The sequence below is a fragment of the Balaenoptera borealis genome (genome assembly GCF_965194805.1).
Source record: "Balaenoptera borealis genome assembly, chromosome: 4".
NCBI classification, from domain to species: domain Eukaryota; kingdom Metazoa; phylum Chordata; class Mammalia; order Artiodactyla; family Balaenopteridae; genus Balaenoptera; species Balaenoptera borealis.
Window position 1 is genome coordinate 84,921,763 of NC_138861.1, and position 1,107,073 is coordinate 86,028,835.

The 1,107,073-nt window shown below is 40.7% G+C and overlaps 8 protein-coding genes, 3 long non-coding RNA genes and 3 pseudogenes across 74 annotated transcripts; 5 read left to right on the forward strand and 9 right to left on the reverse strand.

Annotated features, from left to right (window-relative positions):
• Positions 1-402: 402 nt before the first annotated feature.
• UCHL1 (ubiquitin C-terminal hydrolase L1) lies at positions 403-12,240 on the reverse strand. 3 transcript variants are annotated; one of them, XM_082390777.1, is made up of 9 exons: positions 12,064-12,240; positions 11,948-11,959; positions 11,397-11,525; positions 8,459-8,609; positions 6,114-6,199; positions 5,988-6,035; positions 5,056-5,122; positions 4,110-4,168; positions 403-827 (listed from the first exon to the last, which is right to left on the reverse strand). In XM_082390777.1, exons 1-9 carry the CDS (start codon positions 12,094-12,096, stop codon positions 741-743), a joined length of 672 nt encoding a protein of 223 aa, XP_082246903.1. In that variant the 5' UTR covers positions 12,097-12,240; the 3' UTR covers positions 403-740. The 3 variants fall into 3 exon arrangements, with proteins under 3 accessions (XP_082246903.1, XP_082246904.1, XP_082246905.1); XM_082390778.1 differs by lacking the exon at positions 11,948-11,959; XM_082390779.1 differs by lacking the exons at positions 11,397-11,525; positions 11,948-11,959; positions 12,064-12,240 and adding an exon at positions 11,226-11,267 and having other exon boundaries at positions 8,459-8,687.
• A 141-nt stretch (positions 12,241-12,381) lies between these two features.
• On the forward strand, positions 12,382-46,451 carry LOC309628097. The gene is made up of 5 exons (XR_014244153.1): positions 12,382-12,516; positions 13,502-13,574; positions 37,226-37,343; positions 38,815-39,808; positions 45,975-46,451. It is a non-coding gene; the product is annotated as an uncharacterized lncRNA (long non-coding RNA).
• Positions 46,452-53,070: 6,619 nt separating this feature from the next.
• APBB2 (amyloid beta precursor protein binding family B member 2) lies at positions 53,071-413,642 on the forward strand. Of its 21 annotated transcripts, none has more exons than XM_082390542.1 (19): positions 53,080-53,281; positions 80,458-80,616; positions 116,842-116,998; positions 151,518-151,623; positions 182,054-182,170; positions 216,047-216,115; positions 226,842-227,657; positions 298,386-298,594; positions 307,072-307,134; positions 307,519-307,604; positions 307,699-307,759; positions 344,981-345,127; positions 348,533-348,660; positions 401,588-401,702; positions 404,351-404,438; positions 405,096-405,179; positions 406,831-406,946; positions 408,530-408,709; positions 412,769-413,642. In XM_082390542.1, the coding sequence occupies exons 6-19, from the start codon at positions 216,097-216,099 to the stop codon at positions 412,934-412,936; spliced, it is 2,280 nt and encodes a 759-aa protein (XP_082246668.1). In that variant the 5' UTR covers positions 53,080-53,281; positions 80,458-80,616; positions 116,842-116,998; positions 151,518-151,623; positions 182,054-182,170; positions 216,047-216,096; the 3' UTR covers positions 412,937-413,642. The 21 variants fall into 21 exon arrangements, with proteins under 21 accessions (XP_082246674.1, XP_082246675.1, XP_082246668.1 ...); XM_082390546.1 differs by lacking the exon at positions 53,080-53,281 and adding an exon at positions 76,398-76,677; XM_082390531.1 differs by lacking the exon at positions 53,080-53,281 and adding an exon at positions 143,666-143,716 and having other exon boundaries at positions 80,293-80,616.
• On the reverse strand, positions 216,126-246,299 carry LOC309628084 (uncharacterized protein). 3 transcript variants are annotated; one of them, XR_014244139.1, is made up of 5 exons: positions 235,247-238,765; positions 233,471-233,597; positions 232,720-232,874; positions 232,370-232,451; positions 216,126-225,768 (listed from the first exon to the last, which is right to left on the reverse strand). XR_014244139.1 is itself a non-coding variant. In XM_082390814.1 (4 exons), the coding sequence occupies exons 1-4, from the start codon at positions 235,264-235,266 to the stop codon at positions 232,445-232,447; spliced, it is 309 nt and encodes a 102-aa protein (XP_082246940.1). In that variant the 5' UTR covers positions 235,267-238,765; the 3' UTR covers positions 227,664-232,444. The 3 variants fall into 3 exon arrangements, 1 of the variants encoding a protein (XP_082246940.1); XM_082390814.1 differs by lacking the exon at positions 216,126-225,768 and having other exon boundaries at positions 227,664-232,451; XR_014244140.1 differs by lacking the exons at positions 216,126-225,768; positions 235,247-238,765 and adding an exon at positions 245,337-246,299 and having other exon boundaries at positions 227,664-233,597.
• LOC309627728 lies at positions 275,322-285,389 on the reverse strand. The gene is made up of 2 exons (XR_014243931.1): positions 282,177-285,389; positions 275,322-282,135 (listed from the first exon to the last, which is right to left on the reverse strand). It is a non-coding gene; the product is annotated as an uncharacterized lncRNA (long non-coding RNA).
• Positions 413,148-787,003, reverse strand: NSUN7 (NOP2/Sun RNA methyltransferase family member 7). 6 transcript variants are annotated; one of them, XM_082390570.1, is made up of 13 exons: positions 786,934-787,003; positions 484,897-491,847; positions 483,966-484,369; positions 471,028-471,086; positions 470,204-470,334; positions 461,709-461,861; positions 461,185-461,368; positions 459,826-460,036; positions 452,831-452,974; positions 446,855-446,956; positions 444,967-445,084; positions 420,680-420,803; positions 413,148-420,072 (listed from the first exon to the last, which is right to left on the reverse strand). In XM_082390570.1, exons 3-13 carry the CDS (start codon positions 484,276-484,278, stop codon positions 419,434-419,436), a joined length of 2,178 nt encoding a protein of 725 aa, XP_082246696.1. In that variant the 5' UTR covers positions 484,279-484,369; positions 484,897-491,847; positions 786,934-787,003; the 3' UTR covers positions 413,148-419,433. The 6 variants fall into 6 exon arrangements, with proteins under 6 accessions (XP_082246696.1, XP_082246695.1, XP_082246697.1 ...); XM_082390569.1 differs by lacking the exon at positions 786,934-787,003 and having other exon boundaries at positions 484,897-492,391; XM_082390571.1 differs by lacking the exons at positions 484,897-491,847; positions 786,934-787,003 and adding an exon at positions 484,532-484,886.
• RBM47 (RNA binding motif protein 47) lies at positions 514,587-757,831 on the forward strand. 13 transcript variants are annotated; one of them, XM_082390606.1, is made up of 10 exons: positions 514,587-514,697; positions 549,341-549,444; positions 593,888-594,046; positions 662,007-662,091; positions 722,329-722,452; positions 726,745-726,927; positions 745,071-746,231; positions 747,108-747,314; positions 750,112-750,299; positions 755,063-757,831. In XM_082390606.1, the coding sequence occupies exons 6-10, from the start codon at positions 726,882-726,884 to the stop codon at positions 755,294-755,296; spliced, it is 1,836 nt and encodes a 611-aa protein (XP_082246732.1). In that variant the 5' UTR covers positions 514,587-514,697; positions 549,341-549,444; positions 593,888-594,046; positions 662,007-662,091; positions 722,329-722,452; positions 726,745-726,881; the 3' UTR covers positions 755,297-757,831. The 13 variants fall into 13 exon arrangements, with proteins under 13 accessions (XP_082246732.1, XP_082246734.1, XP_082246733.1 ...); XM_082390608.1 differs by lacking the exons at positions 514,587-514,697; positions 549,341-549,444 and adding an exon at positions 593,636-593,740; XM_082390607.1 differs by lacking the exons at positions 514,587-514,697; positions 549,341-549,444 and having other exon boundaries at positions 593,789-594,046.
• A 4,469-nt stretch (positions 787,004-791,472) lies between the features above and the next one.
• Positions 791,473-794,556, forward strand: LOC309628088 (high mobility group nucleosome-binding domain-containing protein 4 pseudogene; annotated as a pseudogene). Its single transcript has one exon. The product of its transcript is annotated as a high mobility group nucleosome-binding domain-containing protein 4 pseudogene (transcript).
• A 12,186-nt stretch (positions 794,557-806,742) lies between these two features.
• Positions 806,743-824,321, reverse strand: CHRNA9 (cholinergic receptor nicotinic alpha 9 subunit). The gene is made up of 6 exons (XM_082390672.1): positions 822,966-824,321; positions 821,534-821,653; positions 821,102-821,247; positions 819,685-819,839; positions 810,846-811,378; positions 806,743-807,329 (listed from the first exon to the last, which is right to left on the reverse strand). The coding sequence occupies exons 1-6, from the start codon at positions 823,213-823,215 to the stop codon at positions 806,788-806,790; spliced, it is 1,746 nt and encodes a 581-aa protein (XP_082246798.1). The 5' UTR covers positions 823,216-824,321; the 3' UTR covers positions 806,743-806,787.
• Positions 824,322-881,369: 57,048 nt separating this feature from the next.
• On the reverse strand, positions 881,370-928,821 carry RHOH (ras homolog family member H). Of its 4 annotated transcripts, none has more exons than XR_014244121.1 (3): positions 920,889-921,183; positions 888,009-889,518; positions 881,370-886,663 (listed from the first exon to the last, which is right to left on the reverse strand). XR_014244121.1 is itself a non-coding variant. In XM_082390791.1 (3 exons), exon 3 carries the CDS (start codon positions 888,888-888,890, stop codon positions 888,315-888,317), a length of 576 nt encoding a protein of 191 aa, XP_082246917.1. In that variant the 5' UTR covers positions 888,891-889,518; positions 920,889-920,974; positions 924,091-928,821; the 3' UTR covers positions 887,140-888,314. The 4 variants fall into 4 exon arrangements, 3 of the variants coding, with proteins under 3 accessions (XP_082246917.1, XP_082246918.1, XP_082246916.1); XM_082390791.1 differs by lacking the exon at positions 881,370-886,663 and adding an exon at positions 924,091-928,821 and having other exon boundaries at positions 887,140-889,518; positions 920,889-920,974; XM_082390792.1 differs by lacking the exon at positions 881,370-886,663 and having other exon boundaries at positions 887,140-889,107; positions 889,396-889,518.
• Positions 928,822-935,902: 7,081 nt separating this feature from the next.
• On the reverse strand, positions 935,903-1,042,929 carry N4BP2 (NEDD4 binding protein 2). Of its 17 annotated transcripts, XM_082390410.1 has the most exons (20): positions 1,042,433-1,042,566; positions 1,036,899-1,036,962; positions 1,016,493-1,016,575; positions 1,014,488-1,014,827; positions 1,009,337-1,010,474; positions 1,005,847-1,005,971; positions 1,003,146-1,003,234; positions 998,408-998,484; positions 993,839-993,991; positions 989,914-992,291; positions 989,203-989,288; positions 988,641-988,686; positions 986,895-987,091; positions 984,703-984,798; positions 983,978-984,096; positions 979,314-979,452; positions 974,762-974,950; positions 973,691-973,859; positions 967,150-967,273; positions 962,442-965,966 (listed from the first exon to the last, which is right to left on the reverse strand). In XM_082390410.1, exons 4-20 carry the CDS (start codon positions 1,014,711-1,014,713, stop codon positions 965,921-965,923), a joined length of 5,397 nt encoding a protein of 1,798 aa, XP_082246536.1. In that variant the 5' UTR covers positions 1,014,714-1,014,827; positions 1,016,493-1,016,575; positions 1,036,899-1,036,962; positions 1,042,433-1,042,566; the 3' UTR covers positions 962,442-965,920. The 17 variants fall into 17 exon arrangements, with proteins under 17 accessions (XP_082246534.1, XP_082246536.1, XP_082246537.1 ...); XM_082390411.1 differs by lacking the exon at positions 1,016,493-1,016,575; XM_082390412.1 differs by lacking the exon at positions 984,703-984,798.
• On the forward strand, positions 1,036,898-1,072,396 carry LOC309628102. Its single transcript, XR_014244163.1, has 3 exons — positions 1,036,898-1,036,981; positions 1,037,154-1,041,962; positions 1,070,643-1,072,396. It is a non-coding gene; the product is annotated as an uncharacterized lncRNA (long non-coding RNA).
• LOC309628053 (nucleosome assembly protein 1-like 1 pseudogene) lies at positions 1,054,936-1,063,970 on the reverse strand (annotated as a pseudogene). The gene has a single exon. The product of its transcript is annotated as a nucleosome assembly protein 1-like 1 pseudogene (transcript).
• Positions 1,072,397-1,087,076: 14,680 nt separating the features above from the next.
• LOC309628094 (protein-tyrosine sulfotransferase 2-like) lies at positions 1,087,077-1,092,727 on the reverse strand (annotated as a pseudogene). The gene is made up of 2 exons: positions 1,087,401-1,092,727; positions 1,087,077-1,087,351 (listed from the first exon to the last, which is right to left on the reverse strand). The product of its transcript is annotated as a protein-tyrosine sulfotransferase 2-like (transcript).
• Between the last annotated feature and the right edge of the window lie 14,346 nt (positions 1,092,728-1,107,073).

The window sequence follows — 1,107,073 nt, forward strand, 5'->3', positions numbered from 1 at the left end:
TAAAATCATTCTTATAGCATAAGGAATATGGTCACTAATACTGCGATAACTTTGTAAGGGCACAGATGGTTACTAGCCTTATCGTGGTGATCATTTCATGATGTACTTAAATGTCGAATCACTATGTTGTACATCTGAAACTAATATAATATTATCAACTATATTTCAATAAATATTGTTCCAAAAAATAAAGTATTTAATTTTTTTTTTAAGTCTACAGGTACACACAGTAACATAAATGTATAGAAAAAAGTGTAGAAACACACTAAACCGATACTATTTTTATGGTAATTTTCTTACCTGTACTGTATAAGTTCTTATATGGAAGATATATATGTAAGTACTATGATAATTTGGGATACATTGGGGGGAAGGAAAAATGAAAACCAGTTTAGGCTCATCTCTTATCAGCAGAAAAATTTTATTCCTTTTAAGGACAAACCACATCCAAGGCCTTAGCTTACAGACACAAACCAAAGTAGCCATTAAAGCATTAGATATTGAGGTATAAGACATACAATGAGGGGAACGCTTTGCCATCAGAGGGTGACACCAAAACTTGCTCAATGGAGCTCTGCTAGTGCGTGGGTGAAGTTGCGGGTAAGTAAGTGCACATCTGCGGAACCGAAGGAGAACAGCTGTGCTCTACGAGTACTGAAGCACTTAGACCACATAGGTAGGGATATACTTTCACGATGAAGGGAAGGAGGGAGAAAGCGAAGTGCCCCCGCCACGAGGCATTAGGCTGCCTTGCAGAGGGCCACGGCAGAGAAGCGGACCTCCCCTTGCTCACGCTCGGTGAATTCTCTGCAGACCTTGGCAGCGTCCTGAGAAGGAGGAATGTCACGAATTAAGGTCGAAACAGCACCAGCTCAAAATGAAAGCTTCAAGGGGAAAGTATTAGTAAGGTCTATTAATGCCCAAAGTTCACCCTGACCAACTTTAAACCTCCCAATAAACTTGAAAACCAGGGCTTAAGGCAAGAGGAAAAAAAATCAGGTGATGGGCAAGACAAGGACCCACATCACATATCCAGCTCCAGCAGCTTTGATTCCTTTATTCTTTCTACCAAACGCTCTGTGCTTCTGCCACCTTGTGCCCGGTTTTGACAAGAAAACTATACTCTTGGTGCTCTTCCCCTCAAATCCAAAGATAGAAAATTGATTTCTCTTCCATAAGGAAAAAGTTCTAACTCAGAAATTCCCGGAGTAAAGACAGACTTACTTCAAGTAAACATTTTACAAAACAGGCTTAAAGTTTAAATACCTGGTATTCCAAGTACAGATAAGTGATGGATTCCTACATATTTAGGGGATGACATGTGTTACTAATTCTAACACCTAGATTACAAAGATTGGGAAGAGAAAACTGACCCCAATGTTACTTGAGAAATTCTGGGGTTTAAATGCCTTGGGATCAGAATATCAATCACTGTTCAATTTGTTAAAAGTCCAGTGGAGAGAAAGCCCCACCAACAGTGTTAAACACGAGACCTTCAAGAGGACAGTGGATGTGCTATGACAGAGAACAGTCATGGAACATCAGCTCCCAAGGCCTAAAAATCACCAACCTGATAATGAGTTCTGGCCCTGAAAAAGTATCAACCCCACCCCGGTTTTGTTTCTGCTTTGGAACCACTTAGAAAAACTGAAGATGATCTAGAGTAACGTCTACATTTTATTCTATCAGAATTTTTAATATATTGATATCCCAGACCTGCCTTCCCCAAAGCCACTTTCCTTTAGGACCCATGCTGTTGATTAATGTGCCTGTAAAGGCAACAGCCATCTCCTACACAGACGATAAGCACTGACCTAATTCACTCAAGTTTAGGATACTTGGGTTAAGTTTATGTATTTTCTCACCAATTTAACAAGTTAATTCAGGGTATAGTTTAGATAACCTAAAACATCTCTAACCATATAGAACCAGCCTTACTTAGGATAAGAATTTCCACTAATTAAGATGTTATTTTCCAGTCAATTAATTTAAAATGAGTTTTTTTTTTTTAAACAAAAAAAGTTTTACCTTCCCCAAACCTCATAAATTCTACTCACATAACAGTTTTAAGTATCCTATGCAGAGCACATTTTATAGTACAGGCATACCTCATTTTATTGCACTTCACTTTATTGTGCTTTGCAGATACTGCATTTTTTTTTTTTTTTTTTTTTTTTTTTGGCAAATTGAAGGTTTGTGGCAATCCTGCATGGAGCAAGTCTATCAGCATCACTTTTCCAGCAGCATTGGCTCACTTCATGTCTCTGTGTCACATTTTGGTAATTCTCATAATATTCCAAACTTTTCATTATTATTATATTTGTTATGGTGATCTGTGATCAGTGATCTCTGATGTTACTAATACAAAAAGACTGACTCACTGAACACTCAGATGATGGTTAGCATTGTTTTAACAATATTTTAAATTAAGGTATGTACACTGGTTTTTTAGACATAATGCTATTTATTGCACACTTAACAGACTACAGTATAGTGTAAACATAACTTTTATATGCAGTAGGAAGCAAAAAAACTCAAAACTTCTCTTTATTGTGATATTCGCTTTACTGCAGCGGTCTGGAACTGAACCCACAATGTGAGATGTGCCTGTATTAGGATAGTGTTAGATAGGAGTTGGTATGTACCTAGGAAGCTTTACTAGATGGACCAGAATCTTTCCTCCAAATAGGTCATAACCAGAAATTCTGCCCCTGTTCTTATTCTCTCCCATAAGTGAATCCTGACTCTCATGCAAATCCCCATTCTGTTTCTGTAGGTCTAGTTCTCATTCCATATCACTATTCTCATTTACCCCTGGTATACCCAAGAATTAGCTCTGACTGATCTCAGGTGTATATGACAGCAGGCTAGAGAAAGTGACTGTCCCTCCTAGGACTGCATAATTTGGTCCACTAGTACCTTGAGGTCATCAGGTCTATGATGTTCCAAAGACAGGTCTACTATAAAGGTAGTATTGTACAGTGGCTAAGAGCACAGACTCTAGAGACAGACTGTCTAGATTTGAACCATGATTCTGTAGTTTGCCACTGACCTTGGGCATCACTTACCTCTGCACCTCCATTTCCTCATCTGTAAAATGTGAGTAATACTAACTACCTCAGAGCATCATAAAAGAGGTAACTAACTTAGAACAGCATCTAGCATGCAGTCAGCAAACTGCAGCCCGTGGGCCAAATCCAGCCTGCTGCCTGTTTTTGTTAATAAAGTTTTAGTGGAACACAGCCATACGCATTCATTTAGACACTGCCTGTGCGGCTGCTTTGGAGCTGTCACAGCAGAAATGAATACCTGCAACAGAGCCCATATGCTACACAAAGCCTAAAATATTTCCTGGCTCTTCACAGAAAAAGTCTGCCAACCCCCGGTCTACACACAAGCAGCACGCAAAAAAGTTTAGCTGTTATTACGACAAATGAAGTAATTATACCTTAACATCATTTTTAAGTTTATCACAATTAAGCCATTTTCCTTTCTAACAGCAAACTGACTAAACTCTAGAGATTCATTTTTAGAGGGAAGAGGACTAGTCGACCAACTCGTGTTCAGAATTAAGAGATTTCCGCCGTCACTTTTACCAGGACGGTTACACAGTGACCCTGGATCTTAAAGTTCTGGTCAGGCATGTTTTGAATTTGCTTCCTTTGACCTGTTAACAGTGGACCGACTGTGTGGGAAGAAAACAATCACAGAGGTAACTGCCTAACCAGAATCCATAATATGCTACCTATAAGACTGACCCAAATCCAGCAGTCAGAGAGGGATTAGGAAAGGCTTGGGTTGCTGTCCCACGAGTCTGAGTCATTGGCTATGATGTAATCTGACAAGAGGACAAGAGTCACCTTAATCCCACAAGGAAATAAACAATGGCTAAAGACAGCAGATGAGGCAGGGCTGCTCTAAAGGATGCTGTTTAAAACTATTTGCTATAAAATAAAGCGGACAGAATTACTGAGATGATCTTTAAGCCCTAAAGACTGCTCTTATCCCAGATGATTGATGCTGCCTGTACCGAAAAAGGTTTGCACTTTAGAATAGACAAACTGGCTAAAGAAATATGGGCCCTAGTGGAAATGGATTCCAAAGACTACCTGCAGCAGTGAGTCCTCTGAACTGGTGCCATGGTTCACCGGAAAAGGCATCCGTCCATCTGTAACGAAAAAGCCAGGCATGTCAATTTTCTCTGCACGTTTTCTGTCTACTGTGCTTGTCCAGCTTAAAGGCAAGTTTTAGGTTCTTCCAAATACCACTGCCACTCCCACAAAGGTTAGGCTGGTTGGGAAGCAATAGGCTGGAAATGAGGTTCAAGTGTTCCTAGATATCCATCCCAGGCAATTCTAACCTAAAGCACCAAGACCACAAGACCACACAAGGCCAAACTAGCTACCCTACTAGGAGGGCTTGTGCCCATCTCTTGGGAAGGACCACAAAGCAAAAGTCAGAAGCAGTCTATGAGGTACAGGGAAGGTGGAGGGAAGAAAAAGGATCCTTGAGATTTCATTTGCCCCCCAAGGACTGACCCAAGTTTTCTTTGCCCTTGCTTGCCATAGGCAGTATCTTGGCTTGAGATGACACAGCTGCAAGTCTTTCTCCAATAATACAAAGGAGATGACTCTTCTTAATACAGAGATGGACATGTCTTGAATTCTTTTTACACAAACCAGGTTGTGTTTAGGCATTTACCTCCTTCCAAAAGTATTCCTTGCCTGGTAAGGATGGCGGTGGAGACCTTATACTGGTGATACTATAGTGGAAGGTGGAAAGAGAAAATCTGAACGTGTGTACTTTGCACTGGCTGATCAGTTCTCTTTCCTGGTTTGTGACTAAAGCCATTCATCCCGCAGGCCAGGTTCCTGAGGGAGGTGCTCTGGGTATGATAAAGGGTTAAGTGCCCCCATGAGAATACCTCGGTGTTCTGGCTTCATAAACGGATATACTAAGCGCCACCATAAAGTCACACACCAGTACTGTAAGAGGAATTATGTCTGAGAGAATGCATGCATCTATGTTAGATTCCAAAACTGGAGTGAAACGTACCAAGTTCATAGAGGTGGCCATCCACGTTGTTAAACAGAATAAAATGAAAGTTCACTTTGTCATCTACCTGCAGAGAGTCAAGATATTTTTTCGAAAATGAGTATTTTTTATTGTTTTATAAACTGCATTTAAAAATAAAGCTGAAAGAAAAAAATTAAGATATAAATGACATAACATGGTGTAAGTTTAAGGTATACAACCTGTTGATTTGATACACATATTTTGCAATATGATTATTTTATAAGCAGAACTTAATTTGTTAAAAATAAATTCTCTAAGTAGAATATGCTTGAACCAACCTGCCTACATATTATTTTAAATGATTATAGCTAATATTTATTTCTTATATACTAGGTACTATTCTAAGACCATTAAAGCAGATATACTGTAACTCTCAGAACTCTTAAGACTTGCTTTTTACTGAGGAGGAAATTAAGGCTTAGGGAGGATAAGTACTTCACCCAAGGTCAAGATTAGAATGTGACAGAGTCAACTGCAGTTATACAGACACTATCACTGACTTAAATCTAATCAACAGTTGACTTGAAGGCTGTGTTCAGATTAATGGTACATTCAAGTCATCTAGAAACTTTTAGTCCTTGTTGGTCCAGCTTACTCTCCAATAGACTGTGAGAAGAGGATGTGAAATGTTCAGTTATTAAGAGGGGTGCTACTCACTCTATTAGACCCATTTGGATCTATATAAAACACTACCAGTCTGAATTTACTCAAGATTGTGTCAACTGCCAATTAGATATTTTGAAGAGCCATTTTTATGAACAGGTCTGGTCAAGGCATTATTCTGGTAGAATTTTCTGGCATTCATCAGCCTTGGGTGGAAACATGTGCTGTGTTCCAGTAAGAGGTTCTTGCACATATTCCTGGGGAAACATGGGTGACACCGGGACAGCCTGGCTCTAACTCGTATTTACCCGACATTGGCCTTCCTGTGCCACGGCATCATGGGCTGCCTGGATGGCCTGCAGAAAACAGAGAAGACTTAGCACAGAAACCTCCGGAGTTATTGAAAATCGATGCTCTAGAAGTTCTCTTCCTACCTCATTCTTTTCAAAGTATTTTGCTCTGTCTTCAGGGGACAACTTCTCTGTTTCAGAAAGAAACTGTTTCAGAACTGACCCATCCTCTTTTAAAAAAAAAAAAGAAAAAAGAAAGAAAAAAAAGCATATGTTAGTACCGGTATAATGCAAATGGTTGCACATTTATTGCTGACTTAAGCCACTGCACAGTCTGTCACGTTTGGCAACCTGACTTTTTACCATGGCCTCTGAAGATGTGGATGAGCGGTGCCTCTTCCCCAGCCTCTTTTTCCAACCACTCCCCTCTCACTGCATTCAAGCCAGAGAACTCTCAGCTCCTCCAGCATGCCAAGCTCTTCCTCACACCCTCCCTGTCCCCCCGACCCCTCCACCTTCCCCCTCACCCTCACCTCTCAGATCTCTTACCACCTCTGTTACAGCACTGATCCACTTGTAACATGTATTTGTGAGACTTTCAGTGCCATAAAGGCAGGAACTGTCTTGTCTATTGCTCTCATCTACAGCACTTAGCAATGCACAATTAATGTTTATTGCATACATGATGTAACAATAACATTTTAATCTATCAACATCAACAGTTCTCAAACCAAGACTTTTATTTCAGGGTAGAAAATGCAATCTTAGTAATATGGTTATCCAGAGAGACGTCAACCTACAGATCTTAAATAGAAATACAAAGACCCTAACAGTCTGGCCTAGAGACAGCTAACTAGCTGATGGTTGGCATAAGCATTTTGTCATTGCTCAGTGTGGATGAGTCTAGGACTCAAGAGCAACTTGCATTTCAAAAGACCTCAATTTGAACTTTCAGCTCTAAACTTAAACAAATTTGTTAAATGGGGACCATTTAAAATTTGGAAGTTATAGGAATCCTCTCAACTTTATGAGGAGGGCTGTGACTCAGATTAAGCCGATGGCACCGTCATGACCATGTTTATGGAAGAGTTACAGTATCTGTGACCTCAGGAACACAGTATTCTAAAAAAAAAAGAAAGAAAGCAACTTCTAGAAGATCTGGACCTTTGTGGCCAGACAAGCCTTTTTTTTTTTTTTTTTTTAAATTTCAGAAGTATACCAGGAGTAGAATCTTGGCCACAATTCCCTTGTTTAAATTAAAAAAAAAAAAAAAAAAGTATTTGACCTGCTACAAGCAACAGCATGGACTGTTAGTTGAACTTATTCAATTCTCAGCCATCCCCATCCATTGTCTAAATCAGGAGTTGGCAGACTACTGCCACCTAATAAAGTTTTATTGGAACACAGCCACATCCACTGCTCTACATCTTGTCTATGGCTGCTCTTTCACTACAAGGGCAGAGATTATATGGCCCTCAAAGCCTAAAAGATTTACTCTCTGGCCTTTTAAGAAAGTTTGCTGACCCTTGGCCAAAATCATACACAATGCCATGTATTTTAACATATTTCAATGCTGTTACCTGCGCTTCTGACAACTTAAGGGCTGAGACTCATCTCTTCTCTACCCTCCGTGGCATCCACTGGAGGCGAGCTAAAATTCCTGACCCAGCTTTGTTCACAGATGGATCTCTCAAGGTGCCAGCCTGCGGCTATGCTTCCCTGCAGGACCTCGTGCTGTGTCCTGCTGCTTTAGGCTGTTTTGGTTCTCCTGTTGCTTATGAGACACAGCACCATTAAAGAAAGGTCCTAAAGGTTGGCATTTTATGCCTTAACAGCATCTCTAATTCTTTAGAATTGTCAAGACTAGCAGGAGGATCTGCACATGAAGAGCCCAGGCGGAGAGGCAAGCACAAAACTGCACTGTCACCCGCCCCGCCTCTCCAGGCGGAGGAAACCACACCATGCTTCCTGGATGCGCTTCCCTTCCCTAAAAGGGAGGAACAGGGGCTTCCCTGGTGGCGCAGTGGTTGAGAGTCTGCCTGCCAATGCAGGGGGCACGGGTTCGAGCCCTGGTCTGGGAGGATCCCACATGCCGCGGAGCAACTGGGCCCGTGAGCCACAACTACTGAGCCTGCGCGTCTGGAGCCTGTGCTCCGCAACAGGAGAGGCCGCGATAGTGAGAGGCCCGCGCGCTGCGATGAAGAGTGGCCCCCACTTGCCACAACTAGAGAAAGCCCTCGCACAGAAACGAAGACCCAACACAGCCAAAAAAAAAAAAGGGGGGATGTAGAAAAAGGGGGGGAGGGTCTTCTTTAAAAAAAAAGGGGAGGAACAATGAGAATTCATCCACTGATTCTACCTGCATAAGTAGGTTTTCAAAAAAATTTAAGGCAATGGCTTTGCCAAACAGAGGCTTGGGGGTGTTGGAAGGAAGCATTACAGTTAATTAAAGGTCAACCAGAGGATGACTGGCCTCAAAACCCACTCACCGAACTCCAGTTTGTCCTGATTATTGGCCACTGCATGAATGAGTCCGATGGTTCCACAGGAGTTGCCAATGGTCTGCTTCATGAAGTACACCTTAGGACTTACTTCTTGTCCCTTCAGCTCTTCAATCTGTTTTTTCCTGAAGTTCTCATGCTGTGAGTGCAAAAAAACATTTTTACATCTCAAAATGAAAATGCAAAGAACAGACGGCAGCATAGTGAGTTCTAGCACCTAAATGGAAACAGAAGTGGGATATGTGACCAGGAGCCTTGGTTCTAGGTGCTGGCTGGCGCCCAGAGAACGGCCCGTCTGCCACCCACGCCAGCCCGTGGGGTTCTGAGAGGTTCTGACACTCCACCCTGATGCTGCAGTGCAGTAGCGGCCTTGGATGTTGCCCAAGCCTTTGTCTAGACACCACTGCAACCTTTCACCTTGAAATGGATGGCATGCTGAGGTCAGAAAAACCGACCAGTTCGTTATTTTCTTCCTTTAACACTAATGACTTTCACACAGGCATTCCAATCAAGCGCTGGTCAGCTGAATGCCCAAGAACACCAGCTAGTTTATACCTCACTATTCTTTGAAGTTCTACTTCTATTCTGCCCAAATACATGTCTCTTCAAAAACAAAACAAGACAAAACTTAACTAAAGAAAGGAGCAATTTAAAGAAATTAACTATTCCCTCATCCTTTTTTAGGAAGGAAAGACAACTGGTCTGGGGTGCTGAGTTGTGATTTCACAAAACCTTCTCACCCTACAACAGAAAGATGTAACTCTTGTTTGTCCTTGACAACTATACAATTTGAGGAGACTAGTTTCCTCAAAGCATTATCTCTTTGTACAGTAATATAGTGGGCTTGTCTGGCCCTTTCACTAACAAGTTCTAAAGACCTTAAAGGTATGACTGCTCAGTTAAAAGCAGGGTGCTGATGCTACAGAAACATTAATTTCTTACTACTGGTATAAACCGTAAGGAACCCGAGAAGTACATATATTTCTAATTCTAGCAGCCTTGCATTACTGTACACAGAATTGAAGCAAGCCTTGTCTGTGGTACCATCAGAGGAATAAGCTCTCTTGTCCCAAAAGATCAACTTAAACTCCAACCATTAGGAAGCTCTAGCATCATGTATCTACCTACTGGATCCTTGAATTGAGCTACTCATTGACTGTTAAGGATTTTCACTTTTCTAAAAAAGTTTAATTTTTTTGTAATGGGATAGCATCGTCCTTTAGGGTTGTTTGAGCTCTTGCATGCAGACATTTCTGTAAATATTTCATGATCCCTTAAAATGTGTTAAAAGTAGTCCATTTAGGATTTCATAATATTCTTAGACAAAATTAGATGCTTTCTAAACTAACATTAGCTTGTTTGGAAGTCAACCTATAAACCTCGACTTTTCTTTGAATTTGCTTCAGTATTTAGCCCAATAGGTGTTTTGTGTCACATAACAGGCATTCAGTAAATCTGACAGACAGAACTGGAGCGAAAAGACAAAGTATCTAGCTCTTTCAAACATAAAATGTTCTATCCAGAATGTTCTTCTAACCAAGATCTGCTTGATCCAGCAAAATGAGAGCAATGGGCTTTTGCAAGACAAACACGCTGCACCACTGCCTCCCAGAGGCCTTGCCTTTGAGTGCTGCTGCTCAAAAACCTCCGAGTCATCATGGTTCCTCTAATGAGAAACCTCTGGGAGAGGCTCAAATGAGAGAGAGAAGATTGCATTTGATTTGATCAATGGGGAAGCTAATTTGACTTGCAATTATTTGGGAACTCCATTTTCACCTAAGTAAAGGCTTTGGCAATAACCAACGTGTCAGTGGGACTATCCTAATAGCTTTAATGAGTGTTTTTAACCCACAATACTTAGCCCATTTACTAGGAGGAACGCCTGGAACTTCCCATAGGGCTTAGTTTATGCTGAGGATGCTTCTAGAACACCGGGCATTAGGATAGTGCTTCAGTTCAGCTTACTCTGTTTGGAACGATGCCGTATATGCTAATGCCCCAAGTTTCACTAAAGCAAAATTCAACCACTCCTCAATCAGGGGTCGAGTGGCAGCAATAGGAGATAGACGAGACCATGCTAATTAGTGGGAGTCCATACATCCAAGACAACAATTACCCCAGCAACCTTTTTATATCTATGTACCTCAAAGACTGAGCATCATACACTTGCACACTTGCAGGCGGAAGACCATCTAAAGGGAAATGAAAAAGCATTTCCAAGACTGGTCTAATGCCCACCTATTCACTTAACTACAAGGGCAGAGAGGAAAGAGGTTGAGAGATAGAAGGAGGTTCTCACACAGGAACCACACACAAATGATTAAGCTTTAGAAAAACACACTGGAGAAACTAAAAACCAAGTATGTACGTTGTAGGAAGCGGAGGGTTGGGAAGAAAGCCCTGAATCCACTGAAGACCCAGGCAGCAGAGGTGGAAAATTAAAGAACCTATTGTTTTCTTGTGGTTTAGGCAAGCCCATCCCCCTCCATTTTACAGCAAGGTGGGAGTCTGAGAACCAAACAATAAAACGACACGTCCCAGCCGTTAAAGGAGAACAACCAGCCAGCCATTCCTTGGCTCAAACTGCCAAAAAGCCTAGGCTCAAACTGCACTCATGAGTAGGGTGAACTGTCTTCCTGGATAATTGGGATGATGGAACTGAGATACTGCTTCTCCTCCAAATTCAAGGCAATACTGGATGGATGAACGACCAGGCAATAAACTCCGTTACAACAGAAGCCCAGTGAGCAGGTACCATGAAAGTGCGAGCTCCTCCCTCCATCCGCCACAAGGAAGGGGCAGTGTGCCAGCTCTGGGCGCCCAGGCCAGGACGGGAGGAGAGCCTGCACCGCCCTCAACGCCTCACTCCGGTCTGGCGGCAGCGCGCACAGCGCAGCGCCTGCGCACCCTGGGCCCCACGCCCTACCTGGGCCGTGAGAGGAAAGAGCAGCAGCAGCGCGCAGGCAGGCGCCGGCACCGAGCCCAGAGACTCCTCTTCCAGTCCCAGCACGTCCTCGAAGCGCCACTGGCCGGCGACCCCCAGCCGGGCCAGCACCTGCGGGGAAGAAACAGGGCGGCCAGGCAAGTGGCGGGCACCTACCGCGAGGCGGGGGAGGCGGGGCGGGCTCTGCGCCCTCGCGCCTCTCCACGGGCCTGGGAGGAGCCCGGCCCCGCCCCGCCCCCCACCCGAGCCGAGTGCAATGACACAGCACAAAGCGCGGCCCACACGTGGCTCCCGCGACGCCCGGGGCTAGCATCTGGGCGCAGCCTCCTCCATCCCACCTCTGACCGGTTTCGCAGTCACCGCCGCACCCGAGGCAGGGGCAGAGGGTGGGCACCCCGGCCGCGCCCCAGCCCCGCCGCCTCTGGAGCGCGCAGGGCGCCGCTCGGTCCCTGCGAAACAGCCGGAGCCGGGGGGCGCCTCCGCCTCGGTGCTCCCGGGGGAGGGGGACAGAGGAAGCCCGAGACGTCACTCACTTTGTTCAGCATCTGGAAGGCAAATGCAAAGATAAAAGCAGTCATTGATACCGCTACCTGGTGAGGGCTGACCCTCGGCCCTGCGCTCCCCGAGTAACAGTGCACCTGATGCTCACCTCCGGGTTAATCTCCATCGGCTTGAGCTGCATCTTCGCGAACAACGGCAGGAAGCACAGCCCAGAGAAGAGGAAAAACGGAGTGCGGAGCCGCCCAGGCTGCAGCTATAAAGCACCGGCCTGACGCACTATGGGTGCTTGCGCAGGGGGAGCAGAGGCAAAACCAAGCGAGGAGAAACGGTCAGTCGCAGCCAAATGGGCACGAACCCCCCCCTTGCGCAGTGCGGAGTGGTACGGCCAAGCCCCCAAACCTTGCAGTCTCACTTGCTGGTGAGATAATCTGGTGGTTGTGGAGATGGGTTTTGTTGGTGGGTGTTCCTTGAGCGTGTGGAGCAGTCCTTTTGATGGAGTCTGATTTTTTGCGAAGTTTCTGGAAACCCACACTTTCGACCATCCCAGTTACCTGAAAGCTTAGCGTCTCTGAAGCACTGAGAAAAAGCCCAAATTCAACAGGTATATATTTAATATGAATATAAATCTAGCAGCAGTTTGCATTTGACCTTAGATAATTCATCCTCCATGTTAAAGCAAACCAGCACCGAGGTTCGTTTTTAATTGACCGCCTAGAATAAAACATAGTCTGTAATATAGCACATATTGCATTAGTGATGCTGATGTAATGTGACTCCCAGGGAAGAATTGGTTGGTCTTGGGGAAGCGGTAGAGACCTGGGGGATGTGGCTGTAATACGACACACAGAGAAGGCAGGCTGTCGGAGGCTTTAGGAAACATATCCAGGGAAAAAGACAGGTATAATTTCAAGATGAGAGGCTGTAAAAGGAAACGCATTTTTTTCAAGGAATGGGAGGCTTTGAAAAATAAAACGTTAAGTTCACAATAGAACACTCCCAGTGAAGAAGAAAGGTAAGGGCAACTTAACCGCTGTTCTCTAATGATCTCAGGTGGGGTTTGGGTTTTTTTCTACCAGCATATTCAAAAGATGGAGACAAATAGCATATGCCTAAAAATGAATAAAAAGTGGAACAAAATCTGTAAGAATAGTGCAGGAAAACAAAACCTCAGAATGAAGTGGGGCTTGCTGAATCCTAAGAAAAGAAGAAGGTTGGGAATTTTTTCACTTATGCTCACAACAAGATAATGATGATGGTGAAAGAATAGACCTACTGTTTAGGGGATCCAAGGTTAAAAGATGACAGAGAGAAGGGAGGGGATCTGCTGTTTTTGAGTTATTACCTCTACAGTGGATCAGATTTTTTGCATGTCATCTCACAACCCTTAGAGAAGCCAATGAAGAAACTCTTCGTAGTGCAGTTTTACAGCTCAGAATCCGTGGGTTAGAGAGGTTAATTTGCTTTAAGATCACAACTGAAAAGTAAAACTGAGAAGTAAACCCTGGTAAATTGGGCTCAAGGAGCCCATTCTCTATCCAAAATCCCACTACATTCCACTTATATTTTCTTCCCATTGTTGCCACCAGAAAAATGACCTTCACACGGAACATGAGAGAGGAAAAGACATTAGTAAGAAGAACTTAATGGATGAATTTTGTGGTATGTAAATTATGCCTCACTAAAGTTGTTTCTTTAAAAATAGAAGACTTGGGTTTCCCTGGTGGCGCAATGGTTGAGAATCTGCTTGCCAGTGCAGGGGACACGGGTTCGAGCCCTGGTCTGGGAAGATCCCACATGCCGTGGAGCGACTAGGCCCGTGAGCCACAACTACTGAGCCTGCGCGTCTGGAGCCTGTGCTCCGCAACAAGAGAGGCTGCGATAGTGAGAGGCCCGCGCACTGCATTGAAAAGTGGCCCCCACTTGCCGCAACTAGAGAAAGCCCTTGCACAGAAACGAAGACCCAACACAGCCAAAAAATAAATTAATTAAAAAAAAAAAATCCAAAGCATCTCTCTCTGAAAAAAAAAAAAAAATAGAAGACTTGAAAGTCTTGACAAGTGAGTAGTAGTACAAGAATACCTGACTATGTTGAATGAGTTCTTGCCTTTAAGACTGAGACAAATTACATCCTAATTTACTTCATTTTTTCAACAAGTACCGATTAAGCACATACTGTGTAATGGGGATACAAAGGTGAACAAAGTAACTTCTGTCATCAAGCTCTTATCAGTAATAAGAGTGGTGTGAGAGGGAGTAGAGTTTGGGAACACTTAGCGTAGGGAATCGGGAGAGCTTCCCGAAGGAAGTGACATTTAATATAAGGCCTGATGGACCTGTAGAAGTTAGCAGTTTACAGTTATTGCCAAAATAAATAGTCAAAGAAAAAATGATAACTAACATAACATTGTAAATCAACTACACTTCAATAAAATTTTTAAAAAAGAAGTAATGAGGGACTTCCCTGGTGGTACAGTGGTTAGGAATCCACCTGCCAATGCAGGGGACACGGGTTCCAGCCCTGGTCTGGGAAGATCCCACATGCCGCGGAGCAACTAAGCCTGTGCACCACAACTACTGAGCCTACACTCTAGAGCCCGTGAGACACAACTACTGAGCCCACATGCCACAACTACTGAAGCCAGCGTGCCTAGAGCCCATGCTCTGCAACAAGAGAAGCCACTGCAATGAGAAGCCCACGCACCGCAATGAAGAGTAGCCCCCGCTCGCCACAACTAGAGAAAGCCCACGCGCAGCCACAAAGACCCAACGTGGCCAAAGATTGATTAATTAATTAATTAATTAATTAATAAAAAAAGAAGTAATGATAACACTTTCAGAAATCTTCGTTAAAGGTAGTCACTCATTCACTCAACTAATATATATATATTGAGGGCCTACTATGTGCCAGGAAGCATCAGAGCAATGAATAAAACAGCTCCCTGCTTCCAAGAAGATGCCAGAGACTAGACATGAACAAACTGTATCCTGATCTTTTTTTAAAAAAAGAGGGGAGAGCCAGGGGAGAATGTATCTCTGAATACATTAGTACAATATCTACTGAAACTGTAGACCAGGAGATTTGATATCAATCATTAGCCAAATTCTAGGACTCGTAAGTAGTGAATTCTTTGAAAAAATAGAATGCTTGCATTTTGAAGAAGTTATGTCTGCCAACCCTTATCTCCTTTTCTTTTGGGCTTACTAGCTAGATGGACTGATAGAACACTTCTCATTGTATTCTTTCTTCATGCTGCCTGGGTTGACATCAATTGATATTAAAGTTGAGGTGGTTTTATAGCTTATTGAAGTTACTCTACCTTTAAAAAAGAAGTGCTGCTGAATGAAGTAATCTCAACCTGTAGCCACCCGACAGTGGTTCTAATCCTGTCTTGTGCAGTTTTATTGGAGCAGAGAGAGAGAGGGAGAGAGCACATGCAAGCGAGAATAAGCAAACTAAATGGCAGAATCATGAGATTCAGAAAAGTGAGTTAAAAATAAAGTGATGAAATTTAATAGAGATTTTGGTGATTGTTGTACACCCCTATGAATATACCAAAAAACTTTAAATGGGTGAATGTTATCTTAGCAAAGGTGTTAAAAATTCAGTAGGGATATGTATGAAGTTCTGCATCAATTATCATAGTACAGTTGGTCTTTATAGTCACTTTTTTCTTGATTCTGTTGTTGTAAAAGTATGTAATAATGTGGAAAATATCAAGTGAAAAACAAGTCCACAACATTTTGTTTATAAACATTAAAAATGAATACACAAAGATCAGAAGGAAAACCATTTTTTAAAAAATCAAATACGCAGGGTAAATATGGAGTAGACCTGTTAGAGGTGGAAAAACAAAATCAATGAGTGGATAAGTTGTCCTTCATAAATAAAGATGCCATTTCTGATTCACCAGGAATAGGATTTTTATCATAAGTGTTTTTTTGTTTTAGCAATAAGATTTGGGATTGACCCTTGAAAAACCAACCTTTTTTTGATTCTGATAATTAATAAGACAGATATATTCAAATGTCCTTGGTAGAACAGTCCTACAGTATATGGGAGTCAATCCTGAAGGCTCAGCCCACAGAGTTTGTTCTCCAGCACTCCCAGTTGTTTTGTAAGCACCTAATTCCCTGTATTAAATTCCATTCTACTTAAAATGCCTAGAGTAGTTTTGGACTCCTGCATTGCTATACTGCAGGCATACCAGTAGAAGTACATGAGATGATTTTAGGTGAATCACAAACATGTAATAGTTATTTGTTTTAATGCACATCATAAAAGTTGTGTGTTCTTGTACATGTGTATAATTAGAACAAGTTTGTGATTTCACAGCTGTTAAATCTCTGGGCAAGTCTAACATATACTAAGCAAATAGTATTATTGGTCTATAAGGATATTGCAAAAAATATAGGAGTCGTTCATAAATCTCGAAGATAGGAAAACTCTAATGACAAAAGACTGTTACTAGTTGAAGAGGTAGAGTATACAGTGTCTTTGTGAAGACAGGCGACTCAAGCGCTGAAGCAGTGCTCCCCAAATATTTTGAGAAGTGGGTATTTCTGCCTGAAATCAGAAGTTACCCAAGAAGGGAGATGAGGAAGGGAAGAGCACTAGCCTTTTTTGTTATACAAAGGACATTGTATTTGTCATCCCCATTGAATCCTCAGACCAATCCTCTGATATTCATATTTCTACCTTGATTTTGCAGATAAGTAAACTGAGGCCTCAGAGAGACTGTTTAAATTGCTAAAGTCACACAGCTACTAAGTGTCTGAGTCTGGGTTTCAACCCAAGTTTATTTGATTCAAAAACTTGCGCATGTTCAACTGTGCTGCCTACTTCCATCTAAGGGCCAGCCTTACAGCCTTAGTCATAATAAGTCATAATAAGTATGAAGATCAACCTCTGAGAAAAAGGAACTCAAATGACTTCCCCAGTGTCCAGGGCCAGAGCAGGTCACCCAACTCTGATAAGCGTGGCTCACTTTGAGGTCTGAGAGTCTACTTTGAATTTATAATTAGCACATAAATTATTGACAGAGTACTTCCTCAACATTTTTAAAACTTACTTGGCAATTCCTCTGTCAATAATGTTTCCCCAGAAGCAAGGTTCTGACATCCAGATATTTTAAAGTTAAAAATAACACAATAAAAAATCACATATAATGCAAAGAAATTACCGCACTTAGTTCCCATGGTAAAGTCAATTTTCGTCCTGTTTCCTAAAAGCAGTTCATTAACTGGGTATCCACAAATATGTCGGAAGGAAGAAAGATAAATGTGAGGGAGGAGAGTGCATGTCCTCATTGAATTATACCTTACTTCATATAGTCATGTATTTATTCAACACATATTTTTGAGCACCTACTATGTGTCAGACACTATACTATGCTTACCTGGGTTGGGGGTGAGATTAGCAGATGACAGCTATAAGGCATAGACCATGTTTCCTGGGCTTTTAAATGTCGTCAATTTTAAAATAAATGATCAATTTAAGAGCTTCTTTTGTGGGGGGGAAGGGGGCAGATCCAGTGCATCAAATGTATTTATCAGGTGTAAGGCATCTCTCTTTTCAGAAATGTTTAAACGTGAAAAACAGGTGCATCTTAGACACAAGGAAACACTGGTTCTGTTTTTTATCAAGCTCTTCACAGTCAACTCGTGTTCAGGACAGCTAGCAGCATGCACTGTCCACAGTGAAAAATAAATGCCTTATGTGTCTAAGATATAGAGAAAGGGCTTGAGGACATAGGAGAAATATGACACAGCTGGCAACTGGTAGCAGATAATGAGAGGTGTTCTGAGGACAAGTGAAATAGAGATCCTGCCCTACTGTCCCTCAGTTACTATTTCTTGTGGAGCTGTGAAATTGGAAATCAGAGGGCTTTGGTGGACCCAGATCAGCCATCCAAAATGTGAACACAGGCAGTTTAATTAACTTCTTTACATCCCAGTTTCCTCAACAGTAAAATGAGTGTTACAGGAACACTACAATTTCTCCCAATTCTAGCATCCCAAGGACCTTGAGCAGCAGAAAATTAAAGGTATATAGACCAAATCATATAAAAATTTGGGTTAAGTCTACTTTCATCTGTAATTCCTTAATTTTAGCCATTAGCCCTGTTTGATGGGACTAGGATATAATAAACAAGATTTATCAGTTAAAATTGGTTTCTGAAGTGTGCTTCAGAGCTGTTTGTTACATATATCCTTTTACCAGGAGATTAGTATATGAGGAATATGATAAGCAGAAAAAATTTAAATCTATAAATATACCAGGAAATGTCTTCTCGAGAATACTGCTGAGTTCTAAGACCTAACCAAGCATTTTTTCAGAATCCTTTGAGTAAATAGCTCAATTTATAGATGTCTAGTGTCTTGGTCTTACCTGGACATTTAGCTTCAGTGGCCTAAGAACATGAAGCAATTAAAAAAAAAAACTCAACCCATACATAAATTCACTACCCTAAGAAATTTACCTTTTCATTTCTCCACGTATTCCTTCTAGTACTTGGCCATCTGTATAGCAAACCCTGTTGCTATTGACATTTATTATCCTCTTCCTTCTAACTTGGCTGCCCACTGTTCCAGTCCCAACTCCATACTGCTTTCTTAGACCCCAGCTCAAGTCTATTTTCTTTTGGGGGATCGTTGAGGGCGAGGAGGAGGAAGGGAGGTTGTCACTGGAGAACTCCTCTGCTCCTTGTGAGACAGACAGTATTTCAAATAGTGTGTCCTGTGCACTGTATTAGTAGACCTTCCGTGGAAGAGCCCCTTAGAGCGCTGGGTCAGCCATAATGCCAGAAGCAGATACCCTGTTTTTTTCTTTTTTCTTTTATATTGGAGTATAGTTGATATACAACGTTGTGTTAGTTTCCGGTATACAGCAAGGTGATTCAGTTATACATACACATATATCTATTCTTTTTCAGATTCTTTTCCCATTTAGGTTATTACAGAATATTGAGTAGAGTTCCCTGTGCTATAGAGTAGGTCCTTGTTGATTTTATATATAGTAGTGTGTATATGTTAATACCAAACTCCAGATTTATACCTCCTCCAACCTTTCCCCTTTGGTAACCATAAGTTTGTTTTCTAAGTCTGTGAGTCTGTTTTTGTTTTGTAAATTAGTTCATTTGTATCATTTTTTTAGACTCCACATATAAATGGTATCATATGATATTTGTCTTTCTCTATCTGACTTAATTCACTTAGTATGATAATTTCTAGGTCCATCCATGTTGCTGCAAATGGCATTATTTCATTCTTTTTATGGCTGAGTATTATTCCATTGTATATATATACCACATCTTCTTTATCCATTCATCTGTCAATGGACATTTAGGTTGTTTCCGTGTCTTGGCTATTGTAAATAGTGCTGCTATGAACGTTGGGGTGTATGTATCTTTCCAAAGTATGGTTTTCTCCAGATATATGCCCAGGAGTGGGATTTCTAGATCATATGGTAGCTCTATTTATAGGGTTTTTTTTAATATTCTATTTATTTATTTATTTGGCTGTGTTGGGTCTTAGTTGCTGCATGTGGGATCTTTCATTGCAGCGCACAGGCTCTTCCTTGCAGCATGCAGGCTTCTCTAGTTGCGGCGTGTGGGCTCTCCAGTTGTGGCACACAGGCTCCAGAGCACATGGGCTCAGTAGTTGTAGCACACGGGCTCTCTAGTTGCAGCACGCAGGCTTAGCTGCCCCACCGCATGTGGGATCTTAGTTCCCCGACTAGGGATCGAACCCATGTCCCCTGCATTGGAAGGCAGATTCTTAACCACTGGACCACCAGGGAAGTCCCCAAGCTCTATTTATAGTTTTTTAAGGAACCTCCATACTGTTCTCCATAGTGGCTGCACCAATTTACATTCCCACCAGCAATGTAGGAGGGTTCCCTTTTTTCTACACCCTCTCCAGCATTTATTGTTTGTAGACTTTTTGATGATGGCTATTCTGACTGGTGTGAGGTGATACCTCATTGTAGCTTTGATTTGCATCTCTCTAATAATTAGTAATATTGAGCATCTTTTCATGTGCTTTTTGGCCATCCGTATGTCTTTTTTGGAGAAATGTCTATTTAGATCTTCTGCCCATTTTTTGATCGGGTTGTTTGTTTTCTGATATTGAGCTACATGAGCTGTTTGTATATTTTGGAGATTAATCCCTTGTTGGTCAGATCATTAGCAAATATTTTCTCCCATTCTATGGGTTGTCTTTTCGTTTTGTGGATGGTTTCCTTTGCTGTGCAAAACCTTTTAAGTTTAATTAGGTCCCATTTGTTTGTTTTTGTTTTTATTTTCATTACTCTAGGAGGTGGATCCAAAAAGATAATTGCTGCGATTTATGTCAAAAAGTGTTCTACCCGTGTTTTCCTCTAAGAGTTTTATAGTATCTGGTCTTACATTTAGGTCTTCAATCCATTTTGAGTTCATACCCTGTTTGTTTCTTTTTATCAGCTACCAGACTTTCAGCAGCAGCCCACTACTCCTTAAAAACTGCCCTTGTGAAAACTGACCAGAACAGAGCCTTATGCCTATCTCAGAAAGAGGACCTCAATCATTTAAGCAGAGTGGGAAGTACATTGTATCTCAGAAAGGACAAATTAAAGAAACACAATGTATCCCTAAAAGGAAAAATAAAAAGAAATCCATGCTTAGATATAAGTAGTGAAACTGCAGAACACCAAGAACAAAGAAAGATTTTAGAATCAGCCACAAAGAAAACATAAATGAAAATGACATCAGTCTCCTCAATAGCAACCAAGGAAGCCAGGAGACAATGGAAAATACCTCCAATGTGTTGAGAGAAAATAAATGTCATCCTTGAATTTCGTATTCAGCAGAACTATCTTTCAAAAACAAAGGTGAAAAAAATTTACATATAAACATAAGCTGAGTTTACTACTTAGAGAGTTGTACAAAAGTAACTTCTAAAAGATGTAATTAAAGAAGAAAAAATGATCCAGTCGATGGTCTGAGAAAAGGGATTAAAATAATATTCAGTGGAAGCATATATGTAAATCCAAATAAATAGAATAGTGCTAAAATACAATTTTGCATAATAATATATATGATGTGAGGAAGTGCAAGGAGAGTGAATGTATTCACAGGTTCTTTATTGTTCTGGCAGAGGTTAAGGAATTATTTAACTTTAGGCTTTGTTAAGTTGTCTCAAGGGCAATTGATAAAGAAAAGAAAAAAACATATGAATCCAAACAATTAGAGCTAAATAGGAGAAGGGAAGAAACACAATCAACACCCCCCCCAAAGGCAAGATAAGAGGGGAAAAAAGCATAGAAAATCCAGGACAAATAGGAATAATAAGGTAAGAGAGAGAAAAGTAGAAAAAAGTCCAAATTTAAAAATCATATTAAATGTAAATGGACTAAACTTACATTTTATCAAATTAGATTCTTTAAATCTAGATACGTGCTATTTTTTTTTTAAACATCTTTATTGACGTATAATTGCTTCACAATGGTGTGTTACTTTCTGCTTTATAACAAAGTGAATCAGCTACACATATACATACACGTTCCCATATCTCCTCCCTCCCGCATCTCCCTCCCTCCCACCCTCCCCATCCCACCCCCCCAGGCGGTCACATAGCACCAAGCTGATCTCCCTGTGCTATGCGGCTGCTTCCCACAAGCTATCTGTTTTACATTTGGTAGTGTATATATGTCCATGACACTCTCTCACCCTGTCACATCTCACCCCGATACGTGCTATTTTTAAGAGACATGCCTAAGGCATAAGGATATGGCAAGATCAAAAGTAAAAGGAAGGGGAAAAGTTTTCCGGCAAAATTATTAACCAAGGAAACCTAGTATAACTATATTAATATCCACATAATGGATTGTTAAGCAAAAGCATTATTAAACATAAGGGTATCATTATGATTATTTAATTCATCAGGAAGATACAACAATTCTAAAGTTGCATGCTCCTAATAAAGTAGCCTCAAATGTGTAAAACAAAATTTGATAGGACTGCAGGGGAGAATGGATAAATCCACCATTACCATGTACCCACCTTTCTTAATTATTTATAAGTCAAACTGACAATATAGTGAGGAGTATGGTACCTGGTTAAAACCTATGTGTGGTTTTTTTCAGGCCTGATCACAGGCAGTTACAAAGGCTTTACCTGGCAGGCCTCTTGGGGAAGAGGCCTGCATTAGATTTGGGGTACAGCCAATGCATTGCAGCCTCTGAGAGGACTTGCAGGCAAGGACTCAGACCCCTCTGGTCAATCATGCTCTTTGGCATACTTGCATTCCTACTCCAAGAACCTTTATTTCTAAGCTTTTATCTAAGCCTTGGGCAGATCTCTTCTTCAGGTGCCTGGGTTGAGGCCTCCTTATGGGGAGCAGAGGGGAACCGTCGAAGGCACCTTTGCCCAGGCTTACTCAGTACTTTTCCATGCCTCATCCTTCCCCCCTGCCCTCAGCCCCGACCCCAGGGGCCATAAAACTATTGGTGTCTTTTGTTCCGGGGCTCCCTCAACAGTGAGATGATCCCCACATCTGCACTGATCCAGCTGGCCTGGACCAGTGTGTACTTCCCTGGGGGAAAGCGGAACAGAAGGAGTCTGCACTTTCTGCAGTTTAGCTACTTGCTTGTTCCAAAGCGGTAAGTGGTTAAGACCTTTCATTTTTGGCTTGTTTTCATCAGCTACTCTGACACCTGGCAGCTCACTCCTCTCTCTCTCTCTCTCTCTCTCTCTCTCTCTCTCTCTCTCTCTCTCTCTCTGTCTCCCCCAGCTCAGCTGGCTGAGCTTCTGACATATAGAAGATTAAAAAACAAAACTGAATACCACAATAAAACAGTCTTAATCTAATGGTCATATATAGAACTCTGTACCCAACAATTTTAAAATGTGCATTCTGCTCAAGCATTCATGGAGCATTTATAAACATTGATTAAGTGCCTAGTCATGAAGCATGACTCAACACATCTTATAGAATCAGTATTATGCAGATGACATTTTCTAATTGCAATGCAGTTAATTCAAATACCAATAATAAAATGACAAGTGAGACTTTTAAAATTAACTTTGGAAATTAAATGCATGCTCTTTAGTAAATCATGGGTCAAAGCCATAATTGAAATTTGAACATATTTAGAACTAAGCAATAATAAAAGTTTAAATATCAAAACGTATGAGATGCAATGAAAGTAATATTTGAGGGAAATTCGTCACATTAAATGCTTCTTTTAGAAAAGAATAAATGTGGAAAATTAGTGAGCTAAGCATCCAACCTAAAAGGTTAGCAAAAGCATAACAAAATAACCTCAAGGCAAGTAGAAGAAAGTAGATAATAAGGAACAGAAATAGATGATGTAGTAAAATAAGAATAGAGATGACCAACAAACAAAAGTTTAATAAAAAAAAATAGACAATCATCTGGCAGGATTTATGGGGAGGGGCAAAGAGATAATGCACAAATAGATAATATTAAGGATGTAAAATGAGAATCACATATGCATTATAAATTTAAAAGACAGTAAGAGTATAATACTATGAAAAATTTTATGCCAATGAATTGCAAAACTTAGAGAAAATTTTCAAATACCTAGAAAAAAAATAGAAAGCCTGCATTGTGAAACCAAATAAAGCAGTAATTTTAAATCTTTCCATGAAGAAATATCCAGACTTAAATTCTTTTTTGGTGAGTCTTAGCAAATATTCAAGGAACAGATCGTAAACATTCTTACATAAACTACTCCTGAGAAGATAAAACAGGGAATGTTAACTGAGACATCAGGGAAAATGACAGTGCAAGAATCTCTAACAATTTACCCCTTTATAAAAGCAATGCTCCATATCCTACCAACACTTATTTTCCTTTTGATTGTAGCCATCCTTACGGATGTGAGGTGGTATCTCATTGTCATTTTGATGTGTCTTTCCCTGAGAGCTACTAATGTTGAGCATCTTTTCATGTGCTTACTGGCCATTATCTTCCTTGGAGAAATTTCTATTTACGATAACCTTTTGAATCTATTCCAATAATAGTTTGGCTCACAACACTCCACCAAAATTGCCCTTGATATAGCCACTCTTACTTAAATGACCAGCAGCATTCTCTCATGTAAACATTGTGGACATTCACCTCTTCTGGGATTTCCACTTTCCCGACACTCCTTTTCTGTCACCTTTGCTGATTCCTCTTCAGCTCCAGGATTGCTGACACTAGATGGCCCCCATGACTCAGCGGTTGAACCTCTTCTGTTTATTTATACTCATGCCCTTGAAGAACTCATCCAGCTCATGGTTTTAAATCCCATCTTCATATTGGAGACTCCCCAGTTTTTATCTCCAGCCAGACCTCCTCTCTAATCTCAAGTCCAACTGCCTACTCCATATCTCCATGTTGATGTTTGATACCTAACTTGTCCAAAACTAAATTCCTCATCCTCCCCTCCTAATCTGCCCTTTTCATACTCTTCCTCATCTCAAAAACTGTCCACTTTACTGAACTTCTAATTGCTCAGGCCAGAAACCTCAGCATCATCCCTGAGTCCTCTTTCTCTCATGCCCCAAATTCAATCTGTCAGCAAATCCTGGCAGCTCTATCTTTAAAATATATCCAGAATTCTTACCACTGAAAAAATTACAAGGTAGCCATTAAAAACAACATGCAAGACATTTTACTTAAAAACGTGGAGTGGAAAGTGGCATGCAAGTCCTATGTGCAATGTGATTCCAACAATGAAAATATGCTTCTAATGAAGATTTGAAAGAAAGCGTCACAAATAATATCCTTAAAAAGCCACAGAGATATTTTCATATTGTCATATTTTTCTTTGAAAATATTTATCAAGCTATAAAACTTCTGGGAAGATTTCAGTGTTTGTAGTACTGATGGATGTTTATGGAGCACAGTACCATTTTAAATAGCCCTTTGACATCAGTGGGGAAAGGAACCCATATTTCTGGAGACTTTTACTTGTACCACATGCTGTGCTAATTGTTTTGCACATACTATCTCATTTAATTCTCTCACCCTTTTAAAAAAACAGCTTTATTGAGGCATAATTGACAAACAATAAATGTTTACAATGTTTAATGTATATTTTGATGTTTTGGCATACATATACACCCATGAAACAATCACCAAATCAAGATCAGGGGCAGATCCACCACCTGAGAGGTCTCTTTGTTCCCCACCCCTCCCTGCTTCCCAGCTCCCCAAGCAACCATTGATCTACTCTCTGTCACTGTAGATCGGTTGGCATTTTCCACAGCTTTATATAAATAGAATCATACATTATGTCCTTTTTTTTTTGGTCAGGCTACTTCTGAATGATCTTTTTATGTCTTATTCACATCTTATAGCTGAAGAAATCAATTCATAGAAGTTATATAACTTTCCTAAAATCATACAGTAATAAGAGATGAACCTGGAATTTCACTCCATGTCTGCTTGTCACCTCTACATGTTAAAAGTGAAGCTCCAAATGGTTAAAGGAATTGCCAAAAGTTATAATACCAGTGACTGGCCAAAGTAAGACAGAAACCCACTGTGCCACATGCCTCTTGGTTATTTATGTGGCTGTTGGAAAGAGCATTAGGACTCCTTCTAGATTTCACTAAGACCACATTTTTCAGAAGCCCAGCCATTAACCTGACCTTGATGATGGCCTTGGACAGAAGATCCAATGTGGTGTGCTTGGCAAAAGCTTCCTTCAACACAGTGTCTTTCAGTTTGTCAGAACAAAGAAATCTATTTCTCTAGAAACTGCCGTTGATTTCCCTTGAATTGCTGTCCTCTTCAGAAGATACCTGAACTGAGAGTAAAGGGAACCGCTTGTAGTTTGGGTCCCTCCCCCTCCATCCCTCCCCTCCCTCCCTTCTCTGCTCCTTACTCCTCCCTCCCTCTCCTCCTTCCTTTCCTTTTTTTCCCCCTCCATTTCTATTCTTCATAGTATTCATTTGCAGTGAATCTTCATCATTACTTTTGTTACCACTGCTTTATACTCTAGGTGGCCTAGACTGCCAGAGTAATGCATGGTATTGGAGCCAAAATGCTTGGTTTGTGATTCTCTAAAACTACCACATTGTTACAGCCTCATTTCCAATTAATATATTTATATTTATTATTATTTACATATATTTATTAGGCTTATATGATGTCTTTGTATCTACAAGATCACATAAGTTTTAGTATCTGCGAAGTTTAATTAGTGGGTTAGGAGTTGTTTACATATCAAAAAACAAGCTTAAAAAGATAGAAAACAGTTTATATAATAAGCAGTAAGATGATACCCTGAAAAAGGTATTAAAATTATTGAATGCTTATCAGAAAGGCCTTCATAGTGTTTCTTTTAAATTTTTTTAAAAAAATTAATTAATTAATTTATTTATTTTTGGCTGTGTTGGGTCTTCGTTTCTGTGCGAGGGCTTTCTCTAGTTGCGGCGAGCGGGGGCCACTCTTCATCGCGGTGCACGGGCCTCTCACTGTCGCGGCCTCTCTTGTTGCGGAGCACAGGCTCCAGGCGCGCAGGCTCAGTAGTTGTGGCTCATGGGCCCAGTTGCTCCGCGGCATGTGGGATCTTCCCAGACCAGGGCTCGAACCCGTGTCCCCTGTATTGGCAGGCAGATTCTCAACCACTGCGCCACCAGGGAAGCCCCTCTTTTAAATTTTTTATTGAAGTATAATTGATTTACAATATCGTGTAAGTTTCAGGTGTAGAGCACAGCAATTCAGTTATATGTGTATGTATATATATATTTTTCAGATTCTTTTCCCTTATAGTTATTACATAATATTGAGTATAGTTCCCTGTGCTGTACAGTAGGTCCTTGCTGGTTATCTGTTTTATACATAGTAGTGTGTATATGTTAATCCCAGCCTCCTAGTTTATCCCTCCCCCTACCCCCTTTCCCCTTTGGTAACCATAAGTTTGTTTTCTGTGTCTGTGAGTATCTTTCTGTTTTGGAAATAAGTTCATTTGTGTCTTTTTTTTCTTTTAGATTCTACATATAAGCAATGTCATATGATATTTGTCTTTCTCTGACTTCACTTAGTATGATAATTTCTAGGTTAATCCATGTTGCTGCAAATGGCATTATTTCATTCTTTTTTATGGCTGAGTATATTCCATTGTGTGTGTGTGTGTGTGTGTGTGTGTGTGTATGTACACACACACATCATTTTTTTGGCCATGAGGGCATGTGGGGCCTTAGCGTGGCACGTGGGATCTTGGTTCCCCGACCATGGGTCGAACCGTGCCCTCTGCGTTGGAACCTCGGCGTCTTAACCACTGGACTGCCAGGGAAGTCCCTACCACATCGTCTTTATACATTCATCTGTCGATGGACATTTAGGTTGCTTCCATGTCTTGGCTATTGTAAATAGTGCCGCAATGAATATGGGGGTGCATGTATCTTTTCGAATTACGGTTTTCTCTGGATGTTTACCCAGGAGTGGGATTGCAGGATCGTATAGTAGCTCTATTTTTAGTTCTTTAAGGAACCTCCCTACTGTTCTGCATAGTGGCTACACCAATTTACATTCCCACCAACAGTGTAGGAGGGTTCCCTTTCCTCCACACCCTCTCCAGCATTTATTGTTGTAGACTTTTTGATGATGGCCATTCTGACTGGTGTGAGGTGATACCTGGTTGTAGTTTTGATTTGCATTTCTCTAATAATTGGTGCTGTTGAGCATCCTTTCATGTGCCTTTTGGCCATCTGTACTTCACAGTGTTTTAAATCATCTGTTTAAAATTGACATTAAGGACTTCCCCCGTGGTGTAGTGGATAAAAATCTGCCTGCCAATGCAGGGGACACGGGTTCGATCCCTGGTCCAGGAAGATCCCACATGCCGCAGAGCAACTAAGCCTGTGTGCCACAACTACTGAGCCTGCGCTCTAGAGCCCGTGAGCCACAACTACTGAGCCCGCGTGCCACAACTAATGAAGCCCGTGCGCCTAGAGCCCATGCTCCACAACAAGAGAAGCCACCGCAATGAGAAACCCGCGCACCGCAACGAAGAGTAGCCCCGCTCGCCACAACTAGAGAAAAGCCCATGAGCAGCAACGAAGACCCAATGCAGCCAAAAATAAATTAAATTATTAAATTAAAATTGATTTTAATTGTGTGTAACTATTGTACTCTGTGCATGTAAACTTAAATGTTAGAAACCATATGTTTTGACAAAATTTCTGAAGCTCTTGTCTAACTTACCTATGAAAAATAATTTTCTATATCCACCAGGGCAAAGTTTTTAAGGAGATATAACAAACTGTGACAGCAGCTCCCATATCACAAATGCAAGCTAGAATACTCTGGGGAAATATATCAATATGAATGTTAATTGATACATGAGACTGACTTATAAAACTGCAAGCCGGAAAGGGATAGAAATCATCTTTAGAGTCTGGCTATATATGCCTCATATTCCTGGATTTATGCCCAGCAACTCAGCAGAGTAGGAAGAAAGTACTAAAGCATTTTTAAAATGATGATATTGATGAGTGAGGGATAAGTCAACCTCCATCCTTTCTCATGAAAAATTCGAGGTTATAGGTTTGAGGTTGTATTTATGAGACCCTGAAACAGCATTTAAATCTTTTTTTTTACAGGCAGATGAACAATATACATTGAACCTGGCAAATTTTTAATAAAGAAATAAAATGTTACCTTTACAAAGAGATTCTTTATGACTTACAGACTTGTAAAGCCTGCTTGTTTTTATCTCTAATATTTTCATACTTATCTGTTATTTGTTTTCATGTAGCATACCAGGCCTAGGAGGTTATATCCAGGGCAAAATTTATGTAGGTGATAAGAGAGAACTAAATACGGCATGGTAAAAGAAAGAAGTCAAAGTTTTTAATTTAAAATATCCAGCTGAAAAATATGAAATCAAGGGAACAAAAGTATCAAATGAACATTAGGGTAAAAGGTGGGAAATGAAATGTTCTAACTCAGGCAGGATTTCAGCTCTTTTTGACTTCAGTGACATTTAATTCTGGAGATAGCAAGTTCCTGGGTCTCTCTATTTTTATATGTCCCATATTCTCTGAGCACAAAGAGTAGAGAAGACACAGAATGTGGAGGTAGATGTGGATACCCACATATTTTCCAGCTCCCTTGGTGGTTATTTCACCTGCCTGAACTTCGCTTTTCCCACATGTTAAGATGAGGCCTCTCACAGTACACACCTCCCAGAGTGTTGCTGGGATTAAGTGAGTTCATGCATGTAAAGTGCTTAGCAAATAAACCCTCAAATATGCCAGACATTACAAAGGGAAAGTATAGAAACATATTATAAATCGGTCTGGTGGAACTCTAGTTTCTTTCCTTTTTCTTACCTTGGTCCGAGGGTTGAAGGCTGTTTCCTTCTCTTGTTCAAAGCAACCATCACCAGCTCTGCTCATCAAACTCTCTGACGCACACCAAACTTTCCCACCTCAGCACTTCTTACAGAGAAGGAACTTGAACTCTGGGGACCCTCAATTGCTTGCCTCAGGAGAGACAGGCCTTTTTTTTTTTTTTTTTTTTTTTTTTTTAAAGATTTATTTTATTGATTGAATGACTGATTGATTGATTGCTATGTTGGGTCTTCGTTTCTGTGCCAGGGCTCTCCCCAGTTGTGGCAAGTGGGGGCCACTCTTCATCGCGGTGCGTGGGCCTCTCACTATCGCGGCCTCTCCTGCTGCGGAGCACAGGCTCCAGACGCGCAGGCTCAGCAGTTGTGGCTCACGGGCCCAGCCGCTCCGCGGCATGTGGGATCCTCCCAGACCAGGGCTCGAACCCGTGTCCCCTGCATTAGCAGGCAGACTCTCAACCACCGCGCCACCAGGGAAGCCCCAAGACAGGCCTTTTGAGATCGTGTATTTCATCTAAAACTTTTGCCCATCTTGTACCCTACTTCATAATACATGTGCATAATGTAACATATTTACCGCAAATTTTCTGACACATTTGTCACTCCAGGAGGATGTGGGTTTATCCTATGATTTCCAATAACTCCTAGAATGTGGTTCCATGTTCCCAGAGTATAAAAACCCAGAGACCGACTCCCAGCGCTCAGGATCCGTTTAGTTCGGAAGAACTGATGAAGGCAGATCCTTTGTCCAAAGCAGGAATTTGGCTGCTCTGAGGACCTGAGCAAGCATGGTTTCACGTTTCCTGTTGCTGCCTCTCTCAGGGGCATTTTGCAGGGGGAGGCGGATGTCTTAGGTTGGGTTCTAAACAAGCAGAGCCAGAAGAGGAATTCAGTGCACCATGATTTGTTGATGGAAAAGCATTTCTCCGGGAAAAGCCTTTAAAGGAGGGAAGGAAGCAAAATAAAGGGAAAGAGCCAGGCAGGGATGTGGTCTCAGGTAAAGTCCGACTTGGCCTGATCCACAGGGGAAAGCTGCGGAGCATGAACCACCCTGCAGAACTGTTCTTCCTCTGGGACAAGGCAGCGGCCTTTGTGCCTCTCAGTTGTTGGCTGTGCTGCCTTGCTGGGCTGTGTGAATGCTCCATCACGCCGGCAACTTCCAGCTTGTATGGTTGGGGACACAATCAGTGGGTCCCTCAGTCTTGACCTCACTCCCACATTTCCTTTGCTATAAAGTGGGTCTCCTGGCCTGCTGTGTTCCCATGCCAGGAGGAATCAAACAATCCATAAGTCCTCAGGTAGTGGTGTTGGATGAAGCCTTGCCGGCAGGAAAGGCAAAGCCATACCAATAGTACATGCCTGTTTCTATGAAGATGAACTGCTGGCACTCTCACGACGGAAGGAGTTCAGTGTAGCCAACATGCTGCCACCACATGACTGGTTGGTCTCCTTGGGGAATGGCACCATGACAAGGGCTCACCAAAGCATTCAGTGTGCCAGTACGTCGTGGTCATCTGGCTTTATCAACATAATATTGTCACTGTAATGGGTCAGCATGATGTCCTCTGGGATGTCCAGAAAGTCTAGACCTCTTCACACTGTGTTATGATGGAAGATGAGAAAAGAAGCATAGCCCTGGGGCTAAACCATAAGTGTATATTGTTGCCAGTTCTATGTGAATGCAAACTGTTTCTGCCCTTCTTTTTGGTTTGGAATAGAAAAATACACATTTGTCAAATCAATGACTGCACACCATGTAACTGAGGCCATAATAATTTGTTCTAGCAGAGATACCACATCTGACAGGCAGCTACGGTAAAGCTACTACTTGTGGTCTACAATCGTCTTCCAGGATCCATTTGGTTTTTGCAGGGGGTGGACCACTGAATTGGAGATATTATGGGGGACCACCACTTCTGCATTCTTTGGATCCTGAAGGGTGGTGCTAATCTCCAACATCACCCACTCCCAGACTATGATATTGTTTTTGATTTACTATTTTAGCCAAGGAATTATGGTTTCAGAGCTCTTAGCCCACAGGCCAAGGACCCAATGAGGGGATTGCGTCAGCAGCCAGTTATGTAAATTCCTATTTTACATTTGAGCATCAGAGAAATGATCACTGGGTGAGTTTGCAAACCTAGTGAACCCACTGTAAGCCAGGCCTTGGTCAGATCTCCTTTTATTACTCTAACAGGGGCTGTGATAAGGTAGCAATTCAATTCAGAGCCTGTGTCCAATAGTCCTTGAAATGTCTGGGTATTACCTTTTCCCCAGTGTACATTTATGTAAGTAAATATCCATGGGTCCCTTTTAAGAGGGACCCAGGTTGTCATTACCATGCATACTCACCATGGTGCTGCAGGATTCTTATTCCTGACTCAGTCAGCGAGTCTAGGTCTGAAAACAATCTGATCCTGAAACCAGGCAAGGACTTGTAACTTCTTATTGGGGTACCCTCTCTTAGGCTTGTGGTCTCCTGTACTTGATTTCTTCTACTAAAAAGTGCTACTTCCCTGCTTTCCCAGAGGTCCGATCCATGTGAAATCATGTTCATACTCCCACTGCAGATTGGTAGAATCCAAACTTCCTTCACTTTCTGCACCTCCCCCACCAAACCCTAAGTTCCAGGAACACTGAACTTTTACCATTGTCAAAATAGGCAATGCCCTTGCAGGTTTCCAGATACCAATTATACTCTCAATATTGGTTGTATCCTCCTAGTAAATTTCTACTCTTCCTTCAAGACAAAGACAAAATGTCTCTTCTGTGAGGCCCGTCCCTCACTCCCTTCCACTGTGCTCCTATAACCCTCTTTTATTCCTTGATTGTACATTTATCACACTGTATGAGAATTATCTGCTTACATGTGAGGGCTTGATGGCAGAGTCTGCCTTACTTCTCTTCCTATTGTAACTGAGCAGGACCCTATAGGGGCTTCCTGGGACAGACCTCTACCCCATATCCTCTGCTTTAGCTCCTTTCTGAAGTACCTACATAATAATATCTAATGCATATTTCCTGAGTTTTTCAGATGCTAAAACCACCACCAAATGGAAGAAATTAACTGCTTGATGATCTTGAGCTCCTAGCCCCCAGACCTTCTGGCACCTAAGGATTGATCACCATCAACCAATCAGAGAATTGTGCAGGAGGTGATCACCTACCCTGGGATGCCCATCCCTCCCCTTGCCTTTAAAAATGCTTTGCTTTAACTCTTCAGGGTGTCAGGGGTTTTTGAACACCCGTTCTCCTTTCTCGGCCCTGCAGTAATCCTTTCTCTGCTCCAAACTCCGTTTCAGTTTGTTTGGCCTCGCTGTGTGTGGGACACACAAACTTGCGTTTGGTAACACTACCCCCTCATCTTGGCATGCTTCAGCACATGAGTTGGAGCTCAATTAATGTGTGCTGAATTAATTAAGCTTCCTTCCTAGCCAACTGTCTTCAAAGTGGCTGTGATTAGTACAGGGCAGTGTGAGTGGTCTTAATTAGCCCTATTTTGCAAAATTCATATGCTCAATTTTCTTCTTCTCATATGTTAATTTTATAATTGCACTTATTACATGTTTTATAGATGATACCTGGGAATGAGAGCCCCATCATCTCTATTCCCACAAAGATTTCAAAATAAAATTTTACCTGATATTTAAACAAGAAAAAATCCACACATAATGGATATAATCCATCTTATGTTAGAAGAAGGCCAGATATTGTCTGTAAATGTGTGAATGAGGAATGGGTTTGCCCAGAACTTCAGTTTAGGTGGTCAGCAGGTCAAATGAAGGAGGGAGGATTGGAATTTGATTATGATTAATATGTTCCTAGTATTCTAATAAAATCAGTCTGAGAAAGCATGGCCTAGCATACACCAGGAAGCCCCAAAAGCCAGAAGGCAGCAGAATCCCTCCCAGCCCTGCCTATGCCTACAGCCTGACCCCTGAATTGGAGTCCTCCAGTGCCCGTGGCAGGGGTCCCCCTGCTGCCATCTGATACAAGCAGAGGCTGTCGGAACCTCAGTTCATTAAGTTCTCACGTAACACCACTCTCATCCCTTCTTCTGATTCCACCAGACCTAGCAAATGACCTTCTGGTTGTACATAATTTGGTTTCTATCACATTGTACTGGGCGTGATAGTTGCAGTTCTTACTATAAATTAAGTAATCTGCCAGTGTGGTGAATATGAAGTATTAACTATAAAGTATTCTGACCAAACTAAGTCTCTGTGACTAAAAGCTGAAACTCTGATCCAGGTTTGGCAGCCAGCCTGCCTCTACCCCGGGGAACGTTACCTTCTCTCAAACCACGACATATATGATGGTTTCCTAAGCATTTGTATCTTCTTCTACGTGGGGTCCCTTAGGACTCATATATTTCCTTATTGTATTACTTTCTTTTTGAGTATACATCTTGTCTCTTCCTTTAGATCAGTGTTCTTCAAGTATTTTTGGCTAGCATGGACTACATTTATACACATTTATTACATGTATAAACAATGTACCCCCCTCACACATTTTTAAATTGACATCTAAAATTTTTTTCTCAAGTTTAAAGCAATGCAAAGAATATAATTTCTGGTGCATTAGATATATTTATAAAGTATTATTCTTTTAAATGTATTCAAAAGAATTAAATATCACAGCAACTTGATACTCACTATCATGTATTTTTAATATACTTAAGCCAGCTGTTCATTAATAGTTGGAAATCTTATATTGTCCCTTTTTGCTCTTTATTTCATATTTCCATTCCATTTCTCCCAGAAAATTTTATCCTAATGTAATGTATTCTTGTCCCTAACAGTATTTCATTTATCATTCTAGCATAATTCTCTGCAATACAGAAATTAAATTTTATTTTTATTTCCTGTGACCTAAGTCTATAAATATTTTAAAGTATCTCCTAGTTTGAGTTACTATTACTACAAGCAGATTATTAATTAAAGTACCATACATATGTTACAAATTTAATGAATAATTATTAAACATAAGAAGTAAAAATGTTTTTGGAAGTGCATCTCAGATGAATAAGGCTGCATTTAAAAAAATTAATTTATGTATTTTGGATGAATAAAGGTACTACTATTGCTAGAAGGTTTAATAGTAATGATAGTAAAACTTTTTCCTCTACTCTTGAGACAGGGCTTGACATCAATTCCATTCCTGTTTTTCGGTGTTACAGATATAGCTTGGAGAAGCCTTGTTCACATGAAGAGAATAGATGGGAATGGAAGGAATTTTGTTGTACCAATGCCACTACAATTTTTGCACTTCATCTAAGTTATATGCCAAAATCATATAAAAATTATGTTCAGTCATCTATTAGCTGATGATTCATTCCTTCAATTTTAACTGCAAAGAATCAGAATCACAGGACTTGTACGCCAACACAGCTTTTATAGTCTTTAACGACCTCAGCACTGCTGGCAGCATGTTGAACTGTACCTTTGCTTAGTTTTACACCCGAGGAAATACACCAGAGTTAGAATCAGGTTGGGACAGAGACGTGCCTTTCTTTTGTAAAGAAGATGAAGAGTGACTGTGAAAGGGAAGATGGGAAGGAGGACCAGCCTGACATAGATACCTTCCCAGGCTGACTTTTAGGAAAGATCTTTCTCTCACTGAAGCGGTTGTGAGGATTGGGGAATAGAAGCTACTGTGCTCATCACAGAGTTTTTTTAGCTACTTTATGTACAGACCCTGGTTAAAAGAACTTACCCACTTTCATTTTTTTTCTTTTTTTTACCTTTTGGGTTAATCTCTCCTAATTTCTATCTGTGTTTTCTCCAGTCTAAGAGAATTGGACATATCTGTGGATAATTATAACCAGCTAGGGAGACATTTAGTAGCTTGAGGGCATAGAGGCTGTTTCTACATGTTTAACAAATGTAATTACCTGACATTACTTTTAGAAGACATTCAATTGGTTCATGTAGTGGACATGTGTTGTTTTTGCCTACTTAGCATTCATTCCCCTTTTATTAACAACACATCCTTTTTAGGGGGAGGGGAAAGACACCCTCACTAGTTCCCAGCCATTTGCTTTGGTGGGGCTGGACTCCCTCGCTCCCTGACGTTTCTGGCTTCAAGATGGGCAGGAGCCTTGAGCCAGGCTCTCAATTCCAGGACTTTGGCCAGAGCTGGTGGGATTACTGGCCAGGAGAGTGCAGTGTGGAGCAGCTGGACACCGTAATGGGGAGAGGCCCTACCAGAGGGTGATTCAGCCCAGACAGAAGCAGGGAGGCAGGAATGGAGCTGGAGAAAGACCCAGTTCTGATGATATCCTCGGAATCCACTGGTCCCAGTCATCACCAGCCTACACCCAAACTCTCTAGTTATATGTGCCAATGCATTCTCTCTTTTGCCCTAGTCTGCTCTGGCCCTATAGTTCAAAGTACCTTGACTAATGTGGCGGTGGTCCTCTTCAATAAAAGTCTTTCTACTCTGCAGCACCAATGAAAAAGTGGGAATTATTTTGTAAATATAGATTATTGTATGAGGTATAGATCTACACTCTTGAATACAGTGAAAAAGTATTATTTCTTTATTTTCAGTGTACTTACGTAAAATTTTTTTTAAATTGTGGTACAATACGCATAACATGAAATTTTTCTTCTTAACCGCTTTTACGTGTATAGTTCAGTGGCATTAAGTACGTTCACACTGTTGTGCACCCATCACCACTGTCCATCTCTAGAGCTCTTTTCATCTTGCAAAAATGAAACTCTGAAAATATAACTCCTTATTTCCCCCTCCCCTAAACTCCTGGCAGCAGCTTTAATTATATAGTACACATAGAAGACTGTGTGAGGCTAATACCTGAGGGAAATTGTACTCTAAAACGTGAGACATTTATTGTGCCTCTCTTGCTACTGCAAATGACATTTGGGGGATCCATTTATCAGATTTGCTGTTCGTTCTACATATTGTTGCAAAATCAATACTGAAATAAAATGGAGGTAAAATAACTCTGAACCTAGGGTGGTTTTTTTTTTTAGTGTGTGTCATCAATGTGTCACCTCAGAAAAAGACGGTAATATTTTGCAGGAACGTTTTAGACTTTGTCTTTGATAACTTTGACAGTCTCTAAAGTTTAGAGATATTAGTTTATGTTAATAAAAATTTTTCTGTATGCTGTTTATCTATTTTGAAAGGTCTTTATTTGGAGTGGATGGGTGTATTGGTTTCTTAGGGCTGCCGTAATGAAATACCACAAACTGGATGGCTGAAAACAACAAAAGTGTATTCCTTCACAGTTCTGGAGGGTAGGTGTCAGCAGGGCTGGTTCGTTCTGAGGGCTCTGAGGGGGAATCTGTTCTACACTTCTCTCCTGGTGCTCCTGGCTTGATGCCATCTCTCCAATCTCCGTCAGGTTTAGTTGTTTTCTATTTTGTTGTTGTTGATGTTTTCAGGCCACCTTGTTTTACTAGGGTTATAAATTAGTACAAAAATGGATACTTTCAAAAAAAAAAAAAAAAAGGATACTTTCAGGTAACCAACTGTGTCATTCCAGGATTACATTACAACATGGATATAGAGTTGACAGGTCTTACCCAACTTTGACATTCTTGTACCCTGGGGGTGAGTGGGTGTTTAACAAAGTTTGTCTTTTTTCATTGAAATATAGTTGATTTACAGTGTAGTATTAGTTTCAGGTATATAGCAAAGTGATTCAGATCTATCTATCTATATATAGATATATCTATATCTATATATCTATCTATATATCTATATCTGTATCTATATATTCTCTTTTAGATTCTTTTCCATTACAGGTTATTACAAGATATTGAATATAGTTCCCTGTGCTATATTGTTGTTTTTTAAATGATGAAAACAGGAGCCAGTGTGTTTGTTTTCTGATGACTATAATCCAACAGGAACTTTACCACTCTAACATACATAATGTTTAGTGTTGGCTTTCTTTACTGTAAGCTCTGCTGACTTTTGATGGTTTATGTTGCAGGACAAATGACCCAGTGCAGAAGAGCCTTAAAAGCTAAGGAGCTCTCTCCTTCAGGACCGAGGATGGCTTCAGTTCCAGGGATGCTACAGGCCAGTTTATAAGCAACTAAATACTAGCTGTAGGTACTTTTGGTACCTTATACACTAGTAATAGAGTTCAACAAAATGTTTTCTGCACTAAAGTTTCGTAGATACTACAATTCTTAAAAAGGTTTTGAAACAGTGCATAATCATGCCAGAGTAGATGGGTTATCCTGGGGTAACCAACAACCCCTCAAATCCCAGTGGCTTAAAACAGCAGTGGTTTACTACCTGCTCACACTACATGTCCAAAGAAGGTCAGAGGGAGGCTCTGCTCACTATAGTTCCTCAAGGATCCGGGCTGAAGGAGGTATCACCTGGACATGAGCAAAAGGCATATTAGTTCTTAAAGTTTCCACTTGGCACTGACACACATCATTTCCACTCATGTTTCACTGGACAAAGCAAGGCATACGGTGATACTTGATTTAAAAGGAGGGTGGGAAATGTAGTTCCACCATATTCCCAGGAGGAGGACAACTGGAATATTTGTGGACAGGCCTAATGTCTACCACACCCTGAGTGGCAGATGGGTGTCTAAAAGCAAAGCAATTCTGGTTATTGGAACCATTTCAACTTAGTAGCATAGAAAAGGGACCCCAATGTCAGTTGGTCAGATTTTGGAGATGGGTGGCAGGTTCTCAAATGTCTTTCCTCTGCTTCATTATATTCTTGCCAGGTTATCTACTATCTGATATTCTATGTTCACTTTTCCTGTAAGAACTATATGGTGATTTGACGGCACTCTAAAATTTCTTCTATTTCAATATTCTTTTACAATAACTTCTGAACAATTACAGTTGCTAATGAGTTCTCTAATCTAGATTCTACCTTCACTTTTGATCTCTTTCCACCCACATCTGGGATTTTTTTTTTTAGACTTTTTTAAAAAATTTATTTATTTTATTTATTTTTGGCTGTGTTGGGTCTATGTTTCTGTGCGAGGGCTTTCTCTAGTTGTGGCAAGCGGGGGCCACTCTTCATCGCGCTGCGTGGGACTCTCACTATCGCGGCCTCTCTTGTTGCGGAGCACAGGCTCCAGACGCGCAGGCTCAGTAGTTGTGGCTCACGGGCCTAGTTGCTCCGCGGCGTGTGGGATCTTCCCAGACCAGGGCTCGAACCCGTGTCCCCTGCATTAGCAGGCAGACTCTCAACCACTGCGCCACCAGGGAAGCCCCACATCTGGGACTTTTTATTTATTTTTTTTAAGTAACCTCTGGCCAGAGAATTGCATAGAACTCAGTTCTGCCACTCATTTGTGTGCATTTAGGTAAATTACTTAACCTACATCTCCAAGGCTCAACTGCCTTACCTATGAAGTCAAATAATAATTGTTCTTACCTCCTAGGGTATTTTGAGTATTAAATGAGGTGATATTTGTAAATACTACCTAATATGGATATTAGCTAAATCTGACAAAATGCTTATTAGATGCCAGCACCTTAGTGACCCACTTAATTTTCATAACAACTCTATGAGGTAAATATTATTATTACCCTTATTTTACAGATGAGGAAATTGAGGCACAGAGAGTTAAATAACTTGCCCAGAGACACATAACCAGTAAGTGGTGGATCAGAAAGGCAACAGCAGACAGTCTGTGCCAAAGACCATCGTCTTAACCTCTGTGTTCAGTGGAGTGGGACATAGTAAATGCTCATTTTTATTTTATGAATATTATTATTATCATTTGTCTAAAATGAAGCCCTATAGTTTTCTCATGGAAAAAAGTTAAAACCTCTTCTTTCTTGAAAAATATGATATTTGATAAAAATGCATGAATTCTTTTTTTTTTTTAATAGATTTATTTATTTATTTATTTTTGGCTGTGTTGGGTCTTCGTTGCTGCGAGCGGTCTTCCTCCAGTTGCGGCGAGCGGGGGCCACTCCTCCCTGCGGTGCGCAGGCTTCTCACTGCGGTGGCCTTTCCTGTTGCGGAGCACGGGCTCCAGGCGCGCAGGCTTCAGTAGTTGTGGCTCGCGGGCCCCAGAGCGCAGGCTCAGCAGTCGTGGCCCACGGGCCCAGTTGCTCCGCGGCACGTGGGATCCCCCCGGACCAGGGCTCGAACCCGTGTCCCCCGCACCGGCAGGCAAACTCCCAAGCACTGCTGCGCCACCAGGGAAGCCCATGAATTCTTCTAATATTATTTAATGAAAAATAAACCCTAAGAGACACAGTGGCATCTGTCTTGGTCTCTCCTGGTCTGTCTTGGCCTCTCTCTCTCTCTCCCTCCCCCCTTTCTCTTGGATCACTTGCTCTAGGGGAATCGAGTGGCCATGTCCCATGTCATGAAGATACTCAGGCTGCTCACATGAGGAGGAACTGAAGTCTCTGGCCAACATCCAGGTAGACACTGAGGACTGCCAAAAATCACATGAGCAAGTGTGGAAGCAGATTTTCCCCAGTCCAGCTTTCAGATGACTGCAGTCCCAGCTAACAGCTTGACTGTGATCTCATGAGAGAATCCAGCTAAGACGCACCCAGATGCTTTCCCCACAGAAATGGTGAGACAAGAAATGTTTGTGATTTTCAGCTGCAAGGGGTAATTTGTTACACAGCAATTCATAACTAAAACAGATATTGGTACCTGGAAATGGGGTGCTGCTATAATAAAAACTTAAAATGTGGGAGTGGCTTTTTAAAGAAATTGTTTTAAGTCCTTTACCTTTCTATATAAATTTCATATTTGCTTGTCAATTGCTTGTTCTTTTTTAAAACATTTATTTAGGCTGAACTGGGTCTTAGTTGCGGTATGCGGGATCTTTAGTTGCGGCATGCGAACTCTTAGTTGCGACATGCATGCGGGATCTAGTTCCCCGACCAGGGATCAATCCCGGGCCCCCTGCGTTGGGAGTGCGAAGTCTTACCCACTAGACCACTAGGGAAGTCCCTTGTCAATTTCTTTATATAAGTATGCTTGGATTTTGGCTGGGATTGCATTGAATCTATAGAACAACATAGGGGCCATTGCCACCTTACCAACTTGATTCCTCCACTCCACAAATATGGTATATCTCCTCATTTAATTATAAGGTTTTCTTTAACTTTTCTTTGCAGTATTTTGTAGTTTTAGGCATATAGCTTTTACACATCTCTCATCATTTTTTTTTTAAACATCTTTATTGAAGTATAATTGCTTTACAATGGTGTGTTAGTTTCTGCTTTATAACAAAGTGAATCAGTTATACATATACATATGTTCCCATATCTCTTCTCATCATTTTTATTCCTGATTTTTTATGCTATTATAAATGTTTTTAAAACTTTCGATCATCACCAGTAAATAGAAATACAAGTTTTTTGATGCTACCATAATTCTTTAAAAATTTCAGTTGTTCATTGCTTGTAAATAGAAATTCAGTTTTTGTGTGTGTGAGCATTGGCCTTGTATCCTGTGACTCTTTTACATTTCCTTTTTGGTTCTAGTAGCTTCATTGTAGATTCAGTTGGATTAGCTATATAAATCATCATGTCATTTGCAAATAAAGACAGTTTTACTTCTTTCTAATCTGAATTCCTTTAATATGTTTAACACATACAAACACACACACAGGTACAACAACATGTGTATGTGCAGCTGGATGCAATTTGCTAAAATTTTGTTAAGAGATTTTATACCTACATTCTTTGTAGTTCTCTTTTCTTGTCTGTGTTTATCTGGTTTGGTATCAGAATGATTCTGGCTTCATAAAATGAGTTAGGAAGTTTTTCCTCCTTTTCTATTTTATGAAAGAGTTTATTTAGAAGTTTTACTATTTCTTCTTTTAAAGTTTCATAAAATTCACCAGTGGCTTGAAGTTTTCAATTTCTTTAACGTATATAGGGCTTTTCAAGTTTTCTTTTTCCTCTTGGGTCAGTTTTGGCAATTTTTGTCTTTTAAGGAACTTGTCCATTTCACTCAGGACATCAAATTTATTAGCATAAAGTTCTTAATATTCTTTTATTAACTTGATATTGGTAATTTATAAATTTTATTTTTCTTTGATCAGTCTAACTAGAGGCTTACCAATTTTATTGATTTATTTCAAGGAACCAGCATTTATTTTCATTGATATTTTCTACTATTTTTTCAATTTCTATTTTATTAATACTGTTATTTCCTATCTCCTAGTTATCTTGGGCGTAATTTGTTGTTTTTTGTTGTTGTCATTTGTTTTGTTTTGTTTTGTTTTAGCATGAAAGCTTAGATTATTGGTTTGAGTATTTTCCTTTTAAAAAAAGTATTTAATGCTATAAATATTCCTCCAAAGACTTAGCTGCATCCCACAAATTTTGATATTTTGTATTTGTATTTTCTAATTTTTCCTGTTGTTTCTCCTTTGACTAATGGATTACTTAGGAGTGCATTGTTTAATTTTCAAATATTTGGGGATTTCCCAGATAGTCTATTAGTGATTTCTAGTTTAATTCTGTTATGATCAGAGAAAAAGCTTAGGATGATTTCAGTTTTTCATGTGTACTTGAAACCTTTGTGTATCTTGCTGTTGTTAGCCAGATTATTCTATAAATTTCAGTTAAGCCAAGTTGGTGGCTAGAGTATTCAAATCTTTTTTTAAATAGAAGTATAGTCTATTTACAATGTTGTGTTAATTTCCAGATCTTTTATATCCTTTCTGATTTTTTGTCTACTTGTTTTACTCACTACTGAGAGAGGAGTGTTGAAGACTCCATGTATAATTGTATATTTGTCTCTTTCTCTTTTCACTTCTATCAGTTTTTGCTTTGTGTATTTTTGGCCTTGGATATTTAGGTGCACACACATCAAGATTGTTGTGTTACTGACAAATCAATCCATATCTCATTTTATAATGTCTGTCTTTAACCCTGGTAATTTTTCTTGTTCTGAAGTTACTTTATTTTATATAAATGTAACTAGTCCTGCTTCTTCTGATGTCATAGACTGAATTGTGCCCCTACTCCCCAAATTTATATATTGAAGCACTAACCCCCAAGTACCTCAAAATGTGACTATATTTTGGAGATAGGGTCTTTAAAGAGGTAAGTAAAGATAAATGGAGTCATATGGTTGGGCTCCAATCTAACATGACTGGTGTTCTTATAAGAAGAGGAAGAGACACTAAGCCGATACTTGCACAGAGGAAAGGTCATGTGAGGACAAAAGAGAGAAGGAAACGATCTGTAAGCCAAGGAGAGAGGCCTCAGGAGAAACCAACCCTGCTGGCACCTTGATCTTGAACTTCCAGTCTCCAGAACTGTGAGGAAAATAAATTTCTGATGTTTAAGCCACCCAGTCTGTGGTATTTTGTTATGGCAGCTTTAGAAAAATAATAACATTTGATTAGTGTTTTCATCATATATTTTCCCCAATATTTTAATTTACCTATATAATTATATTTAAATTGGCTTTCTTGTAGATAGCATATAATTGGGTCATCTATTTCTATAGCCAATTTGAGAATCATTGTCTTTTAATTAGAGTGTTTAGACCACTTACATTTAATATAATTATTAATATGGCTAGACAGGTCCACAATTTTATTATTTTTTTTGCTTGTTTCCTATGTTTTGTTCTTCTCTTCTTCCTTTCCTATATTCTTTTGGATTATTTAAATACTTTCAGTATTCTCTCTTACTTTATGTATTGTATTTTTAGCTATGTCTCTTTTTCTTTTAGTGGTTACTCTAGGGACTATTAAATGTAAGCAGTGTAAAACACTAGTTAAAAGAAAGAAATCTGTTTATTTTTTCTTTGTGACTTCCCTTGCAAATCTTAGGAGCTTAATATAAATGAGGCACTGTCATCTTAAACCTCATTGGAATTGAGGTTAATAATCCTAACCACACTGGATTTATATAAACACAAGTCACTTTGACAAAGACAATGTGCTTGACTGATTTTCTGCATCTCACTGACTTTTTTCAAGATCAAATCCAGGAAAAATAAAGTGAGAACAATAGACTTCCATGCAGGAGTTTTGTCTCAGCCAAAGTAGCATCAGATTTAAGACAATATAAAAAGTCAAGTCATCTTACTAATATCATTCTCAAACTTGAAAAATTGCATGGGTTTTCCTGGGCTTAGAGTTTAGTAGATGTAGAGACTGTTTGTTAAAATAAGGAAGCTTAAATAAATGGAAAAATGTTATACATTTATGTATGAGATTATTCAACAGAGCAAAAATGTCAGTTCTCCTCAGATTAATCTATATGAAATATAATACTAATCAAAATTCTAAACATATTTCATCAAAATGATATATTTACTATAAATTTTATAAGGAAGATATATTGTGAATGACGGGTTATGGCAGATTTGATAAAGCAGAAGAAAGAAGAGAGGCTTACCCTAGCAGATATCAAGATATATAACAAAGGTACATTTCTAATTTAGTTCTTTTCTTACAATAAATAACATGTACATGATGATATTGTCTCCATCTCCTCAAAACTATTATATGATTCAATAATACAAAATTTGGGGACTTCCCTGGTGGCACAGTGGTTGAGAATCCGCCTGCCAATGCAGGGGGCATGGGTTCAAGCCCTGTTCCAGGAAGATCCCAAATGCCGTGGAGCAACTAAGCCCGTGCACCACAACTACTGAGCCTGCACTATAGAGCCCGCGAGCCACAACTACTGAGCCCATGCACCACAACTACTGAAGCCCGCACACCTAGAGCCCGTGCTCTGCAACAAGAGAAGCCACCGCAATGAGATGCCCGCACACGGCAACGAACAGTAGCCCCCGCTCGCCGCAACTAGAGAAAGCCCGCGTGCAGCAATGAAGACCCAATGCAGCCAAAAATAAATAAATAATAATACAAAATTTGATGTAATTTCAATGAAACTAAATGTTTTTCTCTCAGTGATAACCTTCTAGACAGGATATGAAGCTAGAACAAAAAAGTAAAATATGGTAGAATATCTGCCTGCTCCACCTTTCCAGTTTTTGGACTCTATCCTATTCCTCCACTTCTTGGGAACTTTTTTTGTTGTTGTTGAACTATAGTTGATTTACAATGTTTCAGGTGTACAGCACAGTATATAGTAGTGTGTATCTGTTAACCCCAAATTTCTAATTTATCCCTCCCCCACATCTTGGGCATTTTATTTCAAGATTATTGCTAGTGCACAGTGGAAGAAAATATATTGTATTTTATCATGTTTACTAATGTTGTGACTGATTATTTTTTCCTTTTTAATTGAAGTATAGCTGACATACAATATTATGTTAGTTTCAGGTGTCTGTAACTTTGATTTTTAACTTCTATAATCTAAAGAACAATTATTACTTGCAAAGTCATTGTCTTGAAAACTATTTTCACGAGAAATCATAACTCATTTCATTAAAATAAAGACAGAAAATTCATCCTCAAAGAAAACTCATTTGTCTTCTAAGAACAGCATTTCAGAGATTCAAAGAAATTAGAGGTGGAAAAATCAATTAAAGCTAATCTACCAGCTTGTCAGAAAGGATTGCTTTCTACAAAATATATTCTAATTCTTTGTCCAGGTTAATTTTTAAATGTCTCAAGGGATGGAGCACTTGTTATAGCCCTCTGAAGTCTTTCCTTTTATATAATTGACCTTCCCAAGAATCTTGTTTTTTTCTAATATCTAACCTCCATGTTAGTTATTAATTCTGTGCTATTGCTTTTAATTATACTTCTTTTTCCTGTAGTAATTCCTCTTCTCCCAAATTCTGTTTTTATACTCTCAGATATTTGTAAGAAGCTAGGCTTCATTTAAATTAATTACCTATGTTTACTTATAATAAAAAATCTTTTACATCAAAGAGATCGTTAGGTCTTTTTCTCCATTTTCCCTTTTTGTCCTGTCTGTCTCTCTCTGACACTCTCCCCTCCTCCCTCCTTCCCTCCTTCCCTCCCTCCCTCCTTTCCTTCCTTTCTTCCTTCACTTACATTCTTTTTGTAGACAAAGCAATGGGGTGCTTAAATGTGGAAGGTACTGGCAGGAACAAGTAGAGAAAGGAGAAGACAAATTTTTTGCTTGATCCAGAAGACTATCAATTCCTTTGCAAAGTAGCAATATAGTTCTTGTCTATCTCTGTTATGACTGAAGCATTTTTCTCTTGTTAACGATTTCTGGTTCTTTTATAACCTCTTTTGTCTTTCAACTTTATTTCAAATTTCCCCCTTTCTATTTAATTATGTTTATATAAATTTAAAATTCAGTATTTTTCCAGATTGGATGGTATTATTTGTTTTACCCTTTGAACATGAAGGTGATGGGTTTCCTCCATTTACAAGATTTAAATTCTTGCCCTTATCTGTGCAGATGATTAATAGTGAGATATCAGGTACATTGGTACTCTGGACTAAAATTTCTACTGTCTGAAGATAAGCAAAACAAGGATTTTAGAAGGGGTGAGAGAATATCATATGGCCAGTGACGGAGATTGCCCTGAGCATAAGAACATAAATTCTTTGTAGCCAGGGTCAGTTCAATAAATGCCACAGTCTGCAGTAACAACTCTTGGTAACCTGGGGGAAAGGCAGACACAAAGAATGTGATGAATTTTATTGTGTGCTTATGTGCTAATAAATTGAGTTTCTGTCAATTCCTGTATAAAGTCCATGCATTATCATTGTTCAAGAACCATGGAATAAGTGTTTATAAAATTTACTAAATATATTTTTAATAGTGAAAATTTACAGAGAAATTTAATTAGCTTTCTCCTCTTACCAGGAAGCTGTCAGGGCTTTAAAGCAAAACTTGTGGTGGAATTCCCTAGAAAAAGGACCATATACTACCTTTCACAGAGTCATAACATCTCATTAGGTAAGAGCCTAAGCTCTGGGACAAGACTGCCTTGCTCAAATTCTGCCTCTGTCTTTTAATAGCTGTGTGACCTTGGAAAAGTAACTTAACACCTCCGTGCCTGTTTCCCCTTATAAAATGGTGATACAGCCTGAGGAAGAATTGAGTTATAAATTGAGAATAAACGGAGTTAAAATTGTAAAGTGCTTAGTACAGTACCTTAATAAAAGCTAATTTTCATTTTCTCTTTTCTTCATTCATTGAACAGATATTTATCAAGTGTCTTCTGTGTGATAAGGCCAGAAATAGGAGTTCACAGTATAGCAACAAAGAATCATACAACATCTAACTGTATGCAGGGGGTGCTACAAAAACATATGTCAGGCTCTGGAATCAAGAAATGAGCAATTAACTGTTACTGAACCGAACTTGGGTCCACTCACCCACTGCACAGCAAAGCCAACTTACTGACACCAGGTCGTGTTAAAGGAAAGCACACCATTTATTTGTAGGGTGCCCAGCAAGGAGTGTGAGTGGCTCATGCTCAAAGGCCCTGAAATCCCCAGTGGCTTTCAGTGAGGGGTTCTTAAAGGCAAGAACTGGGGTGAGGGCTGAAGGGTGTGTGAGTTTTTTTCTATCTGGTTGGTGAAGTAACAGGGTGAAGTTTCAGGAATCTTAATCATCAACCTTCTGAGTTCCAATCAGTCTGGGGTCTACATGCTTATAGTCACCAGTCTCCACCTGGGTGGGTCAGGGGCGGGGGCCTTAGTTCCTGTAGAACAACTTAAAGAGTGTCAGAGTGTTATGTATATCCCTTAAGGAGGAAGTAGGACTCTGTTTTCTTGCTGAATTATTGTCATTATATTTCTTGTTTAACTACCTTTACTTTGTTTCTGCACTCTCTCAATTCTCTAGTTAGTAACTGCTTATGCCTATTCTTTGGAACTCAGGGAAGGCCTAGGAGACTAAAGCTTTTTTCTGTAAACAAGAAACAGGTGACTCAGAGGGGCTTTTGTACCTTGGAGGGCCCTGCAGTGCCCTGCTCAGTTTCATAACATGTGTAGTACACTCAAGGAGGAATCTTGGTCTTTAAAGAGAAGTATGATTTTGAAAAGTGCACAAGGTGAATGGATAAAGCAGGGAGTCTAAAGTAAATAGCATAAGCAAAGGCACAAAAGCATGGAAGTACATGATGTTTGCCAGTGAGTGATCAAGCATGGGTAACACATCAGGGGGTGGGAGAGTTGGGGAGGGGATAGGCCCTCTTTCCATTTTTGGTGAATCCCCTATTGTATGAATTTGGGTTGTGGGAGGCCCTACCTCCCAATAGGGAATCTGAAGGGAGGCAAATGTTCCCTCTCTCTGCCTTCTGGCTGCTGAGGCATGGGCGTGTGACCTTAGATATTTCCACCTGTGAACTTGAATAGGGAGACTGTGATGCCACCAGTGGCATGGTGGTGTAGCTAGGATTTAAACCTGGGTAGCCCGAACACAGCGTCTGTCACGGATGAGCTGGTCATCACTTTTTCGTAGGAGAGTTGGCTAAGATTTTGTACTAGAGATAATAAGAAAGAATAAGTAGGATTTTGCCAGGTACAGAATACATAAAAGGGTCAGTTCAGCTTGAGAAGGGTGTGTGCAAGGGCAGAGAAAAGAAAGGCCATTACCTATTCCAGCAATGCCTCATGGAGCATTGGTTGTCAGTGCAGGGGGTGTACTGGGGGCGCGGAGGTGGGGAACGGGTGGCCGAAAGGGAAGTTGGTAATAGAGGAGTCCAAATATAGGTTGGAAATGGAATGGGGGCGGGACGGTCATGTGAGTCCTTAGGTTTAGTAGTTTTTATCCTTAAGCAACTGGAAGTCATCAGTAGTCTTAAGGAAAGGGAGTGACATCATCAGCGTCGTTTTTTAGAAGGATCACTCTGGCAGCAGCACAGAGGAAATGCTTGGACAGGGAGTGATGAGTGTCCCTAAGGTCAGTCAGCAGGATACTGAAACAGTGCATGAAAAGCCAATGAGGACAGTGGGAGTGGGACAGAGAAGAAGGCCCAGATTTGAGAAACATCCCTGAGGCAGAAGCAACAGGGCTTGGTGACTAATTTGATGCGGGTGGTTAAGGAGGAAGGAAGAATTGAAGATGACTGAGATTTCTAGTTTGGAAACCTGAGTAATTGGTGATATCATTAACTGAAATAGGAATGGAAGGAAGGAAATCTCTGTGAGGCCTACCAGAAGATTTATATGTGTTATTTCATTTAACCCTAAACAAACCGATGATGAAAAGATTAAGATGCCCATTTTGTAGATAAGAAAATCAAGGTTCAGTGAGGTTGAGTAACTTGCCAAGATCACACAGATGATAAATAAAAGAGCTGGAATGTGAAATAAAGTTTTACTCCAAAGCCGGTATCTTTCCATGATGGTATTCTACACTCTGACAACAATTTTAGTTTGGAAAAATAGGACTAAAGCTCAGAGGAAAGCTAGATAGAGCTAAAAACATGGTTCCTTTCAGAGGAGGAAATGATTAAGAATGAGGAGAGATTAAAGTCTTACACTATTGGGATAAAGGACTAGAGCAGCACTGTCCAATAAAATTTTCTGCAGTGATGGAAGTATTTTATACTTGTGCTGTCCAATATTGTAGCCATTAGCCCACACGACTATTGAACACTTGAAATGGGGCTAATATGACTGAGGAACTGAAATTTTAATTCTAATTATAATGAATATAAGTTAAAAAACCATATGTGGCTAGTGACTATCCCATTGGACCGTTTAGAACTAGAGAAACCAGCCAGACATGGAGACAGTCCATCAGAGAGGCCTTGTTGGTAACCCCAAAAATCACTAGGTATCTGATCATCCGCCTTATATCTGTGGGTAAGATTGGTCATAAGTTTGGGGACTGTACATCATTAATTAGGAAGGGGTTCTTTCCTACTGCAGACAACAAATTAATTTTACCAAGTCTTATTTTTGGAAGGAGAGTAAGTACAATACTCCACTCCTTTCTTTTCTTTTCCCTTCCCTTCCCCTTCCTTTCCTTCTTAGTGCCGCACCGTGCAGCTTGTGGGATCTAAGTGCCCCAACCAGGGATTGAACCCACACCCTTGGCAGTTAAAGCGCGGAGTCCTAACCACTGGACTGCCAGGGAATTCCCCCCACTACCTTTCTTATATGAGACAAAAATCACAGTCATTTTCTCAGTATTTGCATTTTTCTGTACAGAGTGTTACTTAAGAGCTCAAGCTCCAGGCAAACACCTGGGTTCAAATCCAAGTTCTGCCACTGAACCGGTTTGTTGTGCCTTGAGTTAAATTACTTCACATTCTCAAACTTCACTTTTACTACCTGTAACATAGGGATAACAATAGTACCTAACTCACAGAGTAATTGTGAAGATTAAGTTAAATAACCTATGTAAAACGCTTAGCCAGTATCTGGTACTGGCTTAGCACCCACTACAGGCTGGCTATTCTGTAAATAGTACCTTATTGTAATGTTTGCACTTTGCACCTCTGTGTTTTGACATTTACTTGACTCTGTTTTTGCATAAGTGAAGGTATTCTCCCAGATCTCTAAATGTCAGAACATTCCAAAAAAGAAATACACATTCATCAAGATAAAAAGGTGGGTAGGGTTCTGAAAATTCTTGTTTGCAGTTATTTTTGTATTTCACTTTGATTTCTGTTTTGATAAAGTACTTTAAATCAGTACAGTGGAAAATCTTAACCCTGATATTTTGTTGTGATCATTAAAATTCCCTTAGTTTAACCTCAGTTCATACACCACATGATCATGCAAAAATACTAGAAGCTCTAAATGTTGACTCAAAAGATTTCTTGATGTCTGGAAGTTCTGAAGAATGTCGTACCGCTGTAATTAAGATATTTAATGCCTAGTCTCTGATTATCTTAGAAGTAGTTGTATAGGTTGTATAGTGGTTGGATAAATCAAGTACTCTTTAAAGACTAATGACTTCAGAAGTAGGAACAAGTAATAGGATCTCTTTTGTTGCCATCGATTTTGTACTTGGTAACCTTTGGACTGAAAGCATTGTGATGTAGTCTTGCACTTTGTATAGTGTTTATGCAAATAACAAATGTATCTTTTCATTAGATTGGGATGTCAAGAAATCTGTGTTCAAGTGCCACTTCTGCTGAGTTGTCTGTTGAGGAAAAGCCATTCACCTCTTTGGGCCACAGGTCCTCTGCAGCATCTAAGAGTTGATCCAGACTTGATTCTAGAATGATCTCCTAAGTATCCTTCCAACTAAAATCCCTTGAATCTGCCTTTTCTTTCCCCCTTTGGTCTCAAAAGACGTACACAGGTAATTTTTACTTCCATGCTTTTATAAACATGCTCTTGGAATATTTCATTTCCTTGGAAAACAATTCATGGATGAGTCGGCATGACGTGAAAACAACCCACAATAGATATCAAAATTGCATGAGGTGGTGAAACGAAAAATGATTTTCTTTGTAAACCGAAATGATGAGGTACAGAGAAACCAATGACTTATTTGTAAAATGCGTGGTGGGAGGCTCTAGGCAGCAGAGCTAACGTGCTGTTACTTATGTAGCAGCGCGGGGGGAGGGGGAGAGGGCCCAGGAGTCCTCTCCATACTGCCTGAAAACGGCTATGACTGTAAACGTTCCTTTCCGTGAGGGAGAAAGAAAATGTGTGTCGGGAGGCGGAAGAAGGAAGCAAGCAAGCAAGGAAGGTTAAAAGCTCCCCCCAACCCCATCCTCTCTGGAAATAATACATCATTAAGGGAATTTCCTCCTGCAGCCACGGAACGTTCTGTGGCCGTTTCCACGTCACTATTAGGGGCAGCCAGGGATTTTGCTTTTTCTGGCGGTGACTTCCCAACTCCTCCTGCGGGTCCCCTGGGGGTCGCCGAACGTCGCCCTCCGCCCGGGGCGAAGTCGAGCGGCGAGGAGGCTCGCTAGGCAGGCGGGTGGCGCAGCGGCCGGGAGAGGGCGCAGGAGCGTTTCCTGCGTGAGCGCGGCCGCCGGGCCCGTTTCCGGAAGGCTGATTGCATCAGGTGTGGAGCTCGGCGCCTCCTCTGCCCAACCTGGCGGCCACTGCGCCTGCGCGCGTCGCCCCGCCCCGCCCCGCCGCCGAGGACTCCACTGCGGGTTTTCCTCCCGGTCCCGAGGAGATCAAGCCTGGAGGGGCGGGCGTCGTTTACTGCCCCGGACCCCCGAGAGTGGGGATGGCGGGGCCGGACTCCTGGGGAGCTGTGGAGTCCGAGGGAATAGAGTACCTGCGGAAAGAGGAACTGCCTGGAAGGCTGGTGGCGGGTCCCGTCTCTGCTGCTGACGGGAGGGCTGGTCTTGGGCTAATTTCCTCGCCTCTCTAGGCCTGAAGGACATAGGCTAGAACTAAAAGGCGTTACAGTTAAGAGTCTGCATTTTCCCAAAGTAGGTTAAACTGCGGCCCCCAACTATCCGTGGTGCACGAACTCCATAGGCGGATCTTGGGGTGCAGAGACTCAGCCCCAAGGATGGGCACTTTCATGGATTTATAGGGATTTCTCAGTGGCAATATTGTTTTTGCGTTGCGGAAGAAGTGACGTGATTGTTGGCCTCCAGATTGGTCTGAGGGAAATTGTTCGTGGCAGAGGTTTGGGGGTGCAAATGCCAGAAACCCCTCTTCCACAAGGCAGCTTTCCCCTACCACTCATTCCTTCCAACCCCACTCGAGTGTGCGTCAGGGTTCCATTATACACCTATACACACCTAGTAGATTTCCCTCCTAACACTCTTCATGTTTGAAATGACATTTTTGAGTGATTATTTAATGGATTTCTGACCACCTCGCTGGACTAAGCTCTATGAAAGCAGGGGTCTAGGCTTTTTTTTATTCACTGCTATCCCCAGGCTAACCATAAGATCTTGTGCGTCCTCAATAAATTCATGATGTCGAAGGAAAAACGTCATGCCGGCCCCAACTGCATCGAGTCCTCTCATGAAGAATAAGGACCGGTGGGGTGTGAGTTTGCTGTTTGAGGAAGGAGTGCATTCTGGAGGTTTGGCAAGAGGATGAGTGAGGAGGAGCCATTACTTTGTAGTTACTATTAAATTACTTTTAGCACAATCCTCCTGAAGGAGATAGTAGGTAAGGCTGTGTGTAGAGCAGTGGTTCTCCAAGTGTGGTCCTCAGACCAGCAGCACCAGCATCACCCGGAAAGTTGTTAGATGTGCAGATGCTTGGGCCGCATCACAGACCTACCCATTCAGAGACTCTGTCCAGCAATCTGTTTCCAAAAACCCTCCAGGCGATTCTGACGCAGGCTCAACTTTGACCACCGCATCGGTGAAGAGCAACCCCAATGATGCTTTGGGGACGTTATTCACAGTGTCTGGGGCAGAGCACTGATTACTACCTATTGAGTGTCCATTCTTATCAGGACCTTGCTTGTCTGTTTAAATTTGTTAAAATTTAGTTAATATTCCTAGAGGTGAAAAGGAAATTATGTTTCCCCCCTCCTGCAGGTGTGTTTCTTCCTTGAGGCGATCTTGCTGTGATTTTCACATCAAGAAATGGTGTGTGTGTGTGTGTGTGTGTGTGTGTGTGTGTGTCATATGCCTGGGGTTCTAGATAAGGAGACAAAAGGAAGGAGAAGATCTCGCCTACAAGTTGCAGCTGGATGGGCGTGGGCAGCTCTCATCTGAGGACATTTTCCTGTTATAAGGGAATGCAGACATGTGGGAGAAAAGACTAGCCAGGGATAAGGTTACCTTTTGGTGCAGACAGACGCCGAGCCTCATGGAGGGGTTATCATACCGGGATGCATCGCTTTGGGTCTCGACACTCTGGCCCGCATTGCCTCCCTGCTATCTTCTCAGATGATAAGGGGAGCGCGAGTTCGAGAGGCCCCAAAGCCTCTGCCTGCAGGGGTCGCTCTAGGAGCGCGGCCCGCCCCCTCCTTCCAGGCCCCCGCCCCCGGCCCCGCCTTTCTCGGGATCCGCCCCCGCCCGGTCGGGCCCCTCCAGCCTCTCCGCGCAGCCGCCGCCAAAGCCCGGAGAAGTGGAATCTCGCCGGCGCCGCTCTCTGCGCGGGACTCATGGAGCGGAACTGGGCATGCTCAGTGGCCAAAGCTAGTCCTGGTCTCAAGTAGGAAGCTCGTGCGCTGTACCCGCAGCTGATCCTGGCGCTCCCGGCAGGGCGAGACTGGAGCAGAGCTGCCGGGCGCCGGAGCCGAGGCGAGCGCCGCGCGCACCGCCGGTGAGCCTCGCTTTCTTCCTTGCTTTTGCTCTCGACCCCGGGGGCGGCCCGGGAGTACTGGTGAGAGACCTGGGCAGCGGCAGCAGCTTGCGGCGAGTGGCTGCGCGTAGCCGGGGCGGCTGCTCCTCTCCTCCCGGCCCCGAGGGCTACGCGGCCACTGCCGCTCGCCCAGCCGCAGCCACAGCTGCAGCAGCTGCCACCGCATCTGCAGCGGGCGTCTGCTGCGGAGTCCCGTGCGCCCTGCGCCCGCGCCGCAGGGCTGGGTGGCACGGCGCCCGCGGGCTCACTCCTTGACTCCATCCCTCTGGCTTCTCGGCGCCCTCTTTCCATCGGCAGCCGGGGCTTTGCAGGGCCTGGGGCGGGGGAGACAGGGTTGGAGGGGGTGCGCCAGGCGGGGGCTGCGGAGGGGAAAAGTGAGGGTGGGCGCCGGCGGGGAAGAGCTCACACCCCCTTGCCCTGGCACCGGCCTCCTCTGTGCGGCTGGGCTCTCCCCGTGCGGCAGCGCGCTCCTGCCGGGGAGTTGAAGACCGAGCTGGCTTATAGGGGATTCAAAGGGGGAAAAGTTCATTTCCCCCTCGGAGGCAGGGAGCGTTTTAACTAGAAAATGGCTGTGCGAAGGGGACCGAATCAGGGAAGCTGGTCCTGAAATCCCCTCTGCTGCCCGCCGGGCGGAATGGAGGGTTGAACGCTAGAAATGACATTTGTGCGATGAAAAAGATTGCTGGACGGAGGGAGGGGTGCGGAGTCCCATAGAAACAATGAAAGGTGGTCTTGATGTCGGCGGAGAGGTCTAGAACTGAGGGGTCAGGGGCCAAGGGCCGAAGGACCGTGGGACCTGGATTTAAAAAATCATACATTAAAGAAACCAGATTTAGAGTTGTGGCCGTTTTGTAGTCAAGTTCAGCGCTGTTTAGAGCCATGACTGTCCCAGACGGTTTTGGATGGATGGAGTGGTTGGGGAGGACCAACACTGAGAGGAGAATAAGGTCAGTGTCGGAAGCTCAGACAAGATTGGGCGCAGGTTTTTTAGAAGTCCCTCCGTCACTGGCTTTACATTGCGCCTGATGACTTAGGTAAAATACCTAAAGAATTATCATAAAATGATGCCAGCAGTGGTGTTTGAATTCCAAGAAATGAAGAAACTTTGTGAGGTTGGCATTGGTTTGTCATTTGTTTTAATATTTCACTGATTTAAAAAGCAAGCAGTGGCATCCTGATCCGTTATTCTGGATTTGGTTCTCTTAAGTCTTTGGTTTATTTTCCTTGTCATGGATTTATACTTCAAATCTTGTCCTTAAATGGCCATGATAATTAAGAATATCTGAATTCGGGTAGATGGCCTTTCAGGAAGGGGGATTTCTTTATGAAGCCGCTTTGTTGTGTTTTCAGTTTGTAACTTGAAAGCAGTTATTTGTTCAACAGTTGTTTATCGTAACTTGCACAGTCCTAGAAATGGAACTGTTTTGAAAGGATGACATTTGTCAGGAGAATGAGGAACGTCCGCGCTGGGGGAAATGCTGAAAGAACACAGGTGGCAGTAGAGTACAATGGTCCGGTAGTCAGAACACCTGGGGAAAACAGATGCAAGGTTTCTATAGCTGTCCTTTGGTCATCGGCTTACTATATAACCTCGAAAAATCACTCAGGGTCTTCCTAGGCTGGGCTTGGTCTAGATATTTGCTCAGGGCCTTTGAGAAAGAACTCTAAAGTTGAGATCCTTTTCTAGGGAAGGTGTTTACTTTTTTCATTCTGTCTTCAAAAGGATACTTTTAACTAAGTAATTCATCTGCAGGGAGCCAGCATGGTCCCCTTTTCTGAAACTTTTATAAAGTGGTAGTGGAAAAACTCAAGCTAAAGTGTGAAAGACTGGCTTTTTACAGTTAACTGGGGTAATAAGAATACTGACTACAGAATCATTTAGGAAAAGTCTACTAAATAGTGCAAGAATCCACGTGTACAAAGATAAAATATTTTAAAACTTAACTCTTTTTATGTCATGTTTCAACTTTTTGATGACCTTTTTTTTTTCTGCCACCAGAGAAACAACAACAAACATCAGATTCCTTTTTTCCCCTCTCTTTTCTGTTACAGCAGGAATTAATACTGAAAGGCTTGCCATTGTACTAGAACAGTGTTATGTTAATTATCCTCATTTCAGGATATCTAAATTTGTCTTTTGAGAGAAATGGAATGTTGTCTCTCTATACCTTCTTCAGTTATGCTTTTAAAATATTCAGTACCCTGATGATATAACTCCTTAAATTTTCCAGGGGCACAGGATAGACTTTTAGTAAAGTATTGTAAGAAGATATTACTACTTATGTGGGTGATGCTTATTTTCCTATCCCAAGTTAAGGAAAATACCATTTGTTCATTATTTACTATGTGTCAAGTCTGATATTGAGCTTCGTACATATCTTACGTGTCAGCATCTTTGACATAAACGTCAGCTTCCCAAGAAAGTCCCTCTGAGGATGTGGACAGTCCTTTGCTTGTACAGCAATAGAACTTCAAAGGTTTATTTTATATGAGACTATCTTCAACTGTTTTCATTATTATTCAATAAGCATTCTCTTGTAAAACATATTTGTTATTTAGAATTAGACTTGATTGGAACAGCATGTCTTCAAAATGATTTGAATGTTTTTAAGAAGCCTCCATCCAGGTTTTAAAAACTGTTTTATGTTCATTTATTTTCAACAATGTTGTACTACCAACAAATAAATGTAAGGAAGATAAGCCCAGATTACCCATTTTAATTTTATTTGTTATTAGTGCATATTCTGCATGTTGATATGTGTTGATGGTGTTTCTTTCGGTTGAAATAGTTAGTTTGTCAAAGGCAGAGTGACAGATTCTCCATAATAAAGGGTCTGGTGGGATTTGACGAAAAGACCAGCAACCAGGGACTCCCAAGACTTGCCTTCTGGGCCAGGGTCGTCCACTACTTAAATTTACTGTGTGACCTTGGGAAAGTCAGTTCACTTCTTTGGATCTCAGTTTTCCCATCTGTAAAATGAGAGTGTAACAGTAGAAAGCACCCTCTGGGTGTCTGTTGAGCCTTCATGTCCCAGCCCAGGGGCCTGTGATGCATCCATTTGGAAAGGGGGACTATAGATAAAACCTTAGATGAAGCCGATTTTGTTTCACTAAGTCTGGCCTGTCCTGCTTTGTGGAATGCCCTTCCTTTTTTTGGCCAATTCCTACGTCTATTTTGGTTTTTATTTGTCAAAGGATGGTTGTCATAACATTAACTCTTTGTGGCGCTGCCAGGTTTAGGTAGGAGATAGGTAATGATTAGATTTGGGTAGAGCGCCGTAGATATTTGAAACTGTTTTATAGCATCTTCTGAGGAGACACTCTGCTCTTGGGCATGCAGGTAATCCAAGGAATAAGTCTCCTCTGGGGCTGTAGAGGACGCTGCCCTGTACCTTGGTTGCTGGGGCCCACCCATGTGAAATTTGGACAAACTTTTCCCATGTCCCTGTCCTGTCGATTCAGCTGTTGATCAGAATTGTAGCCCTTGGTCTCTGGAATAAAATTATCATTATCAGTTCATGTTAGCACCATCGCTGTATTGAGCAGGTGCTGTATTGGTCTGCTGCCGTAGTAGCAGGAGTGATGGCTGTCGGAATGCAGCTACGTGAACTTTTCTTTTGGCAAGCTATGATGATGGGGCAGAGAGCAAAGGAAACCTGGTGTTTGTAGTGTACTTTGCTTTTAAGATGGTCACAAAACTCAGCCTCATTAACGTTCAAGTGAGGCAGGTGAAGAGAAGCCAGAGTTGTCAGCGTTTAAATAAGTGATAATAAATAGACAGTAAGTCTAGAGCTTCTGGTCACAACTAGGCTCCAGTGTTGCTGGGCCCGTGGTAGGAGCGGGGCAGTAACTGCGAACACCAGGTGAGAGCTGGAAGAGAGGAGGGACATGGAGGCTAGAAAGTCAAGTCATCGCAACTCGGCAAGAAGTAAGAAGCCTTGATCGGTTTAAAGGTATCAGAGGCCATTGGGTGTAGAGTTACAGGAGACATTCCCTCTGTACATAACCGTATTTCCATAATATTTGAATCCTACCTAGTCTTCTAAGCATTGAACAAATGCTAGGACAGGCATTACTTTTACAAGCAGGAAAAAAGTCACAATTTATCATTTATTGGTGTATAAAATGTGCAGATTCATATGGACAGCTATGGAAAGAGAACATGGGAAAAATGAACGGTATGGGATTATGGATTAAGGTTTTTCTTTATTGTTTGTGAATGATTTGGTCATTGTAAATAAAGCGAACCATTCTATCCTTTGCCTCTTGTGAAAATCTTGCAAAATTTTGTCTGCTAGGCGATAACAGGTTTTTGCAGTGTAACTCTCCTGGAAAGTATGCTTCAGGAATGCTTGGAGTAGGAGGCAGAATGGTTTGTTTTGATTTTTACCTTACAAGTTGACTAAAACGAATGCACTTTTGGAACTGAGCTAGGAGAAGTGTGTGCTTTGGAGGACAAGGTTGGGGAGAACTTGCAGAGCTCCAGAGAGTGAAGGGAAACGCTGTTGTTGAAGAAGGAAGACTTGGCATTACCGGTGGTATGGAATGCAGCGTTTCCCAAATCGCTGCCCTATGAATCAGAGCTTAGTTTCTACACAATATAAAAGTAACTGAGTGTCTACTATGTGCACATCACAGTGCTTGGGCTGTTGTCTGTTGGTGAGGTTTCCACTCTCCTTATCCAAGTGATGATGATGACGGTGTAGTGAATATTTCATAATGTGTTCAAATTAGATGTGTCCTTTTCTCTGAGATTATATCATTCGGATATGGGGGTAAGATTTCTTTTACAAATTGATGGGAATATTTTTATTTGGCAGCTTAATGGTCCATGAAATTGATAAGTCTGGGAATCTGGGCCTGAGATGTAGGGAGCTCTGCCCTCAGGATCAAGTTGAATAGTGGAGGCCCCGCCAAACTGGAGCTTCTGGGTGGGCTGATGGTGCCTCCAGGCCTTCCAGGAATGTGGAGTCACTGGTACGGACCCAAGGTCCTAGGAGCTGAGAAGAAGCTAATTTTGAAAGTGCTCTGGGAACCAGCGAGTATTTTTGAATTATAGCCCAAGAATGACAAGGAAAACGCCAAGATGAAAGACAAGGTTCTGAGAGAGCAGGAAGGACAAGGGACTGAAATGTGAATTTTAGCAGGCTGGGCTACAAAATGACAGATCTTGGTTTTTGTTTCTTTGCATGCAGGCCTCTTTTTGCCCAAACAGCATGCTTTAGCAATTCAGGATTGGTGATTCTAGGAAATGCTGATGGAGTTACAGCCATAGAACCGGGAGTTGTGTTATAGCCGGCTTGGTTTGGATCTCTGCAGTGCCATGCTCTCCAGGGTGAGCCTTGATAAGTCACTAGAGGAAGTTTAAGAATAATTTGCTCATGGAATTGGTATTATTCACCTTTAGTTTGAGTTGCTGTTAGTGGGTGGGAGGAGAGGAAAAAAAAAAAACCCAAATTATTTTTGAGTTTTAAATAGTAGCTTAAGAAAATAGGTTATGTATTTTCAGATAATACTTAAAAAATCTGTGCTTAGTAATATCTGGATCTCACTGGTCGTAATAATAATATATTATTAATAGTGGATCTCTTTGTGCAAAGAGCTTTACAGCTGTTACCCTATTTAATTCTTACAAAATACTGTAGTGCTATTCCTATTTTAGAGATAAGGAAACTGAGGTCCTTTTCACTAAAGGCTGCACAGTGAACAGTGATGCTAGCCTTGGAACTGTAATCAACACAGAGGAGTCTATGGGTTGCTGAGGAACTGACAAGGTGAAGAAATAACATTTATTAATTAAGGGCCACCTCTGCCTGGTGCTATACAGGAAACATTTCACTTTGTCTTTTGGGGTACCCTCTTTTTTTTCCCCTTTTTATAGGTGAGGAAACTCTGGTTCAGAAACATTAAAGGACTCACCCAGGCCCTAAACAAAGCCTGTATTGTTATTTCCACCACAACATGAAACTTTCCTAGATTCAGCCTTTGGGAGAAGGTGAAAATTTCTCCTTTTGTCCATTTTCAAAATCCCGTTAACCTAAATCTGCATGCTTAGTGGTGGAGCTGTTGCCTCCAGAGTATGGCCCCCATGTGCATTTCTTTCCTCTGAACACAAATTGAATAGTTGGAAAATCCAAATATAATTTCTAAATATGTCTGAAACTAAGGGTTGCTGTGTTGAATCTCTCTGGGCAGATTCCAGTCTAGGATATTTCTGTTGTAAATAAAATACACCAGAATCTGATTAGTTGTCACATGCCAATCATGAGGCAGTGTTGGGGTGACAGAGGCCTTTGATGACTTCAGAAAGTTGACGTGAGGATTTCAGGGCCTCTTCAGCAGCCCTGAGGCTCACTTGAGACTTCTGGCTGCTAGAGAGAGGATGGTGGGTACCCCTTTCCGGGAGCATCAAGCTCCTGCTTGATGGCTTTGTTCTTACCTTCTGATCTTCATTTGGTTTCCCAAGTAGACCTTTGTCCTGGGCAGTAGAGTCAGCCGGCAGACCTGCCACATTGAGTGTCTTGATTTGCTGGGCAGTACTCTGTATCAGTGGAAGTTATGAATAAATAGAATTTCCTTACGAGTTAGGTTTCTTGAGTTGATTCATTCTTGAGTGAACAAATACAACTGAATTTTTGAGTAGAACTGAGGCATGGTCTGGACTCACAGTGATCTCAGAGGGGCGTAGATACTTCGGGAAACACTGATTCAACCTTGCATTCTGAGCAGAACCTCTTATCCTCCCTGATAACCAAGCTTTATTTTTTTATACCTTTTCCAGATCACTAGTGCAGACAGACATGCATTCATTTGGGTACACTCAGAATCTTCGGCTTCGTTTGTCCATGCCTTTGTTCAGCAAATGTTTATTGAACACATACTTGGCGCCAGGTACAGTGGGAAGTTCAGGAAGACAGAAAGGAATGTACCAGAGTGTCAATATAAGGTGCTTCAGTAGAGGCATGTGTGTGAGACTCTGAGGGAGGGGAGAGTAGGGAGGCCTTACAGGCCTTATAGGAGCCGTAGCAAAGGACTATGGCAGAACCCGCTACAGAAAACCCTTCAGCTGTCTCCTTTTCCATTTTTCTTTGGCTTAGTGGAAGTGTTGTAGCCTGCTTCTTCTATCCAACACCTAGGGTTTGCCACTGCTTCTATAAAGGACCTAGAGATTTGGCCTTTTAAATCTCTGTAGCTGTGGTTCTCAGAGGGGGCAGTTTTGCTCTCCGGGGAACATTTGGCAGTACTCCCTGGAAACATTTTTGATTGTCATGATTGTGGAAGAAGTACTGCTGGCATCAAGTGGGTGGAGGCCCAGGATGGTGCTAAATATCTTGCAGTGTGTGCACAGGACAGCCCTATGGGGAGGCAGTTGGAATTTGGTGGTTACCAGCCAGACTTTTAGGATTCCAGTACTGCTCTGCAATTTCATAGCCATGTGATGTCGGACACCACAGTTACACTTGGACAACAGAATTACACAGTGCCTCAGTTTCCTCATAATGTGGTAGTTACGAGGATTTCGTGAGGTAAGGTATGATAAGGGCTTACGACAGTTCTTGGGGGAGTTCCCTGGTGGTTTAGTGTTTAGGATTTCGGTGCTTTCACTGCTGTGGCCCGGATTCAATCCCTGGTCGGGGTAAGCCATGCGCCGTGGCCAAAAAAAACAACAAAAAAACCCAGAACAAACAAACAAACAAACAATACTTGGCATAAAGTAAGACCTTAACAGCTATTATTATATTTAGTTTTAAGCAAAAACTTTAACTTTTGTCTCTGAAGAGCTTGAGTTTGGAGAATCCAGGACAGCTGAGCTTATGGCACCGCCTCTCAGTATGCTTTGGGGTAAGAATTGACCATTGTTTTTGTTTCTCTGGTTCCTTTTTGTCCATGGGTTTTATTTTCCACTGTTACCACCTCTTGATTCTAGGACTTTCCTTTGCCTTTCATCCATTTTTTTTTCCCAGGGACCCAAATTTATGCCTTTAATGAACCTTCCCCCTAGAGGGCTGAGAAATATATTTATGATGTTCCTTAGCTCTGTCTATTTTGGGAATGGTGAGAAAACGGGAAGCAGGTCAAGGGAGATGTTGCATTACTTCCTGATTGTCACAGCTCCCTTCTTTATAAAATTCCATGCAGGATTGAGAGGCAGGTGGTACCGCCTGCTTAGTAACTCTTCCCTCTACGCCCACCAGCTCCACCCCCAAGTTAGGTGCCTGCTATTTCCAAAATACCCTGTAATTGGGTCACAACATTATCTGCCTGCTGGAAATAATTTCTAAAAATCAAAGTAAAGACTCAGTCTGTCTCTGAGGGATTTGAAATGTCTCTGTCCTCTACCTCTGGGCTTTGCAGAGTTGTTCTGAAAACAAAAGAAAGCAGGCTTATTATCTCGATTAGGTGGCAGTCTCTCTGTGGCCTAGAGCTGTGTCATATTTTCACTTGCAAATGCACTCAAACCATGGTCTTTTCTGACTTTCAGCAGGAAGGTGAGCTTGTGGACTCCACACAACAGATCAAATTTACTGTTGAATTTTTATAACGTGATTGACTTGTAAAGGTTTTCATTCAGTGTTTTGAATAGTATCAACAGACTAGAGAAAAATTAAGTTCAGTTGATATAGGTTTCTGATTGCCTTCCCCATGACACTGTCCTCTCTCCCCTGAATGACAGCAGTGGCCTCTCAGTGGCCTCTCGGCTTGTCCAGCTCCATTCAATCAGTTTGGCTTTCCAAGTGTTGGGCGCCGTTCCAAACGATGCACATAGAAACTGACCGGGATGGCCACTGCCTCTGAGAGCTAAAGAACTAGCTACGGTAAAATGCGATGTGTGCTTCCCAGATCAGCATCTGCTCTGCATGGGTGTGGGGTGTGTGTCAGGCAAGCTTCCCAGGAGAAGAGATGCTCCATCTATCCCACCGCACACCTGGCCCCTCTGTCTCTGCAGCTGCGTAAGGCGCCCCTGACTCCCAGCTCCGAAGTGTGCCTCCACTTCCTTCCCATCGCTATTGCCTCTCACCTAGGAGGCTGCATGCAGCTCCTTCTCCAGGGCCTCTCCTTGTTCGCAACACTGTCTCCGAGGTCATCTCTTGAAATCTGCAGGCCTGGGCACGCCCACCCCACCCGCAGGGGCTCCTCGCCGCCCTCAGGAGGAAGCCCAGCTCCTTGGCACCGCATCTGACCCCCTCGTGGCCTGCTTGCTCTGCATCTCGTGCTCTGAGGTCAGGCCTCACGGTATTTACAACGTGACAGTTTTCTCTGGCCTTTTATCCTATTCCCATCGCCTGCAACCATCCCTACCGCCTGTGGGCTCTTTACCTGCTAGACTTTCGTTCCGCCTTTCAGGAAGTAGCTTAATCTTCACCCACCTCACTGTGCGGCAGGGTGACCTGAGGGCTCATTAAAACACACGCCGTGGCTCCACCCCAGGGCTTCTGATCCCATAGGCCTGTGGTGTCTGTAGCCTGATGAAAGCTTGCACTTTAATGATTTCCCGGGAGATGCTGATTGTGCTTGTCTGGGGACTGCGCTTGGAACATGGTCACCTAGGACAGGGTGACTGGTTCTTCTCGCTCCCATGGTGAGCTCCTCACACCCACTTACATCCCACCTTTGTTAGCACACAGAATTGTAACCATTTACTTCCCTGGCTCCTTTTCTAGTCTGTAAGCCCTTGAGGGACAACACTGTGGCTTCTTCATCTTTGTGTTCCCAGTGTTTTGGAAGTCCTGGGTGCTTGATTAACATGTGTCAAAGAATGAGTATGTGAATGAACAAGAATGTTATCATTGGAGGCTTTGATAAATATGCCCCAGGACATTTTCAGCAGCTAGTTTTCCTGAGAGTTTATCCCCAGATATGATGGTATAGGCTTATAGTATGATGTTAATGGGGTCGGTATGAGTTAACATAAGAGCCGATTAACTTTGTGGTTTTTGTGTCCAGATTCTAGAGGAGTCTAGGGGAGGGGCTACCTTTAAACCCATTATTGTTTCTGGAATGAATCAAAAATACATTTCTTATACGTTTTCTTATAGTGGCTCAGGATGAAAATATGTGTTCACAGGAAATGCAGATGTCATTTAATTTAGCCACAGCATAAGCATGGCCCCTTTATTTGAAATAATAAATCATATTGAACTGAAATTAAGTATAACCAGATGTTTAATCATTTCTCCAAGCCAGAAGGAGGGATAGCCAGAATACATTTCCTTATTCATTCTGCAAATGTTTATTAAGCACTTACTATGTGCCAGTGGGCTCGAGGGGCATGGCAATGATTAAAACACTCTCTGCCGTCTCTGTGGGAGGGTCTATGAAGAAATAGAGATGGGTGATGGGATGCAAAGTGCCTAGTGGGCTCCTTTAGATCAAGTGGTCCTAGTACATGACTATTAAGCTGTGTCCCTAGTGGCAGTAAGTGATGGCCATGTCAGGATCATGGAGAGGAGCAGTTTTAGGCCAGGAGAATGGTACAGAGGGCCTCACTTTAAAACATCTCTTGGTGGCAAGGAGGATAAGTTAGGAGTTTTGGGTTAACAGATACACATTACTATATATAAAACAGATAAACAACAGGAACCTACTGTATAGCAGAGGGAACTATATTCAGTATCTTGTAATAACCTATAATGGAGAAGAATCTGCAAAAGAATATATATATATAACTGAATCACTTTGCTGTATACCTGAAACTAGCACAGCATTGTGAATCAACTATACTTTAATAAAAAAAAAGATACTCAAGGAATATGCACCCCCCCCACAAACAAAAAAAGCCCCTTAAGGAGCCCTAATGATCCTATAGTCCTGAAAACTGGATTGATATCACATTATTATTGTGCCTGGTCATCTGTCATCCAGGCTTCGGCTCTAGGCTTGCTTCCAGGGCCTCTAAAGCAGTGTTTCTCAAAGTGATTGGAGACCTGAGTGATTGGAAATATACTGTGAATAAAGGTTTCTGCCATTAAGTTCAGAAAATTGTATATACCTACTCTCCATCAGCATATTTAAGAAGTCCTGCTGAAAAGAAGTTTGTTAACTTCCTTTAACCCAGCATTTGCCTGTGGGTGCGTCTTGCACAGTCTCTTCTGAACTGGTGTTTCTTGGCGCACACCTGGGACAGCCAGCTCTAAAAGTTCTGCTTTGCATGCCCCTGAAAGAACGTTTCACGTGAGGCAGACTTCTCTGCTCCCTCTTCTGTTCACCCTTCAGTGTTTTCTCATCATTGCAGAGGACTGCAGGATCTTCAGTGGGGACAGGATTTCTTTTATTGGTTTTCCTCATGCCTGATAAGTTGATCAGTCCCACTGGCTTGGGTCCAAAGATAAATGGCATTTCGAGCCTGAGAGATCTGGCTGGCTAATGGAGAGTGGTTTTTGACTTGAATTGTTCAAATTATGACTTCATTCCATCTTCTTTCGGGTATCTAGACATTGTCTTGGAGGCCAGCTGACTCTTAAGTGGAAGGAGGGAGAGAGGAGTGACCAGCTGGAGTTGCTAAGGCTGAGCATTAGGTATGAGAAAAATAAACTTGGGGCCAGACTTGGTTAAGCCTGTCCTGGGTTTTTGCTGACATTTTGGAATCTTGAGCCCAACTTAAAAAATACTGGCTTTTAGATTTTTTTTTCTGTTGAGGTGTGTTTAGTTTTGGTCCTACCTGAAGTCAGAGCTGATGGACTAGGTCTGTCTTTGTGAAGAGTTTTATTCTCTGATCATCTTTATGGTTGTAGTTTGGCACAGAGGCCAGGAAACGGACTAGGTCGGGCGAGCTCACTGAAAATTTTCATTTGAGGGAGAGCCCTGGATGAGTCTTTTGAAAGAATATTTGTATAGATAGAATAATTCAGAGTAAAACAGTGTTGGTTCAGTTGTCAGGGATGGGAGGAGGCCCCTATCCTGTGTTGCTGATTTTTTATGCTTGGGGCAACTCCCAGAAAGATGCAGTAGGACTTAACTGAGAAGAGGGTTAAAAGAAACTGCAGATATAGATGGAATAGCCCCCAAAACCCTCCACCCAGGGAAGGAGCCAGTGTGGAGCACTAGGAGAATTAGGGCTGGGGGTCCCTGGGGGTTCCTTCTAGTTCTGGGAATTTAGACTTTGAATTTGCAATGGTTGGTGCTTTTGGGTCCCCCTTGTCAGGGAACACTTTTCTTGGCATTGATGCTTTCCCTAAATGGGACAGTACATTTAGTGTGAACAGTAGATTTGTTGCATACCATTACTGTGGTCAGTATCTCCATGTCTTCAACCATCTATTATCCCAAATTTCAGGGGGAAAAAAACCCTGTGTTTGAATTAATCGTATTGCAATGATTTGAGCAGAAAATGTATGAGCAGTGGCGCAACAGAAGTAACACTCACCACCCTTATTCATGATACTTAGCAATTGGGTCAGTGTCGTTTTCTAAAAATGTCTTTTTTTCCAGGACTTGAGGTTATTTGTACTAACATAGAGGAAGTCTTGCATTCCATCTACTTAACGTATAATGGTCTCCCGATCAAAGCCATCTCCTGCTGACTTGAGTTTTATTTTAGCTTAAATCATTTTCCTTTACTGGTACCAGATCGTGCTGTTATGTGTATATCTTACAAGCTGCAAGTAGAAATAAAAAGCAAAAATAAGATGTGGCATTGTATTGAATTTTGTCTTTTTCCCCCTTTTGTTCTGAGAACATGTGGCTTACAAGAAAAACCAATAAAGACAGACGACTGGGGAGAGTGTTGATTTGTGGCATTATTATCTTTATTTCTTGTAAAGAAAACAGGATTTTCATTAGATGCTATTGTGCTGTTTTCCATTGAGAGAGATAATAGTGGGATGGATGGCCCCATTCAGAGTCTATATACATTTTTGCTTAACATTTAAATGATTTTTGTATGAACATTTGCAAAGGTGTTTGTTTCTTTCTGCAGCACCAACTATTAAACAGTGTGGTGCTATCTTGCCCAAAACAATTTCCTTCCATAGGAGAGCTCGGTGGATACACGTTTTTATGAAATCACATTTGCTTTTCCTTAGTGTTGACCTTAAAAGCTAACTTTTGAAATGCTTGCAGATATATCTTTTTGATAGATGGTTAAGTCAAAGAAGGAGGATACCCAATGTGATGTGATTTTTTTTTTTTTTAACATCTTTATTGGGGTATAATTGCTTTACAATGGTGTGTTAGTTTCTGCTGTAGAACAAAGTGAATCAGCTATACATATAACATATATCCCCATATCTCCTCCCTCTTGCGTCTCCCTCCCACCCTCCCTATCCCACCCCTCTAGGTGGTCACAAAGCACCGAGCTGATCTCCCTGTGCTATGCGGCTGCTTCCCACTAGCTATCTGTTTTACATTTGGTAGTGTATGTATGTCAGTGCTACTCTCTCACTTCGTCCCAGCTTACCCTTCCCCCTCCCCGTGTCCTCAGGTCATTCTCTACATCTGCATGTGGTGTGATTTTAAACATTTTGTTTGCATAAAGCAAAAGTTCGTGGGAGAATGAGTAGAAACAAGTAGAGATTTCACAGTGATGTTGGGGATGACTGCTGGCTTTCCCTCTCTTCTTCCCCAGCCACCCTTAGTGTTTCTATATCCTTTTAGCAATGAGTAAAAGGGAAAAACATAATTCTCATGTATTCATTCTTAATTCATCTAAAGGATGTGCATTTCAGGGGTGTTTCTTCAAGGAGACTAACTGGGAACAAAAGAGAGCTGGCATCACGCTTAGTGAAATAAGCCAGTCACGAAAGGACGAATATTGTATGAATGTCCTTATATGTGGTGCCTGGAGAAGTCAGATTTATAGAGACAAAGTGGAAGGTGGTCGCCAGGGCCTGGAAGGAAGAGGTTATAATGGGGAGTTATTGTTGAATGGGTTCCGAGTATCAGGTGGGGAAGATGAAAAAGTTCTGGAGATGGATGGTGGTGATGGTTGCACAACACTGTGAATGTACTTAGTTCCACAGAATTCTACACCTAAAAATGGCTAAAATGATAAATTTGGTTATGTACACTTTACCACAAAAAAAAAGTTTAACCCCCTCCCCCCCCCCAAAAAAGAGAGAGAACTGGTCCTGTGTCCTCACCAGCACAGGTACCGTGACCCAAGGACTTCTGACTTATTGTCAATGTGGAACCTGAAGGAGGAGTTAATTTGCACTGGACTGAAGCTGCTGGGGCCTGTTCTGATGTCTGTGCAATCTTCCCCCCGGGGCTGAGGCTCTGAGATTGTGAGGGTTCCCAGGACCCCAGGAGCTGGGGAGAGTACAGGTGCCACTCACCTGAACCTGGTCCTCAACTCCTGTGTTTTCAAAAGCTTTCTTTAGTGTAGGACTAACACTGATCCAGACAAGTTTGAAATCGTGAATTGGGTATGCTCTATGTGGGTCATGTTTTTGGCCATGTATATTACTGACTTCTACTTTGAAGATGAAGTGACTTGGTAAAAATTAATCTTCATTGGGATGTCCTCAAAAACTGTGACACCTTTCCCATCTTTTCTGTTGAGTGTGCCCTCATAGCCAAGTGACCAGCTGGCCTCACCCTTCTTTTGCCTTGTCCATTTGTGGTTCTAAAGAGAGCATGGACTTCAGATCTAGACAGAGCTGAGTTTCAGTTTGGGCCCTGCCTTGGGGTAGGTGGGTATAGGTGGGTGCCCTGCCTGAGCCCCAGTTTCTCTCTATAAAATATCTAGAATGATACCTACCTGGGTGGGAGGGTTTACTGTGATAATGTGAAAATGTGTGCTATAAAGTGATCAAGATATTTACTGCCTTGATTTCCTGTTGTTGAAGTGGTTGGTAGGTGGACCAGGCATTTTAGATTAACTCCACATTGGTTACTGTGCTATGGAAGATGGTCCTTGATCAAAAACTTACATATGTTTAGTATTAAAATATTTAAACAGGTAATTCTTTTAAAGAAGGGTGACAGGGAGATATTTGTAATTGGTAGTAGGTTTTTAATGCTGTATATTCAACTACATGGTCTTGGTGTTGACTGTTACCTCCCGCCTCCCCTTTAAGTATCTTCAGAGAATGTGGATGACATTTCCTCAGTGTCTTTGATGCCTCATATTATAGTTTAATAGGTTTGGAAGACGTACGGGTTGGAATTTGATCCTGGATCGATCTCTATCAGCAGAAGTTACCTACCTTTTCTCACCTGAAGAGGATCCTGTAGAGATGATAAGGGTTAATGTTTGTTGGGCACCTCCTGTGAGACAGCAGCCACTGTGATGCACGTGTTAATGTGGAGATCATTTGGCCCCATGCGCCTGTGAAGTAGCTGCTGTAGTTATCTGCAGATACAGGTGGGGAAGCTGAGGCTCACCCAGTTTGTCCCAGGGCACACAGCTAGAGCAGGTGATAGGATTGGGCTGAGCGTAGATTATGAGGACAGAACTCGGCATGGGGAAGGCACTCGGTAAATGTGAATGCAGGTGCTCGAGTACACACACATACCCTTAAATTGATATTTCCCTGAGATGCAAGAGCTACTAGATTGCAAAATCAGGAAATATGCTGGGAAAGTAGAGAGAGTCTAAGGACCAACCAGCATGAGAAAGCTCGTGTCAGAAACATAAGCTGTGTTTGGTTGTAATTGTAGCTGCTTTGCATTTCTTTCTAATTGCTGTTTTAAACAAAGGAAATGTCTATACTCTCTGTAGGGTGATATATACTTTCAAAGGATTGTAACTGGGGTTGTGATGTTTTTCTTGAGGAAAAAAATCAGTTATTTCTTTAATCATTGAGCATTCTGTCCTGAGAATGCGCTCAGTATAATTAGAGAGGATAAGCTCCGGCCGCCAGGGGTGAGCAACTGGTGGTCTCGAAATGTTCTGTAAATATATTAGTCTGAAAATTGCATTTTAATGCAGTGTACTAGCAAAATTGAATTTTACTTACTAATTTATTCCATGTTAATAGTGGCCTTTTTCTACAGGAAGCCTGTTACTTTATTTAAAAAAATATATAGGTCATTTGTTTCTTCCAAAATAATTGAACGATCCTTTGGAATAACCTATTAGTACTTCCACTTCTATTTGAGTCAGGATAGTGATGGAATACAAGAAAGCAGATAGGTCAATAATTTGATTTTAGGAAATATCATTTTCCCTATGATGTTTGCTTTGACTAGCTTTGGTGTACTGTGCATCCTGATTTAAATGCTATATTTTGATATTTAAAATGAGTTAAGGCAACTTTGTGGTCCTTTTTGCCATCTAGGTGATGCTAGTATAATAAAATGTATTCATTGAATTAGTTATCAATAATGTCATCTAAGAAAACCATCTCAAAGAATAATTCCTGTATAGTGAGTTGGTTAACAATTATTTATGCCAGAGAATTTCCCCAAATCTGTTTTAAAAAAAAAAAAAAATATTTATTTATTTGGCTGTGCTGGGTCTTAGTTGTGGCACACGGGGTCTTTAGTTGCAGCATGCAGCATCTTTAATTGTGGCATGCGGGCTCTTTTAGTTGTGGCATGTGAGCTCTTAGTTGCGGCATGTAGGATCTAGTTCCCTGACCAGGGATCGAACCTGGGCCCCCTGCATTGGGAGCATGGTGTCTTAACCGCTGCACCACCAGGGAAGTCCCTAAAGGGCCAAATTCTGAATTAGCCTGTTTTGGAAATTTCTGGTTGTTTCCTTAGCATACAGAGAAAATCAGGCTTCCAGTGTGTGGTAAAGGTATTTCACATGATTAACAGATAAAGAAAGCACAGCTGATATAGGGTTAATGCGCAAGTTTGACATTAGACTCTGGAAGTATAGGGAAGCTATCAATGGGAGAAATTTGAAACACACCTGTTTACTTGCATAGTTGTGTACTTCATTTACATGTTTCCTTGAGGGCTAATTTTTGTTAATAAAAATTTGAAGGCCGCATGTAATCTTTAACTGTTAGCTGTAGGCCCCAAAGAATCAAAAGAGATGGATACTTCTCTTAAGAGTTTTAAAAGAAAATATCAAATGATTATAGGTCACTATTATAGAATATTGTTTGATGATTGTTCATTGGTCAGAATTCAAAAGTATTGCCTTGATGGAAGAAATGGAGAGAGAAATTAAGAGAGTGGGAAGGTAAGCAGATTATAAGTATTTTACTTTGAATTTTTCTGGTATTTTAACTGGCTTCCATTCTAGGGAAATACTTGCTTTTTTATGATAAAGTTTCTAATTTACTTAAAATATGTTTACATTTCGATTGTGTTCTGTTTACCTTGTATGTAAAGAAACGCTTGAATCTCAAACATTTAACCCTTGAATCTCAAACATTTAACCCTTGAATCTCAAACATTTAACCACTCCCCTCTGTATTCAAAAGAGTGACTTGAGAACTAACAAATTTTGCACCAATCAAGAGAATTAACTGGCTAGAAAAACGGAGTCATTTCCCTGCATCTCTGGAGTCAGTTCTGTTTAAGGTATTTGTTACCTTTAGAACTATGTCTCTCCCCTTGTGCACCACCACCCCCTCCCGCCCCCCAAATACCTTGAAGTCTTAACCTCTGGTACTTGTGAATGTGACCTTATTTACAAAATGGTCTTTGAAGATGTCAAGTTAAGATGAGGTGAAACTGGAGTAGGGTGGACCCTTAATCCATTGTAACTGGTGTCCTTATCAGAAGCGAAATTTGGACATAGACACAGACTGGGAGAATGCCACGTGAAGACAGAGATACACAGACACAGAAGAAAGATGACTGTGTGACGACGAAGGCAGAAATTAGAGTTAAACCGGGGCTACCAGAAGCTGGAAGAGGCTAGGAAGGATCCTCTTCTAGATGCTTTGGAGGGCGCGTGGTCCTGCCAACACCTTTATGTCAGAATTCAAGCCTCTAGAACTCTAAGAGAATACATTTCTGTTGGTTAAGCCACACAGTTTGTGTTTGTTCCAGCAGGCCCAGGAAACGACAAGACTTTAGAGTCAGACTGCTTGAGTTTGAATCCTGGCTTCACATTCTAATGTTGTGATCTTGAACCTCAAGTTACAAGGCAAGTTATTGAAACTCGTGGTGCCTCAGTTTCCTCATCTGTAAAGTAGGACTAAAAAGAATACCTTCCTCACATAGTCACTTTGAAGATAAAGTAATCTATGTTTAATACCTTGGCCAGTGCCTGGTGCTATTACATGTGAAAAATTCAGTCATTTAAAAACTATATAGAAATGATTTTTGATCCTTCAACAAATATCTGTTGAGCTTCTTTTTTAATGACAAGCCTCATGCTAGACAGTGAGTGTTCATGGTGAACCCTCATAGATCCTTTAGAAAGAAGATTCCATGTGGCATCTTTATGGGCAAGAACTGGGTTTGACCTTTCCTTGGACCTTGGGAAGTCCAGTACAGGACCTATGAACTGCGCAGTCAGTGAACGTGGAGCCAAACTGCCTGGGGTCAAATTCTGGTTCTTGCTAGCTTTGACCTTGGGCGATAACAGAATCCTTAACATTCTCTGCCTCCACATCTGCAAAATGGTGACAATAATTGTACTTTTGTCCATAGGGTTATGGTAAGGATTAAGTGAGTTAAAATACATGAAGTGCCTAGAATAGTAAGCACTTAATAAATGTTGTTATATTATTAAATAAACCCAGAAAGGTTTCAAACTTGTAAATTAATTCATTTTTTTTTGATATTTACCAAGTGTGGAGAAATCAGATGTGAATCTGATACACCTCGTTTTCACATAGAATGAATAGTTAAGTCAGGGAAGATTAATTCACTTACATTTTGATGAAATAGTATATGAACAAAGAAAATGGTGGTAGAAAGTAGAAAGAGCATGATTAATTCTCAGGGTTTCAGAGTATCAGGGAAGGTTTCCCACATATGGGTTTTGGAGGTTGAATAGGAGTTTTCTAGGCAGCAAAGGAAAGAAAGAACATTAGGGGAAATGGGAGTAGTATATCCAAAGGCATGGAGTATTACCACCATGGCATGCACAGGAGATACACCCAGTGGTTACTCATAGTGGTACAAGAGTATAGGTCCTAGAGCCAGGATTCAAATTCTGCCACTTACTGCTGTGTCTCCTTAAGCTAATTTCTTGACCTCTCTGTGCCTCTGTATTTTCATCTTTTTTATTCATTCATTCATTCATTCATTCATTTATTTATGGCTGTGTTGGGTCTTCATTTCTGTGCGAGGGCTTTCTCTAGTTGTGGCAAGTGGGGGCCACTCTTCATCGCGGTGCGCGGGCCTCTCACTATCGCGGCCTCTCTTGTTGTGGAGCACAGGCTCCAGACGCGCAGGCTCAGCAGTTGTGGCTCACAGGCCTAGTTGCTCCGCGGCATGTGGGATCTTCCCAGACCAGGGCTCGAACCTGTGTCCCCTGCATTGGCAGGCAGATTCTCAACCACTGCGCCACCAGGGAAGCCCCTGTATTTTCATCTTTTAAATAGGGATAACGGACTTTGGGAGGATTAAATGGGCATATTAATTTGAAGTCCTTAGATCAGTGCTTGCCCAAAATAAGTGTTTTAAAAAACGCATTGGCTCTAATTAATGTTATTACTCTTCAGTTTGCTAAAAGAAGACAAGGGCTAAGAGGGTTCTCTTAAGATTCTTAATCGAGTTCAGCGATTCCTGTGGGCTTGGATAAATGCTGCACCCTGGGGTGCGTATACTCTCTTGAAACAGCTTTCACCATTTGAACATTTGGGTTAGGAGGTGAAAAAAATACATTGTTTAAGTAGAGGAAAAAGTGATTAAAGTAGGCCAGACATTGGCACAAAGCTTTGTGCAGATTGCTGATTAGGCAAAATAAAAAAAATAAACCAGCATATTGAGCCAACATGGTTTTGTTTTTAGATCTGGTGAACCACCTGTATCTTTAAGCGATCAATTTAAAGATGGTTTGGTTTATTGTTAATTGTCTCCAAATTACCCAGTGACATCAGTCTATGTTCTAAACCAGGGTAAGTTTAGAAAAACCATCCCTGGAACGCAGCCCATTGGTGGTGCTGCTAAGTTGGCAGGTGTTCAGAGGTGAAAGGAGGCGTGTGGCCTCGGGATTTCTTTGGCTACACTTCTCAGAGCTGTGATGGCAAGTGCATGAATGATTTCAGCTGTGGTCCAATCTACTTTTATTTTTAGTTTTTAAAGGGGGGTGTCATTTCCAGTTGTGGTTTTCTTTGATCATGAGAGTCAAATGTGCTCATTATGACAAGACTTAGGCAGAAAGAAAATAAAAAGTAAACCATCACCAGAAATGTCAACATTTGGAGATAATAATTGTTAACACTTGGGGTAGAGCCTGCTAAGCCTCTTCCCACTTGCAAACAAATTAGGCCTTTCTCGACTGCAGGGGCAGTAAGGCCAGCAGTGGACACAGGGCAGGCTGGTGAGTGAGATTTTTGGGGAGATGTTTAATTAGAAAATTCAGGACAGAAACAACATAATGATGATCATGGAATTGTTTTACACTAAACTTGTTAAAAATGTTGGTGAAAAAAAAAAATGTTGGTGAAATAAGTGGTTGAAAAAAGGTTCTGTTTACTCACTAAGCATATTTTTTTTATAAGTTTATTTATTTAGTTTTATTTATTTTTGGCTGCATTGGGTCTTCGTTGCTGCACGTGGGCTTTTCTCTAGTTGTGGCGAGTGGGGGCTACTCTTCATTGCGGTGCGCGGGCTTCTCATTGCTGTGGCTTCTCTTGTTGCAGAGCACGGGCTCTAGGTGCATGGGCTTCAGTAGTTGTGGCGCACAGGCTTAGTTGCTCCACGGCATGTGGGATCTTCCCGGACCAGGGCTCGAACCCGTGTCTCCTGCATTGGCAGGCGGATTCTTAACCACTGCGCCACCAGGGAAGCCCATCATTAAGCATATTTATTGAGTGCCAGTGAGATGCTAATGAACACAGCACAGCAGATAAAAATCTGAGCCTTTGTGGAAGTTGCATCCATTGTCAGGATTATAGACAGTAACTAAATCAAATAAATAATCGATATCATAAGGAGGAAGTACTGTGGAGAAAAATGAACCAGACCCGAGGGGTGGGGCGGTAAGGGGAAGGTGAGAAGGAGGGGATGTGATTTTATTTTATTTTATTTTTTAAATTGAAGTATAGCTGATTTACAATGCTGTGCCAATCTCTGCTGTACAGCAAAGTGACTCAGTTATACACATATATGTATATATATACACACCTTCTGTTTTTTATATTCTGTGTGATTTTAAATGGGGGGCAGTCAGGGAAGGCTTTACAGAGAAGGTGTTTGAATCAACACTTGAAAGAAGTGAGGGAGGGTGGCCTGAGCTGTGCATACTTGGGGAAGGAGTGTTCCAGGCAGTGGTGTTCGAGGAGCGGGAGGGTATCAGCGTGGCTGCAATGAGGGGAGAAGGAGTGGATGGGATCAGAGAGATGAAAAGGTGGGGTGAAGGTGCTGAAACATCCCTCTAGGGCTGGTTGGGCCATTGGAACAGCCTTGACTTTAATGCCAATTAAGATGTGAAGCCATTGGAGGGTTCCCAGCCAGGGGTAACTGTCTGACTTACATTTCACAAGGGTCATCCGGTGGCTGTATGAGAATAGATTTTAGGAGTGCTGGGTGGACTCAGGGAAATCAGTCCAAAGATGGTTGTGGTAATCTGGTTTGAGAGACGATGGAGAGTTGGACAAGGCCAGTAGCAGTGGAAGTGACTGGATTCTTAGTATATTTTCTAATTGGAGCCAGTAGAATTTATTGATGGGTTGAATGTGGGGTGTGAGAGAAAGGGAGGAGTCAAGGATGATTCCAAGGATTTTAGTCTGAGCAGCTGGAAGTATGAGGCTGCTCTGAACTGAGATGGAGAAGACTATGATTCCGTGGAGTAGGCTTTGGTGAGGGAGTGTCATGGTCTGAATGTGTCCCCCCACCAAATTCCTATGTTGGAAACCTTACCCACTAATGTGATGATACTAGGAGGTGTGGCCTTTAGATAAGGTCATGAGGGTGTACCCCTCATGAATGGGATTAGTGCCTTTATAAGAGTTATGAGAGAGCTTGCTAACCCTCTCTGCTGTCCGCCACGTGAAGATATGAGAAATTGGCAGTCTGTATCCTTCCTGGAAGAGGGTTCTCATTAGACACCGGATCTGCTGGTGCCTTGATCTTGGACATCTAGCCTCCAGAACTGTGAGAAATAAATTTCTGTTGTTTTTAAGCCATCACTCTATGGTATTTTGTTATAGCAGCCTGAATGGATAAAGACAGGGTGGATCAGGAGTTCAGCTTTGAATATGGCAACTTGAGGTGTTTAATAGACGTTGATTGGACATACAGACCCAGCAGTTGGATCTAGGAGTCTGGAGCTTAGGGGAGAGGTCTGAGCTGGAGTTACAGGTTTGGGAGTATAAAGATCATCCAGGGAGGGGGTGAAGTTGGAGAAGACTTGCACTGACAAGTTAGGGTTGGGGAGATGAGAGGAAGCAGAAGCAAAGGAGACTGAGAAGGACTGGGCATTGATGGAGGAGTGTGATGTCTTAGAAGCCAAGTGAAGATGTATTTCAAGGGAGAGGTGTGATCAGCTGGATCTAATCTAAAAATAAATCACATCTCTGTGTAAAACTGTAGTAATTATTGAAAACTTATGTTTGTTCTTTAGGTTTTATCTTATTTACTTCTCAAGATATATAGAATGAAGTATAAATGCCCCATTCTTTCTTCCTTCTCCCTGTAGGTAGCATTGTTAATAGTTAATAGTCTGGGTAACCTTCCAGATATGTGTATTTATATATCATATTGATATCTGTGTATCTATATCTATTTGTAAACTTTTGTCTTAACAAGATATTTCAAATATACGAATATCCCAATAAGTAAAGACTGATGTATTAGATCCTGATGTGACCATATTAAAGAAATGTGGCCACTCTTCTGGACGACTTAAAATTTATCTTTACTTCCTTATTATTAGAGTTCATACGCATACATCCACCTTCTTGCTTGTGTGCACACATGTGTGTGTTCTCTCTCTCTCTCTCTCTCTCCCCCGCCCTCCTCAGGCTCTTCCAACCTGCCCAAGGCTGTGCTATATTTTTCAGACAGCTGCAGTAACAGCAGAAACGGTGGTCCTGTTCCCAGCTGGGTCTTGGGAGAGCTGCAGAATTAATGATGCAGAAAACAGCAGCCTCCACAAGGAACGCGTGAAGCTTGCTGATGAAAGTAGCCTTGGGGAGTCCCAGGTTTCCATTTGGAGAGCTCAGGAATGCCAGTGGGAGGATCATCGTCTAGGAGAAAGTCTGAGGCTTTGGTGTTCTTCAGTCTTTACCTCAAATCCTAGCTCTGGCACGTAACTGTGATGATGGACCAGTCGCATCCCAGTTTTCTTCATCTACGGACTGGAGAGATCAATTCCCACCTTAAAAGGTTGTGAGGTTTGTAGGTGATAATGTGTGTAAGTAAAGTGCCTAAGAGAGGGCCTATCACATAGTAGGTTCCAATTACATTCATTCTTTCCCCCAGGTCTTTCTCATCTTTTTCCTGTTTTACTGTTAAGGTAATCAGTGGATGAAAAAGGTTTGCAGGTATATTATTTAAGTAAATATATTCTGGTTATCTAGAAAGGAATATTGAGATTAAAGAATTTTAGTACATGAAGTAGTTGAACTGAGACTAGAATTCTACCAGTTTTTTGTTTTTGTTTTTTAAATCCAATTTCTTAGCCAGTAAGCTTTTATTTTTTTATTTTTGGCTGTGTTGGGTCTTCGTTGCTGCGCGCGGGCTTTCTCTAGTTGCGGCGAGCGGAGGCTACTATTCCTTGCGGTGTGTGGGCTTCTCATCGCGGTGGCTTCTCTTGTTGCGGAGCACAGGCTCTAGGCGTGCAGGCTTCAGTAGTTGTGGCATGTGGGCTCAGTATTTGTGGCTCATGAGCTCTAGAGCTCAGGCTCAGTAGTTGTGGTGCATGGGCTTAGTTGCTCTGTGACGTGTGGGATCTTCCTGGAGCAGGGCTCAAACCCGTGTCCCCTGCATTGGCAGGCGGATTCTTAACCACTGCGCCACCAGGGAAGTCCCTAGCCCTGAAGTTTTAAAAGAATTTTACTGAAGGTGTGTTGAATTGTTCAAAATCCAGGACACATTTATTGCACTGTGCTAGGGCAGTGTACAAGGTGTTTAGGGGACAAAAGTGAGTGCGCCAACCCCAGCCTGTCTTCCTGGGGCTCACAGGTAAACAGTGTTAGCATATGGAGACCTGTTCCTTTAACACAGAAGCGGGATCAGTAAATTACATCTGGGGGGTTTTAGAGAAAGTAGGAGAGAGGAGATGACATACTATGTCAGGGCCACAGTTCTACACCTGAAGAATCTGGAGCCAGATTCTTCACGTCCAGAACATTTAGGTAATGACTTCCTGGGGCAAGCTCAACGTTACATACATTACATACACATGTTCATAAATGTGCATTTACTTGTACTGAGGACTTCGGTCTGTTAAGATGCTTTTGTCGCTTGATTTTTGAAGTGGGCCTGTTTTGTTATCAGGTAGCTGTGGTGAGTGAGTTGTTTCGAGGAGGGGATTTGTTATCACTGTAAAGCTGCAGGGCTAGGAGAATTTAATTTACTCGTGAAATTTAAAAATTAAGGTATAGCTTCTACATAGGGAGGTACACAAATCTTAGGTGTACAGCTGGATGAGTTTTCCCATGTGTATGCACCTGTGTAGCCATTAGCCAGATTATGATAGAGAACATTTCCCTCCTTCCTGCAGCTTTCCTCTTGTCCCCTTCCATAGCGTATCCCTCCCGTTACCCCTCTGTCACTGTAGCTGAGTTTTCCCTGCTTTGGACTTCACATATTCGGAGTCATACAGTATGTGCTCTTTCATGTTGGTGCTGTAATGCTCAACCTCCCATGTTGTTGTGAGTTGCAGTAGTTCCTTCTTTTCCACTCTGTGTAGTCTTCCATTGTGTGAATGCACTTCCACTTATTCACATTACTGTCGACAGCCAGTTGGTTTCCCGAGTTTTGGCTATTGAGAATAATGGTGCCATGAATATTCTTGTATATGCCTTTTGGTGGACACGTACCATGCATTTCTTCTAGGTGTATTCTTAAGCATGGGATTGCTGGTTGTCCAGCCTTAATGGAGTCAAAGTGGTTGTTCGGGTTTACATCCCTGCCAGCTGTGTGTGATGCCACCACCTTTTAACCCTTTTAGGGCTTGCTGTGTTCCCCACCATCGTTAACAGCTCTACCGTCCCCACAGGCACCAAAGCTGGAAATCTTCCTGCCTGTTTAAGATCCTTTTCTTTTGCCTTGTCCAGGTAGGTCATCAACAGGAATGACCAGTCTTCTGAAATGTCCCAGGAATCTGTTTTCTCTTTTCAGCCCCCAAATGTCTTCCAAATGGAGTGGAGAGCTGAACTTCAGCAGTGATAGTAATGAGGGTCTCATTAGGATTCATTTTTGCATGGTTTGATTGTTGGCATAGCGGTAAGGGATGGCACATTGTATTTTGGAACTTCCTGGATTCTCCTTAATGGCAAACAGGTAGCAGAGAACTGAAGCTTGCGGTTGCAAAGTGAGCATGCACAGGCACCCTGCAAAGTTAGCTGCATACCAGACAAATGAATAATAACATGCTAATTATTATCCTGCCTTGGAGAAGGTCTGGTAGAGTTACAGCTTCAGGCACTGTGTAAGACCTAGCTTTTTAAGCTGGCAAAACATTGATTACTATTTTTAGTTCAATTTCTACCATTAAAAAAAAGGTAGCATACTCCTTGCTACTCCTGGATGGTTTTATGTATTTTAATTAATGTTATCTTATTGCCTTTGTGCTCCTAGGCTGCTTTAGTGAAAGATGTAATTTCAGAAGGCTGATGAAATTAGATGGGTCTCACTGGGAAGACTCTGTTATTCATATTTATGGTTATAAAATATTTCAGGTACGTCTATGTATGACATTCCTGGGCTGTAGGCACACAGTGTTCTGAATCCATTTGTCTTACAGTAGTTCAGACCAGTGGAACAGTAGTAGCTGTAGTTTAGGGGTTGTTGGTTTTGGTGTTAAACATGTCTTTACATTTTTCCCTTAGAATCTCATCATGCAGTGATATGTAAAGAAGTGAAAGTAATTCTATAAACCAAGCACACACAACCCTCCCAGCTTTATTACTTTATAGTCAGACCTCACATATTCTTGACTGAATTGGCATGAGATATGGAACCAGGTAGAAATCAGCTTTATTTGGGTCTGAATGAGTAGCCAACTGTGGAGCATGGAAAATATATTTTAAATCATTTGCCAGAGCTGAATGCAGTTAGTCTTGCAATAAAGTGAAAGGCAATTCTCTGAGAAAGAAAAAATAATGTCTTGAGTGAGGCTTGAAATAAGATGCAGTCATTAAAGAGAAAGGCTATAATAAGCTATTTATTGTGATCAAATGCTGAGCAGGGTTTCTCATTAGTGGGAATTAAGAATTAACATATAAGGTGTCACAAAGCTATTGAACAGTGATTATACAGTATCTTTCCTACCTTAAAGGTTAGGGTCCTGAAAACCCTCTTGATGGTAGAACTTGAGGTTGCAAAATTTAAAATCCTAGGAGGAAGGGAAGAGTCAGGAGTATCAAGATAATAAGCGAATCTCAGGAACTTTGTACACAACTTTTTTCAAAGTTTCTCTGAAATCAAATAGCCATGTGTACTTTAGAAACCTCATGCCTAGTTTCATTGTGATAGCGTGTATTCCTTTTGCTTTGTGACTATATTAAGAGGCTTTTGTTTTATCCAGGGGCTAGTCTCCTATCCAAACAGTCAATGCGTTCCCTCCCCCCCCGCCCCTTTCCTTCCTTCCAATATTCCCATTTAGTCATTTCCTGTTTTGTACCAGGTAGTATTTTAGGCTTTGGGACACATTGAACCAAAGTCCCTTCCCTCAATAAGATTACGTTCAGGTTGTGGAAGGTGGACAAGTGTCTCAGGGTTGGGTTTTCCTGAAGCAGACGCTGAGATGGAGTTGGGGGAACGAGATGTTTATTTGGGATCAACACGGTGAACAGAAGGGGGTGGAAGCAGCATTGGGCCGAGGAAGAAGTTGAACTGTGATGCAGATTTGACATGACAGAGCCCCCAGCAGCCTGTGGAGACCTCTGGAGTGAGGTGGATTCCCTGGCAGAGGTTCCGGCACTGAGCGATGACCTCACTCCTTTCAGGTGTGTTACCAGGTGCGGCTGCCCCAGGAGGGGTGTGGCCTCCGGCAGGAAGCTCTCTGCCCTAAGGCTGACCAGCTGACCCCGAGGAGCTGGGCCCTGGAGCCCGTCTGTCTGCAGCTGCTCTGTGGGTCTCAGCAGTGGATCTTCCAGTCTATCACAGTAAGTGTTTAAAGTATCTGGAGGTGACAGCACAGTGATGGAGAAAGATAAAGCTTGGGAGGGGAGTGGAGAGTGTTGGAGGGAGAAGGCCTTATGGAGGTATTTAAACAGAGATCTAAAGGAACTGAGGGCGCTGGGGCAGAGCAGGCCGGGCTATGGGAAGAGCCAGAGCAAGGGCCCTGAGGAGGAGTTTGTCTGGCCTTTTGGGGGAACGTCAAGGGGCCCAGTGTGTGAGTCGGGGTACAGTCATGTGGGGCCTTTGGGCCGTGGCACGGAGTTCACCTTTTATTCTGTGTGAGGTGGTGTATTAATTTGCTAGGGCTGCTGTAATAGAGTACTACAGACTGTGGGGCAAAACAACAGAAATGTATTGTTTCACAGTTCTGGATGTTCTAAGTCCACGGTCAAGGTGTTGTAGGGTTGGTTCCTTCTGATAGCTGTGAGAGAGACTCTGTTCCATCTCTCTCTCCTAGCTTTTGATCATTTGCTGGCAGTAGTTGGTGTTCATCGGCTTGCAGTTCTCGGCCTTCATCTTCACATGGTGTTCTCCCTATGTGTGTGTCTTTGCGTCCAAATTTCCCCTTCTTATGAGGACACCAGTCATATTGGACTAGGGCCCGCCCTAAGGACCTTGACTGATTAATCTGTGATGACCCTCTTTCCAAATAAGGTCACATTCCGAGGTATCGGGGGTTAAGACTTCAACATATGAATTTGTGGGGGAAACACTTCAACCCACAGCAGGTAGGAAGCCATTAGAGGGTTTTGAACAGGTTAATAATACAGTAATCGGATTTATGTTTCACAGAGGATCACTCAGCTTTGTGGAGATGAGAATGAAGGGAGGAAGCAGAGGCATTGCTATAACTGAGGCAGGAGATGATGTTCGCTGTGCCAGGTGCTAGAGGTGGTAGTGAGTGACCAGTTTCTAGATATAAGATAGAGCTGTTATCCCGTTAGATTAGATTAGATGTGGAGAGAAGAGGGGAGAGAAAGAGAGGAAACAAATGCAGAGGCAAGGATGGCTCCTGAACAACTGGAAGAATGGAGTTGCCATGTCCTGAGATGGGCAAGGTTTTGGGAGGAGCCAGTTAGGTGGTAATAGTAGGAATTTGATTTAGGACTTAAGTTTGTGATGCCTGTTAGACACTCATGTAGAGAAGCTGAGCAGGCAATTGGATACATGAGAGATTCTGGAATCCAGAGTTCAAAGATGAGAAGGGACCAGCAAAGAAGACCCTAGAAAGAGGAGTCAGTGAGGTAGAAAGTGAACCCAAAGAAAGAGCGGGGGCAGGGTTTCAGAAGGCATGTAATGAATATGTTTCAAGACAGAATCATCATCCAGTAGAATAAGGATTCAGATTGACCACTGGCTTCGGCAACATGGAGGCCATTGGTGACTTGGACAAGAGCAGTTTTGACAGAACGACAGGGATGAAAGCCTGATTGGGGTGAACTCAGTGGGAAGAGAGAAAGTAGAGGCTGTAAATATAGGCAGCTCTTAATTTTACGACTAGCTTGCTGAGGCTGGGGGCCCACGTTCACCCCAGAGGTACAGAGTAACCAGGATGCTAGAAAGGGGAAAACCTTTGGGAAACCTTATGTAACTGTCTTAGAATGGAGGTCAGGTACTTCTCAGGCTCCCTCCCCTTTTCTTTTACAGGGTTATTTAACCTTAACTCTGCTCGGTGATAACGACTTCATGCCAAAGTATGTTACGTTAGCCCCTCTCAGACAAGTTTTAGCTCCTTTCCTCCTAACAGGATAATACAGTAATACTGAGTTCTTGAGGGGTGAGTAAGGCAGTGTTAGGGTTATATAGGATTAGTCATGAATTTATAAGGGAAGAAAAATTTGACCTGAAAGGAAATTTATCTGGGATTCACTTGCTTGAATAAGGAAAATGAAGAAATTGTACATAATTAGCCCTCAGGATAATTTACATCCAAAAACAATTTTAGTAGCGTCTCAATTTCATCCTTCGCATATCTTAAAATCAAGAATTATGAGTAAGGTGTAATTGACAGACTTGAATATCATCTCCTCTCATCTTCCCAGTCTACCAAGGTAAGGAAGCAGAAGACCCCAAAGGGCAACTGCAGTAGTTAAACAGAAGGGCCTTGGGTTGTATCCGCACCTCCTCAGTGACTCAGTGAAGCCATTAGGAAAAGCTCTGTGCACCTGCTGGGAACTGAATGTAGGCGAAGGTGTGAACTTAAACTTTCAGGGAGACCTGTACAATTTCAGAATCAAAGGAGATATTAAATGCTTTGTTTCTACAAGGCCATATTAGGTCTGAATCTTTTAAACATAAATGATAGAATTAAATTTGATTATTAATGTTCTCCCTTCTTTGAAGGGCACACCTATTCTATTAACTCACAGGATTCGCAAATGTGATTATTTTGTGAGATGAAAGGGATTTTTTTCTTTCAGGGGTTTATTCCCTTCTACTGGGTTCACAGAAGAAAATAAAAGGTGGGGGGGGGAGTGGAATTAAACTGCACAACGAGAAGAGCTTTAGATTTAATAAAAGGGAAGCTTTTCCTAATGAGGCTCCTTGAGGCTGGTCGTGGCTTCTCTGTGGGATGTATAAATCACTGCCTCGTCGATGGTCAAGGTGTGGAAAGGCAGAGCAATCGGGAGACTTAAATGGGGGTGGGGAGGCCCCTCGGTCCATTGGAAGATATAAGAAAACACCTGGGCAAGTTTCACTCTACTTTTAAAGACCCTCATGCAAGCAAACCAGCACAACCCCACCATTCTGCAGGTTTACTTAGGCTTGTTCAAGACCCGTGGGACCACGGTGTTTGAAAGCAGTTGTGTCCGTGTAGGAGATCGTGAGGTAGAGACAGACATACAGCTTTATACGGATTCACAGACCCAAGCCTTTGCCCTCGAGACAAACGATTTCTCAGGTTTTTGTCCACTCCTCTTGTTATTGTGTTCTTGCAACTTTCCTTTTTGTCTTACCTGAGATTGGCCTCTTAAATTCAGCAATGAAATTTAGGTGGGAAAGAAAGAGGAGGATTGAAATTAGTTGGGTAGTGTTTCTATTAAATCCTGTAATGAGTTAACATTATGGAATACTGTTTTGTCTTCTTTCCCCCCGAGGCTGTAAAATATTGTCATTTCCAAGATAAAGGAAGATTCCTAGGCTGCTGTCTTCCTTTCTTCTGAATTCATATATAATCTCGCATTATTAACCCTTTGCGGCTCTTTTTTATGCCAGTGTATGTGTTATGGGAAATTTTAAATAAAGCCAGCTGTGTTAAATAGTCATAGAATTGATTTTCACTTGTTTAAAGTCTTTGGTAATTTATCTTCAGGGAGTGTTAATACGGCAGTAATTCTGCATTACATTTCTTGCACCAACATTTAATTGATACTATATTTCACGAGGATTATTGCAGGTTTATTGCTGTAGTATTTAGAGTTGTGGTTCTGTGCTAGTAATTCAGAGGAATCGGATTCCTGAATCTGTTGTTTCCATTTTAATTGAGCTGACAAGTTTGAGAAGGGCCGATAACTGTTTAAAAGACCTGATGTACAAAAACCATTTTGGTGGAGTAGACCTGGAGATACTTTGCTTGTGGCTGTTGTTGTGTGAGTCTTTTTTTTTTTTTTAATGATGGTACGTAAATTTAATCTGTATTCCTTTTCAAAATGATATGAAAATTGATAAAATCTATATTATTTTGGTGGATATTGGTGGCTGCTTTACTTCTTAATTAAGGTACCTGGGATATCTCAGACTGTGTGAATGGCAGCAATTGTACTGCTTTTTAAAGCAGACTGATTTACATTGTTATTCTCTTTTGGAAACTGCAGTAGTTTTTCAAACCACTAGGACACCAGTATTCTAACTGTGCAGTTCTCATTGGAACCTCACACAGTAGGACAGTTAGTAGGTGCTCACTATTATATTGAAAGAACAAATAAATGTCTGTACAATGAAAGACATTTTGTTGAGTAAATACAGATGTCCATGCACTGGAAATGGCACATATATGACACAGTAGTGGGCCCTGAAGGAAGGAGGAAGGTTTGCCCATCAATCACAGTCCTTAATAAATACTGGTTTAATGATTGAAAAGCAGGAAAAGAGGTCGGAGGCAGTTCTAGGTGAGTAAAGGAAAGAGTAAAAACCACAGAGGCTGGAAAGTGCGAGGCCAGGCCGAGGCCTTAGTATGTTTTATTGGATTTAACTTGGGCAGAAGAATATTCTGGAAGGAACTCCAGACTAGGCGTTGGCACTTTGGTTCTTTGCCACTGAATGTGACCTTGGGTGGCTCTGAATTTTGGGCCTCTGCCTTCCCTAAAGGCTTACTGTGAGGCTCAGATGAGAAAATTTATATGAGTGTTTTACAAGCCATGAAGGGTCATACCTATGAGGTGTTGCTGTGAGCCTTGATGGATGCTGAGGGTCATTCATTCATCCATCAAATACCGCCACCTGCAGCAGGCCATGCCTTGTGATAGACAGTGGTGGGTAAAATGCAAGCCTTACCTCCTGGGTTTTCATTCTAGTGGTGAGAAAGGTATTAACCAAACAGTCACTCAAGTATGTAATTACAAACTGTGGTAAATACTGTGAAGTACAGTGTGCTAGTGGCTCATTTAGTCTGGTTCTGGGGTCTGAGGGTTACCCTGTACTGTGTGGAGTCGTTAAGGTTCTTGCAGGGAGTGACTTAAACCCAGCATTGCTTTAGGAAGCTTCCTCTAGTGGATAGGATGGATTGACGAAGGGTTGGAGCCTGGGAAAACACTTAAATGAAGCTACTGTTATAGATATCATACATCTGTCATAGGACATATATATGTCATATTTTGGAATTATTTTAATGTTTTAAATGTTTAATGTTGATATTTTCATGTGCAGTTTTCTAGGGTCTTGATGTTGTTTGGTTTTCATTTGGTATATTAGTGAACATCTATGATTAGTTAAACGTGAAGTTACCATGAAATATTAGTGAACACATATAGGTTCTTGTGTGTGCCAGAGACACTGTGCTTAGTGCCTTATATATATTGACTCCTATTAACTCTCAACAGCCACATGAGGTGCTCAGACCATGTTATCCTCATTTTGCAGATGAGGAAACTGAACCTTGCTCGAGGATATACAGCTGGTGAGTGGGACTTGGACCCAGGCCATCTAGTTCTGATTATACATGCTTAATTACTTCGTTATCACCTTTTCACTTAAAAAGAAAGAGTTAATTTAACGTTCTGTAAGAGAAGGTAAAGATGCCAGTAAAGCAATCTTTACATAAACACTGTGAATCCCTTGTCTCAATGTATTTCCTTTGTGTTTTTTAAAAATAATTTTTTGCTAATCACAAAATAAGGAAGAAAACCTATTTTAATGCAAAAATTTTTTTTAAAGTTATATTGTGGTTTTCTCATTTTGCCAGGAGGAATTATAAAACTTTGGTAGTCCTTGACATTGCTTTGTAGGCTGCATGTCTCCCCATTTTTTCCTTTGTTTCATAACCAGAATAACTATCAGCCAAGTGGGTGAGTGTCCAGATCTGTCACTGTAGTAGATTTTATGTTTGCTTCTTGCCTTACATTGCCCATAAGAGCTTCAGTCCATTTCAGTTGTATGTTTAGTTCCAGGGCAGTAGAATCTTAGAGTGGGTAGCACCTGTGGTGTGTGTACATCCGCTGACTCCCAGAGATCACAGATGGGGACCCGAGAATTAAAGCAAACAGGGTCATGGTGCTAATTATCGGTAGAGCCACAGTTGGAGGGCAGGACCCGGGACATCGGCCCAGTGTCCCTCCACAGCATGGTTTAGGCTTTGCGTGTGGAGGGTAGCGGCATACGCCACCCCAAAATACGACTGTAGGAGTTTAGGACGTGCCACCTCCGAATATGCCACTTTGATGTATTGATTATTCTGAACTGTAGGCACTTGAAAAAAACAATAAAGGCAAGGGAGAGGCTTTGACCCAACTCCCCTTATCTGAAAACAGATCCTCCAAAAGGAACTTAGTTGTCGTAGATCCTCACTCCAGGAGCTTCGTCAACCAGAGAGGGCTGACTCTTATCGCGGGAGAGGAGCCTAGGTGTCGACACCACCCCCAGACAGACTTTGTCACAAACTGTCATATGTCCCGCCTAATCTTCTAAGGGCCCATTCATCTTTCCAGAAAATCATTTACTTTCCGCTAAGAGGCCAGCTTCCCCCTCCCCTTTCCCTATTATGATGGTGTTTAAGTCTGAATTCTAAGGCACCTCCTTGAGTTATTCATTTTCCTCTGGGTATCTTCCATGTATACAAAGTATACATGTTAATAAGTTTCTGTTTGTTTTTGTCTTGTTAATCTGTCTTTTATTACAAGGGTTTCAGCTAAGAACTCAGAAGCATGGAGGGAAAATTATCTTTCCTCCCCTACAGGGTTCTATGGCCCCCCCTTTTTTTTTTGCATATTGTTTCCATTCTATTTCATTTGCGTAGTATAATTGACAGTGAAATTTTGTATTAATTCAGCCAAGTCCCAGTGCTTTGAAGTGGGGGTAGGCCTATTAGTTCAAAATGAGTTTTTGTTCAAATTATTTCAATTTGAGTATTAATACAATCTTAAATTTTTTTCCCTATAATTTTAGTTTTTTCAACCCAATAATGCTAAATGAGACTTATTATGTTAATTTCCCTCATCACACTATTGTACTTTTCATTTGTTTAGCTTATTTTTCCTAACGCTAAATTAAAACTTTAATCCTGTGGGCCAATGTGGATAAGCTGTAAAAAAGTCTGAGTTCAGAATTAAACTAAACCTATGGCTTTGGCTTAGTTTGGTTTATGGTTCAAAACAGCTTTCTATATTGATAGTAAGAGAAAATGTTTTGTAGTATCTCATAAAGGACTTTTTATATATTACTTTTTGATTCTGTGCTTGTTTCTTGACCTTTGAAAGAAAGTCCCCTGAGGGCTCTGCTTTTATTTGGTTAATGCTGTTAACTGCTAAAAAGCATATTCTCTGTAGGAATTGGGTGTGGGTATAACGTTACTAAAAAGAGACATAGGCTGTGCAATTTCACAAATTGTTTCATTTTCTTTATGTGGTTAGAACCTCTTTTTGGGGTCCTTATACTTTTTGTGATTGGTGTATCTTTCTGTACATTGTATTTTGTCCCCGTTTTATCATCTACCAGTTATGTCTCAGTGATAGAGCCAGGAGGCCAGAATCTCTTGAATATTCTGTGCAGAATTTTGTGTTTACAGGATAAGCTCTCTTATCTGGGATTATCATGACCAGCAGCTGCTCAGTTGAAGTGGAGAAGTGTAAAAAAAAAAATGCTACATTTATATCTTAAGCATTTTATTTTAAATTCAAACATATAAATGTACATCTGTTTGCTAATTTCTGAGGTAGGACTTGGTAAGTGGTTTCCATGTTGTTTTTTGCACATAAACCATAACCTGTGACATCTGGTCCACCTGGTTTTCGGTTTGGCTTGCTTTAAAGTGTTATAGGAACTTCAGGATACTTGTGCACTATGAATGTAGAATCCTTCCAGATTTTTCTGATTTGCCTCCCCATCCTTTGCCACTTCTTCATGCCTAATATAACAGCAGTTATTTTAGTTACTCTTTTATTGTGTTATTCCACAGTATTCAGATGTTCAACTTCGTTTTCATAGAAACATTTTTTCTGAACTCATATTTTATGTATTTATATACAATTATGTGTTTGGGTACAAATAAATTAAATTATAAGAACAACTGGCATAAATAGAAGTAAACACAGCTGACCCTAGAGGAGGATACACCTTTGCTGGTGGGAGCACATCACTGCTTCTTAAGCTCTATATGGTGAAGGTCTAGTCTTTTTATTTTCAAGCTGTCATGGACCTATACTTTTATTAACAAAAAAGGAAAGAAATAAAAAAGACATGATATGCAAGCCTTAATTCTTTTTAACATTTTAGAAACAACATAAATAAAATTACATCTCAGTAAGTACAAACACAACAAATATTGTGGGAAAAAATTACAAAATCTGTGCATGTTCTTCAGAAGCATGCGTGTAGGCAGTTCACATAAAGAATCACTATTACTCTAGTTAATTTGTTAATCCAGTTATAACTAAACAAAATTTGTGAGTAAAATGGTGATGCTCCACATTAAATACTCTATGTATACTTTTAACAAACTCTGTGTATATCAGTGTTTAAGATTTTTAGTGTCAGAAATGAACTTCTTGCTTGTTTATCTACTCTAGGCTGGGTTAGTGATAGCTTATCTTGGGGTTAATGAATAATGTATATCTAAACTGGTTGTGGGTTTGTTTTAATAACACTCATGGTAGAGGAACTGGCCTTGTAGAGGGATGTTGATGAAGATGAAAAAAGGCAAAGCAGTTTCAGCAAGCTCAAGATCTTCATTTTTCACTTTTCTTCAAAATGAAGCAAGCGATGCTCTAGCGTCGAAATTCACCTTCAGTTCTTCCTCCGTAGCCAGTTCCAACTTGTCCTTTAAACTTATGGTCAAATTTAAATGATCTTGTGATGAAAAAAAGGATGTGGATTTTTAATACATTTATATTAAAATGTATTAACAAAGTAACCTTAAACCATCCCTCGTGGTCACACGGTTCTACAGCACTTGACTAGTAGGCAGCTCGTGCCTCATGCAGCTCACCTCACAAGGTCAACACCGCCAGAACTGGTCACTGAGATGAGTTCACTATTCATGCACTTGGATGTGGCAACTGTGTGTAATGACTACCCACGTTTGTAAATGCTCACTCTCCATTTCCTGGGCAGCTGGTAACAAATAGTTTGCAGACTGGCATCCATCTCTGGACCACACCTTGAGAAGCCCTGGGCTCAGGTAGCACCTCTTACTAGCTGTGAGCCTCTGGTGTGCTGAAACATCAGTTGTTATGCTCTACAGAGGCAGTGGGATGTGCTGATTAATCAGGCAAGTAGGTTAAAGGGGAGAGCAGTTAAGAGAGCTGCTTTTGTATAAACACCCCTGCCCCCCAACCAAGGTTCTTAGCTTTCATGAGAGTCACAGTATCAGATGTGCGTGTGCGCATATTTGTATGTATTATGTGTCTGTTTATCGAATGACTGTGAGGATAGGGATCATGCCGTCATCTGAAGGAGTTCACGACATGCCTCCCAAAATGTGCCGCTTTGGTATATTGATTGTTTTAAACTAAAGGCTCTTGAAAAACAGCAAATGCAGTGAGAGACTTTCTCTGAACTCCCCTTATCTACCTAAAGACAGACCCTCCAAAAGGAACTCAGTTGTCACAGATCCTCTCCCCAGGAGTTTCATCAACAGGGGAAGATTACCTCTTCACATACACCACACCCAGACAGACTTTATAACGAACTGTCATGTCTCCCATCTATTTTTCTAAGGGCCCATTCATCTTACCTAAAAGTCATTTACTCTCCCCTGAGAGGCCAACAAACATCCCTCCCTTTCTTTCCCGTATTACGATGGTATATAAACTCTCAAATCGCACTGCTTTTTTTTTGGGTACTCACTTTATTTTTCCTGTGATGTCCCCATGTGTGTACTATTAAAAATGAATAAATTTGTAGACCTTTTCTTCTGTTAATCTGCCTGTTCTCAGTTTATTTTGAAGATCTGGCTATCGAACCTAGGAGGGTAGAAGGAAAGTCTCCCCTCCCCCCATCTTTGTCCATCTTTGAATTACCCACTGGGCTTTGCATGCAGCTGCTAGATATGGCTGCATATTATATATATATATATATATATCTGGAAGTTCAGTGGAGACATTTTCTAGAGCCAAGTTCTTTAAAGTGTAGTTTTCTTCTAAGGAAACAGCACAGTTGAATTCTCATTTCTCCTCTGGTTTCCTTTGCCTGAGTATATTGCCAGGGCCCAGGAGAATTTAGCTGCTGTTACAGTGAAACATATCTTGAAAAAATGATCAGTTTGGGTGTTTCAATGCCCCACTTTTATCTTTTCACTAACTTAACAATTGTGAATGATTTTAAATCCTCCTATGAACAAGGACTGCTCAGGATAGCTGTGATTTATCCTACTTTCATGAGTTCATAGTTGAGGTAGAAGCAAGTTTTTCAAGCAAATGAAATTTTGGCCATAGTTAAAACTCATTTTCATGAAAGTTATTAGTGGAGTCTTTGTTGTTTGAAAAAGGAGCAAATGCCCTTGTTGTAATAACCAGGTGTTTGAAAGAGAAGGCAAACAATAAAGGCTACAGAGGGAAGTGAAAATGTACTGATGATGAGTATAGATTTATCTCAGAGTAAAAAAAGTGTAGTGTGTTAATTTTAGAAGCATTTTCTTTCTTAATGTTTTACCTTGCAGTTTGAAGTTTCTCAGTATCCTAAAAATGAGCTGACTTGACAGTCAAAAGTGTCATCGAAAAAATGACAACTTGGCATCTTTTGCTAGGCTTTTTTCTCCTCCATCAGGTGAAAGAAAAAGCAGTTGTAGATTTCAAGCATATTTAGAGCAAAGGCATTGTGACGTAATTCTTTTTTTTTATAAATTTATTTATTTACTTATTTTTGGCTGCTCTGGGTCTTTGTTGCTGCGCGCGGGCTTTCTCTAGTTGTGGCAAGCAGGGGCTACTCTTTGTTGCGGTGCGCGAGCTTCTCATTGCGGTGGCCTCTCTTGTTGCGGAGCACAGGCTCTAGGCTCGTGGGCTTCAGTAGTTGCAGCACGCGGGCTCAGTAGTTGTGGCTCGTGGGCTCTAGAACACAGGCTCAGTAGTTGTGGCACGCGGGCTTAGTTGCTCCGTGGCATGTGGGATCTTCCTGGACCAGGGCTCGAACTCATGGCCCCTGCATTGGCAGGTGGATTCTTAACCACTGCACCACCAGGGAAGTCCCAGTAATTCTAATAGCTATCACATAATGAGTGCTTACCGTATCCATATGCTTGACATACTATGCTTCATTTAAACCCTGAAAGAAGCCGAGGACTTGGGCAGGATCATCCACCCCTGTGTCTGAAGTGCAAAATACTGTGCTAGACATTGGGATGTGGTGGTTTGCAAACCAGACTTAGTCCCTGCCCTCTGGTTGCTCCTAATCTAAACAGGAGACCAAGAGCCTTTATGTAATTAGAAGTGGTGGTAGGTTCTATGAAGAGAAATCATAGGGTGCTATGAGAACACCACCAAACAGAGGGCGCTCATTAGTTCTCAAGGTTGGTCAGTGAAAGCTTTGCTGATTAAGTGTTATTTAAGCTGAAACCTGAATGATATTGATGAGTGGAAGTTAGCTAGGCTAAAGTGTGTGTGTGTGTGTGTGTGTGTGTGTGTGTGTGTGTGTGTGTATGTATGTCGGGGTAGAGGGGTGGGAAGACATTCTAGACAAAGAGCACAGTTTGCACTGAGTCTTTGGAGTGAAGATCAAGGCTGACTCAGGGACTGGAGAGTGCAAGGGGGAGGGACCCTGATGAAGTGTGGGGTAGCGGGCAGGGCCCAGGACACCAGGCTACCACCCGGATTTTGGTTTCTATTTTAAATGCAACGGGAAAACTATCTAAGAGTTTTAGGTTGGGGAAAGACGTGGATAGGATTACCTTTTATAAGGATTGTTCTAGGCCACTGTGGATATAGGTCCTAGGGGAGCCATATAAAAAGGTTATTCAGTTGAAACCAACAGGCTGCTAAACCTTTGCTGAGTTTTGTATGAGTTTGGCTCTTGGCCCTTGGCTGTTTTGTCCTCCATAATCCTTTATTCAGCGAGATTCAAAGCTGGCTGCTGACATCTCCTGCTTTACAAGATGACTGTACCTTGAGTACATTCTTTTTGTTGGGAGCTGCCTGTTAATCTTTGGAAGAAAGTGTGGGCAGTAACAATCTTTGGGTGTTACAGGCTTGCAGAATGGTTGTTGGGCAGGGCCCATGGCAAGTAGGTCTTTATCACCATAGTTTGGGGTCTGGCTCTCAGCTTTAATAACCTGGAGAATCAGTTCTTTTCTCAGCACCACCTGTAAGGTGATTGGACTCTGGAGATTGGGCTTTTGTTAACTCAAATCGTAAGAGATTCATGTAAACTAAAATATCAGATGGTTAATGTTAAAGACTAGAGCCAGAAAGGGGTCTGGACATGAGTTCTGGAGGGAAACCTACCCGGGAAGCCAAATGAGAGTGACGTCATGCATTGGTTAGATCTCGATAAGGGCCATCTCTGCAGAGGAGACGAGACCCCTTAGTCAACTGGACATTCATAGACGTTGTACAGGTTTTTGCTGCTTTTGGTTTCTTTTTCGTTGGTTCATACACTTCCTTATCTATTTAAAATTTTTTAGTGTTTTAAACTTTTTATTCTGAAATAATTTTAAGCTTTCCAAAAAATAGCAAAAAGTACAAAGAATTCCTTTACATTCTTCATTTAGATTTTCTAAATGTAAGGGTCTTACATGATCACTGTACAGTGATCAAAAATCAGGGACTAAACATTGATTTAATATTATTATCCAGGGACCTTATTCAAATTTTGCCAGTTAATGTCCCATTAATGTTCTTTTTGGTCTAGGATCCAATCCAGGATTACATGTTACATTCAGTTGTCATAGTGCCTTAGTCATCTTAATATGGAGCAATGCCTCACCTTTCTTTGTCTTTCATAACCTTGACACTCTGGAGAGTAGTGGCCAGTTATTTTGTAGAATGCCCCTCATTTTGGGTTTGTTGGCTGTTCCTTCATGACTGAATGAAGGTTATGCATTTTTGTTAAGAATATTATGGAAGTGATCTTGTGTGCTTCTCAGGGCCTCATATCATTCCTCGGTTTTTAACTATAAAGTAATTTATTTGTTCTTCCTTCCAAACGGATATGATAGTATTAAGTAGGCTCAAGCTTCTCAAACTTCAGATAATGTGGACCTCTGAGACTATGTCTGGGGGCACACATTGCAGCTTGAGAAACACTAACAAGAGTTAAATGCTGTCATTTTGAGTGATCTTGGTACCAGCATGCTTATAAATGCAGTTGCAGGAATTGAGATTACTTGACTGTAAGAAGGTTGGCATGTGAATGGCCTAAAGTATGCTTATATTATTGTGTATTAATTTTTAAAAACATCAAAAAAAAAAAAACAAATAGAAAGTTTCTAGATCTCAGACTCCTGGGGAAAATGTCCCTGGACCCTCCATTGAGGGAAGCTTTGGAGGAGGCTATGACTCCTTTCTGACTGCCTCATTTACCAGATCTTGTTAAGGGTTTTAGGAGTTCCCTGGGCTTGAACTGATTATTCAGGGTGGGTACCTCCCCCCCTCCCCCCATAACCTACTCACCTCACCTATTATACATGGGCTTCTGACTTAGAGTAACCTCATTCTGTTTTAGGGCTGTTTTAGATTCATAAACGAAATAAAACTAGTCAACATTTTTCTTAACAAAGTTCATTCTTTCCTAATTCCTTCCATTTCTAGTTTTATCTTTAAAACCTACAGTAATATTTTGTTTTCCTTTTTTTTCTCTGTTCATTTTTGGCTTTTCACCCTGGTAAAATACTATTAAAATAAATCAGCTAAATTTTAGCATAAATGTAGTGAAAGCCAGCAGTTGAAATGATTGCAGCTTGAAAAATGTTAGATGGAGGCACTTTAGAAGAAAGATTTCACTGTATCACAGGCTGCTGCTTTGAAATAACTCATGTTTCTTTCCCACCTCTAAACTGTCATTTTTCCAATTCTCCTTTTTTGGAAGCTTCAGTGTTCAAAGGTTTGACAACAATTTAGGAAAATGAAATCACTCCTTACTGTGTGTGACATTTGCTTGAAGATAATTCATTTGGCTCAAAATTGACAGTTGCTGAAATGAGTGAAACAATGAAATGTTTGCATGGGTTCATTGTTTGAAGGAAGGAAATCCATCAAGGTGGCCATTTAATTGCAGGGCTCTGAAAGCCTTTATCTGAATATATATCTTTGCTTGGATATTTTCTTCTTCAGTTTCATGGAGAGTTTTATGTAATGATTGGAATTCTTGGTACCTTTGCCTGTGCTGTATCCTACCTCCATCTTTGTCCATTCTTCCACCTTACTTTGGGTTGGTAATCAGTTTCCAGTATCAGGTAGAATAGATTCTATTGTAAATGGCAGAAAATTCTACTCAAATAGGCTTAAGCAGTAAAGAGTATCTGTTGGCTCAGTGAACTAAAAAGTAGAGATGACATACCAGGTTTAGGTATGGTTTGAACAAGGCTGTGGTTTCATTGCTCAGCTCTTTAGGCCAGTGCTTCTCAAGCTATCTGAGGAAAGGAATTTTTTAAGAAAAAATTCTAAACCAGTGCAGATCAGTACTTTTATAAAATACAGTACAAACACAAGTGAATTACTAGAAAAATGAAATTTAAAAAGACAAATATATCCCATATTTTTAAAGTTAAATTCAACAGATGTAAAACTTTTCTGCCAAGTTGCTGTAAATGTTTCTAAACATGCTTATTTCTGTCCTGACCTTGTAATAGACTGTTACAGGCTATTGAGAAGCCCTGCTTTGGGACTGGTGTTTCCTGCCAGCTTTTTCATTGTGTTTTTTTCAGGGTGGTAAAATGGCTGCTAGTAGCTTCCAGAATGATGTGCATCCTTGTTCACATCTAGGGAAAGAGTTTTCCCAACTATTGTTCAAAAGTGTTGAGGTTCATACTGATAAGATCAATTCAGAGCCCTTCCCTGTGGTCAGGGGAATGCCATTGGCTCCTTGTTCCTGTTATTTGTCCATTCTTGAACCACTGACTGTTAGAAGGAAGATAGGAACGTAGGGATGGGGGTGGGCAGTCTCCCTTAAACCATATGTTTGCCATTCAATGCTGGGGAGGCACCTGCAAGACTGACTACTATTTGGTATTAATAAAAACACCAATAGCCACCATTTGTACTTATGTTCAGCATATGGTGTAACAAAAAGTTAATATTTCGTCTTTGTCCCAGGTTGCTGGCATAGAGCTCCTAGAACCGTTGGAATCCCTGAGTGATCAGAATGTCTTTTGTATACTAATGAGATGACTTCTGGCTTAGGGGTGGAAGGACACTGCTAGGTAGCTTCAGGATGAGGGCTGGGCACCGGAAACACCAACCCATGATTAGATGGTTGAGCTTCAGCCCCTCCCTGAACTCGGGGGTTGGGGGAGAAGAGAGGGACTAGAGATTAAGTTCAGTCATCAAGTGCCAGTGATTTAATCAGTCATGTTTAGGCAATGAAACCTACATAAAACCCCCAAATGACTGGGTTGGTGAACACACTGTGGTGCCAGGAGGGTGGCGCACCCAGAGAGGGCATGGAAACTCTGTGTACCCCCTCCCCTCAGACCTTGCCCTGTGCGGCTCTTCCATTTGACTGTTCCTGAGTTGTGTCCTATGTGATAAACCACTAAATGCAAGTAGAGTGTTTTCCTGAGTTCTGTGATCTGTTCTCGTGAACCTGAGGGGGTGGGTGTTGTGGACTAAGTCAGATAGAAATACAGGCGACCTGGGAACTGGGTGTTCGTCCCTGGCATCTGAAATGAGGACAGTCTTGTACGAGTGAGCCCTTAAACTTGTGGGTCTGATGCTCCCTCTGGGTAGTTGGTGTCGAAATTGAATTGTAGGACGCCCAGCTGGCATTGGAGGATCAGAGAATCAGAGATCGTTCTTCAGCATTCCCAAGAGACAGGTGCTAATGTGACCCTAGCATACAGTGAGGAAATAGATAAGCGATTTACCCAGTGCTACACAGCTAAAACTCGCACACCTGAGGTTCTTTGGATTCCAAATCTCAAACTGTCTTCCTTTATGTGCATGTGTTGCAGACATCTCAAATGGTCAATTAAAATACAAAATACTTGATTTTTTTGTGAGGGAAGTATTCAAGATTTAATGGTTTAGGGAAGTGGTTTATTACCCTGATGGTGAATCTTTCTGAAAATGGGGCTGAAGGGAAAATATACCCACTTAAAATCCTTTGTAAAATAAAACTTAAAAAGAAAAATGAAAATCCAGAATTACGCCCAGAAGGTGGACATTATGTTAAACTTGATATATACTTAAACACCTGGATTTAATATAGTCCTCTAAAAAATAGGTATGCTTTAAGGGATCATTTAGGAATATTCCTAAGTGAAAGGAATCAACCTCTAAGTTATAACTTTCTGTTGGTTCTAAAAATATTTGGAGTTTATTCTTTGTGCTTACATTAAAGCTAGTGTGATACAGGATTTGAAATTCAGGGGATAAAATAGCTATTTTAGTTATTTAAAAGTTACCATGAGAAGTGATATTATTATTTCACTTTTTCAGGCAGTCTGTATAAAAAATAAGTTTTTTTGGTTTGCTTTTTAAAAGGGATTTATCATCACAGAAAGTATCTTTTAAGCACTTAATTGTGTTTGTGCTGTCTGGTACTAGGAGAATTTATTGTGTTCTCTAATTAGATAAAGGGAAATTATGTGTCTTGAGATCATCTCTAAATCAAAGGAGCCTTCTCTTGTGCCCTGTGTCCGTGTCTTGGAAATTTGTAGCCCTAAACTACTGATTATAATTTGTGTGTACATTCAAAATCAGTTGAGAATTCAGAGATTGAGGTTGTGATTTAAACTCTTGCTTACATTTTATTCCTAGATAAAATAAATATAGAGTCCGTTAGGATTTATCTTTACAGTTAATTTTCTTCCTTCTATGATCCCTGTCTTTGAAACATTAGAGAATGTTCAATATTCATGTGAGTTTTAATTCGAAGCTATGAAAGTGTGTTACTTGAAGTATTATGGAAATAATAATTTTTTTTCCTTAAGAAAATTGTTTGTTTTCTCAAATCAGCTTTTCATCTTCTACTTTTCCTGCCTTCTGGGCCCACGTATTCAGTTGACAAATCATGTCACTTCCTTTTCTTTTTGGTCATTCCCAGTGGCCTAGTTCAGAGCCCTGTTAACTGGATTATTGGAACCCAAACTGGATGCCTGGCCTCTAATACATTTTCAGTGCTGCTGCTAACTCTCTCTAATACAGATCTAGTGCTACTCCCGTCATCAAACATGCTTGATGATTCTCAAATCCCCAGCAGATATTCAGGAGCTTTCCTTACCAAACTCTTTTCCCATAAAATCTTTTATCCACCAGCGCTACTATCAGTTTAAAACATGCCAGAAACATTCCCACCTTACTAACATTGCCCAGGTTATCCTCTATGTCATACTGTCCTTTGCTCCAAATGGGCCCAAACAATCTTTTTTCAAAGTCTAGCTTAGGTCCCAAAATATCCTTGCAGTTCTTCTAGAGCCTTCTCAGATAGTTCTCATCTGTCCCCTTTGAATTAACATTATGGCCTTTATCACCCTCATTAGATTGTGTCTTCTCAGAGATAATATCTTGTCTTATTCACCTTGGTATTCCATCAGCCTTGCCGTGTTGGCACTCAGTAGATAGGTGTTGAACTGAATCAACAATTAAGTGGAATTTACTCTTTTAAAACTGAGGTGAGAAGGGAAGAAGGGAGGAAGAGAGTGAAAATATGAAAATGAATATGAATGCCTGTGGGTGAGCCCAGGCATACTTCCTTTGTATAAGGTACAATGCAGAGCACTGAGAGAGATAAAAAGAAAGCTCAGCAAAATCCAGACTCTTGGAAACGCTACAGGACAATTGACCTGGTTTCCTCAATGCAGCGCTATTTACAATAGCCAAGACATGGAAACAACCTAAATGTCCAACGATAGATGAATGGATAAAGAAGATGTGGTACAATATATACAATGGACTATTACTCAGCCATAAAAAGGAACAAAATTGTGTCATTTGCAGAGATGTGGATGGACCTAGAGTTTGTCATACAGAGTGAAGTAAGTCAGAAAGAGAAAAACAAATATCGTATATTAACACATATATGTGGAATCTAGAAAAATGGTACAGAAGAACCTATTTGTAGGGCAGGAATAGAGATGGAGACGTAGAGAATGAACATGTGGACACAGGGGGAAGGGGAGGGTGGGACAAACTGGGAGATTAGGTTTGACATAAATACACTACCATGTGTAAAATAGGTAGCTAGTAGGAACCTGCTGTATAGCACAGGGAGCTCAGCTCAGTGCTCTGTGACAACCTAGATGGGTGGGATGGGAGGGGGGGAGGGAGGTCCAAGAGGCAGGGGATATAGGTATACATATAGCTGATTCACTTCGTTGTACAGCAGAGACTAACACAACATTGTAAAGCGGTTTTACTCCAATTTAAAAAAAAAAAATAGAGAGAGAGAGAGACAGAGATGAATAGGGGACCTAGAGGTTAAAAGAGACTTACGAAATATATCAACCAGTTGCAATGTATACACTGTTTTTTGCATTCTGATTCAAACAAACTGTAAAAAACATAAGGCAATTGGGGAAATTTGAGCGCTGATCAGATAACTGGTGTTAAGAAATTATGATTAATTTTCATAGGCATGATAATGTTAGTGTGTTTATGCTTTAGAGTATCCTTATATGTAAAAGATACACACTGAAATACTTGTGGATGAAAGGACGTGGTGCCTGGGATTTACCTTCAGACAAGCTGGAGTTGGTGGGAGTGGTGGAGGGGTAGGGAATTTGTGGTTTTGGAGAGCAGACTAGATTGGGTGTGAGTTGATAATTGTTGAAGCTGGATCATGGGTGTATGGGGATTCATTCAGTCTTTATACTTTTTTATGTGTTTGAAAGTTTCCATAATAAAAGGTAGGAGATAAAATAAGGGATAAGACATGAATCTTGTTTTTAAAGAATTGAAAGGACATGAAATTGGCATTTGGGAGACTCAGGTTCCAGCCCTCGCTCGCTCTCCAAGTACCTGTGTGACTTGGAGTCACCCATTCAACGCTTCTGGGCCTCACAGACTCTCCTGAGTAAATGAGCTCACTGGGTGGTCCTCATTGCCACCGGTCGATTGGAATGCTGCTCTTCTGAGGGAGACTTTGGGCCTGCACTCCAGGAGAAAGAGTCTGGATTCAAGGAGCCCTGTCTGTGAAGGGCATGATTTTATTCAAGCTGTGTATTTGCCAGGTCCTACTTCCAAACTCGTTGCCTCCTCTTCCCCAGGGAAACTGGCAGCATTCTGTAATACACGTTGTCAGTCAGTTGATAGAATTTCAGGCAAAGAGCAAAGCAGCGTCCTGTCGTGAGCTGGGAAGTCTTATCCACAGAGTTGATGCTGCGTGTGTAGTGATTAAGAGGAGCTCAGGCTCGGGAGGCCAGGTTCCAGTCCCCGCTTAACCACAGGCTGTGTCCCCCGGACAGGTGACTTAACCTACCTTCCTTAGAGGGTTGTTGTGAGGATTAAATAAGCCAGTACATGCCGAGTGCTTTGAACGGTGCCTGGCACATAATAATGGCTCAATAAATGGCAGATATTCTCATTGGCTCCAGTAGTGCTGCTTGTATTTTGGATTTCTAATTCTTATAGGCTCATTGAGGCTTAAGTGCATTTGTTATCCTCAGTTGCTTCCTTCTCTCCTTCTCTCTCTCGGGGTTAGAAGCACATTGGAGAGCTCACCATAGTCCTATGGGACATGAGAGTGAGAACAGGGTAACCTGGGAAGGGAGCTAGTGACCGGAATTGCCTCTTAGACGTTATCCTGTCTGCGCTGCCTGTCACTTGGCTGTTGATGGGCTGAGTTGCTGAAGGATTTGGCTGAGAGGGCATAGTTAGTGGAGCCACCTCTGGAATCCGGTCCCCTGGCTGCTGGTGATTTCTGTGGCTGTGTTCAGCTTCCTGAAGTCTCGTTTGGCATCCTCACTGATGACTAGGGTGCAGTCTTTCTGATCTATCTAGTATTTAAAAAAAATCATCCCCTGTGTTGAGAAGGAAAGTCTGGAATACCCTAGCATTTGTAGGGCAGGGAGATGGGAGGAAGCGTGGTGTTCTTGGGCACTCTGACTAATTGCTTAAGCAGCAGGGATTCTGTCACTTCCTTTCTAAGGCCTGGTGATCTCAGACCCTTGTCCTCCCCATCCAGGCCGGCAGCACCTGGGAGGCCCCGCCCACTCCTTACAGCCCACTTGCTCCAGGCCCTGAATCAGTGCCTCACAGTTGTCTGAATTACCTCTCCATCCTTGTTTTCATCCTTTATGTTTCCCAATAAAGAGCATTGTTTCTCCGGCACCCACAAAGTAGCATCCTGTGATTTTTTTTTTTTTTTTTTTGCCCTTAAGCCTATTGCTTTCCTCCTTAATGTTATTTCTTCATTGCCTTCATTTTCTTTGGAGGCGTCTATTTATTTTCTGTTCATTAAGCTGAAAATAGGTTTATAAGCTTCTCTTATTTATTCCAGGGATGAGATTCCAGTTTATAGATTATCCACATCCCTTTGCTTTTTCTGCAGCTTTGAGGCACTTTACAGCTAGCTCATGGAAATTTCCTAATAACAAGGAAAGTAATATCTCTATAAGATTTGACAGATTACATAAAGATTTCATAGAGAAAATAACATACTAGACTTAAGAGTTGAGAAGGCTAATAAAAAGAAATGAAATTGAGTTATTTGTAGCTAGGTGGATGGATCTAGAGTCTGTCATACAGAGTGAAGTTAAGTCAGAAAGAGAAAAACAAATACCGTATGCTAACACATATGTATGGAATCTAAAAAAAAAAAATGGTTCTGAAGAACCTAGGGGTAGGACAGGAATAAAGACGCAGACATAGAGAATGGACTTGAGGACATGGGGAGGGGGAAGGGTAAGCTGGGACGAAGTGAGAGAGTGGCATGGACATATATACACTACCAAATGTAAAATCGATAGCTAGTGGGAAACAGCCCCATAGCACAGGGAGATCAGCTCGGTGCTTTGTGACCACCTAGAGGGGTGGGATAGGGAGGGTGGGAGGGAGACACAAGAGGGAGGAGATATGGGGATATATGTATATGGATAGCTGATTTACTTTGTTAGAAAGCAGAAACTAACACACCATTGTAAAGCAATTATACTCCAATAAAGACGTTAAAAAAAAAAAAAGAGTTGATGCAGAAGCACACGCGCCTAGAGCCCGTGCTCAGCAACAAGAGAAGCCACCGCAATGAGAAGCACAGGCACCACGATGCCCCCGCTCGCCACAAGTAGAGAAAGCCCAGGCGCAGCAACGAAGACCCAACCAGCCAAAAATAAATAAATAAATTTATTTTTAAAAAAAAGAGTTGAGAAGGCTAGATTTTAACCTGGTTTGAATTTCCATTCACAAACTGTGGGTCTTTGGACAAGTTATTTTTACCTTTTCCTACCTCAGTTTTCTCATCTGAAAAATGGAAATCTCTAAGGGTTGTCGGGAGATGATGTGTTCTTGGTACTGATTAAATTTAATAAACATTAGCTAATATTACTGTGGATATTGTAATCTTACTGAGCTTCACAGTATAGTGTTTTGGTTTTTTTTTTTTGAAGTAGATCAGGTCATCTTCTCCATTTTTATCTATTTCCGTTAATTCATCTATTCCTTTCCTTTTGCCTAGGAAAAAGAGAGAGAGAGAAGGAGCGGAGAGATTGAAGGCTAATAAATTCTATTTATAGCTGTAGTATCAAGGCTTGGTGAGTTTGAGATTTGCCCTAAAATCCTCTCCTGGAGGAGGAGGCGAGGGGTGAGTGGAGGACTCCTTTCTGTATCTTTATGCTCCAGCTTATTCTTGGTTCAGTACCACCTGAGAGGACCTGGGCGTGGGGTGGGGTGTGTGTCTGGAGCTTCTCCTTCAGTCCACTTTCATTGTCCTTGATTTAGAGCCATGTCCAGGGCTCCTGAGTGCAGGTGATAGGCCAGGAGGCAGTGTGGTGCAGTGGGCAGATATGCCCACTCTACTATAGAACCTTCTCGGCTCTGCTGCTGAACCTCTCTGCTCTTTGGTTTCCTCCTTTGTACAGGAGCTGTGCCATGGGATGATCTTGAGGAGCGGAACATAGGTATAAAGGGCATGACACACTTACCCAATGTTGGCTCCTTTTCAGGTTTAAAATATGTTTCTGAGTCGTGCAATGGAGGGCTCCTGCTAAAGGGATTTCGGGCCACAGCACACAGGTTGCAGAGGCATTTGGTGGGCCGTGGTAGCCTCGAAACACCCCACCCTGCCAAGAAAGGCTGGTCTGGTAGAGTTGGGACTTGCTTTCAGCCAGTGTCTGACCTTCGGGTGGGCATGAGAGTGACATTGCTTTGTCAAAATACACCTTCTGGGCTCTAAACCTGACCTACTGCCCAGACATGTACCTTTTGGAAAAGGTTCCTAGGTGCTCCTGATGCCGGCCTGGCTTAGAGCCACTGCTTTAGACAAATCAGAGTTACTGTTAATCCATTCGGTTCTCACACCAGCCCTACGAGTTCCGTGCTGTCATTATGCCCCTTCTGCATGACACGTCCGAGGTCACACAGCCAGGATGGGGTGGAGCCAGGTTTTGAGCCCCAGCTACCTGGCCTTGGAGTCCATGCCCTTGTCCCTCGTGTTGTCCCCCTCTCTTAATCAGAGATAGAATTGCCTTGGAAATGGGCTTTGGAGAGTGTAGCTGTTACTTAAGGGCTGGGGGAAATTTGGTAAAAACCAGCAGCTTCTTTTTTTACTGACCCTGCGTTATTTCTTGGCGTATCCTGGCCTGGTTCAGATTTCAAGAAGATTCATACGTTGGAGCAGTTGTGTGTCCTGGCGGGTGGGGATGAAGGCAGTAGAGCAAATTGACAGGCCCGCCTCTCATGTTTACTCCTTCCGCTCTCCCACTTATTGTTCAGTAGGGGTTAGCTTGCTCCAGGGGTGAGAATTTGGGGGTCATTTCTTTGGCTTTTTTCACTATAGCCAAAATGCTAGACTGAGTGCCCTTCGAGGGTGGCTGGTCCTTTGAGACAGCCTGAGGAGAGTGGCTTTCATTTCGTCTGTACTCGGAAGAGAGCGGAGCACAGTTCCCGAGGGCCTTCCGGCTCACGGCTTTAACAAGCCTAGTGTTAGATGGTCTTGGAGGACAGCTTTCACGCGGGAGCTGTTGCAGACTGGGACAGAGTGTTTGATAGTCTGGGGCATACGTGCTTTAGACCGACCTGCCCAAGAAAGTTGTGGAGCCCTCAGACAAATGCAGCAGGTGTGAAAGAACGATAAAAACAGCCACCTGCTGTGTGCCGGCCACAGTGCTAAGGTCCTTTAGGACACTAGCCCTCATCCTCATGCCATCTGGAAGGTAGATGTTATGGCCCTCTTTTTATAGAGGAGGAAATGGACTCAGCAAGTTAAATGATGAGCCAGTCTCAAGGTCACACAGGTAATAAGTGATGCAATCAGGATTTGAACCCATTTCTCTTAAGACTCCAAAGCCTGTGAACTTTCTTAATACTTTCCTAAAACTGTGCACTCAGCTTCACAGCAGACATTAATTTGCAGATAAAAGTTTTCTCTTCTCTCTTCCTAATATAACATCAGGATTTACTTTTGGATAAAGCGAATAAAATAAACACTGCTAAATGTTATCCTGAAATGAAAAAAGGAAAAAGGAATGAATGAGTGAATGAATGAATGAATGGATGGACGAATGAAGCTGGATTGGTGATGGATTTAGAGAGCACAGGGAGATTCAGTGTCCTCAGGAGCTCTGGTAATTTCCTTCAGAACAATGTCTCTTGGGGATTTCTATCCCTTTTTTGTTAAAATGATACAGGATCTGGACCATGAAGGAGCAGTTTGTATTTTTAGCTACATTTAATTCCTGACTTCTTTACTCTTGAATTTTCCCCCTCAATTAACTGTATTCCTATTCCTCCCCTTTTCTTTTCTCCCGCTTGTCCTTTCTAGTAGGTTTTGCTTGCCAGTATTACTTGGTTTCAGGTGGATAAAGTATGTAATTTTAATAGTTGAGATTTCTTTGAAAAAGCCTGAGAAGAATTAATAAAGCCATATCTATCAGTGTATGAGCTATAAAAATATAGGATGAGCTTTCCAACAAATGTTATTATAATAATAATACTTATGGTTCCATTTCCACATCAGCCATTACAGATGCCCTGAGGAAACAAACATGGGGAAAATTAGATGTGATCATATTAATTATGATTTCACTTCTGTGGTTAAATAGATTTCCAGCTAGAGCTGGAGTTGCTTCTTAATTAAACAAATATTTCTTGAGGGCCTGAAATCTGCCGCACCGTGTACTGGTTTGTGATTTCACCTGTTCTTTGGGTAGCAGCACCATTTATGCTTTGAGTTGGTTTTTAAAATTCTTAGCAGCCGCTCTCAACATAATTTATTAGGCCAGAGTTTAGGAATGCTGTTCCATGAAAGCCCCTTTCCCACATGCTTGAAGGGTAATACGAATTACGAATTTCAAATACGAATCCTGGACTTAGGGTTTAGAATTTAGAAACTTTCATTAGATTTTTATTGAAACATGAGCTGTTTCATACACTGTGGATATCCTTAAATTATTATTAGCAAAATATCAAGTTACTTGACTTTAAAAGAAAATTTAATGATGACCAGAGGCATCAATTTGAAGTCCTAGTTCAAACTACTTATGATTTAAAATGAATCAGGTGACTTGCAGACTTGGATTGGGTGGCGAGACTGGGTAGAGCCGGGTTCTGGTCTCTGCCCATCAGCTGTGTGACCCTGGGTAAGCCTTTCAACATTCTGGGCTCTGGTGTGCTCCTCTGTTGAGTAAGGGATTGGACGGATATGCTGTGACATTCCTGCTGGTTCCTACTGGGTCAGACTCTGTGGGAAGAGAAATACAAGATGTTGACACATGGGCCAGTGTGTTGGAGAGAGAGTTTTTTTCTTGCTAGGGGGACTGTTTTTTTTTAATTATTATTTTTTTAAAAAATATAAATTTATTTATTTATTGCTGCGCTGGGTCCTCGTTGCTGTGCGTGGGCTTTCTCTAGTTGCAGCAAGCGGGGGCTACTCCTTCGTTGCGGTGCGTGGGCTTCTCATAGCGATGGCTTCTCTTGTTGTGGAGCACGGGCTCTAGGCACACGGCCTTCAGTAGTTGTGGCACATGGGCTCTAGAGCGCAGGCTCAGTAGTTGTGGCTCATGGGCTTAGTTGCTCCACGGGATGTGGGATCTTCCCGGGCCAGGGCTCGAGCCCGTGTCCCCTGCACTGGCAGGTGGATTCTTAACTGTGCCACCAGGGAAACCCTGTAGGGGGACTTTTAAAATGAACTATCTAGAGGGGGTTGAAGGAACTACAGTCCATCAATCCATAAAGAATAAGAATACAGAAGTTAAAAAGAAATGATTGGGAGTTTCTTGTACTCATTCAGAACAACAATGCTGTACTCACCCCAATTCCCCGGTTATTGAAACCCAACCAGGAAAGGGACTCCCTTAAGGCAAGGACTAGCCTTTGTTTGACACATTGCATGTGCTCTACTGTTGCTAGGTAGGTTTGTGCCATTTTATACATTCTAGTAGGAATGGGTGATGGTTGGAGCTGGGCTGAGCAGTGCGTCTACATATTAGAAGCATATTTCTTATCTATTAGAAACTGCCACTGTTGGAGGAAAGAAACAAAGTGTGCTGCCTTAAAAGATTCATCAGTATTGAGCTGATTCAAACAGTTGGAGACTTGGGGGAGAAATTGGAGGTTAGGTAATGATTTCTTGCTGGTGCTGTTGTATTCCATTTCTCTCTGTTCATTTATGGAGAGAATGATGAATGTATCAAAGGGGTGGCGAAGTATATAAAGACCAGTGTTCCTTAAATCTTAGTAATTTATGGACCTCTTTATTTAAAGGAAAAATTTCTCACAAATTCCCAGTACTAACATAAATATTTTTATTATAAGCAGCTTAAATATGCCTGAACATAAAACTAGGTATAAACTCCTTATGATTCCAGCTCTTATATAACTATAAAACAATGACAAATTTATAGAGTAAATTCAAGCAAAACCAATAACATTCAAATTAACATCAATTTATCATGACAGATAATCTTTTGGACTAAAATTAAGCCTCTCCTTGGAAATGTGATCATGATTCTGACAGCCAAAGCCCCAGTTCATTTCTCCTTCTATTTCCCTGTATTCAAACCTTCCTTCCTATAAAGCACCTTCATTTGGCCAGAATATATGATTTTGGTTTTAATTTAGCTTCATTTATTTTTCTTCCTTGTCCTTGATGATTAAATTTCTACTACTAGGTGCCATGACGATTAGAAACATAAAAGCAAACCCACTTTTGATCAAGCCAGAAGTTGGGACTTGGTGCCTCATTGCATTGGGGTGGGTAGTGGAGGAAAGAGTAGGGTCATTGATACTTGCTTTACTGGGTTTCAGATTTGTGTGAGAGTGAATGGTGTCATTCAGCAAAATGTGGAAACAAAGGAGAAAAAGTAGGTTTTGAGAGAAGATGATTAGTTGGAGACGCAGGTTTCTAGCTGTGTGGTGGACTGGATACTCAAACGCACTTCCTCACTAAAGCATTGTAATCTGGATAAAACATTTTTTAATGCACTTTTGGGATCACAGGAACTAAGACATCTCCAAAGTGTCAACCACGAATTAGTAAGGTAAAACCCAAGTTGGGAGCTTTCTGTGTAAACAAACACAGAAGACGGGTTGCCTTCACCAGTGTGGTTGGAGACTAAGCCTTGGGTGAGTGGCAATGTTAGAAGAGCCTGCATTCCGTTAGGACCTGTAAAAGAAGCTAAAGTAGCCCAGATAGTGCCCATGGGCTTTTGGTAGAAGCTAATGCAAATCCTTTCTGGAGGAAGGCATGCCTACTTTAGACCTTAGGATTCTCCTAAGATCAACCAAATAAGAGTTCAGGATCAAAGGTTTCTAACCCTACTAGAAAACGAGCCACCAGGAGTGAGGGTCATCAGAAACAAAGAACAATAGGCTTAACCCTGAGGACTTCAGATATTAAAATTATCTGATACAGAATATAAAATAACCATTTTGAAATGCTTTAAGAAATAAAATATATAATCACAAATAAGTGCAGAGAGCATGAGATAAAAATTGACCAGGCTTGGGGAAGGGCGGTGGGGGAAGGATAAATTGGGAGTATGGGATGCACATTACCATTTATAAAATGGATAAACAACAAGGATTTACTGTATAGCACAGGGAAATATATTCAGTGTCTCGTAGTAAACAATAATGGGAAAGAAGTGAAAAAAAAGAATATAGATATATACATATATATGTATAACTGAATCACTTTGCTGTATACCTGAAACTAACACAACATTGTAAATCAACTATACTTCAGTCAAAAAAAAAAAAAAAAAAAGGGGACTTCCCTCGTGGTCCAGTTGCTAAGACTCCACATTCCCAATGCAGGGAGCCTGGGTTCCATCCCTGGTCAGGGAACTAGATCCCACATGCCGCAACTAAAGTTCCCGCATGCTGCAGTGAAGATCCTGTGTGCCGCAACTAAGACCCAGTGCAGCCAAATAAATAAATAAATATTAAAAAAAAAATGACCAGGCATATTATTCAGCCATAAAAAAGAAGGAAATTCTGCCATTTGTGACAACATGGATGGACCTTGAAGGCATTGTGCTAAGTGAAGTAAGTCAAAGACAAACACTGTATGATCTCACTGATATGTGGAATCTAAAAAAAAACCCAGACTTATAGAAACAGAACAGATTAATTGTTGCCGGAGGTGGGGGATGGAGGAAATGGATGAAGGTAGTCAAGATACAAACTTCCAGTTACAAGAAAAATAAGTTCTGGGTAGATAATGTACAGCATGGTGACTATAATTAATAAAACTGTATTGTATATTTGAAAGTTGCTAAGAGAGTAAATAGTCAAAGTTCTCATCGTAAGGAAAGAACTGTAACTATGTGAGGTAATTGATGTTAAACTTATTGTGGTAATCATTTTGCAATATATACATAGATCAAATTATGTTGTACACTTTAATACAATGTTGTATGTCAGTTATATCTCAATAAAGGGGGTGTGTGTACAAGGGCAACATAAATCTAGGTGTTTTGTTGTTATTGGAAAAAAATTAACCAGGCAGATTTGGGGGAAAAAAGCAAGAACAAAACCTAAGGGAAAAAATTACAACTGTTGACATAAAAACTCAATAAATTAGATTAGGAACAGCTAAAGAAGCAATTCATGGGGCTTCCCTGGTGGCGCAGTGGTTGAGAATCTGCCTGCCAATGCAGGGGACACGGGTTCGAGCCCTGGTCTGGGAAGATCCCACATGCCGCGGAGCAACTGGGCCCGTGAGCCACAACTACTGAGCCTGCGCGTCTGGAGCCTGTGCTCTGCAACAAGAGAGGCCGCGACAGTGAGAGGCCCGCGCACCGCGATGAAGAGTGGCCCCTACTTGCCGCAACTAGAGGAAGCCCTCGCACAGAAACGAAGACCCAACACAGCCATAAATAAATAAATAAATTAATTAATTTAAAAAAAAAGAAGCAATTCATGAACTAGAAAAAAAGATTTGAAGAAAAAAACCAGAATGTAACATAGAAATAAAAAGAAAAACATGAAGGTGTATTTGAAGACTATAAAGCCTATGATGAGATCTGTTCAGAGTCCCAGAAAGATGATAGAGAAAATAGAGGGAAGTAGTATTTGAGAATCTAGTGTACAAATAATTTCCAGAGAGTGTTCATAAAGAACATAAATGACTGGTGTTCCTTAAATCTGAGTAATTTATGGACAAGATAAGGGGGGAAGCACAGCATATACCAATAGGATAAACAAACAGAAATCCACATCTAGACATAGGAAAACTTAAATACACCAAAATAAGAAAGATGATTTTAAGAATACCCAGAAAAGAAAGATAGATTGTTAATCAAGGGAGTAATAGACTGACAGCTGACTTCTCAGCAATAATGGAAGCTGGAAAAATATTTTCAAAATGCTAAAAGAAAATGCTATTGGTTGTGTATCAGCAAAACTGTCATTCAAGAAAAAGGCAAAATATGCTTTCCAAAAAAATTAAACCTTACCACAGCCGACCTTTACTAAGAAACTTCTTAAAGGATGTGCTTCATGAAGAAGAAAGTGATTCCAGAAGGAAAGTCTGAAATGCAAAAAGGAATGATAAATAAATCGGTAAACTTGTAGATAAATCTCATTAAAATTAAATTTAGTTCCTCAGTCATATTAGCCAAATTTCAAGGCAATTTGGATAGTGACTACTACATTGAACAACACAAATATGGCACATTTCCATCATCGAAGAAAGTGCTGTTGGACAGCTCTGTTGTGGAATCATGTAAGGGAAATACACTAAGATAATCTCTGCAGTTCATTGATTTCAGTTGCCACTGTTCATAAGAGCCACCATTATACTATGTGTATAAGATTTTAAGAAAAACTGGCAAAAATTTTTAAGATGCCGTTTTTGTAAGGCACATCTCCATATTACCTGTGTGAAAATGGAAGAAATGTGCCTCTTAGAATGGATGCAATATGGAGTTAGAGCATGAATGAACTGGGAGTTGAGATCCAAGTAGGTTGGACATAGAATAGTCAAGGGAGAGAAAGCATGGTGTGTACTTGGCATAGAGCGGGTCTCAATAAATGTTTGATGAATGAATGGGTGATGTATCGGATGGGCGTCTTCAGACTATCCTGGTAGCTGGACTTGGCATCCTGGTCGAAGTCACCCAGAAAGTTTGTATGAAGTGTGAGGAGAGTCAAGATGAAGCCTCGGTGAACACCATTGATATTCTTGTGGTCATATAGAAAGGAGCCTAAGAAGGAGCCCGAGAAAGAACTTTCAGAGAGGTGGGGAAGAACCAGAGAGAACTCAGGCTGCTTGAGAACAAAGGGTGAGGAGGTGAGATGCTGCAAGGACTCTGTTAAGATAAGGCATATGTGTTCCTGAATAAGCATCAGCCTGCCCTATGTGATAGGAGAAGCACTGAGAATCACAAAGGCATCAGTGATTATTTCTGCCAGAGCATCTGAGAAGGCTTCATGAAGGAGGTGATATTTGGGCTGGGCCTCAAAGGACGAGTAATTGGCACATCAGAGTAATAGGGTGGGACGGTCTAGGCAGGTGGAGTAACACAACAGCATGAAATTGTGAGAAGGTGTGAAGCCCTTGGCAGTAACTCCTCATGAGGCCGACTTCACCGTGTCCAGCTTTTTTCTAGGTAAAGGGCTAATGTTGGTGAAGGAGCATGTGTTCCCTAAGATCAGAAGCATACTTCTACTCATCTTAAGTTGGAATGGAAGGCAGTTAAAATAACTGCATACCTGACCAGACACCTCCCTAATGCTCCGAGTAGACCACACTTTATATATGATTTCTCCAACATTATCTCAGGTTATACAGTTTATTACTGAATTTTGGGATTTAAGTTCTGTATGAATGCCTATGGTATATTATTAGGATGATTAATCATATGCCATCCGTAGACTAGAGAGTGGGAAACAGATTTAGCTTGCTAAAGTTCACCAGATCAGAGTGCTAAGAAAATATGCGGCAGATAAGACTTGGGCAAAAATCCCAGATTCTTGATTTAAAAGCTCTGTAACATCAGTCAAGTTATTTGACCGCTTCATGCTTCAAGTTTCCCCATTTAAAAATAGACATAATAATAGTTCCTACTTCGGGATGGATGTGAAGATTAATAGAAAGCACTTAGCAAAAGAGTTATTCATTATTATAATAAAAACATTCCAGTACTTTTTTCCATAAGGAAATACACTGTATCAGTGGTTCCCAGCTGTGGGAATGATGTGCATCAGCGTCATTTGGGGCCAGTTAGAAAAATAAAGATTCGTGAACACTACCCCAGACCTAGTACATCAGAGCACCTGGGCTTTGGACTTTGTATTTTTTGGTAGGAACTCCAGGTTTAGGAACCCTTGCTCTTGGGCTGAGTAGCATTTTGGTCATTTTTTTACCTGCATATTTACTTTCTTCTTTGCTCTACAGTATTTTGAACATTGGCTCTTGGTATTTGTTGAGTATGTGAGCTTTCAGGTTTTTAATCCAGGAGATCGTTGTGTGACTCTCCACTCCGGTACCTTCCTTTCTCTTTCTCCTCCTTTCCTCATCTACCTCCCCATCATCCCATATTGAATTTTTAGACAGTTGGGTTGACTTATCTCCTGGACGGCCTAATTCTCAGCACCTCCCCCCCCCAATCTCTTTTAAATAGATTTTTTAAAGAAACTTTGTAAAGGCAGACATTTGGCATGTTAAAATTGAACTTCGGGTTACACTAAAATTAATAATTCAACTTTTTTTATCCTTTGAAAAAAATAACTACAGGAAATGCTTCTAAAATAACTTATATTCCCCCCGTTAAAACTGAGGTTGTGTTTGGATGGATTCCAGCATTTGTTCTTTTTCCTTGGGAGGGGGGTAAGATGTGGGAGTGTTCTCCATGCCAAAATACACAAATTTAATCCCTCAGACCTAAGAGTGCCTTTCATATGACGGCAGTTATTTGGTATATTGTAAAATGTAGCCTGGGAGATTTAAGAAATAAAATATTTACTGTATTTAGATCAATTAGAATATTCCTTTTAACTTTTGTGTGTGGATATTTTGGTGAAAAAAAAAATCATTGTATTGCAGCAGAAGTAGCCTTGCTAGTTAACTCTGTTTAGTTCATGTATTTTGCATTTCATTTGGATGAGGAAATGTCAGCTTCATTAGGGCAGAAATTTTGTTCAATGCTAAACCCCCAGCGCCTAGAATAGTGCTTGGCACATAGTGAGTGTTTAATAAAACTGTACGAAGTGAATGAGGTAATAATTAACCAACCCAAACTAAAAACCACATCTACCACTTCTCACCGAGAAATTTCCTCAAGGGCTTGTGAAGGTAGCAATACCTGAAATTTGTCTGGTATTCGGATTAGAGGCTGCCTGCGTGTTCCCGTGGCCCCCTGTGCCTCTCACAAATCACACTGAGTCCCTTCACTTAGGTCCTTGCAGGAAGGGACTGGGTCTCTTGTTCATGGTTTTATCCACAGTGCTGTATCTGGCAGGTTTGTAGTTTCCTAAGTAAATATTTGTTGAATGAGTACATAAAGCTTAAAAATTTTCTGTAATGCCTTTATATTTGGTTTCATTGGTTGACAATCCCATGAAGCTGGCTGTTTTACAAATGATGGAACTAAGGTTAAAGAGTGTAAATTAGTTATTCCAGAAAGCCTTGGGTCATAAGTAGCAGAGCTGGGACCACAACCTCTATGTCTGCTGATTTCTTTGTCCCTTGTTCTTTCCGGAACAGCCTTTAGAACATTAGAAAGCATAAATTCCCTCCCCACCTCCCCCAACTGTTGAAACCCCCTTTACTTGAGAGCATGACATGGGACATTACTGGTGAAACCTTTTCCAAATTGTCATAATGTCTCCACAAACTTTGTTGGGTGGCAGTTTTGCTTACTTATAATAGATTCTTTTCAGTTTCTGGTGATGGGTAATTTAAAACAAACCCAGCCCTCTCCCAAACATTTTAAGATGTGAAATTATCAGTACTTTCAATCTAAGATTTTAAAATCAAATTTCCAGTGCCATGAGAGGAATGGTCTCTGACATAGTCTTGCCTGATCATTTTGAGAGAGAAATTTCAGAAGTATTGAATTGGCTTGGCTGATATTTCTGGAATCAGGCTCAAGAAGGAGAAACTTTCCCTTTGATGTTAAAATAGGAAAAAAAAAAAATGCTGGCCATCCGTTTAAGATTCTCGGATGGTGGCAGTGTCTGGGGGTACGTTTTGCCAAAGGCATTCACTGAAGCTAAAGAACCAAACAACACACAGCCAAGGTTCCAAGTAAGAAAGGATTTCAAAATCAGTGCATCCGATCTAATTCTAATTTGTTTAGTCTCTATTGAGAAAGATAATTTGGTGACTTCAGCAAGATTATGGCCAAATTGATTGGCAGGTCAGAGTTTATTCTACCAGACTGCTAAATTTAAACTTACTGTCATTACCTTACAAATGACTTCAAAGAGTTCCTTGAACAATACTCACCACCAAGCTTTGATTTCATTGTGAAATAGCAACAAGAATCTGATTCCTTTTGCCATCTGTGGACCTTAACCTTTAGCATCCGATCTGAGGCACAGAAAAGAATGAATAAACTGTCGATATTATTGTCTTTCCTTCAGGATCCAGCCGTGGAAATAGATGGTGGGGACTTCAGGAGCAGTTTGGGGCGGAAAAAACTCGTGTTTTCTTTTTCGAGGGTGCCTGACTCCTGAGATGAGGCGGGAGGGAGCCATTGTATTGGTCCCGGCACTCACAAAGGGAGCTCACATCATCCCTGGATGTGGCTTTTTTATTAGTGGCTTCACAGTTCCTGCCTTTGTGGCCCTGCTGCACAGTAGGCAAGGGGTGACGGAGGGAACTCAGTGAAGGCTTTTCGGGGAGTGTTTCTGAGTGTGTCACTGCCATCTGTCCTCTTGTCTCCCTTGCTCGTCAGGCTGTTCACATGTTGTGGGACTCGTAGGTTTCTGACTGATGTGACATGGGCGCTGTAGGTAAACGCTGAGAAAGAAGTGGAGGTGAGCAGTGTTCCTGTACATCACTTAGAGGAAGAGAGAAAAGTCCTGCTCATCCCCAAGCTTGTAGCAGGCGTAAGATAAGAAGCATTAGGATTATTTTATTTTAGTTTTTAGTGACTCTCTTCTTTTCTTTTCCTTTCTTTCCTTTTTTCTTTTCTTTTTCCTCCCTCCCTCCCTCTCTTTTTTTTTTTTTTAACCATGTTTTATTGAAGTATAACTGACCTATAAAACTGTTAGTTCCAGGTACACAACGTAGTGATTCACTGTTTCTGTACTTGACAAAATGATCCCCACTCTGTTTCTTAATTTTTGAAATCAGTAATATGTCTCCCCTAAAACTTGAGTTGTTTTGGAAGGAAGAGGCTCAGACTTGATGCCTGATCATTTAGTAGATGATTTACTTCCAACACTGGGGCGAGCATGCATCCCTCCTCTCTCTTACAGGTGGCTCACAGGTGCCAGTGTCGTTTTCTCTTGTTGAAAACCTCTTGTCCTGCTTTGAGCAGGGGGACTGTGCTGTCATCATCAGGGCAAGGACTAGGACCAAAAAGCTTTCAGCATGACAGGCGGTTTCTGTTCAAGACACCTGCTGCCCAAGCACACTGCGACCATTGTTTCTCTGACGGAACGGGTTCTGGGCAGAGCCTCGTCTATTTCAGGCAGCCTTTGAGTCTCTGGTTTTTTTCCTGCATGCATTTCATTTTTGACGGAATAAATTTCTCTCTCGTTCTACTAGTTTTGCTGATGTGAATTTAACATGTGCTGGTGATTCATACGAACTTGTATTTCGAGGAGTGCACGCTGAGATGTTGTAGTGGCGGAAAGAGCACTTGGTCCCAGTGGAACCAGGCGATCTGGGCTCTCATCCCTGCCCCACCAGCTGTGTGGCCTTGGGAGAGACATTTGACCTCTCTGGGTGACAGTGTCCTCATTTGTAAACTGAGGAGGTTGGCTTCTTAGAATGATGGACTGCCAAGTACCGTAGTGTTAAGATTCTACCATTGTGTTTTGTGTTTTCTGAGATGCTAGGAGTATCAGAGATGGAGTGTGGCAGTGTTCACTAAGGGCTCTGCCCCTGTGAAATCATAAGTAACGCCAGGAGGCACTCTTTTTAATTAAGTGACAATTGTATGGCATGGCTAGTGATAGAGAAGTTTGGATGCATTAGTTAAGGGAGAGGAATAACTCTGGTCTTCTTGTTTCTTTGTGACAAGTTTGCAAAATAACAAGATTTCTCGTTTCTGGAAAAGTAGTCATTCAGCCCTGGGAGTGTTATTGGACACTCGGGTTTTGAACTTCTAAATGAAGAATTACAGAGTTCAGATAAATGAAGACTTTTAAATTTTAGCTCTTATTGTTCAGAAAAGAGGAAACCCACATATCAGGCTAATATAGTGTATCGATATACCATTTCTGATTTGCATTCCCATACTGTTTAATAAGAAAAACCTTATTTAAAAATATTCTAATTCTACAAACAATATGTTTTAATTGTAGAAAACTTGGAAAATACTGAGATGTAAACACAAATATTTCTAATTCCATGACCCAGAAATAGCTATTATTGTTCATAATTTGGAGTCTTTAGATTGTATACACTCAGTCTGTAGAACAAAACTGGGATTATACCACAGGTACATAACTTGATATCTTGCTTTTTTCCTGCCGTGTTCCTTTCAAAATGATTTTTGTGACAGAGGTTCAAATGAAGGTGGAAATTAATGTAATATTATGCTTGCCACACTTGTGACGGGGTCTGCTTTGACTTACAGAAATAGAATTGTGGACCTAGTATCTGAAAATAACGTATGTCTCATTCCCTCTTGAACAGGCTTTCAATACTTGGCATATATTGATGTTGTCATAACTATTGCTATAATTAACAAAGACTTCTTAAGCTATTCTTAATTGTTCACTAATTGCTTTTATAGGATTCCCTCATTTGAGTTTTCTGTTTCTAAATTGCTAGCTGCGATATCAGTGGGCCTAAGTTATTTTAACAGTTTTTCTGAATGCCTTGATTCTTCAAGCTGAAGCCTAGTAGCTAGTGTGGGCCAGGCCACAGGTTTGGCATGAAGTAGGATAGTTAAATGATCCCTTTTGCCTGAATATATTATACATTTGATAATATTTATGATTCACTTGAATATTGGTTTTCATATATCATTTTCCTCTATTAGGAAATGAAAGATGATTAGTTTCCCCTTTGGATTATTTAGCCTATAAAATTTTCTGTTACACCATTCACTTTGCCTTGAAAATACATTCTAAATCCTGAACCACGTTGGAATTTTTTATGACCTTTCCCTTATGTGTCTTTTGGTAGTGCCCTTTGAAGTCCTGAAATGTTTTTGTATTTGATTGAGATTAAATCTGGGTTTCATTTTACTTTTTAAAACATATTGAGCAAGTTAATTTTCTGTTCGGGTTCCTAAGGGGAATGATTCCAGCCCTCTGTGTCCCAAGAATCCAGACTGAGCCTTGCCAGAACATTCCTGTGGTTTTCCACAGGGCAGATGCATGTGTTCGTGAAATTTTAGTTGTAGCTCGTGTTTTCTGTGGTTAATTAAAACATCTGGCTTTTAAATTTTCCGCAAACAGAGCATAAGTGTTTGGCCAGACCTTTTCAGTAATGATTAAATACTTCAGTCCTCCCCTCGGAATAGCCCGAACTTGTCTTTAGGACACCTTATAAACTGTCGTCTCTGTTCATTAATGATTTTAAACGTTTGGAAGATGCTGGGGATTATCCTGCCAAACATACACTCCTGAGAGAGAGAGCTTGTGACCGTGAATCCCTCTAATGGCTTCCGGCCTTCGCCCCTCCAGGTCGGAGCTGCCGTGGGGTGAGCAGCTGCTCTCCGTAGCCAGGCATGCTGTGGTCGGCTCTGCCCAGCCGTGGAACAGAAACATTTGCTGGATGGAAAATCCATAAAAGAAAGCTCCTGTGAAAGCCTGAGACAGACGATAACTTAAGCAAAATCAGGTTGGTATAAGATAAGAGAGGCTGGGTAAAACGGACTGGGTCAGATGGGGAAGGTGATTTTGTTCATTCCATGGAGTGTTTCTGAGACAGTCCCAAATAATCATTCCCAGTTATTTGAGAGATTCCTAGCACTGTACAGATGGCAGGTCTAGCCTGACAGACTTCTGTGTACAGTGTATTGTGGTCTTCCTTTCTTTCTCTTCCTTGTTCCTCTCCTCTGTCCCATCCTCTCTCTTAGAAAAGAGAGGAGGATCTTAAGCTTAAGCAAACGTGTAGGAAGCCACAAGCAGAGGTCACCCATAATCACTCCATGATCTGGGCTTTATTTTGGAGAGCAAGCCATGTCCTCGAGAAAGCCTGGACTCGTACTTTCAGAGACTTGCCCTCATTTGTGTTTCCACGCTAAGAAGGGTAGGTTGTGAAGACTTGCCAGATCTTTGAGGGGGAGGGGTTCTTCTGTGTGTGCTCCTTCGGTTTGCGTGGCAAGTTTTTACTTACCTTTATCTCCCCCCAAACAAAAGCTAGCAACACATTCATTTTCAGCAGTGTGTGCACTTGGCATTAAGATACATAGGATGGAGGAGAAGAAATGTCCTGAAAATAATTGGAATGTGACTAAATGCCACATAGCCTCACTGTGGACCAGGAGAAGGAAACTGTGTAAACAACCTCACATGTGGCAGTAAGGTGGGAAAGAATTCATTCTGAGAAAGAATATCATACAGGGACAGGCACCGCAAACACTTTCTGTTGAATATTCGGTGGTTAACTCAGCATTACACGTAATAAGCAGTGGATAAATACTCAGCAAAAGGGAGGGAGTCGGCGGTCCTGAGAGCCTGTGAAGTAGTGAACGTCTCTTGGCTTTGCCCACCCAGCATCCCTTTCCTCCTCCTTTCAATAAATCACCCAGATTTCCCCTGGGCTGTCAGTCACCCTTGCTTTGTTCTCAGCCCATGTAGTTAGAGGAGGTGACTCCACTGCCTCTTTCATGGGCATGTGACATCAGCTTGTCTAGTCAGGGTCACAAGGGTCCGTTATGGAGGTTTGGAGTTATGAAACTGTTGCAAAGAGGTTTTTCCTTTCTGTGGGTTTGTTAAGCCGGAGCTGCTAGTGACCCTCTTTTCTACCACGTAGGGAGAACCTTTCTGAGAATGAAGTCAACACAGAGGAAATCAGAGCAGGGAGATGGAGGAAAAGGAATGGGGATGAGGGGGACACATGCACACATACACCCACCCTACACCCACAACTTATGGCCATGGATTCAGCAGCCCCTAAGGCCAGCAACTCCAGTTTCACTCTCCAGGCAGGTTAGCTAGTTAGTTTGAATTAGGTGTCCATCGCTTACATCTAAAAACATCCTTCCAGGTGGGAGGTCTTAGCATGAAATGACTGTGGCATAGTCCCCGTCCTCACGGGCTTCGCAGTGATAAGCCAGGTCAGTATTAGGTTAGCTGACCCACAGTGTGAAAAATGTATCACTAGAGGTAAGAACTAAGTTCTGTGGGAGTGGAAGAGATGGGGAATTATGAATTCTGCTGGCTTGGGGAGAGACCAGCACAGAGAGCTGTTATTTAACAAAGGAGAAACAGGAACATTTTTAGAACTGTATGTAATTCAATTACTTGCTTTTTGAGTCTGAAAGAAAGGGAGGCTTTCCAGAGCGTATAGTTAATTGCAGATAAGGAAGATAATTTCAGAGCTTCGCCAGCAGTAGAGTCTTGGTATTTACTGTACACACGATTGTGTCGGGAGCAGCCAAATGAGAGGTTATCAGAAAGTTGCCCAGAGTTTATTTGAACACCACAGGGGAGCAGCTGCTCTTCTCACCAAAACGTCAGTTGGCTTTCTGGTGTCAGCAGAATTCCGGGTGCGTCATGAACTTTGTTTCTTCTTCTCCGTGTTAGGCTTTATGATTATTATTTTATTTTTTATGATTGACCTTGTTTGACTTTTAAAAAATTAATAGTCTTTATTTTGGGGAAGCAGTTTTAGGTTACAGAAAAATTGAGCAGAAAGTAGAGTTTCCATACCCATAGCCCTGAGTTTTCTCATAATATTATTAACGTCTTGCATTAGTGTGATGTATTTGTTAGTTGATTAGCCAATATTGATTTATTATTATTAACTAAAGTCCGTAGTCTACATTAGAGTTCACTGTTTGTGTTGTACACTGTGGGCTTTGACAACCTGCCTTTTGAACCAGCCTTTCGATAGGGATCGTGTTGAATCTCCAGATCAATTTGAGAAATATTGCTGTCTTACCAATGTTAAGAATTCTGATCCGTGAACATGGGGTGTGTTTCCATTGACTTAGGTCTTTTTAAATTTCTTTCAACGTGTTTTCGTTTGTTTTTAAAACATCTTTATTGGAGTATAATTGCTTTACAATGGTGTGTTAGTTTCTGCTTTATAACAAAGTGAATCAGCTATACATATACATATATCCCCATATCTCCTCCGTCTTGCATCTCCTTCCCACCCTCCCTATCCCACCCCTCTAGGTGGTCACAAAGCACCCAGCCGATCTCTCTGTGCTATGCGGCTGCTTCCCACTAGCTACCTATTTTACGTTTGGTAGTGTATATATGTCCATGCTACTCTCTCACTTTGTCCCAGTTCTCAGGGAACACAGATTACACTTCCTTGTTAAATTTATTACAATGTATTTTTTTTTTCTTTTTGATGCCTGTATAAATGGAATCATTTTTAAAATTTCACTCTCAGAGTGTATATACATTGTTAGTGTATAGAAATACAGTTGTTTTCTGTATATTGCTCTTGTTTTCTTCTACCTTGTTGAACTTGTTTATCAGTACTAGTAGTTTTTTAATTGTGTATATGACTTCTTTAGGATTGTCTATATACCAGATTATGCCATCTGTGAATAGAGGTAGTTTTATTTCTTGTCCAATATGGATGTTAGTATCATTTTACAGTGATTTGAAAACTTTACCGTGACATGAGAACTACAAAGTAACATGTTATGGAGATTCTAATGAAATTATCCTATTCTGTAGCTTTATGAAAAGGACAAAGGATGGTATTTATGAAATTTATCCCCTCGTAATTGAGCTAGTAACTCAGTCAGTGAGCTTCTTAGCCATTCCTGTATCTTCTTTGGGGAAATATCTGTTTGAATCCTTTGCATATTTTTATATTGGGTTATTTGTCTATATGTCCCTTTTTGGATTTATGATTTGCACATATTTTCTCCAGTCTCTGGCTTGTCTTTTTGCTTTCTTAATGGTATCTTTTGAAGCTCAAACATTTAAAATTGTGATGAAGTTCAATTTATCATTTTTTTCTTCCAAAGCTTATGATTTTGATGTTTCTAAATACTCTTTGCCTAACCAAAAGTTGCTAAGATTTTCTCATATGTTTCTTTCAAAACTTTTGTTGTTTTAGCCCTTACATTTAGGTCTATGATCCATTTTGAGTTAAGTTTTGTGTATGGTGTAAGGTTCAGATATATGTTCAATTTCTTTTTTCTCTTCTCCTCTTCTCTTCTCTTTTCTCTTCTCTTCTCTTCTCTTCTTTCTCTCTCTCTCTTTTTTCCATATGGATATCCAGTTGTTCCAGCACCATTTGCTGAAAAGAGTATCCTTTACCTATTGATTTATTTCAGCACCTTTGTAGAAATTTATTTATTTTAAAAAATTAATTAATTAATTTAATTTGTGTTTGGCTACGCACTGGCTTTCTCTAGTTGCGGTGAGTGGGATCTACTCTTCATGGTGATGCGCGGGCTTCTGATTGCGGTGGCTTCTCTTGTTGCGGAGCAGGGGCTCTAGGTGCGCGGGCTTCAGTAGTTGTGGCACGTGGGCTCAGCAGTTGTGGCTCGCGGACTCTATAGCGCAGGTTCAGTAGCTGTGGCGCACGGACTTAGTTGCTCTGCGGCATGTGGGATCTTCCCGGACCAGGCCTCGAACCTGTGTTCCCTGCATTGACAGGCAGATTCTTAACCACTGCGCCACCAGGGGAGTCCCTGTAGAAGTTTAATTGACCATAAATGTAAGAGGTTTTCTTTTTTTTTTTTTGGACTCTCTTCCTTATGCCAGTACCACACTTCACTTAAGTTTTTGCAATACAATTTTTCTATGAAAAAGGTTTGTTCAAGAAATGGACCTAAGCTGCAGTATAGCTCCCTTTTTTTAAAAAAGAAACTATTGTATCTTTGCTACTTTTCATCTCAGTTCCTGTTTGAGTCACTCTGTTAAAAGTATTAGTCTCTGGTTATTTCTCTTTGGGATAACAGTGGAAATCTGAAGTCGTAGGAGAGAATGCAAATCAGTCTAGATGCATTTTCTAGATTATTTTATTTCCAAAAAATACTTTGTTTTTCATAAAAGTGGTAAGCATTTTTATGCCCATTATCCATTTGTATAAAACAGACTAAATTAAATTTTGTCATTACCTCTGTCTTAATCATTACCAATAATTACTGGCTGAAAGATTTATACATTTGGTATATTATTTCAAGCATTTCAAGTATTTTCATTAATGGTTATATGAATTGGGTCTTTTATACAGAAAAAGGTAAATTTCACAAAACAATTATTTTACCAGGTGGAAACTCTATGAATTGAAATGTCTTGGGTTTTGGGATTATAGTATGGTTTTATGTTTTCTGAAAATTGAACATTTTTTGTAATACAATTAAAATGCTAGCTACATTTTTATATCTAACTGTGCTATTTTTGCCTTTGTGTTGGTATGGTTCTCAATAGACTGCTGTGGAGACATTAAAATAATTATATTAGAAACATGAAGACTGCAAATTTATTTCTCTTTAGTTATAACTGTAAAAATTGTGAACGCATAGAGGTTAAAAAGGAAAAAAAGTCAGTGCTTTATTGTGATGTTTGGATTCCAGTTGGCCTTTTTTTTGCTTTCTAGTAAAGTTACAATTTTGTTTGGGGAATGACTTTTATTTTTAATGTGAAAAAAATATAAATTTAGTCTTGGTGAAATTCAGAGACATTTCTCTTCTCTGGCATATAGCTAAAAGCTGACTTCTGCTATTGGACTTTAATCAGATATTAAAATCACATGATTAGATTTAGAACATGTTTTCTGCCGTTGCATTAGTGGGTCAAGCCCTGCCTGCCTGTTCCCGGAGGGCTCAGTTCTCCAGGATGGCTTATCTGCTTCCTGCTCTTTCTTGTAATCTTCTCATTTCCACCTGGGTAGAGCTGACGTGTTTCGTTACCTGGCCCCTTTGCTTTCCTTGCAGTCCTCTGGCTGATAATGTCACTTCATAAAAATGCACCCATGGGCAACATGGAATTACTCTTTTTACTTTCATTTAAAAGAAAAAACAGTAGGTAAGCTTTCATTTATTTCTCTAGGACGTGGGTATCATGAATTTTTTAACCCAGTCACTCCTTTCTGTCCTTTCTTTCTCTTTGGTGCCCTTTTAAAAATCTTTGTGACCTATTTGCAGAATGATGAATGACCTTATGAGGAGTGTAGTATAATGTTCTAGGAGGATACGGTCCTATTGGTCTCGTTTTTCTTAGGGAGCTGAAACATACTAGGGCTGGGTGAGGGTAACTTCTTAACTGCCCTTTATTCTGAATAGAGCCTTGTGTTGACTGAAGTTAGGGGTTCGGAATGACTGAGCCGTTGCAATTTGAGTTGTGGTACAATTACATTTTTGTGAAGGCTCCTGCCTATTTATAATCATTTGGTTGCAGAATCAGATCAACTTGGTCATATTCGGTGAGCCTGATGCAAGAACAAAGAGCGTGTCTGGAACTTGCTTTCGTTAGGAGAAACCACATTCTTGTGTAAACCTCTGATGAGGATGTTGATGATAAATATATGTACTGTATTAATAGAATTTGGAATATTACATCTTTTGACTTTTTGCTTGTCTTTATATTTTTTATGTTAAATAATCTGTGAGGTATTGAATTTCCTTTAAAAGTCTTCAAAGGTACCATACTCCAGTGACATGTAGTCAGTTTATTTTAGTGTAATTACTGATATAAGCACAAGCAGTAGTTTCTCAGTCCCATAGTGACCTGTAATGAATAAAACATTTAATTTGATTAGACTGTCCGAATAAGACCTATACTATTCATGACACGATAACTGTTCAGAACTTCTGAAGTTTCCAAATTGATTACTGTCTGCTCAGATAAGAATTGATCTTCATTTATAAACAAAAATAAGTCTATTGGATGTTTTTACGTAGACAGTATCCAAGCCAGTCATTTATTTAGAAAATGAATATCAACATCAGTCTAGCTTACATTAGGAAATTGCTCTGTGCAATTTGCTAGTGTGCCCTTTTTAAGAATGAAAAAATTAGTTTTTCCTGCCTGCATTCTTCATGCTGCTGAGGCCCTTTGAAGACAGAATTTAGAATCTTAGTAACTCCTCTGTGCTTGGTTTCATAAGGGTGGTTTTCTTGATGACTTTAGGTTGTAAATAGTTTGTGAGTGCTGTGGCTCCTTTCTGGTGTCTGGTTAAAGCTTGACAGTGGCCGTGCCTGGGAAAGTAGGAGGGTAATTAGTGGCTTTACCAAAGACTTATCTCAGAAATAAAAAGTCTGGAGTTCCAACCAAGACTTTAGGTCCTCGATGATTCTAAAATTGGATTAAAAATAACCACTGACCTTGAGGAGGCATTCATTTATGAGTGTTAAGAGATGCTGAATTAATTTTACTTGGTTCAGTGCAGTTCAGTTAAATTCCAAATGAACTTGTTAACGGTATTAACAAAGTCTACTTTGGTAGTTGCTGGAGGGAACAGAATGAAGTATCCTGGGGGAGAGATAGCCAGAATACAAGCCCTTCTGGGAGAGGTAACATTTTATTGAGCTTGTCCAGTGTGCTAAGGACTTAACACTTTCTCGGCTTCTGATGGGTTGGGACAGGGGTGGGGAGAATCCTCACAACAATCCTATGAGAGAGACAGTATTACCTGTTTTGTGGATAAGCTCAGGAGCTGAGATATCAAATGGTTTTATCCAAGTTTCACATCTACTAATTTAAATTTGAATCTAAACATTTTTTTCCTCAAACCTCATGATATACCTGTGTAAATAAAAGCACAGTCTCTCAAGTGGTTGGCCTGTAGAAAACTCTGTGTGTATCTCTTTATATATCTTTCATCATTATTATAACTAATGAGATAATAAAGGCCCAAAGTACTGTATGAATAGGATGCTTTGGAATTTCCAAGTAGAGAGAGGTTAATATGGATGTAGATTAATCTGGAGAAGTGGCATTTTGTTATTTTTGATACACAAACAAGAGGTAGGAGGTTGTAAGTGGATGGGGGTTTTCAAGGCTTTTTACCTGAGGAAAATACCTAATCAGACCCTCAGAGGCAGAAATAAAAATGCATGGCATGTTTGGGAGTCTGCCCACGATTTTACAGCCAAGGTATGTGGCCCAGCCATGCACTCTGTCAACTTGCTGTGAGTTACCCGGAGGTATCTGGTTACTGAGGGAATCAGACCCTCCCAAGCAGCTACTTAGAGAAGGAAGGAAGAACGTCAGCCTTGGACTTCCCTGACTGTCCCCCACCCTGATTCTGTACTTGTTGTTTGGGGGGCTTTGAGCTTCTTTGCACTGCCTGCCTTGGGGGCCCCCATGGTATTTGACAGTGGGGAGGGACCAAGGTGTTCAACTCTATGACGGTTTCAGTGTTTTCCCCTGGTAGTATTCGTAGTTGAGCACTGCTGTGGCGTAAATGAATGTGTCCCCTCCTCAGATTCACATGGTGAAATCCTAACCCCCCCAAAGATGATGGTATGAGGAGGTGGTGACTTTGGGAGGTGCTTAAGTCATGACGGTGGAGCCCTCGTGAATGGGATTACTGCCTTATAAAAGAGGCTCCAGAGAGATCCTAGCTCCTTCTGCCATGTGAGGAAACAGCGAGAACGCCAGCTATGAATCAGGAAAAGGGCCCTCACCAGAAGGTGACTGTGCTAGCACCACGATCTTGGATGGCCAGCCTCTAGAACTGTGAGAAATAAATTTCTGTTGTTTATAAGCCACTCGGTTTCTGGTATTTTGTCATAGCATCCCGAATGGACTAGGATAAATACCTCGCAGATGATAATCTCCCCTTTCCCCCACCCTGTTCCTGCAGTTTTGTCTTAGACAAAGAATATAGAAAAAGTGAAAGGTCAGCTACGCAGAACCCTCTATGAAACTGTGATTGTCAGCCTCCAGCTTTGATATGTTATGCTTCTGGTTTGGTTCGTAGAGTCTGTGTTGTCTAGAAGAGCTTGACTTGGTCTGTGATGGGTTGGTTGTCTGGCAGTTTTGTGATGCATTTTGAGACAAAGCAGGTCTGTTTTGATATACTACATGCAGAAAAGGGACTGCTGTTTGAGATTGAATTATAAACTAGATGCCACTGGAGAGCAATTTCTCAATATAGTTTAAAATTTAAAATCACCAGCAATTTCATAAATAGGTTCACTTACAACTATGCCAAGATATTTATACAAGGTATATTATATTATAGCATATTTGTAAAGAATGAAAGCTCTATATGTGTGCTGATTTGGAATTACATTATTTTTATATATACATACACATATACAACTTATATATATGTATGTATGTGCATGTGTCTGTATAAAATGAAAAAATGTTTTGCAGAATCATGTGACTACCATTCCCTTTTGTATAAATGTTTTAGAGAAGATATTGTATATATGCTGGTACATACCTTTTTTCCCCCTAGGGAGATATTACACTGAAAACCTTTTTCTTTTCCATATTGTTTGAGTTTTCTAGCCATGTTCATTTATTCATTTTCTTTCCTTTTAAACAAGAATCAAGAGCTAGCTGGGCAGTGTATGATCATGACCATAACCATTCGTTGTTTTTTTTAAAAAATAAATTTATTTATTTGTTTATTTATTTATTTATGGCTGCGTTGGGTCTTTGTTGCTGCGCTCGGGCTTTCTCTAGTTGTGGCGAGCGGGGGCTACTCTTCGTTGTGGTACGTGGTCTTCTCATTGTGGTGGCTTCTCATTGCGGAGCATGGGCTCTAGGCACGCGGGCTTCAGTAGTTGTGGCACGTGGGCTCAATAGTTGTGGCTCGCAGGCTTTAGAGCGCAGGCTCAGTAGTTGTGGCGCACGGGCTTAGTTGCCCCGTGGCATGTGGGATATTCCTGGACTAGGGATCAAACCCGTGTCCCCTGCATTGGAAGGTGGATTCTTATCCACTGCACCACCAGGGAAGTCCCATTCATTGTGTTTTAATGCAGTTTATAAAACCTTACTAAATGTTTGTAAAAACACTGTAAATTTTTTTCTAATGTTCATTTGTCAGTCTTTCTTGCCTCTTTGCATGCAGAGGAAGAAGGTAATTTTTATGGGAAGAGTGGTAAAGTATGCGCTAAAGCCAGCGAACGTTCCCTTGAAAGCTTATTAGTTAAAACACTGAGTTGAGAAAGAGAAAGGAGAAAGACAGATATTTACCAAATGTGATTTGAAGGACAAAGAATCCCTTCGTGCTGAAGTATGTCTGAAAGTGAACCCTTATGCTCAGTTTCTTTGCTTTAAATATGAGCTTTGGACTGAATTGTATTTGCTTTTCAGACCACAAGGCTGGAGGTGGCAGTGGAAGTCTCCATAATCTGATTGCTCATCAGGAAAGCTGTTTGCTGAGAAAGGCCTGCCTGTTTGGAGTAGAAGTTATGACTGAGACACAGATAAAGTCAGGGTGCCTTTTAAATATCTTCTGACTTCTGTGTCCAGATTTCGCTTTTCTCTTAATTAAAACCCCAGGCATGAGTCATAGGTCAAAGGAGATGATTCCCCTAAACTCTTCCAGTAACGGTAACTGCTTAACTCTTCCACTCTTGGTAGGCTTCTCTGGAAACCATTGTATCTGTTTCTTTATGGTGTGATTTAGCTTCTTTGGTCTTAGTTTGGATGCTGAAATTTAATCATAGGAAGAAGACAATTTTTCTTTAGAATGTAGGCAGTTGTCTGGAGAATAAACCCATTGTAACATCCCTTATGTATACATAGTTTGATCTCTAATCCGTGAGGTTTCGTTTTTAAATCAACAAGGCCATGGAATTTTTCTAGTTTCAAAAGAATTTTAGTGACTTTTTTCCCCTAAAATGGTTTGATAAATAGCTCATCAGTAACATTTGTTTTTGCTTTATCTTCCTTTCTTTCTGTGTAGCTTCTGTACTGATATCTGACCCTCTTATACTTAGTCATGGCAAGAATTATACCCCCCATATTTCAAGGTGTTTGAACCATAGTGTAGGAATTGTAATCTATTAGGAAGGTTAATACAAAATACATATATGTGTGTATATTTGTGTATGTATGTAATTACTTATGTTTATAATATAGAAATGTCTGAAACAAATCTGTCACAGTATATCATGAGTGAGAAAAACTGATATTACCTTCAATAAATACTCAGTTCCCAAAAGAACTTGATAATTAAACAATTCAAGGTAACCAGTGTCTAGTATGGGGATCACAAACTCACATGCCTACCAGGACCTGACAGAAAAGTAAACTAGTGAACTGGGGCATAGAGGGGGGAAAAAGGGCACAATTAGGGACTTCCCTGGTGGTCCAGTGGTTAAGACTCCACACTTCCATTGCAGGGGGCACAGGTTCAATCCCTGGTTAGGGAACTAAGATCCTGTATGCTGCGCGGTGTGGCCGAAAAGGAAAAAAAGGTGGGGGGAGGCACGATGACCACTCAGCTGCTCTGGAGTGAGGGCCAGTGTTGCCTGATCTTCTAGTATTTCAAGAGAAGACATAAATTTGGATTTTTATGTGACTGCTCCCAGTCTTCAAGTGCTGACAGTACATTTAAAATAATTCAGGGCTTCCCTGGTGGCCCAGTGGTTAAGAGTCCATCTGCCAACGCAGGGGACACGGGTTCCAGCCCTGGTCCGGGAAGATCCCACATGCCGCGGAGCAGCTAAGCCCGTGCGCCACAAATACTGAGCCTGCGCTCTAGAGCCCGCGAGCCACAATTACTGAGCCCGTGTGCCACAACTACTGAAGCCCGTGCGCCTAGAGCCCATGCTCTGCAACAAGAGAAGCCACCGCATTGAGAAGCCCACGCACCGCAACGAAGAGTAGCCCCCGCTCGCCGCAACTAGAGAAAGCCCGTGCACAGCAACGAAGACCCAACACAGCCATAAATAAATAAATAAAAATAAAATAATTCAAACATTGTACTCTTGGATTTTTCCCTATGATGTTCTTTGTCAGCAAGTGTTATGATTGCTGCCCATAGTGTAGGTGGAATGGGACCTGAAAAATGTACAGCATGGCTCTTGCTTTCTAGGGGCACACAGTCTAGATGGGCCAGTGGGATGTGGGATGTTTAGTATGGGCAGTAAAGGCCACAGGAACCCTGAGGAGGTAGAAACAGGCATGAGCCAGACCATCCTGGGAAGATGTCCTAGAGGAGGTGGAACCTTAAAGGTGAACTTTAAAGGGCAGCAAGGGCCTTAAGATCCAGGGCACTGGAGAGGAGCAGGGAGGGTGATGGAGAGCAGAGGTGGGGTGATGGGAAGGTGTTTGAGGTGTTGGGACAGGGCTGGGCGCGTGAGGAGAGGGTGGAGGGCTTCGGAGCAGGTCTGTGCCCCGAAGGGAGCTCACTCTGAGCCCGTGATGCTGTGATGGGGGGCAGCATTCCAAGCACCAGTCCCGCTGCGGCTTGTAGGATGAAGAGAGGGGAGAACTGTAGATGGGAAGAACAAATCCTAGACTTTCACAGCCATCTATGAATAAGGAGCAGGGTCTTGGCTGGGGCTTCGTTATTATCAATGAAAAGGAAGAAATGTAGACATGTTTCCAAGGTCCAGTCCATCAGAAAACTTTATTGACTCGGCCTTCAGAACATACCCATGTTGCCACCTTGACCCAAGCCACCATTCTGTCTTGCCTGAGTTATTCCAAGGACCTGCTAGCTGCTTTCCTTGATTCTATCCTTGTCTCTCTTTAGTCTGTTCTCAGTAGAGTGATCCTGTTCAAACTCGTCACTCTATGACACCCCCCTGCTCAGAACTTGAAATGACTTCTCTGTCTTCATGGTAGAAGATGAAGTCCTTCCAGTTACCTGACAGGCACCATACTAAGCCCCCTCCTTTCCTCTCTGACCTCATTGCCTCCTATTCTGCCCCTGGCTAAGTCCACTCCAGCCACACTGGCCTTTGAACACACTGGGCACATTTCTGCCTCAGGGCCTTTACGTTTGCTATTTCTTCTTCCTGTATCCTCTTCCCCAGATATCCACCTGGTGAACTTCCTCTCTTATTTACATCTTTGCTCAGGTGGTACCTTCCCAGTGAAACCTACCTACCTACCCTGATGGTATTGAAAATTGCGAACCTTCCTGCCCCTTTCCCCAAATCCCAAATCCCTCTTCTCCTTCTTTATTTTGTTTCCTATAGAACTTATCCCTTTATAACACATTGCATACTTATGTTTTAAGTTATTATCTTTCTACCCTCACTCTAAAATAAATTTGTACAATAGGAATTTGTGTAAATAGAAATTCTAAAAGGCAGGGGTTTGGGGGGGTTTGTGTTCACTGGTATATCCCCATCATCTAGCATAGTACCTGGTGGCGAGTGGGTGCTTGATAAATACTTGTTGCATGAATGAATAAGTGGCTTTCAAGAGGCACGTAATATCTACTGCATGTCTGTCACTGAGAATTAAAAAAAAAAAAGATATAAGCCCTGCCCTCAGAGCGCATGGTCTAGTGGGGAGGTGGCCAGGAATACAGAGTATATTGACTTAATATAGTGTGTCCAGAGTTCTATGCAAACACAAGTAATGGTGCAGATACAAAGGTGAGTAGATCACTGTTTCTGCTTTATAGGTTTCATCTTCTAGAGAGGATGTGTAAGTTGAGACGAAAGATGACCAGGATTGTGGCGAGGGGAGTGGAGAGGTTGGAAGAGACTGGGGAGGGACCCCAGTGGTGGGATTAACGGGATGTGGTGAATGACAAGGAGTACAGGGCTGATGGGCTGACGGCTGGGGCTTGTAGGTGGTAATGTTATCTGTATTAGGAAAGGCAGGTGGAGGAGGCAGGGTGGGAAACAGCCACTAGAGACCCAGGAGGGATGTGGTAGAGAATGAAAAATATAACATAGCTCCTAAGTTTTGTCTTTGGGAAATTAGGAGGCTGGAAATACCCATGCCCCAGTCAGGGAATTTGGGAAGGTAAATGAGCTTGTAGGACAGTAGGGGAAATGATGTGTGTATCTTACCAGACTATCAGTTCCACTAGGGCAGGGATTTTGTTTGTTTAGTGATGTATCTCTAGCACCTAGAATGCTGCCTGCCACATAGTACAATCTCAGTAAATGTTTATTGAATTGTTGAATAACATAGTCGAATTTGGAGGACGTAAATGGTTATAAGGTCATAAATTGTTAAGGCTTCAATTGAGATTAAACACATTTAAATGATACTGGTTTTGGTATTTTAAAAAGAGCTTTGGTAATCATTTAGATGTAGGGCTTTAAAACGTTACATTTTGCTGATGATATTCCTGGTCACACACCTGGTTTGAATAGAAGTCTTGATTTCAGTGTGGGTGTGTGTGTTTTATGGAAGTATAGTTGTTTTACAGTATTACATTAGTTTCAGGTGTACAACACTCAGTGTTATTTTTTAAACCCATTTCGATATCAGGAGCGGGCAGTACAGATTAACACAGCAGTACGTAATCCTGCATGCAAAGACGTGAGTGTCTGCATGAAAAGGTACACACGAAATAAGTGAGAATGTGTTTTTTTACACTTGCCTTCCATGATGATGAATGTCAACTGAATGTCCTGATTTTTTCCTTGTGTTGGATCTTTGTTGCAGTGCAAATTGCTAATAAAAAAATGTGGCCTGGCAGCAGCTGGTGCTTGGGGTGTGCGCCCACCCCCAAAGACTTTTCTTTATGATTGGATTTGGTATGTAACAAAGTATTTTATAAAGGCAGTGAGAATTATATGTTGGTTTTTTTTGTTGTTATCAAAATGAGATTAGGGTCGGGACATTGTTGAATGTAATATCCTTTCATTATAAAAGAAAGGTAGTTAATGTTCAAAATAGTGAGAATTGGGTTATCAGCTTATTGCATAGCCTTTGGCACTGGTAGGGCTAAACAGAAGCAGAGTGTTGCCATGGCAGTGGTTCCAGCAGGGCAAAGGGCTGAATTATGTCCCCTCAAGATTCCTATGTTGAAGTCCCGACCCTCAGTTCTTTGGAACGTGACTGTATATTTGGAGATAGGGTCTTTAAAGAGGTGATTAAATTAAAATGAGGTCATGGAGGTGAGCTTTAAACCATTATGACTGGTGTGCTTATAAGACAAAGAAATTTGGACACGGACACGTATCGTGGGAAGACCACGCCAGGACATCTACCAGCAGAGGAGAGAGGCCTCAGAACAAAACAGCTTTGCCAGCACCTTGATGCTGACACCTTCATCCTGGACTTAGAGACCTCTGTTGTGTAAGCCATACAGTCTGTGGTAGTTTGTTAGGGCAGTCCTAGCACACTAACACAAGCCGAAGCCAGGGTTGTTCAGGGAAACTTCCTCCTTGTGGCTTTCTCCATCACCTGGTTTCAGCATCACAATCCCCCTGGGTGTCTGGAAGAGGGTGATTCCCTGGTGCCCTGGGTATTCCCCAAAAGAATGTGTCGATCTGAATGCTCACGGGATTACCCGGCAACTATGGTGGCGATTCTTTGGTATATTCATTCACTTCTGATCATTTTTGTTTGAAGCTGCCTGCCTTGTCAGCATTTCCATTTCCCTCAGAGACTCAATTAAGAGTGTGAGATGAAGCAGAGGTGCTTATCTTACAGCCTTCCATGACTTGATGTCTCAACTTTCATTGATGTGTGTAGTCCGAGCTCTGCAGAACGGAGGAGATGCCTGCGGAGACAGGGCGGCTTTGTGGACGGCTGTCTTTGCTGGGAATTGGGCCACGTGTGTGAGACACCAGGGTTTCAAGCCAAGTCTGCTTTCTCAGGAGACCATCTCTGGCATCTTGAAATTTAAGTGAAGCTTAATTTAATCCCTGGTTTTCACAGTAAATCTGTAGGCTTAAATCTCACAGTAAATCTGTGTTACTTACAGTAGGAGTTGGAAAACCATTGACTTCCTTTAGCCTGTTTATTTGAATTTGATTTACTGGGAAAATCAAGCAACAGAGCACCAGAGGTGTTTCAAAAAACTTTAAAAATTTTCACTCCACATTCCAATAGATCTACTTTCACAGTGGGTTGGGCAAGTGGAGTCTATAATTAATTAGGTTAAAATAAATTTTGGTTTTGTTCCATGTCTCCTATGCTTAGAGAACATGAGGGGTGAGAACTTTCCTCTTGAATTCTTTCTTGATTGGGTTTCTGGGACACTCACCATCAGGATATTGAGAGCATCTGAAGGCCTATAGTGAAGTGTTCCCATTCTCTACTGTGTGTCCAGTGTCAAATAGACATGTTTGATGTTTTTTTTGGTTTTTTTGGCTGCGCCTTGCGGCATGTGGGATCTTAGTTCCCTGACCAGGGATCGAACCCGTGCCCCCTGCACTGGAAGCATGAAGTCTTAACTACTGGACTACCAGGGAAGTCCAAGTTTGATGTTAATACACCTGTTTTGGTTGACTTTTCTGAGTGATATCATGAAGAGTGCTTCTTCAAAGTCCTTATTTTCATATATTGCTATTATGTAAGAAAGATGAGCTATCATTATAATTGAGAGCAATTTAAACTCTTCTGCTTTAAGTTATGAAATAACTTGTTTTGGCTGTGCCATCTCCCAGCCTGGCCTTTTCAGCAAATTTTTGTGGCTCATGGGGACAGAGGACCCTGAGTGCTAGCAGCACCTGCAATCAGAATAGTTCTCATTCCAGGGCCCACACAACAGGGTGTGTTTGAAAGTACTTGGAAGCAAAGTATAAGCAACACACTGTACACTTCACCATAAAACACTGTACTGGAATCTGCCTTGCCTCAAACTTGGGAAGCGACTCTCCCCTCTATCCTAAGATTTTGTTGCAGTTCCCCTCTCTATAAAGGAAGAAAGAGTAAATGGAAATTTCTTCACTAGGATGGAAAATGAAAATACTTAGATGAGGAAAAAGGTGATAACAGAGCTTGTGTTTGAAGATGATCAAAATCTGGGTGGAAAGACGGTCCTGGAAGAGTGAATTAGTAATGTTTATTCACCTAAATAAATTGTTTATCCAGCTTATTATTCTTTAACAAAAGCAATTATTCCATGCTTAATTAATTGTAGACTATGTATCCAACAGATTGTATGGACCAGAATGTATTTCATCTATAGGAAAAGAAAAAAAAAAAAAAACACGCTTAGACAGGATTTAAATCAGGGGTCAGAGACTTACAGCTAAGAGGCCAGATCTGGCCTACGGCCTGTTTTTATATGGCTCACGAGCCTAGAATGGTTTTCACGTTTTTAAATGACTGAAAGAAATTAAAAGAAGGATAATATTTTGTGACACGTGAAAGTTATACATATTTCAGTGTTCATCAGTAAAGTTATATTGGAATACAGCTGTGCTTAGTCACTGATGTGTTGTGTCTGACTGTTATCATGCAGCAGCAGAATTCAGTAGTTGTGACTGAGGTTCTGTGGCCTGCAAAGTGTAAGTTAGTTACTCTCTGGCGCTTTACAGAAAATCTTTGCCACTCTGGTTTGAATAATTGTTTAAATTTGTTCATTTTTAAAAATTATTATTATTTACTGTGTACTCTGCTGGTTTTGATGTGCAGTGTGGAAAATCCTCATGTAGGATGGCAGGTTATTCCATAAACTCATCTTTTAGTTTACAGAATCCCTTCTATAGCATCTCTAAAGATGGCTACTGAATATCTTCTTGGTCACTGGAAATTTAGCTGCAGTCATTAGGAAAGCAGACCAGCAGTCCTTTTTATTTTTCCCTAACCAAATCATTTATTCGACAAAGATTTAGTGAGTGCTGACTGTACACCACCCACTGTTCTGGGCAGTGGGGATGAGTGATGATCCTAACAGACAAGGTCCCTGCTCTCTGGGACCATGCGTTCTCCTGGGAGGAGATGGGCCATAGACAAATAAATATATATAATGTATTGGGGTAATAAGCACAATGAAGAAAAATCAAGGGGTGAGAGAGAGCTAGAGCAAGAGAGGGCTGCTTAAGAGGTGGTGATGGGCAAAGGCCTCCTAGAGTAGTTGCAGTTGAGCAGGACTCAGTGATATGGAGACCCAGGAGGTGGCATTCTAGGTGCAGGAAACTGCAAGAGCGAAGGCCCTCAGGTGGGAGTGAACTTGGCATGTTTGAGAAACAGCAAAGGTGCCCTTGAGGCTAGGGCAGAGGGAACAAAGGGAAGAGTATTGCAGAGTAAAGCCGAAAATATGGGGGTGGAGTGAGGGACAGGTTGCGAAGGGTACTGCAGGGCAGAATAAGGACCTAAAATATTCATTTTTCAGAGATGCCAGGGTTTTGAGTACAGCTGACTTGATCTGACTTACATTTTAAAAAGGATCACTTAAACAAGTGGGACTACATCAAACTAAAAAGCTTCTGCACAGCAAAGGAAACCATCAACAAAATGAAAAGGCAACCTACTCAATGGGAGAAAATATTCACAAATCATATATTGGATAAGGGGTTAATATCCAAAATATGTATAAAGAACTCATACAGTTCTACAGCAAGAAAACCAAATAATCCAATTGAAACATGAGCAGAGAAACTGAATAGACATTTTTCCAAAGAAGACATACAAATGGCCAACAGATACTGAAAAGATTCTCCCCATCACTAATCATCAGGGGAATGCAAATCAAAATCACAATGAGATAATCACCTCACATCTGTAAGAATGGCTTTTATCAAAAAGACAAGCACAACAAGTGTTAGTGAGGATGTGGAGAAAAGGAAACCCTTGTGCATTGTTGGTGGGAATGTAAAGTGGTGCAGCCACTGTGGAAAACAGTATGGGGGTTCTTCAAAAAATTGAAAATAGAACTGCCATATGATCCAGCAATCCCACTTCTAGGTAAAAATCCCAAGGAGATGGAAACAGGATCTTGAAGAGATATTTACATTCCCATGTTCATTGCAGTATTATTCACAGTAGCCAAGATATGGAAGCAACCTAAATGTCTGTCAACCGATGAATGGATAAAGAAGATGAGAAGCTGTTATATATATACATGTATACATACACACATATACATACACGCAATGGAATATTATTCCACCTTGAGAAAGAAGGAAATCCTGCTATTTGTGACAACATGGATGGACCTTGAGGGCATTATGCTAAGTAAAATAAGTCAGGCAAAGAAAGACAAATACTCTATGGTATCACATAAGTGTGGAATCAAAAAGAAAGCATTGGACTCATAGAAACAGTAGAAGAGAGGTGAGGCTTGTAAAAGGGTATAAACTTTCAGCTATAAGGTGAATAAGGTCTAAGGATTTAATGTAAAGCATGATGACTATAGTTGATAACACTATATTGTGTAATTGTAAGAGAATGGAACTTAAATGTTCTCACCAAAAAAAAAAAAAAAAGATAAATACGTGAGGTGATGGATGTGTTAATTAGCTAGGTGAGAGGAAACCTTTCACAATGTCTATGTGTATCATATCACCACAATGTATACTTTAGATATCTTACCATTTAGTATGTCAATTATACCTCAATAAGGCTGAAAAAAAATCATTTAAGCTATGAGTATATTTCCTCTGCTGTGTATTTTATTGCAGATGATGGCATTTTGTGGATTAAACAACAACGACAAAAAAACAAAAACCATGCCAGTACACTAGTCAAAACAGTTAGCTTTTTTTTTTAACATCTTTATTAGAGTATAATTGCTTTACAATGGTGTGTCAGTTTCTGCTTTATAACAAAGTGAAAAACAGCTGGCTTTAAAAGGTGCCGAAGGGAAATTCCCCGGCGGTCCAGTGGTTAGGACTCCGTGAATCCACTGCAGGGGTCATGGGTTCAATCCCTGGTTGGGGAACTAAGATCCCACATGCCGTGTGGCACAGCCAAATAGATAGTTAGTTAGTTAGTTAGTTAGATAGATAGATAGATAGATAGATAGATAGATAGATAGATAGATAGATAGATAGAAAGAAAGAAAGAAACGGTCCTGAAATATTGTCGAGTGACTTTTCTTTGACATAATTGATGTAAGGCTGCCATAAAGGTGGGATCAAAACAGTAGTAATTAGGGCAGTATCTTGTTAGGTGAGTATTCAAAGGTTTTAGGTATATGATCAGCCCAGGTCTCATCAGGAAACAGGTGGCACATTCATACTGAGAACTTGGACAGGGTGTAGGGGAACTACCTGAGATCTGCATCGCCCTGGGGCTTGTGGCAGCCAAGCTCCTCCCACTTGGGGGCCTGAGGGGTGAGGGGGGAGACAGAGAGCTGTGTGTAGTGGGCCACTGGACAGGACTTGTGACCTGAGAGCCTGCAGGGAGGGAGCTGTTTTCCTCCTTCCTTGTGCTCTCCTGTGGTTGTCCTCCTGTGGAACCTCCGCACTGGTCAAACCCAACCAGGAGCCAGAGGGTAAGGGAGCATGTTTTTTGTTTGTTTGTTTTTATTTTTATGGAAGTATAGTTGATTTACAATATTGTGTTAGTTTCAGGTATACAGCAGAGGGATTCAGATATATATATATATATATATATACATTTTCAGATTATTTTCCATTATAGGTTATTACAACATATTGAATATTGTTCCCTGTGTTATACAGAAAATCCTTGTTGCTTATCTATCTCATATATAGTTGTATGTGTCTGTTAATCCCATACTCCTCATTCCCTATCCCACCCCACTCCTGCCCGTGTTCCCCTTTGGTAACCATAAGTTTCTTTTCTATGTCTGTGAGTCTGTATTATTTTATTTTTCTCTGTCTGATTACTTCACTTAGTATGACACTCTCTAGGTCCATCCATGGTGCATGTATCTTTTCAAATTAGATTTTTCATCTTTTCCGGAAATATGCCCAGGAGTGGGATTGCTGAATCATACGGTAACTCTTTTGAGTTTTTTAAGGAACCTCCATACTGTTTTCCATAGTGGTTGCACCAATTTACATTCCCACCAACAGTGCAAGAGGGTTCCCTTTTCTCCACACCCTTTCCAGCATTCATTGTTTGTAGACTTTTTGATGATGGCCATTCTGACCAGTGTGAGGTGATACCTCATTGTAGTTTGGATTTTCATTTCTGTAATAATTAGAGATGTTGAGCATCTTTTCACGTGCCTGTTAGCCATCTGTCTGTCTTTTTTGGAGAAATGTCTATTTAGGTCTTCTGCTCATTTTTTGATTGGGTTGTGTGTGTTTTTTTTTTTTTGATATTGAATTTTATGAGCTGTTTGAATATTTTGGAAATTAACCCCTTGTTGGTTGGATCATTTGCACATATTGTCTCCCATTCTGTCGGTTGTGTTTTTGTTTTGTTGATGGTTTCCTTTGCTGTGCAAAAGTTTCTGTGTTTGATTAGGTCCCATTTATTTATTTTTGCTTTTATTTCTTTTGCCTTGGGAGACTCACCTAAGAAAATATTGCTGCGATTTATGTCTGAGAATGTTTTGCCTATGTTCCCTTCTAGGAGTTTTGTGGTGTCGTGTCTTATATTTAGTTCCTTAAACCATTTTGAGTTTATTTTTGTATATGGTGTGAAGGAGTGTTCTACTTTCATTGATTTACTTGAGGCTGTCCAGATTTCCCAATATTACTTGCTGAAGACACTGTCTTTTCTCCATTGTATATTCTGGCTTCCTTTGTCAAAGATTAACTGACTGTAAGTTTATGGGTTTATTTCTGGGCTCTCTTCTGTTTCATTGATCTATACGTCTGTTTTTGTGCCAGTACCATGCTGTTTTGATTACTGTAGCTTTGTAGTATTGTCTGAAGTCTGGGATGTTATGCCTCCAGCTTTGTTCTTTTTCCTCAGGATTGCTTTGAGGGAGTATGTTGTCAAGTGGGTCAGCTTCCTGGAGCAAAGAACAGAGAGGAAAAGTGGAGGGACGAGTGGAATCTTAGATCTTAGGCGACACCTATGATGCTTTTTAGGAGTTCCAGCACTCTGTTGCTTGCCCTCCCCCACCCTAACCCCACCCATAGATACACCACAGCTGAGTGCGCGCGTGCGTGCTCACACACGCAGACACACACACCCTCCGTAAGTTCCCTCTGGTGTCCTGTGATCACTTTTCTCATGAGTGCAGGGGAGCAGTCTTATAATATATGCCATTGGACACACAAGGAACGGTTTGGAGAGCCCCACAATCCCATCTTTCATTCCTGAAAAATTCAAAGCACATGTGTGTTATTGATGGTAGAATAGAGCATTTTTTAATTTTTTTTAAAAAGTCTCTTGTATAGTTGGATACAGAAGGAAAAATACAGTGAGACAGAATTTAATATCTTGGTGAACTATATTCAGTTTTGGTTATTATTCTGGTTAAAAACAAACAAAGCAAGCATTGATTTTTAGCCTCTTTGATCCAAACGGTTTTAGTTTTCCACTGTTGGGCATGTTAAAACTTTGAAGACACAGAAGTACGATTCAGTAAACTGCTTCTTTCAGCAACTTCTGTGATGTCCTGGGGCACTGGAAGCCTTTGGTTTCCTTTCAAGGCAGGAGCAGTTAACTCTGAATCAGTCACTCTCTGTGCGAAGTCAGGACCTTTATATTTGGTACCAGAGGGGAGAGAAGAATTTTTTTTAATGATTTGCTATTTTAAAAATATTTGACTTTTCATTTGACTTAAAGAATCCAAGGTTCTAATAACAGATCGGTCAACTTGGCCATTAGAAAGAGGTCTATAGATAGAGGAATATGCACAAGCCGATTTTAGGCGTTATTCTGTAGAGGGTGGTCCCTGTAGGACGAACTCAAACTGTATCGCTGGTAAAACTCATTTGCCTCTGCCCTTTTTCCGGAATCTGGATGAAAACCAAGATCTGTGGCACATTCCCTAACGTTCTTGGCCCCGGAGTTGGAGGCCTCACTGAGGACTCATGGGGAAAACAAAACTCTCTCTTTTCTATTTATGGTTATCAGCCATGTTGTAAAACTTAAATATAATTTGTTTTGCTTTAAGGTCAATGAAAAAAAGTCGTCTTGAACTTTCCATAAGTTGTCAAGCACCAGAACAGGGTATGTTTTTGTTTCATGGCTTTTGCCCGTGGGTAAGCTTTGCAGCTCAGGATCGTTCATGCGGTTGTGGACCATTGGGTTTGGGGAGCGCCCGCCGTGTGAGGCCGTGTGTTGACCTGCGGCGGCTGAAGCATGAGTGAAGCGGGGCCCTAGTCCTGAGTTAGTTTACATGATTCTTCTCAGGAGATTGGATGTATGAACGGATACATGGCCTGTAGAGAAAGAGCGCCTCCAGGGATGAGGCGAGTACTGTGGACAGTTTCCGGGAGAGGGCCTGGCTTTCTGACTGGAGAGAGCAAAAGCACTGTTGGCTTTGAGCCAGGACTTGGAGGATCCCTGGCGGAACAAAGTCACGCAGTGATGTATTTGAGTTGAGTTCTGACTTCAATTGTAAGCCTCAGTTTTCCTCATCTATAAAATGGTGATGATATCTTTACCACCCATATCCCAGTACTTTTATGAGACTAACTTCCAAAATGCACCACAACCAGTGAAATACTCTCAATGCTGTTACTTATTACTATGGTTAATATTGTCAAATGGCGTCTGTTAAATAGTTACATAGCTGTGAGGAGCTGTAGTTTTCCAGGAGTCAGATCTAAAAAAAGAGTTACTGTTATTCATGGTGGTTTATTAGGCTAGCTCCACATAGGAAGGTTTTTATATGTGGAAATGTAGCTGATCTCACAAATGTGGTGGAGAGAGCCATTTACTAAAGTGGAGAGGAATCCCTGAACAGTATCTGAAAGGCCGAGTTCCCTTTTTTTAGGGAAGAATCAGGCATAGGATGGTTCGGTATATTAATGTGTAGGTACCTGAAGTTCTGGGTTTGAGATGGCTATGGAGTGTGGGACTTGAAACTCTGTGATTCTTTAAGGAAAAAAACAAAAACAAAAAAATCAAAACCAAAAAATAACCAATGCTTAAAAAAGAAATTGAACTTCCTAGAGTCTTTCTGAGACTTAACTTAAGAACTTGAGTTGATTTAGGGAAGTAGGAGATGTGGTAAATTCCTTCCTGGGTATGTTCATTAAAACATCGTGAAGGGCTTCCCTGGTGGCGCAGTGGTTGAGAATCTGCCTGCCAATGCAGGGGACACGGGTTCGAGCCCTGGTCTGGGAGGATCCCACATGCCGTGGAGCAGCTGGGCCCGTGAGCCACAACTACTGAGCCTGCGCGTCTGGAGCCTGTGCTCCGCAACAAGAGAGGCCGCGACAGTGAGAGGCCCGCGCACCGCGATGAAGAGTGGCCCCCGCTCGCCGCAAAAGAGAAAGCCCTCGCACAGAAACGAAGACCCAACACAGCCAAAAATAAATAAATAAATAAATAAATAAATTTAAAAAAAAAAAAAAAAACATCGTGAATTAAGCTGGAGAAACTGGAGCCTGAAGCATGTTAGTGTTGTATGAGGGGAAGGACATACATGTATGAGATTAGGTTTAAAAAACACGTGCCACACATTCAGCTAGAGATCCTCATTTGAATTCATTCCCCAAATAGGCCCTAGTCAGATGTTTCATTGTCACCCCTTTTGCTAGAATGACTGAACCACTGTTCTTTAGGATTGATTTTATAGGGAGTTTATGAGCCAATCAAGAAAACTGACCTCATTGTCACATTCTTTTTTCCTTTTTTAAAATAGACTTTATTTGTTTTGAACCGTTTTAGATTTACAGGAAGATTGAGAAGATAGTACAGAGTTCTCATTAACCCTCTCACCCTGTTTGCCCTATTATTGACATCTTACATTCATATGGTACATTTGTTACAATTAATGTACCAGTACATACATTTTTATTAACTAAAGTCCATAGTTTGTTCAAATTTCCTCAGTTTTTGCCTAGGTCAAAAACTGTCCTTTTCACGCATATCTTTACCCCATCACATAGGGCAGTGGTTTCCTGATAATAGTGGCTTTTCAACAACTATTGGTTGAGTGAATAAAGAAAGAAGATGCAATACCTGCCCTTAAATTGTTACAGTGTAGTAGGAAAGGATCAGGCTGCCATGCAAATGACATACACACTAGTGCTTAAGAGTTTAGAAGCAGATGGGCTATATTTGAATGAAGCCTGGCACTGCCACTTACTGACCCTGTAACTGGGTAGGTCACCCAGCCTCTCAAAGCCTGTTTCCTCACCTGTGAAAAGAGGTAATGACAGCTCCTACCTCAGTGGGGTAGGAAAGAAATGAGTGCAATAAAGAATGCATGTGACAGCATGTGAACAGGGCCTCGCACGTGGGAAGCTCTCAGTAAATGTCAGCTTCAGTGTTTACCTTGCAGGGTAGAATGTGATAGGTGTGCTGAGAGGTACAAGGTGTAATGGGGAGTCTGAAAAGGGGAGATGCATAAAGTGGGGTGGAGGTTAGGAAAGTTTTCCGAGAGGAGGTAGCCTTTGAGATTGACCTGAAAGAATAAATCAGCTTTCACCAGAGGCCCAGTGACTGGAGGGAGAAAAATGCCAGGTTGAGACAATATAACACACAGAGTTACAGAGGTGGAAGGCGTGAGAGAATGTGTTCTGGAGGAAAGAAAATAATCTACTATAGATGGACTGTGGTCTAATATGGCAAGAGAATAGGACAAGGGAGATAAAACTATGGGGTCATAAATGTTTTTTATATAAATTTAAACTTTTCATTCTAAAATTTTTCAAATATAGAAGAAAGTAGAAGGAATATACTACAATGAAAACCCATAGAAGCCCTATCTGATTTCAGTAACTATTAGCATTTTTCTTATTTACTTCATCTGTGTAAATTTACATATATTATTTTTTGCTGAGCCATTTCAAAATAAATTTTAGATATCATGGCATTTTACCCCTCAATACTTTAGCATTCATCTCCAAGAAATAAAGAAGCTGCCTTATGTAAATGCAGTACTATTATGATGGCCAACAAAATTAATTGTAGTCCTCAAGTATCATTTATTATCAGTCCATAGTCAAATTTCCCAAAGACTTAGTCCCCTAAGTCTTTAGCATTGAAAAAAAAGTTAAACCAGAATCCAAGCTAAAGACCGTGTACTGCATTCTATTTGATTGTCGTGCCTCTTACGTCTCCTCAAATCTAAAATTCCTACTAAGATATTAAGACTCTGAGGCTTTGGAGCACTGAGAAGATTATGGTGCTTTCCCCTCCCCCACCCCATCTACCATCCATATAATTCAAAATAAAAACAATATTGAATTTCAATAAAAGAAATGTAAGCAAGTCCAAGTAGATTCAGATTTTTTCTCCCATCAAGATGCTGACTTTGATGCTATCGAAATCTCAAGTGATTGCATTTTTTTTTAAATTAATTTAATTAATTAATTAATTAATTTTTGGCTGTGTTGGGTCTTCATCTCTGTGCGAGGGCTTTCTCTAGTTGCGGCAAGCGGGGGGCCGCTCTTCATCGCGGTGCGCGGGCCTCTCACTATCGCGGCCTCTTCTTGTTGCGGAGCACAGGCTCCAGACGCGCAGGCTCAGTAATTGTGGCTCACGGGCCTAGTCGCTCCGCAGCACGTGGGATCCTCCCAGACCAGGGCTCGAACCCGCATCCCCTGCACTGGCAGGCAGACCCTCAACCACTGCGCCACCAGGGAAGCCCAAGTGATCGCATTTTTAAATACCTCAGCATATGCTTATTTGCCTTGAATGGTCCAGCTCTAGACTCACAGAACTCAGTAGAGATAAAGTGACTCACTGTTTTCAGTTGAGCTGAATGTCTAGCGTGTCTAAACTTCACAGATAGGAAACCACATCCTTAATAGACACACAGAACTGATTTTTAGTCCCATTGTATATATATATAAGCCTTCCAGACACTAAGTTCCAATCCTTTCGGGTAATTTCACAGTGACTTTCACAATATTTCTTTAAGGCAAAAAGTCACTTAGGCCTGTGGGTTGGAAAACAGAGGATGCAGAACCTTGTTGGTCCTACTTTAACCAGGAATACTCTGGTTACAAAGTGCCTCCTTTGTTTTTGGCCCTTCCTGAGTCACAGGTACCTATGGCCGGGCAAGAGTCTGGAATAGCTGCGGGTATGGGAGTGGGCATGAGATGCCCACCTGCCTGGGCTGCAACTTCTGCAACTCATAGGATAAACCTGGCATCCTTAGGAACAACACGGAAGAGAAGGAGGTATTTGGGGAGTGCTTTCCTGCAAACGCACACCCTCTAATTGCCTTTTCCTAATGATCTTTCCTTGTTATGTTTGGAAGGGGGGCTCCTCTGAGGACCATTTCTTTGCACCTCGCTTGCAGGTGCACGGTGAGTGCTGCTTTAATTTATTGCACTTTGCCTTGTCGGAGAACCCAGCCCACCCCACCTCTGCTGGGAGAAACGCATTTCCACCGCCTTTTCAACTTCATGAGGTTCTGTTGACCCACTTGGAAGAGGTTCATTGTAGCACCTGCTTGTTCTTTCTTCTGTCCTTAATTTGGTTTGCCTTTTATTGTCTTCCAGCTGAATGGATTCTTTCTCTTTCTTTTAAGGGAAAGGAACCTGAGAAAAGCAATGCTTGTGGTGGTGACTGCTTGCTAAGGGTAATTACTGTTTTATGTTAATCTACATGTTAAAATGAGCAGACAGGGAATTGCTAAATTCACCATCCTGTTATTTCCCAAGTCTGGTCCTGTTAAGTATATTTGTTGCTTAAATAAAGATGTAGCCATGCAAAGTCGAAATGTCCAAATGTACAGTTTTTTATGCATGTGTATATATAGCATTTAAACTTTTAATTTCCATCAGCAAGAGTCATTATAGAATACTTGGAAATTATAGGAAAGCAGAAAGAAGAAACCCAGAGATAACTAGCATTAACACTCTGAATTTATGTCTGGTCATTTAGTCTACATGTTATTTCTCTTTAAATGGGCACAGTTTCACTATTACAGTCTAGGACTTCTTGCTCCTGGGAAGTGTGGTCCATAGATCAGCAGCATCAACGTCTCTTGGGAGCTTGTTAGAAATGCAGAATCTTGGTTAGCCTCTTGTTTGCATTCCCCCACGCCCCAGAAAAAGAAATGCAGAATCTTGGGCTCTATCCCAGACATACTGAATCGTAATTTGTATTGAATGATAACTACGTATCCATTAAAATTTGGAAGCACTTCTCCAGAACACAGTATACCCAGGACAGCAGGTGAAGTGGGTAGGACCCAAAGGCCAAGACTGTTTTTCTCCATTTTCCCTGTGTCACTCTTTCCTAAAATAATTTCCTCAGTATGTGATAAAGATAAAAATGAGGTCAATTTTCTAGCAAGACATAGTAGCCTTGATAAGGGACCCAGCTGTCTCATGCATAAACATTTCATTCAGCAAACATACATTAGGTGCCTGCTGTGTTCCAGGGCACACGTGCGGCAGTTACGAAGCCTGCCATTTAGGCTTGCGTGTCCTGCAGTAGAAACATATAGAGGGCAAGGGGAGGGGGTGGGTGGTTGTACAGGGATTGGGCTCGGAAGTCAGAAAGAAAAATGGTTTCTGGGCTGAGTCTTGAAATATAATTCAGTGAACATGAGTTACGAGTATTGCTAGGCTCTGGAGAGAGCACAAAGCTGGATAAAATGGATCCCTTCCTTCAAGGAGTCTGTGCTTGATTTAAGGACAGGGGACAGTGTTTAAAATGATAAATAAAATCTGAAGCACCTTGGTGTTAGGGTAGAACCAGAAGATCAGGGTCTGAATATCAACTTTACAATTCTGTGACCTCGGGCAAGTTATTTCACCTGAGTATCCATTTCTTCTGTAGATAGAAGCAAAATAACGTTAAACTACTTCACAGAATTTGAGTGATTTTTTTTTTTTTTTGGCTGTGTTGGGTCTTCGTTGCTGCGCGCGGGCTTTCTCTAGTTGCGGCGAGTGGGGGCTACTCTTCATTGTGGTGCGTGGACTTCTCATTGTGGTGGCTTCTCGTTGCACAGCACGGGCTCTAGGCGCGCGGGCTTTAGTAGTTGTGACACGCGGGCTCAGTAGTTGTGGCTCGCAGGCTCTAGAGCACAGGCTCAGTAGTTGTGGCGCACGGGCTTAGTTGCTCTGCGGCATGTGGGATCTTCCCAGACCAGGGCTCTAACCCGTGTCCCCTGCATCAGCAGGCAGATTCTTAACCACTGCGCCTCCAGGGAAGTCCCTCAGTGATTTTTAAATGAGGTAACATAGTAAAGTTCTTGCCTACGGTGAGTACAGAATCAGTACCGTGTGGCAAAGATATTTAAAAAGTGTCAAGTGAGTGCCATAGATAGAAGTATTGAGGAGAAACAGAGAAAAGAGAGGCTGTTTCTACCTGGACTGTGAGAGACCTTGTGGCCAATATGGGCCTGAGGATGTGAACGAGGAAGAGAGGGCCAGTGGGAACCAAAGTGAAAGATGAAGCTGCACTTTTGAGAGTGGATAAACTGAGGAGAGAGGTAATAGAAACAAGGGATCAAGTTTGGTGGAGGAGAATTCTGTTTGCAACACATTCAGTTTGAGGCAGCTGCTGAAAGCTGGGCTTCTGGGATGCAAGTTTGCCCACATGGAACATTCGTTATTCAGACACGTGCCCCTCTGTTCTAGGCTTGGCCAGGGCTGGGCATGAAATGAAGTGCTCAGCTTCACTGGTCCTGGTGTTTGGTCAGAATACCTCTTGCAGAGGGACTCTTTCTTGCTCACTGGAAAGGTCCACATCTATCCAGGGTTTCTCACCAGGATGGAAAACAATGCACAATTTTTTTAAACCTTGAGACTTACCTCTTCTTCCAAAGAAGAGGTATGGAAGAGAACTGAAATTATCTGTGCCTAATTTTTATCCATTGTTGTCCTCTTCCTTGGGTTTCTTTTTCTCTGTAAATCTTCTTCCTCCCAACTAATGACCATTAATTGCTACAGAAGAAAAATGAATTGGAAAAAGTGTTTTGAAAAATGGACTAAATGCTGTAACACCAGTGGTCTCTGTTTCTATTTGTGTTGGTTTCAACCATAAGCTCCTTATGATCTCTCTTCATATGGAATAGACACAGCCTACAAGTAACAGTAGTTACTGGCTTTTAGAGGTTACAACCAGCCTGCCATATAAAATGCTAACATTTTGCCAAATTTGTTTTATCTCTGTCTCTCTCTGTTGCTGTCTCTCTGTCTCTGTATACACACACTTGAAAACATTTTTGCTGAACCGGTTGAGTTAGTTATAGAGGTCATGACCCTTTACCCGAAATATTAATACTTTAACATGTATCTCCCAAACACAAGAATACTCTCCCACATAGCCCATAATACCGATTCAAATTTCACCAGTTATTCCAGTAATGTCTTTTATAACCCCTCTCCTAATCCAAGATTCATCAACAGTCATTCACTGCATTTTGTTTCTTTTCCTTTAATCCAGAACAGTCACCCTGTTTTTGTTTATTTTTGTCATTCATGGCACTGATATCTTGGAGAATGCCAAGATAATTGTCTTGTAGAAAGTACCACAAGTACTGGATTTGTTTGATTGTTACTTTATGATGAGATACAGATTAAGCCTTTTGACAAACATACTACATAGTCCCTGTGGAGACATGTGATGTTCGGTTATCCTATAATTGATTGTGCCAGCCATCACTTGGGTAAGGTGGTCTGCCAGAGCTCTCCATTATAAGGATACCTTTTCCCCCCGGTAAGTGATAAGTAATCTGTGGGGTGGTATTCTGAGACTGTGTGAGTATCCTGTCCCATAGCAACCCTTTCCCTAATGGTTTTAGCGTCCATTAACGACCCTTGACTGAATCAATCATTGCCTTGGTGGCTGCAAAGTGGGATTTTCTATTTCTGCTATTCCTTTGGTGTTTATTAGCTGGCTTTCCTTGTAAAGAAGAGCTTTGCACTATCCCCCTTTCCATGAATATCTGTGGATTGATGGTTCCTTTTTTAAAAATTGAGTGTGTTATAATTTATCCATATCATTCTTTTTGTTGTTCAGATTGTACCACATTTGGCCAGTGGGAGCCCCTTCAAGGCAGCTCCTGTGTCCTTCTGTCATGTCTGCATTAATATTTGAGCACTTCTTGCTTCCTGGCATAGTAAGGTGTTCTAGGCTTATATTGTACTTTCCTTATCCCCAGGCCTGGACCCAACTATTTCTCCAGTGAGCTATGGTGCTTAGAAAAACAAGATCTGGGTACTCAAACTTTTCTTTAAAAAATGCATATAATCCAGAGAAAGTTAAAATTCCTTAATCATTTGTTGAAGCTCCCCCATTCCCCAGCTTCTGCTAAAATATTGCCATGGAGTCATTGGAAGTTTAGAAGTTGGAAGGAAAGGACCAATGAGAGTAGGAGGCCATTGAGAGAGAAGGTCATTGGGCTTTGGACCAGAGGTGGTGCAGTGATGCAAAAAGGGGAGTGAGATAGTGCCAAGACCAATTTAGATTATGTTGGAATTCTGCCCACGGAGTGACTAGAGAGCCTGAGAAAATAATTTCTGCTTATTTTCCAGGTAGACTCTGAAAATTGGTTGCCCTTCTTTATATCCAGTAATGCTAAGAGAGTGTATTCCCCTGAGCTGTACATATGCTAATTCTTAGAGCAATTTAAGAAATACAGTTTCCATACTGAGAGTTCCTAAGTGTTCTGTATTTTCAGAGTCAGTGTGAGGTGTGTATAGGTGGATGTATATTTCTGCATGTCTTCTTTTAAAAATTAAAATTCATAGTTTTTATTTTGAACACTCCTAATTGAAAATAGTATCTGAATTTATTTGCTGATTATAATATTTGGTTGCAAATTATTAAAGGTGCGTATGTGCAGCATTTTAGGCAGCAACTTGTGAGACACAGAAGCCAAGAATTTCAGTTATTTTCCAAAGTAATCAACATACATTTGATAAAATGATAGTCTCTGATCTTGAACTTGAACTGACTGATTTTTCTGGAACTCAGTATCACCTCTGTGATCTCTTTTTGTATATGATAGTGTAATTAAAATATTCATTTGCCCTTTCTATTCTATGAAACAAAACAGAACAAAACATGAAATCAGTAGCTTTGTCTCCATTTGATAGGGAAGTTATGAAAAAGCTTAAAAATACAAAAGCAAATTTGAAACAGAAGGGTTTTTTGTTTGTTTTCCATTGAAGTCAGCATTTTTGGAAGTAAAAAACGAAACAGAGACTAGTACATCTATACTTTGTACAGCAGGAATATGGTTATTATTCAGATGTATACACTGCATGTTACAGATGCTTTATAATTTTATAAAACAAAACCACACACACACACGCACACACACACACACACACACACACACACACACACACAATCACTGATATTTAATCCTCAGTGCATTCTTGAGAATGGAGAGTGGTACTAAAGCAATTGCTCTACACCAAATAGTTACTGGGTATTTGATGTGAGTAAGGCTACACTGAAGATGGAAAGGGGCACATTCTTTAAATGTGCTGCTGGCCAGTATAGGTAAGTGAACTCAGGTTGTGTGGTGGCCAAATTGTTCCACATTGGCCCTTGACTTCAGAGTATTGTAGTTTCACCATTTAGTTCTTATGCAGTTTCAGTGCATGGAATTAAACTAAGCAGACTGATGACTAAGGAGTCACCATTTTTGGCAAATGGATTATTTTCAAAGTCCAGTTTTATGTTTATTGGGAAAATTTTAATACAACTGAGTTCTTTTGGAGGTCATAAAGATCAATATCTCTTTCTTACTTTCTATCGAAAACTCCCCGAGTGAGGCACTCATCCCCACAACTGAATCCATTGCTTCTTGTATTTCTTTAATCTTGATCTTGTTTGAAAGGAGCTTTATCCAGAGCATAATTTCTTCATTCATAACTAAATTTCTTTCAGACATTAAGACAGCTAATATGCAATTATATAATTAAAAATCTTCTTTCATCTGGATTTTACTAAATCCATAACTGTTTTAGCCAGTAAAAGCAAACTATATTTTGGCCTCTAAAACGGATTTATATACTTTGAACATCTCTGTTGGGACTGTATTTGCCCTTGAATTACGAGATAGAAAATACTTTCTGTGACTGGATCTGTTAATACCTGTGGAGGAAGCATCTGGTACCCTTGTTCTTGGGCTGGTGTTCATTCTACTGGCTGGAGTCACATTCAGAATTAAAGTGGGGATAAAAAGAGGTTTTTTTCCCCACCAAATGCCTTAGTCCTATTTTTATATAGCGTATGGTTATTTCTAACTGTAAAAGTAGATGTGATTATTGTGGAAAATTTGGGAACCACAGGAAAATGCAAAGAAAATAAAAATTATTCTATTCTTATTCTGTTATCTCTAATTAGTAACTATACAAATGTTGACTTTTTTTCATTCTAGTCTTTTTTTCTAGGTATAGATACTTTTAAACAAAATTGAGATGATGTGGAACATATCTTATAGTCTGCATTCCCAATGAACACTGCTTAAAAACATTTTCTCATTTTATTAAATATCTTACAGATTTTAAAAAACTTTATCTGTTGCTGAATATTTATATTTTAAAATTGCTTAAAATTGTTATTACTTTAATGGAAAACTTCTTTGTACATATCTTTATGTATATCTTGGACTTTTTTTTACGGATAACTTTAATCTTTTAAAAGTTTATTGGTTTCAAGGAATGACAAATCATTCAGTTTCTCCTCTCTAGCAACTCTGGCTAAGTCCTCTTGTCTGCAAGAATCGTATCTTTATAACACCATCATGTTGGTCTGTCCGGAATGATGCAGTAACACTTCATTTATCTAACAACACCATTAGGGAACTTCTCATAAATAAATTTTTCACGTAACTGAAACACCCTTAAAAGTGTCCATACTAGGTTATTGTAAACCTAGTATGTGAGTGTGATTCTTTCTAAAATTAAATTACATATGTTGCTATCCTCTTTAACATAATGAACATATTTGAAAATCATAATTTAACCCCTCTGGTCTAAATCACAAGCGTCCTGGGACTTTCTTTGGTGGTCCAGTGGTTAAGACTCAGCGCTTTCACTGCATGGGGCCGGGTTCGATCCCTGGTCGGGGAACTAAGATCCCATAAGCCATGTGGCGTGGCCAAAAAAACCCAAAAAAACGAAACAAAACACACAACACACAAGCATCCTTGTAAACACTAGTTACTATACAGTCAGGTCTGCTAAAATGCAATATATGTGTTTCTAAAAACCACCATGCTATGCAGAATCATGCAGTAAACCCCCCAATGCTTAAGGGAAAAGTAGGATCAGGGACATAACACTCAAAAACCTTTATCAGTGAGGCAGCCCAGCACTGGAGCCTACCTGGGCTCTTTGGTGGGGCTGATGGTGGACTCTGGGAGGGCTCACACCAAGGAGTACTTCCCAGAACTTCTGCTGCCAGTGTCCTTGTCCCCACAGTGAGACACAGCCACTGCCTGCCTCTGCAGGAGACCCTCCAACACTAGCAGGTTACCTGCACCACTCATAGAGCCATTTGTGAGGAAAGCCTGTCACATGGCCCTGCCGACCTGGCCACAGCTGACTGAATCACCGGGGACACGGGTTCGATCCCTGGTCTGGGAAGATCCCACATGCCGCAGAACAGCTAAGCCCATGCGCCACAACTACTGAGCCTGTACTCTAGAGCCCTTCGGCCACAACTGCTGAGCCTGCGTGCCACAGTTACTGAAGCCCGTGCACCTAGAGCCCGTGCTCCGCAACAGGAGAAGCCACCGCAATGAGAAGCCCGCGCACCGCAACAAAGAGTAGCCCCCACTCGCTGCAACGCTAGAGAAAGCCCGCGCACAGCAACAGAGACCCAATGCAGCCAAAATAAACAAATAAATAAATTTATTTTTTAAAAAAAGTCAACAGGCTTCTCTCTTCTCATTCCCACCTGCAAAAGTGAAGTGTGCTTCAATGGATACATCTGAAGGGCATTTACAAGTTGTTAATGAATTTCTTTAAGTTGTTATTGTTCACTTCTATTTACAACTGCTTTTGTGTTTGTGAGATGAGCTCATCTTTGGAAGGTGAGGCAGGCAAGTGTGATTTCGGAAGACCTTCCCTCCCAAGTCACAGTATAATTAGAAGTCCACATCCTCCCTAAGTTGCTTTTTATGACTCCCTGAGAAGGACATTTTTATCGTGAAGGTTGCCAAGAAGCCTTGCTGATTCCGGCTCTAGTAACTTTAATAAGATGACAGATCAAAACACCATCTAGGTTTAGCAAGTCTTGTTAGTATTGTTCTGAAAGAAAAGTAGCTAATATAGCTCATCATTTAGATATTCCAGTGCAATCTGTATTTTAATTATGCAGAGACTCTGGATAGCAATGGGGTGTTTTGATTTTTAATTTCTAATCTGACTTTGAATGTTAACTTTTTGTCTGTACACAATTTCTAGATATATTCGGGCTGCCTGACCTCATTGAGTGATTGCTATTAATTAACAAGACTTGGTGGGAAAAGGGAAATTGCCTTCTGAGCTTTGTACCAAAGACCTGGGAAAAGTAAGTAGTTTTCTAACTTGCTTTTTAAAAATTTTGTTATATTTCTCTCAGAAAGTTAACAGTTTGTCTGTGGCTTTTCTACTTCCTTTCTTTCCTGGCTTTGTAAGTTTTATTTGCTCTTACAGACTTGAAACATGGAAAGGGACTCAGGAGACCTTTAAAAAAAACAAAAACAAAAAACCTTTCAAGAGATTAGGATGAATTTTTGCAATGTGCCATTTCTTTGGGATTTCATAAACTGAGTCCTCAAGGTTGTGATAAAACTTTTTATCAGGTGTTCAGTAGATGAATTAAACTCTAAAGGTAAGACAGTGTAATATGGTGTGACAGAAAAGTGAGTCTAGTTTTCTGAGCTTCAGGAGTTTTAGACTTTTAGATAAGCTCTTTGGTTCTGAATTTTTTAGAATAAGAATGTAATCCATTTGGTTCTTTTCTTGTCTGGAAAGGAAAATAAAATGTGGAATCACTTGTTCAGTAAGTCCTTCATGTAACTTGGTCTTAGACGAATTGATGCGTCTGTCAGTTTTATTGTTTTATAACTTTTCTGAGAAACTCCAAGATAGTTTAATTGAGAAACCTGTGTGAATGGCTTGACTATCTCGTAGAAAAAATTGTTTGGCGCCATAAAGTTCAGTTTATTTCCCTGATCTTTTTGAAGAAAAAGGTAAAATGGGCCCTAAAAATAATACAGTCTACTTTTTTGTAGATACTACTTGGAAATGTGAGTGGCCCATAAGAATGTAAGCGAAGCAACACACGTACACACACACACACACGCACTCACGCACGCGCGCTCACACACACCTCCTTTCTGGTGTATTCCAGAAGCAATATCATTGACAGTAGGAACTGTTTGCTCATTAAATCACTAGATAGTTTTCTAAACTTTGTATACTTTGTGTATTACAGCTCCTCTACATTTCTGACAATACAAATGAGATAGTTGAAACATTCCTAAAACAAAACAAGACAGAAAAGAACTATACTCTAGAAGTTCCATAGAAGGGTTAAACAGTAAGATCAGATTTTATTGTTATATTGTTTGTAGTGTAAATTTATTTATAACTGAATTGTGTTTATTTGGAAATAATTTTAATAAGGTAAGGGTCTTTAATTATGAAGCTGTTTTGAAGTTAAATAAGATGTACTGAAAAAATATTACATACACACACCACGAAAACAGTTTCTGAGAGCCATCAAGTCTATGCTAAAATATAAATCCAATGAAAGCAAAGACTTCGAAAATTTTCTCCAAAAACATTTTTTTTTTGTTACAGTGAAATATTTGCAGTAGTGAGATTAAAATGGAATTTAAAAAAATGATAGCAATATATTCAGTTGCAGTTTTTAGCCTTGTATTCACATATTAACCTTAAAATAAAGGATATTTATTCCATCCTGGAAGGATATTTGAAAGAGGATTATGTTGGAAGTCACCAATCTGTCCACAGAAGTGGAACGAAAAGAGCAAAAGATTAATTCTCTGGCCTTTAGGATCTCAATATTTGCAGTGGTGTTTAGATTGGAAATACAACTTAGCCCCAGAAAGTGAGCTACTTAAACTGCCTTTCAAATAATTTAGCATTTCTTCAAAATTTAATATAGGCCCTGGTGAAATATTTTCCTTCCATTACACCGAAATATTCCCTTTGTGATATTGCTGTAAAAGTCACTTTTCCATTTTGTAGAAGCAAGGCATGAGTAGGACTTTTGATCACCACAGTAAGCTAAAGACAGCCCCTGTGTTACCAAAGGGACTATGGCAGAAGGATCTCTGCTTACTGAAACTGATGTCATAGGTGAAAATTTACATGCACAGAAGGATGTTCACAGTTGACTTTTAAGTTAAAAAGAAGGTGGTTATAATGCATAAGTATGCTCTGTATATATCTAGTCCTGAAGAACTAGTTATATGGAAGTAAACGTTAAGGGAGAGGGCAGGGTTGGGGGAGATGGAGAGAAGTCCCTTCTGAAATTTACAAAAGTCACAGGTGAATGTTTCTGACAGTACTTTGAAAACTGTAAGGGGTACTTAAATGAATTGATGCCTTATTTTGGGGGAGGTTAGTGCAATTTTAGGGAAAATTCAAAACCCTAAACAACCACCACACTTCCTTTTAACTCCCATTTGTCCTCTACTTTTATTTTTCTCTTAATCACAAATATGTTTTCAAAGACTTACTTGTTTCAAGTATTTTATTTAATTATTTGAAATAGGTTTCTGGAAACTTGAGTCTATAATATTGACAAAATGTAGATGCACTTTTGAAAAACTAGCCATGGATTATTATTATTATTTTTTAATCAGTCATCAGTTTTATACACATCAGTGTATACATGTCAGTCCCAATTGCCCAATTCAGCACACCACCATCCCCACCCCGCCGTGGTTCTCCCCCCAACCATGGATTATTTTAAAAGAAGTAGAAAATAGCTTCTATTTTATTATCCTGTTTAATACATATATATATATATATATTTATTTATTTTTTAAAATTTATTTATTTATTTATGGCTGTGTTGGGTCTTCGTTTCTGTGAGAGGGCTTTCTCTAGTCGTGGCAAGCGGGGGCCACTCTTCATCGCGGTGCGCGGGCCTCTCACTATCGCGGCCTCTCTTGTTGCGGAGCACAGGCTCCAGACGCGCAGGCTCAGTAATTGTGGCTCACGGGCCCAGCTGCTCCTCGGCATGTGGGATCTTCCCAGACCAGGGCTTGAACCCGTGTCCCCTGCATTAGCAGGCAGATTCTCAACCACTGTCCCATCAGGGAAGCCCCTATATATTTATTTTTATGTTAATACTACCAGAGTAGTATATGCTACAAATTATTTGGTATCCTTTCTTTTCCATTTAATAAATAATGAATTCCCATGCTAATAAATATTTGCCTACAATATCATTTTTACTGAAAGAGAAACAGTTGAATCTTAGCTTTTTGTTTAATTTGAGGTGATCCTGGCTTTCAGTTAGAAGGGAGTATAAATATGTGAAATATATGGTGTGGGTTTTTCATCTGTGAACAGAGAATAGACTAGGATTCGCCTTCTACAATCTCTACTGTGTTTACTGTAACCAGACATGTTCTGAACAGGAGGCTTGTGGGACTAAATATGTGTTCAAAATGGTAAATGTCACTGTTTGATGGGCACTGTGTATAAAGCTTGTGTCTTCTTTGGTCCCTTTGTTATATTACAAGAGTGCAGGTGACATCTTCCTCCCACTTAGCTGTCTTCATCAATATTTCTGTGCCTAAGGAAGGATTCTACCTATGTATTTCTCCCTCCCAAGAAGCTCTTAATATCTCAGATGAGGTGATGGGTACAGAAGGAACGTTTCATAGACTTTGGAATATAATTTATTGGAGCAAATTGAAATCCAGATTAATTGGAGATGCAAAATGTATTATAGACCTTTGCATGCCTTCTCAATTTTAGGTTCATTTATTAAGCCGACATTTTTTTTTTTTTAATTTTTTAAATTTATTATTTATTTATTATTTATATTTTTGGCTGTGTTGGGTCTTCGTTTCTGTGCGAGGGCTTTCTCCAGTTGCGGCGAGTGGGGGCCACTCTTCATCGCGGTGCGCGGGCCTCTCACTATCGCGGCCTCTCTTGTTGCGGAGCAGAGGCTCCAGACGCTCAGGCTCAGTAGTTGTGGCTCACGGGCCCAGTTGCTCCGCGGCATGTGGGATCTTCCCAGACCAGGGCTCGAACCCGTGTCCCCTGCATTGGCAGGCAGATTCTCAACCACTGCGCCACCAGGGAAGCCCCAAGCCGACATTTTTTGCACAACTACCATGTGCCAGGCACTGTGTTAGGAGCTCATTAGTCAAAGATGAATGAGATACGCTCTTGCTTTCAGGGAACTTAATTTGAGTTTCAAATTCAGATTGGAATAACATATATTCAGTGTGTACCAAGCAGTGGGCTGGATATTCTCAAATGAGGCGTTGGACCACTAACATTCAGTAATGATATTCATTGACCCATCCCTTCCAGAATAAATCATGAATAGAATTTTCTAATCCTTAAGTTTTTTTTCCATTATATTTTCCTGAACTTTTGGTACCTGCTACTACTTGTTAAGTTAAATTAGCAAATAGAAAAAAAAAGTTAAAAAGTTAATGAATACAAGCATTTAATCAATAAACTTAGAACAATGATTTAAAAAACGTGTGTATGTATTTATACACACATATGTGTGCGCACACACACACATAATATTTGGGAAGCAGTATGTATATAATGTAGTTGTAATTTCTCCTAGTAGAATAATTCTTGGTTCATGTGGTACCGTTAAATATACCAAGATTTCTGATATTTTGTCCTTAGACTGGCTCCGCTGTCTGAACAAGTGTGGAAGTCATAGTAGTGAGTCACTAGATTGTCACAGTAATTCTTAGGGTAGGGATTATTGAAACTCGGGGGGAAAGTAACTCGCCAGCATTCACACAGCTAGAAAAGATTTGAGTTAGGATTCTAACTCTGATCCATCTAACTTTAAAGCCCATGAGGTATCCATCTGACTCTGGTGAGCTTATAGGGAAGATGGATTCACAAATGCTGTCGGCCTGCTGAGGAAGGGGCGGTCATTTCCCGAGGAATCAGGAGTCTCTATGGCATTGGGCACATTCCCCATTTTCTCAAAGTCCATCTCTTCATCTTTAAAGAAGAGTTGGTAGTAGGATCTAGCAGGGCATTGGACCAGAGCAATTAAGGAGCATTGGTAAGAGAAGTAGCTAAGCATGTGAGATGGAGAAATAATAGGTCTGGGACTGGAAGCCACTGCTAGCAATTAACCCTGGGAGTGTGCTGGGAACTGTATTAAGAGTTTTACATATTTTATCTTATTTAATCCTATATATCCATTCTGAGAGGTAGGTGTTATTGCCCCATTATAAAGGTTTTGAAACTGAGGCTCAGTGAGGTTAAATAACTTGTCTCATGTCACATAGCTAGGGAGTGGAGTGGTCAAGACTTGAACTCAGGTCTGTATGACGCTCATGTTTATGGCTCTTAACCACTGTGCTGTGATCAGAAGTGATCCTTTCTGTGTGTCAAACTCCCTTAATATCCTACTTCAGTCTCTCATAGTATATTCTGATTTTATCTTTTATTGTTTTTAACTTGAATTGGGTTATAGTTATTTACATAATGTTTAATAGACTAAGGTCTTGAGACCTGGGATCCAGTCTCATTCACTTTTTTTTTTTTTTGTCTTTCATGACTCTTTGCTCAATAAAATTTGCATTGATAAGATGAATAATCTCTAAGATATTTTGTCCCTTGAAATTCAGTGTTTTAAAATTATATATATAAAGCTTCTGTTGAAGTTATATCAAGTGTTACTTAAAAGGGGGTAATTGGATTTTAGTTTGACATTTTATTTATTTATCTATTTAATTGTTTGACATCTAGATTGCTCTCTAAAGTTTCAGGAAATTCCTAATTGCCATTTTATCTTGTGACTTGCTGTCCAAAACTGAAGCTGAGACTACAATGCACTTCTTGTAAGCCCTTTTGGAGGCTGTAAAGCTGTGCTTGCTGCTTCATTGCTATGGCAGGTATAAAACTGTCTTAAATGATATTTTTGAGTTCATAAAAAATACTACCCCATCATCCATGCAGGTAAGGACCTCAGTTTGTAAAAATATGTGGAGCCCTTGTGTTGATGGTCACCCCTGTTGGTCCTGGCTGGTTTCAGATTTAGACAACAAACAGAAGTACTTTTCTGGTTCAGGGCATATTATGGGAGACCGTTGGGGTCAGGCTGCCTAGGTTTGCACCCTAGTTTCTTGGTTTATAAACTCTGTGACTCATGACAAGAAAGCATCTGTAAAATGAAGATGGATAAGAAAACAGGTTGTTATAATAGGTTCGTGTACTTGGTTCACTGGGAATTTAGGGAAAAAATATCCGTATTCAGATGGGAGCCACTTTTGCTCAGATACTCTTTAAAGGAGGCCAGAACTGTGAGCTCGCAGGACAGAATTTGACGGTTCAGTATTAGAGCCCGTGTTTATCCCTAACCCTTTGCTGTTTTTAAACCAGAGTTCACATTCTCTTGTAACTACTGCATTTATTTTCCTGTACTCTAAGGAGGTAGTTAGGCTTTGCTTCATGTTCTGTATGCTGGAGGAGAGTAGGAAATGACGTCTTTTAAGAAAATAGAAAATATTACTCAAGATCAACATTGCCTCCGGGCTTTGAAAAACTCTGGGGTTTCCTTCATCTTCCAAAAGAGCTGTGAGGAAGGAAAGCAAACCCTGGGGAAGTTTCATAGCTTGTCTCTGCCGCTGTTACTGGAAAAGGGGAAAGTAAGGGCCCGTAAATAGCTGTCATGGCCGCAGTTGATGGCAGCTTCAGGTGTGCTAGAAGTAAAGCACAGGGAGCTGCTTCTTCCCACGGCTGCTGCTCGGCCTGACAGCAGGAGAATGGGTCTCAGAACGTGGCTCTACAGTGAAAACAAAGTGTCCCGTCCATCACAGGCATACACTTCATAAATTTCAAGTCGCACAAAGATTCATGATGTTATTCCCTTTTGAGGTTTAATGTCTTAGATTGCTAACAAGTTGGGTAAAAATACTCTTCAGCCTCAGTCTTATTCTTGTAGTTTTTGATTGCTTAGTTTTGCACTTTGAAGGAAGGGCAGACTTGGCCTGTACCTTCTTGATGGTGAAAAGCAGGAGCTATCAATAAATGCTGAATTTAAAAACCATTTCCAGGGTTACCTCCCCCCACTATGTGACCCTTGCAAAAAAGCTTTAGTCTGCTGTAAACTGGTAATCCCTTAATACATGGATACCCTGGTGGGGAAAATAAAATCGGATTGTATACCTTTCCCCTTTTACTTGTGGACTAATTGTTGTTCTCCTGCATTTAAAAGCAGATGTTAAACTCTCCCTTTGATGTTCCACAGCAGACAGACTCCAGTTGTGTGTTACCGCTTCTGATGCATATCTGTTGTTAAATGAAGATCAGCTTTGGCAAATTACAGTTTGTTGGTTACATTTTGACCTGGAGCCACAGAACAGAATGGCAATTTATTCTTTCATCTGACACACATTTAGCGGGTTCCTGCCTGGCCCTTTACATAAATTGTTTTCAAATCTCACAAATACCACAAAAACCTAGCAAACTTGATAGTGCTATCTCTATTTTATAGATAAGAAAAATAAGGCATAGAGAATGATTAGAAAACTTGCTCAGGGTTACATTGCTATTAAGTGGCTGGGATTTGATCTGGGGTTTTTGGCTGACTCCAAAGCTGTTACTGTGGTGGGGAGGGGCAGAGGGAGTGAGGAGACTGCCTTTTGAGAGGAGTTGACCAATGGAGCAAGATCTTGAGGAGTTGACATAAAAAAAAAAGTCATTAACCATGAGCCCGTCATTCATTCATTTATTCAACAGGTATTTATTGAGTGTCTATTTTGTGCTAGACACTCTGCTATGTGCTAGAAATTCAGTGGTGGGCAAGACATAATCCTTCACCAGCTTCAAGGAGGAAAAAGGTATGCAAGAAAGAGTGTTCCCCTCCAAAAGCTGCGGTGTCTTGGTTGGGAGAGCAGAAGAGCTTTTATAAAGTTTTTTTAAGATGTGGAAATTTTGACGCCTTAATGAAAGTTGTTTAGTTTATTCTTCTTTTATATCAATGTATATACTGTACTAAATTATCTACAAATAAATAGAGAGGTGGCTTCACTAGGAAACTTGGCAGCTGTACTCCTTGGTTGGGCTGCTTAGGACATGCAGAAATGGAGGCTGGAGTGAAATGGTATTGAGTTTGTTTTTTTTTTAAGTTAATTAATTTGGTTGCGCTGGGTCTTAGTTGCGGCTCACGGGCTCCTTAGTTGCAGCTTGCTGGCTCCTTAGTTGTGGCATGCGAACTCTTAGTTGCGGCAGGCATGTGGGATCTAGTTCCCTGACCAGGCGTTGAACACTGGCCCCCCCGCATTGAGGGCGTGGAGTCTTAACCACTGCACCACCAGGGAAGTCTCCTGTATTGAGTTTTAAACAGAGTGTGGCAAACAAAAATTTGAACAATGAGCTGGCAAGGACTGAATCTAATTCAGTTTTGGGATCCCCATTTTATGTAGGAGGACTTAGCACAGTGCCTGGTATGTAGCAAGTTCCTAGTAATTCTGGTTTATTGGTTCAGTGATGAGACATAAAATAAGGAAGAGAAGGGAAAGGAAGCTTGTGGGTTGTGGGGTGTGGGTGGGAGATAAGGTAATATCGAGGAGGAGTGTGAGGGTAGCAGTAAAATAAACCGATAAATAAATAAGGAGAGCACATGACATACGACAGACTTGATTCCTATGTACAAACCCTTTGAATATCCAAGGCGGGGAGGAGGTGTGTTTATGTAATCTGGAAATGCCATTGCGTTTGGGTGCCTGAGAGAGCATGCAGCTTTCTCTTGACCTTCTGATTGGACTCTTCTGACTTTCTGTTCACACATGAACTCACTCTGCCCCCTTTCCCACCATGAAATTTATTTCACTTTTTTGAGACTTTCGGCTTTTAAGCGTGGGGTTTGGTTCTTTAATAAGTAGGGTAGCAATATGTGTCAGTTTGCTGGGACAGTCCTGACTGTACCTGTTGCCTGTTGTTATTTTTGATAATGCCCCCTTTCAGAACCAAGTGTTCTGGTTTGGATGATAAATTAAATGGCCACCCTACTAATAAGGGAATTTGGTGACATTCTGTATCATTAAAAAAAATAATCTTTACAGCATTCAGACTACTTTGATGAATTATCTTAATGTGGATGTAGTACCTGTAAAATTTCGAAGCAGACTAGTGTCTGATCTCATATAGTAAGTAGGAAGAAGAGAAAACGAGCGGTACCTGAAAAGATTCAGATGTACAGAGATATAAGCCAATTTCAACAAGAACTTTAATTACAACTAATGATTGGCATAGCCTATGAGAAAGGGCATTTTAAAGACTGTCCTGATGATGGGCAGTGTTGAGGGAATCTAGCATCTTTTGAGCTAATCTTGTCTTGATTGCTAGTTTTTATTTAGAGTTTCAGTGTTTCCACAGCAGTGGCAATTTAATTCAGATGTACTTTCATTTGTTCTCTAAGTAGAAAGTAGAAGAAATAACTTCTTAGAACAGAGGCTTTGTCAGAGGTTTAAATAAATGACCGGAGGGGAAGTTGTTGAATTCAAGTTTTTTCCTTAAATCTGTTAAATTGTGTCTTTTGTAATAATAGTAATAATATTTTAATAGTAATAATATTTTAATCAAATGAGACATTAACATAGGGACTCAGTGCACATTAATAGAATATATGCTGGGCCTTTTCTCTTAATAAATAGGGTTAAATTGGTTTTATAGTTCACATGCATGGATTTGAAGACATGAACTAGTATTTTGTCATACAGATATATGTAAAAGCTTTTTAGGTATTCAGGTAATGCTTGACAATAATTGCAGCATGAGAGTTGGGTAGGATTAAAATCATGCTTATTAGACCAGTCTTTTCCATATTAATATTGATATTTTATGAGATAATGATGCATTTACTTTCACGTCCCATAGTTTCTTGTTCCCTGCAATGTTATCTTTCATAGGAGGGTAGATCTCCAGAGTAGAGGGACTGTTTCTATACAGTCCTAAAATTCTGTTTGTTTTGGAATAAAATTCTGGCTCTGCCGCAGGCTATCTGTGGGTGAGTTCTTTCTCTGAGCCTCGGTTTTCTAGCCTATAAAGTGGGAATAATGGTATCTATTGCTTAGGGTTTATTAATAGAGTGTTTATTCATTCCTGCATCTGTGATGAGCACTAACAAAAAGGTTAATGTTCTCCAAGGCTTAGGAATCAATAGCAGAAACTGAGATGGAGAGACATGTATTATTGTTGGAAGGATGAGACTGAAAATAGTTGGCAACCAGATTCTGGCCAATCAGAATGGATGCTGACTATAAACATTGGACAGTCATCATAGTGCTCACCTGTTAATATCATCCTGTGTTATCGGTATCAAGAAATCTGTTTAACCTGTGATGATTTGCAAGATACCCATTGTGTCTCCTAGTTATAAGTTAATGCTTCCTCTTCTGAGGTGATCGGGAAAGGACACCATCTTCATATGATGAGGTGAACCTAGCTCTCATGCCTGGATTCCTGTCCCAAGGTTCCCCTTTTCTTTGGGGACCTTGCTAATCATTGCTGCCAGCACTGTGATAGCTCTGCTATCCCATTCTGCTTTCCTATTTCCCACTCCATCCCTAGCTTGGAAACATGTCCATAACTCCCTATAGTAGATAAAAGTTGAGTTTATGACCTTTAACAAAACCCTGAGAGTCCCGTAAAATTGCTACTAGATATGGCATACTGAGACCCATCCTCACTGGGCCCTTACAAGGCTAACTCTCTGGCCTAGACCACCAGCCCCCTCCCCCAGAAGTGACTGTCAGCATATTTAGTTGTAGAGGCCAGGCATGAAATAGATTAAGGCCCTGGAAGAGGGAAGATTTCTGCCAGGTCTTTCCTTCCTAGTTTTCATTTCTTATCTCAGGCACTGCCTCTTCCCAGAATAATTGACATTGGGAAGTCCACCTCTCACAGGGCAGATCCTAACCGCTTACCTCAGGGATGGGACGACAATAGCCACAGGTATCAACAAATGCAGAATCAGTGCAAAGGCTTCCATATAATCCTAGAAGGTTCCTTTCCTAAGGCAGGGGTGAGTTGGTTTAATCATATTGGGCATATACTGATGTGGTCAAGAATCTTTAAGAAATTGTTTTGTGATCACCTCACACCTGTTAGAATGGCTGTCATCAAAATTACAAGAGATAAAAAGTGTTGGTGAGGATGTGGAGAAAAGGAGCTCTTACGCACTGTTGGTGGGAATGTAAAATCGTGCGGCCACTATGGAAAACAGTATGGAGGTTCTTCAAAAAATTAAAAGTTAAAAATAGAACTACCATAAGATCCAGCAATTCCACTTGTGGGTATATGTCTGAAGGAAATGAAATCACTATCTAGAAGAGATATATTTGTTCCCCCATGTTCACTGCAGCATTGTTTACAATAGCCAAGACATGCACGTATCCATCACCAGCTGAATGGATAAAGAAACTGTGGCATATATATCCAGTGGACTATTATTCAGACATCAAAAAGAAGAAAATCCTGCCATTTGCAACAACATGGATGGACCTTGAAGGTGTTATGTTAAGTGAAATAAGTCACACAGAGAAAGACAAATACTGTATGATCTCACCTATATGTACAATCTAAAAAAATCCTGAATTTATAGAAACAGAGAACAAATTGGTGGTTGTCTGAGGGGAGGGGTTTGTGGGTGGGAGAGGTAGTCAAAAGGAACAAACTTCCAGTTACAAGATAAATAAGTCATGGGGATGTAATGTTCAGCATGGTGACTGTAGTTAACAATACTGTACTGTATATTTGAAAGTTGCTAAGAGAGTAGATCCTAAAAGTTCTCATCACAAGAGAAAAAATTTTTTAACTATACATGGTGATGAATGTTAACTAACTTATTGTGGTGATCATTTAGTAATATATACATATGTCAAGTCATTATATTGTACACCTTAAACTAATACAATGTTATATGTCAATTATAGCTCAATAAAACTGGAAAGAAAAAGAAATCATTTTGTGGGGAGACTTTTTCTGCCAACAGACTAAGGTGGTACTCCCAACCTTAAGCTCAGGAGTTTTATTAGGGAAGATGGAGGAACAGTGGGAACCTAGTTCTAGTTCTGGTTTTGCTAACTGCTAGTTGTGTGACCTTGAGTTACATAGGTACCCCTTCCTGGGGTCCTCGTTTTCTTATCCATAAAATGATTTTCACATGTAATATGATTTTAAAGGTCTTTGTCCATCAGAAATTCTATGCATCTATAATAACTCCTAAAAATGCACAGTACAGTTTTTGAACAAATTGAACCTCTCTGTATCTGCTGATGGTGATTACCTTCCTCGACACTGCCCTGGTTTGTGACTGCAGCTGTTTTGTGGAGACCCAGGTATCTGTTGCTGGAAAAGGCCTTTCCACCCATTATCTGTTATTATACTATTCTGTCGGTATGCTTTTCAAGTGCAATGGCAGACAGGCTCACCGAGTCTCCCATGATTGTCTCGTGCAAAAAGTTGTGAATTTGGTCCATTGTCAGCCTGAATGTTAGTGATGATGCCACCCTATTTTAAATGTTGAATCCTCTGTATGTCTGAATGGTAGCTTCCAATTCGCAATGTTCAATATATTACTTTATAGGTTGATTAATTATTATTAATGTCTGTTGGTAACTTGGAGCAATTCATCCTTAAAATGTATTGAAAGAGAGAATATGTGCAGACTTAACAATTGTGGAAATGTCTTTGGGTAGTATTGACATCCTAACAATATTAAGTCTTCCAATCTATGAATGCAGGATATCTTTGCATTTATTTGACTTTTCTTGAATTTCTTTCAGCCACATTTTGCAGTTTTCAGTGTATAAGCCTTTTGCCTCCTTGGTTAAGCTTATTCCTAAGTATTTTATTCTTTTTTGATTCTATTATAAATAGAATTGTCTTTAGTTTTCATTTTGGATTGTTCATGGTTAATGTATAGAAATGCAACTGATTTTTGTGTGTTAATTTTATATCCTATAACTTTGCTGAATTTGTTTATTAGTTCTACCAATTTTTTTTTCTTTTTTCTGGAATCTTTAGTGTTTTCTACATCTGTGATGGGTTTTCATGTCATCCGTGAACAGAAATAATTTTACTTCTTCCTTTCCAATTTGGATGCTTTTTATTTCTTTTTCTTACCTAATTGCTCTGGGTAGGACTTCCAGTACTATATTGAACAGAAGTGGCAAGAGTGAGCATTCTTGCCTAGCTGTTGATCTTAATGGAAAAGCTTTCAGCCTTTTCCATTATTGAGTATATTGTTAGCTGTGGGTTTTTCATATAAGGCCTTTATTTTGTTGAAGTAGTTTCCTTCTATTCCTAATTTGTTGAGTGGTTTTTATCATGAAAGAGTATTGAATTTTTCAGGTTTATTTTCAGCATCAATTGAGATGATCAGGTGATATTTTTTTCCTTCATTCTTTTAATGTGGTGTATTGGTTGATTTTCATATGTTGAACCATCTTTACATTCTAGCAATAAATGCCACTTTTAATATGCTTTTGCATTCTGTTTGCTAGTATTTCGCTGAGGATTTTTCCATCAGTATTCATAAGGGATAATGGTCTGTAGGGGTTTGTTTGTTTGTTTTATGTAGAAAGGTGTCGTTGGTATTAGTGTAATGCTAGCTTCATAGAATGAGTTTGGAAGTGTTTTCCCCTCTTTAATTTTTTTAGGAGGACTTGAGAAGGATTCTTCTTTAAATGTTTGATAGAATTTACTGGTAAAGCCATCTGGTCCTAGGCTTTTCTTTCTGAGATTACTGATCAATTTTGTTATTAGTTATAGGTCTGATTTTCTTTCTTCATAATTCCATCTTGGTAGGTGTTTTTAGAAATGTACCCATTTCATCAAGGTTGTCAAATTTGTTACCATACAGTTGTTCATAGTACTCTTCTATAATCCTTTTTATATCTTTACAATCGGTAGTAATGTTCTCTTTTTTATTTCTGATGTTAGTTATTTGAGTCTTCTTTCCTTTTTTTTAGTCTAATTAAAGGTTTGTCAATTTTGTTGGACTTTTTGAAGAACCAAACTCTTGGCTTTGTTGATTTTTCTGAGAGGTTGGCTTTTATGACTTTTATTCATTCTTACAGTAAGCAAACTGATGTTTGTATTAGTTTAGTATTAGACTTCTGTATTTTGTTTTTGTTATTTGGCAATGAGTGAGACCCCTTTGCCTTACATATGTAGATGTATGAAGGGTTTAAATAATCAGTGCTTTTAAAATAGTGCACTTGACACTTTTTTCTTCTTGGGTGATATTTTTGTCTCACTGCTTATTGTAGTTTGTTCTTACAATTTGTTACATTGTTGTGGTTACTCTCTCAGGGATAGTTAAGGTGGTGTCCCATGATTTGGTTTCCAGCTGGAAAGTTCCTTACATTTTCTTCATGTTAAACTGCTAAAAGTTCAGGTGAGATTAATTAATTTCCATTATTATTTTAAGTAAAAAGCCAATTATTTATAGAAATGCGTGAACTTAGGGAGAAAAGCTTAGAGGACTAGGTAGAAAATTACAAATTTTAATTCTGTTTTTGTGAACCATGATGCTTCATTCACTGATGTGGACTTACTGCCTCTTCCCATCTTACTCCTCCATGCAAAAATTTTGAGGTTACCAAAATTCAGTCAGTGGCCCTCTCTGTGATTATAAACCAACAGGAAGCTTCAGCATTACTTTCAAGGGAATGCCACTCAAAGCAATTCATTTCATAGCCCCCACCCTACCCCGAGCTAAAAAATCTTGTCTAGGCCTGTTGGCTTACCTTAATTACTTCTTCTTCTTCTTCTTCTTCTTCTTCTTCTTCTTCTTTTTAAAAAATTAATTAATTATTTATTTTTGGCTGCATTGGGTCTTTGTTGCTGCACGCGGGCTTTCTCTAGTTATGGCGAGCAGGGGCTACTCTTCGTTGCGGTGCGCAGGCTTCTCGTTGCGGTGGCTTCTCTTGTTGCGGAGCACAGGCTCTAGGTGTGCGGGCTTCAGTAGTTGTGGCTCGCGGGCTCTAGAGCGCAGGCTCAGTAGTTATGGCGCACGGGCCTAGTTGCTCCGCAGCATGTGGGATCTTCCCAGACCAGGGCTTGAACCCGTGTCCCCTGCATTGGCAGGTGGATTCCCAACCACTGTGGCACCAGGGAGGCCCTTAATTACTTCTTGGTAGTCCATTTATTCAATCCATTTGGACCAGATATATTTGATCTCAGGGGTATGATGAAGACTTGACTTCTGTTGTGTGATGTCCTTGTTTCTTTCATTATCCCAATCTTTATATAGACTTATTTGTGAGTCAAATAATTTATTTTGATAAGAGATTTCTATCACTTTCCCCATAGACTTGTTAGTTTCTTGTTATCTAGAAATCACTTTTATTTCACCAATAAAATAGTTTCTTGTACAGTTGCTTTATTCTGTTTATTCTTTTTTCTGTTTCATTGATTCTAAGACATACATCTTTCACACTTTAACATTCTTGAAATTTGACGTCTCTTGCAATTGCTGACATCTTATAACTATTCTTGGCAGCACTTTTGTTTTTATTCTTAGCACATAAAATAGTGGTGTAGCTTCCAATAGCACTTAGATTTGATGAAGTAAGTTACTATTAATAATCATTGTAGGGCTTCCCTGGTGGCGCAGTGGTTGAGAATCTGCCTGCCAGTGTAGGGGACACGGGTTCGAACCCTGGTCTGGGAAGATCCTACATGCCGCGGAGCAGCTGGGCCCGTGAGCCACAATTACTGAGCCTGCGCGTCTGGAGCCTGTGCTCCGCAACAAGAGAGGCCGCGATAGTGAGAGGCCCGTGCACCGTGATGAAGAGTGGCCCCCGCTTGCCACAACTAGAGAAAGCCCTTGCACAGAAACGAAGACCCAACACAGCCATAAATAAATAAATAAATAAAATTAAAAAAAAATAATTGTAACAATTACTGTTAGACACATAATGTTAAAATGCTACTTTTATAAGAATCTGTAATGGCAATATAACAGTTTTACAATAGGAGCTATAAATGACGATATAAATATCAAGTATTACAAAAAGTTTAGAGTGGAAAAATCACCTATAAGCTCCAAATCTATTTACTTTAACAAGTATTTTTGTGTGTATTTCATTCCAGTCTTTTTTACATATGTATATATTTTTATTTGGTTGTAGTTGTAGTATACGTCTTATTTTGACCCCTTATTTTTTATTACTGTTACATCTTAATTTCCTCTGTTGCAGGCCTTCATGTTTGTCATTTTTAATGGTTCCATAATCTATCCAGTGTTTGACCATAATAAAACAGCACATTGCCCAATTGTTGAAAATTCAGAGTATTGCCATTTTTCCTATGATGAATAATGCTTCAGTGAACACCTCTTTTGCGTATTTTTTGATTCTTAATTTTGACCATTTTTCTTAGTGAAATATAACTTTGTAGAAGCCTCCTGAACTTTGTTTTATTGTCAAGAATCAATCTTTGTATTCAGATAAATCACCAAATAAATAACTACTATTTTAGTGCCGTTCATTCATTCATCATCAATATATTGGATTATTCTGTGTTCAGTAGTACCGAGAGCTAAGTATTAAAAGTTCAACAGGGCACACCTCTGACCTGTAATATCTCATAGTCCAGTGGGAGACTCAGACTGGTCAAAAATAAATACAGCAATATGAGTGATGTTGGAAAGATATGGTAAAGTTTCTTACTTGCATGAAATTGACTTTGACAGTATTGTTGATTGGTATCCTTTATGATATAAGAGGTGTGGACGTATTCATGTCACATAAAATCTTTTAAGTGTGTATAATAGGCTTAATAATATGACAGAAATTGGTCTCATTTGACCTATCCAACCTCTTGTCCTTCACATTTAAATCTTTCTGGGGGGCTTGTGATCCAGTGTTCATCAGTGTTCCACGTGTCATGTTTCTGCAAGATGCTAAGTTCCCTGTTGCCAGTAGGTGTGTCACATGCCGCATTCCTGTTCCACACCTACTACAAACTGCTGTGCTTGTAGTAAATGTTGAAGGATTGGTGTTCATTTGACTTGCTTTCAGTTACTACTTTTTCAAGTGAGCGATAATATTTCACCATTTTATAGTTTCCTTAGAACTTCACTGACTGTCAGTTTACATTGTGTGATATTGGTAAAACCAATGCCATTTTAGTTACATCTTGTCATTTGTTTAAAAAATCTAGATTAAGAAGGTGTTTGAGAGATTATATACTCATATAGAGATTCTTATAGTAAAAGTTTAAAAAAAATCTGCTACTTATGATGGTTGGAAGCAGAACCTATGCAGAATGAAACAAAACCCCTCAGTGTGAATTTCTGAATGATCTCTTAAGCCATTGGAGAGGGTGGAAAAACAAAGAAATATTTCTATATACCTAAATATTAATTCAGGCTTTGGATACAGTGAGTCTGTTTTGGAAATAGCTGTTAGGGTTTCACCATTTTGAAATTCAGTAACTAGCTGTGAATTTGCCTCCTTTATACTTGTGTATCAGAAACTGAGCCTTATTTTAAAATTTCTCATAAAAGTAGTCTTGGAAAAAGCTTTTGAGACTGATTTCTTGGGATCCCCCCGACCTTTTCATTTCTGAAACCTAAGTAGCAAAATCAAAACCTGTGCTTTGTTCTGTACAGAGCTAAAATCAAACCTGTGCTTTGTTCTGTACAGAGCTGTGGTGATTGAATTGCATATTCACTCTGACACACACGCATGTTACTGTGTGGAATCACTGCCCATTGTAATCTCCAAATGAAACAGGGAGCTGGGGGCGGGGTGGTGATCTGGGATTAACTGAGATGAATTTATCTCAGCTTTTCAAAACACTGTGTGAGCACAATATAATTCACCTGGACAACTGTGGAATAAAGCTCTTATTTTAGTGGCCATTAGATATTTCATGGGAACTGACGGCACAGGAGAAGAATGTATGGTAAAGATGCTTTGGCAGTTGATAGAATTTGAAGTAGCATTTACATCACCAGCTGAAATACAATTAATTTTTTTTCCAAGGTGATTTATAGCCTGACTTCTGTGACTGAGGGATGGATCTCTTGGCAAGTCTTTATGAAATAACACCCCAGGAGGGGAAATTATGTGTGTACATCAGGCTTTGCATTTACTTTGTTAGCCTTCTTTACAGAGTGCGTATAATCTTGTTCAGTATGACTAACAAAAACTGTAGCTGTACTTTGTCATGAAAGACTTCCTCAGTTTCCAGAAACAATGGGCACCACAGAGAGAGGCTTGCTTTCTTTCCATCCACATTTCTATTAATGTCCTGATTGCACTTTACTCTTTCATGAAACCCTTTTGGTCACATCAACAGTTTGCTCTAATCTATCTATCTTAACTTCTAGCTTCGTCTGCAAAATTTGTGTGGTTAGCCCAACACACATGCAGATAAATTGCCTAGGGTTCAGCTTTCTCAGTCTTGGAACTAAATATGCTGCCGTAGGCTGAGCTGATGGATGTAGCTTTTCAGCAATATTGATGTTTCTACAGCTGAATATAAATCTTTGGATGCCTTGGTTTGCATTTTCATATTCATGTGCAGTTCTTGACCACTGGTTTTCAAATAGCTTCAGCTCTCAGAAAGCTCTGTGTTAAGTAGAAAGACAAAGAAAATTGTTCTTCCTCACCCACTGCTCTTCTGCCCACTCACAACAGTAAGAATCGTGAGCATAAGTCTTTTGCCAAATGTGAGTAGTGACAACTCCCAATTCACAAACTGATTACATTCTCGTGGCTTGTTGTAAAGTCAGTTAGTGGTTTTGAACTTGGAATGTGTTTTCTAATGGGAGAAAAGAATTCAAAGAATAGATAAGCCCACTAAAACTTTTAACCTATAACATTCCAGCAGTATAGTTTTATTTGTACTTTAAAACCTAATCTTCCCCCATGTTTCCCTGTGGAAAAATGTCCTTGATTCTGCTTTGGTATCATAAGGAACAAAAACGTTTCATTCTTAACTTCAGGAGATGGCCACCTATCTCCACCTGTGTATCCTGGGGCAATGTATCAGGCAGGGTTCTGAGACAGAAGCAATGGAGACTGGCTGGTTGCTTTACGCAGAGTAGTCATTTATGGAGAAGATGCTGTTGGGTAGTTTCTAGAACTGCTAAAAGTTAGGAAAAGGTCAGGAGCAATTAGGGACCACACAGCCAGATTCATAGCCAAGGTCATATGCTATGATTAGTTCTATGCAGGATGGACCCTGTCACTGAACACAGGATCATGCTGGTTCACACTGACCACACCATTGGGACCAGACACTTGCTACCAACTCTGTCACCTCAGCCTTTGCTGCCTCTGGGTACTAGATGTTGTTGCCATTGCCCTCACCCACGATAAGTTCCTCCTGCCCCTGTCTCCAGCTTTAGATGCAGGTCGGGCCAAGACCAGGTCCCATGCCTTAGCTGCAAGGGAGTCTGGCAAGGTGAGGGTCCAGCCATTTTTGTCTCTATGTTGAAAGGTGTGTCTCTCATCAATACTCATATGATGAGAAATTTCCCAAATATAGGAAGGGGGTTCAGATGCTGAATAGTCTCCATCCTTCTTCCCTCTATAAGGACAAATCTTCACTATAAGAAACCACAGTCTGGGCTCTGGTAGATGGGGAGTGGCCAACATGTTTATCTATTTGAAGCTGTAGTTGACCACTCTATGATAACAGAGATGGCGGATTCCCTCTTGTGCATTGGTATCCAGGGACCCTTTCATCACGTGTTAACTAAGGCTAGAGGTGTCACTTGACAATTTAGGTATAATTGACCTCTCACGGTGTGCTCCTTACTACTTTAAGATAAAATGCATTAAATGGAATTTTAACAATTTGATTAACTAGGAGGAGCAGATTAAGATTTATCTGTTTTTTAAAAAAATTTATAGTATAAAATGAAACTTCACATTATCAGTTTGTCTTAGATGATTTACTGATGGTTTATATATTTCATTCATAAATTTCTACCCTCTTAAGCTTACAAGTTGCTGCCTGCTTATTTGCATCGTCATTTCCCATTTCTCAGAGGCAACTACTTTCAATTCAGTTAACTCTTCTTCTGATATTTACTTCCATGTAACTAATTATCTTTATAATGATGTTTCTTAAAATTTTTTTTTCTTTTTCAGACATTAAACATTGAATTTCTATTAAGGAATATAAGGGGTTAGCTCTCTTTTATACTCCCTCCCTTAAATACCTGCCTCTCACTCTCTGAGATAGTTATATCTCGATTTATTTTCACCATAAATATTTTTCACAGCTGAGTTATGCAGTGTACTGTGATTTTATTTTCTTTCTTGTTCAGCATATTAATAAAATCTTTTTTTTTTTTTTTTGGCTTCCTATTCTCTTTATGTGCTACTTATTCATCCCCAAATTCTCAAATAAGGTCAAACACAATGGCTTGGCTCTCAGTTCTTTTGTGTGTGTCTGTGGTGTGTGTGACGTTTTTCCGGAAGCCTTCTGCTTGCCTGCTCCCTTCTGGACTGTTTGCTCTTGAGGCCTTATGCACAGCTGTTGACCTGGAATTTTCTTTTACTACCATGTTAGGAGTTCTTGATTGACCTGTTTACTGAATAGCATCTCTCCTGGTTTCCTCTTTCTTTTGGGGGAGGCACATTGCCCAGTTGCTTCTTGAGAAAGAAGAATGTGTATGATGTAATTTTTTGGAGATCTGGCATGTGTGCACATATCACTTAGTCTCTCCTCACGTATGATTGATACAGAATTTAAAGTTGGAAATTATTTTCCCTGAGAGTTTTGGAGTCCTTGCTTCATTTTCTTCCGCTTCCAATTTTGCTATTGTTGGATGCTTTTCTGATTCTGGTTACTTTATATGTGACATTTTTGGGGAGGGGTGTAGCGGGGGAGCTTTTAGAGTCTTTTATTTTTAATTCCCTAATGTTCTGAGGTTTCAGCATAATGTGCCTTGGTGTGTAACTTTTTCCATCCATTGTGATGATTTTTGCGGCAGATGGTGGAGGATAATTTTCTTCCCACTGTTTTCTGTATTCTCTTTTCTGAAACTCTTATTTGTCAGATGCTGGAACTTTTGTATTTTTCCTCCAACTTACTTATTGTTAAAAAAAAAAAAAGTCCCTGATCTCTATCCTTCTATTTTTTTGTTCTACTCTTGGGGAACATTTAAATCTCTATTATCTTCTAACCCTTCTATGGATTTTTTTTTAAAATAAATTTATTCATTTATTTTATTTTTTATTTTTGGCTGCATTGGGTCTTTGTTGCTGTGCGCGGCTTTCTCTAGTTGTGGTGAGTGGGGGGGCTACACTTCATTGCAGTGCGTGGGCTTCTCATTGGATGGCTTCTCTGGTTGCAGAGCTTGGGCTCTAGGTGCGCGGGCTTCAGTAGTTGTGGCGTGCAGGCTTCAGTAGTTGTGGCTCGCGGGCTCTAGAGCGCAGGCTCAGTAGTTGTGGCACACGGGCTTAGTTGCTCCGTGGCATGTGGGATCTTCCCGGACTAGGGCTCGAACCCGTGTCCCCTGCATCAGCAGGTGGATTCTTAACCACTGCGCCACCAGGGAAGCCCCCTTCTATGGATTTTTAATTTCTGTGATCATAATATTAATTTCTAGTAGCTCTTGTTCTCAAAATACTTCTATAGCATCCTATTCTTGTTTTGCTTTATGGATGCAAGTATCTTTTTAATAATGTGTATGAAGTTTTTTCCCCCCTCCCAGCATTGACTCTCTTTTCTCCTAAAGTTCCTGTCTGTCACGTTAGGCTCTTCATCACATGTCTGGTGATCATTTGCTGTCCATTTTTATTTATGTGAAGGCTCTTTGTGCATAAACCAGTTGACAGGGCTCTCTCATGTCACCTGGTGACCTTACTTGCCATAGGATGATTTTCTGTTTTCAGAAGCCCCCTTTCTCCCTAGTTTTGGTAACTGTAGATCTCTTTTCTTGGGCTGGTTAGAAACCCAGCCAGGGAGGGGCTGTGGGTCTCTCCACTCAGTGTACACTTTGACTCAGTCGTCTGTTGCAGAATGGTACCTCTACCCAGTCACTCTTCCTAGTGTCCCTGAGTCCAGACCTTCTCAGGTGGAAGGAGGGAGTTGACAAGCTTCATGGCTAAGGAAAGATCTGGAGGTTTACTCCTTAAAATGTCTTGCGAGCACTTCTCCGGTTTTCAATGAATGCCATCTCTGCACTGCCTTCTCCATTCGTCCCCCACTTTAGATGTAACTGGACTCTGTACTTTCTGAAGGGTCTGTGCCCATATTGTCTGGCTTCTTCCTGTCAGTTCTGCTAGTAAGCATTTCAGTTTTGTCTGTCCCTGCTTTGAAAATTCACTCGTCATTTGCCATCTGCTTTCCATTTTCCAAACATTTTTTCCATTATTTTTCTCTTTTTCCATTCTCTTTCTTCTTGTGAGTTTATCTCTTCCTCTTATTTGGTGTCATTTAGTGGAGGGAATGCAGTTAAGCACATGATTGTAATCCACCACTTGATCCTGAAAATCCTGAATCGTGAACTTTTGAGATTTGGTCTTTCCATTTGGATACATGGTTGTCTGGTCCATTAAAGAAGAGTTAATTTGGTTACTCTAGGATGGATTCCATTTACTATACTTTTCAGTTTCATTCAGAGATTGTTACTCTCACTGTCAAAATTGAACTAGGTGTCATCCTTTCTTGATTTGAGTACATAATGGGAAAAAGGGTCAGTTATTTCTTAGGTATAAATTCCAAGTCTGACCTCAAACCCAGTCACAAGAATAACACACACAATTTACAACACTTCAAAGAAATGACTTCCATCCCTTCAGGTTTTCCACGGCCATAATCCCAGTTGGGTCAGTCTTTCTTAGATTACCTACTAGTTTGACTTGAGTTGTGTCCAAGCTGGAAAAACATTCTTTTCTAAGTTCCATTTTATGTGGTGGTCCCAGGTGTATTCTGTAGAATACTGAGTTTCCATGAAGCATCTCTATAGATTCTATAGAAGAGTGTCAGACCATGATATCTTTCTCCATTCCTAGGATAAAATCTCAGAATATCTCCTGTAAAATGCAGAAGATTTCATAATGTGCCAAAGGCTTACATTATTGAACATGTAAACACCACAGCAGAATCAGGACCAAATATGACCTCTCTTTCAACTTTTTCCTTAAATTTTATTAGTTCTCCAGTTTTAACATTAACAACTGATTTTTTAAATAATGTTTAATTTATTAAGGTATGTCAAGAATTACTGTAAAATTACTATGGGCCTTATTCAACCATTGTAAAGCAAAGGGAAAGCCAATTCAAACTTTAAAGCTTTTTGTGTCCTGTAGGGTTTGAATGAATATAGGGGAATCTGATCTGATTCCCACCCTAGAGCTTACAGAATCCTTTTTTTTTTTTTTAAATATTTATTTATTTATGGCTGTGTTGGGTCTTCGTTTCTGTGCGAGGGCTTTCTCTAGTTGCGGCAAGCGGGGGCCACTCTTCATCGTGGTGCGCGGGCCTCTCACTATCACGGCCTCTCTTGTTGCGGAGCACAGGCTCCAGACGCGCAGGCTCAGTAATTGTGGTTCACGGGCCTAGTTGCTCCGCGGCATGTGGGATCCTCCCAGACCAGAGCTCGAACCCGTGTCCCCTGCATTGGCAGGCAGATTCTCAACCACTGCGCCACCAGGGAAGCCCTGGAATCCTTTTTTTTTTTTAAAAAAAATAATGTTTACCTTCATATAGTAGAATTAATATTTTCCTGTTTCAGACACCTCATGTTCTTTGTTGGTCAAGGTTGAGAGTATGTAGAGCTTCTGAGAGGAAACATTTCTATTTGAAGGTCCCTGTTTTCATCATGATAGGTAAAGGGTGCCAGGCATCTGTTTTGTGCTAAAGCTTACTAGAAGTGTCACTGCCTCTGAGCAAGAAGCAGGAAGTACTTCTGTCCTTAAAACCAGAAATAGATGCTCTTTCTCATGATCATAACTCAAAAGATCATCTTTTTTTAATGAGATGGGCTCATCCCTTGTGGTTTTCACAGATTTAATGATCAGATTATTTAATGCAGAGCTTGGAGAAAAATAGGTCTGGTGAGATAGATAATGGAGATTTTCCTGGAAGCCAAAACAACATCAACTTTGTGCTTTTTCTTTTTCTCTTTGTAAGTCTTTTTACCTCTTCTTTCTCTTTTATTTTTCATTTACTATTTTTGATGATTCTTAAAGAGATTTTCCTGTCTTATTTTAACATGGTGGTACATTTACATAATTTTCACTGTATTTTAACTTCAAAAGATCATCACCAGGGGAGAAAAAAATAATCTGCAAGAAGAATTGGATGCGTCAGGATTTAGGTATACTGTATATAGTCTAACTTGCTTTAGACAACTCTGCCAAGTATTGTGTAATGTGTTGGCAGTCGGAAGGAGAAAAATTGCTTCTTTGCTGATTTTAGGAAGTCCTATTTGTGTTTTGGAAAGTGGAGCAAGGTAAAAATAAAGGGAAGAAAGTAAAAGTAATTTAAGAGAAATAAGGTATTGTATATGAAAGTGTCTCTTGTAAACTGCTAAATAACATAAAGCTGGTAGTTACTATTATTGCAAGGGCATAACTTACAGTGAGAAAGCAAGGATTTAATAAAGAAAAATGGGAAAAAGGGAAAAGAAATCATTTGAATAAGAAAAAATTGAGGAAGAAACAAAGTGGGAATATCATAATGGGGGGAAGTTTTACATTCTAGTTTTTTACCTGAAAATGCAGTAATACTTGTACTTCCTATTTAAACAGTTAAGTTGGAAACATTTTATTTATTAACCAAAAGGAAAGCTGTCGAAAATAATTTGGGAAGAGGATCTTATCATATGAGGTAGTGAGAGCTGGATAGGAACCACTAGGCAGATGACTCTCTCAGCTCTAAATAAAGATCTGTGTGTCATAGGGGGTTATGTAGTGCGTTTCCACTTAATTAAGGTCTAATTTACATTTGTTGGTATCGTCTGAGCCTTTCATTTGTTCTTCATACCTTTGCAAGGTAGGTATCATTAACCCATTTTACAGATGGGAGTAGAAGGCTAATTGACTTGCCCACAGCCACTTACTTATGCAGTGACAAAGCCCTCCCTTCTCCAGCTTTTGAGTTTATTCCCACATTTCCCCAGGTACTTCACATCAGAGCAATTGGTTCGGTTGTGTTCCTGGATATTCAACTTATTGGGTTTCTCTAAAAGAAGTCCTTGAAATATAACCACAGTCACTTACAAATAACACCCCAGGGCATGTTTTAGGTTTGGCTGTGTCTGTACTAAATGACTTCGTCCGAGTCCTACTTAAGGAATACGATTTGAATTCTATAAGAACCAAGGAATAAACAAAAAAGACGTCTCAACTGCCCCAGTATGGGTTCAGAGTCTGTGTACTGTGTCCTTCAGAACTTATCTGGAGCTTGGTATTTTAAGTTTTAATTCTGTTATGCTTTTTAGTTTTATTTGGTTTCCAAAATCATAGCTGACTTGAAGAAGGGAAAGGTTGATACTCTAAAAGCAATGAGACTCAACTCTTGACAGCAAGGGAGAAGAGATGACCAAACTATGAAAGGTAGGCAAAAATATCTCCCAAAATGTAGCAGTCAGCAACCTTTGAGTAGAGGAACAGACATCCCTCTGTGCCTGGAAAGGTTGTCTTGCCACTGGCCACTCTAGGCAAGGTCAGTCCGGTTACCAGCAGCACACACATAAAGCCAGTCCTATGCCCTGTCCCTCTATCCCATCCATTCATCTTCCACTCACATCCTGACTCCACTTGGCTCTAGACCTGGATCTGTGACTTAGATTTCACCTTTGAGTCTCCTTTTCCTTGGTGTTTGAATTTCATCAGTCTCTTCCCTTTGATTCTCAGAGTGTCCTGTTGCTTTGGTGGGAACTCCCCATCTAGCTCTCATCATGGTGGTAGAAACTCAACATCTGCCTAGTATCCACTGGGCCAGCTTCTTTTCCTCAGAGATAGTGTTCTCATGTTCTAACAGAACATGATAATTGATAGTCATATTGATGATCCTGTGTCACCAAAGCCTAATCACATTCTGGATCCTCTGAGAAGGCATTACCTTTTAGGAAAAAAAAAATAATCCAGTATGGTTGAAATTAAACCCATTTTATTACTTAGATGGGTCATCCTTCAGCCATTATGAAACTATTCATCATCCTCAATGCCTTACTCCTTGAGGTTTCTAAAAAGCAGAAATTATACAGTACTGTAAGTGCAGAGTGATACAGAGACTTACGATTTGATGAGTTACAGAATATGTTATGTAGACCATAATCAACTTTTTTAGTAGCTTGAACCAGCTTTCATATCAAAAAAGATGTTACATTAAACAAAGCCCTTTAAAAAATATTTCGCTTACAAATTTGTCTTTTAGGTTAATAGCAAATACTTAAGTAGAGTTGTTATGTTATAAAACAGAAAAGGAGATAGTAGAACAAGTGATTGTTGACATGAAATGTTTATTTCGGAGAGAATTCTTGGCATTTTTGCCCCATATCAGCATAATAAGTATTTGGAGGAGAGGAGGGAAGCATTGATGTATTTGTTGAGGATTAATGTCCCTGTAGAGCATTTGTGTTAGTGAATATATTATGGATAATACCATAAATACAGTAATTAAAAAGTTGCACACTAAACACTTTGTGCACTGGCATAAATATTCCTTTCCTCCCCTTGGTGGCTTGCATTCAAGTGAATGGTGTATTGTTCATCTTGGTCTCCTAGATTCTTAATCAAGAATAGGAAAAAGGATGGCAGTCTCAAAGATCTGTTTCCTTCTCCATATATTGCTGTTCAGATGGGCCGAAACAGATTGGATGTTTCAGGACCGAGTTATTTTTTAACAGTTCAGAAAAATGTCACATAGTACATACTAATAAACAAAACAACAACCCCACTATTCCTCACTTTGGGGAACTTTATCCTTAAAGTTGTTTCCAGACAATACCACAGTGCGCTTCTTGTCATGTGTAAAATGTGTTCATTGTGATCAGTGATACCTTAGAGCTTATGCGTTATAAAAGAAATGAAATGATGCATAATATATGTTAGGATCAGAATTTTTAAGGAAGCGAGACTTGATTATCTCATTAGGATCTGTTGCCCAGTGGGTTGAAGCTGAGCGGGTTGCTGTGTGAATGCGCGGCTGGGAGGAGAGGCATCCTGCTGTTAAAGTAATAATGGGTCTGTCCTTCACACCGAAGGATAACAAAGAAGGCAGATAGATGTAAAGTGGGCAATTTCTATTTCTTTGTATGCTCAAAATGTTCTCACCTACTTATTTTCCCACTTAAGAGGCATCCTGTTTTTCATAATTTCATGATTTCTGATTTCTTTTAACACACAATATTTATTTATGAGTTCATAGAGACGTTCTTCTGTGAAGAGGAAAGTAAATGCAGTTGAATGCGATTTGCGGCTTGGCTCTGAGTCAGTTAGGGTGGGAAGGGAAGGAATAGAAAGACTAATTCTGTTCTCACCATTTAATTGGCCTCTTTACCTCCTCGTTGTGAGAACTCTTCGCTTATGTATTGGTTTATCGATTGATTCCATTTTTATGGACTGCTTGCTCTATCTCCTGTGCCCCAGGGATACAAAGATGAATGGCCCAGTCAGCAGTCATCTGATGGCTCTGGAAGCATCTTGATCCTGACTGACTTCAAGGATGATAATGATGTGTTTATCTAGAATTCTAAAATTCTGTCATCTTCCAAAGATGGCCTGGAGACATGTTCATGTGACCAGAATAGACAAACAACCCTGGAGCAGCCTCAGAGTTTGTGAGATCACAAAGGCTGCCTAGAGAACAGAAAATCTGCTTCTCAAGGTGTTTTCCGTTGCATTAGATTTTCTAATGAGCCTTGCTACTTTGGGCATCGTTGGAGTGCTTTCCAAGAGCTAAGTCACTCCACCCACTTCCGGATTCATCAAAACCTGAGGCGAAAGAGTGGGCAGGAGATGGCGCATGATGACTGCGCTGCTGTCTTAAGGGACGTTTCGCTAGGAAATCGCGGGCAGGTGCCGCTGCCAGCTCCACTCTCCTCTTCCTTTTGCCTTTTCTTTAAGATGTCTGACTCTTCGTTCTCATTAGGTTAGTCGTGCTAGAAAGAGACTTTGAATTGAAGCATCTTAAGAGGCCTTGTACGATAGTGGGTAGTGGTTTCATTTAATGAAACTATATGTAAACCTTTGGAAAGGTTGGCACCAGGGACCAAAGATCATTTTAAGAAGAGTGTTCTTCTGAATCTTTTGCTTGTATGCTATTTTTTCGGTACTACTAATAAGTTCTACTGTGGGTGTGCCTATCTCGCAAATGCCCCTTCCCACCTTGATATGTACTGGCGTATATGTTTATTTACCTTAAAACAGGGTCACACTACTTATAACAGGGTAGCATGCCAGAAACCAAGATTTTCAAGATCTATGTCGTCAAACCATTTATGTGTCAACTTATTCCTAGCAAAGAACCATGGCAGCTATTTATCTACAATACTGATGTCACTTAGTCTATTGCCTCTAATATCCTAGTGCTGTTACCTACAAACCTACTATAACCAGATTTGTTTTCACTCCTCTAAGTCTAATATACTTCTAATATAAGAGGGTTGTGAATTCCCCCTTCCTCTTCAAGGTCAGGCCCTTCGTTTGTACTCCTGACCCTTTTCCCCCACCTCCTTTGGGATTTTATTCCATCCTTACCTCCTCCCTCTTGAACTCTCAACCTTTCTGTCTCTACTGCTGTCAATAGGGACTTCCATTAATTAGCACCAGTGCCTTTCAACAACTGTTCGTTCTCCTTTCTCTTCTTTCACTTGCTCTGTTATCGCTGCCTCTACCACTTCAGTGAAACCACCTTCAGTCAAGGTGGCCAGTGGCTGCTTAAGTGTCAAAGCCAAAGCTATAGTTTTCATTTCTTATCTTTATTCATCTCATTGTATTCCATGGTACCTCTCTGCCTTTCTTCCTTGGTCCTCTTCAGAAGATCTTTTTCCTCTGCCAGTTCTGTCATTGTCTCTACGGTTCTGCTTTTGGCATTAATCCTCCAGTCTTCTCCCTCTACCCATGTTCCTTCAGTGATGTCACCCACTAATCTAATTTCTGCTACTTTCTATGTAGTGACCACTTCTGTGCCTTTATGTTTTGCTCAGGTTTCTTCCCCAAGCCTCACTCTCAAGAATATCTGGGTGTCCTCACTCGAATCTTCTACATCTCAATTTCTAAGGCACCAAACTAAACCCGTTGTCTTCCTTATTAAACGTGTTAATTCACTAGTATTCTCTACCTCATTTGTCACTGCCGTCCACCCACATGTAGTCAGGTATCATGTTGTTCTGCTTTTAGTGTCTGGATGTTTCCCAAGTACTAATTCTTCTCTCCTTTTCCCTTCCTCACCTACCTCCACTGCCCTAATCTTCACCCTTCCTCTCCAACCTAACTGGTCTCCCTGCCGCTACTCTGCCCTCTTTGAATCCACCCAGAGAGAGAGTAATGCATCTGAAACCCAGATCTGATCCATCAGTGGCTGTCTGCAACTAGTTTAAAGTTCCCAAATATGTGTACAAGGTTACAGTCGGGCTCCAGCTTCTTTCCTGGCCTCACTCTACAGAGTCCAGCAACACTGAATACACCAGGCAGTTTCCTTACTCCTGCCTTTTCCGTTGTCCTCGTCCCCGCTTGGCTAAGTCCTGCCCCGCCTGAGGACATGCCAGGCACCCGTGGTACTTGGAAGCCTTCCCCGACTTCTCCATTTCTGGGCTGCTTGCCGTGAATCTGTCATTGTGCTCATCCCACTGCCCTTTGGGGTCAGCTGTGTGCGTTTCTTGGTCCCACTAGACTTTGCTTTCCTTAAAGACAGAGACAGTGCCTTATTCTTCTTTGTAGCGCCCGTGCCTAGCACGGTGCTTCACATATAGGAGACGTTCAACGTATGTTTTTTAAGTGAAGACTTGATAGGGACAATAAATCAATTTGATGTCTACAAAAAAGGGCAAAAGTAATCTGTGCGTAGTAGTACCTTTAGGAGGGGGCACGAAGGGGGTTTCTGGGGTACTGATAATGTTCTGGGTTTTGATCTGGTGTGTTCAGTATAGGAAGATTCATTGAGCTGTCTGTGTGTGGTATGTGTCCTTTTCTATATTTATGTTCCACTTCAATGAAAAGTTAAAAAAAAATTAATTTGATGCCTTTGCTACCCAGTGTAGAAAATTTAGTTTTTCCTTTCAAGCTTTTAGAGTCTTTTTTTTTAACAGAATATCAGTTTAGATGTCACAACAAAGAACCAGGCTAGTGCGCTATTCCTTGACGTTAAGGAAGAGTGAGATGAAAAAGCGTCAGCGTGGGTGGGGTTGTCTGGTCCTCTGAAGAGGGCCAGTGACGGTCCAGTGGTTAAGACTCTGCGCTTCTAATGCAGGGAGTGCAGTTTGATCTCTGGTCAGGGAACTAAGATCCCACATGCCACGTGGCGTGGCCAAATAAATAAGTAAATAAATAAAGAGAGCCAGTGAGGGCCAGCCCTGATGGATAGACTTGCAGCGACGTGCACTTCTGTCACACTTAGTATAGGGGCCACATGCTAATAATCATCAACGTGCTCTGGGCCTGCCAGCAGTGACAGGGAGACTTCATCTCGGATGTGACTATGAATAATTCATAAACCTGGTTATCTGGAAATTTGTGGTCATCATTAGCATTTGAATGAAAATATGCAATCATTATCCTAAATCTGTTTTTTTATTTCTACTTTCTTTTTCTCTCCCCCTCCCCATACCACAGCTTAAACATCTCAGTCTTTCCTGAGTACTTGGAAACTGCCGGGGCCCCTGATAATGTGCTGACTGGTCGCTATGGGCAGACGGTCCCCAGAGGCTCACTGTTATCCAGGCAGCTCATGTATGTATGGGATTTGTCTCTCTTTTTTATTTTTTACCTTTAATTTTCAGTGTAGAATATTGCAGGCTACTGAACTGGTGAAGGTTTATAAGATATACATGACAGTGTTTAGAAATGCAGGAGAATGGATCCGCTCTAGGGTAAGTTTTTAATATTGAATGATGAGAAATGTTACCTAAATTAGGATTTTTATAATTCAGTGGCCCTATAAGACAGACCAGAAGTGTATATCAGCAATCTCCCTTTTCTGTTTCAGCGCATGCACTCACATACAGGTTTTTTTGTTTGTTTGTTTAAGTTTTCCTTTTTCATCACAATATATAACATTTGAAACAATAGCAATGCCATAAATTAGGAACATTTCCCAGTGATTTAAAAAATTCTTTTGCAATAAAAAAAATTCACGGACCCAGAGGAGGTCCTCAGGGTATGTCATTGTTGAATACATGTTGGCGAGAGAGTCCCCGACTCTAATTTCTTAACATTCTCCATAGGAGGAAACTGTTGATTCCCTCAGTGATGACTTTCTATGTCTCACAACAGTTAAGTTTTCCCAGTAGTAGTCTTTTGGGAGTGGCTACAAATGCAGCCTTTTCCTATTTGGCTCTACCCTGATAACTTAGGAGAAAAATGATTATTGCCCATTTAATGATCTCTCTTATTTCTATAAAGCATAGTCTGTCTCAAACTTATTTTTTGTTCCCTTTAGTCTTTCATCTTTCAGCCTTGGGCCAGCTGTTTAGGTATTTACCTGTTTTTGTTGCTGCCTTTTGGACCTCTGGAATTTTGAATTCAAATCAGGGGTGTGTTTGGGGTAATTCCTCAGAGTGCCTTTGCTCCCCTATCCTTTCTGTAGTTAATGGTTATTCACAGTTACCGTTAAGTCCCATTTCTTTGTACATTTCTTTTTCTTTTTTCTTCGTAGAAAAGTTAGAACCACCCTCAAACCCTCCCGCAGACAACTGCTTCTAAAATAAGCCAGATCTGTAGAAGCAGCAGCGGAAGGGAGTGCTGACAGCAGACTGGGGGCTCAGACCAACCACCAGCGTTAGAGCCGGCTGGGATGGGAGCAGTGGCTTTTACTGATAGACTTTCATATCCTCCAAGGGCATCACTGTATTACTCTAAAGTCAGCCATTTTCATAGTGAACATTATCAGAAAGAGTTTACCCTTGTCATACTGTAAGACAGATTGGCAAAGTGTGGCCCATGGGCCAGATCTAGCCCATGCCTGTTTTTGTAGGGCCTAACAATGGTTTTCATGTTTTTGAATGGTTACCTACATAATCTGTTTTGCCTCTTGGCCCTCAGAGCCTAAAATATCTACAGTCTGGTCTGTTAAGAAAAAATTTGCCTGTCTCCGCTGTAGAAAAAGTTGGAAGGCATGTTCTACGATTCAGTCACATGAAATTGTTAATATTCGACTGTTTTTGACCTACAAAAATGCTGATTGTTAATATTCGACTGTTTTTGACCTACAAAAATGCTGATTGCTTATGGTTCAATCTAATATATTTTGAGGAAATTCTTCCTTTAAAATGCTTAAGATTTTAAAGTTTGGTTTCTTGGAGTAGAAGAAGTACATTTCCTTGGAAAATTCACAAGTGTGGTCCTGTTCATTTTTCACCACCATCGTACCTCTCCTCTCCAGAACTTTCTAAAGGGCTGTCAAGTAGTTGAGAGGAAGCGCTTCTTTTTCACTTGGCTTAATTCTTACTAATACTCTCTAGGAGAAAACTGTCCTCTTCTCTCACCCTTCCTGGGTGCTAGGAATGAGCTAGTCACCCCCAGAATAGAGGTGGCTGCTATGAATATGCCGAGGACTCTGCTGGACACGTCACCTGGGCCTTTTTCTGGCGGGAAGGAGGGTGCGTGTCTGCCTTGTCCAGGGGGCATGCATGATGGTCCCTTGGCCTGCAGCGTGTCTGCGTGATGCCTTCCTTGAAACATCCTTCCCTGGACCTAGAATGTGGTTCCCACCCTTCTGTGCTTTCCATCTCTCTTTCCAGTGTTGTTGATCCCCTAGTCCAAAACATTAAAACCATCATTTATTTTATGCGGTTTGTCTTCCATTCTTTCCCCCTCCCCTTTGTACTTCCCCTTTCCTGATTGTTGAGTAAGATTTGCTTGTTGAAATCTCCAGCTGACATTCTTTAGTGGCTACTCTTGGTGGTAGGAAACGTTCACCTCAGCTGCTCTGTCTCCTATCACCTAAGGCAAGAAATCTAAGATGACTTGGGGCCTCCGGGCCAGGCCTAGGTCTGATCAGGAACTTTAGACATGAATAGTTCCCTGGAGATGGGAAACTATTTCAGGGGAAAGACATTCTCTGGAGTTTATAATTTTGTCATTAAGTGTGGTCACAACCCTGCGTCAAGGGTTGGAAGTACATACTGCTCTGAATTGTTTCCGAGGCTTGCATGGCAAATGGGAGTTCTGGATTTTCTTTTTCTGTGTTTTGGGACCACTGTTCTGCCTTTCAAGGCTTTTTTCAGGACAGGATGCTGTTCTTTGGTGGAATGTGGAGTGGCATCCATTGAGCACCAAAGTAAGAAGTCAATAGCTAGAGCTGACCTTTCCCCACTTTTCATATAGATATTTGTGCTTGTGTTAAGACTAGAGTTAAATTATCCTGGAAATTACTAGTCAGATTGCATCCTTATTTATTTTTGTTTGCATCTTGTAGTTTCCTTGCGTGACTGCAGTCTCCGCTCTAACCCTGACCATCAGGGTCTGGACGGTTGCAATAGTCTCCCGACCTCTGGCCGGAAGTCTCTCTCCCTGCAAATTTGACTCCTGCATAGTGGCCACATTAATCTCACAGAAGCACAGCTCTGATCACATCACTTCCCTGTGCTCAGCGCATCCCCGCTAGTCCAGAAGGTCACCCTGACACTGGAGTCCTCCACGTTTTCTTTCACTGCTCCTTATAACACCCATGATTACTGGTTGGTTACTGATGTGATTGTCGTTGGTGGTATTCTCTTACTTCTCAGTAGGTGTCCTGTGTTGGCCCAAGTGGGCTGCTTCTGCCGAGACACACCCTTTGCCTTTGGGTCACTCATTGTTCATGCTGTGCCCTCTCTGGAATGAGGATCCCTCTGTGGAGAACCTGCTAAAACCCCATTCTGACTTTCGGGTGCAGCAGAGCTGCCCTCTCTCCCAGGAAGCTTCCCTCGTTTCCCAGCAGGAGGCACGCGTTCCTGTAGCTCTCACATCTCCCTTGTGAAGCTTGTGTCCCAGATTACTCATTCTATCTTGGCGTGTGTGTGTACTTCGTCAGACCTTTGAAACTAAACTCTGTTTCATCTCCCTCCTCTCCTCTGTGTGTGGGGACAGTGCCCCATCAGTGGTAGAAGCTCAAATATTTGTGGAATCACTTTGGGCTTAGGGGTGAGACTGGGTAATAACTGTCCTCAGGAAACCCCTGTAAAGCATTTTCCAGAGAACTTGGTGGAACCTGTGCAGACCAAGGCCAAGGCCAAGAGGGTGTAATTAAGGCCTGCAGGGCTGTCCGTGTGCTGGGCGCTGTGCTGCTTGCCCGCCCCTGGCTCTCCTGCCTTTCCTTCTCTCCCACTCACAGGGTGGGCATTTCCTCCCTTTCTTAAGAAATTGCTGTTTAAAAAGTTTAAACAGTAGCAGGCAAATATGATTATTTCTTTTGGCCTTTTCTCCTTGACTTCCCCTGTTCTCAGTGATGAAAGACATCGGTTTTGTTTGTAGTCCTACTCCATGCCACTCACTGTGTACTGCATTTACTAAAATTCTCCACTTCAAATGGGATATGCTTTGAAAGGTTCATCATATCATCCCCATTTCACAGATGAGAATACTGAGGCTTGAAACAGCAAAGTAACTTGTCACAGCGGAGTTGCAGTTTGAGCCTAGGTTTATCTGCCTTCTGTCTGTGTTCTTTCCTCCCACCAGGCTTTCTAGTGACCTGGTCATCACTTGGGTGATCACTTATTTAGATGTTGTCCACTCTCCTGTTTTCCACACCATGGCTTTTAGTAACATGGTCTTAGAGGCCTAAAAGATTCTGCATCAAACGATGCTGACATCTGTCTCATATCTCCTCTTTCATCCATTATTTGAACCCACTAATTACAGGTAATGTGAAGGCCCTAGGAGAGCACTTAATATAGAAAAAGTATTAATAATACAGAAATGGTAACAATGCTTTAAAAATCATGCAAGTAATATATGTTTAATATAGAAATTTTTTAATTTTAATTTTAATTTTATATTGAAGTATAGTTGATCTACAGTGTTGTGTTAGATTCAGGTGTACAGCAAAGTGAATCAGTTATACATATACATATATCCATTCTTTTTCAGAGTCTTTTCCGTAAGAGTTCCCTGTGCTATATAGTAGGTCCTTGTTGATTATCTATTTTATATATAGTAGTGTGTATATGCTAATCCCAAACTCCTAATTTATCCCACCCCTCCACCTTTCTCTTTTGGTAACCATAAGTTTGTTTTCTAGGTCTGAGTCTGTTTCTGTTTTGTAAATAAATTCATTTGTACCATTTTTTTTAGATTCCGCATATAAGTGATATATGATATTTGTCTTTCTTTGTCTGACTTACTTCACTTAGTGTGATAATCTCTAGGTCCATCCATGTTGCGGCAAATGGCATTTCATTCTTTTTTATGGCTGAGTAGTATTCCATTGTATATATGTACCACATCTTCTTTATCCATTCCTCTGTAGATGGACATTTAGGTTGCTTCCATGTCTTGGCTATTGTAAACAGTGCTGCAGTGAACATTGGGATGCATGAATCTTTCAGAATTATGATTTTTTCTGGGTCTGTGCCCAGGAATGGGATTGCTGGATCATATGGTAACTCTATTTGTAGTTTTTTAAGGAACCTCTATACTGTTCTCCTTAATGGCTGTGCTGATTTACATTCCCACCAACATGGTAAGAGGGTTCCCTTTTCTCCATACCCTCTCCAGCATTTATTGTTTGCAGACTTTTTGATGATGGCCATTCTGACTGGTGTGAGGTTTTTTTAAATAAATTTATTTATTTACTTATGGCTGTGTTGGGTCTTTGTTGCTGCGCATGGGCTTTCTCTAGTTGCGGCGAGTGGGCTTCTTGTTGCGGTGGCTTCTCTTGTTACGGAGCACAGGCTCTAGGAACTTGGGCTTCAGTAGTTGTGGCACGCAGGCTCAGTAGTTGTGGCTCACGGGCTCTAGAGCGCAGGCTCAGTAGTTGTGGTGCACGGGCTTCGTTGGTCGGCGGCATGTGGGATCTTCCTGGACCAGGGCTCGAACCCGTGTCCCCTGCATTGACAGGCGGATTCTTAACCACTGCGCCACCAGGGAAGTCCCTCATTGTAGTTTTGATTTGCATTTCTCTAATTCTTAGCGATGTTGAGCATTGGAAAATTTTACAAATGACGAAAAGAGAAAATAAGTTCTCACAACCCTATATACCAAGAGATAACTGTGTTAAACATTTTGTTGAACGCTTTCCTGTACTTCCAGTATTCTCTCTTAATATATTTATTTATTCTGTTTATTTATAGAAATAGGATAATGTCAGACATTGTGTTTACTCAACAAAGTGTCGTAAATACCTTTCTAGACCAGTAGCAACTCAGAAGTAGCTGTAGCCTGTAGTGGACTCACGTACGTGATGTCCCAGAGGAAGGCAGTAAAAGCAGGTGAGTGCAGGGAGCCTGATTCCCCTCCACAGGAGGAGGGACTTTTATCGTGGTTAAAAAGATGTTGGCCAGGACCCACTGAATTGATTTTCTCCATCCATTAACACATCTCAACTCTCAGTTTGAAAAGCACTGTCCTAGAGATTACAGAGTACTGAAGGGCAAGCTTGGGCAGACTTGGAGTTTTCAGGGGGTTGGGGGGAGGGTTCTGAACTCAGTTGGGGTTTGAGGAAACATGGGGAATTTTTTGTTCCTTTGTTTGTTTTGGCCGCAGCGCGCTGCATGCAGGATCTTAGTTCCCCGACCAGGGATGGAACCAGCGGCCCTGCAGTGGAAGCGCTGAGTCTTAACCACTGGACCGCCAGGGAAGTCCCAACATTGGGAATTGGAGTTAAGACCAGGAGCCTGAGAGCAGTGCCCAAGATCATTCACAGCCAAGTGTGGGTCTCACTGCCTGGAACAGCCAGGACGTGACATGGCATCCCAGGAGAGGGGCTTTCTGTTCTGGTTTTCATTGGTTTTTCTGGTGTGGGAGGAAGGCCTGCAGGATTGTCCAGATCACGTGCAGGGGATCACAGCAGGGGAGCCCCTGGGGAGTCTCAGGGTTGTAGTGAGTCCATGAATGAAAAGTGGATGTATGTAGGAGTTGGGAAAGGTTAAAGGGAACATGATTTTTAAAATACACTGGTTAGATTTTTCTTCTGTCCAAGAAAAAAAAAACTATGTATTTTAGAAAATGCATAAATACTAAAAAGCCCAAGGGGAAAAAAAACATCCTTAACATTTTGCATGTCTTTATAATCTTTGTGTGTGTGTCTGTATAAGCACCTGTACTTTCATGTTAGCATTATTGTCATCATTATCTTATTTTATGACCTACTTTTTGTTGCTTAATTCATCACGGAAATTTCTGATATTAAATATTCTTCTAGTAGGTGGTTTTTACTGATCTTATACTTTATTACAATGCATGGATGTATCATAATTAACAGTCACCCATTGTTGAACATTTAAGTTATTTCCAGTCTGTTGCTGTCCTTCTAGATTACTCATAAGTCTTTTTTTTTTTTTGTGCTTAAGAAATGTTTAGAAGTGAAATTGCTAAGTTGAAGGGTTGCTTGCACATTTTAAAGACATTGCTACACACATCCAAACTGCTCTTTAGAGAAGTTTTATTTACTTTCATCATTCTTGTGTGAAGACTGCCCATTTCTTCCTACTCTGGAAACAGAGAGAGAGAGAAAAAAAACCACTTTTCTATATGATAGGTGAAATATGCTACCTTCATTGTTGTAGTTTGCATTTCCTTTTTATTAATATTGAGGCTTAGATTTAAAATTTTTAGATTCAGTTTAAAGTTTAAGTTTAAATAACTTAAAAAAAAGTTTATCTGTTCAGTAGCCCCAAATCAGCCACTTTAAATATGTGTGATGCAAATGTAAGAAAAGTCAGTTTGACTTGTGTTGGTAATATGACTTGTCTTCATTACACGTAGTTTGTATTGGTTATAAACTGAAAGTCTGATTCTTTAAAGAGATAAGGTTGCTAGGTTTTTCATATGATAATAGCTTGGGGATTTAATTAAAATATGAAACCAAGCCCTCAGACTTAGAACTCTGGACTTAAGAGTGGACAGCCTGTGAGAGAGTCCTCGGACTGGGTGATGGGAGGCCTGGGTTCTAGCCCTGGCCCTGCCGTTCCCGGGCTGAGGGCATAGAAGAGTCATTAGAACCAATTGAATCTCACTTCTGACATCTGTAAATTGAGGAGTTGGACTGGATGATGTTTAGGTAACCTCTAGTTCAAAAATTCTATAGTATATTTGCTTTCCAGAGAAAGAACTGCAACTGAACCTTGGCTCTAGAGAGAACCAAGCCAAAGGCAGAGCAATTATATTCAAGACATAGAACACAAAACATTAATGGATAGTGAAGTAGTGTTTGACCTTGGATTTTAATTGCTTAAAATACCTGCAAACAGGCCAAGACAAAGAGCATTGAAATGAGAGGTCAGAGCCCAGTAAATAAAGGTAATCCACTTTACTACACAACTGCAGTGACAAAAACACAAGTGCTTTTACATGATAGTGTTTAGATAGCTCGACAGTTTAGACAGGTGTGTTAGCACCTGTTTCCTGGTGTCATTGTGTAAATGCTTCTGATAGGAAAAGTCCTGAGAACCATTATGAATGTCATTAAGTACAGGACCTGACATATAGTAAATGCTCAATACATACATATATTTTATATATAATGAATGAACAAAGGGGATTCCTTGCACATTACAAGTTTTTCCAAATCCTACTTTCTAACACACATGGTTCTACTGCTTTAGTTGTGTTCAGGGTAGCCTCTTTCTGAACATGACAACCCGTTTTGTTTGCACCCACCTGACTTCATCAACCCTCTTATCCAAATCTCCTTAGTGTTCTCCTCTGCAAACTGGGAGGCAGTTCTCATGCCAAACTGGGAAGTAATTCTAATGCCCTTGTATGTTTTGGTGTCAGTTTCCTTTGTTTCTCTCAAGGCGGAATTATTCCTCTTCTTCTACTTACCTTTTGTATTAGTTTTCTGTTGCTGCTGTAATAAATTACTGCAAACTTGGTGACTTAACACAAAATTTACTCTCTTAACTATTTTGGAAGCCAGATGTCTGCACGGAGTCTTACTGGGCTATCAAGTTGGCAGAGCTGATTCCTCTTGAAAGCTCTAGGGGAGAATCTGCATTCCTGACTTTTTCAGCTTTTAGTGACTGCCTGTATTCCTTGGTTTGTGGCCCCTTTCTCCGTCTTCAAAGTGAATCACTCTCATCTCTGCTCATGTTACCCTCTCCTCTTCTGCAGTCAAATCTCTCTCTGCTTCCTCTTACAAAGACAAATTGTGATTACATTTAGGGTCCACCCAGAACATCAGCATCTCTCCCCATCTCAAGACTTTAACCTAATCATAGTTGCTGTTTTAGTGCCCATATAAGTTTCTAGGGATTAGGATGGAGATATCTTTTGAGGGGAGGGGATGACATTATTCAGCCTACCTTTTTTCTTTTTCCACCCTGAACTTTTTCCTTTTCTACTTACTGCCAACTATTTGCTGTTATAGGAACGTACACACACACACACATAAACACACACACACACACACACACATACACACACACACAGCTATTGCATTTACCTAGAGAAATGTTAGTTTCTTCCCCAAACAAACAAACATTCATTCCATGTCTGAATTGCTGTGCCAGGTACTCTAACCAAAAAGGGTAAGATTGCTCCTTACCTGACAGGACTAGGAGGCCAAGGTATAGTACAGAGGAGAATATAAAGAAGCCCCAAATTTAAGATACTGTTTTGTTGGCAAATCTCCAACCCCTATTAAAACAAACCCTCCTTATTAGCTGAGCCATCATCCAATTCATGAATTCCCTCTTTGGCTGTTTCTTATCTATTCCTGAACTTGCTCATTGAGGGTTTTTGCATCCATCCCCTGCCCCAAAATGAGATATAATTAACATACTATAAATTCACCCCTTTAAAGTGTAAAATCCAGTTGCATTTAGTATATTCATAAAGTTGTACAACCATCACCACTATCTAATTCCAGGATGTTTTTATCACCCTGAAATGAAACCCTGTATCCGTCATTGACTATCACTCCACATTGCTCTCCTTCTCTCCAGGAAGCGAAGAATCTACTTTCTGTCTCTATGGATTTGCCTATTCTGGACATTTCGTATGACTGGAATCACATAATATGTAGTTGGCCCTCTGAATCTGCAGGTTCCTCATCCATGATTCGACAAACAGCTGATAGAAAATTCTTGAAAAAAAAAATTCCAGAAAGTTCCAAAAAGCAAAAGTTGACTTTGTCATGTGCTGGCAACTACTTACATAGCATTTACATTGTATTAGGTTATTATAAGTAATCTAGAGATGATTTAAAGTAAACAGGAGGATGTGTGTAGGTTATATGCAAATTCTGCACTGTTTTATATAAGGGACTTGAGCACCCGCAGATTTTGATGTTTACTAGGGGTCCTGGAACCAACCCCCCACGGAAACCAAGGGATGACTGTATGGCCTTTTGTCAGTTAACATAATGTTTTCAAAGTTCACCCATGTTATATTGATAGTACTTACCAGCATTTTATTCTTTTTTATTGCTGAATAATACTCCATTGTATAGATATGCCACATTTGGTTTATATATTCATCAGTTTATGGACATTTGAGTTGTCTCCACTTTTTGCTGTTATGAATAATGTTGCTGTGAACAATCATGTACAAATTTTTGAGTGGACAAATGTTTTCATTAGGTAGATATATGGGAGTGGAATTGCTGGGTCATAAGGTAACCCTATCTTTAACTTTTTGAGTAACTGCTAGTGTTTTACAAAGTAGCTGAACCCTTTCACAATCCCACCAGTACTATAGGAGGGTTCCAGTGTCTTGACATCCTTGCCAGACTTTTTATTGTCAGTCTCTTTGATTATAGCTGTCCTGGTGGGTGTGAAGTGGTATCTCACTCTGGGTTTGATTTGCATTTACCTAATGACTACTGATGTTGAACATCTTTTCAAATCCTTTGTTCATTTTTAAATTGAGTTATTTACCCTTTTTTTAAATTGTAAGAGTTCTTTATATATTCTGAATACTAGACCCTTATCAGATTTATACAATTTTTCTCCCATTCTGTGGGTTGTATTTTTACTTTCTTGATAGTGTCCTTTAAGGCACAAAAGTTTTATACTTTGATGAAGTCCAATTTATCTGATTTTTTTTTTTTTTTTGGTCACTTGTACTATTGATGTCATATCTAAGAAACCATTGCCTAATCCAAGGTGTTGAAGATTTACTCCCGTTTTTTTCTAATAATTTTATAGTTTTAGGGCTTACCTTTAGGTGTTTGATTCATTTGAGTTAATATTTGTATATGGTCCAACTTCCTTCTCTTGCATGTTCATATCCAGTTGTACCGGTACTGTTTGTTGAAAGACTATTCTTTCCCTTTTTAGGATAAGCTTTTTATATTCTACAGAGAAACCAGATGGGTTTTGATAGGGATTGTGTTTAATCTTTAGATTGTTTTGGGAAGTAGTGCCATGTTAATAATTTAATTCTTCCAAATCTTTGTCCATGGATAGCTTTCCATTTATTTAAGTCTCCTTTAATTTCTTTTAATAATGTTTTATAGTTTTCAGTGTACAAGTCTTGCACTTCTTTGTTAAATTTATTCCTATTTTATTCTTTTTTGATGCTATTATAAATGGACTTTTTTATAAATTTCATTTTCGGATTGTTGCTAGTGCATGGAAGTAGAATTGATTTGTGTGTATGTGTAGCTCTCTTTCTGTAGATCAATTGATCTATCTATAGAGAAAGAGAGGGAGAGATCTTGTTTTTTTTAATTTTCCCTTCCTTCACTTTTGGAGTTTCTAGTAGATTTTTTCAGTTTCACCTGCCATCCTTCCATATTATCCCATTTTTACTTTTTTCAATTGTTTAAATATATTTTTAAGGTCTCTTTCACACTGTTCTACTATTTTTAGCTCTTGGGGCACAGATTTTTCCATTTGCATTGGCTGTTTCTTAGAGTGGGTTTTTTTTCTTGTTTGGTCTTAAACTGTGACAGTGATCGCCTCTTCCGTGAGGGTTAACATGGGAGTTTCATGGGACTGGGACTGCGGGAACCCAGAGGAGTTTTCTTATTTGTCTCAGTCAGTGCCCATGGGTATCATTGCTTCTGGACCATTTTTTTGTATTATTTTCTTGGCTTGGGGCCCTGCTACTACATGGAGATTATGTACGTGGATACCATACCTCCATGTGGGAACAGTCTTGGAATGTTGATTTCATATTGGTGAGGTTTTGAAAAGTTCACTTTTATTTATTTATTTTTACCCCATCCCCAAATAAAAGCTTCCTTGCAAAGCTTAGGGAGTGGGGGGCATGAATGTTTTCTACTGAGGGGCAACCCTGTATGACTGCCCCGTTAAGCTAATAGCTCAGCTCTAGCCAGCCAGTTTCATGGGCCCTATTGTCTGTGTGCCCCTTTCCTTCCTATAGATCATCAGAGTCTTAGCCCCTAGACATTAAGGCTATACCGTGTTCTAATAGCCTTTAAGTCTTCAAAGCTTCAACTTTCTCCACTGACTCTGAGTTCCATCTTCAGTTCTGGCCCAGGGATTTATTTTTCATGATTTTGACTTTTTTTCTTTGTATTTAAAAAGTCGTTAGTTCTATCTTACTCAGTTTTTCCATGTATTTGAAAGAGGCAGTCATTCTTTGTCATCTTTGCTCACCATATTGATTAGAAACTTTATCACTGCAGTCTGATTAAAGGATCTGTAAGACTTTTGAATCACCAGATTGCAATCCCTGATTTCCTCAGAACTTTAAGCATAAATAAGTGGTAAGTAAATATTAATTCAGTGGATGGGTGTTCTGCAGGTCCTTTTGCTGAGTTGCCTTGTACCTGAGTAACCACAGTTGTGTCGTGTAGCGAAGTGCAGTCTCATCAGTAGCCACCTCATTCCTCGTGGAATACCGCTTTCTGTGCACGTCTCAGAATCAGTAGGTTAGATTCTAGGTTTTAACATGGCATGTGAACCCAAGCTGTGAAAACGGTTACCTGAGGGCTGTCTACTGGCAGTATTTTTAGGTATTTACAAATATGGAGCTTATTTCATGTCTTAGTAAATAAGGTTCTATCTTGATATTAAGAGAAATAAAGAAAGTTTACTTCTATATATTTATCTTTCTCTGGAGACAGAAATCAACGTTCAATCGTCCAAATTAAAATCTCTTCTTTGTAAATTTTTGCTTTTTTTTTTTTTAAAAAAAAAAAACACCTTCTCTATAATCTGCTTCTTCTGAGCTAGAGATTGGAAATCTTGTTCTGTTGTGATAAAAAAAGTCTCCTCTTCACAAGGATGCTCTGGACCTAGTGCTTTCCCCTGTAGGAACAGAAAGAGAGAACAGAACTAAGAAACCCTATGTCAGGTCTTTAGCAGTAGGAATCAACATCCTGGAAGGAAACCTGCCTGTGTTGGTTACGGAATGAGACTCTGGAAAACATGGCAAAATAGTTCGTGGAGAGAGCTAAGTGTGCCTCCCTTTTATCTTTCTAAAGACTAGCTTTCTTGCTTCAAGAGAACCTGTTAGTCGAGTGTGGTGAGTACCTGCAGACTGCATGCCCAGCCTTTCTGGGATAACTGTAGGGGGTTCTGAGTAGCCTTTTTCCCCACACTCCATGTGAAGAGGATTGGGATGTTGGGGGTGGATTAGCCTTCTGGATACGCAGACAGGCTTTGACCCAGAGAGATGAGAAGGATGTATTGTCCTCAGGGAGGTGGCCACAGCACTTTCTGCTAATGGAGTAACTGGGAGAAAATGCCCCAGCCAGACTGTGGGAGCTTAAGACCCATCTTCTGGGAGCAGAAGATGGGAAAGGAAAGAAGAGAAATATGGGACAACTTTATGGGACAATTTTGAAACCAAAGCAAATAGAATTATTTTTCCAGGTTTCCTGGACACTTGCTCATTTATGCAAACTTGAAATTGTTCCTGGGGGAAGTGAACTTGGATGACCTGAATGAAGGCCACAAAAACCATTACAAAATGAAACCTATAGAATTCTGAAAGGAATGGTTTGGTATATTGCAGAGGCACGAGATAGGTCAGTTTGTTTTTAGCATCTGTACCTTCTAGACCTTCCTTTTATGAGTGTGTGTGTGTGTGTGTGTGTGTGTGTATTTATGTCTATGTGTGTATGTATGGACGGATGCATAGATAGATAGGTAGGTAGGTAGATAGTATAGAAATAGAAAATAGCAAGCACGTACTACTGAATATTCTGTTGAGAATGTTTTATTAAAGCTACATCTAGACTTTTTCATCATTCTTCATCTTTTAGTTTTATGGAAAATACTTAAATCCCTGGGATTACACTTGATTTCTCCTTTGAATTCTTTCTTGGGAGTGTCCAATTATGGGAAAAGTTGATCCCCATCTCCTAGGGTACAAGAACATTCCTCAAAGAGCTTAAGTTACATACTGCTTACTTGGAACTTGATACCAGTAAATCCACCATGACTTGGCTAAATCACGCATACCTGCTACCATCTTATCCTTGTGACTGGGGCTTGGTTAGGGGTAAGGAGGATTTCCTGAACGTCAGGAGATAGAAGCTTTTTGTTTTTGAAACCACTATTCCTCACACTGAAGGGTCCAATTTAAACAAAGCTTAAAAGAGGCTTCCTTTTTTTTCTGGTTGAGAGAGAGAGTAGAGTTAAGGCTGGAGGGGGGTGATCAGAGCCAAACAATAGATGGATTGATGCTGCATCTGCTGTACTCGAATGCGGTGCTGGCTTCTCTGGAGTATTGAGAAGAGTTACATATTGTCCTCAGAGAGCTTATGTTTTCATATGTAGACATGACCAAAATTAGTAACTGCATCAGTTAGACTCAAATTATGTGATGTAGCAGTTTAGAGGAGAGGAAGGCCAGTAAAGATATGTGTAATCAGTGAAGTTCAAGAGCTAAAAAACAGACTTAGAGAATGTCTTCCTCCAATAGGACATAAAGGTCTGGTATTAGGTATGATTCTGATCATGTAGTGGCAGAGCAGCTATGGGATTGCAGGTGCCATGGGTGGTATTTGAAGAGCATGTGAAATGGGATATCATGGAGGGACCTCATGAAGTAGGGTCACACGGGAAGTGTTCAAGGGACTGGATAGCCTGGTGAGAACAAAGCATGTTCATAATAATGCCTATTTATATTATTATTATTATTTTAAATATTTATTTATTTATTTAATTTTTGGCTGCATTGGGTCTTAGTTGCGGCACTTGGGATCTTTGTTGTGGCATGCAGGATCCTCCGCTGTGGCGCGTAGGCTCCTCATTGTGGTGCGCGGGCTCAGTAGTTGTGGTGTGTGGGCTCGGTAGTTGTGGCACGTGGGCTCTCTAGTTGCGGCATGTGGGATTTTTGTTGCGGCATGCAGGCTCCTCCGCTGTGGCACACAGGCTCCTCATTGTGGTGCGTGGGCTCAATAGTTGTGGCGCGTGGGCTCTCTAGTTGTGGTGCGTGAGCTACGTAGTTGCGGAACTCGGGCTCTAGTTGTGGCCCACGTGCTCAGTAGTTGTGGCGCATGGGCTTAGTTGCCCCGTGGCATGTGGGATCTTATTTCCCTGACCAGGGATTGAACCCACATCCCCTGCGTTGGAAGGCAGATTCTTAACCACTGGACCACCAGGGAAGTCCCTATTTATATTATTATTAATGACTAACACGTACATAGCCAGACGCTGTTGTAAGCACTTCAGGTGTATCCTTATAATCCTCCCAACAACTCTCTGTGACACAGATACTACTATTATCACTCAATTACAGTTGAGGACATCAAGGCAAAGAGGAGATAAGTAACTTATTTAAGGCTATATAGTAAGTGGTGTAGTTGAGATTTGAATCCAGGCTGTCAGGCTTCAGGGTGTGTGCTCTTAACCGCTGTGCTGGCTGCTTCAGTTAGTGTGAGAGGAGTCGGAAGGGGTTACAAGCAAGGGAAATTGTTGGGGAGAGGGGAAATTACAAGGTCAAGATTGCAGGGGCCAGGTCCTGGGGATGCAGTGTCTGTTTGGTGGCCACGCTGAGGTGTTAGTGATGTAGATGGGAGTTAGAGGTCAGCGGCATCGAGCCCATCCAGGAAGCACAGGGGCAGAACTAATGGTCTGGAGCCCTTTCTGTGTGCTGGGCTCTGGGGATAGAGCATTGAATAAGGTAGGTAAGGTCGCCGCTCCCTTGGAACTTCCATTCATTCTGGTGATGGAGACAGGCGATGGGAAAGCTACTCGACAGGGAAGATGGTTATGGATTGTGGTCCGTGCTGTGGAGGAGTCAGTGGTGTGATGAGAATTACTGAGCAGGGCCCACGTGACATAGGGCGGTGGAGGGAAGATGTCCCTGGAGAAGTGACATTTGATCTGTGATCTGAAGGATGAGACAAGCCCAGCCGCGTGAAGGATGAGGAAAGCTCATTCCAGGCTGTGGGGATAGGGACAGTTCAGGGATGGAAAGGAGGCCTGGGTGGCCCCTGCAGAACGGGTGCGTGTTGAGGCTTGGTGGGAGATGAGGTTGGGCAAGGAGGCAGGGCTCAGTTAGACTTGAGGGCCTTGGTAAGGAGTTTAGATTGTTTCCTAAGAGCAGTGGGAAGCCACTGAGTGTTAAGTAGATGGGTGGCATGGTCCCATGGGAGAGCCAGGGTGTTAACTAGATGCACCTGTTGGAGCAGGCCGGGGCAGGGAGGAGGCTGAGAGAAGCGGGGAAACAAGGTGGGGAAAGAACAGTGAGGATGTTTCTCCCCCATCTGGTACCTTAAAAGTTTGAATCACAGCTGATGTGGCCTTTCTGCCTGGGGAAAGATGAACCTCACGTCAGATAAAGCTTCTTAGTGTTCGGGTTGTGATCAGGATTCACAGCAACAAGGCTTGATGCCTACCTTTTAGCCATTTGACTACCAATTTGTACCTATTTATATATAGAGAGAAAAACCAGAGCATATGAACCTAAAGATGAAACAACTATTTTTGCTTTTATAGGTCTTGAATTTATAAAATATGACTTTATATGTTGTAGATGCTTTTGGTGTGGGGAGCTGAAGACACTTTGGAAATACTATAATTAATTACCTTCTCTAATGGATGACTTTCTTATTTCTAAGGTGGAGACTCAAAATGGAGACACAGTTGCTCACTCACTCAGTACCCATTATCCTGCTCCATTTTTGCCGTTAGAACCTGGATTTAATTCAGGGTGGTGTGGTGATCAGCCTCAGACAGTAGGTTGTGCTGGTCTAGGCCAACATGCCAGTCCTGACCCCTGACTTCCAAGCATTCCTTGTAGCCAGCATGGCCATGTGACCTAGTCCTGGTCAATGGGACCTGAGAATAAGTCCACTGGGATGGGGGTGGGATTTCTGGGACAGAGTTATTGTCCTGATAAAACCTGACAAATGAGCCTGTCAGTACCCTTTGCTGCTTTCCTCTGCTTTCTGCCTCGAATGCTGATAAGATGTATGAGTGCACAGCAGCCCTTGTGTCACCACGAGGTAACAAGCAGAAAGGAAAAGCCAAGGGCATCACGGAGATACCTGCCCTGACATTGTTCCTGTTGAACCAACACTAGCAGCCCTGAGCCTGTCCACTACTTCCAGTTTGTTGAATCCACCGTTTGTTAGGTTTCTGATACTTAAAGGTGAGCACAGTGCTAACTGAAGCAAATATGAAGATGCGGTATTATAAGTTTCGTCCTGTGTGTTGTGATTACCTCATAAATGTCCCTTGATATTCAGTATGACCTTTAGCCTGTGTGAAAACAGTTTCTGAAAAGGAAGTTCTAACTTGTATTAAAAGTTGTTCACAGTTGAAGATGTTGAGTTGTGGCCTTAGAAATATAATTTTTGAAATAGCTGAATTCGTCTGTGTGAACCTGCTGTAGCAGGTACCACGGAGCCATACTTCATGGCCACTATCTTCCTTATGGCCTTTTGTGTGAGGGTCTTAGTCAGTGTTCTGGTGAACTACATTGTGTGTATTTATGGCTTTATAGGAAACTATAATAGTACTAGGGGTAATAGCATAAATAGTCTGATTTCTTAAAAATGTGAAGCTCCAACAGGCTTTACTGGATTTCAGGGTAATGGTATTATTAAATTTTCTGCTTCTTTTCAAACTTTTTTATGGCTGAGTTCCACCCTGGTGGTTTCAAGAAATTTGGGGACTGGATCTGTATTTTTTATGGAAGAAAACTTGTCCTGGAATTCTCACTTGCTGAATTGAGGGGTAGGGGAAATAATTTGGATTTGTTTTTGTTTTTGTTTCGTTTTTTACTGTCTTGGTCTTTGGGTATAGCACTCAATGAATTGTTTTCCATGGGGAAAGTAGAAATAACCCTGTGGTATGCATCATGGAGATAATATAAAGTATAAAATGAAATTGTATTCTAAGCTGTTAGGGAAAAAAGGGACTATAAGTTGTAGGGTCATCAAATTATAAAGAGAAAGGAATTGTAAACATCATCTAATAAAATCTCACTTTTTTCATAACCTTAGAACTTGAGACTTAAAACAATTAGTCATTCATTTAAAAAAAAAAAAAACATGTGGTTACCCTATGCACCCTCTTCCTTAATGAAAGATTTTCCCAAAGGAACAAGGAGACATTGTTTGTATAACCCAAGGGCCTTCAGAAGAAAGCTTTATAAGCTGTCTGTTCTGACTGCCTCGTTTTACAGATAGGAAACTGAAGCCCGTAGAGGATGAAGGTTATTTCTTTAAGGTGGACCAGAAAGTAGCTCTTGGGCAGGTAGGGGCAGGACCATGAAACCTTCTAGATTTATTAACATCTTCAGGGCCGTGTGCTGGAATTCAGATGGCAGATGGATGACCTTGGGTAGATCAGCGATTGAGCTCATCCTTGAGTGCTGCTGAGGGTTTGACAGGCACTGGTGGTGGGAGGCAGGGCGTCCAGGCAGAGCCACCGGTAGGAGCGTGTGAGTGGGACAATTTCAGGCAGTTCAGGAAAGGGTGCAGAGCACAGTCTGGTGCCCCTTTGGGGTCAGGCGGTAGAGGAAAGGCCTGTGTCCATAGAGATTAGGGACAAGTTCAGGCCAGTGCATGGAGCACCTTGAGAGCCCATCAATGGAGTGGGGATTTTATTTGGTAGCCAGTGAGGTGCTCTTAAAATAATAACGATGATGATGATAGCTAACACTTACACAGCCCAGACCGCATGCCACCCCTGTTCTGAATGCTTCACGTGCTCTCGCCTGTTTAATTCCCACAAGCCTTTGATGTAGGTACTCTCATCTCCATTTTACAGTTGAGGAAACTGAGGCACAGAGAGGTTAGATGACTTAACCCAAAGAGATACTCATAGGACACGATGGAGAAAGACTTCACACCCAGGACTGGCCCTGGAGTCCCACTTTTAATGGTCTGGAGCATGGTCTGGTGGTGATAAAGGTGGTGGATTCTCTTAGGAAGATGGATCTGTAGGAGAGGGCAGGAGGACTGAAGTGAGGGCAGAAGGGTGGTCAGGAGGTGATGGAAGGCCTCCAGGAGAGAAGTCAAAGCTTGGCGTGGAAATGAAGGGAGGAGAACACAGCTGGCAGGAGCTTCTGAGATGGATCAGAGGCGCCAGGTCCCCAGTTGCGTATGGAGGCCGGGCAGGGACAGAGTCAGAGATAATGGAGACATCGCTTGCAGGTCTGCCTCACTGGATTAGGGAAGTTGAGAAGGAGATTTGATGGGAAGGTGGTGATTTATTTTTACAGAGCCCTCTTTTCTCACTGGTTTTTAACCTGGGAAAACTATCTGGGGAAAAGAGGCACGTAAGTGTGTCCTAACAAATTTCTGAGTTTATGGACCCTCCCCAGCTCATCTATCTTAGCCTGGTGTTGGGCCCACAGTAGGTCTAAACGGTTATTTTTTAGACACTTTGTGATCTTCACAATTCTGAGGCTGCTTGTCCTCTTCCCAGCTTAAGAATATTGGGTGGGGCTTCCCTGGTGGTGGTGCAGTGGCTGAGAATCTGCCTGCCAATGCAGGGGACACGGGTTCGAGCCCTGGTCCGGGAAGATCCCACATGCTGCGGAGCAACTAAGCCCGTGCGCCACAACTACTGAGCCTGCGCTCTAGAGCCCGTGATCTGCAACAAGAGAAGCCACTGCAATGAGAAGCCCGTGCACCACAACGAAGAGTAGTCCCCGCTCGCCACAACTAGAGAAAGCCCGTGCACAGCAATGAAGACCCAATGCAGCCAAAAATAAATAAAATAAAATATATATATATATATATATAATATTGGGTGTGAGAGCAGGAGAGGTGATGGGTGTGGTTCTGCATCTGGAGGTCACCTTTTGTTTCGGCTTCCCCAGCAGTGACCCTTTACTTCCGCTTTCCTGTCCGCCCTTTAGGTGTTGATGGGAGGGAGATGGAGGAGATGGTGGTGTTCCTTTGTGAGTGGGCATCCGGTGCTGGGAGGAACGCCCTTTTCCGGTGGCAGCTCTGCCCGCAGGTCAGGGCTGGGAGCAGTGTTCTTCCCTCCTGTCGCCTTTCTGAGAAGGCTGATCCTGGCCTGGCAGGTCTTCTCTGAGGCCTCTAACTGCAGGTCCCAGCTGAAGGACCCTGAAGGGACAGCAGTAGCAAGATCGGTAGCTAATATCCTTCTGGGAAAAAAAAAAATCCTGAAGTGGATGAGAGAACATGGCAATTACCGTTTGGGTTTATGTTTCATCACAATATCTGCAGTCTTGGGCATTTTCTTCTCCTCCTTTTCTTCCTTCTCCTTCCATCCTTCTTTTTTTCCCCTCTAATCGGAGGAGTTGCTAATTGGGCAGGGTCAGTAAATGTGATGCACCTATTGTTGTATTTGATTTTGGTTTTACATCTTCATTTCCCAGGGAAAGGTAACCCTGGCAAGTCACATAAGCATCGGTTGCGTGTGGAATTTATACAGCATGCGCTATTCTGGGTCTGCCTACAAGGGGAAGATGAAGGGACTAGAAGACTGGGCTATCCCTGTCCTCAAGCCCCTTAAAAACCTTGGAAAGACAGGATGCATATGTGGGTTCAAGGCCTGGTCCAGTCACTAGCAAAAGGTCCATGCGTGGGTTCTCTTGTCTCTCATCTGTAAAATGGGGCAGGTAATATTTGCGTCAAAGGGGTGTTGTGATGCACAGATGGGACAGCATGTCTGAATACTGAGCACTTCTCTTATCACCCTGTTCTCATCCAATTAAAAATTTCTGGGTAGTACCTTAGGATGATCCGAGAAATACTAGAGGGAGATGGGGGAATCTAAGTATTGTGTTAAACTGCTTTATGCATGTTTATTTCATTTCTGCCTAGTAACCATGTTATTGTTATTCTTATTTTCAAGATGAGAGAACTGAAGTTCAGAGATGTTGAAAACAAAATAGCATCATCACCTGCTGCAGATATGACCTGGAGCAATTATTCAGTATTTTGTTGCCTGTTACCTCATCTATAAAATGGGGATAATAATAGTTCCCTCCTCATAGGGTGATTATAAGGATTGAAATGGTTAATATACATAAGTCTTGAAACAGTGCCTGGTAAATAGTCAATGTGATAAAAGTATTAGAAATTATTGTTATTCAGACAATTTCCAAATCTCTTCTAAGCCACTCTATGGTGAAATCAGGATTGATTCATATGCATATTGTGTTGAAATGGGATTAAACTATAGTTTTTGAAATGTAGAGTGGATTTGGTTTTCATGGAGAGGGATTGGGGAAGTGATGTTAGAAGCATCAGGAAAAGTCCGAAGGAGAGAGGGCAAAGGATTTCTCTGGCAGAAAAAGAGAGCTCCAGAGATAATTAGGAGGCAGGTCAGAAGGAAAGCTCTGTGTTGCTTTTGTTAGGCGACTAGGCGACGGGAGAGAAGCCATTTCCTGATTGCTTGGTTATGACACTCACCTTCTCCTGGAACCCGTAGGTGAGGGATCAATAACCTCTGTAAATGGGATCTTTGGAGTCCCTGCTTCACCAGCTCCCTCTTTCTTTCCACTTCGTGGAAGAGGCAGTAGAGTAGAATATTAAGCTAAGCATCCTGCAATCAGTAGACCAGGTTTGGAGCCTGAGCCCTGCCGCTTATTAGCTGCCTGATGTTTTGCAAGTTTCTTAATCTCCATATAGGTCCGTGTCCTGCTTGTGAAAGGAGGAGAATAATGGTGCCCACCTCCTAGGGCTTGTAAGATCTAAGAAAGATTGTGCACACTGTGTATGTTTAGCTCAGAGGAAGCCTTCAACAATTGTTAGTTACCCAGGGCTTAATATTATCCCCGGAGCTTTGGTTAGAAATTTGGGCTCAGTGGGCAAGCCATATGTGGTGACATTTGGGGGCATAGCCTGTTCTGGATGAATCCCAGCCCAAACCGTAAAAGACTCTTGGCTCTTATCACTGTCTCAGTCAAGGATCTGGCATGGAATCTTGAGTCGCTTTTGAGGTATACGTTTATCTGCCTCTCCTTTCCCTCAGAAAAGTGTCTTAGAGCTTAGAGAAGAAGAGAAGTGGACATAGTTTCTTCTTCTGCTGGGTTCAGAATACCTGGACCCTCATTTCCCTTCCTCTGATTTTTAATTCACAACATTACTGCACAGTGGGACTTTTATATTTAGCGACTGAAACACAATTTCATTATAAACTAATAAATTTGCACTTGTAGTTTTCGTCACACAGAGATTTTTCTCATTACCTCCTTTGTTCTCACTACCGAGATATAGGATAGGGGAATGAATAATGGGTTTCTCTAAGAAATATTAACAGGTGACAAAGTGAACTAGATTCCTCAGAGTCACAAGTCAAGAAGTCAAATCCCCTGTGTCCTGACTCCCCATTCCAGTGCTCTTTCCACAAGGCCATGGTTCCCCCAGCCTTCTGTCTTGCCTCTGTTAATAGGGCCTGCCGGTGTTCCATGCTGTCTACGCTTGGAATGGCTTCGCTTTCTGATGTAGGCATTACCAAATGACCTGTGTCAGCTCTGTGGGGAAACTTGAAATCCTTTCTTCAAAAACTCACGCATTCTACTTCAGATGAAATCATTTTCCTTGGCCAATTTAACAAGATCCTTGCTCTTTCCTTTCCTTTAATTATCTTGTTAAAAAAAAAAAAAAAAACTGGAGAAGACCATTGCTTTATGAGGCAGTTCATCTCTTATGTTTTCTCTGAGAGGTATATTAAAGCCCAGTTAAGCAAATTAAGGCTTCATCTCATTCTTGTTTGCGATTGTTCTGTTTGGTGCTTTGCTATCACTACCGTCGGCATTTCTCAGGTGTATATTTGGAATGTCTTGGAGTATAGATTTATGAAAAGATGTTACCTTTGTTCCATGAATTGCAGGCACTGTGAGCCATTTCCATATAGTGCCAAACTGTCACAACAGGGTTCTTTGCTTTTTTAATCTCTTCCTCTCACCATGAGAAGTCCTATTAACGTGTTTTCTGAGCTGCAGAGTAAAATCTGTCAAATACAGCACGGAAAGCATTTGGGTGGTAGCTGTCTTCCTTTTCACAAACTCTGAACTAGTCTTCCTTAGTAAAACTTAGCCTTATCACCGTTTACCCCAGAGCCTTCATTTATGAATAGGAGACATATGCAGTGCAGGTAGGGGAATGGGATGGGTTGCTTGCTACTTCTTTACCTATTTATTTTAAAAGATATATGGCATGTGTGTATATATCTTCAAGTACACACTTTATTTCTTTCAATTTGAAAATAACTCTTTTGCTCTGAATATGAAAACACTTCATATTCATTATTAAAAAATTTACACAAATCAACATATGAAACATAAGAAGACACTTTTCTAAATCCTACCGCACAGAGATTACTGCTGTTAACATTTGGATGAACTTGTCTATTCATTCCTTTATGAACTATTTATTAACTTTGCCAGTGTTCTGCACCTACATGAAACTTTATAAAAGTACAGAAAACTAATAAGATTAAACCCCATACAGACTTAGTATTAAGAAGAAAAAAAGGGAACACAGTTATATCCTTATAGACAATGAAAACATGCTAAAAAGATATGCTTAAAAAAAAAACTAACATATTATTTCAAAAGAAAAAGAGATAATTAAAAATTATCCAAGACATGAAAGAACAGCATAATCTGAATTAGAAAAATCTCAGACAAGATGACAGAGCTCAAAGAATTAGAAATTAAAAAAAAATCACTTTAGAAATAAATTCTTAGATGGAACACAAAATCAGATAAATACCACAAATACTGCCCTAAGAGAAATTGAGGGTGAAAAGGAGGAAAAAGTTAAAAATTGAAAGGAAATGAAGAAAGAAATAAAATTTGGAAAAAGGTGACAGATATTAAAAATAGGAAAAGAAGATCGAACATACCATAATAGGAAAAGCAAACCAAAGCAAGGGAACAGTACAAATACTATATTTCAAAAAATTTTCCTGAGAAAAAGATTTTAAATGACATTTTTAAAGGGCAAATCATGTATTTTAGGATACCAGCCTAGAACAATCAATGCCAGGATGTTTTAGTAAAATTAGTGGATTAAAAAGAAGAAAAAGCAAAGTCCTTTGGGCATCTAGAAAAAAAGAGAAAAACAGCAGCAAAAGAATTAGATTGTTCTCAGACTTTTTGAAGAAACCTTTTATAGCAGAAGAAAATGGGATAACATATTTAAGGTCCTCTAAGAGAAGAAAATATGAGCCTGTACTTTTTATGTCTAGCAATATTGACTTGCATATGTGAAGAACACCAACATTGCATTAACATGCAAGAAGTGAGAGGAGGAAATACTGTTCCCATGAACTCTTCTTAAGGAATCTCCTAAAGAGTGAGCTTTAAACAATGAAAATAACTGGAGAGATAAAAGATGAGCCCGGACATCTCAAGATAATAGCTAGCAAGGTTGTTATCAAAGATTATTAGGACCATGTCAAAAGGACTCAGGAGCCAACTTGAAGAGGCTTCTACTGGCATGGGGCAATTAGAGCTTCAAAAATAAGAAATCCAAGTATGTTTAAACCTGTGAGGGTTGATGATAAGAAAAACAAATTATTGGTTACCTGAGGTTAATGGATCACCAGTTCATTGTCTTAAAAGTGGTCAAGAAAGAACCACGTGTTTACCCTGCCTTTCTTATATGAACAGATCACTGGATAACCATGTAGTAGGTGAGGGGAGGCCCTTCCTAAATTTTTTTCCACCCAGTAAATGAAAATGAAATGAGAGAATTAGACTATCATTATTTTGCAACCTCAGTGATTTAATGGATCCGAGCATTGAGTGATAATGGCATCGACATTAGAAACCCAAGAAAACCAGATATCGTGTGCTTCCTGATGAAAGATCATACAACCAAATGGATTGAATCTCAGTGTTTTTCAAGCCTCTGAATACAGCTGCCAATTTGCAGGAAGGGTGGAGGAACATGTTAACCTGCACCATGAATATGTAGTCAGCAGAATTCATACTGTGGAAACTCCATAGTTCAAGTGGTCCAGATTCTCTAAGGAATAACTTGTATGATAAAGAGAAGGATAATGGGGGAGGTAAACATAACTTAAAATACATGTCATATTTTTTTTAAAATGGATAAGAATTAACTGTGTTGACCAGAGTTGTAACCTTGGGTAATGATAGCATAAAGAAACACAAGGAAGTGAATATGATAAGTTCAAGATAGTTTGTTTACTTTTAGAGGAAAGGAAGAAATTCATGGAGGGCATTTTGAGTTGGCTAGAAAAGTCTGTTTCTTAATCTGGGTGGTAGTTATAAGAGTGGTTTGTTTATAATAATTAATAAACTGTTTTGTGTGATTTTCTAAATCTGTGTTTTATTTTACCGTAAAAATAATTTTAAAAATTTATGAAAGAATGACACTATACATGCTGCCTTTGTTCCAACTTTTTATTCTAATTTTCAAACATACAGAAAAGTTGCCAGCACTGGGTATGAAATGCCAGTATACTCATCATACTGTTTTATCGTTAGTTTTTCATTCAATATTTAGTAGAAATCTTTCTATATAACTAAATATAGAAATATCCTCACTTTTAAATAAATGATGCATAGTATTCCATTGTATAAATTAAATCAGTCTTCTATTGATGGACATTTAACTTGTTCCTGGTAGAAATAATGGTGCTTATATGTCCTTATGACAAATTCCTAAAATTTGCTGTCATGGAATACTCTTATGTGCAACATGTAAATGGTTGTGTATTGTGAATGAACAACTGTAGAAACCAGAGATGCAGCCTATATTGATCAAGACAGTGCTATGTAACTGAGGGAGGGCATAAATCTCCAAGAAAAAACTTGATTCCCTGAAGCAGGGTCCTCACACAGCATCATACCTTCCCTGGATCAATTCAGGTTTAATCCCAATGGCTCTTCTATTGTCTCATTTTGGTTGCTGTGGGTATAGTTAGTGTTATCATTTGTCTGTTGCCACAGTAGTGCTATGCAATGAACCACCCCAAAATTTAGTGGCTTAAATGGTAGCCATTAGTTTCTACAGAATGGATGAGTCATTTTTACAGCCTTTGCTAGGTTCACTCATGTGCTTTCAGTCAGCTGCCGGTATAGTTGCAGATCTCTGCAGGGCTCTCCCACATGTCTGATGGTCAGCTGGCTTAGGCTGATCTCAGTGGCCTTGGCCAAGAGGACTCAGCTATGCTACCCAAGTCTCCAACATCCTTTCAACAGGCCAGCCCGGGTGTGTCCTTGTGGCGGTGGTACAGATCATATCTTTCTCAGGGGGCTGGAAATGGGCTATGCTTTGCCAGCTTCTGTGCCATCCCACTTGCTAACCTTCAACTGACCAAAGCAAGTGACATAGCAAAGCCAGTCAGTGAGAAGGGACTGCAAAGCGACAGAGCAGACAGCGAGGATACAGAGAAGCTGTTGATTGAGGCCATTAACGCATTTCATCCTCCACAGCTATCCAGCAGCAAATTTTAAGTTGGCACTTCCTTTTTAAAATTTATTTATTTATTTATTTATTTTTGGCTGTGTTGGGTCTTTGTTGCTGCACGTGGGCTTTCTCTAGTTGCAGTGCGCCGGGGCTACTCTTCGTTGCGGTGCACGGGCTTCTCATTGCGGTGGCTTCTCTTGTTGAGGAGCACGGGCTGTAGGCACGTGGGCTCAGTAGTTGTGGCTCATGGGCTTAGTTGCTCCGCAGTATGTGGGGTCTTCCCAGACGAGGGCTCAAACCTATGTCCCCTGCATTGGCAGGAGGATTCTTAACCACTGCGCCACCAGGGAAGTCCTAAGTTGGCACTTCTTAGAAGCATTAAACATTGCTGTTATTTCTAAACTGCAGATGTTATACTTTTGAAATATGAAAAATGGGGATCAAGTATGTTTGTGGAGGGAGCATAAAAATTTTCTTGTTAAGAGTTATAAAGGTAATTTGTAAGTGGAAAAACCTACATTTATTGTTTTGTCTTGAAAATATTTATTTTCTGGTTGTTGATGTTTTACCCTGGGATATAGTTCCGGAAACATGGTTTTTCCTGTGTTTATTTTTCTTTGTTCTTGGAGTTGCTTTTGAAATCTGGCTTTGAGAACATTGACTCAAGTAAGATAAAAAGCTAAAATCACAAATCAACCTCTTGAAGTGTTTTTGCTTCAGATATAGACATTAGCGATAGGATTAGTCCCTGTACCTTTATTGCTGCAATTTTTTCCCTCTATTTTAAGTTGTAGAAGTGGTAAATTTAGGCTCTTCCAGAACAGTGATTCTTAACAGCAGATATGCAGCACCCAGGTATGCAGATGGCAAGAAATTGTACTAGTAATTATATGTCAAATTAAAAAAAAATCAAGTTTATTCCCATAGTATGCAATATTATATGTCACACCTCTCTTCTCCATGGAAAAACAAAATGCTGAAATAAAAATTTGCATATACATATACTTATGAAATACTCTTTATTGTGTATGCATCATAAAATTGCACACACTTTAATTGTTTAATGGAAACTGTGTGTTGTGCTAAGGCAATTTAAAGGATTTTTCAAAGTAAGTTTGTTGTCAAGTTTTGCCTCATTTTCTGACTTTAGAACCCACCTGCAGAGTGAGATACAATTTTACACCCTTGTTCTTTTTTTTTTTTAAATGATGGTCTGAACACAGGCTTATGTATTTATTTAGTTTTTGGTTGCGCTGGGTCTTCGTTGCTGTGCACAGGCTTTCTCTAGTTGTGGCAAACGGGAGCTACTCTTTGTTGCGGTGCGCGGGCTTCTCTTGTTGCAGAGCACGGGCTCTAGAGCACAGGCTCAGTAGTTGTGGCTCGTGGGCTCTAGAGCACAGGCTCAATAGTTGTGGCTCGCGGGCTCTAGAGCGCAGGCTCAGTAGTTATGGCTCGAGGGCTCTAGAGCGCAGGCTCAGTAGTTGTGGCGCACGGGCTTAGTTGCTCCGCAGCATGTGGGATCTTCCCGGACCAGGGCTCGAACCCGTGTCCCCTGCATTGGCAGGCAGATTCTTAGCCACTGCACCACCAGGGAAGCCCCACCCAATATTCTTAAGCTGGGAAGAGGACAAGCAGCCTCAGAATTGTGAAGATCACAAAGTGTCTATAAAATAACTGTTTAGACCTACTGTGGGCCCAACACCAGGCTAATAAGGTAGATGAGCTGGGGAGGGTCCATAAACTCAGAAATTTGTTAGGACAGACTTAACGTGCCTCTTTTCCCCAGATAGTTTTCCCAGGTTAAAAACCAGTGAGAAAAGAGGGCTCTCTAAAAATAAGTTCTAGAATCAACTGGGTATTAGGTTCTCAGTGGCTGAAAGAACTTTATTCTGGAGGCCTTTGGATTGGGAGTGATTGTGAACAGAGCAGTGTTTGTCTGGCGTTGTGGAGCTGGGATGGATCTGAGGGGAGGTGTCAGGGGGGATTAGACTGAGGCCATGATAGGAATTACGGAACCAGGTGAAGTACTAAGGGTCTAAAGAGGCAGTGCACAGGACAGAGAGCGAAGTAAATTGAGAGGAATTTGTCAGATTTTTTTTTTTTAACTGTATTTGGGGAAGAGAGGTAAAGTGAAATTCTTTGTCTTATTTTTATTTTTTATCTTTTGTTTCTCTGGCATCCTTTAAAAGTACATAGGAAGTTCTCATCACAAGATAAAAAAAAGTTTTGTAACTGTGTGGTGATGGATGTTAACTGGACTTAGTGTAGTGATCATTTTGCAATATATAAAAATATCAAATCATTATGTTCTACACCTGAAAATATAATTTTATGTCAATTACACCTCAATTTAAAAAAATAAAAATAAGTAAGGCAGTCCTCCTTTCAAGGTATTTACCTTCTGTTGGGAAAGAAGATAAAAATAAAAATTTAATGTTGTGCCTTAAGCGTAATAATAGAAGTGTGTAGAAAGTTTAGTGGTGGGATAATAGTGATTAAACAAGTAGGTAATTCAGAGAACATTTTATCAAGGATGCAGTACTTGAGCTGGATCTGAATGGATGAACACTTGTGAGTTTTCATTTATTTTTGGAAAAAAGGAGTTACACACAACTTTAGCTTATTAAGGAGTAATTTCTCATCCTTATAGTCAAAGGATCAGGCAGTGACAGCAGGAGAAGACACCAGTGTTGCACACGGTTGCTGAAAGCTGGCTGTGAACCTCCGTGGTGGTGGTGGGCAGTGCCCACCCTGCACGCTGCTCTCTCTTCCTTCAGACCGGGAGTGGTTACTTGCTCTTACTGGTCCTGGGGTCTGCATTATCTCTTGTCGTTTTCCTACTCTGCCCACTTTTTAAAAAAAAATAGTCCTTTAATTAGACCCTCCTCAAAATATTCCATTTGAATGTGTCATCTGTTTCCTGTTTGAAGCCTGTTGGGTACAGTGTATAATTACATAGTGAAAAAAGGTAAAATACACAATAAAAATAAGGGAAAAATTCTTTTTATTCTAAATTACAAACACAATATCGCAAATAAAAAGACCAGTCAGTTACTAAGGCAAATGGAGCACATAAGGGCCTGATTATAGTGAGATAGTTTACTGAAGCATTCTTGGTCTGGGCGTATCATATTGACAAAAATAAAGGCATTGAGGATTGGAGTGTTATCATATAAAACATTGAACTAATATATATGTATATAATTTTGAATTTTTATATTTATGCCCAATGGGGAGGAAAAGTACATAGCATCTTATACTGAACCAAAATACAAGTGGGCATTCAATTTACTTGTTCACTTCTTTATTTGTTTACTAGTGCTTTTGTGATTTCTGCTTAGGCTGCTCCTCTGTGGTCATGTTGGACATTTATTGAGCTCCAGTGGCATTGTCACAAGGCACATAAGCATTATGGATTTTCCTAAATGTGACACATAAAAACACTGCTGGAAGGGAAACCTGTTGCTAGATTGATTCATTTAATTTCATCGTTTGTTTTGAAATCACAATTATATCTCTTTTTTTTTGGCCACGCCCCCAGGCTTGTGGGATCTTAGTTTCCCGACCAGGGATGAACCCAGGCCCTGGGAGTGAAAGCGCAGAGTCCCAGCCACTGGACCACCAGGGAATTCCCACGATTATATTCTTAATGTGGAGCTTGTGGTGGCCTACCCTGGGTCTTGGGTGTCTTGGCAACTCACTATGTGATTTTTATGGAAACAAAGGCACTTGCTCTGAAAGCTGGTATACCTCCTCTAGCTTACAGCTGAGGGAGCATTTGCTTTGCTTTTTCTGGGAAAAGAAGATAGTATTTTGAGTAGGGTGAAGTTTCCGAATCCACCTACATTCCCTAGGTCAGTACTTCTCCAATAGAAATATAATTCAAGCCACATATATATGTAAGTTGAAATTTTCTAGTACCCACATTTTAAAAAATGGGTGAAATTAATTTTAACAATGCATTTTATTTAACTCATTATACTCAAAATGTTATCATTTCAACACGTAATCAATGTTTTAAAATTATTGAGATATTTTACATTTATTTTCATGCAAAGGCTCCAAAATCAGCATGTTTTAACACTCAACTCAGATGTAGAATTTTCACTGGAAATACTTGATCATAAAGTTTAGAGTTGGAAGTAGATTTACCTACCCAAGAAGTTCCAAACTTACTTAAAATGTTTCCCCCAAAGAGTCAAGCATCAGTTTATAAATTTATATTTAAATTAATGACAATGGGCCCTTGAGCAATACTGGATTAAGCATTCCCTCCACATCCCAAGATTCAATCAACCACAGATCACATAGGACTACAGTATTCACTACTGAAAAATAAATGGGTGTAAGTGGATCAGCTCAGTTCAAACCTGCGTTGTTTAAGGGTCAACTGCATACTTAAATAAAATTAAAAATTCACCTTCCAAGTGTTAGTAGCTCCATGTTGCTCTTAGTGGCTACCTGCTATAGAATATTCTTAAAACCATACTTGAGTGCTTTTATACTTTCTCAGGTTATTATTTATGTAGAATTAATCCATGCTACAAAGTCCTCGGAAACTGTTTTACTACATTACATTTATTCATCAAGGATATAAGCACCTAGGGAAAAACAGTTCTGCATTTTGTGCTTCATCTCCAGGGCTAGGGAGTGCCTTGCATAGCGTTTAGGTGTTTAATAACTTTATCCTGCTAAATCCTGTTTAGTCTGCAAATTGCAACATAAATTTAACTTTCTCAGGGGAGTGTTTCCTGACTCTCCAGGCTATCTATATCACCTGTTCCTTCGTTAAATTTTCTCATAGAACTGAATTCTTTTCCTCTAGTACATATATAGTTACACACTGATTTGATTAATTTTCTGATTAATATCCATCTCCCCAGCTAGTCTATAAGTTCCAAAAGAGGGAAGAACGGGTTTTTTTTCACTAAAGTGCTTCGTGCTCCCAGCATAATTCATGGCACATATGGATTAAGTATTGGTCAGATGATAATACTAGCACAGGGCCTTTTTAAAAATGAAGTGAGGGGCTTCCCTGGTGGCGCAGTGGTTGAGAATCTGCCTGCCAATGCAGGGGACACGGGTTCGAGCCCTGGTCTGGGAGGATCCCGCATGCCGCAGAGCAACTGGGCCCGTGAGCCACAATTACTGAGCCTGCGCGTCTGGAGCCTGTGCTCCGCAACAAGAGAGGCCGCGATAGTGAGAGGCCCGCGCACCGCGATGAAGAGTGGCCCCCGCTTGCCGCAACTAGAGAAAGCCCTCGCACAGAAACGAAGACCCAACACAGCCATAAATAAATAAATAAACAAATACTTAAAAAAAAAAAATGAAGTGATTAGCAGAATGTCCAAGTATCAACTTTATAGAAATCAGAGTTTGTTTTGTGTTGGGGAAAAAGGAATATTTTATTTTAAGGATAATACAAACTAAGATATGCAAATTTTAAATTTTTGTTCAAGCCTTTTCAAAATACTCCTGTAAAGCCTTTTCTTAGCTTTCTTTCTACTTTATTGGTATTCATTTTCTTGATAGCTATCATAATCTGCTATGCTTATAACTGAACGTATGCTGAAGACAAAAACTGAAAGAAAGGAAAAGTGAATTGTGAAATACCTTTAAGGAGTTGAGAAAGATACAGGGCAGAAACAAAGGTGCATAGAGGAAACATCTCTTGCTGTTTCAGGACGGTTTAAATTAAGCCCACCCTTTTAATTATACCAAAGTAATGAGCCTTACCCACAATATGTGCAAATATAATTTTAAAATGTATGGTGGACCAGTAGACAAGGTTGTCAGGTCATTATCTAAATCATAAGTTGGAAGTAATGCCCGTTAAAGGTTACTAGTTTGGAAAGGTTAGATTAGAATTTAGTCTTTGCAAATATAAAGTTTCTCAACTTGAATAATGCTTTAGAAAACCACTAACATTTAACTTTTTTTTTAACATTTCATGGAAGTATAGTAAGCATACAGAAATGTACACATAAGGGTACATCTTGATGAATTTTCACATCCAGATCAAGAAGTATATTACCATCACAACATCCCAGAGGCCACTTTCTTGCTTCTTCCCCTTTCCTGCCCTCCAGGGCAAACTATCTTGACATAATAGATAGGTTTTTCCTGTTTTTGTACTTTATATAAATGGAATCATGCAGTATCCACATTTGAATTAATATAATGGTTTGTTATTCTAAGTGACACATCTGATAGCAACTCATTGAAAACAAAGTCTGTTTTCAGTTTTCCTTGTTATGTATCTAATGTGGTAAACTGGCAGTTTACCAGTGTATCTAGTTCTTTATTATTTCTTTAAGACATTTTCTATGTAAATGCAAGTATGTGTGTGTGTATATGCATACACACATATATATATGTATATGGTTTTAAAATTTTTACTCAAATTTGATCATGCATATTATTTACCTTTGTGATGTGTCTTAAGGCCCCTTTTGTATCAGGTCATGTAGATTCGATTCATTTTTTTTGTAATGGCAGCACAGTACTCTGTTGTATGGCTGCATCATAGTTTAATGAAGCACTTATCCACTGATGAACAGCTAGGTTGTTACTGATCTTTTGCTTTTAGAACAACAGAGTCTACGTAAGTTTATTTGTAAAATAAATTCTTAGGAAAGGAATTGCTGAGCAGTAGGGTCCATGCATTTTAAATTTGCTCATGTATTTCTAAATGGCTCTGCAAAGAATTTTACCAGTTTTTACTCACACCAGCAAGATTTGGAAATTCCTATTTCCAGTGTCCTTGCCTTAGATTATGTGTTATCAAGCTTATTAATCTTTGCAGTTGGCTACAGGAAAACTAGTAAGTCATTGTTATTTAAATTTGCATTTTCTTCAGTTTTGAGTGAGGTTAGTTGTTAGGACTTGTTTCTGTCCTTTGCTCATTTTCCTACAGGCTCGTTTATATTTTTCTTAATTTCAAAGAGCTCTTTCTATATAAAGGGAATTTACCTTTTTATGTCATCTATGGTGTGAACTTTTTTTTTTATTTGAAGTATAGTTGATTTACAACGTTGAGTTTCAGATGTACAGAAAATTGATTCAGTTATATATATATATATATTCTCTTTCAGATTCTATTCCATAATAGGTTATTTCAAGATATTGAATATAGTTCCCTGAGCTATATAGTAGGTCCTGTTAGTTATCTGTTTTATATATAGTATATATATATCTGTTAATCCCAAACTCCTAATTTATCCTTCCTCCCACCTTCCCCCTTTGGTAAACATAAGTTTGTTATCCATGTCAGTGAGTCTGATTCTGTTTTGTAAATAAGTTCATTTGTAATGAATTCTTTTTTCAGTTTGTTTTTTGTCTTTGTTGTGTTTATAGCCTTTTTTTTTTCCTTAACAGAAGGTTTAAATTTTTGTGGTGAAATTTACCAGTGTTTTTCTTTACTGGCTTCTGAATTGTGTGTTCTTAATGAGAAAAAGCATTGGAAACTTGAGATCGATAGATAGATAACTTAAACTTGGCATGGAAAAAAATCTCAAGAAATGTTTGTGGGAAATGTGGTTAAGCAGGAATTCAAATTTCAGTCAAAAGTGGTTTGGCCAACTATAAGTAAACCAAATTTGGACACTATCTGCCAAGATTTGCTTAATATTTTTAACAGCTTTTAGAAGAATTTTCAATGCTATGCTTTTTTCCTTTCATGCTTTGTTATTTGGGCTTTTAATTTCTCAAATGATCCCTCTTTTCAGATTTCAGATTATAACCTATTTCCTGTACCATTGCTGACGTCCAGTGACCCATGTCAGAAGTACTTCCAGGTCAGATATACTTTCACATGTTTCAGTGCAGCATACTAGTTGACTTAAAACTTTAACAAATATATATATACTAGATAATTGTTTTGATGTTAAACTTATGATTTACTATAATAACATGTTTTGGCTTTTTTATTGTTTCTCACTAATGTACTAGAAAGGTGGATCTTTAAAATAAGATAGAAGAATTAATTGAACTTAACTGCATGCATGTATTAATTGCATGACTCTACTAATATCATAATGTGAAAACATTTTAGTTGACTGTAACAGAAAACTAAAACTCTGTCACATTTTGCCATGTAGGATTGCATGTTATAGCCTGTGAACTGTTAAATTTGAACAAAGGAGGCATTGGTGGTGAGTCTGCATAAACAGCATCTTAGGCATTGCGGGGTTTGTCTAGAATAGAGCTCCCAATTCAGAATTCTCCCTGGATCTAATGCTGATTAATTTCAGGCCTTAATAAGAAAACCAACTTAATTTCATTGTATGCCCCTTTCTCTGTGTCGTGATGGATGCTAGTCTGCATACAACGTGGTGTGGGATTTAATTCTTAGCCTCATAGTAATATAATAAGAAAAAAACAATTGCAATGACATTTTGAATTAAACATAATATAGGACTGTAAGTGGCAAATAGATCTAGGTAGATTCTATACTTGTTAGGGCACGTACCACTCTGCAAATTCTGAGTTTCTAAATAAGTAAATTTAAACCATGGACAAATAGATGTTAATGTCCCTAAATTCTAAAATTAAACTCAATAAGTATGTCCAAGTCTTTTTCTCCTTTACATAACACTGCATGTTACATTTCAACAGAGAACTAAAATTAAAACATAATAAAATAAACACTAAGCTAAGTAGAGGCAGTTGAGTGACCGGAAATATCCTTTTATTAAAGACAGCTGAAAACAATGTGACCAACCTAAATTCACACAGGAAAATTAGGAACTTAGAGGCAATTCTTAGAAGCCGGTTTAGGGGCAGGGAGTAGATTTTCTTTGTAAATCCATATTTGAGTAAGTATATTAATTTTGCAAAATCAAAGCAAATACATGTGTCCTTTGACGAATACATTTTAAGTGTTGAGAAGAGTTCCTTCTAGGAATTCTTTAGCATTTAAAGTCTTTTATTACATTGCAAAATAGACTCAGCATGGAAACATAAGAATAAAGCTGACAAACATGTAAACAATGTGTTTCCCTCTAAATAGAGGCGAACTAATCAAATAACTTATAGAAATTTCTTATTGTCACTATATTTTGTTATACCAATTATTCACTTTTCCTGTTGTTACTCAAATTGCTTTATTCATTGGTAGTTATATAAGAGATAATGAAACCGTTATCCAGCGTGGTTTTTAATAACAGCTACTGCTATCATGCATTGGTATAAGATGTAACACATTTTACAAGGAAAACGGTATTTTTATTTCAGTAGAGTATCATTCCAGCCACTTTTTACCTGAAAATCCAATCGCAGCTAGTGAAGTAGAGTATGGACCAATAATTAGGATAAGGTTTGCTTTAAAGCCCATTTTCAACTCTTAGGAGCTGTGACTGCAGGAAGCCTTTAAAAAAAACAAACATGCCAGAATGTATACCCTTATATGTCTTGGAAAATTCCTGTTGAACCTTCGAGATTCAACACAGGAGTCCCTTCCAAGTAGGTCTCAGCCTGTGACATAGTAGAGTAACTACCCTATTTCAAGGATTCTGCCCTTGTTTAATGTTTTTTTTTTCTCTTTTGGAATTGCCTTGAGGCCAGCTTATCAGATTTTCAAGAAAATCTATGTTGTTACTTTAGTTTACCTACTTTTCCTCACCTAAACCAGCTTGATCACTGACTATGTTAGTCAAACTTGACCATAAAACTCTAGAGCTATATTTAAAAAATACAGTTGTCTTCAGAAGACATCATTTAGAAGAAGATGAAATGATGAAAACAGCTTAGAAATTGAGCAAAGAAAATATCCTTGGGATAAGCATATAATATGCCAAGGTGACTACATCTGCTGGGTGTGATGTTGATATACCAGGTTATTTTCCCACCTGGAGTGCCTTTCTCTTCCTTGTCCACTGGTGGACCCTAACCCTATCCTTCAAGACCCAGCTCAGCTGTTCCTTTTGTGGGAGTCTTCCTTGAACCTCTGTCCTCATCCTTAATACCTTCTTCTCGTACCCTGTGCGTACTTTAGCCATTGGGAGTTTTGTTAATAACGTATCCTTGTCTCTGCCCTGAGTTTCTTGAAGAAAAGTGTTTGGTACATCTTTCTTGACTTTCCTCAGATCCACTTGGGATGTTGAGTGGAGTGAGCCCTCAGGCAGTTTAGCTGAATGGGGCATGGGAAACCCTTAGGTGGGGCAGACCTAGTGGGTGAAATCACCTCTTTATCTTAGAGCCTGGGGCAGTTGTCCTGTGAACCAGCTGTGTGCCGTTGTCCTCCTGGTTTAAAAACTTCTAAGGTTCTAATCCTGTGATCTCTCTGACCCAGGGACCCAAGCTGCCTCCTAATAACCTTTGCCTCCTTTGTTCATAGAGAAGTTCTTATCATTTTTGTCACATTGAGAGTTTACTTTCATGAGTAATTTCAGGAAACCAGCTTTATCTTGCCTCTCCTTCCTAAAAGAAAAAAAATCTGAGTTTACTTCATTTCCTTCATACTTTGAGGTCTAGTTTAAAAGGCAACATTCCTCAGGGTAGAAGTTTTGCTGTTAACTCCTCAGTGGAAATAAAGTTGTATAGCAGAAAAATTAAAAAATGAAGAAAATGTGAAGTCTCATTTAAGAATTGGTCAGGCATTGAGCTTCCCCGGCCCGTTTGTCAATTTCCAATTTTGTTAAGCATGCCAAGGGAGCAGAGGGAGAGCAGCAGGTTATTGAAGAGAGGAGTTTCCTGTCATTACTGACAAACTTTCTTTGACAGGAGGCTAGAGGTCTCAGAAAAGAGAAGGCGGGAGGGCAGGTTTAACTCCGGGCTCCAGCATGGATTTGTATTAGGATGTCACCTGAGTTACGGGGTTACATCTCAGGGCTGGGATCTTTGCGACTCAGAGTTTGAGGAAGGCTTTGTTAGCCATGAAATTAAAGTGATCCTGGCTTACCTAATTTTAGTTGGGCTTCATAAAAAATACTCTGTGCATTATATTAACTACAGCTCTTTTACTTGCTGAAAATCTATTGGCTTCAATACCCTGGAAGTCCCGGCACCTCATGTTTCAGGCATGACTCGTTGCAGGGATTCCAGCAATGTCATTAGGGCATGTTCACTTTCTCTCTGTTTCCTGGCTCTGTCTGCCCATTTGTTAGGTCTTACGTACACAGGTGTCTCTTCATGGTGACCTCTTAAGGCTCTAGGCTTATATCTTCTAGTTCAAGAAAAAGAGAAAAGAGAGCACTTCTCTTCTGATCATTCTGGCAGAAGGCTTAGGATTTGTCATATGCTTTTCCTTGAACCAGTCACCACAGCCATGGAGATTTGCTCCTCTGATTGGCTGGGCCCAGGCCATGGACCTCATGAATAAGGGATTGAGTCATCTCTGCCTGCAACACAGGGGCTGAATTCCTCTGTGAGAGCAGATATTTTAATTTTGTCAGTTTTGTTCACTGCTGTCTCCTGAGCAGTTAGAACTGTATCTGTCGCATAGTAATGCGCGAAAAAATATTTGTTGAATGAATGAATGAGCATGGAGGGAGGCTGATTCTCAAGAAAAATTGTGACGCTTTTACCAGAAAAGGAGGAAATACATGCCAGGTCATAACAGATGTTTGTGCATCGTGCATGCAGGAGAGTGACAGCAGTAGTAATATGAGCTCTTGTCACACTCTTAGCTCTGGACGTATACCGAGCTCTGGAATAGGAATCGAGCCTCTTGAATTGGTGTTGGATCTTTGTGAGTTATGCTCAAGACAGCATGATGAATAGATGTGGAGGTGATGGCAAAGTCATGGGTCCCATTCACCTTCGAGATATCCAGGGGCAGAGCCACCTTTGTACTGAAGACTGGCCCTCAGGGTTATTGGCATTTGCTTGCTCATTCCTCATTCATTTTGCTTATTTTGTACACTGTTGTGTTCTTGACCTTGAGAAGAGCAACTGGTATGTAATAGATGCTCAGAAAGTGTTTAGTTAATGAATGAGTGAAAAATATTTAGTTAATAAATGAGTGAACGATGAATGAACCAAACATTTATTGGGTGCTCTTATGTGCCAGGCTTTGTAAAAGGAACTGGAAACTCTGGAATATAAAAAGGAAAGGGGAATGCAAATCAAAATTAAATCACACTTGTTTGGGTAGGTATAATCAAAAAGAGACAATAACAAGTGTTGACAAGAATGTAGAGAAATCAAAACCTTTATGCATTGCCAGTGGGACTGTAAACCGGTGCAACTGCTTTGCAGAACAGTCTGGCAGTTCCTCACAAGGTTTTATATACACACACACACACACACACACACACACACGTATACGTATGGTATGTATGTCTATATATACGTGTGCACATCACAGGAGAATTATAATCAGCAGTTCCGCTCTTGGGTATATATCCAAGAGAATTGAAAACATATGTCCACACAAAAACTTGTACACAAATGTTCATGGCAGCATTATTCATAATAGCTAAAAAGTGTAAACAGTCCAAATACCTGTTAACTGATGAACAGATAAACAAAATGTGGTAGATCCATACAGTAGAATATGATTTGATCATAAAAAGGAATGAAGTAGTGATACATACTAAAACATGGATGAACCTTAAGGATACACATAAGTGAAGGAAGCTAATCACAGAGACCACATATTGTATGAGTCTGTTTATATGAAATGTCCAGAACAGGCAAACCCATGAAGACGGAAAGTAGATTAGTGGTTTTCAGGGGCTTAGGGGAGGGAGGAATAGAGAGTGACTGCTCATGAGTACAGGATTTCCTTTTTGGGGTGATAAAAATGTTCTGCAATTAGGTTGTAGCGATGAATGCACAACTCTGTGCATATGCTAAAGACCCCTGAATTATACTTTAAAAAGGTGAACTTTATGGTATGTGAATTATATCTCAATAAAACTGTCATAAAAAGTGAACAAAACAGTCACTGCCCTCAAGGCACTTGCGGTATTGAAGGGGAGCGAGATCTCTCAATTGATATTATAATATAGTATAGAAGTGCTGATGTGAACTGCATGTCACACACCTAGCACAGAGGATTATGTTCAAGAGTCAGAGAAGGCCTAAAGGAGGACATGTGAGCTGGGTTTTGAAGGATTTATAGGAGTTTTCAGGCAGGAAATAGGGCAGGGGTAAAGCAGATTGAGGGCAAAGGACCTTCCCAGGCAGAGGAAACAAATGCTATGTGCAGAGGCAAAGGGTTGTGAAGAGGCTTAGCATCCTCAGAAAAGTTCACTGTTGCTGTCATAGTAGGGACCACGGCGGGAGGGGGAGGTGCAGTGACAGGAGATGCGATGGGAAGGGTAGATTTAGGCTAGCAGAGGAGAATTTGAAGTGCCTTGTATATTGAGCTGAATTTGGACAACAGGGAGCCAGTAGAAATTTTTAAACTGAGAATTGCACGGTCCGTTTGTTTTTAGAATTACAGAGGACGAACTGTATCAGGGTAGACTGGAGTTTGAGAGACCGTTGTGCTTGGGAGATATAGAAGGAAACTTAAAGTGGTGAGAACCTGAAAGCAGCCCTAAAGATGGTGAGGAGGGGGAACTCAATTTATTGGAGAAACGTCTTCCAGTAAAATAGACAGAATTTGGTAGGATAAGAAACTCATGAAGGGCTATTCCCAGGTTTCCAGGCAGGGAATTCGGGAGAATGGCAATGCTGTGAATTCTCAGTTAGCATCCAGCCCGTGCGTTAGTGGACTTAACTTCCCCTCTTTCCCCAGTTTATAGGGAGTATTATACCAAGTTTTCTTTGATCTATAACTATAGTAAACTCATGTGACGCAGAGAAAAATGGAACCAGCTTAAATACACCAACTTTTGATTAGAGTCTCAATATAGCATCTTTCATTCTATATCCTTTCATTTCCATGTCCATAGAGCATCTGTTTTTCAACATAATTTGTTATATTATTGTTATGTTGCTATTTCCCATTCTACTTAATCCTCTTCTGTTCAGTGTTATTAATGATGCAGATGGTAAACAGGAGGAGATAAGGAACAGAGGAAGGCCCGGAATTGGGTGGTGGGGATCACAGGGTGACAGGAACACGTGTGTTGTGTGCACCAGAGCCTCTGCTGGGCCTCCAGTTTTCTTCACACCAAAGCTTGGAGAACTTTAAGCTGTTGGGATCACAGCTGTTGAGAAATCATGTTTGGCAAAGAAGTACACCAGTCTGCTCTGGGTCAAAAAAAAAAAAAAGGCTCTTTGACTCTAAATAGTCTTTTCTTCTTTGGGGAGTTATGACAGAATTGACCAGGAATTTTCTTGAGCTGAGACTGAGGAGCAAAATAAATTGGTCTAGACAGTGTTGAAGGATTTTATTTTAAATCTTGCCCAGATGCTGCTTGCACGGGGGGAAAGCTGAGATAACTGACCACTGATCACCTTTTCCCTTTCTGAGAGCATTAGTCTTTTTCAAGGAAAGGAAAAATGAATTTACCGTTGACTATTTAGGCAGTAATGGTGGTTTCCTTTCAATCTTTAAGAAGAAACTCAAAAATTTAACCTAGGCTTTTTAAGTAAACATTTCTTGAGATGTTAATGAAACACTTGTCTTTTTCATTTTATTCAACAGTTTATTCTACGAACATTTACTGAGTGCCTACTGCATGCTAGGCCGCTGTGCTTGTTGCTGGAAGTCACAGCTTAGTGGTAAACTCAAATAGGTTAAAAATAAAACAGTGTGAGAAATGCTGTTATGCTGTGGAGAAATGGAGATAGGTTTATGAAGGGTGTAGAAGAAGCAGCCCTGGAGCCTGTCTAGAGGGGCAAGAGAAGGCTTCCCAAAGAGGTGACATCTACCCTGAATCTTAAAGGTGGAGTAGAAATTTGCCAGGAAGGAGGGAGGGATGCTGAGAATGTGTGCATGTACAAGGAACATGACATGTGTGACCAGAGTGTTTCAAGAGCCTCTGAAATCATTAACATGCATATGTCTCATCTTTTTCTTCCAAATCTCTCACTTACTGCAATGGTTCTCAGCCTTGGCCACACACTGGAATCACCCAAAGAACATTCCATTTTAATACCCTGACTGGGCCCAATCCCAAACTAATTGAATCAGAATTTGGGAGTGTCTTAGGGGGTGGGACCTGGGCTTCTGGGCTTTTTAAAAGCTCCCCAAGGTATGCATGCAGCTAGGGTTGGAGCAATCCCTTGTTCCTGTCACACCTGTTCCCTTACCTTTCGGAGACCTCTGACCCCTTGGCCTTTTCCTTTTCCCCTAGCTCTTCACCCTCCTCCCGGCTCTGTCTCCTGCCCTCCCCAGGCCAGATCCTGGAGTGCATTCCTCACTGTTCACATCTGACACCTTAATCATGTCTCCCCCTCTGTGCCTATTTCTTTCCTTTTTAAAAATCCCATTCCATAGGTTGCCTTTTCATTTTCTGTCTGACTTACTTCACTCAGTATGACAATCTCTGGGTCCATCCATGTCACTGCAAATGGCATTATTTTTTACTTTTTTATGGCTGAGTAATATTCCATTGTGTATTTGTACCACATCTTCTTTATCCATTCCTCCGTTGATGGACATTTAGGTTGCTTCCATGTCCTGGCTATTTTAAACAGTGCTGCAGTGAACATTGGGGTACCTATATATTTTCGAATTACAGTTTTCTCCAGAAATATATCCCCAGGAGTGGGATTCCTGGATCATATGGTAGCTCTATTTTTAGTTTTTTCAGGAATCTTCATACTGTTCTCTATAGTGGCTATACCAATTTACATTCCCACCAACAGTGTAGGAAGTTTCCCTTTTCTCCACACCCTCTCCAGCATTTATTGTTGTAGATTTTTTTGATTCTGACCAGTGTGAGGTGATGTACCTCACTGTAGTTTTGACTTGCATTTCTCTAATAATTAGTGATGTTGAGTATCTTTTCATGTGCTTTTTGGCCATCTCTGTGTCTTCTTTGGAGAAATGTCTATTTAGGTCTTCTGCCCATTTTTTGTTTGGGTTGTTTATTTTTTTGATATTGAGCTGCATGAGCTGTTTGTATATTCTGGAGATTAATCCTTTGTCCATTGCTTCATTTGCAAATATTTTCTCCCATTCTGAGGGTTGTCTTTTCATCTTGTTTATGGTTTCCTTTGCTGTGCAAAAGCTTTTAAGTTTAATTAGGGCCCATTTGTTTATTTTTGTTTTTATTTTCATTACTCTAGGAGGTGGATCAAAAAAGATCTTGCTGCGATTTATGTGAGAGAGTGTTCTGCCTATGTTTTCCTCTAAGAGTTTTATAGTATCCAGTCTTACACTTAGGTATTTCATCCATTTGAGTTTATTTTTGTGTATGGTGTTAGAAAATGTTCTAATTTTATTCTTTTACCTGTAGCTGTCCAGTTTTTCCCAGCACCACTTACCTAAGAGACTGTCTTTTCTCCACTGTATATTCTTGCCTTCTTTTTCATAGATTAGGTGACCATAGGTGCATGTGTTTATCTCTGGACTTTCTATCCTGTTCCACTGATCTATATTTCTGTTTCTGTGCCAGTACCATACTGTTTTGATTACTGTAGCTTTGTAGTATAGTCTGAAGTCAGGGAGCCTGATTCCTCCAGCTCTGTTGGCTCAAAGTTTTTATCTGTCACATCCAGGGTATAAAAGCCACTTAAATATTAACTCACCAAAAAATTTTGATGGTATTCTTTCTGAAAATGTTTATAATTATAAACAGAGTAAATTAAAAATTCTCCCTAATAACATTGCTAGGATATAGTACCTAACATCGTAAAATAGCCTCATAGCAATTTTTTTGCCATACCTTCTAAAAAGCCAGCAGATTGCCAGATTTTTTATAATAATGTCACTCTAAATACCCAGAAGTCTAAATGTAATTTTCTCTTGTGTGCCTATGTTATGGTTGTGTGTCTCAGGGAAAACTTCATGTGGGTTCAAGGTGGGCCCTTTTCATAGCAAATGCTGCTATGGAGTGAGGTTGAATTATAAATTGAAATATGTTTTCTGTAAAATGGTAGTAGTAGCCAAAACAGTATACATTTTTGTTTAAAATTTAGTCATCAGAGTAGTGTTTAAAAGGGAAAAACAAACCAGATTCTCAATGAAGCCCAAGTGCAGTAGGTGCTGGGTAAGCAGGAATCCTTATAAATAATAATTCTAAAGAATGGGGCCCAAAGTCTAACCACTTTGGGTTACAGCCTTAGCTATCTCTGTGGGCCATATGGTCATTCTGTTGTAAATATGGACACTGCCTGGAGTGTACAGTTGTTCCCTAGCTACCAAGAAGCACACAGACTCTAGAATCAGTGGGTGACTCTTTTCTAAAATAGCTTATCCTGAGTATCAGATGATGGAAAGGGATACCTCTGAGCTCCCGAACAGTAGAACATTCTTACCTTCCTTCCCTGCGGAGGTCTCTGTTTTGCCTGGTGGAGGAAGAGGGAGTTGTCACAGTACAATTTCAGGAATGTTGGGAGCTGTGCTTTGGTTCATCTACTGCTGGTGTAGAGCCCACGGAGGTCTCTGGAGGGCAAGGTATCAGATAAGAAAGAAGTCATTCCTCATAGACTGAGAAATCTGAAACCTTAGAAATTCTTGCTGATGAATTTTTATTCCCTTCTAGTCTGAGAAACCTTTCTCTCTTCCTAGCAAGAGACACATGGAACAAATCACTGATGGTGTGAACAATATTTGAGATAAATGCAACTGTCAGATAATTTCCTAGGAGTTCTGCAAGGGCTTGTGGTGACTGCAAACCCCTGAGTCTGTGTGTTTTTTTTTTTTTAATTAATTAATTAATTAATTAATTTTTGGCTGTGTTGGGTCTTCGTTTCTGTGCGAGGGCTTTCTCTAGTTGTGGCAAGCGGGCGCCACTCTTCATCGCGGTGCGCGGGCCTCTCACTATCGCGGCCTCTCTTGTTGCGGAGCACAGGATCCAGACGCACAGGCTCAGTAGTTGTGGCTCACAGGCCCAGTTGCTCCGCGGCGTGCGGGATCTTCCCAGACCAGGGCTCGAACCCGTGTCCCCTGCGTTGGCAGGCAGATTCTCAACCACTGCGCCACCAGGGAAGCCCCCAGAACACTATTTTTAAACATGGTGAAGAAAAATTACCTTGGATGTATGGTGCTTCATTGAACAGTGACCTTTCAGGTTAATTAAGAAAGCTGGAGCCCCAGAGGATTTTTGAGCAACTTTTTTGTTGCCTGAGGGAACGACAGAATAGAAATGTGGTGTAAATGTTTAGAAAGGGGATGATTTGCAAGGTTGTGAAAAAGCGAAGACCAGCTGCTGGAAGAAAATGCTTTTATATGATTTCAAAAGAGAGATACTTTTTTACTTTAAGTAAAATTTGGACCCTCAGACCTCCTAGCTTTTCTATAAATTGGCTTTTGTGTATCCACATTAAGCCTTTTATTTGCTCCTGTTTAATGTATGAGCAAACGGTGAAAAGAGAGGAAAATGGGTCCGTTCTACAAAACTGCAACGGAAGCATTGGTTCTTGCAATTTTCTGTACAGAAATGTTTGCTCACTCTCTATGCTAAGTAGTTTTAATCATGCCAGGCGTCTAATGACCAGTTTTCTTTTTTTTTCCAGCTGACTCAGGTGTAGACACTTTGGCAGTGTTTATGGCCAGCAGCGGAACGACAGACGTCACGAATCGGAATAGCCCGGCCACACCACCAAACACCCTTAATCTCCGTTCCTCCCACAATGAACTGTTGAACGCTGAAATAAAACACACAGAAACCAAGAACAGCACACCCCCGAAATGCAGGAAGAAATATGCACTAACTAACATCCAGGCGGCAATGGGCCTCTCGGATCTGGCCGCACAGCCCCTGCTGGGAAATGGCTCTGCCAACATCAAGCTGGTGAAAAATGGAGAGAACCAGCTCCGGAAGGCTGCAGAACAAGGGCAGCAGGACCCCAACAGAAACGTCAGCCCCACTGCAGTCATCAACATAACTTCTGAGAAGTTAGAGGGTAAAGAGCCCCACCCACGGGATTCCTCGGGCTGCGAGATTTTACCCTCCCAGCCCCGAAGAACCAAGAGCTTCCTGAATTACTATGCAGACCTGGAAACCTCAACCAGAGAACTCGAGCAGAATTTGGGCAACCAGCATGGGGCTGTGGAAGAGAAGGCCCAGCCAGGCCAGAGCCAGGCCTCCACCGTCGTCGGGAATGGCGACTTACTGCTGCAGAAACCAAACAAACCCCAGTTCAGCCCTGAAGATGGCCAGATAGCCACCGTATCATCCAGCCCGGAGACCAAGAAGGATCATCCTAAAACAGGGGCCAAAACCGATTGTGCACTCCACCGGATCCAGAACCTGGCACCGAGCGACGAGGAGTCCAGCTGGACGACCCTGTCCCAAGACAGTGCCTCCCCCAGCTCCGCAGATGAGACAGGTACCTGGGAAAGGTGTAGCCTACGGTGGCACTTTCTTTTGGTGTTTTCCCTTATTGATGGAATTAATCTCTACACTGACCCCCTCCCCCCAAATTTTCATCTGCTGGTAGAGAAGAACATGAACCTCTTGGGGTAAAATTGGGCAATTTGTGTGAAAATATCATTAGATTCCTCAGCGGTTTCATTTTGATTCATACATAAGTTGTTTGTCCTGGGAAGCATTTTTGTAAAAGAAATAGCTCCCCGGTGTTAAGTACAGTAAAACATCACCTATTTAGCAACTATACTGCCAGTGGTTAAGTGAACTATTTCTATATACTATGTAGAAATACTGGGTTTTGTTAAGGAAAATAATAAAAGGGAGACACTTACCAGGGGCAGGATATAACCTGAAAAAGAGAACCAACTCTTTCAAAATTCTCAGAAAAAACTTATTTATGCTCAAGCTAATGAAAAGTTTAAGGTTTAAAAAGTTGAAAGTCTATTCATTAAAGACATTTCCCTTTTGACCTTTACTGAGGAACATTTTATTAGCCTTGTTCAAGTGATATTTGAAAGTGAGAAAGTAGTGTTTCTTTTAACATATATTTAGAAGTTTTGGATTTTAACTAGTCTAGTTGAGACCAGTCTTTCCTGACTTTTGTCTATATTTTGTAACATCTTTGGATTTTTCAGAGGAGTGAAAATTGTCAGAGAAATGAACAGGGTCCTAAAAATCAGCTACTTTTAATCTTATCTTCTCATAGCCCCTATTTTACTGATCATGAGATTAAAAGACTGGAGAACTGTATTGTGTCTGAATTCACTGTAAGCAAGCACTCACAAAGGCTTATTTCTTTAACCTAACCCTGCCTGTGGTGGATCCCAGGGCTCTGTTAATGTGATACAGATGTAACAGATAAAACCACCAGGGAAGGAACCGACATTTTCCCCACCTATAAGGCAGAGAAATTACAAGGACTATAGATGGGAAAAGAGGAGAAAGTAAGACATTAATTTGTTTAAAAAAAAAAAAAGTGTTTTTGAAGTGTGCTTTAAAACCACAGTGCTTTAAATGATAGATTTCATCAGTCTCCTGTAGCTGGATATGGCAGTAGGGAGGTTGAGATGAGCCCATTTCATCTCAGAAATGCCTGGATCTGCACATTATTGGAATCGTAATTATGTATAGTAATGTCACTGAGTTCACAACTCTCTATTACTTTTCACATTTAGAGACTTCATATCCTGTAGCCGATGGACACTGTCACCTGCTAGTGTTTGAATCTATATAAATGGCTCCTTGAGTGTCTCACATTCAAACTCAACCTCGTGTGTTCAGCGCCCTCCACTGAGGCCACACTGTCTTCCTCACGTCGTGGCAGCCTTTCTGCTGCTCTTCCAGGCCCTGTGCTCCCTTTTGTAGCTACATTTTAAATTTTACTGAAAGGTATTAAGTAACAGTAAAGTCTCCTCGGTTCCTCACTCTGGCCCCCATTTTTCCAGGGGCAACCACTACTTTTGTTTTAGTTTTTTTTTTTTTCCAGAAACCATTTTAGGCATATACCCACATTTATAATAAATATTAAAATTTACCCAAATTTTATAATGATATTTTTAAAGAGTCCTTACCATTTAGAGATACATACTAAAATATTATAGTATAATATAATATACTATACTGTTGTATATGGGATTTTGCCCATAAGCTGATCCTTGTTAAAGGTGGGTACATAAGGGTTTATTATTCTGTTCTCTCTCATTTTGTATGTTTAAAAATTTCCACAGTAAAAATTAAAACAAGAAAAAAAATGACACATTACATTGTTTTATAAATGCTTTGCTTTTTCCACCAAAGTATATATTTTGCAGATCACTTCATATCAGGATATAGCATTTTTCTACCTCAGGCTGAATTTAAGTATTAAGCATGCTGTTCCACCCTCTTCAAGCTCCATGATTTATTTAATGATTCCCTCACTGCTGAGTGTTTAGGGTATTTCTATCCCTGGCCCCTTCGCTTATTGAGTGCTGGTGTCAATAAGGGCTGGTGGTGAGCACCAAGTTTATTTTTTATTTTTAGTGATTTATTTATTTGGCTGCATCAGGTCTTAGTTGCAGCATGTGAGATCTTTTGTTGTGGTGCTCAGGCTTCTCTCTAGTTGTGGCGCGAGGGCTTCAGGGCGTGCAGGCTCAGTTACCCCACTGCATGTGGGATCTTAGTTCCCAGACCAGGGATCGAACCCGCGTTCCCTGCATGGGAAGGCAGATTCTTAACCACTGGACCACCAGGGAAGTCCCAAGAGCACCAAGTTTAAACTGCACCTGTGCACTGGCTTGGTCCACTGCCACTCTCTCCAGGAGACCTTTCCAGGGTCCCCTCGGCTCACCACTCATTTGCTCGGTGTCCTGGTGTTACTTAATGCTGGGGTTTCTCTACAGAACCCATTACAGGGCTTGGCATGTGACGTGAACTGGATTAGAGTTTTCTGACATGTTGAGAGGATACATTCATTTTTCATTCTTAAAGTCGCTTTTGAAGACCTTGAGTTTTAGAGTAAGGATGGCGGTATGGTGATGGCCTGTAATGGCTAGCTAAGGATAGACATTTTGAATCAGATGTGCTTGAAAAAGTGTGTTAGCTATGACCCAACTCTCTAAAGCTGTGAGATTGAGTTTTTTACAAATGTTAGAAGCCATCCCTTCAAAATCATCACTTCGGGATCTTTATTTCAGCCTAATGCAATGCCTCAGAATATTAATAATATTTGGGAATTCTTTTGGAATTTCCTTAGAGCCAGTTGTGAACTCCAACTGAAAAGACACCTCTTTACTTCATGATCACACAGATCACATAAATTAGCGAGTAAAATAAAATAATTGATTATTCAGCATTGGTATTTTTTTTTGAGTTCATCTTTCCAGTGAAACATACTGTTAGTGTTCACAATGATCACAGTCTTTTTTTTTTTTTTTTTTTTGGCCACACCGTGTGGCACGTGGGATCTTAGTTCCCCGATCAGGGATCGAACCCATGCCCCCTGCATTGGGAGTGCAGAGTCTTAACCACTGGACTGCCAGGGAAGTCCCACAGTCAATTTGAATTAAACACTTCTAATGGTGAAATCATTATTATATATGTTTTATATAGTATATATGAGTTTTATATATATATATATAAAATAAACACAAAATACTAATTGTTGAAAGAAAAGAAATAAGAGCAAGTATTTTGTAAGATACTAGTATGCAGCACCATGGTACATATATACATATATACAAAGTGTACATACTTGCTTATACACTGTGTGCTAAGCAAATATTCATCACAGTGGTGTATGTTGTATGACTAAATCTTGACCCAGTTATCTTTGGATTGTAGACTGTGCTCTGGGGAGCCTGGAAAAATAAATAGACTCATTTCTACCTTAGGGACACGCTTTCCAAGTTAGAATGCTATTTATAAAATAAAATGCACTGCCCAACCCAGAGATTGACCATTTTCTGTTTCCCTTTCTTTCTGAATCGCCAAGGCCAGCATGTTAGTAACTTTCTTTGCACAGTCAATCATGTATATATGTTTCTCCTCTTTTCCTTCTATGTCGCCTGTCCTTTGAGAAGCAAGAGGTTATTAGAAGCGGGGGGCGGCGGGGAAGCATCAGCGGAATTACTGAGTTTCATAGGAATTTAGAAAAGTTCAAAAGAATGCCCTAACCTGGATTCTAAAGGAAAGTGTTGCATCATTTTGGTACTTGAAAGTGGGAACTTTAAGTCTGTTCAGGTTTTGCCAGAGATGCAGTCCCCTCAGTGGCCCCAGGTAAGCATGATGGCTCAGATGAATATAGGTTGGTCAGATTGTGTGTAGTCTTTCCATTTAATCACCTGGTGTTTTATGTTTGCTTCATGAAAACTTTGGAAAGACACAACATTCTCATACTACCTGGGTACCGAGTTTGTACCAACAGGTAACTTAGGTTTAATTTGGGGCTTAATAAAATTGAAGATACAAAGTATGAAACTGGGTGGATCTTGTGGAATAGCCATTTCAAAATTAGGTTCATTACTAAAGTGTACAAAGGCAGAATATACACTGAGAAAATCAAATCTAGATGGTGCGACAGTGGGCCCAATGCTGCATTAATTTATCATTGAGAGGATGGGCTCTAGAGTCAACTTCCTGAGTTCAAACCTCAACTGGGTTCCATGTAGGCAATTTGCATAGCCTCTCAACTGTGAAATGGGGGTGCTGGTAGGGTTTTAGCATAGATCTGTTGTGAAGATTAAGTGAGAGCATCTTTGAAGAGCTCTTAGACAGTGTCTGGCATACAGCAAGAGCTTAATAAATATTAGTGCTTGTCATTATTAGTGATAATCATTATCAGTACAGCAGTGGGATAAAAGTTTACTTCTCTCTTAATTATAGATTACCTATATTTTGGGCTCTGATTTTATTACATATTAAAAAGATGTTTTTAAACTGGAGTGTAGTTGCTTTACAGTGTTGTGTTAGTTTCTGCTGTACAGTGAAGTGAATCAGCTTTATGAATACACACATCCCCTTTTTTGGATTTCCTTCCCATTTAGGTCACCACAGAGCATTGAGTAGAGTTCCCTGTGCTATGCAGCAGGTTCTCATTAGTTATCTATTTTATACATAGTGGTGTATATATGTCAATCCCAGTCTCCAAATTCATCCCACCCCATCCCCCCTTTCCACCCCTGGTCTGCATACGTTGGGCTCTGATTTGAGTTAGGACTTTCTGCATCTTCTAAGGGCAGCGATTGGTTTGTCTTCATCTTTGTGCTGTCAGTGCCTGAAATATAGCAGGTAAACTTAGTAAATGAATAATGACTAATTGAATAAAAATGGAAGCTATCTACATATATCCCCAAATGGCCCTGATGTATTGAGTAAATCATTTAATATTATATTTTAATCGATGTCTGATTTTGATATTGGGTACATATTTTGAACTTAATTGATCATATTGCCTCACAGTGCGGGGGGGGGGGATACTGATTAACAAATTACTGGGGAAGGCACTGAAATTCTGGGTGCCAGGTCTCATCTGTGATACTCACTCACACTCAGGTGGCCATGCTGGGACTTGAACCAAGATCTTTGGACCTAGCATCCAGCGCTTTTCCACTGTATCGTAGTTCTGAGACCTAGGCTCGTGGCACCAGTGGCTGAATACATCAGACTTTATCCACTTCAACTGGATTATCCTGATAATCTGAAAGATAGAAAATTATATTTTAGAGGACCTTTCCATTCCTGTAAACAATTGAGTTTTAGCTCAAATTTCAGCTCCTCTGTGAAACCATTCTAGACCCTCTGAGCTGTTGAAAGTCCTTTTTCTGTACCTCAAGGAAATATTTCCAATTCTCTGTTATCACATTCCTCTCAGCAGTTTGTAACCTTACTGGAAAGTTTTTGTTTAGACTTGGAGCTCCATGAAAGTGGGAGCTAAGTCTTCATTACGTGTGGATGTGAACCTCTTCACACAGTACATAACACATAGTGACAGGCTCCCTAAATGTTATCTGTTTGCTGGTTGGGTAGATGGAGCTGGACCACAAACATGCATACTCTGAGGTTTGCTACATCAGTACAGCTATAGAAATAGAAAAGGTAAGCACAACTTGTATAAAATAATTGTTCAGAGCACCTGGATATGGTGATTCTTATTTGTATTCTAGGCTCCAGGGAGGGACGAAGGGTTGGGGCCAGTAGTTCAGTGTGTCACAAACGTTCTTTGTATTTGAGTTTTTAAGTCTGCAAGCCAGAATAGCCAGGGTTAAGGAAAAGGACCATTTTGTTTTCACTTACCTTCACACTTTGCCTTGCATTGTAAGTTGAACCATGTTGCTGGAGAGATTGAATCCTTTGCTGTCTTAAGTTGGTTGGTTTCCAGTCTTGAGGCCAGCAAAGTGGAACTCTTTTGCAAGTTGGATAGCTGGTGAGGGCAAAAGCCAAGGCACAAACCTAATTATGTCAACACAATTGGCAGCACTAATTATTTCTGGCCTTAGCTAGCTTAAGAGTGTTAGAGCTTTGGATAAGTTTATATTATTAACTTTCTGAAACGTCTTCTAAGTGTTCATTTTATGTCAAATGGATTTTGGTAATTTCAACCATAAATTATTTTTAAATTGCTTTTTGAAAGCTCCCATCCCTTTAAAAAAAAAATTCCAGGATATAGAAAAGACCCAGTGTTCAGCTGGTTTGTCCTGCTGAATTAATTTTAATCTTTTAAACACCCTTTAGTGATTCACTAGCCTTCTTGTCTTGTCTTCTCAGTTGAGCGTTCCCTGATGTGACAGGAGGAATTCAAGAAGACAAATGTGAGATGTTTCCAAAATAGCTCGGACACATAGTTCTGGGATGGATGGTGTGATTTCCAAATTAGATTTTAGTACCTTGGGAGTAAGATTTATAAAAAGATTTTTTATCTCACCTCATGAACTTAAGGAAGAAAATGATTTTGCTCAATTAATTATTTTTGGAAAGTTCTAGAAACAATTTATATTCAGTTGAATGATAGGATAGGTTTTGGTTGCCTTCCATTATAAAGTATTATACTAGGTACTTCAGGGTACACAAAAAAATGAATACAGTGCAATGAGTGGCAACAAAAGTCTACCCGTCTAGTAGTGAACACAAGACCGTTGATATATTCAAGATGCAACCAGGAAGGAGCCATGAGATAGTGGAATGTTGTGGGGTAGGGAGAGCTTAGAGGAGGAAGAAACTTTGACTGGGATGTGGAAGCTCTGGCATCGAAGTTATCTGTGCTGGAGATTAAATAGGTTTTCAACAGATGAAGATGTGGGGAGATCATTGCTCTTCAGAGCTGTTAAAAAAGTAAGGAGTCCTTTTCTTTTTTTAAATTAATCACTGAAGAAGTGTAATTCATGATTTTTTTCCCCCACTCTTATGTCTGCTTTACTGGGATCTTGAAAATAAAAATTTTAGAACCTGGTTTGGCAGGTTGCTTGGCTTCTGGGGAGAGGGAGGGGACAGAGACAGAGTGGCTGCTTAGGAAATGCCTGGATGGAGTCCTCCAGTAGTCCTGCGTGAAGTGCTCCCAGAAGTGCCAGTGATGCCTCCTTGGAGGAGGGCATGTCGCCTCTAAGATTGTGACTCAGTGGGATCATAGAGACAAAAATACTACCGGCCACTTGCAGAAATTTTCTGGTCAAATTTCATCATGAACATTCTGCCCTGACCCACTGTCCTCACAAAAGAACCTTAAGTGAATAAACACATAGAGAGATTTACGGTTTTAAAAGCCAAGAGGCTATAGCAACATCCAGATAGTCGGCAAGCTTGGATGTGTCTACGTTTATGGGGAGCTGAAATGGATCTGCAACTTTACCATGATTTTCACCGAGGGGTAGTATCCATGGAAGTTAACAACCATTCAAGAGTTTGTGGGTTTGTTCACCATTGCTTTGTTTTAATTCATCCATTCATTTTTTCATTTGTTAATTCATATATAGGTACACATGCCAATTATTTTTTTAATGTCTACTCTGGGGACTGTGCTAGGTGCCCCAGACATAGAATTAAATTAGAACCAGTCTGTGACCTCAGATAGCTCACCTACAGTTTCCTGTCTCCATGGAAGACGTCCCCACTTTCTGAAATGCATCCCTGGGTTCTTTGTCCCATTTCACACGGCATGCCTCAGGAAGTACGGAAAGATAAAGCCCATCCCCAGATCCTGGGCAGTGTAAGTTTCCAAGCAAAGAAGAGAAGAAGATATTTAGATGTTATATTAGTTTCTCAGGGCTGCTGCAACAAATTACCATACACTTTGTTTTAAGCCTTCCGTGGTGGCACAGTGGTTGAGAGCCCGCCTGCCAATGCAGGGCAAGTGGGTTCAAGCTCTGGTTCGGGAAGATCCCACATGCCGCAGAGCAACTAAGCCCGTTTGCCACAACTACTGAGCCCGCATACTACAATAACTGAAGCCCGCGTGCCTAGACCCCGTGCTCCGCAACAAGAGAAGCCACCGCAATGAGAGGCCTGCCCACCGCAGTGGGCAGTGAAGAGTAGCGCCCGCTCGCCGTAACTAGGGAAAGCCCATGAGCAGCAGCGAAGACCCAATGCAGCCAAAAATAAATAATAAAATAAATAAATTGATTTAAAAAAAAAAAACCATACCATACAGGCTTAAAACAAAGAAATTTATTCTCTCGCAGTTCTGGAGGCTAGAAGTTTGAAATCAAGGTATCAGCGGGCTTATTCCCCCTCTAAAGGCTCTTTCCTTGCCTCTTCCAGGCTTCTGGTGGGTCCTGGCAAAGCTTGGCATTCCTTGGCTTATAGCTGCATCACTGCAGTCTCTACCTGTGTCTTCCCATGGCCTTCTTATAAGGACAACAGTCATTGGATTTAGGGCCCACCCTAATCCAGTATGGCCTCACCTTAACTGATTATATCTGCAAAGACCATGTTTCCAAATAAGATCACATCCTGAGGTTCTGAGTGGATATGAATTTTAGAGGAATACTGTTCAACCCAGTACAGATATCTTCGTAGATAATTCCTTAATATCTGCAACACAGAGGAGATGTGAAAGGATATTTGCAGAAATTTTGTGTTTAAATTTTTCAGGAAGGAAAGTTAATACTTGCAGATATTGTCAGAATTGATAAATGAATAGAGTATGCTGCAAAGGACCTCAAGATAGTTTTGGTTGCCTTCATCCAAATTCTTCTATGGGGGAACTTAGTGTGGACCTGATACTGGTGAATCTGAAACTATAAACCCATCTGAGATTGGGAATAAGTATGGGAAGGGCAGGAAAATGTGATAAAGACACTGTAAAGCTTCACATTTGGCAGTTCGGCTTGGTTCTGAACAGGATAGCTCAGGGAACTTGGCAATACGGGGATGGTGTTATTCCTTTGGATCAAAGCTTAAAAACAGACAGACGGGGATATCAGCAACAGCCATGCTTTTCTTACCTCTGTTTAAGAGACATTGCTTACCAAACATAGAGTATGTTCTTAGGAGCTATGCAGAATATAAAAGAAAAAATATGACCCTAAATTTAGGGCAATGCAAAGGCAATATGATGCCATGAAAATTTCAGAGATCACAAATGCACAGGGGAGCGCTGGGAATGTTGGGGAGTGCGCAGGAAGCCTGCAGACAGGTTTTGTCTAGCAGGTGATGTTTTGAATTAGATGCCAATGCTTAGAAATTGGGAGCTTTTACATAGAAATATGGGTTTCCCCTTTCTTTTCTAAATCCAGAAATCTCATAACACTGGGCTCAAATGCCATGGAGGCCCCAGTCAGCGGCAGCCCTTTAGATGGGGTCCTGCCTTCTGGGGCTCAAGGCATTAGGCCTGTGGATTCCTGCTCTAAGTGTCGGCCATCACACACATGAAACTATTAGAGTAGAAAGAACTAGGCTAAAGTTGGGCTTGCCTGTTACAGCTGCGTGCAATGTAATGCTATAGTAGCAGCACGCTTGCACCTACAGACTTCTTTTAATCATAGGCATCCTAGTCTCAGTCTCATGCCTTCTGGTAGAATTATAAAGTGTGACATGAACTGTGAAGCAAAACATGCTTGAAAATTCCAAAGCCATCTTTAGATGACTTCTCCGAGTTCTCCATCTGTTAATCTGGTTAGAGGAGGGAAAACATTAGCTTTTCAAAAGCTAGGTTGTAGGTGGTTCATAAATTTTGTGCTTCAAGTCTGGCTCAGTTGATACACCCAGTTTGCTTTCATACATGTGAGGGTAGTTACCAATTACCCTTATAATTTTTATATTGTGTTTCCCTTTCAGATCCCTTGGGTTCAAAACTGAAATAAAATCTTCCTATTCGAACAGATTTGACTAGAAAATTGAATCATTAAACTATTAGAAAATCATATGTGGTCAGCATTCCATGTGTAAGGGTCAGAATGTGAGAGGACGGGATAACTCCAGCTCTAGAACATTGTTGTCAGTATCTAAGAGAGGAGGTGATATTTATTACTACGTGAGCTTTCCTTTTTTTCCCTTTTTGTTTTGCCTTCTATAGATTTACTCTTGAATATGATTGAGTTTAATCTTTGCAAGGATTCTTCTTTAATATCATTAAGGACATTGTTAGGTGATCATTCTTCTTCCTCAGCATAATTTGAAGAAGTCTTCATATAGAACTGTACTGAATTGGTACACCTAGGATATTATAAAGGTAGATCTCCATCCTGTAAGTGGCTTGTTTAGGAAGCTGATTTTGGTCTGTTATTTTTTTGTTACCAGGACACTTTTTTTCTCATACACATGGTAGTGTACGTGATGGTTAGGTATACAAGATGGCTGGCCCATAAAAGCCTACTTAGACATGTGGAATAGTATCAGTAGAACTGTAGGACCTTTTCTCAGCATGTTCTAGAAGAAAAGGTGGTCATAGTTCTATGTGATTTTGTCAGAAAGTGAGAGAATGGAGATGACCCCCAACTCCAAACCATTGGGAAAGGGTTTTGGGAGGTGTAGCGAAGGAAGTTCAAGGGCTGAGGGTGGTGAGTTAGATACCTGGTAATTGAAAGCCTCCAGGGACACTTCTTTGTAATGGGCTAACTCCTCAGTTCCTACTTTTCTGTTTCTACTCCAGGGATGTGTCCTTTGGGGGACCTTTGACCAACATTTCCTTTCATCCTTTGCTTACTATGGACAAGGAAGACATTCTATGACCTCCTGCCTTTCCTTTTCTTTCCCCGGAATAAGCATCAGCTTCTTTTCAGTGTTCCCTAGTGTCTTTCACCTTTTAGTCGATGTCTTGTGCCTCTGTCTCTTGTTTATTTTTCCTCCACATGCTATGCAGTAAGAGCCCTGAGTCAGTGAATGGACTCTCTGTATAATGTATCAGAGAGAAGCATTTTCACCTCAGGTCCGTTGTTATCTTCAATGTAGTTAAGCATTATTGGGTTGGTAAAGTCTGGACAGTTTATTTTTAGTAAGGATGATAGGTTAACCTTAATCTACTCACATACTTTCAGCTGATGAATGTCTACTGAGTTCCTAGTATGTGCAAGGAACTGAGCTAGTTCTCTGGGTGATTCCAAGATTGAGGCATAAGCTTTCCTTCAAGGAACTCAGAGGCTCCTTCCTCAAGATTATTTTAAAGTTATTTATTTTATGTATTATTTATTTATCTATTCATGGCTGTGTTGGGTCTTCGTTTCTGTGCGAGGGCTTTCTCTAGTTGCGGCAAGCGGGGGCCACTCTTCATCGCGGTGCACGGGCCTCTCACTATCGCGGCCTCTCTTGTTGCGGAGCACAGGCTCCAGACGCGCAGGCTCAGCAATTGTGGCTCACGGGCCTAGTTGCTCCGCGGCATGTGGGATCTTCCCAGACCAGGGCTCGAACCCGCGTCCCCTGCATTGGCAGGCAGACTCTCAACCACTGCGCCACCAGGGAAGTCCCCTCAAGGTTATTTTAAATCTCTGTCTTACCACTTTCTGGGCTTTAGAGTCAAACATTCTGACTCATCCCAGTTCCATCACTTTCTTAACCTCTGAGTCCCAAGTTTCTTATCTCTAAAGTGGGAATAATAATAGTACCGACCTTATAAAATTGTTGCTTAAAGCCCTTGGTGCAATAACTGGCTCACAGAAAGCATTTTTTGAAATGTTAACTATCATTATAATTATTGTCGTATCTTTGCTATGAGATTGAAACCTTCTTCAGGATATAAGCTGTTTTACCTTTGTTGTTGTTGTCTTTAATCCCCAGAAATGACTCCATTTGATGGGTACTCACGTTTAAGTGAATGATTAGCATAATAGGTAAACTGTATTATTTATACTAGGAGTGCAACAAATTAAAGGTAATAGTTTACGTTCAAGAAGTTCACAGTAATTAAGAGGATGCATAAATCCTCTGCTTCTCAAAGTTAATGTACAGGAAAATCTCCTGGGGATCGTGTTGAAATGTAGATTGTGATTCAGTAGGTTTGGGCTAGGGCCTGAGATTCTGCATTTTTAGCAAGCTCTGTCATAACTCTGGTGTTTGACCGCACGCTGAGTGGTAACACCGGACTGTAAACCACAGGACGAAGCGTCCAGTTTGTTTTATTCACTGCTTTATCCGGAGCACACAGGATAAACAGTGCCTGGTTTACACTTGTGTTAAAAGAATAACATAAGCATACCTCAAAACATAAGTAGTTGGTACCAGCTAGATTTTTGCCAAGTATGCAGAACAGGTCAGGGTCATAAAGTTCCAGATAAGGTATTTCTTGACCTGGAGGGCTCATGATGCAAGAAGAGGACAAAATTGAAAGACAAATGGGGTTTGGAGAAATAAAGAAGTGGTGGGCACACGGAAAAAAGAAACTGGAAGAAATCAAAAGAAGAGTTTGCTCTAAGGCGCTGTTCTCAAACTTTTTGGTCTTGGGGACCTCTTTACACTTTCAAAAATTATTGAGAACCCCAAAGGTCTTTGCTTATGTGGATTATATCTATCAGTGTTTATTGTTTATTTATTTAGAAATTAAAACAGATATTTTAAAAAGTTACTTATTTAAAAAAGAATAAGAAACCCATTAATATTAACAAAACAGGATGTTTTGTGAAGCACAACCTTTTTCCCAAAGCCAGCAACAATTTATGAGAGAAGTGATAATTGTTTTATTTATTTGAAACTCTCTTTAATGTATGGCTTAATTGAAGGCATCTGGATTCTCTTATCTGCTTCTACCTTTAGTGTGTCTTAGTAAATTGTTTTGATTAAAGTAGATGAAGAAAATCCTTCCTACCTCTTACAGATATATAGGCAGAAATAGCCTTTTCAGGCAATTATGGATATTCTTTTTTTGATGTTACACCAAAACTTGGTAATTGGTAGTTTCTTAAAGGTTAGTTACAATGTAGAATCTGAAACCACAATAGTAAACTTTTTTGTACTGTGTTATATTAAAATCCATTGGTCTATCATACATAATTTTGTAACATCATTGGCAATTTGGAAAATGTTGGTTCAATGAGTTATGAAGATCTTCCAAATGTTGACACATTTCATTATACAATGTAAAAACATTACATTTGTTAATCTTACCACTCATCTCATCAGAAAAGTCATTAATTATTGGGAAGCTGTCAAGCTCTCAGTGGTGGATACGAGTTTTTCCAAAATTCTAGTTTTTGCTTGAAAGCTCACATTTTATCATTGGCAACACATACTGTCAGTTGTTTTCCTTGAAGTGACAGGCTCACCTCATTTGTTTTGAGAAAATGCCTGCCTGGTACCCAAGTTCGAATAACCATAGTTTGTCTGTCAGTGGTTCTTTCAAGTAAAAAGAGTGCTGGTTCCACATGCTTTTCCTTGAAACGACAATCATACTTTTTAATGCAGCAGAAGTGCTCTATGCATAATTACCTGAAAGAAGCGTATACGAGGGTTGAGATTTAATAAAATTAATAATTTTTACTCCTTCAACAAGGACATTCTTAGGTGAAACTGGCGTTGGTTTTAGTAGGAGTATGTAGTGTTAGGGAATACAGTAATTACTAGTATAATTTGTGCCATTTTCTTGCTTTGTGCTGAGATGCCAGCAATTTTATCTGTATTTTTTGCATCCTATCAGTTAAATGTCAGCTCAGTGAAAAAGACTATAAATAACATCTTAGTATTATGAAAATAATGTTGACCTCAGAGATCCCCTGAAATCCCCTTGGGGAACTTTTGCTCTCCATGAGAGGGTTAGTGCTTTCAGCAGTTTTGTTGGAGAGGAGAGTCTGTGAAGGATAATTGTGAGAGAGGTCAGATAGGTAGGTGGAGGCCAGATTGGAGAATGCTAACGCTTAATTGTGAACTTGCTTTTGTTAGCGAAACATGACTGATGGTTATGAGAAAAGAAGTGCCATTTGCAGGGTGGAGTTTGAAGACGGTATATCTGACATTGGCGCCTAGAATATGTCAGAGGGTCAAATGAGGCAAGCAGTTATGAGAGTTTCACAGCAATCCATTTGAGGCCATGAGGACTGGAGACTAGTAGCTTTAAAAACAGAGCAGAGGTGGAAGAAAGGAAATCTCTAGGATTTAGTGATAGATTAGATATGGGTGATGAGGGAGACAAGAGAATCAAAGATGTCAGATGTTCGGTTTGAAGACTAAGAAAATGCTGGTTTTCAGAAATAGTGAGGTTGGGAGGAGGAATTCGTTTTTGGAGAAGGATGCTGTTTTTGATCTTAGATGTATGAGTTTGTGACAATGTGGGAATAGCCAGGGGGTAATGTCCTGAAGTTAGAGTTGTGGCTCTACTTGGACATAATTCTTCCACTATGTGTAGGACTTTTATATGTTCTTTTGTTGTGTCTAAGTATGTTTTAACCATACTTAGATTTAGAAGAGTGATAGGATAAGGATGGAGTGGGAACATGGGTGTCCTAACCAGGTTGGGTGGTATTAGAGGGTTGCAACAAAAAAAAAAAAAAAAAAAAGAGAGAGAAAGAAAGAAAGCAAGAAAAGAAAGCAAGAAAGAAAGAAAGAAAAGAAAGAAAGAAACCACTGAAATAGTTAATGATGGTTTGAACCAGTCTGCTCTTTTTTCCCATTTTAAATATTAAACATGGTTTAGCCATACTTCTAGAATAATGGCTAGCTATCTCATTCACTGGTGATTGAGCTGTTAAACACAGGGATGACCCATTCCATTTCTCTTATTTTTACTTCTCTGCAGTAAAGTTAAGGGGCCACAAGCATTCTTTTCCACTCACAAGTTGACATTGTGGGTCTCTTCGAGGTAAGGCGCCCAGCAGTCCTTACCTGAAGTGGTATTCGTGACCTTTCTAGCTTACAGGCTCTAAAATGCAGATCTGTCTCTTAGGGATGGACTCATTTAATCAAATTCATGAGACTGAAATACTACAACAAAAATACCAGTTTAATTTCTGATGAGAATGATCATTCTTCCAGGCACTGGATTTCTTGACATTATACAATCAGCGCATACTCTCAGTGCCAGTGTATTATTTCCTAATTAGAAATAATTATCACACGACCTGATTTGCCCTAAACTACATGACTAGGCATTCTTTCCCTCTAGACAACCACACAGGAAACCCAGACATAAGCAGAAGTTTGCTTGGGGAACATGGTCTTAGCCAAAGGAGAGTCAGATGAAGCTCATGTGTAAATGATATCAAACTGGAATGGCCTGATGTGTCCTGTATTCCCTCCCTGTGGGATGATGCCAAAATGGACCCAGAATCCTTGAATTGGCTAAGATGCTCTCTTGTTTGGAATTTGAGTCTATGGTCTGCTTTTTCTAAGCTACCTAGGTTTCTGACGTAGGGTCTGCTTTAGTCCGGGCTTGCCCTTGTGTTAAAGTGCCATGTTCCTTTTAGAGTCAGTACTGATCTGGCCAAAATTTAACAAGAATTCTAATTCTAATGAAAAACATGTGTAAAAATACATCTCCTTTTAAAAAACAATGCTTTGTTTTGTTTTTGGTAGAAGCAGGAGGTGTTCTTAATTGCTGTAGGCGCCAGAAATTAAACCACTGGAAGTCTTTTCTCTGGCTCTTGACCCTGAAATGGGATCTGTGACATCAGCTTTGATGCCACGTAAAGATTGAATATTCAAAATCCCAGCTCTGTCATTACTTAATGGGTGATTGTGGTTGAGTCACTTAACATCATGCGTTTCCCCCTCCGTAAAATGGGGTTAATAGTAGTACCTGCCTCGTGGGTGGTTGCAAGGATTAAGTGAAGTAAGGCACGTGGAACACTTAGCACAGTGCTGGATGTGCGGTCAAAGAGGGACTAGGGGGCTTCCCTGGTGGCGCAGTGGTTGAGAATCCGCCTGCCAATGCAGGGGACACGGGTTCGAGCCCTGGTCTGGGAACATCCCACATGCCGCGGAGCAGCTGGGCCCGTGAGCCACAATTACTGAGCCTGCGCGACTGGAGCCTGTGCTCCGCAACAAGAGAGGCCGCGATAGTGAGAGTCCCGCGCACCGCGATGAAGAGTGGCCCCCGCTTGCCGCAACTAGAGAAAGCCCTCGCACAGAAACGAAGACCCAACACAGCTAAAAATAATAAAATAAATAAAAAAAAAAAAAAAAAAAAAGATGGCTCATGGCTGGCAAGCTTGCCTTCCACCAGCTTTAAAATCTCAGCTGAGAGAGAATGCCTCTTTAAAAAAAAAAAAAAAGAGGGACTAGGATCATGTACACGAACAAACACAAAATGCTCTCAGATAAGCACCGGAAGAGACGAAAATAGGCAGACAAGGATACAGTTCTTAATAAAGGCCTTGCAAGCAGAAGGCTGGTCTGCTTTCCATCAGGCCCTACAGAGTTTGGTTTGTGAGTCACTGCCCATGAGAATCAGCCTTAATTGAAAGGGTAGGGCAGAGGGGTGGGTCCTGAGGGTGGTGCGGTCCCCTGGGTCTGGGCATCAGGAGGTCTAGGTTCTGCCCTTGACACTCCCAGCCACAAGCCAGGGTTACTTGCACAAGAGTCCCGGTGTTTTTCCCCAGCCATCCCGTACTGCTCATTGAACAATTTTCCAAGTTTGGTTTACTCTTTTCCTCACTACTTATTCATGAGGCATCCCAGAATACTGTCCAGGAGATATCGAACATGTTGTTTAATTATTTCAGAAGAGGAATCTGTAGCTGCTAAAATGAACTAAAAAGCTATGTTGATAACCAGTCAGGTGAAGTATCATACTTTTCATTCACAAAAAGGTGTTCTGAGTATTAGCTGCAGAAAGTGTTAGCAAAGATGCTTTATTTTTCATATCTTTTTACTTTGCCACCTTTCACTCTGTAACTCTCAGTATGAGTTTGTGGTATGTGCATGTGTGGGAGAGAGACAGAGGCAGACAGAGACAGGATAAAACAAACGTTCTCTTGGTTGTAGAGTGCTGTCGCTGGTAGCGTTTATAACTTTCTTGTTCAGACCATCATGAACATTCTCATAGAAGATTCTTAAGAGAAGCCTCAGCCCCCCCTTGTGAAAGGGTAAGATGAGTAGAATCTTCAGCTAAAAAATACCTTCTGTTGTTCTGCAGATTCTAAAAGAAACCTAGAAAACTGAGGGATAAGCTAAATTAGGGAAGGAGAATTTTCAAAGCTGTAAATTTAAAAGCCCATCTGTTTTGGGAAGAGGGGTTAAAAAGTCTAGAGCTTATCTCTACATTTTGCTTCCTTCTCTGCTCATTTGCCAAAAATGAACAAACAAAATCATCTCACTTCAAACTCAGTGTCAAGAAGCAGGAGAAAATTGCTGTTGTTAGAACTCTGTGTATATTTTTTTCTGTGTTCTTTGCATATGTTTTAAAAAAAACATACTATATTATCCCTTCTATATTATCAACTCAAACACATGCCATACTTCATGTTTCCAAATATAGGTTTTTGGGGTTTTTTTGTAAAAATAAATAAACAGAATCATTTAGTATTAGTTCCTCTGGACCACCATAATTTCATCTAAAGTGTTTTGAAGGTTATATTCTTACACTTAAGGAAAGAACAGGTTAATATCAACAAGGGTATGAATGTTTCAAAATGCATGACATTCTCCAGGGGACTTTTTATCAGTACCAGAAAGCAAAATAAGAAATCTAAAAATCAGAACCTAATTTAAAATGACCATAAATCTGTGCAATCAGTAGACTAAATCTGCCACCCTCCTCTTACTATTCAGAATTCTCCCTGCTTCTTTCTCTTTTTCCCCCACTTACCTCTGTAGAGCATATAAACCCTATTTAAATCTTTATGAGCTGAATCTCAGAGTCTTTGCTTTCCTTGGCACAAGTGGAAGAGAAGATGCCATATACAGTTTGGAGTAACATGGTGAAACATAGTTTTAAAATGATGAATGTAGTTTGGGATGAAATAAATCACTATTTAACCTGCATTACTTTGCCCACGTGGATGCACTTGGACCCACCACTCATTTCCTGCATGATGGCATATTTGGACTGGATTCCATCAAGGCGAAGCATTTCCCCCAAGAGCTTGCCATAGTTCTGTCAAGAGCCTTCTGGAAGTCTGAAAGGTTTGGAATGGTAGGCTAATAAAATGCTGAGCTATTTGCTGAGTTCCTTTTTCTTTTTTCTTTTTTTGGTATAAAATGTGGTTATGGCACAAGTGCTTTCATGAGAAATGATTAACTTTGGATGAATTTCACCACTTGTTTTGGGCACTTTTGTAAAATGAACGCTTGTCTCAGGTTAGACACCTGATACAGCTGGAATGTTCGCGTGATGCAACAAACTAGGCAAAGTCTGTCAGTTTTAGGTTAAGTATTATTTTATAAAACAGTTTTTAGAGTTGGGTAAATAGCATGTGTATTTACTGGATTATGAAGAGAAAATGCATTTCTTACTTTCACCGCATTCTGGGGGCGCAGTGGAAAAAGAGTGGTATTTAGAGTCAGGTATATCTAGGTTTCAAATCCCAGATCCGCTTCATTGTTCTGTGTCCTTGGGCAAGTTATTAGGCATCTCTAAGCCTCAGTTTCTTCATTTATAAAGTGGGCTGATATCACCTTCCTCATAAAGTTCCTGTGGTGATCGAATGAGCTAACAACATGTGGAAAGTGTATGTGCTAAAATATGTGCAAATTGTGTGTAAGTGTAAAGTATATTCCTGGCACATGGCAGGAATCAATAAATATCTAGTTTCCTAAAAAATTAGTAATGCTCATTCCTTTGAGTTGGTGTTAACATGGTCTAAGCTATTATTGTAGAGCCAGCAGAATGGAACTTGCACTAGAGTAGATTTTATGGGTCTGAACCCTACTGCTTGCTCTGCCGAATGACTGTCATGTTGCTCAGGCTACCAGTGTGCTGTAAGCTCCTCCTTCCCTGCCTGCCCTCCCCTGCCCCAGTCTGTAAGCCTGGCTCTGTTTAATAACGACATGTTTCAGGCCTGCCTTCAAAGATGGCATTAGGATCCGCATTTCTTTTTAGGAAATCTAGAAACAACTTGCAAATTTTTTTCATTGTCCTTTCTGATATTTGAATATACATCATGATCATATGTATATGTGTTTATAAACCCCACACATTTGCAACATACTAATATACTATGCACATAGATTCAACATACAATAATAGAAATAAGTGGATACAATAACAATTAAGTATAAATAGAAGATATACTTTCTTCATAATCCCAGTGGACTATCTTGCACATCTCCCATTTTTTAAAAAATTGTGATAAAACACACATAACACAAAATTTGCCATCTTAACCATTTTTAAGTGTACAGTTCAGTTATATTAAGTACGTTCATATTTTTATGTGACTGTCACTGCCACCCATCCTTAGAACTCTTGTAAAACTGAAACTCTATATCCATTAAATAATAACCCCCTCATCTCCCCTCCCCTCAGCCCCTGACAACCACCGTTCTACTTTCTGTCTCTATGATTTTGACTACTCTGGGTACCTCATGTAACTGGAAACATACAGTGTTTGTCTTTTGTGACTAGCTTATTTCACTTAGCATAATGTCCTCAAGGTTGAATCATGTCTAGCAAGTGTCAGAATGTCCTTCCTTTTTAAGGCTGGGTAATATTCCATCATATGTGTATGCCATATATTGTTTATCCATTCATCTGTTGATGGACACTTGGGTTACTTCCACATTGTACCAGTCCCACTTTTGAGACTATTGGTGTAGCAGGTGGGCTAAAGACCTATGGTAAGTAAGCATAGGATGGGTAATAAGAAAAGATGCGGGGTTGTCCTTGGCTAGGGATTCAACCCTGTAGTTCTCACTCTGGCTTACATTATAATCTCTTAGCTTTAAGAAATTATCTATGCTGGGCTATTCCCATCATGGACTCTGATTTCACTGGTCTGTGATGGGAACAGTATTTATTTAAAGCTCTGGTATCAGTATTTTTTAAAGCTCTCCAGATGATTCCACTGTGCAGGCAAGGTTGAGAATCGTTGATTAACCTTTCAGAAAGTTTCACTCTTGTAAAACGCCTTGACAGTACTCACTTTATGGGAGTGATAATTGCCACCATTTCTTGAATGCCTACAGTGTGTTAGTCTCTATCCAAGCCTGAGGGAACTTAATCTTCACCACAATCCTACCGGGAAGATCCCTCCCTCCCTCCCTCCTTCCCTCCCTCCCTCCCTCCCTCCTTACCTTCCTCCCTCCCTCCCTCCTCTCCCTCCCTCCCTTCTTTCCTTCCTTCCTTCCTTCCACTGAGGCTCAGAAAGCTGTAAGAATCTTGACTTAAATTACATAGCTAAGCAACCAGAATGATCACGATTCACACCAAGGTCTGTCTCTTCGGATTTCATGTTCCCTTTCTTTTCTTTCCTTTTCCTTTTCCTGAAAATGTGATTGAAAGTCAGATGTTTGAACAGGGAACACTAAGGGGAAAGGAGTCTGTTTCTGGAGCACAATAAGGGTCTCAAGTCCATCTTTGGGACCTCTTCCTTGATGATTAACATAGTTTTAGCATTTTGTACGTGTTCTTTCATTTTCTTCTTTTTTTTTCCACTTGGACAGACAATCCACTGAAGATCTCTTTGAGGCCAGGATTTGCTCTTCCTGAATACCCAATGATTATTATCTTTGTTGCTGTTGGATTAGAAAGTCTGGTTGCATGCTATTTAATCTATGACTGTGGCATCTGTGATAGCATCCCCTAGAGCAAACACATTCCCCTTCAGATGAAGCCCTCGTGACACAGTGATCACTCTAAAGCTCGGCGTAACAGAGACCAGGATTCAGTGGGAGGTTTGATAATCTCTGTGATGCATGCACTTCCGTAAGTCACTCTGAATTGTTTATTAGAGTAATTACAGGATAAATAAACAAGCATATTATCAAACAAAGTAAATATGTAGCTAGTTTGAACATCTGACACATTTGGGAAGGCTTTGGGGAAAAAAGTACTTTCTAGTCGACTCGGGAAATTAAAAACTCTTGCGTTTTATTGATTTCCACTAAGCTTATCTGCACATTGTTTTTATAAAAGCTAAGTGATGAAAGAAAAGCCATAACTTTTGGAAGCATAGATTTTAGATGCAGAGATTTTGGTTTTGCTTCCTGGAAATGAGCCCTTTCTGCAGAGAAACGTCCACCTCTGGAAGGCATATTTCATGTACATCCTGGTGTGCTTCAGTGAATAGGCGAGGGGAGAAAGCATCTTGTGTGAGCTGAGCATGGCTTTCCTTCTGCCTCAGACCCCTGAAAAGTACAGCAAGAGGCAAGGCATAATGGATAGCTGCCTTCTTTGAGAGTCCAAGCAGGTAATAATGGTAACCTGACTGTTAATCCCATGCAGCAGTAAATGAGGTAGAAAAGGAGGCTACGTTAACCAACCTCCTCTTTCTTCTCTGTATCACTGAAAAATCCATTTGTTTCTCACCCACTATATAAACATTGAAAAATCCAGGAGAAGACTTTGGACAGCAGAAGAAAACTTCATTTATTTAGCATTCATTACAGTAATATTAATTGTATGTGTACCATGTCCTGGCCCCTGGCATTTATAAACAAAAGGGTGGATTTGGCGTGGGGGGGGCGGATTAAGCTTTAGTCATTTGCATTCGAGTATAGTGGGTATTGAAATGAGGGCTTTCAGCACAAGTACAATGGGAATAACACATCTGGATCAGATCTGGTTCTGCAGCTGTTGGGATTGTGTGTGGAGCTATAATATGGCTCTGAAATTCTTGTCAGAATTGGCTTTGAATCATCCTTGGGGCACAGTCACTTAGTCATGGTGACCATTTGTTTCTCGCCCACTGTATGAACAGTCTGTTCACATCCATTATCTCATTCAATTCATAAAATATTCCTGGATATAATTATTTCCATTTTTTTAGACATGGAAACTGAGGTTTGGAGAGATTGACTTCTGTCTGATGAATGCTAATGTTTGAGTGCAAAATCTCATTTTAATGTAGTGAAAGACCACAGAATCTTGGAATTTGAAGGGACTTTAGATTTTATCCACTCTAATTGTCTTCTAATTCCCTTCTGTTCCATCCTAAAGAGATGGTCATTAAGCACATGCTTAGGACGAATCCACTAGGTTTTTTGGGGCTTTTTAAAATAAATTTATTTATTTATTTTTCGCTGCGTTGGGTCTTTGTTGCTGCGCGCGGGCTTTCTCTAGTTGTGGTGAGCGGGGGCTACTCTTCATTGCGGTGCGCAACCTTCTCATTGTGGTGGCTTCTCTTGTTGCGGAGCACGGGCTCTAGGCGCACGGGCTTCAGTAGTTGTGGCTCTTGGGCTCTAGAGCGCAGGCTCAGTAGTTGTGGTGCATGGGCTTAGTTGCTCCGCAGCATGTGGGATCTTCCTGGACCAGGGATCGAACCTGTGTCCCCTGCATTGGCAGGCAGATACTTAACCACTGCTCCACCAGGGAAGCCATCCACTAGGTTCTTGGAGAGATGCTCTATAGCTCACAGAATCATTCTTTTTTCTTTCTTTCTTTCTTTTTTTTTTTGAAGTATAGTTGATTTACAATGGTGTGTTAGTTTCTGGTGTACAGCAAAGTGATTCAGATACATATATATATGTGTGTGTGTGTGTATAGGTATCTCCTTTTTCAGATTCTTTTCCATTATAGGTTATTATAAGATACTGAATATAGTTCCCTATGCTATACAGTAGGTCCTTGTTGTTTATCTGTTTTATATAACGTAATGTATATCTGTTAATCCCAAATTGCTAATTTATCCCCCGCTTCGCCTATGATAACCATAAGTTTGTTTTCTATGTCTGTGAGTCTGTTGGTTTTGTAAATAAACTCATTGTTATCATTTTTTTAGATTCCACATGTACGTGATATCGTATATTTGTCTTTCTCTGTCTGACTTACTTAATATGATAATCTCTAGGTCCATCCATGTTGCTGCAAATGACATTGTTTCATTCTTTTTTATGGCTGAGTAATATTCCATTGCGCACACACACACACACACACACACACACACACACACCCCCCACATCTGCTTTATCCATTCCACTGTCGATGGACATTTAGGTTGCTTCCATGTGTTGGCTATTGTGAATAGTGCTGCTATGAACTTTGGGGTGCATGTCATCTTTTCAAATTAGAGTTTTTGTCTTTTCCAGATATATACCCAAGAGTAGGAATGCTGGATCATAGGGTAACTATTTTTAGTTTTTTAAGGAACCTCCATAAGGTTTTTCATAGTGGCTGCACAAATTTACCTTCCCACCAACAGTGTAGGAGGGTTCCCTTTTCTCCACACCCTCTCCAGCATTTATTATTTGTAGACTTTTGGATTGATGGCCATTCTGACTGGTGTGAGATGATACCTCACTGTAATTTTGATTTGCATTTCTCTAATAATTAGGTTATCTTTTTGTTTTGTTTATGGTTTCCTTTGTTGTGTAAAAACTTATGAGTTTGATTAGGTCCCATTTGTTTATTTTTGCTTTTATTTCTTTTGCCTTGGGAGACTCACAGAATCATTCTCCATAACGAGTTCTAGAACCAGGGGCAGTCATTAACATGGTGATACATATCTACTTGCCAAAGTTCTTCAACTTTTTCCGTTTTGTGCTCACCAGCCAGAAACACCATGAGAATTCTCATGCCCTAGTTACAAGTTGTACACACCGACACTATGTTCAATCCTTCATTTTGAGAAATGATGACTATATAATTTTAAATATATTTCAAAGAATTTGTCATTGGATTTGAATGTAAGATGTAAAAACAAAGTCCTGTGAAATATATCCCTTAAGATACAAATCATTAGCTAAAGTGAACAGGAACAGTAAAATAAAGAACTGGTTCAGTGTAATTTGTAATCAAACCATCAAAGCTTCCTGCTGATTATTTTATAACTTTAGATTAAGAAATTCGCTGAACTGAGGAAGAAAACAACTTTTTACAATTACATTGCCAAGTTCTGAAGTATGTTTTGTGCCTGACAAATTCAAAATTGACCTTTTAAACTTTGACAGCAAATCAAATGTCCACGTAATGAAAAGGATAAATTTATTACTCTTTTGATATATATACTCGGTATCTTATTATTTAACATTGAGCTTTTCTTTTCAAGTCAGCATATTGGCAAGCTGTGGAAAAGAGTTAAAAATTTTACCTAATAATTCTCTTAAGAGTAGTAATTTCTTAACAGACACTAATTTAATTTTACTCCTATATTGCACACAAAAAAGTTTTCTTGGTCATTTTGGCTGATGTGATTTTTGGCTTTGCTTTAAATTATTGATTATGGTTAAAAAGGGGAGGGACTTTCTGATGAGAACAGCACTCTCTTTAATAGCCTTTCCCAAAAATCAATTTCTACCATTCCTGTTTTGCTCCTGTGAAGTATTGAAGTTTAATAAGCTTGGGAAGAACTGTGTCTCCTAAATTTGTCTTTATTATTTTTCATTATTTCCTCCTTTCTCCCCTCCATGTTTATCCAAACAATTTGCAGTGAAGATCTTCTTTTTGAGTGGTTTCTTTTGTGCTCGTAAGAGGAATGTGTATATGAGGAGTTTTTGCTGTTTAGATGACTACCTAGTATCAATCATGGGTGATGGATCAATGTAGTAGATTCATGGTCCAAATGCCCTGTTTCTTGATCTCATCTCTTGAAGGGAATAAGTCAGATCACTCATCAGTGTCTTTCAAACTGGAAGCAGCTCAGTGGTGAATGCACTTTTCTTAGTTGCTGTGTTCCCAGCCCATCCAGACAAGGAGGCATTGATGCCATTTGCATGTGGAGCTTCAGCAATGTGATGTCCGGGCAAAGGTGAATGGGAGAGGTGATTTCATTCTTCCCTAAAAGTCGATTCTGCTTGGGCTAGTTAACTAAATTCTTATTTACCCACAAAACTGTTTGCCTTGCTTGGAATGAGGAGCTGACTTGGAGGTATGTGAAGGAGGATAGGAAACTGCTGAGAAATGTAATTCAAAATCCTAAAGCATGCTGGTAGCAGATCAGCCGAGAGTGGATTGTGCTGTCCCAGTGAGAGGTTGTAAGTAATCTCTTACTACCCATGGTATGTCATTGGTTAAAGCTTGCTTCCGGATTGCTTTGGAACTTTATTTTATTTTATTTATTTATTTATTATTATTATTTTGGCTGTGTTGGGTCTTCGTTTATGTGCAATGACTTTCTCTAGTTGTGGCAAGTGGGGGCCACTCTTCATTGCGGTGCGTGGGCCTCTCGCTATCGCGGCCTCTCTTGTTGCGGAGCACAGGCTCCAGACGCGCAGGCTCAGTAGTTGTGGCGCACGGGCCTAGTTGCTCCGCGGCATGTGGGATCTTCCCAGACCAGGGCTCGAACCCGTGTCCCCTGCGTTGGCAGGCAGATTCTCAACCACTGCACCACCAGGGAAGCCCCTGGAACTTTATTTTTTACCTTATCATTTTGTTGGGCTGGCAGGGGGATCATAAAAAGAGGAAATGAGCAATTTTGAATTGATGGAGTAGCTTGAAAAGAGTGGTCTCAAAATTAAGTTCTTAGCTTTCCTGCGGCCTGAGTGGTGAGGTTTGGAAATTGTGATCCGTGGAGCTTGAAGATTTTCAAACAACTAGAATCCGTTACAAACCTTGTTTTTTCTCCTTCATGTGTCACTAATTCTTCTCTGCGACAACCTATTAAGTTATCCAAGTAGAAAAAGTCTGTACTCAAGATAATATGAATCAGCAAGTTCATTCCAAGCCAAACGCTTTAGTGCAGGGCAAAGTAACTTTTTACTATAATGAAATATAAACCAGATCTGAAGATGTGTAATTATTACCCATGATGTTTCTCTCAGTTTGACATATGTCTATAAATGCTACTTTGCTCAACTTTCCAGAAATTATTAATGTTCATCTTTTTACTCAGCTTCACTCTGTTGCAAATTAACTAATCTTATCTTTTTATTATTTTAATACTTGGAGATTTAATGTGGTTAAATTGTAGCAGGATGAAAAAATATTACTTTAATTTCAGTATATCCAGTAAGAAATTTGCCTTTAATAGTAGAAATTACCATGATTTTTATCTTCTCCTTTATTACGGTTTGTAGATTAGTCATTATATTGAACGTGAAATTTAATATAACTAAAGTGGATTTTACAAGATAATGAAATCAATACTAACTTGAAAAGACCTCTCCTGGTCATAGTTATCTCACCACGGACACTGTGCTGATTGTCAGGTGTATCCTTAGCTTCTGCAGTCCTTTACGTAGCCTCCTGAAAAGTTCTGCTTATCTCCTAAGATTAACCTTGCTGAAATGGACCTTAGTTAACTCAGCTAAACATAGCTTACCACCTATGGGTTGTTTAATTACTTTCGAAAATAATTAACTTAAGCAGAGAGTTTGAAATTTTAGTAATTTATTACCTGCATAAATCAACGCATGTTCATTGAAGACAAGGTTAGATAACATAGATAGACGTAAATTAACAATTTAAAATCTTCTCTAACTCTGCTACCCAGAGGTAAGGACTGTTATGTATTTTATGACTATCCTTTCAGACTTAGTTCTGTGGCACTCTTTCATATGTTTATATGTCTGTTTTTTCCCTTCTTAATAAAGATGAAATTGCTGAACATTTGCTTGGTAACTTGCCCTTTTCACTTATTATTACATTAAATATTAGATATATTGATAAATTTTCATGTCAGCAAATATACTTTTATTACATGATTTTTTTAAAGTACTGACCATTTTATTTATTTATTTAAAAAATTTTTTGGCCTTGCCACATGGCATGTGGGATCTTAGTTCCCGACTAGGCGTCAAACCTCTGCAGCCTGCATTGGAAGCGTGGAGTCTTCACCACTGGGCCACCAGCGAAATCCCTACTACATGATTTTTAACGGCTGCCCAGTAACTTGGGTGTGTAATGCCATAATTTATTTAATTACTTTCATCATTGGATATTTAGGTTGGTCTTTTTCTACCACTCATTCATTTGACAAATGTTAATTGATTTTCTAGCACAGGTCAGCAGTAGAATAGATCCAAAGCACTCATGGTTCCTGTCTCATGGAACTGATAGCTTTGCAGAGGAAAGTTGGTTATACTGATCATGAGACGTGCTATGGGGAGAAAGTTCTGGTAACCCTGAGAGTGTAGAGACAAGGGAAAGGATGGCCTTGGGGTCCCAGGAGGGTCTTCCTGAGGAGGTGATGTTTACAGGAAGGTCTGAAAATTGGAAAAGGGTTAGCTGTGTCAACAGATGGAGGTAGGGATGAGTAGGTAGAGAAGAAGATGAGCAAAGTCCCTGGGGGTGGGTGGAGGATGGCAAGCTTGAGTTGCTGAAAGGCAGCTGGTGTGGCTACAACCCAGGCAACAAGAGATCACTGATGCCAGCTGAGGCCAGAGAGGCGAGCCGGGGCCAGATATTGAGTACTTTGGTTTTTGTTAGCAAGACAGTGGGAAGCCAGGTGACCGTGACATCAGCACCATGTGAAGGTGACATCAGATTTGTGCTTTGAGAAAATAACTGTGACCGTGGTGTGAAAAATTAGCTAGCAGGAGTTCTTGCCCTTTATTGTGCTATTGCTGGCTTTGACTGTCTGATGAAGCTCAGAGACACCTTCTAAGAATAATGTTTTAAAATCTATAACATAAAACATATAGGATTACAAAGGAGACCAATTGTATTGAAATATAGTTGTCAAAATATTAAACACACATGTGATGTAGTGGTATATGTGCTTCTTAACACATTAAATAGTAAGATTTAGTGGGGAGTCTAATAACTACTGTAATTTCAAAGTAGTGATGACAGTAAAGAATATATCTAACAGCTGTCATGTTATATGAAAACACCTGATTTCTGTTGGTGGCAAAATCACAACAGCATTTGGAGTATTGGTATTCTCCCAATAATATCAGCATTCTCCTAATACTAATACTAGTATGGTTTGTTGTTAACGTTCACGATTGATTGAAATGCTAAATTTCATTCTGAGATTAATGAAAAAAAGATGTAATATTTCCGGAGTCCACGGACCCTGGTTAAGAACCTCTGGGAGGAAGACAAGAGTAAAGGCTGGAAACCAGTTAGGAGGCAATCGCAGTGTCCCAGGTGAGAGATTTTTTAGCCTGAAGAAGGTAGCAGTCGAGATGGAGGGAGGGAAGGAGCTGGATGGAAGAGGGATACAGTAACCAACTGTTCTCTATTCTAGGATTAGATTTAGGGGCGTGAGGAAGAGGGATTTGTCAGGAAGAGCCCTAAGTGGCTTCCGTAACTGGAGGGATGAGACAGGGACTGATGGAAGCTGGAGGACCAGGCCTCGACGTGGTAAGTTTAAAGTACCCCAGTGGCGATGCCAAGTGGGCAATCGGTATTGTCGGGAGCTCAGGAAGGATCTGGAGCCGGGTGTAAGTGTGAGAGGAGTGTTCCTAGAGATTGTAACCGGAGCCCCGGGCACGGAGGAGGTTGCCTAGAAGTTGAATCAAGTGTACAGAGAAAGGGCCCAGGCATCAGCCTTCAGCACTGAAGGCCCGCGTGGAGGCCGTGAGGGAGTCGAGGAGACTGAGGGGTGTGGGAGCGGAGCAGAACGGCCAGCTGCGACAGACAGGAGGGGGCAGTTTCCTGGAAGCCATTTTTAAAAGAGGGTTGAAAGACATAAAGAAGTGGAATAAAATGAGAATTGAAAAATACATTTTGATTTTTACCAGCAAGAGGTTATTAATGACTAGAGGGGAGTAATTTTGAAGATGTGATATGAGTGGAATGCAGTTTGATGTAGCGTTAGGAGTGAGTAGGAGGTAAGAACTTGGAGGAAACCAGTGTAGATGATTCCGGTTCCAAAAGATGCAGACAGTTCTGAAGTCTAGGCTTATAAGTCAGAATTCCCTCTCGTACCCATTCCCCATCCCACCTTCTCTCTTCCCCAGAGGGAAGCTCTGTGTGTGTGTATATGTGTGTTAGTGGTGTGTGTGTGTGTGTGTATTAGTGAAAGAAGGAGGGTAGGGGAGAAGAGGAGAGCTATGGTTGTGGCTTATTGGTTTTATTTTATATAAATGGGATAATCTATAAGTATTTTTCTCCCCTGCGTCCCCCTCCAACACATGACATGTATTGGAGATGCTGCTACTAATAGTTAACACTTTTATGGCCCTTACTCTCTGTCAGGCAGTGTTCTAAGCACTTTGCTTACAAACCTCCCATGAGCCCTATAAGAAGACCATTATTATTATTTGTATTTTACAGTATCAGGAAATTGAGTCCCAGAGAGGTTACAGAATTTTCCTAAGATCGTGTAGCGGGACCCTTAAACAGGGAAACAGCAATCTATGGACCACTGTTTGTTACAGCCTTGTTCATAGTAATAAACCTTGTAAGAGGTATCTGTCAAGCATGTGGTGGAGCTGGGATTAGAATACGGGAAGTCTAGTTCAAGATTCCACGTTCAATACAAAGACCTACTCATTCTGCTACATAATAATCTCGAATTTAGGTATATTACATTTATTTACATTGTTCCTTATTGCCGGGCCTTTAGGTTTGTTCTTGTTTTCCTCATAACAAACTAGTCTTCTATGAATCTTCTTATGCATCTCATGAATATGTCCAGATATTTTTCTAGAGGAGTTATTTGGATACAGAATTTTTGACAGATACCACTGCCAAGAAAGTTTGCTGTTATAAACAAAGCTGTGACAAACAGTGGGTTCCTGGATCTCTGTTTCCTTGTGCGTGGGCCTCAGCAACAATATTAAATGTAGTATTCATCAAGAGGGTAGAGTCTTTTAAAAAATCTATTAAAATGTATTTTATTATTAATTTCATAATATGAAATACTGCAATATGTCAACATCTTTACTGGAAACTATTCTTTCTACCCACCCCCCCCCACCCCCCCAAAAAAAGAGGCAACACACTAAATTCCCAGCTCCCTCTGGGCAGATTTTCTCTGCCTCTTTGCTACTAGTGCTGTCATTTCACCTCTTTAGGCTCCAAGAGACTGGATGGTACAGAACACATCACTATGGTGAACCACATGACCGTCAGGCCAGGACTGTTTTCACAGAGCAAGATGCCCTTGAGTGGGGATGTCACGGAATGCTACCTCCTTGACCCCCAACTGTTGCTCAGCCCTTGGCTTCCTTGGTGGAACAGTTCCTTTGGCCAGTGACCACGTATCCTCTTTCGAAACCCTAAATTCCATGCTTAATTTTACCTAATCTACCTTTGCCCTCTATTCTCTCAGAAATTAGGTCCTTTAAGATCCCTGAAAGGAAGAAAGACAGCTCTGAACTCACTCAAAGATACCTGATTCTAGGCTCAGTGACCGAACTTTTATTTTTCTTACTTTTTTGGCTGCACTGCACAGCTTGCCGGATCTTAGTTCCCTGACCAGGGGAACCCAGGGTCGAACCCAGGCCCATGGCAGTGAAAGCACCAAGTCCTAACCACTGGACTGCCAGGGGATTCCCTGAACTTTTATAAGACAGCGCAAGTGCTGACGATCTTGGGATGGGCCAGCTTCCCAGGTTGGCCCCCTGAGGGTTTCATGCTTGACCACTGTCCTAGTACAACTGGGAAAGGCGTCCCACGTCTGTGATTTCCGTAGTCTGACACACCGTCAATTTTTCAACCTCACCCAGCGATCCCTTGCCCCGGTCGTTGTGCACTGCTGCCTTCTTTTGCCTCCAAAGATCAAGATCAAGTTATGAATCTGTGGAATAGTCCACCCCCAGCATTTTAACCAGATGTTTGCTGAGCCAGGGTTTTCTTTGGATCATTTCATTAACCAGTGAATTCACCGGCAGTGTTGCAAATAAGAATGCCTTTTTTTTCTTCTCTCACAAGAGACTTCATGATTCAGGGATCAAAATATCATAGTACACAGGACTCTGGATTTAGGGATTTAGACTTGCAGTGACATTGTATTGGGTTGGCTAAAAAGTACCTTCAGTTTTTAAGTAAAAATAAAAGACACATTTTTCATTTTCACCAGGAACTTGATTGAACAACGTATTCACCCTTTTGTTCCACTACCTTCTGCCATTTTTCAGGCAACTTCATAATTCCATCTTCCCAAAACTTTCTATCTTTTTGAGCAAAGAACTGTTCCAGGTACCTTTTACAGTCTTCCAGGGAATTGAAATTTTTTCCATTAAGAGAATTTTGTAAAGACTGAAATAAATGGAAATCCGAAGGTGCAATGTCTGGTGAATATGGCGGATGAATCAGAACTTCCCAGCCAAACTGTAACAGTTTTTGCCTGGTCATCAAAGAAACATGCGGCCTTGCATTATCCTGATGGAAGATTATGCATTTTCTTTTGACTAATTCCGGACACTTTTCATCGAGTGCTGCTTTCCTTTGGTCTAATTGGGAGCAGTACTTGTTGGAATTAATCGTTTGATTTTCTGGAAGGAGCTCATAATAGAGGACTCCCTTCCAATCCCACCATATACACAACATCACCTTCTTTGGATGAAGACTGGCCTTTGGAGTGGTTGGTGGTGGTTCATTTTGCTTGCCCCACGATCTCTTCCGTTCCACATTATTGTGCAGTATCCACTTTTCATTGCCTGTCACAATTTGTTTTAAAAACTGAACGTTTTCGTAACGTTAAGTAGAGAATCACATGCGAAAATATGGTCAAGAAGGTTTTTTTCACTTCTTATGTGGAACCCAAACACCAAAGTGATGAACATAACCAAGCTGGTGCAAATGATTTTCAACACTCGATTTGGATATTTTGAGTATGTCGGCTGTCTCCCGCGTGGTATAACGTTGATTGTTCTCAATGAATGTCTCGATTTGATCCCTATCAACTTCAACTGGTCTACCTGACCATGGAGCATCGTCCAGCGAGAAATCTCCAGCACGAGACCTTGCAAGCCACTTTTGACACCTTCGATCAGTCACGGCACCTTCTCTATACACTTCACAAATATTTTTGTGCGTTTCAGTTGCATCTTTTCTTTTCTTGAAATAAGGAAGCATAATATGCCAAAAATGTTGCTTTTTTTCTTCCATCTTCAATATTAAAATGGCTACACAAAAATTCACCAATTTTGATAATTTTTTTTTTTAATGCACACTGATATGACAGCTGTCACAATACAGTCTAACAAAATTGTTTCCAATGAAGTTAAAGACAACTAAGAGCTACTAGTGCTGTCTTACGGAAAAAAACGAAGGAAACTTTTGGCCAACCGAATACTAAGTCAGCTCTAGCTGTTTTGTTTATTACTGAGACAGATAATATTTACATACCTCCTAGAATGGTAGGGAGGAGAATATCTGTGAAATGTTTGCTTGTTCCTAATATTTTACACTTAAATTATAGAAATGTGTGTTTCATTCTTATTTTCCAGAAACAGTCCTCTTCACAGCATAGATGGGTTGGTAGATTACCGAACGAATGCCTTTTAAATCATCTTTGCTTTAGTATCGGTTCTTAGTGGATTTGAATCCCAGCACCACCATTCAGTAGCTGTATGACCTTAGGCAAGCTACTTACTCTCACTGGTCCTCATTTTCCTGGTCTGTGAAATGGGAAGCTTTGAGAATTAAATGAACAAGAAGTGCTTAGAACAGTGTCTGGTTCATGGTAAGAACTCAATAAATGTCAGCTACTATTGTTATTTTTGCATCCTTGAATATAGCTAATGTGTCTCCCTTGTCTGCTTCCATTCTTAGCCTCCCCCAGCCGTTGAGTGGGTCAGGCTGGGAAGGCGTGACACAGGGCAGTTCCAGCTCCCTTCAGAGCACAAATTGTGTAAAGCCAGGTACATGTCAGGGGTCTGTCACCTGTTGGTTCCAAAGAGGGGACAGTTTGCCCCTTCTATACTTGCTGCATTTGAACAAGTGGAAGGACTTTTGGAACTCTGATATTGCATCTCTGAGGAAGAAGAGGAGGAGGACATCCCTGATGGTCTGCGTCCTGTTAGGAGTCCAGGTGGGAAGGAACCCTGCCCGTGTGCTTTTGCTCCATCTTTGTGTTTGTTTACGTTGGTTACTAAAGTTCATCCTGGGGGAGGGGGAGAGTGGTTTTGGCTTTTTTCTCCATTGAATTTACTTCCTGTGTATATTTAGGTTTCATTGTTAAAAAACTAAGATTGATTTTTAAGTGATGAACAAGAAGTCACCAATATGCATTATTTTTGTGACTTTCCATTACTTCACGACCAAAGAAAGACATTTGAACTCTTACAAGGGAAAATATGGGGTGTTTTTAATTCATTGAATAAATGCATGTTTTCTGATCTTGGGGTAAAAAAGGGTTTACTGTAATCAGAAAACCAATCAGCCTCATCTGAAGGAGAAGGATGGCTAGAATGGAGTCTCCAACATGTTATTTATTATCTCTGGTTATCACGTGAGGGATTTTTTATTTAGTGAGAGTTGTTACTATAGAGAGGTGGATTAGTTTGCTAGGGCTGCCATAACAAAGCAGCGCAGACTGGATGGCTTAAACAGCAGAAATTAATTTTCTCACAGTTCTGGGGGCTTGGGAGTCCAAGATCAAGATGGCGGTATGGTTGGTCTCCTCTGAGGCCTTTCTCCTTGGCTGCAAATAGCCGCCGTCTTGCTTCCTTCTCACACGGTCTTTCCCCTGTACCCACGTCCCTGGTGTCCTTCCTCTTCTTATAAGGACACCAGTCCTGTTGGATTAGGGCCCACTCTTTAACACCCTTATGTAACCTTAGTTACCTCTTTAAAGGCCCCACCTCTATGTACAGTCACATTCTAAGGAACTGGGGGTTAGGATTTCAACCTAATGTTGAAATGATACCCTAAATGAAGGGATACATACTAGTCCACAACTATAGGCTGTGATTTGTTGGTGACTGAGTGAGCTTGCGGGGTTATTTTAAGGCAGATTCTACTTTTCTGCATGCTTAGCATGTAAGGAAGCATAGTCCCAAACACGAATGTGACTGCTGCAGTGGAAGAATTACAAGGGCTGCACCTGGAGAGAGTAGGGACAGCCTGAACACGTCATCATGGTAGCCTAGTTGTCTACAGGGAGCAGGGACCACGCCTGCAACCAGAATGGACACTCGTTGTTTGGGGCTGATGGGTGGTTGGGAGGCGATATTCAATGAAGAACCTTCCTCGCAAGCCATACCAGTGATATCTCAGTGTACTGTCAAATTTTGCACCAGTCATAAAATGCTAACTAATCACAGATCTTGGTGAAATGGAATTTTTTCCCCCTAATGTGTTTACATATTTTTGTCACTACAAAGTCATTTTATCTTCAATGCTTAATTATCTCTACTAATGGGGGAGAATATTAGTGTGGAAAATGCAGAGACACTGATTTACTCCCAGCCTCCTGGTCTGTGTTTGTAAATTTTACATTCTCGATGCTAATTATAGCTCTCTTCCTTGCTAACCATATCTCTATAAACAAGTTGCTTAGCCTCGTGTTCCTTACCTATAAATGGATGGGATTAGCCAAGTTAGATCACTGGTTTGCAAACTTAGTGTGCAAAAGACTCAACGTGTTAAAGTGCGAGTTCTCTGGGCCCCTCCCCATAGAGATTCCAATTCAGTCGGGTCTTAGATGGGGTCCAGGAATCTCCATTGTTGGCAGGTATCCCTAAGTGAATCTGACACTGGTGGTCCTCCCATCCCACTTCAGTAACCTGAGATTTTTCCTGAAAAGAGACTGGAAGCTGAAATAGACTTGAGAAATAAACCCGAGTTGGAGAAATAGTAGGTTTTGGATACTTCTTACTGCCTTTTTTGGTCCTTATCCCTAAAGCTACACGATTTAAATTTTGTTTTGTACCCATATGCATTTATCAAGCTATGAGGCCGTAAGCACTGTCTACTAGATTGCACAAAATGGAGAAGGGATCCAACTTTAGGACTATAATTTCTAGTGTTTTTGATATTGTACCAAACCTCCCCCTCTACGGTGTTATATATCTTCGAGCTGAATGGCCATACCTTTATTGGACACTCACTGGCTCTGCTGTATCCCTTCGTGGACCATATGTGGACGTCCTTTCTTTTATCTCATGCCCACAGTGGAATGGCTACTGCTCTCTCAGGCCAGGGTTAGAGAAGTGTAAATGGATCCAAAATGGATGCAAAAGAAAAAAATCATGAGGAAGGCAGAGAGTGTTCCCCAGGAAATTATGGACTGGAGAAGACTGAAAAAGGTCCAGCTGGTGGTAAAATGGAGAAACAACCCTTGATTTTGTTCCCAAAAGTCTAGGTGTCCTATATTAGTTTTCTCTTGCTGAGTCACAAATGCTCACAAACATCTGTATTTCCTGTGGGTCTGGATTATGAGTGGGTTGTCTGGGTCTTCTGATTAGAGCCTCACAGGCTGAAGTCAAGTTGTCAGCCAGTGCTGCAGTCTCACCTGAGGCTTGGGGTCCTCTTCCAAGCTCACTCGTTGTTGGCAGAGTTCATTTCCTTGTAGCTGTATGACTGACATCCTTGTTTTCTTGCTAGCTCTCAGCCAAGACCACCCTCAGCTCTAGAGGCTGTCCTTGGGTCCTTGCCATGTGGTTCCTTCCTTGCCATGTGGTTCCTTCCTATTACGCATGGCAGCTTGCTTTCTTCAAGGCCAGTCTGCTGCTCCTTGTCACCTTTAAGGGCTCACCTGATTAGGTAAGGCCCATCCAGGATAAATCTCCCTTTCAGTTAGCTCAAAGTTAACTGATTAGGGATCCTTTTTTTTGTGGGCGGCACCGTGCGGTATGTAGGATCTTAGTTCCCTGACCAGGGATCAAACCCATACTCCCTGCATTGGAAGCACGGAGTCTTAACCACTGAACCACCAGGGAAGTCCCTGATTAGGGATCTTAATTAAATCTAAAGAATCCTTCACTTTACAATGTAACATAATCACAGGAGTGATAACCCATCATATTCCTAGGTCTTGCCCATTCTCAGGGGAGGGAACTGTTCAGAGCATGTTATCAGGAGGCAGGAATCTTGGAACCATCTTAGAAATCTGCCTACCAAATATACAAAGATTGTTAATTATATGTTGGGCACCAAATCTTGACTGTTAATTGGCTAGAAACTCTATAAAAGTATTAATTTCTAGGAGTCTAGAATTAGGTGTATAGATTCTAATCTGCAACTTTTTGGAGAAACGTTGTTAAACAGAATAAAATATCTACCCTTTCCTTTTAGAATTTAAAATCAAAGTGTTAGAAAACCCCAGAGCTCACTCATCCAGTTACCTGCACTCTTTATACAGATTAGAAAACGGTCTCAGTGGAAGCAACTTCCCAAGGTCATGGAGTAGAGGAAGGCTGGAGGTCTGCTGGCCCTTTCTATCATTTCTTTTCCTGTGTGTCTCTAAATTTTTCTCAAAGATAAGCTTATTAATCAGGAGCTCATTGACTTTAATGAACAGTTTTCCTTGTTTGCCATTATTGTCTTGAATTGGAACATTTTTCTTCTAATGTGTTTATGAATTAGTTACTAAATGAAATAGAATCTTGGATAAAATGAGCGTTTGGCTGTTTGTTTGTATTTGTGTAATTTTCATAATTTTCATGATGACTCATACAGTCAAGGAGTTAGAGAGCTGAGGGTGGGGAGAGGAACCAGAGAAAGCTTTTATGATTCCACTGCCTCACCAAAAAAACCCTTTTATTGTGATGGACAGCTGGATTGATATTCATTAAGTAATTTTCCATGCTTTTCTCCCCCCATATTTGGTGATACTTGCTAGTTCTAAAAAAAATACTTATTTAAGTATAAAGCTGATTGAATATTTTCTCCATGTCTTCTTCGTAGTAGAATCTTACCATTGACAAGGCAGTGTTTCTCTATAGCGGTTTGTATTCAGGCTTCCTCTCCAGACTGCCCACTGCTAAATGACCTCGCAGGTGCCTAAACTCATCCTTGGCTTGAAGAGTGACTGTTACCAAATAAGAAGCTAGTTTTTGTCCCAGCATGGAGACTGTGGATGTGTCAAGCAGGAGCAGAATGCCCTTCGCTCATCTGCATGGCTTAGCCCAGCCTCAGAGCTGCCTGATTTGGGGGTGAAGCAATGGACTAATTGCCACTTTCGGTCTGAGCACACATCTTTGGCAGTTGTCAAGGCATACTGGTGGGCAAAATACCCCAAATCGAGAAAACAATGCAACCATAGGCTATTTCTGAGTCCCATCCCTTGCATCTTCATATGTATCAGCTCTTGGTTATGGGCACAAACAGGGACATCTCTTATCTTCATGTGAGAATGGATGAACCGTTTTGTCACTGCTTCTGCCATGAAGCCTCTATCATCGGCCACATCACTGTAACACACCCTCCTGCGCCCTGGAGCACGACGTGGTTTGTGTTTTACACTCTGACATGAAACTCATTTGTACATTAGTTTTGAGATTTGTTAAATCTCCATTGGAAAGAAGGTTCCTTGAGGTCAGGGACAGCGTCTCCAGTGTCTTCCTGGAGGTCATCTTTCTATCTGTCACAGACTGTAGTAATTCCTAGTCTGTGGGCCTCAGACCTCTGGGAACAAGGAGATATTTCAGGGTCTGTGTTTCTGTTTGTACCCAGTGTATATTTATATGTGTGTGACTCTTTTTCAAACGTATTTAGATGCTCTTGAGATGAATAAAGCATAAGTTTCTTTAAAAGTACACTGACTTCATTGTAATTTAGGTCTTTACCTAATCAGTACTTACTAAGAATATAATAAAAGACGCCCTCATGCTTGCATGTTGAGAGCCACTGCCCTTTCAGCATCTAGCAAGGTGCTTTGCATTTTGAGATATTTGGGATATTTCCCTATTGCAAGTCTTCCGGCATATTTCTTCTGTGAGGTAGGTAAAGAAAACTGGCAAGACTAGGGCTTCTTGTTTGTAGCACTAATAAATTTTTCAGTTCTTTAGTTGTTTGAATGAAGAATATCTGATTAATATTCACCTCCACCCCTAGACTGGAAGTTCATGATCCCCAGGCTGAGTCTATCCATGACCCCACTGCCTAACCAGAATGACCCTCACATGGTAGCTTCAATACGTATGTTAGTGGTCAAAGGCTTTGTGACCACAACTGGTAAGTGGTTTTAGGACCACTCTTTAATATGTAGACACTTTTCTGCTTTTTAGAAGTTGGGAATTCCTATAGTAAGTAATGTGATCCCCAAAGGTCTGCAGTCTCTGAATCAAAGGATTTAGAGGAATACCTTAGCTAATTTTAATGTTAAAATGTCTGCCACCTGGTGTCAGATTAAGAATTAGCATCTTGGTTAATTTTCATACCTAGTGAGTCCCATTAATGTTACCGTTTAGTTGTTACAGTAAATTATACAGTTCACATAAAATTAAAACAAGCACCATTCTGAAATTGCTTTTAACTTGCTACTATGAAGCTGGAATTTTTGGATTTGTTGGATTTTTCCAGATCTAAAAAATAATTTGGAATTAAAATCTAACTTTAGTAAATTTTCTATATACTGTTGACTCTGTAGCACTGAATTTTATAGAGAGAAATAATAACTTTTATATGAAGCAAAAATAGCCTTAAACATTATTAATATTTCATGAGTTTGCATAAACCTTATTATTGCTGATAGTTTTCCTAATAATTTTGTTCAGAAGAAGGCATAAAGATTCATTAAAAAACAAAAACCTTTGAGTGACTTAAATTTACTGGTTTGAATTAAATGAGAAAGCAGGTGTTTATTAGATTCCCTAGAATAAGTAAAGAATATGTCTGTTTTGTAAAGAATGAGGTTTATATAGCGGAAAGTAGGGTTTCTTTCTTTTCTTTCTGCATTCAAATCCCTTACTTACCTGAAAGTTGTTTCTATGCACTGTATAAGCGACCTTACGGTATAATGTCCTCCCTTCTAGGCCAACCATAAGATTATATGACATAAAGTGAATGGTGCCTGGAGTAGTCAGGAGTCATAAATGTTACAAGATGAATACATTTATTACCAACGTGTAGCATATACCAAATATTGTACAAGATGCTAAAGATCCGCCGTTATATCCTTCTCCATTTATAGCCGCAAGGAGCTGAAATTCTATTGCAGGAGTCAGACAGTAATTAAACCATGTAATTAGACAAAATTAGTTGTGATTACTGCTCATTGTAGAAAACCACCCTGGTGGAGAGGCGTAGGGGCAGAACTAGATCAATGATGAGAAGCTGAAACAAGGGCAAAAACCTATTAAGAAGCCAAAAATAGAGGCCCCATTGTCCCTATACTGAACCACTTTCATTTCACTTATTAAGAGCCTCCAGGCCCTGGCCTCCCTGGTAGCGCAGTGGTTAAGAATCCGCCTGCCAAAGCAGGGCACACGGGTTCCAGCCCTGGTCCGGGAAGATCCCACATGCCACGGAGCAGCTAAGCCCGTGCACCACAACTACTGAGCCTGTGTTCTAGAGCCCGCGAGCTAGAACTACTGAGCCCGCGTGCTACAACTACTGAAGCCCGCGCACCTAGAGCCTGTGCTCCTCAACAAGAGAAGCCACCTCAATGAGACCGCTCGCCACAACTAGAGAAAGCCCGCACGCAGCAAGGAAGACCCAACACAGCCAAAAATAAATAAAATAAATAAACAAATAAATTTTAAAAAAAGAGCCTCCAGGCCCTTGCTCCAAGCCTATTTAGTCTGATTTAGACGTGTTTCTAATATGGCTTTATAGAAGACAGGGGATTAGATTTAATGGGTTAGAAGGGAGCTGGGTGGTGGAAGGAAGGATCAGGAGAAAAAAGAAGCTGATAGAGCCAAGCCTTCCAATATTAGCAAGGTGATAGCTCAGCATTGGGGCAGGGTTGGAGGGGGCAGGAACCCAGAACAAATCTTAAGTGCTCAGAGAGCATGTTGGATAGCAGGGGTAGAGGTAAAGAGTTTAGTGTCTCTCATTGTAGCAGGTGACAATTGGCATAATGGCCTTGAGTCACCAAAATAAGGTACATGTATGCTTGAGCATTTGAAGAAAGCAGAGAAATGTGCAATGAGCACGACGCCCTCAGCATTTGTGTTTGGGGTTGTTTTGCCTTCACTGGAATGTGAGTTCCTTGAAGGCAGTGACCATAGCTCATTCACATCTGTCTCTTCAGAATTTATCTCAGAGTCCAGCCCAAAGCAGTGAGTTAGTTGTTCAGTAGATGTTCCCTGAATGTGTTAAAGAGGGGTAACTTCTCTAGACAGATCTTCATGGAAATGTTAGAATTAGATATGCCTAAAACTAGATGTACAGGCAAATGTAAGCTCAGCATCCCTCCTTACAATTCTGTAATGGAGAGGAAGTAGTTAGGCAGCTTTTAGATTCTATTAACATGCTGTTTTTAACTATAATAAAACCACAAATTTTTTTTTTAAATAGCTGTATTTGCCATTCATTTATCAATTTACTGTTTTGTTGGGTCTGTTAAAGCACACTTTTATTGCACCTTCTGTGGGCATGGCCCTGGGCTAGATCCTGTGGGCCAGATTGGTGAGGATTTCTTCATGCCCTCAAACAATTCTGGGTGTAGAAGGTATTGCTAATACATTAGCTATTGTTATGGGTTGAATTGTATCCGCCAAAGAGATACGCTGAAGTCCTAACACTGTACATTTGAGTGTGATTTTATTTGGGAATAGGGTCATTGCAGATGTCATCAAATCTGCCCTTATAGGAAGAGGGAAATTTGGACACAGACACACAGGGAGAATACCATGCGGAGACAGAGACACACAGACACAGAAAGAAGGCAGCCATGTGAAGATGGAGGCAGAGATTGGAGTGATGCTGCCACAAACCAAGGGACGTCTGGGGCTGGTAGAAGCTGGATGAGGCAGAGGAAGATTCTCGCATAGAGGCTTGGGAACATGGCTCCCTCAACACATTGATTTTGAATTTCAAGGCTCCAGGACTGTGAAATTTCTGTTGCCATAAGCCACCTGGTTTGTGGTACTTTGTTACGGCAGCCCAAGGAAAGGAATACAACCATTATACATTTCTGTATGAATCAGGGTTCTAGGGGGAAACAGGTGATCACTCCAGTGAGGTAGCCGAGGAGAGTTTAAAGGAGGCACTGTTTACAGATGCTTGGGCAAGATTAAGAAGAATTTCCAAGGGGTGGGGAAGCCTTCTGGGGTTGGTAGCCAGGTTCTCATCAGCAAGTCCAGGTCTAAAAGGCCAAGTGGAGGGAAAGTTCTTGGAATCCAGGCAGAACCAGATTTGCAGCTGCGAGTGTAGGAGAGCGGTGGCCTTGAAACTGCACAACTCAGATGGGACTTGAACCCACAGGCCAGGACTCGAACCCAACCAAAACCCAGATTGGGACTTGAACGCACTGTCTTTTAATTGAGATTACACACCTATTCTCAGGACTTAATGAAGCTCAGGTTCGTTATGTCTCATTGCAGAAAGAATTTAGTGAGAGACAACGTGATAGGTAAGAAGTGGATTTATTTAAAGAGGTACACATTCCATAGACAGAATGTGGTCTGTCTCAAAAGGCGAGAGTGGCCCCAGGGCATGGGATCCTCTCGGAAAGTGAGAGTGGCCATGGGAGAAAAACAGTCCACAGACAGAGTGTGGGCCATCTCAGAAGACGAGAGGCCCTGCAATGTGGGGTCGTTAGTTTTTATGGACTGGGTAATTTTTTTTTTTTTTTCTGTTTTTTGGTCGTGCCGTGCAGCATGTGAGATCTTAGTTCCCCAACCAGGGATCAAACCTGTGCATTGGGAGTGTGGAGTCTTAACCACTGGGCCACCAGGGAAATCCCATGGGCTGGGTAATTTCACTGGCTAACGAGTGGGAGGATTATTCCAACTATCTTGGGGAAGGGGCGGAGATTTCCAGGAATTGGGCCACCACCAACTTTTTGACCTTTTTGGTCGGCCTCGGAACTGTCATGGTGCCTGTGGCTGTGTCATTTAGCATGCTAATGTATTACAGTGAGTGTATACTGAGGCTCAAGGTCTACTGAAGTCGAATCTTCCGCCATCTTGGACCTAGTTGGTTCTAACCGGTTTTTGTCATATCCTCAACAGCTATGTCATTCTTTTTTTTTTTTTTTAATTTATAGAGAGAATGTTTTGCTTATCTCTTTTAAATTTTATTTATTTATTTATTTATGGCTGTGTTGGGTCTTCGTTTCTGTGCGAGGGCTTTCTCCAGTTGTGGCAAGTGGGGGCTGCTCTTCATTGCAGTGCGCGGGCCTCTCACTATCGTGGCCTCTCTTGTTGCGGAGCACAGGCTCCAGACGCGCAGGCTCAGTAATTGTGGCTCACGGGCCCAGCTGCTCAGCGGCATGTGGGATCTCCCGGGACCAGGGCTCGAACCCGTGTCCCCTGCATTGGCAGGCGGATTCTCAACCACTGCGCCACCAGGGAAGCCCTATGTCATTCTTTTAAAGGTTGTGCCCTGCCCCCTTCCCTCCGTTTTCAGCCTGACTGTGCTCTTGCAGAGAGGGAGCTGGGGAATTTGTACTCAGGCCTCTTTCTCCTCCAGCACTCCTATCGCTGCTGAGCCTCTCATTGGCCAAATCTGCCAAGGATTTAGCTCTTAGCGTCCAGGGCAGGGTGGAAAGGGTGGTTAGTAGTTCTAGCGGGGAACTGGAGAATATCTCACACATTTGGGGTAAGGGGTATATGTCATTCAAAGGTATCTGTTCTCTATGAGAAGGAAAGAATCTAATATCTAAGATCGTACTATGCATACCACTGGTTCTCAACAAATACTGTGATTGCCGATATAGGCTACCCAGAAATGTTTATTTTAGAGTACCAGATTTAAGGCAGTGGAATTGTTTCAACAAATTCTTATTAAGTGCCTACTGTAGTGCTGGATACTAGATAGCCCTGGGGATAAGCACTGAGTGAACTAGACTCTGTCCTTACCCTTGAAGAACTTAGTCTAGTAGGCACCAACTATATTAACAGGGGTTAAAACTCCCATAACACTCTACTTTTCTCATAATACTCAGTGTAATTTGAAATTAAAAACTAGATGCCACTCTTTCCTTGTGGACTGCAAGCTTCATGAGGCCAATGGTGGATGTTTACTGCTAGGTCCCAACACCTAGCCCACAGCCTCGCTCCTGGCAGGTGTTCGCTGAATGAATTGATGAATGAATGAATGAGTGAGTGAATGACAGAGCTCCTTGTATTTGCCAGAGAGGAAAAACCTTTTCTCTGTCTTCTTAGATTGAGTGTTTGGGGCCTGCAAATTAAACTGACATAAGACAGATTAGCAGGAGAAAAAAAGATTTAATTACATGCTTACTTATGAGAGTTCACAAAGAAATGTGACTCAAAGAGGCTGTTAGACTTTAAGGCTTAATATACAGTCTTAATAGAGGATGGGGAGGGACAGAGGGTACTTCTGGGAGAACAAATGACTTTAGAAGAGGGGAGAAAGGAAACTCTGGAAAAACAAATGATTTTTGAAAGATTGGGCTCTTAGGAGAATAGGAGATATAACAGTTTGATGACAGTCTGTTTGGGCATAGAATTCTCATCTCCCAGAGGGATTAGAGTTGCTCCCAGGGAAGGAACTTACGACTACTGAGTTCTCTTGGGAGGCTCTGCTTTTAGGCAGATAAGGGATTTCAAGAACTCAAATGCCTTCAGCTCAAAATTATTTCTGTGCCACTGTGGCTTATTCTAGACCCCTTCTCTTCACTATTGAGGAGTTTTTGAAAATTACTGGATGGCTTAAAATATACAAAATTGGACAAAATAACTGCATTAGGGAATATTTGAAAGAATTATTTGAATGGATCCTTTACAAAGCAAGCATGCTAAAACAAAACAGTCTACAATTTATTTTATAACTCTAGATTTAGTTTTTGGAAGTTTTATTTTTTGTTGAGAGAACTTTTGTTCATTTTTAGATATTGAAACCAAATATTATCTTTTTGTTTTCTTTGGTCACTGTTCTCATAAACTGATTTACCCATAAAAATATTAACTGAAGTTAAATGAAAACTTGAATGTGAATATGAAAAGATTTGTTATGCAGTAAATAGCCTTTTCACATCTACATCAATGGTTAAATCTAGACCAAGAGTTTGGGGGAATGTTACCTACAAAACTGGGTTTGCCTCTTGATGGGTGTTGAGCTAAAAGACACAACCAAGCCAAAAATCAGGAGAAGGAAGGATTTATGACTTGCAGCAAGTAAGGGGAACACCAGGGACCTTTCCCAAAGCAGTGTCTCCTGGAACAGCAAAACTGGGGACGTTTTTAGCTAAGGGTACATGCACATTCATGAAGGGGCTTGAGCAGAGGAGAATTCAGCATAGACTTGGGGCAAAGGTTGACAGAGTCCAGGCTTTACTTGATTGAATTCACGAGGGTCAGAAAAGGTCAATACCATCATTCCATCCTCCACCTGGGTAGAGCCCTTACTTCCTGCAGAGCTCAAAGATATGTATCAGATGTTACTTATTTCTCTTGAGGAGGAGCTGGGACTGTGGTTTATGCTGAACTATTGTTTCTCGACTGCTTTTCCTTTGTTCCTGCATTTCCTCACTTCCCTTAAGATCATTAATTACTGAAACCTGTTCAAGGGCAAGCATTGTGGCCAGGCTTAGATCACACAATGGCTTAGGCCAAAAATGGCTTCTCTTATGTCAAGAAAGCCATGCCTGGTGTTCTTTCTCTGGGGACCCCCTACCCTATCTGCTTACACAAATACATTTACTAATTTTAATGCAAAATATCTGCCACCTGGTGTCAGATTAAAGAACCGAAAGGTGTCAAAGGGAGCAGTTATGTGATAGACTTTCTTCCCCTGCTACTGAAACATTTTCTGGTATTAAGTTAAGCGTACTAACTCCTTTGGGCCTCCAAAGCACCATTACTAAACAGAAACGAGCACTCCTTTGATGACCATATAAGGAAAACATTTCTAGGAAAAATAGTGTAGAATCCTTGAGCAGCTATGTTATCTAATAGCCTCAGGATGAGGAAATTTAAAGAGAATAAAAAGTGGCCGACTTAACCATTTTCCCACAGAGAATGTCTGGTATTTCTGCATAAAGATGTATAATGTTATCCCTAGGGATTCTCACCCCCATTATTGTGTCCTTTATTTGAATGAGTAAGTACAGAATCTAGTTCTTATAGTTCTCAGTAGTATAAAATGCCTTTTCAGCTTAAGAGTAACAGAGGAAATTACTTGTAAAAAAAATTAATGGGGCTTCCTTGGTGGTGCACTGTTTAAGAATCTGCCTGCCGGGGCTTCCCTGGTGGCGCAGTGGTTAAGAATCCTCCTGCCAACGCAGGGCACACGGGTTCGATCCCTGGTCCGGGAAGATCCCACATGCCATGGAGCAACTAAGCCCGTGCACCACAACTACTGAGCCTGTGCTCTAGAGCCCGCAAGCCACAGCTACTGAGCCCACATGCCACAACTACTGAGCCCACGTCCCTGGAGCTCATGCTCTGCAGCAAGAGAAGCCACCTCAATGAGAAGCCTGCGCACCACGACGAAGAGTAGCCCCCGCTCACCACAACTAGAGAAAGCCCATGCGCAGCAACGAAGACGCAACGCAGCCAAAAATAAAATAAAATAAAATTTTTTTAAAAAATTAATGAAGGAAACCAAAGATAAGAGAAGGCAGGTTCAGAAAGCCACTGGTCTGTTTCTCAAAATGTTGTTTGAATTTTAGGATTAAAATGTTTCCTGGGGCTTCCCTGGTGGCGCAGTGGTTGAGAGTCTGCCTGCCGATGCAGGGGACACGGGTTCGAGCCCTGGTCTGGGAAGATCTCACATGCCGCGGAGCGACTAGGCCCGTGAGCCACAATTACTGAGCCTGCGCGTCTGTAGCCTGTGCTCCGCAACAAGAGAGGCCGCGATAGTGAGAGGCCCGCGCACCGCGATGAAGAGTGGCCCCCGCTTGCCACAACTAGAGAAAGCCCTCGCGCAGAAACGAAGACCCAAGCCATAAATCAATCAATAAATTTAAAAATGGTCCACATCAAAAAAATTAAAAAAAAAAAAAAAAAAAAAAAAATGTTTCCTTCCTCCTGAGTTTGAGTCTCCTAAGGAAGAATTGTGCTCCCCTTTGTTAGGTTTCACTGGAGTTTCTCAGTCAATAGAAACATGCCGAGCCATGAGAAGACACTTCATAGCCTTGATGTAGGAATTATTAACAGAAACGCTGGTTTGAAAGTTCACCCTTGTGAGGAACTAGTGAGGTATGGAACCATAGAGAACTCTTGGAGGACAGAGGGGCAAATGTATACTTACTGTCTTTGAGAGAGGAAGCTCTCCAATGTTTGACAGTGACAGACCTCTATTTGTGCTGGACTTAAGGTGATGGTTTGCTAGGGACTGGGAGGTTTCCTAGGATTCAGGACTTTCAGTGCTAAAATCAAGAGAAAATCAAGAGAGTTCCACATTTACAAAACAGACTCAGAGAACAGAACGAACTTAATGGTTACGAGGGGGGAAGGGTGGGAGGAAGGGATAGTTAGGAAGTTTGGGATCGACATGTACACACTGCTATATTTAAGATGGATAACCAACAAGGACCTACTGTATAGCACAGGGAGCTCTGCTCAGTGTTATGTGGCAGCCTGGATGGGAGGGGAGTTTGGGGGGAGAATGGATACATGTATATGTATGGCTGAGTCGCTTTGCTGTGTACCTGAAACCATCACAGCATTGTTAATCAGCTATACCTCAATATAAAATGAAAAGTTTAAAAAAATAAAAATAAAATAAAATGAGAAGAGTTCCAGGAAAACCAGGGCAGTTGGTTACCCTTGCTAGACTGCCCTGCTCATTGTAGGACATTTAGCATCTCTGGCTCCCACCCACCAGTGGTGCCTCCACCCATTGTGAGAATCCCAAACACTCCCATACATTTTCAAATGTCCCCTAGGGGTAGGGACCACTCTGAGTCTAGCCCGAGGCTAGGGAATCTCTAGGGATAACATTATATGTCACTCTGGTCCTCTGGGCAAGACCATTACTGAAGTAAGGTGGATGCAGGAGGCCACCTTCAGTCTTCAAACAAACAAAAATCCAAATGCAGTTGGTTTAAATGCCTTTGGCACAAAAAGGGAGGTAGGGAGAGGTGAAAATGGGTTTTTTTGTTTTTAATTTTAAGATTAGATTTACTGATCTCAACAGATTTTCTAATAGACGATGTTAATCGAAAATCCAGTGCATGTTAAAAAATAAGAAAATTGATTCTATTTATAAACTTTTAGTCAGCTTTTTATTGTTTGTGGTTCTTATTCACAAATAATTACTAGTTCTCACAGAATTTCAAATTTATTTGTATAGTCATGCAAGATGTCCAACATTTAGATAATTTGGAAGCACCCTGCACCCCCATCCCGTCTCCTTGGAATCAAAGAATCAGTTCCTAATGAGAGTACATCCTTCAGAAGGGATGAGACAGAAGAAAGACAGGTGACCTCTGAAAGGAAGATTTAGGATAATATCAGTAAGTGTAAGAGCAAGATATGTTTTGAAAAATTCCTCACTAATTACAGGACTAGTGTGTAGAACTTAGGTGCATGTTATTGTTATATGTAAAGAATATAGATGCTAAAGCATGATTTTATTGATTAAAAACACCCAGCCTGGTTCTATTATTTAAGGGGATTTAAAGAGATTATATCGGGTAACCTTGGTTGAGACACATCTCCTTACATTTCAAAATTGGTCAATGTATTCTTTATTTAAACTGATTGATCCTCATCCTCTCCTTTTAAACATAAGCTTGTTCACAGAGATACAGCCGGAAGTCATGTTGTCATGACAACAGTTACACGCTGGGAAGAAAGACTCTTTCAAATGGCCAGTGATTGCGTTTTTAATCACTGATTTATATCGATAGCAAAACCAAATAGGGATGGAGAATTGGTAATTATGTGTTATTTGGGCTCTATTTTCACGTCTATTACTGATATGTAATTTTTGAACATGTGTTATAATACATAAATTTTGCATTAATACATACAATGCTATCTCATCTATTTTCTGTCTTGTCAATAATAGTATTCTCAAAACATATGGAGTCTCCTGCTCAAAACTTTCGATAGCGTTTTGTTGCCTGTAAAATTCTGAGCTTAAAAATGTGGTTGTATAGGGGCTCTGTGAAAAGTAGCTTCCACCTCACATTCAACTTTCTCTCTCAACGGCATCCTTTGTGGATCCCACACATATATGATCCTTGACTCTGGTTTTCAGGAGCTGAGGGAGATGGGCGTCTCACACTGGAAACTATAATACTAACGTCGACTGAAAGAAAATCCACAGCGTAAAAGCTGTGAGTTGAATTTTATTCCCGGTCTTAGTGAATAATAGGCCGGGAGACAGCCTCTCAGCTAGCTCTGAGTGTACGTATGCTTTTGGCAGGGGAATACGCACAGTCAAGCATACATCTCAGTAAAAGGTTACTGCTAGTCACGAGGATCAGATATTTCAGTTAATGCTTTTAGTGCTTATGTATGGGAAGATGCAAGAATCGGGGTTCATTAAAAAAATTGTTTTTGGGGACTTCCCTGGTGGTCCAGTGGTTAGGACTCGGCACTTTCACTGCTGTGGCCCTGGGTTCAGTCCCCGGTCAGGGAACTGAATCCCGAAAGCCTCGAGACACAGCCCAAAAAAAAAAAAAAAATTTGTTTTTTTTCCCCTGAGATATCTCTAACCATCTAAGCTGCCTGTTATTTCCAAAGCACAGAGTGCCTTATCCTGCTTTCGTATTGAATTCCTTTCAGGGTGTACTGTTTCAGGCAGCAACTGCAGTGGCTAATGACTTAATCCTTGTAGAACTGGATGGTGGGCAACATTCTTTGTTTTACCCTAAGTAGAAAATTGTCCTAAATGATCTCTAAAGGGAGGTGGTAGTGCAGGGAGGAAATGGTTAATTTAAAAAAATGGGTGATTAGGAAAAGTCTCTTGGAGGAACCCACCCTTGAAGGATGACCAGGTTTTAGTGTGGAGGCAATGGAGAAGAAGGGGATTCCAGCCCAGGGGAACAGCACAAGCAAAGGCACAGGGCTGCAGAAATGTATGGCTTGTTGCGAGGCACTGAGTATGCACCTGGCCTGGGCTGGAAGGGGCATAAGGGAGTGAGAGGGCAGAGGGTGCGGAAGGCATTGAAGGGGGCATTGGATGCACTGCCATGCTTAAGGAGGTCGATTTCTTTTGTGCAGGAACAGGAACAGGGAGGGGTTGAAATGGGTGTTCTCTGGGAAGTTACCAGCTGCGGTATGATTAGCAGGAACAGTGTAGTCACCGTAATTGATTATGAACCATTTTCGAATCCAGGTGAGGCTCTTGAGAGCTTGGACTGATGCAGTCTGTTGGGGTTGGAGGCCGTGAGTATGAGAGCGCTGTACCGCTCCAGATTCATTTCCTGAAATGGATAGTTTTGTGTATTGATTAACAGGTACTCGGGAGCGTGGGTTCTGGTGTGCGGCTGCCTGCCTTGAATCCCAATTCTGCTGTTACTAGCTCTGGGAACCCAGAGTCAGTGACTTACCCTCTCTAAGCATCATCTATAAAATGGCGATAAGATAACACCAACCTTAAAAGGTTCTCATAACGAGTAAGTGAAGGGATAAACGTAAAGTGCTTAGAACAGTGCCTGGCAGGTGGCAAGCACTTCAGGTAAACATTAATGTGGATGCTGGTGTTGATGAAATGGAAACATGGCTGAGTATTTGGTACTTTTTCATAATTTTTTTAAGCAATCTCAAGAAAATAAGTTATCTGACTCTATTCCTCCCCAGACATCTCAGTCTGCCCCTCTAGAAACACTCACTTCTGGTTAATTTGATGGGTAGTTATTGACCATCCATTATGTGCTGACCATTGTGCTAAGTGCCAGGGATACAAGGGTGAAAATGCTATGGTCTTGTCATAAAGGAGCCTAGAGGCCTTTTATAGGTGGCCATTGGTCCACACAAAAGAGTGCAGGAAAAAAGAGTCCACATGTGACAAAGGACCGCACATGTCAGAGAGAGAAAACGAGCAAGGGAGAGAGGGGGGATTACTGAACACATAATCTCTAAATTGTCACTGCCAAGGTCATTTTGATTTTAAAAAAGCACCTCCCAGGAGTGGATGCTTAAATCATATATTTGTGCAACTATATTGATAAATTATATCGGGCTTTTCCAACTGTATCTTATTATTTTAAACCATAGCTTTGGAGTAAGTTGTAGTAGAAATTTCTTTTCCTTTAGTCTAGTTTAGAGGACTGGGCTTAAATTTCTGAAGAGCAGCATTAATCCTAGAGACGTTTTAAAATGAGAGCAGTGGAAGGTTGTGAGTGGTTCAAAATTGTTGGCAATTCCTGACCTAGAATTTTAATATTTAATCCTGAACCGCTTTTATATCCTTCCAGTCAGGGGGCCATATTATGTTTTTCAGGACCTTCCAATTTGAGGCTCCAAAGAAAATTTTTATAGAAAGGATCCCTCTTGTACCCCTGGCTTACTGGAGGCCTCCAGACCAGTGCCATCCACTAGAAATACAATGTGAACCACATATGTAATAGTAAATATTCTAATAACCACATTAAAATAAGGTAAAAGAAACAGGTGAAATTAATTTTAATCGTGTATCTTACTATTTAACCCAGTATATCTGAAATATTGGGACTTCCCTGGTGGCACAGTGGTTAAGACTCTGTGCTCCCAATGCAAGGGGCCTGGGTTCGATCCCTGGTCAGGGAACTAGATCCCACATGCACACCACAACTAAGAGTTCACATGCCACAACTAAGGAGCCTGCGTGCCACAACTAAGACCCGGTGCAACCAAATAAACAAATGAATAAAGTAAATAAATAAACAATCTCATCTTTAAAAAAAATAAAATATTATCATTTTGACATATAATCTGTATAAGAATTATTAATAAGATATTTATATTCTTTTTATTGTGCTGAGTTTTCCAGGTTCGGTGTGTGTTACACTGGCAGCACATCGTCACTCGGACTAACCACATTTCCTGTGCTCAGTAGCCCCACGTGGCTAGTGGCTACCATATTGGACATCACAGCGCTGGAACTTTGGCCTTTTCAGAGCCCTGGGCCACTTCAGTAGCTACCTAAACAGTGGCTGTTATATTTGATGATTTTTCAAAATTAATGTTTTTATTGTTAAGGAAAATATGTAAATGTGGAAAAGTGAGTTTGATTTGGACCTCAGTTGCAGGCAGTTGAGTTAATCATAGGCCACAATTCATGATGTATTTTCATCACTGGTCCATATAAAACATCTTGTTTTATGTTCTTACTTAATTACCTCCTGTTTTATTCCCTTACCTCGCTCCTATTCTCTCCCCCATGGGCAACCATACTAATGTGTTTAATGTGTAACTTTCTGTTCAGAAATGTACCTGCGATGTACATTATTGTTTCTTGTGTGTGTTTTCTTAATTTATTTAAAGGGTGTTTTTTCCCCACGTGCTGTGTTTTAGAGATCTATCCATAAGGCTGCGTGGACATTTAATGCATTGTTTCTAACTGCCGCATGGCACTCTGGTGTTTCCCTTTCCCCTTGTAGAATGGTGGGCTCCCAGGGTGTGCCCCTTTCCCCAGCACCGTACATAATCTCACAGGGGACACCCGGGCTTGAATCTTCTACTGGAACGATGTGAGGAGGTGTGAGCTCTACACTTAGTATTGCTGGGTTATAGGGTATATATTATTTACTTGTTTTGAAAAAAAATGATATCTTATTTTTATTGATGGATATACTTTTTTTGAAATGTATTTATTTTATTTATTTATTTTTGGCTGTGTTGGGTCTTTGTTGCTGTGCGCGGGCTTTCTCTAGTTGTGGTGAGCAGGGGCTACTCTTCGTTGCAGTGCACGGACTTCTCATTGCGGTGGCTTCTCTTGTTGGGGAGCACCGGCTCTAGGCACGCGGGCTTCAGTAGTTTTGGCACATGGGCTCAGTAGTTGTGGCTCGCGGGCTCTAGAGCGCAGGCTCAGTAGTTGTGGCGCACGGGCTTAGTTGCTCCGCAGCATGTGGGATCTTCCCGGACCCGGGCTCGAACCCGTGTCTCCTGCATTGGCAGGCGGATTCTTAACCACTGCGCCACCAGGGAAGCCCTGGATATATACTTTTATATAATTCTGTTCAGTGAAAAATACAGCATTACAAGTGTTTGTTGAATCAGATCCTTTTGACTGGTAAGGTGAATCAGATGGTGGCCTTTTTTTTTTTAGGACTCGCTAACCAATTCAATTCTTATAAATGTGTTTCTCCGACAGACCCAGTGGCCATGAAAGAGGTCAACTTTCCCATGGTGGCCAGTTGGAATTTGGGCCAAGTGCAAGTAGCCTTTATTCACAATAAGAAAATTTGCAATTCTTGCTCTATCAGCAGAGTAGAATATATGTATTTTTAATGAATTAGTCATCAGAGCAGAAAGTGGAAGAAAAAAAGTTATTATCCTTAAAGAAAAAATCCCATGAAAAATATACACTGAAAATGCACTCTTGCTTTTAAAAGTCATTTATGCTGTTTGTTTCTCCAAAGAGAATTAAACAAAACAAAACAAAAATACAGTGTTTTATTTCACTCAACTCCTCTCCGCTCCTGGCTCCATGGTTAGGTACTTTCCACTGTAATATTTTCTAAAGGGAGGGATACATGCTCTCAGTTCATTTATCAAAGTGCACCTGTGACACAGGAAGACACACAAAGTTTGTTTCTACAAGGAAGGAAACACAAACAACTATCTTGGGTGAAGTTTCCACGTCGTCATACACTTGTCCCCACTGATCTCTGCCTATTTGCCTGCAACAAGGAAGACTTTGACACAGCATCTGTTTCATTTGCTTCCAAAGAGTATTCCTCTGTACCCACTTCTGAGATCTAAGGATCATTTGTGTGTGCTGAGCAGAGTCTTCTCTCAAAAGGCCTTTAGGTTATAGTAATTTCTTTCATAGAGGAAGTAATGGGGAGAGTCGAGGAGGAAGACGCTTAGAACATATCAGAATTCAAGAACAGACTGACCGTCATTTACAGATGGACACTAGCTACCAGTAGATCTAGAAAGAAGGAGATGGAACTAACCCAGAACACAAACTTTGTACGAATCAGAGTTTTCACAAGTAAGAGGCTTAGATTTTGAGACAAGGAAAAAGAAACCTATTTCTGTAGCATAATAAGTTTGGAATCCTTCCCAGACACCCTGCAGATAAGAAACCCCTAATGCTTCAGGAGCATTTTTCTAGTAGGAAAATAATTTTAGCATACTGCCTGGGATTCATGGCCTAGTGGGTAACCAGTACATTTGTGGGTAAATAAAAACTAGCAAACTGTGATTCTACTTTCTTTTTGGATGTCAGTGCAAAGTAGAACTCAGCTGGGACTCAGGAGGCAGGCAGCTTAGTGGTACAGGCCACAGCCTCATTTTCCCTCCCTCCCTCCCTTCTTCCCTAGCTCCCTTTCTTTCTTCCTCCTTTCCTTCTTTGTCCTCCGCTTTCCTAGAGCTCTCATTCATATTGGTGTTATCTCGGTAGCCTCTGCAGTTTCAGAGGATGAGATATGAGAAAAGGGAGCCACTCCCAGCTATATCCACTTAACCTTCGGAAAACTTACATTGCACACCTACTGTGCGTGAGACGTGTTTGCGGTACATGCGGTACATTTAATCGGTTGATTAAAATAAAAAGAGGAACAAGCTTGATCTTGACTTTAAGGAATTCCGATCTGTTTAATTTGTGATTAGTAGCATCTCTATGACACTTTTTCTGATCTTTTTGCTCCTGAGGACCCACAACTTAAACACCAGATAGTTCCACATCCTGATCACTAAAGAAATCCTTCTAAACTTTGAGCACTAATTTATTGTTTGAGATTTCTGAGAATAATTATTCTGTTTACTTGTCCTTTCCTGGAATTTTGGCCCAATTACCTAATACTGTCTTATGCTCGATTCTATTACGAGAAGCATAAAAAAATGAGACTTCTACACGTGCATCCTTGGCAGATGGGATCCACAAATACGCCTGCCTCTTTTCTGCCAGTAGCCTCAGCATCTTTGAAAAACTCAGAGCTCTGTGTACCACTCTTTCATTGCTGCAACAGAATAACCAAGCTGTTGCACAGGTGTGTATCAGCTAATAGGTTTTGCCATTTTGTTTTCCCCTGGGGAATCTTTGCTTTTTGTCTCCTGACCTAGAATTGGAAAGAGTAGGGGAGGAGGATGGTATAAATCAAAGAATCAAAAGCCTTGAGTCAAATGAATGGCTGAATGTTGCTTGTGGTTGGTTGAATCCTGATAGATACTTTTTTTGAGGTTTGTGAAAAATTAGGCCCAACACAGTGTCTGCATTTGGTATTTTTTACAAGAGTTGGAGATGAGGTTAAAATGCTTGGATTGGTGGGGGTGAAAATGAATGAATGAGAACCAAAGAGGTTATATTCCAACAATATGCTGTTTTGGAAAGTGTCAGAGGAGTTGGGAGTCAGGAACCTGGGTTTCTTAACTCAACTCTATAATTTAGATGCCTGTAAGTTTGGTACTGAATATGGGGGTTGCAAAGACAATCCATTAGAAGCTGTTTCTTTCCTAGGTACTAGGTCTGGAATTCAGTTTCCTGCCATTAGGTGAATGAGTTAGGATCAACTTCAACTGCTAGTAATACAAGACTCTAAAATAAGGATCAACTTCAACTGCTAGTAATATAGGACTCTAAAATAACAGTGACTTATTACAATAGAAATGTATTTCCCTTTCACGTAGAAACCTGGCAGTTAACAGTCCACTGATATAGTGGCTCTGTTCCACAAAGACCTCAGGAACCCAAATTCCTTGACCTTACTACTCCAGCATGCCTAGGGTATAGCCAGTGTACTCATGGTCCAAGGCAGCTTGTCTGTTCCAGACAGCAAGAAAAAAATGTGCCTGCCAGCTATTTTATAAGAAAGGCCCTTAGAAGCTGCCATACAATCCTTGCACTCACATCCCAATAGTTAGAATGGTACCTGCCTGCAAGGGAAGCTGAGAAATGTATTCTAGTTGGCCATGTGTCCAATAAAAAGGAAGAAGACACTGGATATTGATGAACACCTTGTCATGTCGGCTGCCTTATCTATGAGACCCAAACACCAGGCTTCTCATAGACAAAAGGAAAAGCACAGAATGGTTTGCCCAGTTAACTTTATTATTAAAAAAAAAAAGTTTACACGTAATTACCTAGTGTACAACATGATTATAATTTAGAACAAGATTACAAAATAAAACCACCTGGATGCGATGTGAAACGATCATCAGTTACTGCCTTTCTACTTCGAGTGCTGTTTACCACATGCTAAGTTCCTCTTAGATTTGGTGCTTAGGAAAAAGTTTCTTTTTTGGTAAACTTCTTTTATTAGATAACTAAAACTTTGTAAATTTTAGGGGCAAGAAATTAAGTTTCTTCTCAACTCCATGGCTCTATTTTCTCATGTTATTTTATTGGTTTCAAATACATTTATATCTTTTATATAAGCTGCTTCAAATTCTCTTTTAATTTAGGTGGAGAATAAATATTTCAGAAGAGAAATAAAAAACAGCTTTTACGCTGATCCTTTTAAATATGTTTTTAAAAGTTAATCTCAGAAAAACATTTCTCTCTGAACTCCTCCACCCCATCCATAGCCTAAAAACCCTATTTTACATTTTACATCAAATGTTAAATCTTGTCCACTAACCACTTAGGCATACTGAACAAATTACTTCAGTTATGCTGATTTTTTTAAGGGCACTTAACCTTTAAAAATACATTTAACAAACAGAATGGTTCCCGAACAAAAATACACTGAGATTTCTCCACAGTCAATGACAAGCAGTTTCCCAACCTTGATCAAGTTATATAACGTTGCTGAAATCTGTATCTTTACCTGTGAAATGGGAATAGTATCTCCTGTACCTGTCTTGTAAGACTTTGTGGGATCAAATGAGATTGAATTAGTTACAGGACTTTGAAAATTCCATAGTGCTCTAGAAGTGCATGCTCTTGTTCTTGTATCAGAAACAAAATATACACATTTTAATCTATGGGAGTATAGTTCTATATGCTCCCACACACCGATTTTGACTTTAGAAAAGATGGCATCCACTTCCACTTGCGCTTTTAACATGCTGACAAAAGGCCAAATTGTAGTTGGTTGTTGAATACTTTGTTGATTTCCTAGATTCTCCATAATCATCTTTTGTCCTAATACTTAATGTAGATGAGAAGGCAAGTCCTCTCATGCCACTGTGTAGAATAATAATGACCTTGAAGTTGGTCTAGGCAGCCCCTAGAATAGCTTCCACCTTGTTATCAGTGCTATTGTGTACCAGCCTGAGGAGGACCACAGCTCTTAAGAGAAAAGTGTATTGAAGACCCTGCCAAAATAGTGGAAAAGAAAACAGGCTTTATTTAATATACTTTCAAACCTGTCTACCTTGAAAGAGTATGGTGCCAGTAGTAATTGTATCTGTGTAATTGCATGGAAGCCAAAGAAAGATTGCTGCCCGAGCTGGCATTCTGTCTTTTCTCCAACTGCTCACTGTGAAAGAATAATCAAATGAGGAAGATGTGTGGTTGGTTGACTGCAGACATGGCAGCTGGACACGTTCTCTGAATGATGTTGTACAGTTGCTTAATCTCCACATGATTATAGGTCTTCCTGTTACACGGTGTTTAGGCACTGAATACCTAAACTTGAAAGCAAAGAATATTAGGGCTGACTTGTTGATCTTCCTGCCAAACCTGAATAATCCCGTCTGGTATTGAACAGGATACATTGCTGCCATTCAGTTAGCTGAGTGGTATAGTCAGACAACTGGAGGAAAAAGTAATAAACCTGCCCAGCAATTTTATATAAATATGTTGCCACCTTTACTTTTTAAAATCACCAACAAGTTGCTGATTCAAGAGCATGGCCACCTGCACCCATTCTCCATTTTTTATTGTGAATAGACTTTTGAATTTTGGAGATTGGTTGGCTTCAACACAGGTGTTTCCCAGCACGTCTTAGAAAAACAAGATTGAGGTTATTGAAATGGTCTGTAGCTTTCTTAAAGTACTATTCTCCATTCAAGTTCTAAGGTTTTATTTTTACTTTTTTTGGAGGGGAGGGAAGACTTTAAGCCTGCGGCTTCTCAGTAGTGATTGTAAATTATGCTACTTTGTACTTTGTGCACACTCTAAAAGGAAATAGTGTTTTAGGTTATATTTCATATCTTATATTTTAGTATCTCCTTTTATAACTTGTAAGAAAATACATGTTTTACTGTGTGTTTCGAATGAGACCTTATTATGATATTTAAAATATTCTGCAGCCAGGTCATATGATTAACTTCAGTTATATGTATGTATAGGTATGGATGTATGACTGGATATTTACAAATACCAATTTTTCCCCCTGGATAATTTTTAGTGGCTTACATTTCATGCCCTTTAGTTTTTAAATTTGTCTTTGCAGAGTCCCCCTGACTCTGTTTTGATTTTGGTTAACAGTCTGTGAACAGAGAGGCATAATTTTCCTTTTATTTTCCACCATCATCGGATCAGTTCCTATTTACATACTTTCTTCTTCTTCTTTTTTTTTTATATTTATTTATTTATTTTGGCTGCACCAGGTCTTAGTTGAGGCACGCTCGATCTTTAGTTGTGCCATGTGGGTTTCTTAGTTGTGGCATGCATGCGGCATCTAGTTCTCTGACCAGGGATTGAACCCGGACCCCCTGCATTGGGAGTGCGGAGTCTTACCCACTGGGTCACCAGGGAAATCCCTACATACTTTCTTGAGGACATAAGGTAGAGCAGAAGCAGTCTCAAAAGAAGGATGTCTTAAATAATAAAGCAGACTTCATAAACTATTTTGTTCTGATTTCATTTCTGCTTCTTTAATGGCTCAACTGCATGACATAAAGCAGCCACATGCTGATTTTTTTTTTTTTTTTTTTTTGGGCTGTGTTGGGTATTCATTCCTGCATGCGGGCTTTCTCTAGTTGTGGTGAGCAGGGGCTACTCTTCATTGCAGTGCGCGGGCTTCTCATTGTGGTGGCTTCTCTTGTTGCAGAGCACAGGCATTAGGTGCGTGGGCTCAGTAGTTGTGGCTCGAGGGCTCAGTAGTTGTGGCTTCTGGGCTCTGGAGTGCAGGCTCAGTAGTTGTGGTGCACGGGCTTAGTTGCTTCGCGGCATATGGGATCTTCCCGGACCAGGGCTCGAACCCGTGTCCCCTGCACTGGCAGATGGATTCTTAACCACTGAGCCACCAGGGAAGCCCCCACATGCTTATTAAAGACGTGCCACAAACTCAGACCAGTGGGTCCTCATGGGATATGTTGTTTCTGAATTGATATGTAAGTGACCACTGTTCTCATCTACTTTTCTTGATCTAAATAAAAACTACCTTTTTAGTAAAAACACATTTGGTGATTGCAAACTCTCAGAAATCTTAGTTTTTCAATGAAATGCACTATGGTTGATGCCATTTCAAAAATGTTTCTATTACATAGTATTTTCCCCCAAAGCCATATTTGAATGAAGTAATGAATAGCGAATAGTTACAGACATTTACTGAGTGATTGTTACATGCCGGCTTTGTTCTGGGCACTCTGTTCCACATCAACTGTATGGCACAGAAGCTGTCATCAGTTCTGTCATAGTAAGCAGACAGGCCATTAGAAATTAAGCTGTTTGTCTGAGGTCACACAGCTAGCCAGCATTGGAGCTGAGATTCAAGGCTGTCCGCTGTCTCCACAGCTCCTGCCTGCGATAGTAATGTGGCCCTGAAACAAATTTAATAGAGTAAGCCCAGCAAAAGCTATGTCCCCAGTGAGTTTAAATTAAGAAATATTGTGTTGATCTTATGCCAAAACACTTGATAAAAATACACAAAGTATACAGTATTGCCAGGCCCAAATTTAAGAACCATTTAAATAGTGAGTTCTTGGAACATTTACTCAAGAATCTTTAACAGAGCTTGGTTCAAGATGGTGGAGTAGAAGGATGTACGCTCACTTCCTCTTGGGAGAGCACCGGAATCACAGCTAACTGCTGAACAGTCATCGACAGGAAGACACTGGAACTCACCAAAAAAGATACCCCACATCCAAAGACAAAGGAGAAGCCGCACTGAGACGGTAGGAGGGACGCAATCACAGTAAAATCAAATCCCATAACTGCTGGGTGGGTGACGCACAAACTGGAGAACACTTATACCACAGAAGTCCACCCACTGGAGTGAAGGTTCTGAGCCCCACGTCAGACTTCCCAACCTGGGGGTCCGGCAGCAGGAGGAGGAATTCCTAGAAAATCAGACTTTGAAGGCTAGAGGGATTTGATTGCAGGACTTCAACAGGACTGGGGGAAACAGAGACTCCACTCTTGGAGGGCACACACAAAGTAGTGTGCATATCAGGACCCAGGGGAAGGAGCAGTGACCCTATCGGAGACTGAACCAGACCTACCTGCTAGTGTTGGAGGGTCTCCTGCAGAGGCGGGGCGTGGCTGTGGCTCACCATGGGGACAAGGACACTGGCAGCAGAAGTTCTGGGAGGTAATCCTTGGCGTGAGCCCTCCCAGAGTCCACCATTAGCCCCACCAAAGAGCTGGGTAGACTCCAGTGCTGGGTCGCCTCAGGCCAAACAACCAACACAAGGGAACCCAGCCCCACCCATCAGCAGACAAGGAGATTAAAGTTTTACTGAGCTCTGCCTACCAGAGCAACAGTCAGCTCTACCCACCACCAGTCCCTCCCATCTGGAAGCTTGCATAAGCCTCTTAGATAGCCTCATCCACCAGAGGGCAGACAGCAGAAGCAAGAAGAACTACAATCCTGCAGCCTGTGGAACAAAAACCACATTCACAGAAAGACAGACAAAATGAAAAGGCAGAGGACTTTGTACCAGATGAAAGAACAAGATAAAACCCCAGAAAAACAACTGAATGAAGTGGAGATAGGCAACCTTCAGAAAAAGAATTCAGAATAATGATAGTGAAGATGATCCAGGACCTCGGAAAAAGAATGGAGGCTAAGATCAAGAAGATGCAAGAAATGTTTAACGAAGACCTAGAAGAATTAAAGAACAAACACCAGAAGAATTAAAGAAGAAACAAACAGAGATGAACAATACAATAACTGAAATGAAAAATACACTAGAAGGAATCAGTAGCAGAATAACTGAGGCAGAAGAAAAGATAAGTGACCTGGAAGACAGAATGGTGGAATTCACTGCAGCAGAAAAGAATAAAGAAAAAAGAATGAAAAGAAATGAAGACAACCTAGGAGACCTCTGGGACAACATTAAACGCAACAACATTCGCATTATAGAGGTCCCAGAAGGAGAAGAGAGAGAGAAAGGACCCGAGAAAATCTTTGAAGAGATTATAGTCGAAAACTTCCCTAACATAGGAAAGGAAATAGCCACCCAAGTCCAGGAAGCGAAAAGTCCCAGGCAGGGTAAACCCAAAGAGAAACACGCCGAGACACGTAGTAATCAAATTGGCAAAAATTAAAGACAAAGAAAAATTATTGAAAGCAACAAGGGAAAAACAACAAATAACATACAAGGGAACTCCCATAAGGTTAACAGCTGATTTCTCAGCAGAAACTCTACAAGCCAGAAGGGAGTGGCACAATATATGTAAAGTGATGAAAGGGAAGAACCTACAACCAAGATTACTCTACCCGGCAAGGATCTCATTCAGATTGGATGGAGAAATCAAAAGCTTTACAGGCAAGCAAAAGCTAAGAGAATTCAGCACCACCAAACCAGCTCTGTAACAAATGCTAAAGGAACTTCTCTAAGTGGGAAACACAAGAGAAGAAAAGGACCTACAAAAACAAACCAATGACAATTAAGAAAATGGTAATAGAAACATTCATATCGATAATTACCTTAAACGTGAATGGATTAAATGCTCCAACCAAAAGACACAAGCTTACTGAATGGATACAAAAACAAGACCCATATATATGCTGTCTACAAGAGACCCACTTCAGACCTAGGGACACATACAGACTGAAAGTGAGTGGATGGAAAAAGATACTCCATGCAAATGGAAATCAAAAGAAAGCTGGAGTAGCTATACTCATATCAGATAAAATAGACTTTAAAATAAAGACTGTAACAAGAGACAAGGAAGGACACTACATAATGATCAAGGGATCAATCCAAGAAGAAGATATAATAATTATAAATATATATGCACCCAACATAGGAGCACCTCAATACATAAGGCAACTGCTAACAGCTATAAAAGAGGAAATCGGCAATAACACAATAATAGTGGGTGACTTTAACACCTCACTTCCACCAATGGACAGATCATCCAGACAGAAAATTAATAAGGAAACAGAAGCTTTAAATGACACAATAGACCAGATAGATTTAATTGATATTTATAGGACATTCCATCCAAAAACAGCAGATTACACTTTCTTCTCAAGTGCACACGGAACATTCTCCAGGATTGATCACATCTTGGGTCACAAATCAAGCCTCAGTAAATTTAAGAAAATTGAAAGCATATCAAGCATCTTTTCCAACCACAATGCTATGAGATTAGAAATCAGTTACAGGGAGAAAAAACATAAAAACACAAACACATGGAGGCTAAACAATACATTACTAAATAACCAAGAGATAACTGAAGAAATCAAAGAGGAAATCAAAAAATACCTAGAGACAAATTAGAATGAAAACATGACGATCCCAAACCTGTGGGATGCAGCAAAAGCAGTTCTAAGAGGGAGGTTTATAGCAATACAAGCCTACCTCAAGAAACTAGAAAAATCTCAAACTATCTAACCTTACACCTAAAGGAACTAGAGAAAGAAGAACAGACAAAACCCAAAGTTAGTAGAAGGAAAGAAATCATAAAGATCAGAGCAGAAATAAATGAAATAGAAACAAAGAAAATGATAGCAAAGATCAATAAAACTAAAAGCTGGTTCTTTGAGAAGATAAACAAAATCGGTAAACCTTTAGCCAGACTCATCAAGAAAAAGAGGGAGAGGATTCAAATCAATAAAATTAGAAATGAAAAAGGAGAAGTTACAACGGACACTGCAGAAATACAAAGCATCCTAAGAGACTACTACAAGCAACTCTGTGCAAATAAAATGGACAACCTGGAAGAAATGGACAAATTCTTAGAAAGGTATAACCTTCCAAGACTGAACCAGGAAGAAATAGAAATATGAACAGACCAATCACAAGTAATGAAATTGAAACTGTGATTAAACATCTTCCAACGAACAAAAGTCTGGGACCAGGTGGCTTCACAGGTGAATTCTATCAAACATTTAGAGAAGAGCTAACACCCATCCTTCTCAAACTCTTCCAAAAAATTGCAGAGGAAGGAACACTCCCAAACTCATTCTATGAGGCCACCATCACCCTGATACCAAAACCAGACAAAGATACTACAAAAAAAGAAAATTACAGACCAATATCACTGATGAATATAGATACAAAAATCCTCAGCAAAATACTAGCAAACAGAATCCAACAACACATTAAAAGGATCATACACCATGATCAAGTGGGATTTATCCCAGGGATGCAAGGATTCTTCAATATATGCAAATCAATCAATGTGATACACCATATTAACAAATTGAAGAATAAAAACCATATGATCGTCTCAATAGATGCAGAAAAAGCTTTTGACAAAATTCAACACCGATTTATGATAAAAAACTCTCCAGAAAGTGGGTATAGAGGGGACCTACCTCAACGTAATAAAAGCCATATATGACAAACCCATAGCAAACATCATTCTCAATGTTGAAAAACTGAAAGCATTTCCTCTAAGATCAGGAACAAGACAAGGATGTCCACTCTCACCACTATTATTCAACATAGTTTTGGAAGTCCTAGCCATGGCAGTCAGAGAAGAAAAAGAAATAAAAGGAATACAAATTGGAAAAGAAGAAGTAAAACTGTCACTGTTTGCAGATGACATGATACTATACATAGAGAATCCTAAAGATGCCACCAGAAAACTACTAGAGCTAATCAATGAATTTAGTAAAGTTGCAGGATACAAAATTAACGCACAGAAATCTCTTGGATTCCTATACACTAACAACCAAAGATCAGAAAGAGAAATTAAGCAAACAATCCCATTCACCATTGCAACAAAAAGAATAAAATACCTAGGAATAAACCTACCTAAGGAGGTAAAAGACCTGTACTCAGAAAACTATAAGACACTGATGCAAGAAATCAAAGATGACACAAACAGATGGAGAGATATACCATGTTCTTGGATTAGAAGAATCAATATTGTGAAAATGACTATACTACCCAAAGCAATCTACAGGTTCAATGCAATCCCTATCAAATTACCAATGGCATTTTTTACAGAACTGGAACAAAAAGTCGTAAAATTTATATGGAGACACAAAAGACCCGAAAAGCCAAAGCAGTCTTGAGGGAAAAAAATGGAGCTGGAGGAATCAGACTCCCTGACTTCAGACTATACTACAAACTACAGTAATCAAGACAATATGGTACTGACACAAAAACAGAAATATAGTTCAATGGAACAGGATAGAAAGCTCAGAGATAAACCCATGCACCTATGGTCAACTAATCTATGACAAAGGAGGCAAGGATATACAATGGAGGAAAAGACAGTCTCTTCAATAAGTGGTGCTTGGAAAACTGGACAGCTACATGTAAAAGAATGAAATTAGAACACTCCCTAACACCATACACAAAAATAAACTCAAAATGGATTAGATACCTAAATGTAAGACCAGACACTATAAAACTCTTAGAGGACAACATAGGAAGAACACTCTTTGACATAAATCACAACAAGATCTTTTTTGATCCACCTCCTAGAGTAATGGAAATAAAAACAAAAATAAACAAATGGGACCTAATGAAACTTAAAAGCTTTTGCAAAGCAAAGGAAACTACAAACAAGACAAAAAGACAACCCTCAGAATGGGAGAAAATATTTGCAAACGAATCAATGGACAAAGGATTAATCTCCAAAATATATAAACAACTCATGCAGCTCAATATTAAAAAACAACCCAATCAAAAAATGGGCAGAAGACCTAAGTAGACATTTCTCCAAAGAAGACATACAGATGGCCAAGAAGCACATGAAAAGCTGCTCAACATCACTAATTATTAGAGAAATGCAAATCAAAACTACAGTGAGGTATCACCTCACACCAGTTAGAATGGACATCATCAGAAAATCTACAAACAGCAAATGCTGGAGAGAGTGTGGAGAAAAGGGAACCCTCTTGTGCTGTTGGTGGGAATGTAAATTGATACAGCCACTATGGAGAACAGTATGGAGGTTCCTTAAAAAACTAAAAATAGAATTACCATATGACCCAGCAATCCCACTCCTGGGCATATACCCAGAGAAAACCATAATTCAAAAAGACACATGCACCCCAATGTTCATTGCAGCACTATTTACAATAGCCAGGTCATGGAAGCAACCGAAATGCCCATATACAGATGAATGGATAAAGAAGTTGTGGTACATATATGCAGTGGCATATTACTCAGCCATAAAAAGGAATGAAATTGGGTCATTTGTAGAGACGTAGATGGACCTAGAGACTGTCATACAGAGTGAAGTAAGTCAGAAAGAGAAAAACAAATATGGTATATTAACGCATATATGTGGAACCTAGAAAAATGGTACAGATGAACTGGTTTGCAGGGCAGAAATTGAATCACAGATGTAGAGAACAAACGTATGGACACCAAGGGGGGAAAGTGCCGGGGCGGGGGTGGTGGTGGTGGTGTGATGAATTGGGAGATTGGGTTTGACATGTATACACTAATACATATAAAATAGATAACTAATAAGAACCTGCTATATAAAAAAATAAATTAAAAAAAATTCAAAGAAAAAAAAACGAATCTTTAACAGAAAAATCCTCAGTTACAAATAACTGTGTATTTCAGGGACACTAAATATCTTAATGTTAATTTTTTTAAAGGAAAATAGGGAAAAAGAGTTAGAAAATCAACACTCCCAAAACTGTTAAGAGGTTTATTACAGCTGTAAAAAGGATGCAACCACAGGAAAGCTCAAGTGAGTACAATGTGTAATTTTTCTGAGGCTGTGATAGACACTTCAGGGTCCCAAATATGCCCTGCAAATAAATATCAAGAAATAGCAGGGGCCCTGAAACTGTTTTAGGTCAGCTTTCCTCCCCTCTGTCTGGCAGGCCAGCGGCTCAGATTTCTGAGAGCTCACAGATTTTGGACATTTGGGGCTCATTCCCTTGTTTCCACAGTCATTGTTTTTGCCAGTTCCTTTGACTGCGGACAGTTTCACCCCGGGTTCTGAACAGCCTCTGTATGCTGCCTGGAACCCTCAGCCAACCTGTAATAAATGATCCAGACCTGGAGTCCTGGCTCCACGCTCTTGTCTTCAGAAGTCGCTGGTGAAGCTGGAGGGAATGAAGAGCCTTCTTGCTGTTTTCTGACAAGGAAGTTCTAGGTCCAGAAAAAATAAAGGGACTAAGTAGTGAGTTAGGAAAGAAGAGAGAGAGGCAAAGGAAGCAGACCACCGGTGACCGGAGAAAGTGTTTTAAAGCTAAATTCAGGTAGTTTGGATTAAGGCATCTGGCTCCCTCTGGAATAACAGTGCTCAAAAGAGAAGCCAGCAGTAGCTGCAGCTAAGACTTCCGAAGAGAGAGGTTTTTCTTCTCTAAGAATGGGAGCATTGTGCAGATTACTCTTCTGATTTTGAAAACACAGACCACACAAGAGCTGCAAGAGCTTGCCTTTGCATAGAGGGTGAATCCTTAGCCCTTATGGCCTTAAATCTTATCCTAGACCACTCACCTCTCATTCAGTGACTTTCTGTTGTAATGACACAACAGGCTCTTCCCTGCCACATGGCCTTTGCACTTGCTGTTCCGTCTTCCAGGAGTGCTGTTCTCTTGTCTCTTCCCAAGGCTGGTGCCCCTTCTAGTTTAGGGTGACATTGTTCCTTCCTCAGGCCATCCTATCCAAATAGCCCACCGTATCCCCAGACACAATTGATCCCATTATACCTGAATTGCCTCTTTTATTCATTACTGTATTCTCAGCTTCTAGAATAGTGCTTGGAATGTATTGGAGGCCCTCAATGCAAGAGAATGAATGAATAAATGGGTGAATAAATGAAAGAATGATTGAATATAATTCACATTTTTTATTCTCTGGAGCCAGCAGTTAGATGGAGTTTGGTGGAAAAGATTAATTACCTTTTCTGTTTTCCTAGGCCAATGGTTCTTAAAAGTGTGGTCCCAAAACCAGCAGCAAGAGATCAGCACCACCTGGGAACTGTTAGAAATGCAGGTTCTTGGGCCCCGCCCCAGAGCAACTGAGTCAGAACCTTGGCGGGGGGTGGGGTAGTACCCAGCGATCTGTGTTCTAGCAGATCTCCAGGTGACTGTGAACCTTGAGAACCACTGCCCCAGTTCACGGATGCTGGGCCCCGGTCTATCTGATGAACTCTGCACCCCCCAGCCCTAGAACAATGCCTGGCACAGAGCAGACAGGAAATATTTGTTGAATGAGTTAATGTCTCCTCTTTCCTCACAAGGTGCTCACCCCCTGCCGTGCGCACTGAAGGCACTGGGTATACAACTCTCAAGGAAGGGAGTGAGTGCCATTAAGAGGACCAGGGGGAGGCCTCTTGTGCTCTACACTGCAGACGTTGCCAAATTTAGAATCCCAGCTCACCCATCCCTCCTTCCTGTGGCCTCCGGAGCAAGAGGGGAGATTTCCAGCTGCTGCTAGACGCTAATTCGTTTTCATTTGACCCTGCCGTTCCTGCAAGTGAGCCCAGGGGAGAGGGTGATGAGAGGCAGGCTTGCTTCACACACAGACCCCACCGGGGAGGAGAGCAGGAGAGAAGTGGTAGAGGTGGAACCAGGCCGGCAGCGGCACCGGCGCCCAAGGCGGCTGGAAGGGGCGGGTCCTTGCTGCTCATAGACGGGCTCCTTGTTTCTATGCCAAGTATTGCTCTTGGCCCAAGAGGCTCCCAGCACAAGAGAGACTTTCTGGGGCTCTCGGCCTTGCTATTTTTACACTCCGACTTCCAGGCCCTGCTTCTGGAACAAAACTGCAGACGACAGCGTGGGCCACAGAGCCACTTAGAAAGGATATCTATAGCTTTCTGCTCTTACCACTGAACCGTGTTCCCCTTTCCCTCTTCTCCTTGAAGGCGCCTTCAGCAAGATGCAGTGATGCAGTGATGCAGTGATGACATGACAGGAGACCATAAAGCTTCTTAGCTGTGAGATCCTGTAGGGAAGGGAGGAGGGAGAAATAGGTGGGATCTCAGTCTCTGCTGTGTGCCTGGGTGTGGAATATGATCCTCGAGTTTCCAGTGGGAGAGGCTGCAGATCCATGGACCAGCTGAGGTGGCTGCCTGGGTTTGCTGGATGCAGAATTAGGGAGGGAGACACGGAAGGGAGGACCCTATGCAAAGCCTGTATTGGAAGTGTCCTTGCATGGATGTACCTAGTCTCCAGGGCACATCTTGGTGCCCTCACTCACCAACTCTGTGACCTTGGTCAGGTCAGCTGGCCGGTCTCATAGCCTCAGACTTGAAGCCATTGTGTCCTTTCTTATGTGCCCCCCCCCACCCCGGCCCCTGCCCCGTTTATACACCTTCTAAATTCCCCCAAGCTGACCACAACTGATTTTTCTCAGATCTCTGAAAAAGTAACATCCATTTCTACGTAGGGGCATAGTTTACCCCCTTGGCTTTAAACCAAACTGCTGTCCTCTCCGAGCCTTAGAAATGGGATAACCATAGTGTGTCCTTCATAGGGCAGCAGTGGACACTCCACGAGCTCCTGCAATAAAGAAACAATAAAGCAGCTGGGTATTTCAGCCCACAGCCCACATCAGCATCCCTGTTACTTTTACTGTAAATAACAGCACAGTTGTTAACGGCTCCTGAGAACCTCATGGCAGCATTAAGAGAACTTGGGTTTAAGCCTTGAAAGGCCCGCCTTCTTGTCTTGGCTGGCTATTATTCCCACTCTTACCTTCTGGTGGGATTGATGTGAGCATTCAACTAATCCCTGTTTTCAAGGAAAATCATGCATACAAGACCAATATTTAAAACAGATAAAAATGTTGCTGCAACAGTCAAAAGACTCTGGACAGGCCTGGAATTCCACCTACCTGCACCACTGTCCTTCTCCCCAATTTGATAACATTTGAAAACCACTGACCTGTTGAATAAGGTCCAGGGTACTTATTTAAATGTGTACATAGTTTTATGTAGGAAAACAAAGCATATTGGGGCTTTGAAGATTGAACAAAATGAAGTGTAATGGCACTGAGGTGCCTCAGAAGGCATATTTCTTGCTGTTCCTGTGGAACCTATCAATAAAAAAAAGAAACAAAATCTCACCTCCAGCCCAGGACTCTTTCCAGTTTATCGTATTGTATTTCTTTTTGTCCATAACAACATTCACATATGCCTTCAAGGGAAGTAGACATGCTCTTAACTAGAAGCTAGTATTCCCGAGCCTTGTGAAGTTGCTCTGTTTTATGAAATTACACAGAACTGATTTCTTCAGAATTCTTCTTTTGCTAAGCGCCAAGTTCAATTCCCATCATTCAGGACTTCATTCACTTATTTCTCCTTCCTTCTTTGTGCATTCTTCCTTCTTATCTTCCTTTCTTCTGTCTACCCATCTGTCTATCCATCCATCCACCATCTATCCTCCATTCATCCAGCTCATTGTAATTGAACACCTGCCATGCTAGGTGTTGGAAATATGATGGTGAACATGACAGAGATAATGTCTGCCTGCCCTCACGGGGCTTACATTGCTTACAACTAGGGTAGGGTGATGTGGAAGGGATTCTATAAATGATTCTGAACTGCTGATAATATTGTAGACGTGCCCACCTCACTTCCTCCATCATCATCATCTCATCATCACCAATTTTTAGCAACAGAATAACCCCCCTTGTAATTTTTATTCCAACAAAATCTCACCAGAAATTCAAAATATAAACCAAATATAAGTGAATGGGTCTGGTTGAAACAGAACAGACCACTTTCTGCCATGCAGCCCAAGGCCCCTCTCAACCACTTTGGAAAGCCACACCTGAAGACTGCTGACCTTGGTCTCTGCCCTTGGTCTGATGTGATTTCATATTCTCATAGTGGTATGTAGCTATTCTTCATGTATGCTAATGTCCCAGCTGTAGAGACAACGGGGATATACGTGTGTAAATTCAGGCCCTCAGACCTTAAAAACAACAGAAACGGTAACTAGCATCCTCTTTATGTCCTTTTAGTTTCCATCTCGAGCTCGTTGTCTGTGAGCTGCTAGAATTGGACAAGGGAACACCCTTGGTAGGGTTTTCTCCAACTTAATACCAAGACCTGTGTGTTTTACCTTTCCCATCCCAGTTGAAATATTTAAAACAAAATAACAGCAGAAACAACCGTCTCACCCCCTAAAACGGAGACAGGACACAGGAGTGTATGCACGTGTTTGTTTCGAGTTGTTTCTGAAAGATCTGGGTAACTTGAAATTATTTAATCATGCTTAATTTCCTGTAGGGGGAGGGGAAATTTCCATCATAATTTGAGACAAGTGGCAGTTTTGCCTCTGGCAGATTTAAATGAGAAAAGTGAATGCTGGGATGCTAAACAACCGCATGAATGCACATCTGTGCCCATAGCCTTAATCAACTACTTTGTTTGGTTTCTTTTTTTCTTTTCCTCAGTGACGCCAGCCCACATGATGCAGTGACATTTGCTGAGAGCAAGGCCCACGTACTTTCTCATTTAAATTGCTGTAACGGCTCCAGCCTCTTGTGAATGACCACATAGAAAAGGACCTCATCCTTAGAATGAAGTGATCCCCAGATTTAGAGCACAAGTTTATTAAGTTTTTCTACCTATGTATGTTGATAATAGCCGCCTGCGATTCCTCCATTATGCCTCCCTCTCTATGGATTTCTTACTCTGCTTCCTCATGTCTCTCCTCTGTTCTCTAGCACCTTAATCCATTTCATACTCAACTCAAAGAAGGCCAAAAATGAGATTTTTAAAAACAAATAGTTATCCAGTTAATTAATAAAATATTGATATAAGCCAGGGGTGACTGAAATTGCCCAGTAGATGTATTTTATTTCCCACACACACACACATACAGTTCTTAAAAAATTATTTTTTGAATTTAAATGCCTTTGGACTTTGCACATGCCTACCAGTTTGCCACAGTCCTCACCATTCTCTATTGTATCCCACACCTGTCCTCCTTCATGCATTTATATTACTGGCCAGTTTTTAGAGTCAGTCTGGTTCCTTTTCGAATTCCAAGGCTTTTTCAGTCTGCCCTCCTTGGGAATCTTCTGTGTGCAGTTTAGAATTCTAGAGTATTACAAAAGACATGGCTACTTTGTAGATGTTTACAATCAAATGGGAGGAGTTGTTAAAGCAAATGAAAGGTATAAATCCAGTACTCATAAATCCAGTAATGCATCCAGAAAGCAGTTAAAAAACATTAGAGTTGTACTCATTGCTGGGAATGATATATGATCCCAGACAGTAAATCTTACAAATGTACAAAGGGATACAGTAGGTTTTGTGTGTAACCTTGCAAATTTTGCTTGGGTAGTTGATTCTGACTAATGGAGCTTTAGCCTGTTCGTTCGTAGGGTCCTTGGAGCTGTAAGATGACTTGATAATGGGTCCTTTATATCCATGTTCTCAAGTGTCAACCTTCCAGTTCTTTCCATGTTTCTTTCCGTATTCCCCCTCTTTCCATACTTCGTGTCCATAGGATGGCTTTAGTTCTCATTTGGGCTATGGACACATCTGCCTGTGGAATTCTCCTGACTGTTGGTAGTAAAATTGGAAGACTGCAATTGCTTCCTCTTTTAATAAAACCCTCTCTTTTTTTCCATTTTCCAGCAGATATATGGACTGATCACTCCTTTCAGACTGATCCGGATTTGCCACCTGGTTGGAAAAGAATCAGTGACATCGCTGGGACCTATTATTGGCACATACCAACAGGGACGACTCAGTGGGAACGCCCTGTCTCCATCCCAGCAGATCTTCAGGGTTCTAGGAAAGGGTCCCTTAGTTCTGTAACGCCATCTCCCACCCCAGAGAACGAGGTAAAATGGAGTGTCTTTTTGATGGCTTAGTAGAGTGGATGTAACTTGTGATTTCTCTTTAGACTCATTGCTTCTGCCCCAACAGGTCACCAAGGTAAGCTTTTGATTTTCATGCATGTTGCATTTGAAACCGAAATGCTTCCTCTTAGTGAATAGTGTTAATACCATCTTTCAGGGATGTTTTCATTTTTTTAATGGCTTTTGGTCTCTTGAAACACCATTTCAGGTACAGAAAGTAAGAGAGGCTGATTAATGAGAAGTGGTTAAGATTCCCTGGGGCTCACTGAGGCAGTAATTTACTCTGTAGGTGCTGTTGCATGGTGCTGGTTCCATAAAATATTTACACACAGAAGAATGTCTCTTGGCCAGATGTGTTATAATTACTGCATATCTTATTAATATCCGTGGGCTCATTTGACTGCATGGAGAGAATGTCTGCAGGAATAACCCTTGAGAGCCCTTAAATGCTTAATTTCTAATAAAAAAAAAAAAAAAGAGGATCTGCTTATTTAGCAGAAGTGACATTGTTTTAGAAATAATTAGCAGTATAAATTTGTTCTGTCCCTGAGGATGAAATCTGATGTTTAAACAAAGAATTGAGGCATTAAAAAATTCCATCGTGGTATTTATTAATACAAAGATCCCTGCAGTGAACCTTTGTGAGTCCTGATAACTAAATATTGAAGAGAATTACAGTGGAAAAAGGTCAGAGTTAAGTAATGGCTTTCCTGGAGAAAAGTTTCTTTCCTAACACACGGGCACTTCTGCCTTTTTTTGATCACAGTCTTCTTCTCTTTAAACAACTCATTTTCTTCTACTTTGAGGACATGGAAGGCATTTGAACTGCATCTCTTACCCCAAAGTTTCTCTACATATTTGCCGCTGTTATCACCCTTCCCTTCCTGTCTTTAAAAGTAAACAACATCTTCCATTATTTACTTGCTCTTCTCTGGGAGGCAGGATAGACCTACATTCCAGCCACATTCCTGCCGTTACTGGGCTTCGGCATCTCACCCCACCTGGGCCTCAAATTCTCCATCTTTCAAGGGACGGGTTGAGGCGAGCTATAGGCCCGGTTGATAGACCAGGGCCTTGGTTTGTTGGTACTTGGCCCTGATGATCAGATATGTGCTTCAGTTCCACTGAATCACTTAGGATTTTGTTGCTTATCACTGGGTGATTTTGATAACTTTTTATCAGCGTAATATTCCTACTCTCAGGGCACATCCCATTCAGTCGATTTATTCGCCTTACGTGAGGTGTGCTGGGGGGTGAAGATGACCCAACACAACCTGCTGCTCGTGGAGCTCAGCGTGAAGCGGAACCCTCTTCCATTCCGGCCCCGTTACCTCTTGGCATTTCTCCCTGGACCGCAGAGTGGCCTCCCAGGGGCTGAGCGGGCCGGGACGTCCCTGGGCTCTCACTGAGGCACAGAGTTCCTCTTCCTTCTTCACCTGTACTGCTTGGCTCTTGGCATCTCTGTTAGAATCTTTCTCCATTCCAGGGCTCCATCCCCTTTATTGTAACCCTTTACCATCTTCACCCCCAGGGAGTGCCCCGTAACCAGAGAATGCCCGGTTGGGAAGGGGGCATTGGCACCAGTGTCTGTCCGTTACAGACAGGGAAACCGAGGCACAGAGAGGCCAGTGACCAGCAGCCACACTGGCTCTAGAACGCAGGGTTCCCGAATCCTCCTTGAATTCCAGGTCAGAGTTCTTCTCACTTGGCTTCCCTGGCTCCGAGATCTCAGCCTACCTGCTTTCTCTTGGTCCAGAGGTGAGGAACTCAGACTAACTTTGAGATACCATTTCTGTTCAGTGAATCTCTTCTCCTCTGTATGTGGAAGAAATGAAGTTCGTCTCGAAGCCCACCTCCTGAGGCCGAGGCATGGGTGGGGTGAAGCCCAAGGAGGGCATCCCGAGGTTTATGTGGCTCGGATTTTTACTTCTTTGATTAATATGGTAGACTTCCACTTTCATGTTTTCTGCGAAAAGTCTCAGGAAGAACGCGGCACAGGTGGGCTGCTGGCCCTGGGGATAATTACTGGGAAGCAGAGTCCTCTTCTCATCCCGGAGCCGCCTTCCGATGCCCACTGTTGCCTGCTCTGCCCCGTCCATGCCTGCTTCCACCCCCTCCCGCTCGCTGCCTAGCCCCCCTTCCCAGGCTCAGACTGTGTGTCCTATGGCCGCCTGCCTCACTTGCTCTCCTGGAGTTCAGTGTTTCCATCACATCCCCACGGGTCAGCCTCCCGGCTGCTCTTCATGACTTTTTGTGGCTTTCAGGGTATTTTCATAAACGTCACTTCACTTGGCCCCTTCAAGACTCTTCACGCGGCAGAGATGACAGCTATTAATTATGTTTCCCACTTAAGAGAAGAGGTAACCGAGGCTCCGTGAGTTGAGTAACCGGTAGGCAAGTGGCGTCAGGGTGGCAGGATGGTTCCGTTCCTCTCTTCTGTTGCCGTCGTGTTGGACAAAGCCTTATCCCTCCAAGAAACGTGTTGACAGATGTGTAGTTTTTTGAAGTTTCAGAGAGAGGCTCATTCCCAGCTCTTTATTTTTTTTTATTAATTCTATTTATTTATTTTTGGCTGCGTTGGGTCTTCATTGCTGCACGGGCTTTTCTCTAGTTGCAGCGAGCGGGGGCTACTCTTCGTGGCGTTGCCCAGGCGTCCCATTGTGGTGGCTTCTCTTGTTGAGGAACAAGGGCTCTGGGCGCACAGGCTTCAGTAGTTGTGGCACGCGGGCTTCAGTAGTTGTGACTCGCGGGCTCTTGAGCGCAGGCCCAGTAGTTGTGGCGCACAGGCTTAGTTGCTCTGTGGCATGTGGGATCTTCCCGGACCAGGGATCGAACCCGTGTCCCCTGCACTGGCAGGCGGATTCTTAACCGCTGCGCCACCAGGGAAGTCCCCCAGCACTTTAAATAGACCAATGGGATAGATGTTCTTTGGATCAACATTTCGGTTGTTTGCTTCATGTACATTTTTTCCCCTGGACATCAGGCCATCCACTAAGTCAAAGAACCAAGCAGATTTAAAAGGCAATACATTAAAATCCTAGGGGCAAAGGGATGAGCAGATAGGTAGAGAGGAGAGGAAGGGGAGAGGTGGGGGAAGACACAGACTGCTACGTTCCCAGGTCCGGCAGGTGCTGACACGGATATTAAAGTAGAAGCACTAAGGGTAATCGAGTGTTTAGGGCGCCAGCTTCATGCCTTGTCTCCTTACTCCTCATAAAACCCTATGCATCTGTACGACAGTTGTCATTACCTTTTTACATTTGACAACTCACACAGAGAGGTGAGGGAGCTTGCCCAGGATCACACACCTAATACCTAGTGGAGTCAAGCCTGAATGGAGGTCTGCTGGCCCCTGCCCCTACCCCAGGTTTCACTATGTGTGTATCGGGGCTTGGAGAGCCTTGAATGGCTTCATCTCACTCCAGGGGAGGGCGGTGACATATGCAGCACCTTCTAGAAAATGACTTCTCTTGATAACATTGTCTCAGGTGCTAATAACAGTTGAAGAGAAATGATTATATCTTTGATGCCATTTCTTTGGTCCCTAAATAGAATCTATTTTGACTAATTCGGAAACATGAGAGAAAGCAAAATGTTAAGGGCGAGAAGAAGCTTGTAATATGTCGCGTTAGAAACGCATATTTTATACAGATTTTTCCTGAGCTGGCTTAAAAAAAAAGTAAGTGCCAAATCTGTTGACTCAGCTTCACAAAAGTTTAGGACGGAAGGCTTCCTTACAGTTTGAAAATTTTACATTTCACATTCCAAAGTTCACCAGGGAAGTGTTAGGCGCAGCGCATAATGTTCCCTCTGCATACGCCAGCAGTATTTTTGAAAGTTTATAAACTGGCCGGGAAGCATTTGCTGTTGAAATTTGGCCCAAAGATGATCTCCCCCCAGCCCATCAGTTTGTTCCAAGTTACTTAGATGTTGAATTTTAGAGAGAAGAGGGAGCTACGCAAAATATTGTAATGAATAACTGTTGGCCCATAAGCAAGTCTTACTTAGAATCTTTCCAGCAGGTGTTTCCAAGTTCTTTAAGGATGAGAGTATGGAGGAGCAAGTGGGTCTGAAGCAAGGGAAGGTCGAATTGTTTCTCAGGACCGTGATCTCTTCTTGATCACAATTCACTCTGTTCTTGCTGCATTGCCTCTGGAGTCTGGGAGGGGCCTGAGCAGCTAACTCCCCAGGAGGGGCAAAACCCACGTATTGCATTAGAACCTACGGATTTTCACATACATTTTGAAATAAGACAAACAACATAAAGGGGCCAGTCTGTCATCATTTTACTGAACTTCTTGACCTGATCAAGTAATCATGACATTTTAGAGCTGGCAAGAACCTTTGAGAAGGGCCTAGTGAATGCTACGGCAGTATTTCTCAGCCTGTGAGCCAAGGACGACGGCCAGCATGTCCTCTGGGGCTTGTAGAACATGCTAAGTTTCCTTATTTTTACCCCAGGCCACTGAGCTAGACTCTCTAAGGGTAGGGCCTGAGAATCTGCCTTTATCATAAGCGTTCCAGGAAATTCTGAGTGAGTACAAGAGCTGGTCTTCTAGCGAATCTAGTCTCCCTGTTTTTACTTATATGTCACTTCCCCTTCAATTCTTTGGCTTCCCGCTAGCATCTCCTGGGAAGGATTGTTCTCACCCGTCTGCTTTGAAAGCCCTTTAACCTTTATTACATTGTGTCTCTTTGTAGTATTCTTACTTGAGGCATGTCCGCCTCCCTTTTGCGGGGTTGGGGGGGGGGTTGGGACCTGCCCCCCTCATCTTGTGTGCTCGGCACCTGGCACAGTGCCTGGTACGTGGCAATGTTCATTAAATGTTTGCTGAATGAAAAAAAAAATGTTTGCTGAATGAAGGAATAAACCGACTTTGTAGTGGAGGGAGCTCTTAGTTGACTTGCTGTAGCAGCAGAGCCAGCACTAGAGACCCAGGTCTCCTGATTCTCCTCTAGTTTCTAAATAGTGCTGCTGTTCACAGAGACTAATTTAGTTGCACAAGCATTTGTCAGTTTGTCTTCTAGTTAGATTCTTTTTTTTAACTTCTCTGGATTTTATTTGCATGATAAACCATAACTGTTCTTTTGATAGTGTTGCATCCAGCAAAACACAGAAAGCAGTTTTAAAAGGAGGAAAAAATATACACACATATATGGATTCAGTGCTCATTAACATTGACTGGCCTATTCCTTGGAATTCCAGAATTCCAGGTACTCTGCCATTTATCATCAAGGCTACACATACCAAGGCTCAAGGCTTGACGAAAGAGGATTACGAAGCGTAATTCATAACCCTTTGTAGTCCCTAGGCTCTCAAACTTTTTATTCTTACAAATGCCTTAGTAGAGATAAGGACACTGCTATTCCTGGGCACTTTCAGGCAGCCAGCCCGTGGGCTAAGGGCTCATGTTCTTGACCTCACTCTGTCCACACTCTGGTGGGAAGTCTTCTAAGATCCCAGAAGAAAAATATGGAAGAAGAAAACTCTCAGTAGTCAAGGCTATACAGTCAGATTGATTCCCTTAGTAGGTCATGAGGGTGCCATGCTGAAAGGTCATGAAGGGTCATGGCAGGTGCCGTGCTCCAGGCACTGGGTCAGTCCCCACTGTCTCTGAGGAGCTAGGGCTCCAGGGCTCTCGAGAACCTGAGTGTCATCACCGTAATCAGGATAAGGGGTGCTGCAGGCTGGCCAAGGTCAAGACAAGCACCAGGAGGGTGTGTCCCCAGCCATAACTCTGACACTACCATCTCTCAGCTGTGCAAGGCTTTAGCTGCATTGCCTGAGAGATGACCGATTGGAGGTTGTTAGCCATGGAAGATGGTCCCAGTTCTTCCTCTGCTATCCTTTACCTCTCTTTGTGTCTGTCTTCCCTGGGGCATGTTGCTCGCCTGCCTTTTCCTCTTTGATTGTCTTTCTCTTTGTCTCTTCTTTCATCTCTCACTCCCATCACCCAAACTGCAGACTTTCTGTACCACCCAAGCATCTGTGTTGGTGTCTTTTTTCTTTAAATTATTAGCTAAAATGTTGTATTCTCTCTTCTTAATTAAAAAAAAAAATAGATGAATAGAATATATCGTTCTTAACATTTAGGACAAATTGTTTTTGTCCTTCATTGCCCTTGACTTAAAAAATAAAAAGTCACTTAAATGGAGGAGAAAGTTTCTCATCTTCGATGTCAATGAAAATTTTAAACATGGGAAGGAAAAAAAGGTCTTTGGCCTGTTCATAGCATATAATGTTAGTTTCCATTTTTATTTGCTTGAGTTTTGTGCTAAAGGGTTTCTTTAGGAATACTTATGTTATTTTAAGGTTTTGCAAAATCACTGTATAGGGCCTTTGTTTATTTAAATCTGTAAAAGGTGACTGTTGGAAGTTTGCCAGCTGACTCATGTCTCCGTAGCATGAGGGCTAGATTCATGCAGTCTTAGAACTATAATCAACTTTTACTTTACAGGGACTCCTACATCCAAAGAGTAAATACATAAAAAAATTTAAACACACACGTATAGAGAAGTGTTTGATAAAATGCCAAAGCCTTTTCTGAATACTTGTTTTAAAAAATGCTCTTCTTCCACTCTTTGTAGTCCTAACACAGTGTCTTTTGGGTACAATTTCTGATATCAGATTCCCTTTGTCAGACACGCATGCCTTTTTAAAAATGTCTTCACAAGAGCACAATTATCTTGAATCTTCCTAATTCACCATCTGATTACATTTTCAAAGTTCAACCTAAATGAAAACCAAATAATGCTCACGTGTAAATGATGATGACAATTTGGGACCCAATAGGCTTGTTTTCTTTTTTAAAAAGAAATTTTAGCTTAAAATTTTATTTTGTACTTGATATTTCAAGTCCTTATCGTGAGTGTTTATTAATCCCCCTATGATGGTAACTCTAAACATTTTTCGGTCACTGGCCCTTCTGAAAACAGAAAAGTTGGGGATAAAAATGCACTTGCACAAAACCCCACATCCATTTCAGGGGGTTCATAGGTCGCCACAGCTGACAGGTTAAGATTTTCCTGTAATATTTTCTCCTCAGTAAAAACTGAACACTGCTTTTGGGGACGGAGTGAGGAAAGAGGTGAGGGGCTGGACAGCATTCCTGCTCTGTGCTCAGTAAAAGAGATTATTTTAAAAAAATAAATAAACACAGTGGTCCAAGTTCTGTTTTAGTTTGAAAAACTGCAGGTTGGGTGCCTGGTCCAGCAAAGAAAGCAACAATGACACCAACTGTGTAGAAGTGATAATGGATCCAAATTTGCAATGGCCATGCCTTCAGAGAGGCCTTCAGAGCCAAATAAATGCATTTTTCAACACCTGGGACATTTGATCTTCACTGCTTCTTGCTTCAAGTGGCTTTAAAAATTGTGTTGTGTGCAGAAGTTATGGGTCAGTACTACCGTCTCATTTTCAAAGAACTTTAGTTGTAAAGTTACTTAGTGGAAGAGTTTCTCTTATTGATTTATTATTCAAGAAAAGAGATTTTCCTGACAAGTGGAACAAGTTCATAAGGATGTGCCTGGGTGTCTTATTAGTATCATTTATTTCCCCAAATGTCACGTGAAAAATATTTGAATATTCAGTCAATATAGTAGAAAGAAAAAAAATGTTTCCATTGTTGTCCGAGGTGAATAAAGGAAGGAGTTGTTTAGATTTGAAGGTCTATTGTCAGAGGTTGCCCAGCGAGGCAAGGCTTTGCACTTTGTTCTGTAACTATGTTTAGAAAAGCATTTCGTGATCGAATATTAATTTGTGAAGAGGCTTGGGTGGCAAGGAAGTAGAGTTTTTTATGAACAAGAGGAATTTACATTAGATTGTCTAGAGCTATTTTTTATTAGATTAAATCTCAGCAAGATGAGGTCAGGCTGGGTTCTTTGCCCTCCATCATTGCCATTTTTTTCTTTTAAGTGAAAATAATTTGGCCCCCAGCTTTTTTATGCCCTTCGCCATGGACACTCCCATTTCCATCTAGCACATTGACAAACGTCATCCCTAATTCCACCTCCACTTCAAGAAAACAGTTCTGTTTGGTTAATAGGAGAGAAAAAGCTGCCTGTGAAATTAGGTACGCTGGGCATTTAATACTTTGATGCATAGTGTGTGCTTTTAAGACCACATTTAGAAAGTATCGATGACTTCACTGTCTGGTAATAACATTCAGCCATTTGTTTTGGTAAGTAATTAAAGCGCCCTCTCTTTCCTCCTGCCCTAGGCCTCAGGTGTTGATCTAGATCAAGGGAGAGCGAGCTCACATGCTGCCGTTAGAGTGAATTTGTTCCCTAACCCATCCTGTGAATATCAATGCTAACAACAGTGTCTTGTGTGTGTGTGTGTGTGTGTGTTTTCTTTTTTTTTTTCCCTTTCCTTTTCTATCCTTTATTATTTTCTTTCTTTCTTTCTTTCTTTTTTTAAAATCAATGTGCTTTTTCCCTGTGAATAATTATATGTCTAGAAACAGCCATGGAGTGATTTTGCTGTTCTGAATGGGGGAAAGATTAATAGTGACATTTGGAAGGCAAGTATATTGTCAGATTTTAGCTCATTTAATATTTTGTCCTTTTTGCATGGCTGTGGCTGCATCTTCTTTGTGAATATCATGCATTCTGCAGGGACGGAGTGAGGGGGCTTCTGGCTAGGGCTGTGGGACTCACACGTGTCGCCTTTTTTGATGTCTCCCATTGTGAATGACTTCAGGCTGATTGCCCCAGGTTCCTGTTGTCTTGTAAGAAGCGGCACTTGGCACCAAACCGGCATCAGCAGCCCATGCATGCCTTTTTCCGCCTAAGCTCACGTACACTCTCTGCCTCGTGCCGGGAGGACTTCTCTCCCCTTTGATATTTGAGGCCATGTAATGGGTCATTCCCCCTTTCTACATTAACAGGGATCTCTTTTCCTCCAGGATTTGCACGCAGCCACAGTCAACCCGGACCCCAGTTTAAAAGAGTTTGAAGGAGCAACACTGCGCTATGCGTCCTTGAAGCTCAGGTAGGGCGTTCAGGGCACCTGCCGTAACATGTGGCTCTGTGCAGCTAGAGATTGCAGTAGAATTCTCAGCCCAATTCTCTGTTTTTCTTTCTAGAAATGCCCCACATGCTGATGACGATGATTCTTGTAGTATCAACAGTGACCCAGAAGCTAAGGTTTGTAAGAAAGTGCTTTCAGCGACCAGGTTAATATCCTTGCATCAAAATAATGACTGGATAATGGCCCAGGTTTTTTTTTTTGTTTGTTTTTTTGTTGTTTTTTTTGGCTGTGTCGGGTATTTGTTTCTGTGCGAGGGCTTTTCTCTAGTTGCGGCGAGCGGGGGCCACTCTTCATCGCGGTGCGTGGGCCTCTCGCTGTCGCGGCCTCTCTTGTTGGGAGCACAGGCTCCAGACGCGCAGGCTCAGTAATTGTGGCTCACGGGCCCAGCTGCTCCGCGGCATGTGGGATCTTCCCAGACCAGGGCTCGAACCCGTGTCCCCCGCACTGGCAGGCAGATTCTCAACCACTGCGCCACCAGGGAAGCCCAATGGCCCAGTTTTTTACAAACCATCAACCCAGAGCCACTTAGTAAGGAATTATTCCTCAGTCCTCTCTCTTTCCTAATCTCCCCAACAATTAAAGTAAATCCCTCGGCCAAGTTAGGTTTGGGGAGGATTTCTGTAATCATCACGACTCTGCTTGTATCTCACTACATCAGTTCTTTGTGCGTCGCAATAAGTTAAAATTATCGTTCGAACAGGTGGGCTTCAGAAGCCTTTGAAGATAAGCCAGGCTGTGCCTTGCAGTGCCACGGGAGGGGCGGTTGAACAGGTGCCACAGACCCCTCACGCCCACCTCCTCCAGGGCAGCCTCACACCTGTGCAGAGCGAAAGCTCCTCCTCGTCCCCGTCCTAAACACAGGCCTGTTTCATGGTGGAAAGTGAGAGTGAACTTTCGCTCTGGACTTCTGGTGGGGAACCGGCAGGGCCAGCTGATGGGTATGTGACCTGTGCAGTTGCACGGGTCCCTGCGCTGAGAATCAGGGCCCCGTGTTTTTCTGTGCAGTTGCTCTCTTGATGTTCTTCATACTTTTATCTTTGACCCTGTGCTCTGTAGATGAAGTGCAGTGGGGCAACGGAGTGTGCTCCGGGGGGTTGGAGCCTTGGCTTATGCACAGTCCTGCCACCTCCCTACCTCCCCAGTGTTTCTCAGCTGCCCGTTCCCCTGCTCCTTGGCACCTCAGGCCCTGCCACCCTCCCCATCCCTGCCCCGACCCAGCAATTACTGTTGCCTTCCACCCCTGTAGGGGGCTAGGTGTGAGCCTGGGGAGAGTTGACGCCAGGTACACAAACTCCATGGTGTCCCAGGAGGGGACAAAGTAGTGTCCTGCCCAGCTCAGGCGGACAGCACAGCAGTGTGTTCGGCAGGTGACTCAGTGAGGCCCCGCCCACTCCCAGTCCAGGTACCTAGCGTGTCCCGGCACAGGTGTTGCAAACAGAGGGTCACCCATTTGCTGTGGGCTGGGGTGGTGAGTCCACGGGAAAGGGGGATTCTTGGCTCAGTTTCCCCACCCCTGGCCAGGACGTGGTGCATCGGCCAAGCAGCTGATGGTCTGTAGGGGTGGGCAGCCTGTGATGGTCTGCACTCACCCTGTAAGTATCCCCATGCCCGAGAGAGCGTGACATTAAATAACAAGCAAAAAAACCCCGTTAGGAGTTGAGAGAGAGAATGCAGAAGAAAGGGTAAAGCTTCATGTCTTAATACTTTTTACAGCTTTCTCCCCCCTGCTTTTTGAACATGGGGCCATGTGTTTTCATTTTACATATTTCATTTTCATTTGCAAATTATGTAGCTGGACCTAGATATTTTTCTGAATCCCAAAGTAGATCTGTGTCTGTGAATAAAACAGCAGATAGGTTCCTGTAGCAGTAGTTAAGTGGGGAACACCGTGCAGGTTCAAAACCTTGGCTCCCTGGCCAGAAGCTGCCACATTGCCATTGGTTCTGTAAGAATCCCAGGGCTTCTCCGTTGCTCCTAGTTTGCTCAGCTTCATTCTAAGCACAGCCTGATCAGGTTAAGGCTGCTCCAGAGCCAGCCGTGTTCTGAACAAGTTCTTGGTTGGCCGCTGACACCCTGGCCTTTAAAGATAAATCTTACGGCAAGGAAGGGAAGGGACGCAGTAAAACAGGAAGGCAGGCTGTGAATAATTTGCTTTGCTACCAAGTGTTTTATAAGGGCTATCAGCAAAGACTGGAGGAGGAAGGGCGAGCAGCAGCAATATTTTTCTCCACCCGGAAGGGCTGGGCCAGTGATGTCTGTAAAGCTGAGTGTGAAATTGACAAGAGTGGGCCGGAAGGGTGATGCATGGAACGGAGATTGAATGGGTGGCAGGAATAGGAGGTAATTGAGCTGTTACCTAAGAGGGTGCTTTCTCTTTTTCCCTCTCAGTTGTATTGCTTACTGAATTCTTGACCTACCACTGTTCTGTTCCCAACGTGTCTATTCTAGCACCTATTAGGAATTTGTTTATGTTAATAAGGAGGCTCAGCTTTCTTAGAAGTAACTAAAGTTGTACTTAGTTCTAAACAAAAAAGCATGTGTATTGTATTATTTATTTTATATCCTTCTTTGTTCTATAAAAGATCTGAGGAGACTTATGAAAGCACTTACAAGCCACAGAAAACATAAGGGAAGAATCAGTGCATCTGTCTGTACTGGGACAGTAGATGGAGTTAGGACAGATCAGACTGGGGAGAAGGAAAAAGCATAGGACTTTTTTTTCAGAGCATAGGACTTGGCATAGTTAAGAAAATGGACCTTTGGGTCCATTTTTGTACCTCCAGGTGATTATTTATACTGAGGACTCTTATGGTAAATGGCATGAATTCCTGTAAGGGCATCTCAGAATCTTGAAAAAACCTCTGCAAACTACACGTGCTTCTAACTGCCCCCATCCCACCCTAGATTCTGAAGGTGCCCCGTGCTATAGAAAGTCACTGTCACTCTTGAGGACACTAAGTCTGTCGGGAGGGGAAAAGGGTCTCAGAACCCTGCTTTCTATGAATCCCACTGTGCATGAGGTAAAAGCATCTCAGTTCCTTATGGAATATAATGGCTTTTCTAGTGCTCTGTTATAAAATAATTGTAATAATGAATATTTATTGAGTGCTAACATTTTGCCCGGCTTAGTCCTAAAGACTTCATTGCTGTTGACTCTTATTCTCACGGAAATTCAAGGGGCTGACTGTCATTATTGCAGATGAGGAAAATGCGGCATAGAAAGTTGAACAGCTGCTTCAATAGTAGAGTCAGGATTTGCATCCAGGCCATTTGGCTCCAGAGCCCATGCTCACTAGACTGTCCAAAAAAAAGTCTCACCTGGAGCTTCATTTAGGGGCCACCATCAATTAATGTGATCCGTGCCCTCAACAATACTCCAGGTTTATGTAAAGACACGTAGAAATTTGGATTTTGCTCATTGGAAGCAAAGGACAAACCCATTTCAAGTAAATTGGTGGAGGATTTTGACAGCGTGGACCAGCTTTCCGGTCTGACTTGAGGCAGAGATGAACCCTAGACTCCAGAAGTGGAATGGATGGGCCGCAGGTTTTTTCAGACCATCCCTCAGTGGTGTAAGTTCAACCAGGCTTATGATAAACGCTGGGCCAGAACAGGAGGAAGCGGGGGCTGGAGTGGAGCTCATCTGTGTGTCTGGCGATTGGCCGAGCTGCCCACTTTCGATACCCCACACAGGTGGCGTCCCTTTGGGGAAACTGAGTCTTGCTGTGCTTCTCTGGAGGCAAGTCTCTCCACCCCCTGATGGACGCGGGCCAAGGGAAACCCTGCAGGGGAGGTTAAGGTCATCCTTCAGTGCTGTTTCTAACAGCGCTAAACGAAGTTATTTTTTACAAATTTGGAACAAGTCCATTGGTGTAGAGCTGACTTTGATGAGGCCACCTTGGAGGTATTCCCCATCGCCACCACCCTCTGGCCTCTCCCATCTGCCCCCTTAGTCACTCCTCGCCTGTTTAATGCTGCCTGGGGCACCTAAGCAGGCAGAAGTGGCAAGATCTAGGTTCCCAGATGTTCAAGCTTTCGATAGATCTAAAGATATCTGAAGGGTATCTTTAGTTAACCCTTTCCATTCTTTCAGTTTGCCAAGGACTCAGGAACTGAGTGCCCCGCAAAGAAGCAGAGGGTATCCTTTCTTTAGGAAACAAAAATATTTAATTTCATGTATGATGGAATTCTAAATATAGTCCCCGAGGAATGATTACTAAAAAGATTATTATAGAAAATGTCTTCCTTACTCCCTCAGTGAAACTTAGATGCTGGAAAAATAAAAGTCATTTTTAGACTATCAGGATATGAATCCTTCAGAATTCTCCCCAGCCACTCTGAGTCAGAGCATCTTGATAATCAGTTGTTCAGTGAAACATCTAAGTAGCAACATAAATGAACTCTTCCCCCCATGCCACCCCACCCCTGCAAAAGCAAAGTATTTTTATAACTCTGACAGTGTTTTATGAGCCTACCTAACTTTATATACAGTAAATATTTTTTTAGTTGATTGCAGTATGTGCATGAGTTTGTATATAATTCTGAGCTCTTTAACTTTTATTTTAAAATAATTATAGATTTATAGAAAAGTCACAAAGATATTGAGTTCCCATATACCCTTCACCTATGTTCCCCTAATAGTAACATCTTCATAATCACGGACAATTATCCAAACTAAGAAATTAATATTGATACCGTATTATTAACTAAAATAGGCTTTATTCATTCACATTTTCTCATTTTTTCCACTAATATCCTTTTTAGGACCTAATCTAGGATACTACATTGCATGTACTGAGCTCTTTAAAAATTACTTCACGTATTCCTTTCCATAATTCTCAGATTTATCATTCTTAATTCCATTATAATATTCCATTTAATTAATAGCACCATAATCTGTCTAGGCACCCAGTGGCCATAGGAACAATTTCCAGTGCTACAGGGCAGAGTTACAACTTCATAAAAATAGGTGGCTTTTTTTCTTTTAAATCATTGCTTTGGTACAGGTTGCTAAAACCGGTATTACCGGGTCAAAGGCTATCAACTTATGGCTTCTGTCACTTATTGCAAAACTGCTTTTCAGAAAAGGCTACGGCAGCGTATAATTCCATCTGTAATACCCTAGAAGACACCTTTGTCCACTGCCCATTATTCTTTAGGCTTTGTCATTTTTACTTATTTACCTTATTTTATTGCATGTGAGCTACTACCTCCTACTTTAAAATTCCCCCCTCTTAAATTATCATCAACATAGGACATTTGTTTTGGTAGTTACAAAACCCTATGTTTATTATGAAACTCCGTGTTTCTGTCCTTTCTTGGCTGTCTTTTGCCCTTATTTTTCTTTTTTTTCTAATAAATTTATTTTATTATTTTTGGCTGCATTGGGTCTTTGTTGCTGTGTGTGGGCTTTCTCTAGTTGTGGCGAGCAGGGGCTACTCTTCGTTGCGGTGTGCAGGCTTCTCATTGCAGTGGTGCCTCTTGTTGCGGAGCACGGGCTCTAGGCACACGGGCTTCAGTAGTTGTAGCACGTGGGCTCAGTAATTGTGGCTCGCGGGCTCTAGAGCACAGGCTCAGTAGTTGTGGTGCACGGGCTTAGTTGCTCCATGGCACCTGGGATCTTCCCGGACCAGGGCACGAACCTATGTCCCCTGCATTGGCAGGCGGATTCTTAATCACTGTGCCACCAGGGAAGCCCTGCCCTTATTTTTCTATGCATTTTTTAAATAAAAATTTTATTTTGGAATAATTTTGGATTTACAGAAAAGTGACAAAGATAGTACAGAGAGTTCCTGTATACCCATCACCCAACTTCCCCCAAGGTCCTATCTTACATAACCATAGTACACTTGTGAAAACTAAAAAAATGAAGAGGGATACAAAACTATTGCCTAAACACTTTATTCTGATTTTACCAGTCGTTCTTCTAGGTCCTTTTTCAGTTCCAGGATCTAGCTCAGGACAGTACGTGGTGTTTAGTCCCTCTGCATTTTTAAATTCAAAACTTTGTTATTGTAATCTTGAAGATTTTTTCTAATTATTTTTTTTCTCTCTCTGTCTATTTTGCGTCACTGCTCCATGTGAAATGTTTTTAAATGTCTGCGTGTACAAGCTTTTTGTAGATAGTTGCCTCTTGTGCCTCATTTGTCAACAAGGCAATTTCTAGTCATGTCTGGGCGGCCAGGTAGCTTGCACTTCTGAATCCCCACGATTCTGCACTCTGCCCCCTGGGCTCATCCTACTACCTCAGAACCCTAATTTAGCCCTTTAAAACGTTCCTTTTCTCATGGCATGTGGCTTATTGCTGGCCAAATGCTTGACTAGAATGATTAACCCTAAAATAAAAGCCAGTTATAATTAAATTGTAGAAAACTGAATGCTTTGAAAAATATGTACGAATTCCTTAGAGTGCTTTCCTCTCCTTTGTGTTCGCTATGCTCAGACTTCTGTAAAGGAAGTGTTCTGCCATCTTGTGGACAGTCTTAAAATTACGTCCCTAAAGAAATCAGCATTTCATGTGAAATCATTGAATTGCTTAAAGCTAGAAGTGACATTAAAGATGATCGAATGGTCCTCCTTTACAGGTGAAAAAGTGAATCCCAGAAAATTTGTGTGCGTAACTTTCCTAGGGTCCCACAATTAGTGGTGGAGATGGCATTCAAAGGTGGGTCTCCTGGGCCTCTGACCAGGCGTCAGAGTGTATAACAAATCATTTTCAGGATATTTGGGAGGAGAAGTAATTAGAACTGCTTTCAGAACACTGTTCTTCGGAATCCACCACAAGGGAACTGGGTAAGGAAGATTATTCTTTCCCAAGCCTTAAATTCTCTGGGTTTCAGCTTCCTTGGCTGTAAGAATGATGTGTTATCATCTCAGAAGTCACTTCTGGTCCTGAGAAGTTTTCAGATCTGGAATGAAGGTGAGCAGTCTTGAGCTGTGGCGTCTGGAGATGAAATAGTTCAGTCTGGTCTATCGCCAGATCTGGAGAAGGGAAGAAAGAGCAGTTTGAACCCAGGGCTGGAGAGAGGGAGCTGGCTCCCTCTTCTGAACGCACGCTCTGCCTGCGTCCTGCACTATTCTAGGCACCTACATGCAATGTTCCTGCAACCGCGGGGCACCGTGGCGGTCGCCCCCATATTACCAGATAAGAAACTGGTGCTTTGAACAGGTTAAATAATTCATTTTATCACACAGCCAGTAACTGGTGGAGCTGGGACTCAAACCTAGTTGCATTTGACTCCAAGGTCTAAGGGAGCGTCGTGCCCACCCACTCCCAGGGATCGTTTCCCTAAGCTTTATGGTCGCTGGCTGCCTGGGTGTCTGAGGTGGAGGTAGCAGGGATGTCAGAGGTAGGCAGGGTTGGGGGCGGGGGGGGGGACTGGAGAGTCATTGCTTGAGGAAAGACTCCCCCTTCCTTTCCAGCGGCTCCCAGATGGTCCAGTCCTTGGCAGTGCCTTCAAACTTGCCTGCCCATATCGACAGATTCAGGTTCAGTTGTCCTGGGGCCGGACAAGGTACTGCAATTCTGCCAAGCTCTCGGGTGCTGCTTGTGCTGCCGGTCTGTACACAACACGTCAAGCAGCAACGGTAAAGAGTTTGAAATCAGATAAATAAGGTGTCATTTCTGTGCATCTTCTACAGTCTTCCTACACAGTACCTCCCAGTTCTGTCACGGCCACTTGCAGCCGGTTCCCAGCTGCTCGGGGATGTCTTTCCCAGGCACTGGTTTTCGTGAAAGCTTTGCTTGTCTCTGTCCTCTTTTGGTATAACCTGCCCCAGATGGAGAGAAAAGAGAAAGAGGTGATACACATCAGTTGGTCAGTAGGTTTGATAGAGGAACGTCCTGAAGTGAACGGCGAATGAACATGAGATTCTAATATTCATCTGTAAGCTTTATTTATCTGTGCCCTCCCTTGGTTCCTATTCGCATAGATTTTCCTGAAGTAATCATATTAGTTGCTACTGACTAGATTACCACTAATAGATAAACAGGAAGGGGTAGGGAGTATCTTTTCTCATTCAGATTTATTTCTGGTCTATGTAGCAAATTCGTTATCATTACTTAGCATTTGTATGGGATTTTTATGTTTGCATGTAGTTCTTAGAATTGATTTTTGTTCATGTGGCACGGGTTTTTTTCTTTCAGAAATCCTGATCTGTATGAGAAGTTTGGGTTTGATTTCTGTTGTTGATTCATTAATTGAGTCAAAAACATTTATTGAATGCTTGATGTTAAAGAAAATCTGTGTGTTACAATGGCTAAGAGCATGTACTCTGGGCCCCGACTGCCTTGGTTCAAAGCCAGCCTCTGCTACTTACTTAGCTGGGTGACCTTGGGCAAGTTACTTAGCCTCTCTGTACCTCAGTTGCCTCATCTAGAGAGTGGGCATAATAATAGTACCTACCCCACAAGGCTATTAGTAAACATTAAGTGAATTGATATAAACATAAGATCTATGTCAAGTGCTTAGAACCATCTCTATCATACTTTGTGCATTAGACGTTATGACTCTTCTCTTACAAGGAGGAACGGATATGTCCCCTGCCTTCACGGGGCAGACAACAAACAGGGAAATTCAGTGCATTGTGCTAAGTGCTGAGCTATCATGTCATGGGTGCTGAGCTGGGGACATCTATCCTGGCTGGGAGTAAGGGGTGGCATATGGTTTTCCAGAAGGAGATGATGCCTAAACTAATGCGTGTACTTGCATTGCAACGGGATTTAGTGATTCTCTCTCAAAATGTAAATGTAAGTGCTCAAGATTAAAAAATAATTTTACATGTAATTTTGTGTTCATTTTCAGCAAATGCTTTTAGGAACAGATCTATTAAGATGAGGCCCACCCATATTTGTCCAATACTGCAGATAACATTGTTTCTGTCATCTGTTAATATGTACACATGTTACAAACTATGCCCAAACTTGGTAGCTTAAAACAACCATTTATTTTGCTCCTGAAATAAATTTTGTGGGTTCAGGAATTTGGGAAGGGCTCAGTGGCGCAGTTCCTTTCTGATCCACATGGGGGCATCTGGGGGCAGGTGGGGCTGGAGAATCCACTTCCAAGACGGCTTCTTCACTCACGTGCCTGGTGGCTCAGTGTTCCTTGGCCACTGCCTCTCTTCATGTGGCATCTCATCCTCCAGGGCCTCTCCATGTGGCTTGGAGTTCTCACAGTGGTGGTCTCTGGGTAGGCAGGTGTACTTCTCACATGGTGTCTGGCTTCCAAGAAGCAGGAAGCTTCCTGAAGCCACCAGGTGAGACAAGGCTGTTTCAGGAGATGGCACCCCATCACTTCCACCCTGTTCTGTTGATCAGAGCAGTCGCAGCCCAGACCCAAGGGTGGAGACACGGACTCTACCTCTTGAGGGAGAGTGTCAAGGTCATACTGCAGAGAGCATGTAGGATAGCGGGGGAGAGGGTGCTTTATTCCTGCCATCTTTGGGACATACAGTCTGTGACAGATGTTATTCTCGCATTTTAGTTATTCAGCGAAAACGCCCTTAGTGAGGGGCATAACTGTCAACACAGTTGAATCAAGAAACCGAGGCACAGAGCCAATGACGAACATACCAAGTCCTGGCAGAATGAGATTTCATCCTCTCACGAACGGCTTTCAGGTTGACATTCACAAAGAGAAAATAAGGACCATCTCATTCAAGCCTCAGGAGAGGTGGAAGGAGCACAGAGCGGCAGAGTTACCTGCCCGAGAGTGTATAGCTGGTCTGGGAAGAGCAAGACTCGAGCCAGGCTCCTGAGCCTGGTCCAGCCTGCTTTTCCACCGAGCAGGGCGACACTCACTGCCTCTTGGACACTGAGCCATTGGCCTTCGATACCTCATTTTGTCTCCGGGCCCAGAGGCCAGCTTTTGTGTTTCTAAAACTGTTTTCCTCTGTTTATTTGCCAACATGACCACGCATAATGCCGTGTTTCTGGCAGAGCCACGGCTCCCTTTCCCTTATTAACTTCTGGTCACTACGCTTGCCTGAATGAGCAGTTGCGGAATTGGCAGCCATGCGAGCCCCCGGGGTTTGAAAGGCACTGTTGAAACGAGCTGCATTGTTATCCAACTGCTGGCAGCTGCTCCCTGTGGTGGGCAGATGCCTGGATGGCTAATGAAGGAGAGGCACACTTCCTTCTTCCCTTGAAGGAAGGAAGCAGGAAACAGGTGAGGTGATGGGCGGCCCCCAGCAGCAGTGGTGGTGGAGGTGGGCATCCTGAGAGCGCAGGGGCAGCAGATGTGTCAACCTGACCCCGTGAGATCCTGGCAGAGAATCCTGGGCCGTGGGTGTTCTCAGAGCTGAGCAGCCTCAGGTAGAAGCAGCAGCAGTGGTACCTTCATCGAGCAGGGCTGGGTCCTCTAGGAAGAGCCAGATGGTCGAGCCCTGGGGGTCCCGAGGCTGGCATTCCGAGGCTGCCCAGAAACTTGACAACACGTACCAGGCGTCCTCTTCTCGGGGCTGTTGCCTGAGAACTTAATGCCGGTGCCAGTACTGAGGTTGTACTGTGAACGTTTCTTATTTATTTGCAGTTAATGACATTGATAGAGAAATGATGGCTCCTCCTACAGGACTATTGGAATAATTCAGACACTGAGCCATTTTCGCGAAGCCACGCTGTCCCCTCACCCCTATGCCTCCTATTTAAAATCTCATTGAAGTGTGAAGCCACAACGATCAGAGCCTGAGTTCCTCGTCTGCTCCAGGCTCTGGTGCTTCTAAGGAAATGGTTTTAATAGTCAGGTTTGCATATTTTCAGTCTCTAAATTGACATGAAGTGTGACAGCTCTCAACAGTTGTCTGTAACCAAGCCATCCATCCACTCATTCTACGTATATTTATTCAACAACAATGGCATGCAAGGTGAGATAATCAATCAGACCCAGGAGAGGAGCAGAAGAAAGTAATACAGCAGAGAAAATGGTAATCCCATTTAAGAATGGCAGTTACAGTGTTACTGGACTTGAGAAAGAGACAGTTTGCATCTGTATGTGGAATTTCAGTTGCTTCCTGTTGAAGGAGACGTTTGAGATCCGTTCACTGAGCATAATCTATAAATAATTTAAATTGACAACCTAGGTGTTCGTTAGCAGATGGATGGATAAAGGAGGTGTAGTGTGCATATGCAGTGGAATATTATTCAGCCACGAGAAAGAAAGCTTGCCATTTGTGACAAGCTTTGGACACGAATAGACCTTGAGGGTGTTATACTAAGTGAGATAAGTCAGACAGAGAAAGACAGATACTGTATGATGTCTCTTATATGTGGAATCTAAAGAAGCCGAACTCTTAGAAACAGAGTAGAAGGTTACCAGGGGCCGGGAACAGGGGAACTGCGGAGATGTTGTTTAAGGGTACACACGTACAACTAGTAGATAAATAAGTCCTGAGGGTTCAATGCACAGTGTAGTGATTACAGTCAACAATACTGTATTGAAAACGTCAAAGTTGCTAAGAGACTAGGTCTTGATTGTTCCCACCACAGAAAAGAAATGATAAAAATGAGGCATGATAGAGGTGTTAACGAATGCCATGGTGGTGGTCTTACTGAAATATATAAATGTATCAAACCAGCACGTTGTACACCTTAAACTTGCACCAATGTTATATATCAATTATATCTCAGTTTTTAAAAATTAATTTAGAAATAACTCAATTGACCTTAAAAGATCCTCAGACTAAAAATCACTTCATTAAGACTGTGCTTAGCTGATGAACCAGCACATTCTTAACCCACATCTCCAGCCAGACAACACTGCAATTCATCTCCTGTGGGCACAGAGCAGAAATGTGTCCCTTTGGATTCTCTTACAGTCTCTCGTTCTCTCAGCAGACCTGCTGCTCAGGAAGGGGACACAGGTCCCCACCCAGCGCCCACTTTTCTGCTCCAGCCACATTCCCTGTGGTAGGTTTGACCAGCAAGTGACCCCTGTCTCTACTGAAGGTGGAACGTTGGCCCATGTAAATGACACATGGACCCTAGAAACAAGAATATATGATTTCTCAAAAAGCCCTTCTCCTGAGAGCCGTGATTTTTTTTCAGAGCTGTGAGTTCAGATGAGATCTATAGCAACCTTTTTTATAGAAAATGTCAGTTTTCCCTCTTCACCTAATGCTATAGGCCAGTGTCACTTAGCAAATAAAATACTATATGAAGCTCTTCTCTCCTTCTTCAGATATTCTAATACATGTCTGCCCGTTTTGGTTGAGATCTAGAAACAATAAAATGAATGGGTATCCAACGTAGACCTTCATCATTTGGCAACAGTAGAGGGTTGGGCAGAGAAGGAAACTAACGTTGCTTTGATTCCAACCATGTGCTGGGCACCCTACTGGGTGCTTTACTTGCATCGGGCCATCTGATTCTCAGAACAACCCTGCAGGGGGGCGGGTGATGTTGTTATTCCCACTTTACAGATGAGGAAATTGAGATTCAGAGAACCCAAGTCACTTTCTTAAAATCACAAATCAATTGTATGGATGAACTGAAATTTGAGCCTGAGTGAAGCAGACTCTAAAGCCGTGTTCTGATAATAAAATATGGTGATGATTGCTGATGTTCATTGAGCATTTAGTATGTTATGGGGCACACATATACCAAGGTGGTTTGGGGCCGTTATCGGTAAGCTCAGTTTCTGTCTTTCAGGCTCATCTAGCACCTCTGTAAAAGGCAATAGCAAACACTCCCATGTGACTTCCACTGTCCTGCTTTCCCACAAACCCCAGGAGCTATGTTCTTTGATTTCTCCTATTTTTAGTTGAAGCTGAGGCACAGAATCTTACGTGACCTGCCCACGATTTCAGAGCTGATAAATGGCAGAGCTGAGATATGAACCCAGGCAGTCTGGCTTCAGAGACCAAGCTTTTAATCTCTGGGCTGTCCTTCCTCTTGTGTAGGTGGGCCTTCCCATGGTCTTGCAAGCATGCCTTTGGTTTGGTTCTCTGATTCCCTGTGTGATTGTTGTGTGGGAGTTCTATACCATGAGCTCAAGCTCACCTGAAGATGTGCAACTGTGTTAAAGATTGAGAGGAAAAATAAAATATGTTTTTATGTGTGTGCTTTGCTTTTGTGTGTATGTGTGTGTCTTTTAGTGGATTACCCAAGCACTTGACTCCCGGTGAAGGACAAAAGAGGAAAAAACAGCTAGAGTCTTTGTCCCTAATGCAGGGCCATGTTCCAAGGGGAAAGGGTATGAAGTAGGAGCTGGAATCCTTGAGTTCTGGGCCCAGTGCTGTTGGAGATGAGCTGTGTGACTTTGTTAACCTCTCTGAACATCACTTTTCTAATCTGTAAAAAGGGATGGTACTAATGCATAGTCTGGGAAACTCATAGTATTACTGTGAAGACCAAGTAAGATGTTATACAGTAGCAGTGTTTTGCTGTACAGCACTAGCTAAACATGATGTATGGTTTTGGTCTTCCAAAAGTTTCTTTAAAAATTCAGATGTAATGGTTCCCAGCAGCCCCATCAGTCGTGGTGATTTACCCGTTTTTGCTGCTGTGTAGGTCCCGTCAGCTGGAGGCTGTGTGGGACTGAGCCCCGTCCCAAGTATGCCATCTTTAAGGCCACCCTCCCTCTCTCTCTAATCCATTTAGTTTGGGAATCATTTTGGCGATCACAGTATTACAATGTGTCATAGCTTAAGTGAAGCAGCATTACTTTCTTCTTTCCAGACCTTAGAAAAAAATTAAAATAGGAAATGTCTCGTAACACACTGGTTATTAATGAAAATGCAGATAGTACCAGCTTATATAAGTTATACGAGGAGTTTTAATCTAATTTTTGGAATGGAGGCAGTGATGATAGGAATAAAGAATTTCCTTTGTGTCAGTGGGATTGAGTGTTTGGTGCCTCATCTCATAGACAAACCTTGAGACAGGTTTTTGACTCGTTGCAGTTTGTGCGTGCGTGTGTGTGTGTGTGTGTGTGTGTGTGTGATTTCTCACTTTACCTAGAACATATTGCTCTCCCCCTTTTCTGTATGTTAGGGCGCATTTATGTAAAGCCTTCATCAATTCAGAATTGCTCGGTGGCTCAGCTGGAATAGCAGTGAAGCACTTGAGTTCAGTAACGCAAGCCTTCCCTTCCTAGTGCCCTAGTGCCGGGTAGAAGCCCAGGCTGGTCTCAGCCTCTAGAGTTCTGGTTGAAAAGCTTTGGGCTTCAGCCACCAGGAGCTTTATACTAGCTTTTAAAAAAGAGAAAAGTTACTCCAAAGTTCTGTGTACATATTATTGACATCGAAGTTGCCCCCCTTTTACAGGAAACTCTAGATTGTTCCTTCCTTAGTTGCTACTTCTCCCCAGCATTTACAGTGACTTCAGAGATTACAAAGACTGCGGAAAAGTGGGGGACCGCAGCAGAATCTGGCCTGCTGCCGTTAACAGCATTAAAGTACTCATACTGTCCACGAGATGGGTGTTGATAAATAATGTAGCATTTGTAAAACATTTTCCCAAAAATCTTTTTTTTAACTTATTAGAAGTTAACACGGGGGGAAAAATTGACCCAGGAAGCTGAGAAAGTCACCAGTGGTCCACAGCGTATTTTGGCATCACGTTACATACGGAACCTCCCCATTCCTCTAACGTTCTTTGCGGACCTGTCTCTATGAAAGATTCAAGGCCGCAGAGGCGAGCGCGTGCCGGAGCTAACTGTGTACAGGCGGGGTTGTGATGTGTGTACTGGCAGGGTTGTGACGTGTGTACTAGGTGAGGCTGGTCCCTGTTCCCACAGAGCAAGCTGTGGAGTTAAAGTAATGCAGTGTCGCCAGCCCTGGGGCACTCCGCGTTGTTAATAAGTGAAGATATTCTCAAGACAGAAAAATACATTTTATTTTGTGTCCTCTTTTATGTGCTTAAGTGGAACTACCATCTTCTCCTTCAAGATGTAAAGACTCTTTCCAAAGCAGTTTGAAAAATGGGATGGTTGAGGTTCTCATGTATTGTCATGAAATAAGTCTCACGGAGGTTGTATTTTACATGCAGAATCGTAACCTATGTGCAGAATAAATCTCGTGTCTCTGGTCTGGTCATCTCTGTTGAAACAGGAACATCAGTGGGGACAGTTAACATCCTACTTTTAAAGGTTTGCCCCAGGAGTGAAGAGTCCACAGCCCCCTTGGTAGAGGGTTTCTTGTTTTAGTATCTCTTTTCCTTAAGAAGTTCATCATTACTGCTTTCCAGATTCTCCTTGTCTTTCCAGAGCCCCTACCCCTTGCTCGATGCCCTAGGTAGAAGGATGACTTTGGGTTGCATTTTCCCCATACTTTTTCAACTGCTTCACGATAACGCTTCTCATTCTTCTCTGAGAAAATTAATCCAGACTCCCTCTACCTTTCTTTATAATTCACAGGACTCATAGCACTTTGATTAGTTTTGGTGATTTTTCTCAGGATACCCTGCATCTTCCCCTTGGAAGAAAAAAATGAATCAACAGATATTAAGTGCTGCTGGTGTGTGTGGCACTTACCTGGGCATTGTGGGAGAAGAAAAACACACACAAGGGCTCCCTGACCTCAAGTGGCTCCTGGGAGAGGGATACGGTGTTGAGAATCAGGACACCCCACTGCTCACCTGTACCGGCCGCTCACAGGTGAGGAGACCCTGGACGAGTCACTTCCCCTGATGGGCCTCATCAGTCAAGCAAAGGGGACAAGCAAAGCTTTGAGTTCAGCTCTGAAAACAAGGCTCAGAGGCTAATGGGGGAGGTGGCATTAATTCAAAGAATAGTAGAGCATTAAGAGGTGAGCTACTGAGTATCTACAGTAAGAATCCAAGAAAAGGGGAGATGAATTTGGGAATGAGGCTTCTCCTTGAATTTGGACCAGCAGCCTCTGGCCCAAATCACTGGACCTCCACCCCAGGTCCATTCAGGGGGCAGGGCTGCAGTTGTCCCACAGGCAGCAGTAATGAGCCTCAGGCAACAGCAGGAGCTGCCGTGACCCGAGGTGCCCTGGCCCCGAGGCTATGTACCCTGAATAATGCAAAGTTCTCTCTCCCTCCCTCTGCCCTCTGCCCTCTGCCCCTTCCTTCCAGGAACTCCTCTCTGCCCCCGTCTGTAAGTCTCCAGCAAGGCTCGCCTCCGCTAACTGCTTACTTCCATCTCGAGGCTTTGTGACAGCATCCAATCTGCAGTCACTTCCCTTGGAATTTTGGGAATCCATTGCCTTGCAGCATTCTCTGGGTCCTTCCTTCTCCATGGTTATTTTGTGTGATCACCAGGGAATTCTTAGAATTTTCCGCTTTCTGGAGCTACAAGGTTCCTTAAGGCTCCTTCTTTCCTTGTGTCCACACACACACAGGATAAAACCTGAGTGTAATTGAGACACAGGTGTGTTACCTGCTTGTGAGGAGGGGCCACAAGGAGCTTCTTTGGTCAATCTGTCTTCAGATGGAGTCCTGGATATGTCTATTCTTCAGATACCTTGTCATCTCTGGGAGTAGGTTTTTAGCCTTTAGTCTATTGCTGGAAAGTCCTCCTTTTTAATATCTCAGCTCTGTGAACATGCATTCCTACCCTACAAACTCAATATAGCTAATTTAAAACAAAGTCTTTGAAACAACTACTTAAAATACTTCTATCTTCTTGAATTGCCGTAAATGTCTTGGAATAGCGAGTGTTCATACTCACTTCATCTTTGCATTGCACAGTGATTCCAGTTGGTCAGGTACCATCTCAGTAAGTGGCGGTGACTAAGGGAACCCTTTGGGGACAGACTTCCCTGCCCACTCCACTCCGCACAAGACAGACACTCATTTGTTAGCGGCAACTCTGTGCAGTGCTCTCGGGACTCGGGTCTACTCATTTGTGAAATGAGGTGGTCGGGTTCTGGGGTCCCCAGATCCCTTGTGCTCTGGATCTCTGTGCAGTGGGCAAAGGCTCTTCCCGTGTGTGTACCGTGTAGACTTCTAGGAGTCAGCTTCAAGAGCGAGGACCTGGTGAGTGCTCCCTTAAGGGGTGCTCAGTCAACAGCTGTGCTTTTAATTCAGGTCTTTGCAGGTCTTCCCACTTTATGAGTTTACTGCATTCATCTCAGACACTGTAAAAAGTTGCAGATTTTTCCTTTCTTGGTGAGCAGTGCAGTTTTAAAAAAAACTTTCTTAAAAGCCAGCAGTAAAAACTACAATCAGTCCCAATAATGATGATGAGTATAGCTTTTACCAGGCACCAAATACTGCTCAAAGCCTGCTTGATGTGTATGAACTCATTTAACCCTCACAGCGATCAGATTCTGTGCTTAGGGGCGGAGGAGGCTGCAGACCAAGCCCCTGCCTTCATGTAATTTGTGTCCCAGTGTGGGGAGAGAAACAGCAAAACAGAAGTGGAATATACATACATTAGGTGAAAATACATTAGGTGAAAATGTGGAGAAAACTAAAGTAGGGAAAAGAGCTAGACAGTGCTGGAAGGGGTTGCAGTTTTAAGTAGTCCGGGAAGGCCTCCTGAGAAGGTGACATGAGTAAGATGTGAGGGAGGGAACCAGGGAGATAAGGGGCAGCCTGGGGGAGGAGGGATCCGTCTGGAGGCCAGCGACGAGAACCCAGGGCTCCATGGTTCCTAGTCCCACCTACACCGACTATACCCAAATCCAGAAAGCTAGAGTGATCAAGTCCCCCTCCACCACCCCACGCCCCCCGGCCTTGCTCTAGGAAGAAGGGCAGGTATGGTTGATTCTCACTATTGTAGTGGGTCTATAAAGCTCTGTAAAGGCACTGCCAACACTGAATTAGCAAACACTGAAATACAGTATTCCTCGGGAAGGTGCAGAGTTAGGTTCCTGCGAGCCTCTGGTCACATTTTCGTCAACCTGTCAATACATAACCTTATTTTATGTGTGTTTCTGTTGAAAGACACCTTATTTAATATATATTGTTGATTCATTAGCCTTGAGCCCACGTTCAGCAGCACTGACTCACGCCTGAATGAAGCTTATCGAACACATGGATTTTCTCCAGAAAGCACATCACAGCCTTCTCCCGCCAGAACACTAGACAGCACTTCAGTGCTACACTTGGAGGCCGTTTTAAACAGAGAAATCACCAAGAAAAAGCACACACACATACACAAAAAGGTGCTAAGTAGACCACGGAAAGGGCACTCGTTTGCAGTATGAGAGCCGAAACAAGAAGACTTGTTCAACCTCAGCTGGGAACATGCACATCATGCAACCCAGATTTTTTGCCAGTGTTTGCATGTCCATGAGTGACCACAAACGTGCCACAAATATTGATGTGGAGGTTGCAGATAAATTTCGGAGAGTAGGTGAATGTGCAAATACGGAATCCGCAAATAATGAGCATCAACTGTATTTGCAGTTGAGCTATTTAGAGGAAGGATTTATTCAAGACCCACGTGGCATCATTCTTAGTGGGTCATCTATTGGGTGCATTTTAGAAGAGGATCAAATTAGTTCTGAATCGCCTCAGAAACAGCAGCGTTTGGCTAAGTGTTATTAAGAATGGTACTCTGTTTATTTGAGTTTTGCATGTTCCGTGTTGCAAGTAGACTTGTTACTAGCTGAGATTGGATCTGTAACCTCCCAGTCTCCCCGGTGTCCCGGCCCCGACTATGCCCAGGTCTCCAGGTCCCCAGCCCCCAACGCAGAGGGTACAGTCTGTCTCCGGACCTCAGGCTCTCTCTGCTCCTTCCTTTGGATCAGCATCCCCTCTAGAGCTCACGTGGCCATCTTCCTTGCCCCAGCGAGATAAAATGGCCAACTTTATGTGTAGAACTTGAGTATTCATTATGGTTTTACTCTGTGCTTTCTCTGCAAATAACATTTCTCAACAGAAATAATATAAATCTGTAGTGTAAGTCAGCCATGTGGACCATACAACTTGCCTCTCGATCTTTTCCAAGACTCCTGTACGGGAAAACTAAAACACCACTCACACTTCCAGGGCGGAACACTGGTTTCCCAGGAGTGAAGACGTCTGCTGCTTCTCTGCAGGAACAGAAGCGGCTCCAGCCAGCCTCGCTGCTGGGCCTGGACGGGCATGGGCTCTTACTAAAACTGTGACATGTCAGGCATCAGGTTTAAGAAGTGCCCCTCCTGCCCCTACCCTCCCTCCCTTCGTAAGAGAGCCACCGTTTCCTATCATGTAAGAAATCTTCTGTGGAAGCTTTTGAATTTTTGAACAGTTGAACAAAGTATTGAGTTCTACACTTGTCAGTGTTGCTTGGATGAGTGTAGGAATGGTCCAGATTGTACTCTCCACAGGCTTGGCAGGCTTGCTCCATGTCCAGAGGGACCCATCTAATGAGCCGGTCCTTGTAGCATCTCAGTGGTCTTTAGCTCAGAGTCAGGGTTGGGACGGAGGGACAGCATGACAGTGAGGTGTCTAGATCCCACTGGCACCTAAAGAGGGCATTAGCACAAAGCACTGCCAGGGGACTCAGCTCTAGGACAGGACTCTTGGTCCAGCCAGGTGCCCAGAGTGTGGATCAGGAACGAACTGGAAGTGCAGAGAGAAGGGCTGCAAACACAGCAAGGGCTCAGGTTGTTCCTCAGTGCTTGTGTCCCAGGACCCTTAAATGTGGGCTCCGGTCTGCAGGGCTGTGTCAAGGCCCCACCAGCTAGTGAAGATGGGGCTCCTGATAAGCCAATAAGGATGGATTGGGCCCCAGGCAGGGATTAGCCTCCAGAAGGACTGGCCCTCCGGTTTCACAGTGGAGGCACTTGGAGGCATGTGATACCTGACTCTAGCTCGCATTACTGGCTACGTGGACATTTTTATATGACTTTTATATCACTAGGCATACCCTAGATGAGATTTGTTGATAATTTAGAGCTAATCGTAATAATAGCTAACACACTGAACACTTACCGTGTACCGTTCTAAGCACATTAGATGCACCGTACTATTTATTTCTCCCAGTGTTCCTTAGGACATAAGTACTATCATTGTCTCCATCTTACAGATTAGAAAGCTGCATCACTCAGGAATTAAGTGGGCATCTGGGATTCAAACCTGGGTGCTCTGGCTTCAGAATCCGGGCTGTATGCATTTGCTATGGTAAAAGTGGCTATGCCAGGCTCTCTACCAGTGCTTGGTACACCCCCTTGAGTTCTCACCAGCGTCTGTGGCGTTATCCCTCCAAGGATGCAGAAACTTAGGTCAATTAACTAGCCTAGGGCCCAGCCAGGTTGAGGACTCCCAGTCAGATGTGGTCCACTCTTGCCACCGTACCTCAGTCTGCCTCCAGCTCAAGTGTCTTCATTTGACAAATATATTTTGTTTAATTAATTGTTTCATTTATTTATTTATTTTTGGTTGCGTTGGGTCTTTGTTGCTGCACGCAGGCTTTTCTCTAGTTGCGGCGGGCGACTGGGGGCTGCTCTTCGTTGCGGTGCGCGGGCTTCTCATTGCGGTGGCTTCTCTTGTTGTGGAGCACGGGCTCTAGGTGCGCAGGCTTCAGTAGTTGTGGCACGTGGGCTCAGTAGTTGTGGCTCGCAGGCTGTAGAACGCAGGCTCAGTAGTTGTGGCGCACGGGCTTAGTTGCTCCGTGGCACGTGGCATCTTCCCGGACCAGGGCTCGAACCCGTGTCCCCTGCATTGGCAGGCGGATTCTTAACCACTGCGCCACCAGGGAAGTCCGACAAATATTTATGGAGCATGTAGCGTGTGCCAGACCCTCTTTTGGGTGGCAGGCGTTCAGAGGTCCACAGAACAGGCCTGTTCTCAAGGAGCCTCCTTTGGATTGAGTGCTCCTGTTTATAGAACAGCTAATGTAGAGCAAAGAATGGTGAGAGCAAGATGAGGCCTTGGATCAAGCCGGTCCACAACTGTGTCACTTTGCTGAACTTCACTGAGCTGGTTTCCTCTTCTATAAAATCAAGACAGTAATCCACCTTGAGTACTAAACCTCGGATCAAATTCCAGCTGCTGCTTCTTTATTGTGTGACCTTGGGCGGTTCAGCTCAGCTCTCCAGACTCAGTTTCTCACATGTATAATAAGGAGCTCCTGCTTTGTAGGGTTGTGAGAACATGTTGTGCTACGTGCTGTAAGGCATGAAGCGTTGAGAAGGTGATCCATAAATGTCAGTGCCGCCTTGCTTTCCCCGCCAAGTCCAAACCCTTAATTGTGTATACAAAATGCTCAGCACAGAGTAAGTAAGCACTGGCTAAATGGCACGGCTAGAAAGACGATGACCATCGTATGTGAAGATGTCGGATGCGATCTATCTGCAGGTTTATGTTTAAATATGCACATAGGTCTCATTTGTTCTGTGACGTTATGGAAATACTGGGCTAAGTCTCTTGGTTGAACCCACCTCCACTCAACTTTTCCATTGATAAAAATAGGCCTCATAATGCCGGCCTGGTTCCTGGGCAGGAAATGACTAATACAGTCAACTGTGTGTGTATTAAATCGCAAGCCGGAGGCCTGTGTCTTGCACTAGCGATGATCCTCCGAGAATCCTGGCCGTCAAGCAGGCCCCCTCTGCTCGCCTCTCCGCTCATCAGCCTGCGGCGGGCTGGCGGTGAAAACCGGAGTGGATTTCCTCCAGAGGATGAATCCTCTTGTTGGCCAGCCTGAGCATCCAGTGAGACTCCCATTTCCCTCTGTAAATTAATAAATTGACGTTCTGGTGTTTGTTTTTAAACGTCTATAAATTCCTTATAATGTGCTGACAGTTCACCCTGCTCGGTGACCGATTAGCGACCGTCACTGTGGACGTTGCCACGGGACGCTGGCCTTTCTTTCACTGAAGAAAGCCTTCCATGGGAGAGAAAGAGCAGGACCTTGGCTGAGGCGCCCCAGAGGCCTCAGCGCCACCCTGGCTGCGCCTTAGCCCCTCCCACAGGTTGTCCCAGAGTCTAACCACCCTAGGCCTTCCCAGAGCACAGTGTGAGCAGCTGTGCAATGGCCTAGAGGGATGAGAGCACAGGCGTCAGGCAGTTGATTACGTTTGATTGCCTTTGCCCCCATGGAGACTCCTTACCTCCAGGGATCTGTTGCCAGGAGTAAGGGGTTGGGAGGGAGAAGGGTGATGGTGCCCCCGGGTGGAAGTGTGCACAAGAGCACCCAGACCGCCACTTCAGGGCTAGTTAGTGCCTTGTGGTAGGGGCTCTCTTAGACCTCTGAGAAGTCTCAGGGCCAGCCTGGAGCAATAAAGCTAGACCTGGGAGGGGTACGAGGGTTGAAGTACTCATTCCCTGCTCAGCGGGGAATTTCCTTCTCCTCAGCCTCTTCCCGCCCTTGAATTCTCCGGGGCCTCTTTAGAGTGGGACCAGGACTCCTGACCTCTGGTCTCAGCCTGGTCCAGCTGTTGAGAACTTAAGATTCTGGGAGAGGGCATGTGCACATGTGCACGGTGTGTCAGGTTGAGGGAGGGGTTATAGGTCCTCTCTGAGGTCCCTGGGTGTAGAGTGAGGTATGCCTGCCCCCCATCCCCCCTTTAGGAAAACCAGCTGTGTTACGGCTCCTGGGAGGCAGCATGGCGTGTTGACAGGGATTTGTCAGTACATGAACTTGGGTTTGAATGCCAGCTCCACCATATGCTAGCTGGTTACTTTAGGTTTGTATACACCACTGTATTAATCTACTCGGGCTCCCATAACAAAATACCACACAGATTGGGTGGCTTACAACAACAGAAATTGATATCCTCACAGTTCTGGAGGCTAGAAGTCCAACGTCAAGGTGCTGGCAGGTTTGGTTTCTCCCAAAGCCTCTCTCCGTGGCTTGCAGACGGTCACCTTCTCACTGTGTCCCCATGTAGTCTTTACCCTGTGTGCTCACATTCCTGGTGTCTCTTCCTCTTTTTATAAGGACACTAGTCCTACTGGATTAAGCCCATCTTATGACCTCATTTAATCTTAATTACCTTTTTAAAGGCCCTATGTCCAAATATAGCCACATTGGGGGTTAGAGCTTCAATATATGAATTCTGAGAGGACACAGTTCAGTCCATAACAACTACTCTGTGCCTCAGTTTCCTCATCTGTAAAATAGGAATAGTAATAACATCTATCTCATATGTTGCCATGAGTTGATTAAATATGTAAAAGAAAGTGGCATGCATACACACACACACACACACACACACACACACACACACACACACACATACATATGTATCTGCCCCTGGTTCCTGGCACAGAGCTCCTAAAACCCTTGTAATTTCCTAAGTGATAAGAGCACTAAAGAGCATCTTTTGTTCTAATATTTGGTCTTTGACCCTTGTTCCTGACCCAGAGCTCCTAAATCCTTTGGAATTTCCTGGATGATAGCAGTGTCTTTTGTTCTAATGAGGTGACTCTAGGTGGGCTCCTGGGTCGGGGCTGGTCACCAGACAGACCAAGCCATGATTAGAAGCTTGGAATTTTCAGTCCTACCCCTAGTCTCCAGAGAGGGGATGGAAATGGAGTTAATGATCGATCATGCCTTCATCATGTGAAACCTCTGTGAAAACCCCCTAAAGTACAGGCCTCAGAGAGCTTCTGAGTTGGGGAACACGTGAAGGTGCTGGGAGAGTGGCATGATCGGAGAAAGCTTGGAGGCTGCACGCCCTTCTCACACACCTTGTCCTCTTCCATCTGGATGTTCCTGAGTTATACCCTTTTATAATAAACTGGTGGGCTAGTAAGTAAACTTCCCCTGAGTTCTGTGAGCCACTCCAGCAGATGAATCAAACCCGAGGAGGGGGTCATGGGAGCCTCCACTTTGTAGCCGATTGGTCGGTCAGAAGCACAGGTGACAATCTGGACTTGCAGTTGGTGTCTGAGGGGGTGTGTGGGGCAAGCAGCCTTGTGGGTCTGAGCCCTTAACCTACGGGATCTGACTCTCTATCCAGGTAGGTGGTGTCAGGATTGAGTTAAATTGTAGCACACCCAGCTGGTGTTGCAGAGACTTGCTTGCAGTGGGGAAAACCCCCCTCACATTTGGTGACTAGAAGGGTCAGAAGTGAAGCGTTCTGGGTGAGTAGTAAAGGAGAAGTGGATTTTTCCCACTCGTTGTGTAATGTGTGCACAGACACTCGTAATAAATGCTGCGTGTGACACTGTTGTCCGCCACCTCGTTCTCGCCCACCTCGACCCCCTCCTCACCACCACATTCACAAGCGTGACGACCGCAGTGCCGCAAAGTCAGATTTCCCAAAAAGTTTTATGAAGCCTTAAACTTGCCAGGGTTCCTTTAGGAGTCAGTTTCCTCTTCTCAAAAATGGGTAGAATACCTGATTCACTTCATTGTGAGAATTAAACTAAATTGAATTAGGTAATTAATAAAGAGCCTCTATCATAGGAACACGATAAATGCAAACTCCCTCCCTCCTCCTTCTCGTTCTGAAATCCCCTCACCTAAGCACTACTGAGAATTTTTTTTTTAACATCTTTATTGGAGTATCATTGCTTTACAATGGTGCGTTAGTTTCTACTGTATAACAAAGTGAATCAGCTATACATATACATATATCCCCGTATCTGCTCTCTCTTGCGTCTCCCTCCCACCCTCCCTATCCCACCCCTCTAGGTGGTCACAGAGCACCAAGCTGATCTCCCTGTGCTACGCGGCTGCTTCCCACTAGCTATCTATTTTACATGTGGTAGTGTATATATGTCCATGCCACTCTCTCACTTCTTCCCAGCTTACCCTCCCCCACCCCAGTGTCCTCAAGTCCATTCTCTATGTCTGCGTCTTTATTCCTGTCCTGCCCCTAGGTTCATGAGAACCTTTTTTTTTTTTTTTAGATTCCATATACATGCGTTAGCATATGGTATTTGTTTTTCTCTTTCTGACTTACTTCACTCTGTATGACAGTCTCCAGGTCCATCCACCTCACTACAAATAACTCAGTTTCGTTTCTCTTTATGGCCGAGTAATATTCCATTGTATAAATGTGCCACATCTTCTTTATCCATTCATCTGTCGATGGACACTTAGGTTGCTTCCATGTCCTGGCTATTGTAAATAGTGCTGCAGTGAGAATATTGTTTTTAAGATAATAATAAACACTTAGAAATATGCTTAAGCCATATGGATGTCATGATTTCTCTGCTGTGCAAAAATGCATGTCTTATGTCTTAAATTAAAAGCAAGACCTGTTGGTGTCATGATGTCAGTGCTGCTCAAACTTGTGTTTTAAGTTAAAAGTCAAAATCCAGTGCACTGGCACCGTCCCACTCCCCAGCGTGAATCCAGCCCCCCCAACCTGAGGGGAGAGGAGGAGCCCAGGCTACAGCTCTGCCCAGTTGGACTAGCTCATCTACCAAAGAGATCATGCGGTGAGGAGGCGTGAGGAAGCAAAGACACCCCAGAGACTGTTAAATATTTAAAGTCATGCAGAATCAGATCTCGGTCCTCCCAGTGTGACTGCCCTTGTGCATGCCCTTCAGCACATCAGTGGTTCAAACCTCGGTTCCGGTAAATCTCAGAATGATTGCTCTTCTCGATGTGGTACAGTGGTGAGTCAGCAAGCGTTTTTATAAAGCAGAAGGAGCAGTGGCGGAATAGTCATCGCAGGCAGGAGCTGACTTGGGGAATGGCACAGAGAGGGAGAAATCAAGGCACAGGGCTTTGAAAGAATCCTTCCATTTTCATCTAAGGATTTAAAGTCACCGAAGCCTTAAATCTCAGAAACCTGCACGGCTCCACGTTGTGCATGAGAGATGACTACGGGCACTGCTTCTGAACTGCGGTGCATCTTCCCCTTCTTCCATTAGATAATTTAGCTTTGAGTCCCTGTCATGGCGCATGCTCTGAGCATTTCCTGAACATAGGGACTCTGGTTGGTATTCCTGCCCTCTGACCTTGTAGGTTTCCAGAGTGTTTACTAGGAACAGAGCCTGTTATTTACTAGAGACGGCGGTGACCCCCGCTGGGAACCCGCCTCCATGAACTGACCACCAGGAGCCGGAGGAGTAGGCAGGCAGGGAGGTGGGCATCGTAGACGATATTTCAGTTATGGATCAGTCCTTCGTGCCTGGCACGCTGTAAGTACCACATGCATGTTAGTTATTACGATGACTGTCCTCTTTGTAGCAGAAGCTGTCAGCATAGAATGTTCGCATAGGATGTATTTTTCCAGTAGGTGATCTTATTTTGAAAAATAGGAAAGAGGGAGAGTTAAGTAAATGGCACTTGCGGGCCCAGTGCCCCAAAGGGCCGGGTGTCTTGTTTTCTGCCCGAATGCTCACCATGTTGCAGACAGTCTGGGGAGAAACAGAAGGAACAGCTGAAGTACTCATTGGGATCAGTGTAGAAATGCTCTCTGGGTCCTCCCTGGCTGCCGAGGTCATTGCCGTGCTGAATAATTAATCAGGCTGATTCTTTGCTTCAGCCAGATGGAGAACTGGGTCATGCTCCACTCCAGAGTCCCCAGGCACCTCTCTGGCCGAGCCCATTGAGATGCTGGATTTAGAAAGCATTTCTGTGTTTCAAAGAAAAGCAGTAGCAGATGAAGCCTAATTTTATTTCAAACTGTGTCCGTAATGACAATGGTCTACATTCCTATGTATCATGACCACAAACTCTGATTTGCTAAAGACCTCCCTGTTACGGAAGCCATGTCCAGGGAAGATATTTTGAACCTTGAAAAGCCTATGCATTTTTAGAACAGACTCTAAAAGTCATTTGAGGTCACAGCCCTTTGTTTTCTGGCTGCCTTATTTCTTGGCAAAATCTGGACGGTCCAGCGATCGGCCGGTGGGCAGAAGTCAGGTTCGTGCTGTCTCTGATGCAGTAACTGGGAAGGAAAAGGGCAGAGGGCTATTCTGAATTCTTAGGGAGGCATCCCAGGACGTAGGCTATCAAATATGATGAATGTACCCTAAATGGGTATGTTGTTGTGGCCACCAGTATGAAATAAAAAAGGATTCTCTCACAGTTTCTATGTGGGCTGTATGATTATTCAAAGGATCCTTCCTCATAGTCACATACAGTGAGAATATGTTTTTTTTCCACCTGACCCCAAGAGCACAGATGTAAAGAGTCTCCGCAGAGCAGCTCTGCGTAGCTCAGGCAGCAGCAGGATCGATATGCTCTTAGAATCCAGGTGAAATGGGCTTGAATCCCAGTCTCGTGTCCTGCGAAGTCCATGGGTTCCTGCGCACAGTTCTGCCCGTTCCTTGGGCTTATATTTCTCTTGTGTTGACTCCCTGTTCTCCACTCTGAGGCCTCCGCCACTAATTTTCCTCTGCCAAGCATCTCCCCAGGGGAGGAGTACACCCTTCTCTTAATTCCTGACGTCAGCCATCTCTGTAGCAGACTTTTGCTGGAGCATCAAGGGTAATATCCAGGGGGCTTACATTGCATCAAAAACAGTCACTGGTTTTCAAAACTGGCTGTTGGACTTCCCTCATCTTTCTCTTTAATGGCAGTGCCTGCCATTTACGAGGCTGTGCTTCCCCAGAGGCTGTGCAGCCCTTTCTCGTCCCCCCTACCCCCCTTTTCCCTTTCATTTAATCTGTCTCCCCTAAATTCCTGATCCTCTCTTATGTAGAGCCATTTAACCATTTTCCCCATCCACTTCTCAAAAAAGAACTCTGATGCCAGCTAGTCAGCTTTTTTCTACCCTCAATACACGTTACCTTAATTCATGTCTTGATAAGTGAGTACTCTGGTATCCAAACTCCTTGGGATTCTTTTGAAGTATTTTATATTCCCAGAGCCTTTGGAAAGCTTTGGACCCTCTTTCCACAATATGCAAACACACACATACTTTTGGATATATTTGCAGGAGGTTTAGAACTTGCTGAAGCCCCATCCGTGGCTCTCCGAGGTCCGAGGACTCTTAGGTGGGCCTGAGGGTTCCACCCCCTGCTCCTCCCCAGGCCCCGGGCCTCTCCCCACCCCCAGGCACCCAAGGTATAGCCGTAGTGAGGTTGGATCATTACTTGGAAAAACGAAACAGGATTGACTGGCTGACTGTTGGTGGTGTTCCTCAATCCTGACACTTTTGACGGGGATCAGAGACCTTGGGAAAGCAGTAGTCACCTTTCCTTGAGCATTCCCTATGGGCCAGGCCCTGTTCTTAGCATAAGCCTTCCTGTTAATCATGCCAGTACCCCCAGGAGGTCCATACCACTGTCCTCACTGCAACAGGTGAGGAAACTGAGGCTCACCGAGATTAAGTAACTTGGCTCAGATCTCACTGCTAACTAATAGTGGCCAGCCTGGGATTGGATCCCAAGTCAGTGACCTGAAACCTGGGCCCTAAACCACGGCGCTCACAGCCCCTCCCCCCACACCACTGCACCTTACTCTTCGTGGTTCATGTCCACAGAGCTGTGTGACCTCTGGTGTCACAGCCAAACAAATACGCCCTTCCAGTTTTCTGCAGCACTGCTCAGAGCAGAGTGGCCTCTTTGGTTCATGGATGTGCCTCCAGTACCTGGCATATGGCAGGTGTCAGTAAATCGCTGTGAAACGAATGAACCCATCCATCCTACAAGGCTCAGCTCAATACCACCTCCTTCCAGAAGCTGTCCATAACTCCCTCTCTGTGAGTTAAAAGACTCCTCCCTCCATGAGCAACCAACGCACATGTGGGCCTCTGCATCCCCTTACTTCTCGTTGCCGTGTCGTGGATTCCCGTTCTGTGTCTACTCCACGTCGCGCTCATTAATCTATGTCTCCAGGAGCTAATAGGCACTCAATAAACGTTTGTTGACTTGAAGGCACAGTTGTTATTGTGCTGCAGGGTAATTAGGCTTAAATGGTAAGCAGTTCCTATAAATGAGTGTTCTTCAGGATTACATTTGTAGTGCTAGACCAAATTGTAGCTTTTCTCTTAAATTTTCTTAGTTTTTCCATACCCATAATTTAGTGTCGCTGTCAATTCTGGTATCGTTTATTTTTCGTCATCATCCCCCCGTAGTTATGTAGAGCGCTGACGGTGTTCTGGGCTTCAAATGCGCTGCTTCACAGACTACGCTCATTGAGCAGCATCTCCTTTGGTGCCGTGCACAGAGGCCGGCTCGCCTGGGAGGAGGCAAGGTTTGTGTCCGACTGTAGCTCCAGTAGCTCCAGTTCCCTCGTCTCTCCCCTCCTCCATCCCCTGCCCCACCTCGTGGTCCAGGAACGAGGCCCCCAGTTTTCTGCCAGCAGGCTCTCATCTTGCTTGTCCTCGTTGAAGCTCGGACAAGGAGAAGTGGAAGGCCTGTGGGAGAACACAGGCGGCCATGAGAGGGTCTCCTGCAGCCAGAGAGAGAAGAGAGGGAACATTCGCTGAGGGCCTGCAGTGCCCCAGCCCTGACCTTCCTCGTTTGCTTTTTGGCTCTCCCGGAAGTGCTCTGAGCTTACGGTCATTGTCATTTTGCAACTGAGTAAACTTAGGTTCGTGGAGGCTGAGCGCCCACTGATGGGAATAGAGGAATGCGGACCCGGGACCGTCTGGCCCTGGAAACCAAGGCTTGGCACTGAGTTCTACCCCTCGACGCATGTCTTAGGAAGAGGTTCTCCCCAGGCATCAGTCTCTATTAATAGAGGACTCAAAGAAACAGAAGTTGAAACAGGATGTGTGTTTCCAACCAGGATATGACAGTTGGTTCCAGTGTGGGGGAGAGAAAACTGGTGGGAGAGAAGGAAGCCCCAAGCCAAGAGCTGGGTCCCTCCCAGTTCAGCCATGACCCTGGTTCCCTAAATGCTCGTAAAAACTAACAGCAGCCACAGGCACAGCGGCAAACTCTGCCCTGTTCATCCTCACAGCATAGATAGGTTGTTGTGAGACAGGGATTTTTAGTATCCACGTTTTACAGACGAGGAAACTGAGGCACAGAGAGGTTAACTAACTTGCCAGATTCGCCTTTCAGGACCAGTCGTAGGAACAGCATGACTTTGAGTAAGGAAGGGGCCGTCTGTGGACGGCAGTGGTTCTCAAAGTGTGGTCCTCAGACCTGCAACTTCAGTGTCACCTGGGAGGCTGTTAGAAATGCAGGTTTGGGGACCGCTGAATCAGAAACGATGGGGATGGTGTCCAGTTTTCTGTGTTTTAACAAAGCCCTCTGGGTGTTTTAGCTTTGGCTGAGATCTGTTAAACTAGAGGAATCTTTAAAATCCACACATAGAGAAAAAGTTAAAATTTATCAATCGCATAATAAATGTTTGTTGAGTTCTTATTATATGCCAGGCACTATGCTGAATATTTTACCTGCATTATCTCACTTAGTCCAACAACAATACTATAAAGTATAGGTACTATTATTATTCCCATTTTACAGATGAAAAAACGAAGCCTTAGAGACCTAAGTGACTTCCCCAAAGTCACCAGCTGGTAGGTAGCAAAGTCATGACTTGAATCTAGATCCATCTGATGACACAGTCCATACCCTGAACCATCCATTACTCATTTTTGCCCTTTTGGTAAAGAGCTATTGAAGAATGAGCATCAATATAAGTACAAATGTTGATATTTTTTGCAAAATTTGGAAAAAGTGGGATAGGGAGGATGGGAGGGAGATGCAAGAGGGAGGAGATATGGGGATATATGTATACATATAGCTGATTCACTTTGTTATACAGCAGAAACTAACACAACATTGTAAAGCAATTATACTCCAATAAAGATGTTAAAAAAATAAATAAAATGACCAACAGGTAACTTAAAAAAAAAAAGAAAAAAGTATTTGAAAAGTCAGATTGATTAAACATTTGATTACATATTTTGATTGAATATTTTGAGCTCCTCCTGTTCTCTGAAATGAGTGTTTATTCACAGAGCTGATTCTAATTTCCCGAGTTTAAGGAAAAGAGGTGGTGGTTATAAACCTTCCTAGCCACACGAGGGCAGCACCAAATAGCTCAGGTTGCTCTTTGCCGCTTGGTTCTTTGAAAGGAAACGGAGCTCGTTGCTTAGTGGAGTTTCCCCTCCATAAACCCGTTTCCCCTTCCTTTGTCCGTAGGGACCAGTGGTGAAGCTTCTCAGATCAGATACTAAATTACATACGGAAAATTAATCATATTGTGAGGGCTCTTGTTTTTTGAAATCCATGTATTCTTGGACTCAAGGACAAAAAAGCAGCCATTATTCTTTTTTTTTTCACATTCTATTTTTTATTTTCTAATTTTTTAAAAACATTTTTATTGGAGTATAATTGCTTTACAATGGTGTGTTAGTTTCTGCTGTATAAAAAAGTGAATCAGCTACACATATACATATATCCCCATAACCCCTCCCTCTAGCGTCTCCCTCCCACCCTCCCTCTCCCACCCCTCTAGGTGGTCACAAAGCACCGAGCTGATCTCCCTGTGCTATGCGGCTGCTTCCCACTAGCTATCTATTTTACATTTGGTAGTGTAATATGTCCATGCCACTCTCTCACTTCGTCCCAGCTTCCCCTTCCCCCTCCCTGTGTCCTCAAGTCCGTTCTCTACGTCTGCGTCTTTATTCCTGTCCTGCCCCTAGGTTCTTCATAATCTTTTTTTTTTTTTTTTTTAGATTCCATATATATGTGTTAGCATACGGTATTTCTTTTTCTCTTTCTGACTTACTTCACTCTGTATGACAGTCTCTAGGTCCATCCACCTCACTACAAATAACTCAGTTTTGTTTCTTTTTATGCAGCTGGTATTCTTTTTCACCTTCCTTATTGTTAATAAATTCTTTGAGCCTTCACAGGCTGTAGGACTCTCGAGTAGGCTATTAGAGAAAGTGGGGAAATGTGCTCCTGGCTTCTAGTTTTAGGGCATAGGACCATCCCACAGTAATGCTGGTGTATTAGGGTTCACCCCCACCAGGGTCACCAGGATGCTGTACTGACAGCAGCTGCTGTTGATCTTGAACCCCATTTCCACCTGGGCATATCTCAGTATCCCATCCAAGCCTCGGTTTCTATGCCAGAGGCTGAATTCACTGGAATTTTTTTTTTTAATTTTATTTTATTTATTTTTTTTTATAGATCAGGTTCTTATTAGTTATCCATTTTATTATACACATCAGTGTATATATGTCAATCCCAATCTCCCAATTCATCACACACACACACACACACACACACACACACACCGCTTTCCCCACTGGGTGTCCATATGTTTGTTCTCTACATCTGTGTCTCAATTTCTGTCCTGCAGACCGGTTCATCTGTACCATTTTTCTAGGTTCCACATATATGCGTTATATACGATATACAGTCTCTAGATCCATCCACGTCTCTACAAATGACCCAATTTCATTCCTTTTTATGGCTGAGTAATATTCCATTGTATATATGTACCACATCTTCTTTATCCATTCGTCTGTCGATGGGCATTTAGGTTGCTTCCATGACCTGGCTATTGTAAATAGTGCTGCAATGAACATTGGGGTGCATGTGTCTTTTTGAATTATGGTTTTCTCTGGATATATGCCCAGTAGTGGGATTGCTGGGTCATATGGTAATTCTATTTTTAGTTTTTTAAGGAACCTCCATACTGTTCTCCATAGTGGCTGTATCAGTTTACATTCCCACCAACAGTGCAAGAGGGTTCCCTTTTCTCCACACCCTCTCTAGCATTTGTTGTTTGTAGATTTTCTGATGATGCCCATTCTAACCAGTGTGAGGTGCTACCTCATTGTAGTTTTGATTTGCATTTCTCTAATAATTGGTGATGTTGAGCAGCTTTTAATTTGCTTCTTGGCCATCTGTACGTCTTCTTTGGAGGAATGTCTATTTAGGTCTTCTGTCCATTTTTGGATTGGGTTGTTTGTTTTTTTGATATTGAGCTGCTTGAGCTGTTTATATATTATGGAGGTTAATCCTTTGTCTGTTGATTCATTTGCAAATTTTTTCTCCCATTCTAAGGGTTGTCTTTTCGTCTTGTTTGTAGTTTCCTTTGCTTTGCAAAAGTTTTTAAGTTTCTTTAGGTTCCATTTGTTTTTGTTTTTATTTCCATTACTCTAGGAGGAGGATCAAAAAAGATCTTGCTGCGATTTATATCAAAGAGTGTTCTTCCTATGTTTTCCTCTAAGAGTTTTATAGTGTCCGGTCTTACATTTAGGTCTCGAGTCCATTTTGAGTTTATTTTTGTGTATGGTGTTAGGGAGTGTTCTAGTTTCACTCTTTTACATGTAGCTGTCCAGTTTTCCCAGCACCACTTATTGAAGAGACTGTCTTTTCTCCATTGTATATCCTTGCCTCCTTTGTCATAGATTAGTTGACCATAGGTGCGTGGGTTTATCTTTGGGCTTTCTATCCTGTTCCATTGATCTATATTTCTGTTTTTGTGCCAGTACCATAGTCTTGATTACTGTAGCTTTGTAGTAGAGTCTGAAGTCAGGGAGCCTGAATCCTCCAGCTCCGTTTTTTTCCCTCAAGACTGCTTTGGCTATTTGGGGTCTTTTGTGTCTCTGTACAAATTTTAAGATTTTTTGTTCTAGTTCTGTAAAAAATGCCATTGGTAATTTTTTTTTAAGGAATTCCTTTATTTTTATTTTTTATTTATTTATGTATTTATTTTTGGCTGTGTTGGGTCTTCGTTTCTGTGCGAGGGCTTTCTCTAGTTGCGGCAAGCGGGGGCCACTCTTCATCACAGTGCGCGGGCCTCTCACTATCATGGCCTCTCTTTTTGCGGAGAACAAGCTCCAGACGTGCAGGCTCAGTAGTTGTGGCTCACGGGCCTAGTTGCTCCGCGGCATGTGGGATCTTCCCAGACCAGGGCTCGAACCCGTGTCCCCTGCATTGGCAGGCAGATTCTCAACCACTGCACCACCAGGGAATCCCCGCCATTGGTAATTTAATAGGGATTGCATTGAATCTGTAGATTGCTTTGGGTAGTATAGTCATTTTCACAATATTGATTCTTCCAATCCAAGAACATGGTTTATCTCTCCATCTGTTTGTATCATCTTTAATTTCTTTCATCAGTATCTTACAGTTTTCTGCATACAGGTCTTTTACCTCCTTAGGTAGGTTTATTCCTAGGTATTTTATTCTTTTTGTTGCAGTGGTAAATGGGAGTGTTTCCTTAATTTCTCTTTCAGATTTTTCATCATTAGCATATAGGAACGCAAGAGATTTTTGTGCATTAATTTTGTATCCTGCAACTTTACCAAATTCATCACTGGAATTTTGACTAGAGTAATTATAATAATTTATTATGCAAATTAGGACACGTTTAAGAGTAAAAGGAGCTGCTCTTAAGAATTTTTCCAGAAAAACAAACATAAATCAGAACCATCCTGCGGACAGTTGGAGCATAGGGTCACGCTAATTACACATCTCCTTTCATTTTCCCCCTTTGATGACTCCTTTTAAGATGTATGTGACACTATATTCATTTGCTCTTTCACTCAGCAATGCTCATGGAGTGTTTTCTATGTGCTAGGTTTTCTGCCTGCATTATGTTGTTTTCTCTTTGTGAGAACCCTCTGAGTTAACTATCATTGTTATTCCCATTTTTGCAAATAAGAAAAGAATTGGGACTTTGTAAGTTACATGGCCAAGATCACAGTACCTGTAAGTCAGAGCTAAGATTGTAATTTAGGCTGTCCCTGCTCTTGGGCCAGGTACACTCAAACGGTATTGACATCACTGACTGTGTTCTTGTGCCTCTTTGTGGACCCAGCCCCATCGGATACTGTCCCTCCAACAAGCTCTCAGGCATATGGCAGAGTGGTTAAGAGTGAGGGCCTAGAAGTCACGCTGCCTAACTTGAATCCTGGGTCCACCACTTATCAGCCTTGTGCTTCACTCACTTACCTTTCTATAAAATGGGTACAGTAACTTAGTATTGACTTCACAGGGTTGAGGAGAGGATTAAATGAATAAATACCTATGAGGTGACTTCTAGAACTCACCTAAGGATGGGGGCTAGTTGCCAGTGGAGCCCACCATTTTATTAGAGGGTTGGAACTTCCAGTTCCATGCCCACCTCCAGGGAAGGGAGAGGGCCTGGAGATTGAGTTCAGCCACCAGTGGCCAGTGACTTATCAGTCGCATGTATATAATGAAGCCTTCACAAAACCCAGAGGGCAGGGTTCAGAGAGTTTCCAGGCCAGTGAGCACGTGGAACTTGGGGAGAGTGGCACCTGGGGAGGGCATGGGAGCTCCGGGCCCCTCCCCCATGCCTTGCCCTGTGCATCTCTTTCCTCTGGCTGTTCCTGAGTTATATTCTTTTATAATAAACTAGTGATCTAGTATACAAAATGTTTCTCTGAGTTCTGTGAGCCACTCTAGCAAATTAACTGAACTCAAGAAGGGGGTCGTCCAAACCTCGATCTATAGCTGGTCGGCCAGAAGTACCGGTGACACCCTGGACTTGGGATTGGCATCTGAAGTTGGCGGAGGCAGGAGGTGGGGCGGGCAGTTGTTGGGGGGACAGTCTTGTAGAACTGAGCCCTTAACCTGCAGGATCTGACGCTCTATCCAGGTAGATGGTGTCAGAATTGAGTAGAATTCTCAGACACCCTACTGGTGTCTGAGAATCGCTTGTTGGTGTGGAGGAAAACCTCCACACATTTGGTAAAGGTGGAAAAGCTCAGTTTTTCCATTACAAGGTGGTACGTAACAAGATGAAAATGGCGGGGGAGGGCTGGGTTGTGGCATTGTGAGTTTACTCACGAGGGACTATGTTGGGAACCAACAAGGGAGGGTAGTTCCTGGGCATAGCCCCATGAAGTTCTGGGTAAGGGGCTGCCCTTGCACCTGTGGCATCCTCTTCCCCTTGGGCAGTTTCTCTCCAGCAGAAACACATGAGCACATGAAATGTGAGGACATCTCCCAGAACCTTTCCCCAGGACACTGGGTCCTGAGTAGCTTTTGCCGTTGTTGTAGGGATGACCTTCTCTTTTTGGTGTATTTGTAGAAGGCATCCTGTGCACTGTCAGTGAGCAGGAGCTGTTCCGCTCCAGCTGGTGGCCCAGGTACCTCAGTCCTTCCCCTTTAGGACGTGAGGATCCACCTTCTGTTAGCGTAACTGGGTTGTCTTTGGTCTTTTCGTGTTTTTTTTTTCCCCTGAGAAAGTGTGATTAGCGATTCAGGAAGGAGGCACCAAGTCTGGGTGTGGGGTCTGAAACAGACGGTTGAACTAGAGTGAATGTGGTCACTTTGGGACGGTTTGCTGCATTTCTTCATTTTATTATGAAGTTCACTTTGGGGAACTTCAGAAGACACTCTTTGAGAAACATCCTGTTGGCTCCACAGAAGTGTGGCACCTTATCTGCCCTCCTGTCCTTCAAAGGTGGTCCCTTCAATTGATGTGCAGCTCAGGAGGAGACCCGGGTCACAGGTCACAGTGAGAAACCGCAGTTCCAGCCACCTGGTAAACCTGGTGATTAACAGCTAGGCAGATGCTCTAGCCAGATCGCCCTCATATGTCCCAGGAACTTCTTTCTTTATAAATTTTTGGATTTTTTGCTTGTTACAATATGGATAAGATACTTTCTGTATTTCTTAAAATTGAATACCTGAACTTTTAAAAGGAAGACAAGGAGTGTGATCTCAAATCAAATATCTCTAAATGATAAAAGAATAAATGGAATTTGTGCTCTAAGTTATCTCACAAGCCTGTCCATTCTGCAGGCTTTCAGGATTTGGTGCTAGTAACAAACGCTGAGACCTATTATCATGAAAGCACATTTTCCCTCCTCCTCTTTTTTTTTCATTTCTGGTTATTAGAGAATACATTTTGCCTCATTGTTATTAGAAACAAGTGACAAACATGTAGCTAATTCTTTCTCCCAGGTGCTTAACAAGTAACAAATTTCACAGGGGTTACATTTCTTACTCTAAAAACAAAACAAAACAAAACAAAAACCTGCCTTATACTAGATAAAGGTGCTTAGAAATGTTATACCCATTAGCCCTATAATTCTACTTCTAGTAAGCTGTTCTAAGAAAAAAAACCCTGAACACACACACTCACAAGCGCACACACACACACACACACACACACAGAAAGTTAGGCAAGAAGATAGTTATTACTACATTTTTTTTAAATTAAATTAATTTATTTATTTATTTTTGGCTGCATCGGGTCTTTGTTGCTGTGCACAGGCTTTCTCTAGTTGCGGCGAGCAGGGGCTACTCTTCGTTGCGGTGCACAGGCTTCTCATTGCGGTGGCTTCTCTTGTTGCGGAGCACGGGCTCTAGGTGCACGGGCTTCAGTAGTTGTGGCACACGGGCTTAGTTGCTCCACAGCGTGTGGGATCTTCCCGGACCAGGGCTCGAACCCGTGTCCCCTGCATTGGCAGGTGGATTCTTAACCGCTGCACCACCAGGGAAGTCCTACTACATTTTTTTAATAGCAAAAAACAGCCACAATTTAATTTTCCAACAATCTAGGATTCGTTGCTAAATTAGATGATTGAACATTTTGTAGTAATTAAAGACACATTGAGTACACCTTGTAGAGGATTTTAAGATACGTTGACCTGTGGCCAGTGAGTAATCTCCCGTCCTCTGACTTTCCTCCTAGTGTTTTGCTGTGCGCTCTCTGGGATGGGTGGAAATGGCGGAGGAGGACCTCGCCCCTGGCAAGAGTAGTGTTGCCGTCAACAACTGCATCAGGCAGCTTTCTTACTGCAAAAATGACATCCGTGATACAGTCGGCATCTGGGGAGAGGTAAGTAACAGGTGAAAATAATTAATGGCAGATTTGCTTGCATTCCACTGCTCCTCACGAAACCCCAGAGCTCTGAGAGCCGAGAGATTTGGTACTGAGGGCTGATGAAGGTATTTATCGGGGGCACTTTCCCGTGAAGGCAGCTGGTGTAGACATGATGCACCTGTGATTTACCTATTAGCCCTGCCAGAGCCCGTTGAGGACTGGGGCCCTGGGAGAGGGCATTTCTTGGTGTCTAAATGACAGGATCTACTTTGGTATCCTGAGTCCCCAAGGATCCATGGATGGACTTAAGGGCCCAGAAACCCCCTAACCTCCATGCATAGTTGGATGTGCCAGTCTACAAGAGCAGTTTTCTGGGAAGAAGACCCATACCTCTCTCAAAGTACATTCTCAAAGGGGAACGCGACCCCCACATATACACCCAAAACTGTTGTTGCCCCTTCTCTAAAAGTTGACACGTCATCCTTTTATAATATAGTCTTCTTTATTTGCGATCTGAAAATCCACCTCGTACATGAGTTTTGGAATTGATGCCTGTGTATTCTTTCTTACTCTGAAGAACAATGCAATTCCAGTTTGAAATGTTAGTTGAGATCATTTCAGAAAGGAAAGTAATGAGTAAAAATACCAAATTTGTATAAAAATCACGTGAAATTGAAAAAGCCATATTCCTCCCAAGCTCTGAGACCTGTACAACAAGCACATGAGGAGCATCACGAGATAGTGGTCTGCGTGAATCCACTCTACTTGATCAGTCCCCACTTAAGAGCATTGGCAGCGAAAGTTTGCTTTTTGATTGGGCTGTTAGGAGCCCCTGTCACCTTTTGTCCTAGCAGCACTGTCACAGCAGGAGGTAGGTTCCCAGGGCTCCGCATGGTAGAGTCCGTCTGCTTTAGAATGGGGCTGAGCTGCATCGCCAACCAGACTTTTAGATGCCAGGCATGGGGGGAGAGGAGGAAGAATTTTCTCCTGCCAAGAAAAGGACACTTTTTTGGTATTTGCCTCTATTATCCTTTCACTGCGTTACCTTTCCAATACCCAGGCCTATTTCTCCCACCAAGTTATCCATCTGTCTTCTCTCTCCTTCATTCAAAATGCTGTTCTACCAAAGGCATAGATCTCAGCTAGGATTTAGAAGGACGGCTGGCGTAATCTATACTGCTGTGTGAGAGACTAATGAATACCACCAGGTATTTAGAAGAGCTAAGTAAGATTCTAAAGGAATCTCCAATTGGCACGATCCCAGCAGGAAAGAAAGCTTTGGATGGGCCAACAATGCCTGAAAATCTGCTATGCCTTCCCACCTAGTTGGCCCCTGCTAGGTCATTCCTATTTTTCTCAGTTCTTTCCTCTTCTTCTGAAATGATAAATTCTTCAAGCAGTGTTTCTAGTTCATAGTATATAAAGTACAGCTCAGTGTTTAGGGTTATGAGCTGTGACTTTTTGCCATGCCTCACCACACACAGCACAACTCCTTAAAGGTTTGTTGAACGGCTGACTGAAAATAAAGTCATGACTTTCAGATGAGTGTCCCATCTTTAGATGACACCTGCATAAGCATTGGTCATTTGGGTTACAAAAAGCAATTAGCAAGACTTTACAGTGGTCAACCAGGAGTTGCTGAGTGTTCATGAGAAAAGGGAAAGGGCACATACGGGAAGACACGAGTGTGCCTGATGAACTCAACAGAAGCCACGATGCATTTTCATTCAGGGATAGTCCACACTCAGCCAACCATTCTCACTTCAGATGACCAGCTGGCAGCTGTCACTGCTTCTGTACAGTAATACGATGACTGTCGACAGAGGTAATTGACGAAGATGGCCTTTGTGTGGACCAGTTGTGGTTTCTAAGCTGAATCAACCCAAAAGAAATGCACCACCCAGTTCAGTGCGGGGTGGGGGGATGATTTCAGCTCATCCTGGATCTCATCTGTAGACGCTTGGCTTAGACATTGACTAGCAGAGGCACTGAAACACCCATGTCTGCCACCTCGGCAGCAGAGCCTGTGTTCACTCTGAGAACCTTTGATGGGGACCTGAAATATCGTTCTCAAAAACCAGACCAAGGAGCATCTGTCCTGCTTTGGATTTGAAGATCTGCCAGGAAGCCTCACTGTGCTGCCTTGCTAGACCTCCCTAGCGTCCACGCCACAGCATCTGGGCTGCCCGTGACCTTCAGTGGACAGTTTAATAATTTCTTAAAATTATGCCTGAGGTTTTGCAAGGGGAGTGAAGTTGAATGGCCTAGCATTCCTACCCTCAAAGAGCCAAGATGTGGGGAGACAGGAGACCAAAACCTGAAAACCTGAAGCATGATGCAAGAAACCTCAGCCTCCCCCGTGTTGGTATCACAACAGCACATGCGCAGCTAAAGGCCTCGTGGCTTCCGTGTTAGACCGTGAGCAGTTTACTTAACCTATGAGCCTCAGTTTTCCCATCCGCTAATCACAGATAATAAAACCAAGCTCTGAGGCAAGTTAGAGCACTCATGAGCCAGGGAACCTGAAGCCTGTGGCATAATATCTGAGATGTGATAAAGTCACTTCAGCGTTAGCTATTGTAGCACCGAGAAGTGTCACAAAGCTGTGCCTGCTATTTACCAGCCAGCTCACACAGATAAGAAGTGGTGTAAAAGTTGAGAAGAGACAGACATCGTTGTGGACCTGGGAAGGGCGTCAAGGGGATGCCTGGTAGGGTCTGGCCAGAGGGGAAGGAATGGGGACAGAGGGGTTATGAGAGGATGACAGCCTTGGAGTTAGTAAGAGACCAGATTCTCCAGGGAACCCGCCATTAGCCTTTTTTCTTAGAGTAAAGATTCAAAGTGTAAATAATTAAAAATGAGAGCCAGCTAGAAAGCAGGCTAGGGACCCATGTCAGAGGATTTGGAGAAGGAGAGAGAAATTGGGCATGTGAGGGGAAGATGAAAGATTTACGAATATTTTAATCAGGAGGGGATGTTTCTCTCTTAGGAGAACAAATTACAGGGGTGAATTTTTTTTTTAATTTTTTATTAATTAATTAATTTATTTTTTGGCTGTGTTGGGTCTTCGTTTCTGTGCGAGGGCTTTCTCCAGTTGTGGCAAGCGGGGGCCACTCTTCATCACGGTGCGCGGGCCTCTCACTATCGCGGCCTCTCTTGTTGCGGAGCACAGGCTCCAGACGCGCAGGCTCAGTAGTTGTGGCTCACGGGCCTAGTTGCTCCGCGGCATGTGGGATCCTCCCAGACCAGGGCTCAAACCCGTGTCCCCTGCACTGGCAGGCAGACTCTCAACCACTGCGCCACCAGGGAAGCCCAGGGGTGAATTTTTGATTGTTGAACCGACACCCCCAGGTAGCCACAGACATCCCGAGGACGTGTGGTTTTGCGAGGAAGGTAACCTGTCTTCTCGTTGACTCCCAGGGGAAGGACATGTACCTGGTCCTGGAGAACGACACGCTGAGCCTGGTGGACCCCATGGACCACAGCGCGCTCCACACGCAGCCCATCGCCAGCATCCGCGTGTGGGGCGTGGGCCGCGACAACGGCCGGTGAGTGCCCCGGGCCGGCGCTGTCCTTTGTCACCTCACCCGGTGCCCCAGTTTTAGCTTAACCCTGAAGCGGGGCCTCACTGTTATTGCATGTTGCTGAATATGAAACTTGACAGTAGACTCTCTATAGAAATGTGTAAAAACTTAAAGCACATCTCTATCCCTGCCTCGTCAACTCTCCAAGCTCCTTCTGTTCCTTATTTCTGTACCTCAAACCTTTTGTCAACTCTGGATCCTGCCTCTGATTCCATGTATTTCTCCCCCCCCACCCCACTCATCCTCATTCATCTAAGTTCCCTACTCATCCAGGCTTTCTGAACTCCCACCTTTTTTTTTTTTTGTCTTCTCTGCAGTCTGTTTTAAAGTTGAGTCTCAGCTATTTCAGATGCTCTGCTATTGGTATTTTCTTTGTAGAGAGCTTGTTGGAAGGGAGAGGTTGTACAGCCTTTAATCACATGCTTTATTATTTTTTTAAATTTGTTTTATTGATGTATAGTTGATTTATAATGTTGTGTTAATTTCTGCTGTACAGCAAAATTCACACTGTACAGTATAACTGTACAGGGATTCAGTTATGCATAGATACACATATTCTTTTCCATGATGGTTTATCATAGGATACTGAATATAGTTCCCCGTGTTATACAGTAGGACCTTGTTGTTTATCCAAATCGCAAGCTTTAGATCATTAACTCATGCTGATAAGGAGCTTCTGGGGTTTGAAGTTGGCTGAACTCTTTTAACATTTGAAATGTCTGGTCATACCAAAGTTCCACTCAATGTGTATATTTCTGAAATTCTACTGAATATTTGTCATTGCCAGCAAGTACTTCTTAATAGATGTGTTGTGAATTTTTTGCTCTCCAGAGTGACTGGAAACAAGGAAGTTCTGATTTTCAAGTACATATTCTAACTAATAAAGTAACAGTAATCACAGGCATCATACTTTGATACTTTATTAAGTAATTGGGCTACATGAAATGCATCTAACTCTTGAATTAAATTAATCTTTGTCAAATCTCGAGGTATACCCGAGGATCTCCTAGCATTTAGGGACAAGCTATAGGATGATTATTTATTGCTCTGTTGAAAAGGGGCAAGAGCATTGCAGAAGCTGCTGAAAATCCCAGACGACAGAGAGGCTGCTCCCCTGGGGTGGCTCCATTCCGGGGCATCCTGGTTTATTGGGTCATGGGGTCCTCTAGGTGGCTCTGCCTTGGCTTCGCCATCCTTTGTCTCCCAAAGATGGGCAGTAGTGGATTTGATAGTTTTTTGATTCAGTTCCAAGTCCTAAGCCTGAAAGGAAAGTGGTTAAGCATTCATCAAAGAACAAGCAAAAATTTCTGCTGGAATCACAGGTGAGAAACGGTCTGCAAAAGAGAGAGCTGCAATGTCCTCTGACAGCTGATTGGATAAACCTTCGTGGGAGCACAGTTGTGTCTTTGAGCTTTTGTAACAGTGATGAACGGTGGCAGCTGGGCCAGGTGCTTTGGGGGGAAATGAGTAGATAGATTATGCATCCCCACCTGTCATTCAGTTGCTTAGCAGAGCTGGAGCACTGGAGTTGATGCATTGGCATGAATTGATTAATTTTACAGAGGAAAATACCTGACGATGTTCATGCATCATTAAAAACATTTAGCCTCAATGGAAGAGTGTCAGATACTTGATCCTTCCCTACTTCCTGTCCTCCAAGTTTGTTTTTAAGACAGGAGCCAAGGTGAAGATCATTATATACATGTACAACTGGATGGGGTTGTGGTTTTTTTTTGTTTTGTTTTTTTTAATTAATTTTTTATTTATTTATCTTTGGTTGTGTTGGGTCTTCGTTTCTGTGCGAGGGCTCTCTCCAGTTGCGGAGAGCGGGGGCCACTCTTCATCGCGGTGCGCGGGCCTCTCACTATCGCAGCCTCTCTTGTTGTGGAGCACAGGCTCCAGACGCGCAGGCTCAGTAGTTGTGGCTCACGGGCCCAGTTGCTCCGCGGCATGTGGGATCTTCCCAGAGCAGGGCTCGAACCCGAGTCCCCTGCATTGGCAAGCTGACGCTCAACCACTGCACCACCAGGGAAGCCCGGGTTGTGTTTTTTAAAGGTTAGCTTGTGAGTGGATTTCATCGATGAGGTTTTCAGTTCACCCCAACTCTTTAAAGTAAAGCCAAATGCTCTTTGTTCAGGGAGAAAATATGATTCAAATTCCAGTTGACAAAATTATTCAAGCCCTGAGCTTAGTTTCTCTCATCTGTGAAATGAGGGTGATAATAAGAAGCACAAAGCACGTGTATATATGTGCCTCTGTGTGTATAGTAATTGGCCCACTGATGGGGGATGTGGAAATTGCTTAATGAATGTTAGCTCTTGATTCGTTAAAGCAACATCCACTAGCAGAGACAGCTAATTACATGGCTTCCTTTCAAAGACAGGGAGGATGAGGGAGGGGTCAGACCTCAGGGAGGTTTCGAGGACAGTATATCATTGATAACAGAGGGCAAGAGGCTGTTTTAGACCCTGAGTTCAGTTGTCCTACAAAGCAGGAAGAACCACTCCCCTTGCTACCCAGTGATATCAGTGTAAATTAGGTTACCTTGCCTTGATTATGTTTTTGAAATGTGGGCTGAGTTACTCATGTTTTTTAAACCATTTCTTATTCTTGCTCAATGTTAGCAGATAAGTGTAATTTAGAAATAGACTGAGGGTTCTGCATCAGCTGTCAGGACCTCAGAAAAGCTCATGTAGTGGTTGGGGGCCCTTGAGCTAGATTGCTTTTGAAACAGTAAATAAAAAAGTGTGTTTGTCAGTGAAAGGTTGTATTTCTCCCATTGGACCCCTGAGTTTTCATTCTCTAAAAGAAGGCCTTTGTATTCCTGCTTTTTTTTTTTAATACTTTCTTTTGCTCTTGATTCCTTTTTTTTTTTTTTCCTTACAGCAATTTACAAGAGCAAATTCAATTTGTAATGCTGCAAAGGAAAGGAGTTTACACTTTGCATGAATAAAACATAAAAGTGTTTCATTTTGCTTGAGAAAATGAGTCCATTTCACATTCTCTTTTGTAACCTCCCTTGCCGAGAAAATGGAATCTCTTAGGGAATTTCTTGATGTGGTTAAAATGAATATGAAAAGTATGTATACCAGAGGCTTGAAGGGCACAGTCTGTTGAAATTCAGAGTGCTTCACTGAGCCATGTAATTTCAGGATTTATAAAGTTGTTTTGGGTTTAGCATTTTCTTAAGGCTTTCAAGTGGATTTGATGTGCTCTGAAGAAATTCCTTAGGGAGTAAGTTTACTTTGGGTGAGGGGGTGATCCAGCTGTGACACACCCCACCGATCCCTCAGGTTGATTTGGAGAAGCCTCTTATTATGAATGGCTGAGAAGTCGCCATTGCATCAGACGTTGGTTCTCTGTTGGGTGCTGGTGGTTGCAGGACTGGACTGAAGTTTTTGTCGTGTTCTTGAGAGTCACGCCTGCCTTTATTATGGCATTTCTTGGAGCCCATGTGCATTATTGCCAGGCAAAGGGAGGGCTCCCTCCTCCTACTTGGGTTCCTTTTGATCACAGTGAGATAAATGTCAAGGCTCCCAGAGATGGGACTGGTGAAAGGGGTTTCATGAGCCTTGTATTTCCAATCAAAGGCAGCACCAGGGAGCACCCAGATTGACCTGCTCTGCTTCCACCCCTGTGGGAAGGAGGCCCTGGGTTGTAGAACTGGCATTTTTGCCCCCAGTGACTGGGGCAGGTGACCACAGTGCCACCTCTCATCTTGTCTCTACGGACCTGCAGGCTGCCCTTCCAAGGATGGGGTGGGAGGGATTTCACAACAATTTCAGGGGCCGTGCTAATGCGGCCACAGCTCTTCTATTTACTCGTTCGGCCCTGGGAAGCAGCACTCTCCTTATTCTTTTAAAGAGATATCAATAGCAAGCAGACATAACTTCTGAACATAGGAGACCTTAAACTGGGACTTTCCTTGCCTCTTGTGACAGGTAAGGGAAGGGGCACATAGATCCTTCTGTACGTTGCCAATAGGCAATAGAATCTGCTAATCCTGTCTGTTTCCCATGAGAAAGGAAAGTGGGTGGATGGTATAGTCCAGGGTTTCAGACCCCATAAGTGGGATTTCCCAGGTCAGTGTACCATGGAGCACTAATCAGGTCAAATCTTCACAGACTTCCCTTGAAAGGAAAAAAAAAGGGATCTAGGGTCAGTTGGGAAAGTGGGTTAAACCAAGTGCATCAGGCCCCTTTGCTTTGGACCCTCTGGGAGGTTCTCCTGTCCTGATGTGGAATGGAACCCTTTTCTTCATGGAAATGCAGTCTCATGGAACACACTTTGGGAAACGCTGCTCTGGTCAGTAAACTCATTAATTTAAATTAGTGGCAACACTAGATTGCTGTTTTTGTTTTTAGGAAAAATTGGAATTCCTTGTAATAAATAACCATTATAAGTGGAGACCCCACTGGGCCTGCTCTAATGAAGGTAAAATTCCTTTATAATTAAAAGCAGCCATCACAGCCATTGTGCACGAGCGCTTTTTAAAAAGCACTTTCTTATGCAGGTTAAATGTTGACCCTGTGATACTGTTTGTGCTTATAGTTTGTATAGCAGAATTTCTCTTCTGAGAAGGTGTTTTATGTGTCTCTTTTCTGCTTTTGATGAACAATTTTTAATAAAATCTTACTGTGTGATAGATTATTCATAAATTTCCAATTGTTTATAAATTTATTTATTTATTTATTTATTTATTTATTTATGGCTGTGTTGGGTCCTCGTTTCTGTGTGCAGGCTTTCTCTAGTTGCGGCGAGTGGGGGCCACTCTTCATCGCGGTGCGCGGGCTTCTCATTGTCGTGGCCTCTCCTGTTGTGGAGCACAGGCTCTACACGCGCAGGCTCAGTAGTTGTGGCTCACGGGCCTAGTCGCTCCGCGGCATGTGGGATCTTCCCAGACCAGGGCTCGAACCCGTGTCCGCTGCACTGGCAGGCAGATTCCCAACCACTGCGCCACCAGGGAAGCCCCCGAATTGTTTATCTTTGACTTAACTGTTTTATCTGGTTAAGATCTCAGGAATTTTTATCTAAATAACATAGTAAGTCTCAAGTGCACTGAATATTTTTTTCGTTTTCTCTTCTCTTGGGATATTCCCAACTGGTTTTATCCACCAAGCCCCTGGTTTTAAGTTGCTTTAGAAGTCTACTGCCACACATAGTTCATGCTTTTGTTTTCCTGCCAGTGTTGTTCTGTGTTGATTCTTTTGAAAAAACTGCTGAATTTTGGGCTGGGGTTGGGGGGTGCATGGGCATCCTGGCTGTAATACTGAGGTTAGTCAGAATATGCAAAACTGTAACTTGTAGGCTTTCAGATGTAAAAGGTGGTTTCGTAACCACTGTCTTTCAGCCTCTTTTTTTTTTTTTTTTAAACATCTTTATTGAAGTATAATAGCCTTACAATGGTGTGTTAGCTTCTGCTTTATAACAAAGTGAATCAGTTATACATACACAATATGTTCCCATTTCTCTTCCCTCTTGCATCTCCCTCCCTCCCACCCTCCCCATCCCACCCCTCTAGGTGGACACAAAGCACCGAGCTGATCTCCCTGTGCTATGCGGCTGCTTCCCACTAGCTATCTATTTTACATTTGGTAGTGTATATATGTCCATGACACTCTCTCACCCTGTCACATCTCACCCCACCCCCTCCCCATATCCTCAAGTCCATTCTCTAGTAGGTCTGTGTCTTTATTCCGTCTTGCCACTAGGTCAGCCTCTTTATTTTAGAGATTAACTGAGGACAGAAGGGGATGATTTGCCTTAGGGGACCCATCTAGTTGTGACAGGGCAAAGACAGACTCCTGGAATTTTCCTCTGTCCAAATAGGAGCTCCTCTGTTAATCTGACAAGAGATAATGGATGGTCTCAAATAACCTGGGGTCAGCAGGGAGACGGAGAACTCTGCACTCGAGGCCTGGTCTCTTTCCTTGGGGAGATGAAACCACAGGTGTGAATTAAAAGCAGAGGTTGACAAAATATGGCCCCGAGCTGAAAATGGTTTTTCCATCTTTAATGAGTTGTTTTAAAAAGGAAAAAATGGGCTTCCCTGGTGGCACAGTGGTTAAGAATCCACCTGCCAATGCAGGCGACACGGGTTCGAGCCCTGATCTGGGAAGATCCCACGTGCCGCAGAGCAACTAAGCCCGTGCACCACAACTACTGAGCCCTCATGCCACAACTACTGAAGCCCGCGTGCCTAGAGCTTGTGCTCCGCAACAAGAGAAGCCACCGCAATGAGAAGCCCGCTCACCGCAATGAAGAGTAGCCCCTGCTCACCACAACTAGAGAAAGCCTGTGCGCAGCAACGAAGACCCAACACAGCCAAAAATAAATAAAAATAAAATAAATTTATTAAAAAAAAATTTTAAAAGGAAAGGAAAAAAAGAATAGGGGACCCAAATGTGGAGGACCCAGTATAGCCTAGTTCTTTCCAGAAAGAGCATTTACAGTAACATGCATTCAGAATAGAATGAGGCAGTCATTGTGGCTTTTGTAGGAAGTCTGTGGAAAAGGCAAGTCCTGTTCTGCCATCCTTCCAGTGTCTTCCTAGTCTGACCAGCCAGGGGACTTGTCTGTAAGTTGAAGGGGACCTGGAACGTGCACACGTAACATTATGCCCACATTCTGTTCATATCTCTTTGGCCACATGCAGCTGCAAGGGATTCTGGGAAATGGAGTCTCTAGCTGGGCCAACAATTGCCAAGTTAATACTGCTATTAAAAAAGATGAGGTGAAACAACTAGCCTGTGACACAGTCTGAAAAGGAATCACCTCAGTGTTCCCAGCCTGTGACCTATTGTTTCCTGTGCCAGTTATTAAGCTGCTGTTCCTCAGCTCCAAACCCACCCTTCTCTGCTTGCTTTGTGAGACTGGAGCTGGGACTCTGCAAAAACGTTTCTGCTTCTCCAGTTTGCTGCTCGTTAGACTCTGACTAGAGGGGGCTGCAAGGCTGGAGGAAGCAGGAACTTGCTTCCTGTGTCTGAGCATCATCCTAGAACAACTTCTTCATCCCGCTGCGTCAGTTCTGACGCACTTTTCCCAGCACCCACAGAAATGCAGAACCGTTCATCATTCCCCTTCTTCAGAGCCACCTGTGCCACTGGCTGGGGTGCCCTCTTTAAAGGTCTGAGTCCCGACCCTGCTTCAAGTCTAGAGACACCAGCAGCGGCACCACCTCCTCGGTGTCAGAGGTTTTGCACCATGGGGCTTCTCCAAGCTTCCAGGTTTTGATAATTCCAACCTCTGCCCTTTGTTCTCTCCACCCTCCAGGTCACAGCCCCCTCTTGCAATTGCTGCCTCCATGATAACTTCTTCCTATTCCCTTTTTAGTTTTGTAGTTACAGGTCTTTAAATGATCTTCTTTCTGTCCTGGTAACTGGTGTGGTTCCTGTCTCCTGCCTGCACGCTCCCGACTTGACCCTTAGATGGAATTAGCACTGACTAAAGGAGGCAGCATGGAGGCATGCCTGCCCTGAGGAGGGCATCTGGGAGAGCAAGTGAGTGGAGCTGTTCTTTATGTTCAGCTTTGCACACTGTGGTGACACAACAGCATGTGTGCCAAGGAGACGTCCTTTCTAAATTGGTGGAAGTTGCAGTGATAAAGGGCAGTTCTGTTTTAGGTGACAGGGTTTTAGAAATAGTGGGCCTCTTGGTTTGTTTTTTTTTAATGTTTTCAATATCCACATTTTAAAAAATAAATTTATTTATTTTTGGGTGTATTGGGTCTTCGTTGCTGTATGCGGGCTTTTCTCTAGTTGCAGCGAGCGGGGGCTACTCTTCATTGCCGTGCACGGGCTTCTCATTGCGGTGGCTTCTCTTGTTGCAGAGCACGGGCTCTAGGCACGTGGGCTTCAGTAGTTGTGGCACATGGGCTCAGTAGTTGTGGCTCGCGGGCTGTAGAGCGCAGGCTCAGTAGTTGTGGCGCATGGGCTTAGTAGCTCCGCGGCATGTGGGATCTTCCTGGACCAGGGCTCGAACCCGTGTCCCCTGCATTGGCAGGCAGATTCTTAACCACTGCACCACCAGGGAAGTCCCGGGCTTCTTGGGTTTTGATCTAATTGAAAGTTATCTCGATTTTCCCTTTGCCACTGTTTCTTTTCCTAGGAGTGATGGAGGGAGGCGGGTCTTCACAGGGAGGATGGAGAGCTTCCTAATGACATGTAGTCAGAGGGTTCTCTGAGCCAGCCGGTAATGAAAGATTGATGGAATCCCAAGATCTGATAAAAGTTTAATCTAAGGTATATGCTGCTTTGCTTCAGGGAGAAACGTCTTCAGGGAGAGAGCAGTAATTCTCTCCCTATGCTCCAGTATTATCTTGACCTCTAGAGCTAATTTCTTTTTAATATAGACACATGATAAGCAGAGGCACCAGGATTTACTTGACCATTCTGCTGACTTACACCGTACTTATATTTTATCTCTATAGAAGTGGCCTTCTTGCCTTCTATTAATCATGCTGGGATGCTTGCTAATACTTTCAATCTAGAATAACCTTTAAGGAAAGACATTGTAAGTGATTGTCGAAGAAAAGTTTCCCTCAGAGGAATGCCTTGAGAGTGTCTTCAAGCCGATCCTTCCTTAGTGGACATATGAAGACAACAGTTTCTTCTGAGGAACGCATCCTGTGTTTTGATAACCGGTTCAGTGCATAATCCATTGTTTCTCATAAACATGTTTCAGCACCAGGCGGTGTAGCGTGGGAGCCTGAGAGTGTCATGTCAACAGCAAAAAATTCTGGTGATGATCCCTGAGCAACTTCCATCTCACGCTTCCCCTGAGTCCCAAGCCAGGTGAGGGATGGCCCATTCTAGATGTGGCATGAGGGTGGTCCATCACACTAGGCTCCAGTGATTCTCTGTCAGTCTTGAAAGTACTGCGATCTTCTTGGAACACTTAGAGCCTTCCGAAACCAGAAGTAATGACCCACGCAGACATGGATTCGTGTCTTAGAGAGCAGAAAAAGTTGTAACTATTGTAACCCAAAGCGTCACTTGGTCACTTGGCCTGTTGTATATACTCAGCAAATGATTAAGTGTTTGATAAATCGCTAAAAGCCTTATGTTATCGCAGATGAATGGACAGTCACTGTTTTTCATACACAGATTATCACCTTGAACTCTTTTACTTAAATGTAATCGTCTGAGATTTTGGGCTTCCTGGTGAATCCAATGATTGAGAGCATAATGCAGCTCCTCTGATTCGTTTCACTCACAGAACACTTCTGACACCAAATGTGTCGGTTTTCCACACCAAGCAACTCTCCAGGTGTCTGCTGACAGCCACTGGGTGTCCCACAATTTAATTCCATTCTGACACTGACTACCAGGAGTTAGCCCAGACCCCTCCCCACCCAGGTTAAGGGCTCAGTCCCTGCAAGACTGCCCTCACTTCAGATGCCAGTCACAAGTCCAGGCCACCCCTGCATCTGCCCGAGAGCAGCTATAAATCAGAGGTTCCCATGGAGGTTTCTCCTTAGGTTCAATGATTTGCTATAACGGTTCACAGAACTCAGGAAAACACTTTACTTACTATTACCAGTTTCTTATAAAGGATACAAATGAACAGCCAGATGCGGAAGCACAAAGGGTGAGGTCCAGAAGGGTTATCAGCTTCTGTCCCCGTGGAGTTTGGGGTGTGTCACCCTCCTGGCACCTGGATGTGTTCACCGACCCCCGACCCCCAAAGCTCTCTTGACCCCGTTGTTCAGGGTTTTTACGGAGGTTGCATTACATAGGCTGACTGATTAAATCATTGGCTGTTGGTGACTAGCTCAATCTCCAGCCCTTCTCCCTTCCCTGGAGGTTAGGGTGAGACTGTAAGTTCCAACCCTTTAATCACAACCTGGTCTTTCTGGGAGCAGCCCTCACGCTGAAGCTATGTAAGGGCCCCCAGACATCTCATTAATGTGCAAAAAGGTACTCTTGTCGTTCTGGAGAGTCCAAGGGTTTTAAAAGCTCTTGTGTCAGGAACCAGGGTCTAAGACCAAATATTGTAACAGAAGATGCTCGTACCACTCAGTAAATTACAAGGGTCTTGGAAGCTTTGTGTCAGGAATCATGGACGGAAACCAAATATATATTTCTTACTATATTACAATATCATGGTGCACAGTTGGTTACTGGAGAAGACGAATTTGAGAACATCGGGTGGAACTCAGGGAGTCTCACCACATATAATTACGTCAAGTTTTTGAGAGCCAGGTTGGTCAAGAGAAGGAATACTGGTATAGGAATCCCACCATGTGCAATTTAATCATGGTTCTTCCCTGGCACTGGTGTTGGGGACTTAGTGTCCCAGCCTCTCCATCTGCAGTGGGGATTTTTGCTGGGATGGCAGAGATGTGAAGGTGCTTTCATAGAACTGTCAGGCATTGTCCCCAGGGGCAATACTTTTATTAAGAATGTAATATTTCCTTGAAATATTACCCTGGGTCAACTGTAAGAGATTATAAAAATCAGGGGAAATTTTAAAACATGGGAGGTTCGCATTATTTTGTCTTTGACTTTAAATATCTAAAACTCTTCCGTTATTGGTTCCCTGTGAGCCTTGACTGATGACGTGATGCCTCTTCAAAGGCCAACACTGATGTTTAGAACCTCCCCTCTCCCTGCCCCAACCAAGTGGCTTAGTGTGTTTCTAACCCTCTTATTAAACCAGACTTGGTGCTTATGTATCACAGCTGTGAATTAAAGCCTGGCAATGAATTGTGTATGCAGGAGTTATTTTTTTAATAGAGAAAAGCGAGAATTTATGAAAATTATCCTGTAATGAGTTTTCAGTCCAGTCACTTGGAATCCAAGACTTCCTGCTGCTGTCATACCTGTCTGTGTCAGCATGGGCTGTACCAGCTCCCACTGAGGCCCATGTTTCTCTTCTCCTCCAGCTCGCTGGCCTCTCTCCTTCGGCAAGAGGACAACCGAGTTATGTTCCCTGTTTTCCCTCTTAGCGGCACACAACCTTTGGGCTCCAGCACCAGCTGCCCTGTTTCTTTATTATAACTTCAACTGGGAATTCTTCTTTTCTAGGCAGCTCCCAAAGAGTGCCCTGGGGAACTGCTCTTTAGAAAAGTAAAGAAGAGAAAGGAAATCAAAAACAAGAATTAAGAAATTAAAGTCAGAGTCCTCAGGCAAGGACTCAATTTCTGAGGGTAAAAAAGTCCTGGGAGCAGAATCAGGCAGGCATTGTCGCAGTGGCCAGAGATTGGAAATACCAAATCAGGCTTGGGGCCAAATGAAAAATATGTGAACCAAGGAGTTCATTTTCAGTGGAAAGGGTAAATCTCTCTAAACCCAGGAAGAATCATTTAGATTATAAATAAAGGAACACAGAGTGGGTGACAGACTGGATCTGGTGCCATTTGCATATCCAGAGAAGTTGGATGGTAGGGGGAGTAAGAAGTAAAACGTAGAAAATTTTGTCATTCTACCTGATATTTTACACCAGAAACATGCCCAAGGGCAAGGAGTGTTTGAAAGTACTGGGGTGGGATGGGCTGGGGTTAGGGGTGCCCAGTTACAGGCTCTGAAGGAGCCCGGGGTTGGGGGAGGCTGACGTGGCAAACAGAACGGTCAAGTAATGCGGCAGGGGGCTGGCCATGAGTAGAAAGGGCCAACCAGATGAGGACTGCCTTTCTCTATGCAGGCAGTGCCTTGTGCTTCTAATTGCTTCTCTAGGCCAAGTCATCTCCCCTGTCTTGCCAAGTCTGCTTCTTTGGGTGAGTGGCTCCAGCTCTGTTTTCAAAGGCTCCTTTTCACCTGCACAGAGCACCCTGGCCCATTGGAGATCCGCATTCAGGTAGGGCTCACGCGCCCGGGCCCCGTACCCTGAGTCGCCCAGCCCAGAATCGGGCAGGTCATGATAGAAAGGAGGGTCCCTTTGTAACTGGAAAATTGTTTGTGGCTCCTGCCTATTCATCTCTAAATCCTTTCTTGCCACCCGCTAAAGGAGAACTCCCAAGTATCAATTTATTGGAGACAAAGCCAGAAAAATCTAAGTCTCAGTCTGTAGCCCAGTAGAACCAAATGTTTCAAGGAGGACACCGAAACCAGGTCGGCCCCAGGAGACAAACTAAATAGAGAACGACAGCCTATGGGATAAGTTTCGCAGGAATTTTACATACCAGTAGAGGCACCACTATCATTTCTTTGATTACCAAATCTGTGAAATAGATATTTAGTTCAGATCAAAAGTGGCTGATTCTCCCTGGCCCTGACCCCTCAGCAGCCCTCCCACCCCATCTGCCTTTGGACATAACTGGAATGGGGATTGGGATAAGGATATAAGAGGGCACAAATCACTCCTAAATCTGTAAGCATCTGTCTGAACTCCAACGAGTTCAACTGCCTCATGAAAGAAGCTTCTCTCCTTACTGTGAACCACAAGGCCGTAGATAGTCGTGTGTGCGTGGCGCCTGCTTGGCTAACCTATGGCCAGGCCACCTTTGCCCTTAGTCCAGTGTGGGTCATGGTTCTGCCATCTAGGCAGCTACACAGTCAACAACTTGGGGGTCCTCTTACCCCCACCACGTGTAGGGAGTGGTCAGACCCTAATGCTTTGGCCTCTTAATACTTAAGTCAGCTGCCCCTGCCCAGGCTCGTCCACCTCCCGTCCAGTATGGTGGCCAAGTGCACATGCCCAGCTGCACTGGCTTGTGCCCTTGCCCCGCACTGCCCTTTCCTGCCTGCTCATTTTCTAAACTCTCCTGGTGAGACCTTTATGTTTCCTTGGATGCAACTGACTATTATTCCCTCCTCTGGGGCACAGCCAGAGCCTATGGGAACTTACACCCCAGCACCTCTGAAGGAAGAAGCTTTATTTAACTTGATTATTATATGTGTGTATCTACCCACGTGAAAATAAATTTTGCCCGGACAGTTAATAGATTTTTAAAAATTTGTGTGTGAATGCCCACGTTCTTTAGAGTCATCTATTTTTCTGTGTCATTGGCTTTCAAGCTAGTTTGTCCTAACCTGTAAGAAATAAAGTTTATGGCATGACCTAGTGTTTTCCCCCTCCCGCCTCCCTCTCTTTCCTTGACTCACACAAAAGTTTTACACGACAGTACTTATATTGGCAATGTGTTCTGTTCCTTGATTTGTTTCTTTGCTACACTCTGTTCTATTTAACTTTCAGAACGCTGTTTGTGACCACTAATTGATTATAGTTTGAATAACACTGATCTTTGGTTAACTTTTCCAAAAAGTTTTTGAACTGAACACTCTACCATCTTAATACCTGGTGTTTAAATTTAAAAAGATTACACAGACAAATAAAGTTAGGGAACGTCCTGCTCTCAGAGAGCCCCGAGTACACAGCTTAGCTGTTGAAGGCTCTAAGCTGTCCTGCACTTAAAACTTGGTGAGCATAAAACACATTAATTGCTTCCTACCAATGAACTTCAGGGAATCAGTGGCGTTTCTGGAGCCCGCCAGATTAGAAAACACTGAACTACGCTGATCTAGGGGTTCTGAATGATGACTCTATATCACAGTCTGTTATCACAGATCTCTATTTTTAGATGTTCCTTTGCCTAGCACTCCACCCCCCATGCCTGCACGGAAAAGTGTGGTATTCTCACAAGCATAGCTTTCAGTATAGTCAGTGAATTCTCAGAGAATTTGGCCTACGGTGAAAATTGCGTACTTTGTCACCTTTCCCTTTTTGCCAGGAAGTTTCGTGTTAAATCAAACCCTCAATTGCCGTAATAATAATAGACTGAACTATATGACTGCCTTTTTTGTGGATCAGAAATGGTTGAATGTGGTTCAAATTAATATTTAGCCTAACTGATTTATAGACTCACTTCTTCCTTCCATCTGGTTTTCAAATTTTACTTTTCTAATTTAAGAGCGTGATAGAATGTGTGCCTTTCATTGTAAACTATTTAATTCTTTTGGGAAGCAAATGGGATATAAATTTTAATAAGTAAACAGAGTCCAGCTGTAACGCCCCATTAACCAATAGAGTGTTTAAAATACAGATTTTTTTTCTGATTTCCCTATTATTCAATAATTGGTAAATGCTATGCATTTCACAATGAGGAGTATTTTGAGTGTTTTTTTTCCCCCTGTACAATCCCTGGGTGGCTTTAAGAACAGCAAATTTTAAAATATATCTTTGCAGACAATTAATATTTATTGACTAATCCAAATGATATTTGTGGCTTTCTCCATGAATTAGAGAATAATAGTGTCGCAGAAATCACCTCAGCCCTCAAGGTACTTGCTTTACCAGACTAGTTTTCTCCACCACCAGGGATCTCACTACAAAGATAAACAGCAATTACTAAAAGCATTACGTCTAATGGATGGTGTGGAATTTCTTAATATATTTCCCCCGCAAATTTGGTGGCCTGGAGTAATTGTCTGTGCCCCTTTATTGCCTAGAGGAAATATTTTGATTTATCTCTATATAGCTTCTAGCTTGAGTTGCTTTGGGTTTTGTTGTTGTTGTTCGACTTAGGAGAAACTGTAGAAGATATTTGTTAAGAAAGATAAAACCTAATCCTATTCATTAAATTCACTAAGTCAAGGGTTGAAATAAAAGGGAGAGAAATTTTTTTAAAATAAAAGATAAGGTTTTAATATGCCTATACTGTACGAATTAGAGTGCTTCTTTAAAAAAAAAAGAAGAGAAGATGGTGTATATCTTAAGTCTTTAAATCTTGGGTCACTTTTAATCATAATGTTGTTAATCATTGTCTTATGCCTTGAAGTCATGCTGTTAGAACAGATTATAGCAAAGAGGTATGTTAATCAGGGCAGGAGGAGAATAGAAATGGCTGTCATCATCCAGAAGGGGCACCATCTTTTTTTTTTTTAAGCTTTACAATTTAACCATAATTGTACCTGTGTATTTTTAAATGATCTATCAAGGTGGCTTTCATCATGCCCAAGGCCATATCGTCCTTATTCCTCCCTTGAAGTGTCAAGCTGTGGAATTTCTTTTCTCCCTCCTTCTTCCTCTCTTGTATGGTCCCATCTGTCTCTCTGGAAACTTAGTAGACACCCATGTATTAAGTCCCCAATATGTGTCAGCCACTATGCTTGGCACCAAGGATATAGCTCTGAACAAGCACTTCATGGTTCCTGCCTTCATGGGCAGTACTAAGTGGAATAGTAATAGGAAGTAATTAAATGAGTTCTTAAGTCCCATGAAGCACTTTGTAATATAACTACCAAGCCCTATACAAGTTTTAGATGACATTGTTGTCCTTATGACTTAGGGTCCCACCTTTTCTGTTAGCCTTTCTGTCACCATTTGCATCAGTCAGCACTGGCTAGGTTATGCTTCAGTAACAACCAAAGGACTCAGTAACAGTCCTCATTCTACTAAATGTCCATGGCATGTTGGCTGGAGGTACTGCTCCTTGTAGTATTGTCCTCATTCTGTGTCCAAGGCAGACGATACAGTCACTATTTAGACTAGAGTATTGCCAGCCATGGTATCAGGAGGAGAAGATGCATTGACTTTTTTTTTTTTATATAAATTTATTTATTTTATTTATTTATTTTTGGCTGTGTTGGGTCTTCATTGCTGCACGTGGGCTTTCTCTGGTTGCGGCGAGCGAGGGCTACTCTTCGATGCGGTGTGTGGGCTTCTCATTGCAGTGGCTTCTCTCGTTGCGGAGCACAGGCTCTAGGCGCACGGGCTTCAGTAGTTATGGCATGTGGGCTCAGTAGTTGTGGCTCACGGGCTCTAGAGCACAGGCTCAGTAGTTGTGGCGCACGTGCTTAGTTGCTCCGTGGCATGTGGGATCTTCCTGGACCAGGGCTCGGACCCGTGTCCCCTGCATTGGCAGGCGGATTCTTAACCACTGTGCCACTAGGGAAGTCCTACATTGACTCTTAAAATTTCTGCCTGGGAACAACACTTAACACTTTTGTTTACATTTCACTGGCCAAAGCAAAGTTACGTGACCAAACCTGACTTCAGGGGATGGGGAGATATACTTCCCTAGGAAGGGGACTGGATATTCACATCACTGCAGTACCCTATGATCTCTTTTATGTCCGTAGTCATGTAGATCTTAGTGGCACTTAATGTTTCAACCTTGTGTTGTTACTTAATGTTGTAAATGTGTATGTGTCCCCAGTTAGATTGTAAATTCCCTGATAGCCAGCACCATGTTTTTATACTTCCTTGTATGTAACTCAGCATGATGCTGGCCTTATATTAGGTGCTTAAAAATGCTTTTAATTGTATGAAGGAGAGAAGGGAGAATAATCAGAACTCTTTCCATGTTTTAATATAATGCTTTATAGTTTAAGGCTCTGTGTACACTATCTATCTCCTTTAATCTTTTCAGGGACCAAAGGACATAGTATTATGCCTTTAACAGATCAGGAAAGTGAGTCCCAGAACTTGCACATGACTTGCTTAGTGTTGCACCAGAAAAAAAGTGATTGAGCTATATCTGAAACCATGAATTCTAAATCCTGGGCCAGTGGTTTTTCCTACTCCTTAGTTGTTAATATGATCACCCCAATTTTTTTTTGCTTGTGCTGAGGATCACACAGGGGAAGGGAGAAGGAAGCTTCAGAAAAAGAGTTGAAAGCTCCTAACCAGGATAGGGGTATATCTCCTGGCGTTTGGGTCATAGCAAAGCTGAAGAGGCCACACAGCAAAACTCCCAGCTTGAATTCAGCAGGTCAGTGTCTTAGTTTATCTAAGGCTGCTGTAACAAATTATCACAAATTTGCTGGCTTAAAACTACAGAAATTTGTTCTCTCACAGTCTGGAGGCCAGTAGTTCAACATCCATTAAGCCAAAATCAAGATGTGGGCAGGGTCCCACTCCCTCCAGAAGCCTGGGGAAGAATCAATTCCTTGCCTCTTCTTCCACCTTTTGGTTGCTACTGGCATTCTCTGGTTGTGCCATTCTTTGGCTCCTCCCATTTATTTTTCTTAGTGAATCTAAAAATACACAATGTTTATTAAATAATTAATCATCCTTTCCTAGAAGGGTTATTTCATTTCACGGATGAGCAGTTTATTGCCAGAGCACTACGTCTTCCTCCAAAATGATGTATAACGTGATTTGGTACCTACATTTTTAGACACTTGAATGTTTTTTCTCTCTGCCAGTTAAGCTTGAAGGTAATGTAGTGCGTATTCATTTGCATTTTGTTCCTTTCAAGAAATACAGATGTGCATAGTGGGGTGACCTCATATTTTTCCATTTCTAAAGTAGTATATAGAACCTGATGTGTTAGTGTACGTGAATTCCAATAAATTTTAGTATTTACTAAATATTAGTATTTAGTGATAAGTACCATAGGTAATAAGCCTTCACAACATTAAGGCTATGAAGAAAAGTAAACAGTTATGTAATTGGCAAGGAAACTAACGCAAAAGTTTAAAGAAAGAAATACCAAAGCCAATTTTTTTCTCAAACGCTTTTGTGGTTTTACATACTTCATTGTCTGCCTTCAGAATCTAAAATTCTAGCCTAGTTTGTTTATAAAGCAGTCCCTTTAGACATTTGCCTTATTTTTAGGAAATGTTTATGCTAATGGTAGGTTAGTAAGTAGGGGTTACTCACCATCTTGGCTCTCATGACATGAAGGACCTGAAATGCTGGGTGGAGAAGAGCCAGGAAACCAGATCCAGGCTTGGGCGAGGGGTTCTGTGATCTGTTAGTCACGTCTGCCATGGCCATGGAGTAGGACATAGGCATGACACAGCATGAGTATTGAACAAGTAATTATTGGAATTATTGGAATTATTACTTCATCTAGGCCCTTACACAGTTGGCTTGCCCCAGAGTCATTGGTTAATGATAACTTTGATACAGGAAAGGTAAAAACTGAAAAAAAAAAAAGGGGGGGTCAAATATTCAATACTCTCAGTACTTACCCATCATGACTGAAATTTGGTGATTTCTTGATAGATATCTATTGAAGGAAGAAAGGAAGGAGAGAATTGTTCTAGAGTGCTGTGAGCATGCATGCAATGGGAAAACTTGTTTTCAGTACCTGATTGTGAATCAGGCGGGCTCTGAGTTTGTAGCAGCTCCTGGCACGGAGCAGTTTGCAGTGCTCAAAAGGACCAAGAACACCCTGTACATTCATTGGTGGGTAAAACAGCATAAATACGGTGTTTGAATATTAAATCTTTAAAACATTTGCATTGTCTAACAACAGACACACAGTGCTGGCAACAATGTGGTCTTTTGTTTTTGTTTGCCACACCACCGGAAGGAATAAAACGGATTTTTAAGATTTGAATCCCAGCCCTGCCACCAAGTATTTATGTGTCCCTGGGCAAGTTATGTAACCCCCTCAGTACCTCTGTTTCCTCATCAGAGAATTACATTGCCTACCACCTAGGAGTAACTGGGTTACTCTTGGAAAGAGCCGAGAACAGCGTCTGGCACATACGTAGTGAGAGCCCTGGTCCTTTTGCCCTCAGTTCCATTCCCGTCCTCCCCTGCTGGCCTCTGCCCCCGCAGGCTGTGTTTCCGGCCTCTGCCTGGGTTCGGCCACTGGAAGCGGCGAAAGCAGGAGGAGGGGAAGCCATGGTCCCTCGCCCCGCTCCTTGCCTCCAGGCTGTGTCTGCTCAGGGCTCCAGCCTCCTCTGCGCAGGCCGCCACGGCTGTGGCTCTGCTGGATAGCCCCCACCTCCTTGGGCCCTTCGGCTTCCTGCTGTGGCTGATCTCTGAGTGCCTCCCTGTCTCCTGTTTGCTTTTCAGCTCTTCCATCACCCATGTCACCAGTTCCATTAAATTCCCTCTGCTTCAGATATTTAGAGCCGTTGTTGTGTTCATCATCGTGCCCCAACCGATAGACTATGTCAACATTTACTGTCATTATTCTTGTTCCTGTTGCTCTTGTCATCATTGTTTCGTACACCTCAGAGGAAACTCTGGAGGAAACTGAGACTTTAGGAGGTGAAGTGAGTTAACCGGGATGCCACGGCTGGTGGGTGACAGGCTCCAGCATGAAACCCTTTTCACTCAGTCTCTCCTTCTACGTTCGGAGCCTTTGAATGGGCTGGTATCTTCGACTCTCATTAGTCTGAATTTACAGTGTATGTCTTGCCTAAGGGCCCCCTTCCTTTTTGACTCCCACATACTGGAAGATGCGGCTACATGACGCGTGCTAAGGAACAGCCGTCCTCACGGCCAGTGACTGCTTTTGGGGTCATGCATCACCAAGTTGGAACTGACCTCAGTCCTCATGGGGTTCCACCACAGTGTGGGGTGGGGTGTTGTAAGATCATTGATCACAGGCAACAGAAATTTGATTTGAGTGATCTTAAGCAAAAGACGATTTAGGTGTCTTCTGGAACCCTGAGGCAGGGGGATGGCCAAGAGGACAGAACAGGGTCTGAAATAGTATCAGGATCACTTCTATCTTTCACCTCTATTCTTGGCTCTGTTCTCGTCTCTGCTTCTTAGTTCTTATGGTAGAAAATGACCCCGTACATTTCTTTTCCAGCCAGTCTTGAAGTGTAGTCTCTCAATTTTAAATTCCTAAGGGAAGAGACTCATACCCAGCATAGACCAGGTGCCCATCCTGGTCAGACTGACCGGCCAGGTCACTTCATATGGGATGTCACCTGGGGGCCTGCTGCTGCCACATAGGTTGGGGTGGTGTGGTGTTTTACGGAAAAGGGGATCACAGGTGTGCACTAGAGAGCCCATTTCAAGATTTCTAACAGCCTAATTCATAACCATGGGAAGCACAACTGCCATATCTGGGTGCCCACCATCCACCAGAGGCGGTGCTAATCACATTATATCTGGTTTTGTTTGTTTTGTTTTTTTAATTTTAATTCTTAAAAACAGCATTAGGAGGCAGGTTTTATTATTTGCATTTTGTAGGTGAGGAGAGGGCAAAGGGAAAACTATGCATTTGTGCAGAATAAGCAGGCCAACTAAAATGGTAAGGGTCTTTGCTTCTGGCGGGAATGAAAATACATCACCTCAGAGTGGCAACATTGGTTAGCTCATGCTGATCAGAAGTTATGAGTAGTGGCTAAGTATACCTTTGATTAACAGAGAAAAGTGGCATAGGGACAAATCAAACTAGCTTGTTATTTGTTTAAGAAATATATTTTAAAATAAGAGGTCCTTGGCGGTTAAAATAATAAAATGGCTCATTGGTGGTTACAAGGACCAATTTGGTCCAACTCCTACTCTTTGAAAATAAGGAATTTTGCTTGAGGTAAGTAATTTAGCTCTTTTGTGGGAAGTTCCTTCAACTTCTAAGATGATTCAGAGTTTGGAGTTACTGATTCAGTCTTCTGACTGTATCAGGAGTGTTTAAATATACATTTTCCACTCAGTTAATAAGTCATGAATTCATTTAAATTTATCATCAGTGCACTCAGAAGTCATCAAAGTAGACTTTGAGCTGTGAGCATTTGCTTCTCTCCTTCTGGTTAATCCTGACACATCTCACATGTCATAGTTTTCCAAAATTCTAAAAATGGGAACACTTACTGTTAAAATTGATGATTAGATTGTTTTGTTCTTGAAGAAAAATTATGAACTTGCTTAAATGATATAGTCTCCTCTCTTTCCATCAAAAAATTTTCTACATGAGTGGAGAAAGTGGAATGTACGGCCTAATAGCCAGTGGTACTCAAATTTGAGTACTCATCAGAATGAGCTGTAGGTCTCTGTAAACACAAGGATGGCTGAGTCCCATCCTCAAAAGTTTCTGATTCAGTAGCAACAAGTTCCCAAGTGAGGCTAATTTCATCCACGGACCGCACTTAGAAAACCACTGCTCTAGGCTGAAGAGAGAATTTGCTGAGAATAGGCATAGTGCTTTCAGTTTTGTGGCTTTAAGAGAAAGTGATGGGGGTGGCAGATTTAAATGATTAGTCTGCTCAGTCAGAAGGCTCCGCTCTTTGCTAGGAACTCAACTTGGATTATATGAGTTTCCTTTCTTTAGGGGGAAAGATAATACACAGAGGAGGATTTACTATTATGATAATGAAGCTTAAAATTTAGGGCCCCTTTCAAGGCCCTGGGGAGGGGGCCTATCGATAAGTGCACATGGTTTTTGTAAAATTTGCAAAAGGAAGATATTTTTGTATTCATTTTCTTAAAGAAGTCCCCAGAAATTGTCTAAGCTTTCGTTCCCATAAAACCTGAGTCAACTCTGATAATTAATGAGTATAATTAACTGATATGTATACAAGGAATAGAGTTGGTAACAAAGAGCAGTTTTTTGTAGGTTAAGCAATCTCTGAAAGTGTCAGTAATAAGGGTAAGTAGGGACATCATCTCAGAGGACATGTGAACTTTGTGTGGAACTTACTTTAATTGAAAGAGTTCAATGGAGCATTAAGCAGATGAAAATCCAAGGTGATCTTAGCTTGTCTACTAACTGATCAGCTTGCTGTGTATGCTGTATTTTATTTATTACATTTTATTTATTTGTGATGAGAGCAGAAGATTTGGAGAAACGAGATAGGTTCCAGTTCTGGCTTCACCTCTTATAAATAAGTTCACTCATTCTTTCTGAGGCTATTTTGTCTGTAAAGGGAGATGGTGATAATAATAATAGCCGACTTAATAGGGCTAATGAGATTCTGTAATGAAAAGATTGATATGAGCAGACATTTGTTCATACCTGAAGATATAAAATGCTACACAAATGTTAGTAATTTGTAGCTCTACAATGCTATACAAATAGTACACTAATAATTCATATTAATTGAATGATTAAATGGGCCATTCTGTTGGGTCAAGAGTCAGCAAACTTCTTCTATAAAAGGCCAGACTATAAATACATTAGGTTGTATGGGTCGTTCTGTCTCTGTCTCAACTACTGAACTTTGCCACTGTTAGGCAAAAGTAACCGTAGACGAGATATAAATGAATGGGTGTGGCTGTGTTCCAATAAAGCGTTGTTTATTAAAAACAAGTACACCTATGCTCGATGATGTACCAGAATTGACCCCAAAAGCCACAGTCCTTCCTGATTAGGAGTTTCCAGTTGAGCATGAAGATAAAACAAATATTAGCAATTGTAAATGATGTTTTTATGTAAACTCAACATTTAAGGATCAAAATGCTGGCACATTTTATCTGCTTTACTTTCCATAGGCCCCTGATGTAGCTGGTATCTCTTTGGGGGATGAGCAAAGTGGGATGAAGGAGGGAGTCAAGTTTAAGAACAGTTAGGGGTCAGAATGCCACCTTGTTTCTTTTTATGCTTCCTGGCTCTGGAAGTGGCAATAACAAGGTGAGCTCCTGTTTAAACTCTTCTCTAGGATTAAGACTCAACAGCAAGCTCCTAAGAATAGAGGTTCGTGACCACCAAGGAAGTAGGTGGTTCTGTTTTGTAATCTCTTAATTATTTTTAAAAGATCACTGAGATTCCCAGATCTGTGAACTTTGGAAAACTAAAATAAACCAAAGGAGTTTTAGGAAACCCATTAAAAGACAATTGTCTATACATCTTAAAAGGGAAGTTAATCATGAACCATAAATAAAGTTGCTATAAACATTCACATACAAGTTTTTGTGAGAATATAAGTTTTCACTTCTTTTGGGTAAATACCTAGGAGTGAGATTACTGGGTTGCATGGTAATGGCATGCTTAATTTTATAAGAAACTGCCAAACTGCTTTTTGAAGTAACTGTACCATTTTGTATCCCCACCATCAGTGTCAGGGAGTTCTAGTTGCTCAGCGTCCCCACCAGTGCTTGGTATTGCCAAGTTTTTGTTTGTTTGTGGGCTTTTGTTATTTTAGCATTCTAAAATGTGTGAAGTGGTAACTCATAGTTTTAATCTGCATTTTTCTAACAAATAATTATATGGATTATCTTTTATGTGCTTATGAAAACCTTCTGGTTTTCTCTGGTTTTGTCTTCTCTGACGAAGTGTATGTCTAAATTTTTTGCCCATTTAAAAAAATTGGGTTGTTTGTTTTCTTATTATCAGTTTTATTCATAATTGCCCCAAACTGGAAACAACACAAATACCCATCAACTGGTAGATCAATAAACAAACAATGGTATATCCATACATGAAATTCCTCAACAATAAAAAGGAGTGAACCACTGATACACTCAACAATTGTGCTAAGTCCAGCCTCACTCTAATATCAAAATCAAACAAAGATATCACAAAAGAAGAAAATTGCAAGCCAATATCACTGATAAACATAGATGCAAAAATCCTCAACAAATTATTAGCAAACCAAATTCAACAATACATTAAAAGGATCATACACCATGATCAAGTGGGATTTGTCCAAGGGATGCAAGGATGGTTCAGTATCTGCAAATCAATCAATGTGATATACCACATTAACAAACTGAGGAATAAAAATCATATGATCATCTCAATAGATGCAGAAAAAGCTTTTGACAAAATTCAACATCAGTTTATGATAAAAACTCTTCAGAAAGTGGGCATAGAGGGAACATGCCTCAACATAACAAAGGCTATAGATGGCAAGCCCACAGCTAACATCATACTCAACAGTGAAAAGCTGAAAGCATGTCCTCTAAGGTCAGGAACAAGAGAAGGATGCCCACTCATGCCACTTTTATTCAACATAGTATTGGAAGTCCTAGCCACAGCAATTGGACAAGAAAAAGAAATAAAAGGAATCCAAATTAGAAAGAAAGAAGTAAAACTCACTGTTTGCAGATGACATGATACTATACATAGAAAATCCTAAAGACGCCACCAGATACCTGCTAGAGTTTAACAATGAATTCGGTAAAGTTGCAGGATACAAAATTAATATACAGAAATCTGTTGCATTTCTATACCCTAACAACAAACTATCAGAAAGAGGAATAAAGAAAACAACCCCTCTTACAGTCGCATCAAAAAATATAAAATATCTAGGAATAAATCTGACTAAGGAGGCAGAAGACCTGTATTTGGAAAACAGCAAGACACTGATGAAAGAAATTGAAGACAACACAAACAAATAGAAAGGTATACTGTGTTCATGGATTGGAAGACTAATATTGTTAAAATGACTATTCTACCCAAGGCAAATACAGATTCAGTGCAATACCTATGAAAATACCAGTGGCATTTTTCACAGAACTAGGACAAATAATTCTAAAATTTATATGGAAACACAAAAGACGCTTAATAGCCAAAACAATCTTGAGAGAGAAGAACAAAGCTGGAAATATCATGCTTCCTAGTTTCAAACTGTACTACAAAGCTACAGTAATCAAAACAGTACTGGCACAAAAAACATAAACATAGATCAATGGAACAGCATAGAGTGCCCAGAAATGAACCCATACTTATATGGGCAATTAATCAATGACAAAGGAGGGAAGAATATACAGTGGGGCAAAGACAGCCTCTTCAATAAATGGTGTTGGGAAAACTGGATAGCTACATGCAAAAAAATCAAAATAGACTACTCTCTCACACCATGCACAAAAATAAATCCAAACTATATTAAAGCTTAAATGTAAGACATGAAACCATAAAACTTCTAGAAGAAAACATAGGCAGTAAGCTCATTGACATTGGTCTTAGTCATTTTTTTTTGGATATGTCTCCTCAGGCCAGGCGAACAAAGGCAAAAATAAACAAGTGGGACTAAATCAAACTAAAAAGTTTTCGTGCAGTAAAGGAAACTATCAACAATAAAGGCCATCTACTGAATGGGAATATTTGCAAACAATATATCTGATAAGGGGTTAATGTCCAAAATATACAAATAATTTCTATAACTCAATAGCAAAAAAACACAGTCCAATTTAAAAATGGACAGAGGACTTAAATAGACTGTCCTCCGAAGAAGACATACAAATGCCCAACAAGTGCATGGAAAGGTGCTCAACATCACTAATCATCAGGGAAATGCAAATCAAAACCACACTGAGATATCACCTCATAGCTGTCAGAATGGCTATTATCAAAAAGACAACAAATAACAAGTGCTGGCAAGGATTTCGAGAAAAGGGAACCATTGTGCACTGTTGGTGGGAATGTAAATTGGTGCAGCAGCTATGGAAAACAGTATGGAGATTCCTAAAGAAATTAAAAATAGAACTAACCTATGATCTAGCAGTTCCACTCCTGGGTATTTATCTGAAGAAAACAAAAACACTAATCAGAAAAGATATATGCACTCCTATGTTTGTTGCAGCATTATTTACAATAGTCAAGATATGAAAGCAACCTACGTGTCTATCAGTTGATGAATGGATTAAGAAGATAGGGTGCGGACTTCCCTGGTGGTGCAGTGGTTAAGAATCTGCCTGCCAATGCAGGGGACACGGGTTCGAGCCCTGGTCCAGGAAGATCCCACATGCCGCGGACCAACTAAGCCCGTGCGCCACAACTACTGAGCCTGCGCTCTAGAGCCCGTGAGCCACAACTACTGAGCCTATGTGCCACAACTACTGAAGCCTGCGCACCTAGAGCCCGTGCTCTGCAACAAGAGAAGCCACCGCAATGAGGAGCCTGCGCACCGCAACAAAGGGTAGCCCCCGCTCGCCACAACTAGAGAAAGCCCACGTGCAGCAACGAAGACCCAACACAGCCAAAAATAAATAAATAAAAATTTTAAAAGATATGGTGCATATATATGCATACAAAGGAGTATTTCATGAAAAAGAATGAAATCTTGCCATTTGTGACAACATGGATGTACCTAGAGGGTATTATGCTAAATGAAATAAGTAGACAGAGAAAGACAAATACTGTATGATTTTACTTATATGTGGAATCTAAAAAACAAAACAAATGAACAAACATAACGAAACGGAAACAGAATTATAGATACAGAGAACAAACAGGCGGTTGCCTCAGGGGAGAGGGGTGTGGAGGGTGGGGAAGAAGTAGGTGTGGGAGATTAAGAGGTACAAACTTCCAGTTGCAAAATAAATGAGTCAGGGGTATGAAATGTACAGTGTGGGGAGTATAGTCAGTAACTATGTAATATCTTTGTGTGGTGACAGATTGTAACTAGACTTATCCTGGTGATCATTTTGAAATATATAGAAATATCTAATCACTATGTTGTATAACAGGAACTAACATAGTGTGGTAGGTCAATTATACTTCAAAAACCAACAAACAAACTCATAGGAAAAAGAGATCAGAGGTGGGGGAGTAGGGAGGGGGGAATTGGATGAAGGCAGTCAAAACGTACAAACTTCCAGTTAAAGATAAATAAGTGCTAGGGATGTAATGTACAACATGATAAATAAAATTAACACTGCTCTATGTCGTATATGAAAGCCGTTCAGAGAGTAGATCCTAAGAGTTCTCATCACAGGAAAAAATTTTTTCTATCTCTTTAATTTTGTACCTGTGTGAGGCTTACTGTGGTACTCATTTCATGATGTATGTAAGTCAAATCATTATGCTATACACCTTAAACTTACACAGTGCTGTATGTCAGTTATATCTCAAAACTGGAAGTTAAGAAAAGAAAGTTAGAAAAAAAGTGTTGGGCCTTATAATAAAATTTATCCTTTCCTCCCCCCAAATTATGCTAAGTGATAAAAGCAAGATTCAAAAGCTCTATATGATATGATTCCATGTATGTGATATTTAGGAAAGGACAAAACTATAGGAACATAAACCAGAGCAGTGGTGGGCTCAAGATGAAGGAAAACATAATTTATTTCAAGAACTTCTCTTGGCTTCACTCTACCAGCCCCTACCCTCTTACCCCTGCCCCACCTTCCCAGCCACGGATTTAGTATCAATTTAAGGTAGAGTTTCTAATGCAAAACACAGACATGATTTTTCTCTCATTTTAATCATGGAAATTGCCGGAGAACAGGCATTTATTTCCCTTGGCTCTCCAGTGTCTCTGCTGAGTGCGCATGAGGACAGCCTGGAGGTGTCTTCCTCCTCCTGCTCTCAGTGCCCCTGCGCCACCTTGCAGTTCTGTGTCCCAGAGAGAGCAAGCCCTGGGGCTGAGAAGGGAGATGGTTGAGCAGACGCATTTTAAGAATTGAGTGTTGTGTTGGTCCTGTTAGGATCCTGAATCCTCGAGGGTAACGGTTTATGCTCACCTCCCACCGCGTAGCAGTTGGCAACATGAGAACTGTCAGGCGGGGAGGGGGGGCTGGCGGGCGGGGAGGAGGGATAAGTCAGGTCTCTTTAAAGTACACTGAGTGCCCGGGGAGTTGCCCACTGTTTTTGGTCTAGTGGGAGGTTCTGTCTGCTGAATATTGCATAAAGAAAATGGGCTATGCTCCCTACCTAGGGCTTGGAAATGTCTTCCTCTTACAAAGATTTTTGTTGTACACACTTATTATAAATAGCCTGTACATGTTATAGAGCAGAACAGGAAGACTCCGGGCCACTGAGCAAGAGAATTTTTTTTTTCTCAAAATTTTCTCTAGAGCTGAGTTAAAAGAGATACTGTAGTAAAACCTGGAGGTCTTTTAGAATAAAGGTCACACCCTTGTGTGAGTGCAAGCAAATCTTCTGCTGCATCTGATGTTTTGTGGGGCAGTGGGGCTTTTCCTTTACGAATGCACGTTATGGATTCTTCCGAGAGCAACCATCAAGTACACAGTCCTTTAAAATAAGTTGGGAAATATTACTCTTGGTCCACCACTCCTTGGCTTTCGTTGCCAGGTTCACTGTAGATCTGAGGGTTGCATTCTTTTTTGCTGTTTCTTTGTCACTGTGGCCGTGTTTGGCTAAGTTACATCTGGATTCTTGCCTCTGAAAGTGGAGTCTTTGGACTAGAGCATCCGCATCACCTGGGAGCTTTTTAGAAATGTAGGCCCCGCCCCAAACCTACTGAATTGGAATTGGCATTCTAACAAACCCTCAGAGGATGCATTTGCACATCGACGTTTGAAAGGCGCTGATCTAGGTCCGGCCCAAACACCCCCCTGCTCTGTTGATAACCTTGTTAGGATTATGTATGACCCTCAGAAATGCACCCTGGTTAATTCACTTGATGTCCCTGTAGGTGAGAGCATGAGTGCGTGCCACTTTGCTACAAATGAACTTAATTTAGTAAGTGCTCGGTGCTGACCTGGGCCCGAAGACACAAAACCAAAAAAGGCATGGTTGAGCTCCCAGGATCTCAGAGTCCAGTGGGGGACACAGAAAGTGCTACAGCATCGCATTGTCCATTGTCTTCGTCTGTGTCATTTGACTTCCTTCACCCACACAGAATTCCTGTCCCCTTCTTTGGAAACAGTTTCTCAGTGTACAGTTCACAGGCCACCTGCCTCCCAATCCTCTGGGTGTTTTTGTGAGAAGAGCAAGGGGTCACTCCAGACCTTCTGAATCACTCTCTTGGAGTGAGCCCGGGCATCTTTATTTTAACAATTATTATGCACATTATAATTTAAGAACCACCAATGTGGCTGCTGCTTTGATATCCTCTGTGATTCTGCATTGTGATACAAAGGAATGTTTTAAAAAAAAAAACCAAAACTCAAATGTTCAAGGAGTCGTTCGGAGCTTTCCTTATCCTAAATTCAGGGGGAGTTTCAAGTGGCCTCCAAATTCAAAGCTGCTTTTATCTTTGGGTGAGGCAATGTAAGGATCTTTGTGTATGGGATTTAAGGATTGTTCAAATCCATATTTATATATTTTCTAGCAGCACGTGTTTCTCTGAGCAAATTAAAATGCTTTGCCTATAATGAGTTAACAGCGTGAACGTTGTTATGACAATCCCATTAGTTTCTTATTTAATGTTTATACTCATCTAATCAAATAAATTGAAATTGGATTATGGCTGTTGCACATCATAGCAGTTATTATCCAGTTTAAATACAGGTCTGAAGGAAATAAAATTGATTTTTCTGTGCTACTTGCGGACACCATAGGTTATTGGTGTGCTGTTTGAATTTTCAATTAGGTTTGTACAGAGGAGAATAAGATTAGGGCTTAGATTTTTTGTTCTTAATGTATTATGTAAATAAACTGTAATATTTCATTCTAATTAGGGAGTCAGATGCTTAAAAGTTTGGTGATCTGCTTTCATATTTTTATTTAAATCATGTCAGGTTTTTAATGTGGTTAATAATTTTGAGGAACATCTTTATTTTTAGAAAGAACAAAAGAAAATAATAGAGTAGAACACCATTTTAATACTCAGTTACTACAGTAACAGCTACCTTATTTTTCAGGGAATGAGCTGTAATATGTACCAGGATTTCACAGCTAACTGAACCTATCTTTCAATAAACCAAATCCTTTTTTTAAAAATTGCCTTTATTCTGCAAACACCTTTTGCATACCTGCTCTGTGTAAGCACCGTGCCCAGTGCTAGGAACTCAGAGTAGATCTAACATAGTTCTTTCACAAGAAGAGACATTTCAATACCACTGACTGCTCTGAGAGCAGAGCAATGGGCCAGAAAACACAGGCAAGAATGGCAAGCCCTAGGGAGTGGGGAAAGGCTTCAGGGAAAAGGTGACATTTGATCTGGACCTTGACTCAGAAGTAGGAGTTGGCAAAATGGACATCTATTCCTTAAATTGTGAAGGCATTACATGCTGATTATGTGCTCATTTCAAAAGTACCCATAAAAAATTGTAATTTATTAAATTTGATTATTAAATGTATTAAGCACTTACTGTGTGTCAGGAAGTGTGCTTGCTGCTGAAAATATGATGAGGAACAGCCCACAAAACCACTCTTAGATTCGATAATCTGCTAGAAGGATTCACAGAACTCACTCACAGCTAAAGGGTATGGATTAAACTCAGCCGAGAGAAGAGGTACGTAGGGCCAGTCCAGGAGAGAGCCACATAAGGGGCTTCCGTTGTCCTCTCCCCGTGGGCTCATGGACAGCAGAGCCTTCCCAGCACTGATGTGTGACAGTGTGCACAGAGTATTGCCAACCAGGGAAGTTCATCTGAGCCTCGGTGTCCAGACTTGTTATGGAGGCTCCATCACGTGGACATGGTTGACCATCCATGTGTCTGAGCTACGTCTCTACCCCCCCCCCCACCAAGATGTGGAACTAAGGCCAAATGACCCAAAGCCCCTACCCTAAATCACATTGTTAGACTATCTGGTGTGACCCGAGACCCCCAGGTAAACAAAAACACTCATATCAGGTATGACATTCCGTGTCTTAAAGATTACCTCCCAGAAGCTGATGGCAAGAGCCAGACCTCTTTTTGGCCAAGGCTGAATTCTTTACTATTCAGGAACAAAACCAAACCCCACTATAAGTTTATAAAACTCACCAGAAAGTGAGGAAGATGGGGACTGTGCAGGAAGAGTCTGGATGCTTGGGGTTGTGGGATGATGGGTGGTACTGTTAGGAAGATTTTTCACAAGGAGGTAAGTAAACTAAGATCTGAAGGATGAGACGGATCAGCCAGGTGAGTAGTGCAGCGAAGAGCGTCTCAGAGGTAGGGGACAGTGTGTGCAAAGGCTCTGAGGTGGGAAGTAGCTGGGCATGTTCCAGAAACTGGAAGGAGAGGAGGCTGGAGCAAACAGAAAGAGGAGGGAATGTGGTTGCAGCGATGACTAGAGTGAAAATAGGGACCAGATCCCAGGAGGCCTCAGAGACCCCGAAAATGATTATGGACTTTATTTCCAACCAACAGGAAGCCATTGTAGAGTTTGCAAGCAGGAGCGTGGATGCTCAGGTTTGTGATTTCTTTTTCTAAAGGGTCATGTGTGTGGCTGCAGTGAGAATAGCCAGTCAGCGACAAGAGTGAAAACAGGGAGACTCTGAGAAGACTGTTACGACCATCCCGATGGGAGGAGATGGGGGCTTGGCACTAGGTGGTGACACTGGAGTCGGAGAGAGGGGGTGAGTTTGAGACAGCAGGAGGAGGTAGAGTTGGCAGGTCTTGTCATCCCTGCCAGCAGACCCTTGGCTGTCATACTGTGCTGTCACCAGTGGGCATCTGGCAGCCCCATCTGATTGTGGCTTCCCCTTGGCTGTAGGCAGAGAAGCAGATAACCAGACTGACTAGAATTATGTGTAAGGAAGGAAAGGTGCCCTCTGACAGCGTGACAGGTGCAGTCCGGTGAAGTCAGCTCATGTCTCCAGACTAGGTGACACCTGTTCTGACTGCTGAACCCCAAGACTCAAGCCCACCCCCATGCCCACTTCTAGTATGGGCTGTGTTCCAAACAGCTGCGGTTGCCAGAGCAGTTCATTGTAAACAGTTCTTCTAAATCACTCAGGTATTACTGGTCATATATTCAATACACCATGAATTAAATCACGCCCCCCCTTGAAAAACAGTCGCTAACCACAAAAGCCTAATATAAAATTGTCAGCACAGAGCCTGGCACTTAGGAAGAGCTTAATAAATGTTGAATGAGTGAGATGTTTAATCCTCTTTTAAAACAGGAACATTAAAAAAGAGTTTCCAGTATATCTGTGGTGTGTTTTACTAAACCCAGCCAAGGCCTTTTAGTTACATACTCCCTTGATTTTCCATGTATATTTTGTATTTTCTGTTCCTTTCCTTATAAAAGGAGCGTATGGAACTTTGAATTTGGCAGAAAACATGGCTGATGTTCCCTGCCTGTTTCATTTTGTAATCGCTCAAATAACTTATTCTTGCCCAGAAATAATTAGGAAAAGGAAATACTTTCAGTACACATAGAATATGGTCAGTAAGAGACCTTGGGTTTTCCTTTCAGAACGGTTTTGGCCAGTGGCTGGCCAGCACTCTTACTTAAATGCTGTTGTTTAGCCAACGGGACACTTTTCTGCTTCCATGTATGTGCGGGGGGAAGGAAGCTCCCAGCTAGATGACAGTGTTGGGGTGCCATCCTGGCTTTAAGTCAACAGTGAACAAAAGGTGCCTTACGAGAGGCGGAGGGGTGAACCACTGTTGTGGGCTTCGTGTAAATTGGGAGGGAATCTGTAAAAACTACTTTCAGCTTAGTTCAAAACTTGCTGCCTGATTAAGCTACAGTTTGCTTCTGCGTAGTTGTAGTATTGCAGAGGCTTTCTGGCTGTGGGTTGCAGGACGGCCCCTCTCCCAGGCATTCATCAGGCAGGTCTGCCTGGTCCTAAGAGAAACCGGAAACTCAGGCCCGGGATGTCAGCTTTTTAAAGAGGTGGGATTAGGATGAAGTTTCCAAGTCCTGGGAGTCCCACAAGGGAAACATTCGTCACAGAATGGGGGTAGGTAGGGATGGGGGTACTCCGCCCCTCTCTTTTGCGCGCCTTGGCCCTGGCCCCAGCGGCTGGGAGCACCTGGCCGGGGGCACCTGGCAGGGGAGTGAGCGCTGGGCGGGGCGGGGGCGGCCCACGTGCCTCTTCAGCAGCCAATGGGCTGCGGCGGCGGGCGGGCCGCGCGTGGGGAGGCGCGGATGGTACTTGCTTCAACTTGGGACGGAAGAAACGCACAGCAGCTGGTGTGAGCGACCGCTGCGGGGTGGCTGGTGCCTGCAACCTGGTCTCGTCCCCTGCACGGGGGCGGCATCTTCGCCCAGCCCCAGGGCCGCCCGGGAGGCCAAGGTGAGGGCCTTGGGGAGGGAGCGGCGCGCCTTTGTCTGCAGGTGAGCGCAGAGGTAACTGGCGGGGTGGGCGCCCGAGCTTGCGCCCGGGAGACCCGACCCGCGGGACAAAGGCTGCATCCTCCCTTCCCCGGAGTCAGTGCTTTGCGAGGTTGGGGGCGGCCGGGAGGGCTGAGGAGGGGTCTTTTCTGCCTTGCTGGAGGGAAGGATGAGTACTGTATGAAATGGAGGGAAGGTGGAGGAGTCTTTTGATGCAGTTTACCAGGGTGGCAGGAAGCTGTTCAGGGGTGGGCTGTTCACATGGTCCACCCTGGGCATTTCTGTTGTGTCCAGTGTTATGATTGAGCAAATGAGTGCATTCATCTCACATGCCCTCTGATGAATCCACGTTTATGTCCTCTTGTCTACATTAGGAGTGAAAAATATTGCAGGATCTTGGTAATTCGATTTTTGAATTAAAAGCAATATCCTTTGGTGTAGAAAGACTGTGCAGTTTCAAATAATTTTAATTGGATGACTTACAATATTGGTGGACTTCCATGCAAATGTCTCAAATTCCTAAAAGGTAGGAAAAGCTGCCAACTTATCACGTGCTTGTTCTTGGCACTGGAAAAAAAGTAGATTTTTGGTTTGGGTTTTTTTGGTTTTTTTTTTTTTTTTTTAAAGAAAAACGTGACATAAATATTGAACACAACACTTGATTGGATACTCGGGGAATCTGTGTCTTTTCTATGTATTATCTATTTCCCTGTACCAGTATTGTATCCAGGCATGTCTATTGATTCCCCAGTTAATGTGGTAGCTGTGAATCTTCATTACTGCCTTGGGTGGGAAGAGGCGGGGGAGGAGCAATCTCATTAGTCTTTTCTTTCTCTTTATAACTGCAGCTGCAGCCTAGCTTTGACTAGTATCATGAATGGTGGATTCTGCCTGCTTTCCTTGTGTTGTTCTCTTTCTGGTTTCCTTAGACCAGGAGCAGTCAGTTTCTCCTCCAGCCTTACTCTGACACAAAAGCAGTTTTTAAGCTTTCTCCCCAAAGTTCAGATCTTTGCCACTGCCCTTGAGTTGTTATTTGCTTTGTGAAGCCTTTCAGGACAGAGGTGTCCTGAGGCCTTTCCCAAGAAGTTAGACACATAATGCTTTGTGAGGAGAACAGCCCTAAATCTGTATTTGTAAATTTCATCTGTAATTTTATAAGTTACCAGCGGTTTTGTTGTCCAAAGTGAGATGTGTATAACAAGCTTAGTAGGGGAAAGACTTTCTACAAGGCATCAGCCACTGTCGTTGTAGAAAGTGCTGTTGGACTTGGCTCAGAGTGAAGGCATGGGCTGTGTGTGCCGGTTTGGTCCAGGAACCCCACCTTTCTGACAGCTGCTGGTTCGTTTATGAGTTTTTCTGTCATTCTAACAAGTCCTGGCTTTTGAGCAATGGGGATAATTTATTTAACAAACATTTATTGAACACTTGCTATGTGCTTGGCAGTGGCACTGATGATCAAATGGTAAATGCAACAAGTACCTTCTTGCTTTCTTGGATTTCACACTGTTCTAGCACAGGACCCATTTTGGGTCCTCTGAACTTGGAGCATCCCCGGGGAGCAGTATGGATGACCCCGAGGGGAGCCAGGAGGATGCTGCTGCCCGGGAGGTCCGCTGAGCCCAGGCTGTAGGTACAAACAGGTGGGGCCGGAGTCACCTCCACTCCAAGGATGGAGGTATTAATCAGACCAGTGGGTCGTTGTGCGCTGGACTCTGTCTTCTTGAACCTGCTTGCCTTGATTGTGGATACCTCTCAGAGGAGCCTGGGACTGCAAGGAGGGCCAGGAGAAGCTGACTTCTCAAAGAGTTTGAACAGTGGCATTGTTTTTTCAGAGGTGGTAATTCCAGTCTGTTTCACAAACTATCCTTCATGCAGTCTCCTAGTCTCACCTCAGTAGCTTTCATCTTGAACAGCCCCTCAGGGAAATGAATTTCATTCTGGACCACTGACTGAGCTAAGCTTTATATCTGTCCCCAGTTTCCCAGGTGTTGAGGTGACTCCTAGGTTTAGAGACCTGGAATGTGGTTGGAAAACCCCTATCATGCACTCTCTACTTTTCATGGATTTGGGGGAGTGTACTGATGATACTTAATTTCTTACTTGTCTGGGCTTTCAGACTTTTCCACGGATCCCTAGGGTCACGTGAAAACGTACTAAATAGTAGTGTAACTTGTCCTTTTCAACTGCCTGTTTCAAATAAAGAATATGACATTTTTGAGAAAGTCCTAGCTCTTTGAATTCCTTTGTTCTTAACATAGTACCTGGTATAGGACGCTCTCCATAAATAATTGAATTGTTAAATGAATGTAGATGAAATATTTCATTTTCTGTTTTTAGGGCTTAACTCTGATTATCACACGTACTTGATATTTCTAATCTATAGATTAATTTGCCCTTCAGCAGATGTGGAACATCCGTGTGTCGGGCATCTCATGAGGTACATGAGGAAGTGAGAGAGATAGGGTTCAAAGAGGCAGGAGATGAGCTGGAAGAACAATTCAGGAAGCAAGATGATATGGATCATGATAAGTGCTGTGAGGTCAACAGCACAGTGCAACAGAGAGAGAGTACCTCGGTGGGGAAAGGGGCCACCAAGGGGCAGCCCATCCTAGGAGGTGGCATTTGAGCTGACCTTGAAAGCTGGGAAGAAGCCAGGTGTGTGAGGGGAGCAGGAGGAAGGAGGAAGGACGAGGGGTGCTCAGCATGTCCAAGGATGTGAGAGAAGGCCAGGGTGGCTGGAGCCCGGAGCAGGAAGTCCAGTGATATGTGGCTGGGTTGGAAGAGGTGGTTGGGGCCTGGGGGACAGGATCATACAGGGCTTTTTGGTTATGGTTGAAGGTTTGAATTTTCTTTTTAATGCCATGAGAAACCTCTGAAAGGTGGTAACCAGGGGAGTGCCGTGATCTAATTTGTTTCGTGAAGAAAGATCTCAGTGAATGCTGTTAAGGGGTATGGATGTCGGGAGCTGAGCTGGAAGCTGAGGGTTCAGTTATCGAGTCCTGGTCCAGGAAAGATCAAAGTGGTGGCAGAGGGGATGAAGAGAAGCAGGTTGTGGAGATTGAACTGGCAGGGTTGACTATGGAAGATGCAGGACACGAGTCACCTAGGACCGTAGCTGAATTTTTAGATTCATTGTTTATTTCTGTTGGATATATGTATTAATAGAAATAATGACTGTATAAGGACAATTAAGCAACGAGCAACTCACTTTCAATTTATATTATACCAAGACCTTGACTTAATTCTGTCTTATTCTCCAGTGCGGATGAGCGGCCCTACCCAGTGGAGTGCTGTGCATTTGGGAATTTTTTCCAGGACATTTTCACCCTTCAGTGCCCTGACTATCCTTCTCAACTGGTTATCAGACCTTTGAGCATTTTCTCTGTTCTGTCATAAAAATGAAGGATCAAAGTAAGAAAGAAGACAGGTTTAAACTTTAATCCATATGGAATTACTCTACCTTTGCTTCCAGATTTATAAGATACCATTGATAATTGCATCTGAAGTTGTTTATTTCATATACAGTATCCTCCATTGTTCCAACAACAGATATTCTGTTGTAAATAAGACTTGTTCTATATCTATTTAAAATCAGAAAGAGTAATATTCCTTAGTAACTTTGCAGGAAATTCACTGTGCATTTTGGGAGCTAGAAAAGCCATTTCCTTGTATCTAAAAAGTAGAGAAATGAAATACTTGGTCTCTGATGGGATTTTTTGGGGGGGGCCCCTCCTTCTAGCTTCCGATTTGTGAACATGAAAGCTTAACAATGTCTTTGTCAGTTAACTTTGGTTTTGAAACCATCTTTGGTTTGGGTTTGCAGAAAAATATTGATGCAGGAAATATTTCTTCTGCAGTCAGAATTTTAGGCAGATGAGAAGGGGCAGAAGTGACTTGGGCTGCCATCCCTTCTGATCTGGAAGCCTGGACTTGTTACCCTAGAACATGTAAGTGTGTCTGGGGATGAATAAATTATGACAGCTGAAATAATTATGATAGAGGAAAAGCAGCTGCAGAGAACACAGTTGACAGTCGGGGCTGATTTGACCTGATTCTGTCATGTCAAAGCATGCATCTGTTTGCCAGGTTACATGAAAATGCTGTTTTCAAGGAGTCCAGTGTATTTTGTTTTTTATCCACCCCCCGCAACCCCCCAAAAAAGAAAAAAGAATGTTTTTCAGGTTCAGTAGTGTGGCGCAGGGGCTTAGTTGCTCTGCGGCATGTGGATCTTCCCGGACCAGGGATCGAACCTGTGTCCCCTGCATTGGCAGGCTAAGAGGAGTCATAGCCTGCTAGTGACTCTTCCAAAATAAAGCGGCTGGAGCAGAGACCCGTATTGATTCTGGTTCTCATTTTGGGCACCCATGTAGCATTTTAGTTGAGCAAAAGATATTTTGATTCTAAAGCTGAAAATTGGAAGAGTTCTTACTCCTGTTTCTGGGTGGAATAGTTTCCAGCTGGCCCTGGAGTTTGTCACCTGTAACAAGGATTATTCCACCATCTCAGCCAGTCGCAACGGGTTTAATACACGCTTGGTTCACTGCTCTGCTGTTACCATCTTGAAATTCGTAATGATTTTTTCACGCAGGGCCTTGCGTTTTCATTTTGCACTGGGCTCCGCAAGTTATTGAGCTGGTCCTAGTCTCCCTGTTTGCCCATGTTGTGTGTTGCACCTCTGAATCAGGCCGACATCCAGGGCAGGGTTCCACACTTGTTCTGTGGAAGTCCAGGTATGAAATATTTGGGGCTCTGTGGCCTCTGTTGCAACTCCTCAGCTCTGTCATGCTGGCACAGAAGCAGCCTTAGACAGTAGGAGATGAAGGAGTACGGCTGTGTCCAGTGACACTCTGTTTATAAAAGCAGACGGAGTGGATGGACTGTGGTCCTGGGGCCGTTGTTTGCGACCCCTGATGTAAAGGACCTGGGTGGAAACCACAGTGACAACTGAAATAGTGATCTTGTCCTTTGGAAGCAAGAAGGCTCGGTCACCTTTGGGCAGCTTTATGGTGCTCTGAAAACCAGTCTCCAGAGAGCACTCCTGAAGAAGGTCAGGCTGGTAGGGGTACTTCTGCGGCAGACCGTCATTTGAACATCCCTGAACCCACGCTTGAGCTTCTTCGAGATGGCATGTTAATTCTGTTTGTCAGGTGTGAAGACATATGGACAGTAAAAGGAAGGTGAACTCGGACAGTAAAAACAGGATGCTACCGTGATGGGATTGTGGTTTTATTTTTTTAAAGATTTATTATATTTGAGGGAAAAGAAAAAGGATGCTGGAGTAAGGAGGCTAGCTGTGTGTAAGAAGTAACCTCATCCAATAGGAACGGTGTGTCTTCTTTCAAACTGTATCCAGAAGTTAACCCCTGCTCAGACAGTGTAGCACCTGCTGGCTGGGGGGCAGGAGGCATTGGGGGGCGGTGCTGTGTGCTGCCTTATATATAGTCCAGCTCTCCATACTTCCTCTGCATCCGCGTGTATGGAAATGTGTTGTCTGGGGTCTTTTCTCTAAATGATAAACAAAAGTTTATTTCTCTTAGAGTACAAAGATAAAGAAGAGTATCTGGGGAGTCAGTAAATCTTGATAGAAATCAATATACAAGGGAAATTTATATATTGATTTCTTTAGGAGCAGAGGAGCCGTTTTTCATTTAGACAGATGTTCTAAAGAAGGAATCTAGTTAGGGGCTCTGGAAACGTTGTTTCTGCTGGAGGTGATCAGAGTATAGATTTGCTTTGCTTTCAAATTGAGTCACAAGAGATTAATAATCTTCTAAGAACTCGCTTCCTGCCCATTCAGATAAAATATGTTTTATTAACATTATTTCTCATTGACATGAGAACGGAATGTGAACTAAAGCCATTATTAAAGTACCGGCTATAATAAACAATAGCAGGAGAAAAAGAAATTCAGCCAAGTCCCTATTATTCACAGCATTATTCTCTTACCAACATGATCAGGAATAAGGGAGGAAGACCTTTGTTTATGCTACTTAGTTATTTATTAAAAAATATTTATCGATTACCTGTTACGTGCCCGGCAGTGATGAGTGAACACTTACCCATGGTGGTGAGTGAACAAGGCAGAAACGTTGCTGTTCGCGTGGATTTTACTTTTTTGTGGGGCAGGAGGAAGGACAGACAGTAAACAAATAAGCAGGGTAGTTTTAGATGCCTTGAGAGTTGGTGGTGACTGGGTAGTCCGGAGGGGTCTTCTGGAGGTGATGACGATGAGAGGGAGTCCTTCATGGGAGATCTGGGGGACTAAGTGTCCAGGCAGCAGGAACAGTGAGCACATAGGCTCCAAGGCAGAAGCGGTGGGCGTGTTTGTGAACAGAGTATGGCTGGAGCCCAGCAAGTGTGGGTGAGGCGGGAAGTGAGGCCAGAATAACAGATGCGGAGTTTGGGGTTAGGTGGGGGAAGAGTCATAAGCAGGGGAGCAACAGGATAAATGTCTGCTGTGTAAAGAATGAAATCCTCAGCCTTTGCCCTGAAAAGTTATTTAGACCAAACACAGCACTTTTTTTTTTTTAAACAATTTCTTAATACCAGGAGATCTTCCTTCCTCCCTTCCTTCCTTCCTCCCTCCCTCCCTCCCTCCCTCCCTCCCTCCCTCCCTTCTTGCATTGGGTCTTCGTTGCTACACGCAGGCTTTCTCTAGTTGCAGCGAGCGGGGGCTCCTCTTCGTTGCGGTGCGCGGGCTTCTCACTGCGGTGGCTGCTCTTGTTGCGGATCACGGGCTGTAGGCACACGGGCTTCCGTAGTTGTGGCGCAGGAGCTTAGTTGCTCCGTGGCATATGGGATCTTCCCAGACCAGGGATCGAACCCGTGTCCCCTGCATTGGCAGGCGGATTCTTAACCACTGCACCACCAGGGAAGTCCCACAACACAGTTTTTGTCACCAGGTCCAGCTGTGGTGGAACCAAAAATCCAATAGGGATGGAGACAGGAGCAGAAAGCTGAGGCCACCTTTCTTCATCAAGGGGTGAGGTCCTGAGGAGAGCCCATTCATTGGGAAGGAGGCAGGCTCAGGTGCCCCCAAAACACAGAGCAAAGGCGAGACCAGGCAGGCCAACCTGTCTCCCATTTGTGGATCCACCACTTTCTAGCTCCGGGGTTTTGAACCTTAGATTCTCTCATAAAATGAGAGTCGCGAGGCTCCCCTTCAAGGTTATTGTGTGGCTTGGCGTTAATGTGCACCAAGAACAGAGGCTGGCTGGGTGGCAGATTGAATAAAATGGGAACCGCTAGTGTTAATTTTGCTTTTAGCAATCAGTCATTCTAGTGTTGATGTCTATTTTTGTGTAGGTATTATTGAGTTTACAGAGTATTAGGGATTCTTGTATCTACATGTAAGTTTCCATAATTTAAGTGAAGGCCAAATGTCTTTTGGCTTTTTGTGTTATCTGTACTAGTATTTCTTCTGTCTGCACAAAGGAGTGGGGATTGGCTATATAGGTATAGCCCTAAAGCCTCTTGAAAGTTTAGAAACAGATTTAAGAATGTGTCTTCCCCACAAGAGGCCCTCCGTGAGACTGGGTGCATGGAGTTGAAGGGAATTCACCCACAGGCTTGCCGTGGTTTTAACTCAGAGCCTGGTCTGTACCCTGCCAGTGGTTGGTGCCCTCGTGGCACTTCTTGCGTGGAAACCACTTTCCCAGTACGGGGAACTGTCATCTTCCCCCCTCTGTACCAAAACCTTTAAATATTCCCTTGTTCTCAAACCTTGTCAGATAGGGGCCTTATGGGTATCAAGTATTTTGTTTTTTGTTTTACCATCTCTACTTTCAGGAAGGAAGCCAGCGCATGGTTTCAGGTATATTTTACATTAATTTTATCCTTTGATTGTGCCCTAAACTTTATACCGTGAAACCATAATGTGGCATGAATTATCTCTCACTTGAGAACTAAATATAAGTTGTGCGTGTGTATTCTCTTTTTGCTCAGATATTCAGAGAAGCAAGGTTTTTTGGTTTTTGTTTTTAACTGTAATACAGCACAGACGAAAGCAGACGCTCGTTAATTCTTGCTGTCTTCAAAGATGCACTTAAAAAAATTCTCATTTCCTGGTTGCTCTCAAATATCCTTTTTTGCCTCATTAGTAAGCTGACTGGTAACTATTGTGTCTTCTCTCTAGCGGCATGAGAAAGTCCTTTGTTTAGAAGAATGTGCCTTGAATTTCAATAACCTTAAACCACTTTAGATCCTCAACTTCACACTTATTCTAGTTGGAACGAGAAGGCCTGTGTCTGCCAGTCATCAGTTAACAGGCTCCCTGGTGCTGGGGTGGGGGATAGGGGGAGACAGGAGCAGGGAGGCGGGAAGGATACTCGTTTTGCAAAGGAAGGTACACTTGTCAGAGAGAGGTGTTCCTGCTGCCGTTTCGTTCTGGGAAGGACAGAACCTTTCCCTGAGCTGCATTTTCTGAAACACACTAGGCACCAGAAGGTAAATTTGCATAAACTTAGAATTCAGTTCGGAGCTCTTTCACCTGCAGGGTGTGGATTCTAAAGGGGTCTGTGAATGAGTTTCAGGGATTATTGAACTTTCTCCCCCACCCCCTTGCGATGGTGTGTGAAAGTGTGGGTCTGTATGTATTTCTATCTGGAGTGTTTTCATCAGAGTCCAAAAGGTTCCATGATCCAAAACAGGTTAGAAACCTTCCTCTTGGCAGACCTCCTCCCCCTCCTCCCCCTCTCCTCTCCCTCCGCCCCCTCCTCCCCCTCCTCCCCCTCAGCTGGTAACGGCACTACTCAGCGTACCCATCAGGTCCACACTGCACGCCGTCCTGCTGTGAGAGTCTGACCCGGGTTCATGGGTGCGATCCTCACAGCGCTCTTAGGAAATGAGTAGTACCACTTATTGCTCCCGTTTCACAGACGAGGAGACTGAAGAACAAAGAGGCTAAGGGCCTTGACCAAATGCAGACAGTGAATAAATGTCAGGGACAAAAAACTTGAAGCTGGGGAAAAAGAGAAACTGTCAGGTTCATGAGTTGGTTTGAGAGCTTTCATGACATGAAGTTTTATGTCTTTACTTCATTGCCATGTGGATAATGCTGGTCTGTGCTGGCACTCAGAAGGCTCAAAAGACTCTCAGTGATGACAGACGAGCATCAAAAAGTAGTATGAAGCAGAGAGTTCTGCAAACATGGAGCGAGAAGTACCCTGGCAAGTCTTTGCTTTACGTGCTTAGTTTGTGAAAAGTAGACGGTGTGCATTGCATACGAAGTAGGTGGCTGTGCTGGGGAGATGCGTCCTCTTCCAAAGAGCTGGAGTAGACATTGTTATTCTGGTATGCTATTTTTTTTTTTTTTTGAGGAATTTCCTATTCATTTGGGTGCCCGGTTACACATGCCAAGTAGTTCTGTTATTTCAGGCTTATTTTAATGAAAACATTGCCAATTACTCCTCCGTTCATTTTCCCAAGAAACAGCCGCCGAGAGCGTGGAGATCAGGCAGCCTTCAGGTGTGAGGCTGGTGTGGAATTCATCATGGGGTTGAATTCTTCCCACTGGCATCTTGTATAGTGAGACGGGAGTAAGCTTGCACCTGACTCTAAATTGAGCCTTCCCTGCTCTCAGAATGGCGCTTCACGCAGAAGCCCAACTTTGGGCTGATGTTTCTTCCCCAGCACATTACAAGGTGTCGAATTGGTGAAGCAGCTGCCACTAGGACTCTGCTGCATTTTTCAAATGACATTTCAGAGATCTCTCTGAAGTCCCTATTTATGGCTGGTTTTCTCTTCAACACTTAAATCAAGCAGTGTCTATTAACCCCAAACAAATTAACATTGTTAAAAGTTCAGTGTCATTTTTCTGAGTACTGCCCTCAGGGAAAAGCATAGTGGCTACATATTGATGTCATTTCCTTAAGTGAATCACTGGTAATGGGTCTGATTTCAAATATCCAAGGCGCCAATAATAATTATACACAAAAGAAACAGACTGCGTCCTTGGGGGTCTAGACTTAAGGTTACTTAAGTATACTACCTATACTAGGCACAGGCTTTTTATTAAGAATAAAAAAATTAAAAGCACCTGGCATAAATCAAAAGTTAGTCAGAGAAATGCTGCCCATTCATTTTTGTAGTAAGAGTCAAAGCACTTGAATTCTTTTCTGATAAAAATCTGAGCATTAGGAGATTGCAAGAGCATGTGATCTTAGATAAGAAACCCAAGATTGAGGTTAAGTGACTTACAGAGTGTTTACTCAAACTGAGACTGGTGTCCAGGTCTTTGGATCCTTTGCTGATGATCTAAATTGCCTCCAAAGACTGGTTTTGATAGTGCGGCAGTGCAGAGAGGCAGGCTCGAGGTGGAGGGAGGTGCCCTCAATGCTATGGTAAGTGGTGCCCAGTAAATCTGAGGAGAGGCCACAAATACTCCCCCAAGTGACCTCCCTTCTGTGGGAGACATTTCGTCTCAAACGCTGCCCAGCACGACCCAGCTGAGACGTGACACTGTCAGATGACCTGGGGCTGATAACTATAGTGACGCAGTCTGTCGCACTTGTAACAGAACACGCATTCTTTGCACACACCATCTCATCTAATTGAGTTCGCATGATTACCCTGAGCCAGGGGCCCTTGTCCCTTTTTCACTGACGAGGAAACAGGTTCCAAGGGGCACAGAGAGGGACCCCAGGAAAAAGAGAAGGTAAGTAACCAGCAGGATTTGAACACAGCTCTGACTGCTTACTGAGCTAAAGGGCCTCTCTTGGGAATTTTCAGCTACCTTCTTCCTGTGCAAAAGCTCACAGGCCTCGGCGGGGGGGGTCCCCCATTTACCTAAAACCCCAGTTGCAAACCCTTTGCCCCATCTTGAACACCTGTGCATAGCAGCGTGCTGGCTCATTTGGGAGACAAACTGTGAGGTGATTCTTCAGGACTGTGAAGAAGCGTGGGGTTCCCGTCCTAGGCGCATTCCCAGAAGACCAGAATGAGAGTCCTGAAGGCCTACAGTCAGACGCTGACTTCCCGTGTACCTTGGTCAAGTCGCTCAACTCCTCTGAGCTTGTTTCCTTTTCTGTCAGAACAGTCGTATCTGCCTTGTCAGGTTGCTGTTAGGGCACCACAGAGCCGGAGCTCAGTGAATGGTAGTCTGGTAGTCGCTGGGAGTGTGATTGCGGTCGTCACATCTACTGCAGGGTGGTTACCTGCGCCTCGGGGCATGCGTGTCACAGGTGGTTTTCCTCAGGTGTTGAGGTAGATGTTTACATATTTGTACTACAAAAGTCACGTCTTCTTATTGTATAATATTTGAACGACTATATTAAATACAGTCCTCTGTAATCCCCCCACCAGGTAAGAGTTGACAGTTGGATGTTAAGTTGTTCCAGATTTGTTGCCACGCATCTATTAAAATGCACACTCAAACATTTGTTGTTTTTCCTGTAAGACCTTATATCTGCGACCTGGGTTGTTTGCTGGCTTGCCTTCCCCCCATTTGATAAGATGTCATTGTCACTGTTGGGTTGTTTGCTGGCTTGCCTTCCCCCCATTTGATAAGATGTCATTGTCGCTGTTCGGTATCCGGGTGGACAGCTTCACCTCTCTGCCCAGTGGCGGGCCGTGCTTGCTCTTTCACACCGTGATTTCAGCCCTCATCTCCGCAGGGTCCTGTTGGCCGCTCCGTGACCCTGGCCGCAGGGCCCCTGCAAGGGCAGCTTTCTGCCTTTCCTCCTCATTATCCGCCTCTTCATTCTGTTCAAGTGGGATGCATGCCTGTGACTGACTTGGGGCTCTGTCCTCGGGCCCCTTCAAATTGGCTGTGCTGAGACCAGCAGGGGGTGGTGAGCACTCTGGGTCGGGAGGTTAAGTGGCGAAATTAGCGTTGCTCTGGCAGCTCAGAGCAGCTCTGGGGATGGAACTCAAAAACGTTCAGCCCCAGACTCCAAATTGCTGTCGGCTCCTCTCCACCTTCCACCCCTCTCTTCCCCGGCACAAATCTGTTTTCTCACCTTTAAGCTCGTTTACTGGCCCGGCCTCGTCCCACCTCCGCCGTTGGCCGGCTGCCCTGCTTCCGCCCCCTCCTGCTCTGTTGCCCTCTGTGGATGCAGTTCCGTGAAAGTACCTGGAGTGTAATGTTGTAGCTCTATTAATAGGATGTCAGAAGCGTTGGTAAAGCAGGTAAGGCTGTTGCCATGTCATTGTTTCCATACGTTTTTTTATTGGCAGCAGGTGGAGCTGGAGAATGAGGATAAGTGCTCTGCCTCTGTTCACTGCAAATGGTTTCCTGTATTTCACTGTGATATTTTAGGCTTGATTACCTCCCCAGGTTGATATGTTGCCTCTGTAAACTCAGCTGGCATCTCTCGGCTTCATCGTAATGCGGCTCAAAATACACACTTCTGTGTGAGAGAGTTCAGCTAAAATAAGCACCGAAAGGCTATTAATTGCAGCCAAGTTGGGAACTAAGATGGGATGTCAGAGCTCAGAGTCGCTGTTAACGGGACTGTGTTATTCACCGGTTGCCATGTGAATGCTAACGTGTTGTTTTCTGCTCTGTCCCCTCATGCCTTCCCGGATTCAGAGAGAGGTAACCAACCAATTTTCACTTCTTCCCCCCTTTGTGCTGTCTTAAGTGTCTGGCAAAGCTCACTTGCTTTCTTCATGCCCTGCCGCCACCATCATAGCCATCGCTGTCTTTGAAAGGCAGAACTTTGTTTTGTTTAACCTTTTCTCATCATCACTGTTATGTGTCCTGCATTTAAAATAGTGTGGAATTGCCTCTGGGTCCCTGATCCTCTGTTGCTTGACCCTGTTTGGGGAGGGTGTTGGGCAGAACAGTGACTTGGTCCCGGTCACTACTGGCCGAGCAGAGTCTAATCAGTATGCTGGGGAGAAGGCGTGGTAGAAATAGGTTTCGTACCATGTTGCGTAGGAGGCTTTTTGTGCTTCTTGAAGAACTAATTCTAGGACCTGCTTGTTAGGACTTCTCTGTAGAGTTTCATTGGTGAGATTTGGTTCTAGGCCAATAGCTGGAAGGACTGACTCAATTTCAGTCTGGATTATTAGCAAAAACCTATGGAATTCTTCTCCCTTCCCACCTGATGAAAAGGCTGTAACTCCAAAATGAAAGGCATTTATACCTCAGACGTGTGCGTTTCCCGCGCTCTGACCATCAGCCTGACCATTTGGCTGATTGGGGGCTTTTAAGCTCCATGATTCCTCAGCTCTGTCATTTAATAAAAGCTCCATTTTGGATGGAAGGAGAAAGTTTTGGAATTTTTCTCCCTGAAAAAATGACTGTGAGTACTGCTTGGCAAAGTGAAGCGACACCAGCGCTGGCCTCTTTGCTTTTGGTGCTGGAGTCCGTCCCAGGGGGCTCCCTCCTGGCTGGGGCTGAGCTCCAGCTAGCGGCCACTGTTCTCCCTTAGGATAAGCTGCTGTCATAGCTCAATGGCTGGCGGGAAGGGAGACGGCGTAGGCTGGGTGAGTAGTACTTCCACAGTCGGTCTTCCAGAGGGTCTGCTTAGGAGAATTTGGGAGCTTGATTGACTTTCTCACTACTTTTGAGGAGGCTCTGGGCCCCTGGAGGTGATGGAGGTTTCTGGAGGATGAGGGCTGTGGGTTTGGATACGAGCTCCCTTGTCTGAAGTCACCACACGTCTTGTCAGAGTGCATGGTAAGGATGTTTTCGGATCTTTGCTAGTTCCTACCCTCCGTGTCCTCGCTGGGAACCGGTTGCTCTGAATATTAACAGCAAGACTGTTCTAGAGAGGGCTACAAATTCTGGTTCGCCCAAGCCACCTGGATTATTTGCAGGTGGTAGAATTTCAGATCTGCTGTGTACACAGTCTGTGTGTCTCCTGAAAGCACCTGGTGAGGGTTTCCCTGCAGAGAATTTGTGTTTACCCAGGTGATGAGTTGCTAGAATGCCCCTTTCAGAGTTTACAAACTTAGCATCTTCTTAAGCTTGCAAAGAAGGAGAATTTGAGTTTGTCAAACCAGAGCCTGAGCTTTGTGAAATTAACAATGCCCACATGTGGTGCATGTGCCAGTGGGTACAGTTTGAAAAACAAAGTCGTGTATGTGTGTGTGTGTAACCTTCTGGATTAGCTGTTTAGGAAGATGACATTTCTCATCCCCTTTCCCACCTCTTTCCTCCTCCAACCCCCCCGAAACAAGATTTTCAAAATGCAATCAGAAAACAAGAGCAGTTAGGCAAAGGAGAGCAGGCAGTCCTGAAAACAGGATTCCTCCCTCCAGGCCCTATGCAGGTGAGATTAAGAAGAGAGAAAACCCTTCATCATAAAGGGCTGGGAATAGAGTGTTTAGATCCAATCTGGTCGCTGCTCTTTTGTCCTTATTTGCAGGTGGGACCAGTCCTCTGCAGTGGTAACAACGCTGTTCGCTTATTGCTTCCACAGAAAGATAAGCTGGGAGGATAAGGGTCTTTAGGTACATTTCAACAAGTGTTATTATATTCATATCAGTACAAAGATTTATTAAAACAACCCTCGTGGATAAGGAGACAGTATTTCAAAGTGGGCTTTTTCTTTGACTTCGTTTTCCTCACTTATAATAACAACTAACATTCATCAATTGCCTTCGTGTGCCAGCCTTCACAGATTTGACCTGAGCAAAATACGGGTTATATGAAAGACGTTACCAAATCATGGAGACTTGGTCAGGAGCGCTAACAGAAAAGATTTAGCGAGAGAGTGAATGGCAGGGAATCTAACAGAAAAGAGAGGAGAGAGCTACTGCCAGACACATCTGGGCTGTCATGTGCCTGAGGAGGGCAGCTCCAGAAAGAAGAGCCCAATCCCACAGGCAAAAGTTGCAGGGAGGCAAGTTTCCATTCATCATTAAGAAAAAATATATTTTGGTTTGCAGCGAGCATTCAGCAGTGGAGCTTCTGACCCATTAAGTAAATGAGGTTTTATACCACTGATATATTCTAGGCACCACCTGTCTGGGTTGCTGTAGGAGGGACTTTGAAATGTTAGCCTGGGTAACTGCTACGAGGTCTGTAGGTGCCTATAAATACCTTTTGAGGAGGGATGAACACATAAGCAGATTTCATTTATGTAAGGGTTGCGGTGGCAGAGACTTAGGGGGAAAGGGTGAGCAGTTCTGTCTTGGCTACTTTTTAATAGAACCCATTTGAATAAAGAATCGTTTATTCATTCATTCCGTAAAGATGGATTAAGCCCCTACAGGGCGATTAAAATGCTGTTCAGCTGAGAACAATAAAAGCAATCTTTTGCCCTTTTTCTTTGCCATTAAGAAATTTGAGGCTGTCATGTAAGATGTCTTAGCACTGACATTTTTCCCTGTCAGAACTCGCTGCTGGTCCTCTGGGGGAATAATTACTGGGGAGAGGAGCAAAAGGAGAAGAACAAAAAGCTGGAGACACAAGGGCTTAGCCAACAAATGGTGAAAGGTAGTTGATTCACTTCTGTTACAGTTTAAGGAAGAGACTTAGCTATAAACCTTCCACTTCCTGGTTTATAAAGGAAATGCAGTGATCCCCTGACTGCAGGAAATAAATGGGGCAAAACTCCAGAGGGGACCGGCACCTCTTTTAGCAAACGGCTCCTGCAGGAGTGAGCTGGAGCAAAGGACAAAAGTGGTCCTTGCTGCTCAGCGTCAGACACAGTGTCTCAGACGGACGGGCATCTAGCCGAATTTGTTAGAAAAGACGGGCGCATGTTCTGACTGGACCTCGGGGGTCATTTGGGCCAGCTCTGTGGTTTTATAGACCACACCAAGGCCCTGGAGGAGGCGTGACCACGGGGGGCGGCGCGGAAGCCCATTTGAGCGCATCTTGGCTCTGAGCTGTGACGCTCTCGGCGCTGTGGGCACCGGGTAGCTGCAGCCCGAGTGCCACCGGCGGCTCTGAGGAGCGAGGTGGGGCAGGAGAGCCACCGAGGGCTCCGCAGGGGAAGGTTCCTGAAATGCCCCGCGGCTAGCTGGGTGACACCCGCCGACGCCCGCTGCTCTGTCCTCCCAAATTCCCACGCCTGGCGCTGGGCTGATCTGTCAGGGATACTCAAGCCGTGGAGGCTGGTAATTAAAGCAATTTCTTGTCCCCCTCAGAATATAGGAAAAGCTCTAGAAAATGTTAAATTGCTCTTACATATGGGCATGAGGGCTTTTAGGATTATAATACCGATTGGAAAAAAGTCTGAAAGGCTGAGTTAGGCCACACCTTGGTCATTGTGAAAGTGAATGATGGGACATGGGTTCACTGACCGTCCTCTCTACTGTGTGTTTGAGAAGTTCCAGAATGAGAAGTTTAAGAGAGGAGGGGAAAAAGAAGAGGTACTGTGTCCTTTTGACTCCTGCACCCTGAAGCTGGGACCCAAACTCCATTCTCCAGGGGAAGGGCCCGGCAGGCCGAGGTCACCGCAGACCTCCATGTCGCTGAGACCGAGTGGCTTGTCTCCTGCTGCCCAGCCTCTGCAGCCCTGGGGACTTCTCCCGAAACTTCTCCTGGCTCTTTGGAGCCAGTCGGTCCTGGGCTTTCCTACTCCCAGCACTCTTTTTTCACCCTTTCGTTGGGCCTTTGGCCTCAATTAGGCCTTCAAATGCCTTTCCTCCTTGGGGTCCAGACCTTGTTTTGTCTCTCTCATTCTCCACTCTCCCATCTGCTCCCCTGACTTCAGCTGCCCCCTAGGCCCAGACCACAGGCCTGAGCTCAGGGACCGAGTGTCCACCTGCTTGATGGGCCCCACCTCCCCCAAGCACCTCACACTATTGTCCAACCTGGAGCTCATCAGCTTCCTTCACCAGATCCTTCCCCCTGCCGTCCCCAGTGCGAGGGCACTTAGCTGTCCCAGGAGGGACCTCGGAGTTATTCTGCATTCTCCTTCTCATCTCCCACATCCCTCAGTCCCGCAGCCACCCTTCCAGTACCTCTTACCCATCTGTCTTCTCCACCCTGCTCTCGTGGAGACTAACTCAGCCTTGCCTTTTCCAGCTGTTCGAGGCTGCTGCCTTCTTTGGCTCGTGGCCCTTGCGCCGGTTCTTTTACTTATAAGGAAAGTGCCTCCTCCTCTCCCTTGTAATTGTGTTGGGCCCACCCCAGATAATCCAGGATAACAGCCCCTTCTCAGGATCCTTCACTTAATCCCATCTGAAGAGTCCCTTTTGCTATGTAAGGTAACCTATTCACAGATTCTGGGAGTTAGGACAGGAATATCTTGGGAGGGTCATTATTCTGTCTACCGCTGCAGCCTTTTTCAGAAATCAGGTGCTGAAAAGCCAAGGTTTTAAAACAACCAGTTAAGAGGTGTTTGGATTTCGTTCTGAACAATAATGAGATTAACTCAGCCATATATTTCATTGCACACAAAGGAAGTTGTCCGAACTGTCTGTGCTCCAGGTCAGAGAGAGGTCTTGCAAGTCCCCGTGTTCGAGGCTTTCTGCTCTTTTAGGGTGACTTGGGATATGTTTCATGGGAGTAAAACAGGAGAGACATGCAAATCTCCTGACCCCCGCAGTGAGGAGAAGAAGGCACTTGTTTTCTCCCGGGAGGTTAGTTACCGGCAGATTTCCGCTTCTCTGATCTGTTAGCCTGGTACCTGGGAGGGAACAGGAAAAAACAAAGCTGTTTAAAAAAAAAAAAGGGTCAGAATCCCCCAAACAGAGCCTGCGGCTGCTGAGCTGCCCTCTTGAGGAGATGTGGATTCCAGATTGTTGCCTTAGGCGTTAATCACTTTCTCCTGAGCCAGAAGAAAATGAAGATTAATAATAATAATTTTTAAAAATTACTCCTAAGGGGTTGCTTCTGAAAGAGCAGAGGGCACAGAGCTGAAGTTTGATGGGAGCTGATTATTGATCAGGGCCTGTTTGGTCCTCCATGATGGTGACCTTGCACTTGTTACACTTGTAAGGCCAACCAGCTGTCATGGAGAGCAGGATGGATCTTGGAAGCTTACATCGTAGGATATCAGAGCCAGAAAGGGACCTTGGAAATCATGTTCCATCACTTAGAGATGAGGTTTGACTCCATGCCCAATGTTGTACAGCTCAGTGGAATCAGGAATGGGACTAGCAATTGGGTTGCCTGGATCCTGACCCGTTGCCCTCTAACTGTCCCTTACTCTCTCTCTCAGAGAGGACAGATGGAGGTAAGATCTCTACAGTAACTACTAAGGGTAGGGCGTAACGAGCTGTAATCCTTTGTGGTGCAGAATACAGATCCTGTCGGCATTCAGACACAAGCAACGTGCTGGGGGCCGGAGGGCCAGGCAGGCTTTTGAGCTGGGCCGTACAGAGTAGGTAGAGTAGTGAGCTCCAGACGATGCAGGGAGGCCAGTGGTCACCGCGCCAGGCAAGGGGAGGTACCGTGAGCGGGCGTGGAGCCCCAGCTTTCTGGAGCAGAGGGGAGAGCTCCTTAATTGGAGTAAGGTTGCTGGAAGAGTTGGTGGGACAAATTTTGGGACTCCAGAAATCCAGACAAAGGTCTTTGGACTTTCTGTGGGTGACCACAGAACTTCAAAGAGATTTGGCCTCAGGAAATGGCGACTGAGAATGGAATTCTGAAGAGGAAGAGTCGTGCGTGGCGAGACACTGCATATGTTACTTTAGGAACCATCCAGGAAAGAGAAATAGCCAGAAGGAGGGGGGCCAAAAACAAGACTCCCCTTGAGCATGTCTCCAAAAGTGATGCCTTCTCGTCGTTTCCTTTTGAAGCAATATGCTGTCTCGGTGGGGGTTGAGACTAGGATGGAAAGGCCTCAGGAGCACAGTGTGGAATGGGGCTCTGCTCGCCCCCAAAGTCTGGGCCCAGCTCCTCACCCAGCCCCCCAGCCCCTCAGCCCACTGTCACGGCACCCGTTCACACCTCTGACCACTAGCCAGCTTTCCCGCCGGGAGACGGGGGGGACGCGCTGCAGATACCTATGCTTGAGAGAGGGGGGCGCTCCGTACCAATTATGGCCGGGCCCAGACTGGGTGCTGGGAATGGATAAGGCTCAGATCGTCTTCACGGAGCTTCGAGGGGTTGTGGGGAAGACAAAGCTCACGAGCAGACGCCCATGGTACCCAGTGGCGAGTGCTGTGCGTCCGGGGGACATGGCAGCACCCGGCAGGTACTCACCCAGCTTCAGCTGCGTCTTCACCCGAGGCCGGGGCATGGAGACGGTGTGAGCAAAGGCAGGGAGGCGAGACCCGCCTAGGGTGCCTGAGTGGTGGCAGGGCTGGCGAGGAAGGGGTTGGATTCAAGACACTTCCAGGAGGTAAAATCGGCTGAACACGGGGGTTGGGCGTGGAGTGCGGGGGCCGGGGGTGGGAGCATCAGGAAGTCCCCCCCGGTGCTAGCGTGGAGGACACCAAGTGACGTGGGACGTGAGGGCGCAGGGGAAGGTGGAGCAGAGCAGGCCCGAGGGCAGGTGTGCACAGGCGGAGGTTCGGGTGCCTGTGGGTCAAGCTGCCCCTGGCGTGGAGCCGCTGCGGGACGGCCTGGGGCACAGCAAGGCCACTGGGTAGGCTTTCTGGCCGGGCCCTCACAGTGATCAGTTGCCTCCTTCGGATAGACTTCTGTTCCTTCCCAAAGAAGCCAAGTCTGTGTTGGGGAAAAATCTATCCCAGTCTGTGAGAACACCACCAGCTCTTACCTTAAGAAAAGTAATTAATAAATTCATCCATGGTTATATCTACAGACAGGGATCCTGGCAGAGCAACACGTGCAAAGAAGTCACTGTGATCCCTTACCAGATGGGTAAATCGGAGCATTTATTTTCCATAAACACTTTGATCTTTTAAACCACTGTCCTCAATAATAACAGTGAGAAATTTAGTTGTGTGGTGTCATTCTTCTGAAGCCAGGTCGTGTCGCGGGCACAGTATCCTTCTCATCAGTAAAGCAGGCGCTGAAATCCAGTGCTAGCGGCACGCTCACCTCGGCGTCTGAGCTGGCGGTATACAGGGTGATGCCGACGCCGTCGCCCCAAGCCCTGGAGTAAGAGGCGTGTTTAGCGGAATCAAGTGCCTGTGACAGGACTTCAGTCTGTGGCGTCTCTTTGTGTCCCCGTGACTGTCTGTCAACTTACTCCGCAACTGTGGGTCGGATCTGGTCTCTGGGCACACATTTACACATCAGAGCCTGTTGTTTTGCTTCTGCTACACATGACTGTAGCATCGCTCATGCAAATTCATGCTCCTCTCAAGCCCGTCTTCTGTTTGTGATCATCATGTTTATAACCATGATATCTGCTGTTACTCTAGGTAGAAGGTTCCTGTAAAGTTCGGTTTTCATTAAGCGTTGTTCATTAAGGTTCCAGGAGCTCAATAGGCAGAGCCTGGGACACACTGTAGTTATTTTACTCAGAAATGAATTCCTAGGATCCATACGGCTGTTCCTGTGTTTGAGGTGGCTGTTGACATTTGTTTATTTTTTTAACCACTGTGTACTGTGCTTACCTCTGACATGCTGGCTCCTCACTCAGTTAACTAAGTTCATCGCTAGAATGTGTGTTGTGAAGTTTCCTCATTCTAATGTACCGATCAACTTTGTTTGCACAGAGATTTTGCTTATGTAGCAAGAGACAAAGACACAAGAATTTTGAAATGTCATGTATTTCGATGTGACACACCAGCAAAAGCCATTGCCACAAGTCTCCACGAAATCTGTTCCAAGGTAAGGTGGGTCAGGGCACAGGGGTCCGCCCCGCTCCTTTTCCCCGCCCGCCGCTGAGCAGGGAAGGGCGCGTGGAAGGACGGGGGAGTCGGCACGCTGACCTGCAGGTCGAGCCGCGGGAGCAGCAGGGCGGCCGCCAGCCCAGCCAGCGTGGTTAATGCTCGTTCTGCGTGTCAGGTGTCGTGCTAAACGGCGCTCCACCTGCAAAAGGAGTACGGCCTTGGTGCCTCCCACAGTCCGGGGGGTCTGATAGGTGGACAGCGGCGTGGCGGAGGAGCTGTGTATCCCGAGCCCAGCGGGAAAGCGGGGGCAGGGAGTCAGGGCAGGTCTCCCAGGGCTGGGCCACCTGATCTGAGCATGGACCTGGGAAGAAGGGAGGGGGGTACGAAACCAGCTGGGGTGTCTGTGGAAGTGCAGGCGGCCGGGGGTTGCTGTGAACACGTGCTGACGTTGCAAGACACACAGCGGCGAAGCAGGGCCGCGGTCACAGTCTCACACTGGTGCGTGTCTTGCTTACTCCTCCAGAGTCACAGCCTCACTGCCTCTCTCCCCCGCCCCCCCCGCAGAGCCATATGCCCACACACTCGTGCCCCCCTCTGCCCGGCTCTCGTGCTTGCCAGGACGCGGCTGTGTGATGCCGCGGCTCCGGCTGCTGCAGAGCCCCTTCCTTGTGTGGACCTCCGTGTGTTTACTTCAGATGTGTGGCCTGTAGCAGAGGAGAGAGGTTCCTCGTTTGTCTCTTTGCTGGGCAGCTTTTGCGATTTGGAGTCGGCTGGAGCTGCGCGCTGTGCCTGGCACGTGTAGAGGGCTGGACACACGTGTCTGTCGTCCAGCCTTCCTGCTCCTGGCTTCCTCCTTTGTCCAGAATGTATCCCCCACCCCCCCCACCCCACCCCCCCGTCGCTTCAGCCACCTTCGGGTCTCGCGGTGACCAGGCTCCTAACCATTCTCTTCTGGGCACGCTCTGCTTGGTTCCCTCGAATGGACCAGTGTTCCACAAGGGAGTCAACAGAGAACGGGCCTTGGCCATGGTGCCCTTTGACCTCCAAGGATGCATAGTTAACGTTCTCAGCAGTCCCGTTACCCGCTGACCTGTGTTCCAGTAGTGGGAGCCAGGTCTCCAGGACGCTGTCCCCAACTTCCTTCAGCCAGGCCTTTCCACTCCCCAGACTTACTGCTTGAATCTAAACACAGGACTTTGCCGCCCCCTGTGTTAATGTCGCCTTTCTGGTTCCAGGCTGGCATCATTACCCAGCCTCACTCCCACAGGTCCTCCCGAGCTAGCCAGGCCCAGGTCACGGCCACCTCCACAGCCCAGCCTGGTCTCTGCAGCAGGAGCGAAGCCTGCTGTGTCAGCCACAGTTCCCAAGGGAAGGGTAGGGGCCGGGAGCTGTCCCCAGCCCCAGAATAGCCCGGCAGTCTGCTGCTCTGACCCAATGACCGGGACCTGCAGGGTGGGTGCTGGTCCGGAGACCCCGCCTTCACCCCAGCCCGTGTGCACGTCCCTGCACGCGTGGCACTGGGGCAGCTGCTCCTCGTGCAGCCCTGAAGCATGCTGCGCTGCCCGGTTTCGTTTTCTCACTCATTCACGCAGCACGTGTAGCCGAATGCTGCTGATGTGCCAGGCGCTGTTCTGAGGACACAGCAGAGACCAAAACGGAAAAAAAAAATCCTTGCCCTTGTGGAGCTTATATTCTAGCGTAAAGCCCTCAGAACACAGCCTGGCACAGAGTCAGTGCTCGGTGAATCTTGGATTTTACTGTCAGCAGCCCTCCTGCCCACTGACCCAGGCGCGGATCTGGAGACGGGCAGAGTGGAGCTCCGGGGGAAATGACTTGTTCCACTTGGGATGGAAAGCTCGGGCAGGGGATGAAGGTGTGAGTTGCTCTTGCGGTCATTGAAGGTGGCTTCTTTGAGTCCCTAAACCCACAGCACTGTGAACAGGGGTGAGAAGTGATGACTGTCAAGTGAAGGAGATGTTAGTGCCCCCAACAGAGGAGAGGCACTTAGAAAGACGGCTGACAGATTTAAACAGTGTGACCATAACACCAACAGCAGTAGCAGCAGAAATATTTCTGAGTGCTTGTATTTACTGTCAGGACTGAAATTATTTTGTTATTAGGGACATAAATATTATCATCCACATGTGCAGTGGAGGAAACGAGACAAGAGGGCAGGTGACTGGCTCAAGGCCGCTTACCGCTAGTAAGTGGCAGGCGTGGGATTTGAACCCAGGTACTCTGTCCCCAGAGCCCTGAAAAGAGTCCCTGAAAGTGGCCATGTGGAAGCAGTGGGGGAAATCCGTTGCCCTGTGTTCCACCGACCGCTGTGGGCCGGGAGGTGTACGCATGACCAGGGGATCGTGCGGTTTGTTGCGGCAGAGATGGGAGCCTGGTAAATGGAAGGATGAATTCCGAACAATCAGGGGACTGTTAGTTACTCTGAGGAACAGTCATTCACTATTCTCCCCAGAGAAAATGGGCACAGTTCTCAAAATGTGCGGCTCCGAGATGGGGGTGAGGAGTCAGGCAGCAGACTGAAGCCAGTTTAACTTGGAAGTGAAGTCAGCGCAGACACTCCACTGGCTGGAACAGCTGAGGACACGGGGTCTGTAACCGTGAGCCAAAGCTGTGTTTTCCCTCCTTCAGATCATGGCCGAACGGAAGAACGCCAAAGCCCTGGCCTGCAGCTCCCTGCAGGAAAGGGCCCACGTGAACCTCGACGTGCCCCTGCAAGGTAGGTCGGCGCCCCTGCTGCTTTCCCTGGCGCTCTCTGCCCAGGTCACCAAGCGCAGGGTCTCGGACGGCTCCCTGGTGTATCTAGTCTCCCTCAGAACCGAGCTCGACTCAGCAGACCCGGGCCGAGCCTGCACTCGGGACCTCGGGCGCGGCTTAGAGCTGATTTTGTGTCAACGGGGGTTAGGCATCAAGGGCCAGGATGAGTTTTATTGTTGTTGGACAAGATTAAAGAAAAGTATCTTTAGTGCTTTTGTAATTCATGTACAGCCTGGGGTAAGGGTCAGCTAGTTTAAAAATACGTGGGTTGCTATTTTGGGGAGCTCAGTTTAGTCATTTTTTCCTGTCTCTGATTTCGCCCTCTGTGATTAAATTTCCTCAGGGCATCAACCTCCCCTAATAAATAGAGCACCCAAAGCTTCTACTTAGCACACATCCAAGAGAGAGTCACAGCTTAACACATAGATTCCAGTTCCTGCTTTCAAATGCTTTCCTACCTAGAAATGAAAGGTGAATGGGATTTTGATTGACAGCCCCAGTGCCTGGTGGAAGAAATGGCTGTTCTTATAGCATGATTGGCACATTGACCTCTAGAAACACAGGACGTTATGTGCCTGTTAGAACCATTGAGAAAAATGTGTTGCTTTATTCCCTGTAGTAGATTTTCCAACACCAAAGACTGAGCTGGTCCAGAAGTTCCACGTGCAGTACTTGGGCATGCTACCTGTGGACAAACCAGTCGGTATGTAAAACATGTATTGTCTTTCCACTTTGCAAGTGTTTGGGAGCTCATGAGAGACGTTCACCCTCCCATGGGGGTGGGGTCTGCTGTTTCACTCCTCGCCTTGTCTTGAATCGGACCCTCACATTGTCACTCCAGCCAGAGCACACGGACAGTCCTGATCAAAAGGTCAGTACAGGACAGGCTGAGCTCCTCGGATGCATGGTCCCAGAATACAGGGACTTGAACAAAGCGGACCCGATTTCTCATTCACTCACAGTCCAGAGCTGCGTGAGCCAGGGCTGTGGAAGGGCCCCGCCCCCAGAGCACCTGCTTCAGTCCTTGTCATGTGCTGGGCGGGGATAGGGGGCTGAAGGAACCCTCCTGCTTTCCTGTTAAGGTGTGACCCCAAAGTGCACACAGCAGTCAGCAGTCAGCTCACATCTCAGGGGCAGAATTTAGTTGCTTAGCCATACCAGGCTGGGAGGAGGCTGAGAGAGGTAGCCTTTTCCTGGGTTAAAAAACGGTTGTGGAGGAATCAGAACCCTCACGTACTGCTGGGGCGAATGTAAAATGGTGCAGCTGCCCTGGAAAACAGTCTGGCAGTTCCTCAAAAGTTAAATAGAGAGTTACCATTTGATGCAGCAGTTCTGCTCCTGGGCTTTGTATCCAAGTGAAACAAACACATGTGTCCACACAAAACCTCGTACACGAGTGTTCACAGCAGCATCATTCATAATAGTCAAAAAGCAGAGACAACCCAAATGTCCATCAGCTGACGAATGGATAAATAAAATACACTTCCATACAGTGGTACTTCATTTGGCAATAAAAAGGAATGAAGTATTAGACATGCTGCAACATGGCTGAACCTTGAAAACACGATGCTGAATGAAAGAAGCCAGTCACAAAGGACCGTATCCTGTACGATTCCATTTGTATGAGTGGAGTAGGCAGATCTCTAGCGATAGGGCTGGGAGGAAATGGAGGGTGACTTCTGAAAGGTACGGGGTTTCTTTTGGGGGTGATGAAAATGTTCTAAACCTGATAGTGGTGATGGTCACACACCTCTGAATATACTAAAAACCGTTGAGTTTTGCACTGTGAGTAAATTGTATGATATGTGAATTATATCTCAGTAACGTTGTTCTCCCACCCACCCCCACCAAAAGCAGCTGTGGGAACACCCAGCCAAAGAGCCCCATCGAATAGGCACGTGTTATTCGTGTCCAGGGGCCGCCCAAACTTGGCCTTGTTTAAGTGACAAAGTACAATGAAAGGTGATCAGGGTAATCTGGCAGATGCTGGCTTCTGTTGGGTCCCCTTTTTCAAGGTTCCTTGCTTAGGAAAAGGTAGCATTTGAATACTGTTTATACACTCGGAGCTGGGGAATCTTTGTAGAGAGGTGGGGGAGGGAGAGAGATGTCCTGGTTAGACAGGACATCACACACTGCTTCTCTGGAGGTTCTCATGACCCTTCTTTCTGTTGAAAAAGCTGGCATCTCTTTTCTTTTGAGCAATGAAATGCTCAAATGAAATGTCTTGTCTGGGGCTACAAAAAAAAAAAAAAAAAAGACCAGTCTGGGCATAGGTGTTACTGGGTGATTTGGGCCCACGTTTGAGATTCAGAAATAGCTTTAGGACCTTTTTCAGTTATCCCTTCCATCCACAGGAATGGATACCCTGAACAATGCCATAGAAAGTCTTACGACCTCGTCCAGCAAGGAGGACTGGCCTTCGGTGAACATGAACGTGGCCGATGCTACTGTGACTGTCATCAGTGACAAGGTGAGAAGGGTGGCAGATGGAGTGGGCCTGTCGAATCCAGTGAGGTTTTGGATACAGTAAGCTCCCATGAAACTCAGGCACGTGCCAAGGCTTGGCCTCTGGGGAGTTGTGCTTGCTTGTGATTAAAATAGCCTACATTAAAAAAAGAGAGAGAGACATTTTGCCCTTTGTGCCTGGACCTCTGCACACCTCAGAGGCTTCTATTCTGGCGCTCCTCATTCTTCCTTCCTACGAAGGCTGGGAGATTGGAATCATTTGCTAGAGGTGACTGTGTGATACTAGCAGTAACTCACTAATGAGGCTTGGTTTTCTGGCCACTCTCCAGGCTCCGGTATTGACTGGGCTGTTATCTGAGCTTGGGGCGCAGGAGATGCTTCTGTAGTGGAACGTCCTGTGGTAGCAGGGACCACTGGTCATCTGGAGAGAGGCCAGCATTAGCCTCAACACAAATTATCTCAACTTTGTGGTTGAGGAAACTGAGGCACAGAGAGGTTAAGTAACTGCCCCCAGGCACACAGCGAGAAGTATAGCAGGATCAGTTTTCCATTCTGCCTCTGTGAGGCATCTGTCACGGAAAGACCATGAGTCCTTAGTCTGCTCTTGCTTCTGTCCACTAGCAGCTCACCTTCAAGCCCAATTCAATTTCTAAAGAGGAGTAAGATGCTCACTGACCCTGCCTGCCGCTCTAGCCTGCGCCGCTGGATTTTCTTCAGGTCTGCAAACATGTGGTGCCTTTCCCTACCTCAGCACCTTCGCAAGTGCTGCTCCTTCTGTGCTCTACCCCTTTGCCTTCCCAGCCCCTACGCAGATCTCAATGTAAATGTCATTTCTCCCAACAAAACTTCCCAGCCTCTAAGACCAGCTTAGTTTGCCTGTTAATCAATCCCACAGCACCTGAGTGAATATTTAATAAGTCAAGATGTTAGCCAAAAGTCAGCGTTATTCTGGATGTATTTACTAATTTTCAAAAATTGCATATGGCTGCTGCAAAGGATGTGGTGTTCATAAGAATGAATTCCAAACACTTCTTAACTCGGTACCATATGGATACCAGTTTGTGAAAAAGGAAAAAAAAAAAGTATTTGGCAACTTTTTGTTTTACACAGTTTTAGATAGAAATATGATTCAATGTGCTGTTTAGTTGGGGAAGAAGACCTGGATGGAAAGAGAGCCCACGGCTCCTTTCCTCTTGGTGCTCTGGGGTTTCCGGTGGGTTTGCCTGGGCAAGTGGGTTCTGAGCCACTGTATGGGCAATACGGAAAAAGTATACATGACACTGTTCCTGCCCACAGTGAAGCCACGGGCTTGGAGTCGAGCAGACAGAGTCCGGAACACACATACCCAGTTGCAGTGTGGTTCAGAGCAGATTAAATGCCGGAACGAGGCACCCACAGCAGTGAGGCTGCTCCAGACACATTTAGAAACTTGCCTTTCTAGAAAAATACAGTCCTGTCTAAATTCAGTCTGGCTGTATATTTTTAGACACCATTTCCTCTACGCAGCCACTCTAAGCGGATTCTATGACTTAAGGTCCGAACGTGTCTGTGACTTTGGCCAGAGCTGCTGAACAGCGTCTCTTGCAGAATGAAGAGGAGATCCTGGTGGAGTGTCGGGTGCGATTCCTATCCTTCATGGGCGTCGGGAAGGATGTGCATACGTTTGCCTTCATCATGGACACTGGGAACCAGCACTTTGAGTGCCACGTTTTCTGGTGCGAGCCTAATGCCGGTAACGTGTCCGAGGCGGTGCAGGCCGCCTGCATGGTGAGTGAGCCCGCTGCGGGGGTTCGACCCTCGGGCCCCTGCTTTTGTTTAATATGCCGTAAATTAGAGCAGAGTTACTGACTTAAAAGAAGCCAAGTCTGATCTCTAAAGTAATGCCTTGCTGTGTGACACCCTCACTCCTGCGGACAGAATCAATCGTGACAAGCACTTTGCCGTCTTAAGCGGCCGGGACACCTGAAAGAAGCAGGACTGGATGGAGCCAAATTCTTCTGTAGAGACGCCAGGAACACTGAGAACGATGACCTCCAAAACCACGGATTTGAGGACTCTTAATTCTTGATCCCTAAGTAATTTCAGCATGTGATCAGGAGATGCTGGTCATGCGTGAGTTGGTACTGTTTGGAACCAACTCAGTAATTCTTTAAAAATTCAGTGTATTGAATGGTTTTTATTTTAGATAGTTGGTCTAAGTGCATTGTTCTTACATACTTTGTTTATATCTATGAACTCTATTCTTACCACAGTCCTGTTAAGTAGTTCTCTTTTATTTATAACAAAATAGAGGCTCAGAGGAAAGGACAGGCCCCAGGGCAGAGCTGCTAAGTGACAGAGCCTGCGTTCACCCCCGAGCCTCCGGGTAATAAAGCCAGTGCTCTTTGTACCACATATATGATTTCAAACAAACAGAAACACCTTGTCATTCATTCTGCAAATATCCTTTGAGCTCCTGTCATTCCCAGCACTGGGAAAGTTCTAGTAAGAAGGAGGGAACCGTTTGAATGTAGACATCCAAGCCTGGGCTGCATGGTGTATTCTAGCAACAGTAGGTAGGGTGGCTGGAGCCAAGTGGAAGGAGGCGAGTCCATGTCCACGAAGGGCCTGTGATCTCATGCCAAGGTGTGACCTTCAACAGAGGTTGTTAAGCAGGAGAGTGAGTAGACCATGTTAGGTTTTAAAGCATACTCCAAAAAAGAGAGAAGAAAGCAAAGTGGAGGAGGGCTGAAAGGACAGGGCAGAGGTGGGGAGATGACCAGGAGGCCAGTTTACTGGTCCATGGGAGAGTTGCATCTAAACCAGGAGTGGTAGTGGGGAAAAGACAGGAGCAGGTGATGGAGAAACACTTGGCTGGCAGTGAGGAATGCTGAATTTGAAGCACCTGCACTTCATTTAACTCAATCCACCATTTGTAGGCTGGACTCTGGGGAAGTTCAAGTAGGAATAAGACATGATCCTTGCATTACGGAGTTTAGGCCTATGGGGGAGACGGGTAAACCAGAATTCTGTTATGGTGTAGAAAATGCTCTAAGTGAAAGTGTAAGACTGCACTGGACGGAGGAGTGACCGGGAGGAAGAAGGTAGCCCTGAAAGCAGGTCGCTCACCAGGTCTGAGGTGAAGGAGTAGCTGGAAGCACGCTGTTGAGATACTTGCTCATTTGTTGGGGGGTTGGGGAGATGGTGCTCACAGTATTGAGGCTGAGGGAGATGAGCCAGTAAAGCCAGATTGAAATAGGGGTCATATTTGTAGTTGGGCCAAGGTCTTGGTGGTAGATGAAGGGCCTGGGGTTGGGTCAGAGTGCTGCTTGGGTTAGAGTAACTTTGAGACCAGCCAGAAGATGCCCAGAGTCCAAGAACAGGTGGAGCTGAGGGCGGTGGAGGGTGTCCTCTGTTTCTTTACAGACAGTACACTGCTAGTTAACAAAGAGGGGAAAGGACGAGGTAGACGGATGGCAGAGGCAAAGGTGGGGGACGAGAAGAGAGCCAATTGGCTTTTATTTTAAAAGACACCTTTGAAACGGAGAGGGGAGGAGGGGGAGGGGAAGGGAAGACCTGTGTTGTGCACTTATAATCTGGCTTCGTTCTCGCCACAGTCCTGTGTTAGAGTACAGTTTCCCCTCAGATGCTGTGGGGCCAGGATTCTAACTCAAGTCCACCTGCATATAAAGGACCGGGGCTGGGTGGAGAGCAGCAGCGCGGTGAAGCAGTTGAGATGAACCTCCTGACCAGGCATAGGGATTTGAGATGGGATGAAGGGACTGTGTGAAGAAAATAGAAAATGGGAGAGTCCAGCCAAGCAAAGATGGATGGTGACTGTTTAGGTATTTTGTGAAATTGTAAAGGATCATAACAGATGGTTTTAGTCATAAAATGAATGTCTTTCAGCCTTAATTATACATTTTGAATGCTGATGGCAATTAAATAATTAGCTTTATCACTGGTTACAGTTTGTTCTGATTCCCAGACTCATTTTCTCTCCTCTAGAAACAATTTCTACTCATTTGTTTACTATTTTAATTGTATTAGGGCCACCAGCTGAAGTGACTCAGCCAACCCAGCATAAGACATACGGGTAAAATCAAACCTTTCTTTACACTCTGTATCCAGCATTTCTAACTGGGTGGCTTTCCTCTTGATTCAGATCTCCATGATTCTCCATCTGAAATATTTATGCATCAATTTATACAATCTGAAATATCTCTGGCATTAACACATTCTGAATCTACTGAATTTTTAGGCATATTTTGCAGCTGAGTGGTACAGGCCCAGCTGCAACTATTTTGATGAAATTTAGAGGGAGATGGAGAGGGGTCCGCTTAATGAAATTCATCAGGCACAATTTTGATTTGCACTGGATATAACGTAACTAACATTAGAAACTCCCAGTCCAGTATACCATGTTGCGGTACCTGCCCATTATAAAACTGTGTTTGGAAGTGCGTAGTTTTTTTTTTTCCCTAACTTTTTTTTTTTTTTAAAGAGAAGTGTATTTTTATTTATTTATTTATTTATTTATTTATTTATTTATTGGCTGTGTTGGGTCTTCGTTTCTGTGCGAGGGCTTTCTCCAGTTATGGCGAGCAGGGGCCGCTCTTCATCGCGGTGCGCGGATCTCTCACTGTCGCGGCCTCTCCTGTTGCGGAGCACAGGCTCCAGACGTGCAGGCTCAGCAGTTGTGGCTCACGGGCTTAGATGCTCTGCAGCATGTGGGATCTTCCCAGACCAGGGCTTGAACCCATGTCCCCTGCATTGGCAGGCAGACTCTCAACCACTGCGCCACCAGGGAAGCCCTGGAAGTACGTAGTTTTGATTGTGATGCAGACCTAGAAACATACTTTACACACAGGAGACGTGATAAATCGTTTTTCATATGATTGGGTTGAAAGGGGCTAATTTTTTGGCCTGTGGGCTACGACAGCACATTGTGACAAGAGTCTTGCTGTAGGATAGTTCATGCTTTTCAGAGGGAAACATCAGCCTGTTTCACAGTTGTTCTAAGGAACCTATTAATATTTAAGTAGGTTTTTGAAAATCAGTTTAAAGTGCTTGGATTTTTTTAAGTGCTTGGATTAGAAAAAAAGCATTTGATACATTTTAACCTTTTAATCTAATTTTGAAGAATTACTTATCTTTGCATTAATACAAAAGCAGGTGGATTGTGACTTTGTTTCTGAAGGATGGAAACCGTCCCTGGTGCCAGTGCTAATGGATTTTTAAAAATTAAATCTATTAAGATTTAGACTTGTATATAAAATATATCCTGAAATCTTAATAATTTTTTTTAAATTAAAGCAGGATGGGAACAAACATTTATGAATGCCTTCTGTGTTGCTAGGCCTATTTTAGGCATTCTGCAGGTATTCCTTAATCATAACACTGTCTTTTAAGGTCGCCATTCTTCAGCCATTTTACAAATGAAGAAACTAAGGCTCAGAGAGATTTAATAACTTGCCTGGGGCCATACGGTTCACAAGTGGTAGAGCCAGATTCAAACCCTGCCCTTTCTACCATGCTGACCCTCACTCAGTTAGCCATAAACACCTACTTCATTACCTGTCTGAGGAAAAAGTTAATAATCTCCCTCCCAATCCTTTTTCTTTTCATTAGCTCTTTGACTATGAGGTATATTCATCGCAGCCTAACAATATAGAGAACTTCAAGAGCATTTAAAACACTCCACATTAAGGAAAAAAATAATAAACTCTTGGATTCATGTTTAGGAGCCAGGTCGTTCACCTTCGGGAGTTAAATATATTGGTGAGTTAAAATCACGTTAAACAAGAAGGGATGATAATTAACGACCATAAAACTTTTTTATTTCAGTTACGATACCAGAAGTGCTTGGTAGCCAGGCCGCCTTCACAGAAAGTTCGACCACCTCCTCCACCAGCAGACTCTGTGACCAGGAGAGTCACAACCAATGTAAAACGAGGGGTCTTATCCCTCATTGACACTTTGAAACAGAAACGCCCTGTCACAGAAACGCCGTAGCTGCATATGTGAAAGGATCCTGTAATATTTACTGAAGATTGAATAGCTACACTAAAGAAGAGGAGCTGATCTCTGGCCTTCCATTCAGTTGCTGATGCTTTGTCTTCAGAGATTAATAACCTAACCAAACAGTGTTAGACAAGCATGTTCTCTCGTCTTGCCACCGTCGTGTGATATGAAAAGAAGCATGACTAATTTTTTTTTGCTGTAAGTTACATCATGAGCAGTGGAAGCTCCCTTTCTTATTGTAAATATCGTGAACATTATGTAACTTCACACACACAGGGAAGAATGTGGCCACACCCCTCCCAGTGAAGCAGCTGAGTTCTTGGAGTGAATGACACCTGGGTTAGTTTCATTGTCTTCTCGACTGAATCTGTCACAAGCAACTTTTAAGTCCTACAGCACTTTGCCCTGTTTTCAACATTGGAGTAGACACTGCATACCGGATACCACTGAATTGCTGTAAAAACAGGATGATGAGTTTTTGTTTTAGTTTTTCATAAAACCGAATCTTTGGTTGACAAAATTGGCTGTTGGCATCAGTATAGAAACCAACTGGCAACTTTCCTTGACGAGCTCTTTGACACATGGACACCATTTCATGTCTACAGCTGTTTGGGGGATGTTGGGAAAAAAAGTGAAGCTTCAAAATTGAAAAACTAAATTTCAGAAATTAAAACAACAAAAAGAGCCTTTCTGTTCAGATGGTTTTCAAACTGATTGATTATTAAGAAAAAGAAAGAGATTAACAAAATCATAATGCATTTTGGGTGGGACATATTTCAAACTTCTGCCTTATACTGTACAATGCAGCTAGAGAATTATAGTTCACTATGGCCATTCTCTACATAAACATTAAAATGAAATATTCCTCGTAAGCCTTTCATCCTTAGTTTGATAATTAGCCAATATGCAACTTGGAGTTGAGGAAATGTCATTTATATTTTAGATCTCCACCACCACGTTGTTTTCCACCTCCTAGGTAAATGTTCTGCTAGGATTCTGCATCTAGCTCAATCTTACCTTAATGCTTTTTGCCCAGAAAGCTGTCTGTCCATCATGTAATGTCCATGGCAACAAACTTCATTAAATTGAACCTTTCTGAATTTATGTATTTAATATTAAAATTTGTTGGACTCTAGATATATTTTTTAATTTATATTTTTTCCATTTATTTTCAAGATTTAAAAATTTCATATCAGAGCAAAATATACATAGGAACAAAGGACTATTTAACAGCCTTCCCAAAAACAGCACTTTTCTGCTTCTCTATCTATAGATGACTTAGCTGTAAAGATAAACAGATTTAGACACCTGTTGATAATGTTTTAAAGAAGTTGCTAAGAAGCTCAATCTAAACATTAGTTTTGTTTACTTTTCAGTGATAAAATTATCATTTTACAACATCGTTGTAAAAGTAATGCTTTATGTTTATCTACTGCTATGTACGTGTCAAAATGGTTTCCACATTCTTATCGTCACATTTGAGCCTTATAAGGTAGAGAAGGTACTAAACACATTTGAGAAATAAAAAATATGAATTAAAGAGGCTCAGTCACCTAGCCTAAGATCTCAAGAAAGTTAGAAAGCCAGAACTAGGACCCATGCTTCTCAACTCCCAGTTATTAAGTTATGCTGCTTCCACACCAGTCAGGAGGAGTCTTTCCAAAATTACTCTGGGCATATCCAGTTATTGTCAGGCAATCTTAGGATTCCCTGTATAAGTAGGGAAGTATGTCCAAATTACTCATGCCGTGATTTAAAACCATTGCCTGCTCTCAGTTTTCCTGCAGTGTGCCTCAAATGTGTCGTAGAGGACAGGATTCTACACGCAGCACATCCTGTTCAACCCACAAGACTATCCAGAGATGATGTTACATGTGGTAGAAATATTCCTAACTCATGATACTTAGCCACCAGAGAACGTGATGGAATGAGTAGGTGGCCTCCTGCCTCTGTTCCCTCTCAGAATTCTGGAATTGTTTGCTAGCACCCTAGTGTTATGACAAAAGAGAGGCCACTCTAGAAATGGATTATACTTCTCACCAGCCTATATACTATTCTACTAAAGTTACCAGTGACATCCTAAGAAATTACTGCATTAAGAAAATCCTTACTGTGCCCTTTGAAAAGCTGTTCAAAATTCAATCTTGATGATCTTTCATCTTGACCTCCACAGTGAAACAAACATTTTAGTGTGATGATAAACTTCAAAATTCTTAAAAAAGTGATCCACTTTTATATTGGACATCTCTACCAGAACCCATTCATTTTTTTTAAGGCATACATATGTTTTCAGGATCAAGAATACTGAGCTAGCTTTAAGTAGCAAACTGATTTATATATGCAATTATAGGATGCATTAAGATGAATGATAGCCTTTACATACTGAAAACTTTACTGCAGATACTTTGTTTTAAAAATAGCTTTGCATACTAAATGCAATTAATTTTATAAAATTAATTATGTTAAGCCGTATGTTCAGACACTTTCTGCCATGGCCAAAAAGTATGTATGAAAGTATGTGTGTATTTTCTGTGAAAGGATGCTAGTGTTTTACCTGATATTGTAGTGACACTTCAGTTATCTATGCATTCTTTGTATCTGTGATTTGGTAAACAGGCAGCCATGTTCACTATGCCTTGTATGTCTTATCATTTTTTTAATTAACCTGTTAAATACAGCTTAAAATATTTTTATTTTATTTATTCTATTTTTACTGAAATATACTGCATTATTGTGTTAATGTATTATCTTTACTGGATATTATCTCTCAGTGTATCCAGGTCTAAGTAATCTCAGTGAACTATACATTGCCTAAAACGTGGTTTTGTAATGATTTGTAGTCACATTTTTATTGGAATATGTATAAGAAAAAGCAAAATACTTAAAAGTTCCTTTTATTTTTTAAAAGCAGCTAGATAGACGCATACTTGCCAACTCACATATGTGCTCCTTGGCCGCATCAAGGGGAATAGCCAACATGCCTATGGCTAAAAACTTTACTTTGCAAACTTAAAGCACTGCTTGGTGCTTCGTTTTTATATCCTTCACAACACGTGTGAGCTCATCTAAGAGACACATGTCCTCCTGCCCTTTGTTTACACCTGGATATATGATCACCCATAGCTAATTAGGACTATTGTTTTTCTTTGTGTCTGTCTTACTGCATGAAGCAACATTAGACCCATTTCCATTAAAATAATCTCTTGGTGATAAACTGTTGGCACTGCTACTTTTTAAAAAATTCCACTTTATGATTTTATGACGAACATTTGTACGATTCTACTACACAAGGTCATTTACTAGAAGCCCTAAATCTTTCCTCCTCTTCTTATATGACACACACTCATTTCATAAGCATTGCAACACAAACTCAAGATAGCATAAACAATGTGAGAAACATCTCCCTAACTGATATTAGCACAGCTTAACTAGTAAAAGCATTAGCTCTCTAGTTTGCCAGGCTTACTGAACCCAATACACAGCTAACGTGTGTTATACAGCCAGTAAAATGAAGTTTATTTCAGCTTCAGGGAAAAGATACTGCTCACACTTTATCAGTGAGAGTGCTCCCTGCTATCCAGAGCAGCTTGTTTATCCCAAAAGAACATTTGGTTTTGCTTTCTGCCCCTTTTGCTGTTGACCATTTTTACACATTTAAATGTAAGATGTTGTGAGAATAAACTTAGCTGCGTAAAATGTTTGGCTCATTTATCTGACATCAGTCATACATATCCAGATAGAAATAAAAGTTTAGTGTCTCCACGCCAGTCATTTTATTTTCAAATTATTCTTACCTCAAATTAAAAGTCATTTTAGTAATGTAAGATTCTGCTTTGACTAGTTATTGTATATTTCCACCTGGTAAGAACTAGAAAGTAACTTTAAATTTTGAGTAATTCATCGCATGGTCCTTACTTGGTACTCAGGAAGGACAGCTGGCATTTTGGACATAGAGGCCTGTTCAGTCACCAACTTGATGCTTGTGTAAGCACTCTTTCTAGTGTTAAGAAAGTCCATCTTTCCTTTAAGAGCCTGATATCAAAGAATGAAAGATGATAGTTGTACAGGCACTAAATCCAAAATGAAAGGTGACTAGAAAAACAGCAGTTGAATCTGGTTTAGTTTAACTGTTAGACATATGGAAGAAGATAAATAGAATTTAAAGTGTGTACCCATTTTTTGTTCATCTTGCATTTCCCCCAGTAGTTTACCTTCTTCCTCAATCAAAAGCAGTTAGTTACTCTCAAAGAGCAAAATTTCATTTGGTTTCAGGTATTATATAGTGGTAAATAATTACACATTAAAAATCTGAATTTGCTATTGGAGTAGCTAAAAACCAGTAATTTCATTACTTTAGATTTTTACAGCACTCTCTAAGAAGCTGAAAAAAGAAAAATGTCAATGTAATCAATATTCTCCTTTACTAGAATTCTCCCATACTGTTTTTAATCCAAAGTATTTCCCTTTTTAGTCTACCAAAATATTTAAATAATTGATCACATCCTTCTTTCTTAGAAGATTCCAAAGAAGAAAACTGCAGGCTTAATGAATGAATGGTTTAACTGAGAATCTCCATATACTTAGAAAAATAATTTATGACAGGATTCATGTTATGAGATACTGAAGATAAGTGGCTAAAGTTGTGATGTGACATGAACCACATGCTGCTATAGAGATCAGAAAAATATCCTGAACTATTTCATAACAAACAGTGTGAGTTTTCTTTTAATAACTATTAGCAGAAAATAAAAATCTCAGACCTGCTACTTTTGGACAATGGAATACTCTTCAGCCTGGGGCAGAGGAGAGATGTAAGGAAAGGGATAAAAGATCCCTGGGATAAAATATCAGCTCTTTACTGAACAAAGTTCAGTTCAGCTGCACTGGCCTCCCAGAGGCACGGAAGGCTCTATGCCAGAGAGGAATAGGAGGAAACCATACTATAACTTTCAGAGCAAAGATTATATAGTTTTTGATTTTTGAAAGTAGTTAAATAAGCTGAGCATTTAAAACATTTCTGTATTTTTTAAGAGTCATAACAGTATTCTTTTGGGATTTAAAAATATTAAGTCTGGTTCAAGTATAAAAAGTCATGTTTCCTTTCTTCACTAACACATTTTACTGGTAAGTGTAAATCTTCAGTTAAAAACATTTATTACTGCTAAAATGAAATTCACCCTTTTTTATCCTCACTTCAAGTGAGAAAATTATACAATATCAGAGCTGAAATAGAACTAAATATTCATCTTGAAGAGGATAATAGCCTACTAAAATCATGCCACCTGAATTGAAATTTAGGAATTTATTTAACACTATTCAACACAACTGGATTCTGAAAACACACTTTAAATTCAAACTCTTTGAATGTGTCTATGAACATGTTTTTAAACAGTAGGATTTATAGTTGTAACATATTTGATTTAATGTCACTTTCTGTTGCCATGATGAAAAAAAAATCAGTAGACCCAGAAATGATAATCATAACCAATTCTTGGAAGGCAACTGATAATACAGTCAAGATGAACTGACTTTTAATATAATTAAAATAGTGCTACAATATATTTTAATTGAGCATCAGAAATGACTTACCAAAGTTTGATTACTGTGTGCCACTTGAAATGACCATCATCTCACCTGATCTTTGAATCATAAATTTGTATAGATTTCTTCAACAATAGGGGTGTCACTTGTATTCAACAGTTTGGCCTCTTCCTCAGAATTACTATTTAGATGGAAATTTGCTTACAGTCACTTTTTTTACAACAGTATTTGGCATAAATAGTTAAAAGGGAGAGCTTATGTTCAGTCTGCTCAGGATCCTTGAGGTTCTTCCAGTGAGAAACAGTTTTCACTCTGTGAATGGACAGCTGAACTACTCCTCACACCTAGAACTTTGGACTTTCCTGTTCTTCCTACTCATACTCAACCTCAATCACATTACAAAAGCTCATAACATCTCCTATTTTGATGTTTAAGAAAAAAAAATCAACCTCGATAGTGATTGAAAATGTTAAACTACAGCTGACTCGATACTGAAGAGCAATCTATAGTCCGTGCAAGAGCATCTTTTCCAAACCTACGCTTTCTAATAAACTGCCTCACAAGTTAACTTTGAAAAGAAGTCTGTTCTAAGGCACACAGTGTTTCCCTTCAGGAAAAATTGTTGCAGCTTTAAAACCAGTGTCCTAAGTCCAGACAGAAAGTTAACAAGAGTGAGACAAGTTCTAACAGCCGATACCGAGTCTACAACTGGACATTCTAAAACAGATCAGCACCCAGCTACTGAACTCTCTGAATTCTGCTTTGCTTAACTCACCTATATTATTCTCATTTGTCTTAATTCACTTGAAGGTAATAATCACATTTAGAAGATACTAAGTGACCAAAAGGATGAGTATTTTGTGTAGGGATGTCTAACCTTCAGAGAAATATCAGACTTTGAAAAAAAAAATCTACTACTCTTGACCCCTGTAAAAAACACAAGACAGTCAAAGCCATGGTCGAGGATGCCTGGGTAGAGAGGAAGGTAAGTTTTCTTTAGGTTTTTTCCCTCTTCTTGGTATTGATGGTGTGGGAAGATAGCCAGGCATGACAGTCTTGGGCCCAACCCAACGACAGTAAAAATGTTGAGTTGGTATCTGAGATCTGATCCCTTGGGGACTAGAAAATGGCAACATTACTGGAGGCAAAACAATCTCTATGGGTTTCAGTGCAATCATTCTGTCTTCTGGGCGAGGTCTTACAAAGTTTGTCAGCCGTTCGTATGGTCTGGAGGGAGATGTGTTCTTCATAAATGTAGGCACTAAAGGATTGGTGGTGGGCTTGTTGGATTTTCTGACCTGTGAGGAAGAACCCACTTGATTTGTATTCTTCTGTGGAAGAGATGTTTTTGTTGTTAATGTCTCTGACTGATGAGCACTTGCGTTAGTTTCTTGACTCAGGAACTCAGCAATTTTCATCTGGATGCTGCTACTATCAGAAGTGGAAGATTTTGGCAATGACATTTTTGATTTTTTCTTCTTCTTCTCCCGTTTTGAAGGTTTGCCCAACTCGATCCCATCCAGTAGACCCTTTGCTGCAGCACGGGCCAAAACATCTTTCACAGACACTGTCTCAGATGGGTCCCGCTATAATTAAATGTGGGAGTTAACTGTTACTGTGCATATTACAAATATTTATCAGTGTTTCAGTAAAGATAAAAGAGTATCCTTGTTATACTAAAAGAAATAGTTTTTAGACCTTAGTCTCTTAATATATCCTATAAGCCTCAGGAAATTACTTTCTTTGTACTTAAATCTCCCCATTTGTGAACCTGATAGAAAAAAAAAAAAAGAAGAATTACAGAGCTTCTTTCTTTCTTTTTTTTTTGAATTTTTGAATTTTTATTTATTTTTTTATACAGCAGGTTCTTATTAGTTATCTGTTTTATACATATTAATGTATATATGTCCAGAGCTTATTTCTTACCTGTGAGCTAAAATGAACTGGATATTGACAAAGTGCTTGGAGAAGTGGGGGTGGAGAACAGGCAAGGGAAAAACACTCAGGAGGACAATAAAGATAAAAATAGGGATTTCCGCCATACAATAGTAATTCCTTTTCCTGCCCTTTAGCTATTTATGAAATAAGCATACCATTATGAAATGTTCAGAAAGTTCCTATGTTCCTCTTATGAGACTTTGTTGTTTCTTAATTCCTAAGCATGAAATGGATTGGGATTTTTTTTATCCTTACCTCCCTTGTGAGAACAGAAAGAAAACAACCATTGGTAATTTCAGATGGTTCCATTCTGAAAAATTTGTCAGTGGACAAATGTATTTCCTTTAAGGAGCACAGTGGAAGGACAGGGGGACTAAGCCTGCAATAGATAACAGCAAACAATTAATAGTTAGAATGTCTTATTTGCCAATGGAGGGAGACAGTAAATTGCAACCAATTTTCTTTTATTATGTTTTACCCATTATTTAAACAAAAATTCCAAATAAGAATAAAATGTCAAGGGGAGGGATCAAGATGGTGGAGTAGTAGGATGTGGAGCTAACCTCGTCCCACAAATACATCAAAAATACATCTACATGTGGAACAATTCTCAGAACACCTACTGAACCCTGGCAGAAGACCTCAGACTTCTGAGAGGGCAATAAAATCTCCACATAACCAAGTAGGACAAAAGAAAAAAGAAAAAAAAGAGGGAGAAAGGAATCAGGACAGGACCCTGCGCCCCTGGGAAGGAACTGTGAAACAGGAAAGGTTCCGGCACCCTGTGAAGTCCCCTCACCAGTGGGGAGACCAGCTGGGGTGGAGGGGGAGCTTCAGAGCCTCAGAAGAGAGCACAGAACTGGTGTGCAGCAGGCAGAATGGAAAGAGACCTGCACAGACGGTCAGTCTCACAGCACTGCACTCCCCAGCCTGAGACGTGCGTCCACCAGTGTGGGCGGGGGCTGGGAGCTGAAGCTTGGGCTTTGGAGGTCAGACCTGGGGAGAAGACTGGGGTTGGCTGTGCGGAGACAGCCTTAAGGGGCTGGATTTTGGTATGACTGAAACCAAGGGTGTACGCAGAAGAAGCCCAGGCCCACCATAGAGGCAAGGTGCCATTGTTGAGGGCACGCGAGGGGAGGGGCGGGACCTGACATAGCAGCCTCCTTCCCTGCACATGCACTCTAAGGCGACAGGACACTGCCTGCACGAGCTCCAGGAGCAGGCACCAACCGCTGCTGTGGGCTCAGGGGTGGGCATGAGCCACCGATGCCATCGCAGGCTCCAGGGGCACGAGTGAGCCACCACCACACCGAGAGCTCTGGGAGCGGGTGCCAGCTGCCACCTTTGCGGGCTCTGGGAGAGAACGCCAGCCACTGCTTCTGCACACCCCCTATCAATGGGATAACAGCCAGCACACACTGAGGAAAGAGACAGCAGGCATCCATACTAAAACAACCCTTACACCAAAAATATTAAAACCACACAAGCTACACAGGGCTGCTCCTACATATAAACAGCCCTCCAAGACCACAGTAGATAAGTGTTTCTCCTAAACTCACAGAGTAAGGGAAATATAAGTAAAACAAAGAAGCAGAGGGACCAGTCCCAGTTAAAAGACCAAGAGAATTTCCCTGAAAGAACAAACAATGAAATAGACCTCTTCAGTCTAATAGACGCAGAGTTCAAAAAGGAGATAATGAAAATACTGAAGGAATTAAAGTTTATTGACAGAAATGCAGAATACTGTAAAAAGGAGCTAGAAACTATAAAGAGGAGCCAAGAAAAATTAAAAACTCATTTGCTGAGATGAAAGCTGAGCTAAAGGCAATGAACAGCAGAATGAATAATGCAGAAGAACAAATAAGTGATCTGGAAGATAGAATAATGAAAATCACCCAATCAGAACAGCAGATAGAAAGGCAAATTAAAAAAAAAAAATGAAAGCAATATAAGACATGTATGGGATAATATAAAGCTTGCCAATCTACCCATAATAGGGATTCCAGAGGAGAAGAAGACAGAGAAAAGGGGATCGAAAGTGAATTTGAAGAAATTATGGCTGAAAACTTCTCAAACCTAAAGAAGGAAACAGAAATCCAGGTACAGGAAGCAGAGTCCCAAACAAGATGAACCCAAACAGACCTACATCAAGACATATTGTAATTAAAATGGCGAAAGTTAAAGAGAGGATTCTGAAGGCAGCAAGAGAAAAACAAAGTGTTAGTTACAAGGGAACCCCCATAAGGCTATCAGCTGATTTCTCTACAGAAACGTTACAGTACAGAAGGGAGTGGCAAGATATATTCAAATTCCTAAAAGGGAAAAATGTGCAACCTAGAATACTATACCCAGCAAGATTATCATTTAGAATAGAAGGAGAGACAAAGAATTTCTCAGATAAGCAAAAACTAAAAGAATACAGCAATACTAAACCTATCCTAAAAGAAGTATTGAAAGGTCTTCTCTAAATAGAAGAGAAGCAAGAATGTATAGAAAAGAGAAAATCACAATTGGAAAGTAAATCACTTAAATAGGTCAGTACACAGATTTTTAAAAAATCAAAACATTTTTGTGAAAATGATGACAATGAACAGCAAAAGGATAAACATGAAGATGTAAAAGAGGACATCAAAATCATAAAATGTGGGGAAGGAAAGTAAGAAAATGTAGATTCTTTTTTTTTTAGAATGTGTTTGAGCCCATATGACTATCAGTCTAAAGCAAGTAGATATAGGAAGGGGTTAACATACTTGAAAAACAGAATAACCACAAATCAAAAACACACAATAGATTCACAAAAACCAAAAAGAACACAAGCATAAAATAAAAGGAAATCATCAAACCACAAAAAGAAAAACAAAAGGAAAAAAGAAAGGAACAAAGAAGAAACACAGAATCAACTGGAAAACAAGGTTTAAAATGGCAATAAATACGTATCTATCAATAATTACCTTAAATGTCAATGGACTAAATGCTCCAATCAAAAGACATAGAGTGGCGGATTGGATTAAAAAACAAAAGCCTACAATATGCTGCCTACAAGAGACCCACTTTAGGGCAGGAGACACACATAGATTGAAAGTGAGGGGATGGAAAAAGATATTTCATGCAAACAGAAATGACAAGTGGGGGTCACAATACTCATATAAGACAAAACAGACTTGAAAACAAAGGCCGTAAAGAAAGATAAAGATATATCACTATATAATGATAAAAGGATCAATACAAGAAGAGAATTTTACACTCATTAACATATATGCACCTAATACAGAAGCACCCAAATATATAAAACAAATACTAACAGACATAAAGGGAGAAATTGACGGGAATACAATAATAGTAGGAGACTTTAACACCCCACTCATATCAATGGAAATATCTTCTAGACAGAAAATCAATACGGCAACATAGATCCTAAATGATAAAATTGAGCAGTTAGGGGAGATTAACCAAGATGGCGGAGTAGAAGGACGTGCTCTCACTCCCTCTTGCGAGAGCACCAGAATCACAACTGGCTGCTGGACAATCATTGGCAGGAAGACCCTGGACTTCACCAAGGAGGATACCCCACGTCCAAGGACAGAGGAGAAGCCACAGTGAGACGGTAGGAGGGGCGCAATCAGAGTAAAATCAAATCCCATAACTGCTGGGTGGGTGACTCACAGACTGGCGAACACTTATACCACAGAAGTCCACCCACTGGAGTGAAGGTTCTGAGCCCCACGTCAGTCTTCCCAACCTGGGGGTCCGGCAATGGGAGGAGGAATTCCTAGAGAATCAGACTTTGAAGCCTAGTGGGAATTGATTGCAGGAATTTGACAGGACTGGGGGAAACAGAGACCCCAATCTTGGAGGGCACACACAAAGTAATGTGTGCATCGGGACCCAGGGGAAGGAGCACTGACCCTGGGGGAGACTGAACCAGACCTACCTGCTGGTGTTGGGGGGTCTCCTGCAGAGGCGAGTGGTGGTTCTGTTTCACCGTGGGGATAAGGACACTGGCAGCAGAGGTTCTGTGAAGTTCTCCTTGGCGTGAGCCCTCCCAGAGTCTGCCATTAACCCCACCAAAGAGCACGGGTAGGCTCCAGTGTTGGGTTGCCTCAGGCAAAACAACCAACAGGGAGGGAAACCAGCCCCACCCATCAACAGTCAAGTGGATTAAGGTTTTACTGAGCTCTGACCGCCACAGCAACAGTCAGCTCTACCCACCACCAGAGCCTCCCATCAAGCCTCTTAGATAGCCTCAACCACCAGAGGGCAGACAACAGAAGCAAGAAAAACTACAATCCTGCAGCCTGTGGACCAAAAACCACAGTTACAGAAAGATAGAGAAGATGAAAAGGCAGAGGGCTATGTACCAGATGAAGGAACAAGAAAAAACCCCAGAAAAAAAACTAAATGAAGTGGAGATAGGCAACCTTCCAGAAAAAGAATTCAGAATAATGATAGTGAAGATGATCCAGGACCTCAGAATAAGAATGGAGGCAAAGATTGAGAAGATGCAAGAAATGATTAACAAAGACCTAGAAGAATTAAAGAACAAACAAACAGAGATGACCAATACAATAACTGAAATGAAAACTACACTAGAAGGAATCAATAGCAGAATAACTGAGGCAGAAGAACGGATAAGTGACCTGGAAGACAGAATGGTGGAATTCACTGCGGCGGAACAGACTAAAGAAAAAAGAATGAAAAGAAATGAAGACAGCCTAAGACACCTCTGGGACAACATTAAACGCAACAACATTCGCATTATAGGGGTCCCAGAAGGAGAAGAGAGAGAGAAAGGACCAGAGAAAATATTTGAAGAGATTATAGTCGAAAACTTCCCTAACATGGGAAAGGAAATAGCCACCCAAGTCCAGGAAGCACAGCGAGTCCCATATAGGATAAACCCAAGGAGAAACACGCCGAGACACATAGTAATCAAAGTGGCAAAAATTAAAGACAAAGAAAAATTATTGAAAGCAGCAAGGGAAAAACGACAAATAACATACAAGGGAACTCCCATAAGGTTAACAGCTGATTTCTCAGCAGAAACTCTGCAAGCCAGAAGGGAGTGGCATGATATACTTAAAGTGATGAAAGGGAAGAACCTACAACCAAGATTACTCTACCCAGCAAGGATCTCATTTAGATTTGATGGAGAAATCAAAAGCTTTACAGACAAGCAAAAGCTAAGAGAATTCAGCACCACCAAACCAGCTCTACAACAAATGCTAAAGGAACTTCTCTAAGTGGGAAACACAAGAGAAGAAAAGGACCTACAAAAACAAACCCAAAACAATTAAGAAAATGGTCATAGGAACATACATATCGATAACTACCTTAAACGTGAATGGATTAAATGCCCCAACCAAAAGACAGAGACTGGCTGAATGGATACAAAAACAAGACCCATATATATGCTGTCTACAAGAGACCCACTTTAGACCTAGGGACACATACAGACTGAAAGTGAGGGGATGGAAAAAGATATTCCATGCAAATGGAAATCAAAAGAAAGCTGGAGTAGCTATACTCATATCGGATAAAATAGACTTTAAAATAAAGAATGTTACAAGAGACAAGGAAGGACACTACATAATGATCCAGGGATCAATCCAAGAAGAAGATATAACAATTATAAATATATATGCACCCAACATAGGAGCACCTCAATACATAAGGCAACTGCTAACAGCTATAAAAGAGGAAATCGACAGTAACACAATAATAGTGGGGGACTTTAACACCTCACTTACACCAATGGACAGATCATCCAAAATGAAAATAAATAAGGAAACAGAAGCTTTAAATGACACAATAGACCAGATAGATTTAATTGATATATATAGGACATTCCATCCAAAAACAGCAGATTACATGTTCTTCTCAAGTGCGCACGGAACATTCTCCAGGATAGATCACATCTTGGGTCACAAATCAAGCCTCAGTAAATTTAAGAAAATTGAAATCATATCGAGCATCTTTTCTGACCACAACGCTATGAGATTAGAAATGAATTACAGGGAAAAAAACGTATAAAGGACAAACACATGGAGGCTAAACAATACGTTACTAAATAACCAAGAGATCACTGAAGAAATCAAAGAGGAAATCAAAAAATACCTAGAGACAAATGACAATGAAAACATGACGACCCAAAACCTATGGGATGCAGCAAAAGCGGTTCTAAGAGGGAAGTTTATAGCTATACAAGCCTACCTAAAGAAACAAGAAAAATCTCAAGTAAACAATCTAACCTTACACCTAAAGAAACTAGAGAAAGAAGAACAAACAAAACCCAAAGTTAGCAGAAGGAAAGAAATCATAAAGATCAGAGCAGAAATAAATGAAATAGAAGCAAAGAAAACAATTGCAAAGATCAATAAAACTAAAAGTTGGTTCTTTGAGAAGATAAACAAAATTGATAAGCCATTAGCCAGACTCATCAAGAAAAAGAGGGAGAGGACTCAAATCAATAAAATCAGAAATGAAAAAGGAGAAGTTACAACAGACACCGCAGAAATACAAAGCATCCTAAGAGACTACTACAAGCAACTCTATGCCAATAAAATGGACAACCTGGAAGAAATGGACAAATTCTTAGAAAGGTATAACCTTCCAAGACTGAATCAGGAAGAAACAGAAAATATGAACAGACCAATCACAAGTAATGAAATTGAAACTGTGATTAAAAATCTTCCAACAAACAAAAGTCCAGGACCAGATGGCTTCACAGGTGAATTCTATCAAACATTTAGAGAAGAGCTAACACCCATCCATCTCAAACTCTTCCAAAAAATTGCAGAGGAGAGAACACTCCCAAACTCATTCTACGAGGCCACAATCACCCTGATACCAAAACCAGACAAAGACACTACAAAAAAAAATTACAGACCAATATCACTGATGAATATAGATGCAAAAATCCTCAACAAAATACTAGCAAACAGAATCCAACAACACATTAAAAGGATCATACACCACGATCAAGTGGGATTTATCCCAGGGATGCAAGGATTCTTCAATATACGCAAATCAATCAATGTGATACACCATATTAACAAATTGAAGAATAAAAACCATATGATCATCTCAATAGATGCAGAAAAAGCTTTTGACAAAATTCAACACCCATTTCTGATAAAAACTCTCCAGAAAGTGGGCATAGAGGGAACCTACCTCAACATAATAAAGGCCATATATGACAAACCCACAGCAAACATCATTCTCAATGGTGAAAAACTGAAAGCATTTCCTCTAAGATCAGGAACGAGACAAGGATGTCCACTCTCACCACTATTATTCAACATAGTTCTGGAAGTCCTAGCCACGGCAATCAGAGAAGAAAAAGAAATAAAAGGAATACAAATTGGAAAAGAAGAAGTAAAACTGTCACTGTTTGCGGATGACATGATACTATACATAGAGAATCCTAAAACTGCCACCAGAAAACTGCTAGAGCTAATTAATGAATATGGTAAAGTTGCAGGATACAAAATTAATGCACAGAAATCTCTTGCATTCCTATACACTAATGATGAAAAATCTGAAAGAGAAATTATGGAAACACTCCCATTTACCATTGCAACAAAAAGAATAAAATACCTAGGAATAAACCTACCTAGGGAGACAAAGGACCTGTATGCAGAAAACTATAAGACACTGATGAAAGAAATTAAAGATGATACCAACAGATGGAGAGATATACCATGTTCTTGGATTGGAAGAATCAACATTGTGAAAATGAGTATACTACCCAAAGCAATCTACAGATTCAATGCAATCCCTATCAAATTACCAATGGCATTTTTTACGGAGCTAGAACAAATCATCTTAAAATTTGTATGGAGAAACAAAAGACCCCGAATAGCCAAAGCAGTCTTGAGGCAAAAAAATGGAGCTGGAGGAATCAGACTCCCTGACTTCAGACTATACTACAAAGCTACAGTAATCAAGACAATATGGTACTGGCACAAAAACAGAAACATAGATCAATGGAACAAGATAGAAAGCCCAGAGATTAACCCAGGCACCTATGGTCAACTAATCTATGACAAAGGAGGCCAGGATATACAATGGAGAAAAGACAGTCTCTTCAGTAAGTGGTGCTGGGAAAACTGGACAGCTACATGTAAAAGAATGAAATTAGAATACTCCCTAACACCATACACAAAAATAAACTCAAAATGGATTAGAGACCTAAATATAAGACTGGACACTATAAAACTCTTAGAGGAAAACATAGGCAGAACACTCTTTGACATAAATCACAGCAAGATCTTTTTTGATCCACCTCCTAGAGGAATGGAAATAAAAACAAAAATAAACAAGTGGGACCTAATGAAACTTCAAAGCTTTTGCACAGCAAAGGAAACCATAAACAAGACGAAAAGACAACCCTCAGAATGGGAGAAAATATTTGCAAATGAATCAACGGACAAAGGATTAATCTCCAAAATATATAAACAGCTCTTTCAGCTCAATATCAAAGAAACAAACACCCCAATCCAAAAATGGGCAGAAGACCTAAATAGACATTTCTCCAAAGAAGACATACAGATGGCCACGAAGCACATGAAAAGATGCTCAACATCACTAATTATTAGACAAATGCAAATCAAAACTACAATGAGGTATCACCTCACTCCTGTTAGAATGGGCATCATCAGAAAATCTACAAACAACAAATGCTGGAGAGGGTGTGGAGAAAAGGGAACCCTCTTGCACTGTTGGTGGGAATGTAAATTGATACAGCCACTATGGAGAACAATATGGAGGTTCCTTAAAAAACTAAAAATAGAATTACCATATGACCCAGCAATCCCACTACTGGGCATATACCCAGAGAAAACCGTAATTCAAAAAGACACATGCACCCGAATGTTCATTGCAGCACTATTTACAATAGCCAGGTCATGGAAGCAACCGAAATGCCCATATACAGACGAATGGATAAAGAAGATGTGGTACATATATACAATGGAATATTACTCAGCCATAAAAAGGAACGAAATTGAGTCATTTGTTGAGACGTGGATGGAGCTAGAGACTGTCATACAGAGTGAAGTAAGTCAGAAAGAGAAAAACAAATATCGTATATTAATGCATGTATGCGGAACCTAGAAAAATGGTACAGATGAGCCAGTTTGCAGGGCAGAAGTTGAGACACAGATGTAGAGAATGGACATATGGACACCAAGGGGGGAAAACTGCGGTGAGGTGGGGATGGTGGTGTGCTGAATTGGGCGATTGGGATTGACATGTATACACTGATGTGTATAAAACTGATGCCTAATAAGAACCTGCAGTATAAAAAAACAAACAAAACAACTAATACTAAACTTTCATTGGGTTATTTGTATGGAAATATGTTAATATAAATGTTTCAGACATTACATGAAATTTCTAAAAATCTTATATTTGTATTTGTATGGAAATATGTATGGAAATATGTTAATATAAATGTTTCAGACATTACATGAAATTTCTAAAAATCTTATATGTTCTGGTATAATGTTATAAGTAATAATCCTAGTTATTACTTTAAAATGTATATCTCAGAAATAACTAATTTTCTTGTCAACTGCATTATTATGAACTTTCATCAAATCTTTAACCGTGGTCATTTTTAAGTCTTTTGTCATTTACAGACAGTTCTGGGCGTACTCTGATGATTTTGCAAATATGTTCCTATAAAAGGGTTTCATCTTCAAGAAATTCATGGAAAAGACTCTGACAAGTACAGGTTTCTGGTAACTGACTGGTACTGCTGAACTGAATGAATAAGCATTTTCAGAACTCTAATGAAAAACTGATGAACTCATAAAAGTGCTAACAAAAGATCAAGATGAAAAAAAAAATTAACCACATGGGACTGAGTGAACTGATGAGGATGAGTATAATTTTTGTGACTTTCTGTCTGAATTAAAAAAAAAAAAATCCCACAAGGACTCAGAGGCAAAGAATATACAAATCAATTTTCACTGCAAAGTAAAGGAGCTGTTACAGTGGAGGATTACTGGACTGAATGTCAATATTATGACATAGTATGAGTGTGTTTCATGTTTGGTAATTGCAATCATTGTTGCTTTTGTTGTGGTCATCCATGTACAATGCTTGGTGTCAGTCTATTTATATCTTGTAAAAATAGAAGGTACGGTATTCTGAAAAAAAAAAAAAAAAAGTAATGAGACATAAACTTAAAGGGCTTTTTCCTCGCACATTCCATTCTAATTTACAACCTAGAACACCACTTCCAGTAAGGCTCTGTTGCCCTAGTAACCAGATAAATAAATAAATAAATAAATAAATAAAATAAAATAAAAATAAATAAATAAATAAAATAAAATTGAGCAGTTAGACTTAACTGATATTTTCAGGACATGACAACTAAAAAAAACCAGAATACACATTCTTTTCAAGTGCACATGGAACATTCTCTAGGGCTGACCATATACTAGGGCACAAAACAAGCCTCAACAAATTGAAGAGTACAGAAATTATCTCAAACATCTTTTCTGACCACAATGGCATGAAACTAGAAATCAACCACAGAAAAAGAAATGAGAAAAAAGACTACATGGAGACTAAAAAACATGCTATTAAAAAAACAGTGGGTCAATGATGAAATCAAAGAGGAAATTAAAAAATACCTTGAGACAAATGACAATGAAAACACAACCAAACAAAATCTATAGGATGCAGCAAAAACAGTTCTTAGAAGTTCATTGTGATACAGGCCTTCCTCAAGAAACAAGAAAAACCTCAAATAAACAACCTAACCTACCACCTAAAAGAATTACAAAGAGAACAAACAAAACATAAAGTCAGCAGAAGGAAGGAAATAATTAAAGATCAGAGGGGAAATAAATAAAATAGAGATTAAAAAACTACAGAAAAAAAATAATAAAACCAAGAGCTGGTTCGCTGAAAGGGTAAACAAAATTGACAAACCTCTGAACAGGCTCACCAAGAAGAAAAGAGAGAGAACCCAAATAAACAAAATAAGAAATGAAAAAGGAGGGACTTTCCTGGTGGTGTAGTGGTTAAGAATCCACCTGCCAATGCAGGGGGCATGAGTTCGATCCCTGGTCTGGGAAGATCCCACTTGCCACGGAGCAACTAAGCCCATGCGCCACAACTACTGAGCCTGCGCTCTACAGCCTGCGAGCCACAACTACTGAAGCCCGCGTGCCTAGAGCCCATGCTCCGCAACAAGAGAAACCACCACAATGAGAAGCCCATGCACCGCAACAAAGAGTGGCCCCTGCTTGCCGCAACTAGAGAAGGTCCTCACGCAGCAACGAAGACCCAACACAGCCAAAAATAAATAACAAAATAAAAATAAATAAATTTATTTTAAAAAAAAGAAAAAGAAGAAATCTCAACTGATACCACAGAAATACAAAAAAGAAAAAAAAACGGTCAGAGAATACTATGAAAATTATATGCCAACAAATTCAACAACCTAGAAGAAATGGACAAGATTTTAGAAACACAGAGCCCACTAAAATTGAATCAAGAAGAAACAGATAATTTGAACAGACTGATCACTAGAAGTGAAATAGAACCTGTAATTTTAAAACCCTCTACAAACAAAAGTCCAGGACCAGATGGCTTCACAGGCAAATTCTACCAAACATACAAAGAAGAACTTTTACTGATCCTTCTCAAACTCTTCCAAATGATTGAAGAGGAGGGAACACTCCCAAAGACATTCTATGAAGCCACCATCACCCTGATACCAAAACCAGACAAAGATACCACCAAATAAGAAAATTAGAGGCCAAAATCTTTGATGAATATAGATGCAAAAATTCTCAACAAAATACTAGCAACCCGAGTCCAATACACATAAAAAAGATCCAACACCACGACCAAGTGGGATTCATCCCAAGTTCATAAGGATGGTTCAACAAATGCAATTCAATCAATATAATACACCACACAAACAAAATAAAAGACAGAAACCACATGATCGTCTCAATAGATGCAGAAAAAGCATTTGACAAAATTGAACATCCATTCATGATAAAAACTCTTACCAAAGTGGGTATAGAGGGAACGTATCTCAACATAATAGCAAAATTATGACAAACCCACAGCCAACAGAATACTCAATGGTGAAAAACTGAAAGACTTCCCACTAAAATCTGGAACAAGACAAGGATGCCCACTCTCACCACTTCTACTCAACATAGTATTGGAAGTTCTAGCCCCAGCAATCAGACAAGAAAAAGAAATGAAAGGTATCCAAATTGGAAGCGAAGAAGTAAAACTGTTATATGCAGATAACATGATACTATATATAGAAAACCCTAAAGACTCCACACAAAAACTACTAGAACTGATAAATGAATTCAGCAAGGTAGCAGGATACAAGATTAATATACAGAAATCAGTTGCATTTCTTTACACTAACAATGAAATATCAGAAAGGGAATGTAAAACAACAATACCTTTTACAATCACACCAAAAAAATAAAATAGGAATAAACTTGACCAAGGAGATGAAAGACTTATATGCTGAGAACTATAAAACATTAATAAAGAAAATTAAAGATGATTCAAAGAAACAAAGATATCCCATGCTCTTGGATTGGAAGAATATTGTTAAAATGGCCATACTACCCAAAGCAGTCTACAGAATTAATGCGATCCCTATCAAATTACCCATGACATTTTACACAGAACTAAAACAAATAATTCTAAAATTTATATGGAACCATAAAAGACCCAGAATTGCCAAAGCAATCCTGAGGAAAAAGAACAAAGCAGGAGGGGACTTCCTTGGTGGCACAGTGGTTAAGAATCTGCCTGCCAATGCAGGGGACACGAGTTTGATCCCTGGTCTGGGAAGATCCCACATGCCGTGGAGCAACTAAGCCCGTGTGCCACAACTACTGAGCCTGCACTCTAGAGCCCACAAGCCACAACTACTGAGCCCAAGTGCCACAACTACTGAAGCCCGTGTGCCTAGAGCCTGTGCTCTACAACAAGAGAAGCCACTGCAATGAGAAGCCCGTGCACCACAACGAAGAGTAGCTCCCACTCGCCACAACTAGAGAAAGCCTGCGCACAGCAACAAAAACCCAACACAGCCATAAATAAATAAATAAATAAATAAATAAATAAATAAATAAATAAAATTTTAAAAGAAGAACAAAGCAGGAGGCATAACTGTCCCAGACTTCAGACAATACTACAAAGCTACAGTAATCAAAACAGTGTGGTACTGTCACAAAAACAGATATATGGTCATTGGAACAGAATACAGAGCCCAGAAATAAACCCACACACCTACAGGTAAATAATCTTTGACAAAGGAGGCAAGAATATACAATGGGAAAAGGACAGTCTCTTCAGCAAGTGGTGCTGGGAAAGTTGGACAGCCACATGTAAATCAATAAAGTTAGAACACACCCTCACACCATGCACAAAAATAAACTCAAAATGGTCTAAAGACTTAAACATAAGACATGACACCATAAAACTCCTAGAAGAGAACATAGGCAAAACATTCTCTGACATAAATCGTACCAATGTTTTCTTAGGTCAGACTCCCAAGGCAATAGAAATAAAAACAAAAATAAACAAATGGGACCTAATCAAACTTACAAGCTTTTGCACAGCAAGGGAAGCCGTTAAGAAAATGAAAAGACAACCTACTGAATGGGAGAAAATATTTGCAAACAATGCAGCCAACAAGGACTTAATTTCCAAAATATACAAACAGCTCATACAACTCAAAAACAAAACAACAAACAACCCAATCGAAAAATTGGCAGAAGATCTTAATAGACATTTCTCCAAAGAAGACATACAGATGGCCAGTAGGCACAGGAAAAGATGCTCAACATCTCTAATTATTAGAGAAATGCAAATCAAAACTACTTGAGGTACCACCTCACACCGGTCAGAACAGCCATCATTAAAAAAATCTACAAATAACAAATGCTGGAAAGAGTGTGGAGAAAAGAGAACCCTCCTACACTGTTAGTGGGAATGTAAGTTGGTGCAGCCACTGTGGAAAACAGTATGGAGGTTCCTTAAAAAAGTAAAAATAGAAGGGAATTCCCTGGCGGTCCAGTGGTTAGGACTCCACACTTTCACTGCTGAGGGCCCGGGTTCGATCCCTTGTCAGGGAACTAAGATCCCACAAGCCGTGTGGCGCAGTCAAAAAAAAAAAAACCAAAAAACCTAAAAACAGAATTACCATATGATCCAGCAATCCCAATCCTGGGCATATATCCAGACAAAACTATAATTCAAAAAGATACATGCACCCTATGTTCAGAGCAGCACTATTCACAATAGCCAAGACATGGAAACAACGTAAATGTCCACTGACAGATGAATGGATAAAGAAGATGTGGTACATATATATGCAATGGAATACTACTCAGCCATAAAAAAGAACGAAATAGGACTTCCCTGGTGGCGCAGTGGTTAAGAATCCACCTGCCAACGCAGGGGGTACAGGTCCAAGCCCTGATCCGGGAAGATCCCACATGCCACGGAGCAACTAAGCCCATGTGCCACAACTACTGAGCCTGCACTCTAGAGCCCGCGAGCCACAACTACTGAGCCCGTGTGCCACAACTACTGAAGCCCACGCACCTAGAGCCCGTGCTCCACAACAAGAGAAGCCACCACAATGAGAAGCCCGCGCACCGCAACGAACAGTAGCCCCCACTCACTGCAACTAGAGAAAGCCTGCGGGCAGCAACGAAGACCCAACGCAGCCAAAAAATAAAAAATAAAAGAACAAAATAGTGCCATTTGCAGCTAGAGATTATCATGCTAAGTGAAGTCAGAAAGAAAAAGACAAATACCATATGATACCACTTATATGTGGAATCTAAAATATGACACAGTTGAACCTATTTATGAAACAGAAACAAACTCATAGACATAGAGAACAGACTTGTGGTTGCCAAGAGGGAAGGGGGGTGGGGGAGGGATGGAGTGGGAAGCTGGGGTTAGCAGATGTAAGCTATTATATATAGAATGGATAAACAACAAGGTCCTACTGTATAGCACAGGGAACTATATTCAATATCCTGTGATAAACCATAATAGAAAAGAATATTTTTTAAAAAGAATGTATATATATGTATAACTGAATCAGTTTTCTGTACAGCAGAAATTAACACATTGTAAAGTCAACCATACGTCAATAAAAAAAAGAATAGAATAATAGAATGTCAAAGCAGTACAATACTATTATAAAATAAAAGCTCTAGTATTTCACATTAGCTCATAGTTTATTATACTTCCCAAGTTTCCCATCTTTAAACAACTATGCCAAGAACAACCTTTCAACATATTAAAAACTCTTCCCCAAGTCACTAATATGTTAATAAAAAGGCTTCCATTATCAAAACAGGTAAATATGTATAGTAATCACAAACGTATAATCCAAAAAAATCCTTTACCTCCACATGTCAGAATACAAAAAGTACGACTTCCTTCTTTTGGTTACTTTTTGCACAATTACAATATAAAAATATGGCCTATCACTACATTATTCTTCTCAATCACTTTTGAGATTAACAGATGACTTATGTGGTGTTCAAGATAGTACATACCAAAGACTTTGTGTCAGAAATACAAAAATCTCTAATCACTAATATGTTTAAACTAAAATTTTAGTTTTTATATTTAATATTTAATTTTTCATTCAATAGTAAATGGTTCATTCATAAACAGTAATTGTTATAGTCTCATGCTTTTATAAATAAAACATTTAATCAAAGGAATAAATAATTTTCCACAAAAGTTAAAGTATCAGGAACTCTTATTAATAATTTTGTATGTTATATTCTGAAGTTTAAAACCATTTCAAATTTATATTTATTCACTCATTTGCCTACTTTGTGAAAAGCACATAAATAAAATATTAGCTCTCTTAAATAGTTTACAATTTAGTTGGAGAAACTAATTGGTATACAATAATATAAAGAAGACCACGTAAGAATGCTGAGCCAAGTAGAGACAAAATTATGTAGGAGTACAGAACAAGGTACAATTAATTGTGGCCATGGGAGATAGCAAATATGAAGACTTCACAGAGGAAGGAGCATTGGTGCTATGTCTTGAAGAATAAGTAGGTATCCAATAAGGCAAAGACGGGATTCTAGACAGAGAGAAGAACATGAACAAAAGCACAAGTGTCATGAAGATGTATGTTCAGGGAACAGCAAGTATTTCCACGTGGCTGAGGCAGAGAGTGAGTAAGAGGATGTAGAGGTCACTTAGGATGTGGGCAGACACACATGACCTCAAATGACATGCCAAAGAGTCTGGCCAATAGTGGTGCATAATAAAATGTTTGTGCTGAACTAAGCTGAAATATAATAGCTGTGTAGGTTCTACACAGCTAGTCACTCCTCTTACCAACCTTGTAACCAACAGACTGAATTTCTGAGGCCTATTCGTCAGTGTTCTCTACACAAATAGAAAGCATCAAAATAAATAATTCACTTATATATTAAATAAAGAATACTCACTGAAAATAATTATTTCTTACCAATGTAAGGTTGGGATTTTTGTCAGTTAGATATATCTAGCACCTAGAAGAGTGCCTGGTATATAGTAGATATTCAACAAATATTTATTTAATAGACCATGATATATTTTAGCTACATACATGTTATCTTTTCTAATAGTAATAATAATCCATAATCAATACTGGTAAAGTTACCATACAGAAATTGTCCCTGCATAACAAAATTATCTTCAAACCCCAACTTACAGTCCATTTCTTTGAATAATAAAATAAGTTAATACCCAGAGTCCAACCCATACCTGACTTAGATGATGACATTTGGGAATTTTTGAGTTGGTGATACTTAAATGAGATTTTGGATTTAGAATTGATCCTGGAATGGGTGAAGACTTGAGAATGCTGGAGTGAGATAAATGTATTTTGTGTATGAAACAGACATCAATTTTAGGGGGCCAGAGAGTGGACTATTGTGGGTTCAATAGTGTTCCCCCCACCAAATTCATGTCCACCCAAAACTCCAGAATGTGACCTTATTTGGAAATAGGGTCTTAGCAAAGGAGCTAATACTGGAGTAGGATAAACCCTAGGTCCAATATTGGTGTCCCTACAAGAAGAGAGGATATACAGAGACACACAGGAGAAGAAGACCACATGACGATGGAGGCAGAGATTGATGTGATGAAGCTACAAGCCAAGGAACACCAAGGATTGTTAACAAACACCAGAAGCTGGAAGAGAGTCACAGAATAGATTCCCTCTCAGAGGCCCTAGAGGGAATCACCCCTGCCAACTAATTGATTTTGGACTTCTGGTCTCCAGAACTGTGAGAGAATAAATTTCTGTTGTTACAAGTCAACAAGTTTAGGATAATTTATTGTGGCAGCTCAGGCAAATAATACACATGGAAAAAGGAATTTTGCAGCTGTAATTAAGGTCTCAAATTAGTTAACCTTAAGCTATGGGTATTATCTCAGTGGACCTGACCTAATCACAGGAGCCATCCAGGTCTACAGCTTAGAGACAGAAGAAATCAGAGATTCAAAGCAGGAGCAGAGTAAGATGCATTATTGTTGGCTTGAAGATGGAGGAATGGCAAGTGGCAAGGAATGAATGTGGTCTCTAGAAGCAGAGAGCAATCTTGGATTGATAGCCAGCAAAGAAACAAGGACCTCAGTCCCACAACCACAAGAGTGAGGTTGGAAGCAAATTTTCCCCCAGAGTCTCCAGCAAAGAATTCATCAGGCTGACATCCTGAGCAGAGAATCCATCCATGCCATCTAGACAACTGACCTACAGAACTCTGAGTTAATTAACAGGTACTGTCTTCAACTGCTACATCTGTGGTAATTTCTTAAGCATAAATAGAAAACTAATACACAATGGCTCACATTTAGTGAGGAGAAATGCCAGACTGTCATGGCAGACAGTGGAAGATAGGATTAGAAGCCTCAGAGGAGTGAGCTTGCTTCAGTGGATGTACTATTAGGGCTCAAGAACTCTCCAGAGGACTATGTTGAGAGGAGGGCCCAGAAGATACACATTTTATCAGAGCAACAAGGAGTGTGCTGCTGGGAGGGCACTAGCAGCACTCATAAGTTCACTGGTGGCTTCCCTCCCTAGGCCAGGGCTGACAGTAGGAGAGGCCATTATAGAACTGGGCTCACTGAGAGCAATGAGAATAAAGATCCTGAAACAACAGAGACTAAGTGGGCAAAGTACCCATCAGAAGCCAGGTGTATGTGATTACTGATTATCTTAATGCGCACCAAGGCTAGAAGAGCAATCCAATCCCACTCATGCACTGCTTATCTTCCCTATACTCCACCTTTACTAGTAACAGAAAATCAAAACACAGAATACAACCTATCAGTACCTAGCCCTCAAGCTCAAAGACTGTTCACTATTAGAAAATATTTAGCATTAATTCACCACCATGTTAAAATGTCAGATGAGAAAAAACATTTGATTGTATCATTAAATGCTGCAAAGGCTTTTGATAAAACTAGGCATCCATTAGTGATTTTAAAAATCTCTTATTACGATCCTGGCATAAGTATAGACATACAGATCAATGAAACAGAATTGAGAGGCCAGAAATAAGCCCATTCATCTATGATCAACTGATTTTCAACAGGGGTGCCAAGACCATTCACTGTAGAAAGAATAGTCTCTTCAACAAACGGTGCTGGGACAACTGGATATCCACATGCAAAGGAATGAAGTTGGACCCCTACCTCATAACATATACAAAAATTAATCAAAATGGATGACAGACATAAACGTAAGAGCTAAGATTACAAAATGGTTGGAAGAAAACATAGGCATAATTCTTCATGACCTTGCATTAAATAACAGTTTCTTAGATATGATACCTGAAGAACAAGCAATAAAATAAAAAACAAATAAATCGGACTTCTTCAAAATTATAAACTTTTATGCATCAAAGGACATTATCAAGAAAGTAAAAAGACAGCCCACGAATGGGAGATAATAATTGCAAGTTATATATGTGATAAGGGTATGATATACAGAACATATAAGGGAGTCTTACAACTCAACAATAAAAAAGACAAATACAGTCATCCCTTGGTATGAGGGGGATTGGTTCCAGGGCACCCCTTGGATACCAAGATCCACAGATGCTCAAATACCTTATATAAAATGGTGTAGTATTTGCATATAACCTAAGCACATGCTCCTGTATACTTTAAATTATCTCTAGATTACTCATAATACCTAATACAATGTAAATGCTATGTAAATAGTTGCAGCAAATTCAAGTTTTACTTTTTGGAAATTGCTGGAATTTTTTCCCAAATATTTTCAATCTGCAGCTGGTTGAATCCTCAGATGTGGACCCCTCAGACATGGAAGGCCAACTGTAACACAAATTTTTTTTAAATAAATTTATTTATTTTATTTATTTATTTTTGGCTGCGTTGGGTCTTCGTTGCTGCGCGCGGGCTTTCTCTAGTTGCAGCAAGCAGGGGCTACTCTTCGTTGCAGTGTGCAGACTTCTTGTTGCGGTGGCTTCTCTTGTTGCGGAGCATGGGCTCTAGGCACGTGGGCTTCAGCAGCTGTGGCATGTGGGCTCAGTAGTTGTGGCTCGCAGGCTCTAGAGCACAGGCTCAGTAGTTGTGGCACACGGGCTTAGTTGCTCCGCGGCATGTGGGATCTTCCCGGACCAGGGCTCAAACTCGTGTCCCTGGCCTTGGCAGGCGGATTCTTAACCAGTGTGTCACCAGGGAAGTCCCGTAATACAGTTCTTAAATGGGCAAAGAACCTGAATACATTGTCCAAAGAAGATATATAAATGGTTACTAAGGACATGAAAAGAAGCTCAACATCACTAGTTCCCAGGAAAATTCAAATCAAAACCACAGTGACCAAGATTGGCCAAGATGGCAGAGTAGGAAGACTCTGAGCTCACTTCCTCTCAAGAGCACACCAAAATCACAACTATTTGCAGAACAACCATTGATGAAAAAGTCTGGTACCTACCAGAAAAGATCTTCTACAACTAAAGACATAAAGAAAGAGCCCCAAGACAGGTAGGAGGGGCAGACTTGAAATACAGCTAAGTCCCATAACCCCAGGTGGGTGACCCACAAATTGGAGAATAATTATATTGCAGAGGTTCTCCCACAAGAGTGACAGTTATGAGCGCTATGTCAGGCTCCCCAGCCTGGGGGTCCGGCACCAGGAAGACAAGGCCCCAGGGCATTTGGCCTTGAAGGCCAGTGGGACTTAATTTCAGGAGTCCCACAGGACTGGGAGAAATAGAGACTTCCCTCTTAAATGGCACACACAAAAGCTCACATGTTCTGGAACCCAGGGAAAAAGCAGTAATTTGATAGGAGCCTGGGCCAGACCTACTTGCTGGTCTTGGAGAGTCTCTCAGAGAGGTGAGGGGCGGCTGCGCTCACCCTGGGTGCACAGACACTGGTGGCAGCCATTCTTGGGAGTTCCTTCTACCACATGGATGCTAATACTGGCAAACACCATTGTGGAATCCTCTCTCTAGCTCATTAGCACCAAGACCTGGCCCCACCCAACCCAACAGCCTTTAGGTGCCAGTGCTGGGACAAATCAGGCCAAGCAACTAATTGGGTGGGCTACAGCACCACCCATCAGCAGACAGACTGCCTAAAGACCTCCATATCCGCCTCTGGACAAGGCCCTGCCCAATAGAGGGCCCAGGGCCCATTTCCAACCACCAGTGAGCAAGCACCAGCCCCAGAATCCTCTGGGCCTTGCCTGCTCTAGCCTCTGGACCAGGCTGACCCAACGTGGGCAGACACCAGATGCAAGAAAACCACAATCCCACAGCCTGAAAACCTATCCTGTCCAGACCAGGCCAGACCCTGCCCTGGGACCAGCTGGGCCCTGGCCCTGCCCACTAACAGGCCAACAGAAGCTTCAGGACACCCCAGACTCTGTACCCAACTGTGTCAGGATCTGCTCCCCTTCCCTGCCTCACCCCCAGCCATGTTATATCAGCTCTGGGATGTCTGGGCCCTGCAACCAGACTCCAGGACCTGGCTCTTGATGTCAGTAGTCCAGCACTAACCCCAGGACCCAGCTTCAACCACCAGTGGGTGGGCATCCCATAGATTTTGTAAGGTTGTGTTTTCATTTTCATTTGTCTTGAGGCATTTCCTGATTTCTTCTTTGATTTCATTGTTGACCCATTGGTTTCTTAGTAGCATGTTGTTTAATCTCCATGTGTTCATTCTTTTCCTGTTTTTCTTTCTGTGGTTGATTTCTGGTTTCATACTGTTGTGGTCAGATAAGATGTTTCAAATAATTTCTATCCTTTTAAATTTGTTGAGGTTTTTTTTTATGACCTAGTATGTGGTCTATCCTAGAGAATATTCCGTGTGCCCTTGAAAAGAATCTGTATTCTGGCTTTTTTGGAAGTAGTGTTCTGTAGATATCAATTAAGTCCTACTGATCTATTGTGTCATTTAGAACCTCTGTTGCCTTACTGATTTTTTGTCTGGATGATCTGTCCATTGATGTCAATGGGGTGTTAAGGTCTACTATTATTGTATTATTGTCAGTTTCTCCCTTTGTATCTGTTAGTATGTTCAAAGAACTTATACCTACCCTTCTCAAACTATTCCAAAAAATTGAAGAGGGAACACTCCCGAATTCATTCTGAAGCCACCATCACCCTGATACCAAAACCAGACAAAAACACTACAAAAAATGAAAACCACAGGCCAATATCTCTGATGAATATAGATGCAAAAATCTTCAAAACAAGATATTAGCAAACAAAATCCAACAATACATAAAAAGGATAATACACCATGATCAAGCTGTAATCATTCCAGGGTAGCAAGGACAGCTCAATATACGCAATCAATCAATGTGATACACCACATTAACAAAAGGAAAGACAAAAACCACATGATCATCTCAATAGACAGAAAGAGCATTTGACAAAATTCAACACCCATTCTTGATAAAAACTGTCACAGAAGTGGGTATGGGGGAACATATTTCAACATAATAAAGCCATTTATGACAAACCCACAGCCAACATAATACTCAACACTGAAAAGCTGAACGCCTTCCCACTAAATTCAGGAACAAGACAAGGATGCCCAGTTTCACCACTTCTACTCAACATAGTACTGGAAGTCCTAGCCCCAACAATCAGATAAGAAAAAGAAATGAAAGGTATCCAAATTGGAAGGGAAGAGGTAAAATTGTCACTATTTGGAGATGACATGATACACTATATAGAGAACCCTAAAGTCTCCACACAAAAACTATGAGAATAAATGAATTCAGCAAGGTAGTAGGATACAAGATTAATATACAGAAATTTGTTGCATTTCTTTACACTAACAATGAAATTTCAGAAAGAGAAAGTAAAAAAAAAATCCTGTTTAAAACTGCATCAAAAAAAATACCTAGGAATAAACTCAATCAAGGCAGTAAACACCTATATGCTGAAGACTATAAAACTTTGATAAAGAAACTGAAGATGATTCAAAGAAATGGAAAGATATCCCATGCACTTGGATTGGAAGAATTAATATTTTTAAAATGGCCATACTACTCAAAGCAATCTACAGATTTAATGCAATCCTTATCAAAATACCCATGACATTTTTCACAGAAGTAGAACAAATAACCCTAAAATGTACATGGAACCACAAAAGGCCCGGAATTATCAAAGCAATCCTGAGGGAAAAGAACAAAGCAGGAGGCATAACCCTCCAGACTTCAGACTATACTACAGAGTTACAGTAATCAAAACAGTGTGCTGTTGGCACAAAAACAGACATATAGTTCAGTGGAACAGAACAGACAGCCCAGAAATAAACCCACAAACCTATGATCAATTAATCTTTGACAACACAGGCAAGAATATACAATGGATAAAAGACAGTCTCTCTTGAAGACTTGTTGATGTGGTATTGGGAAAGCTGGACAGCTACATGTAAATCAATGAAATTACAACACTCTCTCACACCATACACAAAAATAAACTCAAAATGGTTTAAAGACCTAAATATAAGATTTGACACCATAAAACTCCTAGAAGAGAACATAGGCAAAACATTCTCTGACATAAATTGTAGCAGTATTTTCTTAGATCAGTCTCCCAAGGCAATAGAAATAAAAACAAAAATAAACAAATGGGACCTAATCAAACTTACAAGCTTTTGCACAGCAAGGGAAACCATTAAAAAAATGAAAGGACAACCTAAGGAATGGGAGAAAATATTTGCAAACACTGCAACCAATAAGGACTTAATTTCCAAAATATACAAACAGCTCATACAACTTAACAACAAAGAAACAAACAACCCAATCAAAAAACTGGCAGAAGACCTTAATAGACATTTCTCCAAAGAAGACATACAGATGGCCAGTAGGCACATGAAAAGATGATCAATGTCGCTAATTATTACAGAAATGCAAATCAAAACCACAATGAAGCATCACCTCACACTGGTCAGAATGGCTGTCATCAAAAAGTCTACACATAATAAATGCTAGAGAGGGTGTGGAGATGTTCCTCTATTTTTGCCATATTACATTCTTAGAACTTTATCCCTGACAGACAAATCAAGAGTCATCCACACTAATGATTTTGGTCATATACCTGCAATAATTCTCTTTGCCAATAGATGGAGATTTAGTTAATGCTGTGTTGAGAAGCTGGCAGAAAAAAGGTTGGCTGTTAGCTACCAACAAGAATTACTAAATAAGGAAGTAAAGTAAGAAGGGAAATATGGATGTGGTTAACAAACATGTCCACCTGTGAACTGGCAAAGGAAAAACATCAAATTAAAAGGAGAGAGCAAACCATATACATATTAAGATGCTACTATAAGAACTACAGGAAAAGTTCAGAACAGGAGAAATAAGTAAAAAATAGGAGACATTTTAAAATACCTTACTAATTGTCACAGTCTTGAAGAACTAATTGGTATCATATAGTAATCTTAAATATACTCCTTATCTTGATGTCCAGAGTTTGGATGGAGTATTACTGTTTTTCTTCTCTACCTCTAGTTTATTATAGCATTTTACCCAGAAGCTTCTATGGTTATTCAAGCTATTCTTATCTTAGTCTTTGTGGGTGCCAAAGGCTAAATGGGTCTAAGAAACACATGTTTTCAGATAATAAACATCCAATTTTCTCTCTATTTTCTAAGGTTATTTTATACTCTTACTTTTCTTCTACTGAAGCACAGATGTATCTAAAACTCAGGGTATAAAGTTTATACTCAATTTATCCAGAAATCAATCAAGTCAACACCCAAATGCCTTTAGCCTTATTTAACAATAACAACAGAAACAAGAATCTTTTAGTGTACAAGAGAATGCACATGTCAAGCCATTGTAAAGGCTTTACAGAACCTACTTTAAAGTTGTAAGAAGTTAGGCTATTTGGTCATATTAAAGTCTAATAAAAAGGAACTGAAAAGTCTTCTACTTCTAACTCAGAAAATCAAAATTTTTCACTTTCAAAAACATTTGGTTGAGGTGTTTAGAAGAATCCTTCCTTTCTTACCTATAAGATTGTACTTTAGTCCCGTGGTCTTGAAATTCCAGTGCTTTCTTAACAACAGCTTCATTTTCTTCTGGATAAACTGAACATGTGCAGTAAACAACTGCTTGAGCTCTAGTAACTACATTTAAAGAAGATGGAATTAATATAACGACCCCATTAACAATCCTAAACAAATCTGTTATGTTTTCAAACGTCTGTCTGTACTAATACCACATGGTTTTGATGGGAATTATTTCTATAGATGCTTGCATGGCTCCCCTTTAAAGCATGTATTAGTAATGTAGTCTGTGGCCAATAAATAAATAAAGTAAATCTAACTGGATTGTATGGAAATCTAATCAATGTGACCAACCTAATCACAAACACAAACAAATAAATACTGCAGATTACCATAAGCTTGACACTTCCAGCTATTCTTCCACAAGCCATATCACGTAACTAGTTAAAAGGACTCTAGAAACAGACAGACTTAAACGTGAATCCCAATTCTGTAACTTACTGCTGTATGAACCTGCGAAAATTACTTAACTCTCCAATTCTTCAACTGTAAAATGAGGTAATATTACTACCTGCAACTCGCTCACTTATTCACACTTACTGAGCACCTACTACGTGCTAGGCATTGTTCTCACCATTCAATATACACACACAAAAATCCCTGCCCCAGGGAGCTTATTTTCTATGTTTCATTGACATAAGACATAAATAAATAAGAAAATTAGGGAATTCCCTGGTGGTCCAGTGGTTAGGACTCAGCGCTCTCACTGCCAGAGGCCCAGGCTCGATCCCTGGTTGGGGAACTAAGATCCTGCAAGCCACGCAGTGGCACAGCCCAAGTAAAAAAAAAAAAAAAAAAAAATACACACACACACACACACACACACAGCATTAGGAAGTGACAAATGCTATAGAGCACATCAAAGCAGATACGGAGGACAGTTAGTTTCAAAAGATTATCCTGCAATTTTAAATAGAGTAATCAGAGAAAGAAGTTTAAAAATGCATTATTTACCAACTTCCTCATCTTCCAATCAACTCATTTCATAGATCATATACATACTATCATATTCAAATTAATATTTTTTAATAACATCAATTAAAGGGGCAGAACTCTGTGTTTCCTATTTTGCCTTATTTCTACTTCCCATATGCTATATCTTCATATATTAAATCATCTATGCCCTATACTTACCTTTGAGCCTTTGGAGGTCAGGATTTATCCACACTCATATCCCTAACAACCAGCTTAATATCTGACCCAGAGCAGGCATTTGATAAACATGCACTGAATTAATAAAAGTTTATATAATTTCTCAGAGACTTCTAGATTTCCATATCTATGTGTGGAAGGGCATTGGTACTCAAAATCTAAATGGTACTCAAAATCTAAATGCAGTGGTTGAAGCAATAATATAAATACTTAAAGAGCCTTGTTACTCAGACTTAAAGAGATCTAGGCTTTATCTGTAATTGCATCTCTCTGTTCTGTTTTTAGTACTAAGAGAAGTAAGAGTTTGATTAAAATTGGGATTATAGAAGAGTTAGGAGCAGGTACAATGACAACGGAAAAATTACATCGAGTAAGAAGCCAAAGAAAAGAAATAAAGAAGATGAAACTGTACAACAATGTATGTATGTAATTATTTTACTTCAGCATTAAAGAAAACTGTAAATTATTCTTGCTAACCTATGTTTAAAAAGATAGTAAAGCATATATTTTTGAGAATTAAATTGGTAAAAATAAATATTTTGTTATTTGAAGGAACTGAGTGTTCCGAAAAATTCACTTATGGTTCACACATCATTGCCTGAATATAATAGATAAATGAAGTATTAATGTTTCTAAGATTTACAACATATTTTCAGATTACACTGATAACAAACTTACATTTCATTGCATGTGTTAGCTGTTCATATTGCTGTTGAGCAAGAATATGAAGTTTATCTTCTGACGGGCCTCCTTGAGAGAAATCTTTAAGTAAACCTGTATCTAAAAGGAAATAAATGCTTTTAAATATATCACTATTAGATGTTTTTCATATATTGCTATTATCACATTATTTAATATTTTAATCATTTTCCCTATTAATGACAGTTTTCATGGAAAATATTTATTAAAAATAAATAGGCAGGGGACTTCCCTGGAGGCACAGTGGTTAAGAATCCACCTGTCAATGCAGGGGACACGGGTTCAAGCCCTGGTCCGGGAAGATCCCACATGCCGTGGAGCAACTAAGCCCCTGCACCACAACTACTGAGCCTGTGCTCTGGAGCCCGTGAGCCACAACTACTGAAGCCTGTATGCCACAACTACTGAAGCTTACGTGCCTATAGCCCATGCTCCACAACAAGAGAAGCCACTGCAATGAGAAGCCCGTGCACCGCAATGAAGAATAGCCCCCGCTCATTGAAACTAGAGAAAGCCTGCACACAGCAACGAAGACCCAACCAAAAATAAATGAATAAAAATAAATTTTTTAAAATAAATAAATAAATAGGCAGTATTGTAAAAATACTTAAAAACTGAATTGATAAAGGTAATTTTGCATAGTTTTAATATTATTTTTCCTTTTTTCTCCAAGTTCTTATGATATAGTCATCCAACCAGCCAAAATAAGTCATTTAGGTATAAAAAACAGAATACAGTCAGTCTGGGTACTAATAGAGGGAAAAAAGATTTATTTTCCAAGGTAGAAACTGATGGGCTATAGTCAGATCTGAGTAAGAAAGAACACAAAAGGATACACTAAGTGTCAGTTAAAAACACTAACTTACTGAAAGAAATTTTCGAAGAAAAAACTAGAAGGCCCGTGTGCAGCAACGAAGACCCAATGCAGCCAAAAATAAATTAATAAAATTAATAAAAAGAAAGAAATTCTTATAGTAAGTCTTTAAATTTCTGAAACTATTTTTAACATATTTCTCAGTAATATTAACTAAGATATATTGAATACTACTCTATATAGATTATTTTATTCAACAACCCCTTGAAGCATTATTATCCCTTTTAACATTGAAAAAACTGTTCAAGCATACATTAAACAACTTGTCTAAGGTCACTTAGCTACTAGTTGAGAGCCAGGTTCTAGCTTGGCAATCTGACCAACCTTCTAACCCCTGTTTTATTCTGCCTCTCAGTAACTCCCTGCAGTATGAAAGCCAATTATTTATACCATATATTTGGCTATTCCCCACTCCAGTAATATCACTAAAGGTTAATTAAACTCCATTTCTTCCCAATTTAGTTTTACACTTCACATTTTTCTCTTTCATCACTTTTTAAAGGACTATTTACCCATTATTATACTCTAAAACCATATCAGCTTACCTTTTTCACCCCATTTTAAAATAATTCCAAGTTGTTAGCAGAGATCGACTTCATACATTCCTCAAATATGATAATTTTTATGATAAACATTCTAAAATTGGTTGTAATGTTTTTCAATGTTAAATTGTTTTTCAAACTAATTCATGATTTCTCACATATCTAAGTCTTTTGGATTCATCCCCACTAAATTTATGGCTAATATTTCTACCATAATCACTAGGTTAGCAGTTCCTTATTTGCTCTGGCTATTACCTCATCAAAGTACAGTTTCCTTCAAAACCCTCCTTTTTTCCAGGTTTGCCAAAGACCACTTCTTGGCTTATCCGGTCATCTCTTCAAGGATTTCAAAATATTACCAATATCTAGGAAACTTTTTTTTTTAATAAATTTATTTATTTATTTATTTTATTTTTGGCTGCGTTGGGTCTTCGTTGCTGCACGCGGGCTTTCTCTAGTTGTGGTGAGTGGGGGCTACTCTCTGTTGCGGTGTGTGGGCTTCTCATTGCGGTGGCTTCTCTTGCTGTGGAGCACGGGCTCTAGGCACATGGGCTTCAGGAGTTGTGGCTCCCAGGCTCTAGAGTGCAGGCTCAGTAGTTGTGGCGCACGGACTTAGTTGCTCCGTGGCATGTGGGATCTTCCCGGACCAGGGCTCAAACCCGTGTCCCCTGCATTGGCAGGCGGATTCTTAACCACTGCGCCACCAGGGAAGCCCTAGGAAACTTTTTACTTTCCCTCTTTTTGTCATTTGTAGTTCCCTTTGTGCTTCACCCACACCCCAGCCTCTAAATGATTTTTACCTATGGTTTATTTTGTTCTGCATTCCTACTTCAAGATGACCCAGGAGAAGGCCAGAGTCTCACAGTAGTTCTAAGCTCTAGTTCTCTTAACTGGAATGCTTATTGTAGCTGCAGCTATTTCTTCCCCTCTTCTTTCAAAATCTAATTCTTCTTTGATCATTTCCCAAAGTTAGTGTGGGAATTCTCTCAGTCTACCATACTCCCATCTGAGTTGGTTAGTCTTGGAAAGAAATTTTCTGTAGCAAGACAGAATTCCACATAGTTCAGTATAAGCCCAGTTAAAAATTGTGTGGTATAGTGCAGGGGTCCCCAACCCCCAGCCATGGACCAGTAGTGGTCCGTGGCCTGTTAGGAACTGGGCCACACAGCAGGAGGTGAGCAGTGGGCGAGTGAGTGAAGCTTCATCGGTATTTACAGCCGCTCCCTATCACTCACATTACCGCCTGAGCTCCTCCTCCTGTCAGATCAGGGGCAGCATTAGAGTCTCATAGGAGTGTGAACCCTACTGTGAACTGCACAAGCGAGGGATCTAGGCTGCGCGCTCCTTATGAGAATCTAATGCCTGATGATCTGAGGTGGAGCTGAGGTGGTGATGCTAGCACTGGGGAGCGGCTGCAAATGCAGATCATCATCAGCAGAGAGGTCTGACTGCACAGAGAGCATAATAAATCAATTGCTTGCAGACTTATATCAAATCCTTATCAGTTATACAGATTGCCAACAAACACATGAAAGAATGCTCAACATCATTAACCATTAGAGAAATGCAAATCAAAATTACAATGAGATATCATCTCACACTGGTCAGAATGGCCATCATCAAAAAATCTACAAACAATAAATGCTGGAGAGGGTGTGGAGAAAAGGGAACCCTCTTGCACTGTTGGTGGGAATGTAAGTTGATATAGCCACTATGGAGAACAGTATGGAGGTTCCTTAAAAAACTAAAAATAGAACTACCATATGACCCAGCAATCCCACTACTGGGCATAAACCCTGAGAAGACCATAATTCAAAAAGAGTCATGTACCAAAATGTTCATTGCAGCTCTATTTACAATAGCCAGGACATGGAAGCAACCTAAGTGTCCATCAACAGATGAATGGATAAAGAAGATGTGGCACATACATACAATGGAATATTACTCAGCCATAAAAAGAAACGAAATTGAGTTATTTGTAGTGAGGTGGATGGACCTAGAGTCTGTCATACAGAGTGAAGTAAGTCAGAAAGAGAAAAATAAATACCGTATGCTAACATATATATATGGAATCTAAGGAAAAAAAAAAAAAAAGGTCACGAAGAAACTAGAGGCAAGACGGAATAGAGACACAGACCTACTAGAGAATGGACTTGAGGATAAGGGGAGGCGGAAGGGTAAGCTGTGACAAAGTGAGAGAGTGGCATGGACATATATACACTACCAAACGTAAAACAGATAGCTAGTGGGAAGCAGCCGCATAGCACAGGGAGATCAGCTCGGTGCTTTGTGACCACCTAGAGGGGTGGGATAGGGAGAGTGGGAGGGAGGGAGATGTAAGAGGGAAGAGATATGGGAACATATGTATATGTATAACTGACTCACTTTGTTATAAAGCAGAAACTAACACACCATTGTAAAGCAATTATACTCCAATAAAGATGTTAAAAAAAAAAATCCCTATCAGTGAGTGGCAAGTGACAATTAAGCTGTATCTTATGGAGTAGACTGGACATAAGCAACACACTTCGGGTGTCACTGTCTCCCATCACACCCAGATGGGACCATCTAGTTGCCGGAAAACAAGCTCAGGGCTCCCACTGATTCTGCATTATGGTGAGTTGTATAATTATTTCATTATATATTACAATGTAACAATAATAGAAATAAAGTGTACAATAAGGACTTCCTTAGTGGCGCAGTGGTTAAGAATCCGCCTGCTGGACTTCCCTGGTGGCAGAGTGGTTAAGAATCAGCCTGGCAATGCAGGGGACACGGGTTCGAGCCCTGGTCCGGGAAGATCTAAGCAACTAAGAGCAACTAAGCAACTAAGCGGAGCAACTAAGCCCATGCGTCACAACTACTGAACCTGCACTCTAGAGCCCACGAGTCAAAACTACTGTGTCCGTGTGCCACAACTACTGAAGCCTGCATGCCTTGAACCCATGCTCCGCAACAAGAGAAGCCACTGCAATGAGAAGCCCGCGCACCACAAGGCCACAACTAGAGAAAGCCCGTGCACAGCAACGAAGACCCAACACAGCCAAAAATAAATAAATAAAATTTTAAAATTTAAAAAAAAAAAAAGCGCACAAAAATGTAGTGTGCTTGAATCATCCCGAAACCATCCCCCCACCCCAACCGCCAGTCCGTGGAAAAACTGTCTTCCATGAAACCAGTCCCTGGTGCCAAAAAGGTTGGGGACCACCGGTATAGTGGAATTCTTTCTATAGTGTAGTATAGTGGAATTCTTTCTATAGTGTAGTATAGTGGAATGCTTTCTATAGTGTAGTATAGTGGAATGTGCTAACTAATCTGAATTTGAATCCCAGCTTTGAATCTAGCTACATGACCTCAGGCAACTTGCTAACTTTGTCTGAATCTTGGGGTTTTTTTTCCCCTTTATAAAACAGAGATAATTAAATAACACTATCCTCACAAAGTTATTGTGAATATTAAGTTAAAATGCATGAACACTTCCTAGATATTGACTGGGGCATAGTTGCGCTCCATAAATATTAGTTTCTTTCCCTCAATTACTTTTTCTTCATTTTAGATTCTGTCCTTGCTAGAAATAGAAAACAGTTACTCAACATATTCTGAATGTTGGTGGAATGTCTTCTTTGTCTAATATTCTAGTTAACCGTATCTATGCCTTTCACTATAAACAAGGGATTAGAGTAAGAAGCAATTTCAGTTAACACACTGTGATTAAGAGCATGATTCAAAGGGCTAGAGTCAGAGCAGTAGTGTCTGAATCCAGGCTCTGACACTTACTAGTCAAAAGACTCTGAGAGGCTTCAACCTCTCTTGAGCCTCAGATTCCGTATTTATAAAAGAGAAATAATGAGTAACCAATTCATTGAGTTCTTGTGAGGATTTGATGAAATAATCCAAGCAAAGTATTTAGTTCAGCGCCTTATACATAAGTGCTCAATAAATGTTAATGTTAAATAATATTTCTTAATTTATTAAAGAAGCAAATAAAATATTCTCAGAATATTTAATCTGAGATATTCGTATCATAAAACATACATACTGGGGGTTAAAGAAGTCTTGAGTTTGAAATAGTCTAATCATGATTTAATTGGGATCATCTTGGAGCACAGACTCTAGAGTCAGGCAGATCTAAATCTGAATCCTAGCTCTCTTACCAACTAGTTATGTGACTTTATAAAAATGAATGAATCTTTCTGAGTCTCAGTTTTTTTATCTATAAAATGCTGATAAATGTTAATGCCTATATTTTGAGCTCTGGTATATGCCAGAATAGCATACTGGCATCTGTTCTGATTGCCTACATCACTCTAATTATTGAACATTTTGAATATTCCCCTTGCCCATATCTCACAGAACTGGTATAATAAAGATTAAATGAGGTAATGGATGTAAAATACTTTATCCATATTAAGTGCTTTACATATGGTAGTTATTCATTAATCAGATGTATCTGATATGTCATCTTAATGATTTTAAATAATTTCATTTAAAAAATATTAAAATTTCAATAATTTAGAAATTAAAAGTTAAAGCAAGTACCTTCATGCTCATTTAAAATAAATTCTACTGGATTGCTAACACCCAGTCCTGAACAACGAGGTAGCAGCAGAATCACTTTAACTTTCTGTAACCTATGATCCTTTGATTCAAGGTTAATAAATGTCTCATGAAGTATTTCAATATCTGGGAGAAAAAACACAGAAAATATATGTAAAAATATTAATTAAAAATCTTAATGCAGTATGTAATTATATCTATTTATCATTGTTCATTTTTAAATCCTCAACCCCACAAAAAGTCATTTTAATGCAGTCAGAAAAGAGGATTATTTTCTGATAACATCCTAAAGTTAATACGTGAATTCTCTTAATAGAGTTCTTTCTCCTTTACTTGAGAGAATGATTTTGAAGTTTAAATATCTTCTACATAAAATATAATTTAAATTTTCCATTCTGAACTTCAGATTCCATTTAAAGCAGTATGGTATAGTGGAGGGAAATGGCTTTTAGAGGCAAAAATACCCAAGTTTGACTCCCAACTTCACTATTTACTATCTGTGTGACTTAATCTAAGCCTCAATTTCCTTATTTGTAAAATGGGATAATAATGCCCACACCTCATCTAATTGTAGTGAAGATTGAGATAAAGTAGTTAGGCTTAGCATGGTGCCTAGTATACAGCAAATGCTCAGTATTGGTTTCTCCCCTTCCCATTTTTTAACCCCTTTTATATTCTATTTTTCCCAGAAAAAAAATTTTTATTAGCATTTATATTTTCATCTAGCATTTTATAATTTTTATTTAGGCACAGTCTAAAGGTCCTCAGGAACCTTATAATTTAAGAGTGTCTGCCTTCCCTCAGGTTATAACTATCTGTGACCCTATCTTAGGGCCACCCCTTCACTTCTGCAATGGCTCCCATTCCCCTCATCTGCTGAGGAGTCGCTCTTGAAATTGCCCTACCCAACCCTTCTCTTGTCTGATCAATTCTTCCCTCTTTCTAGTCTGTCCTTTTGAAAAAAAATTTTTAATCAAGTGGGCCTTTTTCTTTTTTCCCCTATTTTTAACGTTTTATCGTAAAAGTTTAAACATATTATGTCAAAAATAGACATAATATGTAATAAATTCTCAAGTACCCGTTATGGTGCTTCAACAACGAACCATTCATGCCCACTCTTGTTTCATCTATATCCGCACCCACTTCCACTCCCCCATATTATTTTGAATCTATAAAATATTTCACCATATATCTCTAAAAGATAAGAACCTCTTTAAAAATACAACCCCATACATTTAAAAAAGTAATTCCTTATTATCATCAAATAATAATGGCATACAATCGTGGCTCAAATTTTCCAATAGTCTCACACTTGTCAAATTTTTTTTTACAGTTTGTTTAAATCAGGATTTAGATAAGGTACATACATTGCAATTAGTTGATGTCTTATTTTAAATTTCTTTTTGTTTATAGGTACCCTCTCCATTTTTTCTTACCATTTATTTCTTAATGAAACATGTTTTTTTGGTACTACTAGAGTTTCCCACAGTCTGGATTTTGCTAATTACTTTCCTAAAGTGTAGTTTATTAGTAGCTGGATCTTTAGAGCTTAATTAGATTCAAGTTCTTTTTTTTTCTTGGTGGGTGGGGAGCACAAAACTACTTCACAAGTGGCATCACATTCATCCATTAAATTGCCTTTATGGTACCAGCAAAGGGGTTGCAAAATAATCATATTCTACTTCCGTCTTCCCTTTTTCATTTATCACCTGGAATGCTTCTAAAAGAAGAAACTTCCCTTCCTCTACTGCTTGGTTACCCAGTGGTTCCTATTCTCTCTGGTTAACTAGGTAAAAATTCAAAGGGGTAATAAACCTGGAAGCGCTGGATCATAGGGCATGTATTTTTTTCAATTTCAGTGATTAATGCTAGTTTTCCAAAGTCACTGTTCAAATTTACAGTCCAACCAACAGTGTTTGAGCATTCCTAATGCTCCTTACCTTGCCAGCACATGGTACTGCCATCTTTTTAATTTTAATCATTCTGTGGATACGTGGTGGTAAGTTGTGATTTGAACTGCATTTCCCTGATTACTAATGGGGTTAAGGTACTTTTACATAAGTTTTTTTGGTATTTGTATATCCCCTTTTGTGAAATACCTGGTCATGTCTCTTGCACATTTTCCAATTGGGCTGTCTTTTTTATTGTTAATTTGTAAGAATTCTTTGTACACTGGGCAAAAAAAACTCTTCATCAGTTTATATATTCTCTCTCTACAGTTTGCCTTTGTACTCTCTTAACACATAGAAGTCCTTAAATTTTAAAAAATTTTACTGTAGTCCAATTTATCAATCTTTTCTTTTATGATGAGTGCTTTATGTGCCCTGTTTAAGAAATCTTTACCAACCCCAGTCAAGAAGTTTTCTCCTATAATACATTCTAGGTTCTAGATTTGTGTAGATGGTGTGAAGCAGGAGTCATTTTTTTCCCAGCACCGTTTACTAAAAAGACCTTCTCTTCCTTAATATCCTGTAGCATCAAGAGGATTGAATTGAATCTATACAGATCAACTTGGAGAGGAAACTCATCTTTATGACATTTAGTATTTCAATTCATGAACATGGTCTGTTGTTTCCATTTATTTAGGTCTTCTTTCTTTCTTTCAATAATGTCCCATAAGTTTTATGAGGAGGTCTCACACATCTTTTACTAGATGTATTGCTAAATGTTTTACGTTTTTTTGTTCATTGTAAAAGGTATCTGCTTCATTTTCAAATTTTTGTTTTTGGTGTATGGAAACTGAATTTGTATGCTGACCTTGTATCTAGCAACACTGCAAAAGTCATACATGTAACTGATTCACTTTGCTGTACAGCAGGAACTAACACAACATTGTAAATCAACTATACCCCAATAAAAATTAATTTAAAAAAGGCATACGTGAAATCTATAGTTTAGTTATAGATTACCTTGTATTTTCCACATATATAATCATGTCACCTATAAATTAAAGACAATTTTATTTCTTCCTTTCCAATCTTTATATCTTCTATTTCTTCTTTTCCTTCCTTACTGTACTGCCTATGATTCCCAGTACAATGTTGATTAGAAGTGGTGATGGCAGGCATGCTTATCTAATCCCTGATACCAGAAAGCTTTAAACATGCCATCAAGTATGATATTTCCTGTGTATATATATAATGAATGAGTGTTAAATTTTATCAAATTTCTTTTCTGCATCTATTGAGATGACCATAAAATTATTCTCCTATTAACATGACCACATAAATTGATTTTTAAGAGTTAAACCAACTTTGTATTCCTAGAATCCAGCTTATTTATAATGTATTATTATTCTTATATATTTCTAAATACAGTTTGCTAATACTTATTTCAGTTAGCTAACACTTATTTTTACAAATGCGCTAATGAGTGGCACTAGCCTATAATTTTCCTTCTTTAATATCCATTTCAAGTTTTTGATATCAAGGTTATAAATTAACTGGGAAGTAATCCTTCTTTTTCTATTCTCTGAAAGAGTATTATTTATTTCTTCCTTAAAGGACTAAAGGTTTTTAAATTTTTTGCTTTGAGTGGGGAGATTTTCAATTATGAATTTAATAGACATTTATATCCACTAATTTTAAGATCTTAATAGATACAAGAGTATTCAGATTTTCTATTTCTTCTTCTGTCAGTTTTGGTAAGTTGTGTTGTTCCAGTAATATGCCAATGTCATCTAAATGTTCAAATTTGCTCATAGTATCTTTTTATTATGTTTTAAATGTCTCTAGGATCTGTAGTAATATCTCCTTGTCCATTACTGATAACTGAATTGTTTTATAAACTTTTTTCTTGAAGAGCTGACTTAATATACTTTACCCATTTTTAAATGGTGATATATGTCTTATTATTGTTTACATATTCTAGATACAAGTCCCTTATTACATATATGATTTGCAAATATTTTCTCCCATTCTGTGGGTTGTCTTTTCACTTTCTTGATAGTGTCCTTTGAAGAACAAAAGCTTTTCATTTAGATGAACTTTAATTTATCTTTTCTTTTGTTGTGCTTTTGGTGTTTAAACAACCACTGCCAAATTCAAAGTCACAAAGTTTTACCCCTGTGTTTTCTTCTAGAAGTTTTATAGTTTTACCTCTTATAATTAGGTCCTTGATCCAGTTTGAGTTAATTTTTGTATATGATTTGAAGTAAGGGTCCAACTTCATTCTTTTGCACGTGGATATCCAGTTACCCCAGCACCATTTATTGAAAAGACTATTCTTTCCTTGTTGAATGGTCTTGGCGCACTTGTCAAAAATCAATTGACCATAAATGTAAGATTTTACTTCTGGATTCTCAATTCTATCCACTGATCTACATGTTTATCTTTATGCCCGTCCCACATTGTCTTGATTACTAAAGCTGTGTAGTGAATTTTGAAATCAGGATGTGTGAGTCCTATAGCTTTGTTCATTTTCAAGACTGCTTTGGCTACTCCAGGTCCCTTGGATTTCCATGTGAATTTTAGGACAGAATGTCAATTTCTGCAAAAAAGCCAGCTAGGGTTTTTATAGGGATTGCATTAAATCTGTATTTTTTTCATGGATTCTTTAGAATTTTCTATATACAGAGCATTTTATCTGCTGATTCTAGATAATGTGGCTTTATATATTTTGAGACTATGTTATCATGTACATACTTCTTAGTACTGGTATATTTTCCTGATGAATTAAACATGCTATATTTCTAGTAAGTTTTCTTGACATACTACTTTGTCTGTAGCTCTGTTAGTATGTTCACTGAATATCTTTTTCTGTCCTTCTAAGTTTTTTTTTTTGAATATCCTTTTATGTAAGGGGTATCTCTTATAAATAGCATTTTAAAGTTGATCTTTAAAAATCCAGTATTGATGTTCTTTGTCTTGTAATTCAAGTTTTAGTCATGCATATTTAATATGTTTACTTATTGATTTATAAATACGTATTTTTTTAAAAGTTTAATCTACCGACTTCCTTTCTATTTGTCTTGCCTTTTATATGTTACTATGATGATTCCAATTCCATATTCCACCCCTCCCCCTTAGCTATTAGTTTTACATTCTTTTATTATTTGTTTATTGTTTGCCCCTGATATTATAACACATACTACTGACTTAATAATTTACTACTTTTATCATTTCTTAGACAAAGCAAGGATGATAGAACACAGTAATTCCATTTCCTTCTCTAAATTATGTGCCATTGTTGTAATGTATTTTAATTACATATAACACAAATATTGTTAGCTCCACAAGACATTAGTTTACAGTCCCACAAGACACTAGACTACAATTATTTAGATTTACCTATGTACTAACCTTTTCCATTGCTCTTCATTTCTTCCAGCATCTACAACCTTCTGTATGAGATAATATTCCTTCTACTCAAACAATAATCTTTAGTAAACCCTTTATTGTATCTGCTGGTAACAAACTCAGACTCTCTTTTTCTGAGAGTACCTTTATTTCAAAGGAAATTTTTGCTGAGTATAGAAATCTAGCCTGACATTTTCTTTCTGCACTATGAAGATATTGTTTGTCTCTGGCCTCAGTTGTTTCTGTTGAAAAGTTAATTTTTAGTTTTATTGCTCTCATCGAAGGTAATATGTATTATCTCCCTGGCTGCTTTGAACATTGTTCTTTGTCTTTGGTTTTCAGCAATTATGCTATGATGTGCCTACTATGTTTTTTACACATTTATTTTTATTGGAGTTCATAGGGCTTCTTGAATCTGTGACTTTAATCAATTTTTTAGAACTCCCAGTCCGAATTTCACATATTGTTTCTTCCAGTTCCTTTTCTCCTCTCTTTCTGGGTTCCCAATCACAACATACCTGAGATCACTGGATCACTGAATCTCATGTGTATTTTATGGTCTCTTCCATATTAGTCATCCTTTTGTCTCCTGATGCTTCAGTCTGGATAGTTTCTTCTGACTGATCAGTTCACTTATTCCTCCTATTAGTTTTAACCTACTGTTGAATCTATCTGTTTATTTCTTAATTTCACATATTGTATTTTTCAATTCTAGAATTTTCTTCTGAGTTTTTAAAAAATTATAGTTTCCAGTTCTCTGCTGAAATTCTGCAGCTTGTCATTTAGTCTGTTCAGCATATAAATCATAGTTAAAGTCCACATCTGATATCTCCAGTACCTGGACCTTTTGTGGGTTTGCTTCTATTGCAGTATTTTTCTCTTTATTTCACTCACATCTTTCTTCTATTTTGTCTGATTTTTTTTTTTTTGAGTGTCAGACACAGCATTTGAAAAAAATTAGGAGATAATATGAGATCCAAGATGATGTTACTTTCTTCCAGAGAGAATTTACTTTTGCCTCTGGCAATCCCAGATCACCTTAATCCAATTGGGAATTGAGATGACTGGAGTCTGGGCTTCAATTCATCAGAGGACTGATCACTACCCAGGGTATACTTCTGTGCTCCAATGAAATCCTGGGTATTTACCAGTCTACCTCTCCATGTCAAGCCCTGAATTCTACTTATCATCTCGCTGACCCTGTGAATCTGTCAAAAGATTCGTTTAGTTTTTCAGCTTCACTGAACCTAAAATGAAATGTTATCTTTTGTCACAGCATGATCCAATGGAAAAATTCTTTAAAAATAAGAAGCCTAAGGACTTAGCATCTGGTCCTAGATATTATCTTTGTCCCTTAAGAACTCCTGTGATTGTGTTCTTATTTATTAAAAGATGACAATTTCTACCACTTACTTTAATTATTGTTTGAAACTCAAATTATGCAGTAGTTAAATGTCAAGCAATATACCAAAGTGCCAATATATTCATTAATTTAAACTGCAGTTGTTTAACCAATATTAAGCAACAAGAACAGCCTGATATAATACAGATTAGTGGGGATTTTAGGAGTATAGTTCATATCTAGAGTTTTATATTACGAGAGATAACAAATTCAAATATTTTTAACATTTTAAAATCTTACAGAACATTACCACCAAACAAATAAATATTTGTACATACTTTTACATCCCATTTTTGTGAAAAGGTTCTTCAGGTCAGGATCCTTAGCTTGTGATTGTACTCCACACACAAATATTTTTGAGGTATTATTATTTGTTAAGATTGACATATGGGCAACTGTGTACCACGAACCTGAATTGACCATTAAGATATCATCATCCATATTTAATAAAGCCTTTACAGAATGGACAGCGAGACTTCGAGATTTGTCCTACAAGATAATGGTACAATTAGAATTTCGAAGGGTTTAACTAGAAGCATGTACTGACTTCTTTTTGCCTTAGGTAAAACAAAGTATTGGCAGAAATTCCGAAGAGATACCTAATGCATTCGAGTTTAAAACATCTTAAAATATGTTAAAATATAAACTTAACAAAGATAACTGATATAAACTGATTTAAAACAATACCCTTTGTTTAGCCTAAATTATGACTGTTATCATTTAACTTTTATACGGTGATAAGGCAATGCCAAAATCCCCAAAATGTGATTAACAGATTACTGATGTCCTGCCTTAGCTCCCATTCTTAAGCTTTCATGAAAATGCACCCATTTGCTACTGCCATTCTTTCTTCCCCATTACACTGTCATCTAAATGGCTGCTAGCTCACAGAGATTAAAAGTAAGATGGTTGACAAGCTTATAAAAGGGGGCTGGACAGATGAGTTTCTGCAACTGATCTCAGTGCTCAATAAGGTGTCACAACAAAATAAGGCCAAGAGACTCTGTCCAAGAATGCAGGTACTTTGAAGGGATAAACCTTACAAAACCAAGGTGAATCTGAGGCAAGAACTGGAATCTAAGGACATAAAAATTAATTTAACCTGATTTCTTTTAATTTTTCATTCTATTGAAACCACATTATACCTCACATTCTCTTCCTGCATTGATAGCCATTTATATATACACATCTTACAAATCAAAGCTGTAGGAATATAGTAAAGAGATAATGGGAAAGTATTACACATTGCATTTTCAAATGCAGGATGGCACTAGCATCTTCCCCAGAAATGGAAAGAAGAAAAGGAATCATTGTGCCTTTTCTTGAATCCTCCCTTGGGAGAGAAAAATATAGCCTTTTAGCTGTAGGCAATAAGAGTTCCCCCATCTATGGTGTCTAGGAAGGAGAATATGTTCTTTACAATATGCCCACTTCACATGGGGCAAAGATGCCAAAGTATAAAATGAAAACGGATTGTAGGGGTATTAATTTTATTCAAGGTGAAAATTAGGCCTTATAAACCTCCTTGATAACCTATACAAAATATAGCCAATTTGTTAGGTTTTATTTTTAAGTGGAGGAATTCTCTGGGTGAGCAGGATTATTGAGAATCACAATGAAAGTAAGTGTTAGTTTACCTGAAATACAAGTTTATAATCTTTGAAAAGATCTATATTTAGAAGATCACTTTTAAGATGAGATGGAAAAATTAAGACATCATAGCAATGTTGATCCACAGCAAAGACTTTATTATCAATATGCAACACAGATTTGACTTTATTATAGCCTTTTTTCTTCAAACTATGATAAACTTCTTCAGGGCTGTAAATATATAACATTAGGTTTTAATTACAAATGTAATACATCAAAAGTGTATTTAACACTAGAATCTTTTTCTTACAATAAATAAAAATATCACTGCATATATTGCATCTAATGGAACTTATAATTTTAGCCAACAATAAGATGAAAAACAGAGACAAAAAAGTTAACACATTTATGTAATTACTTTCGGTAATCTGGTGATAAAATCCTGAACTAAACTATGATTCCCCAATCACTCCCCCAGATGAGCCCCCCATCCATTAAAAAGGTAATATTTCTTATCACATTATTTTGAAAGGCAAGTGACTTAAATAAAGAATTTGATTAGAAATCTTACCTGATTTTACAAGTATTTATCCAAGCATAAAGTGGCAAAGTGGAGGCCCTTAGTTCCTGGTTCCTAACTGTTTCTGGAAGAATGTGGTAAATTGAAAGGGCATCATGTTTGATTCGACATCTTGCCAATGCCGCAGCCAATTTTGTCTTAAAACTAGAAATAGAAAATCCATTCTTGGTAAGTACTGCATTGAAGACAAGACTATCAGTTTCCACTAGAAACATTAACAATTAGATTTAGAATTTTAACAAATACTTCTATAATTCTATTTCAAATTTTTGAAGTCTAAAACTAAAATTTGCCATATTTAAAAATGGAAATCCAATAATCCTGCTTCTTTTTTTCAGTTTTTGATGTCTCTGTATAGTTGTGTATCTCCTCAAATATTTAAAACAATTGCTGGCTGAGAGACAAATTTTATGTAGTGAAAAAGGTGTAGGATTTAGAGTCAGACAAACTTGAAGTTAAATTCAGGCTCTGTCACTTACTAGCTGTGTGACCTCAGGTGTGATACTGAATAATCGCTCATCAGCCTCAGTTTTCTCATCTGTAAAATGTGATCAGCTCACCTTGCAATTAATGTGGTGATTAATATCATGTGTGTAAAATACTTAGCACAGTGCCTAGCACATGGTAGGCACTCATTATAGGTCAGTTATTATGATCAGAGATGGCAACAGTGTACTCTTGATAAGATTAAGGAACTTTCATGAATCTGTATCAAGTCCTTCCCAGTTCTGACTATCCCATACCTCAAAGTTCCAAATAACAGAAAAGAAAAACAAGAACTGGTTAGCATAACCATGAAGACCCAATGATTTTTTTTTAATGTCATAGCCCAAATTTTTAATAAATGAGAATACAGGACTTACTCTTGACCTATATTCATAGCATTTTCACAATACGAATCTAATTGAACAATAAACCTCAAGGATAACCTTGAATGAGAAATGAGGAAGAGATGCCACAAGAAGTCAAGTTCCTTGAGAGTGGTGTATGTGGCTGCAGAAAGCTTAATAAGATAGAGATAGAGACAGAAAGCGAGAGCAGCGGGTGGAGGGGGAGGGAGAGAGGGAGGGAGGGAGGGAAACAGGGAGAGAGGATGAGAACACAGGGGCACTTGTGGGCGGGGGGTGGGGTGGGGGGGAGACGGAAGGGTTATCAAACATTAAGCCTTCTGGGGCTATCATAGAATTAGATTTGTGGGAACTTCCCTGGTGGCACAGTGGATAAGACTCCGCGCTGCCAATGCAGGGGGCCCAGGTTCGATCTCTGGTCAGGGAACTAGGTCCTACATGCATGCCACAACTAAGAGTTCGCATGCCACAACTAAGGAGTCTGTGTGCTGCAACTAAGACCCAGTGCAACCAAATAAATAAATTAAATTAAATTTTAAAAAAGAATTAGATTTGTGTAGTGCTATGTCCTAATGTCATAGAGCTACAGCAAGGGACATTAAAAATAATTATATATTAATGCACATCGAAGAATAAATTAATATAAAGGGGATGAGTTACTGTTCTATATTATACACTGAGATGTTTCTGAGAACAGACTATTTTTGACTAAACAGTCTTTCCAAATACCTACATAGTTCGAATTTACCATAATAAATGCTACTGACAATTATTCAATCATTACATATAAAGGTCAGAGATAAGAAGCCTAGAAAAATGTATGTGTTGTGTATATACAGGGAGTATAGGGAGAAAAGATTTTCCAAAACCCAGATAGCAAACATTTTGGACTGTGAATTTTAATATAATTTAATCATATAAAAAGTAACTTGAAGTATATGTACAGTTATAAAGATTCTTATATAAACATACAGTATCAGATTGAGGACAAAGACCAAATCCAAATGCTATTAGGATAACCAGATATATCACTTCCATAAATAAAGTATCCTGTGATTACTAAAAAAACTTCCATAGCTTTAAGGTAGACTGCAGTGATTAAAATGGAAGCAAAAACAGCCTTTCCCAACATTCTTGATCCAGAACTCCATCTCCTGCTACAATTTGTGTTATGGCAGAGAGTTGCTTAATTATCTTTTTATCAGCATCCCTGTTATACATGTAGCCAGAGCTTTCTTTCTATATGTTAAATTGTAGTTATATAATTCCTAAGCTTAAATCTTAAATGAACCCATTAGCTACAGGCCAGAATCCAAACTCTTTATCATGACACACAAGGATATTAATAATCTAACCTGAACCAACTCTTCCTTTCTCAATTCTCACCACTCCCATCCATAAATCTACCTCTAGTCACACACTGAGCTATTTGCCACTCTTGCTTACATGCCACATCCATTCCCCTCTTTCTCTGCTTCGCTGTTCCTCTGTCTCTCCAGCCAGTATGGTTTGCACTCTGCAATCAGATTACCTGGGTTCAGATTCTGGTTCCACTAATTACTAGCTATGTGACTTTACATAAGTTACTTAGCTTCTCTAAGCTCTAGGAATTAAGAAGTAGTATCTAACTTATAGAATGGTTGCAAAGATACTTTTGAATGTATTTAAAGTTAAGTTATTCAAGAAATAATAATGATTAATATGCTTTTTTTTTTTTTTTTTTTTTTTGGCTGCGTCAGGTCTTAGTTGAGGCACACGGGATCTGCATTAAGGCATGCGGGATCTTTTGTTGCGGCGCGTGGGCTTCTAGTTGTGGCGTGTGGGTTTTCTCTTCTCTAGTTGTAGCGTGTGGGCTCCAGAGCGTGTGGGCTCTTTAGTTGTGGCGTGCGGGCTTAGTTGCCCCACGGTATGTGGGATCTTAGTTCCCCGACCAGGGATTGAACCCGTGTCCCCTGCAGTGGAAGGCGGATTCTTTACCACTGGACCACCAGGGAAGTCCAATATGCTTATTCTTTTATTACTAGTATTAATCAGGTACTGTTATCAGACCTGAGCTATAAAGATTAAAAGATAGTTTCTACCCTTAAGTAATTTACAATTAGGTGGTAAAACAGACATATAAACAAATAATTATAGCTCAACATGGTTAATGTTATAAGATACATAGATAAAGAAGAGAGTAAATGTACTGGAAGAAGAACAACATCAGCCTAAAGGGACTTCCAAGAGGAGAAACCTGAACTATTAAAGGAGGAGCAAGAATTTTCCAGACCACAAGAAGAGAAAAGACATACAGACAGAGGGCAGAGTACCGGAAAAAATGGAGATGTTAAACAGCAAAGCATATTTACAGCGCAATGTTTCCATTTAGAGCAGAAACCTACAGGTTTCTATTCTAAGCACCACTTCCCTTCTGGGAATAGAAACTTCCCCTCTTCCGAAAAATGTTCCTCTCCTCCCTCCATTCATATAATTTTCTTGGGAGGTGTTCCTAACTGACTCTGTCTCCTTGACTACAGTTGATTGGGAGAGGGTGAGCACTTGACCCAAACCACAGTCAAGAGAATTTTTGTGCGTAGCAACTGAGAGTCAAGCCAGTCTTTCTAGTTTTTGTGCTGTGTACAATGTAAAGCTCCTGAGTAGTCAGCAGCCAAGTTTCCCATTCTATGAACAGAAAAAAAGATCCAAGAATGAAGGAAAAGCACACAAAGAGGCAGAGACTAGAGTCGAAGAGAGTCCTGATGATACTTGAGCCACAGGATTTAGTTAGTAGAAGCATAGCCACATCAATGTCTTTCCTGCAAGTCTCATTGTTCAATTCTTCTGTGTGATACCTTATAATAAAATTTCTCTTTTGTCTAATCTAGTTTGAGTTGGAGTCCTGTGTGTTGTCAGAAAAGAATCCTACCTAATACAAAAAAGGTTTTACTCCTTTTTGGCTTCAAATTTTCAAAAATTTTATCTAACAATGAACAAAATATTTCAAGTTTTTTTGTTGTTGTTGGTTTGTTTTGCTTTCTGTTTTTGTTTTGTTTTGTTTTGCCCACACCACATGGCTTGTGGAATCTTAGTTCTCTGACCAGGGATTGAACCCAGGCCCTCCGCAGTGAAAGTGCCAAGTCCTGACCACTGGACTGCCAGGGAATTCCCAAAATATCTCAAGTTTTGGAGTGCCATTAGTAATGCCTAACACAAAAGAAATATGGTTCTGTTTAAATATAAATTGAATATTTTCTTAATGCCAAAGGATAATCTTCAGTGAATTGCTTGAATTTCCCATACAAATATAAAATCAGACATCATACTGACAACTGTTTCAGAATATTCACTAAGTAAGTGAAATAGGCTAAGAGTTTCCAAAGAAGGGGTGGAGAGAATATGAGAGACAAAAACCCATGAACAAGTGTTTAGGGAGCATTTCAGCAAAAGAGAAACCCTGGAGCATTATGTGAATGAGAAAACTGAGGAATAGAAGAAAAGGGATATATCCAAGCAAATGTGATTTATTGCAAAAATCCATGGTGGTTTTAACATTCATAAATCATTCAATGTGAATTACCTTACCACATTAATAGAATAAAGGAGAAAAAAATGATCATTTCAGATGCTCATCCCAAAACTCTGATCTCTGTTTTCTTAATTTAGTAAGACTACAGTTTTCCTCTTGAGATCTCCTTCCTGCACTGCAGTTGGAAAGTACCTGTAGGCATATAGCCAGGACTATTCTAGGGCTCACCTCATTTGTTTTCATTCTCTCAAGGATCAAAATTCTGTGCTGCTTTTTGTCTAATGTCCAAAATCTTTGCCTCATATATTTTGTCCATCTAGTTGTTTACAGGAGGAATATAGTTTGATCCTGGATACTCTGTCATGACTATATAATCACTTTTTTAAAATATCACTTTTCCTGCCATGTGGAACAGATTGTGAAAAAGTAAGAGTTACAGGCAGGGAAGGAGGACTACTATTGCAGTAGTCCAAGTGACACATTATAGTGACTTGGATTTGGACAGTAGGAGTGGAAATGGAAACAAGTAGACACATTCAGCATGTTTTCCAATTGCAGTTACAGAACTCGATATATTAGGTGTGGTATGGGCACCGGGGAAGGGAGGAAAGAGGAATCAAGGATGATATCTAAGAAGCTGGTGGTGCCTTAATTGTAATGGGGAAGGTTTCAGGACAGTTTTGGGTGGTTTGGGAGGATGGACTACTAAGTTTTTCCTCTCCTTCTGCCTCTCTACTCTTTCACTGCCCATTCTCCAATTCTGCCTCACCAAAGCCCAACAAATTATTTGGCAGAATCAGATTCTTGGGCTAGTGTAAGGCAGGGGGGAGTAAGAAAGGAAGAAGCTGTGGTCTCCTTTTATTTAACCCAGTCACATAGTATTTAAAATATAGTTGCATTTTGTACAAGGAATGAGTTCTTAAAGACCTTGCATATGTCAAAAATGATAATAGGTGTCATCTTGGATTATATCTCTAAAGCTATGAACAAATGAATAAAAAGAACAAGTTGGACTAATAAGAACCTGCTGTATAAAAAAATAAAATAAAATTCAAAAAAAGATACAAGTTGGTATATAGAGCAATAAAACACAAGGATCTCTGGAAGAGACAATAACAACAAAGATCAAACACAATTTTCATAAGGAGGAAATAATTCTCATTCAATTTCTTGCTAAATAATTACTTCTATCACCTCTTAAAATTAGTCTTCGTCTTCTTGGTAGAAACATAACTAAAGTATACTTCAAGCTTACAATGATTCTATTTCCCTGGGGACAACAGTGCCCAGCCCCAAGCCACAGATGATCTACAGAGGTTGGCCGCTACCATTCTGTCTCAGTTCAGAATTCTGCTCCATTGGCTATGGGGGATTGGCCCAGGGGAATGCACCTGACCTACATGGAGCCAATCAAATTCCCAGGGGAAGGATTATAATTTAGAATTGGGGTTAGAGACAATAAGTTAGTCTAAGTGAAGAAACTAACATACAACTGTAACAAGTAAGCTCAAGACCTGGAGTGCAATAGTAGGGCTTTCTCCATGTAGACTAGAGAAGCAGAGAAGGCAGATCTGCAGAGAAAAAAAGAATGAAGCAGATATTAAGAAAGAAGCAGAGTTAAAAAGATAAAGAGACAAAGAAGCAGAGGTAAAGAAGGTCCTGACATCTTTCCAGTTCCTGCTTTCACCCTATTCCTGAGTCTCTGAGTTGCATGAGACATTCCAATATCTTTTTTTATTTAATTTAATTAATTAATTTATTTATTTATGGCTGTGTGGGGTCTTCGTTTCTGTGCAAGGGCTTTCTCTAGTTGCGGCAAGTGGGGGCCACTCTTCATCACGGTGCGCGGGCCTCTCACTATCGCGGCCTCTCGTTGCGGAGCACGGGCTCCAGACGCACAGGCTCAGTAGCTGTGGCTCACGGGCCCAGTTACTCCGCGGCATGTGGGATCTTCCCAGACCAGGGCTCGAACCCGTGTCCCCTGCATTGGCAGGCAGATTCTCAACCACTGCGCCACCAGGGAAGCCCTCCAATATCTTTATAAGAACATTTTCCACTTTGCTCAGGCTAACTGAAGATGGCTTCTATTACTTGAAAGCTGAGACGCCTGATTAAAACCCTTTAGTGTTATCTTTATACATGTATTTTCTCAGCATTATCTTTATCATAATACATGTATTTTTTCAGTGTTATCTTTATATAAGTATACTGCACTACTGTTCTCTGCAATTCAATCACTAAATACACGCATTTCTCCTATAGCATATTATGAATTGAGTATAGCATGAATTGGGTATGAAATAACTTATTAATGTGGGAATAAGACCTGCATTACATGAAGCTCTATTGGTTTGGGTAGGGGGAAAAACTGCACTGACAGTTTCTTGCACTGACAAGAATGGAACCAGATGTGTGTCAAGGCAGGAGGTAGCATGGTATGTATTACGGGGAAAGGGAAATATCTGGAGAATCAGGAACCTTAGACAGTAATATCTTCTGGTTCCTCTGGCCTCCTGAGCCATGGCCTTTGCTTGTCCTATTTCCTGCCTGGCTTGCTAACATTCTCAGCTAAAAATCTGCTGCTCATGAAACCACAGTCTGGTCTTTCTTACTTGGTTGGAGCCCTGTGGCTTTCCTAACCTCAGCTCCCATTATGCTCACTGAGACTAAGTTGAGACTTCCATGAACATCTCCTGAGTCCTGACTAAGTCAAACAGAAACTGAGAGCAGCTCAGGAAAGCTGAAACTCAGAGCCTGTCCCACAGCATACTGTCCCACCAACCTTTCTCTGATGTGTCTGCACCCATCGTGGGTGCCCATCCTCAGAGGCAGGTTGCCCGGTACTGGTATGGGGGGTGAAGTAGTTGCCCAGAAATCTCTGCAGTAATCAGGGGCAAGATCCTTACTTATCTAACACAGAGGGTACATACATCTGATTGCTTTTGCTTTCCTCCATCTCTAAATTTCTCATGGCTACAAGTGACATGAGATATGACTATGTCATATCTTTCATCTTCTAGAGTACTTTAGCCACCACTCACTATCTTAAGTGGAAGGAGTAGTAGCATATAAATGGTTAAATCCTGGGCTCTAGAGTCAGCATTCCTGAACGTGTATTCTGGCTACTCCCGTTTTCTAGCTCTATGGCATTAGGCAGGGTCCTTTAACATGTCTGTGCCTCAGTTTTCCCATGTGTAAAAATACAGGTTGGTAACAATATCTACCTCAAAGAGTTGTTATGTAAAGAGTTTCTTATAACAGTGATTGATACATATTAAGTGTTCAAAAAAGGTAAGTTATTACTATATTACGTGAGTCCTCTAGTCTCAACCTTCAATACTGTAAGTGAAACTGCTTGAGTTTCCCATAATAATATAAAATGAGATATGACAACTGTTTCAGATTATTCACCTGGTAAAAATCTTCCTACAAGATTGCTGTTGTTGCTATATTGTGCTTTCTATTAAGGTTCAATGATATAATAACAAAAGCCCTAACAACAGTAGCATTTAACACTGATTGACCATCTACTAAGTGTCTGACTCTAAGCTCAGCATTTTATATGCATTAGTTTAATTACTTCTCCCAACGACCTTTTTAGGTAGATGCTATTATTATCCCCATACTAGGTTTCTGCTGATATTTAGGATAAAAGGAAAACAAATTTAAAACATGTTAGTTTTGTTCTTAACTACTAACATGAAGTTGTAGATTTTTTTTTTCAACTTGGAAGAGTGATAGGTTCTTATCTACTGTTGGAATTTTCTTGTTTGATACATGTTAGATTTTTTTTAAAGAGCTATAAACAAAGCCAGGTAAACAAATAATAGCTGTTTCAAAGGAAGTGTAACTTAAGTACGTGCTAAAAATTGTCAGGAATTTTTCATCATTTTCCAAATACTCACAAGTTGGATCTTACAATTCAAGCTTTGAAAAACAACTTGAATTTAAGCAGAATATTTACCCTGTTCAAGATTTGTTTGTAAAGGAACTCAAGAAACTTATGAACTTTTATATTTTTTCTCTATAAAATTTTAACATTTATCTACACATCATATTGTATACAATTTCACCAGTGAAAATACCAATAATGATTTCATATAAAACATTGTTTTCACCTTTACAATTACCTGTTAAGAAGGTTCTCTACTTCTAGAACTTCCGCTATAGACTCTTCATTATCAGAAAGGAGACGAGCTTGAAATTTTCTATCTTGGAAATCATACAGCATCACAATGATAAGACTGTTCAAATGATCTGGCTACCAAGGGGAAACACACATAAAGAAAAGCATACAAACAATATCTAATAGCAATATTTTCCATTCCATTGTTTTTCATAAGAGAGCAGTCATAAAAATATGACTATTTTTACATAGTCTGGTTGAATTGGGAGATAGAAGAGGATTGCAAAGGGACTTCCCTGGTAGCACAGTGGTTAAGAATCCGCCTGCCAATGCAGGGGACACAGGTTGAGACTTGGTCCGGGAAGATCCCACATGCCGCGGAGCAACTAAGCCCATGCACCACAACTGCTAAAGCCCGCACTCCTAGAGCCCGTGCTCCACAACAAGAGAAGCCACCGCAATGAGAAGCCCACGCACCGCAACGAAGAGTAGTCCCTGCTCACCACAACTAGAGAAAGCCCGTGCACAGCAACGAAGACCCAACACAGCCAAAAATAAATAAATAAATACATACATACATAAATAAAAGAGGGACTGCAAACTAGAAAAAAAATCCAATAAAAAATAAACCTTTCAAAAAGGACAATTTTTGGCAGATTCATCAAAATGAAAGGAGTAGGATTAGAAGCCTTAGAAGTATGAGAGTTAAGGATGTGTTTTGAAGAAGTCTCAGCATTAAACAAACTAGTTATTTAAATCTGAAGGCTTTTTAGTACTTTCTAAATAACAACCACGAGACAGGTAATTATATAAAAGTTATACACTTACTATTGTGGTGCTTGGGAAGATACAGCTGTCTATTAATATAGTTTCCAAAATATCTTGAACTACAAGACAAGGAAAATGTCTGTTACTGAAAATTCCAACGCTGAAAATGAAAACCTTGGAATCAAAATACACTTTGGACAAGGCTATAAAATACTTTCACTTTCATATCTAAAACATACCTAATTCTTGATAAAGACTCAAATTACAATGACATGATGAAATATTTGTAATCTTTATGAATCCTGGACCCCTGTGACTCAGGCTCCACATGGAATCACAGTCAAAGGAGCATTATCTGAATAGCTAAAGTAGTAATAAAGGAATTCCAACCTTTAATTTATATCGCTTGAAAAACATTAAAGAGGATCTAATTTATAATGTCTTATCCTCTTTATGTTGGATAGTGTTGGATTCAATTTGCTAATATTTTATTATACAGGGCACATGAGTGCTCTTTTTGTTATAACGACTTAACTATATATATATATATATATATCTCACATAACAAATGCTTTAATAAACATAGATTTTTGTTCTATGTTTATGTTCATGAAGGATATTGGTCTATAATTTTCTTTTCATAATATCTTTGTCAATGTTGGTATCAGGGTTTAAACTCTGGAAGAGTTTGTGTTTAATTGGTGTTATTTCTTACTTAAATATTTGGTAGAACTCACTAGTGATGACATTGATAAGATGACATTTAATCTAAGTCCCAAATGACAAGGAGTTAGCCATGTAAAGATCCGGAAGAAGAGAGCATTCCAGGCAGAGGGGTAATTGCAGAGGTACTAAATGAAAACACATGAACACATTTTAAAACCTCCACAGGGCACAGGAATGTTCTTTTGTTATAACTACTTAACTATATATATCATATAACAAATGCTTTAATCAGTTAACAGGAAGCTAAGACAGCTTCAATTCATTCAACATTTATGGAACACCTCCTATATACACAATACACACTAAATTTCAGTTTTTATCTGGGGGATGGGAAAACTAAAAAGAATTGACAAACTTGGGAGCACAGACTCCAATTTTCATAGGAAATCTTTCAGGTATCATTACCCATATTTTAGCCACCAATTGTGGCTGTATTGTACAAGGCAATATCCCCATTTCACTTACAAGGAAAATGAAGTTTACAGTTTCACACCCTTAGTACTCGCAAACCAATTCCTATCTACTTCACAGTTTCTCAGCATGAGTCCCAATTTTTGTCAGAGAAAATATACTCGTCATAAGAATGAAGGACTTCTAAGATAGCACACCTGCACAGGCTGTAGAACTTTGAGCAATGGAGTTGCTGGACTCCTAAAAATAGGAGCAGTAGAATGAAGGAAAAGAAGACAGAACATGATTTTGCCAACACTGCATTTTTTTCCTAGGGCTCTTGTCAAAACTGACAATCTCTGGGCTGTCTCTAATACTGTGCAGAATGCATTGCCTTTATATATCTATAGTTTACAGAACATTCTCACATAGCAATATCAACATTAATTATGTATACTCAAGATAGTGCTTTCTATGTGCTAGACACTGTTCTAAACGCTTTCTATATATTAATTCATTTAACCCTCACAACAACCCTATGAATTAGGTACCTTCATTATCCCATTTTATAGAGTAGGAAATGAGGCACTGACTGGTTAAGCAGTATTTTCATAGTCACACAGCAAGAGTCAGATCAGGGACTCAAACCCGGGCAGTCCGGCCCCAAGTGCACGCTCCTCACCACATTATGCTGCCTATCGTCTACTCACTCTTACAACAAACCATACTGGCTAAATAAAACACACTGCTAATGACTGATGTGGGTTATCAGGACTTATTTGAAGATGGCAAACCTTACCTATCCTAGTTCAGCACAATAGCTCCAATTATCCCCAGTGCCCCACTAATTAAAGCCTCTTCTCTTTAGTCTGTTGAAGGGAACTCTTAATCCTCATTCCTCATGTTTCCAATGCAGAAGGCCTTCCCTAGAGAAACACCCTTGGACTCTCTCCCTACCCCTTAGTCATCACTCCATGTGAAAAGAAAATTGAGCTTATTTAATTAGTGAATTTGGAAGAATGAACAGGGGCATATATCACTCCCTCCCCCTTCCAGTCTTTTTCTGCCAGTGTTTCTGCAGGAGGTGGGCATGCATTGCAGACTGCTCTTTGCCATGCGTCTTGCATGAGTTGGGTGGAGGGATCTGCAATTCTTCAGCTGTGTCTGGATTAGATGGGAAGTTCTAATTCAGGAATAAAGTATTTGCAAGTCTGCTTGACTGAAGATCTAAAGCCGTATCCCCGGACATCTTTTTTTTTTTTCTCTCCATGGGTTCCAAACTCAAGTGTAAAAGGAGGAGTGCTATTTATTGGACCCCTAAAACTCACACAGTCTGTCTGATCATCCCTCCTGTTCTGGAAGAAAGATGGAAGATATTTCTTCTTTTGACTCTCCCCTATGTTCTCCTTCTCTATTTTTATTGTGTTCATAGAGTTTCCTTCAAATGATCCACTTTATATGATTCACTTCTAGAACTTTCATTTCAAGGATGCCAAGGCTGAGGGGGATCAAGAAGGTGGAGTAGGAAGATGTGGAGCTCACCTCTCCCCATAAACAGTTCAAAATTACTTCTACATGTGGAAAAATTTTCAGGGAAAACTAACTGGAAACTGTCCGAAGAACCAAGGCAGCAAGAAACAGCTCCACGTAACCAGGCAGGGACAGAAAAAAAAAAAAAAGCATCATGTTGGGAACTGAGCCCCCGGGAGGGACCTCTGTAAGGAAGAGAAGGTCCACACAGGTGGACCCTCGCCCGGGGGAGTAAGCAGGTCGAACCACAATCTGGGCATACCAGTCCTGGGGTCCCGAGCAGAGGAGACAGGCCCCCTTGTCTGCTGAGAAGTCCACTGGGACAGACAGAGGGCTGGAGAAGCCTAGGCTCTACTTGTGAGGAGTGACCACATGCTGGCTTGCTGACAACCAGGGCAAAGAGAGCCTTGCACTGGCAACTGCCGCCTTGCCCCACTTCCCAATCCAAAGGGGCGAACACCCTGGCCCCATTCAGTCCACACCACAGCCTGGCATGAAATCTGGGCAGAGACTCAGTGTAGCTGCATAGAGACAAACTGGGGCACCTGGGTTGTGATCCGGGTGGAGCTGCAGAGGCCACTGTCAGCATGCATGTGAGGCAGCACCACAGGAGCCTGCAGTGGCCAAGTGCTGAATCTTGGGCATATAGGCCCTAGGAGAGAACTCAATCTAGCTACCGCAGAGATAGCTGGGAGGTCCTGGGGCGTGGTCTGGGTGGAATGGTGACAACCACTGTCAACAAGCTCAGGAGTAGCAGTGGTTAGTCTCCTAGCAAGAATACCCCAGTCTGCCCACACCACACCGCAGCTCAGCGCTAGATATAGGGCAGACAGGTCCTGGGAGTCTGCCACAGAGGCAGCCCAGACCTCAGGCAGCAGCACAGCCACCTCAATTCCTGCAGTCACAACACCCCAACCCTCAGCCCCAGCCTACTCCACACCATAGCCTTTACCTAGATCTGAAACAAACACAACAGAGAAAAGGACACAACCCTGGGCTGCTTCTGAGTGGAACTATGGATGCCTACACAGGCAGCACATAGGTGCTCTGTGACCGTGTGGGCGTCACTTGCTTCAGAAATCACCTCTTTTGGGGCACAGCATGTACTCAAGGGCAATGGAGTCCGATTGAACCCAACCCTCAAGCCTTCTACCCCAACAACTGGGGAGCAGACCCTGCCCCTGACAGGGCAGTGACAGCCACGGAGCAGAGAGAAAGCCCTGCCTCACATCCAGTACAGGCTCTGGACACCAGAATACCAGCCACACTCCCATCAAGGGGATAATGGCCAGCACACCCTGAGGAAAGGTGTGGCTGAAGTCCATACCAAAACCAGCCACTGCGCCAAAAACACTGGACACACACAATCTACGCAGGGACACTCCCACATAAAAACACCCTTCAAGACCACCGTAGATAACTGTTCCTCTTAAATTCATAGAGACAGAGAAAGTCAAGTAAAATAAAAAGGCAGAGGAACTACTCCCAATTAAAAGAACAAGAGAAATCCCCTGAAAGAACAAATAATAAAGCAGAGCTCACTAGTCTACTAGACCCTGAGTTCAAAAAGGAGATAATAAAAATTCTAACTGAATTAAGAAAGAGTATCGATAGAAATGCACATCACTCTAATGAGGAACTAGAAGCTATAAAGATGAAACAATCAAAAATAGACAATTCAACTGCTGAGATTAAAAACCAATCTAGAAGCAATGAAGAGCAGACTAAATGCCACAGAAGAATGAATAAGTGACCTGGAAGAGAGCATAATGGAAAACACTAAATCAGAAGAGCAGACAGAAAGACAATGAAAAAAAAAATGATAGCAACATACGAGATTTATGAGATAATACAAAACGTGTCAACTGATGCATAATAGGTGTTCCAGAAGGGAAAGAGAAAGAGAATTGAAAGTGTAGTTGAAGAAATTATGGCTGAAAACTTCCCAAACCTAAACAAGGAAACAGATATCAGGTACAGGAAGCACAGAAGGTCCCAAACAAGATGAACCCAAAGAGACCCACACCAAGACATATCATAATTAAAATGACAAATTTATTTTATTTTATTTTATTTGGCCACACCACACAGCTTGCAGGATCTCAGTTCCCTGACCAGGGATCAAACCCAGGCCACAGCAGTGAAAGTGCCACGTCCTAACCACTGGACCACCAGGGAATTCCCTAAAATGACAAATTTTAAAAAAAGAAAGGATTCTAAAGGCAGCAAGAGAAAAACAGAGTCAGTTACAAGGGAACCCCCATATGGCTATCAGCAGATTTCTCTGCAGAAAACTTCACAGTCCAGAAAGGAGTGGCATTATATATTCAAAGTCCTGAAAAGGAAAACCTGCAACCTAGGATACTCTACCCAGCAAGATTATCATTTAGAACAGAAGAAGAGAAAAAATTTCTTAGACAAGCAAAAACTAAAAGAACTCAGCAATATTAAACCTACCCTAAAAGAAATATTGAAGGATATTCTCTAAATAGAAAAGAAGCAAGAAACTATAGGAAAGGGAAAATCACAATAGGAAAGGCAAATATATAAAAGGATTGAAGATCACTTAAGTCAGTACACAGATTAAAAAACAATCAAAAAATTGTAAAAGCAATTATAACTACAACTAACAGAAAAAAGATTTGCATGAAGATGTAAAATAGGACAGCAAAATCACAAAATGCGGGTGAGGGGAGTATAAAAATATAGATCGTTTAGAATGTGTTTGAAGTTGAATGACTATCAGTTTAAAGCCAGTAGACACAGCTGTGAGTTAACATACTTGAACTCCATGGTAACCACAAATTTAAAATATACAGTAGTTTCACAAGAACCAAAAAGAAAGTAACTCAAGCATACTACAAAAGCAAATTATCAAACCACAAAAGGAAAAACAAAAAGAAGAAATAAAGAACTATAAAAACAACTGAAAAACAAGGATTAAATGGCAATAAGTACATACCTATCAATAATTACCTTAAATGTCAATGGACTAAATGCTCCAATCAAAAGACACAGCATGGCAGATTGGATGAAGAAACAAAAACAAAAACAAGAACCTGTAGTGTGCTGCCTACAAGAGACTTCCTTCAGGGTGAAAGACACACAGACTGAAAGTGAGGGGATCAAAATAGATAGTTCATGCGAATGGAAACACAAAGAAAGTGGGGGTAGCAATATTCACATCAGACAAAATAGACTTTAAAACAAAGAAAGACAAAGAAGGGCATTATATAATGATAAGGAGATCAATACAAGAAGATAATATGCTCATTAACATATAATCCTCCAATACAGCAGCACCTAAACATATAAAAGAAACACTAACAGACATAAAGGGAGAAACTGACAATAGTAGCCAACCTTAACACCCCTTTGACATCAATGGACAGATCATCCAGACAAAAAATCAGTAAGGCAACAGAGGTTCTAAATGACACAATCAGTTGAACTTAATTGATATCTACAGAACACTACATCCAAAAAAACCCAAAATATAGATTCTTTTCAAGGGCATGTGGAATGTTCTCTAGGACAGACCACATACTAGGTCATAAAACAAGCCTCAACAAATTTAAAAGGATAGAAATTATTTGCAGCATCTTATCTGACCACAACAGTATGAAACCAGAAATCAACCACAGAAAGAAAAACAGGAAAAGAATGAACACATGGAGACTAAACAACATGCTACTACGAAACGAACGGGTCAACAATGAAATCAAAGAAGAAATCAGGAAATGCCTCAAGACAAGTGAAAATGAAAACACAACCTTACAAAATCTATGGGATGCTGCCAAAGCAGATCTAAGAGGCACATTCACAGTGAACCAGGCCTTTCTCAAGATACAAGAAAAATCTCAAATAAACAACCTAACCAACCACATAAAAGAATTAGAAAAAGAAGAACAAACAAAACCTAAAGTCATCAGAAGGAAGGAAATAATAAAGATCAGAAAAGAAATAAATAGAGATCAAGAAAACAACAGAGGGACCTCCCTGGTGGCACAGTGGTTAAGAATCTGCCTGCCAGTGCAGGGGCATGGGTTTGATTCCTGGTCCGGGAAGATCCCACATGCCGCAGAGCAACTAAGCCCGTGCGCCACAACTACTGAAGCCTGCGTGACCTACAGCCTGCATGCCACAACTACTGAGCCCACATGCTGCAACTACTGAAACCCATGTGCTCTAGGGCCCACATGCTGCAAGTACTGAGCCCGCGTGTGCAACTACTGAAGCCCGTGCTCCTAGAGCCCTTGCTCCGCAACAAGAGATGCCACCGCAATGAGAAGCCCGTGCACCACAACAAAGAGTAGCCCCTGCTCACTGCAACTAGAGAAAGCCCATGCGCAACAACAAAGACCCAACACAGCCAAAAATAAATTTTAAAAAATAATAAAATAAAAAAATAAAATAAAGTAAAATAGAAAACAACAGAAAAGTTCAATAAAACCAAGAGCTGTTTTTTGGAGAAAGATAAACAAATTCAACAAACCTCTAGCCAGGTTCAACATGAAGAAAAGAGAGAAAACCCAAATAAACAAAATAAGAAATGAAAGAGGAGAAGTAACAGCTGATACAGAAATACAAAAAAATCATAAGAGAATACTATGAACAGTTATATGCCAACAAACTGGACAACCTAGAAGAAATCGACAGTTTCTAAAAACATAAGACTTGCGAGAACTGAGTCCAGAAGAAACAGATAATTTGAACAGAACAATCACCAGACGTGAAATAGAATCTGTAATTTACAAAAAAACTCCCTGCAAACAAAAGTCCAGGATCAGACGGCTTCACTGGGGAATTCTACCAAACATACAATGAAGAAATTATACTGATCCTTCTCAAAATATTCCAAAAAATTGAAGAGAAGGGAACACTGTGAAATTCATTCTATGAAGCCACCATCACTCTGATATCAAAACCAGACAAAAACACTACAAAGAAAAGGCAATTATAGGCCAATATCTTTAATGAATACAGATGCAGAAATCTTCAAAAAAATATTAGCAAACTGAATACAACAATACATAAAAAGGATCATACATCATGACCAAGTGGGATTCATTCCAGGGTCGTAAGGATGGTTCAACATATGCAAATCAATCAGTGTGATATACCACATTAACAAAAGGAAAGACAAAACCACAAGATCATCTCAAAAGATGCAGGAAAGCATCTCATAAAATTCGGCATTATTCCTAATAAAAACTCTCACCAAAGTGGGTATAGAGGGAACATATCTCAACATAATAAAAGCCATTTATGACAAACCCACAGCCAACATAATACTCAAGAGTGAAAAGCTGAATGCCTTCCCACTAAATTCTGGAACAAGAAAAGGATGCCCACCCTCACCACTTCTACTCAACATAGTACTGGAAGTCCTAGCCCCAACAATCAGATAAGAAAAAGAAATAAAAGGTATCCAAATTGGAAGGGAAGAGGTAAAACTTATACTATTTGGAGATGACATGATACTCTATATAGAGAATCCTAAAGTTCTCACACAAGAACTATTAGAACTAATAAATGAATTCAGCAAGGTAGCAGGATACAAGATTAATATACAAAAATCTGTTGCATTTCTTTACACTAACAATGAAAGAGAAAATTTTAAAAGTTATATCGTTTATTGCATCAAACAAAAAAAAAAAACCCTAGGAATAAACTTAACCAAGGAGGTGAAAGACCTATACACTGAAAATTATAAAACACTGATAAAGGAAATTGAAGATGATTCAAAAAAATGGAAAGGTAGTCCATGCTCTTTGACTGGAAGAATTAATATTGCTAAAGTGAAGCACTCTACAGATTTAATGCAATCACTATCAAAATACCCATGACATTTTTCAAGAACTAGAACAAACAATCCTAAAATGGATATGGAACCACAAAAGGCCCAGAACTGCCAAAGCAATCCTAAGGCAAAAGAACAAAGCTGGAGGTATAACCCTTCCAGACTTTAGACTATACTACAAAGCTACAGTAATCAAAACAGTGTGGTACTGGCACAAAAACAGACATATAGATCAATGGAACAGTATAGAGAACCCAGAAATAAATCCACATACCTATGGTCAACTAATCTATGACAAAGGAGGCAAGAATATACAATGGAGAAAAGACAGCCTCTTCAGCAAGTGGTGTTGGGAAAACTGGACAGCTACCTGTATCAATGAAATTACAACACTCCCTCACACCATCCATAAAAATAAGTTTGAAATGGCTTATATTACTAAATATAAGACATAACACCATAAAACTCCTAGAAGAGAACATAGGCAAAACATTCTTGGACATAAATCATAGCAATATTTTCTTAGGTCAGTCTCCCAAGGCAATAGAAAAAAAAGCAAAAATAAATAAATGGGATCTAATCAAACTTAAAAGCTTTGAAACAGCAAAGGAAACCATCCGCAAAACAAAAAGACAACCTATGGAATGGGAGAAAATATTTGTAAACAATGCTACCAACAAGGGCTTCATATTCAAAATATACAAATAGCTCATATAACTCAGTACCAAAAAAACAAACAATCCAATCAAAAAGTGGGCAGAAGACCTAAATAGACATTTCTCCAAAAAAGACATACAGATAGCCAACAGGCACACGAAAAGACGCTCAACATCACTGATTATTACAGAAATGCAAATCAAAACCACAGCGAGGTATCACCTCACACCAGTCAGAATGACTATCATCAAAAAGTCTACACATAATAAATGCTGGAGAGGATGTGGAGAAAAGGGAACCCTTGTACACTATTGGTGGGAATGTATATTGTTGTAGCCACTATGGAAAACAATATGCAGGTTCCTTAATAAAACAAAAAATAGATCCATATCATCCAGCAATCCCACTCCTGGGTATATATCCAGAAAAGATGAAAACTCTAATTCAAAAAGATACACGTACTCCAATGTTCATAGCAGCACTATTTATAATAGCCAAGACATGGAAACAACCCAAGTGCCCATCAACAGATGACTGGCTTAAGATGCGGTATATATATACAATGGGATGTTACTCAGCCATTAAAAAAAGAATGAAATATTGCCATTTGCAGCAACATGGATGGACCTATAGAACACTGTACTTAGTGAAGTTAAGTCAGACAGAAAAAGACAAATACTATCTGATATCACTTATACGTGGAATCTAAAAACAATACAAATGAATCTATATATAAAACAGAAACAGACTCACAGACATAGAAAACAAACTTATGATTACTAAAGGGAAAACGGGGAAAAGGAGGGACAAATTAGGAGTATGGGATTAACAGGTACAAACTACTATGCATAAAATAGATAAGCAACAAAGATTTACTGTATAGCATAGGAAACTATATTCAATATCTTGTAATAACCTGTAATGGTATATAATCTGAAAAAAAAATAACTGAATCACTTAGCTGTAACCTGAAACTAACAGAATATTGTAAATCAACTATACTTCAGTTAAAAAAAAAAGAATGCCAAGGCCCTCTTATAATTATAAATATAGGTACATGGGGTTTTTGTATCTGTGGAAGGAGGGAAACTTGACAACCTTCATAGATGTTGTCATACATTGTTGCTGGGAGAATTACGCACCGTCTGTAAGACTCCTTTGAGAAAGGACAATAGAAAGCTGTACCTGGTCTCTTCTGGACTTTGTCCTGTGTATATTTTTCCAGTGCTGATCTTAATCTTTATCCTTTCATTGTAATAAACTGTAACTATGAGTATAACAGCTTTACTGAGTTCTGTAAATCCTTCTAGTGAATCATGGAACCTGAGGGTGGTCTTGGGGATCCCTGACTACACATACTTATTCCCAAAGCCATAACCAGACCATATATGAAGTATTTGCTAGGTTTTTCACTGACAGGTTACATGATTTTGAAATGACTAAGTTAATGCCACAGCCAGTTCCTCGGACTGAGAGGTCATCAAATACTATTTACAACTAGAGAGGCTGGAGAAAGAATTAAGCCAGGAATAAGATCAACAATTTCAGGAACATCTCTTTCCTCAATTTTTTTCTTAATGGGTTGTTCATTAATTTACTTTTTAAGAAATCATTTTGCCAGTTTTTCTTCTGTTTTAATATTTAATAGTCCTTGAAACATCCAGAGATACTTTTAAAAAATAAATTAGCTGCTAGTACTCTACTTCTTTGACATAAGTCAAACTTAATAGGAATAGGTTACTCTTCATTACCTTCTTTAGCAGAAAATTGACCTTGCGGTTATTTAGCAGAGTGAGACTAGTGGTGGTCATTTCAACAAACATGATTCTGAGCCCTTTAAACCTTTAAAAGATTAATCAGAAAAATACACTCTCTGCTTTGAAAGACCTTATACACAAAGGACATCAACAAAAGGGCAAATAATAAAACTAGAAAACATAAAACACAACCAAAAAAATACACTTAACATTTGTATAATTAGATTTTTTTCTTTATACTTCCTTAAAAATATATGGTAATATGATCCAATTATCTGTTCACAAATTCACAAACAAAAGAGACCATTACCCAAGCTCTCTTTAGTTTGTACATTAACCTTTTCAGCTTTACTGCTCCTATAAAACCTTAGAGAAGAAATCCTCAGTTTTCTTTCCTGAACCATGATTCCCTGAACCTATACTGTATAAGCCAGATGTGAGTTTACAAAATATTACATGTGAAAGTATTGATAGAACACTGATAATACAAAAGACAAAAGTGAAATGCGTAAGAGTCTCCAATATTTTAAAGCAAAATATCAGGTTCTTAATTATCTTGGAAACCCACTGAACTTAGGAATTCTAGTTGTATTCCATTTGAACATTGAGAAATTATTCAGATGATAATTTAAAGCAAGATATTATTATCATTAAGAAGAAAATAATAGTTGTACCAAGTAAACAACCAAAGCCATCTCATCTTAGAATTTGAACTTATAAAAATGAACATTTCAAGGAAAAGTAGGTTTATAAAGGTCTATGACAATAATTTATCTAAATGGGAATTTCTGGGTTATTAAAAAATGTCAGTCACAAGACTCTTTCATAAAACAGAAATATAGATCGAGAGAAAGAAAAAGATAATCTACCATACACATCACTATAGCATGACCATCTAGTCAATGCATTAATTTTACAAAGAATAATTTCAGGCTTTTATAATTGATTTCTAAAGGTAAGATTCAATACTCTATTGGGGAAAAAAATGTCTATAATAGAATTTTGGCATTACCATTAAATATCAACTAATCAACATAAGTGCCTAGTCTGCATTTCATTGTTGCAAGGAGAAAATGTTCAAATGTTCACCTGACTCATGATTTAAAGTACAGCACTCTGGCTGGTCTTTAAATCTGCATTTTAAAAAGGAAGAGGAGGGAAGGGATGAAATAGAATCTGAAAGATTAAACTGGAGGGAAAAATGGCTAAGATAGATTTTAAAAGAAAAAAAAACGATCACAAGAAGAAAATAAAGAAACGAAAGCCAAAGAGTAGTTGCCTCTTAACATCATATAAATTTTTCTCTGTGATGGCAAATTCCTGGCTTCAGAGTTGAGCTACCTCATGGCTGCAGACAACCAAAAATATACATTCGTATCTGAGTAATTAATGGGACATTTTAATTCACTGAACAATTGTTAACTGCCTCTGTGCAAGGATGTACAAGGCCCAGTAAGTACTAACACTAAGGAAATACATGCGAATGAGTGATGCCCTTTCTGGGTGTCTCTTTAGGAAGCTCATCATTTCAGCCAGGCTGCTAATACTCCAAACATTTCTGGAACTTCTTTTGGAATACTCTACACAAACCAATATAAACTTTACAGTTTCTATTGTATTATAGTTTATAGCTAGTACAGAAACATGTCTCCAGGCCCTTTGACTGCTCTCACAGTAAAAATATTTGATTCTGTACTGGAGTCAACTCCATACTCAGAAAGTTGATCATTACCCACCATTGAGGGAATCTGCAACATTACACCTCAAATCCTGGCGGCAAGTTAGAAAGTGGACTTTTACAAAAATGTGAAAAAATAAATTTACAAGCTTCCAAAATTAAAGCGAATGGCAGTGAATCGGATCATCTTAACTTGATTCAATTTTGACCCATCTAAGGACAAGGCACGGTTCTAGGCACAGGGAAATCTGCAGAGAAAAAAACGTTTCTGGCCTGAAAGAGCTTGTTGTACAGGAAAACTCTCCTAATGCTTGGATATTTGCAACTGACCAAAGATATTCATAAGCCTAAAAACAAAACCTGGTGTGTGCATGAGGGGGCAGGAAGGGGGACTGCACTCCACAAATTCTCTCATTATTTTCCGTTAGTGCTGACTGTCAACACTGGTGCTACTCACACTTCAGGGCACTGAAAGCCAGCTCATAGGACAAACGCTGAAAGGATTCATCCTCAGACTCGGTGGAGGACGGCAGGGGCTCATTCCCATATTTTATTAAGACTTTCTCTGGTGACTTTTCGAATCGAATGCCCTGAAAAATGTTCGCTGCCATAATGTAAACGGAGTCCGGATAGCCAGTTTTTTCGCGCAAACCAGTTGAGGTTTTTTCGCTGTACGCTGTGTCCCCTGACAGTGCCAGAGAAGAGAGTTGGGAGATCTCCTCGGTAGTTTTTTCTTCCGAAAACTCCACTTCACTGGCGGAGTTAAGCATGTTTGCCCCTTCACTGTCGTCAGTAACTCAAGCTTGAATTACAATTCAGATGTCCCAGGAAATGGTTTTCCTTGTACCTTAAGCATCGTCTCTGAAAAGAAAAGATTATCTCGGTAAATCACTATTTCTGCAGGACCACACTTGGTGGCCCACCTCGTGTGGCCCTAAAGACCAAGAGGTGGCATTTACTGGCCGACCCGAGCATCCCATACTTCGAGCCGGGCAAGTCCCAACGAAACCTCCACACACTCACAAAGGGAGAGGGGTGGAGACGGCTCCGAATCGCCTCCGAAGCGACGAGACTTTTACCGAGGCCCGTTTGGGAGCGTCTGCGGCCCCTCGGGCGCTCCTTTCACTGGCTCCCGCGAGTCCTCCCTCACCCCAGAGGGCGGAGGTTCCCCGGGGCTTTGGGGACAGAGACGCTGCAGCCGCAGCACTTCGGGCACCTGTGGCTGGGGCCTGAAACAGCGCCCTCGGGAGCCCCGGGACTGCGGGGCTGCGGCGGCGACCCGCGCCGGCAGTTTGGTTCAAATGAGCCTCTCCCACCCGCCAGGGTCGGGGCAGGGGGGTCGCGACCCCGGCTCTCTCTTCGCTCCGGTTCCCGGAGGGAGGACTCACCTCAGGGCTTCGCCCGCCCGTGCGCTGTCGCTCTTGACGGACGCGGCGGCGGAGCTCGGTGGAGCGCGAGGCTGGTGAACCAGTCGACTCAGGCCGCGGAAAGGTAGGCCTCCCCCGCCTGTAGCAGTCCGCCGGCCCAGGACTCGGGTCTCCTTGGCAACCAAGGTGGGGGAGGGAACGCCGCCGGAGGGCAGGGTAGTTCCCGCGGGATTTGGCCAGAGCCTACTTTTTCTCAGCGAGTTGCTCTTCCTCTCTCGTTCCGGGACGCTTGTGTCAGCCCTTCGTGGGGTTGAAGGCCCCTCCACAGTTGGACCGCGCCATCCTGAGCGTCCTCAACTTCCCCAGATTCACAGGTGGCCCATTTTCCCCAACACGTCCCCTGCGGTCTCCTTGAAAGCAAGAATTTTGTATCGCTGACAACACCCAGTTTAGCGGATTTAGCGGGGGCGCAGGAAATGTTAAAACAGATGAGTGTAGAACTACGGAAGAAAAGGAAAAAAAGGGACTAGTCGACTTTATTTCCACGCTTTTTAGAACAATAAATATCACATTAGACGGACCCTTCCAGAGCAAGTTGTGTAGAGACCTTTGCCAATTTAAGACCGCATCTCTCCTTTCCAGGAGTTGCCTGCAAAGAAAGATGCTGCTGAAATGGGCCTACAAAAAATCAAATTCACCCCACCCTTCAAATTATAGAATGGAACTGGGATTATATATAAACCACCCCAAAGGGTTTTAATAATACGGCTACTTTAATTTTTGAGAGCCCTGGAGCGAAGTCTGCATCCTAATGCATCAAAGAAAGTGAACTGTGCTCATTTTTAAAGGTAATGGAAAAATACTCTCTTAATTTCTAGAATGAAAACAAAATGAATGAGATTTAAATCTTCTATTGAGTTTATGTGCATTTTAAACACTTCATTGATAGTCTTTTAGCCTGTTATCTCCAAAGTGCATGTTCTAAAACTGGAAAGGAAAAGATCGCTTTTTTTCCTCTAATGTACACCATTTGTATTGCTACTTTGAAACTTCTCCAGCAGATTTCAATAGGTCTGGTAGTCTACTGATTTTACTGCCAGTCAGAATATCTAGAGCTTTTTTGTATGCACTCGAATTTTTCTTACGGTAAAATTCAATGAACTAATGCAAATGTGAATATATAAAGGTCATGCAATGAAATGTAACATATATGTACTTCACATTTCTTGCTTGGTTTAGGGAAGTCTTCAGTAAAATAGAAATGGGCATTGGATTGTGGAACTTCACAAATTATGTTTCAAGTTTTAAGTGAAAAAAGTCGAAATCATTTTAAAAATCAATAAAAGAGATGCTAATATCTACTTAGAAGAAAAAAAGAAACCTGCTAGATACTTGGTCTCCATAAGGCAAAAACCAAAGCCTGCAAGTTGAGTGAAGTTCTTCATTTTGGACTGAGATCAAACAAAGTCACATGAAAATCTTGCAAGTCCAAGCCCCAAACTCAGCAAAAAGCATGCTAAATATACTTGAGTTAAATAACTCTATTGGCTACTGGTTAGGAATCTCAGATTTTGTTCATCTACTTTGTAAAAGTGGTCCAATCTGGAAAAGAAACATAATTTACATAACTAAGATCAGTTATGGTCACTCAGGAATTCTAAATTGTGTTCACTAGTCCTTCCTCTGTGGGTTAAACAGGAAGGGATAGACTTTGGCATTTGATGAACTGATATCTGTGTAACCTTAGGTGAGTCCTTAACATCCCTTGGCCTCAGTTTCTGCATCTGTAAAGTGGAGTTAGTAATGCCTACCTTCGAGGATGTTTGTGAGGATTTAGTGGAATGATGTGTGTCGAGAAGGCTGTCTGGAAAATATCAATAGTAGCTCAATAGTTAGTCCCTCCTTTCCCCCTCTATAAGTTTTATTTATGAAGCAGCTTTTTTAATCTTTAGATCCTAGGAGGTATGAGATTACAGAGAAAGCTAGTCTGCTGAACTAGCATCTGAAAGACTTTTACTGGAATAGTAAAATAGAGATATGTTTGAGGTAAACTGGTATAGTCATTGGTTTTCAACTTTCATGCACCTAAAACCCTTGTTAAAAGTGCAAATTCCTGGAATTATCCCCAGAGATTCTGAGTAGCTGTAGAGTGGAACCCAGGAGTTAGCAATTTTAGCAGGTAACCCAGGTGATTTTGATGTAGTCAGCTCAAAGACCACACAGTTGGAAAAACTCTGGTATAATTAAAAGACTACTGGTTCTAATTCCACCTCTGTCCCTGACTTGGAAAAATCCTTTAGATTTTGTTCCCTCTCCTACAAAACAGATTAATTATCCCACCTTATTTTGCATGTGAGTTGTGAGACTTTAATCTTTTCACTCTCCAGCACACCTCCCATACAGTATCTTCTTGTCTACCAGGACAAAACCCAGCTTTTCAGCAAGGCAGACAGGGTCTTCTGTTATCTGTCCTTTGTTTGCCTTTTTTTTTTTTTTTAATTATTTATGTATTTATTTATTTGGCTGTGCTGGGTCTTAGTTGTGGCACGTGGGATCTTTGTTGCCGTGTGCAGGATCTTCGTTGCAGCAGATCCTAACTTCGTGGGATTTAGTTTCCTGACCAGGCATTGAACCTGGGCCCCCTGCATTGGGAGCGCAGAGTCTTAACCACTGGATCACCAGGGAAGTTCCAATCTGCCTTTAAAGCATCATTGCTTGGCATCCTAAAGTCACTCCTTAAACTTCCATATCTTTACACATGCTGTTCCCTCAGTCTTGAATGCTCTTCCCTTTTTGTCCACCTGGTGAACTCCTATTCAATCTTTGAAATTCAGTGCAAGCATCACCTTTTGTAAAAGCCTTCCTGACACTTGTATTAGGATGTAAATTTAGCCTTTGCAACAGAGACTCAAAATAACCACTGGTTTCAGTAAAATAGAAGTTTATTTCTCACATAAAGTCTTGTTGGTATAGTGGCTCTCCTCCACAAAGTTGTCAGGGCCCAGACTCCTATTTTAGCATGCATCTGAAGGGTTTGCCCTTGTCAGCTTAGCCCAAGATGGCTTACCATGATGTCCATTTCCAGCCAGTGGTTAGAGGAATAAAGAGGAAAGGAAGGACATGCCTATTACTTTCAAAGACATGACCTGAAAGGTGCACACGTAACTTTTGCTTACCTTCAGTTGGCCAGTCACATGACGTCCCTAGCAGCAAAGAGCGTTGGCAAATGTGTCCAGCTAGAAATGAAGGGTACTATTGCTAGAGAAGAAGGGGAGAATGGATACTGGGGAACTATTTTTTTTTTAATATATATATATATTTTTTTTTAATTAATTAATTTATTTATTTATTTATGGCTGTGTTGGGTCTTCGTTTCTGTGCGAGGGCTTTCTCTAGTTGCGGCGAGCTGGGGGCCACTCTTCATCGCAGTGCGTGGGCCTTTCACTGTCGCGGCCTCTCTTGTTGCGGAGCACAGGCTCCAGACGCACAGGCTCAGCAGTTGCGGCTCATGGGCCTAGTCGCTCCGTGGCATGTGGGATCTTCCCAGACCAGGGCTCGAACCCGTGTCCCCTGCATTGGCAGGCAGATTCTCAACCACTGCGCCACCAGGGAAGCCCTTGGGGAACTATTAGTAGCAATCTGCTACAAACCTCTACTCCCTGACCTCATCAACCACCAGTTCACTCACTTCCATTATTCTCAATGTCAAGCATTCCCTACTCTATGTTCCCATAACATTTTGTGCATGCATATGCACATTCATTCATTAATTCATTTAACAGGTATATATTAAATTCTACCATATACCTCACACTTTGCTCAGCGCTGGAGGTAAACTAAATGAGTGTATAGAATGATCCGGGACCTTACCCTCAAGAAATTGATGGATATACTTGTATTTGGACACCCTTCAATTTTTATTATATATATTTATGTACAGCTCTGTAACCCCCCTTCTGCCATCCTTCTACTCTCACAACTTGAACAATACACACACTCTAAAATAGTTTTATCATACCTTTTAAATTTTATTATATATTATATCTTTTTATTCCCAGATGCTTTTTATTTTCAGAAAGAGCAAAATATCACTCTTTCATACACACATACCTGCACAGAAGATTATAAATATGAAGATGTTTTAGGGGTCATGATATATTTTATTATGCACCACGCAGTACACAGTACTATCTGTGGAAAATGTGAGGTAAAAGCTAGCTATAAACTTTAAAATACTACTGTCTTTCAAACTATAATTTGAGGAGCTCTTGTTTTTTTCATTTCATTTTGTTTTGTTTTTAATGATAGATCAATGTAGGTGACAGCTCACTGTATTGAAAACGAGATTTAATGAGAGTCTCTATCCCCAAAGTAAAGCTTAGGCCAACAGTTGTGGGTCGGTGAATTCATGGTTACTATTTACTCTAAGCATGTGTATAATCCTGCCTCCTTGCCTTTTACTACTGGTTTATGGACTCATTGTGGACTTAAAGTATTGTAGGGGAGGGCTAGAAGGAAGCATATCGAATCTCAGTGAGCACTATACAGAAGTAACCATAGAGATAGGTACGTGGATTCAACTGTTGTGAAAGCAGATAGGAAAAAAATATAGTCTTTGTTTAAGTCGCACTCTGTAATGTGATTGGAACATTAAATCAGAGATGGTGTAGAAAATTAAAAGTTAGTTACCTGGAGCTTTCTGCAAAAGGAACTTAAAGAAGTGATTTTCTTTCCCCAGGGGGTAGAGTATTTGAAGTATTTGTAAATTAACATTCCTTGCATTTGACTCAGAGTAGCTCCTGTATGTTAGCCAAGTAGGTATTCAAAAAACTTTTGCTCACTTGCTTCAGTTTGATCTGGGCATAAAAAACTGTGCTCAGTTCCACTGAAGCTTGTTATAGAAATGTAAAAAGCATGTGAAACAAAGAATTATAACTTGTGTTCTTAAACATCATGATGTAGTTTATCATTATGGTTACTTAGAAATGGTACCATCGATTTTCTTTACAATAATTCTTTTCCTTATTCTTTTTTATTTGGCAAAGCTATCTAGTGTTCCATTGTGGACCTAAGCTTGGGCAGGCATCAGGGACCCTTTTTGTCTGAGGATCCTCAGGGTCTCATGGGTAGGGTACATTTGGGGACTGACAGATACTGAAATAGCCCACTCCAGAGGAGGGAGGAGGGAATACCCAAGAAGGCAGGAAACTCACCCTGAGGTAAAGGAACATCATCCTCTGATGCTGGGTGAGAGTTGGTGTGAAGGAATACTTTGCATATCACAGAGGGTAGCATTACTCAAAGAGTTTTCTTGCCTAGTCCTTGTGGAAACTCGTCCCAAACAACTTGAGAAAGAAATGTGAAGATCCCTTTAGGAAAATCAAAATATGATTGTGGGTTCTTTAACACAAGACCATCAAGATTAGCCAAAAGAGACATAACCACTTGCAGAGGGGGAAAAATATCTTCCTTAATTTGGAAGCAGCAGAAGACTGGGATGGAGCAAAGAGTCTTGAAGGGTGGGCAAGTGAAAAGGAACAAAAGTCCAGAGCATGGCAGTTCAGAGAAAGAACCATTAGGAATAATTCTGAGATTTAGAAGCCAAAAATGACAAAGCAACTAAGGAAGAGTTTGAGTTAAATGCAAGGGGAAAAGAGGATTCTGGAGACTTATCATCCCAGCCCTTGACTGTTCTTTGTGGCCCAAGAGAAACAAGGGTTACAATGGACAACCATTGTAATAGATTGCAGCAACAGAGTAGTTTCCCAGAGTTGGTCATTCAAACACCACGTTCATGAGTTATTTTTCCATATCCATATACTGCCATTTATATTACTTACTCAGTATTTTATTTTAACTCAGAATTATGGTTTTACTTAAATAGAAAACTTGTAAATGGAAAATCATTATCATTTGCCATAAATGAAATAACAACAATAAAAGCAAAATAACACTATTGAATTCTAGCTAGAATGGTTGTACCCATGATCCAGGCTTGAGGTTGATTGTTCTTGCTTAAAAAGGGAGATGGGCAATGTTAGAGAGGCATTAAACACCAGTACAAAAATGACACTTTTCTCCTTGACAGAGGGAATAAAAGAGGATTGGATAAAGCAGCTTTCTCATTGTGTGTTGTTATTCAACACTGGTTTGGCGAACCACTTCAAATCATTTCTCATACCTTTAGTGATGCTGGCCTCACACTTGGGGAAGCACAGTATTAAGAGTTCTGAGTTCAAGAATTAGTTAGAGAAACAATGCTTCCTCTGAAACAAGAGGAAGAAAATATAAGAAATTCAGAACTGACAAAAAAAAAAAAAAGCAGAAGGATCTCATGTCACAGATTAATTCCATCCACTTATATGGCACAGTGGTAGTGGGAACTTTGAAACTAGAGTCAGAAGACCTGGGGTTTTTTTGTGTTTTTTTTTTTTTAAATTTATATTTTATTTATTTTTGGCTATGTTGGGTCTTCGTCACTGCATGCAGGCTTTCTCTAGTTGTGGCGAGCAGAGGCTACTCTTCATTGCAGTGCATGGGCTTCTCATTGCAGTGGCTTCTCTTGTTGTGGAGTACGGGCTCTAGGCATGTGGGCTTCAGTAGTTGTGGCACATGGGCTCAGTAGTTGTGGCTTTTGGGCTCTAGAGCGCAGGCTCAGTAGTTGTGGCGCACAGGCTTAGTTGCTCCGCAGCATGTGGGATCTTCCCAGACCAGGGCTCGAACCCATGTCCCCTGCATTGGCAGGCAGATTCTCAACCACTGCGCCACCAGGGAAGTCCAGAAGACCTGGTTTGTTTGTTTTTTTGTTGGTTTTTTTAAAAAATTTATTTATTTATGGCTGTGTTGGGTCTTCGTTTCTGTGTGAGGGCTTTCTCTAGTTGTGGCAAGCAGGGGCCACTCTTCATCGCGGTGTGCGGGCCTCTCACTATCGCGGCCTCTCTTGTTGAGGAGCACAGGCTCCAGACGCGCAGGCTCAGTAATTATGGGTCACGGGCCCAGTTGCTCCGCGGCATGTGGGATCCTCCCAGACCAGGGCTCGAACCCGTGTCCCCTGCATTGGCAGGCAGACTCTCAACCACTGCGCCACCAGGGAAGCCCAGAAGACCTGGTTTTTAATCCTAGTGTTGCCATGAATTTGTTGCATAACCCCAGGCAACTCTCTTCACTCTTTCTATTTGTTTCTTGATATGTTCAAGTCTGTGATTTATTTACTAAGAAAAAAGCACGTGGGGAAGGATTTGATGAGACTGAGAAAGATTGCCAGTTTATAGGAGAAAGATATTTAAATATCTATTTTAATATTTGCCTAACAATATCTATTTAAAATATCCATTTAAAAGTTTACTTTAGCAAAAGAAGGCAGAAATGGAGGAATAAAAGAACAAAGACATATGACATATAGAAAACAAATAGAAAAATGGTTGATATAAATCCTAATTTGTAATTACATTAAATGTAAATGGGTTAAATATGCCAATTAAAATGCAGAGGTTAGTAGAATGGATTTAAAAATCCAACTATAAGTTGGCTGCAAGAGACATGTTTAGATTCAAAGACACAAATGGACTGAAAGTGAAAGTATGGAAAACTATAGCCTTGCAAAACAGAACCAAAAGAGAGCTTGACTGGCTATACTATTATCAAACAAAATAGACTTTAAGACAACAGTTGTTTCTATAATACTTTTTTCTTAGAAAATACACTTGAATATATCAAGACATTCTGGCATTGGCAAAAGGTTAGTAAAGTTGTGGCATGTCAAAAAATTCTGTTGAATCACTGATTTCATTGGGAGCACTGGGTGTGTGTTTTGGGTCAAAACACAGCTCGTTTAAGAGGTACAAACTATTATGTATAAAATAAGCTACAAGAATATATTGTACAACATGGGGAATATAGCCAACATTTTATAATAATTATAAATAGAATATAACCTTTCAAAATTGTGAATCACTATACTGTACACCTGTAGCTTATATAATATTATATGTCAACTATACTTCAGTTTTTTTAAAAAGGTATAAATAAATAAAAACAGAGCTCATGCCTCAATGCTAGAATATCCTAGCAAATCAGACTGCATGAAAGAGGTAAAGGTATGGTTTTTATGGAGAGCTTTGCCCTAAAGCTCAGGATACATAATTTAATTGGTATGAAATTCCTTTGTGAAATGTCAGAGCCACTTTACACTGAAATTATACATGTTGCCTTAGCATTTAAATGCTTGAGCAAATATAAGAAAAAATTAAAAATTAACTTGTTTTTCATTTTAATTCTAAAGGATTATGAAGAATCATATGAAATGGCTGGAAGGGATGTTTTATGTTTTCGTATAATTAAATTAAAATTTCCATGCCCCACAAAAACTAACCCACCCACAACAAACCAATCAAACAAATAAACACTCAAAACAACAAAAACCCTGAAACAATAATGACTCCTCACTAGGTCTGAGTGTACTATCTTATTCTAAACTAGATTTGGGGAGCCATCTGCTGGTAAAATGCTGAGTTGTCTATGATTTTTTTAAATGGATGTTTAGCTAGGGTTGCCAGATAATTTACAGAATGCTCAGTGAAACTTGAATTTCAGATAAACTACAAATAATTTTTTTAGCATAAGTATGTCAGTACAGTACTTGTTCCATATATCAGTGCTACTTTGTTTTATATTTATAATTATACTCTTTCAAGTGACTCAGAAAAGATTTTCTTGAAGTCCAGATAGTATGATTATTTAGGAATATATTCATTGCTATATTCACATACTCCAGCATGAAGTGTTTGTCTTCCTCTATTTTATTTATATCTGGCTCCTTGTCATTTTTTACTTGAGTTCTTCCTAGTCGGTGTATTTCCTTCCTGCTGCTAGTCTCATATTTAAGGAATATGGGTCAATTACAACTGATGAATGAAAAACCAAAAGAGAATTCATCTTATTCTCTGTAGTACCTTAGTTGCAGATTCCATTTATCTTTAAAACAGTAAAAGGGGTATAGATGTATATTTTATTTTTGACCTTAAAAAATTTTTACTTTGTGTTTTGAATTGGTAATTTATTCACATGGTTTTAAATTTTTTTAAAAAATATTAGAGAGTATTCAGTGAACAGTCTCTCACTCCTATCTTTGACACAGAGACAACCAATATGCTATATGTGATTTTAGTCATCTTAAGGAAGAGCATTATTTTAAAGTGAAAGGAGGCAATAGGGTTATCTTTCAAGGGGAAAAAAAGTACTGTAGATGACAATAAAAGACATTTCTTTCCTCATAAACTATAGTTTTTAATTGAATGGCTCAATTTTATTTTGCCTATGGGGCAAATAACAAGAAAATATTCTCTTAAATCTTGGTGGCATACGAATGATCGCCTATAGTTGCAAGATCCAAATTATTAAAAACCTGCATTATAAAATATCACAAGATGGAGATATTGCTCCATGAAAGTGACAGTTACAGAGAGTGAGGAAAAAAATCTTTTGTCTATTTTTGGACTTTCTTTTTTCTATCTTGCTCCCTGTCTTCTGTCATTTGAGATAGTGAGAAGCATTCTAAGGGCCTATATTCAAATCCCAGATTTGTCTCTTTCTGCCTGTAATTTTGAATTAAATTAACCTGTAGCAGCCGTAAGATCATCTGTAAATTCAAGCTTATGCTCTTGTTATGAAGATTACAGTAAATAATATATTTGAAATGGTGATGCCCTCCAGCCAAAGAACAGCTAAGAACACACCTGAAGTTGAATAAGTTGGGTTTATCACTCATTGCAGTGAGGGAGAATGCACACCATGGGAAGAGGGAGGCCTCTCAGTAGGAGGGTGTTAGAAAGGGCCTATTACAGGATTTGGGCTGTGATTGGGTGAGTTGTGGGAGGGTCAAAAAAGCAGGTTCACTCCGGATTGAGTGCTGTCAGAATGCAGGGACAGTTAATGATGGGATAACTCAATATTTATTTTTAGGACGATTAGAGTGAGGTTAAATTCTAAAGGTAAGGAAGCAGTACTGAGTCCTATTAGCTGGGAAATGGAGCTATTTGGTATTTTGTGGGTTGTACGGTGACTTTGTTTTTGTCCATGCTTGGACAATATTATGAAGTGGTCTTGTTTTATCTCACTTTCTCGTGGTCCCAGAGTGACCTTGACTGATTTTGGTGTTTTGTGAGATTGTTTATGTCCAAAGGAGAATAACTTGACCTAGCAATGAGCTCTAGGCCAGCTTCTGAGCACATGCAAGCATAGCTATAAGTTTAAGGTCAATCAGTAGATGTCAGGGGTTGCTTTTTTCTTTCTTAGAAAGCATCTGGCACTTAGTTGATGCTTAATAAAACTTCGCTAGATCTGGATTGTATTAGAATTATTTGATGATATAGTGTTCCCCCCTGTCACTGGACAATGAGCTTCTACAGGCCAGAATTCATGTTTCATTCAACCTTCTTCTCTCTCTCACATGAAACAGGTGCTAACACTACTGACACAATAAATGTCTTTGTAGCCTTGCTCTTGATGCCTCTGCTCCTCTCTCCCTCCTTTCTGTGTCCTCCCTCCCTTTTCACTCTCTTAATCAGCTGTAGTAAATAAGTACATACAAGGTTGATAAAGCAGAGATTTCTATAGCACAACCATAGAATGATATCGTTTTAAAGAAGTTAGCCAAAATAGAAATTTTTCTCTTTGTTCTCCCAAACATTTAAGGGGGTCCAAGTACAAGTACATAATAGCTCTTATTTTAAATTGTCACTATTTTTAAAAAAATATAGATAAATAAATAAATAATCTTCACTATTTAAAATTCTCTTGCACCCAGAGGCTTCTAGGAGCCTCTCATCTTCCTTCACCACAACTTTATATACACCCTTTGTGGTCCCCTCACTTTTCTCCTCTCTGCTCTGCACAGTGCCACACAACATACTCTGAAGGACCTGCTGCTTTTCATAGGCTCTGGTTGGTTTTCTCTGGTTCTGTTTTCTTCTCAAAGAGTTGGGGTGGGTATGGGTGAATTTTCATTTCCTGTAATGGTGGGCAAGGCTTTTCAGGTCAGTGTTCCCATAGAAAAATTAATTCTGGAAAAATATGAAAACACTAACTGGATGCTTCAAAATAGTAAGGAAATAAAAGGCTAATACTGAAGCTAACCCAGGAACCCAGAAAGGTGCTCAGGATACAGAATCTGCTTTTGCTCTGAGGGTATTTGTTGATCCCAGTAAATCTGAACCTTCGTTGAGGTGGCCTTGACTGGTGAGGAGGTCAGAAATGAAAGCACAGGTCTGCAGAAGATGCAAAGTCTAATAAGAGACCTTCCCCCACAGTATGCTGGAAGCCCAAAGGGATACACCCTTAGGGTCAGGCTGAACCAGAAGTAAATGAGACTTCAGACAGACTTTCTGTATGAGTTGGGAATCTCACGACTTGGACCTATTGGTCTCATGTTGGTTGTGCCCGCCAGGGACCTGGCAAAAATAAATGCAAATCTTCTTTTGAGGAAGGAACCCTTCATCTAGACCTCAAATTATTCCTACAAATAATATTTCAAGTACAGTGGGCAGCACACCAAAGAAATGAAAGACACAAAGAAACAATGTACTATAACAACAATGAAAAACCTTAACCATTAAAGTTGTAAAGAAATAAATATAAAAAATAAAAAAGTAAGACCTTGTTCTTTTGACATAAAAAAATAAAGTAAGCAGAGTTGAATGGCAGCACATATGAAAAAGCTTTAGGGCTAAACCTTGTCTGCAATGTTATTAACAGTGAAGTGTAGCTATGAAAAAGGTGCTTTAATGGAAGTAGTGTTCAGAGCAAAGTAGCTATAGACAGAGGGGGTAAAATCTCCCCTCCATAAGCAGCCAGTCAGACACAGACATCAGAGTTAAAAGGATAATAATATCAATAAACTGGAACACTTCCAAAGGGTAATTGCCAACAAGGGTGAGAAGTCTGAAAACTGACAGCTGAGAAATGGCTAAAAGATCTGAGTATTATTAATCTCCTAGAGCAGTCATTTTCAAATTCTTCAACAAAAGCATCTGACTTGTTCTGGATCATTCTGTTTGGCAAATAAAAATAAATAATGATGACAGCTAGGATTTATTGACCACTTACTATGTACAAGACAGCTTTACAGAAATATTTGTCATCAATCCTGATAATAAACCTGTGAGTTAGGTACTGTTATTCCTAGACATAAAGTTTGGTAACTAGTCTGAGGTCATATTGATAGTAAGTTGTAGAGTGGGGATTCAAGCCCAAGGAATCTAATTCTGGAGTTCACACTGGGCTGTGTTGTTAACACTGACTGTTCACTGTACCCTTTTAATCCCCACACCAACCTTATGAGATAGGTACCCCCAATTGCTCCTATTTTAGACATAAAGAAAATGATGTTTAGAAAAGTACTTTCCCAGGGTCACAAAGCCATTGTTTTTATTTCTTTAAACAGCTTTGTTGACGTAGACCTGATATCAAATAAACCACACATATTTAAAGTGTATCATTTGATAAGTTTTGACATATGTGTATCTCTGAGAAATCATGTAACAATAATCAGTATAATAAACATACCCCCAGAAGTTTCCCTGTGACCCTAAGTAATCCCTCCCTTTTCCCTCTCCTTGCCTCTCCGAGCCCCAGGCAACTACTGATCTGCTTTCTGTGCTTATAGATTAGTTTGCATTTTCTAGAATTTTATATAAATGAAATCTAACAATGACTGAGCTATATTAGAGCTGAGGCAAAAGGAAAAATCAGTCATGCCAACCCTTCCTTTAGTTAAAATTTTGATATTTTGTTCAAGAATTTTTTGCATTAATTTTATTTTTAAAAAATATTACACTAAAATATCATTTATCTTGATTACTGAGTTTTTTGGTGCCCCCTTAAATTTTGTGCCTGAGGTAAGTGCCTCACTTGCATCACTTAATTCACCTTAGTCCTGGCCCTGGATTTATATCTTTTTTTTTTTTTGCTTTCTTTTAGACTGTTAATATGGTAAATTACATTGACTTGATATTCAGATTTTAGACCAATCTTATATTCCTCAAATAAATGCTTTTTTTTTTGGATTCAATGGGCCAAAATTTTGTTGACAATTTTTGTGTCTATGTTCATGAGAGATATTGGTTTGTAATTTTCTTTTTCACAGTGTTTTTCTCTGGCTTTTGGTATCATAGTAATGCTGTTCTTATAGCATTGGTTAAGAAGTGTTCAATCCTCTTCAATTTTCTAGAAGAATTTGTGTAGCATTGGTATAATTTCTTATTTAAATGTTTAACGGTATTCAACAGTGAAAACATCTGGACATGGAGCTCTTTGTGAAAAAGTTTTTTCATGGCAGATTCAATCTTTTAATAGATATAGGGCTACTCAGGTCATCAGCATCTTCCTGAGGGAACTTTGTTGGTTTGTGTCTTTCAAGAAAGTTATCAATTTCATCTACATTATTAAATTTATTGGAACAAAGTTATTAATAATATTATTATTCTTTAACGGCTATAATACTTGTAGTGATGTCACCTCTCTCATTTCTGATGCTGGTAATTTGTATCCTCTCTTTTTTTCCTGTTTAGTCTGGCTAGATGTTTATCAATTTTTTTTTTTAAACATCTTTATTGAAGTATAATTGCTTTACAATGGTGTGTTAGTTTCTGCTTTATAACAAAGTGAATCAGTTATACATATACATATGTTCCCATATCTCTTCCCTCTTGCATCTCCCTCCCTCCCACCCTCCCCATCCCACCCCTCTAGGTGGTCACAAAGCACCGAGCTGATCTCCCTGTGCTATGCGGCTGCTTCCCACTAGCTATCTATTTTACATTTGGTAGTGTATATATGTCCATGACACTCTCTCACCCTGTCACATCTCACCCCTCCCCCTCCCCATATCCTCAAGTCCATTCTCTAGTAGGTCTGTGTCTTTATTCCCGTCTTGCCACTAGGTTCTTCATGGCCTTTTTTTTTTTTTTCCTTAGATTCCATATATATGTGTTAGCATACTGTATTTGTTTTTCTCTTTCTGACTTACTTCACTCTGTATGACAGACTCTAACTCCATCCACCTCATTACAAATACCTACATTTCATTTTTTTTAATGGCTGAGTAATATTCCATTGTATATATGTGCCACATCTTCTTTATCCATTCATCCGATGGTGGACACTTAGGTTGCTTCCATGTCCTGGCTATTGTAAATAGAGCTGCAATGAACATTGTGGTACATGACTCTTTTTGAACTATGGTTTTCTCAGGGTATATGCCCAGTAGTGGGATTGCTGGGTCATATGGTAGTTCTACATGTAGTTTTTTAAGGAACCTCCATACTGTTCTCCATAGTGGCTGTATCAATTTACATTCCCACCAACAGTGCAAGAGTGTTCCCTTTCCTCCACACCCTCTCCAGCATTTATTGTTTCTAGATTTTTTGATGATGGCCATTCTGACCGGTGTGAGATGATATCTCATTGTAGTTTTGATTTGCATTTCTCTAATGATTAATGATGTTGAGCATTCTTTCATGTGTCTGTTGGCAATCTGTATATCTTCTTTGGAGAAATGTCTATTTAGATCTTCTGCCCATTTTTGGATTGGGTTGTTCGTTTTTTTGTTATTGAGCTGCATGAGCTGCTTGTAAATCTTGGAGATTAATCCTTTGTCAGTTGCTTCATTTGCAAATATTTTCTCCCATTCTGAGGGTTGTCTTTTGGTCTTGTTTATGGTTTCCTTTGCTGTGCAAAAGCTTTTAAGTTTCATTAGGTCCCATTTGTTTATTTGTGTTTTTATTTCCATTTCTCTAGGAGCTGGGTCAAAAAGAATCTTGCTGTGATGTATGTCATACAGTGTTCTGCCTATGTTTTCCTCTAAGAGTTTGATAGTGTCTGGCCTTACACTTAGGTCTTTTATCCATTTTGAGTTTATTTTTGTGCATGGTGTCAGGGAGTGTTCTAATTTCATACTTTTACATGTATCTGTCCAATTTTCCCAGCACCACTTATTGAAGAGCCTGTCTTTTCTCCACTGTATATGCTTGCCTCCTTTATCAAAGATAAGGTGACCATATGTGCGTGGGTTTATCTCTGGGCTTTCTAACCTGTTCCATTGATCTATATTTCTGTTTTTGTGCCAGTACCAAACTGTCTTGATTACCATCGCTTTGTAATATAGTCTGAAGTCAGGGAGCCTGATTCCCCCAGCTCCATTTTTCGTTCTCAAGATTGCTTTGGCTATTCGGGGTCTTTTGTGTTTCCATACAAATTGTGACATTTTTTGTTCTAGTTCTGTGAAAAATGCCAGTGGTAGTTTGATAGGGATTGCATTGAATCTGCAGATTGCTTTGGGTAGTATAGTCATTTTCACAATGTTGATTCTTCCAATCCAAGAACATGGTATATCTCTCCATCTATTTGTATCATCTTTAATTTCTTTCATCAGTGTCTTATAATTTTCTGCATACAGGTCTTTTGTCTCCTTAGGTAGGTTTATTCCTAGATATTTTATTCTTTTTGTTGCAATGGTAAACGGGAGTGTTTTCTTAATTTCACTTTCAGATTTTTCATCATTAGTGTATAGAAATGCAAGAGATTTCTGTGCATTAATTTTGTATCCTGCTACTTTACCAAATTCATTGATTAGCTCTAGTAGTTTTCTGGTAGCATCTTTAGGATTCTCTATGTATAGTATCATGTCATCTGCAAACAGTGACAGCTTTACTTCTTCTTTTCCAATTTGGATTCCTTTTATTTCTATCAATTTTATTTATCTTCTTAAAGAACTATCTTCTGGTTTCATGGATTTATTTCTATTGTTTATTTTCTTCTATTTTCTATTTCATTGATTTCCACTCTGATCTTAATTATTTCCTTTCTTCTGCTTACTTTGGAATGAGACTTTTGGAGGCCTTGAAAGAAAGTAAATATATTTTGCCTTTGGGAAGGAGGTGAATCATTTGGGCCCAGAAGGCAGACTATGGTATCCAGTCTTCAAGATGGCCTCTAGAGATCCTTGCCTCTTGGTTTTTATGTCCCTGTATAGTTCTCTCTCACACCGTATCAGGATTGTTCTGTGTGAACCACAGAATATGGCAGAAGTGATGGTATTTCATTTTAAAGCTAAGTTATGAAAGACATTGTGGCTTCTGCCTCACTCTTTTCCCTTTTTCACTCTCTTTGGGGAAAACCAGCTGCCATGTTGTAAGGGCACTTACCAGTGCAGAAACCCATGTGGTGAGGAACTGAGACCTCTGGCCAATAGCTGGCAAAAAACTGAAGCCTCCTACCAATAGAACTTGAATGATGTTTGAAAGGGACCCTTCAACCCCAGAGAAGGTTTCAGTGATTGTAGCCCTTTGTGATAGATTATGACCTCAATAGAGACCCTGAGTCAAAACCACTGAACTAAGCTGCTCTGGCATTCCTGCTCCAAATAAATGGTGAGATAATAAATGCTTGTTATTTTAAACCATTAGGCTTAGGGGTAATTATTGTGGAGCAATAAATTACTAACAAACTTATCTTTGTTCCTCTGTACATAATTATTTTTTCTCTGATAGCTTTCAACATTTTATCTTTATCCTTGGTTATTTATCCCTGGTGTAGTTTTCTTCATGTTTCTTCTGCTTGGGTTCATTGAACCTCTTATATCTGTGGGTTTATAGTTTTCATCAAGTTTGGGAAATTTGGAAAAATTTCAGTCAGTATTTTTTCCACTCTCTGATCTCTCCTCTTTTTCAGTGACTCCAATTATACATATTTTTAGCCACTTGAAGTTGTTCCACAATTCACTGATGCTCTTTCTTCCCCCTAGTCTTTTCCTCTCTCTGTTTAATTTTGAATTTTTTTCTATTACGATGCTTTTACATTTCCTCATAATGTCTAATTTGCCATTGATTACAAGTGTAATTTTTTTTAATCTAAGGCTTTTTTTTTTTTTAATTTATTTTTATTTTTGGCTGTGTTGGGTCCCCGTTTCTGTGCGAGGGCTTTCTCTAGTTGCGGCAAGCGGGGGCCACTCTTCATTGCGGTGCGCGGGCCTCTCACTATCGCGGCCTCTCTTGTTGCAGAGCACAGGCTCCAGACATGCAGGCTCAGCAGTTGTGGCTGACGGGCCCAGCCTCTCCATGGCATGTGGGATCTTCCCAGACCAGGGCTTGAACCCATGTCCCCTGCACTAGCAGGCAGACTCTCAACCACTGCGCCACCAGGGAAGCCCTAATCTCAGGCATTTTAATTTTATCTCTAGAAGTTCAACGTAGGTGTAAAAATATACCTTCCATCTTGTGAGAGCACTGGAATCACAACTAACTGCTGAACAATCATCGACAGGAAGACACTGGAACTCAGCAAAAAAGATATCCCACATCCAAAGACAAAGGAGAAGCCACAATGAGATGGTAGGAGGGGTGCAATCACAATAAAATCAAATCCCATAACCACTGGGTAAGTGACTCACAAACTGGAGAAAAATTACACCACAGAAGTCCACCCACTGGAGTGAAGGTTCTGAGCCCCACATCAGGCTTCCCAAGCTGGGGGTCCAGCGAGGGGGAATTCCCAGAGAATCAGACTTTGAAGGCTAGCGGGATTTGATTGCAGGACTTCGACAGGACTTGGGGAAACAGAGACTCCACTCTTGGAGGGCACACACAAAGTAGTGTGCGCATCAGGACCCAGGGGGAAGGAGCAGTGACCCCATAGGAGACTGAACCAGACCTACCTGCTAGTGTTGGAGGGTCTCCTGCAGAGGCAGGGGTTGGTTGTGGCTCACCATGGGGACAAGGACACTGACAGCAGAAGTTCTAGGAAGTACTCCTTGGCATGAGCCCTCTGGGAGTCTGCCATTAGCCCCACCAAAGAACCTGTAGCCTCCAGTGCTGGGTTGCCTCAGGCCAAACAACCAACAGGGAGGAAACCCAGCCCCACCCATCAGCAGACAAGTGATTAAAGTTTTATTGAGCTCTGCCCACCAGAGCAACACCCAGCTCTACCCACCACCAGTCCCTCCCATTGGGAAGCTTGCACAAGCCTCTTAGATAGCCTCATCCACCAGAAGGCAGAGAGCAGAAGCAAGAGGAACTATAATTCTGCAGCCTGTGGAAGGAAAACCACATTCGCAGAAAGACAAACAAAACAAAAAGGCGGAGGACTTTGTACCAGATGAAGGAACAAGATAAAACCCCAGAAAAACAACTAAATGAAGTGGAGATAGGCAACCTTCCAGAAAAAGAATTCAGAATAATGATAGTGAAAATGATCCAGGACCTTGGAAAAAGAATGGAGACAAAGACTGAGAAGATGCAAGAAATGTTTAACAAAGACCTAGAAGAATTAAAGAACAAACAAACAGAGATGAACAATACAATAACTGAAATGAAAACTACACTAGAAGGAATCAATAGCAGAATAACTGAAGCAGAAGAACAGATAAGTGACCTGGAAGACAGAATGGTAGAATCCACTGCCATGGAACAGAATAAAGATAAAAGAATGAAAAGAAATGAAGACAGCCTAAGAGACCTCTGGGACAGCATTAAACACACCAACATTCTCATTATAGGGGTCCCAGAAGGAGAAGAGAGAGAGAAAGGACCTGAGAAAATATTTGAAGAGATTATAGTTGAAAATTTCCCTAATATGGGAAAGGAAATAGCCACCTAAGTCCAGGAAGCACAGAGAGTCCCAGGCAGGATAAATCCAAGGAGAAACACGCCGAGACACATAGTAATCAAATTGACAAAAATTAAAGACAAAGAAAAATTATTAAAACAAGGGGAAAATGACAACATACAAGGGAACTGCCATAAGGTTAACAGCAGATTTCTCAGCAGAAACTCTACAAGCCAGAAGGGAGTGGCACAATATATTTAAAGTGATGAAAGGGAAGAACCTACACCCAAGATGACTCTACCCGGCAAGGATCTCATTCATATTCGATGGAGAAATCAAAAGCTTTATAGACAAGCAAAAGCTAAGAGAATTCAGCACCACCAAACCAGCTCTACAACAAATGCTAAAGGAACTTCTCTAAGTGGGAAACACAAGAGAAGAAAAGGACCTACAAAAACAAACCCAAAACAATTAAGAAAAGGGTAATAGGAACATACATATTGATAATTACCTTAAGTATAAAAGGATTAAATGCTCCAACCAAAAGACATAGATTGGCTGAATGAATACAAAAACAAGACCCCTATATATGCTGTCTGCAAGAGACCCACTTCAGACCTAGGGACACATACAGACTGAAAGTGAGGGGATGGCAAAAGATATTCCATGCAAATGGGCATCAAAAGAAAGCTGGAGTAGCAATACTCATATCAGTTAAAATAGACTTTAAAATAAAGAATGTTACAAGAGACAAGGAAGGACACTACATCATGATCAAGGGATCAATCCAAGAAGAAGATATAACAATTATAAATATATATGCACCCAACATAGGGGCACCTCAATACATTAGGCAAATACTAACGGCTATAAAAGAGGAAATCAGCAGCAACACAAGAATAGTGGGGGACTTTAACACCTCACTTACACCAATGGACAGATTATCCAGACAGAAAATTAATAAGGAAACACAAGCTTTAAATGACACAATAGACCAGATAGATTTAATTGATATTTATAGGACATTCCATCCAAAAACAGCAGATTACACTTTCAAGCCTCGGTAAATTTAAGAAAATTGAAAGCATATCAAGCATCTTTTCTGACCACAACGCTATGAGATTAGAAATAAATTACAGGGGAAAAAACGTAAAAAACACAAACACGTGGAGACTAAACAATACGTTACTAAATAACCAAGAGATTACTGAAGAAATCAAAGAGGAAATCATAAAATTCCTAGAGACAAATGACAACGAAAACACGATGATCCAAAACCTATGGGATGCAGCAAAAGCAGCTCTAAGAGGGAAGTTTATAGAAATACAATCCTACCACAAGAAACAAGAAAAATCTCAAATAAACAAACTAACCTTACACCTAAAGGAACTAGAGAAAGAAGAACAAACAAAACCCAAAGTTAGCAGAAGGAAAGAAATCATAACCATCAGAGCAGAAATAAATGAAATAGAAACAAAGAAAACGATAGCAAAGATCAATAAAACTAAAAGCTGGTTCTTTGTGAAGATAAACAAAATTGATAAAACTTTAGCCAGACTCATCAAGAAAAAGAGGGAGAGGACTCAAATCAATAAAATTCGAAATGAAAAAGGAGAAGTTACAATGGACACCACAGAAATACAAAGCATCCTAAGAGACTACTACAAGCAACTCTATGACAATAAAATGGACAACCTGAAAGAAGTGGACAAATTCTTAAAAAGGTATAACCTTCCAAGACTGAATCAGGAAGAAACAGAAAATATGAACAGACCAATCACAAGTAATGAAATTGAAACTGTGATTAAAAATCTCCCAACAAACAAAGGTCCAGGACCAGATGGCTTCACAGGTGAATTCTATCAAACATTTAGAGAAGAGCTAACACCCATCCATCTCAAACTCTTCCAAAAAATTGCAGAGGAGAGAACACTCCCAAACTCATTCTACGAGGCCACAATCACCCTGATACCAAAACCAGACAAAGACACTACAAAAAAAGAAAATTACAGACCAATATCACTGATGAATATAGTTGCAAAAATCCTCAACAAAATACTAGCAAACAGAATCCAACAACACATTAAAAGGATCATACACCATGATCAAGTGGGATTCATCCCAGGGATGCAAGGATTCTTCAGTATAAGCAAATCAATCAATGTGATACACCATATTAACAAATTGAACAATAAACCATATGATAATCTCAATAGATGCAGAAAAAGCTTTTGACAAAATTCAACACCCATTTATGATAAAAACTCTCCAGAAAGTGGGCATAGAGGGAACCTACCTCAACATAATAAAGGCCGTATATGGCAAGCCCACAGCAAACATCATTCTCAATGGTGAAAAACTGAAAGCATTTCCTCTAAGATCAGGAACAAGAAAAGGATGTCCACTCTCATCACTATTATTCAACATAGTTTTGGAAGTCCTAGCCACGGAAATCAGAGAAGAAAAAGAAATAAAAGGAGTCCAAATTGGAAAAGAAGAAGTAAAACTGTCACTGTTTGCAGATGACATGATACTATACATAGAGAATCCTGAAGATGCTACCAGAAAACTACTAGAGCTAATCAATTAATTTGGTAAAGTAGCAGGATAAAAAAAATGCACAAAAATCCCTTGCATTCCTATACACTAACAACGAAAGATCAGAAAGAGAAATTAAGGAAACAATCCCATTCACCATTGCAACAGAAAGAATAAAATACCCAGGAATAAACCTACCTAAGGAGGTAAAACACCTGTACTCAGAAAACTATAAGACACTGTTGAAAGAAATCAAAGGTGACACAAACAGATGGAGAGATAAACCATGTTCTTGGTTTGGAAGAATCAACATTGTGAAAATGACTATACTACCCAAAGCAATCTACAGATTCAATGCAGTTGCTATCAAATTACCAATGGCATTTTTTACAGAACTAGAACAAAAAATCTTAAAATCTGTATGGTGACACAAAAGACCCCAAATATCCAAAGCAATCTATTTTTTTTTAAATTAATTAATTAATTTATTGGCTGCGTTGGGTCTTCGTTGCTCTGCGCGGGCTTTCTCTAGTTGCAGCGAGCGGGGGCTACTCTTCGTTGCGGTGCACAGGCTCTAGGCCCACGGGCTTCAGTAGTTGTGGCATGCAGGCTCAGTAGTTGTGGCTCACGGGCTCTAGAGCGCAGGCTCAGTAGTTGTGGCGCACGGGCTTAGTTGCTCCGCGGCATGTGGGATGTTCCTGGACCAGGGCTCGAACCCGTGTCCCCTGTATTGGCAGGCGGATTCTTAACCACTGCACCACCAGGGAAGTCCTAGCCAAAGCAATCTTGAGGGAAAAAACGGAGCTGGAGGAATCAGACTCCCTGACTTCAGACTATACTACAAAGCTACGGTAATCAAGCCAATGTGGTACTGGCACAGAAACAGAAACATAGATCAATGGAACAAGATAGAAAGCCCAGAGATAGGGGCTTCCCTGGTGGCGCAGTGGTTGAGAGTCTGCCTGCCGATACAGGGGATGAGGGTTCGAGCCCTGGTCCGGGAGGATCCCACATGCCGCGGAGCAATTGGGCCCGTGAGCCACAACTGCTGAGCCTGCGCATCTGGAGCCTGTGCTCCACAACGGGAGAGGCCGCAACAGTGAGAGGCCTGCGCACAGCGATGAAGAGTGGCCCCCACTCGCCGCAGCTGGAGAGGGCCCTCGCACAGAGACTGAGACCCAACACAGCCAAAAATAAATAATAAATAAATAAATTAATTCATTAAAAAAGAAAGCCCAGAGATAAACCCATGCACCTATGGTCAACTAATCTATGACAAAGGAGGCAAGGATATACAATGGAGAAAAGACAGTCTCTTCAATAAGTGGTGCTGGGAAAACTGGACAGCTACATGTAAAAGAATGAAATTAGAACACTCCCTAACACCATACACAAAAATAAACTCAAAATGGATTAAAGATCTAAATGTAAGACCGGACACTGTAAAACTCTTAGAGGAAAACAAAGGAAGAACACACTTTGACATAATCACAGCAAGATCTTTTTTGACCCTCCTCCTAGAGTAATGGAAATAAAAACAAAAATAAACAAATGGAACCTAATGAAACTTAAAAGTTTTTGCACAGCAAAGGAAACTATAAACAAGATGAAAAGACAACCCTCAGAATGGGAGAAAATATTTGCAAATGAATCAGTGGACAAAGGATTAATCTCCAAAATATATAAACAGCTCATGCAGCTCAATATTAAAAAGCAAAAAACCCATTCAAAAAATGGGCAGAAGACCTAAATAGACATTTCTCCAAAGAAGACATACGGATGGCCAAGAGACACATGAAAAGCTGCTCAACATCGCTAATTATTAGAGAAATGCAAATCAAAACTACAATGAGGTATCACCTCACACTGGTCAGAATGACCATTATCAGAAAATCTACAAACAACAAATGCTGGAGAGGATGTGGAGAAAAGGGAACCCTCTTGCACTGTTGGTGGGAATGTAAATAGAGAGAGCCACTATGGAGAACAGTATGGAGGTTCCTTAAAAAACTAAAAATAGAATTACCATATGACCCAGCAATCCCACTACTGGGCATATACCCAGAGAAAACCATAATTCAAAAAGACACTTGCACCCCGATGTTCACTGCAGCACTATTTACAGTAGCCAGGTCATGGAAGCAAACTAAATGCCCATCGACAGACAAATGGATAAAGAAGATGTGGTACATATATACAATGGAATATTACTCAGCCATAAAAAGGAACGAAATTGGGTCATTTGTAGAGACGTGGATGTATCTAGAGACTGTCATATGGAGTGAAGTAAGTCAGAAAGAGAAAAACAAATATTGTATATTAACGCATATATGTGGAACCTAGAAAAATGGTACAGATGAACCGGTTTGCAGGGCAGAAATTGAGACACAGATGTAGAGAACAAACGTATGGACACCAAAGGGGGAAAGCAGCAGGGGGTGGGGTGTGTGTGTGTGTGTGTGTGTGTGTGTGTGTGTGTGTGATGAATTGGGAGATTGGGATTGACAAATGTATACTAATATGTATAAAATAGATAACTAATAAGAACCTGCTGCATTAAAAAATTATTTCAAAATAAAATAGTAGAAAAAGAAAAGAACCTGCTGTATTAAAAAAAAAAAAAATATATATATATATATATATATCTTCCATTCCCTACTTAAATGTTCAGTCTTTTCTCTAGTTTCTTGAACATATGTTCTAATATCCTTGTCTACTAATTCTGTCACCTGTATCATCCCTAGGTTAGTTTTAATTGATTTTTCTCCTCATTATGGATTGTATTTTTCTGCTTCTTTGCATGCTCAGCAATTTTTGATTGGATACAAGACATTGTAAAATTTACCTTGTGAAGAGCTGAATATTTTCATAATTTTATAAGTAGTACAAAGATCTTAACTGAGTTCCAGAGCTTTGTTCTAGAACTCAGTTAAGCTTATTGGAAACAGATCCTTTCAGATCTAACTCTTAAGTTTATTTATCCAGGACCAGAGCAGCATTTAGTCTAGGAATAATTTTCCCCCACCCCTGAGACAAGACTCTTCTTAGAATTATAACCAGTATCTGCAAATTATGAGATTTTCCACTCTGTCTGTTAGGAACAGGGACTATTTCTGGCCTTTCGTGAGCTCCAAGAACTGGTCACTCTTCCCTCTAATCCTTTTAGGTGGTTCTTTTCCTGACCCTGGGTAATTTCCTCACACACATTCACAGATCAGCACTCAACCAAAAACTAAAGGGGACCCTCTGCACGTCTCCAGAGGTGTCTCTCTGTGCTGCTCTCTCTGATCCTGGAATCTGCTCTGTGAATTCTGTTGACCTTGGCTCCCTTGGACCAGCAACTCCAACGGAGAGTTGGGGAAATACTGCTGGGTTCCACTTGGGTTCCCAACTCTCTGAGGCCTGGAAATTTTCTCTGGGCAGTAAGCTGCAGGCAATTGTGGCCTTACCTCATTTGTTTCCCATCTCTCAGGGATCATTGTCCTTGGTTGCCTAGTGTCAATATCTTGAATTCTGTCATTTCCTATATTTTGTTCAGTTTTGATTGCTTCAGGTGGGAGAGTAAATCAAGTCATTGTTACTCCATCTTGAGTAGAAGCAGAAGCTGTCTAAAAAAACAAAACATCCTGTTCTAAATCATTGAATTACAGCACCTTACACAACAACAACAAAAATAAACATTAAGATAGTACCTGCCTTAGTTCAGGTGCTACAACAAAGTACCATAGCCTGGTTGGCTTATAAACAGAAATTTCTTTCTCACAGTCTGGAGGCTGCAAGTCTGAGATCAGGGTGCCAGCATGGTCAGGTTCTAGTGACAGCCCTCATCTGGGTTGCAGACTGCTGACTTCTTGTTATACCCACACATGGTAGAGGAAAACACCCAAGTGACCTAGTTCTTTGGCCTCTTCTTATACAGGCACTTAATTACATTCATGAGGGCTCCACTCTGATGACCTAGGTATCTCCTTAAAGGTCCCTTCTACAAATACTATTACTTTGGGGATTAGATTTCAACATACAAATTTTGGGAGGACACAAACTTTCAGTCCATAACAACACCAAAGTGTATTTTGACTCAATATAAAAATGCCTTTCTATAATGACAGTTATACAAAAATGGAATAGTTTTCCTTGAAAAGTAGTGTGTTCCCTGTTACTGCAGATGTTAACAGTGGTTATAAGCATTGTCTGGATATTGTGGGAAATATGCAAGTAGGGTCCGCAAACCACAGCCCGCAGGCCAAATATGTCCCACCACCTGTTTCTGTCAGTAAAGGTTTATTGGCAAACAGCCATACACATTTTTTTACATATTGTGTGTGGTGCTTTTATGCTACAGTGGCATAATGGAGCAGTTGTGCTAGAGACTTTGCCCTTCACAGCCTAAAATATTTACTATCTGGCCCTTTGCAGAAAAAGTTTGCCAACCCCTGTTTTAAAGCTTCTGATATGGCTGATGTGACAAAGCAACTTCTCTGATTTCTTCCCAATTTGAGATTCTATGAGTCTGTGGAGGCAGGGAATAAGTTTCTTATCTAATACAAGTTTTGCATCTTCCTCTATCACATATTTATGTTTATTTTAATATAATATTCTGCTCCCCGCTTCAGTTTTCTGGGTAAAGTTGATCCTCCCCAAATAGTCCTATACTTGTCCTTTAATTTTGCATATCTCCTCCCCGCCACCATATAATCCTAGTGATGCAGTATCAATGTATACCCTTTCCCCCTACTACTTCTTCTACTCTGCTCCTTTTTTTCTTTCCCCTCTACCTTCCCGCTTTCTCTTCTCCCTTTCTCTTTCTTCCCCCCTTCTCCCTCCCCCTTTCTCTTTCTCTTCCTTCTCTTCCTTCTTCCTCTTCTCTTTTATTCAATAATGATTTATAAACACCTCACCAGACTATTTTAGCCATTGGGGCTATAGAAGTTATAAGACAGTCTCTGCCATCACAAAGCTTACATTGGTACCCCAATTTGAAAAGCAGCCATTGTATGTTCCCAGGTCACAAACAAGCGAGTGTCACCAAAAAGAATTTCAGAGAATCCAAGGAAAGACACACTCACCAACTTTCACAATGTAAGGAAACCCAGAGTGATCATTCCCTGGCAAGGCAGGCTGGCTTTCATAGCCATGTCAACTGGCTGTTAATCTTAAGTGGACAAACCTCCTGATGACAAAACATTTTCTAATATTCAACTAAAATGAGAGTGAGAAAGGATTGGGCACCACTGTCCCCAAAGAACAACCGCGATGCCACGTGATTTTGTATATGTGCCATGTCAAAATGCTCTCACCTCTAGTTGCTGAAAGAGATTTTCTTTTGTGGATGAAAGGTACAATCTGAAAGGGCATTTGACAACGTGAAGTAAATTATATTTCAGGAAGCACCAATGCCCCACAGCTAATCTTCCTAATTTTACTGAAAATTAAAAATAGCTTCTGCTTCAATATCCATGCAAAACCTCTTCTATTCTGTTAATTGATTTTTTAAAGCAAATCTTCTTTAGGAGAATACTTTTTTATTATCACTTTCAATTTTTTTCACAGAAACTTGAATTTAATAGAGGATTAGAATAAATTATGATACTGGAAAGTAAGCATAATGCTAGTTATGGAGGATTCTGTAACTGCGACCCATGTAACCCAATAATTTAACAGTGTCTTCATCTCCAAATTGAGCTTTGTGCTTTGGATGTTAAACTCTAGTTTACAGAAAACTTCTAAAATGGAATTGCTACAAAGTTCTCCAGTTGTTTCAAACACAGGGACCTACTATTTGGCAAACCTGCTTGATCTTTGTTTCTTTGTTCTCTTCTTGAATTCTGCTGCTGTCTGTTCTATTTCTCTGGGTATGCAGTTTATATAGTTGTTAAAATGCTTTCAAATTGAAATATCTGCTCAAGAAAGGTACTAAGTAGGTCTGATAAGTAACTACCTTGACATTATGTTGCCTCGAATAAAATTTCCAACATCAACTACTGAATAAGGAAATAGCTCTAATCTTGCCTATTACTTCTTTCTACTTTATTTGAACAGGACAACTTAAAATTGACTATGTTTCTGAAAATAAAAGAAAGATACATAATGGGTTTATCAAATTTCCTCTTACCTGCTAAAAATATTACAGAAGGACTATCTACAGATAAAGATTAAGCAAATGCTATGAAAAAGTCACTGAGTTTAATGCAACATACAAAGGAAATGTATGTTATTATATTTTTACTTACTATCCTCAAGACAGGAAAATTTCTGATTAATTTTTGTTAAGATTTACTATTTACTGTGAGTTCTTATTTAATATGCTTGATTACTTGGAAATTGTCATTTTCCACTACTTAAATCTATAATCTTTTGTATTGCTTCTGTATAAATGATGGTAGATAATGTACATGATTACACATGAAAAAATTTTAATTTAGTATATGTACCATATACAAAAAAATGGATAAATTGGACTTCATCAAATGTTTAAATATATATTATCAAGAGTAAAAACTTTAACAATGTAAAGGACACTATCAAGAAAATGAAAAAACCCACAGAATGAGAGAAAATATTTTCAAATATTTTTGATAAGAGACTTGTATCCAGAAATTATAAAGAACTCTTACAACTGACAATAAAAAAGACAAATATCCCTATCAAAAAACAGGCAAAGGATCTGAATAGCCATGTTTCCAAAGAAAATACACAAATAGCCAATAAGCACGTGAAAAGATACTCAATATCATTAGTCATTAGGGAAATGCAAATCAAAACCACCATGAGATACCACGTCACACCCACTAGGATGATTATAAAAATAATAATAATAAAGGAAAATAACAAGTGCTGGTGAGGACAGAGAAATTGGAACGCTTTTTATACATTACTGGTAGGAATGAAAATGGTGCGATTGTTTTGGAAAACAGATTGGTAGTTCTCTCAAAAACAAAAACGTAAAATCATCATTTTACTCGGCAATGCCATTCCTAGATATACACACAAGAGAAATGAGAAAAAGGTGTCCAAACAAAAACTTGTATATGAATGTTCATAGCAGCACTATTCACAATAGCCAAAAGGTGGAAACAATCCAAACAGATGAACAAATAAACAAAATGTCTTTATCTGGATAATGGAATATTATTCAACCCATAGAGAAGAATCAAGGACTGATACATAATGCAATGTGGATTGAGCTTTGAAAACATCATGCTAAGGGAGACAAATCAGGTAGAAAAGGCCACCTATTGTATGATTCCATTTATATGAAATGTCCAGAATGGGAAAATCCATAGAAACAAAAAATAGATTGCTGGTTGCCAGGAGTTGGGGGGGGGGGGAAGGAAGAATGAAGAGTGACTGCTCCTGGCCATGGGGTTTCTTTTTGGGGTGATCAAAATGTTCTGGAATTAGTGGCGATGGTTGCACAACTTGTATACTTTGAAAGGTTGAATTTGAAGCATTTGAATTATATCTTAATCAAAAAGTTGTATGAGAAAAAAAATGCTAGTGTATGGCTGAGATCAAACCCACATAGACCAGGCAAACAAATTAATTTTATCTGACTCATAAACATAAAGGTGACATCAGAGTAATTCTTTATAATGCTATTACATTTTATATATTTACCTGGCTTAAAATTTTAAGTTGTAAATGATAATTTATTTACTACACTAGTGTTAACCTGGCGGAAAATTAAAGTTCAATTTATGAAAATTAGAAGGAAAGAGACTGTTGGTAGTTCCAATGAAATTTATCAACTTGATAATAATTTTCATAACCATATTAACAAATATTTATTAAACCTATACCATTAAGAGAATATGATGAGCATTTTGATAGATTATCTACTATAAGACCAGCACTGTACTAGGTTCCATGGGGTTTATATAAATGACAGTCCTTGTTTGAAATCTGGTTCAGGAAACAAGACTAAAGTAAATGAAGCACTTAGGGAGCAAGTGTGGTATATATTTTAAGACTGAATGGTATGTACAGATTCCTAGAATTGCAATCCTTAGTACTCTTTTATCTCAAACTTCTCTTTTTGCAGGTCCCGACTTTAGGAGTTAAGTGTGACAGAGTTCCGAAAAGGGGCAAACCCATTAATCTATTCAATAGATATTTAGTGAGCCTGCCATATGCCAGAGGCTCATAGCCTCATATGTGCCATTAATCTCTCATCTAAATGCCACTAACTGAAATTATTACAAAAATGAAAATGACTCAGTTTAGCTATGTGCATCTAGCATTATGGGAAGGAAATGAGAGGGATTTCAGTCATCTTAATAGCAGACATTTTTCACTGTTGAACTTCCCCAGTTCAGTCCTATCCTGTGATAGCATATTAACAATCAGAGTGAAGAAGCAATGAAATTTGTGGTTAGGAAACACAAGTGTTTCTCAAGGTGCCCATGTATTCACACACGTAAATATTTATATCTTTCTATTATCAAATACATATTCAAATTGGATGCCATAAATATTTAAATCAGAATTTAATTTTATTTTTCAGGGTAGACAGCTTGAGATTAAGCTACCATTTAACTTTACCATTAATTTTTTTTTCTCCAGAAAGAACATAATGGATTCTGCATTCTGTAGTCAGAAATTGACCAAGGTTCCACCTTTAGTTACTACCTGTGTAAACTTGGGCAAGTCATTTAATCTCTCAGCTTCAGTTTCCTCATCTGTAAAAGGTAGGTAGCAATATTTCCTACCTTGCTGGGTTGCCCTGAGTTCAAGACTAATGTAAATAATGGTTTTAGCATTTTACCTGGTACTTCATAGTCTTCAATTAACGTTACCTATGATATTGGAGGAAAAGGTTAATTAATCCACCTTTTTCTCCAATTACAATTCACAAAGCAGTCATGGAGTTCTTGGAAATGGTGGATGTATTTGGCCCTTACAATAATGTCTATTGTATTTTCACTGCTTTTTTCATTACATATTTCTGAAAACAAAAACTGAAAGTCTAAAAAAAGTCTTAATTATAAGATAGGCTTTGGATGGGAACAATAAAATATTTTATGTAAGACAAGTTTTTAAATGGTAAACTTGCAGGGATCTAAGTTCCTTGAGATCAGAGTGGAAGAAAGTCATGTCTAGAGAACAGAGAGGATCCTAGGGAGAAGGCAGGGACCTGAGGAGCCAGCCATAGCAAAACAGGAGGTTTTTAAAACATAATGAGAGGTTTTGCTTCCGGCAACACTTGTGAAATCAACACTCGTGAAATTGGAAATTCTATAAACTGACCAAGAAAATAGATGAGAAACTGAGCGATGAATGCCTTATTAAAAACTACAGGTCCTGTTATGGCCTGCATACTTGAATGAGTAGGCATCCTTTCAAAGTTAAGGAAGATAAGACACAGGAGGGTTTAATCATTTGCCGTAAGTCACTAACAATATTCTTATTCTAAAAGTTTGTAGTTAGGTCCAGGCTCAATATTTCTCACTGTGTACTTGCTGAGGGAGATGAATTTCATACAGACAGAAAGTAGATTAGTGTTTGCCAGGGGCTGGGCATGGGGAGTAGATGGGCACTGACTGCTACTGGATATGGGGTTTCATAATTAAAATCAATGGGGTGGGGAAGAGAAGAGACACGGTTCCTGCCCTCATGGAGATTAGTATCTATGAGGGAGATAGACAAGTAAAACAATCATTGTAGTACATTTTGTTAAATGCAATAGTGGGAAAAGTGAAGGAAGCCAGGTTAGTGGCATTTATGCAGGAAGTAAGTTCTAAGAGTGAGTAAGAGTTAGTTAGAGGAAGAGGGATGGGAGGCAGCAGGAAGTAAATTATGGTGTTCCTGGCAAAATAAGCAGTATATTCAAAGGATCAGAGATGAAACAGCACATGGCATGGTTAGGAATCTGAAAAAAAAAAAAAATTAGATCAATGGGAACAGAGTGGGAAGCAGAGAGAGACCCCAGATGGGGGTCAGGCCACACAGGGGCTCATAGGTCACATCAAGGAGTTTGAACTCTATCCCCAAAACAATGGAGAACCATCAAAAGGTTTTAAGGAGGCAAGTGACATGACCTGATTTGAGTTTTTGAGAGATTACTGCAGAATGGAGAATGGACTCGGGTGAGCAAGCCTGGAAGCAGGGAGACTAGTTTGGAGGGATAATCTTGGTGAGAGATAGTGTGACTGAACCAGGGTGGTGGCAGAGAGGATGATGAGAGGTAGAAGGAAGAGAGATTTTGGAACTTGAATCAGCAGGACTTTGTGATTCATTGGAATGCGATATTAGAGAGAAGGAGGCAAGGATTATTCTGTTTCTGGCATAGGCAACTCAGGGCCATTCACTGAGCTGAGAGTACAGAAGGGGAGGAGATTTGGGGAGATTTCAATTTTAGAAAGATTAGGCTTGAGGTGCCTCTAAAGATATCCACATGAATATGCATAGTGGGCAGTGGGTGGTACGTGTCTAAAGCTCAGAAGACTGGCCTGGAGCCATGGACCAGTGAGTCTAGAGATGGTAATTGAAGCCATGGAAAGAGATGAGTTCCAGGGAAGTATAATAAGAAGAGAAGGCATCTCAGGATAGAATCATGAGGAACACCAACAAGTAAGAAATGAACCAAAGGGAGGAGCCTACTAAGGAGCCAGAAGCCAAGAGGAAGGAGGAGAATCAGAGGCTCATTGTGTCACAGAAGCCAAAGAAAAGAAGTGGTCAAATGTGTCAAATGCTAAAAAGAAGTCAGTAAGAGCAGGACCAAGAATTCTCTATCGAACTTAGTAACAAAGAAGTTGTTGGTGGGCTTCCCTGGTGGCGCAGTGGTTCAGAGTCTGTCTGCCAATGCAGGGGACACGGGTTCGAGCCCTGGTCTGGGAAGATCCCACATGCCGCGGAGCAACTAGGCCCGTGAGCCACAGCTACTGAGCCTGCGCGTCTGGAGCCTGTCCTCCGCAACAAGAGAGGCCGCGATAGTGAGAGGCCCGCGCACCGCGATGAAGAGTGGTCCCCGCTTGCCGCAACTAGAGAAAGCCCTCGCACAGAAACGAAGACCCAACATAGTAATCAATCAATCAATAAATAAATCTTTACAAAAAAAAAAAAAGAAGTTGTTGGTAATTTTGGGATTTCAGTGGAAAACCAGATTTTAGTAGGTAAATGAGTGATCTGAAGTGATCTGAAGATAAGGCAGTGGAAACAATCCTTTGAAGAAATGGGTCTGTGACATAGCTGAAGAGAAATGTGAGATCAAATGAAGTTTTCTTCAAACAAACAAACAAACCAAACAAAAAGAGTGGGAGGGAGTTAGCTAAATTTAAAAGATAAAAGGAATTAGCCAATAAAGAGGGGAAAGTTGAGGATGCAAGAGGGACTTTCGTGGCAGTCCGGTGGTTCAATCCCTTGTCAGGGAACTAAGATCTGCATGCCTCGTGACGCAGCCAAAAAAAAAAAAAAAAAGAATTTCAAGATGCAAGAGAAGGGTTTTAACCGATAGAACAAAATATTGCAGAAGGCAGGAGGCATTCACTTTAGATAGATGAGGAAAAAAGGAGAGACGTCTCTTTCATTGTAACTGAGAGGGAAGGAGAGGATGTTTTGGATGCATTTGTTTCTGGGTTTCATGCAGTGTGTGCTGGTGCCAGCTCCTACTAGTGCACTGGAGCCAATTGTTAAACTTTCAGGAATTTTGAGATCTGGTTAACTTATGTTAATAGCTTGAATTCAGCCATAATGGGAATATTTACACCATGGAAATTGGCAGACACAGCAGATCAGAACTCCCCCACATCCCACCCCGAAGACTGTCAGTTATCAGTAATTTACCACCACACCCCTCGAGGTAGGAAAGTGAAAGAGCTCCTATCTGAATAGCACCATTTTCTCTGTTGGGTAAGAAGGCAGATTTCATGCTGATGTCAGAGGTTTGAGGAAAGTGAAGAGAAGTTGAATCCTGTGAAGCATGGCAGACAGAGAGAGCCACCTAGGAAAATACGAAATGACTATCAGGCTGAATTGAGGGACCAACTGAGGTTGAAGACCATTAGTCTCTGGTGGAATCAATCCATGCAGTTGTATGATTTCTCCTGCAAGCTGAGCAGCCTGGGGAGCTCAGCAGAGAAGGGAAGAGGTGATTTGATCCAGAGTCAGTCTTTTGCCTGGCAGTTGCGATGGAAGAACTAAACGGAGATAGGGTGACAAAGCTATTTATAAGAAAGTAGCTGCAGTAATGGGCCATGGAACCCAAACTGTAAAGGGAGAGAGGTGAAAACAGAAGGTGATTAGTAAGGAGAAGGTGGAAGAGTCATGTTTTCCTGGGATCACATGCTTTGAGTCCCCTTGCTGTATCCTGGTCTCACCTTTGCAATTTGGTCCTCCCATTTGACAGTGCCACTTTTAGAATGTGACAGATCCAGGTCCCTCAGTCTTATATGGTATTCCAGCTTCATCTGATCATTAAATACTATATTGTTGTCCTTGTTTTAGACATCATATCTTAACGATTGCAATGCCCGGTGTCATTGGAAGAGCTTAACAGCATTATTAACCACACAGGATAAATGAGTTGAAGCAGGGATAGGCAGATTTTTAACATTTTAGAGGGAATGATCTGATATTTGATCATTTTGATCCATATCACCAATGAATAATCAATGATATCCTGTAGTATATATAATCACTCCAGATCAGCAATAGTGAATATAATTGCCATGAGGATATCATTTTGCAAATTATTAGAAGAACATAAAAGTATTAAGTAACATGGGAGAACTTCAGAAAGTTAATGTACAATCTCTAAATGGCCTTCATAAATAAATAAGCTTATTTTCTTAGAGTAATTTAACCGCCAGGAGGAAAACCCTTTCTGGATTATACAGAATTTGTTTATGGGGTAAGACCAGAAGCTGCCTTAGAGATGGGACTGTTGACTGGCAGAACCTCAAGAAAGAACAAATCTGCTATTATAAGACAAGACTCAGGGGCATAGGAACTAGTACTTTAATTTTAAGTGACAATGAGTTTTTATAGCTGATACCTGCTTATATCTTCCAAAACATTCTAAAGAGTATAACTGTCAGAAATCTGTGTACTTGGTGGACTACATTCCCCATTTCACCTTTCCCTAAGATTAAATAAATTGAGTGTAGTGCCAGTATTTAATTTCTCAATATGTATATGTTACAGGAATTTTCTTTCTGAATTAAAAATGTCATTTCACTGAGATAACTGAATTGATGGTACTCTTGTATTTGCAATTCCTCATGATTAGTGCCAGATTAAATAAATATAATTCATTTTCACCCACTACCCTGAGATTAGCTGGATGTCATGGCTTTGAAATAGCTAGAATCCCTGGTGCTATGGATATAAATCTTGCCCATGTAACTTATGTTCTTTCTTATGAGGTAAGTGAGGATGAATGGCATGTAGTTTTCATACCAAGGAAGACACTTCCTTCTCCATCAAAGTGACTACATCATTGCATTTCCCACTTGAATAGCTGACCCCTCAAAAACATAGCAAACAAAGCTGTTGATTTTAGTCCCCTCATACTAGATTTTTTTCTTACCATTTTTTTTTTTTTAACCATTTTGTCTTTTCTAACCTTGAGGTATTTGGATACATGGTAAGAGGAAGAAATATCCGGGAGAACAGGAAGTGTACAATTTTCTTTCTTGTGTCACTCTTCACATTGGCCAGCAAGGGGAGTTATAGGAACAATTTCAGGTGTTTGAGCTGAGACAGTTACTTCCCACAGTTGATTATTAGTCACCATGTCTCTTGCACTGGACTTTCTGCATAACTCAGCTAGTATTTTTACTGTTGTGTGCCAGTGTAGTTTTCCTTTCATCTAATAGTTTGCTGAACAAAAATTAAATGTGAACTTCAAAGTGAAAAGTTTACCAGAATGGTGGGACACTGGAAATGAAGTGAGCTTCTGTGCCCAGGTGGCATAAAAATCTAATTGTAGCCGGGAGAAGCCCAAGCCCCCTTAATGAGGATAAGACAGCATTCAACTGGCTTCAATAAAAAGGGACTTAAATGGAAAGGAGGTGGCCTTGAGGAGAGCAGCAGACTGCCAGGACTGAGAAGGCCATTGTTCTAAGTTCTCCGGGGGCTTATGGAGATTGACAAGGCACCTGCTGCTTTCCAGAGCTGAACATTCAGGGCAGCCCTGAAAACACCCAGGGCTGGGACACTCCCCCGGCCTCTGGCCCACAGCCATCCAGGAATCACCCAGCCCATGCTGGAGATTCAAAGACATGGGCAGAAGGTGTGGGAAGAGCCCTCAGGAGGGATCTGGAGAGACAGTTTCCACTCTGTGAGCAACCCAGGACAGCTCTCTCCCCTTTAAATCACATTTCATGCTTCTTAGCTCCAACCAAGGCTTTCTGTGGTCTTCTGTGGAGTCCCTCTACTAGTAACATTTAATCTCTGACCACTGTCACAGATAATGGTTCACTTCATTCGCTTAGTTTGGGACCAGGATCAATGATTATATACCCTACTGACTACCTTGATTCTGCTTCCCCAAATCCCCATCCTGGCTGCCCAAAACAATACTTTGCTGTTAGTGGCAAAATAGACTAAAAATCAGTAATCACTAGTTTTCTCTATGTGAAGGTCAAATTCTAATTTAAATTATTTTAAATATATGTTTTGAATAAATTATGATCCCATGCTTTGCTTATGAACAAACTGCGTTATATGGAGAAAAGAATCTGGTCCTGAGAGTAGGAGATGTAGATTTTAGTTCTGACTCTGCCACTTAATAGCTGTATAATCTTGGACAAATCACATGATTTGGGGGGACTTAAGTATTCTCACTACAAAAATGGGGAGGGTGCGTAAACTGAGTGGACAAGATTCTAGACTTGAGGGTCAGGCAGAGCAGGGTTTTCATCCTGGCTATTTCATGTATTAGCTAGATGACTTTAAGTAAGTGACTATTAGCATTATTTTAAGGCTTTAATGAAATAATGTACATGAAACCCTTAACATCATTCTTAGAATGTAATAAGCACTCAACAAAGAATAGTTATGATAATAACCATGATAATGATCATAAGAGTTAAGGTTCTATTAGGACGTTTTTTAAAACTCTAAAAGGCAGTGACTTGACTCAAGTGTTGTGACCAATTGCTCTGAATGCACCTGTTCATTTGATCCTGTGCTTCTTCAAAGAATTTGTTAAGAAATAGACTGAAAGTTTAGAAAACTTTGCAAAGTGTTAGATTTTGTTGTATAGTACTGCAGTCACATATTCAGCAAACAATGTGATTATAGGCATTGTGATAAATACAGCCATGGGCTGATTTCCTTTTTTTTATGTCATAGTGTAACGCCTACTAGAAAATCTGTAAAGGTTAAAATTTGTTTTCAGTAGTAGCGCAGTGAGTGAAGCAAGAGAGGGATTGGCTCTTTTCAGTTTTAAAACTGACTTAGCATTTTCTTTTAATTTACAAGTTTTGAAAATGTTCTCTCTGTAAAGTTTAGGCTTAATTTAAAATTATTCTCAGATAGTAATAATTACTGGAAATGAGCTGTGTTCACCAGCTCTACAACGAGGATGGCAAGTAGATATAACTTATTGAATGTGTCTATTGAATGCCCATTACGTTCCAGGCACTGCTCTAGGTGTTAGGATACAGCAGTGAATAAAACAGACCAAAGTCCCACCCTCATGAAACTGACCTTCTGCTGAAGTTTGCCTTCTGTTGAGGTGCCAACTCTAATAGAGGGCCTGACTGTCAGGCTCTGGCGACAAGAATCAGGAAACCACCCCAGGGCTCATTAAGGAAGGATGCTGTGGCTGATGGGTGGCTTCCACCAGGGGTGAGGTGTGGGAGAGTCCAGGACTGTGCGGTATTTACCATCCTCACGGCAGGGCAGTGCTGTCCAGTCAGGCAGCCACGTGCCACATGTGGCTATTGAGCTCTTGAACTGTGGCTAGTCCAAGTTAAGATATACTGTAAGTATAAAATACACACTAGATTTCAAAGACCTAGTAAGAAAACAAGAAAGGAAAAGATCTCATTAATAATTTCATGTTAATGGCATATTGAAATAACAATATTGTAGATATATTAGGTTAAATAAAATATATTATTAAAATTAATTTCATATTTTTACTTTTTAAAAATGTGGCTACTAGAACATTTTAATATTATACATGTGGCTCTCATTATATTTCTGCATGACAGCGCTGGTACAGTGTTATGTCCTGGCTTGAGTCCATGTAACACCACAAACTTCTTAACCAGCACAGGCAGGAGGCAACACTATGAAAAAGTGAAAATGTGCTGGCTTCTTTTTTAACTTTCTCTTCTTTTAGGTACTGCCTGATCCCTCAGTCTTCTGCCTGGAACTCTGAGAGGACTCAGACACATTTCATAGAGCTATTTCCAGGCAGTTTTCCGTACTTCAAAAGTGTCCTATCCTATCAGAACTTTACTGCAGAGTCCCATTTCTGTGAGATATTTAGCTTTCTACGTTGTTAATAGATTCTGACGTTTAGGATATCATCTTTTAAAATGTGTCCATTAAATGCATGTACCCTGTAATAAAATACCTTGGCTGAGATAAATCAATCTCAAGTAGTGGCGATTTTGTACTGAGTAATAGAGCTGGAGCACTTTTTCTTCCTGGCACAGAAGCACAGAGACTATAATCTCACCTTGTCCACAACTGTCCACTGTGATCAAGACCAGCCAAGTCTTCCCTACACATCCTCCCTCCCTAGTATTTGGACATTATTTCACAGTTCACAATGTGCTTTCACAGAGGGTTTCTCATTTTAGCTTCCAACCACTCCATGAAATAGGTAAGGATGGACTTATTAATTGATTTAAATAGAAGATTTTAAAAAATGAGGCCAGGAAGCAATAGGTCTTCTGGCTGTCGGGGTCTGTGGAGGAGGGGTGGAGGAGGAGTCCCAGATGATCCATGGGGACGTGGAGAATAGTGGAAAAGGAAAGTGAGTAGAACTGTCCTAAAGGTCTTAGCTGTGGGATGGAGGGGAATCGGGGATGGGGTGGTGGGCAGCAGGGCTGGATTAGAACATTATAGTGGGAGTTATACTGCAACTCAGGGTTAACTTGTTTTCAAATAATACTAGAGACATATATTCTGATATAGAGGGCAGGGAAAGGGATAGAATGGGGAAAAATACAGGATATATGCCAAATTGGATAATGGAAAGTATATTAACTTGTTGAAATGAGCAAATATAGAGAAAAAGGAAAAGAGCAAACAAAAATCTAAATTAAATTGATCAATATCGTGTAAGATAAGAACATTAGATGTGATAAGCTCAATGTACCCATTAAAAAGCAGAAACTGCCAGATTTGGTGAAAAAGCAAAATTCAGCCATGTGGTAGCTATAAGGAACATGCTTAACAAGGTATCAAAAAAATATGCATGCAGACAAAACTATAATTCAAAAAGATACATGCACCCCTATGTTCATAGCAGCACTATTCACAATAGCCAAGACGTGGAAACAACCTAAATGAATGGATAAAGAAGATGTATTATATATATACGATGGAATACTACTCAGCCATAAAAAAGAATGAAATAATGCCATTTGCAGCAACATGGATGCAACTAGAGAATATCATACTAAGTGAAGTAAATCAGAAGGAGAAAGACAAATACCGTATGATATCACTTATATGTGGAATCTAAAATATGACACAGATGAACCTATCTATGAAACAGAAACAGAATCACGGACATAGAGAACAGACTAGTGGTTGCCAAGGGGGAGGGGTCTGGGGGAAGGGATGGAGTGGGAGGTTGGGTTAGCCGATGTAAGCTTGTATATACAGAACAGATAAACAACAAGATCTTACTATATAGCACAGAGAACTATATTCAGTATCCTATGATAAACCATAATGGAAAAGAATATATTTTTAAAAATGTATATATATGTATACCTGTATACTTTGCTGTACAGCAGTAATTAACACAACATTTAAAATCAACTAGACTTCAATAAAAAAAAAAAAGACAGCAAATGCAAAGAAAAAGAAAGCAGGCTGGTAACATTAATATTAGACAGATGAAATTAAAATTGAAAGCATCAAGCAAGATGAAGAACACTATGTAAGCACATAAAATTAGGTAAATAAATTTACAAGCTTTGGACTTCCCTGGTGGCACAGTGGTTAAGAATCCACATGCCAATGCAGGCAACATGAGTTAGATCCCTGTTGGGGAAGATCCCATATGCCACAGAGCAACTAAGCCTGTGCACCACAACTACTGAGCCTGCGCTCTAGAGCCCACGAGCCACAACTACTGAAGCTTGTGCACCCTAGAGTCCGTGCATTGCAACTACTGAGCCCACACGCCACAACTACTGAAGTCTGCATGCCTAGAGCCTGTGCTCTGCAACAAGAGAAGCCACCGCAATGAAAAGCCTGCACATCGCAACGAAGAGTAGCCCCCGCTCGCTGCAACTAGAGAAAGACTGTGCACAGCAACAAAGACCCAATGCAGCTGAAAATAAATTAAAAAAAAAAATTTACAAGCTTTAAAATTTATTTATAAAAAGAAAGATAACAAAAGTTTATCACAGGGACTTCCCTGGTGGTCCAGTGCTTAAGACTCCGCACTTCCACTGTAGGGGTCACGGGTTCAATTCCTGGTCGGGGAACTAAGATGCCATGTGCCATGCAGTGCAGCCAAAAAAAAAAAAAAAGTAGGGACTTCCCTGGTGGCGCAGTGGTTGAGAATCCGCCTGCCAATGCAGGGGACACGGGTTCGAGCCCTGGTCTGGGAAGATCCCACATGCTACAGAGCAACTACTGAGCCCGCGTGCCACAACTACTGAAGCCCGCGTGCCTGGAGCCGGTGCTCCGCAACAACAGAAGCCACCACAGTAAGAAGCCTGCACGCCACAACAAAGAGTCGCCCCGCTCGCTGCAACTAGAGAAGGCCTGCGCGCAGCAACGAAGATCCAATGCAGCCAAAAATTAAAAAAAATAAAAATAAAAATATTCTGGGGGCTTTCCTAGTGGCGCAGTGGTTGAGAATCTGCCTGCCAATGCCGGGCACATGGGTTCGAGCCCTGGTCTGGGAAGATCCCACATGCCGCAGAGCGGCTGGGCCCGTGAGCCACAACTACTGAGCCTGCGCGTCTGGAGCCTGTGCTCCGCAATGGGAGAGGCCGCGGCAGTGAGAGGCCCGCGCGCCGCGATGAAGAGTGGCCCCCGCTTGCCAGAACTGGAGAAAGCCCTCACACAGAAACGAAGACCCAACACAGTCAAAAATAAATAAATAAATAAATTCATTAAAAAAAAAAAAATTCTGTCTGGAAAAAACTAAAATAAAATAAAGAAAAATTTTAAAAAAGTAGAAAATAGAAAGCTTTGGGAAATTATCTTTATTTTTTTAAATGTTTATTTATCCATTTGGCTGTGCCAGGTCTTAGTTGCAGCACAAGGGATCTTTTAGTTGCAGCATGAGAACTCTTAGTTGCAGCATGTGGGATCTAGTTCCCTGACCAAGGATCGAACCCAGGCCCCCTGCATTGGGAGTGTCGAGCTGTAACCACTGGACCACCAAGGAAGTTCTGGAAAATTATCTTTTAAAAAAAAGTTTATCATGGATTTAATCATCATTAGAAAACAAAAATAAACATTAAAGGAACTAAGAATCTATTTTAAGAAATTAGCAATGAGAAAAAGGAAAAATAACCAGAGAAATAAGGGAGAGTTATTAAGGCTAAAAGCCAAAACCAATGAAATAAAAAAAAAAAAGAGAGGACAAATAAAGCTAAAATCTGGTGCTTTGAAAAGATTAATGAAATAGACACTTTCTCCTCCCCTTTTCCCTCCTCACACACTGCAAAGAGCAGAAAGAGGCAAAATGAGGAATGAGAAAGAAGTCCTATCCCCAGATACAGGAGAGATTAAAGGAATAGTTACAGAGATTACTTCATGAAATTCCATGGCAGCGGTTTGAAATTTTAGAGAAAATTAATGATTTCCTGGTGAAAAACAAGTGAGTAAAATTAACCCCAAAAGAAGTAGAAAATATGAACAGACAAATTATTATAGAAGAGATTGAAAAGATGATTTAAAGTCTTCTATCAAAAAAGGCCACCAAAACCATATGGCTTTCCTGCCAAGTTTATTTGACTTTAAAAGAAGATATAATTACCAAGTTATTTATCATTCCAGATGAAACTCTTCTAATTCACTGCATAAAACGGCAAACTTTAATACCCAAACCTAAAAAATATAGTATAATAACATAAAGTACAGACCAATCTCACTTATGAATGTAGATGCAAAAATTCAAAATAAAATATTAGCAAACAAATCTAATTGTGTAGCAAAAGAATAATTTACTATGACCAAATAGGATTTATTCCAGAATATAAAAATGGTTCATTACCAAATAATCTGTTACATCAATAAAGTAAAGGAGAAAAAATAAACATGTCAATAAATGCTAAAAACAGATTCAGTAGAATTCAGCAGCCATTCCTGATAAAATCTCTTAGAAAAATAACAGTAGAAGGAAACCACTTAAATATGTTTAAGATTAACAAAACTCAGCGAGCAAATATGCAGTGGCAAACCACAAAACCCATTTCAATCAAAAATAGGATAGCTGGGACTTCCCTGGTGGTGCAGTGGTTAAGAATCTGCCTGCCAGTGCAGGGGACATGGGTTTGAGCCCTGGTCCAGGAAGATCCCACATGCCACAGAGCAACAAAGCCCGTGCGCCGCAACTACTGAGCCTGCGCTCTAGAGCCCGCGAGCCACAACTACTGAGCCCGAGTGCTACAACTACTGAAGCCCGCGTGCCTAGAGCCCGTGCTCCACAACAAGAGAAGCCACCGCAATGAGAAGCCCACGCACCGCAACGAAGGGTAGCCCCGGCTTGGCGCAACTAGAGAAAGCCCGCGCGCAGCAACGAAGACCCAACGCAGCCAAAAATAAATAAATAAAAGACCTTTAAAAAAAAAAAATAGGATAGCTACCATCCCCAGTATTATTTACATTGCCTTATAGGTTTTGACAAGCAAAGAAATTTAAATAATAGCCATCTATCTAGGAGAAAATGAAAATGGACCTCCACTATACACTATTATAAAATACATTCTTAGAAGTTTAAAAACTTAAATGTAAAAATATAACTCAATAACGATATCACACAAAGAAATGTGGGTTATTATATATGTTCAACCTAAAGGGTGAGGGAACATTTCTTTCTGACCATGGCTGAAAAATTCCGAAGCTCTAAAAGAAAAGATAGATATACTTGACTATATAAAAATGGCTGTCTTCATATGACAGAAGATATAAACAAAGCAATAAACAAACAGGGGCTTGGAAACATACTTTTATCCTTTGCATTTTTTCCCTAGATACATTATTCACACATTCAGATAAAAAAGAAAAGGCTATTTTCTCTGTGGAAAACAAATCTGATAAGAGCTAGAGAGTTTCTGAGGAAAGAGAAAGCACAAACACATACAGTATCAGGGTCTGCTTAAACCCCACTCATTCACACTAGGTGTGGTCCATGTATCCTAAATTAAGAATTCCTCAATAATAACAACAAAAGCAAATAACTGCATTAAAAATGGGCTAAAAACTTGAATAGATATTTCTCGAAAGGAGATATGAAAATGGCCAACAGCATATGAAAAAAAATAATCAGCATCACTAATTATCAGGGAAATGCAAATTAAAACCACATGAAATATCACCTCACACCCATTAGGAGGCTTACATAAAAACAAAAACAGAAAATAACACGTTTTGGTAAAGATGTGGAAAATCTGGAACTCTTGTGCACTGTTGGTAGGAATCTGAAATGGTATAGCTGCTGTGGAAAGCGGTATGCCGTTTCCTCAAAAATTTAAAAATAGCATTATCATATGACCCAGCAATTCCATTTCTGGGTATATACCAAAAGAATTGAAAGTAGGATCTCAAAGAGATATTAATACATCCATTTTCACAGCAGGATCATTGGAAGTAGCCAGGAAGTTAGGGATTCAGCAATGCAAGAATCCCTCAACAAATGAATGGCTAAACAAAATGTGTTGTATATGTAAAATAGAATATTAGTCTTAAAAAGGAAGAAAATTCTGGCACATACTACACCATGGATGAGCCTTGAAGACATTATGCTAAGTTAAATAAGCCAGTCACAAAAAGACAAATATTTATATGAGGTATCTACAGTAGTCAAATTCATAGAAACAGAAAGTAGAATGGTGATTTCCAGGAACTGGGGAGAAGGGGAAATGGGGAGTATTTGTTTAATGAGAATAAAGATGCAATGTCACAATATGAAAAAGTTCTTGAGATTGGTTGCACAACAATGTGAATATACTGGACATTACTAACCTATATATTTTTTAATGGTTTAAGATGGTAAATTTTACATTATGTGTATTTTACCACAACTACCGCAAAAATCCCTGCCTTACACATTTTCTACATACATAATTTTAACTACTATAAGCAAATACCATTGACCTCAGATTTGTAACTCTAGTACAAAGTTCTCCCCTGATGTGATGATTTATATCTCTGATTGCATACTGGGCTTCTCTTACTTGGTTATATTCCACTGGCTTTTTAAACTCAGCGTGTCCAAAACTATTTTACCCACAAACCTGGTCCTCCTCCTATTTCCTATTCTATGCCCATGAATGAATGAATGAACAAATGAATGCACCTTGGATTTTTTTCATAGGAACCTAATAAGCTGTCTGATATCAAGATAATAGGTCATTTGAGTCCTGTTATATTTTTTTTGTAATGGTTTTATTGACATATAATTCACCTACCATACAATTTGCCCATTTAATGTATACAATTCATGGCTTTTAGTATATTCACAGTTGTGCAATGTTAACCATCATCAATTTTAGAATATTTTCATCACCTCCCTCCAAAAAACCCTGCACTTTTTAACTATCACCCCGCAGCCTCCCCATCTCTTCCAGCTGTAAGCAACCACTAATCTACTTTCTGTCTTTGTAGATTTGCCTATTTTGGACATTTTAAGTAAGTGGAATCACATAATAGGTGCTCTTTTGTAACTGAGCATAATGTTTTCAAGATTCACCCACGCTGTAGCAAATATCAGTACTTCATTACTTTTTATGGACAAATATATTGCATTGTTTGGATAAATCACATTTTGTTTATCCATTCATTAGTCAATGAACTTTTGGGTTGCTTCTACTTTGGCTGTTATGAATAATGCTGCTATGAACATTCATGTCTAAGTTTTTCTGTGGACATATGTTTTCATTTCTCTGGGGCATATATCTAAAAGTAAGCGAATTAATGGGTCAAATGGTAACTACGTTTAACTTTTTGAGGAACTGCCAGACTGTTTTTCACAGTGGCTGCACCATCTTACATTCTCACCAGTAATGTATGTGGGTTCTGATTTCTTTACATCCTCATCAGCACTTGTTATTTTCCATTTTTCTCTTTGTTTTTTGGCCGCAGTGCGTGACATGCGGCATCTTAGTTCCCGGAACAGGGATTGAACCTGCGCCCCTGCAGTGGGAGCGCAGTGTCAACCAGTGGATCACGAGGGAAGTCCCTGAGTTTTGTTTTGTTTTGTTTTGTTTTTATTCTAGCCATTCTAGTGGGTATGAGGTGGTATCTCATTGTGGTTTTGATTTGCATTTCCCTGGTGACTAATAGTGTTGAGCATATTTTCATGTGCTTATTGGCCATTTGTATATCTCCTTTGGAGAAATGTCCATTTGGAGAATGTCCAGATCCTTTGCTCATTTTTAAGTTGTGTTTTTTTATTACTGAGTTCTTTATGAATTCTAGATACAAGTCCCTTATCAGATATATAATTTGAAAATATTTTCTTCCATTCTGTGGGTTGTCTTTTCACTCTCTTGATAGTGTCCTTTGCATCACTAAAGTTTTCACTTTTGATGATGTATATTTAAACTTTTGATGAAGTCCAATTTATCTATTCTTTTCTTTTGTTGCTTGTGCTTTTGGTGTCGTATTTAAGCAATTTACCTAATCTAATGTCACACATTTACTCCTGCATTTTCTTCTAAGAGTATTATACCTTTGGCTCTTATACTTAGGTCTTTGATCCATTTTGCATTTTATATATGGTTTGATGTAGGGTTCGATTTCTTCTTTTTTTTCCATTGGATACCTAGTTGTCCCAGAGCTATTTGTTAAAAAAAAGACCGTCCTTTCCTGTTGAATGGTCTTTTTCTTTTTTTTAAATAAATTTATTTATTTATTTATTTATTTTTGGCTGTGTTGGGTCTTCATTGCTGTGCGTGGGCTTTCTCTAGTTGCGGTGAGCGGGGGCTACTCTTCATTGCAGTGCACGTGGCCTCTCGTTGCAGAGCATGGGCTCTAGGCGCGCAGGCCTCAGTAGCTGTGGCACGTGGGCTCAGTAGTTGTGGCTTGCAGGCTCTAGAGCTCAGCCTCAGTAGTTGTGGCGCATGGGCTTACTTGCTCCACAGCCTGTGGGATCTTCCTGGGCCAGGGCTCGAACCCACGTCCCTTGCATTGGCAGGCAGATTCTTAACCACTGCACCACCAGGGAAGCCCTGTGTTGAATGGTCTTGATACCTTTGTCAAAAACCAACTGACCATAGATATATGAGTTTATTTCTGGACTCTGAATCCTATTCCATTGATCTACATATATAACTTATCCCAGTACCACATTATCTTAAACACTGTTGCTTTGCAATAAGTTTTGAAATCAAGAAAGGTGAGTCCTCCAATTATGTTCATCTTTTTTCAAGATTATTTTAGCTATCCTAGGTCTCCTGAGTTTACATATGAATTTTAGGATAATCTTATCAATTTCCACAAAGAGGCAACATAGGATTTTTTTTTTTTAATTAATTAATTAATTTATTTATTTTTGGCTGTGTTGGGTCTTTGTTTCTGTGCGAGGGCTTTCTCTAGTTGCGGCAAGCGGGGGCCACTCTTCATCGCGGTGCTCGGGCCTCTCACTATCGTGGCCTCTCTTGTTGCGGAGCACAGGCTCCAGACGTGCAGGCTCAGTAGTTGTGGCTCATGGGCCTAGTTGCTCTGCGGCATGTGGGATCTTCCCAGACCAGGGCTCGAACCCGTGTCCCCTGCATTAGCAGGCAGACTCTCAACCACTGCGCCACCAGGGAAGCCCGACATAGGATTTTTATAAGGATTGTGTCGAATCTGTAAATCAGTTTGGAGAACATTGCCATTTAACAATATTAAGCCTTCAAATTATGAACATAGGATTTTTTTCCTTCTTTAATCTTCTTTAATTTCTTTCAGCAATGTTTTGTAATTTTATGAGTATAAGTTTTGTACTTCTTTTGTTAAGTTCCTAGGTGTTTTATTCTCTTTGATGTTGTTATAAATGGAATAATTTCTCTATTTCATTGTAGATTATATATTGCAAGTATATAAAAATACGATTGATTTTCATATATTGATCTTGAACCCTGAAAACTTGCTCTACTTATTCATCACCTTATGTTTTGCTTACTTATGTTTGAACTAGAAAATTATAAACCAGAAGAGTTTATAATTGTTGCCAAATGTTACCATTTGGAATTATTGAAGTAGAGGGCATAGAGGAATCAATTTCCAATTAATACAACATTTTATTTATGAGTGTGGCTTTCACACCAAATTTTATTTCTGCTACTTTTTTTCAGGGAAATTTATTGTTTTTTCAATTAATTAGTTGAAAGCAAGAGAATATAGAGATAACACTAAAAAGCAAAATGCAATTTGTAAAATTTATTTTGTCACAATTTCAAATGAAATTAACAGTATTGCACTTTAACAAATTTACTTATCTAACAAACAGTTTCTCAATGGTTTGGTTTGTCAGGAACCTTGTAGATATCTGGTAACTCGTTTGCTTATGATTCTGGACAGCTATAGATAGAATTCAGATTGCCACAGTCTAAATGTCAAGGTTTATACCACGCACAACTTTTTACAGTTTAACTTTTTTAATTAATCAAGATATTATTTTCAAAGAACAAGGCCCCAGTTTACATCAGTACCTTAAAAAAAAAAAGATTTACTTCAATGGAAGATAATTATTGTGAAAGCATTTTTTGATATGAGCACACTTTCTGTATTTGCACTTTGCTTTAGAATAAAGCACAGTCTTTGTCTCCCTCAGCAATTGTTTTCTTGAAAACTATTAACATCATTTACACATTCTTTGCAGCATTATAACACACTCATATATAAATGTCATTGTGCTAGCAGCACTAAGTGTACTGATCGTAGTTATATATTATAGTTTCATATTACTATTTCTTTTGACTGACATATTGTAGTGTCTCTTTTAAAATCAGGAATATGAATGAAATTGTTTCCTCACTTATTAAAGGAGGGTTTTGAACTTATTTTGACAAAATAATCACTGCCTACATTTAGGACTTGAAAGTCCCTCTTGCTAATATTTTCATTGTTTGAGGATAGTGACTTAATTAATGTTGTTAATGCTACTATTATATCTGGCAATAATAACAGTTGTCTTCACCTGTTACCTGTTACCAATAATAACTGTCTTTAATAACAGTTGTCACTCTGTTTCATTTCTGCTAATAAGATAGATTTCTAAAAACTAATATTAAAGATGACTCCAAGATTGTAATCCTCAGGATTTTTACTTTGGCCCAATCTTAATCACTCAAAGCTAGGCTTTTCTAGAACATCATCTGTTGACCTCTAATTGTGGGTTCATCAAAAAAGTATTTGGCTGGGGTACAAAGGGCTTTTTTCCGAATTAAAGGAGCTGAAAGCAAAATATCTATGGTATTAAATCAGTAAAATAAGTGTCCTATATTTCCTAAATTTTCAAGGATATTTTGCAGTAAATTATCTGAATAATCATCTTTGTGTGGCATGTCTCTTTTGGAAAGGGATATATTCTGAGGGTGCTTTCTAATGCTTAAAAATGCTAGTATATACTTGGAACCCACAGCAATAGATAACTGGGAGACAGAGTGGTAGTAGGAATAATCTTTCACTGGGTAACTAGGACTGAGATTTGCAAATAAAATGGTTGGAAAAGGAAGAGTATCCCCAAGAAGCCTAAGTGTCCATCATTGGATGAATGGATAAAGAAGATGTGGTGTATATATATACAATGGAATATTACTCAGCCTTAAAAAAAGAATGAAATCTTGCCATTTTCAACAAGTCACACAGAGAAAGACAAATACCGCATGATTTTACTTACACGAGGAATGTGAACAACAAAACAAGCGGACATAACACAGAAACAGACTCATAGATACAGAAAACAAAACAAATTGGTGATTGTCAGAGGGGAGGGGAGTCAGGGGGATGAGTGAAATAGGTGAAGGGGTTTAAGATGTACAAACTTCTAGTTACAAAATAAGTCACGGGGATGTGATGTACAGCATTGGGAATATAGTCAATAATAATTGTAATAATTTTGTTGTGGTCATCCATGTACAATGCTTGGTGTCAGTCTATTTATCTCTTGTAAAAATAAAATACAGTGTGTGTGTGTGAAAAAAAAAAATAATTGTAGTAACTTTATATGATGACAAATGTTAACTAGACTTATGGTTGTGATTTTTATAGTGCAAAAATATCAAATCACTATCTTGTACACCTAAAACATATGATATTATAGGTCAATTATACTTAAATAGAAAATAAAAATAAAAGTAAAGAGAAGGAACATATCCAGCCTGGAAATTTTTTCATCAGGCAGTGACTGGGTCTTTAACCTCTTAGTTGGGTTTTTGTTCATTTTCAAACAACTGGGGATTGTTAGCCTGAGGTCCACTGATAGAATTCAGGGTGATTTTAGATAAAAAATTAAATTTTTGTTTTCACTAACCCCTAAATAAAGGTTAACATTTCCTTCAATAATGAATGTAGGGGCTTCCCTGGTGGCGCAGTGGTTAAGAATCCACCTGCCAATGAAAGGGACATGGGTTCGAGCCCTGGTCCGGGAAGATCCCACATGCCACTGAGTAATGAAGCCCGTGAGCCACAACCACTGAGCCTGTGCTCTAGAGCCCGTGAGCCACAACTACTGAGCCCACGTGCCACAACTACTGAAGCCCACGCATCTAGAGCTCATGCTCTGCAACAAGAGAAACCACCGCAGTAAGAAGCCTGTGCACCGCAACAAAGAGTAGCCCCCGCTCACCGCAGCTAGAGAAAGCCCACGTGCAGCAACAAACACCCAATGCAGCCAAAAGTAAATAAATAAATTAATTAAAAAAAAATAATGAATGTAGGCAACATATGACAGTAGTATTAGCAGTTGCTGTGGCTTTTCACTAAAAGAAATCACAGACATTAACATGTTACAGTCATTGCAGGTATCTTGGAAATATTGTATAAACTACTTCAAATTTATGGTAATTATTAGAACTTTTTTTCTCTTCTGTTATGGTTTATTACAGGATATTGAATATAGTTCCCTGTGCTGTACAGTAAGACCTTGTTGTTTATCTATTACATATATAATAGTTTGCTAATCCCAAAGTCCTAATTTGTCTCTACTCCCCTCCCCGCTACTATCCCCTTTGGCAACCATAAATTTGTTTTCTGTGTCTGTGAGTCTGTATCTGTTTTGTAAATAAGTTCATTTGCATCATATTTTAGATTATAAGTGATATCATATGATATTTGTCTTTTTCTTTCTGCCTTACTTCACTTAGTATGGTAATCTCTAGGGCCATCCATGTTGCTGCAAGTGGCATTATTTCATTCTTTTTTGTGGCTGAGTAATAGTATTCCATTGTGTATATATACCACACCTTCTTTATCCATTCGTCTGTCGATGGACACTTGTAAATAGAGCTGCAAAGAACATTGTGGTACATGACTCTTTTTGAATTATGGTTTTCTCTGGGTATATGCCCAGTAGTAGGATTGCTGGGTCATATGGTAATTCTATTTTTAGTTTTTTAAGGAACCTCCACAGTGTTCTCCATAGTGGCTGTACCAATTTACATTCCTACCAACAGTGTAGGAGGGTTCCCTTTTCTCCACACCCTCTCCAGCATTTATTATTTGTAGAATTTTTAATGATGGCCATTCTGACTGGTGTGAGGTGATACCTCATTGTAGTTTTGATTTGCATTAGAACCCAGATCTTGTTTTCTACTGTGTTAATAAGGAAGCACATACATTATCATGTAAAAATTGATAACAGTATTTCAATATATTTTATTTTTTAATAATGTATATTTTATTCATTTAAAAACATTATTCTTAGAACAAGTAAAGAAATCCATGGTGCAAGAAAGATTAAGAACTCAGCAAGTGTAGGCTTACATACAGTGGGACTTACAATGTGTTCTGGGGGGGATGCCTATCAGTGTGGTCGCTGAACATGCCTCATCTGTTCACTCCCTGTGTTTGAAGGGAACTATGCCAGTTTCAGTATCCAGCAGAACCCTGGGTCCTGGATAGCTTCTGTCCACAAGCTGATATTGATAGGCAAATTCCTTGTGCTGACTGTGGCCAGCTTGAAAACTTACATGAAAATGCATCTTCTCAGGATCTGCCAATACTAGGTTCAGACTGCCCTGAGCCAGTCCTGACTCATCTTTTTTTTTTTTTTTTTTTAATTTATTTATTTTATTTATTTTTATTTTTGGCTGCATTGTGTCTTTGTTGCTGTGCGCAGGCTTTCTCTAGTTGTGGCGAGCAGGGGCTACTCTTGGTTGCGTGCACGGGCTTCTCATTGCAGTGGTTTCTCTTGTTGCAGAGCACGGGCTCTAGGCGCGTGGGCTTCAGTAGTTGTGGCTCGCGGGCTCAGTAGTTGTGGCTCACAGGCTTAGTTACTCCGCGGCACATGGGATCTTCCCAGACCAGGGCTTGAACCCATGTCCCCTGCATTCGCAGGCAGATTCTTAACCACTGCGCCACCAAGGAAGCCCCTGACTCATCTTTGATTTCAGATTTTCACCCTTAAACCAAGCCCTGGTATTGTGAGATGAGCCAGCACATGCTGAATGGAGTTTCCCCACCACCACTGCCACCACTGCATTTGTGCCTTAATTTGCCATTAGACACATTGGGGAAAGTATCAGATAGGAGCCACCCCAAACCATAAAGCAGAAGTGGAAGAAACATACTAATGAAGGCATGAGTTTTACAAGGAATGTCATTTCAGTGGTTGGACCAGGACAACTGGAAAGACAAAATGATAATTTGTTCAAGGAAAAGGTAACTAACACAGTGGTTTAGTTAAATCGTCACATTTCAATTATAGCTGTTTACTGCACATTTAAAGTGACCTTGCAGGTAGAAAGTTCAGCTGACTATGTATTAATTACCTCCAGGTCCATTGGGTATTTCTAGTTTTTTATGTTTGTAGAATGAGAGTGAAAAGGAAGAAGAGCTTCCTTGTTTTCATTCACCTTAAACAGTAACACTGTGCATGACAAACAGAATTTGCTATACAGCTGGAGCTGCCTTTCCAATTGTTTACTTAGATTTTTAGTATAGGAGATAATGGGTAAAGAAAGATTCTTAAAAACAGAAACCCTGGGTTCTAACCCTGATCCTTCCCCGGCTTAAACCAATTATGTTCTTGTGTAAGTCCCTGTATTTTGCTGTGCTTGAATTTCCTCAAACTATTGACATAGAGATTGTGGGGGAAATGAAGGAGATGGGAGAGAGAGAAAATCAGTGTGAAGTTCTTTGCATTTACAGGAAAGTTGAACAGACATATTACTGTAAAATATTTTTTAAATTTCTACTATAGTTTGCCTTGCAAATAGCAGGTGAATGTTTATTGATCTGAATTTGTTTGACGTTAGTATTGTTCCTTATGTTTCAAAGCACTTTGTAATAAATAACGAACTAATCAGGTAACTGTTATTAGTGGTTTTTATTCTTTTTGTTGATTGTCATATAAAGAGCAAGATGGTAGCTCAAGTTTGTCAGTGTGGAAAACTTTATATTGTACATTCCTCTGAAAGAGGATATAAGAGAATTTGTTTACTGTAATACACTCGGAGCCTAGAATATTGTCTGGAACATGGTAAACCTTCAATAAATGTTGAATGATATAAGAGCCCAATCATTACACCTTCAAAATAATGCTATATTAATTATATAGAGATTATACATAAATTTTCATTAGTGGAGAAGATTAGAGCAAATTTTTCTTTTAAGTCCACTAGTTCCAGGCTGGGACAACAAGTATTGTAATTAGTCTTCCCTGATGGTGCAGTGGTTAAGAACCCGCCTGCCAGTGCAGGGGACACAGGTTCGAGCCCTGGACCAGGAAGATCCCACATGCCCCGGAGCAGCTAAGCCCGTGCACCACAACTACTGAGCCTGCGCTCTAGAGTCCTCAGGTCAAAACTACTGAGCCCACGTGCCACAACTACTGAAGCCCGTGAACCTAGAGCCCGTGCTCTACAAGAGAAGCCACCACAATGAGAAGCCTGCGCACCACAACGAAGAGTAGCCCCGACTCGCTGCAACTAGAGAAAGCCCACACACAGCAACAAAGACCCAACGTGACAAAAAGTAAATAATAATTAATTAAAAAAACAAAAAAACAAATATTGTAATTAAAAAATTTAACCTACTGCTTTCCTCCCCCTATTACTTTAGCTTAATATTTGCAGAGCTTGCAGTTAATAATAGTGTGCAATTTTGTGGCAGAGGGAAGGAAACATTACTAATAGAAAGAGTGTATTGTATTTTTGCCATTATATGATAGATAAGGCATGTGGAGTAAAAATGGCAGGCATTCTGACTTTGCTTTAATTAAGGATGTTTCATAGCAGCCCTGGCTCGTGGCTTTAAAATGCCCCTTCCTCACATGTAATTAAATATCTTCTTGTGGCTTTCATTATTTTCATTTCTTTATGTTAGGGTACAACCCACTAAGCTGAGCAAGCAGGAAAAAATAGAGCGTAGTCCTGGTTCTTCCATATTCTTACACAAGTTTCTGCATTTCTCCAGGTTTTGACTTTATGCTCTAGAGTAGGGGTTGGCAAACTATGGATCACAAGCCAAATCCAGCCTATCACCTATTTTTATACAGCCCACGAGCTAAGAGTAGTTTCTATATTTACAAATGGTTGGGGGAAAATTTTTTTTTAAATCTTCATGGCATTTGAAATTATGTAAAATTCAAATTTCAGAGTCTATAAATTAGGTGTTACCGGCACATAGCCAGGCTAATTTGTTTATGTATTTTCTATAGCTGCTTGCACAGCAACAATGGCAGAATTGAGTAGCTGTGACAGAGCTCTCAACATCTACAACATTTACTAACCGCCTCTTTACAGAAAAGGTTTGCTGACCCCACTTCAGGCTGTTTAATGAATGAAAGAACTTTATTAAACTCTGTGAAATGAAAATATATGTAGGCTTTTAAATAAATTAAAAACAATTTTAGATATTGCCCGTGGATTGAGGGATCATCTTTAAAATGAATTTGGTAAGAAAAAAGAATATTCTGAATGAAAAGCTAAACTGGTTTTGCATCAAGAATGCCCTGGCTGCTTCCTCCAAGTACTCTTTCATTTTATTTAAACTGATGTTCTAAAATTCTGGTTTCATTCAGAATTTTAACCACAAAAATCAAAGAAAGATGAGTCAGAGTCAATTCCACCTGAAAGGGACTCAGAATGGAATTCTTGAGTTGATGAGACCCAGGTTTCAGTTTTGGTTCCACCGCTTATTACCCAGGAAATACGGTATTTAATGTCTTTCAACCTCAGTTTTCCCATCTGCAAAGTGGCAGTAACCACATTTACCTCTAAGGCCAGACCAGACATGAGGGCACCACAGGTATTAATTTGATGCCTTTGCTTCAAACCAATATTCTTTATTTATTTACTAATTGTTAGTGGGAATGAAGAGAAAATAAATTTTCTATTGACAAAGATAAATTGCCCCATTTTTTGATGTTCAGAATAAGGGAAGGGGTTTCTTTTTTAAAAAATTTTTTTATTTATTTTTGGCTGCGTTGGGTTTTCGTTGCTGTGCGCAGCTTTCTCTAGTTGCGGCGAGCGGGGGCTACTCTTCGTTGCGGTGCACGGGCTTCTCTTTGCAGTGTCTTCTCTTGTTGCGGAGCGTGAGCTCTAGGTGCGCGGGCTTCATTAGTTGCAGCACCCAGGCTCAGTAGTTGCAGCAGGTGGGCCCTAGAGCGTGCGGGCTTCAGTAGTTGCCGTGCATGGGCTCTAGAGCGCAGGCTCAGTAGTTGTGGCACACGGGCTTACTTGCTCCGTGGCATGTGGGATCTTCCCGGACCAGGGCTCGAACCCGTGTCCCCTGCATTGGCAGGCGGATTCCTAGCCACTGCGCCACCAGGGCAGTCCGGGTTTCTTGAACTATTTGGCATCACGTTTCACTTTGCAGATTTTTCCATCACTGACAACTATGTCTGTTACTCTCAGCCACCAAGGATTAGGCTAATTGATGTGGATATATTTATAAGTATCATTCAAAATACATTTTAAAGGTCTTTTTTTTTTCTGTTTTCTGTACTTGCAAAATGTCTCCCATCTTGTCTCTGTGTATCTGTGTGCTCACACACATGTTTTATATATATAATTTTCTAAAGCAGACCATTTCTTGGGGGACATATTAAAAGTTTTATAACTTAGATGATAAAGGATAAATTGATTTTCCTCAGTAAGGAACGCTATATCCATGCATTGTTTGGTTCCAGTTTTGAATGTCCCCTGGGTGACTAAGCCTCAGGGTTCATGCCCTGTGGTACTTGAACTTGTAAGCCCTCCAGATTCTGAAAAGACACAGATGCATAGTTGCAAGAATTGTCTTTGATTTGCATTAGAGGTCCCTAAGATCTGATGAGATCGAAACCAATTTACATTTTGCCTATTGATTAAGGATTTGAATATGGAAACCTGAGTTTTGTTTTTTTTAATTAATTTTATTTTTCGCTGTGTTGGGTCTTCGTTGCGGTGCACGGGCTTCTCATTGTCGTGGCCTCTCGTTGCAGAGCACGGGCTCTAGATGCACAGGCCTCAGTAGTTGTGGCACATGGGCTCAGTAGTTGTGGCTTGTGGGCTCTAGAGCTCAGGCTTAGTAGTTGTGGCGCATGGGCTTAGTTGCTCCGCGGCATGTGGGATCTTCCTGGGCCAGGGCTCGAACCGGTGTCCCTTGCATTGGCAGGCAGATTCTTAACCACTGCGCCACCAGGGAAGCCCCTGGAAACCTGAGTTAATGGGCGTCAAATTTCCGATTTATTGCAGTGATATTATAAAATAGCCTCCCTGAGCCGGCTCATGGTTTAATCCTATGAGGAATAAATAAGATTGTATATATATTACATATATATCTATATCTGTATACATATATATATACATATCTATCTATCTACCTATCTATCTATAGCACTCTATTACCACACTGTTTGGCACAAAGTAGGCACTGAAAGTAAGGCAATTGATATAATTATTGCCACCTTGTTACAGGTATCTCCTTAGAAAGAGAAGCTATATCAAAATACTATGGAGATGTGAAAGGTAGGCTCTAGAACAATGCTGTCCAACAGAACTTTCTATAATGATAAAAATGTTCATTTTATTTATCTGGGCTATCCAATGTGGTAGCCACTACCCATATGTGAACCGAGGAATGGATTTTTTTTTAATTTAATTTTAAGTAACTTAAACTTTAAAGTCACATTAAACAGCATGACTCTAGAATTTTTAAAGATATCAACAAAGGATTAGACAAAATAACATAGCTCTGATAACACAGGGAGAATGAATTCCTAATAAGATACCAAAATGGGAAAATCCATAAGATACAGAGTCACATTAAAATTTGTGATAAACAGCCTTTATTTGACAGGGTTTTTCATGTAATTGATCATGCTGCAATGATGAGGGAAGGAATTATAACATCTAGGAAAGGCATTCCAAAGTGTAAGCATGCAATTTATTAATATCACATGTGTTTACTCCAAAATATATTCACAAAATTTAAAATAATATTTTTAATATTCACAAAATTTTAAATAATACTGAATGGAATTTCAGGATTGGTGAGATCTGAGCTTTCTTCCAAAACCGAAATAACTCCAAACAGTGGATTCACTGGTGACTTCATTTTATGTACCACATTTGATTGATCAATTATCTAATTCAACAAATCTCTGGAACCCTTAGACTCAGGGTATGTAAGGATGAACCAAAGAGACATAGGGAAGAACATGTCAGGAAGTAGAAATAACCTGGGAGAAGGCCTTGTACTGGAAAGAACTGAATAAAAGCAATGTGGCTGGAGTAGAAAGAGACAGATGGAGGGGAGTACAAAAAGAGAGAGGTGGACAAGGGCTAAATCTTACAGAACATTTAGGCCAGAGGGTGAAGTTTGAACTTTCTCCTAAGAGCAAGTGAAAGCCATTTGAAAATTTTTTTAAGTTGGGGGTTGAAAAGGATGATGACAAGATCAGACTATTTTTAAAAATTTCATGATTGGAAATAAAACACATGGATGGAAGACTGTCTAGAGAGAAGCATGGGAACCAATCTGGGAAATATGAGGGCAATTGAGTAATACACAAGGTCTTTCAAGAATAAAGTAGATTTTATCGCATTTCATGACACAGCCCCAAAATGTTTTCCAACCCAGCAGCCAGAGGATACTTTAAAAAGCCAGATCCTGGGACTTCCCTGGTGGCGCAGTGGTTAAGAATCCACCTGCCAATGCAGGGGACACAGGTTCAATCCCTGGTCCGGGAAGATCTCACATGCCGCAGAGCAACTAAGCCCGTGCGCCACAACTACTGAGCCTGCACTCTAGAGCCCGCAAGCCACAACTACTGAGCCCATGTGCCACAACTACTGAAGCCCTCGCACCTAGAGCCCGTGCTCCACAATAAGAGAAGCCACCGCAATGAGAAGTCCGCTCGTGGTAACGAAGAGTAGCCCCCGCTCACTGCAACTAGAGAAAGTCCGCGTGCAGCAACGAAGACCCAACACAGCCAACAATAAATTAATTAATTAATTAAAAAATAAAAAGGTCAGATCCTATCATTTCCCTGCTTAAAACCCTCCAATGGGCCCCCTTCTCACTCAAGCCTAACACTGGCCTACAGGGCCCTATGTGATCTGGGACCCACAGTCTCTCTGACCTCATATCCTATAACTTTCACCCTCATGTCACTCCAACCCCACTGGTCTCCTAGCTGTTCCTTAAACATGCCAAGGCCTCTCTGTAGCACAGCTTTTGTACTTGCTGTCCCTTCTGCCTGGAATTCTCTTCCCATCAGATATCCCCATGGCTTCTTCCCTCATTTCTCCAAGTCTCTGTTTAAATGTCATTGACAGTGGGTGCCCCCTTATCAGCCCTAAACAACAAATGTAAGATAGTACCTCCCACCTCCCAAGAGTCCCTTTTCCTGTTATCCTGTTCTCCACAGCACTTATCACCGGCTGATGTACTATTTATTTATTTGCTTGCTGTTTCTCTCCCCACTAAAATGTAAGCTCTGTGAAAGCAGGGACTTTGATTTGTCCCCTGCCATATTCTCAGCACTGTAGGTATTCAGTAATTATTTGGTTTTTAAAAAAATATTTATTTGTTGGGTTGCACTGGGTCTTAGTTGCAACAGGCAGTCTCCTTAGTTGTGGCATGTGAACCCTTAGTTGCAGCATGCACGTGGGATTCAGTTCCCTGACCAGAGAGTGAACCCGGGCCCCCTGCATTGTGAGCACAGAGTCTTAACCACTGTGCCACAAGGGAAGTCCCAATAATGATTTGTTGAGTGAACAGATGAATGAATGATGCGGGATGAACTTGATGACCTCTCTAATTCTTCCCCAGCTCACTGACTATAGTTTAGAGAACCGTGACCAGCATGTCATGTTCTGCTACTTTGTGCAGAAGCACACTCCCACCCCCCAGCTTGGGGACAGTTCCAAGAATTGTGGCCAATCTCTCCCATCTTCTCCTTCGTTCCCCAGCTCAGGTATCCACAAGGAACCGTGCCAACCCTTCACCCAGCACCAACTCTTTCCAGTGCCAACTACCTTCTCCTCGACTCTTTTGCTTTACCAGAGGATGAGGGAGCCGATCAGGATGGCTGAGAGCCATGAGGGCTGGACCGGGGGGAACACTTGGTGGCTGCAGCCCAATTGCAGAGCTTTGGAACTCCTCCAAGGATGCACACAGGGCAGCTGCTGCCAGACCATAAACTTGTTTCCCATATACCATATAGAACCCTTCCTGGCAGTACAATGCATAGACCGCCAGTCCTGTGGAGGAGTGCCTCTACGTTGGTTGTGACAGAGATGGGCCACATGTGTTGAATTCACCTGGTGAGCTATTTATTGTCTTTAGATTTTAGAGGAGGAACCAAACAAATGGGATTTTTAGTCTGTCTCAAAAGCACCAGTAATTTTTATTTTATTTTATTGAAGCACAAAGTAGAGAAAAGAAGGTGGATTAGGACTCAGAAGATCTGGATTTGAATCCCAACTTGTGACTTGGTTTGTGCTATAGCCTTGGGCGAGTAACAAAACCTCTACTGGCTACAGTTTCCCATCTGTCAATAGGAATAACTATTCCTGCTCTGCCCAACCTCTCAGGGATGTTGTGGGGATCATGAGACCATAATGGGTGCATATTAGGTGAAGTATACAATACTTTTCATACACAGAGGTTTTTATGAACAGAAACATAATGGTGGCATCGCTCAAATGCCTGACAAAATGAAAGTGATCTCTCTTCATCCAGTAATGAAAAGTTCAAGAGAGGTGAGGAAACAGATCTTGATGCATTTTTGGACTTTGCATCTCCATGGAAACCATCAGCACACGACCTATTGTCTTTAGAGAGATATTATATTACAGATGTGTTTTTATGGCATAGACAAATTGACTACCTCTAGTAATTTAAATTCTCTTAACCAAAAAAAGATGGCTTCACATAGTCATGGTGACGAGTTAAAATTATGGCTCTCAGAAGGAATTTACTTTTTAAAAAATGGTTGGTTTGACTCTCTATATATGTGTGTATATATATGTATGTATATATATATGCATGTGTATACATATGCTTATTTTAAATAAGTGTGCATGCAGAAATGCTTTTAAAATATACTCCACATAATTTTAACCTAAGCACAATAGTTTAATTAAGATTGACATGCAAAGTACAATGTTATGAAAGAAAATGTCATCATCTTTTTTGAGCACGAAAGAGGCTCTAACATAGTATTCATCTGTCATTTGCAAGAGTGAGGTTACTGTAAATCTAGAGAAGTGGCGAGACTGGTCTACTGTTTCTGGGAAAAAGGGTAGGTGGGCACAGGTGAAATCCCAAATGAAAATTCTACAGCAAGTAGAATTAAGTGATCTGTATGTCTCTTTCCCACACATTAGAAAAGACTTGAGACTTATCAAAGAGAAAAATCTAAAATTGCCTTGGGTGGTTGATTCTGAGAATGAGGCAACCTCCTGTTCTGCGTAACCCTAACATGAGGTCTCAGTGTTCAGTTTCCAAAGGGTCATCATCCAGTTTGGGACTGAGCCACGGCCTTGGCATCTTTACACCATGTGTTTCATGACTCAGAAGTTCCTCTTCAGGATGAGGATGGGGAAGAAGGTGGAATCCTACCAGCAATGTAGGCCTTGGTCACAGCTATGCCTTGGTGACAGGAAGAGTAAAACTAAACTGCTGAAATAAGGGTTTGAGTTTATGTGTGAATTTCAAGTGTCTGTGATAGTCCCATCTGCATAGCATGGAACTCTAACATGGCACACCTTGCTGAAACCGGCAGGTTTGCAAGGATTTCTTTTCCTTTCTTTTCTTTGTTGGCTGCACTGCCCCGCATGTGGGATCTTAGTTCCCCAACCAGGAATCGAACCTGTGTCCCCTGCAGTGGAAGTGTGGAGTCTTAACCACTGGACCACCGGGGACGTCCCCTGAAAGGATTTCCGAGCGATGAGACGCAGCTATGGGTTTCTCCCGTGTTGCTGGTTAATGTTTGCTCTGGTTGGGAGAAGATTGGTGTGTATCTGGTGGTTCCGACTGTGTCACTTGTGGTCATTCTGTCCTCTCCGGAGCTGAAAACCTCACTCTTCAAACCTGCCCCTTGGTTTCTGGTTGTTCATATGTTCAGCAGCCTGTGGATCCCATTGTCTTCCATGCATGTTTTAGTCATGCAACGTATGAAGCTTGTGAAATGGAATATCCACATTATATAAATTGCAATAATCAGCTCTTGACAGATTTCTACAAAATGTATGTCAGTAACTTCCTTCAATGTCCTGAGACATCTTACAAAGAATCGTTGTCAGCGTTTCAGAGAGAAAGAAAAATGAGATAGTTATCTATACTATTTCTCCATTCTAGTATTGCATGTGCCTGGAAGCCAACCAGATTTCTAACAGGGTTTAAAATGTCAGCCAGAATGTACTGAATATATAGTAGAGGCTAAGATTAAATTTCCTTTGGTTTACTTAGATAAACTGGGCTTGGGGTTAGCTTGGGGGAGGGAAGGAGTCACTGGTCTAATAATATAGTTCATTGCCCTTTAATAAATCTTTTCTTACTTTCCCCTTCAATTTCTGCTCTTCTATGCTTTTTATCATATCCAGAGAGTCAGGCAATAGTCAAGTCTGTTAAATGGCATCCTGTTTGAATATGTTCTAAAAAAAAATTACCATGAAAAAAAAAATTAGTCATCAAATCGCACACATTTCTCTACACCATGAGAAAATATAAATGAAGCAATTCGAATTACTTTATACTCTCCCTAAACTGAATAAAGATGTGGAGTTCCCCAATGAGAATGAATTTGCTTATATCAGTCCCAAACAGCATTACTTTGTTTGAAAATCAAATGGACAAGGATGTTTTCTATTTGATGAAAACCAATCTCTACACTTAAGTTGCAGACAAAGCTGCTAAGTTCCCATGTCACTCCTGGACGCATTTGAGTTTTCCTGGATACGCTCCAGATTCAGTCCAGCATGGCAAGAAGCACAGGCTTCTGGGACACTTCTTGAGCCACATCTGTAACTGAAAGAGCTCTTCAGAGCTCTCTGCACCTGTCTCCCTGCTGATATTGGCAGAAGCAGAGCCATTATTGCTGAGGCTCTACAACTCTTAAAAAAAAAAAAAAAAAGGCTGTTGGCAATATCCAAGCTCCTTCTCTTCTGCCACACTCCTTCTCTTTCTTGAGGTCTAGGAGCTGCCAGTGGCCACTAGCCCAGCTCCCCTTCCTCTGCGTAGGCTCCAGGATTAAAATCCTGCCATCAAGGAGTTCACGTTTCCTCGGCTCAGGAGAAAGAATCACCATGATCCTGTGCTTTTAAGTCCTGATGAATTCTAACTACCTTCTTATATACATGGCTTAATTATAGCAATGGATTTTATATGTGATTGAGGTGCCATGACTTCACCATCATATTTTGAACATAGACGATTATAGTTTATTGTTTAATTCATGAGAATAAAATGATGTAAGTTTTGTGATTATAGACATATGGACCTGGGTGGGGTACTCAGGGTAAGTCCCCTGCCTCAAACCAGAAATGGACATTAGCTGTCTTTCAAAGATGGTCTTCGTTTGTCTATCCCTATCGACCTCAGAAAAAATATAAACAAACAAAAAGCTGGATACATTTTTAAACAAAAGAGACTGACTTTTCCTCTACATTCCTTATCCCAGTGACTCTCCTTGGGAAAAAGAAGAGGCAGTGACATAAATCTTATCAGCATTTCTTCTCTTGGTGGGAGACTTTCCTTAAAGATAATTTAGTTTGATCCCTCTATGCAACAGATGAGGGAAGGGAAGCCCAGAAAGTCTCAAGGAATTATAAGTGTTTGATAAAGAACTGACACTGGAACCTCAGACTCGCTATGTCTGTCTAATCCAGTACTTTCAGCATTGTTTCACCATCCTTCTGGGTCATTAAATCACCTGTGGGCACATGGGCAGAATTGTACATGCAACATTTTCAGCCATTCCATACAGGCCTCTGGAGTGTAGTCCTTGTGCTAAAATAAAATCTGTCTTTTCTACTGTTTGCACAAGGCCAGTACATATAGATAGGCCATACTTTCCCTAAGGCTGTAGAATACTTCTGCACCTTGAGGAAGGCTGTGGCCAGGAGAGAAGTGGGGTAGGGCAATGGTTTTCAAGTGCTTTCACCACAGTAAGAAATACATTTCATATTGTGACCCAAATCCCAAATAACATGACTATGAAGATGCAAGTATATATATACAATGTAACTGAAATAAATTCCACAGAAAAACACTCGCCTTTATTATTTCAGTGAATTCAGCTCTATTATATATATATATATATATATATATATATATATATATATATATACACACACACACGTGTATATATATATATACACACGTGTATATATATATATATATATATTTAGTTTGTGACCCACTAAATAGATTTCATGTCCCTTTCACCCTTTCATGAATGGAACATGAGTCTGGAGCTTTGTTCAGTGGGGATGTATCTCACTTTCCTCATCATACTATTCCTGCCTCAAATACAACCAAGCATATTTATTTCTTAATGTAGATCCAACCATACCCCATAAAACATTTAATTGGGAGCCATCTTGGTTGGTCTCAGCATGATCAAAGGCCTTTCCTGTCAGCATGTCCATGGGTGTGTCCTAGGAGAGCAGATGCTCTTTAAGAACTGGGCTTGTGTCTCCTCTTTCAAGCTGCTGAACCATCTTTTGGGTCCCCTCCCCATCTCTCTTCCCAAATAGGAGTGATCAATAAATGGTTGCAGACCAACCTGTTCTACTCTATGCTGTGACCTTGAGCAAGTCACTTAAACTCTTTGATCTTCAGTCTCCTGATCTATAAAATTAAAAAAAATTAATTCCATCTCACAAGGCTATTGTGAAAGGCAAAAAATATATTAAATGAGAAACTGCCTTCTCAACTTGAAAGTAAATGTTAGGCATAATTATAATTTTACCTATAACACTGTAGGCCATGACACATTAGAATTAAATGTACCATGACATAGTGAACTGAAGCTCTGGGAGGTTTCCTGATGCTTCTGCAACTCTGGTATTTAATAAACTAACAAACACATTAATATATTCTAAAAGCAGATTATTATATCTATCAGTATCTATATAAAGTTATATGTTGCTACCTAACAAACCATCTTAAAACTTATTGACTTAAATTCTTAGAGAAAGAAAGTAGAACAGTGGTTACCAGGGCTGGGAAGAAGGAGGTGGGGAGTTAGTGTTTAATGGGGACAGAGTTTCAGTTTGAGATGATGAAAAGATTCTGGAGATAGATAATGCTGGTAGTTGCACAATAACGTGAATGTACTTAATGCCACAGAACTCTGTACACTTAAAAATGGTTAAAATGGTAAATTTTTTTATGTATGTTTCACAATAGAAAAGAAACACTTAATGACTTAAAACCACAACCCTTTTAGAGTCAGAATTTGGGGCAGTGCTCAGCAGGCTTGGGTCATCTTTGCCCATTGTGGTGTCTCTTGGGACAGTTCAGATGGCTTCATTGACCACTTTGATGCTGTCTCTTAGCTGAGATGCCTCTGTTGTCCACATGGCTCTCAGCCTCTGAGACTTCTCAATACCTGTGGCCTCTCTCTACAGCTGGACAGCCTGGACTTCTTTACAAGGCAGTTGGGTTCTGAGAGAGAAAGCAGAAGCTCCAGATCTCCTAAAGGCTTGAAGTCCCAGGAAGTTGCTTCCATCCTATGCTATTGGCCAAGCCAGCCATTATGCTGGCACAGATTCAGTGTGGAAGGGGACTGCACATGGCATGAATTCAGGGAGGCATGGTTCATGTAGAACCATTTTCTAACAATCTACTGCAGCCTCCATGCCACTTTGGTAGCATCTCTCCCTGCTCTGCTTATCTTGAATTCTGTTCTAGTGCAATTTCTACAGATTAGCAGTGCGGGTAGTGGGTAAGAGAATGGACTTTTGCAGGAGGCTTCAAATGTTGGCTCTGCCGTTTGTTGGTTCTGTGACCTTTGGCAAATTATTCACTGTCTGTGTCTCAGTTTTCTTATCTGTGAAATGGGGACGGCAATAGTATTTATCTCATTGTGATGTAAGTATTAAATGATGAATCTGAACTGAAAACTTATTAACAGTGCCTGGCACGAAGTAAGAACTATATAAGCATTTGCTATTATTGTTACTGTTGTTTTCATCTATTTTGTTGTAAAACAAATAGGGTGATATGGTGGGAAAGGGAATATTTAGGGCTAACTGAGGCAGAAAGGCTAGAAACTTGCTTAAGTACACAGGACCTCCCTGCCTCACTGTTCTCACTTACATCTAAATCCCTTGCTGACATTTAAGCCTCTTTCCTTTTGTTCTGCCCACAGGAGACATGGAGAACAGCTGATCAATATCTCCTCATAATAATCCCCTGAACACCTGAAGACAGCTGTGAGAGCGTCAAGATTTGCTGAGGCTAATCTGAACACAGGTAATTGAGTTGATGATATGTTCAAATGCGCATAAACTTGTGCCCGGGCACAGCTGTGGAGTGTTAATAGGCACCTCACACGTCTCTTCACCCCCTGAGGAGCTGGAGTGGTGGGTCTTGTCTGTATGCAGTTAGGGAGTGAGTCCCCTCTTTCTGAGCAGAAATCTGGAGCGGGTTTCTGAGGAGGAGGACAATGCAAGCAGGGCCTGAGAGGCGCCATGTGTATGGCACTCTGCTGGTTCCAAAGAAGAGCTAAACCCAGGAACCCATCATGTTGAGCAGTTAATTAGCACATCCTGTTTATTTCAGTGAGTTCTTGCCGAGCTCACCAGTGGACCCAGTGCTTATTCCGATAGGCACTTTTCAACCCTCAGCTTCCTAGACAGCACTGTCATGTTTGTCATCCTCTCCTGTTTTGGAGTGAGGCAGAACACTGTGGGTTTTTTTCAAGTATTGGAGCCAGAATGCCTGGATTCTAGTTCTGGCTCTGCCACTTACCAGCTGCATGACCTTGTACAAGTTGCTTGGCTGGTCAGTTTCATCTTCATCTGTAAAATGGGTTTGACAATAGTTCTAAATTATTGCGTTCTATTTATTTATTTATTATTATTATTATTTTGGCTGCTTTGGGTCTTCGTTGCTGCGCTCAGGCTTTCTCTAGTTGCAGCAAGGGGGGGCTACTCTTCGTTGTGGTGCGCGGGTTTCTCATTACAGTGCCTTCTCTTGTTGCGGAGCATGGGCTCCAGGTGTGCGGGCTTCAGTAGTTGTGGCACACAGGCTCGGTAGTTGTGGCTCGCGGGCTCTAGAGCACAGGCTCAGTAGTTGTGGTGCACGGGCTTAGTTGCTCCGCGGCATGTGGGATCTTCCCGGACCAGGGCTTGAACCCATGTCCCCTGAATTGGCAGATGGATTCTTAACCACTGCACCACCAGGGAAGTCCCAGGGTTCTCGAAATATTAAAAAAGAATTTTTTTTTCTTAGCACAGTTGGGGAGCCATGGTAAGGATTAAAAATATTTTTAAAAAAACTCTTCTCCACTGACTTCTGGGATAGTGGCTCTTCTACCTGTTAGACCACTCCTTCTATGCCTCTTTGGCCAACACTTTTCTTTCACTCATCCATGAAAAATTAGCAGTTCCCCCAATGTCCTATCTTTGATCCTCTACTCTTCTCATTTTGTGTAACCTCCTATATGATTCATGCCCTTGGTCTCAATTACTATCTGTACACTGATGTTTTGCAAACCTTTATCTCTAGGCTCCCTTCTCATTGTAGAGTATCTCTATCTGGATAGTCCAAGGCTCTTTAAATTCAAAAGGTCTAACACCAGGACATCCACCCCTGGCTATGATGGAGTAGAAACTGGTAACAGACTAGCCATCCCACCAGTTTAAAAAAAAAATCACTGAGGTGAGCAAAATATTGAGTCAGTTGTTTCAGGCAGAGCACAAGTCTGTGATCCCTAAGAGAAATTCAAGTGGTGAGGCCCAGAATCACTCTGCCTCTTTATCTGGGGGCTATTTCCCAACCAAGAAGCAATGAGCTGAGGTACCAGCTAAGCTGAGCAGACAGAGATTGGAGTCTGGGGCAGCTGAGCAACTATAATCTGCAAGGTAGGGCACTGAGAGAAGGGAGCTTTGCAGAGGGAGGGCTCCAAAAATCCTGTGAGGATCCTCTGTGGGTGCTTGGCTAAAAGCTGGTTTGCACACGTGTAAGGTGAGACTATGCAAGGATTACCAGATACCAACTTCTGTGGGGTTGAAAGCCGAGCAGGGTTATTAGAATTCAAGCAGTGATGAGGGTCATTGGAGTTGTGGCGCAGCCTAAGTGGAAAGCCACGTTAACACTTCGTTAATAACACCTCAGGCATCCAGTTGGGACACCAGATAGAACACATTTTAAAAGTAAGGATCATGTTCTAAAGCAGTATTTCTCAGATAGCTGTTCCCGGGCCAGTAGCATTAGCATCACCTGGAAATTTGTTAGACATGCAGTTGGAAATACTAATTCTAGAGTCCCACCTCAGATCTACTCCATCAGAGACTCAAGGGAAGATGCCTAGAAATGTGTTTTTAACAAGCTCTTCAGATGATTCTGATACATGCTAAAATTCGAGTACAACTGCCCTAGAGGAAGACCTACAATAGAACTGCCCTAACAACGCCTAACACCAAGCTTGACAAGATCACAGGAGAAACAATGTGAAGGCCGAGCGCACTAAGTCAGAGGGCTTGGGAAGATAGCTTGGACTTTCCAGAGATCTACCCTAAAAAATTAAAGCAAACAAACAAACAAAAATGCCTACTTACAAGTTCAAAGTGGCCAGACAATAAGTGAACTGCCTACTAGAACAAAAATCAAAACTTTTCAGAGGAAAATAACATACTACAGAATCCACAATTTCTACAATGCATCATCTGTAGCCTTAAGTATGACAATAAAAAATTACTAGACACGCTTTTACATTGGGACTTGGGAGCTGCTCTGTGGCGCTAGGAACAATGGTTTTCAGTGTAATGGAGCTCTTATGTGGAGAGCCTAAGCTTTTTTTAAATGCAAAGGAGAATTTCATAACATACAGGAGAATATTGACTGGAAAATGACTTGGTTAAAACCTGACGATCTTACCAGCATCCTGCAGGTCGATGAATATTAAAGAAGCTAGGGATGTCACTGATTGATGAGCAGCTTCATTTTGAATGAGGGGTCGCTGTCTGCCTATTGAAAGAGGCCAGTTTGCTGTGAAGTTCCTAAGGTGTAAACATTTCTGGCTAGTGCCAGATTTGAGATTTACTTTGTTGTATGAAAAACTGGTGATCAGGAAAACCTCTTCATTTTATGGATATGGAAAGAGAACAAAAATCAAGACGGATTATATTTTTTAATTTTTAATTTGATTTGTAAATAGATTTCTGAACCAACATCGGATCTAGATTAATGCATCCATAAGATTCAAGCCATTTCTATTTAATCATGCCCTAGAGTCATAACCTGTTAACCAGTGTATTATTTTCTAGCTCTGAAACTATTTTTAATGGAAAATTCTTTTTCAGTTATCCAGCCTTGTAATTAAATAATTTTGAATGAATGTTCAGCCTTTGGTCGCCTCTCTGAATTTAAAATGCATGATTGTAATTACAGCCAAGTGAAAGTTTATAATACTGTGGGAAAATCCTTAGTAAGGTTTCTAGGGAGAGATGACTTGATTTGGCAATCACAAGAACGGAGGATATGGAAAACCTGGGCTTTGTGCAGGGTACTAAGTATTACCGAATTAATGGAGGTGAGAGCATAGTGGAGAGACAGGATCTATTACTGGGGTGAGGGGAGAGAAAGCCAGGCATCAAAACAATCAGTATAATTACTAGCTGAATTATGGAATATTTAGTCCTAGTGTAATAGTAATATGAAAGGGTATTTATGCTAAAAATAGGGAGGAGTAATGCTGAAAATTAAGAGAGCACAACATAACAATCAAGAGTCATGAGGGAAGGTTACTGATAAAATCTGGGTTAAAACTGGTCAAACATTGTACAGAATGGATTAGTGTAAACAGTAATAGCATCTGGTCTAACCAAGGTGGTTAGACCCCATGCATAATCATTTTCCCTAAATAGCTACATGAATAAATTGTTTCCAAGCCCATATTTAAATGTCACAGTCAGATGCCAATATTCTTGTCATCTTATAATAAACTCTTTTTCTTTAAAAAAAAAATTACGGGCTTCCCTGGTGGCGCAGTGGTTGAGAATCTGCCTGCCAGTGCAGGGGACACTGGTTCGAGCCCTGGTCTGGGAAGATCCCACGTGCCGCGGAGCAACTAGGCCCGTGAGCCACAATTACTGAGCCTGCGCGTCTGGAGCCTGTGCTCCGCAACAAGAGAGGCCACGACAGTGAGAGGCCCGCGCACCGCGATGAAGAGTGGCCCCCGCTCGCCGCAACTGGAGAAAGCCCTCAGCCAGAAACGAAGACCCAACACAGCCAAAAAATAAAATAAATAAATTTTTAAAAAATTAAAAAAAAAAAAATTACTAGACACACACACAAAGGAAAACAAAAGTAGAAAATAGAAATCAACCCTAAGATTACTCAGATATTGGATTTAGTAGACAAAGACATTAAGGTGGGCTTCCCTGGTGGCGCCATGGTTGAGAATCTGCCTGCCAATGCAGGGAACACGGGTTCGAGCCCTGGTCTGGGAAGATCCCACATGCCGCGGAGCAACTGGGCCCGTGAGCCACAGTTACTGAGCCTGCGCGTCTGGAGCCTGTGCTCCGCAACAAGAGAGGCCGCGATAGTGAGAGGCCCGCGCACCGCGATGAAGAGTGGCCCCCGCTTGCAACAACTAGAGAAAGCCCTCGCACAGAAACGAAGACCCAACACAGCCATAAATAAATAAATAAATAAATAAATTAATTAATTAAAAAAAATTAAAAGACATTAAGGCAACTATTATAAAGATAGTCAAAGAATTAAAGGCAAATATGTTTAAGATAAACAAAAGTATGATCTGAATGAGTAAATAAGTAGGGAATAGATAGAGGCTCTTGAAGATGGGAACTATAAAAAAGCAACGTAAACCTCAGAACTTTTCAAAGTAAAACAAGATAACACAATTCACTAGTGGCTTAACAGCAGACGGAAGATGGTAGAAGAGTCAGTAAACCTCAAGATTAATCAATAGAAATTATCCAATTTGAAGAACAGAAAAAAAATTGAAGGAAAATGAATAGATTCTCTGAGACCTGTGGGACAATATCAGACGTATGTGTAATTGGTGTCCCAAAAGGAGACAGTGAAAATGGGACAGAAATATAATAGAAGAAAAATATTCCCAAATTTGAGGAAACTGTCAACTTAACAAACCTCCAAAGCTCAGTGAACCCCAGGCAATATAAATACAAACTACCTAGATACATCATTGTCAGGTTACCAAAGAATACAAAAATAAAAATAAAGAGAAAAATTTGAAAGCAGCCAGAGAAGAATAATGCATTACATATGGGGCAACAACCATGTGGAGGTGACCAACTTCTTGTCAGAAACTGGAGAGAAGGCAATGGAATGACAGCTTCAAAGTGCTGAAAGAGTCCATCACCAAATTCATTACCTTTCCACTTCTCACTGCGCTCATCATTCTCTAATCTCCATTTGAATTACTGGTCACCGTCCATTTGACTTTCCAAGTCAGAAAATTGGGAATCATTCTAGATACCTGTTTGTCCTCTATCCTTATATAATTGCCCAGCAGATCTTTTTGATTCTACTTTTAAAATGTCCCTAAATTAGTCCCACCTATTCATCCCCGTTTCTATTGCTTTAGGTCAGGCTCCTGCTAGCTAATCTTCAGAAGTCAGATTGCCTGGGTTTGAATTTTACCTTACTAGGTGTAACTTTGGGCACATTCTTTGACTTTTCTGAGTCTCAGTTTCCTGATCTGTAAAATGGGAATACATAATACTGCTAATAAGAAACCTATCTGTGGAGAATTTTAAGATTGTACAGAAATTTTTTGTGTCTCCTCCATAACAGTCCCAGGTGAACTGGGTTATGCTACAGTTACAAATGTCCTTCAAATCTCAGTGACCTACAACTGGAAGTCAATGGGGGCTCTGCTATCTGTTGTTCTCACTCTGGAACTTGGAAGAAAGGAGCAGCCACTACGTGGAATACTGCCAGATGCCATGGCAGAGAGAAAGCAAGAGCCTAACAAATTTTGTTCCAGTTCTTAGTTCTTAAAGACTCCTAGTTTTCAAAGCTTCTTCCATTTCTTTGGCCGAATTAGGTCACACGGCTGGCCATATCCAACTTCAAAAGCAGGTCAGAGCAAGAGGGAGGAGAAATGGGGATATATGTATATGTATAGCTGATTCACTTTGTTATACAGCAGAAACTAACACACTATTGTAAAGCAATTATACTCCAATAAAGATGTTAAAATTAAAAAATAAATAAAATTAAGTAAACCATTAAAGGAAAAAAAAAAGAAAAAAGCAGGTCAGAAATGTGCAGTTTTATTCTATGCTCAGAACAGGATGTGGTGGTAATTAGTGCTGGTGTCTGAATATTTCTGGTTCTCCTTTTGGACTCATGGTAGGGTTGCACTTCCCTTCTCCCCTGGAGTTGGCTGTGGCCATGTGACACTTGGGCAGAAGCTTCGAGAGCCTATAAACAATGAACCACACTCCCTGCCTACTGCGGGGATGATGATTCCCCCCTCACTGCTGTGACGTATATATTGAGATGAAGTCTCCATTATCCTGGGTTTCTTTGTGACGATGAGGAGCATTGCTCCCTGGCCAGCCTGCATGGGACATGTGGTAGAAGCAAAGAATTATTTTGGTTGTTTTATGCCACTGAGACTTTGGGGTTGTTTCCTGTCACAGCATAACCTAACCTGCCCTGACTAATATACTACCTTATAGAATCATTGTGAGGATTAAATAACTTATGTCAAGGGCTTAGCACAAGGTTAGCACTCAATATATGTTAGTAATTACCATTCTTGCTTGAACTCTCATACTAACCTCATAACCACTGGTGTCTGACCCTGCCCCATTTACTCCATCTACTCCGTTGCCACCAGAGAGATCTTCCTAAAATGCTAATCTGATCATTCACTTCCTATGTGAAATCCTTCAGTTTTCTCCTGACTTTGATAAAGCTTAAGTTCCCTAGCAGGGGTCTAGAGCTTCCATGGCCTGGACCCTGCCTGCCTCTCCAGTCTCATCTCCCACTAATCTCCCAAAGGTCCCCTGGGATGCAGCCACATCAGGCAACCAGTTCTTGTTCTGCTCTTCTTACATCCGTATCATTGCAAATGCTGTTCCTTCTGCCTGGAATGCCCTTCCTTCCCTCGTCCACAAGGCAAACTGCTTATCGTTCTTCCAGACAGCTCGAAGATCATCTCCTCTATGAATCTACTCTGATACACTCAGTAAGAGTTAGCTATAGTCGTCTGTTATGCACTAAGTGTTTCCTTGTCTATTTTCGTTAGACCGTAGCCCTGAATGGCAAAGACTTTGCCCACTTCTTTTTTGTAGCCCAAGTGCTTAGCACTGTGCCTTCCGTGAGCCAACTATGTGTTTAATGCCTGTTTATTGAAAGAGTGAATAAATGAATATTTATTGAAATACTGTTTCTAATACAATTCATCAATTAGGACACACCAAGGTGGGCAAAGTTTCCAATTTTTCTTCTTAGACATGACAGGACCTAAAAATAGAAAAGATTTTCAAAATAAAAGCAATGCCAACTAAGGTAATTTGTAATTCCATATTTTTTATTCTTAAGATTCCAGGACTCATCTCCAAGTTCAGTTCCATGGTTGTCACATAAGTGGTAGGGTAATGTAATAGGTAGAGGTGATAGCTATTACATGAAATGCTTATTTTTTGACATTTTGAATACCTGAGATACTTTATATGACAACTTTTTTTAAATTAATTAATTTATTTATTTATGGCTGTGTTGGGTCTTCGTTTCTGTGCGAGGGCTTTCTCTAGTTGTGGCAAGCGGGGGCCACTCTTCATCGCGGTGCGCGGGCCTCTCACTATCGCGGCCTCTCTTGTTGCGGAGCACAGGCTCCAGACGCGCAGGCTCAGTAATTGTGGCTCACGGGCCCAGTTGCTCTGCGGCATGTGGGATCTTCCCAGACCAGGGCTCGAACCTGTGTCCCCTGCATTGGCAGGCAGATTCTCAACCACTGTGCCACCAGGGAAACCCGACAATATTTTTGATATAATGAAAAAACAAACCATCAACAGATAAAATACCTCAGGAATATACATCTAATTAGTATTCTGTGGGTGCACTTTCTTTTACAAATTGTAGTTTTAATAGCCTTGAACATCTGCAGTCACTTTTCTGGTAGGATTACTGCCCTTTCTATGGCAGATATTTACTATTCCTTTAATCTGCAGCTTCCTTGAGAGTTCTTTATTGTCTCCCTTACTAAGAATGGTAGCCTTTTTCTGTTGAGTTTTCAGAACTTTTTACCTCCACTTCCACCATAAAATTCATAACCATTACGAAGGGTATTGTTTGAGATTTTTCTAACAAAACTTTCTCTTCCTGAGTCCATGACTTGATTTCTATGGGCCATAAAAATTCCAGAGCCCTTATATTGCCCATTACTATCAAACTAACATAGTTTTGCAAGGCTGAGGTAGTCCAATAGCAAAATTTCTAAATAAGAGAACTCTAAAAACCGGACTTCCCTGGTGGCGCAGTGGTTAAAAATCCACCTGCCAATGCAGGGGACACGGGTTCGAGCCCTGGTCCGGGAAGATCCCACATGCCACGGAGCAACTAAGCCTGTGTGCCACAACTACTGAGCCTGCACTCTAGAGCCTGCGAGCCACAACTACTGAGCCCACGTGCCACAACTACTGAAACCCATGCACCTAGATCTCGTGCTCCGCAACAAGAGAAGCCACCGCAGTGAGAAGCCCACACACCGCAATGAAGAGTAGCCCTCGCTGGTCACAACTAGAGAAAGCCCGCGCGTGGCAACGAAGACCCAACGCAGCCAAAAATTAATTAATTACTTAATTAATTTTAAAAAAAGAGAGAGAACTCTAAACACCTAAGAAATATATCTCAAAGATTTATAAAGATCGGATGGAGCAGAGGTTGAGGTGAGGAGGGCATGCAATAATCAGTAAGAAAAGGAATCTTGAAACGTGGATATAAATCGACCTGTGTGTGGCAGAGTACAGGGACCCAGAGTGACTTGGAGAAGGTCTTCACATAGGAAACTGCCTCTGCAGGTTACGTCTTCAGAAAAAAAGGAAACATGGCTAATGAAGAGATAAGTGTAGCTCCCAGTCAAGGAAAGGCATGACTCAGAAATGCAACACTTCTGAGAAAAAATGTGGCACCACCCACATGGGCTAGGATTTAGACCTGGGAGTTGGGGTAACTGCACTTAGCAGATGGGAGGAAAGAGAAGAGCAGAAACACAGTTCTGGGGCAGGAAAAGGACATCGCCAAAAATACTTATCTCCTCTCATACACCAGGGTGTTTTGACCCTCCAAAGACAAAAATGACTTCAACCACAGGGACTTCCCTGGTGGTCCAGTGGTTAAGACTCTGTGCTTCCACCACAGCGGGCGCGAGTTAGATCCCTGGTCAGGGAATTAAGATCCCACATGCTGCATGGCACAGCCAAAAAAAAAAAACCAAAAAACAAAGGCTTCAGCCATAGTTGGTGATTTCAAAAAGGAAATGTAAATTCCACAAAGAGAAAGAATTGGAGCAATAGCACAACCGTGTCAGCAATGGTGGAGAAACATATGTCACGTGGTGACTGAGCTGACATTTTAATTAATTTATTTATTTTTGGCTGCATTGGGTCTTCGTTGCTGCACGTGGGCTTTCTCTAGTTGTGGCAAGCGGGGGCTACTCTTCGTTGCGGTACACAGGCTTCTCATTGCAGTGGCTTCTCTTGTTGCAGAGCACGGGCTCTAGGCGCAAGGGCTTCAGTAGTTGTGGCACGTGGGCTCAGTAGTTGTGGCTCGCGGGCTCTGGAGCGCAGGCTCAATAGCTGTGGCGCACGGGCTTAGTTGCTCCACGGCATGTGGGATCTTCCCAGACCAGGGCTCGAACCCGTCTCCCCTGCCTTGGCAGATGGATTCTCAACCACTGCGCCACCAGGGAAGCCCTGAGCTGACATTTTAGGTTCAAATAGTCTGTGGGATTGTGAAGGGGACCCATCCAGCGTTTAGCATATTGTGTCTATGAGAAAACATGCTCTCGGTTGAAAGTGAGGCTGGAGTACAGGCTATTTCTCATTTGTGGCAGTTTTTATCCAAGTAGCCACCTCTTTCAAGTGCATAACATCTTTAGCCGAATATGACTAGTCACGCAGTGCAAAGGAACTGGCAAATTAAACATTTAATGGTCACTGAACAGAAAAGTCCATTTTTATTTTTATAAAGAAACCAACTGCGTAGATACAAGGAACAACAAAAGGAATGTAGTTACTGAAGTCAGTTCTTTCTTGGACTGGGTCTGAAATACTCTGAACATATGGATTGTTTATTATTACTGTTTATTATTAGTAGTGAAACGTGCTTTAGAGAAAGACCACATCAGATAACATAATACAATTATGTGATTAGCAAGGAGTTCCCAACATTGATCAATCCAGATTGATATTGTAGTTCTTGGTCTTCCATTTCCTAAACTTGCTTCAGGTAATAGACCTGGGGATCTGATCATTCTTTGTTATTTCAGATGAAAATGAATGAACAAAAATAGAAGTAATGGTCTGTGTGGAATTATTTGCTGGCATTAAGTTAGGGTTTCAAGGAGAGGGATGTGTCTGTTCCCTGTGTTGGGTATCTGTTGTCTCTGTGGTAGCTTGAAAAGCAAGTCAAATATTACGCTGGTCAAGACATCTACCCAAGTGTCTTTGTATTTTCAAGTTAAAATTGAAATAACTTTTCCCAATTTTAGAAAGAGATAAAAGGCCATCTTCATTTTGAGTGATATTACCTGAAAACAGCAATTTTTCCCAGATGGCAAAGAATCCCCCAGTTGTTTCAAAGAATGTCTGAAACACCAAAAGCTGAAACCACTGGATTAGATTGGGATTCAGGAGTCTTCTGTGACAGAGAACTAGGCCAAGTTGAAAATATTTTGCAAGGAGGACCAGAGATTAAGGAAGTCCATCTTCAAAATACACTTGAAAAGCCTTAAGAGCATGCCCGTGTAAGAAGTCAGCAAATTGGTGAGACTGAGGATTAACAGCTATACAGGATGGTTGGTTTAGTAATGCTCCTGAACTCAGAGAGTATTTGTTTCTCTGACTTATGTGGGTCAACCAGAGGGCAGTGTACGGGTAAGGTGGGGGAAGGGATGATGGCATGTAGTTGTTAATACCATATTCCAAAGTTATTATTGATTCTATATACTTTAATGATTATGTATAATTTGTCTTAAAATTTCAAATAACCTTAAAGCAGGAAATAAGATTTTTATATTGATTAAATAAATGCATTGGTTAAAATGTGCCAAATGGTACTTGAGGGCCCTCATTTAGACTCCCTTTTGCAGAGTTCACGGTAGCCCTTTCAAATAGATTGGTCATGATTCACAATACTTACAATCATTTAAACTACAATCTCAAGAGAAATGATAAAATCAAAATCTTCCTGTCTAACCACTAGTGACTCTCAATTTTTACTCTATAAGGATTTCTGTCCTTTCTTCAAAGTATCCACCATTGTTAAGAGTGAAAGGGACAGAGCCAACATCCCAGTGGTCCTTTTCAACAGGAGGGTGAAGTCTGTCTGCTTGCAAAGTACCAGCTACTTCTACCACTACACACTGTAACTGTGTCCAAGAGGAAGAGTATAGTCAGAGCAAGCTCCCAGAATACATAGTCCCTTATAAAACATGTTCAGCTGGAGCACAGACCCTTCCAAGTACATTGCATAGCTCCATGGTGACTTATCTGAATGCTCCACTCCAAGCTTACTCTGGATGGCAGGGTCAGACTGAGACTGCAAAAGTGTACAAGTGTGCTTCCAAGCATCTCCACCAAAAACTTCCACTGAGCCATGCAGTTGGTCTGGTTAGATCACCAGTCTTTGGGCGGGTATCATGATTTCCTGCCTTAAATGCATGCCCATCAACCTTTTAGGTTTCATTGCCATTCCCACACAAAGAGGCCCTTACACTGTCAGAAAGTCCTAGATCAATGGTCCCCAACCTTCTTCTTTATTAAAATCTCCTTATTAGCATCAACACATTGTAACTTTATTTGGACTTTTATTGTGTGAGAAAACTACATAACTGCAAAAAAAATTACTAGCAACCTAAAATTGAGAATTAACTTATTAATCAACATTATCTATAGGTATTTTTTAAAATAATAGTTATATATGAAATATAGTCAGTCTTCAGGCAAGACTTGAAGACCTGTTTTACTTAAGGCTCTTTTGGTTGCAAATAACAGAAACAAACCCTGGCCAGAATAGATTAAAAGGTTCCAAGGAAAAGATAAACACCAAGCCGTGGGAAGGGTCACGGTCAGTGGCAGTTCATGGCTTCATTTGTCTAGTTGATGACAAGAGTCAACTCATCCCAAAGAGTTACATCCTCCCAAAAGGGAGAGATCTTCAAAAACTTACTCAAATTCTGTAGTTTTTTTTCCTGAAGATCACACAGTATTAGTTGGCTAGGGCTGCCAAAACAAAATTCCATAGTCTGTGTTGCTTAACAGAATTTTTTTTTTCACATTTCTGGAGGGTGGAAATCCAAGGTCAAGTTGCCAGCAGGATTGGCTTCTCCTGAGGCGTCTCTCCTTGGCTTGCAAATTTTCACCTTCTCATTGTGTCCTCACATGGTATTTTCTCTCTGTGCACATCCCTGGTGTCTCTTGCCCTTTTTATAAGAACACTAGTCAAATTGGATTAGGGTCGCCCTTATAATCTCATTTAACCTTAGTTACTTCTTTAAAGGTTCTATCCCAAAATACAGTCACATTGGGGTGCGGGGGTAGGGCTTCAACATATGAATTTTGAAGGGACACAATTTAGTCTATAATAGACACCATATCTGTTTTCTTCTCAGTAGGACTTATAAACTGCCATTGGCCAAAAGCACAAGAATCCCACCAGGTTGGGCACCTTCTTTTTTTTTCTTTGGCCATGCCTTTTGGCTTGTGAGATCTTAGTTCCCCAACCAGGGATTGAACCCGGGTCCACGGCAGTGAAAGCCCACGTCCTAATTACTGGACCACCAGGGAATTCCCTGGGCACCTTCTTAAGTAGGTAGGATTAAACAATTTTGATAACTCAGAGTTGAACACCAAATAAGCACTGACCCAGGAATGTCACACTTTACAGGAACACCTCCTGGCAGATTTCAGTATTGCTACTTCACTAGCTGCTCATTTTGAAGTTCCAATGAGCAAGGAGTTCCATGATTAGCATATCAGGCTGCTGTATGGAATTTTTAAACTATCTGTGGAATCATCCTTACAGAAGAGATTCAAGACCAAATGGAGATAGTTCATTTTTTGACTTCCAAATTAGGGAAAAGCAAGGAAACACTACATGTATGGCTGGTTTCAACCAAATTCTTTCTTCAAATGACATAATATCGTTCCTTACAGGTTTGGATGCCACTGTCATGGGAAAAAATGAGGGAGGTAGGGAAGAGTTAGTTACATGTTATTTAGTGAAAATTGGAATTTGAACAAAATCTTATCTGGAAAAGAAAGAAAAAGCATTGAGACTTAGAGTTTTACCAAACTTCCAACCAACTTGGACCAAGATTCAAAACAAATACAGTTGACCTGTGAATAACTCAGGGATTAGGGGTGCCAAACTTCTGTGCAGGTGAAAATCTGTGTATAATTTATAGCTGGCCCTCCAGATCCCCGGTTCCTGGTCCCTCCCTATACACAGTTCTTCCATATGTGCAGTCCAGCATCCGCGGATTCAAGCAACCTCAGGTAGTGTAGTACTATAGTATCAATATTTACTATTGAAAAAAATCTGCTATGAGTGAATGGAGCAGTTCACACCTGTGTTGTTCAAGGGTCAACTGTACATGAACTCTCAGATCAAAGACAAATTTTCCAAAAACTGAAAAGCCCTTATCAAACAAGTCTAAGGTACAAAAAGATCTAAACTACAGCTATATATAACCCAATATGTAATATCTATAATTCAAACTTTATTACTTTAAAAAAAGTATGGATTTTTATCTGGGCTTACAGCTACTTTCTCCTCTAATTATGTGCCAAAATAAACAGAATTGTTCATATTCTGGTACATAAAATCACTTTTATAGTATTGCCTGCTATTAATTATCACATGAATAGTATCAAAGTATAGTATTACCTGGAATGAGTAGTTTTAAGTATTAGTCCAAGGAGGAAAACCTCTTTCACCAACTAAATGCCCTGGCAAACACTGGCACCTCCCAGGCACAGGCACTGCTGTCTCTCAGCAAGGAACAGTCAGTCCCAGGGGTGCCATATTGTTGAACGCAGATAGATAATCACCAATACAGAACAGAATACCATGTCCTCACCTGTGTTAAAAACATATCTGTGGGGCTTCCCTGGTGGCGCAGTGGTTAAGAATCCGCCTGCCAGTGCAGGGTACACGGGTTCCAGCCCTGGTCCGGGAAGATCCCACACACCGTGGAGCAACTAAACCCGTGTACCACAACTACTGAGCCTGCGCTATAGAGCCCGCAAGCCACAACTACTGAGCCCGTGTGCCACAACCACTGAAGTCCGCACACCTGGAGCCCGTGCTCCACAACAAGAGAAGCCTGCACACCGCAACGAAGAGTAGCCCCTGCTCACTGCAACTAGAGAAAGCCCGTGCACAGCAACGAAGACCCAACGCAGCCAAAAATATAAATAAATAAATAAATTTATAAAAAACAAAAACAAAAAACATATCTGTGAAAATGGTCTACACGATATATTATCATGTAAATATTCATACTGTAGTCTGTGTACAGACTATCTTAGGAAGATGTATAAGAGACTATAGTATCAGTGATTGCTTCTGGAAGCCCAGTGTCTGGATGCCTTGGGTGGGAGAAAAACTTAGTTTTTATTGTTTATCTTTCCGTACCCTTTTAAGTTTTGTAGGGTGTCAAGTATTGCTAATTCAAAAATAAATAAATAAATAAACCATAATTTGAAAAATCCATGCCACTGTCTGATAAGAGAGTAGGTTAGGCTGGGGGTGAAGAGAGAAGCCTTAAGTGACTCACTTTTGCTACTCAATGCCAGGCCCTACTGTGAGCATTTTGTAAATATTTAATTCAGTTCTCACCACAACCATATGAAGTAGATGCTCTACAGGTGAGAAAACTAAGCACAGAGAGGTTAAATAATTTGCCCAAGGCCACACTGAAAGAATGCAGCAGAGACAAGATTTGAACCCTAGCAGCGTGGCTCTAGAGTTTATGCTCTTATGGATGCTGTATTGTGCGTCATGATGTCATGATGTGAAAACTATGGTCTTGATCATGTTTAACACAGTCAACCCCAATATCCTGAAATTAATTCAGAACCACATCCCACCCCCCTTTTATTTTTTCTGGGCCTTCAGTAATGTGCAGAGGCCATTCCTTCTTCATTTTAAGGTGACAGAACTCAAGTCAATTCCCAAAATTCAGTTGGTATCTGTACTATAAAAGCCTGAGCTCAAAGTCCTGTGTTGATGAACTCCACCAAAGTACATGGGAAGGAAGAGGAAGAGGCAGCTTTGCCAAAATTATTTAACAAGGGAGAGAGAAGTATTGGGTTAGCCAAAAAGTTCGTTTGGGTAATATCTTACGGAAAAACCTGAACGAACTTTTTGGCCCACCTTATAATATACTCAGAAGATAAGGGAGGAACTCAATCTTTGTCTTGTTAAATTAGATCAAATGGAATTTCCAAATCATCACATCGGTGCTCCAATTAAAATAGAGATCACTTATTATGTGCAAAATACTATTTTAACATCCATAAATATGAGAAAGATCGTAATAAGTATTTGCCATGGACAATTCAGAGTCTCGTCTTATGCTTGATTCACTGAGTAGCTCAGATACTTATCTGCTCCCTGCACCAAAGGGGTCCTCATGCGTTAACAGTGGCTAAATTGATTGTCTACTATTTTGCACATACACATTATCTCTAATTTTCAGGGAAATTCTCTGAGCAAAGCATTTGTTGTAGGCAAAATTTTTTAAGATAGCTCCTAAAGCTGTCTCGCCCTAACCCCTAGAACCTATGAATATGATGAGATTTCACTCTGGTGATTATTTTATGTTATATGGCAGAGGTGACCTTAAGAAAGGGGGATTATCTGGGTGGGCCTGATCTAAATACACGAGCCCTGAAAAGCAGTTAGCCCTTAAATGGCTGAGAGCAGAAGTCAGAGACACTCCAAGTGTGAGAAGGACTTGATGTGCAGTCCCGGTCTGAAAGATGGAGAGGCCTCGGAGAAGGAACGTAGGCGCCTGAAAGAGCTGAGAGAGGCCTGCAGCTCTCAGACCTACAACTGCAAGGAACTGAATGCTGCCAAGAACAGGAAAGCGCTTGGAAGAGGACCCTGGGCTCTAGGTGAGAACACAGCGGACGGATACCTTGATTTCAGCTTTGTGAGACGGCCCAGAGAACCCAGTTATGCCGCCCGGGACTTCTGACCTACAAAACTGCGAGACAATAAACAGGCGTTGTTCCAGTCCTCTAGATGTCTGCAAATTTGTTACACAGCAGTAGAAAACTAATATACCTTAATATCCCCCTTTTACAGAGGAGGAAACTGAAGCTGAAAAAAGTCAAGTAAATTGGTTAAAACTATCTTGTGGGGAATTCCCTGGCAGCCCGGTGGTTAGGACTCCGGCTTCCAATGCAGGGGGCTTGGCTGTGATCCCTGGTGGGGGAACTAAGATCCCGCAAGACGTGTGGCCAAAAAATTAAAAAATAAAAATGGGACTGTGGTGAGGACAGGGTTTGACTTAGGCTTGACTTCCCAGCCAGTTCACCTTTCCCGCTCACGGCCATACCACCTACAGTTGGGGAAGCTGATGGCCCTGCCCACCCACTGCTGAGTAACGTGTTAACCAATCAGGAGCCACGGGGGTAAAAGGAATAAAGTTCTCTCCGGCTGCAGAAAGGATGACTCAGATTCTTATTTTTAGAAACCAACATGAAAGTATTGGCTGAACAATAGCTAGGTTTTCTACAGAGATCTTGATCCGTGGGAGTGGCCTCCACTATCTGCTCTGTTGAGATGTATTAGTTGGTCTCCTTTTTTAGCTGCAAGCACTAGGTGACTGATTTTCAAAGAAGTGGAGCTGAATGGATTTAGACAGATTAACATTCTAACAACAAGAAATGGGGGAAGAAGAGCGAATCCTGCGGTGCTTGCTAACGTACTGAAACACATTCAATAAAACCCCCCTTTCCAAGGCCTAGCTTTGTAAATATTTGCGTTATAAAGATATGTCAGCTTAAAAGGGAGTAGTTTCGAAGAGCAGTTGCCAGCAGGATCTGGCCCCAGCTCCCTATGTGACCTTTCTTCCTCCTTCCGGCTTCCTCCTCTCCAATCACAGGGCCCCTGGGCATTCCCTAGAACCTGCCAAGCCCTATGCTGCCTCAGGGCCATTGCCCTTCTGTTCTCCCTGGCCTGGAACGTTCTTCCTCTAGTGCCTGCCCTGAATTCACTCAGATCACTGTTCAAGTGGTATCTTACTTGAGTGTCTTTCCCTGACCATCTTATTTAAAGCAGCTGTGCTCCCTGCCTGTCACTCTCTTCTTACCCTGCTGTATTTTTCTTATAGCACTTTGACCATATAAAGACTCCTTACACATAAAAATATATTTATTTGTTATCTTCTGTCTCCCACACTAGAATGTAAGCTCTAGGAGGGCAGAGAGGATTTCTTTGTTATATTCTTTGCTTCATCCCCAGTATCCAGAACAATTCATGGCATATAGCGGACAGATATCTGTTGAATGAATTAATAAATCAGGAACAACAGCATTGCATCTGTTTAAATAATTTGTCTGGGACTTCGCTGGTGGCACAGTGGTTAAGAATCCGCCTGCCAATGCAGGGGACAAGGGTTCGAGCCCTGGTCCGGGAGGATCCCACATGCTGCGGAGCAACTAAGCCCGTGTGCCACAACTACTGAGCCCGTGTGCTGCAACTACTGAAGCCCTTGCGCCTAGAGCCTGTGCTCTGCAACAAGGGAAGCCACCGCAGTGAGGAGGCCGTGCACCACAACAAAGAGTAGCCCCCGCTCTCCGCAACTAGAGGAAGCCCGCACGCAGCAATGAAGACCCAATGCAGCCAAAAATAAAAAATAAATAAAAATAAATTTTTAAAAAATTAAATAATTTGTCACTCCTGAGGTATCTCTGCATCCACTTTGTTTTCTCTCTCTTTTAAAGCATTTGCTAACATGTTTAATATGGAACAGATACTTGATTGCATGTTTGTACAAAGTCCAGAATAAAAAAAGATTAAAAACCAGAAACAGACTAAGAATGAAGTTCTTCCTTGCCTTTCAATAGTTATGTGACCTTGGAAAAGTCACTTATTGCTCTTGGCTCCAGACATCTTATCTTTTAAATAGGGATATATAGAGTCTTTTTTTTCATTTTTTAAAAATTGAAGTATAGTTGATGTACAATATTACATAAATTAAAGGTGTACAACATAGTGATTCACAACTTTTAAGGTTTATATTCCTTTTATAGTTACTACAGAATACCGGCTATATTCCCTGAGTTGTAGCGTGCAAATTATAGAGTCTACTTTGAAGGACCAAAGCAAATGGGATCTAGAGGTTTCTTCCTACACTAAGATCCTTTGAAATTTGAATTCACTTGGTAGAGAAACAGGAAATATCGGTTTTAGCTTTCCCAATGTTAAATGTACACTGAGTATGTAACTTAGGACAAGTCCTTTAACCTCTCTAGGCCTCCAGAGAAACCAACATTTTTTTGAGGTCCCTTTGAGGTCAGATCTTAGTCACCAGCAGGGGTGGAGGTGGTGTGGAGCTGGGTCAACCAGATGTCCTGGTGTTTGCAAGACCTTGATCTCTGTCTCTACAGGGCATGGGTCCACCTGTTGTTTGGTTGGGGCGAGGCTCAAGACTGAAATGTTGGTTCAGTAAATATTATCTGAGCACTTGCCATATGCTATGTGCTGGAGGATACCACAGTGAACACTGCAGACAAGGTTCCTGCCCTCTTACATTCTAATTGTAGGAAACAGATGATAAATAGGTAAATTATAAATGAATCAAGACAAAATGATAAGTTCTAGGAAGGAAGCAAAATGTTATAATAGAGAATAGCAGATAGGAACTATTGGGTTAACTTGGATCAGGGAAGTCCTTTCGGGAGCATTTAAGCTGCGCTTTAAAGGATAAGAAAAATCCAGCTACAGGAAGAACATTCCAGGCCAAGGGAAAGGCAGGCCTAACCAGCAAGGCCTTGAGAAGGGAAAGGGACATTCTAGGACATGACAAAGGCCAGTGTGCAAAGGGTGTAATGATTGAGGGGACAGTGGCATGAAATGAGGCCATGAGGCAGGCAGGAATCACTTCCTGTAAGGCCTTACAGGCCATGCTTAATGTGACCAGTCACCCCTATTGCCCAGAACTGAGGAGTTTCCTGGGATGCGGGACTTTTAGTGCTTAGATCAGCAAAGTCCTGGGCAAGATACGGGATGAATTGGTCACCCATGGTAGAGGGTTGTACTCTAACCTGTCTGCAACAGGCAGTCACTGAAGGGTTTTAAGTAAGGAAATATGTCTTGGCTTCTCTTTTCAAAGGTCATTCTTGGCTTTTGTGTGGCAAAAGGATTGGAAGGGAGCTAAAGATAGAAAAGGAGGAGACCAACTAGCCAATTATTGCAATCTTCCATGCAAGAGAGGATGGTGGATTGAAATAGACTAGTGGCATTGAAGATGGAGAGATGTGGATGGATGGAAGACACATTTTGGAGGTAGAATGAACAGGACTTGGGAATGTATGTTAGTGTTAGTGAAGGGAAAGGAGTTAAAGATGACTCCTGGGCTTCTGATTTTAGTAACTAGGTAATGATTTTTTTTCAGAGGGAAATCTGAGAAGGACTAGATGTGGAACTTGGTGGAGGACAAGGATGGAGGTATCTAGAGCTCCATTGGGAGGAAAATGTGATGTTTGGTATTAACAATTGTTAATGTTCAAAGTATTTTGTAAGCAGTAACTAAGTAGTTCTCATAACAGTTGTTCTGAGTTGTTAATTACCTGAATCCGATTTTACAGGCTCTGGAGAAGAGCAAGTGTCAGTAATTCGCCTAAGGCTAGAGCAAATTAAAGAAGTAACAGCAGCACCAATTAACACCTGGTAGTCCTATGCTCTGCCAGTCTTTTAAAAGAGTAACTCTTTTGGGTAGGGTGAGTAAATCAAATGGTATTTTGGAAGAGGACGGCATGGATTTTGAGGTTAATAGACCTGGAGTCATGTTTTGGCTTTGCCCCTTATTACTGATGTGATATGGATGCATATGTAATAATAATATCCTTGAGCCTCAGTTTCCTATAAAATAATACTTATAGAGTCAACTACTAAACATGTTCTTATTTCTGCTGTATTTTCTGCCTAGAAACAATTTTTCCCAGAAAGCCAACTGTCATCCTATTACAGAGAGCTTCTCTAATCACCTATAATAAATTAGCAGCCCCCCACCCAAAGGCATTCTCTACCCACATTAGCCTGGTTTGATTTCTCTTTATAGCACTTATTACCACCTGACCTATTATATATCCATTTCCATATGATCAGGGATTTTGTCTGTTTTGTTCCCTCCTGCGTCTAGAATGATGCCTGGCACAGGAGAGTGCTAAATAGTTGTTGAATGAGTGAATAAATTAAACAAAATTTTACATATAATAAAACTCTTTGCATGATATCTGCCATGATAGGAACTCAATAATAGTTACCAGAATAGAAATTGAGAAACATACTCAATTTTATGTATTCCTTGTCTAAGAAACATTTTAGCAGTATTTCTCTGTGTATTATATTAAAGATAAATCTTTAGGTTATTCCTGAAAAGGTATACCAATTTTGTGCTTCATTTGATTCATGTACAGAAAGACAGTCTTTGCTGTTCTGTGGTAATTCTCATTGTCATTTTGTGGATTACAGTTATGTGGTCATGAGAACAAACCATTTAATGCACTGACTCACAAACAGTATGTGCATGAACAAACAAAACTGACTGAAGGTTCAAAAGTATGCTACCACCACTTAGACGGGGATGAAAATTGTATTTTTAAACAATTGAGATGAAAATTGAGTTATAGATACTTTGTCATCTCCCAGACCTCCCAGGGAAGAATGGAAAAGCTACAAGTAACTTTTCTCCTGTAAAAGTACTCAACTTCTCAGTAGTAATTTTATTATAAAATATTCATTCTTAATTTCTCTATTCTAGTGATATGGGTCTTATCATTCTTATTATTATCTTTCTTTTAACCTCATCTCCTTTAAATATTTGCTCAAATGCCACCCTATATGTGAAACCTATTCTGACCACACCCCCTCCAGTCCCTACCACTAAGGTCTCCCTACCGTGTAAGGTCTCCCTTACGCGGCTCTACTTTTTCGAACCACAGCACTTGCCACCTTAATGCTATTATATAACTTACTTATTTATTATGTTTATGATCTGTATCCCCCCAATTAAAATGTAAACTTCACGAGGGTAGAAATTTTTATCTACTTTGTTCACTTCTATCTGCCCAAGGCCCAGAACATAGTCTATCACATCATAGATGAATGACTGAAACTGAAACTCTAAGACTAAACAAAATATACGTTCGTTGGAGTTTAGGGAGATGAGATGGAAACTGCAGTCTCTGGTCTCAAGTCACATCAGACAGGTGGAGTAGCATAATCTCTGCATGATGCCGGTATGACTTCTAACCATGATGTCAGCCAAGTCTGTCACTGTCTTTTCTGCTTCTCCCCTATACTCCCAAGCATTAGTCTCTACTTGGTTACCAGCCCTCAGCTCATTTATTTTTCTGGCCACTTCCATTTTATTAATTGTCTCTTTCCCCTTCCTTCTGATTTTCTACCTTTCCTCCTTCATTGAGAATAAACAAACAAATGAAGCATCAATCAATGAATCAGTCAACAAACATTTACTATCTGCTATGTATTTAGCACCAGCAGGCATATAATATATCCTAGTGGTTGAGCCAGCAACTTTGGGGTTAGACAGGCTTTGGTTGAAATCCTGGCTTTGCCCTTTACTAGCTGGCTGACTAGGGACAGTCACTTAACTTCAGTTTTCCCATATGTGAAATGAGGGTAATAATGACATGTGCCTCAGAGGCTGTTCTGAGGAATGAGTGAGAGTGTGAGTATGAAAGAATACTGCCAGACACAAATTAGGTGATCCATAAAAAAACATAACATAAACATTAGCTCTTAAGATTAATTCTGTTCTAGTTCTCTGTGGGGAATGGGCTATATGTCTAAAACTTGATCCTTATCTCCATAGAACTTCTCAACCCATAAGCCAGTTAGAAAACAATCCAGGGCTAGATATATGACCTAGTACTCATTTGTTCAGTTTAAACTGTATAGAGATATAGTGGTGTTGAAAGGAGTAAAAAGGGAGAAAAGTAAATGCCAGAAATACTGATTTGTAGCATACTTAAGAGGCAGAAAATATATATTATTAGATTTGTGGTGCATTAAAAATTTTATATATAGTATATTTAAAATATGTATTAGATTCATAGTATTGGAGGAAAAAAATTGTATGTATTGCAAACGTTATTAGCCTTTTGAGGTGCAATGCATTGTAGTGGTTGAGAACTTCAATATCCTAGAGCCATATTGCAGGTTTGAATCCCACTTAATTAGCTGTGTGATGTTGGTCAAGTCATTTAGTCTCTCTGTACCTGTTTCCTCATCTGTAAAATGGAGGTGAAAATAATGGTAAATATATTGTAGGATTGTTATGAAAATTAGATTGATTAACACATGTAAAGTACTGAGAACAGTGCCTAGCATATGGCAAGTGCCCAAGTGTTAGATACTATCACCCCACATTTATTCTTTCTTTCTTTCCTAAGTCTTCACCAGAGAAGAATAGTTTAAAATTCCATAGTTAGATTTTTTCATTATTTACTCCTAATATAAAATATGTGTTTAACTTGAGCTACCTCGTAATATGTTGGTAGCAAACAAAGCAAAACAAAACGAAGAAAACACAATCCTTCTTAAGAGTAATCTTAATGCAGTGATGCCACGTTAGCATCCTGCTGTCTCCTGGGAGGACCAGTTCTTGAATTCTGTGTGTGAAGGTGATATGGGCTTGATCATGTATTAAAGGGGAGAGCTGTTATATTGCCTCATATGCCCAAACTATCGAGCTCTGTTATTTTGCATTTACAGTATTACCCTTCCTCCATATGGATTTCCAGGCTCTTTCATTGGATTAATTTTTTTCCACCCAAAAAAATTACCATTTAATGACTATACATGGCACATACCTAATACATAATCCTCACTGTTTTTTTATTTTTTCTTGTCTCACATGTTCATTACAGTCTAAATTTTCCTTTATACATGTTATTTTAAGTTTACAATAGTGTTCCATTGGTCTATTACTCCATGATAAAGCCTTTTTAAAAAAAAATGTTTATTTATTTATTTATTTTGGTTGTGCTGGGTCTTAGTGGCAGCAGGCGGGCCCCTCAGTTGCGGCTCGTGGACTACTTAGTTGTGGCTTGCCGGCGCCTTAGTTGCAGCACGCAGGCTCCTAAGCTGTGGCATGCGAACTCTTAGTTGTGGCCTGCATGTGGGCTCTAGTTCCCTGACCAGGGATCGAACCCATGCCCCCTGCATTAGGAGCACGGAGTCTTAACCACTGCGCCACTAGGGAAGTCCCCACGATAAAGCTTTTAGACCCCATTCAAATGAACGTTGCAGAGAAGTAATCAAAACGTTTTTTATCTGAGCTGCTACTCAAATTATATTTTAAAGTAGTTCTGTCTCTTTTACTTCAAATAATAAAGTACATTGGGATGTTGGGTCATATGTATAAAATCTTTCATAGAGCAGGATGCAAATGTAAAGCATTGTTACAGATGGCTCTGGCATGCCAAAAAATCTTCCTTTATTCTAAGGTTGCTAACAATGTCTTCTGTTCTAGAAAATAGGTGTATAACTTTGCAGTGCAGAAACCTTAACCAAGTAATCAAGTTAATACCACCACTGATAAAGAGATATCAACCTCCTGTTCCCTCTAAAATGATGCACCAAGGACACATCATTTCTGTGGTCCTCCTGCCAAAAAGGCAAACTTCAATCTAATCATGAGTAAACATCAGACAAACCCAAACTGCAAGACATTCTATAAAATAATTAGCTGATACTCATCGATAATGTCAAGGTCAGGAAAGAAATGCAAAGACTGAGCAACCCCTGTGGATTGGAGGATACTAAGAAGACACAACAACTAAACCTAATACAAGAACTTGTGTTGGATCCTGGACTTCAGTGGAAAACTGCTGAAATTTGAGTAAGATTTATAGTTGAGTTAACAGACTTGTTTCTATGTTAACTTTCTGGCTTTAATAATTGTACTATAGTTATGAAAGATGTTAACATCAGGGTAAGCTAGATACAGGGTAGTTGTGAACTCTATACTATTTTTGCAACTTTTCTGTAAGTCTATAATTATTTAAAAATAGAAAGTAAACAAACAAAAGAACTCTCTGTGTCTGACTTTAAAGCCCTGACTCTTAACCACCAGAATGCACTTTGAATTCTAGGTCCAAGCTTCATAGGGATTGGTTGATGGTTGGCTTGTGGAACTGCATTGCAAGACACCTGCCTGGTATCTCAGAGCTAAGTCATGTGTTTAAGGTAACTGGAAATAAATAAATAGGAAAAAGAATAAGTAAGAGTTTGCCTTCAATTAACCTATTAACAAACTTTCAATCCAAAAACAATTAGAAAGCATGTCAGCATTCAAATAATAGCTAGTATTTATATGGCACTTAATATGTACTAGGCCTTTCTCTAAGCATGTTACAAATTTTAATGTATTTAATCCTCACTCCAACCCTTTGAGGGTAGGTAGCATTAATTATCCCTTTTTACAGATGATGAAACTGAGACACAGATTTTAAGTGGCTTGCCCAAGGTCACAAAAATGATAAATGGGAAAGCCAAAATTCAGACCCAAGCAGTCTGTCTCTAGTCATTGACATGTGCTTATCCAAATTTCTACACTGCCCTCCACATAGATTTTTGCGTTTTTAGAAATTTTATTTTGAGTTACCTATGGTTCGGGAAGCACCAATGTTTGTCAATGTTTAGGGTCCTGAGGCCTGTACTTTTTAGGCCCTAAACTATGTCCAGTCATGTCCTGGTACACAACTCAAACCCACCCTGCAGTTTCCCTGCAGGGTCTACAGAAAAGGCGCTGAAACCTCAGCCAGGTTGGCTCACTGACCTAGCTTTGCCCCAGAAACCTGGAGAGAAAAGACTCCTTTCCCAAACGCAGGTCTCAGTTCTCTATCTTAGGAGTGGGTTTTATTTTCTCTACACAAAAATAGAATCAAATTTATGCTATATAATCGGTGAGTTTGCAAAGTAAGGATTCCATTTCCCTGTGATAGTATCTGAACTGAACGTGTGAACCAACAGGCTCCTAAAACTATTGGTTAGTCAGTTCAACTAGAAAAACAGAAAATATGCTAACTGGCATGGCTGGGCCAGAGTGGGCGGAGGAAGGCTAAATTTCTATTCACAAAGTCTGATTCATTTAGAAAAAGAAAAAGTCACATGTCATCAGATTGGGGTTTGTGTTCACTGCACTGAGGAGAAGTACAGAGCCTTCATACTCTCAGGGGTGACTAAGCCATTATTTCACTTGGAACACAAAGAACTGTTGCTTTGCACACCCCTCACTGTAATTAGCTCTTGCAAGCAGGGGATGAAGAATCAAACACGAGAGCTCCTTGGCTGTGGGCCAAACACTCAGAATTATTTATTTCATTTTGCTTAAGGAAACAGAGGAGAAGAGGGCCATGTCTAACAGCCTGTTTCTTCATGGGCCCCTGATTTATGTGCAGTGGGGTGATAATTATGCACTCTTCTGTCTGAGAGCAAGAGTGGTCCTTCCAAGAGACTCAGATTGCACATGCTGGTTTGAGGCAGTGGTGCATTGGTTTGACAACCAGCTTTGGGAGAGGTTGAAGGCTGACCTGTTGTGTTTGCCAATTTCCGCAGTGTAAATACTCCTACCCTGACTGATCTCAGGCTACTAATCCGACATCACTGAACAAGGGGTTGGGAAGAGGTGCATGCACAGTAGTATGGCCATTATATACTCTTTCCACCGTTCAAATGCAGTCGATGTAACTCACCTTAAAAACAGAGATAATGACAAAATGTAATGAAATAATTCGGAAATGATAAGTTTTGAGTATTTGTTACTTCATTGTAAATGGAATTGATCGAATTGTAAGTTTACATCATTTAATTTTAATAATGGCTGTATTTAACAACTGGCTCACCAGCTGTGAGACCCAGAACAAGGCAGCTCAAGCACCACTGATCTGAGCCCTGTGGCAGGGGCCACTGTGTGGCAGGGGCCACTGTGTGGCATGGGCACAGAAGAACTCAAATACATCTGTCACTTCAAAACGGAGCCCACCCATTGTCTTCTGGGCTTCTATTTTCTCATTTTGTGAGGATAGTCATTCTAGAATGTCTTGCCTAGCTTTACTCACCGACAAAGCAGAGAGAAGACCATCCCTATCCCTGGTTATAGTCTGCAGGTTCTCTAATCCAAGCCTCTGGTTTTACAAAAGAGGAAAGTAAGTCTCAGAAGAGTCAAATAATCGTAATAATAATAGCTGACATTGATTAAACTCCTACTATGGGGACTTCCCTGGTGGCACAGTGGTTAAGAATCCGCCTGCCAATGCAGGGGACACGGGTTCGATCGCTGGTCTGGGAAGATCCCACATGCCACGGAGCAACTAAGCCCTTGAGCCGCAACTACTGAAGCCCTTGAGCCGCAACTACTGAAGCCCGAGTGCCACAACTACTGAAGCCCGCGCTCCCAGAGCCCGTGCTCCGCAACAAGAGAAGCCACTGCAATGAGAAGCCCGCGCACCACAATGAAGAGTAGCCCCTGCTCGCCACAACTAAAGCCCACGTGCAGGAACAAAGACCCAAATCAGCCAAAAGATAAATAAATAAATAAATAATAAACTCCAACTATGGCCAGCTGCTGTGCTAGGTATGTCATGGTTCACCAAAAAGCAACTCCTCCTCTTGACTTTGTGTTTTCATCACCCAAGCTGCCTCCCATTTATACCTTGAGAGTAAAGACTATGGCTTTATTATTTTTATATAGCCTGCCATAACTTGCACAGAACCTTAAATATAATAGGTGCACAATAAATGTTTACTGGAATATATTGAGATATTTAGGCTCCAGACCCAAATATGCTGCTTGAAGTCTTGGAAAACACTGCCCCAGTATTCCCTGTCATTGCCAAAAAGGCTTTTAGAACATTTGAGGGGGAGTAAAATATACATATTATAAAATGTACCACTTTAACCATTTAAAAATGTACAATTTAGTGGCATTAAGTACATTCACAATATTGTACAACCATTATCACCCTCCATTTTTAAACTATTTTTAAAAAGACACCCACAATAGTTATTTTTTTGTTTATTGAAAAAGTGACATATGCATATGACATAAATGTAAACAGTCTGTGAGGATTTATAGGAAAAAGAAAGTCTTCCCATTCCAGACCCTGTAACGTCCCATTTCTTCTCTCCAGAGGCAACCAGTACACATTTCTACACATCTTTGTATTCGAGGAGAACATGAACACTAGAGCTAGCTGGCATGGGTTTAAATCCTGGCTCAACCACTGACCAGCTGTGTGACCTTGAGCAAATCACTTAACCTCTCTGTGTCTCTGTAAAGTAGGGATTATAATAGTACCTAGCTCCTAGGGTTATTGTAAGGATTCATGCATTCATTATGTATAAAGTACTTAGAATTGTGCACATAGGAAGTAGTATCTACTTCCTGTGAATAATACTCTGGGATTATTATCTTCCCAAAGACCTTAGTGCATATATGAGTGATATGCAAGTGTGTATGTGTCACAAGCAGTGTGGGAGCACTGAAGGGTGAGGGATGGGATGAGGCAGCAGCAATATGCTGGGAGAACAGCATATGGAAAGTAGGGGACTGGTGATCTTCCTGTGTTGCTGACAAGCTTTGGGGCTTCAGACGTCACCTCTCTGAGCCTTTGTTTTCTCACCTGTGAAATAAGAACATTTGACCAGATGAATTTTAAGGTCCTTTTCACATTTAACATTCAGTATCTGTCTCTAACAGGTTTGAAAGGTGCCAGGACTTTTTAAGGGAACTGAAGAAATCAAATTAGTAGGTAGGGAGGAGGTTTCCTCAGACAGACATTGATACATCAGTGGGACCGAGACTCTCAGGTCAACTGTGCCACCTGCTTGAGTCATCTGGTTTCCCACATCCTCTTTCAAAGGAGCTACGCACCGTTCCTCCGCACTAAGGTTCCATTTCAAGCTCACGTGGTCCAGTTCTAGCAGGCCAGAGGGATTCTTTGTTGACCTTGATGACTCATAGGGACAGTTTGCCACCTATTTTACTGACTATAATCCAGGATTACTGCGCTGATAGATTCTTGAGTCTTTTGCTTGGTTTTCTTAAAAGGTAAAATTTACCAGCTGGTAATCTCTGGTTATTTTCTGGTCTGCTTGGCCAGATGGCGCTTTCAGTGATAAAGCTGCACAGCACAAAGGTTTCGCTTTGTTCTATATCTTCTCTGCACCGTTTCTCAGATATCAACATTTCTACTCATGCAGACTTTTTTTCTGAACCCAGAAACTTAGACATTTCAGTGATGAAAACTGATGAGGGAAGCTTCCAGAGTCTGATTAGCTAGGAGTCATCATCTAGTCACTGTTTGATTAGACATTCAAATAAAATTATACACATTTCTATTTGGAGACTCACTTTGATTATTTGAAAATTCACCGTTATTGTTGTTGTTACTACTGCATTATCATTATTGTGTTGATAATAAATATTGTATAGAATACTTGTATATTGCCATTCACAAAGTATCTTTTAAAATATTAGCTTATTTGATCTATAGTATTATCCTTTGGGGAAGTATAGGACTGTAGATGAGAGAATAAGCCTCAGAGTTTTACCAGATTAGGTTTGAATCCCAGCTCTGCTCTTAGATTTGGTTAGTCTCAATGTCCATGTCCGTAAAATGGGGATAAGAATACTTAATTCATACAGCTGTGGGTGGATTTGGAGACCTAATGTAAAGAGCCTAGTTCAGTGCTTGGCACATAAAGCCCTCAATAAATGGTGGCTATGACTACTACTGTTATAATCATTCTCCTTTTCTACATGAGGAAATTGAGGCTCGAAGAGATGAAGAGATTTACTCAGGGTTGTTTATGCCATAAGTGATAAAGCTATGATTCAAATATAGGTCTTTTGGATTCAAAACTTGTCTATGTTCTTTCTTTCCACGGTGTGACATTGCCGCCCAAAACAACTGTTTTAGTACACTAAAAGTGCCTAGCTTTGTGATTCAACTCGTTAAAAAGGTACTTGTTGTGTTTTTAAGTTTTATTTGCTGTTTTGCTTTGTTCCCCTTTTTTTTCTTGTTTTTGGCAGCAAACAGGGATTGAACCTGGGCCCTCGACTGCCAGGGAATTCCCCCCTTTACCTCATGATAGTTTTCTCTTTCTCTTTCCCTGTCTCTCTCTCTCTTTCTCTCTCTCTCTCTCTTTCTCTCTCTCTCTCTCTCTCTTGCTCTCATTTAACAGAACCCAAATTAGGGAATTTGAAGTGAAGAGCAATAAAAATAGTCTTTGGATTGGTTTCTGACTCATAGCTAAACAGCTCCAACTTACACTCAAGTGCCTACCTCTTTGAAAGTCTCCAAATGTTCCCTTAGATCTTTGGAGCTGGAAGTTCTCTTCCTTCTCTTCCGTGTCATCTAGCACAGCTCCTTCGTGAAAGCAGAGGAAAGCAAGTTAGCACAGGAAGTTCACACTCGTGAAGGAGCCAGAGCTGGAACCCACATGTCCGGTATCCCCGTCCAGGTTTCTTTCTTCTTCTCTTTGTTTTCCGATGAGCGTTCTCTCTCCTTTACCCTTTTACTAAAACTAACAGACATTATCTTCATAATCCTATGTGCTGGATTCGACGATCATTTAAAATATCAGCTGCTTACACAATTGTAACACTCGAGACATCACAGTCATAAGACTAGCATGGCTTCTTTGGAAATCATGCTGTCAAGATGGGAGTCTCCTCCCAATGTTTTTGTTCTGGTCTTAGGGTGGGAACACGAGGCTTTCTCCTGACTTACCTAAGCCTTCCTGCTTTGGGCAGCATTGAAAGCAGGGCAGTACTTGCCAATCCCATGGTATTTCAGTATCTCCCTATGGTCATAACCAACGTTGGGAAGTATGAAAGTTTAAATCCTATGCTTGCAGGCTTCCTCCCTCCCTCCCTTCTTCCGTTCCTTCCTCCCTTCCTTTCCAAGCCAAGTACCCTGCTAAACCCAAATTTGGAGATTTTCCAAAAAGTTAGGCCTCTTTAAACTTGATCCTCTAAAAATCCCTTCCCCCTTCTCTCTCCTACAGTCACAGTGGCTACCTCACAGTGCACCCAAAGGCAGTGAATTTCCAAATGCAGAGGAGGAAAAAGATATGTGCCCATTTTTGAGTTCTGATCCCTGACTATTTTGAGCACAAGACCTAAATCAAACAATGATGGTCATCTTGTGTTTTGAACTGGGTATGAATTATTTTCAAACTCTTCTTGTCACTTAAACCTAAATTTCATTCCTTACTAGCTGGGACACCTTGGGCGGGCGAGCCATTTGACCTCTCTAGGCTTCTAGTTTTCCATCAGTCCATGGCTGTGATAATAGCTCAAAGGGCTAGTAGAAGAAATAAATAAGGGCTACCTGCCTGGCACACGTCAGCCCTGAAAAAATGCTAACATTCTTTCCTTCCTTGCCTCCTTAGTGCCTCTACCGCCCCTCTTCAAATCCTCCTTGGTTCTTTCCCAATTTCCACTAACAACATGGTGGAACTCAGTGTCATTTTCCTGTGCCAACTCCCATTTCTTACATTGAAGGCTGTTTAGTTCATTTCCATTTCTGCTCAGCAGGGAAGACCAACTTTCCTTCTCATGGCTCTGGAATTTGTGTTCCTCTTTGTTTGTTTGAAGTCTAACATTGTGGGGTATCAGCCTCCACCTTCGGTCTAATCCTTGCTAGTCCAGGCGGACAGGTCTTCCTTGGCAGTGAGATTTTAAAATAACACCGCAGGTAAGCACTGCTGAAATTCAGCTGAAACCAGCCTTCCCGAAAGACCAGCTGCCTGCTTAACCAAAAATCTTGGATTCCTCTCCAGGATTACATCTCCTTCTGGGCTATTTACTCAGCCCCCAGCTTACTACAGAGCTGGTTTTCACCCTATGATAAAAACTACAAAGATAGCCGCTTTCTTAAAGACTGATGGCATCTTTGAGTTGCCGCAGGCTTATCTGCAGCAATTTTCCTGTAGCCACTCCACCAACCCGCAGGCCTCTAGTCACTGGTTTTTCACACCCTTGGAATTTATTCCATGGATTGCTAATGGCTGGGCAAGTCTGTTTGGGGACTTGCCCTGCATTGAAAGGCCCCCTTTTTTTTTTGCAATAAGATCACAATCAGAGTCAGTCCTGCAGGAGGGGCAAGGAAAGGTTTCCTAACCTCCTCTCAAGACACAGAATTCCCCTTGGCCCAGCATTTGCAGGGTCAGGAACATGGCTTCCAGCTTTTTCCTGTGTACGCGGGGGTTATAGCCAGGAAACCATGGCAGAAGGCTCACATATTCTTTCATCAAATATTTATTGGGCATTTACTCTGTACAAGGCACTTTGCTAGGGCCTGGGTTGACAAGATGAGTAAGTCATAGTTCCTCATAGTTCCTAGTGGGCAAAGACAAACACACCAGCACGTAATTACAATGCCATGTGATGCACATCATAAGAGAAGTCTGTGTAAAGGGCCAAGGATCTTGGAGGAAGGAGGCCCTCGCATTGGACGGTAGAGTATGGTGGATGAAAATGGTATCACAGAGGAGGTGATCGTCCAGCAGAACTTCCAGAATGAGGAGCTCAACTGACTGGAGACAAGTGGCATAAGGGCCAAAGTGGAGGAGAAAGGAGAGACTGTTTGGTTGGATTCCTCCAGAAGTAACTTCAGAGACAAGGACTTGAATGCGATAATTAATTTGGGAGATGATCCCAGGAAACAGGGGTAGGAGAGTGAGGACTGCAGCAGGGATGGAAGGAGGGTGCGTTATCAAGACAGTTGCCATTGGACTTCCCTGGTGGTCCAGTGGTTAAGACTCCGCGCTTCCACTGCAGGGGGCGCTGGTTTGATCCCTGGTAAGGGAGCTAAGATCCCACAAGCTGTGCCGTGTGGCCAAAAAAAAAAACGTCTGGCATCTGAGGCTAACATTAAAAAAAAAAAAAAAAAAAAAAAAAAAAGGGCTTCCCTGGTGGCACAGTGTTTGGGAATCCACCTGCCAATGCAGGGGACATGGGTTTGAGCCCTGGTCTGGGAGGATCCCACAGGCTGTGGAGCAGCTGGGCCTGTGAGCCACAGCTGCTGAGCCTGCTCTCTGGAGCCCCTGAGCCACAACTACTGAGCCCGTTCACCTAGAGCCCGTGCTCTGCAGCGGGGGAAGCCACTGCAATGAGAAGCCTGCGCAACACAACGAAGAGTAGCCCCCACTCGCTGCAACTAGAGAAAGCCCACACGCAGCAACGGGGACCCAATGCAGCCAAATAAATAAATTAAAAAAAAAAAAAAAGACAGTTGCCATTGTGAGTAATTGGAGCTCAACCCCTTTGGGCAGCTCTGGGAGTCAGTGTAGCATAATGCATGGCTCACATTTACCACAACAGAAGGGCAAAGACGTTGGAGTAGGAGGAGCTGCTTCCAGGGACACTTCTGGCTTACCCTGCCTAGGGTGCTCCTGCAGCCAAAGAAAAGCCACAGGAAGAGAGATGCAGATGTTTGCAGCAATTTTTAGTGTGGACAGGTAAATGTGGCCTGATGTGAGCGAGGCTCCCATAGCATGAGACATGAAAGGCAGTGAGACGTGAAAAGAGCACCATGAATTATGGACCATTAGTGAAGGGGCAAGAGATAAAACTGAAAAAGAAAGTGGTAGTCAAATTGAATGCCTTGCTAAGGGGTTGGATTTTTATTCGATAGGGGATGGGAATCAGTGAGGGATCTGGGCGGCAGAGTGCTATGGTCAGATGAGCCAAGTGCCACAGAAGCAGGACAGGTTGTGAGATGGGAAGGCAAAGCAACACCCAGATACTGGACCTGTCAACATACTGGAGGGACAAATCAGCAGCACTTACAGGGAGGAATTAATTGTTCCTTCTTCTGTACTCTCAGGCAAAGCAGGACCTTTATGCTTTTATAATAATTGTACGTGCTTACTCAACCAGACCATCCGTTTATGGGCTCTGGTGTCATGCACCATCCTGAGCCCAATACCTAGTGCAGGGTCTAGCACACGGCAGGTACTCAGGAAGTATCTGACTGATGGATGACTAGGTTGGTTTATACTCATAGCCCTACCCAGAGCTATTCACTGTGCTTATAACAGGATAATCCTTGATTCCAAAGGGCGCTAGATTATTTTGTGTGCATTTTGGAAGTGGACTGCAGAGGCGGTGCTGACAGGATGCTCTGAAGTATTTTGAGTCTCCTCTATAAGCCCAGAGCAGGTCACAGATGATGTTTCCTTCCCCCTGTGCTGCTCTCGCAAGGCCTCGGTGGAACTTTCCCTAATTGTCACTTCCATGGAGACATTTTGCCACGGTCCCTATGTTATCACCGGAGGCTGGACTTTCCCTCTGGCCTTGGCCAACTAAGTGTCCTAGCCCCCTCTTTCTGCCTAAATCGGACAGCAGTTTCTTCTGCCAACCAGAGAAAGAGGCTATCGTTGTCATTCAACAAGAGGATAGTTTTCTGAAGTGGCTCTGTGACCTTTTCAGAAAATCCCCATAGAAAGGGGAAATATCCTGATGATAAACAAGAGGAAAATAGAAACAATTCAGTAGCCAAATCATTTCCGGAAGGGGCTCCACGCCCAGTGATTCTGACCCAGATCTCAAAGTAGAGGAGAGTTAATCAGATCCCACCACCACAGAGTCCAAAAAGAACCTCTAGAGATCATTCGACCATGGCTCTGCTGTAGGCACAACCAAACTGAGTTCATTAAACAGCTGTACTTCAAACATTTTAGGAAGGAGATTCTTTATCCTTTTCCATTAGAGATCAAAAAATTTTATGGTTAAGAAGTCCTTCAAGGAAGTAACAGAACTTATGACCTGGAAACTCATTTCATAGCTGATGAAACTGAAGCTGAGCCAGTGCTAAAACATTGTCCCTTGACCCCCAGTTTAGAAACTTCCTTCAATCACTCATCAAGCATTCCTTGAGTGCCTACCATGTGGACCTCTAGTTGGAACTGGGAAAACACAGCTCAACAAGACAGTTTCTGCACCCCCAGGAGGGGGCTCATAATCCAGTTGAGCAGAAATATTTGCATTTAATTAACTATAACCACATGTCACCAATGCTACAATAAAGGCATATTCAAATGCGTCTTGAAGTCTTACCAAGGTCTTTTTTGTTTAAAAAAAAAAAAATAGGTGCTAATATTTATAGCAGATTGCAAATGCTTCTACTTCTACCTCCTGCTCCAATCCTCGTGTTCATTAAGAAATGTACACATTTCATTAGGTACACACTTAATGACAATTGTGTAAATCCCTGAATTTTATTGTAAAATCAGAAAGCACATGCTCCCAACTCAAGTTGCAGGGTCAAGCTGTTATTTGTCCAAAGCGGTAAAGCAGCCGAACTGAGGTATTTACCTTCCTACTGCCTACGACCTTAGAAACATCGTCACCGTGCTGACAATAAATGGAATCAGATGCTAAAAAAAATAAAGAAGAATAAAGAAAAAGGAAATCTTACTACTTTCCAGGTTTATTGTAAAATCCACAATGAAACCCTTAATGTTTTTTGTTTTTGTTGTTTTTTTTAAAGGGAACGCTATTTATTTATTTATTTAGGCTGTGTTGGGTCTTCGTTTCTGTGCGAGGGCTTTCTCTAGTTGCGGCAAGCGGGGGCCACTCTTCATCGCGGTGCGTGGGCCTCTCACTATCGCGGCCTCTCTTGATGCGGAGCACAGGCTCCAGATGCGCAGGCTCAGTACTTGTGGCTCACGGGCCTAGTTACTCCGCGGCATGTGGGATCTTCCCAGACCAGGGCTCGAACCCGTGTCCCCTGCATTGGCAGGCAGATTCTCAACCACTGCGCCACGAGGGAAGCCCCCCTTAATGTTTTTGAGGGGAGGAGTCATACAGGTCACTAGCCCATGGACTGGTTGTCATTGCCAAAGTAATAGGCTGAAGTTAGAATGTGATTTATTTGAGCAATATTGTGTCAATTAGGGCCTAAAAGAAAGATGCTGGTAGACTAGCCTCTTATCATTCTAAAAAGAAAAAACGCACTAGTCTTACCAAAGTTAAGAAAGGAGATACTACCAGGATGATAGCTTTCTGATTAGTAAGACATGAGGGGGAAAATGCCCCTGGGGATAGACAGGTAAGTGTGTATAAATTTCACTAACTCTGCCATTGCTATTTCATATGACCCTTCAATCAAGAATTGAACTTGAAAGTGTCAATCAGTGATGCATTGAAGTAAAAATGCCACTTAGGTTCTGGAACCAAATCTCCTTCTGCTCCCCTATAGCCAGTACTGACCTAGTTTCAACTGCCGGCCCCATAGCTGGATGCTGTGGCGAACCTGTTCCTGCAACTCGTGGGATGCCCCACTCTCCTACCTGCAAGTCACCACCTCTCTCTGTGAATTCCTGTTTTTATTGATGGTCATATGAAGCTAGAAACCTTGGAAGCAGGTTGCCTGCTCTTTTTTCTCACTGCCACTCCCTCCCTTCTTCCTTACCACATTCAGGTGACATCAAATTCTCTCAGTTCTATTTATTCAACAAATCAGGGAGGGTTAAACTGCAGTACATAGAAATCATTCTAGCTGTTTTAAGCAGAAAGGGACTTAATATACGCAACTAAGTACTTATACAATTATTGGAAGTGCAGGTATTCCACTGGACCCTGAGGCCTGGCTTCCATAGTAACACCGCAGAATTGGCCTGTCAGGGGAGCTGCTGCATTGCCACAATCAGGAAGGTGGGAAGTTAGAAAACCACCACTGGAACTATTGAGTTCAGGGAAACACCTCTTTCTGGGGTCAGAAAGCTACCACTGCCATATTTGCAACAGACGCATGCCATGTCTGCTAGATCCACACCAGCAAAAAATGGGTGCCCTGTGCCCTGTGCTCTGTGCTCTACCCACAAAGCTAGCAGCCCCGTGGGATGATGCCACAGGAACACTCCACGTGTTTATGACTGTGCTTGCTGGAAGAAATAGCAGAAGCAGCCAGAAACCTGGCCCCTTCCTCACTTTTATCTTCCAAACTTTGCATAAAATGGATCCGTTTGTCAGAACTCACATTGCATTTGGAGCTTCAACTGCAAGGGGTCTGGGAAATGTGGTTTTTAGCTTTCCAGCCTTTCAGGACAAGGAGGTACACTGGAAGAAGGGTAGAATGAGATAATTCACAGTATCTACCGCATTCAACATCTTTTGAACAGCCACTGCCATATGCACCTGGTCATCTCTTACCTGAACCATTGCAATTTCCTCATAACTAGTCTCTCTGCTCCAAAGTTCTCCCCCTCTTCAATCCATCCTCTGTGTTGCACTTAAAACACACCTGGGATCATGTCACTGTCCTGCTCAAAATCTTATCACCCATAAGAATAAGGACCATTCTCCTTTCAAGTCTCTTAACCATCTGGCCCCAACTCACCTTACCAGCTGCAAATCCTGCCACTTCACCACCCCCCAGGCTTTGGTCACACTGGGTGTTAAATGCTTTCACCACTCCTCTCCCTATGTTGTCGTTACTGTTCATGACATTCCCCTGACTAGAATTCCCTACTACCCTTCATTTTTCTTATTTTTAATTCCCTGTTCAAACGTTACCACCTCTAAAAAGTTCCCTTCACTTTCCCCCTCTTTCCACACAGGCAGAATTAATGGGTTCTTCCTGGCATTTTGCATCTCTCTCTATTGCCTTCCTTGCTTTGTATTATGTATAGTTAAATATGTGTCTGTCTTTCCAATATGAGGGAATGGATCATGTTTCTATTCATCTGTGTATCTCCAGTGTGTGATTCTTGGTAGATACTCAATAAATATTTGTTGAACAAATGAATGAATGAATGACTTGTTCTCTGTGTCTAGGACACCCTATCCCACTTGACTGGCTTTCCTCTTCAGCTTATAGACATTCCGAGGCCTTTCTCCTCTCAAAAAGCAAGCTTTCCTTTGATCCTCTGGCTATTATCCTATCACCGTTCTTCATTTCAAGCCCAGTTATCTGAAAGGGTTGCCTACACCTGCTATCTTCACTCCTTCACCACCCAGCTTTACCACTCCACCAAAATCACCCTTGTCTAGGTCACCAGTTATCTCCTAGTTGCTAAACAAAATGATAGTTTTCAATCCTTATCTTACTTAACTCTTTGCCTCACTTGACTTTGTGAACAAGCCTTCCTTCTTGAACCTCATTCCTTCCTGGGCTAACACTTTCTCCTTAGCCTTCGCCATGGACTCTTCTCCCTTTGTCAGGACAGAGTTTCTGTCTCTAGTCCTCTTCTCTTCTCCTCCCAGCACTCTGGGTGATCTCATGGCCCCATTATACTCCTAAGTCATTTCGTATCATTCTCTCCTTCCATCCCTCCACTCCAGCTACGCCAACCTTCTAGCTGTTCTCGAATAGGCCAACAACACTCTTGCTCTGCCTGGAGTACACTTCCTCTGGGTGTTTGAGTTGCTCTGTCCCTCACCATCTTCACTCCTCTCAATGTCACCTTTTCAGAGAGGCCTTCCCAACCACTTATTAAATTTTTTAAACATCTTTATTGGAGTATAATTGCTTTACAATGGTGTGTTAGTTTCTGCTGTACCTGACCACCTTTGAAATATTGCAACCCACTTCAACTTTATTTTTCTTCCTTTTACTCTTCTATTCCCTTCCCTGCTTTATTTTTCTTCATAGCTTCATAGTACTTACCATCATCAAACCTGCTGTATATTTGGCTTATTTATTATGTTTTTTTTTTTGTCTGTCTCTCCCAACCAGAATGTAAACTCCATGAGGACAAGTTTGTGCCTGTTTTGTTCACTGCTGTTTTCCCAAGTTCTAGAACAGTGCTTGGCACATGGTCGGTGTTTAATAAATGTTTGTGGAATGAATGATTACCTCTACTCCAAACCCTTTTGTGTTTCCTAACTCACCTCCAATAACTGATCAGTCACTAAGCCCCATGACTCTTACCTCCTAAATATATCCTTAATCCTCTCTTCTCCATGTGCTTTGCCTCTAGTCTAGCCTCCAACAGGTATGCCAATTTGATCTCTGCACCCCCTTTTCAAAGCCCTTCTGAACTCCTTCGCAAAACAGTTAGTTCTCATGAACTGGTCTATCTCTCAATTTCATTTTATACTACTGTCATCCAACCCTCTAGCTATAGAGAGCTACTTGTCTCAAACCCCTGAATCCACCATCTCTCTTGTTCTGGGGTGGTTTTCACTCTCCTGAAATACATTTCTCAACTTCTTTACCTGTCAACTCCTAAGCAACCTACAGGCCTCTCAGTTCTGACATCATCTCTCTTAGTCGACCCCTAAAGCCTAAGTTAAACTGCCATGAACTTCCTGGGGTTACACACTGTAAGGCCATTGGCTGGTTGCTTACCTGTTGCCATAGAGTCTAAGTTCCTTGAAGATAGGGACCTTATCTCATTTATTTTTCTTTATTCAGCATGATGCACAGAACCTAACACATAATAGATGCTTGATAAATATTGGTTGGATAAAACAATAGGTAGTTGGATGATGAATCATAACAGGAAATACTTACATTGGGCTTATTATGGTCTGGTGCTCTTCCCAGCACCCCACTTACAGTAACACACGGAAACTTCCCAATACTCCTAATGGTGAAGATACTGGTAAGGAGCCTAAAGACCCGGGATGGTTAAGTTATTTGCCCACAGTCACACAGTTGGTAAGTGGCAGACACAGGATTCAGACTCAGGTATCTGGCTCCACACTGTCTGTAACACTATGCTTATACCGGTGATGGATGGATGGAAGGTGTATACAAGGATAGTCTAAGTAGAGAAACAATAGAAGCAAAGGTGAGAATATTCACATTATTTTTATGTGGCTTTTATGGTCAGTAAATTTGGCCATACCTGAAATGAATTCTGTCATGTAAAATACTCATCCCCGGACTTCCCTGGTGGCACAATGGTTAAGAATCCGCCTGCCGATGCAGGGGACACGGGTTCGAGCCCTGGTCCGGGAAGATCCCACAAGCCACGGAGCAACTAAGCCCATGCGCCACAAATACTGAGCCTGCACTCTAGAGCCCACGAGTCACAGCTACTGAGCCCACGTGCCACAACTACTGAAGCCCGCGTGCCACAACTACTGAAGCCTGCGTGCCTAGAGCCCGTGCTCCGCAACAAGAGAAGCCACCACAAGGACAAGCCTGCGCACCGCAATGAAGAGTAGCCCGCACTCGCCGCAACTAGAGAAAGCCCGCGCACAGCAACAAAGACCCAACGCAGCCAAAAATAAATAAATAAATTTATAAAAAAAAAATACTCATCCCCTACAATGTATGTCAAATTAAAACCTTACTCATATTTTGGACAACACACTTTGTATTCACTCTCCAATGTGACCCTAAACCTCAGATCCTAGATGAGCTAAACCCTACCTTCCTTGACACACACTTCTACAAATTGATATCAAAATATTCAAATGTATATCCACATTCACTCATTCATTCAACAAACACTTTCTGAGTGCTTCCTGTGTGCCAGGCGCTGTCTTTACACTGGTACTACTGCTACTAGAGTACACACGCCCATATATAATATAATCATAGACAGTATAGAATCTTTTCTGAGGCTGTAGAGTATAGTGGTTAGGGTCACAGGCTAAGGAGCCAGACTGCCTGGGTTAAACCCCAGCTCTGCCATTTTCTAGTTGTGGGATCTCAGCATTGTCATCTGTCCTGTGCATTGGTCTCTTCATCTATAAAATGGGTACAACAGTCTGTCTCCAGGGGTTGTTGTGAGGATTAAATAGTTAAAACATGTAAAGTGCTTAACACAGCATCTGGCAAATACTCTGTAGTAAGCACTTAATAAATGTTAGTAATTTTATGTTGACAATCTTTTTTAATAAGTTATTGCTGAATGATTGAGCTTCTTATGTGAGGCTGTCTTTCATTATAAAATAAAAAGAAATCTGGAGGTCTTCTCTGATGGGGAATAAGCCTTAAAGGGATATAAAGGAATTAACGACATTTGTTGCCATAACAAAACCATGTCTTGGTCTCGAGTGGGCCTTTAAAGGCCTGTAATTTACATTAGGGCTCCTTCTATCTCAGCAGGCGGGTGAGGCGGGCAAAGCCTGCAGCCTAAATAGGCGGGCTTTGGCAGAGCTATTTGTGCAGGAAGAACGGAGGTCAAGGGACTTCTTGTATTAAAGGCCTTTCTCAAAATGAAGGATTTGGCTTCTGAGATTAATGTTCGAAGTGAACCCCTGCTATACTTAATTCCCTTTTCTGTGAACTCAGTGCATTTTTAAAATTCAGTTAGGGGCCCTCCTATGGTGTGGCATGGAAACCACAAACCCAGACGCCCTTCCGATGGAGTTCACACTGCCCTCCCTCATCTTTCGACCCATGGGCTGATGACTGCATTCTAGGGTTAGTCACTGCGCTAAATTCTTTAGGTTAAAGTGTGCCCAGAAATAACATGTCTTAAATTTGCACACTTTAGATCCACTGGGGACTTACTATAAACATTTAAAAGTAAAAGATTTCTTTAAAAAAGGCTTCTATGGGTAGTTAGTGGCCACCACGTGAGGAAATGAGAAGCTGTGGAAACTGTGGGGATGAGAGGTCTCTTTGGGTCGAGTTGCATTTTTTAGATTATAATAGGGTTTCTTTTCCAAATAATTTCTGTTGGGCAAAATATCAACAGCCTCAACAGAAAGCTTGGGTTCAGATTGGTGATTTTATCCCATCTACCAATAAGTTTTCTGTTTTAGGTAAAATTAGGAGGAATGAGGGAAACTGGTGGAAAGTAAATCCATTGAGAAGATATTTGCCTTTTTCACTTTGTAAGATCAGCTCCCATGAGAAATAAACAATAAAAGCTCCCCTCCCCACAAAAGTCAACTGCTTATCATATAACCACAGGTACAAGGAATTGTTATATAGGGAAATGATTATAACAGTAATAATAGCAAACAGTTATACAGCAATTACTATGTGCCGGGCATTATTCTAAGCTCTTTGCACTTATTTGTTACATGCCTCATTTAGGCCTCACGTGTATCATTTTAGTGCATAGTCTTTGGTCTTAAAAAAGAATAACTAACATGTTGAAACTTAGAGTGTGTCGAGCACTGTGTTTTTATGTGTATCACCTCATTTAATCTTCATGATGACCCCACAGTTAGGTATTGCATCAGCCGCAAACTGAGGCTCAGAGAGTTAGGTAACACTCCCCACAACTGCCAGGATGCAAACTTCGGTCTTATTGACATCAAGCCTGAGCTCTTTATCTTGCTGCCCTTCTGTTTGTCATAGAATTGGAAGCATACTGCATAGGGTCAGTATGTCTCACTTTCATAGGGATCTTTGATGGGGTTCTTTGTGGGTTTCCATGCCTCCAAAGTGAGAAGTGTCTGGAAACTCTGGCTAGAATTTCCTGGTCCTCTCCCCACAACTAGGAGCTAAAATAATTGTTTGGAACTCCTTGATTCTGTTCCCTAACTGGGTATAGGAATAGAGTAATCATAGTTCTAGCAATAGGAATAGTGAAAAGCAGTTAAAAAAAAACCCCCCAAAACCTGAAACAAAAACTTTGGCTCTGCTATTTACCAGCACCTTGGAGCAACTCTTGATAACCTCAGTTTCCTAATCTGAGCAGTGGGGTGATACAAATGATTTGTGACTTACCCATACATACACTGTTGTGATGACCAAAGATGACAATACATCATCATTGGAAATTCTATGTAGATGCGTGGTTATTATTGTACGGTGGTTCTCTACAAAGGTCTGAGGCTTGCCCCTATTAATGAGGGTGTCTTGCACTAGTGTTATTTGACCTTAAATATGTGAAACACAGTTCTTTGTGAGCTGTGGAGTAGGTTTTTTCCAGGTACAAAAGGAAATACCACTTCTGGAGTACCTACTATGTGCCAGGACTGAAGCTCAGCTCAGTTAAGCAATCTGCCCAGCATCACATAGCTAAGAGGTAAAATTTAGATTCAAACTCACAGTTACGGGAAAACAATCTCCATGCTATTTGCATCCACTCTAGCACTCTGCCTTTTAGGCAGAAGGGAAAGAAGAAAGCGGAAAGCAAAAGCAGGGGTCTGCAGAACTCAAATGCCGCAGGATTATGGGGTTTGCCTGAGAATTAAAATGATGATGATGATGATGATGATGATGATTATAATAGTAATAGTAAAGACGAAGAACAGACATCAAGGTCAGCCACAAAGAATTAATAATGAAAGTTTACATTTCTTTTGCCATAGACTGCCACTGAAAAAATCCGTTTTGTTTTCTGTACGTTCCTAGGGATAGCAGTGGGAAGTAGTTAGGAATAAGAATTATACCCACTTAATAGGTGGCAGTGTACAAAACTGAGAAAGAAAGAGCAGAAGTGTCAGGAAACATTTGAGAGAAAGTAACCAACTCAGAACTGCCATAAGGACTTGCTTCCAGGGCCATCTTCCTTGACTCCAGCTTCAGTTCACCTGCAGTCACTGATCTCCACACTTTCAAACTCACTGTATTATTCCTGGTCATTTTTCCCCAGGTTTGGCCCAGTTCTTCCTGTAGAAAAACCTGTTCTGAGGTGGAAAAATCTGTGAGCCTGAGAATGTCCCCTCTTGAATTCTTTAACTCAGAGGGTCCCTGACACTGGGAGGCTCTCAAGGCCACAATCCAGATATTTCTGGAAAAGAAAAGAAAAATTCAAGCTAACGTGGAGTTGGAGTTTTTAAGTTGTCTTGCGGTTGTGGAGCCCTCGTGCGTGCCTGGCAGCTTAGATACTGTGAGAGAACCTCGGAGAGTTCTCTGATCTTCATGCTTCACTCTGGCTTACATACTGACAAGGAATGAATCTAAAACTCAGAAAATGTTTAATTGATCTGTTATGCCTTGCACCATAGAAAGATAAAAAATCAAAGGGATTTAAAAGCTTTCAGAATTCTTTGCTGGTTTTAAGGAATCATTTTTTCCAAAAGGTGGCAAATGCTGCTTTTAGATTTAACTAGAACTGCGAACAACCCCAGCCTCACCACTCAGGGAAAACTTGCACTAATTGACCTCAGTGCCTTCAATCTGCAAAATGGGGATAAAGTACTTCATAGGATAGAACTGTAGGATCAGATGAGATGAGGTGGGTGAAAGTGCACAACAAAGTACAAAGAGCCTCATTCATGTAAAGGGACTATGATTTCTTTCTTTAAGAGTGAAGTTAAGTGGAGGCAAAAGGGTGTCAGCACTGATCACATCTTAGCCTTCAATAATCACTTTCGAATATTTATGAGTTTGAAAATTATTTCTCCCAATTTCACACTGATTTTCAAATGGCAATGACCATTATTTGTCCAGCATTGGCTTTTAACTGAATAGGATAAGTAACTCTCCCAGGGTCAGACAGTAAATTAAGTGCCTAAATCCAAATTAGAATGAAGCACACATCCATGGTAGATTGCAGGGTCCTGAGTTTCCTCCCTGTTAGTGAACTTCATGGAGTGTACAGGCCGATTTATTTTCATGTATCTTGTCAATCTTGCAACTTTTAAGTGAGATGGAAATCATCTGAACACTATTTTACAGGACCTTTATTTTCCATCACATTCAAGACTGTCCACAATGAATGTAAACTGCAAAAATCTCATCGTTAGAATCTTCCAGAAACAGAGGCTGGGAGAGGTTAAAAAAACAACAAAAACAAAAACACTGGCTCAAAGCCTTACAGCTAGTGAGTGGCAATGCTGGATCAAGAGCCCACTTCTCCGATCAGGACCTCTCCTCTTCACAAAAAAGCCATAGTACAAATAATAATAATAATTTTAAAAAATATAGTGGCAGCTAACACAATGTGCCAGGCACTGTTCTAAGCTTTTTGTATGTATTAACTAATTTAACCCGCAAAAAAAATTTTTGGAGTATTCCTTAACTAAAGCAGCCCAGTGAGAAGCAGCACTTTTTTTTTTTTTCTCAGTTGAATGACATTGCAACCCGAAATCACAACTCCGTTTTAGGTTCCTGGTGGTGCCTGCTTCCTCTTCTAGTTTGTTTAGTCACAGAATTCGATTCCTGTTGGCCGATTACGCGCCTACAAACAGGCTTAGCGCTCAATTGAAATGCGTGAGGCTCCTTAACTCTTGTATAAACAGGTAATGCGAAGGGGTGGGGCACAGATTGCGGATTTCTTTGCGACGGGGATGGGGTGGGAGTTAGAACTAACTACCCAGAGATCAGGCAAGGTGAAGGGAGGGCTCGGCTGCTGTTTTTAAATGCAGTGTTTTTTGTTCCGTTTCTAGAAGCCAGCTGCAACTTTAGGTCAGAGCGCATTAAAATGAGCCACTTCTGAACGAGCAGCGCCCAGGCCCCAGGCCCTGCTGTGAAGGCCCCGGCAAAGGTCAGGGCTTGGTCCGCGTGACGTTCCTCCCCGTGCTCATCCAAGCGGTGCTCTGCCTCAGGTAAGGACACTCTGGGAGGTTCTCCCGTCTTCAGGCCCTCCGCCGAGCTCGCGGTGATCCTACCTGGTCAAACGACTTCTTTACTAGGGGGGGAGAACGGGGGTGGGGTGTACTGATCGGCTCGTGATTCAACAGCTGGTTCCTTATTCCTCAAACGTGGTTCTGCTTGGGTTCCCTCAACAGCCCAAAGGGGCCAGACGTCTGATTCAGACAGATGTCCTCAGGTGGAGCAGGTGCCACTTCTGGGGCTGTTTCTGGCTGTCTGAAATGGATGTGACTTTTTGAGCGGGGAGAGAAGTCTGTGAGGTGAAGTCCCCAAATCTCTCCCAGTCAAGACAAGATTTTTTTTTTTTTTTTTTTTAACCTTCAGCAAAGGTATCTGCCCTCCTAAAACAACAGGAATGTTGCACTGGCCTTCAGCCAGCGAAGGCTCAGCGAGCAGGATAAAATTTCAATGCAGATTTACGGGAAGTTGCCGGTGCTGGGAGTAAAAATCTGGTTTGGTGAGTTTAAGGGAAGGGAGTAGACGAGAGACAACCTTGCTACTGTGAGGCGCAGAGCCTCGGCTGGGGGAGGGCAGAGGGAGGAGGGGGGAGGGAACAGGGAAGAGCTGGAGCCGAGACTCTGAGCGCTCCCCGCGCGCAGCGCCGGACGCAGCAGGGCTCCCTGGGCCGCCGGTCTCCCCCGGGTGAGGATCCGACGCCGCTCTGCCAGTGGAATCGCCGCGCTTTCAAGTTCACGCTCCCGCCAGGAATTTAGCCCCAGAGAGCTGCCTTCTGGTTATCGCTCCTGCTTCCCACTTTGGAATGTGCAGTTTGGGACAGTGAGAAGCCGGGGCTCGGGGAGTTTTCCTCGTAGAGAGTTTCTCTCTGCAGGTTTCCAAGGTTAAGAAATTCTGACAAACTGGAATTCCCAGAGCCTGGGAGTTAAGGCTCAAAAGATCTGTTGCTTTAAGCGGCGCGGTAGGGAGTAGCTGGACACTCCTTATTTTGGTTTTACATTAAAAAGAGGGAGGCCGAGAAGATGTTGTAGGTTACTTCCTAGCTCTGTAAATTGCTACCGGGCTGTGAATGGTGTTAATTTCTGAAGTGGGCGACTGCAAATACATAACAAAGGTAAGGTAGCTTTGGGCAATCCTAACTACTGTCCCTTAATCTTCCATTTGGGTCCTAATTTTGAAATCTTGTTTTCTTCTCTTTTTAGCCCTTGTCTCCCCTCATTCTACCATCCCCCCTTCCGACTCTGGTATATTTAATGGGAAAGCAATGGTTTATAAAAAGATTTTAAACGCGTCAGCTTCTGGAAAAGCAGAAAATCATATACAGTCAGCCCCCTCGTTTCCTCTGGTGATGAAACCTTTTCCATACAAGAAACAGACTTTTTTTTTTCGCTCTTGAAAGCATACGATTGGGCCGTCCAGAGGCACAGGTGACTTTTTAGACTCAGATTATTAAAGTGAGATTGAGGAAACCTTTATGACAGCCGTCTCGCTTAAGTGAGTGGTAAGGCGGGGGTGGGGGAGGGTTGCTGGGGCGTGTGATGTCTTCTTGTACTCATTTACCTCCCAAGGTAACACTGAGTACAGGCTTAGTTGTTTAAAGTTAAAAATTCAGTCCGCATAGAAGCGTAGAGTTGATGAACTCAGACAGCTGACAAATCAGTCACCGGATATTTAAGAAATCAGTTAAAATAAATGAAGTGGAATTTTTCAAATAAGTGATTCATTTTTTTATTTAGGTAAAAGTTCATATACTCTTGGGTACTGTCCCAAGGCATTTGGGGATGAGGCTTCTTTCTTGAAAGCTAATCAGAGATAGTGTCCTCCAGGTACGCACCCATAGGCTGTACTGATTTGAACGAAAAGTCAAGCAACTTTTTTCTAGTGGTGTTGTAATGGCTCACTCAGTTTTCTTTAGCATGAATGTAGGTTAGAAATGTGTTCTTTCAAACTTGTAATGCTGGAGTCACACGAATTTTTTAGGGCAGAGAAAGCAAAGGGTTGACAACACAAACATGAAGAGGTTACCACAGTTTGAAGGACCATTGCAATTTAGACCAAGAGCGTCTGAGAATTGCAGGTGCCAGTCCTAAAGAGTGAAAGGTTGTCAGCAGAGTAAAACACAACCTCTAGACAAAGACAAAGCCAAGTACCCAGTCAGGGCAATGAGATAGCATTTTGCGGGAGTTTGTGTTGCTATTAATTTAAACCATAATCCTTGTCAGATTGAGGATATGAAATCTTGGAGGGAAACAAAACTAAACCAGTCTGAAATGGAAACAGGAGGAAGGAAAGAAAGAAATTTGGGTTTTTGTATCCTTTCTTGTCTACCTTAGCCTTCACCTTGTTCTGATACATTGGGCTGGCCAAGAAGTTCATTCGGACTTTTCCATAACATGGTATGGAAAACCCAAACGAACTTTTTGGCCAGCCCAATACATACCATTGGCCTCTTTGACTTAATTACTGCACACAGAGAGAATGAGGAATCAGACATTTCACAAGAGCCCAGCTCATTACTTCAATATTTGTTAAAGGAAGAAATAAACTGACAAAAACCAGTCTCCCAGCCTAACTCTGCCATGCTTCTTTACCTGACTAGGCTACACTTAAATTCTGCTCAAGAATCTTTTGTGAACATATGCTGAAAATGAATCAAATTTTGAAGATTTATTATCTTTCTCTTAGTTTTTGAGTTTTCAGAAACTTGTAAGATTGAAAACTCGGCATCATCACTTTACTCCAATCTCTATAGTTTTAATTGCCAGTGTATTTTTGATTCCCTACCTGTGCTGCTGTAGAGTAAATTTTGCCCAAAACAGTTGGTGACGCTGAGGATGAAATCAAGATAGGAAGCAAGGAAACTATATGCTTCTGGACACGTGTCTTCAGTACTTGCTCTGACTAGTGTTTAGGACTACTCCCATTTTTTTCCCTCACATGATAAGAGCATTCAGATTAGACTCTTCTCTTTGGTTTACTAGTAACAGAACCTGTTCTCAGTAATTTAAACAAAGATTAGAAGGTTAATGTAGATGAAGTTATTTTCTTACAAAATGAATTTGCTTTCCAAATTCTACTCCTGATCTGTTGATTAAAAATAAATCACGTCCCAGATGATTGAGCTTTGACTGCTGTAGGAAAGTATTTGCCTGTTTCAGACAGGTTCCCATCTCCACATTTCAAGTCCCTTCTGATTTTTCAGGACTGGATACATGGGTGCTGGTGGGAGGAGGGAGGTCTCCTCAAAGTTGGACCGAGGTTCAAGTGAAACTGTGATTCAGTTTTCCCAGAGGATGCATAATCCTAGAAAAAACTTACTCTGAAGAGGACTTAAGTTTGGGATTCATAAGACTTAGAAAAAGGATAGATTTTGCATGAATCTAGAATTTGTGTGCCACACGTTTGTGAAATTACAATGAATATGTAAATGCAGTTTAAAAAGTGTTTGTCGGAATGATTCCAAGTTAAAGGTTATATTGGAACATTTCAGCTACTGGCCTTATTAAGAGATATATTTTTCCTCTTGGGAGCAGTCTCTGTGTCTTATGACGATGTTGATTTTCTGGTTTAATATTGTAAGACGTGTGTGTTAGTCAAAACAACCACCTGCTCAGAGCAATTGCTTCAAAGGACAACTGGAAAAAGATTTTCAATAATGGCAATGCAGGGATGACTTGGGTTATGAGATAGAAGGCCTTTAGAAACTCCAGAGAAGAACTAGCATAGAAATGATAATAAGTAATTGTTCAACTGCCACCTCAAAGTTGTTCAAAACGTCTCATACGGAGGGATTTAGGGGGAAATGGCACCCTGCCACTTTTTGTGTGTGGTCCTGAATCATCTTGTCAGTAAAATGCTCCTGGGATGGTCTGAGCTTGCTTTCTGATCGTTTCTGCTCCTTTCATATTTGCCTCCCCTTCTATTCTGTCAGCCTCTGTATGGGAGAAAGGAGGCAGAGGGAAAGGATATCCTTCCCTTGAAGTCAGTGTACCCCCTCTTTTCAGAACCTCTTTACTTTTTGCCCGGAAAAGGGGGCAAGGAAGGAATTTTCCAGTGAAAGTAGAAGGGGAGAAAGTGTCTGGAGGAATAAAATGCCAAGAAACAGGTGAGCTCCAAACCCTGTTAAGTAATGTGTTCACCCGAAAGCTCACATGGAGATTATCGATGCCCTCCAACTATTGCAGGTGAACTGGCAACTGTAGGAATTTGAGGCTCACCCCCTTTTTGTAATTCAAATGCTCCTAGTGCACTGCAATAGATGGCTCATCTGAATGAGTTCAGGATGTCATCTCTAGGTACAACCCAAAGTAAACCGATTACAAAAGGCACAAGCCTTTCTTTCAACTACGCTCCACTCTGCCTTTCCTCTACTTTCTGCAGTGGTTTAAGGACACCTGAAAAAAAAATCACAACTTAGTTTATGTAATTTAGGTATATACTACGAGCATTCTTTTTCATTGTGGATGTTGAGTTTTTGTCATCTTAGGAACTTAGTTTATGCAAAAGTGATTTGTGGGTGTGTTTAGATGTAAACAGTTTATATGTCTGTAAAATACAAAACATGAGGAAACTGATACTATGATAGAAATGCTCGACTATATTTTATAGTTTCTCTTTTTGGTAAACCCTATCAGGTTTTAAGAGTGGGGTCATTTTAGAAATCAAAAGAACAATCTACCTTTCTGAAGGCCACTTAAGAGAGATGACATCAGAAGACAAAGGGCTGGTGTAACCCTGAAAAACCCTTTGTGATTTTGAGAAAATATCAATCCTTTGGTCTCAGCAGATTCCGGGTAGTGCAAAATGTATACTTAAAATTACAGCCATTTACATTAATCAAGAAAACAATCGCCGACCTCAAATCATGATATTTGTCTTTGGGAATACTGTATGTTTGTGGTTCTTAGGAACATGGCGGCCCAGTGCCAAGACCATAGTAGGTGGGTGTATGTTGATGAAAGGGGATTTGCTGAGAGCGTTTGCCTCCTGATTATGCGCTGCTTTGTCTAATAGTCAATTTTGCTCATATTCCTTGAGTTTCCACCTACTGGGGAAAAAAACAACCTGATCTCAGAAGCAATGGATAATCCACATGTGAGTGAGCAAGAGTTAACTATACATAACAATGGGCAATGGGTGGATGTGCAATAAATGTGGGGCATTGTGTAGCTGAAACAGGAACAGGACACTTCTACCTGACCAAGGAAATGACAGCCTGTAAAAATTATAATAAAAAATATTTACCTTTCAGAGCACTGAGATCTGGCTCAATCATTTTAAGCATTACACATCATGACAAAAGAAAAAAAGAAGTATTTAATAGAGTGAATAAGATTTTTTTCAGATGTTAATTCTCTTAGGTCAATTTGATTGCCATTCTGAAAATGTGTATTTGGGCCTTTTGAGCTCAAGTAAAATATTCATGTTTCTGAAAGTAGGGATCCGTGTCCATGATGATGATAGCACTGTGCCTTTTGAAAAGACAGCTTAAATAATATTTCTTTTTGTTTGCTGTCATTTATTTTTAAAAATAATAACATGGTTCTTGGTACACCAAGCCCTTGCCAAGATTAAGCCCATCTTCTCAGTAGCCTTCTCAAGACAAAGTTGCCTTTGTGTAACAACTGGGAGGATTTGGTGACACAGAAAACTCAGTGGGGCACTGCATGCAACTTATTATTAACAGAAAATTCAATGGCCTGATGTTTTTTCTGTTGCTGTTATTTTTATTCTACCAGCTAATATCTATGATATATTTCTCCATGCAGATGATCTTACTATTTTATTTTAGACTTTCCCAGGGAAGAATGTAGTGGTTGAGAATTTACGTTGGAATTTAGTTAGATTATAAAAGGCAAAAGCTGCAGCATACTGATGCAGAAGAGGACTTGGCTCTGTGGGCTAGTTTGTTCTGGGGGTAGTCAGCAAAATTTGGTCACGTGGAGGGAAAGAAAAGGTAGCTAGCCGGAGTGAAAATGACAACCTGGGGGAAAAGGATGACCATTCACATTAAATTTAAACTCCATGGGGAAGTGGCTAAGAACACAGTCTACCTCGGTTCAAATCCTGGCTTGGCCACGTATGGGCTGTAAGTAGGTTACCTAAAATCTCTCTGTGACTCAGTTTCCCCAACTGTGAAATGCCTACCTCACAAGGTTGTTACAAGGATTAAATAAATTAATCTACTGTGTAAACAGGGCTTGGAACAGTGCCTGGTGTGTAGTCAGTATGATATGGTACATAGTCAACATGATATACGTCATGTTTGGATGTCTTTCTGTGTTTGAATTCTTATCTCACTACCCTACTCCTTTCATGACCTCTTCTGCTGGTTGAAATCCAGGATTCTCTTCCTAAGATCACTCCTTTTGACCAAGTGCCATTGCCATTATAGGCAGGCACTATTTTTGCAAGTTTCTTTTGGTTTTTATATCTTAGTTGTATGGAGAAAATATAACTTAGAATCACCAAGGTGCCTTTTTCTTTTCTCTCAGAGAGCTATATGATGTTGATTAGAAGCAAAAAGAATGATGCTATTATATCTGTCAAGTGAGAGACTGGCAAGTGTCTTGCTGAAAACAGAATATAGATTCTGGAAATGGCTAATGCAAAGTAGAAATATTTTGTGTAAAAGAACTTAATACAATACAGCAAACTTAAGTAGGTCCTATTATGACTTTTGTTGGTTAGTGTTAACTGGTCATAATCATAATCACAGTATGAGACTTTCTCAGAACTGCCACAGTGTCTTATCTGTGCACTTCTCATGGTATTTTATATCACTTACTACTTGTACATATACTGTTTTCCCTGCCAAACAGAAATTAAGAGGCAGGATTTTTGGCTGAATAACATTTGCATCCCTCAATGTTCCTATTTTATAGTTCAGTGCTCAATAAATAAAATAAGAATTTCTTTGCCCAAATTCATTACCATCTAAAATAACAGCATTTTTGCATTCTATAGGCATGTATTATGGATCATATTTATTTGGATGACTTCTACTTTTTTCCACAAGCATTTTAGCAAAACTTGTTGGATAGAATATGATGGAGAGGTAGTGAACTCAGAAAGCAACCAGAATGGAAGCCTTCTCCACAGCTAAGCCTCTGAAAGCGTGGCAGGATGGGGGAGGCCAAGGGTAGGGAGGAGGTGAATTGTTGCAGTGCTTAGGTGCCCACCACATTGTTTAAAAGTTTATACCTCTTTTTTCTGCTCTTTAACATCCTTTGAAAGGCCCAGACTTGTTACTAGGTAATTATGAGAAGGGGAAAAATGCATTTTGTCAAAATTAGAAGGAATTTATTAGATAATTATAGGAAAAAGTGCATTTTCTCAAAATTAGGGAGAGTGAACAAAGAGATCCACTGAGGAAGAACAATACCAAGTGAATATATAGCTCTGTGAGCCACAGTGGTGTGGTGTTTCCAGTGGGGCTGCTGGCATACTCTTGGCTAAGGCAAAGACAAGAGGAAGGAGGGCAGGTGGCTGAAGAAGTATTCAGAGAATTGCCTCCAGTGAAATCCTATTTGCAGAGCAAAGGGAATCCTGTAACAAGCTAGCTCTAACCAGCTGGTGTAAACAATAGTTTGGCCCAGGTGCCTCCTTGGCCCTTTGCCCTACATTGTGGGTTCCAGGATGCACCTCAAGTTATATGTAGAGTTGCCAACGAGTAAACAGAAACTACTAACTCCGAGGGTACTAATGAGCCCTGGAATTTGTGCCTTGTATCTACAGTGGCTCCATATTCATAGACAATCACTCCCAGCAGATGAGACCAAGCCTGGGAAGGCAGGGATCTTGGAATATTCTCCCAGCATCCTTCCCAGAGTGGAATCTAGGAGTCACTCCCGCAGCGGGACGTGTAGGAGGCCCACAGACTCTGAATCAAATGGTAACACCCATGTTTTCACACATCCTAGTAATGTGTGAAGGGTCTTGCCCTTTCCTCATTGGCTAGAGATCAATGAAATTGTCAGGGGAACTGCAGTCTGCTTATCTGTTCTCCCTGCTTCCACCTTTGCCCTTTATCCCATATGCTTGGTTCTTGACTCAGTATCCAGAGCGACTCATGAAACAAAGTCAGATCATGTCAATCCCCTGCTGAAAACCTTCCAGAGCCTCTGTGCCTCCCTCAAAAGCCACATGAAGCACTGCCTTTCTAGTCCCATTACCTCTTTAATCACACCTCCTACCGCTGACTCTGTTAGCACTTTGCTTTAGTCACAGCTTCATGCCCCCCCCGTGGCCTTTGCAGTCTTTGCTCCCTCTCCCTCAACCATCTTCCCCCAGTACATCCACGGTTCACTTTTTCACCTCCTCCAAGTCTTTACTCTTTCTCCTTTTGTCTAAGACAGCACTTCCTCCTTCCTATTGGCACTCTCTATCTCCCTACTCTGCTCTATTTTTTCGTACAGTACTTCTTTCCATGCTATATGATTGTATGGCTCATTGTCTGTCTCTTCCCCACTAGAACGTCTGCTTCATTTATTGATGTATCCCAAGCACCTTAGAGCAGAGTCTGCCACAGAGTAGGTACTCCATAAATACTTGTCGAATAAATAAATAAAACACAGGCTTTTACACAGCACGGGTATGACTGAAAGCGTAGTACTACTTGTGTGTTCTACTCAAAATACAACCACAAACACATCTTTCTGAGTAAGCATGATTTTTTTCCCCCAGACCTCTCCTGTTAAGCTGTCATATTTTCTCTGGTTTCTCTGGTTTCATTATTTTCTGTGCCACCACGAGCCCTTGATGGAGGCCGATGACTAAGTAACGAGCAAGGCACAGCTAAGTGTGGGGATGGTGCAATCATTTCAGCACTTCTCTGTTTCCAAATCAAAGCCTCCTCTTTGGCAATCTTTCTGCGATTTCCATCTGAAACTTACAGCTCTGTTTTGAACAGAGTCTTGTGAATTGCATGCCCTACAGATAATTGCGCTTGACTCACTCATGTTCCTATATTGTTTATCACTTTTTCTATTGTCATTTAATTATAATTAATGATTGTTCTGAAAGTAACTGTCAAGACAACGTGTGTGTGGTTTTTTTTTTTAAACTGTCTCTTTTGACCTTTGAGATTTTGCCAAGTGCCAACTGCTGCTACAGGAGTCCATCTAGATTTTTTCTCAATCGCAGGGCTCAGTTAAGTATTTTCCCTTGACCTGGCCTGAAACGAACGCTAGTGTCTTTGTCTGAGTTGTTAATGTTTCCCCAGAACCTTTTACAAAACTTCAGTCCTGCCTTTACCAACTGGCACAGCCCCTCTCTGATCTGTCGTACTGGTTTGCTAGCCCCTGCCTCACTTTCTCCCTCTGCACAATTTTCCTTGGTTTGGCAAAATTGCATTTCTTTGGTCTTGGAGGTACAGCTCCCTCTGTGCGTCTACCTGCCATTTTTAGATCTATAGCTCTGTAAGGTACTTCCTCAATGGCTGGTGGAATCCTGTGACTACTAGGCTTGGGGACCCTAGAATCGGTCTTGAAGGTGAGTGTACATTCCAGGAAGGTTCTTAGTAGTAAACAAACAAACAAAATATTATGTAAATTCTGCTGAAGGTACATCATGAAGATCCTGGCTTTATTTATTTATTTATTAATAAATTTATTATTTATTTTTTATTATTATTATTTTTGGGCTGCGTTGGGTCTTTGTTGCTGTGCGCGGGCTTTCTCTAGTTGCGGCGAGTGGGGGCTACTCTTCGTTGTGGTGCACGGGCATCTCATTGTGGTGGCTTATCTTGTTGCGGAGCTCAGGCTCTAGGCACGCGGGCTTGGGTAGTTGCGGCACGTGGGCTCAGTAGTTGTGGCTCACGGGCTCTAGAGCTCAGGCTCAGTAGTTGTGGCGCACGGGCTTAGTTGCTCCAGCGACATGTGGGATCTTCCCAGACCAGGGCTCGAACCCGTGTCGCCTTCGTTGGCAGGCGGACTCCCAGCCACTGCACCACCAGGGAAGTCCAATTCAAGAAATTTTAAAATATCCTCAGTATACCTAATAATCAACTAATATTTCTAGTACTTTCTGCAAATCATTTTATTCCTTATATGTACTGAATAGGACATTAAAAATGGGTAGCATATAAATGTTAAATTAGACCTGTTTTTAACAATATACTATGTAGATGGAGCTAGTGGTAATTATTTATGAGTTAGAAAAACTTATCAAAATATAGAACTAGTAAATAGGTATACTTGAAAAAAAAGATGAATATAAATTAAACTGGTTTAAACCAGACATTGAAGTGACCTATTTTTTTGGTATAGACACAGATTCAACTGTTATTTATTGAGTAGCTGCTATGTGCGAGATACTGGTACTAGGTATGCAGTAGAGAACAAAAGTTCTCTGCCTTCATGGGACTTTCTTTGGGGATGGAGAAGGGATTCAGTACCCTGAAGGAACTGAGAGGTACTAGACAATAGAAGGTGGGACTCTGAGCTGGAGTGGTCCGAGATGGCTCCTCTAGGGATGTGATGCTGAAGGTGTCTGATGGAAGAAAAGGTCTAGAAGGTGTAGCATTTATGATGGTCCTAAGGCTGGAAAAAGCTGGGCATGTTGAAGGACGTAAAGGAGGCCGATGTTGCTGCATTGCTGGGAGCAAGGAGCAGAGAGGCACGGGGTAAGGTCATGGGGGTAACTGAGTCCTATAGTATGTAGGCCCTTCATGACCACGGAAAAGAGTTCTGTTCCTCCTGAGCCCAATGAAAAGCCAAGAAAAACAATTTACTTGTTAAACAATAACTGACTATTGGGTGAAGACTGAATTGGAGGGAGGATGTTGTGGCAGACAAAGCGAGATTAGAGTCCCTTTTTGAAGTTGGCAGTGAAGGTGGAGTCATGCTGGTCAACTGGGTGCCGTTTCTTCTGTGCACCTTCTTGCCTTTTTTACAGTCTCAGTTCAGCTGTGGTATGGGTTTCACCAATGGCTGGCAGAAATAGCAAGACTTGGTGATGGCCTGGATGTAGGGTGGACGGAAGGAATGAGGATTCTGGCTGGAGTTACTGAGTTCAATGGGGGAGACCAAAGGAGAACAAGCTGGAGGGGGGCAGAGGGATGCAGGAGCTCAGTTTGGGGCATGTTTACTGAGATGCCTGTTAAACATCTTAAAGAGATGTTGAAAGTTTCCCTTTTGTATCCAGCACTTCTAGCAAGAATGAGAGGCACCTATTATAGGCAACTATTTTGGATTTCATTATATTTTTTTTCACTGTGTCTAAATTTGCACATATAGATAAGGTGTGTGACCTTTATTTATATATCACACATGACTAAACAGTATTCGAACAAGAAATGAGCATCTGTGGTATATAGGAAACTGTGATGGGGGGATGGGTTAACACTGAAAATTTTTAAATATAGTTTTAGCCATTAAGAATCTTCTAATTCAGGGCTTCCCTGGTGGCGCAGTGGTTAAGAATCCGCCTGCCAATGCAGGGGATACGGGTTCTGGTCCGGGAAGATCCCACATGCCGCAGATCAACTAAGCCCATGCGCCACAACTACTGAGCCTGCGCTCTAGAGCCCGCGAGCCACAACTACTGAAGCCTGCACGCCTAGAGCCTCTGCTCCGCAACAAGAGAAGCCACCGCAATGAGAAGCCCGCGCACCACAAGAAAGAGTAGCCCCCGCTCGCCGCAACTAGAGAAAGCCTGTGCACAGCAATGAAGACCCAACGCAGCCAAAAATAAATAAATAAAATAAATAAATTTTAAAAAATCTTCTAATTCAAATTAATCCTATATATATTCAATATTTCAGTATTAATTATACGTTTGATATTTGCATTGTATATTTAACATATGCTACCATATTATAAATATGTATGTGCTAAGATGATTAATATATATTTAATATATTTAGTATAGAATACATATTTAATATGTGTTGAATTTACATTAAATGACATGTTTAATATTGAAAACTAAGTGTAAATCATGCATGAACAAAGACTCATTCCATATTACGGGTGATAAAAAGGAAATATTACAACATGAAATACAGTGGATCTCCTTTGTGAGTTACAACCACTTAGAGGCATGCAAATTCATGCTGCAAATATTGGCATATACAAATGGATCCATTTAGGACGTGCAAATATATTTCTTGTCTCTTCCTTACCTAACTTTACGAAGGGTCTGCTGCACTTCTGCACAGTATGTGAGTGGAAACTGGAAGCCAACACGGACACACTTTAAACTACATTGTGAAAAGCTGATTTGTATCTCTAGCAAACCCGTTTTTTTTTTTTTTATAACTTTTTTTAAAAAATAAATTTATTTATTTTATTTATTTCTTTTTGGCTGTGTTGGGTCTTCGTTGCTGTGTGCGGGCTTTCTCTAGCTGCGGCAAGCGGGGGCTACTCTTCCTTGAGCAGGCTTCTCATTGTGGTGGCTTCTCTTGTTGCGGAGCATGGGCTCTAGGCATGTGGGCTTCAGTAGTTGTAGCACCTGGGCTCAGTAGTTGTGGCTCGCAGGCTCTAGAGCGCAGGCTCAGTAGTTGTGGTGCACGGGCTTAGTTGCTCCACGGCATGTGGGATCTTCCCGGACCAGGGCTCGAACCCGTGTCCCCTGCTTTGGCAGGCGGATTCTTAACCACTGCGCCACCAGGGAAGCCCGCAAACCCGTTTTTTGAGCTTCTAGAGCAAGCAGTTGGGGATATGATAACGAATAAGACATGAGGCTTTTGGAGCTTGGAGGGATGGAAACTATATCTGTACCACCACTGCAAGCACTCCTCCCCCACCAGTGGTTATTCTAAAAATAAAAAATAAAAAGATTGAGCTTATTTTTCCAAATTTGTAGGAATAAAATGCTATATTGTGGTTTGAAGCAATGGAAAACTCTAGTCCAAAGAAGTAATGTTTTAGACAGTCATAAACCATTATGAGTGAGTGGACATAGGAGAGGAGGTTGATAATGTTTTGCAATCACAGCTATAGAAACTGTCAACGGCTGCATCTTTTCATTCTGGTATGTCAACACCAGTGGAGCCCATGAGGCATAATCAAATTTATTGTTGCTTAATTGGGCCAAATGGTGTGGTTTTTGGTTTTGCATAAGATGGGTCACTTTTCAAAAGGATATGTAGTATTTGAAGGTTTCGCATTTATTTCAATGCTGTTTTCAATAAGGAAAATACTTTGGTGAGGAGCTACTACATGTATGTGCCTACGGTAATGAATCATATAGAGAAAAGGGGAGTTGTGTTTGAGTAATTGCTTAACAGCCACCTGTAACTGAATACGTGAAGTTGAAAGTTGAAAACAGAAAATAATAATGGCTCCCAATAACAGTTGACAGTGAAGGAGAACCTACTGTAATGCCAGGCATGACTTTAATCAGAACCAACTGTAAGAATTAGGTCCTCAAGCAGCTTGCCCAGGGTAAATAGTGGTCAGGATTCAGATTCTTGTAAGGTTTCCCAAATGAGGTGGGGTTTGGGAAAGTCCCTGGACCAGGACCAGTCTTCTTACTAAGATCTTCCCTCGGCTTAGCAGACAAGTGACTTTGGACATGGCAATTTATCTCATTGGCTTTCAACTTCTTTGCCTTTTAAATTGGATAGAAAGGAGGGGAGATTTTGGACTAGACATGTTTTGCACAGGCCCCAAATTTCTCTAAGTCTTTTTTTAAAAAATAAATTTATTTATTTGGCTGTGTTGGGTCTTTGTTGCTGCGCGCTGGCTTTTCTCTAGTTGCGGCGAGCGGGGGCTACTCTTCGTTGCGGTGCGTGGGCTTCTCATTGCGGTGGCTTTTCTTTTTTATTTATTTATTTATTTATTTATTTTATTTACTTATTTTTGGCTGCATTGAGTCTTCGTTGCTGCACGTGGGCTCTCTCTAGTTGCGGCGAGCGGGGGCCACCTTTCGCTGCAGTGCGCGGGCCTCTCGTTGTGGCTTCTCCTGTTGCAGAGCACGGACTCCAGGCGTCCGGGCTTCGGTAGTTGTGGCATGCGGACCCAGCAGTTGTGGCCCGCGGGCTCCAGAGCGCAGGCTCAGTAGTTGTGGCGCACGGGCCTAGTTGCTCCACGGCATGTGGGATCCTCCCGGACCAGGGCTCGAACCCGTGCCCCCTGCATTGGCAGGCGGACTCCCAACCACTGCGCCACCAGGGAAGCCCGCGGTGGCTTTTCTTGTTGTAGAGCACGGGCTCTAGGTGCACGGGCTTCAGTAGTTGTGGCACGTGGGCTCAGCAGTTGTGGCTCGCGGGCTCTAGAGTGCAGGCTCAGTAGTTGTGGTGCACAGGCTTAGTTGCTCCGCGGCATGTGAGATCTTCCCGGACCAGGGCTCGAACCTGTGTCCCCTGCATTGGCAGGCGGATTCTTAACCACTGTGCCACCAGGGAAGTCCCTCTAAGTCTTTTTACTTTCATTGTTCAAATCTGTAAAAGGTTGCTATTCATAGGATTTCTAAAGGGAAGATCAAGATGGTGGGAGTAAATGAGGATGGGGCGTAGGGATGGATTAGAAGGGCAGTCACCCTGGCATTAAGTCACAGGAAGAAAATGGCTAGGTTAGATGGCCTGTACAAATCTTACAGAGTTCTTACAGGCTTGATTCTTGATTCTTGAATCCCATTTGAGGTAGTGAATATTGCTGATATATAAGGTGGCTCTAGACCAGTGGTTCTTCACTGGGGGAGATTGTCCTCCAGGGGACATTTGGCAATGTCTGGAGACATTACTGGTTGTCACAGTCTGGGAGGGGCGGAACACTACTGGCATCTCTGGGCAGAGGCCAAGGATGCTTCTAAACATCCTGAAGTGCACAGGACAACCCCTTACAATAAAGAATTATCTGACCCAAAAGTCAATAGTGCCAAGGTTTGGAAACCCCGTTCTAGGTGAGTCTTTGCTCTCTACAACCACTACAGTCTATACAACAAATAGTGTTCCTGCCTTTAGTTTTTAATAGCATCCATCTCTTTTCTGAAGATTCAGGGTCAGAGAAGGAATTTGGGGGAGAAGGTCAGTGACAAAGCCGAATTGAACTCTGTTCTTACGATGCAGGTGTTCACCAGCAGCCTGCTAGAAAAGTTCTCAATAGTTTATTTCTCCCTGGGACTTCCCTGGTGGCGCAGTGGTTAAGAATCCGCCTGCCAATGCAAGGGACACGGGTTCGATCCCTGGTCTGGGAAGATCCCACATGCCGTAGAGCAACTAAGCCCGTGAGCCACAACAACTGAGCCTGCGCTGTAGAGCCCACAAGCCACAACTGCTGAAGCCCGCACGCCTAGAGCCCACGTTCCGCAACAAGAGAAGCCACCGCAATGAGAAGCCCACTCACCGCAACTAGAGAAAGCCTGCATGCAGCAATGAAGACCCAACACAGCCAAAAATATAAATAAATAAATAAATTTATTTTAAAAAAAAAGTTTATTTCTCCCTTTGCCATGGATTCAGTGCTTAATGTCAGTCACTTCACTCTTGCCTTCTCAGGTTCTGAGAATTTTTCCTTAGGTACAACTGGATGTCACTACAATACTTGCAGTATTTTGCTAAACTTTTTTTTTCTTTTTGAGAGGCGTCTTGGTCTTTATACTTCCAGAATTTTGCTATACTTTTTTTTCTTTTTGAGAGGTGTCTTGGTCTTTATAAATTCTAAGAGCTGGGCTTAGAGAAAGTTTGTTAGTAGGGTCTTTTCAGATGTAAAGATGCCTTCAGTTTAAAGCTTTAGGTTAAGAAAGAATGAAGTTGTCCTGTGCTTTATCAAGTCTGTATCTTGGATTCATCTAAAAAAAAAAAATCTTGTACAATGCTTTAAATTCCATGGAGAGAGAAGATCTATATTATATAAATACATGCTGGTGATTGATATATAGACACATTGTCAGCAACTTTGGAGAAACAACAAACATTCAAGGATGTCTAGAAATGAACATGTATTATGCTGACATTTTCCTCTGAAGAAACATTTTGGTCAATATGTGATGTCCTATAGATTTGGAGAAGAAAGATAAATGGATTTAGATTTGCAGTTGTTGCTGGCTGAGGGAAGCTTAGTTTACCTAGTTTCCATACGAAATTAATTACAAAGAACACCTTTTGTGTTATGCTAGGTCAGGTCATTTAAGGTCACAAAAGCTCTGCAAATACCCAGTTAGATCAGGGCATTTGCAGGCTTCATAGGATATATTTTGGACAGTGTAATTCATGAATTTCTAGTTACACTCTTTGAATGTCAGTTAGATACAAACCCTAGATGCCATTATGTCTACACACCCACACATTATGGATTCATGATCAATGAATTCATTCAAGTTCCAGGGAACATATCTACATTTCCCTCCCTTTTACCTTTAAGATCAACTGGTTCTACAATTTACTACGTCTCATTAAAGAAGTGCTTATTTTTCTTTGCTCTAAAACTAACTTTCAGGCTTTCTAGAGGTAGCTAATTTAACTGCACCCTGGCTCTCTTGATCCTTCATGCTTTTGACATTTGAGTCCTATTCCTTTTTTTTTTTAAATTAATTAATTTTTTGGCTGTGTTGGGTCTTCGTTGCTGCGTGCGGTCTTTCTTTAGTTGCGTTGAGCGGAGGCTACTCTTCGTTGCGGTGCATGGGCTTCTCATTGCGGTGGCTTCTCTTGTTGCGGAGCACCCGCTCTAGGTGCGTGACTTCAGTAGTTGTGGCATGCAGGCTTAGTAGTTGTGGCTCATGGGCTCTAGAGTGCAGGCTCAGTCGTTATGGTGCACAGGCTTAGTTACTCCGCAGCATGTGGGATCTTCCCGGACCAGGGCTCGAACCCGTGTCCCCTGTATTGGCAGGCGGATTCTTAACCACTGCACCACCAGGGAAGCCCCACATCCTATTCCTTTTCAGTCTTCATCTTTCTGTTCTCAAGAGGCTTGTGTCTTGTATGGAAGGCCAATACCCAATGCCTGATTATTTTAGTTGCTCCTCTCATGATATTGGAGATATAGAGATACACATCTCATCTGTGATATTTTTGATGTGATGGAAAATTTTCCGAATTAACCTAAGGTGATCTGTGGTTTTGCCCAACTATCAAATAACACTTTCAAGTTTGCTTCCAAAACTCTTCTTGAAAGTTCTGTGTGTTTTTTTGGCCTTTTTTGGTAGTAATAACTCCAGCCGTTTATTCATTGAGTAAATACAGGTTCTATATCAGGCATTGGAGATACAAAATGGATAAGAAATACTCTGGGTTCTTAAGGAGCTCACACATGAGGCAAGTCATGTAAGGAAAAAAACACGTTTTTGTATTTTCTATGGTAGAGGTATTTGTTTACTCATCCAATCGATTACCTAAAAACCATTTATTTTGTGTCTACATTTATCTAATAGAAATAAGAAAAGATCTATTTTAAAGGGGCTTATAGGCTAGTACAGACAGACTGACAACATTAAAAATGAGTGCCATGAAATATTCTAGGTGCTGTTAGGGATCAGTAGCGTCAGTTTAACCTGAGGAGGCATATGCGGGGGGAGGGGTGGGGGGAGCGTGAACTTTAGGGAACTCCTCATGAAGACAAGACCTGTAATACACTTAACATTCACATAGCATGTGTTAAGTGCCTGGTCCTATTCTAAGCACTTTACAAAGATGAACTCATTTAATTCACATAAAAACACTATGAAGGGCTTCCCTGGTGGCGCAGTGATTGAGAATCTGCCTGCCAATGCAGGGGACAGGGGTTCGAGCCCTGGTCTGGGAAGATCCCACATGCCGCGGAGCAACTAGACCCGTGAGCCACAATTACTGAGCCTGCGCGTCTCTAGCCTGTGCTCCGCAACAAGAGAGGCCGCGATAGTGAGAGGCCCGCGCACCGCGATGAAGAGTGGCCCCTGCTTGCCGCAACTAGAGAAAGCCCTAGCACAGAAACGAAGACCCAACATAGCAATCAATCAATCAATCAATCAACCTTTAAAAAACAAAAAACAAAAAAAAACACTGTGAAAAGCGGTGCTGATGAACGTAGTGGCAGGGCAGGAATAAAGACGCAGATGTAGAGAACAGACTTGAGGGCACGGGGAGGGGGAAGGGGAAGCTGGGATGAAGTGAGAGAGTGGCATGGGCACATATACACTACCAAATGTAAAACAGATAGCTAGTGGGAAGCAGCCGCATAGCACAGGGAGATCAGCTAGTGCTTTGTGACCACCTAGAGGGGTGGGATAGGGAGGATAGGAGGGAGATGCAAGAGGGAGGGGATATGGGGATATATGTATAAATATAGCTGATTCACTTTGTTGTACAGCAGGAACTAACACAACATGGTAAAGCATTTATACTCCAATAAAGATGTGAAAAAAAAGAAAACACTATGAGGTACATACAATGATTATCCCCATTTTATAGACTAGAAGACTGAGCTGCAGAGAGGTTCAGGAACTTGGCTAGGGTTACATAGCTTGGTAAGGGCAGAGCCAGATTTCAATGCCAGGCGATTTGGCTCTGGAATTAGATGTGATTCTTGAATGAGTCTTGAAAGAGACGCAGAGATATGAAAAACAGGTAGTTGCCAATTAGGGGGAAATCCCTAACCCCAGAGAGAGACGAGGCGAAGAGGCAGGAAGAAACTGTAGAGATAAGAATTTTATCTCATGGCCAAAGCATGTAATTTATAGAAAGTAAATAAAAATGCAAACTGAAAAAGAAGGAAAAAAATCACCTGGGTTAAATTTGTTAAATTTTTTGTACCTTTCCTTTAAGCTCTTTGGGTAATGTATTTGCATTTTTAAAATAAGTAATTAATTAATTAATTAATTAATTTTTGGCTGTGTTGGGTCTTCGTTTCTGTGCGAGGGCTTTCTCTAGTTGCAGCGAGTGGGGGCCACTCTTCATCGCGGTGCACAGGCCTCTCACTACCGCGGCCTCTCCCGTTGCGGAGCACAGGCTCCAGACACGCAGGCTCAGTAGTTGTGGCTCACGGGCCCAGTTGCTCCGCGGCATGTGGGATCTTCCCAGACCAGGGCTCGAACCCGTGTCCCCTGCATTGGCAGGCGTTTTCTCAACCACTGCACCACCAGGGAAGCCCCATGTACTTGCATTTTTTTCACATAGTCCTCGAACCATACCACAAGTCTGTATTACTGTCCTTCACGTTAGCTCACTTAATCTTTGCACCGTCCCTGGAATATTCGTAGTCCCCATTTTACAGAGGAGGAGACTGAGGCTGCATGAGGAAACAGCTTAGTTCACATGGAACCCACAATCTAACCCAGGCGTTCTAAACTGATGTTCTGGTTTTTTTCTATTTCACACCTGCCTCCCAAAACAAAGGTGGATATAAAAAGAGGTATGGAAATGTATCCAAGACACTGCAGATAGCTCACATGTTTCATGTCATCTTGTTTTTCCAAATCAGCGATGACAGCAGGATTAGCAGACTGACTCTAAGGAATGTTCGTGTAAGACACTCTACTTCGTTCAACGGTGCCATGCTTGCAGGATTTCTGCTACTTGTGTTTACTTCATAACATGTGCTCACCCCCCCACCCCCCCGAGTGTGGCTTCTTTGCCAAGATCTTACTAAGAATTGTACCTGCTTTACTGACAACGGCTTTGGCAGGTCAGTGATTATCAGAGCAGAGATTGTCATTGCTCCAACAATCTCTAAATTCAGGACTTGCATGTTTGCCAGGCACAAACAAGCCTAGTTGACAGGAGAGAAAAAGAAATCCAAGTCTAAGCTTGTTTCATTCTCGATGACAAAAGAAAGGACTTTTTATGCTGTTTTGTACATGGTCTTAATACTCAACAGGGGTTGGGCCCTCGTGTAGGGGCATGAGATCTTTGGCTACTGGGTTGGTACCTTAGAGCCTGTACGCTTGAGGACCTAAAGTACTCTCTGAGCCTACTTTTCCCTCAAATGGTCATGTTCTGCTTACTCTGTCAACCCGACCGGCATTTACTGGAGCAACTACTGGTACTGGTCATTCTGATCAATTCTGGGGAGTTGTAGATGAACCACCCACTCTCCCTGCCTTCAGGCTGCTCACATTCCAGTGGGGACAGCTGACCTCTCCCACCTTACTGTAATACAACACGGCATGGGATTTGGACCGGGAGCCCTGAGGAGGGGACAGTCAGGCAAGAGAGGGGTCTTTTAGCTGGATTTTGTTGTTGTTTTTTGATACATAATTCATATACCATAAATGTCACCATTTTTAAAGTGGAAAATTCAGTGGTTTTTAGTAAATTTACAAAGTTGTGCAGTCTAATCCACCATCTAATCCCAGAACATTTTCATTACCCTAAGAAGAAACCCTGTGCCTGTTAAATAGTCATTCCCCATTTCCCTTTCCCCCACCCACTGGCAACTACTAATCTACTTTCTGTCTCTGTGGATTTGCCTATTCTGGACATTTCTTATAAACAGAATCTTATAATATGTGGCCTTTGTGTCTGGCTTGTTTCACTTTGCCTGTATGTTTTCAAGTTTCATCTATGTTGTAGCATGTATCAGCCCTTCATTCTTTTTTTTTTTTTAAGTATTTATTTATTTATTTGGTTGCACTGGGTCTTAGTTGTGGCAGGCAGGCTCCTTGGTTGCGGCACGTGGGCTCCTTAGTTGTGGCATGCAAACTCTTAGTTGCATCATGCACGTGGGATCTAGTTCCCTGACCAGGGATCAAACCTGGGCCCCCTGCATTGGGAGTGCGATGTCTTAACCACTGCGCTACCAGGGAAGTCCCTTCATTCCTTTTTATGGCTGAAAATATTCCATTGTATGGATGTATCATATTTTGTTTATCCATTCATTAGTTGATGGAATTTGGTTTCAGCTGGATTTTGAATGAATGGACACGTTTTTGCAAGGCATAGAAAGGAGGGTGCATTTTATGGCAGATAAAAACCATCGTTTAAATTAACACATATGTATGTGGCATAGTACCTGCGGAATGCCAGGCACATCTCAAGTCCTCATTACAACCCGGTGAGGTGGCAAATGAGGCAGAAAGACAATTTGCCCAGGTTACCAGCCAGTAAGTGGAGAGCTGGGGACCAAATGCAGGCAGTCTGGCTTCGGAGTTCATTGCTCAACCACCCAGTCGAGCTATGAAGCCAGGGTCATGGGACAAGGCAAGCCTAGTCTGAGGAGCTGTCTAGGGCAAGAGGGATGCAAGAGAGTGTGACAGATGAGGCCGGACACTGGGTATCCTGCACTCAGCGCTTGTCTTTGTAAAAGACACATCTGACTGCATCATTCTCCTATTTAAAAACTGCCCCTAGTTCTCCATCTTTTTATATTAGTTTCCCAATGCCAATTATTTCTTGCTACCTTTATACTTTTCCCCATACCTATATTTCACATATATCATTGTTTAATATTTTCTTTAAATCAACTCACTTTAGTTTTGCTTATGCACATTTACTTAAAGTGGAACTTTATCTCCCTTCCTTAACTGGAAAAGCAGTATTTTTCTAATGCACATTTAAATAAACCAAACCATTAAGATGAAATGCCTTCACTCATTGCCACCTAAAAGCAGCTTGCACACCAGAAGGGTGTGTCATACTTATGGAGAAATTGGGGCTTGCAGGGTAAGGTTTGAACACTGTACTGGGCCCTTCAAAACCCTGCTTCAGTCTATGCTTCAGCCCCATATCTGGCTCGTACATAAAACTGCCCTGTGTAGTTGTCACATCAAACATGCTTCCCTCCTTCTTGGACTCATCATGCTTTTTCATGACAACATATTGTTCTTTTGACTGTCTCTCTCCATTCCTCTTCTCTCTCCATTCTTCCTTATCACCAGCTCAAATAATTCCTCCTCTTTCAAGTCTTCTCAGATCCTCTGGGTTCCTCCAGAATTTGGCTCTAAGATGTCTTACACTGCTGTTACTTTTTTAGTGTGTCACTATTAGATCTGAGGTGCCTCAAGGCTGGGAACATTATTTGTTGAATGAATAAATGATTGGTGAGGGCCAAAGAGGAAAGACCTTGAATGTGATGGTGTTATGAACAACAACATTCCCAAATGATAGAATGTTTTGAAACAAACAATGTGATCTGTCCTGTTTTTAACAAAACTAAGTGGAGTTTGTTGTATGGAGATCGAAAGGAAGGGTGAGATCCTAGAAGCAGGGAGACAAATATAAAATAAGCCCTGATTAAAATGCCAGGTGCCAAAAAGAGGACGCACTAAATCTGAAAATATATATAACTTACGAGCCAGCAATTCCACTCCCAGGTATGTTCCCAACAGAAATCTGTTATATATGTTCACCAAAAGAAAAGTTTAACAGTGCCCTTAGCAATATCATTAAAAATATCGCCAGACTGGAAGCAGCCCAGATATCTATCAATAGTAGAAATAGTTGATTTTATAACTGTGGTATATTCATTCAATAGGATGCTATATACAATGAAAACAAACAACTATTACTACATGTAAAAATATTTTCACAGCTCACAAACATAATTTTTAGCGGAAGAAGCCAGGCCCAATAGAATATATATTGTAAGATTCCCATTTACATAAAGTTCAAAAATAGACAAATCTATGGAGTTAGAAGTCAGGGTAGCTGTCGACCTTGGCTGGATGGTGACTAGAAGGGCACATAAGAGGGACCTCTGGGTGCTGGTGACACACATGTTCAGTTTGTGAAATTCATTGAGAAATACTCTCTTAACCTGTGCATTTTCTGTGTATATATATGTCATACTTCAATGAAAAGTTTATATTTTAAAAAGTGGGAAGAAAGTAGAAGCAATTACCAAAAAATAATTTTTTAAAATTAAAAAGTCTTGTTTCAGAAAGAAATAAACAGCATACTAATGAAAAATAGCAGAGAAACTAATGATGAATCTAAGATCCTCAGCTGCTTCTCTCAGTTTTCATTCGGCTTTGTTGTCTTGGGATTTATTATCGGCCATGGTTTAACTGTAAAAGTAATAACTACTAACAATGGCATTTTGTTTTACAACATTTGAACCATATGGCGTCATTATGCGATTTCATCTTTAGAACATCTTCTCTGAGGGTTCATTATCATCCCCATTATCCAGATGAGGAAGCTGAGGCCCAGAGAGATTTCTTAATTTGCCCCAAGTCACAGGACTAGTAAGTGACTGAGCTGAAACCATGTCCTCTAAGTCCCGTCCACGACTCAGGGCCACATGGGATTGGCGGTTGTACTTGAACTTTGAGTCTCCAGGAGCGGAGAGGAGCAGAAGGAAGCTGGCACTAAGGGAGGGAAGAATGGTGAGCCATCTACATGGTAAAACCACAATGGAAGCTTTGTGACTCATTATGTCAAGCCAACAAACAAGTAAAGCAAAACTTTTTTGGCATGTAAGTTAAATCCATTGTTCTTTTCTGCTTAAATAATTAGGGGCTTAAGTACAAATTAAAGGACCTCAAGTTAATAGAGAGAGAATGCCATTGATTTGATTGAGTTGTAATTGAAAATGTTTTTAGCTGCTTCCAGTTAGCTTTCAGCAAACAAACTTTCCATGCGTGGTCATGGAATCATCTAAGCATGTTTTCAGTTGGACAGGACCACAGGGGGTTTCTGGTTCGACATTCCATCCAATGTAGAAATGCTTCTGCAGCATTAGCGATAATCATGATCTGATAATATGTGCACTGAGAGTTTGCAGTGGACCAGGGGCTCATTACAGCTGTCTGAGTTGCTGTTGTTAATACCCCTATTTTACAGATGAGCAAATAGACTTCAAGAGGTTAAGCGATTTGCCCTAAAACACACAGGTAATTATAGCAAAACAGATTCAGACACAGGTCTTTCTGACTCCAAACTTGAAGGGTTTTGCTGTTGTGCTTACTTTACTGTTTCCCTCTTGGCCTTGAATTCCTATAGTGATGGGTGCATCATCATGATGCGTCATCCATGAGACACTTCAGGCTAGGAATGGAAAACCCTACTAGGAAGCTCTTATATTTAGCTGGAATCTTCTTTCTTTATGCAGGAATGAAAAACTGAAAATGATGTAATAGGATAAGAGTATAAATTAGCCAATTTATAAAAACCCTTTGAGTTATAGCCTATTTATAAAAACTTTCATCTATGGGGCCTAGTTTTGCTCTCAAGGTAATAATACAACTTAAGATTCCTTCTTTTGGGTGACAGTCACCACTACAGAATTCTTTTTTTTTTTTTTGGCTGCACAGCATGGCTTGTGGGATCTTAGTTCTCTGACCAGGGATCGAACCTGAGCCCTCAGCAGTGGCAGTGTGGAGTCCTAACTACTGGACCGCCAGGGGATTCCCTCTCCAGAAATTTTAAGTGAGGGATTACATTAGTCTGTAGTTACCAGAATGATGCAAGGGCTCCAATTATCTCTTGGTGTACAATAAACTACCCCATTTCTTAGTAGGTCAAGCAACCACCAATGAATACCTGTCATCTCTCATGATTTGGGCAGGGCTAAGCGGGGAGATTCTTCATGTTAATACATGCATCAACAAGGACCTGTTGGTGATAGTCAACTTCTGGCTAGTCTGGTCCAAGGATCCAAGATGGCTTCACTCACATGCCTGGCACTCACATGCCTCAAGCCTCTATTTCATAAGGTCTCTCCTACAGGGTAGTTGAACTTCTTCCATGTCAGCCAAGCACTCCAAGGGTGAGTGTACCCAGAGAGGACATCAAAGCTGCCAGTCTCTTCAGGCCTGGGCCTGGAAGCTGGCACAGTGTCACTTTCAGGTTAAAGTAGGCACAGTGCCCACCCAAGTTCAAGTGGAGGGAAATAAACCCCACCTTTCAATGGGAGGACTGTGTCAAACACTTTGCAGCAATTTTTAGAAAAATTAATTAATTAATTTTTGGCTGTGTTGGGTCTTTGTTGCTGCGCATGGGCTTTCTCTAGTTGCAGTGAGCAGGGGCTACTCTTCTTTGAGGTGCGGGGGCTTCTCCTTGCAGTGGCTTCTCTTGTTGTGGAGCACAGGCTCTAGGCACGCGGGCTCAGTAGTTGTGGCACCCAGGCTCTAGAGCGCAGGCTCAGTAGTTGTGGTGCACGGGCTTAGTTACTCCGCGGCATGGGGGATTTTCCCGGACTGAGGCTCGAACCCGTGTCCCCTGCATTGGCAGGCGGATTCTTAACCACTGCACCACCAGGGAAGCCCAAATTTGCAGCAGTTTTAAATCTGCTGTACTAAGGATCAGCGTAACTTAATCCCCATTTTTCTGGGTTGGAGGTGGTACTACCTATTTGGGTTTGAAAGTCCTCCTGCTGAATTTATTATTTTCTCTCTTTTGGGGTATTTGAACTTTAGGAACTTCTTTTCCTAATAATTATTTTATAGAACACAATCTTTATCAGTTCTAATTATTTGCTGAAGTTAAAGATGATAAGCTCATTGGTATTATAGTCCTTTAAGGACAGATTCTCCATCTGACTGACAGACAAAAGACTTGCTGATATAATACATTTGCAGTTTAAACACATATGAGTAGAGAACAGAAGGATGCTGGAGATTGGGTAGAAAAAGAATATAGAAACCCTACATCAAAGAGTTTTTATAAATAGCTTAATTTATACTCTTATCCTGTTACATCATTTTCAGTTTTTCATTCCTGCAGAGCATTTGTGGTGTTTGTGATGTTTTGATTCTTTAAAACAGCATTTTAAAGTTCTGTAATTTTGGTCAATGATATTTGTTTCTGACTTTGTTTTCCACTAGAAATTGAGGCAAAATTCAGTAGTTATTTTGCTACTTATATTAGTAGAAAGAATTAATTAAAATTATTTCTAATCTTTTGATCCCTGTCACACTAACTCTGCTATGCAATAATACACTAAAGAATTTTCAGAAAGCAACTGTTGGGGACCTAGCCTAGCTCCCTGCCTTAAAAATGTGCCATTTTGTGGAGTTGCGCTAGCAGCTGGTATACTAAATTGACCAAAAGGTGCTGTTTTAGAAAACATAAAATGCTTTAGGCAGAAGTAAAATCAAGATGCTTTGGTTGAGATGTGAATTCATTGTTGCCAGGTGCCTAGTTCTTTGTGCTTGAGATCCTGAGGAAAATCTTATAGTGATTCAAAAGCTGAAATAGGTTTTTATGGGCAAATATTTGTTTGTTTAATTTATTTTTTACCCATATAGTCATTACTGCAAAAATAGAAATGAACTTGAGCACACTCATTTTATGTGCCTTTGCTTTCACTTCTATTGAAATATTTCAGACCTCCTGAAAAGTACAAGGAATGGTATTTTTCCAAAGACCCCTGTGTCCCAGAGCCAACATAGGGAATAAAACATTAGAAAATTGAAGCCCCTTGCAAACTGCATCCCACCCCCAACCCCCTTCCTCCCTTCACAGGAAGGGTCTCTACCCAAAATGCAGGTTTTATCATTCCCTGGCATGTCTTCTTGCCTTTACTACCTATGGTATGAACCCATAATTAACATGTAGGCTTACTTAAGGGTTGGGAAAAAAATCAAAAGACGATCTTTTGTTTTTGAAAATCGTATGAAGTTCAAATTTCGGTGTCCATAAATAAAGTTTTATTGGCATACAGTATAAAAACATATTGTCTCTGGTTGCTTTTGTGCAATGTGGCAGACTTGAGTAGCTGGAACTGAAACTGTATGGCCTGCAATGCCTGAAATATTTACTATTTGATCCTTGCAAAAAATGTTTGCCGAACCCTTGTCCAGCATTCACACACACATGAACACAGAGTAAGTAATCTGGCTAGAGAAAGGTTGGTGTATAGGTCTATGTGCCTTGGCCGGGAGCAGGCTGAAGTGGACAAAAGGCTTTTTTTGTTTAAATAACCCAGAAATTCTCCTTTTCTTTTGTCTCTTGACGAGAGCAATGATTGACCTTTCCCCTCCCAACCCCCATCCCCTGAATGATTATATTTTGTTCCTCTGCTCTAAGCTTCTTTTCCTCTTGCACTTGCTTTTCCCACCCCCATGCCTACAAAACCAGCAAATTCCATTTGTCCTGTGACAGAAAGAACAGCTCCAAGGATAGACACCTCCCCCCTCCTGAAGGTTCTCAGCCTAGCAAAGCACTTTGCCGGCGTCTCTGATTTGGCACATTGAGTTCCCTTGGACTTCCCTTGTCTTCTTTCTCTTAGAATTCCGGCTTATTGTACACCACGAGATTACGTCCACACCAGCTACAGAGACAGGCGAAGGTCAGCAAAGAGTAATTGAGCATATGACCTTTTAAACATAAACTATACAAAGAGTTGATGAGGAAATTTCAATTTCTTTTGCATAAAAAAATGATACCTCTCCCTTGTTTCTTTAATGATGGATCTTCTCCTTTCCCAAGCCAGAATTATGCAGATATTTGTTCCAACTGATGATTTCCTCTTCCAATAATAGCTGAATAATGGATGGTGTTGTGCACTCAAGGGGAGCCTGATGGTGAGCTTCGTGGACTTTGAAGTCAGGCAGCCTGCCTGTTACTGGGGATACCTTGGAGTTCTCTTAGGATAGAAGAGGGGAATATGGTGTCTTTCACAAAAGACAGAATACAAAGAGTAGTGATACTCAGGCTTCAATCTGAAGGAGCTTTTAAATAAGTGAAATAAAAAGTGAACAATAGAAAATGATAAATACTACAGGCTAAATAATCAAAGGAGTGTGATACAGGCTGTAAGAGAGGAACGTACAGAGAAGTTATTGGACTGGAAAGGAAAGAGAGATGATTTCCTTCTGGGGACAATCTGAAGGGCTTCTTGAAGGATGTGGCAGGGAAAAACAAAAAGGATTTGGATCAGTGGAATTTAGAGCAAGAATTTTCTAGGCCATGGGACAGCATGAGCAAAGGCACTGAGGCGGAGAGAGTAGGTTGCAAACAGATAGCAGGTCAATCTGACCTTGTATGAAGGGAACTAGGGAGATGAGAAGGGCGATGAGGAGTAACGTCTGGTGTGGCAAGAACTTGAATGCCAGGCAGAGGAGTTTTGTAGCTATGATAGTTTATATACTCCTACCAGTAATAGGTGTACCCATGTGATGATTGCTTTTGAGGCAGAGCTCTGGCCTCAGTTCTAGAAGACTGCTGTACCACAAGGCCTTGACTTTTCCTATCTTGGTCCAGTGTCACTCCATGCAGATTTGCTATCTCAGTACAGAAGATGTGAAAGACACTGGAACATGCTGTTTCACAAAATATCTCCAAAAGAGCCAATCTGAGCAGCATTGCGCAATGGCCCCCATCCCTCCGTTATCACTTTCAAATCAGGAGAAAATCCCTGACTGTAGTGGAATTTGCTGTCCCTTGCGTTGCTCACTCTTCTACAGTTCTTGTCAGAAAAAGAGGCCAGAGTGGAAATTTTCATATTTGAAGTGGGTGGAGGAGGGGAGGAGAGAAAAAAACATTTTCTAAACTATTCCCTTGGGTTGGTAGGGATATATATTTATCAGGGTTTCAAGTGCATCTAAAGTGGTCTTCCATGGGTCTCTTTCATTTAGTAGTCAGGTATTATTCAAGGTTTCCATCTATGAAGGTGGTTTATTGAATGCAAAAATTATTTAATGTTTTTATAATAATCTGTGTCCTAAATAGTTTTCATTGATATTAAATTGGAAGGGGAGGTTAGTAAACTGAACTAAGGTTCAAAGTGTCATTTCAGTGAGGACATGAAGGGGCAGAGATTCTCAAATGTGTGCAACCTGAGTCCTGGGTCAGCATCACTCTGGGTCCAAAGCCTTGGAATCTGCATTTTGACACATACTTGAAATAAAAGTTTTTTGGTTTTTTTTTTTTTTTATACAGCAGGTTCTTATTTGTCATCAATTTTATACACATCAGTGTATACATGTCAATCCCAATCGCCAAATTCATCACACCACCCCCCCACCCCCCCACGGCTATCCCCCCTTGGTGTCCATACGTTTGTTCTCTACATCTGTGTCTCAACTTCTGCCCTGCAAACCGGTTCACCTGTATCATTTTTCTAGGTTCCACATACATGGGTTAGTATACGATATTTGTTTTTCTCTTTCTGACTTACTTCACTCTGTATAACAGTCTCTAGATCCACCCATGTCTCAACAAATGGCCCAATTCGTTCCTTTTTATGGCTGAGTAATATTCCATTGTATATATGTACCACATCTTCTTTATCCATTCGTCTGTTGATGGGCATTTAGGTTGCTTCCATGACCTGGCTACTGTAAATAGTGCTGCAGTGAACATTGGGGTGCATGTGTCTTTTTGAATTATGGTTTTCTATGGGTATATGCCCAGTAGTGGGATTGCTGGATCATATGGTAATTCTATTTTTAGTTTTTTAAGGAACCTCCATAGTGGCCGTATCAATTTACGTTCCCACGAACAGTGCAAGAGGGTTCCCTTTTCTCCACACCCTCTCCAGCATTTGTTGTTTGTAGATTTTCTGATGATGCCCATTCTAACTGGTGTGAGGTGATACCTCAATGTAGTTTTGATTTGCATTTCTCTAATAATTAGTGATGTTGAGCAGCTTTTCATGTGCTTCTTGGTCATCTGTATGTCTTCTTTGGAGAAATGTCTATTTAGGTCTTCTGCCCATTTTTGGGCTGGGTTGTTTGTTTTTTTAATATTGAGCTGCATGAGCTATTTATATATTTTGGAGATTAATCCTTTGTCCATTGATTCGTTTGCAAATATTTTCTCCCATTCTGAGGGTTGTCTTTTCATCTTGTTTATGGTTTCCTTTGCTGTGCAAAAGCTTTTAAGTTTCATTAGGTCCCATTTGTTTATTTTTGTTTTTATTTCCATTACTCTAGGAGGTGGATCAAAAAAGATCTTGCTGTGATTTATGTCAAAGAGTGTTCTTCCTTTGTTTTCCTCTAAGAGTTTTATAGTGTCCGGTCTTACATTGAGGTCTCGAGTCCATTTTGAGTTTATTTTTGTGTATGGTGTTAGGGAGTGTTCTAATTTCATTCTTTTACATGTAGCTGTCCAGTTTTTCCAGCACCACTTACTGAAGAGACTGTCTTTTCTCCATTGTATATCCTTGCCTCCTTTGTCATAGATTAGTTGACCATAGGTGCGTGGGTTTATCTCTGGGCTTTCCATCTTGTTCCATTGATCTATGTTTCTGTTTTTGTGCCAGTACCATATTGTCTTGATTACTGTAGCTTTGTAGTATAGTCTGAAGTCAGGGAGTCTGATTCCTCCAGCTCCGTTTTTTTCCCTCAAGACTGCTTTGGCTATTTGGGGTCTTTTGTGTCTCCATACAAATTTTAAGATTTTTTTGTTCTAGTTCTGTAAAAAATGCCATTGGTAATTTGATAGTTATTGCATTGAATCTGTAGATTGCTTTAAATAGTATAGTCATTTTCACAGTATTGATTCTTCCAATCCAAGAACATAGTATATCTCTCCATCTGTTGGTATCATCTTTAATTTCTTTCATCAGTGTCTTATAGTTTTCTGCATACAGGTCTTTTGTCTCCCTAGGTAGGTTTATTCCTAGGTATTTTATTCTTTTTGTTGCAATGGTAAATGGGAGTGTTTCCTTAATTTCTCTTTTAGATTTTTCATCATTAGTGTATAGGAATGCAAGAGATTTCTGTGCATTAATTTTGTATCCTGCAACTTTACCAAATTCATTGATTAGCTCTAGTAGTTTTCTGGTGGCATCTTTAGGATTCTCTAGGTATAGTATCATGCCATCTGCAAACAGTGACAGTTTTACTTCTTCTTTTCCAATTTGTATTCCTCTTATTTCTTTTTCTTCTCTGATTGCCGTGGCTAGGACTTCCAAAACTATGTTGAATAATAGTGGTGAGAGTGGACATCCTTGTCTCGTTCCTGATCTTAGAGGAAATGCTTTCAGTTTTTCACCATTGAGAATGATGTTTGCTGTGGGTTTGTCGTATATGGCCTTTATTATGTTGAGGTAGGTTCCCTCTATGCCCACTTTCTGGAGAGTTTTTATCATAAATGGGTGTTGAATTTTGTCAAAAGCTTTTTCTGCATCTATTGAGATTATCATATGGTTTATTGTTCAATTTGTTAATATGGTGTATCACATTGATTGATTTGCTTATACTGAAGAATCCTTGCATCCCTGGGATAAATCCTACTTGATCATGGTGTATGATCCTTTTAATGTGTTGTTGGATTCTGTTTGCTAGTATTTTGTTGAGGATTTTTGCATCTATATTCATCAGTGATATTGGTCTGTAATTTTCTTTTTTTGTAGTATCTTTGTCTGGTTTTGGTATCAGGGTGATGGTGGCCTCATAGAATGAGTTTGGGAGTGTTCCTTCCTCTGCAATTTTTTGGAAGAGTTTGAGAAGGATGGGTGTTAGGAAAGTTGTTTTTTTTTTTTTTTTAATGTTTTTATTGTGGTAAAATATACATAATATAAAATTTATTATTTTAACCATCTATCTCTGGAACCTTTTCATCTCCCCTAACTGAAACTTATTAAACAATAATTTCCCATTTTCTCTCCCCCAACCCCTGGCAACCACCATTTTACTTTACTATTAATTTGACTAGTCTAGATAACTCAAAAGTAGAATCATATGGTACTTTGTCTTTTTGTGACTGTCTTACTTCACTTAGCATAATGTCCTCAAGGTTCATTCGTAACATGTGTCAGAATTTCATTCCTTTTTAAGACTGAATAATATTTAATCTATGTGTAGTACCACATTTGGTTTATCCACTTATCAGTTGATGTCACTTGGCTTGATGAATCTTTTGGCTACTGTGAATAATACTGCTATGAATGCAGGTGTGCAAGTACCTCTTTGAGTCCCTGCTTTTAATTCCTTTGAGCCTATACCTAGGGGTGGAATTGCTGGATCACATGATAATTCTGTGTTTGATTTTTTGAGGAACTGCCATAGTGTTTTTAACAGTGACTGCACACATTCCCTCCAACAGTGCACAAGTTTCCAGTTTCTCCATAGCCTAACCAACACTTGTTATTTTCTGTTTTTTGTTTTTTGTTTTTTTTTTATAATAGCCATCCTAATGGGTGTGAAGTGGTATCTCATAGTGGTTTTGATTTAGGTGAGTGATGCTTTTTTTATACCAAGTTTGGTAAGAGAATGTGAATTTACAGAATTGTTAAAATTACTTCACAAATGTCAGTGGTCAGAAAAACACCTTGATGTGACATAGTCCAGCTGTGCATTTTCAAGTAGTTACTTAAAAGTAACTGTGATAGAGGGTGGTGTAAATAAGAGGAAAGTAAGTTAACGCTTGTGAAATGATGCTTTCCTTGTATTCCACATTTTTGCTGAGTCCCTATAACTGAAATCTACTCAATCCGAGGAAGAACTAAGAAAAAGGAAAAAAAAAAAGTTTAAATAGTTGGGGGAAAATAGTTGGACATTTTAAAGCAAAGGTCAAAGATTCTGCATTCGAAATCCAAATGGGAAATGGTGGCCCTCTGGAAATGAGGAGGCACTGAAAGAACAAGTGAAGCAACACTTTGTTTATGAATAGGCACTTTTCCTGAGTTGTAAAACATATTTTTGGAAGTGATTCACTCTGGGATTACCATAGAGAATCTCTCCTAGAGATGCTTTCTAGGCATTCAAAATATATATAAACTTTAAGGGATTCAGTTTTCACAGAGATTTACCTCACACCTCATTCTTGCCAGTCCCTTAAACATCGTGTGCTCTTTCTGCTGTATGTCTTCACATATGATGCGTCCTGTGCCCTCTCTCCTACCTAGAGAACTCCTTACAATGTTTACCCTCTGGGGAGCCCTCTGGTCCCAGGTAGGACCCATCACCTGCCAAGATAATTGTGAAGTGGTCCCCACACATCTGCTACTCCTTGGTTTTTCTCACCCCCCAGATGCTGTTGCTTTTTTTTTTAAATTGAGGTCAAATTCATATAACATAAAATTAACTATTTTAGGGTGCACAGTTTAGTGGCGTTTAGTACATTCACAATGTAATGCAACCATCATTTCTGTCTAGTCCCGAAACATTGTCATCACCTCCAAAGGAGACCCTGTATCCGTTTAAGAAATCACTCCTCACCCCACCTTTCCTTAGCCCCTAGTGACCACTAATCTGCCCTCTGTCTCTATGGATTTATTTATTCTAGATATTTCATATAAATGGAATCATACAATATGTGGCCTTTTGTGTCTGGCTTTTTTCACTTAGAATGATGTATTTGAGGTCCATCCATGTTATAGCATGAATCAATACTTCATTCCTTTTTAAGATTGGATAGTATTCCTCCGTCTGGCTAGACCACATTTTGTTTATCCGTTCATCTGTTGATAGTAGTTTCCACGCTTTGGGTGTTGCTTTTTAAGATAGCCACAGCCAAGTTTCACGCTGATCACCAAGTGAGGCAATATGTCTTCAGCTTGGAAACGGGGGCCCTTGCCCCAGGAAGAGGGACCTCTACCAGGACTGAATAGTGACCCTACATAAGAGGTGGCAAATGGGCAGTTCACAGGCAAAATGAGGCTCCCAAGATGTGCTGTGGTTTGTTCTTCCATGTACTGTTGTCCTGCCCTATCTTTAAAAATTGTATCAGTTGGCCTCATTTAAACTTTAAGAGAATTTTCTCTCTCTCTCCATCTCCTCCTCCCCACCCAATGCATGTGGATTTCTGTCTTGTTACAAAAACAAAACAAAGCTTCATCGGTCCCTGGCCTATATCCACCTGGCAACTAACAGCTAGAGTTGGGTGTGGGCTGCCCCCATCTGGCCCTTGTGTTTGGGGAAAGCCCTTTCCAGTTGTCATAGCCCTCACCCCTTCTTAGCGGGGCCAAAGGTCAGACCATTTGAGTTGCTGTTTTTTCTAATTAATGGAATTAGAGGAAAGTGAAGGATGGGCTCCTGCCTCTTATCAAAAGAAGAAAAAAGAAATGAAAGTGGCTGCTTCCCTCACTGCCTTCCATGCCCGAGCAGGCGCTTAGGATCCGTGTTCTCTGTCTTACCAAGTGTTCATCGCTTTACTAATTACTAGAATTAAGGAGAAAAAAAGGTTTTATTGAGATATGATTCACACTCCCTGCAGTTCAGCCATTTAAAGTGCACAATTCAGTGGATTTATTATATTCACCAATTGCAGCCATCACCACGGTCAGTTTTAGAACTTTTAAACAGTCATTTAACCACAGTCAGTTTAGAACATTTTCATAACCTTAAAAAGAAACCTTAGGGCTTCCCTGGTGGCGCAGTGGTTGAGAATCTGCCTGCCAATGCAGGGGACACGGGTTCGAGCCCTGGTCTGGGAAGATCCCACATGCCGCGGAGCAACTAGGCCCGTGAGCCACAACTACTGAGCCTGCGCGTCTGGAGTCTGTGCTCCGCAACAAGAGAGGCCGCGATAATGAGAGGCCCGCGCACCACGATGAAGAGTGGCCCCCACTTGCCGCAACTAGAGAAAGCCCTAGCACAGAAACGAAGACCCAACACAGCCAAAAGTAAATAAATAAATAAATAAATAATAAAAATAAAGGAATTCCTTAAAAAAAAAAACCTTAAGCTATCACCTCTCTATCCCCCTTACTCTCAGACGTAAGCAATCTCCGATCAAATATCAGAAGTTTTCTCTTTTTTTGGCTGGTCTTAGCTCACTGACCAGGGATTAAACCCACGCCCTCGGCAGTGACAGCACGGAGTCCTAACCCCTGGAACACCAGGGAATTCCCAGATATCAGAATTTTTGATGGCACTGCAGAAGGGAAGGGAAGGGAAACAACACTAGACATGTCAGCCAAAATTCCAATGCAGACACTGTTGGAGTATGACAGTGCCTCCCACTGCCACCGAAGGAGGGGGAGAGAGAGAGTGAAAGGAAGGGGAGAGAGAGAGAGAGAGACACTCTGACTATAGCGCTTCATCACTATATAAACAGCTCATACAACTCAACGTCAAACAAACAACAAAAACCCCAACTAGAAAATGGGCAGAGAACCTGAGTAGACATTTTTCCAAAGAGAACATGCAGATGGCCAACAGGTGCATGAAAAGATGCTCCACATCGCTAATCATCAGGGAAATGCAAATCAAAACCACAGTGAGATATGACACCTGTCAGAATGGCCATCATCAAAAAGAACACAAGTAACAAATGTTGGTGAGGATGTGGAGAAAAGGGAACCCTCCTACAATATTGGTGGGAATGTAAATTGGTGCAAGCCACTGTGGAAAACAGTATGGAGGTTTCTCAAAAAACTAAAAATAGAGTTCCCATGTGATCCCACAATCCTACTCCTGTGTATATATTTTAGAAAAACAAAAACACTAATTCAGAAAGGTACACGCACCCTAATGTTCATAGCAGCACTATTTACAATTGCCAAGACATGGCAACAACCTAAGTATCCATCAACAGATGAATGGATAAAGAAGATGTGGTATATACACACAATGGAATACTATTCAACCATAAAAAAGAATGAAATTTTGCCATTTGCAACAACATGGATGGACTTGGATGGTATGCTAAATGAAATAAGTCAGAGAAAGACAAACACTGTATGATATCACTAATATGTGGAATCTAAAAAAAATACAACAAACTAGTGAATATAACAAAAAATAGACTCACTGATATAGAGAACAAACTAGTGGTTACCAGTGGGGAGAGGGAAGGGGAGAGAGGCAAAACGGGTAGGGGATTAAGTGGTACAAACTATTAGGTATAAAGTAAGCTACCAAGAGACTTCCCTGGTGGTCCAGTGGTTAGGATTCCGCACTTCCACTGCAGGGGGACGGGTTTGATCCCTGGTCTTGGAACTAAGCCTGCATGCTGCACGGCCAAAAAAAAAAAAAAATCTACCGGGATATATTGTACAACACGGGGAATATATAGTCAATGTTTTCATAATAAGTGGAGTATAACCTTTAAAAATTATGAATCACTGTACTGTACACCTGTAACATATAATATTGTACATGAACTATACTTCAATTTGGAAAAAAAAAGATACGGTTGGTCATCTGGTGAGGAAAAGTTCAATTTGAAGTAGAATTATGTAAAGACCTTTCAGATGTTGTCATTATTCTCATTGAGGATTCAATTGTGACATTTTGAATCCCGAAAGAGAAACCACCCCAGAAATAATTCCCTTGCTGGAGAACCATTGAATTTTTTTTTTTTTTAACGTCTTTATTGGAGTATAATTGCTTTACAATGGTGTGTTAGTTTCTGCTTTATAGCAAAGTGAATCAGTGATACATATACATATGTTCCCATATCTCTTCCCTCTTGCGTCTCCCATTGAATTTTAAATGAGGAAGCCTTGGGTATGCTGGAATGTTCCCCGTCAAAGCCTGCGAGACTCACCTTGCAGGCTGTCTTCTGTTTCCTGTTGGCCTAAGGTTGCCATATTAAACAAATGAAAGTTATTGGTTCTTTATCTGAAATTTAGATGTCACTGGGTGTTCTGTGTTTTATCTGGCAGTCTTCTTTGGCCACAGCCCTGTAGATCTCATGGCTTTGTGTCTGCTCTGCACCACTGGTTCTTTGAGTTTCAGGGTCTGGGAGGGCTTTGCACACCTCTTAAAGAGGTGGGAACTCAGTGGGGCAGGCACTAGGCTGGGGTCCCTTTCCAGTTGACACAGCCAGGCCCCATGAACTGGCCAGGCAAAAGAGAGATTTTAGAAAAAACAGACGTTGATGCCACTCATGGTGCTGTCTGGCAGCGGCCAAATTTTGGGCCTGGCTTCATCACCTTGACCCAAGGCAAGTCACTATAATGCCTTGGAACTGCATTTTCATCTTTTTACTTCCTTGAAGTGAAAATACCAGGAACCAGCATCTGTTTAGGCACTACCCTTTACTCGTCTAATGTAGCAACCCTAATTAGTGTAGCATCCCCCTTGCGCCCTGCCCTGGGCGTCTCATTTAATTTTTACAATTATCTTTGAAGACTGTCATTAGACCCATTATATAGACAAACCAAGGTTCTGAAGGGTTAAAAGGAAAGAACACCACCCAATCCTCTCCAATATTTTATTTAGTGGAATCAACTTAAAATAAATTCCAAAACATGCCTGGAGAGGGAGAGAATTCATAGAAGTGGAAGGAAAAAGCAGTCCACTTATTGTCTTCATACTTAGTGCCCATGTTCTCCCTGCCCCCAGCATCTAGTGCCTGGCACATAGTCTTAATACATGTTTCTTGAATGGGTAGATATTTGGAACCACAGGGAAGGTTGAGGAGTCAGGGCCTCTGGTCTCTTCCTTAGTGTTACTCCCTGCCGCACCCCCCAGCTACTCCTTGAGCCCAGCCTGTGGTCCCTGCATCCTGGCCCCAGTCCCTTAGTACCTCCATTCCTCAAGGATTTCTCAGTCTAAGGCTCTGAGTCTGTTTGAACTGTTCTTCTCTTTGTCCCTTTCCCTCTGCTTGTCTCCCTCAATACCTAAATCCCCCTCATCCTCAGTCCCATTGCAGGTCCTGCCTCTTCCTCCAAGCCCTTTCCAACCATCCCAGCACAGTAGAATTCTCCATTCTTCACTCTTCAAGCAGTTAGTGGATATCACACATTTTAGCCCATGGCAGAGCAGGAAGTTCCCTTTGGTTATATTCAGTGCAAACCCCTCATTTTACGGATGAGGACGCTGAGGACCAAGGAAGTCCTGTGATATGCCCAGGGTCACACTGTTATCTAAAATATGTGTTCATTGCTTGTGTACAGCTGTTCTGAATCTCCCCCCAACCCCCATTCACTCTGTCACCTGCTGTGTGTATATGTGCACCGTCTTCTGTAAGGAAACCCAGAAAACACCCTTAAAAGGGAACTCGGATCTTCCAGGTTGGCAATGGAGAGGGTCACCCTTGGGGAGGGGTTCCTGGTCCAGACTCTTGTTTCCAAGGGCAAGAGTAATAAGAGTAACAAGACTCTTGTTAGAGCCCCCGTTCCCCACTTAAATGATCTCAGGAGCGCTGCTCCCACTTTAAAACTTGAGTCCAAGCTGGATATAGGATGCTCGAGGGGGTGGAGTAGCACAGAAAGTTGCATACAGCTAGATACTCTGGCTAACAATCTAAGGCTTTTCCTTCTCACTGGTAGTTGGACCTTCACTCTCAGTCTCCTTCCCTCACATTTCCATGAAAGGGAGGTTGCCATTAACACCCTCCAAAAGTCTGACTCCTCGTCCAAGAGAAAACTCCAAATCGCAGGAGTTTCTGTTCCTGGTGGTCAAAGGCTAATCTTCCAGGTGCTCTTTCTGATTTTAGGTGCCTCTTCTTTTCAGGGTGTCTAACATTAGGAATGGTCACAATCTTTAAAGAAGACGCCCAGCACCACCACTACTCAACAGAGTTTTTTTTACCCCAAACCTCAATAGGATGAACCTATCAGATCACAACACAGTTATCTCCACATTCAGTATTCTCTGCAGAGGAGTGGGAGGTGGGGGGCTGGCATTTATGGCATCTCCCTAACACGTTAATTCTCTAAGACGAGTACCCTCTGTTCTCTTTCTTATGGATTCCTGTCCTGTGGCTTTAGCATGGTGCTGGGCATTTAGTAAACCCTTGTTAAACTGAGTGGATCTGACACATCAAGTATACTTTAGGGAGGGAGCTTGGGATGGGGGAAAGAGGGTGGTGTGGGAAGAGATAAAGGATGCCATCCTGCTTACCACCTTCCAGACTGCCAAAGAATGCCTGCTCAGCCTTTGTTCCCGCAATGTATTCATTCATTCACTTATTCAACAAATATTTCTAGAGTGCCTGCTACTTGCCAGGCATTATATTTGGGGCCGGGCATCAACAATGAATAAAAATAGCATCTCTGCCTGCCCTAAAGAGCTATGTTCTCTGCATGGTGCTTGATGGATGACCTGTCGTGATCTCATTAGTAACAGTAGGAGCATGGTTAATAAACCATGCTTGATCATGTGCTGAAACACCTCCGTCTTCTGGAGATGGCTGGGTTTACTTTGATTTTGTTGTGAAGCATGGGCGCTAAGATGAGTGTTGCCCTGAGAAGCCCCAGCAACGTGGTTATCCCAGTGAACCAAGACGGCCAGTGTGAGGCAAGAAAATAATAGGCAGTTGTGTAATGGATGTGTTTTTCTTTACACAAGACCTTTAAAGATCAGTTTATTAGAGCCTAATGAAACAATTAGGTATATATATATGGGGTAATTTAGTTGCTTCCTTACTTCTACAGTAAAAGTCGCAGTTCTTGATGATTGTAAACTAGTTCTGTGCTCTGAAATGAAAAAGATACTAAAAATGAGGCACAAAGGAGCTTGATTTATTTTTCCCTTTTCATTTTTATTTGGCACATGAATTCCATTCCATACCAATTTTTTTCCCCTGTGCCACTGTAAAGTTTTAAAACAAACAGCACCAACTCTGTTTTCCTAGTTTAACTAACATGGAAACATCTAATCCTCTTAGTTTTCTTGATTTTGCAAACAAGGATTTGTTGGGATAAAATCTTTAAGTAGTCCAGTCACATGGACTAGGTATTCATTTAATGACCCCAAGTACAACCTGTAGGAAAAGCAAAGTAATGAATTAATAATGTTCCTCGCAGTCATTTTCTCTGCCTTAATTTTCAACCACAGGTTGTGCAATGTTAATGGAAGTAGTGAATGCAAAGTTAATTCACCCTGTAAGTAGCAAACAGTCACTTCACATTATTCGCTAGCACTCTTTTCAGCTTTCTGACCCTTCCATTTTGAGCATGTGGAAAAAAACCATGATCTACAGCTGTGCTTTCTGATACAATGGCCATTAGCGACTTGTGGCCACTGAAATGTGGCTAGTGTGACTGAGCTGAATTTTAAAATTTTAATTTAAATGTAAAAATGGAAACAGTGTATTCTTTTGTTAAACACAACTTTATTGGGAAGCTTATATGTTTGGAGTAACCTGAATGTGAGTCTACTTTTTCAACTGTAAATTTTATGCAATACTGATTATTTCTGATGAAAATGTAGCATCCAAATTGTGATGTGCGTAGACCTGAAATACACACCAGATTTTGAAGACTTCGTAAAAAAATGAATATAAAATATCCCATTTAGTAATTAATAATTTCTGTATTGCCTACATGTTGAAATGATAATGTTCTGGTTAAAGAAAATGTACTAAAATAACTGTCACCTGTTTTTTGTACCTTTTAAAAGTGGCTACCATAGAACTTAAATTCATATAAATGTCTCGCATGAATTAATACAGAACAGCACACCTCTGTTGGATTGGAACGAAAGGTTCCATGTCATGGTCCACAGGGTTCTCAACAGTTTACCTTGTGAGAATATCACAATGAGCTCAGTTAAAAACATGAACAAGGAATTCTATGCCATAGAAAATCATGACATATTTAATAATTCTGTTTTGTTTTTTTTTAAGCTTGTCAAACCCAGGTGGTCTTGGATACTTTCTGATTCCAAAACTGCATCACATATTTAATTCCACTTATCTTAGGGGAATCTCAGTCTAAGCTTTGAAACTTTAAACAACTCAATTGGTTAAGAGAGCCATTCAACAGTATGGTTTAATGAGTCTAATTCTAGATAACGTTATAAAGCATTTAAATAATATTTTATGCTATAATCACCATAGAAACTGTGGTTAAAAACTCAGATTTTAAAGTCAGGCAGACCAGGGCTTGAATTCCTGGTCTGCCATTTTCTAGTTGTGTGTCCTCGGACTAGTATTTTAAACTTGCTAAACCTTGATTTCCTCATCTATAAAATGGGACAGTAATAGTCCCTACCTGATAGCATTGTTATGAGGATTAAAAGATGTAACCCATGTAGAGTGCCTGGCACATGAGAAGCACTCAGCTTGTTGATAATTGTTGATTATGAGGTTATTATTGTTGTATTATTATTATTGGCCTTATAAGGTATCCGACATTGTCCTCAAAGACCCTATCGGCTGTGTTGCTGTAGTATCTGCAAGGCTTGGTTAGAGCTTCCATTCATTTGCAAGTTGTGTTTAGTGTTAAAATCACTTGCTCTCCTTGCAACTTATCTTTTTTTTAAAAAAATATTTATTTATTTATTTGGCTGCGTCAGGTCTTAGTTGCGGCACTCAGGATCTTCGTTGCCACATGCGGGATCTTTAGTTGCGGCATGCGAACCCTTAGTCGCAGCATGTGGGATCTAGTTCACTGACCAGAGATCAAACCCGGGCCCCCTGCATTGGGAGCGCAGAGTCTCAGCCACTGGACCACCAGGGAAGTCCCTCCTTGCATCTTATTCTTGACATTGTTTTGCTCTTTTTTTCTCCCTTCTTGTTCTTTGCCCCATTCTGCAATTAGCCTTTGATCCTGAAGTTTCTCCTCTCTTACTCTGTCTTTCCTGTACTTGGCACACTCCATATCTCTCCTCAGGTTTTATTTATATGAGTATGTGTTGAGCACTTCCTGTGTGCCAGGCTCTCTGGTAGGTGCTAGGAATACAAAGGTGAATAACAAAGCCCTGCCTTCAAGGCGCTCACTAACCAGTTACTCCAGGGAGAGAGTTTATTAAAAAGGACAATTAAATGTCCCTAAGTTGGCGGAGAGTCCAGTGTGGGCAGGGGCAGTAATGAGACAATGGATTCTACCAGGATGGCGATTAGACAAGACTTCTTAGAGAAAGTGACAGTTGAATTGTTTTGATAAATGAACAGGTATTGAGAGTAGGATTAAGGTTGGAGAAGAAATATGTAGGGGGCCTGGTGTAGACACGTGACACAGCCTGGAGCCAGAATAATGTGTTCAGGAAATGTCAATAGGTTGTAAGGAATAGTTGGTCATAGTACGGAAAGTTGGAGTTGGAACAAGACATCAGACTGGAGAGGGGGCAGGGAACCGATCCCAGAGGACTTGGTATGCTTTGCTAACGAATTGGTATTGAGTGACACAATCAGACACTAGTTTTGGAAAGATCCTTTTGGCAACAAGGACTAGAGTTAGGGTGAAACCCTGTAATGTTAAACCAAGACGGTGTCTGCGGGGATAGAAAGAAGGGAGACGAGACATGGAGATTCAAGATAACTGTGTGGTGATGGATGTTAACTAATCTTTGTGTGTGTGTGTGTGTGTGTGTGTGTGTGTGTGTGTGTGTAATATTTATTTATTTATTTATTCTGGCTGCGCCAGGTCTTAGTTGTGGCACGCAGGATCTTTAGTTGTGACATATGGACTCTTAGTTGTGGCATGCATGCAGGATCTAGTTCCCTGACCAATGATCGAACCCGGGCCCCCTGCACTGGGAGCGTGGAGTCTTACCCACTGGACCACCAGGGAAGCCCCTAACTAATCTTACTGTGGTGATCACTTCCCAATATTTACATATATCAATCATTATATTGTACACCCTAAACTTGCACAATGCTATATGTAAATTATGTCTCAATTTAAAAATTAATCAGTTTCCTCCAATTAAAAAAAAAAGGGTAGGGACCAAGAGTGGACTCGGTGAGTCTTGGCAATTGATGGGGTGAAAGCAGTGAGGAAGCAGGAGAGTCAGGCGCCATCCAGGATTCTGGCATGGTGACTTGGGGGATGCGATCCCCTTGCTAAGATGGGCACAGAGGAGGGGAAGCAGGTTTGGGAGAAAGAGGATGGGGTCAGTGTCGGACACGGTGAGTCTGAGGCGCTGCGAGGAGCCGGGTCCAGCTGGCAGTTGCTCCACGAGACTGGGGTTCAGGAGAGAGAGCTGGCCCACAAGCTCCGCAACTGTGTAGCTGCTGTTGTTTTCTCTTGCTTTGCCTTTTTCCTCTTGCAGGACTGTTGCCACACATACCACTACCAACCCCCTCTACATACGCACACACATACCACCACCACCAGCCCTCTCCGGCCGTACACACACTCTGAATGCTCTCAGGGTTATCTTTCTAAGCATTTCCTGTCAGTGGGTTATGAGCTGTCTTCTGAAGAGGGGCTAATTTAACCCTACTCCCCACACCACCCCCCCTTCTTATCCTCTCACAAGCAGACTGTACCAACCAGGAAGAAGTCTTCCTACAAGAAAGCAAACAAACCATCTCTCTGGGATGCTTTCTAACTCTCCATCTTCTCAAATGTCCCCCTGCAAAGCTCAGCACTCTTCAGTGGCATCTCCCTGTATTGAGAATAAAACCCAAACTCCTCACCATGGCTCTGAAGCCCTTCATCACGGGACCCCTGGCCGCCTCCCCAACCTTGACTCTTTCACTTCTGCCTCCATCACCAGATTTCTGTTCCTGGAATTAAAAACAAAACGAGCAAACAAACGCACTTCTTCCTGGCGGACATTTGCACAGGGCATTTGTACTTGTTTGTGCCCAGATTGTGCTTTTTCAGATCTCTGCTAGTTCCCCTCCAGTTCTTCTTCCACTTCTCAGCACGAGTGTCTCAGAGCGGCCTTGGCTGATCCCTGTTGCTCTCCATCCCATTGCCCTGCTTCATTAACTTAACAGCGATTATTGTTGTCTGAATTTTTAAAATTTGTATACCTGGTCGTTCCCCATTAACGGGTAAGTGCCACGGTTCCCGCATGTTCCCAGCACCTAGCACAGTGCTGACACATGGCAGGCACTCATTAGACATCTGTTCTAGGAGCTTGAAATCTAGGTGAAACAGCCTTAAATTAAGGTGTTTTCCCCCCCAGCCGCTTCTGCTAAGTTGTTTTGAAACAAACTCTAGTTTCTGGAGTGACTCTATCTTTTGGAATGGGTGGGGAGGCAGTTACATCAGTTGGATTCCCCATAGGAAACAGATGTACACTCAACAGGGTAATTGAGGAGAGATTAATAAAGGGATTATCAGGGTTTAGGGAAACCAACAAGGGATTGTGAAGTACTGCCAAGAACCCAGAGCAAATAGAGGCCCTGCCAAGAGCCTTTGGTAAAGGGCTGCAGCCACCCTCTGTCACCCAGAAGGGAGGGAACCTCGGGAATAAATGCCCTGACCTTTCTCTACTCCCAGCCTCTCATCTTAACATCGTGAACAGGGAATGCGCTTACAGCTCCTTTTAAGAACATAGAGTGTGACAGGGAATTATTCCTCAGTATGTGTGAACTTTGAACCTAATTGAATGATATGTGAAAATTCGCTAAGTGAATATGTTCTGAAACCAGAATATTTGGGGTCAATCTTAGGAATGACAAGCAACAATTTAACCCTCCGTAACAGCATTTTGATAGTACCCCAGTGCTTGATACACCAGGACAATATATGGTCATTTTTGTGTTGTCGGTTTGCTTGTTTTAGTATATCATTTATGGCCACAGTCATAAAACTCCATTTGCATCCTAGGTCAGAAAAAATTCTCTGTAGGGAAGCGCACAGTTGATGACTCTTCCAGGGCACTTTCTCTATCTGGGCTGACTCTACTCTGAGGTTGATAATATTACTAAAGGGTTAGTGATGCAGCATTGTCCTGTCAAGTAATATATTTTAGGAGCCAAAAGAAAAAAAAAAAAAAGCGGGATTAAATTTGGTGGTAAAAAAGTTAAGTTCTAACATAATCTATTCTTTACTGTTTGTTGAGAGCTCATGAGGTAGACCATGAGTCCCCAGATGTAACAAAAAATAATAGCTGCCTCTTTTGAGCTTCTACTGTATACCAGGCACTGGAGTCCTTGACATGACATCTAACAATCTCAGGGAGTTGGTATTATTATCACAGTTTTATATATGAGATGGACTTAAAGTCATCGGCAAGAAAGGGGGATTCAGGACTCAGACTGGCATCTGTCTGAAACTGAGGACAGGTTCTTGCCACCTGCACAGATGCGCTCAGACAGGACTGCCGGGATCCATATTGGAAGCCTGCAGTGGGGTAAGGGTGGGCCTGTGGTCAAGCAGGAGGACAGGACTGAGGGCATGTGTGAATCACTCTTGCTCTGCCATGCCGTGGGAAGTCAGCACTGCGGAGAAGAATGAGTTGTGGAAAGGGCGCCAAGGGACAGGCAGCTGACGCTACCGGTGAATGCCCGTGAACCAGCCCCCAGCTGCTTGGCTCACTGGGAGATGCTGGCAACCACAGTCTCAAGCCTATTCTCCCTCCAACTTGTAGATCAACTGTCACTGTGCTTCTGGTCACAGGGTCTCTGCCATGTGTGTGAGGTTCCTCATTTGGTGTCCACAAGGCTCTCCTGTAGTGTTCTGAGGAATTCTTGGAGCCCTGAAACCAGGAAGAGGATCTAGAGTTTAGGTTCCAAATGAGGAACCCAAACTCATTTGTTGTGCAGTTTGATTATCTTTCACAACTAAGAGAAGGTACTAGAAAGTTAGAGGAGGAAAATGAGGAAGAGGAGAGGAATCAAGCATACAGGTAAGTCACTTGTATTCTAAGTTTTTTTTTTTTTTTTTTAATTTTATTTATTTATGGCTGTGTTGGGTCTTCATTTCTGGGCGAGGGCTTTCTCTAGTTGTGGCAAGCGGGGGCCACTCTTCATCGCGGTGCACGGGCCTCTCACTATCGCGGCCTCTCCTGCTGCGGAGCACAGGCTCCAGACGCGCAGGCTCAGCAGTTGTGGCCCACGGGCCCAGTTGCTCCGCGGCATGTGGGATCTTCCCAGACCAGGGCACGAACCCGCGTCTCCTGCATTGGCAGGCGGACTCCCAACCACTGCGCCACCAGGGAAGCCCAAAGATTTTTTTTTTTAAAGTAGAAGTAAACAAATTTAGAAAATATCCATGAGGTGGAATCATTTGACTTTGCTAACTAAACAGAGCTTAGTTGGAGAAAGATTTCCTAGTGGAGAGAGGCCCACGGTATTTGGCATGCTGGAATTTAGACAGACCTAGAATTTGGGAGTACCCTGAAAGCATTTTGGGACTCAAAAAAATTATTAGATTTTGCTTAAGATTTTCTGTAAAGTAATGGTCAGTTTGGGAGAAAATACTTTGTATTTCTGCTGGTCAGTAGCTATCCTAAAATCCATTTTCTCAACATAGTAGCTCCAAAATCAGTGGAGAGAAATACTGCTGCTTCAGAAAATGTCCCCAGAGCTTCTTGTTAATGTGGATTTACGCATGCATGTGGCAAAGTTGCTCTGATTTGAACGACCTCCATAAAATGGGCCCAGTGAATTGTCTAATTCTCCCTGAAGTCAGATCTTATTTTTCATAATTACTTTAAAATGTTATCAATGGAATTTTACCTACATAGACAATCCGAACTAGTAGATTCTGTTTAATTTAGGGTTTTTGTTCGTTGACGGTAACTATTATGTTTTGAGCACCTACTATGCACCAGGCATTGTGCCAAACATTTTATGAGCATTATTATCCCTGTCAATCCTCACAGCAAGTGTTGTTCTAGCACCATCCACAGATGGAAGAACTGAGGCATAGAGGCATTGTCCCCTCGATATCCTAAATTATATAGTCACTCCAGAAGTTAGGGTGAAAGAAAAAACTATACATATAAAGTTAGGAAAACTAAAAATGAATGGAAGTAAAAATGGTGTAAGAGGGAGACCGTTTAATCAACAAATAAGTGCCAGGAGGAGAAAAAAAAAATCATACTTGTGTGTTTCTTGGTTTCTTTACCAGGGAATAACACAATGGTACGACATCTATCTAATCTCAAGATTTGTGCTGAAGTAGGAGAAAACCCCAGAGTTTGAAAGTGCCTGTGATAAGGCGAGATTTGGGGCTTTTGGTTTCTTGTTTGGCTGCATTCCTGTCTCTCTGTAACTATAAAGGTTATTCCAGACATTTTTATTTTTAAAGCATGAAACACCAAAAGAGAGAATCAGGGAAGGGAACACAAAATTTTTTAAAAAATTGGGACAGAGGAGGTGAGAATAAATGGCAGAGAGGAACATCTTTCTTTTTTCATAAAATCTGACAGGTACCTATTATACTCTCTGCGTTTGTTTGGACTGTCAGTCATGTGAACTGTTTCTAGAACTGTCTTCATGTAACTATTAACTCCCTCATCTTTCTGAGGCTGCCTGCAAGGTGTTTAGTCTGCAAATAGGCTGTTAGTCTAGGACCCTCACGAGCAGGCATTTCCCTGTTTGAGGAAGTCCCTGTGGCCGCAGTGTTGGACTGGGGTCACTAGCTTGCAGAGAACGGGAGTGTGGATGCAGTGATTAGCTAGATGGAGTTTAGCCTCTTTCCAGAACTGAAACTGGTCCCCATCCATTTGTTGGCTCAGCACTCGAGAAAGGCTGTTTCAGGAAGCAAACCCACAAGGAACTAAGAGCACAGTCATGTGTGTATGAGTGACGCACTCGGGCTTTCTGCTCCAGCACGTGACCGTCAGGCAACCAACTGCGTGGGGTGGGCTGAAAGTTAATGATGCATTAGGGTGTGTGGGGGGGTGGATTTTATCTGAGCAACTCTCTTCTGTCTCCTGAAATGGCTTGAGTGATAGGTAGCAACATCCAGCATGAACTTTAGAGCCAGCCTGCCTGAATCTAATCTCCCAGCGCCACCAGCTCTGTGACCCTGGGAAAGTTATTTAATATCATTCTACCTCAGTCTTTTCATCTGTAAAGGTATTTACAGAGGAAAACATCTGTATTGGGCATCATCGTAGTAATACTTGATAGGATTTTTGTTAATATTATATGAAACAACCGATGTACAGTGCTTATAACAGTGCCTGCCACGTGCTAATTATAAATGTTTAGCAAGAAAGAGAAACAACTGTCCGTTGCTAATCTCAAACATAAGTGATTTCTCATTGTGACATTAATATGTTACATTTATTTTGTATTTTAGTTTGTGAAATGCTTTCATATGGCATTTCATGATGTCCTTTGATGAGAGGATAGATAGTAGTTAAAATGTTTCACATTTATAAGAAATAGGCTGAGGAGAGAGTATAATCTAGGGAAGATAAGGGGAAAGGTTTCCACTCTCAAGGAATGCATTGCCTGAAGTGCTTCCCCAGGGGAAGTTTAAGAAAGGTGAACCAATGCTGATTGCATGCCCTGTCTCTCAGCAAGGTATGTGGGCCTCCAGGGCAGGAGTGTTTCCAGGGCCCCTATCTAAAGAAGATCCTGGACCACTGGCCTGGCTGGGGGTAGAATGATGAACTGTTGAGAAGCCAGAGACCCAAGAGTCTCCACCCTTCCCACTGGGGCTGTTTGCCAAGAGGCAGTCTCCAGGTACAGAGAGCGTTTGAGGGATCAAGCCCTTTGTTTCCCTCCTGGAGCCAGACCTTAGGAGCTTGTTAGGTAGAAGACATGGCTCAGAGAAATCCATGAAGGAACCAGATTTTTCTCTTCAAAAGGGAAAAAATTCCAAATGACCAAATGGAACTGTGCCCTTGGCCAGCAGAGTGGCTTCACTTGTCCTCTCAGTGCTAAAACCAGGATACTCCTGGGCAAACCCAGCAGTCAGTTACCCTGGCACACACTAGGCCCTGATCAAAATGGCCTAAGGGGGATTGAGGGCAAAGCTATGACTCAAATTTCAAGGCCACATAACCTGATGACACCTCTTTTTAGATAGCTACTTCCTTATAGGTAGCTATGGTAATAATATTTTATTATTTTTTAATTATAGTATATATTTTTTATTTTTTTAATTATTTTAAAATTATTAATATAATTTGTGAATTATAGTGTTGGTTGAGTATTTCTGTGGGGTCAGTTCACACCCCGCCTCCGCCGCAGGTCAGGGTGTCTTAACTCTGGCACAGTTGGTATTTTGGATTGTTGTGGGATGTTGTCCTGTGCATTGTAGGATGTTTATTAACTCCCTCATCTCCCTCTACCCACTAGACGCCAGTTGCACCCACACCAAAAATGTCTTCAGGCATTGCCAAATAACTTCTGGGTTGGGGGACAAAATGGCCCCAGTTGAGGACCATTGCTCCAAGGTCCATAACAGCACCCACATTTTAGGAAAATGACCACCGGTTATCGTCATAACCTATATGAGTTTCTCTTAATTTTTTTGTTCCTTCCCTCCAATTTTGCCCCCTCGGTATCTTGATAGCTGCCTTGTCTTTTCTAGTCTCCTATCATCTATGATCATATGATTACTTATGAAATTCTGAAACATACCTACAGAACACAGTTTTGTCTAACAGACTGGAAGGAGTCATTTCATTGAGTTTTCTAGAATCTATGGAAATTCTTTCTTGCCTCAACTTCTTTTGTCTCAGTAGGGTGTCCTCTGAGGTTCACTGGAATCAAGCATAAAAAAGTCTTTAAGGTTATTTAGAAAAACCATAGTTAATTTTGATCTTACTAGAAAGCTTGTTTCTTCTCATGGCTAGTTTTGCCCAGGCCACTTCTGAAATAATAAAATTATATCCCCTGTAAAAACTTTTGGAGGAGATTTTACATGCTTGGAGAAGATTTTAAATAACCTGCAACACTTGTAGAGGGGCTGCAGAACTGAAGACCATTTGTACAATCTAGATTCTTCCACCTGTTCAGTCAGCCCCATTCTTTCTAATTATTTAAATGAAAAAGTATTCTAAACACCACTCTTCAGTTGCCATGACAGCTTTGTGGTAAAAGGTCATCTCATCCACCTTTTAGCCTTTAACAAATGAATAAACCAGAGATGTCTAATACTATTTCTATAAAGTTTTGCAGACATAGAAATTCCAATTATCTTTATTAGTAAACTGTTCCAATTTTTAATTACCCGCTAAGTCAAAATTTCTTCCTTTTCTTAACCACTGAAGACAATTTCCTCCTTATTTACTTTAGTAGAACAAATATAAATTAATTATAAAAGTAACACAGGCTGATAGAGAAGCAGAGAGGAGCACAAAGGAGAAAATAAAAATCATCTATAAACCCACAACCCAGAGATAATGCAGATAATGTTTTTGGAATTATGTGTCTTTTAAAAATGCATATAATATATGCTTATCAGATTAACTCTTCTATTCCATTCTCACTAGGGATAGAAAACAGTTCCACAATTTTGTGGTGAATTTTAATATGTTGTATGTTTAAATGAATAAATAAGGAATTTCACAGGAGAATTAAATTGACAGAGAATGCATAATGATGAAGACACAGCACTTTTTTCATTATTAAGTTATTGTTTTATTCAAATAAACGAGGTGTGGATATCAATTGTCTTAGTTTCTTATCTATTCTTTGAGAGTTTCTTTATGCTCGTCAAACAGATATACTTATATAACATCTACTCCCCTCTCCCCGTTTCCACAAGAGGTAGACTATTAGGTGAATTGTTTTGCAACTTGTTTTTCTTCACTTAGCAGTACATTGTGGAGTTTTCTCAATCTCAGTACATTGAGATCTTTCACATTGACTTTTTATAAAACAGAGATATAGTATTCCATTGTATGGATTTACCATACTTTATTTAACTAGTCTCCTGTTGATGGGCATTTGGTTGGTTTCCAGTCTTTTGCTATTAAAAACAATACTGAAATAAATTATCTGTACACATGTCATTTTCCAAGCATAAAATATATCTGTAGAATAGATTCTCCAAAGTAGAATTGCTAGGTTAAAAAGTATATGCAATAATAATTATAATAGATATATAATATGATAGATAAGGGTCCTCCACAGGGGTGCCAGTATATACTCCCATGAGAAAGGTATGAGAGTGCCAGGTTCCTCACAGCCTTGCCAACATAATATGTTAATATGTTACTATAAAACTTTCGGATTTTTGCCAAGCTGATACATGAGAAATGATATTTCAGTGTATTTTCAATTTGTATATTTTCATAAAGTTAAAGTTCATTTGTTCTTTGTCAACTCTGTTCATCTCTTCTGCCCATTTTTCTATTGGTTTATTGATCATTTTCTCGTTGATTTGTATAAGCATTTTAGGTATTATAGAAATGAGCTCTTTGTGATGTGAATTGTGGATATTTTCCCATTGATTATCTTTTGTTTTTGTTTTGTGGTTTAAACAAATTTTGTATGTAGTTGAATTTATCAGTCTTTTATTACGGCTTTTGGTTTACAAGTCACAGTAGAAAGGTCTTTCTCATTTCAAGGTTATAAAGAATTTTCCCATGTTTTCTTGTAGAATTTTTATGGTTTAATTTTTCACATTTAAATAGTTGATCCATTTGGAATTTATCCTGGTATGAGATATGAGGTATAGATCCAACTTTGTTTTTTCTAGGGGAAATGTAGATGTCCCAACGCCTAGACTATTTATTGAATAGTCCTTGTCTCCACTGGTATGAGGTGTGCCTTTCATTGTCTAATAAATTCCCATATGGACTTGGATATATTTCTGGATTTTCTATTCTGTTTCATTCTGACTACTTATGTGCCAGAATTTGATTTTTGCATATAGGTGCCTGTGTTTATCACTCCATTTTTCCCTCTATTAGGTTGGAATTCTGTCTTTTTAAAAACATTTTTAGCATTCACTCTATATGTTACTGGACAGCTTTTAAATCAATTTACCCGCTTTAGGGCTTATGTGCTACTCTTCTCATGTATTTTAATTCTCTTTATAGTATTTTAAATTTATTAAATATTTATTTGTTTATATTAAAACTCCATAAGACATTATCATGATTGTTTTATGTGGTCAATGTTTGTTTAAATCTACCATTTTTATTGTTCCTCGTTTTATCCTGTAGTCTCTGACTTTCCATCTTGGGCCATTTTCCTTCTGCTTAAAGAGCATCCTGTAGTGGCAGTCTACTTGTGACAAACTCACTATTCATTTGACAGAATATGTCATTATTTTGAGCTTCATTTTTGAAAGATACTTTTGATGAGAACAGAATCCTAAGTTCGTAGTTATTTTTGTTTTTGTTTTTTAAAAATTTTTATTTATTTATTTTTGGCTGCATTGGGTCTTCGCTGCTGTGCGCGGGCTTTCTCTAGTTGCGGAGAGCGGGGGCTACTCTTTGTTGCGGTGCGGGGGCTACTCTTTGTTGCGGTGCGCGGGCTTCTCATTGCGGTGGCTTCTCTTGTTGCGGAGCACGGGCTCTAGGTGCGAGGGCTTCAGTAGTTGTGGCTCATGGGCTCTAGAGCGCAGGCTCAGTAGTTGTGGCTCACGGGCCCAGTTGCTCCGCGGCATGTGGGATCTTCCCAGACCGGGGCTCGAACCCGTGTCCGCCTTGGCAGGAGGATTCTTAACCACTGCGCCACCAGGGAAGCCCGTAAGTTCGTAGTTTTGATTTGTTTCGCAGCACATTGAAGATATTATTCTACTGTTTTCTGGCTTCCATTGTTATTGAAGAAGGCAGTTGTCAGTCTAACTGGTAGACCTTTGATGATAACTGCGTTTTGCATGATAAGCATAGCTGTTTATAGTCTGTCTAATAATTTCCATATCTTGAGTCCTTGTGAGTTTAGTTTTGTTTCCTGTATTTCTGCTGATTCTCACACATGTTGTCTTGATGCACCTGGTTCTCTTGGACTGGATGCTGGATCCTGTATTTGAAAATGTTTTTGTAGAAATAATTTGCGGTTTAGCGTTAAGTTATGTTCTTCCTGGGTCAAACTATTTCTTTACTGAAACTTTCTACTATGTTTCGATGTTTGATATTGCTAGTGGCTCTTCTGTCAGAATTTTCCTGGTTATGAACTTTAGGATTCACTGAACTAGTTCCAAACCTCCCCTCCTTAAAAAAAACCACTCCACTGTTATTATTTTGGAGGTGAACATGTTAAATTTATACATTAATTCAAAATGGCATCTGAGGGCTTCCCTGGTGGCGCAATGGTTAAGAATCCGCCTCCCAATGCAGGGGACACGGGTTCCATCCCTGGTCCGGGAAAATCCCACATGCCGCGGAGCAACTAAGCCCGTGCGCCACAACTACTGAGCCTGCACTCTAGAGGCCGCGAGCCACAACTACTGAAGCCCGCGTGCCTAGAGCCCGTGCTCCGCAACAAGAGAAGCCCCCGCAGTGAGAAGCAGGCGCAACACAACAAAGAGTAGGCCCGGCTCGCCGCAACTAAAGAAAGCCCACGCACAGCAACAAAGACCCAACGCAGCCAAAAATAAATAAAAATAAAATAAATAATAAATTAAAAACAAAAAAACCCCCAAAATGGCATCTGAAGATGTTGAGTCTATCCAAAAATATGGTAGAGACAACATTTAAAAAAAGACTTGTTGGGATTCTCAGGTGTTTTATTCATTTTATTCATTTTGGGACTTTAAAACCATTTGCTGAGGTCATAATAGACATCAGTGTTCAGGTATGGTTTAATATATAAATAATTATTTTGGATTGTCTCATTTATAAAGCATGATAACTTTATCAATGCTATTGTGATATGAGACTCATGGCCTCTTGACTCTCCAGCATGAGCTTTCTTTTTTTTTTTTTTAATTTATTTATTTTTGGCTGCGTTGGGTCTTCGTTGCTGCGCGCAGGCTTTCTCTAGTTGTGGCGAGCGGGGGCTATTCTTCGTTGCTGTATGCAGGCTTCTTATTGCAGTGGCTTCTCTTGTTGTGGAGCACGGGCTTCTAGGCACACGGGCTTTAGTAGTTGTGGCACGTGGGCTTAGTTGCTCCACGACATGTGGGATCTTCCTGTGAACGCGTGTCCCCTGCATTAGCAGGCAGATTCTTAACCACTGCGCCACCAGCGAAGCCCCCAGCATTAGCTTTTATTTTTATACCTCTCTCCATCCTGAGTCTTGCCCCATCCTCAGCTAGGATGTGAACCAAGACAGTCGAACTCTAACGCAAACATCTAATTGGTCTGGTAGTCCCCACCACTGGCAGTAGGGATTTGCAGTTCTCAGCAGTGTGGAGTGACCCCCTCCAGGTTCTTCTTTGCTGCTCGCCTCCCCGCCCCCAACTGTGGCCTCTTGTCTCTGCCTCTGTTCTCTTATCCTTTTCATTCTGTGTCCTTATCATTCATCCTCTATTTTTCTTTTATTCTAATCCCTGTGCCTTGGGCTTGCTCTGAAGATGGTGTAAGCTGAGGAGGAGGTTTAGGGAGACTAGCTTTTGATAAACACCTACTAAACATCAGACACTGTATCAGTTGCTTTCGTATCTATGTTCTCATCCTCATTTTGCAGTTGAGCAAACTAGGCTCAGAGAATATAAGTAATAAGTTACCCACATTCACACAGTTGGATTGTAACAGAACAGATTTGAGCCTAGGTCTGTTTCCAAAGCTTGTACTTTTCACCAGTGCTGATAAATAACTGCATGCCCTTGATACGGCCATGCTGGTTGTTAAAATATTGAAATCTCTCTGAACCTCTTGGTGGATAGTTGCTGTTCCAAGTCTTTCATGTGTCTCTACCACCACCAGCCTGGCCTGTCTAGTCCCTTCCTCAGGAACCTCTAGACGTGCCCATAAGCCAGCAAGTAAAAGACTGATGGCCAGTCCATCAGGGGCATCAAGGACCGTGCTCCAGCACAGAGGCTGGCTGGCAGATGTTGTGTCAATGTCCTTGAGGTACTTCTGCTCTTAACCACACTGTTGTGTAGTATCAAGTATCCTGCTGAGTACTGCTTAACATCACTAGGGCACCTCAGGATGAATGAGAAAATAACTTAACAGCTCACTAATGAAATTGCCATTTGGAATCAAATCAGAAACACTGTGGAAGCTTAGCTGAATTCATTGCCTCCCTTGATAAAGTACTGGATGAAGAATGTTGCATCTGAACAGATGGATTTTGTGTTCTCACCAAGACTGAGGTTTGCCACAGAGGGAGCTCTTTCTCAACCACTACCCAGTCTCCACCCCCAGTACCCAGCCTACCCAAGCCACCCATGCCAGGGCCCTCCTTCTAGGCCTCAGCCCCTGGGGCCCTTGCTTAGAGGCTTCTCTGCCTGCCCCCTCCACCCACTGAGGATTTTAAGGCCTCAGAGGCCCACAAGACTGACGTTACCTTTAGAATCATTTCTATTGCACTTGGGCAAAAAAAGATTTTTTCGTAGGGCGTGGGGTTTTGAACATCATTTCTAACATTTTTTCTTAGGAAAAGGCATTCTGTGTTTCAAAAAGCTACTTATAAATGAACTATTCTAAAATCAATACAGGTATTTTTCTTGTATTCTGGAAGGAAACTAAGTTAGTCTGGTATGTTTTACTCTTCCCCAAATCCTGTTGATTCCTTCCTGTTGTTTTGTGGTTGATGATAAACCAACAGATCTGTTACCTGAGCTGTTTATTTATCCTACTTTAAAGCCATGCTTTTCCCAATCATCAGAGATTCCTTGTGTATTTGTTAGGATAAGCTAAGTAGCAGTAATGTGCAGAGCCCAAGATGTCAGTGGGTTACCCGATAGAAATATAGTTCTTGTAGTCCTGGTATGTGTGCAGGTTTCCAGGGTATCACCTCCATGAACCCATTTGGAGATTCAGACTGAGAATAGCTTTGCCTTTTCCAACACATGATGTCCAGAGTTGCCTGGGCATTGCTATGCCAGTCAGCCAGAAGAGGAAAGAACCCAGAGGGGAGCAGATTTTTAGGGCCAGGCCCACATCACACCATCATGGTGCACATCAGTTTCTCTCCATCCGTTGGCCAGAGCTAAGTCAAATGGTCACACCCCACTGCAGTGTGGGAATTACGGGCTTGCTGTGGTCCATAGAAAGGAACGACCACTATTCCTTGTATTTTTCATACCTTTCAAATATACCAGGCAGTTCTAGTTGTAAACGTGCCTTCCTGAAGGATGTACTTAGGGGATGTACTTAGGAGATGTGCCAGTGAAAGCAGGGCTATCACTCTTTTGTTTTAATTTCAAGAAGTAGCCTTGGTAACACGGCCACACTGGGAGGAATGTTTATTGCCCTTCTGGATTAGGCAAGTCCAAAGTGTGGACCAGGTGGGAGGTTAGCGTGTGGGAGAGTCCACCCAGGTTCTGCCCACTGGACATCACCGTCTCTGAGTACCACCATGCATGCAGTGGGAGAGGGCCCAGCCGAACACTGACTGGCCGTGTAACCTTGGGCAAGTTACCTGTCTGAATCTGTTTTCTTATCTAGATCAACTAACAAGTATTTAAGGTATTTCAGTGTTTTAAGATGGTATGGTTCTAAGAATTTGACCCCTGGGGATCTGGTAGTGTAATCACAACACAGCCACAAAGTTTGGAGAGCATTTTACAGCTTTTATAGCCATTTAATCATTAAAAAAAGAAAGAAGAAAAGGAAGGAAGAAACGAAGAAAGAAAAAGAAAAAAAGAAATGCACCACAGATCATCAAAGTGTTCATTGTTTAAATGCTGTTTATGAAGGAAAAGGGATTTGTTTGGAGCCAGTCGAGTTGAGTGGTGAACAGCTCAGAGGTCCGCAGTCACACTAAAATGTACTTTAGAGTGCCAATCTAATGTAACACGTGGATCCATTCACTTTGGATGATTTTTTTTTTAAATTAATTAATTAATTAATTTTTGGCTGTGTTGGGTCTTCGTTTCTGTGCGAGGGCTTTCTCTAGTTGTGGCAAGCGGGGGCCACTCTTCATCGCGGTGCGCGGGCCCCCCACTATCGCGGCCTCTCTTGTTGCGGAGCACAGGCTCCAGATGCGCAGGCTCAGTAGTTGTGGCTCACGGGCCCAGTTGCTCCGCGGCATGTGGGATCTTCCCAGACCAGGGCTTGAACCCATGTCCCCTGCATTAGCAGGCAGACTCTCAACCACTGCGCCACCAGGGAAGCCTCCACTTTGGATGATTTTAAACTGCCAGTTTACATGGCCTTATCACTGGGCTTAACTCTCTTTGGGATGTGGCATTTGGAGCTTCACGCCCACCCGTATGACTCTCAACCCTTGGAGTGAATTCTTCATTGATGTCTCTTCTAAGAATAATATTACTTCCAAGCAGCCCTATATATTGAACCAATACTACTTAGTATGGAAAAAATATATTATCAGTGAAACAAGTTTTTCTTCCTAGGAAGTAGTCATAAATAGAAAGGAAGCATCTTGTGGGCAAATTATGTTATGTTATCCACTTCAGGGAGCAGTGTATTGTGCACATGAAAGCTTCTGTAGGCTTTGGCTTGTAAAGGGCCAGGCCAGGCTGTTGAAAAAAGTATTGAGTGCTCACTTGCTCAAAGCGCTGGGCTAAGGGCTGTGTTAACATTCAGAATATTACCATCAGTGTGGGCTACCTAACATTTGCTGGTCTTCTGAATATTATGTCATCTGAGTTCTCAATGGGATAGGATCTGAGTTTCTGGGACTTCACTTGGTAGGATTTGGGGCAAAGGAATGAGGGAAAAAGGGCCTTGGTTTGATAATAGAAGCTGTTGTACTATTATTTTTCAAAGCAGTTTTTAAAAACTCTGAATCCCCAGTGTATTACCTTGCATTGAATATATTGCCTCTTACTGAGCCCACACCCGCAATAGGCTAAATGAACCGCCAGAGAACTGTGGTTGGCAAACTTCCGCAGTGAGTAGAATTACTGGAACCTGTTTAAGATGAGAGACTTCCAGACCCTTCCTATAGTGGTGCTGACGCAGAAAGTCCAAGGCAAGGTCAGGAATCTGATTTTTTTTAAAGAAAATATTTATTTATTTATTTTTATTTTTGGCCGTGTTGGGTCTTAGTTGCAGCACAGGGGATCTTTCGTTGCGGCGCGCGGGCTTCTATCTCTAGTTGTGGTGTGCGGGTTCCAGAGCACGCAGGCTCAGTAGTTTCGGCACACGGGCTCAGTAAGTACAGCACGCAGGCTTAGTTGCCCCGCAGCATGTGGGATCTTAGTTCCCTGACCAGGGATCAAATCCGTGTCCCCTGCATTGGAAGGGGGATTCTTAACCACTGGACCACCAGGGAAGTCCCAGCTATCTAATTTTTAACAAGCTCTCCAGGTGATTGGACCAGCTTGAGAAACACTGCTGCAGTGCAGTGGTCCCCAACCTTTCAGAAGAGAGTCACCGCGAGGGGTGCCACGGGGATGAGAAGTGCTCCTGCTCCAGGGCCAGGGCAGAAGATCTAGATGAACACCTAGCTTGGAGCATGCCCTCTATCAATATTTCTTGACTACTGGAAGTAAGGTTACTTTGAGGAAATGAGCACATTCTCTCTCAACCTTGAGTGGATAGGGAGAAGCAAGTCATTTTGGAAGACTACTGGAAGTCCAGTGACTTTGGAAGTTCCAGTGGGCACTGCCAACTTTTATCTGTCCAGCTTTTTCTAGGCTTACCAACAGGCCCACCTCTTCTTTCGAAAGTCACATTTTTTTCTTTATTCACTTTGATTTTACAGTCTTGGAGCCAGGCAGACCAGTGGTCTCTTTCTATTGCTTTTGTGTATCTTTACATCTAGTGGCTCTTAAAGATTATCTCTCAGGGGGCTTGTTCCCTGAATTGTAATCTGACTGTACAGATTGTAAAACACGCAACTGATTTAGTAATAGCTTTTAAAATGAGTAAATATACACATTGGTTATTTGAGAGATGTTAAAATATAAAATTTGGTGTATTGTTTCAAGTTATTGAGCAGACCATACATTGTGGACCTCTAATGAGTATTACTGACAGAGATTTCTGATCTCCTAGTGGAAGGATCTGTTATTTTAAGATAATGGAATAATGCCAGAAAGACCAAAGTTTAAGTCTCAGCCTACTTCTTAGAAGCCTTTTTTTTTTTTTTTTTTTTTTTTAGCGAGACACTCTCTGAGCCTCAGTTTCCTTCTCTAAAAGTGGGCTTACCCCTTCCCACCTTGCTTGGTTGCTGGAGAATTAAAACCAGACACATGGTCTGTTTTAATGCAGTTTCTGGCATGTACCCAGGCAAATAATGAAAGAAAAGGGAACAGCATCAACTTTTGACTTGTTAATGGTGGTCGCTGTCAAAAAGGACATAGATCAACACAATGTACAGAATATGTTAAAACGTATGAGATGCAGGAGGACGCAGGGAAGGGACAGGTGGGGCCACCCCCTGGCTGCTCAGCCTTACAAGTGACACATGGGCAGCCCTGGGAGGAGCAGGGAGAGCCAGGGCATCTGTCATTCCACCCGAGGAATTGGTTATACTGTGAGCTCTGATTAGATTTTTAAAAATGGAAACTGGCAAGAATGCTTTGAGCTCCACTGGTCATCTGAGGGTGGGAAGAAAGTGGTGGGCCATGCAGAATCTCAGTCCTGAAGCACCTGCGCCTTGGGAAAGTGGAGACAAGCAGAGCTCAGAAATTCATGCCCTTGTATTTTAAAGGCTGACCTTAGTGATTGCTTCAAGCATTTTGGGGGTTTTCTGCAATTTTCATGGAGTGGATTCAGATTCTGCAGGTGATGTTGGTGAAACCTTTAACTGTCAGTGACCCTGGCCATGTTAGGAAACGCCTGACAATTGTGAAAATTCTGAGTGTTTTGGCTGTGTTTTGACAACAGCGTTTCAGCTGACTGGTCTGGTTTTTCACTGTTTTGCTTCTATAAGGGTCGGGGCAGAAAATGAGAACAGGTTAATGCTCGAAAGTGAGTGCCTGGCTAGGGGTGAATGATTCACAGACCTACTTGCTAATCCATCTAACATCTATCATAAGTAGTTAGACCAAAAAAAAAAAAAAAAAAACCGTTTAAAACTGTTTGAAATATATAGATTTAAAGGAACACCGAGTTATCTGTTTCATTTGTGCTTGACAGTCAGGGCTGGGGCATATTTTGTGCTGCCAGCAGGAATGAGGAATTGAGAAATAAGGAACAAGTGTTCTTTCTACCCTATAATAAAGGGCCTGACTTAGCAAAACAGCAAAAAATCCTGCTTTTGTGCCACTGAGAGTTTTCCTGAGTTGAGTGGGACCTGAAGGATGGTGGAGGGGATATTTCATGAAAGTAAAAAGAACTTAGCTGAATTAAGATTTTCTCTGCCCTGTGTTGGTCCCTCACATAAGCAAAGTTAGAACTGTATTTTATGTTTAAACAACACTCAGTCTTCCTGGGCCCTCTTGATTTATTAAAAAAAAAAAAAATTTTAGACACTATCCTGCCCTTGGGGGCTTCAATATTCAATAATATTACCTGCAGAAATACCTGTTTTGAGCATTAAATGAAGCAACCATTTAGAAAGAGTAGATGCAAAATGCTGGTGAGGGAGCTTTGAGGATTTCGAGGCAGTATAACTTACACTCCATGTGCTTCTAATCTAGTTAGGAAGATAAGATCTAAACAGGTTAAAAGTTAAATGAGAATAATAAAGTGAAGAAATAACCTGAAGCTGTAGAGATAACATGTCACTGGGCCGGCATATGATGAATTGCCACACAGAGTTACACAGCAATAAGGCTTTCACAATTCAGAGGTGGGAGAAGACCTGGTGTGTGTCTGCTGGTGAAGTGCTAGCCACCTCCGGGGTTTCTGTTGTGAAATTCAAGACTCACTCATTCATTCAACAAGTATTTATTTGTGTCAGGTGCTGTGCTACATGCTGGGCATGCGGAGGTGAGCAAACAGACATGGAGATTACAGTTTGGTGGGGACAGCTAGACAGTAAACAAACTCACAAGTAGTTCATCACAGGTCATGATGAGTTGTACAAGGGAACGCTTACACCAAGATGAGAAAGGGGGGAAACAATCTAATTTGGACTGCTGTAGGGGAAGGCTATCCTGAGGAAGTAACATTTGAACTGAGATCTGAAGAAAAGAGTTCACCCCAAGTATTTGGTGAAGTAAGAACGCTGCTGGACCCAATTAAGTAGCATCTTTTATTTCCACAGATAATTAGTTTAGAGGATAGAAATAAAAGCCAGAACACAATTTATAATTGTTTCGTGTTCTGGACATTAGGTAAAAGTCTATTTGTAATGAGCATATGCTTCCATGAACACACACACACACACACACACACACACACCCTTTCTTCATACACGTGGTCCTGCTCATACCCCACCCACGGCTCTCTCTCCCCACTTGACAGAGTAATTTTGTAAACGACTGTGGAGAAGATCATTCCAGATTCCTAGCAGGTCTGCCTCAACGTTTCCTAGAAGCTCTTGTGGAGGTATTGAGGGAGGTGAAAGTTTTGATCGCCAAAAGCTTTGTATACCCTCTCCCCGAACATGGCCATGACTTGCCAGGAAGTCCGCTGTGCGTGGGTTACCATCCCTATGCCTTCATTTAGCTGACATCAGCACTGGTCCAAATCAGCCTTCATGGATGACAACGCAAGTCTGCCCCCACCATTCATCTTGCCGGATCCTATTTCCTGGAGCCACATCAGAAAAATAGTGGAGGCAGTAATTGCTTTTCAGATGACAGCGACATCATTGACTGGAGAGGCAGGATAATGTGGTGGCCGCTAGCACAGCCTGCAAAATTAGACTGCCTGGGTTGGAATCCCAGCCTCCCTGTGTGTCTGTGGACAGGTTTCTTCTCTGCGTTAATGTCAATCTGAGACATCCTCACCTGCAACCTATTGGGTCAGATGCGTTTTGGAATCCAGAGTATTTCAGATTTTAGATAGTATGTTGCATATACTCTGCATTGCTTAACACCACTAGCTGGGTCTGGGTCAATATCCCATAATCAAACACATCACTATTTCTTCAGCAAAGCATATGGATACTCATATACTGGAAGAAAGGAAATCTGCAGAGTCTTGTTAGAGACTAGAGAGTCTAGGTTTGTCTGCTAAATGACTTCCAAAAAGTACTTGGTTTTTCAGAGTTTAGTATCTTTCTTATAGGTGAGATGGATGTCTTAGGAGGATCAATGAGAAGATATATGTAAGTGCTAAGGACAGAAGACACCATGCCAGTGTGAGCTGTGTGAAGTATCTGTTATTATAAAGCCACTGTAGACTGAGAATAAGCTGAATCTACAATGTCATTTCCTTCTGTTCTCTGTCTCAACAAATAGGCCTTGACTGTGTGCCAGGCACACCGCTTGGCGCTGCAGGAAAACGAATATGGACCAGACAGGGTTCCTGCATTGCATTACCGTCACAGCACCCATGGTCGGGGACACTGCCAGCATTTTTTTTTTTTTTTTTTTTTTTTGCTTTTCACATCCCACTCTTTCCTAGGTATTTTCCATGCTGGGCTATTTGAATTACGTAAGAATCAAATCAGCCCCCAGATAGACAGTTGTGTCTGGTATGTTGTCATACATACAGAGGACAGGAAATGATGACACATGACGCAAGTGACTGGAAACGGTTCTCAGGTAGGAAGTTATAGTTGGGACAGTAATGAGAGGAAGGAAGCCAGTTCAGTTGAATGAGCACTTAGAGTAGAAGTAAGGACACGTTCCTCGGGCACCCTTCTTTGTGGCAGGCACCGTGCTGGCTCGTGGGACTGCAGGAATGAAAAAGGCGAGCACTCTGCGTCCTTGAAGTGCTGTGGTGTCTGCTGATGTTCACTGTTTCTGTGTGAGCCTGGAGAAACCAGTCGCCCTCTCTGAGCCTGTGTACTTATCTTCAGAACAAAAGGGCTGGAGCTGGTTATAACTAAGGCCCCATCTTACCTTCGAAAGTCTGTGATCCTAAAGAATTACTTAACAGCTTGTTGGTCAACCCCTGTCCATCACTCTGGGATTCAAGTAAAGGATATGGGCTTTTGCTGCAATGAGAGAGACTTGAGGTAGACCTAAGGAAGGACTTGTTGGTGATAGAGTGTTGGAATGTATTTCATTAGGGTTTATTATCTCCCCAAGCCGGGATATCTCATTTCTCAAATAATGAGGACGAACAAGTGTCAGGCTCTGTTTTAGGAGAGAAAGCCCCTTCTCTCGTGGAGTTCACATTTCAGTGGGGCAGAGAGATAATAAAAAGTGATAATAATGAATACACGATGTAAGTTCAGATAATAATAATTGCATAGAAGAAAATTAAAAACGGGAAAGAGGAGAGAGAGTGCAAGCAGGGTTGGTGCTTGGAGGGCTGTTTTCATAGAATGGTCTGGGAAGACTTCTTGCAGAAGGTGAGTCCAGTCAGGGAGAGAGCCAGGCGGGGAAGGCTGGGAAGGGCAATTGCAGGCGGAATTCCAGCAACCGTGAGTGCTGAGGCAGGGAGCTGAGAAAGCCGGCATGTTGGAGGAACTGCCAGGAGGGAGTGAGGGAGTGGGAGAGAGGCAGGGAAGGAAGTAGAGAGTCACGCAGGCCCCTGGAGGGAGCCCTGGGAAGGACTTTGGATTTTATTCCAAGTGTGAAGAGAAGCCTTTGGAGGGTTTTGAGAAGGGAAGTGACATGATTTGATTTGAAAAGAAAGCTTGCTCTACTAGAATATGGATTTAGCAGTCATTTATCAGGAGTGCCTGTGACCCTCGTGTAGGTTAATTTAGTCCAGCCTGATATTACTGGATCTGGACTAGATGCATTTTTAACATCTCAGCAGTTGAAATACAGCATCTATTTCCATCTATATCTTTGTTTTTTCTCTATGTATTTCTTTGACAAAAGGTCTTGTATGAAGATGGATTGCTTTCTAAAGAGAAAATATTGTCATCTTTTGAGTTACTGCTTGTGCCGTCTTTTATCTTTTTTTAGTGCAACTTTTGAAAAGCTATGCTATTTGCTCCTTCTTCCCTTCCTTCTTTCCTTTTTTTACACAAATACTTAATGTTTCATAAGACACCTAGATTCCCCGCATGAGAGTGTTAATAAAAACCAGTGTTGGGGGGCTTCCCTGGTGGCGCAGTGGTTGAGCGTCTGCCTGCCGATGCAGGGGACACGGGTTCGAGCCCTGGTCTGGGGGGATCCCACGTGCCGCGGAGCAACTAGGCCCGTGAGCCACAACTACTGAGCCTGCGCGTCTGGAGCCCATGCTCCGCAAAGGAGAGGCCGCGACAGTGAGAGGCCCGCGCACCGCGATGGAGAGTGGCCCCCGCTTGCCGCGGCCGGGGTGGGGGGGGCCCTCGCGCGGAGGCGGGGACCCAGCACAGCCAAAAATAAATAAATAAATAAAATTAAAAAAAAAAAAAAAAACCAGTGTTGGGTAGTATTTGCTGGGTTGTTTTCTTTTTTTGTGCAAACACACCTTGGGAATATTGAATAGTATTCACAGATGGTGGAATTGAAACTTTCAGTTCTACTTTCTTTGCACACACCTTGTTTGAGACAGATGTTTGCTTCTGATACGCTAATAACCGTGTTGCGAAAGTGAAATTTAAATTGCCTTAAAATGTCTCTTGAATTTGTCAGCCTCAAATCATGTGTATTTTGTGGCAACCCTATTTTCTTAGTTATTTAAAGCTCAGCTATGATACAAGCCCAGAATGGCCCGTGTACCTCTTGTGTGCAAGCGGCCAGCACACCCGCTCTCAGTCACCTTGAGGAATATTTATGGGCAGGCTGGGCTTGCTACCCGAATAGCTTAGTAACTGCCCACTTTTGTGCTCAGGAAATATATATCAAAGCCACAAGAGGGCAGCTTGTCCAGTGAGTCGAGGGGTATAAAGTGCTTTAGACACAGGATAACGAGGGTGAGAAAGTCTGAATTTTTCAAAATGTTTCTTGCATAAGGAAGCTTTTTTACATTCTTAGCCAGCTTCGTCCATTTCAAGAGACAGTGTTTTTGGAAATTAAAGGTTTTAAGGCAAGGTCTTTCGCTCAAATCTATTTTCACTTTTGTTTGGAATATGAGTACCCATTTCCCCTTGAATTCCCCTTTCCCCCATCTTCCAGCCCTTTTATCCTTATTCAATCTTTACTGAACTATAATTTACATATAGATAACATTCAAACAATTTTTAGTGCTATGTGGAACACATACAGCCATGGAACCACTGCCCTTATCAAGATATAGAAACTCCCAGCTCTCTAGAAAGTTCTCTTGTGTCTCTTTGCAGTCAGTCTCCCTTTGCAGGTCCGACATCCCCTTGGATCATTAATCTTTGAAATTTTTATAAAGCATTTTACAAAGCATTTTATGAATGTAAAGTAATGATCATGCACAAATATTGGGGCCCTTTCTAAGAAGCTGTGTGAGAGCTCTGGAAAGATTAAGGAAATTGGAGGCAGCTCCTTTCCAAGACAATTATATAAGTTTTTACTCTTTGTGTTGCGGTGGTGGTTTTAATCTGGCTCATTTTCTCTGAGAGGGAGGATTATCGTTAAGTGCACAGTCGATAATTATCCATTTGTTCTTTAAAGTTTATTTCTACTCTAATAATAGCTGATTTAATAATAATGCATTTCTGGCACTTAACTACTTACTGGTATTAATGAGCTCAAGGAATCTTCTCTGTGAAGGAAGTGCCATTATTATCCATATTTAGATGAGGAAACTGAGGTATATGTGACTTTGATGGATGAAAAGGATGAGTAGAGTTAGTTTCTTGACGTGCAATGTAAGATAAATGAAATTAAAAGCTTAAGAAATGCATGTTCTCATTGATCAAAGTAGTACCCTTAAAAAATTAGTGCTTCTCTAGATGCACATAATGTCCTTGGGCAGTGTCATCTGTGGCCATGGGTTGAACGCCATGACAACTTCAGTTCTGCATCCCTGACCTTGCCTGCCAAGCATCCCTCTGTCTGTTTCCCTGGTCCCCGCCTTCATCTTCTCCAGATGGGTCACCCTGCCTTTAGCCCCTCTGCCTCGTGGTCAGGAGATCTTTCTAACAGGCAGTTCTGGTAATGCCACCTTCCTGATTAAAATTTTCCAGTGGTTCATTGTGCAATAAAATGTGAGCTCCTTGCCTTTTTCAGCTGCACCCTCCGCTGCTGCACCCTCCGCTGCCCACCCTCAGTCCAACTACTCGTCATTCTCCAAAGATGCTGTGCTCTCTCATGTCCCCGTACCCAGGAACTGACTGTTCCTTCTGGCTGAAAAATGCCCTCTCCTCATCCGTCATCCCTGTCTGCCAAGCAGACTGTTATTCATCCTCCAGAACTTGGCTCACGTCTTCCTTGATTAACCTTGACAGACTTGCAGTCATCTTTCCACTTTCCATTGCCCCTTGTGTCTTATAGCTGGTGTCCCATTGTTTCATGATGGTCTTGTTTCATGTCTGTGGTCTGCTAATCTGCAGCGCCCTGGAGGGCAGCAACTTTGTCTTTTCAACTTGGCGTCTCTCGCCTAGCTCAGTACCTGGACTCCCTATCCCAGACCATTATATACCATGAAGGCAGAGAAGATGCCTTCTTTTATTCACCACTGCTATACCCAGTGTCTGGCTTAAGGCCTGACCTGTTGTAGGTATTCAATTAATATTTGTTGAAAGATGAATAGTGGGTGTTTTTAAGTGTCTAATTGCGATGGTTTAGCCCAGGGATTGCCACTGAAAGATCCCCGGCATAATCAAACCATGGACATATTCTGTATGGCTTCCCAGTATTTTTTAAAGTTTAAAAATTTGGTACCTCTCCTATTTACCACTGTCTACACCACTCCTGTTATTTTTTGCTCTTAGTCGACTTCCTCATTTGTTACCTGCCTGGTGCTGAGATATAAGGTTGGGGGTACAGAGAGGGAGGTAGTGTATTAGACCACTAGGGCTGCCATAACAAAATATCAATACCACAGGCTGGGTGGCTTAAACTAGAGAAATTTATTTTCTCACAGTTCTGGAGGCTGGAAGTCCAAGATCAAGGTGTTAGCAGGTTTGCTTTCTTCTGAGGTCTCTCTCCTTGGCTTGCAGATGGCCATCTTCTCGCTGTGCCCTCACATGGTCATCCCTTGCTCTATATGTGAATGTATCCTAATATCCTCTTATGAGGACACCATTCGTATTGGGTTAGGGCCCACCCATATGACCTCATTTAACCTTAGTTACCTTTTCAAAGGCCCTATCTCCAAATACTGTCACATTCTGATGTACTGGGGGTGGGCAGGGCCGTGTCAGGGCTTCAACATATGAATTTAGGAAGGACACTATTCATCTTATAACAGGCAGGAACATGCGCTCTCAGGTACTATGGTCTCTGCCTTGTATCTGACGAGTGTTTTAGAACTCAGGAGCCATCAGAGAGAGCACTTTGCTCACCAAAGCAAAATCTAGATGGACATGCACCCGCTCCAACACCTGATCTCCACTCTGATCACTTTGATCAGGGGATCATATTCATGTTTCCTAAACAACTGACATTTAGGTAAAGTGCCAAGTAGAACTTAGGTGCTTTTCAGTTTGGAAATCTACAGCCTTTCATCCTATTCACTTCAAAAGCTGACGTGTGGGCTGCAAACTGCCTTTGCCAAGGATTGGGTGGACAGTCGAGGGGAAAGCCTTATAATGACATGGCACCACCTCCATTTGCTGTAACCAAACAGCCAGGTCCTTTATTACCCTTGAAACCAGCACTCGTGACACAAGTTGGACTCAGAAGCAAGTGAAATGCCAACTTTCTGTGGGTCAAAGTTCCTTCAAGCACTATGTTAATCAAAAGCTCAACCTTAGTTAATTAGGCCATTGAGTTGGGAAGAACTTTGGAACAAATGATTACCTAGTTCAACTGCAGGAGTTAGCAGAACTCAGTATTTTGTTTCCCAGAGGTAGCTTGCAGACTTGTGATCTTTCTTGGAGCGGGTGGGAGTGAGACTCCTGTGGGGTTTTATTCATTCTCGGTGAGTTGTAGCATAATGAAGTCTGCTGTACAGCGCCTAGTTAATCAGATGTATTTAATTAAAGATGAAGGGGAATAGTTAAGGAATATTGCTCATATATGGGCAGAGAAGCTAGCTGCACAGGGCTTCCAAAGGTAAAGAAATATTAAAAACACTAACAGCTCACAGGGCTTTAAACAATTTGGAGTGTTTGGTGATTTACCCTAAAAGACCGCAATTTAATATGCCTCTGCAGAAAGACATTTAAGTGAATATAATAATCATAGCTGCCCTCCATTGAATGTTTTCTCTCATATGGGGCCCCAAGGGCTTCATATATGTTGTCTTGTTTATTGTCACAATGTCCGTAACAGGCAGATAAACAGGCTCATATTAGATGAGAAAAAGGAGGATCAGAGAGGTTGAGTAAAGCGCCCAAGGTCACCCAGCTAGCAAGCAGTAGAGGTGAGTTTTGAGTACATGGCCAAACCCGTGAGCTTCTCCCCGTTACACCACCTCTTTATACGTTCCTCTTCTCTCCTTGTCGGACTGAGATTTTTTCCCCTTGAATGTCCTTTAGCTAATATCAACCTGAATAGCCTTGTGGAATTGGTAAAAGGACATGACCTATTTTCTCCATGTATGTGAGCCACTGCAGATCTCTTGTACTGACCGGTTATGTAGCTTTCCTTGTAATCCATGCACACACAAAGGTGTGCAGTAATCATAAAACACCATATTTCTTCTTCTTACCGCTTCCCCTCCAACCACTAGCCGTCATTTACTGCACACTTCTCCTTAGCCATCTCTGGGTAAATAGTGTTATCTTTTCCATTTCAGAGTTCGGGTAAGAGAGGCATCAGGACACCTCGCATTAGGTCACCTAGCAGAGATCAGCCACTCCTGGGCTCAGTGAGGAGATTTGGTAAGTCATCTGGCTCCATCTTCACTGGGGCTCAAAAGGACATCATTCAGGGGTGCAGAAAAGTAGGTGAACATTACATAGTGACAACCAAATGTTAATCCTCTCTCATTTTTTAAACCAACACATATCGTTTTTTTCTGGGTATTTGCTTAATTTACTAGGCCAGAGTGCCCTGTGTGTTTTGTAAGTACCATTGTCCCCAGAAGACTCCCACAGTCAAAAAGAATGACAGAAGCTCTATTTGAATGACTTTGCTTAAAGTCTTTTAATACTGAGTTTTTCCTGTAGTGTTCACTGCATTTCATCAACTGTAGAATACATTTCCCCCCCACAATTTAAAATGTCTGAAGGTGGGATACATCTTAATGGGGATTTCGATTTGGTGAAACACAGCATTCCTCTAATAACCCACAAATGACCAGCATTAAGTGTTCTCTGCCTCCTATTTTTCACAAAGTGCAAGTGCCTTTAAAAACTAAAATTTTTGGTGACTCCATATGATGGTTTTGAGACGAGTGGTCTGTGGACCTCCTAAGCAGTGGTCCTGGCATTCAGAACAACCCATGTGACATCACGGAGCAGCCTCTTAGGCAGCAGGTCCTAGGACCAGATGCTCTTATCCAAAGCCTGGCACCCTTCCAGCGCTCTGCATCATGGGATTTACAAGTCAAATACTCTATTTTAGAATATTTCACTACTATGTCCCCAGAGTGATTTGTTAGCGTCCATTTATGTGTGAATGAGTCCAAATTCACATTCATGTTAAATGCATGGGTAAATAGCATCTTTGTAGAGTTAATGCCACAGAATGGACAGGATTCTCCAAGTCACATGGGTCTGATTTATACAGGCTTTAAGATTTGCAGAACCTCTGTATTATAGGGCCCCATGGGTGATAGTACATTAATCCTTAAATCAGTAGTGGTACAGGTAAATTGGTTAACTAAGGTTTTTCCCTGCACCTACTATGTGCCAGGCTCTGTGCCAGGTACTGGGTAATTAAGAGATTAAGACAGAAAGGATTGGTTTTCTGCCCCCAAGAACCTGGTCTAGTAGTCAACGCAGACATTAAATAATTGAGTTGTGAGTGGGCTGAAGAAGAATTGCAAGGAGTTAAGGGAGTTTAAAACCAGAGTACCTACTCTGAATGTCAGTGGGAGGAGTGACCACTGGTGAAGGTTTCTTGGAATTTAAGTGCTGTTTTAACTGAGACCTGAAGGAGAAGGAAGGAGTGGTTTACTAGGCAGAGGGCAACTGGGGGCAGGTGGTAGTGACTTATCAAATGAGGAACAGCTGGAGGGTTTCAACTTGGGCCGGCAAGTGTCAGGTTCAAGGAATAAGCATGATCCTAATGGGGAAAGAGGTAGAGGGAAAGTGGCTTCAGATGAACAGACGTCTGTCCTAAAATAAGGATTTAGTCACGTTTCTTGAAGAATCTTTAAAAGCCCTTAAGAGATTTTTTGTTTTTGTGGTTCAGACATATATTCTTCCTTCTCTATTAGCATCATTTCCTGGAGCTGGATTGCAAGTCCTGTTTTCCTGCCAATCCTTTGAATTCTCCCCAAATCTATGTTCTTAATTTCCTTCATCTACCCCTTACAGGAAGGTGATCAGCTTCTAGTGAGAGATTGTTTTCATTAATAAACGTGTCCACTTTTCTTTTTCTCTACTTACTTGACGGCATCAGGGAAGGGTGATCACTGGCATAGTATAATACATAATTCCTCCATCCAAAAGCCAGATTTAAAAAAAAAAAATAGATGGTTTCAATAGAACAGACAGAGGCCAGCTACTTGACCCTGCTTCCATTTTGGACCATTATGAGATTCTCAGGTTTTGAAACTTCATGCTCTATGTTCACATTTTCTATCCAGAGTACTGCTAAGCAATTGAGTAACTTAATTGACAGATGCGGAAATTCACACATGTGTATGTACACACATACACATACCATACACAACATGGAACCCAAGTTCCACTGAACTGGCCATCTCAAGCTTGCTGGTTTCTTAGTCATGAGTGAATTTGATGTGGTCATTTTTGAGAGGTCTGTTGAGTGTAGGCCCACGCTGCTCCCGGGCCCCTTGAACTATTCTTGCTCTGGGATATCCGCTGATGTTTCAGGCTTCAGTCGTCTTGAGAACTTTAAAAAAAAATGTCAATGCACAGGCCCCGCTCGCTGAGACACTGATTTAACTGGTCTGAGGAGGGACTCAACTATCAGTACTTTTTGAAAACTCCACGATTGAGTCTCATCTATGTCCCGTGTGGACAACCACTGGTTTACACTTTTGCTTATTAACCTGGTGAATGGCTGTGTATTGCTTTTTCCGGAGAGCATAATTTGCGTTCTCTAGTAGCTGTTTTTGGTTTTGTTTTTCCTGTGGTCTGCGAAGATGGTTTGGGCCTTAAAAACCTTTGGGTCTTAGGAAGACTTTGCCACTGCTTGGTGAAGTCCTGTCTGAGAATGGTTCCCCTGTTTACACCACCCCATTATATGTCCTGGGAACCACACCTACACATCCTCGCTACAACACTGCTCAGAATATACAGTTTAATTACTTAACACCTAAAATCTTATAGATTACAGGTGTATCTATAGATACAGGTGTATCTATAAAATAGATACACCTGTAATAGAACCCCAGTTCTATGTTACTATGTTAACCCCAGTTCTATGTTACTGGTACAGCTACTGGTTCTATGTTAGAACAGTACAGAACCGTTACTGTACAGTTACTGGTTCTATGTTAGAACCCCAGTTCTATGTTACTGGTACAGCTTAAAGATCATGGGAACATTTTTGTCTTATGACAACCCCAGCTATCTATCTGTTGTGTTCACTTAAAATGAACAGAGACATAACACAGGCACATTTTAGTTCCATTTTAGGTCTGGGGGAAGGTCTTGAAAATGTCATCTGACCTTTACTTAGACACCAATAAGAAGAGATTAAGAAGTTGATCTAGACCAGTCCCTAGATGCTAAAATGCAGAAACCAAGGCTAGGGGTTGAGAGAGAGGAGGCCCACTGAAATAGCCAAGCCTAGAACTCAGGTCCCAGGTCCCTTAACGCTAATGATCTTTTCTCTTCACTCTGCTGTCTCACTTAAAAAAAATTTTTGTGGCTTTTCCTCTTTATTCATACTACCACTTTCCTAGTCCTAACTTTATTCCTGAATTATTGCAATAGCCAGGGAAGGGGGGAAAAAAACCAACAAAAGCCAGAAGAAACTGCATCAAAATGCCCACTACTGTTGAGTATGAAAGGTAGAGGTCTAGTTTTAATTTTTATATCTGCTTTTCTGTGATTTATACATTTTCTTTACTACACAAGTATTACTTTCCTAAAGGAAAACCAAAAACCATTAGTGGAATAGCCTTCTTACCAGTTTCTGAATGTATGTGTCCATTATGCAATCCTGTTTGTGGCTCGCTATCAGATCAGATTCCTAAAATATGTTTTTCTCCTGTCATTATCCTGCTTAGACCTTCAGGGGCTCCTGTTGCTCTTGAGAAAAAGTCTGAACTCCTGGAATGCAAAGGTCTCCTTAATCTAGCCCCCCTCTTCTGTCTGTCCCCATATCTCCACCTCACCCAGCACAATCCTCCCTTCTGGCTGGGCCAGCATCCCCCTTGTCCTAGAACCAGGAGAACTCTGTCCAGTTCCTTGGATCATGCTGTTCTCCACTTGGAGAGCCCCACACTCTTTGTCCCTTTCTCTTTATCTGTCCAAACGTTGCCTTTCTAAGCTCAGCTCAAGTACTTCCTTCTCCTGTTCACATTTGTCACTTTTTATCTGTATCAAGGATGGCAAATAGGTTTCATTATATATACCAGGTCCAGGCAATTGAAAATAACATTGCATGGGGAATCCTGAGAGCTCATCCCTGCTCAGAGGGGAAGGGTTCTGTGATCAGCAGTGGTTTCTGCCAAAGGCACAATAGGGAGAAGTGACAGAATATTTGTTACCTATCTTCCATCCAGATCTATAACCATTTTTTTAGACCTGTGATGTCCAATACAGTAGCCACTAGTCACATGTGGCTATTTAAACTAATTAAAATTAAATACCATTAAAAGTTTACTTCCTTAGTCACGAGACAGGCTGGGACCTGGGACCCTTTACTGCAGTGCTTGCACCTGGACAAACGTCTCCTCGAGCAACAAAATACAAAGAAACTATGAGGGACTAAAAATAACTGCAAGCATGTGCAGTTGGGGCAAATTATGAACATGTCACAAAAAGACCAAAACCCAACTTCCACTTCTGAGGTGCAGGGAGCAAAAGCAGGGTCCTGTGCATGATCCCTGCACATAGCACCACCAAGGGGGTGGGCAGACCACCCAAGCCACCGCCTCCGGCCTGACCCACGGATCTGCCCCATCCTCACCCCATTTAAGGGACCAGCTCACCCCACCTCGGGGAGCGAGCAAGGGAACCTATTACCTGTTTTTGCTCCCTTGTGCTATAGCAGGAGTCCCAATAAAGCCTTGCCTAAATTCCTTTTCTGGCCTCTTATCAATTTTTATTGCTTAACGGGTCCAAGAACCCAGGTTGGTAACAGTAGCACTACCCACATTTTAAGTGCTCAGCAGCCACACGTGGCTATACTGGCCACCATATTGAACAGCAAAGATAAAGAACCATTCTGTCATTACAGGAAGAATCATCAGCTCTGTTTTAGCTGTATAATTACGTAACAATGTAAGACAGAATATATTTGTTTCATGTGTGTGTGCCTTGTTTTCTCAGTGAGCTCAAAAGCTTTTCATGGGCAGGACTCTTCTCTTACACTTCTTTTGTATCCCAGAGCACTGAGCCAGTGCTGGGCATGTATGGAAATACTTTATAAGTATTTGTTGAATTGAATTTTTAGTACTAACTTGGCAATGTGCTATGAAGTAGAGTAGAAGAATTGGAACTAATTTGGAAATCGGGAAACCAAGTTTCTGGCTCAAGCTCTTCCGCCAGCTAGTATGTAACTTGAAATATCTCATTTAACCAAAGTAGGTCATAGTTTCCTCAAATGTAAACAGTTATAGACTAGGCTACATCAGAAGATTTTTCCAGGTTTGGAATTTTGTGATACATATGGAGTGTTCATTTTAAACAGAAATGCACTCATGCACACACACACACACACACACACACACACTCAGAATGGAAAACTAGCCTGTTAAAAAATATTCTAGCTTATTTTAAATGCCTTTTATCTAATTTTCTGACTATATAACACTATCATTTGAAGGTTTAATTTCCTGCCAGATCTACAGCTAAATTTTTCTTTGAAGAGGATCATAGCAAAGGGAAGATGCCTCCACAAGTGGAGAATGTCAGACTAGGCAAGTGCGATGGAGAATTAGGTAGCCTTTGTCAGTAAGAAGGCAGTGTAACAGCTGTCTCATGTTATGACAACCAGACTGCATGCAGAAACCTCCAGTTTATGCTGCCCATCCTTTGCCCTTGCTCTAAGTAAGGGATCAGCAAACTATGGCCTGCCCTGCTGCCAGTTTTTGTATGTAGCTAAGAATGGTTTTTACATTTTTAAGGGTTTCTCCAAAAAAAGAAAGAGAAAGAAAAATATGTAACCATATGGCCTGCAGAGCTGAAAATATTTACTATCTGGCTCTATACTAATGGCCAGTGACCGTCATGTACAGATCCAACCACTTTTCAAGGCAGATCGCTTTCTGAGATGTCATAAGGGCCTGTAGCTCAAACACAGTGGGATAAAACTCCCTGTTCTCCAGGCACTGAAGGCAGGGAAAAGCAATGGGCTGGTGGGGTGAAGGCCGGGCCCCGTGGTTCCACCGCCTTTGTATCTGAGGCAGGCAGAGGCCTTGACTCTCAGTGTTCTGAGTGCAAAGCCAGTCCTTGGATCCAGACTGTGCATTCTGGTCTTGACGTTGGAAATTTGATGAGTCACAGTTTCTGGCTGTGTCCTCCTTGACATTCAGCATTCACAAGAATAAATTCTGAGGGTTCCTTGAAGGGGAAAGCTACACTCCTTGGTCACCCAAGCTTATCTGAGGAGGGAGCCGTGCTTGCATCTCAGCTTGTTATTCTTTTTCTTTTTCCTCTCTCTGCAGACACTCCTTTCATTGCTTGAGTTATCTAGACTGAGTGTGCAGATAGAGAGACTGCTGGAAAGGCAGACCCCGCCACCAGGGCAGGACTGGGCCAGTATCTGAACTCAGACAGCAGCCCTGCCAGGTGGGCCTGAGGCAAATGGCAAAGTTGACAGTTTTAAAAGTAAAAAATGACTCTTTTACTTTTCCTTCAGATGCCCCACAGCAAGGGCCCTTGGGTTTCCCCAAACCCTCTTTCTCCCTCGGCCTGCTCTCTAGGCTCTCACTAAGTCTTGGTTTCTAAAATGCACATCTTTTTTTTTTTTTTTTAAATTTTTTATTTTTTTAATGCTATTCTTGTCTGCTTACATTCTTTTTATGTATGTATGTATGTATGTATGTATGTATGTATGGCTGTGTTGGGTCTTCGTTTCTGTGCGAGGGCTTTCTCCAGTTGTGGCAAGCGGGGGCCACTCTTCATCGTGGTGCGTGGGCCTCTCACTATCGCGGCCTCTCGTTGCCGAGCACAGGCTCCAGACGCGCAGGCTCAGCAATTGTGGCTCACGGGCCGAGTTGCTCCGTGGCATGTGGGATCTTCCCAGACCAGGGCTCGAACCCGTGTCCCCTGCATTGGCAGGCAGACTCTCAACCACTGCGCCACGAGGGAAGCCCCTAAAATGCACATCTTCATTATCCAACACCCCAGTTTTGGCATCTTTTCTTTTCTGATCGACCCTTTTTTTCCCCTCCCCTTGTCTCATTCTCTCCTCCAGGCTAATTTTCAAAGTTCTCTCACCCTTGGCTTCTGGTTACACAACTGCCTTTAGTATAATGTAGTGTGCCTCACATCTAATAAAAATCCAAATTTACAAAACAAAAAAGATTTGAAAGGTAAATCTTCCCTTTGTTAAAGAAATAAAGAAATGTTCCGGAATGAAAGACTAGTATCTCTCTTTCTCCCTCCCTCCCTACCTTATATGTTTATCACTTTCTACATTTCATTATAGCCCTTGGTGATTGGGGGCGGGCCCCTAGTTGGCTGCAAGCAAATTCATTTTTGTATTTGCAGATCATGAGGCCCCTCCTTGCCCCCATGCTGGATCATAAAAAAATTTACTTTCTCTGGTTTGTTTACTGTCAAACCTGAGCTCATTAAATATATCCAGTGGCCTGGGTCATGATCATACAAAAAATAGGACCTTGGCTCACTTACAACAATGGTTGCATTTGCTTCAGTTGGTACAGATTCATTTGGAGAAATTACCAATTTATTCTCAAGGATGATCCTAGCCCAGCACCAAGCTCCCAGCAGCTTCCAGTTAATAGTAATGAGCAGTGCCTGTGCACCATTTCTGCATTCTAGAATTCTCAGCCTGGACCAATGCTGTTGTCATGCCCAGGGAAGCATCCATTAGGAAAGTCTGCTCCGAGTCAAATGCTGATGGCCAGTTCTGGATAGAATTCCCTGACACACAGCCTTGGTTTTCATCATTGCTCTGATAGCAGAACACACAACTATGAGACAGAGAGAAGAGAAGCAACAGAAATCGATTTGCTAAAATTTGAGATGCAAATACGCAGAAAACCCCATCATCTTTGGGATTCTCCATTATTCAGAGTTCAGTGTAAGCCTAATAGTTACAAGCTGAGATTTTGGTGTCTGAGTGAGTGAGTTCCAGTCTTGCCTTCCCCCAATAACTAGCTTTACTTAACTAGGGATCATAATAGTACTTGCCACATAGGATTTTGGAATGATTGAAGAGGTAATATTTGTCAAGAATTTAGTGCTGGGTCTGTTACACAGTGAGTGTTTAATAAGTGTTGGTATTAGTGTGTTAGTACATGTGTGAGGGGCATGGTCTACTGCAGCTTAAACTTTTTTGGGCTTAGCACATCTTAACAGGCAAGTAAAATAAAGGACACTCAATGAGATGTAAACTTCAGATAAGCAATAAGTAATTTTTTGGTATAAGTATGTTCCAAATATTGCATGGATACTTATGCTAAAATATTATTTGTTGTTTATCTGATATTCAGATTTAACTGGGCATCCTGCATTTTTATTTTCTAAATCCGGCAACCCTGTCTTTACATTCTTAAGAATTATTGAGGAACCTGAAGTGTTTTTGTTTATGTGGGTTGTATCTGTTACTATTTACCACATTGGAAGTTCAAACTAAGAAATTAAAAATATTTATTTATTTATTAAGTACTTAAAAAATAATCGTAATTTCTTATGTTAACATAAATGACATTTTATGAAAAACTATATAAAAAGTAGATGGTAGAAAGCACATTATATTTTTGCAAATCTCTTTAATTACTGGCTTGATAGAAGTCAGCTGTATTCTTATATCTGCTTCTGCCTTCAATCTGGTGAGATATGTTATTTTTATCAAGTAAACAAAGAATACTCAGCTTCACAAAGATACGTAGTTGGGAAAGGGAGGGGTATTGTAATAGCCTTTTCAGATAATTGAGAACATTCTTCTTTGATATTAAACCCAAACTCTACAAGAGATAGTTTCTTAAAGATTAGTTGCAGTGTAGAATCTGAAACCATATCAATGAACTTTTCATACTCATATTAAAATCCACTGGTTTATCTTGTACTTTGAATGGATCTTTTACTATGCATGATTCTGTAACATCGTGAATTGGTCATTTGGAAAATATTAGTTTACTGAGTTGTGAAGATGATCCAAATATTGACACATTTCATTATACAATATTAAAAAAAATCACATTTAATAATGTCACAACTAATCTCATCAGAAAAGCATTTAATTATTGGCAAGCTCTCAAGCTCATGGTGGTGAATTCAAGTTCTTCAAAATTTTAACTTTTGCTTGAAAGCTCAAATTTTATCATTGGAAACAAATAGTAATACTATGAGTTGTGTTCTTTGAAGTGACAGGCACACTTCACTCATTCTTCCAGAAATTGTCTACCAAATACCCACGTCTGGATAGCCATAGTTTATCTGTCAGTCATTGCTTCAAGTAAAAATAGTGTTCCATGCTTTCCATGATGAAAGCAGCTGTAGCTCAATCTGTAACTCAGTCACACACATGACTTTCCTTGAGCCTATGATCATAATTTATTATGCAGCAAAAGTGCTTGTACTTGCTTCCCATTTCATCACATAGAATATTGAAAAAGGTATATGCTCAAGACATAATAAAATTAATATATTCCTGCTTCAAGTACATTCTTAAGAAAAACTGCCTCTTAAAAAAAATAAAATAGAAACAACTTCTAGTGCCTGGCAATAAAAAAAATGCTATGATTACTAGTACACATTTGTGCCACTGTCTTATTCTGTGCTGAGGTACCAGCAGTTTTACCTTCTGCTGCCTTTTCATCATTGGTGCAAATGTCAACACAGTGAAAAAAAGGGCAGAAATGTTAGTATTATTATGAAAATAGTTTTGACCTTGCAGACCTCTGAAAGAGTCCTAGGGTCTCCCAGGGGATCCAGGGACCTCACTTTGAGAACTGCTGATCTAGTGGCTTATGTCCCAGTGAAAGACATTGCTGGACAGTGTAGATTCATCACGTGTTCCCCTCATCTGTTCCACCGTCTCCTTCCTGAAGCAGTTTGGGAACACACCAGGGGCTATTGGGACCTTCCTTAGGGTTTGGTTTACGCTGGACTAGGGGACCAGGAGTTTCTGAGGTCTCTCCAGAAAACTGAAGGGGCTTGAGTGATTCAGGGGAGTTTCAAGACCTTTCCAAGATTCTGGGAGGCCTACTAGTTCCAGATAAAATATTCACCTCCTGCTGCTGCTTCCTCTCCTGTCACTAGTGTCTGAGAGAGCGCAAAACTCCTTTCAGAATCTGGAATCATCTTGCAGGCCAAATATATGCTAGACTCGAATATACCTAAGCTAGAGGTGGGCCCCTGGAACTCACAGACACTCTGGAACAGGCCTATGGTGACAGAGCAGCACTTGCCAGAGGTTGATTTTTCTGCCCTAACAGAACTTGGCAGTTAAAAATACTAGGGGCACACCCGCATGCTGGCATACCCAAAACAATAGCACAAAACTCGATTTAGAATTGCCTGGCTGGAAGTGGGAAAATGCTATTATAAAACATTTATATGGTATAGAAGGCACGGTTCTTCCTCAGGGACACAGAATTTAGTCTCTGAGCAGCAAGAGGTAGATTATTTGAATACAGTAGCACACCAAGGGCTATATATAACACAGGGAATTTTAACACAGCCTACAGTGTTTAAAGTCAAGTATCAAATTTGTGACCATAGGAAAAAAATGAACATAAAGGCTTACGTGAAGTAGGGAAATCCATGCTATCTGGGTGGTTTTTGTGGTCAAATGAGGGCCCCAATAATAGAGTTTGTCAATAGATTTCAAAGTGAGCAGGACAGATTGTCTTGGGGATAAAAAGAAAAGGTGAAAGGGAGGGATTGGGGAGCTCAAGGAAAAGGAGTTGAAGAACAGGGCCGAACGGGTTCTCATAGAGTCTAAAAAGCATACACAGGTGGCTCTGGATTTGGGCAACAGACACTTAGTCCCTAGACTGAGCAGGCTGCAGGGTCCTTGTGTCGGGAGAGTGTGGCTCAGGTGAAGAGCAAGGACGAGGATTGGACCTGCTTTGATTCTCAGATCTGCCCTTATTGGCAAAGCGCATGCCCTCGGGCGGGCTCTTTGAACCTATCTCCTCCTCCTTCTCTGTTTGATTAAATTAAATGAGATTGTATATCAAGTACCTGGTAAATCGTAGGCATTTAATCATCATTGGTTCTTGTTTCATGGTGTGACTTGATGGTTAGTTTATTTGCTACCCTGTCTTTATAATCCACTTTTCTCATTCTCTTTGAATACAAAACAAAAACAAAACAAACCTACTACATCAAAACCCTAAACTCTTGGGCCTCCCGGCATTCCTGGAGTTTACTCCATGGAGGCACTACTTTGGATTCTGATACTATGTCTTCACATTTTTTTCCTTCAGAATTCAAATATGTTCCTTCACAGTAAGCACTGGACACCATGCTAAGGGTGCAGAGGTGGATACTCTTATGGTCTAGAAAACTTTTGACGTACACACAAATATGCTGGTGCAGTGAGCGTGGCATGGGTACCCAATAAGGAAAGACTCCTATGAAGTGAATAATTATTCCCCAGTCATGCAGCTTTGTCACTTTGGAGATTTGCTTCTCTTGAGTTTGCCTAAAGAAGGGCACACAGGGCCAGCAGTAGCCAGGAGGTGGGTTATGGGGGTCAAGTGAGATAGACCCTAAAAATAGGATGAGAGTTTGACAGTCCAGAGAGAGGAAGAAAGGAGATGAGGAGAAGAATGCTCTGAGAGGGGAATATGCCACAATTAGCAGTGAGACCCGATTCGACCAGGTGGGGACTTGGGGGCACTGAGAAGAGGTACATTTGAGGGTGGGGAGTCGGGTGGTCAGGGCCAGGAACAGCAGTAGGGCAACCCTGGCCTGTCAGGAGAGCCAAGCTTCAGCCCCATGACCTCAGGCCAGCTGTTGAATCTTTCTGGATCTCTCTTTAGTAGAATCTGGATGATAACACATCTGTCTCACCTCCCTCACCGGCTTGTTTGATGTATCATGTAAAATAACAGAAGAAACAGGATGATGAGAATAATCGCTGTCCACATCTCTCTCTCAAGGACGCAGGGCAGAAAAGGAAGGAGGGTAGAAAGGGAAAAAAGAAAGAGAAAATGAGAAAAAAAAGAAGAGAGAAGGAAAACGAAAGGGAGGCAGGCAGGTATCTGTGTTAGAGGGCAAGATGAATTCAAGAGGAGAAATGTTGTGAAAGCACAGGCGCTGGCAGCCTGGGCTGGAGGCTGGGGAGGCCCCCTCACCACGCCCCTGAGAGGCAGATAACCGGGCATTTAGGATACCCACCCAAGGCAGATCAGTCATAGCACTAACCTGAGGCATCTGTGATACAAGGAAATGGAAAACAAGATAAGACTTATGTACATGAGATAGGGGGGAGAAAAAAAATGGACAGCAACCCTAAAATGCTTTGAAAATGTGTATATGCCATCTTCTAGGCTCTCAGATTGGGAGTGCTGTCAGTTCTTTGGCAAATCTTTTCTGTTTCTAGACATTTTTACTTTATAGATGAGGGAACAGGCTCAGAGAGGTTAAGTGATTTGCTCAAGATCACACAGCTGGTGTGAAGAAAAGCCATGACAGCAATTCTATGTTCAGTTTTCTTTTTTCCCCACTGGCTATACTAAAGGTATGAAATGCAGAATTCTAAGTATTCATGGGGACTGGGTTAGGGAGTAGGGCCGAGAGAAATGGTTTTCGTAGTTGCCTAACCTGGCTGTGTGTGAGATTCCAAAGCCAAAGTCACTTCTTTCTTCTCCTCTCTACAGCCTTGGTCTCTTTTCATGGAGCAGGCTTGATGGTCACTCAATAATTCTGTTTTCTCATTTCTCAGTTCCAAGAGCAGGTAGGTGCAAGCGGCCCACTTGAGCTCCAGACTCCAGCCATGTCCATATGTAGTTTCTGTAAAACCAGGCCCACGATCCCTGGACACCCTCTCTTTTTATCTTGTTAACCCTGGTGGTACCAAGAGGCACCTGACATTCTGGGTATGCTAATAATTCGGTGCCAGCAAGTTTCTGTTATCCTCCAGTTGTAATTGTTAACTCGAATGGAATGCAAAACTTCTGGTTTGGAGCAGAGTTGGTTTTTAACTGTGAATTACTTGAGGGATATGGAAAATGGGGAGTACATTTTGTGTTTTGTGGAAGATGGTTTATGAAAAGCTTTTTTGGCGTCAGATTTGCTCTGAAAAATAGAAATCTACGGTACATGTGTAGTTGCAACGGTGTCTACAGATTCACTGGGGGACTCTACCCTCTGTTAACTCTTGCCTTTAACACTTTTTCATTTAGAAAGCCAAGACTTGCTTGGGGATTAGAACAATGAGCTTATCATAATGCCGCTTTAAACAAAACAGAACACCACACAAAACTCGAATGCTTCTAGTGTTAAGGTTTATTTCTGCGAGCCCTTCCTCTAGCCGCCCTCCATCCCACCCCTTGCAAGTCTGGGATTTTTTTTTTCCCTTAAGGGGAAGTGTGGAAATAGAGCCCGCCTGTTCATTTGCATTATTGCACATCACACGATATCTCTGCGACCATTATATTGTGTTCTCTCAATGGTGTTTGCTCTGAGGGTGGGACTCAAGGCTGTTTAGTGTCTCGTAAAACATTTACCAAAAGCACTGAGCCATGGTTTTGAAGGGCATTCCGTTGCCAGAGCGTGTGGGAGGAGAGAGCGAGCCGGGGAAAGAGCGCTCCAGGTGTTTGGCAGGTACTTGTTTCATAGTTTAGAATTTATACATGTTTAGAATTTCAGATTGCGTACGATTCGGGTTCCCTTCTGCCGAAGGGGCGGGAATGGTGAGGGGAGGAAGGGGGCCAAGTGATTGCTTTGCAAACTCTTATTTTTCCGTAGCCTGGAGTCCCCGGATAATTGTAATCTTCAGTTTCAGTCAAATGTTGTTTTCAGTTTTACTAGGGGGAGGTGTGTGTCATGGAGAAGGAGGTAAAATCTACCTGTGCTTGAGGTTTTCCAGGGGCCTGAATCAGAACTTAGCATTTGCTTTAGCAAAGAATTCGGAACCAGGTGCGGCGTTTCTAGGAGACGACGTGTAACCTTGTGATTTGCGCTTCGTTATACCCCGTGACTCATTCCATGAAAAGCTTTCGCTAAATGGTGGCTCTGGTTGCTTGAAAATACTCAAACTTTCTTTCCTCCCCCATCCCCTACCCCGATTAAAGGTCAGTTTGAAAGACTGCTTCTTATCCTTAAATTTTGTTTTTAGAACGCAGTTGCTAGGAGTAACTTTATATACTGGTCATACATAGTTTTGGAGAAACTAATGACTCAGTATTTCTTGGGAATACTAAGTATTTCTATTCTAGCTTATTTTTTTTTTCTTTTGTAGAAAATATGAGCGTGTATGGTAAAACTAGAGCCGGAATCAAATGTTTACATTTGATCAAGTGTTAATAATGATATCCTGGACAGATACCTGGAACTGTGTTATTAGTGGCTAAAACCCAAACAGGAGATAGGAAAATCTAGAAAAAGAATAGCTGCAAAAGATTTCTGTAATGGCCAGTTTCTGGGGAAAGAAGTTGCAGTATAGTCTTTGCGGTGTAACAAGCATATGGAATCTTTAGTCTGTTTGTCTTATGGTGGGAAACCTCAGCATAAAGAGAGAACTAAAGTTAAGATTAGACTGCAAGCGTATTGATTATGAAAGAATGTGATTTGGGTACTCTTTTGCCCAGTGACTCTGGCAGTAAGAAGCTGAGAGTCTTCTGACAAGTTCCCAGTCATTGCAAAATGGCTGGAATAAATGATTGTTTCAAAATTAGAGGAAACTTCCTTCATGGGAAAAACGTCCCTGTGGCTTTGTGTATTTAGGCAAATGGAACTAAATCTAACAACTGTGGAGGGCCAAAGACATCCAGTTCACCTGAGGGAGAGCAGATTTAATTATTTTTATATGAGTATCAGAAAATTGAATTTAGCATTGAGTCATTTCACTACCCCGGCTACTGGAAGTTTATGTAACTTGCCACAATCAGATTAATATTTTTCTTACCTCTTTTAAAATTTCAAAACAGGGGTAAGAATACTTGCTCTCTACTTGTCTGTCCTATAGATACACCTAGATTGCTTAAGAGTCTGTCAAACTTTTGACTTTCAGTGATACCTCATAAATCCAAAATAGACCCTGACCAGTGAAGGAACTCATGTGTTAATTCCACTGTCTCTGAAGTAGATTGATACAGTTTTACGTTTGAAATTTTGTCAGAGGAACAGAAAGACTGGAAAAAATTCTAAAAATAAATCACCTTTAGATACTTGTCGTTCCCTGTTTCCCTTTATTTCACTGGGAAAATCCTATTCAGTGCAGTTCCTTTGTTTGGCTTTTTAAAGTTAGAAGTCCCAAAGATCTGTATGGAATTGTAAGAAACTAAGGTCAGCAAAGGCTACATTTACATCTCTCATTAGGAGTTTTTGCAGTTACATGGTAGTTTGTTAATTGATCAACTCAGATGTCAAATTAAACCCTACGTACATTGGCCCCTATCTCTGGCATTTTAAACTTTGCTGCTATTCCATGTGATATGTTAATAATGCTTCTATATCAGGCTGGCTTTATAAGGCGTATATTTGAGTGAAGTCTCTCCACAAAGATTGTTGTCATCTGTTCTTTCTGTCCTTTAGACTGCAAGTTCTTGGTTTGTAATATGTCTTAGAGGTGAAGTCTCTAGGGACAATAATAGGCTCCAAATTAGGCGGTGGTTTGCAACATGCAGTAATGCCCAAGGAGTCACGGTTGTTTTGGCTTGCTTGGACAGAGCTGTCAACGGAAGGTGTGGGTGGGTGACACCCACCTTTTTGGGTGACCGTGCCAGGAAAGTCACATTCATGGGAACTTGGGATCAGAACTATGCAGGCAAACTAGAGGAATCATCATAAAGACCTGGGCTATTTTGGGCTGGTTTTGTTTTGGTAAAAACTGAATTTGTATAGGTTAACCCAGCAACGGTTAAAAATCCTTCACTGGTCTAGTAACTCAAGGTCTTGAGTTAAGGCAAAAAACAGTCCTCACAGTAGTCAAAAAATTAATGCCATTATGTCCGTCCGGGCCTCACTCTGTGCCTTTGGCTCTTGGTTTAGACATCTTTCAGTAGAATTCCTGTTTTCTCAGTGCACAATAAATCAGAACTCTTCTTTGTTGGCTAATGATCATTCACTCATTCTACAAGTACTTACTGAGGTCTCATTCTAGGCTAGGTTCTTATCTCTCAGTTCTTAAATGTCCCTTCCTCAAGGTGACCTTCCCAGACCCTCTAAATTAGGTCCTATACCCCTGCCCCTTTAAGTTAGTCATCACCCTTGTTTTATATCAGTACTTGCCTCTTCTGCCAAAAAATAAGTCCCCCTTACATTGTGGATTGCGAGTGTCTTATTCACCACTATATCTCCAGTGCTTAGCACATACTAGGCATTCTAAAGACAGGTACCAGATACATGAATAAATGAGTGAAAGAAAGCAAATGATAAGAACCAGGAAGGTTAGCGGCAGGCATGTGAAAAATAGCCCCTGATAACAGGGAAGGGGCAAAAATTACTGTCACCCAGTTTAGAAGCAATGGCCCCTGAAGCCATCATTTCCTCTCAGCTCAGCTCAACCATATAAGTTTCTAAGGATAGCCTTGGTTCACCGAGAAGAATGTGCTCAGTAGCGTTTAAGATGATAGTCAGGACTACAAATCATTTTATAAGGATTTTCATCCAAGAAAGTAATAGTTTTCTTACTTAAATGGATACATTCAATTATTTGGAAAATTTAATATATGAGTAATATTTTATTCCTACAATTATGAGGTACCAGTGAATACATTTATCACTTATACAAAATACAAAAAGAGCCTAGAAGAATGCATGAGAGAAAAACTTCCATGTAATGAAATTAAGTCAAGTAAGTGCTTTAGAAAATATTATTTCAAATATTATTTATTCAAGTATAACATAAAGGCAGTAAAATGAACAACTCTTAAGTATACAGCTTGAATTTTTACATACACCTGTGTAACCACCAGTCTTAGTTCAAGGTACAGAACATTTTCGGTGTCCCAGAAGGCTCCCATGTGCCTCTCCTCCCTGTCACCCACACTGCTCCAGGTAACCATTATTCTGACTTCTATCACCATACATTAGCTGTTCTTGAACTTCATAAAAGTGGAGTCATATGTATGTGCTCTTTTGTATCCGGCTTCTTTCAACATTACTTCATGTAGCTATAATATATTCCTTCATTGCTGCATAGTATTTCTTTGTAAGAATACACCACAATTTAATAAATTTGGTGGTGGGGGGGATTAAAAACATGACTCTATGAGCTGCAAATTACTCCCTGTGTGTGCCAGCCCTTTCAAGTTAAATGATCTTATAAAAGGTGGGTTGGAAATGTTATCACCTGAAAGGGCTCAAGGAGAGAAGTCTTTCTGGGAGTGGATTTGCTAAGTACTGTGCATAGGCTGTTTGTTTAAGTGAAACCATCACCCTAGGAGGCGACTCCCACGGTTTGCAGATGAGGAAACTGAGCCTGAGGAGAGTTTCATGACTTCACAGTTGGTCTGAACCAACACGCAAGTGGTTAGTTACAGTAGAGAGCAATCCTGTCCTGGCAGAGACTATGCCAGGTGACTGCTGAGGCTGTGCCACCTCATTAACAAAGACTCAGCTTTTATACAGTAGTGCAGACCTGTGTGCCTCCTGCTGGAAAGCTGGCCATTGACCTGACTTTTCTTAGGTCATTTTCTCTGTCTTTCCCTTCAAAGTTTGTTTTGTTTTGAAAACAAGCAAACTTTTCTTTATGAATAAATTTTTGTGGCTTATGAATTTTTTTTGAGTTGCACATGGTATAATCTAAAATCTATTTAGCAACTATTGAGGTATTTTTTTGTTTGTTTTTTTTTTAATTTTGGCTGTGCCACACCCTGGCCACGGCAGTGAAAGCACCAAATCCTAGCCAGTAGACCACCAGGGAACTCCTTAAGATCAGGTTTCAATATCAATGCATAAAGAAATGTTCAATCACCATAAGTAAGGTAGGTGAATTTCAAGTCAGAATTGCTGAGAAATTTCCTGGGAGGCAAAAGTCACATCTCTCAATGTGGGGTTTGAAGTGTTTTAAATTCTAACTCCCAGAAGGGTCTATATGTTGAATTATCTGACTCATTTGATCATCTTGGAAATGAACAAAATTTCTAAATTTCCTTTTCCTTACTACCTTTCTTGATTTTCCATCCTACAAGTATAGGCATTCACAAATGTTCCGTTCTTGCTTCAAAATTTACCAGAAACTTGCTCAGAATGTCCTTCAGTTAGACTAACAAAAGGGAGCATACACCCTTTAGATTTTTTTTTCTAGTTGGGAATAAAAGAGGTTATGTTTTAAATTTTGCATTAATATTGTAAGGCAGATCAGTGTGATCAGGTCATCATTTCAGTGAGGCCACGGATAAGCGGCCCCCTATGCCCAGTGGAAGATAAGAGAATACCCTGAGCGTCGCAATCAATTGTTTTAAGTCACTTTTAGAAAAAGCAAGAGATGCCCAGATTCTTTGCTTCAAAGGTATCATTTTCTCAGTTAGTAGAAATCCCCTTTCATACGGGATGCTTGAAAGCAGTCGTTGAAGATTTGACTTGATTCTTTTTAACTTTATGAACGACCACAGGAACAATATCTTGTACACTTTAAAAAATACTTTCCCAAATTTTTATAGTTATCTTTTAAAAAAAATTCTGAGATGTAACATATACCCATTTTGTATATGAGAAAGCTGAAATAGAGAACCTAAGGTCACACACCTTGTTAGTGAAAGAGGTGACATCCAGACTTTCGGCCTCCATGTTGCCACCTCTTCCCACTGCCCACGTTGCCACCCAAGTAGTGTTTGGTGAACTGCATCAGCCATTAAAAATAGCTCTCCTTCAAAACCGTCTTTGGTCTGTGATGCCTTCTCAAATCATACCATTTGACTGTGTACTTACTATGTGTCAGGCATTGCACTGGCTACTATATGTATATTATCCCCAATTCTTGAAACAATCCTGCAAGCTAGGAATCATTAACCCCCTTTACAATTGGGGGAACTGAGTCACTGAGAGCTCAAGAGCCTTGAATAAAGCCACATCATTTAGTAAATGCTGGAATCTGCCTTCACACTCAGATTAGTTTGACCCCGAAGTCCATTCAGTTTCCCCACGCCATCCTGCCTCTCATCAGTAAATAGTGTCTTTCCATTATCTTCTCAATTACAATTGAGACAAGTGCAGGAGCCCTAAAACAAATTGTTGACAAGCCTTAACTCACCTCAACACACCTTCCTGACAAATGGGCATTTTCTTTAGAACTTAACAAAGACATGTACTGGGTTGTATTCAGTTAAAAAAATTTTTCTTTTTAACTCTTGGAGCCGTAGGAAAACTAGATTTGGTTGCCATGTGGTCAAGTGTTGAGTGCAGAGGGTCCTCTCTTCGTCAGTGAGACTGGGGGACCCCTGATGGGGATGCTGGATGAAAGGGCAGCTCTTTGAAAAGGTGATTGGTCCAGGTGATTCTCAAGATCTCTCTAAGTCTCAAGATTGTTGTGGTCTAAAAAACAGTTCCATGATGGAAAATGGGAGAGAAGTGTTCAAAGCCACTGCTTATTTCTCTCCATCGAGTTATTGTTTTCCTTCACCAAACAGCCACGTCTTGAAGTGGAATCAAGTGGTTTCCAGCACCCAAAACAACTATAATGTGGCTGCAGATAGGATGGTCTCAAAGAAACTGAGTCAGCCAAAAAGGTACCTTGGATGCCAGTTGGGTACAAAAAAACACCGTCATGAGGTTGACTACATATTGGTCTTGTCCTGTGTGATAAAATCAGAGCCAGCCAGCAGCTGAGCTGCAGCTACTGTTAGGATTAATTGAGATAACATGCAGTATATGAAAGTATCTGGCACATCATGGGTGATCTTAGTTTGCCTTCCTCTCAAACAGGATTTCCTGGAAGAAAGTTGGCACATGTGAATGGAGCTGGACTCTTACTTAATAGTGAATTCAGTGGATTGAACATTGTCACATAGACTTTCTTCCCCCTTAAGGATTGTGAAACCTCACCATTTAAATTCCCCATTGTTGGAGGGAGGGCGATCTCTGTGTCAATCGCAAATGCAAACTTTGAGTAGAAACAAAACAAAGGCTTTTATTCTACTCCTCTAATTAAATGACTTCTTATTATAAAGTGTAAGAAATGCCCACTCTTTCATTTTTTAATAACAAATAGTAGAGTAGTTCATAGGCACAGTCCCTGCTGTTGTTTGAATAGCTATGTCAGAGAGAGTAAGATCATATAATGAGGGTGTTAAACAGGGCATCTGCACACATCACAGATGATTGAATATAATCCCATTCATAAAATGATAAGGGCTTTACTTGCTACATAATAGGATAGGTGTTTTCATTGGAATTTTTGAATGAAATATTTTGTAGAAGATGTCAGGCTCTGAGGAATTGGGGTGCTATAGAAAGAACACTGACCGGGAATCAAGGAATTGATTTATGCCTGGGCCTTCTTCCACCTCATCTGTGACTTAGAGGAATTTCTCCATGCTTCTGGCTGCTGTCTCATCTGTGTACTGTCACACTGTATGCCTCTCAGGAGCATTCTGCTGTTTGTGCAGTAAAAGTTTTGTTTTGCTTTTAATTCTAGGAAATGACACTGATTTGGATATTGTACTGTTATTCTATAGAAAAAAAATTAAATATCAGAAGATTCTGGCCTATGAAGTTTAGTCCAACCCTTCTTTGTCTTTGCCATAAGAAAAATTAAGGAATAAAGCAGAAACTAACACACCATTGTAAAGCAATTATACTCCAATAAAGATGTTAAAAAAAAGAAAAATTAAGGCATCTCCTTATTCTTAAAAGTAAAAAAAACAACAAACAACCTTTTTCATTTTTATAATTTGCCTTCAGAAGTTGACTGTCCTTTGCCCTCCCTAAGCACTTCTTTGGTAAAAAACCTGCTGCATACAGATATTTCACAAATGGCCTATTTCTGGGCCACGTAAAAGTGGTGACCAAAATAAGAAATTTGAGTGGAATGTGAACAAATTAAGTTAATAGTGATAATTTTTGATGGGGAAGGATTTTCAACACAAAGAAGTCATTCAGTATTTTATTAATTCAGTATTCTATTCACAAGGTCTTATCATGGAATCTGAGAAGTAAAACAACAGAAAAAAGTAGAAAAGAACAGTCTAATTCACAAAAGAGAAATACTGGTATATAACATAAGGAAGAAAGTCAGTTTTGCAGATAACCTGCAAATTAAAACAACAGTGAGGTACCATTTTCCTGCCATGAAAGCCAACTTCCTTATATATGTCTGGTGGCCACGCAGATTGGTATGACCTAGTAGGGAAAACTGTTTGGCAATATATATCAAGAACCTTAGAAATGCTCAATCCAGTAATCCCATGGATGGGATTCTGTTTGAAAGAGATAACGTAGAAGAACGTAGAGGAACACCACTGAAGAATCAAACACCCAAATTCCCACCCATGATGAGAGAGAGGGTTTACAATTTTATATTTAATTATCCATATTGCCATCTCCTGTCCTCTTTCTTCCCTATGGCCTTTAATAAGAAATCATCTACCCCAATGTGTGTGTGTGTGTGTGTGTGTGTGTGCGTGTGTGTGTGATGTTTCTGTGTTTTCCATGGTGAACACTGATTTTTTTTGTATAATCAGAAAAAGCATATGAAAATGTTATTTCTAAAGATCACTGAAATTCAAAGTCTCCTGCTGCCCGAGCTACAAGATAAAGAGAGTAAACACTGTCCAAGGTGAAGGGAGCAGAAAGCAGTGACCATGGGAAGAAGCTTTTTGACCTTCCAATTGTATGCTGCTAGTAAGAACTCTTGCACTCTTGCACCCTCTGAGTCTTTTCAGAATGCCCAGGACTGGTGTTACTTGTGCCCACAGCTCTCCTCCACTGCCTCCTCCCCAAAATGCGAGTATGCAGTTCACCTTTCATGAATGATCTTCTTCCATGGTCTGGAGGAAAGCTTCTCCTTCCAATTCCTGTCACCCACTGCTGGCCATCAGCAGCCACCAAAACCTCTGCAGACCTCACCTCTATGTAGCCTCCCTCTACCTTGAGACCACCTTGTAGGGAGGATTCCCCTGCCCAGTGCAGACTCGTTATACTTCTATTGCATTTGTTCTTCTCTCTCAGCTTTAGGTTCTGATTTCAAGTCTTTGTAGTTCTTGTTTCAAAGACAGGGAGTGAAAGAAGAGGGAAGATGTAAAGGTCAGATTTTAGTCACCGGTTCTGAGCCTGTGATGCAACACTGCCCTATGTCTGTTCAGGCTTAACAAATTCAACTGTTTTCAAGTTCTATATCATTGAACAGTGACTGGTTCACACAGTCATTAATCTCTCCCCCCCAACTCCCCGCGCCTCTCCTCCTCCGCCCCGCCCCCCATCAGAGAGATGGGAAAAACATGCGCTTAGCCAGGGCATTCATTTCTCAACAACACTTGGAGAGTCCTGTCCACTTCCTCATTCATACTTGACTTCTCAATTCAGACCAGGCTCATTCATTGAATGAAGTTCTGTACTCTTTTCTGAACAGAGTAACAAGGACCAATCAAACAAATATCCTCTGGGAAATAATGTCAACATGATTACAATACAACAGGCGATTTGTCCAATTCGGCAGACCCACCCTAGAAGCCAGACAGGCAGACCTGCTTCAGGCATACCAAAAAGAGCTAAAAATGCCCAAACTTGATCTTTGTGTGTATTCATTCTGGTGAGCAGACAGGCCAGAATCAGGGGGTTTTGCTGCAGACTGTGTTAATGCTTAAGACTGCCTGGATGGGAAACTGAGCTGGGGGAAGCAGGAGATGGGAGAAAGAGTATGTGTGTGTGCTGGGGCTTGTGGTGGAGGTGTGTGTGTGTAATTGGTGGAAGTGGTTTTGTGGTTACTTAATATCGGTGTCAGGAAGGGAATTCTGCCTCTGGAAACGAAGAACTAAAAGACTAAAGTAACATCACTTGAGCTACTGAGCTTCATTTGACTCTCATCTGAACCTTTATTGCATCTTGAAAAAGATGACCTCAGATATTCATAGCACGTTAAATGATATTGGTGCCTTCTACTCACCACTTGAATGGAAAGGGTGTTGATTAGCTCCTTGCCCTCTACCAGACTGGATAAAACATTTCTAAGACTTACTAATCAGCCCCAAATCTCTTATTCTTCTGTCTGGGGGCTACCCTATGAATCTAGACCTGTGTGTCCAATACAGTAGCTAATAGCCACATGCAATGCAACTATTTAAGTTTAATCAATTAAATATAAATAAATTAGGTCCTTGTTTGTACCAATACATTTCAAATGCTTAATAGCACTTGCTTGGTAGCCACTGTATTAGACAGTGCAGATATAGAATGTTTCCCTCATCACAGAAAATTCCGTTGGACAGCACTGATCAAGATAACCTGTTCAGGATCTGAGAGTATGAAGTAAAGGCCATGCATCCCTCTACCCTCTGAGATTAGAACGATAAGCAACAGAACTCCTGGATTTGTTTTATATGCCACCCTTATTTCTGCTTTCCACATCTTCTTTGCCATACAACCTTCACTATAACTTTTATCTTCATGTTATATGAGATATGTGTGGCCTTAGGTTGCAACGATCAAGTTCAAGTTTTGATTATGCTCGAATTAAGACCAGGAGTATTTCCCTGTTTTTATTTTAGTCTTCATCATAAATGAAACCATCATCTGATCTCCTGTGCACATTTGGACTCCAAATTAAACCTTCAGTCACCTGGAGCTTTTGTTTTATATTACTACTATTTTTTTGACATTGTGGAATTCAGTGAAGAACATAATTGTTCCAGAGCCCAGTTTAAGTACGTATGCCCCTTGCAGACATTTCTTCAAAAACTTAGAACTTGAAATTCATCAACAAGTGAAACCTGAATAAGAGACATGACATAGACCAAAGAATAGACCACAGGCCCATAGTCCATGTTTTCTGTGATGGGTTTATTACTAAAAAGTTGTGGTTAAAGGGAAATCTAGCAAACCAATCGAGTTTTCAATGTGTTGAGGAAGCAAAAGAGAGTACTGGGGTAGATCATTTTGTAAAGAAAAAAGTTATTTTGTTACGTGACCTAAATCACCTTCTAATTCATCTGTTTGGTAAATTCAGATGCCCATGTGTTGTGTGGTTATCTCAGTAAGGCTTATACCTACATAACCAGTCTGTTTGGATCTCAGATCAGTTCATTAAATACAAAATTAAGTCGAGTTGTTTAGGATCAAGTAGATGAAAATTTTATTGGTTTTATATATATTTATTTATTTATTTTTGTTTGGCTGAGCCACGCAGCATGCAGGATCTTAGTTCCCTGACCAGGGATTGAACTCGTGCCCCCTACAGTGGAAGCGCAGAGTCTTACTGGTTGTATTTTTTAAATGCCACACCTTATGTGTTGGAACTGTTTGGGCCTGGCTGTGGGTTTTTCCTAAAGGTGTTTTAGGAATTCTTTATATACAGAGTGTTTCTTCATAGTTATAATTATATTACTACGGAGTTTGCAAAAGAGACATTCACTGAATGAATGAATGAATAACAATGCTATCTTTATTTAATATGACTAACCCAGTAATTCTAAGACCTGCAGTTATGACTTGGGTGTTTCTAATTCATTCAAAGGAGTCATAAGAATTTTAAAAATTCTAGTAACAAATCGAACTTAGATTCACTTTAATTTTATTTATTTATTTTTTTAAAGTTTTTTTTTAATTTATTCACTTTATTTGTTTATTTTTGGCTGTGTTTGGTCTTCATTGCTGCGCATGGGCTTTCTCTAGTTGCGGTGAGCAGGGGATACTCTTCGTTGTGGTGCGCGGCTTCTCATTGTGGTGGCTTCTCTTGTTGCAGAGCACAGGCTCCAGGCACACAGGCTTTAGTAGTTGTGCTTCGTGGGCTCAGTAGTTGTGGCGCACGGGCTTAGTTGCTCCGTGGCATGTGGGATCTTCCAGGACCAGGGCTCGAACCCGTGTCCCCTGCATTGGCAGGCGGACTCCCAACCACTGTGCCAACAGGGAAGCCCCACTTTAATTTTAAAAAGGAAATCTAGGGGAATTCCCTGGTGGTCCAGTGGTTAGGACTGTTTCACTGCGTAGCCTGGGTTCAATCCCTGGTCGGGGAAGTAATATACTGCAAGCTGTGCAGCATGGCTAAATAAACAAGAAAACAAATCAATCTTTTAATGAAAGAAGTATGCTGTTACATCAATTACAGAATGTTATAATTTCAAACATTTGAAATTAGCCTTTTGATTTTTGTAGTCTTAATATGTGTTTACTAATTGGTTTCAAAAAAACTCAAAAATTTTCTAATCTACATTGAAATTTAGAGGGAATAAATATAATAAATTCCAGTATGCCTGTCTCTCAGATTTAATAGCTTTTAAGTTTTTGCTTCAGTGTCATCTATCCCTTCCTCCTTTAAGTCATTTAAAGCAAATAAAAATATCATATTATTTTCATTTCTAGTATTTTAACATGCATCTTTAAAAATATGGAGATATTTTTATTTAACCACAATGTCATGATCATACCCAACAAAATTAACAGTAATGCCTTGTTATCGTCTAATACCCAGTTCACATATACATTTCCCAGTTGTCTTTTTTTTCTGTTTTCTAATGCCCCTCACTTTTAAAATTTAACCTTTCTAAAATTGAGGTATAGTTAATATAAAATGTGTTAGTTTCAGGTGTACAGCAAAATGATTTAGTTATACGTACATATATATATATGTATACATGTATACCTTTTCAGATATATATATGTATATATAAAGGTATATATAAAGGTGTATATACATAAAGGGGTGTGTGTGTGTGTGTGTGTGTGTATATATACACACACACACACTTTTTCAGATTCTTTTCCATTAGTGTTACAAGATACTATCGTTCCCTGTGCTATACAGTAGGTCCTTGTTGTTTATCTATTTGATGTAGAGTATATGTTATATGTGTATATGTTAATCCCAAACTCCTAATTTATCTCCCCCACTCCCCCATCCCCTTTGGTAACCATAAGTTTGTTTTCTATGTCTGTGAGTCTATTTCTGTTTTGTAATAAGTTCATTTGCATCATTTTTATAGATTCCACATATAAGTGATATCACATCAGTAGAGCAGGTGGGTAACCCCATCATCAGCGGACTGTACCAGGGAGGGGGTGGCCACTGGGCTGGCGGCTTTGGCGCTCAGGCCCCAGAGGTGGCTCTGGGCCTGGTCCCGCCATGGAGGAGGTGGATTAGTAGTGCCTCCCCAGAGTGCTCATGTTTGTTATGGAGACGGATGGGATTCAAGACTTCGCATTGCCTTATATACCTGTCTTTCATCAGCTATCAGCTATGTAAGTTGTTTGCAAAGTTGAACTGTGTCTCTTGATGATGTTAGGAACTTGCTTTTTTTTTTTTTAGTCTAAAAATAGAGATGAATGTATACTGCCCTCTTTTGTCAATTTCCCTTTTTGTTATACTCATGCCAAACTCAGGCTTCTTTTTTTTTTTTTTTAACTGTTTACTTCAAAGTAAATAAACTCGAATAATTTGAAAAATTATGTGCACTAGTTGTCTTAATAATTTCTTTTTACAGTTGGTTTCTTCATTAAGGCTTTGAACAAGGCCCCCAGAGAATGCTTGTCTCTTTTTTTCACCAACGTTTTATTATTTTATTATAATAATTTCAAACATACAGCAAATTTGGATCTTACAATGAACACCCACATACCCAAAACTTAAATTCTGCCATTAGCATTTGCTATACTTGCTTTATCATTATCTACCCCTTAATTCATTCCTCAATCCATATATTCATTATATTTTTTTGATGGCCTTCAAAAACAAAGTGCTGAACTTCGGGATACTTACCCTGAAACACTTCATTAACTAAAGTTCAATATTTGTTTATAGTTTTTTAAGATAAAATTTGCATAAAATGAAATGCACTAATCTTAGGTGTATATTTACTGAGCTTTAACAAAGGCATACCCTGGTGTCACCCAAACCTCAGTCATGATAAAGACATTACCATCACCTCAGAAAGTTCTCTTCATGCCCCCTCCAAGTCAATCCCTGCCCCTACCCCTATCTCCCAGAGTCAACCGCTGATGTTATTTTTCCTACCACATATTAGTTTTGCCTGTTTTCGAATTTCATATAAATGGAGTTTACTCAGCATGTACTCTTCCGTGTAAGACTCCTTTTACTCAGCATGTTTTCTGCTAATGATCTATGCTAATAAGCTAGTGAGCCATGATATTGCATGTATCTGATTTTAATGAGCAATATTCCATTGTATGACTATATCACAGTTTGTTTATCCATTCTCCTATTCTCAGCAGATTCTTTTTTTTTTTTTTTTCTGGCCACACAGCATGTGGGATCTTAGTACCACTACCAGGGATGGAACCCGCGTCCCCTGCTTTGGAAGGCAGATTCTTAACCACTGGCCGACCAGAGAAGTCCCACAATTTATTATTAATCTTCATTCATTTTTAAAAATATTTATTTATTTTCCTTTTTTTTTGGCTGTGTTGGGTCTTAGTTGTGGCACACAGGATCTTTGTTGAGGCATGAGGGATTTTTTTCCTTACGTTGTGTGGTCTGCTCGGGTTTCTCTGTAGTTGCGGTGTGCAGGCTTCCCTCTAGTTGTGGCGTGAGGGTTTTCTCTCTCTCGTTGAGGTGTGAGCTCAGTAGTTGTGGCACATGGGCTTAGTTGCCCCGTGGCATGTGGGATCTTAGCTCCCCGACCAGGGATCGAACCCGCGTCCCCTGCATTGGAAGGTGGATTCTTAACCACTGGACCACCAGGGAAGTTCCATAATTTATTATTAATCTTCATTATTATGATGTTAAGGACTTCACCTAAGCGGAAAAACTCACAGTGTTCAATTAAGAAGAGCATTCTGATGAAAATGCAGAGTTTTGCAATAAATTGGAGCTTTGAAGGGATGTGGTTGTAAAGACACTAGTGGGCTTTTGAGCTACAGGAAAATAACTATCCACTTGAGTTGTGAATTGATCTGGAGTCAATCATAAAGTGAATTTTACATGAACTTTGGGTTGGGAGAAAAGAAATCTGACCTTTAGTGCTAGCCCTACCACTAATTAGTAACTTTGTCACCTTGAGAAATAATCCAGTCACCAAAAGGAAATGAGGGGTTGAGCGAGATGATCTCTAAGGTGTGGTTCAAGTCATTAACCATTTCTCAAATATGTCCTAAGCTTTGAGGGCACAGTTAGGAATAAGACATATCTTTTGGTCTTCACTCTGTTCACAATGTAGGAGTGCCAAATGGTGTTCTCCAGCTGTAAAGTGTCTGTGATATTGCTGATTCATGGTGTACCTCCTCTTGGGCAAAGCACAATATAGTCAATGGATGAATGAATGAATTGAATGAATTAATGAATAGAAGCAAAACCCCCAATGTCAAGAATGTTGTAATGTAGCTAAGGTTACCGATAGGTCTACAACCAGTTGTAATGTAAGCAGAATATGCTGTCTGCTGTAATAAAGACTCTGTGCTTGGGGAACAGTGGAGGAATGACTCAATAAGATGTGATTCTGAAGTAGTAACTGCTTCCTCATAGAGTCTTTAGGAAAAGAAAGTCTAAACAGTAAGTCACATTTCTGATGTAGGAAAACTTCTCCATGTATGTATTTCCATGTACCTGAAAATGTAAAATGATACATTTTGGAATCTAAAAGCCCTGTTGTTAGAGTATAGGATCCATATGCTGTAGATCTTAAATTTCACCCTTTTTGGTTTATTTTTGAATGAATATGTGGAGTTTTGTTTTTCTGTCTGAGGTAGCCTTTCTCCCTAACTTTTGCATTTCAGTCCCCTCCCCCATTTATGTATTCATTCAACAGGTATTTCTTAAGTACCTATTATTAACATGAGGCGTGAGGTGGTAATACCGCAGGGAGGTGTAAACTAACTGAATAAGACTTATCTGAAGCTAACTGTAAGTTCTGCTCCAGTTTGTAAAGGTACCAAATCACAGTCACATTTATACGTTGTGTTAGAAATGAAAACCTCTGTGTGTATGTGTGTGTGCGCACGTGCGCACGCCTTATGTTTCCTAGCAAGTAGAAGCTATTATATCAGCTGTCATACTTAACAGTTTTTAATAGAATGCTATACTGTAGTTTGCTTTCCAAGGATCCCTAAGGGGAATTTCTAGATTTACCAGTAATTTAAGCATTTTTCATGAAAAGGAATTTGAAGAAGCATCAATTTTAGGTAACTGGTATCCTGGGATATGTATTACTAGAAAGTTCACTGCTGATATATGGCCCAAATCAATTGTGTATTCACCAGACTAAGTAAAACCAGCTTGCTCAATAAAGTAAGTTCAAATTGTAAATGGACAATAGAGTTTTGAAGGTAGGCTGGTAACAGCTCGACATTTGTCTCTTTCTAGAATTAGAGAAATTTTTAAAAACAATAAGCATTTACAGTTTATCATATAAAATGAAGGAAACTTGTTTTGAATTTATATATATTTCTCTGAGTTGTCACCAGTTTTTAAATAGTCATATATTTGCACACGTGGTGGGATATTAGAAGGATACCAATTTTGGATTAAAGACACAGTGACGAGGGGCTATCTTTATAGTGGAGACAGAGCAAGCTTAGATTGGGGTTTGCTGTGCCACTTATTTGCTGTGTAGTGAATTCCTTTACCTCTACATTTCTCCATTTCTGGTGCTGAAATTGGAAATGGTTCTACTGTCTAGGGTGGTTGCAAATGTTAGAGATGATGTATGTAAAGTGCTTAGTACAAACTGATATGCAGTAAAGACTTCAGAACTGATGGCTTTAATTATCTGCTCGTGGAGAAGAAAGAATGGAAGTACCCGGGGCATTGTTAGTGGCCATTTTGGTTATAGCCCAAGCTGCCCAGGACAATTCTGATGGTTGGATAAAGAGTTTGTTTGGATGTCTGTTTGGATGAGTGGTTTTTACATTGGCTACATATTAGAATCACCAGAAGGAGCTTTTAAAAACTGCCAAGACCCGGGACCCTCCACAAATTCTAGGTTGTTTTTTTTTTTTAAAGATCTCTAGCCAAGGTTGTTCAGCCAAGGCTGATGTATAATAGTTTAGACCAAATGACAGTTTAGAAGCCGTCGTTTCTGCTGATAGCCTTGCTTTGTGCTATAGATAAACAGGTTTATGAGTGAACCACTGCTTAGCCCACACAGGTGCGGATCTGGTTCAACCCTGGTCAAAACTTCTCTTACAGATTTTCCATAGTTTGCTGTAAAAGTTACCTCCCAACAGGTTTTGTTCTTTATTCTTATCTGCCCTTTTTTTTTTCCTAAGAGGGAAGCAGGAGAAGGCAGATAAAATAAAAGGAAATAGAAAAATGAAGATGATCAATTGTTTCTGTTGCTTTTGTGTGTGTGTGTGTGTGAAATAGGTAAGGGGTAGGTTTATTGAGAGAGATATACACTCCACAGAGTGCGGTCCGTCTCCAAAGGCGAGAGCGGCCATGGCAGAAACACACTCCGAAGACAGAGTGTGGGCCATCTCGGAAGGCGAGAGGCCTGTTTCTATTCCTTTGAGCGATCCCAGTTAACACAGCTCAGGACAGCAGGCGCAGACACGGAATCAACAGGCAACAGGGCCTTTAAGGGGTTGCACTTCAGTGACATTTGGCTGTAATAATTGCAAAAAAAACTATCTCCAGGAATATGAGAATTTTCTATAAACTTTTACTACAGAGAGAGAGACCTGACCACTTTTCACAACGAAATTGCTAGGAGGAGCCTTCTTTATTGGAATGTCCTTTGTTAATTTTCTGTTTGAGTGTCAGCACTTCTCTTCAAAAATAAGTCATATTAGCACCACTCTTCTGTTACACCAAAAAGGATGAAATGCCCTTTTCAGTAAGGGCAAAGAGGCATAGAGTAAAATTTTACTAAAGGAATTAAGGAGGGAAAATGACAGCTTTTTATAAGACCTGGAGAGTACATTTGTTGAACTGGAAAAATGAGTGAGAAGAGTGAATTGGGGTTAGGTGAGATTACTGTGTGACCTTGGTTACCCCATCCCATGATAATACATACCAGGGAAGAGAGCTGTAGTGAGACCCTTTGCTACTTAGGATTCATTTGGTTGCAAGTGACAGAAATCCAATCCCAAATAGCTTAAGCAATCGATCAACAAACAAATATATCAAATTAAATTCTATACATAAAATTACGTATATACATATATACTTACTTAGCTGGAAATTCCAAGGGGTGGAACATGACTAAATCAAAGGAGTCAAAAGAAGTCATCAGGATTGTTTTTCTCTGTCTCTCTGTTGTCCTCTGTGTTGGTGTTTTGTTTTTAACAATTCTCATTCCTATGGAAAACCGCACAGCTTTTCGCATCCCCAGAAGGACTCTGATTCACCAGCATGGTGCCACACCTGGACCAGTCCCTGAGTCCTGGGACATGGAGGGGTCTGTTGATAGGAGATGTGAGAGGGTGGATGGGCAGGAGAAAGTAGGTGTCTGCTGTACTCCTGAGCTCCCTTCCCTCAGTGCAGGTGCCTCGTTGATTCCCACATCTTATGCCTCAGACTCCAAAGTTGAATTACACCACCTTCCTTGCACTTCCATTTACTAGCATGGATTTACAACTCTCAGGGTTGTTTATCTGTGTAACTAAGCCTATTGATAACTGCTGGAGGTTTTATCATTTCAGCAAGATTTTACTCAGAACACTGAGTACTTGACTTGTCTCTATTGAGAAACTTTATCATCTCCTTTTTTTCCACCAAGGGGACGCCCATTTGCAAATATCTAGTTCTAGAATTGGCATAAGAGTACAGATCTGATTAGGAAGGAACCAGTATTATGAACATTATTATCTCCCTGCTTTGTTTCAAGAGCAAGAAAACCTCCTGAATAATTCTTGGGGGGGAATAAATACAACATGCTCTTCTGTCAGCCTTATATTTATTACGGATTTGTATTCTCTTTCCTAGTCATTTGAAGTTTGTGGTAAGTTCAATTTTATATCTCTGTTGCGTGGTACCACATAATAGGGAGTGAAAAAATATCTATTGAATGACTGAATGAAGAGTCAAGAATTTTTGGATCATTTTACTGGATGTTCTAATTTGGCAAAGTTAGAATTATATGTTAAAATTCATAATATTACCCCAGAACATCCACATTTATTTGTTATAATTTAGATTTATTATAATTAATATCTTTTTAGTTATCATATTTATGAGCAGGAAGAAATAAAACACTGATGCCCACCTTTCTTTAGTTGAATTAACCCTTGATAATAACTGGCCAGAACAGTGAGCAGCCCTTTCCAGTTTCTTATCTCTCTTGACAAAACTTAAAATTTTTTTCGTGTACATTCCTAGGGCACTTTGTGGAAGAACTTCACACTCTTTGAGCACTTGCTGTGTGCCAAGTGTTCTGTGGACACACTGTCTTAGTGAATCCCACAGCCATACCATAAATCCTTCTTCCTCTTTCTCAACTGTTAAGAGAATCAGTCATTCCCTCCTTCATGATACCATCCATTATGGCATTTATCACACTGTATTGTAATAATTATTTGTTTGTATTTCTATGCCTCCTACTAGACTGTGAATTTTTCAACTACAGAGTCTGTCTTATTCAGGTGTGTACTCTCAGTACCCAGCTCACAGTGGGAACTCTAGAAATATTTTTTAACAATTTGGGTATTGTGTGATCTTTATTTTACAAATTAACATCTGAGGCTTGCCCAAGGTTACTAAGTGGAAAGTGATAAGGTTAGTTTTTGAGCTCATGTATACCAGACTCTGTCTTGTTTTCTTTCTGCTAAACCACTCTGGATTATTAGAAAGGAAGGTTGGCTGGAGTGATGAGGATGACTGAGGAGGGGAAATATAAGGGAACGATGAAGAGAGTCGTTGCTTGCTGGGGCTGGGAAGGGAGGTTAATTATACATTGCTCAGTTTAGCAGTGCTCTGGCCCCGGCACTCCCGTCCCCAGTGCACGTGCGTCCATACACACACGCACGTGCGTCCATACACACACGCACGCACGCACACACGCATATGCAGACACCATCAGGGACTGCGTCGCAGACAAAGTCTGAGTGAGCAGGGACCAGAGAAAGCATTTTCTTGGGAAGCTGTTCACTGTGAGGATAACAAGAGAGCTGGAGCACTAAGCCGTCCACCAGGACATAAAAAAATCATTGTCATAATGGAACCTTCTCTGTAGGGTTATTCTGTGTGGTGAGATTTTACCTATATGGTTCTAGTTTGAGATGAAAGCAGGGGAGAATATGTAACATTAACATCACAGTTCCCACAGTTGCATGTCTGCATGTTATTTCTTGGACATGAGGGTTGGAATGGGAGAGATTTAGGGGAAGCCTTTGAAATAGATCCTCCTGAAGCAGGGGTGGTGAGTGTAGCATCTGCCATCCTTCCACTATCACATGCTTGGCTTTTTTTTTTTTTTTTTTAAATAACAGCTTTATTTGGGATATAGTTCACCTATTTAAAGTGTACAATTAGGGGCTTCCCTGGTGGCACAGTGGTTAAGAATCTGCCTGCAAATGCAGAGGACACGGGTTCGAGCCCTGGTCTGGGAAGATCCCACATGCCATGGAGCAACTAAGCCCATGTGCCTCAACTACTAAGCCTGCGCTCTAGAGCCCATGTGCCACAACTACTGAAGCCCACGCACCTAAAGCCTGAGCTCCGCAACAAGAGAAGCCACCGCAATGAGAAGCTTGCGCACCACAATGAAGAGTAGCCCCCGCTCGCCACAGCTAGAGAAAGCTGCGTGCAGCAACAAAGACCTAATGCAGCCAAAAATAAATAAGTAATTAATTAATTAAAAAAATAATAAAGTGTACAATTCAATGGGTTTTAGTATATTTATAGAGTAGTTCAACCATCATTACAATCGATTTTAGAACATTTTCATCACCTCTCTAAAAAAATTCCCTGTACCCATTGCCAATCATTTCCCTTTTCTTCCCACCCCCTAGTCCAGCCCTGTACAAAACTAATCTACTTTCTGACTATAGATTTGCCTATTCTGAACATTTCATATAAATGGAATCGATACCATATGTGATCTTTTGTGACTGGCTTCTTTCACTTAGCTTAAGGTTTTTAAGGTTCACCCATGTCTCAATACTTCATTCTTTTTTATTGCTAGTAGTTGTTTTCCATTGTATGAATAGACGTATTTTATTTATCTTTATTTATTCATCAGTTGATAGACATTTGAGTTGACTCTACTTTTGGGCTATTATAACGCTGCTGTGATCATTCATGTACTAATTTTTGTATGGTCATAAGTATTCGTTTCTCTTGGGTATATACTTAGAAGTGGAATTGCTAGGTTATGGTAATTCTGTGTTCCACCTTTTGATGAACTGCCAGACAGTTTTCCAAAGTGACTGTACCATTTTACATTCCCATCAGCAGTGTATGAGGGTTGCAATGTCTGCACATCCTTCCAACACTTGTTATGATCAGCCCTTTTGGTTATAGTCATTCTGGTGGGTGTGTAGTGGTATCTCATTACAATTTTAATTTGTATTTCCATGGTGGCTAATTATGTTGAGCATTTTCCATGTGCTTTTTGGCCATTTGCGTATCTTCCTTGAAGAAAGTCCATTCAGATCTTTCGCCTGCTTTTCAATTGGGTTATTTGTCTTTTTATTATTGAGTTCTTTATATACTTTAGATACAAGTCCCTTATTAGACATCTAATTTGCGAATATTTTCTCCCATTTTGTGGGTTATCCTTTTACTTTTTTTTTTTTTTTTTAGCTGCGTTGGGTCTTTGTTGCTGCGCACGGGCTTTCTCTAGTTGTGGTGAGCGGGGGCTACTCTTCGTTTTGATGCGCAGGCTTCTCATTGCGGTGGCTTCTCTTTTGTGGAGCACGAGCTCTAGGGCTCTAGGGCACGCGGGCTGCAGTAGTTGCGGCGCACGGGCTTAGTTGCTGTGCGGCATGTGAGATCTTCCCCAGCCAGGGCTCGAACCCATGTCCCCTGCATTGCCAGGCAGATTCTTAACCACTGTACCACCAGGGAAGTCCACCTTTCACTTTCTTAATGACGTCCTTTGAGGCACAAAAACATTTCAGTTGGCTAAGTCTAATTTAATGATTTTTTTTCTTTTGTTGCTTATGCTTTTGCCGTCATATCTAAAATGCCATTGCCTGATCTAAGGTCATGAAGATTTACACCTATTTTTTCTTCTAAGAGTTTTACGGTTTTAGCTCTTAGATTTGGGTGATTGACCCATTATTATTATTATTATTATTATTATTATTTGGCCACGCCACACAGCATGCAGGATCTTAGTTCCCTAACCAGGGATCGAACCTGTGCCCCCTGCCTTGGAAGCATGGAGTCTTAATCACTGGACTGCTGGGGAAGTCCCTTACTTTTTGTATATGGTATGAGTTACGGGTCCAACTTCGTTCTCTTGCATTTGATAGTTGTTCTAGCATCATTTCTTTAAAAAATATATTTATTTACTTATTTATTTTATTTTTGGTTGTGTTGGGTCTTTGTTGCTGCGTGCGGGCTTTCTCTAGTTGTGGCAAGCAGGGGCTACTCTTCGTTGAGGTGCACGGGCTCTAGAGCGCAGGCTCAGTAGTTGTGGCGCACGGGCTTAGTTGCTCTGTGGCATGTGGGATCTTCCCAGACCAAGGATCGAATCCGTGTCCCCTGCATTGGCAGGCAGATTCCTAACCACTGTGCCATCAGGGAAGTCCCTAGCATCATTTCTTAAAAAGACTATTCTTTTCCCATTGAGTGGACTTAACACCCTTGTCAAAAATCAATTGACTGTAGACAGATAGTTTGAGGTTTTTTGCCTGTTTTCTGGACGGTCAGTTCTATTCCACTGATCAATATGTCTGTCCTTACGCTAGTACTATACTGTCTTAATCACCATAGCTTTATAGTAAGTTTTGAAATTGGGAAATGTGAGTCCTCCAACTTTGGTCTTCTTTTTCAAGACTGTTTTGGCTTCTGGGCCCCTTTAATTTTTGTATGAATTTTAGAATCAGCTTATCAATTTCTTCAAAGAAGCTAGCTGGGATATTCATAAGGATTGTGTTGAATACATAGATCAGTTTGAGGAGTACTGCTATTTTAACAATATTACATCTTTGATCCATGAACATGAGATGTTTTTCTATTTATTTAGATCCTCTTTTCATTTATTTCAACAACGTTTTGATGTTTTCATATTATTTTGTTATTTTTAATGCTATTTTTAATGAAACTATTTTGTTAATTTCATTTTTGGGATTGTTCATTGATACTGTGTAGAAATACAATTGATTTTTGTATATTGGTCTTGTATCCTGCAACCTTGTTAGACTTGTTTAGTAGTTCTAATAGTGTTTTAGTTGATTCTCTAGGATTTTATGCATATAAGATCATGTCAGCTGTGAATATATGTAGTTTTACATCTTCCTTTCCAATAGGATTGCCCTTTATTTCTTTTTCTTGCCTAATTGCCCTGGCTAAAATCTCCAGTACAGTGTTGACTAGATGTGGCAAAGAGTGGGCATCCTTGTCTTGTTACAGATCTTAGGGGGAAAGCATTCAGTCTTTTACCATGAAGTATCATGTTAGCTGTGGGCTTTTGTAGATGCTTTTTTATAAGATTGAAGAAGTTCCCTTGGTTCCTAGTACGTTGAGTGTTTTAATCATTAAAGGTTGTTGTATTTTGTCAAATTTTTTTTGGTGTCCATTAAAATGATTGTATGTTTTTTGTCCTTAATTAATAAGGTGTAGTGTATTGCATTGATTGATTTTCTTATGTTGCATTGCATTCCTGCATTCCTGGGATAAATCACACTTGGTCATGGTGTATAATCCTTTATATGTTGTGATCAATTCGCTAGTGTTTTGTTGAGGATTTTTGCATGTATTCATAAGAGATATTGATTTGTAGTTTTCTTGTGATGTCTTTGTCAGGATTTTGTAGCAGGGTAACACTGGCCTCACTGAATTGAGAAGTGCTCTGTCCTCTTCTGTTTTTTGGAAGAGCTTGTGAAGGATTGGTGATAATCATACTTTAAACATTTGGTGTTAGAATTCACTAGCAAAGCCATCTGTTCCTGGGCTTTTTTCTTCATGGAAAAAAAATTTTATTACTAATTCAAACTCTTCTTATTATAAGTCTATTCAGATTTTCTATTTCTTCTTGAGTCTGTTTTGGTAGAAGTGTCTTTCTAGGAATTTGTCCATTGATACATCTAGGTCATAGATATATCTTTTTTATTTCTGTGAGGTCAGTAGTGATGTCCCTCTTTTATTCCTGAGTTTAATAAGTGGAGTTTTCTCTTATTTTCTTGGTCATTCTAGCTAAAGGTTTGTCAATATTGATCTTTTCAAAGAACAAACTTTCAGTTTCATTGATTTTCTTTATTATTTTTCTATTCTCCCTTTCCTTTATTGCCATTCAAATCCTTATTCTTATTTATTCCTTCCTTATGTTGTTTCAGATTTAGTTTGCTCTTTTTCTAGTTTCTTAAAGTGGGAGGTTAGGTTATTTATTGCATTTTCATTGTTGTCTGCATTATCTGTCTCACAAGACAGTTTGTGAGTGACCAATGCTGAATCTGAGCCAGTGCATTCAGACCTTCTCCTTTGGGGACAGAATAACAAGGCAACTGGATCCATGAGATGGGTATAGAGAGAATAATTGATGAAATACTGGCTTCTCACTGTGATGGAGTCCATGTGGCATTGTAGTTCTGGGGTCAAAACATGGGCTCTGGAGTCTGGCTGCCTGGGTGTGAGTTCTGTCTCTGTCGTTTAGTAGCTGTGAGACTTTGGGCAACTTATGTAAGTTCTCTAAGCCTCAGTTTCCACATTTGTAAAATCAGTATAAAGCTAGTTACTACCTCATAGTGTTGTTGTGAAGATTAAATGAGCTAACACATGAAGTCTCAGCCCAGAGTTGGCACATGGTGAATGCTCAGTCAGGGTTAGCTATCCTGTTGTTGTTGTTGATGTTGTTGTTAGGTCAGATGAGCCTATGCTGTGCTAACTCCACGTAAAGTAGCTTCAGAGCCTGGAGTTGTGTTTCCATTAGTTTGTACTTCTTTGCCACCCATCCATGACCTCACCCGCACGTGCTACCAGGATGAGCCTCACCTGTGTTTGCTACCAGGCGCTGAGACACATTTCCTACTGAGGTGTGGCAGCCTACGCTGTTACTTCCAAACAAGAAATCTTCTTTTCTCCAAAAGATTGCCGTCCTAACTTATTTGATCATCCATCCATCCATACTGTAATGATACTATGAGAACAAAGGCAGGAAATGTATTTTCCTAAGCAAATTTGAAACAAGTGCAGGATGGGAGTACCATAAATTATGAAAACAGTGTCACTAAAAAATTCTCATTTAAGTTTTATACTACTTAAAGTTCACCTCTTGAAGTGGGGATAGAAATGCTCTCTCTGAAAGCACCAGAGGAGCTAACATGAAGATTCTGGTACCTGAGGCTCCATGGGGGTAGCACGTTCTCCCATTGCAGCTTCAAGGCACTGGCTGATGTTTATGTGCCCAGTGGAATAAAAACAGTATATACATGTTATTCTCATCCTTTAGCCAAAGGATGGCCGTTACTTTTAGAAGAAGAAAAAAGGTATAGATCAATCCTCATCAGGAAACCTTCAGTTAGCTTCCTTTAAAATGAAAATATAGCCAATCTCTAGTTATTTATGAATGGTATTAGTTAAGATAATCCTAAAACCTTCAAGCAAAGTAATATTTTCATAAAAATATTTTATTAACTATAGCTAGATACTAGTTTTATGTCTTTACCATTTGAATATAAATATTAGTATTTAATATTAAAACAATAGGTGAGCATTATTTTAATAATATATTGCTTCTCTTCCTGAAAACTCAGAACATTTTCATGCATAATATATATTTTTCTCCCTCACAGCATCTCTGAGGTTGTTATAGGGAAATAATTATTCCCATTTTACCTGTGGGAAGAAGAAATAAAATATTTCAAAGACATTTTCCCCAAGATCTTCTAGTTAGTAGAATAAGTACAACCAGTACTCAATTACTCAATTATTCATCCTCTCTCCCCTTTCTCTCTCTCTCTTTTTTTCTCCATTAAACTTTTCTTATTAGAAACATCACTAAGTATTAGAAAGGATGTGGATATCCCCCTTCTTTCCTCTGGCCCTGTAGGTTCAGAGAAATTCGAGAAAACTAGGTTATACATAGGGAAAAAGTGAAGAAAAGAACTCATTAGTCTATAAATTGATAATCAGCTTTCTTTGTGAGATATATGTATCATTAGATGAATTTTATCCAAGGATGGGTTGAAAGTAGATTTATTTTTTGGAAGACTGAATTTAGTATGAATTAGTCAAAGATATAGTTATATTAATAATTGTTTTGTTTATCTCTTCATACATGGAGGCGAGCCACTCTTGTTCTTTGTGTAGCCATGATTACAAATAATTATACGAGGATGTGAAAGATGGGGCATAAGGGGTGCTGAGAAAACTGATGGGTCATGAGTTCTAAATTAGGCAATTAGAGTGGCCTGGGATCAGCAGCACAGATGTCTTTCTAGGCTTGGGTTCCTTAAACACTTAAATGTCCAATAGAAGTTTCTATGGTATGCTGAGAATCTATAATTGAAAGTTGTTAGGTTAAATACATTTTGTAGCTCTGTGTTATCAATCTGTAGATGTTATTGTCTGTCTACTATTTTCCAAAAATTTTAGGCCAGCCAGAGTAAGAGACCACTAGCACTTTAGAAGGTCATTTCGAAGAGTGCCAAGACATCAAGTTAAGTTGCACACACTGAAGCAACTGTAAAGTGTGTGTGTGTGTATTTATTACACATTATATCTAGATACTGATTTTTTGCAGGAAAGAAATGGATGGTGTAGAGGTGAAATCACTAACGTCATCAGACAGTGGAGACCACAAGGAACATCTCAGTTCCTGAGACTGACTCATTCTGGTTTCTTTTTTGTCACATTCAGTTCTACCTGCCAATCTTCAATACAGGTTCTAAAAGAAACTTCTGGTGTAAAAGAGCTAATAGATAAACTTTGACCATCCTATGTTGCTCCCTCCTGGGGGAGCACTGGGAATAATTTTTGGTGGCTACTGAAATCTTAAGCCACTTCCACTCCAGTGAATAATCAAAATAAATTTGAATCCCTGTGAGTGGACCAGGGGTGACTTATAGAAAACAGTAACAATCAGGGATCACCTGACAGATAAGGATTGATTAAACATGTATGTGGATTATCAAGATCATAGCATATAAATTACCCAGAGACCAGCCATTAATGCTGTGTAAGTGCCTTTACAGTTAAAAAGGGCACATGTGTGCTCTGTTGAATCATAGTCACATGGGGAATTGGTTCTACCAGAACTTCTAAATTCACAAACCAATGTTTCTCAACCCATTTCCCTTCTACCCAGCACTCACCCCCCCGCCCCCATTTCCTCTGAGGATTTTACAACTTCCATTTAAATCTGTAGCCCATCCCAGGGTATAACATTGTCAAAAGTATTCCTTACATGTAGTCCATTTCTAAAAGTTGATGAAAAATTTAATTACTCCATAATCTGAGGTAAAGTATGGACAAGAATGAATTTTATAAATTATACAGCACTATACAAATTAGTAATTATCCTTACTACTGAAAATATAAACATTTCTTCTTCATTTTGATAGAACAGAAGCTAGATTGTTCTTTTATGCAAAGGAGAAAATTATTATATTTTTGTCATTTAACAGATTTTGAATTGAGGATCTACCGTGTAGGAATAAGCCAGTAGGTTAGGCAGCACAAAGAATATGGACATGAAAGAATTTGCTCTGTATCCTCAGGCATCTTACAATTCTTTATCATGTCCTTATACCAGTTTATATTCCCACTAGAGTATATGTGAGTCCCAGTTTTCCCCAACATTCACCACCAGTGGGTGTTATAAAATTTTTAAATTTTTGTTGATTTGCTAGGACTTTTTTTGTTTAGGTTTACATTTATTTAACTGAACAAAATTCAATTTGAATAGAGTGGAATGTATTTTTATGTTTATTGGCCATAGAATTTTTCTGTACATTGCCTGTTCATGTCTTTGCTCGTATTTATTGGGTTACATTTTCTTTATTGATTCGTAAGAGCTCTTGCACATTAAGGAAATTGACTTTTCATTATATGTGTTGCAGCCCATCCTGTTTGTAGTTTGTCTTTGATTTTGTTTTAATAAATATTTCTAAATTCCATTTAATTCTTGATAGAAAGAAAAGTAATGATTGGGACCAGTTTTTAGTTTGATTTGAAATTTAGATAAATTCTCAGTTTCAATCTTAGCTACTGTGTTTAGTTATTTAATTCTCCAACCTAAGTTCAACTATTAACTGATGTGTCTTTTGGCACATAGGTATGTGCATATAAAGAATCTAAAATGGAGATTTCTTATATCATAATTTTTTAATTCTTCATTTCTGAAAGAGAACTAAATATCATTAATGGTATTCTATTTCTTCAATTAATTATTATTATTACTATTTTGTAGTTTTAGTGATAACCACTCAAAAGAATTTTAATAAGCAGTTATTGTTAATCACTTGCTTGTAAGTTTGAGGGATGTGTCGAGTTCCTCTTCATAAGCGTATGTTTTCACAGTAATGTGTTTTTTCCAATTTAAAAACTTGTCCATTTGAGTAATTATAAGGAGTCATGATCGACACTAACATTTTCATTAACACTTCAAAGTGATTTTCATATGAATGTTTTCGTAGTTTCACTTGGAACTTACTCTGGGACTGATAATTTCAGTTTTGGCATTTCTAAAAACATACTGTGTTAATAAGTTGCTCCATTGCCATTGTTTTGGTTTCCTTTTCTGTAAAACAAACCCAAAGAAATGAGGTGCTTCTCAGAGCACTGACATGTCAAGGACACATATGGATTTCAAATTGGAAACCTGAAACAAATATGGTAGGAGAACAGCAGAGGCACATACATGTATACTCTTACTATGCAGAGGTAGCATCTCTTAATGTGACTTTCCTTCTTCCTAATTGTTTTCATAGTTGCTCACGAAAAAGCTAAAGAGATTGAGCTTTGAGGTCTTTGTTGCACAGTGATTCTTCCCAGTCTGAATTTTCTTTTCTTTTTTCCTTTTTTAAAATTATTATTTATTTATTTTATTTAGTTTTGGCCGCGTTGGGTCTTTGTTGCGGCATGCAGGATCTTCCTTGAGGCATATGGGATCTCTCGTTGCAGTGCACAGGCTTCTCTCTAGTTGTTGCGTGTGGGTTTTCTCTTCTCTAGTTGTGGCGTGTGGGCTCCAGGGCGCCTGGGCTCTGTAGTTAGCAGCATGCAGGCTCTCTAGTTGAGGCGCGCAAGCTCAGTAGTTGTGGCACGGGGGCTTAGTTGTCCTGTGGCATGTGGGATCTTAGTTCCCTGACCAGGGATCGAGCCTGCGTCCCCTTCATTGTAAGGCAGATTCTTTACCACTGGACCACCAGGGAAGTCCCTGAGTTTTCTTATTATGATTTATGGCTCCATATTGTAAGTCAAAAATATTTTACCAATAGTTTGGAATTCTTATCAAGAGCAATTGTTAAGCACCCAAGTTAGTGAATTTCTATAGTCTCAGTTGAGATCACACTATACATATGTTTTCTGTGTATGTCCTTGGCAGGGAGAGAGGTTGAAAGCAAATGGCTTGGATATGATATATTTAGTAAGGTGCTATCAGCTTGTCATGCAAATATGACAACTATGTAAGTGAACAACAACAACAACAAAACCAAGAGAAAGTCTTAAACTTTGTGTATAAGTTTTAATTTTCAAATATGGAATTATAGTTTATGCCGTGCTGTGATGAAACAGGAATTCTCATCGATTTGCAAGTCTGATTGCAAATGACAAACACACACTTGTCAACTGTATTAAAAAAAGTAGGAATGCTGAAGCAATGTGGCAGTAAAGTCATTTGGAGAAAGGCAGGTACGTGGATTAGAAGCCTTTCTGAGGAAGATGATCCTGGAGGAGAATTGTAAAAGAAAACAAGGATCTGTTCGGACATAGGAAGTAGAAAGGTAGTTGGGGATTCTGTATGTGGTTGTGTGTCTGTCGAGCTTGAGAGGAACAAAGGGAAATTATGCAGTGGTTTGTAGTCACAAGTTAAACAGAGATTTGCAGTTCATGATCAAAAAGCTTGTAATGTTATGGATGACCAGGATCACATCAAATTCCCTTCATGGGAGTAATGTGATCCCAGCCACACTTAAGGTAGATGGTTCTTCCTACTGCTTTCAGGATGGTTAGCAGGGAAAGTGGCTAACAAGGAGGGAAGCAAAGAGGTTGTGCACAGTTAGTGTTGAGCTAAATTGGTAAGAAAGGAAAGGAAAATAATTGGCAGTAAGAACTTAATGATGGGCTGAAGAGGAGAGAAGGAAGCTAAAACAAGAGATTAATTTATCAGGTCATTTTAATTTTTCTGATAACCAAAGTTATGCTGAAGATAAACATGTATAATGTTAAAATAGAAGAACATAAAGAGAAAAACTTAAATCACCCATATTCAATATTCTTACTATCCAGAGACAACTGCATTCAATATTTTGTAATATTTTTCTAGTTTTTATTTCTATAGTATCAGTTGAGCTCACACTATACATACGTTTTCTGTACTATTTTGTTAATCTCACATGTCATAAACCTTCATTCATGACATTAAAATTCTTCATAAATGTAATTTTTAGTGACTGAACAAATAATATAATTTTTAGTGGCTTCTGTACCACCATTTATTTAACCATTTCCTCAAGGTGAAGCATTTGGATAATTTCTAAATTTATTATAAAGAATTCTGAGATAAGCATCTTTGTATGAAAACTTCATTTTTATTATTTCTTTAGGATAGATCTTAATGATATCATTGCTAAGTGAAGAGAATGAACATTTTCAAGGCTCTTCATATATATTATAGTTTTTGTTTTTTTAAGGAAAGTTTTGATCAGTTTATATTTGTCTTACTGAAGCGTGACATTTTAGCACTATTCATTAAAAATATTTGCTAATTTTATTGGTTAAAAGTGATATTTTAAATATATTTCTTGCCTTTATTTACATTTATTTGCTTACCAATGAGACTGAACATTTTGTTGGGTTTGAGAGTCATTTGTAATTCCTAGAAGTGAGAGATTAAAATACATGTGCTATGCATATATGATAAGTACATTAATTGGCATATTTAATATTATTAGCATACAGGACATCTAAGGAGATTGTAGAATATTATTTCAAGTGGAAGAATAGAAAGTAAAGGCCAAGTGATGTAGATCTTCGAAAGCAGACCATAGTCATGAGGGGAACTAAGTAAGTATGGGATCATGAAGCCCAACATGGAAAGAGTATGGAATAGACAAAGAGCAGGAAACTCAAAGGGCTGGGTGGAGATGAAGGCCAGACAGTAAATGAGGGAGGCGCCCACTCACTATGGCCCTCCACTTCCACCTCCACCAGGCCTCGGGAGCTTCTCAAGCTTTCCAGGCAGGCTCTTGTTTATGCAAGTCTGTATTTCCCTCAAATTTGGCAGTTTCCAAGGGTATGGATCTTTTGTATACCCTCTCTCCCACCCACCCAGTGTGTCTCTTAAATGTGTAGTTTATTGCTTTTAATAACGGAGGTTGCTGAGACTATATTTTGTATATTTTTTGTTTCTTGGCCCTGAAGTCTGTTTTCCATAGTGTGTACATTCTTTTGAATTAAAGAACCATAAAACTCCCAGAGAAAACTAGAAATGGAGAGGACTGCAGAGTTTATGCACAATACATTTAGCAATGAAGTTAAGGACTGAGGGTGTTGGTTGGCTCAAACCTAGATTTTTAAAAATAATATTCCAAAATGCTGCCTGATGGTTAACAGCACTCACACTATATATTTGTGCTTTTACTGCTTATGACCGAATGCCGTGCCATGAAAAACGTTTTGCCCCATATTACTGACGCGGTATTATGGCGCCACCCTTCTCCCAGTTGCTCAGGCTGAAATGTGAGTCATCCTGGACACTGCCATCCCGCAGGTCATCCGTTAGCCAGCTCTGTCCACTCTGCCTTTATGATACTACTCAAAGTCACCTTCCCTTCTCATGACCCCAGGGTTACCAGGCTCGTGTAAGCCACCATCATCCCATCCCTGGGTGACCGGAACAGCCTCCAGCCCACCTCTCCTCCTTTGCCTGCCTGGGACCTCTTTTCTACTCCAGAGTGATCTTAAGAAAAAGAAAATCAGATCTCATCATTTTTCTGCTCAGAATCCTCCATTAAGCCCAACAGAATCAAAGTCCTTGCCTATAAGCCCCTCATCTGACCCCTGTTTGCTCTGCTCACTCTACTTCAGCATCACTCTTCTTTTCTTGCTATTCTTCAGATACCCCCAGCTTCCTCCCCCACTGCAATCTTTCCTTGAGAGAAAAAGGACAGCCTCCATTTTTTTCCTCCTAACTCTGCTTTATTCTTCCTCATAGCATTTGTCACTATGCCCCCTCCCCAAAACATATATATTTGCTTGTTTATTATGTTTCCCCAGTATAACAGGAAGGATCTCGTCTGTCTTGGTCACCACTTTATCTTCAGGGTCTAGAACAAAGACAGTTGATGACCAGTAACCATTTGTTGAATGATCAAATGACTCATATAACCAATTCAAAATTGAGTGTCTTGAGAAGTTACCATTTGCTCATAGAAAATTAAGTTCATTATGTCTAAACTGTTTGCTTCAGTACTATTTTGTGTTGTCCTTTTTCTTGAACATATACTCTTCGCTAATTTTAGCATTCTATCTAAACTAATCAGCCTTTCAGTTGATCTTTTAAAGATGTCCTCGTGTTTCTAATTAATGACTTAACCAGTGTTTATAGATCCACAGCAGCTAAAGTTTTAATCTGCTAGATTCTTTTTTGTACAGTTTCTATTATTTCCATATTAAAAAAATTTTTTTCTTTACAATATCTACTTCTATGTTTTCAAAGTAAGAGCTTCTTTAAGAAAAAAAAAATGTTCACAGTCTGTTAAAGACAACATAACTTATTTAGTACCTTGACAGCCATTCAAGCCCCAGACAATATTCAATTTCTTGGTTGATTAAGGTATTATATTTATAAAATATATTACGTTTAAGGTTAATGCCAATGTTGATAATACCCAATTCTTGAAATAAAAAAAATTCTTCAGGAAAGAAGTTTGTTTTTTTTTTTTTTGTTAAATCACAAAGTAAAGAGATTCAGAGAAGTGCATGTTTTAAAGTGGTGAGGTTTGTGATTGCCGTGTTAGTAACCTAATATGACTGTAAATCAGAATGCAGCCTACTGGCATCTCTGGCAGGAAGCTTTTCCCCGTGGACTTTGGTCAATTTGGTAACACTCCCTACCTGACTCTATAGCACTTAGTGCCTGCACAGCAGGTGATGCTGCGTTTCACCCGGTATTTTATATGCTTTAATTGTTTGACATTTAATTATCTCTCCAAAAAGATTATTAGCTCCTCGTTAATAGAGTCCACATCAGGGTCCAGGTCTTTGACTGCTTTCTCCCCCTGAGCTTGAATACGTCCCAGAATATTATTGAAAATAAACACATTTGGATGGAAAAGCACAGTACTTGGTAAATCCAGAATGGTAGGGGATTTCTGTGGTAATTTAGAGGAAATTAGTAAAACACCATTTAATTATTAAAGAGCAAAACTTACATAATACTTTGCAAGATCACACACTTCCTGAGCTCTCATTAACCTGATTGCTCATTGGGGGCGGGGGGCAGTCTACCTTTTACATTATGACTTTTCTCTAGCAAATGTGGAACACAGGGCTTGGATTTTACACATTATTTATGACTTTGTAATAGATATCTCCTCTCCACTTGCATTCAATATTTATTCTGAACTTCCTCTTTTAAAAATAAAGAGTCTGGGGCTTCCCTGGTGGCGCAGTGGTTGAGAATCTGCCGCCAATGCAGGGGACACGGGTTCGAGCCCTGGTCTGGGAGGATCCCACATGCCGCGGAGCAACTAGGTCCGTGAGCCACAATTACTGAGCCTGCGCGTCTGGAGCCTGTGCTCCGCAACAAGAGAGGCCGCGATAATGAGAGGCCCGCGCACCGCGATGAAGAGTGGCCCCCACTTGCCACAACTAGAGAAAGCCCTCGCACAGAAACGAAGACCCAACACAGCCATAATTAATTAATTAATTAATTTAAAAAAAAGAGTCTGTTAAAACTACAACAGGATATATAAGGGTAAAGGCTGGTAATTATGAGACACTACAGTTTGCTATGGTAGAGGGGCAGAAAGGGATCACTTTAAAATCTAACAGGTTTCTAAGAATTAATGAAGAATGCTGCCTAAGATAGAGGAAGAGTTTAGGGAGAGAATTGTCTTTAGATTTAAATTAGATTCTGTGACTTTTATAAATTATCATTTTACTCACCGAGCATTAAAGGTTTTCCTCCCTGGCTCCAAATTTACCATCTTATTCCAAAGGGAGTTCCCTGGCAGTCCAGTGGTTAGGACTCCGCGCTTCCACTGCCAAGGGCGCGGGTTCCACCCCTGGTCGGGGAACTAAGATCCTGCACAGCCGCAAGGCGAGGCCCCCATCCCTGCCCCCAAATGTTCCAAAGGTTTTCTGTAAGTACAGAAACGCCTGTCACTGGCAGGCTCAGAGCAGCAAGGTGAAGGGTGGGTAGGTAGCTAGAGAGGTAGGTGATTAAGAGGAAAGAAAGGAGAGGGAGGAAGGAAGGAAGATTACTTATCTAGATGTGGTAAAATGTGATCTCTCAGAGCCAGAGTGCCTGGGTTCAAATCCTCATCCACTATTTGCTAGCTGTTTGTCTTGATCAAGTTACTCTATTTCTTTTGCCTTAGTTTACTCATCTGTAAAATGGAGACATTACTAGTACATACTGCAAGATGTATTTATGAGGGATGCATGTGTTAATATATGTGAAGCATTTAGTAACAGTGTCTTGTATCTGACAAGGGCTATAGAGAGAAGTTAGCTACAGTGATTTTATTATAGATGGAGGTGATGAGTTTAAGTAAAAGTTAGGAAATTTAGGTGATGATTCTGCTTTGTGCCTCTTCATTGGCTGCTTCCCCAAATGTACCCTTGTCAGTGTTGTATGTAATAAACATGGGTGCTTGAAGTCTGTGGTCTCCTCATGTCTGCCTGTGACACAGGAAGGTGGAGAACACTAGAAGGACTGCTTTTGTGAGAAATATAAATTTTAAAGTAAAAAAAAAGTACCCCTGGCTTGAGTAAAGCTTGGGAAGGAAGGAGTTGGTTGGATATGGCATAGGGTTATACTTTATTGGGTAAATCTCTCTGTCACTTTGAGAAGTTAGAGACAAGCTCTGTAGTAGGGATAATTAACATATAATATTGTAAAGCTTCTGGATTAACTCATGCAGTGCTGATGCTGGAACCCTAGATTCTGAAAAAAAGTTAGTAGACCTGATCCACGCCCACCTCTCTCTTCTTCCTCTCTCTGAGTCAGTGTTCCCTGTCATGATGAACATTTCCAGGAAGTAGGGACTCAGCCCCGCATATCCCCAATAAGGGTGAACCTAAAGACTGTGATTAAATAGGGGTAAAGGGGGTGAGCTAGGGTAAGGGTGAGAGCAGATCCCACCGCAGCCCAGCCTGGCCAGTTTAAACCCTCTGAAGTTCCTGATAACCTGAGAAAAGAGGGGAAAATTCGTTTTACTTCAAAACAATCATCCCAAAGCACTTCATTCTCTCTTGGGTTCCTTTCTGTAATACCATGTACCTGGCTCTTAACTACTATATTTAAGATGTCTACTGCCTTGCCTATATCCACATTAAATAGCTATGCTATGTAAGCAGGAAGTACTTGACATATGATTTAAATGAGGGTAGGTATATGCTTTAAGAGTGTATCCCACTAGACATCTAATGGATTCCAAGCTTAATTTTTATAATAAGTAATAATAAATATACTTTCCCTTGTAAGACAGGGACCGTGCAGGATGGTCCCCCGCCGCTCTGGCCACACACACACATCTTCCTTCCCTGCTGTTTCTTCTCTTTAGCTCTTTCATAATCTAACATACTATATATTTTACTGATCTACTCATTCAATGTCTGTCTCCCCCGATGAGACTATAGGATTCATGAGGGCAGGGATTTTGTCTGTTTTGCTTACTGTTATAGCCCCAGTACCTAGGACAGTGCCTGCCACTTAGAAGGTACTTGATAATATTGATTGAGTGAATGAAATACACAAATATTAGTTATTATAATTTTACTCTTTAAAGCAATTGTACCAGTTGAGAAGATACCATTTAAAATTTTTAAATGAAAGCCCTCAGATCCTTTTCTGATGTCCAGATAAGATAAACTCATCAGCCCAGATACGGCAATGTCCATTATTTAATTCTTCCTGTTGATATCGTTAATGGGATATTTAACAAATTAACCGAAAGAGAATACATAAAAGTAGAAAAAGACTTTTCGGTCTAAAATAGTGGTGGAAGAGGGCAGGTAAAGGGATGTTAACAACGCATGCAGCTGAGGCCAAGGCATGTATATGTTGCGTGTATGTGGAAACCAAAAGCTGTCTTGGAGGCGTTAATCCTTTTATAATATTGCCATTCTTCTGGTGGGTTCTGTGTTTATCACATACATTCTTTAGGAGGACGCTCGTATGTATACCTGCATGCGTTCAGCTCTTTGAACTCACTTTTCCAATGTTGGTTAGTTAGTGTCATGACCAACTATTGTTGCTGACACCATCAATACAGATATATGGCATCAGTGCCAGTAATCGACACTTTTTCAGATGAAGACTAGTACCTCAGTGTGTGTGTGTGTTTGTGTGTGTGTGTGCAGTTTCTTCCTCTTATACTTTAGTCATGCATTAATACAATGCCCAATTTCAGCAAAGGTTTTGAAATTCTAAATACATAGTGTAAAATTTACTTCTGGAAAACTATATACTGCTATTAAATAAAGAGCAAACACACTTTCACTTGATCTTTACATCAGCTATATCTTTAAGCCTTTAGGTAAGTGAAAATAAAAAAGAATGTTCTCCTAGTAGGATGTAAAAGGGACTTTAATGGATATTACCTATATTTAAAATAGCCCACATAACAATTTCCTGGCTTATTACCAGGTCTTTACTCATGCTTCAATTTCTCTTCTCCCAGGCCTGTCTGAATCTTGTTTCTTATTCCTTTTTCCAGATCTTCCTTAGAGCTCATCTTGTCTCAAGCTTCTATTTTGCACCTGTATTTTTTTTTCTTTTTTTCTTTTCTCTACTGTCTCAAATCTCAGATTTACCTGCTGTCAGTCCACTCTAAAAACAAAGTTGCCTTGTTAGAACAAAGGATGCTCTTCCAGGGATGACCAAGGCACGCCAGAGCCATCAGAAGTTAAGGCAGCAAATGTAACATGTGTCTACTCTGATGCCACTGACACACAGTTTTTATACTGATACATCTCCCTACATCGAGGGCTATGTAATAGGAGTCAGTGTCACTACCAGTAGAAGGGATGACTTTTACTTTTTTCATGTACTTGTCTATATTGTGTACATTTATAATAACTTGTGTGCATTGTTTTTGCCAAGACCGTAGATATCTGTGTGCCATATATGTATTTTTTAAATTAACTCTGTTCAAAGCAAAAGTAGGGAGAAGTTGCTCATTTTTTGTTTAGGGCAGGCGGTAGTTGTAATTATTGCTTTTAGATATTCAGTGAAAAGCTGCGCTGTCCTTACCACCTTACTCTTAAAATTTATCATCCTGAGTTGGTTTGTTTCCTATGTTTTTGCATTCTTGGTAATGTTTGGTATAAGGATTCACACATACACACACACTCTCTCTCTCTCTCTCTCTCTTTCTCTGTCACATGTGCTCACCCACTTGACTGACACCCATTCATACACCAAACCTCCAAACGAAAAATATTCTTCCTAATGCTTAAAGCATGTCACACATCCAGAATTTATAAAAATTCTTATATAATATACTCAATTACTCTTATATACAAGGCAGATTTTCTGGGTTCCTTTTGTAGTCAAAAGGAATTTAGTCTGAAGTCAGTAGTTTTTTGGAAACGCTGCCTTAGTATCGTTGAAAAATTGCTTCCATTTTCCTTTCATCAGAACCTAGCAATTTAGTTTTATACGATATTTAACATGATTATAATCTTAGACTTGTTCTGGATTTTGACCCTTTACTAAGTAACCTGCTGATAATTTTCTTGTCACTACTGATAGCTTTAGATTATTTCATTTGGGAGTAATAAAACTGTTTCTCTTAAAAAATATAGGTAGATAAACAGATTTAAAACTTTGTCACTCTGGCCTTTTTACTTCCCATCCTGGCTACTTCAAATTGCTAAAGTTCATGGGATTTAATAAGGTTCGCAATTACAGAATAACAGCTAAGGGAAAACTTGAGGTCACAAGTTTGAAATGTTTGTTTTAGGAAGAGTTTCAGATCTGTTCCTCTCTTTGTATGCTGTGGAGCTCATGTTAATCCTGGTTCAGGTGGTCCCAGATGTCACAGGTTAGCTTTCAGGAACCCTCCTCCAGTCCATCTTCTGGCCCCTTCTCCCCTTACCTCCCAGCTGCCTGAACTGACAGACTCAACCCCCAGAGTGGGTTCCATCTCTTCACTGCTTGAAGAGGAGTGTATTTACTCTGCTTAAGTGCTTCAGGTCCTCTTGATCCATTGTTATGTACGGACTGTTTTTATTATCCATGAATCATGTTTTACCGCTCCTTTTTCTTTCTCTGTCCCTTCTATTTTTCTCTGCCTCTTACCAATAAATCCATTTCCAGTTCCAAATGGATAAAGTAAAATAAATGAGGGTTTAGTTCTTGTGTAATTTTTGCCTCTATCTTTTTTCTGCCAGGCTTATCATAAACCCAATTATTGGTAGTGATTAGTAGAAAAGATGAAGGGCACTCACTCCAAGTTACCTACCCCAGATACAATGAAAAGAAAAAAAACAATATTTGCTAAACATAGAACATTTCTAAGAAATCATAGTAGTATTTTTTGAGTACTTTCTATATGCCAGGAAATTTTCTAAGCACTTTATATGTGTGTTCATACATTAAGTGTTTAGAACTCAACAACTCAAGTGAAGTAAGAATTACTGTTTTCTTTGCAACAAGCAGAACAATGTAATGGACGTCCATCTTGTTTCTAGGAAGGTGCATTTAAAAAATCATTTGTTTCCTTTTAGTCAGTAGTGGTGTATGAATAAAATATTTCAGTTAAATTTCCTTCTCTATGAAATGTCAGAGCTTTTGTCTTCTTGGGTCTTCCCCAGATCCATTTATTACAGTAGGTTTGCTATTAAATTTTCAGGCGGCTTTTGAGCCTTTTGTATCTGGCAATTTTAACACCTCCCTTCTTTCGGTACCACCCACTCAAGTTCATTTCAGGTGCCCTTAGCAAATGACTCCCAAGGCATTTAAGTGGCCAAAGCTCATTGACCAATGAGGAGAGGTGTGCCATGTATAACAGAGTTACACAGTTCCTGGATCAGGAACGAAGTTTGCTTAAGGAAAGCTTTTGTTACCATTAGCCTGTTGCATCCAGATTTCAACCCTGGAAAGGTAGGGAACACCTTATTTGTTGTAATTGGAAGAGAGGAGTTGGTTAAAGTAATTTAGATCATGTAGAATAAACAAATGATCTGTTTTGTTTTTAACCGAAGGCAAAAAAAAAGAAAAAAAAAGGAAGTTTGTGAGAATTTCAAATGCTGCACAGTTTGTCTTACCAGCAGCAAAACCGAAATTCCTAAGCTAAGAACATTTTTTTAAAAAATTAGTTTGTCTAGCATCTCTTCACTTTAACAAACTTGAAAAAACTAGGTGGAAAAAAAAAGTCATGTTTTCATAGATTGCTGCTATTTTAATTATGGGACAAAAAGCAGGAATTTATCAATAATGTCCACATTTATTTTCCAAAGTCATTTCAGAGTCAGTCGTTAAAGAAATTTTAAGTGACGTGGTAAGGAAAAATGAGAAATTAATGGAATTAGCTCTTGAGAGTTACTGCACAGAAGTTAGTGATAATGACTTTTCCTCTGAGTAAAGTGCTGGTATAAGAAGACTCTCTTGTATCAATCATTTTTTTCAAACCAATAGTAAAGTTTATAAAATGGAATTAGTTAAGTGTAGGTTTATATACTTTAAAGACTATATAAATTAGTTTCACTTTTGTTAGAACGAATAGTTTAGTTATATTTTATGTGCTGTTTAGATTTGTTCTAATATTAACTCAAAGAAACCAGAGATAAAGAATCTTTATTTGCTTCTTTCTACCTGGAAATGGAGCGATTTGGATAGCATTTGAAGCTAATCCTGAAAAGAAAAACCCTCTTCATTATGAATAAAGTATGATGAATCAATGTTGTGACAAAATGTATACATTAAAAATATATATTATTATACTTATTCATTAGCCTACATCTAATGTTTAGTATCAGAAGGTAAGTCTGAGTTCAAAGAAAAGTTTAACTGGTTTCCCATGATTGCTTTTTCCCAGAAATGGCTTAATATGGGCTTTAAAAGCTGTAAATTTAAAAGCTGTAAATTTACAGCTGTAAAATTACAGCTGTAAAGCTGTAAATTTAAAAGCTGTAAATTTCTAACAGAAATTAGATAATACATTTGTTTAAAAATATGAGAGATGGTACCATCTGGTAAGAATTTTTTTTAATTTTTATTTTATATTGGACTATAGTTGATTAACAATGTTGTGTTCGTTTCAGGTGTACAGCAAAATGATTCAGTTATACATATATCTGTTCTTTTTCAAATTCTTTTCTCATTTAGGTTGGTGCAGAATATTGAGCAGAGTTAATTTTAGTGTTTAGTTGAGACTCTATTTTTGTTTAACCTGTAAAGAGAATTTTTTTTAGTGCACATTATCACTAGGTATAAATTCCCAGTGATTTCAGTTATCTCAGATTCTCCCCTTTTCAAAACTTATTTTTATATGCTCCTTTAAAAGACTTGCATCCTGAAATTTTCTACTTACATTAGATTTGTTCGTAATGCCACTTTATGGGACGTTTACTCCCGAGATCGCCCTCATAAGCCTCTTGCTGTGGTTGACTCTTTGGGGGAGGTGGATGCGGATCGAGCACCAGCCACGGAGTTAACTATTCACAGCAGCCATCTTCTCTGGTACAAGTAAATGCTGTTTCTCAATTCCAAGCTGAGGTTCAAAGGTTTAGACTAACTTCACAGATCAGAGGTCAGGCACGAATTGCTGCAATTTGTAGTTCAGTTCTGCCGATATGACAGAATTTCACAGCTATGATGATTGCTTTTTCCACTTCTGCACACAGGCCAGGCCGGGCAGTTAACAGCATGATTTGTACAAGTCAGCCCTTGGCACCCAAGTTTAATGAGTAACTAGCTGGTGCCTTAGGTTTCACTGGTACAAGGTGCACATTATAAAAAGGGTCAAATGTCAATGCACAAAGATGGAGGGGGTTGGGTAGTGATATATCAATAACCACTGCCTGTGAATCATACGTAAAGAATTAGTAATTGCGTTAATTTTAAAAATAATTTCTGTGATGTGAATGTTAGTGTGTTTGTTTTCTTTGCTACTAAAAGAGGTAGATTATTTTATTAAATGTTAGCAAGAAAGAACGATCCGATTAGAGATTACTGACAACCGTAGAAAGTGAAATTGCAGGCTCTGTTTACTCCTTTCATGGGGTCTCTGATTTCTCAAAAACTTCCCCAAATGTGCCAGCTTTTCAAGAATCTAGGGAACAAATTGGGTAACGAGGTATTTCTGAGCTCATGATATTTATGAGTATCTAACATTCTCTACTTTTCATCCAAAAAGTTAAACTCCTATCTTTATTTCTAACCCAAGTTGAGAATATCTTTTACTGTTTAAAGTTGAATATTGAGACGCTTCAAAAAATTCTTAGATGTTGGGCCTTGAAAATCCATGGGTTTGCCATTCACAGTTTTGACTTCTCATAAATGACTCTGAAGCTGCAATATAAATACATATAGAGTAATTTGTCACTTTTGTTATAACACAAATTTTAGTTTTCCACTCTTCCAGACTGGGATGTAGAAGCAATCGGATTCTTCCATAGAGCAGAATAATTAAGAGCACAGATTCTGGTCTCAGACCTCCTGGGTTTGAATCCCAGCTTCATCATTTACAGTTAAAGGACCTGAGCAAATGGCCAGCCTCCCTCTGTTTAGTTCCCTCATCTCCAGGATGAGTATAACCATAGAATTTGCTTTGTGGGGTTGTAGTAATGATTAAATAAGACAGTGTACACGAAATGCTTAGCACGGTGCCTGGTGCATAATAAGTACTCTGTGAATATTAGCTCTTATTAATATTATTAAGTTACATGCTTTGTGAACAAGCCTCCCCTACCCTGTACATCATCCCAACTTGTTTAGACTTGGTCTTTCCTCTGTTCAATTCAGGAGGGACACAAGATAAGGCATAGTTGGGTAAGGCGATCTGGGAATGTTTTAGATGCATTCTTTTTGAATATCATGGGGAAGTGTATTTTTAAATTCCTTGGTTTCAAGTCTAGCACTCTTTTATATGCTAGTTTTCCCCCCTAATTGTTTTGCTGTCACGTGGCAGAAGCTGTAAAAAAAGGTAAATCCAAATCATCTGGTTTCCTTTGAGAGTTGTTTTCCTTCTGCCCTTTGGTGAGAAACATTTGAGTTAAAAAAGAAAAAATCCATAAATGATACCATACCAGTGGGCTAAATTCTATCCCCGATGATATGTATTATACTAACTGGAATTCATTCTTTCTTTCCAGAAATGCCAGAAATGAAAATCTTTAAAAAGTGATTTTTTGTGTTCTATTTCTTCATTTTGTTCCTATGCAACACAGAAGTGGCATTTGAATAAAAACATGATACTACCAATGACAATACATAAATTATGTGCTTAGCATTAAAAAAGTAGTAACAATCCCTCACACTAATTAAACTCTGAAGCACCTACTCTGTGCTAGGATTGTGTGTGGGACACTGGGATTATAGTAATGAGTCAGATCTAGATTCTGCCCTGGGCAAGTTTACAGTTGCCTGGAGAAGACTGCTATTTTACCAACTACTGTAAGATTAAACCATATCAAGTTGCCAATATTCTACCATTTTTGTCCCCCCAAACAGCAATTTCATGAGGTTCAAGCCAGTGTTATGAGAAGTGCTGTGAGGGATTATATGATGTTTCAGGAATGTTTTGAGAGGCTCCAGGGATGACCTCTGAGGAGTGAAGTGTAAGGATGAGAAAAGCTGGCTAGGTAGGAGCATTGGTGAGGGTTTAAAGCACTGGGAACAGCAAGTGTTAAGGGGGAAGTGACACAAGATGAGGCTGGAGGAGGAGCCAAAGTCTTCCTTATACCCCTTACTAGGGATACTGATTTTATTCTAAGGGCAGTGGAAGAGAGTGTAGAGGTTTAAGCAGGAGGGTGACATGATCAAATTGTGTGTTTTTTAAAGGTCACTTTGCCTGTCTTGAGAGCCAGATTGATTGCAGCAGGCAAGAGTGGATGGGTCGAAGTCAGCTGGGATACTACTGCAGACATCCAGGCTGGAGTTGATGGTTGGCAGTTTACATGATGCTTTCAAATGTAGTGTCTCATTTTATCCTTGTAACGACTCTCACATGTGGTGTTAATAGCAGCTTCAGTATACCGGTGAGGATGCTGAGGCCAAAAAGCTAAGTGGCAACGGGTGGTCTCACACTGCTGGTGGCAGAGCGAGAACCAGAGCTCTGTTACTAGACTGTTGCCCTGGTAGTCTCCCGGTAGCTTTAGGCCCGTGTACTAGCGTCCCTGGGTGTGGGCAACTGGTTTATCTTTGGAAAGGATTTGCTTTTAAGAAACAGAATTCTCATTTGTTGGTGGAGGAGTCGGGGTGAGAAAGTTATTTTTCGCCTCGGTTTATGCGTGAGAGTTGAGAGAAGCAGAACGTGACATGGAACTTGATATTAGATTGGAACATCCTTTGGGAAACCATACATTTATTAATTTCACATACTTATTTACACCCTGCCTCATTGCAAAAGTGGATTTGAACAGCTTTCAAAAATACATATGGTAGACAAAGTAAAGAAGAGAGGGTAAAAAAGTCAGGGTAGGCAAATTAAGATGATGCCACAGGCGTCGTAAGTCCAACAAACGATTGCCCTCAGATCCCACCGTTTGTTGAAGAAGGACCCATGAGTAACTCTTAAGATTCACATGCCTGAAAAATTGAAAACAAACCAGTGTTCTGCTCAGAACAGCTTTTTCTTCTACTGGAATCTAAGAAAATTTCCCCAGTTGGTCTTCCTAAAGACTTCATGATATAATGGACAATATCCATAGCTTATTCACAGAACGAGGAGTGGGTGAGGGGTTGGAATGAATTAATTAACCCAGTTTATGTCTGGAAATATTTCTTTTCTCTAAGAACTTCCCCACAAATTTTACATGACCTTCAGTAAGACAGTTTCCTCCACAGTAAAATGGAGGATTTGTACTAGAGATCGACTTCTCAAACAGGGTACCCTGAGACACCCAATTTTGTGTCAGGAGGAGTGTGAAGCCACAGGAGGAAAGTAGCATGTGGGTTTCGCTCGGAGATTTTTATGACAAAATAATATTAAAATATTTACGAAATGGGTTATGTTTGGAGCCATTCTGGAAAATCAGATTTTTCTGGAAACAAATAGTCCGAAGTGTTTTATTTGGGGGAAATTTTCTGTTACTTGAATAGCTGTGAAAGGCATTTCAATAATTCTTCTTCCCATCATTAAGATTTAGCACAAAACTATATAAAACCTATAATTTCATTTATATATTAATAATTTGCTTCCAATTCATAGAGTTTACATGTCCATTACCATGATATTATTTCTCAAAGGAAAAAATTTGCCATTTTAGAGAGAAAACTTACAGTTCTGCAGAAGTGTGTGCCAGGAATGGTGCTTTACAAGTATCTTCTCTGTTCTCCATGCAGTCCTGCAAGGAATTAGCTCCACTTTATGGATGTGGAGACTGAGGCTCAGAAAAGTTCAATAAATTTGTCTGGATTCACTTAACTCGTAAATGAATAGTGCAGGAGTCTACATTTTATTCTGTTGCCTTGACAGGGTAGAATTAATTTCAGGACACGGCTTGTAATTTGCACATTTATTTTTATTTATCAGACACTGTGATGCTGATCATTAGGTATTATCCAAGATGTAGCATTTAGAAAATCGACCTCACAGACGAGGGTGAGGATTATATGCTTTGAGATGTACAGAGTTTAACAGCAATTACTCTATGATTTATTTGAGGGTGTGGCTTTTTTTTTTTTTTTTAGTAGATCATTGATAATAAGGATTAAAGCCAGCTCATGATTTAGTTTTTTTTTTTCTTTAACATCTTTTTTGGAGTATGATTTAGTTTTTTGTTTTTTGGGTTTTTTATTTATTTAATTTATTTATTTTTGGCTTCGTTGGGTCTTCGTTGCTGCACGCAGGTTTTCTCTAGTTGCGTCACGTGGGGGCTATTCCTTGTTGTGGTGCTTGGGGTTCTCATTGCAGTGGCTTCTCTTGTTGCGGAGCACGGGCTCTAGGTGTGCAGGCCTCAGTAGTTGTGGCACGTGGGCTCAGTAGTTGTGGCTTGCAGGCTCTAGAGCACAAGCTCAGTAGTTGTGGCACATGGGCTTAGTTGCTCCGCTCCGCGGCATGTGGGATCTTCCCAGACCAGGGCTCGAACCCGTGTCCCCTGCATTGGCAGGCGGGTTCTTAACCACTGCACCACCAGGGAAGCCCTGATTTAGTTTTATTGCTTGTGTTCCCATAAAGTTATGAATCCCATTGAATGCCTTGCCAGTCATTGCAATATAGAGATAGTTATGGCAGAATAATTTTGGAGCTGTAACTGACTTTAGAAGCCATTTACTTATTTGTTTATTTATTTACTTATTTTGACTGCGCCGGGTTTTAGTTGTAGCACACGGGATCTTCATTGCAGCATGCGGGCTTCTTAGTTGCGGCATGCAGACTCTTAGTTTCGGCATGCATGTGGGATCTAGTTCCCCGACCAGGGATCGAACCAAGGCCCCCTGCATTGGCAGCGCAGAGTCTTACCCACTGGACCACCAGGGAAGTCCCTAGAGGCCATTTAATTGGCAGGTTCCAAATTGTGCTCTGTGGTCCTAAAGATCCTATGGTGTTCCCACACAGCCCCCCCGTGGATGATGGAGCAGAATGGGTGGAGATGCTTCCCCATATCATCCCCAACCACCAGTTTAGCCAGCTCCTGTTTCATCAGTTTGTTTCTGCATCGAGGTAAATTTTTGGTGGAAGAAAGGACACTACACCTAAAAAAACGAAGCAAAACAAAACAAATATTAAAAAACCAGTTTGAAAACTACTGGTAATCCAACTCTTTTATTTCTTCAGGGGAGCAAACTTTGGCTCAGCCACATAAAATAATTTGCCTGAGAACACAGAACAAGGCATGGCAGAGCTAGAGTTAAAATCCCAGTCTTCTAGGTGCTCCGAGTCTGGTGTTGCAGCCACTGTGCCATATGGAATCGTGGAAGTCATCTGGATAATTCAGATGGCTTAATGAGGGCTCTCCATAGTGAGGAGAGAATATTCCTGAAGTTTGGTAGATCATATTTCCAGATGTGAAATACAGGTACAAGTTTTGTGCTTAGGATATATTTTAACGTCTCACCCAAAATACCCTTATCTTGAACTTAAGTTTCTTAATTTGAATGTTTTGTATATCATGACTTTTAAGATGATCCTAGGATCCCAAATCCTACTTTTTATAGTACTGCATGCAGAGAACATCCTCAGAAGAGTCTTAACTATTCATTTTAGGGCAGAATAACAAGTTGCTTTTATTACCACTTCTAATCAGTTGGTAGTGGTTGGCTGGAGCGCTTGTTTCAGTGGTTTTTGAGACCCTCTTTGGATTCAGCAGGCAAGAGTGTGATGATTCATAGTGACATGTGTCGTAAGCCCCCAAATGGGGGAGGGGGGGCCATGAGCTAGATAGGATCATCTCTGTAAAGAGCGCCACCTCTCCTTTTTGTGAATCTAAGCTACATGTGTATTCATTCCTAAACATTGTGTTGTGCATTTTGGAGTCGGTGGCGGGGGGTTGCGGATAAATAAGACAGGGGGGAAAATAAAACAAATGGAAGAAATTGGTCATTTTCTTATTACTGTTCCCTGTCTTTTCAAGGACAGGAGGAGGAATAAAGGGTTGCATTTCTTGGTTTGTAGAGACTATGGTCATTAGTAATAGTAGTTCATTTTTTGAAGGAAATGGCCCCAAATTCGTAATGCACATATGAAAATTATACTCAAATAGAAAACATTCCTAGCAATTTTGTTTTTACCTCTTAGGATTTGCCTCAAAGGGCACTCCACAAATTGGACTGAGAAATCCCAAGGAAGCTGCCTGAATCTCCTTGTATATTCTTACTCAACATCGTGTAAAGGACCAGACAAATCAAATTGGTGGGTTTTGGTAAGTACATCCGCTGGTGTCCTTTTCTTCTTCACTTAAGGAAAACATTAAATTTTCATTCTTATGAACCAAGATGTCTGCTGTATAGACAATGCGTACCTGGTGTATGTTTATGTCTCAATGTTAGTAGTACATACAACTTGATAAGTCATTTGGTAAGTCATTTTGAACTGACAATATAAAATCCTTATTTCTTTGTTGTTTACATCTTTGTGGCCCAAGAGGAAAAACTACTGCTGATATGTGAGCATCTTAGGAATTAAGGAAAAATGTGTATTGCTTATAAATCTGTCTCCCTCACAAAAAAAAAAAAAAAAAAAAAAGATCAAGGGTATTTCAATCAGAGTTGTCTTTCGAAATTTTGGATGCAAGGAAGGGTCCTGACTGTACAAGCTACAGAAGATACTGGTATGTTCTCGAACAATCCTTGTGCCTTCTCTAATTTCTGTTTCCTCACCTGTCATATAAGGTAAAAATAACTACTGTTACGTTAGACTCTCCAAATCATGGCAATCCAGTGAATTATAACATATGTAAATATACTGTGAAAACTATATAATTCTCCACAGACAGAAGGTATTATTATTCTGTGGGTGATAATCCTATGTATGCTATGGCAGGGACGGGGGCATAGAAGAAAGAGGCTGCTCGTATCAGCTTCACCCAGAACCTTGGACGGGCAGCCCTCCCGGCCGCAGACACGGCCCTCACTTAGCTTTGAAAGGTAGAGGCAGTAGATCCCTGTGTGTTAGGGAGGGGCTACTGGTGACACTGATTGCCCAACGACTCCCCATGCCCCCCCGAAGTCCCTTTTCATATCCTCTAGGCTGGGTTCTGGATTCAGGGACTCAGAGAGCTAAAATTGTTTTAATTATATATATTTTTTCTTCTTCTGAAAGCATATTAATGAAAGGAAACTTGGAAATTAAAGAATAACATAAAATTACTTATAATCCCACAATCGAAAGGTAACCGCAGTTAACATTATAGTATATTTAGTCCTTTTTAAGTTTTTAAAAATATTTCATATATATTCTAAAATATTTTTTAACAAGGTTAACAGAGTTGAGAACATGAAATAAGTATTCTAGCCTACAACTATGCTGTATTTTTATAGCCATTTCCATACTGTTGAACATTATGTTTGTTACATCACATATAAATACATACTATTATGTTCATTACATTATGCTATAAATACCACAGTAGTGAACATACCTGACTATAAATTTTATTCATGTCTCCAATTATTTTCTTGGGGTAAATTTCTATAAATGGAATTAATGAGAAGGAACTGCTTTTAATGACTACTGTAAAGCTCTTGATGTTGTCAAACTATCCTCCAGAAATGTACCAAATTATATTTGCCTTCCCATCCCCACCTATTATATATGACAATGTTCATACCACTACACACATGTACAGATTGAATTCTGTCACGTTGAGAAGATTTAAAATTATAAATATTTCTACAGAAGCTCAGGAAGTATAAGCCTGTTCCCTCCCCCTGGCCCAGCCCAGCCTTAACCAACACCAGGTCTCTGAAGTAGAAGACAGGATCATCCAATCGACACTGCATCCACCTTGATCTCTCAGACCTGTTCATGGGGGAAAGCACCTATGAGGCTTGCATTCATTCACTTGGCATTTATTACGACTGCTTGTGTTCATTTCTGTACTATATGCTTCCAGGGAACAAAAGAGCTTTTCTTTGTCTACGAGAAGCTTAATTCAGTTGGTGAGTCCAGACAAACAACAAACAAAAATACATAACCTTGGATAGGTCACTTAACTTCTCAAGACCTGTTTCTTCTTCTTTAAAGTGAGAGGTTCAATTTATCTATATCTAAAGGGTGTCTGAGGTGGTTTTTAGTAGAAATATGTGAGTACACAAGGTAGTGAAAACAGCAATAAAGATATCTAAACTTTGAACAACATGATGTGTTGTATAATTTCCATTATCCAACAGTGAAAGCACACCAGTTCTTTAGGAGAAAAAAAGTTTCCCTGCGTTAAATACTAGGAAAAAATTTCAAGTTAATCATATTTTTAAATGTAAAAGTAAAGTAATAGGAAAATCCTTCAAGATGGCCTCTAAGGTTTCTTTTAGCTCTAACATCTATAATTCATAAGTAATAGACAAAATAGCAAAGGCCGAGGACCCCCAAAGCAAAGGAATGGTCAGTGGGCTTCACAGAAATTTGTAGAGTCGTGACTAGAATTTTAAAGTGATAGTTTCTACAGATGAGTTCTATCTAATCATCATCCTCACCACCCATACACTGAAAGTCTGTCCTAGTACTGGTACTGTTCATGAATTTTAATCAGATTTTCAAACTTTGGAACACACCAAACAGGTTTAAGGAGTAAATAAGCTTATGAATATTTAGCTATCCTTCGCCATTACCACTTACATCTACCAGAAATGTTAAAATTGTCTGACTCAACTACTGAGATACACTGAGCAATGTCAGGGAGACTGGGCCAAACTTTGGCAAGAAAGTTTGCCACTGGCCATTGCTCTCTCTTTGAAGTAGACTGTCCCTTGCAGTTTAACGCACAGTAGATACTTCATAAATATTTGCTGGATTCCTTTCTACTCAGATTTTGTGCCACTTTGTAATACCGGTTTGTTTTGTACTTAGAAAAAAAAGTTACATATATGTTGGAACAACTTCCAAAATCTAAAAGCATGAAGGAATTGTAATAATACCTCAGACAAGCTCTAATCTTAATCTTGGAATAAGGACGCTTTCTGACTAGATTTCACACACTTGAAAAGTCTCGGTTGAAAAGCCAATATATTGATCATTTGCCTCTCTTTGCAATTTGAATCGTAAACATAAAGAAAAAAGCTGCATAACCTAGAACATCATTTGTCTAATCATTTTCCCATTTTCTCTTAAAAATCTGCATTCCTTTCTCCCTTTTATTCCATATATTAACTCTGCTGGTTTTCCATGACTTTTTTTGTGTGTGTGTGGTAAAATATGCATAACATAAAATTTACCATTTTTAGGTGTACAGTTCAGAGACATTAAATACATTCCCATTGTTATGCAAATATCACCACCATCCATCTCTAGAACTTTCTCACCTTCCTGTACTGAATCTTTGTACCCATTAAACAATAACTCTCCATTCCTCCCTCCCCCCAGCTCCTGGCAACCACCATTCTATTTTCTGTCTCTATAAATTTGACTATTCCAGGTATCTCATATAAGAGGAATTTTACAATATTTGTCCATTTGGGTCTGGCATGTTTCACTTAGCATAATGTTTTCATGGTTCATCCATGTTGTAGCATGTGCCAGAATTTCCTGCCTTTATAAGGCTGAATAATTTTCTATTTTGTATATATACTACATTTTGTTTATCCATTCATGCACTGATGAACATATGGGTTATTTCCACCTTTGGGCTATGTGAATAATACTGCTATGATCATGGGTGGTACTCATCTGTTTGAAACCCTGTTTTCAACTCTTTTGGGTATAAATGCAGTAGTGGAACAGGTGGATCATGTGATAATTCTTTGTTTAACTTTTGGAGGATCTACCATACTGTTTTCCACAGCAGCCGCACCATTTTGTATTCCCACCAACAATGCACAAGGGTTCCAATTTCTCCACATTCCTGCCAACACTTATTTCTGTTTTGTTTTAAATCATAGGCACCCCAACAGGTATGAAGTGGTATATTATTGTGGTTTTGATTTGCATCTTCCTAATGATTAGTGATGTTGAGCATCTTAGGCTTATTAGCTATTTGTGTATCATCTTTGGAGAATTGCCTATTTAGCCCTATGCCTATTTTTAAATTGGTTGGTTTGCTTTTTTATTGTTGAATTGTAGGAGTTCTTTGTATACTCTGGATGTTAATTCCTTAATATTTGGAGAAATTATTTTCTCCTGTTCCATGGGTTGCCTTTTCATTCTGCTTGCAGTGTTCTTTGATTCACAAAAGTTTTCATTTTGATGTAGCCCAATTTATCTATTTTTTTCTTTTGTTGCCTGTGCTTTTGGTGTCACAGAAATCATTGCCAAATCCAATGTCATGAAGTTTTTCCTCTATATTTTCTTCTAAGAGTTTTATAGTTTTAGCTCTTGCATTTAGGTCTTTGATCCACTGTGAGTCAATTTTTGTATATGGTGTATGGTAAGGGCCAGGCTTCCTTCTAAAGAGGTACTTTTCAAACCCATCACGTCTCAGTGAAGATGTGTGTCAATTAAGCAACTGGCACACATATTCACATGTATGCTCATCCTCACTCAGTTTTCTTTCTCGTTTAGGCTTCGGTGGTTTCCCAACAGACAGATGAGAGAAAGCTGAAGCAATTGGGGAACTAACAGCCCAGCAGGCTCAGCTCTTATAACTAGGATATAGCAGTGAGAGCCATGATCCTGGCATTTTGAGGCAAACATGCTTGATGAAATCCCCAATAAAAGAACAGCAGAGGGGCAGTGAACATTGTGGTACATACCTCTTTTTGAATTATGGTTTTCTCAGGGTATATGCCCAGTAGTGGGATTGCTGGGTCATATGGTAGTTCTATTTTTAGTTTTTTAAGGAACCTCCATACTGTTCTCCATAGTGGCTGTATCAATTTACATTCCCACCAACAGTGCAAGAGGGTTCCCTTTTCTCCACACCCTCTCCAGCATTTATTGTTTGTAGATTTTTTTGATGATGGCCGTTCTGACTGGTGTGAGGGGTGGGATAGGTAGGGTGGGAGGGAGACGCAAGAGGGAGGAGATATGGGGATATATGTATATGTATAAGCTGATCCACTTTGTTATAAAGCAGAAACTAACACACCATTGTCAAGCAATTATACTCCAATAAAGATGTTAAAAAAAAAAAAAAGAACAGCAGAGGTAGATAGCATTTTAGGCTGAGAAGAAAAAAGGGAGTGTGTGTTTATGTGTTGTGTTCGTGTATGTGTGTGTGTGCGTGTGTGTTATATGTACATATATGTGGCAGCAGAGGGAAAGAGAGAGGTCACTCCATTCACTGTGACTGTGAATTGTGGGCTACAGCAAATTTTTATTTATTTATGTTCGTACAAAAATAAATTTCTGTTGGTGCTGCTTTAGAGAAACCAAACTATATTAGCCACAGTTATGTGGGCAAACTGTATTTCCAAAACAGTTATCCTAGTTCTGTTTTACAGTGGACAGAACCTAAATGTGCTTACAGTGTAAAATGTGAAGGTCTGCTTAGCCTTCACTTGCAGAATCTTGAGAAGTAAGAAGAAACTACCAGGCCGTGTAAGCTGCCTCACCCAGTATCACCAGGACCAAAGGTCTGTCCTGCACTCGCTGCTCTGACAAGCTTGGAGATAACATCGCCCCACTAACATAACTCATAGTTGCAGGATTCTGCACATGAATTAGATTCTCAACATTAGAACCCAGTATTGGCAGCTGGGCATCCAAATCTCAAATAAATTAGTGTTTATCTACTATGACTCTGACTTCAGGACCTATGCGAAACACACTGTGACCCAGTCTGTCCCCTTTTGTTTTTCATGGGGACTGGTTTACAGACATAAACTGTTTGCTGCTCTAGGTCCTCATCTTCTCTTTGCCATAAAAGGCGACTTAGAGAAAAAGGAAATAACTAAGCCTATTAAATTTTCTGATGTCAGGTGGGATAAGCTAAGCCACACTTTCTAAAAACAGTTTGCAAGACTGGTGTACTATATTTCCCTCGAAGCATTAAAATCATTTCACACTTTATTAACTCAAAGAATATCCAGTATTTCCCTGTGAGACTGGGAATAAATGACTAGCTTAAATCAGGGGCGTTTTTGTTGGTATGCTAGTTTTTCAATTGAAATACTAACTCCAAGTGCACACAAGTAAAGTACAGACTGCGTGAGACGTGAACAGCAATTACATCTCCAGCAGTAGTCCCAGGAGTTTATTATACCTGAAAAATCATAAGCTTCCTGACACTTGACCATTTTATTCTAAATGCCCTAGGTTCAGGAAAACTCTGGAGATATATTTTCTGTTCATTTCCATTCTTAAATTTCAGTCTACATTTCATGAGTTTCTTTAACTAATATAGTTCTGCTTTCTGTATAACTTTTATACTCTATGCAACTTTTATGTAAATTTCCAGTTAACTTTAACTGCCTAGTTAAATTATAGAGACTGGGAAAACTGGTTCTCCTTCCCCTCCACCTTCTCTTCTTCTCCTTCTTTTAATAAATATCTTTCCTCAGAATAGAGCAACTTCCCTATGCCTGCCCCACCACCAAAAAAAAAAAAAAAAGCTCTGCAAATTCTACCTTGAAAAAATTAGCAATTTAGTATTTAAATAATTTGTAATTGAGGAAACTCTCTTCCTTTCCCTAGTTTAAAACCATATATTACTACATTTTGTTCAAGTGGTGAATACCCAGTAAAAAGTGGGGTGTGTGTGTGTGTGTTATTTAAACAAGGATTAAAGCAAACAGCTACTAATCAGACAGTAGCATCGCTCTATTCCTATATGTTACTCTGGGGTACTTACTAACCAGGTATTTACATTTGAAAACCAGGGGTATTAAATGAGAATTTTTTTTTAATTGTATTTAGTCTTTATTAATTTTTTATTTTTGGCTGTGTTGGGTCTTCGTTTCTGTGCGAGGGCTTTCTCCAGTTGCGGCGAGCGGGGGCCACTCTTAGACATCGCGGTGTGCAGGCCTCTCACTGTCGTGGCCTCTCTTGTTGCGGAGCACAGCCTCCAGACGCGCAGTCTCAGTAGTTGTGGCTCACGGGCCCAGTTGCTTCCCTGGTCTGGGATCTTCCCAGACCAGGGCTCGAACCCGTGTCCCCTGCATTGGCAGGCAGATTCTCAACCACTGCGCCACCAGGGAAGCCCAAAATGAGAATTTAAGATGAGAAAGAGAAAAAAATAATTAAGAAAAAGAAATTATGAAGAAATATGAATAAGGAGGAAAGACAGCAATAGTGATTTTTTTTCTCCCCTAAAACCAGAGGTCCCAGTGCTGCTTCCCCACCTTTTCCCCGCTGAACAAGAGGTTGCTTGCCTGTGTGGCAAGACAGATAGGTAAGTGACACTACTGGATCAAGAAACTTGGAGATTTTCTACATAGACAATTGTGAACTTCTATATTCTGTTCAGTATCAGATAAGTTTGTGATTTCTCTTCCACGTCATCAAGACCCACTACTGCGTGGTAGACAACTGCTCAGGAGCAGAGAAATACCAGGGAGAAAAGGACCCTATCCCAATGTGTGAGCTGAAGCACTGTGTAACACCCAGCCTTTCAAAACACCTGCGCATAAGAGAGCATATGGAAACTGCCTTCATGGTCAGGCACTGTCTTTGTGCCTGTTTCCTTGTGGCGGCCTAAAATCTCTACCAAATCCCTGAGACAATATAGTAGAAGCTAAGCATATTGGCTCAGGCAAAAAAAGAAGTCATGGAAGTCCTCCAGCTGCCTGACCAGTGCCTGCTTTACCAAGAAGTTTCTAGGGAGCCTTCGATACAGTCCATCAATCAATGGTTGGCGGGGCTTTTCCCCTTGACACTGCTGATGCCTGAGCTGTGCATTAGAAATGCCAGCTCCTGTACCGAAGCTGACCTATCCATTCTTTAATGTGCTCCTCCTGATCATGTCGACAGACGCTGGACAATACTTGGCATGGCTATTTGTGCACAGTTCTAAATGCAGGTAAACCACAGAAGTTAAATAAATAGATAAGTATAAATAGAAAAAAATATCCAAAGCAATTTACTGGTAGTTATACATAATATTAAAATTCTTTTTGTAGCTTTATCCTACGATGTTTCTTATAAAAGACAGTGCTCATTCACTGGTTCTTTCATTCATTTTATCCTTTATTGAAATATTGTTTCATTCAGTGCTAGGCACTGGGGATACCAAAATAAAGGTCCCTGCCTTTGAAAAGCTTCAATTATACCTAATGAGATAAACCATATTCTTTTAATTTTTCTAATACATTTCAAACAGTGTAGAAGAAAGTGGAAATAGCCTAAAATGTCTAAAATCACTTCATAATAGAAAGTGAATTTGACTTTTTCTGTTATAAAGGGACCTCTCTCCGATGGCCCCATTTCTAATAGAGTCCAAGTTTTTATAATAAGAATTAAGCTGCTGAGTATTAGGGTTTAACTTTAGCCATACTTTTGCTAGAAGGACCTGTTCTTTAAACTATCATTTTCGTTTCTCACTATATGCAAAATAATAATAATAATAAACCAAATATCACCAGGGGAAGACCAAAGGTAGAAAGCTAGTAAAGGGAGAATAATATTTAAACATTTAATGAATAAAAAAATATAATTTGGGGGTTAGTTTAAAGTTGCATTTTAATGCATATCGTCTTTGCCTCCCACTATAAAGTTTACTTTCTTTTATATTTTTTCTCACAAAGAGCCTATTATAGTCGTATTGTTGTGGTATTTGAAAATATTTTTAACTTCAAAAATACCCCGCATTCAACTTAAACATTTGTAGAAGAAAGTAACCCATGGCTTATTCAGTATTGAGAGTATTTCTGGCCAAATGCTATTTCACTGCAACTATTGCCTTGGGATACTTGGCAATGAAATACAAGGACATCAACATTAAACAGAATCTGGTTTTTTTCTGTGGTAGCAGATATTTTTTCATAGTCAGAACTGAAATGACTAATGTTAGCCAAACAAAATCAGAAGGTCATACCTAAAACTGAAGCTAATGTTTGACTATGTCACTCCATTTCAGAGTCTTTGTTTCAGAACAGGCAATTTGTCATTTTTCTTACAAAGAGACCTATGATATTCTTATATACTACTATTTGACATACCACCAGAAGGTAATATAAGAACATATCCCATAGAGCATGTACTCATGTATAATATGGCATAGTAATAATAGACTATATTATTACTATAAAACTACCACTTGTAAATATAGTTTGAAATTGGAGGAAAGGAAGAGCATTTTATACATCATCATAAAGACTGTGTAAGCTTATGTTTGGGAAAGTTCATTTTCTAAATCTGTTTTGGCATAAATTCAAGAAACTAAGCAAATGAAAAATATTCTTTACACACAAATTTTAGAATTTTTAAAAAGCTATAGATATTTGGATCTCTACTATATTTGGACTGCCCAGATTTTGTCTTGAATATAAATGGACTCTATTGTCAAACAGAAGTGAAACTAGAGACTATCATCCCAAAGATAAGGTTCCTTTATTAAATTATAATTCCAATTTTATCACTGTGTAATTGTGATCTTGAGCTTAAGCACATGATTATCCAGTTTCTCCATCAAGAAAATGGGACTGATACTTCGGCATAGTTTGTAGGTATATATCAGTATAGGGAAGGTATATACAGGAAAGATATATATAGAGAGAGCACAATTTTTTAATAACTTGAATCATATTCTAGATGACATAGGGGACTTCCTATCTAAAGGAACTCTATTATAAATCCCTTTGCAAATTAAAGAATATTTTTATAATAAAAATAACCATTCATCAAACTACCAGTTCATATATTCCAATGCTGGCACATAAAGTTTTTCTGTGAATATTATTCCCGGGTAACTTTCTTAAACTTGCAGTGATAATTTGAATATATCAGAGTTAATAAACAATATTTACTACTACATTCAATGGGTAGACACAAAGCATTAGTGTAGGTATACTAAGTAGTAATAAAAAGAATATAATACACAATTGAACAAATATCAAAAAGAACATAGTATTTGCTTTTTGCATAATCATTAGCTTTAAAAATGCATCATTATAACATTTCACATTTACAATGTTTTAAAGCATTTTCCTATATAAATATAGAACATAATAGCTGTAGAAGTTCCCTTCCAGTTTGTCCACAAAAATCTGGGAGTAAATTCCCTCAGATTCTTTAGCTTTTAAAATTACACTGTCAAGCAGAAAATTTGTGATTCTAAGCTGTGGCTATATAGTTCTCTACCAAGAGAACATCCTTGAAAAACATCTGCTGTTTTGCCCAACTGAAATAATAATAATTTAAAAATTATATAGGATATGAAAATATAAAATATAGTAAATTTGAGCATTTAATATAGCCAAGTACTTTCCTAAGTGCTTTATATGCATTATCATTTAATCTTCACAACATTGTGAGGTATATTATTACCATTTTATAGATGGTGAAACTGAGGCTCACGAAGATTAAAGTGACTGGTGTGATGACACTTGTTTCTCAAGCAGTGGAGCCAGGGTATAAGCCACGCAGTCTGACTCCAGAGCCTGGGTTGGGTAAACCCATCCCACTGCCACATCGTAGTCCCATATTCTCACTTAAACATTTGGATTATGTGAATTCTAGTCCCTAAACATTTCCATTTAAGAATTTAATTCAATAGATTTTTTTTAAGTCTAAAAATTATAATTTGAACCTATTAACTACTTTATATAAAGGGCCAGAAATAGGCTATGGAACAGTTTGTAGAACTCTCTGAAGAGGAGTGGGGAGGGTGGGAGGTGCAGTGAGGCATTTGGTAGAAAGGAATGGTTTTCCAACAATTTTACTGTGGATCTGTGCTTGAGTTTCCCTTCAACTCTGTCAACCAATGTCCATCTCTCCTTGATATTGTTTTTATTCTGTTAACACTGGCTATCCCTAACTCTCCTATTACTGAGAAAATAGCAAAGGCAGAGTACCATGGTGGAAAGAGCTTGGGCTTTGTCATCAGCTAAATTTCAATTCTGAGTGGTCTTGGGTAAGTTATTTGATTGCTCTGAGCCTCAAGCTCCTGATCTTTAAAAAGGGGGCAATAATAGCCAACATTTATCAGACCCTTAGTATATACTTGGTTTTGTTCTAAGCACTTGGTATATTATGTAATTTATTCCTCACAGTGACGCCTTGAGATAGTGATTATTATTACCACCAGTTTCATTTTGCAGATGAGGATGGTGAGGAACGAAGACTTTAAGTAACTTAACCAATGTCATACAGCTCCACAGTTAAAAAACTAGGGCTCAAACCCAGGAAATCTGACCCTAGACCAGGTCTTTTGCTATAAAGGACCAGACAGTAAATATTTTAGGTTTTGTGGACCACACTAGTCTCTGCTGCAGCAATTCAACTCTGCCATTGTAGCATGAAAGCAGCCGTAAACAATATGTAAACAAATGGGCATGGCTACATTCCAACAAAACTTTATAAGAACAGCCACAGTGTTGAGTTTGGCCCTCTGGCTGTAGTTTGCTGATCCCCTGCTCTAGAGCCTGCATTTTAAACTTCATCTCATAGGGATGTCACAAAAAATCAAGTAACTTCCTTAAGGTGACTTATGCACATAATAATTGCTCAAAAATCGTAGCTATTGTTAATTCAAGAGTTTTTAAACCATACGTTATGGAAATTCTTTGATTATTTCTAGCCCATCTCCTTCCCTCCAGGGAGGATTGCATTTAAGGCATCTATTGTCTTTTATGCCACCCTCTTTGTAGCATATAAGTGAAATATACTCTCCAGCCACATTTCCAGAAATGCTAGACATGCCTTGGAACACAGTCTCCCTCTGAAATCATCTCACTATGCTAAATGATGGCAGTCAGCAGAGTGTTTGGCTTATAAAGATGCTCAATAAAATTGATTTTGATTTTCATGATTTTAATTAATTCATTCCACTGCAACATCATCAGGTATTATGTTTGCAGTAATGCGATATATGATAATGTAACTTTAAGTGTAGGAGGATAAGGAGAGCTTCACCTTGCAGAATTTCCATCTGTCTCTAAATATAATTAAACCAGATGTGCAGATTTTCAGTCCTTGTCCACCTGTTATAGCTGGGTCACTCCTTGGGTTCTGTTTTGACCCATGGTTCATTGTTGCTCGTATACTTTACGAAGCCACTGTCATACCTTCGGGACTCAATAAAATGTTTATTGAAAGAACATATGTGTCCTCCTAGGGTTAAATAATCTTATGTGGCTGCCCATCTTTGCTCAGGATGTTTGCTCTGCTCTCTCTCCTCTCCCTCCTTCTTTGTCCACCCTTGCTAGACTAGGAACCCCAAGGACTGTGCAGTAGTCACCACTGTATCGCCAAGCACCTAGCATGGCCTGGCATACAGCAAGTGTTCAGTCAGTTCAATCAGCAAGTGTTTGATTGAATAAATGAGTGAATGAATGAACACATACGCAAATATTGTTTGATCATCTATTTCATCAGTTCATTGCCTTCTGCCTAAGGGGTACAGAGGTTGATTTTAGTATCAGTAAATTGACTGTGTTCCAGGAGCACATTTACAGTGATTGTTCATAGTGTGTCTTTAAAAAAAACAACTCTGAATCTTTTTTTTTTTTTTAATTTATTTATTTTTGGCTGTGTTGGGTCTTCGTTGCTGAGCGTGGGCTTTCTCTAGTTGTGGCGAGCGGGGGCTGCTCTTTGTTGCGGTGCGTGGGTTCCTCATTGCAGTGTCTTCTCTTATTGCGGAACACAGGCTCTAGGCACACGGGCTTCGGTAGTTGTGGCACGTGGGCTCAGTAGTTGTGGCTCGCGGGCTCTAGAGCGCAGGCTCAGTAGTTGTGGCACACAGGTTTAGTTGCTTCGCGGTATGTGGGATCCTCCCGGACCAGGGTTCGAACCCGTGTCCCCTGCATTGGCAGGCGGATTCTTAACCACTGCGCCACAACATGTGGGGCAGCCCACAACTCTGAATCTTAAGTGAAGCTTTCTATATAATTAGAAACCAGCAGTGACACCAGAGAAAGTTCTAAGTCTTAAAAACCAGATTGTCAGCAGTTTTCACATGTCCATGAAGTAGAGGGTCTGAATTTAATGAGGCATTTCTATAGCTTGGCAGATCCTTAGCCTGATTGCAAAAGTGGTATTTGTGTGACCCAGGCCTGTCAGCTTGCTGGATGACAAATCAGTTTGATAACAGAATCAGTGTGATAGAGCTTTATGGTGGTAGTTCTTTGCTTTGAAAAATCAAATTGATAGGTTTTCAACCAAATTAAATGAGTAGTTTGGTATCAATAAAACACTACCATGGACCTTTGAAAAATGTTGCACAGTTCTCAGTCTTGACAACCTTGACAGGAAGAGCCAGATCAAGACACCAAGCCCATGCTGGGTGTGGAGGTACTACTATTTAATTAGTACCTCGCATGTGTAAGTGTATAATCTATTTAAAACTCCAAGTTAGACTCGATCAGTAATTCTCAACAGGGAGCAATTCTGCCCCCTAGGAGACATTTTTGGTTGTCACACGTGGAGGTGGGGTGGGCACATAGAGGGTAGAGGGCAGAGATGCTATGAAACATCCTACAGTGCACAGGACAGCCCCCCAAAACAAAGAATTATCACACTCAAAATGGCAGTAGGGAATGAAGTTCAGAAACTTTGGATTAAATGATACCCAAGGTTCCTTTGCAGCTCAAATTCTGGGATTTTAGGATATTAGATTATGTACGTGAAAGAATTTTATAAGTTGCCAAACACTGTACTATAAATTCAAGCTACTATTATGATACAAGCCATCGCTGCTCTCCTCCTCTCCGGTATCTGTCTGGCAGTCATCCTTTCTGTTCTGAGCCAGATCCCTCAAAGGTGTAGGTCAAAAGAGCCAAGATAAGGGCTGAAACTAGAAGTCCCTCCTACTGCTTGTTCACAGTTTGGGAAAACGTTAATCCAGGAGACAGATGTGGCTGAATTTGCGGGTTTCATTGTTTTCAGCATTATCCCATTAACCTGTTGAGAAAAAGTATACGTGTGTAATGCTTATTTAAAGGGAACCGGATAGCCGATTCTTAGTGGGTATTTATGTGCTGCCAAAGCCCCATAGAAAATTCCCCCACGCCACCTCTCTGGAGTGGGTGGTTCTATCCCTCTCCTGGTACACAGCCAGCGTCCTTGGGAACCCACAGCCAAGTGCCTCATTTTCAGGGATGTGCTGATAGAAATGCCTGGGAAAAGTGAGCCTCTTGGCTTTCATCTGTTTATCAGCCATTCACTGAATGATGCGCCTTGCCGTAACAAAATCTGTACAAGCATCAATATAGTTTAAGCACCAATACAATTAACTCTTCTCAGATTAGCCAGGACCCGACAGAAGGAATGGCCCAGAATGTCATTATTCTAGTGCCTCTTTATCCTTCCAGAATTTTCCCTAAATAAGAGAGAGTCATGGAAGGATTTTTGTGTCTCCCAAGGATCACGCCTTCAAGTAGCACAAGGTTGCCGGCTGAGATAGAAAAAAAAAAAAAAAGGTAGACCGGGCTTCAGTCTTCAGCTTATTGTGTGGGACCCCAGGTAAATTCCAAGTGTTCTGCCTCCAGTTTGAGCAGGACTTCTTTTACACGTTCAGACTCTGGGGTAACAGAAATGTCCCCATGCCAGAGGTCTGCCTGGTGGTGGGCGTGTGCTCTCTGCTGTTTACTTTAATGGGTGGTGGTAACTTGACACAGGGCAGTAAGATAACCGCTCAGCGTGAGGCCAAATCTTGGAAACTTTTTGCAGAAGCTGGTCTTCTATTCTGTTCCCCCTGATGTGTGGCACTAAATGTGATTTGATCTTGGAACCAATACTCTGAAATGGATGCTATTACTAGCACTATCTTAGAGCTGTAGACATGGAGCTTCATATGACATGGCGAGTAAGTGGCACAGTCATGATCTGAACTCCTGTTTCTTCAACTCCAAAGTCTTTGCTCTTAACCAGAATGGCATATGTTTTATTATATCTATACATTGTGTATATGAGGTCATGCCTAAGAAGTGACTATTAGTAAAGACAAACATTTTATGGTATAAATAAGGGGACATAAGAATAGAACTCTCACTGCAAACAGAGATAGAATTACCTCTTGGATAAATACATTCTAAAACCTTCTACTGGATTAAATTCCATCTAGTGCTGGAAGACACTGCTCGCCACTGAATATTAACTTCAAATTGCAGTGTGTCTGTTGGTCAGCGAATAAAACTCTCCCAAGAATTCCAATTCCAAATTGCATATTAAACACACACACACACACACACACACACAACACACACCTGTGAACCAAAGCTCACTGGTAGTTTGCATAATTCTAGAGTAAACTCATGCTCGTTTTTGATCCTAAGTAAAGACTGGTTGGTAAACACTGGAAATATTTCCCAGTACAGTGTTTACAGTGTTATCCCTTGCCCTCTAAAATGTCCCACTTCAGGGAATTCCCTGGCGGTCCAGTGGTTAAGACTCCACGCTTCCACTGCTGGGGGCCCGGGTTCAATCCCTGGTGGGGGAACTAAGATCCCCCAGGCCGCGCAATGCAGCCAAAAAAAAAAAAAAAGTCCACTTCAAAGTTAAAATCTTACTGAAATATACTCTAAACTGGTACTAAGGGAATTCAAATCCTTGATGATTTCTGGTTTAAGTCTGAGTTAACCCCAAAGTGTTATGTTACCCCAACAAGCTCAAACTCAACCTAAAATAAAGACAACAAAAATTCTAGCTAATAGTTCAAAATAATAATAGCTTGATTTGAAAGTATATTCTCCTGTTTTACATGCCAAACTGTGAATAAATGATTTGTTTTTAATATATTGCCATGTTTGTTTAATGCGAGCAGCCTTCAATGAAGACTAATGCGTTTTTAGCGTGTGCGAGCACGGCTCTGTGTTGGGAGGGTCCTGCCTCGGGATCTGGCATCCTTGTGAACGACTGCACCGTTTGCATCCAGTGCAGCAAGTCTCTTCAGGTTCTTTCTGAAGAGCCTCTTGCAAACTGCTGTAGCCAAGGGTTAGGTGAGAAACAGGCTTACACTTGGACGCCTGAGCCCACATCACCAATGGAGAATCACACTGCCAGACAGCTTACCTGCAGTGAACGGAATCTGGGAGGCTCTGATATGCCAGTCTACACCAGAACTCACAAGCTAGGCTTCTCATTCTGACTGGCTTAAAGTTGGCTGGGGTAACCTCTTGCTTATTTCCCTGTAAACACAAGAATCCTACATAGGGGTAAGAGTCTAATAACCTCAAGTTCATATATGTTTTTCTAAGTTCAGATTTCTTATGCCGACATTTCTTGAGCACTTGGTGCTAGGTTCAGCACTCGGAGCTTTGCGTGGATCATTTCAGCCCAATGGTGAGAGTTAACTTAGCTCAGCTGTGGTACAGACTCTAAGCCACACTGTGGGTTCAAGGTAAGCTCCGTGAGGATGAGGTCCACAGGTATCTGGCACATAGTAGGTGCCCAGTAAATATCTGCAGAATGAATGAATAAATGAACACAAACTCTTCTGTGTTTGTGTCACTTTTAAAATCTTAAGAAATTGTTCACATAAAAGTGTTAGGAGCTGAGCCAACAATCTTTACCTGATGTCTCTTCTTCTAGGCCTCATAAATTTGACCATGTAGTTAAATGGGGAACAACTTAGAATGAAGGGGGAAAGGCAGCTCAAGAAGACTCTTTAAAATATGTTAGAACTTAAAACTTTGTCCTGAAATTAAGTCGCTGCTCAGCATAGGAAACAGAGGGAAAAGTGACTGTAATGCTTAGCAATAGGAATCTCTGTTACTTAGTCTCATTGATGTTCTCTGCACATCTCCTAGAGCAGAGGTTGGCAAACTTTTACTGTACCTGGCCAGAGAGTAAACATTTTAGCCTTTATGGGCCATGCAATCTCTGTCTGAACTAGTCAGCCCCACCACTGTACTGCAAAAGCAACCATCTCCAAAAAAAAAAAAAGAGTATGGCTGTGTCCCAATAAAATTGTATTTACATAAACAAATGGCAGGCTATATTTGGCCCATGGCACAGTTTACCAAGCCCTGGTCTAAAGCATGTCTAATTGTAATAAGTTTTCTGTTTCATCTCTGACAGAAGGATTATACGGCTAACGCCGTATAGTTCCCCTTTTTTAAGGCATTAAATAAACCATATATCTTTCACATATCTATGCCTTTGGCCTTGAAAACTCATTGAACAGCACACCATGTAATTTATTTAACTGTGGTGCATTATCTTCTTATAAAGACAAGAAGAATGGAGTTCGTAGCCCATAAGATTTTATTGAATGTGTACCATTTTTAAATGGCCTCTAATGAAATCCTTATTTTATGGAATTGTATTTTTATTCTTTCTGCATCTCTGAGCTTTCTCACTTTTTTTTTTTTGTGTGTGTGTGTGTTAAAATATACATAACAAAGTTAACCGTTTTACCTGTTTTTAAGTGTCCATTTCAGTGGCATTAAGTACATTCACATTGGTGTGCAACGATCACCACCAGCGATCTCTAGAACTTTCTCATCATCCTTCACTGAAACTCCATAAACACTAATTCCCCATTCTCCCTCCCTCCAGCTCCTGGCAACTACCATTCTACTTTCTATCTCTATGAATTTGACTGTTTAGGTACTTCATGTAAGTGGAATCATACAATATTTGTCCTTTTGTGTCTGGCTTATTTCACTTAGGATGTCTTCATGGTTCATCCATGCTGCAGCATGTGTGAGAATTTCCTTGCTTTTTAAGGCTGAATAGTATTCCATTGAGTATACATGCCACATTTTGTTTGTCCATTCATGTGTCAATGGACTTTTGGGTTGTTTCTACCTTTTGGCTACTGTGAATAATATTGTTATGATCATTGGTGTACAAATATCTGTTTGAGTCCCAGTTTTCAGTTCTTTTGGTTATATACCCAGTAGTGGAATTGGTGGATCGTATGATAATTGTTACCTTTTTGAGGAACCACAATACAGTTTTCCATAGTAGCTGCACCATTTTACATTCCCACCAGCAATGCACAAGGGTTACAATTTTTCTACATTCTTGCCAACAGTTATTTTGGTTTTCTGTTAGTTTCTATGTTTGGTTGGTTATAATAGGCATGCTAATGGATGCAAAGTGGTATCTCATTGTGGTTCTCAGTTGTTTTTATGCCAGTGTTTGTAGTTAGTGTAAAAAATAGTTCATTTAAACACTACATTAATTTCAATCTCATGCAAATTTTATATATATATTTATATATTTTCACATATATGTGCATTTATTCCTCTCCTAACGCCAAAATTATGTGAGATGGCTTCCAAGGACATGAAAACAATAAGATGAATAATATACATAGCTAAATTCATGGCACTGGGGATATAGAAGACAAAAAAAAATGAACCAATAGCCAAGATTAGATGAACCTGAGAGTGTGTTGTGATGTCCTATACAATTACAAAACTAAAGTGACAAAGTCAATCCTGAACTTCCTAGTGGCCAAAGAAAAAAGGGAAAGGGGGCCAGTACATGATTCACTTATTCCAGATGATGAAAGCTCAGGAAAAAAGGCTTTTCTTGGCTCGTAGATGTAGGAAAATAAGCTATAACTATTTTAAAAGAGACGATTATGTTACTGAAAGCAGCAGAATTTTTGGTGAAATTAATGGGGCTGGAATTGGGAATGACTCCTCTAGCCTGACTGTTACACAACTTTTTTTGTGTTAAATGGTAGTTTCAAAGTACAATTTTAGGAAAATAAAAAGTCAACTCCACGTCTCTCAGCAGAGTGATAAGGACTATTCCTTTGGACTTTAGTCACTGTTTTATGTAGGACAAATATGTAAGATCTTGAATTCCCTCATATATGTTTATATATGTACCTGGCATTTGCTTCCCAGGTCACAGATTATAAATGCATATGTGTTTGTACAAATAATCTTCTTAAGAATATATCCTTATCTTCCTTTTGGAAGGAGGGAAAGATCTTCATGTTCAAATTTGATATTGAAATTTCTGCTTCAACATGAAAACTACAGGAACTGATATATATTTTCAAATTTATACCAGAAAAAAGGCTTCATGATAACTGGATCTGTTGCCAAACCGGCCTTCAAGTAATTGAAGAGCAAAGCAAATTAAAAGTAAGAATAGAAGCTGTATCAAACAGATGTTTTTAAAGAACTGAGAAAGTGTCAAAATTACTCTAAAACTGAAAGAATTGGTCTGAAGTTTTACCCAGAAGTTTGGATGAAGAATAATAACTGACATTTCTTGAGCATTTACAATGTTCCAGGCATAGTTCAAAGTGCTTTGTATGTATTAACTCACTTCTCTAAACTTAACAAAGTTAATACTACTGTCATCTTTCCCATTTTATAGACAGGGAAACTGAGGCATGGAGTAGCTGAATATCCTTGCTCCAGGTCATACAACTAGGAAGTGTTAGAGCTAGGATTCACACGCAACCACGCATTCTGGCTCCAGTGGCCAGTCACTAACCCACTGAACTGCAGGGGTCCCCAGCCTCTGCGGTACCGGTCCCTGGCCTGTTAGGAACCTGGCCACACAGCAGGAGGTGAGAGGTGGGTGGGCGAGCGAAGCTTCATCTGTATTTACAGCTGCCCCCCATAGTTCGCATTACCGCCTGAGCTCCTCCTCCTATCAGCATTATGGTGAGTTGTATAATTATTTCATTATATATCACAATGTAATAATAATAGAAATAAAGTGTACAAATGTAATGCGCTTGAATCATCCAGGAACCATCCCCCCACCCCCACCCCATCCGTGGAAAAATTGTCTTCCACGAACTCTGTCCCTGTCGCCAAAAAGGTTGGGGACCGCTGCTAAACTGTACTGGCCCTTGATGTTACGGCAAATGAACCAAAGAAGTATCGGTTGGCCAACGGGCAAATAAATATCTTCTGTTGTATCCCCTATACTTTCTTTTGTTTTGTTTTGCTTTCTTTAAATGATCAAACTTACCTTAATTATCCTTGAAATTTCCCTTAATATTCTTGTGTAGAATTCCTAGTAGTAAATTTTTTTTTAACATCTTTATTGGAGTATAATTGCTTTACAATGGTGTGTTAGTTTCGGCTTTATAACAAAGTGAATCAACTATACTTATACATGTATCCCCATATCTCCTCCCTCTTGCGTCTCCCTCCCTATCCCACCCCTCTACGTGGTCACAAAGCACCGAGCTGATCTCCTTGTGCTATGCGGCTGCTTCCCACTAGCTATCTAGTTTACATTTGGTAGTAATATATAAGTCCATGCCACTCTCTCTTCGTCCCAGCTTACCCTTCCCCCTCCCCGTGTCCTCAAGTCCATTCTCTACGTCTCCATCTTTATTCCTGTCCTGCCCCTAGGTTCTTCAGAACCTTTTCTTTTTTTTTTTTAGATTCCATATATATGTGTTGGCATACGGTATTTATTTTTCTCTTTCTGACTTACTTCACTCTGTATGACAGTCGCTAGGTCCATCCACCTCACTACAAATAACTCAATTTCATTTCTTTTTATGACTAATATTCCATTGTATATATGTGCCACACCTTCTTTATCCCTTCATCTGTCGATGGACACTTAGGTTGCTTCCATGTCCTGGCTATTGTAAATAGTGCTGCAATGAACATTGGGGTGCATGTCTCTTTTTGAATTATGGTTTTCTCTGGGTATATGCCCAGGAGTGGGATTGCTGGGTCATATGGTAGTTCTATTTTTAGTTTTTTAAGGAACGTCCATACTGTTCTCCATAGTGGCTGTATCAATTTACATTCCCACCAACAGTGCAAGAGGGTTCCCTTTTCTCCACACCCTCTCCAGCATTTGTTGTTTGTAGATTTTTTGATGATGGTCATTCTGACTGGTGTGAGGTTATACCTCATTGTAGTTTTGATTTGCATTTCTCTAATGATTAGTGATGGTGAGCATCCTTTCATGTGTTTGTTGGCAATCTGTGTATCTTCTTTGGAGCAATGTCTATTTATGTCTTCTGCCCATTTTTGGATTGGGTTGTTTGTTTTTTTTAATATTGAGCTGCATGAGCTACTTGTAAATTTTGGAGATTAATCCTTTGTCAGTTGCTTCATTTGCAAATATTTTCTCCAGTTCTGAGGGTTGTCTTTTCGTCTTGTTTACGGTTTCCTTTGCTGTGCAAAAGCTGTTAAGTTTCATTAGGTCCCATTTGTTTATTTTTGTTTTTATTTCCATTTCTCTAGGAGGTGGGTCAAAAAGGATCTTGATGTGATTTATGTCATAGAGTGTTCTGCCTATGTTTTCCTCTAAGAGTTTTATAGTGTCTGGCCTTGTAAATTTTTTTAAATGATAAAAAATGGAAAAAATTTAGTTGAATGATGAAACCTTATTCAGCTATTATAAATTATGTTTTTACAGTTTTAAGAGCGTGGAAGAATGCTTGTAAAATGAAGTAAAGCAGCAGGATGTAAATTTATTGGAAGCCCAGCTCCACCTCTCCCACCCCCCAAAAGAAACTATTGAAAGAAAGATGGGAAAGTTTAATTGTGGCTATGACTGGGTAGGAGAATTAGGAATAATTTTTTCTCTTATTTTTCTTAATTTCCATAAAATTTACTTGAATACTATCATAGACCAGAAAAATGAACTAAACTTCATTTTTTCAAAAGCTGAAAATCAGAGCTGTTCTTTACAAACGCAAAATACAAAGCTCCTAGTGATAATCTCACTGTATAACTTAAAATCATTTCCATGAGCCCTACGCTATAGGAGTGGAGGTGGCATGATTTAGACTTGCACTGGTGTGGCTATTTAATTTTAAAGTAAAATGAAAAATTCTGCAATAGTCACATGGCCACAAGTGGCTAGTGACAGGTTTTCCATCGTCACAGAAAGTTCTGTTGCTCAGCGCTGGTTTCAAAGAAAGAACATGGAATCTGGAGCCATACACCTTGAAATCAAGTCCTGATATGAGCTGATACTTGCTGTGTGAAATAAGCAATTTACTCAACCTCTCTGAGCCTATTTCCCCATAGACATTTGGGACTAATGATAATATCACTTCCCATGAAAGGAGATTAAGAAGATCAAATAAGATAATACATGTGACAGTTCTCTGAAGACTATAGGGTAGTTTACCAGGTTGTTCCTGCTTCACAAGTCCCCCAGCCTGAACTTAATCTAGCTCTTTGTGCACTGATTCCAAATCCATGAATGATTCATACCAAGAATTTTGCTGATAGGGAACGACACCGTAAAAATCAGACTTACCAGCTCTTAGCACAGTTCCCAGGACAAGTCCTTGGTAATGTGGGTGTTCCATTTCTTCCTTGTAAAAAGCTTCCGCACACAGCTCTGCATCTTCTATAGTAACACCTCCTCGGTTTTTTCCTTAACAATATGAACACATTGCCCTCTTTCCATTCCTAAATGAAAAAGTCTGTCTTAAAAAAGAAAGCAAAGAAAGAGGTTTTGTCTGTCAAAGAAATAAAGGGGGTAAAATGCTGTAACTAAAAGGAAGTCAATTTGACTTGACAGTGCAGGAATTAAGCAAAAGATGTTGCCAACTGCCGCAAGAACGTGAAGTTTTCCCCAACGATGAGAGCAGGTTCTCTATGCTTCAAAGCTGTTGGGTTACTGACTAAGCGGAAGTACTTGCTCATTCTGATTTTTTTTCCCCGAGTCACTTCTGGTTTTTCCTGCAAAACACCTTGCCCAATTTAGACTATTTTAGAGCTGCCGCATATCTAGAGCGGTCTCCATCTTATTTCTCATTCAACCACCTGATAGTTAAGCGTGAGTCTTGTATAGCTTTGAAGAAGAAAGAAAAAAAAAAAAAAGTCAAGTTCTGACTCAACTCGGTGCAGATTCCACACTCACCCTCTCCCTCCTGCCTCCCCCAGGTTTCCGCCGGGCTGTGGATGCCTTTGACATTATGACCGCAGAGGATTCCACCGCAGCCATGAGCAGCGAGTCGGCCGCTGGGTCCTCCGCCAAGGTGCCCGAGGGCGTGGCGGGCGCGCCCAACGAGGCGGCGCTTCTGGCGCTGATGGAGCGCACGGGCTACAGCATGGTGCAGGAGAACGGGCAGCGCAAGTACGGCGGCCCGCCGCCCGGCTGGGAAGGCCCGCACCCGCAGCGCGGCTGCGAGGTCTTCGTGGGCAAGATCCCGCGCGACGTGTACGAGGACGAGCTGGTGCCCGTGTTTGAGGCGGTGGGCCGCATCTACGAGCTGCGCCTCATGATGGACTTCGACGGCAAGAACCGCGGCTACGCCTTCGTCATGTACTGCCACAAGCACGAGGCCAAGCGCGCCGTGCGTGAGCTCAACAACTACGAGATCCGCCCCGGCCGCCTGCTCGGCGTGTGCTGCAGCGTAGACAACTGCCGCCTCTTCATCGGCGGCATCCCCAAGATGAAGAAGCGCGAGGAGATCCTGGAGGAGATCGCCAAGGTCACGGAGGGCGTGCTCGACGTGATCGTCTACGCCAGCGCGGCCGACAAGATGAAGAACCGCGGCTTCGCCTTCGTCGAGTACGAGAGCCACCGCGCCGCCGCCATGGCGCGCCGCAAGCTCATGCCCGGCCGCATCCAGCTTTGGGGCCACCAGATTGCCGTGGACTGGGCCGAGCCCGAGATCGACGTGGACGAGGACGTGATGGAGACCGTGAAGATCCTCTACGTGCGGAACCTCATGATCGAGACCACCGAGGACACCATCAAGAAGAGCTTCGGCCAGTTCAACCCGGGCTGCGTGGAGCGCGTCAAGAAGATCCGCGACTACGCCTTCGTGCACTTTGCCAGCCGCGAGGACGCCGTGCACGCCATGAACAACCTCAACGGCACCGAGCTGGAGGGCTCGTGCCTCGAGGTGACGCTGGCCAAGCCCGTGGACAAGGAGCAGTACTCCCGCTACCAGAAGGCGGCCAAGGGCGGCGGCGCGGCCGAGGCGGCAATGGTGCAGCAGCCCAGCTACGTGTACTCCTGCGACCCCTACACGCTGGCCTACTATGGCTACCCCTACAACGCGCTCATTGGGCCCAACAGGGACTACTTCGTGAAAGGTTAGTGGGGACTCCTTGCCTGGGTAGGCCCAGGGATCCGCGTCTGCCAGGCGGGCGGCGTCAGGGGTGTGGTGGCTGTCATTTACCAAGCCGGTGGACGGCGACCCCCCTACCCAGCCTCGTTTGGGTGTGGGTTCTGGGTTCTGTTCTTTGCTGGCGCTTAAGGCATGCACTTCTACAGCACTGAGAGGAATGCAGATCGTTAGTATGTGTGGGATGAGTGGTAGAATCGTGGGCGCCTGCAAGCTCTTCCTGCGCTCAGCCTTTCCAGGGCCTACCCACTGTGGGGCTAGTCCGCAAGGCTCTGGGTTCTTAGGTTAAAAACTACGTGCGAAATGAAGTCTTTAGAATGTTGGGGATTAGGGGGCACAGTGTTGTCGTTGGGTTTTTTGTTTGGGTTGTTTTGTTGTTTGTAGTCACTGGCTAGCCCGTAATGAAACCAGGCATTACACTGGGAAGCAGAATGCTTAGCCTCTGGGTCCTGTTCTCTGATTAACTGCTTTTGTGACTTAAGTCAGCCCCTTTGACCTCCCGAGGCTTGTTTTCTCACGCATAAAATGAGAAAGGTGACTAGCAGTTCCCCTTCCACAACTAACTTTGTTACAGCGTGTGAACATTTTTATTTACTGGAGTTGCAGTTGCAGTCCTAGGAACTCACCCTTCAAGTTCATCTCTTGCGTTAAGCAGACATTTTAGGGTGCACCTAGGCTGGGACAGAAGGTGTGAACCATCTTCCAGCTCATTGAAGGGCAGAGGTGTAGCCACTTGCAGCTTAGAGCCAGCGCAAACACCTAAGTGCCAAGAACCTTGAGCTGAGGTCCGCCTCCTGTACTGTTGCTATTGGTAGCTCATCGTGTTTTGTGTTGTTATTATAAGCAGGCAGCATAAGAGGCCGGGGTCGAGGTGCAGCTGGCAACAGAGCCCCAGGGCCCAGGGGTTCCTACCTTGGGGGATATTCTGCTGGCCGTGGTATATATAGCCGATATCATGAAGGAAAAGGAAAACAACAAGAAAAAGGATATGAACTTGTACCGAATTTGGAAATCTCTGCCGTCAATCCAGTTGCCATTAAACCTGGTACAGGTCAGTATAAACCGGAGTGAGAATGGATCTTTTCAGCCTGAACCCCAGCCCTCTCTTTGAAGTGACTTCCTTGGGTACTTCTATCTGCATATGGGTTCCTCTTCTCAAAGGCAACCAGAGATTAGGCAAGGAATGTGGCCTCCTGTACCTTCTCATCTAGAATTTAGGGAGATAGTCTAGTTTTGACCACGTTCAAGTCAAACTTTGCGATAGTGGGTTTTTCCAATGGGTATCACCAGTTGTTAGGCTTTTTTTCAATTAGGCAGATTCTCAACTAGGCAGATTGGGATGGGGTGTGCAGAGATAGAAGAACACGAGTCTCTTCTGTGTCTTCTACCAGCTAAAAACTTTCTTCTCCTTACTCAAGCCTATTTCTACCACACGCATCAGAAGCCAGAAGGCGCATTTCTTTGCTAGTTCTGAGAGTTGCTGGGAAGGTTAGAAAATTCCCCTTCAGGAGCAAATAACACCACTGTCTCTTGTCATGGTCTTAACAAACCAGAATGCCTGGGAGCAGCAGTGAAAGTTTTTGCAGATGATTTCCAGCTCTCATTTCCACCTTTTGCTGGATCAGTAGATTGGGGGTAGGGGCACTCAAGTAATTCAAGCCAGGGACCTTGAACTTGGCTTCCACCCTCCACAAACAGGCCCCACAAACCAGTTTTCCAACATTGTTAGTGCTCATTGGTCGCCTAGTGTGAAACAGGTCTTTCTGACCCTAACCTGCAAGGAGCTTTCTTTAACTCCACAGTGTGAGCATAGCACAGACTCCCACACACCACACAAGCCCCCAAACACATGAGAAATTCCACCCTGACCCTCCTCCAGACCTGTTCCCGGTCTCATGGAGGGAAGATTGAAGAACGCTTTGAGAACATCCTCGCTTCGAAGCTCAGCCTCTCTGACTTTCTGTTGCCTGCGGTCTGCACTCCTTCCCCTGGCTGAAACAGACTCAAGGGAGCTGTGCGAGTGGGGCGTTGGTTGGCATTGGCCACATAGGGCTTACAAAGCATTTTCCCAGTAGAGCTTCCTTTTGAAGTAATCCGGTGATTTTTTTTTTTTTTTTTTAATGCCTATGAAAAAATTCTGCAATTTCTGCAGGTAAGTGACTCCTTAGACTGGATTTCCTTATAAATGCCATTGGTGCTTTAAGCAGTGTAAAACAGATCCTGTTTCTCTCTGTAATTCCATAAAGCAGAGCCTGGGTACAAGACTTGTCACTTCTACTTGTTGGGAAAGGGACTCCTGTTGGCATTAGCTTAAGATTTAACTAGAGGTAGTGGGAAGCAACCGCATAGCACAGGGAGATCAGCTCTGTGCTTTGTGACCACCTAGAGGGGTGGGATAGGGAGGGTGGGAGGGAGGGAGATGCAAGAGGGAAGAGATGTGGGAACATATGTATATGTATAACTGATTCACATTGTTATAAAGCAGAAACTAATACACCATTGTAAAGCAATTATACTCCAATAAATATGTTTAAAAAAAAAGATTTAACTAGAGAAAAGAACTCTTAAACAACCTTTAAGCATATAGTTGTGTTCTGAGGCATGGAGTAGCTGACAGCCAGAATAATCCAGAGTTGCTTAGTACAACTCAAATATAGCTCAAACTTATAACCCTTTCTGGGCCCTATCCCCTTGACCTCTATTTCTGATTAATCTAGAAAATTAGAACTATGTATTTTAGGAGGAACACCAGGGCAGTAGTGAAGTATCTGGGCACAAGATCATATGGATGGAAAGGCAGGTAAAAGATTTGGTTAAGATTTTAGGTATATTTTATTGAATGGCTGTATCATTGTTTAGCCCACAGTCATTTCTCTTTACCTTATATCCTCAGCTTTTATTAGAAGAAATTACTTACAGTTGGAGAAAAAACATAAGTGAAAAGTTACTTTGTGTATGCATTTCAATATTCTTGCTCTTCCTTGCAACACACACATACCACACACTCACGCAAACTCCCCCAGATCAGGGCTAGTATTTTTTTTTTCTTTTTACCTCTCCTTATCATACATTGACATTCGATAACTGCTGTCGGTTTGAATCTCTGGTTGAAATGAGCCCTTTGGACTTGACTCACAGAAACATGTCTTTGAATTGGCAGGTACCACCAAAAAAAGCAGTCACTCTACTGCTTCGCTATTATGACTGGCCATTAGAAAATTAGGGAATTTTCCATTTTTTATTATGTATTTTTCCTTGAGTCAGTAATACTGAAATCTGAAATGTGGGGTGGGGAGGATGTACACAGACCTCTGAGTTCTCAAAATGAAACCCTCAACAGCACCAGCTTTTTAAAACGTGGTGAAAGTGAAAAGGGCAGCGGGTCTGGTAACGAGTTAGATGAGTGATAAGGAACCAGCAGTCTCCTTCTCACACTCTTGGGCCTCGAGCCTCTGCTCTCACTTCTTATTCTGAGACTGTTTTCTCAGAATTAGAAGGCCCTTTCTTGCTCTGTAGGACCTCAAGAGTAAGAGTCAAAATGTGATTTTCTGTTAGAAGCAGTAGGAAATGTGGGTGCAGAAACCTAACTCTAAGCTTTCCTTCCCTGATGATCTATGGGGAGACCCCATTGGTACCTACGTGTTTCCTTTTGAAAGTGAAGCCAAGGGGAGGGGGGTACCTGCCACCTTCTCTCTCTTCCTCTTGGGTAGCACCTGTACTGAGGGAGCATTAGTTAGCAGGGAGAGCCCTTGGCTGCTAAACTTGGTTTTTAAAAACATTGAGAAAGTGATGGACCTCCCTCAGTGACTGGATGACTGACCTGTGTTTCCTTCTTACTTCTCTTGCAGTGGCCATCCCTGCCATCGGGGCCCAGTATTCCATGTTTCAGGCAGCTCCGGCTCCTAAAATGATTGAAGATGGTAAAATCCACACAATGGAGCACATGATCAGCCCCATCGCTGTGCAGCCAGACCCAGCCGCCGCGGCCGCGGCCGCCGCCGTCATCCCTGCCGTGTCCACGCCACCACCTTTCCAGGTAGGGGTCTTGCTGCGGTCGTTGCGTTTGTGTGAGGCCTCCTGTGTCGTGGATTCATTTAATATTCCACAGGAGAATTTACTGTGTGCCTAGCTCTCTGTTAGAACTATGGGACTGGATGACAGACAAATTTTGTAAGATAAATCATGGCAGGACAGAAAAATTTTTAGTAATAATTGTACTACCCCAATATCATCACTGTATTAAAGATGGGAAGCAATATGCAAAAATGGCATGTGTAATTTTTCACAGTGTCATAATATTATACATACTATTTTTTTTTTTATGGCACTGGATAATTTTTAACTCATGTTCTTATTGTTAAGGAGCTGACACACAAAATCCCAGGAGATAGTTCACGTTTTCCCATTCCAGATTATAGTTCAATGAAGAGTTCTTTAAAGTTCTACTCCTCCCTCCACGCTCCCTCCCTCTCTCTGTCTGTATGTATATATACATATGTATACATGTATACATATGTATATGTGTGCCTGTAGAGAGAGAAATGTCTATAGAGATAAAGATACATGAAACTTTACAAAATCTGCCTTTACTCCTCTCTTACAACCATATCCAACTATTCCCATATCTCCTCCCAATCCAGTCTTAGCATTCCATCCTCCTTCCCCACCTCTACTCACTCACAGTGTTCTCCTCTCTATGGTTTCTTCTCTAGAATCTTTCCCATCCATCTCACCTTGGAAGTCATCTCTCCTGTACTTCTCATTACCTACAGTATTACTTGGCATTTGACTGCCAGTGTGTTCTATCTCCCCAATTAAAACGAAGTTCTTCCAGAGCAAGAGCTACGTCTTATATTGCTTTGTATCTGCAATGTGTAGCACACAGGGAATACCTATGTGATATATCATTCATCCAGACAGAAAAATAATCTTGCTGAAGCTCTCCTTTGTGAGGCAGTGAATCTCAACTACCGTATCTATCAACAAGCGTAAAAACTCAGGCCGGGGCTGTCTTTTATCTAATTGGGTAAGAATTATCCAGGGGACATGTTTATATTGATAAAACAGAGATTCTTAGATTCAAACCCCAGAAGATTCCAGTTCAGCAGAACTGGGCTGGGGTTCTAGAATCCATATTTTGTCCCAGCTCCTCAGTGATGCCGAAACAAAGCCAGGCTGTGAACCCTCACAGTAGCCTGCTGTTTGCTTGCTGTTGCCCACGCTGAGCCCCAGTCTTGACTGCACTATTCAGAAAGGGTCAGGCCATGTGAAGTTTATTTATCTATCAATATATCGTCAAGTATTCTTTAACTGCAAAAAGCCAAAAAAAGGAATAGGTTGGAAATGACTCACAAAGCAGTTATTCCTGTGGCCTGACTATAAATATATACAGTAACCTACAGGCATTACTTAGTGGAATTCTGCTAATAATTTCTAATTCCTCTTTACTAAGAAACTCGTGAACTTTGGTCTTTGCTGCGTGGTCCCAGTTCTGGTGGAGCCCAGATTCCAGGCTTCATGATCACGTTCTGGAATGCAGACCGTTTCTATCTTATGTCAGTCTGCGCTGGATGCTGCCGTGGGGTCTTTACACGAAGTTGTGGTTTGGGAATTCGTTCAGTGTGCTGTCATTAACAGTTGATTCCTATGGAGATTGTTTCCTTCTCCAGTATATTCTGCAGAATGCCTGGAGCTACTTCATTTGTAACGTGGGAATGGCTTCTTTGAGTGTGTGTGACCCTGCCACTCTCCCTCAGATCTAAGTACTCTGTGTCCTGCCTCGAGTTCATTGACCTGGGTTCTCTGACACGTTCAGTCCTCTGCCGCCTCTGTGTTCTCTGCCAAATTGCAGCAGAGGAAGGAGCTTTTTTTTTTTTTTTAATATTTATTCATTTATTTATTTGGTTGCACTGGATCTTAGTTGCGGCTGGCGGGCTCCTTAGTTGCGGCATGCAAACTCTTAGTTGCAGCATGCATGTGGGATCTAGTTCCCCGACCAGGGATCGAACCCGGGCCCCCTGCCCTGGGAGCGCAGAATCCTAACCACTGTGCCACCAGGGAAGTTCCCAAGGAGCATTTTAAGCTCCACGGATCGGTAAATAGAAAACTTTTTGGAGTGGAGCAACACTGGAAATCAGTTCCCAGCATGGCTTCCAGAACCTTCTTGGGGAACACCTTCGCTCTTCCTCCTCTGTTTTGCAGGTGCTCAGGGATATTCCTGTTTAGCCATTTTATATCCAAAGTTTCATACAGCCTTTGCAAGCAATTAAAAAAACTTGCAAGTGTAGACGATCATTTTTTCACGTTGATTTCTCAAAGTGTTCTCAGTCTTCACAACAAGTCGGTGGTATAGGTAGAGCAAAGATAACCATTCGTTTTTTGAGAGGAGCAAAAATTGAGGTCTTTTTCTCTCCTCCTCCCCAACTCCCTACGCTCAGCCCCACCCCATTGCATTCACCTGAGCCCAGGTGTTGGGCTGCACTGTAGCACATGGAAAGGTTTTTCTCAGATGTCACCTTCCCTGTGATTCCTTCCCTTTGTGCATTTGTCATTAAAGAGATGTCCACACATTTGGAAAAGATGGCTTGCTGTCTTGCTATAAACCACAGTCTTCCCAGTTCGAAGATTGTCTGCCTGGTCATAAAGCGTTTCTAATAAGATATTCATCGTGACTGCATTGTAGGAGGCAGGATAATGCAAGGCTAAACGCACAGGCTCCAGAGTCACACATCCCCTTGCTTAAAAGCTGTGTCACCGGGACTTCCCTGGTGGTGAAGTGGTTAGGATTGCCGTGGAGCAACTAAGCCCGGGCACCACAACTACTAAGCCTGCGCGCTAGAGCCTGCGAGCCACAACTGCTGAGCCCGTGAGCCACAACTACCGAAGCCCGCGTGCCTAGAGCCCGTGCTCTGCAGCAAGAGAATCCACCACAATGAGAAGCCTGCACACCGCAACGAAGAGTAGCCCCCGCTTGCCACAACTAGAGAAAGCCCGCGCGCAGCAACAAAGACCTAACGCAGCCAAAAATAAACAAAAAATAAATTTATAAAAAAAAAGAAATAGGTAAAAAAATATTTTTCAAAGAAAAATAACATCGTACAAATAAGGCACTTAGAAGTGCCTAGCAGACTATAATCTCTCTGTTATTGTTATCATTTAGTATAATTATTATTTTGGTTACAGTTAAAAGAAATGACTCTTAGGTTATGAAGTTCCTTTGAACATAATTTTGTGACTCTGATTTGCAGGTATTGTAGAGGAATGATAAGTAATTCCTTTATAAAAATCCAGGAAGAAGTAATTTTTTAAAATCTAATTCTCCATTTCACATATCCTGAATTGTTTATTTTAAAGATACATTAAGACAAGGAGACCACAGCAGCACGTACTAGAGGGCATTCTATGAAACATAAGGTGCACCGGATGTTTTGTTATACGTGTGTTTTATTTTACCAAACATCTATCTACTTTTCCATAAAGCAGCTCAGAGAACGAGCTCCATAGCAAACACTTCGGGAAATACTGAACCACAGTCTTCCCTGCATACTCCTATTTGTTCTGAAAACATAGTATGTTACACTTTCAAGTGGAGGGAAGGAAGCAGCAGGGACTTTCAGAGCCAGCACGGCAGCTGCAGTGCGGCAGCTTCAGTTAGCTTGTCTTTCCCCACTTCCTCCTCATGTAGAAACCCCACCTTATTCTCCAGAACCCAGCTCAAATGTCTCCACGTCTGAGATGCTTTCTCTGGCTCCTCAAGTTAGTTGGCTCCTTCTCGAACCTTCTACAGCAATTTGTTTATATAGTGGTGTCATATCTTAGGTGGGAGATGGTTGAAGAGATCACATTCGCTGAAAATCGTGTCTGGGTCACAATCTTTTTAGGTCACAGCTTAAGAAGCTGACCCTTTGGAGATCTGTGTACTTTGTTCCATAAAGTTGTCACAGACTATGCTTCTTTCTCTCCGTTCTTGAAACATCTTGTTTCTTCAGTTAAGTATGAGTTGAGGCAGCTGGCATGTATTTTAGGAAAAATATTTCTTCTTAGTTACAGTGAGATCAACTGAGTAAAGGGTGGACCTCAACTCCCATCTCTCGCTCACTCTGGGGCATAGGCTGATTGCGTGGAATGGTGGGCAGAAGATTCCAGAGCATTGGAACTTTCCCTGAGCATTCCAATTCCGTCAGTGTCACCAGCTGAATTCAAATGAGCCTTGAGGATGCAACTTTACCTTACTTTAATGGCTCCTGTCTCACTCCCTTACAGTTATTGTTTGTCTACCCCTCTGCCTTTCTGCCCTGAGAATGGCAACTTTTGTTTGCTTTGTTTTTAAATAAATTTATTTATTTATTTTTGGCTGCGTTGGGTCTTTGTTGCTGCGTGTGGGCTTTCTCTAGTTGCGGTGAGCGGGGGCTACTCTTCATTGGGGTGCGCGGGCTTCTCATTGCAGTGGCTTCTCTTGTTGCAGAGCGTAGGCTCTAGGCGCCTGGGCTTCAGTAGTTGCGGCACGTGGGCTCAGCAGTTCTGGCTCGCCGTCTCTAGAGCGTAGGCTCAGTAGTTGTGGTGCACGGGCTTAGTTGCTCCGCGGCATGTGGGATCTTCCCGGACCAGGGCTCGAACCCGTGTCCCCTGCATTGGCAGGCGGATTCTTAACCACTGCGCCACCAGGGAAGCCCAAGAATGGCAACTTTTGTTTCTCTGTCTGTTTCTCCTCCAGACCCCTGGGAGTTGAATGAATGAATGAACGAATGGATAGGTAGCCACACGTGATCAGTAAGGATTCTTTCTCTCCCTCCTCCTCAGGGCCGCCCAATAACTCCAGTGTACACGGTGGCTCCAAACGTTCAGAGAATTCCCGCTGCCGGGATCTACGGGGCCAGTTATGTGCCATTTGCTGCTCCGACCACAGCTACGATCGCCACGCTGCAGAAGAACGCGGCGGCCGCCGTCTACAGCGGGTACGCAGGCTACATACCTCAGGCCTTCCCCGCCGCTGCTATCCAGGTGCCCATCCACGACGTCTACCAGACCTACTGAGATCCACCCACCATGACCACTGAAGGAACACTTTACTATTTATGAAGAAAGAACGTGTTGGGTTAGCACACACGAAACCCGAACGTGAAGAATGTTATCAGATACCATACTGGAATATTTTATATACATGAAGTTTTCACTAGTTTTTTAAGACTGTTTTCAATTTAGCAGACCTGTGTTCGTACATTTCTAAGAGGCTTGCAATGGTTTGTGCCTTAAACACCATCTCTTAAAAATTTGTACGCTGTAGTACATTTGTATAGAGGTTTTCGTTTTTGTATTTTTAAGGATATATTTTCAGTATGAAGGTTATTTTCTTAACTTCTGCACTCCAGAGATTTCTATTTTGTAGTACCTTCAATAGTGAATATATCAACTATATATTAAAAAGCACACTTGAGCAGCTAGGGAACTATTTTGAAAAATATATTCAATATTTAAAGATACAAACAATAGTGCTTTAAAAATACTACATAAGACGTTATTTTAAAAGTTATACTGGAAAGTGCAATTTTAAAATGAGTGAAACCTCTATTTCTGCTGGAATTAAAAGTTGACGGGTGTTACTATGTGTTATCCATGACGGTTCTGTTTTTTAAACACTCGACCTCTCCTTAAGCCAACATTGAAAGACTTGTCACACTTCTGAGTCCAAACACTGGAAAGCTCTCTCACCTGCCACCATCACCCTGGGTCCCTACTCCTTCTCCAGGTGCCTTTGCTCTTACATAGGTTCTCTCCCCACCGACTAGTCACCCTCTCCCCCTGTTCCCAGTCCCACCTTCGTGTTTGGCAAGTCTAGGACAAATTAATTACTCTGACAGAGAAAACATTGATGACTTTTATACTTCTTTTTGTTGGGGTTTTTTGTTATGGGTTTTTGGTTTTTGGGGGGCATTTGGTTTGGTTGGGAGGTATTTTCAATAGCAGAGTATGTGTAAGCACAAGATTTTAATAGTTTGCATAAGACATCTTTGCATAGCTATTTAATTGTCCAATATACAACTTTCATTCCTTTCCTAATGCTTTTATTTTATTATATTTGTCTTGAAGTGTAAGTTTGTAGAGACAGAGAATGTTATTGTAGACAAGACCCTGAAAGACTCTTGTCGGCAGATATGCTTCTAGTTGCCTTATCATGTTTCATGCGAAATGTCTGTGGTTGTCACGGTGTTGGAAATATTATGTTTATTGAACAGGGCCTCCCTCCGTTGCCATGCACATGGCAGGTGAACTGAATTGGGGCGTGCACAGCCAGGAGGAGGAGGAGAGACCTGCAGGAGTAAAAGATAGTTTGTAAATATCTCCTAATGCTTGTTTTTAGCTGTTTTATGTTGCAGAAGTTCATGGTACCTAGTTGAATGCAAAATGAAACCATTTTATTTCAATGTTATTGAACAGTTTTGTTTTAGTAGGAAGTAAATGTATTGTTGCAGTGTTTTGTGCCTGTTTAAAGGCCTTTGTTTAGCAGAGTGAATGTAAAATACAGTAAAATGTTAAGATTGTCATCTACTTTATGAAATACACCAACTTGGAATTTTCTTTTTTTAAAGGTTCTATCAAGGAAGTGAGGTGTGCAATAGATGGCACGGCCACAGTTGTGTTTTTATGTCATATTGGAGATTCCATCAAACCTTCTACTCACTGAATTTTGCTGATGGCTGCATTCTTATTGTGGATTAATAATAGGATAGTGCCCTTAGCAAACGTTTTAGTTTTGTTTTACATTTTAAATTAAGAGATTCCCAAATGCCCTCTTTTCCCTCATCTTAGGGTGGGTTGAATTTTTTATATATAAGCAATATTTATTTAACTATTCTATAAAATTATTGAGTGCCTGCGAAGGCCTTTAAACATTCCTAACCTTCCTTTCCATCGTTCTTACATGACATAAAGTAATTGTGCAATGTTCCTGATTCTGTACCCAGCAAACTGCATCCAAACTCAAATCTGTTGTAATGAGTAATCCAACAAAATGCAGTTTGGATTAGATCCCCATCCTTTGACTTTGTATGAAAGAAGTACTCTCCTACTCTCCTTCCAGTGAAGGATAATGATCACAGAGGTTCACTGGATGAGACTGACCCAGGGGTCTTACTGTATTTTACATGTGCCTGTAAATTATTTGCAAAAAAGAAAAAGGAAAAAAATGGTGTCTTAACATGGCAACTACCAAACTACCTTAAAAATAAATGTTGCTGACATAGCCAGTTAAGTATCAGTGAGCCTCCTACCTACCTATGGTCTGTCTGTTCCTGTTGTTTGAAAAACATTTCACATATGTACACTACTGAGGTAAGTCTGTAACTTGAAATGTGAACTTTTTTTTAGGGTTAAGAACAAACTATATAAATGTTAAAAAAAAAAAAACTTTCGAGTTCTCTGTTTTCAAACATGCTAGCAGTTTAGTTGTTATCTTTAGTTGCATTGTATTTGAAAAGCTTTTAAGTTTATTTAGATCTTGCTTCATTTACAATACATTCTTAGGATGTATGTAGTAAATAAAGCTTTCTTTAAAGCAATTTCAAGACCTTATTTTAAATTGTGTTTTCTTTATACACATTTTTTTTTCTAACAAAATTAGAATAACCCTTACAGCATAGAAGGAACTGACTAATTCATTATTTTCGGCTGGAGAAAATCATATCTTTGATTTGAATTACTAATGAAGATGAGGCACATAGTAAAAATTGTAAATTATCAGTGTCTTCAAACTTGTGCCCAGGTGGTAGAAAGTTGAGCACTCAACTACTACTCAGCATCTGGATTAGAATGGGATGTGGCACAGCCTGTCACTGTTCTTGGTACTGGTTTGTTTATGATCCCAAGAGCTTTACACTCAGAAATCTACATGGAGGCAGTTGATGTGACCTTGAGTTGTTTGGTGGTCTCATGAAAGTTCTGGGGTGACCTAATGTTGGTCACCGCATCGGAAACCAAAGCCCTCTGTTTCACCTTTTTCACAGCACCCAGCAAGATTAGCAGGATACTGCCTTTTTCTCTAGAGATCATCACTAACTTCAGGTAGGATCCATCAGCAAAGCCAATCAAATGATTCAAGGGAAAGTGGTAGGTTGTCAATGGAATTACCTCTAAAAACTGCCCCACATGGCTTTGCCGTTGATTAAAAATTTTACCTTCTTAGTCTTGAGCAGCCTGGGTCATGGCCTCCCGAACCACATTTCTTAGAATTCTAACTTCCTGCTTCCTCTGAAAAGGAAGAAGGCTCTTTCAGAGGCAGAAGAGGCCAGGGAACTTCCCAAGATGACAGATCATTAGGCAATATTTTCAAGGGCAACAAGATCTGCTGATTCTTTCTTGTTCTAGGAGAAGAGTACAGATGCTCTTCAAGTTGCAGAATCAGAGTTTGATTGCTCTTGTCAGAAAAGGAATTAACAGTCTTACAAAATGCATATTACACCTCTACTAGATGCCCTGCCCGGCTTTGTTCTAGGAGCTGCGGTGACTACAGCATCAACAAAACCAACAAAACCTTGCACACATGGAGCTTACATTCCAGTGGGAGAACACAGACAAAATAAGCAGGTAAATAGTGTGTTGGGTGGGGATAAAAGCTTTGCTTGGGTGATTCATTAGACTGGCTTCCATTGCCACGGGACCTCACAAGAACTCAGTGAAGTATGCAGAGCAGATATGTGACCGGCCAAGGTCCCACAGCTGGTAGGAACCAGGGTAGAAATCTGCGCTCAGACTCCAAGTCCCAGATACTTTCGAACAGCAAGCACACTGACCCTGGACATGAACAGATTCGGTAGTGCCAACAACCAACTTCACGGTCTACAAAAAGAAAAGAAAAGCTTTTCTCCAAGTGTAGTTTCTTTTCTGTTGGTTGGCTTTTAGTGTGTTTTCAAATGCAGCCTCTTTCCTTGGGGGGATGGGAACTGAAGGAAGAATGGCTGAAATGCCTACTTTCAGCCTGGAAGACATAGCACTAGGTGAGCTGCTAAAATTGTCTACCCTGGTGGATTTAAGGAATTCGATCTACAATGCCGTATCAAGGATTATGGAGAGGGCTAAACAACTATTATTAAGAAGTCAACTATACCCTTCTGCTTCTTCACTAGGCTAGATGCCCCAATTTGTTTTAATTCCAAAAATATCTGTCAAGACAACATGCATAAGCACTTATTTAGTTGGAAGTCAAGACAACTAGAAAACAAAGTTCTAATTTTTCTTTTCTCGTGAAGGGTAATCCTGTGGACAGTCCAACATTTTATTGGGTGCTGTGTATATTTTGTTAACTATAATTGACTTTATTGGCTTGCCAGGCCCTGTTTTAAGGGCATTAGGGTAGTTGACTATTTTCAAGAGATGTATATAGTATATTACATGATATTGGGTTGGCCAAAAAGTTCATTTGGGATTTTCCATAAGATACAGAAAACCCGAACGAACTTTTTGGCCAGCCCAATATTTATCATAAAGTCTTTTGGGCAACCTTTATATCAGAGTTGGGGTTTTTTAAAAAATGAAATGTGACATTTGGCATGGCTATTTTGATGAAGTCACATTTGGCACAATGACCCTAAAAGAAAAAATACAAAAAATATATCTTCACCTTAAAAAAATAATTACTGATAGGATAACAGATGTATTCACTTTATCCCTGCCCAACCACTTCCTTGACACACTCTCCATCTCTTTGCCTATCCAAGGTCAAGGGCAGGATTAGGTTTAAATACAGAATGAAACTCAGGAGCTGAGTTTTGCTTCAATTCCAAGTTCTAAGCTATCAGATTGGATACAGCCTTTCTTCTCTTTCTCCTCATTAGTTTTCCCTCTCTAGGTGCCCAGTATTCCTCTGTTTCCTAACTCTTCACGCCAAAATGTGATTGCCTAAATACTTGTCAAGCACTGTGGCCTGGTAGAACAGGCTGGGCTTGCCGTTGGGATGCCTAGGGGCTGAACCTCCAGCTTTGCTATTTACCAGCTGTGTGACCTTGGAAAAGATGGCTTGCCTCTCTGAGCACCAGTTTCTTAATTGGTAAAACAGAGATAATAATCCTGACCTCATAAGATTATTGGGAAAATCAGATGAGTTAATGAATCTTTAAAAAGCCTGGTATGTCATGGATAAGAAAGTTATTTCCTTTCTCTTCCTGTTTATAAACTGTAGTGTGAATGCGTCCCCACTGTATTAACTCAATTAAGCCTTTCCATCTGACACCTTTTTACGCTTTTGTTCACCCATTTTTTTCAATAAACATTTGTTGAATGCCAGCCATGTGCCAGAACAGTATGAGGCACTGGAGAGACAATGATCAACAAAATCGACCCCCTCTGCCCCCCAGAAACTCCCGGGCGTGATAAGGCAGTGTTGCAAGGGCTATGAAATGGGAGCCACACCCACCCAGGCCTGGGCAAGGGGTTAAGAAGACTTTGGGGAGGAAGTGGCATCTAAGCAAAGAAGGACAGGATGAGTAGGAGGGAGGGCAGATGAGCAGGGAGAAGAGGGAACAGGAAATGCCCAGGCCCCGAAGAAAAAGCGTGGTATAGTCAAGTACCTGAAAGAAGTTCAGTGTGGCAACCTCAAAAAAGGAGGCGAAAGGGTGTGGAGTGAGGAAACACAACCTTTGTTCCCTCCAACACTAAACATGGTTGATAGGCCCGTATTAACTGTGGAAGGAAGATATTTGGCCTGCATAACAAGGAAGTAGGAAGAACCCTAAATCATTCCAGTTTAGGACTTTGAGTTTCTTTTAGAAAATGGGGGTGCCCCGCATTTATCTAAACTGGGAGGCTGAGGGATTGTCTAGCAATCAACAGTATGATGCATCTGAGTGCTCCCCTAGCAGGCAACTGCCTCTCTCCAGCCTTCCTGGCCCCAGGTGATGCCCGCCAACACTGATCTTTCCGTGGGAGAGTGTAGCGGCAGCCAAGGCTCTTAGGGTTCCCACCCCTTCCTTCTTTAGATCCAGGTTCCATCTTCTGGGGACTTCCATCCTTCCTCTCTGGAGTCTTACAGCAGCTACAAACATTGGCCAAGCTGTCCCCACTCTCCCTCGCCACAGGAATGCAGCCTTCTCAGCAAAGGTGATGGAGGCCCGTAGTCCTCCAGATGACTGTGAGGGTAGAGGAGGGTCCCACGTAAAATCTCCAGAGACGCACTGGCTTCCTCAACAGGGTTATATATCCTTGTGACTCCATTCCACACAGTTATACCCACAATCAAAAACAACACCAAGCCTTGCATTTGCAAGAAATATGACCTTTCCTGAGCTAATTTTTAGCCACCCTTCTTTCTTGGCTTGTTCTACTTTGTTTGGCAAAAATCTTCTTTAATGATTAACCAAACACGAGGCTTAAATAGGCCTTAGTCATTCTGAGGCAGGTAAGACAAGTTGCTGGAGCCCAATTGTTTCTGAGATGACCTTGCTGGGGGCGCTGGGTCAAGACATTTTGAGCTCATGGTACCATGATAACATTGGGTCATGCCAGTTGCATTCTGCTGGGATTTTTCCTCTCCTTTCTCAGGACTTTTATTCCAAACTGTGGTGGCACCAGGGAATGGTATTTCTATCAGCTTCACCCCCACCCCAATTCAAACATGGCCATTGACACTTTCTCAGTCATACAGAGTCGTATACAAACTCAGCTTCCCAACAGGCACCTAATCTCCCCTTTCCATATAAGATGCTCTCCTAAGAGGAGAAATTCTGGAAATGCAACTGATTCTAAATGTGCTCGAGCATTTATAGAAGGAAGCATTTTGAACATGAGACAATAGCAAAAATTACCTATTTAGCATAATTTCCTAACCCCTAAGTACAGATATCTAAACCATCAAGTGCCCAGTCAAAGCCTGCCCTCTATTTCTCTTTCTTGTTTGTCATTTTCCTTGTGTTTGGGAATAATGTTAAAGCCTTAGAGGGTGATCACTCAGCTGGAGAGAAAAGGAATTGTTGACAGTAACTTACTATATGTCAAGTAGTTTACATGGATTTTTTTAAAAACCTTTTATTAAAAAATAATATAGATGCAGAATTATGCACATATCATATACAGCTTGATAAATTTTCACAAACTGAGCACCTCCATGTAACCAGCATCCAGATGAAAAATATGACCAGCATGCCAGAAGCTTCCCTATGGCCCTTCCTAGTCGCTACCTCCTCACCAAGAAGTCACCATTCTGACTTCTAACAGTGTAGATTAGTTTTGCCTGGGTCATTTTTTCATACCTGAGATAGCTACTACTATTATCCCCATTTTACAGATAAAAAGCAAGCAGGCGGAGGGAGATTCAATAACTTTCCCCAAGACCACATAGCTGCTAAGTAAAAGAGTCTCTGAATCTGAACCTGGATCGTCTAACTCCAGGGCTGGGGATGCGGTAGGGAAGTGTAATGATAATTCATCCATTTTGTGAGGACCTAAAGTCATTTGTTTATTCTAGAAGCTACACTGATCTCCTAACTGAGTCACCTGACCACAAAGGTCATTGGAAAAGAGGGATTAAAAATCAGCACGTATGGCAGAACATGGGGCACAAAACCTTCTGGAGCCCCCAGGCCCTGTAGGATTACCTTTCTATGTTCATTTTTCCCTGGTGGCTTCCAAATCCCTTGCACCTTAACACCCCCTGTTATCAAACTTCACTCTCAGTAAGGGAAGGAATGAACCAATTCACACTGAGGTAGGTAACACATTTTCACTAAGGGCAGATCCCTTGTTCAATAAACTGAGGAGCAAAGTTCTAATTTTGGAACTTAAGGCCATACCCAGTTAAATAAAGAGATTAACTTCAAGGGTCTGGAGGCCCTCCACCTGCCCATGACACTGTACCACAAAGGCAGCCCAGTCTAGGGAGCTCGGCGTAGGAATTCTGAGTTGCTAGGGGCCAAAGAATTAGACCCCTGGAGAGTCCATTGAACAAGGTTAAGGAGCAGTGTCCCAGATATGAGACAAACTGAATAAAATTCTGGAAAGACATTCCAGTCAAGGAATTTCCTTTATTCTAAAACGCTACTCGTAATTTTAGCTTATTTTCGAACAGCATTTCACTATCCACAGAAGGCTTTCTTCAGGCCTATCTCATCTGAGCCTCATGACAGTCTGTAAGATAGTTATGAAAGACATTCTTCTTTCTCTCCTCCTCCTCTTTCATTCATTTATTAAGAAATGTTTTTTGAGCATCTACTGTGTGCCAGGCTTTGTGGTGGAGCCTAAAAATAGAGTGGTGAGCATTATCTCCCTTTTATCAAGGAAGAAATTGAGGCTTAAAGCGGATAAATGACTTGCCCAAGATCACAACGATACTCTAAATTAAATAATATGATGTGACCTTTCACCCTGCACCAGACTTTTAAATGCAGTGTCTCATTAAATCCTCACAACAACTCTACGAGGCAGTTACTATTATTTTACCTCCCATTTTACAAATAAAGTAACTGAAGGTCAGAGAGGTGATATGACTGCCCAAGGTCTCACAGCTGTGTAGGTGGACGAGCCAGCATTCGGATCCTCATTGGTCTGATTCCAGAAATGAGAGCTTAAGTATTACCTTGTAGATTCAACCGCCGGTGATATCACTGACCCATCTGGGCCCTAAATAGAACTCATGAGAGTTTTGACTCTGACGCGAATAGTAGGGTAAGAGCTCTGTGGTTCTGTGGGAGGCTGTACAATGACCTGGTTGGCTCAGCATAAGCCCTACTTCTTGGGTTAAACAGACATTTCTGTGCATCTCTTACAGAATAGCCTTTTCACCCAAATGTTAAATATATCCATTCAAACAGAACTAGAAATAAAGTCCTTGAAATCTGAAGTTTTAAAAAACATGCCACAAACTAATAAAGATGTACTGTATAGCACAGGGAACTCTCTACTCAATACACTGTAATGACCTATATGGAAAAAGAATCTAAAAAAAGAGTGGATATATGTATATGTATACTTGATTCACTTTGCTGTACACCGGAAACTAATACAACATTGTAAATCAACTATACACCAATAAAAAATTTTTTAAAAAGAATAAATAAAAAACATGCACAATAGCTTGATGCCTTAAATACACCCTGCCCTGAGTAGAGCTGGATATGCCAGAGATGGAAGGGAGATTAACCACTGAAGGCTTCTCTTCCACTTTTCAGAATGCTCCCCCTAGTAACCTGAGTGTTTCTATACCTTCCTTTCCCCCAAAGTTAGTCCCATCATGGGCAATCACTCGAGGAGTGTCTGGCTCCTTGTGTTTTGAGGATCCAGAGAGCAGAGACAGTGCCCCACTTTCTCTCTGCAGCACCAGCAGCATCTAGAACCATGTGGCAACCTAGAACATTGGTGCTGGCAGCCTCCACATGGGCCTCCCTGCCTCCGTTCTTGCTGCCCTTCCGCTTGTGCTCAACATTATAGCCAGTGATCTTCCTAAAATCAAATCTGAATGCCACTCACATCAAAAATCTTCAGCAGCATCCCACTGCTGACAGTATAAAGTTCAGACACTAGCTTAAAACATAACAGGCCCTTTATAATCGGGCCTCTGTGTCTCTCTAGCGTTGTCTCCTGCTGGCTGCACGTGGGCAGAACTGATATTCAGACAGTATGTACCACCAGTATCCCTGTGATTAACCAGAGCCTGTGCTGGTTACTGAAGATTCTATGTTCCTTTCACCTGGTTACCATTTTCTCCAATTACAGACCCGACCTAATTTTATTGTGCTTCACTTTACTGAGCTTTGCAGATACTGAGCTTTTTTTACAAATTGGAGGTTTGTGGCAATACTGCATCAATCAAGTCTATCGGTGTCATTTTTCCAACAGCATTATTTTTAAATTAAGGTATGTAGATTGTTTGTTTAGACTTAATGCTATTGGAGACTTAACAGACTACAGTGTAGTGTAAACATAACTCTTATGTGCATTGGGAAACCAAAAAAATTCGTGTGACTTGTTTCATTGTGATATCTTTGTTACTGCGGTGGCCTGAAACTACAGTATCTCTGAGGTGAGTCTGCATACCAAACCATCTGCAGCTCCTGTAAGAAGGTTCTGTCCCTCCAGTAGTGTCCACCCAACAAACTTCCACTCATTTATCAAACATTTATTGAGCACGTCCTATACACTAAGTATCGTGCTGGGCATTCAGAGTAGGGACTCCAGCTCTCAAGAAAATGCTGGTCTAGTGGGAAAACAGAAAAGTTAAGAGATAATTATAAAATAGCAGGAGAAGTGTTAGGACAGAGAGAAACTTCAGTGTTTGAAGAGAACAGAGAAGGGGCACTTAACCCAGACTCAGGGTTTAGGGAGATTTTCCTGGAGAGGGGAGATTTCTGCTGGGGTTCTGAAGGCTGAGAAGGGACAGAAGGAATCTTGATAAAGTAAGAGATGAATCTGTAAATAGTACAAAAGAAGTAAAGCCTAAAATGAGAGTTGAGGGGACGTCCCTGGTGGTCCAGTGGTTAAGAATCCGCCTTCCAATGCAGGGGCGCAGGTTCGATTCCTGGCCGGAGAACTAAGATCCTACATGCCGCGGGGCAACTGAGCCTGTGTGCCACTACTGAGCTCACGTGCCTCAACTAGAGAGAAGCCCGTGTGCCTCAACTAAGACCCAAAGCAGCCAAAAATAAATAAATAAAATAAATAATAAAAAAAAAAATGAGAGGTGAGGCTAGCGATGTGAGGTTGAGAAGTGTGTGTGTGTGTGTGTGTGTGTGTGTGTGTGTGTGTGTGTGTTGTGGACCATTCAGGTGTGAGATTCCATCCTGACCACAGTGGGGAGCCAATAATTGATTTTCTTCAGGGAAGTGACTTGATTAGAATTGCATGTTAGAGAGAATGTTCTGGCCAGAGCATAGAGAGCAAGCTGGAAGGGAAGGATGAAAGGAAGGGAGACCAGTTAGGAGTCTGTTGCAGGAAACAGATGAGAGATGTTAGTGGGCTGGACTAAGGCACTAGCAAAGGGGTTAGAGATGGAATGGACTCAAGAGGTGTTAAGTAACTAAAAGTCAATAAACACTGGTGACTAGTTAAAGATGGGGCAAAAGGAAATGAAGACTAACTCCCAAGTATCTTCCCTGGGTAACTGGGTGGCTAGAGATGCAGTTTTACATAGCTAACATGATATAGCACTGTTCTGTGCACTTTACATAAGTTGACCAGTTTAATCCTGTTAACTCCATGAGATTATACCATTTTTATTCCATTTTATAGACAAGGAACCTGAGGCACAGAGAGGTTAATTAAGTTGTCCAAGGTCACACAAGTAGTAAGTGACAGAATCAGGATTTAGACTCAGGCAGTCTGAGAACACAATTCACATTCTTAACCGGTACCACTGGATTGCAATTTACTGAAAGGAAGAGTATGGAAGGAGTAGCAGATTTGGTTGAGCATATGACAAGCCCAGCTTAGGACATGTTGAGCTTCAGATGCCTGTAGAGGATCCAGGTAAAGTCCAGAAGGTATTTGGATATATGGAGATGGGCTAAAACTATGAGTTTATAAAGTATGACCCTTTATAATCTAATATTACTTCTGGAATTTTTCAATGGATGTATTTTTCATTTGCCTTAAATCATGGTGTTCTGTGGCTCCCAGTGGGATCAATGGGATTCGGTGCTTCATGGAGGGAGGAGTGGGATCTCAGGCAGGTGTCCAAGTCACCCCTCAGCTTTGACTATCAGTTTCTTTTCAGTCCATAGTGAGACAATAGTTTTGAAAGCCAGGTCTTATCGAAAGACAAGCAGAATTTCTGAATTGTGGCAGCTCCCTTTTCAAAGGGCCAATCCTATCAAGTCAGACCACTGAGCATTGTCATGATTGTTTAACTAAGAGCACATGTGTATCAGCCAATAGTCACTCTGATTGATCAGCACCCATTCTGAGTGGTGGATTCTGTGTCATATCAACAGGAAAGGAGAAAAAGGAGGCAAAATGTAGGAGAAAGGACAGGAGGTCAGTGGCAAAAATCCCAGTCCAGAGTCAAAAAACCTCGGCAAATATTTTAAAAATATTTTGGTGCAGAGGAGCAAGATGAGATAATCCAAAATCCGGTGGGACCCCAGACTTGTTCAAAGAGAGTCAAAGAACACTGCAGCCCGTGCTCTCTTTCCCTATCACATCCAACATGGCAGGGAGAGGCAGAATAATGTGTCAAAGGCAGGTGGATATGCCTGAGATAGTGCTACTAATTCTGGGTTCTCCATTGTCTTACCGTGATGTGTTCCCACATGCTCCCACCACGCTGCTGCCAGCATGGCTCACCTGCCCAGGGGAAAAGGAAACAAAACCAGTTACCCACAGAAAACATTGCTGTGGACACCCAAGGCAGGGCTTCTGCAGAGGATGTGACTGAAACTCAAAGGGTCTGCAGGTCCTGCACCATCGAATGCTCTTGTGAGCTAGATAAAGCTCAACTCCTTGTGCATGGCCAAGAAAACCAATCCCACTTTACTGCCGCAGACGTCATTGATTGGCACCAGGACTAAACACTCAGGGATCAGGTTAAATCACCTCACCACATCAGAAACCAGCAAAAAGACCCATTGACCAGCATGAAGATCCAGAGCTTCTTATCTCCTGCCATGACATTATAGGAGCTCCTTGAAAACAAAGAGCCATTTTGAAGGAAAAGGAGTGAGAGCAGAGAAAGAGCTCTGGTAGGGAGATGAACTTTAAATTGATTGAATATTTACTTAAAAGAGACTTTTTTAATCAAAAAGAAATTATTGTAAACCAAAAGAGCTTGAGATATATTTAATTGCAAGACCAAGTATTTTTAAAAATTATTTTATTGAAGTATAGTTGATTTACAATATTGTATTAATTTCTGCTTTACAGTGAAGTGATTTAGATAGATAGATGATAGATAGATAGATAGATATACATTCTTTTTCATATTCTTTTCCATTATGGTTTGCCACAGGATATTGAATATAGTTCCCTGTGCCATACAGTAGGACTTTGTTGCTTATCCATTCTTTATATAATAGTTTGCATCTACTAACCCCAAACTCCCAGTTCATCCCTCTCCCACCCCACCTCCCCCGTGGCAACCACAAGTCTGTTCTCTTTGTCTGTGAGTCTGTTTCTGTTTCGTAGATAAGTTCATTTGTAAGACTAAGTATTACTGTTATTCTGGCTACCCAGGAAAACAAAGGTACACACTGCTATATAAAACAAAGAAACCCAATTTATTTTCTCCATCTGAGTGCATATTACTAGTGAGGAAAAATGTCAATCCATCTCCTGATGGTTCCTTTGATGTGCAGAGAGTTCAGCAAACATAGCGCTAGGCCTCTCTCTGCTTCTGTTTTCTTTTCATGCCTGGAGTGGTAGTTTAACAGCTGATTGATAAGTTTGGGAATAACTGGGCATTCGTGGCTATGCAATTTCCTCTTCCTCGTGTGGGGGAGCCTAAGTAGACAAGTTCCCCTCTGTTCTTCCCTCTCCTAAGTCCTCCCAAACCCAGTTTTGCCTGTGACCAGGGAGGGTAATTCTGCTGAATTTTGGGGCTCAGTTGGCAGGCGCATTTGGCTTTCATGCCAAGCTAAGTCCTCCAACATCCTCCAATCTCCTCCATCAGTAATAAACATGGTACTCTCATCTCCATTTTTTAAATTGATGGTAAAATTAACATAATATTCACCATTTTATTTGGAAGTAGACAATTCAGTGGCTTTTATTACTTTCACAGTGTTAGGTATGTTGGGTAACTATCACCACTATATAATTCCAGAACATTTTCATCACTGCCACACAACCCCCCCCAAAAAAAACCCTTACCCATTAAGCAGTCACTCCCCATACCCTCTCACTCCAGTCCTTGGCAACAACTGATCTGCTCTCTGTCTCTATGGACTTGCCTATTCTGGACATTTCCTATAAATGAAATCACATAGGGCTTCCCTGGTGGTGCAGTGGTTAACAATCCGCCTGCCAATGCAGGGGACATGGGTTTGAGCCCTGGTCTGGGAAGATCCCACATGCCTCGGAGCAACTAAGCCTGTGCACCACAACTACTGAGCCTGCGCTCTAGAGCCCATGAGCCACAACTACTGAGCCCAAGTGCCACAACTACTGAAGCCCACGCACCTAGAGCCCGTGCTCCACAACAAGAGAAACCATGGCAGTGAGAAGCCTGTACACTGCAACGAAGAGTAGCCCCTGCTCGATGCAACTAAAAAGAAAGCCAGTGCACAGCAATGAAGACCCAATGCAGCCAAAAATAAATAAATAAATAAATTTATTTTAAAAAATGAAATCATATAACATGTGGCCATTTATGACTGGCTTTTTTCCTCTTGGCTTATTTTCAAAATTCACCCATGTTATCGCATATATTATTACTTCATTTCTTTTTATGCCATTGTATGGACATACCACATTTTATTTATCCATTCAACAGCTGATGGACATTTGTATTGTTTCTACTGTTTTGGGTATCATGAATAATGCTGCTAGGAATGTTCATGTACAAGTTTTTGTTTGAACACCTATTTTCATTTCTTTTGGGTGTGTACCTACCTAGGAGTGCAATTGCTGGGTCATAAAGTAATTCTGTGTTTAACTTTTAAGGAACTGCCAAACTGTTTTGCAAGCAGCACCATTTTACATTCCCACAAGCAGTGCATGAGGGTTCCGATTTCTCCATATTCTTGCCAAGGCTGAGTTTTTTTCCTCTTTCCTTTTCTTTTTTTTTCCCCAGCCATACCAGGGATCGAATCCACGCCCCTCTGTGGAAGTGCAGAGTCCCAACCACTGGACTGCCAGGGAAGTCCCTCTTTTTTTTTTTTAATTAGAGCCATCCTAGTGGGTTTGAAGGGGTATATAGAGTGGTTTTGATTTGTGTTTTCCTAATGACTAATGATGTTAATAATGTTTTTGTGTGCTTATTGGCCACTTACATAAATTCTTTGGAGAAACATTAAGTCCTTTGCTCATTTTTAATTGAGTTGCCTTTTTGTTGTTGAGTTGTAAAAGTTCTTTAAATATCCTGGATACCAAACCCATGTCAGATACATGATTTGCAAATATTTACTCCCATTATATGGGTTACCTTTTCATATTCTTTTTTTTTTAATTAAAAAAATTTTTTTTGTCCACACAGCGTGGCTTGAGGGATCTCAATTCCCCAACCAGGGACTGAATCCAGACCACAACAATAAAAGTGTTGAATCCTAACCACTAGACCACCAGGGAACTCTCATGCTTTTCATATTCTTGATAGTGTTCTTTTACGACAAAAGTTTGATGAAGTCAAATTTATCTGTTTTTTTCTTTTATGCTTGTGCTTTTGGTGTCATATCTAAGAATTCATTGCCAAATCCAAAGTCATGAAGATTTTTTCCCTAAGACTTTTCTAGTTAAACTCTTACATCTTTGATCCATTGAGTTAATTTATGCTTATGGTGTGAGATAGGGGTCCAACTTAATTCTTTGGATATTTTGTTGTCCCAACACAATTTATTGCAAAAACTGTTCTTTCCCTATTGAATTGTCTTGGCACCCTTGTCAAAAATCAGTTCACTATAGAGGTATGGGTTTGTTTCTAAACTCGCAATTCTATTCCATTAGCCTACGTCTATCCTTAATGTCAGCACCAGTCTTAATTACCTCAGTCCTGCAGTAAGTTTTGAAGTTGGAAAGAGTGGCTCCTTCAGCTTTGTTCTTCTATTTCAAGATTGTTTTGACTATTTGGAGTCCCTTGCAATTCCATATGAACTTTAGGGTCAGCTTTTCCATTTCTGAAAAAACAAAAGTTGTTGGGATTTTGATAAGAACTGCACTGGATCTGTAGATCACTTTGCAGAATATTGCCATCTTAACAAAATTAAGTCTCCCGATTCATGAACACAGGATGTCTTTCCATTTATTTAGGTCTTCTTTAATCTATTTCAGCAATGTTTTATTTATTTGCAGTATACAAGTCTTAGTTAAATTTATTTCTAAGTAGTTCAATCTTTTTGATGCCATTGTAAATGGAATCGTTTATTTCCTTTTTGGATTGTTCATTGCTAGTATGTTGAAATACATTTGACTTTTGTATGTTTTAAGTATCCATTTTTTTATTGAAGTAAGTTGATTTACAATATTATATTAGTTCCAGGTGTACAGCATAGTGATTCAGTATTTTTACAGTTTATACTCCATTAAAAGTTACTACAAGATAATGGCTGCTATAACCTGTGCTATACAATATATCCTTGTTGCTTATTTTTAGTATCCATTTTAACTCCCTTGTGTCTTTTCTTAGTTTATTTAGAACATGAAAGGGGAAAAGAAATGCTATTTATTGGGACCCTTTCAGAAACCAACACTTGATACAGGTGCATTTGGTAGCTGAGGACAGAAAGAGTGTGCACACTGACAAAGGAGGGGTCAAGAATGGTACTTTGGTGAATACCAATGATTAGGGAGCAGTTAGGAGGCGACTCACCCATATAGGAGTCTAAGGAGCCATAGTCAGAGAAATGGGAGAAAAATTACATGTTTCATCATTTATTGTTGCGTAATATGTAAAAGTCCACCACAAAGCTTAAAGGCTTGAAATAACAATTAGTTCAGCTTTGCTTTTCCTTATTTCAGATACTAGGCTTCAGTCTGGTATTTGACAAAATAGTTTTGCCCAATATAAAATAAGTCTGGAGAACCCTAAATTAGATTTATGTGTTCTTTTAGCCCCAAGATATAAAGATTTGTTGTCTGTGATGAGGAGGTAACGAGCTAGGGCAGTGGCTTGCTAGTAAATGTTTAACAACTGGCTCTCTGGAAAGAAAAAGCCCTGATTTGTAGCCTTTGCCAATTTCCATGGTCCAAGTAGTCCCACCATGGCTGATTTCAAGGTGCTATCACCAAACGCCAACTTGGGAAAAGAGTGCGATAGTCTTGCATTATTAGGTATTTCCACCGTACAGATAAAACAGGTGCAAATAACCTTAACAGCATAGATAATAGTGGCAAGTTTTAAGTATTTATCACCTTTGTTTTTACTATAATTTATGTTATTATAAGTTTATATACTTTGTTTTTTCAATAATGGCTGTGTTTAACAATTGGCTCACAAAATTCCTGAAAATTAAAGAATCATCTCTCATGAGCTAACACAAGTCAGCTTCATCCTGGGCTGTAGGCACACTTTGAGCTAAGGGACACATGTCCTTGCATAGACACGAGAGCATGGCCATGAGGTCAGACAGACCTCTCTCAGACTTTCTCCTTATGAGAATTTGGGAAAGTCACTAAATCTCAGTTTCTTCACCAATAAAATGGGATGATAGTATTTCTTTCTCAAGGTTGTTATAAAGATGAGAGGTAAATATACAGAGTCTGAGCCATAAGAGGTGTTCAAAAATCCTAGTTTAATATTATTTTCCATAGCTTTAAGCATAGCATCATTTTGTGTGTGTGTGGAGGGGGTGGAGTTTAAAAGAAAAGACAATTGAGAGTTACCCAGGGTATAACTGGGAGATACCAAGTCCCACACTAGGCCTAACATTTGTATGAAGACACAGATCCAAATAAGTTTCACTTATTATACACTTGTCATGGGCAGAGACTTGGAAATCTTGCCTCTGGGAGTTTGAGAAGGAGGGGAAGCAGAGTATCAGGCTCATGGCAACCCTAGAAATTGGGGAATCAGAATGTGATTATGTGTCTCCCTACAAGGTCTTCCTGGCTCCCCAGATATATTCCTGACAGACTGCTCAGGAACTTGACTGTTCTACCCTTTAAATTTCAGATGTGTTACCTAAAGGGAGGGAGGCTTTGCCCTGAGCGCGTCATAGGGATCAGCTTCTCAGTCAGCCTGGGGGGCAGAGAGCAGGGCCTCAGAGAGATGTCACCTGGGGCAGGTACGTTATGGGGCAGAGGGGGGAGGACTGGGCAAAGCTCCTGGCCTGGAGCAGGGCTTTGCAGGGGACTGTTGGGACATGAAGGAAGGAAAGAAACCTCGCAGCAGGGAGAGGGAAGGGTCAAGAGGAGGCACAAAACCAGTTCTGCCCCACCTCCCAGACCTGCCCACAGACTCTGATTTCACACCACCCCGTGAGAAAGCCAACATCCTCTTTGCTTTTCTGTGTCCTCAGCTGCAAATACCAGGGATACACTTAATCAGGAAGTAAATGCACAGTGGCTGGCACTTGATCCCGTTTGTCAACATTTCGCAGCCTCTTTGGAGAGGCCTGTGGAAAGATGAGCTGAAAGGTATAATCCTTTTGCCCTGGGGAGGCCAGGTTCTTTGCTTGTTTTTTGCACCCTGGTATACTGGTCACTTATGAAACAGCAGTTGCAAACTGTCGATCATGTTTCAAGTATGGAAAATCCAGCATTCTGACAATCCCACCAAAACAGGTTCTTATTTCAGAGAGTAGTGGCCAAGTGTGTGCTGGGAACCTGGCTTTGTGCTCAATTGGGGGTCCCTGGGCAAGTCACTTGGCTTTTCTAGGCGTCCATATCCTTTCTGTAAATCAGAAATACAGTAACAGTACCTACCTTGTAAGGCTGTTTTGGGGAGACCTAATGCAATGCTTTGCCCGATGATAGCTAATGCAGTAAGTGCTCAATAAATTGGAGCAGCTGGTGTTATTACTACTGCCTGTGTGACCTTGGCAAGTTATTTCATATTTCTGGGTCTCAGTTTCCTCACAAGTTTTTGTCTTGTGGCCCAGATGACCTTGGAGGCGTCTCTGATTCTAGCATTCTATTATTCCCTGACAAACAAGATTCTTTGCCTCGACTCTGGCCCTGTTTATCTAGAGCAAGAGATCAGACCATTTGCTGCTGCTGTTGCAATGCTCAGATAGCAGAGACCTTTGACAGTCCAGAAGGCTTGTTCACCCTTCCCCCTGAACGGACTTTCAAGGCTCTGGCATAAGTAGCAAACTGACGTGTTTCCCTAACCACAGCATTAGAAGAGGGGGCAGGGTGCTAGGCAGGAGGACCTGGGTGTATTGAAAACAGTTGCCTTGAAATGCTGCCTAGAGGGGAGAATAAACGTGCTCTTGGGCCAAGGTCATGACAGACATGTCAGCATTTGCTCGGGGACCCAGCACCATCTCCTACGATTCTACCCCCAAAATAGGTGGTGGCCGAGGCCGGAAGACAGCTCTCCACTTTCAGAAAAAAATTCCCCTCTGGACTCCGGTTGAATGATACAAAGCTTTTCTTTCTGAATGAGGCCCTGTGAATGATTATAAAAAAGTGAGAGAGAGAGAGAGGTGGAGAGAGAGGGAGAAATGGATAGATGAAGTCAAACTTTGTATCTCTGGGCTGAAGGGGACGGAAAGATAGGTTGAAGGCCGGTGGCACCCTATTTAATGCTCTTAGCCCTGCCTAATATTTCTTTTTTTTTAACTTTTTATTTTATACTGGAGTATAGTTGATTAACAATGTTGTATAGTTTCAGGTGTACAACAAAGTGATTCAGTTATACATATACATGCATCTATTCTTTTTCAAATTCTTTTCCTAATTAGGTTGCTACAGAATACTGAGCAGACTTCCCTGTGCTATACACTAGGTCCTTGTTCTGCCTAATATTTCGAGTTATCCTAATGTCCTTAGCTCAGGCACATAACGTGACAAGGATTGAGTACCTTGGACACAGAGTAGAGGGAAAGGCTTCTTTTCCTCAGACCCAGGTCCCTAGGGCAGAATGCTAAGGAGTTCAGACTGACTTATTTCCAGAATATCTTGGGTCAACCTCATCTCCATAACAAGGGAAAGAAAAGGAAAAATACCTATGATTATGTACAGAATGCGTTTTCTACAATCCATGTTTTCTCAGAGCCTCACTTCTTTGGGGCCTCCCCTGATTTCCATTAATGATTTCCAGATGTCGGTTAAGGAGCTGGTTTCCAGCTGGTAGGAAGTATTGCTCATTAAGAATATTCACAAGACCCCAGGCCTTTAGATGACAAGTCACAGGGTTTCTGTCACCCTCCCAGCTGGAAGGTTTCTGCTAAATGACAAATTTCCTGATGTTTTTCCTTACTCATCTTGTCCTGTGATCAACTTTCAAGATTACATTTCAGTTTTTTATACTGTCTCTCATTTTGTGCCACTGGATCCATGCCTCCCTGTCAGTACAAAAGAAGCATCTGTCAGAAAAATGGCTTGAGTGGGTAAGGGCCACCCCCTACCCAGCTGCCATCTTTTTGTGCCTCTGTCACCCTGTCTCCTGCCTGGACTCAGAAAGGTGAGAGCTGCAAGGAACCTCAGAGATTATGTGTTGTTAGTGAATACCAGCCTGCTCACTGATCCATCATGCCATGGCCACATTTTATGCTAAATAATGGCAATATATCTAGCATTATCCTCAGAACAGGAGCATTGACCTGTAGAATGCCCTGCTACTGTAAAAAGCATGCCGGTAATGGGCTCCAGGTGGGGCTCTCTTAAACCATGGGACACTCCAGGCAAAAACAAAGAAAGGTGAGTGTATTCATTTGCTAGGGCTGCCATAACAAAAGACCACAAACTGAGTGACTAAAACAACAGAATTTATTTCTCGCAATTCTGGAGGCTGGAAGTCAATGATCGAGGTGTTGGCTGCTTTGGTCTCTACTGAGGGCTCTTTCCTTGGCTTGCAGACGGCTGCATTCTCGCTGAGCCCTCACATGGTCTTTCTGCTGTGTGTGTGCATCCCTGGTGTTTCTTGGTGAGTCCAAATTTTGTCTTCTTATGAAGACACCAGTCAGATCAGATTAGGGCCCTCCCTAAGGCCTCCCATTAACTTCATCACCTCTTTAGGGTCCTCTCTCCAAATACAATCAAATTCTAAAGAACTGAGGGCTCGGGCTTCAACATATGAATTTGTGGGGACACATTTCAGCCCATACGTGAGCTTTTCTGCTCTCTGTCGTCACTGACGTGGAGGAAGAGGAGGAAGAGGAGAACATACTCTATAATTTCAGAGGAATATAAACACTCAGGACCTATCCAGAGGTTAGCAACTAGGACCAAGAAAGTGTAAAAAAGGGAAATCACTGGGCCTGAAATAGAAAAGGCTGATTTCTTTCATTGAAATATAGGGTGGCAGGCTTAAATATCCTCACCATCAAACTTGGGTGTGCAGAGGAAATATTTTCTTCGTATCCTCATCTTATTTGTTGTTATTTGCTAGGTAAAGAGGAGAAAGATAAGTGAATGCCCAATCCAGCTTAAATCTTAGTCTAAATAATCATTCAACTGGTCCCTTTTGGGTTCCGGCAATGATGTTGGGAAGAAGGCACCTTGGCTTTGTGCAGGCCCTTAGATGGGTGCTTGGCCCCCATTACTGAGGTCTGCATCTGGCATAGCTCCTGGTCTGGACTCCCCCTCACTTACCTCCGGCTCCTTGCCTCACCTCAGCTCCTTCTGGAGCTATGGACCCTTCAGAGCTCTGCCCCAGCCTCCTTCTGCTGTGCTGGCGCAGTGGGCATCAGTGGGCATCACCTGGCTCTCCGGTGGGAATGGAGGGAAGCTTGGGGCTGAATCCGGCCCTCTCTCTCTGCCCGACATGCAGCCTGCCTTTTGTACCATGTTGGACTGCCCAGCCCTGCCACTGTCCTAGAGCAGAGTCTGCTGCCAGAGTTCTCTTCTCAGCTTATCCAGCATGCCTTTCATCAGAACATGTAAACTCACCACCTTCCCTCCTAACTCAGCTCTGTTCGTGGTCTCTTCTTCCCACCATGCCCCCGAACGAGAAGAGGCAACTCATTTATTTCCTCTGCCTTATAACTTCCTGGCTCTAACCCAGATATAACCTATAGACTCCTGACTAAACCTCCTAAATCATAAACAGAGTTATCTTCTCTGTCTTATGGGAGAAACTCTATGATTTAGACCAACTGGGAGTTTAAGTTATTTGGAAAAATCCTTTCCCTCACTCCAAGCCTAGCGTTCAAGTTATTTTCTTGCCGTGAAATCCTATTTTCAATGTCAGAAACTGAATACTAACTCTCTTTCTCCTTGAATTCCTTCAGGAACCATTCTAATCACTTCTCCGGATGAAAAGATTCCTCTAGCCAGTAAGGAGAAAGCAAAAAAGAAAAGCACATTAATCCCTCCAATTATAACTCCCATAACAATAGTTTGTTACTTCTTGACATGCAAAGGGCAATTTGCCAAAGCACTTGCTTAATGTTTTTTAAGGAAAGGAAGGAAAAAGAGGGAAAGAAATGAATATTTTGAAGGTCATAACTAATTATCCGTGATCTTGACAGGGTAGAACAAGGCATATTTGGTTTCAATCGAAATGGAAACTGCTTTGAGCAGTCTGAGAGAAGCTGAGCACGTAACCATACTTGAGAATTAGAGTAAAAAAAGGGTCATTGTGGCAAAGATGAAGAGATGAACTAAATGATCTCTGCAAACTTCTTCTAGATCCCACTCCTGCTCTAACCCCGAGGAGGCCCAGAGATGATGTTGGAGCTATTATTTCTGGAGTCCAGTGTATACATGTGGCCAGGGGCCCACCCCCAGCATGGTAGGAATATGATAGGGCCGAGGAGTCCTTGGTTCCACAGAGAGTCTGTGACATCCTTCCCAGCAAGGTGGCTGGGGTTCAGTAAACTTCAGGAGACGTGGAGGCTTCCGGGAAGAAGAAAATCAGAAAGGCAGCAGGGATTCCTCTACCCCTGGAGGCGGGGAAGCTGAGAGGACTTTGAGGAGAGTGAACCAAGCCCACCCGAGGCGTTGCTTGCTGACTCGATGGGGCCTGGTAGACAGGGCCCCTGAGCAAAAGGTCCTATGGCTTCTCGAAGCCTCAGTTTCCTCAAGTGTAGAAAGTGGGTATCGGTGCCGACTGCCTGGGTTTACTGAGAGGGTTACTGGGATAACAGAGACCCAGAGCCTAGCACTGGGCCTGGTACAGAGCAAGTTGTCGGCACACGGTGGCTGTTTTTGTGACTGCCATTATTTTTTTATGAAACCTGAAGAAACAATACAGGGACAGCAGAGTAGAAAAACCTGCAAGAGGATCCTCTGGTATATAAAATAAACAAAAGATCTCTTTGTATGGCCTTTTGTTCTCCTTCTGGGTAAAACCAAGGAGCAAAGATCCGATTCTAAACTTGCAGTCCATATTGTCAGAAATGTAACCAGGATCCTCTGGGTGTTTACCGAGAAAATGACAAGGATATTTAACCCCATGCTTAGGGTGAGGGTCACATGCTGAGCGCTCAGCCCCTCTACTGTTCTCTCGTGACCCCGGAAAAGTCAGAGTCCTCAGGCTGAGTGATCTGGGGCAATGTATGCATGACCCTGAGTGGGAGGACTCCGGGTTGAGCAAAGAATGGAAAATTCCCCTTTTTACTGGGCTCCATAACTGGTGTGTTAAAAATGAACAAAAGGGATAGAAATAATGCAGACCAGAATTAAGAGTGGGAGAACCAGGAAAGTCAGGAACCCAAGAAGTGAAGTCGAGAAAAAAAGACATTGGTGTTAGAACCATCATCACTGTGATTCAGCAGCACAAGAAATCTTTACAGTCACCACGCCCTGGATTTTCCAGAAAAGGAAACTGAGGCTCATAAAGTCAGATTACTTGCCCAAGTCCACGGTTAACCAATCTGGGTCTCCTGACTTCGATCTATCACTCTTGCCATACCCAGTGATTAGAGAGATGACCCTCAGAGGGAAGAGCCAAGGAGGAAAGAAAAGGTCATTTCAATCCAAGTCCCAAGATCTATGATTGGTTAGCTGGCAACGTGCGGCTTCATGAAAGGAAACTTGACTCCAAGACTTCAGCCAGGAGAAGGCCCTGGGGATGGAGACCCAATGTTAAAAACAACAAGCAGCTGGAGTTGAGCAATGGATGGCAGGACTCCAGGCACTGGAAGGGAGCAAATGCACCTGCTCAGGTACTGAAGCATGACAGGTCTTGGCCAGGCCCAAGCTCAACAGGAGACAAGGTGGAGGAGGGTGGGGCAAAGGGCTTGGTTGAAAAAACTCACTTTACAACACTAAACAAGATTCCGGCATATCAGTGGACATTCTTTTTTTTCCCCTTGCTGTTTAGTGTCTAAATCCCCCTCCCTAATTTTGAGGAATCCCCCCGCCCCCATTGTGAGTCAGAGCCTTCTTCTGGCACCAGCATCTCAAGAGTTAACCAGAGGATGTGAACCCAGCATAACTATGCTGTATGTTCTGAGCGTTAGCCAACACGTGCACAGTACAGAAGCGAAAAGGCGGAAAACCTCGCACTTCTTGTCCTCGCTGCCGAAGGGACCACACAGGGTCTAGGACACCCCCATCCAGGACTCTGAATTGTGCAAAGTCATAGAAACAGTGGTGTTGGATCTGTGGTGGAGGCTGACGTGGTCTAGTATGAAGATCAATGTCCAAGGACAGCGGCCATGGTTGGCAAGGGTGGTGGCGTCCCGGCCACGCTGTGTCTGCTGCTTAGCCTGCCTGGTTTCCAAGCCTGCTTCTCCCACCTCCTTCCTTTCATTGACTCATTCTATCACTGTTGGCCAGCCTCCAACTACAGATACCTGGTTGCCACAGGCCCTGTGCCTCACCTGCCACAGGAGCTGCCAACGAGTTTTAGAAGGCTAGGACTCAGCTCAGCTGTGAATCTTACAAAGGCAGAAGATGTGAGGACACGATGGACGATTAAAAGGTTCACGGTGCAACACATCCAGTGGAAACACATTTACAAAACTGTCTCTTATACCTGCTCAAACCACTTCTCTGATTCTGGGAGAGAGATTTGGCCACATGGTCCTGCCGGGGCTGCTCTCCATTGCAGACAGACCCATGTTCAGGCTGGAGGTTTAAAAACTTGCCCAGGATCACACAGGTAGCCAAGGGGCATAATGCTTGGAAGCTGTTAGGTTCAATTGGGCCTTGAAATGTCAGGAAGAAAAGAGGGTTTGGTTCTTTTTAAAAAGAGGCCTTAGGTGCTAAAGGTCTGGACTGGATTATACAATCTGCACCAAGGACTTCCTCGGTTCCATAAACAAGGAAGCATTGATTGCCGGAGAGAGAGAGTCGAGACCTATTTCCTGATTGGAACAAAGAAGACAACCCTGGGATCTGTAAGCCACACTGAGAAAGTTACATAGCCATACTATCTCCCAGCTCTTCCATGCTAAAACAGAAAGAAGGGAGAAACAAAAAATAAGTAAATAAGTAAATAAATAATAAAATAAAATAAAAGAGGAAGAAGGGAGAAATCCATGGTGGATATAGAGAAATACCCTCTGATCTTCTGTTAGGCTACCATTCTCTAGGTCCAGCCTCTGGACTCCCTTTTCTTTCTTTGCAACAAGCCCCAAAGACTTATCCTGTTTCTATTTCCTCTCTATAGCTGCTTTCATTCTCTCTATCCCCTAGAGCTCTTACCACTCTTCCATCCCACCCCAAAATGGCTACAAAGTAAGAACATCTCATTCCAGCTGCCCCCAAAGAGGAATCTAAGCCCTTATTCTCTTAAGGATTTTCCTCCTAAGAATTCAGGACAAACAAACAGGGGGACAACAAAGATACAAACAAAGGGATAGTTATAAAGCTTAAGAATCTTAAAAGTTTCACATAGTCCTGTTTCTTTCATGCTGAGCCAAGACGTTGCTAACATTTACCAGGCATTTATTATTCACCAGGCAGTGGACTAAGTATTCCACTGGTGTTATCTTACTTTATATTCCCAGCAACCCCATGCATTTTATTAATGGGACTGAAGCCGAGAGAGAGATTAGGTAATTTTCGAAGGTCAATTGGTAGTTAGCTGCAGAATTGGAATTTGAACCCAAGTCTCTCTGACTCTATATCTGGTGCTCTTCTTTTAAATTTTATTTTATTTTTATAATGCTCACTTCCATTCTTGTCCCTTCATCCAATCCCCATCTTCCCCTTACAGAAAATTTATAATAATTTCTGATTTACATTTCTAGTGGTTTTTTTTGAGAATATACATACACACACGCATACACACACAGAGATTAAAGCTGGTGCTGCTTACACTATGCCTAGTTGAATGCCTACTCTGTCTTTTTAAAAACAAAACAAGGGACTTCCCTGGTGGCGCAGTGGTTAACAATCCGCCTGCCAATGCAGGGGACACGGGTTTGAGCCCTGGTCCAGGAAGATCCCACATGCCGCGGAGCAACTAAGCCTGTGCGCCACAACTACTGAGCCTGCGCTCTAGAGCCCGCAGGCCACAACTACTGAGCCCACGTGCCACAAGTACTGAAGCCTGCGCGCCTAGAGCCCATGCTCCGCAACAAGAGAAGCCACCGCAATGAGAAGCCCGCGCACCATAACAAAGAGTAACCCCCACTGGCTGCAACTAGAGAAAGCCCACGCACCCCAACGAAGACCCAACGCAGCCAAAAATAAATAAATTAATTTAAAAAAAAACAAAAGGAAACAAAACAAAGCAAAAAATCACTTTAGTCAGAAGGAAGGTGTTTTCCAGAGCCAAATCAGAGGGGATCTGTAGGATGTAAATGCTTCTATAATGGGTGAAAACAGGTATGTAAGGATTTTCCAACATTGCCTAAAACTATTCCCAGATAGCTTTTTTAATTGTCTACAGTAATAATACTAGTATTTGGATATCAGAAACAGAAGTGTGGGGCTTCCCTGGTGGTGCAATTGTTGAGAATCTGCCTGCTAATGCAGGGGACACGGGTTCGAGCCCTGGTCTGGGAAGATCCCACATGCCGCGGAGCAGCTGGGCCTGTGAGCCACAACTACTGAGCCCGCGCGTCTGGAACCTGTGCTCCGCAACAAGAGAGGCCGCGATAGTGAGAGGCCCGCGCACCGCGATGAAGAGTGGCCCCCGCTTGCCGCAACAAGAAAAAGCCCTCGCACAGAAACAAAGACCCAACACAGCCAAAAATAAATAAATAAATAATTAATTTTTTAAAAAAAGAACAAGCTTCACGCCATTTAAAAAAAAAAAAGAAAAGAAACAGAAGTGTGAAAAAATTGTAAGTTTCCCTAACATAAAATAGAAAACAGGTCTAACCCTAACAAAAGCTGGGTGTCCATGTGACCAAGTCTCTGCATAGAGTCACAAATAAGGAAGCATATTACTGTGCCCCAAAGTAATAAAAACTAAATTCCAATCTTTACTCATATCTCTCAAAGAATATCAACAGAAATCCAATTCATAAACCTCATTAAATTTCCCAAATCCAGGGGCTTCCCTGGTGGCGCAGTGGTTGAGAATCTGCCTGCCAATGCAGGGGACGCGGGTTCGAGCCCTGGTCTGGGAGGATCCCACATGCCGCGTAGCAACTGGGCCCGTGAGCCACAGCTACTGAGCCTGCGCGTCTGGAGCCTGTGCTCCGCAACAAGAGAGGCCGCGATAGTGAAGAGGCCGCGATAGTGAAGAGGCCCGCGCACCGCGATGATGAGTGGCCCCCACTTGCCACAACTAGAGAAAGCCCTCGCACAGAAACGAAGACCCAACACAGCCAAAAATAAATATAAAAATAAATAAATAAATAAGACCCGGTGCAACCAAATAAATAAATAAATATTTAAAAAAAAAAAATTTCCCAAATCCAAATTCTCTCCAATACTCAGTTTATGAAATTTTTTCTTCCTCCCTCCACCTCTCCCCTCTCCCCTAGCTTTTTAGTATGTAAATCAACTTAGCTTCTGTGCTAAGTCTTCTGTGCTTTCTTCCCACTTCTCAGATTTTGTCTATTTCTTCCTGTCTCTTTATTCCTCCAAGGATCTGGGAAAGGAGCTGGCAATGATCCTGTAGAGGGGGGCTACTTTAAAGAAATCTTCTGTGTTGATAAAGCAATTTCCTGAACAACACCCAGTAACTCATCATTGATAACAGTTGCAGTTTAGCGGAGAAACACATCAGGTATGTTTCCAGGAAGGAGAAAGAAATCACACCAGCTATTTGAATAAGGAAACTTTAATATAAAGAACTGTTAACTAGTAGAAGGTGATTAACTACTAAGAGGAGTAAGAGGGACCCCCTAAAGGGTTCAGAAGTAGCCAGTGCAATAAAAAGAAGCTTTTACCTCTAGGCTGAAGAAACTGGACAAAGAAGGAATTGAGGAATTAGGAGACCTCTTCCAAGAGGATGTGGCTACTACAAGAACACACAGCCTGACAAGACGAAGAAGCATAGCAGAGTCAGACTAGAGCTGTGTCTAGAAGGAGTCCTCTATTAACAGAGCTTGTGGGCATGAGACAGGCCAGGACCTGGAGCCCTTTGCTGCAGTGCCGCAGTGCTTTCACCTGGACCAAAGTCCTAGGCTACAAAATACAAAGAAACTATAAGGGACTAAAAATAACCGTGTGCACGTGCAGTTGGGGCAAATTCTGGACAAAAGATACAAAAAGACCAAAAAAAAGCCCAACTGCCACTTCTGAAGAGCTGGGAGCAAAAGCAGGGGGTCTGGAGGAAAAGCAGGGTACTGCGCATGCTCCCTGCACACAATACCAAAAGGGGTGGGCAACCCCCCTAAGCTACCCCTCCAGCCCGACCCCTGGACACAGCCCTACCGTCACCTCATATAAGGAACCAGCTCGCTCCCCCCTTAGGAGCAAGCAAGCAAGGGAACCTGTTGTTTGGTCTCACTCCCCGCTGCTAACCCTAACTAACCCTAACCCTAACATTGTAACCCATGTTTACAATGTCTGGCTCTGATAACACAAAGCTGTGTAAAGAAGGGTAAACTTGGAGCTGAGAGACAAATTGATAAAGGTACAGATCCTGATCAGAGTGGATGCCAGCCGTAAACAACCAGTATAGACATACTGGTGTGTATTAGTTGAGTATCACCCTGCAAAGATGTTGCATTTTTCTAGACTCTTGTTTCAGCTTTCCACTGCATCCCTAGAGCTTGCATGTAAGAAAAACCTGGGATACAGGTTCTGTACTCAGAAATCAAAGAGATGCGATTGGAACAGGGCAGGTGATGAGGAGTGGGGTGTCCAAAGGATAATTTTTATTGGAGACATTTATAAAAATACCAGTTGTGAGCCAGACATTGTTCTTGACGATTTGTATGTATTCTCTAGGTTAGAGCTTATAGCAATCTTAGAAGGCCGGTGTTATTGCTGTCTTCCCGGTGAGGACACTGTGCTTCACAGACGCTGGGCAACGTGACGAAGTCACACAGCTAGTAAGTGGCGGAAAAAAGATATGAGCTCACATCAGCTTGATCATCACCAAAGTCTACTCAGTCCTATTTTCTTAGGGGAATGTGTTAAACTGCTAGTTTTATAAGCTGTTGCTTCACATGTTTCCAGGCTATCTTCTTAGCTGCATATCTGTTCATGGTTCTTGATGTAAATGTCTTAAAACAGCACATAATGCCTGCCCCCTTGTCTCTTATGATCATTTTTCATATGATCATATGAAATTCTATTTTATCTATTATTGAAATTGCTATCCCTCCCACCTTTCCTTTGGTTTCCTTGTATGCATTTTCCTGTTCCTTATTTTCAAATTCTCCATATCCTTTCATTTCAAAAATGTCTCTGTAGAAAACATGTTACTGGATAGAGTGGAAGAGGATGTTTTGCAATTATCATTTTTAAAAAATTTAATCTGAGAGTCTCCTTTTTTGCCTTTGATTCTAAAGTCTGTGCACTTTAGAATTAAAGTGCACACTACATTTCTCCTCAGGACAAGCTGGCAGGCAGCTGGGGAGATTCAGAAGCAAGGGAGGACCAGACATGAGACCAGTGGTCAGTGTCTGGGTGCCAAGCCCTGCAAGGGCTGTGGAGAGAAGACCAAGGTAGGACCTCAATTTTCAGAGAAATAGGATAATAGACAAGAAAATGATGTAGAGCCAGGGACCTCTTCTTAAAATTGGGTGTGGAAGTTGGGAGTCTGGTCATGGGGGCACAAGCAAGGTTTGCATTATTAGAGGTCAAGTCAAATGAAGTAAAGAAAATGAAAGAACATGGTGTTTACAGATATTAAAATATTTATGATTCTGCATCCCTATGTCACAGGGACTTCTTTAGCAGGTGTGCTAAATGACTTTTCTCAGTAACGCATTCCAAAATTAGTGCTTCCTTCTTCCAGCGTTTGTGTCTTTTCCATCTTTGTTGTCCTAATGGTTGTATTTGAGGGTAAACCAAATTTCTTTAAAACAATTGAACAAAACAGCTTCTTGCAATTATCCTTTTACTGGAAGGTTGAATTACTTAACCAGCTTTCTCCAACCAGTTCTTGTGCCTACTTCCTGCCATCAAAGCCACTCCTCTCTCCTGCAAAAAGAAATTGTCATCAGACACCATATATCTAGAACTATTCATCACAGAAAAAGAACTGGAAAGACTGTCAACAAGACACTCCCAAAGAGTCATCCATTTGACTGATTTATTATTTTCCCCTGATAGTCACTCAGATTATTCAGTGTCCCAGAAAAGGAAAGTTTGGAGTTCTACTGATTCTTGCTTTTGTTCACGAACTATGGTAAAGTTATCTTGTATTATTTGGCAAGTGGATACAATCTCTTACATAGAGAGAGCATTTTCCAGGTTTTGAAACACTGTCAGGTGTATTAATGCCATTTAAAGCCTCCCATAGCTCACTGAACTGGAATTTAATCATTGGGGAAATGAAGGCTGAGAATGGTAGAATGACTTTTTAAAGATTACAGAGAGTCAGTAACTACACTGGGACTCAAACTCAGGATTTCTGACTCCAAATTCAGCCCTCTTTTCAGTTTCATTTTTTTCCTCCTCTCCTTCAGTGATTTTGTCCTCTGTCCTCTAAGGTAGCCATGGTCCTACCTTAGACCTTGCCATTACTAACAATCTACTTATCATGTTAGTTTTAAGCATCTCAACTACCACCCACTTCTATTTTTCCAGCGTACTCCCTCTTGACCCTGACCCCAACATTTCTTTGATCCTACCAGGACCTATAATCCTACCTCTTGACCCCATGTTCTGACCTTCTGACTTTCCCAGCTCAGATTCTACAGTATAAAATTGTCATCGTTCCCATACATCTTCAGCTCCCTTGCCCCCATCTCTTTCTTCATAAATCTCCAACCCTGGTGAAATCTAATTTGCCACCAATTTTGCAATATGGCAGTTGGCAGCCGAATGGCAGTTGGCAGCCGAACGTGGCTGAGAAACACCGATACACACACACACCCCCCACAGACTCATTATCAGTCTCTGAGGGTTTCCTTCAATAAACAGCATCCTTCTTCCCCATTCGTGTTCTCAACAAGTTGAGAAATAATGTAGAATAAATACAGAGGCCAAAATCGCCTTTATGACGGATAGAGACCAGATTAGAGGACAGGCTTTAGGTGTGTTGGTCAAAGGCTTGCTGATACTAAGTCCCAGGACCCACCGAGCCCCAGTAGCAGTGGCAGCAGCGCTGAACTAGAGCTCTACCTTCAATGACTTCCATAATTCAACCACTCCTCACCATCTTTATCACTCCCACTTGGGTCCAAGCTACCATCATCCCTGGAATTCAGCAGTAGCCTCCTGATTGTCTCCATACACCCACCCCTGCCCCAACTCCTCCTGTCTCCTCACAACAGCCAAAGTGAGCCTTTTATTTATTTATTTATTTATTTTTAATGCATTTATTTATTTATTTTTGGCTGAGTTGGGTCTTTGTTGCTGGGCGTGGGCTTTCTCTAGTTGCGGCGAGTGTGGGCTACTCTTTGCTGCGGTGCATGGGCTTCTCATTGCGGTGGCTTCTCTTGTTGTGGAGCATGGGCTCTAGGTGTGCGGACTTCAGTAGTTGTGGCTCACAGGCTCTAGAGCGCAGGCTCACTAGTTGTGGTGCACGGGCTTAGTTGCTCCACGGCATGTGGGATCTTCCCGGACCGGGGCTCAAACCCATGTCCCCTGCATTGGCAGGCAGATTCTTAACCACTGTGCCACTAGGGAAGCCCAGAGTGAGCCTTTTAAATCAGTAGTCCTCAGCCTGTGTAGCTAAAGTTGAGAACCACAGCAGTCAGATGTGTCACTCCTCTGCTCACCCCCCGCTCCCAACCCATGACCTCCCATTTTGCTCAGAATAGAGGGAAAAGCCCTTTAAAAGGCCTGCAGAGCCTCATGGGACCCTCCGTAACTCCCAACCTCACGTCCAGCCACACTGGCCTCCTCGCTGTTCCTTAAACACACTAAGCCAGCTCTTCCTTGGGGCTTTTATGTGCTCTTCCCTCTGTCTAGAAAGCCTTTTCTCAAGCCTTTCCTCACTCCCCCACTTCCTTCAGATCTCTGTTCAAATATCTCTTTATTAGGAGGCCTTTTCCAAGTATTCTGTCCAAAGGAGCACGTGTGCACACACACCCCCCCATCCTGTTCTACTTCTATTACTCTGCTGAATTTTTCTTCATTGCACTGTTGACTGTCATTGACTCCCACCCCCACTAGAACAGAAGCTCCATCAAGGCAGAGATTTTTCCTGGTTTGTTCACAGCTATATTCTCAGCGCCTAGAACAGTGCTTGACACAGAAGGGGAACTTAATAAATAGCTGTCAATGGATGAATGAATGAATGAGCCTCTCCTTTGCAAAATGGCAGCTCAACCACGCTGCCTTCTTCTTGATCTACAAGACTCAAAAAGCAGGTTATCATCAACCAAGATTTATCCAACCAAGGACACCAGGTATGACTGTTAACTTCCTAAAGAGAAATATTATTGGATAGGAAAACTACCCTCTCACCCCTCTCCTTCCCTCTTCCCAAGCCCTTCCCAGTTCCTCTGAAACAAGATGAACTCTAAGCCGCATATGCTGAACGAAGCCTGAGTGTCCCCACGGTCGAGGTGCCCTGACCAGTTTGGCTTTGATGAGAAGCAATGCGGCAGGGTGTTCATGGATCACTGCCACTGAGAGCATGTCCTGCAGGGGTCCGTCCACACTGGAGGAAGTCATACAATCCCAGTCCACAGCCTGCAGCCAAATCAACAAAGGGAGAGAGGATCAAGGACAGGACAGACTCCACAATGGATCACCCTGTGCCTGTCGTTACCAGAATACCTAGGTCCTGGGTTTGCCAAGGGAGGGAGGCAGAGGAGGAACAGAAAGGAGGAAGTGGATTTTTGTTTAATGCATTTATTTTAAAATATATTTTTCTTATAAGTAATGTATTGGAGAAATTTAGGAAAATCTTATAAGTAAACTGAAACAAATAATTTTTCATGATCCCCCTACCCAGATATAACAACTGCTCAGATTTTTATGTTTCTTTATAGTCTTTGTCCTATGAGCTTTTTTTTTCTTTTTCTTTTTCTTTTTCTTTTGTTACTGATGTAAACAACACAATGGCCTCCCTTGGCGAAATTTCTGATCATTTCTGTAGGATACTGCTCCAAAGTTTGCACTGAAATGGGTGATAATTTTAAGGCATTTTTGAGATACACTGCTTTATTGCTTTACAGAGAGGTCATACTAATTTACATTCCCTCCAGCAGGGCATGAAAATACATACCTCACTTGGCCTCACCTCGTCTCACCTGACCTCACCTCACTTCACCTTATCTCACCTGCCCTCACCTCATCAGTGCCGACCAAAATCACCCTGAAAACATTTGAATCAAAACACTGTCTAAAAAGATGCAGTCAACAGGCTTACCATCTGACTACCTTAAACCTCCCAGAGAGGCAATGAAAAGGCAAGGGGAAAAGTTTGACAGATTGAGATGCCCTCTTAGTCTAAAAAAAAAGTGCTTCTCATCACCTGCCTTGTCTTTTATAACCACCATTGACCACCTCCCCACTTCTCTTATCAGATCTGTGGCCAATCAAACCCTTGTCCCAAGGGCTTCTCTTCTTCCCTAAAGCCAAATTAAGCTATCTCTGTCTTTTTTTGGTAATTTCCCTGCATAAACTCCTTAGGAATCTCCTGAGCTCAGAGCCCACTGCCCTGCCCACAGCAGCTTTCTCAATAGCTCTCGAATTTGGCCTCTCCCATTCCTGATTTGCCGCATTGCTTTCCCTTCCTCTGTCATTTGGAGATTAGGAGGAAATATGCAAGCATCCTATCCTGGGTTTTTCTTCTGTGGCTGTGTATGTGTGTGTGTGTTTAAGGACTCAAAATACTTCAGAGTGTGGTGATGACGAAGGTGATGATGTCACTGCCCTCTGCAGCGATGCCTGGCATTGACTGAACATTCCAGTACTCAGCAACTGGAAACACGTGTCCTTTTAACCCTCACAGCTGCCCTATGGGCGGGGCACTGTTATTACACCCATTTTATAGATTAAGGAGCTTTAGGGAAGGAGGTTGGATTTAGGTCGCTTGACCTGTAAATAGCAGTGCCATGCCTAGAGCTCTATCCGACTCCAAAGATGGTGTTCTTAAACCTTCTCCTGGGCTCTCCTCATATCCATGCCAAGCATTCCCAATGTTTCCACTCACCCATTCTTTTAATAACACTGCCATCATCGTCAAATTTTGAAATCATATCTTATATATCTGCAGAAAATGTATTTTCCTTCCGAAGATTTCTCAAGATCTTGGGGAAGGGGGAATGCTATATCACCCCTCACTGTGGACAGCTGCTCTAGGCTACTTTATGGATCGTTCCCCCCTTCTTATAACTTTTCTCTAAGCGGCGGTTCATCCCAAACACCCCAACACTACCTCTGTCCCAGTGTACACATAGCTTCACTCTGCTCTCTCCCTTCGTGACACTGCTATACCCAGAGTTGGATACAGATAGCTTTGCTGAAGACTTAAGAGGAACAGGAGGAGATTATTACAGAACAGGAGGGCTTGAAACCGGCAATCAGATTTCAATGCTGCAAAGTCTGGTGATGAGCCAGTATAGTGGCGTGCATTCAAGAGCAGAGACTCTGGAGCCCAAGTTCTGGCCCTACCAAAAAAGAGCCTTTTCGTGGTGGGAGGAGGCGGGATCCTGGTTGCTAACAGTGGCCTCTGTTCTGATTGGTTAGAATTCATGCCCGCATCTGTTCTGATTGGTCAGTTTCTGCTGGTGTCTATTTTGTTTGCTATTAGCACCGTGCAGGTTATTAAACTTTTTGAATATCACCTTCTTAGTATTGAAATTGTAGCATATTACATAAGCATTTTTGTGCCTCCATTTCCTCGTCTTTTTGCCAGAGGCCACAAAGCCCTTTGGGGTTGGAGTAGTGGAGGCTACTTATTGTGGTGACTGGCATCTGAAGATGGATAGGAGGAAGCTTAGAAAATGAGACAGCTCTGCACATTGATGCTGAAGTAGACCATCAGCTTGTCCGGTGAGACTGGACCCTGAGTGGCACCATAAAAAAGTCCTAAATTCATATGACCGTTTGCTGACAATTACAATTTCATGAGGGCAAAAGCCATTTGTGGTCAATGCTATAAAAAACTCCTAAAGTCACTCCTTGCAGGAAAACAGCTTACTGTCACCTGCCCCAGGTGAGTGAATTTCAGATGAATGAGCACCAGAGGAGTCTCTGGAAATAACATAAGAGATTTCCTGGGAAATTGACAGAATTATACAAAGCTGCTACTTTAAGACTAAGCTTGCCTCAGAGGAAGAACTCACAATAGATTTAACTATATAAAAATGTAAATTATTTTGTTTAAAAAATTATAAAAATGCTAACTACAAACCAAAAATATATATATGTTACAGTATATGGCAGACAAAGAGCTTAATCTCTTTAATGTATAACATACCCGTTAGTAATGTTTGGGGAGAGGCTGTGTAACAATATAGAGAAAACATTGTCTTTGGACCCTAATTTTTTTTGTTTTAATAAATTTGTTTATTTTATTTATTTATTTTTGGCTGCATTGGGTCTCTGTTGCTGCGTGTAGGCTTCCTCTAGTTGCGGCGAGCGGGAGCTCGTTGTGGTGCACGGGCTCTAGGCACGCGGGCTTTAGTAGTTGTGGCACACGGGCTTCAGTAGTTGTGGCTCACGGGCTCTAGAGCGCAGATCCAGCAGTCGTGGTGCACGGGGCTTAGTTGCTCTGCGGCATGTGGGATCTTCCCAGAGCAGGGTTCGAACCCGTGTTCCCTGCGTTGGCAGGCGGATTCTTAACCACTGAGCCACCAGGGAAGCCCTGGACCCTAATGTTTTTAAATGGCCAAGGAACATGAGTAAACAAAACAGAGAGAGTAAATGTAAATGACTTAAAAATTTTTTGAAAAAAAATTCTGCATCATTGGTAACTAAACACATTTAAATTAAAAAAAAAAAAGATTCTTTGCCTGTCAAATAATTTATTCATATTCATTATATATTTAGAAGTTGCTAAAAAAGTAGACCTTAAAAGTTTTCATCACATGAAAAAAAATTGTGGCTTAAGGTGGGTCCGGAGCCCGCGGCCCCGGAGGCGGACACACGCATCGCGAGGGGGAGAACCGGGCTGTCCCCGGCTCTGCAAGGCGGCCCGACGCCCGCAGCCCCGGAAGCGCATCCTCCCCTTGCCTTCCTGCCCCCGGCAGCGCCGGGCTCCGGGCGTCTCTTCGCTGGCCCACTGTCCGCGCCGACCCTGCCCCAGCCGAGAGCACCTGCGCGGCAGGCCCGCAGCTGGCAGCCTCGCGCCCCTCACACGGCCGCGAGACTCGGAAATCTTTCTAGGTGCGGTGAGCAAGACAGAAGAACCGCTTGGGCTGGTAAAGCCATCTGCCAGGCACTACTGCCACCATGCCCAAGAGAAAGGCAAAAGGAGATGCTAAAGGTGACAAAGCAAAGGTGAAGGAAGAGCCACAGAGGAGATCAGCACGGTTGTCTGCTAAACCTGCCCCTCCAAAACCAGAGCCCAGGGCAAAAAAGGCGCCTGCAAGGAAGGGAGAGAAGCTGGCCAAAGGGGGAAAGGGGAAAGCAGAAGGCAACAAAGATGGGAACAGCCCTGCAAAAAACCGAGATGCCTCCACAGTCCAGTCACAGAAAGCAGAAGGCACCGGGGATGCCAAGTGAAGTGTACTTTTTTGATAGCTCTGTACTTCTAGTGACTCTACTGTTTTGTTTTTTAAAGCATCTCTTTCTTTTTTTTTTTAATGGAGAGATGGTCAAGAGCATGAAAGCAGACAATCATGGATTTTTATTTATTTATTTATTTATTTATTTATTTATTTTGGCTGTGTTGGGTCTTCGTTTCTGTGCGAGGGCTTTCTCTAGCTGCAGCAAGCAGGGGCCACTCCTCATCGCGGTGCACGGGCCTTTCACTATCGCGGTCTCTCTTGTTGCGGGGCCCAGGCTCCAGACGCGCAGGCTCAGTAACTGTGGCTCACGGGCCTAGTTGCTCCGCGGCATGTGGGATCTTCCCAGACCAGGGCTCGAACCCGTGTCCCCTGCATTGGCAGGCAGACTCTCAACCACTGCGCCACCAGGGAAACCCGACTCTACTGTTTGAAATACTGTTTTTTTTTAAATCAAATTTTGTAAAAACATAGATTTTTTTTTTAAGTTATGTTATTAGCACACAAGACGCTTTGGTGTTATCTTTTGTGGAAAGGGCAAAATAACCACTAGTAGAATGTTTCAGAAACTGGATTGAAATGGGGGAAAACAGAATTTTCTCTCCTCATATTTGAAGATTATTCTTGGTTCCCAGGAGAGATTCTCTGACATTCACACATGACAGCCACTATGGCTCAGAAGCCTTATCGTGTGGGGAAGCAAAACTTCATGTCTTCTCCTTTCCTGATGCCATCAACACATCTTGACTTCCTGAAACCAAGAGTCATGGTGCGGCCTTGGCACCCCTAGAATCAGCTGCGTCAGGTAACAATACTCAGGATTTATGGTGATGACATCAAGATGGTGTTGCTCAAAAGAGCCAGGATTACTGTTTGTAGTTTGTGGATCATCTCATTAATAATCCTGGAGTTTTTAGTTCCTTTCCTCCATGTCAGAGGTGACCTGTGAAAAGCTCTTGTATGCCTCATGTGAAATAGTCACCCTTTCTGAAAACTTTTCCTGTTCATTGCAGCAACAGACTTTGTTGACTTTTTGGAGAGGGGAGTTTGAAAGTTGTAAGATGTTATGGACTGTCACCCATGTCCTGCTGGAAGTAACTATTTTTGAAAAGTATCTTATAAAGCTGGATACAAGTTGGCTTCATGGGAGGGGAGGGATCATTTCCTACTCCAAGTCATAAAGATATCCTTTACTGCCTTGTAAAAGTTTTATAATTTTGCTTTTCACATTTGTCTTTAGTCTTCCCTGAACTGATTTTTGCAAAAATATGAGATAGTAATTCAAAATAATATTTTTTCCGTATGGTAAGTGGTTGTCCCAACCACTTGGTTGTCCCAACTTTTCTGAAAAGTTCATCCTTTCCCCACTGATCTGTAATACTGGCTCTTTTCATAAATCAAGTTTCTTTTGTGGGGGTGGGGGTCTGTTGATGGTTTCGATTCTGACTCACTGGTCAATTTGTCTAACCTTGTGGCAATACTATACAATCCTGAGTACTACAACTTTAGAAAAAGGTCCTGATATCTCAGGACAAATACCACCTCCACCTTTAACATCACCACCAAACTTTTCTTCGTTGGAGTATCTTGGCTATATTCTTAGCCAACTGCTTTTCCATACAACTTCTAGAATTAGATTGACAAGTTCCAAATCAAACTAACAAAATGGAATTTTTATTGGATTTGTATTGAATTTATAGATTAATTATAATATTGAGTCTTCCAATCCATGAACATGGTGTAATTCTCCATTTATTTAGGCTTTCTAAATGTCTTTCAATAAAGTTTTATAATTTTCTCCATTAAAAAAAAAATTGTAACTATGTGAGATGATAGATGTTAACTAGACTTACTGTGGTGATCATTTTGCAACATATGCAAATATCAAACCATTCTGTTGTATACCTGAAACTAATATACCGTTATACGTCAATTATATCACAATAAAATACTTTATTTATTCAAAAAATAAATATTGAGCACACGTTACATACAAGACACTTCAGGCTCTGGAGCTTCAGCAGTGAACAAGCTATACACAAATCCCACCCTCTTGGAGATTTCATGCTAATGTGGGGGACAGACAAAAATAAACAAAGAAATAAAATAAAATGTATAGTATGTTAGATGGTGGTAAGTGCTCAAAAGAAAAGTAAAGCCAGGGAGAGGAGGGCCTTAACTGTGGGGAGGGACGAGTGCTCCTTTTGACAGGGTGGCCAGGGATGAGTAAGTAACTGAATGAGATGAAGGAGTGAGGCATGCAGCTATCTAGGGAAAGGGCTTCTCAGTAGAGATGCCAGAAAGCTCAAAGGCCCTGAGGCCAAAATGTGGCAGCTGTGTTCAAGGAACAGCAGGAAGGCTGAGTGGCTAGAATAGAATGAGCAAGGGAGAGGGTAATAGGAATAAGGTTAGAGAAAGGGGGTGAAGGCCCGATGATACATGACCCTGTAGGTCATTGTAAGAACTTCAGCTTTAACTTGTAATAAGATGGGAAGCCACAGGAAGGTTTGGGGAGAGGAGGGTGTAATCAGATGTTTCAGTTTGCTACGACTGCCATAACAAAACACCGCAGACTGAGTGGCTTACACAAGAGAAATTTATTTTCTCAGTTCTGGAGGCTGGAAGTCTAAGATCAAGGTGTGGGCAGGCTTGGTTTTTGCTGAGGCCTCTCTCCTTGGCTTGCAGAAGGCTGCCTTCTTGCTGTGTCCTCACATGGTCTTTCCTCTGTGTGTGTGCATCCCTAGTGTCTCTCTGTGTGTCCAGGTTTCCTCTTCTTATAAGGACACCAATCAAATTGGATTAGGGCCCCCCTGGATGCCTTGTTTTAACTTAATCATTTCTTTTAAGGCTCTATCTCTAAGTATAGTTATATTCTGAGGTACTGGGAGTTAGATCTTCAACATATGAATTTGGAGGGACACAGTTCAGCACCCAACAACTGATTTACATTTTAACAGCATCTTTCTCACTGTTGGGCTACAAATAGATCTAGGTTCCCAAGGGCAGAAGCCAGGAGACCAGTTAGGAGGTTATCTCAACAACCCAGATAAGAGATAATAGTGGCTGGGACCAGGTAATAGTGGTAGAGGTAGTAAAAGGGATTGCATTCTGATCATTTTGAGGATAGAGAGAGCTGACTGGATCGACTGATGGACTGAATCCTGGGTGGGAGGAACAAGACAGGAGTCAATGATGACCCCAAGGATTTTAGCTTGAACAACTAGGAAAACAGCTCCTGGTTATTGCTCGGGGAAGAAGACGTAGGTTTTGTAGCAGAGGGGGAGGGGTGACATCAGAATCTCTGTTTGGTATTTGGACATGTTAAATGTGAAATTCCTATTAGACATCCAAAAGGTAGTTGGATCTATGAATCTGAAGTTCAGGGGAGAGATCAAGATGGACATAAAAATTTTGGGCCTGGAATTCATTTCAACCCAGCCCAAGACTCTCAGGGGTGGGCGAAGAGCCCTGTTTCAACTCTCCAAGATCTTGAAACAAGGCAATTCACTTGCTTTGGGTTTAAATATCAACCTTCTAAACTTGGGAACTGCAAGTGGAGTTAGCCTATAAATGACTAAAATAATCAGGCTCCAATGACAGGCTTCAGGCCAGACACAGGGCAAAAAAACTTTTCTTTGGTTTATAGCCAGAAAGGAGACCTCACTGCCAGAGTCTGGCAAAATGCTGTTGCCCCCAAACTCAAAGAAGAACTAGACTTTCATTGTCTCCATGAAAATACTGAACTGTTTTATAGTTTATGATTCTGAATTATTCTTGCCCAGTGTTTCTCAACTTTTAAAAAAATTAAATCAGGCCCCCTTCAGAGCTTTCTCACACTAAATTTTATATCCCTACCAGCCAAGATTTAGTCAGTTTTGCTTCCTGTAGTGTGATGAATGAAAACAATAACTATACGGCATAATCTTTTTTGAACCAAAGACACTTCTCCATTCTGCTATGTGCCCTGGAGATAGTGCCCCATCCCTGATTTGAGAATGTGTGTTCTGGTCTTGAATAATCCTAATCCTTGCACTTTCAGCCTGTGGTGAGTCATTTATTTCTAAATGTGAATAAGGTACATACTGTGTAAAGTGGAAATTTTATTATATTTGAATTTCTGTGACCTGGATAAGAAAACGTGTACAAAAGAAAGAGATCTTTCATAATCTCCACCCTTGCTTTTCTCATATCTACTTATTTTATTTTTATTACTTCACTTCCCCCAGTTGGCATGAATTATTGGTTACACATCAGTGCACATTTTGCTTTTATTACACTTTCCCTTAGATCACTAGAACTTTATTGCTTGTGCTATGACTATTTCTTTTAATATGAAGAGCCTGTGACTTCAATTAAATTAAAACATTATTCTATGAAGTATGTACTACATGCCTGTTATAGGTTGAATCATGTCCCCAAAAAGATATGTAGAAGTCCTAACCCCCATACGCGTGAGTGTGACCTTATTTGGCAATAGGGTCTTTGCAGATGTAATCAAGTTAAGATGAAGTTATACTGGATTAGGGTGGGTCCTAAATCCCATGACTGGTGTTCTTACGAGAGGAGAGAAGTTTTGATACAGAGACAGAGACACAGAGGGAGAACACCATGTGAAGACAGAGGCAGAGACTGGAATGCTACAACTGCAAGCCAAGGAATGCCAAGGATTTTGGGCAAACACCAGAAGCTGGAAGAGGCAAGAAAGCATTCTCCCCTTGAAACTTCAGGTAGAACATGGTCCTGCCGACACCTTGATTTTTTACGTCTAACTTCTAGAACTGTAGGACAGTAAATTTCATTTGTTTTAAGCCACCCAGTTTGTAGTACTTTGTTACAGCAGCCCTTGGACACTAATACAACATCCAACTTGATGATGAGATATATAAAGATAAATAAGGTACAATTCCTCTCCTCTAGGTCCTCACAATCTAAGAGAAGACACAGCTGTGGACATTTTAAAATTATGAAATGTTAGTGTTTCATAGTGTGAATATAGTAATCTGTACATGCTATAGAGACAACACAAAGGAGGGAATACAGGAGAAGCTTTGTAAAAACTGTGAATTTTAAAAATTCTTAAATTTTTTTTTTATGCAAAAGCACTGGCCTTTTTAGTGAATCCTTTTTCTCTTTTTTGTTTGGTTCCCTTCCTTTTATTCTCCCCTTTCAACCCATATCAATAAGCACTCCCTTACTCTAGTTAACCTTGTTAATACTCTGGTATTAATTTTTTCATATTCTTCTCCAAGCTTAGGTAAGCAATCGTATTCTTACACACATATATGTTGTCATTGTTTATTTTATAAAAATGTGATCGTATTGTAGATATTTTATGTATCTTTCTTTTCTCAACAAAACCTTGTAGAAACTCCTCCATTTCAATGGATATAGCTCTAAGTCATTCTTTTTATTGAGTGTATAATATTCCATTCTGTAAGTATACCATTCTTTTTTAATATATGCCAGCCAGCTTGGTAAAAAATGACATAGCATTACTTTAATTTGCGTTTCTGGACTATTTGTGTATTTTAGCAACTTTTTATGTGTTTTTTAGCCATATCAGTTTGGCTTTCTTGAATTGTCTTTTCATATTGTTTGTTCATTGTTTTGATTGGGTTGCTTACTCTTTCTAATCAGTTTTTAAGAGTGTTTTGATTATTACCAGTATTAATGGTATATCCAAGTCTACCATTTATCATTTGATTTTTTCCTTCACTATATTTATCATATCTTTGTCATAAAATTTTTGGTTATAGCATCAACTATGTCTATCTTTTTTTTAATAGCTCCTGATTTCTAGTTTATGTTAGAAAGATCTCAATAAATAAGTCATGGGGATGTAATGTACAACATAGTGACTAGAGTTAATAATGCGCTATTGTATATTTGAAAGTTGCTAAGAGAGTAGATCTTAAAAGTTTGCATGTCAAGAAAAAAATTTGTAACAACATATGGTGACAGATGTTAAACTAGATTTATTGTGGTGATCATTTCACAATATATACAATTCTAGAATCATTATGTTGTACACACAAAACTAATATAGTACTGTATATCAATTATAACTCAATTAAAAAAAAACCTCCTCTGCCACTTACATGTAGCCTCCTAAATTTTCTTTTTTTCCCAGCTTTATTAGAGTATAGTTAAAAAATGAAAATTATATATATTTAGGTAGTACAATGTGATTTTTTAAGGTGTACGAGGTGATGATTTAATATATGCACACATTGTGAAATGATTACTGCAATCAAGTTAATTAACACATCCATCCCCTCACATAGTTACTGTTTTTTTGCGTGTGTGACTAGATCACTTAAGATAACGATTTTAATCCTTCATTCTGTTAAGGTGGTGTATCATGTTTATTGATGTGCATCCCAGGAATAAATCCCACTTGATCATAGTGTGTGATCCTTTTAATGTGTTGTTGAATGCAGTTTGCTAATATTTTGTTGAGGATTTTTGCATTAATGTTCATCAGGGATATTGGCCTGTAATTTTATTTTCTTGTAGTGTCCTTATCTGGCTTTGGTTTGAGGGTAATGATGGTCTCATAAAATGAGTTTGGAAGTGTTCTCTCCTCTTCAGTTTTTTGGAAGAATTTGAGAAGAATCAGTATTAATTCTTTAAATGTTTGGTAGAATTCACCAGTGAAACCAGCTGGTTCCCTGGGCTTTTCTTTGTTGGAAGCATTTTGATTACCCGACTTAATCCCCTTACTTGTTATTGGTCATTTCAGATTATTTTTTTAGGATTCAGTCTTGGTAGGTTGTATGTTTCTAGGAATTTTTCTGTTTCTTCTAAGGTATCCAATTTGTTGGCATATAATTTTTCATTGTAGTCTCATGATCCTGTGTATTTCTGTGGTATCAGTTGTAATGTCTCTTCCTTCATTTATAATTTTATTTATTTGAGTCCTCTGTCTTTTTCTTTCTTGATTAATCTAATTAACAGTCTGTCAACTTTGTTTCTTTTTTCAAAAAACCAATCCTGAGTTTTACTGATCTTTGCTTTTGCTTTCCAAGTCTCTATTTCCCTTATTTCTGCTCTACTCTTTCTTATTGCCTTCCTTCTGTTAACTTTGAGCTTAGTTTCTTCTTCTTTTTCTAGTTCCTTGAAGGTGTAAAGTCCCTGGGAGGACAGGGTTGGCCCCTGAGGATGGCTGGTAGGAGCTGAACCAAGTCACAGGGCTGCTTCAGAAGCCGTAGTCAGACCAGAGTTGGTGGGCCTACCTTTGGGGACAAGGAGAACCGTGTCTCCCACCGGGTCCTTGAGTGGGCAGGACTGCTCCTGACTGCAGCTGAAAGGGGCAAGAACCGAGTCATAGGGCTGCTTCAGGGTCATAGTCAGACTGAGGTCAGCAGGCCTACCTCCAAGACACAGAGGGACATGTCTCCTGGTGGGCCTCTGGGCAGACAGGAGTATTCCTGGCCCGTGGCTGAGAGGGGCTGTAGCCCAGATACAGGCCATTTCAGCATCTGTAGTCCAAATGAGGTGGATAGGCCTACCTACAGGGACACAGATGGGCATGTCTCCTGCCAGGTCCCTTGTCAGATGGTGCTGATGGCAGGATCAAGGCCAAATGGGGCCGTAGCTGAGTCCACAGGTTGTTTCCAGGTCTGTAACCGGGACCACAGTTGGTGGATCTGCCACCTGGACACGTGCCTGCCTTCTCAAATGGGTCTCCTCCACCTCGGGCTCCACCAGGGTTTCACAGTCTCCTATCTGGATCCCACAGGGCTCCCACACAGGCACTTTTGTCTGTGAAAAGCTGCCAAGTTATTGTTACTGAGGGGGAATATAAGTGGGGGACCTCCTATTTCACCATTTTGCTGATGTCCTTCCAGAGTTTCTTACAGAATTTGTATTTTTTTATTTGGCTTTTTACACGTAAGTCTTTAATTTTAATTAAGATTTTTTTTAATGGATAGTCTTTCCCCACTGATTTGAACTACCCTCTTTATCATATATTACATTCTTACACACACTGAGATCCATTTCTGGATTCTCAGCTCATTTCTACTGATTTTGTTTGTTTGTTTGTTTGTTTTTGTCTATTCCTAGCTTAATCCCAATTTTATTTGCCTTCAATATCTTCTCAGGCAAGCACTTTTCAGTCTCCTTTTGCATATTTTTCTTGGCTATTGATATTTAGTATTCATTCTTCCATATAAACTTTAAGAATCAAGGTGTCAGGTGGGGTACATGACTAGCTCAGCCTGAGTCACATGCCCAGAGTGGGAAGCCAGTCTGGCTGCTTCTTTTCTAACCATCAAACACCAAAGGTCTTATTTTGATTGCTCCCAGGGGTCTCAGACTCTCACAACAGAAAAAGTCTGATAACTTCTCTTGCAAGAGATAGCAGGGTGGTTACTTTCTATGCCAAGAAGATAATTTACACTCCTGGGGTGAACAAAGGAACATCTATTACTAGAGCAACAAAAAAGAAAAAACACACATTTTTAATTTCTGCTATATCATATTAAGGAAGTTGGAGTTTATTCAACTTGTAGGTATTTAGTTAGCCATTTAAAAGTTTTAGGTGCAAGAGTCACAAGATCAGTTTGGCAGCAGTGAAGAAGATAGAATAGAAGGAAAAGAAACCAGAAACAGGAAGCCCAGTTAAGGTACTACTGCAACAGTCCAGGCAAAGATGACAAAGACCTGAAATAAGGCAATTGCCAGAGACATAGAGAGAAGAGGACAGATGTGAAAACCATTCAGCAGGTAGAATTGACAGGATCAGTGATTGGTTTGATGTTGGGTTAGATAAGAATCCAGAATGATGGCTGGATTTCTAGCCTGTGTGGCAGAGTGGATGATGTACAGCTAAATGACACAGCAACACAGGAGGAGGAGTAGACTTGGATGACAATGTAGATTATGAGCTTAGTTTGGGGACACATTGAGTTTGAAAGTCTGTGAGACATTCAAGTGGCAATACTTGGTTGACATGAAGAGTATAGTGGATTTGGAGCTAAAGGGAGAGCAAGACTGGACAAGTGACTTTGAGAATCACCAGGATATATGTGGTAGTAAAAGCCATGGGGAGGAGAGCTGAGGATGGAACAGTGAGGGACACCAACATTTACCAGAAGAGGGGGGATTGGAGACAGCAAGGGGTTCTGAGAACCAGCCATTTAAGAAGCAGAAAGTGGGCTTCCCTGGTGGCGCAGTGGTTGGGAGTCTGCCTGCTAGTGTGGGGGACACGGGTTCGAGCCCTGGCCTGGGAGGATCCCACATGCCGCGGAGCAGCTATGCCCGTGAACCACAGCTGCTGAGCCTGCGCGTCTGGAGCCTGTGCTCCGCAACAAGAGAGGCCGCGACAGTGAGAGGCCCGTGCACCGCGATGAAGAGTGGCCCCCGCTCGCCGCAACTGGAGAGAGCCCTCGCACAGAAACGAAGACCCAACATAGCAATCAATCAATCAATCAATAAATCTTTAAAAAAAAAAAAAAAAAGAAGCAGAAAGTGATAGCACAGAAGATCAGAGAGAAGAGCTTCAAGAAGGAGGAAGTGGGGCTTCCCTGGTGGCACGGTGGTTAAGAATCTGCCTGCTAATGCAGGGTACACGGATTTGAGCTCTGGTCTGGGAAGATCTCACATGCCGCGGAGCAACTAAGCCCGTGCACCACAACTACTGAGCCTGCGCTCTAGAGCCTGTGAGCTACAACTATTGAGCCCAGGTGACACAACTACTGAAGCCTGTACGCCTACAGCCTGTGCTCCTCAACAAGAGAAGCCACTGTAATGAAAAGCCTGTGCACCACAATGAAGAGTAGCCCCCGCTTGCCACAACTAGAGAAAGCCAGCCTGCAGCAACGAAGACCCAATGCAGCCAAAAATAAAATAAATAAATAAATAAATAAAAAGAAGGAGGAAGTGGTCAGTTGTGCTGACGGCAGCAGAGAGGCCTCAGAATTATCCAGTGGATTTGGCAATTACCAAATGGTGAACTTGGTGAAAGCAGTGTCAGTTGAGTGGGGTGTAAAGAAGTCAGTTTTTAAATGTAGAGTGAAGTCAAAGAGTGAGAGAATGTTCCAGATGTCTCCCCTTTGTCCATCCAGATCCACACTCTACCCTTCACCACTGTGCTCTTCGTCCCAGATATACAGTAACATCAATATGTTCCCATGACTCTGTTGAGTTTGACCAATGGTGAGCCTTGGTAGGAGATTGAAGGGAAGAAGGAGAGTGAGGTGGGGATATGTATTCCCCCAACTCGCTCCCTACGGGGTCTGCTGCATTCACTCAACCATAGTTCATAGCCTTCTCCAGCTGGGTTCAGGTAACCACTCCCTCCTGCCTCTTCTCAGGCCTGAGTGGTAATAGCTCTGCTTTACTGGTCTTAGGGTTTTCTACCACCCCTTGTGTTTCTCTACATCCTGCTCACACCTTTGTAAACAGTCCTTTATTAAACCTTCCTCAAATTATCCAAATTTGAGCACACCATTTGTGTTCTGCTGGAACCCTGAATGATGAGGGGAGAACCTTGGCTAGGAAGAGTAGAAAGATAGAAATATGCAAAGACAAGGGAGGTTTTGTCACAGGGTTTATTTTTTAAGGGTTAGAGAGCTTTGGATATACTGACAAGCTCATGGAGTTTTAACAGCCAGGGCCTATTTCAAAGGTGTGATCTGAGAGGAAGGAAGAAATAGGCAGAGAGCTCTTTGCTAGCCTCTGGAGTTGATGACAGTACAAGTGGCCTCACCAATGTTGCTCGAGACATTCTGGAACCTGTGTTTCCAGTTTGACCAAGACAGTCCATTTGACAGGTTTACCCATGGTTGTGCTGGCAAGTGTTGGTCTGAGCAATGAGCTGATAGAAAAGTAGACACAAAGGCTAAAGAAGGAAAATGAACAAAGATCGGGACCTCAGCAAACCCAGGCACCCCTCATTGCACCAAGGCAGTCAGACAATGAACAAAGTTGTTGATGTTTTTTAAACTTTGCCAGACTCTGCGTGACCCAGCCTTGCTTACCTTGCCAGTCTCCTCTTTCGTGTCTTTTGCAGGTCGCTGATTCCATCTCTGCCCCAAGAGCCTCCTTTCTCTTTCTCAAATAATAATAAGCTCTGTTCTGCCCTTGAGCTTGAATTCTGACCTTTCCACTGCCTGCAACCTGTCACTCTCCCCAAGTCTCATCCTGGCTGACTCCTTCTCATGCTCAGAGCTCATCTTCAAAGCCACTTCCTCAGCAGGCCGACCACCCCAATTCAAACCCATCCCCTTGGTTCCTCCCCTTCAGGCAGCCCTGGACTCCTCTTTCAAAGCAGTCGCCACATCTTAAAATTTATGGAGGTGGAGAATTTTATTCAGAAAGTCAACTAGATTTTATTACAAGCCTTTTGTTTTTGTTTCTGTTTGTTTTTTTTAATTTTTATTTATTTATTTTTTGGCTTTTGGGTCTTTGTTGCTGCTCTCGGGCTTTCTCTAGTTGCAGCGAGCAGGGGCTACTCTTCGTTGCGGTGCGCGGGCTTCTCATTGCAGTGGCTTCTGTTGCAGAGCACGGGCTCTACGCGCGTTGGCTTCAGTAGTTGTGGCACGTGGGCTCAGTAGCTGTGGCTTGCAGGCTCTAGAGCGCAGGCTCAGTAGTTGTGGCACACGGGCTTAGTTGCTCCGTGGCATGTGGGATCTTCCCGGATCAGGGCTCGAACCCGTGTCCCCTGCATTGGCAGGCGGATTCTTAACCACTGCGCCACCAGGGAAGTCCCAGTTTGTGTTTGTTTTTACATCTAAGTCTTGAATTCATCTGGAATTTATTTTTGTGTATTGTATAGGATGAGGCCTCTTTCACAGTCTAAACTTCTTAGCATTTTGCTGGACCCTCTTAAGCACTTCCTTTCACTCACTCATTCTTTCAATAAGCATTTAATGGCTAATGACCTCGTACTACGCCCTTTATTGCACACAGAAAATAAAAGAGAATATCCTTATCGCAAAGGATAAAAAGAGAATAATGACACAGCTTCTGGGCCTTAGGACTAGAGAGGACCTCAGTATGTTTGGGGAAGCAGACTTGTGAATGGAAAAATGACAACATAACAAGGTAACTGCTTTAGTGAAGCAGGATGATTATAAACTAATGGAATTCTGGCAAAGAAAGCATTTCTGTTCATTTAAGTCTTGCACTGTTTGTAACATATGTCTTACCCACTGAAATCATTTAATAAATACTTTAACAATTAACCTGAGTGTACATTTTTTAAACTTTCACTTTTCTTCAAAGTTCCAAATACGTGTTCAGTTACTTCCTAGATTTCTCCACCAGGATGTCCCATAAGCATTTCCAACTCAGATGTCCTAAATTCTTTCCTCCAAAACCTGGTCCTCCTTTACTCTTCGCCTCAGTTGTCTTAGATGGAAAGCTCAGAATCATTCTCAATGCCACCCTCTCCCTAACCCTACATCCATCTGGTCACCAAGTTCTGTCTAGTCTAGGTCATAAATACTACATGATCCATTTGCTTATTCCCACCGTCTTGGGTCAAGCCTTCATTATCAATTCCCTGAATTGGTTAAAAAAAAAAAAATTCCAATAGATCTCTCTGCCTCTTCTCTTTTTTCTCTACAATCTTCTAACTGCCACCACAGTGTTATTTCTGAAACACAAATCTGAATCTATCACTCCCTTACTTGAAACCCTTTTGTGCTACCAAATATTTTTAGGATAAAATTCCAAATTTTTGACATGGCTCAATAGGATTGCCTCTCTCTGGCTATAGACAAATCTATCTCAGACAAATAATCTAAAATATGGAAAAAGTTCTATATGTAAAATCGCTCATTGGATACTATATTAGTTTTCTATTGCTACTGTAACAAACTACTGCAAACTTAGAATTTAGTGCCTTAAAACAACACAAAGGAAAGATGGGAAGATCCCTGGACTTTGTAACTCTGGATTTATTTTTGTGTAGATGAATAACCTCTATCTGCTTAAGTCATGGTCCATTGGGTTTTCTATTATTTGCTGCCAAATGCAACGGTAATTTATAAGAGTACTTCTATAATTAAAATAAAGAAAAAATTGTCTGATTCTAAGTTACATTTCCCCAATTCCTTCTCATCCCTTTAAATACTCACTTCTTTCTCTGTCTAGCAAACACCTACTCATCCTTCAAAGCCCAGCTCAGATGTTACACCTGTACAAAGTCTTTCCCAAGCTTTCCCTCAAACAGATTAATCATCATTGTTCCTGTGGCATTTTGTCCATGCTTCTATGATAGCACTTTTACGCTATATTCTTCTATTTTCTTGACTGTCTCCTCTACTGAACTACATATGAGTACCATATGAGAAACCAGAGGGTTGAAAGCATGTTTTGTATTTGTTTCCTTCAAGGCTGACTTAGCACTCAGTATTTAGTAGTACACAATAAATATTTTATGAATAAGTAGACAAAAGAATAAAAAACAATGTCTATATGTTTAAACCAAATATCATCCTCTCTTTTCTAGGTTAACGCTTGTCTTCTCTCCACTTCTGTTCACTTGTTTATTTGTTTATTTGTTTTAATTGGTAAAAGAATAGTTGAGGAGTTGGAAGTTAGGGAATGGGTAGTAGTACTCAGATCATTTTAATCAAGATGGGAGTAAGGGAATTTGAAGACATTTGACTGAAAGTAGGAAAAAAGTGGAGAAGCACAGGAAGAAATTTAGGGCAGAAATTCAGAATTAAGAATGAGAATCCCTCAGTCACAACTATCCTAAATCATGATTTGTCATGGCCAAAAGCAGTGTGGTTTTAGCAGACGTGGCCTGAACTCACAGTGCTAAGGGTTTATTCCCAGCTCTATACGCCGCTTAGTTGGATGTGGAGGTAGGTCACTTACACCCACCTTCCTCTGACACAGCTTCTTCCTCTGAGAAGGATGTGCCCACCTAACAGAATTGTAGTGAAGATCAAAAAGGGTCAGACTTATGCATAAGATTTGCTATGACACCCATTGCAGATGTGAATCATGCAGCTTTATTATATGTAGGAGAAAATAAATGTTTGGTGAGTAATTGAATGAATGAATAAATAAGCCCAGTTTGCTGATGATCTTATTTAAATCCAAGAGTAAATGCCGGCATGACTTCATCTTTAAGGTTTATATAAAATATAACTGACATATATGACATCATCATTACAAAGAAAACTCTCTTCCCCATTAAGTCACCGATCCTTAGACCTTTATATGGGACAAAATTTTTTATTCCATCATTTGAGATATGGCTTGAAATGCACCAAGCCTGAGAAAGGTAACAGTGAGACTTAAATTACCCTAAGGAATATATCACTATTTTCCTTTTTTAAAAAGCATGTTCTAATAGGGAGTAAAGGGAAAATGAGTTTCTTTTGTTTTGCTTTGAATTTTAAATGGAATGTCGTGTGCTTTTTTATCTGTACTGCTAAAGGAGAGAATAATTGTGTGATCTAGAAGCCAGACACCTACCACTCTGGTAGGTTATAAAAGGGGTCCTTCTCTATTTCCTCCGTTTTCCTGCCCTTGAAATTTTGGACCTCCTGCTTGATTTAACCTGACAGATAGCTATAATATTGATCTGAAGTTGAAAACAAAAAGTAAAGACAACATAAATCCTAATTTATATATATTTGTGTATATATAGATATAAGTATTTCTAATTTGGAAGAACATTAGAGTAGATCACAGGGGAATTTTATTGATTTATCCCCACACACCAAATGCTCACTAATCTGCTCTTGCTATGATCAAAATAGTCATCACAAACACCATAATAAAAAAAATCCACATGAAGAATCGGTCTATGACTTTTGCAACCTTTTTCCATTCGCTGCCCTTGGTATTGGTGGCCCTATGGTCTTTGAGGCATTTGGCAATGTATTCGATATTCCTCGTCAGCACTTTGTACTGTGCACAGTCACTGTCAACGTCCTGCGGGTTTTCACCCTGGTACCTCAAGTCATCCTTTAAGAGTTTGTTCATTTCCTTCTTTCTGGGAAGGTCTTTATTTCTGGTCGTCTTCAGATTAGCCTCTGGAAGGTTGCCATAAACCTTCGTGAGGTGGTCCTGCTCCCTGTCTTGGCGGGGGCTAAGGCAGCTCTCACCCACATCGTAGACAAACAAGATCCTAGACATGTATTTCAGGATGACTACCCTGGCCCAGTGTGGCACTGGCCGGGCCTCAGCCCCGCAGAAGTGGATATTCATCACCATGATGGTCAAGGCAGTGGAGGCTGTGATCAAGGCCATTGTGGCTATGTAGTATTTGCCTGGAAAATAACAACAACCAAGTTAGCGTAAAACTGTCCTTGTGTTTAGCTCAAAAAGAAACAAACACCTTTTCTAAGGAAGCTGTATACACTAATGGTTGCTATTATAGACTTTTGAATAAAACTGGTTTCAAATACCAGCTCTGTCACTCACTAGACTTGTGACCTAGAGCAAGTTATATAATTCTGGTAAGCCTCAGCTTCCTTCTTAATAAAATGACTATAATATTAGTATCTAACTCATAGGATTATGATGAGGCTTAACTGAGAAAATACAGGAAAAGTTTTCAGGACTGTCCCTTGCCCTGAGTTAAAAGGTTTGTAAATTTTTGCTGAGGTCATGTTGTGAAAAACTTCCACTTTCAGCAAACAAATAAATAAACAATGAATGATCTTGGTCAGTTCTCAGAATTGTCTTTGGACCTTGTTAATATGAAAGCTCATTACCACTGGGGAAGAAAGGAGACACTGTGTCACTATCAGTCTTTAACATGTGATTGCGTAAAGCAAATATTCATGAAAAAGGAAAATTAAGGAAGGAAACAATAAAGATGAGGGCACAAATTTCTGAAATGTAGAACAAAGAACCTAGAAGATGAACAAAACCAAAAGCAAGCTTTTTGAAAAGTGTAATAAAATTGATAAACCTTTGATGAGGCCACTTATGGAATAGAGGTGGGAGAAAGAAAGAAAAAGGGACGCAAAAGAAAAAAATAAGAGAATAGAAATTTAGAAAACAATAACATAATATTACAAATAGCTGTATGATAATACATTTGAAAACCTAGATGAAATTTCTACGAATATATAAGATGTCAAATTTAGTGTAAGAAGAAAGAACACTTGAATAGAAATAGGAATTAACCAAATACCTCTACCCACCCACCTTCCAAAAAGCTCTAGAGCCAAAAGGTTTTACAGGTGAGTTTCACCGTATTTTTAAGGAACAGATAACTCATATCTTATACAAGTTGTTCCAAAAATAGAAAAGAGGGAAAACTGCCTAGAAAATCTCATTTTATGAAGTAAATTCAGGCTTGGTTCCAAAAGTAGCAAGAAAGGAAATATTAAGGCCATTTCACTTATAGACACATTTGAGAAAGTCATATAAAAATCATTGGCTAACTAAATCCTATGGTGTCTTTAATTGATAATTCATCATGATAAAGAAGAGTTTAGTTCAACATCAGAAAACTGTAATATAATTCACTAACTTAATGGGGGAAAAGAAAAAACTCACACGATCATCTTAACAGTTGAAGGCAATGCATTTGATAATGATTATCATCTGTTTATTATTTGTTAAAAGCTTTGAGTAAACTAAAAATAAATGGACTCTTTCTTAACATTGTCAAGGCCGTGGGCCAAAAGCCTGGATCAAATGTTACACTTGATGCAGGAAACTTAAACACACTTCTATGAGATTGGAACTCTATTTCATAGGTGCTACAAATAACAAATTGTGACTATTAATAAAGTTCTCAAGATCTTTGTGCACCCTTCTGAAAAGGATACATTTCATATTATCACAGAAACAGAAAAAGTAATGCTTGTAAAATTCTTGAGACATGTTCTGAGACATCTTTCTTCAGAAATTGATCCAGCTTGCTTTTGAATCTTACTGCTAAAGAAGAGAGAGGGATCTGTCAATTGATCTTGCCTCAAACAGGGTTATTATTCGATGTTGTCACTGTCAATCATTTCTGCCTCAGAAGAGGTGATAAAAGTACCAATACACGTCTTCCTCCTTATTAGTGGTGGTGAGAAAGGAGAGAACCTTCTGTGTCTATTTATCAAAAAGGTGTACATGAGTGTGTGTGGGGGGGGGGGGCGGGGGAGGTGTTGCTGGGAGAGACGTAACAAGGAAGAGATCTCCAAACAGAGAAACCAATGTAGTAACGTCTAAATACTGGGTAATACTGGATACAGGAGAGGGTAAAAGGGCAGTACAATATCCCTTTTATATTGCTTTCTAAGTCTCCTGGTGTTCTGAAATTTCTCCTCATTGATTACATTAAAGAACTAAAAATTAGGTCTAGTTTCTGATTCTCATAAACGTCTATTACAACAGCAAGTCATTGAGATAGACGTATTGATGTGGGTGTTATCCTTGGTGGCAGGAAGTAGGTATTAAAGGTGTTAGGAGGGATCTCAGAGCGAGGGAGGTAAAGGAAAGGGGAAGCAGCGATGGCAGCCACAGTCTACACTCCTTCCCGTAGAGGGACATTTCATTATTGCAAACTTTTGAAAATGTGTTCTACTGAGAATCACATCAGATTCCCAAATCTTTCCCAAGATTGCTTAAAAAGAAAAACAACCTCTTTGGGTGTAGGAACCTGCATTTTTAACAAGCTCTCCCACGCCTACTCTACCCAGTAAAGGTTGAGAAGTATTCTATCAGGGGTAGACGGCAGGCTTAAAAATCCAGCTCATCATTTCCATCATGTTTATCACTCTTCCCAAGAAGAAATCCCTTGTGATGTGATAATAATAGTCACTTTTCTCTCAGTCCTCACCATATGCCAGGCTCTGTGTTAAGCAGTGGCACAATGAGGTAGCAATTACACAAATTTTGCAGATGAAGAAGTAGAGATTCAAAGATTAAGTAACTCGCTTAAGGCTGATCAAAGAATGAGTGAAGTCAGAGTTCAAACGCAGATTTCTTTGACTTCAAAATCAGGGTCTTAATCTATAAGCCAGTGGTTTTTAGACTTAAACAAAAAGCTCATCGAAATCACCTAGAAAGCTTTTTTTTTTTTTTTTTTTTGTGGGTATGTTTTTTTTTTTTTTTTTTTTTAAACAATGGTTTCATGAGCAGTGATGGGGGGCCTCTGTGTTTTGTTTTGTTTCTTTTTTTTAATTTATTTATTTTTATTTATTTATGGCTGTGTTGGGTTTTCGTTTCTGTGCGAGGGCTTTCTCTAGTTGCAGCAAGTGGGGACCACTCTTCATCGCGGTGCGCGGGCCTCTCACTATCGCGGCCTCTCTTGTTGTGGAGCACAGGCTCCAGATGCGCAGGCTCAGTAGTTGTGGCTCACGGGCCCAGTTGCTCCGCGGCATGTGGGATCTTCCCAGACCAGGGCTCGAACCCGTGTCCCCTGCATTGGCAGGCAGATTCTCAACCACTGCGCCACCAGGGAAGCCCTAGAAAGCTTTTAAAAACAGTTTGCCAGGCTTTACCCCCAGAGTTTCTAATTAAGTAGGTCTAGGGTGGGCCCTGAGAATTTGCATTTCTAAAATGATGCTAATGCCGTGGGTCCAGAGACCATACTGTGAGAACCACTGCTCTAAACCATATTGCTCTCATTCCTCTTTTGGGTAAACCTGGAGACAGCAAGACCAGCTTTGTTTCCAACAGCCACGTCTCTTTTCAGAGATGCCAACTGAAGACACCAAATGAAGTATGTGACAGCCTGTGCTGAGTCTGAAGTTGACGTCATTGTTAGGAGTTTAAAGATACAGATACAACCCCAGTTACCACAGTGCTGACTCAAAGTGTAAGACACTTGAACTCACCTATCAGAGGGACATTTTCTGAGGCTGGCATGATCTCTGCCACCATGAGCTGAAATACAGTCATGGCCAACAGTATGGTCACTCCCAGGGAGACCTTTTCCCCAGAGGCTGCTGGGAGATAAAAACTCAAGGGAGCCAGAAAAGATATGAGGACACATGGGATGAGGAGGTTGACGATATAGAAAGAGGACCGCCTCTTCAGAAGGAGAGTGAATGTCACATCCGGGTAAGGCTCAGGGCAGCAGCCATAGGAGATCACATTCTTCACAGCAGGCATGCCATGCACCTCCCACTCCACATCTTCGATGAAGTCGGAGAGGTCTCCGCTGTCCAGGGCATTGAATATGTCCACCTGATTGCCATTGTAGGTCCAGGAACCAAAGGTCAGGTTGCACTGCTGATTATCAAAGGGGAAGTAGGTGACATCCACCACACAGGAGCTTTTGGTGATGGCTGGTGCATCCCAGGTGATGAGCCCGTCATACCGCAGGACCACGTTGGTGTTCACAGGCTCAGAAGATTCATCATCAGCCCTGCAGGTCAGAGGAGGAAAATGAGAGCTGCTCGCCAGGACAACTCACCAAACTCCTTACCCCCGACAGCTCACCGCCCTGTGCCCATCACTTCAGTATCTGGGCAATGGATCACCATTCCTGTTACCCTGGCTTGAAAGTCTGGAATCAACTCTAATTTGCTCTTCTTCTCCATATCCTGTGAATAGTTAGGGCCGAGTTCTCTTGGATTCTTTCTTTAAAGCATCTCTGCTTTATGCCCCTTCCTTTCCATTCCCAGTGCCACTCTCTTGGTCCAGGTATAATGATTCAAACATCCAGACAAAAAGTAAACGAGGCTAAAATCTAACAAGGGGGGCTCTGCTTACCTGATTTTGTTAACTGTGGGCACAAGAATATTAAAGTAACTTTTTGTTGCTGTTGAAAGAGTTGTACATGTTTACTGTAGAACATTTGAAAAACACAGAGAAAAAATTATTCACCCATAATCTAAGAGATAATAATTTATTCTAGATATAACTTCTTTTTGCTTTATCATTTATGCCTGACATCTTGGGGGTACAGAATTTCTATTTCACTTTGGGGAACGACTCTTTCTCCATGACCATTGTAAAGCAGATGAAACAATGATCAAGGTTCCTCAGCCACCCTTGGCCAGGGGCTGGCTGTGTGACCCGAGCTAGATCCAAGTGATTCACTACCCCTGCAATTTAGATCTTAAGCAGAGTGACCCAAAGACCAAAAAGAGTCACACTGGTGATGGCTCCCTATAAAAGTCAATTAAATTTTTTTTTTTTTTAAAAAGCTCAATATTCCCCACTGTCTTGAACTGTAGAGTAGTCCTGGTTTGTCCTTTCCAAGGCCTGGTCATTGATTTTTTTCCCTTTAATTCAGTGAGCTGTACGATATCCTTCCAACAAATTCCTTTTGTCACAAGGTAGACAAAGTCAGTTTCTAATGCTTACAACCTTAACTGATATGTTTCTGTTAATATTTTAACGCACATTTTTCCAAGTGTTCCTTACAATTTTTTCCCTACAAAATATATTATGGCTAAATGTAATGTGGTTTGCTGAATTAGATTCTGGAACAGAAAAAGTACATTAGTGGAAAAACTGGTGAAGTCCAAATAAAGTCTGTAGTTTAGTTAATAGTATTGTATTAGTCTTGACAAATGTACTATGGTTACATAAGATGTAACATTAAGGGAAACTGGGTGAAGAATAAACAAGAACTCTGTACCATCTTTGCAACTTTTCTGTAAAATTATCTCAAAATAAAAAAGTTAATTTACAAAAAAAAATTGAGACAGTTTAAAAACATATGTGATCATCTGTTCATATTCTTTTGCAATTTATTTTTGTGGCTAAATGGTATTCAGTTACATTCCATTATAGAGATATGCCATAGTTATTTAACCAATTCACCTATTTTCAACATTATGGTTGTTTCCAGTTTTTACATTTACAAACAATGCCACAGTGAACATCTCTGCAGTCAAATTGTCGCGTTTATCCACTGACTCTTTCTTTAGGTTAAATTGCTAGAAGAGGGTGTGTTAGATAGAAGAACTGGCATGTTTTAAAAGTTTTTTTCCTACTTATTAAAATTTAGGTACCACAGTGTTAACTGTAATGGTCTGATTAGGTCCACTCTAATCAGAGCATTACAGCTGAATTGTGGCACTCGATTTTTAATGGAGGTCTAGAGAGGGGATCTTTAACGTGGTCTTGTGAAGAGAACAAAATGAATATTTTGAAAATGCCTGAACCCACCCTCTGTAACAATGAGAAATATATATAGTTAGCTATACGAGAAGTGAGAACTGGAGGATGGGAACTCACCCATCCTATCTTCCTTGGTGTAAGAGATCTCGGGGTCAGAGAATCTATCTGGAGCTAGAACAATTGTATTAGTCATGGTCCCTGCAGAAAGTGGATGGCCCACTCAAATTAGATAATTTGAGGAGTGTTTAATGCAGGGACTATTTACAAAGGTATGGATAAGGTGTAGGGCAACCACTCCAGGGCTAGCAACAGCAGAGCTATTACCATTCCTGGGCCCGAAAAGGTGAAGGGAAGGTGCAATTACCAAGACCTGGAAGGAAAGACTTGCATAAGAGGGTCACCTTGATAGGAGTTATACCTTTCTGTCAAGGGACACAGAAAGCCAAAGAAAATAACTCTATAGGAAGAGAGCAAGGGAATACATGCCCTAACCTCACTCCCTTTTCTCCTTCCAATTGCTCACTTGTGCTTCTCATTGGCCCAACCCAACCAGAAGCCAGAGGGCAAAGGAGCCCACTGTCTGAAAACATCACCCCAGCTACTCAGGAGGAGTTTAAAGACATTACTATTTAATTACTTCATGACCAATATCTTGTTTTATCTTCCTGGTTTCTCTGATCACATCTTTTTACAGCTCAGCTCTTGCACTGGTTTCCTATGGCCGACCAAATACTTCCAAACCTCCTAAGCTCAGTGTCCTAGATGTTCCATGATCTACTCCCATCCCACTTTGTAGCCTCCTACTGGTCTCTGATGTCTCCCACTGGTCTCCTTCACTCGCACACCACAAATCAAGGCTGAAACCCTAACAGATCCTGTGAATGTCTCTCCTTTACTCAAACTCTTTCTTCTATCTATAATACCCGCCCCACTTTCTGCAAGTATAAATCTAATACATCCTTCAAGACAGCTCAGATGCCCACACCTCTGAGAAGCCCCGCCTGCCCCTCCAGTCTGATGAAATCCCTTCACCTTTGAAGGGCTCTGGCACTTTATTTCTGTGTTATGAGGGGCTTACATTTTACATTCATTCCTTATTGGACTGTTCATTGAGGTCAGAGACTGAGTCTTAAAATCCTAACCCCTCAACACATGACTGAATGCCTTGCACAGAAGAAGGATTTAACAAAGAAAGGTAAGTGGGTAGGTAAGTGGGTTGATTGAATCAGTACGGCTCATTCTCCTTTAGAAAGTAGCAATGACATCACAGAAATATCACAGAGAGATTTGGGTTAAAATCTTGGTCAGGTTTTGTAACCTTGAGCAAGTAACATTTCTATCACCCACCTGTAAAAGTAGAGGTTATAATACCTTAAAGTTTCTTTTTAAATGTTATATTAAGGAAATAATTAATCTATTAATTTCTTATTGCTGCTGTAAAAAATTACCATAAACCAAGTGTCCTAAAATAATACAAATTTAGCATCTCTACAGTTTTAGAGATCAAAAATCTGAAAATGAAGGTTTAGGCAGGGCTGCATTCTTTCCAGAGGCTCTAAAGGAGAGTCCATTTCCTTGCCTTTTCCAGCTTCTAGAGGCTGCCTGCGTTCTTTGGTTTAGGGCTCCTTCCTTCCATCACTCTGATCTCTGCTTCCTTTGTGGCATCTGACCCTCCCACCTCTCTCTCTTATAAGGACTTGTAAGATTGTTTCCATTGGCCCCAGCAGGGTAATCTCCTCTCAGATCCTTAACTTAATCACACCTGCAAAGTCCCTTTTGCCATGTAAGGTGACATACTCACAGACTTCAGGGATTGGGATGGGGACACTCTGAGGGCAATTATTTTGTCTACCACACTATGTAGAGCCCCAATTCACTGCCTGACACATAGTAAGTGTCTAATACATATGAGTTTCTTCTCTTTCCCTTCCCTCTGTTTCTAACTGGGTTCCATTTTCCCAACTAGAAAATGAAAAAAATTACAGGGACAAAATTTCAAAATGGAGGTCGAGAGGGCAGCGTTCAATAATATGACCCTAAGAGATTATTTAAATTGTTTTCCTCTTATCTTCCCTTTCCTCCAACACTTAGTGCCCTTCAGGCAGTCCCTTCTCCCCTGATCAAAGACTGAGCTGACTTCAGCTTCGCACTTGAGCAGAAAGACCTTTCCCAGCAGGGGCTGTAAGAAGCCAGATCCCCAGAACTGGAGAAGTGTGGGCTGGTGAAGGAGAGAACAGTGAGAATCAGCCAGTTTTTCTGGTACCAGACAGTGCCTGGAACCTCGACATAGGCTTGTCTCTTTACTCAGTCCCACAATCCACCCCTTTTCCCATCTCCAATGTCTCCGTCTTTCATGTGTTCCCCCTTATCTTCCCTTCCACGTCAAAAAGAAGTCCCTCTCGGGCTTCCCTGGTGGCGCAGTGGTTAAGAATCCACCTGCCAATGCAGGGGACACGGGTTCGAGCCCTGGTCCAGGAAGATCCCACATGCCACGGAGCAACTAAGCCCGGGCACCACAACTACTGAGCCTGCTCTCTAGAGCCTGTGAGCCACAACTGCTGAGCCCGCATGCCACAACTACTGAAGCCTGTGCGCCTACAGCCCGTGCTCTGCAACAAGAGAAGCCACCGCAATGAAAAGCCCACGCACCACAATGAAGACCCAACGCAGCCAAAAATAAATAAATAAATAAATTTATTAAAAAAAAAAAAAAAAGAAGTCTCTCTCTTTCTTTTCAAGGCTAACTTCTCTTCTTGTACTGTGACTTCTTTCCTTCCAAGTCTCTTTCAGGATTTCACCTCTCTTGGTCTCTCTTATTCTCTCTGGCTCCTCTAATCCCTTCCCAACTCTGTTCCCAAGTCTCCCTACCAACTTCCCTTCCTCTCAGGCCCCTCCCACCTCTCTCCTCTCTTTCTGCACACGCTCTCAAGAGTAATTGATGCATGCTGCTTTCACTTCACCATCTTGCTTGTATTCTTGCAATTTGGCTTCTTCCCAACTTTCAAAGTGTGCTCTTTCAAAGGTCACTCATAACTTGCAAATGGGCAAATCTAAAGACTCTTCTAAGAGTCTGTCAACCCTTCCCAAGCACTTCACGCTGTGAGTTGTTCCTAGACATCCTTTCTTCCCTTGGTTTCTATGAGGCAATTCTCTCAGTTCTCCTTCTACCCCTTTAACCATTTCTTCTGAATGTTCTCCGTAAATTTCTTCAATGAAGAAATTCTCCAACTTTATCCTCAGCTATTTTCTTTCCCTCCTTGAGCAGTTCTATAAGGGCTTAAAGGGCTTTTGATAGCTCTAGCCATGACCTTCTTTCCAGGCTTAAAACTTGCCTTTGCAATCTCTTTGTTGTTTGTCTCCTCTGTTCCTTTGGTCTCCCAAACTGAACAGGTCTCACACCAAGCTCATCATCTTTTTCTCCAAACCTGTTCCTCTTCTGCCTCCTTTATATCCAATCTCATCTTTTTTTTTTCTTTTTAAGGAGCTTTATTGATGTATGATTGGCATACAATAAATTACATACATTTAAAGTATACAATTTGATAAAATTTGACATATGTATATCCAATCTCATCTTACAATTTTTCCATCCTTTCAATTCTCTAAGCTACTTAAGCAGAACTTAAAGCTAAATTGTAGACAAATCTTTCTGAGTACAACAGGGTACCCAATTTCTCACTAGGTCTAAAATCCAAGTATTAAACCGGTCCATTAAAATCCAACCATTAAAACTCTCTCATAATCAACACACTTCTGAAATTTCTGTAATCCACTCTTTACCTAATCTAAAAATGTCAGGAATCCTTGCACCCTCTTATACTAACCATTATATTGGCCATATACCTATACTAAACAACCTCACCAGAACTTTGAGCCCCAATTTACTTATTCCTTTACTGACTTGGTAACAGCCAATATCTGCTTGAGTCATTATATTGTTAAAGAGCTCACTACCTCTTGGGAAAATTCATTATTCAAATTATTAGTTATTTTTTTAAAATTGCATTAAAATGCAATTTAAAAACCCTTTAACTTCTACTCATTGTTTTGGGTTTTGTCCTCTGGAGGAATTTTCTCTTTTTCTCTACCTTATTTTTCCTATGATTGCCTATGACAGCCATCAAGTCTTCCTAAGGACCTCTCTCTTCCAAACTAAGCATCAATAAATTTGACTGCTCCTCCTATGAAATAGCTTCCAGCCCCAGGACCATCCTGATCACTCCTCAGCAAGTCTAACCCATGGATTCAGGCACCAATGGTGAATCTAGATGTTAAGCATCTTCCTGCCCAAACTATCTTTGTCACACATGACTGGATCACCTGCCTTATACCCCTCTTTATTCTCCCTACCACCACTCAGGAAGCCCATTTTGTGGTCTACAAGTTTCTGTACCAGTTTCTGAGAAGTATTTATATTATATCAGGGAGCAGAAGATTCTGCAGGTCCAGGGATTCAGTTAGAAGGACCAGGGTCAGGGTCCTTCCTGGGGACCCCAAATGACTGGGGTCCCTCCTTTGCCTGATCCTCTAACTCTCTTCTATTCTCATTTCAGTTGTTTAAAGGAATGCAAATGACATCCAACCATAAGTACATTTAGGGTTTCCTCTGAATAGTAAAACTCTGATGTTACTGAGAAGGAGAACACACAGGAAAATAGAGGATCCAAAACAGAACTGTCCATGATAGGAGGGGAAAAAAGACTAAAGAGTCAATCCAGAGGAAAAGAAAAGAGTTGATGAATCAGTGTGGTGAAAAGGGTCTGTGTGTGTAAGAAAAGGGGACCAGAACTCACACTTCTCAAAGCCAGCGATCTGGGGGGGAAAGGACGGAGAACGGGGACAAAATTTACCAAAGCCACAGCAGGTTTGTGTGAGCTCATGAGTGCATAACTGGCTTCTCTGATAAAGCGGGACTGGGGTAGGCTTAACTTAGGTCATGCCAGCTCGGAAAGAAGTGTTTCAGTAAGAGCTGGGCACTGCTTCAGTCAATCAAAGCAGGAGGAAAAGGAGAACCAGCATTCTGTTTTTCTCCAGGGAGAATTTTGAACTTATAGAATGCTGTAATTGTTCTATGTAAAGTGTATCCTCTGATTACTCTCCTGCACCCTGTGCGTGGGACAAGGTAACGGACATCCTGGCTCATTCTCTTGCCTGCTATGTACGTGTATGTGTGCGTCTGTGTGTTGAGGGGGGTGTGAACCAGAGGAATAAAGCACCAGCACTTGGATGTGATCTTGCTTGGGAAGGGGTATGGAAGAGTCGCCATTCCAGAGTGGGGAGTGCACAGCAGCATCAGGGCTATGATTCATGAGGTCATGACCCTTGGACAAGCTCTCTGAGACTAAACTCCAGGCTGCAACCTACCAGTTGCTTCTTGAAGGGAAACTCACGTCCAATAGAAGGCTGAGCCCTCAGGAGAGTCCCCCCTGAGCTGCTCCTCATTCATATTGCTCTGCTCAAAGAGGAACCTTTCCCAACCCTGAGAAACTTGAGTTCCAGAATAAAAAGAGAGAGAGGAGCCCCTTTGACAACAGGTGGAGCGCCTGGACCTGAGTTGAGACAGCTATCTGGCTCCTTCTCAAAGTGGGATCCGTGGAACAGCAGCATTACCATCTGGAGCTTATAGAAATGCAGAACGTCAAACGCTACCCCACACCTCCTGAATCAGAATCTGTACTTTAGCAAGTTCCTCAGATGATTCGTGTACACTTTGCAGTTTGAGAAACTTAAACCTTACCTACCCACTCACCAAGGCCCCTTGCTCTCGGACCAGGAAAAGGCCAACTGGTGATCTTATGATCTAGTTCATCTTCCACTCCATACAAAGTCCAAATTCCATAGGCCAGCTTCTAGCAGGCCCGTTCTGATTTAATCTTAATAGTATCATGTATTTTTGATACATGATCTTAGACAAGGGAGCACCACTGTTAAGGGGTGAATTGCATCTGTGAAAACGTCGTATGTTGAAATCCTAGCCCCTGGCACTTCAGAATGTGACCTAATTTGGAACAGGGTCATTGCAGATGTAATTAGTTTAGAAGAGGTCATACTGGTGTGGTGTAAACACCTAATTCAACAAGACTGGTGTCCTTATACAAGGGAAAATATGGACACAGACAACACACAGGGAGAACACCATGTGAAGAAGAAGGCAGAGATTGTGTGATGCTTCTACAAGTCAAGAAACTGAACATTGCCAGCAACCACCCGAGAAGCTAGGGGAGAGACAGGGAACAGTCTTCCTCACAGCCCTCAGAAGGAACCAACCTTACCAGTACCTTTACCTTGCACTTCTAGCCTCCAGAACTGTGAGACAATAAATTTTTGTCGTTTAAGCCACCCAGTATGTGCTACTTTGTTACAGTAGCCCTAGAAAACTAACACGGCTTCTAATACAGTTTCTCATCTGAAAAGGGGGCCGTAACTCTAAGATTTTATGACCTATTGTTTTATTATCTGAGGTTTTATGACCTTCACTTCAGGGACTAGGAACATGAATAGACTTAACTTCATGCATGTTTTAAACATTCCTTTTCCATTATGTTTACTTTCTGTTACATCAATAAATTCATTCCTGAGAAACTACTGACTTGCACTTACTTGTTATACAGGACAATATCCGGCCTCCACACCAGGTCGCTGGGGATCCTGATGGAGTCCAGTCCATCATACTGGTCTCGATCCCACGTGAGATACGCATCGTGCCAGATTTGGCGGATCCACAAATAGGCAGTCAGAATTTGATTTCTTTCATCCTGCACAATGAACCCAGATATAACGTTATCCCATCAACACCTCAACCGAATGCACTTATCTCTAGAACACTCATCTTCAAAACAGGAATTCCAAGAGCACTAGTCTATTTCCAATAAGTGAGTGAGAATTTTTCCAGTCTATCCCCTTGATTGACTGCCAGGGTCATGTTTTTTTCTGTGATTTAGTGTTCGGAATGTAAAGTGGACAAATATTTAAATCATCAGACCTCTGCATGGATCAACTGCCCAAATTTCTCTGAAAATGGATCAACTGATGATTCTTTTGAATGAAAAAGTCGGCAAACATCGATAATGTACCAAAGAAAAGTCTTTCAATTTTCATAACTTCGTGTAATTAAACACATATAAGCATTATATAAGGTAAGTCATCTTAAAACACCAGCTTTTGGGCTCCCCTGGTGGCGCAGTGGTTAAGAATCTGCCTGCCAATGCAGGGGACACGGGTTCGAGCCCTGGTCTGGGAAGATTCCACATGCCGTGGAGCAACTAAGCCCGTGCGCCACAACTACTGAGCCTGCGCTCTAGAGCCCACGAGCCACAACTACTGAAGCCCGCGCGCCTAGAGCCCGTGCTCCGCAACAAGAGAAGCCACCGCAATGAGAAGCCTGTGCCCCCGAAAGAAGAGTAGCCACCGCTCGCGGCAACTAGAGAAAACCCACGCTCAGCAACGAAGACCCAATGCAGCCAAAAATAAATTAATTAATTTTTTTAAAAAACACCACCTTTTAAAAAATGGGGATAAAATTCACATTACATGAAACTCACCACTTTAACCACTTTAAAGTGTATAGTTCAGCGACTTTCAGTTTATTCACAATGTTGTGGAACCATCACCATTCTCTACTTCCAGAACATTTTGTCACCCCGAAAGAGAAAGCCTATGACCGTCAAGCAGTCTATCACTATTCCCCCATCATTCCCGCAGCCCCTGGCAATTACTACTCTGCTTTCTGTCTCTATGTTTTTGCTGATTTTGCACATTTCATAGAGATGGAACATGTAATGTGTAACCAACTTTCTTTAGATGATCTAAAACTGTTAGTGTTAATGGCCAGGATTAGGTAATTTAGTGAAATTAATTTTGTAGAAAGCTTTCTTCCCCTGGAGTTCCCTTCTCCCATCAGCTTGCACACACAGCTCTCTATTCTCACTTTCTCTCAAATTCCCAGTTCAGACATTCCCTTTGGAAAGCACTGTTAGTTTCATTCTAAACATTTCAGAGTTACCACTATGTTACTCACCATATCCTTAATCTGAGAAAGTGTAATCTGGAGCGTGACATTCAGGACTTTATCTGTATCCTCTACTGGACGAAGAGCATTGGAATAATCTTCAAAAATGTCATTAAACAACTTCTGAGCATATTTTCCATCTGCTGTTTCTCCAGCTGCTCAAAAGAGGGACCTGATCAACCTTCAGTGTCGTGTATATTTCAAGGCAAAGAACAGCAGTCCAAGGACTAGCGTTGGGGATAATCTAGCATCAGCTAGGGACAAGCTCTAGGTCAATGGGAGTTATTTTTCTGGCACACCCTACAGGATTAGTATGAGTCGGTAAGAAGACGAAGTACTTCCTTGCAGTTAGAACATTTGTTCTTTTTCCTGGCCCACCCTAAAACCCAAAGAAGTGGCCCCAGATGAGCGACAATGGTTACACGCCCACCAGCCTCTTACCTCTCAGTCTGGAGGCAGCAAAGTAAATCCAGCAAAAGGAGATGCAGAAGTGGGGCCAGTTCATCTTTTTCCTAAGCCTCTGTAAATTCCCAGCCAGGCAGTGAAGTCTTCCAGCTCTCTCTGTGAATGGGAAGGGTCTGGTCACAAAGCACCCACTCTGCCGCTGTCTCTGCACAGCAGAGAGCCCAGGCTTGCAGTGCACGGAGGGCCCTAGGTCCTGAGATCCCTCCCCATTGGTAATCTGAGACTGGCAGCTCCAGTAGCTGAGAAGTCAGGAGCCCCAGGTGGGTTAGGTCAGGCAGTGCTGTTCTGGGGGCGCCACGCTGGTTGAGCATCCCTAGCTACCTTCAGCAGGAATATCCAGACCAAACTTTCAGGGGAAGAGAGGTAGGAGTCCGACACTCCCTGAGATTCCACCTAAGCAGACAGGACACTTTCTACACCTGCAGCAAGAAGATTCAGCTGGGGACTAAGGAAAGCTGAACTGACCCAGCCATGGGACAGCCATCTGGAAAGGCCCTATGCACTTTGAGTGGCTTTTGAAGAGGGAAAGAGAAGCAGTTCCACAGTCTCCAGAATAAACTGGCATTTGGGTTTCTTCTCTGCTTCTCACCACTCATTCAGTTGTCCCACTGAGCACAGATCTTGTACAGGAAGGGGTGTGTGTGTGTGTGTGTGTGTGTATGCCGGTGGATGGGGGGCAGAAGAGCATTCACTTGCTTCAGAAGCAGCAGCACTATGATTTGGATTAGGAGTGGAAGACCTAGGTTTGACTGCCAGCCCAAACCCTCCCTCATAATACAGAGCTTTCCTGAACTAGAAACTGAGAAAATAATATTCCCTGTCTCCCAGAGCTACTGGGATACTGTATAGAGAAGCACTTTGTAAATTGTAAAGCACGATGTAAATGTTAGTAATTTTCACCTCTGGTCAGCTTTGCAGATACAGAATTTCTATATTTACCAAGTCACCCAGTGTTTACTAGCTCTTAAAAAAAAAAAAAAAAAAGGTCCAAAGGCTAACCAAATCAGCACGAAAATGATTCATAACTAATGATGATATTACTAAGGATGCTTTGCATTTGAATGCTACTTCTTATAATTTCAGTCATTTCTCATACGTGATCTAATTTTGCTCACACAAAAGAATGTCAGTTTCCAGTTGCCACAGCCTGTCCCTTCTCTTGCCTGGGGAAACTGCCTTGGGAAACCAAATTAAGATCATTCAGTTGCCTGGAATAGGAGCAAGGAAATTGGAGAGCTGTACTTCATCAAGTTACAGCCCTCTGATGAGTCACCCTCTCCCTCTTCAGGAATATATCCTCCGAATGGAACAGACACTCAAGCCATCAGCTAACTGCGTTTCCTAATCACCTATGCCCTTGTGTTGATTGTGAAGACGTTATTTTTCTGACGCCCTGAGTCTGACTCACTCATCAAATGACACAGTTCCCGGTGCCCACGCACAGGCCTCCCTCCTCCAAAAAGCCATCGGCTCTGGAATCTCAGAGGCTGAAGGTCCTTTTGAAATTGAGTTGAAGGCCTCATTTTCTCCCGAGGAAACTGAAGTCTAGAGATTCGAATGGCTTCCTTCCAGCAGCACTTGGCCGGAGACAGACTCCAAGCCACCCCACCCCAGCCCAGTGTGCTCCCCACGCTAACCCAGCCTCTCCTCCTGCTCATGGTGAGAGACGCTCTGTCTTATGTGTCTTTGATGCCTCATATCACTGAGAACAGCCCCTGGGAATAAGTGCTCAGTGAACACGTGGTGTTAGCTACTGCAGCTGCTGCTTGAAACCTGCCTCGAAAGTAATCATCTCTGGTAGTCTGATTGCTTTTGATTAACTCAGTTCATTCAGTTGGTCACTTGAAATTTAAATAAAAAATGGTAACACTTGATGCTCACCTGTCAATGTTAACACAAACCAAATTAAACCAATACTTTTGAGGGGGATATTCTGCCTTTTAGGGCAAAGACGTTAATGACTAGAAAGCAAACTCCTCTCAAATTCATTCTAAAAACAACCACTAGGTGTTTTCCCTGGGACCTGTGCACTTTTACCCAATCACTGTTTCCCTTAGCTCCAAAACACACCAAAAAACAAAAACAAAAACAAAAACAGAGAGAGAGAGACCTTTAACATAGTGGTCCTGTAGCTTGTAGGAAACTAATGGAAGAAGTAATCCGTTGAGTTCACCACTTAGAGTTCAATAAGGCTAAAAAACAGGCAGATATGCTTTAGACTGATTTTCTAAAATATGGGTTCAGACAATGAAAATAATCTGAATAAACCTCAGCCATCTAGAAATTTGGAACCTCCAGAGTACACCCTATTTCCTGAGAGCCCATTAACAGGAATGGTCATATCTGTTGGCATATTAATTCAGGTTCACAGAGCCCTAAACTATTTAAGTTGGGAAGTTCATGATATTCATGCCAGCAGCTACCTTTCCCCAGCTCGTGGGTAGAAATTCTGAGCAGCATTTCACCACAGTTTGTGTAGTGTCACCATCTGAGGGAATATACTCTGGCCAGAAAAAAGGGACCCACAATTCAGAAAATTTCTAGAGAGCACAATAACCCTTTCAATGTCTGCACCTTTTGAGAAGCAGCCTTCCTTGCCACAATAAAAGATTCCAGCCATTTCAGAGTCGCTGGGAGCCAAATCCTCCTCTATGGACCAATCTTGAGGGACTTGTCTATTCCCAAAATATAATATTAGGCTATTAGAGACATTCTGTAAGATCTTAGTATTTTTTAAACACAATTTTTATTGTATAAGAAATACATGTTTAGTGTAGCAAGATTAGAAAGTATAGAAAAGCACAATGAAGGAAAAGAAAGGTCACCCAGAAGAATCCAACCAGGCAGAGACAGACAGTGTTCATGCGGCAGCCGCCTTTTTCAACGGCCACGGAACTGTGTTGTCATGTCCTGTGAGATCTGGAGGGACCCAGGTCAGTAGCAGAACGCTGCCTCACTCCATGCAGATCATGAGTACAAAGAAGCGCAGAGGGTGCTTCTAAATACTCCTTTCCTGTTCTCATGGTGTTGCATTGTACTTCACGCAGGATCTACCTTGAATGGGCTCCCATGCTTTCCTACCTTCTCCCTCCCTCAGGGTCCCAGCTCAACCCTTTTTGGCTGAAGCTGCTGAGAACCCTTTGCCCATCGAGGTCATGCCTTCTGGGGGCAGCCCTGGCTCCATTCCAGGAGAAGGATGGCAGTGCTTCTGCTGTTTGGAATAGAGCTCCTGCCTGACAGAGAATCCTAGTGAAATTTTTGCCAAAAGACCCTCTCCCCTGGGGCTTCCCTGGTGGCGCAGTGGTTGAGAGTCTGCCTGCCAATGCAGGGGACACGGGTTCGAGCCCTGGTCTGGGAGGATCCCACATGCCGCGGAGCAACTGGGCCCGTGAGCCACAACTACTGAGCCTGCGCGTCTGGAGCTTGTGCTCCACAACAAGAGAGGCCGCGATAGTGAGAGGCCCGCGCACCGCGATGAAGAGTGGTCCCCACTTGCCGCAACTGGAGAAAGCCCTCGCACAGAAACGAAGACCCAACACAGCCAAAAATAAATAAATTAAAAAAAAAAAAAAAAAAAGACCCTCTCCCCAGTAGCAGAGGGGGAGGGAGGGGGAAAGACAAAGGAGTGAAGAGCACACATACCTTCATTCTGTTACATGTATTTTTTAGCAAAAGTCAAACATAATGCTTTGTAAAGGATTTCCCCCCTACAAATTAATATGGCATGGATATTTTCTCCATTTCATTAAGTCTAGAATCAGAATATTTTTAACCCTTGAAAAGCTCATGGAGACCATCTAGCTGATCTCCCTCGTTTTACAGATGAAAAGTCTGAGGTCCACCCAGAGAGGGGGTAGACAGGACAGGATGACAACTCCACTGAGAGCCAAGCCAGAGACCCTCAGCCTCCCTAGGAGCCCATGCTCTTAGCAGAGGAGAGCTGTCCTGGGTGCTCAGAGCTGGGGCACCTGCTAACCAATGCCTCCCAACTCACTGAAATCTCAGGAGGTTCCCCGATGGGCCTCTGAGGCCCTATTTCACGTTACTTTCTAATGGACTCATCCTGGGCATGTGTCTCGAAATTAAAAAATCAGAGCTTTTTTAAAGGAGTAATCTCCAAATTCTTTTACCATGCACCCAGGTTTGGGATAAGGGTTGGTAGCTAAGATGTCAAATCATGCCAGAAGGGTTACTACCCACTGAGGCTATACTCTCTGAACATTTTCCAGTTTGTTTTGTCTTTGTTTTCATAATCAAGAAAAGCAGTATAAAGTAGAATTTAAGAACATAAACTCTGGAGTCAAACTGCTTGGATTCAAGCCTTCCTGCCACTTCCTAGCTGTGTAACTCTGGACAGATTACTTAACCTCTCTGTGCCTCTGTTTCTCCATCTATAAAATGGGAACAATTATAATAGTATCTGCCTCTTAGGGTTGTTTTGAGAACTAAATGAGTTAACATACGTGAAACCCTTGAAACCAAGCGGTACTTTTCAGGGCCTGCCCAGGGATAGACGCTCCCCCGCTATGTCCCTGCCTCTTGTTTGTAGAAAAGCTATAGCCTCCTAGGCCTTCCATGAGTTCCAAAGAGCAAATTTAATGAGAGAAGTGAGAAAATGAGGAAAAAAAGGAAAGAAATCAAGCAAGACAAAGTTTAGCCATAAAACAAAGTCAAGGATCTTTAGTTCCTCCTCAAGGGCTATAGGTAACATCCTGAGCCATATCTCTGAGTTGTTTTGCAGGTACTAAAACCTCTACCAGGAGGAAGACATTAACTGCATGCTGACCACCAGCACATAGACCCCAGACTGGTTGGAAACGGAAGGCTGATGATGTTGACTTCTGAAATACCACCCAGTTACCTCACCACCAACCAATCAGAAAACTGTCCATGAGCTGATTAGGCATCCCACAACCCTCACCCTTCATGCTGCTCTTAAAAACCTTTCCCTGAAAGCCATTGGGGAGTTTAGGTCTTTTGAGCATCAGTTGCCCATTTTCCTTGTTTGACACCTTGCAATAAACGTTATACATTTCTTCAGCACGACCTTGTGTCAGTAGATTGGCTCTGCTTTGAGTTGGGTAAGCAGATACAAATTGGGCTTGGTAACACCCTAAGAACAGTGTTTGACCATAAAAAGTGCTAAACAAGTTGATGATTAAAGGGGGAAAATGCAACCCCAGCATTAAAACTTGAGCATGTAACCTGTAGCCACAATTTACCTATCTATCTATACATTTCTCTCTCCTACCCCTGCCCCCTGCCCTTCTCTCTCTCTCTCCACCAACTTCTTGACAGAACTGATTAGAGGATATTATTTTATCTGACAAGCAGTTTGTACTATGAGTGGGAGAACATCAGTCCTGCCATTGTCTTGTTGTCTTCTTTTTCACTGCAATATTAATATTATTGTCAATCCGCTGTGGATTTAATTATTTACATATTTTTGTAGCAGTCTTTTAAAATCTTCTCTTCTGCTTTGTGAGAGCTGGCAGATCTAAATCTATTACAGAGGTTGGCAAACTCTTTAGGTAAAGGGCCAGATAGTAAATATTTTCAGCTTTGCAGGCCAAATGGTCTCTGTAGCAACCACTCTTCTCTGCTGTTGTGTTGTGAAAGCAGCCAAAGGCAATATGTGAATGAATAGGCATGGCTGTGTCCCAATAAAACTTTCTTTATAAAACTAGGTGGCTGGCCAGAGTTTGCTGACCCTTGATATATGTCATCAAACCCTTAAATCCACTTAACCAGGCTCAAGCACTGCAATAGGGGTCAGCATCCCAGATGAAGACAGAGCACAGCCTGAAGGGAGAAGAGAGTCACGATGCAAAAGCTTGATGTGGGCAGATGCGTGGGGAGGCCAGGGCCAACACTGAGTGCAGCTCAGCTGGTTCCATTAAATCTCACCTGTCTTCCAGTGCAGGATCCCAGGAACCCCGTACAGATTCCCAGAGAGGGAGCTCTCCCACATAAAAGGAGACTTTCCACTGAAGAACCAGAAACACGTGGGAACTGGAGAGTCCACAGGAGCCCTGTTTGACACCTGGAGGCTGGACAGGTCTCCTCACTTCCACATAGTGACCATTAGAGGACCCTGGGCAGGGGATCAGAGTCCCCAGATAGGGGTGACATATGCAGTGGTGATAGAACCTGTGGCCAATAGCCAGGCTAGGAACTGAGAGCAGTGAACAGCAGGGCAATGTTTCAGAAGTACACGTGAGACCCCCTTGGGTCCCCAGGACTGAGACGGAGAGACCCTGGAGGCAGGGCTCCAGCAACATCACGAAGTAGAGACCCAGAGCCCTGCTCTGCTTCTAGGATGGTGCCCCCATCCCTCAACTGTACCCAACTCCACTTGGCTTGGGGAAATGCAGGTGAAATCAGAACAAAAAGGATTCCAGAAGGGAAGGAAGGAGGACCTCCTGGGAAACAGGAAGAGTGGGTTACATATCTCCATGTGGTGCTGGAGCCACACCCCAGGTGACCATCTTGAATCACATGTCTGACCATGTCACCCCTTTGCTCAGTCCTCTCCACTCCGTAAAAGGAGTCTTTCCATTGAAGAGCCAGAAGCATATGGGAACTGGGGAGTCCACAGCAGCCCTGCTTGATGTCTGGAGGCTGGACAAGTCTCCTCACTTCCCCGTAGTGACAATTAGAGTAAAAGCCCAAATCCTTACCAGCTTTCCATCTCTAACCCTCTCCCCTCACTTACTGCACTCCGGTCAGGCTGGCCTCTGCCATCCCACAAACACGACGCCACTCCTGCTCAGGGCCTTTGTTCCTTCTGCCTGCGGTGCCCTTGGCCATATCCTCTCGGCTCCCTCTCTCTCTTCCTTCTTGGTTCAGTTCAAATGCCGCCTTATCAGAAGTCCCTTGCCAGACAACCCTACATAAAACAACACTCCACTCCAATCTACCCATCTTCCCTGCTTTACTGTCTCATCCCACTATGACCAGCTGAAGTATGTGCATGTCTGTGTGCACTTGCTTGTTTATTGTCTGTCTTCCTACTAGAAATTAAGCTCCCTGAGAGCAGGGACTTGGTCTTGTTCTATGCTGTACTCCTAGACCCAGAGAAGACATTTTTTGATTGAATAAATGAGTAATATCTAGAATGAGAAAAGAAATCCAAGGAATTAGAAAGCAGGGAAAACATCAGCTTTCAGACAAAGGATGGTGGATATATTTCCTATGATTTATAAGCTTACAAGAATCTTTTTAGCACTTGTGTTATTCACAGCCTTACATTGCTAGTCTACTGCTGTATTATATTTTAACCCATGTCAAAGCAAACTCCTTGAGAACATGGATCATAACTTCTTTATATGTAGGCTGTGCCTCGTACCTAATCCTAGATCAGAGGGAACAGCCACCAAGATCATTAGCAGCATCTGCCATGGATGCAGGAGGAGGGCAGGCAGGCATCTCCCCCATGTCTCTGCTGACCTAATGCAACAGAAAGAACATAAAGACACAGAAGGAGTCCTGTGGCCCAGGTTCAAATCTTGGGACCACCACTCACTATTTATGTGAGCTTGAGCAAGTCACAGAATTTCTTTGAGTCTCAGTTTTCTCATTTGTAAAAATGATAATTATAATATTTACTTAAAAGGTTTATTGTGAGGATTAAAGAGAAAACAGATAAAGTGCCAAACACATACTTGGTGTATAGCAGGGTCTTGATAAATGTCAATATGATTCCCCTGCTGAACCACATGGGCTCCAGCAGTCAGCAAAACCTCTACTGGTAAAAAAAAGACACCCATTACGTTGCCAGCAGAGGAGCCAAGTTCACGAAAAGCCACAAGCAGGTGATAAGGGATGTGCAGTTTTCTGGGTCAGGAGAACAGCTGATACTTGATCTAGGGTATCCCATGTGTCCCGGTGAATGATCTGGGGACTGGGGCTGGCTCTGGTGTCTGTGCTCTGTCAGAGGGCGCATGCTCTTCTGCCTGAAATCCCCCAGGGGGGTATATTTGAAAGCCATAACACTTTACACAATTGTATAAGGTGAGTACCTTCTGGCTTCCTCTTATTTTGGGGGTTCATCTTCACTGTGTGCTGAGGAGCCCCATCCATGAGACCCTTTGAGCCTCCTTGTCAAGGCCACTTGCTTCTCAGAGCTTTTTTGAAGTTCTTCTTTGTTCTTGAGTTTCTGATCCTTTTTCACCCCAATATGTTCTCAGCCCACTGGCTTTATTTCCTCTTTTCACAGCGGCTTGTGTGTTTCCAGTTGCACAATCTTTTCCTGCTATTCGCAGTCACCGTCTATCTGATGACCACGCAGAGTTACGTGAAAGACAAGCGGGGAGGATGCAGGAGGGGGACTCTCTCCTAGCTACCGACATCTCCCACAGACGTGCACCCCTGAGAAGCAACATGGCCCCGAGGTCCCAGATCCTCAACAACCCCACCCCCATGTCCTGCCCTGGTCCTGGTGCATGGGATCTGGTGGGGGCGTGTTAAACCCAAAAAGAGGTGAGAGGGGCTTTCTCACCAGTGCAATGTCCTCCTTCATCTCCATTCCCACCTGCCCTCAGTGTCTGAGTCTCATCGACTCAGGCCCGCTTAGCAGAGAGCCGCTAGGCGTGAATGAGTAATTTAGGCCCTGTTCCTGAGAAGCAGGTTTTGGAAGAAGCAGATGAAGGAGGGTGCTGAAAAGGAAAACAGGAGAAATGGAAGAGTCCATTCCCAATTTGTTTCCCCAGGGCCACATTTAAGTTTTCTATTCTCTGGTTTTTCTTCTTCTCCATCATTGCCCTTGACCTAGGCTCCTTACCCTTGACCAGGATGAGAGGAGACAGGGAGAGACCCAGGAAGGACAGGGAAACCATGGGTCGGGGTGGGAGTGGTGGCCGTGCATTCATTAAACATGTGTGAGCCCTGTCAGGGGCTAGGCCATCGAGTTCATTGCCTCTTTTCAGGGCCTTTTGGAGCCATACTGGGGCATGGGATCAAAAGGGAAAATCAATAATACTGATCCTGTATTTACGATTTTGATATTTTTGTTTATAATGAATTTTTGGCATTAATTTTGACCTTTTAAATTATTGCATTAGAATGTGATCTATACTCATTACTGACGTTTTTACCACCTCCTTAAATTTGCATCACCCTAGTCCTGGCCTTGGGTAGATCTAGACCAGCTGATGGTACTGGTCAGTTCACCTGGTTGATGGTTTCTTTAGGAAAGAAAGGCTGGAGGCTATAAAAATAATCTAAAAGAATCAAAGTCCATTTTTTAAATATGTAACTGCAATCCTACAAAAAGAATTGGAACCATGAATGAAATTCTCTACCACAAAAATAAACCAAATTTTAGACACAATTTATCCTTTATCCTTTTCTAACAAAGCCAGGGTACTTCACCTTTCCAGCCACCAGGTGTCGCTGTAAACTCCCCGCATGTCCGGACACAGGCCTTGAAGATGACGTCATAAACGAAATCTGGTTTTTAACCAGCTTTAAAGAGATGGCACAAAAAAACAGCTTGAAATGTAACAGTGTCAAATGCCAAATCTTTAGCGATCCATCCGTTTATCTAGGATTTCTGACTAATAGCTAAATGCTTATGATAATACACCCTACCAACAGATTTAAGATATGAAATAGATTATTAGAGTTAGTGTGTCCTAATCAATATACTTTCTAGAATGTTCCTGCGTTATTCTGTCCTCATCTCTTAGCCAGATCAATTTCTAACAGAGCACAATCAGGTCTCAGAGGAACCAACTCTTCACGGGGTTTGTAGGACCAGATATCTCACTTCTTTTGGGCAGGGAATTTTGAAAACAGTATTCAAACCATTTGCTTATGTTTTTAAAAAATGCATGAAATGCTATGATCAAGGTCCAGAAAACAAAGTGGTGGAAAAGTCATGCCATTCGTTAAAAATCAGTTTACTTAGAGGTGTTATCATTCTCTCCCTTCACACCACTCACCCTGCCCTCAGAAAGAAATGTAAACACTCCAGTGAACAGACTATTTCCTCCGACCTTAATTTCTTTCTGCGTTTATTCTACAAATCAGCCCTTCTTCATTCAACAGCCTAGAGGGACCATAGATCCTTCCTCAAAGGGTCCAGAAATATTGCTCTTATGGGAAATCTCGGTGATGATGCTTCTTGGTTTTCCCCAGCTTGTCCAACGTAGCCTCTGTTCTTCATTTTTTAATTACTACTACTAATAATCACAACAGGAACAATGTCTGATGTTTATGGAGGGCTTACTACGTGCTCGTCAGTGTGATAAGAGAACCTGACAAATATTATGACCTTGAAAGGCCTTTTCCATGACTCTGTTGGTTTTTTTCCCTAGATTTCTGGGCAACTTGTCCTCATCTCCCCGCTCCTTCAATATTGGATTCCTCAGATTCAGTCCCAGGCCCACTTCTCTTGGTCAATGTAGTAGAAAATCTTAGCAGTTAAAATAAAGTCTCAAACTGTAAGAAAAGAGGGGGAGCAATAGTGGGTTTCAGGAAGATAAATGAATTGCATGACCCAAAGAGGAGTGCCAACTGCAGACTTGATCCATCATCTCCAGGTAGATGAATTCTTTATATTAGGGCTTCTCAATGTTAAAGTGCAACCAAATCACAAGGTAGAAGGAGGTCTTGTTAAAATGCAGATTCTAAGCCTGCTGGTCTGAAGTGAGATTCTTTGTCCACATGATGCTGATGCTGCTGGGCCATGGACCACACTTAAAATAGCAAAAGGTTCTAGATGACGCTATCATTATAATGAGCATCATTATAATGCACATGCTTTAGATATAAAACATGTCTAAGTTGCCAATTACAGCAACAGACCAGATCAATATATTATAATGTCTGAATAATGGGATGGGGAATATTGATTGTGAACATTTTAAAGAATGCCTGCTTCTGGTCTCCAAAACTCAGAATCTCTTTGAACTTAAAAGGGACTTAAAAGTTCTATGACATCAGAAATGAGACTTGATTGTCTTTAAAAGGCTCAACCTAAAGACTAATTGTGAGGGTTTGAATTGAGTCCAGTTTCCTCACTAAGAATCGATCATGTGATAACTCAGAATCTGCAACTTTGGCTCGTCTGAATTTTTTTGGTATTGGTAGGGGAGGGGTGATGTGTATGATTATTGCCACCATAAATTGGTATAGAAATAGAAATTCCAGGAAGGTATAAAATAAGAATTAAAATATGGCTAACAATGGAGATGAGAACAAACAACCTTAAATCCTTAATAGTAGCAATTTTTAAATAAATTGTACATGATTATTTCTGTAGCCATTACAATACTTAGCGTGTGTTTTGTCAGTTTTTTAAGGCGTTTCATGCATTTATGAAAATCCAGTGTGTCATGTTGTGATTTTAATTAAATGGATGAAAGAATTTAATTTAGGCTTGGAATCATGCTTAAATGTTTAGGGAAAATTATTTTCTTAAAATCATAAGTTTTGCTTTGTTAGTTATATACGTCTTATAGAGAGAGAAATACTGACTGTTGAAGAATTAAAAGAATGCTAATTGCTTAATAAATTTACGAGACAGTCTCATTGATTCGTTCTTTTTTTTTTTTTCCTCTGGCTGCGTTGGATCTTCGTTGCTGCGCGCAGGCTTTCTCTAGTTGTGGCAAGCGGGGGCTACACTTCGTTGCCGTGCGCGGCCTTCTCATTGCAGTGGCTTCTCTTGTTGCAGAGCACGGGCTCTAGGCATGCGGGGTCAGTAGCTGTGGGGCAAGGGCTTAGTTGCTCCGTGGCATGTGGGATCTTCCTGGACCAGGTATCAAACCTGTGTCCCCTGCATTGGCAGGTGGATTCTTAACCACTGTGCAAGCAGGGAAGTCCCCTTGCTGATTCTTTTAGTGTATCAGCCACTCCAAGTTCCCTGTCAAAGCAAGACTTCTGCAGTTCCTTTTTCCTATAATGTGTGCTTCCCCCATTTCACATGTCTATTTGTGTCTTAGAGCACTTAATGACTCTTACCCTAGATAGGGATCTCCTTACCACACTGTCTGTAATCCTCATAGCCCTACGGAGTTATTAGTATTATCCCATGAACAGACGAGGAAGCAGGCTTGGAGAGTTTTAAGTAACACACCCAAGTGGCAGAGCTGGGATGGCACCAAAGTGTCTCTGACTCGAGAGCCCATGGCCATTATGATTACGTTGAATTTAATAGACAGCGGTCTCTACTGCTGAATGGTAATGCTGCTCAGGGAGCCTGCTGTGGTCTGCAAACACGAAGTCACACAATGACAGGAACCCCTAGAGCTTTCTCCGAAAAGAAGATCTGGGACAAATCATTGAACACTGCTTCCTTGAAGGAACAATTATGGGAGAACACAATGAAAACATTTACCTATGATTTAGGCCTTAATGTAAATTATGCAACTTGCCCTTTACAAAATCCATGCAGTGATAAGAAACTGAAAGCTCTGCAAAGCTCTTTTTTACATGGCAAGGCAGCATAACACAGTAGTTAATTGCCTCTGAAAGGACTCTGGCCCCAGACTGTCTGGGTTCAAATCTTGGAAATGCCACTTTTTAGCTGAGTGGCCTTGGGTAAGTCACTTAAACTCTCTGCGTTCAGTTTACTCATTCCCGAAAGAAACCTAATAAAGGACCTACCATGAGGCTGTTATGAGATTTGAAGGAGCTTAAAACTGTGACTGTATCTCTAAAAGCAGTTAGTAAACATCTACTGCACATCTGATAATTACAGACACCTAACCAGTTAGTTGAGGAATCAGTACTTGAACCTAGGATATTAGACTCTAAGCTCTTTGGCACCAGATCAGATCCCTGCCTTATCCACTGTGGCTGGACCTTGCTAACATGTGTACCCAGTAGGCACGAGATGCTGTCTCTCTGCCCCTCTTTCTCGCTTCCACTGCTGCATTTCTTTTCACTGTGGAATTGAAAACCCCAACTGCAGAAGAAGGTCTATTTATAGCTGGAAAAAATTAGCGTTATTTAGCCTGAGCTTTTCTGCAACCACCCGTCCATTACTGTAAGAGCATCCACATTTACATTGCAACATCGTTCTGTTTTCCCAGTGCCCTGTAATCATTAATTAGCTTCTCAAAACAATGTTTATTGAATGTCTGCAGAGAGAGAAGCCTGATCCAGCCTTCTTCCGTCAGAAACCAGCATCTTCCTGGAGCTCAGACTCCCACATACCAACCACTTACTAGGCAGCTCTGCTTGGACGTGCCACATGCAATTTTAGACGTGGCCAAAATGTAACTCACCCGCTCCCCTGACCTTCTTCTCCGACCCCAGCCGTGTGTTCCTGATTTTGGTGAATGGGGCCACCATTCCCATCTGCCCATGCCAAAACTGGGAGTGTCCTAGACTCCCCCCCAGCAAACCACCACAGCCCATCTGTCACCAGGCTTCATCAGTCCCATCAGCTAAGGCCACATCACCTCTCTTATCTCTCCTGGCACAGACAGGGTAGTATGGCCTGGATTTCTGTGATTGTCAGCCTTGCGCTGGTCCCTCTACTTCAGGCTCTGCCTCCTCTAGTCCTGCCCTAACATTATGTAGATATTTAGAAATCTGTGTTATACCCCCTGTGGTTTGAAATCCTTCCAGGTTCCCCCATCATCCATAGGACGGAGCCAGAGCCCCACCCTAAGTAGATGAGAACCTTCATATTCTCAGCGCCTTCCCCACCAGACTCATCTCGGGCCATCTCCGTGTAGCGTTCATAATGAGGTGGATTTCCTACACTCCTTCTGCCTCCGTGCTCTTGTACATGCTGTTCCCTGCGCCTGGAACACTCATCCTGCCTTTGCCAACCAGTGAACAACTTCTCTTTCAAGACATTTTGAGAGTCACCTAATCAATGAAGATTTTTCCAACCTCCTGGGGCAGAATTCTGTACTATTTCCTCTGTGTTCTTGAGGTTTCTCGTAAGCACTTCTATTCTAATATGTATCCAATTGTTTGTTTACATGTTTGTCCCTGCAACCAGACTGAGCACCTCTAAAGTGCCCTATTTGTCACCATATCCCCAGTGTCTGGCATAAAAGAGGTGCCCAGGGCTTCCCTGGTGGCGCAGTGGTTAAGAATCTGCCTGCCAATGCAGGGGACACGGGTTCGAGCCCTGGTCTGGGAAGATCCCACATGCCACGAAGCAACTAAGCCCGTGAGCCACAACTGCTGAGCCTGTGCGTCTGGAGCCTGTGCTCCACAACGGGAGAGGCCGCAACAGTGAGAAGCCCACGCACCGCGATGAATGGTGGCCCCCGCTCGCCACAGCTGGAGAAAGCCCTCGCACAGCAACGAAGACCCCACACAGACAAAAATAAATAAATAAATTAATTAATTAATTAATTAAAAAAAAAAAAAAGAGGTGCCCAATAAATGTTCATGAAATATATGACAGTTGACATCCTCCCACATCACACTTGCCCCTGGCAGTCTTGGCCTGCTTCCCCTGAGGACTGGCACGGTCTGATGTCACCTGTGGGAGGACAGTGGGAGCTGAGTGCTTTGGGTCTTAATCTTACTGTGCATGTACCTGTACCAGGCATGACTCCCTGGAGGGCAGCCATAGGAGGAAGATGAAACAAAGCTGGGTATATTGCAGTACATAATGCGATAAATACATCTGGCAGGGAAGCCAGCTACTTGTTCCCAGGTCCGTCAGAGCCCCAGCTTGTCAGAGCAGGACCCTGTATTTGTCCTGGGAACCAAAAGATTCCAGTTAGAACAGAAGAGTCTAAGTGAATTTAGATTCCACCTTTGACCCAAATCCAATGTTATAACAGCCCAGCTATGTATGTGCTCAAGATTCTAAGCTCCTAGAGAAAGAGATCTGCATTTAGTTTATCTTAGGTTGCAAGCCCCTCAGTGGGGGGTAAAAAGTCACTTAATTAGGTGTTTTTGATGAGAATAAATGTTTTCAGATAAAAATTTAAATTTTTTGCTAGTTTCCTAGTACAAACAGGCCCTAGGAGGTATATTTTGACCAACACTCTGCTGTTAAATTCACTCTTCCTGCAAACATTTACTGAATGCAGGGCAGAGAGTCTACAGAAAAATTAATATGTTACCCCGTCCTTCAAGATGCTTATGGACTGTTTGGAGAAAAAAGCAAACTTCTAAGGAAAGTTGAATAATAGTAAGAGAGTTAAAGGGGTGACTCACTGACAAATGAGAAGTTCAGAGAAGAAGGAAGACATTGGCCCCCCAGGGTGGACTGACTCAAAGGACAGAGACAGTGGGGCTTTCACCTGACAGGTTGGACCAGCAAGACAGAGGGCATGAGGTGGCAGGAGGGGGCATCTTGGTAGAAAGAAAAGAGCAGATCCCTAGGAACTTGGGGTTTGAGTTTCTATTCTGCCATTTATTAGATAGATATCTTGGGCATATTTGAACCTCTCTGCACTTTAGTTTCCTGATTGGAAAAACAGGGGTAGTATTATCTACCTCATGGGCTACATATAGCATTCAAGACCACAAACATTTCACAAAAACACATGTGCTAAATCCTGGAGTACAAAGACAGAAAGAAAAGGGTCTTGCCCTCAAGGGCTACCACATGAGGAAGGGTAGGTAAATATTAGTCCCCCTCTTCCTTTACCCTCCAGGTATCTGTCACTTTAAAGGAGAGGTGGCCAGACCCAGTGGACCACAACTAGGTGGATTTCAGGACGTGGGTTCACAAGTTTGGAGACAAAATACGCTCTTAACATCCACTGCGGAGGCTTCCTGCCCTCTGGGCCCACCTTCTATTAGGAAGTGGATCTGTACCTCCTGAGGCCAGAGCTTCCGCCTTGAGCTTTGCTGAAGTCTAGAGGGAGCCAAGGGCAAAGGCACTAACCCTTAGTCAACTGCTATCATTACCCCAAATGCCTGCTATTTACTTCCTCACTTAATTTTTGTAATTACAAAAGGCAACCACTAGGGGGTGTAGGAGCAAGAAACTGAGCTCTGATCCCATTTAGCAGGCAGAATGCCTTTTGTTTTCTTGCTGAAAAATGTGGTTGAGGTCCACAAAGCATACACTGTGGGCTGAGAACAGTACCTTCTGCATCTTGTACAAACTCTTTGTAAAGAACACAGCTCCCTTAAAGCTAAAAATTCATTCTTGACTCAGCCCATCCTCCATGGCCCATCAGACTGGGCCAAGGGTTTCTTAGCTCTGGTTCCATTTTTCAGTGTTTCCTCCTGATTAAAAGCCCTTTGGCTCAGCAGGATTGTCTATAATGACGGTAAATGGCTCACCGGATGACGAGGCAATCTTTTCACATCTTGCGCTGCAATCCATCTTGTAAAGCCTCACCACTGTCTGAATCCACAGCCCTGGATTCTTAGGAAAGCCATCTACCTGAGGTATTGCTTTGGGCTCCTGTTCCCCACCCCCATCCCCTACCCCAATTTCCCACACCATTTGCAGAGGCTTGAATAGCTATCCTACTCTACCTACCTATGGCAATCCTCATTAAAATCAAGCACTCATTCGTCAGAAAAAAACCCAAAAATATCTCGGGTCCCTATGTGTCTCTGGGGTCACAATAACTCAAGTCTCCATGACAAAGCTTGTTTTTCCTTGCAGGAGACTGCTTTCGCAAGGGTTCATCTCTTACATTTTCTTTGAGACACTCATGCACACTCCAGCAACAATGGAAAGGAACATGATTTCCCAAGCAGGTTGCCTAGAAACCACTCCTGTGTTTCTGAAACTAATTTAAACATGAAAATTCAGCTCCTGACTCATGCCAGGAATGCATGTAATGGTTTTCTCAGTATTTTACTTTCTTTTTCTCTCACATTACAAAATAATGCCTGCTCATTGCACAAAAATTGAAAAGAATATGAAAATATAAAGGTCCAGAAAGAGAAAAATCTCCCATAATCTTACTATCAGAGGCAATCACTATTGTCATTTGGGAATATTTTCTTCCAGGCTATTTTTTTCCTATGCATTTGTAACGTCATTGATACAATACTGAATTTACACAGAGCTTGCTTTTTTCCACTTAACATAGTGTCAGCATTTCCCCATCTGGCTAAAATTTTCAGAAAATTTATTTTTTAAATGACTGCATTATATTACAGTCCATTTTCCATTATTTACTTAACCATTCTCTTCATACTAGACATCTAGGTTATTTCCAGTCTTACACCATTAAAATAAATGTTGTCATGATCACCTTGGTATAAAATATTTACTGTATATTTCCTTAGGATAAAATCATAAAAGGAGTTTCAAGAAGCCTGATCATTTTAAAACCTTTTTTAAAAATGTTGAACCTAAAAAAAAAAATTGAACCTTTTATGGTTATTTATTTATTTATTTATTTTTATAAATTTATTTATTTATTTTTGGCTGCGTTGGGTCTTCGTTGCTGCGTGAGGGCTTTCTCTAGTTGCGGCGAGCGGAGGCTGCTCTTCGTTGTGGTGCGCCGGCTTCTCATTGCGGTGGTTTCTCTTGTTGTGGAGCATGGGCTCTAGGGCACGCGGGGCTTCAGCAGTTGCGTGCTCTGTGGCATGTGGGATCTTCCCAGACCAGGGCTCGAACCTGTGTCTCCTGCATTGGCAGGTGGATTCTTAACCACTGCACCACCAGGGAAGCCCTATTTATTTATTTATTTATTTATTTATTTATTTATTTATTTATTTATTTATTTAGGCTCCGCTGTGTGGCCTGCAGGATCCCAGCTCCCCGGACCAGGGATCGAACCCGGACCCTCAGCCATGAAAGTCCCAACCACTGGACCGCCAGGCAGCTCACTATTTATGATTTTTTAAAAAACATTTAAACAGTACATTAAAACATAAATTTCCGTCTCTCTTCTGTCTAGTACCACTTCTAGAGGTAACCGCTGCTACCAGAAATTTTCTATGAATATAGAAGAACATACATATTGTTTGTTTATTTGACACTATACATGGTTCTACCACTTGCTTTTTTCACTTATTGTATCTTGGACATCTTTCTACATCAACCTAAATTGATCTGTTCTTTTTAGGAGTTGATAATATTCCACTAGATGACGTACTATCACTTATTTCTTGCGGACAGAACTTCTTATATATTCAGTGAGCTGGGCTCCCAGTGGTGGGTCTGAATCTACACTGCTGCACTCACAACATACCTTTGCTGGCAGAGGGAACAGATGGTGACAAAAATAACAGCTTTACCCCTGGAATTAGTATTATGGTCTACGGAGATCTCCAGAATTTCTGTTTTTGCTCTTTTTTTTTTTTTAAACCTAAAGTTGCTACTCTTTTACTAATCCCTCCCCTATTTCCCCTACTCCCCAGGCCCTGGCAACCACAATTCTACTCTCTGTTTCTGAGACCTTATTTATTTATTTATTTGATTCCATATATAAGTGATACCATGTTGTCTCTGTCTGGCTTATTTCACTTAGCATAATACCTGGGATGAATCTGGAAATAGCAGAATTTCCTTTTTTTTAAAGGTTGAATAATATTCAATAATAATAATAATAATAATCCATATATATATATACGTATATATCACATTTTCTTTATCCACTCATCCATCAACAGACACTTAGGTTGTTTCCATAACTTGGCTATTGTGAATAATACTGCAATGAACATGGGAGTTCAGATATCTCTTTGAGATAATGATTTCATTTCCTTTGGATATATACCCAGGAGTGGGATTGCTGAATCATATAGTAGTTCTATTTTGACTTTCTTGAGGAACCTCCATGCTGTTTTCCATAGTGGCTGCACCAGTTTATATTCCCACCAACAGTGCCCAAGCGTTCCTTTTTCTCCACATCCACTCCAGCATTTGTTATCTATTGTCTTTTTGAAATAACATCCTAACAGGTGTGAAGTGACATGTCATTGTGGGTTTTTTGTTGTTGTTTATTGTTTGTTTGTTTTTATTTTGGCTGTGCTGGGTCTTTGCTTCGTTGCAGCACACGTGCTCTTTGTTGTGGCACATGGGCTTCTCTAGTAGTGGCGGGCGGGCTTAGTTGCCCCGCGGCATGTGAGATCTTAGTTCCCCGACCAAGGATCAAACCTGCGTGCCCTGCATTGGAAGGTGGATTCTTACCCACTGGACCACCAGGGAAGTCCCTCATTGTGGTTTTGATTTGCATTTCCCTGATGGTTAGTGATGTTGAGCACATTTTCATGTAGCTGTTGGTCATTTGTATGTCTTCTTCGGAAAAATGTCTAGTCTTTTGCCCATTTTTTAACTGGATTCTTTGGTTTTCTGCTGTTGAGTTGTATGAGTTTTTTGTATATTTTGGATGTTAACCTCTTATCAGATACGTGGTTTGCAAATATTTTTTCGCATTCCAAAATTTGCCTTTTAATTTTATTGATGGTTTCCTTTGCTGTGCAGAAGCTTCTTAGTTTGATGCAGTCCCACTTGTTTATTTTTGCTTTTATGTCTCCAACTTTTCTGATCTCTACACATGTTGATTAAAATTTTGAACATGTATCCTCTTCCATTTATGTATATTTGTTTATTTCTAGTTACATACATGTATACTTTATTAATATATTATTATTTACATGATAGAACATACACTAAATATGGACATTTTAATGAGCTAAGTTAAATTTATTTATTTATTTCTATAATAAAATTATATATAATAAATAATAATAAAAGCATTTTACTCTTTTGATAAGAGCAACAAAACATTGCTATGCTTGCAAAATGTCGCTATGCAACATTGACTATGCTTCATTATATTTAAAAATATTAGCTTAACATCTTCTATTACAGTTATTCTGGGGTTCAGCTTATTTCAATGGTTGATTTTAAGGGTTGTCATTGCAGGAAGAGACCCTTCACAAAGATATGTAGATCCAAATGGAAGAGAAGTGTTGCTGGCCCCTCTTCGAGTCCTGCTCACCAAAAATGCAAAGTTGTCTTCCTGACCCTGAGTCTTCATCCTAGTCAAAAGGAAGATGTGATTCCAGATGCTACATGTGGGAGTGCCCGTCCTCCTCATGAGACAGGCCAGTCTCTGGGGAGTTTCTCTCAAGGCAGGAGAAAGGCTCCCTGGGGTTGAGGGCCCAACAGGCATGTAGACTGGTGCCTCATTTCCTGGCTGGATCTCCAATTTTGTCCTCTTCCTGCCACTATGTATAGCTCATCCACTATGTCACATAGAGCTAGAAAAGTAATATCTCATAGCCCTGGTGACCAACCAGTGAACTGGTCCACTTTCTGGCCCCAAGAAGCAGACAACGCGGCATTTTTGTTTGCAGATTAGCCATGTATTAAGGCACAGATGCTAGTGTTGGTTGGTTATGTGTAAGGAAGTTAAGCAATGGCAGCTTATGTTTTTCTCCATCCGGGTGGCGGAGGAGGTGTTTTTTCAAACATAGCATGTCTTAGCAACTGAAAGGAACACTAAAAGGGCCCCTTTCTGGTCTGTGGCTAATCCAGGTGCCTTGAGATCCCCATTTCCTCAAGATCAGCGTGCTTTCAGCAGATACCCTCTTTATCAATTGGCTGCATATGTTTCCTGTCCCAGCGGTTTGAGATGGGCAATTGCAGCCACTACTACCGGATATAAACAGAAACTTTACAACCATGAGTTTCCTTGTTGGTGGCTTTAGCCCTCCAGCTTCCAAAGCTCAATGGAAAATAAAGTGGGTCTCCTGGCCAGCAACTCCATCTCAAGCCAGTTCCTGCAGGAAGGAGTCTTGTGGAAGGATGACAAGTTTAAAAGGATATCTGGGGGCCAACAATTGGTAATCGATCCTTAATTACCCACAGCATTTAATGATCACAGACGAAAGAAAAAAGCATATGTTATTTTCTATTTAACTGCTTGATTACAGACATCAAGACACTGTTACATGAAGTCATAATATTAGAGCAGGAAGGGACCCCGGAGATCAAATTATGTAACCTGATTTTAGAGAAACTGAGGCCCTGGAATGTTAGACTTCTCTCTCAAGGCCATGACATTGGCTAGCAGCAGAGCCGGAACTAGACCCTCAGTGACCTGGCTGTGGTCTAAAGCATTGTCCCTTGCACCAGTGGCATTTTCACAATGGCAGAAGAGAAATATGAGAGCCTAATTTTAGTCCTGGGATCCGTTCCTACTTGGGTCTGAACATTTCTCACAACCCTAGGAATAGGCTTATGGAAGAGATGTTAATTGCCTCCAAAACCCAGTCTCCCATTCTTCAGTAATAAAATACCAAATGTTAGCAGGGCATAGGCTGCTCAGGAAAAAATGTCACATTTACTAGTATGCTTTACAATGAATTCACTTCCAAGTCCTGGCCAGCAAGATGTAAAGGAAGGTGGTGAGTGCTTTAAAGGACTAGAGGGTACACTTCTCTGGACCGTCCTTCCTGACCAGTGACTGGAATGCCGACCCAAGGTCTGGAGCTGGAGCAGCCATCTTGGGCCACAAGGTGGAAGCCACCCACTGAAGAGGGTGAAAAAACAAAACAGAAGGAACCTGGTGTTCAGGGACCCACCATACCAGCCCTGGGTTGCCTCTATTTACATGAGAGAGAAATATTTTAAAATCTTTTTTAAACCAGTGTTATTTTGGGTTGTTAGTCTCAAGCAAAATAATGTAACTTTTACACCAGCAGTAAAACTATTTTGAAAGCTTGTTGTAGAATTTCTTGGAAAGAAATGAAAGGATTTCATTTCCTGGATCTAGATGCCTACTTAAAGAGAAGGGTATGTTTCATAAAGAAAGGTGAGAGCCAAAGAAGGATCCCCATCCCAAAAATACAGCCACTGCACTTCTTGTCAATTTGACTTCATTTAGTCTAAACCAGTTCCTCTTTTAAAACAAATGTCCCCTGGGAAAGCTAAGCTCATTGGTGGTTCACACCTGAGAATCAGAAGGTCCTCTGCTGATTTGTAACGAGTCTGGGGAAGGGCAGTTGTTGTGACTAGCTGGGGGAGACAGTGACACTGGGGAGGGTAGGCCAAGGTGGGGTGGGACTGATGGGGGTGGGGGAGTTCCAGAAGCAGTGTGAGAAGAGGTGAGAAAGGGGCCAGAAAGGGCAGTGCATGCGTGCTGGGTGCTAGATCGCCCTGGGTCAACTTTGACTTGTACTCAGGACACTGGAGCCAGCCCACGACCAAGAGAGGGCAGCAGTGGGAGGTGAAATTCCAGGGACTCCACAGGGCAGCTAACTCCAGGGCCCCAGAGTAACCCAGTCCTCCCATTCAACCTGGGTCTCCCAGGTTTTCTTTGTCCAAAGTAGCCCTCCTTAACCAGGAGGAGTGGGGAAGGAGTCACTTCCCAGCAGCTTTCATACTGGCCCAGGGTTCCCTCCCTACCACGTCTTGCAATCTCCACATCACACATTTAATATTTTATCAAAATAGACTTAAATTGGATTGCTTTTTTTTTTTAACTTAGCCTTGCCCTAAGCAATATGACCTGTGAAATGACATGTTTGGCGTGATAGTTATCTATATGTGGCTTAATTATTACATTAAAAAATGTATCACCAGAAAAACCATATGCATATCGTGCTTAGAGAAATATTGCATTCAGTCTCCCCAATGACCCAACAAAGAAGATACAAATATTAGCCCATTTTATTTTATTTTGTTTTAAAGTTTATTTATTTATTTATTTTTGGCTGCGTTGTGTCTTTGTTACTGTGTGCAGGTTTTCGTTGTGTCTTTGTTGCTGTGTGCGGGCTTTCTCCAGTTGCGGCGAGTGGGGGCTATTCTTCACTGTGGTGCGTGGCCTTCTCATTGTGGTGGCTTCTCTTGTTGCAGAGCACAGGCTCTAGGCGCGCGGGCTTTCGTAGTTGTGGCTCGCGGGCTCTAGAGCGCAGGCTCAGTAGTTGTGGCACATGGGCTTAGTTGCTCCGTGGCATGTGGGATCTTCCCAGTCCAGGGCTCAAACCCATGTCCCCTGCACTGGCAGACAGATCCTTAACCACTGAGTCACGAGGGAAGTCCCTAGCCCATTTTATAGATGAGAAAACTGAGGTTAAATAGCTTCCTCAAGAGTTTTCACCAGAGCTGAGATTTGAACTGTTAAGAAACAAAACTCAACTGAGTAAATTTGAAGATCAAATAAGCTTTATTCAACAATTCATGAATCAGACAGCATCCCAGCTAGCAAATAAAAAGCGGCTCCAAGGAGCTGTACAAAATGGAAGACTTTTTTTTTTTTTTTTAATAAATTTATTTATTTATTTATTTATTTTTGGCTGTGTTGGGTCTTCGTTTCTGTGCAAGGGCTTTCTCTAGTTGCGGCGAGCGGGGCCACTCTTCATCGCGATGCACAGGCCTCTCACTGTCATGGCCTCTCGTTGAGGAGGACAGGCTCCAGACCCACAGGCTCAGTAGTTGTGGCTCACGGGCCCAGTTGCTCCGCGGCATGTGGGATCCTCCCAGACCAGGGCTCGAACCCATGTCCCCTGCATTGGCAGGCAGATTCTCAACCACTGCGCCACCAGGGAAGCCCCAAAATGGAAGACTTTTACAGGCAGGACGGGGAAGGGATAAGGAAAGAGCAATTACCTCATCTTCCTTTGGGGGATGAAAAAGGCTCTACTTGTCAGATTACTTCATTGGTGCTGACCAGAAAATCCCAAACTGGAATTGAGATGACATTCCTGGGGGATATTGAAACTGCAATTCGGTTAGGTATTAAGTTTCGGTTGGGTGACGTGGGCTTAGCACAAGTGATTCCATTTGGGGCCTGTTGTCTCTTTTTTAACAGAACCAAGGTCTGTTTGACTTAAAAGGCAGTGGTCCTTGCTTTCTCCCAGGAGAAGGAAGGCAGAGACCCCCTAAAGCTAAGGAGGAGCAGGAAGAAGAGCCAAGACTCCCGGCCCTACGTGAATATCCTCCCTTCAGCTCTCCCCCACTTCCTCCCTTTTCTTCTTCGTCTTCAATTTCTAAGAATGTCTCCTCACCAAAACAGAACATTCCAATGCATCCCTTATGAATAAAGGCTGCCAACTCCACGTCAGGAATAAAATTCCCTTTGGGAATTTTTATCATATCTAAAGTAATGATAAAGAAATTCAGCTGTCTGTAGTTCTGCCTGCACCAGGAGAGAGGAGGGACTGAAGTTTCCGGGAAGCCTCACAACACACCTGTGGGAAGCAGAGTAACATGTGCTTATCACGTTGAGCCCAGAGGACTGCTGGGAATAGAAACCTTCACACGAAGCAGCTGCTCATACCTGAGAATTATGGTGACAGGTGTGGTAGAAAGAGTAAACCCCAGACTCTGCCACTGACCAGCTTAGTGACTGAGGGCAAACCACTTACCCGCTCTGAGCTTCAATTTCCCCATCCATAAGAGAGGATAACAATCCCCGTTTCAGAGGGTTATCACAGCATTAAATGAGGAACCTATAACCTAGTGCTAAAATGCACTACCATTATTATTATTTTAAATTACTGCCAGAGTAAAGAGGGCCTTCACGTTCAGAACCCAATCAGCATAAAGTAAACTGTAACATTTGGTAAATATTGCCTTTTCTACTTGGAAACTTCACTTTAAAAAAGAAAAGAAAAGGTGAGGTGAAAGAGCAAAAGGAAATGTTTATATTTGAACGATCCCTGACCCCAAAGTCTCTCTTTAGACACTGTTTCCTCTTTCCCTAGTATTCTAGCCCAACATGCAAAACGCTTTGTTTCTACCCCGGGGCCACACAGGAAGAACGGACAGGACAGACAGGACATGTCTTTGCCCAAATTAGTTTCACTTCCTCTCCACTAGGCCAGGGTCACGGTGATGGAGAACTGTTGTCCATGGCCCTGAGGGTTGCATTTCTGTTTTTATCAGTACAAGGCAGGCAAGAGACTTAAGTCAGAGAGCTTGGTGAGGCAATGTATTTTCCAGTTCCCAACTACATACAGTCCCGGACTTACGATGGTTCAAGTTATGATTTTTCAACTTTACGATGTTGCAAAAGTGATACACATCCAGTAGAAACTGTAACTTCAAATTTTGAATTTTGATATTTTCCAGGCTAGCATTATCCTCTTGTGATGCTGGGCATGGGCAGTGAGCCTCAGCTCCCATCAGCCCCTCGATCTCACGGGTAAACAACCGATGCACTTACAACCATTCTGTATCCAGACAGCCATTCTGTTTTTCACTTTCAGTACAGTATTCAATAAATTATATGAGTTATTTAACACTTCATTATCAAATAGGCTTTATGTTAGATGATTTTGCCCAACTGTAGGCTAAAAAAAGTGTTCTGAGCACATTTAAGTTAGGCTAGGCTAAGCTAGGAAGTTCAGTAGGTTAGGTGTATTAAATGCATTTTTCATTTCAATGTTTCTATTTATATCCTTCCCTGCTCCTGTCTATAGAATGGTATTCGGTCACTTGAGACTCATTCTGTAGAAAGAGCTTGATTGACACAGGGGAGAGGACACCATTCTCCTTACAGCCTGAATGGGACCCCACCACCACTGAAATGTAAACAGCTACACCTTAGACAACTTCTCCATTTCTGAGGATTTTATCCATCTAACTAATTGACTTAATATTGAGGGAGTTTGGAGCTGTCAGACACCCGTCAGTGGCCTAGAGAGAAGGAAATACATTAGATTTGTTAGTAGTTACTTTGTGCCAAACAGAATTGGCATGTGTCTTATGTCTAAAAAGCTGGTCATTGACTTTGAATGGGGTTTTGCTGATACTGTTAGAAAATATTTTACCACTAAATGTGAATAGAGATGAACCGTTTCTCTGAAGAGGCAGAAGGTAAGAGATCCTTAAACAAAAAAGAAAAATGATACAATTTTGCTTCACGTTTGATGGCATTACTTGTCCCAGAACACTGCTTTGGGAATTATTTCCCCCTTCGACCTTGCAGAACAGTGTGAATGGACACAGAGGCATCTGAATAAAAGAATAACCAGGATACATATGTCAAAACAAAAGAATCTGCCAGGTGTGGGAAAAGCATAGTTATTTAAATAAGTAGAAACTTTAACTCCTCTGTCTGGCTAACTATTAAGTTGTAATTCCTTTGCTACTCCATATCATACCAACCAATTAGTCAGCAATATCCTTCAATGTAAAGAGCGTAGTAAAATTTTTTTTTCAGATTTTTCTCATCTTGCTGCCAGGTAATCCCTCCCCATGTGTATCTGCCACCTTCCTCTTGCAGAATCCCTCCTCCCTCAGGGACCAGAGAGTTGCACCCATCCTGATCTTCTGTACAGCATGGGGGCCTTAGGATGATCTGATGCAGGTATATAGTCTTTTCAACATGTCTCTCTCCTACTTTCTTATCTTGTTTTCCTGCCTCCATTACAGGCTACCCTCCTTACCCAGATACTTCCATCCCCAGCAGTTTGGTCCATGATCTCGCTTGTCTCCTCCTTTTGGTCAGGCCAGCCTTAGAGCATCATAAGGCTGCATGATATGGAATGAACATAGGTCACCAGAGTGTCAAAACTCTGGGTTTTTACTTCCTAACTGTGTGATCTTTGTCAAGTTAACTTTTCTTAGCATTTCTGCTTTAAGAAAAAAAAATAGTTCTACTACCTCATAGGATTTTTCAGATAATGAGAAAATGTACATAACATTTATGGCACATTAAGTGCTCATTAATCAGTAGTTTTTTCTTATCCTGTTCTGTTCCCCAAAATAGTCCCAGTTTGGAGACCTCTGTCACAGGCAAACTAAATAGTTTGGCATTATTATTACCCAAATTTCATTCAGTACTTTCATTCATCATTCTAAAGGACACAATAACATGCCATTTTTGGCACCTGCCTCTGGGGAGTAGTAAGTTCTTTTTTTGTCATATGTCATTTTCATAAGCAGCCCTTTACCCTCACATAATACAGCAGGGTCTGCTCAGATCGAAACTGTGAGGATCCTCGGTGGTTTCACACTTAGCACTAGAAGCCTCTCTTGGACCCCTGGAAGCCAGAACAGTACCAACCAAGAAGTTTCTACTTCTCTTTCACTCAGAGGGCAGTGCCTAGAAAAGGTGGGAGGGCTGCCTGCTCAAGTGTGGCCTTCAAAGACAAGGTGGAGGTGAAGAAGAGATGAGAATGTAGCCTGTGGACCTGAGACATGTAGCTGTGGATATAGTAGCCCCTGAGGAGCCATGTGGACAAATCATCCACAGCCAGAAAATGGCACCACCTGCAAACAGAGCCTGTGAGACATGGCCAGGGCTTTCTAATATTGCTTTAACCATAAAAAAAATTATGTCTCATCTCAGCTGTCAGTGAAATTTGATTTGCAATTAAATGCTGGCCACATAGGTCCCATTTACAAGGAAAAACAACCTGCAGAATCATACATTTTCTTATCCTTTATACCTCAATTCCAATTAAGCCAAGTGCTACAGACTCAATTGCAAACAGGGTTGTATTAGTTAAGATACAGTTGAGGCTGCTGTGAAAAAGAGACATAAGAATGGAAGTTCATTTTCCTGATGTAACAGTCTGAGCTGTTTTCCAGAGCTGGTATGTAACTCCTTGATGTTGGAGACCCAGTTTCCTCCTATTTGCTCTGCTTTTCTCAATACGTAGCTTCCATCTTGTGATATCAGATGGATGCTCCAGCTCCCACCATCACGTCCACTTTGCAGCTGGTAAGAAAAAGAAAAGGGGCAAGAGAGGGCATCCTGCTTTTCTTTAAAAGCAGTCTGGAGTTCCAAACATCCATTTCATTTTCATAGTATTGGCCAGAACTTAGTCACATGACCACACCTAACTGCAAGGGAGGCTGGGAAATGTAATCCTAGATGGGCAGTCATGAGTACAGCTGGAACATCACTATAGAAGAAGGGGAGACTATAATATTGAGGCACAGTTAGCATTCTCTGCACAAAGGATCAGACAGGACCATAAATCAGCGAAGCCTGCTGGGTATAAGGGCATACGCATATTTTATGTGGGTGGTAGGTCCTGAAACGAATAGGAGAGCCCCACTTTGAGGGGCAGCCACTTTCACCCTAGTTAATACTGTCATGCAGAAATTCAGGCTCAGTGTTCCAGATCTGTGGTTTTCAAGAGAAGAAATCAAAGTCAACATTTAAAAACAAATGTATCTTCCAATTTTAAAATGTTGACCCCCAAAATTTTTTTTAAACACTGTGTGAGCCAAACATATCTGTGGACTGACATCTGAGGCCCTTTGTTAGATTCAATTTGCATGAAAGTGTCAATTGTGCTTCGCTCTCTGCCTGAAATGCAAAACTTTTGAAATCCAAAATTAGAGCTAAAAGACAAAAGTTAATAAAGTTGTGATCAAGATAAACTCTTTAAAGTAAGTAATGTGTTTGGCTTGTTAGTTGAGCATTGAGACAAGAAAATCATTAGTTAGCCAAGTATTATATTTCAGTTTTGGGTGTGAAATAACTTTAATCTCTCTCTGGGTTGCAATGACCGGGTGTTAGTTAACCGGATAAATGAATTGGAGAAAACACTCAGGCTCCTTTTTTATGAGTAAGATGGAGGCGATCTGAACAGCAGTCACAAAATGTGCTGCTCAGATCTCCTGCTACGGGGGGCATAAGTGACCCAGATGCTGCCCTCTGGATTCGCCACCATGTTCACATCAAGACCATACTTCCATAAGCTGCTCCCAGCCAGTGACTGAGCACAGAAGGGGGACTTCTCCAGGGGTCGACTTTGACTCCAGGACTCCTCATCCACCTGGCCAAAGCTTTCTTGTAACTGCACCGAGGTCTGAGACACCTTCAACCCAAGCCACCTTCCTTTCACAGGTGTCAGAACTTCTCTCTCCACTTTCTCCTGCTCCCTCCTCCTTTATCCTGCACAGACCTTCCCCCTCATAAATCCCTTGCACATCTAATCCCATGTGGACACCTGCTTCAGAGCAGACACAAACTAACACATGATGCTAATGATAAAAACAGCAATTTTAGGAGCAGTTACACTTTACTGTGTGCTATGTACCAGGCACTGTGCTTACATAAGCACAGTTTCCTGGCAATAATAATAATAATAATAATAATAATAATAATAATAAAATATAATGGCTAATTTTCTTGAGTATGTTCCAGGACCATGCATTACAGCCTCTCATTCATTGTCTTCACAAAACCTAAAGTGAATAATGAACTGACATTCTCATGATTTTACAGATGTGGAACTAGATTAAATAGCTGCTCAAGGTCATGCATCTAGTAGGTGGTAGACAGTGATTCAAACCCAAGTTTATCCGACTCCAAAGCCTAGTTGCTCATATGTCAGATATTTGTGTACTCCCTTCCCAATTTCTATCACACCCAAATATCACCACATACTAACCCCATGACTTATACTATTTATGAATAGCACCTGTACAATTATTTACTTAATATTTTTCTTTAAATTAACTGATTTTTAAAACTCGAATACATTTATTTTAAAAAGAAACATAATATGCCCAAGATAAATGGTAAACTGCTATCCCTTACCGTAAATTAAAGATAATCCTAAAAATAATCACAATAAAAACAAAAAAATTATCAAATTTTATCTAGGCAATATTATAGCATTTAAGAAGATATAACATCTAACTAAAGACTCCAAATCTGAGGTCTATACTCATTTGGTGTATGTGTGTTTTTAAAGGGAGATTAACAAGTGTTAGATGTTAAAAAAAGAAAGAAAAATATGAGCTTCAAACGATAATTTTTTTTCCTGACAAAACCAGAAAGATTGAAAAAAATTTAAAAAGGGAGTAAGTTTCTCAGTCTGTGACTCAATGCTCTTTAATGCTGTGTCCGCGTATCCCTAAAATCCTCCTGGTGGTACGCTTTGAGAAATAATGACTAACAGGAAAGTGAAGAGTGCTCATTTGGATAGAAAAACAATTTTATACAATTGTCCCTTGCCCCCCAAGGAAAGAAAATCAATTTCATTCCTTTTCAGCCTCCACAGGTTCTCAGTGCACACAACTGTACCCTCTGGTTTATCTGGAGGGTGCAATCTTTCAAACAAACCAGAACCTGCAGCATGAGGAAGCGCTGCGTTTTGGGCAGGTGTATCCGGTAGAGAAACAAAACACTTCTCTCTGTGGTTAGGCCACCTAGTACACTAGAGTTCAGCACATTCACAAATCAACCTGCCTGGGAGGGGGCTGTACCATACACGTCAACAGCTTGGAGCCTGTGTAAAAACTTCCCAGCCTCTTCGGGTTGGGAAGGCAGCGCTGATCGGGAGCTGAGACACACTGATGGGAGAGAGAGGGCCACACCACCCTCTGGGCTCTGCATTGGGCCCTTTCCAGCCAGAGCCTCCAAGTTGCTCATAGAGACAGTGGAAGAAATCCTGCTGCAACAGATCTCACAGCTTTCCAACACATTTTAGGAAGTCATAGCCCCACTCTCCAGAGCTTAACCCAAAAAAGAAGAGACCAGAATCTGGCCACTAGGGATTGGAAAGTGCTTGAAACCCAGCAAGGAGGTGGAGAGGGCTTGTCACCAGCCCTCCTTTCTGACTCTGAGTTCCTGAATCAATTTCCATTATGTATGTTTGTATTTGGTTTGGCAAGTGGTTTGCAAACTTAGTTGGACCTGGAAATAGAGAATGGCTTGGGATGCCATAGTGGAGAAACTTGGGATGCCTCCATTTATCATCACAAAGTCTCAGTCTTGTGCCCACTTTGCAGATGGGAACATAGAGTCACAACTGAAATTTCACAACTGAAATGAGGTCTGACAATGGGTCTATGGCTGATTCCTCATTTTGTACTTCCTTAGACCTCTGGATCTTTAGTATATTATCCTTTTGAATGAATCACCATCCTAGCAGATGTAAGTAGTAGAGGAGAAGGGGGAATAGTTAACATTTGTTGAGTGCTAAACACCTTAAATACCTCATCCCATTTAATGTTAAAACCTCAGTGGGGTATATATATCATCCCCTCTCTGCCAATGAGAAAATTGAAATACAAAGAGGTTAATTGTCAAAGATCACCCAAAGTGAGGTTTCAAGCCCAAGCATTAGGGTTCTGACCCCCGGGGTCACACTGATAACCACTATTCTGCCTTTTGAGTCAGACATACCTGAGTTCAAATGCAGGCTCTATCTGCTAGTAGCTGTGCAACTTTGGGCGAGTCACTCAACCACTGTGACAAATGTTTTCTGTAAAGTGAAAATAAAAATAGTGCCTATCACTTAACGCTGGTAAGAAGAGTTGTTAAATGATGTAATGCAGGCAACACACTTTGCACGGAGCCCAGCATACAAGAAGAACTCAATAAATGCTGAGTATTATTAACAACCTAATCATGGCCCAAAAGACTGATCCACTTCCTCTTTGCTTCTCTGATGGCTGTCCTCCTTATAGTTACTACCTGTTGTTGACTTAAGTAGAGCCTTCCGTTTTACCTCAGTCACCCCATGCAGCTGATCTGGGGAGGGAAAGCCCACAAGACAGAGGAAAACGCATCCAGCCTCCTCATACAGCCTTTCCCCCTTGGAGCTGCATGCAGAGAATCATGGCGGACCCCACAAAGCACTTTCAGAACCATCATGTGTTTTTAAAGGCAGTGACAAAATCCAGGAGATAGATGGCATTGTAGAGCTGTTTGTCCTAAAAGGTAATGCACCTAATACGGGGACCTCTGAGAACAAGTCGAAATGTGCTGAAGCTCTACGTGTGCCCCAGCACGTTTCAGAGAATGAGCCCACTGTAAGAGAGAACAGAGGAATGACCATTCTCTGATGAGAACCATAAAGTTTGAAGAGTTTCTATGTATGATGGTTTTAAAACATGTCTGTGAATTCTTTGACACTCCTCGCATCAACAGGTAGAATCTAATTCCCTTACCCTTGAATATGGGCTGGATTTAAGGACACTGTGTGACTTCTGAGGCTATGTTATAAAAGATGTTTTAGACTGGTTCTCTCTCGGGTTTTTACTCTTCAAACCCAGCTGCCCTGGTATGAGGAAGCCCAAATGGCAATGGAGATGCCAATATATAGATGTTCCAGTTCTCACCTCCAGTCAAAGTCCTAGAGAACAGACAGCCTTCGAGATGTGTCCAGCCCCAGTCACCATCTGCCTGCAACCTCATGAGGGACTCCAAATGAAAACCACCTCCTGAGCCAGTTAACAATAAATGACTCCTGCATTATCCTGCAGTAAATAATTGGAACGCTACAATATATTTCAGAAAGCTTTGCCTGTGGGTCACTGTTAGCTACCATGAGCTTTACTTTTTATTTCTTAGAAACTATTAGTTTAGCACTTATTCTCATGATGCATAATAATTAATTTTTGTTAGGTATTTATCGAATATTTTTATGATCCACAGTAATCATTTTTATCAATTTTTAAAAATACAACTGTAATAAGAACTGGATACATGTCACTTTATATGAGCTCTCCTGAGGGAAAAGCAACTATTTAGGCTTTCCTTGGAATAAACCTGAGAAGTATTCTTTTTTTTTTTTTTTTTAAATCTATATATAGAATTTCATAGTCACTTGAATCTACTGTTTTGTTTTGTTTTTTTAAATTTTATAGCTACTTTATTTATTTATTTATTTATTTTTGGCTGTGTTGGGTCTTCGGTTCGTGCGAGGGCTTTCTCCAGTTGCGGCAAGCGGGGGCCACTCTTCATCGCGGTGCGCGGGCCTTTCACTATCGCGGCCCCTCCCGTTGCGGGGCGCAGGCTCAGTAGTTGTGGCTCACGGGCCCAGCTGCTCCGTGGCATGTGGGATCTTCCCAGACCAGGGCTCGAACCCGTGTCCCCTGCATTAGCAGGCAGATTCTCAACCACTGCGCCACCAGGGAAGCCCGAGAAGTATTCTTTAGCTGCCTAAGCCATCAAAAATGGAGAAGCTTTAGCCTGAATTGACCCTTGAAGTCCTCTTTGAAGCAGGACTGGAGCCAACAGACAAGCAGAGCCTTGATCCTTAGGTAGTACCAGCATGTCAGGCTGTGAAATAATAATGCAGAGGTTGTCTGCAAACCATCAGCCAACTGCCGAGTGTTTTCTAGGAGCTAACTTTTTCATCAACTCTTGTGAATGTAAAACTTGCAACCCTTAGCAGCTTCCCCCCAAAATGGGTATATATATAAACATTAATACATATATATACACACACACAAATGTACACACACACACACACACACACACACACAGGGATCCACTATCCTACCTATTGTGTGTCTTGAACAAATTACTTAATCTCTCTGTGTCTCAGGATTTTTGTCTCTAAAATAGAGATAATAAATATTTTCCTCACTGGATTATTGAAAAGTAAATGAGCTTATACTACTTAGAGCCCTGGAGTAGACCATGTTCAATGAATATTAGTTATTATAATAATCCATACATATACATACACACTTAGAAAAGAGACTGGAAGAAATTGCACCAAAGAGTTACTGTGGTTGTCTCTGGGTGATGGGATAACGGATGCTTTTTATTTTCTTCTTTATACTCTTCTATGTTTTCAAAACATTCTATAATGAACCTGTATTTCTTTCATTTATTTTTTAAAAGACATTATTTCAATAGAAACTCTTTAAAAACCTTAAATGGAGGTGTTTACTGCAAAGATGATAGGATTATGGATAACTCTTTTAATGTTTTGAATTTATTTTTTCAGTGCTCTGATTTTCTTAAATTGATCTTATTAGTGGAATTTTTATGTCTAGGAAAATGGAGATGGAGGATGAATTCATATTCAGCCATGTGGTACAGATTCATGATGTCATAGAGTCTCATTAGATGGTTAGATACAGATCACTGAGGACTGTAGCAATCATGGTGGGCTTCTCAGAGGTGGTGGGGCTTAAGGTAGACATGGGAGGATGGGGACCTTTTCCAGAAGACTGGTTTCATTCATGTCTCATACACACACACACACACACACACACACACACACACACACACTATTTTGAGCTCCAACTATACCAGGTGCTGAGGGAATAAAGAAATAATCCCTGTTTTCAAAAGTTTACTGCCTAATGGGGGAAATATACACATAAACAAGTAAGCTTTCAATTTAATGAAGTAAAAAAACATAGCTACATGCACAGGTTTCAGTGGGAACACAGGCAAAACACATTAGCCCGCCCTGGGGTTTAGATCAGATTCTTGGAAGTGGAGTTTCTTGAGCTAAGGCTTGAGTAATGTCTTAGTTAGCTCAGGCTGCTATAACAAAATACCATAGATTGGGTGGCTTAAACAACAGAATTTTATGTCTCACCGTTCTGTAAACTGGGAAGTCGAAGATGAAGGTGCCAGCAGATTCAGTGTCCAGTGAGACCCCCTCTTCCTGGCTTGCCCAAGGCTGCCTTCTCAGGGTATCCTCACATGGTGGAGAGAGAGAAGGGGCTCTGGTCTGTTCCACTTCTTATAAGAGCACTAATCCCCTCAACGGGGGCAACACTCCCATGACCTCATCTAAACCTAATTACTTCCCAAAGGCCCCACTTCCAAATACCATCACACTGGGGATTGTGGCCTCGGTATATGGATTTAGGGGAACACAAACGTTCTGTCCACAGTAAAGGAAGAGTCGGTCCCAGGCTTAGAAAAATGGGCATTCCCAGGGTCAGGAGCAGCATAAACAAAGAAGCAGAAGTAGGAAATGGCATGGAGCATGCAGTAAGCGATGAGCAGCTTGGTGTTATCAAACGAGTACTCTTCAAGCTCCCCCTCCCCCACTACACACACGCGGACTCCTTTCTCCAAACAAAAACTTTTATGTGGGAACCCAGTAGACAAAATAGATACAAGTAGGGGCTGTAGGGGATACCACTCCCCAGAGGTGGCTGATGGGGCATGTCCTCACAAGGCCTAAGGCTCCAAAGGCAGGGTCGGGGGGTGGCTAGGACTAGAGATCCTAGAGCACTGAGGCCAGGTCTTGGATGGCCTAATGTACTCAGCCTTGTGGGAATGCAATGGAGCACCACTGAGGGGGTTTCATCTAAGGAGCTCAGATCTGTGCTTGGGAAAAGGGAGTGGCAGCACGAGAAAGAAGTGCCTGAACCTAGAGAAAAGGTCATAAAGGCTTGAACTAGGGCAGAGGCCGTAGCAAGAGGGTAGGTCATTGGAGCACTTCACAGATACTACTCAGAAGACGATTTTCCACTAGTAGATTTTGTAGAGGGAGGCCTGGCTGCCTGTATGGTGGATGTCAGCCCCTACAGCCGCCCCACAGCCCATCATTCCTACCAACCTCTTTCCATCTGCCATTTACCCATGCAATCCCAATAGCAGAGCTGAATCGATGCCTATTTTAAAGATAAGGGCTAAGATAAGGATCTGTGGGTGTGGTGCTGAATTTTACATGTCAACTTGGCCAGGCCAGTATCTAGTGGTACCCAGATATTTGGTCAAACACTGGTCTGATGTTGTTATGAAGGTATTTTTAGGGTAGATTAACATTTAAGGGACTTCCCTGGTGGCGCAGTGGTTAAGAATCCGCCTGCCAACGCAGGGGTCACAGGTTCGATCCCTGGTCAAGGAAGATTCCCCATGCTGCGGAGCAGCTAAGCCCGTGCGCCACAACTACTGAGCCCACGTGCCACAACTACTGAAGCCTGTGCGCCTAGAGCCCATGCCCTGCGACAAGAGAAGCCACCGCAATGAGAAGCTCGCGCACTGCAACAAAGAGTAGCCCCCACTCGCCGCAACTAAAGAAAGCCCGCAAACAGCAATGAAGACCCAACGCAGCCAAAAATAAATAAATTATTAAAAAAAAATTAAACCAGTGGACTTGAGTAAAGCAGATTACCCTCCACAATGTGGTGGGCCTCATACAATCAGTTGAAGGCCTTAGAGAAAAAGAAAAAGAATGACTTCCCTGGGGAAGAGAGAATTCTCCTTGCAGTTTGCCCCTCTTCCCTTGGTCTCCAGCCTGCCAGTCTATGCTCCAGATATTAGACTGTGAGTCTCCAAATTGCATGAGCCAATTCCTTAAAATCTATATCTCTCTTTCCATTCTCCATATATATGTATACTACTATTACTCCTATTATCATATATACTATTGGTTTCTCAGGAGAACCCTGACAAATACAGTGGCTTAACCCATTGTCCAGTTACCCTATTGTCCAGATAGAGGCAGGAATAAAATGCCAGTTTGTAACAACTAATTAATTCAACTTCACCGCACCTCCTTCCACAATGGTGAGTTCAGAAGGGGGAGCAGGTCATTCTTTTAATTGGCATTCCTAAGGCATGGCTCTGATAACATCACCAGCCTGCTTAAAATCTTCAGTGATTCTCTGTAGCCTTTCAATAAAGCCCCAATTACATGGTCTAACATTCAGCAGTCTCCGTGCCCAGAATTCAATCTCCATTCCCAATCCTACCTCTTATGACCTGATAAATGGATTATTGTGCACCAGTATCCACGCCCTCCCCCTAAAAAGACTGTCCATCCACATCCTTTGCCTTGCGATCTGTAGTCTCCCTGTGGGAAGAGTGATAGATTCCTGCTCCATTGATTTGGGGCTTGTCCTCATAACTTGCTTTGCCCAGTGAAATGTAGTCAAACATGATATATACCAGTCCTAGCAGAAACTTTAAATGCTTGCGTAGTTTGGCAGAACTGAGGGCAGGTGGCCTCTAGGAAGGTGGGGAAGGAGAGTGTAAAACTCTCTCACAAAGATCATTTTACTTTTCAAGTAACAAGAGTAACAGGTGCCCCTCATGCAACTTTTTCTTGGAAGTCCAGATATTCCGCTCTGTTATAGGGTGAAATTGTTTCCTTTTAAGCAGTGAGCAGCCTCTTCTTCTTGAGGGTTTGTTCAGTCACTTAGGATTTGGGATGTTTACATGACAGGCCAATGGATTTCTTTGGATCTTAACTCAGTGTTTTGGAGGGAAACGTCTTAAAATGGTGCCTTGTTTTATTTTTACCATGTACCAGGTAAGAAAAATAAAAAATCTTAACATCTGGCACCAACTCCCAATTTGAATATAAAATATCTTTGTTTAGGACAATAGCTTTATTGGTCCTTTGGGATGGAAAGTGAGACCCTAAGACATGGGAGAACAGGTGGGGGGAAAATGAGAGCTGGCTAAACTGTTCTGCTTTAGAAATAAATAAGAATGAGGGCAGAATGGGGAGGCAGAGGGAGAGTGCTGAAATTAAAGGAAAGTGGAAAGAGAGAAAGAAGAGAAAGAACAAGTTTAAGCAAAGGGCAAGAGGCTGGTTGGTTGAAGCAGAGACCTCCAGTTATCTTCAAAACCCTGTCCTTCCCTTCTTGCATAGTAACAGAGTTCCAGCTGGGCACCTGACAACCCTGTCAGAGACTACACTTCCCAGGCTCCACTGAAGCCAGCGTGGTCAGATAACTACATTCTTGCCAGTGAAATGAGAATGGAAGTGATGTGTCCAACTACTTGCTGAGGAGGAAATCCTTGGTCGCCATTCCCTCCTCTTCTCCCCTTACAATGGGCTGTTTGTAGATGTGGTTTGACCTGGCTTTGACTGCCCAGATCAGGACACAGTCACTCCCAGGGAATGGCAAAGCACCTAGACAGAAGGAGCTGTGGTTGGAAGTTCCTTCTTCCAACCACAGTGGGAAGCAAAGTGTCCACTCAGCCTAGACTGGGAGAGAGAGATAAAGCCAAGTGTTTTTTCTGTGGGAGAGTCAGGGCGCCAAGGGGAGGATCTCATTGTTTCAGCAGCTTAGCTGAAATCTCATCTGATACAATGGCAAAATCACTATGGGACTTTGGAAAAATGGAGATAACTACTATTCAATTTTTTTTACTTTTCATTTTTCTGTGTTATAAACCCTCCGTCTTTTGACTTTTGGCAAAATGTGTTACAATGTATGAGTAAGTAACTTGGCAGAAATCAGGGAGAGTATCTGGGTCCCGTAGCTGGGCAACAGAGCACAGACAAGGAAGAGAACATGTGCAGTCTGGTCCAGACACTGAAAGAATTCCACAGAAGCAGGAGCTCCAAGCCAGATTGCCATAACAATGCGAGCCCACCTGAATCACAGGGAGGGTCTGGACTTTGCACAGGGTATGGAATGGAGACATGATCCAATTCAATCTAGAACCTAGGGGTCAGGATAACTCCTACAAACACCTGGACCAAAACAGTGATTAATCTAAGAGGGCAGGAATATGTAGTGATTAAGAGTACAGATTCTAGGGAATTCCCTGGTAGTCCAGTAGTTAGGACTCTGCACTTCCACTGCCGGGGCCCAGGTTCAATCCCTGGTCGGGGAACTAAGATCCTGCAAAGCCACATGGTGCAGCCAAAAAAAGAGAAAAGAGTACAGATTCTAGAGTCAGACTGAATGAGCTCCAATTTCTGCTCTACCAACTACAACTATGTGACTTTGGAGAAGTCACTTAAAACCCTAGCCTCAGTTTCCTTATCTGTAAATTGGGTATAATAAAAATATCCGCCTCATAATGTTATCATAGAGAATAAAAAGGAATAATGTACGTAAAACACTCAGCAGAGTGTGTGAGGTATGATGAGGGGTCAATATAGACTGGCTTTTTTTTTTTTTTTTCAGACTGGCTTTTATTAATAATAATGTTAATTAATTTCATCATGATATTAAAATGAGATCCTAGTTATTATTCAAGGTTTAGAGAAACATCATTAACTTTGAGACTCCTCTGGCAAAGTCATAGGCTCAAATGTTTCTGACTTGACAGAAACAAGTGGAAGGGGTGGGAGCAGGGCATTACTCTAGCATGTGAGGTGTCACAGGACAAAGTATCAGTGGCTCCATTGTTCAGCTGAGAAAACAAAGAAGTTGAGAAAGGTGCCTGAGGTAGCAAGTTAGTGGCAGAACTAGGACTAAAATGGGGGTCTCAAACCATCGTTTGAGTTCCAAGGCATTTTAGCAAAGCCAGGATGAACAAAATAAGAACAGTGTTAACCTGCAGTTTCAGGTGCCCTGGGGCCTGTCCCCATACCTCACTCCGCATTCCCACGGTGTCCCCCTCTCAGTAAGCTACCCACCATCACTCAGGAACTCAGGCAGGAAAGCCACAGTGGGGCTGTACTTCCTGTTTTCCCTCACCCCTTACTTCTAATCAGCCCTCAGGTGGTGTCTATTTCATCTCCGAAATCGCTCTCAAATCCATCCACTTCCTTCTACCTCCACTCCCAGCCTACTTCAAACCAGCTACAGTAGCCTCTTAATTGGCATCTATGCTTGCTTTCTTCATTTTCCTCTCCTCTTGGCAGCCATAGGGATTTTTTTAAACCCAAATATCATTATTCCTGTCCTGCCTAATACCTCCTACTGGCCTCCCATGGCCCCAGGATGAAGTTCAGCCAGCTTACCCTGTTAGTGTCGGCTCAAAACCCTCCCCACTGCTGCTCTCGAAGCCCAAACCACACCAGACAGTTTTTCTGTTTCTAGAACAGAGAACAGAGCCCCTGAGCCTTTGAATGCTGTTTCCTCTGCTAGGACACTGTTCCTTCTCTACCTCCCTTCATCTAACTAATAACTCATTCACTCAGAAACATCTTTATCAAGCTCCTACAATATGCCAAGCCCTGTTCTAGACCACAGATAAATAACTTTTTTGTGCCATGATCTCTATTAGAAGTCTTGTGAAACCTATGGACCACTTTCTCAGGCTAATGCCTCTTTTTTTTTTTTTTAGGATGATGAATTCTATATAAATATCACTGTTTATTTCACTTGCACCTCACCACTATGGTTAGATAAGGTAGATATTATTGTACCTCCTCTTTTTCCCAACATATTACAAACAGGGTTGAAAAAACTACAGTGAACATTGATATGGGAGGCAGAATAATGGCCCCCCAAGGAAATGACCAAAGAAATTTTCACATATTGATGTATGGGAAATCATTCTGGCTTATACATGAGTTAACTTGAAGTTTATGCTAACTAGAATAGCTTATTCGTGGCCTAAAACATATATTGTACATCTGCTTTAATTATTAAAGAAAAGGGCACACTGACCAGAAGTAAAGAATATCCATATTAAAAATAAAGATTAAATGCCTTCCTTCCTGGAAAGCCAAAGCTGGTACTCCTTCCATGATAAGATTCCCTTCCTAGGTGCCAAGGCCATACTGACTTGCTGTGTTTGTGCTGACCTGCTGTTTTTTGAAACCTTCAAGGAATGTATCCCTGACTCGTTTGATGTTCTCTGTTCTGAGAGGAAACCATGCTTCTCCAGAGCAGTTCCTCAGCGTTGTCTGAGAGGCTGTCTTTTGGGCCAGAGTCCTCACTTTGGCTCAAATAAAACTCTTTTCTATTCCTAAAAAAAAAAGAATAATGGCCCCCCCAAAGATGTCCATGCTCTAACCCTTGGAACCTGTAAATATGCTATGCTACATGACAAAAAAAAAAACAAAAACAAAAACAAAAAACTTTCCGAATGAAATTAAGGACTTTACTATAGGGAGATTATCCCTATGGAGAGATTATCCTGGATTATTCAAGTGAGTCCAATGTAATCAAATGGGCCCTTAAAAGTGGAAGAGGAAGGAAGGCAGAAGAGTTAAAGAGATAAGATGGAAGGAGAGGTAGGAGAGATGTGAGACTTTAGAGGGACTTGACCTGCCATGGCTAGCTTTGAAGATGGAGGAAGAGGTCTATTATATAGGTTGGATTATGTCCCAGGCTGATGATTTTTACATTCATAGAGCAAACGCAGGGGATCATAAAAGAAACCAAATGTACTGAAGTAGTTAGCAAAATATTTTAAAATTGTGATATAGTAACATATGTGTTTCTTTATCATTGCATTAAATAACAAGATCTAGCGGTGGATCTAAAAAATACTTTAACCTATAAGAGGTCAGTGTAAATGACATTTCAAGATATCTGTAAAACAGTCGTGGGTGACAAAGTCTCAAGCACAGTTCATATGACTGTGGTTTGTTGCCTACGTTCACAGTGAAAGGAAATGCTAAATTTCAGTTAGGGATTAGTGAAAATAAAGATGTAATTTTTGTTCTAGCTAAATTCATAGAATCCAAATGCTAGGCGTAGACTCCTAGCAGAGGAGGGTCCCCAAGTTTAGGTTCAATCCAAGGAATATAGTAAGAAAAATAAAAGCTTACGTTCTAGTCAGAGGAGACTGATAATAAACACAATAACTTTCAGATGGTGATGAACTGTTTAAAGACGATAAACAAAATCATGTCGGGCTATAATGAATCATTTAAAGAAAATAAATAAAGTGATAGAGAATGACTAGTAACTAGGGTCGTTGATTACGGTGATTAGAAAAGGCCTCCCGAGGAGGTGACCTCAGCTGAAACCCAAAGGAGGAGAAGGAGCTGGTCTCGTGAAAACCAGGGGAGAGGGTCACAAAGAGGGGGACAGTAAGAGGCAGGCTGGGCTTGGCAGTGGCGGGAGATGAAGCCGGAACAGGCACACGTAAGTCTCAAAGGCCAGTGGGGGAGGTCCTTGAGCAACTGCTTCAGTCCTCCTCATAAAAATTAGGATGCCATTGGATTTCCCTGGTGGCGCAGTGGTTAAGAATCTGCCTGCCAATGCAGGGGACACGGGTTCGAGCCCTGGTCCGGGAAGACCCCACATGCTGCGGAGCAACTAAGCCTGTGCGCCACAACTACTGAGCCTGCACTCTAGAGCCCACGAGCCACAACTGCTGAGCCCACGTGCCACAACTAGAGAAAGCCCATGCGCAGCAATGAAGACCCAGCACAGCCAAAAATTAATTAATTCATTAATTTAAAAATTAGGATGCCATTGATACGGCATCTAGGGTTATTCTAGGAGCCCTTGAGATACCAGGAGTGAAAGGACCTAATGAACAACACTCCCTGGGAGCTTCTCATGGCTCATGTATCATCTCGTTTAACCCTGCGACTGCACACTGTTGTCCTATGAACTGGGAGGGTCCCCATTTCTCCGAGAGAAAATGCTTAAGGTCATCTGCTTAAAGTCTCATCGATGGTATATGACAAAGCTGGGATTCTGACGAAACCCTTTCCCTTGATCACCACCTTTTTCTACCTCTTGTCTATGGATAAAGCATAAATTCTCTCAAATCAAAGTCACCTGCCTCCCCAGTGGCTCCCAGGACATGCCTGTCTGCGATCCTTTCCCCTTTGCAGAACAGTGTCTCCCGGGAGGAGAAGTTAAAAATCTAAATGCAGCAGCTAAAAGCTGCAGGGCCTGGGGGAAGCCACTTAGCCCTAAGCTCCTAACTGTTAAAACCGGCATAACCATGGCAACCCATTCCCAGGGCTTTTATTAAAGAATCTGACCGTGAAAATCCGCTTAAATCAATGTAAGGAGTAGAGGTTCTCTCTAAGTGCGCTGGTCCCATTTTGCACAGCACCCTGAGGGGCTAAAAGCATCTCCACCCCGACCCCCCGCAGGGCAGCCCTCTTCCCACTAGGGACCCTCCGTCCTTTTGTAAGACAGAAGCTCCAGTGAGCACTTCTGTGCACTCTTGGGTCCGCCCCCCTCCCGAGAGACAAGCCTCCCACAGTAGATATGTCCACCTTCCTACAATAGCCCCCATGCAGGTAGTGTCTCCTACTCATTTTCAAGGAGGAGAGAAAAAGAGGGAGAATTGGGCAGAGAGTGAGGGTTCAGTCAAACCTTCTCTATTTTCACTCTCACTCTTGTTTTTCTCTCCCTTTTGCCATTTCTCCAACTTGACCTCAGAGCCTTCCCCTAGAGACGGCTCTCAGGATCCCCCTCTGGTTGGCGCTTTGGCCTAAAGTATTTGGCCTACAGGTTCTCCCTGCTTCGTCCACCTGCTGCCTCCGGGATGAGGAAAGACAGCAGCAGCTCTGTGCCTGGTTTGTTCAAGGCCTTTGTCCAATTCACTAAGACCTTACTGGACTGGGAAACATTCCAACTTCCAGTGGTACTGGGGGCATTGGAGGTACATTCCGTGCACTGTGGACAACCTATTTCAGACCAAGTGGTACATCTTCTCACTTCCTTTATTTCTCCGTCACCAGCAAGACTGAGGATGCCCCAGAAATGACAGAGGTGAACTTTTTACTGAGTCTCCGTATGACCCACCCATGCGCTGAGTGCATTACCTCATTTAAATTTAATTACATTATGAGGTGGGTACTATCATTATCTCATCCAATAAAAAATTATTATTTTATAGAACCAGAAACTGATATTAGAAAGTTTAATAACTTCCCTAAAGTCATTTAGGATTTTAATTAGCTCAGGCCACCTGATTCCATGGCTTTTACTTGCCCAGATATTGTCTCCTGGTCAAAGAATGAATCTAGAATGTTACAGTGCTGATTAAACCAAAGTCGACTCTGGGCCCAGAATTGATTTGTCAACATGAGGTGACACGGGTAGTGTCGTGTCATGGGGATTCTTACACGTCTACTGTAAATGGTCAGAGATACCTTTGTGAATGGAAAGTATTAACTGCCCCTGAGCTTGCTGCAGGAGCCTCATGGAAACGAGGGCTCTGACTCATAGGCGCTGCAGATACCCTAATGGTGGCAGCAGCCTCCTTTCTGATGTGGCTTCCTTCTCAAGCTTATCTTGACAAACTGCTAGAGAGAAATAAAATTCCTTCCATGGGACTAATTCCTCCTCATCTTGGCTGCAGCGCATCAGGAGGAGGAAAAACAAAGAGAATCAAAGAGAGTGAGCGGGTGGGCTTCTGGCTGAGGCTCGTAAGGAAGACGGGCTTCCCCAGCCTGCGCAACCTGGCAGTCTGCACTCACGTTTGACAGATGGAAAATACGTGAAGGGTTGGATGGTCCCCCTCAAACTGTCTTCACAACACAACAGACAATGAGCGTTACCAGGGAAACAGCAAACAGTATGAAAGAAGAAACTTGTCAGAAGAAATGAGAGGGCCATTCGTTCTCAGCCTGTCACTAAATACCCCAGGACCTAAAGCCTTCCTTGGCCCTGGGCCCTAGCACGCTTCGGGGGCTCACTTCCATCTCTTCTTGGCTTCAGGTTTTCCTTGGAGATGGCAGCTCCCCGAGGGTAGGAACGCGGCTCCACGTTCTGTTGTTTCCCCAGCACCCAGCACAGAGTCCACCACGTACTGGGTGCTCAGAACCCCCTTGGTGAATAAACTCATGAAATTCTGAGACCCATAAGGCAACCTAAAGAGTCCTTTGAAATCAAACCCATGTTCTCCTGGGAAACATAGACCCTTGGTAACAACATGGGAACAAAAGCTGGCGTGGGATCAAAGCAGATGCTACCTAGAGAGACTCCTGAAAGGAAAAGTGTATGTCAAACTATAATGGGTAATTTTGTACTGTGATAGGAAGTGCTGCTCCACGTTTTTGATGCCAGCTTTTATTTGGATTAAGAACATTCCTGTTTCCTTTGTTTGATTATGAGACTTACATCTCCACTTCGGTACACTCACACTCAAGGTTGAGCTCTGAGAGGCAGCATGGTGAAAGGGCTGAGCCGTCAGGGCCCTCACAGTGCCATGTATGTACCCGTGTACATATGTATAGAAACCTATAGTGTGTGTGTGTGTGTGAATACACATGTATATTATGTAAACATTATTGTAATATTATGTAAACACTGTATATAATATATTATATAAATAAATAAATATATATATATATATATATATATATATATATATATACTCTAATCATAATCACAGTACCATTGAGGTCTCTGAGGCTGTCCCTCAATAAATAACATGTCTCTTCCTTATCCCGGTTCTGAACAAGTTAAAAAATAAAATAGAAGAGAAAGCCAGAAGCCAAGATGTCACCTTTGTGGCTGATAAAGCTGGGTAGGAAGACAAAGCCTAGTGTGAGAGTTACATGAGCTTGCTTCCTGAGCCCCAGAATCAGGTGGATTTTCCACTCATTCTCAGCAGTACTCACCAGGGGCAGGGGGTGGAGAGAGGCCAGCACAGAGGGACCTGCTCTGGGAGGACTTTCAGCAGGAAGGATCAGAGAACACGCACTCTCCTTGGCCAGGCCCTGGTCTGAGAGTACACAGGGGACTGAGCTGAACATACCCAGGTGTTTTCCCCAAATTTACCAATGAGGTCAATCACTCCACCTTCAGGGTGTGGCATGTATGAAAGGGGAGAGAGAGAGAGAGAGAGAGAGACCCAGAGTTATATTAATCAATCTGTAGCATTTAACCACATGAATTAAATGTATGTTTACAGGTTGTCTCCCACTTTTGACCAGAAGCCCCTTCAGGGAAGGGATTGTGCTTTATTTATCTTTGTTTGTCAATGCCTGTACTTGGAGGCATGCAAATGTTTGCTGAATGAATATGGACCTGGAGTCCAGACAGCCTCAGTTCAAACCTCCTTCTCAGCATTACTGTGGAAACGTGAGCACACTATGTACCCAGAGGTTGCAAATGGCTGACAAACCACATCCAACTCAGACATATGTTTGGCCCACAGAGCATTGGGCCACCTCTGTCTTAAAAGTTGTAAATTAGCAGGCAATACTTAAAACTCAGGAAATTTCATATAAAGACCTGGATTTCTAACTTCTGCTGAAAACTTGGAAGACTGGATGTGGTTGATTGATTGCAAAAATGGCCTCAATTCTTCACCCCTCCCTTTGTCCACACACTTTGCAATGTCACTTTACAGTTCTTCCCATAAAGGGTTGGAGTCTATGTCCCCACCTTTTTCCTCTGGATCAGCCTCGTGACTTGCCTTGGCCAGTAGAATATGACAAAAATGACAGTGTGCCAGTCTTGAGCCTGGACCTAAGAGGCCTTGGACAGGTCTACTCTCTCTTTCTTGGAAACCTGCCAAGATCCCATGTGAACAAGCTTGGTCTAGCCTACAGGAAAGTGAGAGATCATATAGAACAAAGAAAAGTTATTTCAGTTGTCCCAGCCAAGGCCCAAGACAAGCCAGAGAGCCTGTCCAAGATCAGTAAACCCAACCCACAGATAACCCGCCAGCTGACCACACATGCATGAGTGAATCCAGCCAAGACTAGAAGAACCACCCACATGACCTATAGATTGTGGGTAAATAAAAAATGCTTACTGTTTTTTGGGTTTTTTAAATTTTTGGCTGTGTTGGGTCTTCATTGCTGCACGCGGGCTCCCTCGAGCTGCGGCGAGCGGGGGCCACTCCTCGCCACGGTGCGAGGGCCTCTCATTGCAGTGGCCTCTCCTGTTGAGGAGCATGGGCTCTATGTGCACAGGCTCAGTAGTTGTGGTTCACAGACTCTAGAGTGCAGGCTCAGTAGTTGTGGCACGCAGGCTCAGAGGTTGTGGCTCACGGGCTTAGTTGCTCTGTGGCATGTGGGATCCTCCTGGACCAGGGCTCGAACCCGGGTTCCCCTCGCTGGCAGGCAGACTCTCAACCACTGCGCCACCAGGGAAGCCCAAAATGCTTATTGTTTTAAACCACTGAGTTTGGGGGTAGTTTGTCACGTAGCAATAGCTAACTGATGTACCTGGCCATGCTGGGCCTGCTGTCCTTTATGGCCGTACTTAGCTGGAAGGAGCAGCCCCTTGAGATGAGGCTTGAATGCTGCAGCTCCCCACTGCTCCTGCCACTGTTCCCTCTTGTCTCTCTGACATGGAAGCTGAGTGATAGTTGACATGAATTGTCATTCTTTTAATTTTTTTTTTCTGAGTTATATGCTCCTTTGTAGGTCTATTTTCCGAAAATACAGAACAACGAGAGTCGTGGCATAATAATAATGGTAGTATTAGTAAATTTTATTGTAGGGCACACTTTTTGAGCAGTTACATGTGCTATAGCGCATGACCTCACTTAATCTCTATACAGTGCTCTGAGGTAGATGTTATTGTCCCCATTTTAAAGATGAAGAAACAGAGGCTGAGAGATTAAGTGACTTAACTGTTTGAGCCACAAGCAGGATTGACAAAGTCATGTCTTAAACCTTCCCTGCAGCCACGCTTTCTTTATCTATGAACTTTAACAAGAATGGTCATTTTAAATTGTTTGTGTTGTCCTAATTGAGAGGCCTTGACTCTCACTAGTAACATTTCATTGTCATTCTTGGGCTGGTTGTTTTTCTCATCACTGAGTTAACGGTAAACCAAAATAAAAGTTCTTATAACCATGACTATCAATAGAGATTGAGAGAGGTATATACTCTAAGCAAAACGAGAGAGTGGAGGGGGAAATGTCATCTTACATCCACTCCCTATATGTACCTCAGTTTAAGCTCTTGATTTAAACCCTCTCAGCTTCCGTTTTTTCTGTAAAATGGGGTTAAATACACTTGCCTTGGAGGATTCTTTAAGAATTGAGTTAGCTTTAGCAAAACAGACAGTGGTTTGGTGCATAAATTCTGGAACTAGATTGACAGGGTTTAAATCCCAGATTTCCCACTTATTAACTAAATCCATGCATAGTGCCTAGGCAGATGCAAACTGTTCCTAATAGATGTTCAATAAAATTACTTTAGTCCATACCCCCTGTAAGAAGTATTTCTAATCTTTACATTGTTCTAGTAAATGATTTACAATCAAAGCTAATTTTAAAGCAGATTATTATTTTAGAAATATCCTAAGAACTGATAGGGACCAAAACAATGTCAATATGTTGAGTATTAAATAACTTTAATAAGAATTATAAAATATTTATACCTTCTGATCAAGGTATAAACACCTGCAGATAGTGCAGAAAAATAACATAAATGCAAAAACACTTAGATATTTACGGCATCTACTCATGCAGTGGAATATTTAGCCGTAAAATAAATATTACTGTGGAAAAACATGAAAATTTGTTCAGAAAATAATGTTAAATGAAAAATATATATATACAAAAGAGTATATACACATTAATTGCAATTCTACAAAAATACAACTACACATTGAAAATGATCGGAAGAGAATATTGAATAATATGAATAGCTGTCATTCCAAGTTTGTAAGATTTTAATAAAATTATCAACAAGTATACTATAATTTTAAAGTTTGGAAAACGCAGATCATTATGCTATACTATCATAAAAAGTGTAAGTATTTGTAGGCCATTACTCAGAGAGAATAACAATATATTTTTTATTGGTATTTATCAATAAATTTAATTGAGCATTGGTATGTTTTATTGGTAAACATAAGAACAAGCTATTACATAAGCAAAATTTTTTCTTCTCTTAAAACCTGCAATCTGAATGTTTACACTAGGACTCTTTCCCTCACTCCCACTCCCAAACCCACATTCATTCCTCCTTGTTGTTAAAAACGAAACAGAACAAAACAAACTTCCAATACTTCTAGTTATCGATCAGACTATATCAGGGGAAATAAAGGTTTCATACGCACCAGTGACAGCATGTTGTGTTCAGTCCACCAGGAAAACAGCGTAATCCCAGTTCTATGGGTTCCATGTTGTCTGACGGAACATTCGCACACAGGGCATCACAGTCACACTCAGCTTTCGGCATGTCCCCCTCTGGTTGCGTGTGGAAAAGAAGATCTCCCTCCTCCTGGATACTACTGCTGAGTAGAAGCCACTCCAACATTCTTCCAAAGGAGGATTTGGGTAATTTGTGGTTTATTTTAACAGGAGGAAGGGAGGTACTGACTAAAGACAGCGTCATTGATGAGCTGGCGGAACTCAGTTCTCTTCCTGAATCTTGCCAGTTGAGTATGGACTCTGGTTTGCTTGTCTGTAAAATGGCTGATTCTTTTTGCCCTTTCCTACTTCACAGGTGATGATGGTGGTGGTGATGGTGGTGAGAGCAGCTAATGAGAACCTACTATGTGCCAGACCCTATGTTAAGCTCTTAACCCTCATTTCTCATTTCATCCCCACAAAAACCCATGAGAAGGGTATTTGTATTATCCCCAATTTTATATTTGAGAAAACGGGAATTTGGAGAAGCTACACAATTTGCCGTTGGTCACACAGCTAACAAAGGGCCATAAAAGAACTTAAACTCAGATCCATCTGATGCTAAATCTTGGCTTTTAACCTTGATATAAATTTATTAAACATCATAAGAAAGCATGTTAAATATCCAAAGAGTCTGGAAGAGACATATTAGAAGATTAATGAAAGGACATTTCATGTTATTATTCTTGGTATGTAGTATAGGTTCCAAAACAAACTTCATTTCTGAAACATTCTTCTCTACTTGGGAAGAAAAACAAACAAAAAAGTTGTTTTTTTTAAAAATTGCTCTCAACCCATGGAACTTGCAGTCATGTGATACCAGCTCAGAGCACCAGAAGGGACCTTCAGGGTTATAGAGACCAGTCACCTCCTTTCATAATTGGAGACACTGCAGCTGGGAGAGCCGAGGGTCATGGCCACACAGAGCTCCAGCCCAAGCTTGATTTTACCAGGCCTCGTTTAATTCCCTCCTGGCCCCTTCCTCAGAGCTTTAATCTCTGTTCAGATGATTCTTGGAAGCATTGAAAAATTCACTTGTCCTCTCCCCGTCTCTGTCTCCCTCCCTCCCCCCCACCCACCAACCACATCCTTGGGCCCTCAGTCATCGTCAAGCTGTCTGTACTTGTTGGGGTGCCTGTTTCCATAGTGCTCCACACGCAGATGCAGGAAGGGCTGCAGGTGTGAGCTTTGATTAGGTGGTGAGAAACTGCCCCAGACCTCAGCTATTCTCAGGTAACCACGTTCCAGGTAGTCTTACCACTCTGCCGCAGACAGTGGGTCCCCGACTCCACCACAAATTTGAAGGTACCTGCAGCTAAGATGTCTGCAGAACTGCATCTCCAATCTTTGCACAGATTCATGCAGTAGCAAAGGAATGAAATATAACTCTACAAAATACAGAGATCTGTAGAAATACAGCTGAAGAAGGCCCATTCTTTAACGCTTCAGTTAGACCCAATCGAAAAATTCTCTATAGAACATACACCAATCAATCTTTTGCCAACAACTTTTGGATGAAACTGCTCTTGACAAGGTCACTACTGTGTTAATAAATCCAATGGCCAATTCTCACTTCTCTTCCACTTGAACCTCAGTAGCATTTGACACAGTTGAAGACAGTGTAAGTGCCCAGATAATAATGTCACTTGGCTGAGAGGTTCATCAATGCCTCAGTGACAAAGTTTTGGTAGTTAACACCAAAGTGGACCAGCAGTCTTTGTAGTTGTTGAACCTATGTTTGTACTGAAGTGAACTGTGGACATGTCCCTCTATTTTATTGTCTTTAGGAAGTACCACATTTGTCAAGTCATATAAATCTCTTAATAGAAATCTGTTAAGCCTAAGAGGATGTAATATTACAACTACTACCCACACCCCTGCCACTTGGTGTCAGTCCGCTATGCATCAGGAATTGCATAGTCAAGTGGTTAAGGTCACAGACTTACTGGAACCTTCTGGAGCCTCACCACCTGGGTTCAAATTCTGGCTCTAAGGCAAACCAGCTTAGAGAACAAGAGAAATGTAAAACAGGTAAGGCTACCACGAGCAGTTGCCTAAGTTGTTCACTGCACAAAAGCACTCCGCCAACAAGTGAGTGGTGGCTAGTTATACCCACAGTCCTCTCACCAAGCCCTGTGTCCAGTGCAAGGTTATGTCCGCCTGAAGGAGGGGGCACTGCTTGCAGAAGTGTGTGCCCATGAGACTTCAGAGGAAGTGATTTTTTCTAATTTACTCTAATTTAACTCTGAAACTGGGGCCTCTCTCATCAATATAATTTTGTTGTGGGATCAGTTACATTTAGAACTTCAATGCCCAGGACACCACCTGGCACACAGCACTCAACAATACTTGTTGAATGAATTAAACAATCTGAGAATTATCTTCATGAAAAAGTTGTAAAAATAATGAACAATAAATCACTGTAGGAACCTCAAAAAATAGTCAAAACTATGTTCATAATAATACTAAGGACTTACTTGTCTGTTTTGCTCATTCTCTACAAGTGTTCAGAGTTCATTGATATGGTTCCAGATTCCACATTGCAACTAACTTTTAAGAAACTATAACATCAATTTTTGGAGTACTTTCAAAGAAAAATATCCACAATGATCTGAAAAGGCTATGAAAATACTTCTTTTTGTTCATGTGAAGCTGAATTTTCTTCATATATTTCATCCAAAACCACACATTGCAAATTGCACCAGATTGAATGCAAAGACAGATATGCAATCCAACTATCATCTATTAAGTTAGACATTAAAGCAATTTGCAAAAATATAAAACAATGGTACTCTTCTCATTAAAATTGTTGTTTAGGAAAACATTTTTTATTTAAGAAAGTGTCATTCACAGATGTAGAGAACAAAGGTATGGACACCAAGGGGGGAAAGTGGTGGGGTGGTGGTGGTAGTGGGATGAATTGGGAGGTTGGGATTGACATGTATACTAATATGTATAAAATAGATAACTAATAAGAACCTGCTGTATAAAAAATAAATAAAATAAAATTCAAAAAACAAACAAAAAAGAATGTGTCATTTATGTTAACATTTAATGGATCTATTATTGTTACTTTAAATGAATTAATATATAAATATTTGTCATTTATCCATTGTAATTTTAGTTTGGTTAACATTAATAACTACAACTCACATCAACAAAAACTCTTTAGATTTTTCAGTGATTTTTAAGAGTGTAAAGTGGCCCCAAGACAAAAAAGTTTGAGAACTGCAGATATAAAGCAAACTAGGTTATCAGAAACATCTAGGGAACTTTGTAAAAATACATATTCTGGTGCCCATCCCTCTAGATTCTGATTCAGTAGAGCTGGCATAGAGCTCTGAGAATTTGTATTTTATAAAATTCTTCCAGTAATTCTGATTATCAGTCCCTGGTAGAAACAATAAATATAATAGAAGTTTGGGGAAATACAGTCCCAGAGGGGGCATGCACTATAATTGTCAGAGAAAACTTCAGTTATCCAATAAATATTTAAGTATCCAAGCACATACTAACTTCCAGGCAATATTGGAACATTGGCCAGACACAACCCCTATCCGGAAGAAACTCACTGACCAGTGGGAGAGATGAAGAGGGCAGGCAAGAGGGTCATGGGGTCTGTGATGGGGAAAATGGGGTGCTGTGGGAACACAGAAGCAGGGCATACCACTTCAGAGAGCTGGCCTTAAATGATGGGAAGGTTCTGGAAAACTGAGGGGAAAGGGGTGACAAAGACCTAGATTAAGGGTAATGACCTGGAGGTCGATGGTCACAATGTCCATGTCGTGAGCAGTACGTTGACCAACCCGGCTGGCATGGAGGGCTGGCTAAAGAACAGAGCAAGATAAGGTCAGGGAGGTTGAGTGGGCCAGACGATGGAGGAGTTTAACACCAATGAGTTGTTGGAGTTTGGTGAAGATATGATGAAAGATACACTTTAGGATTATAACTCTGGTGACATGTGGAGGATGAGGGGCTGAAGAATGGGATGCCCGCTAGCTGGCAATTAGAGTAATGTGATTCTGGGGGCCATCCAAGACAGGCAGGAGACCAAGCAGCAGTGTTCATGCCCGCGGTCTGAAAGAAATTAGATTATCTGCTGAAAATCAGACAGTGGGATAAAATAAATTTAATAAACCCTCCCTGAACTTTCTATGTCCCTTTTGTTTGGATTCTGTGAGTCATTTTATAGCAGCGGCTCTGGAAATTTTAGGCTCGTGAACTCCTTTGACAATCTGATGAAAGCTTTAAACATTCTCTCCACGGGGGAAGAAAATAAATTAAAGCAAAAAACTATGTGTGACTAGGCAGGATTTTCTCCACTCTCATGTTCCTTTACCCTCTTAGCTTTTTCTTCTTCTTCTTTCTAAAAGAGGTGTCATTTGGTAAGAGGAAAAAAATTTAAAAATAAAAAAAGATTCAGCAGAATAAGGCACCAGAGTTTTCCTGTACGTGGTAGTGAATATTAGTAGTAGAAATGTTGGGGGTAGAAATTTCACTCTGAAGTCCAGGAAGCCCCTTCCTGGGGAGCCCAAAAGATGCAATACGGGGGTGGGGGCGGGGAAACAGGGACAGAGTCCAAGTTTGGTGGAAAAGGACGGGGAGAACTAGATTACATAGGGTTTGACTGATGCTTCGTGGAGAAAGTAAAGAGCTGTACTCGATGAGTAGAGGGACTGCCTAGGAGTAAGGCTTTCTTTCCGGAAATGGCCTGTAGCTTTACACCCACCAGACATGGTAGCCATAACCAAGAGCAGGTATTACCTCTCTGCTTCTTATCTCAGTTTCTTGTGGGCCCTCATCTGCCACAGCATTTGGGAGCTGTCTTCCCCCAGTCAGGGCTGCTGGTCACAGTTGTGCAGGCTGTTCACTGAACAAAACTCTAGGCAGAGGGGACAGTGGAGACTGAAAGCCAGCCTGTGCTGGGCTTGCCAAGCTCTGCTGGCTGGTGCGGGGTCAGGTGCACCCAGAGCAGGCGGCATTTCTAATCCTCACAAAGGTGCCCTGCCAGCTGGCATCGCTGTACCACCGCAAACACTCTTTCTCTTCTCCTGCGTCCTCCTTTACCCCTTTACCACTGGGAGCCATGGCAGAGAATGGTCAGTTTGTAAGTCTCCACAATATAAAGTGATCTGGGGACATTGGCCAGCCTCCCATCTCCCTTCCTCTCCCTCCTTTGACTCCTCCTCCGTCTCACCCTCCTGCCTCTTCCAGAGCCTCTTACACAGACGTCATTCTCTCAGGAAAAGCAGATTGAGGTTGAAAGAGGAAAATTATTCACTACATGACACGTGTGCTTCTTCTGTCAAGAGCAGAACCAAGGAAACAGAACCAGCAGAATTCAGCAGCCTCCCTCCTCCCCTCAGCCCCAGCCTCAAGCTAAGAGAAAAGCTGTGAAAAAGGGCAGCCCATAAACAGTGCCTGAGTAACAGCCACAGGACTGAAACCACAGGAGACCCCTGCCTTCTCCCACAGTTGTGGCGTGAGTTAGCTTGGCTGGCTTCCAGATCACACACCTGCTGTAAGTCTTTCAGCCAGAATTGGCCCCAAGGTGACTCGAGCTTAATGCCCTCCCCTCTACCTTAGAGGGAGCTTTCAAAGCGTGGGAAATGTGTTACCCCATATGCAAGCCTGGCTGACTTACCCACTTCAGGCTGTCCCCTCCTCCCCCTGAGGAACTGGGCTTCTGCTGCTCTAGACAGTTCCTTTCCTGAGCCCCGTGGTGGGTCTCTTCCCTCTAGTCATCGTATAGAGCAAGCTAAGGCCCCCCCTGAGCTTGATTTGGAGCAGAGGAGGAACCTGGTACCACAGGGCTTTTGACTCCAAGGAGACCAGGAGTCCACAGTCATCATCATAACAATGGTGACACTTAAGGTGCACTCATTACCTACCAAGCCCTTTCCATTCAATGCCTCACCTAATTCTCACAACCTGAGGTATTAGTCTCTCCATTTCATAGATGAAAAAACTGAGACTCAGAAATATTATAAAGCTTGCTCAAGGCCATGGGTTCCTGCCAGCTCCACCAACCCATGAGAATTGTTGCCTCCATCCTTAGATATGATCATGTGTCAAACTATTGCAGGCTTTCTCCAAGGGAAGAGGTCTCTAGGAGTCCATTTCAAAGATTCACACTTGATAGAGATGGCCAGATAATCAGACTAGAAAAGGAAAGAAAAGTATGTCTGGTTAAAGGTCAACTAGACTGTGTCTGACGGTCAGCTGGGGATGCGGGGAAGGAAGTGCGAGGGTGACTGGTTTCCTGGAACAAGCCTCAATCCCATTACAATTTATCAGAAAATTGCATAGGTGTTTTATCAGGAACATTCATTTTCTTCCCAGAAGGAGGTTTTGAATCATATCACACACAGAAAGGGTCTGTCCCAGACCAGGTCTGGGACAATTTTTCTTTCCAAAACTATTACAGTGAATATCACATTATATTGATATATACTATGACGATTGCAATTTAATTATGTAAAAATAACACAAAATCATGGTGTCACTGTAATCCTGAGAAAGTCAGGATTAACCTATATGCCCCGCTTGTAACAGGTGCTTAACAAATGTTTATTCAGAGAATAAATGAGTGAATGAATGAACTTTTCCGGCAAAGTAATGAGTGAACTAGATCATAGCTGCTCACAGTGTGATCCAAACACCAGGCAGACAGGTCTTCAAACTGTTACTGGACCACAGCAAGATAAGCACAGAAATCAGGAGTTTAGATTAGAACGTTTTTTAGCAATTGGATAATGTCTATCGAATCTAATAATAGAAAATGGGACTTGCATTTTAAGTCTTTTTTTTTTTTTAATTTATTTTTGGCCGTGTTGGGTCTTCGTTGCTGTGTGAGGGCTTTCTCTAGTTGCGGTGAGCAGGGGCTCCTCTCATTGCGGTGCGCGGGCTTCTCATTGCAGTGGCTTCTCTTGTTGCGGAGCACGGGGTCTAGGCGCACGGGCTTCAGTAGTTGTGGCACATGGGCTCAGTAGTTGTGGCTTGCAAGCTCTAGAGCACAGGCTCAGTAGTTGTGGCGCACGGGCTTAGTTGCTCCCTGGCATGTGGGATCTTCCTGGACCAGGGCTTGAACCTGTGTCCCCTGCATTGGCAGGCGGATTCTTAACCACTGCACCACGAGGGGTGTCCCATATGTCTTTTTTTTACTTCATTTTTTTCCTATTAAATCTTTGTCTTTCTTTCTCCGTCCTCCTCCTCCTCCTCCTCCTCCTTCTTCTTCTTGGAATTTATTGTACTTTTAAGCAGTATTTGCCTGCAATGATTGGAAATAAAGAAAAAGAAAAAGAAAAGGTCTTTCACCACAGTGGTTTAATCAGAAGATCACAGACCCACTGGAAAGGCCATATGACTTTCTCACATGAAAAGTTCCATTCTGAAAACCTCCTGGAAGAGAAGAGACCCTGAGTCCATCCTACACAAACCTCCAGCCATTCAACTCTAACAATAGACTTACCCAAGGTGACTGTCATTCTTTGGAGGGGAGGGAAATAGAGGCGTCCATTCAAGGGTCCTCATCAAACAGCTTCTTAGAGCCATGTCGTTGCTTGGAGGCTCAGTGGCCCTCATGCCCTCCTCCCTACCCCACCCCCAAACTTCAGAACGAACCAGGGAGAATCAGAGACGTTATCATCAAAGTAGAGCAAAATCCGAGGCTCTGTGTTGTGGCAGGATGGGGGTTTTCTTCCCCTCTCACCCCTCCTTCCTTCCTCCCCAAGGCGCCCTCCCAGCCCTTCCTGGGAGGAAGTCTGGTAAAATGGAAGAAAGTGACTGTGAGAGCCTAACACCAAACAGTTCTGTCTGACAGGTGTCAATAGTAACCAAAGAAAGGTGTGTGTGTTTTATAGCTGTTTCACTCTGAAGGGCTTAAGCCTCCACTGGGGACCTTCTACATGGAGCCCAAGGCTGCGGGAAGGGCCGAGAACGTAGAAGAGGATGGGTTTTGTGGGGGGACTGTGGAGGGAAGATGGTCAGAGAAGACCAGAGAAAGAACAGCTGGATGGATGATCGTCAAACTCTGTGATGAACTCACAGGTGACTTGATAGGAAAGTCAAGAACTCTCTGGACTTCACACCTGTCATACGAAGACTTTTCTTTCTAGGACTGGATGTTCCTACAGGCCCTCCAGTTTTGTAACCGAGGAGCTGGAGTGTGGAACCAAATAGGTGGAACCATTCTTGGAAGTGTGGTGTCAGGAGCACAGGCTTGGGCCAGATTGCCTGGGCTGAATCTTGACTCTGACACATGCTAGGTGTCTGACCTTGGGTAAGTTTCCTCATCTGTAAAATGGGGATGATAATATTAACTTCATCTTGAGTGCTTACAAGAAAATAAATTAACATACATAAAGCACATAGTGCCAGATATATCTGTGGTTTTTACTACAGCTTTAAGCAAGGTCACACACACACACACACACACACACACACAAATTTCCCATACACAGTTCAATAGATGTCCATAGATGCAATTAACAAACATGTGGTTACAGGTTCATTGGAAAAATCTGGAATAGTTACCATGCTGCCTTTACACACAACAGCATAAGAGTATGTATATTCCTTAACATGCTAACATAGAAAGCTGTTCACAATATAGTAAATTTTAAAAAGCGGATTGGAAATCAGATTGTACTGTATGATCCTATTTTTGCAAAAATACATGCATACGTGTATAAGAAAAATTCTGGAGGGGTAAATACAAAAAATGATGTAACAGTGATAATCAGTGATTTTAATTATTGTCTTTTGCTTTGCTGTTTTTTTCTAATTTTTTAAACAATAAGCATGCAATATTTGTATAATCTGGGGGGACAGATATAGAAATACATATCTATGTAAAGAATCTCTTTCCTTTATGACTCTTTTAACCTGTCACAACCAGGCTGGCTTGCCAATTTCCCTTCTGAGCATTTGGGTGGAAGAAGGGAGAGCCTCTCTCAGATTCCCCCTGAGCCCACGAAGGCCCAGCTCTGAGTTGTTCAGGGCTCATAGCTCTGGCTGTTGAGCTTGTTAATAACACACAAGGCAGCGCTGCTGGCTGGCTGCTGTGCCCTGTGTCTTCCTGCACTTCTACTGTTGCTGGTTTCATGTGCTGGCCTTTCCCTCTGACATTTTCTTTTTTTTTTTTTTTTAATCACCTGCCAGTGCCCCTGACGTTTTAAGCAAAGGGTAAACCTTTAAAATTCCATCGCTGAAACCTGAAACAAGGTAGAGGCTGGGAGGTCTGAGGCCTGAGGGAAGATAGAAGAGCCCCTGGGAGCTGAGACCTGGCCCTCAAGTCCCAGCTTTGTCTGCAGCCAGCTGTGTGTCCTTGGGCAACTAGGAGAGTCAGTTTCCTCATCTGCAAAGTGATGAGCTCGTGTTAAATCCTCCCTGAGTTTTATTCCAGCTCCAAAAATGTGAGTCTAATAATAGCACATAATATAATAATAGTAATAATATATAATACAATATAATATATTATATAAACATTGACACTATATAGTATAATAATTATAATAATTTAACAAAAATATTAGAGAAACAGAAGAAACTGTTCTAGCCATGTTGATTTATATATTAGACCCTCAGTGGAAGTATACACACTAACAGAAGGAGAGAAAAAAGTTAGTGTGAGTTTGCAGGCAGTATCCAGAGAATTAATGCAAATACGGTTTGGACCTAGATTAACAGATAATTTCCCTCTTTCAGACTTTTCCATTTGTTGATCAGAGACAACCACATAGCAGTGGGTCCAATTCTTTTTAAACATGTTCTGATAATAAGAATGATAATATTGACGGCCAGGGCTTAGAAACAGAGACCTCTCTTCTGGTCAGTAACTGTGTGCATGGCCTGGACATGTCACATCGCCTTCCTGGGCCTCATCTCTCTCGTTTCTTCTTCACAGGGTCGCCTTGAGCCTCAGATGAAAGCTTAGTGGCATAGAAAAAGGGGAGTTTGGAGGCAAGAGACCTAAGCACGATCCCAAATCTGCCAAGTGTCAGTTAAGTGCACATAGATGAGTCATTTAACCTTCCAGAGCCTTAGCTTCCTTGCCTGTAAAATGGGCCAAATAATAATAACCCACAGCATTGTTGTGAGGTCATGGGAGACAACATACACGAAGTACTTGATTGTTTAGAGAGTGCTAAGCAAATACTGGCAATTAGTACCAGAAGACATGGAAAAGAACTTTGGACAATTTTAAAGTGCTATATGAATGAATGTGTGAGATGGTGATAATAAGGATTGATTTACTCAAGAAATAGAGGTCAGCATCTACTATGGGCACAGCACCATTTCAGATGCTGGAGCAACCAAAGACAGGTGATAGGGGTACCTAGCTGCAGAGAGAAATGATGAAAAGGAGGAGAAAAGGGGGAAAGAGAGATGTATTTGAGAAGTACATACATGCAGTGATTTATTGGGGGCCTTCTGAAAACTTAAAAAAAAAATCATTGTCAATCAAAATCCTCAGTAAATCTTTAGTTCCCTGAGATGACAGCTTTACTACCCAACAACTGCTCTTTGGTTAATTCCAGTGACTCACTCGTAAATTGCACCCCTGCTGTTTCCATCAGGGTGAAACTTCCACAGAGGGAAGACAGATTGGGGCAACTTACTATGTTCTATTCAAACAACACAGCCATAAATGGCAAGCACTCCAACTGCATCAGTAGATGGGCTCTAGCATGCTGTAACCTTGCTGTTTCTCAAGCCTGTGCTACCACGTCCACGCACATTTTCTTAGAATTGCTCCACAAGTCCCAGCAGGCAAGCTCTTGGCTCCACTTTGAGTCCTACCTAGACCCTGAGTTCTAGTCATTTCCTTCCTTGTTTTCAGAATCTGTTGGAAACCACTTGCCTGCGTAAACCCCAGCTTCTGTAAATCATGTCACTTTTCTGTGCCAGTCTCTTTGCTAATCCAGCCTTTGGAACAGCCCTAACCCAACAGTCAGGTGGGTTGGAATCCCCCAAGTCAGTCACTTCTGGAGGGAAACGGGTATTGAACACTGATTGTTGTGAAAAGCTGTGTGACCCCTTTTTTGAGGCCAGCAGAGAAAAAGTTAAGCCTGCTTTCTTTTTCAGAGGGGTGGTTTATTTTTAAATGATGCAGTCTGTCTACATCAACCAGGCTTCTCCTCAATTAGGAGGATAAACTACCAAGTGTCCTCTCTCCCTTTTCCTAATTTATTTCCTTATAGTACTGATCACCCATCCATATTTATCAGATTTGTTTACATAATTATTATCTGCACATACACAGCTATCCCTACCTAACTAGATCCTAAACTCCACAAAAGCAGCAGCTTTGGCTATTTGCAGTCTTGTTGCTAAGAAGGTCACGGTCCAATGGGGGGAATGGAAATATGAACACATAATTATGAAACAATATTGTGAATCCAGCGACGGAGAGATGCTCGGATCGATATCTCTTTTAGTGACGTCCTCTACTTTCTTTGAATCACCCCCTGAGAGAACGTAAGAAGCCTAGTATCACCCCCTGAGAGGACAAAAGGAGCCTAGTAAATGCTGAATGAATAAATAAGGCAACGGAATCTCTGTTGATCCCTTCTGTAAGGCACTGAAAGGCACCTGCTTTGTGCTAAGAAAAAATACTGCAAATTATAGAGTACAGGAAATCTGGATTGAAAAGTGAGCTTATAAAAAGCGAACAAGTAAAACAAAACCTCTCTGCTCATGAAGCTTAGAGAAAGAACACCCAAAGGGTGGTAGGGAGAGTGAGGTGGGCTGAGTCTGCCACCAGCTCATAGAGTTTTGGGAAGGTCATTTAACCGTCCCCAGATCTTAATGTCTTCATCCACTAAAGATCAGGATCCTCCCAGCTCTGAGGGAGGATGACAATTGAATGATAGAGCTGCCATTTATTGAAAACTTGCTATGTGCCAGACATAGTGCAGACTTTACCTGTGTTCATTCCTTTCTTTAATCCTCACCACCCTGTGGTATTATTTTCTCCATTTTACAGATGAGGAAATTGATGTACAGTGAGGCTAGTTAACTTGAACAAGGCTGCAAAGCTAGTGAGGGGCAGAGCTGGAATTCCGGAAATTTGACTGTACAACCTGAACTTTAAAAAAAAATTTTTTTTTTTTTTTTTTGCCACACCGTGCGGCATGTCGGATCTTAGCTCCCTGACCAGGGATCGAACCTGGGCCCTTGACAGTGAGAGCATGGAGTCCTAACCGCGGACCACCAGGGAAGTCCTAAAAAAACTTTTAAAATTATGAATTATATCAGGCACACAAAAGAGTGTATAAAACACATAGGAATATTTTTGAAGAATAAATAACAGAAAAAATTAAATGATCATTCTTGTACCCACTTCACAAACTTAAGAAATAGAACATTACCAATACCTGTGACATCCCTGGGTGACCCTGCTCAGTTGTATTCCCTTATCTCCCTAGGAGAGGTAACCACTTAATTAAATGCTGTGTTAATCATTCCCATGCTTTAAAATGTTTCTAACCCTAAATATTGTATTGTTAAGCTTCGCTTGCATTTGAACTTCACTTAAATGTGATCATAATACATATATTATTTGACTACTTGCTTTTTTCTCAATATTGTCTACATTAATTTATTGATACATACAGCTACAGTTCATTCATTTTCATTGTTGCATAGTATTCTATGTGAGAATATACCAAAATTTATTTAGCCATTCTCTCTATTTACATTGTGTTGTTTGTAGTTTTTGCTATTATCTACAATGCTACTAAGAACGTTTACATACAGGTCTCCCAGGAAGTCTATGCAAGTATATCTCTAGGGCATGAAATGTCTAGGTCAAGGGTATAGGATAGTCAATACTACTAAGAAATGCCAAAATGTTATATCAACTTATATCCCCACAAGAAGCATATAAGGTTTCCTATTGTTTCATACCCTTGCCAATGTTTCATAGTCATACTTTTTAATTCTCTGCCAATACAGTAGTGTGAAAATGATATCTCATTGTGGATTTTGTTTGCATTTCCCTGCTACTGGTGAGATTGAGCACCTTTTCTATTGTTTATTGGTCACGCATATTTCTTCTGAGAAATATGCATTTTTAAAATTGGGCTGTTTTTCTTGATGATTCTTAGTAGTTCTTTATAAATTATGGATAAAAGCTTCTTAATATAAATATGTCATTAGAAACCCCACAATTCTTGAACTTTGCTCTCCCAGAACTATTCTTTTGCATATTCAGATTAGAATTAATCAGCATACTCCTTTCTCTTCCAAGCAAAATAGAAGTAGAGAGTGATATTTCCTGGCTTTTGAGGCTCAGGACAGGGGAGTTAGCCATGCTGCCAAACCCATATCCTTCAGAAGAGTTATGTGTACTCACTTACTGCCAGAACATATAGATGACTTTTAATATTTGGTGAGTATATCAGTCAAAATTCCATAGGAAACCAAATTTATTCCAGATGGTTCAGATGAAGAGATCTGAATGAAGGCACTACTTGTAGAGGTCTGGGTTAAGGGAACACAGGAGGGATGTTGCTGCATCCCAAGACTAGCACCAGCAGGAAGCCATTACTTCCTACAGGACGGAGAGGCAGAGAGAGGAAATACCATCCTGGGGCCCCATGAAAGCTGGTGATGTGGAGGAGAAGCTGCTCAGCAGGTGAGAGGGATTCACAGCTATGGACAGATAAGCATCACCCAAGCAAGAAAGAAGTAGGAAAAAACACCCACCTGTTCTCTCCTCCTACCCTCTGACTTCCAGCCAGAGTCTCCCACCAGCTGCATTCAAGTAGAAGCCAGCCAGGAAGAGATCCTGGGTGATGCAGCCCACAGGGTTGGCCTCCCAGCCACAGGGGAGGGCAGCCAAGGGTGGAAAATGGAAACGGGGAGTGGGAACAGCCAGCAGAGACCACCATGGCAGTGGGATAGGAACCAGCTGAGACTTTTTCATAGGAAAAGTGACAAAAGGAAGGGCATGAAGGAAGGCTGCCAAGCCCTAATCATCAGCGCGTAACAGGGATCATTCTCACCATCTTAGCTAACTAAGTTAGCGAGTGTAATGAACATTAAATATAATTCACCGTATAATTTTTAACTGGTCAAGTTTAATTAAACCAAAACTACATAGTAAAACTGGGACGTTTTGAAAAGTAACTGTACAAGGGAAATATCTCCATATATCAGTCTGAGCCTCAGTTGCTTATCAACAGAAAGAGAATAATATCTACCTTCTGAGCATGTTCTGAGGATTCAATGACATGGTGCATGTAAAGTGCCTAGCACAAAGCTGGAACCAGTAGGAATCAAATGTAGTTTGTTGCCACTATCATTACGTGTCATTTTACTCATCTTGCTCTATCTAGCATTGCTACAAATGGCACCTGCTTCTATGTAGGTTTCCCATCGTGTGGCCCACTATCAATAAGTTCTAGAATATTCTGATCTGATCTAGAATGTTCAGCCTATGTATCTGCATAGAGGTCCACCAAAACCGTAACGACACATCCATTTGAACAACAGTTCACAGATATAAAGCTATTATTGTACGAATATTATTGCACGAATTCTTAGAGGAATCCAGGAATTACTGTTTTAAGTTAAGGAAATTGAGGCTGAAAGACACATGACCCAGACTTTGTGACTCCAAAATATGTCTGCCTCTTACTCCCCCATTATTGCTGTCTATCTACCATTAAGGATTGCGTCCCATGTCAGGATATATTTTAGAATTGACCAAAATATGAACTTTAGGTTGAATCAAGTACTCTTTAGGAACTTTACGTTACAAATAATTTCTGTGGCTTGTTTTATCTTTTCTGGTGAAAAACTGCTCAGGATCTTGGCTAGTGATTAATGCTTCTTTGCTTTATCAGAAGAGATACAGCCTGAGGGAAAATAGGACCCTACCCTTGAGTTGTTCTGATCTGACTCAACCCATAGAATAGTCTTCTTGGCCCTGGGGATGAACACTTGCAGATGCCCTGTCCCCTCCACCGTAGTGTAACCCTTAGATGTGCCACACTGGAATCCTTTCATCCCATCTCATAATGGGTAAAGTGCCCTTCCTTGGTACCAAATCCTTAAAAGGAAAGAATCAGGCCCTCCTCTCCCCTGTCACTCCCTCATTCAAAGAAGATACCTGAAACCCGAGGGGTGGAAAAGTGAAATAAAAAAGAGAATTTTTTCCAAGGTTTTTGAAGCATCAAATCATGATGTATTTCATTTCTGCCAATTCACATGCAGTCAACCTATAAAATTATACTTAAAAGCCAAGGGTTAAAGCAGACACCTTTGCAAATGATGGTGCTCTGTGACTTAGGTGGGTCCCTTCCTTATTGCCAGAAATAAAAATAAAAGGGGAAGATAAAGATCAGACTGGGAATATTTTATTAAAAATAAGTTGTAAAATACAGGGACTAGTAAGGTTGGGGCCTGCAAGGTTACATGAGATGAGATGTGGCAAAACCATACAGCCGGGCTGCTCTGGGCGGAAGTGGGGCACAGTGGTCTTGAGCACAGCTTTGGAGTCTGACAGACCCACTCGAGACTCCTGCTGCTGCCACTCACCTGCTGCGCCAGGCCTCAGTTTCCCCGTGTGAGGTGGTGCTCACCACACGTGGTGAGATAACACACGCTCAAGTGCTTAGCACAGGGGTCAACACGTCCGGAGCCCTCCGCAAACTGTAACCGCTGGGATGCCTTCTACTTTCCTGTCGCTCAGCCTCATTTCATCACACTAGCTTCGGCCGCCCCGTTAGTCAGTACAAAGTAAAACAGAATAGGATGAGTTACCTACTCAAACCAACTCTTTCACGTAAACAAGAGCATATTTAATGTTGCTATTTGGCATGGTTAGAAATCAGCGTACAATAGTCTACAAAAAGGCACTGAAAGTTTTGAAGGGGAAGAAACGTAGCCTGAGTCGAGGCAGGAAAAATAGATATACAGCCACGTAGAACATACACTGCATGGATTCTAACGAAATGACCCATTTTCGCTTCTTCCCCACCCCTGCCCCCTACCCCCCAGGGCTGGTGGAGGTCTGCTTCATTCCCATAAGCACTTCGCAGCACATCAGCCCAATTCTTGTCCTTCTCTCCAATTCAGTTCAACACAACTTTGTTTCGCTATGCTTCTTTCCCTGAGCTGGGCCCTGGGAACACTGAGATGAACAGGAGGTGGCCCAGCCTTCAAGAATGATCATCTGGTAGGGGAGACAGACACCAGCGGGCCTCGGTTTCTGCCAGGTCCCATTGCTGGGGAGGGTTTACACATGGATTCCTGTTCTCAGGTGTGAGGGTTCCCAGAGACAGCCTTTAAGCTTGGCTCCAGCCAGCAAGCAGAGGGCTCATCTGTGGCCCAGATGAAGGCAAAGTCATTTGACCATGCCCTCTATCACCTTCCCTTCCTCCACCGCTTCCACCGTGGAATCACCACCTCTTCCCTCACTTAGAATCAGTTACCCAGTTACCTGGGCCCTTCCCATTTTCAGTCCCCACCCTGCCAATCTCCCTTCAACAAGAAAGAAGGAAAAGCTTTGGGACAACCAATTTTAGTCATTAGAAATGTATTCCTGCTATCACGTTAAAGACCACCCACCTTAAAGACTGGCCCTGAAGGAAAATCTGCAGAAGTTATTTAAGACCATTTGCGATTGTTGGAGAAGAGGAGGAGGGTCAACAGGGATATCACAAGGAGATGCACTCCCATCGCCTCCCCTGCCTGGCCAGCTTTGAAGCCCTCCAACCCTCTGGATGCCCAACATAGACAGCTGGATATAGTAGCTCTCAAGTCAAGGGACACAGGTGACACAGAGCCGAGGATGAGCTGTGGGACTGGAGAGCTGGAACTGTCCGGGTGAAGGCAGATATGTCAGCCCCAGAGGACTGAGGGAACCTTGGACGCAGAGACCCAGACCCTGGTCCCAGCCCTTTTCCTGAATGTGGATGGGAGAAGAGGAAAAAGAGAAGGCAGTGTGGAGATGAGCACACATTTGATTTTGACATCGATTATAGCTATAAAGAATTGACCACATAAGGAAACTGAAAAATCAGTTTGGTTATGTCAACATAGGTCTAATCATAGTCATTTATGCCAACTGCCTTACCATTGGTGTGTAATGGCATGTTACACCATAACAATGATGTACGTTCATAAACGTGGTTCAGAGTAGTTATAGGTTTTGATTAGGTGAGTAAATGAAACACGTGGGTTCCAGCCTTCACGATTCCTTAAGTTACATAGTCCTCTGTTCTCAGCTTTAACAGATGGTCAATACCATTGCTTTTAAGCTATTAGACAGAATGGTGGTTGGGGGTTGGAGGGATGTCCCTATTGATTCAGTATTTCCCTTAAGAAATTTTTATTATCTGAGCAATTGCTGTATAGTTTTCCTGTTCCCTGTGCTGGGAATTTGTGATTTTTTTTCCTACTCAGGTGTTTCATATTCATGAAATAGTAAAAGCTATAAATTCCCTTTTTTCCCTTAAATACGTACATATACATGTAGACACCATCCCAATTATTCTGATTAGGTCCTAAGATTAATGAATTATGTTGCCACGCCAGCTCAGTTTAGAGCTCAGATAACAAATTTGCTAAATCACAATTATATAGACTTTGAGCCTGCCCCTTCACAAGACCTACAACCAGCTAGGAACCCTGGTGTCAGAAGAAGCAGGCAAAGTGCAGCGGTCTCTGAAACGAAAGTAAGACTTCCTCGCGTCTGTTGCAAGTTCTGCTGCCATCACTGTGAGCAGTCTGATTCTCTACCTGAAAGGTTTTCCTTCAATCTGTTTTGGTGAATGACAGAAGAATACTTAGTACATAACTGGAGTTCTTTGGGTGAAAGGCAAAACCATAAGAAATGCGCTTTTTAAAAAAAATAATTACAGAGACATATAATGATAGCTGTTTAAAATCATTAGGCAGTATTAAAGTATCTTATGTCATTGAACTGTATTTTATATACAACTCTGAATAACAAGTGGGTGGAAAATTAATTGCAAGGATCAGTTTACAGTAATTTAAAATTTTGATTACCTAATAAAATCTAGCTGGCAAGTGGTTTCAACAAAATTACTACTTCAGACGAAAATACCAACACTACAAACATATGGCAGGGCCCTATGAGGTCGTTTCACTCGTACATCAATTTGTGTTTGTCAGTAGGTAGGAAAAGACTTTCCAAGTGTGAAAACTAATTATATACCAGTGCTATTTATTTTGCTATTATTTAAATAAAATGTGTCTTTAAATATGGAATTCTTTGGAAAACTCACTTCATTATCCAAAATCATGGAGACCACTTTGGTTTTGTAATCGAAGATGGAATATTCATTACAGTTTCCCAAGGGATCTTCTAACTGTACTGGGCAAAGAGTTCTTTGGTAGAGGGTATTTCGTAAAAGCATCCAGTAGGCAAGTCTCATCAACAACTGTATCCGAAAGGTTTCCTGCTGCTGCTCATGCTGTTTCAGGCTGCTCAGGACGTGCCCAGGACGCGCATCGACCCTTGCTGGCTTGCCTGCTCTCCCTGTCCCAGTTAGTCTTTGCCGTAAGTGACTGCTACGTAGAGTCTTTGGGGTTTAGAGGATCTTGCACTCGTTAACGGAGAAGAACCTCCTTCTGTTGCGTCTCCTGGCCTGGTTGATGGCAGTCCGGACGGCACACTCAAATACCTGCTGTACCCCCCGGTTGCTGAGGGCTGAGCACTCCAGGTAACCCTTGGCTCTCACCTCCTGGGCCAGTCTCTTTCCTTCTATGGCGTTGACGCAGGAAGCCCTGTGGGGCCCCACCTCCCGCTGGTCAGTCTGGGTGGCCACCACCAGCACGGGGGTGCAGGGCAGGTTGCTCCTGACTTCACCGATCCACTTGTTCTTCAGGTTCAGGAAGGAGTTATGGTTGGCCACGGAGTAGCACATCAGCACCACGTCTGCCTGCTGGTAGGACAGAGGGCGGATACTCCTGAAGGCATCATTGCCAGCTGTGTCCCAGAGGCCCAGGCTGATCTGGATGCCATCCATGAAGACGTCGACACCTGTATTTTCATACACTGTGGGCTTGTAGGCCTCTGGGAAGGTCTCGGAGGTGAAGCGCACTAACAGAGAGGTTTTCCCCACAGCAGAGTCTCCCACCAACACACACTTGATGGAACTCAGCATCTTCCCAGCTCGGATTCCTAGTTACAAGTTCAGAATCCCGAGGAAAAGAGCCCTCAGTGGGCTGCTGAAGCAAACACCATTCAACAACGAGGAATGGAAACCAGATGGGTTTGTGTTCTTAGCACCTCTGACAGCAATTTGCAGAATGTTACGTCATGCGGTCCATCCAAGGGAGACGCACCATCTACTTTGGAAACCTCCAAAGGCTGGTCTTCAACTGGAAAAAGAAAAAGAAAGGGAGAAGTTGAGTCTTTTTTCCCTTTTTTGCTGATGGGGGAGCTTCCTCATTGGCAAACTGATTAATCAGGGGGTCCACCTCAGTGGAGCTCCCCCCTTGTCTAAGCCACTCTTACCCTCGGCGGGGAAAGCTTGGATCTGTTATACCCCGTACCCACGACCCCACCCAGTCAAGAAGCAGAAGCTGATCTGATCTCTAAAATCAGCCCACGGATAAAAACACAAGCAATTGCTCTGGTGGCAACATGAAAAAGACCACAGTAGCAACCTGATGTGTGGATGAGACGTCTTCAGACTGCTCTCTCTTGGCTTCTGCTCCAAGAAGTTGAGACCACAGCCGACAGTGGTCTCTGCCACTTCAGTCTCTAATGGATCCCAGCCACTTTGGGAACTGCAAGAAAAAGCAATGTGATGAGCCGCACATAACGGAAGCGCTTCCTTTCATTTATTGATTCATCAGCCAGTCCTTGGTTTATGTGGGAATTTGTGCTGAGATCAGAAAGAAGAAATCACCAGAACTCTAAAAATTTGCTGTGGTTTTTCCCTTGAGGTTTTTCCAAGAATTGGCTATAGATGTAATGGAAAAGGCACTGTCCTTGTCATTTTCTGCATCTGAAATCAGACTCCATTACCTATACAACGACATGGCTTTGAGCACTTTGCTTAATCTCCAAGCCTCGGTTTACTCATCCACAAGATTGTGACAGATTTAGGAACCACTTGTCAGAGATGTTGTGAGGATAAAATTGTTTCTTTCTTTTCTGAACAGCTACCTATGTAATCAGGAACTCTGCTAGGCCCCTGGTTAAACAAAATAACTTGCTTAAAAGCAACCGTATTCGGTGCCTGTCACTTAAACCGGGCCACATAAATATGACGGAATCTGAATTTCTTGAAACGGTCAAATAAATTCTCATTCACTGCAGGTGAAAGAGCTCCAGACAATGAGATCAGCCTTGGAGACGGTGTCCCGTCTGCCAAGGGACGTCATCACAGGGCCATCCCAGCTTCAGACAAAGGAAAGGTCTTTTGGACCAAATTTCAAAGTAAAGGTTATTAATACAATCTGGGCTTATAACCTCCTCCATTGGCAATCTTCCTGACAGATCACATGTAAAGTTATGTAAAACAGACCCGTAGGATAGGTCTCCTTCAAAAGGTAATTTTTTAAATCACTCCTCTAAATCCAGACATTCCCCTCCAGGACATTATTATCTTCGTCCACCTACAGTCTCTGTTTAATTAGACATAATAGCCTTTACAAATGAGTTAATCAAATAAATAATTCACTTGATTTTCACAAATTCATTTTTACCACACATAAGCTAGGTGACCTTGGCCAAGTTACTTAACCTCTCTGAGCCTTGGTTTCTTCATAAAAATGAAAATAAGAAAAGCACCTTCTTGATGGAATTATTATAACAATTCAGTATGTGGAGGGTCTGGCTTAGCACAGAACCTGGCACATGGGATCTATGGGCAGGCACCATATTTTTCAACTTCTACTACTATTTATTTAAAATGCCAAATATTGAATGTCCAAGCATGGGGGCTGGGACGTCAAATATTTGCCCAGACTCTATCTGAAGACTCACATCTTCATATGGAAATGATAACACAGCAATAATTTATGCTTGTACTTTTACAAGACGTTGTACATTTGAGAATACTCTCTTGATTGTCTTGTGAGAAAGCCCCTTCAGAATGATAGAGCACAAAATGATAATAATAATAATTTATAAAATAAAAAAACAGAGAATTCCCTGGTGGTCCAGAGGTTAGGGCTTGGCGCTTTCACTGCCAGGGCCCAGGTTCAATCCCTGTTCAGGGAACTAAGATCCCATAAGCTGTGTGGCATGGCCAAAAATAAAAAATAATAAAAATAATAAAAAATAAATTAAAAATGAAAACAATGATAGAGCATAATATAAAACTAAGATGAAATTATGACTTTCATTGACTATTATTATTGCAGATTTTAGGTTATCTGGGCTTCGATTGAATCTGTGGCTTACTTCAAAATGCTGATAAAACCCTGATATTTTTTTTAAAAGATGAACCCATGGCAGCCATCTGCCAGGGATAGCCTGTCAATGATAAAGGATACATCTAAATGTCATCCTTCTTGTAAGAGTTTTGGGCAAAGGACTTATGCTGGCAACAGCCAATTCATTCATTAAGGAAATTGCTTCTGCCGTGAATCTAACACACTTAGACGATTAGGAAATCATTGTGCTTCTCAGCAACTCCCGCCAGCGCCTTCTCTCAACAACACTTTCGCAGCCTAGCAGGGACACGACAGCAAGAGCAGCCCCTGCTCAGGATGGGGGGCTCCACGTATTGGGGGGGCTGGGGTGGTGGTAGGAGAGTGGGTGCTTCACTTCGTTTCTTTTTCTTCTGGGGAAAGAGAATCAATTCAAAAAATCTTAAGCAACTTAATAGAGGAAAAGTATAGCCGCTTGTAAGCTTTATCAGTCCAAATTGTCATTGTTTTCTTTCTGTAATAGATATTCACTTGTATATATCTTCTAAATATTTTTTCCAATTTAAAAAACTTTCTATTTCAACATAATCAACATACTTGCCAGGTTTTAGCTAAATAGCTTTCAATGTTTCAACAATTCATAACTGCACAGCTGTTCCCCACTGCTAGCAGTCTTTGAGTTAGTTTCAATATTTCACAATAATTAACAAGTGTTATTTTATATATAAAATATATATTCATTTATAGAAGTTACTTTTACATGGAAAAATATTCTTGGGGAATACATTTATGAATATGGCATTACTGGATCAATGGGTCATTTTGTGACTTTTATTTACATTATTGAGCATCTTCTACATTATTCATTAGTTGTTTTCCTCGTTTTTAAAAAACGGTTGTTTGGGGCTTCCTGTGTGGCAGGCACCGTATCAGGTGCTGAGAGCGTAACAGTGAGCAAGCTGGCTGCTGTCCGCATGGAGATCAACATTTCACAACTGCAGAGACTTCAGTGGGTGGGGAGTCCTGTCACAGTCACACTGTGAGGCAATGGCAGAGGCAAAGTTAGACCTAAACAGAGGGTGACTCCCAAGCTGCAGCAGCTCCACGTGTCACCCACACCCCATAATTCCCATCGCCCTACCCAAGGCACCTCAAGTAAAACCATGCTTCCTAAGCAAACCCAGTTTCGAGGCACTTTTTCCGACCATCCCTTCCAAACAGGTCCCTACTCCCATTCTCCTCCTACAAATAAAGGAGTTCTTGATATTTACAAGAAGTGTGTTGTGTCTTGATTCGGAAACTGGTTCCACAAGTGTGTTCAGTTTGTGAAAATTCTTCAAGCTGCAGACCTATGATGTGTTCACTTTTCTGTATGAAGATTAAACTTCAGGAAAAACTATTTTTAAAATTAAGGTTATCGCCTTTGCGGGGAACATCTTCTCAAGGAATATTTTATCTTAAGTTTTTCATCTTGCAAGAGTTCATTTCACTAATTCTCAACCCTACTTCAGTAATTCCCCTTAGCTCATTTCTAATTGCTACAAATAATGATTAAATTTCTCCTCTGAATCACAAAAAGAAATCACTTTTAAATCAGTTTATTTTTATACACAGATCGTCTGTATTCCAAGTGGATTTAATTCTGAAAGTTTGCTTGCAAGATGCTGGTTTGCAGCTTTTATTACTGTTCTCCAGAGTCAAGGTTCTAAGCAGTATTTACATTCCTAAACCTAAAGCTTATTTAATCCCATTATAATTGAATTTAAATGGAATATCACTAAGCCCTGAGGCCTCTTTGAGCCAGGAGCCCTGCCCCCCGACCCCAGGCCAAGCAGGGACCCTGGCACCCTTCCCCTCCTCTGTCCCACCCACCCTGCCCTGAATGGTCCCTTCCACTCCCAGGAGCACAGTAACTGGATTGTCTCCACAGGTCTAGAGTTCTCAATTTGGTCCAAGTTCAGAGTCAAAAACAAGGCTAGTCAGCCAGGCAACGGCCCAGAGCACCATTAAAGACTCTAGAATCTCATGTCAAAACTAATAAAGTGATGGGAAAATGTACCTCTCTCAAAGTAGTTGGAATTTTCTGGAAAAACTGCTTGGAGTTGAGGGTGGAACCCCACGAGGCATACTCAAGGGAAGGTTACTTGGTCTCTGAACTGCTTTCTAAGGGAATTTCTTTTGCTGAAGGACTCATATTTTCTCAGTTGGGTATGCACATTTGGGGCCCAAGCTGAACTGTTCAAGGAAAGAAAGCAAAGAGGCAAGTACATGCATATCTAACCATTCTAGAATGTAATGACGCTGTAAAGCAAACTTGTCAACTATGGGTCACCTGTGGGCCAAACCCACCGTCTGTTTCTGTATGGCCCACGAATTAAGAATGGTTTTTACAATTTTAATGGTAAAAAAAAATCAAAAGAACCCTATGACATGTGCATATCATATGAAATTCAAATTTGTGTCCATAAATAACATTTTTTTGGATCATAGTCATGATCTTTCATTTACAAATTTTCTATGGCTTCTTTCTTGCTACAACTCAAAGTTGCAACGAAGACTTTATGGCCCACAAAGCCTAAAATATTTACTATCTGGCCTTTTACAGGAAAAGTTTGACAACCCCTGCTAAATAAAAAGAGGCAATTCAGAGTAAGAAGGAGAGCACAGACCCTGGGATCAGGCAAGCTTGGGTTTGGCCCCAACATCTGCTGCTTACTGTGCAATCTTGGGTGAATTACTTAATGTCTCTGAGTTTTGCACCTTTGTCAATAGAGGCAGTATAGCTCAGTGATTAAGAGCCTAGACTCTGAAACCATGCTGCCTCCAAAGTCACTAAGCCTTAGCTTCTTCAACTGTAAATAGGCAATACTGATAGTATCATACAAGGTTGTTGTTTGGGAATAAATGGGTAAGTGAATGTAAAGCACATAGAATGGTACCTGGCACAGAGTAAATACTATAGAAGTATCTGTTATTTATCTAGTTACCTTGAAGGGTTGTTGTAAGATTATTAGAGCTAGAGCTGACATGCAGGCCCAAAGTGAGATGATTGTGAGGCCTGGGGGCCTCGGAGGGAGCCACTGGCAAACAGGAAACAAACACTGGAGGAGAGACAGGTCTCTGAGACAAGGGGACAGTGTGGTATTTCAGATCGGGGTGCCAGAGAGATTCCAGGAGAACCAAGGGGAATCTGGCTACATTATACGGGATGAGAATGAGTGAGAAGGGAAGAAGGATGGCAGCGAGGAGAGTTCTTATTCTTCCACAAACTTTGACATGGAATATTTGGTTACACACATATTCTTGTCTACGCTGTTTATAATGGGAAAAAAATTATTCAAGAACAGGTGGTTCTTGGATAAACTAATTAGTTTATTCCTGTAATCAATACGCTTTAAAATAGCAGAGTACAAGTATATTAACTGACACAGGAAAAGGGTCCCTATGCTGAATGGGATAAAAGCAGTTTTCAAAATATGTACAGTATGATTCCACAGTTATGAAAACATCTAGAGCAGTATATATACCAACATGTTAAGATGAATTGTCTATGGTCCTGAGATTGTAGCTGATTCTCATTTTCTTCTCCTTGCTTCTGTGCATTTTAAAATAAAATTAAAATAAAATAAAACACATTTTAAAAGCATGAATTCTGTGTACAATTTTGAAGCACTTTGTGTGTGTTCCTTTGTTTTTTAAGTTTGACTTGAAAAGGCAGAAAAGGCTGATCTGGGGGCCCTTTAGGCTAGAGAATATCTATGAGCCCCCATCATGTCCGAGACAAGAATTTTCTATATCTGAACGGCTGAATTTGTTTTAAATTCCTAGAAGCACTATCTCTGGCTTCTGGTTCTTTTTTAAGGGACAAGCTAAGCTGAGTAATTATGCCTCCTCTCACAAATGTCCTAAGCCCATCTCTCTTTTTCCTCCTCATGAGAGAGTTTTTGAAGTCTTTTCTATATTTTTTTAGATATTCAAAGAAGTTTGAATACGGCCTGGGTGTTTGATGACATTAAGGAACTATTGCTAATTTTGTTAGGTTATAATCACATCGTAGTCATATACATTTTTAAAATATATTTATTTTTTTAAATTAATTTTGGCTGCGTTGGGTCTTTGTTGCTGCGCGTGGGCTTTCTCTAGTTGCGGCGAACAAAGGCTACTCTTCATTGCGGTACATAGGCTTCTCATTGCGGTGGCTTCTCTTGTTGCAGAGCATGGGCTCTAGGCGTGCAGGCTTCAGTAGTTGTGGCACGCGGGCTACTAGTTGTGGCTCGCGGGCCCTAGAGCACAGACTCAGTAGTTGCGGCGCACGGGCTTAGTTGCTTCGCGGCATGTGGGATCTTCCCAGACCAGGGTTTGAACCCATGTCCCCTGCATTGGCAGGCGGATTCTTAACCACCGTGCCACCAGGGAAGCCCAGTCATATACATTTTTAAAGTCCTTATCAGGCAGCTGAAATGAATATGATGTCTGGGATTTATTTTAGATTACTCCAGAAAAGAAAAAAAAACTAAGGATGATGGATGAAATAAGACTGGGAAAATATTGAGAACTGTTGATGTTGAATGATGGTACATGGGGGTATGTTAATCTATTCTCACTATTTTTATATATATTCAAATTTTTTCATGATAAAAGTCTTAAAGGGTGGGAACTTTTGTTTTCTATAGCATTTTGTCCAAGCTGTGGTTTCATTCTCATCTTTAGTTTTAGAGAAAATGCAGAAAAGTATCACTAAAAAATAAAAAGTATACTTTGCGCCTCAGTGACTTGTTCAAGTATTGGAAGGAATGTTGATGCATCAAATAAGTGACATAAAGGTAGACAGTACAAAGGCTTAGAGCCTGCCTCCTGGTGGAAGGGAGATAGAGGAGAAAAAGGTGAGGATTCCCAGCTAAGTCATAAAGAGAAGGCCTTGAGTTTCAAGTACAAGCTCTACCTGCATCTCAATAAGACATCACCATCTGCCCCAGGGAAGTAAGGGCCACCGCTAGAAAATATTCTAGCCAAAGAATACTCTTGAAGTTACTTTGAGATTATGTGAACTTCCTAACTGGTATAACTACATTCACTAACTTCCCTTGGCCCTCCTTGCCCCAATTCTGCAGAATTAGCTCTTTGCAAAAGAGCAAAAAGTAATAATGAAAATCACTTTAAAAAAAAAAAAGAAAGAAAAGAAACTCAAGAGTGAAAATGGACTACCCACATAAAACCAGATCACAAATCAAAGCAACTCTGAGAATGAGGAAGACCCTTGGTCCTGGGGGTCTTTCTTTTTGTCTGAAAAGGTGAAGGGGTAGAGAAGAGTTTCTACTTTCAGATTTTATGTTTTCCCCTTAGACTTAAAGTAGCTCCGTCTGATCTTTACTTACTGTGAAAATATGAAATCTACCTGATACCTGGGTAGACCTCCACCAAACCCATGGTACCTCCCAGCTCTAAAGCGCCATCTGTAATGAAGAAAACCATCACATCCCAGGGTTCCCTCATCCCACCACCACCACCACCACCATCATCATTCAACACACACACTCAAACCATTATTGGTGAGCAACATTTTCTCCCTTATTTGCTGATCCAATCAGACTGAAGATGGCCTCCTCACTTTGGCTAACTCTTCCCCTCATTTTGTCTGAATCATCTCTACATACCTTTTTTTCCTGATTATAAAAGTAGTTAATACATGTTATGGAACATTTCAAAAATACTGAACTATCTAAACGACCTAAAGGAGAAATGCAACTACCACCTAAAACCAAAAGCTGCGAGATATTAGTGTACCTTTTCCTGTTTCATTTTTTTCAGTGTGTCATTTTTTTTTCAAAACTAATATCGTACTTTATATATAGTTTGGCATCTTGCTTTTTTTATTTAACATTTACATCATAAATATTTCTTATATCATTGAGATCCTTTGAACATAATTTTAATGACTGTCATATTTCATTATATGAACATAGCATTATTTATGGAACCAACTTATTTAAATTGTTTCTAATTTTTACTATAATAACACTGAGTGAACATTTAAAAAATAAATTTGTACAAATATACAATTATTTCTTTAGTATAAATAGGTATGAGCACAATTACTGGAACAAGAAAGATGAAAAACTTGGACAAATTGGTACTCCATATGTAGTATATGAGAGTGTTCATTTCATCACACTGCCATCATTGGGTATAATATTTGCCAGTTTGATCTGTTTTCATTTGCATTTCATTTTTGACTAGTGAAAATTAAAATTCATCTCTTTGTTGACCACTTACATTTTTTCTTTCATAAGTCACCTACTTTGCCTACTTTTCTAGTAAGGTGGTCATCATTTCTTAAATATTTTTAAAAATCTTTTTAGAGATTAAGGATATTAATCCTCTCTTGGTTAAATAAATATGTAGCTTTTTTTCTTCATATGTTTTGTGTCTGTGAATTCTGATAATTCCCCAAAATCCTGGTACTCCCCCATCATTGAGCAACCACTAAATAGAATGTGAAATAGCATGTCCCCTAATTGTGGAAGGAAATTTAGCATGATTAGATACCTGAAAGGTCATCTAGTTCAACCTACTCATTTTCTCATGAGAAAACCAAGGCCCAGAGAGAAGTGGTTTAGGTAGTGGGGGCTGACTTGAAGCCCAGAAACTGGATCACTGAGTCAGCACTCTTTCCATCTACACAGTACTTTTTCACATATATGTTATCTACATTTTATATCCCATACTTAATTTCCTTAATTTTAAAATGTAAACCCTTATAGATAGCTTAGATATATGTTCCAAATTGGTGGCTTTTTACTCAAAAGATAACTCCCAGTATTAACATAAAACTCTTTTTCAAACAGATGTTCTCTTTTTAATTAACTTCCTTTGAGAGATAGATCATCTCTCTTTAGGGGCAATCATTAAGGCTTCCAACATTCTCTAGAATTAGGGTAAACCCTTAATTTACAGATTGCTCAAACTGTAAAAGAAGTCAAGTTATTTTGTTCAGGATATTTAGCCCAGAGCACTGCATGGAGTGAGATGATCTGGTTTCAGCTTCAAAGTATAAAATTGCTGATATTCCATCATTTGCAGAGCCCAGGTTGTGGAGTTGAGGTCTTGGTGAGATTCTCATCTCTATCACTGACTAGCAGTATAACCTTCGGCAACTCACATAAAAAGAACTGTAAAATGTAGATAATAGTGAATAGTTTGAAGGATTTTTAAGTCAATTAAAAAGATTCTATCTGTCATGCCTAGCGGCATGCCTGACTCTTAGTAAATAAGGATAATAATAAACACATTGGTCAGATACTGTTTAAAGTGCTTTATGAAAATTAGCTCATTAATCATTACAATAATACTATGTGTTTGGGACTTCCCTGGTGGCGCAGTGGTTAAGAATCTGCCTGCCAATGCAGGGGACACAGGTTCGAGCCCTGGTCTGGGAATATCCCACATGCCGTGGAGCAACTAAGCCCATGCACCACAACTACTGAGGCTGCACTCTAGAGCCCGTGAGCCACAACTACTGAGCCCACATGCCACAACTACTGAAGCCCTTGCGCCTAGAGCCCGTGCTCCACAACAAGAGAAGCCACTGCAATGAGAAGCCTGCGCACCGCAACGAAGAGTAGCCCCCGCTCGCTGCAACTAGAGAAAGCCTGCGTGCAGCAACAAAGACCCAACGCAGCCAAAAATAAATAAATAAATAAAATAAAACAATACTATGTGCTCAATACCATTGTTGTTATTTTACAGCTGGGGAAACTAAGGCACAGAGAAGTAAAGTAACTTGCCCAAGAGGACAAACTAGTGAGGAGGGCTTGCCTCCAAACCCATTCAGAGTTGTCTCTATCTCTTCTCCAGCTGTCTCTCATCTGGGGGAAGCTTACCTACCTTTGCAACCTTGATGAAACTAAGCAATCTGTTGCTATCTGATGCTTGTGTGCCCCTAAAATTCATATGGTGATGGTATTAGGATGTGGGGCCTTTGAGAGGTGATTAGGTCTTGAGGGTGGAGCTCTCATCAATGGAATTAGTGCCCTTATAAAGGAGTCCCAGAGAGCTCCTTTGCCCCTTCCACCATATGAGGACACAGTGAGAAGGCACCATCAATGAATCAGGAAGCAAGCTCTCACTAGACACTGAATCTGCCAGGGCCATCATTTTGGACTCCCCAACCTCCAGAACTGTGAGAAATAAATTTCTATTGTTTATAAGCCACCTAGTCTGTGGCATTTTGTTATAACAGCTCGAATAGACTAAGACACAATCCTAAAATAAAGGCAGCAGGTGAGGAGGGAGAGCGGGAAAGACATTTTTCAGCTGGTGGGTGGTTTCTTTCTTACTATAGGCCTTATTTCTAACAACATTTGAAAGATTTCTCCCTTAAGCAGACTCTCTCAGACACCATTGGAAGATGTACGGAAGAATGCCATCTTTGTAGAAGGCAATATAACAGAATTCAGTGGCACACTTTGTGTTTTTGACACCCGGAGCTGATCATTTTTTAAACTCCCTCATTTTTATGGCAAAATTAGCTTCAGTAATAATGTCTAAGAGTCAGGAACAATCATTATTTCCTTGACTCATTCTGTAGCTTTAAAATAAACAAGTAATAATTTACAAGAAAGATAAATTTCAATTTTTAAAGTATTATTCAAGTGCAATAAAATATTTCCTGTATGAACTAAAACTTGCAATTACCAATCAGAAATATCACACTTTGCAATTTGCACTCTGCTTTACTGTTTTAAATTTAAACACAAAACTCCAAAAAGTCACATAGAATAACAGAATTGAAGTAAGTCAAGTTCTGTTTCATAGTCTCTAAAATCATTGTGCTATCATTCTTTAATTCTAATCTACTGATTAGGAATCAGTAAACAGGAATTAGGAATATGTAGTGCCATAAGGTTGGGGAATCACAATATACCCTCGAAGTCAGCTCTAATGGAATCCATACACACCCCTAAGCATTACTCTAACTTTATCACTGCCAGCACATGGTGATAATAAAAAGCAAACACACACTGATTTTATTATTGTCTTTAAATTCTCAGCAGATGATGTACTCCCTCACTGCCTGTACCTGGGGTGGACCCCTTCTACCCACATGTCCTTGGTATATCCCTGCTAGTAGCTATCAAAATTTTAAATGCATATACCTTTTAATCCAGCAATTCCAATTCTTTAAACCCATTGTCTTGTTGTACCTATACAAGTAGTCAAGAAATATGTGCAAGAATTTCATTGCAGGACTTCCCTGGTGGCACAGTGGTTAAGAATCCGCCTGCCAATGCAGGCGACATGGGTTCAAACCCTGGTCCGGGAAGATCCCACATGCTGCAGAGCAACTAAGCCTGTGTGCCACAACTGCTAAGCCTGCACTCTGGAGCCCGCGAGCCACAACTACTGAGCCCCCGTGCCACAACTACTGAAGCCCACGCGCCTAGAGTCCGTGCTCCACAACAAGAGAAGCCACCGCAACGAGAAGCCCCCGCACCACGACGAAGAGTAGCCCCTGCTCACCGCAACTAGAGAAAGCCCACGAGCAGCAACAAAGACCCAACGCAGCCAAAGATAATTAAATAAAAATAAATAAACCTATTTTAAAAATATTTTTTAAAAAAGAATTTCATTGCGGCATTATTCACAACAGCAAAAAAAAAAAAAAAAAAAAAAAAACTGAGAATAACTAAAAGGTATCAAAAGGCAGTGGTTAAATTAATTCTGTTGTATCCATACAGTGGAATCCGATACAGCGTTAAAAAGAATTAGGATAGGAGTGGGAGAGGGGAATAGGTGAAGGGGATTAAGATGTACAAACCTCTAGTTATAAAATAAATGTCACAGGAATGTAATACAACAGCATAAGGACTATGGTCAATAATATTGTAATAACTTTGTATGGGAATAGATGGTTACCAGACTTATTGTGGTAATCATTTCACAGTGCATGCAAATGTCAAATCACTATGTAGTACACCTGAAATAAACGTAATATTGTACGTCAACTATATTTTGAATACAAAAATAGAATTAGGTTAACCTTGTACGTATTGTGAGGAAAGGTACCCATGATATATTAGTAACTAAAAAAGGAAGCAGTTGAATGATTCATTAAAGAATCTCATTTATGTAGAAAAATAAATGTACAAGCCTGGTCTGATGCCCTTGAATGCCCAGAATGGCCAGAATGGCATGGGTCCAGGCAGAGGACAGGTATCTGTGCAATGGTGGACAAAACCAGACTTGCTGTGAATTCTAGCTCATCCAATACGTGTCTCTCTACAGATAAAACTGTACTAAGGGCACAGCAGTTACTCCCTAAGTTGTCTAAGAGAGAAGAGGAACAAAGAGGAATAATCTAAGAACACAAGTCTGTACAGCCTTTCTTAGGTTTTTAAAATCCCCTTTTGGGATATCAATGTATATACTTTCTATATTGATTATATTGCAGATATAATACACAGCAGTGGGATTAACTATCTCCCTAGATGCATCAACTGTCTCCCTAGATGCTCAACTTCTCCCAGGAAACTGGGAGAAACAAATTCGTAATGACCCTGAAACTATCAAGATACTCCAGAGCAAAATTCTTTTTTTTTTGCTGTTTAATTCATTGCTTATGCATACATAATGTTCCATGAACATTAAGTTCCAAATCCATAGAAGTCTTAAAAAATGACAGGATGTCTGCCTTTAATTGGCTTTAAACTAGGAATACTTTTAAAGAGCCTAATGGGGACAAAAGATAACAAAGAAAATGTTAATATAGTTTAGACTAGGCTTAGAGGTTTTTTAAAAAAATTTTTTCCTACTTTGTTAATAATGTCTCTAACCCTCACTTTTTTGTTGTGGTTGTTCTCTATAGAAGAAGTGACTTCTTGGGGAGAGGTAATGCGATGGCCATGCAAAGGCAGCTGGTATGGCTGTACTTCATCATACTAAGGCCCCATATAGCTGGGACCTTAGAGAATAAAATCCTAAACTAGAGAGAAAAGAAGCAACCTCCCGCATACAAAAGACCTTACGCTCAGCTTCATCCCAGAAAAAATTAAAATTTAAATGGACAAGTGCCATGATAAAGGTAAGTGCAGAATGCCAAGAGAATGCTGAGGACAGAGTGCTTAAATCTTCAAGGGCAGTGGGGGTGGGAGAGGCAGAAAGGAGAGACATCTGAGATCGGTCTCAGAGGGGAGAGAAAATGCGATTGGTGGACTGCATCCAGACCGAGGAAGCGGCCGGTGCCCACGTGTGCAGGGGAGAAAGGTCTGTGTATCTGGAGGGTAGAGAGTTGGCTTCTGCGGCTGAAGCGCAGGCGGGAGACGATTTGGAAAGGAACACTGGGGCCAATTTGTGAATGGTAAGTATAAAATAACCTCCTTCCCACCAGCTCTCTCATTACTTTCTCCTCGTCCCCATCCCCACTCCACCTAGCCATTGCTGCCCTGGGACTATGAAACAACCCCCAAACTCTCCCTGCCTTTCCTCACTCAGTAATCTTTTTTTTTTTTTTTCTATTTTTTTGAATTTTTGAATTTTATTTTTTATACAGCAGGTTCTTATTAGTTATCTATTTTATACATATTAGTGGATATATGTCAATCCCAATCTCCCAATTCATCACACCACCACCACCACCCCGCCACTTTCCCCCCTTGGTGTCCATACCTTCGTTCTCTACATCTGTGTCTCTATTTCTGCCCTGCAAACTGGTTCATCGGTACCATTTTTCTAGATTCCACATATATGTGTTAATATACGATATTTGTTTTTCTCTTTCTGACTTACTTCACTCCGTATGACAGTCTCTAGATCCATCCACATCTCTACAAATGATCCAATTTCGTTCCTTTTTATGGCTGAGTAATATTCCATTGTATATATGTACCACATCTTCTTTATCCATTCGTCTGTCGATGGGCATTTAGGTTGCTTCCATGACCTGGCTATTGTAAATAGTGCTGCAATGAACATTCGGGTGCATGTGTCTTTTTGAATTATGGTTTTCTCTGGGTATATGCCCAGTAGTGGGATTGCTGGGTCATATGGTAATTCTATTTTTAGTTTTTTAAGAAACCTCCATACTGTTCTCCATAGTGGCTGTATCAATTTACATTCCCACCAACAGTGCAAGAGGGTTCCCTTTCCTCCACACCCTCTCCAGCATTTGTTGTTTGTAGATTTTCTGATGATGCCCATTCTAACTGGTGTGAGGTGATACCTCATTGTAGTTTTGATTTGCATTTCTCTAATGATTAGTGATGTTGAGCAGCTTTTCATGTGCTTCTTGGCCATCTGTATGTCTTCTTTGGAGAAATGTCTATTTAGGTCTTCAGCCCATTTTTGGATTGGGTTGTTTGTTTTTTTAATGTTGCCTCACTTAGTAATCTTAAGTGTGTTGCTCTCATCTCCTAAAGTACAATCGTCTCTGCTCTGACTCTTCCTGGTAAAGTTCTACCTGTTCCAGAGCCCAGCTCAGACACCACCTCCTCCAGGAGGCCTTCCAGAAACTCCTCATAAGCATTATTTTTCTCCCTTATTTGAGCTCACATGTAATCTTTAAATGTTTTTATGTTTACCTTTTTGAATAGTTAATATAATACACACCTATGGTAAAATTCAAAGAGTACAAAAGTGAAAAATATGTCTTCCTCCTCTGCCTGCCCTCCAGGGCCCCAGGCCATTTTCCCAGAGGCAACCATTGTATGAAGTTTTTCATGCATTTTCCCAAAGCTATTACATTATGGCACGTATTCACAAACACATATACGAATGCATATGTGTAATTATCCTAACACACACACTCGCTCTTTTTTTTAGTATACAAACCGCAGCATACTATTCTATACTCCCTGATGATTTTCTCACTTAATTTTTTCTTTATCACCAGAATATTCAGGCATACCTCAAAGGTACGGCAGGTTCGGGTTCCAGACCACCACAATAAAGCAATATCACAATAAAGTGAGTCACATGAATTTTCTGGTTTCTCAGTGTGTATTAAAGTTATGTTTACACTAGACTGTAGTCTATTAAGCGTGCAATAACATTTTATCTTAAAAATAATGTACATGACTTAATTTAAAAATGCTTTATTGCTAAAAAATGCTAACCATCATCTGAGCCTTCATCAAGTCATAAACTTTTTGCTGATGGAGGGTCTTGCCTCCATGTTGATGCTGGCTGACTGATCAGGGTGATAGTTGCTGAAGGCTGGGAGGCTGTGGTAGTTTCTTAAAATAAGACAACAATGAAGTTTGCCACATCGATGGGCTCTGCATTTTATGAACGATTTCTCTGTAGCATGCAATGCTGTTCGATAACATATTACCCACAGTGGAACTTCTTTCAAAATTGTAGTCAATGCTCTCAAACCCTGCTGCTGCTTTGAGAACAGATATTAACAGAAAAGAGCATGAAGGGGCAGACAGCTCAACCTTCCTGCCGCAGATGCCCTTTCCCTACTCCCGGGCTTTTCTTCTCGCCTTCCCTAGCTTGTCCTTCCTTCTCCACCCCCCAACTTGACCCAGAGGCATGGGTGCTAAAAAGCTCTCAGCCTGGGTGCATGAGCCAAACAAGCACAAGGGGCCCCAGCTGGTGTCGGATTTCAAGACAGTGTTCAGTTGCAACCATCTTAGCTGTACACATAGAAACAGAATCTGTACCTCTTTTCCCGGGAACATGTCCCAGCCCAATTTAGAGTCCACTGGCCTAACTCATGACAGAAAGAACTTGCGAACACTTTGCACTTCAGAGAGTTTTCAGAGGCTGATTGGAGAAAACACCCAGCCCCTTTACAGACCTCAGCAGCAGAACAACTAGGCAGCTAAGGTGGCAGAGAGGCACAAAGGGGAATGTCACGTGGACCCCACAAAATCCCTCAGAGCTCTAAGGCGTCCTCCTGGCTTTCCTCGAGACAGAAAGCAGCCATTGGCCACATCACTCATTTGCCTCCCAAATGTCCACACTGAGAAGTTCTCAGGCCTTGTAAAGCATTCCTCATAACATTAAAATGGCCAGGTCCTAGCAGGGAGAGGGACTGGATAACTATTGAATATCTGCTCTCAGCACGGTAACTTGCGACTCTCTCTAGATTATCCAGAGCTCCTACCTGGAGTTTGATGTTCACCCTTTATGCCCACCCTCACACCTCCACACAGCTATTATCAGCATGTATGAAACCAGGAGGCCTAATTGTAAATGTGTCTCTAGCAGCAGGGGCTTCCAGAAGACACACTCCCTGTGGAACGGACTTGACACTTCTGTTCATTTTTGCCCTCATTTGTCTTAACTTTTTAAACACAAGACAACTTGCCAGAAAGGATAACTTTTCAAAGGAGAAAAACATACACACACACCTCTTTTATCATTAAACTCCTTATTATTTTAGAAAAATATTTAATAATGTGGAAAAAAAGTATATGACAACATTGTTACATGAAAAAAAGCAAGTTCAAAACAGTATGTGAAACATGATCCTGATTTTTTCAATAAAAATATAGAGAGGGCTTTCCTGGTGGCACAGTGGTTAAGAATCCGCCTGCCAATGCAGGGGACACGGGTTCGAGCCCTGGTCCGGGAAGATCCCACATGCCGTGGAGCAACTAAGCCCGTGCACCACAACTACTGAACCTGTGCTCTAGAGCCCGTGAGCCACAACTACTGAAGTCCGCGTGCCTAGAGTCCATGCTCTGCAACAAGAGAAGCCAACGCAATGAGAAGCCTGCACACTGCAACCAAGAGTAGCCCCCGCTTGCTGCAGCTAGAGAAATAGAGAAAGCCTGCGCACAGCAACGAAGACCCAACACAGCCAAAAATAAATAAATTAATTAATTAATTAAAAAAATAGAGGAGTAAGAAGCTAAACCCAGATGCTAGCAATGCTCTGATTGGTGCAATTATAGATTTTTTGTGTGTTTATCTATGTTTTACAAATTTCCTTCAAAAACATATACTGCTTCGGTAACAAAAGGGAGTTGTAAAAGTAACTCATGACTCTTTGTAAAAGAAAATATAAATGCATCCCGCAGTTTCTTCCTGGATAGAAATAAGATTTGCTAGTATCACCAGATACTGTAGTCACTTTCAAGAAAGTATGACACAGGAGACCTGGATCCTGGGTCAGGATCAGCCCCTGACTAACGAAATGACCCTGAACCAGTCCAGGGCACCCCTCCCACCACAGACACCTCATCTGTCAGATGAGCAGGTCTCATTGGGTCTGTAAGTCCCTTTCTTAGTCTGGAACTCCTCATAGCTCTTTCAGATACCACTCATGTAAAAACAAAACAAACAAAAAACACCTTGGAATATTCCAGTGATTTGGATTGTGCCTATACCACCTTGCTCAACATGCTAGAAAAATTCCTGGGGAAACTCAGATCCCAGGAAAAGAGGTTTCTTGCGTAACAGAGATGGTTGCCACAGTTAGGATTTATGAAAATGCCTTTCCTTTTGTCATTGAGTACCAGAAAGTTCAAGGGCATGCTTTAGCCTAAGGCTCACTTCCTCTCTATGGTCTTTTGAATGGGATCAAAATACAGGAAGTCTATTAGCCAAGATTCTCTGGCCATTGACAGTGCATGGATGGGCACTGCCAGAGTATGATTCTCAGACTTGCTTGTTTTCTATGTTTCCATGGATCACCAACCCTCTTTTTTCTGATCAATATCTCTTCATATAAATCCAACTTCTCTCGGGGCTTCCCTGGTGGCGCAGTGGTTGAGAATCTGCCTGCCAATACAGGGGACACGGGTTCGAGCCCTGGTCCAGGAAGATCCCACATGCCACGGAGCAACTAGGCCCGTGAGCCACAACTACTGAGCCTGCGCGTCTGGAGCCTGTGCTCCGCAACAAGAGAGGCCACAACAGTGAAAGTCCCGCGCACCACGATGAAGAGTGGCCCCCACTTGCCACAACTAGAGAAAGCCCTCGCACAGAAATAAAGACCCGGGCTTCCCTGGTGGCGCAGTGGTTGAGAATCTGCCTGCCAATGCAGGGGACACGGGTTCGAGCCCTAGTTTGGGAAGATCCCACATGCCGCGGAGCAACTGGGCCCGTGAGCCAGAACTACTGAGCCTGCACGTCTGGAGCCTGTGCTCTGCAACAAGAGAGGCCGCGATAGTGAGAGGCCCGCGCACTGCGATGAAGAGTGGCCCCCGCTCGCCGCAACTAGAGAAAAGTCCTCGCACAGAAACAAACACCCAACACAGCTAAAAATAAATAAATAAATAAATTTATAAATCCAACTTCTCAGGAGATGACGCTCAGTCATCTTCATGTACAAGGCCACCCAAGTCTTGCCTTAGTGGTACGAGCCCACCTGAAATTACTTTCAAGAGACAATAGTAAGTTTCCAAAAGAAACCCCAGGACATCAGCATTAGCCAACTTCTCATGTCCATAATTCCAAAGTGAACTGAAATGCATCAGAAGATAATCCCCTAAACTCATTCCACCCTCCTGTAACCACCTCTTCACTTGTACATTTTGCTTGTATCTTGTAACACTCACATATCTCATGCAGACTTCCATCAGAACACTTCCTTTGGGTTTATCAACCCCAAAGTGCTTATCTTGTAAGATTAAATTTGAAAACCTCCCAGTGAACTCTTCAGTGTTCCATTTCCCATGAAGCTGTACTAGCCTGGCCCATGAGTATGGGTGTATGTGCACACGGGTGGGAGTAATCAGGAAGTAGAAGAGTGAGACCCACACTTGCTATTTTTTTTTTTAATTTAATTTTTGGCTGCACCATGCAGCCTGTGGGATTTTAGTTCCCCGACTAGGGATTGAACTCGGGCCGTTGGCAGTGAGAACGTGGAGTCCTAACCACTGGACCACCAGGGAATTCCCCACACTTGTTGTTTTTCTAAAATAAGGTCCCAGGAAACTTTATGATCACAGAGTCAACTATCAGTAGGTAAACTATGTCCTATGTCCCCTCCTTTTTGCATCATGGGGCACAGAAAGAGATAGAGGGCTTCCTTTCTCTATCACATGCAAAATCTGTTATCCTGTCTCCTCATTTTAATGATATTCTCCTGGCTGAATTCCAGTGTCTTCTCCACTATGAGTCATCACTGCTACTTGTGCATAGAATTGAACGTTCAGGGTTCCTCATTTTGAAGCAGGACAGCAGTTCAGAAGCATCTGATAAGATCCCCACAGCACAGTTCTTGATCTGGGATCATCCAGAGGCCCAGCTCAGGGGAGCCCTCCCCACAGGGAGATGGCAAAGGGAGTAGCTTCCCAATCAATCAGCAGTAGCTGCCATCCCTGCCAATAAGGATCCCCTGCAAGAAAGTCTGACGTGTGGGCTTTCCAACCAGCTGGCACAGCAGGCACAGCATGTCCCCTTCAGGGGTCAGCCTTACCAGAAGGTACCCGCCTCCACAGGGGACATCAGGGTAATGGGAAGTCCCGCCCGACTGCGCATTCCTCCCACCACTGAAACAGCCCTTTCTCCAGAGGCTCAGTGCTTTGTTGAAACGCGAATATCCTTGGAAGATAAAGCCCTTTTTACCCTTTCCACGTTTATACGAATGTGCTTCAAGTCTCTTTCTATCCTCAAAGCCAGTTTTGATTGGAGGAGGAGAAAGTTTCACCAAAAATCAAAAACTGTATACAAAGAGAGGTAAGACATTGGGCATTAATCCCATCTAAATCCAGGCCCCTCCTAAACTGGAATAGCACTAGTGGCCTATCAGTCTCCTGTATTGTCTGTGGATTGATAATCTGAAGGGTCATTGATCTGAATTGTCAATAATACCATTCATGTGCTCATTCCTCCAATATGTACTACACTCTGACTACATGCTAGGCACTATACTAAATGTTGCAGGGGGAATAGAGAAAGCTGAAGAATTCTAATCCATCTCAAAGTCAAGTGTCCAGCATGTGGATGAGGATCACCTGGGTTCATAACGCTGATCATGACTAAGGTATTAAGGAGATACTTGGTGTTTATTCACTGCATTTGCTACTCACCCCACAGTGCTGTGATATACCATTAGCCCTGGGAAGTATCATTATTCTCAATTTACAGATAATTTTATTTTTTTTGGCCACTCCACGTGGCTTCCGGGATTTTAGTTCCCCAACCAGGGATGGAACCCAGGGCTATGGCAGTGAAGCGCCAAGTCCTAACCGCTGGACCACCAGGGAATTCCCTCAGTTTACAGATAAATTGATCAATGTCCAGGGGGTAAAGTCCGTGATCTCCAAATTTGAGCATCATCAAAATTAGAGGTTGTTTAAAATGTTTTCCTGGGCCCCTCATGGGGACATTCACATTCAGTAGGTCTCGGAAGAACCAGAGAAGCTATTTTTAAAGTACTAGGATGACTCAGAAGCACAGTTAAATTGGAGAAACAATGTTACACATCTAAGCACAGCTTTCTCAGACAGCTTTTTTTCTGACCTTCGCAATCTGGGTAGTAAGAATTATTATATTATTATCCCCAATTTACATGTGAAGCAGCTTCAGCACAAACACACAAAAAGACAATCGCCCCCCACCCCCCAAAAAAACAAAACAAAACAAATTCTCTCTTTCTCCATTTTCTTTCTTTCTTTTTCATCTGTTGCAAACAAAGCAATGGAACTACCATAATGGATCATCTCATAAACAATCATTTATGACATCACTCTTTGCAAAGTCTCTTCTGGTCTTTGTACAGTACTATTTACAGAAGAGTAATCAAACAACTTGCTATGAATCTAAATAAAACTACCCCCAGACATCAACCAGTGTCTTTTTTCATACTTCATTTTGCCATTAAAAATAATCAACATTAAAGATACTTAAGAGACATAACAACTGTATAATGGACGGACTTTGTTTAAATATTGAATTAAATAAGTCAATTATGAAAAGGTATACTTGAGACAGTCAGGTAGATATGATTATAGATTGGGTATTAGAAGGTTCCAATTACTGCTAATTTTGTTAGGTGGGCTAATGGCCATATGGTAGTGTAAGAAAATATTCTCGATTTCAGAGATGCATAGCATATGTGGGTAAAGTGACATGATGTCTAGAATTTACTTTAAAGTACTTCAGCAAAGGGGGAAAAAGATGAAACAAATATGGCAGTATCTTGACAGTTGCTGGATTTGGGTGATGAGCTTATGGGAATTTTTAGATGTGTTTGAAATTTTTATAATAATACAATTTTTAAAAAAAATCAACACCTTCACTTCTCCAAAGTGCCATTTTCCCCTTGTAAAGGCAAGTTCTCAACTCATTAAAATAGCTTGCCAATAAGCTATTCCCTTCACATCTATTTTTTCTTATTTGTTCTTTGAAAAAGGTTTTTATTTTTTAAACTAATAGCCGTGGAACATACTTATACTGAATATTTCTTTGTTTATCTGAAATTCCATATCTAACTAGTACCCTAGTTTTTTATTTGCTAGATCTGGCAACCCTAGACAATGGGGAAAAGCCCTAATCAGGAGTCAGGATATTTGAGTTCAATTTCATCTCTGTCATTGGCCTCATAACCAGGAGTAACTACTCACATCTAGGTGCTTCTTTCATCATGCATAAGACAGGAGGGTTTCATTCTGGCTCAAAATATTATGAAATGTAGATACTACTCTTATTCCAACTCCTTGGGTAGAAAATACCTTTTAAATAAGTACTGCTAAGTGATTTCTTCTCTTCAGGGGAATGTTGAGAGGAAAATTCAATAAAGCAAAGACATATTGCCCCCAAAACATCAGGCTGATAAACCAAGCCATCGACAGCACAATTTATTGAGTGCCTACACGGTGCCAGATCCTGAAGCAAGCACTTTTATATATAACCTAATTTTATCCTCACAACTATCCCACAAGGTAAATAATACTATCCCCTTTTTTGCAGATGTGATGACTGAGATCCAGAGAAATTAATAAATTGACCCTGGTTAACTCCAAAGCCCTGAGCTTTACACCACACCTCCATGCTTCCAATCCTCTCATGCAGAGAGGATCAGGAAATGGAAGGCAGAACTGAGCTAGTGGATGGTTTCTAGCTCCTAAATCAGGCATTTAGGTTTGTCTCTTGTGAGTGAATCCCCATGGTGCTGTGCTGGGTTATTAATGTTAAAACACAAATAGTATACAGTGGGTTTTAGAACTGCAAAGAAAGCAAAATGTCCAACTACTTACTGGCTCTCATTTTATCTATTGATATTTATCGATTTTATCTATTATTTAACCAGCTTTTATTAATTGCTTCCTAGATGCACAGCACTACAGTGGTCATTGTGAGAGACTCCCTGCTCTCCTGGAATTTAGCCTATTGTGGAGACAAGATATAAATGCTTGAGTCAGGCAACTAACAACTAAAGACATTAGGTACACTTAATTACTTAATTAGGTACACCAAAGAGTGAAACAGATCAGAAACACAATAGCATTTTAAAAGGATAGGAATCATTAAAAACAAACAAACAAAAACCAAAAAAACAAAAAAGGAAGAAAAAAAAAAAGAAAAAAGGATGGAGGTACACATGGGCTGAGGGCACTGAAAAGAACTTGCGAAGAAGTAGGACTTAAACTAGGCTGTGAGGGGAAGGATTTGAAAAGGCTGGAGACAAAGGAAAAGGTGTTCTAGGCAAGTGGAACCACCTAAGGACTCCCAGAGAAAGTGACCTAGAATAGAGTCTCTAGGGGAAAGGAGTTGGAAAGGTAACAAGAGAGGGATTGGCATGTGCAAAAGCGCAGAGGACTGTGACCAAAGATGTGTTTAGGGACCAAGTAGATCAGTGTGCCTGGACCCCAGACCAGAGTTGAGGATGTGGTAGGAAATGTGAATGAGAAGGTAGACCTTGTACCTGTAAGGAATTGGAAGCTACTGATGGCTTTTGGGTGGGGAAATATGTTCAAATTAATGTCTGGGGGTAATTGGTCCAGCTGTAAAACAATGTTAGGTAAAACACTGTTTGTTTCATTCAATACACAAAATATATATACTGAGGGCCTAGTGTACTAATATACAAAAATGAATAGAACACGGTTCCTACTCTTAAGAAATTCACAATCCAATGAGAGACCACCAATTACAAGATAATGTAAGTTGTTCGTTAATTTAATTTATGACATTATCTGTGGCAGGCATTGTTAGTTTTCTACTCAATATCCAAGCCTCTCTTTGTCATTAATAATATAATCCAATTTTGTTTGTAGGACTTTGTGCAAAGCCTTAGGCAATGGATCATTCTTGTCCTACGCCACTATTTCTCAATCTTTTTTTCATTATCATCCACCGCAGAGCATTTTTAGACACTTTTTCCCTAATCAACCCCACTCATGAAATTTTAATACCATAAATATACTCTACGTCTGTTTATGTATTGTATGTATACCTGTGCTATATACATAAAAAGAGTAATATCTTTTCTTCTGCCTCTCCTCCCCACCAATAAACAATTCTCCCCATTAGGGATTATCATCACCACCCCATCTACCCTCACCCCATCCCTACCCTAACCGCATTCCCACCACATTCTTCCCTTTGCTTTCCTGTTGGGAATGCATGGCCTAAGGCCATTCTATAACAATTCTACTTCCTGTTTCCTCACCCTCCTCACAGCTGGCCTGGCCACGTAACTCAGTCCTAGCAATGACATGAAAGTTGATATCTGTTTAGGAGATCTCTGGGAAAATTCTTGTTTTCCTAGAAAAAGCAACAGCCATTGCCAGATCAGCTTCCTTTCCACCTCCACCCAATTCTACACCTCTCGATGGAGGCACAAGGCTCAAAGCTGCAGCAGCCATCTTGCAACTATGATGAAAGACACGAGAACTGCAAAGGCAGTATCACTGAGCCACTGAACGAGTGGCAGAACGCAGATCTCCAGACTTCTTATGTGGGAATCCAGATTTTTTGTAAGTTACCATTAGGTATTGTATAAGTTGCAGTTGAAAACATTGCTAACTGATATGTTGTCTGTCTCATGAACCATAGCTTGTCTGACATGACCATGAATTACTGTTAAACCAAAGCCAGAGAGAAACACAAACAAAAGCAAAAAAATGTGATCAGGAATATTACACAAGCAAACAGGAGATTTCACACTCATGTTTAAAAGGAAAATGCTTTCCTTCACTAAACTAATCAACTTTTCAAATAATCGTAAAGTATTCCAACTAATATTTAGCATTTGAAACTAACAAACTTTAAGATACTTGATATTACTGTGTAGAAAAACGGTCATGAAAGGCTACGAGATAATTTTCCTACTTTATACCAAATGAATGATTTGCCTAGTAGGTATGTGTTTCAAAATATTTGAAAGTCAGTTATTTCTAAATTAAATATTTAAGATGCATAAGGAATATGTGCTTCTTAAAGGATCCCTTTGGGAATCTTTTCACATGTTAAAATTTTTTAGATAATCCTCTATATTCATCATTCGAATATTTTATATTTTACTTAAATTCTGATACTAGCTAAAGCTAATTCTCTCTTATTTTAAAAATAAACCAACCCTATTTAATAACTCCATCTGTCATTAAAAGTGATTTTCAAGGTTCAAGATAAAAGAAACTCAAAATCCCTTTAAATCTAAAGATCCGCTAAATCTTAAGAGATAAAATTTAATTATAGGCTTAGGGCTTTCAAGCATGAGGTTTTCTTCAAAATATCAAAATAATTCTCACATCAGAATCATTTTACTAGTTTCATTATTAACCTCACACCATAAATTGACTTTCTTTTAATAAGGATTTTTTACCTTTTTTATTATAAAAGTAATATACGCAAATCACAGAAAATACCTGAAAAATAAAAATCATTTTAAAATCATATGTAATCTTATCATACACTAGATGATAACTTTTAACATATTGGTTTATCTACCTTCATATTCCGAACTCATGCATAAAAATATATAGGCCTTTTTAAACAAAAATATGTAATTTTGTACTCAAATTTTTTCTCACGTATTAAACATTCTTCAAAAAATACCTTAATGAATATTTAATAGGCTGAAATATAATTTATTTAATCCTGCCTTTCATTTTAAATGATTTTTAGGTTTTTCTATTATAAAAAAAATCATTGTGTTGAAAAGCTTTGCTTTTATAATAAAACACTTATTGTTTTCTTAGGACTAATTCTTAGAAGCAGTCACAGTATATGAACATTTTAAGGCTATTCCTTCATACTGCCCAGTTACTTACAATTTTTCTGAAAAGAAGTCTTTCTATAGCCATCTAAAGTAATTTAAAATAATAATTTAGAACAAAGCTTATTATGTGGTGAGCAGAAAGGATCATTCAACTCTTTTTTCCTGACTGGTGATATTATTTATAAATTGTACTTCAGCCAATATTTTATAGGAAAAGGAAAAACCTGATAATAAGTTAAAAGTTCTTGATCAAACTCTAAAAGACTATGAAGGCAAGTGAATTTGTTATGTTATTTATTCTGCATTTTAGTAATTAATTTGTTAAAGATCTAGCATTTAAGAATCGTTAAGCACTCTCAAAATTGGCAAAAGAAACAAGAAGTAATTATAACTGGTAGGTAAAATAACGAGCTACATACCTGTTGAGAAATAAAACCAGTCATGACCAAATACATAAAGGAAGGCGCACTAACATTTAAACTCCAAATAGCGTGAATGAATGTAGGAAAGAATTTTAAATATGATCACTTCAGCCCTCTAAAGAAAGGAATGGTAAATCAGAGGGAGCTTTAAGATAATATAACTTCTGAAGGTTGGCTGGTCACAGGTCAGAAAAAAAAAATTGAACATGAGCTTAAGCTAAAAATGCTGGTGACTTTTTTTCATGAGTACAATTGCACAATCTAGTTTCTAAACTGAAAACCACAAGAGTCTAGCCCCTGTTGGAAGAGAAACTTTTGTTTTTCCTTCCATATCTGTGTGTGTTGGGTCTTTCCTGGATGACCTGTCAAATGGGTAGCCCTTGGGGAAATCCAAAACTATTGGTTTGGGTTTTGAACTTTTGGTCCGAGTTTTACACAGAACTCCCCTGCCACCATGCCAAAACTGTCCATGTATGTTCATGACTCTAGAATTTAATAGAAACGTTGCCACAATCTACATCTTGAAATCACTTTTCCTGAGATGTAGAGGATGAAAAGGAAAAAAAGATAGCTATGGGACTCAGAAAAGATACCATAGTTGCTTGCCCTTCATTAATTCAAGTGATCCATTTAAGCATCAGCTGTATTTCTCTTATATTAAGAAGCAATGTTTACTTTAAGCTCCTTTCTATAGATTCTGCACATTTTGAAGGGAAAGCACTAGCATGATGGTGTTTTTAATAAAAACTTAAATACTCATAAATAAAATGTACACACGTATATTTAGGTTAAAAGGCATATGCCACATTTTGTTACAATGAACATGCATTACTATTATATTATTAAAGTCAACATTATTACAGATATTTCTCTGATATTACCAGATATTCTGTGTATAGGAAGAGTGACAGTATCATTTTAGTAAACGTAGGAAGTTGTGGTACTGTCAACATGTAAGGTTTTTCTGCCTTTTCCCCTCCTATTTCCTGTATATACGTCCAACACCCTCTTCTACTCCCTTATCACAGTCAGAGAAAGAGAGAGCAAGAAAGACTGTCATCGTAAGTTACAGCAAGTTACTGTCCAAAGTTATTGGAGCTTGAGGAAAATCAGGTTTTATCCCGAAAAAGTATACCAAAGGGGATTTCTAGACCCTTTAAGGGTTTCTGCAGCTGATGACAGTGGTTTGACATCATTTAAATTTGAATCCAAATATATGGCTCTCCTTTTCCTTGTTAGAAGGACTAATCCCAGGCATTCTTACACTTCTCAATCATGGCTGAAATCATTTTCAGCTCAAGATTGGAACAAAGACAGGCAGGATTTTTTGTGGCAACTGAGAAAAAGATTTATGATAAGATATGTGTATTTAGAAGTGGTCAAGAAGGCAGAAGTTAGAATAGCACTGGCGAAAGCAAAGGAAAAGCAGGGATCCTGCCCAAAAGAAAGGAGCCTCTGAAAGAAAGGAAAAGCCTCAAGGAAGAGATACAAGATACATGCCAGTCAGTTCCCCTCAACAGCAACTAGGTTGCTAGACATAATGCCGAAGCAAGGGAAGCAATCTCCAGGAGACAAGGGGGTGGAGAGTTTGCCACTGGTCTTTGGTGTACATGAAATATTTCTGTTTTGTGGGCTGTAACTGAGGATTCTATGATGCAGTGTTATTATTGAAATGCATTAAATGTATTAAAATACACTGGATACATTGAAAAATGCATTGAATACATTGAACTGAAATCGGCAGGAGACCTAGTCATGGGTGTACAACAATTTAAATGGTTGTAGAAGGTGAGGCGCACTAATTACTTGAATATATTTGTTACAGATTTTCCTCTTCTACCTCAAAGAAAGATGTATAATTTTTACACTGTGCCAGACCAAGAGAAGCCTGACTCATATGTCACAATTTTTTTACCCAGTTGCACATACTTCTTCTCTGGAGGGTTGAAGACTGAGTGCATTTCCCCTCCCCATCCTGTATCTCCCCCACTCCATTAACATGACAGATTTGGGACAAATCTTCACACCCTGCCTAAGCCCCCATCACCATCTAAGTGGATAGGAGATTAACAAAGGCATGAGCTTTCAGCCGAAAAAACCCAGTTCCCCAAACTGCAAGTCAAGTACCCACTAACAGAAGATGGCCAACTGGGCTTCTGTGGTCTAAAGGCTACACAGGAAAAGTACTATCTCCAAAGTCATCAGGGCCCAAACAGATGTTCAGTTTCAGATAGGAAAACCAGCATTTTACACTCAGAAGCGATCACATTACACACAGGTTAATGCCTTTCCCCTCTAAAAGCAGCCTGGCTGGGTATCCAATACTGAATACCACTCACTACACTCTGGGGTTGGCCAGAGTGGTATTTACAAACTGCCTGCGTTTCTTGTGCCAACTAGGTACCACATGACAGTAAATAAGGCATTAAAATAGAATCTTAGAGATGTTTTCCCAAATGGCTACTGATCCTGGCTTCACAGAAGAGAATTCAGAATTAAGGACATAGAACATTAGTCATATATACTCTGAAGAGAACAAGCTCTAGCTCCGCATGTTTACCGAACCTGAGGATCCAGTGCTATAAAATTACACACGTACCTGCCATGTTGTCCTCATTTTAGCCATCAACTGGAGAGTCAGCTTTTCCTCTTTAGCAGCTAAATCCAAGATCAACAATAACCAGCACTTTCTCAATTTCTGCAATGCCCTCTCTGCTATACTGACAGCCTCTCAGGCAGGATTTCTTAATATGAGGCCTCTGGACTACTGATTGTCCATGGATACACTCTAGAGGATCCCTGAATCTCCTAAAAGTGTATGACAAATGTGCATGTTCTTGTACGTGTGCTTTTTCTTGGGGGTACGGTCTTTGGTTCTCATCAGATTCTCAAAGGAATTTATGACCAAAAAAGTGATTAGGAAATACTGCTCTAAAGTGTAAGCCAATTATCCATGAAACACCCTGTAAAGTAGGGAAAAGGACAGTCAGCAGGTGCTTGCAGAAGGAGGTCTGACTTCAGGTGCCAGACCCTTGCATATCCAACAGACCCTGAGTTGTGCCTCCAAGGCTAAGAAGGGTTGTTGATTTGTCCTTGTTTTATCATGTCATGTCCCAAGAGACTACTGCCCCTGACGATAGGGAATGTGAAATCTTTTTTAAAGTTAAACAATTTTCAGTATAAAGTTGAAAGAACCCAAGATATTAAAGGCGATTTGAGAGCTTATTACTGTCACTAAAGTTCTAAAGCCAGGTGAAGTCGATAATCTCAGTACCATGGCTTCTGCTACTGCGATGTCATTTACTTTCAATATGTTTATTTTGTGATACATACATTGTTATTATGGCACATGTCTGATTGTTATTACTACTTTGAGTGCTACAGTTCTGTATATAAAGTACTGCATTTCATTAAAAATTAGGCTTTCTTTCCATCTTTAATGTGATATTATCATACACTAAGGCCCAAATGTTTTCTGAACACAGCACCGCATATTCTACTCAGGTGTATTCTTGATTACCACCTCCCAATGATTTGAAATAGAATATTCATGGGTCCTAGACTCTCCCTTTAACCATTTTTCTCCGTGCTTCCCCTTGTAGTTCCCCTGTTCACAGTTACTTTCAGCTGGTCCAAATGCCTGACAAAACTTACTTAACTACAGAAGGGAATTTTATGGCACAAACTATATTCCCCTTTAAGAAGTATCATAAGAACAGTCTCCAGTTTTTAGTTTGTTTCCATAGATTCAACAGAATAACTGGTCCCTTCTGGGCTTTCTCTGTTGTCATACCTCTTTTACATCACAAGCCCTTCGATCCTAAGCCTCAAGGTAACAGGTTCACCCCTGACACACACAGGTAAACACACTGAGATTCGAGAACGCATGATTTAGAAGAATCATTTTCTTTCCGGTTTGAGCCCTATTGTTTTGGGATCTAAATGGAACTATTTTCACATCCATCTGGCTCACCTCTGAGATCAGCATCTCCCTGTCTCTTCCTAAAAAATGTTCTCTCCTCTCTCTCCGGCCTTCGACGGTAGCTTTTCTCTGGGCTCTTTCTCAATCTCCACTGACTGCGTTAGCAAGTCCTCCTTAGGCAGCCAGTCACTTCTTTCTTCCTGAGCTGCCCTAACGAAACCTACTTAGCATTCACCACTCCAGACTGCCTAGATCCTAACTCCCTTTACAATACCCTGCCCTGCCCGGGGTTCACAGTACACATCTGCATGTCAAAAGCAAGCCCCATCTGGTCCACAGATCTTCCCCTTAAATATTAAAACTACTTAAGACCACTTATTTACAGGCTTTCTCCATAGTTTTTAATACACACACACCACTTCTACAGTACACGAAGTAAAAAAAAATTCTACTATTTCACCATTCTAACACACCAAATGCTTCATTTTTTTATGCTCACATTTAATCCTCATTCATAACGAAACCAGAATGTAAGTGAAAATTGTAATCCTGATTTTCTAATTTAACACCATATCAAATATATTTTCATAACTACTGTTAATTATGACCTTTAATGACTGTAAAATATTCCACACAGTTAGTGCTGCCAGATCACTTTCGCTTAATATTTAGGTTATTTTCAGACTTTTCTGTTATAATAACAATACAGTGAACATGTTCATGCATGTTATTTTTTTCCCTTCTTTGAATTATTTATTTAGAATAAATTCCCAGAGGTAGACTTAATGGATCAAAGTGTACAAGCATTTCATTATTTTAAAAACTTTTTTGTATTGTGGCCACACTGCGCAGCATGCGGGATGGTTCCCCAACCAGGGATGGAACCCAGGCCTCTGCAGTGAAAGCGCTGAATCCTAACCACTAGGCCACCAGGGAACTCCGCGGTATGAGCATTTTAATGGCTCTTGACACATTTTGCCAAGTTGCCATGATTGTATTTTACACATTTCCTCGGTGTTATGCTGGTAAATGTTTATTCAACAGGCTTTCCTCAAAAAAAAAAAAGTGTGGAGAGCTTGATTGACAGTGTTTGCCAATTTTTGTGGTGTAAATACTCCTGCCATGGCCAGTTTCACTGAATACAAAGTTGGAAAGAGATACTTAATAGCACATCATTGTATAATATTTCTATCACACAGATAAATTGCAGTAGATAACTTCAAAAGCACAGATGACAGTAAAAATGTGGTAAATAATCAGGAGTAATGAGTGTTGAGTATTACCTTTATTTTTAATATAATTTACTTAACTGTGATTTACAGAATTTAATTTTTAATATTGACTGTGTTTAACAACTGGCTTGCAAAATTTCTGGAAATACCACAACCAGCTCTTGGAAGCAAGTGCAGTCTCCCACACACCACAGTGTGTATCTCACTTGATATTTTGCAAAAGCACGTCTTTTTTTTTTTTTTTTCATTGGAGCCCTTGAAAATTCACCTGCTTCTCTCTGTGCCACAAGCAATAACCATGCTTTTAGGTTAGCAGATTATGATAATGCATAATGAATAAAACATAAAACAAAAAAACAAAAAGATGGAGCAGGAGGTCTACCTGGGTCAATTCATTTTGCCCACCCTCCTCCAATATGGGTAATGCTCTCTTCATGCATTCATCTTACTAGTGTCTTTCCATGGGTCACCTATTAAAAACTACTCAATCATTTATTTTCTCAAACGATGACTGAATGGATGATTATACGTAGCTCTCATGGCAAATGTGATGAAAACCATACTGATGTTACTTAACCACTCTCTTCGCTGGTTTTCTTTTCTATGAAATGGGGAAGAGGTCACTGCTGACTTCAGATTTACAAGAAACTAAAGTTTAGTGATAAGAAGACTTCAACTTATGATCTAAGAAACTGAGCATTCTGTAATGCTTTGAAGTTTTCTTCCAAAAGTAATTCATTAGTATTCTGTTTTACTGGAAAAGAGAAATGGGAGAGTAATTTGGCACTTTCTCACGTGAAAGCAAATTCCTTTCTTTGGGCTTTCCCTGAGTGAGACTGAATTGCCTCTACATGTCTATAACACTTTAGAATTTTTTAAGTGGTGCCCTACATTTGCATGTTGAAATATAAATATAGTTGACAAAGACTCTAAACATGCTCATATCCTTGACCAAATCATCCCACTCCCAGAAATTCTCCTAAGAAATAAATTCAAAACAAAGGAAAATGCTTTTGTGTGACGATATTATTCACAATAGAGGGAAGGTCATTTTACCTCATTTCAACACTTACTCAACTTACCATCTCGGTGCTGGGGGCCCTGGTAGGAGAGTTCTGGATCAATGGCTCCCAAAAGCTCACCTACAGAGCAACTGTCTCCAAGTCACCTGGGAGAAAAAAAAATTTGTATTTTTATCACACAGATTCCTGGACCCCACTCCAGGGTTGGAGTGTGAGACATGAGAATTGCTATTTTTGAAAAACATCCCAAAGGGTTTTGATGTCCAGCCAGCTTGAGGAACTATGATTCCAGGCCAGAACCAGACAAATCAAACTGTCTCTGAACAATGGTCCAAGTCCGGGAACAGTATGACAACTTCTTATGTAAGGCATCAAGAAGTTGCTCGGGGCATTCAAGCAGCTGTTGGAGTCAAATGACTGAAGAGCCTCAGAGGAGGAGCCTTAATTCTAGCACCTTCCATGGCCCTCTATTCACCCTTTCCATCTCTGACCGCCCCACCTCCTTCACCGCCCAGCCCAGCACTCAATACTGCCAGGCTGCCTTCCAGCACAATCCACTTTGGCATCCCATCCTGACTTGTGTCCGCCTGTTTCCATACACAAAGCCCCAAATTTCCTCCCTTAGGATATTAGTGGGGATCTAGAAAGAAAAACAGTATAATGATTTGACCAAAGTAATCTGCATGTATAATTGAGAATCCCCTGCATAACGAACATACCGGCCATATTTGCATTTTTAGAGGGCACTTACTAACCCAAAAGAATCTCTGATCTGGAGAGCGGAACAGGAAAGCAGGATGCTTTTTAATCTTGGCTTTCATCCAGACCCAAGCATCCAGAATTCAAATAAGCACTCTGGGCACTCATTGTCAAAATGGTCCCAATTCCTAAATAGAAGTGGAGTTTTAGCTGTGCATTGTTAGCACTAAAATTAAAAGATATCATAAAATAAATAATTTAACTTAAACTGGCCAAGGAAGAAGAGTCACCCACTCGCCTCTAATTCCAAGTACTCTATAATCCCACCCAATGCATTCAGAGAGCTTCAGCCACAGATGCCCACAAATAACACAGCAGTCACTCAGAGAGTTGTAAGTCTGAGAATTTGCTATGGAAAGGCTTAAAAAAATCAGTTTCTAATCTTGTTTCCCTTTTATCATATACATTATCACTATAAAACATCTAACCCTGTGCTTAGTCTATTCTTGGTGCTCAAAAAATATTAATTCCCAGCCTCTACTTATCACCCCCACTTTCCTTTTAAAGGGATACTGGCATTTAAGAAGTTACCTTAGAGAGATCTTGTTCCCGAGCCAGGGACCATACCATCTTCATTCTAGTGTCCCCAGCCTTGATAAGAATCATAATAGCTACATTGACTGAGAGTTTATTTTATTCCAGACACTAGGCTAAATGCTTTACATATTTTTATCTCTTTTATCCCTACAACAACCCTCTGAAGTAGATATTTTCATTTATTGTTAGAGCTACTTTACAGATTTTTTTTTAATATGAGGATTGAAGAAGTTAAATAACATGTCCGAGGTTCTCATGACTCAGAAGCAACAGCACCAGGATTCAAAGTCTGGGTTTGTATTCACCGTACTGTGCTTTTGTGGTTATGTGGATGCAGATATTTCATAGTCCAGGAAAAAAAAGTGCTCGGAATCATTAGGAAAAGAGCAGCAGCATGTCCACAACATCTCATTCAGACATGCAAAGGAAGTAACATATAGTTCACGGGATTTGGGGTCTGACTTCTGAAGAATGGAGACTTGCTTGTAACTGGTCAACCAACTTGTCCTCCCAAGAGGAAGGCCACTTGAATTACCAGATGATTGAAGGGCCTCCTTACCAAGTAGTAACCAGAAATGGAGGTCTTACGGGTACCTTAAACCGTACAAACCTTTCTCTGCATAAATAATGTACTCAGGGAAAACAGTAGAGGGAGGGCAAGTGGAGGATCACAGAGGTGGAGATGCACGAAACAGCTCCAGGCACGAAGGGGCACGGATCTCATGTGGAATTCTGTTAGAGCTGTGAGAGCTGAGAAGGAGGCGCCCAAAGGCATAAGAAGACTAGACAACCACTGAATGGTGTAGTCTTTTCTCTTCAGCAGCCTCTCAAGGTCCCCCATAACCTGTCTACACCTTAATTTTCCAAGCTTATTTCCTGCCAATGTGTAAAACAAACTTTCATCTTTTCTCAGGTCAATTTCCTCAGCTGGGCTGGTCATCTTCTAGTCAGTCTCACTTTTGTGCCTTTGCCCACACAGTCCATCCAGTGTGAATCAACCTTCTCCTTCTCCATCTACTAAAATCTCTTATCTTTCCAAGGCCCATGTCTTTCAGACTACTCCAGCTTACCCACAAATCTCGTTCTCAGAACTCCTATAACTCTTACAGCCTGTGGTCATGCCATCCATCCCTTAATGCCCATCTTGCACTGCTTCCTGAATTTTAGTTCTTACCACGTCTACCGGATCCTTCAAAATAGAGAATTCTTTACATTTCTCTTATATCCTTCATGGCACCAGCTTAGAATCAATAAGTGATTATCAACTACTTGTTGTTTACTTGAATATTTCAATGCCAGCTTTAATTTAATAAAGAACCCAAAACCAGTGATTTCCCAAACTTTATTTAGTTACAACTCAGGCTACCAACTGGTACCTCACAGCATGTCTCCAAATCAAACCACCTCAAAAACTAAATTTAATTTAATTTAATTTAAAAATATGTACTTATACATCAAATATCACTTTTAGAAAAAGAGGACTTTAGCATTGGGAGTAGGTGAAACCCACAAGCTAGGAATTCCAGATACGAATGTACATCATTTGGATTTTTGCTCTGTTTCTTTTTTGAATTAGAAAATTTTAAAACTCATATTTGCACAACTTGGAGGATCTTTGGATTTACTTCATCAAACATTGAGTGATATTTAAACTACCCAAATATTTGAGCTCAGTCACTGCCAATCAAAAGCATATGAATTCTCTAGGAGAATATCTGGAAAACCAAAAAGCCAACTATTATAACTTTTAATGTTTCAAAAACTATATGTATCTTGTTAGACTTGGGCAGGGGTGGGGGGTAGTTGGATATCAGAGCAATTCCCCTTGCCCACGTAACGTGGTTCCATACTTCACAACAGGTAGAACAGGGAAATCACTATGTTGAGCCTATTGTAAAAGCTAAATAAAGTCAGAGAGATTTCTTTTGACACTGAAGAAATATTTTTAAAGAAGCAAAACTCTTACCTGTTGTAGAATGCGGAAGAAATTTCTTGACACCAAAATGACTGACTCCAGAAGTCAAATTTGTTTGGCGCAGGTAAGTAAAAACAAAAGCCGCCCAAGCCCTTTCACTGCTATGATTTCCTTCTAGGATCAATCTTTTCTTCCTCCCCAAGAATATAACTGTTTCACATTGGAAGAGCTAAAATTTTGAGAGTTGGGCTGGTGTAGAATCCAACCCAAGATGGTTGGGTTTAGTGTGCGTGGTGACTGAGGCAGCAGGAACAATCCAAATGTGACAAAAGAGATTAGCAAGTTCCTGTGCATAAGTCAATTTCCTGTAGCTGGTTTCTCCGAAGAGAGGGTTTCATTTGATGTGTGTATGTGTGTGTGCACGTGCATTTCCCTCCATGACAATATGAAAACTTCCCCAGATGAGAGACAGAATAAGGCCTTTGCTGCATGGCTGAATTTGTGTTGAATTTATCAGCTCTCTGGGGACCATTTCCCTCTCCCTTTTCCCCCATTTCTCACCAGCAAATCACCTATGAAAAACTGTGGAAAGGAAGACTGAAAAACCAAGATGATTCTTTAAGGAAGTGAAATAAACCAAGAAAAAACAAAAGGCCACAAGGCCACTCCACAGATTTGTCTTGGTTAATTTAAGCTTAGGAAAAAGCACCTTAGATCTTCATGTCAGCTTGGTGAACATACTGACTATGGAGGGAAAATGGTAAGTGGGCGGTTCACTTTGTTTTATTAATAACTATGAAATAACACTTTGGAAAAGACAGACTCAGCCCTAGCGAGAGCTCAAGCAGCTCCGCCACGCCTTTACCCTTCGATGGACCGGCACCTGTGTTGTGAGATACGTGACTATGAGTTGTTTTCAGACTCCTCAGAGTTTCATTATTTGCCTCCAAACACAAATTTACTCCTTCTGTCCGTCAGTGCAATCCAGGTGTAGAGACCATCTGCACATATTTAGATTACGGCTGAGTTGCCTACACTGATGCATTTAACTTTCATGATGTGGTCACAACCCCCCTTGCCTCAAATCCCTAAGTAATCGTAAATGCTACCTCCCAGGGTGAAATCTCGGTCAAAATACCTACATGCCATAAGGATAAAAATCAACTCCATTCAAGTCAACAAGCATTTATAGAGCCCCTATTGTGTGCAAGGTCCAGTGTTGGGGTGGAGGAGGACACATAAAGATGAACAAGATGGAATCTCTCACTCATGAGAGTCAAAATCAAGTGAAGGGGAAAGACATGGACATAAAGGAGATGCTGTGAGTCAGGATCTATTAACAAATCTCACTCAAGGGACTTCCCTGGTGGTCCAGCGGTTAGGACTCCGCACTTCCACTGCAGAGGGCACGGGTTCCCTGGTCAGGGAACTAAGATCCCGCATGCTGCACAGGGGCCAAAAAAAAAAAAAAAAAAAAAAATCTCACTCAAAAAATCCTGGGACACCAGAGTCAAGTGAAAGGAAAGTGCGTGTACAAACTTTTGGCCGGTTAAGATAGCCATTGAATGTTGACATGGATTCTCTCATAATATTCCAGGGACCCTTGGCTGGCTTCCAGGAGGCCACTCAGAGACCTGCATGCGTCATCTGAGGGCCACCCTCACTCCCTCATCGTTGCAGCCTCAGTATCCTGTTATGCACCTGATACTGTGAACTGAAGAGAAACACAAAGGCTGAGACATATACTCCCTGTGCTCACAGGACCTATGTCCTGGTTGGAGGAGACAAAAAAAAACATTCATACAAATGCAATAACTACAAATTGTAATAACTATTGCAAAGGAATCAGAGAAGAAGCTAAACTAGAGAGCAAGACAATATCTACATCCCAGGGGTGGTCAAAGAGGGCCTCTTCATGCATTTAAGGTGACATTTAAGGTGAGACCTGAAGCTGTGACTCTCAGCCCTGGTTGAGAAGCTTTTTAAAAATACCAGTATCTAGGGAATTCCCTGGCGGTCCAGTGTTTAGGACCCTGCACTCCCACTGCAGAGGGCACGGGTTTCATCCCTGGTCCAGGAATACAATCCCACATGGGGAACTAAAATCCCGCATGCAGTGCAGTGCGGCCAGAAAAAAAAACAAACAAACCAGTACATAGATAAGCCCCACCCCCAGAGATTCCAGTTTAATTTGTCTGGGTTGGGGCCTGGGCATCAATATTAACTCCCCCCCACCTCATCATTCTAATGTGATGCTACCGCTCTAATGATGAAAAAGAGGAACCTAAGGGGAGTAGAAGGAAAGACATTCCAAGCAGAGGCAATAGTACGTGCAAAGGCCCTGAGGTGGGAAAGAGCTTGGCGTGTTCAAGGAAGTGAAAGAGGATTGATGTGTCTCGTGTGTAGTGATGGCAGGAATAAGTGGTAGAAAATGAGTATTCTCAGAGATGGCCACCAAACTACTAAGGCCATAAGAGACTCTTACATGAACTCAGGCATCAATTTGTTAATGTGCAGGAAGAACTCAATCTGGCAGGTGAGATCCTTGAGCCCTCTGATATGCACATATCTCCTTTGAGAAAATTCTCCTGGGAAAGTCAGATCACCATCATAATGTTATTAGGTAAGCAGAACATATGGCTCGTGGATACTTTACTTATTTACCTCTAGGTTGGGTCATCAAGAAAGATTTAGGGCAGCTTATAAAAACACATACACCTTAGCAAAATAAAGCAAATTAAAAACAAGAAATGGAAAGATGAGACCAAAAGAAACGAAGACAAAAATTAAGCTAAAACCAGGGGTGAGGTTGATAGAGAAAATGAAAATGCCACGTTCTAAGCGTTTAAGCAACTGGTGTGAAGCAGCAAACACTACCACACAGAAAACTGAGCACCCACTGAATAACCGTGAGCGCACTGCTCAGGATGGCGAGGGCTTCCTGGCTCCCCGGTGCTGAGACTAAAGAGAAACTTGGCGCCTGGATTCTAATAGGAGGACATCACAACTGAAGTGAAACACCAGCCTGAGACTAAACACTGCCAGCGGCACATCTTGTGAGATGGTTCCTTACATTTTTCCTCAATGTAGGTTGATTTCATCTCATGAAAGAGTTGACTGAAAGCAGTCCCAGGGTGCACGTAGGGGAGGGTGTGTGGAGGGGTTAGTACAGTGTGTGCTGCCCCAGATCCTGCTTTGATATGCCAGTTTAATGGAGAGATCAAAATAGACTTCAGAAATACTTCTGAAAGTTCAGGATAAAATTGTTTTCTCATCCAAGCTTCCAAAAGCTTTGAGGCAGCAAAGAGGTGAAAATGGATGTAGCTCCAGCAAGAGATCCAGTGGTTTTGTCAGTGCCCCAGTGTCCCTTGAGAAAGCAGAGGCACCGGGCAAGGACAGCTGCCCACGGGGGCAGCCCCCTTCCACCTCCAGGAGAAGGCGAGACTCTGCCCTTTGGGAAACGAAGATAAAGCACCACAAGCATGGTTTGTATGTTCAGGGCCTCAGGCCTTGTGCATTTTCTCCACAAACAGCACACATACTCCAGGGCAGGGTAGATGGGATGTGTCCGCAGGCCCAAGCACTCCCATCCCGCCCTGCAAGGTGCTGGCAAGGGCATAGCCATCTGGCTGCAAGATGCCCCTTTCCTTCTTGGCTCCCGGCTAACACCCATGTTTCTTTTTTTTTTAATTTATTAAGTACCATTTATTTTTAAACTGTGCAATTTTACATAATTACTTTTTTTTTAACATCTTTATTGGAGTATAATTGCTTTACAATGGTGTGTTAGTTTCTGCTTTATAACAAAGTGAATCAGTTATACATATACATATGCTCCCATATCTCTTCCCTCTTGCATCTCCCTCCCTCCCACCCTCCCTATCCCACCCCTCTAGGTGGTCACAAAGCACCGAGCTGATCTCCTGGTGCTATGCGGCTGCTTCCCACTAGCTATCTATTTTACATTTGGTAGTGTATATATGTCCATGCCACTCTCTCACTTGGTCACAGCTTACCCTTCCCTCTCCCCATATCCTCAAGTCCATTCTCTAGTAGGTCTGTGTCTTTATTCCCATCTTACCACTAGGTTCTTCATGACCTTTTTTTTTTTCCCCTTAGATTCCATATATATGTGTTAGCATACGGTATTTGTTTTTCGCTTTCTGACTTACTTCACTCTGTATGACAGACTCTAACTCCAACCACCTCACTACAAATAACTCAATTTCGTTTCTTTTTATGGCTGAGTAATATTCCATTGTATATATGTGCCACATCTTCTTTATCCATTCATCCGATGATGGACACTTAGGTTGCTTCCATGTCCTGGCTATTGTAAATAGAGCTGCAATGAACATTTTGGTACATGACATATGGAAACACAAAAGACCCCGAATAGCCAAAGCAATCTTGAGAACGAAAAACGGAGCTGGAGGAATCAGGCTCCCTGACTTCAGACTCTACTACAAAGCTACAGTAATCAAGACAGTATGCTACTGGCACAAAAACAGAAATATAGATCAATGGAACAGGATAGAAAGCCCAGAGATAAACCCACGCACATATGGTCACCTTATCTTTGATAAAGGAGGCAAGCATATACAGTGGAGAAAAGACAGCCTCTTCAATAAGTGGTGCTGGGAAAACTGGACAGGTACATGTAAAAGTATGAAATTAGAACACTCCCTAACATCATACACAAAAATAAACTCAAAATGGATTAAAGACCTAAATGTAAGGTCAGACACTATCAAACTCTTAGAGGAAAACATAGGCAGAACACTCTATGAGTGTATAAATCACAGCAAGATCCTTTTTGACCCAGCTCCTAGAGAAATAGAAATAAAAACAAAAATAAACAAATGGGACCTAATGAAACTTAAAAGCTTTTGCACAGCAAAAGAAACCATAAACAAGACCAAAAGACAACCCTCAGAATGGGAGAAAATATTTGCAAATGAAGCAACTGACAAAGGATTAATCTCCAAAATTTACAAGCAGCTCATGCAGCTCAGTAACAAAAAAACAAACAACCCAATCCAAAAATGGGCAGAAGACCTAAATAGACATTTCTCCAAAGAAGATATACAGATTGCCAACAAACACACCCTTGCCTCTTGTGATGGACTTGCTCTCTCTGTGTATGTAAGTTTTAGATGTAGGTGGAGTCAGGCTTTGTGCTGCCTCCTGCCACTGACATTGAGAAATGGTTTTTCCTGTTGCCTTTACACACCTCTAGTCTTCACATATATTTTAATCTAAGAGGGGATTTTCTGGATGAGGGTTGGAGAAGGTTGGGAGACAGCTATCTAACCTTCTCCCTTTTCTGGAAATCTCTCTCTCTGTCCCTCTCATTCTTTTAACAGACAGGGGTAGTGGGGACGGAGATGTAGAAAATAACCTAAAATACATGTACACACTACACGCTTTCACACACACACACACACATATGCAAACCTCTGGGTGTGTCAGTTCTGATACTATATAGTCCAGCCTTGGGACAGAAGTGAGGGGAAATCCTGGGGATTCAGTGGTGGGAAGGAAGGAAACGATGGGTGTGGAGCTCCCTGTAGAATCCAGCCCCTTGTTATAAGCCATATTCAGGAAGCCTTCCGTAACAATCTCACAACCCACTGTGAGCCAGGCTAGTACCCTCCCATGAGCTCCCACAACACCTCCTCTTAACCCTGCCAAGCACTCACCAAACAGCCCTGTCATGTCCAGCTCAGAGGCCCTTGAGGCCCAGGGCCTGGCCTTGCTCACTGGTGCATCTCAGGCACTAACTAGTCAGCTGCGAAAGAACCACTTGCTGACCCATAGATTGATTCTCTCATCTGACCCTCACAACAGCCTTACGTGGTAATCATTCTTAACTATATATTTTACAGCCAAGGAGACCTCAGCTGGCTAAACAAGTTTCATGAAACCACATGGCCCCGAAAGCAGAACAAAGATTCACCCCGTCCATCCGTTGTGACTGTTCACTCTGCTGGTCCCCAAGGGGGAGAGCTGGGCTGCTTTGGGAACAGAGAGGCAGCCTAACCTTAGCCACAGGTCCATTTTCTCTCTCCTGAGCAGCCCTCCTCGGAGGTTCTCCAGCAAACACGATCCGCTAAAGGTCAAGACTTGCTTTCTCAAAAACACCTTCGTTTGAAATGTCCTCTGATACAGCAGACCAGCAGCTTATTTCCTCTTGAACAGTCTCCTAAGAACGAGGACCTCTTCTAGCGAGGGTTTTGAAATAATATAACGACTGTCTGTGTACTCTGAACTCACACGTAAGTGGTATTCTTGCCCATTGCAAAGGTCTCTGCCATCTATACCACAGAGAGCTCTGAATGACAAGGGTAATTGTAATGGATAGTAAACCTTGGAAACCCTGTGATATCAATCATTTACTAAATTATTTTTACCCTGGGTTAGTAAAGATGCCTCCCGCTTCTTCTTACTGTTAGAGTATTAAGTGAAATGATTTCAATTTCGTAAGTAGCTTTTAACGTTTGCACAGACCCTCATTCACAATATGCCACCTAATAAAATAAAATATTTCAGTGGGTTCTGAAGATGGGAGATATGTACTAAAACTCTGTCTGAATGTTTTGAGTTTCAAACCTAGGGCATTAGTCAGACCGTAATTATTTTTACTCAGCTCCCCACTAAGTGATAACTGTATTAAACCGAAACACGCATTCCTTCTGATTGAGAGATTTTATGATGGGGAGTGTAAAATATTAGCTCTTCATAAGAGAAAGAGCTTAACTCTGAAGTATCACTTTCAGTGTAAAAATACACTCATATAAAACACTTTAAAATTCTAAATATTAAAATATCCTAGAAATGCCACAGGCTAGAAATCACATGAATGATCTCCTCCCTATGCATTTTAATTCATTAGAAACAACAGCCTCCCTAACCAGATCAGAGTATCATTTCAAACATCTTCCAGCTTCCCTCTTATAGCCATAGCTATAAAAACATCATTTCCCTGGCTGTGATTCTCATCATCTATTTTCTCTTTAACTGTTTTAATGTAACATAATGTATTGCTTTTTGTTTCAGTGAATGCCAGGTTCTCAGGATTCTCAGCTGCCATTTTAATCCTGGTTTGTTTGCCCTGTATAACTGTGTTTATCGAGCAAACATTTACATCCTGGTTCTTTTTATTGCAGAGCCATAATTCATAATAATGCAGCGTCTTGTTGCAAAAGATGATAGCACCCAACGTAATCATTCAAGCTGTGGTGTAACTTTTTTAAGTGTCAGAGCAGAGCTAATGTTGTCAAACGCCTGTTACCCTTCAAAGCAGTCCCTGGTTAGTTAATGTACTTTTCCAACCCTGCAGACATCAGGCAAAGCACTTTCAGAACATTTTTAGAACCTTCCGAGACAGCTTAATACACTACAAAAGAAAACCAGTAGTGCAGCATTCTATTCACAACTTGTTTTTGACTCAAAATATAATCTGGCTTGGTCACCTACCTTATTCACTGGAGGTAGCTCCAAAGGGCTGTCTCCCAAAATCAAATCCACCCCAAAAGGACAAAGACTGGCTATCACTGAAGAAATTTGAAAGACTGTGCCTCAGGCTCTGAGAGCAAATCCAGGTGAGGAGTTTGAAATGTAATGTGAATAAGAGTAGCATCTTTGGGTCAAGTGCATGAACTTCCAGGGGACTCCTGCACTGCGTACAAGATCCTCTCTGATGTAGAAATTCTGATTTGTTTAAAAAAGAAGAAAGCCATCACTGCTTCTTCTCGCATCCGTATTTTACTCGTTGCCTTGATAAGGATCTTCGCTTTGGGCACAAACATCACAGGGTAACTGCAACTCAGCACACCTGCTCAGAGGGGGGGTTGCAGACGTTTCAGTTAAAAGGCAGGGCCCAGTGAGTGCTAACTTGCCATCTTTACAAAATAACAGATCTCCAGCACAGTTCTGGAGGGAACGGGTTGAAGCTTGTACCCAAAGACAATCTGAAATTTTGGAGAATTATAAATTTGGATTTGGACAATGCCAAGATTCAAATCCCAGCTCCACTTACTAGCAAGGATGAGGCCTTGATCTTCCAATCTGGGAAATAGGTATAATTACATCTACCTGGGAAGGGTTTTGTAAAACGGCTGCATAGTCCTTGGAATATAGCAGACACTCAATACACGGTGTCTATTAATAGCTACTCCTGTTTTGGACTTTTGCCTTCTGGAGTTTTTTCCCTCCATTCCTACCCCCACTTTAAATAACAACTGTTATATTTCAGAACTTGAGAAGCTTTGCCAGTGCCAAATTCTGGTTGAATAAAGTCATACAAGCTTACACATCATGCATAGGATTCTAAGTCATATGTTGATTGTCTCAACAGTTTTTTGTTTTGTTTTGTTTTTTGTTTTATTTTTTGGCTGCATTGGGTCTTCATTGCTGCGTGTGGGCTTTCTCTAGTTGCGGCGAGCAGGGGCTACTCTTCGTTGCGGTGCGCGGGCTTCTCATTGTGGTGGCTTCTCTCGTTGCAGAGCATGGGCTCTAGGTGCGCGGGCTGCAGTAGTTGTGGCACATGGGCTTAGTTGCTCCGTGGCATGTGGGATCTTCCTGGACCAGGGATCAAACCTGTGTCCCCTGCGTTGGCAGGCAGATTATTACCCACTGCGCCACCAGGGTAGCCCCGAAGATTGATTTTAAACTTCAAAAGCTGTCAGTATTTTCATCCAAAAATTATCTTGTTTCTTTCTTTGCACGTTTTAAGAATAGTTCTTTGCCCCTTTTTTGTCTTTTTTTCCTAAGATGACTCAGTGTATAGGCATGAATTTTAGACAATTTTGGGTTTTGTTTCTTATGGGTTTTTTTGTTTTGTTTTGTTTTTGTTTTTGCCACACTGCGTGGCATGAGGGATCTTAGTTCCCTGACCAGGGATTGAACCTGTGCCCCCTGCAGTGGAAGTGTGGAGTCCTAACCACTGGACCGCCAGGGAATTCAGATATTTTGTTTTTAGATGCACTTTTTGTTAGCTATTGCCACTATACCAATAAGCAAGAGGAATTTCAGGACTTCCCTGGCGGCGCAGTGGTTAAGAATCCGCCTACCAGTGCAGGGGACATGGGTTCAAGCCCTGGTCCGGGAAGATCCCACATGCCACGGAGCAACTAAGCCTGTGCGCCACAACTACTGAGCCCACATGCCACAACTACTGAAGCCCGTGCACCTAGAGCCTGTGCTCCACAACAAGAGAAGCCACTGCAATGAGAAGCCCGTGCACCGCAACAAAGAGTGGCCCCCGCTCGCTGCAACTAGAGAAAGCCCACGCGCAGCAACGAAGACCCAACACAGCCAAAAATAAATAAAAAGACAAAGAACAAAAAAAAAAGAAAAAAGAAAAAAAAAGAATTTCACCCATTACTGAATAGCTGTGCTGACAATTGAAGGACATGTGTAAAAATGGCTTTCATATGCTCTCCTGAATAAAGTTCTGGAAGCTATTACAGACATATACTGATTTATAGAAGAGACGAGGCACTATCTTCTGAAAATCACATGAAACTAGAATTTATATGACTTGTCAGTTCATAATCTGAACAGGTAGCTCTCTTAAATGAATAAAATACATCTTATAGGAATATATAACCAACACAAGGAAGTCAGGGTATGTTCTGAGTCGAAAATAAGATGACCAGTGGTGTTTTACTTTCATATAGCAGTTTTTAAAATTTTTTGCACAAATGCCAGGAATGTGTGTAGATTTTTGTCCTTGGATGCATGTAGTTGTTTTTTGTTGGTTTGTTTTTTAAGGTTCTGTTTACAATATTAAACATGGTTAAGAAAATCAGCTCAGTATCTCTTTAAGCTTACCAGAAAGTAGCATACTTCTTAAGCCGGTGTTTACTTCAATAGAAAATTTATATTTCATCTGTTGGCAAACCTGGAATAATGTGGCCTGAGCTTTGGGAAGCCAGACTCAGAGAAGCATAGCCCTTCTTCCTTACCAGTTAACTTCCTATGTTGGAAATACCCACTTGCTTAAATGATAAATGTTGAGTCCACTAAGTAAAATTATGAATTCCATTCACTTTATTACTGATGCAACCTTCATGGAAAGAACTAGCTTGAAACATCTGTGCGAAAGTTTGTACTTAGAGTATTTATAAATTGCACTTAATCCCATAGATCAAAACAAAACAAAACAAAACAAAACATCATGTCATCCAGCTGAGACTTGACACCAGTTGGCATTGCTTATTAGAAAAATAGTTATGGGTGCAATGAAAGAGAGGCAGGTGTAGGCAGTAGGGGCAACTACTTTCTTCTAGAAGGCACTGATTTCATCTCTTTGCTGATGGTGACTCATTCCTAAGAGGCAGGCAATTTCAACTCACTATAAATCAAAAAATACTTAATGACATGGAAATGTGCACACAATATACCGTTAGGTAAAAAAAAGCAGGACAAAACTTGAATTTGAATTTAACTTGTTATTATATATACATATGCAAATGTTAATAGAGGTAACCTCTAGGTGACAGGACACCAGTAATTTTTACATTTTCATTTTCTGTATTTCCCAAATTTTCTATATTAACACCTATGTAAGCCAGATAGAAAATTATAGGGTTTTTTTAAACTGCATTGAGCAAGTCTACCTGTTTCCTCCATAAACCCTTGTTACTGCTTCAGTAGCAATATGTTTTGCGTAACAACCAGTGATTTTATAGCAGTTGATTCTCAGAATAGAATCACTGAACCATAGCTGAACCTTGCAAAGTCATCTTCGTCGTTCAGCCTATACTGGGTCACATTTAGATGATTCCCACCAGATGCAAATTCCACTTCCACACAGACTTCAAAAACAAGAGATTCCAGCAGCTATTGCATTAAACCTCTTAAAAATCCAATCTTAAATTTCCCTTAAAATGGAAATCATAGCTGGGAAAGATCCTAGGCTATCTAGTAGCTTTATCTTCTGGGAAAGATAAAGGAGTACTCAGAAATAAAAGTGAGGTTTCTGGGAAATTTATTCAGTGTCTGAGCTCAAAAAGAAAGAGGTAGTGGGAAATGCTTGGTGCTTATTAGAGGTAAACATGTTTGTGACAAGGGCAGTCAACGATTGCAAGATTTGGTTTCAAATTAAATCTGCTGTTTTCTTATGATTACTATTACCTAAATTATTATAGTTGCGCATTTTTTAATCATTTAGGAGAAAAGGGAGTATTTTTGTAAATTTTCCTTAATTTTCTTTTAATCTTTCTGTTTAAATGACATTTAATCTTTCTGTTTAAATGACATTTAAAATGACACATAAAACTTCAAGGTTAGTCATAAACAAATGTCTATTCCCTTTACTTTTTTTTATAATATCATCAGTTATTAAAAGTAAGTAAAAAGTTAATAATCAGGATGGGGGTAGTATGAAGAAATGAGGATTGTTATACACTACTCATGTGAATTTAAATTCTATCATGTTTATAGATATAGATATTAATATGTATATGTATAAAAATACCTATGTGTATATGTGTCTATAAATACATACACAAATACATAAACCTATATACCTTCATGCCATTTAAATTCACATGAGTAGTGTATAGTAGTACATAGATACACATATATGAGTATAAATATAAATTATAAATTGTCTCACAAAAACATCCCTTAAATATGGTGAATTCTTTGGTCTCAGCCAATCTCCTTCATGTAATTTATCTTCACAAACAATAAGACACCCATACATAGATTTATTTCCAAGGCTGTTCAGTGCATTTTATTTAATGTAGAGACAAATGAAAACAATTTCAATGTCCAATGACAAAATGTTGGTTACCCTTTACTTTTTTTTAACCACATAAACCTTTTAAAAGACAAAATTTCTATTAAAACATTTTTTCCAAAAAAAAATTTAAGTTCTTAAATATTTATCAGAAACAAAATGTTTTTCTATAATTTTGGACAAAGCTATCTCTATGGTATATTTATTATTCAAAACATAAAGTAAGATTGTTTTGCTCTCTATAATTCCTGCCTTTTAAAGTAATCTTCTAAATATAAAATAATGAGGTTTTTTTTAATGCTTTGGAAGAAAAATATTAAAATACTAAGTTTTCTTCTAACTTTGAATTTTTATGTTTCAGATTCAATTTACAACTTACAAAGTACTTTTATGTATATTAGTGTATTTGGCCCTCACAAGATCACTGTAAAATAGCAAAACAAGTATTATTATTATTCTCAGCAACCTCATTTTATAAATGAGAAAACTGAAACTTAAAAAGGTTAAGCAACTTATATAAGGCCACACAGCCAGTTAGTGAGAGAACTCTCTAGATCAATTTACCTCTATAGCATTTTCCCTGCAGAAAACAAATTACTTTTCCCAATTGATTCATTAAAATATGATAAGAGATACACACTGAAGAGAGACATGCAAAAAATGCAGAAAATCCGTTATTTTTAAATGGTCATAGATTTATTAGTATAAAGAATAAGATACAAAAATAAAGGATCTGTACAATAAAATCCTAATTTTATATGAAAAAAATTATTCATGTCTGAAAGACTAAAAGTAATTATATCAAACAGTAATGGTGATTATCTCTGAATGGTGAAATTGGAGATAATTTTTCATTTATTTTTCTCTGATTTTTTGTATTCTGCAAATGTTTAGCTAACAGTAAGGATTAACTCTATAATCAGTCAAACAAACATTACCAGGTATTTTTAATAAAGTGCTCTAAACATACAGTTTATTCTCGTCAGTGATTCTCTAATGCATGTGGTTTCGCTTCAGTTTTTTGGTTTGCTGGGAATTTTTTATTTGAAAAAAAAGGTATATGTGGTTTCAATTTTTAAAAAAAGTAACATGAAATCACAGTGCCATATTCTGAAGATCTGGTTCTCTCTTCTAGCCCATGTAGCAATATAGGGCAGGTTTTTGAGAACTTAACCTGAAAAACCATTTCTGTGGTTTTCTTTGTGTCTGCAGTAAGTCCCAATGTTTAACTGTTAACTTGAATGTCTACCTTCCCAAAAGTCATTTCTTCTTCCTTGCTAAAAAGAATCTCTGTCTGGTGATAGGCAAAGTGTCCCAAATCAGGGGATGAATCATGATGCCCAGCCTAAGGTAGTGAAAGAGACTCTTCTGGTTCCCGGCTTCCCAGCTTCCCTTGCAGCTATGGGTAGCCATGTGACCCAGTTCCACTCAATGAAATATTCAGGAAAGTCTTCTTGGGTGATCCTGGGAAAGGTATTCTTCACCGGTTAGATCAGTGAGAGACGTCAAAAAACACCTGCCTTCCTTTCATGCTTTGACTGTTGTCATATGAGAATGCGATGTTCTGACGACTAAAGCGGTCATCTCAGGACACACGGGAAAGCCCAGAAACCTGCAGAGGCACAGAGCCAGAACACTGTTGACCCACTTGCCATAATTTTTATTATGTGAGATAATGAAATGCAGGTATTATCTAAGCCACAGTTTGTCATTCTAATACTTGCAACTGAATGTGTTCTAACGATGTAGTAACATATAACAAAAATTTGAAATTGAAAAAAATTGAAACAAAAAAATTTGAAATTGGGGCTTCCCTGGTGGCACAGTGGTTAAGAATCCGCCTGCCAATACAGGGGACACGGGTTCGAGCCCTGGTCCGGGAAGATCCCACATGCCACAGAGCAACTAAGCCCGTGAGCCACAACTACTAAGCCTGCACTCTAGAGCCCGTGAGCCACAACTACTGAACCCACGTGCCACAACTACTGAAGCCCGCATGCCTAGAGCCCATGCTCCTCAACAAGAGAAGCCACCGCAATAAGCCCACGCACTGCAACGATGAGTAGCCTCCGCTCGCTGCACCTAGAGAAAGCCCGCGCATAGCAACAAAGACCCAACACAGCCAAAAAAAAAAAAAAAATTTGAAATTGAAAAAATTTAGCAAAAAAAAAAAATTAGCCGATACCCAACCTAAATGGCTAACAGTGTAGAATGTCATAAAGAAATGGTTAAGTATACACAATATTATTTGTCATATATGTCTCAATAAAGCTGAAAATAAAAAGAAATGGTTAGGTAGATTATTTTACTGGGATATTATACAGTTACTTAAAAATAATATGTAGGAAAATCATGTGGCCACATGATGTAAGATTATGTGGGGAAGAAAAAGGAAAAAGAAAAACAGGACTTGGGATTGTACATGCACTATGATTACAACAATGTTTTCAAAGATTGTGAAGAAACAAACCCAAACCACTAACAGGAATTGTCTTAGGGGGATAGAATTGCCCATAGATTGTTTTTATCCATTCCCCTGTTTTCTAAATACTGGGCCTCATAGATTATAATCTTTACATTAAACAATATAAAATAAAGTAACTCATACAAACAGGAATACCTTGGAGATATTGCAGGTTTGGTTCCAGACCCCCACAATAAAGTGAATGTTGCAATAAAGCTAGTCACACACATTTGTTGGTTTCCCAGTGCATATAAAAGTTATGTTTACACTATACTGTAGTCTATTAAGTGGGCAGCAGCGTTATGTCTAAAAAAACAATGTACATAGCTTAATTTAAAAATACATTTTTACTAAAAAATACTAACCATCATCCAAGCCTTCAGCATGTCATAGTCGTAACATCAAAGATCACAGATCACCGTAACAAATATAATAATAATGAAAAGTTTGAAATATTGCTAGAATTACCAAAATGTGACACAGACTCATGAAGGAAGCAAATGCTGTTGGATTGGAAAACAGACGCCGATAGTCTAGCTTGTTGCGGGGTTGCCACAAACCTCCAATTTGTAAAACAAAAATGCAGTATCTGGGAAGCACAATAAAATGAAGTGCAATAAAATGAGGTATGGCAGTATAAATCCCTGAAAGAATTTATACTAAGTATAAGAATATGTTTGGCTCCCTATTGCCAAACTCAAACTTCCCAGCTTGACTTTCAAAGCCCTTCCTCACATGGCCCCTGCCTACTTTTCTAGTCCCATCCCTTACTACATGTTCTGTTCCAGCCACAGTGAACACTCTTTCGTACCTGAAAAGCCTTTCCTTTTGTGCAAGGTAAACACTACCAGATGTGGCAGAGACTGCTGGTTATTCCCCTCAATCCCCCTCTTCAATAATAGAAAATAATTTTCAACTGAGCACACTACAGCCCAAGATAAAGGCTACCTGTCCTAGCCTTCCTTTCAGCTGGACGTAGTTATGTGGCTTTGTTCTGGCTACTGAGGTGTGGGCAACCTCCAGCTGAAAGGAAGGCTAGGACATATAGGAAGAGGGGTGCTCTTTTTGTCCTTTCCTTCTTAGATGCTTAAGTTTGATCAGCCCACCTGCACCACGAAATCAATGAAAGCCGCGAGCTGAGCTTGGAAGAACGAGAAGGCTGGGTCCCCGATGAGCCTGTCACTGCCACACCAGCCCTGGAGCGCCTGCCTCTGGGTTTCATCTTCACAAAAGGGAGAAATAGACTCCTATCTTGCCTATCCCACTACTGTTTTTGAGTTTTCTGTCACACACAACCTAACCTAGTCCTAATTGATACATTAATTTCTTTTAAAATTATTTATTTATTTTTGGCTGTGTTGGGTCTTCGTTGCTGCGCGCGGGCTTTCTCTAGTTGCAGCGAGCGGGGGCTACTCTTTGTTGCGGCGCACCAGCTTCTCACTGCGGTGGCTTCTCTTGTTGCAGAGCACGGGCTCTAGGCGCACGGGCTTCAGTAGTTGTGGCTCACGGGCTGAGTTGCTCTGCGGCATGTTTGATCTTTCCAGACCAGGGATCGAACCCGTGTCCCCTGCATTGGCAGGTGGATTCTTAACCACTGCGCCACCAGGGAAGTCCCTGATATATTAATTTATGAGATAAGCTACTGACAAAAATGCTTTTAGAAGAGAGGTGACAACAATATCATCGAATTACTATCCAGAAGACATGAACAGAAAGTTGGAGGTTTGGGACTGGCGCAAAAGAAAACAGAAGGCTGAAGAAGGGCAGGGGTGGGGGGATGGCAGGGCTAGCAATATGGTGAGAAGTTAGGGCCACCAATGACTATTTGGGGGAGAGGATGGGGGTGCAGATTTGGCTAAAGAAGTTTTAAGAATAAAGATGACTAATATTAAATATTAAGTCACCTAGTGTACTCTGCTACATTGTAATTCCCTAATGTTACAACCAAATTCTCAGTAAAAATCCTGTATACACAGTAGCCTCGTGTGAGCAGGTTTTTTGGAAAATCAAGGGAAAGGGGTCAAGAGAGAATGAAATACTAAAAGGCTGTTCATTCAGTGGAAGCTGGAAATTAGAGCTTATATTAAGCATAAGCTTCCCCAAATTCCCAGAAAAATAGGTATAAATGCTATGCTTCCCATTCAATATGGAATGATTTTTAGAACCAATATTTTGCATATATTAGCATGTTTTAATGACATGTTTACATATATTTTGCATATCATTTTTCTTTACACCAGAAATAGTCATGCTTGACATTTGTTTTGCAACATATTTTTGTTTTATTTTATTTTAACCAATCAATGTGCCATGGACATATTTTCAGATAGGTTAACCCCATCCTTTAATAACAGCATAGTATTCCATCATATGGAAGTACCATAATTAATTTAACTAGTCCATGTTGATGTAAATTGACTTTTTTGCTATTGCAAGTGCTGTACTTGTACAAAACAATGTAACACTTTAATGCAGCTGTGCATGAGCAATTAAGTATTCCTGTGGAATAAATGACAGGAAGAGACCTTGCAAGGTTTCTGAAGAGATGTATTTTTTATTGTAGCAGATATTATCAAATTACATTCCAGAGAAGTCTGCCAGTGATGAATGAGAGCACCTATTTGCTTATACTCTCACCACACTAGGTATTATAAATCTTTTTAGTTTTTGTCAGCTGAAAAGTGATATCGTGCTAATTAATTAGTGAGATTCAACATCTTTTCACATATTTACTGGTCACTTCTATTTATTCTCTGAAATGTATATTTATATCCTCTGCCCATTTTTCTCTATTGAATTATTTATTGTTTTCATATTGATTTAGAAAAATTATTTATATATTAAAGATATCAATAATTTATATATATTTTACAAAAATATCTCTAGGTCTGTTATTTGCCTTTTAATTTTGTTTATGGTGACTTTTGCTATGTCCAAGTTTTTAATTTCTGAGATTGATTAGACTATTTACCACTCCAAAATGTAAACAATATTTTCCTATAATTATGATTTATCATTCTTTCAAAATTACATGGCAATAATGTAATAGTTAAGAGTACAATCCTTTGTACCAGCCTGCCTGATTTCAAATCCTGATTATGCTGTGTAAACTCAGGAAAGTTATTTAACTTCTATGTGCCTTGGTTACCTTGACTATTAAATGGGGATAATACTAGCATCTGTACTTCATAGGGCTTTGTGAGGATTAAATGAGTTAGTACATACCAGGTGTTTAGAACATCCCTTGCAACATAGAAAGTTTCAATAAACATTAGCTACCATTATTTTGCTGCGTCTTAATGACAGGAGTTTTCCAAAATGTTTTAATATCTGATATGTCCCATAAATAAATGCTCCAGAATGCATCTAATCCTTATAAATGGTCTTAACCTTTTGCCACCTGCCTGGATCAGTACAATGAAACTCTGCAAATGAAGACAGACAGAAAACTGAAGACTGCAAATGAGAAAGTCAGAGTGCCACACACAAATCAAATAGAAGTACCCGGTGCAAAAGCTCAACAAGTTAGAAGAAGCAAATAGAAGAGCCTAAGGTAGGAATTAGATGTTTCAACTATGAGTCTTGCCCTGACAGGCAGGGCTCTCAAACAGCAGCTGCACAAACCTGTCATCCCATCTGAGGCAAATGTGCCGTTAACATTCAAAGGAAGGTTGTTTCCTATATATTTAGCTTATACGTTGAGTAAGTATCAGGGGTGACCCTGTGTGCAAATCTTTCAAAAACTTTCTTTAGCCTTGGGCAACTTTATGTTATCTGGAGAGCTTGATCATTGTCCTTGTTACAAATTGTAGTTAAAGATCAAGTTTGTTCATTGATTTTACAATGATAAAGTGAGCCCGTGTTTTGTTAATAATCACTGAAATCTACCAAAAATGCACATGCTGCCCGACTACCAGGTACCATTAATTTTTCTTGTAATTCCTTTATCTCTTCCATATTTGTGAGTATCATGCCTAAATCAGAATTATTTTTTCTTTTCTTTTTCTTGGTGAGTCTTGCCAGACTTCTCTCTATAGCACTTATATATCTTGAGGAACAGCTTTTGGTTTTACTTACCAACTCCTGCTATATTTTTATTTTCTAATTCATTCATTTCTGATTTTACCTATTTCATTTGTATTGACACTGACAGGTGACAGAAAGGTAGACTGCTTTTCCACTGTACTCATTTCTGAGTAAACAATTCACCCTCCTGTTACTTTCTTTGATTTATTTTGTTCTTTGTTTTCTTAAGTTGCTTAAGTTAAATGCTCAGCCTCTTTTCAGTTACTCTCATTTCATAATAAAAACATTTAGTTGTGGCAATTTTATTTGAATTTCAAAAGACAGGGTGACCCCAACAGACATCTAGGCTACATATGATTTATAAAAGTAAGACCGGCTCTTACAAAAAAAGGCCTGGGTGCAAGATGACTGCGGAACAAAATGACAGAACTGGAAGCAGCCTTAAGGAGACCCAGAATCCTACACAATACAAATGAGGGCTCAGATGACAGATAATGAGATAATTTGTCTGATATTAAAAAGTCAGATATCCTCACACTAAGTCTGTGCTCTAGTTGAGCAAGAAGTCTTAAAAAGCAAAGCAAGGAAGAACTACCTCTTTCCCTCCCTTCCTTCTCTCTGCATAGCAGATCACCTAAAACCCCACAAAGAACCTAATTAACCGTTTCCTTTCATAAACACCTCAAGTTCAAAATACTGTGCAAATTCTGTTTTCAAAGTTGAGTTTCCATGGGGCACTGCCCCAGGTCTCCTCCTCCCCTGCTGGAGGAAAATTCTAGAAGGCAGAATAGAGCTGGCTGTTGGTGACATCTGCTTTGACTTCGAAGTCTAGAGGCAAACACAGGGAGCTTGAATAATTAAAATTAACTCCGTGAAAAAAGACATGTCACAGTTATTGGGGTCTTTATTATGTTCCTATCATCCTATTTTCTTCAGACATCATGGAGTGATTTCATTGCCATAATCCTGCAGTTCTTACCTGGAGTTGGGGGAGAGGTAAGGTATGCCTATCAGAATCACCTTGAGAGGGTTTTTTTTTGTTGAAATTATACACTCTCCACTCCTGGAATGATAAACAATGATATAATCAAAGAAGAGAGGAGATAACAAAAGATTCAAAGGAATCTAGGAATCTAGTTTTGGAAATAATCAGAAGTGGAGACAGATGTTCATCACATACATTATTAATGATGAAAACTTTAATCAGCTTGAATGTCCAAAAACAGGAAAATAAATTATGTTACAGTAATCCATACTACTGAGTATGTTCATAACTATTATCATGACCTTTAATACCATAAGAAAAGATGCATGGTTTAACTTTCATTGTAAAATGCAGGATACAAAAATATATGCAAGGTATGATCTCAGCTATTTAAATATTTAATTTATATACAAAGCAGAAAGTTGGCAGAGGAAAATCACCAAAATGCTAGCAGTTTTTTTTGTGTTGAATAGGATTAATAGAGAGTTTTTAAATTCTTTTTTCTTTTTTTTTAGTGTTTTTCTCACAAGCTTTATTGCTTTTATAATCATAAGTAAATCAAGGAACATTTATGGGTAAAAAGTTCAAATCTGTACCTTCTATTTCTTGAAATCAGTTCTGGAAAAAAAAAAAAAAGAAGAAAAGGGTAGGGGAAGGGAGAAAAGGAAAGGAGAGGAGAGGAAGAAGTTACAACACAGAGAAAAAGAAATATTGTTGGTTTACTAGTAAGAATGATATTCAAAACATTTAACAGGAGTCCGGCCCAGGCACCACGCAGTAAGAACACAATTTAATTATAACTAACTGGTCCACTCACACTGTTGTATTCCCACTGAATGTCATCCTGTTTTCAGGCTCACTTTTCAAGGGAAGGTGTTGTTAGGAATATCCTGACCATCACTTTGAGCCCTTGTATACATTTTCTCCTTGCACAGAGCACATTTACCTCCATCTCCATCCACAAAACCCTGCATAGGTGCTCCATCTTCCATGAACCCCTTCCAGGCTGTCCCAGTCAACGTAAACTTCTTTATGTTTCCCTATAGCCTCTTCCCCATAGTATTTATCATAATGCTACCTTGTAGTATAGCAATTATGTGTCCTATTGTGTTTCCTCCTATTCCATATCCCCACAGTACCTAACATGGCAGAGATCACATCGAGTCCTCATCTAGCTGTATTCTAAGCAAGGACTCTTTGTCGTCATAGGGTATCTTCCAGAGAGGTCCAGGAGTTAGGACAGTCAAGTTCCTTTTGCAGCTTTGGGTTGTGGATTTGCTCACATCCAGGATCTGAGCAATCTACTGAGGTGGTATAACAGACAGGTTTCCTAGACCAGCCCCTCTGAGGAGACGAGGGGCTCAAGGGAAAGTTGGCCTGATTGCAAGGGATGTTCTCTGCTGATGGTGAGCGCAGAACTAGACATAGGTGGTGACTGGGGTGGGGAGTTGGGGGAGCAAACAGCATCAGGGAAGTGTCAACTGGACCTGCTCACAGAGACACCTACAGGGAAAACTGGGTGGTGCTTTTGCAAAAAGACAAAAAAGTTCTTAGCTTTGAAACATCATAGATTCAATATAATCTTTTGTTCATTTCGTCATCAAACATTAATACAGGCCATGTGCTGGATACTGGGAGACTACAATATATATTGTTGGGAAGGTTGTAGTGAAATGGTCACTCTCAGAGACTTAAACAAACACAGCTGAGTTGAACTGATCTAAACCCACTATATTAGTTTGCTAGGGCTGCCATAACAAAGGGCCACAGACTGGGTGGCTTAAACGGCAGAAATGTATTGTCTCACTGGTCTGGAGGCTAGCAGTCCAAGATCAAGGTGTCAGCAGGGTTGATTTCTTCTGAGGCTGTGAGGGAAGGGTCTGTTCCAGGCCCCGCTCTTCTTAGTTGTAGATGGCCCTCTACTCCCCGTGTTTCTTTGTATTATATTCCCTCTTTGCATATCTCTGTGTCCAACTTTACCTTTTTATAAGGACACAGTGTACTAGATTAGGGACCACCCAAAGGACACCATTTTAACTCAATGATCACATTGTGAGATACTGGGGGTTAGAACTTCGAAGTATGCATTTTGGGAGAATACAGTTCAACCCATAATACCCTGCCACATCTTAGGCGATCATCCAAAGCTAAACCCAAACGTCATCAGGCAGCCTTGAACTGCTTCTCTGGCCATGTTGCATGGGGACTAGCACCCAGTATTATCCCTGGGAGCAAAAGCAGCAGGGACACCAATCACAGCAGCAAAAGGTGAGGTACAAGACAGCACTCTCATCGCACCAAGGGGGCGGGCGGGCAGCCTTCTCCTGCAGCTTGGATCCTATTTTCCTACCTAGTTCCTGGCAGCAGGGAGAGGCCCACAGCAAACAAGGACGATGATAACATGTTCTTGCACTTCGTTCTGGAGGGCTAAGCCAAGGGCAGAAGACAGACGGAGAAAAGTGGAAGCGAGTCCTTTAAATACGCAACCCAGCAAGATTGGCCAAACACATCAAAACGCCTCTACCAAACCCCACCGTAACTGATAGAATCATTAAACTGGACACCACTAAATAAAACATGCCAATCTCAGTTCACCGAAATATGAAAACTGAATTCTAAAACAAGTTCCAAAAAACAATTAAATCTCTCAAGTGTAAACATGTAAAATATATATTTCATATCATTTGTTTCCTAGTTTCAATCCTTTTCCAAACACCAAAGAGGAAACAAAGTAGGAGAGACATCATTGAACAAGAGGATATTTGAAATACAGTTACACTGTCTTAAATGACCCATGACACATTAACTCAATCATTTAAGTTAATGCATAACTCAGCATAGCTATTGAACAGGAAATGATCTCATTTGGTAGCATCTGGCCAAAAAGATACAGCTGAAAAAATATATGTAGTTGACAATTTCTAATTAGGGCACAAAAATTGATGAGGTCTGCTGAGCTCCTTATTAGACATCTACCTAGTTCATTTTTTATTTTATCTGTAATCTTTATATTACCACAATGAACTCTTATGTTGGGATGGTAAGTGTGTATAGTGAGTAGGCCAAAAAAAAATTTTAAGTTAATGATGGAGGGTGGATTAGAGTAAAGACTCCAAGTAATCCAGTTACTAAAGTTTGGTGTAAAAAAGTTACAGGGGTTCCCTTTAAACCTCAAAGCTATCTGATTAGTGTTCTGAGACTCGTCATAAGTAGGAAACAAAGGAAAAATACATAAAGCATTATCAGCTAGCATACTCTTGGTGAAACTGTGCAGGATTCATGGGCTAATTTCTGACCCCTAGTGGTAAAGTTGTAATAAGGTCCTCAAATATATCATACTCGATCCTGAATTATTGCTACCATTGGGGAGAGAATCCATTGCTAAAAGGATTAAGGGGAAGACAGTCACCCACAATCTCGGAGGTCACTGGTCTCTTTGACTCTAGGTGGTTCTGGAATGTTAGTGAACTCCTTGGCTGACTTACACTTCAACGCTGATTTCAGCCTCATGCAAACAAGCCTTAGACAAGAAGTCCGTGCAAAGCAACAGTCCTTAGGTTTATGTTCAGACTCTTTTCCTTGCCCCAGCCTCTTCAGAGTACTAGTGATTAGGAGAAAACCCAAAAACAAGCAAGCAAAGGAAGGAAAGAAATGTATGGACAATCAATGAGCATGTAAGTGCTAACAAGTGCAGATACATCACTTAATCACACATAGTGAAGTGAATACAAAAACAAAAAACAATACTGATACTCCAAGGAGAATGCAACATTTAGACATCAGAAAGTAATCCTTCCACTATCATTTATAACTAGTTAGACTTAAAAGTTTTGAAACCATAAAGTGGATGTAACTATTCAGACATTGACCTCATAGGTCAAAGATTACACTAATACAATATTCTTATTAAAATAATAGCAGAGCAAATATAAAATCTGAGAAGAAACTTCTTTTTCAAGAAAATCAAAACTATCTTCCCTGATGACAACAGGGTGATCACTTTGACTCAAGTCTGTTATTGCCTATTTCTGTTAACATAGGCAATAAAATTGGAAATTCCCCAATCTTACTTAATTATAAGAGCTCCATCGAAACAATGCTGTTTGTGAAACTTACGACATCTGGTCCATATCACAGACCTTTCCACTGTTCTAAATTTTTTCTTCAGAACCCACATGCACATTTAACATTGCCAAGCCCACTGTCCAAATTTTTTTTTTTCTTTTTTAGATTTATTTTTGGCTGTGTTGGGTCTTCGTTGCTGCGTGCGGGCTTTCTCTAGTTGCGGCGAGCGGGGGCTACTCTTCGTTGTGGTGTGCGGGCTTCTCATTGCGGTAGCTTCTCTTGTTGCAGAGCATGGGCTCTAGAGTGCAGGCTCAGTAGTTGTGGCGCACGGGCTTAGTTGCTCCGCGGCATGTGAGATCTTCCCCGACCAGGGATCAAACCTCGTGTGCCCCACATTGGCAGGCGGACTCTTAACCACTGTGCCACCAGGGATGTCCCTACTATCCAAATTTTTATCGCTACTACTGGCACTTTCTTATATTTGTATGTATGTAGGTAGATATAAGCGCACTTTTTTCTTCTTGTTTACCTCTGCCTTCCTTCTAGCTCCTCAACCGAAGTTAACTACCTACTGTTTATCTTTACGTAGCCTTCTTCCTGTTCATATAATCATAAATATATACATATTGGAGTTGCCATTAACTGTTTTACAAAAATAGTTATATTATATACGCTTTTCTGATTTTATTGTTTGTTTGCTTAACAATACATCATGGGATGCCCTAACCGGTAAGGATCTATGGAAGACTGTATTTTCCAAAAATAGCCACAACAATATGTCTGGTTCCACATGCTCTTCCAGGACCTTGCCACTGTCCAATAAAAATGTGGAGTCTATTTCCCCTCCTCTTGAACCAGCTGTGCCTGTGACTGTCTGAACAAATAGAATGTGGCAAAAGTGATGCTGTGTGACTTCTAAGACTAGGTTAGAAAACATGACACATCTTCCACCCATTTCTCTTTCTTCTTCTTCTTTTTCTTTCTCTCCCTGTCTCCCTGTTTCCCTGTCTCTCTCTCTCTTAATCAGCACCAGGTTGTGAAGGAACCAGGCTACACAGGGAACCCATGTGTAGAAATTCTCACAGACAGTTCTAGCTGAAGTCTCAGCCAACAGCCAAACTGCCGAACGTGTGAGTGAATGAGCCTTCACAAAATTCCAGATCCCTTCCATCAAGTCACCCTCAGCTTTCTTGTCTTCTGTATGAGGCCTCAGACACCACAGAGAACAAACCATCTCAATTGTGCTTGTAATCTCTGCTGTGCCTTGTCCAAATCCCACCGAATCCATGAACATAATAAAATTGTTGTTTTACATCAGTAAGAGTTTTGGAGAACTTTGTTACATAGCAATGGATAACTGGAAAAGGATTAAGTCATCCTTTCTATGGCTCTATATGTTTCTACAGCATGGCTATAACACAGCTTATTCAAGCATTACCTTTGCAAGGGCACTTTGCTTTCAGTTTTGGTCACTATGAACATTACTAAAATAAATATCCTTGAATATGTAATATAGCTTGAGATTTATGTTCTTATTTCCATAAGAATTATTGAGTAGAATTGCTAAGTTAAATGTGTATTTTAGTTTTACTAGGTTTTTTTTTTTTTTTTTTTTTTTTACCCTCTGGTTCATAAGGGGTTTATCTTTGGGTGGGAGGTGGGGGAGGAGTGCTTTTAATTTATTTTTCTTTTCTACCATTTTCCACATTTCATCAAATTAAGTCTTTCTTTTTTATTAATTCCCTCTTCTACTGTCTTCTTGGTTCTTTTTCTAATTTTTTTAAGATGAATATGGAGTTCTTGTATTTCTAATCTTTGCATACAGCTTTCATTGGGTCTTGTAGATTTGGTTTTGTTGGATTTTCCTTTCTCACTTTAGAGAGTTTACAATTTCAATTTTAGTTTCTAATTTGATGCAAAGATTATTTAGGAGGGTAGTCTTTTTTTTTTTTGGATGGAATTTTTTCTGTTTTAATATTTTTTATTGAGGTATAATTGGCATACAATATTACAGTAGTTTCAGGGGTACAACACAATGATTTGACCTGTATATTGTAAAATGATCACAGGATGGCAGTATTAAATTTCAAATAATTGATTAAATTATCTTTTAAAAATTTAATTAATTTACTTCTAATTTAATCAGATAATGTGACCTGTAAAAATCTCTACTGTAAAATTTTCTTATTGGTTTTGTGTGTGTGTGTGTGTGTGTGTGTGGCAAAGTTTATGGCCACTTTTCATATAGAGTAAATGGCCATTTGGAAATATATATTATTCTCTGAAGAATGTAAGATACTGTACCTATTTAATAATGTATATATGTTGATTATATTAGTCTTTATATGGTCTTTCTTAATATTTTGATCTACTAGATCTGTCTAGTTCTGAAAAAGGTATAATAAAAAACTACTCTAATTTTATTTTAATGCAGTTGTCCTTACAAATATGTCCTTACAATATTCAGCTATTGTATTGTTTGATGCATATCTTCATATGTTACATCTTTTATAGGCAATGTTCTTCTTCCTGTTCACTATCACTTTGTCTGATATTAATATTTCCTCTCCTAGTTTTAATTTATTTGCATTATGTGCTTTTCCAATCTATTTTAAAATAATTCTTTATTACATAAAGTGTGCTTCTTGTACACAACATATAGCTGGGTTAGTTTTTAATCTAATGTGACAGTCTCTGTCTTTTGATAGGAACATTGAGCTCATTTGCATTTAATATAATCACTAATATTCTTGATTTATTTCTTCTCTCTTGCTTATGCTTTCTATTGAACTTACTTCATTAATTTCCCTTTTTCCTTTAATTTGTGTTTACTAGTATAATCAAGTCATAATTTATCCCCTTTTCCCCTTACTAATTTCAAAATGATATTATTCTTTCCCATTCCACTAGTGGTTATCTTCTTTTTTTAATGTGCATCACCAAATGCATATTTTATTACTAGTCTTTGAAAAGATACTATTTCTCCACCACGTTAGTCTATTTCTTGATACTTTCCCTCCATCTCAATAAAATAATACTTTTAGAATGCTTTTAATTTCCACTTCCCTTCCCCCAACCCCACCTCTTGGGTTCTGCTGAGAAATTTTACAACTTTTACTTCCAGGCTCTCATTAGGTGAGTCTCATTTATCTGAAGGCTATTTATTGAACATATGCAGTACACATTCCCATCCAATCCATCATTATCCATGTTTACTGCAAAGCTCACTGTTCACTCACCATTTTTTCCTTTCTACTTCACCTTCTCCTTTCTTGAGATCTCTATTCTCATTGACTTGTTGTTTAGTTAGAGTCCTTTTTTTATAGTTTCCTTGGATGGGGCATATGAGTGATATATTCTTGGTATCCTTACATTTCTGCATCCCTTTCATCCTGGCCAGTGAATAATGCTAGGTTGGAAAGAGACCTCTAGGGTTACATCTTTTTTCTCTCAAAAGGTGTAGACATTATTCCACTGTCTGATGCCAGTCTGATTCTCTTCCATTTGTAAATAATTCCTTATTTCTGTCTAGAAATTTTTAAGGTTTTTCTCTTCAGCCTTGAGATTCAGGAATTCTGTCAGAATATGTTTAAGTGCATGCCTTTTCTCATCAATCCTGCCTAGAACTTGGTGTACCTGCAAATTCAAGTCTTCATTCAGCTCAGGAAAATTTACATCTATTAAATTTGGCTTTTCCCTTGTAATTCACTTACATATTAGATCTCCTGGATCTGCCCTCCCCCTCTTCTCCTAGCTGTGAAAGTATCCATCTGAGAGTTTAAAAAGGTATATTAATGCTTTTCCTGATAATATTGGATCATCACAGATATCAGCTAAATTATCTAAGTATAACATTTGGTAAAGCAGCCGAAAGTGAAGTATAATAATATACATATAAGTTACACACTAGATAATTCACTCTATCAAGTATGACATTTTCACTGTATTTTAAAATATGCATCGGGACTTCCCTGGTGGTCCAGTGATTAAGACTCAGCGCTCCCAATGCAGGGTCCCGGGTTCGATCCCTGGTCAGCGAACTAGATCCCACATGCATGCTGCAACTAAGAGTTCGCATGCCACAACTAAGGAGCCGGTAAGCCACAACTAAGGAGCCTGCAAGCTACAACTAAGGAGCCTGTGTGCCGCAACTAAGGCCTGGTGCAACCAAATAAATAAATAAAGGCCCAGGCCTATTCACCACGTGGAGAAAAAAAAGGAAAAGGAAAGAAAGGAGGGGTAATAGATGAGGCCTAGCACTGGCAAAGATATCAGGGAGGGTTTTGGTGAAAGAGAGAGTAAGAACTATGGGGCAGAGGCTTTGGGGTATCTACAGGATATGAGAGAGTGGGAGACAGAAAGACTGTGTGGGAATGCAGACTTAAAGAGGTGTTCATACAAGTTACATAACACAAGTTATATAAAATACTAGTGCTTCTTGTAAGTTCTTTGAGAAATACAAATAAAGATTAGAATTATTTTTACTGTCTTCTGAACACAATACGCTCTGAGGCTGAGTCATTAAAGGCCCAGGATCTATTCTGTTCACTCTATTCGTGGGTTTGCATTCGTGTGTGTGTATACAGAAAGAGATGTATAGTATATAAGTGGATTTATCTATATAAATCCTTTTCAAAAAACACAAATGGGATCATAAGTACCATTTTGCACCTCGCTTCTTTTTCCCTTAAACACATAGATGTATTTATTTATATCCTGCCTGCTTTCTAAAAAGATTTGAGTTTGTTTATGGTGAAATCACAGGCATATGATCCAAAACTGTTAACATGACTCCAAGAACAGGAACCAAGAAATATAAGGGCCAAGGAAGAAAGTATATTCAGAAATTCTAGAATGATTTCATTTCACGAGTGTAATAAAAAATTAATAAGGTCCTTTAAAAACAGATTCCTAAGTAACCACACGCCAGACATTGTTTTTAAAAGGAAGAAATTAATTTTACCTAAGATAGAACAATGAAAAGAAAAACTTAGCCCAGACCTTAAAAAGACAGTGAGAACTTCTTACTATACAGCTCCCCCTGCTTCTGAGTCTTAACAAAGAGATTCAAGATAGTGCCATTAAGTCTCCATTGTGAACTTCTGTAGTGGTGCAGTGGTTAAGAATCCGCCTGCCAATGCAGGGGACATGGGTTTGATCCTTGGTCCAGGAAGATCCCACATGCTGTGGAGCAACTAAGCCCATGCACCACATCTACTGAGCCTGCGCTCTGGAGCCCGCAAGCCACAACTGCTGAGCCCGTGTGCCACAACTACTGAAGCCCATGCACCTAGAGCCCGTGCTCCAAAACAAGAGAAGCCCGCGTGCAGCAACGAAGACCCAATGCAGCCAAAAAATAAATAAATAAATAAAATAAAAATAAATGTACTCAGACAAGTATGTTTAAAAAAATATTCCCCATTGTTTATACACACAGGGAAACTGAGATAATTCAAAATAGTAGGTGATTTTTAAAGTATATTTCATTGGTTTTCATATATTCAGATGGAAAAATGAACAGGAAAGAGTCACTTCTAACATAACAGTGAAATCCCACTGCAAAGAATTATTTCAGAAAGACCTGAGGAACTGTTCATTTCCCACAATCCTCTCAGCTTCTCCCAATGACCCCATCCATCTTATCTCTCTACTTGGTGCAAAACAGCAGATAAAAGCTGCTGTTTTGCACCAAGTAGAGAGATGAGACATTCTTCTTATTTATAAGAATAATCCTTATAAATCTTTCCTCAACATGGGGCTGTGTTGAGTCACATCCTATCAGTGTGAAGGATGGGGACCATGCAAATAAAGAAAACATTTTGGTGTATGTCCATTAGGATGCTTTCAGCTATAACAGAAAACCCAGCCAACCTATGTTGTCTCCCATAACAAGGTGGTTAAGATCGGTTCCAGGGTTGATTCAGTGGCTCACTGATGTCATCAAGAAAAAAGGTTCTTTCCAATTTCCTCCTGAAATTGTTTCAGGATATCTGAAGGAATGCAAACATCTGTATTTTAACTGAGCATTTTGTGGATGATTATTGTGTATGCTAAAGTTTGAGAGACTACTCTGGGGAAAGAGTCCAGGTAAATAGCCTAAAGATTAATCTCTTTGAACCCTACTGTTTTTTTTTTTTTAGCATCTTTATTGGAGTATAATTGCTTTACAATGGTGTGTTAGTTTCTGCTTTATAACAAAGTGAATCAGTTATACCTATACATATCTCCTCCCTCTTGCGTCTGAACCCTACTGTTATATTTTTTAAATTAAGGCAACTTTCCAATCTTCTCCACAATTTATCCATTTTTGTTTTAATATACAAATAAGGTACATTAAATAATAATGTTCATTATTTGCCATTGAGTAAAATTAATGCTTCTGAAAGATACGCTAAGTTTATCCTGGGCTTGTGGTAACCCCTGTCATACCTCTACATACCTTAGTTGACATGCAAGGCTTTTGTGATAAATGCATCAATCTAGTTTATTTCTAGTGCCTGATTTGACAAGTACCATAAGCGTTGTAAATACGGACATTTGATAATTCATCCCCCAGCTCCACTTTCTTCTAATGAGACTTTTTGTATTGTAGAGGCTGGAAAGTTTAAAACTACATTTCCTAGACCCCTCTTGCAGGTAAAAATCTGGATATAAAATAATTTCCACCAGTTAGATATACTCTTACGAGATTTGGGAGGCGGAAATAAGTTGGAGGCCATCTATCTACTGCTATTGCTCATTGCGCTAAAAAGTCAGGTTATGGAGATGCCAGGGTTTTCGGCAATATTTTTCTAGTGTCTAGTCACAAGCTCTGGGTATGCTGAGAGTAAGTCATAGTAGCCTCCTGATTGCCCATCTTTTAATAATGACAGAGGTGGCAGCTACTATGGCAGGTTAATTCTGCTGTATTCTGGAAGTCATTCCCAGAGCCAAGTCTAGAATCCACTTCTTCAGCTCTTCTACCAACTTTTTAAAATATATTTTTTATTATAGAGTTTTAAATACTTTCAAAAGTAGGCATTATAGAATAATGAATCCCCAGCTTGAACATTTACCAACTTAGGCCAATCTTATTTCATAAGTACCGCCACCCAATTTATCTTATTTTCAAGCAAATCCCAGACATCATTATCATTTTATGTAAATATGTATCTTTTTTTCAAAAAGCAAAGACTCTTTAAAAAAATACAACCACTGCGAGATTGGGAAATATATATTGGTCTTTGCCCCTGGTTCCTGGCACCAAGGAGCTCTTGAAACCCTTGTAATTTCCTAAGTGATAAGAACATGAGGGGCATCTCTTATTCTAATATTTGTCTTTGACCCTGTCCCTGACACAGGGCTCCTAAAAGCTCTATAAATTCCTAAGTGATAAGAGCACTAGGAGAATCTTTTATTCTACTGAGGTGACTCTGGGTGGCCTCCTGGATGGGGGCTGGTCATCAGAAAGACCAAGTCATGATTAGAAGCTTGGAATTTTCAGTCCCACCCCTTATCCTCCAGAGAGGGGAGAGGGGATGGAAACAGAGTTTAAAATTTATCATGCCCAGGGACTTCCCTGGTGTCGCGGTAGTTGGGAATCTGCCTGCCAATGCAGGGGACATGGGTTCAATACCTGGTCTGGGAAGATCCCACATGCCACAAAGCAACTGAGGCCGTGTGCCACAACTACTGAGCCTGTGCTCTAGAGCCCATGTGCCACAACTACTGAGCCTGCGTGCTGCAACTACTGAAGCCCACGTGCCTAGAGCCCGTGCTCCACAACAAGAGAAGCCACCGCAGTAATAAGTCCACACACCGCAACTAAGAGTAGCCCCACAACTAGAGAAAGCCCGTGCGCAGCAATGAAGACCCAACACAGCCAAAAATAAAGAAAAAAATTTAAAAATTCATCATGCCCATGTGAGGAAGCCTCCATAAAATCCCAATACAATGGGGCTCAGAGAGCTTCCAGGTGGGTGAACACCTCCTCACCAGAAGGGTGATACACCCCAACTCCACAGGGACAGAAGTTCCTGAGCTCAGGACCCTCCCAGACCTTGCCCTATGTATTTCTTCATGGTTGTTCATCTGTATCCTTTACCATGTTCTTTAATAACCTAGTAGACATAAGGAAGTGCTTCAGTGAGCCACTGAGTTCAGTGAGCCACTCCAGCAAATTAATTGAAATTGAGGAGAGGGTCGTGAGAACCTTCAATATGTAGCCAGGTCAGACAAAAGTGTGGGTAGGGGCTTCCCTGGTGGCACACTGGTTGAGAATCTGCCTGCCAATGCAGGGGACACGGGTTTGAGCCCTGGTCTGGGAAGATCCCACATGCCACGGAGCAGCTAAGTCTGTGCACCACAACTACTGAGCCTGCGCTCTAGAGCCCACGAGCCACAACTACTGAGCCCACGCACCTAGAGCCCATGCTCCGCAACAAGAGAAGCCACCGCAATGAGAAACCCGCGCACTGCAACAAAGAGTAGCCCCCGCTCGCCGCAACTAGAGAAAGCCCGCACGCAGCAACGAGGACCCAACACAGCCAAAGATAAATAAATAAATAAATTTATTAATAAAAAAAAGTTGTGGGTAACCTGGGGACCTACTACTTGTGATTGTCATCTGAAGTCGGGGGGAGGGGGCGGGTAAGTCTTGTGAGACTGAGCCCTTAACCTGTGGAATCTGATTCTATCTCTGGGTAGATAGTGTCAAATTGAGTTGAATTGTAGAACACCCACTGGTGTCACAGGCAATTGCTTGGTGTGGGCAAAAACCACACACTTGGTGACCAGAAGTGAAGTGTTCTGTGTGAATAGTAAAGGAGACACACAGAAAAGAAACACACAAGAAGCAAGACTGGGTTTTCCTAATGCAATCACAGTATCATCATCCCTAAAGAAAGACAAAAAAGTTCTTTCATATAATTAAGTAACCAATCAATCTTCACATTGCCAATTGTCTTGTTATTGTCATAAAAGTTTTCATAGTTTTTTTTTCTGAACCCGCACCCAAATAAGGACTGCAAATTGCAGTTGGCTAATATGCCTCTTAAATCTCAGTGTATAGGTTCCCTTTCCATTTGTGTTTTTTTCGTTTTCTTCTGTTTGTAATTTTTGAAGAAACTGTGTTGTTAGAGTTTCCCACAGTCTGTATTTTGATGATTGTATCCCACGGTGTTAACATATTCCTCTGTCTTCTGTAATTCCTACAAATTGCGTGTTGGATCTATAGGCTTGGTCAGATTTAGGTTGAATTTGGTTTTGTTTTTGACAATATAAGGTGATTTCCACTGATTTTTGAGCAACTGGTTCTATGTATTAGATACCTTTCTGGGATAGTAGAAGCCACTAAAAAAAACCCAAAACAAAAACATAATATTCTGCATTCAATCAGATGGGACCACAACTATACAGTTAATGGGGATAAACAACCTGACCCATCAAAGGCAGGAAATCTTTCGTAACAGTATTACCCAATTGATCTTTTAATTAACTGTACTCCAAAGAGGTAGTATTACCACGATCCACCTAAAGAGAAGCCAATTCATTAGCTTATTATGACAGCCCAGGTAAAACGTGTCTTCCTTTTCTCTTGATAAACTGTAAGTCTGAGCTTCTTAGACTGTTGATTTTAGCTTATATAAAGCTGATAGTCGGAAACCTCCCAAAGGCCATTTGGATAATGGCTTCCGGAACTGTTTGCTCAAAATTACAACATGTGTCTAACTACCCAAAAAATCTGTTTTCATTTCTGACTGCTACGGCCAAGCACAGGTCTCCCAAGAGATACACTATTTACTGTCTACATTGTTTCTGGGAAGCTTGCCGTTTCCAGTAAGATTTAAATAGCTTAAGATCCTGGATAACCTCTTCTTTACTTCATTTTACTAACCTGGCTAAGCAATTTTAGCAACCTCATTGTATTATTAGTCAGGGTTCAGTTAACAGAACAAGAACAATTCCAGGTATTTTTTCAGAAGATCTCAATTACTGTAACCATTGGCCCTACCATGCAATTTTAGCGTTAGCAGAAGTTGGGCAAAGATAACCCAAACCAAACTAAAGCATGTCTAAGCAATCAGTTTCTAGAAACAAGCAGACTTTGGCCTCCCCCCAACACCCAGCCCACCAAGTTATTTATTTAGCGGATTTCATAGCAGAGGGTTGAGTTAGTCATTCTCCCTAGTTCATGGCAACTATCACCTTTGTTCTGTGTAAGGCCCCTACATTTTATTGATTTATTCCTTTTTTGCTGCCTTCCTCATTTCCATATCCTTTCCTCACCCCCAGGCAAACTTTGTATTTGCATGTGTATCATTGTTATGTGTTGTAAAACATGCATTGTTGTTTTGTATGTATTTTTAATTTACATAAATAGTATTGTGCTATATATCTTTTTTTCCCACACAGCACTGTTTTTAAGATTTATCCACACTGCTGTGTGTACACCATTACCCATTCTAACTCCTTCACAGTACTCAATAGTGTATTATCCACCACCTTCACATTCTCCCAGTAATGAAAACCTAAATTACCTCCAATTTCCTGCATCCTTGTGAACTTGTGTAGAAATTCCTTAGGGATACACCCCCCAGCAGTACAACTGCTGTGCCATAGGATATATAAACATTTAAACTCAACTAAGCACTACGAGAATGCTCTCCAGGTCTCTCAGCAGTAGTGCATGAGAGTAACATGTAGCATTGTCCAGGTTTCCATTATGCCAGACTAATAAGTGTGAGAGAATACCTCATTTTTATTTTAATTGTATTTCTCTTATTAGGAATAAACTTGAGCATCTGTTTATTGGCTTGCTGGCTTTTAGAGTGTCCCCTTCTGTAAACGGCCTTACCATATTCTTTGACCATTTTCCTATTAGATTTATTTTTACCAGAGTTCCTCTATATTTAGAAACTAGTTCCTTGTCCCTCAGACATTGCAAATATTTTCTATTGTCACTCATGATGTTCTTCATTGGGCAGAAAACCTTAATTTTGTTATCAAATGCATCACAGTTTTGCCTTATGGCTTTTGTTTCTAGGTGTTTTAAATTCCTCCCCATCCCTACGTGACAAAGATGTTTTCCAAAACTCTTTTCCATATTTAATGAAATCTCAGATGCAGTATATGAAGATGCATACTGATATCAGAGATGTTTAATTGTGGGAAAAAACGGCCAATGGCAATTTGTAAAAAATCTATGGTAAGGCTCATCCCATTTTCAGAAATAATAAATCGTGATTCTTAAAATTGATGACACAATTTTATAGCTTCACCTGTCACAATTGAATCATTAATCCTTCTGGAGCCCACCTATGTATATGTTTAGGTAGGAATCCAGTTTGATTTTAATTCATATAGATCTAGTTTCCTGATCTCAGGAGGCAAGATTTCCATATTTTACCTTTAAATATGTTTGTGATTTTTAAATATTCTTTATCAGACTAAAGTAATTCCATTCTATTCTTAATTATCTGAAGTAATTTACCATGATAGGTGTTGAATTTTATCAAATAATTTTTCCATATCTAACAAGTTAACCATATGATTTTTTTCCTTTTTTCTCCCCTTCTGTTACTGTGGTAAATTATATCCTTGTAAAACCCACTTAGTTGTGATATATTATCCTTTTTATATATCACTGGATTTGTTTTTGTAGTGTTTTGTTAGGATTTCTGCATATATGGTCATTAAGAACATAGGATATATCTTTTATGATTATATTTTAATCTATTGTTGACAATGAAGACAGTTTTTACATGTCTGTTTCTGCTCTCTTATCTCTACTAGTTGGCACTCTCGGTGAATTAGTTCCTTGTATGCTTGGTTATTTTTTTCTATTATAAACTGCTTGTTTTCCTTGGAAATAACTTGTGGGATTTTTTTTTTTTTAATCCACCAAGATGAAGGTGTATTCTCCCTGAGAAGATGTGCATTTGCCTCTGCCAGGCAGCTAATGGTGGCATTATCAGGCTGGAACCTCTTCAAACTCAATTCATTGAAGTTTTTTGGACTACCTAGGTCATGTGACTTTGGGCTGCTAATCTGTGAGGGCCAGTAGTGGTTTTAAGTTTTTAAGATTTTTTTTTTTTTTGGTCTCTTGTTCTGCTCAGTGCCAAGGCAACTGAGTCTTTTGCAGTCCAAAAGACTGAGTCCTTGCAGTCTTTTGGCAGTGGGAAAGGGGAGAAGGGAAAAATTACTTCTGATTCATCCCCACTAAGGGTGAAGCCCCTTCAGGTGCTATATTTATGGGGTGTCTCTTAGCCTCCAGGTTTGCTGGCCATTGTCTTTTCTCACTGCTCCCCAATGAGACTTTGAAAGCTGAAGCCAAGGTGACTCATCATGCTCAATGGTGACAGGCTGAAAGCCTTTCCTCTACAATCAAGAACAAGACAACGGTGCCTGCTCTTACCACTCCTACCCAACACGGTACTGAAATCTTAGCTAGAGCAATTATTCAAGAAAAAGAAATAAAAGGCAACCAAATCTGAAAGGAAGAAGTTAAACTGTCTGTTTGCAGATGATATAATCTTAATATAGAAAAGCCTAAACACACCAACAAAAACTGTTAGAACTAATAAAAGAATTCAGTAAAGCTGCAAGATACAAAATCAACATACAAAAAGCAGTTGTGTTTCTATACACTAACAATGAACTATCTGATAAAGAAATAAAGGAAACAACCCCATTTACAATAGCATCAAAAACAATAAAATACTTAGGAATAAATGTAACCAAGGAAGTGAAAGATATGTACACTGAAAACTATAAGAGGTTGATGAAAGAAAACTGAAGACACAAATAAGTGGAAAAATTATCTCATGCTCATTGATCAGAAGAGTTAACATTAAAATGTCCATACTACCCAAAACCATCTATAGATTCATTGCAATCCCTATCAAAATTCCAGTGGCATTTTTCACAGAAACAGAACAAACAATCCTAAAATTTGTATGGAACCACAAAAGATCCTGAATAGCCAAAGCAATCTTGAGAAAGAACAAAGCTGGAGGCATCACACTTCCTGATTTAAAACTACAGTACAAAGCTATAGCAATCATCAAAACAGACACAGACCAACAGAACACAACAGAGAGCCCAGAAATAAACCCACTAACATCTGACAAGGGAGCCAAGAATACTCAAGGGGAAACAGATACTCTCTTCAATAAATGGTGTTAGGAAACCTGGATAGTCACATGCAAAAGAATGAAATTGGACCACTGTCTTACACCAGTCACAAAATTAAATTTAAATTGAGATTACCCAGAGAAGCGCTCCAGAACCTATGAAAGGTACAATTGTATGGTTATACATGTACAAAAGCCATAAATTTGCAGTGTTTAATCTTTTCCCTACAAAAAGTCACTTAAAAATTCAATCAAGAGAGCAAAGTTCAAGTTTACCACCTCCAAAAAGAATTACTTATTCCCCACAATGCTTCCACAATTCTTTATACACAGCTTCTAGTTCTTAGGACATTTACATGTTTACATCTCCCTACCCCAGTTTATTTAGCTTTACATCACTTGTACCAAGTACTGCTTGTACACATGGATGTGATTAATGAATGTTGAAGAAAACACAGAAGTCACTATGCAAATATATTAAGCAGTATCACTAGAAATAACTTATGTACTTAATCTAGTTGCCACAACTGAGTTATTAGATTAAAAGTGATCCCACTAGCAGTTAAATCATCAACTGAAAACCCATTCCATCAGCCATGTTGGTTACTATTTGAATATTTAAGTTTAAATACATACAACTGTGATTTCTTTTTTATTATTCCTAGCACATAGTAGTCATCAACAAAGATCTGTTGAATAAACATGTAAGAACTAATTTTCACATTACTTGCATTCAGTAATCAAAAATGATGTGGCAGAAACCGCTCTTCATTCCCCTAATATACATTCTCTTTCCTCCAAGAGAATGCCCAAATTTTAGCTGAATATTTGGCAGTCTGAAATAAAGACAATTTCCCAGCCTCTCTTGCAGCTAGATGTGACCACATGACTGAGTTCTGGCCAATGAGATGTAAGTGGAAGTGCCCTGTGGCAGCTTCCATAATTCTTCTATAAAAGATCATGGCACTTGCCTATTGCTCCCTTCTTTGTCTTCCCTCCAACAGAACGTAGATGCAATGATCAGAGCTGTAGCCACCCACACTGCTTTAGGAAAATGAGAACCACACCTTGGATATGGTAGAGTGGTGAGCTAAAAGGATCCTAGATCCCCCAAAAAAGTGGAAAGGAGCATGCCCATCAGTCCTGGATTCTCTGTATCTCTGAATTTTAAATTAAGAGAAAAATGAACTTTTTTATCTTTGCCATTGGGAAAATCCATGATACCAGCTTCCCCTGGATAAAGGAGGAAGGCAGATTTATAAACGACAGACTTTCATAGACATATACTGTGGAGCCACATCTCTCTCAGTTGGGGATAATAGGATATTATCTCTTTTTCAGTAATTATTTTTACTGTTATGACAAATGCTGTTGCTCTATACTAGGAGTCAGAGAATCTAAGTTGAAGTCTTACCTCCGTCACTAACTAGGCAAATCAGTCTAAGCTTTTGCAACACACCTATGTAATAAAATTCTCTTGAGTCTTAAAATATAATGTATATGAAAAATGTTCCACCATATAAATCACTATACACAAAATAGTTGATGAGACTGTAAGATACCTGTGGATACAAGCTCTGTCTGTCTCACTTTGTATCCCTAGTAACAAATGCTCAATAAATGTTTGTTGAATAAATATTTTTAAGTCCTTGCTAAATGAGTAAATTATTCTGCTTTGGAGGTGAATAAAGTTCAAAGGTCTTTAATATTAATTAAAGTATTACTTGAATGCTTTAGAGATGCAATTCTTAATTTTGACATCAGTCAAAAGATATAAGGTTATGAAAAGACAAACCTAGCTAACCCATTTACCTGGTTCAAAAGTAGACCCCTATTTGCTATAGCAAAATAATTTAAACTAGAATAAAAGGTGCAGTACAAAAATGAAAATTTTTTGACCCTTTTCCCTTGAAATTACAAAGTTACACATACACATATATTTTAATATTTAAACCACTAACCCTACCACATCAAATGAAGGATATCCTCACGCTAGACAGTGGTTAAAGTATTTTATTAAATTAAGTATGTAATTTTCATATGATTTCATAAGAAATTTTAAAAGCAAAGTTATAAAACATTTTCAATAAAAAAGTACAGAGTTAAGAGCAAAATTACATTTTCTTTATAGTACAAATAAAAGTATTTTGTTTCTTATATACTATCTGAAAATTTTATAATATATTCTCCAACTGACAGCTGCAATATATTTTAATGAGAAGTCTCATGGTTAATTCAATCATTTGTTAATCAGGGTTCATCATTTGGGCCATAAAATTCAATTGCTCAACTTTAAGGAAAATAATAAAATTCATCATCATGTAATGTGAAGTTATAAAAACCTCTTCGGGATGTAGATGTATTCTAGCCTTATTTCTCTAATAAATTCTGCAAAGAGACATTAAGTAACACTGTAAACTTGAATTACATTTTAAAAATAAGCACCATTAACATACATTCTACACAAACTTACTTTACCTTTTAAATGACAATTTTTTTTGGCCACGCAAACATTTAAATCTGTTTTCTTTACCATGTAAATAAAAATAAGCAATATTTAACCACTACACAGAAAAATTATCAAACTTCACCTCAATTGCACAATGGAAAAGCACTTAGAAAAAGCACTTGGAAAAAACAGCACACATTATTTCTGTGTCTTTTTTATACATTTTGTCATTTTCTTAAATTGAGAGCAGTTAAAACATTGTCAGAGCAATTTCCTGAGTTTCAAAGTTTCCAATTTCCAGCTTAGAAATAACCAATCTTGCTTTTATACATGTCCTTTTTCTAAGCATACAAAACACTTGAATTTAAAAAGAAAAAGACCAAAATAAAGGATTGGAAACAATCCAACAGAATTATTTAGCTTTTCTTCTCAAAATGTGTTATAATACACAAGACACTTTAAAGTCAGGATTTCTACTATACAATATGTCCTACATTTAAAGGCCTTAGAATTGCAAGTAGTATTGAAACACTAATAAATTGAAGAAATCTCAACTTGAAAACAATATAGAGATATATGAACAGCCAATAAATGTAAGACAACATGCTTCCATTCTCCTGTTGAAGGAAGGAAATGAATAGCTGGAAATACTGTTAAGAGTCCCCTCAGTCCAACCCCGCTTTCCCTGTGGTTTCCACATTAGTTCTCTTTTTCCCCTGGTACATACTGGTAAGAGACTATTCAAAGACTATAACTGCTACTAAACTCTTCCAAATTACAGAAGTGTTATACTTTTAAAATAATAATAACTTTGCAAAGAGCCATTCTAATAAGCCATATATTAGCACAAATATACCAATACATACATGAAAACTTTGATAATCCCCACATTATCATTAGTTTTGACACACAGGATTTAGAAATGGGCAAAAGAGAAAAATTTGATAATCCTCAAACTCTGTTTACCTTTGGCATACAGGATTTAGAAATAGGCAAAACAAGAAAGGGGCAATTATAAAATTTTCTTTCATAATTATGTGTTGGTTAAACTATGCTACATAGTGGGGTAGGAGGCAGTTTGGTACTAAACAACTTCATAAAAACATTTATGATGCTCAAAGTTTGCCTATATGTTTATGAATGATGATTAAGAAGAAATACCCTAGATTTACCGAAATAAAGCATAAAATTAGAGTTGATACAGTGCAAAACATAGGTTCTTTCATTTGGTTTCTGCCCACAAAATACCCCACCTCTTGTTCTTTTTGACTGCTCCCGCGTCAATCATAATTATAACAAATAATACTGAAATAAGTCTAGCTGAAGTGCTCAAAAATGATGTTTTTTTTAAAACTGGGTAAGGAAATATAAAAACACAGAAAATGAGTATGCAGCTGCACACACTAGAATAATTCTAGGTTTTAGTATTGTTATTCACATTTCTTAAATCGTATCAATTTATACATAGAAAGATTTTATTTCATTAACAGTTGTAGTTTTATAATAAGTTGCTGAAAGGAATTGCTTTATTTTTAGTGTATACAATTCTTCTAGACATCACAAAAAACATAATACCAAACTGTTGGCATTCTTTTCTTTTTTTTAACAAATTACCACAAACATAACAAATGTGAATAATACTTCAATATCAGTCACTATTTCTAAGTAATAAACATATATTTTTATTTTTGTGGAAATAAATTCAATGATATGGCTCTTCTTTTATAAGCATGCTTTCATGTTATATAAAAACATTTTTTGAATTTCATTTTCATTAAAATGTCTGTTCTTTTGGGAAACCATTCTGAAATTCAGGATTCTTTCAGTAATAGCTCAATCCTATCATTCCTGATCCAAATAATTTTTTAAGCCTATCAAAAAGCAATACAATTGTTTGCTAAAATTACATATGTTGAAAATATCCTTCATATCCAAAGTCAAATTTATTTAAGCCAGTGTCTCACATTGGAAAATTATACTTCGCCACACTAAACTTGTGTAAAGGAAATTATAACTGACATACTAACAGGACTTTTTAGCTTACCAAAAAACAGAAGTCAATGAAAGTTTCCTTTCAGAAAGTTGGTTCTTTTTAAAAATAAAGGTAAAAAACTTTTAAATTGTAAGAATTTCTTTTATGATTATATCAAAAATGTTTTCTATATCTATTTAAGTTAATAGGATTTTGACCTACTGTAGTTTAGAAATTACATGCCTCAAATACAAAATATAGCTCTTTAGTACTGTCTTCAATACCACTTACACAGACAGTTCTATAAGACTAGAAGCAGTTTTATAAGACAGCAGCACTTGGTAGATATCTAACCATTTCTCCTTCTCTGAAAACTTGCCTGCCTATGGAAGGTATAAAACTGCAATATAATCTCAGACTCCAACTTTACTCCTAGAAAATGTACACACACAGAACAAAGGAACAAAAGGTAAGAGATCACGATCATATACAAAGCAGAAGAAAGTGCAACAGCATGTCTTCCTTCCTGTAGGATACGGCAAAATGATTTTTTTTGTATTGTTTTGAAATCAAAAAGCACTCAAGTGTTTTTGTTAGATCTCCTTTCTTTCATTACTGCTGGTACTAGTACTTCTTCTTTTTTAAATACAAGCCTTTGAAGGGCATGAACCAGGTCTCAAAGCACTTTAAATACCTCTCATAGAAGCCTTTAAGACTTTACTAAATGTCAAACAACAATTAATATAAAGGTTACATTTTCTGTCTGAGAAAGAATCAGAGCATTTCAATCTTTAAAACTGCAGCTGATAATTTTCTTAGATATTTTGTAATCAGTAAAAATTCTCTTTAATACTTTTAATAGACAACATATTTGGCATGTGATTCAGTAAAAAATTAAACTTCTCTTGAATTTTGAAAAACATAATGTTTTTCTGTTTTATAACTGGACATTACTTCTAATAAAACACACATTTACAGTACAGTTGACTAAATTACTGCAAATAAAACTAATTTTAACCTACAAACCTTCACATTTTTAAGTCAAGGACATTTATTTTACTTTAGCATGACTTTCAAGCACCCAGGTTTAATTTCAGAGAACCTGCAGAAATGAAAAAAAGAGTTATTTTAAAGATAAGAATTTCAAACTGATTAAGAAACATAATCTTGTAATCAATTCAAGTGCCTATGGTAAACATAATATTCACTATCAAAATACTCTCCTTTAAGTTAAATCCAGGACTAATATCTATGCTTATGTTCCTTTTAATCCATTGTCAACATAAATACATGACTAAGGCTGGGGGTTACTCCTAATTTAGTAGTTATTACAATTTAAGATTTTTTAAAATTCTCAAGCCTGAATTTGACCCTCATGAACAACAGCACGCTGTATGAAGGATAAGACGATGTGTGCATTACATTATTTCTATGCATTGTAACAGTACCAAGAAATCTCTAATAGGTAAGTCTGATTCATCAGGCCATGAAATGCTTTCAACTCCCTCACTGTGAAATTTAAAGAAACATGTCTCTAAAACAGATCATTAATCCCAACATGATAATGTTCTGGTCTAACTACTCCTTTTGCAAAAGTAACTCTAAAATGTCATCTATTTTCATGCTCAGAATTAACACTACCATTTTCTATAATATAGCCAACATTTCATTACATGACATAAACAAAATATGCTACACTCATTGAAACTAGAAGTAAGGGAAGGAGGGTACTTAGATTCCTCATAACCACTTAATGAAAAAGGACATTTCATGTTTGCCAGCTAAGATCAATAATGGCACTTAATTTATAAAGATGTATAAATTCGTAACTGACTGGAGATTTCCACTAATGCTTAAATACATCCAAATTATAACCACATTTTAGCAGAAGCTCCAACTCCTTCCAAAATCCATAGACATGTTATTTCTTTTCAAAGGAATTAATTAAACAGCAACCTTAAACTATGATATGTATAATCTAACTACCTTGAATGATACATTATCAAAAAAACACAAATACACTTATTTTCTTTTAGATTTTTAATTTATGATAGAAATAGTTTTGTCGAATGATTACTTCAACAACAAACAATTTTCTTTCATTTCTGGTTTAGTGGACATCATAAATCTAGAAAGGAATGTTATAATCTAGTCATGAATTTACGGCTAGAATCAGATGGTTAAATTTAGTTAACTATTTTAACAAATTGTTCTGAGCAAACTATTAGTGTTTACCATCTGCATATGGGCAACTGCCATTATCGATAACAGAAATCTATACTCACCTGAAGCTATGGCTTGTGAGGTATTTAATGACAGCTGGTTTGATGCGAGCAACTCCTCCCTGGCTGTGGTTTCCTCTCCCCGTAATCACAGAGAGATAGGGCTTACCACCATTCTGCTTAAATTCTGTTACAACAGGAATTGGAACCGTCAAAACTGATCTATCTTACCTTCTCAACAGAAAACAAACCTTTACTCAAACACGTATGAAATAATTTTCATGAGGATTTAGAGATTTATCACTTCAAAAATCCCCAAATTAATGTTTTTAAATGTACTGTTTCATCTGCACCTTAAGTATGGAAGCTTCCTAGCAACTCATCCACCTAAAGACTCAAGTGGGACCTCTCCTGTGGGGAGAGAGATTTCCATGTACTATCAGAATTTCTCTCTGAAATAATGATGACAACAATAATATTAACGATACTTAACAATTATTACACACATGGAGTCAGGCACTGCTTTAAGTGACTTATATTTATTAACTAAGAATCTTTACAACAACTCTATTACTCTGAAGCCACCCAGCTTTGGTCTGATTAGCAGCTCTGCCACTAAATGACTGTGTGATAGGACCATGGACAATTACTTAGCCTATCTGTGCCTATTTCCTTATCAATAAAATGGGGTATAAGGCAACTGCTTTATAGAATATCATCCTCAGGAACAGCCATTAGCAAATCCACTAATTAGAGCATGGACTGCAGTCTTACTGCTAAAGATAATCAATTATTAACTTAAGAAACTCTTCCAAACAGATGATTTTAAAATATCGAATGAACCTGAGACTCTTAAAAGACCACAGCTCCTGCTTTGGAAATGACCTTGTGAAAATCAAGTATATAAATCCTGAAAGTCAGTAATAGCTACAATAAAATAACAAAAAAACCCTGTTAATAATAGGAATTGATTTAATAATTCAATAGATACTTGTTCCTCAGTTATAAATAGCACAAGTTTTGACTTTTAGCATAAAATACATATACACATAAACATTCCATATTCTGCTCAGTAAGTTGCCCTAAGACTCCATCAGATCCACAAACAGATTGTTTTTCGAGTCTCATATCTCCAGGGCAATATTTGGACTAGAATTTTAGTGGATATGTTGCTCCTGCATTTATACTTCCTTCTTTGCTTAAGATCCACCTCCATAACTCCAAGCAACATTTTGTTCAAAATTCAACTCTCTCTGGGTGATGGCTATACACGGGTATTCACTTTGTAAAAAGTTTTTACGCTATACAATAATCATTTGTGCATTGTTCTTTATGTATGTGATATTACAAATAAATGCTTACTTTAAAAAAAAAACTCTCAACTAACCATAATTCAGCTCTCATCACTCCTTCACTACCGCTCCTCTCATCAGTTAAGTCAGTTATTTACATCATTTCACCTTTCAACAGTTTACTTACTGCTCTGAAAATGTTCTCACATGCCTCAAAGTAGGGTGTCAGAGGATGTTTATTGAATGAATTAATATAATATGCTCAGGTTCCCAAATTTCAGGTTAATCCTGCTTATCACCTTTTTAAACTGATTTTTAAGCATATCTCAGGTTTCTTATCATTTCAACTGTAAATATTTCAGTATGTATTCAAAAAGGACTCTTTAAAAAAAACATAACCACAATGTCACCATCATATGGTACAAAGTTAAAAATAGTTCCTTAATATGTTTCTAAAAATGGCTAAAAATGTCTCCCAGTAGTCTCAAAAAAATGTTTTTACTGTGATTTGTTTGAATCAGGGTTGAAACAAGTCCACACATTGTATTTGGTTGATATATTTCTTAACTTTTAATCTAAAGGTTCTCCTTCCCCCTGTGTGTGTGTGTGCGTGCGCTTTCTTTTCTTATCTTTATTTTTTACAATTTGTGGAAAAAATGAGATCATTTATCCTAGATATTTACAGTCTGGATTTTGCTGACTGTATCCCCATGGTGCCATCTAACATGTTCCTCTGTTCCCTATAAATCTGTATAAAGTAGTAGTCAGATCTAAAGGCTTTACCTGTTTCTGGTTATTTGGGGGCAAAAGAAGCTTCATGAGTAGTAGTGGTGTATATTTCAATAAGAAGACACAAAAGGGTCAGATATCTTTTTTTTTTTTTTAATTCATCCCCAATTTTGACAATCATCTTTTATGACTAAAAGCAATGCGGGGCAGAGCCACAGATTTTTCCCCTGGACACATTTCTATTCAACAATACTACCATCTGCTGGTGATGTCAGTAACTACAGGCTACCACAGGTAGCACGCACAAGATGGGCTTTGGCTTCCAAAAAGGGTTTGTATCTTGGGTCTGATCCAGTATCACCTTACACAAATTATTTAACACTTTTATTCTCATAATTTTTTCTATTGAGATAAAATTCACCTAACATAAAATTCATGATTTTAAAATGTACAATTCAGTAGTTTTTAGTACATTATTACAATGTTGTGTAACCATCAACACGATCTAATTCCAGAACATTCCATCACCTCAAAAAGAAATTCTGTTCCTGTTAGCAGTCAATCTCCATCCCCCCCTTTCCAGTCCCAGCAAACATTAATGTACTTTCTGTTTCTATTGATCTGCCCATTCTAGACATTTCATGTACAATAAATGGAAATCGTGTAATATGTGGCCCTTTGTATCTGGCTTCTTTCACACTGCATAATGTTTACAAAGTTCATCCATGTTGTAGCACATATCAGCATTTCATTCCTTTTTATGGCTGAATTATATTCCATTGTATGGATATACCACATTTTGTCCATTCACCAGTTGATAGATTTGGGTTGTTTCCACCTTTTGGCTATTATGAACATTCGTGTACCAGCTTTTGTGTGGATGAATTGTGTTTTCAGTTCTCTTGTGTACAAACCTAGGAGCAGAACTGCTGGGTCATATGGTAGCTCTGTGTTTAATCTTTCAAGGAATGTCAACCTTTTCCACAGTGGTTGTACCATTTAACATTCCCACCAGCAATATATGAGGGTTCCAATTCTCTATATCCTTACCGACACTTACTATTTTCCACTTTATTAAACTATTTATACCATCAGTTTCCTTATCTATAAAATGAGAGGAGTACCTACCCTTTATTCAGTCATTTATTCAAAAGTTTTTTAAAGTGGTGAATGAAAGGTTCAATATACAATAATGATTCAATAATCATCACTGACTCAATTCTTGGCCAAAAAGATGGACATTTAATAATCAATTATACAGCAAGCTTTTTATAAGTACTGTGATACAGAGGAGTACTATGAGAGGCTTTCAATAGGGAGCCTAATTTAATCTGGAGGTCAACAAATGATAATGTAGATAAACATAAAGAAAAGGAGAAGAAGCAAAACACGAGATGAGAATGTAGAGACAGGACAAGGAACAATTATGTAGGGATCTGGGAATTTATGCTAAATGAAACATAGCAACCTGAACTTTCTTATCACAATGCTAACCATTTATGTAACTATTTATTCAATGTCATCTATCCTACTAGATGGCAAACTCCATAAAGACAGAGATTGTGTGTCTTTTTCACTGCTTTATCCCTGATGTCTAGAATATAGAAGATAATCAAATTTTATTGAGTAAATGATTTACTCATCCTCTATAGACAAAATATTCCCTTATAATACTTCCATATAATACTTCTGCTTTTCTTTTCTCCAGATTAAATAATATATTTAAACCACTCTTAAATTTTCTCTTTTCTAATCTTTATTGTTGTTGTTTTCTAGTTCTTTCTCCAAGATTTTCAAAATTCTATTTAAAAAACAACTGGGGGAGGGGGATCCTCTACTTTATCAAAGAATGTCTGCTAATAAACAGAGAAGGAACACAAATTATAAAACACCATTATGAGAACTTCCCTGGTAGCGCAGTGGTTAAGAATCCTCCTGCCAATGCAGGGGACATGGGTTTGATCCCTGGTCCTGGAAGATCCCACATGCCGCGGAGCAACTAAGCCCGTGCGCCACAACCACTGAGCCTGCGCTCTAGAGCCCGTGAGCCACAACTACAGAGCCCGCATGCGACAACTACTGAAGCCCGCGTGCCTACAGCCAGTGCTCTGCAACGAGAAGCCACCGCAACTAGAGAAAGCCCACGTGCAACAACGAAGACCCAACACAGCCAAAAATAAATAAATTTTTAAAAATTAATAAATTAATAAATTTTTTTAAAAACACCATTATGTAACCACCAATATAATAATTGATTCAGACAAGGATTATCTGTGGATGCTAAAATCATTAGGCAAAATGAGAACAGTTATTCACACAGTCACAAAGTATCAATCACCAATATTTACTAATTGATTACAAAGGGAAAAAAGGTATATTTACAAAGCAAAATCTGATATGATAGAGTCCCACATTAAGCTAAGAAATCAAACTTAACACCACCAATACTGGGGCAAACTGACCATATATGTCTCTTGATTAGTTCACCAAGGATGACCTAACATCTCCTATGCAGTATTTTCACCAAGAAAATTTTAAACTGAATCTAATCATGAAGAAACAATCAAGACAAATTAAAATTGTAGGGCAATCTACCAAACAACTGGCGTGGAGTCTTTAAAAATGTCAATAACATGGAAAACAAAAAACAGACTGAGGAAGTCTTCTATATTATAGGAGGTTACAGATTTGGGACAATCAACTAGAATATATGATGCACGACTAGATCCTGGATTGGGGGTGGAACATGGCACAGCTACACAGGACATTTCCATATAACTGGAAAAATCTAAATATGGCCTGTATATTAGACAACATCTTTATAACAATGTTAAATATCGTAAAAGTGATAATGTATTGTGATTATGTAGGAGAATGAATTTGTCCTGAAGAGATAAACATGCTGAGGTATGCGAAAGTAAAGCACCACAATGTTTAATGAGACTTATTCTCAAATGGTTCAGCAGAAAGAAATTCTAGAGAGATAAACAAATATGGCCAAATGTTGATGACTGATCAATCTAGGTAAAGGATATATGTGCAAATCATATATTGTACAAAATTTGTACAATATGTATATTGTACAATTCTTTCAACTTCTCTGCAGGTTTTTAATTTTTCAATATAAAAAGCTAGGAAAAAGGATAGTGATAAGAGTACACATGTTGATATGCAAAATAAAGCTCACTGCAACATTATAATTAAACGTCCATCAATAGAGGGATGGATACATTATGATAAGGTCATACAATACTACACAGCAGTTATAATAAAAAAAAAAAACTCAATCCGTCTAGATGAGTATATCTTGAAAACTGTATTGGGTAAAAATAAAATAAGTGGCTTGGCTGACGATATAGTGTGACACCATGTATGTTCATTTTTTAAAACTCACAAAAAGGATACTATAGACCAATTATGGATGAATGTACGATACACGTAGTAAAGGTATTTTCAAAACTGGCCAGGATGATGCAGACCAAACTGAAGGATGCTGATTTCCATCAGAAAGGGAGAGAAGAAAGAGAAAAGGATTGGGGATAATGCTAAGGGAGGAACAAAATATATATATATATATATATATATATATATATATGGAGCACATACAGTAAAATGTTATCACTTGTTACTTACATTCATGGGTACAGGTGTTCGTTATTTTACTCGCAACTTTTTCAATGTGGTTTTCATGATAAACTTTTTATATCAAATATATTTAATCAAGCATTTAATTACAACTGAATTGTAAAACCTATATGTGCTGAACTGATAAACCTATATAACGTATAGTATAAAACTTTCTAAAATATATGTAAATTAATTAACCAGAACAATACAGCTATCAATGACAGAGCAGTATTATGGAACCACAGGGTAATAACTGAGGCATGGATTCCATGTCTCCACAATAAAATGTAAGACAAAGAGAAAGCCAAGTTGAGAATTCAAAAATATCCTAGTAGTGCTAAGAGGAGACGACTCCCTAGTATTAGAGTACAACAGACTGAATTTTCCCAAGTGCTACCATCTGGTGATGAAAAGGAAACAAGATGATAAACCAACAAGATACGTTAACGTATATAAAGTACACGATATTGATTGTAAGAGGCAGGCAGTAGCATTCCTACTGACCCGCAAAGACAAAATACAAGCAGAAAGGGAGAAGGGCATACCACCATAATGCAAACACTCAGAAATCCTGCCTTTATGATAATTCTATAAAAATCCTATCACCTAATTTACTTCTGCATTTTATTAAACATCTGTTGAGCAACTGACATCTAATAAGTATCTATTAGCTTTAATAAATGTCTACTGAACAAAGATGTATTACATTCCTGAATGGTCCAGAGGAATCTCAGATTACATCATGCCCTCCCTTTGACAATTATAACAAAGGAATACAAACATAACTGAAACAGGAAAATAAAAATGTTAATGGACATGGCAGTTAGAATTCTTTCCCAAGGTTTTCTTGAAGAATGAATCTAATACAAACATCTATAAATGTGGCACAGATATCCTCAGCCTGCACATTCAGACTCCCTTGAATTTGTGAAAATCTGTCATGACTATAGTCCTACCTTCAGTTTTCTGCTGTAAAACTGTCATCAAATGTTCTATAGCCTCATCCACATGCAGCCCATGGAGGTCTAAAACATTCTGTGGCAGCAGGGAGGCATTGACTTTCTCAAAGATCTCCACAGCAGCAAGGTGATTGGCTTCTTTCATCTTCTGCTCATGGAGACTACCCTTTAATTATAAACATATCATCAGTAATCACTTTTGATATCTGCTACTTAGTAAGCAATGAGGAAACAAATAGTGCCCCAAATAAAAGGAAGAACAAAAAAGGCAACAACAAATGTAAAATTTTAAATAATGCAATGGGCTAATATGCAAGAATGCACCAAAATTTAGGTGAATTTCAGTGGACTAATAACATAGTTCTTAAACTACTAAATCATCATTTCTAACACATTCTCTGATCCAAAAATCATAGGAAAGGGACACTTAAATAAACAACACACATCTCAAGAAGGAATCCACTGGTTTATCTTTTGATAATCCCGAGTCTCAACCCTTTAAAACCTTGTAGTTACCCCTGAAGTCATCCCTCAAGGTTTTTGCCATTATTGCTCACAAGGTTATACCGGTTTGACACCTTTTTCTGCTCCATCATAAAAAAGTAAGCGATATGGAACCACAAAAAACAGAAAGTAAATCAATCAGGTTTCTTGTAATACCATGCCGAATGAGCCCAGGTAGAAATTTTACTTCCCTGAAAGATATTAATGTAACTTTCTTTTTCTGACTATGACAGTGATACACAACTTAAAATTCAAGCATGATAGAAAGCACAAGACCTCTGTAATCCCACCCTGGGATGGCCAATATTAACATTCTGCTTCCTTTCCTCCAGAAAATTCGTATCTGTTTAGAAGCAGTACTGAATGAGAGAATCCAACCTAAAAGAAAATATGGACTGTCGGAATTCTCAGAACCATACATTTCTTAGATATTAGGATACTTTATATCACTTATACAATGTACATTCCCCAGAATAACTTAATCAAGTCACAGTATGAGTATTATCTGTGTCAAGATTATTCAGACGTTGTAAGTGACAAAGAAAAAATAATTTTCCTCTTTACTTGCTGGGCATAAAACGTGGCAACATTTTTCTTCCCCATCCGATAAGCTTCTTTTGCCTTGCTATAGCATTCTATCCTCTTCTGCTGGTGCAGGAAAGCCTCTGCCCTGTAGTCATCATACTCTGGGTACTCAAAATCCTGGAAAGATGGCTCGCTTGGTATATCTTCAGTCTCTTTCAATTTCTTTGCCTTTAAGGTGTTACACAATAAGTAAAATACGAACGAAAGTAGAAAGCACAAACTTTACCTTCAAAAAAATGTACATGAAAACTGGGCTCTACTGATTTTTATCTTTCTTCTTAAAAAACAGACTCTCCCTACTGTCTATCTAGTAAGTCATGCACTTAGCAACTATTGTTAACCTTTTCATGACATAAGGGTACTCCTTCTTTAACCATTCTTATCTTAGAAGATGTTAAAAAGTTCTCTAAAATTATGAAAATTAAAAAAAAAATCAAGCCAAAAGAGAGAATACAAGATATTCAAGGAATAATGCTCATTTATCTAATGCAATATTTTCCAAATTTTAGTTTGTAAATCCATTCAAAGGATCAGTCCAACCACTGAAGGCAGTAATGGCATATTTCAATATTTTTAAAAAACCAATTGATAAAGTAATTGAATAATATTCTTGTTAAAACAGAAAGGCATGTGGAGTAACCATGCCTTATAGTAGGTAGAAAATCATAAGGAGGTTTATGGGCAGTTTTCAATCAGCTGACTACCAACTAGCCGCTATGGTAGTGTTGACTTTTTGAGTTTTCTGAAATATCATCAAGTAGTTGTTACCCATATGGGACCTTAAATTAAAGAAACTAAACTAACTCTAATTTAAAACACAAGGTTAATGAAAATAATAATTATTACACAAATATGCCTCAACGCTCTCCACCAAATAGAAAAGAATAAAATAAACGCGTCACCATATTCCTAACTCATTACCACAGTCAAAAATCTGTAAATATACAGTCAATTTATTTTTTGCAACAAACGCAAGGCTCTCTCTTACCTAAGAATATTCATAGGACCTACATCCTTATGTCACGCTCAGTAGTAAATAATCACAAGCTTCTTTCATATTAACGTTTAAATATTCTGTGAGTATATGGCTTGCATCCCTGATAAAATCAAAGATTTTCCAGGGAGAGGATAATAAAAACACTTTCTATGACCTTTAAAAAGCCCATAGTGCCTAACAATATGGACATAAACATTTCATAGCTTTAAAGCCTCTCTCTGTTGGTGTTCATACTAAAAAATGCAAATTACATTTGGTTCTCTGGGAAGGGACCCTTCATTTCTTATTTTTAAAAAAGAAAAAACAGGGAATTCCCTGGCGGTCCAGTGGTTAGGACTCGGCACTTTCACTGCCAGAGGCCGGGGTTCAATCCCTAGTGGGGCAACCAAGATCCCGCAAGCCACATGGCGTGGCCAAAAACAGACAGTACATAATGAGAGATACTTTATCAAATAGCTACTCTCTTTTAAAATAAAACCAAAATTTATTTTTACAACCCTTTCATAGTGATGTGGTTTACTATAACTTCATTAACAAGGGCCAAGTGAAATACATGCTGCCTAAGAATTTATGTAATTAGTGTCACTTGAAAGCGTGATGTACTATTATACCAAAACCATTTCCAATGGTAACAAACTTGCAAATTTTATTAAAAGCTAAAGGGAAAAAGTAGTAGTATTAATAAAACACAGTTTTAAATAAATGTTAGTTTCTTGAACAAAGCAGATAAACCAAAATGTTACTGGTATCATGATACTCCCCTTTAGTATCTCTGATCCCTTGGGATCCTGGGATATCAAAGACAGACTATTCTGCTCACAAATCTTAAAAGATTTTTATCAGTGTTGTGACACCTACCTACGTTTTTTTGAGAAAGGCTTAGAATAATCTCCAGTATAACTTACCCAAATTTACGTTCTGGCCAACATTTACACAACTCACAAAATCCCTTTTCTGATTCCAACATTTTCTAACCATCTCCCACTTTGAGCAAGCACACTTTGTCCCCGTCACTTCCTCTATCGCCATAATGACCAAGAGTGCCTTGCTCTATTATCCGGTGAAAAAGTAATCTTCATTCCCAGTTTGGCACTGAAGGTCTCATCATCATCTTGTACACTCCCTGAATCTTATAATATACTGCACCTATCCATGATGAACACAGGCATCAGTGGTATCACTTGGTTCCTGCTCCGTGTACACACTAACAGATCACATGAAAACCAAAATTACCTAAGTTCTACATATCAGCTAAGTGATGGTGAAATATTCAAAGAACAAAGGCAACACACAAGTGGTGCTCCACTATCCCTGAGTGGTCTTATTAATAAGTAAGTATAGCAGGATGATTGAGGACTGTTTAAAAAAGAAAAAAAAGCCTAAAATGAATACAAGATTAATATACAAAATCAACTGTATTTCTATGTATTTGCAATGTACTATCCAAAAATAAAATTAAGAAACCAATTTCATTTATAATAGCATCAAAAAAACTAAAATGCTTAGAAATAAATTTTTAAAAAGGCATGTAAAACTTATACTCAAAACTACAACACACTGTTGAATGAAATTAAGAGGACCTAAATAAATCGAAAGGTACTCCATATTCATGAATTGGAAGACAATATTGTTAAGATTGCAATACTCCTCAAATTGATCCACAGGCTCAACACAATCCCCATGAAAATTCCAACTGGCTTCTTTGCAGAAATTGACAAGCTGATCCTAAAATTCACATGGAAATGCAAGGGGGCCAGACTAGACAAAATAATCCTGAAAATAGTTGAAAACTCACACTTCCTAATTTCAAAACTTACTACAAAGCTACAGTAATCAAGACTGCGGTACTGGCATAATGAGAGACATACAGATCAACAGAATGAAACTGAGAGTCTAGTGATAAATTTATAGTCAATTCATTTTCAACTAGGGTGCTAAGAAAATTCAATGGGGAAAAGCAGTCTTTGCAACAAGTGGTGCTGTAACAACTGGATATCCACATGCAAGAGAATGAACCTGGACCCCTATCTCACACCATATACAAAAATTAACCCAAAATAGATCAAAGCTCTAAATGTAAGCATTAAAACTATAAAACTCTTAGAAGAAAACTCAGGTGTAAGTCCTCATGACCTTGGATTAGGCAATAGTTTCTTAGATATGACACCAAAAGTACATCCAACAAAAGAAAAAAGAAGAATTGCACGTGATCAATTTTTAAAACTTTTGTGCTTCAAAGGACATCATCAAAAAAGTGAAAAGACAACCCTTGGAACGGGAAAAATTCTGCAAGTCATATGTCTGATAAGGGTCTTGTATGTAGACTATATAAAAATTCATACAACTAGAGAATTTTTTAATTGTAATGGGTAATGGATATTAATAGACATTTCTTCAAAGAAGATATACAAATGGCCAATAAGCACATGAAAAGATGCTCAACATCACCAGTAATCAGGGAAATGCAAATCAAAATCACAATGAGATACCACTTCTGTATTAGCCACGTCTTTTATTTCCTGTATTCTGATGCTTTGACATCTGGGGCCTTGCTGACCCCTGGAGACACAGCACCCACCACCTTGGGGTTAGCTAATTCCTAGAGATAGGAAACAACTCACTTGCTAGAACACTTTATATATGCAAACCATCCAATCTAGAGCCCATACCCCCAACTACCTTCTTTATGGGGCTCTCACTCTCTGGCCACCATCTATATACCCTGATCACCGAAGCCAGGTACCAGAAGACTAGGGACAGTTCCTATGCCCCAGAGCCTGCTGAAATTATTCAAACTAGTCCATCCTAAACCTGCTTATTACTCTGCCTTGCCCAGTCCTTCCCGCAGACACCACAAAAAAGGCTCTTGCCCACGTTTCCCCCCTACTTCCTTTGCCTCCTTGACCCTGGTGCTTCCTCATGTGGCTTTGGGCCATGCCTCCCATTTCTAGGGATCTGTGAGTATAATAAACTTCCTTCACAACATTTCCATCTCTGGGTGTCTTACCATACCTGATTAAAACAAATCCCAGTACCCATAAAACAACTTCACACCCACTAGGATGGCTATAATCAAAAAGACAGATGATAACAAGTGTCAGAGAGGATGTGGGGAAATTGTAACCCTCATACACTGCTGATGGAAATGCAAAAGAATGTAGCCATTTGGGGAAAATGCTTGGTAGCTTCTCAAATGGCTAAACATTGCCACCCACATTATTTATGCCCTAAGACCCATCATATTACACCCACTGCTATTCAATCAAGCCTCATACTCTACTGTATAGTCTACACATAAAAAGTTACAGAAATTCCAATGCTTGTTGTGCACAAAGGCTTTAAAGAAAAAAATATAATCAGCCATAAATTCACTATTTTGAGCAAACAGATATTCTAAACCAAATATGCTATTGGTGGTTAAATTTCCAGTCTATGAAAAATGGTGAGAAATAATCATTAAACTATCTAACAAACCAATGATATTTTCACACACAATTATTTACCATTACTGTAAAAAATTAAGTAGCTCTATACCTTTTTCTCCTTAGACTTCTGTGCAGTATGAGAAGTGACATTCTCATTTTGGTGAACAAACTCTTGTGCTACCACCGTTTTTACAGGGTCTCCTTCAAGAACACAATTTAGAAATTGCACTGTGTGTTCTAATGAATAGCTGTAGAGAGTTGAAGTACAAATATGAGGTCAATAAATGAAAATAAAAGTTATGTGGAAACATTAACATAAGCAATCTTTCAAAATCTTAGAAGAATATGAAAAATTGGCTCACTTCTAAGTTTTAAACATGAAAATTAAATGCTCATTGTGTATCTCAAGACTCAAGAATGAACAGAGGGAAAGTGTCAAGTTAGAGGCTCTCAAAAACTAATTTTTTAAATGAATACCAAAAAGTAACATATTGATAATTAATTCATTTTCTTATCTTTTATTCCAGGTAAATTTTCCACAAATCTTTCTTTCATCTAATCACCTATACTTAAGTCCCTTGTTGGATTCACACATGGTTTCAGTTTCCTTCAAACATCAAAAACAGACAATAGGGGCTTCCCTGGTGGCGCAGTGGTTGAGAATCTGCCTGCCAATGCAGGGGACACGGGTTCGAGCCCTGGTCTGGGAAGATCCCACATGCTGCGGAGCAACTGGGCCCGTGAACCACAGCTGCTGAGCCTGCGCGTCTGGAGCCTGTGCTCCGCAACAAGAGAGGCCGCGATACTGAGAGGCCCGCGCACCGCGATGAAGAGTGGCCCCCGCTTGCCTCAACTGGAGAGAGCCCTCGCACAGAAACGAAGACCCAACGCAGACAAAAATAAATAAATAAATAAATAAATAAATAAATAAAAACAGACAATAAATCCTTTAACTGACATTTTTATCCTGTCAAATTTTACATTTTACTTATACCATGGCGTTCTAGTGAAAGAAATTCTAAGCAGGGATATAGAAAGGAAAAACTAAAACACTACCTTACCTCCCACCCCTATATTATTTAGGCATATTTTCATGGTGATACTATATTATGTGGAATATGAAATTCTACAAAATTTGACAAACACCTGAAACGCTAATGTCCCCGTATCCAAAGAAACTCATTCCAAAGCAAATTATAAATGATTTTATACTGCTCATTATTTCAGACTATTTATGCCTCTGATCTTTTCCAATGGCCAGATAATGAAGAGCTGACCACAAAGGACTGTTTTTGAAATGTGATAAATAGTTATCCAAAATACTGTGATATTTTGCTCTTCTTCAATTTATTAAAGATAACCCTTGAAGGGGAACCATTTGGGACTACCAATTCTCCTTGAGCACTCTCATCTTGCCGCCTCACATATGCTCAACAAATAGGGGTTTCTAGGGGCTAGAAGCTACCAGAAATTAACCACATCCTAACTAGTTCTTAAAATCACCTGGCTTGCCCACTCCTAGGGCTGGAAGCCAGTCTCCACCACAGGTGCTGTTAGCAGTGCATGGCCCTGGAAGATGACACTGCAGGCATATACTGCAGTAACTGAACGAACCTACCCTTCTTACCGGGGTGAAACTGAAGCTACTGGTAACTGAGACAATTATCCAGCTGTTGGCAGACAAATGGAGCAAATGGAGGTAATCATTTAATACCATAATACCTGCCCCAAGGGGCCTGACTGACCAATCACTCTAAGCATCGAGAGGAAGGACTCAACTCAGTCCCCTTACCTTGCCTGGGGAACCACAACTCTGGGTAATCTCACATCAGGGCTTCTTGCCCTAGGTCCCCATAGAAGAGAGTTGCCATTGCCATATGCCAGCACCACCCTCCTAACCCCCAGTGCCTTGGGATATTTTAACACATAACTCTAAGAAAACAGCTGTTTAGGTAGCAAAAATAAATAGAAAAGTTGTGGATTGAAATAATACCATGAAAAACTTGATTCAAGAGACATATTTAGAACTCTGCATACTCAGCAGAAAATATTCTTTTTCAAAAGCACTTTCAGGGACTTCCCTGGTGGTCCAGTGGTTGCGAATCCACCTTCCAATTGCAGGGGACGTGGGTTCAATCCCTGGTCAGGAACTAAGATCCCACAGACCGCGGGGCAACTAAGCCCACGTGCCGCAACTACTGAGCCTGCGCGGTCTGCAGCCCGCGAGCCACAACTAAAGAGAAGTCAGCACGCTGCAACGAAAGATCCCGCATGCCGCAACTGAGACCCGAAGAAGCCAAATAAATAAGTAAATAAATAAATATTTTTTTTAAAAAGGCACTTTGTGCAATATTTATAATAACTGATCATGTATTAAACCACAAAGAAAATCTCAACTTCCAAAAAGTAGGACTCTTTCAGGCTGCATTCTTATACCCCAACACAACAAAACAAACAGAAATCCCCACCCCCCCACCAAACTATCAAACCATTTAGAAAATATAAAACTCTTGGATAAATGAGAAAGTCAAAGTGAATTAGAGATTATTTAGAAAAAAATGAAAATACTACATATCAAAATCAAAACATTACATATATATCAAAAACATTATACAGAAAAAAATTCACACCCTTAAGTATATTTGTTATTAAAGATTGAAAGGAAACAAACTAACCAAGGAATTGAAAACATAACAAATTTAAAGAGAAAGGAACCATCAAAAATAGAAAAGAATCACCAAAAATAAATGATTAGAGAATATAAAAGACTTTGATCAATAAACCAAGAGCCTGTTCTTTAAAAGGGCCAATCTGATAAACAGCAAAAACAAAGAAAATAGAAAAAAAACATTCGGAAAGGAAAAAAGGACATGATCAAATACAAAATAATGTTTTTAATTACCACAGAATATTATATACAACTTAACAATAATAAACCTGATGATTTTCTAGAAGACAAACTACCAGAAAAGACTCATGGAAAAAAAGCAAACATCTGAATAAAGCAATACCCCTAAAAAGATAGTGAAAAGACCTTCTCCCTAAAGAAAAGCGAAGACACCTTCCCCCTAAAAAGGCACAACCCCAGAACCTTCAAGGTACTAATATATTTAAACTTTCCAGAGCACAGAGAAAAATGGCAGTCTTGCCAGGTTCTTTTATTAAGCCAAACACCAAATGAAACCCTAAAACCAAAATCTGACAAAGATATCACAGACTTATCTCATTTAACTACTGTTACAAAAATCCTGAAATCAATTCTGACACTACATTAAAGGAAAAAAACAAAACCTGAAAGATTTTTTTATTCCAGAAATTACTGTGACTGACATGACATATACTAATAAACTAAAGAAAAAAAATCTATATTGGATTCTCCAAAGATTCTAAAAAGGCATCTGTTTAAAACAACTCTTGCTAAAATAGGAATTTAAGGAATACATTAAGATCGAAAGTATGTATTACTCAAACCAGAAGCATTCCTAACATACTAAGCATCGAAACACACTACAACACCACAATAATTAAAACAAGATGGTGGAAACTTAGGACCAAATAGCTCAATGGAATCAAAGAGTCTATAAAAGAAAATGTATATTTGAGAATGTAGTAAATATTAGTAGTTATATGTTGTATCAGTGGGTAAAGGTGACCTATTCATCCAGTTAATCATTTGGAAAAAACAATTAAGTTAAACTCTACTTCATACCATACACATAAAAATGCTAGATAAACTTTTTAAATTTAACTACTAAAAATACTGCAGAATATATTTTCATAATATTGGGGTAGGACAGATTTTCTTAAAAAGTGATAAAACTCAGAACCAATAAGGGAAAAGACTTTCTGATAAAACATGAATTAAAATATGTATATGGCTATGTCAGGAAAAATTACTATAATCTATATTAACAAAGATAACTACACATGATAAATAAAGAGTTCTCACAGATCTAGAAAGAAATACAAACAGCCAAAAGGAAGACAGACAAAGGGTAAGCAATTAATATAAAAAGAATTTAATGGAAAAAAAGCTCAACCTCAGTAGTAATAAGGAAAATAAAAATTTAAACAGCAATGAAATATTTTTCGCACCAGACTGGCAAAAAATTAAAAGATTCTTAATATCCAGGGCAGGTTACGCTATCAGTGCATATAACTAATATGGAAAGCCCTTTTAAAAGGAAATTTGGCATTAGCTGTAAAAAAATTTAATGTACACACTCTGGACCAGCAATTTCACTTTTAGGAACTAGCCTACAATAACATTCACCCACGCACACAAAAATGTATGTTGAAGGGTGCTCAGTGCAACATGGTTTCCAACTTTTCTGACAGTCAAAAAGCCCATAAACAGAGCATGTTTAAAGAAACTACGGTACTTTAAGAAATCACTTAAGAATACTATGGAATACTTTGTAGACTTTAAAAAGAAAAGAGCAGATCACAAAGTATGGACAGAAAAAATAAATAACAGTAAAACTACAAAATAGTACATAAAACACAACCTATTTTTGTGTTTATATAGACACAAAAGCAAATAGGTACACATGTACACACATACATTAGTGTATGTATATGAGAAAAAATTGAGGAGGAATATGAACCAATTGACAGAAACTCCTCACTTTCTACATTATTGCATTTAAATGGTTTACAATATACCTATATTATTTTTGTTAACAGAAAAATAAAAATAAGAGGTTAAAATGCATGACATATGATTTCAATGACATCACAACAGAAACTACACACAATCCTTCTAGCACTCACTTGTGGTCCTTGAAAATGTCCACCAGAAAATTTTGGTTAATGGCTGGAAATATCTTAAAGAGCTGCTTCTCCTTTAGTTTAGTGGCACAATCTTTTTCAAATATAAGCGGCTCCCTTTTCTAAAACAAACAAAAAAAAGACAAAAACCATCTTTATGATGGAATTTACAATACTAGTTATGCTGACCCAAAAGCATGGTTATTTTATTGCAAAAAGACTAATAATTTAAAAGCAGTCACAGACTTTCTTCACTGATTAAAGGCTGAAATTAGTAATATAAGTATTCTTGCACAATTTATTTATATCCCATTTTTTACTAAGTATTTGAAGCTGCTCATTAACACACACACAGACACACATACACACAATCACACATATACATATATGTGTGTGCATGTGTATATATACTCTCACATATACACACCCAACACATTCAATCATATTATACAAAAAAGGATGTAGATATATATATATAAACAGGATATAAATAAATGAAGTCAGAGAGTAGAGAAAATAAAGGTAAGAATATAGGATAAAGCTAGCAAGTAAAATTAGTATATAAATGCATGCCACAAAATCCTGTACAATTGCTAAAGGTGGGCCACAAATTCAGTTCTTAGCTTCTTAGTGGCCAAAGCAAAGGGGGAAACAAAGATTCTCAGTGTCCATAAAATAAAAACAAACCAGTTGCTCAGGAGAAGTACAGCTTTTTCTGGTACTGAGACCTGAGAGAAATTTCTCCCATGGGTCCTCATAAAAGGGACACTGTGTGATGCTGTGAACAACGTCCTCAAAAACATATTCTCCTCAATGGGCAGAAACTACAATGTACAAATAAGTTGCAAATTCAGGTTGACAGAAAATCTTAAAATTCACATTAAAAAAATTTTTTCACAAACATATTTACTCCAAAGTAATTGTATGAGAATTGTTACTAATTGTTATTTTTTCAAAGTCATATTTGGATTGTTTAAATAGCCAAACCGAAAGAGCTTTCCTAAAATGTGCCATTTTAATTCTAATTGAGGAATATGGTAATCATTCTTAAAGTGATTTCTAACTCTAAGACAATTTACTGACATTGTGATTTAACTATGTAATATTTTTGTTTATTCCAAAAATCCTAATGTCTGAAAAATAACTTCCTATAAAATTTCAAAGGTGTCTCTGAAAATATAAAAATTACAATAATTTAGGAAAATCCTGGAATAGTTGTTGGTTTTGAAGCCTAACCATATTTAGGCCATTTATAACACCAAACAACAATAAAAAAAGAACCACAATAGGTGACAATCTGACCAGTAAAAAGGACTGATCAGACATCACAAGAGTGATGAAAACAAGCCACCTTGAGAATTTTAAATATTCACATCTTATTTAAGATATACATTATAATCCGACCTTACTAAAAAATTCAGTGATCAGATTTACTACCAATCTGCCAGATCATGGAGTTTCTAAACTACAAATTCTAAGGTCTCATCAATAAACTGAAAACTCATAACCGTAATCATGTTAAAATTAATTATCCAATTCATACATTATGCCTAATGTTTATTTTATATGCTTTGTTTTAAAAGAATTTAAATGATATTTCTCCTTTGGGAAATTCTCTTACTGAGAAATTTCTCCAGAAATTCTCTTAACTGAGGCTTTAAGGGGGAATACCCTCAGGATGAAGAGTACAGCTTCTATTACCAAACCCATGGAAAGAAAAGCAAAAATCACTGATAGGAAAAAAAAAAAAATTTAAGTTGGAAAGTCAAAGAAACTTTTTTGTTCATTATTGTACTAAGAGATTAAAAGGCAGGTTAGAACCATAAAGATAAGTTTCAGTAGAGGAAAATGGCATTTCAACAAAAAGTGTCACACCATTTTGAGCATAAATTCTAGGCTTTCCTTATTTTTTAAGAAAATCTATTTCTCCAATTTATTACATATGTGAATTGAAGAAGGATATTTGAAACAACACTAAATTATAAGATCCTACTGAAGAGATTGTTCTTTGGATTATGTAAACATGCAAAGATGGTAATGGTAGCTTATTTCCAACTTAATTAACAAGATAACTGGGGGAAATAAATATGAAGGTAGAAGAATCCCATCATTCTTTCTATGCCCCAATTCTACGTATTTCAGCCAATACAAAGGTGTTCCTTTGAGCAGTCAAATGAGTGAAAAAAGAGGGTAAAATGCTCTAAGATCACCAACTAAGAAATTTTTTTCCCTTGAGAATTGGACTAAATAACCTCTAAGGTCTTTTCCCTTTTGATTCTGAAATTCTCTAATACTGATTTTCAGAATTCCAAAAAAGGTTAAGAAAAAGAAATGCAAAATAAACCAAATTCTCTTACGGCTTCATATAATTAGATATGTTGAATAAAGAACAAAAATTAAGTTCAAAGCAAAGTGAAATATCTGTCTGAACTTGTTTAATTGAAAAGTTACATAAAAAAGAAGAGTATTTAATTTCAGATTCATAAGTTTCTAAAATTTTTCTCTAAAAAAATTTTGTTTCAAAGATGGACAATTCTTTAATAGCAAGTGTCATTTCTTATTACTAACTTATAAATGAAATTATCTTCAAAGGAAATATTTCTTTCATGTTTTTCTAGAATTAAAAAATTACAGAAGTAAATGTTAAAGATAAGATATATACACCTGCAAAATTAAATCTAAAACAACAGATTTAACATAAATTGGCTTACTGTTATAGAATATCAACTAATTTTCCAGAAGCAAAGACCTCCAACTTCAAACTACATTTAAAACATTTTTCAATTTTAACATTAACTTCAATTAGGTTAAAATACAGATTTCAGACTAGGAAAAGTAGAATCAAATGAAAATCAAAAAGTAAACATATGATTAAATTAAGAGTCAGAGACAAAGGCTTAATATTTATACTAACTCATACCAAATCATGCTTTTCCTGTAAGGCAATTTCTTCTGACATTATTTCTCTGAGTGATACTTTTTTAGTATGAGTGTTCCAATGATCCAATAAGGGTAGCATTTCAGGTGCTGCTAAAGTCTTCAGTAATTTTTTGCCCGTTCTCTGAGATGATTTTTGTTCTGGATTATCAAGACCAACACGCCCAACCAGGGAAGGATCTACAAAAGCAGTATCAATAGTGTCAGACCATCAACAATAAATGTACAAATTAGGCATTATTCATTCTGTTACATCTACCTCAGAGAGACCCAGAAAACATGATTTTTTACTCTTTGCTTATAAATACAATATTCCAAGTTGTATTTCAAAGTTTCAAAATACATCTTCACATAATCGCAAGCAAGTATAAATGTAGAAATATTCAAATGAACAATGATCTGGGTATTACTGTAAATCAACTCAATGCTTCCCCACTCTTTTTCATATCACATCAACACAGAGAAAACAGTGACACACATATACACTGGTAAACAGAGGAAGCTGCAGCCAGCCAGAAGTGAGCAGCTTTGGTCAGCTCTGCTTGGCCACTCCAAGAACTGAAAGGATGAATATTTCTGCAAATCTGTAACCCATTGGAGGCCTACAATAAATATGGAACAAATGATATTCAACATAAGGAAGGAACTAAACATTCTAAGAAGTTCATAATAACAAGACAATGTATAATATTTCAGCTTTTCTAAGAGCAACACATTCTGATATACTCCTTTGATTTCCTGGAGAGTGAAGAAATAGCAAATACTGTCATCTGAATAACTCTGATACTCTTTGGGAACCTCTAGCTCTCAAACAGCTTTAGCTCTTGAAGCTACAACACAGGTCTGAACTAAAGTTAAGAATCTTCACTCTAACAATCTTCAACCTGGAGTCCTAGTACGGAGTGAACAAGAGAGGCATCTGGAGGAACTCAGGCACAAAAGGAGGACCCTGTAACAGGTCTGCCACCCTGCACTAACCACTTACGACAACCTATCTAAGAAATCTTCTGGAATCAATTATTTTCAATTTGGCAGATGTAATCAAAAAGCAGGTTGACTTGTGCTCTAACTATATTAACATCAATAAAAAATTTGAAAAACCAAGTAATATTTCAATGATGCTCTCAAACCAGAACAGCTTCCCTTCATTCAGAGCAAAATCATAAACAGGAAACACCCTGACTATGTGCATTAGAGAACACCTTGGGTGTTCCACAGCACTCCTGGGTTTTTTTTTTTTTTAATTGAAACATAGTTGATTTATAATGTTGTGTTAGTTTTCAGGTGTTAACTGAAAGTTAAATGATATTATAGGGGCTTTTTTCTTCTTTAAGCTTTATTTTCTTTTGTATCAATATTAAATGTTCAAACATTTATTTGCAAATCAAAATTCTTGGGTAACATATTTTGTGGAAGTATATTTAAAATGAGTTAAGATTCAGGGACTTCCCTGGCCTGCTCCCAGTGCAGGGGGCCCAGGTTCGATCCCTGGTCAGGGACCTAGATCCTGCATGCCACAACTAAAAGACCCCTCACGCCGCAACTAAACACGCACACCTCAACAAAGATCCCACATGTGGCAACGAAGATCCCGCGTGCCACAACTAAGACCTGGCGCAGCCAAATAAACAAACACTTAAAAAAAAAAAAAAAAGAGTTAAAATTCATACACACACACCAAGTTTCAACATCAAGACAAGAACATTAGAAGTGAAAATATGTGTTTTACCTTGCATTAATTTGCCACAGGATACCTCTTCTTGTCTTTGTCGCTCCTAAACACAGAGGCAGAACAGGGGATTGGCAAAGGAGGGTGCATTAGAAAACAAGCTTATATTATTTTTCTCTACTAATCATTTTTCCCTGTAAAACTATCAATCATTCTTGCTAAATCTAATAAAACTAGATAAATATAATTATAAATTGATTCCATCTCTATATTTTTTCTACTTATAGAGCTCTTATGCTGTGATTTTTTAAAAACTGTTTATGAAACTTAATCAGCACTGCAAGTCTTTAAGGAGTAAAAAACTATTTATGATTTTTTTCCCTAAAAAAAAAAAAATCAACAATCATATTGAGCTCCGTCATTAATTATATAATTTGGCCAGTCTGGAAATAACCTAAAATACTGGAAGGAGAAAAAAAAATCAGTAACCTGTTAACTGGTAAAATTAATTCTCTCTCAAAGTCAAAATTCAATAGAATCTTTCATATAACAGATTTTATTGAAGAGCAAAGGTGACAAAATGTACACAAAAGGAGCTTTCTTTAAAAAGAAGCCTACCAACCATGACAGATTCTTTCCATTTTTCATGAATCACTTTAGCCAGATTCAGATCTATATGAACCACACAATCCTCAACTGTTAGGGACCCTTGTGAGGGGGGGAAGAAAAGAAAAGAAAATATGATCATTACTCATTATACATTTGCAGAAAACATACTCAACTACCTTATGTATCATAAAACTAATTTGTATTTTTAATTACTAACCTATGTCTCTAGTTCTAAATCTCTTGGAATATTTTTATGTAATATGTCATTGTTTTCACACTTCTTGGCAGGTACAATTATATTATGTTTCATATATTTAAGTTATTCATGTCCATTAGACTAAATATATTTAATATATTCATTTCCATTAGTCAAGACTTTCCAGTAGGCATACTCTAAGGAATTATCTTGCCTTAAGTGTATCTGGAGTAGCACCAAAGGATTCAAAAAGATGTGTCTGTGCAAATAAGTATGAGGTAAATACCAGAGAAAACTTCCAGTATATGCACAAGATGAATACAAAGTCTATCTAAATACTCTCTATTTCTTCAAATTATATACTTAAAAATCTTCTACAAACACACTGTGTCAAAAATAATAAGGTAGGCAACACAAATTACTTTTACACTTCTATTAACATAAAATAATTTTAAAATTGAACTAGACTCTCTATCTATATTCTATTTACACAAAGATACACATATTAGTAATTTACTTTTTCCTTACCTGAATCAATACCAACAGGGCCAAATAACTCATTGAGCTGAAAAGCCAGTTCAGGGGGTAATGCCAATTCCAGACAGTCTATGGTCAGCGATTTGGCCATCACTGGCGTGGGATTCAATGTCTCAGTCTTATCTTCTTCAGTAACTCCAGCTGACAAAGCACTCCCTGCCATTAGAATTTTTTCCACTTCCTGTTCATCTTCATTCATAAATTCTTCTGTGTTTGGAAATTTCACATAATCCTTTGGAAGATTTTCACTTTTATTTATGTCAAAAGAGTCAGTAAAATAAAGTTCTTCATGTAATTCAAGATCCGAAGTGCTCGATACAGAATTTAAAATATCAGACAAATTCAAAGAAGAATGTATACTGTCTCCAATCTCAGTGACTTCTGGATTCTTCCCCATTTCACTCACATTTTTAGTGGTAGTAGCTTTTAGAGTGCCTGGAAAAAACTGCTTAACATTATATAAACCTGAAAGTTCTGCCTGACTATTAGGAAGTACTTCATTATTATTCTTGAGATCTACATTAGGAAATATACCTGTTATTAATCCAGGTTTTTCAGTAGTTATAGCTCTTATTTCTGCCTGCTCTAAGTTTTCCTTTTCTGAATTACAGGTAGACTGTACATTAGTGTTACTGATACCAATTCCATGGCTAAATTCTGGCACAGAAGAATTAGACTCCTCTAAGCTTCCTCTTTGGCTAATAATTTCCTTCAAATTCAGTCCCAGAGAAAATGGCCCAATTTGTGCTTCATCATATGACTTTTTTATATTCTCAAATTCAGTATCCTCACATAATTTAGTTTCAGAATCCAATAAAAGGCTTGTGGCCCAAATAATATCTTTGTTACACCTCTCATATAGGTCTTTTAGGGCTTCTAATGAAAACGATCCAAATAGTTTACAAAGAATGTTTAGATTTTCAGATTCATCAGCACTGGTAAGCTCACTTTCTTCAACATATGTGCTTTTGTCATACATTACCCTATATGGAATTGCTTCTTGAACATCTAATTTTGTGTTAATATTGAAAGCTTTCGGTTTAAATCCATCTAATCTTCCTGTTAATACTCTCAGAGAATCTGAAACACTAATTTTATTCTTTTCTATTTTCCATAAGAGAGCAAAATCCTGTGGTTCAGTCTGAGTACACTTGCCTACTTCTATTCCAGGGACTTCTTTAGTCTTTTCTTCTTGAAATTCAGCTAAAGTTTGTGGTCCCACTCCTCCAGGAGCAGTTGGCACACTATTGGTAAAAGTAAGAGACAATGTGTGTTGCCTATGAATCTTTTTACTTGGACAAGTTTTATTCTCACAGGTCATTTCATTGGGCAGCATTTCAGAACTTCCTCGAGTAGAACTACCCAACGTTTTTAGTTCTTCAGGGCTTGTGCCCCAACAGGCCTCACGTGCTGTATATAAGGACATTTCATTCATACTGTTGTTAGTTCCAAATTCTAGGTTGGGTTCATTTAAGCCAGCCTTTGGCATTCTTGATCTGTGTTCTCTCTGAGCTAAAGAATCAGATGAAGGCCAGTCACCCACAATGTTGAATGAGTCTTCTTCAGTATTTTTATAAGTACCATATTTACAGCTATTGAAAGATTCTGAGGCATCATCACACTGTGACTTGCTGTCATCCTCTATGTTTTCATGTGGAGATCCTCGTGGCTGGATACAATCTACACTCACAGATAAACTACTGTCTAATACTTTATGTGACTGAGGGCAATTATACTTTTTGTCACTTTGTATAGATACAGCTTTTTCAGTTTTTCGGTTCCTTTTTGTCCTCTGACCGATAGACTTATCAACTGGCCAGTCACCAACAAAAGACAGCTCTTGTCTTGGGAACTTTTCCGAAGTTGATTTGCTTTTTTGTTTTCCAAAGGCTTTTTTCTTTACTCCTGCTCTTTCTTCCAGCATTTCACTAGATGAAGATTTTTCATTTTGAAGTGGTACAGTATTTGAAAGACCCCAGTCTTCTTGATTATTTCCACCATAGCAAATACTTGGTGATATTCTCTCTACAAAACTATCTGCATTGGTTTTACTACACTCTTTTTCAGGAGCCATTTCTACTGGTTCTTCTTTTTCACTTTTGTCTGTTGCTCGTTCTTTGCTTTCAGAATCAGAAAAATAAATGTCTGGAGCTTCCTGAATGAAAGCATTCTGATTGTTAGGATTCATACCACTTATTTCTTTTCTTCCGTTGTTTAAATCTGCATTAGGGAGATATGTAACGTTCTCAGGTAACAAATTTTCTTTGGTCACACCATGTTTCTTCTCTTCAATTAACTCTGGATGCTTCAGAGATGAGGATAAAACATTTTCTTCTTTTTCAGAGGCAATATCTTCATTGTCTCTTGGGCTGTAAGATTTGTTTTTAAGTATTATAAGGAAATCTCTTAATGTTGCCATTAATATTATGATTTAAAGAATCATTCAACTGAAAGACAAGACACTTGATCCTTCCCTAATACACTATGAACACATCGCTTTATTGTAATCCCAACACCTAGCACAACGCTTGGCATACAAGAAGCACTCAAATTTTTTCAAACTGAATAATTAACATGAGATTTTCAGTTAAGGTGTTTATTATGCATTAAATATTAAAGTTAAGGTTCTAAATTTGTTCCCAGAAGAGGACACCTCCCTAGCTCCTTTCCAACCTATTTAAGCTTAATATATGTGAAACTAGGTCTGCCTCTATACCACCTGTCATTTGCTGCAGAGGAAAATGCTTAAGATTGATTTACAAAGTCTCAAAGAGTCAACCAACATGATCTGCACAATTAAGTGAAATGAGAGAAAGGGAGGACAGCTCTCATTTGAGATGTCACTTGTTAAATTTTTTAAAACCATCCTCGATGTTAATTTCAGACTCAGAGCACTTTTGCCGAATCACTATACGTTGAACTTCAGTGCATTTTCCTTATTTAACAACTCATCTTCCTTTCTTTCTTTATTGCAGGAGTTCTCAAAGTCCCAACTCTCCCATGAAGCCTTCCTAAGTGAAATCACACCTAACATTCAGTTTTCTATATATCAGATGCTATTATAAGTCCTTCACAAGTATTAATTCATAATCCTTATGAGATCCTTATAAGCAAAGTGTTATTATTGCTATTTTGCAAATGAGGAGCCGAAGTATAGAGAGATTTTATAATTTGTCAAAGATTACAAAGCTTTGGGATTTGAAGCCAGGAAATACAGTTAGGGAGCCCATATTCTTAACTACTTTGCAATACTGCTCCTCAATAAAAGAGCATTTGTGAATTTTCTTTTCCCAACTCCTTTTTAAAAGGGTCTCTCATCCCTAATCATCAAAAAATGTGAGCAATTCAGACCTCTAGTTATATTTAAGACTCTTCTTTACTCACTTATTTATTCAATTGTTTATGTATCCTAAATGTTTTTAACATAATCAGTACTATCCTGAATTGCAAACTTTCAAAAGGCTATGACTTGTTATTACTTAGTAAAAGTATACCATGCATAATACATTTTTACGATACTAACCTGAAGGAATATTTTTATTAATACCTAAGAAAATTAAGAAGTAATGTGACTATATACAAAATAACAATAGAGGATAGATAAGGTAACAGATAAATACTGGAATAGCAGCAAGTTAAATAAAGAAGGCAGGAGTATTCATAGTGTAAACATGGACCTACATAAACCAGAAGACAATGAAACCCCCACATATGTCATCACCCACATAAACTTTTACTTCTCTTGCTAACCATATATATCCTGCTCCAGGTAAGACTATACCTAAACCCTACAAACAACAAATGCCTACCTTATTTTTAAAGTTATTTGGCAGTGATTTTAGAAGTTCCTAAACTATCAGATTTTTTTAAATTAAATTTTTAAATTGAATTTTTGTACATAGAGACTTTAACCTACCTAGTACTTCTGTCACAAGAATATGCACACAACTCGATACGTTCCATTTTCTCTGGAACTGAAGAACTCATGATTATGGGCACTGAAACAAAACGTTGATAGTGTTCCAACATTCTTGTTATTTTTTCTTTGCTTATCCCATGAATATTACGCCTAAAAATTCCAGGGGAAAAAAAGGGTAGCAGGAACATTGGTAATTAAGTTTTTAAAAAATCGGCTCATATAATGTTAAGAGAAACAATGATACATTTCTAATACATAAAAATATCAAAACTGGTTTATTATGACACAATATAAACTATTTGATTCTAAGTTTCATTTTATTCAGAATGTCCTAAATTACCATTTTCTTAATCATGCCATACAATCTTTTCCAAACATCCTTCATCAACTTGGAAAAAACCAGCAGATCTTAATAACTTTAAAAGAAGTTATTCTCAAGCTCTGCCAAAAAAATCTCAGACAAATATGACCATCATTTCAATTGACTAATTATTAACTAGTGACTAAAAAAATTCCACTACAGAGGCTTCCAGTTATGCCAGTACAGCAGACTAGATGTGCCAAAGGACACTCCTATTACAATAAAACTGGATCCCATACGAATTAAAGCAGACACACACTTTAACACATTTTAAGTTCAAGTAAAGAAAAAAATTCCTAGTATTTGAAGTCTCTGGATGTCCAAATATGAAGTTCGTTATATTTGTGCTTTCATTCATGGTAGCTTATTCCTTTGTTTTTGTTTATGAGCTCACACTTAGTTGAATCTAATATATGGGAATCCTTAGGCCTTAAACTGGGGGTGCTTTCATTCATACAGCATCTGAATTTGCATCTGCCAGGAGGCAAGATGGTATGCTTTAGTCCTTCAAGGGTCTTGTCTTAATGAAAACATCCAGTTGAAACTCTCCTATCTCAGGCTGGATCCAACATTTAGTGTCTGGATCCCGGGGCTAATATTAGCATTTGCCACCTGGGGAAATCTGGCTTTCATATTTAAATACCTCAGTCTTATCTGGTTTCAGACGACAGAGAAGCAAAGAGATAGAAAATATGAAAGAGAGGTTAAGAGACATAGACATAGAGGACAGAGCAAAAAGGTCTAGAATACATCTAATCCAAGTCCCAGAAACAGAAGAGAGAGTACGTGGGACAGAAGCAATTTAAAGAAAAATGGCTGAGAATGTTCCAGAACTGATGAAAGACATCAATCTCCTAATCTCACAAATCCAAAAAATCTTAAGCAAGATAAATAAGAAATCTACAACTAGAAACACAGTACTGATATTGTCATTCACCAAAGATAGAGATGATATTAAAAGCAACTAGAAATTTTAAAAAACTAATCATCTACAAAGAAACCAACTATTAGAATTACACCTGACAACAATCATAATGGAAGTCAGAAGACAAATGTCCTCATCAATAACAGAAACTGTCAATCTAGAATATATACACTCAGCAAAAGTATCTTATAAGAATGAGGACAATAAAAGGATTTTCAGATTTAAGAAAAAAAAAAAAAGAAAGAGGTTGACATGAAACTGGCCTACAATGTAAAGAAAATCCTAAAAGATGAATGTCAGGCAGAAGGAAATTCTCAGATGAAAGACCTATAATGAAAGGAAAATTAAGCACAAAGCACTACACAAAGCACAAATAACTACACGAGTGAAAACAAACACCATCTGTACATTCCGGACGATCATAGCATGTAAGTTGGAAGGGAGGTAAGTATCAGAGTTAACATGTTTGAAAGTCCTTGTATTTGTGAAGAGGAAAGCTAGGAAAATGGTTTAATTTTAAAGTCTGCATGATAAAACATTTAATGTAACCACTAAAAGAGTTTAAAAAGTGTATATAATCTCCACATTAGTAGAGAAGGAAAAAAACGAATAAGAAAATTTGCATTCAATTAAAAAAATCCAAAGAAGGCAAGACAGGAGGAAAAAAACAAATATATAATTTTCTGTGATAGGAGAAAAAACAATCACAGAAAAGGTTAGATAAATAAAAAGTACAGAGAGAGACAGCAAGAAACAAGACCAATTATATGAATACCCAAAATAACTGTAAAAGAACTAAGCTTATCAATTAAAAGCCAAAGATAGAGTGAATTTTTTCAAATCCAGCCATACTGGTTATAGAGATACACCTAAACACAAAGATACTGAAAGGTTGAAAGGAAAAGTATAGAAAAAGAAATAACACTCAAATACTAACTAAAAGAACTGGTATAGTTCTATCTATATTAGACAAATTTGATTTTATAACAAAAATTAATATTAATAAAAGAAAATTACTAGACAATGATAAAAGGTTCAATTAGAGTGATATAAAAATCTTAAGCTTATATGCACTTCAAAAAATATCCTCAGTATATTTAAAGCGAAAATGGTCAGAATTATAAGGAAAAACTGACATAATCAACATAATAGAGGGAGATATCAACACCTCTCCCATAGTACATTTTCTCATCCCTCTCTTAAACATTAATCCATCAAGCAAAATTTTCTGAAAAGTAAAGCTACAGATGCGAGCAAAAGAATAAGCATGATTTAATGATATATTAATATACTATAACTGTTATACATTCTTATCAAGCAAATATGAACATTTATAAAAAATTGACAATGAACTAGTAAAACACATCTTTAAAAATATCAGAGAATTAGTATCATACAAACTGCACAATCTTACCTACTGCAGTAAAGTTGAAAACCAATTTTTTTGAAAAGATAAATTTTAAAACCATCTGTTCAAAAATTTAAAACATAGTTCTTAACAACCCAAGGGTGAAAGAATTAAAGTAACAGTAATGAAAACTAGAAAATAAATGATAAAAAGAAGATATTATATATTAAAATTCTAGGAGCATCTAACATGATACTTAGGGAAATTTATAGCATTAAATGCTCATAAGAGAAAATGACCTAGGGCTTCCCTGGTGGCTCAGTGGTTAAGAATCCACCTGCCAATGCAAGGGACACAGGTTCAAGCCCTGGTCCAGGAAGATCCCACATGCCGTGGAGCAACTAAGCCCGTGCACTACAACGACTGAGCCTGTGCTCTACAGCCCAAGAGCCACAACTACTGAGCCCACATTCCACAACTACTGAAGCCCATGCGCCTAGAGCCTGTGCTCCCCAACAAGAGAAGCCACTGCAATGAGAAGCCCGCGCATCGCAACGAAGACCCAATGCAGCCAAAAAAAAAAAAAAAAGAATAAACAAAGCAAAATAGATTTTTTTTTAAAGCAAAGAAAGTAGAATAAAAGAAGCAGAAATGAATGAAACATAAAACAAACTTATAATAGAAAGATCAACAAAGCAGAAAGATGTCTATTTGAAAAGGCTAATAAAAAATCTGATCTCAGGCTTTCCTGGTGGCACAGCGGTTAAGAATCCGCCTGCCAATGCAGGGGACACGGGTTCGAGCCCTGGTCCGGGAAGATCCCACATGCCGCGGAGCAGCTAAGCCCATGCGCCACAACTACTGAGCCTGTGCTCTAGAGCCCGCGAGCCACAACTATTGAGCCCTCATGCCACAACTACTGAAGCCCGTGCGCCTAGAGCCCATGCTCTGCAACAAGAGAAACCACGACAATGAGAAGTCCGCGCACCACAACGAAGAGTAGCCCCCACTTGCCGCAACTAGATAAAGCCCGCGCACAGCAACGAAGACCCAACACAGCCAAAAATAAAAACAAATAAATAAATAAATTTATTTTAAAAAAAAAATCTGATCTCTGCTAAGAATAATCAAGAAAAAAAAAGAAGATACACATAAATACATTAGGATTGAAAAGTACAGATGCAGCAGAGATGTAAATGGTAAGGGAATACTATAAGAGTTTTAATAAAAAGTTTTTTGTTTTATTTATTTATTTATTTATTTTATTTATTTTTTGGCTGCGTTGGGTCTTCGTTGCTGTGAGTGGGCTTTCTCTAGTTTAAATTACCATGAAGAAAATACCCTGACCAAAATTAATTTAGGGCTATCTCTAAGGGAATACAGAGCACAAAACAAAATACATTGTATGTCCATGTCCTGAGGTAACATTTTTATCCAAGTCAAACAATCAAAGAAAAAAGTATAACCTTGGGGGGAAAGCAGAGTGGGTAGTGAAAAACCTGGACAGCTGAACATTTGCTACCTTTTCCATTTATACCTCCTCACTTCCTTCCAGCATTGTGAGTCACTAGGCAGCTACAACAATTTGTTCCTGCCAGTAGCACACGGTTCAGGTTTGCCAAATCCTAGAATCTCTTCTAGTTTCAGATATTGACATTATATTATTAATAAGTAATAAAGTACTGACTATATAAGACAATTGGAATTTTTCTGACTGTTAATTAACAATTTAGGAACAAAAAGACAAATTCTTCACAAACTGAAAAAAGAAAGCCTATAGGCAATACAAAATTTGTTATCAATTCTTAAGGGGCAAAGCCACAATCTAATACATTTTGTTTCGTTCATTATTTACAAGGGGAAAAAAATCTAGATGGACTTTCTATCACTCTCATGAAATTAAAAACATGTTAGATAAACTCCAAGTTTTACCTTGCAAGTTCCTTTGGTTTGAATTTCCACCATGTATCCGGTTCCCGGAAAAGGACTTTATATTTATGTTTTTGAGACTACACACAAAAAAGACAAATGCATTTTAAAATAATTACTTCCATGAAATTTAATTCGTTGTTTCCAAATTCACAGCATGTTAAAACTGAAAGAACCTAAAAGATGACCTAATCCTGATGAGTGTGTCACCTGGTAAAATGCACAGTCTCTTTGATCCAGCAATGAACTTCCCGAAATTTATGCTATTGATAAAAACTTACGTCAGAGTGCAGAAGTATACATACAGCAGGATAGCCAGTTCGCCATTATTTGTAACAGCAAAAGAATACAAACAACTTAGTGTCTATTAACATGGAACTGGCTAAAGAAATGAAGATACAGCCATACAGTGAAAATATATACAATGGTTTTAAAAATACTATATGTGTTAATGAGAAAATGTTCTTAATATAAATTGTTAAGAAAGTAAGATACAGAATTTTCACTTGAATAAAAAAGGATAAAAAAAAAAAAAAAAAAAAAAAAAAAAAAAGGATTAGTCACACATCTGTATATGTATAGAAACTTCTGGAAAGATTCTCAAAAATACTATGAAAAGCATCTACCTCAAGGGGATAGGACTTTAGACATTCTTTTTTATGGTTTGAATACCTATCATATACATGCATGACTCTTGTAAGTTTAAAACCATTTTAAATGACAGCTCATTCTATTTTTCAAAACTCTAATATGGCTGTAATCTAAAAGCCAAGCACTATACTTGTGCACTAGATCCATCTTCTCTATCTCAAGGGTAACTGAGTTCAGCAACTCTCCCCTCTGAGGCATGATTAATTTTTCTCTCCCTGCTGAATCAATCTCATCACATTCAGTTATTTCTCCCACCTTACTCTCTAACCCCTCATCCCCTGACAGCTATCTCCCCACTTTCCTACTCCCATTGCAGGAAAACGTCTCAAATAATAACTATATTCTGTCTCCAATTCCTCCCCTTCTAGCCTCTCAAACCCACTCCAACTGGCTCCTCCATTGAAACTGGGCATGGAAACCATGAATTACTTCCACATTGAAAAATGCTACAGTTAATTCTCACTCTCTTGCCTCTCAGCAGCATTTGTCACAGTTCATCACTCTCTTCTTACACTTTTTTCATTACTATTGCTTTTCCTACTCCTCCAACTGGGTGGGTGTTCTCAGTTTTTTTTGTTAGTCCTTCCCTTTCACCCAGACCTCTTCTCACAATGGAATGGCCCAGACTTTGTCCTTGGTCTTCTACTCTTGATCCACACTCACTTCCTCAGAAATTATCATGCCATTCCTTGGCTTTAAATATCATGCATTAGGTAATGACTCTCAAATATATATTGTTAGCCCAGAATTCGCTCCTGAACTCCAAACCCACAGATCCAATTACCTATTCAACAAACTTAACACAGTCAAACCTAAACTTCTGAAATTCTTTACCTCACACCCACCACAAAACTATTCTACCTGGGGACTTCCCTGGCAGTCCAGTGGTTAAGACTCTGCGGTTCGATCCCTAGTCAGGGAACTAAGATCCCGCATGCTGTGCAGTGTGACAAAAAAACCCAACAAAACTATTCTACCTGAATTGAACCCTCTCCATCTCAACTGATGACAACCTCCAGTTACACAAGCCAAAAACCAACCTTGATGTCATACTTAATGCCTCTCTTTCTTTCATATCCACATCAATACAACAAGAAATTCAGTTGGCTCTACTTTAAAAATATACCCAGAATCTAATCTCTACTCACTATCACCTTTACTGCTACCATGTTGGTCTGAACCATGTGATCTTTTACTTTATTTATCACTACAGCCCTCTAACTAGTCTCCCTGTTTCCATTCTTTCCCACTCCTAAGTCTATTCTCAATGCTGCACTACAGTGATCCTTTTAATAGTCAGATCATGTCACTACTCTGCTCAAAACCCTGTTATGAACTGAATGATTGTGTCCCCTCAAATCCCATATGTGGAAACCGCCATCCCACCATGTGACTGTGTTTGGAGATAGGACCTTTATAGAAGTAATTAGGGTTAAATGAAGTCAAAAGGTTAGGGCCCTAATCTGTTGAGATTAGTGCCCTCATAAGAAGAGACACCGGAGAACTTGCTCTCTCCACCATGTGAGAACACAGCAAGAAAATGGCAACCTGCAAGGGAGGAAGAGAACTCTCACCAGAAACTGACCCTGCTGGACCTTGATCTGGGACGTCTAGCCTCCAGAACTGGGAGAAAATTAATTTCCTCTTGTTTAAGCTACCCAGTCTATGGCATTTTTTTATGGCAGCCTGAGCAGACTAATGTATCTTCCATGTCACACAAGGTAAAATCCAAAGTCCTCACAGTGATCTATGTATGAGCCCTTACATAATCTGCCCTACCATCTCCCCAACCACCATTACATCTCTGACCTCACCTCCCACTATTGATCCTCTCAGCTTTATGACAAGATGCCAAGAGTGGTCATTGTTATTTTCTGTCATTCTGACAGAAAAGTCCAAAAATCAACCCAGACACCAAGGTAGGTAGTGACATAACACCCTGTAATGAGCTTACTCACTTCCATCTCCTCACCTCAGCACCAAATTTCATACAAATGATTCAAGGCCTGGCAATAGCCCAGGTCTCTAATTACCTAAAGGGGTATCATACAGCTGTTAGGATCAAATTAATTTTAAATGCACGCATACACAAAGAGAAAAAGAGAGACTATGAATTTAAAGACTTTTTCAACTCCCATATCAATAGGCAAACCTTAATAACATGTTACATTGCTTAAGAGGATTCTGACTTAGGTCAACCTCTATGATAGCCCACAAGGAACAATATTGCTTTGCCATATATATACATATACACACACACACACACACACACACACACACGTTTTGCCAATTGCCACTAAGCATACTTGACTGCTCCCTATTTATCTCTTACTACTTTAGCTACTTTTGTAAACGACAGTCAAGATGGTAATAGACTGTTCTCTCTACTCTATTCCACGCTCCCCTACAGCTTTCATTATCTTACTACCAAAAGAAGCAAAAAGTGATCCTCTTCTCTACAGTAATTCCTACATCTACTTCTTTATGAAGACAAAAGCATTTGGCATCTATGATAAGCAGGAGTCCTTTATACTTCTAAGTAGAGTTGGGAAGAGTCAAGGAATCAATACTGGAAAAATAGCTTCATATTTTCAATTATTATATAATAAAAAAGGGGAAAGAAAACATTATAGAAGGCTGAAGCCTAAACGAAAATCAGAAACACATAATTCAAGGACTTCTTTGTTTTCTACATGGGAAAATAAAGTGGTTTTTTTCCTATTTTCATTGGAAAATAAAGAACTTTCTAAGATGAGAGCAGGAAGCTAAGAAAAACCTACAGAGGAGTCAAGTAAGGTTAAGGGGGAAGCAGGTCCCAGTCGTGAATGTATTAGTCTAGAAACTAGGAACTCCTAAGGCCAGAAAGCAAACTGAATTTCAGCTCCCAATGCACTAAAATCAAGTCTTTGTTCCCTCTACTGCCCTGCACAGAAGTAAAATCTCACTTGTTCAAAGGACACAATTTTCTTCAGAAAAGTAAAGAATCACACCTTGTACTTCAAAACAGTACAAGTGCACTGGGCACAGCAATGGGGGTATAAGTTGGATGTGTTAAGGACATAAATCAGCAAGTACAATATTCACTAACTAAAGAAACATACTGAGCTTCAATGTGCCAGACATGCTAATCTTGGGGGAATAAAACAAACAATACCCATACTCACAAAAGCTTCACTCATCAATTTACTCAATGAATATATATTAATTATATGCCAAGCATAGTGCTATACTCTGGAGATTCAATGATGAAAAAAATGATAGGCTTACCCTCAAGAAAAATAGATGGCTTAGAGCCAAATTCAGCCCATCAGCCAGTATTTGTACAGCCTAGGAGCTAAGAATAGTTTTTTGTGTGTGTGTGTGTGTGCTTATCTTTAAAAGGTTGTTAAAAGAGAATATGCAACAGAAACTGTGGCCTGCAAAACCTAAAATATTTACTATCTGGTGCTTTCTAGAAAAAAGTTAGCCAACCCATGGCCTACTGATAAAAACAGTGTGCTTAATACTATGACAGAAGTAAGCCAGGGTGCCAGGAAAGCAGAAAGAGTGCCCAATTCAGCTTTTTAGTAAGTGAATGACAGCTAACTTCCTGAAAAAGCTGACATCAAAACTGGACAAAAAAGGAATCCAGCAAATTTGGAGAACTGAAAATAGCTGAGTGTACAGAATTCTGAATTTCTCAGAGTAGCAAAATTTCAAAAGAATTTGGGGACTAAGAAAGAACCAGCAAATTTTGATTCTGCCAAGTAAAAGCAATAAGAAAATGGTTGTGTGTGTGTGTATACACACACATACATACATATAAATACACACAAACATAAAATTATAATTTAATACCACTATCTTTTCATAAAAGACATCAAAAAACAAAAACAATCTCAGAATTTAAAAACTGAATCTCAAAATTTGAAAATTGAATAAATTTAGTTTTATGGAAAAACTATTCCTATTTTTCTCATTTTGCTAAAGACCAGAGAAAGCTCAGTTACATACAGTCCAAGGACTGTTTGCTTGAGATTCACTTGTATAATTAACATCCCCCAATAATTTCAAACCCACTATTAGACTTATGACAATTCATGGTACAAACCAAAGCAACATATGGCTTCATTTCCCATGCCTGTAGATTTGTATTATCTATTATTATAGGAGATACCTTCTTTTCAAATGCTTCTTTTGCTGAAATACAAACAGAAAATGAGAAATCACTTTTAGTAACAATATTAAGGATTATCTTGATATTTTAAAAATCTGATCTTGTTTTCATAATTTGAAAATCATAGATATGTGCTAATTTCATTCACAACTCTACTTCTAAATAGTACTTTTGAATATATAAAAAATTAAAATATAGGGAAATGTTGAATAATAAACACTAAATAAATACTAAAATTATAATCAGAGAAATTAAATAAAAACTGTCTGATTTTAGTTTGATGTGCGTGTTACATGTATAAATAGAATAAATGGGGAAAAAAGCTATCATTAAAAACAATATCATATCATGCTAAAAGCAACATGGTATCCCAGATAAGATTCTGGATACCATGAATCCAGAATCTGGATTCTGGAACAGAAAAGGACTTTAGTAGAAAAACTAAAATCCAAGTAAAATCTGGAGTTTAGTTAATAGTAATGTACCAATGTTAATTTCTTAGTCTTGACAAATGTACCATAGTTATATAAAATGTTAACATTAGGGTCAAATAAATGGGTGAGGGGTATAGAGAAACTCAATACTGCCTTTGCAAACCTTTCCATAAATCTAAAATTATTCCAAAATAAAGTCTAAAAACAAAAAATATAGGCAAACACACATACACATGACAAAAAACAAGATGTCTTGATTTGAAATAAACAATTATTATACGCCTTGTGCAAGAGATTTTCATATAAAACTGCCTTTTTTCCCAAGGAATTAGACCATTCAGGGAATTAATGATGAGCCACAATAAATAAGCCTTACAAGGAAAATATTTGGAAGTTTTAAAAGTTCTATATACTCTCCTATAACTCAATAATAAAAAGACAAATAATTCAATTTAAAAATGGCAAAAGATTTGAATAGAAAGCTCTCCAAAGGAGATAAACAAGTAGCCAACAAGCACACAAAAAGATGCTCAACATCATCAGCCATGAGGAAAATGAAAATCAAAACCACAAGATACCACTTCACACCCACCAGGATAGCTATAATCAAAAAGATAGATAATAACATGTGTTGGTAAAGATATAGAGAAGTTGGAACCCTCATAAACTGCTACTGGGAATGTAAAATAGTGCAGCTGCTTTGGAAAATAGCTTGGCAGTTACTAAAAAGGTTAGACATAGACAGGTATGTTCATAGCAACATTATTCATAATAGCCAAAAAGTGGAAACAACCCAAATGTCCAGCAACTAATGAATGGATAAACAAAATGTGGCAGATCCATATAATGGAATATTATTCAGCCATAAAAAAGAATAAAGTACTGATACTTTCTACAATATGGATGAACCTTGAAAACGTTACACTAAATGAAAGAAAGCCATTCACAATGACCACATATTATATGATTCTACTTGTATGAAATGTTCAGAAGAGACAAACCTATAGAAATAGAAAGTAAAGTAGTAGTTGCCTGGGGCTGGGAGAGAGTTGGGGAGAAATGAGGAGTGACTGCTAATGGGTATGAGGTCTTTTTGGAGTGATAAAAATGTTCTAAAATTGACTGTGGTGATGGTTGTACAACACTGAATATGCTAAAAACTATTTGATTCTTATCTCATTCAATAAAGCTTTTTAAAAAAAGAGTTCTGCCAATTAATTTCATATCATCATTGCTGCGGTTGTTGTCATAGAAAGGGCACACTGAACTACAGCTAAGCACTTTTCATTCTCATTTAACCTTTACAAGAATCCTGGGGGTTTAGTATTATTAAGCCCTTTTACAGATGAAGACACTGGGTCCTGGAGAATATAAATAACTTGCACAAGATCACACAGCTAGTAACTGGCAAATCCAAGATCGCTCTTCATCACATCACACTGTTTATTTTTGTGTTGGTATTCCTGAGTTTTCACTTTAGTATTTAGTTCAAGAATGAATATAGAAAAATGTAACAATGTCTAAAGATGACAAACTCAAGAGTAGCCTTCACAGTGCATTTATCGTAAAAGAAACGCTAAGTAAAATATTGTCTATATGTCTTAATAAGAATTTCCCATATAAAACTCTATCCATAACTAAACATTTCATAATAAAACCATCTTCAGTGAATAAATAGTTGCACTAATAAAGAATTAAGGTTTTACCTATGATCTCCCTGCAGATTCAGTTTGAGGAGAGTCATTTTTACACTCACACTATCCTCTTTAAACATTAAGCCAATCTAGGAAAGACTAGTGATTAACAATGCAAATTCTATTTTAGGAAACAGGAACCAGAGCCAGAAAACTGTAACCATCTTGAGCTATTCAGAGACCAGCACAGAAAATCTGACTTACTTCTGACAAGATACCCACTGACTAAATAAAACTTAAAACATGTTATGCAATGTTCTAAGCTATTCTACAAAACTTAACTCATTTAATTCTCATAACAACTCTATGAGACTAACTCTTTCACTTACTATGTAACATTAGAATTGTTATAGTTAGAATTTAACCTATATTATATATAGTTATAATTTAGAATTAAAGATAATTATAACTTTTAAAAGTTATATGTCTCTCAAAATACAAACACAAAGTGGATTTTTTTCTTTATATTCCTCTTAATATTACACATCATCTGATGTCTATTCTTACCACGATTCTGGTTCCATTCATGTGCTTCTCCTAAGTATTTTACATCAAACTGGTATTGTCCATTTATGTAAAAATAGTCATCAGTACTAAGAATGACTCCACTTGGATTATCCTCTTGCAAAGTCCTGTGAATGATAAATGTAATTATTTTCATTAATCTTTCTTCTATTTAAATTCTCTCCTAGTTTTTGTAAGGTCATAATCTGAATTAAAAATTCAAGTATTGGACTTCCCTGGTGGCTCAGTGGTTAAGAATCCGCCTGCCAATGCAGGGGCCACGGGTCTGATCCCTGGTCCAGGAATATCCCACATGCCGCAGAGCAACTAAGCCCGTGTGCCACAACTACTGAGCCTGTGCTCTAGAGCCCGCGCACCATGACTACTGAATCCTGCGCGCCTAGAGCCCATGCTCCGCAACAAAGAGAAGCCACTGCAATGAGAAGCCTGTGCACCGCAATGAAGAGTAGCCCCCACTCGCCGCAACCAGAGAAAGCCCGCGCGAGGCAAAGAAGACGCAACACAGCCAAAAATAAACAAATAAATTAATTTTTTAAAAAACCAACTTAAAAATTCAAATATTATTATTTAAAAGAAGGAAAATATTTTATTATTCAAACAAATCACACTAGAGGGACTTCCCTGGTGGTCCAGTGGTTGAGAACACGCCTTCCAGTGCATGGGATGCAGGTTTGATCTCTGGTCAGAGAACTTAGATCCCACACGCCGAGGGGCAACTAAGCCTGCGCGCTGCAACTACTGAGCCCGTGTGCTCTGGAGCCCACGCGCCACAACTAGAGAGAAGCCCGCGCACCGCAACAAAGAGCCCGCGTGCCACAACAAAAGATCCTGTGTGCCACAACTAAGACACGACGCAGCCAAAAACAGAATAAATAAATAAATAAAATATATATTAAAAAAAAAGTCACACTAGAAATCCTCTAAGCAGAAGTTTGACTCCCAGGAATACAGACCTGAGGCAAGGCTACTTTGCTTTATATACTATAAAGGTTTGAAAATTAACACATTTTAATTATCAAGAAAACCAGACAACTGAAAATGCTTCAGAACTCTTATCAGTCACAGGCAATCCCCTCATCTGGTCACTTGACACACACTGATCTACCTTACCCACTCTAAGTGGAAGGTCACTTCCCATTAGGTGAGTACCTTGATATTCAACCGATCTTCAAAAGTAGATGAAGCTCTTTGTATACTGCCATAAATTTAGTGAGTATGCCAAAAACATCCAAAAATATAATGTTAATAGACTATTAATTTAATCTGTTAAATTATACAAAGTTAAGATAGTTTTGTGGGGCTTTTCTGACATCTCTTTCTTTTGGCCATACTGCCCAGGTTGCAGGGGATCTTAGTTCCCCAACCAGGGATCAAAGGTGTGTCCCCTGCGGTGGAAGCGCAGAGTCTCAACTACTGGACCACCAGGGAAGTCCCCCATCTCTCTTTCTTGACTTTGGAATTTATCTTCTATATAATTGAGATACATGCAAAAACTAAGCAAACAGAATCCATAGAGACATAACAATGCTACCCTCTTAACCATTTGTAAAATATCACCATTTATCCTCTCCTAAAACGTGTATAAATATTTCTAAAGTTAAAATATACTTTTAAATTAATTTTTATTGGAGTATAGTTGATTTACAATGTTGTGTTAGTTTCAGGTGTACAGCAAAGTGAATCAGTTATACATATATCCACTCTTTCTTAGATTCTTTTCCCATATTAAAATATACCTTTTGAATTTAATTTTTATTAGCATCTACTAAGTGCCAGGCACTGTTTTAAGCACTGAGCATACACCAGTGAATAAAAACAAACATTCTTGCACTCATGGAGCTTACATTCTGGTGAATGCTCACTTGATCCCACTTTCTAAGACTCCTACATTTATCCTCTTCTATTTTATCTCCAAGTCTTCCCTTCCGACACTTCACTTCCTCTTTTCCCTTTAAACATGTATACATCTCAGCTATCTTTTAAAATCTTAACCACACTTTAAGGACCCCTTTTTCAACTATTACCCAACTTCTCTCCTTCCCTTAACTGCTTTAGTATAAATGCTTTTTTTAAGGTCTTAAGGTCTTCCACGTTCCCAGCACAACAAAATTGTTTTTCAAGATATCCATTCATGACCTTCTTTCCAATAAATCCAAAAGCTGTTTTTCATCTTTCATTTTCCTTGGGCTTGCACACTAGCTTAATACTGTGGACTGTTCTCTCTGAGAAAACTCAGCTTCTATGTCTCTGTACTTCCCAGTTATTTCTCTCTATTCATTCAAAAATTATTAGTAAGCTCTGACTTTGTGACAAGCACTTCTTTCTCTTCGCAATCTCTAACTGTAGCTGCCTCTGGCTCTAAGGCCTCTGAAACCTAGTTCTTCAAACAAATGTCACAGCACTATTACCTTCTAGGGTACAACCTTTTGTTCCAATCTTTCACAAAATGCAATATCATAACTGACTGTAATGCCTATAATATTAAATTAAAATGTTTTTTATTCTTGTGGTCATTAAATCAATGAGAAAGCCTATGTCTACAGAAGAATATACTTATAAGTGTATGAGTAGAATATGTGGATATTTATTGGAAAATAAATCCACACTAAGAAAGGACGTTAAAAAAACAACTGAAAATGAGCTCATCAAGGCATACATGCATGCTCACTAATGCTAGATACACCCAGGATCAAATAGAAAAGACCCAGCTAAGAATAGAAGAGAGCAAAGAGTTAAAATTTGGAAGGAAAAGGGGAAAACTGGCAAATAAAATATATTAGATGTAAATATTCTGGAATTTAAAGAAGGGGGGGTAGGAGAAAACTTTGAAAACAGCACTCTTTAACAAGTGCCACTGAAAACACAACAAAGCTGCCTCTAACCTTGACTCTAGTCTCTCATACCAAGGCATCCACAACATTCCTTGATTACAAAAGGGACATAGATGGGTATTTGAGATAAAACAACTGAGAGTACATCTTGCAAGAAATAAATCACTGAGAATTTGAAGTTCTCTATCAGTGGTTCATCCCATGTTCTTTCTTCAAATCATACATTTCTAAAACCTTATTTAACATGCTACACTTCCAAATCTCCAACTACCAGTAGAATTCTTGTGTATAAGACTTCCTTGAATTCAAAATCAATTATGGCCCTTTATCTCTATAATCAAAGCTGAGTTCATCTTTCTCCCACTCAAGTTAGTTCTCTTCCACATGAACTTATTTGTTGATTTCACAAGTTCACAATCTTGGAATCATCTTTAATTTTTTCCTCTATTCTGTCTCTCAAAATATTCTGAGATGAAAGAATTCAATAAAAACTTCTAGAGAATACAGTGCTATTAGCTACAAAGTTAAAAAAAAATTAGCAAACATCTCTATGAACTAAAAGTATTTCACATATTCAGGCTGTTATAAATATTCAAGTTCATGCATTACACTCTTTCTTTAAACTCAATTAAACCTCATACCTTGCCAAAAAAGATTTTCCTGATCCCGGAAGCCCTCTGAGAAGAACAAGAACTAGTCCAACATAAGATGATGTCTTCTTTCTTACAACCTGAGAAACTGGAGTTTCTTGTACCTGATAAGCACTTGTTCCCTCTTTATTTCTCCATCCCTTTGTTGGGGAAGTATGAGAAATAACCGGGGGTGGAAACGTATAGTTGACAGGTCTCCAGTGTGCAGCTGTGGTTACAACAGGAGCTACAAAGCCATGGTTTCCTTGGAAGAGGTCAAAAGCAGGAATCATTGGATTCCACATTGGTGGAGGGGGAGGAGGAGGCAGCAGTAGAGGGAGAGGGGTAAGTACTGGGCAGTAATTCACATCCTTCCCCTTTGGTGGCAGTTCAGTATGTTTGTGTGACTGGAAATTGAATTCTTCAGAAGGTACAAAAACATCAGGGACAGAAGATTTCTGATCTCCACCTGTACCTAGTAAACCAAGCCCCAGATTTTGCACAGTAAGGTTTAAAGGAGCCTGAAGTTCGTTGGCATCCAAATCTACAGGGGCTTGAGAGAACTGAGTCTCAACACATGCAGATTCTAAAAGCTCTTTCTGAATTTGGTTACTACAATCCACCATAGTGTCATTTGCTACATTTAAAGAACTACTGAGAAGAGAATCTTCCAATGCCAATGTGTTATCCTTTGTAAAACTTTTGGACTCATTTGAAAGTGAATGTGAAGTTAAGGAATTTGAACTCAATGTAGAGGCAGAACTCTCTACATTTTCACTGTTCAAATCCATATTTTGGGTAGAAAGAATAGGAGTTGTACTACTTGAATCTGAATTTATAAATGCACTGGGGTTACTAAAATTATTAACATCTCGCAAAGGCAAAAATGAGTATGCATGGTCATCAGGAGAAGAGTTCAATTTCTCAAAAGCATTCTGTATTAAGGAATCTAAGTCTTCAGTTAGCTGCATGTCCAAAAATGAATCCATTTTTGAATCTTCACTCTCTTCTTCAGGAGGACACTTTTCCATTATTTCACATCCCACTGCATCTACTTGGTTCTCAGAAGCAACGAAGCTTTTTGAAGGCGATTCTTCTATTTTAGCATCAGTGGCTGATAATTCTAATAGACAATCCATGGCATTTTCAACTGTACAACAACAAGAACGACAACAAAATATATCTGTATGTATTGAAAACAGTAAAATATAATTTAATTAAAATCCACATAAAATTATACTAGAATTCACACTGAATGAAATACAGAGAAATTTATAAATATTCAAGTCATTTCTTAAATTAATATTTTACTAATATATCAGTCTGTATTAGTGAAAGGTTTAAATTATGAAGACATGCAATGTTGTTATACTTTCAAACAAACAGTAATAAACTAGGCTAATGAACTGCCATCAAGTAGATATTCTCTGATGAATTTATTGATTAAAAGTAAAAATATCTGTAATTATATACATTAGGGTTGTTTATAAAGATCCTAAAATCAGTTGATTTACTCAACAAATACTTACCTACTGCATGTCCTTTTAAGTATGAAGTATTTTAAGTACTCTCCTAGTAAATGTAATTTGTATATATGGTCCATGCTATGAATTTCACTTAATACAAAAAATACGTATGAGCATGTACTACGTATCAGACATACTTTGTACAAAGATGAATAAGACAGCTTTTAACTACACTCAAAGGATTTTTGCAGTCTAACTGAGGCAATTACAGATAATTACATTAGAAGACAATCACACTATAATATAATATAGGTTAAATAATGCACTCTTTTAATAATATACAAATGCCTTAACAGCCTTATAGGAGAGTAAGGAAAGATTTCACATAAGGTAATATGTGAACTGGGAGTCGAAGATCAAAAAGGAACTTGTCAGCCACAGAAGGGAAAGGCAAAGCCAGTCTTGAAAACACAAAGCATGTTTAAGGTATTAAGAGAAGTTTGTTGGAATGCGAGTACACAGTAGTATGGTGGGTAAGAGGAGATAAAACTGGAAAGGGAAATTGGGAAGGGTCCTGTATTTCATGGTAAGAAATATCAATTTTATTTTCTAAGGGAACTTGAAGGGAAACTACCTGTCATAGCATTTGGGCTAGATGCTTTGTCATCTCACTGAATCTTCAAATTATACTATGAGGTACAGTATTCCTAGCAAATAGATGAAGGAAATGAAGTTCAGAAAGTACATTAACTTAGCCCAAGTCACACAGATAGTAAGTGACAGAGCCAGGACTGGTATGTCTGACTCCAATGCTGAGCTCTTTCCCTTATAACATAAATACAGAGCCATTAGAATTATTAAGCATCAGAAATTTGAGGCTTTTTTATATTATTTTTGTGTTTTATCTTGTTTTGTTTTATGGAAGATAAATGTGGGAACAGCACAGCACAGTAGGTAAAAGCTCTGGTCAGGTGTCAGAACGACATTTAAATCCCTACTTGCTGGCAATAACACTTTGAACGAGTTACTTAACTTTCCTAAGCCTTGATTTTCTCATTTGCAATGTGTGGATAATAAAAGTACCTACCTCATAGTGTTGCTGTGAGGATTAAATGAGATAATCCATGAAAAAGGGCTGTGCACAAGGACTGGCACCTAGTAAGCACCCAATTTATGTTCCCTTAAGAAGAAAAACAAAGAGGGATTGGAGGGGGCAAGCCTGACAGAGAGACCAGTTAGAAGACTATAGCAATACTACAAAAGCTAGAAGCCCTAAACATGGAAAAAAGAAAAAAGAAAAGGGAAAAAAAGCAAATAGAAGAGATATTTCTAAGAAAAAAATCTATGTGATAGAAAAATCACAAAAGAAAAATATCAACCAAAAAAATTAATGTGTATATAATGAAAAAAACAGTATTAAGTAAAAATAAGTAAAAGATCAAACTATATCTATATAACACAAAAGAAAAGTTCTTTCATAGAATGTTGAAAAAAATTAAAACAATGGTATAAAACAATGAAAAGCACATGAACAATTCACACAATACAAGAATTAATAAACAATCATACACAAACATATTCAACATTTCTCTTTATCTTAAAAAAAATAGCATTAAGAAAAGGTAAAATCTTATTCCTAAAATCTTAAAATAATACCACTCAATGCTCAAAAGGCTGTGATGAAACTCCTATATTTATACAGTGCTGGTGTCATTACAAATTGGCACACCCCCTTTTTTTTTTTTTTAATAAAGTAAATTTACTTTTTTAAATTAATTTTTATTGGAGTATAGTTGATTTACAATGTTGTGTTAGTTCCTGCTGCACAGCAAAGTGAATCAGTTATACACACACATATATCTACTCTTTTTTAGATTCTATTCCTATGTAGGTCATTACAGAGTATTGAGAAGAGTTCCCTGTACAATACAGTAGATCCTTATTAGTTATCTATTTTATATGTAGTAGTGTGAATATGTCGATCCTAATCTCCCAATTTATCCCACCCACCCTTTCCCACACTGATACCATATGGCACACCTCTTTAGTAGGCAATTTAGCAGTATGTTTCCAAGAGCCAAAAACTGTCCTAACCCTGTGATAAAAGAAAATAAAACTTTGGGACTGAGAAAAAAGCCAAAAGACAAAAAAGGTTATTTGTACCAAGGTGTTCTTTGCAATATTAATTATCCATGTAAAACTTAGTTATAATTAAATAAATTAAAGCACAACAACCCAATGGAATATTAGAAAGCTATTAAAAATAAATATAAAGACTGCAGCCAACACTGAAAAAAATGCTTATGTTAGGTTAACTTTAAAAAGTAGAATATACAATTTCATCAATATTATTATTCAAACTACTCAAAACATCAGTATTTATGAACAAGGTGTAGAGAAGATCCTGGAAAAGAGAAATGTTTTTTGTTAGGATGTAAGGGTAATATATTTTCCTTGTAATTCTTCATTGCTATGTTAGTGTATGTGCAACAAATAAAGTTTAAACACATCAAAATTAGGAAATAAATGTTGAAGCCACAAGTAAAATTGTAAACACTATCATTTCTGAGCATCATGTGGACTGCTGAAAACTGGTTTTCTGTATATGTATCATAACAGGATAGATAAGATATGCTCACATCACAGACCATGGAATGTAAAAAAAATGGAAGTTTATCACATTACCAAAACTCCCTAAACCTAGAATAATTTTATCTTATACTAATCATGGCCAATAGCAATACTAAACATCAATATTTAATTTACTCATCAGTCAAATTTGATATGTATGTCTACAAACATACATCTAAACCATTTATTACAAGTCATTAATAACTTACTATACTGAAGACTTTATCAAAACAAACCAAAAAAACGAAAACTCAACCTTCACTGAAAAAGTCCTATGAGGTACATACTCTTATTATTCTCCTTAGCAGATAAGAAAACTGAAACCAGAGAGGTTAAGTGACGGAGCTGGAAATCCAATCTAGTTTTCTTGACTCCAAAGCCAATTTTTTGAAACCGCACTACTCTATTAGCCTCAATTCTTAATCAGCTCTCATTTCCACAATTATAATTACCTTTTCACTCAAAAAATATTTACTGAGATCCTACTGAGTCATTTGGTATTTGGGGGCTTGGAGACACAACAGTAAAACAAAAGTTTTTTAAATCCCTGTCTTTAAGGAGCTTACATTCTAGGTCAATGGTTCTCAACTGGGGATGATATTGCCCCCACGGGACATAAGATGATCTATAGAGGCATTTTTAGTTGTCACAACTGGGGTAGCAGGGAGGAATGTGCTACTGGCAGCTAGTGGGTACAGGCCAAAGATGCTGCTGAACATCCTACGATGCACAGGAAAGCCACGCACAACAAAGAATTATCCGGTCCAAAACGTCATTAGTGCCAACCTGTTCTAGAGGGAAGATAAAAAGAAATAAAACATAGAATATGATATCTACATATACATCTTACACTTAGAACTGTACATTTCTTGAAAGAAGAAGCTAAGCTTTATTCTTCTTCATACCCCTCGTAATACCCAACTTATACCTTGCCCGCAGCAGATATTCAAAAAATGATGAACAAAATAGAAATAAGGTAGTCATTTTCTATATTACTACTGGTCATGGCATAGTACATGAAATCTTCTTATAAGATGCAAAGGGTTCAAACTAAACTTTTTCTCACCTTTGAAATCACATTCAGAAAGCATCAAATACACTACATCAGGATCCAGATCAGAAAACATCTCTGAGATACTGGTGAAGAGTTCTTCCTGATCAACTTTTGTCTCACACATGGAAGGAAGAGTAGTGGTTGGCTCCTCATGACTAGCAACACTGGATACAACTTCCTTAGAGTTTGTAGTCTTCCGAAAAGGATTTCCCCCAAGATTTTTCCTTCTCCTTGGCATTCTGACTTCCAAAACTAAAATGTTTCCCTTCTCTTATTTAAGATGTTTGATATTTAAGTCATACCTCAAAGAAAATAGGGTTAAATATCTTGCACAATCCAGCAGTAATAGGACCTAAAATAGAAAGCAAGTTGAAACACTCAGACTATAGTTATATTTCCATGTCTAAAATCGGAATGACATCTTTATTTAAGAAAGTACCATCAACTCTGGTGGCAGCAAAGCCAAAAAGCAGTCAATTTCTCTCTCCAAAATATTCAAGTTTTTCAGGATTGAACATGTTAAAAATTAAGATATTAACAAATGTAATATATTTTCAGAACAGTGAGTATACTGTTTTAGTACAATTATTTCATTAAAAAAAAAAAACAGTATTCATAATGAGAATGTCTACTGAACACCTATTTGGATGTCCAATAGGCATCATAAGCTTAACATGTCCAAAACTGAGCTCCTGATTACCTACTTCACACCTGTTCTTCCTAGTCTTTCCTATCTCAATTAATGCAACTCTATCCTTCCAACTGCTCAGGTCAAAAACCTTGGAATAATTCTTGACTCCTGTCCAACCCACATCCAATCAGTAAGCCAATTTTGTCAATGCAACCCTCAAAATGTATCCAGAATATGATCATTCCTCACCATTTCCACTGCTACCACAGCGGATTAGTATAAAAGTCTCCTCTAACTAATCTCCTTGCTTCCACCCTTGTCCCTTCAGTCATAACAACTAGAGTGACTCAGTTAAACCACAGGGTCAGATCATGCCTCTCTTCTGCTAAACTATCCACTAGCTTCCCATCTCATTCAGGATAAAAGCTAGAGCCCTTAAAAGGGCCTATAACACAGACACTTTTTACTTCAGTGTTGTCATCCCTAATCCTCTTCCCCTTGCTCATGTCACTCCAGCCATACTTCGCCTCCTTCTTCTTCAAACATCAGCCATGCTCCCATCTCAGAACCTTTACATTTGGTCCCTTCTACCTAAACTAATATTATCCCAGGTATCTAAAAGATGTATTTCCTCCTATCATTACTCCTATCATTATTCAATTGTTACCTTCTCAGCAAGTCAGTCGCCCAACACCACTTATCCCTTTTTCCTTACTTGAATTTTCTCCCTAAGATTTACCTTCTAACGTAGTGTATGTTTCATCCATTTGTTTTATTTATGTATTGTATTTACTACCCATATTCCAGTAAAATGTAAGCTCCACAAGGGCAGGGACTGATAGATCTGGAGAACTCTGACAATCTACTTGCTTTCTCCACTTGGATCTATTTAATAAACAATTCAAATGTAACACAGCTAAAACCAAATGTCTGATATTTTCTCAAAAACCTGCTCTAACCATTTGGTCTGGCTACTGTCATCTTTCACCTGTATTCCTGTCTCCTAAATGGTCTCCCTGCTTTCCACCCTTTGTCCCCTACAGTCTACTTTCAACACACCAGCCAGAATGATCTTCATACAACATATAAGTCAGAATGAATCAGGGTCTGCTTTAAATTCTCAAGTGGCTCTCCATATCACTCAGAGTAAAAGCTAAAGTTCGTACTATGGCCCGCCTCCCTTTTGGCCTTTAATATACTTTTCCCCAAGATATTTGCATTGCTAACTCTCTCACTCCTTCAAATCTTTGCCCAAGTGTCACATTCAATGATTTCTTCCTTGATTACCCAATTTAAAGTCATATCACCCACTTTCTCTGCCCCAATTTCCCTTTCCTGCTAACCACCCATTGCCCTTAACACCTTCTAACATACTATAAAATTTACCTTTTAATTAAATTTATTGTGTCATAGCTCTCTCCATCTTCCAGGACTGCAATGTCAATATGGCAGCCACCAGCCACATGAGCCTATTTAAATTTAAATTAATTAAAATTAAATAAAATTACATTTTTATATATTAATATCAGATAAAGTAGAATTCAGAGCAAAAAAAAAAATCAGCAGAGATAGAGGACATTATATAATTATAAAGGATCAGTCTACCAAGAACACGTAGCAACTCTAAATGTGTATGCACCAAACAACAGAGCCACTAAATAAGTGAAGCAAAAACTGACAAAATTGAAAGGAGAAAGAGACAAGCTCACAATTATAGTTAGAGACTACAATACCCCTCTCTCAATAAGAGTAAAGAGACAGAAGATCAGCAAGGATACCGAAGAACTCAATAACACCATCCTTTAAGGATCTAATCAACATTTATAGAATACTACATTCAACAACAGCAGAATACATATCCTTTTCAAGTGCCCAAAGAACATATACCAAAATAGACCATATCCTAGGCTATAAAACAAACCTCAACAAACTTAAAAGAACTGAAATCATATAAAGTATGTTCTCTGACCACAATGTAATCAAACTAGAAATCAATAAAAAAAGATAACAGGAAAATCTCCAAACACTTGGAACATAAGCAATATACTAAATAATCCATGGGTCAAAGAGGAAGTCTCAAGGAAAATTTTAAAATACACGGAAATGAATAAAAATGAAAATATATGATATCAAAATTTGTAGGACACAGCTAAAGCAGCAATGGCAGAAATTTATAGCAAATTTATAACTAAATGCATACATTAGAAAAGAGGAAAAGTCTCAAATCAATAATCTAAGCCCCCATCACAAGAAACTAGAAAAAGAAGAGCAAAATAAACCCAAAGCCAGTAGGAAAAAGGGAATAATAAAGATCAGAGAAGAAATGAATAAAACTAAAAACAGAAAAACAATCACTACAGACCCTGCAGACATCAAAAGACTAATAAGGGAATATTACAAACAAATGTACATGTGAAAGTTTGACATCTTCTATGAAATAGACTTATTTCTCAAAAACCACAAATTATCAAACTCACCCAACAGGAAATAGATAAAAGCTCTATGATTTTTAATGAAATTTAATTCACAATTTACAAATTCCCAAAAAAGAAATTCCAGGCCCAAATACCTTCAATGGAGAAGTTTACCAAACATTTTTAAGAAGAATTAACTAACCCTATATAATCTCTTCCAAAAATGGAAGAGGGAACCTTCTTAATTCACTTCATGAAGCCAGTATTGTTATCCAGACACCAAAATCAGACAAAGCCAGTTAAAAAAAAACAAAAACCTGCAAACCCATATACTTCCCGAATACAGACATAAAAATCCTTAACAAAATATTACAAATAGAATTCAGCAATTTATTTTAAAAGAATTATACACCATGATTAAGCGAGGTTTATTCCAGGGATACAAGGCTGGCTCAATGTTTAAAAATCAATATCCCACCCATATTAACAGGCTAATGAAGAAAAACCACAATTTTATCAATGAACGAAGAAAAAAAGTGACAAAATTCAACACCCATTCATGATAAAAGGTACCCAAAAAATAGGAATATAAGAGAACTTCCTCAACTTGATTAAGAGCATCTACAAAAACTCTACAGATAACATTTTATTTAATAGTAAAATACTATATGCTTTCCTCCTAAGACTGAGAACAAAGCAAGGATGTCTACCCTCACCACTCTTATTAAAGATAATGCTGGAAGTTCTAGCCTGTGAAGTAAGAGAAGGTAAGGAAATAAAAGACATACCGAGTCAAAAGGAAAAAATAAAACTGTCCCTATTTGTAGATGACATAGCTATCTATGTTGAAAATCCCAAAGAATTGACAAAATCTCCAACATATAAGTGAGTTCAGCAAAGCGCAGGATACAAGATAAACACACAAAAGCAACTGTATTTATATATTCTACCAATGAATACATGGGCACTGTAATTAAAAATACAATATGACTCACAAATGCTCCAAAAAATGAAATATTCTGATATAAATCTAACAAAACATATACAAGGCTTGTATGCTAAAAATACAAAATCATGACGAAAAATATCAAAAATGTAAATGAATGGATTCATGGGCTGTTAGACTCAATACAGTAAAGATGTCAGTTCTCCCCAGATTGATATACAGGTTTAACTCAATTCCTATCAAAACACCAGCAAAGATTTTTTGTGGATATGGACAAGATTATTCATAAATTTAAATGGAAAGACAAAGGAACTAGAATAGTTAAAACAATTTTGAAAGAGAATAGAGTCAGAGGAATCAGTCAACTCAATTATAAGACTTGTTATAAAGCTAAACTTATCAAGACTGTATGGTATCAGGGGAGGGACAGGCATATAGATCTGAGAACAGATTATAGATTTGGAAACAGATGAGAGAACCCAGAAATAGACCAGCATGAATATGCCCAACTGACTTCTGACAAAAGTGCAAAAGCAATTCAATAGAGAAAATACAGCCTTTTCAGTAAATGGAACTGGAGCAAGTAGACATCCACGGATTAAAAAAAATAAACCTTGACCTAAGTCTCACACTTTATTAAAAAAAAAAAAAATAACTCAAAATGGATCAAGGAGGGTACTCTGTTCAATGTTATGTGGCAGCCTGGATGGGAGGGAAGTTGGGGGGAGAATGTATACATGTATACGTATGGCTCAGTCCCTTTGCTGTGCACCTGAAACCATCACAACACTGTTAATCAGCTATACTCCAATATAAAATAAAAAGTAAAAAAAAGAAAAAAAAATGGATCAAGGACTTAAATCCATAAAACCATAAAACTTTTAGAAAAAAAAAAAGAAGAAAATCCAGGATCTAGGGCTAGGCAAAAACACCAAAAGTATGACCCATAAAAGGAAAAACTGATAAACTGTACTTCATCAAAATTTAAAACTTTTGCTGTGAAGAACCTTGTTAAGAGGATGAAAAGAAGAGTGACAGACTGAGAGAAAATGCTTGCATACCATGTATCTAACATAGGACTAGCATCTAAAATATATAAAAGAACTTTATCAAAACTCAAAAGTAAAACCAGGGATTTCCCTGGTGGCACAGTGGTTAAGAATCCACCTGCCAATGCAGGGGACACGGGTCCCATCCCTGGTCTGGGAAGATCCCACATGCCGCACAGCAACTAAGCCCGTGTGCCACAACTACTGAGCCTGTGCTCTAGAGCCCGCGAGCCACAACTACTGGGCCCACACACCACAACTACTGAAGCCCGTGTGCCTAGAGCCCATGCTCTGCAAGAGAAGCCACCACAATGTGACGCACGTGCACCACAACAAAGAGTAGCCCCCGCTCGCCGCAACTAGAGAAAGTCCACACACAGCAATGAAGGCCCCACGCAGCCAAAAATAAATAAATTTTTAAAATAAATAAATAAATTGATTAATTAAATCAGAGGGGGGAAAAAATAACAAATAATTCAGTTAGAAAATGGGGGGAAAAAAACAGAAAAAAACATAACACCGAAAGGATATACAGATGACAAATAGGCACATAAAAGATTTCAACATCATTAGCCATTAAGTAAATGCCATTTAAAACTACAATGAAATATTACTTACACATCTATTAAGTTGGCTAACATAAAGAATAATGACAACACCAAATCCTGGCAAGGATGCAGAGAGACTGGATGGCTCATATGCTGCTGATGGGAATGTAAACTGGTAAAGCCACTCTGGACAACAGCTTGGAAGTTTCTTAAACTAAACCTGCAACTACCATACAATTAAGCAATTGCACTTCTGGGCACTTATCTCTAAGAAATGAAAAATTATGTTCGCCCAAAAGCCTGCACACAAATGTTTGTAGCAGCTTTATTCATTATAACCAAAAACTAGAGAACAGTTCAGATAGATGCCCTTCAATGGGTAACATGGTTAAACAAACTACGGTTACTTCCATTCATGAGGTACTAGTCAGCAATAAAAAGAAATATACTATTGATACACAAGACCTGGATGAAATTCCAAAGAATTATGCTGAGTACAAAAAGTCAATCCCAAAAGGCTATATACTGAATGGTCCCCACTTATTTAACATTCTTGAAATGACAAAATTATAGAAATAGAGAACAGATTAGCGGTTGTCAAAGGTTAAGGAGGAGGAAGGAGAGGGTAGTAGTAGGTGTGGCTATAAAAGGGTAATTTGAGGGACTCTTGTGGTGATGGAAATGTTCTATATCTTGACTGTATGAATGTCAATATCCTGGTTGTGATGCCATACTAAGTTTTGCAAACATGTTTCTTTCATTGAGGGAACTGGGTGAAGAGCACAAGAGATTTCTCTGTATTATTTATGACAGCTGCATGTGAATCTACAATCTCAAAAAGTTTAATTTTGAAAAAAAGGATGTAAAATTAAAAATTCAGTTCCTCAGTCACACTAGTCACATTTCAAGTGCTCAGTAGCTACATGTGGTTAATGACTATCATACTGCACAGTGAACTTTTCCGGAAGGTCATAAAGAAAAAGAAGTACGAACACATCTAGCCACATTTAAATGTAAAATACCTGTATATCAAAAAAAAAAAAAAAATTTACAGGAAAATGGCAACTCTTTCCAATTCCTCTCCTTCCATTCTTTCTTAAACAGGATTTTGCCCCCACCATTTCCACCACTACACTAACAACTGCTCATATCTAAAACACCAGTAACCTATGTCAATGATAAAAGTCAAAGACAAAAGGTCTAATCTACCGGGAAGATGCAGCAATTCTAAGTTTGCATTCAACTAGTGAAAGCCCTCTCTCGGTAACTATTAGAACAAGGAGGTCCCCACCACAGACACACAGAGGAGAAGGAGGAGGCGGAAAAAGGGAGAGAAAAAACAGTAAGGCCATAAAAGATTTGAGCCATATGATAAGTGTAACGACTTAATATCTATACAACACTGGACCCAATAACCACAGAATACACTTTATTTTCAAGTACACATGGAATTATGCTAGAAATCAGTAGCAAAAATATAATTAGAAAACCCAATTACTTGAAAATTAAGAAATACACATCTATACACCAAAGAAGAATTCATTATGATTACCTACTAACTAAAATTAATTTTAAAAATAATTATTATCAATTAGAAAATATTTTTAACCAAATAAAAATGTTACATATCCATACTTGTGAGAAACAAAGTCACGCATAGAAGAAGAGCATACAAATGCATATATTAGAAAAGAAGAAGGGCTAAAAAAATTAATGATCTAAGCATCCAAAAAACAGTTGGAGGGAAAAAAACAGCAAATCAAACCCAAAGAAACTAGAAAGAAGGAAATAATAAAGAGCAAAGAGAAAACAGAAAACAACTATACAGTACGGAGGATCGAAAAAGTCAAAAGATGGTTCCCTGGAAAAAAAAAACAACACAAGAATAAATCACTGGCAAGAGTGATCAAAAAAAGAGAGAAAAGGCACAAACAACCAATACCAGAAATGAAAACAGAGACATCACTGTCAAGCCCATGGACATTTAAAAAAAGACATGAATCTTGTCTTACAAGACTCTCATTATCTTAAGACTCTGATGCATCTCTTTAGGAGTCCACTATATGTCTATATACAATTTATGGAAGAAATTTGCTTCCTTGTCACCTGTTAGTTTGAAATTAATGAATAAATTCTTTTTCTTGGTTGTAAAAATAAAAAAGAGATGAAGATATCGTAAACAATTTAACATCCATAAACTTTAAACTTTAAATGAAATGCACATATTATTTTTTAAAAAACAAACATCATACCATACCAGATATAAAAAAAAAACACTGATACTTCTGTATCTATTAAAGAAATGAAATCTGTAACTTAAAACCTTCCCACAAAGAAACTCCAGGTCTACATGGCTTCATCAATAAATTCCACTAAAGGGACTTCCCTGGCGGGCCAGTGGTTAGGACTCCACTCTTCCACTGCAGGGGGCTCGGGTTCCACCCCTAGTTGGGGAACTAAGATCCCGCATGCCGAGTGGCATGGCCAAAAAATTTTTTTCTAGTTTTTTAAAATAAATAAATTCCACTACAGGGCTTCCCTGGTGGCACACTGGTGAAGATTCTGCCTGCCAAAGCAGGGGACACGGGTTTGATTCCTGGTCTGGGAAGATTCCACATGCCGCAGAGCAACTAAGCCCATGCACCACAACTACTGAACCTGTGCTCTAGAGCCCGTGAGCCACAACTACTGAAGCCCGCGCGCCTAGAGCCCGTCCTCCGCAACAAGAGAAGCCACCACAATGAGAAGCCCGTGAAGAGTAGCCCCCGCTCGCCGCAACCAGAGAAAGCCCGCAAGCAGCAACAAAGACCTAACTCAGCCAAAAATAAATAAATAAGTAAATTTATAAATAAATAAAATAAATTCCACTAAATAAACTAATACCAATCTTATACAAACTTTTCCAGAGACTAGAAAAAGAAGAAACACTTCCCAACTCATTTTATGAGATCAATATAACCTGATAACTCTGCAAGGTTATTAAAAGAAAAATTACAAGCCTATTTCACTCATGAAAATAGATACAAAATTCCTAAACAAAATATTAAAGTAGTAATACATAAATTATGAGTGATGTTACATAAAATACAAAAATTATATTAGTGACTGATAAGAATAATGCATCACTAATCTGAATTTATTTTAAGAATATATGGTTGTCAAAATATTTGAAAGTCAGGCTTCCCTGGTGGCGCAGTGGTTAAGAATCCGCCTGCCAATGCAGGGGAACATGGGTTCGAGCCCTAGTCTGGGAAGATCCCACATGCCGCAGAGCAACTAAGCCCGTGCACCACAACTACTGAGCCTGCGCTCTAGAGCCCGCAAGCCACAACTACTGAGCCCACACGCTGCAACTACTGAAGGCCGCACGCCTAGAGCCCGTGCTCCACAACAAGAGAAGCCACTGCAATGAGAAGCCCATGCACCACAACGAAGAGTAGCCCCTGCTCGCCGCAACTAGAGAAAGCCCACGTGAGCAACAAAGACACAACACAGCCAAAAATAAAATTAATTAATTAATTAATTTTAAAAAATATTTGAAAGTCAACCAATGCAATTCCTGATATTAACAAAATAAAGAAGAAAAGTCATATAATCAACTACATTGTACCAGGGCTCATGGCCAGAGCATTAAGACTTGAAAAGGAAACAAAAGTTCTAAAGATTGGAAAGGAAGAAATAGAACCATCGTTATTCACAGACACTAAAATTGAGTGCATATGAAATCCAAAAGAATTTACAGATTATCTGTTGGATTACCCAGATAATTTAGCAAGGTTGCCAGACTGTATATCTCTTTAACACCAACATCGAGAAAATAAAATTAAATCTAATGGTCTAGACCTATTAGCCGCACTTACTCAGCTGATAAATCCCTCCTCCAAAGAACGTTTTAACAATATTATCTCCTTCTCAGGACAGTGCCACTCTCAGGATTTCCTCATCACTCAATTTGGAAACAGTGGAGCGTTTCCAGGCTTACTCACTCCTTTGGTGATCTCTCCATGGCTTTAAACACTAACAAAATGCTAACTAATTTACTTTTCCAATCTGCACCTCTTCCCTGACTCCATACCCACACCAAACTACCCACTGAACATCTCCACTTTGTGTATCCAATAGACATCTCAAGCCAAGCGTGTCTAAGTGATCTTCTGATCCTCCACTGCAGACCCCCCTAACTACAATCCTCTCAACTGCAGCAAGAGCAGTTTCCAGTTGCTGAGGCCAAAAAAACTGAGTCATTTTTGCCTCCTCTTTCCCTCACACCTCATGTTTAATCATTCAGCAAATCTTGCCATTTCTAAATTCAATGTATATTCAGATCATGTGGTAACTCTATGTTTAACCTTCTGAGGAAGTGCCAGACTGTTTCCCAAAGTGGCTGCACCATTTTCAATTTCTACCAGTATTGTATGGGGATTCCCATTTCTCTACAATCTCACCAACCCCTGTTATTGTCCCTCTTTTTGACTATGGCCATCCTAATGGTATCTCATTGTGGCTTTAGCTTGCATTTCCCTAATAACTAACGTTGACCATCACTTATGTGCTTATTGGCATTCGTATATCTTCTTTGAAGAAATGTCTATTCAGATCCTTTGCCCATTTTTAAATTTAAGGGTTACTTGTCTACATTACTGAGCTTTAAGAGTTCCTTATATTTCTGGATACAAGTCCTTTATCAAATATAAAATATTGTCTCCCATTCTGTGGGTTGTCTTTTTCAATTTCTTGATGGTGTGCTTCGAAGCATATTTTTTATCTTGATGAATTTATTTATTTTTTTGTCATTTACACTTTTGGTGTCCTATCTAAGAAACCATTGCCTAAACCAAGGTCACAAAGATATGTGCCATGCTTTCTTCTAAGAATTTTGTAGTTTTAGCTCTTACATTTAGGTCTTCAATCCATTTTGAGTTAATTTTTGTATATGGTGTAAGACAGGGGTCCAAGTTAATTCTTTTGCATGTGGATATCCAGATGTCCCATCACCATTGGTTGAAAATACTATTCCTTCCCCATTGAATGGTCTTGGTACCCTTGCTGAATATCAACTGACCATGAGAATAAGAGTTTATTGCTTGACTCTCAGTTCTATTTCATTCATCTGTATGTCTATTCTTATGCCAGTATCACACTGTCCTGATTATTGTGCTTCGCAGTAAGTCTTAAAATTAGGAAATGTGAGTCTTCCAACTTTGTTCTCCTTTTCCAAGACTGTTTTGCAATTCCGGGCCCCTTGCATTTTCCATGTGAAATTTAGAGTCAGCTCGTCAATTTCTGCAAAAGTCAGACAGTACACTGACAGGGACTGCATTGAATCAGTAGATCATAAGTCAAATCAGGTCACTCCTTTGCTTTAAAACCTCCAATAGCTCTGCATCTCATGCAGAGTAAAAGCCCAGGTTCTTAAAATGGCCTAGTTACAATCCTAAACAGTCTGGTTCCCTAATAACTCTCTCTAATAATTTCTTGCTACTCTCCCTCTTGCTCTTTCTTAAACTCACCCAGTACTCTCCTGCTTCACTGCCCTTACACTTGATTCTTAGCCAGAAATGCACTCCTCCCCACCCCCCAGATATGTATCTGACTTGCTTTTTGCAAGACTTTACTCATGGCACCTTTGTAGTGAGGCTTTCCCTAACCACCCAGTGTAAAATCGTGCGCACACAGAGTTCTCTCCATCTCCCTTTCATTATTTTTTGCTTCAAAGCAGTTATCACTCTATAATTTAGATGTTTATTTTGTTTAATGCCTGTATACCCTGACACTAAAAGTAAGCTCTTTGAAAAAAAATGTTTTTGTCAATTCTGTTCACTCCTGCATTGCCATCACTAAACTAAACGATAGTAAATATCAAAATTAAATACCAATACTAAAACAATGTCTAACACATAGTAAGCACTCAATAAATTTCGTTTGATGAATAAAGGATTAAGGCAGGGAAGAAGAACCAAGAACAAGAAAGCAATAGGTACAGAATTCTAAGAAGAAACAGAAATACTCAATAAACATTAAAAAGTTTAACCTCATTAATAAAACCAAATTAAAAGAGATAATATAGGATTAAAACATTTTTATATTGCCTATTAAATAAAACATAATTTTTTAAAATGACAATAGCCAGTGTTAGCAAGGTTAGAGTAAAATAAAAATTCTTATACATTGTGATGAGTGTAAACTGGTATAACCTTTCTGAAAAGCAAAATGGCACTGACTATGTATCAAGAAATTTTAGGTTACTTATATTTTTGACCCATTTTTTTGATTCTACTTCTAGGAACTCATCATAAAAAATAATCACAGATTTACATAAATATTTATATAGAGATGTTCAAAATACTGTAACTTTTTACAAAGAAAAATGGAAAACAACTAAATATTTGGTGAAAAAGAAATGATAAAAAACTTTCTGATGATGGTAAGTACAATGTATTAAATACTTAACATATGCCAGCTAGAATGTTAAGATCATGATTCTACTTAATTCTTAAAACAGTAATTAATATTATGCCTATTTCACAAGTAAGAAAACTAAGGACTAGAAAAAGTAAGTTATCAGGCTTAAGGCTCTTAAGTAGCAAAACTGGGATCTGAACCCAGGTTTGCTAGACTCTACTAGATACAATATCCCTGTAGATTCATAAGATGGAATTTTATACAGCCATTAAAGACTATATTTTGGATAATATTAACTAGACTTTTTAAAAAAAACTATGTTAAAAAAGAAAGCAAGACCCAAAACTGAATATAATTTATACAGACACCTAAATGGGACTGGACTATATTAGATTGGAAAGGAAATCCTGGGTAATGGTAACTTTATTTTTAACTGCTACTTTTTTAATCTACTTTTTATAAACTACTTTTTGCATCTTCTAAATAATCTATAATATATACATTCTTTCATCATCACGGGAAAAAACAACCACTATTATCAATTAAAGCTGAATCTTGGACTTCCCTATACACTTCCTCCAGCTTGCAAACTATATATCCTTCCACCCCTTTTTTTTATTGTGCCTACCTATATGGAAAAGGATCTAAACATATAGGCAGTTTAAGTAACCAACCGGTATAGGGAAGAAACTCTTAAGTATAAAAACATACATAGCTGACACTACCTCCCAATCGCTCTGTAGATCCAGTTTACTTCAATCCTATTTATTCACTTAAGTAATGTTCACACTTAACTTTTGTCACCTGATCTTATATATCTTCATTTTTCCATAAAGAAGGCCTTATTAATACACTAGTTTAAACAAGCTTGTGTAGCTTCTTCATATACATACCTGACCTAAATATTCTAAAAGGATATGGGAAATTAGGATGGGTAAGAAGGTTTGATATATTATGGAGAAATGTGAAAGGGCTGGTTCTCAAATGAAGAACCTAAAAACAAATAATATAAATTGTTATTAATAGTGATACCATGAATATATATATAAATTTCATATACACATTTTCCAAGCTCTTCTACCTCTATTATTCAGTTTTAACCTGAGAGAAGCTAACCAATACATACTTGCTCACAGATTATCATTAAAATATTTCAGCATGATAAGCAGAGGTCTTATTAACTCTAGTTCTTTTTTTTTTTTTAACAGATAAGGATATATGTTCTTTTAACCATTAAAAAAAAATTCAGGGTGAACATGAACTCTATAAATAGTAGTAGAAGTGAACATGAACTCTAACAGTGGTATGGTAATGGTCAGTACTGCCATTAAAGTGGATACACCAATAAACACCACTTCAGGAAAAAACTTTCCTACTAAAAACTACATCATCAACACAGTCCTAATACTTAAAAATTTTCCTGTATCATTTTATGAATAAATCTGTTACATGCATATATTATATGGGCTAGTAATTTTAAAGAACTTACCTTTATGGAAAAATATCTAGAAATAAATTTCTATAACAGTCAAGAAAGATATTCTATTTAATACTCAATATCAACCAACTAGAAATAACAGGCCTAAGAAAACTGATACTAACAATCAAATATATCAATAGTATTTTAGCTCTTTAAAACCAGCATAAAAGGAACGAAAACAAAAATCATCTCTCTATAAGGAACATATAGGGAAGTTAGAAGACTCAAACATGGCACAATCCCAGACAAGATCAGAAAACATCTCTCTCAGAAACAACTGCTACCAAGAACCAATACAATCAATCTTTACTGGGGATTAAGTTACCTACAAGATGAGTTTAAGTCAGTAGACTTGATAAGCTGAAGGCAGATACTAAATCTCATCAAGGTACCAAAGGGTGTGTCACTAAAAAAGACAGTATTTATAGAAAATGTAACCAAATTACGGTAACCAATAATCTTAAAATGCATCCATCATAAGAACTATTATAAGTAATAACTGAAGACATACTAACTATTGATAAAGAATGGTTAAATAAATTATGGCAAAAAAAAAAAATATATCATGCTTTGGAATACTATGCAGCTATGAAAAAGTTGAAGGTATAATGTAGAAACCAGAAAGATCTCTGAGACATATTCTTAAGGGGAAAAGCCAGTTGCTGAACCGTATACAGCTTTGGGCCAAAGAATGGCAGGAAGTGTATTTCTCTACAATTCTTCAACACTTCCTATATTCCTTCATTACTTACTACCAGTACTCATCTTCCTTAGATATTTTAGATTCTCACATTGTTGGTTTTACTGACATATTTTCATCTGTATGTGTTTATTTCCCCAATTAGCCATGTTCCTTGAGAACACAGATTATGATACATACTACTCCAATTTGGGATTTAGTCATAGTCCCATCCATAAAATAGGTGCACAAAAAATATTTGTGGACGGCTAAACTATGTAAAATATGAAGGAGTGAGAAGTGGTATTTTAGAAGCAAAGACACCAAAACACACATTAAATGGGAAAACCACAATACAGTTCTTTAGACTTCTTGGGTCAGCATGTTTTATGCAACCACAAGCTCTTTGAGAAATTCTAGTAACAAAATAGGTGATTACATTTTCCTTCTTATGAGATTTCTTTAATCACTCAAATATGTAAATAAAAGCTTGAAAACCTATGTGTAAAATATACTCACTCTAGACTTTAATAAACTTACCATCTGTCTATCACTGATGCTATCAATGTGCTTATTAAGGCCACAGTTGACACCTGCAAACTCTACAGCTCTTCCTGTTATCCAACATAATGTCTTCTTACTATTAAAAAAAAATGTAAATTATGATATATTATATACATATGTAACAAAAGCAAATTTATATCAAACAGTAATCCCAAATGAAATCAAAGTCCAAAATATATACAATATTTATAATATAGATATATATCATATTCCAAAGAGAAAACCACAAAGTAAAGAAAAAAGACTGACTTCATCCACCGCCATTAGAGGTGACTATTACACTCTGGAAATGGTTATATAAAGGGAAAGAACTAAGCATTTATTCTGCCTTTTAAGTAGAACATTATTTCAAGGCAACAAAATAGCCCTAATTGATGAGGGAAACCTTCTTTATTGAAGACTACTATGTAATAGGATCTAAAACTAATTACCATATCGTAAACCATAATTAAATAGCTGATCAAGAATCACCAACAGGGCTTCCCTGGTGGCGCACTGGTTGAGAATCCGCCTGCCAATGCAGGGGACACGGGTTCGAGCCCTGGTCTGGGAAGATCCCACTTGCCGCGGAGCGGCTGGGCCCGTGAGCCACAACTACTGAGCCTGCGCGTCTGGAGCCTGTGCTCCGCAACAGGAGAGGCCGCGATAGTGAGAGGGCCGCGCACCGCGATGAAGAGTGGCCCCCACTTGCCACAACTAGAGAAAGCCCTCACACAGAAACGAAGACCCAACTCAGCCATAAATTAATTAATTAATTAATTAAAAAATGGAGATTTCTTTAAAAAAAAAAAAAAAAAGAATCACCAACAATCATCAATGAAGGCTAAAATCATTAGGTGAAAAGTTGATAGAGACATACCTGGTGCCAAAGTACCATGCCACAGATTATTTGCAAGATATAAAAAGACAAACATAATTTTACAATAAAATGATCTGGTTGTCATCACCTTGGCCTGGTGATCAAACAGCATCCAAATGGTGGGACAACTAAACATTACATGCCTGTACGTGAAACAATATGAGTACACAGCATTGCTAAATGAACTACTCTTCCAAAAATGTTTAACCTGAATCTGAAACACTTTTAAATCTCACTCCCAGTTTATATGAAATATAGGGGATAGAGGAAAAAGTTATACTGACCATGAAGAAACTAACAGCAATACAAAATGTCAGACATTCTCAACAGAGCCAACAAATCTATATTATGGGGAAGGGGAGGGAGGGTGGTAAAGGGGGTGGGTAGGTTAGAGACAGTTCTATAATTAAAAAAGACTCAAGAGACAGCCAGATACAATGGGTAGCTCTTGACTAGATTTTCTATTTTTTTTAAAGGCAATAAAAGATGTTTTTGGAACAATTAGAGAAATCTGAATATGGTACAAGTATTATATATTAGGGAATTATTAATAATTTTGCTAGGAATGATAATGGTTTTGTGGTTATATAGGAGAATATCCTTTTTCTGGAAGATATGTCAAAGATAATACGTCTTATGAATTTTTAAAAGAGTAAATTTCAAGCTAAATCCTTAAATGAAATTATCAAAGTTCAAAATATATATAACATTTATAACACAAGTGTATAGTACACAAAAAGAAAAAAACCCTCATTTGTCACCATTTACTTTTAAAACACTCAGGAAATTTATATATACATAGAAATATACAAATATATAAAGCAAATGTAGCAAAATATTAGTAATCATTAAATCTAGGAGGTGGGTTTACATGAGTTCAATGTACTAGTCTACTTTTCTATATATATGTCCATGTATTTTGCTAATAAAATTTTTAATATGTACCATGCTTCAAGTAAACTGGTTTGTTTACCTCTACAAAGTAAAAAATCCTTTTTAAATTCAAATACCAACCCTTAATTTGAAATTCTGAATTCAAATATACCAAGTTTTAATAAAAGCAGGGCACACTCCATATTTTAAAGGTTATATCTGGTTACATATGTGTTCTAAGAAAAAGAAAAATTCAATCATGTGGTAAGGGAAGGAAGAAAATGAAAGAAAATTTTTTAAAGGATAAAAATCAAGAGAAGAACCCCAAATAGCCAAAGCAACCTTGAGGGAAAAAAAAAAAAAAGTTTTAAGTTATTGTGGGGACTTCCCTGGTGGCACAGTGGTTAAGAATCCACCTGCCAATGCAGTGGTCATGGGTCCAGTCCCTGGTCCGGGAAGATCCCACATGCTGCAGAGCAACTAAGCCCGTGCACCACAACTACTGAGCCTGCACTCTAGAGCCACGAGCCACAACTACTGAGCCCACATGCCTAGAGCCCGTGCTCTGCAACAAAAGAAGGCACCGCAATGAGAAGCCGGAGCACCGCAACGAAGAGTAGCCTCCACTCGCCGCAACTAGAGAAAGCCTGCGCACAGCAACAAAGACCCAACACAGCCAAATAAACAAATAAAGTTATTGTGTACTGTTGGTGGGAATGTAAAACGGTGCAGCTACTATGAAAAACGGTATGGAGATTCTTCAGAAAAGTAAAAATAGCAATCCCACTTTTGTGCATACGTCCAAAAGAATTGAAAACAGGATCTCCAAGAGATATTTGCACACCCATGTTCACTGCAGCATTATTCACAATAGTCAAGAGGTAGAGGCAAATTAAAAGTCCACGCAATCTCACACTTGGGGGACAGAACCAACTTGGGCCCAGCACTGTACTGAAAGGGATAAGGGCAGCCATTGCTAGTGCTCATGGAGATGGTGGATAGGGAGCTGTCTTGAGCTGTGACTGGCATACTAGAACTGTCCCAGCGTGTGTCCCAGCCTGGACCAGGCACATGATACAGCTCCTCTTGCTTCAATGCTGCTCCCCATTGCCAAGCATGGGGAGAGTGCACACTTAGAGAGAACAGACCAGCTAGGACCCGACCCTCAGGATTTCTAACTCCAACACCTTGGGACCTGACAATGCCCATAATAGGGTGGTGATGGCCACTGAACATGGGAGAAGCCCCAGTTCACACCTGGCTCTGGTTCTAGCCTCTCAATCTCTAGTCCCACCTCACACCAAGGTGATAGCTTCCAGCACACCCTGGAGGAAGATGTGACCCATACTCACATGCAGAGGACACCCCTTCAAGACCCGGATAGGTATCCTAATTTCATAGAGACAGAGTGAGTTAAACAAAATGAGAAGACAAAGGGATTTCTTTCAAATGAAAAAATAAGAAAAAAAAAAACCCTGGGGAAAAAAAAAAAAACAGCCAATGAAACAGATAAATAATTTACCAGATAGAGTTCAATGCATCAGTAATAAGAATGCTAACTGAACTTGGAAAAAATTGAGATGAACACAGTGAGAATTTTAACAAGAAACAAGAAAATATAAAAAAGAACCAGTAAGAGCTGAAAGATACAATAACTGAAATGAAATACACACAAGGAGTTGACAGCAGACTAGTTGATACAGAAGAACATATAAGTAATGTTAAAAAAAGTTCATGCAACCTAAATGTTCATCAATAGAAAACTGGATTAAGAAAAGTGGGAAGGACTTCCCTGGTGGTCCAGTGGTTAAGAATCTGCCTTCCAATGCAGGGGACGCGGGTTCGATCCCTGGTCAGGGAACTAAGATCCCACATGTCACAGGGCAACTAAGTCTGCACACCGCAACTACTGAGCCCTCGCACTTTGGAGCCCACGCGCCACAACTAGAGAGAAGCCTGCGTACCACAACTAAGACCCGATGCAGCCAAATAAAGAGAAAGAAAAAGAAAAAAAAAAGAAAGAAAATGTGGGATACACACATACACATATACATAATGAAATATTATGCAGCCTCTAAAAAGAAGGAAATCCTGTCATATGCTCTAACATAGATGAACCTTGAGGACATTATGCTAAGTGAAATATGCCAGTCACAAAAAGACAAATAGTGTATGATTCTACTTATATGAGGTATCTAAAGTAGTCAAGTTCCATACAGATGGCCAACGGAACATCATTAATCATCAGAGAAATGCAAATTAAAACCACATGAGGGACTTCCCTGACGGTCCAGTGGTTAAGACTTCGCCTTTCAGTGCAGGGGGTGGGTGCGGGTTTGATTGCTCAGGGAGCTAAGGTCTCACATGCCTTGCTGCCAAAAAACCAAAACATAAAACAGAAGCAGGTGGTGAGAGGCCCACGCACCGCGGTGAAGGGTGGCCCCCGCTTGCCACAACTGGAGAAAGCCCTCGCACAGAAACGAAGACCCAACACAGCCATAAAAATAAATAAATAAACAAATACTTTAAAGACCTCTGTTATTAAACAAAAAAAAAAAATTAAATCTATAATTAAAAGGCTAACAACATTAAAAAATAAAATAGAAGCAATATTGTAACAAATTTGATAAAGACTTAAAAAAAAAAAAATGAGATGTCACCTCATACCTGTCAGAATGGCTATCATCAAAAAAAACACAGGGGCTTCCCTGGTGGTGCAGTGGTTAATAATCTGCCTGCCAATGCAGGGGACATGGGTTCGAGCCCTGGTCCGGGAAGATCCCACATGCTACAGAGCAGGTAAGCCCATGTGCCACAACTACTGAGCCTGTGCTCTAGAGCCCACAAGCCATAACTACTGAGCCCGTGTGCCACAACTACTGAAGCCCTCACGCCTAGAGCCCGTGCTCTGCAACTGCAACAAGCCCGCACTTCGCAACAAAGAGTAGCCCCCACTTGCCTCAACTAGAGAAAGCCCACATGCAGCAACGAAGACCCAACACAGCCAAAAACAAATAAATAAAATAAATAATTTTTTTTTAATTTAAAAAAAAAAACACAGATAACAAATGTTGGTGAGGATGTGGAAAAAAGGGAACCCTCGTGAATGTAAATTGGTGCAGCCACTGTGGAAAACAGTATGGAGGTTTCTCAAAAAACTAAAACTAGAACTACCATATGACCCAGCAATTCTACTCCTGGGTATATGTGAGAAAAAATGAAAACATTTATTGGAAAAGATAGATGCACCCCAGTGGTCACAGCAGCACTATTTACAATTGCCAAGATATGGAAGTAACCTAAGTGTCCATCAACAGATGAATAGATAAAGAAGATGTACACAATGGAATACTACTCAGCCATAAAAAAGAATGAAATTTTGCCATTTGCAACAACGTGGATAAACTTGGAGGATATTATGCTAAGTGAAATAAGTCAGAGAAAGACAAATACTGTATGATACCACTTACATGTGAAATCTAAAAAATAAAACAAGCTAATGAATATAACAAAAAGAAACAGATTCACAGATATAGAAAACAAATCTGTGGTTACCAGTGGGGAGAGGGAAGGGGGTGAGGGGCAAGATAGGTGTAGGGAATTAAGAGGTACAAACTACTATGTATAATATAAGCTACAAGCCATATGCTAACACATATATATGGAATCTAAAAAAAGAAAATGGTCAGAAGAACCTAGGGGCAAGACAGGAATAAAGATGCAGACCTACTAGAGAATGGACTTGAGGATACGGGGAGGGGGAAGGGTAAGCTGGGACAAAGTGAGAGAGTGGCATGGACATATATACACTACCAAACGTAAAATAGATAGCTAGTGGAAAGCAGCCACATAGCACAGGGAGATCAGCTCGGTGCTTTGTGACCACCTAGAGGGGTGGGATAGGGAGGGTGGGAGGGAGGGAGATGCAAGAGGGAAGAGATATGGGAACATATGTATATGTATAACTGATTCACTTTGTTATAAAGCAGAAACTGAATCTTTATAGCTCCAGAAACTATACGCAGAATACTCTACTAGGTGTTCTGTACACCCCAATATGACTGATTGTACATAAACCATATCCATGTCCTATTCAGCCACTTCTTTCCTACCAACTACCACCCTCCAAAAAGCCTCCATCCTCTCCTCCCTATCTTTAAAAATTCTAATTCTAAAAAGTTCAAATTCCTGTAGCGGAAAAACTGTTTGAAATTTGGTTTCTCAATACACCCTGAATTGATAACAATGAAGAGAATTCTTAACTCAGACTATCAATTGATAACGATGAAGAGAATTCTTAACTCAGACTATCCAAACTCCCAGTATTTCCTAGACAGTTTCAGTTCCTTAAAATAAAAGCAGTTTACAATTTATTGTTTCAACTTCCCACTTTCTGTTGACTTCTTGATCCAAGGCAATCTGACGCCTGCATCTACTGGTTTTTCCCTGGCTGCCCCTTCTCAGTCTCCTTCATTGATTGCTTTTCTCCTGCTCTTTGACTCTTTCAGTGTCATTGTTACCCTGGGTTCTGTTCCCAACCTTCTGCTCCACCACCTTTTTCTAGGCCCATCCAAATCCATGGCTTCAGTCCCTATGACTCCAGCCAAGAATTCTCTCCCAAACTCCAATATAGTTAACTGCCTTGAGATAGGAGATAGACGGGCCCCTGGGCTAGATAGCTGGTGTTTGTCAAGTGGAGTAAAATTGAAGCTTTGTTTTCCCTAGACACTCCAAGGACAAAGTTAGTGGCAAGAGCTGAGCTTTGCTGACGTAAAGAGATAAGATGACCGCTCCTGAGGATGACAAAAACTTCCCTGTCTGCACATGCACAGGAAGGCTCCTTGAGGGGTCAAAAAAGGGAGGGGGCGCCACCCCATAATAAGTGTGGACATACCCCCAGCAGCCCTCTGCGGTGGAATCCACCTCAGCAAAAAGTTGCGCACCCATGCTGGGGAGAGTCCTAGGACAGGTCAGATGTGAAAAAAGAAACAAGATTATTGGCCTAAAATAAACAAAGACCTGCAAGGACCGTCCCATATAAGTGATTTAAATCACCTCTGTACTGCACTCCTCCTCATTAAAGAAGAGACTCATACCCTTTCTCTCCAGGTGTATATTTCTGCCTTGCTTCAGGCTTAAATAAACAAACTGTTTTTCTGTGTGCTCTCCCACTTGTTGTGTTGTGTCTCTAATAACAAAATTTGTACCGGTTTTTACAGTTTTTGCTTCCTTGAAACATTCCTGCTTTCAAACAGGGGCAAGAGCCAGGGCCTCTTTGCTTCTAGCCTCTAGCCCCTGGTGGTCTAGCAGCTAGGATTCCTGGTTTTCTTCCAGGCTACCCAGATTCAACTCCTGGGCAGAGAACTAAGATCTCTCTTCAGGACCGCTCACTGCTGTCTCTCCGAGATCTGCCTGACAGACATATCCACTTGGATGTTACACAGGCACTTCAAGCCTGAGAGTTCCAGCTTATAATGTTTCAATGACTCCACAGCTTTCAAGATCAAGTTCCAACTCCTTGGTAAACCATTCAAGGACTTCTATGATTTGGCCCCTTACCTACCCCTACCGTCCTCTTCCTCTACTCCTCCCCAGGTACTCTCTACTCCTCCTGTATGTAATTATTTGTTTCCCAAATAATTAGATAGATGGGCCCCTGGCCCATCTCACATCTCTGTGCCTCACACATGTTCTACCCAAAAGTCCCTCTACTCCCTCCCACCCAACCCATATTTCTTGCCTCAATTAACTTTCTTTCAGGAAAGTTTTCCACTATCCCAAAGTCTGATTTACACAGAGCTGCCACTGCATCCTAGATACACCTCTACCTTAGCACCTTTGTATTTATTTGTTTAGACTACTAGTCTATAAGCATCTCACAATGTGTTTCTATTTAGCAAACAAAAGCTTAACAAATATTTGTTATATGCCAGCACAAACCAAAAGGTCAATTTAGTTCTTTAAAATACTGGACTTACCATTTCGGTACCTGGAATACTCAGGTCCATAATACAGGGCATCTCTTTCCCATGAATAAAATATCTAGGAAAATAAATTGAAAGTCAGAAGGGTGGTTAAGATTTAGAATGGATATTCTTTGTGTCTGCCCAGAACTCCTTCTCCTCCCCTACTCCACCAGAGGCCTGATTCCTGCTAATAGACCCCTGGCTATATAAGTAAACACATCACATGATGTAGGTTGAACTAGGCATAGTACCTCATCCCCTCAGCAGGAACTGGTCAAAGGACAGGCATGTGAGCAACTCTATGTAGATCCTCTGACATGAGTCTCTAAGTAGGTAAGCCTGTGCGCCAGGAACCAGGTCCCACTTTGTGAAGAAGCGTATCTGCAGTAGGAGAGATGGCGCCAGTGGTTAGGACTAGTGGTTAAGACTCGGTGCTTTCACTGCCAGGTCCCAGGTCAGGGAACTAAGATCCCACGTGCCGCGGGGTGCAGCCAAAAAAAAAAAAAAATTTACAGGAAGGATCTAACTATGGGCAAGTTCCCACCTTAGCTCCTTATGGCCATCTCTATCCATACAGTTTCTGTTATATGGTTATTGAACCAGTAACTTTTCCATCCATAGGCCATTTCAAACTGTATCTGTTATTTGCAATCCAAAAAGTCCTAACTAATAACCTCTAACTAATATTCAGAGAAACTGAATAAGATGGAAATTATATGTAAAGGTATACTTCACTGAAACTGTAAAAGGATCTACTTAGTATGCCTTTCCTACTTAGAAAACTTTCATCTATCAGATATAATGTCTTTCTCTTCCCTACTAGGTAAACCCCAAAATTACTATTTAATTCCCTTTTTAATACACTCTATGCAAATCACATCTTTTTTTTTTTTTTTTTTTTTTTTGGCCATGCCACGCAGCATGCAGGATCTTAGTTCCCTGGCCAGGGATCAAACCTGTGCCCCCTGCCGTGGAAGCATGGAGTTTTAACCACTGGACCACCAGGGGAGTCTCTCACATCATTTTTTAAGATAGTCAATTTACCTCTTTCTTTGTTACACCCTAACCAGTACATGGTGAGATAACAATAAGCAATTACAATGAGAATGTAGAATGCTAGGCAAACAAGTAGAGGGCTGGCTTCCCTAGAGAGGTTATCACCTCTATGGAGACCTGAAAGATAAGTATGAGCTTAACCAAAGCTCAAAACCAAAGGGGAAGGAAGCAGGGAGCTAGGGAAGGCATTCCAGACAAGAGGAAAGCTTCTGTACTCAGGCCTAGATTTAACAAACGTGGCATCTTGAGGGAGAAATCCAAGTAACTGTTTATGACTAGCAGCACATTGAGGGCAAAAGGAGAAAGTGACAGAGGATGAAGAAGTAAACATGCCAGATCATGATCCTGAAAGCCAAATTAAGAAGTTCAGGGACTTCCCTGGTGGCACAGTGGTTAAGAATCCGCCTGCCAATGCAAGGGACACGGGTTCGAGCCCTGGTCCGGGAAGATCCCACATGCCACGGAGCAACTAAGCCCGTGTGCCACAACTACTGAGCCTGCGCTCTAGAGCCCGCGAGCCACAACTACTGAGCCCACGTGCCACAACTACTGAAGACCACACGCTTAGAGCCCATGCTCTGCGACAAGAGAAGCCACCGCAATGAGAAGCCCACGCACCGCAACGAGGAGTAGCCCCCTCTTGCTGCAACTAGAGAAAGCCCGTGCGCAGCAACGAAGACCCAACGCAGCCAAAAATAAATTAATTAAATAAATAAAATTTTTAAAAAAAAGTTCAGATTTTATCCTGAAGGCAATGAAAAGTCACAAAAAAAAATGTTTTGGGACTTCCCTGGCGGTCCAGTGGTTAGGACTCTGCGCTTCCACTGCAGGGGCGCACAGGTTTGATCCCTGGTAAGGGAACTAAGATCCCACAAGCCGCACGGTGTGGCCAAAAAAAAAAAGTTTTTAGCAGGGGAGTTACAGGTTTAAATGTGTTAGGCAGATTACTCTGGCTACAGTGGGAAAAGTGGATTGGAAGGCAAGACTGGAAGAAGGGATAACCACTTGGGAGGCTATTGCGGCAATCCAGGTAAGAGATGATGCTAACCATGGAATTGGATGTTAGTCTTGGGAACAGAGGAAAAGGCACAGATTCAAGAGATATTAAGGAGAAAGAATTCAACAGGGCTCAGTGATCAATCAGAATATGAAGCCAGAAAGAGAGGAAAAGGAATAGCCCATGTTTCTGCCAAGTTATTATTAGCAGCGCCTACTATTTACCGAATTCTTAGCACACATGCATTATCTCATTTAATCTTCCCCTAGAAAGAAGACGTAGTTTGTTTCATATTTTTGGTTTGAGGCTGGGAGAGGGAAGGTTGATAATAACTACAGTTTGGGATATGCTCAGTCTGAGTTACCTGTGGGAGCATACAAATGAACATGTCATGAAGGTAGATGATATACAAGTCGGTTATCAGGAAAGAGCTTTGGGTTGGAGATATAAGAATTATCAGCATACACATAGTAACTGGGAGAAATATTTGTTAAAGTAAAATATCTCTTTTATTCATGCCAATATTTATTTAATACCTATACAACTATAGCTTTGGGACTAGTGTTAGGGGAAAAAAAAATTGAGTAAAATTCAGTGAAACTCAGTTACTTTAGGGAGGAGGTAGCTCAATATAGCAGTAAGTATATAACGGTTCAGAGGTAACACAATGAGTACGTGATTATCTCTGCTGGGGGAAGGAAGGAAAGAAGACTTTACAACATGTACCACCTAAATCTTGAAGTAGGTTAGCAGAGAGTTTAGGGGGAGGAGGACACGGAGAACAGTTAAGACACTACAGGCGGAAGAAACAAATTCAAAGACAAAAGAAAAAAATTTTTAAAAGATACCCTGCTTCAGAACAGAAAAATTAAATATTATTCATGTCAGTCTCCCAAACTAATTCTTAAATTTAATAAATAGAGCAGATATATTAAAAAAAAATTTTAAAGACACATAGGGGAAATTCATTCTACTAAATACTATATCGTATTATGAAAGTAACATTATAAAATTAAATGGTATGGCTACAAAAATCCGATAAAAGATGGAAGAATTGTTATTAAAAGTCAAGAGTCCAGATATAATTCCTTTTTTAAAAAATTTTATTTATTTAATTAATTTATTTTTGGCTGTGTTGGGTCTTCGTTGCTGCTTCGTTGTGGCGAGAAGGGGCTACACTTCGTTGCAGTGCGCGGGTTTCTCATTGCGGTGGCTTCTCTTGTTGTAGAGCACGGGCTCTAGGCGCGCGGGCTTCAGTAGTTGTGGCTCACGGGCTCTAGAGCGCAGGCTCAGTAGTTGTGGCGCACGGGCTTAGTTGCTCCGCAGCATGTGGGATCTTCCCAGACCAGGGATCGAACCTGTGTCCCCTGCATTGGCAGGTGGATACTCAACCACTGCGCCACCAGGGAAGCCCCAGATATAATTCTAATGACGTTTGGCTTACTCATAGACTGGCATGATAAATATAAAAAAAAAAAATTCCATCTCTTCTTTAATTCCTAATAAAACTACTACTAAAGGTATTTAATGTGATCTGCTAAGATTTAATGTTTGACCTGACAAACTAAGATTATTCCCAAAACTTAGAATGTGAGTTTGCATATAAAAAGCTGAATAGAAGGAAGACAAAGATGGTAGCTCTCTTCTAACTGCTTTACATATCAAAAGACGTGCATAACCATAGATAATCAAGAAAAAAAGGGGAGATTTTAAGAGAAGGAAAATCCTCAGATAGTATTAAAAAAAATGCACCTACATTGATAATATTTATTTAGCCTCTATTGTGTACAGATACTATGCCTACTTTAATAAAGAAAAAAACATTCCATAACTTAAGCCCACTTTTTCTATGAAGTCCAGTGCTCGGTCCTCTTTACTCTCCCCTTCAAAGCAACTGAAGTCAACAGGTGCACAAACTGACACTGGTAAGTACTAAATGCTGATTTGTCCTGGGTTTTGTTTGTTTTATACGTTAGTCTTTTTTCATGAACTAAAGTGTAGCATTCATGTAGAAAAGCAGCCACTTCTTTCCTATTCTTTTCACAATCTCCATCACGGCAGCCCCCCATCCTAGCACAGCCACTTGAATAATAAAGGCTCTGGCACAGGAACAAAAAATTGTTGGTTTAATTTCTGACCTTTAACAACGGACAACGTAAGAAAATCAAACCACGCTTATTATCAAAACACAAACACATGATGTTTACATTTCTTAAGGCGTTTAAGGATTCTTTCATTGAAAACTGAAGGATGAAAGTTAAAATGAGTTAAAAGGAGAGCTGGGCGTTTGATAGAAAAACAGGTATGGAAATAATAAAAACAGAATGAAAAGGCTGCTGTTGAGATGAAAAGGTAACATTTTTTTTCAAGTGGGGGAAGAGAGGCAGCTGCAAATCAGTTTTTTCTGAGAAGCCAGGTTCATGTCCAGGATTTTTTTTCTCTGAGCTCAACCAATCCCCACCTTTTCTGAGTTATCCAGTTTCCAGGCAAGCAGCGCTTCTTGATTGGCTTAAAGATGTCGAGTAGAAAAACCAGCCAATCCTACCTTCAAGTCAGAACTGTGCTATGGAGACATTACAACCACTGCATGGCGAGAATGTGTACAAACCTGTCCGTGCCACAAATATCAGATCCTAGTTCTAAAGACTGTTGCCGAAAAGAAGATTCTTTAAAGCCAACAGTGAGCGCGATCGGGTGTTTACACTTTTTTTTTTTAAATTACTCTAGCTTTCTTTCGGAGAGAAAAAAACAAAAACAAAAAACACCACGTTTTAACCAAGAGCTTAAGAAATAAACTGCCCCAGGTCAAGTGACTCACTCTACCCAAGACGGATTTCCACACGGACCTCTAGGAGAGGGTCCGGATCACGGTAGGGCTCTAGGAGGGACCCAGCGAAGATCAAAGTTGCAGTGGGGGCGGGGGTGTGGACGACGATCCAAGCGGCACAGACACCGGGAACCGGGAATGCCTCCCCGCAGTATCCAAACTCGGAACGTGCGGAGAGGCTGTGTTTGGATTGGAAGTGAGTAAATAAACAGCTCTGCTAGGACTACGTGCTCGGGAGGGTGGCCCGAAGTTCCAAGAAGGATCCGCCTGGGAAAAGCCGAAGGCGCTCGGAGGGCCTCGAGGTCAAGTCCGGGCGGGAACTGACAGGGAAGCTACTGGGGGCGAGAGGGGTGTGTCAAGGGCCTGGAGGCCCGCCAGGGACTGGGGGGCCGGGAAAGCGGCCGCGGCCCCCGCCTTCGCCCGACCTCGGGCGGCGCGCCATGGCCCGCCTCTCACCGACGCCTCACTTCCTTTCCGTCCGGGCGACCGGGCCCGCGGGCCGGACTGCCCGCGCCGGCCCCCCACGTTCGGGGATTGGGGTTTCGGTGGCAGCGCCTCCCGCCGCTTACCTTAGGCCCTCCGCTCGGATTCGGGGACTCCGAGATTCCTTCCCTCCCGGACCCTCAGCCCGGCCCCGCCGCCCCGCCTCCCACCCGCCGCCTTTACCTGCTCCGAGAACGGGCGGAGGGCGTCGAGGCCGAGGCCGCGTCGTCGAGTGTGAGACGCAGCGCCGCGATTCCGCAGCCCTTTCCCGCCGCCGCCACTGGGCTCTCCGGCACGGCGCAGGGCTGGCGAGCAGCGCTGGCTGCGGGGGCAGACGCGCGGCGGGCGCCCGGCGGAGAGACACTGCCGCTCTCCGTCCGGCCGGGGAAGAGCAGCCTCGCAGCAACCAGCCGCGAGAGGGCGGGTGGGCGGCCGAATGGGGAGGGGTCTCGGGGAGTAGGGAATGGTTGCCACGTCGCCCAGGTGGATCGCTGCTCTCCGCCTCCCCCACCCACGCCGGCTCCCGGCCACGACCTCTGGCTCGTCCCCGAGCTCCGCTGGAGCGCGTCGGCCCGCCCCGCAGGGCCGGCCCCGGCGACCCCTGCCCGCGGGCGCTCCCGCCTCTCCCGCTCCCCACTGAGAACGGGTCCCGGCCTGGCCGGTTCTGCCGCATCTGAGCCGCTCCCCGCCCCCGAAAAAAGCTCGCCCGAAAGCCTGACGTGTTTCCCCCTCTCCTTGTCGTGGGGTCACACGGAGAAGCAAGCCCTTTTCAATGCGTCGGGTTTTCGGGGAAGGCGGGAGCCGTTTTGAGCTGGTGAACGTAGCAATAAGGGGCCCGTAATTTCGGCCGAAACAAGCTGCGCGGTAACCGTGTTAGACACAGCCGTGTATAAGCCTCTTCACTCTCTCCCAATCTTCAAAAGCAAAACAGAAACACTAGATCGTACTCGCTGGTTGAGGCGGGGGAGGAAATGGGAGCCGGGGCGGGCCCGCCAGCTCGCGGGTCCCAGCAGCAAGTTGGGAGGGACCGCGGGGCGAGCCAGGCGGCCTAGGCTTAGCCTGAGCTGTTGACTCGAGGCGTGTAAGGCCACGGCGGCGGCGGGCGCGCGAACCCCGCCTCCTCGCGCGCCGCGCTGTCCGCGGGAGGTTTCCGGGCGCGCGGCCCGCTGCCCCTCTGCGCGCTCGGGCGTCGGACACGGCGCGGCCGCCTCGGAGCCGGGAGACAAAGGGGTCGGCGGCAGCCGCGACCGCAGCGGGGACCGAGGCTGCCTGGTCCCACCGGCGCCGCCGACATGCGGTCAGAACACGCTGGCGGAAGCACCAAAAAACGAGACCACGTTTGCAACGTAGAACCGCAGGCGCTGACCTTTGCCCCGCTTAGAGCTTCAGTTTTCAGGTGCCGAGAAAAAGCAACGAGGTTTTCTGCCCTTTTGCATTCACTGTATTAGACCGTCCCCAAAACCTGCTCCATTTTTTTGTCCTCCTAAACTCTGCCTTCCTTTGTTTGCTTCTTCTGTGTTCTGACGTGAAATGTTCAGTGTTTTCAGGCACACGAATTTTTCACTCTTGCTTTCTGGGGGTGGTGATTATGCTTATTTGTTTTTTTCCTCCCTCTGTTCCCCTCCCTTTGCAATTACTTTTTGTTCCACCATCAGTGTTTTTCGTAGAGAAACGAAGTAGCCCCCTGACAAAGTATTCCTTTGCATCGAAGAGACAGACTGTCAGTGTTGTTTTAGTAATTGCTATAAACTGAGTGGAAATTTGGGGGAAATGCAAGTGAATTTTTATCTTCATTTAGGTCTAGTTGGAACACTAACTCACGAAAACATTCTAGTGATTTTTTTAGAAACCCGAAATATTTAAGCAGAGACCTCGGGTTTGGTACATGTTCTAATGAAACCAACAACACGGGAGAAAAAGGTCTGTTTTTTTTTTCCTTTTGTATGATTTTTGTATTTTTAAAAGTCCTTTGAGCCCCTGTTAAGAAATTAAAATACAAACACCCCTATCAATGCTTTTATTAATTTTGAAGCAGCAGAGATTTAACAAAGTACCCAGAATCTCAAGATATAAATAAACTATTGCTGAGACCCTGACATTATCTCTGCCTCTGAACAGCCATTAAAAGAGACTAATAACAGTGATACATGCCACTTTAGTAATGAAAGAATCCTAGTAATTATAAACTTCAAAGAAATCTAGCAAGTTAATATTAATTTCATTCATATGAAATATGAACATGATAATAAAATGATTATCATGCTGATAATATCAGCATGATAATAAAAACTGGCATTTAAATTCTTGATTTTTCCTTTGAACATTGTTAAGGATTCATCACATCTTAGGTCTGAACAAAAAGAAATAAAGTATTCTTGGACTTCCCTGGTGGCACAGTGGTTAAGAATCTGCCTGCCAATGCAGGGGACACGGGTTCGAGCCCTGGCCCGGGAAGATCCCACATGCCGCGGAGCAACTAGGCCCGTGAGCCACAACTACTGAGCCTGTGCTCTAGAGCCCGTGAGCCACAACTACTGAAGCCTGTGTGCCTAGAGCCCGTGCTCCGCAACAAGAGAAGCCACCGCAATGAGAAGCCCCGCAACAAAGAGTAGCCCCCACTCGCCGCAACTAGAGAAAGCCTGCGCACAGCAACAAAGACCCAACACAGCCAAAAATAAATAAATAAATAAACTTATAAAAAAAAAAAAAAAAAAAAAAAGAAATAAAGTATTCTTAACACTGGAAAATATATTTCAAGCCAGCAAGACATCACCCAGGCTGAATATTTAAAGAAAAAATAGTGTTTGCTTACTATATCAATAAAAGAAAAACATCAATACTATAAAGTTCTAAAGTCAGACTCAAATGAAGAACAAAGCAATCTTTACTCAACATCCACAATGCCAGCCTTCTTTGTGAATATTTATAAAGATTTCCTCCTTCCTATTGGTTTAAATTCTAAGCCAATAGGAAAAGTACACATCTTTTAAAGGGTGAGACATAAGCATTAGGTTAAAGCATTGGATAAACTGATTGTTTAGCATGCTCATTCTCATTTGAGATTGGGTATCTTTTAATTTTAAAGAAGAAATTTAAGAATATCTGAATTATTGAGTATCTTGATGTACCTTAAATACCAAGGTGCTACTCCTGATCACACTCTGCTCTCTATAACTTCCAGTTGGTTATGTTACAAAATTTAATTCTCTAAAATGCCAGATGAATCTGTAGAATGGCAAAATGCTACCACTTAACACTTTAAATAAGATGAACGCTGGCATTTCTGTAGATGAAAGACTGGCCTTTAAGGAAATAATAAAATTTACATTTTTTAAAATGTCTTGAATTTTTGTAAATAAATAAAATTTTGTAATTTATTATAAACAAATCCTTGATATTTGTCTAAAGCATCTTCGGTCTATTTAACGGCTAAATTTTAAACATGCTTGTTTATGTTTAGAACATAAGTATGATTTCCTCTCAGTCGAAAATAATTTATGCCACCTTTGCATTTCTATCCTTTGAATTTGTCTTGGAGCATTCCACTTAATTTAATTATTTACATATTTATAATCTCCCTTAGTAGATCATCAATTCCTTGAAGATAGGTTCTGTTTCCCATTCAGTCTTGTATTCCTCATTACCAAACTCAGACCCTTGTACAAAACACTCCTTGGACACTTGATGAGTAAAAGAATGAGCATTACTCCATGACACAGCATATGGCAAATCAAAAGAAAATCTGTCTCAGGATTTTTTCCTCTTTTACATAATGGCTGATAAATACTTGTTTTCATTCCCAATTAAACTTAGAATAACATTTTGCAAGAACGTTACTAAAAGAAAGTAAGAACCAACATATGCTGGAACTCCTGTGTTTTTCAATTTTAAATCTGGTAGAAACTGGATAGTGAGTTATATTGCTGTTATCTAAAGTAAATAATATCAGTGGGCTTATCTTTATAAAAGATTTCTTTACCACACTCAACAGGAGCTGCAAGCTTTGTGGCCTTGGGAAAATTAAGCCCTTTAAAACTCAATTTTCTCATCTCTCTAATGCATTCATTATATCTACTTATGATTAATTAAAATAATGAAAGCATGTAAAAGTAAAGGCTCAATAGATGGTAGTTATTAATTGCAGATATTATGGATTCAATCATGAAGAAAAAGTAATTTTCTTTGTGCAGTTATTTATCTATAAAAAGGCAGGCATAAAGTGCTGCTTTTTTTAAAAAAAAGTGAGGAAACAAATATCTCGAAGGAAGGAATAGGATACTAAGAACATCTACGGAGAGGAAAAACTTTTAAGAATTGAAATTTGCTAAGAGAATACATCTTAAGTGTTCTTCGTGTGCACACACACACACACACACACAAAAGGTAACTATGAGAAGTGATGGGATATGTTAATTGTGATAAGCATTTCACAATGTATACCTATATCAAATCATCATGTTGTACACTTGAAGTATGTACAATTTTGTCAATTATACTATACCTCAAGCTGGGAGGTGAGGAGAGATGAGGGGGGAAATGGTCAATCCACTGGTGAAAAAACAATAACAAAAACCCCCCAAATCCCTTAGTGTAGTTTCCAAATCCTGCCACTCCTACAGAAATGGACTTCAAATAGACCTCAAGCATAGATCCACTGAGAGATGCTCTTGAGAATTTTATCTTTGCTATACCCAGTTTCTCCATAAGTGAATGGCCAGACTGCCAGTGAGGCAGTCTCCAAACTTGACAGGGAAAGATAGAAATGGAATTGGCAAAAGAGAGTATTAAAAAAAAAAAAAGCCGCCTAAGATAACTAGAACTACAGAATGGATGGCAAAGACAGCTTCCTCATGCCTGGGATAATCCTTTTGTAAATGTGATAGCAACCACAGTGCTGTGTCTTTGTAAATAATTTTTACTGGAAGCCATACTTCAGTCCAGAAGCATATTGGGGTAGCTCCAGCTTTATGTAACTGTAAGATTTCATATCATTTGCCAGTAAGGTAATGTTACATTCTATAATCATACCTGTTGACATCTTTCTGTTACTCTTCCATTTGTGACAATCACACACGTCCCAATACATCCTACTTCCAATGACGTTGAGCCATTGGCTAACCTAGTCATTCATTTTCACTCATCTATGTCTTTACAAACCCGTTCAAATGCCCTTTCTCCTGTAAAGTTTTCCTAGATGCCCCAAACACAACGAAATGCTTCTTCATCTACAACCATAGCAATTTGCATATCTCTCTCTTATTCAGTTGCAATGATGACTGTTTCTTGGTGTGTATCTTCACCAAAACTGAACTCTTTTCCCCTAGACAAGGAGATATATACCCAGTGACTAGAAAACATCTTCTATACATTGAAATGTAGTAGACCCCTTTTAGTTCACAATTTCCCCTTTAGCTTTACTCACCCCCATTCCATAGGGTGGACTTCAGGGCATTAAAAAATGACTCCTGGCCACAGTTAATTAACCAAGGGTGGGTGTCTCAATACAATTAGCCCCCTCCTGGAAAATTTTAGAATTGAGACAAAGTCAAAAAGTAGCATTAGTAAAATCAAAAGACAAATGATAAACAAGAAAAAAGTGCAATTCATATCAGAGACAAAGGACTGGTTCCTCTAATATACAGACACCTGGAAATCAATAAGAAAAAGACCAACAACCCAACAGAAGAAAAAAAAATAGGCAAAGCATAAAGAAAACTTAAAAAGTTACATATTTTACGTATGTCTTATGTCTTATAAGTACATTATAAACACACTTCTGGTTTTTTATTGCAACATTAAATTCCAAAATTTGGAATCCTATAATTTAAAAGAATGATGGCACTCTCTGAGTGCTGATACTGTAAAATCTCCAGGATAAATTGCTCAGTGAAAAAAAATGTGTGTATGGTATATTGCCATTAGTGTAAAAAATTGGGAAGAGGAGAAAGGTAGATAGATAGATAGATAGACAGATAGATAGATGTATTTTATCACATATACGTAAAATTTCTCTGGAAGGAGATGGAACAAACTGGTACCATTGGTTGCCCTTGAGAAAGGCAACTGAGTAGCCAGAGGAAAGAGGCTGGAGAGACTTTTTACTGTACCTTTTTTGAACCAAAAGAATCTATTTGCTATTTAAGAAAAAATAATTAATTAGAGTGAAATATTTGGGATTCTAGAGAGATTCGTTTTCTTTGTGCAACTAAGCCTATATGGGGTTACCTTAGGAGTTGGGGGCAACTATATTCTGCATGAAGCCTGAGGAGAAAAGGAAGCTGTCCTTGAGAGAAGACTGAAGCAGACAAGCAGAGAAGAGAGATTGGAGAGATAGAGAGAAAGTATTGTCTGGGCTCTCAACAATTTGGTTCTAGTCTTTCCTGGAGCCAGCTGCATCCCTCCCCTCGGTTTCTTCAAAACATTCCTATAGGGCTTCCCTGGTGGCGCAGTGGTTGAGAATCTGCCTGCCAATGCAGGGGACACAGGTTCGAGCCCTGGTCTGGGACGATCCCACACGCCACGGAGCAACTAGGCCCGTGAGCCGCAACTACTGAGCCTGCGCGTCTGGAGCCTGTGCTCCGCAACAAGAGAGGCTGCGACAGTGAGAGGCCCGCGCACCGCGATGAAGAGTGGCCCCTGCTCTCTGCAACTAGAGAAAGCCCTCGCACAGAAACGAAGACCCAACACAGCCAAAAATAAATTAATTAATTAATTAATTTTTAAAAATTCCTATATTCTTTTTTTCTTCCAGTTTTATTGAGATATAACTGACGTATAACACTGTATAAGTTTAAGGTGTACAGCATAATGACTTGATTTACACCATGAAGTGATTACCACAGTAAGTTTAATGATCATTCATCATTTCATATAGACATAAAAGAAAAGAAAAAGAAAAAAATATTTTTTTTCTTGTGATGAGAACTCAGAACTTGCCCTCGTAACAACTTTTATATGTAACATACACCAGTGTTAATTATATGAATCATGTTGTGCATCATATCCCTAGTATTTGTCTTACAACTGAAAGTTTGTACTTTTGGACCACTTTCATCCAGTTCTTCCTTCCCCCACCCTCTGCCTCTGATAACCACAAATCTGGTCTCTTTTTCGATGAATTTGTTTGTTTTTTGAAGTATAATTGTCTTACAACACTGTTAGTTCCTGGTACACAACATAGTGGTGCAATATTTCTATACATTACAAAATGCTCACCACAATAAGTCTAGTTACCATCTGTCACCACACAAAGATATTACAGTATTATTGACTATATTCCCCACACTTACATTTTATCCCCATGACTCACTTATTTTGTACCTGGAAGTTTGTATCTCTTAATGTCCCTCACCTATTTCACTCATTCCCCCACCCTCATCCCCTCAGGCAACCACCTACTGTTCTTTGTATCTATGATTCTGTTTCTGTTTCTCTGTTTGTTTGTTTGTTTTGTTTTTTAGATTCCACATGTAAGTGAAGTCTTTTTCTTTCTAACTTACTGCACTTAGCATAATACCCTCTAGATCCATCCAGGAAATGTAGGAAATGACAAGATTTCACTTTTCTTTATGGCTAACATTCCATTGTATATATATACCACGTGCTGTTTATCCATTCATCTATCTATGGGTACTTAGGTTGCTTCCATATCTTGGCTATTGTGAATAATGTTGCAATGAATATAGGGGTGCATATATCTTTTCAAATTAGTATTTTTGTTTTCTTTGGAAAAATACCCAGAAGTGGAATTGCTGGATCATATGGTAATTCTATTTTTAATTTTTTGAGGAACCTCCATACTGTTTTACATAGTGGCTGCACCAATTTACATTCCCACCAACTCTTTTCTTCGCATTCTTGCCAACATTTGTTATTTGTTCTTTTTGATAATAGTCATTCTGAGGTGATATCTCACTGTGGTTTTGAATTGCATTTCCCTGATGATTAGTGATGTTGAACATCTTTTCATGTGCCTGTTGGCTGTCTGAATGTCTTTGGGAAAATGTCTATTCAGGTCCTCTGCCCATTTTTTAATCAGGTTGTTTGGTTCTTTGATGTAGAGTTATATGAGTTCTTTGAATATTTTGGATAATAACCCCTTATCAGATATATTGTTTGCAAATATCTTCTCCCATTCAGTAGGTGACCTTTTTATCTTGTTGATAGTTCCCTTCACTGGGCAAAAGCTTTTTAGTTTGATATAGTACATTTGCTTATTTTTGCCTTTGTTGCCCTTGCCTGAGGAGACAGATCCAAAAAATATATTGCTAAGACGATGTCAAATACACTGCTTACATTTTCTTCTGGGAGTTTTATGGTTTCAGGTGTTAAATTTAAGTATTTAATCCATTTTGAGTTTTTTTTTTTTTAATGTGGTGTGAGAAAGTAGTGCAGTTTGATTCTCTTGCATGTAGCTGTCCCATTTTCCTGACACCACTTATTGAAGAGGCTGTCTTTTCCCCATTATATATTCTTGCCTCCTTTGTCATAGATTAATTGATCATCTAAGTGTGGGCTCATTTCTGGGCTCTCTATTCTGTTCCATTGATCTACATATCTGTTTTTATGCCAGTATACTGTTTCAATTACTGCAGCTTTGTTGTATAGTTTGAAATCAGGGAGTGTGATACCTCCAACTTTGTAAAAAACATTACTATATTCTTATAATAAATCTCCTCTTTTTTAAAAAAATTTATTTATTTTATTTATTTATTTTTGGCTACGTTGGGTCTTCGTTGCTGCGTTCGGGCTTTCTCTAGTTGCGGCAAGCAGGGGCTACTCTTCATGGCGGTGCGCGGGCTTCTCATTGAGGTGGCTTCTCTTGTTGTGGAGCATGGGCTCTAGGCACACAGGCTTCAGTAGTTGTGGCATGTGGGCTCAGTAGTTGTGGCTCGTGGGCTCTAGAGTGCAGGCTTAGTAGTTGTGGCACACGGGCTTAGTTGCTCCGCGGCATGTGGGATCTTCCCGGACCAGGGCTCGAATCCTTGTCCCCTGCATTGGCAGGTGGATTCTTAACCACTGCGCCACCAGGGAAGCCCAAAACTTCGATCATTTTGAGAATCAAAACTTAATTGCTTTAAAACTTAAACTCAAAGAGATATCCAGAGTTTTAATCAAGTAAACTAGATAAGGGAAAAAATTAAATATTGTGTTCCTAGAAAAACATTATCATTCCTAGAAAAAATGTTGTCATTCCAACTTGCTCTCTGAATGTAATATAACCTAACATAAGTGCCTTTGTCACATGTAAAACAGTTCCAGATTTTACTTTAGGTCCCATATAGATGTGCGTGTTTCAAAATATGTCCTACATTGGACATTTGTTCATGGTAGGGCATAGGAATTTCTCATTATTTGCTTTGATGGACTGCTGAAAATACCTGTTCCAAATCAGGATGGTTTGTAGGATGATGTCAAGGAGTTTCCTCATTTTCTTTTGGCTGATTCCAAAATACAGAGGAATTTGCAGCTACATGGAACATAGAAAAGAGAAGTTAAATAACAGTAATTTGTCAGAGATTGACCAGCATTGATCAGAGTAGCCCTGCTCAGTACACAAATTCTCCAGTCTCCTTCCGTTTAATTCAGTAAATATATACTCCTTTTCTGTTTGGTTTTGTTTGGGTTTTTTTGACTGCACCTCGGGGCTTGTGGGATCTTAGTTCCCGACCAGGGACTGAACCCGCCCCCTCGGCACTGAGAGCTTGGAGTCCTAACCACTGGACCGCCAGGGAATTCCCAGTAAATATATATTCCTGTGATTTATGTTGGGGTCTTCAGGGAGCCCAGTAAATAGCATTGGTCTTCTCTGTCTAAATTGAGAATAAAGGGCAAGTGTAAGGTAAATGATGGATCAAGTATCTCCTGAACTGATAAGGACCAACTGGAGGCTGTAGCTTTTGAGAACCAAACTGATCTGTCACCTGAACAACTCAGTTAAGTAGACTTCCCCACCCTATTCCACAGGCAGCACAGGGCCACACTGGGTCTTGCATGGGGCCATAGGCACTTCTGCCTTTATGGGTCCCTTCTTCCATAAAAAAATATTTAAAGACATATTTTATGACTGCACTGATATAAATAAAATATATTAATACCATATATTAAAACATTTTCTTTAGCCTACAAGTTCGTTTTTTTCCTTCTCATTTTAAATTGAATGAAAACATGTTCAAGGCCCCTGAAAGTATCCTGACCCCTAGACACTGGGCCCACTGTGCCTAATGGATAAATTAGCCCTGGGTAACACACTGGACCAAGTAAGTCATAAATCCTTGGTATGTACTCTCTGAGCAGCCTTACTGTCCAGAGAGAAGAGAGGAAATCAGGCAACCATGCTTAAGTTGTTCTTCCTGAATTTACCAATCAGATGTCACTCTCTCTACTCTGGGATGGGTAAAGGAATAGGGAGAAGCTAGGAGTTACACCATTCTAGCTCAGTCCACATAAAAGAAAATATCAGTAGAGAAAAAGCAACCCTCTCTTAGCAAGCCTGTCCTTACTACTGAAATGGTTACATTCACTTACCATAATTCGATAATCCTGGCCTTTAAGATTACCCATCTAACTCTTCTTGCTCCAGATTTCAGTTTACCAGAAAACTTTCTGATTTATAACTATATGGCCTCCCATATCTTCCTACCAAGAAAGAGTGTATCAAGCAGCTGATAAGACATACAACCTGCTCTCTGGTTACATTTATCATTGTAAATTAATAAATTAGCATCCTGATTTACATATTATTCACACAAGAAATTGGTTGGCATGAGAATTCATGGATTTGTTTAATGCATTCATGCAACTGACTTGACCATGTTATTAAACCAGAAAAGTTGAGGCTGAAAACCTGAATCACTGACAGCTTAATCTAAGGTACTAAAACCCTAGAGCACTCCACCTCCGTAGTCAGCAAGTTTTTGTTAGCGGCAGTTCCATTTTACCATTCTCTAATCACAGCGTCCCTCACACTACTTCTAATAATAGTGTACCCTTAAATAACACTGAGGGGGGGCCTGTGGGGGGAGAAATACTCTGGCAAAAGTTTTCCACAACTACTGCTTCCCTCCAGTTCTATTTAGGGAATTAAGAATACCACCTGCTTTTCTCCATGAATTATAATTAGGGGGAAATTAATTATCATTAGTTAGTTAGTTCTGTGTAAAACAAATCATATTCTTTACAACAGATCATCCACAGGAAATTTTCATTTGGTCTTAACTACCTCCATGGCCAGACAAGATGTCATCTTGGATCAAGATAAGGAAGAACTGGTGACACAACAAAGTTTATAATGGAATATCTCAGTAGTTATATTCTTTCATTAAACATCTACTGAGAGCCAATGATGTGCCAGTCAGTATGTGCCTAACATAACTGGAGACTGCAAAGCATTATCTAGCTGTGTGTCCAAGAAGAAAAGGAAACAGATTTTGGTGAATATATATATATATATTAGTTTCTGACTCAGTGACTGGGATTATTATCCACACTTTCACAGAAAATGAGGTACAGAGAGTAAGTAACTTTCCTAAGGTAGTATCTAGAAATCGTGATATAATCATGATGCAATCATGACTGAAACCCAAGCCTGTTCAGTTCATTAAACATTTACTGAGTTCTTACTCTACAGCAGGCCCTGTGATGGGCATTGAGGGTGCAGCCATGGCCTTCCCTTGAAGAACTCCATCAGCTTCCTGCCAGCGGGCCAGTAAACCTACCTACGTGGCCACTCATGCTTTCTGCCAGCCTTCTTGGTTCCATGGGAGCAGCATAACTTCTCCTAACTAAGGCTACTTATTCCCTGTGCTCTAGATCTCACCCCTCACCTTTATTTATTTATTTATTTATTTATAATTTTAATTTATTTTTTCTTTTGGCTACGTTGCAAGGCTTGCAGGATCTTAGTTCCCAGACCAGGGATTGAACCTGTGCCCCCTGCAGTGGAAGCAAGGAGTCCTGGAAAGTCCCAGGAGACAATTTTTACAAATCATATATCTGATAAGGGACTTGTAGCTAGAATGTACAAAGAACTATTGCAACTCAATAATAAAAAGACAACCCAATTTAAAAATGGGCAAAGGATCTAAGCAGACACTTCTCCAAAGACGGCCAATAAGCATATGAAAAGTTTCAACAACATTAACTATCAGGGGAATTGTATGTTTCTGATGCTCTGACATTTTGGGACCTTGCAGACCTGAAGCTCCTGCCCCTCCCCTGCCGGGGTTAGCCAATTTTTATAGACAGTAAAACGACTTGCCTGCAGGCATGCCTTTCATAGACAAACCAACCAATCTACAGCCCAAATCCTCAATCACATTCTTTATCAGACTCTTATACTCCAGGCTACTATTTCCCTATCCTACTCCCCCCAGGCCAGGTACCAGACAACTAGGAGCAGTCCCTTTGCCCCAGGGCTTATGGAAATTTTTCAACCTAGCCAATCCTAAACCGTACCCAGCCTCTCTTGTTGCTTACCACAGAAATCACAATAAAATTCGTACCCACATTCCCCTCCCCTCCTGACTGAACTTGGTGGTTACCTCTGCCATGGCATGGCGTGCCCCCTCCTCTTGGGATCTCTGAGCATAACAGCTGTCTTTTCAATGGCAATCTGATCTGTTGACCTTGTCATACCTGAATAATAACAAAATCTATTATTTTATTTTATTTTTTTGTCCGCAGCATGCAGCATGTGGGATCCCGGGCTCCCCAACCAGGGATCAAACTCGTTCCCCCTGCACTGGAAGCACAGAGCCTAAACCACTGGACCGCCAGGGAAGTCCCCAAATCTACATTTTAAAACAAAAATGCAAATTAAAAACAAAATGAAATGCCTTGTCACACCCAGTAGGATGGCTGTTATCAAAAAAGATGGACAACAACATGTATTGACAAAGATATGAAGAAATTGGAACCCTCATACATTGCTAGTAGGAATGTAAAATGGTGCAACTGAATGGAAAACAGCCTGGAAGTTCCTCAAAAATTTAAACATATATTTATCACATGACCCAGAAATTCCACTCCTAGGTATATACCCAAGAGAAATGAAAACATGTCCACACAAAATCTTGTACATGAATGTTTATAGCAACATTATTCACAATAGCCAAAGAGTAGAAACAACCCAAATGTCTATCAATTAATAGATAGATAGATAGATAAAATGTGTATACCCATGCAATGGAATATTATTCATCCATAAAAAGGAATGAAGAATTGGGAGTTCCCTAGTGGTCTAGTGGTTAGGATTTGGTACTTTCACTGCTGTGGCCCAGGTTCAGTCTCTGGTCAGGGAACTGAGATCCTGCAAGCCGCACAGCAAGGCCAAAAAATAAGTAAATAAAATGTTTGTTAAAAAAAACACGGAATGAACTATTGATATACTGCAAAATAGATGAAACTTGAAAACATAATTTCAAGAAACCAGTCACAAAGTACCACATTTCCATTTACATGAAAGGCCCAGAATAAGTAAATGTATAGAGAGAAAAAGTAGATTAGTGGTTGCCTAGGGACAGGGAGGATGAGTAACAACTAAAGGTTTCTTTTTGGGGTAATGAAAATGTTCTAAAACTGATTGTAGAGATAAACGCACAATTCTGTGAATATACTAAAAGCCATTGAGTTGAACACTTTAAATGGGTGATTTGTATGGTTTATGAATTATATTTCAATAAAGCTTTGAAAAAGAGAACTTTTGGGAATTCCCTGGCGGTCCAGTGGTTAGGACTCTACGCTTCCACTGCAGGGGGTACGGGTTAGATCCCTGGTTGGGGAACTAAGATCCTGCTAGCCACACAGCGTGACCAAAAAATTAAAAAATGAAAACAAATTTAAATTTAAAAATAAATAAAAATGAAAGCTTTTCAATGGCTTCCCACTGCCTTAAAGATAAAAACTAAATCACTAAGATTAATAGGGAAATTAGGAATCTGGTTCCAGCTAATTTTTCCACTGTCATCATTCACCAGTCCTCTCTTCATCAGTCATTACCCTCGTCTTTTACTCTAATTCTAGCCATGCTGAATTTTCTTTTCCTTGACTATGTTTGATGGTTTTAAAATATGTCTGCAAGATCTTTGGCACTCCTTTCAAAAAGTTGAAGTGTAATTCTCTCCCCTTTAAATATGGGCTAGACTTAGTGACTCACTTCTAATGAGTAGAATGTGGTAAAGTGATGTTGCGTGACTTCTAAGACTAGGTCATTAGGCATTGTGACTTCCTTGCTCTCTCTTGGGGAAGTTGCCATATTTCAAAGATACTCAAGCAGCCCTATGGATAGACTCATGCGGTAGTGAAACAGGAAGGAAGTGGGCAGGACACAACCTTTGAAAGAATGACATAGCCTGAGAACATGACATAAACTGATCAGAACCAAAAGGGTCCAATATGGCAGACAAATCGACTTCCACTAGACCTTGAGCCTCAGTATACGCTCATTGTACTACATTAGCATGCTAAATGACACACCGGCAGGCGCCATGACAGTTCCAAGGCCAACCGTAAGGATCAAAAAGTGGGTGGTGGCCCAATTCCTGGAAATCCCAGCCCCTTCCTGGAATAGCTAGAATACTCCTTCCACTCATTAGCCTGTGAAATTACCCACCCCTATAAAAACTGACAACCCCATACCCTGGTGCTGCGCTTGCCTTCTGAGGTGGCCCACACTCTGTCTGTGGAGTGTGTTTCTCTCTAAATCAATCCACTTCTCACCTATCACTTTATCTCTCACTGAATTCTTTCTGCAGTGAGACATCAAGAACCTGAGCTTCATTAAGTCCTGAAACCAGGTGTGTGATCTCAGTTGGAAGACCTTGGGTTTTGGCCATGTTCGAGTCCCGGCCTCTTGGGTTCGAGTCCCAGTCTGGGTTTTGGCTGGGTTCGAGTCCTGGCACGTGGGTTCAAGCCCCAATCTGAGGTGCATGGTTTCAGTAGGGAACTGAGGCCTCCTGCCAACAACCATGTGAGTGAGCCATTTTGGAAGCAGATCCTCCAGCCAAATTTATTAAGCATCCAGATGACTGCAGCCCCAGCCAATATCTTGATGGTAACCTCATGAGAGACCCTGAGCCGCAACTACCCAATTAAGTCACTTCCAAATTCCTGACCACAGGGACTTCCCTGGTGGTCCAGTGGTTAAGACTCTGCACTTCCACTCTTCCCTGGTCAGGGAACTAAGATCCTGCATGCCGCACGGTGCGGCCAAAAATTAAAAAAAAAAAAAAAGAAAGAAAGAAAAGAAAAAGAAAAAAAATTCCTGTCCACAGAAACTGTGAGATCATTTTTCAAATTTTTTTAATTTGATATTTTTATTTTAAGCTACAAAAACAAGCAAATAAACAACAACAAAAAACTTGAAATAGGCTTTTCAAGTTATGTAAATTCCTCCTTTCCAAGGAAGCAGAAGTTAGATCAGTGCAAGTTACCCTCAAGGCCACATACAACCTGCTTCACCGCTGCTTGCTCTCTGTTGGGTTTTGATCCTTCTTTGAGTCATAGTCTGGATCATTTTCCTCATCTCCTTCTTCTTCCTCTTTCTCATCCTCTTCTTAACCTTCTTCATCATAATCATCATCATCTTCTTTAGTAACTTCTCCAGTAAAGTATACAGTGATCTTGGGAATATACATTCATGTAAAAAGTGATGACTTCCAAGGTCTGCAGCAAGGATAGCTTCAGCAGCAGCATCCAGATCTCCACTCTCAGGAACTTCAGGAGGTGCAAAAATATTAAAGAGTATTAGAAACTGTTTTGGTCACAGTACAAACTGCCCCAAGTCCCTTGTTTCTGCTTCTTAATGATTTTCAAAGTGACAATTCTTTCCTTTTTTCCAATCTATGTGGACCTTGTACAACCCTTAATTTCTGGTCCATCAAAAGAAAAAGGAACAGAATCATCTGATTCTGACTTCATACTATGTGTCTTTGCCAACAGTTCACTTGTAAAATATTCACTGGGTTCAAAGTGAAACTCTAAGGCAAAACTCATAGGCCAGCCTGCATCTAAGGACTTCACTTTAATATCTTTCAAGTGCTTCAGAATATGTTTATCATGTTCCTGAAACATATCACTGAGCAAGTCAACATTCTTAAAAAACAGTCAACCAAAATTCAGGAATTCCCTTGGGGTCCTCTTTTTCTTTATCTTTTTTCTCATCTTCAATCTTGGCCTTGTCTTTCAGTTCCTCCAAAATTTCATTTTCCTCATCTGGTTTCCATTCACATTCTTCTTACGTAGGTTCATAAGTGACCTCAAATCGCTTATCAAATAGAGGCTGATAGAGAACAGCATATTTTCCTTCAAGATCATGAACTTCCTCATAGAATTTGGCTTCTGTCTGTGCACATTTAACTTGAAGGATTTTCAGAGCGTTCACTTGTCTTTTAACTACCGTAGGCAAGCTGTCAATGTATCCTGTTGGTGTTTCTACCAGACCATCAAATCTTTCTTGAAGGGCTGCAAGAATCTGAGGATTTTGCAACATCTGAACAGTCAGCGGACCTGCTTTGATTTTTGATTCTTCACCAGTTTCTTCTTCTTCTACTTCTTCAACATCAACCAAACCTTGATCAAGTTCAGACTGCTCTTTCTTGTCAATGTCTGCGTTACATATTGGTGGCTAGCACAGGGAGCCAGGTGGCCGGAGCTGCACAGGTAGTGACTCAGGGTGGCAGCCAGGGTGGGGGGCAGGGGTGGGAGCAGAAGGTGGCACCATGAGCAAATGATGTTTGCTTAAGCCACTAAATTTTGGGGCTTAAAAAAGACATAACTTGTATAATATGACATGCTACATGTCACCCTCAAGCCAAACATCTTAAGATGTTTACCTCACTAATCCTCTGTCATCCTTAAGATGTTCCCCAGTCATCAGCTTCAAGATCATTTTTTCCAGGCTTCTTTAACTACTGATTAGGTCCCTTTGCTACCTGTTACCATAGCAAATATCCATTAGTTGAATCATTTGTACACCCCTATAGACTCTTAAGTTCAATGAGGTCCCATATAGGATCTGTCTTGTCAACGTCATGTCCTTAGCACCTGCCACGGTGCCTGACATGTGGTAAACTATAAATAAATATTTGGAGAATGAATAGTTAAATGAGTGCATGATTGAATTGGGAGATATAAGGAGATAATATAAATGTAATGAGATAAAGAACCCATGTGTGGGACTTCCCTGGTGGTGCAGTGGTTAAGAATCCACCTGCCAGTGCAGGGGACATGGGTTCAAGCCCTGGTCCGGGAAGATCCCACATGCCGCGGAGCAACTAAGCCCGTGTGCCACAACTACTGAAGCCCGCACGCCTAGAGCCCGTGCTCCGCAACGAAGAGCAGCCCCCGCTTGCTGCAACTAGAGAAAGCCCGTGCGCAGCAACGAACACCCAACACAGCCAAAAGATTAAAAATAAAATAACAAACAAAAGAACCCATGTGTGCAGAGGCTGCTATGAGAGCACAGAGGAATGGCATTTAATTCAATCTTCACTCCTTTACGGTGTGACTTTTTGGCAAGTTACTAATATCTCTATCTCTCACTCTCTCTAAGGGTCATTTTCCTTATGCATAAAATTAGGATAAGAGTTCCTGCCTCATAGGGTTGTTACATTCATAAGCTAATACCTAGTAGAAAAAATGATAATAACACCTGGGGATTTAGAGAAGAGCTCCATGAGAAATGAATGCCTGGGTAGTATTAGAGCGTGAGTAAAAATTAGGCAAAAAGGTGGGGGGAAAATCTAGGCAGACAGAAAAGCAGAAACAAAGTTTCAGAGGTTAGAGGTAGCAAAGTGCATGCAGAAAACGTCACACAATTCATATCCCTAGAGTATAACGTGCAGGAAAGGGAAGTGGCAGATGGTGAGACTAGAGATAGGGAGGTAGGGATAGCAACATGGAAGGCTTCTTATGTTATATTACACTTTTGGAATTTATTCTGAAAAAAAAATTAGGACCGTTGAATGGGAGTGAGTTGGTCATATTTGCATTTTGAACATATTATTCCGATTAGCTTAAAAATCAGTAATCTTCACACCCACTGAAATGGCTATAATTAAAAAGATGGACAATAATACATGTTGGCAAAGATGCAGAGAAATTGGAACCATCATACATTGCCATTGAAAATGAACAATAGTGCAGCTGATTTGGAATTCCTATTTTCTGTTTTTTTGATAGTGGCCATCCTAATGGGTGTGAGGTGATATCTCATTGTGCTTTTGATATGTATTTTCCTGATTATTAGAGATGTTGAGAATCTTTTCATAGGTGTGTCACTTATTTGTATATCACCTTTGGAGAAATGTCTATTCAAATCCTCTGCTCATTTTTTAATCAAGTTATTTGATGTTTTATTGTTAAGTTGTAGGAGTTTTTAAATATATTCTGGATATTAGCCCCTTGTCAGATATATGATTTACAAATATTATCTCCATTTAGAAGGTTGTCTTTTTACTCCATTGACTGTGCTCTTTAATGCACAGAAGTTTTAGTTTGAAGTAGTCCCATTTGTCTATTTTTGCCTTTGTTGCCTGTGCTTTTGATGTCATATCCAAGAGACCACTCATTGCCAAGTCCAATGTCATGAAAACTTTGACACTTTCTTAAATCCCAAGAATGCTCTCCAGGGAATTCCCTGGGGCTCCAGTGGTTAGGATTTGGCGCTTTCACTGCAGTGGCCCGGGTTCAATCTCTGGTCAGGGAAATAAGATCCCGCAAGCCACGCGGTGTGGCCAAAAAAAAATGCTCTCCAGATCCAGATTTTTCTGTTTACCTGTGATGAAAGCCAAGTTTTTTCTTTCCAGTCCATCGCCAGCAAATACCTTTGTAAAATACAATAAAAATTAATTACTAGAAAGTGACTTTAAAAAGAACAAAGACCTCAAAAATGCAAGCTGAAATTTTTATTATTAAATGCAACAAACATAAATTATTCTGTCAAATTGCTATAAAAGTTTCTAAATGTTTGTTCTCAATTTCCATGATTATCTGGACACAGACAGGTAATACTAGTTCAGGAACTAACTCTAGTCCACAGTGCACACTCTGAGACTTTGAGTAGCACTCCTCTAGATCTTCCTCAAGGGTGTAGTATGGCAAGTAAGGTGAGGTAACCACTGTGTCTTTATGTAGCCATGGTGCCTCTATGGCTTACAGACAGAGCATCCCAAAATAGTTAAGATTTCCTATAAACACACAAGGACTGAGAATGCCTTCAACATGACTGATCTTCACTGTGACAATGCACAGTGGTCTAAAAGATTCCTCTACATCACCACAGTTAGGTAAAACAAGAACTGAAAAGAATAAAAGAATTCACTCTCACTGTATCATAGTCCCCATAGCAGCTTAAACACCTGCCTCCTCCATCTCCCACTTAGTCAACCAAAAATCCTGCAATTAGCAAGGGAGGATCCTTTCCTGACACCGCCCGTGTGTAAAAGTGGATGTAGAAATACTTGAAGAATTTTTACTTCTTTTACTTTATCTCAAGGTTTTTAGGAGAAAAATCAACACCAGAAGAATTTAGAGGAAATGCTTCTGATTCTGTTGATGTCACATCATTCTTAGTAACAAAAGCTGTGGAACTCATTATTATGGCAGTGCCACACCTGTCCTTTTTGCAACATGCATCAATAGAGCTCTGGCATCTCAAATATACGGGGAGGAAGTCACTTTGACCCAATCCTATACAGTATTTCCTAGAAAGAGACCAACTCTTGCTATGAACAGAAGAGAGGACTCAGAAATACCTACAACGCACTCTTAAAAAAGGCAAACTGATTGGAAGGGTGACTGTGGAATTTGTCCTGAAGCTGTAAGTTTGCACAACAAGTAGGCTACTTTTACTTAGATTGTATGTTTATTTGTAGTGGTTTATAGGGGTGAGGGTAGCTGATGAAGAATGAGATACCCCTCTAGGGCCAGGATTAAGGTGGAGTAAGTAAGTCACTCAACTAGGGAATAAAATTTAAGGGGTGCCCAAAAAGCTCAGTAATCAAGATAAATAATATTTAACACAATATTTTTAAAAATAAAAATTGGTGCAGAAAGCCCCAAAAAACCAGAATATCAAAATTTTAAAGATAGGATCAGTATTGCTAATTTTCTCTTTGGTCTCAGGCTTCGGCATAGCTAGGCATATCACTGCTTGGCACTGCCATTGAACAACAAGTACATGCAGAAAGAACTGCTTTCAGAAAACTGTTGGTTTTTGATTTTTGATTTTCAACAAAGTATGGACAGTCATGATCAAAGCAAATGCTTGGAAGTCACCTCCACAATATCCAGGATTAAGATGGCTGATCACTGACCTTTCTAACCTCTTCTTTTGAAAATCTCCTCCAGGGAATTCTCTGGCAGTCCAGTGGTTAGGACTCCTCACTTTCACTGCCAAGGGCCCGGGGTTCAATCCCTGGTCGGGGAACTAAGATCTGCACGGTGCAGCCCCCGCAAAAAAGTCAGAAACAGAAACACAAACCCCATCTTCAATAAAACTAGGAAATATTTGTACCCCCAGACCTCAACATATGAAGACAAAAAGCAGGTGGAGGAATGGTTAGCAGAACTTTGTTGGAGAATACCCTCAAGAAGCAAGACTACCTCGGGAAGGACTGAAGCCTGCAGTACCCTGGAAGGCAGTGGTAGGAATAGGGCATTGAAAGCGATGAGTGGGGTCTGAAAAGACTAAAAAAGCAGTTAGCACTCCAAGCCCCACTCCCACCAGTCAGCCAACCACCCCTCCCCCACTCCCACAGTACTTTATCTGGGGGGAGGCTTCCTGGGGAGCAACAGGCAGGAAGAGGGCAGGAGTGAGGATTTAAGGAAAATGAAAGTCTGCCTACTGAACTGAGATCCCTCAGTCCCCTTACCTCACCCTGTGCTACAGTGCCAATGGTCAGGCTTATCCTTCCCGGCAGATTACAGGCTCCTTCTCTTGATAAACTAAATTGCTACAGAGAAAATACCTACACACACTGACATTTGGGGGACCACATTCACACCCACACCCACAAGCTGGCTGACTACCTCTTTAATCTAAAAATAAGCCCACAAGCTGACAAGAACTGCCCACTCACACAGAGCTTCCAATCAGCTTTGCAGCGATTCATTTGAAAATCTGAACAAACATTCAAGGATAACCAGATCTTTGAGGAAAGTTTCCAACAGTAAAGAGAGATCAAAACTAATAAACTGGAGGGGGAAAAGAAGAACTCAGAGGAAACAGATAATGCAGACGGTAGATTAACATTAAATTAACATTCTCAGGGAGATAAGATTTTATATCCCTGAAATAAGACTGAAATTCTCTCAGGAAGGAAGGAAAGAAAGGGGGAGAGGGAGGGAAATGAAAGGGAGGAGGGAGAAACATTAGAGAACATTAGGTGTTTTTGGACATTAAAAATGAGGATGAAGTAAAAAAGATAAGAAAATTAAAGGATTAAGCCAGGAAATTCAACATCTAACTAAAAGAGTTCCCAAAAGAGAGAACAGTGGGAACAAAATTATCAAGGAAATAGTACAAGAACATTTCCCAGAAATAAAGGCCAAGTCTCCAGTTTAAAAGAGTGTATTGAATATACAAATATGGAATCATGATGTTGTACACCTAATATAACTAATGTAATATAATGGTATGTGTAATTACATCTCATTTTTTTTTTAAAAAGACCATATTGAGTGCCCAATATAATAAATTTTAAAAACAGCAACTCAAAAACATATCAACTTGAAATTTCAGAATGCCCAAGAGAGGTGATTCTAGAAGCTTTCAAAGAAAGAAAGAAAGAAAAAAAGAAAGACCACATACAAAAGGTTGGGAGTTAAAATAGTATTAAATTTCTCAACAACATTGGATGCTAGAAGACAATGGATCATTGTCCTCAAAATTCAGAATTAGAAAACGATATTTAATTTAGATATATTTAGACATGCATAGTATCAAAACGTTTATCTTCTTTTTATCCTTTGTCAGGATGCTATTGGAGGGTGCACTTCAGCAAAATAAGAGAGTAAACCAAGAAGGAGTAGGTCATCAGATCCAGGACCCTGGATAGTCCAAGGATGACTACTGTGTGATAGGTCTAGAAAGAAATCAGTACAGATCCGAGCCTGAGGACAGACATCTCTAGGAGGGAGGTCTACATGAGGAGGAAATGGCAATGAAAAGTGTGAAAAATGGAATTTGCAGGCATTTTGCAGAAGGAGAATGTGGGAGAAAGTTCTTTGAACCTAGTCAGAGGTTCAAAGAAAACTAAGCAGAGGAAAAAAAAAAAAGGGTAGGGTGAGGGCGGTTAATGTCATTATTCTACACTTCTAGGCTAAGTAGTAAACAACATAAATACATGCTAGTGGTATTGAAAACTCTGAAAAATTAAGGAGGAATCCCATATTTTCCTAAATACAGAAAAACTTCTTGGCATAAAGTTATGCTTTATAGTAATCAGTTATAAAATCAAATATTGAAAGCAATCTAAATGTCCAACAAGTGGGGAATGGTTAAATAAATTGTGACATCACTTCATGGAATTTAAATCAATAACATTGCAGTCATTTCTGCACACCAAGGATTCATTATAGAACCTGCCTTGAGAGCAGCTTGTTAAATTGACAGGAGGACTAAGAGAATGAGAGTTGCTTGCGTGTTACTGTTGTGGGAAACTAAAACTAAATGCCTGCAGAAAGATCAATCAATCAAGTAAATGCCCAAACAGGCAGCCTCAGAGCTCCCACATTGTTAGTATTTAGTATTGTCGATAGGAAGTAGGAAACAGAAGGTAGATGTTTTGGTAAACCTGTATCTGATGGCTTTGGGAAGGAGGACACAAAGGTTAGTAATAATACCATGATCTCAAAGTGGTACCACCTGGAAAGAGACGGATGGTGGGGGCAATGTCGACCTACCTCAAGAGTGAACTGATTCACGGTGCAATAGGAAACCAGTGGGGAAAGATCTCGGCTACCGTCAAGAACAGAGGACTCACATTCCCCTTTTCCTAGGACCAGATCCTCAGCAGATCAAAAAAGCCACCCTTCTACCCCAGCAGCACCACGCATGAAGTCCTGGCTGCTCCTGAACAGGGCCAGTGAGGCAAGGAGACGGGGACCCTTGGGAAAACCTGCTGGTGACTCCAAGCCCCAGAGGCTCCAAAGGCATCTGCCAGAACTCTGAGCCTTATGCAATAGGGCTGTTAGATGGCTTCAACACAAGTGCCCTTTAGGGGTTGAAAAACTGATCAACTTTGGCTCTAATTACCCACCCCCAACCCTAACCCCGAAAACAAGACAAACAAAAACACGCTATGAGAGTACAAGAGTCTATATTACATTCTCTTGTCTTAGTTAAGACTATTTTGAAATAGAAACTTCAGCCAAAAAAGCAAATTCACTGTAAGGATACAGGGGAATCTCTTGAACCCATGGGTTTGAAACATAGCCAGGGAACTAAGAATGGAAAACTATCACAAACAAAATCAAATGCCCTCTTAGTCTCTGGTCTGTCTGTCTGTCTGTCTGTTTCCTACTCTCTCTCCCTCTTCGTCCCTTTCTCCTTCCCTACCTTTCTCCATCTCTCCCTCTTCCTCCCTGTCTTTCTTCTCTATCCCTTTCCCCCTTCCCCTCAAGGACTCTCCCTCTGTTCTCTCCTTGGGTGGGTCTCATTCTTTTCCCTCTCCACCCACTGGCAAACCTTGAGAGGTAGTTTTGTCTCCTGTTCAAACTGCTTTTACTTAAGAGAAACGTTCCCCTTCCCCACTTCCTCCCCCATTTTACTGAATAAAATTCTCTGTGGTTTATAATATCAACTACTTTTGACTACTATTTTGAACTCGCTGGCTCAATTGTCCTTCTCTGGCACCAGTCTGGCAAAAATCCCAGGCCTCGATCAATCCGATGGTTCATATTACCCATATGTGTACCTGTGCTGCTGTGAACACTTGGAGAAAACCGTAATGTGCACATTGGTATGATTGGCACCACAATGAATTCATGGTCTCCAATCTCCACTGGGCTCTTACAACACTGTCCAGGAATTCTTTGACTCCCATATCCTGTTCACACACCCATTCTTCATAGATCTTCCTTACTCTTCTCACATCTCCAATCCTACTGCCTCTCCCTCACTAGTACCAAGTTTCCTCATCTCTTACTGTAGAAAGAAAAGGGAACTGGTAATAATAGTAGAAGATTATTAGAAATAATAATAGAAGAGAACTCTGTTAACTCTTATCAGCGAATCATTCTTTGATCTTTTTTTCCTGTTAACAAGACAGGCATCTCTTCCCTTACCTGAGGCTAATCCCTTTACAGTGTCCCTTCAACATCCTCAGGGATCTCACCCCACAGATTATCCCTCTCTTACATATTACTTGCGGAAGGCTCACCCTCACTAAGTTACAGTGCGTCTATCCGGGGTTTTTTGTAATTAGCAATGGTTTAATTTTATAAGATTACAAACCTGTTCTTATAAATATTTCACATAGAATAAATTGTCCAACAATATGCCCCAATTTTTGTTCAAAAGAATAACTTCACCATGCCAACCTTAAAATGAGTATTTACTTTTGGGGAAATAAAATCGGTGAGCATAGTGTATCCTTTGCTGTACTAGGACACAGGTTATTTCCACAAATAGGGCTGCAGTGATCATCTTTGTTCATTTCATTTTTTTTAATTTTATTTATTTTAATTTATTTATTTGGCTGCACCGGGCCTTAGTTGCGGCACATGGGATCTTTAGTGACAGCATGTGGGATCTAGTTCCCTGACCAGGGATTGAACCTGGGCCCCCTGCACTGGGAGCGTGGAGTCTTAGCCACTGAACCACCAGGAAAGTTCCCTGTTCATTTCATTTGATGAAATATCATCTGTGCATATCATTCACTTCTCAACTCATTCCAACAACTAAATTTAATCATTGCTTTTCATTTTCATCTTACTTGAACACTCAAAAACTTTTGACTTTTTTGACAGCTTTCCAGTGAAACATTCTTTTCTCTTGAATTTCCATTACAACACACACTTCCGGTTTTCCTCCTACTTAGATGGTCACTACTTTTCAGTTTTCTTTTGGACCTTCTTCTTCACTCAGCCTTTCAATGTTGGAGTCTTCCAGGCACAGTCATTAGCCGTCTCTTCTTGACACTCTATATATTCTTCAACTACATTATCCATTCCATTCATTTCCATGGTTTCAATATCAATTTTATTTCTTTACACAAGACTTCTGAGTTCCAGATCACTGTCTCTTACTCCCAACTCAACATCTCCACTCAGACATCACATATTTGGTCATCTCAACACTTAATACTGCCAAAACCATATTCATGATTATCCCTTGCAAACCTAGTCTGCCTCCACTGTCCCTCTCTTGCCCAATAACATCATTCAGCCACTTGTTTATGCCAGAAACTGGGGACTCATTTTGACTTCTTTTCCTTTACCACTTTTATATAATTAATCAACAAGTCCTATAGAGCCTACTTTCTACATAAATCTATATTCACTTCTCATCATCTCTACTGGCACCACTTCGAGCCATCAATCATTTCTTCTTACTCCACCTCCTTCATGAACCACTGCAATAGTTTCTTCTTCTTTTTTTAAATAAATTATTTATTTACTTATTTATTGGCTGCGTTGGGTCTTGATTGCTGCATGCAAGCTTTCTCTATTTGCAGCGAGTGGGGGCTACTCTTCGTTGCAGTGCGTGGGCTTCTCACTGCAGTGGCTTCTCGTGTTGCAGAGCACGGACTCTAGGCTCGTGGGCTTTAGTAGTTGTGGCGCATGGGCTTAGTTGCTCCGTGGCATGTGGGATCTTCCCAGTCCAGGGCTCGAACCCATGTCCCCTGCGTTGGCCGGCAGATTCTTAACCACTGCACCACCAGGGAAGTCCCTGCAATAGCTTCTTAATTTCTCCCTTTTCATTCACTCTTGCTTTACCTCAGTATATTTATACCATCTTCTTATGACATAAATCTAATTTTATATAACTTTCCAAGTTCTCCCATACTTTTGAGCCTTTGCATATGCCACTTTCTGTGTCTGGAATGCTCTCTCCTTTCTCTTTGCATGGCTAACTTCTACTCACTCATCAAGTCTCAATTTAAATATCATTTTCTCTGGAATACCTTCACTAATCATTCTCAAACCAGGTTTATAGTCCTCTTTATTTTTTCTTCATAGACCCTATCACAATTATAATCTAAATATTTTATTTGGATAATTATTTGTTTAATATCCGTCTCCCCACTATGTGTCTTGCTCACTGTTACATTGCAAACCCTCAGCACAATGCTTGGAGCTTGGAGCATGGTAAATAAATATTTGTAGAAAAATATATATTTTTAGGTGAATGTTTAAGTAGCTAAATGAATAAACATTTGAATGAAGCACATCAAGAATCAAAAATATTTATCTCATTAATTCACTCATCACTCTTCTGAGACTCATTCTATGTGAACAATACTAAATAAGGCAAAGCTTTATATATAACCATCTTTATTGCAGTCTTATTTATAAAAACATACAGATGATCCGAATATCCAACAAAAGGAAACATACGCATACTAAAATGAGGTAATTTCTTCTCGAATCTAGCTGATCATCAGACTCCCCTGAGCAACTTTTATAAAGATAGAGATTTCTGGGTCTCACTCTGGACCTACAAAATTAAGCTCTCTTTGAGTGGACACAGGGAAAAAAATTCCTTAGGTTCCTCTGATGATTAGCCAGGTTTTGGAACCACTGGGTTTAATGGGAAGAATAGAAGTAGGACTAACCTTGCTGCTTATCAGCTCTGAAACCAAAGGCAAGTAAATTTTCAGACTTCCCTGAGGCTCAGTTTCCTCATCTGTAAAATACCAATCCCTGGGGTTGGTGAGGAGTAAATAAAATTGGTGTCTATAGAGTACTTGACAGGTACATTAAGTAATTGCTATTATTGTTAAGGTACATTGGCACTATAGAATATTATACAGCTACTAAAATAACCTCTCTGAAAAAATTCTTGTTCTCCTATGTATGTCAGTCAAAGTCCTGGAAGAAAGGACCTGGTACACTGAAACTGCGTAATTTGAGGGGATTTAACAAAGGGATTATTTACAAAAGGTTTAGGGAAACCAATAAGGATTATTGCAGAGCTTTGGGTCTGTCAACAGCTGTTACCAATCCTAGGCCGGAAGGGAAGATCCCAGAAAGGGTAGCATATGAGAGAGACAGCCTCTGATAGGAGATGGAACCTTCCATAAAGGGACACAGCCAACCCACAGCAATCCCTCAAAGAGGGAGTGGAAACTAAATACTCTTATGTGATATTGGATTAATCCATACAGAAGAACGCAATAGAACTTACTGATGGAGTCCTTACTGGTCAGCTTCTGGGGACACAAAGCAGAATGGAGAAGGGAGAGAAGTTGATCTGGACTAAAGCAGGATACGAATCATATACACAAGTATTTCAACAGTATAAAAATATCCATAGCAATTAGATTTAAGTAAATACATAAACATTTTAATATTGGTTTTTTTGGGGAAGTGGGACTATAGATTACCTTTCCTACTCTTTCTAATTGTTTGAATCTTCTAAAGTTTCAACCATAAATAGTAATAGTTAAGATTTATCGAGCACTTATTGTTGTATATAGTATGTGTATTAATACGTTTCATCTTTGCAGCAACCCTGCAAGGTAGGTACTGTTACTATCTCCATTTTACAGATGAAGAAATTTCAGCTGGAGAGGATAAGTGACTTATCCAAAGTTACAGAGCCACAGGAAGTAAACTATGGAGCCATGATTTAAATATAGACATTCTCCTCTGGAGTCCATGCTTTTAAAAGCTCTACTATGTTATTTACATTCATAGTAGATAACAAGAAAGACTTTTGGGACTTCCCTGGTGGCGCAGTGGTTAAGAATCTGCTTGCCAATGCAGGGGACACAGGTTCGAGCCCTGGTCCTGGAAGATCCCACATGCTGCAGAACAACTAAGCCACAGCTACTGAGCCCACGTGCCACACTACTGAAGCCTGCACTCCTAGAGCCTGTGCTCCGCAACAAGAGAAGCCACCGCAATGAGAAGCCCGCGCACTGCAAGGGAGAGTAGCCCCCGCTCACCGCAACTAAAGAAAGCCCGCGCGCAGCAGTGAAGACCCAATGCAGCCAAAAATAAATAAATAAACAAATAAATTCATTTAAGAAAAAGACTTTTACAAAGAAAAAAAATGAATAAGCTTGAATTTGTTTTAAAGAAAAACATTTTTACAGTACATTTTCCTGGTATTCAATTAATATTAAATATATATAATATACATAATATTTGTATAATAAACATAGTAAAGTATAAAAATATTTATACCCTTGATTCACTAATCTCACTTCTTCTCCTTCCTTAGTAATAAAATCCCTGATTTTCATCCTGGATGAGGCCACCCAGAATAAAGACTACATTTTCCAAATCCCCATGTAACTAGATGTGGTCATGGCTAAACTCTGGGCAATGAGAAGTAAGCCCAGAAGTTATGTGTGCAGCATCCAGAAAGTGTCTTTGAAGGGAGAGGGTAAGCACTTCTCTCCTTTATCCTTTCTGTTGACTGGAACGAGGACATACATAATGACTGGAAGTTAAGCAGCCATCTTGGATGATGAGGCAAAAACCATATCTTAAGTCTGAGTAAGTAGCAAGATAAGAAGAATTTGTGAAGACTTTACCAGCCTTGGAATACTCATCTCCAGACTTTTTTTTACATAAGAGAAAAATGAACTTCTCTTTTCTGTAAGCCATTGTTTATTTGGATTTTCTGTCAGTCACAGCTGAACCTAATCCTAATTAATACTTTTACTTACCTTCCTTTAATCTTCTTTCTGCATATTTGTTTCCATTCTTCTCTGCCATGTGCCAGACACATCTACTTTTCTCTTTCTCTCCGTCACTTTTCCTGTCCTTATTCCAATAAACGTTTATTGAGCAATGCTATCTACTAGATTCGGAAGAACAAAAATGCAGATGATTCTGGCTCTACCATTTAGGCATTCATGGTCTAATTAGGGGTGACTTGTAAGCAGGTGCAATATGGTGCAAAAAATACCATAAGGAGGTATGTACAAAAGACATGGAGAGAACTTTGAGACTCAATTCATGCGTAAGTTTTCCTGTTTATCCATAAATCTGTATATCTTAAACAAAAATCTTTTATCTTCTTTCTTTGTATCAGCTGTCTTTCTCCTTCTCTAGTATGTTAAATGTTATAGTGGTGACATAACAAGACTGGCATGAGATGGGTATAACTAGGTCCTTGGGCCTGCTCTTTTCCTTTTGGACCCAAAAACCTTAAAAAGGAGGTGGATGTGAAATAGATGTTTGTAGATGTCAAGAGGCCTTAAAATATTGCAGGATGATAGAAAACCTGCAAATGTGAAATGTTAAAATGTGGGTCAATTGGTAGGTTTAGAATCTTCTATTTAAAAAAAATTTTTTTTGTCTGTGTGTGCCATGCATATAACATTAGGTACTCAGAGGACTAAAAGATTAAATAGAACACTATCTGTGCTCTCATGGAGTGTATGTGCTTAATGGATTACAGTAGACCATAGGGTAAGGACCGAAATAGAATTTTAAAATGCTCCTTGTTTCTCCAGGGCAAGATGAACTACCTGACTCCTGAGCCATGGACTACATGGTGAGAGAATTGTAAACCAGAGACATCTTGACTCCTGAAACTACGTTTAAGAAATGTCACAGAAATGTCACAAGACGATGATTAACCCCAGCTTCTTTGTTCTTCCCCTTTAAGAAACCCCTAGGACTTCCCTGGTGGTGTAGTTAAGAATCCGCCTGCCCATGCGGCGGACACAGATTCGAGCCCTGGTCCAGGAAGATCCCACGTGCCTCAGTGCAACTAAGCCCGTGCGCCACAATGACTGAGCCTGTGCTCTAGAGCCCGCGAGCCACAACTACTGAAGCCCACGTGCCAAAACTACTGAAGCCCGCGCGCCTAGAGCCCGTGCTCCGCAGCAAGAGAAGCCCGCGCATTGCAGTGAAGAGTAGCCCCCTCTCGATGCAACCAGAGAAAACCTGCGCGCAGCAACAAAGACCCAACGCAGCCAAAAATAAATAAATAAATTAATTAATTAAAAAAAAAAAAAGAAACCCCTAACTCAGAGACAAGCTGGAGTTTGATCTGAGGCTGTCTCACTCCCTTGCTTGTCGCCCTGCAATAAAACCTTAGTTTGTTGCAAAAAAAAAAAAAAAGTGCTCCTTGAACAGATGATGGCACAATTAATTTTGGTTTTTGAAATTTTTACTTATATATTTATAAAAAATTTGAGTATTTTTTGGTGTGTAGAGATTATAAGAGCATGTGCATCAAAATCCGCTGTGAAGTTTTATTTTATTATGAAATATTACAGACATAAAGAAAAGTACAAATATAAAGAACACCTGTGTACCTCCTACTCAGCTTAAGAAATAAAATATTAAAACCCTCTTGGGGGGCTTCCCTGGTGGCGCAGTGGTTGAGAGTCCGCCTGCCGGTGCAGGGGACACGGGTTGGAGCCCTGGTCTGGGAAGATCCCACATGCCGCGGAGCGGCTCGGCCCGTGAGCCACAATTACTGAGCCTGCGCGTCTGGAGCCTGTGCTCCGCAACAAGAGAGGCCACGATAGTGAAAGGCCCGCGCACCGCGATGAAGAGTGGCCCCCGCTTGCCACAACTGGAGAAAGCCCTCGCACAGAAATGAAGACCCAACACAGCCATAAATAAATAAATAAATAAATATTTAAAAAAAAAAAAAAACAACCCTCTTGGGACTTCCCTGGTGGTCCAGTGGGTAAGACTCTGTGCTCCCAATGCAGGGGGCCCAGGTTCGATCCCGGGTCAGGGAATTAGATCTCACATGCTGCAACTGAGTCTGCCTGCCGCAACTAAAAGATCCCACATGCTGCAACTAAAAAAGATCCCACATGCCGCAACTAAGACCTGGCACAGCCTAAATAAATAAATAAGTATTTAAAAATAAAAAATAAACCCCCCTGAGTGCTCTTCCTTATTCTTAGTCCCTCTCACTCTACAAAAGGCAGCCTCTATCCTGAAATGATTATCATTGCCATGTACATCTTTATATTTTTATAACATGCATATGTCTCTAAAGAATAATTGTCATTGCTTTAAGTTGTAAATGATTTATATAAATAAAATCATTTTCTTGTATTTTTCTACAACTTGTTTTTTTGCTTTTTATTATGTTTTTGAGATTTATTCAAGTTGGTTCATGTAGCTATACTTCACTCCACTTACCTGTAATTTTTAAAATCCTAGCATCCCCAAACTAAGTTATAGTGATAGAAATCAGAACAATGGTTGCCTCTGATATGCTAGAGCAGATTGTACTGGACACAAGGGAATATGAGGATGATGGAAATGTCCTATATCTTGTTTTGGGTGGTAGTTACTGGGTTTATATAGTTGTCAAATTCACTGAACTGAACACTTTAAGATCTGTGCGTTTCATTGTAAGCAAATTTTATCTCCATAAAAACAAGCGAGCAAAAACAATTTTAAAAAGCGTCTAGCCTTGGGGATTATAATTCAGTAGGTCTGTGGTGGGGACCACCATGTGTATTTTCTTTATAAAGTTCTAGGTATAATTCTGAAGGGCATCCCCAGTTGCGGACAACTGCCCTAGAATGCCACAAAATTGGGGTAGGAATTAGGAAGAAGAGTCATCTGTCAAAGACCTAGAAACCTCTCATGGTATTTTTCTGTCCTTCCTAAACCCATTATAGTAAAGATGGAGTTGCATATTTTACAAGAGTAGAGAGAGCAGTGTTTGACCCTGAATCAAGCATTGATGGCAGCTAGGCCTGACTGCAATAAAGCTAATATGTTTACAACTTAGTAATGGGCACCTTAATTGGATTTAATTCTTTCTCACATATTGGTAAAGGCACAACCAGGAACATATCTCTGTCTTGCACATCTAGGAGGTATGCCTCCCCAAATGACCTAATCTCCCTCCCACCACCTTCTTTATCTTTTACCTTTGTTCTCTGTCTTAAGTTCTTTTCACAGTCAAGTCAAGGAAAGTTCACTTTCAGCGTATGATTTGATTTTTTATTGTTTAATTCTTTTTTAAAAATTTTAAAATTTTGTTTATTTATATTTGGCTGTGTAGTGTCTTCGTTGCTGTGCGCAGGCTTTCTCTAGTTGCAGTGAGCAGGGGCTACTCTTCGTTGCGGTGTGTGGGCTTCTCATTGCGGTGGCTTCTCTTATTGCGGAGCACGGGCTCTAGGTGTGTGGGCTTCAGTAATTGTGGCACACGGGCTCAGTAGTTGTGGCGCATGGGCTCAGTTGCTCCGCGGCACGTGGGATCTTCTCGGACCAGGGATAAAACCTGTGTCCCCTGCATTGGCAGGCGGATTCTTAACCACTGTGCCACCAGGGAAGCCCACGATTTGATTTTTTAAAAATCTGACTTGTCAATGACATTTTGAGAAGCTGTTTTGTGTAGAGCACCGTTTTAAAGATGATGGGCCTGCCTCCAATAAGCTCAGGGAGAGGTACCTGCCTAATGATGCCTATTGGAGGATTTTTTTTTTTGAGCATTTTTAGCCATATTTCTGATGGATACACACATGCCTATTTCTGATGGTTACAAAAGCATGCATATATGTATACACCACTGTATTTTTAATTTTTTCTTCCAGTTTTATTGAAATATAATTGATGTACAGCATTGTATAAGTTTAAGGTGTACAGCACAATGATTTGACTTACATATTACCACAGTGAATTTAGTGAATATCCATCATCTCATATTGATACAAAATTAAAGAAATAGAAGAAAAAAAATTTTTTCCTTCTGATGAGAACCCTTAGGATTTACTCTCAACAACTTTCATATATAATATACAGCAGTGTTAATTATATTTATCGTGTTGTACATTATGTTGTAAGGATTTTTAAAAATTCAACCTAAGTTGGATGTACTCTCTTCCTGGAGAGGACCCTAGTGTGGCATATCTTGTGTGCATTTCAGCACAGTGTCCTGGCCAGTGGTCTTGTGCCTCCTATCTCCCATGTCCTCACTTCATTATTGAAAACCCTCGTCAAATTTCAGCTCTCCCATACTAGGTGAATGTGAAGATTCTCACTTTCCTCAAAAACAGCTGCCAAAGAACAATTGATTAAATTGGAGTCTATTTATATTTCTATTGTAGAAAACAAACTTTTTTTCTCATTAAGAAAGCAATGCATGCTTGCATCAATTAGGAGTGTATTAATTGCAAACAGCATAACACAAATTTGGTAACTTAATAAAAAAAGAATTTATCAGAAATATATCAGAGTTGTTCATAGAATCAAAGGAAGAACTGAAGACATGGGTATCTGAAAAGATAGCAGCAAAGGCAGCCCCCAAAACCTGGAACTAAATGACCAATCCTTTCAAGGGCTGCCTTTCAACAAATATTCACTGAACTCCAGCTACACACCTGGCACCACCCTGGGTCCAATACAATCAAACACGATGCTTGTCCTTCAGGAGAGGAAAAGGAGGAGAGTCAAGCAAGGCTTTACCAAAGAAGAAACACTTGAAACAGGTCTTAAATTAGAGTTTGCTGGGGGGCTCAGGGAGAAAATAGCATGGATAAATATGCAAAGATGTCAGAAATGATGGATGGCATATAGGGAGAGGGACAGTAGTTAGGGAGACAGGGAAGGATACTGGAGGACTCTATGTCCAGTCCCCAAAACTGAAGGGGAATTCTGTGGGGTATGGAGGTTGGGGGTCAGGAGAAGGGGGAGGAACTGTCTTGGTTGTACCTGGACAGTGATGACTGATGGAAATGCCTCTATCTGAAGCTTCAATTACACACAAATCACATAAGAATGTAAATTTAAAGTCAGATGAAGTTGGCCTGAGACTAGCTGGGTGGTGTAACACTTCCAAACAGGTCAAAAGACCCAGAAGTCTGATATAAACTTGGTGAACAAGAATCAAAGAATACAAAAACCTGGACAACAAGAACGAGAATGTTCTGAGTGAACACCAGAGACAGGAGCTTAATGCTCACAGATAGACCATGTGTGAGTGACCGAGCTCCGTTTTAGAGCTAAGGATGTTGCAGACATCTTTACGTCATGAAACACTTAGATTTAATCATAGGTGATTAGGAAGAAGAGAGGGGAAATGGAAATGCTCAACCATTATTTTGAGTATTTACTAATGCCAGGCATTGTGCTAGGAATTTTACACACATTATATAATTTAATCTTCAAAATAATCTTATGAGATAGATACTATTATTTATCTCTCTTTTGTAGGGGAGGAAACTAAAAGACAAAAATTCTAAGTAGCTAGCAAGCTACGGAACCAGGGTTTGCTGGCTCTTTCTGACTTACCATGATATGACTTTATTTATTTATTATTTTTAAAATTTATTTGGTTGTGCTGGTGCTAGTTGCGGCAGGCGGGTCTCCTTAGTTGCAGCACACGAGCTCCTTAGTTGTGGCATGCAAACTCTTAGTTGCAGCGTGCAAGTGGGATCTAGTTCCCTGACCAGGGAAGTCCCACCATGATGTGACTTTAATCAGGAGAAGAACATAATCTGTTTGGAAATTTAGAAAGATCTGTCTGGGGGACTTCCCTTGTGGTCCAGTGGGTAAGACTCCGTGCTCCCAGTGCAGGGGGCCCAGATTCCATCCCTGGTCAGGGAACTAGATCCCGCATGCATGCCACAACTAAGAAGTTCGCATGCCGCAACTTGAAAAAGATCCCTCATGTCACACCTAAGACCCAGCATAGCCTAAATAAATAAATTAATATTTTTTTTTAAAAAAAGAAAGTTCTGTCTGGTGACAGCATGAAAGGAATTCAAGAGAGTAAGTGTACGGCAGTGGCAAGGAGGTAAGCAAAACAGTATGAATGATGAGTGAAGGCAGGGAGACTAATTAGGAGACTGTTGTGATGTTCTGGAAAAGAGATGTTTAGGATCTAAGCCAGGGTGATTGCAGAAGGGATTAAAAAATAGAGTACAAATTAGAAGAAGGAAAAAAAAGGGAATGGAGTTGTCAGAACTTGGTGACCTCAGTCTTAGCTCTGGGGACATGCCATGGAAGGGGGACTAGCTCTGTGCTCAGCTGTGTGTAAGGAACCAAGCGTTGGGAATGTGAGTCTGTGGCGATTTGGGCCAACTATTATGAGTGAAAGAGACTTCTCATTTTGTTGCCAACCCTCATACATACAGAGTCATACAGGAAATGCACACGGAGGTTGTAGGGAACAGTTATTGAGGTTGTGGGAGGAGAACTAAGGGTGACACGTCCTTGGGCACAGGTCCAGATAAACACTATGCTGAGCCTCCAGTGTCTTCCTGCTTACCCACGGTAGAGGTTACAGAGGTAGTTATAGCAGTGGTAGCAGACCCTTAGCTTCAAGAGTGGGTATTTGAGCTTTAGCCCCGCAGGTTCCATTGGAAATTCAGTGGTCAGGATCCCTCCATGGCTGACCAAGCAACCCATAAAGAGCAAATGGAACAGGCTCTCTGGTTTCTTTGAGGCCATTGTTCTTAGGCCCGAGTAAACCCCTGGGGATATTGGATGTATCATGAGTAAAGAAACTCTTGGAAGAAAATAAACTGTCTCTTAACCACTACATGGAAGCTCCAGTATTTAATTAAAATACTGAAAAAAAAATGTGTCCAGTGTAGTGGAACATCAATAAAAGGTTATATTTTAGGCAGAGAGAACAGCATGCACAAAGTTCAGGGTTCAGGGTTCAGGGTTCAGCACGTACTGATTTGAAACTAATCACACTAATGATATCCTGCTACTTACACAAGCAAGTTGCTCCTCCTCTTCTATAGCTTATCCTAGTCAGTGAACGAAGTGTAAAATTGGAGGAGTGACAACAGAAAAAGATTTTAAAACTTAAGAGGGGTTATCATTTGAGGTCTTGTAAGACATGTTAAAATGTCTTTGTTCACTGTCATCCATTGATTCTGGAAAATTCTGAGCTCTTTGAATACTCTATTTCATTCTATTCTCTGCTTCTGAACCACTGTTAGAAATATATTAGGTCTTCTTGTTCTATTCTTTACATCTCTTAACTTTTTATATTTTTTATTTCTTTAGCTCTCTACACTATATATTATGTATTTTTCCCTAGATCAATTTTCCAATTCCTTAACTTTCTCTTTAGCTAGTTTAATCAGCTGTTAGACCTGTCCATAATTTTTAAAATTTCAAAAACTACATTTTTCTTTTCTAGAAATGATACTGATGAACTTTCTTTCCCTTCTTTTTCTCCTTCTACTTCTCCTCCTCCTCCTCCTTCTTCTTCCATAAAAGGTTGAGTTATTTTCAAACCTCTTTGTCTTTTCCCAATAATGTCTTGTTTTTGTTCTAACATTTTAAATTCCTTGTTACATGCCTTTATTATTTTAATATATACTTAATTTATACTGTCCACTGAATAGCCTAGTTATCTGAGATCCTTGGGTATCTCATTTTGCTGATTATTGTTTCTCTCTTTATCAATGGAGGCTAGTAGTTTCCCTGTGTGTTTTGAAATTTTTTGTGGTAATCTCATGTTCAGCTGGGCTTTATCTCTGAGAATCCTATAAAGCCTGAGTTAAGAGTATGTACCTCCAGAGAAGTTTTTGTATTTTCTAGGAACATAGTAAGAGCAGGCCACTTTTTTCCATCTGCTTTATTGAGGTATAATTTACATACAGTAGGATTCAGTAACTTAAAGTGTACTATTCAATGAGTTTTGCTAAATGTAAACAGTCTTGTAACAACCACCATAATTAAGATATGGAATATTTCCATAACCTCAAAAAGTTCCTTTGTGCCTCCTTGCAGTCAATCTTCTTCCCTCACCCCTGTCCCAAGCAATTACCAATTTGCTTTATGTCACTACACTTTTGCTTCTTTTAGAATTTCATATAAATGGAATCATACACTATGTAGTCTTTTGTTTCTGATCCTTTCCTTTAGCATAATCCTTTTGATATTCTTCTATGTTGATAAGTGTATTAGTAATTTATTCATTTCATTGATAGGCCACAATTAGTTTAACTATTCACCAATTGATGAATATTTAGGTTCTTTCCAGTTTTCTACTATTATTGATAAAACTGCTATGAAGATCTGTATATAAGTCTTTATGTAGACATTAGTTGTCATTTCTCTTGGGTAAATACCTAGAAGTGGGATTCCTGGGTTGCATGGTAGATGTATGTTTATCTTTATAAGAAACTGCCAGACTTTTCCAAAGTGGCAATTTGGAAACTGCCAAGCTTTTCTGAAATGAGCGTTTTGCACACCACCAACAGTATACGAGAGTTCAGTTGGTCCACCTTCTCACTTACACTTGGAATTATCAATCTTTAATTTTAGCCATTCTAGTGTAATGGTATTTCATCGTGATTTTAATTTGTTTTTCTTTAATGACTAGCGATGTTAAGCATATTTTCATTTGCTTTTTGATCACTCATATATCTTCTTTTGTTAACTGGAAGTTCAAACCTTTTTTCTATCTTTTAAATCATACTTCTGTCTTTTTATTGAGTTCTAAGATTTTTTTAAAAAATATATTCTAAATACAAGTTCTCTCTTGAATAAATGTTTTCCAAATATTTTCTCTCAGTGTGGCTTGTCTTTCATTTTCTTAACAGTGTTTTTCAAAGAGCAATCTTTTTAATTTTTATTAAGGTCAATTTTATAATTCTTTTTTCTTTTATAGGTTGTGCTTTTTATGTCCTATGTAAGAAATCTTTTCCCAAGCCAACTTTTCTTTTGGAAAAACTTAGGTTTAGGTCTATGCTCCATTTCAACTTAATTTTTTTTTTTATGATATGAGGTAAGGATGAAGCTTTATTTTTTGCTTATGGATACCCAACAGTTCCAGCACCAATTGTTGAAAAGACTGTCATTTTCTATTGAATTACTGTGGAATATTGACCATATACATGTTGGTCTATTCCTGAACTATTGAGTCTGTTCTATTGATCTGTACATCTATCCTTATGGCAATATCACGCTCTCTTGATTACAGTAGCTTTATAGTAAATTTCAAAATCAGGTCTCATGAGTCCTTCCAACTTTGTTCTTCTCTTCCAAGATGGTTTTGGCTATTCTGGATCCTTTGCATTTCTATACAAATTTTAAAACTTGCTTGTCAGTTGCTACAAAAAATCTGCTGAGATTTTGTTTGGTATAACATTGAATCTATAGATCAATTTAGAGAGAATTAAATCTAAATAATGTTGCTAATTCATAAACACAGTATATCTCTCTATTTACTTAGATTATCTTCAATTTCTCTTAGAACAGTTTTATAACTTTCAGTGTACAGATCTTGCACATATTTTGTTAAATTTATCCCTAAGTATTTCATGATTTCTTTATTCTATGGTAAATGATATTTAAAATTTTAAATTTCCCATTGTTCATTGATAATTAGAAATACAACTGATTTTTGTGTATTGACCTTATATTCTGAGAGCTTATTGAAATCACGTATAGAACTAGTACTTTTTTGTAGATTCCTTAGGATTTTCTATATAGATGATTATGTCACTCACAGATCACTTTTTATGTTAAATTCTAACTGGGAGTTCCCAGATGGATACTAATACAACAGTGGTATACACTCAAACTCCAAATCTAAGTGAGGTCAGGTCAAGCTAGTAGCTACAAATTCAAAAAGAATACTTCCTTTTTACTTTCCAGATTCCCAGGCCAAGACAGACAAGCTTTCTTGTCCTTTTACTATGCCAGAGGAGATTTTCTTACTTCACCTGTCACTTAGAGTAGCCTTTGAAAGTCTTGACTTTGTTAATGGGACAAAATTCCAGCTCCTTACCTCATGAGATGTCAAATCCTTGTTAAAAACCTAAGCTCTGGGACTCCCCTGGTGGTGCAGTGGTTAAGAATCCGCCTGCCAATGCAGGGGACATGGATTTGAGCCCTGGTCCGGGAAGATCCCACGTGTCACGGAGCAGCTAAGCCCGTGCACCACAACTACTGAGCCTGTGCTCCAGAGCCCATGAGCCACAACTACTGAGCCCACGTGCCACAACTACTGAAGTCCACGTGCCTAGAGCCCTTGCTCTGCAACAAGAGAAGATACCAAAATGAGAAGCCTGCACACCACGATGAAGAGTAGCCCCTGCTGGCTGCAACTAGAGAAAGCACTTGCACAGCAAAGAAGACCCAACACAGCCAAAAATAAAAATAAACTAATTAGAGTCAAGATGGCGGTGTGGGAAGACACGGAGTTAGCATCTCTCCACAACTGGGGCACCTGCCAGCCGCTGGTGGGGAACTCTGACCTCCAAGGAGACGGGAGGAACCCCAGAGTGAACCGGTAGGATGTAGGGGGACTGAGGTGGGGTGGAGGAGAAGTGGAGGCCAGACAAGATTGGCGCCCCTGAGGCCGGGGAGATCAGGAGAGGTAGGTGGGAGGGACTCTCCAGGGACAGGGGGAGAGGAGTGGAGGGCAATCGCCTGGCCCACTCGGACTGGGGAGCTTGCTGAGCTCCCAAGCTGGTTCCCCCCTCCAAAGCCCCATCCAGGCTGCGTGGGTCCTGGGGACATAGGAGGGAGGCCAGTGAGATCAGGAGTGGCAGGCGGGAGGGGCCATCCAGGAGGAGCAGGAGAGGAGGGGAGGGTGTTTGCCCTGCCCACTCGAGCCCAGGAAGCCTGCTGGGCTCCCAGGTGAGGTCCTCTGCCCTCTGAGACCAGGGGTGGGGTCACGCCTGGGACCTTTCTGTTCCTTGAGCCTAAGCCCCACCCCACACATCCCCCAGGGCCTTTTCCAGCCCTGTGAGTCCTGAGCATTGACCCTGCCCACCACCTAAACCTTGCCCTTGCTTAGGCCCCACCCTCCACAGCCAAGGCCTTCCCCCTTGCTTTTTGTTTTTCTTTTCCCTCTTTCTCTTTTTTATTATTGTGGTACTGATGTACTTTCCGGTTGTTGAGTCATCTATATTTTTGCTTTTACATTCTTTCTAACTTATCTGTTAGTTTCCTAGTCTAATTTTAATTTTTCCTTTTTTTTTTTTTTTTTTTGCTGCCCCTCGTGGCTTGTGGGATCTTGATTTGAGAGCCCAGGGTCAGGCAGAAGCTCCTCCAGTAGGATCTTGGAGTATGAACCATTGGACTAACAGAGAACCTCAGACCACAGGGAATATTCATTGGAGTGAGGTCTCATAGAGTTCCTCATCTCAGCACCAAGATCCAGCTCTACCCAATAGCCGACAAACTCCAGTGTTGGAAGCCTCAAGCCAAACAACCAGTAAAACAGGAACACAATCCCATTAATTAAAAAACAAATGAGACAGCAAAAAAATATGTCACAGATGAAGGAGCAAGGTAAAAACCTACAAGACCAAATAAATGAAGAGGAAATAGGCAATCTACCTGAAAAAGAATTCAGAGTAATGATAGTAAAGATGATCCAGAATCTCAGAAATAGAATGGAAGCACGGATTGAGAAAATACAAGAAATGTTTAACAAAGATCTAGAAGAACTAAAGAACACACAAACAGAGATGAACAGCACAATAACTGAAATGAAAAATACACTAGAAGGAATCAATAACAGAATAACAGAGGCAGAAGAATGAATAAGTGAGCTGGAAGACAAAATGGTGGAAATAACTGCCGAGAACCAGAATAAAGAAAAAAGAATGAAAAGAATTGAAGACAATCTCAGAGACCCCTGGGACAACATTAAACACACCAACATTTGAATTATAGGGGTCCCAGAAGAAGAAGAGAAAAAGAAAAGGTTTGAGAAAATATTTGAAGAGATTATAGTGGAAAACTTCCCTAACATGGAAAAGGAAATAGTCACCCAAGTCCAGGAAGCACAGAGAGTCCAATACAGGATAAGCCCTAGGAAAAACACACCATGACACATATTAATCAAACTAACAAAAATTAAATTCAAAGAAAAAATATTAAAAGCAACAAGGGAAAAACAAAAAATAACATACAAAGGAATCCCCATAAGGTTATCGGCTCATTTTTGAGCAGAACCTCTGCAGGCCAGAAGGGAGAGGCAGAATATACTTAAAGTGATGAAAGAGAAAAACCTACAGCCAAGATTACTCTACCCAGCAAGGATCTCATTCAGATTCAAAGGAGAAGTCAAAAGCTTTTCAGACAAACAAAAGCTAAGAGAATTGAGCACCACCAAACCAGCTTTACAGCAAATGTTAAAGAAACTTGTCTAAGTGGGAAACACAAGAGAAGAAAAAGACCCACAAAAACAAACCCAAAACAATTAAGAAAATGGTAATAGGAACATACATATTGATAATTACTTTGAATGTAAATGGATTAAATGCCCCAACCAAAAGACACAGACTGGCCTAATGGATACAAAAACAAGACCCATATATATGCTGTCTACAAGAGACCCACTTCAGACCTAGGGACACATACAGACTGAAAGTGAAGGGATGGAAAAACATATTCTATGCAAATGTAAATCAAAAGAAAGCTGGAGTAGCAATACTTGTATCAGATAAAATAGACTTTAAAATAAAGACTTATCTCCTTACAAGAGATAAGGAGGGACACTACATAATGATCAAAGAATCAATCCAATAAGAAGATATAACAATTATAAATGTTTATGCACCCAACATAGGAGCACCTCAATACATAAGGCAAATGCTAACAACCATGAAAGGAGAAATCGACAGTAACACAATAATAGCAGGGGAATTTTAACTTCCAGTTACACCAATGGACAGATCATCCAAACAGAAAATAAATAAGGAAACACAAGCTTTCAATGACACAATAGACCAGATAGATCTAATTGATATTTATAGAACATTCCACCCGAAAGTGGCAGACTACACTTTCTTCTCAAGTGCACATGGAACATTCTCCAGGATAGATCACATCTTGGGTCACAAATCAAGCCTTGGAAAATTTAAGAAAATTGAAATTGTATCAAGCATCTTTTCTGACTACAACGCTATGAGATTGGAAATCAGTTACAGGAAAAAAACTGTAAAAAGCACAAATACATGGAGCTTAAACAGTGCACTACTAAATAACCAAGAGATGACTGAAGAAATCAAAGAAGAAATCAAAAAATACATAGAAACAAATGACAATGAAAACACAACGACCCAACACCTATGGGATGTAGCAAAAGCAATTCTAAGAGGGAAGTTTACAGCAATTCAATCTCACCTCAAGAAACAAGAAAAACCTCAAATAAACAATCTAACCCTACACTTAAAACAACTAGAGAAAGAAGAACAAAGAAAACACAAAGTCAATAGAAGGAAAGAAATCATAAAGATCAGAGCAGAAATAAATGAAATAGAAACAAAGAAAACAATAGCAAAGATCAATAAAACTAAAAGCTGGTTCTTTGAGAAGATAAACAAAATTGATAAACCCTTAGCCAGACTCATCAAGAAAAAAAGGGAGAGGACGCAAATCAATAAAATTAGAAATGAAAAAGGAGAAATCACAACTGACACTGAAATACAAAGGATTATAAGAGACTACTACAAACAACTATATAACAATAAAATGGACAACCACGAAGAAATGGACAAATTCTTGGAAAGGTACAATTTTCCAAGAATGAACCAGGAAGCATTAGAAAATATAAGCAGACTTATCACAGGTAACAAAATTGAAACCATAATTAAAAATCTTCCAACAAACAAGAGTCCAGGCCCGGATGGCTTCACAGGTGAATTCTATCAAACATTTAGAGAAGAGCTAACACCGATCCTTCTCAAACTCTTCCAAAAAATTGCAGAGGGATAAACACTCCCAAATTCATTCTACAAAGCCACTATCACCCTGATACCAAAACCAGAAAAAGATATCACAAAAAAAGAAAATTATAGACCAATATCACTGATGAACATAGATGCAAAAATGCTGAACATAATACTAGCAAACAGAATCCAACAGCACATTAAAAGGATCATACACCATGATCAAGTGAGATTTATCCCAGGGATGCAAGGATTCTTCAATATACGCAAATCAATCAATGTGATACACCACATTAACAAAGTAAGGAATAAAAACCATATGATCATCTCAATCGATGCAGAAAAAGCTTTTGACAAAATTCAACACCCATTTATGATAAAAACTCTCCATAAAATGGGCATAGAGGGAACCTACCTCAACATAATAAAGGCCATATATGACAAACCCATAGCAAGCATCATACTCAATGGTGAAAAACTGAAAGCGTTTCCACTAGGATCAGGAACAAGACAAGGATGTCCACTCTCGCCACTATTATTCAACATAGTTTTGGAAGTCCTAGCCACGGCAATCAGAGAAGAAATAGAAATAAAAGGAATACAAATTGGAAAAGAAGTAAAACTGTCACTATTTGCTGATGACTAAAGATGCCACCAGAAAACTATTAGTGCCAATCAATGAATTTGGTAAGGTTTCAGGATACAAAATTAATGCACAGAAATCTCTGGCATTCCTATACACCAACAACAAAAAATCAGAAAGAGAAATTAAGGAAACACTCCCATTTACCACTGCAACAAGAAGAATAAAATACCTAGGAATAAACCTGCGTAAGGAGGCAAAAGACTTGTACTCAGAAAACTATAAAACACTGATGAAAGAAATCAAAGATGACATAAACAGATGGAGAAATAAACCATGTTCTTGGATTGGAAGAATCAATATTGTGAAAATGACTATATTGCCCAAAGCAATCTACAGATTCAGTGCAATCCCTATCAAACTACCAATGGCATTCTTCACAGAATTAGAACAAAAAATCTTACAATTCACATGGAAACACAAAAGACCCCGAAAAGCCAAAGCAATCTTGAGGAAGAAAAATGGAATTGGAGGAATCAGGCTCCCCAACTTCAACCTATACCACAAAGCTACAGTAATCAAGACTGTATGGTACTGGCACAAAAACAGAAATATAGATCAATGGTACAGGATAGAATGCCCAGAGATAAACCCACACATGTATGGGCACCTAATTTACAACAAAGGAGGCAAGAACATACAATGGAGAAAAGACAGCCTCTTCAATAAGTGGTGCTGGGAAAACTCGACAGCTACATGTAAAAGAATGAAATTAGAACACCACCTAACACCATACACAAGAATAAACTCCAAATGGATTAAAGACTTAAATGTAAGACCAGACACTATAAAACTTTTAGAGGAAAACATAGGAAAAACACTCTGACATAAACCACAGCAAGATCTTTTTTTTTCTTTTTTTTTTCTTTTTTTTAACGTTATTTATTTATTTATTTATTTATGGCTGTGTTGGGTCTTCGTTTCTGTGCGAGGGCTTTCTCTAGTTGCGGCAAGTGGGGGCCACTCTTCATCGTGGTGCGCGGGCCTCTCACTACCGCGGCCTCTCTTGTTGCGGAGCACGGGCCCCAGACGCGCAGGCTCAGTAGTTGTGGCTCACGGGCCCAGTTGCTCCGTGGCATGTGGGATCTTCCCGGACCAGGGCTCAAACCCGTGTCCCCTGCATTGGCAGGCAGATTCTCAACCACTGCGCCACCAGGAAAGCCCTTTCTTTTTTTTTTAAGGTAAGGCACAGACAAATGAGTCCCTGTTCAGTTTATTCAAATAATATATATTATTTTTTCTCTGTGAGTAGAACTGAGGAGGGATCAAAGAAAGCCTCATATATTAAATTCTTAAATAGATTCTTTGAATTCAAAAGTAAGGGTCAACAGGAGAGGCACGGGTGGTGGGCCTTGTTCCAGCAAACAAAGCCACCAAGGCAGTCCTGCAAATTAAGGAGGATGGCAAATCCATTTCTTAAAAAAAAAATTCTCGAGGGGAAAAATATAAAATACCTAAGTTTCAAAAGCTGGACTACCTCCACATTCTTGGTTCTCTACCCCGGACTATCCTAAGATAGAGTGTTTCAAGGTTAAGTTTCCAATGATTCAGCTTTTGCAAACATGTACAAATACATTCCTCGTGAGCAGTTCTGTTTTGGCGGTTAATAGCAAGCAATATGCTTGGATTAGAGGTCCAATTTCCACTCGAATGCAAAGTTTCTTCTCTTCTGGCAACAAAGCCATTTGCAAAGACCTGGAAATCATGAGCTTCCTAGGTGGGAAGAGGTGCTATTCTGGTTCACCTGAAGATAATAGCCTTTCAGCTTGGCTGGTGTTTTATCGTCCCCTTTCAAGACCCAGTGTGTGTTGTTCATGACGATGGAGTCGGGACTGTCGTAGTTGGGTGGGTTTGCATAGGGGTCATAGACGAGCCGAGCCAGCATGGGGGCGATCTGAGCCATGTCCCTCAACACATCCCCAGGGATGTGGCCAGTCCACTTGGAGAGAGCTTCCAGGTTCATGGGCTTGATGACCTGGTCTGTGGATCGCTCGATCTTGGACAGGGAGACGCCGCCGGGCTTGCCGATGAGGTCCTCATGGTGCAGGACAGCGTCGCTCCAGGTGATGCCGAGGAAGTCGAGGATGAGCTTGAGGCAGCGCTGGGGGTGCAGCACCAGCTGCTCGTAGTACACGGGCAGGCACTTGTCCTTGCCCACCTCCATGCACTGGGCGTACATCACCTCAATGGCCTTGTTCCCCTTGGTGAGGCAGTCGCGGTAGCTGCTGAGGTCGAAGCCAGCGATGGTGACCTTGCGGGTGATCATGGAGTGCACCGAGGCCCGGCCGTCCCGCACCATCAGCAGGGACTTGGAGTTGGGGAACAGGCGCAACAGGTAGACGGAGGACTTGAGCGTGAAGGGGTCTTTGTTACAGAGGATGAGGGCCGGCTCTCCATGCTTGGCGATCACCTCCAAGATGAAGGCCGGCATCCAGCACCTCGCCTGTCACACCTGCTTCGTCCAGCCGCAGCTTCTCCCGGCCTGACTTGGAACAGGCCTGGGCATGGCCAGCACGCGGGGGATGATGCGGGTCTCCTCCCCGCAGTGCACCTCGGGGTGGGCGTCCAGCATCACATGCGTGAGCGTGGTGCCACTCCAGGGCTCACTCCCCACGAAGATGAGCGGCATGGCCTTGCCGTAGAGGTACTCCATGTGGTCCGTGCCCCCCATCACGAGGTCCTCCTGCTCTGGCCACATGGCCTGCTGGGGGCCCCCTAGCACCGCCCGTCACTCCAGCACCTGCTGCCCCAGCTGGACCACCAGCACCAGGGCCAGGGCAAAGCCGGCTGCCAGCAGTGCCCTCCGCTCCGACAGGCGCATGCTGGGCCCGGGGCTGGGGGCGCTTCAGCGACAGGTGGGCGGGAGCCCCAGTGGGCTCACATCTCCCCTGGACATTCTCATCCCTGGGATCTAGCCCTTGTGGCTGCTTGCCAAGACTCTCCACTGGCTGAGCCCGCGAGAGACATCCCGCTGCAGCTCCGCGCGCCCAGCGACTCAGTGCTCGCCAGTCGCCCCGGCCCACAAGATCTTTTTCGACGCACCTCCTAGAGTAATGGAAATAAAAACAAAAATAAACAAATGGGACTTAATTACACTTAAAAGCTTTTGCACAGCAAAGGAAACCATAAACAAGACAACCTTCAGAATGGGAGAAAATATTTGCAAATGAAACAACAGACAAAGGATTAATCTCCAAAGTATAAAAACAGCTCATGGGGCTCAATATCAAAAAAACAGACAATCCGGTTAAAAAATGGGTGGGAGAACTAAACAGACATTTCACCAAGGAAGACATAGAGATGGCCAAGAGGTACATGAAAATATGCTCAACATCACTAATTATTAGAGAAATGCAAATCAAAACCACAATGAGGTATCACCTCACACCAGTCAGAATGGCCATTATCAAAAAAGCTAGAAACAATAAATGCTGGAAGGGGTGTAGTGAAAAGGGAACCCTCCTACAGTGTTGGTGGGAATGTAAATTGATACAACCACTATGGAAAACAGTATGGAGGTTCCTTAAAAAACTAAAAATAGAACTACCATATGACCCAGCAATCCTGCTACTAGGCATGTACCCTGAGAAAACCATAATTCAAAAAGAGACATGCACCAAAATGTTCATTGCAGCACTATTTACAATAGCCAGGACATGGAACCTACCTAAATGTCCATCGACAGATGAATGGATAAAGAAGATGTGGCACATATATACAATGGAATATTACTCAGACATAAAAAGAAACAAAATTGAGTTATTTGTAGTGAGGTGGATGGACCTAGAGTCTGTCATACAGAGTGAAGTAAGTCAGAAAAAGAAAAACAAATACCGTATGCTAACACATATATATGAAATCTAAAAAAAAAAAAAAAACAGGTACTGATGAACCTTGTTGCAGGGCAGGAATAAATAAGTTGACATAGAGAATGGACTTGAGGACATGGGGTGGGAGGGCGAAGCTGGGGCGAAGTGAGAGTAGCATCGATGTATATACACTACCTAATGTAAAATAGTTGGCTTGTGGGAAGCAGCAGCATTAGCACAGGGAGATCGGCTGGGTGCTTTGCGGTGACCTAGAGGGGTGGAATAGGGAGGACAGGAGGGAGGCTTAAGAGGGAGGGGATATGGGGACATGGGTGTGTATATGGCTGATTCGCTTTGTTGTACAACAGATACTAACACGGTATTTTGAACCAATTATACTCCAATAAAGATGTATTAAACAAAAAAAAAGTAAAGTTAAAATAGCCTGACCACTGCAAAAAACATAGATTAATTAATTAATTAATTAATTTAAAAACCTAAGCACCAGGACTTCTCTGGTGGTCCAGTGGCTAAGACTCAGCATTCCCAATGCAGGGGGCCCGGGGTTCAATCCCTGTTCAGGGAACTAGATCCTACACGCCACAACTAAAAGATCCCACGTGCCGCAACTAAGACGCGGTGAGGCCAAATAAATAAAATAAATAAATAAATATTAAAAAAAACAAAAACAAAAACCTAAGCCCTATTGTTATCAAGATGGGAAAACCACCTCTAACCTTAGGATAGGGCTGAGAGATTACTTGCTTTCAGCTCTGGTTTTACCTTTGTTTTTGGCTCCCAACTATCAGTTATCCATTGCTACATAACAAACAACAATAAAACTTAGTGGCTTCATACAGCAATGTTTTACTATATCTCACACTTCCCTGGGTTGAATGTGGGTTCCCTCTGCTCATTTTGCCTGGGGTCATTGATGAAGCTGCACTCAGCTGGAGGGTCCAAAACGGCCTCATACACATGATTAACAGTCAGTGTCGGCTATTGGCTGATGCACCTCAGTTTTTCTCTACATGGCTAGACCAACTTTTTTACATGGCAGTCTTGGGGCAGCGTTACAAAAGTACAAAGTGGAAAACTGTAAGTTTTCTTAAGACCTAGCCTTGGAAGTCGTATAACACATTTTCACTATATTCTATTGGTTAAACGGCATTATATAATACAGAATTTACCAGTCTTTGTCTCTGGTTGCTGGGAGTGAGGCTCTAAATCCTTGGCATTTCCGAAGTACTAAGGATGCCTTTGCTATTCATGACCCCCCTTGGATACCACCTTAGTTTATGCTATGAGATAAAAAGACTCATGATGGAGCTGGTCACCAGAAAGATCAACTATATGATTAAAAGTTTGGGGCTTTGAGCCAGTGTAATCTCCAGAAAGGGGAGAGGGGCTGGATATTGAGTTTAATCACAAGGCAAATGATTTGGTCAATCATGCCTATGTAATCAAATCCCAGTGAAAACTCTAGATACCAAATCCCAGTTGAGCTTCCTGGTTGGTGAATACATTGATGTGCCAAGAGGGTGATACACCCTGATTCTACAAGGAGAGGGCGTGGAAGCTCTGTATTCAGAATCCTCCCAGACTTTGTCATATGTGTCTCTTCATTTGGCTGGTTCTGACATGTACCCTTCATAACAAACTGTTATTATAAGTATAGTGCTTTCCTGAATTTTATGAGTCATACTAATGAATTACCGAATCTGAGGGGGTTCATGGGAACCCTCCATATTTTTAACTAGTTGGTCGGAAGTGCAGGTGGCTGGAGGAACCCACTTGTGGCTGGCATCTGAAGCCAAGAGCAGTCTTGTTGGAGATCATGATCTTTAACCTGTGGATTCCTACAATAATGCCAACTAATTAGCATCAGAATTGAATTGTATTGCAGCACACCAGTTGGTGTCAGAATACAAGAGCAATCCAGGTGTAAAGGGTGAGGGAATAGACCCTCTCTTGAACAAGAAGCAGCAAAGTTGCACTGCAAAGGGAAGTGCATATTGGGATGAAAGGAATTTATGGCCATTAAACATCAGTTCTTTACTTAAAAGAATGCTTTATTTTATCCAGCACTTCTAGATGTTTTATAGGAAGATTTTTCCAGTTATCAGTTCACAATACTACCAAAGAAAGGGGAACTAAGATCCCACATGCCGCTGGGCAACTAAGCCCTCATGCCACAACTACTGAGCTCCCGCGCCTCAACTACAGAGCCCACGTGCTCTGGAACCTGTGTCACAACTAGAGAAGAGAAAACTGGCACGCCACAACTAGAGAGAAGCCCACGTGCCACAACGCGCACTGCAGCAAAAGATCCCATATGCTGCAGCGAAGACCTGACACAGCTAAATAAATAAATTAAATATATATATATATTACCAAAGAAAGAATCTATCTTGGGACTTCCCTGGTGGTCCAGTGGGTAAGACGCCACGCTCCCAATACAGGGGGCCCAGGTTCGATCCCTGGTCAGGGAACTAGATCCCACATGCACGCTGCAACTAAGAGTTAGCATGATGCAACTAAGGAGCCCAAGTGCCAAAACTAAGGAGCCAGTGAGCCACAACTAAGACTTAGTGCAATCAAATAAATAAAATAAAATAATATTTTTTAAATTATTATATAAAAAAAGAAAGAATCTATCTTTATTAATTACTGTACATGCTCAAGTGTGGTAGTTAGAAGCTAAAAAGGAAAGGCCGAAAGGAAAAATCCTGCCAGTAGCACAGAAAGATTCATTTAAGAGAAATCTAGAGAATAGAGAAGATGATGGGCTAGTAAGTACTAGTTAAAAGTATGTGATAAGAATGAATTATCTAGGAGGCTGGAATGGAGTATTGACTTTGAGCTAAAAAAAGAAAAAAAGTGTAAAATGAAGAAATATAGCAGAAACAAAAAGAATGTAAAATATTAAAGGGCCATAGAAATTCTCTCTGGAAAGAAAATTCCTGCAAGAAAGGTAAGTCTCTACTCAGGGGAAAAAAATGGTTCAAAATACTGTCTTTTTTGACTACAGAATTAAAAATTCACTGAAGACTGATATTCTTCACACTGTCATGTTTGTACAGTGTTGTTCTTCAATTTAAAGTCACAGTCACGGGACTTCCCTGGTGGTCCAGTGGGTAAGACTAGGCGCTCCCAATGCAGGGGGCCCGGGGTTCAATCCCTGGTCGGGGAACTGGATCCCGCATGCATAGTGCAACTAAGAATCCGCAGGCCGCAACTAAAACATCCTGCATGTCGCAACTAAAACATCCCGCATGTTGCAACTAAGACCCGGCACAGCCTAAATAAATAAATATTTTAAAAAATAAATAAAGTTACAGACACCTGGTCAGTTAATCTACAACAAAGGAAGCAAGAGGAAAGACAATCTCTTCAATAAGTGGTGCTGGGAAAACTACATGTAAAAGAATGAGATTAGAACATTTCCTCACACCATATACAAAAATAAACCTAAAATGGATTAAAGACCTAAATGTAAAGCCTGAAACCATGAAACTCCTAGAGGAAAGCACAGGCAGAACTCTCTTTGGGAGAAAATATCTTCAAGTGATATAAGCAACAAGGGGTTAATATCCAAAATATATAAGCAGCTTATACAACTGAATATCAAAAAAAAAAAAAATCAAAAAATGGGCAGAAGACCTGAGTGGACATTTTTCAAAGAAGACATACAGATGGCTAACAAGCACATGAGAAGGTGCCCAGCATTGCTAATTATTAGAGAAGTGCAAATCAAAACAATAAGATATCACCTCACACCTGTCAGAGGGGCTATTATCAAAAAGTCTACAAATAATAAATGTTGGCAAGGATGTGGAGAAATGGGAACTCTTGTACACTGTTAGTGGGAATGTAAATTGATGCAGCCACTATGGAAAACAGTATGGAGGTTCCTCAAAAAACTAAAATAGAACCACCATATGATCCAGCAATTCCACTCCTAGGTATATATATATATGGAAAAAAATGAAAACACTAATTTGAAAAGATACATGCACCCCAATGTTCATAGCAGCACTAGTTACAATAGCCAAGATATGGAAGCAACCAAGTGTCCATCAACAGACAAATGGATAAAAAAGATGTTGTTTATATATATAATGGAATATTAACCATAAAGAAGAATGAAATTCTGCCACTTGAAGCAATGGGGATGGACCTAGAGAATATTATTCTTAGTGAAATAAGTCACTCAAAGACAAATACTGTATGATGTCACTTATCTGTTGAATCTAAAAAAATAAAGCAAACAAATGTTCATAGCAAAACAGAAACACACTCAGAGATATAGAAAACAAACTAGTGGTTACCAGTGGGGAGAGGGAAGGGGGAAGGCGCAAGATAGGGGTATGGGATTGAGAGAAACAAACTACTATGTATAAAATAGATAAGCAACAAGGATATATTGTATAGTACAGGGAATTATAGCCATTATCTTGTAATAACTTTAAATGGAGTATAATCTGTAAAAATACTGAATCATTATGCTGTATACCTGAAACTAATATATTGAAAATCAACTATAATTCAATTTAAAAAATAAAGTCACAGATACAGTGACTAAAATTGGAGTAATCAGACAGTGATGCATATGGCAGTAGCAGTTGACTTTCCGTAGCACACCCAACCCCAGGAGTTGCTTTAAGACTGAGACTGCTTCTTCTGAATATGCAGATACACTAAAAGTACCATGGGGTTATACAGTAAAGCTAGAGTTACAGATCACTGCTATGGGGTCAGTCCTTTAGGGGAAGTAGGAAAGGGATAAGGGGAAGTAGGATTAAGACCATTTGGCAGGGCATAAAGAGTCGTTTAGGTAGTTATGTATTCCTCTTTAGACTAGAGGGTGTAGACAAGATCAGCTCCCCACCTTCAAGCATCAGCAAGAACCCTTTCCTACCTGAACATCCTCTGTCTCAAAGTATGGTTCACGTATCAGATGTTGGTGATGTGGAACTCAGGCTAGGCTGCTGCTGTGTCCGTGTTGAATTACCTGACCCAGTTCTTTTTATCTGCAAATGCTAGACTCCAAGTGCCTCATGAGGTCAACAAAAAGATCAGGTAGGTATTGAACTGTTCTTTGCTTGTTTATTTAAACTTCTGTGCAACACAGAGCATATTCTTGCCTCTGCACTGCAGTGAGGTGGGAAAAACAGTGGACTAAAAATCTCACAACTCTTATACAAGAATGTTCGCAGCAGCTCTATTCATAATGACCAAAACCTGGAAACAACCCAAATGTCCATCAGCAACAAACACCTGCAGATACATGCAACAGCATGGATGAAATACAAGTTAAAGAAGCCTTATACAAATATATGGAGTATACATATACACTCTAAGTTTCACTTATATGACATTTTAGAACTGGCAAACTGGTCTTTTGGACTCATTCACCGCGTTCCCACTGCTTATGATGAGCTATAGCTACACTGTCATCCTTTCGTTTTCTTTTTTTTCAATCAACAAGTACCTTCCCACCTCAGAGCCCTTGTTTCTACTCTTCCCCCTGAGTAGGATATCCTTCACTCCCCCTTTAATCTAGATACTCCTCTGGTTTTCATATACTTTTTCTCCAAGGAAACTTTCCCTAAGATTCAGACTTAGGTTATCTCTAGAGCATTTTGCACTTCCCTTTTATCACAGTATCATAATTATAAATAAATAATTATTGATATGATTACTTGCTGGGGGTCTGCTCCTCCTTAGACTATGAATATCTCAATGTCAGGGGCTATTTGTGTCTATTCACTATTCTATTCTCAGCCCCTAGCAGCATTCTTGAAAATATAGTAGGCAAATAATAAATATCTGTGGATGAAATAGCTAAAGGAATGAATCTTTCCATATTTCCATACTCTCATTTTCTAAAACTTTGGTTATCTTTGATCACCTTTTCATATGACAATGGTTTTGTTATATTTTTTTCTGTATAGAGAATGAAAAGTAGTTTTTCTTTTCTGTAATCTAGTTATTCAGGTTTTTTTTCCTATTGCTAGTTTTTAAAAAGTTTATTTCAGCTCCACAACTTGTTTCAGTAATGTCATATAAACTTTTAGGATCATTGTCAAATACGGGAAGCCCTCTACCAAGCTTCTTTCATGTATGAGGTGCAAGATTACAAGGCATCTGAAGATCTCTTGTTCAGTGACAAACCTTAAAAACTCTGCATTGTCAACATTCATTGACAGTTTGCAGAGGCAGAGTTCCTGGAAGCCATTTCTACACTGAGACAACTGGCAATAACTTAACTATACATAAAAGTGATTGCAAACCACATAAATATATTTCGTTAAATCCAAATTACTTTTTTTTTTTGGTCCTGCCACGCGACTTGTGGGATCTTAGTTCCCCAACCAGGGTTCGAACCTGGGCTCTCGTAAATGAAAGGTTGGAGATTTAACCACTGGACTGCCAGGGAATTACCCATTGCTAAATCCAAATTAAATGTACCAAATTCAACTCCCCCTCAGTCGGATCCCAAAAAATGCCTAAGGACACTCCAATGTCTCTCAAAATGAGGGAAGTGCTAAAGAAGGGTAGTCACAGGGGATAGAGACAGTAGTCTAAATCTACTGTGGTTAAAACTGCAAATTTTACAAACTCTTATGACTGTGTGGCTCTGCTAAGGTACTTCCCAGGGGGCGCTGAAACTTAAACTTCATTAGCTTCATGGTAAATCCATCTCTGCCTACCTCTCTCAGTTGTTGATAGCATTAAACAAGATATTGGGTATGGAAGTACTTTTTAAACTATAAAGAACTACACACAGATAAAATGATGATGACAATGGGCTCCCAGCCTCGGTCCAAGCTTTGTCCACTATATTTATGTCTGGAGATACCTAGTAACCTGGTGGGAAGAGCTAAAATAATCCTATTTGCCAGAAAGCAGAAGCAGTTCCTGGTGAGAAAATTTATTCTAAGAGAAAAGCCAGGATTGACTCATTTGACTCAGTAACAAAACCCGTGATGCCTACAGTAAGAGGTGATTATTGTCTAGCCAAGCCCCCTTGTGCACTGTGTCTCATCCCTTTGTGGGAGTCAGTTGAGGGGTGCATCATGAATAAATACTAAAATATCTATTTCGGGACCTCCCTGGTGGCGCAGTGGTTGGGAATCCGCCTGCCAATGCAGGGGACGTGGGTTCGATGCCTGGTCCAGGAAGATCCCACATGCCGTGGAGCAACTAAGCCCGTGTGCCACAACTACTGAGCCTGCACTCTAGAGCCTATGAGTCACAACTACTGAGCCCACACACCACAACTATTGAAGCCCCCGCACCTAGAGCCCAAGCTCCGCAACGAAGAGTAGCCTCCACTCGCCGCAACTAGAGAGAAAGCCCACGGGCAGCAACGAAGACCCAACACAGCCAAAAATAAATAAATAAATAAATAAATAAATTTTAAAAATGTATCTATTTCATTGAAATAACCTTGTAAGTCATTGGGCCAAGGAAATTTTGTTAGAGAACTTTCCAAAACTCCACTCCAGAACTTCTTAAAACTTCAAAAATCAGAGCAATATTCTCAAATCTTAAAACAGTTCAGTTGACTGGATAATAAAATACCCTGGATTCTGCCTATGCAGTTTCATGTTCAAATATAATAATAAGCTATTTATATGTATTTTTTTTTTTTTTTTTTAATTTATGGCTGTGTTGGGTCTTCGTTTCTGTCCAAGGGCTTTCTCTAGTTGTGGCAAGCGGGGGCCACTCTTCATCGCGGTGCGCAGGCCTCTCACTATTGCGGCCTCTCTTGTTGGGAGCACAGGCTCCAGACGCGCAGGCTCAGTAGTTGTGGCTCACGGGCCGAGTTGCTCCGCGGCATGTGGGATCTTCCCAGACCAGGGCTCGAACCCGTGTCCCCTGCATTGGCAGGCAGATTCTCAAGCACTGCGCCACCAGGGAAGCCCCTATATGTATTTTTATATTGTTATGCATCATTAAAGCAATGATACTTTGATAAAAACTTTTTTTAAAATATAAGTATGTAGCACTCTCCCATTTCTCCTAGGTCTTATGTCAAGCCAATCCATTTCAGAGTTGACATGATTGGATAAATACTGGGAAAGGGAAGAAGAGAGCAGCAGATTCTATATTCTTAAAAAATTATAGTAATATTGGAAAAATCTAATTCTACTTCATTGTTGACCCTAATTTCTCCTGTATCTGGTATGTTGTCAGAGATAATAGCAGTAAAAGTCTAATACTCTGTCGTGTCCTGTAAAGTATCTCCTTCTCCTCCTCCTCTACTTATGTATATCACTTGACAAATGTACTGGTTCATTTCTAGTGAAACAGCAGAACCATGCCTGGAATAGGGAAGGCAGCAGTGGTACAGCCCAATATTAAACATCCATATTTTTAGCCAGTTAGGGATAGACACATAGTCCAGAATTTTTTGTTTCAGTTGACCAAATATTTATTGAGTGCCTGCACATGCCAGGCACTGTTCTAGGCATTTGAGATACACCCTGAATAATATAAGCAAAGATCCCTGCCCTCACATGGTTTGTAATCTAGCAGAATGTACACAATAGTACCTTGCTTCAAATTAGTGTCAGATATCCCCAGATTCACAACAGAGTAAGTGTTTGGAAAAGGTTTCTCTACTCTTTTCATATCAGCTTCCCCAGCCCTCAGTGGACAGGGGTTCTTCCATCTAAGTCCACAGAGCCACCTTACCTGGCTATCCCCCTCTCTGCCAACAAAGAAAAAACATCCTCCCCTTTGGCCCTACCCTTTCTTTTCTTCTCCTTCCATGACACCTGCACCCTTTCCCCATGATCTTATGTCTTCTTCTCTACCTCTGGCATAAGCTGTGGGCCATTCAGCTCTGTTCCACTCTAGATGAGACCTGGGGCATGTCAAATCCTATCAGTGGAGTATATACAATCAGACTTTTCACATTGCAAAGACTGAACTCCCTCATGTGTTAATATTCTGAAGGGGTCTCTGTCTCTTCCACTGCATTCAGTAACATTGCCAAATGCTCCTTCTGTTCCCCATGGTATGTGCTCTGCCCCAGGAAGGGAAGAGCATACAGGGAGGAAAAGAATGTCTGTCCTGCCATACTAACAGTGAGAGAATCAGGGATGCAGATCAGGGTACAGAAATGGAGTTTCTTGGAGATAATATTTTCTGTTTTATTATATGAAAAAAGATAGATATTATGTTATAAATTTTGAACTTATTAATATATATTAAATATTATTTATTAAAATGTGAAAATGTATTTGATTTTTTAAGGTTAAAAAAGCCAAAACTCTGAAAATTCCATTTAAATAATTAACTCTGATGCTAATGGAGAGGTTTTTTTTTTTTACGAGTTGGTGGGTACATTGGGAACTTTGTGTGTGTGTGTGCTTTGGTACTACTTTTAACAAGATTAACCCTTGGTGGCAATTTTTTGAAAGATGTGCTTGGTCTATGACCCAAAAATCTTTGTTTTCTCTGGAAATTGCTGTTGGTCTCCCAGTTCATTAGTGGTGGCTCATCCAGAGGTATGTTTTAGCCATGACCCTGCCCGCCTGGCCCCAATTGATTAGACCAGTTATGGGCACCTGGAGAGACAAACCATAAACAGTAAACATAATAAGTAATAAATTATTTATTATGCTAGATGATAAGTGCTATGGAGGAAAGAAAAAAGAATTAAATTTATTGTCCTTAGCATTTGCAACTTGGACTAAGAAATTCCAGTTTAGTCTGGGCTGATCTAAAATGAAGGAGTTGTGAGCTTAGAAAATGGATGGTTCTCTTCTGCATGCCATGTGAACTGAAAAGCAAAGAAAGGAGCCTCTTCAAAGAGCAAAGAATGAAGTAGGCGTTCAGAGGGAAGTAGACAGCATCCTGCATGCATGAATATATAGTAATAACATAGTAATAACACAAGAAAACTTCAAATTGCCTGTTGAAGTCAGGGACAATATCTTTTCCGCCTTGCATCTTCAACATTTAGTATAGAACTTGCAGACAGTATATGCTAAGTGGATCAAGGTATCAGGACCCAATTTAACAGAGGTTCTTAACTGGCCTCCCCTGTTGTAATCAAAACAAAACAAAACAAAACAAAACAAGAACCTCAATACACACAGAGATGGAACTAACTTCCATGGAAAGTTCTAGTCTCAGTACCTGTTTGGCTCAATCAGTCTTTGATTCTACACCTACAATTTTGCAAATTCAAGTGGCTTTCAGATTGACAAACCTGAGGCACTGGGCTTTGTTCAAACACCAAAGATTCCCCATTATGTTCACTATCCTGTGCTTCCTAAAGAATGAAAAGAAAACTGATGTATTCTAGTAATATTTTCGATTGAGTGGAAAGGAGTTTTCTGATTAAGTTTCAATTTGTCGAAAATTCAATTAACAAGAAACTTCCTATCTCCTGAAAATCATGATAAATCTCATGCTAAGAATGTGAAACAGCCCTTGTTAAATTTCCTGCAGGCTCACAGTTTAATTTTCTGTAGTCTCTGGATGAGTCTATGCATAACTGAACTCTGAAGAGTTTTTCCAAAACAGTATTTACTAGGTAGTCCACATTCCAAATACTATTCCGTTTCTGGAACTACTTGGAAAAATTCAGAAGGCAAAAGTTACGTAAATTCTTGGCACATTCCTTGGACAAGTCAGATGGTGCTGGCTACCAGTTCTGATGTGGTTACATTTTCAGTTAAACCAGAGATTTGAAGTTCAGCTACTTATTCTTACAATCTGCCACAGTTATTACGGTAATGACATTTGATAGCTATAAATCATAGAAAATATTGCGTTTATAAAAATTCTTAGTTAATAAAATGAACATAATGAAAAGAATAATTGATTATTAAACAAGCAAACGTTGACTTTAGTCCATTCACTTTTGTACAATCTCATTTAGTACATTATATATTCTCATTTCTACACTGCTTTTAAAATTCCAATTTTGGACTTTTCCATATCAGCTGACAAAGGAATACTTTGAGCCAAAGCTTGGTGGAGCTGCCTGCCAAGCAACAGTTCCATTTCTGCAGTTTCTCTTAGTTGTACAATTATTTAAATATTTGCTTGCATAGTGTTCTTATTTCCTAAGAATGTGAGAAAATGGAAAAATGAAAATGCAGATTCTAGAGATAAATTGAGGTTCACAAACTTAATGCAATTGAGAAAAATGTAGAAATCAGGTAAGCTGTCACTCACGGCTTTATAAATGTTCTATAGCTCTCTTTCAAAAACAAATGAAAAAAAATCAGGTCCAAAAATAAGAGTGATGAAATTTGTCTCTCAGAAGGTAAAATGCTTTTGCTTCTTTACAGCTACTAACTAACCCACTTTAAGACAAATTTTACTTATGGCTGGTGGCAGGTGTATTAGTTTCCTAGAGCTGTTGTAACAAAGTACCATGAACACAGTGGCTTACAACAACAGAAATTCATTCTCTTATTGTTCTAGAAATCAAGGTGTCAGCAGGGTAATACTCTTTCTGAAGGCTCAAGGGAAGAATCCTCCCTTGCCTCTTTCCTTAGTTCTGGTGCTTGCTGGTGATCCTTGGCATTCCTTGGCTTGCAGCTGTCTCACTCCAATCTTTGTCTCTGTCATCCCCTGGCCTTCCTCCCTGCATGTCTTTTTTTCTTTTTTTAGAGTAAAATTGCTTTACAATGTTTTGTTAGCTTCTGCTGTAGAATGAAGTGAATCAGCTATATCTATACCTATATCCCCTCCCTCTTGGACCTCCCTCCCACCCCACCCTCCCATCCCACCCATCTAGGTCGTCACGGAGCACCGGGCCTAGGTCCCTGTGCTATACAGCAGGTTCCCACTAGCTATCTATTTTACACACGGTAGTATATTTATGTCAAACCTAATCTCCCAATTCTTCCCACCCTCCTCTTCCCCGCCATGTCCACGTGTCCCTTCTCTACGTCTACACCTCTATTCCTATGTCTTTTTTTTCTTTCCTATTTTTTTTTTGGCTGTGCTGCAGGGCATGTGGGATTTTAGTTCCTGACCAGGGATCGAACCCTCGCCCCCTGTAGTGGAAGCGCAGCATCTTAACCACTAGACCGCCAGGGGAGTCCCTCTGCATATCTTCTTATAAGAACACCAGCCATTGGACTTAGGGTACACCCTAATCCAGTATAACTTCATTTTAACTCATTACATCTGCAAAATCCCTACTTCCAAATAAGGTCATGATTTGAGGTTCCAAGTAGTCATTAATTTGGAGGGTACTATTTGATCCAGCCAAGCTAGGTTCATGGATCATGGTTAAGATTTCATGAAGTACAATTGTTCATTCTAAATCAGGTCATATTTGGTGGTTAAAGTTCAGAAATTTACTCAAATTAGTTCAAGTGAAAGGGATTTTACCGTAAGGAAACAATGCTTATGTGGAGCCTAAGAAAAACGGAACAATCAGGACACAAATTAGGGCAGCTCAGTTTTCCTCAGCATACTCACATGCAGAAAGCTGAAGACCTTTACTATTTTACATTGATATAATTCAGCTGAAAGTTCCATCTGTTGCTGAGTTTTAGTTCACAGCGTCTCTCATAATTTTAATTAATTTTTATTTATGGCTGTGTTGGGTCTCCGTTTCTGTGCGAGGGCTTTCTCCAGCTGCGGCAAGCGGGGGCCACTCTTCATCGCGGTGCGCGGGCCTCTCACTATCGCGGCCTCTCTTGTTGCGGAGCACAGACTCCAGTCGAGCAGGCTCGGTAATTGTGGGTCACGGGCCCAGCTGCTCCGCGGCATGTGGGATCTTCCCAGACCAGGGCTCCAACCCGTGTTCCCTGCATTGGCAGGCAGATTATCAACCACTGCGCCACCAGGGAAGCCCCACAGCGCCTCTCATGATATTTTGTTTGGCTCAGCTCAGCCTGTGGACTGCATTTTCTTGGTTCAGGTGTCAGTGCAGGCTCAGTCAGCTGTGTGTGTGTGTGTGTGAGAGAGAGAGAGAGAGAGAGAGAGAGAGAGGAAATATATAGGACTGGGATAGGAACAAGTGTCTGAAAAGAGTTTGCGGGAGGGGAGGCAATGATTATCCTAATACATTTCCATAAATGAATCTTTCTGTCTTTACTGTAATGAACAAAAGTATTTGTCATAAGTTTACTTTCTTATTTTATTTAATTAATTAATTTTAGCTGCACTTGGTCTCAGTTGTGGCACGTGGGAGTTTCATTGCATGATGCGGGATCCTTTGTTGCAGCGTGCAGATCTTTAGTTGCAGTATGCAGGCTCATAGTTGTGGCATGCGGACTTCTTAGTTGCAGCATGCGGGATCTAGTTCCCCAACCAAGGACCGAACCCTGGGCCCCCTGCTTTGGGAGCGTGGAGTCTTACCCACTGCACCACCAGGGAAGTCCACTTTCTTATTTATTTTAATCATATAAAACAATAGGAGGCTGACATCCCAAGCTTCATAATAAAAATACACTTTAATGTGATTGTTGAAAGTTTAATTACCCTGACAATTCTTTTAGTTTTATAATCATTTATCATCCAAATACTAGCAATTCAAGGAAGGGCTGCAAAGTGGCATTCATATAAAATATAATTCCAAATAATTTCTCATTTTACTACCACCATTAGAAAAAAATTATCAAGGGGGCAGAATTTCTTTGACATTGGGAGATATAATTTTTTAAAATATTAAATTATCATATAAAATTTTTTGAAATTTTTTGAGTCTGTCTCTTTTTCTCTTCTAGACCTCAGGTGCCCTGAATTGGATTAATCATAATCCTTGGGTTACAAACACATCCTTCCTTGTTCCATGGATTGCTGTCATTCATTCATCCATTCATTCGCTTAACATATAATGAACATACGTGAAGCCACCACTACACCCAAAAGTAAAGCTTTAACAAGAAAATATCTGCCTATGTATTCATTCTCCCATGTTGTTCCCCTGTGTTCCCTACTTTCCCTTGTACTCCAGGGGTACTCTTTGCTTTTGAACTTTATAAATAGGTTATCATAGTATGTCACTAAGATTTACTCATGTTGTTTACATCTGTAGTTTCTTTCATATTTGAAAATAATTAAGTTTTAGTTTGCTGTCCCTGTTCATTAAATAATACTTAATTTTGATAAAACAATTTTAAGAAAGCTAATATAATTACTGATGCAGGTCAGCCTTCACACTTTAAATTGAAGAGAGATGTGCATGGAGTCTAAGATATTAAACAGGATTCAAATAAAGTCTTTAAATTACCATGACAAATAAGTTAATCATTAACATCTTGGTCATACTAGGCTAAAATGATTCAGACTTCATATTTTTAGTCATCAGTCATCAGTGAAACATGTCAAATTAATTTCATTCACTACAGATAGATATATCATTATCCTATGCCTAAATATATTTAAATTTTAGCTAAGCTGTCAGTGATATCTGGAAAGACACTTAAATAAATTAAAGTACAATTTTTTTAGTTTCACACTAATTATGATGTATTGTTAAAATTTCTCTGTGACCAGAGGTATATGGAAGATTCAAATGTTTAATCTGTGAAATTACTCAGGATAAATTAGCTAGTTACATTTTAAATTGAAAAGCGAATAAAGAATTTCAGATAAATAAAAAACATATTTTTAAAAACTGCTTTAAATATCTTAAATATTTTTGCATTTTTATCTGTTTGGTTGTATTTTTACCTTAGTTCACTTTCACTATAAACGTCTTTAGTCTCCTATTACCCCAATTCATCCTTTGAAACTACCACTCTGTTCAACATCTGCAGCATTCAGTGTGAACACAGTTTATCCTCTACCCTCATCTTCCGTCAATCACTCCTACAAACTTTGCACTCCAGAACTGCACTGTCCAATATAGTAGCCACTAGCCACTTATGGCTGCTTAGATTTTTTTAATTAAATTAAATTAAAAATTTAGTTCTTCCATTGTAGTAGCCACCTTTCAGGTGTTTTATAGTCACATGTGGCTGGTACCTACAGTATTGGACAATGCAAGTGTGGAACATTTCCACTGTTGCAGTGCCCTAGAGTTTGGATCTAGAATTTCTATGTAGGAAGAATTCGTGGTTGGTAGTATGATTGAAATAGGGGGTTAGGGGTTTGTCCTGAAGCTGCACTGGATGCCATTTTGTACATAGACTGTATGCTTGTACATTTGTATACGGGAGAGGGGCTGATGGAAATTTAGTGGGGGTAGAGTAAGTCTCACAAAGCCAAGCCACTCTTTTATGCAACTATTGTTCTAATCACATCAAAGTCTTTTCCTCAAAAAGAAATTGCACTTAATTACCTCCAGGCCTTTTTTCACCTTGTGGTTATCTCTGTTAACTATTGCTCGCCCCACAAAAACTACTCACCACAACAACTCACCCTCCAATGCCCAGCCTCAAATGCCCCTTCCTTTGGGAAGTTCCCATAGCACCCCTTTCTGAGGCTCCCAGACAATATAATGTAAATCCCTATTATAGTATAAATCACAGCCTTGCCTTGGTTATGTTTCGTTGTACGTCTGTGATTCCTCCATTAGACTCTGATCCTGTCAAGAGCAGGGACTTTGTCTTCTTGTTTTCTAAATATTTCCCCAGGGCCTAGTATAATGCCTTACCCACTGTAGGAGCTGAGTAACTGTTAAATTAACTTTTAAATAGCTTAGATTCTAAAAGACATTCTGACTCTCAGTCTGTTCCAAGCACAGTCCTCCCCATCCCAGTTAGTGGTAACTTCATCCTTCTAGTTACACAGGTCAAAAACTTCGGAGCCATCCTTGCTTTCTTGACTCCTCTCTTTTTCTTGTACCATTTTTCATCACTTCCACTGTTATTACCCAGTTCTTATTACCATCTCTCCTTGGGATTCTTGCAGTTGTCTTATACTTGATTATCCTACTTTTATTTTTGCAGCTCTACATTATTTTCAACCCAGCAGCTAGAGTGATTCTTTCATTTTACATATATTAAAAAATTATGTGGAGCTTAGTATGTACCAGTTACTATTCTAGGCACTTTACAAATGTTAACTTATTTATCCCTCATAATGACCCTCTGAAATAGAAACTATTATCCTTGTTTTACAGATGAGGAAAATGAGGCACAGAAAGATTAATTTGTCAAAGGTTGCCTAGCGCATAGAACATAAATCATATAATATCACTTCTCTTTTTAAAACACTCCCATATCAGAGTACATGCCAAAGTCTTTCCAAAGACCAAAGGCCTAAAAGGTTATATGTGGTCTGCATCCCACCCCTGCTTCTCTACTTTATTTTCTTCCATAGCAATTTATTTATTTTTTTTGTCTATCTCTCCCCAAACAACTTAAGCTCTACCACAACAGGTAGGGATGTTTGTCCACTTCCCCACTACAGATTTTTTTCTCAGTGCCCAAAACAATGCCTTGTATAATAGGCCTTCTTTAAATAATTGTTGCTCAAATGAATGTACCTCTTCTCATTTACACTAAGTGAAAACTTTTAAAAAAAGAAAGTAAAAACAAGGATTTCAGGATTCCTGAATTTTAGAATTATATAAATTCAACATTTTTATGTGTTATAATCCTTAGGGCTTACTATCCTATGAGTGCTCATAAAATCAAACAGTATTAAAAAGGAATACATTGTATAAAATTAAAACTTATGGGTATATACAAAACTCCATTTAATTATGGGTAAATTACTTAGAGCAAGAATGAAAACAAAAAGCAGCACTCTTTAGCTATTTAAATGTGACAGATTTTTAAAAATCATAAGTGAGAGAAGAGCCTAAAAAGAGTGTAGGTTTTGGTCAATTTCATAGTTTGGATGAAGACAATCTTAAATGGATTCTGCCTGCTACTCTAAATGCCCAAGAACAAAGCTCTGACTTTTGGGCAGAGTTGTAGCAAATCAGCAGCTGTGGTGTGTTAGATTCCAAGATGATTGTTCCCTTGTGGAATACCTGAAAAACAATTCAGTGAGGGCAGCACCTATATATTTTTTTTTAGAAAGAATTTTTGATATTTATTTATTTATTTGGTTGCTCCGGGTCTTAGTTGCAGCAGGCAGGCTCCTTAGTTGCAGCATGCGAACTCTTAGTTGTGGCATGCATGTGGGATCTAGTTCCCTGACCAGGGATCGAACCCGGGCGCCCTGCATTAGGAGCGTGGAGTCCTATCCACTGCACCACCAGGGAAGTCCCAGCACCTATAATATTTTTAAGATCAAGCAAAGAATGTGGAAAAGACCGATGGATATCCATCAAGAATAATTTAAATAAATAATCGAATATCATTTTAAACTATGGCAGTGGTCAGTTTCAAGAGCTGCCTGCTATTTCACATTATTGTGTTCTTTTTTCAACTACATTTTCGGAAATTATGTACGTGCTCCTGAGGTTCATCTGCTTCAATTTTCTTTACATTAAACTGCTCAAACACCACTGCATTGGGCTTTCCTTTGGATGAAATAAAGTTATTCTTCGGTATACTTAACACTTAAAAAAAATGAATTATTCCATATTTACAAGAGCCATCTATCTAATTTGTAAACACGCTTATTTCTGGATTCCAGTCTCATAGATCTTCATTCTCCAGGTTTGGGAGTGGAGCCCAGGATCCTACGTTTCAGACCTTTCTTTGAGAACTCAATA

Excerpts from the sequence above, each read along its gene's own strand:
- UCHL1 (XM_082390777.1), bottom strand. The coding sequence starts at position 12,096 with ATGCAGCTCAAGCCGATGGAGATTAACCCGGAG. Across the intron at positions 6,200-8,458 it reads TCAGGACAAACTGGAGTTCG|AGGATGGGTCAGTTCTGAAA; the intron begins GTGAGTGGGTTT and ends TTTTTTTAAAAG. Across the intron at positions 828-4,109 it reads CAGAGGACTCACTGCTGCAG|GACGCTGCCAAGGTCTGCAG; the intron begins GTAGTCTTTGGA and ends CCTCCTTCTCAG.
- APBB2 (XM_082390548.1), top strand. Across the intron at positions 307,605-307,698 it reads TATGCGTCCTTGAAGCTCAG|AAATGCCCCACATGCTGATG; the intron begins GTAGGGCGTTCA and ends TTTTCTTTCTAG. Across the intron at positions 348,661-401,587 it reads GTGGGCCGCGACAACGGCCG|AGATTTTGCTTATGTAGCAA; the intron begins GTGAGTGCCCCG and ends TTGTTTGCACAG.
- LOC309628084 (XM_082390814.1), bottom strand. The coding sequence starts at position 235,266 with ATGGAGACAGGAAACTGTAG. Across the intron at positions 233,598-235,246 it reads ATGGAGACAGGAAACTGTAG|CTATCCAACTTGCAAAAGAG; the intron begins GTGAGCTATCTG and ends TGCCCTCACCAG. Across the intron at positions 232,875-233,470 it reads ATGCAAGGCAAAGTGTGAAG|ATTATCAGGATAATCCAGTT; the intron begins GTAAGTGAAAAC and ends TCTATCTTTCAG.
- NSUN7 (XM_082390570.1), bottom strand. The coding sequence starts at position 484,278 with ATGCTTAACTCCGCCAGTGAAGTGGAGTTTTCGGAAGAAAAAACTACC. Across the intron at positions 460,037-461,184 it reads ATTATAAACTTGTATTTCAG|GACAAATCTCGAAGTCTCGC; the intron begins GTAAACTAACAC and ends ATTATCTTGTAG. Across the intron at positions 420,073-420,679 it reads TTTCTGTTCTCACAAGGGAG|CGGGACCCATCTGAGACAGT; the intron begins GTAAGGATAAAA and ends ATTTAATTATAG.
- RBM47 (XM_082390599.1), top strand. The coding sequence starts at position 595,117 with ATGGTGTTAATTTCTGAAGTGGGCGACTGCAAATACATAACAAAG. Across the intron at positions 662,092-745,070 it reads GGGCTCAGTGAGGAGATTTG|GTTTCCGCCGGGCTGTGGAT; the intron begins GTAAGTCATCTG and ends TGCCTCCCCCAG. Across the intron at positions 750,300-755,062 it reads CCACGCCACCACCTTTCCAG|GGCCGCCCAATAACTCCAGT; the intron begins GTAGGGGTCTTG and ends CCTCCTCCTCAG.
- CHRNA9 (XM_082390672.1), bottom strand. The coding sequence starts at position 823,215 with ATGAGCAGGAGGAGAGGCTGGGTTAGCGTGGGGAGCACACTGGGCTGG. Across the intron at positions 821,248-821,533 it reads TGCTGCCTCCAGACTGAGAG|CTGGAGAAACAGCAGATGGA; the intron begins GTAAGAGGCTGG and ends TCTTTTGAGCAG. Across the intron at positions 811,379-819,684 it reads GATATTGTCCTGTATAACAA|GGCTGATGATGAATCTTCTG; the intron begins GTAAGTGCAAGT and ends TCTGACCTGCAG.
- RHOH (XM_082390791.1), bottom strand. The coding sequence starts at position 888,890 with ATGCTGAGTTCCATCAAGTGTGTGTTGGTGGGAGACTCTGCTGTGGGG.
- N4BP2 (XM_082390397.1), bottom strand. The coding sequence starts at position 1,042,922 with ATGCGGCAGAACCGGCCAGGCCGGGACCCGTTCTCAGTGGGGAGCGGG. Across the intron at positions 1,010,475-1,042,432 it reads TCCGCCCGTTCTCGGAGCAG|TTGAAAATGCCATGGATTGT; the intron begins GTAAAGGCGGCG and ends GTTGTTGTACAG. Across the intron at positions 998,485-1,003,145 it reads TGAAGCCATATGTTGCTTTG|TCTCAAAAACATAAATATAA; the intron begins GTTTGTACCATG and ends TTTTGTGTGTAG.